At 39.1% G+C, this 1,153,433-nt stretch overlaps 3 protein-coding genes across 7 annotated transcripts in view; 1 reads left to right on the top strand and 2 right to left on the bottom strand.

The window, feature by feature from the left end:
• ARHGAP15 (Rho GTPase activating protein 15) overlaps positions 1-92,523 on the bottom strand; it is a 302,239-nt gene extending 209,716 nt beyond the window's left edge. The window contains exons 1-6 of the mRNA XM_030952453.1: positions 92,359-92,523; positions 62,532-62,606; positions 59,342-59,403; positions 57,925-58,003; positions 57,703-57,714; positions 51,436-51,522 (exon numbers count right to left, since the gene is read on the bottom strand). Of these exons, the coding sequence (XP_030808313.1) occupies positions 51,436-51,522; positions 57,703-57,714; positions 57,925-58,003; positions 59,342-59,403; positions 62,532-62,606; positions 92,359-92,523 (480 nt within the window). The remainder of the gene's footprint in view (positions 1-51,435; positions 51,523-57,702; positions 57,715-57,924; positions 58,004-59,341; positions 59,404-62,531; positions 62,607-92,358) is intronic.
• A 30,660-nt stretch (positions 92,524-123,183) lies between these two features.
• KYNU (kynureninase) lies at positions 123,184-176,619 on the bottom strand. Its single transcript, XM_030952524.1, has 13 exons — positions 176,436-176,619; positions 170,688-170,808; positions 164,021-164,103; positions 158,345-158,406; positions 156,948-157,019; positions 155,379-155,453; positions 153,912-154,058; positions 147,578-147,676; positions 146,728-146,801; positions 129,990-130,042; positions 128,463-128,548; positions 124,533-124,763; positions 123,184-123,336 (listed from the first exon to the last, which is right to left on the bottom strand). Exons 1-13 carry the CDS (start codon positions 176,602-176,604, stop codon positions 123,184-123,186), a joined length of 1,425 nt encoding a protein of 474 aa, XP_030808384.1. The 5' UTR covers positions 176,605-176,619.
• A 232,776-nt stretch (positions 176,620-409,395) lies between these two features.
• LRP1B (LDL receptor related protein 1B) lies at positions 409,396-1,043,587 on the top strand. Of its 5 annotated transcripts, none has more exons than XM_030951952.1 (92): positions 409,396-409,635; positions 570,128-570,253; positions 671,665-671,802; positions 748,041-748,160; positions 749,787-749,915; positions 756,342-756,599; positions 774,920-775,082; positions 812,359-812,581; positions 815,485-815,656; positions 818,093-818,236; positions 820,155-820,391; positions 824,901-825,081; positions 827,876-828,095; positions 829,717-829,906; positions 834,737-834,859; positions 836,811-836,951; positions 840,269-840,394; positions 842,150-842,266; positions 844,150-844,230; positions 845,483-845,650; positions 847,309-847,491; positions 853,746-853,946; positions 855,390-855,635; positions 861,550-861,747; positions 862,438-862,642; positions 864,938-865,102; positions 865,609-865,853; positions 872,330-872,461; positions 873,643-873,870; positions 876,717-876,891; positions 877,190-877,284; positions 880,797-880,946; positions 889,659-889,799; positions 890,538-890,663; positions 891,804-891,935; positions 895,480-895,614; positions 897,024-897,153; positions 899,520-899,646; positions 899,801-899,952; positions 900,240-900,364; positions 903,413-903,784; positions 913,976-914,165; positions 916,063-916,267; positions 921,512-921,704; positions 922,875-923,000; positions 925,008-925,136; positions 926,316-926,435; positions 927,933-928,046; positions 928,236-928,385; positions 930,880-931,002; positions 932,748-932,867; positions 933,718-933,846; positions 934,715-934,837; positions 936,065-936,205; positions 937,343-937,530; positions 938,985-939,168; positions 940,386-940,471; positions 943,948-944,070; positions 947,722-947,903; positions 950,137-950,336; positions 961,889-962,077; positions 962,827-962,975; positions 965,734-965,827; positions 966,882-966,998; positions 967,166-967,285; positions 969,586-969,705; positions 975,201-975,317; positions 980,266-980,372; positions 981,027-981,156; positions 982,164-982,270; positions 982,591-982,723; positions 985,926-986,048; positions 986,502-986,624; positions 987,318-987,455; positions 987,968-988,102; positions 988,735-988,854; positions 989,982-990,223; positions 995,933-996,156; positions 996,414-996,520; positions 998,213-998,329; positions 1,000,148-1,000,321; positions 1,000,831-1,000,956; positions 1,007,931-1,008,095; positions 1,016,876-1,017,037; positions 1,021,051-1,021,228; positions 1,021,867-1,021,971; positions 1,023,950-1,024,063; positions 1,033,676-1,033,752; positions 1,035,660-1,035,750; positions 1,038,036-1,038,180; positions 1,039,223-1,039,321; positions 1,041,746-1,043,587. In XM_030951952.1, the coding sequence occupies exons 1-92, from the start codon at positions 409,554-409,556 to the stop codon at positions 1,041,884-1,041,886; spliced, it is 13,917 nt and encodes a 4,638-aa protein (XP_030807812.1). In that variant the 5' UTR covers positions 409,396-409,553; the 3' UTR covers positions 1,041,887-1,043,587. The 5 variants fall into 5 exon arrangements, with proteins under 5 accessions (XP_030807812.1, XP_030807808.1, XP_030807807.1 ...); XM_030951948.1 differs by lacking the exon at positions 1,023,950-1,024,063 and adding an exon at positions 1,041,263-1,041,312 and having other exon boundaries at positions 1,041,746-1,041,864; XM_030951947.1 differs by lacking the exon at positions 1,023,950-1,024,063.
• Positions 1,043,588-1,153,433: the final 109,846 nt, after the last annotated feature.

Genomic DNA, 1,153,433 nt, shown 5'->3' with positions numbered 1-1,153,433 from the left:
TACCAGGCCTTTTTTGAATTTCAGACTGCTGCAGGATTTGCACCAGAGCAGATGAAGCGATGTAGTTTCTCTTGTGCAAAATGAAGGTATGAACCAGTAATGTAAACAGTGAATTGCTTCAGCAAGTCTGAGGCTGGGTGAAAATGGTTCCTGCTACGTTTTGCATTAGTTTTTAATGTGTCTGTTAAACAAGTAAATTGATGTAACTGTAGAGACGGCTGACACTTTCTCCCTCCAAAAACATCCTCAAAACATCCCTTTTAGAAGAGATAAAAAGCTAAACAGATTTTTATAAATTTGGGAAGAATCTTCAGCACAGAGTATTCATGCATAAAAATGCAAGTAATATTTATATTACATAAATTGTACCATCATATGTGATATATATATATATATATATATATACATACAAACTACTATAAACATTGTGAAGTTTGGAAAACAAATTATTGTGAAGTTTGCATAATGACTCTGTTCATTATCCATTCCCTACATGCACAGAGAGAGATATGTATCTTTCATCACATGGACACATGCAGACTTTTTACATAGGCTCCTGCCTCATTTGGGCCACAAATGATTGGCTTGCTGCAAAACTATCCAGTGTTTCATTTTACTTCTCCCTCATTAATGTGCCACAGTACTCAGGTTCTATTCAGGATTGTGCTAGACCTACTGGAAAGAAGAGGGTGTGTCATTCCTTCAGCTGAAATGTCCACAGTGGGAAATTTTAGGAGAAAAGAGAATAAGCTCTGAAGTATCTACTAACTCGGTGTCATTGTGCTGTGACTTCTTGGGGTATCAAGTCAGACCTCCAGCAAATGAGGAGCATGTCAGTAGTGAGGAACCATAAAGGCAAAAACAAGGATTGGAGATGGGAAGAATTGATTTGAGCTCTGTGAGAGAGACCTGAACTGTCTCTTCTTTCAATATCACTTGCTTTTTTTCCCTGCAGTCCCCATACTAATTCATTGGACACTTTCAGAATATGGAAGACACAGTCAAAGCCCTGATTTACCCAAAGGTTATTTTCTGCTTAATGAAGGATGTAGGAGTGCCCTGACAAAGGCAAGGTGTGATCCCATCACTGAAGGCTCTATCATGATATCCATACATGAGTGCAATGATCATCTACATTCATGTAGATCTGATATTTCCTAACTGCCTTGTTCAACCCACAATGACATTTTCAAACACTGTGTTTGTGACTTATTTTCCACCCTATGGCCTGAGCTGAGAGGCTGTATGATGTACTCTTCTTGCTCCACTATTTTTTCCTTAATCCTTTCTCTTATTCCTTATCTCCAACTTCCCTTTTCCTCTCTATTAATAAGCTTCCCCATGACACTTTCCTAAACTTTACATTTATCCCCAAAATAAAGGATTCAAAACAAAAAGAAAATACACATCTCTAAAATTATGTCTTTAATTGTTTAATTTTCTCCTTTGTCTTAATTACATATACAGCTCTGTTCAGATGGCAATTACTCAGGGTAAATAAAGTCTTTGGGCTCTAAATGCATATCATAAAAGGGTCTGGCATGTTTTTGTGTGTTACTATTAGATAAAACCTACATATAAATAACAGTAATTTTATTTAGGTTTATTTCTCATGTTATGCATGCAACTACTACTTGTGTGAATGTGTTGTTATGACAAAAGGCTTTTCCCTATGCAACAAAATTTGGCTTTGATATCAACAGCAATGGTTGGAGAGGACCATCAGTGGATCAGGTTCTCTTTCTTAATTGACAGATTATTGTCCATCACTTTAGGGCAGTGCACTTAAAAACATGACTGACCATTTATAGCATTTGCCACCTGCTCCTGGTGCTTTACGATATTGACAGATCAGAATAAAGAATGTGTGCTAGGGACATTTTCATGGTTACTGCTGGATTTCAGTCCTATATTCAATTTAAAGAGTGGGTTGGAAAAAATATCATCCAATTACTAGACATTCCTATGTTTAGCCTCTTTCTACACAAAATCAAACTTTTTTTTTTTTGGTCTTCCAGGATAAGGCTGGCCTCAGAGGCAAAACACAGTGTAATTTGTTGGAAAGTCTCAAGCACAATATCAAATTTGTGTGTAGTTCTAGAATATGATATTGTTTAAAGGCAAAAAAATGTTACTCAAAACCCCATTAACTTTGACAACAGTACAGATCTGAGGAGGACTGTAAACAATGAATCTTCACTCAAGATAGCACCCACAGCTCAAATTCAGAAGAACTGCAACCTACAAATACAGTTTTTGGATTTTCTTTGGCATTAAAGAGAGTGAGCCACCTTTATTTTTCAAGCTAAACACTTCTGCTTGGGGTAAGGGTTTAGAAAACATGAAGCCAACATTAACTCATGAAGCAGTGTCTGCCCAAAGGCTCAAAGCTTAGAATGGAATCCTAAAAGTGGCCACTGATTTACTGGTTCCTGTGCTCAATGATAAACAATTTAGACACCTATGAACAATGACTTAATTGTGACATTCTTATCCTTTCCCTTTTCACATCTTTCAGAATGATTTCAAGAGGAAAGGGAGAATCTCAGACCTGCAGGTCTCCTGGCTCTTAGCAGATCAGGGGTGATTTCTGGAAGGAATTACAGCATTTTGGTACAACCTAAGGGAGTCCTGCACTCCACCCAAAGGTGCATCCTTTCTCCACATCCCCTAAAATCCCTCCTGCTCCAGCTGTGCCACAGATCTGATCCCTCTGGCACAAGCAATGGCTCCTTTTATTTTTCCAAGGTTACCTACTAATGGAGGCAGCATGATGTCGGACACAGGTCATTAGATCTGTTTATGTTTCCAGTCTCTGCTCTTCCCCACAAACACTGAAGTTTCCTTTTTCCAGGACAAGATTCTGGCATTACGATGTAAACCTGCTGCTGTCATAACTCCTGGACAAGCCTGTGGTGGCTCAGCTGAGCTCCAAGGAGACCAGCAGGGCTGGGGTTGCCTCACAGGGACCACCCACCCTCCAAAACAACATTTCCCAATCTGCTGCAAGTATAATCTCATTTTCCTTCTCCAAATACCCAGCCTTGCCTTCTGGAAAGCGAGTATTATTTTTTCCTCTACCCATCTTAATTTTAGCTCCAATATTGTTAGCTACAACTTGAAACAGGAATAGAAATTGGACAAAACAAGATCTTAACCTTGACTATCTCGAACTTCAAGTGGTTTTAAAACCATAGTTGAGTCAAATTTGGATTTCCATAGGAGCTGCTAATTATTTATACAAAATACGGGGGTGTCATCACACTTAGGAGTATCACAGTAACAGATCTGAAGAGAAAATACACCATGCTTCTCCTGAACAGCAATCCCTTTGCAGGGCTTTGTAGGAATTTTGTCTTTTAAATCATGAACATTTTTAGACTTGATGCTCCATTAGATGGACGTGGAGAAAACAGAATGAATGAAGCTGGACTAAAATGGTGGAAGGTGATGTTAATTGGAATTTGAACATTTACATATTTTTCTCATTACTTTTTCAAGTAATATTTCTTAAAGGAGGCAATACATTGTCAATACAAATTCTCAATAGGAATGTGGCTTAATACCATGCAATTGGCTTTTTATCAAATTCCGCTGGAGCAACTTCTCTGCCATCTGAGCAGGTTTTTTGCTAAATGCCACTGAAGTGGCGTCACTTCAAAACAACACTAGGCAAGGTTTTGTTTGGTTTTGTGCTTTGTTTTTAGCACCCAAGGGGCTTGAGCAGAGAGCACCACTGCCAGGCAGTAATTACAAGGAGGTGAGGTACCTAGGATTTACCATGGGCAGACAACCAGAGGTTCATGAATCGTGCTCTTTTTCTTTTATCCATATAAAAATGCCTCGAATTTGAGACCAACATCCATGTAATATTGTGAAGTACTCAATAACAACAAACTACCATATGTCATGCAACCCTGCCTACAGTATTTGAAAACCAGTTAATACTTTTTCATTTACTGCTATGTACATGAAGGGAGGAGGAGAAGGCTGTAACTATCAAGCTCTTTTTCCCATTCTTGCAGAAATTTTAGGTTGCTGTAGTAATCAAACACAGTAATATTTATTCATGAGTACATTTGAAAATAACCTACAGACTTTCAACAGCTATATCAGGTAGTTAAACATGAAGTGCCCTCAAATACAGTTTCATCCCTGGTTTCCTTTGTGTACACTCAGTTTGAGATAACCATACTGAATTGTATATAAATTAAGTTTCCTATCATTTAGCCATAATTTAACATATTTGACAAATCCCTAAAGTTAAAAGGCATTATGGTACCTAGGCTATTCAAAATTACCCACTTGGGAGGAACCTGCTCTGTGAAGAACAGAGTAAAGATGGTATTTTCATCTTTTATTGAGAATTTCTTATGCTTTATACAATTCAACACTAATTTTTAGCAACAGAGTAAATATTCTATGTGTCCTTTACTTAGTATTAAAGCTGGGTCTGTGGAAGACAATATAAAACGTTGAAACTAATAAAAACACTTCCAGAATGAAGGTTCAAAATAATTCATTGCCAAAAAGAAAGAAATATTACACGGATCTTTGATTTATCGTGATCATGTTCTGAAATAACCTTAATTTAATAGATAAAATATACCAATGATTCTGTAAAATTGTAAAGAGATACTAAAGGTTTTGTAAAATTTGATGGGAAGATATGTTATCTATTGTTTCCACTTCTAATATACATGTGTAAAGCATTTACTAGAGTATTGCTTTATAAACAGCACAAGATGGAAGTATCTGAACACTTAGGTTGTCACCTTAAAACAAACTGTCACACATTTTTCTTCACACATTTGAAACCCAACTTATCAACCTTAACAAGTGTTGTTATCAAAAGAATTTGGGTGCCTTTGTTCTTTCCCTTTTGCAAGTAAATTACACTTTTAGGATTTATTAAGACAAGAAACAATTTTTGAATAGCAGGTCAAAACTCTCTATGGAAAAATTCTCATTACTTTCTAGCCTGAAGCAGTATTTACCACTCCAACTTATCCATCTTTTTCCTGTTTTTTATATATCTATATTTCCAGAATCTTGTTTCTGTGCCTAATGCTATAACATGGCAGCAGTTTGTTCAAAGCAACACTCTTATTTTTGCTCTTAGCCGGTGCTATACAAACCCTGATCAATTATTGAAGTGTAAGCCCTGAAGTAACACAGCCATTACTGCAGCAGGCAGATAAAAATGGAACACTTTTAGCTACAGTATATTTACTTTAGAGTTTCAGCAAACAAACCAACAAGTTAAACTACCTTGTCTTTCACTTTGTTTGATGTACTAATATTTCCTGCATGTTCAAAAGTCTTTCTTTTAAAACAAAGTTACTGAAATGTTATGGCTGCTTGTTTGTGAGGACACCTAAGCTTAAATATTTGCATGAAACAGCCTTGAGATATAGAAAATTCAGCATTAAAGTAGTACAAATCTAATACAGAAGCTGCTATCTGTAGTGCCATAAGAGCCACAGTTTTTTATGAGCTGTCTGGTATTTAAGTTCGCCAAACTGCAGAGCCTGCATATTGTAATGACATTAAAAATTATGCTGGGAGGTATCTTAAACAACAAACAACATCACTGAGGAAAGTATTCATTAAAGACAAGAAAGAAAAATCAAATTAGAGGTGTTGGAAATTTCTCATGGAAATCAACTGCTAATCACTTGTGGACTTTTCTCCTTCTGCAGCTCACTTCTCTCCACACAAAGGAGTGCCCAAGATGCAGTTTTTTGTTGAAATGCTTTCTTATGTAATTATACAGAGTCTATTTCATAGCGACGCCAGTTCAAGACTACAACTATTCATCTTCTGATGGCGCTGCATGTGCATCTGCACACAAGATATAATGTTTTTCAGTTTAAATGTCTGTTCTGGGTTTTAAGGACTAAATGATAGTGAAGATGACTGGAAACGTTCCAGAATTTCCTATATAAACTGCTTAGAAAAACCAAAAATTAGTACTTATGCTACAGAACTAATAATGTTTGACATTTGCATTTTATCACTTACGGCATGAAGAGCGGGAAGAACTTGTCCCAGGAAGTTTGGGGGGGAAACGATAAAAAAACTCAGTTTTAGCAATGGATGTTTAAAAAAAGCCTGCGTAGTTTTTGCTCAGTTTTCAGCTGTTCTTTTTCTCCAGCTCCCAGAGGAAAGCAGGCCTTGTGGCTCGCAAACACCATACGTGAACAGCTTAGGAGAAGTGATCTCATGAATACACAAGTGTGCCACCACGTCCCACTCGGAGGCATGTGATAACTGGATATAGTAGCCATGAGTAAAAAAAGCTCCATCTACTTAGGTGTCTTCACAGGTTTGGACAAAAAAACAAATCCAGTATCATGATGAAGTGTTCATGGTTGGGTTTTTTTTGACTCTTTACAGGCAAGAGTGAGAAGTGGCTGATGGACCTGGGATTGTTCAGCCTGGAGAAAAGGAGGCTGAAGGGGGAGCTTCTCACTCTCTGCAACTCCCTATCCTCCAGTTGGGGATCAGTCTGTTTTCCCAAATAACAACAGAGTGTGAGGAAACAGCCTAAAGTTGAACCAGGGGAGATTTCAATTGAATATAAGGAAAAAAAATTTCACTGAGATGGTGGCTGGGCATTGGAAAAGACTACCCAGAGAAGTTGTGGTATCACTGCTCCTGGAAGTATAAAAAATAAGTAGGTGCGGTGCTTAGGGATATATTTTACTAGAAGACATGGCATGAGAAGGTTAATTGTTGGACTCAATGTTCTTAGACGCCTCTTCCAACCTTAATGGTTCTGTATGTTTGCATCCTTGAGGACATTCACAAATATTTTGACCCACGTTGGCAGCACTACTGGTTCACACAAGTTCTACATGTAGGGCTGATAAGCAGATATCAATCACACCATTTCCTCAAACACCTGAACTTGTCAAATTCATTCCAGCTTTGAAAACAAAGAAGGGACCATTCCTGCTCAGCACAAAGATGACAAAGCAGCTAGTGACATCTGCAAATTGTAGAAACCTGGGGCTACTCTGTTCCTATTGGAGGCTGATTCCATTCCAGATGATAGGAAGCAGCCAGGCAGGAACTCTCTCCTTGTGCAGATATCCACAGATGAGCTCTGCTCTTACTACTTTACGCTCATTTCTGGACATGGCATGAAAAATAATCCACCTTCAAATATGGGGCAGCCAACACAATTACATGTACACACAGACATGCATCCATACAGAGGATGTAGAAAGTACAATTTCAAGTTAAAAACAACCACAGACTATATTTAAGCCTCATCTATAGGCAACTGCTAACCCAGTCAAACTGTCTCTTTTCACCCTCCATTTCAATAAACCTTATATTTTAAAAAATGGTAATCACAATGAATGTAAACAACTCCTTTATCTTTCACTTGATTTTTATAGCCAGTACATCTGAGCCTGGTAAATATTCCAGGTATGCCTCAAACACTTGGAAGCAAAAACCTTTTCATTTGAACATTCAATTCACTAAAAGTGAGGTAGCCAATTTGTTGTTGCAAGCGTCTGTGCTATTATTTTTAGAGCTTTCTGGCAGACAGCTTATGAAAGGTGGCTTGTATAAAGCAGCAACGTAATTTGAAAAAGTGCAAAAAGGGAATCTATAGTGATGCATGGCTTTGTGAAACTGCTCTTTATTTGAATATTGCACAGGATAGCCGAAACAGGCTGCCTGGATTTATGAGGTGTGAAGCTATGTCTCATAATGATTAACATTAGAATCACAATTCAGACCTGAGGTCAGACTCCAGATACTACATTAACCTTATTTTTTAAAGAAAATCTGGAGATCTTCTCATCATTAGAGCCTATATTAAAGATACTGTTGAGTTCACTGCTTGCTTCGGATGAGTCAGGAAAGTAAGATGAGGTCTTTGAAACTTAATTTCTCTCTACTGTGTCATCAATGCCTACCTTTTGTCAGAGGAGCTCTGTATGCTTATGTGTGGACTACAAAAAATGCTTGATTTTCACAAAACTTATCTAAACAAAACACAGGTTGCCTCTCTTGCAGTTATCAATTTAGGCAGATATGCAATGCAATAACTGCAGTGCAATACCAGATTAACAACCCTCTAAACCATGAATATTATGCTGTTCTGTGTGATCGTCCTCAGGAAAAGAAAATTTTTGCTTATGACCTGCCTTTTATAACCATGTCCCCTATAAGCACTGGGTGAGAGCCACTGGAAGAAAGGCTGCCCTGGGGAGAGTGTCATCATGTTACACCTGAAGAACAGAAGATTCTCAAGAACAGGGTTCAGCTGGTTGAGGAGAGCTTGGGGAGTGAGTGGAAGTCAATGGATGTTTTGTTTTGATATCTGTCCCACAGTTCACCTGCCATCAGCAAGAATTTCTGCTTGGTTGGTGACTCCTAGAAGCCCTTCTCCTGCAGGCAGTTTGAGGTCCCTGGAGTCATGAGGAAGCCTTTGAGTCTAACATGGCTGTGTAGGTTATTCTGGGCAGACAATAAACCCTTTTTGCATTTTCCAGGAGCACAAGGTCTACCATACATGAACACTGTTACAATTCCGCACACACACGGTAAATCTGTTGCTCCTTAGTGCTGCCAGACTTGCCTGCTCAGGGTAAGTGTGACCCACCCTGACCTGCAGGACACCAGTTATTTCACACCCTAAGAACACCACTGCACTGCTCCTCCCCTCTGCCCAGGAAGACTTCTCAAACTTAAATCCAAATAAAACCTTCCCTCACAGTCCCTCCAGGATGCAACAGAGGGAAAAGGAAACTTCAAACAGACAAGGTGAGTCTAATTCCATGTGTACATGAAAAACAGTTATTAAAACAGCTGCAACTAAAATCCTTCCCTTACCTCCATTCCACCTCCATTCTGAGAATCATGTTATATCCCAGAATAGTTTGGGTTGGAAAGGATCATCTTGTTCCAACACCCCTGCCACGGGCAGGGACACCTTCCACTATCCCAGGTTGCTCCAACCCCCATCCAACCTGGCCTTGGACACTTCAGGGGTGAAATGGCCACAGCTAAATTCACATTTATTTCCCTTGCAGAAAAAAAAAAGACTGAATAATTTATATCCATCTTTCCATGTAGTTTCACTGTACATAGTTTTGCTTATGACTTAGAACATTGAGGTATTTGTTTGAAAACTAAAAGCTGCTGAGCAGGTGAATCATAACCAACCCAGATGCACTTCCACAGGTCTAAGCAGATCACAGGCAAATGGTTGAGTCAGGAATCTGTGACTAAAATACTTATCAGATTCTAAAATGACTGCAAGGCAATGCTCCAAAAGCAGCTCCTGGCTCTCAGTTAAAGAAGAAGCTGATACAAAAATGTTAGCAAATCGTCCTAAATTTTGAATGTCAAAAATTTATAAACAACAATCCTAATGATGGCCCATGTAGCATCATCATGTATTCAAAAGATGCATGTCTTCAGGTGGTGGTGCTGAATGCTTTATTGAGGAATAGACTGCACAGCACATAAGGATAGGGGATGCAAATACTGATACTGTAAGGAGTAAGTTCAAAGGGTGAATGCCTATGAACACCTATGAATGCAAGGAACCTGTAAAGCAAAATATCTCCCTTTAAACTAGTTGTCAATAAAAATGAAAATTGACAATTTATATTTCTCATTTACAGGAGTTCTAAAGCATATCCCAAGCAAAAAAAAATAATCAATGCAGAAACATTCATAAAACCTCTAGCTTTCATAGTGAGTATTCTCTTTGTGTTATGACACTTGACCTACTGTGGGCACAATGGAGAATAACTCTAATTTTGAATATTCATTATATCTTTTTTTTAAAAAAACCTAACACAACACTTTAGTGTCACACAGCAACAAAAGCTATTCATGGGCCAAAACCCAGTCACTTAGGTTTACCCTAGACTGATGATTATACATCAAAATGTCAAAAGATATGTATTTACTAGGTTTGATGAAGAAAATCTGACAAATACTATTTAGGATAAGTGGCATTTTCTCCTGATTGTTTTCAAATGAATGAAGGGTAACCTAATGCCCTGCTACTTTGGTGGAGGCACTAAATGGCTTCAAAAACTCTTATTTACACAATGTATTGGTACACACTCTAAAAGGAGAATTGAAGCATACATGTTCATTTATAAATGTATCCTAGGTATATGTAGTTGGAATTACAAGAGGAAATGGAACAAAATAACCCAGATGAAGCAATCACTGTTTACGTTTCTTTGTTGTCTTTTCCCAGTCTGATATGCCATCCCAGTCACCCCCACTTTCTTGGCACCACGGTAATTTTTAAAACTGTAAATATTTCCACTAGCATCAGATTTACTGAGATTAATCATTTGCTAGAGGTGGATAACATAGCAAAGATTTTAACAATCTTCCAGTAATATATACAGGTATTCTACCAAAAAACCCCCACATATCTGAAGTTTTTGTGTGAAAAGGAAAGCACCCATACATATTTAAAGTCATATTTAAAGTCCCTGGCTGCTTTCATCAAGATTGAAGTTTTCTGGTTTAAAACAGTAGGTCTTCATTAGTGCAAAGATGCATGGAAAGAGATGAAGAGGAAGAGAATTTAAGCTGAATTTTTGGGTTCTCCATAGGCTCTGAAATTAGGAGTCCTCTAGAAGAGGGAATTCTGTTATTGTACCAAAGTTTACCATCCATGCTGTGATCCTGTTCACAGACATCCACGTACATACACACAAATCCAGCAGTATCTGAGCAAATTTGGGTACGTGAGGTGATCAAGTCATGGCAGCAAGGAGTTCACTGAATTCCTTTTTTAAAAGGCAGTCAAGAATTGGAACAGGCTGCCCTGGGAAGATGTGGCACCATCGCCCCTGAAGTATTAAAGAAATGTGTGGATGTGGTGATTAGGGACACAGTTTAGGGGTGGATCTGGCAGAGTTAGGTTAATAATTGGGCTAGGTGATCTAAGAAGTCTCTTCGAGCCTTAACAATTCTATGAATTGTTGGAGTACTTAAAACTGGCTTTATTTTTCCACAGTATCATGCAATTCCCTGCTTGGTCTTGGGACAAATAACCTGCAGTGACCACATAACACTTTGAGTTTTCTTTCCCTACACAACAGTTCAGCTGCATGGTTCACAACACCACGGTGTTAAAACATCCCCCCTCACACTCATCACCACCAACAACACTGCTGATTATAGCTGCAATTTTTTAGACTTTCTGATTCATAGATTTAAAGCTGAAAAATGTGGATTCAACAAAAAGCTAAACTAAACCCTGAACAGATTTTTTAACAGGTCTGAGAATTTTCAATAAGCTTTGAATAAATCAGTCATTTAACTTTGTACAGCTCTGGGTAATGCTTCCTGAAATAGTCAGAATAAGTAGAAAAATCAACTTATTAAAGGATGGACTTTATGCAGGGGTCTGAATTCAGAAGAAAGTACTAGAGGTGCTAACAGGCAAATTTTTATCAGGCATTCAGTTGAATTTTTCATGCCAAAGAAGATTAGGTGACTCTTAGTACTTTATTCCTCCAAGCTGGGGCCTACTCTAGAGATCTGAACTTTGTACTTTCAGATTTTGGCCCTAGGACAGAACTCATTTGTTCAATGAACTGGAAGACAAAATAGCACAGGACTAAGTCAGGTACAATGGGACACTGAAAGATCTGAACTAAGTAGAATAAGAAATTACATTGTAAGGATGCTTGCCTTCCACTGAATGTTAATTGCCAAGACTGTCAGTCCTTTGTAATTAAGTAGCATAAAAGTTCTTTCTCACGGGAAATTGTACAGCTCTCATTATGAAGTTCAACATGAAATTTGCTGCTCACCACATCATCTGCCCCAGAGCAAGGGACACTGAGGGCAGACAGGAGCATATTGCTACGTGGGACACAAAGTCGTGTCACTGGGTGTGACAAACCCTAAAACAGAGTTAGTCCATCCATTACTATGAAAAAGAATAAAGAGCACCAAATTGTCCCTCATGTTCTACCATCAGTTTGATCTCCCCCCTTCCACCTATGAAGATCAGCAGGACCCTAGGGGAAAGGCTCTCTGCAAGGCATTACAAGGGAGGATGGCACTCAGGCTGGTGGCACTGAAAGAAATGAAGCCAGAACTGAAGCCTAGCAAATGCAACCAAAAAAATCCCATTCATTTAAATGAAACTTGGATCTGTCTCTTGGCAACTGGTGTGTCAGACACTCAGCTGAAAACCCACTGGCAAAGCCGGGCGGGCGGCTGCGGTTCACAGCCACCCTTCCTTCAGGTGGCTCTGGAGGACACCAGGCCCCTTCCAATGGCACTGGGGGGGAACAGGACACACCTGAGCACCAACATGAACATTTTCCCCCTCTCAGGCTGCAAACTAAAATCCATCACAGTTACTTTTGACTTTGAGATAGAGGAAGTACATCCATGTGCAGAGCACGACCCTTCTGTCCCTTTTGCTCACTGTTAGGACACGGAACACAACCATCTTTGACATGGAAGGTCAAATGGGCACCTTGGGTTTGCTTCCAGTAATGAAGGCTCTGCTCTTGAAAGTAGTGGCGCAAAATAACTTAATTAATAGCTGGGCTGAATATAATCTGTGGAAAGTATTTCTGACAGATGGTTTTCATTCTCTTTGCAAAGCCCAGTGTTTTCAGCTGTCTTTTACAGTTCATACCTTACTAGGCACAAAATCTTTTGAGATTTTGTCCAATTAGTCCTTTTTGCTCTTTTAAAATATTTGGTGTGACTCTAGACCATATATATGTATCTCCCACACATGCAAATGATTCATAGGCTTTTTCAAAAAATGTTCTCCTCTAAATGCAAACATTTGTGTTCTATCACTATATTTTGTTTCTGCACAATGAAAGGAGAATTTAAAATATAACAGAGAATGCCATTAGAATGTTCTCAGTTGTGTGATCATTTGGCAAAATGGACAAATGTCTCCTAAAGAGTATGTTGAGGTTCCCCAAACAAATTTTACTGGTAACATAAGGCAGGTTGGAGTAAATTCCAGCCATGAAACTCTAGTTCATTAATTTTCTACACCAACTGTCTCTTGCTAATTCCACTCACATAATAAACAGCCTAATAAAAATATACTTTCCTTCTTGGTCTCCATCTGAGAATATTTATAGATGCTGTGTAATATTGACAGGGATCTGGTCATTTTTTGTGTGTGTGTGTTTTAACCGAAATCTGAAAGGAGGTTTATACTCGCATCAAAAAACAGGAGCGATATTGTGCTTTGTGATTCTAAGGTGATGCAATTTGTCTACTGTTCGTTCTGCCAACTGGTGACCAGACACTAGAGCTGACTTAACCAGTAAGCAGAGTCTACCATCTGGTGGCTGGAGTTGCTGAGTGTACATCCTACACATTCCTGTATCGAGATTCCAGTGGGACCTTTGTCAATGGTAGACAGCACTTTTCTCCCATTAGTGGAGTCATGAGGCACCTTCAGCCTGATAATCTTGTATCCCTTAAAGATTATTTTTTTTAGTGCAATTTGCATCTCTGTCCACGGCAGATTTTCCAAAAAAAAAGCTGGATGAGCTTCTTCATCACTATTCGGCCACTCTTTTCCACGGATTCTGATTGATGCCTTTGTGCATAAAAATACTCCTGTTGTAGTATTTGATGTTAATTGATCAACAAATTAAATTTTATGAAGTTGTAACATCAGCCTAATCTGACAACTTTCCATCTCTTTTCCTTGCTATTCACTGTCTCTGCTATACAAGGATCCATTCCCAGAATCTAACACATCACAATGGGAATTGACACTGAAATCTGAATAATTTTGAGTGAATCACCATTACTGGCCACAGTAAATACCAAAATATTATGTTTTAAACACACACATAGCCAAATTACCAGGGATATTTATGTGTATCATTGACACACTGAGGGTTAATCAAAGTTAAAAACAATAAACCAAACTTGTTCTTAGCGATTAATCAATTGTATTTCTCGCTCAAGGAATCACAGAGTGACTGGCAGGGGCTCTATGATATAAATCAGTGTAAGAGCTGAGATCTCATTTATCTTTTCAGATACATTTTAATACAAGAACAACAGAAAGCTGAAACTATCTTCACGTTAGGTAGAGGGCTGAAATGTCTGCAAATAATTTAAACCATATTAAAGTATGATAATGTTGACAGTAACAAGATAGGAATGACTGAAACAATCTAAACACTGAGGCAGTAAAGTGGCTTCTAAGTACCTAAACATAAGATCACTGCCAAGCAAAAGACATCCAAAAAGCAGAAAAACGTGTAATGTTCAAAAGGGATATAAAGGATGACTTCATCACAAGTTCCTATTGTGCCTCTTGGTGCACAGGCTCGAGTTTTGCATATCCTCTTTTCTCTGCAATGACTGTACCCGATTAGTCTCTTCAACACAGCCTAACAATAGGAAATGTTATCCACAAATGGGTTATTTCACACAATAAAAGAAAATCTTACTGAACTATCTTCTGAAAATGATGTACAAAAGGCTGTTAAACAACATGCATCTGGCAAGTCAAATGGTTCAGATGGCACACAAATAAATCCACATACTATTGCTGATTTCCAACTATTAAGACATCTGCTGAAAATCCTCCAGTTAATAGGAGCACAAAATAGCTTCTTCCAGACTTGCCTATTTCCCTTATCTATCACGTATCCGTGGAAGGAGCAGGGATCAATCACTGTCTATAACAACCAACTTGGTAGTGATTTCCGAGCCACAGTGGGCAAAGGCATCACTCATCTGGTGCTGTTCATTGGGACTTTCTTCCCCCTGGTTCACGTCCTATTGCTTTCCAGGGTCAGATAAGCAAAACCAAAATGTGCTAACTGGGATTCTTAAGAAATCCACTGCGAACCAGAGAGCAAATTCTCTTACAGAGCTTTAACTAGATGGAGTTCTGCTTAGGTCAGGCATAAAAAGCCAAAAGAAAAAGACAGGAGCGTGCGAGTGCACAAGTGGAAGAGCAGAAATCCCTCGGCATCAATGCCAGATCCCACTGCCTTAAGATTCATATCATCATTCCATGGTTAATGCCTGACTATGATATTTTGACAAGGAGAGGATCTAGACACCGAGGTGTAATGAAACTGATTAAAGCAATAACAAAGTCTTACAAAGCAGCATGCAGAAACTACAACTGAAAACTACTGTCATACACTAAGTAAGAGTCATTTAAGGACACAGACATTAGCAACAAAATGCTATTCATGCAAATACCATCCAAAAAGGAAAAGATCCCCCCCAGTACAAGTGTCAGCCTTAACTTCTGCAGACCCTCAGTATAGTTTTGGTGATAGCAAGGATCTGTGGTCCTCTTAAAAATTAGTGGGGTGTCTTAGCTCACAGAGGGATTCAGTATTCAGAATATTTTTTGTCCTGCAGAAAGCAGAAGGGAAATTGCATGATAGATATTCTACCTTGTCTCTCTGACAAGCTGTGGAAGATTACTGCAAATGGATAATTTTACTTTATTTTTTGATATATATTTTTAAGCCATACAAACAGTAGTCAGTACTGAGTCTGAGACTTAACAGTCTGCACATTTTCCAGAGTGGTTACACTCCTATATCTATCTCTAAAGGGACTTTTATTCACTATATGGTGTTTTTTCTGACTTATTCCTGTAAAACTGTTTGAATATCAAACTGCTGTCACTAATCAGAGAAGTTACATGGTCACAGAGTCTGTGCTCACACCAGGTACCAGGCAGCTTCATTTTAATCAGTTTCCCAAAGAATAAGAATGATCACAGTGAGGGTAAATTGACTTAATTTAACTCAGCAGACAGAGATATCATAAGATGCTTACATTCCCTTTGTTATAAGTATTTGCATTATTTCACTGGGATAACCGGCAAACCTGTACAATTTTTTCTCCAGGACTGTTTAACATTCCTTGACCTACCTATATTTATTTTCCTGGGGAAAGACATGCAGGGGTGGGCACAAACATGAAAAAAAAATATTTGATAGATTCTACACATTTTCCTCAGGGAACAGGAAAAGTAAAGATAACTCTGGTCAGCTGGGCTTGGCAACAAAATTCACTGTCCCTCCAAAGCATCCAGATGCTCAGGAATGGCAAGGAGTAGCCACGTGTTTGAGTGCAGCTTCATTAGAAGCTCCTGCTGCCTCAGATCCCTGAAGGAAGCACAACTAGGCAAGGATGACTAAGGATAATTTTGAATTTTCCCTCTGAACTGCATTCTTTTCATTAGGCTTATCATAACAATGATATTTTTAAAGCTGTGGGATTTGTATCACAGCTTGCAAAAGATTATCTGACAAGACAGTTGAACACTACAAAAACAAAGGGTATAGTAGATTTAAAGGTGGGGAAAAGACAGCAGAAAGGAAGAATCAAAAGCAGAGAACAAAGGAAAGAGACTCACTGAGTGGTTTATACCTTACAGTCAAGCAATAAGGCATAGTTACCATCAATAAACTCCTGAGAAAGCAGTTGGAGATGAATTAAGGCAAGTTCAAAGCAAGATGAGCAAAGGACTTCAGATTAATTTTGTGTTTAAAGAATTCAGGGTGTAGAGAAAGAAAAAGCATAGAGATCATGGCAGTACCAATGGAGTTTTTTAAGACGTTGCAGTTTGTGGTAAGACGTGGCTGTGTCTCTACACTTTTCTCTCATAGTGAACACTTTTTTCTCATCCTATTGCACTGAGCACCATTGTTTATCCCCTCATTCCCATGCCAGATTTGGGTTTTCCACCATTATCACAAAGTTGTTGGTGCTACAGGCTCTCCTTGTCCTGCACACTGGTGCACAGCTGGGACAGAGGCTGGGAGCTGCATCATCCCTTTGGTGTCAAGAGTGAAGGAGCAGAGGAGAAGAGCAATGAGAGGGAAAAACTTCTTCTCCCCTCGCTTCCCCCCTTTCCCATATGAAGATGATGACTCATTATGACAGAAGTGTAATAAACGCCTAAAAAGGCAACCACAAAACATGTATTTTTTTTCTGACAGGCACAGATATATTAAAAAAAAAAACCAAAAAAATCTCACACATTCAATGATATAGGATTAAATTATCCACTGCCAGCTTTTGGGGCAATATTTAAACATTACATCCTACAATGAAGCTCAGTTCTAAACTGCTGTATCAGATTTATAGAGGCAAACAGCACAAACTCAAAGTGTAGCAGCACTGTAATGTCTTTATGTTGCAGCAGGGCTATCAGTTAAAAAAATAAAATAAAAAGAAAAATACTTTTTTCTTTCCTTACTCTGACTCAATGGAAACTACTGCAAGTTTTCTCCTTGAGGGAAACTTCTTGCCCTCTTCTTTAGTTTTTTTGGTGAGCAGCACCATGCTCCTCTCCATGATCTGGTATCCCTGTCTCAGCTGCAAGGACCAGGAATTACAGGAGGAACTTCCCAGCTCTGGAGGGTGAGGGATGGAGGCACCAACCCTCTGGTGTGCCGGGGAGAGGCTGCCCCCTGCACCCCACTGCTCCCAGTTCTGCAGGCAAGGTTAAGCACATGCAAATGAAAAACTGCAAGCTATTTTTGTATAAAGTTGGTATTACTAATTTGCTAACTATGACAATTTCACACAGAAACCCTTTTGTTGGAAACTGAGTTTCTCATGTAATAATTAGCTGTGGAATATTACCCCAAACAGGTGTCTGTAGCCTGTCAAAGTCAGAACAGGTGATTTAGAATTAGCGTATTAAAAGAACTGTGAATTAGCGAAGCAAAAACGTGTTAATTTCTTGTTCCATCTGTTAATATGAATTCACTGCCAAATATTTTACTTTGTAGAACTGTGCTGGGATTGGCAAGAACATACACTATAAAAAAAAAAAAGTTTAAAGGCCTGAATGTTTAAAAATCATGACATACGTTACTGCAAAAATAACTTCTACATTTGAGCAAGGTTTTTCTTTTGTATCTTTTAAAACTTCATAGTGAAGAATACCATATAATCCATAAAATTAAGCTAAAAGCTCTCACACATGCACAAAAAAAATAATTTTAAGGCTTTCAAAACTGAGTCGGAATGCAGTGTCACGAGAAAATGCAAGGAAAATATTATGAATTGGCTTAAATAAAAACTACAATCAATGTCTTTATTCTGCCTTGAGAGTATTCAAATACTCAGGATCTTTGAAATGCAAATTTCTAGGCACAATACTGGTATCTACCTGTAAAGCTCTGTCCTATCTGTGCAGCAGCACAGACCCCATGAACCTGCCATACCTCCAAGTCCTTTGTGAGAATGAATGCCAACAACCCCCCAAGCTCCTATTTTACACTTCTGATTCTTCACAGTGGTGTTTAAAGCTGTATGGCTACCATCTTTTTCTTCTAATCCCCACCTTTGTTCATCTTTCCCTTCTCCCTGGAAGCTGTCATAGTCCTGAGCAGAAGGAGAATCTGGAATATGGCTGGATGGTCAGTATTGCAAACCCACTGCACAAAAAGTGGCTTTAAAGACTGCTTTTAATGACTCCATAGTTGGCATTTCCTACTAGCAAAACCAAACTTTTCATGGCACTACTGTCTCTCAAAAAAAAAAAGGGGGGGGGAATATTTTTAAAGCATTTTAAATATAATTGCCCAGCAATGTATTATATATATCCATCAACTATTAATGAATATCAGGTATAAATGTCCAACTCCTAGTATATATGACTAATGACTGCAATTTATTTCCTAGTGTCTTTCTCTACTTTCCTGAGCTTTGCAGAGAAATGCTCAGTTATGTGTTTGCTTCCTGCTGTGCCTTGGTGCTTCTCCTACCCCTTTCCCTGCCCCCTTTGGAGCCTGGCCTCAACAACTGATTTCTTCTGTCAGTCACTACTTGCCCTGTCCTGGAGAACATCTTGCAAGAATTCACTCACAAACATCAAGGTTATGGTTCCAGCCAATATTTTTTAATGACATTCAACTGTTTAAATTCAATAATTCGCCCTTAGCCCTTTATTTTTTCAGGAAGGTGACAAGGTGCAGAAGCTCAGAGGAAGGGGATGAAGGAGAAAGCCAAAGATCTGGAAATGTAAGGAAAACTGTCAATGACCTTCATTTTGGTTCACTGCTCCCCAAAAATAAGTTATAAAGCTAATTCTGGGCACATATGAGTCTCTGTTGTGACAAGATTTTCCAAGGTAAGAGGTAGCCAGCAATTTTAGGGCTAACCTTCAGGGACATAAATCAAATTGCACTAAAATTGTCTTAGGAGACTAATACTGACTTTGTGGCAGCCCCAGCCCTGGAAGTGTCCAAGGCCAGGTTGGATGGGGCTTGGAGCAATCTGATCTAGTGGGAAGTGTCCTTTCCCACAGCCAAGGGTGAAACTGGATGGATTTTAAGGATTTCCCTTCCAACCCAAGACATTCTAGGATCCTGTGACTATGATTTAAGTATTTGGTTTCCCAGTCTATCCTCTCCTCACAAATAAAGAGATTTGTGGCTGTTTTCCTCAAACTTGCATGCAGGACATCACCCTGCCTCCAGGCTTGTTGTTACTTCAGCCTCTTTCCACAAACTGTATTTTGCAGCAGGAGGAAATCACAGAGATTTCCCATATTGCCACTTGGATTACAGGAGAGTGGAAAGATGCACACCCAATTACTGCAAAGCATTTCCAGCAAAGCTCAGAGATACGCAGCAGGTTCTTAACTGCAAATGATATGATAGGTAGTTTCTCCTCCCTAGTTTTCTGCCACATCCAAGAGATTAATACTTACATGAATCATCTGTAATGACTAGCATAATTTAGGGAAGTGAATGAGATTTTCTGCATTATTTATATTATGAACTCACAAGAATATGAATGGTGGCTTATGTAAATTCAAACCATGTTTACAGTAGCAAAGTGCAGGGAAAGACCAGCAAGGGTTAAGCTGATATTTCCAGAGTTGGAACTCTTTGTATCAACACTCTATTGCTTATTGCTTTAGTGCTGAGTGATGTGAGTTACAGCCTATGAACTACATATGGGAAACTTTTATTGTTTTCCACATTTGAATGGAAAAATAATTATGTCGCTCACATCTTTCACATACTTAAAGTAAATGCATCAAATTCTTTCTCAGGGTGTGGGCCTGAATTCTTATATAAAAAAAATAAAAAAAAGAAGGCTGCCAAAGTTTTGACCTTCATGCAATAAAGATTTTTTTTTCTCCTTCTTTCTTTTATATATATTTTTTTTAATGCTTGATAATTCAACCTAAATGTCAGCTTCAGCTTTAAAATAGAACACATCTATTTGCTCATAATATTTAAGAAATACAATGTCATTATACTGTTATCAGTGGTAAAACATGTCTAATCTTGATATAGCATCACCTTTAACAAATGCTTGCGGGAAAAAACCTAGCGAATGCATAAAACATTTTATGTAGTTTTAAAATATACAATACATTAAAGTTTTAGTTGACTTATCTGAAAAGACATATTTTTGGCACATAAATAAAAAAAGGCAAGGGAAGAACTTGTCAGAAGGCAAATAAAGTATGTAAATTAAATCAAAGGTAAGGCAGCTACACTTTTTGTATAAATAACTGTGTTAACAGATTTTTATGCATATTACAATATATTCAGATGCATTACTTCTGCAAAAACAAATTCATTGCTTCTCTCCAAAAAACAGATTAAAACAATTTATTTTATAAAATTTGGATGGATAGGATAAGAAATGTAATAGCTATCTATGGAAAATAAATATAAAAATTATTCAAGCTCCATCTACTTTATGTTAGTAATGAGATGCACTTCATTCAAATTCCTTTCAATTGAAACAGTGCTGAGAAAGCAGGAACATGATTCTGTAGGAAATGATTTCTAATCTTCATGATAACATACCAATATAATACAATTATTTACAATTGACTAAGAGTTAATTCCAATAGTATAACATCTTTCTTGCAAAAATGTCAGCTTTTATTGATGAAACAAACTAAGAATAAAACATTTTTACTTGTAGTCTAACTGTGCTGTTTTTCATTCTGTTAACCAAAACAACACAGCAATACTGTAAACAAAAAAATAGCATCAAACTGGCTGTGTTTGCATGATTTTTATCAAGAATCAAAAGCAGTAGAAGGAAGGGCTTTGGGATTTTTAAAACATTAAAAATAATTTGAGAAAATAAATTATTCTTTGTTTTGGTTGTTATTTAGGGGGGGATTATATTTTTTTTAAGGTAATGAGCATTAGTTCAGTCAGAAAACATCACTGTGTCAATTGGCAGGACCAGGTACCCCCTTATAGAAGTAACTGCAGTCATGTTGCAACATTCATATTTTTAAATGCCCAACTGCCATGGTGGGTTCTTTTGTTGTTGTTTTGGAAAATTAATCTAAACACCACTTAAATAAAAATTAACATTTAATCTTCCCCCTGTATAGTGAATTTGTGATGTACACAGCAGGACTATTTTCACTGGAGTCTGAATGTTATTTTACTCTCAGCCATTCTTGCCTCAGAGCACTTCAGTAATGTATCCTAATATTCCTATAAAGAAGGAAATATGGTTTAACTACTTCTCTGTCTAATATGCTGGGGACAATTGTCAAACACTCCTTAAGTTATCAGAAATAGAAGAATTTCTATTTGCAGCTGCGTTTATGCAGAATTTTGAGCTCCTTTGTCGCAACCACCGGCACACGGACCCAACCCCAGCCCTCACCGTGTTCTGGTCCTGCTCTTACAACACACCTGAAATGAGGATTCACCAAGGCAGCCCGATGGAAAAATTATCATAGAATAATAAAATCATTTAGATTAGAAGGGAACTGAGTTCCACCCCCTGCTATGGGTAGGGACACCTTCCACTATCCCAGGTTGCTCCGAACTCCGCCCAACCTGGCCTTGGACACTTCCAGGGATCCACAGCCACAGCTCCTCTTGGTACCCTGTGCCAGGGCCTCACCACCCTCACAGTATCTCTCAAAATATATCAAATATAAGATATAAGAAGAGAAATAATCAGCTTTGGCATAAAGTGCCACACAACACATAAGCAAGACGCAGTGCTGGGCTGAAGACCATTGGTGGATACTCCTCTGCTGTAAAGTCTAGATTTCCACCCCCCCCACCTTCTGTTGTGCAACTGCTTGCAAAGATACAATTATTTTAACTCTTCTCCAATGTCAAAGCAAGGACACAAACCCACAAATAACTGAAACTTGGAACAAAAGAGGTTTTTACATTCAACTCGCACGGGGCTGCCCTGCTGAACTCCTTCCACTAATATTGAAAAGCACGAACAAGTATGCCCTTCTAAACAAAATACAGAACTCTGCCTTATCTCTTCACATGGGCTGTCCCCACAAACTCAAATGCTAACACAATAAAAGGAAACAGGTGGCTGAGAGAAATATCTTATATCCTCCAAAGCAGCTGCCTTACAAGAAATTCAATCTAGGTGTCCCGAACAAGCTGCCTTTTCATCAAAGAATGCTTGCACCAGAGATACACAGCATACCTACTCAGAACATATCCTCTATTGTACTTTCTGCCACCAACTGGTTCCCTTTGATTGGCACAATTTTGGCAGGTATTAATATTTGTGTTTTTTAAAAACAGCATTTAATTTGTTTACAACAGGTGCTTACTTTCCATTGGCACAGAGGAGCCGTTGTTCCCCAAGGCCCCGGGATAGGACTGGAAGTCTCACATTACTGGTTTTCTCCTAGGAGCACAGCAGGAATGATTGAACCGACCTCCCAAGTTTCAGCAATCTGAAGTATTTGAAGTGCAGGATGCAGAACTGCAGCAAGTTGTTTGTGTGAGAAAGGATTTACATAGGTGATGACTGACAGGGCAAACCCCTTGCTTGAGGAGAAAAAGGTTTTACCATGAAACTGTGCATTACCACTGTAACAATCTCTGAATTCTTCAGGACAGAATGGGAACTGGCACACAGGTAGCAAATATTTCCAACTACTTAATTTAAAAGTTGAAATCTTCATGATGAAGAAAACCAATTATTCTGCTTAAACACCACTAAAGATCCATAAGACTGTGATGTCACTCAAATAGCTATTAAACATAAACCAACGTGGATTTCCAAACAACCACTCTGCAACACCCCCAGCCTAGAGCTCAAAAATATTAAATATCTCAAGCCTTTTACTTTGGTCCTGAAACATGCAGACTTAACTAAATCTGCCCTGGAAAGCATGGAGAATTATCTTTCAGATATGGACAGATATGCTTCAGACATGCATCTTTGCATGAAGAGCTCTCAACTTTCTTTTTGGCATTATCAATAAAATAATTCCATTTTCTATTAAACAGCAGAATATATGTGAAGCATGTTGCCACAAATCTGAATAGGTTTCTTTGCAAATTTGCAGAGATCTCAGTGTTTAATATGTGAGAGAAAACCTGTTTAAAGTGTATGAAATCCTGAAGTTGCTATTGAATCCATGAGAATTTAGGAAAAATTGTGATATGTGATGCTAGGAGATGGGAGCTTTTTGTGAAAGTGTTCTCTCAACACAGTAGAGGAAAGGCAAATGGATCTGAGGTGGCATAAGGTGAACAGGTATAAAAGAAAGAGCTCAGAGTACTCTAAGTCATTAAATTCACTTCTTCTTGTCACTGGTATGATCCCTATCCTGCCCTGGTGCATCTGCTGTGATTGACAAGAAGTCTTTTCCTCTCCATCCTCTGGGAAGAGGAAGGTGGACAAAGGACTAAGCAGAGATTCTTGACAACAGACAAGTTATCGACTGACAGTCCTAAAATCTAGCAATATGTCTGTTCAGTCAAGACTTCACACATCAGGAAAAATACACAAATGGAGCTGGAATAGTGAAGATCTTGTGATTAAATTAAATAGCCACACAGTTGGCTATTTAACCATGCTTTGAACACCCAGGTTTCTTCCTTGTGCTATATATATATTTAAAGAGAAAACATAATTGTTGTAATAGCAAAATATCTGACTTTTTGAAAATAACTGCTGATCATAGACAGCAGCTCTTAGCTGCAGCTGTTTCCATCGTGACACTAATTCCCCATTCATTTGAATGGGGCTTAATGGTGCTGTCATAATAATCTTATTGTGACACCAATGGAAGTTCATGGAGACAATGCAACAATGTTAAGATTAAATAAATTGATGTCTCTACTGTGATATGTTTAGCATCATATGCTGAAATTTCTATATTTGGGGAGCTTAATTATATAGAATTTATTAGTCTGACATATTAACCTCATCTTTATGGCTTCCTCGAAAGCTTCCAGATTTAATTAAATAATTCTCAATAGCTGCACAAGCTATTGACTCCTCTTGAATGTATTCATGAGTCTTCTCTGTTCAGCAGAAAACCTAGTGTCAGGTTGTAATGGTAAAGCATTCCTGGCGTGTCGTTGTCCTGTTGGAAACCCAGAAGTCCAGCTGGCTGTGGTTTTTGTGTATATCACATTTGTGAAACCCTACACTTTACAGATGATTAATGAAGCACACTTTAGATGGCTGTACAAATGCAAACCCTGGGTTTGTGCAGTAAGACCCAAGAATACAGCAATAGGTGGAAGAGAACTTCTTGAAATTGGAGAAACCGTGTCAAATGGAAAAGAAACATGTAGACAGATTTTTGGAACTGACCACAGTACATATTATAAAAAGATACTGATCAGCCACTCAAAACTTTAGACTACAGAATTAACAAGTATTGTTCCCACTGTCAAAAATTTAATCCCATTTTGATTTTATTTCACATCTCTGCTTAAGGCTTGCATTGAAAAGCATATTGGATGCTAGCTCAATCTGTGGAAATATCAATTTCATAATCAGAATCTCAATATGGGCGAACTGTGCACTTCAGTTCTAAAATTATTAAGTTTCAAAAAATGTAAAGGGAGCAGCGAAGTGTTCCCGAGCCTTGATCCTTATCTGTAACCACAGGTGCCTGCTCTCCCCAAGGCAGAGGTATCTCACAGTTTTTGACGAGCACTGTAATATTCCCTGTCAATTTTACATTCTGCTTGGCAGCAGTGGAAACCTGACAGGCATCAGCAGAGTGATTGGCAGTACCATGGCTGATAATGCGAGTCAAAGCAATTGGCAACAGCACCACTATCCCCCTCACAGAGTCCAGAATTTGCTTCTAGTCTCACAGGTGACCTTTGATGATACAGGCTGGAAGGTCATGGGAAGGAGATGACATTTTATGTCCCTTAAAAATTGTTGCTAGTGTATTTATCTATCTTTTTCATGCCTTATTAGACGCTGAACTAAAGCAGCCCCTTCAGCTGCAGACACAAACCCCATTGCCTTGTAGGGGCTGCATGGCCCTGGATGTAGGAACAGTAACTTTACCTTTTTACCTGATTCTTGACTTTCCATTTGTCTTTGATTTCCCCAGTTGGAAACAAATAGTAGTGAAGCCTTTCTGGATATTGCTCTGAAGAATAATCAGTTAATGTTCATAGTGACAGGTACACATTCATCACCTCTTATATCTGTCCAGGCTCAGCCCTGCACCTACCATTAGATTCCCATGTGATCACAAAATTTTTGTAAGAAAACTCAGTCATGAGTCCAAAAAGAGCTCTTTTTCAGTCATAAGCTCTTTTTCAAAATCCCCCAAAGCATTCAAAATTTAATAACAGAACCTCAAGCAGGGGTAAACATTTAAATATTGGAGCAGACAGGATAGGTAACTTTTGAAGAGTAGCAAGGAAATGGAAACTAATTTATTTTGATTTGAAAAAACAAAGTCACAGGAAGGTTTGGGCTGGTCTTCCTCACTTTACCCTCAACCTCTACTCCTATCAATCCAGCTGTCCCTCCCAAACAATTCCATCTTTTCCCTTGTAGTTGAAATACATACAAAACACACATCCAAATCCATGCCAGTTAAAGCACAGATACAACATTTTGTTTAGATTTCATAACTATCATTTCATATCTTAATGTTTTAGTTTTTTCATGAGTACTTTGTAAGTGTGTTATGAAAATGCTGCCGTGGTGGACGCAGATATTTCCATCACCAGGAGGCAGAACTGAATTGAGAGAAATGACAGGACCCAGTAACACACGCCTTGTGTTGCTGGCCTGCTGTGCCAGCTCTCTGTTGATGTACCTAGAAACCAGAGGTTTTGAGATCAATGTCATCTAATGTCATTTTTCAAGCCCCTAAAGCCTTTTGTCCTCACTTTGCTTGTCACCAAGCAAGACCCTTGTTTGACATGACAGTAGGTTTGAATAAAGGCATTTATTATTCCAAAATATTCTGATCCCTTCAGCCTGTCCTTTCATCATAAATGTCTCGGGTTTTTTTTCATTTTGCACTGAAATTAAAACAAGATGAAAACTCCCCGCATTTAATGTAGTCAGGGTTAGTTGGTTCCAAGAAGAATATTTCAAATGTTTTTTCCCCAAGTGCTCTTACTTAGCTCACCATAAATTGGATTGCAGCACCTAGGAAAACCAGGAAAACTGAAGGATAGCTTAGTTTGAAGCCTCACCACTGCACATCCTTTACATTTTCCTTCAGACAAGGTTTATACCCCCTAAACTGCTGCGGTGCTTGCTGCAATCCACAAAGATTTAAAATTCATCAAACAGACAAAGTGTACATTTAATACTCACATGAGGGAATACAGAATGCCTTTCAATACATCAAACTCCTAAACCTTTTACATCTTTCATTTTTAAGCTACATGGGTTTTGATTTGTACAATTTTAAAAATATTCTGAAGCCTAGTCAATCTAACACTAAAAAGCACTGTTGCACAGTAAGAAATCAAGAAATACAATTCAGCAAACCTGCTATAGTTGGTCCCCGGGGAAGTTTTTTTCCAATTCTGTTTGTCATAGCCCAGATCCATCATGTCATGCTAGCCTAACTTACTACTTCTGTCTTTTTTTCTATTTTTTTTTCTTTCCTTTCTCTTTTACCCTTTTTTTTTTTTTTTTGGCACACTCCAACTATTTTCTGTTAAACTAGTGCTGTCACAAGAAAACATATAAAAATGCTCTTTTGCAAACATACTGTTTGGTCTCTACTGAACTCTCCAGAGCCACGGATTTCTCTCACTGTCTTTATCAGGGGTGAATGTTGACAGATCACTGAACCTTACTGTCAGCGGTGACAGGCTTAAAGCTGTTTTGTGCAAGGTGGAGAAAAAACAAAAAAGGTTTCTCTGCCTTGCATCTAGAAGGTCCCTGATTTAACAACAAAGGCTTATGTTCAAAGATGATTAGCTTAAAGGCATTTCAGAGAGTTTTGATTGTTGCAGCAGTTGGGTGTCTTGCTACTGGGTGAAATATGTATTCCCCTGAGAACAAAGGCAGCAGCAATCCTATTCTGCTGAGATGGCAACTTTAATAATTCCATGTATTTATCAGTATTGTGTCAAGATCTTAAGGATTTTGCCCTTCAGGTGGAGTTGGAGGTAGATGGAATGGACACGGTGCTGAACAGTCCCACTAAGATATACATGGAAAATGACCTGTAAGGCCCTGGGGGAGAGATAGAAAAGATTCCCAAGATTCCGAATACACATAACATAGATTAATGTCTTTGAGCTTTACAAAAGGAACTCTGAGCTTTCCACATTGGGGTTTAGCCTATGCATAAAGTGATGAGGCCAGGTGCTTTTCCCTCATACAGAGAAGCATTAAAAAAGTATTAATAATGTAAATTATCCAGCACTGTTTTCACACAGAAGTTAAGCCAGGAAAAAAAAAAAAAGAAAAAAAAGAATGCAGCTTAAGCACTGAATGCATTGAAAATAATAACATGTCATGTTCACTGTTGTGCCTTTTATAAAAAAAAGGGCTAAACTTGAAATATAAATAATGGGATTTGCTGAAAGAAAAATAATTGGAGAGATTATTGCAGCTGTAAGTATTACGGGCAGGGCTTGACTGAGCACAGATACTCCATATGTAAACTCATACATAAAATGAATACCTCTGTACCTCTGGACAAACATTTTCTGTAAGCTTACTCTACATGCCCATGGTCAGTGACACCAGGACAGATTTCACTGTCCCACAGGGATAATGACCAACAGGGAGAAACTATTCATTTGGTCAGGATATATCTCTCTCTTCATGCACCATCAGAGAGATGTAGGGGACTTTCAGGAGGAAATGCCTCCTAATTAATGATAGTTCAGAGCCTTATGAAGTGTGAAAGACTGTCTAGAGGAATGTGTAACATAAGCATGATTCTGAAGGGGCAAGCAGAAGAGCAATAAAGCAATAAAACTGTAGGACTAATATGCAGGACAGACAGGCAGGTAGCTGGAGGAATTCTGAGATCAGATTTTAAAATATTTTCGTATCCTAAAGATATCAGTTCATGCAATTACAAGGCCACATTAGACCTTTCTCTTTCAATGCTTTTAAAACTTCATATTTTAAGGAAGATACACCTCTTCCTGGATGTTTATTCCATCAAGGCTGCTGAGTTATTAACCATGTTTCATTAATCAAGATCTCATGATGCTCCAGGAATTGCCATGGATTCAGGGTTATACATGACACTGCAGTGGTTGCATCCACATACTAGCAGGCAGTAAGAATTAACTGGAAAATTATTAGAAGTTATTTCCATCAGCATTTATGAGATACACTACTTCATATTATTAAGGATTTTTTTTTAGAATTGGATGCCTATAAAAGAGAATAACTCAAGCCTTCTAAAACCCCAACACGGCAAAATGGCAGAAATATCAGAAAGAAACTTTGCTAATGCTGAAAGCCGCTCCCAGATTGATTTTCAAACATATCAATTCTCTCCCGACACGTTTGTCTCATGATGTGTCAAGTGGCAGAGCCACTGGGCACGGCTGCCGAGCAAACACAAACGCGTCCCTCGGCTTCTCCTGGCACAGCTGTGCCCGCAGGATCTTGGGATCCTGGCACCCCTCGGAGCTGCCAGGCTGAGCTGAGCCATGGGACAGCATGGGCAGGCTGGCAGGTCCTCAGTAAGCTCAGCTATCATGAAGCCTCTGTGGACCAAGGCTCCTCATCTCTGGGATCAGGACTAAAGAGACATTTGTATTCGTTTTGTGTGAGGTTTCACGATGGTTAAACCCAGAATGCAGTGATGAAATCCAGAGAAATCATTTGTAGGCCAAAGTATTCTTTTCCCCCTTTTATTTTCTCCTTTCCTAGCAAAGGATTTTAAAAAACATGGATGCCCCTTGCTTTCCAAAATTTAACTCCGTATTTTCAAATTACTGAAAATAATGGCGATTTGCACTTCAAAGTATGTTGTCTACAGGCCTATTTCCCCTCCTAAAGTGGTTCATTACAGAAGCCAAAGCTTTGCACTGAGCCTCTGCAGGAATGACAGAAGGGTGGGATTACAGCAGCAGCTGCAGCCCAGCAGGAGTTTTGATGCACAGAGCACCTGCCCATCCCAGGGCTGTACCAGGGTACCAGTTGTGGCAATTCACAGCCCTGTCCTGCTCCTCCCTATTCCCAGGGCACCTGCACCAACTCCTGGACTATAAATCTGCGATTTTCACTTGTTAATTCAGAGCTCCCCAAAGGTGATCTGAGATGTCGGGGTCATCCATGGTCCAGCCAGCAACACACCAAGCTGAGCAGAAGTTACCTTGAAACACGCAGAGGGAAATTAATTTCTGGCATTTATAAGACCTTAAACACCACTTCTCCAGACACCATTTCAGAGAGAAACCCCCAAACTATCCAGCCTGGTTTCCAAAGCTGTTTCCCACCAGCTGGACCTAACAAGAACCATCTCAGTCTGCTCAGATGTAATATCCTATGAGCCAGGTGTGCTCGTGGCACAGAAAAGCTGTACCTGGAGAGGCTGATTTGTGTTCAAACCTGAGCCAGGCTTTTCTCCCTCACTCCATGCCCGATGCTCCTGCAGTGGTGGCACAGATGGGGAGCCTCTAGTGGCATGGGAATCACTGGTGCTCTGCCATCCTGCAGCACAACTGCTCTGCTTCCATCCAAAGACCAGCAATCTTGTTTTCCTAAAAGCCTTTTCAGATGATATGTGCACATGGCATCTGTTTGCAATGTATATTTGCCATTAGTGTTTTTGAGTGGGCATGGTGGGGTCCGTATGGCACAGAACATAAGGATTGCCGTGGTAATTAGTCATTATTTGGACTAGCAGAATAACTGCTATCAGAGACTCTTAATTCACTCCCATTCTAATGCACCTGACACGCCGTTTCTTTGTTTCTGCCCTTTATCTAAAGTATTTTTGCTCTGAAAACACTGTTGATATTTATCATTTGCCTGACACATTATGCAGGAAAGGAAAGTATATCGTTTTTAGGGAAGTTTTACTTTCCACATTTTTTGAGGATTACACACTTTGCATTACAAAACAACATCTATATATCTCTAAATCACCACAAGTTAATGGAAAGCTACAAAAATAAGAAAGAGTAACACCTCCATAACATAGCATATCTAAAAAAAACCACAAACCAGATGATTTACCTGCAGCTTCTGTTCTCTGAGACCTGTTTACTCTGCATATATTCACAGCCTGGGTCTGGTTTCTGAAAGCCAGATTTTTAATTCAGAAGGTTTTTAATTCTCAATTCTCACAGCAGGTGTGCCAGGTGTGCCCACCATCTCACAGCTTTTGTGCATTGAGAGCTCAAGCTCAGGAATTCTGTGCCGAGGCAGGCTGTGATGTGAGCAAATACACTTCAGAGAGAATGGCCACAGAAACTTCTCTTTATCCTCTGACCACCTGTGCATTTCTAGGAGCGTTCCCCAGCTCCTGTGAAGCTGAGGAAGTACCATTCCACTGCACATGGTGAATATGCAGTGGAGATCCAAGTGAGAGCAGCTCCACGTCACAACCTGGAGATGGAGATGGATGAGCCTGACTGAACCAGACAGCTCCTCAACACAACTCAAACCCAGGGGAGGAGACAAGCAAAGCTGTCTCGAGCCAGAAGGAAGGACATCTTAGTTTTACTCCAAAGAAAGGTAAGGCTCAGTACCTGTGTTCACAGCAAGAGACCTGGACAAGGAGGTGGGATAAGTGCACAAAGTGGGACAGACAACAGAACAAGCACTCTGGTCTTCTTACCTATGACAAGGGGTCCTCTTAAAGGAAATAAACCAAGAAAAATATCCTTTTGTCCTCTTAAAGGAAAACAACCAAGAAAAATATCCCGAACTTCCCACTACATGTACGTGCAGGGGACAGGATTGGGTCTCAGCACTCCCCCTCGCCCTCCTGCTCTGTGTGGGTGATGGTGACACTGCCACCACCAGCGCCAAGGATGGCCATGGCAGGGTCTTAGAGCAGCACAAGGACTTTCCTTTGAGGCTTTGAAGTCTGGAGATGAGCAAAACAGTGTTTGATGTTGAGTAATTATGTTAAGTGGGCAGGTGGGAGCCAGATGCTGAAGCAGAGCCTCAGATGTGAAGGCACTGGTGCCCCAGTGCTTTGTCTGGACCCTTTTGTGGATTAAATATATATCAAATATATTTAAACATTAAAAAACCCTTAAGAACTGATGCTGAAAGCATGCTGGTGAGAAACAGAGTATGTTATACTGGTTTCCATATTGGCTTGTCTGGAGCATTTGGATAAAATTTGTACATTTGTATATTTTATGTTGGATTATCATTTCTTACTGTTTCCACATGTTCTTTCATAGGGAAAATAATGCATGATCCTATGGTAAGGCCTATTTTTAAACTGCCTTTATGCAATTGAACTGAAAATATTAGTTTATCTTGTGCTATTCTGTCAAGCAGTATTATACTGATTAAGTTTTTAAAATATTATTGCTGCAGATGGAGTATACATAACCTGCATTTATACTCCATTTCATGTGCCTGCATCTTGCATCTTGACAAACTTTGAATTTTTGACCATAGCCTCATGAAGGATCAGAATGTCATAACCCCTTTAGTCAATATTTTGAAAGGCTAATTTGAGTGAGTAATTGCATTCCAGTTCAGAAGAATATTAAAATAACTAGTTTATGTGAATACATCCATCCTAATGGAAATATACATTCCAGAAGAGTTGGAAGAATTAGCTTAATATCGTTGCTGTATAAAATTCAATGGCTTGATCTTTCAGGCAGGGCTGCACAGGCAGACTGAAAACATTTTGGCTTGCTCGGGTTTGCATCCACTGTATCTGCTTCCAATCTCAAATTCCAATAAACGAACAACAAAGAAATCAAAAGGAAACTGTGTGGCTCGCCAGCTTGAACCTTGCTTGCAGAGAAACCAGACAAAACCACACAGTGTGAGGAAACAAACATAAAAACACAGTGTAATATGTTTTCTATTGTTTCTGCCAAAAAAACATCAATTGGTCCAGATCCACACAAAATCTGCCTTCTTCTGCTTAAATGTACCCCATGCTCACTGAAGGGCTGGTGAGATTTCGTGCACTTTAAAGTCAACAAGGCCAAGTTGTGGTGCAACCTTCATTTCGTTTCATTAAAGAAAAAAAAATACCACACACAGCCATCTCAGAATGAGAGACAAATTCCTAGACAATTAAAACAACCCCTCGTGCTCATGTTCAGCTTCCTTTTGCTCCATACAGTGTCTGCTACCCCCATGCATAGCTGGGAAATTAGAAGCTCCCATTCAAACAAATATCTTGAGCAGCATTAATAGTACAACGGCACAGTAATGAAATCCCGAAGGTTTACAGTTTAAGATGGGTTCTTAGCTGGAAGCACCCATGGTGCAGGAACAAACCAAATGCTTTTCTTGGCTTGACCTTGAGTTAAGACATGATGACTAACCTGAAGATACCACATGGCAGAAAATTGGGGTTTTTTTAAGCTTCTCAGGTTTACTTATTTTTAACATAAAAGTCTCCGGCTTTCATAGACACCAAAGGAAAGAGGATTTACAAATTCTTTGCAACCATCACTGCCCTGTTCAAAGTCAAATACTGTTACAGATGGGAACAGAAGGACTTTTTCCTGCAGGACAGTGATCCCACACTGCACATCTGGAGCACATCTCCTACACCCCGAGTGGCAGCAGGAACTGTGTGCCTCAGATGCCATTAGCCAGAAAATGTGTTAGCACAAAGAAATTATGGGAAATGTACTACATGGTCAGATGTAAGGAAAAGCACCATTTGTAGATTTGTTAGTCAATTAGGCTTTATTTCATGTGATTCCCCCAAGGCTTCTTGAGGTAGGAGCATTTGTTTTCCTTCATTTCACCTAAGCCTGCTATGATTCAGTGACTGCAGAGTTCTATGAAGTCTCAATATTTTGGGTCTCAGAACTGTCACTCAGAGCATCACCTATACCCGGACCTCTGTTCTGAGCCTTACTAAAAAATCACATAACATCCACCACAGATACAGCCACCAAAAAAAAAATTAAAAAACCCTGCACAAAACTATCAAGCATTGTTTTGTAAATGTTCTCAGCCTGTCATTTATTTTATTAATTAAACTAAGACTACAGCGTCACCATTTTGGTTAACAAATAGCCCTGGTCAAGACAGGTGGCTTACAACACCTCTCTGAGTTCCACCTTTAGGAGGCATGTCATCCTTTTCATCTCCTACTTTAAAGTTGACTCCTGGAGTCTCCAGAACTCAAAAAAAAAAAATTCCCTCACTCTTCAGCAAACAAATCTTGGTATACATAAATAAAAGGCATTTGTGAAAAACCCAAATATTTTACAGTCCATAGTGCCTACCTACCACTAATACTTAGTTCTCCAATCAGAGGGTATATTAAATGGAAAAATGCCACACTGTAACTAGCAGAACAGATCACAGGATGGAATTGATTGGCATCACCTAATTAAACTGAGATAAAATAGGAAATAAATTCATAGAAATCTAAGTCAATTTGCTAAGTGAAAAGACTGAGAAAAAAAATGTTGAATAGTTTACTTGAAATGAATAATCTGAGTAACTATGCAATTTCAGTAAAAATACTGCAGATATTTCAAAGTTACATATTTACTAGAAAGATCTTCAAAAATCTTTTTAAAAAGTAAAATGTCTGCTGAACTTTTCTGACATTTACAAAAGTAATTAATTAATATGATTAAGCAAATTAGGCTGAGGCAAAGTCTGACTGATTGTAAAGCATGCTGCAAGAGCCACCTGTTTGCTAGAAAGATTAGATACTATGGTGCTGGCAGCTAGAAAAAAACAGAGAATTATGAAAGTTAACATCTATATATACTGATCTTTGAGATCTGTCTTTTTTGACATGCTTCACCAGATTCTCTCAGCTTTACCTGAGAGAAGAATTGTCCACAAGACATTTTTGTTTGGAAAAAGCACTGGTGATTAAGCAAAAATAAAAACACTGCTAACCAGGTCAGTAAGGGTGTTTATGGATCTGGTTCCTAACTGAGTACATCAGCTCTTCTAGCCAGTTCCCAAAGCTTAGGAAAATCCCAGCACTAGCCACTTTCTCTATAGATTTGCTCTCCTTCACCTTGAGGGCAGCAGTGAATGCATAAACACAATATCTCAATTTATCAGTTAGAAAGCAAACTTCTGATAGAAACAATTGCCATGAGGTGCTGTAAAACATGCAGTTGTAGGATACTGATCCCTGGTGATCATTTACAACTTGAAGCAAAACTTGAAAACCAGGCAGAGAGGTCCTTTTTTGATGTTTTATAAGGTTTTATTACTCCTATTAACACCAGGCCCCAGTCATACATCTTAAATTATGTATGGAACAAACCCATCACCTCTATCAGTAGGACCCTGAAGGGAAAGTCTAAGTGGGGAGACATCACAGCCAGCTTTAAAAGACTTAGAGGAGATGTTGAACTTGTCTTCACGGTCAAGTGTCAGAAGACTTGAGGGAACCCAGGGGGTATTGGGTCAGGAAGGGATGAGGGCTGGAGCAGGAGTGTAGACTTTTGTGCTCACAGTGCAGGCACAACAGCCCTGGGCATTGTCCTGTACCAGCACAGCATAACAGAGACCTTGAAATCTGGAGAGGAGGCAGGAGATGGAAAAGAATAATTTTCCAAAAGGCAAAGGAGCAGATGAAGGTGTGGAGAAGAGCAGAATAACAGCAGCCCTGAACCACCAGATTTTGAGGACAGCCTCTGGTGAGGACAGCCTAGTTACCAATAAAGGACAGAAGGGCCATCAGTTCCATGCAGTTGTATCAATCCCACTAATTTTTCCATAGGAATGATGCTCAGTGCTCACCCTGCACCCTGAAGGCTTAGCTGAGGTTAGCACAGAGCCCCGTGTGTTGGATTACCACCTCTGAAATAACACATTGGGCAAGAACCAATTTTGCAAATCACAGTCCTGCAAAGGGAAAATGCTAACAAATGGATGTGCCTGTGAGAAAGAAAATGCTGGATATAGAAATTAGCAGAGCTGATTGCTAGGTATGCTCAATTAGGAGTGTATATATGGACTTTTCTAGGAATAGCTTCAGGCACGCTCAGCCCTGCTGCTTGTGCTATATTTCTGCCATACAGATTAACTAAACACAATGTTAAGAGATGCAAAAAAAACCTGTGATTTGAAAGTTCTGACATAAACAGTCCCTGAAAAAGAAGCAAACAGAGCACACATTGTCTATGCCATTTGTGAGCCAGTGGATCTAATGGTTCACTTACTTTACAACCTGCTTTGGAATAATTTGGCACATCTCTAATTTTAACAAGCTTCAGTGGGATTAGATAAAATGCAGACTTTGTTTACATCAATTAACACTCAAAGAAGTACAAAAGAACTTGTTAACTGCATTTATGAACAAAAAGTAGCAGAGTGAGAGTTTGTCCAAACGAAGTTACTGTTCGACTTGCTCAGATTGGCACAGTTGTCTCTGAAAGCCTAAAACCAGGAACCCAAGGAGGGAGCTGCATTTTCCAAGAGGCAGATGTGTATTTTTAATTACACAGGCAGATCTAATCAACATTTGTGATATCTGCATTTCCAGGTTTGCATACATCAGACTCACAGAGATGCCTGCTTCTCCCCACGTGCCATGTACACATTCCCTGAGTCAAGTGGAAAACCAAAACCACTGCAGGCGAGCTGAAAAATACATTGGCCATTGCTACTTTATATTATTCCTGTTTCCAATTATTCTGCCCCATTGCTGTATTATTATTATTATTCCTATTCCCAATTATTTTGCCTTGACTGATTATAAGCAAATCCTTCTCTACATGCTACGGAGCTGGAAAGAAAATGTGGATGACTTCAAACCTAGCCCTAACAAATGGACACACCATATATGCCAAATAAAAGGCTTTCAAATAGCAATTATATTAATAAAGACACAGAGGAAAAGTGGGTAAAAATAAGGGTTTAAAAAAATGAGAGAAGGAAAAAAGTGCACTATGGAATAGACTATACCATGCAAGCATTATATAGTATAGATTAGCTGAATTCTGATAAGAGTAATTTTTTTTCATAAATATTTCGCCCCTTGCATCACATAATTTCCATAGATCTGTGTGTTCAAACTTCTAGACAACACAAGACACATCTCCAGAAGTTGTTTTTGGGACTCTCTCAGGACCAGCCACTTCCAAGGAAGCTTCCTGCTCCTTCCTCAGGTGCTACAGGCACCACATCTTTTCCATCTTTTCCCCATTAATAGCTCAGGGATTCATAAAACAATGTTGTCACTAAATCACAATGTTCTTAGTTGCATTTTCTGTGTAGTCAAGAGGCCTGGGCACTACATAGATGCTTTTTTGTCACTCCAGCAGCATGCCATCATAATTAGAAATGATCAGCAGAGCTGAGCTGCTCACAGCCACTGTCACCAGTGAGGGCACTGCTGGTCAGTGCAGTGTCCCCAGTCCTACAACAGCACAACTTCCCCCTCCTGACAGGACAAAATTAACTCTTACAACCTAATGACCAGCCTGCTGCTGCCCTAACAATGGCAAAAGGTGTCTGGAGCAGCCTGGTGTGCTGGAGCATTGCGGATCAGAGCTCTGCTGGACTGCAACAAGAGACAGAATCAATTCCTTCCTTCTGCATTCCTGTTTGCCACAGCAAACCGCAGAGCGTGACTCAACAAAGCTCAGACCAGCAAGGGAAAGCAAGGAAAGGGTCTTTAATTAATGGAGCCGCACTTGCTGTACCACAAACTTTCTTCCTTAAGGTAGGGATATTAAGGAAAAAAAGAATTTTTTTTTTATTTTCATAGGAATAGAACAAAGAGAATTCAAGAGCAAGAGGAATTATATGCCATCAAATGTTGCTTAAACACAGCTGATTTTTTTTCTTTTTCTTTAAGAGTGAAAGGAGTGAAAACTTAGGAAAGTAACAAGTAGGAAAATGTTCCTCTAAGGTGAAAAAAACCCAAATTATTGTAAGTAAGTAAAAGCTATTCTCAAACTTTTAAGAATATTTACAGTGTCACGGTATAAGTTTTTTGAACATCACATAGAGCAAAGATATTGGGACCTGGAGTCTCTTTTCTCCTACCCCCCTACAAGTGGAAATTGCTGAAACCATGGCAGCCTAAGCAAACAGCCATGCACACACTAAATATTCAATAAATTTTTCTCACAGAGGCTACCTGAAACAGCCCATAAGTATTAACATAGATACCCAATGCACAGCTACCCAGCTCTGTCAGAGAAACCCAGTTCCCAAATCCCCTTTAAACAAAACCAGCTCTAAACGCAGAATATCACAGCACACACAGATTAATTCCTGATAGGTATCCAAACCCTGGACAATCTAATAGCAGCTTAGCATTGATTGCATGCTACACAACAATTTAGGTTTTGTTTTCCATTAGTAAACACCTCAAATTACATGAAAGGGAGAAAAAGTTCCCTAGATACAAGCATTAAATATTTATCAGCCTTATGTCTGCTCTGTCACCACGCCTCTAAGAAAGTCCATTAATTAAATACTTTAGAAACGATTAAAACACTTCCTTAGAACTTATTGGCACCTGTTAATTCACTGACCCTACGAGGCTATGGCAGTAAATGTCTTGTTTGATTGCTTCTCTTATCAATAAATCAGCAGCTTAAAGACAAAGGAGACATGATGCAACTCCATGTACACAACATTGCCTTAAAACACAAAAGCCAGTATCTAGAGGCAGAGAAACAGAACATTTATGTAGACAGGGCAGCACAAATAATCTATTTAACCTAATCTTTTAATTACAGGAAACATCTCGTAGCAAGACATACAAGAGCAATGAAATGACCCAGAGCTAGAAATCAAGATGATATATTTGTGCATGTGAAAGTAACACCAGCAGAATTCATAAAAGAAAACCTCCTTGGGCATTATTATCTTTCCATCAGGATACACTGTCATCACATTGAGAACAGGAGAAAAAAAAAAGGCTTAAAATATGTTATTAAAATACAAAAAAAGGGAAAGGGAAAAGAAAACAAGAGCAGAGAAAGGTAAAATTAGAAGCGGGGGAGATGCAGGTGAAATGAAATTTCTGTTTGAATTATTAAAAAGGAGCATGTTAGGATTGGGGAGGGAAAAGAAATAAGGGACAGACCCCAATAGCTTGGCACAGCACAGCACCCAGCCCAGTGCAGAAGCTGCAGGGATTTGGGTGTCATTATTTACTCAGTCACAAACTACTCAGCAGAGAGGGGGGTTCAAATCTGGCCCTACTTGGGCAGTATGCAAATCTTCTCCCACTCCTCTGCAAGCTTTTCAGGATAGCTGGCAGAGAGTCCCCTGAAGAGTCCTGGCAATGCCACAGTCTGCAGTGGGAAACGAGCATCTTGCAAAGAACCCCTGAGATCCTCCTACCCCCTCAAATCTGCGCGAGAGGAGAAGTGTTGCCTGCAAGGGGGAGCGAGACGGAGCGTGTGTGTGCGGGAGAGGGAGAGGAAAACAGCGCTGGTAATTATAAAAGAGTCCTGAAATGCCAGGAGATGGGAGAGAACAACTGATCCTAAACAAAAATAATGACAATAAATTGCGCGCCCCTCGCTGCGTGTAGTGTTTTCTCCTCTCCCCCATTTGTGGTGTTTTGACCCTTTGTTCGGATCCTTTACCTTGCTGCATTGAAGTTATTATGGAATATTTGAAAAAATTGGCTTCCCTTCCTTTGATCTCTACTATTGGATTACATTCTTCCTACTGCCTGCACACAGTTCTTCACTCCCACATTCATTTTCCCCATTTCTTTGTTTACATTCAATTTTACCATATTTCTTCACACTTTTCTACATGGGTAAAGCCTATGTTATGTTCCAACACACATTACTCTCTCTCTTTCCTTACTTTGCACTTTTTAACTGATCGTGTAGAATATTTGTTCCCAGAATGACAACAAAAAAATCCAAACAAAACAAAACACAAAAAAAAAAAAAAAAAAAGGAAGAAGAAAAAGAAGAAAAATGTATGCAATGGTGAAAACATGTTCCTTTTCACTCCAACTGCAGCCCTAGCTGAATTGTGCTGCCATTGTTTTCCAACAGAACTTGCATTTCCAAACTTGGGAATTCCCATCAGTCTGTCTGACAGAATTTTCCTGTTTTTTCTCAGAAGGTGTGCATTTTTCAAATGCCAGTAACATACCACTACAGAATTTCCCAGGAGTAACAGCTTGGTTTGAGGGACTCTTATTCAAAAGCCTTACTTCAAAAAAAAGTCATTTGAAACAGAAGAACCAAAACTGATTATTTACATTCTATAAATCAAAACAAAACTACAACCAATGCATTTCAAAATATTGCTATAATTATTTTCTACACGCTGATAAATTGCTGGACATACTTTCCCGAGTGCTGGTTGGCAATTCCTCGAGCACTAAACACAATGTTTATTTAATTTTAGATTGTGAATATAATTATTAAAAGTGTGATTCCAAATCATTAAAAAAAAAGAAAAAGAATATACGGGGGAAAAAAAAAGGCACAAATCAAACACAAGAGGGGCATATTTCAGGTGTATTGCAGTTTTTTTAAACCTCTGTCTGTTACACTTCATGGAAGGGTCTGTTTCCAGGGACTCAGTCCCAGGAGAAGGAGGAGTTCAGGCCCATCGGGGCAGAGCATCCCAAGTCAGGTGACAAAGCTGGGAGTCACAGCAATGGCCACTGTGACAGTTTGGGGTGTAGGAGATGCTGCAAAGCTCAGGCGCAGCTCTCTCAACAACCCTGACTCCATTCCCTGAAATATATTGAAATGGCAAAGATGTAAAAATACATTCACCCCACTTTTCTCTTTATTTTATAGAAGATAATGTGTTTTATACCCTAAAAAATGGGGATTATTTTCTGAATAAAGTGTATTTTTTCCTTTATAATCCATGCACCATCACTCTTCTTTCTCCAACAGCAAAAGTCAAGGGATATTAAAAGATGCAGAGTCATAACATAGTATTCCAAGTATGGAGAAACACAGTTCTTAGACTCCCACATTCACACCCAAAAGTTTCCTTTGTGGCCTCCCAGAGAGGGCATGGACTGTGCCAGGCCCCCAAGGACACCTCACACAGATCCAGCCCTACCAGCTCATAAAGCGAAAGAAGGAAAAAAGCATCACCATGGTACTCTTAATACCTGCACAGATGTTCATGTTCTACCCCCAGTGTAAATCAGGAGGGTTTGGGAGAAATTGGTGTATTAACATCAGCAGAGGAAGTCTTGTTCTTGTGACCCTCAGCCAAAATCCAACCTGCCCAGTCTGTAAGAGGCATCTCCACAAGAAGAGATGGATGGGCTGGGAATGGACTTTGCTACCACAACTAAAATGAGAAGTAAAAAAGCCCAGCCAATCCACTGCATATTGATTTCAGTACTGCAGGATGAGGTATGGAAAGAAACAGGTATTTGTCCTTTCAACCTCTTGCTCCGTGGCCACTGCTTTGTTTTCTCCTTTTAACTTTACCACGCATTAACAATTTTCCTGAATTAATTCAAGGCATTTCTGGTGGCACGTGATTAAAAATTATCCATTTTTAATTGTTTTTCAGTGGTTGAAACTCAATTCTGCTCAGTCTGCTTGAGAGCTGGGCACGGGTGGTAACAGGTTATTTCAACAGTTCAGGGTAAAAATGGGATCACTCACTTAACTCTGCACTATCAGTGCAATTCATCTCAGTCCATAACAGATGACATGTTCAATAGAATATGTAAAGTATGCCTCCACCTAGTGATGACTATGTACAAATAATAGAAAATAATAATAATTATTGTATTACTTAAGAGAATCACAGTAATTGGTTCCCATTTTACCAAATTAAAATGCGCTCTCATGTAAATATTCACATATACAAATGCACACTCTGCCTCCAGAAAAATCAGTTTAAAGCTCAATCTGTGACAATTTACCTGCAAACTCTGACTTGAGGGAGGCTGAACACGTTCCAGGTTTTAAGTACATTAAAATTCAAAATAACAATGTATTTGTAGCAATCAATACTATTACAAGGACAAAAAAAAATGGGGGTGTGACTGAAGTGCTGCGGATTTTAAGTGTTAAAGTTGTCTGATAATTTAAGTTTGATAGACTATTTCTAAATGAAACAGTAAACAAACCACATCCCCTCCTTGCAACTTTGTTTGCCAAAGAAAATGTTTGCTAAACTTCTTGGATCACTCTGTTTTACAGATGCAATTGCAGATGTAGTGGCTGAAATTCCTAGGAATTTTTTTTTACCCCAAATCAGAGCAGAGGTTATTAAAATAAAAAATTAAAAATAAATTAATTTTTTACAAAATACAAAACCAACAAAAGAATCCAATAAAACGTCGTAACAGTAAAAAACCTTAGCACTCCAGAATTCAAGAAATCCAGCTCTTGAACTCAATCTCAAATTTCTCACAACTCCAATAGTCCATATAAAAATAGTCTCTAACGGGGATCAATTGCAGGCGCATCCTCAAAATCAATAAACTCGAGGAGGAGGTTTGAAAAGTCAGGGTCCCTGGTGGAAAACGTTCTTGTGGGTTTTCCTTTCATCTGGGAACCACCTTAAATGTCTTCTCAGGCCGACTGGCCTTGCATTACCATTTCAAAAAAGTCTCCCCATCCCATTAGTGGCCCATGAATCACAGTTTAGGAATTCCTGCTCAGCTGAAAACCAGAGGTGTTGTATCTAAAAGAGAGGGCAGGTCACTGCCTGCAGTTCCCCCCTTGCATTTAGATTGCCTCCCATTGTCCCTATAACACCTTCAAGCATCCAAAAAAACATCCTGTCTGCAAAGAAATCACTCCTACACAAAAAATGTGAATCCCAAACCTCTCCTCTGGCATCCCCTCTGCACACAAATTCAGCGAGAGGACAGCCAAGGCTCCCCATGCCCAGCCAATTCCAAATATCTGCCTCAGCCATTAAAGAGAAACACAAAAAAAATGGAGTCAAGTGGCTTCGCCAAGATTTTAAAAAATGTAGTGGCTGAACACAGAAATACCAGCACCAAACATGTAAACAAGTCAGATTTGATTATCTCTGAGTGAGTTCATTTAGGATTCGTTTTTCTCCTTTTTTTTTTCCCCCACCAAGAGTTTGATAAATTAAGGGAATGTTTGGGCACCCATCAAGATACTTCTTTTTTTGTTCGTATTAGCTTACATTAAATTAAAAAAAAACAAACATGAAAAATTATAATGCTCTTGAATTAATTTAACTATTTTCCATTAGGAGAAGCACTAAACCTTAAAATACTAAAGAACCAGGAAATCCAGTCTTCTTTTGCATTTCTTACATTTTTCTTTCAGCTGTTGATTGCCAGAAAATACCATTTTTCCTGGGTCATAAATGCACAAAACACAGCACCAAGGGCCACCCTCACATCAGAGGTGCCTTATCGAGTTCACCCTACTGACTATCTGTAGCCATAATTCTCATTACATGCTTTGTCTTGAACAAGCTTGTCCTTGTGAAGCTATTTGTCCCTACCAGCTGATCAGAAGAGAATCACTATTTTAAAACATAAATTTACTACCTAAGGAATAATTTAGAGAACACAGGTCTATGTGGATATTATTAAAAAAATATATATTGGTTGATTCAGAAACTAGTTAAATGAATGTTAATTGCAGAATAGTTTGGGTTGGAAGGGAAACTGGGCACCAATTTTGGCTGAAAGATGTTTTTAAAATGCTCAGTGCGCCCTGCAGGAGGAGTCCATGGGGAAAGGGAGAGCCTTGGTGGCACCGGGCACAGACTGGGCAGCCCAGGCTGCCTCTGCTGCCTGCATCCCTGCCAGCATCCCTGACCACATCCACTGCCCATATCATGTTCACATCCCTGCCTGCATCCACTGCCCACATCCACTGCCCATATCATGTTCACATCCCTGCCAGCATCCCTGACCACATCCACTGCCCATATCATGTTCACATCCCTGCCTGCATCCACTGCCCACATCCCTGCCCTCATCCACTGTCTCATCCAGTGCCCACTTCCACTGCCCTCACTGCTGTTCACATCCCTGCCCACCTTCCCTGTCCACACTCCTGCCCACATCCACTGCCCACTTCCAGTGCCCATATCCCTGCCCACTTCCACTGCTTGCATCCTTCCCCTCTTCCACTGCCTGCATCCCCTGCACATGTCTCTGCCCATCTTCCATGCCCACACCACTGTTCACATCCCCACCTGTATCCCTGCCCACCTTTCCTATCCATATCCACTGCCCGCATTGCTGTCCACATCCCTGCCCACCTTCCCTGTCCACTTTCCCTGTCTGAATTCCTGCCCATCTTCTATGCCCACACCACTGTTCACATCCCTGCCTGCATCCCTGCCCACATCCACTGCCCGCTTCCAGTGCCCGTATCCCTCCCCTCTTCTACTGCCTGTATCCCCTGCCCACATCTCTGCCCACCTTCCCTGTCTGCATTCCTGCCCACATCCAATGCCCACTTCCAGTGCTTTCATCCTTCCCCTCTTCCACTGCCTGCATCCCTGCCCGCATCCCTGCCCGCCCGTGCGCTGCCCACGAGATGGCAGCAATATGTTTATGAATAATGCAGCAGAGGCTGCAGCCCCATTTCGCATGCGGGAGCTGCAAAGCGCCGCTCGCTCCTTCAGCTGCAAAACAAAATAACATCGCTCGAGCCCCCTCCTCCCCTCCCCAACTGCACAACCTGCTGTGAATTCGGCCAAAAAAAAGAGAAAAAAACAATGGGAAAAATAAGCTGCTCCTCTGTCATGCTGCCCGGGTTGCTTTCTCGTTTTCCAAGGCACAAGGTGCTTCCTCTGCTCTCACAGATTTGTCCAGCTCCTTGTGCTCAGCCGTGCTTCTGTCCCTGACAAAATTATGTCACACGCACATTAAGCATTAACTGCTGCTATGTTTTATTCCTGCAGCACAGAAAATGCCTGTGGCTCGAAACAAATATTTTCTTTCCTGATGGACAAATAACATCTGCACTGGTGAAAGCTGCAAGCGTGGCTGTCACGGGCTAAGTGATTCAGATAATTCCTTGAGAAGCACATGTGTATGAGCACACACAGGCACTCGTACCTATCACAGGCACTCACGTGCCAGCACTTGGATTTGCCAAGAGATGGGCTCTCAAAAAGCACAGTGAGCTATTCTAACCATCACTTTCAGCAGACAGACTTCTACACACACACAATGTCAGACTGGGGGAATACAGATAGTGAGTTTTTAAAATCGGCCTGGTTTCATGGAAAATTTAGGCTTGCTTTTCCATTGGATTTTGGAGTTCTGCAGCATTTAGGGAGGCCGTGGCCTGCAGTGGGTTCCACACAGAGGTGATGTGCAGTGCCATAGCCAGCAGCACCCCAGCACCCTGCTCAGGGCAGCTTCTGCTTCAGGCTTTCAAGCCTTTCCAAGACCTCCATGAGTTGCTGAAGTTACACTTTCCAAAAGATTTTTTTTCCTGATTTTTTTTTTTTTAGGACAATAATGGGGGGAAACTACCCACCCAGATAAGATCATATTTAGCTACAAATCAACCAAAGATTTTTGAGAATTTTGAATCTTATTTCATTAAGCTAACTATAACAAAATATTCCCTATCAGGAGTGGACCTCACTATTGCTGAAAAGCAACTTTTTCACATCATTAAAAGAAGTGGTAATTAGGACTTCAGTTTTTTCTTATAATAATAACAACGACAAAATGTTAATGTTCTGTTTCTGTAGCCACTAAATACACAAGGCCTTTCTGACATAACTGAGGGGTTTGTTTTACCCCAAAGCAGACTCAGCAAGTGAGAGAAACAGATTAACTATAATTTTGTGGCACCTCTAACTTAACTGCTTGGTTTGTCCTTTTTATGAATAAAGTTGCTGTTCCTTGAAATTCCATTACAGAGGTTAAATTGATAGAAAAGCTCCTTGAAATTCCATTACAGAGGTTGAAGACTCAGTTTCCCAAACTTTTTAAATGCACAGTGCTGTCAGTCGAGTGCCCTCCTGTTGACTGCTTCTCTATTTCCAAATTGATTATAGCTTGAATATTGAAATATCAAAATATGGAAATATTTTTGTATATGTCATAGAAAAGTTTGGTTTTTTTTTTTTCATTTTTGTTAAGGTTTCCTATGCAAATGAAGCCAAAATCCTTACAGTTTGTATGTTCCTGTCCTTGTGTAAAGCTTTGCTTGCATCACTCTTTCTGTCACTTTTTTGGGGGTGAAACTGGCTCTATTACCTGATATTCCTTAGAACATGAATCACATCAAGAATTTCTGTGTCCATTACTGAGTAATCACTGAGAAATCTGAATTCCACTTCATTTTCCATATGTTCTCTTTGGGCTAATATGAGTAAAATCAGATTGAAAAGAGAGACACTGGTGAGAAAAGCCTGACCATTTCTCACCCAACACTTCTGAAACAAGGGTAGAACTCTATATTCCAGAGTGCTCCAGTTACCAGGCTCTTGCTTATTCTCAATTGCATAAGGATCTTGTCCTTTCTCAGCTGATTTTTCTGCCTGTTGTGCTCTTTACTAACCAGGGACACCTCAACACCTCCTTGGGTCCCAAGAGCAGCTACTGTCAACACAGGTGAAGTGGTTACAGTTAAATCTGCTTTTTTCATACATAAAAAATATATTAAATAACAACAAATAAAATCACCAAGGATATCTAAAGGTGTCTCCTTATCATCACCTTAAAATATCATATTATAGTCTTTAGAAGCCAAAGTGACTTCTTAATTTTATAAAGTTTAAAATGCATATTGTGCGCAATTTTCTATTTCCTGCAATCAAATCAAAGCTGGTTTTCCTCTTTCACTATGTAATATCACTCTTACTTTTTTATTTTGATGACCAAAAAATACATTAAAACTTACAAGATGTTCAAAATGAAAGAAATTAAGAAAAGAACAACTGAATACATGAAAAAAACAAAACATTCATGGGCTTTGTTGGATTTAGCTTACAACAGAAAATAGCAGACATGTCGAGAAGTCAGAAGATTATCTGCATTTATTGATTAGGTTTTACTGAATATTTTGGCAGGAGCTTTGCCAGTAAGGTCATTAACAAGCCAGTTAGAAGACAGAACTAGAACCACAATTGGGAGCCTGTTCCACATTGCTGTGTTCAGGATCTCACTTACAACAATAAAAAGAGTACTTATGTAAAATCAGAGAATGGTTTGGATTGGAAGGGACCTTAACTGGTCTCATTCCATGGACAGGGACATCTCCTACTCCAAGTCGCATCCAACCTGGCCTTGGACACTTTCAGGGATCCAGGGACAGCCACGGCTTCCCTGAACACCCTGTGCCAGGGCCTCCCCACCTTCACAGGGAAGAATTCTTTCTCAATATCCCATCTAAACCTGCCCTCTGGCAGTGGGAAACAATTTCCCTTTGTCCTGGAACTCCATGGTGCTCAAAGTGGGGGACCCAACTGCCTCAAACTGCTGGCCGCGCTTCTTTTGAAGATGAAGACCATTTTTCGGTTTTGCGTTTTTCTAAAAACCTAATTTTATTACTTAAAGAGCCTCTTTCTGACACCACCTAATGACTGTGTGCTGTGGCCAAGTCTTTTAATTAGGCAGTAACAAATTCAGGTCTCTGGGATAGAAATTAAACCCCAGCCACAGCAGTGAGGTCCAGAAGTGGACAAAATGGTGTTCTGAGATCACAAGAGGTCCATCAAATGCATAGCAGATTGAAATCCAGCAAAGATTCCTGTCCAACTCAGAGCTGAAAGCAAGAGCCCTCTCAGGCTCAGGAAATGGGACTAACTCTGGGATTTGGGTGGGAACAAACAGCTGCTGATAAGGACCACCACAAGCCTGCAAGGTGGCTTTTTTAGATTTCCCTCCTCTGTGTAGCATTTATGTTCAAAAACACACAAAGAAACCCAAATAGCAATCCCAGTCCAAGCCCCTCCACGTCGTGCTCTCAGCGCTTCCTCTAGAGAGATTGGGAAAACAAAAATTATCCCTCCCATGGCAAAAAGCAGTGACTTAAACCATTCCTGGGAGGCATCCAGGCACTATCCTGATCCTATAGTATGTAGAACAAAATAGCTTATCATTCAGATTACTCGCTTGGACAAAGCTGGAGAGCTTCAAGGACAAGGGAGTTACCCAGGATCAGCGCCATAAATGTTATTATATATGAAACAGCTGCAAGATAAATTCTTTCATATTACACATAGGTGCAGTTGTACTTCCAGCTGTCTCGCTGGTGGAATACTGTAGGTCTTACACAGCTTTCACTATTTGTAAAATACTCTTAGTTGTGCAGGATTGAGTGACCCCTTACAGCTGCGGTGCATTGAAACAAAAAACGGTATCACACCACATCTGTGGCAAGAGCCCAGCCACAAAACTCCAGAAATTCCTCATATGAAACATTCCTAGATGTGAACTCAGTGAACAGGGTAAAATTATGACTAAAGAAACCAAAAAATGCCTGTTAGTTAAATGAATGGTGCTATTAAGAGAACAAAGCAGCTTCATCGATTCATAAATATGCTGCTCGTGACCTTTTTTGTGCTTTTCACCTCTCTCCTATTTTTCCTTTTCTATTTTGAATTATCTGAGAGAAATCTCCCAAAACCTCTTCAAGGAAATAGTGTACAACCACAGGACTTTGCGCTAATGAACCCCCAGAATTAAAAATCCAGAGGTCAAGAGCCCATCTTCCATGAAGTCTGGGCTGAATTTCAAATTAAAAGGCTGTTTGGCTTAGAGTAGAGGTTGAGTAAAACAGGGGGAAGAATAAGACCCAGTTGAAAAGTTTACTAAAAGTAGGAAATGTGGAATATTGGGAAAAAAATCTACAAATTAGCCTAGTTACTGGTGTTTCAAACACCATATCAACACTGACTGAAAAGCAGCCCATTAAGTTATTTTCGTTTTTGATAACTCACATCAAAACACACCTACCCAATATCAAACTAAGCCAAAAAAAGGCAAGAGGAGAACAACAAAGTGACACAGGCGCTGTTTCTGTTCCAGTTGCTGACTGACAACACTGCCATCCCTTAACATGGTTTTATTTAGTTATTACAACCATCTCTCTGTAAATGACACTTAGGATTATTTAAGATTATGTTGTAATCCTTTTAATCCTCAGTGCTTTAAATTTCAGGCTAAACACCAAAGAGCAAACTAGCACTTAGCAGAAATATTTAAAGCATGTGATTTGAACATAAATCTTCTTTTATTCAGCACTCCTCCGATGAAGACCTAGTGCATCACATCACTCAGCCAGCAAGAACAAACAGCACCGTGTCTCGCTGCAAGCTGCTACCTCACCCCACACCATGGGAAGCTGCTTCTAACCAGGTTTTTTCCTTGGTGCCAGTTACACCATCAATAAAATAAATGAAAGGAAACCAGGAGGTTATAGTCTATGAGATGTGCATATTTTCAGTTACTGTTAAGGAAAAGTTGAGGGGAAAAAATACCCCCACATAATGTGTGCATCAAGGACAGAAATAGATTGCATGCACAAATTGGATAGTGTGAGACAGATCAGACTTATCCTGTTAAAAAGGGAGTAGCTCAATTAAAATGAGAGGAGTAACACTGCTGAAAGCATCATGATCAACACCAGAAACCCAAATCTTCCTGCCTGAATATCATTCACTTGCAGTTCCCTCTTTTACTTCTCCCTGCGTCGATCACGTTTCCAATTAGTTTTTCTTTATGATACTCCTATGCTCCATCTTCTTGCTGCTATCCATTAACTGTCATCTGCTTAGATTTTAAATCCAAGACTTCCTTCTTTTTCTTCAGCCCAAAATTTCAATAGTCTTTTTCCATTTGTGATCTATAATTCATGAACTCAAATTGAGCACCCTGGTAAAATCAAATTCAAAATTCTGCACCTACTCCTAATACAACACATTAGCACAAAGAAGCCACTGAATGAGAAAAGAAGGTTTTATTAGAAAGTAATTAAACAAAACACCAACTATGTTTTGATGGGTTTTGAAGATATAATTATACTTATTTCTGATCACTTCAGAGTTAAGCAGCTAATGTATTTAATCAAACAGCAATGCAATGCATCTATATTTAGGTTGCAAAAAAAAAAAAAAAAAAGAAAGAAAGCATTAAAGAAAGCCACCCATGTTGCTTCCATTTGAACAAACCTATGAATAAGTAGACACACACTATCAATTTTATTCCCACCCACGAGGAATAAGTAGATCAGAACTGTTTCCTGAAATATTCAGTTTCCAGGTACCAAATGACCTCTCTGCTTTCGAACTGGCCTTGGATTCCCTCCAGACTATCTCACAAATCTTCGCTCCCTCTGCAGTCCCCTTCCCACTCTATCTGCTCATGTAGCACCAGTCTTGTTCAGTCCCTTCCTTTCCCAAAATGTCACCACTACTGGTGCCAAAGCCTTCTCCTCTTTCGCTCTTACCATCTGGCACAATCTTCTTGTAGCTCTCTGTCTAAACAATGCTCCATCCCTTTTCAAAATGTGTCTTAACATATGTCCTTCCTCCCATGCTTTTACTTCTTAATGTCTCTCCCACTCACTTATTGGCTTGATGAAGACACATTTTAATGGGTTCAAGCAGTAGTGCATGAGTTTCCTTTCTCACATTATTCTGATTCAGTTACACCTCACACGAACAGAAGTGAGAAGAAAATGCATTGCAGAGCCTTCGTAGCACCAGTTTGGTAAATCAATAACAGAGCTTCGTTTGTCTTTACTTTGGGAATGCATTAGCTCAAATGAATCACCGAAATGCGTTTCCAAACGGGAATTTTGCTTACTGCAAAATGAGAAATAAACCCTAGAAGCTCAGAAGACCTGTCAGTGCGCTCAGGGGGTTGCAGGAGTGAAGGCTAAGGTTATACTTAATCACATTCCAAGTGAAAAAGCTGAAGATTGACAGCAAAAACCAAAATATTTATTCTAAAAATACCTAGGAAATGACAAAGCCCCAAGTGTTGTCTCAAGACAACCTGAAAGATGTGGGGGGTATAGAAGCATAAGTCTCACTGTCTTGGAAAAGAGGAATATTTCTAAATATTCCATGCGCTTTAGAAAGATGTCTAGAAAAATAAACCTTGAAAAAGCCTCTGTAACACACAGCTGACTCAAAGAGATTTCTTTTTAAGAAGCCATGTACAGGCCCTTAGGGGTTTTTTTATGTGTAGTGGCTTTTTTTTTTCCCTTCCATCCCAGACCCAGACACAGTTGGTTTCTCCAGCATGTTTCATTGGTCATGATGCCAAAGGACTCTCTGGTAACTAACAGGGTCTTGACCCTGACATGTTCCCTTCTGCATCTCTCCCCACTTTATTGCTTGTATTGTTAAACATTTTAAATGTTAGAACTCTGGGAAACAACTTGGCTCTTAGAGAATAATATTTTGATGTGGCTTGATGCAACATTTAGTGAAACAGAAAAAGACAACAAATCCTTTCTACTGATATTCATGGGAGCTGGATTATGTCCAAAACCTGAAGATGTTGCAACAAACTATTTTAGCCCCTAGATCCTGGAATGTTAACCTTGCAGTAATGTTTTTCCCCTCCTTTCATCTTCTTGGGCCTTGATCCTCCCTTTCAATTCAATGGCATTTGGACGAAGGAATTAAATAATATTATTTCCCATCAATGAAGAATAGTCCTGTGAGAAATACATGTCCTTCTCTGCTGGCCCTGACAGAGGCAAGCTTTTAAAAATCCTCCCCTCCCCTTGCAGAAGTGAACCTGGGTCATCACCGTCTGAGGACCCTGAGCAGCAATAAAAATAAACAGAGAAACCGCACTGCGCTGGAGCCGTGCTTGTATAAGCAGTTTGAAGAAGTTGTGTTTATGGAAGTCCTCTAGGTCAAGATTCTAGGCCTGAACCCAAAGCAATTACCTACTAAGTTTTAAAAACAAATTGAATATAGAGCATTAATCAATAAATCAACAGGTTCTCAAGTGTTTAGGAGACTCAGTCATCAGAAATCCTTCTCTTAGAAAAATAGTAAACCGATGCTGGATAAAGTGTTACACTCCTTTACTGGTAAGAAAAATGCTGTATTAAATCAGGATCTAGTTATTAAAACCAAGGAAATAAAACCTACCTCTTCACAGAGTTCAGACACAAATGAGCAGTGGAATGCTTTGCCTCTTACCTGAAAAACATTCTTTTTGCTGGATTTCTCTGAGGTCCACTCAATGCGAGCACCACACAAATCCACACACTCAGGTTTATATCCCGGCTTCTGGAAAGGAAAAGAAAAAAAAAATCAACATGATTATGGCCTCACTTTTCACAAATGGGGACAGTTATCAGATAAAACAAGAATAGATCAAGTTAAAGTGACAGGTTGTTGTAGCATAGCTGCTGGTTTTACTGAAAAGAGCTCATTATATGCCCTGGTATTGTTAAATAACCACTCTTGGGGTGTCTTAGTTCAGAAGTAAGGTTCTTATATTAGAACATAATTTTAAAAACAATTAAATGATTTAAAAAACAGTCTAGTGTAACACATAGTAGATCAAAACACAAATGCAGACACATGGACCAGCTATTTTCAATGCTTACTTTGCCAAACCTCTTGAAGAGTCATTGAGTTTAAAGGAAAAAACTTGTGGGTTTTCCAAATGCAAATTTAAATTGATGCAACTGGAAAGGACAGAAATTAGACAAGAGCATACATTGTATCTCTAAGAGAAGCTATCTCCTTTCTCCAAACAAATTATCATTTCTTGCTCCTAAAAAAAGAAGAAAAGGCTTCGAGGGCATGTGTGACACCCAGAAAGAGCTCAGCGCAAGGGCTGATACTTCTCAGTGTCGGTCCACGCATCCTGGAGTGACACAGCTCTGCCTCCCCTGCTCTTCCATATGGATGCAAGGAATTCAAAGAGCAGATTTGTTTGCCTGTATCATTTACGTTGCTGGGAGTTGGTGTAAAGCACAATAATCCTCATTTGCCATCGAAGCCCCTTCTCCAGGGACTCTGCCTGTGCAGCAGTTCTGGCAAAGCCCCTGTAGTTCGGAGTAGGCTTTGTAGATTGGGTTGCTGCACATCCTACTCAACAGTAAAAATACTACTGTTAAAGTAAAAAAGCACCACTAACTCCCTTTTGGGTAGGGGATGGAGCGATATCCACATAATTTAATTAATCAGCCGGATGCAACTGTTTTCTCTGCTGCTCTTAAGCCATAGTTACCCTAAAAATGTCATTAGTGATACAGAAAACAGACTTTATAGAGTTAAGAGCAGCCAGTCCAGCACCAGCCACAGATTCAGCTTTCCAAAAACTACTCACTGGATTTCTCTGATGTTGTTATTAAAGGCTAAAATATGTGAGTTCTCCAGGGTGCCTTTGAGATGGGAGGAAGAGAACCTATTTAGGTTAAAAGAAGCAAAGAGATCCTGGTCAAGTGATTTGCAGGCCTAGTATCTGGAAGTTTTCAGTTCTGGGATTGCAATTATGTTCTCCATTTGCCAAACCATAAAACCACGATGGTTAAGCTCCACTGAAACTGACAGTCCTGTGTGCCTTTGTTCCCTTTTTTCATTATTATTATTAATTTTTTTAATAGAAGAAATATACTCTTCAAAACAGAAGGATGTTCTTGTGGTTAAACCACTGGAAGAAAAGAACTTGGATTTCTTTTTCCCCACCTCTGCCTCAAATTTCCTGCCTGGCCTCTGACAAGACCTTAGTCTTTCCAATTTTTTAATAGCAGATCAAAACTGCAGCATTGAGACTTGATTTTGCAAAAAAAAAAAAACCTATTCAGAAATTTAATCAACTAATATTTGCACGGCAAAAATTATGAAGTTGGAAAAAAACCCCAAGCACCAATATATTAATGCAAATAAATATTCAAATTGTGGAGGAAATGAATGAGTTCTCAATATTCCAATACTTTTATAAATAGGGCTATGAGGTTTAGATCATCTCCAGGACTCCATGCAATGCCCAGATCTGCACCACACAGGCAGCTCTGCAACCCATCAGGAACACACAAGACAGGCTTCTCAAAGTGGGCAATTTTGCTCTCTTTGAAAAAAGATTACCCACATGGATAGTTTGAGTTGGAAAATACTTTCACAAAGAGGGGAAGCTTTATTCCACCAGCAGAAAGAGTTGAGAAATTTTGGAAACACATTACGAGATTAAAAGAAGAGATTAACATGTAGACAAAGAAACAGAAATAGTTTTTTGATAATGAACATTACTGGGCTAAGAATATTTTCCTCGGGAAAACTGCCACGCAACACTAAAAGGAGAAAAAACAAAAGCCTAGAGAGGTGTTGCAGGAAGATGAAATAGTGAACTCAGTAGTATTTCTATTATTGTACAAAATATATGTAACAGCAGAAGCTGGACCCTCCTGTGCACCCAGTGAACACAGAGTGTAATTTTGCTGCTGTTGCAGTACTCTGGAGTTTGTTTACAGCTCTGATTTTGTAATAAGCAGAAGAGAAGTACAAGCATGTGCATCTCCCTCTCCAGAAAGGATGGGATGCAGGCTTGTGGTGTGGGAAAGATGAACAGGCTTCTGCTATGTGCAATAATTATTTGAGACAGTCTCTTTCTCTGGGGGAAATAAATATGAATTGAGCAACCTGGTCTAGTGGAAGGTTTCCCTCCCCACAGCAGGGGAGTGGAACAAAATGATTTTTAAGGTCCCTTCCAACCCAAACCCTCAAATTTATCCTTTGGAGAATTTATCAGTTCTGACCACACTGCGTCTATAAACTCACAAGTATGGCATAAAATATGAAGCTTCTGATGAAAACTTCATGCTAAATCATTCACAGGATTCACAGAATCACCAGGCTGGAAGAGACCTTCAGGACCATCAAGTCCAACCCAGCCCCAACACCTCACCTAAACTCTGGCACCCAGTGCCACATCCAGGCTTTGTTAAACACACCCAGGGATGGTGACTGCACCACCTCCCTGGGCAGACAATTCCAAAATATTATCGCTCTTTCCATAAAAAAATAAAAAAATCCTAATATCCAATCCATATTTCCCTTGGTGCAGCTTAAGACTGTGTCCCCTCATTCTGTCAGTGCTGCCTGGAGAAAGAGACCAACTCCACCTGAGCACAGCCACCTTTCAGGAGCTGTAGAGAGTGACAAGGTCAGCCCTGAATCTCCTTTTCTCCAGGCTGAACTCCCCCAGCTCCCTTTTCAGAGCCATTGAGCCTGAAACCACCCATGACTGTTCAGCTGCACACCTGGGGAGCACCCACTGAAACCCATCAGAACTCCAGAAAATGTACAAGGAAATTCATTTTGGCCTAAACATTTCCCTGCTGCAGAGCTGGCTTCCCAGGTTATGCAACACCCAGAGACCCTGGCAGAGAGCAAGTTAAGGTGACTGGGAAGCCTGAGCTCTGCACGTCCTTGCTTTGTGCTCGGCAGTCAGAGCAATTATGTTATATCAATGTTGTTGCAAGGGGTTATGCTGTAAATTGATACAAGTGTCTGCTAAGATGAAATCTTCCTAAACATGAATATGGATTTCAGCAGCATTTTCACTCACTAAATTACTTTGCAGATGGGCTAATAACCTGAGGTTAAAATAACCTCTGTTGAATAAACTATCTGAGGGAATAAACTGACTACATTTTCTTGGTCAGAAAGACCAACTGATGATAGAATTAAATGATGTTAAGGAAGAATGGAGCTGTGATTCATTTAGATCACAGTGTTCTTAATTTAAAATAAAGAGCTAGTCAAATTCATAAGAATGGTTAAACAAAAAACAAACAAACAAAAGTGTATTAAAGCCAGGACCACAAAAAAATCAAGGCAGCAGAAGAAGCTAATGATCTAGCTTCATGGGATGCAAACTTGCATTTTCAGTAGTATTTGTAAACAATCTCATTTTCTGAATCTCTCCTCTGTGTGCTTTAATTGCTGCGCTCTATTACTTCCAATAACTCCAGATTTTGTCACCAACTTCACCAGAAAGCAAAGCAATAGATCCCAATCCTCTCCATGCAAAGCAACAGCAAAGTTGCCACAGTGAGTCCTGCACCTACAGGCATACACAGGAACAGCAAAACCTTTTAGATATTGCCAGTTCTTTGATTAAAACATTACTAAAGATTTAAACAAATAGAATTTTAGATCACCTCTAAATGCTATTTAGTCCCATTGTCATGAAAAGAGGTATTAGAGGTGCTCTCATTTCTCTCTCTCCTGCTGCCTTTGTTTTGTGAAATATTCCTCTTTTAATGATGCTGTCTTAGTCTAAATTTTTGCTCCAAGTACAGTATTTAATAATTAATAATTAATGAATTAATATCTTTAGAATACAAAGGAACTTTAATCTTTTTGTTAAGTCACATCATTTTCCTGCTAACAATAAAAATGCTTTGTTATAATTCATACTATTGTGGATGAACATAGCTTCTTTTACATTATTTAATTAATGGATGAGTTCCCCCTTTTCCAAAGTAAACAGAAATCAGAAAAATAAAATAAAATCAGTAAGCAAATGGCTTCTAATGAATCCTTTTTTTTGTGTATTAGTCCCTTTCCAGTATTAAAATTATATCTGGTTAAGTGGTTTACAAAGGAAATAAGCACTGCATTTACTTTATCAGATGAGATACGCATGTCAGTATAGTTTTTTTGACATGTAAAATTTGAGTTTAGGAAATTGAGTTATAAGATTATGAACACTGCTCTTGTTGTTTGCAAGCTTTACCTAATTTGTTTATTTATCGTTGCATTTAAGTTTGATGCAACAGACAGAAAATGAAACTTTAACAGATTTTTCTCACCTAATGAACATTGAGTTCACAGCCCCAACATTCAAATCTAGCATGGAATAAATAAAAAAAAAAACAATATTTTTTGCCCTCCCCAGAATGAGAAAAATACAGGTTCAATATGTCTGTATTCTTCCTTACAAAGGAGATTTTATCTCACTGATAAAATGAGCACTGGTGGTGACTGAGCCTTCAGGGAAAGGGACTGACCTCTCAGAAAGTCCTGTTTCATAACCCACCATCACTTTTTTAGCTAAATCATTTGAGATCTGGGCCAAAAACCCCATTCTCCAGGCTGGTCTAGTTGAGTATCCAAACCCCTAAAAAGCTAATGGGGATTTTAACCATGTTGAGGGGTCTCAGAGTAAAATCAAGCCTCCTGTGTGTTAAATTTCCACCAGTCCATTTATCTCCTGAAATTTGGGTAAGGACTTGCAAAGAGAGGGAAGAGGTAGCAGAGAGAGGTGCAAGACACTTAGTAAATTATAAGAATAGTTCTAATAAGTTCACCTTAGACATTTTTCTTTTTCCTAATAATATAAAAGTCAACTTCAAGGAAAACGGGTGCTTCTGAAAAAAATAAAAATAAGCTTTTCTATTTTCATGGCTGCAGAGAAGTTGTATTTTCCAGCTGGACTAGCACAAACACAAGCAGAAAGTGCCAGATCTCACCCTTTATTTATTTGTATTGTTTCACATCTTAGTTCTGGGGTTCTTTTTCTACAAAGCTCAAAAAACGTAAGGCATGAAAAGGTGCTCTTCAAGGCTGATTTTATGACAGGTGGCATTGATAGATCTAGGATTTACAGAAGAATGGTCTGCATCACCTGCCACAGGAAAAATAAGTTATTGTTTGTGACTCCTGCCACAGAGAGCACCTTTGCGGCCACCCATCAAGGCAATGAGATTTGGCAGGTTCGATCAGGCCTTGAGAGCCTTTCACAACAGGGCTGTGTCAAACCCGTCCCTTCACTGCCCACAGTGTCACAGAGGCACCAAATTTCCCTTCTGCTGCCCACGCTGAGGTTTGGCTGTGCCCAGCACCGAGGGGACGCGCGCCACTATCGCTCGTGCAGCGGAGCTGTCACGCGTCCCCAGATGGAGATCAGTGGCCTTTCCTTGGGGCACAATAAAAAGGTACTGCAAATTTCACTTTGTAGTAACTACAGGCTACAGAAATTGCATTAGCTGCATTAGATGGAGTCGTAGAAATATTCAGGGAGGTTAGCGGGATATGGTGGATGTCACATTTATACTGCGATAAAAAATCACTTTGCTAACTTATAATGTTTTCTGCTTTGGTAACACCCTATATTAAGGTGCCGCTTATAAATAATTTATTATTATTTATTAATGTATAAACCACTTTATAGGATGGTAGATAACAACTTAAATTCATGTATTAAAGATGCACATGCATGGTTTAATACAATTTACGCCTCACAATATCCTTTGCAACAGATTCTCATCGCATCATCTGTTCAGCATTTATTACTAATGCATTTTATAACATACTTCATAATACATTATTTGAGGAAGTAGCTGCATTTAGTGATCATTTTCATAAATAAGAATAAAGCATTTATAAGTGGCACCTTAATTTAAAGTGTTACCTTCACATTACTGGCTAGTCACTCACCATTTGTCTCACTTTGCAATTACTCTCGAAATGCACCTCTTAATAAAGGACATGCTGTGTCCTATTTCTTCACACACACTACATCTGATTAAGAGTTTATCAAGGCATTTTTCCTTCAGCTGCTTTCAAACCTTTGAAGTTGCCAGCTCAGTCTAAATTTGTCTTCTGTAAACACCAAACTTTTTTATATTGAAATAATAGTTGCCAGGAGACTGAGGATATTGGATTGCCTACCATGGCCGGCTGCTTGGACTCTTTGTAGAATTCCATTTTCCGAGCAGTAAGGACAATCCAGGAGGTGGACCAATTTTTCCTTACAAAGAATATTAAAAAAAAATAAAAACAAGGGAAAAAAAATCTGTGAGGCATTCAAGCAGGAAGCAAAATATATTTCATTTCTAGACATGGATTTTAATTATTAAAACATAATACATATTAATATATATATACATGTCAGAAACAAAAATAGTCTGAAGTCAACATTGTCAACAAACTTCCATCAACACTGATGGAGCTGCACCACCCTAACTATACCCAAAATGTAACCTATCAAAGCTTGAAGGGCTTCTTTATCCTCATTCACATTTTGAAGCCCATTTGTGTTTCTTTTTTGCCATGGTGTCAAATGGCAACAGTGGGATTATTCACACATGCTCAAAGTTCACAAGAAGAGGACTCCAAAATAGCTGGTGCCCTTCTGGTACCTAATACTTAAAATAAAACTGAGAAGGAAAAATGTTGATCTGACTACACAGAGCTCAGTAACAGGTCTATTTTGAAAGGTCCCAAATGCTGTCTCCTTTCCCTAAATTAAAAGTTTACACGAGTGCAAGGAAGATAAGAAAAATATCTGAGCAAGGTTTGAGTGACCATTAAATATCAGGAGTTCATGGTACAGCCCTAGAGAAGTGACAAACTGCTGGGGATAGGGAGAAGTGAAAATACACATGGACGTGTGAAAGAATGACCCCTGATACAGAAAAACATGATATTCAACTCAGAGGAAAATGCTATTATGTATGTTATCTATAACAGGTTTCAAACCACTATATAATCATAAATCTGATCTGCTAAAAAGCTATTTTTAGATCAACAGCTCAAGTTTAACTTTTGAATTTAGGAGTCATAACATCTGATATTTAAAGGAAAGCTCATAAACCCACTATTGATCTGCCTCACATGGTGACTATGAGTTGTCTATTGGTAAGCACCACTTCAGACCTTCATTATTTTTCTATGTTTTTTCTTTCCATTTTAAAGAGGTTTTATAAGTGCACAAAGGTGTGAGTAGTCAACCATGCTATGTGCAGATTTAAACAAACTTTCCTATGAGCTGGATAGGCTGGATGAGTATGGATTACCAAGGAACTCAATGGCAATATATCTTGGAATAAATCTTAAATCCAGTACCAATTTATACAAAATGACCCCAGTTATGGATAGAATGGGGCATCCACAGCTTCTCTGGGCAACCTGTGCCAGGGTCTCACCTCCCTCACAGGCAAGAATTCCTTCCTAATATCCCATCTCACCCTGCTGTCTGTCAGTTTGAAGCCATTCTCCCTTTTCCCATCATTCCAGGCCCTTGCCCAAAGTCCCCCTCCAGCTCTCTTGGATCCTCCTTAGGCTCTGTCACACTCCCACGTTATACCTCAATTTCTTGCCACCATCTGCTATTTTTGCTTTTAGAAGATATCCTTCCTTTGCCACTACCTGCAAGAAAGGAAAAAAAAGAAGGTCATAACCATATTATTTATTGCATAAAAACCACTTAATATATGCATAGGAGTCTGCATCCAGATTCTCTAGTGTGGGGGATCTTACCACTAATTCTCAGTTTAATCACCTCTTTATTCTGATATGTTCCATTCTTTTGAATATTTGCAGAAAATATTAAAACAACACTTAAAGTCAACTACTACACAAAATTAACCACAATAAAAACCCAATAAAGTTTTATTTTGCTCTATTTATTTAGAATAAATTTATGTAAGTGTGGGCAAAGTTTCTAGCTATGAATAAAAAAGAATTTTAAATGCATTGCAGGTAAATGATGTTAAAATATCATTTTATCTATTGTGTTTCATTGCAGCACACTGAGGATTCTATATGGGAATGTGACACTTGATTTTCAGGTTCCAACACTGTGCTTGAGTTTTGGTGTATTAGAAGCAAGACCTAGGCCTGCTCTTTTGGTTTTGTTTGGTTTTTTTTTCATTTCAATTTGTGCTCCTACACCTCTCTGAACACCTTTCTTAAGCCAGACCGCCTTGCAGACCCTTGGCTGAAATATCAGCTGAAATATCTCATTTTAGAACTGCGTCAGGAGTTGTTATTGTCTATATAAATTTATACTAAAAAGCTAAAACCCAAACAAAGCAAGATGACTGTTTTTCAGTCAAACCCAACGACCTCCCATCTCATCAGGTCTCATCAACTAAGCATGTCTCAACTGTGTCAGTAATGGGAAAAAGAAACAAAATTGCGATTAAGAGTGAGCCTGGTTTTGCTTTCAAACACTACTGAGCCAGTGCCCAACTTGGATATTAGAAACTCCACATGGTCTTTGTAGTAAATTGCATCACAGGGCAATTTCATAACAATTTCAATAGAATTTTGCTGTCTGCAAAGCCATTAAATAGCAATAAAACATGCTTTAAGAGGCAATATAAGGATTTTTAAATCAAACATGTCTGTTATTTTGACTGTACAAAACAGCATTATTTTAACAGTGTAGTATGTTTCACAATTTCCTCAGATTTTGGTTGTGGCTGATATACAACATGCAATGACATATGTACTGTGCAGATATCAGTTTGCACCTATGGAAAGGCCTGTAGACCCATGGACAGTGATTTAAGTGACACTCTCAAGCGGGTACAGGAGGATCAGCGTGTGCTTTGTCTGTAATTTGTACTTATCTCATGTAAATTCCTGTCATGCATATCATTACCACAGAAAACCCAGAGAGAAAGTGTGCAGGGATTATTGTGCAGAGTTATGTCACTATTTATCTAGTGATGGATGGATGAACTAGCCGAGTTAAAATAAGGTTTAATCCCCATCTCCACCTACTTCTTCATTTCCCCCCCCAGACTTTACATTTTCAATATTTTTCTTCCCCTTCTAATGCTTTTTTATGGTATAAAACTTCTGGTCATTGGCCAGGGCCAGATATGCCAAACATCATATGAGAAAAGTTATTCTTTTTAATATTTCTATCCCTCTGGAAACAGAAACTGGGATTGGCTAACCATTCAAGCTATCGACTGCTTCTCCGAATCAGACCCCAAACCTCACGTTTTCAAGGTTAAACTACTATCCTAACCAATCCAAGACTAAATAGAAATATTTTTCAACATCAGATGTGAATCACCTTTGTTGTCAATCTTGGGAAGTTAAGAAGTGGATGTGCTTCCAGATGAAAATGGTGCTGCTCAGTCAAATTTTCCTTGTAATTGTCTTCAGCCAGGATATCAAATCCACTAACAAATATTGGGTGTATAAAATATCCTGACTTAAATTACATTGCTCAAATCCATCATTTGCTATAAATTAAATGGCTGAAAACTGAACAGTAAAAAGCTACAAGAGCTGCAGTTAATATGAGCCCTCTCAGTGCTAAGAAAACTCCTTTCACACACACATTGCTTTAATTGAATTAGTACAGGTGCTGTACTTAAAATTAGCACGGCCTCCTCTAATTGATAATGTGCACTGTTTTCTCTGTAATTAATATAAAGGGCATGCATTCAATTATGAAAAATCTACTCCGAAGTCAAAGAAAAATATATCTAGGATGACCCCAATATTTTTATAATTCTTATTTGGGGTGCTGCATTCCCCTTGTTTAACATCTGTTAGTATCCCCTTTTCTATGCTACTTTGTTTTCAAGAAAACACTTCTAGGACAGCTCAGGATCAACTTGCAATACTTCTGCAAATGGATGATATTGGATTGAAAATAATTCCAAATATATCCTAATGATACATTCTGTTTCTGTCTCAATAAATATCATCATCTTTTGTTAAGCTGCTGCCCTTCCTGCACCTTTTCAACATGTGAAGGTTGATAAAATGACCCAAAATGCCCTGAAGAATTAGCATAGAAATAGGAAAATGGAATAATTTTGTGGAGTTTGTGTTGATTTGTTTTTAAATTGTCTTCAGAAGAATAGTACAGATGAGAGTACATAGTGTAAATATTTGAGTTTCTAAATAAGAAATAAAAAGACTCTCATTGTCATGGGCTAATATTGTTAGAAACTCTAAGGAAACATAATTATCACTGTATCACATACAGATTTTATAATTTTCTTGAGTAGAATTCAAACCTTCCGAACATACCTAATCCTGAAAAGTTTGTGTAAGTAACAGTACTGCTGATACCAAACTTTCTTTGATTAATTTGTATTTGCATATTCATTTTATTTTAGCAGAAAAACATCTGTTTCTCATTCCCCCTAGATTCTTCTAATGTCAAGAATTTATTGTTTTTAATTTCGTTATAGTATTTCTTATACAAATTAATAATAATATTAGAAACACCTTAATAAGGGCAAAGAGAGGACAAAGACTTCATCACATTCCTTTATGCCAAATATTAGCAGAGATGAAAGCTCAGTCAAGTACAACAGAATTAAGAGCAAAGTCAAGCCATATAAATGACTTTGCACTTTCTAAAATTTTCTTTTTATTGATTAATCAAAGTCCCTCACGTTCCTTAACATCTTGAGGCATCCAAATCCTCACATATTCATTCTTTAGTAAAGCAAGTGCAACATTTACATTATCAATAAATAACCAGGGTGATTTATCAGCTCCACAGAGCAATTCCTTACCGTGGGTTCCTGGGTACTGATGATGTCTGCAATTGTCAAGTTGTGCTGGGAAAGATTTCTTCTGTGACGGTTTATCTGATAAAGAAGAAGAAATATTTGCATTCAGACAGGATTCAGACACATGCAGGTAAAGGTGGACCAACACATTTAATTACAGGGCACACACAGCGTGCGTTGGGTGGAGGTTTGGGGTTTCTTTCTGGTGTTCCTCTGAGCCCTGGGTATTTAAAATGTGCAGCTGATATACTCTGGTATCAAACTCTGGTATAAATGTGTTTCTTGGTGATGTCACATTGGCAAATTTACCTCAAAAATAATCAGCTCATAATAATAACTTAAATTATGGGGGTTTTTTCTCATTAGGAACCTCAAAAATGGTTTAACTGCTTAGGTGCTCTTAAACCCACTTTTAGAGAAATAGGAAAGCTGCTAATTGTAACAAGGCCACAAAAAGCAAGTTAATGAAGAAACCAGAAAACAATTGGGCACAAGCACACAAAAATCCAGCAAGTTTAAACTGCTTTAAAGGATGTTTCTAAAGTCTCCATGATTGAAAGGTTACAGCAATACTGGACTCTGACTGTACAATTGCTCCCAAATACTGAGTCCTTGATTTCCTTCAATTCTCCCTTTCCTTTGAGGAACACAATTCTGAAAAATTATTGCTTTATACCAGAAACTATTAAAACAAAATAAAAGTTATTTCACAAATCAAGCATTTGGCAGAGCTCAGTAGCATTTTACTTCCTTGAAAATCTGCAACAAAGAGCAGATCCCTCAAAACTGTGTGCAAGTGTGTGTGTGTGCATATATATATATATATAGACATAAAACTTTTACTGTTTAAATTCAGTATCAATCAAAAATATATATAATTATGAGCTGAGGTCCTGTAAAATTTAGTGATTATTTCCTCTTTTAGCTCAAGTCATAAAGCAAACAACAAAATATAGTCTCAACTAGTTTCCACTGTATTCATCATAATGCATTCTCTTTTCCCCTATTAAAAGAGAGTTAACCAAAAGTCATAATGCATTCTGTTTATATTCAAGTGTCTGAATATAGAAAATGTTCTTAATTAATCCAGAGGGCCACGCTCAAAAAACAGTTAAACATATTATGATCCCATATTTTTTCTCCACACATTGCTTTCATGTTTATTTGTAAGCACTAAGGTTTTTAAGCCTTGAAATCTATATCCTAGATATTGCTCTACTCTCCTAGTCAGAGCTAATGAGCTTAATGAATTACCAGTTCTAAATTTAATACAAACATTTCAAAGAAAGAGATAAAACATCCTTCACAATTCAAAAGTTTCTCTGACCTATTTATGAAGAATATCACTTAACAATTTCATTAAGGGTGAGTAACAGCTGGTGACATGGCTGTGTCCTAAAGTGTTTTTCTCTCTTAATATTCTGCATCTTAAGCAATCGAGCTTTCATAAGAAATACTTTAGTTAGTGGCAGTCCCTCCTTTGGGGAGAAAAAAAATGTCAGACCACATTTTCTGTATTTTGCAATCTTGTTTTCAGGAGTGTCATGTTCCTGTTTTATTAGCATGTAGGGTAAACAAGAATGATTTGCTGATGCTATTGAGAGAACTTCTAAGATTACAGTCCTTCTATTTAGATTTTGGATGGAGCTTAATATTAATGCCGGCAGAGGCATGTATATAAATTCAAAATAAATTAATTCCATTTATCTTTTTCTTTATCTTTACTGTTAGACAACTCTGAAGGTTCTACAGTGCCTGAGACATATAGCTAGACTATTCAGGTCTAGATCACAGGAACTCTTTCTTACCCAGATCCCCCACATCCTAATTATTCCTTAACATACAAGAGAGCGCATTGCCCGGCGATGGCTTCTCAAATATATTCTTCACTCATCCAAATTAAATAACAAGGCACACCACCACTCCACAGTGCCTGCTTTAACATTCAGCTGCTCTCTCCAGGAGCCCCATGTGGCTGTTGGGGGCCCTGTGTGCAGTTTTGTGAAGTGTGGAGCACCGAGCTGAGCTCTTGGCCGCTCTCTGGCTCAGCGATCGGAGCATTTGCAAAAGAAATGCTCACGTTTGATACTCGCTAAAAAAGGATTTATCCAGAGCCCTAAATCCATCCACAACAGAAGGAAGAAATGAGCAAAAATTCCTATTTTTGTAGGCAGGCCTAGTAAATTATTGGGGTGGTATAATTAAAGGACACTGTTCAGTATTTCCAGGAAATACGAAGCAACTAAGGAAAATAAAATTACAGGTGTGGATGGTACTATGTGCTTTAAAAAACCTCTTTGTTTATGCAAAGAAATGTTAGGGAAAACTGCATGAAGACGAGGAAAAGAGTAAACCTCTTATATAATTATTTAATTGATACTTTTGCTAAAAAGGTGTTTCTTTTTGGTAGCCCACTAATGGGCAATCTCATGCAAAGAAAGTCCTGAAGCTCCAAAATCAAAAACCACAATTATGTAAGCCGAGTTCCAGCTCTTCTGGAAAAAGACTCCAAATATTTTGCTCACAAGTGGAATTAATGGAAACTTCAATAAAGTTCTTAGTGTTTTCTACCAGCCTTTTGGTTTAGAAATAGAACTTCAAAGAAAATTAATCAAAACAACTTGAAAAAAGGAAAAAGTACCATCAGAGGAAATAAATTCTTTTAGACCGATTTGATAAAATTCCAGCCAGGCTGATAGAAATTTGGTCCTAAATATATTTTACAAATACCAGTGAATGGGTTAGTTACATCACTTCCCTCAAGATAAACCCAGTTGAAAGTTAAAATGTTCTCAGCAGAACTTGGGTGACAGCAGTCAAGATGGCCATGTTTCAATATACTCACAATTTTCAATGAAGTACCAAAATATTCAAAGAGATGTGTAGGAGGCTCTCTTATTTTCATTCTTTCATTCAGCTTTTAATAGATAGACCATAAAAGAGAGGGGTTGGGTGGTTTTTTTTTTTCTCCACAGCTCCATTTGATTACCCTAATAAACTCAAGAAAAACCTAAATAATATCTGTCACAAGTCCTCTACCTCACCTCCCAGGGTACGATGAAAGGCAGAGATTTACAGGAGAAGTTCGTGAGATCCTTTTTTGGGAAAGGCAGCTTATCAGCAGTTTTCTGATTTGATGAACATTCTTCAGTCAGCAACAATGTCACCTGCAGCACTAAAAATCCACTCTGCGAGCGCTTCCAAGTCTGTGGGCAAGTCTGGTTTTGTTAAATTCAGCCTGATCTGCCCCCCCTTCCCTTAGCTAAAGGGGATCCATCTCCTACCAGAGTTATTTCAGCATCTAAGCACTAATCCGTCATCATCCTTCCCACAAAGGCAAAGCCTCCTCTCCGTGCGCCTGGTACCCCGGTGTGAAGGGACAACCATCTGACAGCTGCTGTTTGAACAGGGAGGTAAAACACAGGAACCTGATGTTTCATTTAATTTCTCTCTGTGTTCCCGTTTGTTCTTTAAATTCTCCCTCTTTTTCTGGGGATTCATCACGGCTAAGTCAGCACTACTCTCTTCACACAGTGTGGCATTGATTTAAAAAGGATCTTGGAGGATCCATTTGTTTTTGATTTCCCATTACAGGCATATTTCTAACCTAATTTATCTCGTCTATGAGAAGCAGCAGACTGCTTTTTGATTTCAACCAAACCTAACAAAACCAACCGGCATTACTCAAAATGCTGCTCCAGTACAAAGCACAGACAATTAATTATTTCCTGAAATGTCATTCTGAATTCACTTGTATCCCTAAGTAATTAAGATAATTGTATGACCTTTCTAGGCGGCTTTCAAGATTGTCAAGTAAGTTATTCACCACAGATTATTTATCCACAAACACCACCTACAAGTAGCCTGGGAAAACCACGGTTTTCTCAAACAGGCAGCACCTGGTCCAACAGAGCTCAGCTTTGGATGGGAAACCCTGAGCTGGCATCTACCTGCTGTTTCCTCCATCATTCACAGTATTTCTCAGCCAAGGAGATGGTTCTCATGGAGGGTTTGATAGATTTCTACCAAAACCCTTTCAATGCAGTTCATGGTTTGACCTTTCTTTTCAGGGCTCTAGCTGTTGTTTTGTTTCATCCTGCCGACACTGCAACCATGTATGTGGAGATTCCTTTATAAATAACCAAAAAAAGAGAGAAATCCCCTACTGTTGAGTCCTACTGCTGCCTGATGCTCTGCTCTGGACCCCATCCAGCAAAGCACTCTGCAGTGGCTTTAAGTGTTTTTCTGGATCAAGGCCAGAACACTCAATTCTTTACAGGATCGAACTTACTGGTGGCAGCTTGAAAGTTTTGCAATAAAAGTACAAACTAGTCACATAAACTTTTGTGGAAACCATTCCCTCAACAGAGAAGGAGGGGTGACACCTGATTTAGTGATGTCTGTGGTCATTTCATTCCCAGTCACTCCCAAACTGCAGTGACAGCTCATAATCGCTTAGATAAAGAAACTTAACAGAAATGTATTGTAGCATTTCTTAATGGCCACATCCCTTGAAAGACACCTATGGAATGGCAATGGCAAGGAGAATCCTGTAACATTTCACTCACTGCCATGCTCAAAGTGACTTGTTTTCAAGATCAAATCTTGGGCAGTACGGCAAGTCTATCGTTATCTGCAGAAATTATTTGGAAACAGCTGAGCTATGATATGATTTCATGTCAGCTGTGAAAGGCACTGTGGAAATCCCACAGGCCTCCCCTCTCAGAGATGCCCCTTTGTCATTTTCAAGGCATTTCATGACACGAAAATTGGGAGAGCCTTCAGAGTGACAGAGGGCAGGGTTAGGTTATAGGTCAGGAAAAAATCCTTCCCTTACCCAAGGGTGGTGAGGCCCTGGAACGGGGTGCCCAGAGAAGCTGTGGCTGCCCCATATCTCGAAGCATCCTAGGCCAGACTGGACATGACTTGGAGCAACTTGGGATAGTTGAAAGTGTCCCAGCCCACGGCAGGGGGTGGCACTAGATGGCATATAAGCCACACTATGACTCTATTCAATTCTATTAATTTCATTTCAGCAGATAAGGAATTTTTGTCCACTATCAAGAAGTAGAGGATGTCAAGAAACAGCATGAACTCTCCCATTCCTCCCCCACACTGCTGCAGACGCTCCCAGTGCATTCGAGCTGTGCCATCTCTCAGCAGAAGACCCCTTCCAGCCCTGGGGAAAGCTCCATGTCCCAGTGGGTTCCCTGCCCACAGCCACTGGCACCCCTGCCTTGCTCTGGGGCCCCCCTAACACCATCCTCTTGAGGATCACATTAGAACCACATAGTCTATGTTTTATTTTTTCCCCCTTCCTTGTCTCAAAGAGGTTTTTTCAGGAAAAAAGGTAACGAGACTAAAGGCAGTATGATATGGTATTTGGTCTCCATGCCTTTTTTCCAAGGCTTGCAGGAGAGAGAGACACAAAATGCAGTTTCAGTCCTGCCCCCACCAGCCCAGATTTGCTCCTCACCCTCCATCCCCAGGCTCCTGAAAACTCATTACTACGCAGGTGACCGAACGCCTTGCTCAGGAATAGGAACTTGCATGGATGGAGCTTTTGTGCGCTGGCTACAGACCAGATAATCTCTCCATGCATCATTTAATAAGAAAACCACTTCACAGTCCTCACAGGCCTATGTTACATATGACATACTCTCAGCAGAATGTGCAGCCTGGAATCAGCAGGGGGAAGAGGAAAAGCAGCAAGCAGGACTGTGCTGCCGTCGCCCTGCGCTCCTCCCTTTGAGCACACTGCCCTCTACACTCAGCTCACTTCTCCAGAGCCTCTGAAAATAATGATAATGGTTTTGCTTCCCTTGACCTCTTGCTCCCTTATAAATCAGAATCCTATAGACCTTTCCCACAGTGCAGGGGTCCTCCTTTGTATCTGAGCCTGTGAAGGTGGGTATTTTTTATCAAGGCAATATAACCACGTGGGCGTGCTGCTCCCTGGCTTCAGGACTCACTGTAGACAAGCACCACGGTGCCTCTGCTGGGGGAGAATCTCCATTTATCTTCACTCATGAAAGAAGAGCAAAATAATTACTCGGATCCTAGTTTAAATTTCAGCCCAGTGTTAAGATGAGCTCATTCTCTGTGATCAGAGAATCATTAATCACGAGTTTGATTACAAAGCAGAGCCTGTTTGAAACTATGTTGCCTTCTTTCCCCAAATTATTGGAGGGGTGTTCTAAATTTGAGGTATCCAGTTTGGGCTAGTATTTTCAGTCCAAGAATTAGCCTTCCCTGGTACTTTTCTCCGTTAATGGCTTGCTGTTTCCCAGGAGCAGATTTTTCCCTAGAGTGGGAGCCCTTTTGTTCCTCTCTAGTCACTCAAATGGCCTTTGAAATTCGTCCAATTGATCCTTGCTTTGAGGGAGTCCCAGCTGATGTAGTTGGCTTCATTTTTAGCATTTTCAGGAGTAGGAGAAGTGCCAAAAGCCTATGTAGAAGAAGAGACAGCTACAAAAGGTTCTTACCACCCATATGTGTTCAAGAAATCCTAGGGCTGCTCTAAATTTGACTGTGGGTCACTCGGATTCATGTACCTGGGGATCCAACCATCACAAAGGAACCAACAGCTGTGCTGCCTCTAATCCGCAGGATTTCCAGCTGGAAATCAAACTGGAACCCGGTCTCTAAGCTTCAATATGCTTTAATTGCATTAAATACAATCCTCATCGATTCCAGCAAAGAACATTAAAAGTGGGACTTCTGATATATTTCTATTTGCCTTTTCTGTTACAGCCTATAATGTGCAACAAAACACAGCAAGGTACACACTGTGGCAGCATTCATCCAGCCATATATAAAAAGGTACATTATGAAATCTAATGTATTGATAAGTTTCCTATTCTGATTTTTCTATTCATCACACAGTCATTACTTTTTGTTCACTCTGATATTTTAATATATTTATCTAAACTATTGCAGGTGATTTGCTAAAATTACAGATGAGTAGTGCAGCAAAGGTAGAGAAAATAGGGAGTAAAAACAGCAGGAATAAAAATGCAGTAACTATCAGAGCTTCACTGTTCTTTGCCTCTGACATCTACGTCTGCAAAACTGCTCTTTGATGTTATGGCTCTAAAAGGTAAAAATCAAAGTTAATACAGACATAGAGTAATGATAGATTATCTCTTCATGTCCCCTCTGGATCTTAGAAAAATAAAGACAATAAATGTGAGAACTCAGCTGTGACAGCAAACTGTGTCAGCAACTATGACCTGAAATTGCACCCCAGAACTGCAGTCTCAGGGTAAAAGGAAAGCAAAAAAAAAAAATCATTAAAACTTACTAAGTAAATGTGCAAAAACATCTACAAGAATTGCCTTTACAAAATCACATCCAGCACATACACTGCGATCAAAATGCTCTCAAAAGCTCTCCCTGAAAGGACTGTCTTACAGAAAAGCATAATTAACATTGATGTCACACTCCTGCAAGTCATCCATTGCTGTATGCCATATAAATACCCTTGCAGAAAATAATATTAATATTCCTAGACAAATGCTCAGTCCTCTCTAGTGGACCCCACATTAGCACATTGCTTTATCCTACCTACCTAATTCCTTCTTTCGGGTTTTTTAACTCACCTTATGCTACTGCAGAAGCAATTTTTATTTTTGAAGGTTAATCCAACTCAGCAGGATTTAGGGATGGCACTTTTGCTTGGTCGTAGGCATGTTGGCTCAGGCCAGACAGCTGTTTGGACATTCTCCACTGGGAATCTTGCCCTCAACACCCACAGTTGATGCACATACATGGTCTACTGGCTGCCTACTTCCATGCCCATCTGTTCAGATGGCATGGTGCCCACTCACAAGTTCGCTGGATCCTTGCCCTTAGTGTGTAGATGCCAGGCAATGATGGGCTTAGATGGGCAGCCTGCAAAATACTGAAAGTGATCATTTTTTTCCTGTAGGAAGTCCTTCCTCTGCAATAGCACTGAAGCATGGGCACCACATGCTACCCTACACTTAATAACACCTGTGGACATATATGTGCCAGGAATGGAAAGGGAGGGGGGGGACGTGCTTGGGGGTTGGGGGGGGAATGCAGAGTGGAATGATACAAAAAATTTGCAAGGATTCCTTTATAAGAATATACTCTCCGTTGGTCATGGCAGTGGAGGGACACTCAGGGTAACTGGGAACAAGGAGGCTGAAGCATCAGAGCAGCACAGCCATGGCCACACACTGGCCAGAGCACAGCCTGGTTTACCCTGATTCCCACTTCTGATACCCAACTTCCCTTACAACTGCCTTGGGCACTGCACACCACTCACTACACACTCAAAGTGTACAAAAATCAAAACCAAATCACACCAAAACCAGTGTGATCTAAACCCAGACCTGTCTAAACTTCAGCACACATTTAATATACACCACACAGCACAAAATATTCCATGAGAAGCCATGGAACCAGGGAAGGTAGATAGGAAATAAGTAATTTTAACAAAAGTCCATTTTAACTTGTGTCATTGCCCTTCAAAACAGTAAATGAGAAAACTGTACTTGATAACAAGAGGTTTTTTTCAGATAATTTAGTAGATAAGAAAAGTTTCTCTTTTTTTTTCCCCAAGTCCAAAAATCAACCTTATTGCAGCTATATTAAGACAAAGCAGCAATTTAAATCAAAATATCATTTTGTCCCTACTTCAAATAACAGTAAATCAACATACAGCAATAATTTTACTGCTTGAAATAAGCTACTTTAAAAATTAATACTTTGTTAACTATTCCAAAAATATATATTTTATTTACATTTTAATTGAAATTATTTGAACTTTGTGCCTATAAATGCCCAGGTATCCACAGATCATCCATTCTTTAGTTGTTCTTCATACATTGTGTGGGAGTCTTTAGAAAAGTCAGAGAGACTCTGATTAGATGAACTAAACCTTTAGAAGAAGGAGGGAGGGGGAAATCAAAGAGTGCTGAAGCAGAGAGTATTTCCAATGTAGTCTTTCAGGAATCCTCCTTCCTACCAACACTGCGGTGACCAAACTATCAGTATTACAAACATGCAAGGAAAAATTAAGAAACTGAATTGCAAATACCCATGAAACACATTGATATAAGCACTCCAATAAGTGATTCTTCCTCTTTTTTCTTCCCCTTCCCCTCTCTGAGTGCACCCCAACAACGCTCCAACAATTTCAGGCGCGTGCGAGCAGGCTGGAAAGAGAAATAAATCTACAAGGCTGGATCTGCAGCCTGGCTCAGGGCTCTCATGGAGTCAGCAGTATGCTGTGCTTGGAGGCACATTTAAGCTGTGTCTAACTTAGTGTTTACTCTGGGGTGACTGGATTTGAGCGCACTGTCCCTACCCCAGAGAACTGTTTGCTGTGCGGAGACATCAGTCTTGTCTTTGAGCGTGCTCCGCCGAGCCACTCATGTGTGGCTGCTTGATCTGTTTGGGTCTGGACATATTGTCAAATCCTTGTGTCCAAGTTCCACGGGAGCAGCGCCGAAAAAGTCCTGGCTCCAGAATGAAAATCAGATTTATACAGAACGCAAGCCAAAATAGTGGCTATGAACATCCGGTGACAAAAATCAAAGAATCGGAATAAAAAGTGGTTTGCTCTGACTCTCGAGCTCAGTTCAACTTCTTTAATCTGAAGGGAAAAGAAACCACTAAAACTAGAAAGAAACTCCTTTCTAGTTTTCAGGCTCTTGATTCCAGGCAAAGCAGAGGTGAAACATTGCCTTTTACAATGGAAAATCCTTTGTTTTCCTCAGTGCAGAAATTCTCACAAAGAACCTTTTTGTGTGATTGAAAGGAGTATCTTCTAACACAGGTCACAGCTGACAACCCCATAGCTAAATCTTATTAAAAACTGTTCAGAGACCAAAATTAGAGACTGTAATACAGAACCACTTGGATACCTGTCAGATTGATAATATCTAGATGACCATCTAACTTGCCACCTGCTCTCCCTTCCCTTTGCACTAATAACCTGAATAAGCTTGTGAATACTTTTTCCCCAGTCCTGTTGGCTCATATTAGTCTTTCATAACATCAAGACCTGCAATCTCTTAAAAAAGTCAGTTTTGCTTATTAGCATTGTTCAGAGGAGCAAATTACAGATTGCAGCACAAGAAAGAATGAAGCAAAGTTTTCAAATAGATTTTCCCAGGTGCCATTATAAACATTAACACGAAAGAAAGAGTAATCAAGATAATAACTGATCTACTTCAAGTAGCTGTTTAAGCAAATGACTAATTTTGCAAAGGTCAATTAGCAGGATGACTCCTTCCTATTAGATTTGACACCACAATATTCAGCTAGGAAAAGAATGAAAATATTTAAAAGCCTAACTTTTCTCCCCTCTTCCTTGGAGATTTCTCAGTTTTATATTTAATCACAATCTTGCAGCAAACCAGGTAGGACAGCAGTGATTGCTAGTGCTGCTACCCAGCTCAGGGATTCTCCACTTACAATTTGCCTTCATTTCACACAAAATTAATATCCTAGCATTTTTACCACAACCTGCTGACACAGTAAAACTATGATAATGTAAAGGTTAGGGCTTGGTTGGAGGTTTTTCAAATACCAAAGTTAGTTCTTCAAATTTGTATCAGACTTCAGGATTCATGATGAGATTCTTTGTCATACGCATTCAAAAAAAAATAAAAAATAGAAAAAGTGCAATCTATTTGTGTCTTGGCAAAATTAGAACTACAATTGCAAAACCCTATTCTTTGTATTGCTTAAGTGCTATTTCATTATTTGATCTTCAGAGACATAGAAACATTTCAAAAAATCTACTCCCCAAGTTGGGCCACGTCCTGAAGAGAACACTGGGGACAGGGAATATTCCTGATCCAAGCACAATGAACCTCCTGGTATTACTCCTGTGCCATCACACTGACAGCAAAGCACATAATGCTAACACAGCAGATAAAGAAAGAAAGAAATGGAATTATCCTGTTTGAAACTTCTGAAACGTCTAGACAGACTGAAAATTGCCCCTGATTTGATTTTCCTAATTCTGTTCTGATAGGAAAAAGTCACCTATTTTTCAAAACATTAAAAAAATACTCTCAGCAATACAGAGATCATCCACTGCCATCCAAGACGTGGGCAGTGTATAAAGGCAGCACTTACCCCAGAGAAGTAATTTACCCTATTAAAAACCCCAAAATTACACATCTATATAATTCATTTAAAAACCCCAAACAACCATCCAGCAACTCAAGAAAACAAATGAACCAAACATTGTTAGAAGCTTTGGTGGCACACGAAAACAAGACTTTAACTGTGTATTTCAGTGCATATGTTGTACATACCACACTCTCAGCAAAGTCACAAATATACATTATGTAAAGAAAGGAAAAAGGTTTTGATTTATCACTTCTGTGCTTGGTTTCTTCCTCTTCCAGCCCCAGCTCAACAAAGGCTTTCAAACAGCACCTGCCACCAGATCGCTTTGCTTCTCCACCCCACGACATGGATGAGGAATCAAGATGACACCACTTATGAAAATGTTTATATAAATATTTTATCCAAACTGTGCTGGACTTAGCATATGCTGGATATTTCTCTCTGGTATCTCCCTGGAAGGGACACATTTCTTGGTTGAAGGCATGAAAACACAATGAATTTACCAATTCTCTTGGTAGTTTCCCACCAGTCCTTTGCAAAATGTGCTGTAATTCTCATTTTGTTTTGGGGGGGTTCCAACTTCCTGACATTTCATCTTGTATACCCATTTCCCACTACATTAAAGAACTCCGGTGCCCAATGTTGTCCCATAATTTAGGAAAGAGAGGAATGATTTGCCTTTCAATTTCTTTCAATAATTTAAACATGCAGAGGTCTGTAGGTCCTTCATTGTCAAGACAATTTTCCTAACCTCACTTTTTTTTTGTTTTGCTTTTTCCTTGCATAATATTAATTTAGGATCACTATTCTGATTTTCTACTCATCAGTGTCACTGAGAGATATGAGCATTTGCCATCTCCCTGCTTCATTTTCACTCACAATTGTCAGCTCAAACTTCTTGACCCCAAAACACCCACAAAAGCTATGTTTTACAGCAAAATCCCAGAACACAGTTCCTAATTCTGGGTGCAGCAGGGCCTGTTTCCCATATATACATACATTTGGATAAATTAAAATGCACTTTCAGTCATTAAGCCATCCAGATCACTCTCCACAAGTGCCTTTACCCAGACCTATTTGCCAGTCCATCAATCTTTGCTTTATTTTCAAATGTTATTAGAACTGTTCTATTTACTTCCATATCATGGATAAAGAGAGTGATTAGTGTCAAGCTTAATACTAGTCCCTGGAGAACAACTCTAAAAATTCACCCAGTTGATGATGATTCCCCAGGGACTACTTTCCAAAACGTGTAAATTAATCAGTTCTTAATCCATTTAATGTGTGCTTCACTGATACAGCACATAACTAATATTTAATCAGAATGTCACGTACTATTAAGTCAAGTGACTTAAAAACTTTCACTGCATAAGTATGGCTCCTTTTCCAACCTGACTTACATCAAAATATAATCCATTTGGTTGCATTTTTAAAATTTGTTATTTGTTCACTTATTCTGATTGACACCAATGATATTCCTGTTTTTTAATTGAACCCTGGAACACTTTTCCATTAATTGACCCAATACTCTTATAGGATAATTTGACTGTGAAATTTTCCAAGTCATGCCATTTTCCCTTTCTGAACACTGGTATAATGATTGCTCCTTTTTTAAATTTTGTAATTTCCATGACAACTAAATATTTACAATTTAAATGAACAGGCATGGACCACCTCAGAAAAATCCACAAGGTTGTAGTAAGACATTTATTTAGGTTTCCTAAAATTTTGCCAGATATTTCTAATTTCTTCTGAAATTAGCATTCAACAGGCTTTCAATCATTAATAGGATAGAAAGTTCATCATCACTTTATCAAGCCATGTGATTTTTGGGAAACACCAAACAAACCACAAACGCAAAACCCCACAAATATTTATTCATTTTTCTGTTCTTTTCTGCATCACTGTTATAAGCCTCATCATCTTAGCAGTGAACCTGTAAAAGCACAGAATTAAGCTCTTAAAAAACAGAAATAAAACAAGTTTATTGAAATTATTCCTGTGCACAGAGTTCAGAACTTAAAGAATTTGGAAATCTTCAGGACACAGGGAATTCCTCCCTTTTGTCCAGCACTGCAGTGCTTGCAGGATTCCCCTCAGGGTACAATACCTGGGGTGAAGTTTGTTGTAGGGAAGGTTTTATACACATTTTAACATTTGGCTGCTTTCTACTGTGTAAAGGGCCTGTCTTTGCCTGTAGCAAGTGCCATCAGAAAAAATCAGTCAATTAGTCAATACAGCCCAGTTTGGCACTGCCTAGATTCAGTGACCATAGATATAAACTGCTGAATGCACAGTACACCTGATAGAAAAAAACTATCTGGACTCTACTGCAAAATCAACTTCATTGCTTAGCATGTGAAAGATGCATTTTATACAATCACCTATTTTTCTGTGAGGAAAGTTGCTAAATCAAAAATGGGATATTTTCTCTCACTTATACAGGTGCACACACAACCAGGAATGCAGTGGCAGGCTGGTGTACTGTGACATGCTGATTTTTTATACACCTTGCAGGTTTAAGCACGTGTGTGGTTACAGTGGAGCATAAGGGAAGATAAATCCACCTAAATTATAATTCCTTCAGTCACTTATTACACATTGCCATAGAAATTAATTCACAAACTATTTTCCATGTGGCTCTAAAAGTATCAAAATCCATCTTAAAATGTTCTACTATCAGTATACAAAGGGCCATTTGCTTCCCAGCTCAAATACCCAAAAAACTGTAAATGGAGTCTGACCTAAATAAATGCTACTCCAGATCTGAAGATCATCAGATCCATTACACAAAGCCATTCAGGCACAGACAGAGTGGTGGGTGCAAATGTTCAGATAAATTAGCATAAAGGCACATGTATCTCTAATAGGTTAATAAGTACAACCAGTGGGAAGTGAAAATGGTTGTTTGCCTATAGACTACTGTGAGAGTTCATCGTTTATGGAGGGAACACACACAGAAACGTGCGACAGTGATTTTTCTCCCCCCGGAAAACGCCATAATTTTAATAATTATCAAAAGATTAGGAGGTAGCCAAATGGTTTGGATGGAATTTTCCCGAAATGGTTTGGATCTGCTTTGCAAGGGATATTTTTTGTGAGTCTAACACCCCCTGTTTTGTAGGTCACACGGATATCCACAGACTGTGGATACTGAAGGCGCTTGTCCTTCAGCCTTCTGCCTCACCACATGATTGAGCATCCATATACCTTACAACCATACACCCTGTCGAGTGTTATTCTCTTACATATCACAATTTACCTCGCTTCCTCCACTCAAACATGCAACCAAGCTGAGCAACAAGCTGCTTCAGCTGCCATGTCATTTCAGTTTTTACACATCTTCTCTTTTTTATGTGTGCTCTACATCTCCGTGATGTCTCATCTCCCTGTTCCACTGCCATAGGCTACGAGTCAGGAACAAAGCTCAGGCTCAATGTCAAACAGAGTGAAAATGGGAAAATATCATAGAAGAGAAAATTAATGGGCACAAACACAGCTCTGAAACTTCCATCCTTGTGGGCTTTGCTACTTCCCATCATTTCTTGGCAAAATATGAAGGAGAAGGGAGTAATGGGTTTTCTACAGAAAATGCCTCAAAAAGGTATTTAGGTAAGGAAAATACAAAGTGGAAGAGTTATGCTTGCATATTAAAAAGTAAATAATCTTGTAAATGTGCAATAAGGCCCTTTAATTTGAAAAAAAACCAATTTATTTCCACCATTTTCCTGCTGTCCCTCATTCCTCGCCTGACCACCATGGTTTACCGAGGTTCATGCTTCTAAAAATGCCTGGTGAAACACACAAAATCTCTCTTGTCAACAGGTTTGCTAGTTATGTCTTTAAAACAAATCTGGTGCCTTACAACTTTTCTCACTGTTTTTTTTTTTTTTTTTGTTGTTGTTGTTGTTGTTGTTGTTTTTTTTGTGGTTTTTTTTTCTGTAATAAAAATTCGGGGTTTCAGGGAAATTATGATGTTTGCAACCCACATCATAAAAAAAATCAAAATTAACCACACAACCCCCAAATCCCAGTACTTTAAAAATGGTTGATCCTGCCCACATGGACATCACTAGCAAATTCCATTGTATGGAATCAAGGTCTGGGATAGTATTAGACATTTGGTGACTGTGAAATATAATTCATGGCCTAAGACTTTTAAAAAATAGAGATTGTATTTTTCTGAAAAAAAATTAGAAATCCCAGGGTACAATAATGCAAAGGAAAAATGGGATGCTTCAGCTTTATTCTTAAGTTGTAGAATTATCTTGCTCTAGGAAATATCGTATTGTTTAGAAACCTGTATCTCTCATCCCCAAATGAGCTATTTTTAAAAAAAATAGCACTCCTCTTTTTGTCAGTAGCCAAAATCAAACACAAACATAAATGCTAGTATGTCAAATATTAACATTGGTGTTTATTTGGATCCAGGTACTCGATTTATCAGCTAAATTATTTATTCAAGAGGTAAGACTATACTTCATGTAACCTCATTTCATATTATGTGCAAACCTTATCTGAATATATTATGTGCAATCTTAATAAACCTTTTCAATTTTCAATTTCAGTCTTTCATTTTTTCACTGTTTGAAACATATAATTTATTTTTTGTACTAACATGCTATAACTGAGCTTACTGCAAACTGCATACATACTTTTTAATGTATTTCAGATGAGCAAACCAGAGTAAAAAAATAAAATGTCTTTTTTTTTGGGTGGGGGGTGAATTCATTCATGTGCATTTTCAGTCTGTTTATTAAGTAATCATATCTGGGTACAAGTGTCAACACAATTTACGTTTTGAATAATGAGAAGCAGATAACCTCAATTAACAAGTAATTAGAGTCATTTTCCTATTAAGCAGTTTCCCTAATTGTTTTTGAAACCTGGAACTAAAATTGTAATAAATAATAAGCGGCCAAAACATGTCCCTGCATTAGTTTAATCCAGGCTCTTCCAGTGGAGCCCAGCAAAAAAAGCACCAGAAATAAGGGCTGACTCCTCATGAGATATTGAGAGAAGTGGGAAATATTTTGTAGCTGTGGACTCTTTATAGTGTACTCTTCTGTTGTTGTTTTTTTTTTTAATTGATATTATTTCCTTTCCCTCTCTTTTTTCACCCCCATGATTTCATATATGAACTTTTAACATATGAGATATTTGACTTAATCATTGCTGTGGATTGACTAGAGCTCACCAGGGAAAAGCCATCCCCCAGTGAACACAGAGGGTGTGATCTCAGCTGAACCACATTTCATAGTAATACAAATTAATTTGATCCCTTACATTATATTTTGTCAGCACACCATGCCTCTCTTTATGTAAAATAATAAATATCAACCTGTTTTTCAACACAAATAGAACAATTTGTGTGTTTGCTGCTGGTCATAAAAAAAAAAAGTCCTTCACTTGAATATCAGTCTTTAAATAGATACCTGTCATATCTGAAAGACAACAAATGAGCTTAGAGAACATAAAAATTTCACATATATTTCTCTGCTCACACTGCATGTTCTCATGGAAAACACCTAGGCTGCACTCTGACTGTCACATCCAAAAACGGGGGGAAATCATTTTCTAGCTGAAAACAAGAAAAGATCCAGCAGCTGCTCCTCACCCAGAGCCAAAACAAACAAGTGAACTAAAAACTAACAGAAAAGCTACACAAAAATCCCAGGAAAATTTAAAAAAAAAAAAAAAACAGAAAGAAAAAGGGAAAAGAGCAAGTGCAATAATATGGGGCTGCCCCACTCCTGGATGTGTCCAAGACCAGGTTGGATGGAGCTCTGGGCAGCCTGGTCTGGTGGAAGGTGTCCCTGCCCATGGCATGGAATCAGATGAGCTTTATGGTTCCTCCCAACCCAAACCATTCCCTGGTTTTATGATTCCATTCTCTTCACCCACAAACTCCAGCCCAAGCCAGAGCCTCCTGTCCCGAGTTACATTTATCACAATTTCAGAGGTGATACCATTTTCACCTGAAGGAGAGGAAAGAGATGGAATTCTCCTAGACCGTGAAGGAACCAAGCTACTCAAAAAGGCTCTTGGCACATTTCTGACTAGACTTCACCCTCCACCCCACAAACACTTGGCTGTTGGCTTTAAGTCTACAGGAAATTTTGCCAGCCTTGGAAGAGTGCAAGATTTCTATTTACTTCATTTTTTACAAAATTTCAATAAAGCAGCAAATCAAAACCAGACTGCTCAAAAATAAAAATTAAAAACCCTAGGAAGACAGCCTGAGAAATTCCAGGAAAAACTGGCAGCTACAGAAGGATATGATCTGTCCAGAAGGAATACAAACATTTAAATAACTTGCTGGAAATTAGACTTTGTGAAAAATACCATTGATTCCTTTCAAGTCATTTTATTAAAAGGTCTATTAATGCTTGGCTTGCACTTTGTGGCCATGAGAGATGTTGGAGCAAAGAGCTATCAAAGGTGGCTATCAAAGTTGGGTTTTTTCCATTTAACTTTCTCTAACTATTAAGCTGCTCATTTTGTGGAGACAATCATTAGTGTCTTTAATGTGAAACAAAGCTTCTGGATAAGAGCTGCTAGCTGAAGATCAATATGAAAGATATCATTTCAGTTACAGCTTTAATAACTGTAACAATAGGGAGCCTGGCATTGCAGGCTTTATGCATTAATGTAATTTAGAATCTACCAGGTACAAATCTTATCAAACATTAGCAGTGGCTGCGTTGGGATTTTCTAGGTAAGAAAACTGTGTGATAAATGGGAAGTATTTGAAAGGTAAACTTTCATGTAATCAGGCTCATCTGCCATAAAAACATGAAAGAATTTACATGAAGAAAGTGAAATAAATAAACCAAAAAAGATTCTGGGAAAAGGATGGATATTTTTAAGAAGATAGTGGTTCATGCGCTCAGAGTGCACTAGAATGTCTCTCTTGTTTGTATCAACACAAATATGACCCACAAAACTGGAATTTCAGCCAAATTCAGTGCAACTAAAGATCTTATACAAATCATCATACACAGAAAAACAAACCTACCTGGATGTGCATTCAGCTAAACCCCAAAACTGATGAGGAACTTTTTCCCGGGCTGCCAACAAAGCACCACCAGCACTAGAGACCCGGATCACAACCCTTCCTCCAACCACAATTCACAGCTCCACCCGGCAAATTTACATTTCCCACCCCATTTCTTCCCACCTAGCTGTCTCCATATCCCTCAGCTCCCTGCTTGCTCCATGTTTTTCACAATGGGCCCAGTTGCCCCAAACTTTTCCAGGATTTTAGGATTTGCATGGTGGTGTCAGCCTTAGTCTTCTACAACAGTTTATCTACAACCATGTTATTTCTTTTCCCAGCTCTCCAATTTCTTTATTAAAATAAAATATAAAAAAAAAAATACAAAAAACTCAACCCACCACCAACCGGGGAAAAAAAACCAAGAAAAGAAAATCAGGCCTGAAAATGTTAAACCACAAATTTTGGATCTTCCCTGCGAAGTTATTCTTAAAACCTGATGCAACCAATTGGCAGTTCTTTAAACCATTTGTTTAACTTGTGTCCAAATGTCTTCAGGTTTTAGTGCTTACAGGTGGCTACTTTAGATTTACACTTTAATTTTGAGAAAGATCTAAACTGGGAACACTGAATTTTCAGTTTATCATTTGCTGATAAAAAATGGAAAGCTCAAAGTTAAAGTAGCCAACTACTGGAAAGAGTTGGCACCTGGCATTTTAATTTTTAAACATTGGGGGGTTTTGTGTAATGAGGTTATAAAGTAAGAGTCTGACTTCAGGACCACAATCAAGAAGAATGAGCTCTTAAGTATGACAGAATCACTGACGGGAAGCTCAGTTGGTCCAAAATTCAGGTTTGGTCCAAATAAATAAACAAAAGTTTGGATGCTTGTCTGGGTTTTCTACCTGCCTTGGGGCTAGAGATGTCATGAGAACAGATTCTCTCATCACAGCTGCAGCACTTCCACTCCTGGCCATGGATGAAATATCCAGGAGAACAATCTTTCTTACAGAGCTCTGGGGCAGGGGAGGGAAGTAAGGGAAAATAGGATGGGGATTTCACAGTCTTTCAAATTTGATTCCAAAACTGAGGTAAGATTCAGCAATTAGAAAGGAAAACACATTTTTTTTACTCTGCTTGGGTTTTGGCTGTAGTCTTCAATGCCACTTTTTACTGCAACTGGCAGAGTGTGTGGCAGCTCAGAAAGTCAATAATCACAAAAAGAAAGGTGCAACTGCTTCTAGAGTTTAGGCATATTCAGTCCTAAAATAACAGACATAGCATAGTTGCATTGCTCTAGTACAAGTAAGTAAAAAAATTGATTTCTTTTTTTAATAGGCTGTATGTTGAGAAATGAAGCTCCTTCTTCCTCTCAAGGTGTTGGGTTCTGGGCCCTTTGAAGGGGGAGGTTCCAATCCAGCTGTGTGTCTCTGCAGGCACACCCTTAACTAGAAAATCATGGATGATAAACACCTATTTCCACTAAGGCTATGAATCACACCAAACAGGAAATCAAACAGAAAATAAAATATTGCCATGTTAACATGACCGGATCAGATGCTGAAAAAAAAATAAAAAAAGAAAGGTTGACTTTAAAAGCAATTTCATGTGATTTAGGGCAGGAGAATTCTGCTGTCAAATATTTGTCTAAGAATAGGCACATTGCCTAACAAGGACACTCTTGTCTGTTTTAAAACCCCTTCTCATTGCATTAAACAACATTTATTAAGCGTGTGCATACACAGTGCAATAGCACATGTATTTAGGGCATGCACAAAGTAATTTGATCCCCATTTCACCTCATTGGTACTGCAAATGTTTCACTGCAGTAATAAAACAGAAAAAAAAAAAACCAAACCCTGGTTCTTTACCTCTCCTGTCATGTTGCATTGGGTCACTTGGTGCCACATGATGTGATATCATGTAGCTCAATGCAAGGAGACACATGTCCCTTCTCATTGGAAATTTAAAGAAATGGAGCTTACTTTTCCCCTGTGGGAAGCTACACAGGTCAGGTGCCCAAGACTAGCTATGGGAAGTTTGATATAATCTCAGTTTCAGTACCTACATATTTCAAATCTGACGGCATTTTTTGAAAGGAAATGTGTTAGATGCCACAATTCAGCTGTAACACAGTATTTAATAAAGATAGCGTAAAAGGAATATAATTCCACAGCTTATGTTCCCTGTCACGGTGTGCACTGACACAGATTTCCAGAGAGACTCCTTTAAACAACACTTTTTAAGCATACTTTTTGAAACACACAGCACAGAACACAAAGGCCCTCAGAGAAACCTAACGCCGCTGAAAGCACAGGGGTATAGAATCAAGGGAAGAGAACTGATTAATGATGAAGCCAAAATAAGGCTTTTTTGGATGAAAAATAGTGAAACAGTTAAGCACAGAGAATATAGATAAGGAAAATGTACAGGACCTGGGGCCAAGTTCTCCTCTCAGTTACACTAGCATAATTGTGGAATAATTCTGTTTTAATTAATAGGGTTAATATGATGAGAATGGAATTATCTACGTAAAGAGCATGATTGAAACATTACGGTTGAACCAGCTTTGAGGCAGCCTCTTTAATGTGTGGAGAAGAAATATAGACTCTCCACAGTCCCACTTTACAGGTAGAGAAGCAGAAAAAAGTACTAAAAAAATCCCTTTGGCAGGCAAACATCCGGGCTGGGACCAGGGAAACATGACAAAATTCCAGTCCAGCTCCTTCTCCACTTGGTTGCAATGAATAAATACAACTGAAGGCTATCTTGGAAGCCAAGTGAAATATTATGTATAAAATTATCTTGCTAACATCATGGCATATTGCTGTCTCACTCCTGAATCAATAAGATGCAAGTTTTTAGTGTGTTGGTCTGTTTAGCATCATGATGGCAACTTCAGTGTCATTAACATGTCTGTGTATTTGGATGCCACTTCTTACAGGATAAAACAGTCAAAAAATTAGAAGCCTGAGGAGCAGAATCAGCAGAGATTTTATGAAATAAATTTTTCCTACTGGTAAAAACCGAAAGGATATATGGTGTGAGCTCTGAAATGATGGTAATACAAAAGCACTGAGATCGCTGTAATTTGAATCAGACGTTAAGGTAGAGAAAATAGTTTTATTTGGAGGGTTGGTTCAAGCCTCGTGTCCAGGTTTTCTCAGTCTGCTGCATTGCCTTACCAGGACAGCTTAAAGGCCACACTCTGCAGAGTTTTGGAGGAAGCAAATTTTGAGCTACAAACTCCTGATTCAACTCTATGATGGTTCTTTGGGTTTGAGCAAGATAAGTTGAAGGAGAGAAACATTCAGAGTTGTTAGAGTTCACCTCATTTCACCATTTTCACACATTTCTGATGGAAAGAATGAAGAGCGGTGTCTCTTTCTCCTTTTTCCTTCTAAGTTTCTGTTGGCTCCACAGCCCCAGTCTCCAGTTATCAGTGAGAAATGACAGCCTCAGTCTGTGCCTGCGCTCTGCTCTTCAGGAGAACTGGACATCACATTTCACTTGATGTGGACCAAAACCGGTATTAGCATGAATTTCCACTACACTTCTATAGATGACAATAAAATCAATAATTACTAATCCAGAAACTCCCATTTACACCTTGTCTTTCCTGTGTTCTCTGAAGAACTACCAACACTACATTAGAAGATTTTTTTTTTGAGTGTTTCTCTGTCTACTTCCCTATCAGCATCTCAGTGTTAACAAATGAGAGTGGGAGTGAGAGAGTGACTAAATATCTTAAAGGGTGAGTTCAGGGTTCCTGGTGCTGCCCCAAGCTCTCACAAGGTCCTGCCCTGAGCAGTGACACCCCAAAGCCCCAGATCCTTGAGAAGAACCAGCACTGCCACCTCATGTCTCCACAGCTCCTGCCAGCATCAGACACTAAAAGGGCTGTTAAGAGATTAAAAGAAAATATGGAACAAAAGAAGTCAAGCATGGGTTTTAGATGGTAAATTAAATAATATTTCTATAACCAAGTTTTCATTTTTTCTCCCTCAAGACATACATTACAACAGAGAGAAGTGTCTCATCTGAAAACAAAAAAATACAGCTCTTTAATTTTTTTTACCCTTTTTTAGATGTCCTATCAGCTTAAAAATATTTTTATATCTATCTACACCAAGCTTTCTATGAAACTCAAAGGGATTTATAGACTTTGAGGAATGCATTGATCTTCTCATAAACCACCCAAATTGTAGAAAACTCTATTAATGATAAAGACAATGCTGGATTTGTTCACTAGATGTTAGAAAAACAACGGGGGTGGGGTGGGGGGGTATTCATAAAGAGGTTGCAAAACTTCTTAACAGAGCATTCAGCCAGGAGGATATTTTAATATTGAACATCCTTTCAAATAATTCCATTTTCAAGCGGCGGATGATGGGAACACCAATGTTTTAGATACAGCTGCTCCTCTAGCTAGCATCTCCCCAATTTTTAAAGGAAAAAAAGAAAATTAATAGAAAGGGGAAGGGGAAGGAAAGGGGAGGGTGGAAAGGCGTTTGGCACGGGGTTGTGGGTCCGTGGGATCAGCTGCTCCAGCTGCAATCCCTGGTGCTGCTCTGCCCCCTGGTGCTGCCGCGGCCGCAGAGCATCCCCCGCCGAGCATCCCCCGCTGTCACTTCTCGCTTCTCCGCCAAGTTCAAGGTCAGTGCCTAGCTATTTTCAGCTCATCTCTTCTTGATCCATGCAGAGAAATGACAAGGTAACGTGATTTGGGGTCAGCTGTATTACAGGAACCGTTACATAAACGGAGAAAGTGGAAATCAATCCCGGCTGACAGTGTCTTCGGGATAATCAGCGCTCACTCCATGCCGCTGTCAGCTCTCCTGCATCAAACACCATGTTACTTCTGTCACATCTCCTTAACAAAACCAGAGTCTCACTTTTGGCAAAGTAAATAAATATTTCACTCGGGCTTGCATTTAATTCATTGTTTAGAGAACTTTAACACTTTGGACTTGCAAAGAGTCCCCATTTGGAGGAGAAAAGACAGCTTACCCTGTCAGGTTCATTACTGCCTGCAAAGGGCGCTGGCAAAGATACAGTGGACTCTTATGAAACACCCCATTCCTCGTGTTTTGTGCTTGATTCCTTTAAGCAGACGATTGTCCTCCAAAACTCCATCACTGAGCGGACCTCGCCTTCCCAAAGTGCTTCACCTAACCCACGGTCACCCCATCCGCAGCCCCATCACAGCTCTTCCCCCTAACGTTCTAGGACACCTCCCCTCAATTTGTCTGATTATTATTGCTCGATCTGAACCATTTCCTGCCCTGAGCAGACATCTTTCCCTAACGCAGAATTATGAACATATCATTTCACAAGATGCGCCGCGTTAGCCGCGTCTCGGTGGCGGCACATGGTGCGGCGGTTTGGGGGGAGAGCAGCCGCTCCATCCCACCCACCTTGTGCTCCCATGGAACTGCCAAGCCCGCCGAGGAACAATTTGCCATAATATTAGTTGTCAGTAAATTCAAAGACGGAGCTCCTAAAGCTATAAAATGGATTAGAAGCAATTTAAAAAAGAATTAACAAACTAGAGTAAGAGTATACTGTCAACAAACAAATGCTTCATCATAGCACTGTAATTTGGAATTTTAATTACCCCTCTGCTTCTGTAACAAAACAATGTCTGAACTGGCAGCCATTTGAATCTCTCACAGGTCATTGAGCATTCTAGTTAATTACTCTATGAATAGCCTGTTTTTCTCCCCTCTGGAAACACGTTTCTAATGGCAGTCAAGGTCTGACAAATGTGTCATCTACATAATTAGCTAGGAAGCAACACAAAACATTAAACATGCTTTGTGCCGACAACTATCAAAACATTTCATTTGTTGTCAATTATTCATTACTTTGTAGGTTCTGAAGGGGTTGTTATTATGAAAATAAGTCCAGATGCTAACAAGGTTAGAGTTTTTTATTCAAATTAGTAATCAGAGGACTAACTTTAAAAAATGTGTCTTGTGTACGTTTATGGCAGCGTTCAATCAGCACTAAATTATAAACGAATTTAGCTAAGTTCAAGTGAAAATAGCCATGGCAGAGCACATACACTAATTTGTGGAGTTGCAGCTCTCTTTGAAGTTTTAGGATCTAAGCTGAAGTAGCAAACTTTCAGAACCTTTGGCAAGACTAATTTGTGCTTGGTAAATAGAGTAAAGATTTTCACAGCGTGAGATAATGTAAGATTGCAAAAAAAAAAAAAAAAAAAAAAAATAGAGGTTTTTGAACCTTTTTTCTACCCTTCTGTCACACTGAGTAAAAGTCAAAATCAGCAATTCTGACCCCTATAATATCTTGTCTGAACTTCGGTTTGGCTTAACAAGGAAGCCAAACCAGTTACATTCACCACTCCCTTAATAGAGCTGAAATGAATTTATCCTTGCTTTCAAGCAGAAATAGGTGCTGGTTATTTCCTTTTTCTATGATCTCATTATGATGCTGCCTGTCAAGCAACGCAGCTGAAATTGTACAGTGAAACTATGGGGAGGAGAAATAAATGGGGAGTCGAACAATAAAATTAACTTCTTCCTTTTTAGCCAGGATTATTTCAGCTGAAGTGCTATGATGTAAATATACAATAAAGAATAACTGCTCACGGGGCATATTTAAGAAAATAGAAATGAAAAAATATTATTCACAAAAGCAAGAGGCTTGTTTTGAACCTGAAAACACACCTGCACACAAAATATTGGTCCTGTGAAAGGGTTGGGAGGCAAAACTGAGAAAAATCACTTATTGAAGATAAGCTAAAATAGGATCATGAATTAATATTCTACTTTCAGCTTTTAAGTCAGAGGACTTTATGGTATGGGGAACATACATCAGCACAGAGGGGCACATCTGTGCAGGCTGAGGGCCTCTGCCCCAGAGCCAGAGCGACTCCTCAGGTAGGGAACGAGGGACACAGGCGCTGAAACGGGTGAAAAACTGGAGCCAAGGGCCGAAGGAGGCAGTCTGTGAGCACCACACTCAGCAGAGAGCAGATCTACATTTTCAAAGCACAAAACCAGTCTGAACACAGTAAGGGGACATATGACACACTTCATTTCTCATTTTCCTGCCCTGGAAAGGAGAATGACTAACATTACTAAACAGACTTGTTTTCTTTTAGCAATATTCATGGTCGAGAAGTGAAACTGGACTGTGTTTGTTGATCTACGGCTTTCACACCTACCCTGAAATACTTGGAGCAAATAAGGTGTAAGCTTGCATTTATTAACAATTCCCACCCTTGTCATGGGAAGCTCATATATTTTTCTGTATCTGTCCCAGTGCTATTGCATGATTTGTGTACACTTTGAAGGGAACACAGCATTTTTCTTTTATAAAGACAAACGTGGCTGCATTTATAACAGACCAGTGTATGATGACAAAATTTGCAGAGAATAAAGCCTGGGCAGTCACTATTAGATCATAGTAAAGAGAATATTTTTCAAAACTACATCAGGAGAAGGTTTCCTGCTTTTAGAAATATTTTGTCAAGATTTGCTATTTCCTTCAAGAAAAAAAGTAAACTAGGGGAAGAAAAAAAAAGAGCTATCCTCAAAAACTTTCCCTAAATAAACTACACTATAAAAGAAGCTCTGATGATCTCGCAGAGATTGAAATAATCCCTTTTTGAGCTAAAACTACCCATAGCAATGAAACTGAAAATACTCTAAAAGAGGGCTGGAGACTGTCTTGCAATTAACATTAAACAGATAACATATTTACGAGGAAGTCAAAATATTTTGGAAGCCGATAATCCTGTAAGCCTTAACATGGTATAAAAACAACAAATAAATGCAAAGTGTTACTGTTACACATGCCTGCCTGATCAATGGTTTTCACATATTGATCTATAAATGGAGTTGACAGTCTGTGTTGGCTGCACATTTTCCAAGCAGCTCTATTTTTGTACAAAACCAATACGGGCAATTACCTTTGTTTGAGATGCCAAGTCTTATCAATTCAATGTGATTTAGTGTCATTTTAATTAAATATCAGGATCTACTTCAGGACAATCTATACAAACAAAGCCTCAAACTTGACTATAAGCTTGATTTGAAGTAAACATGTACAAGCCCTGCAATTTCAAAATATGGCTCAAAAACTCTGCTAAACAGAAGGTTTATATTTTTAGCAAATTTATTTCTGTCTTTTTGGCTAGCCATAACTTTGGCAAGTGTTCTATGATCACAGGAGTAAGAAACAAAAGAAGATTGCTTCCCATTCCTCTGATAATGTATTAGGGAGATAAATAAACCTACCAGTTTGTTTAACCTAATCAGAGAAAGCTCTAATACATTAACATTTTGGAATGTCTAAATAGGTTCTAATTCTTAATATAGACACCAATAAAAAAGACATTTCATTGTTTGAAGTTGTTCTGAATGAAGCAAAATGCACTTCCCTGGGATTTAACAGATGAAAATAGCAAATATTCATTTACATTGCTAGTCCAGACAATGCCATTAAGCACAGAAAGAGCCCTCACTTGCCACAGCCTGTGTCCAGCTTTGTGATTTGTGCTCTTTACACTCTACATTAATATCAATTTCAACCTTTGCACAAAGCTCAGGCATTTCCATTGAAATAAATAACATAAACCCCCAATAATCTCTTGCTTGTTTAGTTCCTGCCTCCCACACTTGCATCTGCACCACTATAAAATGCACACATGCATCTGGCCCTGCTGCTGTATGATGCACATCCTTCCCTGTCACCCTACAGAAAATAATCTGTTCACCTTCAAAAGTATAGCCCCAGGTGTGTTCACAAGCACCACAGCACATGCTTCAGACTACAGCAAATCCCTCAGAGAAAATTAGGCGTTTTTCTCCTCTATAAATCACCCATCTCTCTACCTTTGTGCCTGGTTTACGCCCTTTATTGTCCAGAGTGGGCATTTCCTCTTTCCAAATAAGTTTTAGAAATCTATATTTCTATTGATTGTTCAAAATGTGCCAAAGGCTGATTGCCTTAATCCACTAAAGTCAGTAGGTTTTGCATAAGTTGAGTAAAAAGGATTTGACCCATTTATTAATAGAACAGAGTGTATTGCACACACCAAGCATGGGCAGCAAAAGGGTGCTATGGAATCCTTTATTCAGCTGCTTCTAGTTTTTTTCAAAAGAAAAATCTCTCCAATAATAGGACAAAAATACTCAGTCAATGTAAAATAGAAAATAAACATAATCAATGGATGCCTCATGGATTATATCCATCATCTAAACAGAGGCAGACCGTGAAAACAGAAAATTTCCAAGTAGAAAGATGAGGATAAATCCTTTTTTTCTTCAAGCACAAAATAATTAGCTTTGATTAATATTCTGGTAATATGTGTCTTTTAGCAGGGATCTGCATGCCTCTAAATGAAGAAGTGAAGACTGTGTCGAAAAGTGCAATGGGAGGAGCGCTTTGATTTTTAAAACAATATTATTAAATTTATATAAATACACATATATCTGGACCCTTCTTTTTCAAGACACTTGGAAGGATAGGAGATACTCCCCTGCATTGCTTTCCCCCAAATCCTTCCCATGTCACATGCCCAGATATGTCAGCACACGACTGATACACACAACTGGTGTTTCACTGTTCCTTTTACTTGCTGCATTTCAAGCCCACAGTTGAAATAATTTGGATCCTTGGGAATTTTTGCTTTTACTTTGGGCGTTAGCAAACAACTTTAAGAGGCTTATTTAAGTAAATACGCCCAAACACTTTCAGCCTGTCAATATCTAGTCAGAAAATTCTGCATGGCAAAAAGAGATGAAAAGAATTGAAACAGAAAGGAAATTAGTAGCATGGCAAGCTTTCAATCTATTATGTCGGAGCCAAGTTTGCTTGGTAAAGTGACATATACTCGGTAAAATTCCGCTTTTATGTAATTAGCTACTAAACAAATGCAACACAAAGCAACTTTCCAGCTCCCAGCCAATGAACATATATTGCACCTGGTGTGGTTGTTGGGATGCAGCAGTGAATATTTATGTCTAATTTAACTTTTTAGAGCCCTTGCTCTGTAACAGTCCAGCATACTATCCCCCAAACTAAAGTTATGTAACAAGGTAATATCAACAATGAGAAACTGCATGATAAAATCCTGCCCAAAAGTGAAAAATGCTAATTTTGTCTCATTTAGCAGCTGGATACAGAAATGCTCATTAGTTTTAAGAGGGTTAATCCTTTTAACTTTTGCATATTGATATGCCAATTATGCCTAATTGTACAAGAGGCATCAGTCAAGGTAATAGTGCATAAACACATGAAAGTTATTAAGTACATCCCAACATGTAATAAAGTAGGTGTTAATTGGTAGCTGAGTTCTGCAGGCTATTGAGGTGGATAATTCATTGAGAGATGGATCACTTGTAATTTCTCTACATAATTCCTTTTGCAGTCTCATGCTGTGATGTTTTCATGCTTGTCAAAAACAACTGCAGCCTAGTGCCTTTTGTTAAACACAGCCAATAAAATGTTAGGCACCATTAAATATACTTAACTTTTAAACTTTTTCAAAGGTACAGTTCTTCCTGGTATTACATTACAGTATTCCCAGTGAATTATTATAAGCAGTGTTCCAAGTTTTTGGTGGAGAAGCGCTGCAAGTCAGATAAAAGGAGGAAACATATGCAGTGTGTCTGAGGCAAAGAATATAATTTAAATAAATGGTAAATGAGTATCTTATCAGCTGCTAAGATCTAAACAGATTTTTCACTGTAGAAATATAAGGAGAAATCTGTTAAGTTACACCAGAGAAATTAATTACTAGAACAACATATTTCTAAATAAGTCTAAATTCTGAGGTTTAATTTTGAGTAAAAAGGAAATACTGAGGGTCTGGTGGCTTTCCTCCATTTAATAACTTTGTCAAAAAGCTGAATATTTTATAGGAATCCATTACATCAACAGCAAAAAAATTATTGTTGGCATGGTTGTGAGAAGTGGCTGAGATCTGGGACTCTGTCCCCAGCTAACAGAGTTTTCCCCCTCATTTGCATTCTCTGGGAACAAAATGGATCTGGAGTCCAAAAAAGTGGCTAACATTGCATAAATAATTTTGTAACATCATATGGCCTCAGCTGCAAGTTGCCACCATTATGGAAGAAAATTAACCAGGGGAGACTCATACCAATCAGTTTGTTTAGTAGCTCACAAGGAGTACACAGGGGCAGGGATGCAACTGGCAATAGAGTTCATCACTAACTGTTTAATTTAAAAAAAAAATGCTAATGGATAAAAAAACAACTCAACTCCTTTGACTGTTTACTATTGAAATAACAGCATACGTTCAGTGTCTGATTTTTGTACAATTCATTCAGTCTTAGAGCAAGACTTTTTTTTACAAAGTTGTTTGAAATTTCCATTTGTTTTCTTCTGTCTGCTTTTGAAGTTTGCCTTTTGAGAAACTGTGATGTGTATCTGAAACTGGAAGTGCTATTCTCTACTTACTTAAGCCTTACTTAAGTGCTGTTACAACTGAGAGTTGAAATGCTGAGTAGATGTCATGATCATGGCCACCAAAGCCAAATTCTGTATTTCATGAAGGAAAATTGTTATTCCAATGCCTAGAGATACTCCTAAAAATGTATTAGTGACTTTAGATCCCTCCTTTCAAAGGATGATAATGGAACCAGTGTCTTAACACGCATAAAAAAATCTGTAGATTTTTAAAAATTTGGAAGACTCAGAAAATATTAGGAGTGTTTTACTTACGGGCTCGGCGACTTTCACATTCTCAGAGAGAATCATAGATTTGCTTTGGCTCAGCCTGTCGTGGTGACTGTTGGAATTTTTGATCCTCATTTGAACAGCCCCTGTGCTATGGTGGGAAGGATTAGGTTTTTCAGAGGCTGCATCAGAAGTTGAAGACCTTTCCATGGTTGCTGGATTGACCTGAAGAATGTGAAATAAGAGCATTAATCTAGGGACTCCTCATACAAAAACGTATCAATGCCAGGTCTGTGTCACCGCAGTCAGGAGAAGAAGCTGGGTTGTCTTGCTGGCAAGATCTTGATCATCTTTGAACACCAGGATAACTATCAGCTGTGTCAGCCTGCAGTTTGATTATTGTCCTTATCACCCTCCCATCCAAACTGCCTTGGAAGAGTTAGTTTATGTAAAAGATTATCCTTATCTCAAAAGCCATTCTCCTCCATGGTGTAATCTCCCTGCAAGCCTCTGCCACGTCCAGCTGGCAGCCACTCCACTTTGTCTTTGGCCCTGCTCGCACGGCACATTTTAAATCTTGCAAAGGGAAAGGACAGGCTGTGAAGCCAATTAACATATCTTACCTCCACAGTCCCACACGGGCCAGCTACAAGTGCATCTCAGGGCCACACTGAAGCCCTGCAGTGTCCTGGAGCTGATAAAATAGCCCTTAATTTTCACAATCCTACCAGCAGCATGGATGAGATTTTTGTTTCTCTGTCCATTTTAAGAATGTGAAATTGAGAAATGGCTGAGCTCTCAAGCCCTTGGATGGGGAGTGGACCTAGAGTGATCACAGTGCTGCTGTTCAACCTCCCATTTTAGTGATAGAACAACTCAACTAACTCCCTCCTAGCTATTCAAAACATTTTTGCTAGACAAAATTGCATTATATTTCCTGCAGAAAACACCAAGGCAGTGAAGTACAACACTTGCTCTGTTTTCCTCCCCCCTTGCTCACCCTCGTACTACTACATGAAGCTCGTGGGTGCTGCAATCTACTGAGAGTCACAAGAAAACTGGCTCTTTATATTGCTGTGTAACCACATGAGAAAATGTGTAAGGAAGAGATACTACACAAGCTGAAAAAGCTGGTTTCCCAACTATGGAGCCAGGGAAATGGAAATCCATTTAAGTGCAGTTATAGTATAAACTGTTGAAGAATCAGCGTTTTCCAAACGGGTTGGAGAGCATGGCTATTTCTAGCAACATCCTGGCAACTTCTGAAGGCTCTGAAAGATTAAATGCCTTGATTTCAAGAAAGCCCGTTATTGTGAAGATGTCAGAGCAGAGAACACATCATCCAGGTGTGAAGGTGGGAGGGGGAGATGGGGAGCTCTGCTGCACATCTCTGGGCAGGACCACAGCCTGGGCAGGTGGGAGGACACAGCTCCCCCAGCTTCAGCCTCTCAGCACTGATAAAACCACCCCTCACAGGAAATTGCCCTAAATGTAGAGGATGATAACAACTGGTCATGCAGTCAGAATGGCTGAGGGTGGAAGAGACCTTGGTAGGTCCAACCTGTTCAAGCAGGAACACCTAGAAGTGGTTGGCCCATGTCCAGAAGGCTTTTCATAGAACCACAGATAGACCCAAAGATCACATATTTCCAACTCCCCTGGCATGGGCTGGGACCTTCAAGGGAATTTGTATGCATTCATGATAGCACTCTCGACAAAAGAAAGAAGTGCTTTAATATTAACCCATTGCTCACTCAACATGATGTGCCATGATAGAAACACTGAATTTAATTAAAAAAAAAAAACATACCAAAACCAAAGCTTGTGCCCATTGGCTGTTTCCTGCATTGACTCGGTTACTCAAGGATCCCCACAGAAGTTGAACCTCAGGTTATAGAAATTAGATTAAAGCTGTTTCATGTTACTTAGGGGCATGCCTGCCTGTGACTGCTGCAGAGCTGGTGTAGTGCACTTGAGAAAACTCTTTCCATGAATCTTTGCTGGGCAGCACTGTGTGTTCTCCCTCCTCAAGACACTTCTCACCACCCTTCAGAGCAGTCAGCACCCAAATCCATGTCACAGGGATACTTTGCCATTTTGGCAGTGAGGACTGCAGCAGCTCCAAGCAGGAAATTATTTTTTCTCTCCCCCTAAACTTGGAGAGTCAAACCATTTTGTATTTCATGTTGGTATCAAATCAAAATTGCTTCTCAACAGATTTTCAGTAGGCTCCAGGCTGGAGAGAGGATCAGACTCGAGAGACGAGAGCAGCGCTGGCTCTGTCACGGATCCAATGTTTGGCTGGAGCACATTGCTCAGATTTTCTTCTGAAATCTCCCACCTATAAAGCTCTGACATATCCCTTCTCAGGAGCATTATGAGTTTTAATTAGGTAGTGTCTGCCTGATGTTGTCAGTACACGATGTGCCATAAAAAAGTTCAATGGTGTGACAAAGTCATGCCCTGGATCACAAGTAGGAGCACAGTAACTGGCAGGGATGCAAAGACTTCTGAAACTATTGGTTCTAATCTCACTGAACCTTGCTTAATTTTCCTGACATTTGAGCTAATTTGCATACATCAGAGTATTACAAGGAGGCTTTCCAAGATACTAAAATTACAGGAACTATTATAAAAGAAAACAACAACAAAACCCATAATGGAGCATTTGCACCATTAGATTTGTCTTAGCGTAAAACACAGTGGGATCCTGCAGAATATGGAGGAAGTCTGACATCATATGGAAGAAAGGTACAAAAGTTGTGCCCTTAGGATTTTCAGGTAGGAATCCTTTGCTGTCCGAGCTCCAGGCAGGCTCCTGACAGCGTTACCAGCCCTACGTGCCAGTAGATGGCACCCTGAATATGAGCTCCACAAATGCAACAGCACGACATTTGCATTTGCAAGGAGGATTTGGTAATCCTCATACTCTGCCCTGCCTCTATTGTTTGTTTGCTTATTTTTGTTCTAACTTTTTTTTTTTTAAGATAACAGAGGGGAAGACCATCAGGAAACAGATATCGTCAGAAAACATACAAAGGATCCTATCTTCTGCATTTATGAGTTGGTGCTTCCAAATTGTTATTAGAAGCATCAGGGCCAAGTTTGGGCCCGTTTTGCAGGGGAATTTGTTTCACTTCCTTTAGAAGGCAGAGCTGCCAAGCCCCATGCCACTGCTTGTGTGGCACTCCATGTCCATTATATAATTATCTGATTTGTCTTTTGGCAAACAGTTAGCATCTGGATATAAATTTCAGTTTTGAAACCTCCTATGGTTGATTTGCTAGAGAAAGGCATTAAACCAAGACAGAATTTCCCTTCCTCTCCACCTTGTTGTTTAGAGTGTTCGTGGAGTAAAGGGACAGGACAACTTTGAGACATTAACCTAAGAGAAGGAAAACAAGGGTACACACTCAAAATTCTTCTCAGAAATACCTGTTTTGGGGCGCTGTGGAACAGAAGGGGCAAGTTGGAAAAGGGTGAGGAACAGTCAGGGGCAAGAAAAATCCTTGACATGAGGACAGATGGATGATGCAGGAATTAAAGGCTGATTCTTAGAGCGGGGAAAAGAGGTTACAGTAGGTATGAGGAAGGAGAAATTTAATTTCTGGAGAGTGGGTGAATCACTTACTTATGGGGCAAGAAACACTACCAAGCTGAAGGAACAAAATCCCCTTTTTGGCTGTGGCAGCAAAACCAATTCAGTCCTACACACCCAGTCACTTTCAGAGATGCTTCAGGAGGCCAAGAGCCTTCTTTGAAGGAAGAAGTGGTTCATCCTTTAATAAAATTTGCAGCCTCAGTGGGCCAACTCCTCCAAAGACTTTTCCCACAGATGGGTCCATGTGTTTGGAATGCTCCAGGAGGATGTAAGTCTGCTCCAGCAAGTAGCATAGCAACCTTGTAGTGCAGCAGATTGAGTTAAGCCAGAGCTCAGGCACCAGCTACAGGGGAGAGCTGGCTGATAAACATTCAAGTGGCATTTGACAGTTCCTAGAGAGTTTAAAACTCCAATTCCTAAATGTACAGCTGACTTTCAAACACATGGTGTGGAAATAATGAGGGCTGTAGAAGTGAAAAACAAAAAGGTTATTGCTGATGCAAATCCACACACGGCAAAGCCATCCCAGTTCTGAGAATCCAGCCCAGGTTTAGAGAATTGCACAGCAAATGGTGAAGATCAGATCTCTTCCTTCCCCACAAAATGTTGGGAATTGCCAAAACTATTCACCAGGAGATTTTCTTCAATGTCTTATTTAAAAGTAGAGCTTTCACAGAATCATGATGTTTGATAACAGTGAAAATATGTCAGTTATTTTTGTTTGATGGGGGAAAATTATTATCTGTCCTTTTGAAAAGAGAAAGGAGATGACAAAACAAAAAAATAAAACAAACTAAAGCAAACCCTTCTGTTGCTATTTAGAGTTTCTATCAAAAAAGCAAAAATACACTTTTTAGCTTTTTGAAAAAATTAAGATAGTGAATTGCTCTTATCCCTACCATTCTTACATCTCTTGTAGCTGAACTACAGTTTCTGTCCCAGAATGACTGTGTGAACTGCCCTCCTACAGCACCTCATGGACATAGAATGAGTTTCATATTGAATTTATCAGTATTTTAATCCATTTTATACATGCTACTTTGTCCAAAAAATGACCCTATAATGATTGAACCGATTGGTATTAGCCAAGAACTTTATTTCCTGAATTTTGCTGCAGGACTGGTAAAGTCAGTATGTAGATTTTCTACAACGCAGAGAATTAATTCTTCAAGAAACAAGAAGATAGCAGTATTTCCAAATTTTGCCTTGAGCGATACATTTCCTACAGCTACATACAGTAGAAGACAGAATGCAAATGATAATTCATCAGCATCTTCTACCAGAGAAGCTGTGGCTGCCCCATCCCTGGAAGTGTCCAAGGCCAGGTTTGATGGGGCTTGGAGCAGCCTGGGATAGTGGAGGGTGTCCCTGACCATGGCATAGGGCTGGAACAAAATGGTCTTTAAAGTCCCTTCCAACACACATCATTATAGGTTTCTATGATTAAACAGTGGTAACATGTACTTTTCTCCAAAAAAGGGGAAAAAAACCCAACTAATTAATAGCACTCGAATTTGTTATCTATTATATTTTTTCAGTATTTCTAAATAAGATTATAAGCTTTTAATTTCTCCCCACATTTTCTCCTTATGACTTGCACCACTGTCAAGTCAGAAGCATAATGAGCATGAAAGTTCTCGGCGCAGCAGAGTGCAAACACTGCAAAACTGAAGTGCATCTTGTTGCCTTGACTAATTTAAGTACTTTGCTCAAGAACACACAGTACTTGAGGAGCATGGACAAAACCTAATGCAACATTATCACAGAAGGATAAAAATCAGCACTAGGTTCACCATCAAGGCAGACCTGTGAGCCTGCAAAACCACAAAAATGGAAGCAGAAGTTGCAGTTAACAACTGAAAAAAAAACAAGAGAATGCCAGACATGTGGTGAGTTGGAGCGCTCCTGTTTAGGAGAATGTGTCAGTTTGTCTGCGAAAGTGCTTATCACCAAAATCAACACACCACGTACATAGTGCTGCTGTTACGTTTTGCCCTTGGCTACACTGATATCTCTGCAGAGGCACTGCTCAGGGCAGCAAGTGCTTGAACACACACCCAGTGATGTTAAATAAAGATGCACAAATGAAAAAACTACATGTAAAGAGAGAGAATAGCCAGTAAATTGCTCCATAATTTGTTGGGGTTTTAAAAATTACTCCTATCTGCGCTTTGCTGTGTCTATTTTATTTCAGCCATCCCCACCGTGCTGCTCTGAGAGCTGACACATCACACCCCTGTGCCCAGGGCAGGGACACAGGCAGGAAAGGCTGCTGAGGGACGCAGTGTCCTGGGCTGGTGCCCAGGAGTGTCCTGAAGCCAGTTTATCTGAGTACTGGAAAGCAGAGAAATCCACTGGACTGAAAATACAAAGCAGATATAACCTTCCAACCTTCCTATGCCTTTTCATTTGCAAAAATAATATCAGGTACTTAGGAAGCAGGATTAATATCGACCATCACTCCTGCCTTTAATCAAAGCAAGAAATCAGGAATGACAACACCATCTGCCTGGTTCTTTACCCCACTTTTGTCTCTTTATACCAGATAGACAATAAAGCAGAATTTAGTGCCAGGTTCAGCCTGCTGTAGAATGTTAAATGTCCTAAACTCAGTTTCCCATATCACCCAAAATTGCAATCTCATCTCTAAGGTGTTGCACCCTACAAAAACCATGTTCATCAGCATTAATTATCACACCCTCATTTAATTTTTTACCCCGTTGCCAACATATTAGAGTTTTGCTGCTGTCTCAGAACACACAACACAGAGCAAGGATTATGGAGCTCCTCTAAAAGCTGGCTTTGTGATTTCTCTTTCCTCGTCCAGTACTTGTGGACTTTCTGCAAATAAAAGCAGAAATGGCCCACTCCAATTTATCCCATCTCTCTGCTGTGGTCAAAGAGAAGAGCAAATCATCTTTTATGCTTTGTTTGGAGCCATATCTCACTGTCCAGCATTTCTCTGTCACCATGTGTGGCATAAGCTGCCTGAACCATTATTCACATTTTTTTATGCTCTGAGGTATATCATTCAGTCTCTATGAAGGATGTACCTAAAGGCAAATTTCTCAACACAGCTTGACCCAAATCATAGAATCAGAGAACAACTGAGCTTGGGAAATGCCTCAAACATCATCTGTTGACAGGTCCATCACTAAACCATGTCCTGAAGCATCACAGCTCCATGTTTTTGAACACTTCTAGGCACTGTGATTCCACCACTTTCCTAGGCAGCCTGTTCCAATGCTTGATCACCCTTTCAGTGAAGAAATTTTCCCTAAAATCCAATATAAACCTCCCCTGACACAACTTGAAGCCATTTCTTCTTGTCCTATGACTTAGCAGGCCATCTAAGTAGTAACTCAATACAGGAGTAAAGCATCAAACAAGTCTTTAGGCTGAAAAACCTTTGTGAGATTATCTGTGAGATTTTAACCTGATCCTTGGCATGATGACAATTTCAACCTCTCTGATTTATTCTCTTATATTAAGAGAGGGTTATATTTTACAGCTCTTGGTTAGCAACTACATAATTCTCACAACAGAAATCTCATGTACCAACCTAATATCCAGTAGGAACAAAATGTGTTTTCATATAACTTAATTTCTTTCTGGCTTGTGCAACACAGAGAAGGTGGTTCCAGGCAGGTTTTACAGGCCTGATTGTGATTTTGAGTTCCCAGTGACCCAGCTGAGGCTGATGGAATTGCAGCTGAGCAACAGCACCATTTAAGCACCCCTGAGGAGGATCAGGCTAGGAAATGCACTTTGTAACAAGAGGGAAGGGCACACACTTGCCCCACGGTACGGAAGCAATGGTTTTGTTTAATTTTGGGTCTAAGAATGTACTTAAAGTTTGGTTTTTTGATGACTCAGTTCCTAAGAATTAAAGTGTTGGAGTGTGGTACTTCACTTTTCATTCCTGGGGGTTTTCCACACATATTAGGGATATGTTATTCAGTACTTACAGCAGGTCACAGACCCACATAAATACAGTCTGCACCCCACAATACCTTACAGACTTGTACAACTGGGGCTTCAGTGTTTCCTGTCCATTGACAGATGGGCTAAAACTATGAGTGGTTTATTGATGTGAAGATTGACTGCAGCCTTTTTCTACTTTTTTCAAGAAGTAATATCACACTGCAAAATAAAAAATAATTCTAAAAAAGGATAAAATATCATAACAAAAGGTTTATATCAAGTCCCACTTTCTAGCAAGTGGCAGAAAAATATCCAAATATTTTCAATGGAAATATTGTTAATCTTTAAAATTTTTGCTTGATTTTTCTCCAGAATTAGTTGGAGAGAAATATGAAGAGAGAAAATTTATGTGCCTATTCTGGACTCGCAATGGTTGTCAATGAAGGGCCTAAAGACTTCCTCTGTGTTGTTCTGGAATTTCATAGAAGATGACAACCCCAGATTCTGTTTCCTTCTATACACAGATAATCCCTTAAAAAGAGCAGGACAGATGACAAAGGAAAACGGAAAATCTGTTTGGTCTCTATGGGGCAGAGACCTGCTCCCTTTGGAAATGCTTTCCCATCTGGCTGGAAATGTTCTGAGAATTAGAAAGAGAGGAGAATGGGAGAGTTACAATTCCAAAGTTTTGTGGATACAATGACCAACCCTTCACATCCACATTTTATGACTCCAGATCCAACAACTCTGATCCTGTATTGCTCCATGACCTGCTGTCTGCAGGTCTTCCCTGCACAAATCAAACTTGCTTGGAAATGTCACTGAGATATTATTGAAAACAGCAAAACCACATTAAATAGGGTAAAAGAAAATCATCAAGTGATTTCATATGGTCATGCCTCCTCTTGCACCACTTAGTTTTCTAATTATGTTACATAATAAAGTCTCAGCAAAGGTAGCAGTTGTTTCAAAAGTTCTTCTGTCCCAATATATCATATGGGATAGCATAATGGAGTCTACTTGCACCATTCCCATGTCAATTCACTATCTCAGCTCCCAGTGGAACTTGAAGCTAAAAGTATCCTTTGTGTACAGTTTGGCCTGCATATGTTCTGGGAACAGTTGTCCATAGTAGAAATTCACTTGAATATGTAAAAGAACATGCCTGAGGAAAAAAAAAAAATCTACTTCTAGGTCTTCCTGCTGGCAGCACCTTTCATTTCTTTCTGGATTGCTTTTGATCCAGGACACCTGCCTCTGTTTTCTGTGCTGTGAAAGCTAGACAATCCTTCTGATGGAGAATATTGGTCCTATAGATTAACTATTAAAAACCAATCTGTGAGCATCATCCCATGCACAGCACTTCCAATGCTTCCAGTGGCTCTGAACAGCAGGACTGGAAGGGTTTGGACATTAGACCAATGGCATTGGGTAATTTACAGCAGCATAAAATTTAGTGACAACTTATAATTCATGCATTTAATTGGCTTAACACTAAATATGACCTATTAAGTGCTAGAGGAGAATGCTTGGTTATTCCTGACCTGTCCTATCATAAGGAGAAGAAAATTTCCTTCTACTTCTGTCCTTTACTCTAAAGTTTTATTTACTACAGATAAGTACAGATTAGAGCCATGGCTTTGCAAACACCTCAAGACTGACCAGGCTAAACTCATTTCACACCTGCACCTGATGCTTGTTCATGGCAACTTTTTAGTTTAAAGCTGTCTAATTCAGAATTAAAGGAAAAAAAAAAAACAGTGTTTTCTCTAGGAAGATCACATAAGAATCACAAATTTTCCCCGGTGCTTGAAAGAAATCTGTTCCTATAGCCTAAATGTTCAGAAAAGTGTTGTTACTTTTAATGTTGCCAGATCTGGAGTGATGAGATACTATGGGAAAGGTTATTCTTGCAGTATTTACAGATACAAGCAGAAGCAGAAGTGACAGAAATTTCAAAGTAAGGCTGCTTGAAATACTTCCAGCTCAATTTTGCAGAACTTCTCCTCACAGAGATTTGGATATTCATCCAAGCTTTCCATGCTTACCTGAACTAGACATGTGGTGATGGTAATTTTGGAACAACCCAAAGTCTCTGGAGAAGTAGAAGAGTTTGTACCACAAGACAAACTGATGTATTAGAAAAATATTTTTTAAACACCTGTAAGCTTGCTGCAAGTAGCCAAAGAAACAAAACTTCCTGTGAGTTCTAAATATCAGAGCTTTGCCACCAGGAATTTTGGGCTCAATTTGAGAGGGGCAGGACTCTCACCAGGCCTGCTTGGGGAGGGTGTGACAGCCCCTTTGTGCCCTCCCCACAGCTCCACTGGATGATTCATTGGGAGGAAGCATTTCACGTCCATCACTGAGTAAAACTACACACAAGTTTTATCTCACTCTAAATCAGTTGGGCACCACTGAACACGTGGAGCATCTGTAAGTCATGGCTCACTTTGCCCCCCAGCCCTCAGTTCCTGCAGCAGCACCATCCCCTTCACCAGAAAAAATGCCTTCTTGAGTTCTGTAAAGCCTTTGGTGAAGCAGCAACAGCAGTTTTAACCTCTTAGAGTATCTGAGAGCTCCTCAGCTTAGCAGTTTCAATGCGCATTTGCTGTGTCTTAATCCTTTTTGCAGTTCCATATACCCATCATCCCACAGAAGACATCTGTCAAACTGAGATACTGAGATTATTGAATACCAAAGGCTTTAAATCTTCTCTGACTTTAAAAATAAATTAAAGAATAAAGTGAATTTATGATGAACTTATTTATATTTTTATTTAAAACTTACAGTAACTTTTTTTTTCTTTTTTGCCTGACCCTACCTGCCTCAATAGTCCTACAGAGAGGAGGATTGTCCTTTACCCAGGCAGAGAGATGCCCTCCCTCCCTCCTACTCTGCCGATGATGTTTGACTTCCTGTGCTGTGCACATGAAGCAGTCCCTCCCACCCTCTCCCCATCTCCCATCATCTCTCTCTGCAGCAGTTTTTCTGCTGTGATCCTGCAGCTGTTCCCTTGCTTCTTCTCACTGCTCCCACCTCCCGTCTGAGGGAGGAAAAAAAAAAATCCTCCAGACACTTTTAATCTGTTCCCACACTCCATCCCCACTTTCCCCTGCAGAGCTCCTGGTGCTGCGCTTCCAGGAGAGGCTGCTGTGAAATGCAGCAGAGACGGCACCTACAGCTCTAGGAGAAAACCTCTGAGCTGTGGCAGGAACCAGGAGGGGAAATTCTTTGTGGTTTGCTTTGAGCAAGCCCCTCTTCTGCATTTCATGGGGCCCCCAGTTTGCTTTCTTCTGCAGCAGGAGTGTGTGCCCCAGCGCCACGTGGCAAAGAGGAGACAAAGGCCCTTGTTCTGTGTGATAACATCTGATATGACAGTGTGCAGCTGAGATGGCTGCACAGGGAAATACCAAGGGTGCTGTGCTGTCAAAAAAGTCAATTTCATAGACTCATGTAATGGTTTGTGTTGCAAAGGACCTTAAAAATCATCTATTTCCATGATTGCTTTGATGGCACAAGTAGTTTGAGCATAGGCTCTGTTAATTATATTCAATTCTCTTTTGCTGCAAATGCAATTCTTTAGCGAGGGACCAGAAAACTTTGTCTCACTAAGGTGGTTCAGGGTGATTCCAGGAAACCTTGTACACCTTTTCTGCAGGCCAGGAGGCCACAGCCACCTGTGTCCCAGCACAGATGTGCCACACACAGCCAAATCAATGCCAATGGCAGCAGGAGCACAGCAGAGCCACCTGCAAGCACCAACACTCATAGTGAGACAGTCACAGCCCTTCATCTGCCCCCAGCACTGTTCAGGGCAAAAATACTTAATGGCTGTTACATTTTCCACTGGGTTTATGAGGTAGCATCCTTAAACCCCTTTTTGGATGGAATAACTCTACTCAAATGAACCTCTGCAGTCCTGTGCACCTGAGTTAAAATGTCCTTAGACTGCATCAACGTTGTTCCCTAAATACCTGAATCTTGCTGCAGGGTACAACTCCAGTAAGAAACATCTTCTTGTAACTTCTTTCATTCTTTTAGTCTGTACAATTTTCGCTCCACATCTTAATAGATTCCCTCTTTTCAGCTACCCTCACTCTAAGAAAGGTTTCACAAAAGACCCAAACTTCAGAAGAAAATGAAAACTAGAAAGGAAGTTTTCAAATTCAAACTCTGTGGAGCAATTCTGAGTGTCTCAGGTGTCTGTGACTGCATCCTATTCAAACAGGAGCTAATGCTGGACTATCCAAAACAAATTCAAGAATGGGTTGAAGACATCACTCCCTCTAAGCTTCTGCTAAAGCTCAGGGCACTCCTTGCCTTTTCCAAGGTTTAGGATTAATGAAGGAGGAAGAGCTGACATGCTTTCCCTTGGGCTGTTTCTGCTTTCTTTGGCACTCCAAGAGCAGATGGATTAATGGTGGATGGATTAATGCTAAATGGGTTAATTCTAAATCTAAAAATCATCACTAGAATTTGATTACTAGTTACTATATTTGTTGGGTGCTTTTTTTTCCCAATAAATTAACCAAGAATGCGATGTACTGCTGATAATGGAAACATTGATCTCTCTGGATCAAACCTCAGCACTACTCAGCCCAACACACAAATGGCAGCATGTGCCAGAACTCTGAGAGATGGCAAGGCTGATGGGACACCCTCCCAGGTGTAAAATATTGATTAATTCATAGCAAAACTATTTGACAGAAAAGCATTTTCTGAGAGAGAAGTGCATTTTTGAGGAGGCTTCTGTTGGTGTTTGCTGTGGGTGTCCATGGTGTGGCCATGGGGCTCTCCTGTGATGTGTCTGGGCTTGGCTCTGAGCCCCAGCTGCAGCAGAGACACCAAAAAGCTGAGAGCAGACACCCAGCAGGCTGGGGACAGACCCACCAGCCATGGAGGGGACAGAGCCCTCTCAGAACTCCTGAGCTTCAACTGCTCTCACAAAATATCTCTGTCATTTCCTTCCTCACCCCAAAAGGAAGAGTTGGTAACATCCTGAGTAGCAAATAAACAAGTTCAGGTGCCAGGGCTGTGTCCTGCCCAAGAGCACTTTCAGTAACTGGTATCTGATTCAGCACCAAATACAGAAGAGGTTTTGCTCGGGGTGTGGCAGAAAAAGAAATCCAAAACAAAGAATGAGCACATATTCAAAGCATGTCTTTTCAGCTCTGTGCCACGTTCACTTCTGTTTTCCCTTCCTCCTCATCTCAGATTGCAGGTGTACTGAAAACTGATGGATGATTTACAGAAGGAAACAAAAGTCCCTTTAGGTTCATCTGCTCAAGGACTGTGCCTGCTTAGTGTGTCAGGCACAAGGTTTGGAAAAAATATTCATGAAAACCACAGTAGAAACCCACAATACCCAGCTTAACTGCAGGTGAATGCTTTAATATCTGTCAATCTCCAATGGCAGGGAGAGTTACATGGATCTTAAACAACCTACCACCAATCATAGCACCATCAAACTCAGTTAATTTATTGAAGAAATGTGTCAGTAAAGACCTGAGCACTCCCTGAGTTAATGCAACACACACAGTAGCTCAGCAGATAATTTGGAGAATATAAATATCTATTTAAACCTCTGTTACCTTTCCTACTTAGTTCTCAAAACATTTCTTTCTCATAAGTGAGCTGAGTGAAAATATAGAAAAATTAAGAGAAAAAAGGTCAAAATGTTTAAGCATATATGAATTTTGGTTCCTAGTTTCTGCAAACAGGATTTATTTTACGTGTGCCAGATGTCAACATTTCCAAATTACTTTAATATGAACCAATAATGCCCTGAGAAACTTCTCCAGCATGGCTTGGCTGCTTCCACTGACAGCTCTTGCATGGGTTAGATTTGCCCCATTGTCAGTTTGCAGCATCTAAACATCTGTGCCCAGAAAATTATTTCCTAACCTTCTTAATGAAAATCCAAGTGTTTTCCTTTTGCTCCTGTCTCAGCCAGCCTGGAAGTTTGCAACCCAGGGAGCTTCGAGTTGTGACAAAGATGATGCAAGACTGTGACACTCACTCTTTAGGGAAAAAATAGCTCCTCATTGAGGAAGTCCCAGTGTAAATGAGGAGCTAGCAGTGCTTGTTTTGCAGTGAGTCTCCAAAACAACCTTTTTATAGTATTTCTCAAAGCAGGGAGGACTGACAGAGGCATGCTGAGGGCATGAAGGCGCGATCCTAACACCCAGCACAGAAGGAAACCATCTCTGTCCTTCAAGGGCTGCTGAGAGTGAAATTCAGATTCACTGCTTGAAGCAGACCCACCTTAAGGGAAGGTTTCAGAGCAGGCAACACCAAAACCTCCTCACCCAGCCCAGGAGCCCAAATGCTGAAGGCAGCAAGGCATCCAGCCCACCCTGACCCCCAGAGGTCATGGCACCAGTTTGATGGTGACAAAAGCTGTAGGAAGCCACCACAGAATGGAAAAGGGACAGTTTTGGGCAGGTTGTGTAGCCAGGTGGGGAAATCTGCTGCAGTGCTCTGAATGGCACTTGAATTATCGAAATGGCACTTGAACTATCATGGAAAATCTGGGCCAAAATTGTATCCAATCTACTTTCTTCAAGATTTATACTACCAAAAAAATGAAATCAGGAAAACCATCTGCATATAACAGGATCCATCAGCACCAATTTCTGCCTTTGTAGCCTTGAGAAACAGGTTTCATCCATCCATATGGAGCTCTTAGGAGATAAGTGGAATGTAGAGACTTTGGCTGGAGCTCAGGTGATGCTTTATTTTGTTTTTGAAAGAGATCAGCCCAAACAGCACCAATAAAGGATTAGGGCATGTTCTCTAAAAATGCTGTGTTTCAGGTTAAAAGTTAGGAACACATTTAAGTACTGACAGACTTCAACAAAAGATGGTTTTTAGCCCCAGGCAGGCTTTAACAGCTCATTAAATGGTTAACAGCTCATTAAATGGTTAACAACTCACACTGTTTGATCTGATACAGCACAAAGCTATCTCACAAAAAAAAATTAAGAAAAATAAGCAAGTATCAGAATTACACATAGTGAGCATTAAAAAAACACCAAAGACTCTGCCTATAGCCAACTATCCTGGATGTGATTGAGTAAAAGACACCCCAGTCCAGCAGTTACCGTGGCTCAAAGCCTGGCAGCAGGGGCCCAAGCTTTGGGCAGCACAGACAAAGCCATTCTCACTGCAGCACTGGAGGTCACAAAGGGAAATCCATCCCACTGCCTGGGATGCTGCCTCTTAAACCCTGTCCTGAAGCTCATAGCTGAAAGGAAGTAATAGTTGATAAACTGTTTCTCAGAAACAGACCGAGAAATCCAAACCAGAGCTGTTGGAATTCTCCAGCACCACGTTGGAGATTGTGGAGTTTTGCTACCCAAACACCAGGAGGGAAATTCAAGCATGCCTCTGTCACCATTTTATTTTCTGTTTCCTGTTTCACTCCAGGTAGGGAGGAACATACCCAAGGCCAGGTTACAGCCCTCTGGTGACAGGGACTGCCAAGAGTGTCATGCACTCAAACTTGGTTGGAAGGAGATGGAGAACCTCTTCCAAACCAGGATATCTTTGTGTCAAAGCTAAAAGAAGTTTCTACAACAAATGCTGTCAAAAAACCCAACATTTTTGGGGTTTTTTTGTGTTTTTTTTTTTCTGCAATTCAATAATAGTGTATAGCAGGAGCTTTAAAATGCAGAGTGCTTCTGCTGTTCACTCTCTTTGGAAAAGAAAATGAACAAATGTACATCACAGATGTAATTGGATGGAGAGGTAAACTGAACAAGACATGCTGCTTTAAAATGAATTTGCTTTGGACACCAAGAGGTAAGTTGCAGAGAAAGGGAGAAAATAAAGACATAAAACTCTGAGAATTCAAACTACCTCACCAAATCTCACAGCTCTTTGGAAAATACATTTTAAATTACTCTAAGACTCTGCAGCAGAAACATAAAAATCACGACAAACACAGCCCAGGAAGAGAACATATTCTTTTTATACAATTTCCCTGTCTGTGCTGATTTGTGTATGCAGGCAGGACAGCTTTTTTTTTTTTTTTCTCCAAAAAGTACAAAAAATATGAAATGTGATCTTCCAACATTACACTAAAATCTGTCTCCAATTAGTATGCACAATTCCAAAATGAGCTCTGAGCCACGTGTGATATCTTTCAACTCTGACCCATATTTCCAAAAAAAACCCCCAAGTTGCCTGTTTGGAGAAAGGCAATCAGTTACAAACAGGAGCACAAGTCATAAAGTTTGCAGCAAGCTACATGTTGCTGGGATAAAAAACCTTCAGCACAAAACAAGCCTTGCTAATTCTGGCTCTCCTTTATGTGGCCCATAATCAAAGCACTTTATTGTGTTATTTGAGCATCTTCCTGACTTACTGTTTCTTTGCAAAGCTTTGCAGGCCAAAAAGTTGTTTGCCTACCAACAGCAAAGGTGTCTTTGCTGAGGGAAAACTTTGTGGTCAGGACATACAAACCTTTTCTGGCCAGCTCTGAAGGATGAATTAGTCTGGGTTTAAACAGCCCATGAAGGAAACCCACAGGCACAACATCTCCACTGAACAGCTCCACCATCAACTGCCCATAGAGAAACCCAGGATATTTTATGTATAATGTCCTTTGTGCCCCATGTTGTTTTCCTACCTGACAAATAATAGAGTGGTATCAAACTTCTTGATATTGAGTAGGGCAAGAAATCCCTTTATCAACCACTTCAGGCTCTAGAAACACAAAAACAACTAGATACCTCCCCTTAGAGCTGACTTTTACAGTATCCATGGCTACTAATCACATCCCTCATGGTCACCAGCACAGGAGCCAGGTAATCAAACAGTGCTAAGCTGCACTCAGGAAGGGCAAACGCTGGGAAAAGTGATCTAATCTCATTTGCCAGCCAGTGCCACAAACTTTTCTACATTTTTGGGGAGAGCTAGTTAGTTCCAGCTGGGATATGAGAAGGGGTTAGTGGTTTGGGGTACTAGACAAGGTCAGATAAAGTTGCCTCTTGCACAGAATGCAACAGATTTGCTAAACTCCGAGCACTGATTTAAAACATCATTTCACATCTGTATCCTCTACACTTTTCTCCTTGCTTTCAAATACACAAAGGCATATAGAAAGAAAATAATTGTGCAATTAAACCAACCTGATTTGAATGCCTACAAAACACTCGTAGCTATGATTATTTTAAAATTTTCCAGCAACAGGTTTCCCAAACTGCACTGAGATGGACCAGAGGCTCCTTACCTGCAGCCCCAGGGACGTTGTCATCTCATCTCAAGCCGCCATCAACGAGAAACAGTTTTAACTATTTCAAAAGAACGGAAAAGATCAAGGTCACATGTCTAGAGACAGCAATTGAGTTAGTCCTACAGCTCGAACAGAGTGAAAAATAGCAGGGAAAAAGTAAAGTAAAACCACTTCCTGCAAGAGCAGAAGTGCACCATCTCACCGTGGGTGACTTACATCTAGAGGTTAGTGCAAAATTCTTCTGGATTGGACCAAAAAAAAGATATTTTAAAGTATGAAAGTAAAGTAAAGCAGGTTCTGTGTGAAAATTGCAGCAAACAGAGAAGGTTAGCTTTTGCAAAAGGTAAAGATGAGGTTTAAAAGGAAATGCTGAAAGGAATTACGATTCTAAGCCTTAAGCCAACTTCCCTTTTCTTGCCTTCAATGAAACCCTTTGAGTACTGAAATAAATAGCTTGCTACAAATCTGCTTTGCTATTTTGAAAATAGCTTTAGTAAGCAGGACACTTACTGTACTGTTGTTTAGATTAATAAAGTAGCAAGTTCTGGACAATCAGAGACTTTGCTTCTAAAAAAAACCCTGGCAGAGGTCAGGCAGGCAAACACTTTGATTTTCTGCTTGAAGACTTCTCCACGAAGCAGCCCATGGAGAAGCAGGGGCACACACAGCTGCTGCCCTGCGTCACTTCCCGCAGCATCCCACACCCCAATGGTCCCTCCCAGGCAGGGCAGCCCAGAGAACCACCAGATTCAGGCACAGCTCTGGGCCTCTGGGGCTCTGGAAACGCCCCTTCCTTGTAAATGCCTTCATCAGCATCCGCCACGTGGCTTCTTTTTTTTTCTTTCAGCAAGGAACAATGATATATTTCTGGTATTTCTAGGTCATGTTGCAAACTGGAGCAGTGGGGATTCCCATGCAGGGCAGGGCTGTGGTGCTGTGGGACAATCACAGTGCTGCTCAGGCTGAAGAGCTCTCTGGTAATGCTTTGGCACAAAAAAGGGGTTCTTTTTTGGTTGTGTCCCGCAAAAAACCCACCAAACACCTGCCATATGACCTCAGAAAATCATGGCTGTCCTGATATTTAGGGTTTTGTCCCAACAGTGAGGGAAAATGAGCTCTGTTGAGAAGCGGAGCTCCTCAGAAGCTCTGTCCCATCTGCACAGAGCTCCAGCAACAAAGTCCCCCTAAAAGAGGATCCCACAGAACAATCCATGGTTGTAATGGAGGGAAATAGAGATAAGGGAGAGAGCAAAGCCACCCTAATAGAGATAGGAAATGAGGTATGGGGTCTGTGCCTGGACTGCAGCTTGGGGAGCCTTACAAGGGGATTGCGATGCATTTTACAGGGTGCAAAGAAAAGTCTCATTTGCAGGTGAGTCATTTCCTGCTGCAGCAAGAAAATGATGCAAGGAAGTTCCTGTAGAGAGGAGTTTTAGTCCATCATGCACTTAATGAAGCAGTGGGGAAGCAAAACCTTCAGGGACTCAACATAAGTCTAGCAATAAAACAGGGAAGGAATGGCAGAGCTCTTGGGCTACACAGTGACCCTTCTATTATTATTCACTTTTTGGTAACTTCTGCAAGATCCATTTCATGGCCAAAGATCCAATTATGCCAAAGGGCACACAAAGCCATAACTCTCCTTGTTTCCAAACGCTGCCTTTGCGTGCCAAGAGGCAGCACACAGGGACAAGCAGGAGAGGGAGCTGAACAGCGCAGCAGCTGTTCTTCAAAGTTCCAAACCACCATTTCTTTGGAGGCCCTGCATTTCAGGGAGGTATTTTAAAGTTGGACTTTTGAAATAAAAATGTGAATGATGTTTATGGATTGTGGTGAGGGGTTTCTCCCAGGTTTGAAGAGGTGAGATAGCAATACAGTATTTTTCTGTAAAGTAACCATTTCTAGTAACCGTTTCAGCAGCACTAATAAACTTCTAACTCTTTTAAAAGCAGTATATATACCAATTTATTTTGTCATATGTAATAACTTTTAATTGAAAAATCTATTGTAGCTGTGTGGATCTCATCAAGGTTTTCCTCAAATAAAAACACTGGAAGCATTTTTACAGTCAGGAAATATTTGTGAGCGGTGCGGACAACAGAACTTAACCACTAAAATAAGAAAAGCCATCATCAAACCTATAAAATGCTGCAGCAGAATTTGCCTGTGTTACCTGGTGCAGACCCTAGATGACTGGGGACATGACATTTGCCATGAAAACATCTTTCACCGCACACCTAACATTTCACTCGAGTCGCAGACTGCGTCTGAGCTCCTTCACATCCATTTGACAGTATGTCAGCAGTGACAAAATTCTATAAAAGGATGGCAGCTTTGCATACAGCTCAAACTTATGCAGCACAAGCTTCCTGTGTGATCTCTGAAAGGCTGAAAATACTTTAGATGTGCAAAAAAAAAAAAAAAAAAAAAAAAAAGGAGCCGGTTTAACAAAATCTAAGTGCTCATTTAATCTAAGTAAAACTAAGCAGGAAACAGAAGCTGCACAGACTCTACCTGGAGCAGATTGCTGTGCAATAGGTTGGCCCTGGTGTTTGCTGTGCAAGTTGGAGATGGAGCATCATTTCTGAGGCGCTGATTCCTTGTCCCTGTTTTAGTGGCTGATGGCGTCATTGCCTCTGAGACGTGTCACTGGGCTGGTGAGCGTCCAGGTTGCCTCATCTCATACCTCAGAGAATTAAAGCTGAAAAACCTGGTTTAAAAAAATCACTGTTGACTGAAGGTGCTGAATGCCCAGCCAATGTTATCAGTTCTGTTATAATAAATTCAAGAGGTATCATGAGCTTCCTCAGGTGCATAAACAGCTATTCTGAGGCATTCTGGACCAGCAGTCTCCTGAGGGGGAAAGAAAACTTGACTTTTTCTGTTGTTTTTGCCTAGTTCAGCCTTTACTCCCTGTTGTGATGACTGGCAGGCAGCCTGGTGTCTGGCTTGTAGAGCAGACACCCAGTAGCAAAACTAATTCAGTGCTTAAATCAAGCCATAACAGACAATACAAACCTGACAGCACACAGGCACAGGCCTGGAAGGACAATTGCGCATCCATTGCCTTGCTGCAGAAGAAAATAATTTTTTATTAATAAAAAATGCCTAAAGCACCCAAACTTTTCAATTCACTGGGAAAAACCCTAGGAAACCAGAAGAGTCAGTGATGATCATGGAATCATGGAATGGTTTTGTTTGGAAGGGCCCTTAAAGATCATCCAGTTCCAACCTCTTGCCATGGGCAAGGACACCTTCCACTAAACCAGATTGCTCCAAGCCCCATTGAGCCTGGCCTTGGACAGCTAAAAAATAATTATTTTTTCCCCCCACATCTTTCACCAGGGAAGTGTAATTTTTTCACAATTTTAGAACATTTCAAAAGGAGAAAAAATGCTTTTTTCCTGCATGGCCAGTAATTCATATTCTTGCTCATAGCAATCCTTTGCTCAGAATGCTGATGTCCATTCAGCAGCCATTATTTTTTTTTTATTTTTTTGCTACAAGGGCCTTGAATATTTAATCTCAGCAAAAAATGTTTCTGGAAGCACATTCTGATGTGTCAAAAAGGCCGTGCTTGTGGCCATGTAACAACTCCAACAGCTCATAGCCCAAGTGAGCAGCAACCTCTAATATCACCTGCTTGGGCTGTAAATGTTCATTGTGCAGGATCCTCAATGTAAATGTCAATGTAAATATGTAGAAGTGGCTGAATTCACAGAGCCCTCTCAATCACAATGTGCATTATAAATATCCTGGTACTATCTCCCAAACTCTTTTACTCTGAGCTGCCTTTTTCCCCCCAAACAATCCATTTCACTTACCACAGTCTTGAAAGTGCAAGAGATGTTTTACCAAAGTGGTCCCAGGTGGTAGGAAATAGATCTTTAGAGATTCTGCAGCACTCTAGTGTTGGCTCTATGGAAGGAACATATGTGCTGTGACTTGAGGTCTAAAACCCAGAACATTCACATTTTAGTAGAAAAACGATCTTGCATTAAATCACTTAATAGCTGAGCCACTGAAGTTTTGACAACAGAAAGCAGCAGAGAAGTTTAGGATAGAGCTCTCTGAACATTTACTCCTAATAAACTTCATTTTGCCTTAAAATGAAGTTTGGATGTAGGAATTTGCATAGCTAAGAAAATAACATATATTTTTTGGTTTAACATCATTATTTTTCAAGCTTCGTTATTGCTATATTTCATTGTTAAAGAAAAAAAATTGGACACTAAAGTTAACAAAAAACTACTGGGTAAGAAAGTTCTATAAAAATCCAAAATAGTATTTTTCTCTCTCTTTCCCAGGTGTTTTTACAGATCTTGCCATTTATTTTAAAAGCCAGCCTTGCCTAGGGCTATATTTAATAACTTAGAAAAGCCACTCCAATCCATTGTATAGCCATACTGTACTAAAAAAAGAGACAAAACCCCAGCATATGTTGATGCATTATGTAAAGACTTTCCTTGACAGGATTTAGTTACATGCAAGCTTGAAATGCAGTGTAAATGTATTTTCTGGAGTGCTAAAAGTACTACAATACCAAACTGCCAAAAAAGGTGGTTTTACACACTTTGTCACACAATAAGGAACCTTAAAAGAAAAGAGTTGTGCTCTCTGGAAGACAATATCTTGATCTATGAGCCTGTGATCAAGTCAGAGCTACAAAAACAGTCAATGTTTTCATGGTGAAAGGAAGATTCTGGAAGGAATATGTCAGTCCTTAGCACAAAAATGATGCTCAGCCAGTGTTGCTTCTACCTCTGTTAAAAGAGTTTCAGTTACTTGGTGAATAGTTTCCAGGGGAGAAAGTCCCAAATCCTGTAAAATCCCATGCTGAGGATGAACAGAGAAGAAAGATAAGATGTTCTGAGATATTTTCTCCTTCTGCTTCAGCATTTGAGGAAAACCAGTCTCATTTCTACAGTACCGAAATCCCCATTCACAATAAATAAATAAACAAAACAAAAGCAAGCAGCCAAACAAGCTATTCACAAAAACAATGTGTCCCCATCAAATCTAGTGGAAATAAGAATTGCTGAAGTATTTTCCTGTCTCTTGCCAATAGAGGCTTTATGCAAGAAGCAGCTCTGCTCTCACCCATGCTGCCATCCCAGAGCTCATCAGAACTGTCCAGGCACTGGTGCCAGGAAAAAGAAAGCAACAAATGCAAGGGAGAGTCAGTTGCAGGATGTCAAACTCCTCTGCAGACAGATGAATGTCCTCTCTTGTGTCCAGAAGCTTTCAGGGGAGACTGTGCTGCTTGGAATGGGCTGGGAAACATCAAATAAATCAGTTTATCAAAGACTTGAAGCAGTTAGTTGAATTAATTAATTCCGTATGTCAGTTCCAATCCCTTCCTGTGATTTTATTTGCTGGTGTAATACACAGATCCTTCTAGTTGGTGTGCATGGTTCTACCCCTTTGCCCTTTTCCTCAGCTCCCTCCTTCTGGCAGGCAATTGCTGTATTCTCACAGGATCTGGGAGATGTCAGGAAATCAGGTTATTGGTGAATGGGGGTATCCAGATCTGAGGAAGGAAAACAGAAAAGAAAAAGAAAAGAAGAAGGGCATCTTCAGAGCAACTCATAGCCACCAAGCTGAGCATTAGATACGTTTGTCAGTTTGCACTTCTTGGAAGAGTTAGTCACAGCAGCCACCTACAGGAAATAAGAATGTCCTTACTCAGAGCCCTTCAACATGTCCGTGGAAATACAGCGAATTTCAGCTTGCTCCAAGCACACAAAAATAGAAAACTGATAGCCCTCATTCTATAGCTCTTGAGCTTGTTCCAGTTTTTCAGTTCCTTTTAATTCTATAGTCTGTGGTCTCTCAAGTCAGAGACTTCCTTTTCCCTTGTTTCTCAAGGCCATGGTGTCCTCTTTGCTCTGGCCCTTGCCTGTAATATTGTCTTTTTGGGACCCTTTTTATTTGGTTAATCTGCCAAGATTGATAGAGACTCTCCTAAAGCAGGTACCCAGCACTGTCTTACCGTGATGCTGCAGCCACCTCCGTAGGTTTTCATGGAAGAATCACCTCCAGGCTACAGCAGAAGGAGCCTGGAGCTATGTTTTACAACATCTCCACTCATGCATGAGGTGTGTGTGGGGGTTGTTTAGCAAAATTATTGCAATGCTAATTTCTTCTCAGCCAGAATTGGACTTTCTGAGCTGTGAGAAATGTTCATCCAGACCCATTATTTCCATAAGTCCAGGCAAACCCTGAGACAGGACAAAGTGTATCATCAGCAATTCCAAGGAAAAGTGGTATTTAGAGCTCGGTGATAATTTTAGAAGTATTGAGGATGTAGGAAAGAGTGAGAGAAGGAGTCTCTGTTGCAGCCTCTAGGTTTTTATAAAAGCTTAATTAATTACAAACCCTTCAGTCCACCTCCCCACCTGTGTTATCAACTCACCTTTATTTCAAGCTCCAGTTACTGTGACCCTCCTAATTCTTCTGAGCAAAAAAACCCCATTAAACATTAGGCCTGTTGGGAAAAATACTCTCCATGAGGCTTTTTAATCCTGGTTTATTCTTCCCTTGTAACAGGGTCTGCAAAACCAACTTGCACTCATTACTTATTTCTTCACAGAGCCAAGAGTTCTTTTTGATAACCTTTAACAGCGACAGTTGAAGGAGGCACCAGCTCCTCTCCCCCTGTGCATAAGCTTGCAAATCTAACATAGGGCCTTAATGAAAAGAAATTTAAATATTATAACTCCACAGTATATGTCATTATGATATATTGAATGCAAAGCAGCTGTTCCTGACAGATTTGGCATATAACAGGGGTAAAGTAATTTTACACAAATCATTATGTTCATTATTTCAAATTAATAGATTAAAATTAGTCAGCGATGTTTTGTAAGGCCATCTTACCCGCAGAGCCCTTTATCCTTAAATTCTAAGAGGGTTTTTTTTTGTTTCTCCTCAATATTCTGTTCAGAGAGGACATAAATGCCCTGATCACTTGCAGCATAAGCCCCTAAATTCATGGCTGTTGAGCCTTTTCCAATATAAGCATCTGAAGAAAAGGTACTTAAGGGAAATAGAAAATGACATCATTTTTTTCCTGATCTTTTGAAGAATGATTTTTTTCCCCCCCATCCTACAGGAACAGATTCTGGACTAATTTTTTCCTACTGAAGGCTTTAAAGTCTAAAATTCATCAAACATCATGTCCTCAGAGACAATGTCATCCAAGTTCAAAGGATCTACAGCCCAGCAAAGCTGATGTCTTATTTCAGAGCTAACGCCTTTGTTTTCAACGAATGTTTGATTTCATCGAATTAAACCACTTCTTACGCTTCCCATAAATGTGAAAAGAAAAAAAATTAAAGACAGAACCAACTGATTCTCTGGAGAAGAGCATACATATACATACACATACATGTACATATCATAAACATTAATTTGGGATGTTTTTCTAATATTTTTTGGGGGATTGACCTGTTATATATATCATCAGGTTTTTCATATGCTTTTGAAGAGACTTTGAATTGAAAATAGTAGCCTTCCAAGACATTTGTTTTAATGATCATCATTATAATTAAGAGCATGCTTTTCATAACTAAGTATAAAAAGAATTTTTTTCAAGTCAAGTCTGGGTCTGATTACTGATGGAACAATTTCAAGATCTTTTGTTGAGAAGCATTTCAATATTCATTCAGAAAAATGTCAGAAGATCAGACTTCAACATAGAACTTTGGTGATTCATACTTCTTCTGGTATTTTATCACTTCAGCTTTAATACCCAGTTAAAGAGAGAAAGTTTGAATAAAATAAGAATACTAATGAAAATCAAGCAGTCATAAGCTACATCATCTTCCACAGAACTTAGTATATTCCAAAAATTGACATGTAGCTTTATCCTTCATCCATATCTGATACAGAGGATCTTTCATTAAGTAGTTACATTTGAAAAGTTGAGAGTAACTTCTTCTCAAAATTCAGTGTACTTGTCGCTGCTGTATTAATGTAGAAGAAATTTATCTTTTCTAATCCAAGTTCTTTCAAGACCAAATAAAACTTAAATGTTGTAATGAGGTTTATAAAGTCATTAAATTAATCTGGCACTGTACTGTATGGAAACCAGAAGTCAAACAAAAATCAGGGAAATAGTTTAGTGGTGGACTTGGCAGCATCAGGTCTAAGGTTGGACTCAGTGACCTTAAAGTATTTCCAACACAAATTATCCTATAATAAGCGGGATTTTCACAACAGTTTAGAAATAAGAAAAAAGCCCCACACTTTCAGGGTCAATGAAGAGAACTCAGAAGCAGGTGAATATGTTCTTTCACTCACAATTCTTCTAAATGAGAACTTAGCATTTTTTTCTCTTTAAGTAGAATCAGCACAGAAAAGTCCAGAAGCATCCTTAAAAAGGAAGGATCACAGATTACCCAGTTGTGAGGTGCTTTCCACAGAAGAAGGCAAGAATTGGCAGCATCTGCTGCCTCGTAGCCACAATGGTTTAAATTAGATATCACAAAACAACAACTGAGCATTTTGCACAAACCTTCAGCTAAGATGTTAAAACTGCTTCCATGTCTTGTCTGAAGAATGAATATTTCTGAATATTGCCTTTAACCTCCTGGGTGAATATTAAAATAACACACTCATTGATAAGAAACAGGGTGTTGTGTGCTTGACACACCTCAGTGAATAAAACAGAAAATATGGACAAAATAATGACAAGCGTGTTTCTGCTGAGATTCGTGGATGACATTTAGGAACTCCCAGTTCTGCATGTCTTGTGATCAGGTATCAAAGGGAACTTTGTAGATTTTCTATCCCAATTACCTTTGGAACAGCCACCCCACCTCAGGCTTTCAAAACTGACGCACAAGGAACATCCTTGGAGTAGAAAAGTTGCAGGTTGAACTCAAGAGGTTGGATTTGGCCCCTGCTGCCGAAATTATGTGGCAACCCCCACCCCAGCACACTTCATGTATATCTTCACATTCCTGCCTTGTACAGGGATGGTACAACTGCCACTCACTTTTATTTCAGACAAAGGGGTCTCGGCGCTGTTTGCCCCCACGCTCATTTCAGAAGCCTGTATAAATCTTCCCCCACGTGGGAATCATTTTGAACATATTGAATAATGATTTTTCTATGTCTCTGCCACTTTGATGTAGCCTCTGAGGAGGAAGAACTATCCTGGATAGACCATGTGGTCGTGTTTTAACAATTTGAGGATCACTTCAAAATTCCTCAGTAAAACGTAAGGTAAAAAAAAATAAAAAAGAACACCAGAATTAAGTTCAGTTGATGAGGGCCCACCCCCCCAAATTATAATGTAGAAACTTTTTGAACATATACTTTAAATTCACAATTCGTTTCTAATTTTAAAGCTGTATTTTATCATTTGATTAATTGCTTAAAACTGTACACAAAGATAAAGGGAACTTTGAAATTCATACCTTGGAGTATTAACATGTACTCAGGACTAGATGTAAAATGTCAGACAGAAAAAAGATCTAATGAACTCTTTATTGGTGAAATACAGTATTGCAGCTGCCCAGAATTTTAAAAGGTTTGTAGCCAGCTCCAAAGCCAAATAACTACAGAAGTTTACTTACAGCAGGACTCTCATTCAGCATTTCCAATCTCTTCTTCCAGGGTTCTTTTAACATTAATAAAATGTCCCGAGAAAAAATAATAAAAGAAAAAAAGTGCAACCGCAGAAGAATTTTTGTGTCTAGAAAATTACACTACCATAAGTTTTCCTTTTCCCTGATGTCTTCTCTGCCATTATAATGGTTTCAGGATTTAAATCCTTTGCTGCTATTGTGACTTCAAAGCCTTAAAACTGCAATTGAATGAAGTAGTTCATCTGTCATTATTCAAATATGAAGCAATTATGATGAAATAAAGATAGAATTCCATTGAGAAATACCCCAATCAATTCTCACTTATATTTAACTAGAAACATAAAACGATGCTTAGAAGAGTAAGTTTAGGAAATAAAAACTCGGGATATAAAAAGTATGAATTACTGATCTATAACTTACTCATTTCTGAATAAGCTGTCTAAATATATTTCACAAATATTGACAAAAGTTTAAGCTTACGATGCAAAACTGTCTCTCAGCTGGTCTCAGAGAGTGAGCAGCTTTTCAGAAATACATTTGCGCCAGCTTCAGTGCCCAGAGGTTCAGAGGGGAACCTGCAGAGGTTTTGGGGGGGTCTCTGGGTAGGTCAGCTCCCTGTGAAGTGTTTTATACACACTTTCTAGGGGAAATAACACACCTGCCTCTACTATGGCTTCATTATAACAGTGAACATGGCAGGGTGAGGGGTTGGACTCAATGATCTCAGAATTCTTTTAAAACTTCAGCGATTTTGTGACTCAGGGAAAGGTGCTAAAATAAAATATTGATGTGGCTGCTTTGATGTCGACACATCCTGTCAGGCCCCTCTGTGGATTTAGCCCCAAAATGTTTCTTTTCACCTTTTTGATCCCAACCAAAGCCCATCCCTATCCCAGGGGCTGGAATTTCACAGAGAATTCCCATTCTAGCCAGTTCTGTTTGGGAATATCTAACATAGGTTAAAAAGTTAATTATTTTGTTTTAGTATCTTCCATCGTTTCTTGCATCTTTGCTTCATCTACCAATTTATAATAATTTGCTGGTAAAATGAAATCAGAGTGGGTTCTGTCACTGTCAGACAAGGACTTTTTGGGGTTTAAGCTCTTCAAACGAGCCACATCCTTCCCACTCTCAGTAATGCCACAAGCTCAGATGAAAAAATTTCTATCTCATGCCTTTTCCTTCCCTCAGAGTATATAGTTCTTTTGGAGGACAAAGGCATCCTTTGCTGCTTGTAGAGGGAGGCTTTGCCTTGGCTTTGGTGTTCCTGCGGCAGAACAGGCTTAAAAATGCACAGATGGATCCCATAGTATTTCTTCCTCATATTTTTAACAGTTGCAGTGAGCTTAAGAGTTCTGTGCATTTTTAAATGTTGTTGTGCTGGAAAAGATCACACACAACACCAGGGATCTGCATAGTCACATTTGCCTTCATTTTGTAGGCATTTTCTCATTCTACCTGGGTATCAATTTTGTGTCATCTGCAGATCCTCATGTCCTGCAGTTCAATTTGAAAAATGTAATTTCTTCAGACAATCCAAGAATGAAATGTTATCACAATTAGAAAGACTTGTACTTACTATTGAATTTTAAATCAGAGATGTAACTAGCAAGAAGCATTCGGGGTATATACAATTAATTATTTCACACATAATTATTCCTGATATTACTCTAACTGTGATAACTTAAAGCATTTGAAAAAGCAGACTGCAATATTCTTCTTTTTTTTTTTTCACAGAAGATCTTTCCCTTGGTATTCTTTTGCTAAATAATATGTAAAATACTGACACCTAATGTTAACTTCCAGTATTATTCATTTTGCAAAACTTTTACTTCAGGTAGAGAAAGACCATGTGAAACTGGTGCTTATGCTGCAATTTTGTTTCAGTAAAATGAGTAAACTGCAATATAGGCTTCCCCTCACTTTTTGGAAATAATTTTCTTAATTTATTTTTATATATATATGCCCCTATAAATGCAAAGAGCTTTCAGTTTTATTATCACAAGTCACAAGTAAAAAAGAGTTGAAATAAGTGAGTTTTGATGGACTGCATTTAATCAAATCAGTTTATTTCAAAATAGTTGAAATAAGTGAGTTTTGATGCACTGAATTTAATGAAATCCATCAAATGGAACACAAATACATATTTGTAAAGTCAATATTTGCACCTGTAGCCTGAAATGATACTAAAAGATAAAATATTATCAAAAATTTATTATTAATCTGTTAGCCTTTGAAACCTGAACTGCATATATCCAGTACTTTACCTACTACGTGGTTCAGTTTCCTCAAACAGAGACACAAAAAATTATTTTCACAGTGTGTGAATCAAAGGTGGATCTCAAACTTCTCAAAAATCACTGTTTATCTCCCCAGAACTGCCAAGACAGCTTGTCCAAACCTGAGGTCTAGATGCTGTTTAGAAAGAGATTTTGGGATTCTTACTCCTCTGGGGTTTGAGCTGATATTAGAATAAGGTGTTTTACAATGTTATCTACATCCATATCTGAATTTAAGCTTGCCTAACTTTATAGGGAAGATGTTAGAGTGAGCTGGCATTTGCACACAAGTGCAGCAAAGGCACTGACACTGAGTTCAACCCCTTTTCAACACTGTGGACATTTTTATATTCAGTGCTTTTTGCATCAACTGTCGCTTTATGGGAAACCGCCCTTCTCTGAGATCAGATCAAGTAGCTGAGCTGCAGGTGCAAGGACAAAAATAACCCCACAAAAACACAGATACCTGGCCTGCAGCATGATCCAGCTCAGCTGAACCGAGATGACGTCAGTGCAATCAAAACCTCTTGAGTGAGACAGAGCTTTCCAACTGATTAAGACTCCTGTGCTATTCTTTATAACAATATTCTGGTTAAAGGAGCTCTTCCTTCTCTTCACAAGCACTAAAAATACCAACAAATGCTGGTATTTTGCAGTTCTTTCAGCTTTCCCCTGCATATTACAACCAATGAAATAGGCATCAGCGCAGCAAGGGTTTTAGCACTACATATTTTTGGGGAATTTTAGAGAACAGGCAGGTGCTGCGAAGACCTTTGGGTTTCCTTGTGCTGCAGGAGGTGCTGTAAGGGTGGGAAAGTTTCAACCAGCAAAAGTAACTCTAAGAGAAACTAGAGAAGACTTCCCCTCCCCCAGAATCCTTCCTCACTCTTGAAGTAGAATAAAAAATATCATAGAATCCGAGCAGTTTGGGTTGGAATGGATCTTTTAAAGGGTCCCCCTGCCATGGCAGGGACAGCCAGAGCAGGCTGCTCAGAGCCCCATCCAGCCTGGCCTTGAATGTTTCCAGGGATGCACCCACCACCTCTCTGTTCCAGCATAAGAAACTGCTTTCTTATATCTATCCTAAATCCATCCTCCTCCAGTTTAAAACCACCCCCCTCGTTCTACCACACCAGTTTGTCCCTGTCTTTATTACAGGCTCCCTTCACATATTCAAAGCACTACTGGATGCAATTTTCTAAGTGTTTCATACCAAAAATGAGACACATTGAACATCATCAGAGAGGAAGTTTCAGCTGATTCTTGGAAAACGCTGCGTGAATAGCTGCAGACTTTAGGGCTTAATTGCCAATTATGCCAAGGTGTTATTTATGCCTTAAAACAACTTTGGATAAAGAGTTGCTGAAATGTAAGCAGTTTTTCTACGCTGCTCATGCCTGCCTGGTGCAAATCTCTGTAAAAATTCGGGCCACACGGTGAGCTAACAATGAGATGTTTTGCTGCTGCTTAAAGAGCTCAGGGTTCATTTTGCCTAATCCCAACTAAGCCTCACTAAAGCTGCAGGGAGTGCTCCTACAGCCCTTCACGCTGCCTTACACGGGTCTGCAACTCCACTCAGCTTCCTCCAGCTCCTCCTCTCCAACAGGACTACCTAGAAAGATAAAATGGTTTGTTTTGGCCAACTGTATCACACCAAAGAAGGTATCTGCAATGTAAATTCGTTCTTCAATTAAATCATTCATTGAAGCAAAATTTCAAAATATTGGGCCCTTTGAAAAACTTGGTGTGCAGCAGTCAGGAGTTTTGAAACAATTGTTCAAGTTCCACTTTTCAAGTATACCCTGTACTTTAAATAGAATTACTAAATTAAAAATGTAAATTGGACTGTATCTTTTAATAGTTGGTGATTTGTCTATTTTCCACATTTTATTATGCATAATTTTTATAATAAAGAAGGGATTTTTTTCATCCCTGTTCTAGTTGATAGCAATTTTTCCATGCTTCTCAAGGCTAATGTAATAAAACTACATAAAATGTTTAAGAAGAGCCCCATTAAAATATACAAAGCATACTAATTCATGAAGTCAAAGTCAAAGCAGAGTGGAAATATGAGCTTTAATAAAACTATGTCTGTTGTAAATAACTATTCAAGCACAGTCATTTTTTGCAAATTGCATGGGATATAGCTCGGTCTACTCGAAGCAAAGAATCACTCAGCAGGATAAATGCATCTTAGTCAGAAATAGATTAAAAGGTACAGCTGAGCCATCAATAAGAAGCAGATAGCACAGTATTATTTGCTGTTTGTTTTGAAGATGTAATTGCAGATCCCAGGATTTCAATAAATCTGTGCACATCAAGGAAGGAATTGTAGAGAGGAACTGGGGCAACGCGAAGAGCGTTTGGTTCCCGCATGTCGCACTGCAAAACAGAGAGGGAACATTCAGTAAATTCAGGTCGCCTCTTGTCTATCTGTCAGGCTGTATTTTTAAATGCCACAACTTGTCTTCAAGGAGGAACGACTGGACTGACAAGGAAGCACATGTAAAACCTTTGGGATGCTCAAGGAGCTACAGTGAGGAGCATGATTGTGAAAAATTCAGTAAGAAGAGTTGTTTTGCCTAAAAAAATGATGGGCAGGACTTTAGTAGTGCCATTGAGGGCTTCAAACCACCTATGTAGCCCCAAAATTCACTTTAATGCCTATAGCAGCCCAGAGTGGAAGAGGCACAGAGGTGACCAAAAAAAAAGCACAAACCCCCCCCATTCCAATAGGTGAGTGTCTTGCTCTAAAGATACAGGTAATGGGGAGGCATTGCAGTATTTTTCTTCCCCTCCCTGTGATTTTGAACATTTTCCTGAAGATAATAATCTCTTATATTCGAAAAATATCACTGCATTGCAAAGACAAGCCAACTGTGTGAGGCCCCATGCCCTGTTAAAAGCAGGAGTTCCTGGAATTCCCTGGCAGCACCAAAGCAGCAGCAGCATATGTAACCTAAGAGAGGTGCCCTTTGGGGAGACAAGTGACCAGCAGAAATAAAACTGATATCTCATTTATATGGCATTATGCTATCAGCCTCACCTCCCAGCACATCTAAATCACCCAATCTACAGCCCTAAATTTCCCTTTTATTCTCTTGGAGCAGTGCTCGATGGTAACTGTGCTATTAGAAGGAAGTGGCTGCTTTTTCTGAGTGCTAAAACACATCTCTCGGGAAATGGCAGCTTTTCCATTGCTCCATCTCGATGTCTCCCAAAGCTTTTGCCCACTTGTGGATCAAAAAGGGGACTGATGTAGGTTCAGAGCTCCTTGTCATGTAAATCTGTAGCTGTGCCTCCCATCCTAATGCACCCATGATACAGCTCTAACCCCAGCAGTGACTCCAGGACTACTGGAAATAGGGCAATAGTGAAAGGGCAATACAGCAACAAATAATACAAGAGATAATTTATAGAATAACTCTATGTATTTGACTGCTTGCACAAGTAAAAATTGAATTGTAAGAAATCGTCATCAATCCTAGTGGGTTTTTTGCCTTACATGACACTACATTTGAATAAAAGCAAATTAATAGTTTGTTACTTGTTAAGAAGATGAAGTCTGATTTACTTACAGCCACTCCTCTCTTCTCCAGCTCTTTAAACACAGATTTGATTGGAAGGGAAAACGACAGAGTGAGCTGGCATCCTCTCTCCTCAATCTGAGATGGTGTGATTATTCTTACAAAGGGCTTCTCTGGATTTGTTTTGTCCTCACTGTAGTAATGCTTTATCAGATATTCCAGGTAACCAGTGAGTAGAACAGATTTCCTCCTCAATGCTTTCATTGTGGTTTGACTAAAAACCTGTGATGATTTGAAATCATTAGAATGAGAACGTGTTGCTGTAGAAAATGAAAAGGAAATAAAGATAGATTTCCATATACATTATCACTGGAATCAAGTAGTAACACCAGCGAGACATTTCACATAAACATGGCAGGATTGGGCTTTGGAAAACACAGGATAATGTTATGCTTTAGATAATGACAGATATTTGTGCCTACTGTTTAAAAGTTTCATGCACATCTGTGTCTGCAGAAATAACTTGAACACAAAGCCAGTTTGCTCAGAGAGCATTCCTCTGCATGTCTAAGGAGAATCCAAAAACCGCCTATAGGTGCAGAATGAAACTCAAAATCACATGAAAGTTTTCCCTTGCATGTACCTTTACTAGACACCTTCTCACTCTCTACAACTCCTCAGAAGGAGGGTGTAGCCAGGTGGGGTTTGTTCTCCTCTTCCAGGAAACAACTGATATGAAAAGAGGGAACAGCCTCAAGTGGCACCAGGAGAGGCTTAGTTTGGATCTTAGGAAGAATTTCTTAACTAAAAGGGTGGTCAAGCACTGGAACAGGCTGTCCATGGCAGGAATCACTGTCCCTGGGAGTGCTCCAAACCACGTAGGTGTGGCACTTGAGGACATGGTTTGATGGTGATCCTGGCAGTGCTGGTTTAATGGTTGGACACAATGATCTTGGAGGTCTTTTCCAAACTAAATGATTCTACTAACCAAATCCAAGGGCCAAGACTGAAACATCGTGACTGGTGTAGAAATTCTTGTCTGTGAAAGTACAAAATGTGTATTAACATTGACTTTATATACATGTATACAAAAATTGACTTTTAACTTTAAGTCCTGTGCAGGCTTGCTCTCTCTAGTCCACATGAAGAAAAAAAAAAAAACACATCCACTGAATTATTTTTCAGTAGCTTTATGCTCCTGCACAGCTACAAGAACCAGTGAGTTTCAGGCCCTCAAAATATCATGAGATATTAAAAAAAATGACTGCTTGAAAATGGTAGTGCTCTTTGGCCACAGAAACAAGACCAATGTGGTAGAGGAGTTTGGGAGCAGAAGGTGAGACAGATTCTGCTTTTGCTCTGGAAAGGCTCCGTTACAGGGAGTGATGGAAATGCAACCCCAGAAACAATTTACCCCTGCCTTCCTCAAACCTCCCTTTCCTTCTCCCCATGGAATTAGCTGCAGGGGGAAAATGACAAGGATACAGACATGCAAGTGCCCAACAGCCACTTCACATCACATCCTGGCACATCAATGCTTGTGGACAGCTCTCTCCACTGACTGCAGCTGCAAATCAGAGGCAAGGCAGTGCCCTGGATGAAAATCCATGATCCTCACTCTCAAGAAATTACTGTTCCACACTAGAAAGTAACGATTTTAAGATTACTTATATCATAACCTGGAAAAGCATAAAGAGAGGTACCTGAGGAATCCTACTCAAAATACACCAAATTCTGGTTTCCAGCAGCATCTGGACATCATTGTTTTGTAGAACATCCCAAATCTCACTCCCTGATGCTATCACAGCCACTAGATGCTGCACAAAACCAAGAACCCTGCATTTTGTGCTTGTGAAATGGAATGTGGATGCTGTGAGACAGACTTTGCAAGGGAATAAATGCGACAGGGACCAGAGCCACCAGCAGCCAGCAGCTGCGCAGGTCAACAAAAATCTAGAGGTGCTGTGCTTCCCTGTCCACCCAGGCAGGCAGAGCAGACACAGGACTGTTCAGTGCATTACTAGAGGGAAAACAGACCTGCCTCCTGTTCCTCCAGGATTTGCAGGAGTATGAGGGATGGATCTCCTTAGGCTGCATGCAAAAATCTGCTTCCACAGGCTTTGTGCAAGGAATACTTGGTCTCCTGGGTGAAATTTTTTGAAAAAGGTCTTTAAAATGTGTCTGTAGAGCGCTCCCCTTTTTTCCATAAAAGGCAGCAGCTAGTGCCATAACAGTCACTTTAAGCATTATTGAGGAATAACATCCATTAACACTTGCAGTTTTCATTGTTTCCATTGGAAACACTGCCTTCTGCTTAATGTGTCCCAGTGAAGGTGGCATGCAATTTCACTAGCCATCTCTTGCCAGACATGAAAACTACTTTGTTTCCCACTGTATTAGAGCAATTAGCACTGGGAAATCCTGGCTGTGCCAAAAGGTAATGTGGGCAGGGGAAGGGGAGGCAGTGGAAACTGCTCAGCCCTCATTGTTCCAGGCTCCCTGCAGTGGGCTAAATGACACCAGCCCACACAAACCCGAGCACTCACAATCTGGGTCATGGCAGAACAGCTTTCAGCTTATCTCCAAGGTCACATAAAATTTAAAACAATATAGTGGATGTTTAAGGATTAAAAAAAAAAAATAAATTGTCAAGCAGAACAAGAAGCATGGCTGTGCCCTTTGCAGTCCTTCAGTGTTGCATGTAAGATGGAGAGATCATAACTGGCAATTTTCTGACTTTGTTTGCTTAAGTTGCTCTTTTTTCAGTAAATACAGAAGAGGGATGTGGACCCTGCTCTTTGTTCCAGCATCAGCTCAGCCATTCCACTAGAATTAACGAAATGCTAACTGGAAATAAATTTCTGCCATTTGTGCTGGTGGCAAAACCTTGCTACCCAAGGCTGCCTTGAAAACCAGCTTAAGGATGATTTTATAGTAGAATATATTGCACACAGCAGGTAAATCTCAGTAACACCACCTTTTTAAGCCACAGAGACTGAGTCCTGATTTCAGGGGTGAATCATCCTTAAGAGGAACGCTGAAACATCTTGATATGAAACACAAGTGTTTGGGGAACAGCTCCGTGCCCTCAAACAGGGGCGGGCTGTGCTCTCCAAAGCAGATCAGAGGCTTTCAGCACATGGATCAGACCTTCAGAGGAGGAATTAGCTCTGTATGGCAGGATTACCCTTCCCACAGCCACAGCGTCAGTCATTCACACAGAGATAGGTCAGAGATGGGGCTCTGCTCCTTTGACCACCAGAAAACTAATGATTCAATGAAAGAAAAGACAGCTTGGAGCTATGCCACACTCATGGATTGCCCTTTTAGGAAACATTTGCTGATAGTTTCTGTCTCTTCTGCTTGTAACCAAAGGCAGAACAGGTTCCTTAAACCACTGGATCAGCGGATCCAGGACAGCCAGGACACCTAATTTTCTTTCATGAAAAATATAAGTCTGGTTTACTGGTGGAATATATGAAGCAGCAGCTCTGAATGCAACTTTTCAGACTTGCATGATTCCTTTGCAGGAAGATGCTGAGCATAATCCTTCCCATGAGTAGTACTTAGACAAGGCACTGTTGCACTTGGTGATCTCAGAGATCTCTCCCAACTTTAATTATTCTGTGATTTTGAGTCCTGAATATTTCTATGGGATAAAGGTGCTGTTTGTACTGAGCTCCTACAAGCAGGGACAAACACATTGCCAGAGTTCAGGTTTGGAGGTGCAAACCTCAAATAGTGTTGGCCCAACAGGGTTCTCCAGCAGACTTTGTGAGAGACATGGGGAGATGAGCATATTCATTAAAGACCTTGATTTCTCAGGGCTGGGGGTTTATTTTGATGGCTTTTCATTACTTCTCCCCTTGCATGTTCAAATATTTCACAGGTTTCTTTAAGGGAGACAGCAATAACACACGTAGCATTCATTAAACATTTTTATACCCTTAAATTCAGGCTCAAAGTAAAGCAATTACTTACCTCTAAACTGGCATGCAGAGCACAGACCAGTAAAATTGGAGGATTTGATAACCGGAATCCATTAATTCCTTCACTTAGTAGTAATTCTGGAAAATGAATAACTTATATTAGTGTTTTTGATTTCTTCATTTTAATGGATTGGACCTTATCTTGAAGTCTGTCCTCACACAGTAAAATATTTCCCTAATGTGGCCCGTAGGAATCGGTCATTAAAAGGAAATAGTAATCTATTCCCAGCTAATACTTTCAACTTCGAGAGAAGCCCAATTTTATCCAGCAGAAGACCTCATTAGCAGCTTCATGGGAACCAGAGGACTGCAATTAATTTGTTTAAATGGTGTGTGCTAAAACCACCTTTACACTTGAATCTCTTTTAAGGCTGGCACGAGGCAGAGGAATTCCAAGTCAGCAGAGGCACACTCACGCGGAGCAAGGAATCACGTTCCTTCACTTTATTGAGCTGATGAGACACACGGGAGGCTGCATATGCAGCTAAGTGTAGCTTCAGGCCAAGGAGAGGATCTGCCTAGACTTTGGGCTGTGAAATCTCACCAAATCTATTTAATAAATCCACAAAAGCCTCACTATAAGTTCTGTGTCACCGTGGCTATTTCACGCTCCAGCACCGGGGCAGGAGGGCGCGGCAGAGGAAACGCTTTTCACGCACAGCAGACTGGCTAATTTTATAATGCCCAACTTCTCCCCTGTAAATTGCTCCTGGAAATGAATAAACAACGGTTTTTTCTTCTTCTAGCAGTGTTTCAAGGCAATTTGTGTCTCCTGCTGGCTTTCCATAGCGCCACTCTCTTGCATTTGGTCTGAAAACAAAGAGCAGACTGAGGCTATTAGAGAGGTGTTCTCCAGCCAAAGCCACATCAACAGGCGCTGCCACAGAAAATTAAAAATATATTAAAAACAAAACAACCAATCAAACCAAAAGGCTCCTTTCTCATCCTGATCCCTCAGGATATTCTCTCTGCCATAGCTTAAACTGGAGCTGAGCAGTCTAGCTGTCAGAGTTCTCATTTTGTGTTGGGACAATAAACACTATTTCAGAGCAGGTTTGTCTTACAACCCATCCCTCCCTAGTGCAGGAAATTTGGAGATGCTGAAACATTAGTGGGATTTCATGACTTTTGTGAGGTTGCCCTACCTGAATTTGTATCATTTCTCATTAATTCCAGTAGAACTAATCCTGAAGAAAAATATTACCCCAGTGGCTGATAGCAGATCCTTACTCCTCAGAGACTTATGAATTTAATTCACTGAGATACTTTGAAAGTTTCATCCATATTCTATATCTGCTTTTTGAAGGTATTTCAGCAAAATGCCCAGGAGCAGACAGTCAAACCCTCATGCCCACACACAAATTTATCCCAACATTTATTTTGTTAACTCCACTCCCTCACATATTGAGAATGAAGAAATGCAAAGTTCTGTCCTTTCTCCTCAAACTGCTACAGAACTGAAGCTGGTTATATATAAATAAATCAATTAAGGTAAAATTGAGAGTGTATAAATACATACTGTTTTCCATGAGGAATCTTGTTTTGAAGTCATGGCCCCACCAGCCAATTAGCCTAAGATTTTTTAAAGAAAATAAATTAATAGAAATCTTAATATCTTTCAATTTAGCTTTGAGTATTAAGAATTATATAAGATTGAGCAATATATAAATTTCTAATAATACATTTTATTTCAAACAATGACATAAAAATGAAATAAATTCTATAAAGAGTTAGCACTAAAAACTTAACATTACCATTTGAGAATTTCTCTTTTACTGCAAATAATAAAACACATCACATCTTTCAATTAACTATTGATTTTAACAATATACATTTTCTCTGAATTCACTTCACAAAACAAAAAATAGTACAGAAATATTTCCACTGGTTCCAAGGCATTAAATTCAAAACATTCTCCCCTGCTCTTAAACTTACTTTAATGAATATTGAGAGCTAAAAGGAGTTATAAAATCTGACTTAGTTTCACCAAGAAAAGGACTTTTTGGTGAGCAACAAGCAAACAAGACCTTGGAAAGAGGATTGTGTGGGCATTGCCTCATCCTTACTGTGAGATCAGTGTGAATTCTGCATACACTTTTATTTTCCTGAACTAAACTTATTCTTCAAAAAACATTTTTTAAAATAAAACCCAAACCAATTTAATGCTATATTCCTTTATTTAAGATCATCTCCTGAAAAAAAAATTCCATACAATTATTTAAAAAATAATATATCTGAGCTTGGACATTAAAATGACATTACATTATTAATTCATATTTAATGGAAAATATCTTTGAGGGCATTGCTACAAGCAGTTTTCTAAAGCAGCTGGATGCACTGGATCACCTTCTGCCAGGGCACTGCAGATAAAACCAATATTGCAAAATTAGGGACTTTTTCCCCACCTCCCTTGGGTTCTCCATTTCTTATCTCAGCACACAGAGATATCAGTGATTAATAATGCCAGTCTCACTTGAGATTCCCCTGTATCAATGCTTTTACAATATCAAGAAGTCTCCATCACAGACTGCTTCCTGAACTTCTCAGCTCTCCAGAACTGGACATACCGGACACCATTTCTGCCAAGGCTTTGCTCAGTTTTCCCTATGTCAGATAGCAAAATTTTAGGAGTGAAGCCTGGCAAAACTTGTAATGATAAATAAGTCTATATGTAAAGGTCACAGTAGACCAGCCTTCCTGGAAGCACACAGGGAAAAGAAAGTCATGGCCCCTCCCTAAAGGAGCATTTTGCACTTTGCCTAAAAGAGCTGAGCTCTGCAGAATTAAGAGCACATTTGAGTTAGAAACTTGTTATATGAATACTGCAGAGTGTAAAATAAAGTAGTTCGTATTTCTGTATAACAACACAGGTTTTATGTTTACTTCTGTGAGCTGCATCTAAACAGAGGCTCTGCAGAAAAGGATGGTTTTTTTCTTCATTGCTGCATGATGTTTTTATTATTCTGAGACCCATGAAAATTAATAGTGCAATATACATCCATTTTAAATGAGATATTACGGTGCCAAAACGAATACACCCCAAATAAAGTACAACAGAGCCTCTGCCCAAGTGACTGTGTTACTGATGCTTTGAATCATAAAAGATATTTCAGTTATTTTATAGGAACTCCATAATACATGGATAACATTGTACTGAAAACCCTGAATATTGCATGTTCCTGCGAAAATCTGCTGATATCAATGTCTACACACAATCTATGATTTTCAAAGCCTTGAAGCAGAAATCCATGGAAAATAAAACCTCTGGACAAATGGTCTGTGAGAAGGAGAAAACAATATTAAGTTCCACTTGGACCACACCCAGAACACAAAGACAAAATACAGCTCAATCAGACCACTATCCAGATCAGGGCTGATGAAAAGCTCCCTGGTTGCACTTCAAATGCTCAAAACTCACTAATTCTGAAGTTGGCTTCAACCCAGATCTCAGCTGCAGCACCACGGAGGCAACTTGGAAAGTGAAATTTCAAAACTTTTCCAAAATGACAGAATGAAGGATTTTTTTAAAAAAAGACAGTTTTAGCTGTCTTGCCCTTTCCTACCATAATCTGACAATTTGCTTTTCCTCTTTTTTGTTTTTTCTCTTTTGGCTGTTCTAGAACTTCAGAGGTGTCACTGCAGGATGTGCACTTTGAGGCAGCTCTGGTCCTACACTCTCATTGATCTAATGGTCCATATGGATGTCATGTTATTTGACATTTAAGTTGACAGGCTTCAAAGCGTGGAAATTAACAAAATCTTCACAAATTATAGCGATTTGCTGTTTACAATTTTCTGTGAAAATTTTGAAATGAAGGTTGCCACCGCTATGCCAAATTTCAACCTGTTGTGATGGGAGAGAGCTAAGGTGTTAAACCCCAAACATAACGCTTTATAAATGCTCACTAAAAATAATAGGCAATAAAACTGCACATTAACTTACTGCAGTAAAATTTCTTATTAAAGAGTTGTTACTCTGCATGCAAAGTGAGCATTTTGAACTGCAGTCGCCATTTCAACTGTTCCTGCCTCAAAAACAAAGGCACCAAGATCTAAATAGATTCTGAATTCCAACCCATAACTTTTGGCAAAATACGTAAAGTGGAAGGCTCTGAAAAGCCATATATGATGTGCTTGTGATTAAAAACACCTTAAATATGTTAGCAATGGGACTGTCAAGTTACATGCTTCCCATGGCAGATAAAACCCATTGTGGGAAGTGTGTTAAAATCAGCATCTAAGGAGATAAAGGTCTAATTTAGCAAATGTTCCACTACAAATTAAAAAATGCAAATTTATCCAAACTGAGCCCTTGTTTTAACACATCACTAATCAAAACTGTTATCTCAGTGATGGGTAGGTTTTGGTTGCAGCACCCTGCTGCCAGTCCCAGATAGCCCCAGCAGCCTCCCAAGGCTGGTCAGCAGAGCTGCTCCTGGAACCTCTCCGCAGGAAACGTCTCTCCATCCTGGAGCAAAAGCATATTTGAAATCCATGGAGAAATCATGCCTAAAATAAGAGTAAATTAGTGCCAAACTAGCTTTGTCTTTTCCTGCAAGGTGAACATGTTCTTAAAAGCCCACTTCTGTTAGAAATTAACCTTTTAAATGGATTGTTCCATTCTATGCCTCAAATAAAACCATTGCCATCAGAGAATGCCTTGGGTTGGAAGGCACCTTGAAAAGCATCTCTTTCCAACTCCTGCCATGGGCAGGGACACCTTCCACTAGACCAGGTTGCTGAAGGAGCCTTCCAACCTTGTCTAGGTCCTCACAGCTTGATAACACTGAGACCTTCCTGGGGAATTCTGCCACTTCCAGTATTGGTACAGAATTTTTACATGTGCCACGTAATATTTAAAGCTAATTGTTATTAGCTGGGCTTCATGAAACAAGTAAGAATGTAATTAAATATTGCTGAAAGATTTTCAAATGCCTTTTTTTTTTTTTTTTTTTTTTTTACTCCAAAATGTTCTCTTGTTTCACAAATCAATGAACAAAGGTTTGCTGGGCTGGAAAATGACTACAGAAAGGAACAGTATCCTCTTATTTAGTCATATTCTCTTTAAGGACATTTACACCAGGGAAAAATCCCTCCAATAAGTATTTTTATTTAGCTCATTTTCCTCCTTCATATCTGTCTGCATTAGACTGAAGCACTGGTTGTTCATAACTTGAGTCATCTCATTTGTAGTTGTATTAATGATGCAGGAGTGCAGGATATAATGATCATGATGTATGTGCAGTGTAAACATCAAAGAAGATTCAGTTAAAGAACACAGAAAAAATACAAAAAAAAATTCCTCTGACCTTTGCTTTGGCATTACAGATGATCATGCTACTCATTTATAATTTACAGCCTGGAGCAACATGGGTCTCATTTCCCTTCTCAGCAAGAAAAAGAGACAGAAATTCTTGAGTAGTGATACAGAAAATAGGGAAATGCCATTAATGTGGCCCAGCTTTTACAGTCCAGAGCAATGTGTTGAAGTATCCTGTCATTATATTGTGTGAGATAATCATTTCACATCCAGAGGAAGGCAAGCTGAAAAGCTACAGGAATACAGTGTGAAATTTGTAATACTTGATTTTACATCTTCCAGCTTCCCTGAGCATGGAGCAGTTTGTTTCCTCTCCCTTATCAGGTCAAAAAGCGAGCTGGAGATTTCATAGTCATTATTTAGATTATATTAGGATCATATACCAGCAAAGCATGTTATGTTTATGAAAGGATGGATTAAGCCAAATCATAAACAGGCAGTTTGGGGCCAGGCTGTGTCCACAAAGGAGCTGATGTAAGTGCTGGGTGGCAGCTAAGCTCTTCATTCACACATTGCTTTAATTTTGCAAAAGCACCCAGGTGTTGGCAAAGATTTGTTTGATTTTTTTCATGCTACTGTTCCAGCCATGAGAAAGAATCAGCTCTGAGGAGTTAATGAGACTTGTCACTGCTCCCAAAGTTCACTACACAGAGCCAGGCAGATCTTATGCTACGTCTGCAAAGGCAGCCTTGTGCAGGGAAAAGAATGAAAGGGCCAAAAATAATCAATAAGTTCAGTTTCTTGCAGTCCTGTATGTCCATGGCACAGCTGGCTGGTTGAGGAGCACATCCATGTCTCAAAACACCCTGAAAACCTAAGATGGGCAAGCAGCAGACACTGTCACACAAGTTTAGAGGAAAGAGGTTAATTGTGACTTAAATATCCCTCTCTTAGCAGGAAATGTGTGACAAAAACAACCATGAGGCCTTAGAAATTAAACTACAAAAGGGCATAGAAAGCCTGGAGGCTGGAGCCAGCCTGGAGCTAGAAACAATCCACCTCTGACCATGCTGGACCATCATCCTTCTGCCTAGGTGAACGTGGCGGTGGTACCACATCCAAAGCCCAAGCTTTCATATTTCAAATTCCAGGATTAAAAAAAAACTCACACCAAACCAAATAAATAAAACCCCAAACCAACAAATGGTACAATCAGCTCCTCAACCCCCCAAAAAATTCTAAACATGCCTTACATCCATATATGAATCTCCAGTGCAACTGAAAGGTTATTTCCATATTCTGAGGAACATTCCTCCAGTTTCCCTGGCTCCATGTAATGCAATACAGATAGAAAAAGTAACCAGGGCTCAGGTCCTCAGCAGGAGCATCTCCTAATGCTGCTGCACTCAGTCAAAGTCAATCCCAGAAAACCAAACTCACAGAAACAGTTCTCTCACCCCCTCAAATCTACCTTGTTTTCACCCAGATCTGCAAATTGCAGAACCTCTGAGCACAGAGCTGGTCCCCAGGCTCAACAGCTGGGCTCAACTCTTTGCATTCTACTCTGCATTAATTTTACTGCAGCTTTCTAATTGCATTTTTATATGTTTTAATTTAATTTCTATGGCATTAATTTTATTGCAAGCACATGAGCATGATTGTGTTTCTTTGGATTCAATGCCAAAACTCAGAATAAATAGAATGACACATACACACACCGACTAAGAAAACAGAAAAACCTGCTCGTTGCTGTATGTAGCATTTTTTTGGCTCACTGGCTGGAGTTTGAGAAGGAGTTTCAATTTTCTTTGCTGTCACAGACTTGTCTGATCACTGATGAGTCATTTGGTCTCTCCATGCCTCAAGCCCTCATCTCTAGGAATTCTGCTCAGGACTGCTCTAACTGCAGTGAGGGATGAGAATATATTTGTTAAAATGTACTCATATATTTAACAATGAGGATCATGTAAGGATGAAGAAAAAGATTTATGTGGAGCATCTTATGTGGGATTTTTTAATATGCAGATAAAAAAAGGGAATTTGGAGGTAAAGCTGATGTCGCTTGGTTTTTCCCCTCCTGTCAGCCTTTCCCCAAATTATCATCTCACCTTCCAAGAGTTGTTACCAGTTTAGGTGTCTATTCATTCCAGAATCTAATATTTTCCTTGATCTAGATCACTTAACTGGCATTTCTGATAAGGATTTAAAAAAAATAAATTTAAAAAATCAATATTTCTGTTGCTTAATTCCACATGGTATTTTACAGCTATGCTGGAACAAAACAAACCCAAGTGGATGGACAATGTTATTCCATTCCACCCCACCCTCTCCTTACTCAGCACTACAGCAGGGTCCTGCTCTCACCCAGAGCTTCCCTGCTGACAGCTCACTGAAAGGGAGAAAAGACATTTCAAATGATGTTTGAAATGATGAGGGGTCTGTTTAATCAAAACAAAGAATAATGGAAAAATAACTCCTGCTTTCATCACTGAAATCAAGAATTCAACGATTTTAACCCCCTTGTGTAGGTGAAACTCTTCCCATACTGAGAAGCTGTCAGTTATGGAGTATCCCCACAGTATATATCTATAAGGGCTAGGATTTGCACGGGGGATTAAGGGACTTATAGCAGCTACCCCTGTTAGACTTCAGCAATATTTCCAACCTAACTCTCACAGTCTCCTTCAGAAAACCTTGCCAAGATTGCCAGAAGCTATATTTAAAGCCTTTTTTTTTTTCTTCCTTTATATCTTTTTAGCTATCCTTTATCCCAAATGGTAAGCTTGGACTTGTTTCATTATTCTTTTCTGTGCAGTGCCTGTTAATTTTAAGTAGGATCTGTTGTTAGGATTTGAAAAGCTTTTGAAGCCCAGGTAATTATTAGCCTCAGACTTCTGTAGTTTAGGACTTGCTCACACTCTGCTGCTTTCCTTACCCTTTTCAACTCATTACAAATGTTTCCTAATTATTAAGCATATGTGAATTGTGAGCGGCGCCATATATTATTAATGGGCCAGTCTCTTAGAACTCTGGAAAAAATCAAAACTCCTTATGAAAAGTTGCTACTGTGAAAGTAGTAACTTTTCATATTTAATATCAATGAGGCTTTACTTTGTTAAAGGACCAAAATAATGTGATTGTATTAGAGGCTAATAGCATGACATTTTTCTTCTGTTAAGAGGCTTGCACTTTCAGTACCATCTAAAGGGAGACAATTTTTCTCCTCTATTTTGAGGCTTGTCTTGCTTAAAAAATAGCTAAACTCACTTTCTGCCTAGCAGCAAGTTTTAACAGCAAAGACCCAAATCCAGAAAAAACAGTCTCATAATTTAAACAATGACACTTAACTATGCAACTGCAATGGATGGAATTAAGAAACTTCTAGACTTGAGTGATCACCCTCTTTCCAAAAGTAGCTGGGCAGCTCTCAGCCCCCTGAGCTTTGCTGTTCTTCGAGGTGGGGTGATTTAACAAAACTGTTTCCACAATTAGGGAGACTCTTGGGTGAAAAACCTGGGCTGTTTGGTCGGTGGAGTACAAGGTGATTTGCAGCTCATGGCTACTGGGAGACAGAGGGTGCACACGCTCTTCCTGGATTGATTTTTACCTTGTTAGTGTTTTAGGCTCGGCACAAGTGGGAATACGCCAATTTCAACACGTCCATCCATATTACCCCTCCAGGTCAAAACAAAAGGAGATTGAGTTCAGTTTTGTAGCAGGAAACAAGTTGCTGTGGCCAGGGCATGAGGAAGAGGAATGGCTGCAATGCTGCCAATCCAATCAGGGCCCTTTGGAGCCTCACAGAGCTCTCCACCAAACCTCTGAGGCGCTTGCGATAAGGGACAATAATCTCATTCGCCATGATTAGGCAAAAGAAAGGCATGATCCAACAGCAGACAAAATGGGGGCCTAAATTAAATCCCAGGAGATTTCACAAAAAACAAACCCCCTAAGGCTAATGAAGTTGAATTAAAAACTGTTAAATCAGCTTACGAACAACTATTATCACAAAGTGCTCATATAACACTTTCACTGGCCAAATATCAGATATATGAAAAGGGGGAATACAGCCAACAGTATGTTCACACATTTAGTAAGGGGAAATTGAATATTCTGCTTAACACCAGAAATTAAAAATCAAGCAGGGAGCCAATTTACTCATGGAGATATTAATAAAGTTCTCAGTGATTTTTATGAAGCACTGAATAGCTCTCAATTATTTTATGGTGATAAAAAAAAAAGCATGTTATATTCTTTAAGAATTCCATAATTTTTTTTCTATGCTGTTTCAAATAGATTAAATTAAACAAGAGAAAGCAACAGTCCCTCCTAGAGCTTCTTTTAAATGTGAATTCTGACTTAAAGGAGATTTGGATAGTTTTGATTACTATGATGTGTTTACTGAGCTATGCAGTCTCTTCAATCCCTTGAATAAATCTTTCAGGGGAGGATATCTAGATAGATTTCTAAATAATAAATATATCTGACTGAGATACAATATAAAATTTTTAAGATTTGGGAAGTCTTTCTTGTTTTCGAATAGACTAATCACAATATTAATGCAAGACCTTTATCATACCAGAATCCTTATTAGCTAAAATGCAAGTTATCACCTCTGCTCTTTGCCTGAAACATGAAACAATCCACATTAGATGAGATTTTTTTTAATAACAGTGGCTAGAACTAATTGAATTCGTAATTTCAAGTGCCAGCAAATTTGCCACAGAATCCAGTAGTTGTGTTACAAAACCTTTACTAAGTGATACTGAAGGAGGAAAACTCAGATGAAGTATTTTCAGCTGAAATCTAAGACATGAAATAATTAAGGGAAAACAGAAATGGGCATCTTTCAGAGTTATTTTAAAGAGTTTATCTTCAAAAAGATTAAATTTCATCCATCACTGGAAAACAAGAACAATGTGACTTAGGTGCCTTTCTTTATTGGGCTGCAGTTGCCCAAATTTTCAGTAGCACATAATTTTAAGAGTCTTAAATTTATGTTATTTATTTATATGGGGTCTAAAACAGTTTTGACATGAGGTCCAATGTAAGTATGTCATGTTTGACATGAGGTCCAGGAGCTCCAGGCTCTTCTCACTGCAGAAACAGGTGAGAAGCATCAAATAAGGACATTTCTATGGACTCATTGTCCTGTCAGAAAATAACTGTACCTGCAGCTCTGACCTTCAACACACACTGACAAAATCTCCCTGCACTAGCTCACAATGGGTTGCTCAAAAGTCATCTCAGAAAACTGTCACTGAAAACAGAGGGTTTGCCAAAAAACTAGATTTCAGTAGGAAACTATTCCATTTTTGCTCAATAATCTGTACACAGCTAAAGAAAATACTAAATAATTCTTCATGTTGAGCAGCTGTTTTTCATGGCATGGGACAGAAAGAACCTAACATTTTCCCAAAACTGCTGCACTGGTGTGATTAGATCAGTGGATTGATGTCATGCTGACTGAGAAATTAGGGAAAGGAAAGGGAAAGGGAAGATTCTGTGTTTCTCCCAGCATCTCACTAGAAACTCCTCTCCAGACACTTGAGTGAGCTCTCTACAGCTGGAACTGCCCTGCAGTTTCCACACAGTGGAAGGCAGCAAGAGGCAGCTGCCAGCAAGCACTGAAAATTACTCCGGTGAAAAATGACTAGTCACTGTGACAGTAAAAATTGACCAGCGGCGACAAAGAGGTGTGAAAATAAATATTTCACAAATGGAAAGTGAGAGGAAGGATGGCTTACAGCGAGTGGGCAAGAATAGACAATATATGTCATGAAGGCCTCTAGGAAGCTCTTGATTCAAAGACATGCGGAGATGGGTAAGAAATAAAAGACAGCAGGCTGTGGATGTCTTTTGCTGGACTTTAAGATAAAATAGATTTGATTAAGGGAGACAAAAGAAAAAGAAAAATATGAAGGTTTCTGACCTGGTGAGACCTTATCTTACTTGAGTGCTGGAAAGAAGTTTTAAGCAGGAGAAAGAGGGAGTATGAGGACTAGAAACCACCATGAACATGTGGAAAACAAATAGGCACAAGTGGTAAACCAAGCAAAAAAAGAAAACCAAACAAAAATAAACCAAAAAAAGACAAACCCTTTCATAATGCACCCATGTACAAATCCAGAATGCCAGCTTAGCAAAAAGTAACAAGACTGAATTATTTCCTTAACCTGAGCAATGACCTTTGAAAATGCTTATGGCATTGAGTCAGGTGCTGGCTGGGACATGAATCACAACATGAGCTGTATGTGTGACCCCAGAGCTGCAGCTAAAGGCAGAGAGGTGCTCAGCCAGGTCAGGGACAGAGACAGCTCTGGGAGACATCCCAGGCACTAAGCCCCACCTGAACACATAGCTGAGAATTACAGAAACATACTCCAGAGGCAGAAATTGAGAGAAAACTGGTGACTGTTAATGGCACAAAAGCATAAAGGCTCTTGCTGGTGCTTTCAGCTTAGAGCAATTTGAAGCCATACTATGACCTCAAAGCACATTCTATAGGGAGAAATTAGACACATTTTCTCATTGTGGCCTAATGAACCAATACAAAAGCATGAGCAAATCTCATTTTTAAAGGGCATGTGCAGACTACAGGTTTAACTGAGAATCTTAGGAGGAAAGCTTCATAGAAAGTTCCAAAATTTCTGAAGTAGAAAAAGTGAAAAATGATCAAACACCTAAAGTGAGTCAACATCTAGTAGGAAATCCCAGATGCAAAATTGCATTAGTTCCAGCACATTTCTGCACAGAGGTAAGCGAGCTCTTAGTGGAAACAGCAGAAGATTTACTAGAGGTTTTTTTCATTAAAAATAAACTCTTTCCTCCCTAATATAGAAAGGTTCTATGAGGTGGCTACAGAAGCACACAGATGAATGGATAAGAAAATAAATAACTCCTCTTTTTGTGACTTGCTAAAAAAGCAGACAAAGAAGGTTTTCTTTCCATTTTCTTAGAGGTGTGTAACACCAGTAGTTGCATTTCTGTAAATTAATTCATCAGGAAAGAAGCTTGCTGCTTTGTCTTATTGGGGAAAATCAAGACACAGCAAAATGCTCTCAAAACTACCTGCCTGGATGTGGAGAACTGAGGCACACAGAGCAGGCAGATAATAACAGCAAAGCCTTTGAAATGCAAGGGAAAATCACAGCAACCATCCAGACTCCAAGGAGAGCCCCAGGATCCCTTCCTTGCTAGTTAACAGGATGCAAGAGTCGCCTCCAGGCTACATTCACCTTTCCATCAGGCTAAGCCCGTTGGCTCCTTTCATGTGTTTGAGCGGTTGTGTCTTACACCATCCATGAGAAAGCTCCAGGCACTGCAGATGGGAAAGCAAATGTGGAAGGAATGGAGCCACCTCCCTCTCATTCCCGAGGCTGGGAATGGGACAGGACCACGGCACAGCAAGTGATGTCCCTTCAGCATGATCCAGGAGGAAAAATGCATGGGAGTGCGCTCAGGGAATGAGAGCAGCACATTTCTTCCTCACTCACCCCACAGGTGATGCAGAGCTCACACTGTACCTTTACAAATCACCTTAAAATCCAACCAGGGCAAAGGTGACAAGACAAAGAGGAAGACCTTCAAGAAGGAAAGAACAAGAACACTTATGAGAAAAGAGGTGAGATTGCTTGAAGATACAGCTTAATTACAAGGAAGGATTTGAAGGAAGTGAGAGAGAAAATGCTTGACAGAGAACAAGGAGACAATCATGGGAGCCACATAAAAGGAGCCAAAGAAAAAGAATGGGAATAGATGATGTGAGCGCACATTAACCTCTCGTTTTTTCTCCCAGAGACTCACTCCAAAGTTAAAAAATGCTCTTGGATATTTGCCATGCAGTTGGTGAATCCAAGAACACACCCCTGCAGGCCCATCATGGGTCTAGATTGGCCTAATAAATCACTTGTCCCAAGACAATGCAATTAAGCCTAATTAGCCGATAGCTTTATTCCTAAACAGTCTTTTCCCAAGGGAGGTTTTAACTTTTGGTTTCTAAATTAGCTCAAGGAGCTAAATTGCTCTCATCTCCTTGGCAAAGCAACAGTTCATTTCTACCTTAGCACAGGATACTTCATGCACTTGGGGGACACGTGCTCGCTGCACGAGTAGTTTATTTACATTAACCCACAGTCTGAGTCCAGCAGGACCAGGGAGAACCCTTCTGGAAACAGCAGCATGTTCACTGCCATCTGTCACCAATGACTTCCCCACCTGGCTGCACTCAGCACAGCTTCCCTACAAGTCTCTGTGCTGCTTCTCCAGATCCTCTCCTTGACCAGGACAAGGTGCTGTGTTCTGATAAAGCTTCCAGTAGTGCTGAGATGCTCAGAGGGGGCAAATTAAATGGGTCGGTGAGAAATGGACCATCTTGGCCTGTTATCTGAGTAAAGTCTGAGTAGAAGACACAGTCTGAGTGAAGAAATTCTTCCCTGTGAGGATGAAAATACCCTGACACAGGGTGCCCAGAGAAGCTGTGGAAATGTCCAAGGCCAGTTTGGATGGGGCTAGGAGCACCCTGGAATAGTGAAAGGTGTCCCTGCCATGGCAGAGGGTGGGATGACATGAGCTTTAAGGTCCCTCCCAACCAAAATCATTCTATAATCCCATGATTCCTAGAAGCATTCTAAAGATCAGCATTAGTTCTTTCCAGTAGAGTAAAACAACCTTCCAAATCCTTTTATGACTGCCCTTGGCTTCCAACTCACGTTCCTCCAGAGTTACATTATTTTCAGCAGTCTTACAGAAGATTCAGCTCTTTATTTTGGGGATTATGTGACTCTAATTCAAAAAAAGACTAATGTGATATGTCCTCATAAATCAAGAAAATGAGCAAAGAAAAACTCAGCGGGAGCTACCAGTCCTAGAAGGTGTAGAGTAACCTCTTGCAAAACAGTTACTGGGGAGAGAAGGTTTGCACTGGAGCAGGATGGGGATCCAGAGCACCTGAGAAAAATGGGAACGGGAAAGAACAAGGAGCTGGAGTAGCATATTTCTGTTTATCTGACACCAGGGTTAGAGTTCACCTACCAAAAAAAGCTGTGCAGGTCTCTATAAAGAAGTAGCAGGAAGCTATTTGTGCTCTGGCATTTTCATTGGCATCAAAATACCAAAAGGGGAAGTAGTATAAGAAAAAAAGCTGATATCTCACCTCTGTCTGTGAAGAAATTGGCTGAAGATGCCTTTTTTTCCTCAAAGCTAATATGAAATCTTTACTTTTTTGCTTCTTGCTCTTTTAAACTTTTTTTTTTTTATCCTATGGTAAAAGCCAACAAATCTTTGGACATCAACTGCTTCCTGCACATGCAGCATTTCTTCACATCACAGAAACTTTTCACTTTTAAACACTACCTGCTGCTAGTGTGGGCTAAAGTCTTGATAAATCCCTTCATTTTAAACACTGTACAGTTTTCATTTATTTAATCCTCTGCAAGGGTTTATCTATTATTTTCCTGACTGCTCTACATACATTTATTTCCCTTTCATCTGTTTAAATTGTGCCTTACTTTTTCTGAGTTTACTGTCTCAGGGCTCTGCAAATTTGACTTTTCCTGTCCCTTTCACCCCCTGGCAGCAGAGCTGAGCCTGTTGCCCATCTACAGCTGCACACACCCTGCTGGGAACACCTGACACAAGCATCTTCTCCCCCAGGTGCTCACACATTCCATTGCATCTGAATTGCTTGGGAATTCAAGTTATCCTTTTTATAAATGGAGAATTAGGGAGGGAGCAAAAAATTTCAAAAACTAAAATGGGAACTTTTCTGGAGCTCAAACAGCTTGACAAGCAAAATTTCATTATTAGTAGGTCACTTCAGTGCTCTCTGTGTGTTGGAAACCTCCCCTCTGCAACACTTACATGGAAACCTGGTGGCACAGGCTCAGCCTGCATCGACCCAATGGTTTCAGTAGTATTTCATAGCTCTGCTCTCTCCAGGTCTTTTTTTTTTTTTATTTTATTTGAAACCTTCCCATAAAGAAATCACTCTCACACAATTAGCCAGGAATATATTGCATTGTGATATATAGAGCAGGTATTAAAAAAGCTATTTGAGTATTAAGAGAGACTTCAAAGGAGGTGAGATCATGGGAGAATGGGGGTAGATCAGACCCATATATGTCAGATTGATTCAGTTTTGCTGCTCTAAGGACAAAGATGGGGCCTAGCAAAGCACTACCCCACATGCTTGGGTGGAGATGTTAATTGGGCTGGTTACAACATGTCACTTTTAGACCCATGGTCCCTGCAGTGAATTAGAGAACCATCCCAAGCTAAGCCAAGGTGTTTGCAGGACTGCAGGGTGGTGTTTGCAAGGACACAAAACAACAGCAGGAAATAGGAGACTCTGTCACCCCCAGCTTCCACCTGATCTAAAGATCAAGCCCTGCCCTCAGACATAAATCCTTTCCCCAGATACTGAATTCCCAACTTGATAACTCTGGTGGGAAGCTTGCACTTCCATGCCAAGGTCCCAGCTGATTACATCAGGTCTGGGTTGTGGAGGTTTGCAGCGAGGCAGCCCCAAAGCAGAAAACAGCTCTGGCATGGCCTCATGTAGTGATAGTAAGGCTATTAAATAGTTTAAATACTTTGACAATTCTCTCCCATGTCATATTTTAAAAGAAAGCTGCAAATAAATGTTTTAGTTTTGGAGGGAGCAGCTGGAGAGGAACCCAGTTTCTTAAACTGGGCATAAGACAAAGCATAGCCACAAAATTAGAAGTTAAACTAAAATACCTAAATTCCCTTGGTGATGTGCTGTAGCTGGGTTTAGGGGGTCTAAAAATAAAATTTTGGACCAAGCTGTTTTATTTTCAATAAGTCCTTTTTGCCCCAACCTCAGACAGTAAAAGACAAATGTTCTGCCTGCCTGAATTACAGTCAGAACACACATTTTCCCATTAAGACACAATAGATTATTTCCATATTAAAATAACTACCTAGTCGACAACTTGCAGGAAACATGAAGGATGAGACAAATTAGAAAAATTTAGATAGGTGAGTAAAAAGCGGCTCCTCTAAAACCGGCCATGAGTTAGAACAGTATTTCAGACAGCTCACACGACAAAAGGGTGTCAGCTGGATTGGAATTTAATTCCCTGCTCATGTGTGGGCTGAGGTGCAAAGAAACAAGTGGTTGGTGCCTCTGCTCTTGACTGAAGTTGTGTGGCCACTGGGTGTCATCCTTGATTCAGATGACAGCCAGAGACTCTGCAGCTACAGCGCAGAGCCTGCAACTTCCCGAGCAGTTAAATTCCACTCTATTTGATTGTACAACATACAGCAAATTGCTCTGCATTTAAATCAGCTATACAATTGAATACTTTGACATAGACAAATTCTCCTTTGTCTCAGTGCCTTATTTGGAGACCAGAAATGGCTGGTTGCTGCAGGAAAGAAAGAAAAGTAATGCAACGGGAGCATAGGAACTACAAACAATTTGATGAGTGATTATCAAATCTCGGGAAATATGAAATAACTATGATTAAATAATGCAGGGGGTCGATGCAGGAAGTTTGGAATTATATCTGTAATTGTCCCCAGGCTGGAAAAGCCTATTCCATATAGGTAATTTCATTTAAGATATTCAGTATCCAGATTCAGTGCACAAATTAATGACTATGTATGAAGGAGCTGGTTCAGGGAAAACTAATCTAAACTCTTACCTAAAATACCAAGCTAGTATCCTCAGAAAAGTTCCAAAATGTCATCAAGGAGGAAAAAAGACTGAAGGTCCTTGATATTTAATTCATTCCACCTATAGCTATTCTGTAATTTTTCACTTTTTTTCCACTGTTCACCATCTTCCCAGTTCCCCACAACCAGGATCCATGGGAGCCACACAACCAGGTGTGGCCATGGGAGCAATGCCTGCACCTTGCAACAGGGGAGCAGGAAAAAGCCTTTCCAGAAGAAATATCCAGATCTCCAGCAAGTTTTGCCCGTGCTCACATATAAGGTTGGAATCAGCTCACAACAGGTCATATGTCATCCTAATGAGTTTTCTGTTATGGGTGACTGAAAAGAACTTATCAGCGTTATTTTGTTATCTCCTGGGAGTCTAGACAGTCTGAAACCAGCACACAGTGCAGCAAAGCTGCTTATTATAATATTATTTGTCTCTGGAACCTGATTTAGTTTGCGATCTTCAAGCTAAAATAAAAGGAAGTGCCAGCAATTTCTCCAAGCATTACAGCCAGAAATGTTTACATTTGTCAGTGCATTAAAAATATTTATGCCACTGCTCTTAATATACAGAGTATAGCCATAAAATGGCTTAAATAACAGGTATTTCTGTTAATGCAGCTAACCTCAGTTGATAGCTCAGCTTTCCATGGATTATACAGTCTTTCAGAACAGATCTCCATGTAATACTTCCTAGCTTTACCAGTGGATATAATTTTAATGAAAACATGCCACTACTAAAGAGCTATTAGGCACAGTGTTGAAACTGTCTTTGATTTTGTTCACCAACCAAAGACTTCAATGGTTATTTAAAATCCATTTTTAAAGGCAGATGTTAAATATTCTCTTTATATTAAGCAGCCTCATAGACATGATTTAGGATGCTTGTTTTTAATATTACCAACACTCTCTTATATGGTTCTATTTAGTTAAGAACTGATACCAGACTCAAAGGAATAAATGCATTTTAGATGTGAGCATGTGCATTAGCAATTTCAAAATTTACTAAAGTTAGTGTAAAACAACCCATCTGAAGTAACAAAGTCAGATAACTAAATTGTCTAAATGTTTACTACCATTTTCATTGAAGCAATAAATCAGTAACAAATATTAACCTAATGAGTTTTTATTGAAACTGGAATTTTCTTCTGTTTCTATATAAATATGCATAGATGCACATACTCATATTCTATGGCTACCAATCAATACAATTTCACTTTCAGATCTCAATTCTGAAAGGGAAGCTTCTTTCCCATTTAAACTTCACAGCACCTTTTATTTGGGAATTTGTTATTAGAAAAATACTTACGCTGGTTTAATGCTCTTGGAATGCTTTTCATGAATGTAGGCACCAGCAAGGCCTCCTGCTCCAGAATTTAAATACTGCAAAGAATAAATCAACATGTACATGTTGTGCTCATTATCTGTAAAGTATCACTTTCCTTCCCTCACCCTGATCTATAAAACAAACCAATTTTAACATTTCTAGTGGTTTCTAGATAGAGATTTTAGCATTTGTCACAAAGTGCTGATGGAGGTAAAAGCAGATATGTTTTTCAGATTAGTTTTAAAAGTGTTTCTCTTGGCTTATATAGGGTATTTGAAGTCTAAGAGGCCAGAAAATTGAAGTACATCTGAAACAGTTCCATATACATTTGCTATATATATATATATATATATTATATATATATGTATGAAAAATCATCAAACAATTCATCTGACTATGTCTGACAAGTCTTAATCTCACTAGGAGTCAAAGGAACTAAAGATACCTCGCTCTGTAATCTGAAATTACTAAAGTTTATATGAGAATATTCTCTTATTTAGGGACCACTTCATAAAATATTAGACCTGTGAGACCATCTTGGTGTGAGAAATAAAAAGAGCCTCTGATTCCATGTCCACGGGGCAGATGTTTAACCACCACCAGTATCCATCTCACATCCACAAGACCTTGTAGGTCATTTCCACTCTTACTTTTTGGAGCCACTCGTAACAGAGGCACCATTAAAGTCAGTGTCCATCTCTTTGTTGTGGCGAATCCAAAATTCAGCCAAGTCTTGCTCAGCTGTTCAGGTGCAGCTCTTATTCACCTGTGTGCTGACCCATGAGATGAGTGACATTATGGAAAGCAGTCTCCAACAATGAATCTGTTTTACCTTGTAGGAGCACCAGCAGGCAAAATCTACTCCCCAGTCATGCAAATGAAGCTCGACATTCCCGACAGCATGAGCCAGGTCGAATCCGACAAGGCATCCCTGCAGGAAAGAGATGATCATTGGGTTACTTATTAAGATAATCATCACTGTGATTATTTTGAAAATAACTACTTCAGAGCTTAATTTACTCTCAGTATGCCAGCTACCTAGAGACTTTTTACAGAAGCAGAGTGTGATGGGATAAGTGTGAATGGATTTAAACCCAAAGAGGAGAGATTTAGGTTAGATGTTAGGAAGAAATATTTTTCTGTGAGGGTGGTGAGACACTGGAACAAGTTACTCAGAAAAAGTGTGGCTGCCCCATTCCTGGGAGTGTTCAAGGCCAGGTTGGTTGGGGCTTGGAGCAACCTGGGATGGTCGAAAGTGTTCCTGCCCATGGCAGGGGGTTGACAGGCTGATTCTTAATGTCCCTTGCAATCCAAACCCTTCTACGATTAATCTATCAAGTCCCTTCTGTTCTTAGTGATTACTAGAAACAAGTTTTCTATGCCACAGGTACACGTAGAAATCACTGATTTTTCTGTGATTTGTCTTCAAGGATGCTTGGATAGTGTTTAGATTTCTGAGGTTTTGATTGTGCAGGGAACTGGAATCACTTGAAATGAGTATTAAGAACAAATGTATAAATACAAACACTTTGCGTATGGCACAACAACCCCCAGGCAGGGACAAAGCAGTAATGGTCATAATGATGCCAGTTACCCATGAACAATTGCATTCCAATATATATTCATGCTCAAGGTGTGTCTGCTATTTAAACAAGGAGGACCTTGTTCTTTGGGAATCCAAATGGATGAGATAGCAGCTTATGCAATGCCTTGATCTTTAAGAAATTTTATACTTGTCCTTAAAAAGAAGGATTCTGTCATTTCTCTGTGAAAAGTCTTGTATTTGACATAACCACAATTTGCAGAGGACACTGGGGAAAAGGTGGGAAAACCCCACTATCTAAGGACTGAGAGATTTCTAGATCTAAAAGTATGAGTTTTACACATGAAATAACCACTGGATGGCAGCATTTTTAAACTAAAAAGTTATTCTAAGCTTTGCTATTTATTTAAGAGCAGAGAAATAAAACTGCTTTTTGTGCCTGGACTACAAATTAAATGCTATTTTACATTTTGCTTTTAAAACACAAACAGCTTGCTTGCAAGCAGCAGGGTAGGAATAAGAGTGAGAGCACAGGCTTCAGAAAAATCAACGTCCAATAATAAAACAAAGGGTTTTTTTAAGAATCTCCTGCTGTTTCTTGCATGGAGGGAGTCTTAGCTAAATTATTTAAGCAGTACTTTGGTATATTTAATCTTCTGTATAAACTAGATAACAATTTGTACGGAGCAGCATTTTAAGAAGATGTGACACGTTAATTCTAATGGAGACATTTGTGAAGTTATCAGCTTGAAAAATTACTCCAAAATGATGGGAATAAAACTCACTGCCATAGCATTTGCATGCTCTAAATGTTGGGACTAGAGTCCCAATAAATAGCCATGGTGGCTTGATTTCACAGGGACGCAGAGAACTGAAGAGAAATCAGCTGAAATGGTGAAGCTAATGCAGAGAGACTGGGACACGCTGAATTCCAATGGGAATGCTCTCATCCAGGGATGAAATGGTTTGGATCAGAGAAATAAGCTGCAGCAAACTAAAGGCAATTGCCAATGAATAGGGAGGTTCTCGTAGGGTTTTAAGGCATAACTTCAAAACTTCAGTTGACTGGATTTAAACCTTAACAGGTACATACATCCCACACAAACTTTTGGAAGCAATTTTATGACAGATGCGCTGGTTTCAGTGGAAACCAGGAATAACAGATAACAGTCTTGCAGAATGCATGTATCTGTACATTAACAAAATTGAAACAAACAAAAAAAAAAAAAAGGAATTTGCTCATAAAGAAAAAGCATGTAAGAAATTTAATTCTATAAATCATATGCCAAAACCAGTTGTCCTTTCCCTGTCAGTATGCTGTATACTCTAAAAATTATGTTCAAACACATAATATTGAATTATGAAAATACAGTAGGTGGGAGGTAGGAGGAGATAGCTTGGGACAGTTGGATGCCCTCGCAGTAATGAGGCTCCATAACCACATCCACACGTGTGACCTTGACATGGACAAATGTCCTTGGGCACTGACAGCGGCTGCAACAGATCAGCTTGAGCAAAAAGGAAGGTGATTGACATAACACCCATGGGCCATCCTCCTGAACTCCTTTAGCTGCTCCCCACCACTTTGAAACTGGTTGGCAGATCCTACTGGACAGTGTTTAACAATACTGAGGCACGGGAAATTCGGGTTCAGTGCTGGCAGGGTTCCTGCATCGTCTCAGAAACGCCCACTCGCGCCAGTTTGTTCGAGTCGTCATCTGCAAGATGGGGTGTGCTGGTTTGCTTTCCCAGGGAGGTGTCTGGCACTTGAGTCACACAAACAGCAAATGTTTAGCCACACAGATTGCATGGAAAAAGTAAAACAAACTGAAGCAGCTCTCCCTGCACAAGCCACGCAGAACCAGGACTGCGTGGGAACGGCGCTTCCCCAGACTGGGGGGAAACAGAGCTCTCCATCTGCTCCGGGCAAAGGAGAGGACATGTGCTCTCCCCTGCCTCTTCTGTTTTATTCTAACATCTAAAAGTCATTTCTGCCAAGTGTCTGGGTAGCTGCTGATAACCAGCAGGTAACAACTCAGCATGGACAATGACATTTGGAGAGAGGGAGAGAAATGACAGCTTCACGCCAGCAAAGCTGGGACATTTAGAAAGAGAGACAGGAAAAGAAATGAAGATGAAGGATCTTAAAGCTCTTCCTACTGGGACTCAAGAGATTAAAATATTTTACATAACAGTACAGAGTCAGTGGAAAGTACGATATAACTTATGGAAATTGTATTTGAAAGGTAGAGTCTCCTAAAAGTCAGCCATTTCTTCGCTTGTAGAAGAATAAAACAACTCAGCCTCCTCCATCCTCTAGAGCAAGCTTGAAAGTATGAAACAAGGAAAACTGTTACAACCTCCTCAGCCTGCTGATGAGTCTCTTGCACAATACGTAGTAATTTCGATTTATCTGAGAGACCTTAGATGGAAAAATAGCCTGAGGTAATTTTTCAAGCTTAATTTAGTTCATTTAATATTTAATGACTTAATGAAGCTGTCTATGTGCAGAGCTTTCACTCTGGGAGGAATCTTAATGTACGCAGAGAACTTAGGAAATTGGCTTAAAAAATGTAAAAGGAAATCAGTAACTTAATTCATAAATGATTGACCTCAAGAATCCTAGGACATTTTCCAGTCCTCCAGAGCTCACAGCTCAAATCTGTAGCCAAGCCCTGATAGGGCACAACACTGTGGGACTTTATTTCAACAGTACATTAAAAGAATTATTAAGACAATCTGTGTAGGACTTTTCTCTCTGACATACTGGCTGACAAGTGATTTTTTTTCCCCTCTCTTCTTCTCAAATAGCATTTTTGTATTTTCCCCTTCTGACTTGTTTGCTTGTCAGTTCTCCCCAACCTATTTTCTGTTCAGGAGTGCAGGGTCATTCACCACCCTTCATCCCTGGGAAGGAGAACCTTGCATTTTTGCTACAAACATGACTTTTCAGTCTTACCTGTTTTTAAAAGAACTTGCAGCCTATCTGTGACAATATGTTGACTAGAAGACAATTCTGGATTCATCAGGTCCAGAAAGCTCTTGAAGGAGATATGGTAAGTCCACCTAAAGCCATGTATAGATACACAGACACTAATGACTCTGCTTCAGCAGTTGTTTTTGTTTTCCTCTAATCCAACAGCAGCTCCTAACCCCAGCTCTGGCCTGGGAAAAGAGGAGAGGAGCCAATTCTTTTGAAACCCCCACATTTCAGGCATTTTGATAACCAGAAGCCCCAAGTCCAAGATAAGCAGCAGGGAGCAGAAATGCTTCTTACCAACAGAAACACTTCATGAATTGACGGTTTTGTGGCTGTTCATGTAAATATTTGTCATACGCAGACGTTGAAGTGTGGTGCAACAGTTTCTTACACGGAGGGTTTGTATAAACATATAAACATCACTTAACCTGTGGGCAGAATCTGTAAGGACACTGAGCTGAGTGTATCTGACAGGAGGGAAATAAAAACACGGCTGGCTTATGCTTTTCAAGCCTTAAGGGTACTCAAACAGTTCTTCAGGTTGAATTAATTTTGCTTTTTCAGTATACTAATGATATTTTACTTCATTAATCTACCTGGATCTCAATCCTGCACACTCGAACCACTAGAAATTCAATTTGATGTGGGTTTTTTTCTCTCTTTTGAAAAACCTGTGGAAGAGGAGATTCATGTCTACATTATGTCATTTCTAACAGGCATTCAGATGGAAACAGGCCTTTGACATCTACCTGTTCCTGCTGGAATTATGATTTGCTGTCACAAATTGCTCTGCTCTTCAGGAACATGATACAGTCTCAGGGTAAAGTGTGTGGTGGTTTTGTGTACATCCCTGTGGAAGTCCATACACCTGGGTTAATATTATTATTATTATTATTCTGCCTTGCAGAAATTTTAATCTTTCTCCACAAATTCCTGGTTATCTTCTCAGATTTTATAATCATCAAATCCATTTTCCCTCTCTGTTATAAGCTGTGAGTGACTACTCTCTCCCAGAACACCACTTTGGGGCAGTTTAGAGCTATCAGTGAAACTGCATCTCTTCCACATATCCAAGTCTGCAGCCCACAGTCCAGAGAGCATCTTTGGAGAGGTGATAAAGCAGTGGGTTTTTTCCCAGGTTGTTCATCTTTATGGAAAGGAAGGAAGATTTCTCTCTCTCCTTCTCAGACACCTTTCAGACACATCATGGAGCAGCTTTCTGGGAAGCAGCACTGAAGACATGTAGGTGTTGGCAGCTCTGCTGCCACCAGGAGAGAGAGAGTAGAGCAGTGGGTGGCACCATCCTGTTAATAACCTGTCTTCCCTTTCTAGCATTCCAGCACGGTGGAATTGTGATTTTTTGTGGTCAGCAAAGTGCTGGCAGACACTCCAGGAAAGCGCCACGAGGGTGTTGCTTTTGGAGTTCCTGCACAAACCCACTTCCCCAGCAGCTGACTCCCCACATTTCTATTCACCCCGCTTTTCTACATCCCTGTCAGAAGTTGGTTTTGTTTTGTGCTGTTTCTAACGCTGGGTTTTAACACCAGGTGCTGCTCTGTGAGAACATTCCCTTTTTACATCCCACGGGCCCTGCACCAGCTCTCACACCTGCTCTGCTCTCCCAGGGGGGACTTTTCCATCTCTTGCCATCAGCATAACTTACACCCTGGCGTCCAGAAAAAATTCCACTGCCAAACCTACAGCTACAGAAGATGTATAGTGTGCTGTGAGGTAGGAACCTCTCCAGAGAGTTAAACCATTAAATATAAAGAGTTAGCTGGTTTGCCAAAAACCCAGTGATACCAAATTAGTTTACCCTTCAATGGTTTAATCTTGTATGAGATGAGCTGCATCCAGTAAAAGGCTGCCAGCTTTGAAAGTCTGGTGACCTCCTGTTGATAAGACAACTTAATTAAAAACTATTTTCTCCTGGATTCCTAAGGCAATTGAGATGGTTAAAGAGTTTTACAGCTATGTCCACAGAACACACTGCCTGCAAGCTCTGAAGGCTGAGTCATCACTAAAATACACTCATCTTGTGATGTTGATGTGCTCCACATTGCGCCTGTCTCCAGAAAACTCATCAGTGGAGTCTGAGCACTGCTGGCTCCACAGGGATCTCACCCCCCTGCTCAGGGAGGGCAAAATCTGCCATAACACAGCTACAGGAAAGGAGGAAAATCATAAAAGTCTCGTCTTGAAAAAGTTCAGAAAAAGCTCAGAAATCTTACACAAACTAACTTTCAAAGACAGGTTAGAGCTGTGATCGCCTCCTCCTCCTCCTTCACTGAGGCTCATGGTATTCTACCCTTCAAGAAAAGCCATGTCAAAGTTAATAGTCATGAATTACCTTTTCCAAATAGTTTAACATTCATCTGCCTGAAAGATTGCTCCCACAGGGCTATTTCTTCATGCAGCACACAGTCCCCAAAGGTCTGGGCACAGAGTGCTTTTACATTTTACCAGAGACCTACAAATTTCTGTGTTTTGTTCCACAAAAAAAACCAAACAAAAACAAAACAAAACAAAACAAAACAAAACAAAAACAAAACAAAACAAAACAAAAAAAAACTGATTTCACAGAGAAAACTGATCTAAAATTGGCATGAAAAGGACACAAGGACACATCTGGAGCAGTCCTACCTTTTTTTGGCCAGCCCTTGTTATTCTAGGGATGTCAAACAACTGTCCCGTGTAGTACTGCACCCCACTGAACAGAATGACAGCAATAGAGTCCCCTTCCTTCTCAATTACAGACAGGATATCTTCAGTCCTCAAGGTCTCCTCCCCCTAAAACAAAATTAAAGGACACATTTTACATTAGTTCTGGCAGTAATGACTTTGCCATTCCTTATTTCATAATCTATATTTTACCATGAAAGGAGATCAAAAGCAAACCTTTGTCTTGGTAATGATATACAAAGGTATTGCTGTGAAGTAGCCTACAAGCTAGTAACCTCAAAAAAATAATCATTAGCAAGCGAATCTTGGAGGTGCCTGTTATAAAATGTCTATTCACTTCATGCTCTAACATGTTTCATACCCTGCAGTATTTCTGACAGTTTTAATTTACAGTCAAAAATTCCTGGTGCAGACAGAATATCGAATGATTTTTAAGTGGCGTCTGAAATTTGTGACACCCACAAGATTTGAAAGTTGTCTATCAGCTTCACTCTTTACTTTTCTGATAAACTTGGTATCCCACAGGAAGCTATTATAAACCTGACATATTCATATTTCAAAAACAATGTCTCACATAATCAAAAGTACAAAAATCCCCAAACCTGTGGTCATTAAATATAGAAGAATTTCAACCACAAGAAAAAAAAAAATCAACCCTCATTTTTGATTCTTTACAGGAAAATTACTGCCCCATCCTCCTCCTGTCTTCCTAGCAAGGGATCTTGTAAAACATACCACCACCTAGGGATCAATTAGGCAGTGAAAACCTAGAATTAAATTAGACTTGTTACTGAAAAAAGCTTGGGCAAGATGGTTGAATTGCAAGGGACTGTTATTATCTCAACAATCTCTGCAAATCTATCAAGCGTTCAGGAGTGGGCTCTTTACTCACAAGATGACTCAGATTTCAGAAGCAAAAGGTCACCCTGGGTTTATAGTTAGGTGACAAAGTTCTTAATGCTGCAGAAGTGAAGCGAGGCAGCATTTCAAATTAATCTGAATTGCATATTACTGAGAGCAGACCTTTCCCTCAGCCCGTGCTGATGCAGACACAGTGCTGCTCGTGCTATGGCAATCTCTTACCTCAGGACATTCAAAGGACACTGGGAATTCTCAATGAGTCAAAAGCATATTTTGCAGGTGACTCAGGATGCTGCTAGGTTTTTTTGGAAACAGCAAAATAGAGAGAACGGCTTTTTTGTTGTTTTTGTTGTTCTTCTGGGAAAGTTAACTATTGAATCAGCAATTATAAAACGGGGTCTAATGTCAAAAATATGCACGGAAAGACATCTGTTTATGCTTCATAGGGTTTATCTATATTTTAATGCACAGATTACAACTTCTACACCAGAATATTTGAGAATATTCACATGAAAGGTGTTTCTGCCTGTGGTGGCAGCAAGCAGAAGTGACAGGTTCCTCACCAACCTGCCGTGGCTGCAGCAGGACCATGCTTCTCTCCACATCCAGCCCATGCAGTCGGAGCTGGGACTCCACAGCATACTGGAAGAGAATTCCATGCAGACAGCATTAACTCAAATACATGATAAACAACCACAAGGAAAAAAAGTATAAACACATCAGAACTTGAGAAAGCTGTTCAGATGCCTTGCCTTTCACTAAAAGTAATGCTTGAAAGCATAATCCAATTCCACTGAGAAATTCACAGATTTCCTTTGGATTAAAAAAAGATCTGAATTTAATTCACGTTATAATGAATTTAATTCCTTTGCAAGGACAAAGTCAAAGCCTGAATCCCACAGGACAAATCCATGGAGTGGAATGAGGGTGGAGACAGGGCCCTTAGCAACCCATCCAGTGGGTGGCATCCCTGCCCATGGCAGGGGCGTGGGAACACGATGATCTTGAAGTCCTTTCCAACTTAAACCATTCCATGGTTCTGTGGTGTGATGGATGCACTTCACCAGAGGCCAGAAAGCCAAACCTGCAGGGATAACCGCCAAGGAGGACCGAGCATCCCCTCTCCAGGAGCCCTGGGTACCCACATGCCCTGCTGCCAACACAAACGAGGTTTGGCCAGCACAAACATCCTGCCCTGTGACATTCTCACCTCTTCTATGTGCTGCACAGCTGGAGGGAAATAAGAGCTTTAAACTCTCAAGCTATTTAAAAAAATCCTATCTGCCGATTTTATTGATAAATAATGGTCCTGGAGATCAAATAACAATCATCAAATAACAGTATAAAAGAGTTTAAGATTTCACGACAGGAACTGAAGCAATGACAGTTGCAGAAATTATTACTGAAGTGCCATAGAAATTTAAGAGGATGGAGTGTAAATGTACAAGTGCTTGTGGAACAAATATGGGATTAATCTGAACATTACTTAGAATAAAAGCAATTTGAGGTGTATACATCTGTGCCAGCATCTTCATTACAAATAAACCTGTTAGTAGCTCGAGTCACTTTTATTGCACCTCAGAGATCAAATTTGTTATCAATTTCCAGGAGTTTACGGTGCTGATGATAAAGTAGCTGTGCCCCACAAACCCAAAGATTAATTTGCTCGAAGCTCTGATGCACAGGCTATTGTCTCTTATTTTATAGCAGACAAATTATGTTTGAACTAGTAATCTAAAGTGCTGAGAACAAACATTTCCATCTCTGTCTGGGGATATATAAGTGTTAATGTTGTGAGTTTGTATTGATTTGGTTTCATAAAGTAAAACAGCAACAAGAATTAATAAAACATTTACAACTTTAGTTGATTTAGGCCAGTAGTTTGCTCAATGTCTTTAAAAAGACTAATAAATCAATGCAGCCATTCATTCTTTTCCTCATGCAACACTTCTTATTTGAACAAAAGGAATAAAGCTACGATCTGTAAAGTATGCTGAGCTCAAAAGTTTCTGACAGATTTTTTTATTGTAATGTTACTTGGACAAGATGAGCTAATAAATATTCAAATCGTACAACTGATATTCTTTGGAAAAATATTATTAATAATACAAATATGGTGAAATATTAATTTCTTACATGGTCAGATGGAAAGGCTCTTGCTTCTAGAAGAATTTTATAGCGTCTTGGAGTAGGCTTAAAGAAAGATAGCTGTTAAGGGGGAAAAAAAGAAAGAAATATTGAAATTTATCTAAGCAGAGATGAGAAAGATGCTCCCAGCATATAACTTAATAAAGACTGCTTTACTGTCATGCAGACCTACAGAGAATCCCCCAGACATTACAAATATTTCTTTGTCCATATAACATTTATCAAAGTAGGAAAGTGTTATAATACTGTATTTCACATATCCATAACAAAGCCACCAAAACCCAGCAGTGAAAACTTGCACTTTCAGGAATCAATGGCAAAGCTTTGACTGCAGCCAGGCAAGCTGGGATTTCACCCAGCTCTATCCAGCAATCAAAAGCAGCAGCTGAAGAGTAGCAGGCAGTGAAAAAGAATTAGATTTACGTTCCTGCCCTTAAACTTTAGTTATGGAATCATCCCTTACCCAAAACAAGGCTGACCAAAGACCTGATCTCAGCACCTGCAGGTGGGTGATCTGTTCTCAGTCCCTGGCAAGCTGGGCGGGCCACTGTGCCAGGAGGACTATGGAGACTTACAAGTCCTCCTGCTCATTTTGTCTTGGGTTACATAGCCCTTTGCATGGTCTGTGTACTCCAGAAATTCCCATTTAATTCAGGGCAGAGTAGCCACCTGAATTGACTGTACTGAGCCTACCCTGCTCCATGTTCAATAATATTAAAAGGTCCAGAGGAGCAGATCCCAGTGATAAACCTTGTTGTGAGAACAACACAAAGCAAGCTTCACATCTACACTCAGTGGAATCAAATCTTTGGAAATGTTGGAGAACCAGAGACAGGCTCTATGCAGCCAGAGGGACACCTGAGCATAAATAAGATGCATTTATGGTTGCTATGGCATGCAAGTCAAAATGCTTTAGCACATCTTAGGCACATATAAAATAACATAATTCTAAGTGTCATCGGCTGTATGCAGCTGCATTTTAACCTTGACTGATATTATTGCATCTTTGTCTTGCTCACTGTTGAGCTCCTGTTTCCTAAAATTTGAAATTTCCCATAGAATTGAAATTTGAGAAGCTACTTGTAAATGTTTCTTAAATAATATGATTTCCTCTGGCAACTGACATACAACACGTGAGAACAGCTGAAACTTCCCCTACAGAGTCCTTGAAAATATTTCTTTGTCCAGATTTCCTGCTTAGTATTGAGTCAGGCTGGGTCTTGCACATACATTATTCAAGATACAACTCCCAAGGCTTAAAAACTTAATCTGTCACCCAGTGCTGTCTCTGTGAGGTCCTCAGAAAACACTTTGCTTACACACACACAAAGAAAGGAGAAAAATGCTTGTCAATGCGAGATCAAATATTCATCATAAAGACATACCATCAGAAGGTGCAAGTTAACAGTCAGCCCATTCATTAAGGCTATTTCTTGTCTTTTGGCCCCTGAAAAATTAAAAAGGTAAAAAGTTTGAAAAATGGTTGGAGTTTTTCTTTAAAATTTCAGAGAAATAGAACAGAGAGCAGAGAACAGTAGTGAAAAAGCAAAAGAATTCAGTCAATGTCTCTCCAAAGCCTGGAAAGGCAACAAATGTTTGAGGTGTCATCAGAGTGAAATAAAAAGATTTCTTGTCTGACTCTCTATGCTGCACTGGCAGGAAAATATTTATTTTTTCAGGTCAGACACAGAAAACAAAAAAACCCCAACTAAATCTTTCCATTTCCCAGCAAACCACCAGTGGATTTATTATCCTGAATACCTCAGACAAATGAGGTCACAAAGACTGTATGTAAAGCAAGACTTGACGACTTATTTTTGTCAGAAGTTCATATGTAACAAAAGTGAGAAAACATATTGAGATAATCATCTGTTCTAAGTGGTTACTGTAATGTCAAGATAAATCTCATCCCTAATTAAAAAATTAAATAAGCAAAATTGACCTATTGGATATAACAGACCATTATTAATGTAGCAGCTTCACAAGAAGCCATACCCAAATTGCTCCAAGGAGGATAATAACAGATGCCTTTGGACTACAGCTAATCACAGGCAGAGCTAATTAGTAACAACTAATTGTTGTTAGTAAGTATTTAGTAACAAATTCTCCAGCATTTGTCAAGCCCTGGTGAAAGGTTTTAGGTAGGACAGGAAATTGTGTGTTGGGCAGCACCGAGATATGGAGAAAATCAATTCCTGTTTCCTTCTGGTATGCTTGGTGTCTGTTGTTGAAAAGAGAAATTCACTCTTGAGACAAATCAATATTTTGAGAGTCTTCTTCAGATGGGAGATGTGTTCATGCACCTTGTCCTGATTCTCACTCAGCCACAGAATCACCAAATGTGGAGAGAGGTTGCAGAGAGGGAGGGATGAAGAGAAGTGTGAGCAGGCAGGGAGGGCAACAGCCACTTTTGGAATCAATAAAGAGGAAGGAAAAGATGATTTTCGGATATAAAAGGGTAAGGGGAGCCACGAGAAAAAGAAAGCTGAACCCTGAATTTCACCTGTCCCTGCCTTGGGGGACACCTGACACACTGCCACCGTATCATAAACAGTCTAAACTCACAGAGTGATTGCTTTGTCAGTGTAGGAAATAAGACATAACCATGGGTTCAACCCAATGCAGGGAAATATAGCCAAAGAGCATGGAAATCTATAATTATAATTAATTCATACATTCCTCCCAAGCAGGCCTCGGCTTCTGCCAGCCCAGGAAAAGCCAAGCACCGTTCCCACTGAGGCGTTCAAGGACATTTCCACTTGTTGCTGAAATCTCCAGGCTTTGGACAGAAGGATTTGGAAAACAGATGCCAGTGACTGGGAATGATCAGTCCAGGGGATGAGCCACACAAAAATGAATAAGCTCCCTCCTCCTTCAGACACCAGGAACATCATCAAGTTTGTGGAAAGAAATATATAAAGGACTTTCTTCATAGGGATAAATTAGCTTTTTTCTTCACTTAAACTCCTCTCCTTTGCTTTCTTTTCTTCCCTCTGATAGCATTGCATCTTAAGGCTCCTTGCTGCTGGAAGAGGTCACCTTGGGGTTGCTCTATTGCAGATCCAGGAGACAGCTAGAGAGAGTGATTGCAGCTCAAAACAGTATTATTTGTAGTCTTAATATTTCTATGGAACTCTTGAGGCTGAAAAAAGGGACAGGATCAAGAAATGTCTTATTCTTATTTGTCCCTCTGCTCCTTCTGTGAAATCTGTGGCTTTCACAGCAAATTCTGCACGAGCAAACCTCTGCCTGCTGTACTGATTCTGTATAAAACAAATGGTTAATCTGTAAGATCACTTTTAGCTGCATGTTAGCATCCCAAATTAAATATGACACTACATTTGTCATGTAAGTCTTGGTCTTCCGTAAATTATATATTTATTAAAAGCCTTCCACTATTGAATTTCATGCCCACAAAACAAACCTCATCCATGTCATTGGAAAACTGTTATCCTTTATAACCTGCACTGCATTTCAGAAAACAACCTTTCCATGATCCAATTAACCTATTACAATATTCAAAGACCCGGCACACGGCAGACAAAATTATGTTTGCCTTCCGTATTTCCTAACTTTATACCATATCTCCAGGACAGGCTAAAACCTGTATGTTCTGCATGATAAATCTCCTCTTTAATAAAAGGAAGCAGCGTTTGCAAAGTACAACTTCAGAGACAATTATGATTGCGTTAGGCAGACACTGCCATCCTTCTCCTCTCTGACTGCCAGGGAAGTCTGATCCTCGCTGGAGTAAAAAGCATTTTGTAAAATGATTGGTAAAAGGCTAAGAGCCCCAATTTCGAAAACATTTTGGTTATTTCAAATAATCCTTATCACTCAAAGTCACTCCAAATCTGCTCAGCGTTCAGTCTTCCCTCAACAGAGACCAGCCCAAGCCCATGGCAGAGCAGCAGCCACACAGTCAATCTTGTTCCATCAGAAGGTGATCCTGCCAAGGTTGTAATGTTTTAATAAAGTCTGGTAGGAGAGGCAGAGATTGCCTTCACTGCCTTCTGCCACTTGGTGTGAGCACAGGAAAAAACTTTGGCCTCCACTGACCTTGACTCTTCATTTCACAATGTATTTACTGCTGTAACTTTCATTGAACAAGAAAATGTGACTGCCTTTAATAAGCAAGGTGCTCGTGCACTATAAACCATTAAGCAGACAAAAGGTGTTTTACAGTCCTTGGTCCATTCCTGAATAAGTTTTAGGTTTTGCTACCACTGCTTAGGGTGAGAAATGACAATTCTTCCTCCTCCTCCTCCTGCTCCAAAGCATGTTCAATACTGAATAAAAAACACAGTAAAATTCTGTTATTGTTCTTACATTAAAGTCAATAAGAAAGTAAATTCAGAATTCATTCAGCTACCTACTCATACATAATCAATATTATTCTTTATTGGAAAGCAGTACTTAAGCATAAATTGTGAGGGCTGGAGCTTTAAGATCCCTTCCAACCTAAATCACTTCGTGAATCTGTGGAATACCACATTGAAATGAGCATTTTAAAATAGCTTTTTTTTCCCCTCCATTTATCCTTTTAGCCTCTTCACCATTGCCTACAATTTTAAAAATTAGAATTTTCTATGATACATCCATTATTTGGGAAATATTAATTCATCTGCATTCTAAGAATCACTCACCTGTGTCCTGAAAAAGAGCCATGAGGGTATTTTCTAAACAAAACCCTGCACACAAATTTGAGGGCCAGATGTGAGCCTGGACCACATTTTACAATTTAATCAAACAAAGCCCCAAAAATTCTGGAGAACAGAATCCAAACCATGCTTTTTATCTTTGAGAAAGACAACAGGAAGCACTTTGCAGGAAATAATTTTAAAAACAAAATATTAGATTCGTGTTAGGGTGACTTCCGTCATAATTTTTAATTGAAAATTTTTGAATATTTGTTTATCATGAAGAAAATTATAATAAGTTCACTGTGGTTAAGACATGGTGATGTAAAAGCACTGGTGTCACTTGGAGCTTGGTAAATAAAAGGAAAGTAAGGAGATGGATGAGCAATTAGATGAAATTTAAGCGAAGCTCTCATTTCCATCTCCTTACACCTACAGTGCATCTTGCAGTTAAATTAATATTAAAATAGAGACTAAGTTGGCAGCCTCTACAAGACAGATGGATAAGGGTAAAAGGGTCCCAGCCTCTTTCTCTGCTTTCTGCAGTGACTCTTAACCCACAGCTGAGGCCAGAGGGACCCTGGCAGGGGCAGGGGCAGCAGGTCAGGGCTCAGCCTGCCTCAGGGCTCCACATTCTGCAAACAAAGCACAGGCAAACAGCCACAGAGGTGATGCAGAGAAAGATGATAACTCAGAAGCTTCCAGCTCTCCTTTGGGGAATCTTGTCTCTCTCTCTCCTGGTTATGTGAAGAACATCAGTGGTCATACCTTGATTACTAATTGGAGTACCTGGGAATATGATAATAAGAGCAATTCTTGTCTGCCTGCTTAGTTAAATTCCAGGTTTCCAGCTTAAATTCCAAGGCACCTTTCCACATCTTCCTAGTTGTACCCTGACAGAACAAGAATATCCACTGGCCAAGGGAGATGGGTCATACTGGAGAAACTCCTAAATCAGCTGTGTTCAGCATTTCAATGCCCTCCACTCCCTTTATATTTCCACATTTTTATGTCCTATGGTGCTTAACCGATGAGGGTGCTGAGCTTGCCCTTGAATGTAATGAAAGCAAGAGAAGTAACTTAACCTCCTGAGCAGCACCAGGTACAACAATAGCAACTTACAAAATCAGAGCCCCCAATCTGCATTTTGAGATTTTTATTTCATTCTGCAGATGGGATTTTTCTACATAGCTCAGTGATGCCCAGTGTAGCCACATTCCTATTTATGTTATCTCAGGGTTTACATCATGGATAGACCAACTCCAACAATAATTTATTGCATTTGTTCTGCTCCAATAATAACACCCACTATTTTAGCTATTTGGAAACCTCATAAAGAATTCAGAGAGGGATTTTATTTATAAGTTTATAAATAAACTTGTCATGAAACATTTTTTAATGTCTCTGCTCCCAATTGTTCCAATCCTATTTGCTTTTCTTGAAGGAGAAAGCCCATAATTTTCTCATTGAACACTTGTCTGCAGTTGGAGGAGAAATTACGATACAATATCTAGAATACAGCAGGTCAACGTAAGGGCAATGTTTTTCCTTAGTGATGGCACAAATGAATGCCTGATAATTCAGTTCTAATAGTACTATTGAGAGTTGCCTTCAACACCTTCATTGAAATATGGGCCAGATCTCCCCAAAATCTACTAACCTAGCCTTGACAACAGCTGGGAGGGCTGGGGAGAAAAAGACCTTTCCAAGATAATTTCTCTTCCCCCTTCAGAGACAACTCTGAAGGAAATCCCAGTGAAAGATTATTTCACCAACTACAGGGAGTAAGAAGTGATAGAGGAGATCTGCATTCTCCCTCAGCTGACTGCTTTCATGGCAAATTCACCAGGAGGAGTCTCCAGAGCTCCTCAACCTCTGGAATAACCAGAAGCACTTCGTGCCCAAGTCCTGCAGCACTGCAGGTTCCTCAAGGGGACAGCAGGGTCATGGGAACTCATCAATAACAGCTCCTGCCCCAATTATCTGCTCCATTACCATAAACAGGTCTCAAAGATGAGTCTGGATTTAGTGGCAGGGAAAAGAGAAAAACCAGAAAACGTCTAGATAGAAATAATTTATCAAAGGGAAAATTCATCATTTTACTTCTGGAAGAGGGACTGAGACTCTGCAATACCAAGTGCCCTTTAAGAGGGCTTCACGTGTTAATCCAAGTGGTTTATGATGCTCCAAAAAACCCTCTGCTGCAATTAGTTTCATGATAGGCACATCACACACATTCATCCCCTAAAACATTTGCAGCCTTAAAATAAAATGTCAGCTCATGCTCAAGAAAACCTGCTTTCAAACATAAGAATAAAAGGAACTAAATTCTGCCTACAAAGTTTTAGGTCTTTGAGTCTTAAAGCAACTAGATTTGTTTCTATTTCTGGAGAAAGGTTTTGCCCTGCATGTCACACCTACCAACCAGCTCGGCCATCAGGTCCAGGATGCACTCGTCTGCCAAAGCCCACGGGCGCTGGCCATTGAAATGACCATGGACACCTCTGAAAAGGAATGGAAAAAGATGAAAATGTGTGGCATTCTATTTGGATCAGTCCTAAGAATCACATCAGATTTGGACACTCCATATTTGGAGGATGAGACTTGCCTAAGCTGAGCACAACACTTTTCTCATACCCTTAAACCTCAGAGCAAAGGCAATTTATTGGTTTATGACAGGATTTCAGTTGCTTGAAAATTTATTATTTTGGCTCACAAAATTCCTCTAGAAATTCCTCGGAATTAAAGATGATGGTTTTTTTCACTAGTGCCCTGGAAGTGGCTGCATGGGCTCTGGAAGACTTTGGGTACAGGAAATCTGGGACAGGTTATCCCAGTGTGGGATGGCACCTGCTAAGACAGGCTGAGATCACCCCACAGACTTCCCCAACCTGCATTTCTGGCTGGGCATTAGATGGTGCAGAGGATGATAGACATAAATACTGCCTTGCTCCCAGACAGGAATCTTTCTTGTCAGAAACAATTTCCATCCTCCTGCATCTCCTGTCTGAGCTCACTCTTCTGCACAAACCTGAGGGTACTTCATGCAGGGGCAGGTGCTTCCCTGCATCAACAGAGCTGCTTGCTAATTCTCATTGCTTCTCTTCTCCCCGAAAAATTGTTCTAGATCTCAGTGTGCATAAAGCTTTTTTACAAAGGCTATTTTAAAACTTTGTGTTGCAAACTGCTCCTGTCTGCAGGGATCATATGGTCACCTTAAGCTCAAGTGTGCTGCTACTCTGAAGGCACAGATGTATAAATTCAGTTCTGGATTAAGTGCTCTGAGCTAAATTTTCCTTCAATTATGGCAAAGAAGAAAACTTCTAAGTTTTCTTATATATCTGCCATGCATATATAAATAAAAAGTTGCCTATTTTCTTAAATATGCAGGGTGTAGAGTACAGATTTAAATGCAAATGGAGGCAGATTGAGGAAAGTAATAATGGTGCTAATCCAGGGAATCATTGCTCTGGGCTCCCATCTCACACTGGATGATTTTCATATTTGCTGAGCACCACGGGGTACTTGTGGAGTTGGAAACACCAGGCTGCATGAGGCTGAGTGTAAAGCTGTTTCAAAATAAGGACAAAGCCAGTAGGAAGCTGGGTAGAGAGCAGAAGAAGCCCTAAAAGCTTTGATGTAAGAAAAAAGGAAAAAAAAAAAAAAGTAGTAAACCTTTTAAAGAAGAACTGTCCCACAATGTTCACTCAAAATCACAGGAGGACAGCTGGCAGATTAAGACGTGAGAAAGGAGGATGCATGAGACACTACCCCATCCTCAAGGCTATTTAAAAGACTGGTTTTCCCTCTCCAACTCATAGTTTTCCTTCTCAAGTAGAATTTCAGCCTCTTGCAAAAATTACCTGGGCATTTTACAGTCAGAGCCTTTTTGATTGACTTGGGTCTAATTCACGCCTCATAGGGATATTTCCAAAAAAGAACTACAATCCTAAAAAATAGGGGAACTGATGTTTTTAAAAAACACAGTTGTATTAACCATGTTGAGCCTCTCATCCTTACAAAACCCCATTTAATTTTGGGCTAGATTAGGTCAACAGCTGAAGGAGTGAACATCTCTTACAGATAAAATAGCATCCCATGCTCAACAAGTCCAGTCTCACACTGACAAGGAAGACCCTGCTCCTCAGTTTGGATGAGGTCCTGGTACAGCAGCTGGCTGCTTTCCTCCATTTTACAATTGCTCTCTGATGAGTCCTCGACAGCAGAGAGCAGGCAGTGTGAAATAACCCTCATTTACAAGAGCATTTCATAGATGAGGAATAAAGGCAGTGGGTGGGGAGGGGAGAAAATGCTGTGAGGGGCAGGAGTAGTGCTGAAATTTCCTCCCTTCTATCAGCCCACAATGCAGCTGCATTCCCTGAAGACAGGGGGTATATGTTTCACAAACAGCAAGACATTTATTGGTAATTTCCTGTCTTATTCTTAACTGTAATAGAGTGATCAAGGGACTTTAGGATTATAAAGACTGTTAAAATAAAACCCCCAAAGATTTTCAGTAGCTCCCAGCCTGAGGGAATCTGTATTTCTGAAAGAGGATAGCAAATATAATAAGATGGGAAAAATAAGTCCTAACTACCTATGGGATTCTCTTTCATTAGCTTTCCCTGATTTTATAGCCATTAGTGTCATCCTAATGGGAATTTACTAATGAAAGTTCTCTCTATCAGCACACAGGACTATCAAAATTTCAGAATAAATTTCTACGTTATCAGGAAAACAGTTGTGAGATTTTGGTCATGAGAATGTTTTATTTTGAGAAGAAAACATGGACATTTAACCATATTGAAAGAAGGGAGAGGCAGCACTTATTATTATTCTTATTATTATTATTATGGCACAGCTTACAGCTTGCCTCCCTCTTGATGGCCAATATAAATGCCAAGAGACAAAAATTATTGCCTCTAAAATGGTAGTTAAAAGCATATTCTTGGACCCTTTTTTTTATTTTAATCACATGAAACTCTGTAGACTTTGCTGATGGCACAATACATCCTATTACATTTAGGTTGTAAAATTCTATGCTGTGCCTCAGAGAATTTATATCTCTGTATATTATGCCACCCCTCTCTCAGCTCTGGTAGGCACTGGGGGTAATAATCTTTAAGGACACAAGTGCAGTGCTCCTGGCATTCCCCTCATACATGGAGAGCCTTTTTTTCCCCCCCCACTTCACCCTAGGTAGCAAAAGAGATTTAAATTGAGGTATCCAAATTAATGAATACAAAACTTCACCCATCAAATCACAGAGCATCAGACAAACAGATATTTCTTCAACTTCTATGAGAGTTTCTCATTGTGCAAATTAATTTTTAGTCGGTTACCATTTTATTTTCAGTTTGGCAGGAAATCACAATTCCACGTTTTATTCGCTGAGGTCTGGTTGATTTAAAGCTTGCTCAGGGAGCTAGAAACACATTTTTTGAGATGATCCCAGGGTTTCAAAGGCGGTGAGAAAAGGAATTTAAATTAATTGCCATCTTCAGGAATCTTCTGCACTCATCCAAATCTTGTTCGAGTGCAAATTTCCTTCTTGCTCCTTTGCCAAAAATGATGCAAGGTATTTAATGAGCCAGTACAGACTCTTAAGTTGGACCAAGGTTTCAAGCAAAGAAACGGCCAAAAAAAGGGAAGACATATCAAAAGAAAAAGAACTGTGTGGACCAGCAGATTAAAGGCAAAACTCAAAATCCAGGGCATTAAAACAGGAATTTGCAGCTCTTCCACACAACCTGGTGAAAGGCAGAGTCCTGAGAATAGCAGGAGAGGTGAGGATGTCCAACAGGGCTTGGCCAAGCCGCACTCCTGTTTGCAGCCTTCTCATACCTTGCAGGATTAGTTCAGCACACAGACCCAAAGACACCTTCTGACTTGCTGAAAATTGTCTTTGCTACTGCAAGTGTTGTATTATAAAGCCTTCCTCAAACTGGGAGGGTGTTAATATCCTACGTCCATGTCAGCCTCTTGCCACACCACTCCAATGCTCAGAAGTGTATACATATATATATAATTTCTAGCCTCAATTTATTAATTCCTTGTTCATATTTACTATGCCAACATGCTTTTCTTATAAGTGGTTCCTTCCCTGCCCTACACTGATACATCCACAGAGAACAATCATTTTCCCTTTCAGTCTTAATTTTGCTCAACAGCTCCAGTCCTCCAGACTTGCGTGCAGCAGGTTCCCCACTCCCCAGTCACCCTGCCAGCCCTTCACAGGAGCACAACTGGCTACAGCAGGCTCCCTTCTGTTTTAATTGTTCCACTTTAATGAGTTATTCAGACGAGAGACATTGCCTGCTGCAGTGAGTGTGCTCACACACAGTAATGATTCTATAAAATATTTTAATTACTTAACTGGTTCTGGCAGGGCAGAGGGGAAAACAAGGCACTGCAAAGCATCTCTTGGCCTTCCTCCAACCAAAAAAGTCCCTTGAAGTTTGGGCTTTTAAAACATTGGGTTATTGGCTACTCTAGGCTAAACAGGAGGGAACAACTCTTCATCCCTTTTCACCCTTTATTCAATAAATCTTGGATTTAGCTGAAATCATAACTGAAAGATGAAGCCTCAGAGGCTGCTTTTAAATCCATACTAAGAATGCCAGTGGCTTGGATTTGTAATTTTGCTACATTAGCATAAGGAACAGTGGAAAGGGATATGGAGAGGAAGAATACAAATCTAGAGAAGGTGTGTGGGAGGCAGATGTAGGATGAGAGCTGGAACCCACCAGTTAAAGTGGAGGTGAGGGAAAGGAACTAAGCCCTGAGAGGAAACACAACAAGAGAGAGGTTTTTCCATGTTTTTCTCTCCCAGCTCTTTGCCTGATGAGTTACCATCACTACCTGGAGAGAAAGCTACAGCTCCCCTGCCCTTGACCAGCACTGGGTAATCTTCCTTTTCACTCTTGCCCTTAACTGTGAGCATTGAAAGCCATTTAAATAGACTCACAGCTCTTTGAGAGGGGTCCCAAGACACAACAAACAGAAAATGCAATAAACCAATTTATAAGAAAGCCAGAATCTATACCATTGCTGACTTGATGGATGTACCTAATTTGCATGCCATTTCCTAGATCCTTGCTACTTATTTATCTAAGCCAGAGACACTACATCCCGCACTGCTGACACAACAGCCATTGAACAGCCTTCAGCTGGGAGCAGCTACCACCTTAGGCTGGGTTTTGCTAAGCTGCCCTTGGTGACTGGAATGAAAGTACTCATTTCTGTACCTTCAGCCACTTATTCCTTTGCATTCCATTCACCACCTTCTCTAAGCATACACTGCTCCCCTCAAAATTATCTTGACCCTACCCTGACTGTCTCAGTTGCTTTAGGTTCAGGCGTTTATTCTGTTTCTTTGTTGATCTTAATCTGAGGAGTTTTGCTTAGGTGGTGCTTTGGTTTTGGTTTTAATTTGTTTTGAAACTTTCTGATTTATTCTGGGTAAGGCTTTTGAGGCCAAGCCATATTTTTGGCAAACAACCTTTCTGGTTGTGCTCCCTCTCTTGAAGTGGCTCGAAATCAATGTTTAGCCATTTTTGCCCCCTAGATATAGTTCCTGAAGGCACTTTTGATCTGAAGGAACACACTGCCCACCTTTTTTCTTCCAGGTTTTTACAGTCACTGAGGAAAAACTCATCTTTCACTGCAGCAAAGACAAACACAAGAATAGAAGTGAGGCAGTGAAAAGATACAGTGGAGGAGCTGAAATACGTTTGCAGTCCCAGTGCATCACTCTAAGAATGTTATCTGACTTCTGCCTTTTGAAGGAGCTCAGCTGTTTCCCTGACAAAGTGGGATAACAGCACAGAAATGGACAGGGTTGCAATTTTTTCAAATGACTGGAGAAAGTGCATTGCTGTGCTGCCTGAATAACCAGAAGGAATGAGCTCTTCCCAAAGTCCCACTCATTCCCACTCATTCTCAGCCTTCTCACCTATAAGAATACAGGTGAAAAATAGGAATCAATAAACCATATTGGTGAACTCCCAGCATTCATGCATTTACAAGTGGAAGAGCAGCTACAGATTTCTCACATTTGCATTGAGAAGCCTCCATCTCGACCATTCCTGCTGAAACAAGGCTGCCCACTTAGCAGAATTCATTTTTCCTCTTCTGCCTCTCCATATTTCCTCTGCTCTCTCACCATGAAATCACATCTGTTCCACTCATATCCCGCACCCTATAAAAGAGTTCATCTCTCACCCAGCTCACTCACTCATCTGGATGCTATTTTCCTTTCCCACCTTCAGTTCCCTGCTTTTTACTCATCATTTTCCTTACTCATCCCTGCTCCAGCTGCTCGGGCAGGTGCAGGAGATCTCAAAGCACAGACTCTTAATGGAACAGAACATAATATTAAAACAACCTAAATAAAGAGTAAAAAAAGCTTTTTCTTTCCCTCATGTATATTAAAACGTTCCCCATTTGTTATGATGACAGTGTCCCTTTCCTGCAATGTGTCCTTCTTTTATCCTGTCTCTTTTACATCAGGTTGATTTAGCAAAGCTTGTTGTAATTCACACCCAGCTCCTTACTGAGAAGACAGGAATGTTTCTTTCTAAATAAAATTAACTTGTCAGGCAGAGACCTGGTTTAAGAGGAGCCAAAAACCTGCCAGCATGGCAGCAGCATCACCTGCATTCGGGGCTGTTTCAAGGGGAACCGCTCGTTGCAAGGCCTGCAGGGTGAATCACGCAGCTAAAAGCATTAATTAGAAAATCACCAGCAAGCTGCAGCAGCCAAATAGGTTTGTGTGCTTTGTGAGACACTTTATAAACACTGCAGGGTGGGGAGGGTTAAACTGCACAGATCCTCCAGGCGAGCTGAGCAGAGCCACCACACATAGCATGGACTATCACAGCTGAAAGGGTCTATTTGCCTGTTTTACTGCTCCTGCCTTTAAAAGAGATATGAACAGCACTAGGGAAACACTGAACATGTTTTACTCCTGGGCTGCAGCACTTTTAATGCACTCTGCTGCTGCTCAAGCAGTTCCAAGGAGGCTCCCAAAATAAACAGCTCCTCTGAAGCACAGGTCAGCATCTGGCACGCCCCGCAGGCTACTCACGTCCGAGCCCACTTGTCCAGTTCTTCATCCAAGTAAGTTTTAACTTTTCTTGGCTGGAGCCCAAGAGAATTCCCAACAAAGTACACACAGGTCTCCTCTCCATTCACCAGGGTCAGGTCAGCTGTGGAGGGAAACCAGAGAAACAAAAATACATGTGGGACTGAGCACTGGAGGGTCAGCACAGCACACGTGGGACACAGCACAGCAGGGCCAGCAGGTGTACACACGCCTCCCCAAACACATGTGCCACCCCCAGAGCTCTGTCCATCCCCCATGCCCTGGGACATCACAGTCCCCACATGCAAACAGAGGTGTCACATCCTGACCTCTCTCCCAGAACATCACTCAGCTAACCCTGAAGAGCATCTAAGGAGGACTTTGGCTTAGTTTTGCAACTATTCACCTTTTCCTCCTACAATTTTTGGAGCTGATGAGAATTCAGGCACCACTAAATCCACAGCTCTCAGGGGCTGTGTGAGAAGCAGACACTGGCACCAATTTTATCAGATCTGTAATCAACAGATCTGATAAAATTTGTGTTTACTCACAACAGTGTGTAAGCAGGGAGTATTTTCCCAATCAGGCTATCCACTTTTCTTCCACCACCAATACATGCCCACTTATGACCGCGCTTACAGGGGTTCTTGGATGAGGGAAGAGATGAGCATCTGACTCCATGTTTCAGAATGCTTGATTTATTATTTTATTATATATATTACATTAAAACTATACTAAAAGAATAGAAGAAAAGGTTCTCATCAGAAGGCTAGCTAAGCTAAGAATAGAAAGGAATGATAACAAAGGTTTGTGGCTCAGGCTCTGTGTCCAAGCCAGCTGGGCTGTGATTGGCCATTAATTACAAACAACCACATGAGACCAATCACAGATGCACCTGTTGCATCCCACAGCAGCAGATAACCATTGTTTACATTTTGTTGCTGAGGCCTCTCAGCTTCTCAGAAGGAAAAATCCTAAGGAAAGGATTTTTCATAAAAAGACGTCTGCGACACCCACTCTGAGTGATGAAGCTACTGGAATCATGCATTTAACAAAAGTTAGGACTAGACAAATCTGTGTCTTTCATGGAAGTTGTCCCTGCACAATTAAATCTCTATTTAGAAAACATGTAATTGCTGAGGAGAATATTTTAAAGCAGTCTTAAAAGTTTTTGTCTTGTCAGCAAATACTGTGGGCTGCACTTCATGTCATCATCTGAGGAGAAGGAGGAAATCTATGTTGACAAATCCTTTCAATGATTAGGAGAAAAGCAAGGCAGTAGAAATTTATAAATAATAGCTCTAGTGAGGTTCTGAACAATCTAATTACCCTGTGTCATCATCTATCAATCCAAACACAGCCTTCTTCTGTTATTTCTCATGTTAGAGATTCTTGGAGGGACAAGTGATGGTGACCTTCTGGAAGTGGTAATTTACATTTGTCTATACCTATACTTACAATACCCTTGAAAGCTAATATCACATATAATTCTGATAAATATAATTGATATCCCTCAGAATAAGGATCAAATGAATGAGCATGTTAAGATACATGCTAGAAATGAACTGTAAGATTGCAATGCAGTCTGTGAAAATTTTGTAAGGCCTGTAGAAAAACAGCCTGGAAAAGGTTTCTTACTACCTTTTGCACTAACAATTACCAATTTCACTGAACTTCCCCAGAAACACATTTTTTCAGGAGTATAGACAACTTGGGTAATTTCTTAATTAAAGTTTTAGAGGCTTTTAAAAAGCACAAGTCAGAGAGCAATCTCAGCCTAATCTGTTTTGCAGATACTCTGTTTTTCATCTCCACTGTAATATGAATGAAAACAGAGAGGCATAAATATCATCCATGCCCCCAAATTGATTCTATTAAAAGTTCTTTTCCTACCAAAAACACAATAACACTGTCCCCCTGGGGTTAGAGAGAAGGATCCTTGCTCAAGAATCTGGAGCTGCATCTCACCAATATCCTCCAAGCACTACAACAGGTGAGGAATTATCAGCAAGGCAGATTTTCTTGCACCACAGTCCTTTCTAAATAAAAACACCTCTGTTCACCTTGGAGAGACAGGGCATTGCCTTTTGGATAAAGTTATTTTAATGCATTTATGCCTCTTCCTTTTGATATTCTTTTCTTGATGAGTTATCAACTTTAAATCTGGATGAACTTTTTTTCCTTTTGACAAAAAGCTCTTTACTTCCCCCTCTCTGACATCATTAAAATATTAATTTTGGACCATTGCTGCTCATTTTTTTCACCATCTTTGTAATTTCTCCTGCTCAGCACCTCCTCATGCTCCAACAACTCTACATTCACTGTGATATTCTTTTTTCCTAGTGCTTGTCTTTCCCCAAATTGCATTCATTTTTCACGGTATAGGCCCTTTTAATTTCTGGAGGAGCTGTGGTTGATTTGAAATACATATTGAAATATTCTAACAGGAAATAAACACAACTGAGGAAATAAAAGCAAAGAAAAAATACATTGAAATGTGTTCTTAGAGTAGCCTGGATCAAAAAATACATTTGTGTTAAGATTAATTATATATATTATATATTCACACACCTACTCAGATTTCTGCAAACTGGTCAAATCTAATCATATACATTATTTTGCATACTAATTATACCCATTCACCTACATTAAAGATGCATTTCTATACCTTTTAAATCTAAAAAGGAAAAGCAAGTTTATTGTCAGAAATATTCAGTCCAAACAAAAGGGAAAAATGTAATGGGTTTATTAACCAGAAAGGAAGGACTAAATCTGCTTATACCTGTCTGAGCTCTGTCCTTAGCTGAAGGATAAAAGATCTCCACTTTCACACCTGCCTGTACCCCACTCGCCAGCCCTCCAAAAAGCCAGATTTTTATGGTTAACCACTACTTTTAACTATTTCTTCTGGAAATACTGCTCAGCTCTTTCACTCCAGGGCATCTTTTTATTCCCAAGAAACCCAAATGACACCCTACTCCTTTAGAAGGTGACAAAGCACAAGCCATAACCTTAATGAGATGAGTTATTTGGTGCCCAGCCCATTTCTGCCTCCTCCCTGGGGTGCACGAAGAGAGGTTAAAGAGACTTTGTTGTCAGCTTGGAGAAGAGCAATGGGATCCAAATATTTCCCTAAATCTTCTGTTGTCAACTTTTCCTCATTTGCTCACCTGAGCTTTGCCCCTCATGCTTGCACACAAAACCTCCCAGATTTGCAGGGAGTTAGGCTGCTACTGGTTTCCTCTTGATGGATCCAGCAAATAAACAGCCCTGACAGTTTATAACCTGATAACTAAATTAAACTAGTCTAATGACTTCCTAAATATTTTCCTGTACGTCATCTTACTGTTGTCTCCTATGGATGTTCTCATCTGCTTCTTGCAAGGTTTCATTTTAAAGCCTCATTGTAATGTTTTATGTAAATATATAAAGAGTATTTGATGGCTAATATCTGGAATGACATTTATCTTCAGGAACGTGTTATCTGGCATCCGCTCCTGGGTGCAGATAAATGTCATGGCAGATCTGTCTCTATGCTATAGTCACACAATGTAAATATATATATATTTACACCCCTGCTGCTCTTCAGCAGGGAAGCTGTTCCTGATGACAGCTGAAGCACAGAAAAGAAGGACAGGAAAAAAAGGGGAGGGAAAAAAACCCCCTCAATTTAGGAACACCAGAAAGATGGGTTCTCTGTGTTTTTCAACTGATACTACTTTGTACATTGTTTATCTTCACTAAAACATACCTATCCACAGTCTGGGGACTAAATATTATTGTAACTGCAGGGAGAAAACCCTACAGAGGAGTCTTTGGATCTAAATATTGCAGTAATTGAAAATTAAATAATGATGGACATGGAAAAGGAAGAACCCAAAACTGTCACATGGGTATCAAAACCTCTGCCTACTTCTCAGAAGATTCTTTAATCTGAAGCTGCTACAACACTGCACTGAAAAGTGACCTTTGATGTCCAGGAGAGACATTTGACATTCTGCAAAGATCCAGCTGCTCCTGCTCGGGCTGGGTTCCAGCAGCACCACTGCCATGGGAACTGTGTCCCAGCATCTTTCCAGCTTTAGTGGCACAGCTTGCAGCACCATGGTGGCAGCTGAAGGGGCTTTGAGTACAGAATAGTCAAATATCCAAACAGAGGAGGTTTAGGAAACTCTCTTAACGACCAGGGTAAAAAAAAATGAAAAAGAAAAATTACAGGGGCATAGAGGAAGCACATAGTTTAAATATTTGCAAAGTGTCCAGTCCTACTCTGAATAATAGAAACAGCACAACTCCAGGATTTAAATGTGGGGAAGATAAGCCAATACCACCAGAACACAGAGAACTGAGATTTATCATCCCTGTGTCCCAAGGGCAGGAGCAGAATGCATTCCCAACACTCATCCTTGCTCAGCAGGAAGGTACTGAAGGCAGACTGTTTCAAAAGATGTCCAGGAATTCAGGCTATTGACACCATTTTCTATCATAGTTCCTTACTGGACAAACTTTGGTAATTTCTCATTTACCATCAGTAATGTCCTTTCAGGAAAAGAAAATCTGCAGAAAATTCTGTCTGCATTAATTGGAAAAAAAAACGGCAAGGAAGTTCTATCATATTTTTTCCTTTCATTTTCAATAGGTACATTTAGCCAAGGCAGGAAAGGAGGAGAGTGACTGTGCCTGTGTGTGTTCACCATCTAAGGAAATAATCTGCCATTTCTCCAGTGTGCAGTGACCAGGGCTTGCAGAGCCAGCACAGCTTTTTCTCTCCAGGTAACTGAGACAAAAATAAACCCAGACAGGGCTTGGGAAGCAGGAGAAGAGACAGGACCTTGCTGCCTCTATAGGTGGCTGCTCCCACCAGGTTTCCCTGCATGAATTTGGCTAAACATGGTGGCTATTGCAGGTACCAAAAAAAAATTTGGAGCTGGGTTTTAGTTTTGATGGTCTGGGAGCACTAACCCCAAGCAAATGCTTCCCTTTCAGCCTGCCACCCCCTTTACCACCCCTCCTGCCTCCACACCAAGCCCTCCCCATGCCCAGACATGCCACAGGCTCCTCAAAGCAACCTGTGAAACATGAAAGAAGGAGAAAAATGTCCAGAACAATTTCACACAGCTTCACTGAAGTCAGGTGCTGTCTATTTTTAGGCAATTCATGAGGAAAGTGGAAAATATCTTCAAATAAAGGGCTTCATTATGAATTATTTGCTCAGATCAATTATTTGTTCTGAGGCACAGTCTTCCATTTGGCTTCAGTGAGAAAATAGCTCCACCACCAGCAATAAGACATAAATGTTCACATAATATATATACTGCCTCTTTCATTAACTAAAATAATTGTAACCAGACAGATAATTCCAAGCTGAATCACACCAAGGAAGCAACTGCTCTGAACTACCCAAGCGAGGCTGCTGTTTCGAGCCATTAGACAGAAAAGCTCCTGCCTATAATTTTCAATCAGTCACTACATTGTTCAAAGCTGCTGACTGACAGCATAAGCACCACATAAGTACTGTATCCTCACATTTGATTCAGGATGGCAACGAGAACATAGAGCTTTTGGTGCTAGAATAAGCTGATGGATTGATTTAGCAACAGCGGGGACATTCTGTGCTCAGATATGACTACAATTGCTCAATTATCTCATAAGTGACGATGATTTCCAAAGACTCGTGATAAACACATGCAGAAGATGTGAAGCCCAGCCCTTTCCCCCTACTTCTCCCTCAACAGCAATTATAACTCTCACTTGGAGGCAGATCCTTGACTTTGGGGACGCAGAAACATTCCCGAAGATGCTTTAACTCATCTTTTTCATCTAAGTGGAAAGCAAGTTTTTTGTCTGTGGGGCTGCATCCGAGCTGCAAGGCAGTTTGTTCCAAAATGCTTGCTGGGAGCACAGTAGAAGATGGATCCATTTTCAGGTCATTCAATTTCACCTGAAAATCAGAAATGGCAGTTTAGCTTCTGCAGTTTGCATAGTCACGAGTGGCTGATAAGCAGCCACTAAAGCTGCACCATTCAAGACCCAAACTTTCTTCATTTAAAGCTTTTAAAAAGTGAAGTGTCTGAATAGAATGGTAAACCTGATCAAACATTTCCAAGGCAACATATTGCTGTAACCCCAAAGGCTTTTTTCTTTCCCTTCTACAGATACAAAGCTCTTCCCTTTTTAAACTTTATCAGCCTCTTCTAAGTGTTCCCACCAGACTGACAGCAGCTCCAAATGCTGGAGTGTCACTCACAGTCTGGAGACGTCAAAGCCAGAGGCAGAATTATTATTTCTGTAGTCTGAGCTCCTAAGAATAGCAGGTGCACAGATACATTGAAGATGTTTCCATATTTTCCAATGTTCAGCCCCTTTCAGCATTTTTTGCCTCAAAAATTGGAGGGGGTGTTTGTGTACGGCCATGCTCATGTGCAAGGGCAGAGCAGGTAGGATGCAGGTGTCAGGCAAACACAGCTTTCAAAATCAGGGCCTTGAATTAATATTTCCTTTCAGCTACACCAAATATCCTGCTGGTTTAGATCTGTTTCTCCTGGGAAAGGAGAGAAGCCCAAGTGAAATCAGAAATATGACAGACCGCGAATTGTAAGAGAACGCCCAAAACTAAGTGCAAAATTTACAAGCTCGTTGATCTTGATATGAAAACAGTCCTGTAACTGTAATGCTCAGAGACACCACTGTGCTCCAGACAGCACTTGTGCACTAGGCTGTAGAATTGGCAGAGAAGGTTTGCAGCACATACTCTACGCTTTAGGGCAAGACTTCCCTGCTGTGTTTTGTGGCAGCAGGCAGCCAAGAGGTGCTTGGTGGCTGCCCCAGTTTGGGGAAATGTGTAGTTACACCATACAACATTCTCTGCCTATTTAACATCCCCAAGAGTCTTGGTGCAAGGGAACTCTCGAGGGGATAGGCTGAAATAGGACAGATTAGCACATAACAAGGAACACAGAGCCGCTAGAGAATATCACTTTTTCTCTCTGTTTGAGAAAGAAAACTCTTTAAGCCCGTATCTTCCATAAGCTCTCATTTCTTAAAGCCAAAATATCCTACATATAGCTATCAGAAACAAGCTGTGGATAGAACAACAGATGACTATTGAGAAGAGCTTTGTCAACACATATGGGAAGGACAACGGTTGGTATTTAAATATAAACTCTCCAAACAGCACAGCCTCCTTAGTGCTAATTAAGCCAAACCTGTTTGTACTCTGGCCAAATGGCCAGCATGATGCTACTTACCTGCTTTAATCTGCTATCATTTGGTTTTATTATTATTATTTTATTATTATAAGACTGATATTTTACACAGTAACCATTTTTCCCCTCCCACCAGCATGCAGAGTTAAAATAAAAAAAAATAACAAAAATAACAGCAGAGTTCTTTAAAACAACAGTTTTCACTTAGGTAATGTTCACCCTCCCCTGGGATTTATTGGAGACATCCTATTTTTATGCTGTCTCCACACAGGTTGTTCACACCTCCTCATTGTCACCAAATTTATCATTCCAACTCATTCACCCTAATCATCGTTTAGCTGGGGGAAAGAAAAATAAAATGGCAAAAATGTTTGGGGGGAAAAAAAAAGATATTTCAGCATCTTGGTTTTCAGAGTGCTTTTCAAGGTTTCTAGGAGGCAGAGGGCTGCACCCAGACTGGGAGCTGGGTGTGATGCTCAAGTGGCCCCAACTCCCAAAAAGCTGCACCCCACTGCAAGCCCTGAGGAAGGTGTGACCAGGCTCCCTGTGCCCCAGGGAACTGCTCCTCAGTTCCTCCACAGCTGAGCAGCTGATCCAAGAGCTCTGCTCCCTGCTGGGATGTCAGTCACAGATGTGCCTTCCTAACCTGCAGAAAGGCAGGTGATTTGGCACACATCAGGGAGGACGGCTTAGGGATCTCTATTTCCTCCAGATGTTGTGAACCAACAAGAAAAGCAAGTTATGGTCACAGACACCATGGCCATCACTAATACAGTCACCTCATTATACACACAGAGTAACTCAAGTTTCACGTCTCCAAATTACAGGATTAATGAGAGCTTATTTCCAAGCAATACTTGGATCAGCACTTGGAAAGGAGAGCTAGGTTTTGTTTCCAAGGCTTGTTTATTTGATTTACAACCCCAGCATGGATGTCCCGATCCCATTATCAAAGCATGTCCAGCACATACATAATAAAGATAGAGCCCTTTGTTTTTAATAATGAGCACTTAATGCAAATTATGTTAAAAAATCCTTAGATGAGGGATTGAAACCCATGTCTTCCTGTCTCCTTCTAGGTAAAAGAATTGTCAGTGCAGTACTTTCTGTAAAATCTCCTTCCCACTCAATGCCTGGATTTTCTTTTTTTTTTTTTTTTTTTAAATTTTACTCCCTGGCGACATACCTCCTGGAGGTAAGGAGCCTTTTCAGCTCTCAAAACAGATCAATCTTGAGTTAAGAATATTTGCTCAGTGATGCTCAGCCTCCATGGTCCCTAGGAAGTATTGCCATCACCTCTGTCTTCTGCAAACAGCCTAAAGGGGGCTTGAGAGCCTCCAGTGTTCATCTCCTGGGACCACTGAGGTAATTGCCCAGAAATTTGTAATCAGGAGGTGGATGATAAGGGTGCTTGAAGGACTGTTTGGTATTATAACCCCATTCTTCTCATCCAGCCTGTGGATTCCCTGCTCTACACCACGTGAACACAGCACAGCTCCCTATTATTTAGGAATTCCTATGATTTATCTCAGCAGTCTCCATTTTTTTAGCAAGGACACCCAGTTATTGCAGTGGGTTTGTGGCCATCATCTCCCAGGTCATCCACTGACCCACCTGGCAAGCACAGATGGGTTTTGGTTCCATTTGAGGCCTGACCCAAACCTCACTGAAATCAATAAGTGTCTCTATTGCAGACAGCAATTTCTGGATCAGGCTCTTGGTTCCCTGTCATTGCTGCATCTGATCAATGGTTTACATTTATTGTGATTCTTATTGATATCAGATTTTGACAGCAAATATAATATTAAATACAGAGATCTAGAAGTTAAAAAAATTAAGTGCTCAGGGGTATCTGATTTAATACAAACATTATGAAATAAGATAAAACTACTAAAATAAAATCAATCAAAATCCTGTTGGGGAATGAAATCCCAGAGATCCAGTTCTGAGACCAGCATAAAGTACTTTTGCCCTTTGAGTGGGAATTAGGCTTCAAAGAGAGGAATCCCAGAATTGCTTGGGGTTGTCTTTTCCCATTCCCCTTAACTCTGACTGGCATTATTGGTTGTTTTTTTGTTTTTGGTTTTTTTTTTTATTTTCAGAATAGAGTCCTGTGCAACTCTTTTACAATAATTCATGAATCATTTGTTGTTTTCTACATGTAGAGCAAACACATTTGTATAAGAACAGCACACTTTATCTCCCTATAACTGAAAACAGTATTCAGTCACCTCTTCAAATTAAAATTCAGACCCATCAGAGGAAAATGCATTTCCCTCTTTGATAAACATAGCTCCTTAGCAGATTTTTTTTTTCATACAGCTTAGAGAAAAAATAATATTTTAAGAGAAACAATTTGTCTCCACTACCTACTCTAAAAACAGTCATTCAGGTGTTTTCATATAATCCCAGAATGGTTTGGGATGGAAGGGATTTTATAGGCCACTTTGTTCCAATCCCTGCCATGGGCAGTGACACCTTCCTCTAGACCAGGTTTTCTTCTTTCTTTCCTTGCAAATTTATTTCAGTTTTTGGCTTAACAGATGACATGAAGTCAATGTATTTTTGCTTTTTTCTTCTTTCTTTGTTCTTTTGCTCTTCCACAGGACTTGCTTGTACTACACCCTGATTCAATGTAAAAACTCAACTATGACTGTAGGCAATCTTTCATATTCAAAAAAATCACATGCAACTTATATTGAGAAAAAAAAATCATTTTTCCATAATTTATCAGCCCCTATCAAACATTGGCCTCTACTACTTATTTCCCATTTTAAAGCTATGAGTGACAATGGATGAGAATTAGTCAGGCACAAGTGACACGAATATCTGGGTGATCATTTCAGTTTTGTCCTTTATGCATAATTTACTGACTAAATAATAAAAAAAAGTGAATATTAGCAAGTCATCTTATCAAACCTCCTCATGAAGGTCCATTAGGCTTAATTATAAAATGATAATTTGTCCTGGTTTAGATTTGCTCGTGTCTTTATAGGTCTCCCCTCTGCCTTGATGTTGTCGTAAAAAAAAAAAAAAAAGAAAAAAAGAAAAAAAAGTAAAGTTCCCTTAACCCTCCCCTTAAACATTTTCTTTACATATTCCAAGATGTTACTCACAGTCTTCCTACCCAGCACAGTGCTGACAGGCACACAGTGAATCCCTACTTTACGCTGTATCCTCAAGGGAAAAGGGTTTACCATGGAAATGCCCTGCCCTTTCTGCCCTCCAATAGCCGTTCTGCAGATTGCTAAACACAGCTCAGCCCACAGACCTTTGATATGGTGGGGCTGGTGTCCTAATGCACCCTTTGGGGAGGAAAACTGGGGGTGTGCACATGTGTGAGTGGGGAAGTTTGCTGTCAAAATACACCCACTGAAAGCACCAATAGCGCCGTAATTGAGGCTGGTTTGAAAAACAAACAAAAGAGGAACTCCAGAACTGCACAGCAGTGTGTAAGGGCTGATTCTCTTCCCATCCTTACACCAAAGAAATTGCTTTGCTTGAGAATGATTGTGCAGAAGGAAGTTTCTAAAACAGCACAGCCCAAAGCAGCATGCAGCCTAGATTACTTCAGGTTAAATACACTTCAGTGAATTTGTTTAAATTACAGAACCAGAGAGAAAGAAAAATCTAAATATTCATAACATCCCCAACAACAGACACGCAGCAGCAACCACCACTGTATAATTAAATAAGTTATACAGCACAGTGTCACAGCTGCAGCAAGGGAATGTGACAGAGAGGAATTATGATAAACTCAGTTATTTTGAGTAATTTAGGCACTTATTGACCTTCGTGTCAAGAAGCGCTATGGTGCTAAAAGTAATTTTACACAGAAAACTCATCTTTTCTCCTCTAGAGTGAAACCACATTACCCTGTGGTCGGCAGCCCTTCCTGGGAGGGGTGATGAAACTCCTGAGCAAATACTTATTGCTGCATGGAGAAACAGCCCCAGTCACGTGCCTGGGTCCCCAGACTCTGACCCCACCAGCCACATGATCTCCGAGTTAACCAAAAACCAGGTGAATATATAATTATTTATCCTATTATTATCTTTTCCTTTGTCACCATGGCGAAATTTAAAGCTCTGATTAAATTAAGAAGGCACTCCTCTTCATATGGGCATGGGAAAATTAATACAGCTGTAATGAATGTGAGTTTAGACCAAACTTTTATTTTCATGAAGGAGACAATCAATAGCAGAACAGCAAGAAGCCAGCAGTGTTTGCAATCACATGGCAGAGGGAGTGGTGGGAATTTACACAGAATGCAGTTTTGCCAGGGGGGAAAACAGAAGAAGGATTGAAGGTGAAATCAGGAATGAATAGAGTTGATATCTGTCTTTACTCTTTATAAACTTTATCTCAAACCAGCCACGTGTTTGCTCAATCCTCTCCATTCAAGCTTGAGTGACACCCTTTCCTACACACAGCTAGAACACAGGAATATGGGACACGAAAAAATGTTTCCATCCAGCCTTTGTGAAGCTTCAGAGGAGGGTTAAAAAAAAAAAAAAGGAAAAAAAAAAAAAAAGAAAGAAAACCCACCAAAATATATAACGGAACTGTGAGGAGAGATATAGGGGCAGGAGGGTCAGAGTTGTGGACTAACAATGTAATTCAGAGATACATCTCCATCCTGGAGTCCTGTGTGCCCAGACCCCTGCAGTAATGCTTGTTTATTATCTGGATTTCCATTTTCAGTAAGCACCAATAGATGTGACACTCTTGAACTGTAACATTTCATCTCCTTTGCTAGAAAAAAGCCCAACAAAACAAGCACACAGAGCACTTAATATTGACCCAAAATAGAGCTGACCTCTATCCATCAGTTCCTGGAGTATCATTGCCCTCTTTTGCACTGTCAAATTACTTTTTCTGGGGCTTCTCACTAACTCTGCTTGTTTACTCCACCAGCAAGACAATGGGACTGCTGCTCAGGAAACTTTATCCTGCCAGGAGTCTGGTCTGGGAAAGAAGTAGGAGATTGGGGCACTTCAGTTACTGCAGCAAAAGGGATCCAAAGTCAAACACAGCCCAAAAGGGTATTTATTTCTTGTTTGGCTGGCCATTTAGGTCAAACTAAGCTGAAATGCACTGCAACTTTTCAATTTGCCTTTGGAAATAAAACTGCACAAACAGTGGAGTGAAAATTTTCCCACTGCATTTCCCTTTGAATGAGCATCGTGCATTTTAACCTTGATTGTGGATGGTGGCAGGAAAGCAGCTGTGCTGGCAAAGGCCATATGCTTGCAGACTTTTATGAGAATTGGAATATTGACCCCTTCTTCCCATCTATTCTTCTCAACCCTTCTGCTGGAATGAAAGGAAAACAGAGACAAAATCCTTTGCCCTTAAATTCAAGGATCAAACATCAGCAAACATATAGCCTGGATACATTTGTTTTGGTTTTTTTTTAGCTGCAGAACAAGTAAAATGGTCTGGGTTTTTTTTTTTTTTTCTTGGTGTTTCTTTTGTGTGTGTGTGTGTTTTGGTTTTTTTTGTTTTTCTTTTTTCTTTGTGTTGCAGCTGCTGTAAGTTACAGCAAGACCAATGTGCAAGGGAGTGAGGCCACATGAGATGGCCAAAGTCCCAGCAGGCACAGGTCTATGAGGCAGAGAATGCAACTGAGGGCAGCTCAGCCCTCACCCTCTCAAAGGAGCTGTTAGGAGCATGACGGGAAGGCAGGGACATCTGACAGTTTAGAGAAGGAAAAAGAAGAATAAAAGGAGCTCTGTGTGTCTGTAACTAAGACTGTGTGGGGTACCTGGGGCAGAGAAGGGATTGAGGGGTGGGCAGGAAAACACATTTCCCAAACCAGCAGCTTCCTTGCCTTGTAACCACATAGAGCCACCCACATCCTTGGGTGTGTTGAGATTGCTTCATCTCAGCCTCCCCCCAGTTATTTGCTGTGCCCATCTACCATCCATCCCTGCCCGTCCCAGACCGACCAGAGACCACTCAAGCCTTGTCCCTTGACCAGGAGGAACTGTGTGAGCTTTTCCACAGGAGGGCCAGTACAAGTTGTAACAAATTAATTTAACAAAACATACGCCTTCTTCTGAAGGCATGTGATGACAAAAAATAACAAAGGGCACCCTAAAGCAAACTCAGCCCGTGCCAGATGGGATGCCAGGACACTGGGTCCATCAGGTCATGAAAGCTTGCCTTGGCACTGCTAGCCCTGAGCCTTCTTGCTGTCAAGAGGATAAAATGATCCAGCAAACAAAGGAGGATTCTCTCTAACAGGAATAGGCAGGTCTTACCCACAATGAGACGGCCTGGAAGACCCCCAGGCAGGAAAACTGTGGTTCTTACAGTCAGGAAAGGAGCAGCAAAGCAGTGACTGTCCAAGCAGCACACACTGCACCTGCAGCACAGGCTCTGCTCAGGCACAGATGCTCAGAAAAGCCAGGATTGTCTGTATTTACAAGGCAAGCCCCACAGCTATTTTTTAAAGCATGCCATCTGCACCTTGTGATGGCACGATGCATTTCACCTCGGGCTTCACAGCAATCGCTCAGTAAACAACAGCATAAAACCTTTGGTCTCCTCCCTGCTGAGCTTGCTATAACAACTTTCTTATCACTTTTGTTTTCTCTCCATTCCATCAACAGCCCCGCTCTGCCCGAAAGCTCCTCTGTTACCTCGGGTCACATTTAAACCCTGTGTGATAAGGATGCCCTACACCTGCACCTCACTTAACAGGTTCTCCTCCCTCCTCCTCAGCCCCAGCTGAGTTGCTTTTTCCCTTGGAAGTTATTTGAAGGGAACACGTATAGTTGACCTTTTTGCAGGAGTGGATTGCTCTGGCTGTCTGATTTTAACTTTTGGTCTTCTGATTAAGACTAAAAAACCCTCGCTCAGTCCATTAAACTTTACTTTATAGAGACTTCACTCCCTATAATGATGATCCAGTGTTTATTTTTTTATTTATTTATGAAGCAGTCATTAGTAGCTCCAGCTAAATAATTAATTGCCCTTTGAGTAGCCAAAATGAGCTCCTGAAACCTTTCTCCTTGTCTGAATGGATTTTTCCTATTTTCTTTTCAGTCAGACTCTTAGGCACATCTTATCTAAATAGATACGTGGTTTTTCCTATTATGTGACCTGCTCCTAGTATTGTTTTTCTTCAGGCTCTGTATTAGTTATCATTTTCATTTCTTTCTGAGTCATTAAACATGATATTTGTCCTTTAAAATCTATTCTCAAAGTAGTGCCTCTATGAAAAAAAAAAAGAAAAAAATCACAGGAATAAGAAATTATTTACTTTTCTGCAGTACCATTTAAGGAGAACTATTGCACTTCTGCACTGATAATAGTAATACCCAGAGAGGGACAATAAGGCAATGAGAATCAAGTGATTTCCACGCAAAAGAAACAAGAGCAGTAACTCCCCATGATTCTGATAACTCCATGGTAGCTGCAGCAGCAGGAGAACACATTTTGAATAGATGAAATTTCCTTGTGTCTTTCCAAGTTAGCTGTTACTAATAAAAGATGACTGTAGCTCGGGTGCTCTCACCTGCATTTCCAAGCTGGATGCACACACACATTGGGTTTTTTTAAAGCCTCTTGCTATAAGGAATGGGTTCACTGTTGTTGATCTTAATGTTCTGCAAAGAATAAAAGATTTCCCCCACCTCTGGTCAAATATTTGGTCTCAATGTTTGCTCTGGATAAGGACAAGCAAGGACATTTCAAGTGTTTTTTACCAAAGGCAGGGACAGGAAGGGGACATGCCTGTCCACTCCTGAAGGAGCAGTAGTGTGATGACCAAGGGGGCATTTGAGAGACTGAAAGAAAAATGGGAAATGTGGGGGTCCCTTTTCTCACAACAGCTGCTTGCTATGTCTAATAAAACGCTAAAAATCAAACTGAGCACCTTGGGGATGGATTTCCAGCCAACCCCCTAACTGCTCTTTCAGCAAGGTGCTTCCAAAGGTGTTTCTGTATCAGATGTAGCCTCCTTCTCTCCTTCTACCTAGCCAGGTTTTCCTCCCCCAAATGACCAGCAGCATGTCCAGAACTCACAGAACAACACCACCACCACCAACTTCTCCCTCTGCTTGTGGCACATTTCCTGCCTGTGGTCACAGAGCTTCTGAGAAAGGGGAAATCAGACACCAGCTACAGGCCAGATGCAATGGGATAACAGCAACACCTCACTGAGAGGCTTCCCACAACACCAGAACTTTCCTTTTGCCCTAAACATTTGTGTAGCATGTCTTTTATGATGCTCTTCACACCACTGCAGGCTGACAAATAGCTGAGGACATGAGCTGAGCTGAGGCAGACAAACGATCCCGGTGCCTTTCCCCTCCTTCCCCCTTCCCTTGTTTGCAGCTCCATAAAAGTGAATGCACTTCACACTTTTCACTCTTGTTTTTAAGCTCTTGCAGCAGTTACCACCTGGAACAAGGCTCAGGGACGGGGAAGGAAGAAAAGGCAGGACAGAAAATAACAAGCTGAGCTTGTACTGCATGAGGGCTGCATGAAAAATGAAATGAAATTTAAAAAAGGGAAGGGAAGGGAAGGGAAGGGAAGGGAAGGGAAGGGAAGGGAAGGGAAGGGAAGGGAAGGGAAGGGAAGGGAAGGGAAGGGAAGGGAAGGGAAGGGAAGGGAAAGGAAAGGAAAGGAAAGGAAAGGAAAGGAAAGGAAAGGAAAGGAAAAGGAAAGGAAAGGAAAGGAAAAGGAAAGGAAAGGAAAGGAAAGGAAAGGAAAGGAAAGGAAAGGAAAGGAAAGGAAAGGAAAGGAAAGGAAAGGAAAGGAAAGGAAAGGAAAGGGAGAAAATGAAAAGAGAATGCAAAGGTCACACATAGCACAGTACAGGTTAATGAAGCATCACACGGATCTGGACCCTCCAAAAGCTGGAATTGCAAGGGTGGGCTCAGCTGATTTAAATAGCATGCCACTGTTCTGGACGGCCTGGAATGAGCAGAGGAACTAACAGCACATAAAGGATGGTGACAAAGTGGTGTGTGACACCTGAGGGAGGCCAGCAGTGGCTTAGGGAGGGGATATAGTCACACATATCCTGTGATAAGAAACTCATTGTGCAGCTTTCTCTCTGAGCGGGTTTAACAGCGCACACAGAAACGGAGAAATTCTCCTTGGCAAAGCTGAACATCCTGGAAAACTCTCTAATGCCAAATAACATGTGAAAAGCAACAAGCTTTAGGGCCACCAGGGCACAGCACGGCTCTTGCAAGGGGCCAGAGGTGAGGAGAAAACCTCGAGCTTTATTCACAAAGCCAGCAGGCTGCACGGGAACGCAGCAGTACCAACTCTGTCCAGGAGAACAAGCAGGTTCTTGTGCTGCTCCGAGGAGGTTTTTGTTATCCACACACTCACTCCTCCTTCCCCCAGCCCCAGAGTCCAAGCTCCCAGCCCTCCCTGAGCACAGGATTTATCTTTGCTTGATTCACTAATAAACTGATTAGGCAGCAGATCAGACCACAGACCGGCCAAGGTTTAAACGAATCTTTAGCCAACATTTAACTCCATATTGATATTTATAATCCCCAAATAACCCTTTGTTTGCCCCCTCCCTGGTTCCAGGCAGTGACTCAGCAGGCACAGGGCTCCATTAATATTCCCAGAGCGTTTCCTTTCCACTGGCTGTCTCCCTTGTGCTGTGATCAGACCTATCAGAATGTGGTGAATTGCTCTGAGGAAGGTTACAGGTCTCCACAGGGACTGCTCATGATCTTTGAAAAATGCATTTCCCTCCAGCAAGCTATAAATGCTTACGAGAGTTGCTAAAGATCACTCAAAATAGATTATTGAACACTTTGATGCTGCACTCTCATTTTGCGTTATCATATACTTAAAGTATATTAAAAGATTCCCTAAATGCCAAGTGCATTTGCCTGGAAGAGATTTGTGTTTTCCAAAGCCAGAAGAAAATATCTTTGTATCATTCCAGGATATGTAATGCTTTTTTCTGCTATCCTGAAGAATGGATTATAAGTGTTTGACAGTACTTTTTTTTTTTCCCCCTTCTTTTTTCCCTTCCCCCAGAACCACTTACTGTTGTGATAGACTTTAGTTAACTTCTTTGGATTGTTTTTTGCCTCACTAACAGTCTGCAGTCAAAATGAAAAATAAGAACCTTCTGGATCCTGCCTTGATAAGGTCAGGCTGTAGAATTTTTCTTTCCAGCAATTTAGCCAGGCTCTCTCCTCGCAGAATACATTTACTTGGTAATAAACATCTCCAGACAGCCAGGCTGTACAGACTGGAAACAATTAAGCCAAAATTGGGGAAAGCAGCACATGAATAAGTATTTCACTTTTCAATGAAATTAGACTGAAAATTTCAGGAGCAAAGAAAGCAACAACATTTTCAAATTGTATTAATTAGACAGATTTGTAAAAACCTGTGCTCATGCAAGTACCTTATGCATATTTTAATATAAAACTATGAAGAAAATGTGCTGGATAATCACAAGCCTTTGGTGCTGTCCTGCTCTGGTCAAGCACCAGACACACACATACATTTAGAGAACATAATTCAATATCTAGTAGGGACAACAGTGAAGTTTAGCTATATTCCTTTGGCTTTACAAAAAGAACTCTGCTAAGCAACAGGTTAAAAGGGTTTGTCTGACTAAAGTAGAATAAGATTAAAATGCAGTTTATTCCAGAAATGAATTAACAGTTTATGAAAAGCCTCATCTCTCAGGTAAACAACGAAATAAATGTTTAGATGTCCAAACTTGTTAGAGATCCAAGTAAAATTCCTTTGTAACAACCCAGAGTTTTTCTACCATCACAAACACTTCACCAGATCCTAAATCCCACAGTTTTCAGTTTTTGCATAAAGGCACTTATAGCAAATCCACCACCTGTTTGCATGCAACAAGAGAACAAAAAGCATCTGTTCTATTCTTTTTAATTAGTTTATCCTCCTACACCTCCTCTGTCCAACATCCTCAAATAGTTTATATGTAAATTCTTAAATAATTTAGAACTGAACAATTACACATCATGTTTGTAACATCATTTGGTGTGATTTTCTCAAGAGTCTCAAAACTGGCAAAAAACTAAACTTGGTTTTAGAAAGAACTTTTTTTTTTTTCCAGTTTGGAAAGTTCACAGCATTTTCCAGAGGAATTAATGAACATTGCTAATAGCTTGATCCAAGTTATAAGGCATTAGGAGGACACAAGCAGGAGGAAAGGCAATATATAACCTTTAGATGAGACAATTAGAGATCAATTATTAGAGCCAGAGAAGAGCATTTGAAAGCAGCTTCTTCATTAATCAAAGATTATCTCAAATTAGAATGTTTAATTATTTGCCACAGTTCCTTGTATTTTCTTCTGCACAAAAAAAAAAAAAGGCTTTTGGAAAGCTGCTAGGTTTTGAACATTCAATTTTAACATGATTTTAAACCTAAAATACCAAATATTTTAAAAAATAGGTAACAGTGAAATTGCGTAACTCAGGAGATTACATTGAAGATGCACAACTGATGATTTTTATATGCTAAATCTGTTGGGTTCATCTGTTAATCTATTTGGACCTCCAGATACCTGGAGAAATTATTTTAATACAAACAGCAATAAAGGGAAAGATGGGAGCATCCCATGCACTGTAGTGACCTGGGGCAGGATCCAAGGGTTTGATGTTAGATTTAAATTGAATTTGTAAATGGCTGAGTTTTAGATTCTCAAACAATTGAGCACATCCAAAACCTCGAGTGGGATGCAGCATCACCAGCAGGCACAGGAAGGGTGATCAGAGCAGCTGGAGGGCAGAAAATGCCAGGCAATGCTCCAAATGGGAGCTGCGCTGTGACGGTGTTCCCAGGGGTCTTAGGATGAGGGAAGAGATGAGGATCTGAGTCCATGTTTCAGAAGGCTGATTTATTATTTTATTATATATATTATACTAAAACTATACTAAAAGAATAGAAGCAAGGATTTCATCAGAAGGCTAGCTAAGAATAGAAAAGGAAGAATGATAACAAAGGTTTGTGTCTCAGAGTCCAAGCCATCTGACTGTGATTGGCCATTAATTAGAAACAACCACATGAGACCAATCACAGATGCACCTGTTGCATTCCGCAGCAGCAGATAATCAATGTTTACATTTTGTTCCTGAGGCCTCTCAGCTTCTCAGGAGAAAAAATCCTAAGGAAAGGATTTTTCATAAAACATCATGGCTACACTGCACAACCTGCTGGAGGCTGGGTCAGGTTTACCTTCTGTCCTGGGGGGATTTTATGATGCTCGGTGTATCCCCATTCATCTGTTTAGCCCAGAAATAATTTTTGCACCTTTAAGATTGGTTCTGAGAGCAAAGTGGGGAGAGAGGAAGCATGCAGGTTGTTTTCAGAATCTGCACTCCTCCTCCACATTCCTGCTCCTGGACTGTGTTGTCTGCAGATGGACAGACAGCAGGACAGAGCTCTCCTTTGCTTTTAGCTAGTTTTTAGCTTGCTGAGGAAGAGGAGTTCCCTGGACTGTGGTTTTTCTTTTCCTTGGAGCTGTTTAAACCTGCTCTGGATGGAGGAGCACTGACAGCTCACACCTGTGGCCCAGCAGGCCCGGCCTGGGCCTCACCATGTCCTGCTAAGAGACTGAGAGAGCCAAGCTACAGCCCACCAAGGGGACTTTCTGATTTGTCATCTCTTTTAGAACAACAAGAGATTTTATTCTTTAATATTGTCCGTTTTTTGTGCTGGTGAATGCTTTGCCTATTAAATAAACTTTTTTTTTCCACTTTTCTCCAAGGAAATATTTTCCCAAATCAGTTAGGGGAGAGGCCGCTTGAATCTGCTTTCTAGAGGAAACCCTTTGGAGGTTCTCTCCCAAATTTGCCCTAAACCAGGACACCTTCCCTGGCCTGGTGGTCATCACTGACCAAATCAGCACGGGCATTTGTAAGTCCTGACAGCTGAGATGAGAGCTGGGAGGAAATACACCTGGAGAGCAGGAAAGGCCTTTTGCAAACAGGGATTTTGGACTAACACAGGGCAAAGAGGCCTTGGCTGAGACCCCTGTGCAGCCCAGGCAGGTGTTCAGTGTGGCTCAGCAGGAACAACAACTGCGACTGATCATCAAAGAGCTGGAGCAGGGCAGGTCCCTGCTGAAACACCCCCAAAACCTCCTATCCCCAAGGACACTCTCCAGCCATCCCAGGGCTCTGAGGAAATGCCATCTGCTGGCTGCTCCTGAGGGACAGACCAGTCAGCCTGTGCTTGCCACCCTCTCCATCCATCTCCTGGGAGGGAGAGGCATGCTTGGTGACCACAGCACCAGCTGGCCACCACCTGATTCCTGCTCCTGGATCTTCTCAGGAGCAGTGTCCCAGCACGGTGCCTCAGCAGTTATTCTTCAGTGACAGCCAGACACAGATGTAGATCCAGGCTGGGGGCCCAAGCTGTTCCCTTTATGAGATAATTTTCTTACACAGACATTTTTTCCTCTTGGCCAACCCTGTAAGGCCACCATCAAGCTATTTTATGTCTTTGTTCCTTTGTAAGGTGTATCCTGAACTTGGATACAGATACTTTTTTCTCCTGGATGACCTCTCCTTGCAAGGCCCCATCTTTTGTTGGCCAGGTTAGGATGACCCCAGACATGTTCATTCAAACTAGGTTTTTAGAATCATTGAATCATTTAGGTTGAAAAGACCTTAAGATCATAGAGTCCAGCAGTTCCCCCAGCAGTGCCAAGTCTACCATTAACCCATACCCCCAGGTGCCACAACCACACACCTTAAACACCTCCAGGGATAGAGGCTCAGGCACTGCCCTGAGCAGCCTGTTCCAGTGTTTGATAGCCCTTTCAGGGAAGAAATGTTCCCTAAAACCCAATATAAATCTTCCTGGTGCAACTCGAGGCTATTCCCCCTCCTCCTGTGCCTGTTCCCTGGGAGCAAAGCCTGTCCCCTCCTGGCAGGGAGTTGTGCAGAGCCCCAAGGTCCCCCCCGAGCCTCCTTTTCTCCAGGCTGAGCCCCTTCCCAGCTCCCTCCAATCCAGCTCCAGAAGATGCTGCTCTCCATGCAGTCACAACAGTCTTTGCACAAGAGGTACTGGAAGATACTCTTTGCTAAAACATGAAGAAACAAAAGCCCCTTTCATTGCTCCCCTAGCTTTTGCCCCAGAAATCATTGTTATTCTACAATCTCACTTTAATGAAGTAAAGGCAAAATGTGCTTCCTCCTGGCATAAGCTGAAGTTTATACCAGACAGAGATTTTGAGAGACAGAGCCCATAAAAATGGTTTACTGACATATGTGCACAGACTGCTCATTTCTGACAGAAACCAAGTCTCACTTGACCTTGGAGGAAAGAGTTCCAACAATTTAACACCAAGGACTCATCCATGTGTGTGTTTCCACCAGCTTTACCTGTCTGTGAGCTCTCCACCATCCCTCTCCCATATAAGTGTTGGAAAATGAGGCCATGAAGTCACATTCAGTTGCAGAACTAAGTTTAAGCTAAAATTTTTGCAGCAGGGTGCATCTTTTCATTTTGGAATCCCTTCATATCAGATCCTAAGAGATCCCAATATCTCCCCACAGCCTCTATGAGCTTTGACAAAAAATAAAAGATGATGACTGCATTAATAAAAGGCACTGAAGTTCCAGTCAGGATTTCAAGTTGTCCCACTCTGGTATATGTATTAACCTACCTTTGAAAATAAAATACCTGGCTGGTGAAATTCTCAATGCATTTCCCATTTAAGAAAAATAAAAAGAAGAAGAAAAAAAAAAAAAAAAAAAAAACCAAAGTAAAAAACCAACCAAAAAAATGCTGTTCAGCTATTTGAAAACTGGCTGCAGGCGTGTTGAGGTATGTCTACAGTATATCAGGCTTAACCCAAAAATGTTCTCAGATATTCCTCTACACTCCATTACAAAAGCCTGAAAACAGAGTTTATTACAGCTTTACTAAAGCCAGCACCATAATTTTGATGTCTCAGGGGTGATTGGAAAAACACATCCCAGCAGGTTATCCCTAACTCTTATTAATCAATACCCAATCTTGTTCTGTATCACACAGAATTATTACTATTTTCAAGCCTCTCAGAGCAGAGCTGAGATGCAGCATCTGCCAGGTAAGAGCCAGTCCTGCCAGCCAAGCTCTCAGCCTCACCACAGGCTTTTTCTACATCTCCTCTAGTGCAAAAGATCTATAAATACCACCAATAAAAGCTCTTTCCTGTCTTCCCAGTGTAAGTCTTAGGGATTTCACTGCTGGAGTAATATCCTGCCTCCTCCAGAAGGTTATTTTTATGGAAAAAAAAAATATATATATATGTTGAGCTAAAAAACCTCAATGCCACAGCAAGCACTACTCATGAAACCAGTCAGAAATCACTGAGAGCTGCAGTGATACCACTCATGATTGTGCTGAGGGTGGAGTGGCTGCACAGCACTCAGCACAGCCACAAACCCAGGTGTTCCTGCTCCTGCAGGAGATATTGCCCTGCAGAGGGGCAGGTTCCCATCAGGAAGCAGCAGCGACCCCATGCACAAAGAAATTGAGTCATGGAGTCCATAGGATAATAAATTCTGAATTAAAATCCTACTAATAAGTAAGGAAATAATATTCTGGGGAAATATTCATGGTGGAAATAGCCCATGTATATGTGCATACAAATGGAATTTTATACTTAAATATGAATGTTTTAACACCAACTCAGTAATGAGGGGTGGTTTGCTTTTAAATGTCTGCTATCAGATGCTGGAACAATTAACAGTGTGTTGTGAAAATGACATTCCCTCATCCTCTCCTTCTCCTGACTGAAGAAGGACAAATATGAATGAATAGCAGAGAACACATACACCTGCATAGGAACATTTTCTAATTAATCCTGTGGCTGTAAATGATCCCTAGCATCTCAGAACATGATGAAAACTGAAGATAAACAGTATATGCCACTGGGAAAAGAGTGCAAATCCTTCCCTGTTTCCCTTGAAATGAAACTTTTGGCCTTGTTATGGCAAAGAAATAAAATTGAACACACAGTTTTATGAAGGTTTAAGGTCTCCTCTTGTGTTGGCCACATACTTCCAACACCTCTCTCCTGCCAACACCAATTATCAAGTTGTTTAAAAATTGTTTAAAAATTAATTTCTTACCTTTTTTTTTTTATTTAATCTACCTTAGATTTCAGCTTATTATCCAGCTGTCCAGAAGGTCACTCAAAAGTTGGACTGCTGGCTTATGTGGGAGAAACATGGATGTTTGCACAGATAGAAGAGGGGTGAAAGGATGATAAATTCAGTGCTAACTTGGACCTTTCAATCTAATTGCAAACCAGAAATTGCTGATTTACCCTCACCTGAGGTAACAGAGGTGCCCATATTACACAAGGACCCCTGCAATCTTTCATGGTGTGTTTGCACCCATTAACTGCAGTGCAAAACCGCACAGTATCATAAAACAAATTGGTTCTGTCTGCAAATGGGAGAGACAAACTTGTTAGAGAAGATGGAAATCTCTGCATTTCACTCAGAAACAAGCTTTACAGCTTAGCCATAAATACCCAAAAATCTTGCTTTCTAATAGAACTGTAATACAAGTTAATATATTTTGTTTCTAGGTGGCACATGGAGAAGCAGAAAATCCAATGTGTCCCCATGGCAAACCTACAGCTGGAAGTTGCAATTGTTATTTTTTATACAGTTTACCTGCACAGGAATCAAGCTCAATCTAGTGCCAGATGAGAATTAACTCAGTCCCAATGTTTGTTACAGCAGCACACAGAATAAATTATATCATATCTGTATTGCCATAAAATTATGGTATATAGTTTTGAGGTGGCAATGCTAAATAAATATTTATGAATTTCTTAGAATGGTGATGTTGAATTATAGTTATTTCACAATTTGCTTTGATTAATTTGCTGATGGAAACATTATACATTTTTCCTATTACTTCTGTTTTAATGGAAGAATATCTTTATAGTTCTATTCTATTTCAAATAATTACATTATACTGAGATAGCTTTAACAATTCACAAACCATTCAGAAAAAAAAAGCCCAAAATGAATGCAGTTATTAAAGTGACATTAAGTGCTTTAATAATCATTTTTGGTCAGGGCAGATGTGTTATAAATAAATTTCAATGCTGCATTAACCTTAAATTAAAAAAACAGAAAAATCACAGTCAGCAAGAAAATTGGATGTCTTACCAAACTTTGCTTTGCAACTTCTGAATTCCCTGAGAGGATTTTACTGGAAGTGATACTTAACCTTTAGAAGTTGTGATCCTGGAATGGCCAGGTGTACACTTCTACAGCCAGGCCAATTACCTTCAATTAAGCAATAAATGTGCAAGGCTTGTTCAGTGCCAGTAGAAATTCCTCAGATTTATACCGCACCTTCAGAAATACACTAAGAGTTAAAAACCAGAATCACCTTCCAGTAAGATCTTAATGAAACAAACCTTTATGTAACTTCACCATTTAATACTTTTAATTTGGATTTATTTTTTTTTTTAAGTTTTACAGCAGCCTTAAGGAATAAAACTGCTTGGCACTCCTAATTTGAAATAAAAAGCATATTGCTCTAGTCCCTTACAGGAGTGTCTTAACTACCCACCATGGATATTTCTTCTAGACAATGACCATATAAAAGATGAACATATTGAGTGTGTTCATTGTAAAACACCAAATTTTTGGAGCAGTTCATTTTTTTTTGGAATTTACTCTAAAAGATTGCAATCACCCACCCTGCAGGAACAACAGAAATATATCTGCAGCTTATTCACGCGGTAGTTTGGGGGTTGCTGTTGAAGAGGAAGTAGAAATAGAGAAACGTGCTGAGAGGTTTTTTAAGATGCAGCAAAAAATGTCATTTAACTTTCCTCAGAAGTAACATATTCTGCTCAGGTGATTTTAGTGATCAAAAGGCATTAATTGCAAAGGTATAAAACAGGGGCTATATGGGCTACCCTGGTGTTATCAGGACACAAAGAAAATATCCAACAGGTGGGAGGAAAGTGAGATACAGTGCTCTCACTGATTTTAACGGGGTGTTTATGGGCCACTTATATCATACTTTGCTTTATGACACCATCCCAGAGTGCACAGAACTTTTGAGATTCCCAGAAATGCTGTTGTGTTCTCCCTGACCCCAAAAACCCCAGAGAATTTTTAGTGTGCAGTGAGAGAGAAAGCAATACAGGAAAAGTAAACCACAAATGATTTGACAAAACGCTGTGTGGCATTTACTACCATCTGATGTGCCTTTTAAGAACACTTATTCTCTCATTCCTCCAACGTGTGTTTCCAAAAGTGAGTCTTGCAAATAGCAGTGAAATCAAAGATCACACTAACCATGTCTTTTCCTTACTAGCTGGTGAGATAAATCACTTTTTACATCACTTCTTGTCCATTGCCACTTTTATTTACATTTCTTTACAAAATTGCAGGACGAGGTTAGTCCTTTGTTATATAATATCACCACTAAACCATTTATCCATAAAAATCAGGCAAAACTATGATGCAGAGGACAACCCACAGCTCCAGCTCATCTCCGGGATTCACACAGCCACACTCAGAGCAAATAACTCAGATTTCTGTATTCCCAGGGCCAATGGAGTGGGTTGAGTCTCAGAACCACATTCTGAGAACTATGGTCTGCCAAACTTGCAGGAGACAAGGTTAAAAAATCCAAAATATTTAATGCTACTTCTGCATGTGGATCCTCTGTTGGTACATGAAGTGTTTTCTGTGTTTTATATTGCTCTCTGTGTGTGAAATTAAGTGCACGTTGACTGGCACTGAGAAATTTGGGTTTAATCACACTCAAAACAGGCAGAAAACATTCCCAAGCTCCAGCCAGCTGGGCAAGGGATAACACAGATTGCTGAATGGAGCCCCCAGCCACATTTCCCTGCCCTCCATCTTACTGACACAAGGGAACTCACTGGCTTAGCATTAACCAGAAAAATAGAAAACAACTGCACCAGCTGCCAGGCAGCCTCAGAGGAAACACCTCATTATTTACTGCAGCAAGAAATTCTTTATTTTACCCTTAAATATTTTCATATTTTCAATTTTCATATTTTAGGATTTATTCTTTACAATTTGTAAATAAAGCTGCAAGCTTTTATGTATTTCCTGTTCCACATTTAAAAACCCTCTGCTGACAGGACTATATTTTGCTGCAAGTTTCCAAATTTAGTATATCCATACATGTCTATTATGACCATGCCACAGAATGAGGTTTTAAAATGACCTTAAAAGAGCCTCTTTGTCAACTGGATTCTCCATTTCTCCCCAGTTTGGGTGGTGCCTGTGAGAGACTCACACTATTCTCAGAGGAAACTTTCTGTGGAGTTTCAAAAGCAGCTATTGAACAGCTCTAATAACCACACTCCTCTCAGAGTCTCCAAATCCTTCCAGCAATGTCTTTGCCTGGCACTCAGTAGAGATAAAACGGATTTCACTAAAAATATCAGCCTCCTCCTCCCCATTACCTTCTCTGGCTGTGAATTTAAAAATTCAGTCACTGCTGAGATAGGTCTGTGATGGAAACATGGGTCTTCACCTCTGAATGAAGGGAATGGAGGTGCTTCCTTTAGCATAATTTAAAATCAATCACAAGGGCTGCAGAGGAATCCATTTCTCAGGTTTGGTCTTCTTTGGCTCTACCCAAATGAATTTCCTGGAATATTTTCTTTAACTTTATAAAGAATTAAAGAATCACAATAAACATGCATTTAAATCAGAGCCTTCTGTGTAATCTGAGTGATCCAACCCAGGACAGAGAGAAGGAGCTGTGCTGTTACAGGATCTTTATTTCAAAGATGTTTTTTCCTTATGGTGAGTTATTTTAAAATGCAATGCTTTTATTGCTGTGGCAATGGTAATTACAATAAAAATTCTTATTAACTAAATAAAATATCAGAAATATGTACTTTTGAAATTTTTGTTAAACCCCAATGAGTGAGTCCATTGAGAATTAGAGGCTTGCAACAGCACCTTTTTCTCTGAAAAAAATTGAATTTCTGTACAGTACACGTTAGGTAGAGCATGTTACCTTCGTACCTAGCCAGCACATACAACACAGCCTGCAGCAGAATCACAGCTACAAGTCACAGTGACAGCATCAGAGAGTCAGGAGAATTTAAAGAGCTGTGGGCTAAAGTCCCACATGCTTCTGCTCCCGTTCTTAAACCAACAGTAACACTGTTCCCTCCCCAAGATGAGCTGCTGTGAGGAATTATGCAACAATTCCAGCATTATCCCCATATCCATGTAAGATTATCCATCCAAACCTCAAGTTGTGCCAAGGAAGGTTTAAGTTGGATTTTAGGAATAATTTCTTCATCAAAAGAGTTGCCAATCCCAATCCCTGGCGCAGCTGCCCAGGGCAGAGGTGGAGTCCCCATCCCTGGAGGGATTTAAAAACCATGTGGATGTGGCCCCTGGGGACATGGGTCAGTGGTGGCCTTGGCAGCGCTGGGGGATGGTTGGGCTCAATGGTCTTAAGGGTCTTTTCCAACGTAAAAGAATCTGTGATTCTCTGGATCTCACTCAAACAGTGAGAAGAGCAGCTGGCTCACAGCAGCTTTACTGGGCGTACAACTCTTCAACAAAACATGTCAAAAAAAGATAAAAACCATGGCAACTTCACCTGATTTGGTTTTCTTCCCAGAGCAGAACCTGAGCATCCACAGAGGAGCTGTAGCTCTCAGCATCCTCTTGTTACCTCCTTCCCAAGACTGAGCATGTCCTGAGCAGGAGGAACACAAAAGCAGAAAGCTGAAAAATCAACATAATAACGCTTCTAAAGAAGCCTTATCACCATCACCTGAGATGTCAGAATTAAGAAAAAGCCTCCAATTTGAAATTTAAACACTTTGACCACTGCTGCTGACCCACAGCATCACCTAGGTGAGATATTATAGAACAGATATGCAAAGGACAAAAAAAAATTACAGACAATTACACACTTAGCATTTCTTAATTCTGAAGTGTTTACCTTCCCAATTAAAATATTGCTTAGCCAATAAGGTTATTTTATATCTGATATATGCTTTATGAATATATATGGAGCTGTGGTACTAAAATCAATATAAACATCTCAAGAATACTTTAGTTTGTTTCTGTTATTAAATAAAGCCAGTGGATCTTTTAATCCCTATGTGTACAGCTATTCATTTCACTTTTATGATCCCCCTTGGTTATTTTTTATTTCTTTGTCCTGCTTTGATCAGGCTCATGACTGATTGCAAATCAGGAAGATCCTCCTTAAAAAGTGTCTGTACTGAGCCTGTGTTTGAAAATATTAACATTATTCAGGATTTGACTTTTTTGCACCTACCCAAGGCAGTGAAGCTAGGGTTATTTTCAGCGATCCCAGAACTAATTTTTATTTGTGATGAACATCAATTTCTTTCTCAAGATGAGGTTCCTTATAGAATGCCTCCCAGTTTAACATTTTTAACAGGAATTTGCCATTGATAAGGTTTGTAAATTTCAAAGACATTTCAAACTTGTCAGCAGGAAGCCACCACTATTATGTCACTCAAACTTTGTGACAACACAGCCCCAATATTACTAACAGATGTCTGAAGAGCAAGTCACCTGTTACATCCAGTGGTTTGTAGCTGACACTTTTCTGATTTTATATGCTAGAACTTTACTGTACAATAATTTAAAACTTTTTCTCTCCTCAATGGCTTTGAAAGAGATAAAGCCCTTTGTTACACAAGCCAAACAATTTTTACACTGTGGCAGCGCATCCCACATTTTTCTTTTCTGCAAGGGTTTTACTCACAGCAGGAGCAAAACACCTATTTAATATCATCCAGGGTAAAACTCACACATTTTTTTGTGTTCAATTTACCAAGAAATGCAATGAGGTCCTAAACATTTAAAGTGAATTACCCCACGTGTCTCTGTGTCTTGCTGAACAGTTTGCCAATTCAAAGGGATGTCAAGAAGAAGCAACATTAAACTAACAGCCGTGTGCATTGATTTTCTGAAAGATTAGGTATTGCAAAATTGCAAGGAGAAAAAACTAGGCTTCAGAAACTTGCTTGACATAAGGGAATGAGCAGTGGAGATTCATTAATCAAAGTCTATAAGGACTTTATTAATAACCTCGTCTGATAAGTTTGAAAAGAAAATAATGATATTTTAAAGCATTTAGAATATTTAGGGTACCTGCAGGAATTGCCTTTGTTAGAAACTGTCTTCAGGCTAAAGCTCCACTAATAAGATGAAAATTGCTGATGTAGTTTGAGAAAAATATAAGAGTAATTTGGGCAGAGATGAGTTTGCAAGAATGCAGAGTTAATGAAAGCATCTGAGAAAAGTCCTTAGGAGCTTTCCTGGTGACACAGCTTTCCTTTTCTAGTGACACAACTGCATCTCAGGGTAGTAGACCAGATGATGATGTAAAATGAAAAGAAAACAAATAGAAAAAAGCTGAAGTTTATCTTATTTGCTTCCTTCAATGACTTCATGTAAACAACAGCTTGGGTTTTAGTACATGGAGTGCAAAACAGTAATTTAGATTTTTTTCATGGTGAACCTATAAATTTTTGTAATTAGTCAATGAAATGCTGGCAGTCAAGCCTTTCTCTCTCATCCAAACTAATCCAGAGAGTGAACCCAGTGTTTTGGGAAGAATGTCAGATTTTGGGGTTAAAGATTTATTCCACTCTAATTCTTAAATGTAACAAAATGTTACTTGGAAGCCATTAGCAAAAAAGGTCATTCTAAGCTATAAAATGATTCAGGGAGAAATTATTCAAGAGACAAATATACAGTGTTGATAATTACTTTGTTAGATAATTAAATTAACCAGACTTTCTGTAGTGGAAGGCTTATCCTGAACTTTGGTGCATATTATATAAAATTATTTTTGTATTACATAAATAAATATCTAAATGAACACAAACTTTTATGACTATTCAACCAAATAGAAAATGTCTTTTTCAGTTTAAATAATGCTTATTTTTCAGCTGCATGATCTTATTCCTCTTAAATTTTGCTTTAAATGTTCCTCTTTCTCTGCAAGATTATTGTGCACAGCATTTGGTGAGGACCTCCACAAAGCATTTTGCTTAAAAATTAAGAAATATCCTCTACTTTGGTGCTTTAGTCCTGCTGAATTTGTGAAGATGTCATTAAAATACGACTTTTTTTTTTTTTTAAGACCTTGGTGTAGAACCACTAAATTCTTTACTGTACTCACCTCCTCAGCAGTACTCAGTGAGAGCAATCAGGCCATATTTTCCACTCATTCTTATGTAAATCACAAATAAATCATTTGCAGCCAGCAGGCGTGACCAAGTGAGAACAGGTTCCCAGCTGTTCAGCATGGGCTTAGTCAGGAAAGATTTGCTGGATTCGGTGGTTCACGCTAAAATGAATAAAGAGCAGCTTTATCTCTGCTCCTGGTTTACAGGACATGCCTGGAAATTGGGGGTTTGTAACAGGTTTTATCGCTTTGTCCTTCTCTGAATGCATACAGAGAGCTAATCACCGTGAGGAGGAGCTGTGATCCCATTCAGGCCCTGACTCAGCCCTGGGTTCTCCCTGAGCATCCTCCTGCTGCCTGAGCATCCTTCTCTTTATCCCAACCACACACAATAGCGGCAATTCACCGACAAACTGCGGGGCCAGGGGGAGAAACAATGCATGCTCATTTTACCACTCTTTCGGACTCATTTCCTCGGGATTTAAGCCGAAATGCCAAACCCTGAGCACGTCCAAGTACCTGGTCCTTACTTCCATCGCAGTTGTCCCACCATCTGCCTCGGAGCTGCCTTTTCCAGCTTGTCCCAGGAATTGGCAGGGTTTGGAGAAGAGGCACCGGTGGAAGCATCAGACAGCGTTTTACATTTCTTGCTACCTTATTTATCCTATACATTTATATTGGTTGTTCTGAATATAACATACTTTGAGAAAAGACAAGCAAGACTGGACTAGGCATGGGCAGAGTTTGTAAATTGACATCCCCACGCGGGGACAGGTGGATGTACATCCAACCTCGTACAGCTCGAGTGCGTGCAAACATCAAAATCAAATTTCATTTCTCCTCTATCAAATAAGACCGAGCAAGCTGTAGTCTTTGAGTAATCAGTGTTATCCGCTCAGGCACTGATATTTCTGATCTCCTCAACTCTGTTAGCCTGGCCCTTGGAAGATCTTCCTCTGTGATTAGAGAGTGGGGATAATGTGGTCAAAAGAAAAGAATGGTTGTATCAGTGCATGTACACAACTGCCTCTGTCTAGGCATTGATGCTGGGAAAACAGATCCCTCCTGGGAAGCATCCTGAAATCTGTGGTGAAGGCAGTGTTAATAAAACAACATTGAATTAGAGCTGCTTTCCCAGCTCTACATTTACCAAAATTTATCTAAAATTTCTCAGTACAAAAAGACATGCAATATCAAATCCCACTTGTGAAAGAAAAGATTCTCCCCAGAACCTGCTGAATCTCTGATTAATAAAGTTATAGATTTAATTAAACTAAAGCATGATTTTTTTTTTTTTAGTATCTGACTTTCTAGGGAATAAAATCACAATAGTTTGGGTCTTTCAAAAAACATATCTTCCTCAGCTTGTATTTCCATTCAATAAAGCAGATGCATTAGGGGACCAAGGCCTTATTCAATCTAAGCATTTAAATTACTTAATGGAATGTAAAACAGAAACAAAACTTTCAGCTGATGGCTATCGGCAGCCCTGAGCTTCCATGGGCTTAATCAGCATCTTTGTGGGCAATATCCATCAGTCACAGCCGGGCTCCACACCTGATGGTGGGCTCTGTGCCTGGTGCAGGGCCCAGCCCTGAGGGTCCCACGCACACTTCAGGGCTCAGCTGCTCTGAGCCAAGAAGGCCAATGACTCCTGGCCTGGATCAGGAATGGTGTGGCCAGCAGGGGCAGGGAGGTCATTCTGCCCCTGTCCTTGGCACTGGTGAGAGCACACCTTGAGTGCTGTGTCCAGCTCTGGCCCCTCAGCTTGGGAAGAACCTTGGGACGTTGAGCACATCCAGAGAAGGCAACGAGGCTGGAGAGGGGCTGGGAACACAAACCCTGTGAGGAACCCCTGAGGGAGCTGGGGGTGCTCAGCCTGGAGAAAAGGAGACTCAGGGATGACCTTATCATTCTCTGCAACTCCTGAAAGGTGATTGTGTTCATGTGGGGTTGGTCTCCTTCTCCAGGAACTGATAGAACCAGAGGACACAGTCTCAAGCTGCACCAAGGGAAATATAGGTTGAATATTGGGAAAAAAATTTTCATGGAAAGAGTAATAAAATTCTGGAATGGCTGCCCGGGGAGGTGGTGGAGTCACCATCCCTGGGTGTGTTTAACAAAGCCTGGATGTGGCACTGGGTGCCAGGGTTTAGCTGAGGTGTCGGGACTGGGTTGAACTTGATGATCTTGAAGATCTCTTCCAGCCCAGTGATTCTGTGAATTCTGTGGGTTTTCATCACCTGTCCACTGTAATTACACTCCATGGTACCCAGGCTGTCTCTCTGTGCTGACTTTTAGACCCCACAGATCACCCTTAAGGCATTTGGGACCTTTTCACCATCCTTGGTGCAGTCAGGGCTTGGCTCTTGCTTCCACCACCATTAGCCTTTCACTTTTAGCCTGGCTTGGTTTAAAACTTAATTAGGGCTTAGTGTCTGCCTTTATAAACAGGTATCTGGTTTTTATTATTAAAGATTTATATTTTCCACTAAAAAAACCAACTTTCTGAATGATTCCTTATAAGACTACTTCAATTTTTAAACAGACGTAGGGAGCAGCAAGAACAGTGAGAGTTCAGCATTTCTTAACTCCTGGAATCAGGAATCGTTCAAGCAAGTAAACTCAAAACAGCTGTGGTAATTGGCTGAAATTGCCACTTTTAATGACACAAATTACACCAGAGTGATGTTTACTGAAAGCTACAATTCCCAGCTTCTATATGCAAAATTTAAAACATTCTCCTAAATTGTGTTGACCTCTCTTGTTTAATACCCTGCTAATCATTGAAAATTGGAAACAAATGCTTCAATTAAGAGACAATTAATTGACAATTAATTCAACAATAAGCAGATGGCCAGAAAGAGCATCCTGCTATTAAATGAATCAAATGTGAGAGGGAGCATTTGACCTTTCTTATGTAAAGCTCCCCTCCTCGAAAAAAAAAAAAATAAAAAAAAAAAAAAGAAAATGTGTGGATTTTTTTGTCTCTTACTCTGCAGAGCTATAACTTTGAAAAATGAAAATAAAAACCTTATTTACATCAGTATTTTGGTCTAGGGGATAGGAATTGTGAATTAGGAGGGAAATAAGGAGCAGTAGCATGCACAAGTGCAAGAGGATTTACAATAGCTCTTGCACCCCAAGGCCTAATAGAAGAAAATAAAGCCGCCATTATCATCAAAACTGCAGATGATCTCATAAAGGGCTTGTCTACACGGGGAGGTCAGCACAGAACAAGCTCTGCTATGAATTTTAAGCGCAGTTGCAACTTTTCCTGACTCTCTGTGCAGGAGGGGCGGCTGCTCTTCCATGGTTCCCGTGGATGAGGCACAGAGAGGGGCTGGGGCAGGAGTGCGTTACCCAAAACTGCAGCCAGGCACCCCAAGCACAAACAGCTCAAGCAGGGCCTTCTGCAGGGTGGGGTGGGAAGGAGGCTGGAGAAGATGCTCTGCAGCTGGGGTGGGTAGTTCAGCACCCCATGAGGGAAAAGGCTCTTGACATTCACCTCTTTACTCATTCCCTCGAAGCATCCCCGTGCAGATCAGCCTAATGGGTTTTTCTAATTGTGTCTTGGCATGCATCACAGAATGTCCTGAGCTGGAGGGGATCTTAAAGCCCATCTCATCCCAGCCCCTGCCATGGGCAGGGACACCTTCCACTATCCCAGGATGCTCAGAACCCCATCCAACCTGGCCTTGGACACTTCCAGGGATGGGGCAGCCACAGCTTCTCTGGGCACCCTGTGCTGGGGCCTCCCCATGCCCATAGGGAATGATTCCTTCCCAATATCCCATCTAAACCTGCCCTCTGGCAGTGGGAAGCTATCCCCCCCATCCTGTCCCTCCAAGCCCTTGTCCAAAGTCCCTCTCCAGCTCTCTTGGAATCACTTTAGGCTCCAGAAGGGGCTCTAAGATCTTCCTGGAGCCTTCTCAAGGCTGAACAACCCCAGCCCTCTTATCCCTTTGCAGGGCTGTAGGAGAAGGCTTGAATTCCATACCAAAAGTCCCTTGGCAAGTCAAGGTTTCACCCTACATACCTCAAAAACTCAAAGCCAAATTCTCAGTGGCACTGGGAATATTTTCGGATAACTTCAGAAAATGGTCCTTTTTCATCTCTTGCTTCTTTGAGAAAAATGTGTAAAATTCTAATTTAGCTCAGAGAACCATTGTATGTGTAAATAAAAATTTATGCTAAAGTTGTAATGTAATACATAAAACATAAAAGCCACTTGTCCCACACAGAAAGAATTGTGTCTATGGACCGCTAAGAAATTAATTTTTTAGCAAAAGATTAGTTACTTTGTCTCAAATTTATTGCAAAATTAAGTTGATATGAAGAAAAAAAAGATAAATTGGACAAAGGAAAAAGTTCCTTTAAAAGAACTTGAGCTACAGATAAACCAAAGTTTCTGTTCTCCAAATTTTTATTTAACCTATAGTTAAAAAAATAACATGGTTAATGATTGAAACTCATAAATAAACAATTCCTGCCCTCCCTCACACAGCACTGCAGGTGCTCTGCCTGTGTTTCATTTGATGCTGTATTTTATGCAGTCTGACTACGATTTCCTTGGTAATTTATACTGCACAAACCTTGACACCTGGGTGGCAGGAGCAGTAAGCTGAGCTTTCTGGGGCTTTGGCATAGGTAAAGCAGGCAGGTTAATCATTGCTTATACCTGGAGCTGTCTGGGTTCTGTTAATATTCATCAGGTGCTCCTGCCCTTTCTTTTTGTGGCTGCCTCTTAATCCCACCATGAGAACAACCTAATCCAAAAGCTGGAGCAGCAAGACCATTAAGCAAATTCATGAATACTTTCTTCATAATACTCATCTTTCCTATGTCAACATAATAGGGATGGTTTTTTCCTTTAATATTAATAACACATTCGTACTTGAAAAAAAGCTCTTTTTTTTAAGAATTCCTGAAGTTAAACAACCAAATAAAAGTCGCTGTGGAAAATCAGTTGTATTTTTGTGAGTTGTGCTTGGTGTGCCCTGGAAAGGTCTTCCTGAACTGGTGAGATTCTGGGTAAAAATTTGCATAATTTAGACAAGAAATGTGCAGACAGAAATAATTAAACTGGCTTTCTCCAGGTAATTCAAGGGAAGTAGAAGTCAATGGAACTGGAAATACATTCTATTATTTCAGGAAACAAGCCAGAAAGAGGAGAGGAAAAACAATAATTTCAATGCTAATAAAACTGGAGTCCTTACATATTTTGTTATCTGAGAAGGAGCCAGACAGAAATGTGGTGACACAGAGAGGTGGCTCCTGGTGGAGCCCCCAGGAGTGGCAGAGATCAGAAGTGGCAGCCAGAAACAATCAGAGAGTTTAGCAGCACCAATGTTCTTTTAGTCAGGATAAACTTCCCCGCCAGACCTCTCAAATATTAAAGATGAATTATTTTACCACTGCATGTCTTTGATTCCTCTTCAGTTTGCTCCTGCTTAGTACATGAGACTGTAAGATCATAAAGGACACAAGACTGAAAGAATAATGATATATTGTAAATAAATGTATGATGTTCAGAGACTTAAAGGAATTTTTTTTTCTCATATACAGACTTTTTATACTCAAATAGTGACTTTTTTTTCACCTAAGTCACTGTCTCAGTTGTTTTCATGTTCAAGAAGAGAGGTCTTGTTACTGATTGCTGGATTATCTTGCCTTCTGCAAGGATTTACTTAAACTTCCCGAGTTAGTGAACTTTAAAAACCACTTTAAAATTATAGCACCAGTTCAAGTTTCCTTCTTTAATTAAATTTTAAACACTCCCCAGCAGTTTTGTGCCTGTTTCCTCCCTTGGAATATCTCAAACCATTCCCAGCTGTCATGCTCAGAGTGCTGGGTCTGCACACTCGTTATCAGATACCAGAGAGATGGCAAAAGAAATATCAAAAGCCCAAACCAAACCAAACGAAACAAACAAAAAAAAAAAAAAAAGGAGAAGACACTGAATATGGTTTAGGAAAATTCGTATATGAATATGTGTCAAGCTTTTCTTCACATATCAGTGGTATTTTAAAATATTTTAGATTATCTTCTGATATCAAAAATGCAAAGAGTAATTTTATTATTAATGACTTAACACTTGTTTTAAGCTTGAAATAAGGAAAAGCAGGTATTGTAACTTTTTTCATTTTCATCTTTCTAGTTCATAATACCTTTTTAAGCTTTTTACTGTAACAAAGGATTTGAAAAAGTGAAAAACAAACAAAAAGACAAAAACAAACCAAAAAACCTCCAAACAAATGTATTAAAAACATGAAAGTAAAATGTTTAGTTTAATATAAAGTAAATGTTCTTGGGACATCTGTTACTTTTTAATTTGCATGCCAAAAAGAGATTAGAAAAAAAAATATAATTCATCTAGAAAGAACAATTTCCACTGATAGTCAAGTTGTATAATGTGAATTTTAGTAAACATTGTTTTTCCAAAAGAAATCTTCTCATTTTCTGAAGATCATGAAAAGAGCTTTTGTTCTGTGTGCTATAATTTTGTCTACTTTTGCTAAGATTAGATGTCCTTTGATTTTCTGCAAATTATTTGCAAATTGTTCAATGCCTGTAGTACACAAGAAACTTAGAACAAATTGTGGTTTATTAGTTCCACACTGGAACTTCTAAATATCTGGAAAAGCAGCTGTCATAACCATTAATATAGCTTTTATTTGTAAATATTCATTGTTAAATTAATATTGTAATACTCTGGGGATGTTCCAAATGATCAGAAAATACCTGAAAAAAATCCCTTGTCAATGTTTTAACAGAATGCACAAGATCATCTGTGTAATGCTATTTCTTAGCCTCTTATTCTAGGCTCAATCTTATTCTCTAAAGCCACCAAATTGAGGGTTGGACTAATACAATCCCCATCCCTCTGTAGCAATGATAATGTGAATAAATTGATGAGGGCTCAACACTGCACTGAGATCCAATAGCCAGACACATTTAAATATCTACAAATTCAAATATGCTTGATTTCCTTTGTCAGTGAAGGTATTTGAAATAATAAAATGCATAAATTAGAGTGTCTTTACTATTTCATCATTAAGAAATCCAGAGGCAACTTGTTTCCCTACAGCTGTGGGAATTCTTATAAAGCCAGTACATTCCAAGAGACAGATGTGGGACCGGAGACGTAAATGAACCCTTGTTCAGTAAGGGCTGTGTTCAGTTTTCAAACAAAAAAAAAAAAAGAAAAAGAAAAGAAAAATAAAGAAAAAAATAATAAAAAGGCAAAAAGAAACAAATTAACAGACTAAAGTGTTCTGCCCTCATTTTTCTTTGTTGCTACTGGAACACAGGCTTAACTGGGGTTTTTTTGTAGCCCTTCATCAAGTCTTGGCAGCTTATCTGCAGCTCCAAGGCAGGATACAGGTTAGCAGCGTATTAGCTCTGTGTCGTCTTCACTTGAGACCAAAAAAGCATTCAGTCAGCTCATGAAAGATATAGTAGACCTGGCAGTTTATTACAAATCCTGTGCACTCCTCAGCAGTCCCAGCCAGCAGGTACACCCCTGTAGCTCAATTCAGGGATGCACAGAGGATAATGTTCCCTTTAGATCCAGCTCTGTTCTTTGCTAATCTCCTGTCAGCCGAATTCTCCTTGCTCTTCTCCATTTCGCACCGTGTTTCATTTTGGAAATCCTTAATTAGCCACCGAGGCAGGTTGGGAAAAAAAATTGACGCAACTGATGAGTCAGCGTTTCAACTAACAATTGCTAAAGTTTTTGGGTATTTTTTTTAAGTCCCAAACTCAAGAAGAGTCTGGCTCTGCAGCTCACTTTCTGGGGCTTTGAAATGCAAATCACTAAGTCCAGTAGACTGAAACTCAATCTGAATTACTCAGAAGTGTCAGAACAACAAAGGCTATGAAAGTGCAGTGCCCTATTTAACAAACCTTTGTGAAGAGATCATGGTGGAGAAAGTGTGGAGTTTGTCACCTGAAAGTCTTTAAAAAGTTGTCTGCCTAATCACAACTGCCAGACCTTTCTGAGCAAGGATTAGATAACACAGATATAAAAGTTCATCCAGTTCTCCAAAGACCATCTTACCAGTTTTATATAATGTGATTTAAGAGGGGTGGTGCAAAGGGTGAAGAGCATGACAAGTCCAGGGCCAAATCCTCAAACCCAGCTTTATTCAGCCATGATTTCTGCAGCTCACATCCTGCCTCAATGAGGCACATGAAGCGTCCTTGTTCCCAGTGAAGTTCCACCTCTGCAAGGAGATATGAGGAAATGTATGAGAATCCCCTTGTCTGGATGCTTCCCTGACAGACTGCTTCCTCCCATGCAATAATTAGCAGGCATTAATTCACCATAACCATTTGTTCCTGTAAAATTTTGGAGAAGCACAGGCCTTCAAAGCCCACACCAGAAATATCCCACGCAGTCATTAACTGTGTGATTCACCAAATTTAAATGCTGTACAAAAATATCCATGTGGACACTCATTTCCAGATATGTGACATCTGATTTCCTCCTTTTCCAGAGCATGAATTTAAATATACCCATGAAATCCCCTCATTTGCCATGTGGTTGCCTTGTTCCCTCACAGATATGGGGCTACGTCCTGTTTTCCCAGCTGCTCCTGCTCATTTCCCCTCTACAGGTCTCACACTCAGCACAGTGGCCTAAACCTTCCTGCAAGTTGTCAGCTACATCATTCTGCAAATAAAACACCTCACAGGAGAGACTCCTTTCCTTAGGAGAAGAGAATAAAGAGGTAGAAAAGATACACTGGTGTGACGGTGGTCACAAGGGTTCTTGGGTGAAGGAAGAGACGAGATCTTTGACTCTATTACAGAAGGCTTGATTTATTATTTTATGATATATACATGTACTATACTATACTAAAAAAGAAAAGGAAAGGAGAGTTCCAGAAGCTGCTAAGCTAAGCTAAGAAAAGTAAAGAATGATAACACACGAGCTGGCCTTGACAAACTGCGAGAGCTAGCTCTGCTGTGACTGGTCACTGAACTAAAACATCCACACCGGACCAATCACAGATCTACTTGTTGCATTCCACAGCAGCAGACAATCTATTGTTCATGTCTTGTTGCTGAAACTTCTCAGCTTCAGCAGGAAAAATCCTGAGAGGATTTTTCATAAAAGAAATGTATGTGACACACTGGGATCTGCTTCAAATTTACTCAGCATTATGCCAGTAAATTTTCAAAGCAAAATAGCCCTGACTGTGCTGGGAAGGCTTTTCAGAGCAGACATCAAGGTTCATCTCAAGGTGAATGCTTTGCAATATGACTGGCAAGGTCTGCTGGCTTCCTGGCACACTGATAATCCTTCTGCAGAGTCAGGGTGTTCAATGTGGTGGCCACTGCCACTGGAGCTTCAAAGATGCTTGGCAGAACCTGCCCATCCTCCTGCTCCACATGCGCACAGAGTGGTTTGCCTCGTAAACAGAGCCAGGCTGTATTTCCGTGTGGGTACACTCCCGGGAATGGACGCAATCACAAGACCTACAGCAGCTCCTTGCAGAGCTGAGTTGATGTTCCCTCCAGGCTTTTCTACCTTGCAACCCACAGATCAGTGGAGGCTGCTGAGTTTCTTACCTAATTTTACCTAATTATTTGGGATCTCTAAACACAGAGTTTCCTACTAACACAGCCAGGAACCCATTTTCAGATGAAAAGAGCAACTCCCTGCTTTATGTGAGGTGAAGCCTTAGGTCAGCCTTTTGCTGCTACAAAACACAGATGAGCTCAGCAAAGGTCTTTTAAGCAAACAGACCTTCTTGGACCTAATTTCAACCACCAGCAGAGAGTTTGTGCCATCATTCTTTCCAACCAGTCAACGCCTGTGAGCTCAGCCATTTTGTCTCCCCAATAAGTTACTTCAGATCAGCACTGTCAGAAATATAAATAACATCTTTATTTCAACCCATTGCCATTCCTCCAACAGGTACAGAGCTGGAGCATCCTGCTGGAATAGCAGACAGAAATTCATCCCCTTGTTTGAGCCCAAACACCGGTGCACCATCTCACTTGCATGAGATGGTTATTTGGCAATTTATAAACAGAGCTCTGAGACTAATGCCTGTGTGCTCTATGGCTGCCTGTTTACCCCCAGCTCCTGTTTAGCATCTCCCATCTATTTAAAGGAAAAAAAAAAAACAAAACCCAAACAACAACAAAACAAAGCAAATTATAGGAATAATGAAAGACTGTGCCATGAGATACCTGCCCAGAACAGAGCAATTAATTCAAATTAGCATAGGGACTTTAGTGGGCCACGGGGACACAATGATTTATGTGAAATACACTTTATGCTAGAATAACAAAGGAGACTTACTCACTTCCATCTATTACAGCAATTAGAGAGGAAAAAAAATGAAAAAGGACGTGCAATATTTCCGTGGAGGTTAAACTAAAGATACATCTACATCAGTCCTTAGTGCCCATGGTTTCAACCCAAAATTCACCCTCAGCACTTCCTAAATCTTCCCAGTGCCCATCCCTGCAGACACAAGCCTGTCTCCCCTCTCCCCACGTTTCAAGTGGCTTTGTCACACCTTCTCAAAGGGAAGTAAAACAAGTGTGGGGAAAGTGCAAACAAACAGAAGCTGCCACATACATGTTCTGGAAGAGCTTATTCCTGTGTGGGAAGTGCTACTGTGTGATAAAGGACTTTTATATCTGAGTGATTGTAATGCCCTGGGATTGTGCCAGCAGTGCCAAAGATGGAGATTTTCACAGCCCTGGCTAATCTGACTACAGAAACCTTGTGCAGGCCAAAATTAGATTTAATTTATATTAACACTGTTCATTGCTCACAGTGGAAGTTGTACATGCTCAGAAAGAGATATTTGTGTGTCACACAGGGGTACTGTGACCTAAGGTACCTGCGTGGTATCCACAAGATGAACAAATATTCCATGAAAACTTTCGCCTGCCTTGTATCTCAGAAAATAAACATAAATCAGAAAAACTCTGATTTGAAGTACCACGTGCAATTTGGTTTTTTTAACCATGCATTTTTAATGAATGTGAAAATGACCTGACTAAAACCTAGAAATTTATATTAATAAGGATCAATCAGTAAATAAAAGCATCCAAATGCAATGTTGTCCCCTATGGCCAGAGACAATACCTTGTATTTGCCTTAGCACAGTGAAGTCACTGAACTGATAAATAAATAACAACCAGACCCAAGAATACTGTCATCGTGATGTGCCAAAGAAAACAACACACCACACTTGCCAGGAACAAAGGCAAAAACAATACCTGGCATAATATGGTGTGCAAGATAAAATTTAACTATCCTCATGTAATTAGCAAGTACATGAAGCTCGTAAACAGAGAAGAAGGGACATCTCCTGTTCTGCATCTCAGACTGTCAGCCACGGATCAGGAGTGAGAACCTGCCTGACAGCGACAAGGCGCAGCGGAAAGCGTGGCACCGCCCGGCTGGCAGCATTTCATCAAACCACAGCTCCTTCAGAAGGGCAAATTAGCTGCTCTTGTTCTTCTTCCTGCCCCTCCTAAAATATGCTGTCTGCGTCCAAATAGAGACATCGGGACACGAGACAGCTGGGCTGTCAGGGATGCTGCTAACCCAGATCTGTCAAGGTGAACATGTGAGAGACTTCAGCTCTCCATAGGCTGGGTGGAGGAGGAGAAGTCTGTGCTGTCCGTGCTAAGCTGCTGCCTCCAGGGAGTCAGGAAGATTTCTGAATGCACAATTTACTCAACCTTTTGTGCAGTGTGAGGATGCTGCCCGCAGGTACCCGCACGGTGAGGCAAGACTCGGGACAAAAATCATGGCTGGCTTTGTAGAGCCAGAATTGTCCCATATCCAGCAGGTTTTCTTTAGCTGCGACCCACGCCACCACTGTGATGAAAAGATTGAATTCTCTGAACAGAAAAGAACTCTTTTTCAAACCCAGAAGCATTTGCTTTGCTTTTAATTTTTCTGTAGCAGAAAATCCTTTAAAGCTCTGTCCTACAGGTGTTGGCACCCTTTGGGGTGAAATATTAAAATCCTGTCTGCTCCATTTAAGAGCTGGTGGCACTTTGGTTACAAGCTGGAGTTCACCACAGCCTTCCTGGCTTTTCCCAGAGATAAACTTTAAATTTTAACACTGTTTTCTAAAGAGTCTCATTGAAGTTTTGCCCATTTTTGTACTTTGCATGCACAGACAGAATCACCACTATAGAATAAAGAAAAATTTTGTTGAAATAAGACTTAGAGAGCATCCAGTGAAGAAAAGGCTACACTGGTAAATGATGACTTGACACACGCTCAGCAGATGCCTTTTCCAGAGGAATCTGGTCAATATTAGGATGAGTTAAGAGAATACTTAGAGAAAGCAATAGGTGTTTTCAAAATGGATGGGCCATTAGTAGCAGATAATTGAATACCTGTGGCTAAGAAGTGCCATTGAGTTCAATAGGAGCTGCACATACATCTGAAGCCAGCACAGGCTTTTGACAGAGCCCGGATAAGGTGATGGGGAAGCAGAACATTTCTGAACAACACGGGGAAAAAACCTCTAGGTTACAATAAAAACTGAGGGGAGGAAAGGCAAACAAACAAACAAACCACAAACTGAAGCTAAAATATTTTCAGAATGGCCAAACTTTCTCCAAAATTAAAAGCTTGGGTGGAAATTTGTGATTTACCCTCTTTGGTGCTGCTTTGTAAATAGAGTCTCCCTTCCTTCAGGTCTAGTCTGAGGAAAAACAAACTAGAATGTCTTACCAGCTGTAGCCCTTCACCTTCTACCATTTATGATGAGGAAAGTTGTATGTATATTTATAAATATAACTCATAGAGAGTTTGGATTCAAATTCCGTGTTCCTTGGGTCACTGAATTATGTTCCTGTCCAAAGAACAAGAAAACTGCTCCTACATCAAGATAGTCCTGCTTGCTCAAGAGCTTTGACACCCTCCAGACCAAAAAAAGAGGTTTGTCAAGGGTTTTATACAATTTAATAATCTGCTATAAGGAGATGACGGAATTCTCATGACAGCCTAAATAAAGGGTTTTTTGGAATACACACCTTTGGCAGACACAGGTGGATCCCATTTCAGCTCTTTGCAAATTCAGCAAGTGCTGCAGGCCCTCTTCTCTGCCTTGGCATCACCTTCTGGCCTGTGAGCAACCTCCAGACCCAGTCTCCAAGGCAAATGAAGGCAGCTGTGATGAAGCAGCACAGGCAGCACAGGACTGAAATGAGCTTCTTGCTGACTTACAGCAAAGCACTCAGCCTGCTGGGGACCTGTTTGTGACTGTAGGGTCATAGCAATGGATAAAGTCAAAAAGAACATTTCACAGACTTCCTTCATGCTGTGAGCCTTGACTTCCCTGATAAGGAGGTCCCAGAGCTGACCTGAGCCATTTGGCTGTTTCTCTCTGACCTTACACCATATCTGTTATCTCTTTTACATTGCTAAACACACATCTTCTCATCTAACTCTTTTTCTTTGGCTTCAGCTGCCATACATTTGATTATCTCCCTGCTTCACTGAAAAAAGGCATTCCAAATATTCCTGTTGCTTTTGCTTTGGCATTAATTATGCCCTGTTTTCATCTTTAATTTGGATTCTGGCTGTACATTTGCAAAGTAGATTTGCTGGTAATGCATGCAGCATCATTTGTCAGCAGCTGCTCTCCAAAACTGCCTCCTGAAGAAACTCCTCTGCCAGACAAAAAAGTCTGCAAAGTTCAAAGGGGCTGCGCAGAACTTACAAGACTTTCTCCTAATTTAAAGTTTTGTATTTGTATAAGCATTTGAAATAGGAGGTGAATTTATTCAGCCTCAATATTATTTTCCTGTATATTTTGTCAATCTGCAAATGTATTTTTTGCTGCTTCCCAATACTCCTCCTTGTATTCCTATAAATCTGTTGATTACAGTAGTAAAATACAGATTAGCTCTCAATTTTCTTGAAGACAGTCTTAGAACTTAATCTATAATACTCTTCCCAATACATTTGAAAAAGACAGAAGTGAGGATTTCAGAGACACAAAGCATACTAATGTATGTTTTATGTGATACTTCACAGACATTTTTCCCAAAATAAAAATGGTTAATTTAATCAAACCTTGGATTTTGAATCTCCAGTCACTGATAGATGGATGTTCCCCTGATAGAAAATGACATTATTCAACTGACATCAATACAGGAAAAACAAAAAAACTTTCTATCTCCTAGCTTTGGTTGTACTTGACCCATTTTTTTTAAATAACTACTTTTGAGAGCTAAAATAGTCATAGATTCACTCTGATTTTCAGTTAGTTTTTCTGATGCATCAGAAACCTGACTTTTTTGGTCAATCCCACAGGTTATGCACGTGGGCCAGAAGCACAAACTACATGGCACAAACTACCCAGTAATCTTAAACACAAATATTTTGAGGCAATTCCAGAACAATATATTGGTCTCCCAAAAGTGGTTTACAGTCATGGTTTTGTTTACAGATTATTCCTTTGTAATAGCTAAATATTTTTCTGGTACTGAAAATGGAAGATGTTATATTTATCACTTGAGAGATGCTGAATATAAAACTTGCAACCTGCATTATTCAGCTTTGTGTGAGGTCTAGCAGCACCAAAAATTCTCTTTAGCCTGAAACATATCTGTGGAGGGCTCCATTTGTATCAGGAATTAAATAGAGAATGAGGAACATGACCACTCGAAAATAATTTGTGTCTCTCCCCCAGCCTCTACTTAGTCTTAATCTTTTCCTAAAAAATAATTAGCTATTGTGAAAAATGCTCACAAGTTCTGCACACTGAAAGGAAGAGGGGAAAAAAAATCACAGATTTTTCTCCTTGCAGCTGACAAGGAAGAAATGACTGTGAGCCAGGATGTTTTGCAGATTTGGGAACACCTTGTGCAAGGGTAATGGTGCCAGTGATGCTGCTGGTCCTTTTGGGAGCAGTGACCTTTGCAAAGAGCAGCAGCACCCACAAACACTAATTTAGAAAGACAGAGGAGGGACGCACAGAGTCCATAAACACCTGGAACCAGCTGTTTAAAAAGTAGCCCATAAATATGAAAACCCAGCTCACGGAGCACTGGCAGCTCTCTGCCAGGCAATGTCACCAGGAGCTGTGCCCTTCCACTACAGAGCACAGATATTTTTTATATATTTATATACTTTTTTTTTACAGTCCATCAGAATTTGTGCTTGTGCTCTGCGAATCCATCAGGCAGCTCTGAAGGCATAACAATAGCTGGTCAAGGACAGAGCACACAATGTCTTTTCACAAGGGGCAAAGGCAATCAAGAGATTTCACACATATTTGTGCTGCCTGAGAAACATCCTTAATGTGTGGGGACACAGACAAGGGTAAGAGCAAGAAAGATAAATTATCTTGCTCCTAGCTACAGTCAGCCTGTGGATAGAAGCAGATTGACACAGTTGAGTACAAGCACCACGAGCCAGAGACTGTAAATACCTGTTAGAGTGCAAGCTGAGCTGAGCAAGGAAAAATGCCTGTCTCCTTCCTCCTAACCCTTCTGCTCGTCTTTATCTGTCTCTCCTGGTAATTTTATCATCCTTCTCAGAGAGCAGAGAGGGGATGGAAAGGGTAAGTGGCATTTCTAACCCCAACGCTGGATATTAAGGGTGAGGTGTTTAAATCTGCAAGATAGATTTAAGAGTCATCAGCCTTCGGAGACAAGCTCTTAGATTAGCAGCTCTAAAAACTCTTCAGGAATTACAGCTAAAGCAACCCAGACAAAGCCTCCCAGTAATCCCATTTTTGCGCATTTGCAAAAATGGATTGAGGAGGCTAAAAAACATTCAGCCCTCAGAAACCCCATAGCTTAAGGGGCTACTGCTGCAGACTTTGGCTAATTACACTGCCAGGTGTGGATCCTACAGAAAGATTTAGGCCTGAGAAGAAAAACACAGGAAAATGATGAAAATTTCTTTGAAATATTCCTATTTGCCCTCCTCCTAAGTCCTTCTGTTTCTGCATATGTTGTGAAACTGCTTCTGCTTGGTGATGGCTGAGGCTTGTTCAGAGAATGCGCCACACTGGGACAACATCTCACTGGATTCATGTCTGGCACTGCACCATCACTCCTGAGCAGATTGAGATAGCAGGGATTGACCAGATACAGCCAAGAAAATAAGGGACAGCCTCTAGGTTTCCTGGTGCCCTTAGCACTGGAGTGTAGCAAAGCCTGCATTTTGGGCCTGTCCCAGCACAAAGCTCACCGAGCTGATTTCACAGGATGGTCCCAGCAGCTCACCCCTGTATGGGGCACAGAGAGCTTTGGGATTGCCTTGTGGAAACCCAGAACTAGCAAAAGGTCACTAAGAAGCTGGTAGTGCTGTTGTGCCCAGGACCTGGCTTTCCTCATCATTCAAACTGCAGAATGGGATTCTCTTTTACTCCATTCCAAAGGGTGTGTGCAGGTTTCCCTCCACAGAAGCTCAAGGGGCAGAGAGCAGCCGAGTGTCTAAACCTTGTCCTGTCATTTACAAGGCACAAGTAGGGCAGGGCAGCCTGGAAATATTTCCATTAATTTACAGGTTAACTGGAATTTGTTCAGCTATGGCTATGCCTAACCTGATGAGGGCTGCATCTGGGAACATCCCAGAGAATCCTGCAGCAGAGCCCGCGCTCCACAAGCAGATGTGGGCCACAGCTCACTGCAAACGTGTGTAATGGACAGGAAAAGTGGGAGTCTTGCTGGTCACTTTGTCTGCTGACATCCCTGCACTGGAAAAGACGTGGGAGAGAGCTCTTTGTACTGAGTACTGATATCCTGCATTCCAGGAGCAGCACAGTGATCATCTGGACACACGGCCATATGGCAGGTCATGTGTGCCAGGAGAAGCTCCCAGGAGAGGAGTTTCCACCTTCAGAATATGACTGCTAATCACTGCCCTCCAGATTGCAACAGGCAAGACACAGAGCACCCCATCAGACTCACGGGGAGGTTTATAAAAGGGCTAACATGTTATGTACGTAGGAAATTCAGCGCAATATTGAAATATGAATAAAATAGAATACATTGGAATAATATTATCAATGTGTCTTGAAATGCAGCAGCAATACAGTTTGATAGTCTCCAATTGAATTCTTGTTTTGTTTCACTTCAATGTCTGAATTTTGTTTCCTTACTTTGATTTGGAACTCATTTCAAGTACAAAGAATTTACTGCAAAAGAGGAAAAAAAAAAGTTGCTCATCGGTCAAAGGCAAACACTTTGCATTTAACATGGAAACACAGCTCCCCACAACAGTGTAAATCCCTGATCAAAAGATAAATTTCTTTTTTTTTTTTTATCAAATATTAGTGATTGCTGTAAGGATCACTGCAAACATCAGCTCTATGAGCACTGGAGCAGCCTACTGAACTCAGAATCTAAGCAGACATGCTAATAACTCTAAATTAGACTAGAGTTTACAGAATATTAAGATTGCTGAATATTAAATAGGAAACTTGCAAATTCCAACACAGCTGATCATCCTCTAGATGAGCCAGCGAATAAAATCATCCCTGAAGTGCTCAAATTCATGTACTGTTGAATCGAATTTTTCATCTCTGATTGAAGAGCAGAATGACTCTGTGTTTTCTTAGTTTTTATCTCCATGGAGAGCTAAAGACAGCTACTGTCATCTTGTATGCCAGGTCTGTCACTCTTGGGACATCTTGCAGTGGGAGCCTAAGAGTATTCAATTTTTAAGTAAAGTCTTCTCAAATGCAAGATACAAGCTGTGAAAAACCAAAAATCTTACCAAAAGAGGAAATAAGAAATTAATTGCTCAAGTTGCAAGTCAGAGGAAAAGGCACACTTCTCTGCTGTTTGATTTTCAGAGAGAAGGAAAACAGAAGAAAAATCACAACCAAATGCAACATTTCATCATTAAAACCACAATTAAATCAAAACATCAGAAATAATGTCTGCTTGCTGTAATTAAAACTCAAGGCACAGGAGTGAGTGCCTTGGAGGCAGCTCTCACTGCCTGCCAGAACCCATATGTTTGCTTAGGTACCAGGTTGAGAGCTGCTTAAGAAATGCTGACACACATATTCAGTTGATACATTAGTGGGCTAAGTGTAAAACAGCAACAAAAACATTTTACTTGTGAAAACAGATAAGTCAATGACATTTTTGGTTATATATATATATATATATATATATATATATATATATATATATATATATATGCACACTTTTTATTATCACAGTGAAGGGTGGCCTGGAGTCGCCCATAAATAAGATAAAAGGGTAGCTGTGCTGTGCTGTACCTGAAAACTCCTCATCTCACCCTTCCCCTTCTTTTTTCCACCTTGTTTTGTTCAAACATTCACCTTAAGGCTTTGAGTGAACAATTTCATCCACTTGGGTCTTACTGCCCATCAACAGGAGAACTCAAGAATTTCCCCAGTCCCCAGGGAAGTGGCTCAGCCCAGCTGGAGAAAGATCCTCAGCCACCTTTTGTTTGGGTGATGCCCCAAAATACCTGTGCATTTCCCAAACCAGCTTGGTGGTACTGAGTGAGCCCATAAGCAAAAGTATTGGACCAATGAGAAATTAACATTTTGTGATGGTGGAAGTGTGTCATAATCAATGCATTTTCTATTAAAAATTAATTGCCTCAAGCAGCATATGACACTAAAACTTAAATTTTCTGTTCAGTCTTTTAAGGTGCTGAACTGCATGGCTTTAATCCCCAGAGGCATTAGTGCAGGTACTTAAAGTTTGTACCTGTGTGGTGTTATTGATGTAAGCACTTGGTTAAAAAGGGCCAGATTACAAAGCTTCTTTGAGGATCTAACCCTGAGCAGTGAAAAGAAACACTTTAGGCCAGAGACATCAGAGTGGGCTAGAGCCCACATGTGTTATTTGCATTTGAAATGAAAGCATTTTAAAGAATTTAATCACTTTTGAAAAGCATTGTGCAGAGACGATCCCCAGTCATTTTGAGGAACTAAGTCCTCTTAAATTCTAATTCTTACCCTTCTGCTTATGCACAAAATAGCTTTAAGGAATATCTTGGCGTGCCTCAGCTTTTCCATCCCCACAATACATACCTCAAAGGGCCATTGTGCCTGTCATTAAATAGTGCTGGTAAAGCACTCTGAATATCTGCACTGGTATATATATTCCATGAGAAATTATTACTGTAGCATTAGTACCATATGAAGTTTGATATAAATCCATGAACTATACCATTGGTTTCAATTCTTTATACACTATCTCCAGCATAAAGATATTAAGTGAAAGAAATAGTTGACTACTTTAGAACATGGTTCTCTAAAACCTTTATTCTTACAGCTATATTATATTCAAACGTCAGAATATATCCAAACCCCTATTTTTATTTTAAGCTTGGCTGATTTATTGATGGCTGTGCTTAATTTTTAAAACATTTTCTCCTTTAGAAATTAGTCTTCTGTCAACCTCTCTAATGTACACAATCTGGAGTCACAGCATTCATCTTAAGCAGCTTAGCATTAATGTTTAATTCTGCAGTCCTTACCCTGGCTGTGCAGAACAGTTTGATAGTTTATGTCTTTTGCAATCAGTAGTTAGCATATATTGCTGTATTTTCCACTGTACTGATAGTAAGTTGCTGTTCTCTCGCACTCTGTTTTTCCTGGGTTTCCCCCCTTAATTTCTACCTGGTTTAAGATACTTGATTTTTCATTAATAAGTAATTTTGAGAGATAGCAACAGAAATGCTGAAGGACACGGGATATCTGGCCCCTCACCGAATGCTGGAGTTCTCGAGATGTTTTTGAATCAGATGGTCTGGGCACCTGTGGGCACGACTTGCTTATTTGCTGCTGTGGGTCATGGAATGGTTTGGGTTAGGAGGGACCTTAAAACCAGTTCCAAACCTTGCCACGGGCAGGGACACTTTGCACTAGACCAGGTTGCTCCAGACCTCATCCAGTCTGGCCTTGGGGTGTCCCTTGGGCACCAAGGGCTTTAGCTCCCCCAGCCCTTAGTGCTGTGAATAGAATCACAGATTCACAGAATAGCTCCTGTCCTACAGAGCAGACCTTCACACAAGGATTGTCCTTGTTTCAATAAGCAGAAACAATGCATTAAGCCTCTCTCACACTTCATGTAGGACAGAATAAACCATGGGGTGCCTTATACACTGACGCATAGTCCCCAGGGGAATTTAGGCTGGCTTAAGCACACTGCTTTTCTTCATTTCTCATATTTCTGCCTACAGCTGTACATGTCAAACACCTACACTTCTTATACACCCCAGGCTTTGCTATCTGCTAGAATCCACACTCAAGCAGCCCACTTTTCACATGAGAGATTCAAGGCTGCTTCTCTGAAGTACTTGGAGATTGGGTAGGTGAGTGTATGCTTAACATTAGCCCATGCCTATCTTCTATTAAACCTAATAGGACTCAGTACTTGTTTAATGTTAATTATACCCTTATGTGGTTTGATGGATTGGGACCTGGACTACTTATTTGATTACAATTAGGCCTGTGATTTCATGTTCACTGAGCTGAGACCATTCAGCAGTGAGCCTGAGTGCTTGTCTGCTCCCTCCTGCCCTGCTTTGGAGTTACAGAAGTCACTCCACTGGCAGAGCTGAGAGGTTTCTCTTAGCCTCATGGCCATGATGGATTAAAAAATAAAAATACCATTACTCTTTTTCTCAGTGCCTTGTGATAGTGAACAGATAGAGCTGTCTCAATGAGAGGGTGAGCGAACCATCTCCAAAACACAAACCTTTTACATCTTTGGTACATGAATATACACATGCATCACTCCCATCCAGAGAAGCTGTAAACAAGATGAACTCTTCTAACCTCAGTCAAAACTGTCAAACTGAAAACCAGGGAGCAAATGTTCTGGTGAAAAGGCAGAGGTAGAGCAACCTTTAGCAGAGCCACAAAATCTCGCACCTTCCACTGTGAAAAGCAAAAACTCAAGAGGAGAAATTCCCATCCTGCTAAACACTAACAGGCTTAGAGCTCAGTGTAAATGCAGCAATTTAACTCTTTCTTGCAGAGTCAAAACCCACCATCAGCTGGAAACAATATTAGTTATAGAGGCACAAAATTCACACTTAATTTTGTGCAGGCCAATGCTTACAAATTTTTTTAAAATAGTTAATTTCTTCATGCAAACTGTCTTCTCTAGACAAACACATGAAGAAAAAACTGATATCCTCATCATAATGGTCTTGTGGTTAAGGTAACAGATTGGGAGTCATTCCCAAGGTCTGTGTCCTTTTCATGTCTTATCTTTGAGAGACAGATTGTGAACCAGTTATTCTCATTGATGAGCAGCACTTGCACTAGTTGCCCCATACAAAACAATGATACAGCTCATGCAGGCACTCATCCATCACTCCAAAAAAGACATTCTCAATGTAACCTTTAGGTTGAAAGAGATGTTCAGGGAAGCCACTATCTCCTCCTGCATTTTGCACAAAGGTCTCCCTGCAGCTGGCGTGTCAAAGGATCTGCAATATAAGTAAAGACAGCCTCAACAGTAGCCAGAAAATATCTTTCTAGAATATTTAAGTAAAGGCTATTGCAGGCAAAATATTAAAATATTTTCCGCTGTAAAATCATTGTCATCCACATCCCTACATCTCAATGATCTTAGAGGTCTTTTCCAACCTAAACTGTTCTATGATTTTGTTTGAGGCCTCAAGGACAAATTTAAGGCAAAAATATAAAAGAAAAGGAATAGTTAAATACTGATTCATACACAAAAGCTTAGTTCTTTTTTATTTCCATAAATGGCAATCATTCAAACTATCAATCATCTGGAGAGGAAGAATCAGCAGGCAATCTAATTCAAGGAATTAGATTGTAATGTCTGATGTAGATCTACCAGTTAATTTAAATAATGAGTCACCTGGTAGGCAATCAAATCTAGGTCAGGACATTTAGCAGGCTGAAAATAATGAGTCTAACAGCAACAGAGCTAACAAAACAATCCAGATAATAATGACAGCACAGAATGACAGTCCTAACGTAATCAGACAGTGTGCACAAACTGTAAATAGACAGAGTAAAGAGAATGAACTTGTGTAGGGAGGCAAAACATATTCTCCAATGAAACTATTATAGAAGAATTATGTTTGGTTAAAAGGAAGCATAGTGACAATCCCAGTGAGGACATGCAATATTTATGTGCTCTGACTGCATCTACGATATCAGTGAAAGCCTTCTTTCCCAGCTTTTTAGTTTGTTTTTCTTTGTATGAAAGGCAAACACTGTAAAACTTGATTGTTGTTGGAATTAGGAAGTGAGGCCCCCCATTTTCCCACTGACCTTTCTTGATGTTTCTTTGAAATAATTTTTGATCTTGATTTTAGAAATTGCATCTCAGTTCAAGAAAATAAGATTGGGGGAGAAATAAAATAAATGTTCAGAAGCAGCTCCCCCTGCAGTCCCCTCTGCCCCGGTGCCCACATGGATCAGGATGCTGGAGACACAGGTAGCAGGGACAGGGAATTTCACAGCAGCATCTTCCACAAGCCCCTCATCTAACAGATGTCCCGGAGCCCTGCACCTCGTGCTCCCCGAGCAGCCCAGGGGCTGTCACCAAACACAGACATTTCTGCTCCTGAAAAGCACGAGCAGGAGATGTGTTAGAGTGGGAAACACTAGATGTCAGCAGCCCTCCTTGCTCTCCAAAGGGTGCTGCCTGTTCAAGGAGAGTTTGTAGTTTATCCATCTGCTCCTCTCTAGATGCACAGTTCCCAAATTATGGAATTTTTATCTCCACAGTGTCCTGACTGCATCCAGCTGCCACAAAGTGTTTTCTTGTGTGTGATTTCAGCCTTGCTCATTCACACAAGCAGAGGGTGATGTGTTCTGTTGGTGTGTCAGGAAGTTGGGGTCTGAAAATTCTTTTTTGCACAACCCTCGGTGCAAAGCATGTCAGTGACTCTGCCAGGGTGGTCAGATCCTCTTTCCCCAGTGGCCTGCTCCAGAAATTTAAGAATTACAGAATCATTAAGATTGGAAAAGTCCTCTAAGATCATCAAGCTCCCATTAACCCAGCACTGCCAAGCCCACCTTTAAGACACATAGTGCCTCATAATGCATCTCTTTTAAATGCCTCCAGGGATGATGATCTCTCAAGCAGAGCCCTGGGCAGCCTGTTCCAAAGCCTGCCCTATGTTTTAGTTTGGAGGTGGTTTTGTGGCTTTTTTGGGTTCTTTTTTTATTAGGATTAGCTCTGTGTTACCAATGACACTACCAAGTTTTTCAGACAAAATGTGGAATGGCAACAGCTTTACCTATGGAGATGAATTTTATAATCCATTACCCATATGATGCTGCAGGTGGCTGGAGCTCTGCTGGCTTGTCACTAATGCTGGGCTGTTGGGTTTATTCAGCTTAAACTAATCAGGGAGCATATAGGAGATGACTATCAAATAAATATCCTTCAACTTCAGCATCTCATTATACCTTCAAACCTGGCATCTCATTATGTCCTAAAATGAATGATGGCACTACTTACCATAACTCCAGGTAGCTAGCTAATGCTGAACAGCCAATTTTTTTCCCCTTTGTGAGCTGATTATTTAGTTTATAATTACAATTTCAGTTTTAAAAGCATTGTTGTGTTCCACTGACAGATTTTAAAAAGTGTAGGGCTTTGTAGCTCAGCTTTATGTTTTCCAAGCATGTCATGGACTCCTTCAAGAGAATCTGTGGGAGCTCTTTTGATTCCTTACATCATGACTTTTTTTCTTTGAAAAGTCAAAAGGGAATGATCAGACTTTATTGTTGCCTACATCACTGAGAATTATCTCTGCCTATGAACTGGACCTACTGTGGTGATAAGGCAGTACCACAAGGTAGCTGCTTGTAAAAACTTCATCAGGTTTCAAAAATGAAAAATGGGTGAAGAGTCTAAACTGGGGTTTATTGAAATGCAAAAATTTCATCTTCTAAAATAATTTAGTCATTTCTTTTAGGACTTCCGATCTCTGCTGCAGCCCAAGTGGTGAGAGGAAGAGATTGCAGGTAAGTCCATCTTCCCTATTCTTCTGTACTGTGTGTAGACTACACACATTATTCGAAGTCAGATGTCCGTTTTGATGTTCTTATTATTTAATTTTATGTTAATCTGGTTTATGTCTTCTCAAAGGCAACAAGAACTCCCTAACAGATCAGAGAAGTGGTATTCAATGTACAAAGAAGGTTGTGGAGTGTTTTGAGGTCCACTTCAATGAAAGGAGCTTTAGATAATGAGAAATAATAATAAAAAACTAGCCTGAAGATTTTAGAATACACAAAAAAACCAACCTGTACAAACAAGATGGAAATCACAACCCTATCCTTAATTAATGAATTTAATTTATATCATTTGTTTCACCAACTTTGGAGCCTGTCACATCTGGAAACTCTTCCACAGCTGTAGAGTAGCACCTTTAAGCTGTAACATTTGGCTAGCAAGGCCTGCTAAAGTGCTAATCCCAGAAACAGCAATTTTCCTCTTTTTACACATACTTAACAGTTTTTTATATGCCTGAAATAGTAATGCCATATGTAATTCTCTTTCTAGCCAAGCCTACTTAAAATGCTCGCTCAGAAGTAATAAGTGCAATATTTTTTCTAATCAGGTCCCCTTGGAATGAAATCATGGAAAAACTGTTCCTGCCAGCTCATGCTGATTACCTGTGTGTCTCATTACTCTAAACCCTATCTGACAGCCACACAGTCGTAACTGTCTTTCAACAAGAGCTACCACCGAGTCTTTTAAAATAATTTCATTTCAATTTTAGCTAGTTCTAGCTTAAACAGCACATTTAATTGCCTAATAAGCAGTTCATAAGAAGAACATAATTTCAAAGTAAAATGTTGGACCTACCCGGTCTTTGACAGTGAGGGAAATTAGAGATGCCTTTTAAGTCCTCCAGTGCAAGTTATTCTGCAGCAGAGGAATCAGCAACCTGGAAACTCATTAGAATACTGATTGCACTTTCAAAGTATGCACAGAATTAAAAAATAATAATAATAAAAATTACTGTAAATATTAAGCAATTACTGAATGCAGAAGGTAGAAGATTTTATCTGTTTCAGAAGTAGCAGTAGGCTCCAAAGTAATAAGAACCCCAGCAGGTTTGGTTTGTCTATAGGGAAACCATCCCACACCACCGGAAACTGTGTTATTTTATTACACATGAAATATCTGAATAAATGTACTATGTACCATGTGCAGGGGCTAATTTTGCCTGATCTGCCATGAAACAAAGACAACAGAACCCAGTCCATGTGTTTTTCCTTTTAGCCCCATTATCTGTGCCTAATGAACTCCCAGCTCCAAAATGCTGCATTATCTTGAGGCGTCCCGGAGATGACAGACTCGACTGTGTTGTAATAAATCCCTGAGTTCAAAAGGGAAATTCCCTGAGGATTTACAGCAGGTGGACTTCAGCCAGCAGTGTTGGAATATCTCACCTCCACTGCTTTGTCCCCACGTGTCCTTGGGTTGTGCACATGGGATGGATCCTCTTGGTCACTTGCAAGACCCATGTCTGGCAGGGGAAATCCAGGCAGGAAGGGAAAGCAGGCAGGGAAGAGGGCAGGAAGACCAGAGGCCTTCAACGTGGAGCTGGGACATAACTGGGAAATCTTCTGGGGTTCATCACATCCAAGCAAAGCATGGCCACAGACCTCGAGTCCTAATTCACCAGGTGAGCAAGTCCCTCGCCTTCTGGATTTTTTGTCTTGTTGGGTCCTCAAATAATTAAACATTAAATTCCAAAGCCTAAGGCAGAGATAATGGCTAAGAGACTGCCCCTTGTTTGTCCATTTTGGATGGCAGAGCTGCTGATTTTTCTAGACAATGTGTTTTCCTGCCAGTGTGAATATTTCTAGGATGTTTAAAAATTTCTGGCAAGTTCCTGAGGAATAAAAAGTGGCTCACAGACACAGAAAACTACTAACACAGGCATTTATTTGATATCCCAGAATGTTTTCTGTATCTAAAAGACAGTAAAGCCAGTTACTACAGGAAATACCCTACAGAAAGGCAATGAAATAAATTAAGATTTGTAATGGAAATGTTTTTCTATTGAAAAAAGATTCAGTTCTGGAAATTGATGCATTTTGTCACAATATCTTGATTCTGATTAAACTGTACACATAAAAAAGAGGGAAAATTATTAAATCTCAGCGACGCTTATGAGGTCAAATGCACTGTCATATATCTGTTCATTGTTTTGAACTACATTTTCTGATTTTATGAGAACATTACAAATTGGATGACCAGGAAGAAAAAATTCTCAATTTCTATGCTTTGCTTTTATCTCAATTAAATGGGAGACTTCTGCCCTCATTTTAAATGAAATATTGTATCATTAAGTTGCAGCAAATTTTTCATCAGATAACTTTTAAGGAAAAAAAAACCCTCAAGAAACTCTAGCAGTAAAGAACAAGGTGAAATTAAATTGCATAGCAATATTTAGGAAATATTAGTAAATACAAGAATTACTGCCGAAGAAAAATCAATTTTCTTCACCCATCAGCTCAAAATAGAATTGCCTGATTTTACTCCCAGAAAATGAGGAAATGATTTTGTCTATGAACATTGAAAAACTGATAAACTTTAAGTGTAAACTATGAAGTCATAAATCAAATACAAAACAAATTTCAGAAATGATCAAACAATAACTCATTTTCTGCTATAGATTTCTCTGTATGTCTGCCTGTGAAATACCCTTTTAACCTGCCTTTTCCCATGTTTTTTGAAAGTATGGTATATTCAGCTCCTCAACAAAATTCTTATTAGTGAAAGCATTAATCATTGGTTAATTGTAATTACTTAGCCTGTGGAAAATTTGGGAATGGAATTAGACTGTGACTACAAGTCAAATAAAGTTTGCTTTTCCTATTGATTTAAACATTTTTGAGACAGATGTCCAATATGGTTTGCTTGGCATTTTCTTTTTTTTTGATGCTTGGTCAATGTGCTGAATAATAATTGAACTCACTCTCTACACAAATTTTTGTATCCCACAGAAGTTACCTTGTAATCATCAATTTTCCTAACGATAGAGGACTGCACATATATTGCTTTCCCAATAAACTTGCACAAATGTACAAAACCAAGATATTTTTGAGCTTCTATAATTTTTGTTGTTGAACTGAATGTTCCTGACAACATTAAAAATTATTTAAAGCCTGTGCTACACACTTTGATACCTTCTTTAAAGACTTTTGAGCTTTTTCAGTGTCACAGTCCAATGTTCTTTCCTTTATTTATGCTTGGAAGGGCAAAACCTCAAAGGGTTTCAGTGTTGGGATGGGGCACTGCCTGCATCTGACACTGGGTTTTCTTCAGTCAATCAGGGATGTGAAAGTGAGGATCAAGGGCTTAATTTTTCCATCATTGGAGTTATTGTCTTTTTTTCTTTCCCTTTTTTTTTTTTTTTAATATCACCTTTAACGTTGATGACTTCAATTCTTAAGAAAATACTCATTTTTTCACTGATTTATTTTTGAAACTGGATGAGGATCTTTTCAGAACTAATCACCCCCATCATGGTAAAATTTTGACAAAATTTTTTTTTTAACTCTGAATGACAGCACAGAGAACCTTTCCTGACAAATCATAATGTCATAACCTAGCAACATTTATTTTTATAGCAAATAAATATTTCATGCACATTTGAAGTTACTAGAAATTTTTTTCATGGTTTTCATTACCACTTCCCGTGGTAGATTATTTCACTTTGCTAAAGTCTGTTTCTCTAAACTTAAGTCTGAATAATAACAGCCTTATTTTCTTGTCCATTCAGATTTCAAATATAAAGCTAATGACATTTTATTATTCACACAGTTTGAACCTCTTGTGAAATACTTGCTTTTAAAAGAATCTCTGAGAATACTCCCAAATGGGAGGGGGGAAAAAGCATATTTATTTAGAACAATTTGAGCTTTTTCATTTTAAATTCAATGCCAAAACGGTTCCGCAGTTCCCCCCATGACCTCCCATAACATGAGTCATCAGAGATAACTATATCTATTATTATGCTGCAAAAAGGTAGGAGGTTTTGCTTTTTCAAACACTTTTAGCTAACTTTTCCCCCATTTCCAGTGCAGGCTAAGGTAATAATTTATCGCTTGGCAGAAAATTACAAGACTTCCACAGTGACTCATCTGTGCTGCTTGGGTTTTACATGAAAGCAGCTGTATAGCACAAGTTTTTCCCACATTTTTAACCTGATTTATTCTTAGGTTGAAGATTTGGATGCTTTTTGGGATAACAAGAAGGGTAACAAAGTGAAGAGGTTTTGACACTACAAGTTTCAGGCTCTTCAGCTCTGAGCTGCTGTGGGAAGGGCAGACAGACAAACCTGACCAACTTCCTGAGTTCTCCTCCATCCCAGCTTCTCCAGAAATCCCTGCTGGCCATCAGCTCAACTCCTATCACATTCCTGACACCAAAGCACCAGCACTTTGCAGCAAAACCACAGACTGCATGTTTTTTCCTTTTCTTTTATCTGTCTTTTTAAATAAAACCCATTAACGAGTCTGCAAAGTCCTTCTGATACTTACAGAATTCTCCAATCTATAAGGAAGGTCTTGGATGCAGGTCATAGGCCAGATTTCATCAAGCCTTGCAGGTCATTATATGGGAAGGAGGACTTCTGTAATGAACATCACAACAATAAATAAAAACATGTCTTTCTGAGAATTCTTTCCTAGTAAGAAGCATAGTAATAATGAGTATATTCTTACTTACAGTATTCACAAACTAAAGCCATGACTCAAAGCAAAAACTTCAGAAGAGGATGGATACAGAGCATCAGAAGTCAAGACTTGGTACATAATTATAAAGGACAACATCAGCAAAACATTGCATCGGTGTCTCTACATTTGGTCGTGCTATAATTAATCCAGCCCAAATCCTTTTGTAAAAGAAATAAACTAGTAAGATAATTTTAATGAGTTTTAAATTGATGTTATACTTTACATTCCCTCTAAATCTAAATATTGGTAATAATTTCTCCACCGAAATATGTTCTTCTATTATAATTTCAGTAACTACAGTGTATGCAAGCCAAGATATGAGTTAGTGAAAGAAAAGAAACATTGGATAATAGATGATTAACCTTAGGCCATATTTTAATCTTTGTTTCTAAAGGTTTCCCTTTCTGTACACTCTATTCATTTTGCATTTCCTGTTTGCAACAAGCAAATTCAGCAAACATTATTTATCTGAGTTTCTTTGTAGGCAAACAACAGCCTGGGTTTCCTGATGGGTTGTGGAGGACAAACCAAGGAGGCAGATTCCACAAAAATAAACGGTTGATGCCCAAATTAGTGATGTATTTCTTTAAACGTAGTGGAAATACCCTTAAAAGCTGCAAGGACACATAATCAAGTGTCCCAAGAGGAGACTAACTCATGCTCTGACCTTTTATACCAGTTTGGTTATAGTAGGTATTCAATTACCCAATTAAAAGAAAAAAATGAGAGAGAGGAAAATGTGTATAAATCCATAGCAATATCATCTTGATGCCTCTGATTCCTGAACTGAGTTGTACCTCATTCAGAGGCAACAATGAGGCCCTCAAAAGCAAATATTCCAAGCGCCACAGTATTTCTGAGAAAATATTCTGAATGGAATTAAACTTTTTTGATCAAAAACACTTTAAAAAAACTATCATTACTCTCCCTGTTATATAATACCTGGGTTTTCCTGCCCACTTCTTATTTTCTTGTCTTCATAAACCTGGAAATAAGAAATATGTCCTGGTTTGAAAGGAGGAGGAGATACCTTACATCAAAGAGTAAACAGCACATTTCTATCTCAGTAAATGAGGTCATTTTGCTATTTCTCCACTCTGCTTTATTCTTTCTTGCCCTGGATAGTGAACTCTGAAACTAAATTATCCCTGCTTCCTTTTCTGAAGAACTGAACATTTTCAGTACAGCATAATTTGCAACAAACACAGGGGTTTAAATTTTGTAGCCCATAGGTAAATGCAACATTTTCTTCTAGTTAAAAGAACTTCTTCATTCTCTAGCATTACAATGTGTTATAATTGCATTGTACATTCCATTACCTAGCTGGGTGCAAGTTACAAAGCCCTATGAACAATTTTTTAAAATACTTTTTTTCCATGATACCCAAAGGAATAATTTCATATTAAGAACAATATTTTCAAAAATATCTACTTTATTTGGTTTATTAGATCACTGTATGTTTACTAAAGATGCTGGATAGATCCGTGGGGGAAGTTCATTGCTCTTATTTAAAAATGAAGGTATTAATCAACTGTCAAATTCCAAGTTCCTTTTTCTTCGCATCACATTTGTCAGATTACGGGTTCGCAAGACTCCGTTTCCCTCCCCGAAAATTCCTTTCAGGAAGGGAAAAGGGATCTTGCGATTTCAATGGGGACCAAGAGAGGAATCTTTGGTGCATGTCCCTGCACCTGATGGCAAGCCATGCCTTTTGATGGCTTTGTTTTTGAGGAAGATTTTTTTTGCATTTTTTTACATTTTTTTAACTATCCATGCAATATCCCTCATATCTTCCCCTCCAAGTTGTGTCTTCCTCCTTGACTCTTTCCCCTGCTTTTGCAACACGTGTGAGCTTAGTTTTGGCATGTTTTGGTCCTTTGCACTGCTCCTGATATCATCCCGGTCTTTTTTCTTGTAATCACAAAATTTCCCAAATTTCCCAAATTTCCCAATTTTATATTTTTCTCCTCCAAATGCAATTCCTTTGATGGTATCTTCATTCCAGCATGTTTGCAAGTCCTTTTCTGTTTTTGCAAGCTTTGCTGCATGTGCCTGCACTTGATGGCATATGGCTGGCCTTTTGATAACTTTGATTCTGGGAAAGATTTCTTTCCGTTTTTTTTCTTTTATTTTTTATGTATCCGTGCCATGTCCCTCATATCTTCCCCTCCAAGTTGTGTCTTCCTGCTTGACTCTTTCCCCTGCTTTTGCAACATCTGTGAGCTTAATTTTTTCATGTTTTTGTCTTTTGCAATGCTCGTGATACAACCCCGGTCAATTTTCTTATGGCGACATTATTTCCCCAAATTTTTTTTATCTTTTCCAGTTGCAATTGCTTTGAAGGTATCTCCATTCCATCGTGTTTGTAAGTCTTTCTGTTCTGTTTTTGCCTTCAGCGGGGATCAATTTTGGCAAGCTTTGCTGCATGTGCCTGCACTTGACGGCATATGGCCTGCTTTTTGATGGCTTTGTGACTTCTTTTTTTGTGTCTGTGGTTCCACGCTCAAGTGTATAAATTACTGTGACATTGGAAATTCTAAGTTTCATCAATGTCATCAATCATGCACTGATGAATAACAAAGAGTTTTCAAGGATTTCTTATCCAACTAGAATCTGTTGCATAGTAAACACAAAATCATCTTTTTTACCCCCAAGACTGATGCTAATCCACACCAAGTGAAATTCTTTACTTGAGTAATAATTACTTGTGCCACTAAAAAAAATTTGAATTGTGGCAGTAATATTTGCTACCATGGTACAATTACTTTCATAACTGAGAAACATTGTTAATTTTTTTTAAAGAAATTATTGTCTTTTTTCCAAAATCTCATCATTAATCTTTGTAAAGAATGGCTGAGGACTGAATAGAATTATGATCCCCTTCTGTCAGGAAGAGAAAGATTAGAATTACAATACTGTTCTGTCAGGAAAAGAAAGATTTGATTACATTTCATATTTTATGTGAAGAAAATTGTGGCTACTTAGGCCATAAATATCACCTCTAAGAAGAAAAAAATGCTGAATTTGGATTGCCAGTGCAATGCTATTATGCCAGAGTAATATAATATCCCCACAGATATGATAGGTGCTTTCAGAAAACCCAGCTATGTAACATGATACACTACACTGCAGATGAAACCTTCTCTTAATATATAACCTGAATAACAATTTCAGTGTAATAAACGGTGGGTGGATTTCTTGTTATTGATTTTACCATCCCAGGCAGTTGGAGGTCATCATGCATTTACACAGGAAATACTACAAATCCCAGTGGTCATAAGTTTATTACCTCAGCTTATATTTCTGGCTTCTTTTTTCATATAGTTGGTACAGCAGTAAACACGGAGAATAATAATCCTTACTGCTTAGCAATTTCTTTTATTGTCCTTTGTATTATATACAATCTTTTGCTGGGAAAGCCCTTAAGAGAAACAAAATCAATAGGACACTATGAAACTGTAATAGGAGTCTACAAAAATCACTCTAAGAACCATCAGATATAATACAAAGTGATTAAACCTCCATAGGGCTTTTCTTTCTAGGGAAAAAAGCTAATAATTATAAAAAAGGTAAAAAGCTTGTTTGCTGTTACTTAGTAGATTGTGTTAAGTTCTAACAGGGGTTGAAGGAGGGAAGGTGCCACTGTAATTCTGAACACAAATGCACAAGAAAAGCTCAGCCCTTAGAGGAGGATTTGCTTGCCAAAGGACTCATCGAAGACTCTTCCTGAGTGTCCAAATGCTTCAAAAGGGAAAATGATATAAACTGGAATGTTGAGGAGTTTATTTCTCCAGGTAGCTTGAGGTCGCTAAGTGTTAAATTTCCAAGCAATTCTTGAGTTGCACCAGGGCTGTTCAGAGAAAAACAGGTGAAACAGCTCCTTCATCCAGCCACCAGCGCTCCTCTATTTGTCTCCCGGAAGGAAATCCCAGAGGAAAGTGCTTTAGGTTTTTGCACAACTCTTTTTGCAAGTCTTTGGTATCAGCCTGCACAGTCTATCACAGTTTGAGAGCTTTATCTCTGCAGGGTTCCTTCCTGATATGGCCCATGCTGATGAGCTGATGACTCACAAAAGATTTAACACCAAGAGCACCACAAAGTTATTCTCATTTAATTTCTATTCAATGATATTCTTAAAACCTTTCAAGAAGTTTGAGAGGTGATGATAGCATAGGTTCTGATCCAAACTTACCTACAGTCAGTAAGAACTTAGACTTTGACTTATTTAATCCTGATTGAGCTAGATAATAAAGCCAGTGCTGAATTTTAAGTGTGCAAATAGTTCTATATTATGCATACAAATCCCTTTCCAGATTAGGCTAAATGTTAATCAGTAGAACACCGATAGAACTCCCCCAACCAGCTTCCTTTTCACAACTAAGAAATTCACAATGGGGACACACAGAATGACTACTTTAAAATTATATTCAAAGGTAAGTGAAAGCTTCAATGATCTGCTGGGCTGGACACTGGAATATTCTCTGTCAATTATTGTGCTTCTGAAACCTGTGACCACAGGCTCTTCCTCACATGGTTTAATTTGTGGTATCTCGTGGAGGTGTTTTGAATCACTGTCTTTCCTGTACAACCTGCTTGGGCTCTAGCTTTGGATAGCTAAATTATCTCAGTTAAATGCCCAGATAATATGAAATACGTGGTGAACCATGTATTCATGGTGAACAAATGGGATGAAATACACGGAGAACTGTGTGGTGGAGAAATGATTTGTCAAACCCCACATTATTGCAAATTTATTGAACTGGATGGAATTAAATCCAATGTATTTGAATCTGCATTAATACTCAAATATTTTTTGTATCTGTACAGTGACAGTGGAAACTAATTTTTGGCATTGTAAATTTATTTTGCTAAATATCTAAACCAACCTGGACCAAGGACTGAAGTAACTCATAGCAGTTGCAACACCAAGAACTTGAATGTTTTATTTTCCTTCACATCCCAGCCACGGGAGCACCACTCAGCCCATATATTCATCAGAGTGTTTTAGTGTACCTTTTAAATTGTCATCATTCTCTCTGCTCCATTAATAGAACTATCTGCATGAAAGAAAGAACAAATTGTCTTCTAACTGGTCTATTACAAGGTACATTAATGAAGATAGGGGAACTTTATTAGTGCTTTAATGGTGTACCTGTTCACTTCACATCTTCCTGGGTGTTATTGTTGTAAGGGGCTGCTTGACAGGCATCAAAGTGCTGCCAGGTACAACAAACAATGCATTAGAAAGCAACTTTTATGCTTGTACAGTTCTTTTTCCTTGTAAAACAAGTATTTTCCAAGCAACATTTACCACCAGTCATTTGGTGGCCACTGATATTTGGCCATCTTAAATGTAGTTGCCAAGCCAGGCGCTTCAAGTTTCACATCCTTGTAAAGTGACTTTTTTTTTTTTAAACAAAAAAACAGTTGTAAAATAAATTCTGAGGAGCAGAGCATTAACTTAATGTTTTATCACATTAACTAAACTATATCCTGTAAAAAAACTGCACTATAAAACACTGCATTAAAGTTAATGCAAGACTGAATATTATACATGGGTATATCCACTGCAATTTAGATTCCCACTAGGACTAAGCTTCCATGGATACCCTTGAGAAATTGGCTTGACTAAACATAGGAAAATTAAACCTTGTATTAAAGAGGAAAACGACCTTCCAGCACAGGTCATACATAAGTTTTTTTGTAATTTTTTTTTTTAAGGCTGGCCATCATCATTGAATATTGGAAATGAAAAGACAAATTAAAATTCTTTGTTTCCTTGTTACAGTTGTTATCCACAAATCAACAAAGGGTAAGGGCCACCATGGGATGGGCTGGGCGTAAAAGTCATGTACAGAATAAAAAAAATTCATTAATTTCATACTGATTTCTCACACTGTCCTAAAGCATCATCACGGTGTCTTTTGTTAAAAACATTTTCAGCCATTTCCTGACAAGATCAGCAAATTGTTTGTGCTTCAATAAACAATTATAGAGCAGGCAAATATTATAAACCCACAGTATTTACTTTGCAAATATAAATTTGTTGTCGCTCCTATGACTCAGTTCTGTAAATTTATTGCTATAAATGTATATCTAAATTATACATATAAATATATGCTATATATTGGATACAGTTGCCATCCTTTCATAAACAATCCAATATAATGGGAATTAAAGTCAAAATCTGAAAATAAAGTGTTACTAAAGAGAAATATTTTAAGGAGATGAGAGAGAGAGAAGTACCAATCTGATATTCACATTTCATATTTGTGAAATTTATATGATTAAATACAACAATGACTTTTCAATGACTAAAATTCCCTTTTTCACTGCCAAAGTAAGCTGAATAATTTTGGGGGTTTGTTTTTTTGTTGGGAGAGTGCACGCTTGGTTTTTGTTTGTTTGTTTATTTGCTTGGGGGTTTTTATCATAAATCACCACATTGAATTCTAAATGCTTTGTCCTTGTCTTCCTTTCTGGAAGAAACACAGAAAGGCTCTTCTACTGAAAAGTAAGGTAAAAAACCTTTCCAGAGATTTTGTCTTGCCCTTTTTTCTGTTTTAAAACTCATAATTGCAAGTGTGGGACAGGAATATCTGGAATCACCTTGTTCAGTGGGCCCTACCAGTGACCAGGACCTACCAGTGAGGTTGTGATAAACATTTACAAGTGTGCATGGAACAGATGTCTTTGACATGACCTGATTTCACTCCATATTCACAATCTGTTTGTTCATAATCATTTCCCAATTCATGTGGGTTTTTAACAAAGTAGTTTGTCAGAAAGGTTTGAAGAAAGCTTAATCTGGTAAAAGGCTTTAAACATCTCAGAAGTACAATGAGGTTGAAGTTAGCATTAATGTTTATATGCATGAAAATCATTATTGTCTGAGCATTTTATACTGCTTTTTCTTCCAAGTTGATAACATAGGCTGACGTACCATGATGCATTTTTTATTAAGTGCTTGATTATTCAGTTTGATTTCCTGGAGGCTTTGTGTCTAATTTACAGAGGAGGGAGGGGATCAGCTTCAACTTTGTGCGGAAAAGTGGAAATAACACATCTTATGGAGACCTGTTATGGTGTGACATGATTATATGGGGCCGATCTTCATAAGGCTGTAGAAATAATCTCAGTTCCTGAAAAGTGGCAGAGCATATCAGATTGTGAGGAATATATAAAAATGAACGCAAACTTTATGCAAAATCCTTAAAATTTATGAAGTAGGGAAGAAGACACAATGCCATCAGATTTAACTCCAATTTTGATGTTGACTTTGCAACATCTATATTGCAAAGACTAATATCTCCTAGCTGCAATTATGTAATTTTCATTCCAGAGTTCAGCACTATTGTAGTGACATTTTCCAGTCTAGACAGAGGACTATTAACTACTCCAGTTTTACACCAAGTGAAAGTGACCCAAACTAACTCTTCTCTGGTGGTAAATTTAATTTTTTTCCACCTTTTCAAGGTTTATAAAGAGATAATTTCATTTAAATGCTGGATCACATATTTTTCACTCCACTAGAGTGTACACCTTGGCGGGTTGAATATAATTCACATATTGCTTAATATCATATAAATATTTATATGCAAAAAATATTAGGATGGAGTGCATGGCTGCCAGCGAAATATTCCTGCAGAAGTTATGAGAAAGATCTTTTGCAAGAAAAAAGCAGTATCAAATCTTTGAGTCCTTTGACTAAATCTTGACTAATTATCAGTAATCATGATATTCACTATCAGAAATGCAGCAAAATCTTTCACTCAGTTTATTTTGTATCATTCACAGCTTGGGTAAAACCCAGCTTACCAACTTAGTGTTTGAGCACATGCACTGGAGGAGATTCAGGCACCTGCAGTGTAATTTATCATTTTCGTTATTATTTTTTATATCATATATGCTTGTTTTATAGGTATATTTCTGTTGCTGTTAGAGGTGATTAGAGTGTCAGAGTGAAATGTACATTTCAAGTATATAATTAAGAAAAAATTAATGTGATACAAAAGGAAGCATTATGTACTATGGTAGAAAGCCTTTATGGGATTTAGAGTTGGAAAAGCTTGTGTGGAAAGTGGCCAAAAATGGAGGCAAATTACATCAACATAGATTTATCTCTGTGCTTGGTTCAATGTTTAGTAATCCTGATACAAATACACAGTTTATTTTAAACCACAAAGCACAGCAAACATGATCAGATAGAAAGACTCAACCAATTTCTTTCCGTTATTAGGCCTCTGGCATTCATAAATCACCAGAAAGGCTGACCAGATATTCTGAAGCCCATCCAATTTATCACAGCACAGATAGGTTACACTTTCTAAACTTTCTCGTTCATTCTGATCATTATAATAATTTGAAATGCCAAAATAAATCACAGAATACCAGGTTGGAAGAGACCTCAAGGGTCATCTGGTCTGAACTTTCTTGGCAAAGATATGTCCTAGACATGGCCCAGCGTCCTGTCCAGACAACTCTTAAAAGTGTCCAGCATTGGAGAAACCAGCACGTCCCTGTGGAGACTATTCTAATATTTATATTGATTTCACCAGGACGGTATTTCTTGCCATTTGAAGCATTGTTTAATGTTTAATTTCTTTCCCCCTCAGGTTTAGGCGCCAGCCCAGGAAGCCGTCTGTGCGTGGTGTTAAACATGTACTCATTTTACTCTGGGTTTAAGCATTTAAATACTGCACTTAAATACCTTCTGCCTCAACATCAGCAGTTTTTAGAGAATTGATTGTATCTGGCTCTGCTGTCACCTGCAGTTTCTGACCCAAACCACCTGTTCCAGCCACATCCACCCTCACCAGGGTCGTGTTCCCCCTTGCACTGTAAAAATGTGTTCAGCTCATCAAAAATGCATTTCATTACCTTCAGCATCTTCCAATTACAATTCTTCTGAGTTTGATATGCACCTGTAAAACCAAAGCTATATTTTGCAGAACAAAAAAATATTTGGGAAAAAGTCCTAAATGTGATGTCAATCAGACAAAATTTGTTGCTTTCAAGGAATCTGCTGGTTTGTTGTGTTCACAGAAAGAACAAAGCCCCTTTGCAGAGTTTAATGGGTGGCACGTGCCTCCAGCTATGCAGCAGAATAAAGGTGCTCCAAAGGTTTTTTTGGTCCTAATTATATAGCTGTTTAGAAAATATATAACATTTATAGAGATGTGCTTTGTCAAAAGTTAGAAGTGGTGCCTCTTGGCAGGCCAATACATTCAGATGTCATGTCAACCTACACTCGTCTAAACACTGCCAGAAACAGCAGAGGAAAAGGGGAAAACTTTGCTGTTCACCAAAGAGTAAAGTTCATTTAAATAATATTCCTGATTCTCACTGCTGCCTGTTCTCCTTTCCGAGCTCCACACTTATTTTTTTATTATTTTTGCACCATTCCTCTGGGATTTGCAGAGCTAAATGCTCTTCATAAGATTCCTCAGAGAATTTCCTCATCTCAAGTGCTAAGGAAGAGGTCTGTCCCATGAGTTTGTCACTGAATTGGTGATGGGCCTCATTTTGATGCACCCCTTTCTCTGTTTCCCCGACTGAGCTCTTGGGTCAACAAAGTCACCACCATCTCTTTGCATTAAAGACTCCTCCAAGTGTTTTTTCCACAGCTGAGTATCACTCCTGTCATTAAAAGTTTATGGATGAATGCTCCACATGCATCCAGTAGTGTTTCTAAGAGCCCTATTGCCTCTCATTATTAATTAAAGGATTGGAGGAAGACTGACTAAGTCTTTGAAGTAGGAACTATAAGAAACCATGTCAAAAGGGTTTAAAATTGTTGTCTCAATTATAAAATATAGATACATTTTATATATTGCATGAAATACATACAAACATAAAAGAATTGATGAAATTCTTTGCTCTGAGGGTGACGAGGTGGAGGGTGCCCAGAGCAGCTGTGGCTGCCCCTGGATCCCTGGAAATGTCCAAGGCCAGGCTGGACAGGGCTTGGAGCAACCTGGGACAGTGGAAGGTGTTCCTGACAACGGCAGGGGGTAGAATGGGATGATTTTTAGGGTCCTTTCCAACACAAAATATTCTATGATCTTATGTAAAGTTAAATAATATAAACTATTTTAACCACTATGATTAGTATAATATTTATAAATTATAAAAATTATATAAATTCTAAATTATTAGTATATTATATATAGAAATTATCTATATACAAAGTATGTGTTTAAATTTATAGCACAGTACCACCCAGGGCTATCAGCCAAGAGCATGATTCCACAGTCTTAGGCATATATTAACGCAAAATTAAAGCATAATTTTCCTGGGCAGAACTTTCAAGGTGGCTGAAAAAAAAAAGAACGGAGGATCTTTAAATAGGAATTAAGCATTTTCCTGTGTAATAATTCTATGCAAGAAGTGTGATCATGGAGAATACACCAAGAAATGAGAGTGAGCATGAGAGTGAAAAACCACTTTGGCTGTCCAGGCACCAATTCCTCTCTAAACAGTGGCCCATGAAATCAGGGAGTGTTTGAAAGACAGTGCCACTTACTGAGTAAAGAGACAGTCCAAACACCTTAATCTCAGAGGATTACAACCCCTACAAATGGAAACAAACTTTCCACATCCTTTCCAAATTAAACAATTAACTCTAATATTCACACCCTTGGAGACATTTCAGTTGAGCTAGCATGTCTAATTTATAATCGATGATTAACAGAAGATGCAACTAATTTGTCTTTGTTATTTGATTTTTCCCCAGTCAAATTTACTCAGTAAAATGGATTGAAACAATGTTTTAAAGGCTGGTAAGCATTGAATTAGACATCTGGTATATGGCTTCATTGTAGACCAGCATTAAATAGACGTATTACAGGACACTATCTCTTGCCTTGAGTAGTTTCAACAAATTAATTTTGACCTGTAAGCTTAATAAAGTCTGTTAAATAGGCCCAACCTCTCTGTTAAGTTAAACAGAGACTGAATATTTAATTATTTTAATTGTCTGATAAATTTGAAATTCAGAAAGTAACAGCACTGCAAATCTTAAAAAATACATTTTCAACCCTGTGTGTAATTAAGCATTACTATTGTGATTTTACTGCAGTCAAGAGGTCACAAAGTCCGGCCCAGTCACCCCTGATGGCATGAAAATTGCACATTAGATCAAGAAAAATAGTTTTCCAGAGGTTAAAGTACCAGTTCAGTGAAACTAAGATACATTTGCAGGAATACTGGGAATGGTGATTAGGCAGCAGAAGAGCTAACAAAGATGGGCAGCCCTAATAATGGCAAAGTACACCTTGCTGAAGTGGGTTGTGGTCATTCTTATGGTAAAGGACATGAAACTGCAGTAGTGAATGTATGAAGAACTATCACTTTCACAGTCATCTTCTACACTAATTACAGAGATGTAATCATTTAGAGATGGGGGAGCTGTCCCAGAGCCCACAGCTAGATCCAGCATGCCTCAGTGTACCCTCTCAACTTTCTCAGTTCCCTGTTCTTTTCTGGGGGGGATTAACAGGTTTTTGGCACAAACTTACCCTAACGCACATCAGCAAATCTCACATGCCCAGAAATCATTGCTTGCACTCAGCTTAAACTGGCAGTGCCGCTGAGAGGACCATGTCCTGCATCCCTCTCCCAGACTTGGGCATCTGATTAGTGACACTTGTCCCCAAAGATCTGCTGAACAGCAGAATTCCTGCTTTGTCCCAAAGCAGTGGGTGCAGGGAATGAGAAAACATCAGAGCAGAGGTAAAGCTGCAACAAAACCCGCAGAAAGAAGTATCTGGTTATCCAGTTCCATCTCAAACATAAAGATTTTGAGCAATCTGATTTCTGAGCAGCACCACTGAAGTCTATAGTAAATGAGACTGTGACATTTCCTAGAAAGTTCTTTAAAAAAAAAAAAAAAGGAAGGCTTAACAAGGATCATGAATGAACAGAAAAGTGACCTACATCGCAGCCTGATATTTTCCTGCAATATTTTTTCCTAAATTATTTGAACTCAAATCATCTACAGTTTATGGGCATGCAATGGAACAGGCCTCTTAGACAAATATATCCTGAATTTGCTCTCTTTTAATTTTACATAATAATTCAATAAGAACACAAGCTGATTCAACTGCAGTTATTAGGTCTAATCTCTTCAAGTAATTATTTTACTAAGAAAAAAGTAGAAGTATTTCTGAAAGTGCTCTCTCCAGAGGATGGTTCTACACTGGACATCAGACAGAAACTAATCAGCCACAGTAAAATAAGGATGAAAAAAAGCAGCTACAGTCACTATGCTGAGAAGTCATCCCTGTTAAAATCAATACTGTGATTAATGTTAAAACACAGGAGATCAGAATCCATCATGCAATATTTTTCCTGTCTGTGCTGTTATTTTTATAGCTGAATTTTGCTATGCTGAACTGCTTCGCATCTGAATAATTGCTGGAAAGGAGCTCCAACCCTTTCTGGAGAAACAAAGGGAGACTGAGGTTTGTACTTGCACAGGAAGAAAGAAGATGAGAAGGGAAAAGTAAGTGAAAGCAAATCTGTGTTATTTATATGAACTGCAGAGCACGAACTAAACCGCACAACCTGGCAGGCAATTCCTGCTGAAATTGCTGCAAAATCTTTCAAGGTTTCCTGAGATGAAGTTCCTCGATTTCTGCTGCAGACACCTCCACTCTGGTGATCCTGGACCTCCCTGCTGAAGGACTGGTGGTCACAGCATTTCTCCCCCTTGCCTTGTGCTGTTTTTTTCTGAATTCATTTTCCACTGCAACAAGAGCCATGTCCTCAATTTCCATCCCCTGAAAAGCAAACACTGCAAAGCAACCATGATGCATTGACAGATAATTTTAAAAGACAGGATCAAGTTCATATAATTAAAAAGCATCTGTTCAGAATATTTCAGGCTTTCAGTTTCTCTTTAGTTTTAAGTTTTGTCTGCAATAAGAATGACCTTGATACATAATAAATATATTGGTTGTCTTGTAGTTTAACGTGAAGTTGCAATGTGGGATAGAAAAATTGGTTTTTCTTAGATTCTTAAATTAAATTCACAAGTCTTGCATCTACAAGTAGAAGTTGTTCCTGCCCATGGCAGGGAATTGGAACTAGATGATTTTTAAGATGTCATCCAACCCAAACCATTCTATGGTCCTATGATCTGAAAAGTTTGATTGGTGACACAGCAATATTCACTGTATGGAAACATGACTGAACACATTGTGCAAGAACACAAATAACCTTTTCCATCCATAAAGCTACAGAAAATAGTCATTAACTCCAGCTAATCCCCATCCCCACCCACCTACAGTGCCTGTGATGTTTCACAGCACCTTGATGGGAACAACTTCATAAAGAGGGAAAACCATCCATGGATCAACTCAGTTACAGAGTGCAAACTTCTGAGTCCCATACAGGGAAAGCAGTCACTCTGAAGGAACTAACCAGGAGTAACCTCTCTTAGCTATGAAAAAAATACAACAGAGTTCTCTTCTACCTAAAAACTATGCGCAAGAAAAGAAGAAAAACAATTCATTCTTCTATTCCTGCTTGGTTGGACTCTCTGTTTATAAACAGACTGCAGAGACATGGCAGTCTAATGTTCTGTGCCCTCAGTTTTGTCCTTGTTCCACAAAAATAGCCCATAATATTATTGTTTTCTAAACAATTGAGGTGATTTCCATTTGCCTTAAAACTGACATGGGCTGAACATGTTTTTAAATCCCTTTTGTTCTCACTACATTAACATATAAAAACTGCAGAAGTGTTGTCAGTGGATATTTTACAAATTTGCTAAAGACTATTATTTAACCATGCTAATTATAACAATAAATGATTTAGCACTAATTATAAAGTCATATAGTAGAGAAATACACATATTTTATACACCTAGCAGATTTTATTAGACAGCTATATTGGGCTCTGGTTTTCATCATCTCACACAGGTTTATGCATCAAAGATTTCAGTTTGACACTTGCTTTATTCCTTTCCATTTTATAATATTATTGATGTATTATTAAATGGTGGAAGATTTTGAACACATATGTTGATAAACAGAAAAGGAGCTTTGTTTTCCATAGGAACATTGCTTTTTATCTTTTCTTCATTGAATTGTCAAGACTGCATACTTAATCACAGCTGGATGTTGGGTCTCATCTTGAACACCATAAAGTCAACGAGAGTTTTGCAACCGACTTTTATTGGAATGGGACCGAGCACTGTATTGGTAATGTGCAACTTATAAATGCAATTTGCACACATATCAATTTTATTAACTCCCTTAGTATGGAATTTTCAGAATGTAATAGTTTGGCAGGCATTACTTTAGATTTATAGTGCTCCAGGATGACACTATTAAGCCACATTCACACCTCTGAAAATTGCTATAGCAACGGACTAGGACCAGTTCTTCCTCCACACTGGTGGGTGAGAATTATCTCAACAACTGAGGCTCCTGCTGCTGCCTTTTGGGGGGCGTTGCTTCAGGAAAAGGTGCCTATGTGTGATGTATCCACCAACAAAGCGCACACAAATAAATATAGATGCAAACAGCACGAGCAGATGGTCACAAACTGGTAGAGCAGAGATGATATGGGAAGGCATGGAATGTGTGGGACTGCCTAAGCAAACTGCTTGAGTGGATTTCTCTTTGGGAAGAGATGTCTTCTGAATAGGGGCAGTAGGAACAGGCTGCCCAGAGGAGGAGGGATATCACCATTCCTGGAAGTGTTTAAAAGACAGAAGTGGCACTTGGGGACAAGGTTTAGTGTGAACTTGGTGCTGGGTCAATGACTGGACTCTGATTTTAGAGATCTTTTCTGATGTCAACGATTCTGATTCTAACCTATGAATCTTTCATCTTCTACAGACTTGATAAAAACAAGACTAAACCTGGGAAGAAGGTTTGAGCACTGCTTAAAACATCAGTAATTCCTGTTAAAGAGAGAAAAGGTGACAGACCAGTCTGGCTCTCAGTGCTGCCTCCAAAACTCTGCACAAGTCACATCTGACCTTGCCAGAGCCCTCTGTCATGGCAGGGGAAATATCCACCCCTCATCCCTGAGAGGTTCTGAGAGTGAAACAAACAGAAGGGCTGGACAGACAAGGGAAGGTGAAGTCAAGCTTCACTTGAAGTCAAGGGCACTGCTGGAGAGAAACCTCAGGTCTGAAACTTCCACTCACCTTCATGGAGGAACAGGGAGAGACTGACCTGAGTCACTGCTTTCTGTGGGAGAACAAATGAGAATTCTGCCTTTGTCTGAGAGAACAGATCACTGAAGAAAATCTGGAAGAATGACAATCTCCTGTTGCTATTTCCTACACTTAGAGGTTTGCCTTTATCCTGGCCATGAAACCATCTTAAAACATCAAATATTAAGGGAGCACAATTTTTTATAAGATTACTTTAAACTATTTCTTCATACTTTTAACTAATCCTTACATTTCTATTTGCCCAGGGGAAAAAAAATGCGTGTCTGAATCCAATGGCCTGTCAATTATTGTACTTCTAAGTGGAATTTCAGAATTACAGGTCCATTTCCTCTGTGACTGTAACACACAGTAGAGCCTGAGTCACTTTTTTGGCAATGTTGTCACTCCTGACTAATGCTGAATCATGCTGACAATGCTGTTTCATAATTCTCCGACACAAAAGCTACAGGCAACACTTTCTCCAAACTATGACTTAAGATCAATTTGTCTACAAAACGAAAGGTAAACTCATTCTATACTTCTGAGTTTAAGATGTTCTCTAAAAAGTTACCTAATTCTGAATTACATCCTAAAGCACTTCTGAGCAATTGCTTTTTGGTCAGATTATAGAGGTACAGGTAGTTAGCTTACAAGCTTTTGAAATAAAGATATTTAAAAGCCAGAGGAGTGATCTCAGTGCCTGGAGATGTGCAACCAACACAAAAATTTCTTTCCTTTTGGTCCTTTGAGAGATGGTAAAAATGCTTCCCTCTTCCAGAAAAGGTTAGAGGGTAAAATCTAGTAGTTTCAAAAGGGTGGCCTGTCTTCCCTGTTTCCTAACCACTGAGAAACTGATTCTACCTCTTTCTGCAGTGATTTCAATTAGACAATAGTCCAAAGAGATTCCAAATCCAGAGAGAGAAAACTCTTGTCCTCCCAGGCATACCAAGACAAGAGCTGACAGGGGCATAAATCCCATTGCCTTAAATCAGCTGTGCTGGGTCTGGCCCAAAGCTCTTATGATTCATTGTGCTTAAAGGTTTAAAATAAAATGTCAAACCATTGCCATGGCCACTGCCATCAGCTATGTCACCATCCTGGCTCCAGTGTGTTCCCTGGCTTGTCACTGCATCGTGAGCATGGGGTGATACCAGCAAACACTTACTGAAGGGGACTTGAAAAGGGAGAAGTGAAAATTTACTTCAAAATTTGCAAGAGAAATGGTATTGTCCTTGCAAAATATCTACTGCATCAAGCTGCAGATGCAGCTGTTCCATCACGACCTCACTGCATCTTTGTTTGTGCCTGCACATAACCTGAGTGCTCCTCTAAGCACTTGTTGGTTGATGCACTGCTGTGCTCCCATGGATGAATTTTAAAAATGTGATTTAGCTCACCAGCTATGGAGCTTACTCTTTCCTTTTGTTGCTAAACTGAGCACGTCCTTAAAGTGAATGCAGTCTCACATGCACTTAGACATTCCTGCAGAACTCACAACATACTGCTAAGATGATATAATCTGTTGACAGACCACTGGTCAGGAAGAATTCAAATAATTAAAAGGCCCTTCATTAGGAAAAGCAGGAAAAAAACCCCAACTAATAAGTCTAAAAACAGGAAAACTACTTTTAAGGTTTTAAAAGAACTAAGAGACTCAATGGGCAAATATAGGAGTCTACTAACAATTTTTCTGTGACAATAATTTTAAAATGTTTGGAATTTGGGGCAGTACTTCCCATGACAGTGGTAAATAGCATACATTCTTTCCAACAGACTTCAGCTCCTGTCAGTTCAGTTTTGCCTTCCCATGTTTAACTCCCTCTGCTCTTGCTATGGATCAGGGTCTGGAGCTATTCTAGAATAACAGGAATGTGTCTGCCCATGGCTAGGGGATGGGAACTAGAGGATCTTTAAGGTCTCTTCCAACCTCAAAACCACTCTACAGTTATGTGCCAGCTGCATAAACTGCATATTATGATCTGAGGAAGTTCTGCCAGTGCTTTTTGTCTTTTAGCCATTTCCTCTCAGACAGGTTGCTCAGATATGCTTTCCCAAACTTCCCCACCATTTCAGCTAGTCTCTTAAATCTCTGTTTCCTGCAGACTGATCTCTGACAAAGCTCTTTTCTCCAACAAAGCCATTCCAAGGATTACTAAACCGCAAATCACTATTGAAAGTATTTCACGCCTAAACCTCGAAGTCAGCTAAACATGATTTATCTTTAAAAAGAAAAAGCAAAACCAAACCAAACCAAACAAACAAAAATGAAAAACCCAACAATCTTTGGATTGACATAGAATACAGTCAGGAAAAAACAAAGAACGGGCATTCATTTGGAGCAAAGGGAAATATCAATGCAGGTTACAAACACCGGATATTTGTGTTTGTGTTTTCCTAGGCTGGATTATTGTTGTTATTAATTGCACGTCTAAACCTAAACCCCACTCTTTAATGTGTAGACAGACTTGTAAAAATAGGTGCTGCTAAATGCTACTGTCTTTATAAAGACCTCCACAAAAACACAAACCAATGACTGCAGCTCTGATTTTTATTTTCTGTTTTTCTTAAATGTGTATCAGCGGGTTTTCTCGCTCAAAAGCAGGTTGCTTATTCCAAGGAAGGCTGGCTATATGCTACACAGGCTTGCTTTAAAGTAAGAATAAATTCTCTGCTTCCTTTTAATCTATCTGTAAACTGTAAAGTCTGCCATCAAGTAGCTCCATATTAGTTGTGGGTGTTAAAACCTGTCAATCATGCAAGATAATTTAAATTTGTAGGTTCCTTAGACAGTGATTTTCCCCCAGATATCAAGTTATCTCTCTCTTCAAAAGGATAAAATAACTTGAGACACCTGTAGGAGAAAAACACATGAAGATCATGAAGTTTGTGGGTTTGTTCCCATGAATAATTTGGTGTTATTCTTAAATTTCCACATAAAATCTCTTTTATATGAGTTATTTTCATTTATGGTGATTAAAACTTCAGGACTACAGTTACAAATTTTCTAGTACAGAGGGAAAAAAAGAAGAAAATAAACCATTCTGTAATCAATTGTCTTCAACGTGTGGGGTGCAATCTCTTTTAATGGCAAAAAGTCCCCTACTAGGTGAGACCTTTGATCCATCGAATCCAGCTGGGAGAGCCTGCATGACTTCCTGTGGTTCACAGCCTTCTCCAACATCCACATTTCCTGGGTTAAGGACATTATTGCAGACATCTCTGCTGGTTCCCTTCCATCAGTATATTTTTAATGGATTTCCTATCCATGGATTTTCCTATCCCTTTTTGAGCAGGCTGATGCTGTCTCCACGACCTCCAGAGACAGCCACTTCCAGACCTCACTTGCACAATGATAAAAATACTTTTCTTTTGTAGGTGTTGAAGATTTTCTTCTCGTTCTAATGAGTTTCAGAACCAATTGTGGCTTGAATTAAAAGGCTCCTTTGGTCTCTCCAAAGCCCAGAACCTCAAGAGCACAGGGCAATGCACTTCTTTCTCTTCCTGGTGTTTTCCAGCACATGGCTGTGCCCATGAAAGCAACTATCCTGTGTGAGGGTACAGACTCTTCCAGTCCTTCCAGCTCTACCAGATCACAGATTTTTCACATCTTCCCTTTCTGTGAGTCCCTCCATTTACCTCCAGTCCTACAGTAAAAACTCTCCCCTTTGCACAGCCTCCCCTTCTCCCTGCAAGGACATCCATGGCAGTGATGCAACCTCTACATGCAGCAAAGAACCCATGGGGGATGTGGATCAGAAGTTGGCTCTGCTGGAGATCCTTTAGCAGGAAACACCACAAAACCAAAGGAAAAAAATATTCTTCAAAGCAGCAGTTCCCAGGGAACACCAATGCCGTGACATGATGTGTCAATAAATTTAATTTAACCATTAAAATTAATCTAAGGATGACCTCTGCAAAGGTAGGATATAAAGATAAGCCTCTAAGAACAGTGATTTAGATTAAGTACCTTTCTCTGGTGGTTTCCTAATAAGACACAGAAAGCCCCACTGACTAGTCAACATAAACACTTAAAGAATGAAATGGACTAAGAAGAACAAAACAAAACAAACTCCAAAAAGGCAGGATTTGTTCAGCTTGGTTTTCTGAACTAATTCCTAAAGCTTGCTTTAACTGTTTTTTTAATTTAGATAGATGCCACTTGGAGGCACTCTTATACTACTCTTACTTGAAGTTTCTTAGAAGCTCTTCATGCGGGGCAAAAGTAATTCTTTTTTTAATTTCTTTTTTCTTCTAATAATCATCTGGAAATGGGTAATTAACAATGGTTTGGGTAGTTAAACTTTGCCATTACTTGTATTTATTACCCTGTAACTTTGTCAGAGGTAAATAGTCCCCTACACTCTCAGTAAAACTGACTTAATTCCCTTATGCAATGGGTGATAAGCTGTGCCTGTGATGCAATGCTGGCTCAAAGTGGCTAGGAAGGATTACAAACTGCCAACTTACACAGATTATTCACTTTAAAACTGTGTGGGGTTTTATCATTTCAGATTTGAAATTAAGCACCCAGTTTATCATTATATCCCTTATATATTAAATTATATAAAATTATCTTTGAGAAGCAGATAAAAGTATTTCTGTTTTATAAGCACATATAATCTCCCAATTTTGATTGCATTTTAGATATGGAACTTTGGAATACATTTCTGTGTATTTGGAGCATTGTAAAATTCTTCTCAGTCTAAGCAGGGGTGACATTTTCCAAAGCACTGTAGGAGTACTTTTAAAATTCTTATGTAATGTGTTCATTAATTTTCAATAGCTCAACAACCAAAAAATTAATCAGGCTAAAAGAAAGCTTGGCCATTACTCGCAAGGCAACATCTTGCACACCTGGGAAAGCCTACAGGAGGGAGAAAAGGACTTGGAGCACAGTGTTTTCCTTAGTAAAGGATGCATAAAAAGGGTCTAAAAAGGTCTACTACCATGAAAAAAGCAAAATTATGATTCAGAGAGTCAGGAAAATACCTTTCCTCTGGTACTTTCTGGGTCCCCCATGGCAGGAAGGAAATGATGAATCTGATTCCATGTTCTCAGAAGGCTAATTTATTATTTTATGATACTGTATTATATTAAAGAATACTATACTAAAACTATACTAAAGAATAGAGAAAGGATGCAGACAGAAATCTTAACGAGATACTAATTAAGATCTTGTGACTCTCTCTCCTCAGAGTCCAACACAGCCTGACTGTGATTGGTCATAAAGTCAAAACAATTCACATTGTCGGATAAACAATGTCTAAACTACATTCCAAAGCAGCAAAACACAGAAGAAGCAAATGAGATAATATTGTTTTCCTTTTTCTCTAAGGCTTCTCAGCTTCCCTGGAGAAGAATCCTGGGCAAGGGAATTTTTCAGAAAATGTGACTGAAATATGACACTTTCCACCCTAACCCTGGGATGTGCACCCACTCTCCTGTCCCACCTTACACCTCTGCAGGGGTCAGCCAAACATTTGAAAGGGAATGATGCAGTTCCTCGTGACTATTTTGCTGAGGATGTGCAGCACAGGCCCAGGACATGCAGTAAATCCCACCAGCACGGCCTTGTGGCACCCAGCAAACAGAAAATTTACAAGTTCCTCTCACTCCAAATGACCATTTCACGCAGCTCAACTGTGCGAACAGAGTTTTACCTCACACTCATCTTCCCAAAGAAATCCTTGCATATGCTCTAGATAAACATTAGGAATTCCTCAGAGTGAAAGAGATTAGTAAAAACTGTACTTGAGCAGAGCATAAGTCTAAATAGTGAGTGGTGAGGGATAATACCTGCCTGGGGAGCCATCAGGACAAAGTGTGCTTACAGAGAATGATGGCTCTCAGCAGTGTCAGAAAGAAGGCAGCAAGAGGAAACCTCTGCATTGGGAGGATGGGAGAGAGATGAAAGCCAGGGAAGTCCAGGCCATGAGAAGGGCAAAGACAAATGGATATTAACCCTCTGGAAATCTTCTGGCTCTGATGGCATCCTGCTTTTTGAGGGCTAAGTTGCTTTTGCAACATGCACTGACCATGCTATTCTGCCAGCTTGGTTCTTTCCTGACATTGGAGCAGCCGCAGAGGCCCAGAGCAGCAGTGCCAGATCCCATATCCCAGCTCCAGCAGCGAGGAAAAGCCAAAGCCTCTGCCCATGCCAACCCATCCCATGCCGTCCCAAAAACCCAGCACCCACCAGATGTGCTTTCCAAGTAGTAAGACACCCACAGGGGATTCATCTTCAATCAATGTGTCCAGCTTCTATTTGAACTTAAAATCTCTTTTCTGTGTCTTTTTACATTCTCCTCTCTGCTAAAGACTCCTAAGCTGAGCATGTACAGCATATGGAAGTAATAGTGACTGTGAAAAAGTGATGGACAGAGCATAAATTTTCCCCACATCCTGTAGAGGAGTTTTAAAGCTTATCCCACACTTCATAGCTTGTTTGTTTTGAATTTGCCACCTCCTACTCATCCCCCTATCTCTCATCACTTGAAATATTTTTTTTTTATTTTGCCCTTTTCCCCTTCCCTTTTTATTTGCTTACATTTTCTCTTTATCACTCTACCCCTAACCATTTCCCTGTTCTTTTCTCCTTTACATTTATTTTTCTCTCCAGTTTCTACAGCTCTTTCTCTCGTTTCAGGCACGTATTATTGGCATAAAAATATTGTCTGCAAAATTAAGGAGGAATTGGAAAGTCACATCCCCTAAGAGGCAGGATTTCTTACAGGTCTTATTTTACTCAGACAAATCTTCTGGCACTATTCACAAGTCAAAATTGTATTGAGTAAACCCCTAAACACTTTTTTTTCAGTGAAGTAGATGGTTTGTCACATCCTTCCTTTGCTGCATCTTTTCATGCTCTTTGGCTGCTAAAGATTTTTCACACAACAGAAAGATCTAAACGGAATTTGACCTAAGCCAAGCACTTATACAGAAGCCAAATTTCCTGAGAACAAAGTGGTGGAGGCAGCACAAAGGACCTGATGATTGATTTAATGAACACACTTGTCTGTGAGGTGTTACCCCACCTCTGTTGGATCAATTAAACTTGGTTTTCTGAACAGCCCTTCATTAAGGATGGTCTGGAGTCAAAACCATGGCAGTTGCTGGATAGTGAGGGGCATTAAGGACTCATAAATATCCTTTCTTTGCTGCTGTTTCATGGAAGCTCAGTAGGCACCTCCATGACTTCATGGCGAAAGGATGCAGACCCTGCAGAGGAGAGGTCAGCTCATAATGGCCAACCTCCCACTTAAAGGTGGCACCAGAACACGGGAAAGGCTTCTATTCAAGTTACAAGTTTCCTTTTAGCCAATACTTCATCCACCCTCGGGTCACCAAATGATTTATGATTTTACATCCAAACCAGTCTCTAATGCTAATTTGACAAGCCAACTGGTGAATCCTGAAACACTTTCCTGTTAAAGACGAGACAGAGTTGAAACTGTGCATTAGGGCGTCAGTCACAGAAACCATCTGTTCTAACAGGGCTTTTTGTTCTTCCCAAATTCAAGCTTTCTGAATGAGATGCTGACTGTTTTATAAAATACTGACAAGAATCAGTATACAAGAAATTACCTATTCAGCATCTCTAAGAGATGGTAATTGACAGTAGTCAGTTAAGAAGTAAAGATGTTTTGAAGGATTAGCATTAGGGAGGATGAGTTACAGAGTCTCTTTGTTAACTCTGTATTAAATTAACCTTCCCACCACTTACAGTTTCAGAATTGCTTTACAAAACACTACAAATGAGCCTTAAGCGCAAGGCATTGTTTGCCATGGCTAGTCACAACAGCCATAAAATAAATCTGGGGTCTGGATAAGCTTTGCTGCCTTTCTTCAAGACAATATCCTGGAGCAGTTTTATTTTTGGCCACGAATGACTCACTATCACCTCCATCTTTTCGTTTATCACTCTAATCTTTCAAAACTAAGGAAGAGTGACTCAGAGAAAGCCTTTTCCCCCATGATAACAGTCAATGAGAGAAGATTGCCCACCTCCAACCTCACAGATTTGCAGGATCCAAGTGGATCAAGCCCCAGACAAGTGAGTCAGACCCCAGGGCTGGCACTTCTGGAACAGGAAGTCTGACCCAAGACCTGCTGGGGCCCCTTTCCTACCTAAATTACCTCAGATCCCAACACAGACAACTTGCACCAGTATCTCTGATTGACAATTCATAGACATTAGGCTGATCCTGCCTTGTCTTGAATACACCAAAACTCCTAATCCTCCCAAATTTTAAGGCAGTCATTTTATTATTTCCCACCAAACTTCAACTCTGATCTCTGCTTTGCCCCCTTTAGCAGAGCTGACACTGAATTACCACACCAGGGTTTTCTGGTGTGGTAAAAATTTTTAATTTCTAGAATTTCTTCCTTTCAGTCTCTCAAAGGTAGTTTGGATTGATAGTAGATTGTCATGCACAGAAATACCAATATTTTGAACACAGTTATTTTGAAATTTCATGCCCCTCAGTAGCTACACGGCATTGCCATACCAAACCTCTCACAGCAAACTGTAACCAGCTTCTTCTTTGGATACCTGAAGGTTGAAGAGACACTTTTCTTTTCTGAGGACACAACTTACATAGATAAAACAGATAATATCAAGAACCCAAGCAGAAGGAACAATTTCATATCAGACTCCTCTTAATATACAATGAGATTTGTCTTTACTTGTGAAAGTAGTAGCTACCAACTTTCTTTACATTCTTTACATTACTTTCTTTACATTTACCAACTTTCTTTACACTGCACCTGGCTGCAGTGCCCTGGGTGGGGTCTGACTTTTGAGAAGAATCTGTCCATTAACATCTTCCCTGTACGTGTTGAAATACAAAAGAAGAAAACGAGCGAGCGAATGTAACACTACAAATATATTTTTCTGTATTAAAAAAGAATGGCATTACAAATATCTGTTCTGTTACAGCAGAGTGTTCCTTTATCAGCAGGCTGTGAAGCTGAGGCTGCTCTAGGTGTTCTCTGCAAGGCTGCTCAGCAGACTGCAGGGATAGAACAGACCTTCACTCTGTGAAATCCTGCTGACAGCTCCGAGCTGAATGCTGCAGTTCCTTGTCCCCTTAAGATAACACAATTGCTTGGATGCACAGCATCTTCTGCAGTTTATGAGGCAGTGATCAATCTCTGATTGACAATTCTAATTAGCAGCTCTCTTATGTGCAACATTATGGCATTTTATAGCAACTTTCTCCTGGATATTAAACCTCCACAACCATCTTACACGAAATGAAGTACTTTATAGATCATTTGATACCCAATGCTATCAATTCTGTTTGTTTATACTGAAAGGCTTTGTTGGCATTATAATATGCTGGTTTTGATATAAAAATTCATATCTTTAATACCCAGCAATATCTTCTAAGGCCTCAGCTTTTCTTCTCTGAAGAGCTCTTGGCATTTGAGGCTGATACAGGAGGAGGACTACTGCGTCCTATTACTGTTATTTCCATTATTGCTATTTCCAGAACTCTGCATATTCCAGGTATAAGGTTTTGTACATGTAGAGATGAAGATTATTTTCCTCCCTCCAACAGCAGTGATTCATAATGGAATACAGAAATCATAAGAAAAAATGACATCTGTTTAAAAATGTGGTTCCCTGTTACAGTCACAATGACATATCACATTTTGCTTGGTTGAAAACAGCTATAAAATGGTGTTCATTTGAGATGTGTTATGAAACATCTAAACAGATTTGTCATGGAATAACAACTTTTCCCCCCCAAATCCACCCCAAATTAGGCAATAGTTACACAGCAGGGTCATTCCTGAGCATCCCCATTAGAATCTGTAACTAGCAGACCAAAGTCCATCAGAAATACACGAAATAAGCTTGGGTTTGAGCTGCTGAGTTCCTCACTTGTACTAAATATGAGTTTGTTTCAGGGTATTTTTTTCCCTCCCTGATATTTCTTTGGGAAAACTAGGCTTTCCATCATACAGAAGGTGATAAATTACTGAGAAAAACACAGTATCTTTTCTTGTCATGTGTGTGGCTGGTACCACAGATCTGTTTTCCCTGGTGCTCTTGGAGGGAGAGACAGTATATAAAATAAAGTTTTCCTCCTCCCTCCCCAGAAATCCCTAAACAGTAATTTGAGCTTAAATGTTACCTTAAGTCTACTTTAAATTAACCACCCTACACTTCCAAAACTAAATTTAAAGATGAGGAATCAGCAAAACTTCTGTAACAACACCAAAAGAAAAAAAATAAAAAAGATTGTAAAGTACAGATAAGGAGGTTGATGATATATACACTTGAAATACCAGCTATCAGCAGACAGAATGCAAAGCACAGCAGGGCAGTTACAACTCAATGTGATTCATCTTTTAAATGATAAGACTTCTCTAATTTTATGAAGTATTTGTCATATCAAATGCTTCCTAGTCCCATGAAAAATTTCTTTCCTTTCCATCCCTTAGGATTTTGATGTACAGTACAGTGCTGCCTTAATATCAGGATTAATGCTGGAATTATAAATAAACCACTCAATATTTAGGGCTATTGATGGTGGTAAGTGACACCCTGAAAGTTGAATTTCCACACTGAACAGTAACTTTACAGTATTGCACAAACCAGGAGCTGCACAGGGACGATCTCCTCTATTTTATTCAGAAGGGAGAGGGCTTGAAGATCCATTGATTTCAAACTTATTTTGCAAGTTTTCATTTAAATATCATAAATCCTCCCAGTAAATTGAGAAAATCCATTTTTTCCCTTTGGAAATTAATCGGGAGGCAATTTATATGCATATATCTAATACATAGGCACACAGACATATAAAAATGTGATTTGAGGGAAGAGATTGTATTGCGTTAATAAAAGCAGAGATAAAAATTCAAATAGCAGCTTCAGCATAACCAGTCCCTTCAAGTCACATTGACTGTGCAGGAGTTCAGCCACCCAAGCTGCCCTTTGGCTTTTCCTGCAGGTCATCCTGCTGCACTGGGCAGCTCCTGCTCCCTGGCTCAGGGATTTCTCCTTCAGCTGCCAGCCCCAGTCGCTGTTTGCACAGCCAGGTGCTCTGCTCATCCCCTGCTAACGAGGCATCTCTTCTGCTCCACTGAAAAACTTTCTCTTTTACTGTTTTGGCAGGCTTCACTCCCTCCTACCTACTCCTTCTCACCCTCATCACCCTCCTCTCCTGCCAAAACACACCTTTCCTGAGCCACTTCTTCTCCATTTCATTTCCATACCTCTCATATAAAGTGATTCCTGTGTGAATCATCCAAATACACCTGGTCCCTAAACATCAGGTAGAACCTCTGGTACGTGCAGGGTTCTTATTTAAATTGAGTTCTACCATGACAAAAACCAATTTGTGTTGAATGTTTTCACTCAACCTGTTAAAGAATGGGGGACCTTGCTCAAATTTAAACAGGACTCTTCCTGCTACACACCAAAAACCCACAAAACGACCCAAATTTTCTTCCTATGTTAAACAGCAATAATCAGAAGTGGCAAAGAAGGCATTTAATACCCAACACCACTGTACTTGAGGGAGATATCAGCCTCACCCACCCTGAAGTCATTGTTAAATTTGGCATCACTAACACGGCCACAGACAAGGATAAATCTTCCTTCTCATCCACATTCAGGCGCGGTTGAGAGCAGTGCTGCCTGTTCCACGCTTCTGCTTTTCTCTGCTGAGTTTGGGTAGAGAGAGGTATAAAATATGCAACACAGGGCCCTGGTGCAAACTGGAGGATGTGTGGTTACTCCTGCTTTGATGGAGGGAAAATATGTTTCTCTCATCTATTCTCCTTGGACTGCAAGGCAGGAAAAGGGAAGGCCATGGTACTCCTTTGGAAAGGAGAGTGCTGTTAGTCCAAGCAGCTGAGTCCAGAAATAAAAAAAAGCCATTAAAAATAGTTCTAGTAGTTGATTAAAATTGTGTGATATTCTCTACGGAGCAAAAATACTTCCACAATTTTAAGGTATTCAACTTATGGCGTTAAGATTATGTTTTAATGGTGTAACACACCTCAAATCTCACTCAGCAATCAAATTTACTAAATAACTCCTGGAAAGCCTTAAGTGTATTTTAAATAACATCCATAGTTTTTTTTATCCAGTATATTTAGAACTATAGTCAAAAAGACGTGAGTAATGTAGCATGTAAACAACACGCTGAGGAATTTATTTTATTCTACCTTTTTTAACACATAAAACAGATCAACTTTTTTGTATATCCTAATATTTCTCAACTTCTGTTGTTAACATTTTTTTTACTCTTCGGTTCATGTGACAATCCAAAATGAAGGCATTTACATATAAAGGGCAGTAAAACATAAAACATTAATTTTGCATTTTAACATTAATTTTATCTCAGATACTTTACGCCACTTCATAAAATTTAAAGCTATTAAATTTTAAGGCTTCACTTATATTGAATTTTAGCGCTTGTCTTATTTAGGATAGACCTTCAGTACAGGAGATGTAATTTAAGATGACCTGTAAAACGTATAGACAAAGCATCTTCTGATGTGTGTCCTATACCAGGTCGATTTTACTGACATGCCCTCAAAAATTAGCTTGTCCTTGACAAGGAAATGATTTTAAAATGCTCTTTTATTTTTCTTTATCACTGTATACAAGGGAAACAGGTTAACAGAAAATTCAATTGCCCAAGATTATCTAGGAACTCAGAGGTAAAGATCCAGATTGAATATGCATCTTCCAGCTCTTCAAACACTAACACATTCCCAAGGGATCTTCTCCTATATCGTATCAGTTAAAAAATAAAAACAAACAGAAGATAAATGGCAGGCATGTCAGACAGCAGCCCTGCCTGCTGTTTTCCCTAGTTAGAAATGCAAACAAGAATTGACCTGTGCCACTTCTGATCTCAAACCAGTTATCAGAGTGCATCTCCTTCAGCAGCCAGGCCAAGGGAACTCGAGTCAACGACCGTGGATAAAAGCTTTTCCGATAAACCCTCAATCCATTAAATCAAATGGTGACTTTAAACTGATGAAGATTATAATAAATTATTTCTTAATCCTGATGTATCAATCCATCATAGGTGGTGGCGCAGCGCAACGAGCAGCAGCACTAAAAGCTTTGTGAAAGTCATCTCCTCTTCCCTCAGAGGGTGGGAGAGGAGCTGCAGCAGGGGACAGAGGAGGGATAGGTCACAACTCCTGTGCAAGGGGGAGGAAGGACCTGATGTTGGCATCTCGCTGGGAAAAGGGACTCTGATAAAGGTTCCCATCATGGCACAGAGGCTGACATGCCATAGAAAGGACCAGTCCATTCCAGTTACTTTGAGGAGCAGAAGGAACAGGATATTCCCTCAGTTTGGGGAATATTGACAGTTGTCAGTTATCCTATCGTTAGTAACAAGATTGAGGAGCACAGAGACCCTTTAGTCTGCTGCTGACACACTGCTACATCTGAACTCTGCTCACTTCTGTTTATCATACCAATTCAGGGAATGGCAAGAATGAACTCTTTCTGGAGCATGCTCACAGCTATTTCCTAAATAATGAAAATTTGAACTGTTGCTTTCGAAGTTCTTGGAATTCATGGAAAGAGGAAGTAGCAACACTAAGGAGCCTTTATTTATTTTTAAACCAAACTATTCTAATCCAAGCAATATACAATGAAAACATTCAGATCCAAGTCTGGCCATGCCATTACTATTTTACATTTCTGCCCAATGTGTTCCTCCTGGATGCAGGCACTTCACCCTCAGCTGGTGAAATGAGGTGTTGGTTTTGATCCACTGCACTGGAACTTCATTATCTGAGGCTGTTTCTCCACTAACACAAAGGAGGGAGGGATAATAACTCCAAGGATGTGCCTGAAGTGAGACAGCATAAAGAGTTACACCCATGGCCATCTCCAAGTATTCCAGGCTGTGGAGCCTTCCCCTTGCTGCCTTTGTTTGGAAATTCCAACCTGTGTTGTCTGGGATGGTCTCTCCTTACACCTGTTGACTTGCACTGTCATGGGAGCTTCCCAATAATTCATATTTCTCCAAGCACACATGGTTTGGCATCAGGACAATGACAGCATTACAAACCCACCTTCCTTTCACACTGAATGTTAAGAGCTTAAAAACACCAGATGAGTTTTTCTACAATTCCTGGAGAGTTTGGTCCAGTGAATACTCAAAGACCTTTATTTTATAGCCTTTGCTTCACAGGTCAGCTGAGCTCTTTATCTACCTGTCTTGTATGCTCTGAGCTGCAACATTTGAGAGCTCTAAACCCAAAAATGAACCTAAGAAATGTTTGACTTTGAGTTGCATTTTACTTCAGACATTTTCTATGCACCACTGCACGCACACAAAAGGCAAATCTGATGGGAATACTGCATGAAAGGGTGTTGTCATCAGGTTTTGAGACCACTGTTGAAGACTCAAGACTCCAGATAAAAACTCAAACTCAAAATTTTGAAGTCTTCCTCGTAGTTAGTAATTTATACTTACACAGCCAGACAAGCAACTCATAACATTTTACATTTCTTCTAGAAATAAATCTTGAAACATCTGTGTGAGATAGAAACTTAAATACAGTTATTTTACAGATGAGGAAACTTAAGCACAGAGAAAAGTGCATGACTAAGAAATTGACATTTACTTTCAATGTCTAAAATGAACTCTCAGGCATCTAAATGATGGCTTAAGTATTCCCATTCAGAAATGAGCATTTTTCTCCAATTAAAACAAAAAGAGCTGTCAGGTATAAAAATACATAAACCCCTAAAAATAACCTAGTTAACATCTTAGGCCGATTTAAAGACTTATGACTTCTACCTGGTAACTTTCCAAACAGCAACCCTGGGGGAAAGCAGAGATCTAAATATTAACAACAGGATTTCTGCCACTGGACCTACTATTATTATAAAAAGAAGTGATTATTTTTGGATTAAAAGTGTGTGGTTGAGATGTTTATTTATCACCTTAGTAAATGAAAAAAAAAAAAAAAGAAAAAGCCAGAAACTTCAATTCACAAATAGAAGCACAGTTAGCAACTGCTATTGCCAACAGTTGGTCCATCTCATCATGAAAAATAGCTACTCATAGCTACTAAAAAGAAATTTTGTCATTTTCTATAGCAGGACATTCTTAAATAATTTCTTTTTAGATATGAGACATCTTTATGTTTTCCCTAAGTGTCAACCCAAGGCATGCATTTAATTTTGATTTTTTTTTGTGTCTTCAAAGCTTGGTCACGCCACCTTCACACACCTGCCACTTCCCAAACCTCTTTTCTTCTCCTTGAGCACAGAAGATGGCCCAGACAATGCAGCAATCATTCAAATCACATCTCCAGCACACACGCTGGATCTGCTATGGCTCGCGCTGCTTCTATCCCTTGCAATAAATTTTAATCAGATACTTTGTACCCTGTTGTACTCTTGTCTGAAACCATCCAAAGTGCTGTTGTTGCTAGGGAAACCACTTCCCCTATCCTCACACTCATCTCTGCTGCCTCCTTCCCTCCCTTCCCCTCTCCCCATCTTTTCCTTGGCTCCAAGGGCACCACTGAGCCATTTAGCCCCTCATACCTTGGGGTGCATCTCTCTTAAAGCACATAAAAAATCCCTGCAACCAGAATTGGTGGTATTTAAAGTGTGACCATCCCTGCGCCAGGCCCATTTTTTAATTAGTCCCTGCACAGCAGGGAACAAGCCAATCCCAATGGCTGCAGCAGTGAGGAGAAGCTCTAACCTGCTGTGAAAAAAGGCAAAATTTCAGCTCTGGGCTCTTCTTGCAGGAGACGAAAGAAGAAATACATGGAATAAAATATATGTGCTGAAATGTTTGGTACTTTTCCCAAGGAATGAAGTTTCAGACCCCTGCAATCTCCTCTGCAGAGCCCTCCCACCATAAGAAGCCCACTACAGGAAGAGTTGTTTACCTCCTTTAGAGAAATCAAGTCCCCTGTGCCATTTGACTGCAGAATGGATTTCTGACCCTTTGCTTCCTTCCAGGCTCCTGATGTTTAAATCATCAGGAAGGGTGCTTGTGTTTAGAGTTTTATCTTCTCAAAGCCGTGAGCAGCACGTGCAGAGCATGGCTCCATCACCACAAGCACAAGGGAAAAATAAGAAAAGGGGAAATTTGGCTTTTGCCATGACCACCCTGCATGCCCAGAAGCAGAACTAAGCCAGGCTGATAACTGAAAGAGGCACCGGGGAAGCACAGCAAGGAAACAAAGTCAACAACCATTAGAGTGCTTTCTTCTACAGGAATGGATAAAGCAGCATTTGAAAATTATTTCAAGTTTTATTTGGTAGGTTTTTTCAGGGAAAATTCATTCAACATACACCATTCCCTAATGGAAAGGCCTCTTTAACTACATATTGTGGCTGGCAGTAATGGGCATTTTGACACATTTGCCCTTTTTCAACACTGATTACTCTTCTCCCCACCTTGCTTTTGCTTTTTACCACACTCAGCTTTGTATAGGGGGGTGTAGAAGAGGCAAAGGGCAAAATTCAGAGCTAAAGAGCAAACAACCTCTAATATTATAGAGCTTTCTCTGTGTTTTTGCTTTCCCCAACTAAGCCTCCCTGCCACTAGTATTGAGTGTGAGGAACCTGCTGGGTCTGTTGCAGTTGTCCTATTGACTTTCTCTGGATGAATAAGTTCCTGTCAAGAGCAGCACTAAATATCCACTTTAGAAAAGCCCTTTTAGCCATAAAGAGCACATTTTCCCTTCCTTTCTAGAGTCAGAGCCAGCACTGCAAAGCACAATGAAAATGCAGTCTTTGGAGACAGATATAATTATAAGTAAATACTTCACAGGCATTAATTAGCAGCATTTTTTCACCTGTGGTTTGTATAGGGAGTCAAACATCCCCCAGCAGAATTTGCTGCTGCTCCTATACTTGCTACCAACACTTCACAAGTAATAATTACACCAAACCCTTGTACTGCACCAAGCTTCAGATACTTGAATAATATGAATCTAAAACCTTAGTTGTGGATTTATTATTTTTTTTAGTCAAAACCATCTAAGATACAGATCCTGGATCAACTGCATGCAGCTTCTTCATACTTTCTTGTGGTCAGGAGCTGAATCAGGGATAGACTCCTTGCCAAAATATTCACAAAATTCCAGAATGCTTATTTGGGATTTCAGCTAATTATCTGAAAAAAAAAAAATCATTGAGAGGAACAATGTAATGGCTCATCTGCATTCAGCATCAGTGCCATAAGATGAAGGTTAAAGTAAAAAAGCTGTACAGAAACAGGAAAGCAGAAGAGACAAAAATAAAGGCCAGTGTATTGGTCCACAGCCTTGCAGAACAGCGGAGCAAATGCTCAGTGAGGAAGACAAGCCATGGGTCTGTGTTTGCCAGGAAAGAGAACAGCCAATTTCTTTGGGCTGTGCGTGTCCAAAGGCTCTGCAGTTTTTAATCAAAGGCTTCTGCCCTCACCCACTTAGACAATACATTACTGATATAATATAGTAAAGGGCCTTAAAGAATTCCTGAAATTATTTTTCACACAATAAATTTCAGAATTCTTGACTCACTTGGCAGAGTTCTTCCCTTTCCTTTAGGCAAAAAAAAACATAAAAGAAGTTGTTCCTTTGCTTTGTTGGGGTGATGTTCAGATTTAAGTTTCCCATGCTGAATACAGAATGGAAATCCCACAGAGAAGCTCATGCATATATTGCTAAATTATTACAGAGGTTTTATTCTGGAGAGTAAATAAACCTACATGTTATAGAAAGTTCAGAGGCAGGTGGGAGAGAAACATCAATATATTCATCTGAAAACTAAGTTAAATGTTAGAAAGCCTGGATTTGTTTTGCATAAGCCTTGGAATGTGTGCCACCAGCGTGGCCCTGGAGCAGCTTTGGGAAACTCTGGCTGTGAACACAGGCTGGTGGAAAAACAGCACAGCCACTGATGGCTGTGACTCAGCACCATGAGAGCCTCCTGACACACAGCCTGCTGCCACCACATACTCCAGGGCTCCTTCAGCCAAGCACCAGAACCTGTGTGTTCATTGCTGCACACCTCCAGATTTGCTTATGAGGGCCTGGATCGCCTCGTCCCTTAGCTGGGCAGGGGGAACATTCACATAACCACCCCCAGATTTCCATCTGAGATGCAGAGTTCACTGTTTGAACATATGAATATGCAGTCAGGAGCTGTCAAAAAATCATGCAGCTATTCACTGGAACAAACAAGAGAGGAGAAATGTCTTAATATCAGAGCTGGCTTGACATTTCCCAGCATAACCAGATCTGGCTGTGGTCTGCAAGAAATCAATTCACAGAGAAGCCACAAATATCAGCTAATGCCTTGGTTCATAAACTTTTATCCGTGCTGGTATGAAAGACCTATTAAAGTAAATAGGGCGAGAGCCTGAGGCTCAGGTTGAGGGCCCAGAGCAGGTAAGAAGTCAAGCAGGCTCTTTGAAAGCTCCCTGGGGAAAAGAACAGGGATATCACTTGGAGAACAGCCCTAAATTTTTTCCTTCATATAAATTGCCCCTGTTTTGCATATCCTGAACTAAAGAGATTGCTTAGCCTCTTAGTTTTGGTAAAGGTCATATAAATATTGATCACTACTGGAGAAGTTCGAAAAAACTTTTAAAACTGATGCCTTTTGTTTGGCACCAATTAATTTTAATTCCCATATTTTGAAATGAAAAGTTCCCCATTCCACCCACTTGACAAATGATTTTGAGTATTGTGAATAAGCAGCTTTTATAGGACTAGGTAAATCACTGCAAGATTTTTAAGGACTGTACTTCACTCCTTTAGATCTGTTATTTTTGACAAGAGGAAAGAAAGGTTACAGTAGTGTACAGCATAAATAATTTTCAACTAATGACCTAAGACTTCAGGGTCAGGTCTTTCAGGAGTTTATTATTAATCTCTTGACTTCAACTGACTTGTGGTTTCATTTGTGGGAATTTTTTTTGAAAAGAAAATAAGGAGGCCTTTCTCCTTTTAGAAAAACATTGTTAGTTTTAGCTATATTCTCAGGTTTTCACAGATTAAGGTCTTGATTATGGTTTTCCTGAATGCATGGCATGCTTCTGATGAAGAGAAGGGCTTGAGAGCTATTTAAGTTGGTGACAGGATTTAACACTAATTGGGTCTACTCTGGGGATTATTCTTACAGGTATTATTACAATAGAAATAGAGACAGCCAAGAGGACAAACATTTAGTGAAGATATGCACTAAATAGAACAGTGCTTGCAATAATTAATATTTCAGAAATCCGTGAAAGTAAATTGGCAGTAAAGAGGCAGAATTGCAACCTGGATTTCCAGGTTTCCACTCTAAAAGCAAGCAAGGTCAAGGATAGGATTAATTTCTTCAGTACAGGTTATGGTCTCGGTGACTGTTTAAATTTTATATGAGCATAGTGGCCATAAAACAAATAGGAAGGGAAGAGGCATGAGAAGAAAAAGGAAGAGTAGTTTTATCATCTGACTGGGGAAAAAAAATTTAAAAAAAATCAAGACCAATTGGAATTTTCTCCAAAGAATCATAGGATGGGTTGGGTTGGAAGGGACCTTAAAAGATCATCCAGTTCCAATCCCCCTGCCATGGGCAGGGATTTAATCAGCAAGCTCATTTCAGCATTCACACAGTTCTTTTCCAACAGTACAAACATGAGCTGCAGAACCTTACAGCAGGTGCTAAACACGCAATAGCTAAATATAAAGACAATATCTCTGTATAGTAATAAAAATATTACACTTTTAAAGATAAAGCCTACTGAAAACAGACTTTTTCAGAAACAGGTCTGATTTTCTATCAGGTACCCTTTCCTCAAGAACATGTAAAAGCAGCTCCCATTTAGGTGAAAAGCATGAATAACTGCTTTAAGTTCATAGTGGAAGAACTTTTATCTATTTTTTTTTTTTAATATGCAGAGAAGTTTAACATGTCTCCATTTGGAAATTTTTCCCTACAAATTCCACACAGACTTCTGTGGTGGCTGGAATGACCATGTGGTTTGCTGACCTGACTTTGGTGTCTTCTTTCTCTCAGGTGGAAGGAGGTAGCTGAACAAAACCCTTCCAACTCTGGAGACAGACTTTGGAGCTGATTAGTCAGCCACACACTTAAGTCTATTAATACATAGCACTATTGCCATGGTAGCAGGTTAAAGTTAGAAGTAACTAGATTTGAATAATTTAAATATGCTAAAAATACCAACTTCTGGGCTTAAGTGGTTCTATTTGTCACCTATAATGACAATTGCCACCTATGCTAGAAAGTCTCCTTGGAAAGCTTAGTCTCAGCATGTGCAGAATTTTCTGTGTGATCGGGCTCCAAAATCTGTGTCATAGTTCCATCGGCAGACACCAAAACCAGTTTGTTTGTGTTTCTCAGATGTAGTGAATGTACCCAGCTTGATCTCTGTCATAAACCAAACCAAAGCTAATAACTGGAAGATAATTGGAAGATTGAATCCAATTAGTTTGATTTGGTATGGCCCAGGCACCTCAAGCTGAATCCAAGTACAATTTCACAAGTTTCCCTTTTCCCACATGTTTACATCTACACAGAGACCACAGAAAAAAAGAATAATAAGCTTAAAATTTAAGGAGTGTACATGTACAATAAAAACTACAAAAGATGCAAAGAATACTAAACTATATTGCCCTACCATCTAAAAATATTGACTATGCTTGGGAAAAAAAACCCAACCCAAATCAATACCAACCAACCAACAAACCAATTCAGAACACAGCAAACCAAACCATAAAAACTAACACTATTTTTCAGAAAGGTGGTAAGAAAAGTTATCCCTCCAATCAGTTTACCAAAGTACAGCCCAAATGTAGGGTAAAATTTGTTCTATTTCTAAGAATTTCTGACTTGGTGCTCCAGTCTCACTAAATTAATGCAGTGTCAATTCCAATCAATCCAACCCACTCACCTAAGTAAAATCCTGCAGGTACATTACTGTTTCTAGGACTGTTTGGCAGCAATGGGAAAGATACAGGGCTCAGAGTTAACAAAAAAAATTCAAAACCAGTTTCTGTCTGTGTTTAGCACAGACACCATATTTCAGATCTTAGCTTGTTGTGTTAATTTCTTAATTAAAAAAACTAACAGGGAATATTAAACACGTTCCCATTTCATCTTTCAATATGCAGATTGTAGGTGCAGGTCTACTGGTAGCAGTCTACTGTAGGATGTGGCTGGATGACACAGGTGCAGGGAGGAAAGATAATTTTAACACCAAGAGATTACAACTACAAATTTACCTATCAGTAACCCAGCTGGAAAGCTCATTAATAACACTGGATGGAAGATTTTGAACGAAAAGTAAGAAAAATTCAGAATACAGGAGGATATACGGTTAGCTTTGTGGTTTAATATAATTTGGGAATGGACAAGATTTTTCACCTTCTGGGGGATTAAAAAAAAAAAAGCCTTTTTTTCTTATTTCTATGCCAGCCTATAGAAATGAAAATATTTTTTTTGCAATGTTCACCCTTTCCCTTCCATCTGGTCAGAACATGAGACCCTGGATCCACAAGGGTGTGATCACCCACACCTGGGTGCAGCTGTGTCCATGTGTCTGTCCCAGCCCCTCAGGGGCACAGCAGCCCTGTTTTGGTGGGATATGAGGAAGGACTGACTGGCCCATGATGAAATGGCTCTGCCAAGCTGCCCACAGTGCAGAACTGAGGCCCTGGTAGGTCCAGACCCTGCCTGGGCAAGCATCAAGTTTTCCTAAAATGATGTTATCTCACACAGGAACAGGAGGCTAATTGGGAAACAGGGCTGCAGCAAGGAGCTTCCAGGAGGGATTTAAAAGATAAAGAAGAGCCAGCTAAGCTTACAGAACAAGCCAATACTGATAGCTGTGTAAAATGCAGATGCAGGGAGGCAGACATGCTTTAAACTTGAGCTGTTGTTGTGACTGTGGATTCCCAGCACTGCTTCATTTGCTGTCCCCCATTAGATTGCCACTCTGAGTTTCTGTGCTAGGTTATGCTGTGCTGGGCCAGCCTTCTCCTGGGATCATTACAAATATCTCAATTTAGTTTTCCAATAAAAATAGGGAAGTTGCAATTTAGCAGCACAGCTGCACTTATTGAAATAGCTCTGTCTGTGCTGGTGAGGGCTGTGAGGTGGAGAAGGAAGGGGAGAGGAACAGCTGCAGTGCAGAGGAGCTGGTTGGGGACAGACACAAAAAGGCAGGGAAGACAAGGAGGCTTCACATCAGGAGAATCTGAGGTGATGCAAAACAGCACAGGCTTTATTTCATTGTGTTCCTGTTTCATGAATTAAGAAATCTTGTCTGAATCAGAGCCAAAGCTGAGACTTCATCCCCCGGTTCCATCCTGCTCTTTGACCTGTTCATGGTCCTCTGCACATTTACTGTACACAGATATATTGTGTATAATTACAGTAGATATTGTGTATAATTACACAAAACCAACAGCCTGAATATCTCATAAAATACGCAATACAAAGACATCTCCTCACTGTGCAGAGCAATCATAAAGGTGAGCATCACACCGAGGAGGGGCCACCCTTGCTGAACTCATGGGACAGCTTTTCCCACTCTGTGTGTGCTGACCCACCTGTCACTCATGCTTCTCATACAATTCAATTATCTAAAATGATGATTATTTGCATATATCAGTGGGCAAGTATGACCAAGCTGTAAATGGACTTGCCCTTCAAAACAGATTTTGAAGGTCACCATTAGAAGTCTCAGCTGCCACAGTTTGAATTGGTACACCTAGGACTTCTGGCTTTGTTTTTGCTCACAATCAAGTAAACAAAAGAATGAGAATATGAATTGTTAGCTAAAAAACCTGAAGGCAGAAGATGTAAAGATTCACAGAACAATTATGCTCATGATTCCAAAGGAACGGAGAAAGGAAAATCTACATTAAAAGGAAATGTCAGCAAATGTGGAGAAGTTGTCAAGACATTCTGTGGAATTAAAACAAAACAAAAAAAAACCTTTAAAATTCAGGACAGCTGTTATTAAAGTACAGCTTATTCAGTATCAAATAATCCTGATGCAGGGAAAATGGAAGAAATAGAGACCCAGGACCTCTTTAACAACCCAGATAATCAGAAAGGAATTGTATTTAAAGTGGAGTTGTGCTGAAAGTTGATATATAATTAAGGACAAGTGTAAATGAATAGTAAAAGTATGTAGGCATGGAATTGAAAAGACAGAGGCACAAAACAAGTTATGACCAGCTATTAATGTAAATGAAAGCAGGAGAACAATTCCAGAAATGCAACATTCATAACAGAAGATAAAGAGCCAACAAGTTCCCTTATTTTAGTTATAATAATGGCAAATGCAGGAAAGATCAAGTAGCCAAAACCTGCTTTTCTTCAGTTTTCACTTCAAGTAATTACAGCCAGATACTAAAACAATTAATTTTAACTGGGAGCTAAAAGCATAGGACAGGAATATGAAAAGGAAAGGTTGAAGAATATTTAAGTTAGACATATTTGAGTTCCAAAGACAAATGAAATGCACTGTAAAGTACTCAAGGAATTAACTTGAGCCATCTAAGAACCATTAGCAATTATGTTTGAGAATTCAGAGGGCAGGGAAGTCCTGGGGGACTGGGGAAGGGCAGAGAGAGCACCCGCTCTGCAAAGAGAAGACAGAAGGAAGGTCCAAGGATTTAAAGATAGTACAACCTTGCTTTTGTATTTGGGAGTGTATTAGAACTGTGCTTAAAATGAGGAGACAAAAATGTGAACATTTAGTGTGTGAATGTCAGGAGAGCAGATTAACCCTGTCACCAACAAGAGGCATTGCTGACACTGAGGAGCACGTGGGAAGCTGCAGATGCAGTATGGAGAGGCTACTGATGGCAAGATCAACTCTCATCACTTTCATAAGTAAACTCAGAAAGGAAGGCCCAAGAGAAGTTCTTGTGAAGCATGCAGACAGTTGGTTTAAAATCAGCACTCGAAGCTTTTACCTTTGACCAGCCTCTAAAATGGAAAGGTGCTGGCAGGGACCTTCCAGGGAAGGCCTGTTCTGGATTTCGTTCAGCATTCTTGTGCTGGCTCTGGCTGGGGCAGGATTGATTCTCATGAGGAGCTGCTGGAAGCTGTGCATCACCCAGGGACACAGCTGCTGCTGCTGCTGCTGCTGAGCAGGGACTGCACAGAGCCAGGGCAGCTCTGCTCCTCAGCCCACCAGCAAGGGGCTGGAAGGGCACCAGAAGATGGGAAGGGGCACAGCTGGGACAGCAAACCCCAGGGGAGCCAAGGAACATCCTAGAACATTTGGCATCATGCTCAGCATGTAACCTGGGGGAAAAGAGGGAACTGGGACCATTCTGAGCCCTGTTTTCCTGGGGATGGCTGAACACCTGCCTACCCATGAGAAGTGGCGGAGGAATTCCTTGATTTCCTTTGCTTTGCTTACATGAACAGCTTTTGCTTTACCTATTAAACTTCTATCTCAACCCACAATGTTCTCACCTCTCTCCAGTTCTTTGCCCATGCAAAGGAGTGTGGCTGTGCAGGGCTTAGCTGGCAGCTGGGGCTAAGCAACAACAGTTCTTTAGCAAGAGATGCATGTTTTGACAAATACAGCTGTTTGTGTGGTCCCAAAGTAGCAAATAGATAATAGAGTAGCATTTTGCTAGAGGACTGGGAACAGTTATTTTAAGTTGGAGACATTTCTGGAAAGGTTGTCTTCCACGAAATGCTGTATGTAGTTACTGTGCTCAGCAAGCCTGAGTTACCTCCTGCTTCTGAAAGGAATCCTGCAGCAGAGCCAGGCACTGAGTGACAGTGCTGAGAACAGATATAAGGAGATGAGGATTTATCAGCTGAGATAAGGGGCTTTGGCTTCCTCATTAGTTACAGTCACTGTGGTTGAGCAACTGCATTGCCTCCTCCTCCTCCTCCTCCTCACCAGGGGGGACAAAGCAAGATACAAATTGCTGGGAATGCTGCATTTATCATCAGCTCCAATTCACTCCCAAGCTAAGCACTAGCAATGCAGTTGTATTTATAACTCATTCGGGGAGGAAAAATAAAAATATTAATAGCCATAACAAAGAAACAGCCATTTTGATGCAGTTTGATCAAATCCTATTTCTGACACTGGCAATACAAGGAGCTTAGAGCCTCCACCATCTCAGAACAACACAACACATGCAGGAACATTTTTCTTGAGATCAACCAAGCATAAGGACCAGGCAGACCTGGTAGGGGGTGCTCATCTAATATAGCAATATTGCTCTTGGTACTCAAAGCACATCTTGCTCAAGACTATGGAATCAGAAAATATTTTATCCCTGATGTTAGATTTCCTTCACAGACCCCTGCAGAAACAGGTAAAGGACACACTTTCCCTCATGAAATCAAAATACCTCTTGAAGGTGCCACTTCAAAACCTTAAAAAAGTTTGAAAGTCGCAACAAGTAACAAAAGACCAATGAGTCACAGTAAGAGAATACAGCACAGGAACCAAACTCTACAACTGTCTTTTCCTAGAGGAAAAATACCTCTGAGATTGGCCCTTTTGTAAAAAAGGAAATAAAACCTACTGATGCATGTTAAAGCGCCCAATGTTAGGTATTGTAGAACAATAGAAGGATAAAGGGTTGGAAGGGATCTTAAAGCTCATCCAGTCCCACCCCCTGCCATGGCAGGAACACCTTCCCCTATGCCAGGCTGCTCCAGCCTGGCCTTGGACACTTCCAGGGATACAGGGGCAGCCACAGCTTCTCTGAGCACCCTGTGCCAGGGCCTCATCACCTTCACAGGGAGGAGTTTCTTCCTGATATTGAACCTAAATTTCCCCTCTTACAATTTGTATCCCCTACTCCTTGTCCTGTCACTACAGTTCCTGGTGTGTTTTCCCTTGCATATCTACCATTAAAAACAAACTGTGCACCTCTCCCCACTTCCAAGGGGATCACAGATATTTTTATGCATAATGTGGCTTGACCCAGAAGAATGTTAATTCAAGGAATACCTTGACAGCAGAACTGAAGATAAAACTAAGGACAATACAGCAAATCTAAATTGTTGATATGACAGTTGCATATTCATCGAACCAAAGAGTTGCTGAGGTTTCCATATTGAGCTAAATTGGATTCACACAGAGGGACATGAACAGTGAGAAAGGAGTTCTTTCTCACCAAAGCTCTTTCACTCTAAGCCTGAGGACCAGGAGTGAAGCAGCAGTGCAACCAGCCAAAAATAAAAAGAAGGATGGATAAGATTAAGGCTCTTACTTTTCTCCCTGCAGATATCTCAGCAAGCCAGTATGGGTACATGCACATGATATTTGGAAAGAAAACATCAAGGGGAGAAATGGGCTTGTGCTTCTTTCCTTCTCCAAAAGTATTTTCTGAAAATTCTTTTTGTGTGGAGTTAAGATTAGCCTTCCTAAGTCTGCCTGAATAACAAGGATGTTTAGCAGCAATGCTCTTGTCTTAAGGAGATTGGCAGGTTGAGAGGTTACACTTTAGCAAGATGTATTTTCTACAAACTCATTGAACCTCTGACACTGCTTAAAAACCATTAAGCTGTTACCTAAAATGCTCTGGTTTTGTCATCAGTGTTACTCCCTGCACCAACTATTCTGTCACTAGAGAGTAGCTCAGCTTTAACTGAGACCAAACTTCTGATGTAAACAGGAGCAGAGTTCTCCCCCAGTCCTGCACACATATTGCAGCCCTGACACAGAGCATCAAGCCAGGTCACCATCCCTTTTTGTCCAAGAAATGAAGTGTTCCAAAGCCACGTCCCCCTGGCATTGTATACACAGACACACATGCACAGATCCCACCGGGCAGTGAGACTTCAAACTGCAATACAGCATTAAAAGGTATATTTTTCCTTCAAAGTCCATTTATAATTCCCACCAACACTTAGGAGAGCTGTGCAAACCCATTAAGAAAGAGATGAATATACTTCCCTCCTGAGCACAGCCTTGAATTACAAACCAAGAGCAGCTACAGAGGTCTGACACCGAAAAGTAAAACTTGAAAATCTATATTTCTTGCAGAGATGAATCTTCTCCTCTCACTCCAGCAGTGCTACAGTACAGTGTGCTCTGCTCACCTCTGCTGCCTGATAGTCCAGATATTCTTTCTGTGGTCAAAGTTAAGAAGTGCTAATGATATTCAAAATCCATTTCCAGATCAGCCCTATTTGCATCTGTTTACTTGACTGAAAAAAACCCCAAACATATGTCTGCAATACTCACTTATTTTTCTATAGAAAAGTCATGCTGACATATATTCAAGGACCAGAGTCTTCAGCAGGCTTCCAGGATGTTTTGGTATTCATTTCCAGAGTGTTTTCCTGATTTCTTTTATAACAATAATAACAAAACCTACTTTGGAAAACAGGAGCGTAAAAGTCAGCTGATTATGCCCCTCATCCCCCTACCCCAAAGGCAGACAGGAGCTCTCACTTTTCATAGAAGAAAAGCTGTTCTTGAATACACTTTTTGGTGGCCTCTCTCACCCCTGAAACTGCAGATCTCTCACCAAGGCCAGGTTTGTTTCTTCAAACAACCCTTTACAGTCCAGTGATGCCAAACTCCTGCTGAAGCACAAGAGTGGGCACTCAGTGGGATTGGCAATTTCTCCCTCACAGGTGAGATGGGAACACACACCCATTATTTGATAAGGATGTCCAGAATTACATCGAGCTTACATGTGTGAGAAATCAACTTATAAGAAAAACTAGCTCCTCATTTGTCTTAAGGATGCAATGAATGAAATTCTATCAATGGTCTCCTGCATCATTTCCTTGCAGAGACTAGAACAAGCATAAATTGGAGCAAAATAATATTTAATTTTAATTTGTTTTACTTAAGGAAAACATTATTTCCTGGACTAGGTGTAGAGAAACTCCAGCTCTTTTCCACCTGTGTTACTCACCCACTGACTGATCTGTCCATGTTGTTTTGCCTCTGTACCTGATTTCTGATCTCTGTACTGGTAGGAAGAGGCGAATAATTTCTGATTTGAGTATTGCCAGATCAATTTGCCTTAAAGACATGTGGACACACATAACTTCATAAGAATTTTCAAAATGCTCAAGACAATCTCCTATTCCCCATCAGTGCAGCTTCCCATTGTACCACTACAATCTGGAGTAACAACTAACCTCTCAAAGTCCCTCACACAGCAACTCCTTTAATTTTCAACACTTCACTGTCACTTACAGGCAACTTGCGCACTTGTTCCATTGCACAAAGCACGTTTTCCTGCAGGTAGATGATGGTATAATACACATCAGTGGTGATGGAGCTGCTGCAGAAATCAGGGAGGTTTGTGTCAATCAAGTGACCCCGGGGAGCTCTTTGTTGCCCAGCTGCCATGAGGATGGCTCGTGGCTGTGTCTGTCCTTTTGAAAAATGGATTCTTCAGATTCATCTGAGATGCCTGGACAGCAGTGCCCAGAAATCCTTCATTTATTCTCCACCGTGCACAAATCAACCCCTCAGGGCATGCTTGCTGCCACTGAGGATTGTCCAACCTCCTGCTTCAAAATTGATTTTTACCTCTTGGAAAATTTAAAAGCCACAGCAGTACAGAATTTACAGCACAGTTGCACCACAGATGCATTGGAGAAGCTGCCCACGATGCACCACATATCTGAGCACATGACTCTGGTGAATCTGCCTTGCTTTTGCCACAGCTTTTGCAGCTGTGCTGGTTTGGTGATGCTTTTGTATTTCATCCTAAATTAGCCCCAGGTACTCACTTGCTAAAGGAAGAAGTGCTATCACAGGTGACAGGACACAGCAAGCTGAATATAGACAGGTGTTCCTTTCCCTGGGAAAAAAAAAAATCTTCAAACACAGAAAAGCTGTGCTGGGGTTTCAAGTTTTCTCATCAGAATTCAACACCACTCCAACACCTCCAGGGTGAACAAACACCATACAGGAAAGAGAGCTTGGTGAAGAAAGAAGGAAAGCAAGGAGTTTTAAGCACTGTACTTGATTCACCTTCCCTTTCTCCTCAGCCATCCCTGCTTCCCCCTCAGCCCCCACTCACCCTGAGACGTCCCAGCCCTGTGGCTCCTCTGGAGCAGGTTAAGCCACATCTGCCCACAGCTGTGTGTGTCAGAGCCCATGAGGCTCACACTGTATTTGCTGCCTCTCAGCATCACAAATGGCTTTTTTAGGGGGCAGTGGCAAAGGGTGAAGTTTCTGGAGCCTCAGGGAATCAAAGGAAGAACAAAGCTTACTGAAACAGTTCCTAGTAACAGCAACAGACTGAAAATCAGCCTGTTTGTTGTTCTGCTTGGGTTGATGAACCTCCAGAGTCTGTGCATAACATCAGAAGAGAAAAGCACACAGCTTTCCTGTCAACTCTCAGTTCAACTTTTAGATATTCCTGATGGTTTCGGGCTGCACTTTGTTCTAAACCCTCAGTCCATGGTTAATGGGCTAAGCAGGTGCTTCCTCTAATAGAAAATTGATTACACAGCAAAGTTTGCTGCAGAACTGAAACAGTATGGGTATTAAATGGCTATTTAGCAAGGAAAAATGATTAGCCATTGCAAATGCTAAGTTCTGATTTCACATAAAAGGTCAATGTTAAAAAAAAATTAGTTCCAGCTTCATTGAAATACTGTTTTGACAGATGTGTTAGAGGGCTTGGGGAGGATCAGGCATGCACAGGACACTGCCTGGTGTCAGGTGCAAAACCCACTGCACCTAATGTCTGAAAAAAAGAGTTCAGTTTTCATACACCTTATGCCTCACCTGGCCACTTCTACCAGTGAAATGCAAAAAAAAGTCACGTAAGAAGAGAAAAAGTCTACACCTGCACAGATTTTTTTCTTTGCCCACCTGTAATGCTCCAGCAGAGCCTGTGTTGCCCAGTAAACATCATGTAATTCATAAAGTGCTCTAGGGAAGCTTAATGACAAAGTAGAATAATTGAGAAGGCACAGAGAAAGCAAAATCAGGAGAAATTAAAAGAAGAACAAACGTGGCTGGATATAATCTGTAAAATGTACAAGACTGAATATCTGACAGGCCTTTTTTTAAATAAACCTAAATCAAACAACTATTCTAAAGTGTAAACAACACGTTTATTTCACAAACAAAATATTTCACATCTTAACATTATTTAATAGAGACTCAGGCAGAGAGCAGAGAGGACATCAAGATCATGATGGGCAGATTTCAATGCTTTTGTTTAAAGAGGCCATGAAATAATAAAGAAGTATATACAAGCACTTACGCAGTCTGGAAGACAGAAGGAAACAAGCAACAGAATTGAGGAAACTTCCTCACCCAAGAGCCAGAAGTTCAGCATGTTGGTGTTTCAGTTTTTTTGGTTTTGTTTTGTTTTTCTTTTTTTAATACAGGTAGCGGAAACCAACAATGTCATCCAAAATACAACCTCAGTCTGACACTGGTTTAACACACTAGATGTATTTAATATTGTCATTAAATTCCTTATCTCAGTGGAAGAAAGACAAGCAACTGTCACCACTGGTATGCTGCAGAAATAGAAGTGTATTTTCCACACGGGAACACAAGGAAAGGGAAATTAGAGGAATTCTGCAAACCACACACTGCTAGAAAGAAAAAAGTCTCTAGAATTCTCTTCACTCAGACGGAAAGAGGAAAAAAAGGAAACAAGACTTGGACGCATGCTGATCATGGCAGGAAAAGAAGCAAAATAAGTTGATTTGTGTACAAGTGCTGAAGAATGAGCAACGTGACCCTTGAAAGAGAACAAACAGAGACCCATTTTGCTTTGAGAAGATCTGGTATGCCCAACAATGGAAAATTTTTGCATTTAAGGACAATCTCCATGTGAAAAAAATGTACTTTTTTAAAAGTATCAACATGTCTGAGGACCAACAAGTTTGTGTGGTACTAAAATGCAGCTCAGATGAGAGTGATGGACTTGGTTCATGGTTTGGTTGTTGTTAAACCTGGGTGGAAGAAGAGCAAATCAAACTCCTTTATCTGGAGAAATTTAGGAGCAAGTGCAAGCCAGGCACTTAAGGAGTGCTGGTAAAACATCTTTTCCAAACACCTCCCAAGACCAAAAATCAGTTGAGGGGTTTTTTGGTGTTTTGTTTTGGGTTTGTGTTGTTTTTTCCCTTGAAATGGGAGTTTCTAATTTAAGGTGTCGTGAACTCTACTCTTCATATTAAAAAAAATAAAAAGAAAAAAAGAAAAAAACAAACCCAAAAACCAACCAAAACAAAAGCCTGAAACAGGGTCTAGAGGAACAAGGACAACTTGGCCACCACAACACAACTCCCAGGTTTGGTGCTTCTGAGATGAAAAGGCACCACATCTTTTCACAAAGGAGTGCTGAGATGATTCTGCACCTTCAGAGCCCCTTCCTCCCAGCCGTCAGAGCAGGGAAAATGCCTTCTGGGGGTGAGAAACCTCCTCTGTCCAAGTGCTTTTCCTGCCACACCCCTGCAATCCATGCAGCCCCAGGAATGTCAGCTCTGGGAGCAGAACCTGGAGTGAACACTTTCCACACTCACATTTTCACCCGAGCTCACTGAATTGTGACTCCAGCACAATGCTGCAGATCTTAAACCCTGAACAAAATGAAAAAATCCTCACTTTACTCGCCCAGCCAATATATTTCAGGCTCGTGCATAATGAGCGCTGTACCTGGCTCTTGCCCAGGAGCCCTCTCAGAAAAGCCATACATTTCCCAGATCTCCTCCACAACCACCAGTTAAAAAGGGAAGCTTCAAACTGAGAAATAGTCCATGTAGGTTTTTATGAGTTTTTTTTAAGGCATATTTACCTCCTATCATTAAACAGATAATATCATGTTAAAAATATACTCAAATTACGGCCAACACTGCTCTTAAGTTTTCAGGAATCTGGCAAAAGTCAAGGGGAGAAACGCTTGGCAAAGGAAGAAAAGGTAAGAAGTCATTTTTACATTTTCCCTCACGTAGGGTGGGGAGAATGTTACAGGCTTTATGCAGTGGAATCTCTACACTTAGTTCTCTCTCTTACTCAGGGATCTCAGAGCCACATCACAGATTTTGATACTGATTTCCACCGAAGCCTCAAAAGGCTGTCAAAAAACTATATATTCTCTGTACTACTTAAGTTTAAGACTCATCATCCACCCCACAACACTGGGACAAATGAGTGCCTAAAGAAACAAGACTCCTCAGTTTTTAGTTTTAACACAAATATAATTTTCACCAAGCAATAAATAAGAATATCAAATTTAGCCTGCTACCTCCTAGGATTTCCTGAGACAAATATCTGCTGTGTGAGGAGCTTGGGCAGTTCTTCAGGGGTGTTCCTTCAGGTCCTGCCCTGTGATGTTCAACACCAATACAGCTCTCAGTGGGGAAAACCTGGTAGCCCTCGGTGGCATTTGACACGTGTAGGTTGCTGTGTCCTGTCAGAGCTCCTGTGTTCCCTCAGTCAGAGGTTAGGAGGCACAAACATTCCCTGTGGCTGAGTGCTTGTAATTAAACACAGTGCTGAAGAAGCTAATTAAAAAAATGTTTTGATGATAGCTGTGTAATACTTAATAACCTTCGTAGTGGAACAGCTGTGCAGAAAAAAATCTAAATTTGTGCATGTTTTTAGGAGTGTGATATCAATGCTGTGCTGACGTGACTGCAGGCACTAAGGAGCAGGAGAGAGGCATTAGTTTGGGTGGCTTTTGGGCTGTTCAGAAGGACAAGAAGTCACCTTACGCGCCCCCAGGGGAATCCAGCTCTGCATCACTGCCTTCTGTAAGCACAGGGGCTATTTTAAATGTGCTTACACCCTTATGATAAACTTGGGTTTGGGCATTTTGGGTGCAAAAGTTGTATGCAAACATATCCAGGTAAAAATCTGATAGCCATTCCCTGGTGAGGAGATTTTCTTTCATGGCAGAAGAGGTTTTGGCTGCTTAGATACATATATATATATTTATACACACAGACATACACACTATCTCCCCTTTGCTCTCTATGGGACCTCAATTAAAAGTCAGGAATATTTGGATTCTTCTCTGGTGTCAGCTCTGAGGAGCCTAATCTATTGAAAGGTGTCCCTGCCCAGGGCAGAGGGGTTGGAAATTAATTTCTTTAAATTCCCTTTCAACCCAGGCCACTCTGTGATTCCATGAATGAAGAGGCAAAGCTCCCAGCACTACAGATAGGAACCATTTCTGAGCTAGCTCCCACTCCCCAGATTCAGACATTTCTTCTTGTACCAAATCCTCACCCCCTGCCAGTTCCTGGGACTCTGCATCTCACTGAACTAATGAAAAAAAAAATCACTTTCTCTGTGTCTCAACAGCACAATCAGTTTTCACAAACCACAGAAGTCACAAACAGATCACTGTAAGGGACAGATTCCAAACAAATATTTCAACTTCTTATGCACACAGAAAAACAGGGACAAAGAAAAATCAATAGCAATATGCTTACTAATATGTGCCTTAGCCACAGGCTGCAGCTTGGGATGCAATATACATAAGGTAAACATCTTCAGTGCAACACAGCTCAATAAAATGATAGATATTCCAAAAATAAAGTGTCCCCAAAGAAACAGAAAGCATAATATCTGCCCCAAAAAAAAGAGAAAATCCATGTAACCTCAGCAGCAAGTATACAATAATATATACCTTCAAGGCTAGCTTTGGAATAAAAAAAGCTGTTTGGGAAAAAAACCCTAAAGTTCTCTCTATTGCAGAAAGGCCAGGCAGCCCAGGGATGCTCACAGAAGTGCTCAGCAGGGCTGACAGGGGATGCACCCCTGCATTGTGGGAAATGGATCTGTAGAGAATTTTTAGTGTTTGATAGAAGGTTTATACAGTATGTATTGGTATATTAATTTTGAGATAAGAAATGTTGATTTAGAAATGTTATGGAATAGGATAGATATTTTCAAGAGAGAAATAGAGTTAGAAAAAAGGCTTTAAAGGATGGTTTTGTAAATTTGTGGAGAAATAGAATTACGAAAGATGTATTGTAGTAGGATTTATGAGGGTTAATTTTAGGTTATTGGGTTTAAGGTATTTATAGTATGGTGTGGTAAAAAGTTGATAGGTTAAGAAATGCTTATAGTGTATTGTAATTAGCAAAGAGTTGGTTTTTGATTGTGGTGGCATGAATTATAATATTTGTATTGTTTCTTTCTTTTTTTTTAATGAGACTGCAAGTGGAATAGAAGGTTTTTAAAACGTCTTTTAGCTACTTTATCTCTAAGAAAAAAATATTCTCCAACACTGCATCAGGGCCTGCCCCGAGGATGGGAGACCCGAGCGGAGCTTCCCAAGGGGAGCAAATCCCTCCCACAGCACAGGATCTTCCGAGAGCAAACAACGGCAGTACAAAGTTGAAATTAACACTTTAAAAAGTACAATTTCCATTTCCAAGAACTTTCAAAGGGCCTTGTTCCTCCTGCACTTCTCACCTCTCTTCACTGTCACCTCGGGACTAATTTCACTCAACACTGCCAAGGGTTCACCCAATTGCTGCGTGGAAAGGAAACACAAATCCATCCTCACTGTCTGCTTGACGATCATCTGATTTTTAAAGCAATCCCCCGGTGCATGTGATTTGTAGGGGAGGATGTGAGTTTGACAGCCACATCCCTCAATATTGCACATAAATTAAAAATACATCATGGACATCTCAAACGAAATCTTGAAACACTTAGTCTGTTCTTTTGCAACAAGTCCAGTTTGTAGCCATGATATTTTCTGAAAAATTCTTTCCTTAGGATTTTTTCTCCTGAGAAGCTGAGAGGCCTCAGGAACAAAATGTAAACAATGGTTATCTGCTGCTGTGGAATGCAACAGGTGCATCTGTGATTGGTCTCATGTGGTTGTTTCTAATTAATGGCCAATCACAGTCAGCTGGCTCAGACGCTCTGTCCAATACACAAGCCTTTGTTATCATTCTTTCCTTTTCTAGAATAGAAGAAATCCTTTCTTCTATTGTTTTAGTATAGTTTTAATATAATATATATCATAAAATAATAAATCAAACCTTCTGAAACATGGAGTCAGATCCTCATCTCTTCCCTCATCCTCAGACCCCTGTGAACACTGTCACATCAGCTAACTCCTTTTCAAGTATCTTCCTACTTAAAACTGAGCTTCATTATTCCAGCCAACTGGCAAAAGTGAGAAACTGGGAGGATGATGAATTAAGAAGCACTGGAGTTTCTGGTTGTTTAATATTTGCTTATGAAACACTGAACTTTAGTTAAATGCAAGTGCTGAGGGCTTGGTCTAATTGCTGTTTTTTTTCATCTTGCCATTTTAATCCTGTCACCTCACTGACTTCCAGCACCTCATTATACCTTGGAGAACCAAGTTAACCAACAAAAAGAACTTGGCCGAGGTTTCTTGAACACTCTCTTAAGGCATAAAAATGAAAAATTATAAAAACAATGGTTCAACAAAAAAAAAAATAAAGACAACTCTCCATATGACTATTTTGCAAGAAAAAAAAATATTCTTCATGGCTGCAAGGCTTTTATTGAAAAAGAATGTCTTTCTGGATGGCAAAAGTTTCTTGAACCTTGAATGACTGAGTACCACTTTTCATTATGTTAATTTAAGTGGTTAAAGGTTTGCCTGACTGACACTAATTGATGGTCCCTCCTGGGGCTTAATTGACACGAGCTTGTCTCTATAAACCTGCACTGTTAATCAGCTCCTTAGCCACTCTGGAAAATGTTTGCAGCTTAAGTGTCAGTGGGGGTTGAAGACAGACAACATTGATTCTGAGTGAGGGTGCTTTTCGGCACTCTTGTTGTGATATTTCATTAAACTGATATTTCCCTGATTCCTTTCTGAAGCAGAAAGATCGTGTCTTACATTAATTTTCTGCTGGATTTATTTTTGCTGTTGTTTGGGAAGCATTTCATTTAGCTGTTAAGTGTTTCCTTTGATCTTCTGCAGCAGGCTTAGATAACGAGATGTTAAATACTGGCTGAAAACAGCTCGAATTAGCCACGATATTGAGTCATCCACAAGGAAAGAGTCATCCTTTGCTACACCCGTGTTATTCCTGTAGTGATATCGTATTTAGAAAATACAAGTGGGGAAAAAAATTGTTATTTTAGTGATAGGATATTGGTCCTTTCTTCCTTTTCAGAGTCAGCACTGAATATTTTCTGGTGTTTCTCTCAACTATTAAATTACTCCAGTATTGAATTTCCCCAACAACTCTATCCCTTGCTGTGATATACTCACATTTTGATTTAGAAAGTTCTTTTATAAACTGCTGGTTTCCATTCAAAATTGGCCTATAGCCACAGTTCCTTCTCCTATCCCTGCTTCCAGAGCAATTCCAAACTCCTCATTTTTAGCACATCTTTTACTTGCATTGGTTTTCCAATTTTTAAGAAATCCTGAGTGCACACAATGTAAGTCATTACCTATTAATAATGGTACAATTATTGTAAACACTGAAGATAGATGGGGATTCAGATATTCCGATTTATCATCCATCATGCACAAAAAAGTGACTTTGTAGCATTCTCAACAGAAAGTAGGGAATGTATCAAGGTACAACTTTGATTTACTTTGGTGACAGGAGTGTTTGCTCTCTAAAAATATCAGACAAATGGTTAAAAGAAGTTTGAAAGAATAAAAAAAGTGATTTACAAAATACGACCCATTATTTTCCTGCCCATTGCAGGGATGCCTGGCAGAAGTGGGAGTTGCTCAGTAACAGCATGGTAGGTGACTTACACCAAGGCAGAGGCTACTCTACATGTTAGGAGGAGTCTAAAACAAAGTTTTATTCTCAAAAGATGCTTGGGATGATAAAGCAGGACAGCCTAGTATTTTCTGAAAATAACTTGGTACAAATATACATTGCAATTCCATCTCATAATGTGCTTAGGCACCAGCTATAGACAAGGAGTTATAAATAACTTTAATTTTAAGTTCTGCAGAACTAACCCACAGGATATATTGGGGATGTGACTTTTCCTCTTGCCCTAAGGCCATGCTCCCAGCTCTGGGGCCCCAGGTACAGCACAGCCCCCCAAAGCTTTCCTGCTCCACTGATCTACAGCCACAGTGCTGCTGTAAAGACATTTCCCAAACCCACCCTGCTCACTCCATAACATTGGCTTCCTCCACTTGGGTTTTCCAAACAAGCACCTCTATATCACATTTTACTGTTGGGAGTAACACTTTCTAAATATCTTTAGAAGTACTTCACTATTCCCGTTCCAAACTCATCATAATTCACCTGCCATGAGACACCTTGGAATTGTAACTAGATTTTGGAGGAGGGTTGCCCTGTGCTTAAATAATTCTTGCTATAAGGTCATAGAACATGTAGACAAGTTGATAATAATGGTAATATTTGGTAGGTTCACAAAAATACTGAACTGCCTCCAATTTTATGACAGCTACCTGAGTGGGAAGCACACAGCAGTAAACATGGATAAATCCATTTTTATAGACATGTATATAAATTATTGGGATAAACTCATCAAAAGCACAGCAGGTTAACTGGTACACCAAGGGGAAAAAAAATCTGATGATGTCCTAAAAACAGCAATACAAGCATGGCCTTTAAATTGTTAAATTATTTGGACAGGGAAAATTATGTACATAAAGATAAGCTTGGGATGCATCCTGAATAATTTATTTCAGTTCAAGTTCTTGTTTCCTAAGAAGTCAAAACTTGTGGGTTGCTTTGAATTTACAAGTCATAATGGGCTGACCCAATTTATACCAGCACACTGCAAGCCTCCAGAACCATTTTTCACATTGTTCACTTAATATCTCTTTCTTTGAGGGCTGGATTGTTTAGCTGGCCATATGTGAAAAGATACCATATGCTGTCAGGAAGTTTTTTTTAAGTTACACCAAGGTACAGAAAGATTGAAAAGATTTTAAGACAGGCTTGTGAAAACTTTAAATCATAAACCATTCCACAATGCATAAATCATACAATTGTTCAGATAGCAGCCCTCAGTTTACATCTGTTGGATGAGCAGCTATCAAAGTTATTTCATATTTCTTCAGTTCTATTTGCCTGCTTCATAGTCTGCCCAGTGTTGTTTTCTTTTCCTCTCATCTGAAATGCAATATATAAAATACACAGATATTGTTTGCCATTACATCAACTCAGTTTTGAGTGTTGAACAACAAAACGCTGAGAAATAAAGCAAATTTCAGACAGAACAGGAAGAGAGTCACATGCTTCATCCACAAGTTACAGTTGCACAGTGAAAGCTGCCACTTCAGGGTTCAATCCCAAATTATCCATGCTTTTGCTGACAATCTCCTAGTATATTTTACTAATATAACAAGAATTCTTCCTCATAAGAATTCTTCCTTCTTCCTATTGTCCATGAGATGCTGAAAACTAAGCTCTCACACCAGCCAACACACACTGTATTTTTAGAGCAATTAAATATGCTGATAGACTTCAGAATAAGCATGTCTCAGGCAGCCCAGGAGATGATGAGTTCAGCCCTAGAGTTGCACCTTGGCTGTGCTACCTGAGCCAGAACAGACATAAAAATCATTTCATCCAGAAGCTTTGCAGTGAGCAGAAATGCCTGCAGCAGCTGAGAAAGATGTAACTGAAAACAAAACTCTACAGCCAACCCTGACAAATTCCTCAAAATGTTTTTCTAAGCAGATTACGTAAATTATTTATAGCTGTGGAGGAGTGGCTGTGGGGTAAATTTGCCTGAGGTTAGCTCAGGAATTGAAGGTTTTCTGAAGCCCCTTAGAGCTCAAACACCTTCCCCACTCCCCTGATGCTGCTGGGTGTAGATGTTACACACCAAGACACTGCAAAGCCCTTCCTCCACTCCCAGCTGGGGTACCAGCTTCTGGAGTATCTTCACACCAAGGAGGATCCCTTACAAATCTCATACCTCAAATATATTCTTTCTTAACATCAAAATACCTGAATATTCCAAAATCCATTTATTCCTATCTTGATGAGGCTGGGTTAAATGAAGGCACCATTCAAAGTCCAGATAAAATCAACAGTTTAGAAGGATTCAAATGGGAAATGCAACCAGGATTATTTAATATGCTCAGTCCAATGTAAGCATAAAACTCCTTTTCTTTTCTCAATTGAGCAGCCAAACTTTAGACTCCTGTTTAATCTAAAGTAGGCAGAAGCCTAGGTTTAACCCATATTCTCAAGATTGCTTTCAAAGGCACAAATTTCATGTTGAAGGGGTATCACCCTCAGCCAGTTTGCCATTTGCTTGGGGATTCAGTCACATCTCATCGTTCCTACTCTCGGACTTGTTCAGAAAGTTATTTCCTTCAAAGCTTCACCTATTTGAAAACATAGATTTCACTTCGGGAGTTCGTTTTTTATATTTAAATGGGTGGAAAACCAGAAATCCATTGAGCCAAAAGAGCCTCCCTCTCATTCACAAACCTAAGTGCTGAATGGTTCCAATCAGCCACAGACACAGAAAACTTCGACATGCAAACAGAAAATCATAATTTAGAAATCTATAAACTTTAAACCCATTTATATAGTTAATGAGCCTTGATTAATTACTTTGGGGAACATGGATGGTGCATAATCCTAGCTTTGGACATAACAAAATAAAGAATTTAAATGCTGAAAGAGAGCTGGTACATGTAATAAAGTTCATGGTGGTAAAATATGAGGAGTTTTGAGAGAATTGCAGTGTTTGCTAATTTACATGCCATGAACTACACTAGCAAGCTCTGGGGATCTTTTTATGCTAATGGGATCTGGAGTAGACTAAAATGGAATTCCAAATAAACATATATATGTATGGGTCATAATCCACTAACTGTAGTAAACACATCCTGAATAAAATTACAGAGGAGAACAACAAGAAATCCTTGAGTAAACCCTGGAGTGTTATTTGGGTATTTTATACAACCCAAAAAACCCTTTGTGCATTTGTATATTCATGCCATAGAGGCTCCATGCAGCAGTGCAGCCTTCAAGCAGCTACACAAGTCATCCCTGTGATACAGAATGGATTTAGGTAAGAAATTGAGCCCCCTTCCAAAAACTCAAGTGATCAATGACTGAAGAATTGGGGGTTGAGATTTCATACAAGCCATTTCACCAAAGAGCTCTAACATGAATATTTGCATTGTCAAGTCAAGGGGAGTAGGTGCATTTCCAGTATTTTACATTAATAAATTAAAAATTGAGTTGTATTTTTTAATAAAGTTTTTTTAATGGATAAACTGTTTAATTAAGAAATTATATTTAAATTATTTCGATTTTTAACTTAATGACTAATTATTTGTGGTTTGTAATGCGGATTTATTTATTATATAATACTGCTTAAACTTATGAAGAACGTGAAGGATTAGTTTTTATTTTAAAATTTCTATTTTGTTTTATATGTATCATATTTTAAAATTATAAATTTTAAATTTTATTATGTGATATTATATACTTTTATTGAAATTACACACTCAATCTGAGTTTTATTATTTAATTTTGGAAGTTTTTTCTATGGTCTTAGGTTAAATGTAGTGTTCTTTAGGGGCTTAGTGCTAGTATAGAAAGTCTAAAATTCTCAGTAGTTAGGGTTCTAACAGCATACAGCCAGTCATTGTGAGCTGATCCATGCTGCTTTTCTAGACACACGAGTTTCTGCTAGAAAAGTTAGTTTATCAGCTGGCTGCTCTAATTAATTTACTATTTCAACTCTGTAGATGTCAAAGTACAGAAATGAGATGCATGCAAAGAGATTCATTCCAAATCAGCATTTTCTAGACCATGAAAAGTTGGTCTGACTATCAAAACTCTCCCAAGTCAAACACTTAATGCTCCTATCCAAGTTATGGTCAAACACACAGCCTTGGTTCACTGAGCACACCAGTGGCATGCAATTGTAGCCTTGCAGGGGCATTTCAAACCTGTCTTGACATAATCAATAAACCATTCTCCACAAAGAACAAGCAGAGTACTGGAAATAAACATCTGTGTCGCCAGGTCAGGCCCACACTGGCTTTTCCAATTGCAGTGCTGCACACTTCTGTACAAGGACTTATTGCCCCTCAAGTTACACTAAAGAGAGGCAAATAAAACCTCACCCAGCAGCTCAGGCCACCAGCATGAGCTTTGCTGATGCTTTGATTAGTCAGAGGCTGATTATAAAGTCAGATAATGGATTTCCCTGTGTGGTTTCACATCTTGTCCCTATATCTCTTCTGCCAATTCACCCTTATTTTATTTTCTTAGTCAAACTAGGCAATGCCATTCATGCTGTACTGTTTGACCCTTCAGAGTTATCACCCATCTTCTTGTGCCTATTTTTAGGAGACTAATCTTTGGGGGGGATTTGAGTGATACTCAGTAGAAACTCTCATACATTTTGCCACTCATCCTCTCATTTACACACAAGAAATGTGCAGTACTTCAACAAATATTGAATAATTTCTTGTTCAAAACAACTCCCTTAAATTTAAAAACCCATGAAGAAACTAGAGCTGATGCTAAGGGTTCAGGACCAAGCTCTTCACTCACATTTACTGTGAAATGTTGTGGGACAGAAGAGCATTCCTGCTAAACACCGCTTCCAAAGTTTCTCACCACACTTATACTGCAGCTTTTAAAATATAAGTACTAACTCCACAACATATAGAACTTATTTTTCTTTTTCTTACACTTTTAAAAAGCTGCAATCAATTCTCTTTTCTGATGACATTAGGAGTTGTCCATATTAAACATTCCCAAGGAAGACTCATAATTTTTGGATTTCTTTTAAGAGGCCAATCTAAGAGAAGGCAGGAAGCCTGAGAGCTACTCCAAACGCACTAATGAAAGAAACAAAACAGATCAGGAAGTTAAATTCTGTCTCAAAATTGCATTTGGTTTCAGTAAGAGTAGCTTATGAATCTTGGAAGTTTAGACCAATGTGGATAATTAGAGTAGTTAAGTCTAGGAAGAAGCTCAGACCCATGGAAAAGAATTCATTTCTGACCATTCCATTTCATGGCTGCACATACTTGTCCAATCCTTCCCAGCAGATGCTTTCTGTGCTTTCCTGATCCTGGGTTGTTACACAGCCAGCAACACAGACAAGATAAATAAGTCAAAACCCAATCCCACAAAAGCCAGGTAATATCTCTTTGTATCAGTGACCCAAGCTAGCCTAGAGCAGGTACAAGAAAAGAAAATGGAAAAGGGATGGAGCAGGAGGGCAGTGAATTCCTGACCCTTTCGGGGGATGCACTGACTGAAGTTAACCCCAGGTCCCCAAGAAACCACATCCTGGTAAAAATGGGCAAAACCATTGTGCAAGGTGGGCATGAATAAAGAGGCATTTTTCATTGACAGTCCACTGAAAACCAGGAGAGGAAGAATCAAAGAATCAGCTCTTGCAACCTGCAAGCTGCCATGATAAAATTTTGAAATCAACATTGAATTCCTGTTTCAAAACTCAGCACAATTGACCCTGTATCAGCAACTGCTCCTGTCATCACATTAGCAGGAACATCACTCATTAAAACACCTCCCTTTTTGTGCACTCCTGAAAAAAATCCCAGATTAACATGTTGCTTAAAATTCCTTAGGTTTAGAATTCCTTTATCTAAGAAAGAGTGTGCACACAGCCTTTTAATAGATGCTTTAAAAGAAGAACCTTAAACAAATAGAAAAAGTAGTTCACAAAACTCACCAAGGCTCACCACTGCCATGGGAGGAGACCCAGATGTTCTCTTTAAACCTGGAGTTGATTCCTTCTCACAACAAAGTGTTCACACCTGGGAAAAATACTTAGCTTTAGTATCAAGTTGCTGTTGTGCATCTCTAATACTGTTCTGTGTGCACAGTGCCTCCAATAAATGTAATAAAAAGAAGTAATGCTCTGTTGTGCTGTGCTATGACCTCAGAAACACAGCAAGTGGGGTCAAAAGCACCAGAACCTCAGACATGGTGAAAGAAATGCAAGCAGATGGAGGAGGAGCAGCTCTAAGCATGTCAAGGCAAAGAAAAAAAATTAGATTAAAAAAATCCAATGTGAATTTAAGAAAACTCAAGGTGTTGCTCCCAGGGAAACTTAGGTTGGATGAAGAAAATAGAATTTCAGTGCCTGCTGTTACGCTCCCCAAGGTGCCTCATATCTGGCAAGGTATTGAAGAACCAGAAGACCTGAAATTAAGTAATTTAATTCAAGTCCTAAGTAGTCAGTGCAATGATGCTACAAGAGAGATACATGACCTCTCTTAATCAGAGCTGGAGAAATTAATCCCCACACTGGAGGGGATGACATACACTCTTTCCCAGTCCATCCAGCCGATTTTCCCATTTATTTAGATTTTTCTGTATTTATGTGTGTATTTAGGTGAGATTTTCACTGTACTGAGCCATAAATGCTGGAGGAAAGAGTTTCTGCCTGTTCATAAACAGTGTACCAGGTGTCAGGGTTCCAATTCAGCTGTCAATGGCCAAGACTGATTTGTGATAATAGAGGCAGAATTGCATAAAGGAAGTTCTCATCACTCTTGAATTAGATTATTTCACCTTTGTCTTATCCAAGGTTTTCTCCTTTATAAAAAGGGAAAGAAAGCCTCAGTTCTGACTCCTCTGACAAGTGATAAGGAAAATATGAACATGTTGGACTGGGAAAAAGCAGCTTCTAACTCTGGCTGTGTCCCAAAAGTCTGTATGATCTGGAGCAGCCCCTGTTCCCCCTGGTGCTTCTAGGGAGCTGACTCCCCTCACACGTATCCCAGAACCAGCAGCTATAAATAAAGTATACAGCAAACCTGCCAGTAGAGTGTTTGGCAATCAGAGCTACCCCTCATTATATTTAAAACAACAAGAAAAATTAATGCAAGAATAAGATCCCAGGGGGAGCACAAAAAATAATGGCAACTAACCTAAAAAGACACCAAACCTCTCTGAATACCATCTTTAACTCCAAAGCATAAAGTTCTGTACTTTAAACTGATTTTTTTTTTAAAAAGCAATGAGGCATTGGTTCTGCCAGTAACAGCCACAGCAAAATGCAGCTTTCTGAAAAACAGGAAAAGCTTATAATATTTTTTCCTTTTTTTATCGCGTGTCCTTGGAAAACATCACTCAGTAATTATGCTTGTGCTGTTGCATGTTTTCTGTGTTGCTCAGGCTCCTTTGTCTGAGCCAGGTGTGTACATGAAGGGAACAGATCCTCAAAAGCAGTTAATACCTTGCATTTCCACTTGATGAAGGCATTATCATCTCTGAAGAAACAGACTCCCCTGTCTCCTGATTCAACCATCGTTGCACTGACAAAGAAACCAATGCAAATAATTTATTCAGACAAGCTACCAGCACCTGCAGAAGGACCTGCCAGTGTGACCAGGAAGGTCGTGCTGGTCCTGGAGAATCTTCATTTTTTCTTTCCCCTGCTGCAGCTGGAGGGTCACAGCTGACAAGAAGCAGGCAGAGAGCTTGGGAAAAAATCCTGTCCCAAATGCTTTAAGATGCAGTACGTCTTTCTAAGAGAGGGACCTATAACCAGGTGGACCAGGAGAAAAAGAAAACTAGATATATTCACATTTCACTTGGCAAGGTCTTGTCACACTAAGAAATAATTTTGGAGCTCCTTAAAGGATAAAAATGCCTTTTTTAAGGATTAATTGGGAATTTCAAAGGGCTCTTAAAGGGTTTAAGCATTCTTCCAGCACCACAGGGAAAGCAATAATTAGCTTTTCTCAGCCAACCTGTACTTTTGAGCACTGGAGAATAATGAAGTATTTTCCATATCCCTACCTCCACAACGTTTATCCTCATCCCTGTGTGCCAAGCTCAGGCAGCCAGGCTGCAGTTGGCTGTAGACTTTGCTAATGTTAAGAGAGGTATAGGCACTCCTTTGGGGGGAATTAACTGTGAAATATACAGATCAACTAAGTAATTCTTAACCTTATTCTTTGTGGAACAACTCATTCATTTAAACTGCCCTTATTATGTTAATCCACCTAAAGCAAGTTTCATAACAAACAAGCAGCCGCAACCATTTTCTCTCCTAAATAAAAACAAAACAGAACATGCAAGTGTATACATTTTGAAAGCTTTTTTTTTTTTTAAAAATCATCTTTACTGGCAACATCAGGATCAGTGGGAGGCAACACAGAGCACCAGTGAGACAGTATCTGCAGAGGCTTGCTTGGGTGAATTCATTATTGCTTGGCAAACTGAGCACTTTCCTCAGGAAATATTTTGTCCTTTGGAGTTTTTTTGATTTAAACATACTTAGTTGATGCAGCTTTTTCCTAAGTGTCTCTTTCTTAAAAGCGCCTCTGGCAAAAAGCAAAGGATAAAGGCACAGCAGAGCCAAGGAGCCCAGGATGCACTTGCAGCTTGTGCCCCTGTTATACCCCCAGGAGGCAAGGGCAGGAGGAAGGTGGACAAAACCTTGGCTGTATTGTCCTTGGGCGATCACAATTTGGAGGGGGCAAAACCCACCAGATGATCTGCACTGCCAATTTTCCTCTGTTAAGGAAAAACATGGCTAAAAATGTGCAGTTTTTCCAGGGAAGCCCAACTGCCCCCAGTCCACACCAGCCACTCTCCCACACCTTCCTCGCCACCAGGCTTGCTGCAATCACCTTCCCCCTCCTCTCCTCCAGTTTTAGATGCTTTGCTGCCATCAGAGGCGTAATTCCTGCCACCTGTCCTGCAGAGCTGTCCCACCCTCATGTCCAAAGGCCCATCACATTAATAAATGTGGTGCCACAGCAGGATGGAGTCTGCCTCAGGCTGCACTGCCTGCACACCAAGTATGGGCTGGAGGGATGAGGCAGACCAGGTAGAAGCCCTAGATATTTTCTATCATGAATATCAAGTAATGGATAAAATCTTACATCTCCACTAATAATTAAACTCATGGGAAAAGAATACAACTGTGTGGTGTGAGCTACACAAATCCATCTAGGTGAAAAACATGAATTTTGTACCTTGAATATTTTTGGTGCCACGGTAGACTATGCAGACAGGTATGCAGACTCCAGCACCTCATAGTAGAGGTTCTTAGTTTCCAGAGAGCAACAACTGGATTACCTGGATGAGCTGGGTTTATCCCAGCAGCCAGATTGTGGTGTCCACCCAACACACTGAGGGAATTCATCCAGACCATGTCAGTCCCTGCTGCTTGACAATGCAACATCTGAGCTGGTGCAGTTTCAAAACCAGCATCCACACAGCGAGGGAAACCTCAGTGCTGCAAGGAATTGGAGCTCCTAACAGCAGAGCTCCTCAGGGCCATCTGCTCCCTGCTCATCCAGGACAACTTTAAGCTCAATTGCCTGTGAGAGCAGCCTGCAGGTCACAGTCACAGGGAGTCCCCACTCCTGGTCACTGGCACCAGTGACAGGAGCCCAAAGCTCTGCACAGGGCGGGACATTCAGTTTCTGGACACCTGACCCTGCAGAGCAGTACTGCACAGTGTAGGTTTGACAGAAAGCAGAGGCAGGAGCAGAAGGGAAAAGAGTTTATGTGGTTAAGCTGAGTGTGAACACCAGAGAGGTTGGACCTAAATATCAATATAACCTATTTCCTTCCAAGGATGTATTTCTTGCCCACTGAATGATCAGTTAATCCTCCTTTTTATTCTCCTCCCTTCAGTGAAACTCCCAAGTTATTGCAGGTGTTATCCAGGGACACAATATTCACAGTTCCATTTGCTTATGTTTTACTGCTCCCATTAAAATTTGTACAAAGTTTAGAGACTGAACTTGAATTGTGCCCTTACTGGAAGCAGCTTGAACCCCTCAGTTCTTCACTTTCATGGTACAAAATGAAGACTATCCCCAGAACACTCTGAATGAGAAATGAATCCCTTGCATAATTTCTTTTCCTTTTTTTTTCTCTCTTATTTTTCTTTCTCTATGGCCCCAGCCTTGCTTTTTATATACCTTTCAAACCTCAGCATATGCATATACCTCATTTTGGGCCCATCTTGACTTGCTAATATCACATGCAATCCATGGCTTCCATCTCACCAAAGTGAATGCAGTAAAAGAGCAGAATGCTTTTTTTTTCTGAGATGTCATGTAACACAAGATATGCAAACTGTCTCTGATTGGAAAGAAGAGATTATTTTTCCTGTCAAATACATATGCTTTATGTACACTGCTTGTTAGAACAATGTTCAACAAACATTCCATTTTTAAAGGCTAGAATATGCCGAAAATGAGTTTTGCATGCAAAATCTTCATGTATAAGAAGAAAAATTGGAGTGCTACACAGTGCATTCTGTTATCAGGAACAAACATGGGCAGCGAGAAGCTTCTGAGGGAGTGGAGACTGCCAAGTTTGTCTGTAGAATTTTGAGTTTGTCCTTTTTTTATAATGACCCGTGCGGTGGGGAGGGAAAATACACGGCGGCAGTGCCAGCCGTGGTGCCAGTGCTGAGAGGAGGGAGGAGCCATTGTGGGGTGCAGAGGCTCTGTGGTATCCATAGGATTTAGCCAATCTGTTCCTGCAGCTGCCAGTTTTATGCATGATTTACCTGGCTGGATGCAGCTCCCGCACCAGCGCTGCCAGCTCCAGGGTTGGAAAGCCAGGGCTGCTCAGAGCATCCTCCCAGCCCTCTGCTGCCCCTGAAAAGGGAGGAGAAAGCCTCCAGGATTTTGGTCTGCTTTGTTGTAGTTGGTGTTTGTTTAATTTTTTCTTTTTATTTTTTTTTCCCTGAGCTTTTCTGTATACCTCTCAATGTTCGCAGATTTTTATTTTTTTTCGTTTTCTATTTTTCCTCCAGATGGGCTTCTACTAAAGATTACAAGTAAACCAAGGAAAACACATATGAAAAAAACTTTTTTAAACCAGACAGTGGGACAGCACAGACACTTGTCACCCCCCCATGAAGCATAGGCTATTAAAGATGTAATATTTCCACTATATCTCAGCTGCAGTACAACAAGTGACTCCAGGTGAGTGAACACAGCTGACCTTCCATAAGCATTTCCAATACCCTTCAAAATATCACATTATTTACCAGTTGTGGGAAAGTGTTCTTTAGTAAGCAGCACAAAGCAATCACAGTGGCTTTAGAGATTTTAAAGGTTTCCTAAGGAGCAACAAGTGTCTGTAAGATGCCCTTGGGGCTTCTGTTTTGCACTGTGATTGTGCAGTGTTTTATTTCTGTCATAAAGTGCATACAAAGGGAAAAGGAAAGAAGTAATCTGCTACAGCTGGAAACCAAATTACAAGACTCTCTTATAATAAGGAGAGATTTTCCCCAAAGTGACACAGTGGGACATTAAGTCTTTGGATTTGATCCTACCTAAATGAACAGGAAAAAAATTCCATTGACTTTAGTGATAGAGGATCAAACTCCAAAGGAGCTATTTAAAATATTATGTAGGTGATGTATGAGTGTGGTTTCATAGATGTTCATTAAGAGTCTTTTTATCCCCTCCTCCCCTCTGAAAATGCTGCAGAAATATTATAAGGTTCTGTGATTACAGCGTGTGCTGATATGCCAAAGGTATCTCTGAGCGGTGTTTCTGTTGAGGTACTAACTCAGATGACCTTTATATTAACAGGAGTTCAAAAATAAGGTTTTGTTATCTCTGCTCCTGGCAATTGTCAGGGCACACTGAAGCATTATTAACATTCCTGCAATCAGCAAATGAAACATGACACCCAGGACCCAGCATTATCCCTAACTTCAGTTCCAAACAGTTTCCTTCTAATCTACATTTTAGCACTCCTTCCAGAAAAGAAGGAATTCATATAGTGGGAAAGCAGAGTTTCTGAGGTCTCTCTGGCATCTTGAATCCACTTTGAAGTAGGAAACAAAGAAAAAGTAATGGTACCTGAACCTCATTACATTGGTGTGACTCACATTTAGGAGATTCAACTTCTCTGGCAGATTTTACAAAAGTCAATATTTCCTACTTTGCTTCTCCATGAATACCACATGAAAAACCTGGACCTGAGCTCAAATGCAGAGGAAATAGGAATTTTACAATTATTAAGGATGAAAATGAGTATTTTTTTTTAAATTAATGCAATAAAAAATGTCTGTAATCCACCTGAAGTTACCTTTCCTATTTGCACTAAACTCAAGTTGCTTGCAGTCACCTGCCTCAGGGTTATACTCAGAATTTTATTTGAAGGAGTTATAACTTGTGAGGTCAATTTTTTCAGTCTAATTCCAGTTAACCCAATGTCCTGAAAGGACTTGGACTTGTCCTGACTCTTCTTTAGCAGTAGGAAAGTTCATGAACTGCAGAACCAGGGTTTAGCTCCTTAGAATATTTTGGAAAATCACAATTGTCTCATTGTAAGGCCTGATCCTGATACTTGTGTTCATCTTCCTATTCACCACAACAGACTTTAGAAAATGTGTAATAGGAGTCAGAAAGTGATATGAGAGAAATTGTACACTGGACAGCTAACTGGTAAAAGAAACAAAATAAAACTGAGCTAATGGCTTGTCTTGAGAGATTCCTATAGGACAGGATCATCCTTAAATAAAAAACCATTAAGAATAGGCCTTCTAATTTTGTGATAGCTGCTCAAGCTTTGTTCTTCCCACAAAAAGAATTTTAGTTTACATGGTAGGGTATAACATTGCAATATGGGATAAACCAGGCAGCTTCAGGACAACAAGTGATGAAACTAAATAAACTTGGAAAGGTAAGGAAAAAGAAAAAAAGGCCTTTTAAAAGTAGTGTCCTGGACACCCAAAGAAGATTATGATTTTGTAATTCAGTTTCTTAACAAAATCCTTGCTAATACTCACATTCCTGTAAGCTCTGAAGTGCCACTTGCCAGACAGGCAAGCTCAGTCTGCCCCATCCTGAGCTGATCCCTTCCAAACCATTTCAGTAAAACCCAATCAGATCTCTAACAAAAGGAGCTGCAGTGGCTATTTGACTCCTGGCAGTGACTTTATCACTCCCTTCCCTTTTGTGGCTGCCTCTATGCAGCTGTGAGCTCAGCACTGCCAGTCTGGTGCTGGGATCTCGGGTTTTTTCTCTATTTAGCAGAGTCTTGGCTCAGTGCTTTGAATCACTGCTTATGGGATGCTGAGTTATTTTAAAAAGTAACTCAGGGCTGTGGCTGTGCACAGGTTAATGGCTGTGATGCTTTGCTGCTCCCAGGTGGGTGGTCTGCCCTCTGCCTTTCCCATCCCTGTGATTCCTCATCCCTCCTGCCAGCTCTGCTCCCCCTAGGCTTCTCTGTGAGCTTGCTCTGGATCACCTTGCAGGAACAACTCTTTTGCTGGGTGCTTTTTCTACTACCATGTGTAATTGGATTAGAATTGTAGAATTACCTCATGGAGGTGTCTGCAGGGCAGCAAAGCTGGTATAAAATACATAGATAGAGGATGTAACCAGGAGCAGAGGATGGGAAGATCAGGGTCTCCCCTTTCCAGCAGCAATAAGCTCTTCTGTCAGCTCACCAATGTAGCCATGATATTTTCTGAAAAATCCATTTCCCAGGATTTTTTCTTCTGAGAGGCCTCAGAAGCAAAATGTAAACAATGGTTATCTGCTGCTGTGGAATGCAACAGGTGCATCTGTGATTGGTCCATTGTGTTGTGTTGGTTGTTTCTAATTAATGGCCAATCACAGTCAGCTGGCTCAGACTCTGAGAGTCAGGAGCTTTTGTTTTTCATTCCATTCTTGTTCTTCTTGCTTGCTAGCCTTCTGATGAAATCCTTTCTTCTATTCTTTTAGTATAGTTTTAATATAATATATATCATAAAATAATCAATCAGCCTTCTGAAACATGGAGTCAGATCCTCATCTCTTCCCTCATCCTGGGACCCCTGTGAACACAAGCACACACCACCTCATGCCCACAGGCATCTAAATGGGTGCTGGAATATCTTTCAGTCTGCTCCTTTCTAAAGCTGTTTTGTTAGGGTTGGAAACAACCTGCACAGCAGAGCCGCCTAAAATGGATGTGCTTAGTCTAAAGCTGCCAAGAGGAGACACGGCACATCCCCAGCTGAGCTGCTCAGGGCTGCCTTCAGCCAGGGCTCCCCATTGGTGTCATTAATGTCACACACTCCTCTGCAGGGACCTCAGCTGGATTCCTTGAGGAGTGTAGCAAAAGCTCACATGATTATTATCTTTTTTGTCAAAATCACAGACTGAGGCTAGAATGACCCATCTTCCTACTGAGAGATCCAGTCACAGCTCCTCCCCAAAGGCAGAGAGCACCTCCCACTCCTGGTGCTGCTCCATCCCTTTAATCACCTGCACCAGAGACAGCCTGGCCCCTACTTGGCTGCTACAGCTCTGCATCCTGTTAGGCTTGAACATGAATCTCTGCTCCAAGGGGATGATTGCACAGTTTCCATTAAACTCCCCAGCAGAAACAGCTGCTCTTTGAGGCAAGGACTGCACTTCAAGGTCCTTTGCTTCTTAACATCTCAACCACAAGCCTCCAAATGCTTCTTTCACATTTTTTATCCTTTCTCACAATATATTTTGAATACTTGATGTGGAGTGAGGCAGCTTGAGAAAGCGAGAGGTGCCTTCAACCTGCACAGTCTGTGTGCTGGTAGCTGGTTTGTGCTGCACAAATGGCAGCTCCAGGTTTTACCAGGAAAGGTTGGGAATTCAGAATGTTGCTTTCACCTCAGGCAGGTGCTCTCCATCAGGTATGAAGAGGAGGGATGTGATGCCACCTTCTCTGAAAGCAAACAGGGAATGTGGCTGTGTTTTCATCCTGGATGAAACTCACTTTTCCAGGGCTGGTAAAATGAGGTCATGATGGGCACGAAGGGCCTTACAGCTCAACTGAGAGGAAAGAATTGTAGAATCATTCAGGTTGGAAAAGACCTCTGAGATCATCGAGTCTGACTTCTGCAGCCAGTCCTCGTGCAAAAGGAGAAAGGGAAAAGGTTGTAAAGTCACACTGCCACACGTTCAGAGGCAAATATCTTGCTGCAGTGTCTACAACAATTTCTGGAAAGCTCTTGCATTAAAACTACTGCGTTCAGATGCTTCATTAACAACTCCAGCTTTGATTGCTTGATATGTTTTCTGCTCAGTAATTTGAAGCCATAAATCACTGTTTAAGCTGCTAAAAATGAAGTGATCGTTAAGGAATTAAGAGTATATTACTGTCAGTAATATCTGATCCTTTGAGATGGGAAGAGCACATAACATCTCTCTAACTATCTCTGTGGAGATTGTGGGAAAGGAACTGATTTTTTTTTTTTTTTTTTAATGCAGATATTAGACACAGAATTCCAGAAGTGCAAACTGGGAATATTATGTTCAAAAGAAGCCTGATAGCCTGAAATCCAAAAAGCTTTTAATTAGATACTTTTAAAAAAACCCACAAACCTCATCAGTGGAAGTTAGCTGAACTGGACTGCTGATTTTACCCAGAAATAATCAAAAATTCTGGTTTTGTGTATATTTAGAAGAAGGTAGAGTAATCAATCAGTCAATAAGATTGGCCTGGACTAGGCAATAGGTTAACCTTTCTGAAAAAGCACTATTTCAGTTTTAGAGTTGACTTCTTATTAGAGCAGACCAGGCTCTGTTTCCAAACAAGAATTTGGGTGTAAATTAGATACCGTATCACCTACGTGAAAGAAAACAAAAAAACCAAGAATTAGGCTGAGAACAGAATTTAAAACTCAGAATCAAAACTAAGAAACTAAGACTTTAGACAGCTAAAGGCTTAAGAGTAGTCTAGAATACTTTCACATTGTGTGGCCGTTACTAGCAACTAGCTATCAGGAAATGCTAAACACATAACTGTGTTGGAAGCCTCAGTTCTCTCTGGAGATTAAATGCCAGGCTGAATCAGGTTGGAAAAAAGGCATTTCCATCCCCTCCAGGCTCCCTAGTCTGCACTATATTCCCGAAGGTTTAAATCAGAAGTTCAAAAAGTTTAAGTCTGCAGAAGTCCCAGCTTCACCGGCAAAGCCAAGCAAAAGCACCATGACTCAACGCCCTGCTCTGGGTGAGCAGGCAGAATGTGCATTTTTCACCTCAGAAAGCATCACAGACAGGCAGCACTTGCACAGCTGTGGGGTCACAGGATGCAGCAGGTCAGGAGTCAGACAGAATTAACAAGGTGGGATATAAAACAAGCTGTGGCAGAGAGTCTGCCCATCAAGGAGCGGGAAACCTGTGCTCAAGTCCATGCTTGTTTCACTCTACAAGGGAGAAAAAGAGGGGTGTGTGGGATTTTGATCTGTTAATGATACAAAAGCATGGAGTTTGAGGAGTTCTTTTTGCCTTTTTTTTTCTTCACTTTAGGGTGTCTTATTTAACTATACTGCACTAGCTTTGTCTCTGAAAGGTTTCAAAACTCAGCTGTACAGCATTGAAGATTTGTCACAAAACTGAAGGTTTGGTGGGGATCTTGTTTTCAGTATCCTCTGAAATTTTTAGTAAAGTTCAATTTCATGTACTCATAACAATTTTATTTGTTTCCTGTTGAGTGACAGGCTAGGGATAAAAACATCTTTGAAGAACAGGGATTTTTATTGGATATGAATGCACGTTTGTTTTTTTTTCTTAAGTTCCTTAGGCAGCACCCAAAATTCAGACCATTTAAAGGCAAATTTCTGGTGGTAGCAAGATAAAATTGTAAGGGAACAACTACATAAAATTGTTAGAGAACAGCTATTCTTCAGGTAATTTTTGTTATCAAGGACAGATTTTTCCAGCAGAAATGTACTTCTACTGTGTGCTGCAATTCTTGTGACTTGGAGCTGCACAAGCCAAAGGAACTGATTTCAGTGCACTAAGCACAAGTGGTAAAGCAGCAGACCTTCATTAGAAAAGAACATTTTAAAATTAATTATCTAGTGCTGCAAAATGTGAAAAATAATGGAAATGTAGTTAAATTTTCCATATGTCCTATTGAACAAATCTCTGATCTTGTTAGGGAAAATATCAAGCACCTGTCTTTGAGAAGGGTGAATTACTTCTCCAGGACCAATTCTCCTGGCTTTTTGGAATTGGCATTGGATTTTTTTTTATGCAATGTGTTGCTTGATTTAATTTCTGGCATGATGACTTCTCTCCCTTGGTAGATTTTCAGCTGCTCAAGAAGTAGAAAGATGATGGATTTGGTCTCTCTGAGAAAATCTTCCTCAATGAAGCAAAGTGGCGATTCCATCTAATTCCAGAAAGAATGAATGAACATCACACAGATAAGAAGTAAAAGAAAAAAATTAAAATAATTATTCAATGGCATTTAAGTCTTGTGTTAAATTTCATTGGGAAATAAAACATTTGACTGAGAACAAATTAACATCACCAGACAGCTTCATGCCCAGAGCTGTGTGGAAATAGTTAGAAACTTTAAACTAAGCTGAAGCTTTAAGCTTACCCCACATGTATAAAAGTTTTGTAACAGAAGGAATACTTGCCTTTCATCTTTGCTATTGGCACAGAAACTCTTTGAATGAACGGATGAGCTCAAAAGTTGCCCATTTACCATCTAAAATATTAAATCAAGCTGTGGGCCTACACAGCTGAAGAGGATGAAATGTTCATCACTTGTAGGGACATTGAAAATTCTGTACAAAAATTACAAATAACATAAAACGGGGAGGCATTTAAATGCTGACTTTGTCCATTAGGATGTGCAATGTAGAACAGAAAGTTTTAATTCCGTATCCCATTTTTTTCAGCAGGAGGATTGCTGCAGCTTATTACACTTCATTATGTATTTAGCAAAATCAGCAAACAATCCAGAACTGAATACTAATGAGGATCACACATGTGTGAAACAGTACAGGAGGAGGCAGAAAGACAGAATTACAAACTAAAAATCTTTGTAGGAAGAAGTGGCTCTCTAAAGTTTGCCTGTGATCATAAAATCATAGAATGGTTTGGGTTGGAAGAGATCTTAAAGAACACCTCATTCCAACCCCATGCAATAGGCAGGGACAACTTCCACTAGAGCAGGCTGCTCCAAGCCCTGTCCAACCTGGCCTTGAGCACTTCCAGGGATGGGGCATCCTAATCCTTGCTCATGCAGACACAGCAGCCATCTCAGCTGCTCATTAGCAGGGTAATTGCTTGAGTAATTATGACAAGACTTGCCCAGATCCTAAGCCTGCTCTGCTAAATAAATTTGTGCCTCTATAGTTGCACCTCTTGTGAGGCTGAGACACTCATTCAGCCCAGGGCTGAGAGTGGCACCTCAGTGCTTCCTTTTTGCTTCAATGAACTTCTTGAAGACACTCAAAAACCTACTGAAAACAAGGAATGAGTAGATGAGAGAAGGAATTTTAGAAGGAGCTATGTCTTCCCTTCAGTGGAAGTGATCCAAGATCTCCATGCTGTCTTCCATCAGACACACAAGTATTTCCCACCCACCCACCCCTTTTACCAATAAATTTTCTCCCATTTTGCATTTTCAGCCGTTTCACTGATAATTTTAGATATCAGTGCTTCACTCTTTGAAAAACAAGGTTTAGATACATTGTCCATGGAAAATACTTTCCAGACAAATGCCAACAAGGACAGGCAAGAAATAATAAAGATCAGTAGGTTGAATTATTCTCTGAACTGATCTTTGATCTATGCTAAATAAAACTTTAGCCACAACCAAATGCCAAATTCATTTCTTCCTTCCTCAACTCCTCTGTAAACTGGAATATCACTCTGCAGCTGACAGTGGCCATATTTTTTTCTAGACTTTTAGGAAATCCTCCAAAGTAAATATTAATAATGTTTGGGCATATCTGTAAAAGCTGATGGAAAATCTTCCTAGTGGTCCCTAGTGGCATCCTCAAGTGCTCTCCATCACCCAGGAGAGGCTGCAGCATCAGACACCCCCATGTCAGGAGCTGAGGTCACTTCTGGAGTGTCCTGTCTCCCTCTGCACTGCCCTGACACAGTGTGGGATGCTCCAGGTGCCCTGGACAGATTGGTACCTGCTCCTTGGGACCTCTCAGAACCATGAAGATCCTGAGATCTGCTCATGCACCTTGTAGTTAAAAATTTGTGCAGAGGATATTTATTCACCTTAAGAAAAACAGTATATTAATGCACTTAAAAAAATGTAAAGCATGGTTTCCCCTAAGAAGCCACAACTAATTTGTAGGAATTCTGATACAACTGATTATTGCATTACTGTCTGATTATTGAATTGAAAAGTGCAGCTGTTGCTCTACAATTTCTGTGCAGTAAAAGCTCCTTAAGTTTTCAAGATATCCAAAGGAATTTCCCTTACTGTGTCTTCATTTTCAATGTATTCTGCTCCTGCAGTGTGAGTGTAAGGTGTAAGGAAGATGCTTTTTCTCTCCTCTGCAATGCTTTCTGAATTCTCTAGGACTGCTGTATCTCGTCTTGCATAACACAGCAGATGGGAGAGAGAACAGAGTGGGGCAGAATCCAGTAATATCCTTTGGATGGTTGGACTGGCAGATTGCAGGAAACTGTGTTGATGGTACCTGCCAAGTCACCAATCAGTCTGAATCAATTAATTGTCAAACTGGCACACATCTAGCAGGAAGCTCCGTGTCTCATTTGGGTTGGTTTTCTTTGCATTTTTATTTTTATCTATCCAATGTCACTTTTTGTTTGTTTGTTTGTTTTAATATCTTTACTCTTTTGAAGGTTCATCTTTTTATTTACTGACATGTTGAGCATCCATGCTTCTTGTAAGCCTGTAGATAATGCATCAAAGTCAGTACTGCCTGGTTTTGCTGGTGTTTAATGTTTTCTGGATAACAAATTGTTTTCAGAAAGTGAAAATGTTATTCAAAGGAGGATATGTTTAAGATATCAGAAGCTAAAGTATCACTGACAATACTGGAAAAGATGTTTTCTTTCTTCATTAGCAACATCCTCTAGCCACTTAAAAGTCCTGGTTTCTATTTTTGTGCGTGCCTTTCTCCAGCAGTGATATTGCTGTTGGCTTCCCATAAATGACCTTGTTTATGTCTTCATATTTATTCATAGCACCAAGCTATGACATAGTATACAAATGTAATATACACATTACTAACAGCATTTAAATTAAATATGGACTGTAGCAGAGGCAGCTCTTCCCTGGGATAGAGAGGTCCATGCCCACTATACTTATTCCTGTTGGTAAAATCTTTTTTAGCCCTATTTCTCCCAGGGCAGGGGACGTGCCAGCCCCAGAAGTACCCCATGGAGCACTTGTGTGCATCCCCACCACCCAGGAAACATTGCAGCTGCTCTTTTTCTATATACTATTTTCTTCTGGATTGTTTTTGGAGCAGATTTAGCTCTGCCTCACCTCCCTGCCTGCCCAAATGCCTGTAAAGGTACAAGTCTCCAGCTCCAGCAAGCAGCAATGCTTCCCAGCACAGTGGGGCCCCTCTGTCCTCATATCCACTGGCACAAAACCAGGGGGAACTGATAAAAGCTGCTGTGGTGTGTTCAGCAGACACCTGCCTGGCTGCACCAGCACTCCCAAACCACCATGTCCCCACTATTTTTGGGTAAAACATAGCGTTTTAAGGTTCATAAGTGTGCTGGGAGCTGCAAAATGAGCTCTATGCAAAGAGCTGCTCTTCTATGGATTCACTCAGCAAAAAAAGTTAATTTTTCATAAAAGTAACTTTCTGATTTTTGTGGCTGTGGGGAAGACACAAAATGATTGTAGGAGTGGGCCCTGGCCTGTGGGAAGCAGATGTTCCCTCCCAGCCCTGTTGCCATCAAGGGTCTCAAGACATCTGTCATTGTGCAGGGAAAGGGGGTCTGAGCTCAGCAGAGGCACAGACGGAATGAGCCGAGCTTGTACTGTGTGGAAAAGAGTTACAAATGTTTCAGAACAGAAATCAGCCTTAAATCCTGCAGCCTGAGCAGGGCCTGGGAGAATCTTCTTGTCTGAGATGGTCCCAAGGGTTTGACACTGGGTGGTGAGGGCCAGATGCACCCCTCAAGTGGTGATGGACTCTGGGACCTGCCAGATGAATCCCTCAAGTGGTGATGGACTCTGGGTCCTGCCAGAGGAATCCCTCAAGTGGTGATGGACTCTGGGTCCTGCCAGAGGAATCCCTCAAGTGGTGATGGACTCTGGGACCTGCCAGATGAATCCCTCAAGTGGTGATGGACTCTGGGACCTGCCAGATGAATCCCTCAAGTGGTGATGGACTCTGGGTCCTGCCAGAGGAATCCCTCAAGTGATGATGGACTCTGGGTCCTGCCAGGCACACATCAGCACTGTCAATGCCAGATGTTCACCAGGATTAGACCTGGTGTCTCCACTTCTCTCAATCATGTGGGCACACAACATGGATTTCGTGTCATTGAAGGAAGACAAAGACTGAAACTCTCACCATCCAATGACAATCATGAGCAGGGTATCTCCTCATATAAATTGAACCCATCAAAACCTCCTGATTCAGCTGCATGGGTTCAGACCAGGCTCTGCATGAGGGGGCCACAGGGGCTGTAACCACATAGCAGATAGCAGAAGCCCTTCCAGATGATTTCTGAGTGGGGATCTTGTGTAGACCATGGTCTGCCATGCCCATGGTCTCACCCTTCTCCTAGACTGCAAAACATCACTCCTGCTCTTGTCAGAATGCAGTGCACTGGGGCAATACTCACCCTGAATCTTTCAAGCCCAAGCATGGGGGAGATCAGTTGGCCAAATAAGAGCTGAAATAACTTTAAGCACAGATCCTCTGAAGACTAAAGTATAAAGATATGTGTGTCCCTGTGTGAAACCACTGCACACACAATCAAAGAATTTAAGGGCAAAACTTCTCCCAGAGCCAAACAGCCATGTGCCCTCATACAGAATTGCATATAAAATCTTAGTAAATTTTAATGTGTTTTAATCCAGCCTTTGTGGTTTCTTTGGACACTTGCCATTCTCTTTCCATATCAGTGCATTGTTGTATAATAAGTTAAATCTTTTTCAAAGTTGCTTTATGTGGCTGAGTTTGAACTGCTGTACAAAGGAGTTTTCCACTTATGAACTTGGTGGATGGTGACTCTTTCTCTACAGTTGTCCAATTAATTTTGTTCCTAAATGTGAACAAAAACCAGCTTGTATCAGGATAGTTCCTGTTATACTTCAATGTGATTTTGATTACATTATGCTACAGAAGTAGCACTGGCCTTCCTTCAAGTCTAGGTGAGAAGCTAATTGGTTTCAAACTGTTTTAAATATGCTGAAGTTAGAGTTGTCAATTATTTTTCTGGAACAATAATAATTTCTCAGATTGAACTCTGCTTTGTTAACGGGCTTTAAAAGCTGAAATAATGAAATAACTTCCTTTTTTTTCTCTTGTTTTTCTCTGCTTTCACATTTAGAATCTTTTGGTTCCTGACCCCCACAGCCTGTTAATTTTGATCAGCTTTCATTCTGATTTGAAAGTGGGCTCTCTTTTTTTTTGTTTTGTTTTTTAATCAGTATTGTGTTAATGCATTTTACATTGCTTAAAAGTTACTTCAGGAGCTGGTTCTGAAAGAAGCATGGCAATATCTTTAATAAGCTCTCTATTCGTGCTTACTTTTAATGTCTTTTTACTGATTTAATCAATAATTTTGAAGCAGCATTGTGCCATCTTTGTGGGCATCTCTCAACAAACCAATTACAAATTCTTTTTAATAGATATCCAAGGGTAATGTGTCATCACAAAGATTTAGCTATGGAAATGCAATAATTATGAACATAGACAGAATTGCCTCAAAATTTCAGCTGAGACTTACCCAAAATTATTATCCACTTCCCAAAAAGAGAAGTAGTTCTGCAAATATTTCCTTAGGTGTATGTTTGTCACAGCACCACATTCAGAACACACATCTGACTACTCCCAGCTACAGCAGTCTTTTACTGTTTTTTGGGTAATATACTGTCACAGAACATTTATCACTTTTGATACATAATTATCTGTAAAACAGGGATTAGGATTTTGTTGGGTAAGGCCCAGTCATATGTGAAATCAGAACAAGGGTCATTACCTTTAATGCTTTTTTATCTCTTTGGATGCTGCAACAATTACTGCCTGGAAAGACGGAGGATGGGGCGTGAGAATGGACACTCCAAGGTGCTTCAGACATCTGCTTGCCTGGACCAGCATGCAAGAGAAAAAGAAACACTGAGAAATTCAACCAAAAACTAGAAAGTAATCCTCCTGAAAGGCACACAGCAAAACCCACCACAGAAAATGGAGTCTGTTCTGGTGAGGGATGGGTTGCTGGTGGAGCAGAGTGATTGGGTTTCCTGATGGAAGAAAGGGTATTTCCTTGCCTGTATATGGCCAGAGCCATTTTTTCAGAGTTTTTCCCATTTTTTTTCCAGTTTTAGCACTCTGTCTTAATGGTGATTCAGGGCTTAGGCAACGGAAATGAAGAGATTTCACACTGAAGCCTGAGGGAGATAACTTTAGTTTTGAGGGGTTTTACATCAACAGCCAATATTATTTCAGGTGTTTTATGAATATGGGATCCACCTTGGCAGATCAGATTAGTCCTGCACAAGATCTGTCCAACAACAGTGGCCAATATTGATGTCTGATAGTGTCAAACACTTCTTGGCTGGGTCTACAACTGCTCACCCTGACCCTGGGCAACCAGATAACTTCTCTCCTGATGTGCAGAGATTTATGACACTCATATATTTCCATTCTCTCAGCATAACTGCAGATATTTTACTGGGGTATTTTTCTTTTATTTTCAAATGTAATTTCTCATTATCTTTGGATCTTGCTGACCTTTGCTATGATGAGCTGTTAGGCTGAGCTGCTGTTGATGGAGCTCCATGTGTTTGCCTAGAAAGATTCATTGAAAACAACGTTTATAAAGCCAGACCCACTGCTCTGCAACTCCAGAGCACAGACATCTGCTCCTGCTCCTGCTGACATCAGGGCACTGCTGCTGGTGATGTACGTGGGATGAAGAGGAGATCCTGAGAGTGTGGATTTTAACAGCTCTGGGCAAGGTGCAAGGAAGTTGTGATCAGAGTGGTGGAGTGTGAGATGTGTGAGTGAGAGCTGGGTGTCTGCTGCAGCCTCCCTGAGCTGAGACATTGCAGGCACAGGTGAGGAGAGAGCTCCAAATATACTCTAAAGAGGACAGTAGCTTCAAATATCCTCTGAAGAATTACCTGCTTCTCCTACCTGCTCCTCTTCCCACTGACCCGCTGGATAAAGCAAACTAAAGGATCCAGGGCACCCCTGCTCTGCCCACAGAAGAAAGCTTCCTGGAGCACATGGAGGGGAAAGGGAAATTTGTTTTCTTGTTCTCTGGTGATTTTATCCATGTGCAGATGCTCCTGGAGAGTGTCACGAAGCCAGGAAAATTGGTAGGAAGCTGAATTAGTTTATTGCTGGAGGTCCCTTCCAGCTGAAAGTATTCTTTCTATTCTTCTCCATTCCATTCCATTCCATTCCATTCCATTCCATTCCATTCCATTCCATTCCATTCCATTCCATTCCATTCCATCCCATCCCATTCCATTCCATTCCATCCCATTCCATCCCATCCCATCCCGTCCCATCCACCAAACACCCCCAAAAGAACAGTCTGACAGAAGGCACCTGCTAACATATGGTGCGCTGCACTTGGGGGCTGGGAGGAAGATTGTGCTGGGAGAGCCTTTTTTTCTGTTTGGTTGAAAATGTACTTAGTGACTCCAGAGAGCAGGCTACAAACCCCAGAAAACAATTCTGCTGCAGCAGGCTCTGCTTGCTCATTCTGTGAACGTGCCCCTGCCTTGATGAGGACAGACCACCTACTGAGAAGTGCAAGTAATTCTCTTTCTACACCAATTCATTTTTTGGCTCCTTCACTAAGATTAATTCCTCCCTTTGTATTTAACAGCATCTCCAACCAGCAAAACAAAACCAGCTTCATGAATAGCAGCAAACAATCTCCAGCCAGGTTGCCAGGTACTGTGGTGGCTTTGCAGGAGAGACATCTGTCTGATGGCAACTTGACCAAGACCAAGAGCAGAGCAGAGTCACAGTCCCACGTGCCAACATCAAGCTGGTGTTGCCAGCCATGGACTAAAGGAGAAGTTGAGATTTTTTTCAGTTCTATTACCACTGGTCTGAAATTTCCTGTCTGTGTCTAAAAACTGTTCTTTATTTGGCACTTGGCACAACAAATGCCCCAGAATGCAGTACAAAGCTTTGAAAGGAAAATAGCCTGTTCTTGCCACCAAGCCTATGCACAGGCTTTTCTCCAAGGTCCTCTCCCTAAAGGTTTTGGGACAAATTTCAGTCCCTGTAATAGCCACAGCCTGAGTAAAAATATAAACTTAAAGTTTCTGAATAAAAGAAAAAAAAAACAAACAAAAAACCACCCAGATAATTATTCCTGAAACTGGAACATAGGGCCAAACTATTCATCTCTTGCATCAGAACACACACCCAGCTTTAAGTCCAAACCCACGATGGATGTATTCCTCACGTATGGAAGGGTTGAATTCTCACAAGAAAAGCTATTTTTGCAAGACTTTGGCTTTTGATGGCAGGATCTGAGATGTAATCTCTGCAATTTGAGGCTGAGCAGCTATGGAGCATATGTTGTGAAATGCAGAACAGAGTTCTGACCCTCCATTCCAGCATTTCACAGCCTCCTGCTCCCCGGCATCCTTCCCTGAGCCCTCGGGTCCCAGTTTGTGCACAAAGAGCCAGCTTTTCCCTCCTTTCCATGCCAGCCCCAATCTCATCTCTCTTCTAAATATGGGCTTGGCAGTGTTTTAAGCATTTGGTGGAAGTCTGTGTGTGTTTTAACCAGAACGCTTTTTCTCCGCAATCCCTTTACAGGAACATGCCAGACTGATTTGAAAGTGTCTGATACAGGAATTGCTTATTTGCCCTTCCACACAGGGACTGCAATGCTCTTAAAAGGCACATTTCCACTGGAATAACCAGATCTGTGCCAATACAGGTAAAGGGGTTCAACCTCCTGGTGCTTGCAGTGCTTTTGTCCATCACTCCTTGCTGTGACAGCTCAACCATTTTGCTGCATCACTCCTTGCCATGACGCTCAACCTCTGCTTTGGTCACTTTTAGCACCTCCCATCCCCACTCCAGGGTGGATAGGGCCCATCAAACCTCTGTTATAATCTCCACAAGCCTCTTTAAAATAAATTAAATCCACAGTCCAACCTTGAACTTCCAGCATGCCCTGAAGCTGGCTGAGCATCTCCTCCCATGCTCAGTGTGCGGTGTTCCTGTGTTTGCCCTTGTTGTACGAGTGGTTCCTGGTGAGATGTGACTGCCAGCTTTGCTGGAGACACAGAGAAAATGTTTTGCACTTGTACAGCAGTGCACTCACTGGAGGAAATGCTGCTGCACACCAGCCTGTGCTGGGTTAACAGGAAAAGGGAGTTTTCTCATCTCTTCTCATCTCAGCTCAATCTGCAGTGTGGCGCATGATTTAGCAGCATTTGTGATGTTTCCCTGATTAATTCTCAGAAAGGTTTCTCAGCAACAGATGAAGGAAGGGAGACCACGAGCACTTTGCCACAGAAGAAACTTCTTTGTGTTGCTGTGTGGTGTCAAGTGTTAGGATTTTTACTTTCCCCTTTGTAAGTGCACACAGAGGTCTCTGGCATGAAGTCATAGATTTCTGACATAAGTAACTGGGTTAGGGAAGCTTCTGTGGCATGATGGAAGGGAGGGAAATAAGGAATTTCTTAAAATTCTAGCAACTGGATTTGAAACTCACAGTCATCACTTGGTTAAAATATTTCTCAAAGGATGCCATGTTCAATTGTAACAATTTATAGGATGTATTCTGTAAACTTCTAGGGAAATCTCAAAGGAAAAGAGTGAAAAAAGTAAGGTAAGACTTTTATTTTTATATTCCTAGACACGGAAGGAACAGTTGTATTTACAATTAATTTACACTGTTACAGAAATTGCCTGTAAATATGTGTTTAAGCTCCTGTCTGATAAGACCAGAAAATTTCATATTAGAATGTGACCCTTACAGATTTTTGATGGGAAACTTAAATAAGACAAAAGAGAATAAATGCACCATTTCCATTATTCTCTCCTACCTTTCAGACCATAAAAGCCTATTCCTTTAAAAATTAGGCACAGTGCCTACAGAGAAAAAGTGTCATTAGCAAAAAAGCTTCATGCTTCCACTGAAACACAAAATATCAGTAGAACTCATCTGTGATTGGAATTAAAATTGTACCAGAAGACTGCAGCACTTGTGCGTCCTTCTGGAAAAATAAAGGTGGACCCTCCATGGCAGGTTTATCTTTGCACTCAAAGAAACTTCCCAGTAGGAGTCCTAGGAGGAAAAAGCTGGTATTTTCCTAAGGGTAGTAAACCAACGAGTTAATCCAAGGGAAATCCAGCTAGATAATTGTAAGCTGTTAAATCCTTAATTAAGGGATGGTACAAAGGTATCTCAGCAGACACACACGCACAAAGGTATTTGTCCTCTCCTCAGTTCTAATAAAATTGTTGTTTAGATGGATTTATGAATTGACTTCAGGATTAGATGCTTCCCTTAGATGTGTGTTCATGGTCTGGGAATAAAATTAACACCACAGTAGAATGCAGATTCCAAAATGAAAAAGAAGCTGAAGTGCTAAAAAACTGAGAAACAAGGATAAGTGCTTAGCTGAGGGGTTACTCCTCTTAAGAAAGTAAAAATCTAACAAAAGAAGTTTGTTTTCCTATGAATTACAACTCAGAAGCAGGACTTTGTGTGTAATTGATCCCAATTTTAGGGTGAATTTCTGTGTGAGGGTTATGGCTGGGGTAAAGGTTTGCAGGACTGAGCTCCCAGCACACATTGCCAGGTCATTACCTTTAAATCAAGTCTTGGAAGTTAAATATTGAATTTCTGAGGTTTCTGAGGAACCCACGGTGAGTATTTGCAAAAGTCAGAAGGAGGGATAGGAAGCTGGGCCAAGAAACAGATTTTGGTTCTTGTGCCAGGGAGAGGGAGGAGATAGCGAGGACTGCAATCCCTGCTGCTCCATCCTGCACCCAGAGCTCAGCAATTCCCCCAGCTCAGCTCATCCTCTGCTTTTCTTCCTCCCTGGGGGCTGCCCTCGAAATAAAAACCCTCAGCTCCCCCACTGCCACTTCTCAGCTCTCCATCCTTCACACCGCAAGCAGGCAGCTCTGTGTGCTGAGGAACAGCTTGACAATTTAAAGAAGTGTATAGGACAATCCATCATGAATATGAAGACTTGAAAGAATGTTTAATTTTGCTTTCTTCAGGAAACCAGCAGCCCAAGATTCCAGCTGCTCAAAATATGTCAGCAGTGGCTCTAACTGCAGGGCCCTGAGAGGGAATTTGTACAAGCCACGTGGATTTATACATCTGCTGATTCTGTGCTGCTAATTTAGGTCTCCATCTTTTATTGTTGGTCCATCCTACCCATATTTATTTGGTTTTTACTCTCAAATTTTGTGCAGTACAAAACACAGCCCACCTTACAACAATAGGAGTCCCACTTCTCTCACAGAAATTTATTTTAGAAGGTAAAGGGTAGCAGAGTTTCTATGTCCTTTCACCAGATAGCATAATTTAAAACACCTTCGAACCCCAAATGTTAATATTTTATAAGACTGAGAGAACACTCACTTATTTTATTTCCCTTCCCACAAGCATACACTTGCAAAAATGTTTTCTAACTTATCTTAATTCATATCTCTTATTTCATAATTACCATTTTACTATTCTTTCTGCCCCTGTCATAGCTTAGTTGTGTTTTTTTTTGAAATTTAATCAAATAATAATTAAATTCTGAGGGTAACACCTCTGGTTATCTCTTCATAATTAAAGTTTACTTTTTTCTGCAGGAATATTTGAAAAGAAAAGGCAATTGCTTGTAAGAATGCATGCATATCATTTGTGTGTCAGTTTGATGACTGAAGTGACTTTGGCAGGGAATTTAGAGGAAATAAAATTTATGTATTCAGATACCGGGTCTTTGGAATTTTTCTTTTTTCATCTGGATTTGTTAACTGGTTTCAAGAAGTCCCAACTACACGCCAAATGAAACCCAAGAGGCTTGTAAGCTTTCTGTCTTAAGCATTGCTTTTGCTGAGCGTGGTAGGTGCTACAATTGCTCTCTTTACCTTCCCTCACAGGCAGACTAAATTCTTTCCAGGATGTGTTCAAGGAAGACCCATCAATATTTCCTTAATGGGGTGCTGTTTTTTTCCCTGAAATGCTAGGAAAAAAATCCAAATCTCACTTTGGTGGAGAGGAATGAGATACAGTTAAAGCACTATTAATGCAGAGAGAGCTGTGCCCCAGCTACCATCCTGCTCAGACAACAATTTTTCTTTGCTCCAGTCCAGGGTTGCTTGGCATCTGAGATTTATAAAGGTAAAAAATAACCCGACACCATAACCCTTTCAATATTTCAGAGTTTACATTGACAAAATTGTTCTTAATATTTTATTGGACTATCCCCTCACTAGACAGCTTGAGGATATTTTCCTCAAAATAAATAATGGTCAAGAAGATCTAAAATAATAGCTTTTCATTCTAGGGTTATTTACAGTCCTATGATTAAGTCATGAAAACGCAGAATACGCAAAGAGGTGATTATAACATTGTCAGTGTCCAGCAAAGTGTCTGACAGGACCTAGATGGGCCACTGCACCCCCAGCTGTGACAGATGTGGCAGCAAAGAAAGACAACACAGTTTGAGTCTATCAGCAATGGAAAACAAGATTTCAGATGTGCTGTCAGAGACGAAGAGCGAAAATCATTCTGGTGCTAGAGAAAGTGATGAAAGTTCCCCCAAAGCTGAACTCGGAGCAGGGCAGAGGGAACAGTAAATAATCAGTGCTTGTGCTACAGGCAGGGTGATGTGTTTGTTCTTGGTTACTGGAATAGTTCTGCAAGCAAAATGGGCTGTTAAGTATTGCACATCAGCGCTTCTTACCTTATTAGATTACAAGGTTTCACAGCCCTCTCCCAGAACCTGATAACAGTCCTGACTCCCTCTCCTTACACAAACCTTGACAACCATACAACATTTTACATTTAATTACTTGAGCTGAAACTGTTCCTTGTACAAAGGTTGTTTTCAAATTAATTAATCTGCTTCCTCCATATGTCACAATTCTCTTTTGTATCCCTCATGATCTTTCAGACACGAACAAAACTCATCCAAGATCCATATGTCTCTATATTTGCTGTTGTTATGCACTTGTACCTGATTTTTTTTAACTTTCATTGAAAAGCTACTTTTAAAACCAATAAAAAAAATATAAAAGCTTTTCACAATGTCACCTAGTCATGATATACTTTTTTGTTGTTGTTATGTGAGAACTGTTATCACCAGCATGAACACTAATCTCATTCATATAACAACTACCTAAGGAAGCTACTGGGCATTTGGAGTTTTTAATGCAATCCAAGGGCTGGAATAACTTAAGCCCATGGACAAACAGCAGGAACTTTGCAGGTCACTCTCTAGCTGCCCACAACAACAATATCCAGCAGAAGTTAACACCTAATCTAATTAGTTTCCTTGAGGGGGAAAAATATGAAAAAGACAGAGCAGTATCTCTCTGGGTTTATAATGTATATTTTTTAATCCTGTAATTAGCATTGCAGTGGCTTATCCTGGTAGCATGAGATAGTCAAAGCTATCAGCTTTGCAACTCAAATTAGAACTCTTAGTCTTTCCTGATTCAAACTATCTCAAAATTATTATAATAATAATATTTTATTATTAAAAAAAACCAAAACAGTCAGGAATCTCACAGCTGTCTTGTGTCCTCATGCAGTGAATTTGAAGACAAAAATGAGCACTCTATTATTTTCCAGTGGTTCTGAGACAAACCTCTGACATGCTGATATTTCTCTGTATAAAACAACAGGAAATGTCCCCTGCTTCTGGGAAATCTTTGGGTCTCTTGATCGAGGAAGAGCAGCTGTGACCCAGGAGAGGGTGAGCTCTTGAACAACTGCTGCTTCCACCTGAAATGGATTCAGCCATTCCCATTCTGGGAAGGTTTGGAGGTCACTGGATTAGCCAAATTTTCATTAATACAGTCACAAGCATTAGAAAATTGTTCTCCCCAGGTCTTTGCAATCATGGGGTTTGTTATCAGAAAGCTGAAAGAAACTGGATTGTTTTCCTTACCTAAGCTATACTTCTCCTTAGGATAAAGGGAAAGGAAAAGAAAGCATCTATTGCCTGAATATTGCCCTCTGAACTGGAGTCTTATGGAAATTTTTGATGGTTTAAACTTTGAAAAGCAGAAAAAATAAAGACTGGTAACATCAAAGGTTGACTTGGCTGAGTATCATCATTGTGTGACACAAAAAAGTTGAGAAACTTTAAACAATTTGCTGATCTTGTACCTTCTGTGTCATCAATTTCCCTTATTTTTAGATCAACTCTTGAGTACACCTGGATTTTTTAATGTACTGGTGAATGATAGGAGTCAGCTGAAGTTGGAAAGACTCTCATTATGACAACACTTTTGGGCATCAATACATGAGATCTGAATGTTTCTGAAGCTGGCATAATATTTTTCAGGCCTTGGCAAAACTGTGGAGCTCCATCTTCAGGGAATGCCATGGGAAGAGCAGATTTTGTACTAACAGTAACACACCAGCTCATAAATTCAGTGACATTGTTAGGATTCCACTGAGAATACTAATAATTTTGCAGATTATAACAACATAATAACACAGGAAGTGCTGCATAAGATAGAAAAAATTATAGCAAACTTCTACTCCAAGTCTCCAAGGTGGGTTTTTTCCTTTTTTTTTAATCTTTTATTATTTTTCCCATATTAAAGAGGATGGATAACGAAAAGTCCATGGTTTTCACTTCAGATTTTACCGTGTAATTCTGAGTGCACCTTAAACCATGAAGGATAAGGCATGGAATACCAAGAATTATCCATGCTGCAGCAGAAAGGAGACAGTGCCAGCATCATTTTTTTTCACAGATCTTCACAAACAACAGCAAACACAGAGGAAGATGGAGAAATGAGAGGAAGATGGTTTATTACTGGCAAGAGCTCCAAGTCTGGGAAGCCTGACACGTGACTCAAAATGTGACAGTTGAAATATATGAAATTTCAGAGTATTAGGAACATTATTCTGGATGTCTTATTGAAACACACTACACAATCATCTGCCACAAAAGTGGAGTGATTCAATTTTAAGGCAATTTAAAAATCAAATTGAGGACATCTCTCATTTGAAGTGAGTGAGACTTGGCAGGTCCTTTACAGACGAGAAGAGTTAAGCCCTGCTTCTGCCTGTAAAGTTCTGGATCACAGAGGTGGAAACCACAGAAGGGGAAAAAAAACAACTTTACAACTTCTATAACTGAGGGGAGAAATGTGCCCTTGAAAACCAGAAGGGAGATCAGAAGAATCATTTGTGTGGGGGTTTTTATCTCCAGGTCAATGGGTTCTGAACAATACAGGTTGTTTATGTAGGAAAAAAAATCTTAAGACCAGGCAGCAGAAAAAAAAAAAAGATAACAAACACAAAGGAGTATTTTCTCAAAGTCAATGAAAAATAAGAATTCATTACTAGAGAAGAAGCATTAGCAAAGTTCAGCAAAGAGCCAATGAACAACAGGGGAAAAACAAAGGCACAACAAATTTTGAGGGTAATCCCAAGAAATGTGCCCAATAATCTTAAACATAGGTGTGATTGAATGGGTTTGTAACTCAGATTAATGAGATTGAGATAAATAATTTGCTACACAGAAAAAAACCCTAAGTTTTGCAAAAGTACCTGGTGATCAAATCTATGAATTTATTCAAGTGACTAAACACGTACAAAAGGATCAAAGTGGATTTTTAAAACCACATGGATATTTCCACATATTCTTGGCCCCAGTTCAAATTTTTGAAATGACCTAGGGTCAGACTTCTGAAGTTATTCAACAGCCTAAAATATATACACAAGTACTAATGGGACCTACATAATTGCTTAACTAATTCAGTTACTTGACTTCTGTTAAAAATTTCAATTAGTATATTCCACTGGGCTTTGAAAAGGAATTGGAAATGCTGAGAATTTATTCATTAAGAGCTCATCTTCATAATCTGGTGTGTAAGAAAAACAATGTTAAATTCTCTTTGCTGTCATCAGATGTATCTGTTGATCATCTAAATCTGAGCAGTCTGAAGTTATTTTTGTACTCCAGACTATTCACTGTGACTTTATCAAACATGCCAAGGCAATTTCATTATTATTTCTCCTGACATAAAATTTGAGTTTTATCTTCAGATGTATCAATATGATTTTGACTCCATCTGCACTTGCTAAGTAAAATTAATTGGAATCACATTTACCACGATCAAACTAAAATTAAATGAGATTGTTATACTGGAGACATGCTTTTTTTCCCCATTTTATGTAGAATTAAAACAGAGATTTTTCTTGCTCTTTCCTGGATGTGATATTTTTTTCTCTTAAACTCTTAAATCCAAATAAATAGAAGGAAGTCAGCATAAAACATGTTTGTTTGGTTTTTTTTTTTTTTTCTCTATTACTATGATTAAAAACGCCATGCAGTTCTTTTCATTTTAAAACCCCAATAGGAGAATTTACAGATTTTCTATTTTTTGCAAAGGATACCATTTTGCAAATACACAGGGAAAATGATTAATAAAAAATGGAGCACAGCACTGATTGAATATTAGTGTCTGTGCTCAGCCACTAAGCCGGTCTGGGGGAGATGTGCTTTGTACTCAGGGCATTGTGTGCATTCAGAATGAGATAATCAGTTTAAAACTATCCAAGAACTTCTGAACTGCAGATTAACTTCCATCATCCTCTTCAGAAAGGGAGAGTGATTGCCATCCGCTTGCTGCCAACACAATCCAGGGGAAGAATTCTTTGCCCTTTCTTCTTTATGTACACAGAAATGGCATGCAAAGTTTAATTTATTTCTTGGTGAAGTACCTGAGGCTGTTTTCATCAGATGAGAATAATTTGGGTTGGAAAGGGACAATAAAAATCATCTCATTCCAATCCCCTGCCATGGGACATCTTCCACGGTCCCAGGTTGCTCAGAACCCCATCCAGCCTGGCCTTGGACATTTCCAGGGATCCAGGGGCAGCCACAGCTTCTCTGAATAACCCATGCCAGGCCCTCACTGCCCTCACAGGGAAGAATTTCTTCTTAATACCTAATCCCCTGCTCTCTGTCAGTTTAAAGCCTTTGCCCCTTGTCCTGTCACTCCAGGCCCTTGTCCCAAGTCCCTCTCCAGCTCTCTTGGAGCCCCTTTAGGCCCTGGATAGGTCTCCCTGGAGCCTTCACTTCTCCAGGCTGCAAAACCCCAGCTCTCCCATCCTGTCTCCAGAGCAGAGTGGCTCCTGCCTTCAGAACATCTCCATGGCTCCCTCTGGACTCACTCCAGCAGGTCTATGTCCTTCTGATTTCCAGGGCCTCAGAGCTGGAGAGGGTTCCTGTGTTATCTATAATTATTTATTGTGTGCCCACTGACAAGACAGGAAGAGGAATACAAATTAACAAAACCTTAAAATTGTGTCAACAATTAATCTGCAAATCATTTCTGCCTGGTGTGCTGCTATCTGACCTCTGATATCCTTCATCAAATTCCATTTCTGCTGGCCCTCTCTAGCCTTGAGTTAAAGGTTCATCTCCATCCTTCCTCCTTCCAAGCAAAATTTTCTGTCTGGACTCTTAAGACAGGAGATAACAGTATTATTTTCTATTTTATTTTTCAGAAGGCATTCCATTTCTGAAATACTTTCAATTAGTAGAACATGGCAAATGATGTCTAAGGCATCTCTCATTTCAGAGAAGAACACAAGCTTTCATGACTAACTTGTCAATGCTGTACTCTTGATCTGATGCACTTCTCCAGGGCATCACCTTTCTATTTGTTGTCAGGGACCACAAATCTGTGACAAACACTTCAAAATGAGTGATAAGGTTAAAAACATCTTCTCTGAGTTTGTGTACAAACATTCTGCACATTCTAAAGCCTTCCCCTGCCCAGCTGGCTCTCTCTAGTCATGTTCTCCATTCTTACACTGCTGCTGTGGTTGCTGTAAATGTTGCAGCACCATGAGAAAACCCTAAATCACAGTGCACTGTGAGTGCTGACTTAGTAACCAACAAAACGAGAGCTTTACTGCACCACACAAAAGATCCATGTCTCCACACATTTAACAAACTGCTGAAAGACCTGCAATTTAGATAGCAGGAGCTAAGTTCTGTGCTCTAAGTCGGCAGGAGATAAAGGGCTATGAGGCAAAGGAAGGGAAAAGATAGAGAGCATCACTGTAAGACCAGGTTTTGATACCATCAATCCCATTTAACCATCTTCTTTTAGCTAAAATGTTTGTTTATACTGTCCTGGGGTTTTATTCCAAATGTCAAAGTGACAGGAATGATATGAAAAACATAGATTAGAAAGCAATTGCTCAAGTGTAGTGTCCTCTGAGGCAGAGAGGAGAGTTTCTTTATGAAGCCTTGGACAGAAGGAACACGATAGTGCTTTCATTCTCCACATTCCAAGCCAGCTGACTACAACAGCACTGTGAAAACCCAGGATGTCTCTACCCTACCTGTTCTAAGCAGCAATTGCTGTCTACACCATGCCAACTGTGCCTGTTCCTGGAGTTCCCCTCAATGGAGGAAAGGGAAAATTCCTTCTCTCTGTCTTGAGAGACCATGCCAAGGAGAGAGCCTTGACCTTCAGGCTCATGGAGGTGGGTGACCTCACTCCCAGAGTGTCCAGAGCTGCTGCTCCTTGGAGCAGACTGGTCTAAATGGTAGAATGCTTGGTTTGCAATCCCATGGACTGCATATGACTCCCATGGCCAAGGAGGGATCATGGGAAGAAACCAGGATGCAGACAATATAGACCCCTGTTTGGAGCAGAGCAAATAAGCATTTCCACAAATCAAAAGCTTCTACAAATTGGTGTGGTTTTTTTTGAGAAAGCATTAAAAATGGTTCTTTTCATAGCCATGTGACATATTTTAAATGTATATAAAACCAGCAGCCAGTTCTTTTCTGTCTCAGCACCCAATTTTGCAGAATTACCGCATACCCATCACTGTAATAACACTGATTCTTTTCTTTTAGAGGCGCTTGGAAAAATTTGTTACAAATAGCTTTCACTGAACTTTAAAAGGAAGTTATGTTGTATATTGCAGAAGGACTCAGCACCTTCAATCCTTGCTCCCTGCAGGAAATGATTAAAATAACCAAAGATGTTGCACTCATTTGGAGAGTTTAGCCAAGGCATGTCCATACAACAGTTGCTACGGGGTTTTATTTTATTCTAGGCAGTATCTGAGCTCACTGTGGGCACACCCACACAGCTCAAGAAATAACCTAAGCTCCTGAAAAAGGTCACAGGAGCAGGCAAGCACACAGGCAGGGTGGGCAACCATGGGAATCCCAGGGCTTCCCAGTGGGTGAGATTCATATAATCATTAAGGTTGGGAAACACTTGTAAGATCACCACGTCAAACCATCAGTATAAGCAAACAATTTCTAAGCTATAACTTGTGAAAATGAGGACTCTGGACTGGATTATCAGGAGGTGGATAATTTAGTGTTCTTGCACGGAGGCATTAATGGCAGCTCTGAGATCTGTCTGGGTTTGGGATGTGCCCTGAACCCCTCACACTGCTGGCTGCAGTGCAGTGATTGACTGTGTGAGGGATGTGAGTCCACTCAGAGCAAAGGTGAGCAGAGCAGTTTAAACCACTCTTCAGCAGTCATTTAAACCAAACTGGAGTGAATTAGGTCATACAAGTTTACAGTCATACCAGCTACAGCCGAGGAGAGCTTTAAAAAGCTGTCCTTGACACCTCTTAGCTTTTAGTTATTCTTATCTCCTTGTTTCTTTATGACTCTGTCATTCAATCCACCATCCAAGCTGCCTCTTGCTCAGGAACAGCTCAGGCCAATTCCCTGTTTTTTGGGAAAAAAATATGCTGCTTAAAGAGCAGAGAAAATCTGAGGGTTGGACCAGGGGCCTTGGCAGCAGGGGAGGAACAGGACCTTGAAAGAGTGGTGGCACAGCTGGATGTGACTGCAGCTGCTCTTCTTCCTCCTTCATGTGGGTGAGCTCTGAGCCTGAGTCGAAGTTGAAAAACTCCAACTGTTTGGTCAAAGATGGACAGGGGAGCTCCTGGAGAGGAGAAGCAGCTGTGAACATTCTGGTGTTGGGGTGAAAATTATCAACAGCTCTTGGTAATGATTGTAAGGATTAGATTGACATTTGTCCTTCTAACTTTGGTCTGTCCACTCATTTTTATATAAATTAAACATCACACACACATTCATCATCTTGTGTGATGTTTAATTTATATAAAAATGATTGGACAGACCAAAGTTAAAAGGATGTTTAAAAAAAAAAGAGAGATGTTTAAAAAAATATCTGCAACATTATGGGTCGATCTGAAATAGAAATAATAATATTTTGCATATATTCTGCCCCAAATTTAGATTTGTATTTTTAGATTTGGAGTGGTGATGGTAATCCCTGTTTTGCTGGTCACCCCCCCCCATACCTGTATATAATTCACCACCTCAAAAATTTACTCATTTAGTCTGCAATAATAATATGTAATTGAAAAAAAAAGATAAAAAACCAACACAATTCTACCCCCACACCATATCATGAATGCATCCAGTTTGATCTGGTCTTATCTTGGGCTGTATTGGGTCAAAGAGATCAGGTTAGGCCTGGGAATACCAGGGGAAAAGAGCTGGTGTGGTTCCCATGTTCTTCCTGCTCCTGCCTAAGCAGCAGCACAGCACAAATTAGAGTCAAACCTCCTGCTCCCATTGCACCCTCACAATGAAATGTTCAAGGAGACAGAGTGGGATCAGTGAAGGCATTACTCAGATATCCTTTTTTAATCAGGCGTTCCTCTCCAGCTTTCAAATCCTGAATGGGGGTATTTGCAGAAGCAGCACGAGAGACACAACCCAGTGTGTGGGTATCATTAAAAAAAGTAGCAGCATAATTAAAATGATAACAGAGGCAGAAAGGCAACCAGTTTCCAAAGGTGATTTGAGAAAGCACCAAGGTAAAATGGGATTTTTGCCATTAACTTTACTAAAGCTGGGTTTTCCCTACAAGTTTAACATCTTCCTAGATGTCCTAATTTTTTTATTTAATTGGAGCTCTACAGGTAAAAATCAATTAGATCATTGTCATTGTGTGATACTTTCCAAAAAAGGCAATAAAGTTGTCTTCTAGAAACATAATATTTTCATTTTAGAGCATAATATTTATTTGATAGCTCAGAGCATCATTTCAGCCTTTCCTTCTTCATGAAATAATATGTATGCAATGGAATGATACAGAACAGTGTGACAAAAAACATTTCCCAAAGTTCAATTGCTCATAATGGTTTATATTGCCTATGCATATGTGCCTGCACTGGGGAAGGTTTATTTCAGGAAAAAAAAAAAAAAAAAAAAAAAGAAGTAGTGGAAATTTGCAGTATTTGTTACACTTATCAGACTCGAACACCTTTAAGCGCTTTCCCATGAAAGATGTTTCTATGTGACCAAAAGCTGTTAATAGCAGTTTTTTGCTGGAGACCTCCAGCTATCTTTCTATAAAAGACTGAGGCTGTAAAGTCCTTGTCTCTGTGTCTGTTACAGACCAGGGAAATGCAGCTGCAGCGCTGCAGAAGGAGGAGCTGTGCTCGTGGGGTTGGTTTCCTTCAAAAGGGCGATGCTGTGCACCTTGTCTGCCTGTGTTTCCACAACAATCCACTACTGCTTAATAACAATCTATAATGTTCTAAAAATAATAAGCCTAGGTGGTCTGGAAAGCAAGGAAATAGAAAGACTGTCACATTTTCTCCAGAGGGAATTGATACATTTTGTTGTGCTCTATTCCCCAAAGGGCACAGCAGATGTACAGGTACTAGGCTAGAAATTGTTATAATTACAAAACCTGTATTCAGTTCCTCAGAGAGCTTTGAAATTTCAACACACAGTAGAAACTGGAGCTTTGAAGAGGAAAAAAAATCCATATGCCCGAAGAACAATAGAGTACAGGATGATTTCCTGAATTATTTACTGCAGCAAGTCGATCATTAAGAAATACAACACAACAAACAAAACTTACAAGAAGCACTGTAAATCTAAAGTACATCAAAACCAAAATTTCTGGCCCACAAAGGATTTTTAATACATATATACAACTTTTGTTTTGCGCTTTCTGCACAGAGTGGTTATATAAGGATCTATACAGACCAATATCACTCTTCTTCTCACCCCATCCCTGTTGCCTATGAATTGCAGCTATTTGTTTTCTGTGAGGGGGAAAAGCCTTTTTTAATGCTAGCATAGTAAAATGAATTGAATTATTTATGTTCCTATGCAGCTAAAAAAAAACAAAACAAAACAAAACAAAAAGCTTACTGTCTTACTCTACATTTGGAAATGGTCAATCACTGGTGATGGCAATAGAGGAGAAAAGGTTTTCAGGTCCTTGCTTATTTCACTGCATCATTGAGTCATGAAATGGTCTGGTTTGGCTGTGGCTTTAACACTCATCTAATCCAAACTCTTTCCCATGGGCAGGGACACCTTCCACTATCCACCCTGTGGCAGTGCCTCTCCTCCTTCACAAGGAAGAATTTCTTCCCAATATCCAACCTAACCCAGCCCAATCTCAGTGTGAATCCATTCCCCCTTGTCCTGTCACTCCAGGCCCGTGCCCAAAGTCCCTCTCCAGCTCTCCTGTAGCCCTTTACAAGAACCCACAGTAATTGCTCTGTTTGTTCCCATGCCATTCTCCTAAGGCCATGGGTAAATCCCCTGGTTTCTTGGGCACCTCCAAGACTTACTGACATCAGCATGAGGCTCACAGGCCTCCATCAGTACTTCTGGGATGCTCACATGTTCCTTCTAAATCAAGTTATATAATTTATGGATATCCTCTGGAGATGAGAACATTTCATGTAGATCTATCCCAATTATTTGACAATCTGCATTGTTCAAATTTCATCCCTTCCTTGTATCACTGGAAATTCATATGAAAATTGAAATGCACTGTAAGATGGTTTCAAATTTCTCCTGGGAATTTGGCAAGAGCAGAGTTTCCTTGGGTTTACCATTTTAACTCCCTGTTGTATTTACCTGAGGCCAATTTGCTGCAGGGGAGTGCAGAAATCTCACAGGCAAACAGGGAGAAGCCTAAAGTGCCTGGTGCCTGGAGCATTTGCTGGCTGGCATAGCACCAAATCATTAATCCTGTGATAGCAGCTTTAAATCACATCCTGTGATGTCTGTCCTTCTCCTTTTAATTGCTGAGCCCTTTCTGCTAGTCACTGTCACTGTTCTTATTTAAACTCTCACCTTTAGGAGACTGTGCTTAGGTAGGAAGAGTGAGGCAACGGAAAGAAGGAGAGAGCAGAGGGAGGAGGATGAGGAGGCGAAGGCAGGGTGAGGGCAGAAGGCCCAAGGTAAATGTTCAGAACTATTATCCAAGCCCAGGCAGCCACCACAGTGAGGTGACATGACCTCCAGAACAGACCTCCAAACAGGAGATAAAGCAGGAACTGTGGTTTTCCCATTCTTCATTCTGATTTCGAAACTGTTCTCAAATCATGTGTTGTGTGCTACTCTTAGTGCAGGTTACAAATAACAGCCTAATCAAAATTTATAGTAAAATTGTTTGATAAATAATCTTTTATACCAGGAAAGCTTCAGTCTCATTGAAAACATGAAAGCTATTACACAATGGATTTTTGACAGGCTCACTGGAGCCCACTCTGATAAATCTATAGGGAAATCACTCTTTATAGTATTCTTACATATACAATAAATTGTGCTAGCATGGCTCTTAAGGAGAAGCGTTTGAAAGAAAAGTATTTGAGGGTTAAAAAAAACCCTACCAAACACAAACAAACAACGGAAAAATAACACTCAGAGAATATCCTGGCACTTACATTTCTCACAATTAAGCTCCAAGCAAGGGATTTCTCTCTACTTTGAAGGAAACTTTTGTAGTAACCTTTTCAAATTTTGCAAAGCCATGAGAGGATGTACTAGAATTGCAACGCACTGCGTTTCATCTGGCATAGCTCTTCAATCTCTTCAATAATTTCTGGTGCCACAAAATGTCTTCATGTAACATAGCAACAGTTTCAGCAACTGTGCAGATTTAGAATCATCAAAAACATTGTAGTTTGGTCTAAACTGCATGGCTCCCTTCCCTCTTCTGTATATTGCATAATGTGTAGGTGTGTCATTCGTAAATAGCTGTCTCTAGTCCCACAGTAAAAAAAAAAAAAAATTATAATGATAAGACAATGTGAACAGATACTGCATCTGATGCTGGAAATCTCTACAAAGCATCTGAAATATCTTGGAAAGGAAAAAATCCTGACACCTGACACAGGGGCAAAATACCCTTTTCCTTCTGGGTACTTAATGACATTCATAGCCAAAATAACCAGATAGGAATAAATAAAATAAAAATTATAAAGTGAAGAAAAATCTCTGGCTTGTGGAACATGTGCTTTCTTATACAATGCACTGTGCTTCTAAAGGCCTTTCAAACAGATACGCAGTGTACAACTCAGTGTACAACTTTGTGTTTCCAACAGGGCATGGACACATGGATTGAGTTCAGAGAACACTGTGGGGAGTGCCAGAGCCTGGGATGTGATGGTTCACAGGCAGGAGATTTCACACAGAGCACCATTGCTTTACATCAAATAAACTCTGCAATAGGATTTTCAGTATACTTTTAAGGTTACATATTTAAATAAGGAAATGTGTAGGATTAACTTGCAAAGGGTTTGGTGTTTTCTCTTTTATCTGTTTGAGAAAGGATGATATAAATGATCTATCTTTGATTTGTGGAGTGGTGTAACTGTGCTCAGGGTCAGTGGATGGTCAGTGGGGGGAGATAAGTGCTGCTGTTACACTTCAGTGTAGGTAAACACTTATCTGTGTCTGAGTGTGTATAAAATGTATGTGAGCAAATGCAGCTTGAATATGGAGACTCTACCCTGAAAGGAAACTTCTTTCTCACCTCTCTCTCTAATGTGAAAATAAGTTCCAAAATTACAGCTGCAGGGAGTTCTCCTCAGCAGAAGCTCCCCAGTCAGAGAAGGGGAAAGGAGCAGCTACACAGTGGGATGGGCCCCTCAGTGGGATGATGCATTAAATGTCTCCTGCTCACTCTGAGATGAAATCAAGACTTCTAGAACACAAAATAAAGACCATGCTGGTCTGAAAACACTGAAGAATATTATTAAAAACCAAAAACCCTCCTGTAGTTTAGTTGACTGACCTGAAATTTCCAAGAAGCACATTCAATATACAATAGCCAAGCATGTCTAAGTCAGTGGCACTGAGATGCCACCAGGCTCTGCTCCCACCCCAGAGATGGGAGCTGTTCTTGCCTCTGTGCTGAGCTGAGATGCACCTCATAACCCTGCACTTGGATTTGAGATGATGTGCACCTTTCCAGTGGGCAGCAAAAGCAGAAGGAGCTGGTGCACAACCCAAACCAGCCTCTGCCAATGAGCATGATCACTACCTTGTTGTTTTTACAGTTTCCCTCTCTTCCTGGAGCAGATGTGGATGAGACAGGTCTCACACTTCAGCAGCTATTGAGATGTCCAGAATGAGTTGATGGGAACCAGGTGAGCAATTATCTCATTCTGAATATGCAGTTTCTGGAAAGATCTAATTTTCCCTCTCAGACAGTGCATCCTAAAAAATAATGGTGAAGTGGAACATGGATGTGAATGTTACAAGAGCTGCAAACTAAAAATTTACTGGTGGTGCCTGACTTCATCTTTAGCAAACAGCACATTGAAAGAGTGGGAGAAAGTGCAATCTAAAAATCTCATTTAAAAACAAATATATGTTCTTTCCCTTAATTAATTTCATTAGTTCTTGCAATTAATCTAATTGTAACTGGGATTTCAAACAAATAGTTGCTAGCAATGTTACAGATAGTAACACTTGCCACAGCTGGAGGTCATGAGAACTTAAGGGCATTTTCCAGCCTTTTCCCTGAGCACCATTTTGGCAAGGAATAATTATGCAGAGTGAAAGCTGATGGATTGTTCTGATATCAGTGAAGTGTTCATGTCTTTTCACCAGATGTAAAGTGTAATCAGAATTTTTCAGAAGTACTTCTGAATGTCATTTTTACAGTTTTATTGGCAGCTTTTTAGAATCCATTTCCTGCCATACATGGAGGCACAAAGAGGCAGAATTGTAAAAACGCTGCACTTCTTTTCCTCTTTTTTCTTCAGCAGGGGGAAGATAGCAACAAGAAAGAGAAGACAGAGTTGGTATCAGATGTGCAACACTGTGAAGGGAACTTTGGTTGCCCTGTAAGCTGGCTGTGGGTTTTTTCCCATGGCCTGATAGTGCCAGGCTGCCTATAATCTCAACTTTTGTAATTAAAATGTCTTTAGTCAGAAGTACCTGTGTATTGCTATGCTCACTGACTGAAAATTTCCCTTCATCAGCCTCCCCTGCCAAACACCTCGTGCACGCTGCGCTCAGCACCTGGGACCTGTGGTTTACAGCAGCTCCCTATCCTGCAGAAAGGAAATATTTGGATTGCAGTCAGGGCTTGCAGTGGCAAAGCAGAGCTGACGGTGGCGTGTGGGGAAGTGCAGCTGTGCCAATGGCAGCAGCACACGAAGCAGGGGAAGAGCTCAGCAAAGGTTGCCCAGTTGTTTTTGTGGACAATCCACACACCTGGCCAAACCTTGGAGGAGCCTGTGGCCAATCACCAACCAACAATCATTACAGGATCTTTAATTAAAGTGCATCATTTCTGATTGCTGATATTGCACAGTTAATTTGGTGTTGGTAGATCAGCTGTAGGGACTGTTGTCACGGGCGACATTTGGGAGTCCACAGTGCCAGATCATAAAAAGATTGGCAGCACACAGCAATATTGAGAATCTTACACCTGTAAAGCTGTCAAATCATAGATAATGTATGTACTCATTGTCTCACAAAGCAGATAAAGAGAAAGGTTTATCAACAAGAAAGGATTTTGCCTGCTTGACTTCTCCAAATTGAAAAGAAAGATCCATATTGGCAAGATCTTTATCAACTGAAGGCTGTTTTCTGGAATCAGCAAGGACATTTTTGCTTCTCAGGCTTCCTCTCACTGCTACACTGGGAGAATGAGCTCAGTCTTTGTTTTTCTGTTTTGCTCCTTAGTGAGCACTTTCACATCATGAAATGGGCCCTTTCCTTTCAGACTGCATGCAGGGGACATCTGGGTGTTGTTTCAGATCTGAATGCACAGTGAGGGACAAAACTCAAAGCTCCTACCATTCTCAGTGTGGCACAGTAAGGTATAATGCACCCACATTTCTGAAACATCAAGGCAGAAAGTGTTGCCCAGAGGACAAAAAGTGCAGGTAGATGATGTGACACATCATGATCAGCCAGCAAAGGCACCTTTGGAAAATATTTGGGTGAAATAATGTCAGGAATCTTTTATTTGTTTTTTTTTTTTGCTTTGATGACATTACCTAAGCAACAAGGACGTATTAGAAACTATGGTTTTGATCTTGTTTGGGAGTTAATGGGAGGGTAACTGTGAACTGGTGATTGTGGGTGCTGCTCTCCAGGAGGTCTTTCACACAAAACTAAAAAAATTGTCAAATTATGCTATGAGTAACCCCAGGAGCAGTGCACCTGAACACACTGACATATTTGTTGGGTAGGAATTGTCCAAAGAGTTTGCCTTTGGTGCAGTTAATTAGCCCAGCAAGAGCTTGCAGAGTTAGAGACGAAATGATGCTCTGCAGTTTTTGCTCAATGATCTGCACAATGTCGTTGCACTGGGAAATTATGTTTGAGCTTGGAAACAAATCAGTCTAACCCAGCGGTCTGCCTGTGCATCGTGCACACAATGCAAACTCCACAAGCTCTTTGTCATGACTACTCACTTCTGAGTCTGCCTAACTGCCCTTCCCATTCCTTGTCTCATTTTAAGATGAATCTACTATTCCCTGAACCTTCTTATTTACCTTGTTTGGCTTTTCTCTCACAGGCTTGGCATCCCTGCAGTGATAAAGTTGCTCATGAAGGTACAGAATTTCAATGCCAATGTATCAGGAAAAAATGCACCTAATTATTATCCAAATATCAGTAGCCACACCAACAGCACTGCTTTTATGACAAAGTAGAATGGGCCTCCTAAATCTACTTTCAGATTATCTTCAGGCTGCTGAGATATTTTCCAGTGTGCTTAGCCTTGATCCAGACTTCTGCCCTGGTGTTTATGGCCAGTGGGTAAAAGGAGAATGAGAGTATGAGCAGGAAAGCTGAAAAATTTGGCATAAATTCCTGCAAGTGTTAGTGAACCTGGGAGATTCCCTGGGGCAAAAAGCTTAAGACATAGGGGTTTTGTACCAGCTGGCAATCAAGATAGGCAGTGCTGTTACCAGCACTGTAAGAAGGTTTATTTCTATTCCTGTAATTTCAAATAGGTCTTAAGTAGAAGGCAAGTATCTGTGATGTGTGCTGTCTGCACAGCTGTGAATTTCATCAAGTCCAATGCAATTCTTAGGTATTTAAGGAAAGAGCTTCTAAACCAACAAAGTAAAAGCTGAGCTCTATTCAGAAATACAGCAAAAACAACTTCTGAGGGTATCATCTATCTCCAAATCTGCTTTTCTTGGCTTTGTGTGATACAGAGCACCATGACCTTCTCCCACACATCCAAAAGAAAGGATATTTTGCTTTCAAGAAACCTTTCAACTTTTCTTTGACATCCCCAAGGTGCCTAAATAACAGAGTCAAGCTGTCCAACCTTGAAGTCAACTTAGCCAGCCTTGATTTTTCCAGACACACACCAATATGAAAAGAAATACTGGCTCAAAGTCAATAGGTTTATGCATGCACTCAGGAAGATTTAAGTCAGTGTCGAACACAAGTACTTGATTTCAGGTTTAGCTGAGTACAATCAAAACTCTTGTCAGATAAAAGTCTTTAATTAGATTTATTTTTTTCCCCATGCTATTTCTACAGTAACATTTATATTATCCATGAGAGCTGGTAATATCATTCTCCTTGCAGCATATTTACACTCCAACAAGCTCCTGTGTCAGTAAATGCACCCAGGCAGAGCACATCAGTTGCCACCATCCCACTGCCAAGAGCCAAAACAAAAGAAAAAGGGCAAAACTGTTAGTATATTTTTTCCAACAAACTGAAGAAAAAGAGTCAATCATGAGAGCAAGTGATTGCCACTCCATGAGAGATAGGAAGATTGCAGCTGCAGAATGTAAAAGAATTTCATTGACCTGTTATTGGTTTGAAAAGATAAAGGGCTTTCTCTAGAAGCGCTTTAAAAATACACACACACACATACACACACAAGGAAGGGTAACAGAAAGCTAAAAAAGTTCAGTTGCAAGAATTTATATCAGCAGAGCTGTGATCTCTTGATGTGACCAGGAACAGGTTGTACCTGTCTCATAGCTGGTCAACGAGTTTCTGAATGTCTGGGAAAAGAAGAGCAAACCCTGTTAATTAAAGCTGGGACTGGGAGAAACGAATCAGTAAGAGATAAAGCAAGAGAGGTAATCAATGAGGAAGGAGGATTTTGCTGGTAGGCTGCAATTAGACTTCGAGGAAAAGGACACAGAGCAATTGATCATCCAGTAGCTCCCTGGCTATCCAGAAATATTTTGCTCTATTTGCTCTGAGGGCACAAATGTGGTAAACGTGGCAATCCTGCAGTCAAAGTTTTGAAACAGAAAGAAGTTGACACAGATAATTGTACTGAAGGGAGAAAAAAAATCAAACATTGAAAACACCAACATGTACTGATAGTCACAGAATCTTTCTATTGGATATTGGGAAAGAGAAAAAATGGAATAATGGACAGAGATACATGTTGAATTTTCTAGGATGACCTTAAATAACAAAGAAGAATTGTGGGAAAAGGTTTCTCCTCAGCAAGATTGGTAGGATCAGGAAGCCTTCTCGACAAAAAGAAAAGAATAGACAAATAAGTAAACAAGAAAATGTGTAGAAAAGCACTAGATTTCTTTTTCTTCAGAAACCCCAACGCGGTCTGTAGCTGATGTGGTTGCCTGCCTGTGAGGCTTTTGTGGGTGGAGATCCATTGAAATGGGATGGACCACTGTGAAAGTCTAGTTGGAATGGTTTTGGACCCAAATCTGTCCACAGATATTAACAGATATGAGTGTAATATTGAAGTCTGTTCTGGCCCCTCCAGAGGGCCAGGACACCACTGTGATAATGTCAAATTCCTATTAGATGGGGTGATCTTTCCGCCTCGTGACTAGCTATCAACTCAGTTGTTTATTAACAACTAAATCAAGCCCAACATTTTTGTAGAAAGTGGATTAACCTAATTTTCAACTTCCATCAGGCCAGTATACCTGCTGGATTATTCTTCACATAGGCTCTAGATTTTTAATTTTTGTTTTCTTGTGTTTTGTTTTGGTTTTTTTTTTAAATCGTTCAACACCATATGACAAGTGACCCCAAAAGGTAAACCACTAAGGCCACAGACCAGATCAAGGGAGGATATTACAGGACATAAATGGAAAGAAGAAGCTGTAAATTCCTAACATGCTGACTTCCTTCCTCACCTTCACCACTGGGGCTCCTGGGATATATTGCTGCCATTGAGAAAATCACCTCTAAAACTGAAATCCAAAAAAGGGCAAGTGCTGTGTTCTCCTTGCAAGTTGTTTTCACAGAGGTATTTCTTTGTTTTCCTTTCTAACAGGGCAGCCACAGCAGTTCATTCTGCTTTTCTTCTTCTTGAAATTAATGTTGTGAGTAAATGAAAAAAGTCACACTTAAAATATTTCTCCATCTGTAAAAATGGGAATAATAACATCTCCTTCACAGGGGAGTTGTACATCCCAATTATAGGTTTGGCACTCTCTGAGGCATCTCCTCTCTCTCAATGTGGCTTGCTCAGCCTCAGCTCCCTCCTCACATGTTTGCACAGGAGCTGATCCTCAGTAACTTCTCAGATGCCTTGATTTTGTTTAAAGCTGGTAGCCTAAAGCTGCTGTCTATCCTCCAAATTTCTAATCTATACTCCTGTACATCTTGAGTTTTACTCTGAGACAGACTTCAGAAGAATCCATGTAAATATCAAATGTGTTGGGTTATTTAAGGGCTTTTTGTATTAATATGCTCTAAAATTAAAGCTTTAGAAGAGTTGTCGATGGCACTTGGGGACAGATTTCAGTGGTGAGCTTGGCAGGATTCATGGCTGAACTTGATGATCTTGGAGGTCTTTACCAGCCTAAATAATTCTGTGATTCTAATCATTGTGCAGCCTGTGGGTGCTGCTAAGTAAAATCCCAGGGCTGTCCAAGGGGGAGAATGTTCACACTGTGCTTCTTCAGCTCAAGGACCCACGGAGAGCCACTGCCCTGTGTCCTGTGCTCTCTGCATGCTGAATTCAGAACCTGACCACTCTCCCTGAAACTTTATGGAAATTATTTGAAACAGATTTCTTTTTCTTCTACTTTCTTCAAGCTGATGTGAATTTGGATAAATTTTTTTGCAGGTTGCATTCTTCCTTTCCAACATGAAATGTGACATCTGTTGACAGCTGGGTGATATTTTCTTGACAGGAATGAGTTTTTTTGGGGGGAAGAGGAATCAAATTTGGTGACATGAAACATTTAACAAATTTACTTTGCTTTCTCTGAGGATCTTGTGCTGAACAAATTTCATAAAAGCAGTTAGGTTTGTGTTGACTTTACAGCAATAAAATAATATCATGACATCTTAGTGAGCATTACTGTTGTGTAATGGAAGTGCATGCGGGCAAAAGACATTTAATAAGAAAATGTTTTAAAGACACTAAACCTAGACTTGAAAAAAACAAAACAAAGCACAATAAAAAAAATAAACTTGTCTCATACAGCATTCTTCTCAATGGAGAATGTTTTCCTAATAACATTTTAATGATGGAATATTCTCCACCATTGCAGACTAGAGGAATTGCAATTCATATTTAAGATAATTTTCTTTAAAAATCAGTGAAGAAGGGATGTCAGTGTCATCTTTTCTCCGTGTTTAACAAGCATGTTGCAGCTTTTCCTGGGCAGGACAGGAGTGCTCCCTTCCCTGTCTGTGCTTTGTGCTCCCCACTGGAAATGGCACCCAGTGCACACGGGTAAGGACACAGCTTTCCTATTTTATACACATCCTTCTTACCAAGGGATGTTGTCTCTGCCATCCTGCACTGGTTGAAATCACAACCCCAGTAGGAAATAGAGATGCTTTGGTGTAAAACCAGACTAAGGAAGGGAAGAATTCAATGCCCATCTCTAAAGAGTTCCCGGTAACATGATTTTGCCTATAGCAATGGTTTACTTTTGAGGTCACCTTTCTACAAAATGTACTTTCAACAACTCTGTGCTGTTTTCCAAATATTTGGAATATATTTGCAGCAGTTCAGGGGAGTCAGGACTGTGAGAAAGCAAATGAGACACCTTCACCATCTTTGAACATCACAGTTTAAATATCTTTTTTCCTACCTGGTTGCATATCTATGTGCACTTAAAATGGAATATATTTTTCACTGAACTTCATTATTTTTCAAAATTAGATATTAGATCCAGTTTCACATGGCAGTGTGAGCAATATGAGTGGCAGTGGCATAAGGGCTTTTCCCACCAGCCCACCTGTCCTTCCAGAGGGTCCCAGTGCTGTGCTGAGCCCCAGCTGCATCCCCTCTCCCACCCTCCTGCCAGCATTCCCAAATTGCTGCTTCCAGCACCTCTTTGCTTTGGTGGTTCCTCCCCCATAAAAATGTGAGCATCTTGGTGAATGTCAGACCAGCCCTGATGGGATGAAAACCCTCAACAAAAAGATGATGATTACAGACTCATTAGGCCAACCTGTAGTGAAAGTGCTGTGACCAAATGTTCAGCACTTACGGTGCCATAAATTTTCCTAAATGGGAAAGCAGTGTTTTAAGCAGGCTCACACTTATTCTAGGTCAGGGTCATTAGGGAAGGATTCTCTCCTGCTGTAACTCATATGGCAGGAACAGAGGTTGTATATTTTGGGGTCGCTTCATTTTTACTTTTAAAAGATGGTCTCAAGCCAAAATGCCTGAATGTGAACTCAAGATTTGAACCCAGGTTTGGTGCTATCAAAGTTGCCTCTAAAAGCCAAGGGCAGTGGAACATAGAAAATGTTCCTTTCATATTTGAATTTTAAACTTCCATCTGAAAGATCTGGATCCTTGATTTTTGATTCAGTAAAGATGCATAGTATCTGTACACAGGAGAATAATTTTGGTTTGCACCTCTTTGCTGTGTGGGGAGCATAAGTAGTTTTATGATTTTGGGTTTTTTCCTTGTTTCCAAGGTCAGGCTGGATGGGATTCTGAACAATTTAGTCTAGTGGAAGATGTCCCTGCCCATGACAGGGGGATTGAAATGAGATGATCTTTAAGGTCCCTTCCAACCCAGGGCATTCTATGATTCTATGATTCATAAAGAAAGAGAAGTGTAGTGTTTTCACAGCAGCAATTAATATTAAATATGCTACATATATAATTGATGGCAATGAGGACTGCGTAAATGAAGCCTGGGGTTTATGTTTCTTGGAGGGGTTTGTGTCTTTCATCCAAAACTGATTATTTGTTTTGCCCTGACTTTACTACACCACATTAAACTCACTGGCTCTGAACCCACTGCGCTGTGCCTTTGTGGGGATGAGCAGTGCAACCTCCATGAAGGAAAGAGCAGCCTGGAGAGGGGAACAGTGTTATTGATGTCTGTCCTGTAGTAAGAGAAAATAATGGCCTCTGCACCCTCCACTGGGTCCTCCAGAACTGCTGGACATCACTCAGATATTTCCCTGTAGGAACATCCAAATGGAAATCTTGGCCTCCTACAGGAAGCTCCAGGTAATAAAAAACGGATTAGTCTTTGGGTACCATTCTGCAATGATTAATAGTGGGAATAGTGAAAATCTTTTTTTATAATAGTCCATGGGGCTGCTAGGGTTGGCTCAACTGTACCTGAATGTTAACTTTGGACCATTTTTTCCTGTGTGCTAGAGCTTTTTGTCAGCTGTATCAAGAGTTACTGTTCAGCTCTGGTCACCAGAGGGATAGGCAAAACAAGCTGAACAATAATAGAGACATTTGTGCAATTTCAACCACTCTTGCCTTTGCTTCTTGAGTGACAAGTGGCAGGAAGCCAACTTTTCAGTGAGTGTTTGGAAAGAAGGGACGAGCTCATTGTACTCCTGTTCAAAGCATGCCCATGGGTGACGGAACGGAACAATTCACCTCTGCTGGAAGGCTGAGAGGGGACACGATCTCCTCCCTCAATACAGCATGGAGCTTAACACTGGGAACGAGGAGGAGCTGCGTAACTTAATCACATCACAAGAGGAAAACAAACAGAATAAATGTTCATTAATAAATGGAGCTGAAAATAGGAAGGGTTTTAACTATTATAGGAGTGAAGTTATGAAAACATATTTAGATAGAAATCCACATATCAGCAGAATATTATTCCTAGAGATGCCTCTGCTGTATTTATCTGACATCTTTCATTCCTTTCTTTAAAATGAAAAAATGAATCAGAGAAATGCACTATTGACATAATGTCAGTCCCACGAGCTTGCCACGTTCTGTTGAGAAATAACTACAGCTCCACACTTATTCGCCTCAATGTTACTCTTAGATTTGCACATTTGCTCTCTTTTTTTTTCCTTTACTTATATTCCTGCTGCAATATCTTTCAAAGATTAAATAAATTGTTATTCAAAAGGCAACACTACAATTCTATTTATACTCCCAGGCTCTTCACCAAAACTCAGTACTACAATGTAGTTTCAAAAGTGAAAGAATTTGCCTTTTTTTTTTTTTGTAAGATATGTTAATATAGAAAGGCTTTTGAAGGAGAAGGAACTTGAAAGACTCTCTAATGCTCTATTATTATCTAGTCCATAAAAAGGGTACCACAGCAGCTGACTGTGCATACGACTACCTATTTTTTTTTTTACTTTAGGACATATAAGGAAAAATGAATTACACTATCAGTCGTTTCACAAAATGGTTCTGGGGAAAGATTAAGCTTCACCTGTGCATTTCCCTGAAGCACAGTCATTTGTGTATATACATGAAGCAAAATACACGTCTACAACACTGGGCCATTATATAAAGCTGTTTTTCCACTAAATAAATATTCAGCAAATGGGCAATTTTGCACCTTTGCTGTTTTGCTTCTTGTGCTTGAAGGATTATTTTAGTTACTCTTCTTCATACCCAGCGAAATATCACTTGACTGAAGGACCTGGGAACTCCTGCAGGTATTTCAGCTGGGAATATTGGAAAGGAGTCTGGTGTCTTGCCATGATTTCTGGATCTGTTTCAGTGAGCACACAAGGCAAAAACAGCATCTGCCACCCCACTGGGTTCTGTTGGATTCCTTAGGGCTGTACCCCTCTATCTGCTGAGCGTCTCTGTGGCTACAGGAATGCGAGGGGGATGGACCACAGGGATGGGTATGGGTAGTAGTGTCAGCCCTCACAGATATTGCCACAATATTCCCTTCTGCCTCTGTTAACAAATATAATATCTCTTATATGGTTTAATCACTGGGGATTTTTTCTCTAATGAACCAAATTTGAAAAAAGAAAATGGACTCATACACATACACAGTGATATCTGCTGATATTAATCAGACAAGATATTGCATATGCTCCGAGCCATGGAAATTTCTTAGTCTCCAAAGGCAGTTACAGATGTTGTGATCATTATTAAAGGAAAAGAAAGAAAAAAGAAAACAAGAACCTCAAACTGTCAAGGCTTTAGAAAGAGGTTTCTGAAGATTTCTGGAGGTCTCTGGGAGGCAATAGGGAGCATAGCTTCCCCGGGTGCTCCTCAGAGGAAGCACACAGTGCTCTCTCCACCCAGCACTGTGCCATGCTCAGGAGGCAGTGAGTGGTGCTGAGGCTACACAAACCAGTATTCCATGGAATTGCAGCTGCTGGTCTGCTTTGAAACAAAGGCTGCAAACGTGCTTAGGAATCTTTTCTGCAGTCTTTTCTCAGAAGGTTTTAGCACAACACAGCTCTGGACAGAACCTCTCTAGACATGTTTAGTGTCCAAGACTGAAGGAAGGCAGAGCTTTGCTCTGCGGGCACTGCCCTCAGTGCCACATTTTGAGCCTCAGTGTGAAGCAGTGGAGACATAAAATAAAACAGGGAAAAAAATCATCCCTTTTCAATCCTCTTTTTGTTTTAAGAAAACTGCACACTGCCAGAAATGAAAGCATGAGAAACATCTGTGTTTTTTCATTTTTCTACAACTTATTCTTTGAGTGCTCTCTGATGCATATCCCACGCTTTTTTTTAATAGTTTGCACCTCTTTAATTGAAAGATATTTCTCCTAGTATTTTCAAGCACTGCTTACTTTTCCTGCCATTGTAAGATTTTTGACGTTTACAGGAGGAAAAGTAACCATAAGATTTTTGAGGTGACTAGATAAACTAAACCACAAAAATAACCTGTAACAAGGTGTTATAGCAGGGAGAAGCATCAGACAGGTGTATCATCCCCAAGAAGTCAGTGAAAGCAGAGGAGTGACAGGAAAAATTATGTTCTATAAATCAAAATGTAAACTCTTACTAGGCATCTTGAATGTCTCATGAAATAGGAGGTCACTGAAAGATTGTTCTTGCTTCTCTCAATAGGATCCCACCAAACACAAACACCTGCCTTGTGCTGGTGGGATGATATATCTATTCCTCCATTACAACTTCTACACTTTTGTTTTGCATCTCTGTCAAACATTGAACACAGCATCTTTACTCATTGCCTTATAAATCTGCTGCAGTAACCTAGGAGTCATGAAGTTTTCAATGTGTATTTATGGAATAGGTCTATTTTATCAGGGCTTTTTTCTTCCACATCATTTAGTGCTTGTAGACTGATACCTATTGAAATTCAGAAACATTTTCTGTAAATATATGTTTATCTTGCTGTTATTTAAATATATGAGACTGTACTCTATGTGTGGCTCCTGATAGTTACATGCAAATTTCTTTTTAAAAGATGACTAAGCCAATTTAAACTGAAAGTAAAGAAAACAGTTCTTTGCTGAGACTTGCATGCCAAATTTGAGTCAGAAAGGATTTTAATACAGAACTCTTAGACTCACAAACCCTCAGAAACAGTATTTATAATGGAAATTTTGACAGCACCTTCAGTACAGCAGTGAAAAAACCACCACCATAATGAAAAAGAAATGATGATAAACAGAATATATTATAAAGTAGGGTCTAACAAATTCATAGCCTTTAGTTTTGTCAGCAAGCTGGCAACAAGCAGTGAAATACAAAACAAGCCTTAGCTTTTAAATGAGAACAGCCTGAACAACAAAAGGGATTCTGTAAAATAGATTAAGAAAATATAATACCACCCTTACTGCATAAAGTACTATTTTCATTAGGAACCTTAATTCACAAATTAACACCAAGAGCACTTAGAATGGAAGAAGTGAAAAATGTGGCTATCTGTCATTTTGGTAGCATATTTTCTTCAAAAAGACATTCTTATTACATTTGCCAGGCAGGTTTGCTAATGACTTTTGTTTAAATATTCATATGTGGGCTTTTGAGCCTGATTCCTGTGAAGACAGACAGAGCCTGAGAGCTCCTGTTGAAGCAGCTCCGAGATGTGATCCATGGCACAATGGGAGGACAGACATGGGGGATGTCCTGTCCTCCCTCCTGTGGGCTCCCAGCGCCTGCTCATGCCTGAGCACACCTACCCACACACACATGTGCCCACAGGCTACTCAGGAGCCTGGCCTCAGCTAAAATTTCCAAATCAAATACTGGAAACCATCCCCTTCCCATATTTTTTAACCACGTCTCTGTATTATGGCTTCCAAAGGTAGTGGCAGAAGATGGGTTCCAGTGGTGGAGTGTAATGGGGTTGGGGATAGAGATCTTCCCTTGCCCAGTGACTCACCAAAATAACATCTCCATGTGAAGGCAAGGTGGAAACACTCACATAGAAATAAATGTGGCTTTTGTATCAATTTTTATTTGCAGGAATACAGCTATTAGCTTGCATAGTGAGCCTGTGTAATATATGTTAAACGTGGGATCAGGCATTCTTGTATTGATGGAAAAACCTAGTGGAAACACACACCTAAAATAGAACTTGGTTTCTGTAAAAATGTGGAAAGTAAAAGATATCATCTAGGCACTGCTTTGTTCCCACATTTCATCTGCCTAATGTAATGCAGTATTTGAAAAATGAAGTGTAAGAAAAAGGTTTCAGACCATGGATGCCCTAACCCTCCACTTGGAGTTGGGGGTTGGAACTGGGTGATCTTTTAAATCCCTTCCAAATCAAGTAATTTTATTACAGGTAAAACAGATACTCCTGAGTTTGCAATGTATTGAATTTTTCTTTCAAGACAAATATCAAGGTTATTCCACTAGGAATATGCATTGTTTCCTCTTGCTCCCAAAATCTCACTACAAGGCATTGTCATTTGTGGGCTAATATGAGCTGAATTCTTCAAAGTGAAGAAATCAGTGGCCTCCTATATAATTTTGTAGATACAAAGTGAGAAATTTTATTGGTTTTATTTTTAAATTTACTTTACTCTTCAGCACTATCTTCTATGTCAATTTTTATAATGCCTCTCTCTAGCATGTTGGCAATATATTTAGTAATCAGAGAAGCTATCTTTAACCTGTCTATTAATTTTCTCCTGGCAGTGTCCTCTTCACACTTCCAGCTGTGTCCATCAGGTTATCTGAATTTCATGCATGATCCATGCTATGTGGAATATCTCTGCACTTGTCCCTCAGCCTGTAAGTCCTCATAACCTTGGCAAGGTGTTTCTAGCACTTCAAAGTGCTGCATCATCTGTCCTATCCATGGATTAAAATTAAACCATCTGCATTGCTATTCTTGGCCAAGACATGACAGCACCGAGGATGAGGCCTGAGGGCAGCAGCACTGGGCCAAGGTCACCTCCAGACTCCTGGGGACCACAGCTGGTCAAGGTACAGCAATGGGGTTTTGTCACCAAATGACTCTCGGTGCCTCTTCCCATGACGCTGGGACCAGCTTGGGCAAAGCAGTAACCTCTGCAGACATCTTACAACAAACAATATGATAAACAGCAAAAAGTAGGCTTTTAAACATCACTTTACATGCTAACCCACTCAGCAGCTGACAAATGCATCTTCCATTCATTAGGGTGTGCCTGGGGAACAACAGACTCTTCTCCTTTTGGCTGCTGATGATTTCCTTTGGCATTAACCACATTACCCACACATTATGTTCCATCTCTAATTTTCTATAAACTTATAAGACTTTCTGGCCTCAGATGACCTAACCTGAATTCACTCTTCACTTGAGTGAAGATTTGAGTGAACATTTCTTGTCTGGGAGCACTGTGGGTGACACCATCAGTTAATCAATTTCTAGCTCTTCTGATAAAATCTTGCAGATACTTTCCACCCAGCATGTCTTGTATGCATAGGTTTTATAAATATCAAAACAGTTAGAAATTAACCCAGACTTTTTTTCTTCGTGAATTTCAGCTTGTGCAGCCCTCTTCTCTTTACCTTTATGAGTACATGCCCGTCTTGAGCAGAATACTGTTCTTAATTCCCTGTCTTTCTCATTTTACTCCTCCTGCTTTCTCTCCTGTGTCAAACATAAACTTCTTGCTTCCTCCTCCAAAGCCATGTCGTATCCCCATCTCTGACCAGATCATACCACTGAACTCCATTTTTAAAGGATTCATTTTTCAAGTTGGCACTTTGATGTTTTCTCCCATACTATCACTCCCTCTTTGCAGGAGCTTCCCATAAACATGAGAAAAAATAACTACTCCTCCTCCAGGATGTCCCTCAAACCTCTCTTTTCGTGAAGTGACTGTTTTTCATTGGCTATGGCCACACTGAGATATACTACACACTGTGTTAATCAATATTACCTCATTGCTTTCTCGTATTCACCATTCTTTTTTATTTATTTCTACATTCTTGCCTGTCTTACTTTGAGATTAGAAAATCATCTTTATGTCCTGCATGTTCACCTTATTTAGATAGCTGCCCACCCCCTATGATGAGGTCTCATAGGCAATATAGTGACACTAAAAATAAAGAGTTATAGGCTTATAAAGATGTCTGCGAATTGGAAGCACTCTCCTAAAGGGAGCAGAGTGGAAATTTACTGGTGAACATTAAATCTCAACTGTTCTCTAATTTTAAAAAGATGGTACACCCAGACTCAGATGGAGATGTACTGGTGGGCAGCATGTGGTTTTTCATTAAGTGTAGAGATATACTTTGAGTTATAGCTATGACTTGACTCATGTTTTATAGGAGAAAAGCACAGACCCTCGACAGGCTCCATCTCTAGGTAAATATTCCTGTCTCTGTGAGCCCAACATTTCTCCCAACAAGGGGTCATACTTTAGTGCTTATTTCTGGAAGCAGACAAGGAAGTGAATTCCCAAAATGCTTTTCTTCCCTCTTCTTCAGGACAAATGTTTCCTGGTTGAATACTACATATAATGTAGCATACATACTTGAATATGGAAGAGTAAGTAATACAAGGCTCCCCACCTTTAATCAGTCACTGTCTGCAACCATTAGGATGAAAAATTGTAGTTGTTTTCCCATCTTACATTGCTCTGCATAATAACTAATACAGGATAGGCATGGCAGGAGACAGGGATGCATCACTGTAATACATTTTAGAGACAAAACTTTACACTGTGTTATTGACTAAAATGCCCCTGTTAAGTTGGTGATTATACCACCTCCTTTTTATTGTAAGGGCAAAAAAGTGGTAAGCTCAGATATTTTTAATACTTCCTTACATATAGAGATGATGGAATGAAATAGAAAATCATGCAAACAAAACCTTCATCAGTCAGTCCTGGAGGCCAGCCAGGGACCAGATAATTTGGACAAGACCATGATGGGCTGGATGAAGGAATGGGAACAAGGTTCTGCTTCCAGGCTCTGTAAAAACGGCTCTAGACAGTCTGTCCGTTTTTGAAATATCCTTTTTTTTAATTCCAGACTGAAAACACAACCAAATATTTTTTGCCTAGTTCACTAGAAAACCAAGTCTTGAGAAGAAGAATGAGAAAACCCATGTTTGCCGTAATGCTGCTATGTTATTGAGCCAGAATATTACGGCACAAAAAATACACCACTTAAGAATCTGCTTTTTAAGAGCTGCCAGGATTTTTAACCTCGTCTCAAAATGCATGAGAGACCTCTTAAAATGTATGGCCTTAGTACATTGCAAATCTATTCATTTAGTAGTTGTATCAGACATATTTCTTTGTCAGCCACCCATTTAAGATGGGATCATCTTAAAAGGCACTGACATAAACTGTTGTGCAGAAGATCGATCGGTTTAAAAGGTTTTTCCTTTTAACAGATCAGATATCTATTATATCTCACCATTTGGCATATGGAATTTCCATTGAATAATTTCAGTGTTTAATCACTTCTTTAAACACGTATTCATTTTAAAAGATTCCTCCCAGATTCCACGATCATGGCTTACTGAAATGAGTTTTATGCTCGTGTGTTGTATCAAACAGGTGTGACCAAATGGCTGGGACATTCTTCCTAAGAAACCAGTTTAATTAGCTGGGAGAGACCTTTGGTGCAAAGGTAGGGGTTATTCAGCTGAGGCAAGAAAAAGCAGTTTTACAAGGTAGGTTACAAATTATCAGAATTTTGCTAATTATTCCTGAGCCTACAGGTGAGCATTACACACCTCTAGAAGTCATGGCAGGGCAGTTGGTGGGATCCTATCCTCCCCATGTTAATCCCTGAATCAATTCCTGCAGATGTGCAAAGGAGTGCACACGGACTGCTGCTCTTTACTGCTCTGAAAATCACACTTCTTGACAGATATGAAATTGCTATTGTTTCTTGAAATTAGTTCATAAGAAAGATGCTGAAAACAGCAATCTGGTAAACAATTTTAATTGAATTCTAAGGGCAAAATGCTGCCAATCATTAGTCCCATTGTTAACACCTTTCTCTACAATCATTCCATTGATTTGACTGACATTACAGTTGAGGTTTATATCAGGTGCCACACAAAAACAACGACAGAGCAGAACTTCACCTGAGCACTGAAACATGGCACCAATGTTTCCTTCTCTTCCTCTCCTTCCCTTCCATCCTGCTCAGGCTGAGGGACTCCATCCCTTATCCCAGATCACCAGTGCTTATTCTGTAGGGATATCAGAGAGCCTGGATGTGATACTGCTGGGCATTCACAACAGTCATTTTGTTTCCTTCCTCTCTGGGGACAGCCTAGAGACCAGAGCAAGTTCTCATATTCAGTGGCCATGATCCATTTCTCCTCTGGAAGATGAGCATCCAATTCCCAAATAGCTAGCCAACTACAATGCCACTTGGATATTATAAAGAGTGGATAACAGAAGCATAAAGTTTCAGCAATAGACTTTGTTGGTACTGTTTCTTCTGTATGAATTCCAACTATTTATTTTTTCTCCTTGACCTGATACAAGAATTATTTGACAGCTCCACAAACTTCAGACTCGCTGAGAATTAAACAAACTAACTGCAGTAGAACTATGATCTCATCAGCCTCCCACACATTTACTTTTGTGTTGTACTCATTTATATTGCATGCCTAATTAGTCAGGGGACATGACAATTACAAAATTAAACTACCAATAGATTTTCTTGAGTTCTTAAAGCTTTGAAAAAAAGAAACAGAATCAAAAAGAAAGGATTATGAATCAGAAAGTTGCTGGAAATTGTATAACCACAGTCCTTCCTATTCAGAAGTCATCCAGTTATCTTTTCAAGCCCGCCAATGAATTTTTAGCCTAAGTCTCAAAGCAAACCTAGATTTATACCACTGCTGAGGGATTTTTTTGATTATTTATAGTTTGTTTTCTCACAAAAGCCATATATAGAAATACAAAAAAGCATTTCCATCCTTATCCCTTTTTTTTAGCATGCTTCCATAATCTGAACATTAACAAGAAGATGTCACATTTTAGATGAGTTAGACAGATTCGTAGAGTTTTGAAGGCAAGAATATCTCCATACGAATGGAATTTCAAACCCAAACTCAGACATTTTGCTGTAATTCCCTCTGAAGATTCAAATACCACACATTTAATAACAACCTGAACTGACTCCATGTTTCTAAAACTAGACAATTTTTAGTATTCCAGTAGCTATTTACAGAGGAGCTGAGCACTCCATATGGAATGCAGTGATGTTCTCATTCCCCTGAACCTCTTTTCTCTGCTAGGACTGTGCTCTTCGAGCTCCTTGTTGACTGATACAAATTCCTTTTGAATGGTTGTTGATTGCATTTGACACAAAGGTCTGCTGGAGACAAAAGCTGCATAACTCAATGAAGATTAATTTTCTAAAGCCACCAACCTCCCAAGTGACAGCAGGGACACTTGTGCTAAAATTATTGTTTTCTTCATCCTTGCAAATTCCTCTTTATATCTCTGACCTTTTTCAGTTTGTGTGCATACAATTGTGTATGTACCAAATCCATCTGGAGAGTAGGAAGGAACAAGTCTCTTTTCACGCTTTTGTTGTGTTTTCTGGACCCTCAGCACAGCCCTTCAGATGATGTCCTTCATAGGAGATCTCTTTAGGAATGAGTGAGATTCCTGTATTATATTCTGTTCTCACAGTCAGGACAAAACTAACTAGCAGCAACAAGAGGAGTAGAAGTCCTCCCAGCTCAGAATTTTCTCAGGGTCCCCTGGACCCCCTAGGCAGTCAGGAAGTGAGGTATCCTGAAAAATCCTGTCCAGGGGCTCCATTACTCCAGAAAATCCATATGTCAGAAGTCACAGAGAGCAAATATATTTGTTCTGCATAGGTCAGACAGTCTGTGCACTAAAACTGATAACAAATAGCCATTTTTGTTTGCTCTGTGTCCAGTGAGAGTGGATGAATTGGCAACCAGCACACCCACAAAACTATCTGCTTTGCACACCTTCAGTAGACATAATTTCCCTCTCCTTGTACATTTCCAGCTTCCCTCCTGCTGGATTTTAACAGAATTTGTAGAAGTCTCTATTTCAGTTGTGTTCCAAGTGGCTCTTGAGGTGAGGGAAATTTGGTGTTTCTGGGTCTTGCTGTCCCAGAGTGGCTGAGGTTGGTGCACATTTTGTGAGCTCAGGGTGACCTGGAGAACTGCAGGTACTGTCAATAAACCCCACAACTCAGATTGTCCCATTGCCATATCATTGAATAAACTCTTCTCTTCTGCACCTACTCAGGCCAACACATGTTCAAATAACCAGTTTATGCCACCCCTGTTGGATTTTCCTGGGGAGCCCCAATTTTCTCACTGTTCTCAGAATGTTCTTATTACACATCACATGGCCGTATTTCTTCCCATTGCTTCCAGGATTATATTGTTTCTTACTATCCAGTACAACTGCAATTTGTGAAAAAATAATCACAAGCAATGCATCCAAATGCCTAGCAAACTTTTTTCCTACATTGCACTTATTACATTGTTTTTGTCAGCCCTTGCATTTTTTTTTCCTGTCATATTACTTTATGGAATAGATATATACTTGACATGAGATCTATCAGTGTGCCTGGCTCTTCAGCAAAAGTTCTAGTCATAAGCACCGAAAACAACTTGCTGAAATATTTTCTAAACATTCTCCTTCTGGTTTTCTATTGAGTGCCACTCACAAAAAAAATAGAAAGAAGTGAAAGCAATCTATCAGGAAAATGGAACAAATGCAGTTGAAGGAAAAAGATCTGTGTTTGGGGACATTTGTATCAGACTATTGGGGCTTTAGTTATGTGCCCAGGCAGAGTACATGCCCTAATAAGGCAGATAAAGCAGTGGGATTTTGAATTAGTTCCTTCAGGTTACAATTTTTATTGGCAGGTGCAATGAGTTATGTGGCACTTGTTATGTACTAATGATGAACAGCAGTTTCATGTACATAAACAAGGTGATTTTGCAAACAGATGCATGGCACACATTGAGAATTTAGAATACAGCATTTAAGTTTCATCTCTAACAACACCAAACCTACATCGTAGGACACTTTCCCAGAAAAACAAAACCCCAAAAAAAAACATTAGTAGGATGTGCTATAGCCCCTCTGTGGAGAAGCCAAAATCAGGTAATAGATCCTAATCAGAGAGAAGGAAGAATCTTTTGAATCTTTTGAATAATCAAAGGAGATTTGTGCCTACTTAGTATTTCAGAATTGTTTCTAACTTGGGGAAAGCACTGAGAGCCCCTCAGGAAAAGCTGGCATACTGTAATGCAACAGCAGGATAAAGATTAATACTTGTTTTCAAATATATATATATAAGAACAACTGCTGGTAGAATAAGAATTCAAACATTTCCTGTATTATGCTTGAAGGCATTCAAGCTGCCAGCCAATAGGTATAACAAGAAACTTCCCATTTTGCTATTATATTGTTGTGCTGTATAGGGTTTTTCTCTGAAGCATCTGGTATGGGTTATTGTCAAAATCCTACTTTGAGCAACGCTCCAGCTTAACATGAGAATTTCTGTGCTCCTGAAACTGGGACATTCTAATTATCTTTCAACAATACAGTGCTGTGCTACCAAACCCACTTTAATCTATAATAATAATAGAAAAGAATCATAAGCCAAAAGACTGTTTACAAGTTGACACAAATGACCCAATCTTTACGAAGAGCCATGGTGGAAAAAGTGTGAAAAATGTACTTCACAGAAGCATCCTTGGCAGAAGACGTGAATTCAGTGAAAAGGTTTAAAACATTTCAACGAAAGCCTGAATTGGATGACAGAGCTGCAAGAAATTTATCTTGTACCAAAAGAGGGAACAGAAAAGATCTCAGAAAAATACAGTACATATCTTCTCTGTTACCAAACAGACTTTAAAATAGCAAACAGAATAAACAGACAAATGGCAAGAAAATGCCTAAACACAACAAACTAACCTCTGCAGGGTTCTTCACGGCTTTATTCCCTCGTATACGACCTGTGATTTGCATGTATATCAATATTTTTCTAGCAGTTGCACGGGTCCATTAGCCAGATGCCATTCTTCATAACAAAACCATTATAAATATATGGCCTCAAAGTGCTTTTGGCCCGAGTCCAGCAGATCCCATCTTTCAGCAAGCCATTTCAATATAGGGAAAAGAGAAAGAAAGAAGGAAAATTTCTTTTCGAGCGTGTCATACCTCCAAGTCTAATAACGAGAAGTGAGACAGATCATGCAGGTTTCTGTATTGTCCAAAAGTTACAAATTAAACCTAGGAGAGGCTGTTTAATGAAGTCTGAGTGCAGCACAATAGGAAATCGTGATATTGCCCTCAATGCTGCTGCCCTGACAGCATTGAGTTTCCTGTAGGGAAAGAGAAGTGAGGTTTGAAATTCCACATTCAGAGAGGAAATGCCCTGCAATATTGCAAACTAGAAGAAGAAAAATAGAAATAACTATTTTATAAACTTTCCTTGATAATATTTTTTCCATTCCATTAAGAGAAATAAGAACAATTGTCACATCACTGTGAAGTAAACTGTGCTTACCAGTGCTTAAAGAAAAGCCAACAGAGTTCACCAATACTTTGTCTCTGAAAATCGACTTTCTTAGCAAAATAAAGGTGTGAAAACCCTCTGCTACTTTAAAAGACCTCTGACAGCCAGACCCCAGCTAGGGACAATGTTCATTTTCACATTTGAGCCATCGGATGTTAACATTCTAGTATAAGCAGAGTGGCCTTCTAATTGTGAACTTATTAAAGTAAAACATAATTTTATGGGTTTCATTTGGTTGCATGTTTTTTTTTTTTTTCTCTTACCAGATGAGGTACAATATGAAATCAAGCAATTCCAGTAATGTTAATGGGATCATGAATAATTGGCTGGGATTTTCCCCACTCTGGGAGTGTCAGATGCAGTTTGGATTAAGGCAGAGAAGAGATTCAAAAGCACTTGGCAGGACATATTTACCTGTAATACAAGGATAAACAGATGCAAATAAGAAATTAAATATGTGAGAAGATTAAAAATCATGGACCTGTACCCTTAGTGCCACAAAAATAAGCCTTACAAGAATTAATAACTTCAGAGAAAGGTCTCACCCTTCAAATAGTTTAGAAACTCCCCAAATAATTTCTATTTCCCTGGCCCCTATGTTTGCTCTCCCTCCCCTTAGGAAAGCTGAAAAAAGACCTAAACACATACAAAACAAAAAAAACCAAAAAAAACAAAAAAAACCAAAAAACCAAAAAACAACCAAAAAAAAAAAAAAGACCACAAAAAAAAAAACCCGAATAGAACAGATAAAAAATTTAATTTGAGGAATTGAAATTTATCTCATACAGTTAGACCAAAGCACAGACTCCATGATTCAGCCCAGCAACAAAGGGGAGGTATAAGGAAGGGCTCAGCTAGCTCCAGGCAAGGCAAAGCCACTTCAGCCACAGGTCTCAGAGTAATGAGAGACCCCACAAAAGCAATCATGGGAAGGGAAAAAATATGTGAGCCTGTGGTAAAAAAGTCTTTGCCTACATGTGTGACATGAAAACCCAAGGAATAAACGAATTGTGTGTAAACACTGCAAAAGCTCTTGGCTCTGTAGAAGTTCTGAAGCAATTTGTGGCCGCAAAAATGTGTGGAGAGCAGGGGACATGCAGGACCAAGTCGCTTCTGCTGCTGCTGGGCCGCATGTGTGTGGCTTTGAATCTGTCAAAACAATGCACCAGCGTGGCTTTATGTGGGTGTCAGTCAGTTCACTGATGCATTGGATCATGTTAGGTTTGAGCTTAATGAGGTCTGAGCTTAATCTGATCTCCTGAAATCCCTTCCCTGGCCCAAGATTGTGGTACTGGGCTTTATGCAATGCAGACCCATGCTTCTCAAAGCTGCCGTCCAGCAAACCCAAAAGAGCAGCAAATATTGAAATAACATGTGCTGGATAAAGGCTCCAAACTGCTGAGCACCAAATCCCCACCCCTGCTGAGAGAAAAGGGTCAGGGGTTCAGGTAAGGGCCTATTTTGAGGGTCTGAGCAGTCAGGTTTGGGCTATGGCAGCAAGGAAATGATAGGTATTCATTTCAGTTCATAATTTTTCAATTTTTAATTTGGTTTTAAAGATTTCTCATCAGCAGCATATTTCCTAATTTTTCCACTGTCTGAACCTGTCAGACAGCTCTGAACCAAAGCCAGACTGCATAGACTGCCTCAAATTAATGAAAAAGGTGAAATAAGAAAGTTCTATCTCCACTGAACTAAATAACAAAGCTCTGTAGCAAGTACGCCAAACACATGAACAGAACCCAGGCAAGGTGAAGCCACTCCTAACAGTTCTGAGAACCACTTATTTGACAAAAATACAATTTTCAAAGAAACCATTTCAAACTTAGTAAAAAAAAAATATATATAATGCTTTGGGGCCCTTGTCCCCTGCTCTATTGTGGCATTAGGGACATTGGGAAATTCTATTAGTGACTGTAAGTTCAGGCATGGTGACTCAGCCGTGCTGCACCAATTGAGTGAGTCTTTAGGCCAGCTCAAGATAAGGCTCAGTTCAAGAGAGGTTTATGTTTTCCTTTAGAAACTTGTGAGAACACAATACTTGGATTGAGACACTCATCTCGAGAAACAGCTCTTGCTTTTCAAATCTGCAGGAGTTATTTGGGTAGCGTGTACTCTCTGGTCCTTAATATTTAATGGCCATAATGCTTCCATTGTGTGGTTGTCATTAAATATAACACTGCCCTCCAACCTTTGGATTACCACTAGAAGCTGCCATGAACAATTTATATGCCAATCTTGATTCCCAGAAGAAACTCAGGCAGAAGCTTCTCCTTGGTAAATGTTCAAATGTGCTTTGTATCAAAAGAAAAAAGAAATATATTTGTGAAGTACTTACCATTGATTACAAACATCTGTGGTAAAATTAAGTACTGGAAGGCTCTTTTATATCCAGAAACTTTAAAGAATTACCAAAAGTTGAAATCTGTCAGATATTTTAAGTAGATTTATAACAGAAGACTGTATCTATGGCTTTAGCATCTCATATGTACAAAGCTAAACTGACAGAATTAAAGCTATTCATGCTGGAAAATCCCACAGTGCAGTTATCAGACTCCAGGAATAATCTGAATAAATGAAAGAAGTCTTATGATCAGGAGGGAATTAAAGGGAAAAGGGCTGATCCTCAGTGTTGGTGTGTTAGCAAATGTGGGTCCTGTGCACCTTTCCAGACCAGAGCCTAAACGCATGAGGTGCTACAAGTGCCTTTGGAAATCAGATAAGAGTATTCTATATTTCACTATTATGCATGAACCACTTGCTTTATGAAGGATTTTGACAGTGAGAAATGTTGTGCATTATTTTAAATAATTAGCCTTATTTTTAAGCCCTTAAAACTGCTTTTGTACTGCTTGAAAAGGCTTTTGTCTTGTTTTTAGTCTTTCTCCTCCCACCCATCTACCAAACTGCTTTTAATCCATTACTCTAAAGAACAATATAGCAATATCTTCTTCTGTTTATATGACCAAGAATGGCTCTCCTAAGCATTTTGAGTTCTTGTAGAGACTGCACATCATATTCAACACCAGGAGAACTGAGATGGACGCTGATGCATGTACATTAAATATTGTGCTCTGCTTGCAGGATCCCTTTCAAATTAGGGGATCATGAGATGGTCCCCACGGGCCCATGCTTTACGACAGGATTGCATATGGGCATGAGAATAAAGTAGTTAGAAGAGCCAAAATGCCACTGTGCTCTGCATATTTTATATGCTTTAATTGTATTATATTGATTTGAGTCCATTATAGCCTGGTTTGTTACTCTAATAAATTACATTGTTCTTTGAAACAATGATGGCTTAAGATTGAAATATTATATTAAAACTTACATCTGACTGGCAGGCTTCAAATGTGTTATTTACCACTGGCTATGGAGAAAGTAATCCTTGAAAGGCATTCACTCTTTAAATAAAACCTCCAAGTCAGAATGCGCAAGTTTAAAAATGGTCCTCAAGTACTGGTTAAGAGTGGGAGGAGAACAGCAGAGGGAACAGGCATTCTTCAGGCTGAGATTTGCAAACAGGCCATGTAAGCAAAAAGAAAATAAATAACTTTTCATTTAGATTTGAGGAACAGAGAGTTTTAGCTTTTAAACTACAAATAAACGGAAGACTTTTAGCTTTTGAACTCCAAATAAAGCTTTATTATGATGCCTTTCTGTTTATATTTTAAGTTGAGGCTTTGGAAGATTTAATTCATGAAAGAAAAATAACTTTCTAAAAATGTATCTGTATTAAGCATTTAATGTTTAATTGATTGCATGCTTTGTGTGGCAATTCCTATGAAATCTAAAGCTGAAAGAGTTCAGCATATAAAGATGAATAATTTTTATGATTGGGCTTGATTTTTTAAAAGCAAAACGAGAGAGAACAATTTTCAAAGTAAATACCAAGCCAAGACTGAGAAAGTTTTTTTTTTTTTTTTAAAAAAAAGAAGCCTGCTAGGCACCATATATTTCACATATCCCACGTGTTTTTCTGGAAGTACAAAGATTTTTTTAGGTGAAGTAAAAGGGAAATGGGGCATTGTTGGAATGGAAAACTGTAAACAGGAGCTCAGAGTAGATTAAAAAAAGAAATTTCATGACAACATACACATTTAAAAGATGAAGGTGAGTCATCACCATGAGATGAATACCTTATTTTTTAAACCCCATGGGAGTTGCCTTTGATGAGCAGCAGCACAGTCACTGCAGGTAGGTGCATTTTGACACGCAAAGAGCTGCACTGCACTAATTCACTCTGTCAGAAATTCCCACCACAGCACAGAGGTGATTTTGTGGGATTTAGCTCCTGGGGTGCAGCAAGTCTGGAGATGGGACCCTGCAGCAGTAGATATTCAGTGGAGAAGAGCAAGCTGACACTGAATAAAAAAATTTTGCCTTTATAGCTCAGACAAACTACTGAACATTGTGCTCAGACATGCAGGATTTTAAACTTTATGTAAACCTATTCATAAAAAAACAAACCTCATTTAAAATATCCAAATACATTTTTTTAAAAACACCATGAAGAGATGTAAGCAACAAATGGAATTTTGGCAGTTTTTCAAACCTGGCTATATTTTGGTGCTTATTATTTTTATATATAGTAGCTACTTTTTTTGATTACTTCTTTTGCCTTCTGGTGAGTCTGACAAGCACATGTATCAACTGACAGCAGGTGTAAAAGCAGGTCCACATGGGTTACTTGCCCCAGCTTTGGACTGAAGCAGAACTGAGGCTGAGGAACTCCCTGTGCCATGCAGACAGGAGGAGCTGATTCCCGTAGTCCCTCCCAGTCCCTCTCCCCATCGAGGTTTCCAGACAGCCCAGGACTGTGTCACTGCTGGAGTTACCACTGGGACTGACATTACAGAATTGGCCATTCATCATCTTTGACACCAGGGCTATTTCAGAAAGTACTGCTTTGGCACATTCAGGAACAATCATATCAAAGTTGGGGCTGTGCTTTGCTTCCGAGGGAGGTCATGCAGACAATAATAATGCATCACGGGTTTTTGCTCTATTATAATGCTACCTATGCCTTATATATGGGCCGTGGTACCCCTCTGAAACCTTCCAGGGTTGGGTGTCAGGGCTGTTTGCCTTCAGAGACAGCCTGCATGCAGAGGGCAGGCAAAAAGCAGGGACAAAATGGGGAGCAGTGCAAAAGAAAACAAGAAGAATTTTTAAAAAGTCAGGTGGAAAAAAGTAGGATTCTTATATAAAATTATGTGCTTTAACATATTCAAAAGAATTCACAAGGAAAGTCAATGTTGATTTGTAAAAATCTCAAACTTATAGATCAATATGCAAACTGCCATTAGGCATTCAAAACAAGATATTATGTTTCATTCATAAGGGCACATGTCATTGTCACAGGGATAGACACTACAAAACGGTCTGATTTACACAAAGTAGAACACACACACACCAAATTATAGACACAAACCTGAATGTTTTCCATGCAATCAGAAGGTCTGTCTGTACACCTTTCATACTAATAGCAAAATTAAGCTTCCAGTAGGCATAAGATTGGCTCATAATGGCCTAATCCCACTGATGTTCCTTACCTTGGCATAGTCTGATATCAGCCTTATGAATAATTCCATGGGTGTCAGGAAAGATGCAGCTGTTAAAATGCTAAGCCAGGCCTGATCATTACATTAGCCTGAAAACAGTGACTTAAAAATGTGAGTTCTCAGAACTGACGTCTGATGTTAAACCTTTCAGATCAATTTTCTCAAGATCTTCTTCACCAAAAATTAAAATTAGCATTTCTTTTTCTCCTTTTCCTTTCTCATTTTTTTCCCTCTTGAAAAACTCAGCTTCCATCAGCAACTACAGCTCCTAAAGGAAGTTTGTTTAAGGGGAATATCAAGTGAGACAAGAGTTACAATAAACAAGCAAGAATCAGCAACACGGAGATTTCATGAGATCTCTCCATTTGTTGAGTGCTGTTGTAAGGAGATACAAACTTTTCAGTGCCACACAAATGACAATATTTTGTCTTTACACGTTAGTGCAAAGTGAACTTGGAGCTCAAGAAACCTTACCCAACTAGTTGTATTACATCCTGATTACAAAGAACATGCACTTGACAAGCAAACCAGCAGAATTGAGATGGTTTCAGCCCTTGCTTTGGAGTGCAGTATAAACAAGCACCAAAACCCACAGTTAATTAAACCTACTGCTGCCTGCTTCAGAGGATATAAAAATATATCTGTGCTTCTTAGGAAAAGCATTAAGACTTTGACCTACTGGCAGTTTGCACTGAAAATACAGCGAAAATTCAAAGACCAGTTTTCCTCACACTAAGGTAACAGCAACATAAAAAGTGTGGGGTATTATTTATATCTTTACCATCCTTATGATGATGATGAAAACAGGACATTAAAATAGTTCCAGGAAAAAAAACCCTGAGAAATATCCTTATGCATTCTATTTTTACTGGAGATTAGGCATTGAATATTTCATCATCGTTGTCCTTGATTTCTTATAAGCAAAGCACTCCTATGAGTTAAACTGCCAACAAAAACCCAACAACTCTATTCACTTTCACTGCTTTCAGATTTTTTCAAGGAGTTTTTCACCCTACAGACATAAAGTTATGGTTTAATATTTTAACTGCAACCAGAATAATCCTTTTTGTGGCACAGAAAGCTTCCCTGGAAAACACAGAGTAGTAGCTGATAATGAGGATAATTCAGTGTTTTAGGCACTAACTGTGCTGAAAGAGGAATTACAAAGGTGCAGGTGTACTCACAGCGCCAAGCAGGACTGAAGAGGGAGGAAAGGCTGAGAGTGAGGATGAGGAAGGAGAAGGTGATGCAGGAGTGCAGATGAAAACTCCTCTTCCAATATGCATGTTACTCCAGGACTCTAAAGAAAAAAAAAAAAAAAGGAAAAAATTTTGTTTAAGAAAATCACCACCAAAATTCCACATATAGATACTATGAGAATTTGAGATCCCAGTGAAACTGAGCATCATTTAACTTCCCAGTTAGAAAAACTGTCAGAATCATGATTCTGCTTGAAGAAAATCATGAAGTTTGAAACTGAGGGGTTGTAACCAACAAAACAATGTCTGTAGCACACCTCAGTCATTAACTCAAAACCAATCTCATCCTCAAAAAAGCTTTTTATCTCCATGTCTGGTGGCAGGAAGTAAACTCCCTCCCTCGTTCCCTGGCTCCTCTTCTTCCAGCTATCAAAGGTGGGCCTGAACCCATCTATTCATGACACTTTTAAGACCCTACGTTGCTTTGACCAAATGAAAGGCTTTTTATTGTTTCTTATTATTTGTTTGGTTTTTCCCCCATTTTTGCCATTTCAGTGCAAAATTTGGGGGTAGTTACCCTCAGATGAAAGAGAGGTGAAAGTCAAACCTGCTGTCATGTTATAAGATTTAAGATTTTACTCCTAGGTGGTGACCGTGGGATCACAGCTGATGTGTGGGCACCTGAAACTACTTTACACATTAAATGTTCAGTGATGGTATTTGGCAGGGATTAGACTTCCAGTTGAAGTTACACATTCCAGAGCTTGCTAGAACCACATAAACCAAAATCTAACTAAATTGATTCAGGTATTATGTAAAAATCCTCTGAAATACTAAAGCCCTCCTAAACTACTAAAAAATGTACTATGTAAATTTCCTCTAAAGCAAGGGAGATAATATTTTTTTCTCTGTCTTTACTTACAAGAACAGAGCAACCAAAGCAAGCCCCAGGTTTTCACTTTTGAAAATCAGCCCGTATCTTGAATGGAAATTCTGAGAAAAATGTTAATTAACACTTAAGAAGACAAGGAGTCCCTTTTACGTAAATTGTCTTTCTTCCCAGTAGCTATTAAGAAAGGCAAAGGAAAGCTTTTGGAACATAAAGGATGCAGTCCCCATCACTTTCACTACAAGTTTCCTTGGAACGAAAATGAAAGCTTTATGTTTGATGAGCACCAGAAGCTTCAATTTCTATGTGGTGTAATTTAAATCTCATGTCAAACAAATAAAAAAGAGGAATTTTGGCATAAAATCCCCCAGTAATTTACTGCAACACTTGTAACTTACTCAGGAAGTACCTGGTAGGGAACCAGTGACTTTGCTGAAATTGGAAGAAATTAGTACATCTATTTAATAGCAATGATAGAGCTTCATTTGGATGAAATGTTAATACTTTGGTAAGGCGTTGCTGGGTATAAGATGGAATTTTAGAGAAAGATTCGCTGCCTCACACATTTCCACAGACTCACCATAAAGCCCCAGAAAAATTGCATCTATTGCCTGGAATTACATTGTTTTATCCATGATATTACACTCACAAAAACTAGAATATAATTTGTCATTTCTTGCCCTTACACTAATTGAACTGACACAGCTCTATTAAAATGAGTCAAATCTAATAACAGCGTTTCAATGGATAGGAAAGATATCTGCTTGTTTTTCTTAAAAGACAAGAAGGGGGAAAAAGATATTTTTGGGTTGGCTAAGCATCTATTCCCAACACATAATAAGGTTGTTATCAACCAGAAAAGCCTATTAAGATAGAAAATGAATACTGAAAGCTTTCTAATTAAACACTTTCCACTTACATGATACTGAAAAAATAGAGTGGGAGATGCTGGTCCTGATACTGTATTAGTCATTGTATCACTCATATCATGATCTTGTAATCAGCTCTCAGGATGAATAGCCCAGGTGCTCAAGCTGTGCTGCGATTTGTAATTGGAAACATCTTTGGATAATAGTTGTCTCATGAGTTGTTTTCTCCTTGTGTCATATTTTTTTTTAATGTGATGTGACTTATAATTGAGTTTTCTATTATCTGTCATTCAATTGTGTTTTTTAAAAACTTTAAATCTGCTCCTGACAAGCTGCTCTGTGCAGGTTCATCCTGGGCTGGAGTGGGATGTGTGCATGGACATGAGGCAGCTCAAGTTCTGTCCCTCTGAGGCAGCAGGCAGGATTGGGGCTGCAAATTTTCCTTCTTTGAGGGAGGATTATCATTTTATATCTAACCACAAGGATCCCCACTATGGGGGTATATTCTGATATTAGTATTAAATTATTCTAACAGGGACAAAGCTAAACCAACAGCAGCAGACAAGAGTCCCATCTTCAGACAGATATCTGCTGTCACATCTCACCAAAATGTTACATAGCAGACAACTCAATAAGTACTCTTTACTTGAAATATTCCAACATGCTACTAATAATCATAACTTTTGCTACTATCATTCTAATAAACTATATAGATTTTATAACTTCAAATAAGTTCATAGTTCTACATATCTGGTTGGCTAAAAGTGTAGTAATGACTTCTGCTGTTAGGAGACTTCCAAGAAAGGGAGAGGATTTGGTGGCCACCCTTGAGAAATACAAATTAAATTTGGTCTGAGTGGAAGGTTAAAAATTATATAATCTCAGCTACATTAAAACCACTGGTATGTTATCGATTACAAGCAGAAGCCCATAGTATTCAAATTTATATCATTTATTTCTTTCATATTTTTAATTAAGTACTTCAGCTCTGCCACATACTGCTCATGGTCTCTACCAAGATACAGCACAAGTCTATACAACAAATAATCTTGAAACACAGAAATCATTATTATCCTTAATGTTCTCAAGTGCAAACTGTTCCTAATACATATTCTTCTATGTAATCTAGTCAAAAGGTTTTAAATTATGCAAAAAGTATATAGCAGTAACAGTATGGACATGAGAGCTCTGGATGCAGTACTTTCACAGAGGTGAAGCAGGTTAAAAAGTTGGGTATAAATATTAAATGTAAGAAGGACAGATAATTTTAAAGGGCTTAATGCTGTGTACGGGAACATCCCTGCTAGGGGAGCACATGGCAGTCTGTGCATAGCAGACCAAACCTCCTGCAGCACAGGCCCCAAGGGAAGTGTGGTTTAGAGAATTTCCATTTATTAAGATTTCTCCAATTCCCTTTCTGGGGATGATCATTTTTTCTGTTGTAGGAGCTGCCTGCACTCAGTGGTTGTTTATTCTCTTGGCTTTCCCCAATGGCCAGAGGTAATTCCCCAAGTACACATAACAAGGATGTGGAACAGAAATTTGGGCTCCTTTTCTGACACAAGGAGTGGAACTGCCTGTTGTAATTTTGGATTATGATGATTACTGAAAATATTTTGAAATTTTAAGCAGGGGTTTGTTGTTGACCCAGAAGGAGCAGTGTGTCTCTGGCAGTGCTGCTGTCTGTGTCACCAGCCTTCCTTGGCTGATCTGCTGCAGGGTGATATGTAAAATTTCAAGCCAGGTTTTAATTGCACTCCTTTGGAGGAGATGATTGTGGGCTGTTGAATCCAAGCCCTGTGGCTTCCTCACCCGGTTTTGCTGGCCTGGCTCCTTTGCTGCCCTCCCCTCTCTGTTTGGGTACACACAGAGATACATCAAATATCACCTTATGCTGTACAGTGGCAAAGGCTGCCCAAAAAATTATCCTTGCCAGCCAAACAATTTCTGTGAGGCAATGTAGCTAATTCTTGTTCTAAATTCTACCATCATCACGCTCAAGGTCACTCTTTTCACCCCTGTGAATCGACCACCAAGATGGGAACTAAAACATGTTGGGGTGGCCCAAAATTTTAGATTTAAATTGCAAATGTGAAAGGAAAGTGCCAGCTCAGTTCCTTAATTGTTGGTAAAATATACAGAAACCTAAAATGCTTCCCTCAGATGCAAATTCTGCAGTGTTTGACTGTGCAGAAGCTTCCTTCCCTGGGAGTTTGGGAACTTAGTTAACGATGCAACCACGTGGTCATTTATTCTAATTAATGTGAATACATTTGCATTTGCAGATCTAGCAGCTTTTGCAAGCCAAGAAACAGCCCACAGTGGTTTTGCAGGGTGCACACAGATGTGCTGGTGCAGCACAGGACACACTGATCAATGCAGAACATGGCAGATACCCAGTGCTGGAGGCCCCAGACTGTGCTCAGTAGATGTTTTCCAACAACTTTGACCCATGAGAAGCTGAACTTGCTGTGCAACAGTAGTGGGAACCTTTTGTTCCAACAGAGACAGTTATCAGAAACTTGGCTAAATTATTCACATTAAAAAAACAAATAAAAAATAAAGCACATAGATGAGCCTCCTTGGACCTGCATAAATTAGAGCTGGCCCATTCCTCTGTGCTTTGTTCCCAATTGCTGTTACTTACTTCTACAGGCAAGATTTTATTTGGGAAGTCACAAGTTCTTAGTTAAAACAGGTTTAACTATTTAGCATCCGATTCACCCACCTACATAAAACCCTGCAACTGTTGAAGTTGTTAAAGGGACACTGTCAATTTCAAAACTGCAGGTCTATTTAAAAATGTTTTACCTTCTGTTGTTAGAAGTGATCCCTAAGGTTGGATACTTCAAAGGCTTTAGAAACAATATATCTCCTTGGGTATTTTAAGTACCATCTTTTTCACTGTTTTTCTCCCTAATTGCCCAGGCCAATGACATGCACTGATGCTCCCATGGGGAACTTGGGCTGCAGTGTAACTTCTCCAGCTCTAAACAGATGTTTTTTACAAAAATGACTGCCTGTCCAGGTGATGCTCTTTTGTAGTTTAAATAAAGGATAAACTATAAAGCAAACTTTCCACAGCATCAGCCTAATCCCTCATGGGACACCACAGGCTTTGAATTCTGCCCTTCAACAACAGCTCCACAACTACTAATTCTTACCAAAAATTAATTCTTACAAGGACTGACCAGCAATAGGAGATTTCAGTGGCTTCAGAGACACAAAAAAAAATTAAAGAAAGAAAAGTAGGAATAAATGAAGAAGTAAGAAGATTTAAGGGCACATGAGATAAAGCAAAGGGAGACTAATACCATGAAGCAGCGAGGGAGAACTTTTGAGGAAAAAGGAATGCAAATCTTCTGTTAAAGACAGTATTATATTTTGTATGCAGAGGGAGGCTTAGTTTGAAGTGGCATAAGGTAGCAATGATTTTTATGGTATTTCCATGCTTCTAAGTGTTTGATTTTGCTAACTTAACTTTCTTTCAGTGTATTTTTTATGTAATATAGAGATTTGGGATGGTTTATTTTTTGTGATTGTAATGCATAATTCTGACTGACTCAACCTTTAATTCGATTTCCTCTTCATAGTTAAGATTAGAGGACTTAAATAGAGCAGCATGATGTAAGTGAACTTCCTCTCCTTTAACTGCAAAATGGGAGGTTTTGGCTAAGTTAGCTTTATCTCTGGGAATAAATGGAAAGAAGAGGTAAGAAATGCTGAGGGGACACTGGCAGGCAGTGAGGAGCACCTCACACCACCAGCGCCTTGGGCTTCCCAGGCATCACAGAGAGAATCAGCCACTGGAGAAGCCACAAGAAACTCCTGGGATGAGCTCACTCAGTAGCTCATCTCCATATTTTTGCATACTGACGTGTGCTACAGGGCACACATGCTTCTCAAGACAGCACAAAGTTGCTGCCTTGAGGAGCAGAACTGGCTCCCAATGCATTTTAGATGTTGTGTAAATTACCTACATAGAGCCCCGTTGTCCCCATGTGATCCTTTGCAGGTTCTAAGTAAGCAAACCAATGTGCCTCAGCAGTTGCATTTTTGGAATCATTGGGCCCCTTAGCTGTAAAAGAAGGTAGGATGTGTATTCAGGAAAAGAGGAAAAGGGAGCCTTTGGTTACTTTTTTGTCTTTCTAGGATATTCTGAATGCCAGTAGGGCAAGGGAGGTGGTGATTCTGTTCTGCTCTTGTGAGACCTCACCTGCATCCAGCCCTGGGCCCTCTACACAGGAAGGACATGGAGCTGTTGGAATGAGTCCAGAGGAGGCCATGAAGATGCTCTGAGGGCTGGAGCCCCTCTGCTCCAGAGACAGGCTGGGAGAGCTGGGGCTGCTCAGCCTGGAGAAGAGAAGGCTCTGGGGAGGTCTTAGAGCCCCTTCAAATGCCTGAAGCTGTGGAAGGACTTTGGACAAAAGCATGAAGTGACAGCACAAGGGGGAATGGCTTCAATCTGAGCAAGGACAGGGTTAGATGGGATGTTGGGAAGAAATTCTTGACTGTGAGGGTGATAAGACATTGAAACTGTTTGTCCAGGGAGCTGTGGGTGCCGCACTCTGGAAGTGCTCAAGGCCAGGGCTTGGAGCAACCTGTGAAGGTGGAAGGTGTCCCTGCCCATGGCATGAGATTGGAATAGGATGATCTTTAAGGTCCCTTGGAACTCAAGCCTTTCTATGATTCTCTGATTTTGCCTTTCTATAGTTTTATATTTTTAGGCATTATACATTGTAATGGTGAAGACTCATGTCCTCTTCCACCTCCTAAAGTTAACTAAAGAATATATGAGTAAACTAATATTGACTGGGATGGACAGGAGAATTTATGCCTTTTTAGGGAGACAAGAGAAAGGAATAGACAGACATAAACATGTAAATGTGCTAAACCTCCACTCATAATCACAATTCATTATATGCCTGTAAAACTGCCTGAATAAATGCAAACATTTAATCCTCAGAGAAAGTAGAATTGCTTTCCCTGTAAATAACTGCAGAATAGTGTTCTCAGGCACCTGATATTTCTCTTCAACACCAGTGCAAGGGACACTCATACAGATTTCACTGTCACAGTGCACAAGACAGGATAATTTTATCAATATCATAATGTTTTTCTAAAAGACCTGGTTTTAAAGTGAATTATGCATGCTGGAAATTCAGGGAAAAGGAAGGCTGAGCGTCTGTGTGAACGACTTTTGCTCATATTCCATCATAAGCAAGAATAATAATGAATCTTCTGAATAAAGAAGTTCTGCATTAGCTGACACTCATTTTTCCAAAAGATATAACTGCTTTACTTAATGCCTGATCTAAAGCCCTGGGAAATTTTTCTCACTTCATTGTACTCCCATCTTCTCTATGGAAGATATACTTGGTAAAACAGTTAACAATTAATTAAGTAAATTAAGTACTTTGGCCCCAACTTCTTTCCAGTAAGACTTGAGTAATAATAATGATATCAGTGTGTGACATATGTGCAATGAAGTCAGCATTTGACATAATACTTCTGAAGAAACTTTCAGTGAAGTATGTACCATTAATGATGATAAAGCTTAGAGAAAAGGCTTAAAAATTGCATCCTCTTACTTAGCGGATCTGATCCTGATGATCTCAGGGAGGCTGTCAGAAATACATTTGACTCCAAAACATATGTGCCTCATATAGAGCTGCAGAAAGGCAGTACATAAATAAAAGGTCTTAACATCATTTTTTCATGGTATATTTTCCTAGTGACTTTAGTGAGAATGAGACAAGTTTATGGGGATGGAAAAGCAACAGACCTGTTATCCCTTAAATATGGTCGAAAAGGGAAAACAGAATCAAACAGAAAAAAATGCACAGAATTCTCCCAGCACAACTGGAGTGACAGCCTTTTCAGATGAAAGAGAGAGAAAGGGATGCAGAGAAGTATTTCTTGTGCTATAATATGAATGAGAAGTATTCTAAATGGTCCAGAGGGATTTGGAAAGTATCATGTTGCTTTTGTTGCTGCTATTTGCTCTATAAGTAAGATTTGTTTATTTGAAAATTAAAATAGATTACGTTAATTTGAACATTTTCCCCTGTTGTGGCTTTATGATGTTCACTGCTTTATTGGTGAAAAAAAAGCTGAACCTGCTCTGGAGGTTTGCTGAAGAGCCATTAGTGTGCAGTAATTTACAGCTACTCAGAACCATGCATTGAGCTCCTAATTGATTGCTAATGTTGATGCGCTTGATTGGATGTCAAGTTATGTGTAAAATTTATTGAAAATAATTCTGTTTCTTTCCTCTCTCTAACACCACAGACAGTAAATTGAAATTGATATGCAGACAGCTACATCTATTTCCTCAGGCCTGAATTTTACAGAACCTCCCACCAAATAAGACCTTTTCAGACTGTACAATCAGGATATCCTAAAACCCCTTACTAAAAGTAAGCAAAATAGAATATTCCCATGTCCTTTTTCCCTCCACCATTTTGCACAAAGACATAAAAAAGCATTGCTAGCACCCAGAGCCAGAGCTACTACTCCCACATTTCAAATGAGCAGCTTTAACCTCAGGAGCTTTGATATCAGCTGGAACATTAACCACGATACTTCTTCCTCTGCGGGCTGCTCAAAGTCCCCACGGTCTTTTAAACTGGGAGTTGCAGGTGCTGAATTGCCCGTGAGGGATTAAAGAGTGACAGGTCTGAACTCTGCCATCCACTCAGGAGGCAGGGATGGCACCCCAGGGAAAAGAGCAACCTGGAGAACAGCAGCGCTGCAGATGGCACCGTGTGCTGCTCTCAATGAGATGTAGCAGGATTTTTGTGTCCTGGGTTTGCCTGTGCTTCAGGCCATGCCCAAAAGGATCAGCTGAGCAAAAAGTTTTTCTAACCCTAAAGGAAATGAAAGCTATTAATTCATATATATAGATAAATGTATATTTATCTATAAATATTTCTAGACTCAGCAGTTGGAAAACTAGATCAGGATCAAAACACGCAAATGTTTGCTTGTTCTCTACCTGGTAGGGGAAAAAGAAGTTATTTAGAAAAATTTTAGAACAGTATTTGTTTCAAGCATTTGGAACATTGAAACGGCGCTACTACCCCTCTAACAAAGGAATAGCTTGGAAAGGCTGGAATTTGAGCTCCTTTGCATGTATGGCCACAGAAGGGAAACAGAGCTGGGGTCTGGAGCATAAGTCTGAGGGGTCTAGGGGTGCTCAGCCTGGAGAAAAGGAGGCTCAGAGGGGACCTTCTTGTTCCATAAATTTTTCTGGAAGAAGGGTGTCACCAGGTGGGGGTCAGTCTCTTCTCCCAAGTCACAAGAAGCAGGACAAGAAGAAATGGCCTCAAGTTGCACCAGGGGAGACTTAGATTGGATATTGAGAAATCTGCTTCACTGAAAGGGTTGTCAAGCCCTGGCACAGCTGCCCAGGGCAGTGGCAGAGTCACCATCTCCGGAGGGATTTAAAAGTCATGTACGTGTGGCACTTAGGGACATGGTTTGTGGTGACCCTGGCAGTGCTGGGGAAATGGTTGGATTCAGCGATCTTAAAGGTCCTTTCCAAACCATGTGATTCTGCAATTCTGTTCTATCAGAAATTGAGAAGATTGAAGAGGACATAGGAGGGACCCAATTCTTTTGACAAAGTTGATGGCATTCAAAACCTTAGAAGCACTTCTGTATTTGTTTATTCATAACACAGAGCACTTTTTAATCCAGAAGGTGGCAGAGATACGGGAAAAAATATACAGTGTTTATAAAATCCTTTTCCTCTAAACATGAACTAGACTGAGTAGAGCAACTCATATAAAAAACAAGGGGACAAGATCAGATTTGATCCAAGTGCTTTATAAAGGGTTTCATTTTGGAGGAGATATGGAATGATCTAACCAATATTTCTGTTTCAAAGATTAACTGAAAAAAGTTTTCAAAAGCATTAATATCACCAAGCAAACAGCAAAACATCTCCTAAAGTCTGTGACACAAAGATGTTAGTATTTCTTCCATGAACACTTTTTAATGCCCCTCCTGAGACAGCAGCAGGATTGGAGCACATGTTCCCTGATTTCACAGCAATTTTACACTTTTGCCTGTTCCCCCCATGCCACGAATGCTGGCAGATCCCTCCACAGTAGCGCAACGTGACTGAAACTCCACAGGGTAAACGCTGAAGAGCTTTTGTAACACCAAGCTGCTCCCCAGGAGATCTCCCAAAGGAAAAGCCAGACTATCCTGCAGAGCCCAGTCCCAGGCTTTCCATGAGTTAAGATGTGTTTTATTTAAAGGGTAAGTAATTAACAGCTGTATCAGAGAAGAGAGAAACTTCAGAGAAGTAGGGGTTATATCTAAAATGGATTCTTTAAAAGCAACCACAATATTTAATAGGGATATTTTGAAGGAAACATTTCACCAGTTATTGTTGCTGCGCTTTGCTGTCTAAACATCCTACTCTGTACTGTCATCATGCTCATTTTTCAGCTGTCACTGCTAGAGACATGCAAATAGTGAAACAGCAGCATGTCCAAATTAGCTTATATAATCATGAATACAGCAGAGTAAATAATTTAATAGGAACTATGTATCTGGAAAACCTATGTCTGTGTTTTTCCTATTCAGAATATACTTGAGAGAAGTTCAGCATTTACACAAATTAATTCATGATTTGGTTTTGTAAGGAGAATTTCCAGCTTGAAGTCTCATCTTGAATACCTCTTCATTAGGTTTTAGTAGTTTGTGTTTGAGGGAAAGGCTGTGGCAGCACTCAGTGCTGCTGTCTGGGAACTGAGAGAGCAGGATCACATCTGGCAGGGATTTGGCCTCAATTCTTCTGTGCCTCTGACATCCCCTTGAAAGATGATAAGAATGTGACAGTCTTTTCCTGAAGCCCAGAGGAAGCTCCTTTCCTTGCAAAAGTAGGGAAATTATGGAAAAGTGACTGTCTATGGTTCACATTCTTGGGTACCACCTAGTGGCACCAGCTTGGTTAAGGATGGATGTGACTGATTCACAGAGCCAGGGATTGGTTATCGGGATCTTGACTCTTTGTGTCCTTATCAACTATCTGTCAGAGCACATCGAATGTGACCAAAAATGACTGCAGGAACCTCCTGAAAAGAAACAGGGCAAATATTCACTGGTATCACACAGAAATATTTATCCCAGTGGAATCACAATAATCCACTTCCCTAATTTTGTTGTAGTGGTCACTGGATTATTTTAAGCGTTTTTCCTTAAATTGCAGCCACATTAATAGAAGCTGAGTAATTTTAAGAGAGCTTGTACTAGTCTGCTACCATGGGCATGTTGTTACCCCCATGGAGAATATCTCTCCACTGAAGAGGAGCAGCACACGAGACTCCTCCTGTGAGTTTGATGGTTTGATCCACCAGCAGTATAAACTATTTGCAGACAATGCAAAATGCCTTTGTTTTATAGATTCTTTCCCCGGTGTCCTGAATGAAATGCATATCACTAACCTATTAAGTACAAATCGCTTAAAGATGTAAATTTTTTATGACTTGCTAAATGTTAATGTATGACTTGTAAAATGTTAAAGTAGTAAATAGCGTCTTTGAGCTCATACACACTAAATTTCATTCTCTAGCCCTGAGCATTTAAGGTAACAGTCACAGAGTATTTGTCAAAGAGATTTCCATAATCCTCATTTACTTTAATTTATTTTTGTTCAAAAAAAAAAAAGATAATTAAGAGTTAATGTCCATAGAATAGAAAAATAGGCCTTTGTCAATGGATAATGTTCTCCTACTAATAGGAGACTGTTGAGACATTCCCTAAGAATAAATGTTATGAAATATGAAACACATGATACAATACCACAATATGTAATTACAGCTATTTTATGTCAGCTGTTCTGAATGAGTCCAGAAGACGTTATCAAACTCTGATTAATGTTTCCACATTTGATACTTCTTGATTTATTGATGTAATAACCAGCTGAGAAGGTCTCCTCACAAAACCAATTTATTTAAAGTTTGCCATAGAAGCTCCTATATACCCTGCCTCCCATCTGCTAGAATATTTCCTATATTTAGAATAATATACACATAAAAATGAAAGCCACCAAGTGGAATTTGTTCTGGCTGGGAATATCAGAGGCTGATATGGTTATTTGTTGAGAAGGGAGCAAGCTAGTTTCCAGAGAATATTGATGAATGGTCTCCAGATACACAGCAAAGAGCTAAATTCAGAGGTGTGAAATTAATGTGACTGCACCTGTGAAAACTAGCCATGAATTTGTTCCAAAATGATATATTATGAATATGTGGAGATAGCAAAGATACCCAGGGCCTTGGAAGAAATACTGTAGTAAATCATGAAGATCCTTGCATTAAAAAACAAACAAACAAACAAACAAGAAAATACAGGTGCTCTTTATGTCCCCTTTGCTTAACTATTTCCAAGTTAGCTAGGTATTTAGCAGCAAATTTTGATTGTGTTATTCATGGAATATATTCATTTTCAGGGGCTGTTTAGGAACTGGTTCTTGCTGTCAGTACAGCTTCTCCCTTTAAGTCACAAGAGAGTAGATATGCTAAATATTTCCATCTTGTAGAATAAAGAGCATTCTGTTTCAGTTTTTAATAACGTTTTGAGATCTATTCCAAGCGTGATTCATTTAAATAAAAATCAATAGGCTTAGCTGCTTCTTTTGAATCATTTAAGACAACATCTTTTCATTGGCTCTTCATCAGGGGCCAAATTCTGACCTGATTTATGCTCTAATTTACACTGCAACCCATTGCCTTTAGAGGATCTGCACATTGTGTAAATTAGTACAGATTTGACTCGGGGGATCTTTGGTAAGTGGCATAAATTAAGAACAGGGAAAATCTGCTCTCTTTTAAAACCCCATAAAGGTCAATACAAAATTGAGAACAAGATACAGCCCCAAGTCTCTTAGTTAAAATGTATTAGAAGGTTTCACGGAGCAGTTTTATCTTCCCTGCTGCAATCTGCCCTCATTCTCCTGTCCCGCAGTGCCTCATTCACATCCACCACGCTGGGACACTGACAGCGACATGAGCCAGATTTTGCTCCACAGAGGATCATATTTTGCACACTGTGTTGACTTCTAACTTGGCTGATAGTACCTGGCATCAGCTTAAGGCAAAGGTGACTGTGGCTGGAACAATCTTTTTAATCGGCCGCGATCCCACAGGCTGCAACTTCCGTCCGAGGGAAGGATTTATGCAATTGCTAATCTGGGCATTTCATTACAAGTATTAATATTTGAGGACATCTGAGACTCCTTCTGGAAGACAACTGCATAAAAAATTTAGCAGTACCAAGGAGCATTATTTCTTCTGCTTTTCTTTTTTTTTTCCTCTTTTCTTTTTCCTTTTTCTAAGGCACTCCCTTCTGGCAAGAGAACTTTCTCTCCCCTGTACTAGTCAACGTGGAGGGACAGGGATATTTGTGGTCAGTGTGGAATGCTGAGCTCTCTCTGGGTAATCAATCACTTCCCCTTGGTCACCAGGATAGTCAGGGCAGGTTGCCTGCTGCAGTTTGTGCTGACAGGGGCATTTTGGCAGAAGCAGGAGGGACACTAAAGAAGGTGAGATGTCCTTTAGCGCTGCACAGCACACAAGCTGAATGGAGAGATTGCTTGGAATTATTTAGGGTTTCCTTAACAAGCATCAGCTCTGTTTGCATGTAAGACCATGGGTGTCCTTCCCAAGGATCCCCAATGCTCAAAGCAATGCTCAGTTGTAGCACATCCACATTTTTCATATGGAAAAATGTATAAAATAATCACTCTTCAGCTGTGATGCACAGTAATTTCACACAACTTGATTCACCAGCTTGGACTAAGTTTATATGCCCTGTGAATATAGGTCCTACTAGGAAATTTCACATGAAGCTACAGATTGTGCATTAGCTTCTTGTAGGACAATTGATATTTTCACCTTTTCTTTCTGACAGCAGTGACTGCAGTGTATATCATGAGATCCTATCACTGGAATTAATGGGATGCAGGAAATATTTTGACCAGTATAATCTACAATTCATCTAAAAGAAGAAGTAGGAGACCAGGCATCAGAACTGAAATTAAAATGCAATTTACTCTCAGGCTGCAGAGACAAGTCTTTCTGATGTGTGAACAAGCACAGCAAACAGCCCCAATGGACTGGGCTCTGGATGTGTTGTGGGCACAGTTAATCATCCTGGGGTGAGGGGGTTTGCGTAATCCATGGGTTCAGAGAGCAATGAATTCTTTTAAGTTTTCTAAGGAGAACTTTTTTTTTTGCAATGTTGCGAGAAGCACAGGGCTTATTACTCACTCATGGTAAGTGATGCAAATGAATGCAAATATTTTGTGTGGGCCACAGTAGAGAGAATCTTACTTTTAAAGAATAAGATAAATTCCCTTTTAATGCCAGACATGAAACTAAGTTCAAGCACCCGAAGCATTCTGTATATTGAAAAGTTCACAAATGTAAAATGCCACAATGGGCCATGTAGTTCCCAATTCTGTCTCTGGTTCTCCAAGGAATAATTTTCAAACAGAATTGAGGGGTTTTGTCCCTTTCTGTGTCATGCTTAACACTCCACCATGCCTGGCTTTGCAGGAACTAGCCTTCAAAAATTATTTCAGTGGGTGCAGAGATCCATTGGAGTTATGGTTTATAGCATTTGGTGCATTAACTGGTTCCTCTGCAAACAGAAACCAACAGCAAGGATTGTGAACATCTGCACTACCTGGCCAGAGAATCCGTGAAAATTCCAGATTCCATCTACACAGGCATTGGGGATGAGCATTGTCGTTGCAGGGAGCAGCTGAACAATGAACTGTGATTAACCTCTGCTTGTGAAGTGCTGCCATTAATTTTGGCATTTACCATGGAAATACTTCTGCAATTTTACGGATTTGAATAATTCTATTGATATTTTCCTGGGCTTTTTGATTAGTAAGAAATGAATTATCTGAACAGAGTCATGAATATACAAGAGATGAGGAAATGTGACAATACCTTCCTCATTAAAATCAGCTTTAAGGCACAGGACATAGGGAATTAAAAAGCCAATGTAGCTAAACTATTTATAACTACCTGATTCTCTTTCAATCACTTTATCTAACATTAGGCTATTTTGAAAGAGACATAAAATAAAACCCTCAGCACACTTAAATCCACTGACTTCAAAAGCGTCAAGATATCAATTATACTCTGTTATTTTTAAGGAATAAGAATTGAGTGAGGGATAAATGAATTAATTCAAGTTTAGCTTTTCAGCTACACTAATACTCATTTGGTTTCAATTTCCCAAGTTTTCCATCTGGGTTCATTTTCCGAGGTGAAATTCATTTTCATTTTACTGGGCTCTATCAAAGTGGATTTTAGAGGTCTCTAACTTAGATAAATTAGTCATGTATAAAAATTGGCCAGAGGATGAATGGGACAGATGTTGGGGCTCACATGTTTATAAAAGTCTGACAGTGGTTTTTATCTGCACTTACTCAGAATTAAGGCAAGAACCATTTTTTGCTTTTAACTTGGATCCCTGTGAATTTCTAGAAGCTTATTCCTCATTAATGTCTTTAAAAAACAATATTAAAAAAACCCCAAAAAAACAAAACAGACAAACCAACAGTGACCCCAGTTTTATGCAGAGTATAATTCAAACAAGTTAGGAGATTAATTTTAGGAGTAGTAATTTTGACAATACATTTCATTCACTTAAGAAAAATTCAGATTTTTTTTATTAACACTTATAATCTATTCAGCCCTTCCTGAGACAAAACACACACAAAAAAGGATATTAAATATATTAAATATATCAACTGGGAAGTAAAGAATGAAAAGTAATGAACATTGCTACAAAGCAAACACAAAAATAGAATTTAATAGATTAGATAGTTAAGAAGCAACAACTCCCAACTGTCCTAAAGTCCACTGTGTAAGAGGATGTCTACCTGTACTGGCAAATGTACTGAATTAATAACTAAATTTTATACAATAGTTCTCAAATTAATATATGACAAAGGGAAAACCATAGAAAGTGAACAAAATCTTTTAAAAAGTAACAAAAAGGAGAAGACAAAAGAGTGAAATATTTGCAGTAAGCTGACAACTTTTAATTTATTTTTTTTTAAACCCAAAACTTGGTTTTGACTTCAGGCAACCCTTACAGCAAAACCATTTTCAGAAAAGGTCAAGAAAAAAAATCATGGGTCTTAGTTAAAGAACACTACACAGGAGATAATTAGAAAGAATAAGAAATCTTTTTTAAAAATCAAATCCAAATAATGGAAATAATAGAAAACAGTATGAGTTCTGTCAATTTAAACGTGGCAGCATGGTCAGGCAGACCTGGGCAATGTGAATGCCTTCTGCAGGGAGCAGATTTCACAGCTCTGAATAGCAGCAATAAAATAGCTAAAGAAACCATAGGTGCAGAAGTGGTGTGGGAAGTCACTACTCACACAGAGTCAGGAAAGCCAACAAAATTCCGGGATGTGTTAGGGAAGGCACAGAAAGTGAAAAAGCAAAGTCATGCAGTGCTATGTCACCTCACAAAGCCACAGTACTAACGTCCTGGACCAATACTGGAAAGGAATTTTGGAGTGGAAATGTTTGGAGAAGATGACTGGAGGTTTAATAAATGGGATGACTTCTGTGTGAAGATCAACAGAACCTGTGGCCTGACCAAAAATGCCTTTTATTCTGTTCTCCTACTCGTAGCAAAGGCTGTCAGCAGGTGGCCAGTGTCATTTGGAGTGCTGGCACTGTTAGTCAGTAACTATTTGTAGAATGCCATACCACTGATAACATAAAAATCAGAGGTAGTAGAAGTGAATTTTTGAATAGCTGATACCATAACTTGAGCTGATTTTAGTGATTTTTTCTCATCCATGATTTAAAGAGCCTTTACATTATCAGATGTCCTCTGTGCTGTGAATTTAGGGTTTTTCACATCTGCATCTCACCACTACGCAGTAAGATGCAGGTTTCCAATTTCTCTGCCTTGGCCACTTTGAGACTAGACTGCCACAAGGTCACCCCATGCAAATGTTCCTTCAATCTCCTTGGTAAGAGATGGAATTGCAATAGGCACATGTGCTCCTGAGTGCTGTGAGCCTGGTACAGGTTTTTCTAACGGCTTCTGACTTGGATCTGGGATGGAATTTTTTCATCTATTAATTCCCAAATGCTTCTGGATCTGGCCGTAGGAAAGGCTGCAGCTCCTCCTGAGAGGATCTCCTACAGGATAGAACCCCTTCAAAAGCCATTTTCAGTGCTCACATTCAAACCAGCACTTCCTAATAATTTCCATGTTTAAGGACATTTAATGTACCCAGATATTATTCCTCACATGTAACAGAGAACAGGTCTAACACAGATCCCCTTGATGGGTTTAAATTTGCCAAAGTAATGCTGATACCAGAGAGATATTTCAGTGATGTTTCATTCCATACTTTGCAAACCAGCATGATTGTACCTAATGCAAATTAAATTGCAGATTACCCTGAAAAGAAGGTAAACAGATAATGAAATGAACATTTTATTTAACCTCATCTATTCTAGAAGTTTTTAAAGCTAACCTCTAACCTATCCTTGGGTTGCACATCCCCAGGTTCCTGTCACACATCGGTGACAGCTCCATTTGTCCCACGTGTGACCTTTGTATCCAACACTGGTGCACTGAGATTTCATGAGAGAAAAAGCTGTATTTTCATCTACCAGATATTGTATTTGAACAAGGAAAAAAAAAAGAGTAAATCTATAGCTTTCTGACTAACATTAGGTAATCAAACAAGAAACAGAGATGATACAATTTAGTCAAAGAGGAGAACATTTTGCAAGCCACAAGTTCTCCCGTATAATAGTTTTTATACAGCTTCATTTTAATTTTGTTTCCAAAAAGCAATAAAGCAGAAGTTGTTTTTACAACGCAGACAGAAAATTGATTAATTAAGTGTTGATCATTGTCCAGGGGTACTTCGGAATTTTTAAACTACTGCATATTTAATAGGAATTTTGTTTCTAGTTTAAATAAAAATTCCAATAAAGAGATTAACGGTTAACCTGCTGATGATTTACATACTGCTATGTGCTATTATTTCTGCTACAATTATCCATTATGTTCTTCTGTTTGCTCATACTTAAAAGACTTGGAACATTTTGGTCCTTTTTTGCATTGATTGCTCTTTTTGCTCACCTTAAGTAAACTACTGTATAGGTGAAAATGAGAATCTGAATATAATAGCATATTGCAAGCAATTTACTGCTTGTACTGCTCGTTTCAACTCTTTTTTTTTTCATTTTCATTTTTTTTGACAGGAATGCAATTTGCATTTTCTTATTAATACTGATAAGAAGCCGGACATTACAGTTATTGGAAACACAAGTCAATTTGGTTTGCCCTTCAAACAAAATACTCTTTTGTTACGAGACTTGGCAGCTCTGCGGTGTGAGATTGATAGGTCTGAATGCTGAATTCTTTGTAACTGAAAGGTTACCAGCAAAGACTGTTTCTACTAAAGCTGAGAGTGAATTTGATGCTATCTGCAAGTAAAAATTTTTTTAAAAAATTAAAAAGAATATACCTGTGAATTTTAATTCTAAGTCTCTCTGAAACAAACATGAATTTTAACCAGTGCACTCAGTGTACAAGAGAGAGTCATTGCAAAGGAGTTCTTGGAGCAAGCAGAAAGTACAAATGCACCTTCTGCAAGAACAGCACACAAATTGTTTTTAAGGGAAGGGGATTTTTATATGCAGTCCAGCTCAGAGGGGGTTTATAGCCAAGGTCACATAATTTTATAGACAATGAAACCAGTGCCAAGCAGCTAATAGGCTGCTGTGCTTAGAATATTTGTATTTCATAAAAAATGCAAGTGTAGTGCCTCCACTTCTCTTGCTAGGAAAATGGATATTTTATTTTTAAAATTTTGATAGAAAAAGGCTTTTCCCCCCCATTTTTGTAGCTGTTGTTGTTTGTTCTGTTTGGGTTTTTTTAGATTTTGGGTTTTTTTGTTTTTTCATAGGAAGGTTTTCTTCTCAATCCACATCTAAAGACAGGACTTGATTCAGAAGCAATAGTGACTTAGGCTTCTTAGTGCTTTTGTTCTTCTTTGTAATTGAAAACTTCAAAACCAACATTTTTATGTCTAAAAAAAAGGTTGAGGGGGATGGGAGAAGAATGAAAGATAGTACAAAAGAGAATGAGAAAGAAAATGGAGCAGACCATAATTTTTTTTCTTTTATTGTCATTATTATTATTTCTTCCACCTGAAACTTAGATCCCAGAAGTACTGGAAGAAATATTCACCTCTGAATAAGTGTCTCTCCCATTCAAAAGAACACTCTGCTACCACCTTACCACTGTGGATAAAGAAAAGTACCCATTTTTGGTTGTTTGTTGAGGGTTTTTTCTGCATTCAGACAGGAATAATACAAGCAGTGGTCCAAGTCCATTCCCTGGGATAACACAGTGAGTTTGGCAACTGAGTTTTTAGAGTTTGTGTTTTGCAAGACTGTATGGATGAGGATTTTCCTGTCAGTAAATGGTCCAAGTGTGACAAGTGAACAACTCAGGCTTTGCATACACCACTTACAAGCAGGTAATTTATTAGGGTTCAGCCTGGGCTGTGCCTCTCCATATAGTGAATGTCTTTATTCATAAAGATATTATTTTTATTTAGAAACATGCCCCTGGCAATGAAAATAACAAAAAGAAGAGATGCCACACAGCCCTTTGGTGCTTAAAATAGAGTTTGCTTCTAACTTTATAGAAACACATCAGGGCTTGGGGATCATATGACATCAATTTGATTTATATAAACTCCCTCCACTGTTTGTCTTTGTAGGTTGTACTAGACTTCAAGGACAGTTTTCATGTTGGAATGACAGAATGGCAGGATTCAAGTAAACAGAACAGTCAGGGTTTTTTATTTTCTTCTCCTATTTAATATAATTGCTAGTTTTTTTCTCAGAGTGACCCTGAAAGTCATCTCAGTGGTAATGAAATTGAGCTGCATAAAAAAGCTGTCTGATTTGAAGAAAAAATTAAGGTCCCAGTTTTTCATAGGTAAGGAGCCCTTCCCAGACTGACAATTTGTTTTTAAATTGACCATCTCCAACAGAATAGATGCCTTTATTACAAAAAGCACTACAGTTTTCTTGATGAGTGGGTATAGAAGAAAGAAATATGTCTTGATCTGCCATGTTTAGTTAACTTAATATCTGTTTTCTAACTTCACCACTCCTGCTTATCCTCCCAGCCAGCCAGCTCAGGGCTGCTCCTATTCCCTGTGTCCATGAGCCTTAAAGGAGCACACTGTACATACAATACCTAAAAGAAAAATTAATTGCTTTTTATATACATAATCATAGAATCATAGAATGGTTTGGGTTGGGAGGGACTTTAAATACCAGCTCATTCCATGGGCAGGAACACTTTCCACTACCCAAGTCCCAGCCAGCCTGGCCTCGGACACTTCCAGGGATGGGGCAGCCACAGCTCTGGGAAACCTGTGCCAGGGCCTCATCACCCTTCACAGGCAAGAGCCTCCTGACATCTAATCTGATCTCTCCCTTTTTTTAGTTTAAAATCATTCCCTTTTGTTGTCCCATCACCATCTGCCAGTATAAAAGTCACTCAGCAATGCTGGGCTCACGGGAGTGAGAAAACACACTGATCTCAGCTCAGATGATTATTGAGTGTCCATGGGATTATCCTTCAGTAATGGGAGAGAGATCAGAGTACCTAAGCAAGGCATGGGGAGCTGGGATGGTGGTTCCTGCTTCCCTGGAGGTGTGGGCACTCTCAGCTCTCACTTCAGCAAGTTTGCTCCACATTTAGTCTCTGACATTGCTTTACTTGATGCATTCCTTGGCCACCTTAAAGCATCAAAGCATTTTCATATGGATAAATCTGAGGAACAGCAGATGTTGCCCAGATGATACATCCTATTAGATCTTTTGGGATATTAATTGTATAGGCTACTCTTTCCACCCAGTTTCTCTGACTTTGGGAAGAACTATGCCTTCTCCCCCAGCTTTGCTGCTGCTGACTCTCTACAACACTTTTGAACCATTCCTGATCTATTCTGTTATTCTTACATCTGAAATATTAACAACCAGAAAGTCTGATGCTCTTCAAAGCAAAGCAAAAGGATGCCTCACTGACACCATAAAAATCAGATGTAAATTAACTGGGCCAATAATTTCTAGAATTTTTTTTTTGCCTTGCTTCTCTCCCAGCATTAAATTTTCATTTTAATTGAAAGCAGATAAGTTTAAGTAAAAGAGACTGCTTGCTATTGGGTTACTTCTTTAACCTCTGACAGTAGTTGCTACATGTGCTGTCTCTTCAGCACACCACCAAGCCCACCAGTTACTTCTGTGTTAAGTTATATCCAGTAATGATTTTTTCCCAGTATCAATCAGAAGCATAAAGCAGAATGGATAGCTAGACGTAGGAGTCAAGATTTTGATTGACAGTGAAGAGCAAACAATATTTCCAGCTCAATAAATGTCAGTGAGCTATTGATAAGTAAGATAAACTGTAATAATCTCCGGAGCAGAAACTTGTACAAGAATAGTAAAAAAAAAAAAAAAAAAAAAAAAAAAATCTTAAAAATTTAATTTAGGTGGAAGAAACTAAATCAACTATTTGAAATATTTTGAGCATTTCTGCAAAATGTGGTTCACACTTCCATATGAACAGATGTTATGGAAAAAAGGAAAAGTAAAGAGCTTGTTTTCATTAATTCTGCAGATGTAATGAAAGGACTCCAAAGAAATACAGCATCATAAAGGAAGAAAATGTTAGTTTTGTATTCCTGAATTAATGTTCACTTCTTACAACCACAATATTAAAAGAGTAAATTTAATCACCACATATGATATGTCTAATATTATATCTGGTCTAAATATAAGAGCAATAAAGTACATGATAGAAATCACTAAGGATGGTTTCCAGGAGTTAGACAGAAACAATATAAAAGGAACCATGCACAGAAATCTGTGCATGAAACAGATTCCAAACTGTGTGTGGAAACCCACCCTCTGTTTGGTGCAGTTGACCAGGCTTACAGGTGGATATATTTGGCATCTCAGGACATACATTTCCATGGTGCATACATTATATATCTCCAAAACATATTGAGTATTGTTATATATATAACTTTTCTTTCCTTTTGGGCCAGGGCAGAGGGGACATATAAAACATTAATTTCTTGTGCCTAGGAGTCATCATGTTGTCCTCTCATTAATCAGGGGTAAGAAGATTGGAGTCAGTCCTAGAAGATTACAAATTTTGTAGCCCATCCTTATATTTTCAGTCTCTAGAGATCTTTTCAGGGAGCATGGCAAACCAGAAGTCAATACTTGGACTTAGGGAGATGTGGATGAATAAACAGGTTATCTCTCTCCTTTCTAAAACCTGTCATGCTGCTCCTCAACTTCTTTCAATAATCCAGCATGAAGAAATGAACCAGTTCAAAATTTTAAAGTGATTCTAAATCTTGAACTTCTGTGCAATTTTCTAAATTTATTTAGTAAACTCTTGATTTAAGTAGTGGATTCACACCTTATTCTCAAGCTGAGAAACTGTTTATATTTTCCCTAACTTGCATAACTGGTTGCAGACAGGAAGGCTTTGGAGAATGTTCTGTGCCTGTGAGGAGGGAAGAGGTAAGGTGAGTCTGACAGACAAGTTTTTAATGTAGAATAACTTGTAATGATGTTTTGGGGACAAAAATATATTATTTATTTCGTGACAGAATATTTTTGCACAGTATAAAAGGATATTATGATTTATCTTCCTGCTCAATATCTAGTGGACAAAAATCTATAAGGAAGCAATGTCAATTAGTCTTCTAGTGGCATATTATTATTTTGGTAGATTCAGGACTGGGATGCATCTAGATCAAGGTTTTAAAAATGTTTTGTTCAGGTTTTTTGTTTGCTTGTGGGGTTTTTGGGTATTTTGTCAAATTGTTTGTTTTCTAGAAAAGATTGTCAATACTTAGGAAGGATATTTTTCTGGGAGACACACAATGCAGATATTTAGGAAGGAGAATGTCTTCTGAATCATTAATATCCTTCTAAAAACTCAGTGGCTGTACTTGATTTTGACCCACAGAAGAATAATATGCTATAGGGTCACATCAAAGTTCTCTCTGCAGCCTAAAATGGTTACTTTGGTCCAGGCCTTGTTTTTGTTTAATCCTTTCAACATCTGTGAGACATAAGAGTGCATTAAAGCCTACATCTAAAAACAAACTACAAAAGGGACGATCTTTCGCACTGCTGAGTGCTCACTGATTTCTAGTGCCTCCATTTTGGGGAGGAAGGGATGTGCACTCATCAGAGGCATCTAAAACTTGTTCAGAGATCTCAAAATTACTATAATCAGCCTCCACTCATAATCAGCTTCAGTGAGTAAGTATTCAGCTAATCTAAAAATTGATCTGAAGAGTGTCTCCAGCCGCATGTTCAAGTGGGATCCGAAATGAGGGAGTGCCCTTGGGACTCTGGGTTCACTGCTAGGCCAGGGGGGCTCCAGCACCACGGGGAATCAAGCAGCTCTGCCACAGCCTCACCCTCCAGCAGGTCCCCTCCCTCCACAGAGGCCAATTTGCTGCTATGGGATGTGCTCCTGGCTGTCACTGCAGGCTGATGCAGAGACAGCCACTCAGTGTGTGCATGGATCTCGGGGGCTGTGTTTATAACCAGGTTCTGTGCTCAGCACCAGATCTGTGGCCCATTCCTTTTATTCAGTGAGAGCAGGATGAACTACATGGTCCTTCCCTATAGCCAAATCATGAGATCATGGTAGTCTGACAAGTGTCTGATACTTTTTTCCCCCACTTGTGGAAATGTTACAGTTTTAAAGCATTTTTTTACTAATGAAATGACCCTACTTTTTCTCCTGTCTATTCACTGTCATCAGCTTAGCTCAAAATAAAATAAAGGAATCTAACAATTAGGATTCCGTGTCTGGGAATGATGCTGCCTTGACTGAGAGCTCTGGAAATGGCGTTGTCATTTTACAACAAAGAATAGCAACAATTTGCTCAGTGACACTGAAAGGCCATCCACGCTCTTTTACCTCTCACAACATTGATTTGATGGGATCCATCTCAAAGGGAGAGAAAATGCAATTTTGGCTAGGAAATTCTTGCCTTTTCCCTTTTCTGCAAGGCTGGCCACCAGTGATTATATGGTGTAAACACCTCTCCATCATCACACAGGCTGTGAACATCAGCAGTCAGCACAGAGGATCACCTGAGATGGGGTAATAACAGCCTCCTCTCAGCAACAGAGATGACCAGATTGGAGCAAGACCTCAAGTGAATTGCACCTATACAGGATTGAACATGGATATCTGTCACAGACATCTTTTATGAAAAATCCTTTCCTTAGGATTTTTCCTCCTGAGAAGCTGAGAGGTCTCAGGAACAAAATGTAAACAATGGTTATCTGCTGCTGTGGAATGCAACAGGTGCATCTGTGGATGATTGGCCCATGCTGGATGTTTCTAGTTAATGGCCAATCACAGCCCAGCTGGCTCGGATAGAGAGTCTGAGACAGAACTTTTGTTACCATTCCTTCCTATCCTATTCTTAGCTAGCCTTCTGATTAAATCCTTTCTTCTATCCTTTTAGTATAGTTTTAATGTAATATATATCATAAAATAATAAATAATTCTGAAACATGGAGTCAGATCCTCATCTCTTCCCTCAACCTGAGACCCCTGTGAACACGGTCACAGATATCCACTCTGGACTGCTTTAATTTACATTAAGCAAAGAAAAAGGAAAAGAAAAAAAGAAAAGGACAAGTGTTGGACTGACCAGTTTCACCTTTCTCCTTGTCATTTAAGACAAAATTACCTAAAGCCTTTTTCTTGGCCATACATTTGTCAGATTTCTTACATTTTAGGTTTTAGCCCTATGTAAATAAAAAACATGGGGACATCTGTTACAAAATGAAATTCTTCTTCTCCTGTTACCTATCCCCTCAACTGTTTTCTGCCTGCCCAGTTCCCTCACAAGTGTCTCATACTTGCACTTTCACGTTCTGAATGACAGCCCTGTATTGATCTGGCAACAAAAACCCTCCTAATTTAAATCCCCTTCAGGCTTTTCCTCTGTCGTGACAACTTTGGGAAATCATCCAAAAAAATGGAAAATTATTTGGATGAGGAGAGGCATGCAAAAGTGTATCTTTAAAGAGAACAAGTGTATGTAGAACGAGTCCCATGTTCTTCCTCTTTTCCAGCCTTACAGAACTGCCTCCTTTTCAGAAGCCTTTTCAGAAGTTCACTGGCCCCATTCTTTGGGGGAAAAAAGAAGAAAGAGGGCTAAGCAGCCATGCCCTGACTCCCATCAGTACAAAGGGGGAAGGGGAAGCCATAAGGGATGTTTAGCCCAAGAGCCCTGAGCTAGGCCAGCACCACTAACGACGACACCACATCACGTGGGGAGCAAAATGAAACGTGGGGCATTACCTGGACCCAATAAATCACGTCACAGACACCTTTAATGGCATCATTCAATCGGTTTGGGCTTTGCTTACATTTTTAACAACTTCCAAGTAATTGCCAAAGTTGTCTGAGGATGAAGGTTCAGGTAAATAACTTGGTGCACATGGATTGCTGGTGGGGGTGGAAAGCTTCTCCTTTCCTGCAGTCTCTCACCATATGGAGCTCTGAAAAGTAAAGGTTTTTGTTGTCTGTGTACTGTGCTGTACGTTATTTAGGTTCCACTAAAAGAAAAAAATTCAAGTAAACCAGGTGGGATTTTCTGATTTTCTCTTCTTCCTCCTCCTTCTTGTCCATCCTAGAAGATGGTGGATGCATAGCCTCCTTATTGGAAATATTTCAGTTCCCTGGATCATAACATGTTTCTTGTGCTTTGTTGCATATTGTTCTTAACCAGATAATTAAATGCTAATATATTTTTCTTATCTTGCTTTTACCCACAGTGACTCAAGGAAGTCAGATTCTAGAAGAGTTATTTTAAATCTGACTTTAGAGGACATTGGATAGCATCCTGAGTTTGAAACACCTTGTTATGCCATCACAGAAACACATTTTGGTACTTGCTGTTTGAAGATACCATAAATGGCATAGATGATCTTTTATTCATAATTTACAGTTGAAGCTGATACAGTTGGGTCTAATTCTGCTTTTTTTTTCATAGATAAATGCATTCTTTAAATGGCTTCAAACCCTTTTTAAGTATGAATTTCCCATGAAATATATTGGGACAACTAGCTAATTAGACCTAATTTCCTTTTTTCCCCCTTTTCCAATTTTTGCTTTTATGTGCACACTATCCTGAGAATTATGTTTATTTTCTAGTGTAAATTATTCCAAAACTGATAAAGTTATTCACAAAATCAGCTTCCAAAAGGCGGAGTTCCATGTTTATCTTGCACTTCCTTGGATGATTCCAGGTACTCACTGGAAACCAGAAGTCCTGAGCTAAATTGCTGACTATAACTACAACCACAATGATATAGAATTAAGGAATTGTAGAATTACAGAATGGTTTGGGCTGGAAAAGTCTTGAAGTTCATCCCGTCGCACTCCCTGCCATGGGCAGGGACACCTGCCACTATCCCAGGTTACTCCAAGCTCTGTCCAGCCTGGCCTTGGATGCTTCCAGGGATGGGGCAGCCACAGCTTCTCTGGACAACATGTGGACTGCTCCTAAGTTATTGTGATAAGTGTTATCCCTAAAAGTTCTAAATATTTTTGAAAATTATGAGTCCTGAAAGGAGCTGTATACACAAGTAAGAAAATCCATTTGATCAATCCCAATTTCAGTGCTATTGACTATTATTCCTGAGGAACAAGGAAATCCATATATCAATAATTGTCATCTCCAAAACCCACTAAATTGAATTAGTGTTAATTCACATTTCATTATAAAATTATTTTTATCAATCATCTTGGGGCTCTATGTAACAAAGCCTACAGTGCACAATGGAGAAATAATGCCAGGAAATTAAATCAGGAAAACTTACAAACTACATTATCTAGATTAAACCTGTGATTCTGCAGATATTTCAATTCAGCATGAAATTGACCCATAATATTCCAGATATTCCAGAGGAAGAAAAAATTGCTATTTGGTCATAGAAGTACCCAGACTATTCTCCTTTGTATCATCTCCCCATCTTTGCAGGTGAGATGTTTGAGGGATCACAGTAGATATGTATTTCCCATGTCTTCCTGGGCATCTTTCAAAAACAGACATGCATAATAATAATAGTAGTAATAAATTTCACATATTCTCAATGCTTATGCATTTTGAATAAGAATTATATATAATTAAATCCTGATGACCTTTAGGGTTTTTCTCAGTTCGTAACCAGACTAACACCCATTCACAGCACTGCTCATCAAGCCCAAGACCCAGTAGCTGCAACTTCCTGCCTTTGACACATGGATCCATAAAGGCCAATGATAATTCCAGTTTTAAAAAAAGTTTCCATCTTCTATATATAGTGATTGCACTGTCTCAAAGCTTCCAATTTCACCTAAAATTAGCTCTCAAACCTTTCTGAAATTTGGAAAAATACAACATTACACACCTTAATTTCCCGTGAATGTGTCAGCAATGAGTCACTTTACCCCTGATAAAAGGAGGACAAGCAAAAGCAGTCCCATCTCCTGTTTTCCCCCTTCTCCTTCCTTGCTCCACAGAAAATGGAGCTTGGTGGGATTTCTAAGAGTTTGTGAGATGGGTGTTGAACTCAGGCTCTGCACCAGCCTGAGCTCTCACCTGGGAGAGAGCAGGACTCCCTCCACACTCCTCCTTTATTTGTGTGGCCACTTGTGCAAATTCCTTGTGCAGTTGTGCACTTGAATCCTCTTTGTTATGATGTTTTGTGCTGGAAAACAAGATCTGGGAATGCTTTACTGGATCCTGGTGTCTTCATGCAAGCACTCTCACAGGGGCTTTCATGGGCTGCCCCAATCTTGCAAAGGCAAGCATAGGGCAGCTCCAGCTACCCCAAATGTCTGCAGAGAAGGATGTTACAGAGAAGGATGTTGCAAGGATATTTGCAGATAGCCATCTTCTATTTTCTCAAATATAACTAAATATTCTCTTGCTCAAAGTGTCATGAAAATTATTCATTCACAGTGACTTTGTTTGCACAATCCTGTTCTCTCAAAGCTCTCCTCCATGCACACAGAGTCTCTAGAGGGGTTTTTGCTGACCCCTCCCTCCCCAGCTAAAAAGCATTAGAGCCACCACTGCTGGGCACACAATCAAACCAGGCTGAGTTAGAGCAGTAAAACAGATTATACTTATTAGCCAAGTGACTGCAGCTGACTTCGTACACAGGTTGGAGTTTTTTTACAATGACAAGCACAACACTTTAGCTTAAACCTCTGTGGAGGTGATTTAAGTAAGGTCTGCTGCTTTATGATTTGGGCTTTGAAAGTGCCTTTCTGTGGTCTCAGTCAAATAACTTAATTTCACCCCATGATGTTTCAAATGCTTTCCTCTTAAAAAAGGGAGAACACTTGTTTAACTTGAAGGACCATAAAATAATTGAAGATGTTTTTGTTAACTGTTTATTTGAAATGCTGAAAGGAGATCAATGTGTTGATTTGTGTGAGCAGATACTGATTTGCATGAGCAGATATTTAAGAATGCGAGCAAAGTGTTAATGTTTTTTTCCTAACTAATTAATACCTGCAGAAACTGAAAAAAGAAGTCCTACAATTCACTGAATATAGGAGTACACAAGGCCTGAAATTCCCTTCAGTTAATTCAGGCAATTACTGCCAAAAATTTTTTTTAAAGGCCTGAAAGCTTCATCATGATGGAGTCACTGCAGTTACCAGCAAGGACAACCTGAAAACTATTCAATAAAGGTAGTTTGGGTCCAATTTGAAAAGTAGCCCAAGAAAGGAAGCAATTTTCTCATGCCATAAAACACTTTCAGATTATAAAAGTCCCATTCTGGGGTGAGGGAGAACCAAGAGATTTCAGAAATTTTCACCATTAAATAAAATTATAAAAACTCATTGTTGGAGGTGTTCACACGAGGTGTGACTGGGCCAAGCTTGGCTCTTCCCCTGTCTGGTTTAGGGTTTTCAGGCTGCTGCACATCAGTGCCTGCCAGCCTATTGCATATTCCTCTGCTGATCTGCAGCTGGATAAGGCTGCTTTTCACAGGCAAATAAACAGGTTTTGTACAAATAGATATGTAAGGGTGAAGAAAGGAGGCCGAAGTACTTGACTCACAACAATGGCATGATCCTGTTTCCAGGTGAAGACCAAGACACTCAGAAAGTCTTTATTACTGTGTTTCCTCTTGGTTTGGAAAAGGAATCTTGGATGTCTTAATGGTCTTGTGGTTCTACACCCCAGTGGGGATAAATGATCATATGTTTGAGGAAGGTTGTGTTCAGGTAGTTTACATCAAACAAAAATAGGTGTAGTTTTCCCTCTGTATTACTGGAATTAGAATTTTCATTCCAAATTTTTATACCATTTTAGGCAAAAGTTTTCTAAAAACTTATTTTCCTATAAAAAATTACATTTGTTACAGTCAGAATTTTTTAATCAAACATTCTGCTAAAAAATAAAAAATCCCATTTGAATATACTGTAGTTTTTTTTACCACCAGTAAAGTTGTTGGTGGAAGTTGTTGCAATCTGGAGTCAAGTTCAGAAGCGCATTTTCAATATGTAAAATAAACCATTTAAGCATAAGGTCTGCTTCACACTGAGGTCATGGTGGACTGACTTGACTTATATTTGCTGCAGAGAGGCAACAAACTATTATTTTTCCCACCTTCTGCTCAGTCAACCAACTCAACTCCTATTGATTCCAACAGAGATTCACTTGCTTTAAGGTTTGATTTGCAAGTTATATATTTTGCATTTGACCTATTACCAAGATACATTTTTACCTATATTCTCTATTTCTGTCCATGCATTTTCATACAAACAAAATTTTACAAAGGAATAGACCATCTACTTATATATATCTACACATTAAAAAAATCTTTCTTATTCAAAGCTAAATCAGAAAATAAGCAATTTTTAAACTGTTCATTAAGATTGATCTTTTTTTATTTATTATATTGATCTTTTCTGTATCTTGGTCAGAAATAGAATTAAAATCAGTATCCTTGCATTCATAACTTAGGGGAAACTTTACAGAATGAGCTAGGTTTATAAATTTTGTCTCCCTGACTTAGGAAATTATTCAGTGTGATTGTGGCCAAGATCTAAAAATTATGCAGGTGCCTAAAGGGTGACTCGGGTGAAGTTGAATCATCTCAGTTGAAGATTTTGCTCAAAATGTCCTTCCAGCTGCAAGGTACCCTGGGCATGTTGGGGTTAACCTCTGCTACCCACAGCTTCTCTCCTGCACCCATCAAGCTGATCAGAACTCAGAAATCAGAATTATTTTCTCTTAAATCCCTTGAGGAATTTGATCTAATCGCTGTTCAGAGATCACAGCCAACAAACGTGAAGAAAACAGATGAAGTGACTTTATTTTTAAAACTTGGCCCTCGAGAGAATGATTGGTGGCAGTGCTCATGTGTTATATACACTATTTCTTACAGTGTTGGCCCAAGAAATGGTGAATATATATTTGATTTCACCTTCTGCCAGGGAAGGTGCAAGCCCACATTCCCAGCCCCACAGTGCAGTTCCTTAAGCAGTGCTGGTGGGTTTCTGATCTCAGGACCAGAGGTATTTTCCAAAGACAGTTTATTCTAGCAGCAGAGAGTTTAACTGCTTCCAGCAGGGAAGAGAGCTGCACTCCAGGCTCTGTCTGTACAAATGATCAAACAGTTGGCAGCTTTCTAAAACAAGCCCCTGTCAGCACGTGAAGGGATGGTCAGAGGTGCCTCTCACAGGCTAAGGGGCTCAGATGAACCATTCCCCCACCTCAGCCACTGCCTGGCCAGCAGACAACTAAGCCTGGATGTGGCAGGATGGGAAAGCCTTCTCCATTCTCAGCATTGATTAACACCACACAGCACACTGCCCTTATCAGTTCTTTTCTGAATAGCCTCACAGAGACTTTCCCTGCAGTGCGTTCACCATCTCAAACATGTTCTGTGCAAAACAAGTAGCCCTCAATAAACTGCATGTGTTGAAACAATTCTGAGGGGCTTTTTTTCCCCTTAGTTATTTAAATAGTACATTACTATAGCAACTAGTGCCTCACTATCTTTAATGCATTAAACTCCATTACACCATATGAGGCAGGAGAATATTATTATTTTACTTTACAAAGGTGGGAGCGAGATACAGATACTAAATGGGTGTTTACACAGAAAAGCTAAATTAGAATTTCAGCAAAGAAGGTACATCTAGGTTAACTCTATTTTAGCAGCCACTGGTAGCAAGAGGAGCAAAGACAACCTAATATGGGCTGGTAATTGGGAGCCCAAATCTCCCAGCTCCCACTGAAACCTGACCCTGCTCCCCTGCCAGGGGTTCATGTGTTGAACATGAGTTTGTGCACATTTTGCAGCCACATGTTATTTTACCTCAGTGATGATGGGCAGGAGCTTTCTTCTCGTGAATCATGACACAATATTTCGATCCTTTTCTGCCACAGGAAGCGAGTCCTGGAGAAAGCTGCAGCATCATCCATGGCCTCAGCGCCACCTCCATCCCACTGCCAGATCAGTCCTGCATGGAGCAGACAAAACTCTGCATCACACAAGGTTCTGTGTGTCTGTGTGTCATGCCCCACATAGGACCACACCACTCAAGATGTGTCACTTCTCAAAGTCACCATTATTTAACTGAGAGAGCACATGAATTGATAGCACTTTATTAGCATTGCTGGCACATCGCTCCTGCAAAGCAGAGTGGCAAGCGAGGTCACTCCCTCATGCAAAAGAAAGGTGTTTTATTATTCCAATACTCGTTTTGATCTTTAATTTATTTGCTTCATGTTAAAAAAGAAAAATCAGTGACAGATATGTCGATTCAGAATGTCTGTTAACAGTAGTGCTCTGAGGTTTATCAAAGAAAGACAAGTTTGAAAAGGAAGCTATATTTTCAAGAAGAAAGAAAAATCAGAAGTCAGTTCTAACATGAGTGTAGTTTTTTTAAAAACCTTTCCTGAAAATTATTCTTGAGTTTTAACAGTAGCTGTTGCTTCAATTGGGTTTTCCTTTTTTTTTAATTCTTCAATTAAGATGTTACAATAAGTAAGTTTAGATTTAGATTTACCTTAACCAATGAGTCAATCATTATAAAACACTGCAAATGATGAGGGTATCTAGTATTAACACGAGTTTGGTCACTCATACAGGTAGCTAATATACACAGGCCTGAGACACAGTCTGCAGAAGTCACCTGAAGTCTCCCTAATAACTTCAAGAAGCTGCAAACAAAACCATTGAATGGAATACTGCAAAGCTTAGCCCCGCACTAGAATTTGCATGGCAAACTGTTCCTCACTCTGAAATCATCTTCTGGAGTCTCAGACTGTGGTTTTCAAATGTTCTGCCGCTAGTCATGATGTCTACACAGAAGAGCTTGAAAAACTTAGCTGAAGGTAAGACACTGCAAGAATATATCCCTGAGTTTTCAAAGTCTGAAGTAGAGTTTGTGAGAAGCAGGAACGAAGCACTCATCTGAGAGACTCATTAAATCCCAGACCCTGGAGCAAGAGCTGGAAGAGAATTCTATGTGTGGGGATCTAAAGAAACAATGGATTCCAAATCAATATATAACACAATTGTTGCTGTAACTGCATGATGTTCTGTTTTTCCATTCAGACTCCACTTCCCCTTTGGCCATATCCCTGTTATCATGAAACTAAACAGCAAAGATTTCATTCATTTCACTGCCCCAGTAACTAATCTATCACCTGAACTACTTCTATGCGCAAGATCAAACATGGTGTTGAAGAATAGGTGCTTGCTGTCAGGTTTAAGAAAAAAAAAATGTTCTAATTTGTTGAAGCAAATCCAGCACTGGAAAGAGAAAAAAAACCAAAACAAACAAACTAAGAAATGATGAGGGAAAGTCAGTGTTGGTAGTGGGAAAAGTCTGAGCATGTGCCTTGCATTGCAGCACATCATCATGCGCCGTCAGGGATGCGCTCTCTGCCTGAGGATGCCGGCTGCGCTTCCCGGAGAGAATAATCCTCCTTCCCCAGGCAGCAAAACCTCTGCTGATAGCACGGATATGGGATGGAGGGAATTGCTCTGAGAAATGCAGGGGAGTGCTCCCACAGCCCAGCTGGAAGGGGAAACAGATAAAACCCTTGTATGGCTTCTCCTCAGGGAGCAGCTCAGCACTCGTGAGGCGTTCTGCAAAAAGAACTGAATGATCTTCCAAGGCCAGGGAATAATTTTGCAAGATGTCTGGGGGCACCAGAAAGGAGCCCTGCTTGGAGAACTAGCTCTGGGGGTGGCAAAAGTTGTTTCAACTTTCTTTTTGTCAGTTTAAAGAGTATCACCTGAGGGAGTCTTATTGCTGGGTTCAGGGATTTTTTTTTGAGTTTTTAACAGGATTTGTAAAAATTTTTAACAGTTTTCAATTTTTAACACACACAGAATCACAGAATCATCAAGGTTTGAAAAGGCTTTCAAGGTCATCCTGTCCCTTTATCAGCCTAGCTCCAACATAAATACCCCTAAACCGTATCCTTAAGTGCCACATCCAGGCACCTCTGGAACACTGGCAGATTCAGCATCTCCACCACCAGCCTGGACAGTCTTTTTGTAATATCTAATCTGAACCTCCCCTGGCACATCTTAAGGCCATTTCCTCATTTTCTCTCATCCTTTTCCTTTACATAATGCAGAGGGGACTGACCTCTCCCTCACTACAAACTCCTTCCGTGTAGTTGTAGAGAGGAATGAGATCCCCTACAAAGAAGTTGTCTTGAAAATATAAATGAGATAAAAGAGCCCAGCAATCTGATTGCCAAGTTTTGGCTGGGACTGGCTGTTGGCACTGCGGCACAGACCCTAAAGAGCCACCATCCTTCCCAATCCTTAATTCACTTTATGACATGACCCAGCAAAGGCCAAGTGCTGACACTCCTCTCCCACTCCTCCTCCTCTTCCTCTGCTCTGCTCCAGCCCTTTGAAATAGTCCAATTGCCTCTGAATACTGCCTGGGTACTCCTTGTCCACTCTATCCACCTTTTGTTGCTTCATATGGAGTGGTGTGAACTCTCAGTCTCTGACTTGAAAGCCCCACTTTGGGGAATGATGTGAAAAGCATTTCTTTTAAAATGAAGGAAGTGAATGGAATTTTCTTTTTTTCTTTTGGTAACCATCAAGGCTATGAATGAGAGCAAGGAAATACATGAAAGTAACCAGCTGATGGATACTGAAGGCGTCCACTTTGGATGGATTATCAAATCCATCCTCAAATATTTCAAGGCACATTTTATAACAGACATTTACTATTAAAATAATAGTAAAAGTAAAAATAATGGATTTTTAAAATTTTTAAATTATATTCTCTCTTCAGTCTATAATAATATTCCAGTTAATGACTTGATCTATTATATAGTTCTGTTATATGCTAATAAAGTTAATATACTTCCCATTTGAAAAGTGCTTTCCAAGATTATTGTACCAATTACTCTTATTAAAGCCTTCTGATGGTCCTGAGGGGTGGACTGCTCAAATCCAAGGGATATTATTATACCTTCCTAACCCTTTAAAACACAGCCAGTGTGGATGCTGGATTTTGAGCATTGTTAGACCAATGTGTTGCTGTTGTGTGTTAGCAAACTTTTTTGCAAGAACACTGTCAAAAGAAAATAATGCCATGGTTAGCTGTACATTGAGCAAACTAATGGATCTGAAAGAAATTTCAATGTGGTAAATAATCTTCTGTCTGCTATAATTAAGGATGTATTTGAGAAGGGGAAGATTACTTATCTGCTAGCACGAAAGGAAAAGAGCGTGAATGAAAATAAATTACATGCAGCCCTCTTAGGGAAGGGGACTGCCCCTGGGTTCTCACTGTGAGAGATTTATGTGTTCCTAAAGACATTCCTGCATCTGCCCCTCTGTGCACGAGTGGCAGGAGGATGAAGGAGAACCTGTAACCCAAAGGTGCCACTGATCCTGTCCCCTCTACATCAGGAAAACGCCATGCCAATGTCATTGTGGCACCAGAGACCCAACAGCTCAGTGCACAATATCAGCAAATTATTCTCCACTCAGATCTGCTGAATACTGACATGACATTTCTGAGGCTGATAGGACCTGCTGTACCCCAGTGTCTGTATCACATCACATTGACCTACCACAACCTACAGCTTGGGAAAACTGGGAAAGCTCTAAATGGTCCAAGTTCTGTTTAATTACAACACGCACAATCCTCCTCCCTGCCCTGCCTTTTGGAATTGTTTCTAGGATGCTCACAGCACACATTAGGTTTGACAGCAAAAACAGCAAGTACATGGAGAACTATTCCACCTGGGCATGAATTCTTGTGAGATTAAGGAATAGAGCACAATGTATTTTGAAGAGTAGTGAGTGATCCATCTATCCATGTGGGAGCCAGTCAGTGCAGTGCCCAGACCTCACTCACTCAAACACTGCATCTCACCTCCTCTTTATTTATGGTTTTCCTCCCATCTGCAGAGATAACACCTTGGTGACCTCCAGTGAGAAACAGAGGTCTCCAGGACCTCTAGAGGAAAAAGTTAGGAAGAAAGATTTTTTGGAACAGGAGATCTGAATTCTATGAAATATGAAATGATTCACATTTACAGGGGCTTAGGGACTCTCTGCAATGTTTCTAATTAGTTTGGAAGCAGAAAAAGTCAAAATCAGGTTTTTTATTTTTTGGGAGATGTAATGTCACTTATGGACCTTGGCATGATCAAAGCACAGGAGTTTTCTTCTCTCAAGCACTTGCAAGAAAGACACAAGAACACCTCAGAAGGGATAGCAAGAGAGTGTTTTCCTTATTCCACTATGTGACTGGCTAAGTCCATTAAGCGTGAGCATTTTAGGAAGTTTTCACTGTACATTTGTCAGTGATGCTCTTACTATCCATAAAACCCCTTACTCTTCTCTTTAGAACCCCAACAGTCATTATTCTCGAGTTCCAGGGGTCAATAGTGGGAGAAGAAGGTGGGAGAGGAGATGTATAATTTTAAATTTTCTTATATGTCTGAAAGGAGAGAGTTTTCAGTTTTATTGAATGTTTTATCCCTCTTACACTAAGAAAGTTGGTACGCTCTCAGAGTTTACCTCCTGATAAGTAATATACAGCACTTAGGATTTTATTTACTGCTTCATTTTTTCATCATTTCTGCAGAAGTTAAACCATTATTACTGCCTGTAATATATTACTAAAATTATCTCAAGGTTTCTCTTTTTTTTTAACTGTTTATGTTTTTTTGCTCATATATCCCTTTATTAGTGTTACACGTTCTAAGAAATAACCAAAATTGAAGACATAATTGCAGGTGAGACCATAACATTGAGATGATTTGCTGATACTATAACCTCTCCAGGAGTAAAAAATGCAGTAAAAAAATAGTAGAGTATTTTGTTTGCCTTTCATTCTACTATTATGGGCAGGGATAGTATTAAATATTCCACTACCCAACTCAAAACATCTGCAAGAATGAATTAAAGTAGATATTGTACTTTCACCAGCAATTTTAATGCTTTTAAGAGATATTCCTGGTTAAAAGGTGCAGACTGGGTGGTTCTTTTTGTTCTTTTGCAATTGTAGCATCATTTAAGCTGATAAGCACCCTGACTCTCCCAGACCTTAGGAGTGGAAATACCAACTTGTAATCATTCTGAGAGCTCCTGGAGCAATGCAGAGGCCAAGCTGTGTCAGCCTGCATGGGCAGGATATTGCTGTATGGGAGAACCTGGAGGAAGGCAGTAATTTGAATGGATGGGAGTTCACATGGAGGCTTCCACTGAATCTATTTCATCCAGAAAATCCTGGAGTGCAAACCGTAAGTTGTGACTCCATGAACCAGTCCGGGAAAGAAACATCCTGTTTAATAGCAAAGGGTAAATTTCAGCTCAGTTTTCTTAACATTCCCTTTTTCCTTCCTCCTTGCAGCTTTCCAGACGCCCTGCAGAGTGCCCCCTCATTTCTTTCTGGAAGAGCAGCGCAGGACTAACAAAATCAAGATACAAGTCTCACTTCTGTGTTTGACTCCTCACATTCCTTGGGCCAAATTTGGATCTCATTTCTTTTTTAAGGCTGTGCTGGTGTGTTTTTTCTGCAGAGCACTGGCTGCCTGAGGACCATGAGCTGTACAGGTCTGTATATGTCTATATCTATACACACACACATATATATATATGCATATTTATCCATACATATATAGATATAAAAAGTGTCAGGTTCTCTGATCCTGAAGAAACGGCACAAATAGCCCAGAAAGTCTCACAGGAAAGTGACTTCTTATTATACTGGAAGCATCAAACTGGAGGTGTTTGCTGCTCTTTTTCTTCTCAGCCTAATTTCTAATTTTGTTTACTTTCTTGATATGTCCACTGACATCTGAGGAGGAAAGATTGCTGACTGCAAAAACATCTCCCTTTGGCAGAGTCATCCCTGTAATTTGTGCTGACCATATGAATATCTAGGTGGTTAATACAGCAAGTGAAAGCTTTATTTTTTCAAAGTGAGGGAAAAAGATTTCTCTGCATCGTGCTGGGTAAGAATATGAGATCTTGAACAATTCAGTTAGGAAAGAAGTTGGAGTTCAAATGAAAAATACCTATTTTCAGTTACTCTGGTTTACATCTGAAATTATTTAATAGAAGCAAGTGAAATTATTTTTGTGTTACCTTGAGCTAAATGCCCAGAATTCAGCCACATTGCACCATTAAGCATTTTTCCCTTACTAGAAAGGAAGACTATCACAATTTACTTTTTGATGGCAAAGAAGGAGGCCTTAGCACCACATTTGAAGTGGAAGCTTTAGCTCCCGTGTCACACAATTTCCAGGACAGTATCACAGATGAGCACTGAGCCTGCCTACCACAGGCAGTAATTACTTTCCTGGATGGCTTGGGGTGTATTTCATTTAAAAGAAGCTCTTTTCCATATAAATTTGGAAATGCATAGTAGGTATACACACATATGTGCATACCTAAATGTGTATATATTGTGGCAATGTGGAAAAGCAGGTAGAAATACACACATTTGTGGATCCCTCTAGTAAGGCCAAGAATGATGATGAAGACAAGACAAGTCTTAAAAAAACTCCAAATCTCAACTCCCAAAATCATCAACTTTCAGTGTGTGAATTAGTCAACCTGAAGTCAACCCAATTACTCTCTCTCCAGTGTTGATTCTAATTCTTTCTGGATATTTTTATTCATTTCCTTGAGCTTCCCTCAGGCTGATTTCTGAGTTTTTAAGTTAATTTTTAAGTCTGGGGTTGTTTGTTTTGAAAAATTCAGAATATTTGTAGTTTTCACATAGCAGCTATCCTGGATTAATGGGCTTAGCCCACAGCTCTCTATTTCACACTAAATGAATGGAAAATAAAAATCTATTAACCACTGATTCTATAATAACTCTTAAATTATGGGAATTATATTTTGAGGTAAAAATAGTAAGACTTTTAAATTCAAAACTAAGGAAACCACCTGTATGCATAACGTCTCAAATCAAATCACTGTCTTGGGTTTGGGTTTTTACTACTGCTAGATTCTTTAAAGAAAAAAAATATGTAAAAGAACCCAGTGTTCCATTTCAAATCTTGGTGAGTTTTACAGGAGATCCCTGGTTATCGTGAATAAATTTGATGTAAATCTAAATGCCCATTGCATTGTGGATTAAATTAGATATTACTTACTAGATATTTATTGACTTATCTAGTAAGACTATTCTGATTTGGAGTTTATTCTAAAATTATGGCAAAAAGGAGAGATAAAAGAAAATATCCTGAAATCTCTGTTTCAGAAACAGGATGAACAAAAGAGGAAAGGGGAGAGAGAGAAGCATGGAGCTGATTAAAACCTCCTATTGTCCTAACAGTCAGCTTTGAAAAAGTTCAGAGAAACATAAAATCTTTCCAGTGAGAGCTTTAAAGAGAAAGGGAATAAAAATGATCACTTTAAAACTGTGAGCATATTCACTTGTGGCTCTGTTACTCCAGCAAGACACCCACAGCTCCCCTCCATGCCAAGCTCAGCAGCTCAGGAGCATCAGCAGGCTGACACGGCAAACTAACAACACTTTATGTAGGGAGCTATATTTGATACTGCTCAGTAGAGTCTTATACTTCTATAAAACTAAAGATGTGTCTTCTCAAAATCCCCAGTACCAAACCTATTTTCTTTATTTCCGCACACTCATTTTGTCCAGGAAAGTACAAAAAATATTTGCAATGATTATGGGCCCCTTTTTCCTACTTCTAAATTTAACATTGCTCTAAGCAATAATATCTTTTAGTTTTGTTCCTGCCCTGAAATTCATACTGATATGAATTTAGTGCTGCTATGAATGGACAACATCTGTAAGGCCCACAGTAGCAAGACTTTGTATAAATTTAAAATAAATCAATAAAATTGAATCCATTCTAATGAATAATTTGCAAACATTTTCAGGTTCTTGTAATGAGCAGAAGACAGAGGTGTATGTTGAATCATGACTGCATATCACTGGCACAATATTATCTCATTCCTTTAAACAAACTTGAGCTACATGAATCAACATGAGATTGGATCAGAAATGGAATGGAACCAATTTTCCTGCAGCATGATCTCCTGCTGGCAACTTCGGGGTGAGTTCTTTTTGTGACGATGCACACAGTTTAATCTCTCACCTTGAAGTTAATTTTATCCTGCAGTAGGCAGAACAGCCATTATGTAGGAGCAGGATGAATTTCAGAGAAGTTGCTTTCACATGCAAACACACGAGACCTGGGAGAGCTTGAGTGCTGCTATGGTGCCAAGGCCTGTCTGCCTGAGATGGTGAGGGAGGATGGCTCAGCAGCAGGTCTGTGGAAATGCAAGCACATCTCACCAAACAGCCACAAGTCACCTCAGTCTAGGTTAAAAATATGGTCAGGAACAGCAGAACACAAAGATGTAGGAATTAGGAACTTGGACGAAAAGTTGAACGTCTCAGAACTATGAGGCAACTCTAAGGAGACATGAACTCCTCTACTCTTGTGCCTCTGGGTGCCAGGCTGGAGGGATACCTTCCAGTTCTCCCATTCCTACTTGCCAGAGGACCAGAAGTGGGGAGGAACAGGATTTTCTGGGTTTAAAATTTAGGGCTCTTGGTTGGTAGAAAGGAGCTCTGGCTTCATGTGTTACTCCCTTTGTTCTATAAATAGTTGTCAGATACATGGAGATAACTCTGATTAACAGAGTGTTATCAGACATAAAACAGAAGGACACAACCATTACAGGGAAAAAAAATAAAAGACATCATTTTGAGATGTCTGAGAGCCTTGTTTTCCTCACAAAGAGATGGGTACTGTAAGGTAAGTCTATTACTTCTGCACGAATGGCATCACTGATACCTGAGAACATTCTGCAGCACAGAACAAACTCAATAAAAGTCTGAGGAATTCTGGTTTGGACTAACAGTGACTTTTTTCCTCCCTCCACTTTCTCAATAACTTTTTTGTAGGATAAGGGAACCTTTAGGGGAGAAGTGATCTAGGGCAACAAGGTTTCCATCTTTCTGCAAATAATCTGCTTTTATCGATATACTTCTGATTCATTATGCTTACATTGACCACAAACCAGTTTTAGACCAGTAATTCTTGGTTCATCGGGTCAAAATAAACCTACCAAGCCAGTTTGGACAAAGATCCTGATGACCCCCAATACTGGAGTGTGAATTAAAGACTCTTTTCAGGATTGAATCTTTGGCTTGAGCCATCCCATAGTGAAAGGGGTGTTCTTGGCATTTCTGAATGCGAACCAGTATTAATATTTAGGTGCTTCCTGACTGATGTTCCCCACCCAGAGCCTTTAGGGAGTTTGTTGCTGTTCCTGGTACAGGACTGGTGCAATACTGGGTTGCTGCCAAGCTTAGGGGACTATTTGAACTGCATTTCAAAGTTTATATTTCGAGTGCTCTTTTATGCAACTTTAGATTTTTGGCTGAAATGTTGTAATGCCAGAGAAATGTCTAAAAATAATACTTCATAATTGCAACATATAAAGCTTACATAAAGCTTTCTTTCAGCCGAGACAGGTTCATTTGCAACGGGAAAGCAAAGCCCTTGGTGCTGCTGGCTAGAACAGAGACTTAGATGGAGGGGGGGGAAAGAGAGCAAGTCTTGTTCTTTCATGTTGTTAATTTTTACTGTCAGGATTCACATCTATTCCTAACAGCATCTCAAGACCTGAGGAAGAGGGGAACCGTGCCATAAATATGGAATGCAAGAATTTACACAAGGTCGTGCCAGACAGGACTGGGTAAGGTAGCAGCAAACCTTTTAGGGTTGCAAACTCTTTTTCTCCTGGGCTTGAGCAAGGATTGGGCTAAAGGATTAAGAGGGACAGGCTGGGGCAGCAACAAATATAGGTGCTAAGGTGAAGAGGCTGACAGAATCAGGCAGGATCCTTCCACAGCAGCAGACGATCAACAGAAATCGTGTGTGTCGGAGCAATAAACAATCAGTGCAAAGCATTTTACAAGCATCAAGTTCAGGACTCAGGATTTCCTTTTCTCATTATCATGTTCATACCTTATAATAATTTCACTGAAATTTAAAACATGGTTGAAAGGAAGCATAAGGTAACGAATAATCATTAGTGCCAAATTAAGTAGGTTTTGTCTGTAAGTAAACCAAAAATAAATCAGTTTATTTCTGACTATAAAAGAAATTTCAAAACACAGCTATAATTTAAATATCTTTAGACTCAAAGCAGAAACACTTTTCTTGTAATTCGGGTAAGCTTTGAGATAAATTTTTGCTCTTTTATGTTGACTTTTTTGCATCCTTAATTGTTTAGTTTGGTAAGTAAAACGCATATAATTGCCATGGTTATGCCTATAGCTTTGTGATTTAAGGGCCAGAACACGCAAATTCTATCTTGAAATTAGTGAACATTTTAATCTTCTCACCTAAGGCCTTCAGTATATGATCATATAGGTGTGCCCTGGCTTCTTAACAAAACGCAAATCCCTCTCAGCAAATATTTGTTCAAAGAAGTTAAACTTAAAATTAAAATAATCTTTTCTCACTTCTATCATTAGGTAGGATAGGTAAGAATATTGGGAGAGAACAAGGCACCTACACATCACATTATGAGGTATTCTCATATTCCTGTGTTGAGCATGTGGTGAATAAAGCTTTTTATATATTTCTCCAGACACACTCATGGAAAAATTGTAGTCTTCATCAGCAGAGGCAAAAGGAATCTCTCTCTCACTCTCTCTCTCTCTTTTCTTTAGCCCAGATCTCATATTTCTGTGGTTGCTATAGAAAGCTATTACTGGAACTCATATCTAGTAAGTTTTCCTCTCCATCACAAAGTAAGTCCTTAATACCCAGTATTCCAAGCTGTTTGTTTTAGATATTGTTCTCCAAGATCTCCTTTTTCTTCTTTTTTTTAACCTGTAAAAGGGTCAAGGTTTTATTTTCTCTCCAGATACCGTCTAACTTCAAAGTTTCTGAATTTAATAAAATTCCTCCATTGTCAAGCAACAGCTACCAAGCCACTCAACAAACCACTCTTACTTGTTTCACTTTTGCTCTGTTGTGAAGCTGAGCAGCTCATGGTTCCTGCTGCAGCTGACAAGGAGCAGTTTTGGTGGCCTGGCATTTTCAGGTGGATTGATTTCTGCAGGGTGGCAAGTCTTTGCCTCTTCCTTCCACAGTAGCAGTGGCTCTGCCAGCCTCTGCTGGGCCATTGGCAGCCAGGATGGGAACAAGAATGGGAAATGGGGTGTGAACAGGAAGAGTTTTATTAAAAACAAACAAACAAACAACAAAAGAAACTCACCAGTAACAAAGCACAGAACTAAAGGTTTTTTCCATTTTTAGAAAAAAATAGCTACAGCAGCAGCCTTTCTTCTGAAAAGTAGATGTTAAATGAATGACAGAAAAAGGCTGAATTCTAAAGTCTTGAGAGTGACTCTTGCAGAACATTCAGGACCCCTTTGTTTATGGGACTGGTGAGGGTGGAGTTTTGCCCAGGGCAGCAGAACCACTCCAAGGCTGATGGTGTGAAAGGATTACTCAGAAGAGCTCCTTCTCTGTCAGTGTCAGGTATGTGCCTCAGACAATGCAGAACTCGATGATGCATCATTTATGTTATTGTCCTATGAGGGTTATGAATTCCATAATGTAAAAAGCTCTGTATGACACACATCTACTTTTTTTCCACTCCTTTTAGTGAAATTCAGGAATAAAGATGTGCTAAAAGCAGAAATTACACCCCATCACAAGAGTTTTGTATATCAAACAAAAGAGGATTCATACATCCAATTATGCAGAGTGAAATGCAATAGTAAACTCAAAGACTATTTTTTTATCTTAATGCTTAAATGTTAAGCTAGATACAAAAAGGACATATAAATAAATGATAAATTGCTGATTACTTTGAAAGCTAATTCGAAATTTGTGTACTGTGCTGCTGACAGTGAGTGTCCTGAATTGGCCCAAGAGATGCAACTTGATGTAGAAGCATCATGAGAGGCTGGAGATTCACCTGATAAGGAGATGGGGGCTGGAGATGGGGCTTGAAGAACCAAAGTGATTCTGTCCACAGGAAAATAAAGCCATTACACAATCTGTTACAACATGTGTGTGAGATTTCTAACACAGGAACAGTGAGGGAGAAAAATAACTCAAAATTGGACTGTAAAATCTGGCCTGGACTTGACAAAAAATATGACCTTCATTTTCCTGTGTTGAGTATTTCAGTGTAGCATAAAATTATGTTTAGCTGGTTCCCCACTCCCTGCCTCCATTTCTACCAAAAATGCACTTACATGGTTGCAAGCTCACATTTCACCATATGCACACTGATTCCCCAGCACATTTTAAAGTGCCCCAAATTGATATAGCAAGTGGCAGAGCATGGCTTTTATGGTCTGGCTTCAGAATTATAACTATTCCTCATTCATTGTGTGTTCAATGCACTTCAAAAGGCAGCTCTTACCCTGATTCAGTCTTTTTCTTTAGGTTGCCATCATGTCTTCAGTCTGTCCAGGTCCCTTGCTTGGGGGCTGGCCTTTATGGCCTCCTGGCAGGCTCAGAATCCTCTCCCTGCCATCCAGTAGAACGGGTTTTGTCTTCCATAGCTGAGGGCAGTGCAGGCAAGACACAGCCAGCCCTTTTTTTCAACAGCCTGTGGGCAGAGCAGGTGTTACTGAGGGTTAACACACAGAGGAATGGGATGTGAAAATGGCATCTGAATTTCTGTTTGCATTACAACCCTCTGCTGTTTGATTAAAAAGTCAGGGTTAGTCATCTCCCTTGGGAATCTCCCTCACCTCTAAGGATATTGCAGTGCTCTGGAAGTCTACATGAATATTGGCTTGTAATGCACTTCTGAGGATATGGATATTTGGGGAAGTGGGAAAGGTTTTTGTGCATTGCATGGAAAAGCCAGAGGAACAAACTGTCACAGGCTTTTCACAGAGCCGCACAGGCACTGAAATCAGCTGCTCTTTGGAAAAGCTTGGATAAATGGGAAATATTTGATCCAGAAAAGCATGCTTTTCACTAGCTCTTCTCCTGAAGGAACTGGTAAATTGGGGCAATGAAAGGCAATGTCTGACAGTTTTAGCAGAAGGCCAGCATCCAGTGAAAGAGCAGGACCTTGCCCCAAAGGCATTGCCCTTTCTACATTCCCCCTTGAATGACCTTATCACTGGCAGTCCAGCTCCATCTGTGCTCCAGCCTTAGCAGGGTGGGTGTTTCCTATCAGCGCTCTCCAAAATTAGGAAGGCAATTTTACTTCTGCCTTGAATTGCCATAATTAAGATGCTTTTTGCATCTGATGCCTTTCTGCATGCCGAACACTGATCACATGGCCTGGACTGTCCTCCTGCTCCTTCCCGTGCCATCCACCACCCACCTCTGCTGCCACTGCCTGCCTTCTGCACTGTGCAGGGAACAGCAGCATGTGCTCCATACCCAGGAGCATCTCCCCTCCCAAAGTGGGGATGGATGGGTGGCCAGCCACAGGATGACAGACAGACAGACAGAAAGCATCTCATGCATGGAACCTGAGGGTGGGGAGAACAATGCCTGCCAAAACCTCTGAGATCTGGGTGTGCTCCTGGTATGTTTGGTTGCTGGTCCAGATCTGCTGTCCCAGCTTCCTTGGCTGCTCCATGTGCTCGCTCCCTCAGGGAATAATGAGGTGGGGCTGTATTTTTAGGAAGCTCAGATGAGTCCCCAGCCTTGAGGTTTCACCCTGTGTTGCCTGCCTCCTTAGAGAGGAGCATACGCTCCTCTCTGAGATGGAAATAAGGAATGTGGGTCCCAGGAAGTGGGATCATTGTTCTGAATGCCAGGACTGACATCCCACAGTCTTGGGAAGGAGGCCAGTGCATCTTCTGAATCTGACTTTCAGGCTCTGAGGCACCAGGATTGTGTTCAATGGATCTCATTCTCTATGTACCAGACCAGATCATGCACTCTGAATGTATCACTCAAGCTGCTGACAACAGGGTTCAGCCAGCTGAACCTGCACGATCCAACCCTGCCTGGTGGGGAAAGTCTGAGCTCAGGCAACAGGCTGGGCTTTAACGGGAGGAAATCTCATATTTATTCATGATTTAATTAAGAGAGACCAGGCTTTTCAGCCTGTTTTGAATATACATGAAAACAAATACACAGATAAGGCTATCGTTCCTTTTATCAGCCCCATGCTTCTGAACAAAACAGCAATTTCAAATATTCTGGATAGTGAGATTTAATCCATCACTAGGGCCTGACCCTGCATTTCCCATATATGGATTTAGAGTGCAGTGCTACAGATTTGAATCCTGAACACCAAAGAAAAGACACATGAAAAGCAAAAATCTCTCACTGAATTTTGTTCCAGCCTTGTTTGAACACAAACCTCCCTGTGATTTGGGTTTTATTCATTAAAATAAAGCACACAGAATAACTCTCACCTACTATTATTAATCATAAGGATTTGCTCAGGAAAACAAATATACTTGGGCTTTCAGAACAAATCAATTTGGAGAAAGAGAATATTTTGTCTGAAATGACAGCCCAGAAGAGGGTAAAAACAAACATCTCTGCTGCTGCTGGTTTACAGCTGTCTCCGCGATGGACTGCTGGCGATGTGTGGTGCTATTTTTAAACAGCAATTGTTTAATCACTTCTGTTCCCATGGGCTGAGACTAAAAATGATGCCTCCAGAGCACTTTGTCTACAAGCAGGTAGAAATAATTTGATCACATCCTTTATGGCTGCAGAGGAGATGGAGCTTTATGAAGCATCGGCAACACATTTCACAAAGAATCTAAATATTGAGCAGGAGTGAGAGTGTGTTGATCACGACATCTAAGTGGCATAATGTCACCAAGTGATCTGCTATGAAACATATCACCCTCTCCAACAGAAAAGGAAAGAGCTTTGCTTGAAGCTGTGTGTTTTTTCTGGCTTTTTTTTTTCTTTTTTATGCAGAGTTAACTCTTGGGGTTCATATCCCCACTTTGCAGAAAAGGCATGGATTATGCTGAAGGACACTGGTAATTGTGTGAAAGCATTTTGAGCGTAGATATTTCTGGGATTGTTTATTGGACTTGCTGTTGGTTTGTTGTACTTCACAGCTCCATTGTGAACTTCTCCCAGTGAAAGCAAAATTAAACACCAATGGACTTGCCAAGAGGAAAGCGTGACAATGTCTCACTCAACACAGCCACAGCCTCCTCACAATTCTGAACAAAGATTGACTGTACCTCTACACCCAGATGTTTACAGCATGTTTGCACCTTCTAACACAGAAACAATTCTATTATAAATATTGAAGCAGTCCTCCTGCAGAAAAACATTAATTCCAGCAAACTGGAGATGTTCCCTCGGTCAAACCCCAGCGTAACTCTGTAAATCAGAAAATTATGCGAACGAGAAACTTGACCTAATAGACAGAGCAAACACTTAAACGTCCAGCACGGAGAGTAATAGCCCAGCTTCACAGATGTCAATGGGAATTTTACTATTGACTTCCATAGGGCCAGCATCTCACCCATATCTGCATAGATGATTAATAGCTCCCTTGCCTTTCAATATCCTCCCTGGCTAACAATAAATTATCTCTGCCAGTGATTACTTTTAAGATGTAGCTCATAAAAATCCTTGTGAAAAGCAAATAGTTTTGCCTTTGGGACAGACTATATTAAAGTAAGGGTTGGATATTTTTGAAATCTCCCCCAGATGGATTGCCATAGGGCACTACATGATCTTCCTGCCTTCATTTCAAATAATCCCAGCCACGTGTCCTGCTACAGCATTACCCTTGTAGATTTTTTTTCAGAAAGAAGGAATTAAGCTTTCTGTCAAAGTGTGTTGAATATGAGAGATTGTTAAACGGTTTTGTCTCCTTCCTAGTTTATGTGTTTGCAGAGATACTTTTGTTTACGTTGAGAAAACACATAAATATCGCCCCTTGTGTCTGGGTTTTCTCTTTGTTTGGTTTGGTTTTATTTTTTGAAGACACTTGCACCCCTTAAATATAGTGTTCAGAACAAGTTAATTGGAGGAATCTGCTAGTTTAAGTTTGTTTTCATAATCTGAAAGTATTGGCCAAGCGCCAGCTTCAGGGTGTATTCTGCTGCAAAGAAAAGACAGAAAAAAGGTAAATAAGGACTGATTTTGAAAGTTGCAGGACCCCTTCATTCAGTAATCCTCCTGTGGACAGACCAATGGTATTTAACAACTCTTTCCATCAGATAATTCATTCCCATTCCTGCCTCTCCTTTCCTTTTTCTTTTTTTTTTAATTTTTTTTTTAAATTTGAATAAGATTTTCAGATCAGCTGGAGAATGTTTTCCTCAGTACCACAATTCCCAACTGGCCCAGCTGCCAGTGACTTTGTCTTCTGCACATTTCTTGGGTTTCCCTTTCTGTCTTTTGTTGCTCCCAGTATCATTTCCTCATTCTTCAATCCCCTGCATTCTCATTTAGAGGAATGGCACCAGGTTACTGGTTTACACAAGGTTTCTGCATATATTAGGACAGTGTAAACCCCAATGTAAGAAATGTAAGAGATGTCTTCTTGGTTTGCATGTGATACTGCAGAAATATCCTTGGGGACTCCTGGAGTGACTTCCACTTTCCTCACTGAGAAAATAATAATATTTTACTGCTGCCCCTTTTTTCTAATCACCTAGCTATTTATCCATGAAGAAATTTCTTCTCTCATCCTGTTGCAAGTTTCCTTTCAGACTTATATGACAGTATCCTTGAAAGTCCTGTGCAAAGGTGCAGGCAGATGCTGAACTGTGTCCCTCACACATGAAGAAGAGGAGCTTAGTCCCATTTTTCTACATGTGCAGAGAACTGTATGTAGTTATCAAGGGAAAAGGACTGGAGAAGAGGTTTATGTTCACATCTTTATGATTAGAACTGAAAATTACCTCAGGCCAGGTCCCTCACACCCACAGATATCCACGTGTGTTTTGACATAATTTGCTCTCTTTTGCTGGTGTGCTTGTATTGAAAAAGATGAAGCCCTTGAAGATTTTTGCACATGTAACTGTCATTGGATATTACCTAATATCCAGTGCCCTTTCATTTCTGCATGAGTGCACAGCTTGCTCTGCTCCCCCTTTAGATGGGCAAGGTAGCACACAGCCATGAAAGAGCTGCTCAGGTTTTTGAAGTGAGTTCCCACCTTAACCAGGATCACCAAAACACAGAGCTGGTTCAACATAAAGGTCTTCTGTCTCTCTACTCCTCTCCTTTCCCCCACCAGCACTACCTGTATCCTCATTCCAGGTAAAGAAGCATCAGAATTTGTCCTCGCCAGAGGAGGGGGATACCCATTCTTTAGAGGAGACAGAGAGAGGGGAAAGGGAACAAATCAGCATTTTGAATCAGAATCATATTTTTCAGAGGAATACTCCTAAAAGCTCTAGCAGTGACTGTAAAACTATTGTCAGTCAAGGTCTGTCTATCAACTTGTTTAAGGAAACTTCTTCCAGACTGACTCAGTGTGCACTGCAGAGCCTGGGAGGAGAAACAGGCTGCTGAGTGTCCCACTGCATCAGCCACTTACACGTGAGCTGAAGTCTCTCCTGTGAGAGAAGGGTAACAGCAAATGAGCTGGACTTCACACCCAGGAGAGTCAAAGTCATCCCATGGGAGCAGTTACTCTGCAGTTTTAGCTCAGGGATTAAATTCAATGTACAGAGCTGCATTATTCTGATTTGTGCACTTGCACTGGTAGCAGATTTACCTGCTTCTGTTACAAGGAAGAGATAAAGATGAATGTGATCTTCGTTTAGAAGTTGAATTTGGATTTTCCCTCTGCATCATTCACTGTAGTTTCTCATTTTCAGCTCTCCCTCTCCTCCATGTAGCAATTTCTGTGTTTCATTGTCATTCCATCTACAGACATGAGAGTAAAAGCTGTGATTCCCTAACAGCATTGGCCAGATAAGCCTGGGGGAATTAACCCCTCAGAGGGTTTATGTTCCATTCTGAATCACCTTCTAACATATTATTCAATGACTGCACCCACAGAACTTTTTTTTATGTCCCTGTTAATTTTTTTCTCTCAATAGTTTCCTTTGACTCTTCTACCACTTTCCTTCTTCATGCTCCTTAAGTGCATTTGTGCAGACATGAGATGTTCCAAAGGTGGGTGGGTATGTGACAAGGAGGTATCTGACCCTGCCAAGGTCATATCTGTGAAGTTTCTTTATCTAAAAAGTGTGAAGTTTACTTTAACATCAGCCACAGATAAAAGGACAACATATTTTAGTGTCAATTATAAAAAGAGAGACTATTTACAGAAGTGTAAAAGTTGTACTGTCTAAGTATTCATCATAATTACCTTGTTTTTTAAAATTTTCTAATAAATTGTCTTATTTTGAGAACTATAGAATTTCAAGTTACAGTATGCTTTTGCAGTTTTTATTCCCATAAAAAATTTAATTCAGTCTTATTTCTGTTAGAAAAGTAAAGATGATGCTTCTTAAAATATTTTATATCTATTTTTTGTCAATTTTAATGGCCACATTGAAATAAATTATGTTTAGAATTATCTGAAGCCTCAACTCTACCAAACACAGACTATTCAAAAAATAAAATACGATGCAAATAGTGACTGGCTCTACAGTTATGTAAACCACTGTAATGTTCTTTTGTGATCTATAATTTTATTGCGGGGGGGACGACTTCGATTTTAAGATTTTATGCTCCTTTTCCCCCCAAATTGAAAGATTTTTGGGTTTGAGCCTAGTTTACAGCGATGATTTGAGCAGTAGCCTATGGGGGGCACTCAAGGACTGCAAACAGATCCCGCTCTTCCCAAACTTCTCAGATCGTCTGCGCCGGGATGGGGCAGACCCTGGGGCACATTTTCATATTACGTTTTATAAAAGGAACAAAAGTGAGAAAAATAAACTAAACCATTTTTGTCGCAGCCTCACTATTCCCCGATGAAAGACAAAATTATATTAAAAGGTGCATTTAAATGACATTCAGAGCCTGATTATGCTAAAAGCGTAAGAGCATGGTGCAGGCTGTGGAGCTCGTCTGCATTTTTAAATTCTAAACAAGGTACCTTTAACATGTTTCAATAGTAGAGACAATTATTGTTCGCCTACCGAGTTTTTGGGATTGTTTTAAACTTTAATGGCATTTGCATGCTCTGTTCTTGGCTTTATGGAGTGAAACAATTATTTATGCAAATTGTTTTGATTTTTTTTTTTCCCCATGAAGGAAAATTTTGCCTACTGTTGTAGTGGTGGCTGTTTGCCACAGCAGTCATTTGGACCGCCACCGTAAAGCCTTTATCTGATGGCAAAAACCTTGTACCAGATGTTCTTTTATTTGATCTGTTTTATGATTAATCAGATTTAGCCCAAAACCAGAATGAAAACCCTGCTCTGGCACCTGGCTGCCGTCGCACAATAATTTGCTTTGTAGTCGAGGGGGAGGCTCGTTTAGCCTTTGAAACGCTGTGGTGCAGACTCATAAGTTTTCATTCTGATACATTTTGGAGGAAGAGAGTAAAAAGTCACTATAATAGCTGTCAGCAGGATAATTTTCCAAACATCTCAGACTGGTAAATAGCACTAATTTCTCCTAGAGGGAAAGTTAAAGGAAGTTTGGATAGCAAACAGTTATGCATAGAAGCTCTCGTGCCTGGCCAGGCAGTGCTGATGCTGCTGCAGTAGGGGTGGGACAGAGCCTGGGCTGATGCACCACCAGCCATGGGGCTAAACTTCATCCAAATAGCAAAATTCCACTTCTCTGTAGAAAAATATTGTGCCAGAAGGAAAGTGTTCCTACAGGCTCCTTCAGTAATGCAAGTGTCTAAGGTTTATAAAGAAGGGAAAATGTTCTGAGTTTATAAGGCTGCTGAATTGAGTATTGAGGAGATGTGTTTGGAGTGCAAAGGGAGGGCTCTTCCCTTAGGAAAATCACCTAAAATACAAATGTGAAGCATCATCACTGTCTTGCTTCAAGCTGGAATCATTTTGGCATGAAGAGCCTATGTACATCAGAGAGTGGCAACCGTAATTTTTTAATAATACATACGTTAACTATAGTTGATTTTATTGCATAAGGAGAAATGGTTTCTGTGTTTCCTGGGCATGCCAAACAACCATGAGCTCCCCAGGTTTGTCAAGAGAGGCACCCTTATTTCTGTGGTATATCATCTTTTCTTCATTTGCTGCACAACTGGGAATACACAATTGATATTTGTCAAATAGCATCCATTACAACACAAGTATCTCAAATTTCAGCACCACTAGGTGCAAGTCTTAAAAAAAAAAAACTATTTTTTAGATATTCTTTCTGTGCTTCTGGCAAATATATGATCCTTGAGAGCAGTAAGATATGGGGAACATAATAGGAGACTGTGGAAATGGATAATGACTGCCGTCAAAGACATTATGCATTATGCATTATTATTATTTTAATCATTTGCCATCACTAAGAAAGATCCTAGTAGGTTATTCCTGATGCCATGTTTAGGAAAATAAAAGACGTAGATAAAGCTGTACATTTTACTTCACAACACTTGCATGATGAAATTGATAATTTCATAAATAAGTTGCATTGAGATCTAATTTTAAAAGAAAAAAAATAGAAAAAAAGATGAGTTCTTTCCTTTGGCAATATTCATGTGGGTTTTGGAGTAGGTGTTGTGCGAATGCCATAAATTATTGAGTTAATCCTAAATTACTAATGGTAGGACTGGTTGTCTCTGCTACCCCTTGGTCCTACTGGAGACACACTTAGTTGTCCAAATCTCAACAATTTCAGTAACTGGACCTTCAGGACTAAAGATGTAGAACAGACTCATGATTAAGCACATGCTCATGGGTATTTGGGAGACGAAATTTAGATATCCACCATCTCAGAAAATCACACTATATTGAACAAAGGTAATTTTATTGTGTTATTCAGAGCTATGTAATATATTTATTTTGTGATAAACTGGTGAAGGATGTACTTTGAACTGGTTAATATGCCACATGGTCTGGTCACAAATTTTAACATGAGAGTTTGAAACAGATGGAACTAGATATTTTTTTATTTTTTCCTACTTCTCATACTTTTTCTGAGCAGTGACTATGAACATTAATTTTTTGGACACAGACTTTCTACTCCACTCATTGGAAATAAATTTCATCTCTCCCTGCATGTGCGTGCAGCAAGATGGTGGGTAAGGAATTTGGCCTGTTTTATATAAACATCTTGATTTATTGGGTAATAGAATGATTTGGAAGTTTCCTTTGGAATAAATACTTTTTTTGTGTGTGTGTCTCAAAATTGTCCTTTAAACAGACTTGAAAGGTGATGAGTTCTTTTCTGTTCTAATAACTTTTATGAGGCTATTTTTACAAGAATCAAACCTTGCAATCAGCATTAAGATTTCCCATTTATGCCTTCGCTAAAGCATGTCCAGTTAACTGCAAAGTGTCACTTGTCCTGAGCAGATGTCTGGGTACCACAAGCTGGTGTTGAGCTGTCCTTTAGCAGAGCTGCATCAGTTCATTGCATTTCCTCTGGTGTGGGCCAGCACCACTTCTCAAGAGTTTTGCAAGAAAAAAAGAGTCAGGATTTCTTTATAATAGCTGGAAGATGGAGTTTAGTGCAGATCAAGGTCATGGTTTCCAGGTTTAGGACTTTGCCTTTTGCTTTGTGTCTCATTTATTGTTGCACTTGTGAGGCAGGGTCTTCACACTGGTCTGGTTTTATGTGGCTTTTAATACCTCCCAATTTATGTATTAAAGCCAGGCCAAATCATCTGGAATGCCAGGCAGCAATTTCCATCCATGACACTTGGTATGCAAATATCCACATTACAGCTCACACATGGAGAACTTTTCCTGCAGCTGTTGGAGATGCACATTCAGAAAGTCTTTAATAAAGAAACCAACGTTGCACTGCAGTAATGAAAAATTCCTTCAGGGATGTTTTCTCCAGCAGGGATAGTATGTAATGCAACCCACCGAATTCAGATAGGGTGGGCTTTTTTTGTTCTGTTTTTAATCTTTGGTCTTTCTTCTCTTTTCGATCCTCTCAAATACTTTCTCCCTTCTTTCTGCTCCTGTGTCAGCTGCTGCCTGGCAACTTTTCTCTGTCTGGTGGGACAGGGCAGGGCACCCGACCGCCTTTGGTCTGCCTGCCAGCACCATCCCCTAGCAACCAGGCCAGGCACTGTGATGCTCTGCAAAGGGCTGCACACCAGCCAGCAACATTTGTCTGCACTGCCCCTGTCACACCAGGCACTGATGCCACCATCCCTGCCCACCCACACAACCACTCGCAGGCCGTGGCTGGTACACAATAAACAAGAGCACAACCCAGGTCTCAGTGATGCAGTCCAGGCATTTTTATAGTGACTAATGCCAGAATTACCTTCTGGTGATAATTAATATTCCTGTGTTGGATTACACTGGCAAGTATGAATGATTGGTTCTACTTTGTTTAATTTATCTAAATAAGAGATTTCATAATATTCTATAGCTTGATGAATTAATTTATTTAACTTGTCAGTGTTAATAACTCTGATTACGAGGAAGAAGTTATAAAGTACCCTAAGTGCGAACAGATCTCTAACAGCAGTTTTAACTTTGAATTTAATTCTGACAAGTATTTCAGTCTAGTCTCCTTTGCAATTAACTTCCTTTTTTTGGCTGCAGCAAGGAAAAGAGATTCCCTGGATTCTTTTCTGTAGCTCTCCACTGTAGCTGCTCTCTTTGTAACTCTCCAGTGCTTCTGTTTTGGATTTTTCAAGTGGGACTGAGTGAAGACTTCAATAAATATTTGACAAGCCAGACTGGTTCCTGAACTGTGTACCTGCTCTGGTCCTGCGTGTCTCGACATTCAGACACCACACAGAAATCCGAACACAGCTGTGCGCATTCAAACAGCAACAGGGAGGCTGGGAATGCAGAAACTGCTTCCAGCTAAAATTGCCATTCCCTCTTTTTCCACAAGTCTGAGGCTTAAAAGCCTGTCACATAGCAGGTGATGGCTTGGAGCATCTGAACTATAATACATGTATAGATACTGCCTTGGATTACGGTCATTACAGCAAGCATTTCAGCAAACTTTTTTTTTTATTCATAGAATATATACATTAAAACTTCCATACAGTTCTTGGTGAAGCCTTTTTTTGGATGTGGAAAGGAGAGATGAGACTGGCAGTTACTTCTGTGTATTTTTACTGTATTGTTGAGGTCAACCCATTCCATCATATAGAGATGCACCATCCTTCCAACACTTCATAGCAATTGATGTTTAATGGAAATGAGGCTGAGGGGAATGATTTATCAAAGGTCAACTTTTATTTGTTCAACAGCCTGTATTTTAAAAATGAGACTTCTATGAGAATTCTCGCCTCATGGTGTTATCTTAAAGCAAGTTTCATTTTTAGGCAATTTGAAAAATAATTACTTATCAGTAATTGTGTTTTAAGTGGTAATTCTCACTGCCTACTCCATATCAAAACTTTATGTCCTGTAAACAAGGAGGCCATTGACTTTTATAACAAATATAATTTAAATATTTTAATAAGCTTATGTGCATATGTGATCAGCAGTATTGAAAGCAAGATCAATCAGTTCTTCAAAGTCTCTCATAAATGCTAATGTCTAAAATGGGTACTAAATGGCACCGTATCATTACAGGAAATTATTCACAGAGAGTAGTGAGGACTGTTGTTAAACAAGTATGGAATAAGAATGAAAAGGAGCAAATTAGATGGTAGAAAAGCAGGATTTTAGCTGAGGTGCTTTTGTGAGGAGGCACGAAAGGGCAGCATGCCAATTAACAGATAATAATGTTTTGGGGAAAAGCATCACCACTTGCAACCCTGCAGACCTTGAAAGTTTTGCAGAAGATGCGAGAAGTCCAGATGAAGGAAGGCTATCCTGCAAAGACAGCTCCACATCCTGAGGATGCCGGGACAGTGCGTTCGCTGTGAATATGTGTGTCTTTATACCATGTGACAGTCCTGGCACGGGGAAATGCCACTGATTTAATGAGGAGTTCCTTAAAACTTGGAATTCCCCTGTTTTCCTTCACACGTTTTTCTCACTTTGCTCCAGCGTCTACACATTTTCATATTTGAAATGCAGTAGGTTGCTCAAATAATGCCACAATTAATGCCTAAGAGGTGTATGGTGGTGGCTTGGGGCATTTGAGGCAGGACACAGAGCAATCCCTTCCATAAACCCGGTGGAATGATGTTCCAGTGTGACATTCAGCATGACTTCATTTTGGTTATAAAAGCAACCAATTTCCAAGACCACGGACACTGCCAGATTTGTTCATCTTTATTCAGACCTGTTTCTGTATTAGCAAAGGTTTTCTACTCTGGGATCCATAATTCTGCTCAGTTATGGCTGTATAAATACTAATTGACTGTAGGTGAATTACATAGGCTTTAAAGGCAGTAGATGAATGCAGAATTTGATCCAACTGGATTTTCCCCTTTGGCTGTAAATTCTTTGCCGTCAATAAGCAAACCTGCAACCCTCTGTGAGTCCTGAGAGTCCTTTACCTCAGAGGTGACTGTGGGACCCAGACTGAGCTCTTCAGTTCTCCGGCAACTGAACTTCCCCCAGTTCAACAGATATAATGAAATATTTGACATACTACGTTGTGTACTTTTCTGTCCTTCAGCATTGCTTGGTCTGTGTGGTCCTGGAAGCCTCTTGGCCGTGGTGCTTCATATAAAAGGTATTTAGGTTCTGTGCTGTGGATATAAACGTGAAGGTGAAAGAGCTGGTGCTTTACCCTTGGAATGTGAAGGTCTCAGCCATCAATATTAGCACCCGGCTGTCTTTGGAGAAAACTAATATCTGAGGATGATGTAGAAGCTTTATCACCTTTCACCTTTTAAAGGGTCTGTTTTTTTACAAAAAGAAAACAAATGTGTGAAGATATGATAAACTAGTTTTGGTATGGGGCCATTTCAAGGTAATACTCCTACATAAAGTGACATAAAGTCTAAACAGGCAGTATCGACTGTGAACTGAGACTTACCTCAAGACAAAAAAGAACACTTAGAGAAGATTGAGCGGTCATTGGTTAAGTAGCGTGATCCCCTACCTTCATTGTCTGTGAATTACTTAAAAACAAAACCCTGTTCAAGGACAGGTTGGCCGAGGCTTGGAGCCATTTGGTCTACTGGAATGTGTCCCTGCCCATGGCGGAGGGCTGGAACTGGATGGGCTTTGGTGTTTACCACAAAATATCCTGCGATTCCGTGGAGCATCATTAACCAAAGCCAAATTTACCTGGGCATCTTTGGATGACGACTTCGCGTTCACAGCCGGAGGCGGCGCGAACCCCCTTCCCTCAGCATCGCCATCCCTCAGCATCCCCGCAGCTTCACACGGCAAAAGGGCTGGTGGGGTTTCTTTTTTTTTTAATATATATATATCTTTTTTTCTTTTTTGCTAACTCACTCCTCCTCCCTCAGCCTCACTCTTCTTTGCGAATTATTAAAAAAAAAAAAAAGCCTAAACAAGCCCTCAAATTTCAGAGCGCATCGCCGTTCCCACGCTGAGGGGCCAGGGGCTGAGGGGCGCCTCCCTTGAGGCGGCTTCTTTTTATTTTTATTTTTAATATATCTATATATTTTTTTTTCTTTTTGTTAACTCACTCCTCGTCCCTCAGCCTCACTCTTCTTTGCGAATTATTAAAAAAAAAAAAAAGCCGAAACAAGCCCTCAAATTTCAGAGCGCACCGCCGTTCCCACGCGAGGCGGGCGGGCCCGGGGCTGAGGGGCGCCTCCCTTGAGGCGGCTTCGCGCCTCCGGCACGCGCGCGCGGTGGGGGGGGCGGCGCGCGGCTGTGGGGCCGTGGGTGTGGGGGGAGCGGGCGGCGCGAGCGAGCGGCGCGCGGAGCCCGCGGGGCGGCGCGCGGAGCCGTGAGGGGCGGCGCGGGGCGGTGCGCGGGGCGGTGCGGGGCGGAGCGCGGCGCTGCCGGCCGCCGGCGCCCCGCGCTGCCCGCTCGCTGCGTGCGGCGAGCCCAGCCGCTCTCCGCGCTCCGCAAAGTGCCGCCGGTGCCGCCGCGCCTCCTCCCGCACAGGCTCTGCCGCTCCGCGCCCGCGGCAGACAGGCTCGGCTCCTCAGCCTCTGCTCCCGCACGCGCCCGCCGCGATGTCCGCGCTCCTCCTGGCCCTGGCGACGCTCTGGGGATTACCGCCCGTCGCCGAGGCGCTGGCAGCGGCAGCCCGCGGAGGTAAGGCGCGTCCGCGGCGGGGTGCGGAGCCGCGGAACTTTCCGCCGCTTCTGCTCGGGAAGTTTTGCTCCCTTGCGCCTTGCGCGGACGGGCGCGGCCGCGGAGCGCACCCCTGACCGCGCTCCATCACTGCGCTCCCCTGACCGCGCTCCATCCCCGCGCTCCATCCCCGCGCTCCCGCACGCCTGGATTGCGGGCGCGCTGCGCCGGGTTGGGGGCGAACCTTGGCGACGGCGAATACACGGGGGCGAGGAGCGGGATGATGTCCCCAGCGGTCCCGATGGCCTCGCCGGGCACGAACCTCGGGGTGCGATCCGCCACGGGGCGGACGAGCCGCTGGTGCCGGCGACCCCCCGCGGTCCCGGCCGCGGCTCCCCGAGGCAGCCCTGCGGCCGGCGGAGATGTGCCGCAGGGACGGCGAGCGCCCTCCGCTTCCCGCAACCTCCCAAAAGTTCCCTCCTCAATGTCCCCCGAGTTGCCGCTCGCTCAGTGCCCGAACTTGGATTTGGGCACGGGGGCTCGGGGTCCCGCAGCCGCGGGGTGGGCGATCGCGGAACTTCCAACTGTGTTCTGCTCAGAGAAGTCCCTGATCCGAGAGGGTTGCGGTTTACCCGCCGGAGCGGGGCTCTGGGTTTCGTGTCGCTTATTGCACAGTCACCAGAGCGCTCTCATCTTCCTGCGAGATGTTTGAATTGGATATTTTCTAAGTATAGCCCAAGTCCGCCTTCTGTGTGGCTCAGGTGCGGGAACGGCGGTGTGCTGCTCTGACTCAGGTTTTCTTAGCGCTGTAGAAAACCCCGCTCAACAGAAAATTGTCTGTCGGTTTCTTGTAGCCTTTCAGCTCCCAAACTGCATGGTCTCATGAATGAGATGCCCTGGGTGATGTACGCACTCTGCGAGGGTTTCGTTAGATTTCAGTAGATTTCAGTAACTCTCTAAAGCCTTGAATTCTCACTGTTAGACATCCAGCTCCTCTCCATCACGTAGACATTACCTACTAAATTGTTTACTAACTGCTTACAGCTCGTTTGGGTGAGTGCGGATGCCTCTGCACAGTCAGTCTGGGGTATAGATTTCTGCTTCAGTCGAGCTGCCAAACCTCTCCCGTCCCTTTCCCGCGTAGCCATCAGAATTAGTTAGGTGATTCATGCTGCGAAAATGAGAAATAACTACCTATCAAGGAGGAAAGTATTGCTGCAGCATCACAAACTTGCATGTTTAAAACACTGCATCACAAGGTGCAGGGATATTGCGAGGAAATGAGCATAGTGTTCCCTAGAACGGCACTTGAACAGCCAGAGAGGAAAGGGTCTCAGGAAATCTTTTCAGTTTTGTGAAGGGTACATATGCTTTTGCTTTGGTTCACAAAGATTCGTGGTCGTGGTAGTGCTTGTTTGATGGAAAATATTTCAAGAACTTTCCATGGTATTCATAGAATGGTCAGATTAGATTTCAGCAAGTGTAGCTTGTATCTGATTTTATGAATAAAAATCAAACTTCCAAACATTTTGTGGAATTGTTTTGGAAACTGATTTGTTGCTCTGTATTCCTGCATAGTGGTAAGCAAGTGCCAATTATGCATGAATATTAATTTCTGGTGTTTAAATTTTGTTTAATTTTACCTTTTTTTTTTATTTTTCATAGTTACCTTGCTCTGATTTAGTGTTTCATCAAAAAAAAAAAGGTGCTGCCAGCTTATATTAAAATCAATCCTATCTTAAAAGGCAGCATCCTTGTAAATCATACCAGCCCCAAAAGTGGGATAAATCAAATCTACTTAGAATCAACTAACTCATCATATCATAATGTCATGTCTTATCAAAACTGAGCACTGCACAAATTATGACTTAAAAGGCATTTTGTTTCACAAAAAATGTCAAGTGGTCTCAACCTAAAAGGGATTCAAGATGAGGCATCCAGAAAGGGAATTACATTTGCACATCAGATAAACTTTATGATACAGTGCAAAAATTATTGACCATACCAAGTTGATTTTCCTTTACAGGAGGAAATTCTGAGTCACTGGAGCATGCTAGGCTTACTGTATGTGAAGGGCACTGAAATTTGGAATGCACTGAGGTTGGCCATAGGTAATAAGAGAATTGGGAAAATGTCATGGGTTGTGTTAATAGCACTGTTGTGGTAGCCATGGTAATGTACTAGTGAGGTGCTGTAAGGAGAGGTAACACTTTCTCTTAGATCAGTGGGCAACATCAGGAGGAAAAAAGATGTGGGGGGGAACCCCACCAAAGTTTGAATTATCTACGCCCTTTTCTCTGGGTTTGAAATAAAATTAAATTCTTTCAGTCTTATCAGGTCTGTCCTCAGCCAGGTTGCAGCTCCTCTAACTTCAGGTATATAAAAATTGTGAAGAGAGAATGATATGCAGAGGGGGAGCTGGAAAAAAGGGAAGTGAGCAGAAGGGAATCCAGCCAGGAGAGTGTGGTAGGATAAGGGCCAAGTCCTGCTGCAGCTGAGGTTGTGCCACTGAAGCCACAAAGAGGTGATTTCCTTTCCTTCTACTTCAGTCAGTTCTTCCTAAGGAAATGGATGGACCCAGACTCCTTGCGACACTTGCAACTCCTTCACAGTATAGCTGCAACAAATGAATTTGTGGAGCCTGAGGAAAACCTTGCAAACAGTTTGGGAAGCTGAGAAGGCAACATTTGTTACCCGCTCTCCCTACAGACGCTCCGGGGAACTTCACAGGTCCCATCGGTGCTCTCTGGTTCTTGTGGGCGTTTCCTTCCCACAGCTCTTCCCAGCCTTGGAGCTTCACCCTGCTCCCACACCCTTTCTTGTCATCCTGGATTTTTGTGTCTGCTGCTGTGAGCATCATTACATGGATCCACGGCACTAATTGGAGTGATTACCTAGAGGTGATCCAGATTGCAGAGATGCCCTGGATAAAGGGAGCTTGACTTGGTAATCTCGGTGTTGTCAGTGAGATGTGTATCCACACCAGTATTAATGAGTTGCATTGCTCATTATTAATTGACTTGCTGTCTATGCTGAGGCTTGTTTGTGTTGGGTTTTGGTGGCACGTCACTGCTGTCAGCAGCACTGAGCTACTGTCTTCTCCCACTCTTTCATGTGTGGTTTTAGTGTTTAGGAGCTGGCGGGCAGGCGCTGGCATGGTGAAACAGCTTCTCAGCAAAGTCTTGCAGACAAGAGATGCTCCTGCAAAGGGAGACTTTATATGGGATGAGAAAATGTTGTCACATAACTTAAAACTCAAGTTCATGAGTGATGGCATATCGCACGTTATTTTTTTATATTTTTTTTGCTAATTTGAAAACTTTTTTTGAAGGAATGACAAATCTTCATGAATTTTACTCCTTTCTGCAGTCCCAAAAAGACTTCCAAAACTTCTGTCTTCATCCCACTTAACAGGGAATTTATTGTTCTTGCAGTGTCCTTTGACCGTATTTAAGTGAAATCTGGAAGCAAATTACTTTGAAATGGAATTTTCAGGCTTAAGGTCAGGCTGGTGGGAGTTTGGATTTCTCACCCTGTGGCAGAAACACAAACCAGGCAAAATAAATTTGTCTCCTTGGGACGACTGCTGATGGCCTTCATTCCCTGGTGAGGTGCCGCAGCAGGTGACTGACTGCACCGGGAGCCTTTACAATACAACTTTGTCATTATTAGCAGCTTAATGCTGGAAACTGAGTGTACCAGTACTGCTGTACTTCACCAGACTGAGCTCCAGCTTGACCATCTGTTGGAAAGTGTTCTTGAAAAAACCTACAAAAAGCTGTTTCTGTGCTGTACTACAGAGGTGGATGTTCCCATAGTTAACTCTGTTATGTTCTGAACATAGATATTCAGTATTAGTATCTTTTGTGCAAAAAAGATGCTTCCAATGTCACAGTGACTTTGCTGTTTATTTATTTACCCCAAAAAAACTATTACTTAAGAAACATGCCTATCATTAGAGAGGCAAAATTGCAGAGGAGGGTGAAAATATATCAAGGAATTTGGGACAGTTCTTTGCAGGATGTGTGATAAGGGTTAATTTAAGTCAGAAAAGCTGGGAGATGCCCACAAGCTCAGTTTCAGTGGCTGGCTGGTTTTGGAGGCACTCAGTGCTGTCTGCCCTCAGCTGAGTGTGTGAGTGCACGCACACCCCTGGCACTCCTGGAGCCTGAGCTCTGTGTGTGGGTTTCTGTGAGCTGACGTGCATGTTCTCTCTTACCTGGGTTGTTCTTTCAGTGGTTTCTAAGAGTTTAGTAAAAAGAAAGTGGTAGAAACACACAAACTATTTAAAGGCTAAGCTGCGTTTCAAAGTTCAAAACTAGGTGTTTGATGTGAAAAGACTATGTGTAAACTTGTTCTGCAGCAAACCTTTTACTAATTTATCACAGCAGTTCTGCTGGAGCTGTGGCAGGTTGAAGGAGCTGTCCTCCCAAGGCTTGGAGAGAAGCTCTCACTTCACACAATGCTTCCTTTGAAGAGCTGTGTGACGGCTGCTATGTAAATCTGACTCTGTGCCATACCTTTGAGGTTCATATGGACCCCAATCTTTCTGCGTTTAACCTGGCAAAACTCACATTGACTTCAGTCTGCAGGTTGGAAGTGTGTGTTCCTCCAGCGCCTTCTTACAGATCCTTTACTGGTTATTTGCATTTGAAGAAATTTGGTTTCTCCATTTTGCACTGGCTCAAAGAACTTACGTAATTGTAACTTGTGAATTTAGAGTAATGGCTTTCTCTAGAAAGGCTGGCAATTTAGATAATAGAACGTTGTTTTTGTTACAGTAGCATATTTGGAATCCCAGCGTGTTGTTGCTTTTTTCCTAGTTTTTATGCATTAATCTGTCGCTTAATAGTCTTGTTCTTCAAATGCAATTAAAAAAAAATTTGCTTAGAGAACTCATTTTAATTGCACTTCCTCAAAACATTCTTAATGATGAACAGTGAAGATGAAAATAGCAGAACTTGGCTACTTCCAAGCGAGTCATACAGACTATTGAGTCTGTATTTAATGTCAGTTTGGGCTAAGTGTAGACATTGGAGAACTAGGTCTTAAATTTGTAAGTGCAATTAGGAACTAATTGGGTTTCTTTAAAAATATAATTACTCAAATAATGACTTTGCACCTTCTGTCCAACCCACTAGTTTGCTTTTTAATTGAACAAGTTGAATTTTTTTCCCCCATAAATTATCTCTATCGAAGAGACGAAAATATTTGTAAACTTATCCCAGCTAGCCAGCCAGTTGTTGACCATAATGGGACAAATTCCCAAGATGTACCAAAACATAGTGCTGTAAAGTGATACAAATCTTCATGCTTAAGCAGTTGGTAAAATGAAGGAACCAGGACTTGTTGCTGTAGAATCAGCTGCCCAGCCCAGCCGTGGTCCTGCTGACAGGATTCCTTTGGTGAGGATGCTCTGGAGCCTCTGCAGGAGGGAAGTGCATTTTCCCATGGGTGCTGGGCTGTGAGAGAGCAGGATTAGACCTCAGTAATGGAATTCCAATAAAACTCAGTCAGTGCCTTTTAATTAGATTTAATGGCAACTGGGAAGGATCATTAGAGATAAACACATGCTTTTGCCAGTAATACGTTCACCATGTTATTAATCTGATTTAATTTGCAAGATCCACATAGCAGGAGGAAGATTTTTCTCTGTACCTGGGAAGTGTTATATGAGCCCATTATAATTTGCTGTTGTACATGTCATTGCTTCCCAAGCAGTATGTAAATCCAGAATTGGTGCTGGGCTCTGTGTGTGGTGGTTGTGAACCCTGGCAGTCTGAGGGCAGGGCTGCATGCTGGAGAGAAGGCTGTTTGTCTCTTCAGAAACCGCATTTTTATTGACCATTTTGCTATAAATTGCAATGGTGTATTAATAACAAAACACTGCAATATGCAGAGTGTGCTGCTAAGTAATAGGGCTTTTTAGAGATGATGTAATGCCAGTCTGGAAGTGAGGTACGCCTGGAGATTTTTATTTCCATGCAGTTGGAAATACAGCCTAGTTCTCTGAGGCGGAAAAACAGATTACAGCATTACGAGTTCTAGATATGGTACGTTGCATCCTGAAATGCTCTTCCCAACCCGACAATGCTCCTAAACACCTCTCCTGCTGCTTCCTGCTGAGTGATGAGGCCTTCCAGAGGAGCCAGGCAGCTGAAACTCAGCTTCACTGCAGAAACAAGGATGTACTATTTCCTTTTCTTGGAAATATCCATGTATTTTGGGCTATCTATTGCCTGGTTGTCTGTAGGACTTCCCTTGGTAACTTTTGGGCATGGCACTCTTGAGTGGCTTGCACTTCAAGTGCAGTAGAATAAGAAGCTAAAATCTAAGCTATCAGAATAATATCTATAATTCATCAGTTTTCACTACTGTAAGGCTCTGTTTTTAACAGCAGTTCATAAGAGTCACTCCTGGTTCTCCTCGAATGAGCAGAGAGAATGAAAAGGTGCAGTTTTGATTTTTGCAGTGGTATTTTGGGCTGGGGATGGGCCATGTGCAAGCAAGACAAATGCCAATGCAATTCTCTGCAAATGCAGTGTTTTGATGTGAGGTGCTCTGTCTAGAAGATTGTTCTGTGAACACATGGACATGCTCCCACAACAATTCCCATGTGGCTTTCTCATAAAGCTTTGTGATTGTAATTTACCTGCCTGGAAACTAACAAAAATATCTTGTGAGTGCTACTTTGTAAAATACGGTTTTGATATTGTCAAATAGTTTGGGCTGCTGTTTATAATTTTCTCAGAGGCTGTGATATGGTATAGAACAGTTGAGTCTCCACCTCCCTTAACATGCAGGAAAGTATTTTTCCTCAAGCAAAGTTCTTCTCAATGATTCTAAGGCACTGAAAGTACCAAAAACCACCATTTCTGATACATCCCTCTTAGTGTATAATTTTTTTTGAGAAATGCTGTAGTGTTGTGTAATCAAAAAAGTGAGTTTGAAAAAGTTACACTAATGCCAGAAGATCACAAAAAAATCACAACAATTTTCTACATGATAGGTAGATCTCCATAAAACACCTGCCTCTTTTTGCTTGCAAGTACAGGGAAGATAAAAGAGGAGAGAGCAAAGTAAGTTCATTGCTGGTCGGATGCTCTTTTGCATATGCAAACACACACTGATTTATCCAAAGTATATTGGTATTTGTGTAAAGCTGTGTGCTTAGGAAATCAAAGTGTGTCATTTGCCAACGAGACTTTCCTCTCTGGAGCAAAACATTTTTTATGTTTTGTAAACAAATAGATTTCAGACCTCCATCAAGACCACTGAAGTCAATGGATTATTTGTTTTGTCCTTGTTGTAATAGAATCAGGTTGCATCTAAGTATAAAAGAACTTTTAAAAATTTTATTACAATTTCACTGGAAATTCTTTATTAGAGAACCTCTAATTAAATTACATTGTCTGTATTACCCTATGACTTTTATGCAAGAAATACCTATTTCTTGAAATATTTCTATTCCAATAGTTTATTCAGTTTTGTAGGGTTTCTTAAACCGAACCCATGTTTATATTTCTCTTTTCTAATTTTAAATTATATGCATCACATGCATGATTACTTCTTATTTCAGAATTTTTAATAATCCTCCAGAAGAGGAGTTATTGCATGAATTATTTTAATAAAGTTAATTTGATTTTTTTTTCATGTAAAAACATCTGGTTTTGCTAGGAAGCTGCCTTCCTGTGGGGTCAGAAAACCGGACAAAATTCCAGACAGCCCAATATGCTAAGATGTGCATGGTCTGCAAGTCATTGGTTGGTTAAACCTAGATTTTTGCTATACAGGAGGATCTGCTGGTCTTCTACATGATGCACTACCTTTTTCTTCATAAAAAATGTATATTGGCTTTGGAGATGTGGAAGGATTATAAAGGTGGCACCTTCTCACTCTGCACATCAGTTCCCTATGAATCTTTGCAGATTTATCCAAGGATGAGCACGCTTGACCTTCTTTTGGAACCTGTCCTAAAGCAGCTTTTTTTCCAGCAGTATTTAGCAAAGTATAATGAGGGGTAGGTCAAGCCTGTGTGTTCTCCAGTGCTGATAGTCATATATCTCCTGGAGGGAAACTGGCCTGCCTTCCAAATTCATCAGAAACACTTGGTTTGAAATAGCTTTATTTTGTGTAACTATTGAAGTTGCTTTTTCTGAGGGATGTTTGCAGGCAGTGGGAGTTTAAGAGTACAAGGAGTGGAGGAAGGCTGCAAAATGGAATTTTTTCTCCTTGGGCCCAAGTCCTAAGCCAAGTGTTTTTATTTTTATATTTAGATTTCAGAAAGAATGGTGAGCAGCAAATGGTTTATCCATAGTGGTATTTTACAGTAAGGAGTCTTAGGCAAAACTCTTGAAGCTGCAATGTTAAATCTTGTGCAAGGGAGATGAAGCGGGTCTGGACTATAAAAGTGTGAAAACTTCAGTGCTGTCCCAGGCCTGCAGCTTGTGTGTGCCTTTGGAAACAAAGCTGTTCTGTGTTGGAGCAAAAAGATGGTTTGGAGGCTCACTTGAGCAGGTGATGCTGTAGGGCTGCTGTGAACCACTTCTGTGAGAATACATTGCACATATATACATATGTATACAGAGGGGGAGCCATGAGAGGTGCTGTGCTACGTACAGCAAAGCCAGGACTACCAGGGCTTTTTTCAGCAGATAGAATCTGATGCCCAGACCCAAGTGGCCCATTATCACATTTCTTCAAATTGGAACAAGCTATTCAGGTTAGTGTGTGTGTACAGACCCACCTGAATGAATTCCTCAGCTTGCACTTGCTGTGTTACATTTCTTTCTCTGGGTTTCCAGTGGCTGTGAGTTGAGTAGAGTTGACAGTACACAATATTACCTATTTACTCTGTAGATTATACTCCTCTGGAGAATTGGTGTCAGCTAATCTGCTACTCCTGCATTTTCAGAGACTGTGAACTGCATCTCCAGTAGTATTGCAGGAGAGTGTCAGATCTAAATTTCTATAATTTTCTTATTTACCTTGGATTTCTGGGCCTCTGTGTCCAGGTCTCCAGCCTTTGACACTTACTTTGTCCTGTGAATCGTTTGCTTTCTGTGCAGAAATTCTCTCTGTCAGTATCCAATTTTGGCCACTCTTAGGGCGGTAAGAAGTTCGAAGCAGATGGTTGTCAACAGATGATGACAAAATTCTGAAATACGGCTCTGATACAAACTGTGAGGCTGAGTATTTAAAGCCTATTTGAAGCACATTCGAGTGTATGAAGCCTGCTTGTGTTTCCAATGCTATTGCTACCTTTGTTGTAGAATATTCTCGGAACAATTCGTAAGTTCCATATTTTTTTTCTGAAAACAGCATAACTCCCCACACCAATTAGTGGTGTTCAGTAATGAGTATATGAACCATGTTATGATTTTATGTCAGTTAGAATTGTTAAATGCTCCTTGATGAAGCCATGCTGATTTACATTAATTGGTGGCCTGTCTTCCCACAATGGCATCACGCTGTGTCAGAAGTGCCTCACAAAAAGTTGTAACATAACTAAACTCTCAGTGATTGCCCATGATTGCCATTCTGCTGTTGACTGCTGCTCTGAAGACTTACCAGCAAAAGACTTGAAAATTCAGGAGATTTTAATAAGTGGCTGTGAGCCTTAGGAGCATAACTAAAAGCATTTGCATAAAATGAGTGCTGAGATCCGGTAGGTGTGGCACAACTCGCATCCTTCCACTGCATTCATTCCCTTTGCTAATCCAGCAGCTCAAAGAAATTGAAGTGCATTAAAGGCTGTTTACATGGCTATGAAAAGCATGATGCAAATATGCAAATTCAAGAGCGCATCTTCCACAAGTTTATATATCTTAATGAAAAATGTCAGAGCGTAATATATCAACAGTCTGCTTCGCCCCACAGTAGCCAGTTTTTTCTAAAGATAGCACAGCATGTCCTTGGTGTGCTACTAGGAGTAAATTAACACAGCAGTGTGCTTGTTCTGAAGTCAGCTGATGATTCTTCTGCTGATTTTTGGGGAGGGAGGACTTTGCTGATGGTGGTCATCGTGAACTGCTTACCACTTACTCATGCACACAAGTAATTTCCCCTCACTGGTATTAAAAAACATCTTTATTTAATTTCTTTTGGTATCTTGTTTTCTGTTGAGTGGAAAAATTGCCCCACCTGAGTGGAAATCTTGGATTGTGTATCGTGGGACACCTGAAAAGCATAAACTGGCCACGGGTGTTTTGCTAGTGGGCCAGCAGAGTGGTGACTCCCACTGGTTTGCATCTGATTTCACCTCACAAATTCTGGTTTCATCTTGAGTAGGATATCTCTCTCTTTTTTTTCCTTTTTTTCCTTCCCTATCAAATTTACAAAATCTCATGTCTGGGAAATTCCCTTACAGCTTCAGGAGGCCAGGTGCTGCCGAGCTCATCGGAGAGTCGCAGCTGTTGATGGTACAGGTGTCTGTCGAATGCTGTGTTTTCATTTGGGGTTTGCAGCCACAGGGAAAAAACCAAACTGGAAGTGAATGGAGGAGGGTTACCTGTTAAATTACAGCATTATTTTATTTGATGGGAAGCTAAAAAGGCATGTCCAGTACCAAAAAACCCTAACAATCTCCACAGTGCTTCTGAACTGAAAAGAACTTGTGTTGCTGAATACATGAAGAGTTAAGCAGCAACATTTGGTATGTGCAAGTATTGTCTTTGATAAGCCGTGGGGAAATCAACATCTTTTCTTTCTTTCCAGAAAATACAGGAGGCTTCTTGAAGCACTTGCTTTTGGGAATGAGTGTATTAGTGAAGAGTTCATGGATGATCCAGATCTAATTTTTATAGAAATGAATGGTAACCCACTGTGGGACCTCAAGTCTGCGTGGGTGTATTTTACATTCACCTTCCTTATTCTAGACTTAAAGAATTCTTTTTCTTTTTTTATTTTTTCCCCACTGATAAATAAGTGAAGTTTAAAAGTAATTCATCCCAATAGGAATCACTATCACTGTAAGGAGGGGAAAAAAGAAGGCAGCAGTAGTGCAGTGATGTTTCGATAACACCACGTAATCCCCCCATACTTCAGTAATAAAGCTGTATGGGCTGCAGTCAGCTTTCCTGCCAGCACCTTTCTTTTGACATCTTTCTGTCAGAGAAGATGAAGTGAAGAGTAAAACCTAACTCTGTTTTCTCTTATGCTAAATGTATTCTGCAAAGCTTTGGTGAAATACAAAGCGTGTGGACTTTGCAGATAGTGTTTGCGTTTGGGACTTGTGGGAAAATTTATGTGAACTTTGTGCTGTGGGAATGGTTGCCCTTTAAAGCAATTGGTTATATTTAATGTAAGTACATACCTCAAAACTGTATTTGGTGGAGTGCTCTGTTCTTTAGAGCTCTTTTGTTTTTAGGGGCAGGAGTGTGTAATGACTGGTATAAACTTAGCTTTTACAATTTGGTTGGTTTGGGCGCACAGACTTAACATTTTTTTGCCCTGAGAAGTCTGTTAGTGTTTAAAAGCAGCAGACAAACCCAAAATCCTGTCAAAGTAAGCTAGAGTACTTTGCAGTTGTCGGCTGAAACCGTCTAATAACATAGTCCAAAAGCTCATTAATATTGATTTTCTTAATTCTCTCAATAACGTGAACATTTGTTCTAATTACAAGAGGAATAAAAAGCAGACTAACAGGTTCTTAGATGTCAAAGTCCGTTGGACCACAAAGCATCCAAAAGGATATCCTTCAGAAGGAATAAGTGGGAGCTATGAGTATGAATTTCATTAGCCAGTAACAATATGCATACCCATACTTGAGGGAGAAACACCTCTCAAAACATCTCCTTCCTGCTGGACCTCTGGGGCTCATACACTTGCCAAGGTCACAACTCCTGCCTCCCTTTGCAGCCTTTTCTGCACAAGGAGCTGGGGAAAGTTTTGGAAAAACTGGTAAATCATGTTTGTTTTGAAAGGAAAATACTTGTGAAGTTGGGACTAGGTAAAGCACCTCTGGAAGGAGTGGGGTTGGACTCCTGCTTCTCCTGTGATGGTGGTGGAGAAGGGTTGCTCATGCTTCTGGTTCTTCATGTGGATGATGCAGGCATCAAGAATAGCATTAGTTTCTGGCTCAATTTTGAATGTGAGCTAAGTATTCTCCTTAAGAAAAAAAAAAAAAGGAAGCATTTGTATTTTTCTGGGTAGTCTTAAGTGTTATATAATGGGGAAGAAAATCTCTCTTTTGTCCTTAGTAACCCTTTGGTTGCCAGAGAATCTGATCTGAGACATGCCTTTTGTGCTGGTGGTGCTGCTGATGCTGATCCTGGAGTGAGGGGTCAGGGATGGACCCTGGCCCACCTGGGCTATACCCTGGCTCCTCCCCAGGGGAGGGTGCCCCCTCCTCAGACCTTCCCTGTCAGTCCCAGATTACCACATCCAGTTTGTGTTGGATTTGAACCCTGTGCAGAGCTTGGGCATGGCAATACAGCCCTTGAGGCTGAGGTTGTTCTTCCTCCCCCTCTCTCATCAGGTGGGTGCTGATAAAGCTTGAGATCCCTCTTCAGTTTCATTAAAATTCTTTTGGAGAAGACTGGCTAGTAATAGCCCAAGGAGGAGAAATGGTGTCCCAGGAAAGGCAACAGTGTTGCTGAAGAAGGAAAATCTGAAGGATTTTCTTCCCTGCGTGCTGGGCTTCGTACACAGGAAGAAAGGAAAGGCTTCATCAATCTCCCTCCTATTAAACTGGCACAGCTAATATATTCTGCTAAAATGTGTTCATCATGCTGTTTAAAACAGCCAGGTTAGAAATCTACTGACAATAAATGAAGATTTATTGGTTTTTGTGTCATTGGGGCACCTAAGACAGGTTTGGAATACTAACTGGAATTTGTGAAAGAGGAAAAAAAACTGTTTCAGTGCCATTTAATTAACTATCTGGCCAATATTTCTCCCTTTTTATTGTAAAATCTGTAAGTTGCAACTGGCTGCAAATGTACTCTTGTGCAACTCTGCCAAGAGTTAACAAATAAACACATTAATACAGAAAGTCTTGTAGAGATCCATGTGTACTGGATAAAACCATACCTTGAACTGCAGAGATGGCTTGTTTTAACAAACCAGCAAGCTAGAAGATAATAATTGTATTTTGTGTATCTCTTAGTAAGTGTGGCTGTGCAGGATAACTGAAATCAGTACAAATATGAGCAATATTTTCTTTTTAACTGAAGTCATGCCTGGAGCTCGATGTAAATAACCTATTTTATGCAAGTCCCAGATACTTTTATTGCTTAGTCTCTGTATTGTGTAGTTATTCTAAGCAATAACACTGTGAGCTGTGATCCAAATACAGAGCTGCAAGTCTTCAAATTTCTACCAAAATTTGAATCAAGTTTGTGGATTAAGGCCCAACAAAATTTAATGAGGTTAAAAGGAAAGTATTTTTTGGAGAGCTGATTTATGTAATTTGTGCAAGCAATCTTGACTGAGAGATAGCACTATGGATCATGACTTCAGACACTTTCTAGGATCCACAGAAGTTAAAACTGGGAGTTTGTGTGTTCTGCTGGTCACTGTTCCTCTCCCAGCTTCCCATGGGGGGAGTGCTGCCCTTCAGGGCTGCATCTCCCTGACCTTTGAGGAGATTGTTCCTGCTGTTTGGGGAGCTGCAAGCACAAAGGGAAAATTGTGATTTTTATCACTCAAGGTCAAAGCACTGACACCAAATGACTGGTTCGTGTTTTAGCTTAAAATGCTGCAGACAGCACATTATGGGCAAGGATATGCAAAGCTCGCCTTCACTGTGAGATCTACCAAAGGGGGAAATATCTAAGCCTGCCTCGTGATGCGTAAAATGCTGTGGCCAGCGTTTTGGGGAGATGGAGACCAAGTTTTGTAAGCATTAAAAAAAAAGAAAAGAAATTCAAAGCTGAATTAACTTTATTCTCTCTCTTGCAGCTGCTGGAGCTCTTGCAGTCCCTCTGGTCAGGCTTCCAGCGGGAGCTCTCGGGTTGAAAGGTTAACGACTCATTTACTAAGCAGTGCCATTTTCTTTCATTTTTCATCTTCAATTATCTCTACTCCTCTAAAAACTGAAAGGCCCTTCCAAAACATATTGTACTGATGCATTATTGCTGTCAATTAGTTATTAAATCATAGATCTTTAAAAGTGAAATCCAAATATGCATGAATTTATTCGGCTGCTGCACAGCCACTCCATTAGAGAAGTGATGAGTATCATATCCAGGCAGCTCTGAATATTGGCAGATGTTTCTTAATAAGGATCATAGTGTTCATTTGAATTGTCATTTTTGGGGATTCTGGGGGAAGGATGGATACTGAAGGAAGCACCTTGAGGATGGTGCAGTAGAGGAGCAAAGCAAATCCTGCTTGTGGGATCATTTGTGGGGTGTAATTTGCTGGGGTAAGAGCTCAGTGTGAGAGCTGGAGACAATCAGGGTGAGCAGCTGAGATGGCAATGCCTTCTATGTAGGGCTGGCAAGATTAGAAAAGAGCCACATCCTGAGCCCTGGTTACAGGGATGGTGGCAAGGAAAGAGGAATTGCCAGTAACTTGTAAATCATAGGCTTAAAGACTGCAATAGTGGTGTAGTGGTTTCAGGAAATGGAAGGTGATGAGGGCAAAAGCAGATTTTTTCATAGCTGTTTGATATGGTATTCGTGTTCATTTATGAATTCCTTAAATTAGCAGTTTCACTTTTCTGCTATCTACTATACTTTGACTCTTAACTGAATTAAGTCACATTATAAATGACATCTCTCCACAGTTGGAATACAGGTTAGCACTCCCAAGAGGGGTGCTTTAATGAGGTTGTTGCTATGACAGCTCAGCTTCAGATAGCACATGTGCCACTTCAGAATACCCTCTCTCCCCTCAAAACATTGCAGCAACTTCTGCAAGGGCATTTTGGAACTTTCAGTGTAATTTATGGCCAGCACTTTGTATTTCTCTTCTCCTAATAATGCAGCTGAAGTTTTGTGTTTGTTTCTGCTTCTATTCCTGCAGTGTTAATAGCAGTGCAGGCCTTGACAAGTGAAAGAAACAAGGAGGTGTTGGTTCTTTGGCAATTTCAAAGGATGCTCTGAGGACAAGTCAAAACATTTACAGAAAGAACAGGTGCAAACACTACAGTGTTTACAGTGGAAGTGTATGGTGCCTGTGCTTCTGAAATTCACATCAAAGAACTTCACAATAAATGGAAATTGTTTATTACCTACTTGGACACCCGGGAGGAATACAGACATTCCTGTTGGGATACAGCCTTGTAGGTGCCTGCAGGGATTTGCCTCTGCAGAGGAGCTGGCTGTGGTCTGTGGCCAGGCTGTGTAATGGCTCTCAGTACCTCAAGGATGATAAATCATGCAGTTGTATTTTTCAGAAACACTCTGAGGTTGTATTTGCTTTGCCACTGCTGTCTGCTAGAATCATGAGGCTGCCTGGGAAGGCAAGAAAAGTCTCTCCTATTAGAAACCAATTCACCCCATCCCTGCCTTTCCACACGGGCTCTGCTCTTGTCAAGTGCCAATTTTTGCACTGTTAAATGTGGATAAGGTAGTTCCAAGCTCAAGGCTTTGAACCTCAGTGTGGTCCAGACAAAGACTGACACTAGTATTTTTGAAAAAAAAAAAAAACCAAACCAGAAATAGCAGAATTCCTACTCACAGTTTAACAAAGTTATTCCACAAAGATGTTGGAACAGCCTTTAGGATGCATGGTGTCAGAGTGAGCACTCTGTTTTGTGAATATTGCTCTCTTCTTGCTTGCCCATGAAATGACAAAATGACATGTTTAAACTCAAGTGAGCAATGCATTTCTGCTGCCTCAGTGTTTCCTAGTTGCTTTGTAGACACAGGAGACTTTATTGTTTAGTCTCCTCTTCCTTCCAAGCTCTGAATGTGAGTTTTTAGATGTATGACACTGATGTACAGAAAGGAGTCACAGTCAAATCTGACATGACCTATATAAATATTGCCTTAAACACTGGCCTGGATGAAAAGGCTTTTTCCCTTTCCAAAGGTATTCAGTTTTCTTGTTTGCTTAGCTGTGCATTGTTGCAGTTGCTTCTCATTGGATGTGTGTGTCTACCCACCAGTGAGTGCTCTGCCTCCTCAGTACCTGTTGGAAATAAATTTCTTTGTCACTACTCATGTCAATGGAGTTAAACCCAGGGAGATGCTCAGCAACTACACAACCAGAAAGCTTTGCCATTTTGAAGTTATTTGCCTTACAAGATTTTTTTGTTTTGTTTGCTACTGCCTTAGAAACTATGCACTATAATGATCTGGATTCATTTCTTTCGAGTGTTTTATTGAAAGCTAAAACACCTTGGGACTAAAGAGTAAAAAGGCTGGCTTTATAAATCAATGCTTCTTTGTATGTATTATGCTATTTACTACTCATCCAAGTATAGTAAATTTTTACAAATGCAAAATCATTCAGCTGTATCCAGATTGGTTTAAAAGGTGCTGATGAGAACATTTAAGTTTTTTGCAGGTTCTGATAATACTGTTTGCCATAATTGTGCTTGTTCCAGTTCCTTTCTGTGACCGTGCTGAAAGTGCAATTTATCTGTAATTTTAATGACCAGTAAATAGGTCCAAATATTCCTCACATTATGCTCTTTTTCCTATTCTCTATTTGACTTGCTTGGCCATTAGTGCCACTTATTCTCAGATCATAATGTTGGCTTGTCTGGTAAGAAGGTGAGATGGAGATTAGGAGTTTTTACCCTCGCAGAAAAACACAGCAGAAAAAGCAAACCCAGCACCCAGGGTGCCTCGACAAAAGGAGACCAGATGCAGAGTGAAAAGCACATGGTGCAGATTCTGGCTTCTCCCTGCAAAGATTGCTGCAAGAACAGAAAGCACGCTGTGATTTATTCTCGTGGCAAAAAATCCACAAATGGAACAAAGAGTACAGAAATCTCAATATGTTGTTGCTAATACAATTTACATTTAGAACAGTGTGTCCTCCTTCACCACCATGCTCTGTTTGAACATAGCTAAGTTCAACTAGTCTATAGCTTGAACTGCAGTCAGAGCTTCCACTAAATGAACATCTGAAACTTAATAGTAATTATATAGCTTCTAAAAAAAAAATTCCCCATGTATTATATTTGTTCAGTAGTTATCTCCATGTATAATAATATCAAATTATTATGCTGTCTCTCAAAGACATAAATCGCATCATTTTTACACAGACCAGAAAATGACTTGCACTTAATGACATGTTTATCTGTGTATATATGGTAGATTTTAAATTGAACAGTTCCAGACATAATTTTCCTAATATTTGTTAATCCATCTTTAATTAAAATGTTAATTACTAATCCAGATATCACACAGAGAAAAATCAGCCTACAGTAAACTGTGTCTTATTTGCACAAGGACAAAACCCCTGCATTTACATGGTAGTCTGCTCCTCTGAGTTTCAGCATTGTCACTTTCATGTGTGATAACCAACTAAAAACATACTGGTGAGTTATTGTACTCATTGTTTACCGCCAGAAATGGCTGTGGGGGGTGTGGAGTTAATTTAGTGCTAGTTAAAAATTCCCAAAGCAGGGTCTGAAGCACTCTTTGATGGGATTTTTTTTGCCCAGAGTGGCTTCTGCCAGTGCTGCTGTGGCTGAAGTTGCCTCTGACAGTTCCTGGGATAGAAAACACTGATGAAATCGTGTCCTGTGTAGCCCAGAACAAAACTCCCTCTGTGTCTGAGCCCTGTATTCCAGAAGTCAGGCCCAGCCTATCCTGTTTTCTAGCCAAGGGTTAGGGAAGGTAAAGTTAGCTAGATGGAAGTTGTACTTGCCATGTAAGAAAAGTGCATTAAGATTAACTTGCTTTGGAAGGCTGGGGTGAGGAAGACTCACTCGTGCTCTTCCTCGCTAAGATCCAGTCTGTGTGCAGCTCAGTTTACTGATATTTTTATTTGTGCTACTCCATAGAGTTCCAGCACTTCACACCTAACAAGAAATAATCCTGTGATTCCCTGTGCAAAGTTGCACATGTAGCTGCAACCACGAAGGCTTTTGTTTGTGTATGTGAATTAAAATACCTTGTTGACAGAAGGTAATTACAATCTCCAAGACTGAAATAAATTGTTATGCTTGTAAAAATTAGGAAATACAAGTTGTTCAGATTTCTTGCCTTGTATATATATATATATATTTCATCTGTCATCAATGACATTGTTAGGGACAATCCCGTTTAAACAGATTTCCTGTGACTTTTTCAGAGTTGTTGTGATCAAATTGCAAACTCTTTAAATCACACAAGAATTTTCAGGCAAAGCCATATAATTAATGAGGAAAATAAAGACTTGCCTATAGTGTGCCATCTGTTGATTTTTATTTAATTAGAAACTAATTTTCATAAGTCTGTCTCGCTTATATAAAATGTATACTAATAGTTAGGTTTTAAAAAAGAGTATTTTTTAAAGTCTGAGAGGAAAAACATTTTGCCAAATAAGTCTAGAATATTAACTATTGCTAAATAGTATTTAACAAAAATCACATCTCTTGATTCCAGAAGCCTTAACAATCTGTTCCTATTTGGGGTTTGTCTGAATACTACTGAAAGGGCTTGAGCTTTTGGGTTTCAGATGTGCTTTCTTCATATTTTTTAACCTGTTCATTTTTTCATCAAAGGAGGTCACCTTTTCACCTTTCTTTTAATCTTTCCTCCCTTTCATTCCCCTTATTCCAGTGTTCTTTCCAGCTTGTGAAAGTCACTTAATCTCTGTTTGAAACTGTACCTGATTTGCTCTGGCAGCACGGCTTCTCTTAGCAAGTTCATCCACACGGATAAAGAGGAGGCTGCCTTTGACATTTCTGCTGCACCAGGAGGATGCAGCCTTGCCTTGTCCAAGAGCTACAAACAAGAGGTTATTTTAGGAATGCTATGGATTGGTGTGTATCACCCTGCCTTGGTTTGCAGTCACTGTGTCTTTGAGACGTGTTGGAATATCTGCTATCAATGAGTGAATAATACTGCTATTTATAACTTGTTTGCAGGCAAGAGAGGCCTCTCCTGGCCCTGGCCACCAGCAGAGGCAGTCTGCCTGCATGGAAATTGAGTTTGTTTCGGTTCCTTGCTAAAAACGGTCCAGGCTCTGCCACTCCTCAAGGTGAGGTGGTGTTTGTGAGCTGTCCCTTGGCCTGGCACAGCCCTCTCCAGAGCAGCCTGTGGCCAGGTGAGCCCAAAGCCAGGCTCCTGGGGGAGCTCTTGTCTTTCCCATGCCAAGTCCTTAAACCATCTTAGCTACAAACCTGCACACAGACATGATGAGAACATGCCATCCCTCCACCTGGCATCTTTATTCCTGCAACCTGCTTGGAAATGGATTTTCTTCCCCCTGGTCTCCTTATGTCTGGTCTGCTGAGCACAGGCAGGGCACTGGGGCTCTGGAGCTTGCTTGCTTGTGCCTCACTTGTATTATTTCCTTTTGTTCTTAGCTAGACACAGCAGAATAAGAACTGCTTCCTCTTGCCCTTGCATGGTAAGCCAGGACTAACAAAAACTAAAGACAAATCTGCTACTACAGCTATTGCCTATTAGGGAATGGGGTGAGGGAAAAGGTTCAGGATTGGCAGCTAATAGACACGTAAAACTCATCTTCACAAGATATTCCCAAAGTCATTATTCAGTGAAGAATCTTATAAATGAGGGGGTTGCTTAACAATTGCATTCTCAAGTATAATACATTTTTCACTTAATTTGCCTTTGCAAGCTGATTTTTCTTGAACCTGCAAAATTGAATTCCTTCCTAAGTGGAGTACCAGTTACCAAAAGAGTGTGAGATGTATATTGGGTGTATGTTGATTTGGAGGTTATCTGGTAAAGGAAAAATGATGATTTCAGGAAGAGAGCGTGCAGATAAATAAAAATTTGTCCTCAGATGAGATCAAGACATCCACTCTGTGAATGTGAGGAGCTGCCAGACTTCAAATGTCACCTCTTAACTCGTGATGAATGTGAGTCTAAAGGTGAACAGACTGTAAAACTGTTGGAGTAGGTGTTTTAAAAACAAAAAAGGAAAAAAACCCACCAAAAACCAGGTTTCTCTTAGTGTGATTGCAGGGAAGACTGGGAAGTCTGACTCAACTTGTAGCGGGTAAAATGGCCAGAGGAGTCCTCAGGTCTTGAACCAAAAAAAATATTAGGGTGAGATAGGTAGTTTTAGGAAAAAAAGGATGAATGAAAGGTGGGAGATTACCTTAATTTCTTAAGAGTATTTTCTTTTTCCTTCCTTGTTCTACATTAATAGCTCCACTCTGTAAAGCTCCTGCATTTATCCTGGAATAACCATCCCTGGAGCCTCAGCATTTTTACTGAAATACATTTTGAAAAAAGCTCTAAGTGGAAGTTTAGCAACCCCTCTCCTCCAATAAAGATTATTCAATAAAATCAAAACTGTATTCCTTGGCCCAAATCCATGTGTCTGATTCTGCACAGATGCAGAGCAAAACCTGCTGCAAGACAAGGAGGGCATCCACCAGATGAACTTTGTCATTGTTTCTTGTTTTCTTTTACCTCCTCATGCCCCTTTTTATGATTTTCGTGCAGTAGAAATTTCTGAGGTGCTTTTGGTGTGAGCCTTACCTTCACATCTTCTTGACAGGTGTTTTAAAGCAGTTCTGAAAAGTATCCCTTTCTAACACAGCACCCACGATTTTATGGTGGGAAGCTCTGTGTTCACAAACCCCCATTCCTTCTTTGCTGTTTTCAGTTGCTCCTGGACCAGCCTGCCTTCAGAACTGGTTGATGAACCTCTTCAATCTCACACTGTTCTCTTTGTGTTTAGCTGTTTATTTCCCACTATACTCTTTAAAATCCTAATAGCTTTATCTTCAGTGTGCTGTGCTTGGCATCAGCAATTTAGAATTTCCTTGCCAAGTAAGCACAACCTTTGTTTTGCTCAGGCAACACCTTCAGACGTAAAAAGTCTGAAGTGTAGTAAAAGTCTGGGAGTGTAGTAAATCATATGGGGAGAAAAAAAAAAGTCCTCCTTTAAAATACATCTAATAGCTGTGTTTGTATTTCTTCAGTGGTATAGCAATAACTTCAAAGTGCTTTACCACTGTGGTGATTTCTAGTTCACTTTCAAAAATGCAGCTTATTGAAAGTGTCACTATTAATAGCATCCTGGTGGCACAATAAAGGATAATTCAACAGGACATCCCAGTTAGGCAGGGTACCGTGTTTACATTGGGTTCCTGCCCAGCAGCTGCTTATGCTGAAGTTCTGCACATAATTCAGGAATTAATCAAGGTGTAACCATGGGGACAATGCCAGGGTGGCCATCATAACGTGGCCTATAAAGACAAATTATATAATCCATCTGCAGTTTGGTGTGATCATGGGCAATAAGCTTCTGATTTCTTCACCATCTTGGCTATATGGTAATGCTTTTCTTGTTGATGGTACCCAGAAGAGGTAAAGAAAATACAAACCCCCAATATTTATTGGAATAGAGCTCAATTTTTCTTAAATGTCTTTCCATAAAGTGTGAGATAGATGTGTATATATATATATATATATATGCAGCAGCATAAGTGCATGTTTCTGGGTGCAAATTGCACGATCACATGTGCATGTTTTCTGAGACAAAAGTGCTGGGAAAAACAACTGGTCACTATTAGTGAGAATGAAGTAATTTAATTGGATTTTTTCATTTTTATTTTTAGCTTGCAAGATAATTGCCTCATTATGGGTGGTAGATTCTGATTTTATTTTATCAGTGTTAATCAGATCTACATGCACTTCCCAGAAAGATGTAACCACTCACAAAAGCCCTTCGGATGCCCAGAAAAGGCTGTTTAAAATTGAATAGTTCAAATAGATAAAGATGGGATTTCTAGCAAAACAGCCATTTTGGGGAAGGGGTGTGCAAGAATAATTTTGTTTTGTTAAATTAATGGTACTATTTCAGTTCGGGCCTCCGTTTAGAGCTCATCAAGACACCCATGGGAATATATGAATTAGTTTGTTTTAATTGGATTATTTAATTTGATTGTTTAAATTGCCTTTCTGTTTTTATTTGCAGCCCTTTTTTTTAGCCGAAAGCATTTTCAGATTTGGATTTGCATGTGTGCTTGTTTTGTATGCTCACTGCTTTGATTCTCTTCCAAAGGTCTTTTCTTTTTCCTTGGGAAAAAAAATAGTGAAAATTAATATGTTGGCAAAATCCAGCCATGAGTTCAGAGAGAATTGTGAATAATGGATGCAGGAACTTTCTCTTCCACTGCAAAGGCAGTACAACATTATCCAGCTTGTTATTAAAAGTGCTGCATTTTTAATTACACCCCAGAAATAAACAAATCAAATGCAGGAAACTTTTAGCCAGTATTCCATGAGTGGACAGATGGGGCTGGATCTGATTGAAGCAGAGTTCTGCACTGGTTCAACCAGAGCAATGTACATGGAGCTGGATCTGGGTTTCCAGGCCAAGAAAAAAACAAGTTAGCATTGAACCAGGGCTTGTGGAAAGATAAACATACAGGGGCTGACACGGGCAAAGATTCTTCCTGCACCTTACTGGAGCATTACAGCACAAGGTGCTGTAATTCTTGACATTGTCTGTGTCAGTCTATAAAACTAATTGATCAGATGGGGCTGATAATTGTCTGCACCTGATTCTGGCAGAGCAGGCAGGAGTTTGGGTTGTGCAGCCTAAGGGAATCCTCCTGAACCATCCACTCCCAGTCAATGGCAGCTTTGTCATCGACTGAAAGATTAAAGGGTTCAATAAGGTGAATTGACATAAATCAAAGTGATTTAACTCTGATTTAAACCAACAAGCAGAAAACTTTGATTTAAATAATTGATTTTAATCTAATTGTGAATTTATAGTGTTAGTGGTTTTCTCTGAGGCAAATTACTTGATTGGTGTATCAGGGCAAACGCACTGATTTGTGACCAAAGAGAAATTTAGTAGATACTTTTTTTGGCTTAACAGTGAAACACTCCTCTCCTCCCAGTTATATGAGTCTTTTGCACACAAGATCTGTATTCAGCCTTAACTCTTCATCAATTTTCAGCTCCTGTTTGAAAAGTGAATCGGTGAGATTTAATTCAGTGGCTGTTAATTCACAAGATATATTAATTTTCATCTGCATTTATTTTAAAACTGGTTTCATGCATTTTAGTCACCATTTGGAGTGGATTTTTTGTGGACACTAGAGGGAGTACACATTGTTTCAGGAAGTTTTAGTTCAAACCAGAATGATCTAATCAGGCACTCTAGAGCTAGATCTGATGTTATAGCTGATGTTAGTAGTCAAATTTTTATATCTTGGGTCATTTATGGAGGAGGAAACACAAAAACATAAAAGCCGGGTTTTTTAAAAGCCCTCTAAAATTAAAAACAAAATATTTCTCATGTTTTCTATATTTCTCATGTTTTCTATGATGCAAAAGTGCCACTTTGTGTTCTCCAGCATAGTTTAAAATACAAATCAGGCACAAAGTGACCAGGTAGTGCAGACAGGCTGGATTTAGTCAGCACTGCTGGATGTGAGAGGGAGGAACCAGCATCATCTGCCTGCTCTGCTGGGCGAGGTGTTGATTCCCACTGGGCTCCGTGTTTTCCTTGCCCCATCACAGGAAATCCAGGCATGGCATCCAGGCAATAGAGATAAGAATTGGAGGATTGTTTTTAATGGAATGTCTAAAACCCACAAGTAAATAAGAAGAGAAATTAGAAAAACAAGAAAAAAGTAGTAGTATGACACCCTCTGCACCATCCTGCTTTCTGTGTTATTAAGGATGTGTGTTGCCTGATTTAAATGATTGCTACAATCTAAAGTATCATTTGGGCAGGGACATGGAGTTGTTGACAGTACATTAAATGGTTCAAGATGAATGAGGCTAGAGTGATGATAAAGAAAATAAAAATATTCCAAGTTTTCTAAAACATAATAAGGTTTGAAGCACTAGTGGATTTTTTTTTTGTATGTTTTCCCACTCTTTAGCCTTTTAACCAGTTTTAAGTCATTGTCAATGACTCCAGGTTGGTTTCAGTAGTGTTACATACATTCCAGGGGAAATGTATTGGTTATAATAAGAATAGTTTGTCTCAGATGTAATTTTATTGGCTTGTGTTAAAAATGCATTGATTTTTTGGCTGAAATATTTGGGCTTCGGGGTAGATACATTTGTTCTGGTTAGGAGTGCACTGGAGTCAGTAGAGCTCTTGTGTTGCAGCAAATACATTTTTATTTAAAAGTAAATGTAACATTTGAAAGGATTAAATGGGCATTAATTGTTCAGGTGCTGTATTTTCAAACCCGCCATCAGTTCTAATGTGAAATGTTCGGACACTTGAAAGAGCACAATCTGGTCATCATATTTTTAATGTATGTAATTGTAAATCTTCTTTATAATATTGTGTTTTGTGTAATATTGTAATATTCTTACTAAAATATATATAAGCCACATATACAAATAATATTTTCTCTTCCCATATTAAAATCCATGGACAAGGCTGTCAAAGAGAAAATGTTCACTTGTTTTTTAGGGAGTGCCTCTTCCCCATTTTCTTTCCTCCTTCTAATTCTGCTCTGGTCATCTCCCATTGAAAAACTTGGTCTTACTCCCTTCTCTGTGATTTGTCACTAGCTCAGAGTTTTGACAGAATTGAAAGATCTATGGAAATTATGGATGTGATGAATCTGGATGAGCTTTGGCTGAGTTTGCTGTTCGTGTCAGCAGATGGAGCTCTGATGGACCTCAGCTCCATTGCCAGCACTGAAATTGCCTCACTGGCTGGGCAGAGCCCCATGCCTGGCACTCTGCTCCTGGGTTCATAAATTAAATACGTTATTTGTGTTCTTTGTGTTGTTCTTTTCCACGCTGGACATGAGCTGCTCTACCACAGATGGAGCAAGCAGGCTGTGGTGCAAATGGCTTATAAAGCCAATATTTCTGTAGTCAGCTGTACCTGTGAGGTGGCTGCAGACTGCTGTGCTCTCTGCTGTTTGACCACGTGTGGGAAGGAAGAGAAGCCTTCCTCTTGTTCCCTTCCTCCTGCCAAATACCCTTCCCCCTGCTCAGTCTGTGCCCTGAGCTTGAGGAGAATGACATGAGATTCAAAGTCTGCTTAAAATGTGCATAATTAGGCCAACCACAACATTTGTGCCTAATACTAAGATGGAATACCTGGATAAGATCTACAACACTTAACCTGTTCTGGAAATGTTATCTAACATATGTGTATCTGTCTTATGAACTTGAATATTTTTTCCACATTTGGCTGTCCAACTACCCCAAAATCTCATGTAAGATTCCAATTCTATTTATTCTTCCTTTAATTCATGTAAGTCTAAGGATATTTTTTCAGACTCTAGCTACATACAGAAGTCCTATCAACTCTAATGGTTGATACTTGCAGTTAAAGAAAGGCAAATAGACTTTTATGTGTTTTAAATCCTACTAGTATGGCTATCAAAAAATTAATGACTTACAAAACCAAAAGCAATCCTGCCACATTTAATATTCTGCAACTGCAAGTCAACTTATTATATGCATTAATCAATTTGTCATAAATGAACCCCTGTTTTATATACAGGCAAATAAAACAACCATGCAACAACATATTTTATTCATAAACCAATATGCAGCAAAGCAAATGGACATAGATTTAATGTCTCACTTTTTAAATAAAATATGGTTACATCAATCTGCTTGTTATACAAATTTATGTAGCCTATATGAATCAATATGCAATATGTATAAACTACTTTTCAATCTGGCATGTTTGGTACTTCATAATTACCTCAATTAAATGAAAAATTCCTAGTTTTAAGGAGTCCTAGGAGCAACTCAGATTTTAATTAAAAGTTTTACCTTGGTTTTAAAAAGGTCATATTAGCCAAGGGGAGATAATGTCCTTTTATAGAAGCACATCTTACTTCTGTTGCTAATTGATGTTATTTGCTGAAGAATAATTTATGCTGCTGTTAAGGCAAGAAAGAGGGAAAAAAATCAGTAGTGTTGTTACAGTTTTTTGAGAATTATATTTTTCCAGTGCCAGAATATTCGTGCTTCATCCAGTAGATAAATAGTGTTTAAAAAAAGAAGTGCATAGCAATATTTTTAATTGGTGGAAAAATGTGATATTTTACTAATGAAGGAAAAGTGTCTGCCAGGATGTGTTTACTGGTGAGACAGCAGCCTGTGCTGAGGTCTACTGGGAAATTATATATTAAAGCATGTACCTGTTCTTTGGCTTTCAACCCAGTTCTGACATTTCTTTTCATTTTGGTTGAGAAAATGGACTGTGATGTTCACCATGGAGTGTTTGCTCACCACTCTGAATGCATAATTACAGAAATAGACTTCTAGATACCTTTAAATACCTGGAGATTAAAATGAAAATAAGAAATAAAATGAACAAAACAATGTAACTGTTCAAAGAGAATGTGTAAAGCAAGATCTGAGTGTTATTCAAAAATCAAAATAGGCAGGCTTTAAATCCAACAAAATTTTTCTGAAGAGATGTTCCCCTCTGGTGCAAAATACTCTCTTTAGAAGACTGAAATACAAGGGGATTCATGATGGGAGGTGAATCAAACCAAGGGGAAGACAAACAATAGATTGACAAAAGTAATCAAAGGAACAGTATAAGCAAAATAAGAAAAGCAAAGGGAGTATTTTGACATCTTGATCTTTAAGAAACCTCTTCCCAGTCATTGTAAACCCTTGAACATGAAGGCAAGAGCTGATTCTGCTGATATGCATGCCCTGTAGCCCTATCATTTCTGTCAAGGACAAAAAGGAGAACTTTTTGAGATGTCATTTTTCCTTTGCCATGCACATTGCAATGGGATGCCCAGACTGAGAACCGAGGAGTATTTCAGTAGAATTCAAGAAACTGTGCATGGTGCTGATTTTATTTAATTTATAGACTCCATCACTGCATCATTGTGAATAACCTGTGTGTTTAAGCCACTTCTTTATCCTAAAATGATATAAGGAAAATAATTTAGAATTGTAGAATAGAATAATAGAATATCCTTTGTTGGTAGGGACCCTAAGGATCGTCAAAGCCCAGCTCTTCTTGGTCTATCATGGGACAGCTCCAAGAAGGACAGTACATGCCTGAGAGCATTGTCCAAATTCTCCTTGAGCTCTGGCAGCCTTGGAGCCATGACCATCTTTGCAACTCCCCTTTGGACACTCTCTAATGGCTTAATTTCTGTATTATGTTTGTGGTGCCCAAAACTGCCCCCAGGACTCGTGGTGTCTTTGTTGATCTCTGTTGCAGAGCTGCTATTTGCCAGCCCTCTAATTTGTCCTGGCCTCTCTGCAGGGCCCCTTCACTAGGCACTGAAGTGAGACTGAAGGACCTGTAATTTCCAGGGTAATCCTTCTTGAAAATTGGGAAAATGCTTGCCAGCTCAACAGGGACCTCTCCACATTCCCAAGACTGTTCAAAAGTCATTGAGAGAGGCCTTGTGGTGATCATCCAGCTCATTATGTGTTCTCAGCTGAATCCCATCAGGCCCCATAGGCTTACAGGGATCCAGCTGGAGCAGCAGATCCCACACAAGTTCAGGGTTGACTGGGAGTTTACCATTCCCACAGTCAGTGTTATTTCTACACTGCCTTTTGCTATCAATGCATTTAAATAATCTCATTGTTCTCCACAGTTCTGTCCAACTTCAACTATAATTGAGCTCTGGGCACACAAATTTTCTCTCTACAGTGGTGAGCACCATCTCATTCCTCTCATATCACCTGACCTTGCTTCCACTGGTTCTGTCCTTCTCTTTTTTTTTTTTTTTTTTTGCCTTAGCTCCAGAAGGTCATCTCTGGTCAGCCAAACCAGCTGGAGGATTTAAATCCTGCCTTGTCTGCTTGTCTTCCTACATTTTGGAATCGCCTCTACTTTTGGGAGGTGTCGCTAGAAGGCAACCAACACTGATGGACCCCAGCAGAAGTGTTTTCCTAGGGGTCTTTACCCACTCCCTGAGCAGCCTGAAATCTGCTCTCCTCATGCCCAAGTTTCATTTGGGCAGTTTTCATTTGCTTTCCTTCCTGTCACCATATTTTAAACTCAATTCTTTGGTGACTGCTGTGGCCACGAGGGCCACCAACCACACTTCACTCATGAGGCCCTCTCTGTTCACAGGCAGCAAATCATAAAATTGCAATTTCATAAAATTCCTGTACCCACAAGGATGGAGCACAACATTGACAGATGCACACATAATTTTGCCAAATTTTCAAAAGATAGATTTGCTAAGAAAGAGCTAAGACACCTTTTGTTAAGGCAGTTATAATTTGAGACATATTTACAAACACTTCCTGTTGGCTTGCTCTGAGAATCAAGGATCCTGCTGAGCATTAAGAATTATTGAAAATCAATAAATTCTTAGTGTGCAGAAGGTCAGATGTGTTTCTAAAATACAGTGATGTACAATTAAATTATTACAGTGCATATGTGCCTTGTTTAAAAGATCTCTTTATGACAGATTGTTATTCCCCTCGATCTATCAAGTAGTTAATTTTAAATCCTAAGGAAACACATATCCATATGTATGTTACTCTGGAAAGTTGTTATGTTGCTTTGAGCATATCAACACATATTTTTAATGTGTTTGTGCTTCTGTTTTCCTGTCAAATGGACTTCAGAGCCATTGTTATCTTTTATGTTATTTACAAAGTTACCCCTCTGCTGTTCTACAGCACAGCTCATGAAATTCTACATGTCAACCTTTTTCTTTTTTCTCTTTTCTCCCCCTAGACATCACAGGTCTGTCTTTACACCCCAAGCCAGCTGACTTTTCCTACAAGTAACCTGGATCACTTGATCTGGAACATGAATTTTTGGAAATCTACTCTAAGACATAGCATATAAGTTCATGTATAGGTACCAGAATAAGTGATTAATCATCAATATTGCAAAGTTTTCTGCACTTCCTGCAAAGTCCAACAAGAGTAGTGCATTATTTTGGTTTGTGGAGTGGGGTGGGTGGGTTCTGGTTTTAAAACTCTTGGTCCAGGCTCTTACTATTGTCAGGCCAGTAGACTTAGGCTGTCTGTCTGTTGTCCTGTCTCAAAGGGTACCTGCAGTGTCAGATGATGTTTTGGTGTTTGACGAAAAAATTCTGCTGTCTTGTGGAACCAACTGCTGGCACTGTAGCCTAGAAATCTTGCAGAGTCTGTTCTTACTTTGTGTTGGCAGTAATAACAGCCACTCTAGCACTGCTTGTCAACACTCCTCAAATTACCTTGGAAGTTCTGAATCATCAGTGTAATAATTAGTAAAAAGCTCATTAAAAAAGATAAAGGATAATTGAACTAAGGGGTTTCCCAGCCTGCCTCAAAGATAGCGGAAGAGTGGAGGTGGTTTGTCTCAAAGCATTGTCACCATGGTGGTTGGTAACCTGTGCCTGGTCTCATAAAAACAAACAAACAAAACCCCAAAAACACCAACAAAAGACAATAAAACTGTTAATCACTCCCCCAATATGTAATGTGTATGTTTAAATGAAAAATGAAGTTCAGTGGTTTACATGCTGCCCCTGGGCAGTGAGGAGCTGGATAGAGAGGAATAGTATTCCCACCTGTGTTTGGGAGGAGACTTTCTCTGGTTTTGGTGAAGTGGGCATGACTTGCAGCAAGGGAAATTCCAGCTAGAAAAAAAAAGATTTCACCATGAGAGACTCTTCAGTGGTAGTACTGGTGCCTAGAGGAGCTGTGATATTTCCATCCTTGTCCAGCGATGTCCAGCAGTAAACCTGTCCTGTTCCAGGGCAAACAGATTTAACTCTGAATTTAATTCTTCTTTGAGCAAGGGGTCTGGATGAGGACCTTTGAAGGTCTGTCCCAATTTACAGGGGGAAAACAGGAGGGTCCAAGTAGTATTATAGTCTTGGAAGATTTTGAATCACCTCCCCTATTATGCATTTAAAAAATAAAAGGTACATCAGCCAGCCACTGCAAAATGCAAGAGCTATGAAAGAAGCCTTAAAACCTTGCCTAAAATTGCACCAAAATAATGAGCTTCTTGAAGAGACAGTCTCATAGTTTAGGCCAGATATACACATATATACAGTTAGCCTAAATCATGGTCTATTTGAAAAAAGATTTGTGAAAGCTATGGTGTCTGAGCAAGCCATTATTGTTCATAGCACAAAATATCAAAAGTTCAAGAAAGAGCCACAATGTAAATTTGCAAAGGGAATTTTCAGAATACAAAAGGCTTTTCTTTAGAAAAGCTATTTTGCGTGTGAAAGTGTTTCTAACCAGTGCAGTTATTGCTACAAGACACACAGGGTAGCTGCTAATACAGTGATGGCATCATAATGTCAGCCTCAGAGGTGGGTTTTCACAGCAACCCAGCTTTGGGTTGCAAAGCTGGTTTAGGTGGATATGATGAGTGGCTTGATAAAGTGGAGAAAGACAGGTTTTTCTTTGCACAGTGACATTGATCCTTGCAGGAATTGTTACAAAAGCCACTGAGCCTCGCCAACACAAAAGCAGCTGGAAAAGAATAAAAAGACTGGCAGAAAAAGTTCAGCTTCAGCAATGTCGCTTCAACCTGGGCTTGTCAGAAGTGGTGTTGACCCTCAGGCACAGGGAGCCTTGAATTTCACTTGTCAATGCTCCAAATGTGATGCAGAGTACGTAGTGTACTTGGGTCTCTATTAAAGGCTGTATAGCAATGTTTGTCCTGCTGCACTTGCACAACAGAAATTAAAGGGTGTCTCCAGCTTTCTTGTTGGACCAGAGGTAGTAATTAACTTGAGGGTTGATGTGGGGGGAAATAAAAAGAGAAATTGGAGAACAAAAGCAAATAGTTCCTAAACAGTGCTTGGTGGGGTCAACAAATAAGATACCCATAAGATGGTGGGTGACAATTCTGCTTAGTTGCAGGGGCTGCTTAAGGACCACAATGTTTTGGAGAAGGAAAAGCTTCTCTGGGATGGAACAGGAATGTGGGAAAATGTTTGTAAATTACATCATTCCTTCCAGAGCAAGAATGCTAATGAGAGGGGCAAATTTTAATAAACTTCTCTGAAAACCTGTAGAAGTTAAAAAATATCAGCTTTATGTTCTTCTGGAATAGTCTGCATGTAGTATATAGTATTTATAGTCTGGTGTAACAGCAGCCTTGTTTTGACTTCTTGCTTTCTTCTTATTTTAACTTGGAAAGTAATTTATCTCATAACTAATGTCTAATTACGGAATTATCCATTTCTAAGTGTTTGTTTCCTTATTTAGACATGCCTATCTAATATATCACTGTAGTAGTCATTGGAAAATATTAAAATATTTAATGAATACTTCTTGGTAATCCAGGTATCAGAAGTACTTCTGATAGTCAAAAATAGTGGTGTAAAATTGTGCTGTTTAATGAGTGATGGCCTTACTGCACCCATTAAAATGACTTTCCTCATTTGGACCTCTAATCTCCTACAAACAGTTGTCATTTCCTTTTGGGTAGTATGGAAGTTCAGAAGAATGCCACTTATCATTAAATTGGTATGTTCATCTAGAAGAATAAAGAATTTCAGTTTTTGAGTTTTGACAGCACCTTTGGGTCAGTTTCTGGATTTAGCTATTTGTTCAGTCTTCTCAAGCTACACTAATATGAATTCCTGCACGTATGAAAAAGCTTTGTGAAGCATAACATGTCTACAGATTTTTCTGTAAATGTAGCAAGGAAAATCAGACAAGATGGGTACATCGGGGGAAAAATCCTGGCTGAGCAGTCAGCTTGCAATAAAAATAAGAGAAGTAAAGGCTGTGTAAATTAATGGCTGAAGTAGCACAACATCCTTTTTGAAGGTGCAGATGAGAAGTGTGAGGACAAGACTGACTCAGGCAAGATGTTGTAAATCGCCGACTTTAGGCATTCTGTTTCTTCTCAGATTTAGACTAACACTAATCCCAACCAAGCCACTGTGTGTTCCATATTCATGAATGAAAAGCCTTTTTTTATTGTCTGCTTCAAGGAAATTGTTCCCAGAACTGAGATTATCTTCTGAAGTTTAAAATTTTGGATGAACAGGTGAGTTTTGAGAACTGGTTAAACAATAGAAAAATGAATAAATGTCAACCCCAAGCATAACCAAAGCAGTTTCCATAGGAGCAGGTGTGTAACTCCTGTGCATGACAGATTTAGCAATTTGATTGCATGTTTGTTCTGACCATACAATTGAAAAAAGCCATTTTTGAGCCATTTGAGGATCCTAACAAGGGTGTTGTGCTAATAGCTCCTGAAATATCCCTAAACTCCTGTGTTAATGTCCTAGCTGTAAATGGCTCACAAAGAATCAGAAGCAGAAGTTGTTAGGTGATGAGTTCCAGGTTAGCCTTGGCAATGTGCTTTGCAGATGGCTAGGATAAAGAAAATGTGCATGGACACATCCTTTAATGTGTTCCCCAGAGATTCTGGAAGCCAAAGCTGAGGTGGCATTGAGCAATGACTTTTATCCAGGAAATTCTGTGTTTCCATAGGTTGCCATGAGGGTCAGTATTCTCTAATGCTCCTTGTGTGGTATCCTCCAGGGCTTTGCAGCCTCTCCTACTGCTGATTCTCCTCTCATTGCCAAGCTAATCATTAAAACCAACCAAAATGTCTCAAGACAAAAGCCACATTTCATGGAACCATAGAATGGTTTGGGTGGGAAGGGGCCTTAAAGATGCTTTAATTCCAATCCTCTTCTGTGGATGGGGACACCTCCCACTATGGCAGGTGGCTCCAAACCACTTCCAGCATGGCCTTCCCCATCAACTTCCAGTGATGGGGCAGCCACAGCTCTGTGGGGGTGTGTGACTCCCTGAAGACTTTAAGAAATAGAATTGATTACAGTTAACTTTTTGATTAATGTGAAACATTCCAGTGTCCAATAACTTGTTCTGGCTGAGCTTTGTAGCCTAATGAGTTGAGTCTGCATGAAACTTTCTAATCTGCATAAAGGTCAACCAGTCAATAATTTTAGCTTCTGCTGTTTAAACACATTGAAGTGTTCACGAAGATGAGAAAGCTTCTCTGCTAACTCAAGTGGCCTTGCTTTTTTTTTTCTTTTTTCTTCTCAGATTCAAAGTCACAACCTGAGTGATGCTTTAAGTTTTAGCTTTCATATTTTTCAGATTCTGTACTGTCTTAGTGTGTGACTCTAAACTTCATATAAAGTGTTAGTAAGTTCTCTTCACAGCTTAGATTGACAAAACTTTTTCCAGCCTGAGAACCAAGGGCACCATTGCAGCTTCAGGCCCAAAAAGTGTAAACACCAGCAAATTGAGGAGAGCAATCTCGGAGGATGGGACTTCATAACTGAAGCTGTAATTGGACAATTGACCCCAATATGTCAAAACTTATAAAAGTGTGAAAACTTGTGACCATTTTGTGTCCATCTTGGGTCCATCTGGGGTAGAGCCGCAGCCGGGCTCTTGTACTCCCAAGGTGTATCCTTTGAAAGCCTTTTATGAAATCCCTATTTTATTCCTTTAACTCTGTCTAGCCCCTGTTCCAGGGAGCCTCTCTAGGCATCATGAACCCCTCTGTTGTGGCACTGTGCCTCAGCAGATGCCAGTGGCACTAAATCGCCTTGGAGATACCGTGCCATGACTTACGTCTCTTATTTCTGCTGTAGTTATAAGGAGTATCTAAATTGGAACATAAATTGTCTCTGGTTAATTCTTTCATTAAATGAGCAATGTGGACTGCTAAGCATTATTATTCCCATTTTACAATTGAAGAAATGCAGTTAGCGATGTCTCAGTGATGCGGATGTGAATATTTAGTTGCATATCTGCACTCTCATGAGTATCATAAATAAGCCCAAAATCTGGCATGTTTCAACTGTTGGAGTCATTGAAAAGAGACTGATAATGAAGATAAATTTGTGCATATGCTGTACTTGTTCTGAATGTACAATCGCTGCTTATTTCTGCAAGAATCAAAGGCGAGCTCTGAACTCTGGCTACTGAATGCTCCAGGATAATTTGAAAGCCCCAAAAATTGAGTCCCAGAATAGGATTTAGTGATACCATTGATCTCTTTGTTGTAGCAAGCTCAGACACTTTAACAGAGATGTCCACATTTAGACACCCTTTTTTATCTGCTATATGATTTTCTGGAGATAAGGATACACATTACAATCTGGTGGTATTTTTTAAAGATTTGTCTTTAAAAAAAAAAGTTTCTTTTGTTACAGATCACTTATTTTTGCAAGATGTATGGTACCTCTCAGAACAGTGGGAGTACAGGACTGGGTGTTTGTAAATATTTTCTTACATTCCCAGACATTTTTGTGTATTGATATATGGGTTTCAGCACTTCAGTTAATCAGAGATGTCTGAACGGAGCATCAAGAACACTGAGCTCTGAGGTGTGTCTGTGGCTGCTCTTGGAGTATTTGAGTTGTGAAACAAAGAAATGGATTTCACCAATTTAACTTTCACAGTATGACTTCTTAAAATACTTAATTTTGGCTCCTCAAATCACCTTGCAAAACCAGAATATAAATTAGTGGTGCAAATTGAGACTGGTGTCAGCATTTTTTTTCCCCTCTAAAATGCAGTGTTATTCCAGATCCAGGAAAGGATCTGGTGTGGCACAGCTGAAATACCTGTGTGGGGTGTGCTTTCCTTGTCTGGTGTGAAGCAAACACATGGGGTCATGCAGATTGAAATGACTATTTAAGCATAACATGATGTTACTATTCATTGCACTGGATGATGATGTTATTAAAATATTCCAGGAATGCAGAGCCTTTAGGCACACAAATGCTCCAGGGTTGTAATTAGGTGGTTGGGAGATTTTTCCTTTTGTGACCTGCCACCAGAGCTGGGGCACTTGGGGGACCTCATAGGCACATGTAAACTTTGTCAGTTTGTGGAGAGCTGAGCTCCTTGGTCAGATGTATTTGTGAGATCCTGCAGGGAGCCGAGGAAATTTCTGTTTCAAATACCCTGTTCCCTGCAGAGAGAGCTTTCATGTAGGCACTTGCTGCAGATCTTGGAGGAAGTGCTGAACTTTTAAGTGCTTGCTGGTGTGTGTCTCATCCAGCCCAAGGGAAATAATTGGGAAGTGTTTATAAAATACAGCCTTGCCATCAGCATTCGGAGGGGAATGGGAGAAAATGGGATCCTGTGGTGTGGCAACTGTACTCAGAATTGTAATAAAACAGCTGAAGAAAGAAGATTTGTGTGATGTGTTGTAACTAGAAAGAAGATCAGAAGCTGCCACATCTGCAGGCTTGTTGTGGAGTAAATGAGAAATATTTTTATTTCTTATTTCATTATCATTATGCCAGTCCTTTAAAAACATTCCTGAAGAATAGTGAGTGGCTCAGTGCTAGGAAGAATTACATCTTTTCTGCAGGCCGCTTTGTATGAATATAGGATTCTTTTCCCCCATAATGGGAATGTTTGTTGTTTCACCATCAAAACAGACACACCATGTGTACATCTGCCTATTAGCATACGAATGACAAAATTGCATATAGAAATGTGATGATCATATTTAACAGCGGGGGTCACATTTGGGTACAACATCTGTCAGTTCTTTGTGACCAGCATAAGAGATTGCTTTAGGGCCATTGCATTGTGTGGGATTAATCTAAATTAAAGTTCTGATTTAACTGTTATTCCCAGGCCTTGAATAAACATGCAAACTTTGACTTAGTCTTGAAAGCAGGAGCAGAGGGTGCAGAGTTTGCCCTGTGCTGTTTTGTGGGGTGGAGTGTTAGTGCTGGGGTAGAATAAATCTCATATGCTCTTAAACTTCCACAGAATGAATTCTGCTTCTTCCTCCAATTCCCAGTGTGTAAATTGGGGGTAGCTCAAGGACGCTGCAGGGTTGCACTGATGCAAACTGAGTGCTTCTTTCCCTGATAGCTTCAGAGTTCACAGCTTCAGTAAAGTTTTTCATGTATGCACTCGTCTTCAGTTTCCTGAAATAGAAATGATCACAGGCTGGTGCCCTCAGACCAGCTCTGTTCCCCATGAGCAGAGGACTCATTATGTTAATCACCATGGAAAGGATGCATTTCATGGGAGAACAGAAAAACATTTTTTCTCACCATTTTTAGACAGTCTTTCAAGAAAGCTGCCTTTTTTCAAGCGCCTGCACTGTGAAATCTCAGATATTGTTCAGTATGGGATGGATGCGAGAAGGGTTGCTGGGTGATGCCAAGAGTGGCTGCACCCTCTGAACATCTGGGAGGCTTCTGTATCTGCAGTGTGCAGATCTCCACCCTGCCAGCCAGAATATGTGCTGGAGAGGCACAATTTCTAATGCAAACTAAAGCAAACAAAGTAAAGAAAAAACAGTTGCACAGATTTCTCCTTTCACCTCTGCAGTTTGCTTTTAGCCTAAATGAGACAGCTCTGATTTATCCTATGTGGAGGAATGGTGGGGTTTTATTCTTTAAGGCATTTGCTTCATCTACAGCATGCTTGACAATAAAAACATCTCAACATCCCAATGCTGTTCTCCCATCTATGGAGTTTAGAGGTCATTGTGGTTAAACCCCATTACCAAACCAAGAGTGGCTTAAGGCAAAACAAATTAGATGGGAATTCTAAAGAGTGTTTTTTAAAACACTCATGCATTTGGAGGAGTTTGGTAAACCAATCAAAATTATCTTTCCAAGGAAGCTGATTGTCCTCTCACCCATGGGACAGTGGGCAGGGAAAGGGGTCATGGCTGGTTCAGATGACATGGAACATCTTTGAATTTGCCAGGGCCACAGATCCCCTTTTGCTTTTTTCCTCTGACCTGTGTTTGCTTCACTGTCAAGCTTTGTGTGAATGATGTTTGAAAGTATTGATATCTAAAGAGTAAGGGCAGTGATGTATGAAAGGCAGCATTTTACAAACTCCAGATGATACATCTTAGTGTTTAATCATAGACTCAAAATCACACATCCAATTGTGTTTATGGGTTTTTTCCCCTCTTTGCATACAATTATGATAAACCAGAATTTCTTCAAGGTATTGTATGAAATTCTCTCAAAGGAGGCAAAGGGGTTTGTTTTGTGGCTCCAGGCAAATGTTTAAAGAACATAAACTTGGCTTTCATGATATTATCAATCAAGGCTTATTTTGGAGTTGTTACCATTATCCAAGTCTTTCTTTGAAGAGGAAGTCAGAAGGTCAAAATTTCACAGACTGTTCTCTCCATAGACCTCTTCTGTGTATATGGGTTTTTGATTCAGAGAATGATGGCTGGAGTTTGAAAACAATTTAGAACATAGCAGCAGTGAGTGACCTCAGGGGGAAGGTTTTTAAAGGCCCAGAGGGGCACAGAGCAGCTGTACCCCTTAGGAAGGTCCAATAACTGAGTGAGGAGGACTCTGCTGCAGCCCTGGGGGGGCTGCCTGGGTAGGTACCTAATGTGGGTTTTTATTGTTATGTCCAGAATGACACTTTTGAAGTTAGTGACACTCTGCTTTGAGCATATTAGAAATTACAAGCAATAGGACTGCTGTAAACCTTTGCCTATGTGATATAAAAGTCCATCTTTTTCAAAGAGAGAGCTAAAAACCCCAACCCTTCTTTCCTCTGACACCCCTTACAGGTGCAACATCATGGTGCTGTTCTTTATCCAGCTCCACATCAAGTTAAAAGGAATCTTTTTGGAGTGTTTCTTTATCTTCTATTCTTAATTTTATAAATTAATTCTTCTTTCTAGAATGGCTTTTAGACCATGTATACTTCTGTTACTCCATCAATCTTGGTGAATGCAGTGGCAATATTTTTTATATTAATAGTATTGCATTAGGTTATAATAAATCAGTGCCAAATTATTTACTGCCCTCTTATGCAAAGTACTGCACGTTCCCAGGGGCTTGGTTTGTCCATGTCTAAAAAAAAAAATTGGTCTTCTGCTACACTATCAACTGATACTTGTCTTTAAAGTGTGCTCTTTTTGTCGCAGTTACAATGCTGTTCCCTTTGCAGTACAAAAGGACGATGAGCTTTTCCTCCAGCCCGTTCCCATAACCCTGGAATGTAAAACTCACTGCCAGCTGAGGTACAAAGCAGCTGGCACGGAACAGAAAGGACACAAAAGATTGACCAGAATTCAAACTACCACAAAATGAAATTAAAATAATCTCCTATCAGCAGCATCTCAGAAGCACAGTTTTGTTTGAACAATGAAAACTAGCATTTCAATTACATAATGGACCTGAACAGAACCACAGAGCATAAGAGGAAAATTCAGAACACTTAGGTCAGCTGAGCTCCTCTGAGCTTTTCTTGGCTAAAAGGAAAGGCAGTGGCAGATGACTGCACTCAAATGCTGTAAAAATAATAATGTTCTCTGGTATTTACTGCCTGTCACTGGAAGATCTCCAAGAGTTTTTCTTTAAATAATAATCAAACATTGCAACTAATTTTAATATCTCTGCAAGGGTGATTTGATTTTGTACTTTTGTAAGTGCTGGAAACGTGTGGTATTTTTTTTCTTTTTGTTTCTTTTTCCTTATTTATCCCTGGTTAGAAATAAGGTGAATGGTAAATCTAGGAATAAAGTCAAAGTGCCGTCAGTCACTCTGGCGTGTGGAAAGAGGAGAAATTAATTTTCTCTTCCTTCAAGTTCAAACACTACAAATGCCACAGGCTGCGTGATCTAATATTTATCTTGTCATTTCCCAAAAGGGCTGTTTCCTTTCCTGGTAGGTGAGTATTCTGCCCTTTCCATTTTGGGAGTGGTCCTTCATTTCACAGAAGCCCAAATCTCCCAAAGAGAAGTTGGACATAAATTTTCACCTGAGTGTAAATCAATAAGTTTGAAAGATGGCCATAATCTGGGTACCTTGTACCTTTTAAAATCATTAAACTATGTATTAGGCAAAAGGAAATAAGAGCAAAATGAATTAGAAGTGAGGAAACTAGGTGGTTTTTTCACCTCTGATTTTTAAGGGGTGTATTTAATGGAGGATCAATAGAGCTGGCAAGGGTCAGCTTTACTTTAGCAAGGTAATATATGCAGTTCTCAACATCATCTTCTACAGCACCTCAGCCATGACCATCAATACTCTGTGACTCCTGTAGTGCATCAGTTTGAAGCAAAGAATGCCAATCTGCTGTCTTGTGCACTGATCTATGAGCAAATCTATAATAATGGAATTTAGTCGTCGAAGGATGTTGTATGAACATTAATTAACCTTTAAAAATAAGTATGAGGAAAGCAATACTGTTTCTGTTTCAGAGCTTGTGGTAGCTAAAATATGGGAAGATGAGCTTGGCTGGGTTTTTTGAAAATTGCAAGGGTTCATTTGGAGTGCAAGGAAGGGCAAGTGCTCAAATCTTGGGGTGCAGCTTTGTGTGTAAGACATCCTAGAAAATCAAGTAATCCCTGGAGACATTGAGGGGCACAGGAGGGGCACAGGACCAGCAGGTGGCTGTCCCAGGTCTGGTGCACGAAGGCACCTCAGCACGTGTCTGTTCATGAGGTGATGGGTTTTTTGGGAGGTTTTGCTATCAGTTAGAAAGATTTTAGGCCATTTTGTACATATCTTAACCATCCAAGTAGGGATTTGTGCTGATGTCTAGTGCCAAAACATGGTGGTACAAATCCCATAAGAGCAGCTTTGTGTGCCTCATGACAATGTGGTTTTTGAAGCCGAGTGTGTGGGTGTGACTCTGTGTGCTTGTACCAGCATCTCCTGAACCATGTGAACTTTTCCTTTTTTCCCTAGCATATAAAATAACATGTCCTTGTGACATATTATTGGCTCTTTCATTAGAGTTAATTTCTTCTCTTGTTTATTTTATTGCACTGACTTAAGAAATATACAATACCACGCTTGTCATTGCCTTGGGATTTTTTTCTCTATAAATATTATCTTTTTGATGATTCCGAGAATTCTGAAGAAAAAAAAATATTGATTTCTCTATGTCAAAAGGCTCTCCTGTATCTCATAAATATTCTTTTTGTCAGGATTTAATAATTCGTTGTCCAAGCCAGTGCTTAAGTAGAATAGATTTACGTTAATACAGAGTTTCTTTGGTATTTAGATGATCAATTTTTCAAATGAGGAAAAAAGGGAAGGTGTCAGGAGCAACAAATTATCACATGTACTATGGTTTACTTGTAACCTCTATGGTTTACTTGTAACCTCGGGTTCAAAGCAGATGATTTGGAGGAAGAGTTCATTGGCAAGATGATAAAACGCATTTAGGGAAGGAGGCACTTTTGCACAGCAGCCTTAGGTGTGATACTGAGACTCTGCTATTCAGTGAGTAGAGATGTTGAATCAAAATGTTTGCAGGATGGTTTTCCACATTTGTCTTGGACAACATCTGGAAGTATGAATATTAGAATTGATTTTCAGATTTTGATTAAACCTGAAAGCTCCAGTCCAGCGTGCTCAAAAAGCAGTTTTCCAAGTTTGCTGGGCTCAGCTGGGTGCCAACTGTGCACCCATGGGGCAGGGAGAGGCTTTCCACAGGACTGAGCAGGAGTCTCCACAGGCCAGGGCATCCCTTCTTCTTACTAAAGGTAAGAGGGATTGGGCTGTAAAGTAGTTCATGTATCAGTGAAAGCACAGTGATTGCAGTTAGAGTTGATGAAAATGAGACAAGGCACTCGCTTCTACTAACTGTGTTAAAAACCAGTTGGGGACTGAGAAGATAAAGACGGCTGGTTCAGTCTTAATCTTTTGGGCTGTTTTTGCCTGTTAAGCACGTGATAAACTGGGAATAAATGCATACAGCTCAGATAAAGGAAAAGGAAAAATCCCAAAAGCTGGGTGTATTGCCTGCCTTCACTGGCCCACTTATTGTTACATTTTTTTAAATGGGTGTCCTTATGGGTGTTGTTCCTTGCATGCTTCTGCTAATAGAACAGCAGATCAGGTAAAATTGAGGATGGAAAAATAAATTCACAGGATATTTTTCTTCAATGGTTTTGGTGAGTCGTTATGTTACAAAATCATACTTTATCCACAAACTGAATTGAGAAGGCAAGCTAGAATGCAGATATTTTGTTACATGTTTATTGCTGTTTTTTATTTTAATGGGACTCAAAGTTTGACTTGCTGCCTGATGAAAATCGAGGCTTGTATTTCTTCCTGCAGCAAAGTTTCAGACCAATGAGCCTCCTGGCAGGGTGATCAGAGCTGAGTGTCGGTGATGGCTGCACAGATTGCCATATGATATTGTATGTAATTAGCATTTGTTGTTCAGAATTCTTCTCGGTTGTACCAGTGAGAAGCCACAAGTACTCTCCTGAGATCAGTGCATTTTCTCTGCTATTTGCACTGCTGAAATCACAGTTTAGCTCATTGTATGTTTGTATAATATGTTGTACACAACTGTGAATGCATATTTGATTATAATAGAAATGTGATTATATTTCAGCTTTGTTCACTTCACCTGCTTTTGCTCACTGTATCTCTGCTGAGATTTATTCTGGCGTTCAAAACTCTTCAACTGATTCATGTGGCTGCCAGAAAAATAAAAACAGCAAACAACAAACAAATAAAAACCCTTCTGCCAAGACCTTGATTCTTTTTCTTCCTGCATACACAGGTTTCATCTCTGCTACTGTGGCAAATTTATACATTGGGTATTTCCATTCCCTGCAGCAACAGAAACAGAGGCTCACAGCCAAACCAAAAGAAATGGATAGGTCTTCAAATACTAACTTTAAAATATAGGTCGTAGGTATAATTTCCTGTGTTTGTAGCTTGTTTTCCAAGAGGAAAATTGAAAATTATCCTGGTAATTTGAGCAAGATTGCAGTGTGTGGAACGAGGCTGGAGTGTCTCATGGCCGTGCTCTGGGCTGCCTGGCATCAATCTCCACATTTCCATTGGAACACCTCTGCAGTCCCAGGCACCAAGAGCTCCAACGTGATGCATCAGCCCCTGCCAGCATCACTGTCCTGCCTCTCTCCAGGAGAGCCAAACTCTTGGGGTAAATCAGCCCTCTGCTTTAAGGCCTGTCGACCTTAGTAAGCCCAAGTGCTCCTGCTGTAATTTTTCCTTTAGTGTTGCATCCAGTTTTATGGAGTAAGCCTGGGTTTATCATCAGCTCCTCTCCCTGTTTCAAACAGAAAAAAACAAGATATTCTTTGTGAAAAAGAAGGGCAGATACAGCCACAGAACTTGCCTCTGTGTATGAATTAGCACAACATAGTTCTCCTTTTCAGTGGGAAACAATGTGCCACTGACTGGATCAATAAAAATTGATTTTTGAATAGGCAGTAGAAGCAAACAATTGCATAAAGGGGGAAATAATCTTATGCTGAAAGCAATTGAGTAATACACATTTTACCAGGAACCTATGAGTGTGTAGAGATGAAAAATAAAGCAGGACATTTATGACCTGGGGGAAAAAAAAAAGAAGTTAAATGAGGTTTTAATTCTGATTTGCGATATTTTTATGACTGATATAGAACAAAGTATCTAATTTTATTCTAAGCAGGGTGGTTCAGGGTTTGTTTTTGGATTTTTTTTTCATCTTTGCTGGCTTATTTCTGTTCAGTTGTGAGAGAAGTGTGCTAAATAGACCCAGAAGGGCTTTCAAAGGATAGATTGCTATTGCTTTCGCTTGTACAAAAAGGTTAATTATGGAGGTTGGGAAAACGTTGCTGCTTTAATGATAAGGGACTGCTGTACAGAAATGACTGACTGAGCTAGTTTTCAGGGTCATCTTAATTTAAAATAAATGACAAAACATCAGGCTCCTTGATCATTCTGAGCATTAAAAATGAAAGGTCCGACATGCATGAGAAACACCTAATGATCAGAAAATCTGATAGGTAACAGAGGAGGAGCTCAACCAAAAAATAATTCATTAGAATTTCTATGTAACACAATCTTTCTAGAAATTAATTTTAAAAAATTTACAGAACCAAAGTTGTAGAATTTTTGCCCGAGTTTATAGACTGTTAAATAAAACAGAATTTGTAATAAATTGAACTGTAATTTAAACCTCTATTTTTTATGCTTCTCTTCATGGTTCCTCTTCTACCGTTCCAGTCAATTAGGCACTGCAGAATTTCAAAGGGAGAACAGAATTTGGATTTTATTGTTGACATACTAAACTTGATGTATTATCACCATTTTTGCTTTAGTATTGGTGCTGTAATACAAGTTTTCACATAGAAAATATGTATTTCCTCCATTTTTGCACTAAAGGCTGAAAAAGTGAAAGGTTATTCAAGGTTTATGCCACACTTCTTTGGAAGGAACATGAAGGCCTGTAAAGCACAGTGTTTACTAGAAAATACAAGAAAGACCCTACCTGTCAAATTAAGAGTGATTGCTTTAGAGCATCATCCTTGAAAAGTGCTGGGAGCAATGGTGGGTGAACCTCAGTAGATTCCAGAAATTCACATTCTGCCTAAATAAGTGTCTTAAAGAATGCATTGAGTCCAGTGAAAATTGCTGCAGGCCAGTGAACCTGTGAGAAATCCTGCAATAAGCAGAAGTCTTCTGGGATCAACATCCAGGTGCCCTTGAGGGTCTCCTCTGTGAGCAGCACTAGCACAGGTTGTTGGGATCCCAGGCTGTTCTGGGCTGGGAATGGTTGGTGCTCTCTGCCAAGCCAGTCCTGGGAAAAATTCACAGCAGAGGGGAGTCCTTTAGGGCTCAGATGCAATTTATTTCTTAATACCTGCTGTATCCATTGCCTTATGGTTTTGGACCACTGTCATTATTTTAGGTCATCTGTAAGTCTCAGAGTTAAGTTTGAGTACCAAGCCCAAGCTACAGAGAGTTGGAGTTTTCACATTCCCATTTTTTCTTTTTGGAGTTGCAGGAATATACATTGATTTTTGAAGACAGACATTTTGTGTCTTACTCCACCATATTGACTTGCTTGGATTGAAAAGAATCCTCCCACTGCCTACTGTTGGAACAGAATATCTGTAGGAAGTGCCCAAGCAACAATCTCATCAGCATTCCCAAGATTCTCCATTTGGTTTTAATTCTTCAGAATCCAATACCCAGTATTTAAAAAATTTATAATCCTAGCCTGTTGCTGTTGCAGTCAATGAAAAAATACGTAAAAGTAATGAAGAACTGATAATACAGTAGAAATTAGCAAAGATAGATATTTGGAAGTTATTGCATTAATTTAAAATTCATAAAATTAATGAGTTTTGTATAAAAATTACTATCTCAAGATACTTAGAATGAAAACAGTTATTAGAAACATTATTAATTTTAGAATGAAGAAACATTTTGATTTTTCTCCTCATTTTTTTATGCCTGCCTTTTGCAATTTTGAAATATGTTGGTCTTACAAGTTGTGACGGTGCAGAAACAATAGAGCTGGAATTTCAGATGTGATCTCAGCCAAGTCTTACTTATGTGAATTATTAATATAGACATATTTTTGCTTCTGTTTGTCTCTTTGTTGCTTCTTAAGTGGAACAGATGTGATTTTCCCAGTGTTTCAGTACAGGACTGGCCCTCACTTGGGCTGTGAGTTTTTAGTTCAGATCAGCTGTACTTGCCCCCTGGCATCACAATATTGCCCAGTGGCTGCACAGACTGAGCTTGAAATTCTAACAGATACCAGGAGGTTGTAGCTATCCCTTAAAATTACATATGTATTACATATATATGTATATATGTGTATATATATGTATAATAATATACATACATATATATATGTATATTTGTGAGCTGCTGTGCTTCTGTGCTTCGTCTCCTGTCTTGTTGGTAAGAATTACAAGTCTGACTCCCAAAATTACATACAACATTGGCTACCATATCCTACAACAAAGAGCAAAACTGTTGCTCGTTCCAGGGAGTCATTACTTAGATCTTGGCAGAGACAAAACGTTGGAGTTAAAGAAAATACTACTGGGGAAGTGATGTGGGAAGGCTGGTCATGGATGCTGAGGCTCAAAGTGACAGGAGCTGGAGCTAGAGCTGCAGGAGGGGACTCTTGGGGGATAGAGAGGGCCACTGCAAACAGAGATAGGTGGCATTGCAAATGTAGATTGGTAACTGGAGGCAAGCCAAAGAAACTGGGGAAGAACAGCATTTAGTAGGAAAACACTGTGCTCAGCAAAGGGGTTAGTAGCTTGGAATTTTGTGGTTTGTCCAAGAGAGTCTTGGAAGCTTAGAGAATAGAAAATTAGAATTATGATTATTGAGAGTCTGGAAAATTGTGGGGATGAAAAAGAGTGAAAGGAGGGGTTGGGATGAAAAGCGTTTTAGTGTGACTGTGTTTGCAGTGAGTTGATCGAGCCAATGCTTTGGTGAAAACTCCCCAGTGCTGGAGGTTTGCCTGGGGGAGTAAATGCAGAATATCTCTGTGCTCCAGAGATCTCATGGACATTAGACAGCCCTGGCTCAGACTGCAATTCAGCTCCTTTTTGGTAGACAACTTTTAACTTATTTAATACATTTTTTCATGCGTAGTGTACTTAAAAGCAGAGTGTGTTTTATTGAAATACCTCCCCCAACAAACCTAAAATATAAACAGTTGGCTTTGTTTATTCTGAAACATGTAGCTTTGTTAGGACAAATAGCTCCATTTGCTTTTGTTTCACACGAATGCAGGAAATAAATATTTTCATTTGCTGTGGTTATTCTTTACTGGTATGTTAAAGTCTTCAGCATAAGCAGCATATATAGATTTAAGAGTTAACCAGGACTTAAGTGTAATTCCTTTTGAGCATTTAGCTATTAACTTCATGCAAGTAAAGCCATTGAGTTGCTTATTTAATGATTTATTTGTTTATATGGAAAATCAATTAGCACAGCTCCTGGGGTTTCCTTACCTTTTTTCTTCAAGGATTCTCCCCAGGAGCAGTACTGGCACAGCGAGCTTTTGGCATCCACGAAGTGCCTGGGTTCACAGGGGGTTCCTGAGGTGCAGGAACCTGCCAAGTCCATGCACCAGAGCAGGGGAGGAGCTGGGGACTGAGACTTCAGAGCCTTTGAACTTGCTCTTACAGCCAACATTAAGAAATACCAGCCTTGGGTATTGATGGGGAAGATAATGTTAATGGAAAGGAAAGCATCATTGCTTTATTTGAGTAATTAGTGGCTCCAAAAGGCTTTGTTCTAGCCTGTGCTCTTATGAGCACTTGCCACTTGTTTTTCTTTCGTCTCCTGGTTTTGTTAAGATGGTGGATGTTCTCCTGGACATGTGTGTGTGCTGGGGAGAAGTGTGCTGGAATAGCTCTGTGTGCATGGGGGTGGAGGGAGAGGTGCTGGGCTCATCTCTCTCATTTGCTGCCAGTTCAGCTGGTTCTGGGCCATGGTGGCCCCAGGCCTGGTCTCCTCAGAGCAGGAGAGCCCAGTGCCTCCAAGCTGTGTGCTGCACCTTTCTGTCCCTGCTTTGAAGCAGCTCTGCATCCTCTTGGGAGTCTCTTGAAACCTCCAGCATTTTTTTCCTGAATTGGCCCAGATTCACAAAGTGGTCTGTATACACTTGCCACACTGAGATAAATCTATTTTTTTTCCATGGAAAGTCAATTATATTCCCATTTATCTGCCTGCAGATGCTTATTAAAAGGAAGTCTTCTAGGTCAAGAAAGCACAAAGCAAAAAGCTGTTATGGGCAGTGAAGCCCACACATTTCTCCTGGCACTCAGATACAGAATGGGCACCAGCACCCACCAAGATCCCTTTGGAGCTGGGGTTGTTGGCAGCAAACGTGCTTGTAGCTACCAAATCCCAAATTAAAAACAAATGGCATTGACAGCACAAGGGAGACATGTGCTGTTAATAATGTTACTTTGAATCAACACGTGAAGGAGTGACACCGAGGTTGGGTGAATAAAACCCAGCCCTCTTGACCATATCATTCTTGTCTTCAATGGCCATTCAAGAACAACTGATTTTTGATTCCAGATTTCTCTAAGCAGTCACTGTAAATAAGAAGGGAAACTGTAAATAAGAAAAGAAACTGTAAATAAGAAAGGAAACCGTAAATAAAACAGCAATAACCGATCTTCTAAATTCCTTTATTTTTAATCTTGGTGTCGTAGAACTTCCTAAAGAGCAGGTATTTTGACAGTTCTATTTAGCTTAGGAGTCTAAATATTAAATTTTTTTAATCATAGAAATTGAAAGGTCGTGCTGTTTTTAAAATTGCAACTATTGAAACAGTCTTCTTTATAAGACTGATCCTAAGAAGTCATGACTTTGAAGGAAGCTGAGAAATAAGGAATATTTAAACCTGGATGGAAGCATCACTCCTCCTGTACTGATTTATAATTATGCCCAATTTTGAAACTCAAGATTCAGAAAAGAGATCATTATTTTTCATAGATAGGATGCCTTTAGGATGCCATGAGACGTTTCCCAGTTTATTAACCCGTGCTGCTCAGCGGAGGAAAGGCAGAACAAACACCAGATCCCCACTGGAGAGAGTTTGATCATTGTGTTGGGTGTTGATGGAGTGCAACAGTGACATTCAGCAAACAGGTTTTAAGGCTTGTGTGGCAGATATGAAATGCAGAGTAAATATTCCTAGTGGGCTGTGTAAGCCTTTGCCATCAGCGTCTCCGATTGCCTCCGTCAATCACACCCCCCCACGGGACTGGCCTTGTGCTGCACAGCCTCATTGACTTTTATTGTGGGGTGTATTTCATCCTCTGCAGGAAGGAAACAGACTCTGGGCGTGCAGCTTGCTCTGCAGAGCAAGGGAAGGAGTTTGGTGGAGAGGGGATCCAGACAGCCCCTTGCTCTTGGTTGAAGAGGAAACGGACATTTGACAAAAGGATGTGGTGACAGAACAAGGGAGAATGGATTCAAAGGGACAGTAGAATAAGATTAGATATTTGGGAAAGTTCTCTGCTGTGAGAGTGGTGAGGACCTGACACAAGTATCCCAGAGAAGCTGTGACTGCCCCATTCCTGGAAGTGTCCAAGGCCAGGTTGGATGGAGCTCTGAGCAGCCTGGTCTAGTGTAAGGTGTCCCTGCCCATGGCAGAGCAATGGAGATAGGTGGTCTTTGAAGTTCCTTCCAACTAAATTCTGTGACTTTATGATTCTGTGATTGTATGCTCTATTTCAGAAGACATCATTGGCCTGAAATTAAATTAATTTATTGTATTTTTTTTCAATACTCAGCACATACTTACAGGTGCTATAACTGTGCCCAGAGTGTCAACTGTAATTTTTTCACCTTCTCTCAATTTTCACCTCTACAGCTCCATGAGAGCCTGACATGTGCAACAGGCAGCCAGACTGAGACTTAATTCTACAGTCTGCTCCCGACAGGAATACGTGCATAGTACCCATTAAAATTGAGGGATTTCAGCACAGGAGCAGTGGTCTGTTTGGACACAGCTGGAAAAACTGGAGATTAAATATATTATTTCAGAACAGCAGCTGTGAAGCTGGTGACTCACTGCAAAAACTGCTGACAGGATCCTGCTCTGCATGTATTTTTAACATATGCAGTAATAAATGTATAAAATACAGTTAAAAATAAAGAGTATTAAATCCCCATTAGAAAAAAAAAAATAAAGTGCTGTAGTTATCAAGCAGAGAATTTCTTCAGGAAAAATTCAAGTTCTTAAAAGTACCAGAAGATAAATTAAATAAGTTACATCACTAATCCTTGTTCAAGCTGTGGAGATGGAAATGTTGGGAAAAAATTGAAAAAAAATCGAATTTTTGATGTGCTTTTGAGAAAGAGATTGGAATAAGTGCTGAAAATCAGAGTGGATTGATCATTTTGAATATGACATCAAAGCAAATCAGGGTAAATGAAAATAATTTGGGGGAAAGCCCTATTTTAAGTACTCTTAAAGCAGATACATCCTTTGTGGAGTTGGGAGGGGTTATTCTCATAAATGAGCATGTTTCACAATGAAAATACTCAATTCTGTGTTACCAGCCTCCATTGCCAAACAGGAGGTAGCCCTGCAAGACCTGCTGGCAAAAGGATCACACATTTCTGCTCAGTGGACACCAAATGGTGTCACATATAAGAACGTGGGTGCAGTTGGTCAGGAAAAGTAGAAGCAAAAGATTTTTTTTTATCATTAAAGCTCATAAATTACTGTGGTTGTATCTTTTTGGGGTGCCTCAGCTTGTTGGATGTCATCCCTGGTGAGCAGTAACTGAGGAATGGCATTCCCACTAGGGCAAATTGAACCCAAGGAGAACTTTGTGAGTGTTCCCAGTTAATTAAGATATTACAAGTTCAGCAAAAATAATAAACCAGTAAAAAGTGCAGTAAATGTAGATACATGTTTTAATGCATTCTTGGATCATTTGTCTCCTGGTCAGCATTTCTTTGAAATGCTGCAAAGATGGGCGAGGTGGGGAGTGTAATTGGAATAAGGATTGTCTGTGAACTTCTCCTGGTGCTAAAGCTCTTGATCCCCGCTCACACCTACACACTGACATTACCTGAAAGCACTTGCAATTAACCCACAAATCCAGGTGCCTGCTGGTGTCAGGGAACAGAGAGAGACTGATGTTATATTTTCAAAATATCTGTAAACTCTAATATGACACATCTTGCAGCAGGTAGAAAGATTTGCTACTTTAGTTGTGGGAAGAAAATCTTTCTTATATTAGCTCTCTTACCTTTCAGATGCTTTTAGAAAGACTGAAATGTATAGGTGAAAGGAAAAATATTCTGCTTGAAGCTATGGAAAATAAAAAGGAAGTCAGGCCTTCTTCATCTTGCTACAATTAGAATCCAACCCTAAACCATGTAGCTCAAATATTTTTTATGAACTCACAGGTCTGAACTGAATAACCATCCGTAAATTTTAAAAATTAAAATCCCTTTAGGAAGTAGTGACCTCGCAGAGCTTAAATTGCTTATAAAATTCTGAAGGCTGAATTAGTTAGGAAAAGTGATGAACTAGATAAAAAAATAAGCCAGTACAAGCTATTCTTCCCTGTCCGTCCAAAGGGCTGGAAGAAACGCCTGACTTCTGGCTGAACTGTCTGGTGTTTGCTGTTTCCTCCAGTTTGCTTGCTTACCGTGTTTGTGATCAGACCCTGGCAGGAGTCCTCTGTCAGGGGCAGGGAGTCCTGCAAGATAGAGTAGGGTTAGGAGTAGTGTTGTGTTCAGGGACAGAATTTTGGTCCATGCAGTTATTAGGGTAGATAGCTTTAGGACTTTGACTGTGTTTAGGGTGAGGAAAATGGTTGCAGTTATTATAGTGTATAGGTAGATGTTGAGGAGGGTGAGTTTAGGGTTGTAGACGATAATGATTGCTATTCAGCCTAGGTGGGAGATGGAAGAAAAGGCTAGGATTTTTCGGATTTGTGTTTGGTTGAGTCCTATTCATCCTCCCAGGGCTGCTGAGAGGATAGCCAGGATAGTTAGGAGTGTAGGATTTGATGAGGGTGAGGTTATGTAGAGTCGTATTCGGCAAATGACTCAAGCAGGGGCTCAGCTGTGCATTGTGAACGGTCCACCAGGATGGGCTGGCACATGCTGGGGGAAAAGAGGAATGCCACAGTGCTTATCCAACAGAAGCACTCCTTGCAAACCATGGGTGGAACCTGGGTTGCAGAGGGGGATCCATCTCATTGGGCACTGGAGAGGTGCTCATGTTGGGGTTCATTGGGGATGAGGCATTTTCCCTGCAGAATTCCCAGATCAAAGGAGGGATGCTGAATGCCAACGCTGCAGGCTGGGCTCTCCCAGCAGAGTGAGGTGAGGTTAAACTCCTGCTCTCCCTTGTGCTGCAGGCCCTGCACTGTCAGCAGTAATGGGACTGTTGTCTTATCTCGGCTGGGGGCGGGCGGCTGAGCTGAGAGAGGTCTCGCTCTGCTCTTTCTTCTCTACTTTTGTGTCAAAGGTGATGCTCCTGCCAAAGATTTCGGTGGCAGCAACAAAGTTCCCCCTGGCCCCTGGTTGTCAAATGTTAGAAAGGCTTTATTAAATAGTAAATAAGAGATGCTGTGGAAGGAAAGCCCTAAAGAGAGAGAACTTGGCCAAAATAATGCTGCAGAATGGTCTGTAGAATAACAGGCGTGTGAGCTCAAACACCAGCAGAAGCAAGGACGCCCATATTGGCCATTATGGGGCACCTGGGGGCCTCTACAGCAGCCTCAACTTTCTGCCAATTAATTTTTATGTTGTATTGAAGCTGGATCATCTTCACTACTGTTGTGAAAATGCCATTAATTTAAAGAACTGTCAGTCAGAGCTGCTTATTAGCCTGCAGGGGTGGTAGTGCACAGAATTCATTGTAGGCCAAAATACTTCAGTCCAATCCCTGTGTACAGGATGGAGATCAAATATGGCACAAACAAAATTGGGAATAATTTGCTCTGTACAAAAGCCCAAGATTTTTCTACCAGTTAAAAACTTGTTTTATCAGGGCTCTGATAAATGGCTGAGCTGTGTTGGGTACAATTAGGTCTGTTGACTTCCGGCTCTTTATTATAGGTAGTGTGTACTACCTGTACTACTATACTAACTTAGGTTCAGATTTGTACCGAAAACAGAGCAGAAAACAGCAGTAAAACTCTGATATAACCAGCACAAAATCTCAATAGTGTACAAAATGTCACTTAGGAAACTCTTTGATGTTTGTGGAAACAGCATATTAGCTTTTTTTGTCTGTTTGTTCCATTTGCATTTCTGTGCTCTTTGCTTCCCGAGGAAATCTTTTTCCATTTAATTAGCCACAAAAGCTCAGAAACACACTTGTTAACAGGCTTAATTTGCAACGCTGTGCCAAAGGTTCTTTGCCAGCCTTTGTCTGCAGTGTGGGAAGAGAGGACAGTTTCATGTTTGTTCCTACCAAGCCCATAGCAGAAATGGCATTGCTGCTTTCATGCCACTGTTTCCAGTGCAGCTGCTGTTGGATTCAACATTTTTTGCTCTTAATCAGGTGTTTTAAAAGCCCCTGTCTCACCTGCCTTGCCACCTCGCACACCTGCAGAGGTGTGGGTAACAACACCAGTTCTGGGTGTTGCTAAACATGTGACTTTCAAACCTTAAAGCTTCAGTCTGGTGCATACTAGATGTTTATACAACTTAATATTGTCACAATAATCTTAGGAAAACCAGTGTTGACAATATTTTCTAAAATTTTAAGTACACCGAGGATTATTGTCATCTATTGCCCTCATTAATTTTTAGAACCATGTTCAAAATAAGGGTGAAATGTCATAAGATTATTTTTGTTGTACACAAATGTAATAGGAATATTCTAATTTGCAGTTAATTTGCAGACTTCCCTTTGTGTATGAACTTTCTATACTAAACCATTTGCAGCGTGACTTTTCAAAGTAACTTTTGATAGTCCATCTGTCCCATTAAAAGATTATTCCTCTCTTTTTTTATATAGATAGGTTGTTTACCAGTATTTTGCAAGCAATGGGGGAAAAAAATCATTCCATCCATCAAGAAGGATTAGGGAAGGTAAAGAATAGCCATGGCAGAACAGAAAGTTATAATCTCCTTTATAAAAGAACTTTTAGGATCTAAACTGGATCCTGGACACCAGTCAGTTTGTTGACCCCAAAATAATTGACTGATGTATCAGTATGTTAATATCCGTGCATAAATTCCATATTGCAATAAATTCAGAGTGTTTCAGCCTCAGAAAGCTGTCCCATGTAATTCAAAATATTCCCCCAATGCAGTATTAACTCGTAAAGAAAACAAAAATCTCTGCTCTCGGGTCTGATGTCCAGCAGTGGTTATTCCTGATGCCAAACACACTTTTCCAAATAATTCATCCTACTAAACCAACAGCAGTGTAATCCCAAAGGGTACCTTCCGAATAATCCAGATTTCCAAGTCCTGACAAAATGCAGCTGGGAATTTACTCATTTTGTGTGTTTTATGCTAGCAGAAGGCGACTGGACTGTCAGAATGAAAACATTTAACAGCAGTAATTTGATTGCAAGGAAATGGAGGTGGAATTGAGACAGAAGCAATTGATTTCTGGCAGTGTCTCCCAGATTTCCTTGTGGACCAGCAGAAGAGCTGCTGTCTGCTGGGAGCCTGGGAATCCCTTGGCATCACCCATCCTGCCTCTGACAGGAGCTGCTTAGGGAAGGGAATCATTCTGCACATTGAGACAACAGAGCGATTAAATATCATAATTTTGTCTTCCAGCAAAAATTACTGACTTGCTGATCAGTCTGGGAGTTTTCCTAGAGCTCCTGTGTAATTGCCACACTAAAGGTTTGCAAAACAGGTTTCCAAGTTTAAGAACTAACGAGTGTAGCAGCACCCAGCCCTCTCTGTACAGCACTTGTACATTGAATTGCTGTGCACATATAAATCAACATTAACACCTTTTCTGTGCTGTGTAATCCCTGGCATTTTCAGCTCAGTAGATATATGGGCTACTTAGACTATATTGTATAAGTTTGGAAGCAATGTAACTCTTTAATTACACATTTTATGTAGTAGCAAGTTACTAAATTACACACATGTAATTCACACATTGAGCAGTAAATTGTCCTCGTGCCCTCTGCTTTTTAATTCCCATCCTAAAAGCAGCATCTGCAAGTAATTTCTTTATAGGCATATTTTCCATGATTTGTTGCAAAATAAAACTTGACTCTTTTATTTTATCCTTTTAGTTGGTTGCCACCTTTTCACACTTTAAAGCAGCATTTCATAGTGATCCACCATACCCACATTCCTACTGAAATTGCCTGCGTTTGCTACAAAATTCTGCAAGAGAGGAAAGCTGGATTTTCAGATCTTTACACTATCAGATAAAGGTTTGTGGTTTAGAGCACGATGTGGGTTTATAGTACATGTTGTGTGGAGGAGAACTTGCCCTCTACACTGAGTGCACTGGACTACTTTAAATGAGAAAAACTAGTAAGGGTAAGAACTCCAAACAACTGCTTTATTAATTCTATTTCATTTCAAGCTACTGCTGAAAGCTACTCCAAAAGCAGCTTTTATGATACTTGCTCAGCTGGGCTGCGTGGATCTATCCCATATTGGGACTCTGTTTCAGACAGAATTCTGTAATGTTTCTCCTATGAGGCAATGCTGATAATTGATTATTTTTGGAAAATTAATATTGGTTCTTAATTGGAAATTATACTTTCTAAGTAGTTTATTTTATGTTTACAAGAAGATCTAAGACAACAAGGACTTGATTTTAAATAAATTATTTGGAACCACTTAATATTTTTTGAATGTTTGTGTATGTGCATTTTGCAGATTTAGGGCTTGTTCATGATTGGGGGAAAAAAGAGTTCAAGTACCTAATTCCTATAGGGTGTTAGTTCTGTGCTTCATATCTGATTTGAATAAATTACAGTATGCTGAGTCCAGAATATTCTGTGCCCCCCAACCATGCAAGTTAATAAAACAGTCTGAGCCTTATATATTTGTAACATTTTACTGAATATGCTATATATGTAAACTGTAGTTTTTTAATCAAGAAGAGGAAAACTCATTGGTCATGTTGGACTTGCATGTAGACTCATTATAGCCTTGAGACTGAATCGCTACTTAATTGAAAAAGCAAAAGTATAAGAAATTGCACATATAAAAACATTTCAGAACGTTCCTATATTTGAAGGGAGAATTAGTTATCTGCTTTATCAGGTAATGCAGGGTTTTCTTTCTTACCATCCCTCTGTCACAAATTAATCATGATTTATACGTGGAACTGCACATGATGAGTCATTAACAGTGGCAATGAAACCAATTTTGGATAGCATGCACACACAATACATATAAACCACATAAATCAGAATGCATTCACAGGCAAACAAATGCACAGTTACCGTCCTGTGTGCATAAGGACGCAGCAAATGCTCTCCATCTGCAAAGGGATGCCCTTCTGCACTACCAAATGAATTGCAAAATCTTTTCTAGCTGCTACCAGTGTGCAGATCATATTCTTAGCACACCCATAAACATCCTAGTTACTGCCAATTTGAGGAATTTAGCTCAGTACTCGTTTCTCTCTCGCTGCTATGAGGGGAAAGAAATCCTTCTTGTTAGAAGGACAAGATGTACTGCTGGATTGTGTCCTGACAAATGACCTTTCCCAGGCTTTAACAGCTCCAGGAAGGGTATCCTTGAAAGTAAGTGGGTGTTTACAGTTGCCTTTTGAATGGGCAAGCACTGCACCTTTCTCCTGGCCTCTTTGGGTTGTGTGGGTTAAAATCACCTTTTGACATACCCATCCTGCATGTTTCTCTTCTGCTGAGGGGCAGCCTGAAATGGGCTGCTTTTGTTTTACTAAACTCTTCAGTTTTGTAAAAATAGACACTGTCTGGCTGCAGCAGATCCAAGCAGGGTTGCTCATTGTGACATCATGTGGCTGTGTGAAGGGGGGAAAAGGCACTACTGCAACTTTTCATGGACGAAGGACAAAATCCAGCCTTCCTTATTCATTAGACCCTTTCAGACTGTGACCATTCTGTCACAGCTGAGGTGACAGCAGGCCATCCTTCACAGTGATGAACATGTCAGCCTATTCTCTTCTCAGCTGTCACCCATCATTACGTATATGGCAGAGAGAAGAAAAAAAAGAAAAAAACAGAAAAGACGTAATTTGATTGAAATGTGGATTTGTGCAGACATAAGGATTGTAGCTCAACAGGTGTGAGCCCTACGTTTGAGATAGGGATGAAAATAGGAATCAGACATCACTGGAGTTTGCCCAGCTGCCTTGTATGAGTCATGTTGGGTGTGAGGGACTCTGTTCCTGCAGCTCTCCTGCACAGAACCTGTGTTGCTGATGCCATTCGTGATTTAGTCACAGATAAAACAACTTCTAGTAAGACTGCAGCTCTGTCTTGCAGTGCTTGTATTAACAGGTACAGCTCCTGTGCCTAACCTACACAAATTAAAGGAGGAATATCTAGAAGGACTTTATTCTGTAGCTTGTTGCCTGTCTGCACCTTTGGAAGGCAAAGCTCTAAGTCAGTAAGGATCAGAGAAGCAGTTGGTCTCAAAGGAGAGAGCTGTACTGGAGCTCAGTGTAGGGCTTGCAGCAGGACCTTGGGTAAATGGATGAATTGTCAGAATTTTTTATATAATGCATAGCTCAGATAATGCAAATTTTATTTTCTGTGTAAATAAGACAAAGCAGCTACACAAATACCTGATATTAAAATCCCTGTAGTGGTTAGAAATTTTTATTAGTCTTACAATTCACTGTGTATTGCTTTGATTTATGGAGCTCTGTAACTGTACAGCTGTCTGGAGAGAGCAGAAACATCCTGTGCAGATTTCACAGCTGCCTGGTGTCGGGAGAAGTGACATTCCAAGCCATCATATCTGAAGTCTGGTTTAGAAGGGAGTTTTGTTGCTGCAAGATGATACATTGAGTGTACGGTCATTTAGTTATTTGAGAACATGATGATAATGTGACAGAAAAAATAAATGTGAAAATGTTGACCTGTGTAGAAAATCAACTCTTGAAGGGAAGTAAATCAAGTGTTATTCTTGTGATGACCACAGGAAAATGTTTGACAATGTGATATATGAAGAGAAAATGATACCTAGAGGAGGGGTAAAGGAAAGGAAGAACTGGAATGATTTTAGGAAATACTTATAATTCTGACTTTGTGCTTGTAGATTAGACTGATTAGGGAAAAACAAAAACAAGTCCAAACACCTAACTCTTGCAATTCTCATATTACATTTAGTCTGAGATTCAGTAGTGATAAAGAGCTTGCTGGAGAAGCCCAGGACTACATGAGAATTTTTTTTAAAAAGTGATTCAGTGGCCTGGCCTAAACTGGATCTCATTTGCTCTACTTACAGCAATTTAGTGGAGACTAATTTAAGTGTTACTTACTTCAGAGGTGCTGCTCTGATCTACAGTCAGGGGGGAAATGTGAACTCCAGTGTCAGCCCTCTGGACTGAACTTTTTGTTGTGGCCCTAAAAAAACCTCTCACTCAGTACTTTTTAAACTTACATAATGTGTCTCAGTGCCAATTGCTCTATCTATCAATTAACCTACATATGTCCATCCAGGGGAAAAGAGTGCAGATCTGCCACTTGCTATTTCTGTGTGCCCTTGAAACTTCAAATAAATCAGACAGAATAAGACCACTCTGATTTCCACTAGCACTGCACAGAGCTGGGTTTCACAGGGAGAAAGTAGTGGGGCTCTCATTGCACTCATTCAATGTAGTTTACAAAAGGGGTTTTTGATGATTTTTAGATTAAAATGTAGCATAAATGATAATGCACTCCCTTGCAACCACACCCTAGGCCTTAAGACATCTTTTGAAGTGTGACCAATACTGTATGCAAAACTTCCTTTTTTCAGAAATAGAAATTCTGAATATTCTCTATGACGTGCTTTTATGATCTGCCCTCCACTGTTACTAGGCTTTAATAAGAGCAAACATCACGAAAAAATAAAAGGTCATTTATGACAAGAATATAAATATATGGTAAATCCATAGCAAAAATATGCCTTGGAATTAGTTAAGGGAGTTCATTCCAGTCTAGCTTTTGTAAGGGTAGAGTAGCTTAAAAGATTTGTTTATCAACAAATATTACTCTTCATAAATTTTGAAGTTTTTCTCCCTTTTTTTTTTTGTCTGCAGAACCAGATACAGGCTGTGGCTGCTTTAAGCTGATCCTGTGCAATCCCACCATAGGGAGAGCTGGCCTAGATGGATAATGGGTTTTTGGGGGAGGTTGAGCTTTTTCAATATGTAAACTTCTTTATTTCAGGAGCACTTACTTCACTCAGTGAGGCAAAACGAGCTACATTTAAGGGGAAAGAAAGGCAGAACAGAAGAATTGAGCTAAGTTAAAGTGATGTTTAGAGGCTTTGCTAGCAGAGCTGCACCACTGTAATTGCTGCTAACAAGAGTGGGCACTGTAAAGCTGCTGCAGCACAGGAATGAGGGCACAGGAGCTTGCAGAATTTCCCTGGAAAGCCCCAAGCCCCAGCCTAAAGGGCCTCCCCGCTGGTGTCAGTTACCCCAGGGATTAATTACATGGACTGACAATTAGTAGGACAAAAATAGATTGAGCTGTACTATTTCAGCTTCCAGAATTTCTGGCATTACCTTAAAATTATGTATTTCATAGAGTTGTGCAATCCTGGAATGGTTTGGGTTGGAAGGTCACCTCCTTCCAAGCCCCTGCCGTGGGCAGGGACACCTTCCCCTCAACCTGATTGCTCAGAGCTCCATCCAGCTGAGGCTTGGGAATGGATCTGACTCCGAGTCTGAGCTGAACAAGAGGTGGAACTAACGAAAGCTTAAAACAAAAGCAAGAAAATCCTTGGCTGTCCAAGTATTTACTGTGTGCTGGAGCTACATAATTTCCTATCTGCCCCAACAGAGAACTTCGTTTTCTCTATGCATGTTAATAAGAACCTTCAGGGAGACTAATAAAATGCAGGGAAGGTTTGGAGGCACAGGTACTGCTACAATTTTAATTAATTTTTACAGCAATTACAGTTTTTCTGCTTTTTTGGTTCTATTCCAAGACCTGTGTTTTTTGGGTTTTTTTTTTTGGAGCACTTAGACCCAGGTCTCATTTTTTACTTTTCTGCCATTCTCTTTAAGTTATAGAGGTGTTTATTTAAGGACAAGTGAGAGGTGCTGGGAGGGGAAGACATCATGATTGAACTGTGGGCTCCAAACTGAAAAGACTTTTGAAGTTGGGTGTTATTAAGAGCACATTTAATCAGGGAAAGTGACAAACAATTTGTTGTAAGACACATAAATACTAGTGGGAAACTAATTTCAATGGCATAAAAAACAATCAACACTTGCATATAAAGTAAATGGAAAACAAGTGCCCCTGCACATTATTGCTCCTGCCGTGTATCACAGTTATTTACAACAATTACTTTCTGCTCTCAACCAAACCAGCCCTTTATTACCCACAGAGTAACTCGGGGCAGAAAAAATATTCAGGAAATGCAAAAACAGCTACAGGATTTTCCTTTTTTTTCCTTTTTAGTTGGTCATATTTAATAATCATACACTTCCTTCTTGCTTAAGAGCCTGACCTTCTCTGTTAGCAAAGCTCGCACCTAAAAATCCTGCAAAGTTTCAATTTCTAAATGTCACAAAATATCAAATGGGTGCAGAAGATAAGAAGCAAGTCAATAAATGTTTGTATTCTTCTTTTGATGCTCTTTTGTATTTCATTTTCTGTGGAAAAAAAATAACCCCAAGTTTAATTTCTGCTCCAAATAGAAGAAGGAAAGAGAGCAGAGCCTGGGGTAGCAGTCAGTTAAAATATTGATTACAGTGCATAGCAATTTGCTGAAAAATAAATAAATAAACTCCAAATGCCTGCAAACTATTTAGGAAAAAGCATACTGTTTCCTATGGTGGGAAGAAGTATAATTAAAAAGCTATCAACGGTCTGGGGTTGTCAAAAATACTTTGTCACCTGAAGCACATTCCTTGTAATTATCTTTTGGGCTTTAAGCTAGATCACCATTAACCTCCCAAGAAGAAGGGTTACTATGCTTTCTGGTGTGAGAAATTGTATCATCATGTAAATTAAACCCTGTTAGGTAGTCAAATTGGATTTGGGAAACGATTGAGTATTAAACCTAGTCATGTATATTATCAAATGACACAAAGCATGAAATGCTAAGAGGGCAGGAAAAAGAAAATTATTTCTTCCTTCCTTAAAAATGTCGGCATTCTTGTACAAAAACTTACTTTTTTTTTGGTGGAGATAAAAACAAGAAGCTGAGGTAATATGCATATATATACATTTTGATTAATTTTAAAAAAGTTTTGTTTTCCAGAGCGCAGGGAATGAGACAAGCCAGTGCTAGCTGATATTAATGTAACAGTCCTTGGATGACACATATCTATTACTCAGGATCTCATACCCTGACACATAATTGCCAGGGTTGCTATGCAATGCCTCCTTCTACCCAAATGAATTGAGTTCACCAAATCTGTTGATGCATTTGCAGCTGCGGTGGCTGCATGGAAGGAAACTTTCTCCATCTCTGCCTGCAGCTATCTGCTTGGTTATAGTAATATGAAATATAGGAAAAAAAATTAGCCAATTGCTGAAAAAGTAGGAATGTCCTATAGAGCATAAAAGGTATTGTTTAGGAATAAAGGAAACAAAAGAAAAACAACAACAAAAAACTTTAGTTTTCTTTTTACTCTATTTTACTCTATTTTCTTTTCTTTTTACTTGCTTACAGCATAGTCAGTACCTGCCTGAGGAATTTGTGGTTTGAATCCAAGGAGAAGAAACACCTTTTAAGCATAAACTTTTCGCGTGTTAGCTTTTCTAGCAGTGTTTACAAGATGCAGTATCTCAGTGACCAGCATAAAATAAAGGGTGATTTCACTCTGATTACAGTGATAGAGGTGAACCTGCAAAGACACCAAGTCTGTGTTCCTGTAGGTGTTGTAGACAGGACAACTTAAAGTGCAGCATTAAAATTTCAGATTTCAAATTTTCTTGTGGTGGCAGTCGTTCCTTGTCCTATTTCCTGCACCCCCCCTGTTTGTTATCTGCTTGCTGAGATGCCATCAGCTCTTGCAGAAATTGTAAGTTCGTACCAAATACCTCTGTTTCCCAAGCCTAAATGGGGTGATGGGGGCTCAGTTTGTCCCTTGGATCCCTGGCTCTGTGTGGAGAACAGCCCAACAGTGTTTCAACAAGGAAAAGAAAGAAAAAGAAAAAAAAAACCAAAAGAAACCACCACAACTTCTCACTTGTGCAAAGAACTGACAGAAAGGAGAAGGCTGAACTTCATTTAATGGCGAGGGAAGAGTGGATAATGTATTTTTCTCAGGAACAGGAGGAGTGAAACTCAGACCTTTGCAAATAGCTAACATCCTGTTCCATCATTAGGGAGCACATGCTTCTTTGTAGTTGCTAAATATAAAAATAATTTGCCGGCAATCTCCAAAGCTGAGAGTTTAAATTTACTTTTTTTTTTATTAATTTCATTTTGAAGAGAACTTTTTTTTAAATTTTTCTGCCAAATTACCGCATGTTGACAATGGTCTGTATCCAGCATTTACAGTCTTTTTGCTTTCAGCTTGTGGAAAGTGGGTAATTGAAGTGGTGTGCACAACAAAGGAGAACATCCATTGGTTCCATATAAACCTTTTAAAAGCCTCTGAATGAAAAGTAAGGCAGGCTGATATGAATTGCAAAAGGACACAATTAATTTGTACATGAAAGGAGATTTTTTAGTATGCCATTAGCCTCTGTAATAGCCAAAAAATAAAAAGGCAATCATGGATAACCTTGCCAAAAGTATGACGAACAGCTTGTCATGAAGAAGTTTTGCATTTTAAGCAAATGCATAATGTTTTTATTAAAATTACTTTGTTAACTCTTACTTGCATCCAAGGAAATAATGTTTAAAAAATGTTATTGAAAGGCATATGATCATTTCATAGTAATGAAAAATCAACTGCATCCACTGGTGCAAGTGGAAGTGTTGTTGCTGTTTGGAAGAGTTTGGAATTTTCAGCAGAGCAGTTCTGTCTCATTTCCTCTGTGTCCTTGTGCCTTTCCATATAACTTATTAATGGAAGCATCAGTTTAAAAAAAAGCCTTGAGGAAGTTATGAACCTCTGTTCTATGTCCCATATCTTCAAGAAGCTAATTTTTCCCATTTTATTTTTTTTAAAGAAAGTCTCTTCTCATTTCCCCCCTTTTCTTGTCCCTAAGTTAGTTAATCTTTTTCGGCATATATTATCTGCATATTATATAGCATATAGCCTATTTTTAGAAAAAAAAATGTAAATTCTAAGAATTTATTAAGTGGTTTTATTTCTAGCCATAGCTAGCCAAGGTCATAAACTGCTCTTGAAGATTCCTGCTAACAATGGAAGTTAAATTACGCTACAGGTATTAAAAAGACAAGATTGGGCGACTGATAAATTATTTTCTGCATACCAGGAAAAGAAAATGAGTCATGGGATTTCAGTAGCCTGATTTAATCAATAACTCTGTAATTCCTAATCAATCATAGCTTACTTTTATCCATCATTACAAGAGCGCAATAATTGTTAGTCCTCTATGAGAGTATCTGACAGCATTAAATAATTTATAGAATAATATAGGCACTCTTATGAGACAACAAGGAGCTGCTGTCTTGTCAGTGATGGTGAGAAACCATCATTTATGTTAATGACAGTTAAAATATCACAGTAGCCTAAAGAGACCCCTGAATCTTACATCAGTAATGGGGACTACAAACTGTACCTGCTGGAGATAAGGTGGGATATACTTGCCGGAAAAATGTATTTCTCAAATATTGGATCGTTTACAATGTTTAGTATGTATTTATTTGGAAAAAAAAAAATCATTTTGCCAATTTATGGAGCAATAAACTGCAGTATGGGTGAATTTTATAAGCCTTCCTTGTGTGCCCACTACAGAAGAGTCTTATCGATTATCAGTCTGATTTTTTTCATCAGTGCTGCTCATTTGTAACTCCATTCATATTCATTTGGTAGCAGGAGAAGGGGCAGTTTCTCAGTGCCTGTGGCAATGGAGACAATTTATCTCCAGACAGAAATCTCCTTGCAGAGTCTCAGAGCTCCGGTGGCAGCAGCTCGATACCTGCTCTGCAAAGTCCTGGCTCATCTCCCTCCACTTCCCTCCCTGCCATTCGCTCACCTTCACCCTCCTCACATCCAAAGGTTTTGATTCTCCCTTTGGTATCTGCTGGATTATACAAATGAGATCTTCAAAAGGTCCAGTTGGATCTCTTTGACTGGGGTAGGTTTATGATGGCCTGTGTTATCACTGGTATATTCTGCTCTACACCTACATCTGTTTAGATTAATCATATGAATTATGTTCTGGGTTTTTCCCTTTCTCTTTTCTTCTTTGATGCTGTAAATTGGTAGAAATCAGGACTGATGAGACACTTGCAGTCAGCAGATACTGTGTGGCAGAGAATCTGTTTTCCACCATTACAACCAGGTTTTTCTTCTTCCTCTGTGATCCTTCTTTGCCATTTCTGACAAATTTCTCCACTCCACTGTGCTTTATTTCTCTCATTTTTCCTTCCTCCTCTGGATAAATGCTGCCTTCCTCAGCCTCTCATATTTTCTCCAGTTGTGAGCTGCTCAAGGCTGTGCTCGGCCCTGGGCAGTATTTCTTTTCTCCTGCCCTTCACCGTGGTCTGTTCCCACTGCAGCCATGGCAAAGCTTTGCCATAAATCCCAAAAGTGGTTTTTGCTGCTTTTCCAGCTGGGGAAAATAGTCCTCTTGATAAGCCAGCCACTGCAGTTAATGACAATTACAGCCCTGTTTAGGATTCCCCCTGCAGGTTTGTGCTCTCTAACCCTAGGGTAGAATTGAACACAGGGACAAAGCCCTAGAACCTGATCTTGTTAGAAGATCAACCCTGGGAGGGGCAGGGGGTTGGACCTCCTGAGGTCCTTACAACCTAAATCATTGTCTGCTTCCAAATATAGCCTTCTTCCCAAAGTATTCTTTAAAGAGATGTGTAAGACTCCCTAAGGATGCATGAAGCATCTCCTCTTCTTTCCCATCTGGATTTCTGCTTTTCATTTTGCCTCCCAAAGAATCCACACTAAAAAGCACAGTTGGGGTATTAGGCTTCTTTCCAAAAGAGTTAAAGAAATATCAAGCTCCAATTAGTCCAAAATATCAGGCTCCAATTGGTCTGAAATGTCTTGCTTTTTTCCTGTTTTATTTTCTGAGATAGAGAAAATTAATTATGACTGTTCCTATGTAGAAAACAAAGAATTAAATACTACTACTACTACTACTACTACTACTACTACTAATAATAATAATAGTAATGGATTTTACTTGTATTATCCTTTCCCGGCCTCTAAAATTTTCTTGGCTTATTGATTTAGGACTAAAAAAAAAAAAAAAATAGGTGAAGGATTACACCATTTACACTCTGAAATTTTGAGAAAAAATGTGGTGAGGCAAAGAGTCAGACTCACCCTGGCATGATTTGATCAAATTCGAGGAATTTACACCAGGGATTATTTTGGCCCAGGAAGTTGGTAATCATGTACCACAGATGTTACAGTATTTGAAGGCAATGGTCCATTATAGCAGAAGGAACAATATTATGCCCCAAAGGACCTATCAAGTGAATGAGATGTTGAGAGGCTTTTTACACAAACATTGATTCAATACTGGTTGCAAGATCCAAATGTGCCCAAGAAAATGAAAGACTTTGCTGGATCTTAACATTGGTGTCTCTTTTAGAGCTACCAGGGAGCATTTTAATATCATCCCCTAACTGCCTGTATGGAAATGGCCAGTTCAATATGCAAATGGTACTTCTATTTCTTTGCCAGTAGTCTTAAAAATATTGAAAGAATGTCCTCATACACAGCTCAAAATCTTGGAATATTTTTGTCTTGACAAAAATGCTTAATTTAAGTTCTTAATATTTTCAAATATCGATTTTTAAGTAAATGACTTTTAAAATCTATGCACATTTATGTATTTTGAAAACCAATCATATAGTTTATCATTGGAGGCCAGAGGTTAGAGGCGTATTAGAAATAGAACAATTATGGTTTGTACTCTGTGATTAAATATCAGAAGCATTAACCAGCCTCAGCATTACAGTCATGACAGTTACTCTTGTAAAAGGCTAATGAGGTTGTGTCTGTATAAAGCTCTTCTGTAATTTCAAATTGGATACAGACCTGCACAGACTGATTCATTCCACCTACTCAAAAAAGAGGAGACTTCCCAAATCTTTCCTTTTCTCCAAAGTAAGCACTGTGTCCTTTGTTACAATCCAGATGACCTCTGGATCACTGGTGGCTCCTTCCCAGCAAACCAGCTGGCCAAAGCAGGCAGCTCAGTGGCTCTGGCCTTTTTGGTTTCTATCCCTGGGCATGTTGAAAGGGGCAAACATGATGAACCTCAAAATGAGCTTTTGTTTTCTTTACTACTTCTTTAACTGACACTGGAAAGAACTTTCTGGGCAGCTTGAAGGATTTGGTAAGGCCCATTTAACTTGTCCTGGTGACTGCATAACAAGGTGTTTTATATCCTGACAAAATGTCATATTCACTTTCTCCTTTCTTAGCAGTTTGAGTTTTTTCCTCTGGCTGGTTTGTTTTTTCAGCAGTGCTCCTCAAAGGTCACGTGAGTCTCAAATTCTGCAGGTCTTGGCAGCAGCTGTGGACTTCTCTGCTGCTGCTGGTTTTCTGTGCATGTGTTTTATTTAGATTAAAAGGCAAAGTACAGTCATTCAAGGCTTAGGCAGTTTAGCATAATTAATTGCACAATACAAATAATTTAATTAAGTTTAAACATTGCTGAATTAAAGTCCTCATAAAGCACATTTGCCGTTTTCATAATGCCAGACATACTCTCTCTGTCTTCACTGGAGATTATTTTTTCAGCATATTCAGTGCAAGGAAGTGGCAGAGAATAAACAATCCCCAGAAACCCAAACCCTGGTGAGGGCCCTTTGCACATGTAAGAGGGGGGTCGAGTGCTCTTCCTGTAAGACAAGTGTTGGATGGGCATAGTTTTGAAAAGGCTGAAATGATTTGTGTCACCCTCTGCCCCTTCAATGCTCTCCTGGACAGGTTGCCCTTGCCCTAAATAACTGCAAATTGTATTGTTGTGTTGTGTTTGACACATCTGTCCTACAGAAAATGGATTGAACCTGTCAGTCAGCCCCATGTGCTCTCCAGACAATTATGATTTCTTCATTACTCTTCCCATTATTGTATGTCTTTTAGTGACTTAAAAATGAGGTCTTCATCAAGTTGGCAATCCCTTGGGGCTCACAAGTCTCCCAACACCCCAACCATTTAATCTAATTTATTATACAGATAGGAATGAAGTGCTGCTGTCACTGCTGCACAGGGGAGAAGGAGCAAAGTGCTGTGAGGTCTCAGAGACCCAACCTCCCCCCAGAGGGACCATGATATGTCCTCCAAGAGTTTTGTCCTTAAACTTGCTCATTCCTTTCAGCTCGGTGACTGATTTCACCTCCATAATGCAGTTGCTGCTAGTTATGCCTAGCACTGCATATTTCTGCCTTTCTGCTACTCAAGAAAAAGGTTAAGAATGAAAATATCTGCCAGCTAAGGTATTTTCTACTGTTTTTCCAAGATAGAGTTCAGCTGACACATTTTGTATTGACAGCTGGTGAAACGTCCACAAAAATGACATCTGCCCATTAAAAATATCCCTCTTACTTTTCCTTATCCCTGGGGATTTCAAGACTGCAAATCATTTTCATGAGAGATGTAACCTTAGATCAAGCTATGTAAAAATACATCACTTCCATCAAGTGAAATAATCACAGCGTGATACAGGAATATTAAACAACTGCCTTCCCGCCTGGCGTGCATGGGAATTTTTGGAGTTTTCCTTTCAGTGCCTCCAATTGTTATTTCATGTTGTGACACCTGTAATTGTATATAGCAATCTAGACTTTAAAATCCTGACAAGGCTGCTCTGGGTTCCACTGCATACATAAATCCATCACAGCAGATGAGATAGATTTTAAATTGATGGTACCACACCAAGCACTGAAATAAAAGCAGTAGCTTCGCTTATCCTTGTAGACTAATAGCTGCAAATGATTTTATGAATCATTAGTTCAGATCCTATAGTCCTACCCATTTGAAACCATTTCTAGATTAATGCCTTTTTGTCTGTGATATGATATTAATAGGCAACTGAAAAGCATGCACTTTCTAGTGGTTTGTCACAGCAACATCTTAGTAATGGGAGGCAGTTTGTAGTATTGGAATAAATGATGGATTGCTGGGATTTGGATAACTGGTAGTTTTTTCAGGAGACTGTCTCCTGAGAGCTAGTGTCCAGTGAGAAAATATGAATTCTGAGCATGGATTGCCTGCTGCTGAGTAGTTCTGTTTGGATGATAATTGTTCTGCTCTCCTGAGACCCCACCTGCAGTGCCGTGTCCAGCTTTGGGGCTGCCAGTATAAGGATGTAGAGCTGCTGGAGTGAATCCAGAGGAGGCCACGGAGATGCTCCAAGGGCTGGAGTCCCTCTGCCCTGGAGCCAGGCTGGGAGAGCTGGGGATGTTCACCTGGAGAAGGCTCCAGGGAGACCTCAGCCCCTTCAGTGTTTAAAGGGGCTCCAGAAAAGCTGGAGAGGGACTTAGGACCAGGTCAAGGAGTGAGAGGACAAGAGGGAATGGATTTAAAATTACAGATACTAGGTTTAGGTCAGATGCTGGGAAAAAGTTATTGCCTGTGAGGGTGGTGAGGCCCTGGCACAGGGTGCCCAGAGAAGCTGTGGCTGCCCCTGGATCCCTGGAAGTGTCCAAGGCCAGGCTGGATGGGGCTTGGAACCAGCTGGTCTAGTGGAAGGTGTCACTGCTCATGACAGAGGATCTGGAACAAAAGGATCTTTAAGGTCCTTCCCAACTCACACCAGTCTGTGATTCTGTGATTCTATGCACAGGGCTCTCTGTAAGCTTAATAATCATACAAAAACTTCAAATAGAGCTCTGTGAGAATAATTTATAATTATGTAGAATAAGAAAAACTATTTAAGTGGTTATTTTAAAGTAAATGAGTCTCAACCACTACCTTTCAGCTTATTAGGTATTTAATATTAATGAAACTAATAAGATGCAATAAAATTGTGTGAAAAAACCTGGTGTGCCTGTTCCTATTCAGGCAGATAAAATAACACTTGCATTTTCCATCTACCTATCATCCTTCCTAGGGAATTTGGGGTCTCTGCTCTCCACTAAGTGCAAAGAGCCAGGGAGATGAGGCTCTTTCTTCCCTGTGCTTATTTAGAAAGTCATGGTATGATGTCACATCTTAACATGATAGCAGGGAAAAATCTATGGATCTGTTGTTACTTAATTAGCTCTCTTTATCATGCTGCTGAATCCAGGAGGATCAGAGGTTAGTAATAACAACGTGATAGAAGGACCTGCAGTGCTGGAGGGCTGATACTTGAAAGGGATGTGCTTTCTGTAATGATGAGGTCTAGGAAAATGTTGCAGTTTTAATGTTGTTATTGCTGCATTTAGTTTCCTTTTCTTTCTACAGTGGAGTAGTAAATTATGTTGGATTTATTTTCTTTTGTGTCCCACATGAGAGACTGACATCCATTTATCTGTAATTTGAAACAAAAGTTAGAATCACAACCCTTTTTTTTCCCCTCCTTCTACTCTATTCTGAATTTCTGAGCTACAGTGCTAAAAATAATAGAAGTCTGTGTATTTACTGGTCATCTGTAAATAAACTTTGCAGGCATGCCTACATTTTAAACTCAGTATAATCTTACCATATATTCATAGGTGCAAAAGTCAGATTCTGCTATTGACGTGCTAACACTTTTTAGGTTTTTATAATTTTATATTTAGATCCTGCCACAAGACTCATTCTTCAGTCTCTGAGCCACAGTCCTTGAGCACACGCGGGCTGACATTGACGTCTGCCGAACGTGCTGTGCAGGGTACAGGAGAGTTATCTCCATCATTATGTGCCTCCGTGCTCCTTAAATAAGCTGGAGCAATGAAAGAGGAGAGGAAGCAAGAACAAGGTTTCCAGAGGATGGCTGTGCAAACCTGGGAAGACGGATGGGTGTCATACCCAGCACAGGCTCGTGTAGGAGGTTTCTTCAGCCCGGTGTGACCCACATTCCTGCCAGAGGAGAGAACGGCACAAAGTCAGTGTCACTCTCCCTAAGTTTCTCTTATTTTTGTTGGTTTTGTCCATTCAGGTTTAATTACAGAGGAATCTCATACCATATAAATTAGAGTAACCCATGAATTTCCAGCCATGGTGCCAGAATTTCCACCAGCTGAGGAAGAGCCCTCGAGCCCTTCCAGAGGTTTGTGGGGGGCATCACGTACCTGAGTCAGCCTCCTCTGTCTGGCTGCCCTAATCAATTCCTGAACACTGTGCTCAAACATATCATGGTATTCATCAATTCCCCTCTCCAAATAAGCAAGAAAAATTCTATGAAGGTTTTTCTGTCGTTACTGATGTTCATAATGTAGTGAGATTGATGGATTGCACTAAAATCCTTGCAGTGGCAATGGTGCGTTTTGAAACACACTGGAAGAGAAAACAGGTTTAGTGCAGGGGTATGCAGGAATATTTAAAGATGTTGTGGTGACACATGCTGGGTTTCTAAGGGATGAGGGAATATTAGGAAAAAATATATGTTTGAACACATGTGTAAATCTTAAGATCAAAACCTGTACTGAGCTGGCAAAAAAAAAAAAAAGCAGATTTGCAAACGCATCCTTTTTGATTAAATTTTTGTATTTTGTAACAAAAAAATGTGTTGTGGAGAGTCTTTGGAAAAACCTTAGTGGTGTCTGGCACACAAAAGCCTTTACAGGAGGTAGTTAAAGGACTTGTCAGTAAATTTAAAACATGGAGTTGCTTAGAAGTACTTAGAGCAAACATCTACATGCAAACATTTTTGTAGAATAAAAATTATTTTTCACATATAATTTGTATCCAAAAATTAGAGAGGAATAAAGGACAGGATCAGAGTAAATGAGCTCTTCGATCCTAAAATTTGTTGTTGGCAAATGTAGCATTGGCTGCTATTTTTCAACTCCATGTGTTAATTAATATGTGTGGAAAATGTGCATGTAACCATTAAAAAAAAACGAAAAGCAAAAAAACAAACCTATATTTGTTCCACAAATTGCCAATACAGAATTGTCCAGTCGGCTTTTATTTATCACTAAAAGCAGGAAAATTTCTTACACAGTAGAGGAAAATACATCTTTGCAAAGATAGAAAGTTGGCTTACTAAATCCCAGGAAACATGACTTCCAAAACTAACCTGCCACTTTCATGCCAGAAACAGCATTTCACCTTGAAAACTATTTCTTGATCTTGAGCATTTGATACTCATAGCAGCTGTCTAGTGTGGTCAAGAAAATCAGACTCTCAGGGACTTCCATACAAAGGGTCACACAAGGCTTTCAAGTCTGTTTTAGACAAATCTGAACAATCGCAAAGATCAAACTCCTGAATCCTCTACTGAAAACTTTAATTTCTGCCTCCAAGATCCTCTGTGCTCTATCTTTTTTTTTTCTTTCCAGAAATGTATCAAGCTTCCTTTCAAATCAGTTTGCCTATATTACCTTCTTTGGGAAGTCTGCAAATTGTCAGAAATCTCCTAAATTCCAGTCTAAATTTATTCATGAACAATTTATAGCCCCTCGGTCTTGTACGAGTATCAGCCTTCAAACTTAAATAATTCTTCTCCCTCCCTGCTGTTTACTTCCAAATGTACCTATAAAGAATAATTGCATCCCCTCTCAGACTTCATTTTGCTAGGCTAAACAGACCAAGCTCTTTTTAATTTCCTCTTCCTTAATCATCCTACCAGGACTTGGCTGTACTTTCACAAACCAAGGTATGTGGAATGGTTCATGTTGCATTTTGCTAATGCTTTCTGTGGCAGTCTAGACTCTGCTTAAAACTTGCCTTCAGGAATTATCTGTTACCAAATTTTGCAAATAAGAGAAAGTACTTGCAAGTTAATTTTAAAAAAACTTACTTCTTTTTGGAGTCCTGAATATCTGTTTGATGGCAGTGCCTGTTACTGCCTAATTGCTTGGGTTAGACTCAAGCTTTTGCATTCAAACAGGCAAAAGCTTGTGAGAACCCCAATTTCTCTAATTAGCTTTACTGCTCCCTGTTCCAAAAAGATGCATCTTCATTGTAGGGATGCAATTTTTAGGTTGAATCATGACCGGTCTAAAGCCATCCTAAGCCGGCTTAGAGTTGCTATAAACAGAAAAACAGCTCCTGTGCTGTCCTCCTTAATTTCATCAGCTGTTGCACAGGACAAGTTCTTCAGCCTGTGATAAGATCCATAAACTTACAGTTTCACCTCCTTGTTGCTCATTTTGCATCTTATGCTCCTTTTGACATCTCACCTGGTTCATCAAATTCATTTAAATACAATTTTTCACTAATTGGTTGATTAGACAGCATTCGCTGTAGTCCTGCTTTTGCCCTCTGGGATTTTGACCCAGTGCAAGAAAACATCATTTATCTTGTTCCAGACTGCATAAATATTTGCGAATGAGTATTAAAATCTCAGATGTCAAGTACAGTGCAAAAAAAGGCACTGATGAATCTCCTTCCGTGCCCTCATTTGGTGGTGATTAGGTGACCTGCCAGCCAGCTCGATGGCCCTTCAGTGATCTTATCATTTTCTGTCAGCTCCTGAAAGAGCAAATGGATAAGAGGAGAGTGTGCCTGGCAGCAGCGAGGACTCGGCTGCAGGTCTGCCTGCCATGACCTGCCCAGCCCCTCCGACACCGCAGCTGCACATTTGGTAAATTACAGTTATCTGGGCCCTGGCAGGGGCGAGGGACCTTGGTTATTAAGAATTAGGAAGAGCAGAGAAATAGTACAGGCAGTCAGTGGGAGAGCTGAGATGATAACTCATGGTCTCTTCACCTGGACCCTGCTGCTCTTTGTGCTAAAGTCGAGCTTATTGTGGCAAGTGGCTCTCGGAGAGAATGTGGGGCATTTTATCAGTTCCTGCAGGAGCACATTGCAGGGGTGCCAGATTCATGATACTGCCCCAAAACATGAGGCAGGTCTTTATATAAAAGTGTATTCAGACTTCCAGCTCTGTGCTTTAACCCCTGGCTGTGCCTTCTCAGGGCTCCATTCTGGCTCAGAGGAGGGTTCGAAGGAGTGAGCTCTGGGATGAACAGAAGGTGTTGGATGCTCCTCTGGGGCAGGCTGTTCTCATGGTGTCATGGACAGCCTGCCCCTGTGTGCTGGGCTAAGGGACACCTGGGAGCACTGGAAGGTGGCTGTGGACAACCACAAGGTCACCCTTGTGACCTTGTAACCTGGGATAGTGGAAGGACTCCCTGCAATGGGACATGGAGTGGAACTAGATGATCTTTAAGGTTGCTTCCAACCCAAAGTATTCTATGATTTTGTTTCCAGTGCTACAGCTCTGTGGGCTTTTAGCAACTTCTCTCTTAGATTATTCTTGTAGTTTATTTCTGGTGCTCTACATTGTGCAATGATATCTCCAAGCCAGGGAGCACACAAGGGTGCAGATTATAGTGGGTGACTGAGTACAGGTACAGAATTACTGAGATTCTTCTTATTTTTCTCTGTTAGAGATGGGCACTGAGTGAAGCTCTCCTTTGTGTTCATGCCCTTAGAGATAGAAAAGGTGCTTTAAATTATATCTGTGTTTTAAAAAGCTGACTGCTGCTTTGCCAGAAGTAAACTACTCCTTAGCACTTCAGACTGAGCCAATACGTGCTAATTAATATCAATACAGTTCTGTACCAGTGAGAGGCCACAAGAGATTGTCCTGACCTGTCAGCTGCTGGGAGCAGAGGCATTTTCAACATGAAGCCAGGGTTCCCTCTACCTGGCTTGGATGCCACCATTATAGCAAATGGCCACTTCGCTGCCATCCCCTGTCCTCTCTTCTGTGCCCAGAGTCAGTGGAAGGATGCTCACCAATTTTCAGCAGGCATTAGATCTTATCTCTAAATGATCTGAAAGCAGCCACTTGACTGTAATTTGTTTGTAGGATGTGTTATGAGGAAATTGGAACCACTCTTGATTAGGAAATTCCTCCCTATTCCAAAATTCATTAGCTGAATAGGAGATACAAGTGAAGGTGCATTCTATAGCAGTGTATTTCTGTTTTGATAAAGTTAATCATGCACTACATGCCTCAAAAATCCCCAAACCAGAAATTTAAGAAGTGTGAATTTTTTGCCATCTCATTTGCCATAAATGCAGATTAGAAGGTGTTTTGGGACATGCAGGGCAGCAGGTGTTGATTGAGCAAAGACAGTTACAGAATTCCCTGTAAACATATATCTGAAGGTGAGATATGTTGGAGATGGAAATCAACATGATTCTCTTGATGGGTGGTTCATCTTTTCTCCTGTATCCCTGACATTTTGATGTGTGCAGGACAAGAGAATGACTATTATGGGTAAAGATGATGTCATTTATTTAAATGCCAGTAAAATATGGATTTTCTCCCCTCCAGTTCATAACTGCAGTCCGTGGAATCACCTCCCCAGAGATGCACGTGGATGATTGTGTGCTTTATACATCTGAAGGCTGCTTTGTGGAACTGCAATTGGAAAAATTCTACAGAAAGCATCTGTGCTTTAAGTGCCAAAGCCTTCAGGCTGAAAGCAGCCCCTGGAAATACTTTTTTGAAAGCCCATATTGACAGACTGAGTTCTAAGCATGGTTACACTGATTATATGGCACTGTAGTCTCCTCTGGACTAAAATACACCACTGTTAGATGGATTTTTGGTCAGGTGCTGTGTGAGTCTCAAAGAATGACAACCAATATACTACAGCAGTTAGGCTTTCTTTCTATTATTAGTGGTAACTTTCTCCTGAATATTGAAAGAATGGTGTATTTTCCACTGAAAAACTCCTGGATAAAAGACATCAGATAGCAGGGGCTGGTGTTCCAATGTTCCAGAAACATTGCCAGCAGAGGGAAATAGGATCATGAAATGCCAACTATTCATCTTTAAGGCGTTTTCTTACTCCCCATGTCTTGGGAAGTCATTGTCTTCCTTTTGCCCCCTCCTATGTCTTTAGTTATAAATCATTGCCCTTAAGTCTTTCTCAGTTTTTCTTAAAGCAATTCTCAGCTTTTACTTTGGCTGCTCTGTAGACCTGTGGCCACAATTAGAGACTCACACTTCTGTTCTTTCCTCTCACTTGCCTCAGGCGAGGTATTTGCAGCATCTTGAATAACGAATTGCATTCGCACATTTTAGATGCTGATGGTTGCAGTGATCATCATCATTTCACTGTCATGGTGTGCAGCTTTTAACCTTTTGTTATACCCATCTGTTGTCTGTGCCTCACCTTATGCTGTGGGTGTGAAATGGTTGTTGTGGGGATCATCTGCCTGGAATGGCTGTTTGTACAGCACTTTTAGCCTGCTCCAGTCCTAATCCCAAACCAGAGCTTTTAATTGTTGCTGCAGTGGAAATATATTGACAAGGTCAGGCCAGATGTTATGAAAATTAAAGCCACCTTTTGTCTGTCTCTGTTGATACCAGTGCCCTTCACTTACAGAGAGAAATGCTGTTTATGTGCCCTTAGCTGGAAAAAATTCTTCCCTGTGAGGGTGGAAAGGCCCTGGCACAGGTGACCCAGAGAAGCTGTGGTTGCCCCATCCCTGGAAGTGTTCATGGTCAGGCTGGATGGGGTTTGGAACAATCTGGGATAGTGGAAGGAGTCCCTGCAATGGGACATGGAGTGGAACTAGATGATCTTTAGGGTCACTTCCAACCCAAAGTATTCTATGATTCTTCCTGTCTCCAGTGCTACAGCTCTGTGGGCTTTTAGCAACTTCTCTCTTAGTTAGGTTATTATTGTAATTTATTTCTGGTGCTCTCCAAGCCAGGGAGCACAGCTTAGATGTAGACCATGTTTTCCACATGGTTCAAAAGATTCCTTGGGTCCTTGTCCTTCAACACCTTTGGCAAGCCCCAAAGAGATGCCATGGACAGGCACAGTGTGGTGATGGATAATCCTCATGCCAGCAATCATGGGTAAAGATTCCTTTCCCTTCATGCACCTGTGAGTGCATGGCAACTGTTTTCCCCTGGGTTTTGAAGCATCTTTTGCAGGCTACCATAGCTGAAAAGGTTAAGTGGAATAGCTGGTGAATTTAAAACTGAGAGCATTGTCTCTTGTAATTTCTTTATGCTTGTTAATGAGCCTTCATCTCCTTCTGTTCATATTAGGGAGGTAAAACAGTAGTGGAAGTTGAGATACATAGAAAGGCTTTGGGAAAAGCCAGTCTTCTATGAAATTGAATCTCAACTTTAAGGAAAAAAAAAAACCCTACTAATAAATTACATTACAAAATGTGTCTTCACATAAAACACAAAGTCTGATTTACATAAAAAACATGGCCTGGGAGCTCTTAAGTTCTCGTTGTTCCAGCACAAGCCAAGATCTCTTTTGGAAAGGCAAATGAGAAGTGTCCCCACTTGCAATCTTATGTAGAAAACTTATAGTCTTCCAATGTCCTCTGTTCCAATGGAATTGCTTTCCTGAGCTTAGGCTGCTGATGGGCCAGTGCAGAGGCAGCTTGGGAATATTGGAGTTCTGGAATGCTGTACACTTCCCTGCAGTACCCTAGAAAATCCCATGCACCTTTTTACTTATGTGGGCACTGGCAAGGACCACACATGCAGGTTTGAGCCTTTAGAGTAAAGAACAGAAAACATTTTTTTCCCCTGGAGGAGTATCACAGACAGCAGCAGTAAGTAATGATGCCAGCTAATGCCAGTCATGATTAGGGTTTGTAGGAGAACACCCATTGTGGGATGGATCACACTTCTCCTGTGTACTGTGAGAGACTCTGCTGCCTTGCACTTGCTGTGTTCTCACTCTGGGGGAGCTCATCAGGACAGCAGATTTTTGGGAAAGTGCAGGTTCTGAGGATCTGCAGGCAGTGCTGCTGAAGGGCAGCCCGGCACACGGCAGGACAAATGTGAGGAAAGGTCATCATGTCCCACTTTCAGAGAGGCCCACGGGCTCTGTGTTGAGCAGGATTTCTCCCCATGGACTCTGCTATCTGTAAATAGCACCAATTCCCTCAAATCTCTGCTCCTGGCCAAGTTTCCACCAAGTCTGTATTTGTTGATTAGGCTCTTTCACTGGAAAAGAGCAGGTACAGAAATACTGTGAACCCATAAGGTGTGTTAGTTATGGAAAGATAAAGCAAGCAAAAAAAAGAAATTACTACTTTTATTTTTCCTTATGATTGTGCTTTCTGAGAGTTAAAATGCTTTCAGAAAGAACTGGGAAATTCAGATGAAACATGCAATGAATTAGTATTCAACCTTCATATCCGTGATTTCATAATCCTTCCTTAGCCTAACATCTCCCCAAAACACCCTTATAAGAAAAACAGACCAGGAAAAAAAGGAGCCTAAAAACTTACAGGTTTTCTCAAAGGTTAATTAATTGCAATTAATTGTGAAGTGCTACAGCATGGAACAGTAGCTTTGAATTTGATAATGAAAACCAAAAAAATCAAACCAAAAAAAGGAAAAACTCAGACGGAACAATCCTGGGCTTGCAGATGTGTTTTTTCCTCCTCTCTGAGTAGGTTCAGTTTACAAACTTAACTCAGACAATTTACAAATATGATTTCAGTTGAGAAATAATTTTGGGTGGTGTGGTGGAAAGAACAGAATGTTTTCATTAGGAAAGTAGAGACCACCAGTTCTGTACAGGACGAAATGAGCAAGACTACCAATGCACTTCACAAATAGAGGGTGACTTTAAATGAGATTGGGCCCTGACTTTGGGTTTATTTAGTTTAAAATAGATACTGAATCAGTAGTGAAAAGAATGTAAGACTCTTTTTTTTTTTTTTCCTTGAGCTGCTCTTGAAGAAATCACCCAGAAATAGACTTGCCTGGTTTGGCTGGTTTCTCAGATGGGTCTGTGTCCTGTGGTACAGGAACAGGACTGAGACAGTCACTGGGAGGCACTGGGAGCACTTCTTCCATGTGCTCCTCTCTCCTGTTCAGTGCTCTGAAGAGTCAGTTGTTTGTCATCATTGAAGAAGGGCTAAGAAGCACTGACTAAAATGTTGTGGGCAAATGTTAGAAGTGAGTTTCCAGCCCAGACTGCTCACCAGTGTATGAGATGGGGAAAGGAGTAGATTGAAGATTCAAGGCCAAAGTCGGTGACAGAGGTAAAAACAAACCCAGAACCCTCTCCCTTTGGGCTGGTGTGCTGTTCCCTCTCTCAACTCTCTCTGCCTCTTGCCTACCACGATCTCAACACCTGAGCTGGTGGTGCTGAGAGCACCCACCTGGCATCTGGGCAATGTGTGGCTATGAGCACCATGGCTCTGCGACACCCCCAGGGGTGCTGCAGAGCCTGTGGAGGGCAGGCTCTGCCACTGATGAAGTTGAAGGAATTCAGGGCACAGCCTCCCCCCTTTCCATGGCCCAAAACACAAGTCTCACCGTGCAGGAGAATTCATTTCACTTGCTTTCTCATCTGCTGAAGTAATAGGGTCAGATCAGTGGGGAAAGCAGAAATTACTTTCAAGTTTCCTGACTCCCTGAGAAGGCTGCTCTCTGTATATGATGTGGTTACAGCTCCCAGACTGATGTGTTTATTTTACAGCCACAGCTCTGAGTGCACAGAGCAGGGTTACACAACTGCAACAACAATGAAAGTTTACACAAGGTGTTACTTAGCTAGTAAACCTACAGCTAAAATAACAGGGTGCAGGTACATGGAGATATGTGAGACATGGCTGGTCATGTTTGTTTAGAACAGACTCATCCTGTCATCATAAAGGCTCCCTTGAGCCTTCTCAAAATCTTATTTCAAAGTTTATTATGCTATTTAGCATATACAAGGTTACAAAAATCAGCACCACAGCCAGATGGCTGGGGAATTGTATCATCCTGTTGCTCTCTTCCCTACTGCCAATAAATTTGGTGGCCAAGGCAGGGCACCAGATGCAAGATGCTGCCAGTTGGGCCAGCTGTGGGAATGGGAGCCTGGATCTCCTCTGATCACTTCCAGTCCCCAAGGAAGGCCTGTCTGCTTTGGCTGGGCAGCCTCAATCCTACAGAGTTACTGCTGCAAGAGGAGAGTGAAATCGGTGGGATCAGAGGATTGGGCACTTTATCCACCTGTTAGAGAGAAGAATTATTGCCAGTGCAGTGAGGTTGTTACAAAATTAATTAGATAAAGAAGGAAAGTCATATTCAATTAAATCATGCCCTTTTCCTCTTCTAGACAATGTGACACTGAGGCTATGCTTCAGAGTTTATAGATTTGTATAGAAATTGGTGCTAATAGTTCAATTTTTGTGTAATTATTATGCTAGTAATGTTGAAAATGAAGAATCTGGGTAGAGGGAGGAGGAGACAATACTTCTATAAATACTTAATATCCAGAGGAGGCAGATGGGGTAAAATTATATTTAGAGATTAAAGATAAAGCAAAGAACCACTGCAATCTAATTCCAGCTCTGACCCGGAGTTTCTGTCCATCATGAGATGTCACTAAAGCTGGCTGGGTCTGGGTTATATTTTTTTCTTAAATCTTTTACATGAAGATAATTCCTTGCTGTCTCACTGGGGCTTTGTGACAATTCATGTCTGTATAACACTTTGAAGCAGAGCTTGTAAAGTGCTAAGTATTATTAAGACGAGATGAGGAGAATTTCTTATCTCAAACATCAAGTTCTTCAGGCATGGGCAAGGAGGCAGTGATCTATTATCTGTAATACTCCTCTACAGACTAGGTTTGATCAGCCTTAGTGTGATTCAACAAAACCCTGTTCAGCTGTGGACAAATGGACATCTCTATTATAAGTGATGAAATGGAAACCTGGATAAAGGCAGAAATCGGCCGACACTGTCTTTGATCATAATCTGTCTGTGCCTCAAAGGAGAGCATAATAATACAAACATATTTGCAGAGGTAATCCAAAAATAACTCCTCCTGTTGTTCTGCCTGCATAGAGCCATCAGGAATGAGCTCAAGCACTTGTTGTTGTTGTTGTTCCTGTCAGTGTTGTGCAGTGTTGCTGTGCCAATTCAGAGGCTGCCAAGTCGCTCACGATGGGTGCCACATCCCAGCAGCCTAATGGTGCTTGTTTGCAAAATTTGCAAAGCACCTCAGCATCATCTTTTGGAAAGGTAGTGAGGAATTAGGATGAACTTTGTCACTTGTTAATGATAGACACTGCTATGCCATCGCTGGGATGATTTAAAGAAAGTAAATAAGGCCGTGTTTATGGGCAAAGGATTATTGCAGAGAAAATCATGGGACAGAATCAGCTGTGGAGTCAGAAAGCAGCAGGATAGATGCAGGTTAGTTTCAAGCAGCAGAGATTTTCATCAAGTCTTAGAGGAAGAACAGGAAAGAGTAATTTTGCATGTAAAAATGCTCTTATGTGTCAATAACTCTGTTCTGGAGCAGCACAGAGACTCACTGTAACATTGAGAGGCTCTGCTCCCTCAGCAATTTGAGCTTTCTGGACATAATTTCAAGGTCACACATCAGCATCACCCCTGTTGTCAGTCAAGTAATCAGCATTTCACTCACTCCTCCTCACTCTTTCTGCCGGATACTCTGTTCTGCATCCCTGTGCACAGAGCCAGCCTTTGCAGCCTTGGTGCCTTTTTCATGGTGGTTCAAAAAAATAAAGAAGACTTTGAATCCTTCTGCTTTGCAAATCTTATGTTTTCCTTTTGGGAAAGAGCTTCCTTTAAGTAAACAACTGGGAAATAAATGTAGATTTCTAAACTAGCTGTTATTCATTTGTTTCCTTGTGGGTCTGCAGTGCCTTTCTCTGAGACATGAGACCTGATGCCTATTGACACAGAAATAATGACTGACCATTGCAACAGTGCCACTTGTGTTATCTGTTGAAATTTATGCCTTCGTTATTTAATAACAATAAAATAATGAAATATAATATTTCCATTTGCAAGGTGACCTATAAATTGTACCATAAATTCTTAATGTAAAATGCCATGTACTTCAAAGTAGAAATGTGTTGATTGGAACAGAGTTTTTGGAGTGTTTGTACTACCCAAAGGACATATTTCAACAAATTTTCATTAATAATTAATCATGACACACTGGTTCTAGGAGGTTAACAAGAACATAGCAAGCGTAAGACTCCCAGAATTACAAGCTTGGGGTGAATGTGGCATGAAATGTTGGCATCTTTTGCTACTTTTATCTGTTCTAGCCATTACTTGGGATGAGAATGAATAATGGACATGTGTTTGTTCTCTGTGCTTCTCTGCTTTCCTTCCCAAGACATTTTTTAATGTCAATAATGATGGACTCATGTAAGTGAAACTGTGTTCTCTATATAGGAATATATATACACATAAATAGGTATAAAATATATAGGAGAAATAATAGTAGAGCCATCTTTATTTAAGTTTTTACTTTTAAAGTTTTCATCTACTCTCTTCAGAGCCATCCATCTCTCTGAGATGTCAGGTTTGTATGTCCTACCAGCACAAACTGTCCTAATTACATGTGTCAGGTCTTGCCATGCAGCCTGGGAGCCCCTCCACACTCACTCAGTTACTTATTCAGCATCCCAGGATACTCCTTGTTACTGATGCATCCTTATTATTGATTGTCTTTTCAGTATGCACCTTGGAGATGTCAACATGCTAGAAGGTAAAACTGCAGGCTATCGAAGCTCTTAAAAGTCAAATTTTGCCAACCACAGACTTGTCACAGGAAAGGTTTTAAGGCTAATGAAGGAAGAGTAATGGGATCTCGAACCTCACAGTGCTTATATTAATTGCTTGCAAATGCTGACCGCTGGCAACTGTGCTACACTCAAAGCATAATGGACTGGAGAGGCCAAAGTTGCATTCCTGCAATGTAGGAGTTTTTTAATAAGGCAGTCAAAATAACTGCAGAGGACATGGAAGTGTTTGTGTCCACCCAGTGATGTTTGGGAGGTCTGCAGGAGAGCAGCCATGCACATAACCTCATGTGTTGCATACACCTAAATTAGGTCTTACGCTTTTTCAGGTGAGCTCTGAAGAGCTGCAAGATACAGAAAAAGAAGATCCAATATTCCAGCCCTTCTTGCTGTTGGCTCTGAGAGTCATTTGTCTCAATTTGCCAGTGTAGTCATAGATGATACTCACACAAAATACATTAGTTTAAAAACCAGAGCAGACGAATAGAGTTAAAATTCTAGACTTTACTTACTCACAATATATTGTCTGTCTTTTTCATGAGAAAAAAAATAAAGATCTATTAAAGACAGGGAAGCAGTGCTTATGTGGTCTGATAGATTAAAAACCACTGGGAGATGAGGCAGGGAAAGGCATGCCAAGCACGGGGAGTCTGAGAGCAACAGTTTGGCTTCATTTGACTCCTTTTTGTAAGACAGTTTCCAAGTTTTCAATTGGCTTCATTAGGCTGAAGTGGTTTGTCTTGCTTTGTACATCTCGGCCTACTTTTAGCCTTTTTTTCTCTTTCCTTTTACCCTGAAACTCATGTTCTCCTATGAGCAAAGTGAACATGGAGAAAGGAAAAGGCTGGCACTTCAGAATGTGACTCTTTCGTCTTCCTGACTTTTTCCCAGCTCAAAATGTTTTAGCATTTTGTTTGCAGGGTTTTTGCATATGAAGACACAGGAGTTTTTAAGATCTGCTAATGGAAGTTAAAACTAAACCAACAACCACTAAGAGTTTGGGGAATATCCTGTTTATGAAACATGTTTTCAGCATTTCCCTTTATTCACTGGGAATTGTTAGGACGTTGCACATATGTATGTTCCAAAAAGCTGGTATCTACTTGTAGCTCAGTGCTGTGGGGATGATAATGAATGAGCAATCGTAGCTCCTAATAAAAAGACTTGGGGAGCAGTGTGGTTTTAAGAAACAAAATTCTATTTTCCTGTACTGTTTTTTAGTGATGGATAATAAAAGAGGAATTCATCATTACACTAAATCACATTAAAGCCTTGCTTCTCCCTTAGGTGTCAGCTGCCTGGAACTGGGTGGGATAGTTACCAAAATGTCTCTCTGTGTTTTAGGTACCAGCAGTGGGAAGTGAGGTGGCCACCACTGTAAGCAGTTGAAGGATTAACTTTGGTGTCCCCAGCAGAGCTCAGGGAAAGTTTTCCAGTTTAAGAGGTGACTTGTTTAGCTGAAACTGATCCCTCTTTGACAAACATCCTCAGCTGCCCGGTTGTTCTGGGGAAGGAGAGTGTTTAGTAACACTGCCAGGATTTTGGGAAGATATAGAGGCGCTCAGGCTGTTTGTGCAGCACTGGTCATGGCAGGCTCTCTCCCACAAACATCACTCCACTGGCACTGAGAGGTGTCTATGTTAATCACCTCATCTTTATTTTTATGAACAAATCCTGATATAGCCACAGGCTCAAGATTCAAGGCAAGGTTTCTATCAAAACACAGACCACTATCATTTTTGTGGCCAGTCCACACCCTATGCTGTGTCAGAGCAACTGTCATTACCTGTGGCATGGAGCATTCATAAAAGACTTTAAAAGCATCCTGCAGACCAAGTGTGAATTGTGGCTCCTAAGAACTGGCCAAAAGATGGATTGAGACACTCTTGTCCTTGTCACTGTGCCCTGTGCACCCAGATCATCACCCTAAAACAAGCTGGGCTGGCCCCAGGCTTCTGTGAAATGTAAGTGTCCCCATAAATAACAGAAGCTGATTACAATAGTTCTTTTCTAAAAGCAGTGGAGATCTGTTTTCTTTCCAAAGACACTTGCAGGTTTTCTTAGAAGTTGATAGAAAACGTACATAAAGTTATTTCTGCTTATACTATTCCATGCAGAAGCTCATACACAAATTAACTTTGAAAAGATCTGAGCTTGGCTAGAATGTTTTGTTGTTTTGCCTAAAATCTGTACATGAAACCCAGACTAAATGTTCCTTCCTTTTTGCATTTAAACAGAAACTAGGTAGGTTTTCACATTAGGCAACAAAAATTATTATCCTAGCAGAGTGATTGAGATAAGCTCATTCAACCTAACTAAAATGTTGTCATTTTCAATAACTTTTCTTATTCTGCATGAAGAAAATCATGTTGAAGTCTCAAAAAATTAAACGAAATTACAGTTGCATAATGAAGCTGAGCTCTTTATGGCTGGTAATAGAAGAGCAAGAATTTAGAGTTTAGTAAATTCATAGTGGTTTGGAAATGTTATGACAGAAAGAGGGCAATGCAGAGACAATAACAGAAGAACTTTCCATCCTATGACTTTATGCTGCTTATGAACAGATTGCAAGTTCTGGCACAATCTGCATCAGAAAACATATCTATTTTTCATTTTGCAATTATCAGAAAGATCAGAGGCTCCTATTTTTGCAGATTTTTACTGGGGGAATTTGGCTGAATTGCTCAGAAGCTGATCCCTGGGTGTTTTTCTAAATTGTGTGCGTATAAACACATCCAGTGGTGACAGCCCTCTGCTCAGGGAGCAGCCTCACCCAGATTCACCATAACAGGAGGGCCTTCCCCACCAAAAGGGATCAGCAAAGTGTAGCTCAGAGCATTTCCACAGCTCACCCCAAATTCCTTCACAAGTCCTGGATCCCTCTCTGCCTCTGGCATGGAATTCAGCTGCCTCCCAAATGTGCTGCAGCCTAATCCAGCTGCACACTAAACCACTGTGCTGTGAGACTTATGCAACCATTCCATCTCTTCTGGATCAAAATTGGGCTGGAAGGCAGAAATACTGAGAATAATGGTAATGGAGCTTTTCTGAACATCAGGATATAGGTGCATTTGATTCTGGCAAAGGGTCGTGGGCTGTCAGGGTACAATTCACCATGTTCCTGTATTTGTTTCAATTTGCTTATGCATAATCTTATCAAAGTGATTATTTTCCCCTCTCCAAGACTGGTGCATGAGTGGGAGCTTCAAAGTGGAGCTCACAGAAAGTCAAACACGACTCGGTGTGTTCCATCTGAAGCAGCAGCTCTGACACACTCAAAGGGGAAAATGGAAACAAATGAAAACATCCTTCAGAGACGGTGTTTTGCATCAGGATCACTGGCTGTGTGATGCAAGGGATGATTTCTGAGATACATTCTCAGAGAACACAGAGAGCTTTGATACTGAATATACAAGAACAACGTGATTTTCACACTGCAAGTGCAAAGGGAGCCATGTACTTGGATTGTTCTGTGGGGGGTTTTTAATAAATTAGGGATTCATTATACTAATAAGTAAAGCAGATGCATGGCAAAAGGTGGTCTGTAATGAATGCAGAAGGCTCTGCTGTACATAACTTAGCAGAGCATTTGAAATGCTCTTTGACTTTCCCTTTGTGGATGCTCAGCTGCTTAATGTCAGGTATTTTTATACTCACAAACCAAAGCAAGCTCCTCTGTAGTGCCTCTTGCCTTATTGTTTCAGAGACTTGCAGCATAACAGAAGGTTTCTTAGTCCTTACTTTTGTCTTGGCTCCTTCTTTGAGCACTTATCACAACTTGGGAACCTCTCTGATTTCCGCTTAGTACCACCAGTCCCCTCTGTGTCTGCTGAGTGGGCACCAGTCACTTCATCCATCTCCATCCTTTTTCCTACAACTTTTACAAAGCAGTTCCCAAATCCTCCCCTCCAAGCAGAGAGAGCAGGAGGTTGCAATGAGCCTGAAAAGCACAGATGGTTTAATTCTTAACATCTCAAGAACTTTTATAATATCATTGGGGCTAATAGCAGAAAAGATAATTAACCTTTCATCCTTGAAAGACTTTCCCTAAATAGCTGCAATAGCTAAATTTCAGGACAAATAGGAAGAGGAATTCTGCTTCACATCTTTCAGACCAGAAAATGTCCATGTATTTCATGTGTGAAATTGTGCTGAACATGATTTCAGTGATTTCCTGTGCTCAGGCCTCTAGATAGGGGCCTAGATGTTGTGGGGAAGTTGTAGGGTTTTCCTTTTACATTTGAAACCATTTGTAAGGATCCTCTAGTAGGAAGGCAGTGTCATCTTCAGCTCCATATCACCCATTCCCAGACTGAAATACTGAGCTATTCAGCATTGTTGATATGACATTTCTCTTTTACTTCATTCTTTGTGCAGGTTCAAGCAGTATTTACTGCTTCTCTAAACCAAGGTGCTTAAAGGAAATCTAAACCTCTGCTGGGTTTTCTGCAGAGCATAAAACAATATCTGCAACAAACTTCTTCAGCATTACGTGCCCAAAAGCCTGGAAACAAGTCAGCCTCAGGGCTGACATGACAATCTCTCAGCATTCCTCCACCTGGAAGTTTCTCTGTGTCTCCTCCTCCTGGCTGATTCATGGCAGAGCTGCTTCCAAGGATTGCTTTTTCAGGCTACTTTTTGGTCCATGTCAGCTGGCAGCTTCATAAGAATCAGGAGAGGCCTTGAGGGAGCAAAGCCTGAACTCCAAGCAGGCAGGTAACCAGAGTCAGAGAAACAGGAGAGGATGGCATGGATGGTATTCCTCATCCAAAGCATTCAGTCACTCTGTCTGACAATCCTTTTCTTACATCCCTCTGTCCCAAACCCAGCATCTTTTGTCCCGGCACATGGGACCTGCAGAGCCCTTGCACTCCTGCTCTGAACATGGCTGGAATTGCTCTCTCTGTTGCCCATCAAAACTAAGGGATGTCCAAACATGAGAGAGAAAAGTGGTAATAAATGCCACATATGGTGAGGTATTTCAGAAATAGATTCCTTGTGAGCAGGAGGCAGCACAGCCCTGTAGATGCAGGTGGGAGCTGGTACTAGAGCCAAGCCCAGCTCAGAGCTTGTGACTTGGGAAAAAAGTTTTGTCTAATGGGGGAAAAAAGCTGAAGCAATCAGCACTGTAAAGTGCTGACTGAAAGAATAAACATTAAAGAGATAAAGCAGACCAGAAGGCAAAAGCAATCAGATTTGTAAAAGAGAGCAGATTCTGATTTTATCTTATGGAAATAGATGCAATAAAAGCTTTCTAACTGGAGTTGTATAAAGTTGCAAAATATTTTATGCAATAGGAGAAAAATTGATGCCAGTGGTTCCTTTAATATTTTATGGAAATTTGTTCAGCAAATAAATTGAAGTGGTTTTTTATTTGCAAACAGAAGGTAAATGGGGCAACTGAAGCTTTTTTTTCTAAATATATATTTTTTTTCTATTAGATGGATTCAGCCTATGGTTGAGTAGCTTCTGCAAACGGTTTTTAGATACAATTTAAACATCATGAGCCAAGCCATCCCTGACCATCCAGGACTGAATGTGTCTGGGGCTAGAAATGCCTGGTGTTGTTTCACCACAGAGCTGGACTGAGCTCCTGAGCGTGGGCCAGCAATCAGACCTGATGGCCAGCACTCAGAGCCTCTCTTAGTGTCAGTAATGCAAACTGAAGTAGAACAGAAGTGACAGAGAAGCTGCAGCACACACAGGCATATATGGCTTTTCCTTTGAAAAGCAAGGGAGCCAGCACAATGCATTAAAGCAGTCATCTCCTTTTATCTGATAGCGAGGGAAAAAAAATTAACCCAACTAAAAATAGTCAGGGCATTTTGCCCTATGATCTCTTTTCATCCTATGGATCAATATGCCCTGAGCTTGCATCCCATGCATAAACTGCTTTCATGGCTGAGATGACCTTGCTATGCAATAGATGGATCTTTAATCAACACACCGTGGTACAGTAGGGCGAGTAGGGTAGAAGGTAACCGAGTTTATAAATAACTGAATTCAATTAAATTCAAACTAAGATAAATCAGAAAATGTTTCTCTGAAACCTCAAGACTTAATGATCAAGGAGGCATTTTAGTGCCATGGCAGAACTTTGTTGATAGTGGCAGCACTTTACCAAAAGTTTGAGGTTGTTCTGTGGCTATTCAGGAGTTGGACTCCATAATCCTTGTGGCTTCTTTCCAGCTCTGGTTATTCTGTGGTTCTGTAGCTGCTGAAGGAGGGGGGCAGGACATAAAGAAGCACCTTCCTTTCTGAATTTACCACTTAGAGTTGGAAGGTGGGCAGGACAAGTACACAGCACACAGGGATTGTGATGCAATAAGAAATGAGGGCTGGCTGTGAAACAAGTCCACACACTAAATACCTTTATTATTTTAACATGCAAGGAAGGTGTGTACAGTTTTTATCCCTAAAATTATTAATAACTGTGAACATCTCTTTCTTTTTGGAGATCAATCTCTTTGTGGTTCTTTCATCAGTGAAACTCTGGGCATGGTGTCCCAGATGTGTTGTCAGAGGAACACTGAGAATGCCCTGCATAATTTTGTAGTTTGGTCATTTGGTTGTCTGCAAGGAGAGTTGTATTTGGTTTTAAAATTTAGAAAGAATGATTTTATATATTTTGAGATTTTATTACAAAAATGCAGGCTAGGTCCTAAATTAACAAAAAGATTAAACATTATTTTATTCCCTTGTTATTTTTATTTCTTCATAATTAGGAAGCAATTTTCTTTAATGACATTGTTCAGAAAGTTAATAGGAGCTGTCAAGTTCTCTGTGTAAGAAACAGAGGGCAGACAGCATCAAGATGCTTGTGCATGTATGAAGCATGTGAGATACATAGAAATACTTGCAGGTAAAGAACCTTCATGTTTTTTTTTCCTTCTTCTCTACAAGACTGCACCAAGTTAGTGCAGCAAGTAAAAAACATTTGAATTGGGGAAAATCTGAGTATAATAAATACAAAAATTCTGCAGCAAGATATGTTCAGTTCTAAATCACACCTGGAGTATTTAAGGGCTGCTTTGTGAGGAAGTACTGCTGGTTGAAAGAGGGAGATGTACATCTCGCACTGAGGCTGCACCAAGGTGGGCTGCAGGAATGGTCCCAGCCTCTGCAGTGGCACTGATGCTTCAGCATTCATCCCTGAGCTGAATTTTTGTGGTTTCCATGCTGCTGGAGAGTCACAAACTCCTTGTGATTCTCAGAGCATGACCCAGCCTGCCTGGGGAGGGGCACTGATCATTAACCCAGGCCATCAGGATGGCCAAGTTGAGTCCAGTCTGACAGGTGTTCTGTCACACTTGCTTAATTTAATTTCTGCCCTAATATAAACTTTTGTTAAAACTTCAGTTTGCAATTTTCATATTAGTTTTAAATAGAGTTCAAGGAAAAGACGTAAAGAATTAGAATTAGGTGCAATCCGTCGTGGCCTGATTTGATTTCTGCCAACAGGAGAGTTCCAAAGGAGAAAAAAACATCCATGGAAGCATGGAATGCAAATTGCTCAGCACGCACAGAGTCCTGACACAAGCTGGGTGTTAATTTATTTAAAGCTTATGATATTGTAATGAATTCAGGGTTTGCTTGGCTTTGAGGGAGAAACTGCATATATCAGGTAGCAGTTGGATATATCATTCAACTGCTTATTCTGGCCTCTGCTGTTGTGGATGGAGCCCACACTGCTTCCTCCTTCACTCTTTGAAAGCAGCAGCAGAGCTCCTCAGGAGTGGGATCAAATCCTTGTAGAACTGCACCCTGGAAGGAAGGAAAAAAGGCAAGAAGGAAAGAAGTCCATGATGTGAATGAGACAGCATCCCTTCAGTGTGGGGCACACTGTGTCTGTTCGATCAGGTGAATCACAACCTCAGAGGAGGAGAGGCTGAGCCATTTAAATTTTATAGCCACATAAATTATAGATGGAAATCACTTCTGGAATAGGGAAAATTACAATTGCTGTGTTCAGACCGACCATTCATATGGCAGCCGACGGTTAAGTTTTGCGAGATGGTGATCACTGGTAATAGCCACTAGTAATAATTTTATTTAAAATTCAGCAGTGCCCAGAGACTTCAGCTGAGCTCAGATCCACTGTGGAAGTCTTTGCACAAACACCTGACAAGAGACCATGGCAGGGTTTTACAGCAGGAGATAGGAATTGTTATTATTCTCATTTCAGAGATTTAGAGAGATCGAACAATTCGGAAATGGCTCCTGGGAAGTCTGAGGCAGAGCATTGCACTGCTGTTAGTAAGCAAAGAGGAAATCCAGCTGACAATTTGTTAACTGCATTTGAACTATTCTGCCATTTTAAGTTGTGCCTTTTCCACCTTTGCTATTTAGAAATATTCAGTGTTTCAGTTTGATTAATAAAAAAACCTTCTGTTTAAGTCCATGACAACTTTTTTCCCCATGTTTGCAAAGTTCCATATATGTTAGTCCATAACTACTGCTCAAAGACATTCTCTTCATATGCCTGTGCTATGGTTTTTTTGGTTTTGTTTTTAGTTTTGTTTTTGTTTTTTCCCCCAGTGTTATTTTAGAGTTCAGTACATAAATATTGAAGTTTTCAACCCCAAGTCCATATAAGCAGGAGAATAATAAATATAACATTAAATTATGCATGGTGTAATAGTGCCCTAACCACTTTCATGTTCACCAAGTAAAGTAGAGGGAAATAATTTGTGTCTAAACAAGGGCAGCATTTTTTACATTGTGGAGGTCATTGGAACACATTGTTCTCATTAGATACACAGAAACCTTGGGAAGGAGTAGAATCCTAGATAAGCACAAGCAAATCTCTAATGGATAGTCTGGGAATGTGTCAGCTGATTTGTAAAATGTAAATGTTTTATGAGTAATAGGGTTTTAAAGCTGATTTTGATTAATGAAATGCAATCTACTTATTCCTTCAGCAGTCAGCCTACAAACATCTAACCAACTAATTAGTCTGTTTAGGTAAAGTATTAAATCTGTCTTTTGTTTAAAAATATGAAAAAGAAAAACAGACGTGCTGTGGAAGGTATGTGCAGTAAGGAAAAAACCTTCATTGGTGTGAATGACCTGATTACAAAAGTACAGTAATTACATAAAACTTTGCAAGGCTTTGTACTTCTAAACATACTGACAATTTCAATCTCAGAAGTTAAATTATTAAATGGAAAAAATGGGGGCAAACAAAAATGATACGTTTATATTTTGCAGACTTTTGCAGACTGAAGCAAGGATGGTTTTGTGAAATCAGGCGAGGTCTTGAATTTTACAGCCAGTTTAGCAATCACTGAGGTAGACAAGGTCAGAAAGTCTAAGGAGTCCTTTCTTGTTTATGGGTTTAATTTGCAGCCCTTAGTGCTCTGTTAAGAGTGTTGAACACTACGACATTTGTGAATTGGATTCCTGTGGTGGTACACTGGAGAAGATGCTTCCAACTAGAACTTGCTGAAAGCCTTTGACACAGAGGTTTCCTGTGCAAGACCACTGATTTTGATTGCTCATGATGGGAAGCATTAAAATGGGTTTGGCAGATTTTTTGTTGTTGTTGTTCTGGTTTTACCATTCTGCCTAGTTCCGTTTTTCCTTGGCTATCCCATTAAAATAAGCAGACTAACTCCAAACATGCTCAGCCCCAGCATATTCCCCTCACAGGCATCCAGTAACAAGACTGAAAACTGCAGGTGCTTAAGACCAGTGCCTGAATAAACCACTTACCCTTGGATTATAATATTTACAAATCTCCATAATTAAATGGTCTGAAGAAGAGGGGTAATGACACACCTTCGTTCTGTAGCCATGCCCATCAAATCTGCCAACTGGAGAGCGCTCTAAAAGCCAGCAATATGATACTTTAGCGGGGTTAAGAGAATTGAGAGTGGCAAAGACAGCTGGAGAAGGCAAATGGAGGCTCATCTCATGAAATAGTGCACTGGTTGGGCTGTTCCAGTGTAATCCATGATGGTGCCCTGTGAACCAGAGCTTGGCGTAGGACCTGAGATTGGGAAGGTCAGACGCATGCATGAGGTCATTCCTTAACACTCCAACAGTGTTGGGGTTGTTAAAACACTGCAGAAAACCTTTATTTCATCCTATATGTGTTTGGCCACTGATGATAAGATGCAGTTCTGCTACTTCAGTGAACTGTGGGTGAGTTTTCCTGTCTGCATTACAGCTCCTCTGCTGCAGAAGGAAGGCTTAGTCCTTCATCAGTGCTAGAGGCTTTTTCTTTTCAGAATTTTCTCTGATTCCATTTCACATTATCTCAAAAATAATCTGTTGTTTTTGTTGTTTTTTTAACAAAATATCTATTTTCTTTGTCAGTGTTTTTTTCAGATATATTTCATATCTGTCTCTTTCCTCTGTCCTATTTCCCATTAATTCTCAAAATAACGTGCATTGATTGTTCTGTTCTGGTAGTGCCAAGATCATCATGGCAGTACATGAACTATTTCCCTTAGGAAAGGTGTTACTTCTTCCAGGAAGAGAACAGAAAAAAAAATATATGTTTCCATTATATTTCTAAAACAATCTAAATTATCTGCTTCAGTACATGTGTAGACAGTACAGTGGAGCAAAGTCAAACCTGTTTTCTCTTGTTTCAGAGTTTTTCCATTATTGCACATCTTGATCATTTCTTTAAGTGAAAAAACTTCTACAAGAAAACATCACACAGAATTGCTCTATTTCTCCATTTTGTGTGATCAGAAAGATTTGATACATAAACGCCGTTTCATCCTAAAACTGTACTAATCCGCATGTTATTAATTTGTTTCCTCAATCCTGCTTAGGATGATTTTGGTAAAAGATCCTCTGGCTGTTACTCAACATGCTTATTCTGCTAATATTTTCATGATTATCCCATTCTCTCTCTTTTGGATGGGAATTAGGATTTATTCTTCAACTACTCTGGAACCTTCTCACCCTTTCAAATATCCCAGGGGGATCTTTCATAATTCTGTTACTGTTGCTCCACAGCTCTAGCTGTGAAAGCTCAGGCAAAGCTGCTTAACAAATAAGTGAGCTCACTTTAGGGAAAAAAAAAAAAAGAAAAAAACCCCAACCCAACAAAAACAACATAAAATTGTTGGATTCACCAGGCTTTTATGTTTGACACATCAGTGCCACATGTCATTTTGCTGGGGTCTCCAGTTCCTTGGCTTTCCTGCAGTGTCTGCATCAGCAAAAACGAGTTGTCAACCAAGAAGTGACGGAAGCCATGGATCTTGCCCTTTGCTTTCTGTCGATGCATTTGTGAAGTCTTTTAGTAAGATTTTTTTATGTTTCTTGAGAGATGCTTTTAGCACTTACCCTGTTTAATACCCTCTGAGCATTCAAAAGACAGCAGCTTTACATCAGGAGAGGTTTATAACAAGTACAAACAGTGGAATGTTGCCATCTTTCCACAGTGGAGTGGCAAGTCCTTGGACCAGGACAATGCCTCGGAGTCAGTAGTGGGGATGGAAGCGGGAATGCTGCTGGTTTCATTCCAAGCTTTGTGGCACAATGATATGACAAAGCCTCTGGCCACTGCCCCAGCTGTGAAAGGATAGAATGTAAGAAAATAAAGATAGTGCAGAAGGTAGTCTCACACCTGAGGAGTTGCAGCTGTACAAAGTACCAAAGATTACGAACAGGCCTGCCCTTAATGGGCCACAGCTCTGTCCAGTAAGAAGATGAGTGCTACAAAAGAGTGGGTTAGCTGGGTGTGAAGAGAGTTGGAGTTTGTTGGTGGTGAAGAAGAAGTCAGTGCTGTGAGGTGATGCCCATGAGAAATCACTGAGAAAGTATGGGACTTTTGCAATACAATGACAACACCCCACAACCTACAATGCTTTGGCACTTGTTTGTTGGAATAGAGCAAGTGATGTTGCCCAGAAAAGCAATGTCTTCCTGTGCAGATACCAAAATCCCAAGAATATGCATGCACACAAACAGTCAAGTGAAAATTGTGTGAAAACTGAATCCCAGCCAGCACACTTTGGTTGGTGGAGATCCCATATGAAACACGGTGGTGGAAGAGCCTCCACTGTGAGGCCACAGTTAGTTCATGTTCATGCTTCATCACTAAAGTTGCTGAGCACATTCATCATTGGGACACATTTATTTTAAAAAATGGACCAATGCTTTTTGCCGCGACACCGTTAGCCCATTTTCAAAAGTCAAAATGGTTGTACATTCTGTTAATGTGTTACTGGAATAAAATCATGCTGCACATTTAGGGCTGGATTATGTGGAGAGCAGCCAATACTTGTAGCATTGATTACGAGGTCTATGCCTAAGTAGTTTTCTTCCTGATTTATGAGCCAGACATTATCATTCATTGAGTGACAGAGTAAGCTACTAGATTTGGTAATTGGACCATAAACCACACTTTCATTCTTCCCTTCCAGTGTTTTTCATTAAGGAGAGACATATCTAACATTTAATGAAATGCTTAAATAAATAAATGGATACAGAATGTTGACTATAAACCCCTTTGCTTGTTTCAAGAGCAGTGTATGGTGTATTTATTAATTAGTCTGGTGAATGTAATTAAAGGGCTATAAACTCTGTGAGGAAGTTAACCAGCCTTGTAATAAACACCAATTTATAGGTACAGTAGGTCAGCTGGTATTAAGTAAAGAGGTAACCTGCATAGAAGCTCATCTTTAGCAAGGACAAAATATAAATAAGTTATCTTCATGAAAAATACAGCTGACCTTGCAGATTCAAAGGCAGCAGATTGCAATGTTTTCATAAGTTCATGTAGTTTTTTATCTCCTAGCAACTGTATGTCATTTACATATTTTACCACATCGAACATCTTAAAGAGATTTTCTGATGGCTGGTGTTGGAAAAGAGTCATTGTAGTGTAGTTCGTGGAAGACTGTTGTTTTTCATAACTGTGCTTAATGTCTTTATGGGAGGCTCTAAAGTGACATAAAAGGTTTCAGTGTAGGAATTTGATACTACAAGTACTTTCAGATTGTTTTTTGCAGTGTTTACAGAAACACCGGGGTCTGAGTTCAAGAGCTGGCACATCTACTGCTGACATTAGTCTAAAAGACACCAGTATAAAGTACACATATACATAAATATGAAGTATGTGTGTATAAATATATATATAAAATTACATAGCCGCTTTCTATATTAAAAAAAGTGTACAGATTTTCTTCATTAAGATTTTTCTTCATTAGTTCTGCTCATTAATTCTCTGATGGCTGCTTCAGTTAGCAGATGAGGCTCCCAGCAATGGCAAGGGAAGGAGGCTGGAGCCGTGCTCTGGCACGTAGTAATGTTTCTGCCCAGAGGGTCAGACATGAATCCAGCTGAACGTTTTTATTTGTATAGGAAATCTATCATTCTTGTATCACTAATGGTAGTAGGTGGTGAAATTTCAGTAACCAGGACAAACTCCAGGAAAATACTGGATGCAGAAGTAGGACTGAAAGACATGAAGAGGACTGAGAGTTTGTTGTTATGTCATCAGTCCAGTCTTCCCTTTGCTATAGATGGGAAGTAGAATCCTTACAGGCTCTGACTGCTGTGGTGAAGCAGGGGCAGGACAGAACCTCTCTCACTGTAGCACATGGAAAACCATTTGAGTTCATTTGAGCCTCATCAGCTGAGCCCATGAAATCACAAGCACTCTGCTCACTTAGAGATAAATCTGACACAAGCAGCACTCGATGGCTAAAACTCAACTTTGCTCACAGAGAGAAATGTTAAAGAATTTGAAAGCAGATCTTGTGTTCCCAGGAGTTTTTCTGATGACTGAGGGCTCTAATCCTGGGCAAAGTGAACAGGAGAGTGAAGACACCAGTAGCCAATCTCGTATCAGGTTGGCATCACCTGTAGAGAGTCAAGGACAGAACTCAGGGTTCAGCTTCATGGAGCGAAATGCAGGCATTGAAATGCTGAGCTCTGGCTTTTCTCTCACTGGAAACTGGGCTGTCCTGCTGGAATTAACCCAGGGTGACCCAGAATCTCTCCTTAGGTGCTCTGTAATCTAACACAGCCCACAATGTGAGCATGGCACCTGTTCTGCCATTAGGAGTTCAGCTGTGGTTGCTATAAATCACTCTTCAGCCCCACCAATTTTCTATCAATGTAATTGATTGTGTGCTTGTTTCTCTCTCCCAGCAATTCCGTGTAATCAGTTATAGCACCCCAGACACAGCAGTTGCTTTGGGAAATTTGTGAAATGACAAGGGACCTCATGCAAGCTGTACAAAATTACCAATTATGGAGCTACACAATCTTTTCTGGGATGCCATAAAGTGTCGTTATTCACCCTAAAAGAGAATGTCTAAACAGATTGGTTTCTCATCAAATGCCATTGCTCAGGGATCTGAAGAATATGGAAATGCCTGAGTTTAAATCATCTGTATGCCTGAAAAAGCATAAGAAATTAGTTTCTTGAGCTATTTTTATGAGTTTTTTTCCTAGCTTACAGCTAAGTCATGCATTATGGTGAATCATTAACTACTGACTTTTATAGCTAATCCTTATATTGCCCATTTTTACCTTTGATGACAGTTTTGGGATACGAGATTGTATAGACCACAAATACTAATCAGATAATGAATTACCTATTTCCAACATGTCCCCAGGTTTAGTCTTTCACTGTAGAAAATACAGCAAGAAACTGACCTTTATTTGTAGCGTGCTTTGTGCTGTTCTTTGATTCCTTCCACAGCCTCACCTTCATGGGGAGTGATTTTCCCATCATTTGGGAGAGATGCACAATTCAATTCCTGCTACACATAAAATCCCCATTGGTCTTTGCAGAGCGGAATAGCTCCATCTGCAATGCCAAGTGCTCTGCATTCCCTCCCTGTCACCTGGGAGGGGACAAATCAGCTCAAACTGATGCCTGTCAGGATAAGATTGGAGGGACAAACCTGTTTGCTTGCTACATTTCAATTGGGAACAAGTCAGGCCTTTAAACTCCAAAGCAAGCCCTTCTGTAATTTCTTCGTACGGAAATGCAGATAATCAAATCTTTCTCTTGCCAGAGACAATATAATTTTATGCTTTGATTTATTCTGAAGCATTCGATTTATAGTTATCCCTAGCCCTGAAGAGTCCTGTTGGAATTGAATAAAGCTAGCAGATAACATCCCAATTAGAGTTTTCTGCAGGGAAATAAGATAAATAAAGGAAATTCTGCCAAAAAGAGATCCTTGATGAAACCTGGGGCTCATAGGTGTTTTAGCACATGTAACTCTTGGTGACAGTGACAAAATACAGATAAAACTGAGAATGGAAATAGAAAAATATATGGGTTTAACTCTGTGTGTGTATGACTCAAATTGTGGAGAAATGCAGAAGCCTTTACTGGGTCCACTTGAAGTCTGTGGGTGTGGGATCTCCTGCTGCTGCCAGCAGAAAGTGCCTGGCATGGGCAAAGGTTGAAGACAGGTGTCCTTCTGAAATGGTTAGTACAATAAAATAAGAAAATAGTTTTGGAGAGTGGGAGTGAGACAGATGATGGAGGTGGCACCTTCATACGTGAAGAGGGGAACAAGGGCAGCTGGGTCACAGCCTGGTCTGGTGCTCTCAGACCTCACATTGCTCTGGGACCTGCCTGAGCTGTGCAAGTTCCTTAATATAATAATAAAAATAATAATAAGATGCTCTGGGGTGGGAGATTCATGCTAAAAATGGGCAATGTCCTATTCCTGCAGCTGGGCAAGGTAGCAGTGAGGAGGGGTGATAACTGGCAGGGCCATTGATGCTTTGCAAGACACAATCATCAGAGGGCCAGGGGGGTTTTGAAGAGTTAATTTTGGCTTGTCACACATCAGACAGGTATCCTCCTTAAATTTCTCCTTTGAATCTGTCTTCTGCATAGAAAAGGAGCATTTAAAGTGTGCAGAAAGATATAGCTGTTTCTGGTTGCTCCTTCTTAGGAACCTTTCAGCATTACTTACAACTCAGTTCATCCTCATCTTTTTATTCAGAAAGGTTTCACAATATTTTGTTTTTTAAGGAAAGTGAAAAGACCATGTTGAGGTTCAGACAGGTGTGCATTAATATTGAGTGACTTGATTTAGATTGACACTTTGAGATGCTTTGGTTAACCTTCAGCTCTCTGAAACAATTTTTTTTGTTTCAATGAAGTGATGGCAAAAATCAAACTCTATGGAAAATATTTACCTTGAAACTTTACAAGTATCTCTTCTTGCAGCTGAGTTTCTGGGGTTCATGTCCAGGGGGTCAGAGTTAATCTAAGTAGATGTATGTAGATGACACCTTTATACCTTCTTCTCTGTGCCAATACTACCATAGTATTCAGGGGACCAAAGAATTAATCTGTTTAAGTCCATTCAAAAAAAAAAAAAAAAAAAAATAATATTAAAAATGAAAAGAAAGAGAATCTATTTCAGCTGGGAGGGCTGCTGCATGTAGCTGGTTGCAGAGGACAGGAGTCTGGGATGTCACCTGGGATGTGTGATGCACACAGATGCCGCCTCACTTGTGCGTTGGTCTCCAGGTCTTGCTGGGCCAGTTCTCAAAAAGATAACAACTGAGCCTAAAATACTGACTCATGCCAAAGCTGAAGTTTTAATTATTTTAAGGTAGCAAATGTAAAACTAATAAAGAAGGTGAGTTTTGAACTTAGTTTAAAGACAAGCCTCATCATAAGCACTTGCCCTGCCTTGTAAAGGTAAGACATAGAGCTCGTTCTGTTCACAGATGCAGCAGCAAGGCTGGGAGTATTATGCAGTAGATGGTGGGTAATGATGCCTTAAGGGAGTGAATATAACGTTTTTGAATTTTCACAGCTCTCCTTTTTGTTCTTTGTGGACAGGAAAACAATCGGACCTGCAAAGCTCTGGGATAAAGCGACATATCAAATGCCTTTTCTCATGGGGAGGTTGAAGCCTTGTGGGTAAACTTTTAAATAAACAGAAGATTTATTCACAGTAGTTGGGTGCTCCTGTTCCAAACTGAAGGCATCCTTTTAATAAAAATTATCCAGTTCCTTCTTCCCCCATGGGCTCTGAGGGTGTGTGTCCGCAGGGGCGAGTGCAGGGAACGCGTTCCCTCTGGCTTTGGATGCCTCACAAGTCTTTCTGTGTGTGCCTTAATAGTCCTCTGAGGGAACTGAAGTCTCATTTTGTGTGACTCTGAATTTAAATCCAGGTCACAGAGATGTTAAATAGCAAATGACACATTTACTGTGCCGCCCAGCTGCCTTCTGTAATGCAGCAGGAATGCTTTCTGAGCAGGGACAGTATGCCAATATTAACTTATATACAGGTTGTGTTCTTGTGGAAGCTAATGGTAAAAAATAAGGAAAAAAAAAATCAAGGGATGCTGCTCACATTTAAATAGCTACTTATTCCCTTTGCACCTTCTCTCCTGAAGTGCTAATGCACTTCCCTGACTGAAGAATTCCTAAAACATTGTAACATTTATTCTTTTCAGTTCAAACCTTTACATTTATATTTATTATCTAAAAAAAAAAAAGAAATAATCCTTACACCATTCTGGTTTCAAGGTCACCAGAAATCATGTCAATGTGCTATTCTAACCCCTGTGCTTAGTTAAAAACTCAAATTACCTCTTCAGTTTCTGGTCCTTTCTGTAATATTTTCCTTTTGTGAAGGCACATACTTTATTTTTCTGGGAGAAAGGTGGTTTGTCAGAGGCTGCTGCATTATTGCAGCCTTACAAGCAAATAATGAACTTGGACACCTGCATTCTGTACAAAAAGGCTTTGATCAGGCAGATGGAGAATGTGTTCCTGGGCATCAAAAAGGCTCATCATAAGATAGAAAAGATGGGGATATTGGGGTATTTGCTACACAGATGTCCTTTCTGGAATAGTACTGCAAAATGCATACCCAACCAGCAGCTAAATGGGCTTCTGACCAATAGATGGAGACAAAAAGTGTTTTTCTTCATTAACCTGCTTTGCTCCTACTGTGAAGGTCAGTTTACCTGCAGGTCCTTCTCTGGTGCTGAGTTTGTTCAAAGCAGGTGTGTAGGTGAGTTTATTTCCTTTTTGTCATTGTTGGTGGTTGGGGTTTTTGTTTGTTTTGTTGATTTGGTTTGGTTTTGTGTTTGTTTTTCCCAGTGAATACTTAGATGAGGGATTTAGCTCTGTTGATGGTTTCTCAGGTGCCACAGTTGGTTTTCACTTAATTCATAATGCTGTGGAACAGCTTTTTGGGTTAATGACCTCAGGTTTACTTCAGTTTGGGGACAAGCACAAGCTAACAGTAATTGGGCTTGTCCTCTGTTTTTCTTCTCTGTGCACGTGTCAGTGGTTTTAATTTAAAAGTTAATCTCATATTGCAACTTACCCTCCTCTGAATCTCTCTGGTTTCTAGGACTTACCTCCAGATCTAAGTTAAAACTTTATTTTTCCAATCACCAGTTGCAAGGGTTCACCCCTTTTGTATTTCTTAGGTGTTCTAATTGCCACGTTTCAAAACCACAAATTTGTTTTGAAAACAAAACCCTTATTAAGTACTGACACTGTTGTCTTATAAACCTAATGTAGATTAATGTGTACTAAGAAAAAAAAACAAACACAAAAACCCCCAAGACCAATACTGTTCTGCCATCTGTTGATTATGTTTTACTGTGCTGTAGTGAATCACTACCTATTTCTGTTCCTTGAATCTAAATATAATTTCAGTTTACTTCTGATTTCCTGAAACCCCAAATTACTGTGTTTAATTTATAAATTGCTTCTTATATATTCTGCTCATGGCTGGTGAATGTAATTAACATTTTCTTGCAAAAAACCTGTACCTATAAATATCAAGGCCATGACACACATTATTAATTTAAAAAAAATGACAAGGGTTGTTGGTTTTGCAAATATATAAATAGTTTCCAAAGAATGTGCCATAAATCTTCACATCTCCCTTCTAATAAGTATAAATATCTTTATTTTGTGATTATTAGGAAGGGGATGTGGGAATACTGGAGTAGTATTTAAGTATCACACCAGGATCAAGTTAATGAGACCTGGAATCACTGCTTAGTACTGAGCAGCCTTTCCCATGCACACAGCTGATTTCAGTCCTGTGTGAATGAATTTTGCATCAAAATATAATTCCTAACCCAGGACTAAAGCAGTCTGGCAGCTCTATCTTTTCACTGTTGATTACCTACCCAAACCAACCAGTTTGGATTTCATGTGATCATTGCTCTGTTCACAGGTTGGAGAATAAACCAACCCACTTCAATAAATTTGAGAAAGCAAAGGCAAGAATAATCTGTGCAAAATGGTTTATAATCTGACTATTTGGGGTGACTTTTTGAAAGCATCATTGTGTCTGTGGTGCAAGTCAGTTGTTAGCCCTGCTCCTCTTGTTTACTTGTTTCTGGTTGTTTGGGTTTTTTAGGATTGTCTTCTTGCCCTTTTTTCCAAGGCCTGGATCCCAGTATCTATAGGAATTCCCTTCAACCAAAAGGAGGTTACCTCTTACTGCTCATTTTTTTATAATTAACTAAAAATATGAGATTTAAACACAGAGGCACAATTTTGAGCTTATCAAACAAGCAACAGAAGTCCCTTAAACATAACTAGGTTTTTAATTACCCACTTACTATTGATCTCAGGCATCAGTAATGTGCAGCAGCAGCAGCAGCAGCAGCAGCACATTTTTCTGCTGGGTAAGGATGTAAATTTGGGAGGATGAAACATTTTCAAGTGTCTGACTCTTGTTCCTGGAGCTGCATTTTCCTGTTTTCTCTCTGGTAAGGATTTCTGATGGATTTTCTTATTTTCTTGGCTAGATGGCAGATCCTTGAAACCTTTCTTATCTGCCATGCACAAACAAGGCTTTTCTTCACCATGAAATATTCATAGAATAAAACACTTACAAAGATGTTAAAGGACACGGAACATTTAGTCCCATTCCAAACCTTTCCAACTTCATTTAACCCCAGAAGGGTGGAATTCTCCTGGGAATTACCATAGAGTTGTGAGTCAGAAGTAAAGTAATAAGCTTCAAAATTGTGGCTCATTTAGCCCCAAGGGCTAAAACCTTGCATAATGGGTTTCCTTAAAAATAACTGCAAGTAAACCTGACAGGCTTGGCTTGAGCAATGCAAAGTTTTACCTTGTTTTTTAATGTACTCAACACACAGTTTTATTAGTATTATCATACTAAACTAAATTTGGCCATGAACAAGCCCAGATCAACTGGGGATTTGATCAGGACAAGAAAATTAATTGTTACTGGGATTTAGAGTTGATTTGAGCCCACTAAAGAGAGGGTAGCTTTATATTTCACCTTGATTAAAGAAAAAAAAAACAACTAGTCAGGTATTATACAATTACAGCAAAAGTGACATCATGATTTATTGTGTCAAACCATTTCTTTCTTCTTACAGCACCACAAAGGTCAGTGAAAAACGAGGCTGCTGTGTAAGATCAAGAAAGAAACTGGTAGTGTGAATAAAAGTCACGAATGTCATTTTTAATTTTCAATGTCCCTACTTTTGTGGCTGGGAGCCAGACCATAGCATTTCCCTTGCTTTTTTTTAAAAAAAAAAACTATATTCAGTGCTTTTTTCAAAGAAGTCCAGTTGAACTCCCTGGAAAATGAGCATCAGACTAGAAAAAAAAGTCTGCAAACTTTTTTGTATGACAGAACCTGATCTGATGGGATTCCTAGTAATTTTTTTTTTAATGCAATTTTGTGGCAAAAGGTGGGGGAGAGGTTCTTTAGAAAACCTTGCAGTGGCACATGCTGGCAATGCCCTGCACTGTCATGGAAATAGTTTCTAATTCTTCCAACTTGTAGTGCAATTGGAAAGCAGGAAGAAACCGGCTACCTGTGCTAAAAGAATTTGTAAGTCCATATTATTTCTAAATTAAGAGTATAAATAGCAGAGGAGATAAGTGGCAAGCAGCCAGCTGTTGAAGACACTTGTGCAGGTTGTTTAGTTCTTCTGAACTGAATTGCTCAGTTCTTAAGACCAGTAGTAGTGTGACTTTAACACAGTCTTGGTGACCCAGAATTACTGAAGCCTTTTGATCCTTAAGTAAGAACCTCACTTTGATTGCTTTTGTACATTTCTAATGGTAAATATGATTATCTTTAATGTGACAACGTTGTCTTTAGGATGGAGAGCAGCTTAATTTTCCTGCCTCTTTTTCCCAAGTTTCCAGAATGTTTTATATATGTTTTCCATGTCAGACACCAGAGCATGGTGAGCACATATACCAGAGATCATGGAGGTCAATAGTCATTTTTCAGCTGACTGCAGTGATCTTTGATGTGCTTGGCAATATTTAACCAAGTTCTCAAATGCTGTTGTTCCTGCAGGTCAGGCTCAGAAGCTGCAATGCAGAAGACTGAAACAAGTCAAATAAACCGATTGTGCTATAAAAACAAGTAATCAGCAAAGTGCTAGAAAATCCCATTTTGGCAAGAAAGCACTCCAGCTTTGTTCTTTGGTGTTATGATGTGATGGAAAGCCCTCAGCAGTGCTATAAATTTGTGTTACACGAGTGTTTATCTCCAGACCTCTATGCATGCAGTGTATAATTCGAAACACAATCCATGCTCTTTTCTCACACATTTGTTGCTTTGCCTCTCACAGTCTTGGTGTTTTTTACAGGAGGTCTCCATTTCCTACAGGCTTAGGTGATTCTGATAAATTAAAACAAGCATCTCCACAGACAATGTTATTTCAGTTCATGGGACATATTCCACTTTACCACAGATTGCCTGTGGTGCACAAATCTGTTACTCGTGGTAACAAGTTCCTCTGTCCACAACTTTAATCTGTTTTTTGAAAAATGGATTTAAACCACGGTAAAAATTATTTATGGGGTTTACAAAGTCTTTCCACTAGTTTAGCAAGATTAATTTAAAATCATGCTAAGTCAAACAACAACTTGTGGTAGATAAGGCCTTATTCTTTCCCCTATCTTTCTCTTTCACATGTCCCTTGTTCTTATAATCGCTTATGACTACGTATATTGCATGACATATTTTGGCATAATTTAACAACAAGAACTTCTGGGCTTTTCCCCTGCAAGCTGCAGGAAATGGCCAGATTTTTGAAAGAAGATAGTTGCAGCTTGCTCTTGTAAAAATAGTGCTTGTAGTACCTAAGGCTCGTGGAAACTCCCCACATGCCCAGTCAGCTAAATGTGTAGGAAATGTCTCAGTCTTTGAAATCCAGAACACAGTGATTTAATTTATGTTCATGTTTTGATAACTTGCTGAAACCTTACTGACTTCAGCAGTACAACATTTGGGAAGGGAAATAGGTTGGCACCATAATATTGCTGCACAAGTCCCGTGATCTGTGGGTGGAAACTTCACATTCAAAGTTCACTCTCCTAGCGATATTTGTACATGGAGTTTGTCTAGTTAGAGCATGTGATGGGAAGAATGTGGTTGTGGGACAGGTAATTATTGAATGGCTCCTATAATGGAAACGAAGAGAGGGCTGTGAAATCACTGTCGATTGAACCTAGCCAATTCTAGTTAAGCATAGTAAAAAGAGGTAATTTTGGAAGAAATCTTAACTTCAAGTAGTTGTATCTAGTGATGTCAGTGCTGAAGAAATGTGGTTGCACCAGCTTCCAGCCCATTCTATTCACACCCTGCTTCTCCCTTAATCCTGCTGCTGTCCCACCTCTGGAGAGCAAGGGGCAGAAGGCCAAGAGTGGCCTCACATGTTATATGAGAGGCATCTTTGGATTCACAAATGCACAGGAAAGAGGCTTTCATTTAGCTCAGCCAGAAGGGCTGAGGACAGGCTGTACCTCCTGAATCCCCCCAGGTGTATGTACCTTGCAGGGGATACCTGGGAGGTGCTCTGTGAGTTTGAGGTACTGGGCGGTCTGTGGGAATGGGGGATTGGAAGAAGGCAATAGCAAGGATTGTGTAGGGAAAGTGGGAGGGCTGAACAGGTGAAATTGGGAATCTGGCATTACATTATTTGTGTGGTACTGGGGAGTAGGATGGATTAGCATCCCTGGGGCTTTTTTTTTTTTGAGCATCTAAAACCAGGCTGTGGTGCCCTTAACAAAAATGAGCACAGTAATACCCAAACTATCCTCCAAGGAGTCAAACACTATTCAAGCAAATACTGAGAAAAAACAAATTCTGTGAAACATGTAGCTTTTTTCCAGGAAAAAAAAAAAAACAAAACCAACAAAACAACAAAGCTAACAAACTTTTCAAAACTTCTTCAGTGGTGCTCCGCCTCCAAGCTGTCTGTATGGGATTCAATACAAGACTAACCTAAATATCAGCATCTACATGCAGCCAGTGTGTCTCATCTGCCATGCCAGGGGAGACCTGATTGATGAAGCCATAGAGCCCTGGGGAGTGGCTGGCCCATCGTGTTACCCTGCAAATTCCTGTGTCTCCATGCTGGATCTCCAGTGGCAATGGATTTTAGGCATCTGGCTCACAGACAGGCTTATGAATTCCAACATGGAAATGTAAGGTTCTTGTACTGCAGCTTTCTCGCCATGACCTCAGCCAGCCATGCTATTTTGGAGCTTATAAACTTTTAACTCCGTCTTAATGAGGTTGAGCTAATAGCAAGTCCCATATAAATAATTTAATAATATGTCTGGATGAAATGGCTGCTATCTAACTGGTAGAATAACAGAAGTGATTAAATTAAATTCAATATACACATTAGCCACTGAACTACACAGCTATAAAAGAATGAAGAGTATGGTCTAAAGAGTTGTCTCTTTTCCTCCCACGGCTTTATAATTATATCTTCAGGGAAATGCCACAGCTCAGCATTTAACGATCTGCCATCAGAGACGTTTAGGAGGAGATTTTCAGGGAAGGAGAGAGTTGAAGGTGTCTTTTGTACCAAAAAAAAGCAGTCATTGAATACTCTGGCAGTCACCTGCTGAGAGGAGCATTGATCCATATATTTACATATCATCTGAAGTTAATAATTCTGAGTTTTTCCTCAAAGAAAATCCACAACAAGGTCGCGATCTCCCAGGAATTGTTTAGAAAAGAGAGCATAAATCTTGGGCAGTGTCAATCTGTCACTGCACTGCAGCAGATTTGTATGGTTTGAGAGAGCACAGCTGATCAGTTCAGGACACTGATTGTGTTCCATGAGGAGAGGCTCTGGCAACACCCAGCCCCTTTTCAATGCTGACACTCCGGATGCACTGGAAAAAGGGGGAGACTTTTGCAGTGTAGGAAGCAGTGGAATGAAGTGCTCATGAAGAATTAACAGATGGCCCAGATAAAACAAATGGAAAAATTAGCAAAATGCTTTTCCTAGTGCCAGACTATAAATCAAATTGAAATATCCTGAGTAGCTGCAGTGGGTATGGATATGGAGATGTGACTGATACTTTGAAGGTGGAAACTAAAAGTCTGGATGAAGACTAATGTGTTAAAGGCTCAGCATGAGAAACTTCCAACTTAAATACATATTTAATTTCCCAAATAGACAAGGAAAAGTCCAGGTTGTGGCTGTCAAGTGTTTCCTAGACATTTCAAAACATGGCTTTCATAACCACTCATCTCTTAAAGCAGATTAGGTTGTCCAAATGGATTCTGAAATGCAGGAAAAGATCAAGTACCCTTAAGAAGAAAAAGACAAACTTAAACAGACCTGTGAGTGCATTTATTTGAGTCACTGAAATGTTCAATAAGAGCTGAAGAAGTCTCTTTAATTAAGTTGCATGCACTCCTAATCTAGTGAGACAGGGATTTCCAAGGGGATATTGTCAGTTTCCCAGTGAGGTGGTAACAACATCCACTGCTTTGTCATTTATAGTGGCCGTTTATCACTTGCATTTGTCCCAGCAAGGGCGGTCAAAGGCATAAATCACACTCTTCTGTACTCGCAGCAAAAATCAAAATACAGTGTACTATTACATTTTATCCATTTTTAAGGTGTTAGCTCCTACTGACCTCGTTCATGGACTGGAGCCTCACAGAGTAGCTCAGCTGCTTGTGTGAGAGATGCTCTTTTCGTTTGAGCATCCTCTGCTGCAGCCCGTGAACAGGAGAGTCCCTCATCACTGCTGGGATTTTGCAAAGAGGGAATTACCAAAAAAAGCTGGTTTAATTTCAAGCTCCATTAGACACAGTGTTTGCCAAATGGAAGAAGACCAAATTGTTTGGAAATCTTGTCCTGAAACCTCTATGTTGGTATTAAAAATCGGGAAGAGTAGGTAGTAATAAACAGAAATCATGTAATGTATCATCTGAATCACTCCCTTTAAATCACTTTGAGTCTTTTATTTTTATTTTTTTTTTCCTGTGGAAATGTAAAGCACTTACTCTGGGAGTATTGATTACAGAACTGTAGTACCAGCCTGGGATTTCCAGTACTAGATTGTTGAAATCAGTATTTGAATGGCTTGAAAGTAATTAGGCTATGTATAAATACATATATATGTGTGCATACATAAATTTTCCTTCATTTTTCTTTATTCTTCTTTTAAAATATTTAAAATTCCTGCATGGCACTTTATGATGTGAACATAGCAATTAGGGGAAGGAAATAATATAATTAACAAGGAGTAAAGCTGCTTTTAATCCAATCTATTATTTTTACCATGAATTTTAAGTGGCAAGATTTTATTCCTCCGTCTACATACTGAAGTGTTTGTGTTCACACAGAGTTTTTCCCTCAGGAAGGTCTGTGTTCAAGCCTCACCAGATGAACTGCCTCTGTGATGCTGATGTGCTATTCCTCCTGCAAATGTTGATGCTGGGGGTGAGGGCTCCTGCTCAGGCACTGAGAGCTGGGTCCTGATGAGTAGATTGAGTGATGTTTTACAATTTCACATTTATATTCAAATCACAAAGTATACTCAAGTTCTTAGGGTTCAGCCAAAGAAAAACATTGTAGGGCTGGAGTGTATCCAGAGAAGGGAACAGAGCTGGGGAGGGGTCTGGAGTTCCAGGAGCAGGTGAGGGGCTCAGCCAGGAGAAGAGGAGGCCCAGGGGGACTTTATCAGTCTCTATAGCTCCCAAAAAGGAGACTGTAGTGAGGTGAGCTCAGTCTCTTCTCCCAGGTAACAAGCACTAGGACAGGAGAAAGTGGCCTCAAGTTGTGCTGAGGGAGATTCAGGTTGGATATTAGGGAAAATTTCTTCTCTGAAAGGTTTTCAGGCACTTCCCTTCACTTCCCAAGGAAGTGGCAGAGTCACCATCCCTGGAGGTCTATTGAAGATGTGCAGATTAGGCACTTGGGGACACGGTTCAGTGCTGGGCTTGGCAGTGCTGCAGGAATGGTTGGACTCGATCTTAGATGGCTTTTCCAGCCTAAATGATTCTATGATTCTGTGTTCAGTAATTAATGTAAGAAATATCTCTCTGATTATACTAAGAAGCGGGCTGGGTCTCTGCTCTGATGTATGGGTTCAATTGATCCAGCAGCCAGAGTGATGGATAAGGAGGTGTGTGAACTCATCCCTGCAGGCTGGGCTGGCGCCGTTGGCTGCGGCGCGGGCCCCAGTGCCATTTGTAGGTCTGCCAAGGCCAAGAGTAGCTGTCAGGCATCTGAACTGCATGGCTTTAGACTCCTTTTTAAAAATTTTCCCCACAAGAGCTATTACCAGAATTGCCTATATTAAACGTACCCTTAATTTGGAAAACAGGGACCCTGGGGAGGCAATAGTGATGCAGGATCTCAAGCCACAGCCCCGTCATGGGGTGAGGGGCCCTCAGCCTGGAGGTGCTGCCACGTGTAAGGTAGACAAGATAGTTAAATTGGTTCAATTGATCAGATTTAAGCTGGATCTGATTTAAAATGGATATACATTTGTGTGCTTGTTTGTTAGGAAAGATGGCATCAGTTGGCAGAGCCACCCTGGGGGCTGCACTGGCCGCCCACGAGCAGTTTTGATATGCAGTGCCAGCAGCAGCCTCAGCGTCCTGGAGTGCTGCAGAGTGAATGCCAGCTCGTTTAATCTCTGTCAGCATGGTCCTCCCTCACTTCATCCGCTCAAAAGAAAGTTTTAAAGGATGCATTTAAAGAGATGTTTTTAGGATTCGCTGGAGGAAGCGTGTTCCTGGGTGTCTACTGGCTCTAGTTTAACCTGTGGTTCTCCATGTGTGATTTTGGAATCACTTCCAGTGCCAGGGATGGAGCATTTAGTTCTTATTGTGGCTGCTAATACAGTGATTGCTCTGTGACTCAGGAGGGAAATAGCTCTGTGAGTGCTGGGCACTGTTGAAAAAGTCAATGTTTACTGTGAGGTCAGAAATCTGTAGCTGGAACCAGATCGGTTCTTGTCTGTCACTTAAATTTTGTATATATGCGTTTTATGTTCAGATAGGTGTATATAGATACACATATTCCTCTCTTTGTCCTTCTGTGCATGTATGTCAAGGTTAGTAAGGAAAGAAATTGTCATAGTCTCATATAAAGAACTTTAAATATTTTTCCATCTGAGTCTGGCTTGAAACAAGCAATTCTCACCACTTTAGTGCTTAATTTTTTGAAGATCTGACGGGTCATTTTGAGAACATGCTGCATGCATTGGCATGTTTGCATTTGTCAAATCCCTTGGATGCTGCAGGGAGACAGGAGACTTTTTACAGCCGGGAAAGAGCAGATCCTGTAGCCTTTCCTACAGAAGACTCCTCTCCCAGAGCAGTGATTTCTACTTCCCAGGGAGCGGAACTCGGCACACACTGCTCGGCTTTATTGCAAGGCACTGCACCAGCTGAAGAAATGGATCCACTCATTCAGGACAAGTAAGCAAATTCAGCTGGCTGATGAAAGGAAGCCTAGACAACGGTGTTCAAACACTCGCTCCCATTTCCTCCCCCCTTCCCCAGATGTCTGGTTTCAGTTTTAAAACATAATAACATTTCATTAAGGAGTCATAGCAACCCCTCACTAATTTGTGAAGAGTACATCGTGAGCTACATTCTGTACTTATCAACATTTGAGCACTTTAGATCTTGTTTCATCTCATTAGTGGATGTTTATGGGACCTGAGGGTTTCAGCGCTCTCTGACAGCTGCACCACCACAGAGATGTCATTTCAAAGAGCTGGATATTTAAATTGCTGGTTCTGGAAAAATTTAGCCATGGGATGGCATTTACAGGAAACAGCAAACCAGAAGAATGTGCCGTGTTGGAAATTGCTTGATGCTAACATCAGAAAGGGTGGAAATTCTGCTCTCCCACTCTGCTCCCCCACTTTACTGGGCCGAAGCCTTTTTCCCCTGAATGCTCCAGTTAGGTTTGTGCAGGATTTAATTTGTATGAAAATAAGTGTTCTTTTTCCTCCACTAAATCTGTTAAGCAGTGCACCATTTAGTAAACTGTCAGTGGCATCTGTTGGAGAAAAGGCAAATAAATACTGATGCACAAGGAGGTAGTTTTTCCAGATTATTGATATGTAGTTTCACAAATCTATGACAAAAAAATCCCATGGTACATGATTTATTTGGAAATAATCCACCAGTCTGCTTTTTGTGGCTTTGTTTCTAATATCACTTTTCTTCCCCATCACAATGTAGGGTTTTCTGTGAAATGCACTAACAGATAGGAAAAACAAATGCAAGTGTGAGTGAACAGTGTGATGTAAACGATGGAGCAAGAAATGGCATCTTAAATTTGTTTACAGTATGCTGTAAGTCAAAGCATAGGAAACTGCTTTAATAACAAGCAGTTGATAATCATGTTAATTAGGAAATCACAGAAAAAAACTGTGCCACTTGTGTGATAATTGCCTTATTAACACTGCATAGACTTTATTCATTTTTCAAGGATTATTATGGAATCCGCATTCACATGTGCTTTTGGTAAAAGGGTGGGGATTTTTTTCATTATAGGTGGAGCCTTGGTGGTATCACTGGGAGGAGATAGCTGCTAGGGTCCCTAAAAATCCTTGCCAGATGGAAATGCAACGAAGATCAATATCAGATCTTATCTGAATAAATATTTCTGAATTTTACAGTTTATTTCTGAATTTTACGGTTGCTACCTGCAAACTGTGCTTATGGAATAATAACTTTACAAATTGGAAATCTCTTGCCTCATTCATCAAATGTAACTACATTAACGCTGCATGAGTTCGTGACCAATTTTTATGCATGAGTCGCTGGGTGCCTTGGTGGTTTTGATGGGAAATGGAAAACTGAGGGTTCTCTGAGGGGACTTAGATTTGAAGGGGAAAAAAAGGCAATGTTTGATTTCAAAAGGCTGAAGTACAGATAGAAGCAACACCAGTGCTTCTCTTCCCTGCTGAACAGCCAAACAAGCTGCTGAGTACCAGCGCATCATCCTCCAAGAGCCTCGTGCTGCTGGAGCTGTCAGAGGGCACAGCAGTGATGCCCCAAACCTTCTGTGAGGCCAAGGCTCCCAGGGATGTGGCAGAGGATGTTCTGCAACTCTGGCATCATGGCAGCACCAGCACATGCTGCCTCTGCACCTTTCCTCTCACTCTTTGTGAATACAAAGAACTTTGCAGGTGCTGGAAGGTTTTGGAGAGGGTGAAATTGCTGCATTTAGTCCACCTCACACGTTTCCAGCAGTTAGTTCAAGCTGACACTGGTAGTTTTGCTGTGAGGACCCTGCTAACTAGAACCAGCCCAGCCCAGTACCTGTGTGCCTGCTGGAGTGGCCATGCTCGAGAACCAGGCAGCAGCTGAGAACATCCAGTGCTTGTTCCATTTCATCCGTGTTTCTTGATTCCTTTCTTCAGCTGTACTTACACAAGGGTAAAAGCTGTGTTCCTAGAGCTGTCTGGCAGCACAGCTTTCCAGGCTTGGGTTTTTTTTAATGTTACTTGAAGAAAAGTGCTTCCCTTTCTGCCGTGCAGAGCAGAATGTCATTCTGCCTCTGGAGCAGAATGGCAGCATCCTCACACACCCACACTCGTGCCATTCCTGTATCATCCTTGTGGAGACATCCAGGCTATGGGCATTGGAACAGTTGGAGAGATCCACAAGGAACCTTCTTAAATGGAAGCTGAAGGCTGTAGTGCTCTGGCAGAATTTGGGATAAAGCATATTTTATTTTTTTTGTCTGATCAAGACCTAAACTTGATAGGAACAGTTGTAGCTCTGCCTGCAAGCAAAGCATCCTGTTCCCATTGCAGGCTTTCAGCTTGATGGAGGATCATAAAGAAAGGGAGTCAAGGAAATAATGAGGGAAAGGACTAACATTTTAGGGAGGGTTTTTGCACCTCTTTATCTTTAGAGTTTTGCCCTGGGTTGCCACAGATTGGCCAATAACATTTCCGTCCAGAAGTGGATCATTCCGTCACTCTGACTCCATGGCCTGACATAAATCTTGCTTGGGTGATCAGACCCTCAGAACCAAGGGAAGATGCTTTTCTGTGATCTTTTTAGAGGCAAGAGAATTTGTTGCAAGAGCATGGATAACCTAAAGGGACCCCTCATTAGATTTTGTGTTGAGCTTGTATTGCTTGTTGTCAGGTATTTTCAGTAGTCCAGGGCAAGCTAACAGAGTTACTTCTGGAGAACCAGAGGGCATCAAGGCCCTGGAATGGCTGCTTTTAAAGACTGTTTGGAGGACTTTGGCCAATATCTTGTGTGTGTGGAGTGTTTAGTCCTTGGCAGCAGCCACTGATTTTTGCTATTCTTGTTGGCAGTTGTGTCACCTGATGACTCAAAAGGGATTTTCTCTCTTCATCTGTGCTGGCTTCCTTCTGTTCTCAAAATCACACCTCTCTTTCTCACTCTCCTTTCCCTGTGTTTTTCCTTGCTCTGTCCCTGGTGTGTGCCTTCTGAAATTCATGATGGGTTTGCAGTGCTGTCCAGGGGCTGAGAGGATGTTTTCAACAGATTCCTGGAGAATCCTAGCAGGAATGTGCAGGATGTGCTCCAGATCTATGGCGCTGGTGGCTGCTGGGAGAGCAGGGTCTGTCCTGCACCTTGAGATGTCCAAATGGGAGAAGCCAATGGTCGGTGCTGGTAGCCAACACTGTCTCCCCTCCACAGAGAATCCCACTGCTGGACTTCTGCTGGGAAAGATTTATAACCCCTTCAAAAGAACTAATTCAAAAATATTTTTGTAGGTAAATTTGCCGCACTTAAAGCATAACTTCTTATCATAATCAGATCTTAATCTGCTTTTGCAGAGTCTGCTTCTGTCTGAAGCATTTGTCCTTGGCCATGGTCCATCCGGTGCAGCATCCTGGCTGCCTGGATTTGATTAAGTAGATGACTTACATCTTCTTTACTGTGTAGTGATACTCTGATCTGGACACCAGCTCAGCAGACACTGAGGTGTTTTATTGGAGTCAGGACATGCAAAAATGTATTGCTGGACTTCTTTAGACAAAGCCCTTTGGTGAGCTGAGAATGAGGAAGGAGCAGGAGTTGCCTCAGGGCTGTGATTGACTGCTCCATTATGAATCAGCTGGAGTGACTGGAGCCACACAGATGTCACAGTGCTGAAGCTGCTCCCTCGCCTTGCCTTGCAAACACAGCCAAACACAGGTTTTTGAGCTGTTTTATGATTTTCCCATGTTGATGCTGAGCAAGGGGAACAGGCACAGATCTCATTTCCTGTTGTTATCAATAGCAGTGACGGTTCATGACTCCCCAGTGAGTTAGATAATACTTTTGTTCATTTTTTACTTTCATATAAATGAACCAAAAGAACTGGCAATAAACACACAGTAGGCAAGAACATCCTGATGCACATCACGTGCAAAATTCATACAGTAGTAAAAACAAGGGAATATTCCAGTTTAAATTCACTCTCTACTTTGATCTGGATCACCTACACAGCAAACAATATTTCTTCTAGCTATGAGCTAGATGTCACCTTTTATAAAGATATGAGGAAAACCAGTAATTGTTCCAGTCAATGGTGACATTTGTCATATCCCATCTTAGTGAACTCAATCTCTTTACTCGTTCACAGTGGTGTTTGTGAAATCCTTGATGTCTGACACATTGATTGGTCTGTGTAAAAAGCAGAAATACCTGACACTTGCCACAGAACAAAGTTTCTCAGCAGGTGTACAAGCTGCAGGTCCTTCAGGGCCACATGGTGAGAGTTTCTTTAGCTGCAAACCAGAGAATGAATGGAGGGGGATAGGGGAGGCCTCATCCTGCCACATCCATCTTAGGAACTGGGAGCTGGCAGCAGATCCCATGTCTGAGCAAAGCCTTAGAGCTCCAATAGTCCCTTACTCATGGAGAAAATTGTTTATCTAAGGCATTGCCTCTCAGGTTTAAGAAAAAAAAAACCACAAAAGTGATAATATATAAATGTTGGGATTTTGATTTATTAATATAACTGACTCAATTGATGTTTAATATCTCATTCCATGCTGAACAGAGTCCCCAAACTCATATTGTGCTGCTTATCTAAATAGCAAAATACATTTTTTTCTGGTTTAAAGGTCTAGTAAGTAGATATTAGCTGATTTTAAGATACACGTACTTCATGCTCTGGTGTAAAGAAATTGTATTCTTCCCAGTTCTGTTTGACTACAGTACTACAGAGAAATGTTTCTTCTGCTCAGATATTTTTTTCCCTTTAAATGTTTAATCTGGGGATATTTTTTTTCCCTTTAAATGTTTAATCTGGGGATAATTTCTTTTGCCTTTCAATGTTTAATCTAGGGATGTCATTTGACTTCTTTCTCCGGTTAGGGCACCACTACAAGTCATGCTGTGCAATGCACATTTTACATGGTATTCTGCTTTCACAAAAAGCTAATGAACATGAGCATTTGGGATTCATTGGAAATGGTCTACTTAATGTGGTGCTTCTGTCGGAGATATAGTCCTTTCCAAAAGTTACTGCTTCTCCAGTCCTTGCAGCTATTCCTGTCAGATACACAGGGGAGCCCTGGCAAGGACATGGAGTACACTGGCTTTTTTTAGTGCCAAAATGACTCTAATCGATCTTATTTATTCTTTACACTAACATTCAACAGGAAGAAAAGCTCCAAATTCAGACTTGTGGCAGCAACTTCATTAGGGCATAAGGAATACAGAGAACTTCAGTGCTTGGGACACTTCTTAAGAGACTTTTCAGAGTATTTCCATGTCAACAGGAGTCTAACTCTGATCTCATTCTTTCTGAAGCCCACAATGACTTTCCTGTTAAATGCACCGGCTCAGCACTGGCTGTTAATAAAGGAGGGTGATTGTCCTTCATACTAAACCTTTCTGCCCAGATCACTGTAAAAGTGGTATTAGTGTGATTAAGGAGATCCAGGCCAAGACTATTTAACTGCTTCATCTCAGAAATGAGATAGCACAGATTGCAGTGTGAATGCCTGGCCTGCAAGATCAGCACAAGAGGTGCTTTAAAAAAAAAAAGTGTGTGAAATTGTCTTGCCGATCCATGAAAAACATTGGATGAATGTATTTGCGCCCCTTTTATAGTAAAAAACAGCAAGATCCCCATCCCTGGAAGTGTCCAAGGTTAGGCTGGACAGGCTTGGAGTAACCTGGGACAGTGGAAGGTGTCCCTGCTCATGGCAGGGGATGGAACTGGATGGTGTTGAAGGTCCCTTCCACCCCAAACCACTCTGGGATTTTGCCATGCAGACAGACCACATCATCATCTGCTGGGAAATTTTCTGGGCCCCTCTCAGAGGGCATTTGGGGAACAGAGGTGTAACTCAGCAGTTATGTGGCTACTGTGCCCTAAAAAGGGAGCAGATCATGGCTGTTCCTCTGTCCCCTTGGACCAATCATTGGTGGAACCAGTACAGTTTTAGGCTGGATGGTTTGTTCAGCCAGTTTGAATTTCCATCCACTTTAGATACCAAAGCTGTGTGGTGCCGGCTCCCTGATGAATCCCTTGTTCTTTAATGTATCAATCTTGATAATTCCTCTGTGAAGTTAGGAAAAGCACAGAAATTTTAATTGTGGCATTAAAAGCCACCTAGATCCTTGTACTGAAATCCAAAGGTACCTAAGAGATTTCTAAAAAAATCTCCTATCAGGAAATCTGACAGGGAACTGCATCTGCATCCTTTTCATTACAGACTGCTGCTGTAATGATTCAAGCATCTTCTCCTCATCAGGGACAGTGTATTTACTGTGCTATCCATTAGGGAGATGATTGCTCCTGGAAGAGATGCCAAAATACCACTGTTTTTGATGTGTGAATGTTCACAGTCACCTGTATAAATAGCAGTAGGCTGCTGGAGAAAACTGTATTGATGCTCTCTGCTTTTGCTTCTGGGATTTGGTTTATTTGCCTTTCATGATCAGTGAGAATTGTTGTGGAAGTGCTTCCCCAGAACAATGCTGTGAGGACCAGGGGGGCAGTGAGTGAGCACCGGGGTCCTGGGGGGCTGAGCTGTCAGATGGAGCTGATTTCTGTCTGCAGCTGTGAGCTTAATTTAAAAAATATTCGTTGTCTGCACGGGGTTTTTTATTTCTAGAGCCATAGTTTGAGGCGGAGGAGGGGCAGGGATGTGAGAAGTGTTATCAGTTATTGTTGCCCTGAATGCTGCTGCACCAGAGCAGCAATAGATGCCAATGGATTTCCGGTGGATAATTCAATGGCAACTTTCTTCTGAGCACTGCAGCGTGGGAGCCTTTGAAAGAAAGAGGTTAAGAGACAAGTAAGTAGGATTGGAGTGCTATTATTACAGCTATTTTTCTTTACCTCTTATACATGTCATCCTCTTTTATTAGGAGCTGACTGTTGAACCAGGAAAACGGATGCTGCAGTGTACAAATGATGCCTAGGCAAGGAAGGATCACTGATAAGTGATCTGTAGTATATTGACCTTTCAGAAAAATTGAATAAAAATACACATGCTCTGAGACTTTCAAAAGTAAAAGATCACCTACATCCTCTCATTGTGCACAGAGAGCATGAGTGCCTCTAGCAGTGACATGGAAAACAAAGGCACCACCATCCCCACCGTAACCCCCCAGCCACAGGAATGAAGACACCAGGAATCGTGTCTCACCAAAATCACAGATCTTGACATACCAGGGAGCTGCAGGGAGAACTGGGAATACCAGAGATGTCACATTTGAGTGAACACTTTCCATGTCCCAGCTGTACAACTCTTAAGCTCTCCATAAGCTATGCAAATATCAATTAATTAAGGTTTGCTGTGATGTGTGATTTAACCATATATTCAGGGCTTCTTTGTTCACTTAGCAGCAATGAGATGTCACAGCAACATCTACTGAGAGACCAAGGAGAAAAGTCAACTTTTAAGTGCAGTTTTGTGAGCTTCCAGTGTTTTCCTAAAAATTTGTACTGCCCTCTCCCAAAATCACACTCTTGTCTTTTCTGCTTCTCCTTACCCATAATCACCCAACGTTCCTCTTCACATGTGAGGTCACAGGAATTTTTCATAGGTTAGAGTTTGTAAACACCTTTTTTTTCCCTCCCTACCATGCTGTTTAGATGCATTTGATATGAAACCCACCTACTTTCTTCTTTGTCTTCATAAACAAGGTTTGTGCATCCTGCTCTGCAGAGTCTGTTAATCTCAGCATTCTGGGACTCTCCGCAGGAAGGTTTTGGTTGAGCTTGTGCTTGGCTACACCAAAGAATCTGGGGAAAAAACCCAAAACAGCCAGCTTGGCACTGCTTGGTTACATCCCAGTTTTCTGGTACATTATGAAAGAATTCTCTTCAAGTAGAATTTACAGCAGTGGAGGTGTCCTAGAATAGCTGAATGTAAGTTGGATAGAGGAGGTTTTGGTCAGACTCATCCCTTTCTCTAATGGAACCCAAACATGTAACTACAGAGAAAAAATACAGGTGATGAGGCTGGGGATGAGTATGAAAACTTGTGAAAGTTCTGCATGTGGACATTCTGTAAGCAGGGAATACACTCATACATAAACATACATGCACATTTATATACACTTGGATCAGCTTTCTATTAAGGAATGTACCTGAGGAGATTGGTCAAATAAGGCCTTTAAACCCCCCATTTGTAGATGAGTGAGTGATTTCAGCCTGTGTGTCCTCACAGGGACACCAAGTGCCCGTTCTCAGGAGCTTGGAGGAGCCTGTGGCTGGCTGAGTGCTGGGCTGTGGGAGGTGGCTGCTGGGGGAGAAAATAATTTACACAGGAAACAGCATTCCTCAAAGGAGAGACAAAAAAAAATATATATATATATAATTGAAGGGCTCTAAATCCTCTAAGCATGTGTTTTCTTCTTCTAATGCTTATTGTCATCAGGGAAATTAGGACAGAGGTAAAACAGGAACTTAGGAAGAGCTGATTTCCAGAGAGTGCTGTGTACCATACTGCCAGGTATCTTGAAGTTCCCTGATTTCTCTTGATGCTTTTCCAGTTATTTTTTACACATTTTATCTTTGTTTGGATATGGAGAAGGTGGGGACAAAGAGAGAAAGGAACAGGCCCAATGTCACTTGAGAATTTGACTAAGATCTGAGCTTTGTGTTCTGCTGGTAGAAAAATCAACCAACAGAAGCATTAAAAGATAGATTTTCTTTTAAATTAATTAGGTTGGATTTCTGTGTGTTCCACATCACAGAACTGTCAGTCTTCCTTCTGTGAACCTGGAAGCTGTTGGTCATATGGAAGTGAAGGCCATATGTGTGTGAGGGTGGTGGAGAATTTTCATTTTGACCTCCAACAGTTGTCCTTTGAGTAACACAGAATAAAACTGCTGAGGTCTTGTGAATGGCCAAAGTCTCTGGTGAGATCTCTAAAATAGGGTCAAGAGCCCTGTTTAAGGAAATTATCTTTCTCTAAGCAGGAGCAAAAAGCTAGCAAGGAGACTGGGAGGGTAAGGGAAGCAAATAAGAGTGAAAGGAGAGCCAAGAGGATTGTTATCAGCTAAGACTTTGCTCAGGTTGGCACAGATGGTCTCTGAGTTTTGGCTGAAGAACAGCTGGAGATGGCACTGGAGATCTGACTGATTCTTTGGCCTGCTGTGTGCAGGTCATTCTGTCATTTTCTTGGGGAAAAAAAGAAATTTTTTTTTCTACATGAACACTCCCTATCAGGATGTTGTGTGGGAGAAAATTACCTGGCAGCAAAGGTCGGGGGTAATGACATTTTGTAAGGCATTGCCTCTTTAATAAAGTGGAATTAAGAGCTGATTAAGGGAATCATGACCTAAAGAAGCAGCAGCAGAAGGTATTGACACCTCCAGGTGTGATCCCTTCCCCAGCTCCTGCCAGGGATGAGGTCTGGGAGCCCCTGAGCCATTGCCACACTCCAGGTGTGAATGCAGCTGTGCCAACAGCAGGGGAAAAGGAGAGGGAGGTGGCAAAGCCCAGCTGTGCTTCTGGACACTGCTGGAACTCTCAAGAGCAGGAAGGTTAATCAAATGTACAAATTCTGCAGGTACTGAGGAGACCACAGGGCAGTGGTGACTGTTCCCCCAGGGCATTGCAGTCTGACCCTTGAGCTTCTCACTCTCCCTGCTGGGAGAGTCACAAAAAAGCAGCCTGTTAATTCACTTCCTGTAAAACAAAGGGAGAAATCCAAGCCTTTAGGGTGAGATTTTTAATCTTCAGGTTCAATTTAGACTGTTGCTTAAAGTATGCACTGAAATAGTGTTACACGTGTAATTAGCAAATTAATAGCTCACCACGTTGTGCAGAAATGTCAGCACCTACAAATGTCATTGCTATTTCTTTACAAGCTCAACTTTTCATTTTAAGACCAATAATTTTGTCTCCAATGAGAATGGGCTGTTTCACTGCTGATTAATGGAACAATGTTTATAAGAAGGCTGCAATTTTAGCGTTTTGAAGACAGCTTAATTGATAATAATTGACGCTTAAACAATCTGCATACATAAATATATTTGTTTGTGAAGGTGATGTTCTACAGGCTGCTGGAGACAGGGGTGAAGTTTGTTTTAGGAGAAGAAACAGGACATTTTATTCCCCTTTAATTCATACTAATATGTGCTCCATGCTGTGCTCTGGGATGAAAAACTCATGGTTTGCTGTAGGAACCCAGTTTCAGGGCTGGGACAGACTGGTGAGGAGTCAAAGTGTGGATTGTGCTTCAGTTTCTGTAGAAATCTGCTTTACCACTGCCAAAGGCATCCCGGGATCTGGGAGCCCAGCAGGGAATTCATCTCTGTTACAGAGTGCCCAGCACTAAAAAAAAACCCAAAAGAATAAAAAAAATACTGTATTGCACTGCATTATACCTACCAGGAAAAAAATGCAAAATGAGGCATGATTTCCATTCTGGTACCTGCCATTTAAAATTAGTTACCCCCCAGTTAGCATTCGGTTTTGTTTGACTGGATAATTAGATGGTGATTTTGTTTTGTTAGAGTAAGTGCAACAAATTGATCACATTATTTTCAAAATGCTTTGCTTTCTTAAAAGTAATTGAAAAGCTGGGACCAGAAAACCACCATCAATACCCATATTTGTCTAATTTAAAGTTTTGTAGAAACTTTTTTAGGAGGGAAAATATATAATGAGATGACTTTTGATGCTTATAAAAATAAAGTGGGAGTGGGTGTTTTGTAGTTTTTGATTTTTTTTTTTTTTTTTAAGCTAAATCTCTTTAAAATGAAAAAGTCTCCTGAAATAAGTGTTTGAAGGTTACTGTGAGATAACACAACAGGTTGGTAACTCCTTTTTCAGTTGTTTTGTCCTAACTAAAATCCACAATGTTGTTTACTGCATAATATTTCTTTAACTGAGGTTTGCAAAGCCCCAGTACCAATTTACTTTTATTGTTTCAGCAGTTCAGCTTAGTTTCATTTTGATAACACAAGAGCTACCAAGTAAACAGTTCATCTGCATGCCAAAGATTATTTTATTTCTCCTGGTGGGTATTTTTCCTTGCAGAGTAACTCTTTCTGCAGTGACTTTGACATTATTGTAATTACACCTCATATATAACCTATCACTTCAGTAGGAGGAAAAAAATAAGAGAAGCAGCCATTAATTTTTGCTCATTCAAATTGTGTTTGCTTGTGAGAAGACAGGCTATTATTTCTTCTTACAAAAGCCATAATGAGAAATTTTCTGAGCTGATTGTTCAGATCAAGCAAAGGGCAATGTGCAGTTGATTAAAGTCCACCCAAAGTCTTGAGCCTGGGAGTATTGATTGGGAAAGCAAATATGGTTTTTGATCCCAGAAGACTTAGGTAGACCCTGGGTATGGGTCAGCTAGGATTTTTTATAAGAAAAGAAAAATAGGGTTAGATTAGCTGGAAAGATTAAAACTTGGAGAGGAGAAAAAAACCAAAAAAACAAACCAAAACAAAACAAAAAACCAAACAAACACACAAACAAAAAAAAAAAAAACAAACACCAAAAAACCCCAAACCCAGCAATATCTGTTGTAGGAATTCATAAAGATACAGATAAAATCTTTTCCTTAAATTTGTAACTTCATTTGATATTCCCTTTTTAGGGGCTATTGCCCTCCTACGTTGTTAGCACCTTTGTTTCCCCACACGCAGCACCAGGAAAATAACAAGCAACATGAAATTTATTAAAAATATCAGTCAGCCTGATGGCCCTTAGTTGATTCTACCCATAATCTCCATGGGTAGACATGCCATTTCACAGGATCTGATCAATAAGGTGGCAGCAGCAGCAGCCTGGGAGCTCCAGCAGAGTGTTAATAAATCTCATTTTTCCAGGAAGCTGTATATGAACTCATGTTGGAGTCACTTGGAGTTTGGTGAGCTGATCAATGGCAGGGTTGGACTCAAAAGCCAGGTGAAAAGGGAGAGAAATTATTCCTCTCTCACAAGTAGCACTGCCACAAGGAATATCAGAAGCTTTATTGTAGGACTTGCTGCACCAAAGCATTCAAATGTCAACCTCCAAGTTTTGCTGGTGCTTGATTGTGTGAAAGTTACAGGAATAAGTTAATGTGCCATATGTCAATCCCAAATAATTGCTGCCTTTTACACAGGCAAAGGAGAGGGGGAAAATATTTCATGGAGCGCTGCTCATCCCTGACTTTCTTCATCAGGGAAGTTTCAGCTGCACAATCCCTTAAAAAGGAGCAGGGAAAAAAATTTAGACGTTCCTAAGTGGATTTTTCCATGAAGAAGCTATGGATTGGTGGGAAAGGGTGAACAGAAAATGATGGCTCTGGTCTCTGTGTTACAGAGCTGCAGTTGGGCCCTGGCCTGGTGTTCCCAGGCCTGTTGGGTGGGACAAGGGACAAAATGTCAGGAGATAAATTGGTGCAGCTCTGCCCATGGGATCAGGAGCACCATTCCTCCTCCCACTAACCTTCTGCCTCACTTACTTTACTCTCTTTACTTTGTCTTATCTGCCCCAATTAAGTATAGAAATATTAACCATTTCCAGTGTTGGAACTTGCAGTAAATGTGCTGTGTCTGTGTTCTAAGGGGAAAAGGAGAAAAACCTTTGCAAGCAAGCTGAAGTAACAGATGGAGAACCACTAAGGTTGCTCTTTCCTCAGTTAGAAACTTCCTTACCCATGAAAAGGCTCAAAGGACAGCGCAGAATTTGGACTCCTTGGTTAAAAGGATGTGGTATCACCATTTCAAACACTACTGCATTTGGAAAGGAGCGATGGAAATGTTTGCTCTGGGTGGAGAAGGGCTCAGCTGAGGGGGTTTTCTGGGTGGTGACAGTGACACACTGAGATGCATCTTGTCTTCTGTATCCTGGTGGAAAAGTGCATCCCTCTCAACTTGACCTGCCTGTGACCACAATATTTTCCTTGTGGTTAAACAAAGGATGTTTTTTAGCTGATACTGGATGTGGTGAAAACCACAGCTCCATTTCTTGTGAAGCCAGCTGGATTCTTCTGGTACTTCCAGCTGTTTCAGCATAATTTTCACATCCCTGAAAAGAAGATTTGGAAATATTAATTGAAAACCTGAAAATGTTTGGTTTCCTGAAAATGTCTCTGGTCTGATAACCAAAAGGAGGAAGGGCACAAAGTGCTGTGTCTAGCTGTAATTTTAACAGAAAAGGGGATATGTACATGTAAGGAATTTCTACCCTACGCAATTTCTTGTTAGCATTCACAGCACTGAAGAGTTTTCTCAGGGATTTTTTTGGTGTGGGTTTGTTGTTGTTGTTGTTGTTGTTGTTGTTGTTTTTTGTTTTTGATTTTTGGTTGTGTTGAGTGGTTTTGTAAACTGAAATTTGAAACCTAAGCAGCTTTACTTGGATGCACTGGATCATGTTGGGTGTTTTATTTCTGGTTAAGAATCTGTTAAGGCATTTTCCTGTGCCCAGCAAAGTCAAAGAAAATACTTCCATTGATCTGACAGAGTTACTATTAAAATGAGATAATTGTGAAGAGGTAGATGAGTGAAAAAATTAATAATTATTTATGCATAAACATGATTATAAATTTAAAATTAATGTTCTAATCATATTCTTTTCATATTCTGGGATATTAATTTTAAATTTCACTGCTTTGGTGATTAATCTTGCCTTAAATAAATCTGCCAAAATATGAAACCCAGGGAACAAAAAGGGACAAGAATGGATTCAAAAGAAATTCTTGTATTTATAAAATGGTCCCTGCTCTGGCACTTACCTAACTTTAGGGTTTTTTCTCTCTCAGTTTCTGTTTTGCCTTGTTTATGTACTTGCTGGTTGATTCCTAAGTGAAGGCAATGGGAGTTTTTCCATTAGCTGCACTGAACTATGAAACAGGCACTGCATGTCACTGCATTCATCAACCCATCAGTTTAGGTGTAGTGCCTTCTTTTTTTTTAATGAAACAAAATAATAACTCTGCAGGGCAGCTGATCACCTTATTATTTTCCATAAATCTACATTATTGCCTCACACAAGAATGGCCTCTCTGCCAGAAAAGAGATTCAATTAAAAGGCTGCCAGGACAAACGTACCTGCCCTGCATCCCAAAGTCAGACACGTTTGGTTCCACAAAATAGCAGAGCACTTTTCTCAGATTGAGTCCCTCTCCTTGAAATGTCTCCCCACCATTTTTACACAGTTTGCTTGAGGAATCAACAGCTGAAGTGTCTTTTCGTGCCCTGGTGAGTCACAGCTCACTTATTCTTTATCTAGACAGAGATCATGTCATCATAGGATAGAGTATTTCGCTATAGGTGGTACTAGAGCTTTCAATTCACCACATCTTTATGAACAATATCTAGAAGTGTTGCCTCTTGTTTAGTGTAGGAGCTTTCTAGTCCTTCACAAGGTATCTCAGTGCTAGGTGGGATCGTGGTGGAAGATTACAATAATAAAAAGACACAAAAATGTAAGTTACTTTTGTCAGAAGCCATCCCTAACCTGGGAGGATTTGTTCAGGTGCCTTGTGGCTCCAACAAGGACCTATTTCCCATGTATTCCATGGTCTTACTTGGAAATAAAAACAAACAGAACATCTAAATCTGAAATTCTCCTTAAGCCTTTCCCATAATACTGAATGGGAATATGTTTAGATGGTATTTTAATTATTTGCTGCCAGTATAATACAAGTATTGAGGTCATATCTTTAAAAGTTCGCATTTAAAAAAAAAAAGTTTCACTCTCCTATTTATGTATATGAGAGTAAAGTTTCTGCACCTTAAGCCAAAATTTAAAAGATTGATCCATTATCTGATTTCTTTTTTAAGTATTCTTTATCTTTCCTACTTGTTGCTAAGATTTTTTTCAGGGTTACATACATCAGTCACCTCTGTCAATGGCCTTTTCTTTCTTATGTGCAATATCTAATAGCAGTATAAATACTCCCTGAAATCTCACATTTAGTTATTCACTTTGATGTTTTTAATAGGCTGTTCAATACTAACTTTGTTTTGCTGTTTAACAGCAACAAAGTCACATTATCAACTTTTTCCATGTTAATGAATCTCATACTTCTTGATTCTGCAGCTCTTTAGCTATTATAGAATGGTTTGGGTTGGGAGTGATCTTATAGATCATTTAATTTCAATGCCCTGCCATCAAATCAAATGAGCCTTTTTTTGTAAGAAAATCTGCCTTTGAAGCTTCTCAGCAAAACCAGTACAGACCTTGATTGTTCCTGGTGCAAATGTCCAAGAGCAAAAGAGGACAGAGGTTGGGAGTGGTTGTATAGCAGAAAAAAGAAACTGAATGTAGATTTAAAAAAAAATTTAAAAAATGTAATAATGTTGGCATGAGTTGCATCTAGGATCAGGATATTTAAAGGGAAAAGTGTTATGTTCTGCCTTAAAGAGAACTTGAGTAAATCTCTCCACAGCAATGTGCATCAGTATGAAACAGAGTTAAATGTCAAGGGATGCCAGTAATTGTACCATTACCTGTGGCAGTGACAGGCAATTTAAAGCTAAGCCCACATATTGATGGCCTTGGCATGCGAGTTCCCTGCCCTGGGTACCCTGGGGAGTGATGAGGATGTGAAAAACATCCCAGCCTCTTCCCAAAGGGCTCTCCCTCTTAGGAGTAATTACGCACAGGGAGATGTAAGGAGGTGTAATAACCTTTTTTTCCCCATGCCCACAGTGCAGGAGTGATTCTGCCCTAAGCCAAACACATCCCTCAGGAAGCCTTTTCCAGGTGGGTTTCTAGCAGTGGAGTTGGCTCCCAGCCCTGCAGAAAGCCTTGGACACAGCAGGCATTTCCCCACTCTTTGCCAACTGTCTCATTTTCAAAGCTATGGCAGACCTGGAGAAATGGTTTGAGGAAAATCAGTTTAGACCCAAGACAATTTAAAATGGTTTTAAGAGTAAAAAGCAATGAAGAGCCTGTGTTGATCCTGTATGTCATACCTGCCATGAGCTCCGCTAAGTTTTCATTTCTCTGAACTTCTGGCAGTAATTTTTTTTACAGAAAGAGCAGAAAAAATCCCCTCCAGCAATATATAGATATTTTTATCCCAGCAAATGCCTAATGGTATGAGGATTTCTTTGATGACATGAAAGATTTTTTTAATACTGCTTTATGCTTTGGTAGCCCATCCAAGGGAAACAACACTGGCATTTGTGAATTGCATTTGAAGTTGGGTGGTTTTGCCTCCTGGAGTGGAGAATGTGTGAGTGAAACCAGCAACTTTTTAAACACCTTCCTAAAATTATACAGGAAACAGAGCAATATTATTTAAGAGTTACAGCACATGGAAAACCTGCAAGAGTGAGTGAGCTGGGGTCTCCTTGGAGGATGATTCCCTTTACCCCTCCCTGTACAACATTGTGGAAAACAGTAATTCTGCACGGGCTTTGCCTCTGTCCAGAATCTCCTCTCCAGCTCGGGGGTTTCTCTGCCAGCGAGCTGTGACTCCACCAACTGTTAGAGAAACAAAAGTTCTTTCCAGTTCACATCACCCAGAAATAGCCTGCTGTCTACAGCCCTTCCTAGCCCAGCTCTCTGTTTTACATCCTGCCCCCGTTCTGTGGGGAGATCCTAAATCTGCCAGGTGTTTTTTTCCTGCAGGCCTGGCCTGGAGCACCCTGCAGGCTGGGCTGCAGGATGCTGTGCCACGGCCTCCTTTCAAGGCACAGGGCACAGAGGCTGCTGCAGAGACAGGTCAGGGCCCTTTGTGGCCAGAGATCCATGGGAAATGCAGCTTCACACGCTCTCCAAGACAAAATCTCACCAAGGCTTTCAGGCCAACAGATATGTAATATCTCAATTCTATTCTGAAGCTGTCAGACAATAAAATAACAATGAGTCCCTGGCCTGATAATCACATTTCAAGCAGAAGGTAGCAGAGAACAAAATACTTTTATTTCTCTAGAAAAAAAAGTCTGATTATGCTGGTTATATGCTGCCATCCAGAAATCCTCAAGGAGCAGCCAGTAGACACTAGAGGGTAAAATGTGGGCTTGCCCATTTGGTTTACAGATAGCTGGATTTAAAACAAATAGTGGTATGAAATTCTATGCACAGTGCACTGTACTGACAGTCCTCCCAAGGTGTATTCTGCAGAAAATATTTTGTGTGTATTATTGTGACTGTGTTCACAAGGGTCTGAGGATGAGGGAAGAGACGAAGATCTGACTCCATGTTTCAGAAGGCTTGATTTATTATTTTATTATCTATATTATATTAAAACTATGCTAAAATAATAGAAGAAAGGATTTTATCAGAAGGCTAGCTAAGAATAGCAAAAGAAAGAATGAATAACAAAGGTTTGTGTCTCAGACAGAGAGTCCAAGCCAGCTGTGATTGGCCATTAATCAGAAACAACCACATGAGACCAATCACAGATGCACCTGTTGCATTCCACAGCAGCAGATAACCATTGTTTACATTTTGTTCCTGAGGCTTTTCAGTTTCTCAGGAGAAAAATCCTAAGGAAAGGATTTTTCATAAAAGATGTCTGTGACATATTATCTCTGTGTCATAGAACAGGTTGTGGGATCATGGATGCAGATCCAGTCCTAAACCTGGCTCAGAAAAATAGGTGCAAGAATTCTGTTTGATCAGACCCATCCAAATTACATAGTTCTCTGCTTAAATGAGAGTTTCCATAGCAGCAAACATAATATTAATTGGTAGGAGAAGTAGGTGAAACACAAAATATTACTTGAAATTTTTTAATATTATTTCATTTCAACTTCCTCTGATCAGAAACAGCTTCTTGGGGATTTGTTAATGCATTTTCAAATACACCTTTAAAACTTTCCTGTTTAGTTTTAGCAACTAAATGCATTAGTTCCACCAGAACAGAATATATCTACCAGGCACTCTGAACCCTGGAGCTCCCCTCCCTCATTCATTGCTGAGAAACTTTGTGTTGGGAACTTGGAGATCACGGATGACACTATTCCAGCTACCTACATCAAAATTTCTTGATTGCTTTACAGACTTGGCTTACTTTGCAAATCCTGCAAGTACATTTCAATCAAGCTTGAATTTGACTTAAAAATAAAAATATTTCATCCAAGAAATTGGATTTTTCAATTTATTATGACTTTTAAAAAGATTCAAGCTAGTGTGGATGACCCAATATAGTATGACTATGATGTTTTAAAAATCATCAAAGCAATTCTTTCTTATCTGTGAATTTGCTTGCAAGTTTGACCTTACTTGCTACATTTTCTACATGTACTGCAGTGCTTTAACCACATCTTTTCCAGTAATCTTTCATGACTGCAACTCTACTTAGAAAGTCAGATGGATAATAGCATTTCATTGATGTCCCTTTCTTTATATCAAACTAATTTGAAAATTGAATGCATTGAAGTTACAGGAAAATTGAGGGTGAAGCAATGGCTCTTCTTTTCCTATGGAAATGATTTATGATTTTTCTATACAGCTCACAAGTTAAAAGGTGCAGTAGACAGAATGATGTTCCTCTCTTCATCTGTGAAATTCAGGAAATGATAGCTCTTATTTGTGTAATCTTAGCACTGTTGTAGGGAATCGATTGTTGTATGTACTGTACAAGTTGCACTCTGGCATCTCCTACACAGATAAATTAAAATAAGGCTTTTCTGCACATTGGAGTGAGACTCAGAAGAACAGATGACAGAACCTATTAAGGATGTGAATTGAGGTAGAAGGGGCTGTGATTCCACCAACACACAGAAAAGCGGTTTCTGAGGTTTCTGGATAAGATTGTTTCTTGTTGATCGAAGTTCAAAAAGCAAAGTATAAACAATAATCCCGTTTTTTATGCAATAGTTGAGACTCTATTCTAAAATTATTCTTCCAGTATCACCCCAACACTGGTGGTTAAATTCCTCCACTTACCTAGGATCCCAGAACCATGGGATACTTTGTGTTGGAAGGGACCTTGAAGCTCATCTCATTCCACCCTGCCATGGGCAGGAACACCTTCCACTGTCCCAGGTTGTTCCAAGCCTCATCCAGCCTGGCCTTGGACACTTCCAGGGATGGAGCAGCCATCCCTGCTCCCTGTCAGTTTGAAGCCATTCCCCCATGTCCTGTCCCTCCAGGCCCGTGTCCAAAGCCCTCTCCAGCTCTCTTGGAGCCCCTTTAGATCCTGGAAGGGTCTCTTAAGTTTTCCTTAGAGGCTTCATTTCTCAAAGCCATATTAAAGAATAGTAAGGAACATGTTATGAAAAATGTAGATTAACACAGCCTTGATCATCTTCTAAGACACTCTTCTCTTTTTTCCTGTGTGTTACTGGCCCCAAGATACAAACACAGCTTTTTAATAAAAAACTCAGAAGCAAAGTGATAAAAGCTGAAGGTTTTGAATTGGGAAGCTTAAAACCATGAGGCTGTGCAAACAATACTCTCCATATAGTGTTTTATACTTACTGGTTTTACTTAATGTGTGGGTTCAGTCTTTGGAATAGCTTTAAGTGTTATAATTACAACTCTGCTGAGTGCAGTGGGCTTGAGGCCACAGCTCTTGAGCCTTGATACCTGTGAACCTGGTGTCTGCACAGGGTGTGACCCCATTAGCTGGGCAGAGCTGAGTGCATTTGAGTCAAAGCTGTGCTTTGGGGAAATCTTCATCTTATTCCAATATAATTAAGGAAATCCAGGCCGCAGTGGTTCAACACAGAGTGTTTTATGCTCACTCAAGTAGCATTACAGGGAATTGCTGAAGAGATGTAATAAATTCACAAGGATTGTATCTGGGACTTTGATTGCCAAGCAAAACATCGAGACGGATATTTGATGTCTTGAATGCCACATTTCATCACTTGTAAAGATGGTATTGTCAAACAGGATAATTCACTCTTCTGCAAAAACAAGTTCTGTAAATGGAGTTTGTATGTAATAACTATTTAATACATCAAATCTTCTTACACTGCATGTTCTTGGCAGCACAGCTGGTGCTCCAGGGACAGGCCAGCTGTGACTCCGTGGTGGGAACAGGCAGCCTGTGCAGCCTGAACAGGAGCACACACTCTGTGCTGGCCACGCAGGCTGGGGGAGACAGGCCACGTCCCAAACTGGGGATTTAAAAGCTCTTTGGAGCTTTGTGCAGCAAGAGAGGAGTGAAATTTTGCATCGTTTGCATGTCTCAAAAGGCAGAATGGAAATTCCCACTAGAACAAGGTCAGGATGATAAAAGGGACATGAAAGAGGGTCTTTTGAGAAGGATGGCATTGACAATCTTGGGCTTTAGAAGCAGAAAAATGTCTCGGGGAGTTGGTAATGGGACAGAGATTATATTTCCTATAGGTCACTGTCTCTGTTCCTGCTGGGATCAGTGGTGGTGGCTGAGCATCACAAGGAGCCAGTGGCTGGGTTAGGCCGAGCTGTGAATGTGCCGACTGTTCCAGCCTGTTTTCTTGTGGGATTATTCACATCTCAGAAATGCCGTCTTGACTCTGACTAACTGCTGTCCCCATTAGCACTGTAAACAAGGAGGTCAAGGACCCAGCTGGAACAAAGGCTGAGCTATTGCCTGCTTTTGGGCTATGCTGAGCCTGGGAGCTCACAGGGAGGATGCAGTCCCTCTGTAAAGAGATTTCCATCTGCAAGGCACTCTTCTTAAAGGGCTCAAATGTCCAGCCACACATAAGAACTCATTAGAAATTAAAATAATGTGATTAAGAGTTTAAAAATGAGCAGTTCAGGCTCTTACAGAGAGAACAAGCAGCGTGTATCTAAGAGAAAAACTGCAGCATTATTTCGAAGATGGTTTTCTGCCTCAGCCTGAAAGCATTCTTTAAAAAATCATAATAGTGTTTACATTTTTAATTTTACGCATTTCTAATCCCATGCATTTTCATGGACATGAGGCACTGAAATACATTTAATCTCATTCCCTCCTCCTAAAACAGAATCTGTTCTTGGTGACCCAGTGATTCCCTGATGGAGAACTGATTGACACCTTTTAAAGGAGGAACCACCTTGAATCTTCCAGCCTCTAAACTCTGATGGATGAGACAAAATGTGTGTTAAAATTTTGAAAAAAAAAACCAAAAAACAAAACCCTAAATAAATAAAAAAATGGAGGGAAGACTATCCCTTTAATTTCCAGCCTAATGATGTTATCATCCCTTCAGGTTGCTGCAAGAGCACATAGTGATTAATGAGTTAACTAAGAAGTAATGAGCATTTATTTGCGCAGTTGCACCCTTTTACTGGAACACAGAACAAATGCTGCTTATCCACTCATCTCTGAGAAGTACATTAAATGCTTCTACCTCCAAACCCCGATAGTAATATCATTTATCTCACAGGGATACTGATGCAGACGTTGAACACTGCAAAGGATTAACTGTTGGGTCTTTGGGAAGGGCCCAAAGGATTAACTGTTGGCTCTTTGGGAATGACCTGAGTGCTGCACAGCCCAGAGCCCTCCCATGCTTTGGTGTCCAGAGCCCCAGGGAAGTGCTCCCTGTCCTTATCATTGCCCGAGGACAGATAAGAGCTGGAAATGGAGTTAGAGAGGCTGTGCTGCTCCAGGGCTGAGGATTAAATTGGGAGGCAAAGGGTCAGCAAGACCCTGCCACTCTTACAGAAAAAAGCAGCTTGGGATGGAGCACAGGCATCCCCATCTCACTCAGGAATGAACTCTGAGATCAGTTAGGATTTTGTCTCTGTTGCAGAGAGCAGTGCTTCTCTTGGCTGTCTGCTCTGGGGGATCCAGCTGTGCTGGGGAAGTTGTGCCTCTGGACACAGGACTATCTGCTTGGATCCATGGAGCTATTCCTCACTGCTGAACCAGCACAGCTGTAGATATTTTGGGCAGTTTCATAGGAGAAATAAGGTGTAGGGTTAGGATTTTTTGGGCCCATTTTTGGATCTCATTCACAGGTGGTGTGTTAATGGACTAAGCCAAGAGGGATGTGGATGTTCCTTGGTCGTGGCATGAGCACATAATCTCTTTAATTAATTCATTAATTAATTAAACACAACTTGAAGCTGCTTGGGTTTATGGTGTACTTTTATCTCTGCTGCCCTTCCTGGGACACTGTCCAAAATGATGGTGTCTTACAAGGAGCTGTCAAGCTAAGCCTTGCTGTTCCTAGAGGAAATATATGGTAAATTACACCTTGGCAGTGTCATCCTTGAACCTGAATACTTCCTTCCTCCTGATATCTACTCCTCCTTCTCCCTGTCCTGTCCAGCCTTACCTGAGTATTAAAGATACCTGACATAAACCTGATTTTCTTGGTTTCAGGGTAATTAGCAATATATTGGACCTGTATTTTTTTAGAAGGAAACCTCAGGTAAGAAGTGTACTATCAACATAAAGTCTAATTTTTTCTGTCAGTGTTATTTTGGAGTGATTCAGTGTGTGTGTCTGCAATGTGACTAGAAGGTTGATAAAGTAATTACCGTTTTTATGAATCTTGGAGTTATTATTCCCTTAGTACAAGCCCTTGTAACTTGTCAGCTTCAGGGGGAACATTCATCACAATTTTTTTTTATTATAATGGCGACATGATATAAAAATGGCTTATGCAAGAAAATTCTCCTTAACATGTTCTAATAACTGCTTTCAATTTGTTCTTCCCATCAGCACCATTAATATGCAAATAGAATACAAAATTATGATGTCAAGACATAGATCTAATCAGTATATTCAACTTTGTGTATGATATTTGCTATTATTCTAGAAAAAATGCAAAATATATGAAAAAACTTTATGAGCCTAATTGTTGTTCATCAAAACAATGACAAAAGACAGGAGAAAAGGAAAAAAAAACCAGTATTGGAAAAAAGAATTTGTCTTCTGAGTAAGCCACTGGCAAGTGTCCTTTTCAGACAGCAAAACTGTATTAATAAGATCCCTGGAAAGCAATAGTTTGTGGTGTATTTGTTTTCTATTGAATCAGAAGATCATATTGACACTCAGATTTGTAATTTTGTCTGACTTGCTCTGGACTATTTTGTAATATATTTAAATAAAACTGTTTTTAAAATAATATTCCTGTTTGACTAGGGCAGTAACATAGTCTGCTATAATATTTGTGTCTGTAAATTTTAACTTTTTGATACACATGAAATTTTTAAAGTATTCAGATAAATGCTTAGCATCCATCTTTAATCAGTGAAAAGAAATTTCAAGGAAACTGGACAGGGTGTATGCACAGAATGAGTGCAGATGGCACAGAATTAACATGTGCAAAAAAAGCCCTGAAAAAATATGAGAAGAGGAAGAACAGTGTTTCCAACTGCTAATTTGAGTTGTCCATCCCTGGGCTCTATGAATACACAGGCTGTGGTGTAAAAGTAATTTGTTGGAAATATCAATAGGGAGTTATAAAAAAGTGATGTCAAAAACAAGAGTTAACCAGGGTTCTGGCAACCTGCTGCTTTTCAAATGGGCAGACCCACAAAACCCCATCCTGGTGATGTGTGACTTTGACATGTTACTTAAAAGGGTTTTTTTGGGAGGTAAGAAAAACAACACAAGAAAGGCAGTGCATTAGGTAATATTACTGGAAAGCTGAGTGAAATTAGAATCAGTTTTATTTTAACACCATATATTAATATAATTTCCAGTCCAGTTTGTTTTGTTCTTTAATAGCCCCCCTTGGCAGGTGAGCCTGCACATATCTATCATTTCCTTCTAAGCATGGTCTGATGGCAGCAATTATAACTTTATAAACTCCATCACTGGATCCTCCCTGAGAGACCCAGACACTAATGGGAGATTTATGAAGTATTTAAGTACTTGCTCTAGAACTGAGATCCAACAACCACCCTGCAGCTGCTGGTTTTTTTGGCTACAGGTTACCCAGACATCATTCTGCAGAAACCCCTTGTTATTTTTAAAAGAGTTACCAGATTCTGAGGGGGTGTAAGCATTCCCCAGCTTTCTAAAGCTCCTTGTGATAAGCAGTGCTGTCTTTCTATCAGTTGGAATAAACCATATCCAAGGTATATAACTCTTAGAGCAACTTGGATTGAAAAATCCCTGCATGTGTTATTCTGCCATGAGCTTTTGCCAAGCCAGCCCCTGTCCCTGGTGAAAGCAGGGGCGAATCATTGAGGTTCTTGGATATAAATGGATGGAGAAATGGGTTTGACTGGTTATTTGAAAGTGATTTGTGTGTCTGGGTTTTATCAGTTGTGTTTCCTGAAGCTTGATGCAGCCACTTTGGAAAGCACAGATAGAGTGTTTCTTCTCTTCTGGCACAGTGTGCTGTATTCACACACCTAGAGAATAACTACAGCTTTTCCAGTTTGGGATATTCCTTGGTTCTGTGCGAAGCTCAGCAAAAATCTCATTCATGTTTCCCTGTATTTTGGAGAACAGGGAAAGAGGCTGCTGAAATAGCATGATTTACTCAATATGGATCATAGATGGGGCCTGACCCCAAATTTGGTTAGATCAGGTAAATCATGTTGACTTCCATAGCTGAACATTTTGATTTACCTGCTTAAGTTTTCCCATACTTCTGTGTATATCATAGGCTCAGCATTCTCTCTGTTGCATAATATCTTATTTCAAGGTCAAAATTAAACTTGCCTCAGCCACTTCCTCCATTGTATTAAAATGAATGTTCCTGACGATGTCAGCAAAACGTGTCCGTGTAATCAGCATCACACAGTGGATCCCTTCTTAATCTGAATTGAGAAGCACTATCTGGAGCTGGAGGCTGAGTGGCAGCCCCAGAGCTGCTGTGCAATTTAAAATGCCAGGGTTACGTCTCAGGATGTTGTAGTGTTCCCTCAAGTCCCCAAACAATCTAAACTGTTCTTCTCTTTTCCTACCTGTGCTATTCAGTGCTGAGTTTTGTAGGCCAGGGCTAATGGAAAATGTGTCTGCCCGAGGGAGAGGGTGAGTTTTGTATCAAGTACTTCCTTCCTTTTAAAGAAGCTTGACGGATTGCTTCTGTTTAAATTTTTATATAAATAGTGATGGGAGCATTCCTTCACAGAAATATCTGAAATCTGTAAGAAGTTCCTGTTTTGTGCACTGTTGCAAAGAGACATCCCTCAAATATAGTAGTATCTTTATTTATCTGAAAAATGGAAGCTTATCAAACCCCCCTTTTCAGAAAATGGAAGTACAGATATTATTTTTTTAAATAAAGAAAGTAACAGCCTTTTCAATAGATTTTAAGTTAATTGATTTTTTTTTTCCTTCCTGGGCCATTTCTGACTTTACTTACCTGTTGGCATTAACGCCACTGGTGTGCTCACAAAAACCAAGGTGGAACATCACATGTGACAAAGGATCCCTCCAATTTGCTCTAAACAATTGTAAAGGGTGTGATAACCACCACTGAGAGATCTAGAGATTACTGGGAACCTCTAAGATAAGGCTGTGTCTCTAATTAGCTGTTAATTAAAATCTTGATATCTGGCCTCTATCCAGTGGCAATTCCAAACAAGCTGATAACATCATTCTGTACTGTAGTTATTGTAGAACACTCTACCTGCATTTTTTACCAACAGTTGTCACATGGCTAAACTGCTAAAACTATTTATTTATTTATTTTACTTTTCTAGAAGATAGGTATGAAAAAGGCAGGGTAGGACACAGAGTAACTCCACAGAATCATGGGCTTGATGGTGTCTCATGACCAACTAATATCATAAATCATGTCCTTCTAAACAAAACCTAAGCTTAGAAAACCTAAACCTTCTTCAGAAGGACATTATATGATTGAAAGATTGGAAAACAGAACAATCAAAATCCCACCAAAAAACCCCAAGCCTTATGTGCTATATTTGTTGGGTTTTACTTCAACTATTTACCATCAGCTAGTGCTAGTGTTTCACTCATTTTAATTTCTGAAAGGATTAATCAAGTATCTTTTATTGCAAGCAGTCCATAATGCCATGCCCAGGTGGTTTGTTCCCCTCCATCTTGAACAGAAGATGATTTTTGTTGGCAATTAATTCTGGATGATTTCTCAAGATAGATTTCACAGGTTTATTAAACTTTTCCATTAACTTTTTTCAGGGAGGTTTGAGCATCCTCCTGAAGAAATGATGAAGAGGTGTAATTGGAAAAGAAGTTACATTTTTCAAGGTGACTGTTGAGTTGTTTTTATTGTTGCTCAGTAATTGTTCAGTGCAAAACTGGCTAGAAACAGAGATTGGAGCCCATCCTGACCTGTCTGATGGGATCCTTGGGAAAGCTCTCTCCTCTGCAGAAAGAGGTGTTCACAGCTGATTGGGGATAAGGTTTCAGAGGGGGAGAGTCCATAGGCAAAAGCCTGCCTTTGGTTGGTCTCCTGGGAGATGGAAATTTTGGGTGAACTATCTGCTCTAGCTGAGGAATTTGAGCAGTCGGTGAAATGCTTTGATGTACCTGCTCTTATCCATTAGGCTCCTAGCAAAAAGGTGGTTTGAAAGGGAAACAGTGAGATAATTCTTGTTATTTGTCTAGTGGGTATTGATATCAGCCTCCAGGAGAGGGATCTGGTCTGAATCTGTGGTGAGGATGAAGGTACAGAGCAATGGATTCAATAGCAGTACCTGGCAGGAGAAGCATTCCATCAACTTTGATCCTAGGCCAGTCTTCCTCCAGGATGTCTGCTTTGGAGCATGAGTGCTGGGCTTTTTTAGGTGTCCCTGGATAGAGACCTGCTCCATTTGCTGGGGGTTTCAGTCTGCTGGAGTTTTCCTGTGCCATCCCTGATAGAGCAGGTCCAGCAGGAGCAGGGCTGGCAGTGGGACTCAGAACCTGCTGCACTTGGCTGAATGTGAGTGTGTGTGCCCTGCTCACATCCTTGGTTACATAAAGCTTGTAACAAAGAGTCTGAGTAGCCAGATAGATTTTTCTTTTCTTTGGAAACAGGACACTGCTGGTCTTGCACTGAAAGCTTGCAAAGGTTAACGTCATTTTAAGCAAAGAGCTCTGCTTATTTTATGCTAATCCAATGAAAGTTATAGAAAAGTAACAACTCTGTGGCTCTTCTGAATGTAATTTTGCTAAGGGGAAGATCCCAACCCTTTTGAAGTCAGTGTCAAAATGCCATTGACTGGTTCAGCCTTTAACCCTCTTTGTATCAACCTTACAAGAAAATAAACTTTTTCTGTGACTTTGACTAAGCTTCAGTACATGCATGCAGGTTTTACAGAACACTAAAACCAGGCAAAATGCAGCACATGTACTATTTATACGTTGAAGAACTCCAATTTTCTTCAAAGCCAGATCTTCTGCAGTATCATACAATTACTTTCAACTGCTTATATGCTTTTACTTCCAGGACTTGCCTTAAATGTGTTTAAAAGATAGGAAGGAATTTCTACCAGGAGATAGCATGAAAGATCAAATATTTCCCTGTCTTCATTTTCTTTATCTCTTTAGAAGGCTTAGAGACAGCAGCAGGTAATTTGAGGTGTACATTTTTGAAGAACATCAGCCTCTAGCTGTTCCCATTACCAAACCAAGATTTCAGAAAAAAGTGGTCACTTCATAAGGATGTCTGACAAGAACTGCCTTCTTTTGAGGAAAAAAAGCTGTTAGTCTTTATCTTCTATTTAAATAAAAACTGAAATAGCTAAAAAGCCAAAAAGAAAAAGGGAATACAATTCAGCTAACAGAGAATGCATATGAAAAGGCATAACCCTTCCAGAGGGGCTACTTCAAGGGAGAAAAACACATTCTTGCCTGGCTTTGCACTTGTCCAGCACAAAGTAAGTAAAAAGAAGTGGCAGACTTGGGTTTGAAAAAAGGAAGAGTGTATGCTTGCAGCACTCTGTGTGTGTGTGCTTAATTCTACTTTTAGAGTTCATGAAAGTCCTTTCCAGAGTCTAGTTTCAGAAAATATTATATGATCCCTTTGGTGGCTTATTACAATTAGCTGCAATTGCAAACAGGTCATCAGTTGTCCAGAAACCAGACATGAAGTTTGTGTGGGCCAAAAATAGCAGGGGTCTACAGGACTGTGAATATTGAATTTGGAGGGAAGTGAGATTTTTCACTCCAGTGTGTTCTCATAATAAATTCATCATGTACCACATTCCTCCTCTTCACCCTCCCCTTCATCTTTTCTTTCAGTCATAATAAATAAGCGTAATCAACATTTCTTAGCATGAAAATGCTGCTACTCCAGCATTTTACTTAAACAAAAGATGGGTTTAGGTTCCATAGATGAGGGGCTTGTTTCCTTGCTTATGACTCCTTAAATATTCCTGTATTATCAAAAAAGCTGTTAAAAGTTAAGGCAGCATGGCTTCTCATTGCTCTATGCCCCAAATTCATCCTCTTCTCTCAGCTTTGTGCTGATGGCACCCCTGGGTGCTGCAAACCCTGGCTCCCCTCCAGCCAGGGCACTGGTTGGGTGCCTCTGCAAGTCCCAGGCTGTGTAAATTCAGAAAGGAGGGACCATAAACAGATTTAATTGCTTGTTTGAGTTTCATTTGTGTCCTTGCTATTTTCCCACATTGCTTTGTATCTGCCCTGTAAAGTGTAGTCCAGTAGGGCTGTTAAACTCGCTTATATTCACTGTGGATATTAAACATGGGAGTTTGAAGCTGCTGAGAGGAGAAGCAAGCAGGGTTGAACTTTTCTCCTCTCCTCTGTGAAATGGCACTGTTCAGGAGTCCCAGAAGGCTTAAGGAAGAAGGTAGTATTTTAATTGCCTTGTATTTCTCCAGGAGATTAATAGTGCTGTCAGTGCAGGAGAGGGCATGAAGCTGAGATACACACAGGAAGATGCACAGCAAGAAATACAAACCTCACTGGTGGCTCTGCAGGGCCAAATCCTGCTCCCCTGAGTCCTGTGCACTGTGGGGATTTAAGGCCAGCTGGTCATGGCTCTGTTGTGCTGCACATGCACTAGATGAGGGCTGTAGGTCCCCTCCAAGTGAACTGTTCTGTGTCACCAGCCCCAGCTGCAGCATAAAAGTGTGTGTGTACATAAATATAGGAATTTGGTCAGTAATTCCTCCTGGGAAATCCTTAACTTTTGTGTTAGGAAAACATTTTTAACTGAATCTCTGCCTGAGTCATTTGCCAGGGCATGGAGGAAGGAGGGACATGACTTCAGGTATGTTACTGAGGGGGTGTCAGGGCTTTGATGCTCTCTCCTGGATTTACTTGTATCCCTATGTGTATATCTGATGCCTCAATTTCTTATGCTGAATGGTTCCCCCCTCTAATTATTGTTTTGCTAGCATGAATATGTATCACTGCTTATGGTATAAACATGAAGGGCATCACAAATAAGTGGGAAGATGTGCTGCTCTTAGATTTCGGCACTTTTTCCCCTCCAAAATTCCTCATGTTGACTCTGATGTTGAGTATTAAAAAACAAAACAAAAAAAAAAACCCAAACAAAAGCCTTATTGTAAGGGAAGAAATATTAATGATAGAGAAAGGAAACATCAAAATTTGCTATTTGGTGTTTGGTCCTTAGAGTGTTTCTCAGTGCAGGTTGTCAGCTGGCAGAGGTTTCTCAGCTCTAGCAGATGTTCCTGTTCTCAACCAGAGTTCTACTGCAGAGGGACAAACTGGATTTTTCATTGCTCGCATTTCTCATGAGAGAGGGAGTGATGTGAAACTTAGTTTCTGCATTACCAGGGAGAAAACAGCTGTTTCCATGAGCTCCAACTCCACATTTCCAGTGATCTTTCTGCTTAGCGCTGTGGTGAGACTCTTGCTGCTTTCAAATGCCAGTGGTCTGTACAGTGCATAGTGTGGGCAGAGCTGGCCTTTGTGGGTAAATGATACCTTCAGTGCAGGGTATTGGATTTATTTGTGTAGCTAATGGCTTTTGTAAATGGAAGTTACACTGCAGGCAATGCTCATTTCAAAGTCTTTAGTAAATGTGTGCATCAGGGTTGGGGGTATTCCTATTCAGAGGATTAAGAATGTGTGAGAAGTGGTACAAACATTTCTTATACATGGGAATTGTCAAACATCTCTTAGATCAAAGGAAGAAAAGATAAGCTGCTTTAAAAAAAATATAGCAAAGCTCCTATTTTATTAGTCCTTTTAAGAGGTGGAGGGATGACTCTGCAGAATAATCTACACTATTGTAAGGAAGTTCTAGTTAGTTTCATGTTTTTCCTCATCAGGAGAGATGGATGTGAGCTTAGTCTCCTGGTGTTATTCACCCTGGTGAATTCCAGTCATGATTCATTCTCACTAATGAGATCAAAGCACAGAGTTCCCCTTCCACTAACACACTCCCTCAAAGGTATTAATTGCTTCTCAGAAAAAGAAGAAAAAAGAATATCTATATGTATGTTGGCAAAGCCACAGAGCTTTGTTGTGTTATTGCAGGTGTTTAACCAACCTCTGAGCTTAAAAAAAAATTGTTTTATTGCACGTTATGCCAAATGAATGGATGAGGGATTCCTCTGCAGCTCAGCTGACACAAAGGCAGAGTCTGCCAGGTAGCAGCTCTCTGTGAGTGCTGCTGGGTGTTGGGGCTGATGTAGGACATGCTGATAGAGATAAGGGTGATGAACTTCTATTTTCTAGCTTGAGAAATTGATAGGGGCAGCAGAGCTGATAGAAATGTAGTGTAATGCCTTTCTAAATTGGACTAAATAGGATTGGCTCTGGAGAGGTGTTGGCAAATCATGGCATGTTCACTTCTACCTTTGGGAAATGTTCATTGCATTCTTATTATTACCACAAATCAGAAAGGTTGGGCTACAGGGCAATGATTTTCTATAGTTTAAACAGTCCAGGCTGTGGACAATGCTGTGCTTAAAATATATTTCAAAAAATTAAAATTAATAAAGTGGTGTTTTACAAACCAGTGGTTTCTTGATGCAAGTTAAATTCCAGCAGGTGTTTATTGCAGGTGGGGATGATCAACCCTTTATGACAACCCTGTTTGTAATTTTCCTCTAATTTCCCTGATTGCTTATGAGTTAATTGTGTGTGTAGTGAAAGAAAGAGTTCAGAATGCTGCTTCATCAGTTAATTAAGAGTAAATCAACATATTTTAAAAGGTGGCAAAATAGTTTTCAACTTGTGTTTATGGCTCTTGAGCTGTACCTGCTTTATGAAATTTCTTTTTCTTCTTCTGAACTCTGTGCTCTGCAAACCTGTTGTGTAGTTGCAGTTGGCTACCGAATGAGAAGTTAAACAACTGTTCACATACTAATCAAGAGCTCCTTTTGTATTTCCAAATCTCTTTGCACTGCTTGCAGAAGGAGTGCTGAGTCTAAAGGACGGTTTGGTTCTAGTTTGCTAAGGAGTTTACCTGAGTATATATATAATTGCACCTCTTTTTGCCAATTGATTTTATTACAGTGTTTAATGGTTTGTTGAATAGTTTATAGGATAATGAATGTCATTTCCTTGTATTATACTATAAATAACTTGGCAAATTTTTAATTAGGATAATCACGGTAGCTTTCTCTGCTGCTGTAATCAAGCTTTGCTTTTTGCATCCAAGAAATAATGTACATCTATATCAAGTTAGAACAATTATGTTTTTCTAGAGAGTACAAGATTTTGTTGATTGTATTTTTTTTAATAGACTTCCCTTTTTAAAATTTAGCTCTGCTTCTGTTGAAATGATAATTAGCTCAACTGGATGAGTTTTACTTACTTTAATATTCTGATTAGAAGAATGAATGAGACAGAACTTTTGTCCTATGTCAGATTTTGGAGTTTGGCTTTCTGTAGCATTGGAATACAACCAGGCACTTCCTGCCATAATGTATAAAGGTATTTTTCAACCATACCAAGTTGAATACTTTGGTTTCAGTTGTAATCTTGAAGTCTATTAAATATAGAAAGTAAAAATATAGAAAGAATAAAGCAATTAAAGCAAAAGTTTTCAAGTGTTCCAAGTACTGCATGGAGTGAACCCCTACATGGGGGAGCCCAATGTGCATGACCTGATGTCCAGCATGGCTTGGAGATGCTCAAGGATCCCCAGCTATGAAGGGATGGCAGTGTCGGAAGGCACCTGAAAGATCATCCAGTTCCACCCCCTCCCAGGGGCAGGGACACCTTCCACTATCCCAGGTTCCTCCAAGCTCCATCCTTGGACACTTCCAGGGATCCAGGGGCAGCCACAGCTCCTCTGGGCACCCTGTGCCAGGGCCTCACCACCCACACAGGGTGGAATGAGACATCAGGACAGATAAAAGGAGTTGCGGTTAAATCCCACCTACCCATCCTGTGCTGCCGTCCCTTGAGTCTCTTTTGTCTGTTTCAGAAGTTCTGGTTGGAAAATTTTTCAATTAAGTCGATTAATCAGAAAAAAAACCCAAAACCCAGACCTTTATAAAGTGATTATTGTTCTGGAAAAAAAATTTCTGGAAAGCCATACCCCTTCCAGTGAAACTTCTTCCTGAAGGAAAGAGTCCTTAGGCTCATGAAGGAATTCTTGAAGAGAAAGAGTCTAACTCCAGTTTTTCTCTTTTGAGCAAGAAGCTGTTTTCTAGCACCTACAATTTCATAAAACATTCATAAAGTTTCTGTCTTACCATAGTGCTCTTTTGTAAATGATGATGGATCTCCAGAAAGGCCAACCCCTCTTTTCCACAGAACCCAAAAACACAGATTCAAATTTGCCATTTCCTCTGGTACTTTTGTAAATGTAGCCTGGTTTATGTTAAGGGCTGCCTGGTCTCTGGCTTCTGCTATAACTGGCAGTGTAAATATCCATTTCACTGCTGAGATTTGGAAGCTGTTAACGTGGCTTTCACCACATTGCAGAATGTGTCTGCAGCTTTGCAGCTCCTTTGCAGGGCTCAAGCTGCTGCAGTTTTGCATTTATGTAATCAAATACAAATCTAAACATATGGCCATTTCCCTAAAATACAGAGCCTGAGGAAACTGGAGACAGCAATGATGAGTTGGAAGAAAAATCCAGTGGAAACAGAGTTAAATGTCAATGTCTGCCTTGTGCCTAGTTAATATTTCATAGCAATGCTGTCAACTTGCTATTGAGCCCCAAGGATTTATACATTTTCCTGACAGATGATCATGATTCCCATCAGTACACTTAATGCCAACATCTGTAGGGTTCTACCTAATTTGGGAAACAAATATATTCTGTCCTCATCAGAAAAGAATACTTTGTATGTTCCAGGAAATGCTCATTACCTTGGGGTCATTGCAATTAAGCAGAGGACAGCGATTTTTCAAGGGGTACCGTTACACTTCCTTTTGGGCAGCTTTGGCTTCCTTTTTATCTTTAAATGCAAGTTGGCAGGTGCCAGCTCCTGGTCTTGGCATGGCAGTGAAAAAATGCTTTTGATCATGGGTCAAAGTAAACACATGAAAATAAAGTATGAACATGGTCATTAGGAAAGTTTTGGTCGTACTGTCTGTGGGTAAGGAATGTTGAGAATGTATTGTACACAACAGCTTTATATCCTAAACATCCTTTTCTTTAAGATCCACTGTATTTTATTGTTATTATTTTATGCCTTTATTGGTCTTTAGGGAAAAATTCTCAAAATTTAGGTTTTATAACTTTCTCTACATTAAATCATGGCCAGTCTAGATATTAAGGACAAGGACACCTGTATAAACATTCATTTTTCTTGAGTCTTTTCTTCCTTCTTCAGAGCTGATGATCTTCCCATCAACCTCTGTTTCATTTTGCTAAAGAAATAACTTTAACTCGATTTCTTCTCTTGATGATCTTTATTCCCCAGATTATAGTTCAGCTGGCTGGAATTCTAAATTATTTATGTGGATGTGATAATACTCAAGGAAGAATTTGTTTCATGTTGGTGTATAGATGAGTTTTGTTTATACAAATGCAGTTGAGTGATACCAGTGTAGCATAACTGCAAGCAGAAATAGAGGTGGAGTAGGAATAGAATTCCTTCTCTGGGAAGTACACCAGAAAACTCAGGGAAGACAGCTTGCCTGGATTAATGATGTATTTCCATGCCTAGAGCAGGAACAGTCTGGCCAGGAATGATGAAAAATGATAACAGGATTTCTCAGGAGCTATTAGAAAAAATAACAGAAAATGGAGAAGATGGGAAATATTACCTTGGGTTTGGTAAAGAAAAAGAAAAGGGAACTTTTTAAAGAGGTCATTATTTCTAGGTAACTCACAAAATTATTCTAGTTTTTGTAGTTCTGCAGATTTCTGCTATTTGTCACTTTTAAGTTATGTAAAGTAACTATCTATGTTAAATTTGGTGTTATTGAATTTTAATTTTTGCAGTACTTAAGGCAGTTGCCTTCAGGGTTGGAGGGAAAAATCAGAATTTTTCATGAAGAGTGGTCTCTTTTATGTTGGTGTTGTTCAACCAGACCATGACTAGAAAAACTTGGAAAGGATTTTACCCAGCCACAGGATGCTATTGGGATATTTTTAAAATATAAAGTTTGCTTTTGAGTGATAGTCCTGTTATGTAGTGAAACATGAGCCTTGAGAATGTCTTGGTCCTGTGTTCCTTTGACAAGTTGAGGAAGCACAACATTGTCTATCAGTGAATTGGATCAGAATAAAAATGAACTTGTAAGCCAATAAAGTGAGTCTCCCCTGCTTTATTAGAAGCAGCATTGAGTTAAACAGGAACAATCCTGCATTTGGGTTTGAGTGATGAATAAGGCTTCACTTTCAAAGGGTATTTTCTCTGTCTATTGGTGCAAACTCAGTGTACCACTGATAAAAAGTTCTCTTTGACTCACCTGGTCCCTCCATGGATTTGGATGTGTAGAGGTCAGTTTCTAAGTGTATGAAAACCATTTTACACAATGTAATAACTCCTTGATCTGTTTTTTGTTTTGCTTTAATACTGTAATTTTAAAATATTTTTAGTTTTCTCTATTTTCATCTCCTCCTTGTCTATCTTAACATAATTTTATCTAGTTTTTGCTTCCTTAATAGCACCTCTGCTACTGCGGTCCTTTTCCCTTTTCAGATAAGGGAGAGCTCTTTCTTCCCATCAATTTGTCTGGGGCATTCTTAAGTACTGAAATAACATAATAGGCTGGGGAAGAGAGCTTTAAAGGACATCTAGTCCAACCCCACTGCCATGGACAGGACGGAGACATCTTCAACTGCATCAGGTTGCTCAGACCCCTTTCCAACCTGACCTTGAAAGTTTTGAGGAATAGGGCATACACAGCATCTCTGGGCAACCTGTGCCAGGGCCTCACCTAAATATCAATTAGATACTAGGAAGAATTTCTTCCTAATATCTAATCTAACCCTGCCCTCTGTCACTCTGAAGCCATTCCCCCTTGCTCTGCTACTCCAGGCCCTTGTCAGAAATCCCTCACTTCAGCTTTTTTTCCAGCCTGAACAACTCCAACTCTCTCGAGCCCTTCTGTCTAGCAGAGGTGCTCCAGTTGCCAGTCACCTTTGTGGTCTCCTCTGGACCACACCTGAGTAACAAATAGTGTCACTTGGCAGAAAAGAGAAGGGAGATGGTGTCCACTGATGGTTGGGCCAGCACAGAAAAGCATGAGGACCAAACAATGTCCTTGTTGAGGCCAGGCACAGTCAGGGAGTGGAACTGTGAAAAGTGGTTTTTGTGCAAGTGCCCATTGAAAACCTTAAAGACCTTGTTTTCATAGGTAAAATCAGTGGAGTTTAGAAGAGCTCTGGAAACATGAATTTGTAACTCATTCATTTTTGTAAATGGTGAGTGCTCGTATTGTTTCCCCTTAGTGCTCACAAATCCACAAATCTTTCTGCTGCAGAAGGTAGAGTTTGTTTGGCCTGGCAGATTAATCTCTGTGGGAGGTGAAACTGCTCACATGTCCACATGTCGTGGGTTTACAGGAAGCAGGTTTTCTGGGAATGGAGTGGCCAGAGGCCAATAGGTGTTCAGATTTTAAATTGACACCAGGCTTGGCCACTGAGAGTGGATGCGCCTCTGAGAACACAGGGGTTAGAAGCAGAGCACTCCCTTGGGCTCTCTCTTTGATTTCCGGCCAGCAAAGAGGCAAGGCCTCCCCTGCCCGGCTTCGAGCTGGGCGGGGGAGGGGAAAACCTGCAGCCTGGCAGAGGTAGGCCTGACCCCTCAAGATGGAAGGGTGGTGGGGGCACCAGGAGGCGTTGGGCAGCCCCCCCAGGAGAGACAGAGGGAGAGAGGCCCCGAGAAGATTTGGGCAGCCCCCAGCTAGAAGACGAGAGAGAGAAAGCTGGTACGGGCCTGTGGCCTTGAAGTGATATCGGCCTGTGAAGAAGGAGGGGGAAGGGGGGAGTGCAGCAGGGAAGGAGCCTGGCCGCGTGCAGGAGTTTGTTAACCCCTTCCTGGACAATGAAGACCTCACAGAGCATTTGGACCTTTCCCGGAGGGGAGATGGAGTGGATGATAAAGAGAAAATGGGCAAGAGAATGACAGTTGGAGCAGTGAGTGAGGCTGGGAGAGTAAAGAAGAGGCCGGAAAGAGATGATGGAGTAGCTGGTTGCTGGACTCTTTTTGGTACAGCCATGGACAGAACCGTGCTTCCTCACGACACAGAGGCTGCATGCAGGGGGGAGGCGATGGCTCAGAACTGAGAGGGTTCAGTTTTGGAGACCCCCCGGCCCCAGGGGGTAGACAAGTATGGGGGGGACAAGAGGTCCTGAGAGTGATGAGGAAACTGTGCTTTTTTTCGGAACTGGTCAAAGCAGCCTTAAAAGGATAACCCTTGAAGCAGCTCTGTTCCTTGTCCAGTGGTGAGAGTGCTGGGCATGCAAGGAAGAGGTCACCATGGCCCCAAGAAGGACTCCTCTCCTCTTGATGGACTGGAATTGAGTATTTAAAGGGTGGTGGATGGAGAGTTGAAATTTGGAAGATGTATTGGGAATGTGGTGGGGGGGAGGAGGAAATGCTTTTTGTGGAGTTTTCATTTTCCAGGTGTGTGTGTGTGTGTGTGTGTGTGTGGTTTGTTTTCCTTTTGTAGTTTAGTTAATAAACTTTTTTTCCTAAGGTAGAGGCCTGCTTTGCTTATTTCCTGGTCACATCTCACAGCAAACACCAGGGAAGTATATTTTCATGGAGCACTGGCATTGTGCCAGTGTCAAACCATGACACCACATAAAGAGGGAAATTATGGATCCCAGCTCTATCTCCTCACTCTTCATACTGCATTGTGTCATGTCCCTTTTTAGCTAAAATCATTCCCAGTGGGATGTTTCTGATGGAACAAAAGCAAGGGAGAGTGCTGCCCCAGATGTGGGCTGGGGTAAAACACTTCTCTGATGTGGATCTCAATCAGCACAGCAGGAGATGGAAAAGGTGAGCCAAGGCAGCTGAAAGATCCTTTGTTTTGTGGAGCACAGTGTGGGTAGTTTGCCTGTTGGTGCCTCAGTCCCTGGGTGTGATGGGAATGGGGTGCAGAGATCTCAGCTGAGCCTTGAGTCCTGCTGGGGCTCTGAGACAGAGCTCTCCTGGAGTGTCCTCAGGAGACCTCACCCTGCCCTTTCAGGGGCTGCTTAAAACACCTCAATGTTCCCAGCTGGAGATCTTGGGAAATTCATGAATACAAAGATTTGATTTACCATCTTTTCTGTCAAGATCTAGTAACTATGATAAAAATATTCCTCACTCCATTTAGCAGAGCATTTAAGAAAATGCTGCTTGACTAGAGCATCTTATCCTGTTTTTATTCTGATTTTCATTGATCAAAAGTTTCACAATTTTGATGCCTGTTTACAATACTACAATGTCATCTTTCTGTTTCCTCAAAAAGCATGTTTCTAAAATGCTTTCAAATATCCAGCCATTTTAATGAATACCTCAAGGGATCATTGAAATATCTTTAAACAGGTGGTGTGAGTTTAAAAAGTTTTCCCCTGTGTATCCATCTGCATTCATCACCTTAGGTCATCTTCAATATTCATGCCTTCTACCTGGTTTTGTCCTCAGTGATAACATGTGGTTTTCTTAAAAATGAAGCATATGGTTTATTTTTCTTGTCAAATTGCCCTTAAAATCTCTTGGATTTTTTTTCCCTGCTATTTGTATCTGCCAGGATTGGAAGACTTATTTTTGCTTAAACTGTCTCAATATTTATGATCGTGTTCATTCATGAGAAGTAAATGACAGGAAAAAATATTTTATTTGTGCAGATACACAAAGCAGCTTTCAAACAGCCTTGGTTTGTTGCTAAATCTCACCTAAAATTCCCTGCCAAGCTACCATAAATTTAGTTTCACAATGCAATCTTTAGAAATGTCTTCAAAGCCATTGCTGTAGTTTTCTTGGGGTTTTGTTGTTTTTTTTGGTTTGTTTGTTTTGGTCATTTTTTCTCCTCTTTTAAAACCACTGCAGAAAATGGATCTAAGACGGGAAAAAAGAAAAACAAAAACAAACCTGTATTTATATCAGTCAGTTAAAGACAGACGATGAAAAATGATTTGTTTATTAATTCCTGGAGCTCAGTTTAGTTAGACTTGGTTCAATCAATGCCAGTGTTCTGTTATGTGAACTTGTTTTCTTAGAGTTTAAAGGAATTTGTTGCAATGAGAGAATTGTTTTATACTCATCAGCCCTCAATGGCTTAATGAGGAATAGATTTAAATATTTTACAAATAGATGGACCCAGGGCAGGGCTGGGGTGGCCAGGGAGGAGTTTCCTCCAGCTGTGGTGGTTTCCAGGGGCACTCAGCAGTGAAGCCACTCGATTTCACAGAATCGCTGGGTTGGACGAGACCTCCAAGATCATTGAGTCCAACCCAGCCCCAACACCTCAACTAAACCCTGGCACCCAGTGCCACATCCAATCTCTTCTTAAACACATGAACACATGGCCAGGGTGTCATAGCTTTAGGGGCAGTCCCCAAGTGAAGGTGCAATAGTGTCTGATTCAATCCAGGAACTAAATTTTTACCACACTTTTAAAGTGAAAGTAAATACATGGGTCATCAATGAAGTGATGTGCCTCACATACATTTCAGCGCTCAAACACATTTCAGTGGGTCATAGCTATAATTCTTGATACATTTTTTATTTTTTAATTTTTATTTTTAGGTAGAAAACAGGTGTCAGTGTTCTGCCACAGGTGTGCTTTCTGTGAGATAGCACTTTAAGTCTACTTGAGCATCATTATAGTAGAGACTCAAACAGTTTAGATCTTAATTGATATTAATAGGAATAACCCTCAATGACGTGAACTTGGCAAGCCAGAAATTGCAGCTGTTCTCAGCAGTAGTGGCAGTAACAAAGATAATTAATTGTTTTTCCCTGGGAGATATATTTAGATTGTACAAACTAAATATTCCGTTCCCTGAGCCCTAATTCAGGCTTGTATTTGTTCTGTAAATACAGGAAGTGAAATGAAAGTTAATATTTTTTGACTGTCACACCACAATGTCAGCTATTGCAATTATTTTGGAGAAATAAAGTATTTAAAATATTTATTACATGTCTTCCAATAATAAATTCAGCAGTTGATGTTGTGTATGATTTTTGTCAGCATAAAATGAGTAATAATTTGATATTTTTAATTTTTTTGTTGGTGTATAAGAGCTGGTACTTCATCTGGCCCCAGTAGTAATGTGCAAAGGGGATCATATTGGATATAGCAGAGCACGTGTTCCTGGCAGAGTTTTAGACAAAAAGTATTCCTGAGTGAGCACAACTTCATTTGCTAAGAACTTGCCGTCAGCATTATAATCCTCCTGGATTATTAAAGAATACATCAAGGTTCAGTTTTGAAGTGCACAGGGATGTGTTAATGGCACTGTAAAATGTTTATACCCATCGTGCAGGTGGCCTCTGCCTGGGTTATTGATTGCCAGGCTTTAAATTCTTTCCGTTTTGCTTAAATAAGAGTGGGAAGGAATCTTCACAGATCCTTCCCCTGTCTCAGCTGAAAGTGGGCTGAGCCACCTGGGGAGTATTTACTTCTGGTGCTGGTCCTTGAAGCTGTAATAGACACCCCCACAAGAATGTATATTCATATGCTCTAAGTGTGTGGTTTTTATTAACACTTATTTTAATAGTGGTTGTAAAACTCATGCATTTAAATGCAGTTCTTTAAAGCAATGGCATTTTGAGCAAGGGTTTCTTTCACTGGTTATTTATTTCTACAATAGAAAGTCTCTGGTGTGGGTGTAATTTTGTCTACACTGATAACATCCACCCTGAAAATGTAACATGCATGGGATGCTCTGTTGCTTGCTATGAAAGTAATTTTCTATTGCAGGTTTTAAATCTCTGATATCCTAAAAACGTGGAGCTGCCTCAGGTTGGGCTGGACACAGAGGCAGCAGCTCTGAGCAATGCAGGTGCCCTTCAGCACCTCCACAACTGCCTCCCTTCACAGTCAAGAAATGAGGCTTTATTTCCCCAAACTAATATTGCACTAAACCACCAATCTAAACATTTACCTTTGTGATGTAAATATTTCCTAAGCTCAGCTTCTTTCAAATCCTGCAGTTATTTGAGCTGTTCAGGGAGAGGCACGGACTTTGCAGCAGGAAAATGTGTTCTTTATGAATGGGATGAAGCTCTTTTCTTCACTTGCATCTTAAATGCAATCTAAATGATCCATCATGCCCTGCACACAGCAAAAGCAATAGGTATGATGAAAGTCTGATTACATATAATCAGCAGCAGTAGTGATTTGAATGTTTTGTCCTGTATTTTCCCTCAGCCTACTGCCCAGAAAAGCTGCTCCTTTAGTGTATTGAAAGAATTTACTTGAGTTCATCAACTGGGTTAGTTCAGAACCCCATTTCTCTGGTTCTCCCTTGGGACTTTTGACCATTACATTGCTGGAATATCATTTGCTTTGGATGCTTATTAAAAATATTAACAATATTGCACAATCTAGGCTGGCATTCAGGTCCACAGCTTCTTAACAGCAGTGGATTTGAGAGGTAAAACTGGTTTTTTACCTCTATGCCTTAAAGTACAGAGAACTGTTCTTAACAAACCACCAGCTGGGGGAAACTTGGAAATGGATGCCGCTAAAAAAAAAACACTTAAGAAGTATTGTTATTGCTGTGGTCATAGATCAAGCCAAACTATCTCTTTCTGGAGGGTGTGCACATACATTCTGCAGGAATTGTTAAGGATAAACCAGTGCAGCACTAACAGAGCAGTCCCCTCAGTAATTCCCTGACTTGAGCCCACTCACAAGTGAAATCATTGTGCTGCAGAGCTCTGAAGCTGTGTCTGTCTTCTGGGGAAAATTGCCTGCTTGTACGCTTCTGCATCTCTTTCTTTCCTGCTGCTCGAATATAATTAAATATGCTAGAATATAATTAAAGTTGCTAAAAATACATGCTTTCTAATATTGTTTTTTCTGTGTAGGCGGCTGCTGTTACTCTGTTCTCAGGGGAGGAGATGGTATAAAGATGAGTGTCACTTAACTCTATTAAGTGGTCCATTTTGCACAGGGATGTAAAAGCTCCTTACTTGTGGCCTGATCCAAAGTCCCATGGAGTTTTTAAATTTATATATATGCATACATATATATATATTCAGTGGAGTCTGCTGGCTTTGTTATTTTTACAGAAGCATTTTTTCCCCATCAGAAGAGAGGAGATTTCTGAACTGAAAACTACCACTTTCATGTTAGCTGTGAGAATTTACATTCTTAGTGCTGAGGAAATTAGTAGAACAAGCAGGGCCATAATTACTGTGCTTTTACAATACCGACATTGTACCTAATTAGGGTTTAGTCTACAGAACACTCTGTAGTGTTTGTTTAATAATCCCAGCAGACATAGTTTGAGTTTTTGCAGCACCTGGATGTAGCTGGGGACAACCATGGAAGTGACAGTTGACAAGATTTTAGGTATTTTACAGTATAAACTAATGGCTCGCCCTCGATATGCATGAAATCAGTTAAGGGGGAGCTGGAATCAGCATTTAGAGGCAAAGCAGCTCAATGCAAAGAGAGTCTTTGTTCACTTTTTTGTGTGGTAAAACCAGGGCTTAATTTTCTCTTCACAATCTCTGCAGCTCACAAAGCCGGTAATAAAATCCTCAGCACCCCTGCTGATGAAGTCAAATCTGCTATTGCTAACAAAGGTTAAACATCCATCATCTTTTGACCTGCTAAAATTATTCCATCTGCAGGTTTGATCCTGAATTTACCACCTGTCCCATGCCTTTTAGTTTCTATTTAAAGATGACCGATTTTTTCTGAATATGAAGTTCTTTATTTCCTTTCCTGCCTCCTCAGCCATCATTTAAATTGTAATTATCGTTTCCTCACATATGGAAAGTCTCAAAAATAACTTAGAGATTTTTGGATAGAGAGGGGACAGAGAGGACCCTGAGTCTGTATTTATGATGGATTTCCTCCAGCCTGTTCTGTGGTGAGAACTTCCCCTATGAAACCTGGGTCTGTCATATTTGTTCAGGTGTCCACCAACTCCTTGTTCAGCACATCAGGGTTATGAGCCTCATTTCCATGACCGTGGTGGAATTTCTTAAAAGTAAAAGTTTTCTTGGCCACCCTTCAGTCCCCAGACTCCAGGATTGATTGAAGAAAGCAGTTACATCAAAAATTAAATTATTTCTTCCTTGGTTTTTGTGCAACTAAAACATTTACTCTGTGTGTAATCCTGCATCCCATCCTATCGATTCTGTTCCTGATACTGTCTTTAATTTTCTAATTGCCTGTTTCTCTTGATCATCCTGTGTGACACAAATAGCCTCAGGGATGGCAGGGATTTGAAAAAGCAGTAGCTGAGGAAAGCCTTCCCACAGGAATGCTGCCTTTGAATTAAATGTTTCCTCCATAAGGATATGTGGGGGTCTTTCAATTTTTGTCAAGTGTCCAAATGTCTTGGCTAGAAACTTTTAAAATTATTTTGACCAAGTTGCTTGATAACATATCCATAGTTGTCTGTTTCCCTTGTATCTGTTTTGATAACTGTTTTTTTACAGAATTATAATAGACATTATCTTAATAAATCAAAGGAATAATTATCCAAACTGATGGTTCCTTGGATTTTGTTTGCCTTTGAATAATTCAATGTTTAATTTACATATAATTGTTTTAAATTTTTTTTTTTAACATCTGTAGATAAGTGGTTTATGGTTTTTTTTTTAGTAACATTTAATAATTTTGAGCAGTAGTACTTGGTTTTCCTTGCATGATGAACCAGTGGTGACTGTAGAATGCAACTTAGGACAAGAGCTTGTTCCTGCAGCAAAGCTCTTGACAGAGAAAGGTGACTCTCGGCTCCCTTAAAAAAAAAAAAAAAGGGTTTTGTTATCAGTCCAGACTTGAAGTCTGTAATCATCTTCTCATCCTTTTATCAATCCAACTCCTCTCCTTAGTGTGAGGCTTGGGCCATTTCCTCCTTGTTTCTGAGGAGCCAGTGGGTGGATGGGCTCATTAATCCTGCCTGTGGTCACTCACAGTGGGGCAATAAATCCAAGCAGAGAGGGTTTCACCACTTGTTTGTAGGTAGCTGAGTGACACCAGGCTGATGTCACATCTGTCTTTTACTTTTTACTTTGATCCTTCTTTGTAGCGTGGACTTTTTGGGTGAAATGCAAGCTGCCCTGCAAAATACCATTTAAAATATTTTAGCAGAAACCTTTTGCTAAATGTTGTGTCTTGCTGCCTGTGAATAATATTTTTGCCTGTTCTGAAAATCACATTGAAGACCTACTGATAGCAGCACCTAATATCACAATACATTGCTCTCTAGTGGTGTGAAAATTATTATTCAGTGTATGCATTTCCAAATTACACCTTAAATTATCGGTCTTGGATCATGCTATCAAGAAAGTCAGACCTGAACTGCAGAAGATCACAATTGTAACTACTTTCTCAACTGTTAAATTGCAATTAAATCTATATTAAGTGACCCTTTGGTGTGCCTTTTACTTAATTCTTACAATTTAACTTAGAACTGTTGATTGTAGTTATTTAAAATAATGGATACAATTTCAGTAGGGCCCAGCATAAATGTGTAGGATGAGAGTAATTTTTTAAAGGTTTATATGGGAAACAGATTATTTTAGTTACAAGTTTCTAATATGACTATTATATTTTTAATATTTGGTGACATCCAACCTGAATAAAATAGTTTACCCTGGTAATGAGATTTTCCTTCTAGCTCTTTATATAGACACTATTTAGAAAGGAATTTTAGCCTGGTTTTCCCCTAGTTCTTTCACGCTTTTAATAACTAAGTATAGTTTAAAGTTATCTTATTATTTAACACCATTTCCCTGTAGATTAATTATCCTAATATAAAACAAATGTGTATTAAACATATGCAGTTGCTTACGGAAGCAGATTTGGCTGTTCCATTTAATATAAGTCTCTTCTTGCAGAAAACAAACCCGTCATATTTAAGATTTCTCTGGTCATTAAAACCGAATTATGTAATAGGCTTCCATCTGCTATTGAAACCTGTTCATCATTATTTTGTGTCATTTCAAGTGGGAGCATTCTGAGCAATGCTTAGTGACAGCAGGCTTGGCTCTCCTGGCAGGGTAGGACACGGCTTCCTTCCTTTTGAGCTGCAAAAATGAATGCATTGCCTTCTGAGAAGGTTTTCTCCAAGAGTTTGGTTCTCACTTCTCCAGCCTTGGCATCTTCTGGAAAATTCTGTGTTTTATTTGTGCTGTTAAACTGTGTGCAAGTTGGAATCTCCTCCCTGTGTCCCCCCCAGCCCTTTGTGTTAACTACTGCAGGATAATTCAGCGCTGCCGTCCATCAGCCCCACCCTGTCTGGGGACACTGATGGTGCTGAGCAGAGCAGGCAGCACTCAGTGGTGGCACTGGAGTGACACAGCAGTGGGCAGGGAGGATGGATGGTCCCGTGCTGCTGCTCTAGAGCAGAATCTGGGTAAATGGGATCAGAGCCTGCTGGAGCAGATACAGGATCTGCTGGAAGAGGAGCCAGGCAGGGCAGGAATTCCACTGCTGCATCCAAGAGCTGCATGGACAACCTGTGAGGGAGCTGGACTGGGGAGCTTCATGAGAACAAACCATTCAGCTGGTAGAAGATTATCTGATTTAAGGATTAACTTTTTTGGTATCCTATCCAAGATGAATTTTTGGGTATGGCAAAAGGAATAAAATTTTTGCTTGAGTCCTAAAACAAGCAAGCAAATCAAGCAGCAATGCTAACACAGCCTCAACATCTTCCTCCAGGGAAATAAAAGAGAAAGTAAAGAAGATGGTTCAATTCAATCCAGATGCTTTATAATTCCTTCCTTACTGCTTTTAATTTTTTAATCCTTTATGGTAACTTATTTTCTCTGTTTTCTCAGTATAACTTTGTTTTCCCAATTATGCAGTCATCTGAGACACCTAGATCTTACCTATCTATATCTTTCCCTCATAAAATTATCTGTGCTTTAAAAGAAAACTGATAACTTTACTTTTATTCAAAGTGAGGGTAAGTAGAGCCTATTTTTTTCTTTTCAATATTCCCATAATGTTCCCAGTATCTTAAAATATCTCAACAGTTTATGTGCTTTTCCTTCCTTGTGTAGACAGATGTCATTCTATTACAGTTTGAAGTATATTCAAGTGAAATGGCTTTGTTATGTTTTACATGGTAAGAAAACTACCAAATTAAAACAATGACATCATTGATTACCCTTTGATAGATGAAATTTATCTAAATTAATTATCTTTTAGTATTTGCTAAAAACGTTTATATGTGAAAATTCACGATGATAGAACATCTGCTCAGCAGAGGGCTTATCAAAGGTATTGTAATAAGCTATGTAACGAATGTTTCAGCCTTCAAAAGAGAAAATATTTTGTGTGGCATTTATTTAAATAATCTGTCTCAAGTTGGGATTTCCATCCCACTTTAAGAAAAAGAAGCAATTTTGTTGTGGAAATGTTATAATTGAATTTGGAAGCTTTACAGCTCAGTGAAGGAAGAAGTGTAAGTTGGAAATATCTAAATTCCAAGAACTAGGAGATGAAAAAGATTCATTTGAAGTCCTGCTTGGAGGCACAGCGAGTGACACACTGTGGCGCGCTGGGTTTGAAATCGCGCCGGGTGACTTGTCCTCAGTCCCCATCCGTCTGCTCATTCCTTGTGCTCTTCAGGAGTTTGCCTGTCAGACCTTCTGGAGGTTTGATCCTGGGAGCAGCTGAAAACCTCAGTGTTTTCTCCATTGAGCCTCCTGATGAAGCAGGGAACACGTCTGTGTACAAGAAATGTGTTGTTCAAGTCATGGCTCCTAGAATTCCTTTTTCATGTGAAAGTTTGTGTTGCTTATCCAAATGTGGTGGTGTTCACAGGGGTCTTTGGATGAGGGAAGAGACGAGAATGTTGACCCCATGTTTCAGAAGGCTGGTTTATTATTTTATGATATATATTATATTAAAACTATACTAAAAGAATAAAAGAAAGGATTTCATCAGAAGGATAGCTAAGAATAGAAAAGGAATGATAACAAAGGCTTGTGACTGACCGAGACAGTCTGGACAGCTGGACTGTGATTGGCCATTAATTAGAAACAACCACATGAGACCGATCAGAGATGCACCTGTTGCATACCACAGCAGCAGATAATCATTGTTTGCATTTTGTTTCTGAGGCCTTTCAGCTTCTCAGGAGAAAAAGTCCTAAGGAAAGGATTTTTCATAAAATGTGTCTGTGACATCCAAGTGTATAGGAAGGGTTCTTATATAAGAGCTCCTGTGAAGGGTCTTTCTAAGATACTTGCCATCCCTTATAAAAACCTATTTTTTATTCCTGTATATTTATTAACTTTTTCAAGTTATTTTGCAAACATTTTTTCCTGTCAAATAGGAAATGAAATTACAATTTTATGAGCACACTATGATAATACAGGCTAAGGTAGTGGAAAGGCTCAGAGGTTTTCATATTCCATATAAATGCTTTTTTCAAAGTCATTTTTTTCTCTGACATGGGGAAGAAAGAAGGGTTGTTTCAGTGGGAGCCTTTGAAGGCTTTCCACAAGCGAGAACATTTTTGCTCATGTTCACCCTGGCACTGGCTGTCAGCAGCTGAAAGGGCACCTTGTTGACTCTGCTACAGGGCTTGTGACTCCTCACACACAGAGGGATAAGTGATGGTCACTTTGACCCTCCACCCTGACATTTACATTGAATCCACGTCAGGCTGTTTGGAAAGAAGGACCACTTCACCCTGGGGAATGTCTTTGCATGTTTCCTCCAGCTTTCAAGGAGGTGAAGGATAATTGTGAAGAAAAGGTTCAGAGGGCGCTTGTTTGGCCTTCAGCCTCCTTTCTTTGTAGGGCTACTGGGAGCAGGGATTGGCAAATGGCAGGATTGCAGGTAATGTGTTTCTATTAGGGTCTCTATTGTGTTAGAGGAGGCACCTGGCTATTCTGTGGTATTTTTGAGCCATTAAGGAGCTTAACTATCATGTCATTTTGTAGTTTGCTGAGATAGGTATTTTTCTGTGACCCTTTGTTGATTAGATAAAAATTGGCTCAGGAATATTTGGGTGTTTCTCATTATCTTAGTATTTCTTCAATTTCTCTGTCCATAGATTGTGCCAAGCTGAGTTTGAATAACCTTCTCTTGCTCAAATCCAGGAGGGAACTTGGTGTCTCCCCTCTTAATGGAAAAATGTTTTTGGCAAAGAAAGAGCCAAAAAACCCAAGAAACAAGACAGTCCCTACACTTATCACCTGCCCACTTCCAAAAATGCTCCAGGATTTTCATAATTCAATAGTTGTTTCTCATCTTCCTATTAGTACTGACCTCTCTCAATATTTGCTTAATCTGATCCATGAATTATAGTAACACAGAGCAAGTCCAAAAAATATGAGGAAGTCTTGCAGCTGTGTGGTGTAAATAAGGAATTTGAGCATGAATATTATGGAGTGAGATCTAGGATGTTCAGTGTCACTCCACAGATGCCAAACAAGATGCCTGTGACCTTGCTGGATGGCAGATGTGAAGACTGAGGAAAGTTTACACATGGAATTTAAACACATGTGGCTTAAACTGAGCATATGGTGCTTTTACTGACAGGTACCTGTGCGTGAGCCTTGCTTATGGATAAAGCAATTAGCTGATTAGTAAATGCTGAATAAGTGATAACTATAATGCCTAGAGCTGAATAAATACACATAGAACATCTGTATTCCTGTTTAGAATGCTACATGTGAACACACCAGCAGCTCTCTAAGCCCCTTTGCATTGTGGAAGCACAAATCAGGGCTTGGTAGATCTTGTGAGAGATTTTTGGGTTCTGTAAATAAAATGTCATAACTTTGAACACAGCATTACACTGAACCAAGTAAGACAGAAATAAATGGTATCATAATAATATTTTTATACCCCGAATGTAAAACTCTGTTTGCTGTTTTGCAAGACGAATCTCAAGGATTTTGTCTGTAGTTTAGTGTGGCCAAAACATAAATGTTTTACTCTGTGCTGGGCTCTAAAAATGTAGATTTAACTCCAAAGGTATGAAAGATTTCAAAAGTGTTATATAAAAAGTCTGAAATTCATAAGTAGGAAATGCTGTGCATGCTTTTTCCTCACATCTCCCTTTCAGTTACAGTAATTTAGGTTTTAGTGTGTGATGAATTCTGTCATAAATTACTACCAGAATACATTTTTCAGCTTTGGAGTAAATTTTGCTGAAATTAATATGGAAACCCTCCCATGTTTCAGTGAGAGATCAAAGAAAATCCCAAATGGAAAACATGCTTTTGAGAGGGGGGAAAAAATAGTTCTGAGTTCTTAAACTCTTGCAATGAAGATAACTTAATTAAAATCAAAGCAAAACTAATTAAGAACTTAAAAGTGGAAGTTTTTGGTTGCGTAACATCCCCGAAACATGGCAGGATGGATTTGTTATCATTGCCAGAATTCCTGGTCATACAGACAGGTGATGCCAGTGGATCCCAATGGAAGTGTACAGCTGGATTGCAGCTTTCTGACCACTCCTTTTGGCCTTTCTGTTCTATTCCTGCTCAAAAAGGGGCTACTTTGGCAGGAAATTCCTTTTCTCTCCTATGATTTTTTTTCTGGGTATGCAGCTAAAGGGACAAACCAGCGGAGGTCTATCAGTTTGTCATTTTTATTCATGGATTTCATGGTTCATTCCTTGATCTAACCATTCTCAAGTGGAAAAAGAAAGCATGCTCACACACATCCCCCTACTCTATGTGCATCTTTTCTTGCCCTCTTCATTGAAAATGGAGAGAGAATTGAAAATTTCAGCTTTTTTTGTTTGTTTGTTTCACTTGAAACACAGTGAAAATATTTTTTTAAGTGCAAAATTAAATGAAATCAATTAGTGAGGCATTCTTCCTTCTCACGGATCTTAAGGTATTACTATAAAAGCTTTTAAATATGATGTTCTGATGATCTCTAATCCTTGAGCATTCATTCCCATCGTGCTTGTATCATATCCTTCAAAAGCTTCTCTAGGAATGTGCTTTTTGGGTTAGCGTGCACATGTGGTTTTTCTGAATATTTAGTGAAAGCCTAATGAGCAGGCTCCCTGCTTTAGCAGATCAAGACTTTATTAGGCTGAGTTTTGCTCTTTGAAGAGTGTTGCCATATGGGAGGTTTGTTTTTTTGGGCTCTCTCAGGTGCTCTTGGCAGATGGAGCTGGAAGCGCTCGGAAGACAGAGCACCAAGCAGCTCCCATGGAAGTGGCTGGGGGGGTCACCAGGGCCACAGCAGGAGCCTGGCAGATCCACAGAGTGCCCAAGCAAGGACTGCTGGAAATGGGAAGCACAATTCTGGAATTCTGCAGCTTCTCTGGGCACCTGGTTCCTTGACCAAGGCAGTTCTTAATTACATTCACGGCAAATTGTTTCCAGTCTCGTGACGGAGCTGGAGAGCCCTCAATTATATAAATGTTATTTCCCATTTAGATCTGTTGACATGCTTTTCTTCATTGCATTCCCTCAAATAGGAAAGATCCAGATCCCTATGACCCTAAACAGTGACCACAGGCAGCAATCTTCATCCCTACTTATTTAGGAGCTGAATGCAAGTTTACAGAGGCAAATGCCTTTTTAATCCAGGAGCATTCCTGGTCCTGGCAGACATCACCCACTGCCTTGTGTGCTGGTTGGTTGATTGATTTGCTTCCTTTTTTTTTTTTTTTTCTTTCTTTTAGCATCATAATGGAATTTTGATTTTCCAAGTTCAATGTAATTTCATACAATGTAATTATAGTTGCTTTCCTAATGAAGATTTTGAGCTTCGTCTTCTTTAAAAAAAAATTGTCTTAAAAAAAAATAAATCACCGTGGTTTTGGCTGTGAGAACATTGACTTTAAACAAAGGCACCAGGTTTTCTATTTCTTTTTTTAAACTTTCCTTCTAAGAGGCACTGCCAGGTGTTTGCAGCATAGGATGGGAGCATAGGAGTAGTATCCTTAGGGAGGCAAGGCTTTCATTTACCCATAGAGGGATGATTTCTCACCATCTGCTCTGCATCTCAGACAACTGGGATGTTAAAAACGTGAATTTTCCCATCCGCTGGGAGCTTTCCTGCACAGCTCACACATTACAGAAAGAGAAAGATGTCACTGAAAAGAGCTGTTTTACTTCTGGGCCATCATAGATGACTATTTTTCAGCAAGAGGGTTGTTGTGATTTTTTGTTTTATTTTTTTTAAAGCCCACTAATTAGTGCATGTTTGTAATTAACTGGTCAAATTCATTCTGTAAAGAAAACAGCTGAAAATAAAAATAATTCTGTGGTTATGCAAAACAAAAACATTTGAGAAAGCACTTTCAGAGCCAATAAAACCCTGAGGTAATATTAAACTGCTAAACAAAATCTATTTTTCAAAGTGTTTTATAAGTTAGTGATTTTTTCACTCTGCTAAGTTTTTCTCAAGGTAGATAATATAAAAAGCTTAGATCTCCATAATTTCTGTATTGTTGCATAAAATGGAAAGAAATAAGTTAATAGTATGGAAATAGCTTAATTTTTTCATTTTTTAAAAAAGGTAGCAAATAAGCCTTTTTCAAGTACAAACATTCAACTCTGAGGTCAATGTGAAATTGCTTTTTACAACTTCTTTATCTCCGGTTACTTAGGCTATTTTAATAAACTTTGCCCAAAAGAGAAGCAAATGCAAGATTTTTTTTGTGTAGACATGTGTGACCATCTGCAGGTTTGAAAGAAGCAGTTGCACTGAGGAAGGGATAATCACCCTGCCAGGTTTTGTTGCAGACAAGATTTCTATTCTGTAGGTGCTGTACATGGAGTTATTTGGGGAGATTTGCTTGTGTGACCTTGACTGTAGAAGTGTTTTCACAACTTTACGTTTCTATATTTATTCGGTAATATTTTCCACTTAGCTGTCAGTTCAGAAGCCTCTCTAAATAAATAAATAATTTTGTTACTCTTAATAATGAAAGAATTTTCAACTATTTTTTGCTCTGAGGAATAATCATTCCAGAGCTGAATAAATAAGTGGACATGTTTGGCAATGCTAGTTTTAATATTTCCAGGTCTGTTAGAAGCAGATGTGCATTACACAGAAAATTACAGTTCATCCTCTTGTAAAAGCAGAAATGTATCATGGGTTTCAAGCATACTCTAAAACCAAATATTTTAGAGTTCTTCTGTGTGTTTCTCACACTACTCTACATCTTTGAAATGCTAAAACTTGCCAAACTCCCTCCCTCTTTCTGACTTCCAGGATGGTTTTTCAAGATGTGCTATCAAAGCAGGGCCTTTAATCATCTCCCTGAAAGCTTTAAGCAAAACCACTCCATGTAAACTTCCACTCTTAATTATCCAGTTGCTCATTTTTGCTGTTGAGGGGAAGGAATTAAGATATAACAAAAATCCTTTCGTTCTTGCAGGCTTAAAAGAAGTTGTGATACAGTTATTTTAAGAAATATGAAATATATCTACATAGTAGTTGCAAATTTGGCTTGTTGTGAAATTGAATGGCATCAGTAGTTGAGAATCTGACCTTGGAAATGAGACCTGCACACAGGAAATTATTAAATTATTACTCTAATAAAGGATTTTTGTTGTTTTTTTCCTTTAGTGGTAATACATCCCGTGGTTTTTGGAGGAACTGAGCCAATGGAGAGATCTATGAGTGGATTGGGTTTTGTCTCCTCCTTTATTCTTGGTTTTATGTCTTTGTGGCAGTATTGACTCCAGTGAAGTTATTTCTCTCTTGTGCCAGTGTAAGAATAATGAGGAAACCTTTTCCCAGCAATCTGCAATGTAACCTTGTGGAAGACACTACTGTAATTTATATATTGATAAAATGAATATAATATATTGCACAGAGGTTTTGTGAGCTTTAATTAATATTAGAATAGTTTTACATTGAATAATGATGGAATAGTCTTGAGTTAATTAACTCTAGATCTCAAGGACATCAGGCTGTGGTGGTTGAATGCAGCAGATAGAGTGGGTGTGCCAAACTTCCAGAATTGCCCTCTTTTAAAAGCCATTGTTTTCAAGGTGCCCCAGTGTTGACTTTAAATTTTTTGTTTGCTAATTTGTCATGTGAACTATAAAATAATTTTTATATAAAATGGAGGAAGGATATGGTCATTAAAAGGTGTCTAAGGAAATAGTTGAAAATAGATTTTTTTTTAAGTAGAACTTTTTTGGGTTTTTTTAAGTAGAACTTTGCTTGCAAAAATACATCTTGGAAAATTTGATTACTTGAAACAATTTAAAAATAATTTCTGTGGCAGGAGAGGCAAGTTGGGAACCTCCCTTGCTGGTAACATGCCATTAAATCTTGTTGGTTTCTATCTAGTAAGCAAATTTACTTCATGCTGAAATATATAGAGAAAAGCAGATTTTCTTAAAATTTTATTCCATACAAGTAGTTCATGGTGATGTTGTTCCTGTCAGGTTGGAAGGGTGATGGGCAGCTCCCACTGAACCCTCAGCTGGATCTTAGAGCTCCCTAAGTGAGGGTATCAGATACCACTAAATTATTGCTTCATGTCATTCCTATCATTCGCTTTGATTTTTGCTTTTTGAATCGTTTTATCTCCACTTTTGATTTTCATTGTGCCATTTTATTTTTTCCCTTCACCTTTAACCATTTCACTCTAACCCATTCTCATTTCCAGAAGAGCACCCCTCGTGTGACGTAGGGGAGTTCCTGTGCCACGATGGTGTCACTTGTGTGTCCTGGCACTGGCTGTGTGACGGGGAGCCCGACTGTCCCGATGATTCTGATGAGTCCTTAGACACCTGTAAGTAAAGCTGAGAGGAGCTGCTCTTTGCTTTCATCTCCCTTTAAACTGAAACCTTTTCAGTCACACTGACTATACAACTGGAAGGGCAGATTCCATTTTGTTTGATCAATCCTGCATGGATGTTCTTGTTGAGGAACAGCAGGTTGAGGGGAGCAGGTTACATTCTTAGTGTGGGTGAGAGACACAAGCAATGGATGGGATGGAAGGTGTTTTGTTCTTGTGCCATTCTGTCACGAGCACTGGCACTGGAGCATGTGTGCCCTCTGCTCTCCCCCAGCTGCCCATGGGCTCAGAGGGACAGGCAGAGTCAGGCACAGGAAAATGTGCTCCTCTCAGTACATTTAGGGGGAGCTGGGGTGGAAGAGTGCAAAATATTTTCAATACAAATATGAAAAGCATACAAACATCAAAGGGAAAAATGAAAGACGATGTGAGAGCTGTGAGGGGGGAAATAAACAAAGAAAGGAAGATGATGGAAAGCTTTAATAAAGCATATTTAATTATAGTGAAGACCTTTTTGGGTTTTTTTTTTTTTTGTTTTTAATGTGGCTAAGAGCTTTTGAACACCCGAGTAACAACCTTACAGACTTTTTTCTTATCAGCCTTGTAGACTACTGATGAGGTGTTATTAAATCTTAATGTTCCCTTGTTTCCTGTGTTCTGAGGAAAATGAGGGAATTTCCTGATTTTATCCCCAGGATAATCACTTAATGTAAGAGAAGAACCATGTATTTTGTATCAAAGCAATACTGACAATCAGGAAGGCTGGAAATGGGGTTTGCTGCTCAAAGAAAAAAAAATATCAAACATCAGACAGTATTTAGGAGTCTAAAATGAGGGACAGAAGCTGAAGATGTCTGGGAGCCATTTGTGTCTGGGCAAGCACTGCAGTGCTGATTGCAGCCTTCCTGCTCCAGAGCTTGTTCTCTGCTACTGATCACAAAATTGCCTCGGGGGCTGTGGCGAGGGTGCTCTGATTAACCACCCTCCACACACTGTGGGGTTCTCAGCCACAACATCCTGCAGTGGGAAGTGCTGGGTACAGCTGGGATTTTGTTACTGCACTGCTGACTGATTGCCCCCTTCTCTGATGTGTGTTTTCAAGCACAGTGTTGATATGTGCAGGTAGAAGTTTTTCTAATAATGAATATTGAGGTAGGAGCACACAAAGAGTCACACACAGAGTTTTTAACTTGCCTTCTGATATTCACCATGTAGTTCCAAATCCAAGAGTTTGCTGGATGCCCAGGTATTTTCTTCTTGAGAACTTCGCATGGTTTGTAAGACCTGCATTCAGCAATTCCATTTAAAATTGTGGCATAATAAAAACATGGCATTTGGAGTTTATTGATGGCTGGAAGAAAAGGGGAGGGAGTGGGAAAGAGAGTCTACACTTTTCCTAACATCAACCAGCATGGTTCTCTTGGAAACTCCTTTCCCTTTGCAAATGTGAACAGTTTATGTCAGATGCTTTCCTTAGGCTGTCCTAAGCCAAAGGCAGGAGTCAGCACCCTGGCCTTTCTGGTTATAGAGAAGGAAGGTGCTTGAATCTTTATTCTTTTGCACCTTCCATGGCCCTTTGCTGAGGAGCTGCTGGGTAATGAGGTACCTGGGCCACGGCTGAGTGTGTGAGACAATAATTGCCTCAGGTCTGCTGCCCTCCCTCACCCTCGCAGTGTAACTCAGCCCAGGACTGAGTGAGCACCAAGGGACAGCGCTGGGGCATTGGGTGAAACTCTGTTACATAATTGCTCACAATTTTGTATTGCACTGGATGGTTCTGTATGTTTTAGTCAGCACAATCTTCTGTCAAATTGTTGAAACGTGTGACTACTCTGGCTTCATTAGGTAAATTGTTTCTAATTAAAAATAATATAACACTCCTGATTTTTCCTGCTGATACTTGGCACCACAGAGTCTGTAGAAACTTAAAAATTACATTAAAAACATTCTTATGATATGTTTGATCCTTGGTGCTAATTCCAGGGATACAGCACATTCAGTTTTTGTGCACAATGCCATGTGTTTGTTTGTTTTAGATGGATTTGTTAGCTCTTTTTTGACTTGCATATGATGAATTATTTGGTGTAGCCTGACAGATATTGCTAGTTGTTCCCATAGCCGTAAACAAATGGATTTTGATTGATTTTCTGTGGATTTGTGCCTAGTAATAGGGTTTTCTGGGTTCTAATAATGTGCAAGCATTGATCAAAGCTTTTCCTGCAAGTGGAAGTTCTTAACTTCTCTCCTGTGGGGATTTCCAAGTCTAGAAAAGGAGAGAAATTCTCAAGTTGCAGCTTTTCCCATGGTGAGAATATGAGAAGTCTTATTAGTCTCATCACTCAAGCATCTATTTACAGAAAACATCCAGGAACTAAATATCTTTGTGAGCAATCTCCTGGTGATGTTTGAACCAAGTTTTGCAATGGAACCTGAAAGTTATTTGGCTGTACAAACACACATGATATGCCTGTATCTACTAATTGCCTCAGGAACCCACCTGAAATCCTACAATCTAGTAGGTCATTAGTGTTTATAAACACAAACATAGTGGTTTTACAAACACAAACCTGTGTTTATAAGGAGATCTGGGATGGGACAGAGAAGGGGGAAATGTGTGCACCTTATTTATTGTTAAATTCAGTGTCTGCTGGCAAAAGCTTGAGCAGGGCTCTGTGCAGGCACAACTTCCTTGAGCTGTCAGGGGTGTGCTGGGGGAGTCCTGGCTCTCAAAATCCTGTGTGTTCTTCTCAGGCAGCAGAAAGCTTCCAGCACCAGTCTGTTCCCCTTCTACTTCCCACCTTCCTCTAAATGGTCTCACAAACAGCTTGCTAAAATCACAAGTGAACTCCTACAGCACCTACACTTGTGCTCTAGTCCATTTCTTAGCAGCTGTAGTTCTTTCTGCTCTCTGAAGATGCTGTTTTTTACAGTACCAAGGTACCTCAGTAACTTATAATGAATAATTTAGTGAACAAATTATGTTGCTTTTCTGTTCCAGAGTTGTTCATGAGAAAATTGATTTTTGAAAAATATAAAATGTATTAATAAAACTCTTGACCAAGTCATTTTTATGCCTTCTTGGGTGGTCTCTTGGTTGTTCATGGGTTTTTTGCAAATAGTCGGGATTCAAAAATCAATTTACTCAACCTAATCAGATGATGCTGGGTTCTTCAGTAGGCTAAATCAGCAAGCTCACTGAAAATCAATAAAACTTTATCAGACAGCCCAGAATCTGGCCAGACAGTTTGGCTTTACAGATAGGAGGTTGATGCAAATGTTCAGAGGCAGGGCTCTGTTAAGAGGAAAAATAAAATGGCTGGCGGCAGACTCACCTGAAATGTGATTTTAGTGGGACAATTACAAAACTCAAAGCCATTGTTGAAAAGCATAGAGTTTAAAAACATAACATTGACCACAATTTGTATATTTGTATCATTAACTGACTGCACTACTGTGTGCTGTAGGCAGTAACCACTTATAAACATCAATGCAATACTCATTTTCTTGGGGATGGCTTTAGTGGTGTTTTTTGAGGCTTTTTTGGTTGTTTGTTTTATTTTTTGGTGTTTTGATTGGATTTTTTTGTCTTATTTTACCATTCTTGCCACTAGTGTTGGTCTTAAGCTGTAAGTATTTGCCTATCTCAGCAACTGTAAGTAGAGAAATTCACTAATTTTTTTGTATCTTAAAGATCCAGTTTAAAACATTTTTTATGTGTGTTTTGTATTCCACAATTGTACCTCTCAATAACATATTCATCCTAAGTAAGCCATGTCCAAGGAATACTGTGGTTTCTGAAACCAGACAAATATTTGATGTGATGTGCTATTACCTGCTTTTCTCCTCAGCCTCCTGCTAACAGAGCTGAGATCTGAAAGGTGCATTGGCAAATTACTCCTTCCATTTAGTACTTAAGGCTTTTTCTGTGTGTTTGCAGCTTCAGAACTCATCTGGCTTGCGTGTTGTTTTCAAATCTGAGCTCAACAACCCCTCTCTGTCAGAATGCATTCTGCCAGGGCGAGGTGAAACAAAGGAGCAGGGAGAGAAGTTGGTTATTTCCTACAGCTTCTTTTTGAAACTGTGCACACTGATTGTGGTTGGGTATTGCAATGCCGAGTGCAGCAGCTCCAGCAAAGGCTGCTTGCTGTCTCTCAGCCATAAGAGAAAGATGCTGTAACAGTACCTGACAGCTGCCCTGTGAGGAGACACTTGAGGTCTGGAACGAGGTTCCCCTGAGCTCCTTTTGTATCCATGTGTGGCAGAACAGGCAGCAGAGCTCTGCAGCAGCACAGCTTCCCCCTATGACCCCAAATACTGCTTGAATGCCATAAATAACCCAGAGGGAATAAACCTCTACAATATCAGATCTCCCATTAACAGAGCAGCGCTCTAAAAGGAACTGCCAAGTCCAAAAGTGCTTGATGCTCATTTATTTTAGCAGCAACAAAATCCTGAAAGCATTTCACTCCTCACAGCCAGACTGCAACTCTTGTCTCTCCTATTGTCCTCAACTGCCCTTTGTTTGTGATCCTGACACTGTTGCTCTGGTATTTGAGCTTTCCTAAATGTTATCCAAATACTGTTTGCATACCTTCCACCCACACAATTTATTTGTGGCTGACTGGCCCTGCATTGAAGCAACTCTGGTTGCCGTTAATAAATCATCAAATTTGAATGGTCCCTGTCTCTGGTAGTTTGAGTAGATGTACCCTTATTGTTGAATGTTGAAAGTACTTCTGATAATTATCTTCCTGTGGGATTTTAGGGAATGTCAGTGTCTATAATCATGATTCAACTGAAGTTGGAGGAGCAAAAGAGATGCAGCAATCAGAAGTGCCTTGTTTAAAAGCTTGAGTCTCACTTTGGTTGCTAAAAGTGTGCCTTTCATTCTCTGGATGCTAATTATGGCAGACTAGTTTCAGAAGCTTAAAAATTGTTAATTGGGTACCTCTGTTGTAGTTCTTTTACCAGCAAAGGAAAAGATAATTGGATGCAATGTTGCTCTTGTGGTATGAAACAATAAAGATAAAATTTCCTAAAGCTCCTAATTCTTTTATGAGTAGGTTCATTGAAATTCAATAGAAGCTGGGATCCCAAACCACTCTTTAGTAGCTTTGGAAAATCCCAGCTCAATAAATAATGTGCATACATTGAAGGTGCACTGCCATAAAGCTGCTAAAGGTAAATGAAGAAAATGCTGGACATGAGGGGAAAATGTGGTCTTGTGTTTTCACTCTTCAGAATTTTGGTGTGTGTAGTTACTGTTGAACAAGCAATCTTCTATATAAAATACTTCTTCACACCTATTTTTCAGCAAGATATTTGAACATGTTACTGGCCAGATATTAATTTAATCTGATTTGAGATGATGAATGGGTATTCCCTTTTTTTCTGTGCATCAGGATTGTTCCTATCAGTAGTGCAGAACTTCTGAAGCTGTTGTAGGAAATGAACCACAGCAAAATGACAAATGTCAACAAATTTTATCCAACTGCTGCTAGTTTACATAAAATTAAGTTAAATGCTTAATGCAGCAATACAATATTGCCAGCTTTTATGTTAGCTGGTGAGAAATGTTTCTGACAGAACAAGATTAATATTTTGAAGGAATATTAACTTTCCTGATACTATTTTTACAGACCTGAAACAGAGCACACTTCCCACTGAAGCTCTTCTTGCAGTTTACCCTGGCAAAGCTTCTGTGGCTGGTGAACACTGGTAAAGAAAAGATTTATAAAGGCATTTTTATTGTGGCTGAGCCTTTGCCATCCTATTTACTGGCACATAGCCTGTCAGGGCTGCTGGCTTCATCCCATCCAGGGAGTTTGCTGTTGGCCCCTGGAAAACATCTCATGGCTGTGACCTGGGCTTCAGCTTTTGACCTCATTTTCTCCTTACTCCATCATTTGGAAAACCAGAGAGCTCAGCCCTTCCAGGAAATGTGGTTTTGCTGGGGTGATGGGGTTGCTGATGCTCTGATAGTTAATGGGGTATTAGAGCAAACAGTCTGGAAAGGATGGGTGTCCATGGCGCTAAGCCCTTTGGGAAGGTTACCCAAAGCACCCCAGTGAGACAAACCCTGCTCTGCCATCAGTGTGGAGGAACTCAGCCTGTTCCACTGGGGTGTTTGGGGCTGCTCTTGATGATGCCCAGTTGTCATCCTGAGTGGGATCATTCTTGGAGGATGTTCCTGCCTTTCTCTCCACTGATTCTGCTCCTTTTGCCTCTGGGCTCCCCATCTTTGGCTGCTGGGAGCACTTCCCTGGGGCCAGGGGATAACTTTGATGTTTTTACATTTACTTCCTGCCACAGCCAGCATATAGGCAGAGCTGTTGAGGCTCCAGAGAACATTTAGAGGCAATTCCTTTTTATAATTTCCCAGTGGGCTCTAATGCTGCTTCTGAGGCATGAGCACATTGTCCCATCACTGGGATACAACATTTGCCTTCTCTACATAAATTAGTTTATTCACTTTTTTTTTTTCAGGGGGAGTGACTTTAAATACTTGGTGGGATTAGACAGTGTCAGGTAACACCATGGGAACTAAAATTTGCACCAGACTGAACAGAAGGATCTTGGAAAGAGCAAGGTGTGAGTCTGTGCAACTTGAATCAGAAATGTAGAGATTCTCATTCCTGGTGAGTCAGGCACTGCTGCCTGAGCTCTAAAGGGCTGGCAACAGCAGCTTGGCCCCCAGCAGCTTCATTAAGCAAGGGCCTACAATTTCAGCTTTCTGAATAAAAAGCAATTTTTCTTAAGTAATTATTTTGCAAATGTCCTGCTACACTCGGGTATACATTGGAATTTGGCAGGGAATAGAATTACTTGCTTCGGCTAATTTTCTTTAAAGCATTTTAAAGACTAAAATGCTCAGTTACATTTTGCGCTTTGTTTTTCTATTTTATTTTCTGTTCTGTGTATTCATTTCACTTTGGTTTCCAGTCTGAAAGTTCTTTAGCATTGTCCTTTACATAGTCCAAACACCCAAACCTGTTCAGCCAAATATAATTACCTTAGAAAATAGTTGAAGACTGAATTTTATTATCATTCTGAAGTTGGCATGATACATATGCAGATATTTAAACAGTTATTTATACCTTCAAATATAAACTGTTACATTAACTCTTACTGTAGTGAATTATTTTTGGTAAAGTGAGCTCATTTCTGGTGTGCCAGGAATTATTTTTGCCTTGCAAATATATAGCAAAAGATTTGTGTGGTGCACCTAAAGTTTAAGAAAGAAGAGTTCCTTTGTTTTTTAAATGCTTCAGTGCATAGTAAGAGAATAACCTTATACAAGATTTTCACTTCTATTCAACAAAGTGCTCGAGTTTGCCACCATCTGAGTACACAAAATGCAGTGTAATGCATAAAATTAGATTTCATTTTGCCTTTGCACATGGTGAAAAATATTCAAAATCTTTAATTATGAATTTCGGGGGTTGATGATGTCAAAACCACAATGTTTCTACTCTATGTCAAAGATGAGAACCACATGTGGAGGAATCATGGGCCTGTTATTGCACAGAAACTCAGCAAGCCCTGGCAAGAGGTCCAGGATCAAATAAGTGTAATTTCTGTGGCTGTGTATTTTCCTTTGGAATAAGGTAAGCAACAAGAAGTTCAGTGTTGAAGGATGTAAAGGTCATTGTATCTCTCAGTGACACAGTTATTAGAAATACTACCTCCTTTTTTTTGCCTGTGCCTGATTATCCTGAGCATGATTTTCCAAAGTGATTTATGGGGAATTCAATTAAATGACTGCCAGCAAAATGAGCTTCTTTTGAGGTCTGTGGAAACATGGAGATGTAATCCAAGGCCAGCACAGAGCCTTTGAAGGGTGATACCCAATACCTAAAACTCTGAAACAGCTCATTTATGGATTAATTGCTTGCTAAAATTGCAGTTCCTACATAGAGGCAGACCTAATGTGATATATACTCAAAAGATGAGAAAATTAAAAGATCAATCTTTTGAAAAACCTATAAAAGTAAATTATACTTTGAGGAAAACTTTGTTTTTAAGTTTTTTAACCCAAAACAATTTTATTTTCATACCTAAGCTATTAATTATACCCCCACAAAAAAAACTAAAAAAAGAATTGCCCATGGGGAGAGAAGAGATAGAAAGATGTGGCACAGTTTGTCTTTCCTGAGATTGTGCTGGCTGTTAAGCTGAGCCTAATGGCTTTCGTTTTTCTTTCTAAGAATTGACCTCCTTGACAGCATTTGGCCACAAGTGAGACACTTGTTTGGGCGTGAGGCATGGTTTGAGTGTGGGCTGTCTGTCAGGTACAGGGGCTGTGCTCTCTGCTTTCACAGGAGAGATGTGTCTGAGCTCAACAGGAGCCCTGTGGATCAAAGAACTGCACCTCTGAGTTACACTGGGGCAGAAAAATGTCCCCAAAGGGGCCAGGAACTGGTCACCAGGCAAGTGAGGGAGCAGAGATGTGAGCTGGGTGTTTGGGCTTTTTTCACAAACCCTTTATGATATTTTGTTCCCCATTTCCATGCACATTTACTTACAATCCATTTAATTTGTGTTCTATTTAACAACGGTTTTATTTTTTTTAATTTTCTTTTCTCCTCTTTTATATTTATGTCCTTGCAAATCTCTCAAGGCCTTCTGTACATCAGCTGATCCCTGTAGCACTGCATTTTCACACAGTATTTTGTTTCTCCCTAATCCTTGCTGTTGCTTTATTCATTACTTTCACACTTTCCTTGCTTTTTTTCTTAGTTCTGCTGACAAACTATTAAAACTGCTATGAAAACTATTTTTCATTTTCCATGTTCCTTTATTTTTCCTCTCTCATGAACAGGTTCCCTTTCCCCTCTCATAGGTCTCATCAATTTTGCTGATACCCAAACCTACTCATTCATTTTGTCTCAGTTTTTCATCCCATTACCAGTCCTTTGTGCCTTGCTGTCCTGTGATGCTGTTGTTCTAGAGTCAACATGAGGAAGAGAGAATATTTTGGGAAATGAGGAATGCACCTTTTGCAGGATAATTCAGCCATATCCCAGAGCTGATTGTGAGAGTGTTGATTTTTAGGCTGTCATTTAGGCTTTCTCTGCCAGGAACAGCTCTGGTGTAAGGGAAGTGGAGAAATTGCTGTATCGCAGCAATGTCTAATCAATAGACATTGACAAAATGTAGAAACATATTTAGGAGAAAACATAAGAATATAGCTTCATCAAACCCCTTCTTGGCTCTGCTGACATCAAAAGGTAATTTTTGATAACACAGGGATTTAGAAATTACAGCAATCTTGGGTATGAAATGGCTTGTTGAAAGGTTTTTATCTGCGGTGATGCTACTTCACCCAATTGCACTGAGGCTCATTACAGATGTTTATAATTATAATGATGCATCTGGCCTGTAGATCCTACACTGGGAGAAATGTCATGGACTTAAATAGAGGGCGGGATGGATTTCTTATTTGTCACTTGAAATTGCCAGGGTAATAATCATTTTTCTTCTCCTTCAAAATTACCGATGAACACAACTCTCATTAGCAAGCAGATGAATTTCTGGAAGAAAGGTAAAATTACTTTTTTTTTGAAAATGGGGCTGTGATTTAAAGTAAGAGTTTGTATATGTTTGTATTGATGACATGCACAGTAATTTTAGTCAGCAAAGAGGGCACTTTGCCATAGATGAAGAAACAGTGCAAGACCAAAACCTCTGCTCACAAAGAGTAGTGCATAACTATGGCAGAGGGTGGAACTTAATGAAGCAGAAAAGGAAAAGATAAAAAATAATTTCAAACAAGTAGAGGTTTTATAAGTATTTAATTCCTTATGTTAACTTACAAATGTGCAGGTCTAATCCAGAAGAGCCCATGTTTTAGCAGCTCTTACTCATGCCTGTTGTGGTGTGAAGCAATATCCTGTTTCACCTATCCCAGTCCCTCAGGTGTGCCAACCTCTCCTTTCCCCTCCCCCTTGCCTCCTGCTAAGTGCTGTCTATCAAGCTTAACATTCCAGCAAGGGCGTCCTGTGATTGGCAAAAGTTCAAGGGATGCTTCTCAGCCCTGAGGTCATTGGCCTAGCCAAGTGTCACTTGTCCCTTGAGACTCCCCCCCTCCCACCTGGTTGGTGCCATACCTGCCCCTTTCCTCCCCCTCCCCCCAAGCTTAAAAGGACACTGAGACCATGCAGTCAGGATTCTGTTGGAGCTGTTACCAAGATTCAGAGATCTGTGACCCTGGAACAAAACTCTGGATTAACCCTCCGGCAGAATCCGTCTCCTTTTCCTCTTCACCTCGCCTAAAGCCTTTCCATCAGAGGTAAAACCTGAGTTCCTGCTTACCTGGACTTGTCCCAAGTGCCAGCTGCAACACACAGCTAGCCAGGGGTGTGTCTGAGGTGAAAACACCACAGCTGCCGCCTCTGGTCAAGCAGCAAGGGCCAGACGAGCCCAGGCACATTCCACCCGGTAATATTGGGATCATATTCCAATACATGCCCAGGTAGTTCCGGAGGAAATTTAACTGTGCCAGAGGAAACATTTTCAAATCTGTATTGCTAAACAACTTCATGTCACATTATTCAAAGCATGTGCAACCACTTTGGAGGACTGTGAGCTGTGCCCTCAGAAATGGGTCTTAAACTGTGTGTAAACTTGGAATATGCCCACTATGAGGTAATTTCAAGTTAGTTTTACTCATGCGAGCAGCCTTTTATGGGACTGGACCCAAGTTTGTGTTTATACTTCCTCACAGAGAATGCTAAATTAATTTTTACCATCTGCCATTTATAACCTCATTAAAGGCACAGGTAGAGCTGTTAATTGTAGATATGCAATAACATGAGTTACTTCAGAGTAAGGCTGTGGCAAACTTATTTTTCATTATTTAACTGTTGTAACAAAATCTAGGAGTGGGGGGAGAAACCTATTTTTTCATAGTATAATAAAATTACCTCTGAAGTTTTTCTTCTTCCTTCACTTGTTGAGCATTCATAAATAGGCCAGGGCTGCAAGAAGTGTCTCTTGCTACCCTTGTGCTCAGTGTGGAGAATGTTGGGATGGCATTTTCTAACTCATTCTTTTTTTTTTTTTCTCTGCTTCTACACCTGGCTATTGATCTTTGAGACAATTTTTAAAAACTATTTAGACAAAAGCTGTCTAAGGTGGTTTTCCTTTTTGGAAGATGTAGCTTCATTTACAAGTGTGCTGTGTAACTTGAAGCCAATGAACTCAGGTACCAAAACCCAGGTACAAATAATGAATAGCATAAATAATGGATGCCTGCTCCACTATGAAGAGAGCAGTTCTATAGTATAACACCTGTTGGTTCAATAACAAAGTAAAAAACACATTATTCTCTACTGAAATCTGACTGTATTTTCATAGAAAAAAATAGCAGCTATTGTCATTTTGCCTTTCAATGGATTTGTCTCCACCTTCCTAACCCTCTTCAGTCCCAACTGCTCTGCTGGGAAGTCACATGCAGGGGGACACGAGCTGGGGCCACAGTGTCAGCATCTGCTTTGTCCAGCATCTAAATTTAATAAGGGAACGTGTTCAGACGCTGTGTTTTCCATAACAGCAAAGGCTTTGTTCCATTGATTTGTAATTCCAAGTTTGAAATGAGACAATTCAGTTAAGTAGCAGCCTTATTTTCACAGTTGGGTTTTTATTCAGTAACCAGTAGTAAGTTCTCTGTCCAAGACAGAGAATAATCTTCTCTCTCTCTTTGCTCTTTACCCAAAGCTGGAGGTTTTTTTGTTGTTCTTTTTTGTTTGTTTTTTTTAAATTTTAAATTTCTGCTTGCAGTTGTAAGTGTACTGGAGGCTGTGGTTTGACTCATTAGGCTCCTCTAACACCAAGTCTCATTTCTTTTTGGCTGCACTGGAGATGTCTCTGAGGTCAGCCAGGTCAGAGCTGTAGATTCTGCAGGTAACCATAAAACCTCTTTCCTGCTAACAATCCCAGGGATTTGAATGTGCCTGATGCATGAGGTCAGTTGAAATGAACTACCTTTGAATTTACAAAATTATTAATTTGCCTTCTTCTCGCCTTCCTTCACGGTGGCTTTGGCCTGGCCTTGCACCCGAGTCACTCCTTGATCTGCAGTGGATGTCATGCCTGCCCTGACTGTGTGACTTCGAGGCAGGAGGAGGAAATTACAAAAAGATCATTAAGGTGTGAAATTAAATTCTTAAAGATGACACATCTAAAATAGCTAAAACATTACCCCCAAAACAAACAGTACCATTGATCCTACTTAATTACTTGCTTAATAATTTTATACCAGTGTAAAGCACATTGGTGATGTACTAATCCATTTCATATTCAGTGCCACCACAGATTTTCTCCTCCTTATTTGCTTTGAATCTCATCATTATCGTGCACATAAAACTAGTATTCTTAGAATTTTTATAGTGCTATTTCCATATGAAATGAGGAAAAGTCTAATATATGAATACTAAACAGCTCATTAACATGGTTTGTAATATATTTATTCATGATAAAAGCAGCTGAGAAATGCTGATATAAAATAGCACTTCAGTCCCAGAGTATGTCTAAGATTAGAAAAATCATGCCTCGGATAATAAATACTTCAGGGAAAACAGGAAATTTTAAATACAAATAACATCAAATAAAGAGCTTTGTATGCTTAATTAAACACATTAACAGATGCATTTATTTCACTTAAATAATTAATATATTACTAATACTATCAGCAAGAACATTTTTGTGCTTTAAAAAAAATTACCTGAAAAGGTTTTTATTTCAGGAGAAAAAATGCTGCCTTTAAAAGACATTAAAGACATTCTTATCTGGAAATGGCACAAAGATTGTTAATGATCAAATTACACAGCAAGCAAAATGCGTGCAAGGAGAGCCTAATCTACCATGTTAAGAACCCTGATCTTTGAATTTGCTCTAGATGAGCAAGCCACTGTCTCCAGCCTAAGGAGCAGGATGGGTTTTGGAACAATTTAAGTGATGAATGCTTCCTTCTCTGTCCATGTGCATTAAATGCTGGTCCTTGAAGTTATTTTCTGTGGCCTTTCAGCCATGCTTGCTGTGCCCAGGCCAGAGGAACAGGCTGTTGTGAATTACCTGTCCTGAACTGGCCCAAGGCTGTGTGACAGAGAAAAATCCTGCATTCACTGGGAGCATTTTATAGAGTCTGGAGCAGGAGTTTAGGAATATATTCTGCAGGAATAGTTGATGCATTGAGGGTTTAAGTTGCTATAAATTGATAATTTGGTATAGATTTAGCTATGTGCTTATTTCCTTTCTGCAAGTGTTGTATACTGACCCAAACCAGAAGCTTTTGCTACTGTTTAGTTGTAGTTGGGCCACATTAATTCAGCTGAAGTTTCATATTCCACATATCCATATTCCATAATAATATTCAGGATTCCAACCTATCAATAAACACTGCTATTACCTCTAAAAAGGGTCAGGGAAGGTCCTTGATCTTCACTCAGATAGAAAAATTGTATAAATGATTATTAAGAACAAAAGATAACAATGTTCGGTCATCCAAAATGTCAATAAATAAATATCCAGCCAATTGTTTCTACTGGAAACACATCTGCTGTTGTTGACAGAAGTATTATGTAGTACCTTCTCCATACTGCTGAATATCCCCAAATTGGAAAAATCCTACTGATACTTTGTGACGGTGTTCACAGGGGCTCTGTGATCAGGGAAGAGATGAAGGATCTGACTCCATGTTTCAAAAGGCTTGATTTATTATTTTATGATATATATTACATTAAAACTATACTAAAAGAATAGAAGAAAGGATTTCATCAGAAGGCTAGCTAAGCTAAGAATAGAAAGGAATGATAACAAAGGATTGTGACTTGGGCTCTGTGTCCAAGCCATCTGGGCTGTGATTGGCCATTAATTACAAACAACCACATGAGACCAATCACAGATGCACCTGTTGCATTCCACAGCAGCAGATAATCATTGTGTACATTTTGTTCCTGAGGTGTCTCAGCTTCTCAGGAGGCAAAATCCTAAGGAAAGGATTTTTCATGAAAAGATGTCTGCAACAATACTTTTTTAGATTTTTTTAGACAGAAGGGAATTTCTCCTCCAGTTTTCAGATTGGGTTGTTGGGGTCAAGTCACCAAAGCAGAAAAATGGGAGTTAGCTCAAGGGAGAGTGAATTCATGTATATGCAAGGTAGGATGCAGAGCTGTGGGGAAGATGGGGACATTTTTGATTTCCATCCTGCTGTGAAGGAGAGGGCACAGTCCTGATGCTGGGCTTGGGCACAGGCTGCCTTTGGGCTGTTCCTTTCCTTGTTTACCAGCACAGCTCACAGTGGTGGTGCAGATGAGCAAGAATATTAAAAGAAGCCATTTCACAGTGCTGTTCTGTAGTCTGCCACAGAAAGGGATGCTGAAAGAAGGACTTGGCGAATTTAATGTTTCTGTGAAGTGTGGTGCTAATTGGTTCAGGCATGTATATGGATTTTAATTTTTGTTTTTAAACATTTTGTATTTTCCTACAAGAACTGGAAACATAAAATAGATAAATGTTCCTTAATAAACCAGAAGAAGGTCAACTTTGACTAATCCAAGCTTAAAGAAAAAGAGGCTTGGTGGTTGGTGCTTTTTTTTTTGAGTTGATGATAGGTTGAAATGATGCATATTATATTCCTTGACCTTTTAGGCCTGGGCTCTGTTTTTTGGCTCGCTGCTGTCAGGAGCAGCACCCAGAAAGATGAGAGCACACCGTGGTTACACCTCCAGCATCCATAATGCAGCCACAGGCAGGAGGGGGGAGCACAGGGACCTGCTGCTGCTGCTGCCCCTTGGAAAACCCTCCTGGGGCTGTGCAGGACAAATGGCTCAGCAGGGGAGAGCTGGAGATGGAGGAGCTACAGGATCTGATCAGTTTTCAAGGCTTCTCACAGCCTGCACAGGTCAGTGAGGATGGAGCAGCCTTCACTCCTGAGCCTGGATTATGCAGTGCTGCTGCCAGGCAGGGACAGCTCACAGAGCCTGGCGCTCCTGAGTCACTGCCCCATCACTGAGCACTTTTCAGCTCCTTTTCTTACAGGCAAACAGCTTTATCATGTCCTGTCTGCATCCTACAGTTGTTTTATTTATTTATATATTTTAAGAATTAGTTTCAAAGGGCTTAAAATAGTTTGCTCTAATTTGGAGCAATCCAAGTCGAGAAAGGAAGAGAAAATTGCAGTCATCCAGACAGCCCAGTGGCTTTTCTGGGCTAAATCATAAAGCCATAAATCATGGTGTGTTTATTCTGTTTTTTTCTGTTACTCAGCTGCATTTGTGGCTACATTTTAGCTGCCAGCAAGCTTATAATTTTGAGTGTATAAAAATTACTGTGAGATTCTTTAGGGAGATTTTACTTTTTTCAGCTTGATTTTTGTATGACAGTAAAGAGCTGACAAACTTCATGCACAGTCAAGGGAAATGTTTCTTTTCCATTGTGGAAAAGAAAGCTAAGAGACACGTAAAATTGTACCTGAGGAATGTACTGTGAGGAAAAGACAGTGATGCAGCACCCATAATTACCTCAAACTTCTCTTTTTTAGAAGAAATCCATGTTTTATAGGGACAAAGAATGGTTTGTGTTGGAAGGGACCTTAAAAGTAATGTAATTCCAGCCTCCTGCCATTGGCAGGGATGCCTTCCCCTAGTCCAAGTTGCTCCAAGGCCTGTCCAAGCTGGTGTTGAACATCAGCAGATTTTGACTCCTTTCATGTATGACCCTCACTGAAAGGAGCTTTGTACTGAAAGACTCCTAACACTTGGAAAATCAATGTGAAAAGTTACTGAGGGCAGAAGGAGGTGTTGGATTTAAGGTGGATTTAATATGGTGTCTGTTGGGATCTCTCTTTTGGTTCTTATCTCTGTTTATGTTTTGTGGCTGTGTAGAGCAGGGCTTCATTGGATGCACTTTTAGTTATGTTTGAATTTAAAGATTGCTTTCTCTCCTCGGAACAGTGTGGAAGAACCTTGTCATTAATGTGCATGTTCCTATAACAATTCTACCTGTGTAAGGAGCCCCAGTCCTGCAGCTGCAGAGTGCAGGGTTCAGTTAAACCTGACAACAAATCTTGTGCTGCTCTGCTGCAGTGCTGGGCTGGGACTGAGCCCATCCCTCAGGGAGAGCATCTTGCTGTCCTGATCAAAGATACGTGCGTGGCCCACCTGTAGCCCTGCAGGTCAGCAGAGCAGGGCTCACCTGGCATCCCCCTGGCATGGCACTGTGTGATCTTGGAGAGGCTGAGATCACAGGCTGTGCCCAGCGCTGGGCAGGACTCCTCTCAGGCACAGCCCTATTAGCGGTACCATTTAATGAACCTGGGATGCTGAAGGGATTTTGCCTTATAATGCATCAGGTTGACTGTAGGATCTCTTTTATCAGCTGAAATTACCAGAACAAAAGAATGCATGCAAAACCCTCTGTGCCAAGCACCAAAGGTAATTCCCATCACTGTGCAACGGCCTCTGCACATGCACTGCCCGTGTGCCCACTTTATTGTTCCTTATTTGTAATGACAGATTGGTTTTAGCAGGATGTTTTTAGCTTGTTAGAGCTGCATTAGTTAGTCTGCAGCCAGCAGTAGCATTTGGAGAGTGATCCATGCCCTCCCCAGCAAAGTGCTCACGAGGCAGTGATCTTTGGGGTGGCCTCCGTGCACGGTTGTGCTGAGCTCATTAAGATGTCTCAGCCTCCAAGAAGGTAGCAGCTATATTAAGTAAGGAGTCCTGGCTATAAAAACAAATGCAGCATGGCATGGAAATACATTAACATCCCCTGGTTCACTGTAGCATCGTGTTTTCAGGGAAACAAACAAAGGAGATATAATCAACTGAGCTGGCATCAGCCCAGTTACTGTGAGCAAACAGTAATAGCTTTCACAGGGTTCAGGGTTGGGTCTTCTGCTCATTAATATTCCTCTAAAGGCATGCAGGATCTTTGCTGCTGAAATAAAGAGTGAATGAAATAAAAACTAGAAATGTCTCCGAGCTGTGCCAGGTGTATTGCTGGGAGATGTTTAATAAAAAGCTTGGCACTGGTGTGAATGGTTTCCCTGCTGGGTGTCAGAGCCTCCTCCAGCTCCCCACAGCACAGCCAGGCACTGGTGGCACTGCAGTGCTCGCTGTGGTGCTGCTGCTCATTGTAGTTGAGGACTCAGATTAGTTCAAACCAGTCTTTTCTGCATGTCTGTGTGCTGGGGTGGCTCACTGACAGCAATGCTGGCCAGAACATCTCCAGGTAAACACCCTCTGCCTCGTGTTTTGCCAGAGAAATGGGAGGGTGTACAGACAAATCAGGATGAACGCGGCCTGTGCAAACCAGCTTTTCCTCCCTAATCCTCGTGGCAGCTCCAGGAGTCCCTGGAAAGCAGGATTCATCCTCCCCAGCAGCTCTGCAATCACGGGCTTTTAGCTGGGCTTGGGAAAGGTTTGACATAAATGCAAAGCATGCTCTTAGTTTGGGCTTCATGCATCCTTGGTCTACAGAGCTCAAGTGCTCAGTTTAGTCTTTTTAAAGGCTGGTTTGTAAATCCTCTACTGGTAACTGCTTTTTCTTGCCTTTTCTCTTCTCTCCTCCTCCAGAGAGACTTTTGGAAGGCTGTTTCAGCACGGATGCCATGAGGCTGCTTATGAACTGCAGCTAATTCTGGCATCTTGTAAATATCAAAACAGCACATTTTGTTTTTACACTAATGCACTAAGGTCAAAATTGCCTCTCTATTTGAACAGATAAGCATTTCATCTTTGTTAATATCCACAACCTAAAAGCTGTAGGAGGATAACAGGAATTTTTAATGGTGATATGTTGATGTTTCGGCTTGCTCTCTGAGGAGAACTTCCGAAGACAGAAATATACCATGATGGTATAGCATTCTCTGTGTGCCAGCTCACTCTGTGCTCTGCAAGGAGCTTTATGTGCTGCTTTCTAGACATTGCACTGCGAAAGAACTAGTCACTGCTGTTCCTGGAGGTGTCCTTAGCTCTTGTTTCAGCATTGCTCCCTCCTTTGATAACATCTCTCCAGTTCCCAAGCTGTCTTTTCAGATTGGAGTCTGATGTCCACAGGACATTTCTGTGCAGTAGGGTTTTCATATTGCTGACTCAGCTGGCATCATTTCCCCAGTATCATTGCATCCTATTTACTTTTATGTGTGCATCTGTTTAGGTCTGCTGCTCCCTCAGGGCATACAGGATCACTAATCTGAGTCCTCAGTTTTAGCTCACCACTTTCCTACTCTTGTGGTTTGATGTGCAGTATAAATATCATTGTTGCTTGAGCACTAATGCACAACTTAAAAATAATAAATACCCCATTTGCTGAAGGCTAATAGTCAATTCATTTTGTGCTGCAATATCTCCAGTTACTTCTGTGAAGGATTTGCTCTCTCAGGAGGTGGTTTTGTGAGCTTTGCCATCCAAACTCTTGCAAAGTGATGCAATTCTGGTTCATATGTTGCTTTTTTGACAAATTCTGCTTTCTTATTGTGGTGGCCAGAGTGCCTCTGCAAGTCAGGGCAACCACTTAGCCCAGGGCTGTGCTTTGAGTGGTGGAAACGTGGTAAAACCTCCAGTTCTGGAAGAGAACTGGACCCTTCTCAAAGGGAGATTGTTTGGAGGTGAAGGGCAGAGCCTCATAATATTCCTGGGGTGCATTGATTCAATATTGTGTTACCCCCAATATTTTTATCAACATTGTCTATCTATGTGAATTCTGGCCCTTAAATTTGACGCTTTTTTGGGGGGGTATTTATAATTTTAAATTATTTTTAGGGCTGATTCATTCATGAGCAGTGCTCATGAATTTTAGTCTTGCATCACCTTGAAGCTCGTCTATGTTTTTCCTTTCTTTCTGTATAACCTGTAGCACAGGATAATGATCACAATTTTTTCATATTTATGGGGAAGGTTTAGCTTGGACATTAGGAAGAATTTCATCACAGAAGGGGTGTTTAGACATTGGAATGGGCTGCCCAGGGAGGCTGTGGTGTCCATGGAGGTGTTTAAGGAAAGCCTGGATGTGGCACCCAGTGCCATGGTCGGAGGTTACACACAGTGATTTCAGAGCCCTTTTCCAACCTAATTGATTATACAATTCTGTGGTTCTTGAGTTTTACAGTTGGTATTTCTAATGTGAGTCACCTGTAAAAACTTTTGTTGTTCCAACAGAATTTTCACCCCACATTTTGAGTGGCAGCATAGCCTGTGATGGGCTCAATTTCAGCCATGCCATTAAAAACCTCAAAAAGTTACAAATGTTCTTCTTTAATCACTCAGCCAGGAAGGACCTGAAGGAAGGTTGGTGAGGTGGGGCCATTTAAATGTGGCCAGTATATTGCAATATTAGCTTTGGCATAACATAACCAGTGCTTTCACACTCTTCCCAGAGATTTTTTTACAGATTCTCACAAGTTAAGGATGCTCTGAGAAGTTCCACGAATTGTGGGAGGATAAGAAATGTGTTAGTCCCACATTTATTGAGGATTTTTATCTCAAAAGTGAAGTGTGTGGAAACATGAGTAGAAAACAAGAAACAGAAATAACTTGTTTGATTTCAAAATGTAAAGTAGCACAAAAAGCATATTGTTCTGTCTGGAAAATAAGTTTATAAAGGGAAAATGTTTGATATTTTATTATTTCCAGGTTGTCTCTGGAAGGAAAAAAGGTTGATGTTTTCCCCTTTTTGTTTTGTTTTTTGTTTAGCAGTGAGGTGGAAGAAGGAAAATCATCAGATTTTGTGGTGAGCAGTGGTATAATCAGTTTATCATCTTGTCAGCATTTGATAAATACCTTTTGGAGAAGATCCTATATGAAAAGAATCTCATATGAAATAAAAAGCATGGCTATGGAACCTCTGTGGAGTTTAGCCAGTAGATGTCACAGATATCACATGGGAGATGTGGCTAAAAGGGAAAGCATTTTAGTTTCTCTTAAAGGTAATTCAGGTGAAGATTTACACATACACACACGTGGGCACACAGGAGCCAGTCCTACATACAAAAATTGTCTCTTGTAGTGGTAGCTTATTCTGGAAAAGGTTTTTGTGGTGCCTCAGATGACGTGTGTGAGGATGGGGAGAGAAGCAGGTGCTTTGTCAGGTGTGTTGGCAAAATTCTAACAGAAAATTCTTCTTGCTTCTTCTAGAAGAAAGCAAGGTGTGAAAACAGTGACCTTGCTGCACGAGGGAGTCACAGGAGCTGAGCTACCACTGAGTTTCAAAGAGTTTCTGAGCTTGAGTCAGCAGACTTACATCTTTCAGAGTGACCCTATTTCTTGGTGATGAGTTATTTTGCAAGTAGGTCACAATCGTTTAATTGTTTGAACAAATTCAATATTTGGGGGTTTCAAGAACCCATAGCCTGAGTTGGCAGTGTAATTTTTGACAGAGCAGTGAAGTCCATGAAGCAAGACAGGCAAAAGCAGCAATGGAGATGTGTCCTGGTGAGACAAAGGGGTTATTTCCATCCCCTGCACAGGGTCCTGTACAAATAGACCTTTCTCCTCTACTGTTGCAGGAATACTCTCTAAAGCAGTTTTCTGGGTTTTTTTTCCTAGAAATGTAATAAACTGTATCAGTAAAACATTTGCCCAATGTTTTTCCAGTAATTATTTTTATTTCATAATGTATAAGATCACAGTGATATTTACCTTGTAAAATAAAACAGGTTGCAAAATGATCTAAGCACATATAAGGGGAGCAAAGCATGTTGAGTGCCAGAAATAGTAGGCAGAGGTAGAGCCTGTGGTGACTTCATATTTGGCAAGTTTCTATACCATCTACATTTCCTTACACGTTTCCATAAACATGTTGAGATTTTTTCCACTGTTTTTTCAAATCTGGGTTGATTCAGGAACAGTAGTTTGTTAGATTATGGTTTTGTAACAACTGCCAGGCTTCTGTCATGAGGATGACAGAATAATATGATAATTAAACTATTGTTCATTCTTCTTGTTTTACAATCATAATTCCAGACCATCATTTTGGGACATGGGGTTGTTAAAACTGGCAGGTAAGAGCTACTGCTTGAGGTGGTGGGAGAAGAGTTGCAGCTTGTAGCAGGTAAAAGGTAAATTAAGCTGCCTAATAACTTGGACACTGTTTGCTCTACATCAGGCAAAAAGTGTCTCCTAACATGAAGTGCTCTACCTGATAGGTTGTGCAAAATATATTAAAAGGGTTCAAAAAACTTTCTGTTGTGAAGCAGGATCAGTTCAGGTGCTCTAGAGGATGAGGGCAAGGACCATGTAATGGTAATGATTTATGCTAATGATTTAATGATAATGGTTATCACTGGGGCACACAAATTGCTAATGAACCAGGAGCTTTTCTGGGCTTTCTAGAAAGTCTTTAATTTCCAAGGCTGCAAATAGAGATGCATGGGTTTCTTTCACTGGTCACAGCAGCGTGAAGTTGTCGGAAGAGGTTTGTGGTGGCCTGCAGGCAACCTGGTTCAGTGAGAGGCAAGACTCATGCCACAGTGATTTTCAGAGAGAAAAATGTGAAAAGGAGTTCTCACTTTGAGAAAATTGTGTGATGGGATTGAGCTTGGGAAGGCAAAGGGAAGGGGAGATGGCAGCTTTGATGTTCCCTTCGCTGTGGCAGTGGCAGGCTGTGTTTGGGTGTTAGGAGTGTTCCAGCTGTGCAGAGCTCACTGAATTGGATTATTGGCACGTTTGTGGGTTTGCCTACATTTCCTCTCACACGTCATAGCAGAGGATTGCTTCCCTCAGAGTCCCAGGCTGAGACAGACACGTGGCTGCCTCAGGTAGACAGGATCTATACAGGTGGATTTCAGAAAGCAAGAAGATCATGGTTATTTAGGGCATTGCTCAGTCCTTGCAACAACACTGAGCTTTCTTTAAAGGCTTTTCTAAACCTGGAGATATTTTCAATGTAAAATACTGTTTTGCTGTTTGTTTATCTTTTAAACTATATTTTTCATGCTAAACCTCTAAAGTGCCCTTCTTATCTGTCTTCTGCAAAGTATCACAAGTAAAGTTGAAGACTTAATCTACAAATCCCTTTGTCATGTCCTATAATAAAATATGAGCAGAAGGTAGTTAAAACTATTTATCACAGCATACTTGGCAAGTCTGGGACTTTTTAAGTTAGATAAATTGGCAACTGCTCCATTTTTTATCTCATAAGACAGAACTAAACCAGCATGAAACATTGAGCCTTCTTGCTTTAGGAAGATGCTGGAGTTTGTTGGTGTGGTTTTTATTTATTAAAGTCAGCAAATGTTAAAGAGAATTTAGGGCACTACACTTTTGCTTCTATTTAAATTAGCTTCTGTGTAGTACTTTTTTATAAATTATAATTTCCCTTTCAGAGTAACATTTTTTTGAATATGTCTGTCAGGAAATTATTGGGTATTCCTGGTCACTTTATCCACTTACAGTGCATGCTAAACAAACTCAATAAGCATTTCATTCAGCATTAATGGGATAATTATTGTATGTGGAATACTGATTTATGATAAAAGGCACTTTTACTGGGATCTGACATTTGTTCAATTCATTACTCCTGTAAGATAGCAATTAAGCTTTACAAGGTTATTTTAAATTGATTGCTACAGAATTTTTTGTAACAATAGTCTTTATAATACATCATCTACAGCTCCAGTGCCACGTTAACCAAACATTAATTTTAAGTCATGTGTAGATGTTCTGCTGTTAATTGTAGCTACTCATTGTTTACACTACGTTGTAGCACAGGAGGGCAGAGTATTGTTTGTTGGTGTGCTGGGTATTTTGGTCAAGAATGGTTTTGACCTAAATTCTGTTGAAACCAGTGATGCAGTGCTTTTGGGTCTCTTAATTAAACAGAAAATTGCATCCCAAAGCTGTGCAATAGAATGTAAAACGCATCAGGAATTTCATCCCTCTGAACAACTGTGCAGACCAGCACAGATCCTGCTGTTTTTTCTGAGAGGCACTTTTAGCACCTCCAGCTTTCCTCTCCTGTTCCCTTAATCTCCTGTCCTTTTTGGAGAGGCCTTGGGGAGTCCTTGTTTCATTCTCATGAATAATGGATAAAGTCCCTGTCCATCCCAAGGAAAGGCAGAGTGAGTGAGGAAAGTTCCAGTGCAAGAACAAGGCTGTGTTAGAGAGGCTGGCACTGCCCTGGAACAGGGAAAGCTCTCAGCATTCCTGGAGAGGGATATTGAGCTCAGACAAGGGAGGCAAATGAGCAATTGTGTCTCTTGTCTGAGCTGTCTGCAGGGCTCCTACCAAGGTTTGCTGTAGGGGAGCCCCTGAGCCTGGAGCATCCCACAGGGAATGGGCAGCTCCCTGTCCCCACTGAATGCCTGGAAACTCCTCTTCCTCCCACCCACAGCTGACCCTGAGCAGCATTTTAGCAAAGCCTAAACCCATTCACTTCTGGCTCCTTGCCTGCTTGCTGTTTCTTTGCTTTCATGTTCTTAGTAGCTGTAGAAATCCCACTACTGCATAGATGCTTTTCCCCCCCTTTTTTTTTTCCCCCCAAAAAAATAAAAAAGGAGGTGTAAAAGGAACAGGATGCTGGAATGGGAGGGTGCTCCTGAGACTAGAAAAGAGAAAAAAAGGACCTTGGCTGTGGGAGAAAGTTGAAAGAAAAAATCTTCAGTCCAGCATTAAGTCAAGACTATGAATTCATAGTGAATTCGAGAAGTGATATTTGCAAGCCTTTTAAGTCTGTTTCCTGCCCAAGATGCCTTCATTCCACCAAGATAATTGCCCATTATTAGGCAGAAAAAGCACAAGCAGGATTTGCAGTATTTGGTTGAAGAACCAAAAAATGTATTTTTCAGGAAATGCTCCACACAGGAAAACCAAATAACTCTCCACATGGATGGAAACTCTTGGTATCTAAAGGAAATCACTTTAATACACTTTTTATGCAGTTATTCTGACTCATTACTAACAATGGTGTGAGGCTACAAATGGCTGAAGGTGGAAAATAATTAGGAAAATATTACCAGGTACTTAAATATAATTAGTAATATTTTTAGTTTTGTGGATTTATTTTAAAAAGGGGGGAAAATATTTTTTTCCCCAAAAAATCGGAGGAAGATGCTCAGACATGAGTCCCAAGTACATTGAGACCAGCAAAGTGTAGCATACTATGAAAGACCATATGCCCGTGGGTTAGTGTGCTGAATTATACTGAATTTCTTACAATATTAAAAGTTATTTGTCTTCTAGAATATCCCAGAATTAAAAAAAAAAATCTTTTGTCAAAGTCAGAGAGTTTCTAAGAACTTTATATATTAGAAAACTTCATCTTTTCAACCCCTTGGAAATTGGAAAAAAATCTTGTAGAGAGGAACTCTAATCTCTTGCTCTGATTTATGTAACATATAAAATGTATCCATTCTTTTTAAGCTTCCAATTAAATAAGAGATACTCTCTCATTGTTACACTGTTCCAAAGAGGAAAAAATTGAAATTATATGGAAAAAGAAGAAAACCTTTTTTGAAAGAGAGACTTCTTTCCGCTCTTCCAGTTGGCACGTTGGATTTTATGTAACAGCCAGTGACTGAAACATCAGTTCAGAAATTAAAACTCCCCTGTAGTTAAAAATGTGTCATCAAGTTCCCAATCACTCCTGGTTTAATCTTTGTGTGACTCCGGAAAGAAATGAAAAAAAAAAAAAATATCACAAGAAGGGCCCTGTAAATTATTATTATTATTTTTCTCTCTGATGCCAATGGATGATCTAAATCACTTATGCTGATTAAAAACCCACAACATAATCAGTCTTTTTTTTTTTTTTACGTTTTAAATGTTTAATGCAGCACAATTATTGATGTTACTTAAAAGTGGAAAGAGAGACCATTTTGGATACAGCAAGAAGAAACATCTCAAGTTTTCAGAGTTTTGGGTGGACCTGTCCCCTTGAATTTAATTTGGTGTTAATCACAGACTGTGATTTTTACTTTGTTCTTTTCTTCCAAATACTTTTTCTTTTTTTTTTCTTAGTCTGAAACCCCTCTTAGTTATCAGTATAGAACTTTTTCTCGTCATTATTTCTACATGAGAAATATACTCCTCAGAAGTCAAACTAAGTCTTTTAGAGTTTTTGCTGCTTAAGATTGGAAACAGGTTTCTGCTCTGTACCACAAAAACTAAAAATGGATTTATATGTTCAGTACCCTGAGTTCATGTGCTCTTAGAGAAGTAGATATTCATAATAGAAGGCCAAAATGAATTATGAGCAGGATTAATTAACTAAAATAAACAAAACAGGACTGAGAAACCAGATTAAAAAAGGGCACAAATGTGCCTTTGGATTTTATTTTTTTTTTCAGTTTTAAGTATATTCAATAATTCTAAGCATGTAGCATGTTTCGGTAGAATTAAAGGCAGCATTTCCTACCCTTTTTTTTTTTTTCATATTTTAACTTTCAAATTTTAGGACTTTCTAAAATAATATATGAGGATGAATTTTTGTAGCTCCGGCATATTTGATTGCATAGGTACTTTTGGAAAAATTAGACTCTTTAAGCAATTAAAAAAATGAAGCATTAGTTAAATTAAAAAAATAATAAAAGACTATAATTCTGACTTTCTATTAGGCAATTCATTTATTTAACTAAGCAGAGAGAAATAAAATGCCCCAAAGTATGTCTTTTACAGAGGATTACTCCCACAGCGTTATTTAATTTTATCTGTATGTATCCTACTGATATTGCCTATATTCTTCATTTCTTTATTCCTGTTTGTACATAAAGAATCTTATTAGCACATCAGTAATTTGCAGGCTAAGCTCCCTCGAGGTACTGTGCTTTTCCTGCACTTTTTAAAGCAGATCTCCCAGGTGTTGCTGTTCAAAGTACAATGCCAAAACCCCAGGTTCACAAAAGGAATTGTCATCTATCAGCAAGGTCCTCCTCCTTTTTGTATTGAAAACTGCACGGGGTAATGTAATTGAAAAGAAAGTTATTGCAAAAGTGGCTTTGTCTCCCAGTCCAGTGTCCTGGCTGCAGAAGGAACAGACTGGATTGGGAAAAGCAAAGTTCAGCTTGCAGCCCTAGGCCCTAATGGGTCACAGGACCTGAGTGGTTTTACAGATTTCCTTTCTGTAACTTTCTGGAACTTTACATTGCACATCTCTTAGGCTGTGTTAGTAAGTTTTTCATCACTCTGGTTACACAAGGGGGGAGCAGTGGGGAGAGCATCACCTCCACACCATCCTGGTTTGCTTTGTCACCCTCTGGAGCTACAACTGGAGCCATTCCCCTGCTTCCAGCAGAGATGATCCTCCAGAATTACGAATGGAGATCTTCCAGCAGAGATGATCCTCTGGAATCACAAGTGGCGATCTTCCAGCAGAGATGATCTGTGACGGTGTTCACAGGGGTCCGAGGATGAGGGAAGAGATGAGGATCTGACTCCATGTTTCAGAAGGCTTGATTTATTATTTTATTATATATATTATATTAAAACTATACTAAAAGAATAGAAGAAAGGCTCTCATCAGAAAGCTAGCTAAGAATAGAAAAGGCATGAATGAATAACAAAGGTTTGTGTCTTGGACAGAGAGTCCAAGCCAGCTGAGCTGTGATTGGCCATTAATTAGAAACAACCACATGAGACCAATCACAGATGCACCTGTTGCATTCCACAGCAGCAGATAATCATTGTGTACATTTTGTTCCTGAGGCCTCTCAGCTTCTCAGGAGAAAAATTCCTAAGGAAAGGATTTTTCATAAAATGTGTCTGTGACAATGATCCTCTGGAATTACAAGTGGAGATCTTGCAGCAGAGATGATCCTCCCTCTGCTGTCCCAGGACTCCATTTCTCTGCTGTGTACAGGTTAGCAGCTCCAGCTGGCAGGGAAATTCCCTGAGTGCTCCGTGCTGGGCACGCTGTGCTTCCCAGCCTGTCCCTCGCATGGAGCGGGACATTGACACTGCCATTTTCCTGTCTCCCCGAGCTGCCAGGCTCCACAACAATTAAAGACTGCATCCAAGAGTTAAGACAGATGCCTGTCACTTCAGAAGTGTAAGTCCAGGCTTCAGACCTTCAGCAGGCAGCTCAGCTGCCACTCAAGCTGGCAGCTTCCCCCAGCTGCTTTCGCAGGGATCGTGCTCAGCTCCGTGGAGGTGCGTGACGGATTGGGTGATGTAGGAAACACTGGTGGCAGCTGTAGAGTAAGTATTTGGCACTCACTGGAGCAGGACACCAAGTGAGGCAGTCATCATTAGCTGACTGTGCTGGCTGGCTGGGTCTCAAATGTGAGTTTTGACTCAAAATGCTCTTTTGGTGCCGACCCAGTGAATATTATCTGTGGCATGGAGCCGTGCCAGCGAGCAGGAGGAGAGTGCCTCGCTCAGAGGTGCTGCACAGGGCAGCCTGTGGAGTGGAAGGAGCAGGAGCTGCACACTCAGACCTTCTGATGTGATCCAGGACAGTCTTTGAAAGACAAACTTATTGCAGAGGTGTGGTGTAGGGGCATGGGATGGGAATGAAAAGCAGCAGCATGCTTTCATCTTAGTGCCACAAAGTACAGGGCTGCATTTCATATCTGCTTTTTTGTGTTTTAATTAAAGTTATGGAAAGATGAAAAATAAAAAGCTTATTAATCATAAATGGCTTTTCACCTCCTTCAACATTTCAGTTCACTTTCTACTGCTCCCCTTTAAGTTATGACAGACTTAGAATCTTTTAGCTTTAACTCAGGAATCTCTTGATCCTGCTTTCCCCTTCATCCTGCCCTGCCCAGGTAAGGGATGGGAATGGGCTGAAGGAAGGTTTGAAATTTGGTTTCTGCAGAGTATCTTGGCCAGCCAAGCCTGTGTTTGGGCAGGTGAGCTGCTGTGCTGCTGCAGAGCAGAGAGCATCTCTGCTGGGGGAGTTACTGACAGCACCAGTGCCCTGTGGTGTGTGCCTTCACCCTCTGGGGCTGAAAGCCCAAACTGTGCCCCTTCAATGGCTCTGGGTGACCCAGTTTGTTTGTGGAGTGTTCAGGGGAAAAGAAGGATCAGTCCTTCTGTAAAACCAGCTTTTCTCAATGTAATGTAGAAACAAGAAAAGTTCACTTTGTAAACTGCAAAGTATAATATTTTAATCCTCTGGCTTTTCCTTTCATGCATTCTTTTCGTGTATTTGTTTCCTGTAATGTGTCTGTGTCACAGATAGTAAATCTTTGAAAAGGAATTGAACTTCCTAAATGAAAAAGTATTCAGAGCTGTACCACACTTCTTAATACCGTAGGGTCTCTGCAGACATGCTCTAATCTTTGTTAAGGGTAATAATTACATTATAATTTTTTGTAACTATATGAGGGTTAATGAAGCAGGAATGTGGTTTATGGAGGAATTCCTTTTAGAGAATTGCTTTCAAAAATTTTTCAAGTGGAATAGTGTTCAACTACATATTTTTCAGTTCAGGAAATCTGTTTCAGTGGGAATTATATTAGATTCAGAGAAAACTTATTATTCCAGTGCAACTAATGTCTTTCATTTTTAAAGTCATAGTTTGAATATTTTATCTGTGGAATAACAATACTCTTGGTGGCTTTGCCATCCTGATATCACTTACAGCTATCATTTAGTGATAAAAAAAGAAAAAAAAGAAAAGACAATGATTCAAAAATAAGAAAATCCTGGCTGGGACTACAGGACCAAACTTTAGGATTATAATTTGTTCCAAATCAGTAAAGTCTAATTTTTATTCAAGATGATGCTTTTCCAAAACAAACTGACTGTATTTATCTATTACTCCTGCTTGAAGGTTGTGGAGAACAAAGCACAAGTAGTTTTAAAGCCCCCACTAAACTAGAAGGGGCACACAATAATTTCCCTTCACCTCTGGGACTTGAACACAGACTCTGTTGTGTGAAATAAGTTATGAGCTCCTGCAGAAAGGAGTTTCCAGAGTCCATCTTGTGTACACAATCATAAAAGCTCACCCTCTGAAGGAGAACAGGGTGGAGATAAAACATATCAGGTTCCACTCCCTGGTGGTTCTTAGCTGCTGTCCACAGAGGCCTGGGAGAGCTTTAATGCTGCTTTAAAAGTTGAGGTCCTAAAAGGCAAAGTAAACCAGGGGAAGCTGGGGAGGAGCAGCAGGAAGGCTGAGGCTGCTTTCATGCACAAAGACTTGGTACAGGGCACGGCAGGAGCAGCCTCCCTCATGCTGTAAAGCATTCAGAACTTGGGCTTTGCTGGGGAGACAGTGCAAAGGGTGAAAAGGGATGAAATTTAAAGTGATTCTGTTGTTTCCACAGCAAGCTTTTATTTGTCCCTGTGCTCTGGGGGTGGGGAAGTGGAAATGGAGTGTGCTGCATCCCTAAGAACCAGCAGATGACACAAATGACAATTTGCTCAGAAGCCTCCCTAACCTGGTGCCAGTTGGCAAACTGGGCTGCTGTTCAAGCGTCAGTCAAGAGATTGTGGGATGAAACTGTTTTGCAAACAGTGCCTCTTCATGTGATTCTAATGACAAGTCTGCAACATCTGGCTCTGGTTTTGGACTCAGAGCTCATACATTTGCATGTCCCTCCAGAAATGATTTCTGTCTTGGAGGGGGAACAGTAGCCTTTGTATAAACACTACATCCATGGTTTGTAATATCTCCTCTTTTGATTGTTTTTTAGCAGCCTAGAACAGATATTTTGAAATTACTTAAGAGTACGTTAATTTTAAGAATTTACCTAAAATCTTTGTATTTTATCGTCCCCGAGTTTGGTTATTTTGTTCTTGTTGTTTTCCAACTCCTTCATAATTTTCTTACTAGTTTTTCAGCCAATTCTGTTCCCTCAGAACATGAGGACTTTTTCCATGCAATCCTGAGATGCCAAGGGCTCTGCTCTCTAGAGCTGACCTGGAACATGGAGTGGGAGTTTGCATCTTGTTACATACTAAGCTCCAAACCTGCTAATTCTGATGGAACAGAGATATTTCTGTCAAAAAGACTCAGAATATACATTCTTGTTTTCATGTTGAGTTAGTAGTAAAACCTGAATACATTTTGGAGGTGATTCAATGATCTCTGTATCACCATTAAGGTACTAACTGGACAATGGGATTAGAAATAATTGTAATTGTTCAACAGAGACAGAAAAAAATAATCAAATACAGAAATACGAGGCTGCAGAGTGTATAGGTGGGAATGGTTCAGCTTGGGCTGACTGTTGTGCAGTGCTGGGATTTCTTTGTTTGGTTTTTCTTTTGACATTGCATTTTTACCTGTTCTGAGTTTGGATCTGAAACACCCTATATTGAAACTTTTTTGCTGTGACAAAAAATCAGAAAGAGATAAAACACAATGATACAGTAAAGATAATCCCCACTGATGGATGGAGCATTAATGGACATTGACCCTCCTTTGATGACCAAAGTGCTTCCAGTGTCACTGGGTGCAATGTCAAATACATTTCTTGTCCGGTGCAGTGTCAACTTTATTGTCAGTGGGCAGTTCCTAAATTCTGTGCTCAGTGAATTTCCCTTCAGTTTGCTGGAGGTGTTCTGGGGAAGTGCAGTGAGTGACAGTCCCGTGGTGATGGCTCAATGCACCTCCAGCTGCATCACAAATTGTCACTAGGAGTGGAGTAAGAGATTAAAGGGGACTCACTGAGAGAGGCAACAAAAGCAACAAACTCATCCCCACAATGGGATTTCAGTTCAGTGTGTTCAGAAAAAGCTGAGCTTGAGTCACAGTCAAATCAACTCGAGTCACTCGAATACCATTTGAGTCACAGTCAAAGCAGTGAATTGCTGGAGAAGCAGGAGATGGATTAAAAAGTAATTACACAGGGGAAAAGGTGTTCTGGTAGTAGGTCTAGAAATGACTAATTTTTTTTAAAAGCAGTCCTAACCTAAGTCTTTGATGACTGTGACAATGTATCTGGGAGATCCAGAACAAAACCATAGCATTTAGATGACACTGCTTGTAGTGGCTCAACTCTCATTAGGGGTAACTTGTGAATCATTGTGTGCGTCACACCTCTTTGCTGTGTCACCTCCTTGTCTTTTTGTTCATAGCAGTCAGACAGATATTTTCACTGGATATTCTGTAGATTCTTTATTTAAATCTCCAGCATGAATGCTATATCATTTTTTGATTTTTCTGGAAGTTTCCAGTTCTGTGATCTTTAGTAAGTCAAACTACCAAGCATAAAGGCCACCTGGTGTGATCCATGATGGAGGAGTGGGGTGGGGCTGGGTTTGTAGCCCTGGACCCCTCTCTGCCTCCCTGGGCTCCCTGTGTGCCCTGGGCAGAGGCTCTGGGGGATTCCTTGGCCATTTGGCTGCCACAGAAGCCATTGGGAAAGGCTTCATTGATTCCAGTGGACTGGGATCAATTAGTCTTCAATTAGAGAATGACCTTGATACTCCTTCTCTAATCAGCATTTCCCTGTTACATCGGTGCTGCTTGGTGCTGTCCTAGCTGCAGTCCGAGTATTTAATTTTTATTTTTTTTACTTATAGATCTGCATTACTGCTTTTAGATTGGAGTAAAGTCAATTGAAGTAAATTTCCTCCTTTGCTTTATGTTCGTACCAACACACATCATTTACTTAATGCAATCCATTAGTTTTCTTTCTGTCTCATCTGTTAGCCATTATTTTATTACTTTTAATTTAGAAGCTCTAAATTTCCTGCAGTAATATTTCAGTCTTAGTATAGATCCTATAATAATTCTTTTTTTTAATAAAGATATCATATAACATATACCCAGGCAAATACTCCAGTTGGTAATCATATGAAATCTATTTTTTAACTTTTGAGAAACAGTACTACACATTTCCATAAACGCCTTAAATATTCTAATTAATTGGGATGTGATCTTTCCTAAATGTGCCGGATCACTTCAGCCTGAGTGTCATTCAATGTTGCAAATTTTGTTTTCTGACTTTTAATCATTAGTGGTTATTCCCCTGATGAGCTTATTAGCCTTGAGTACAAATACTTCATCTACCCTAGTGAAGAACTAAAAGTCTGAGGAACTCCTTAAATATGCATGGATATCTAAAGTTCCCTTTTTTTTTTCTTCTTCTTCATAGGAAGTAAAGCGAAGTGACACTGTCATATAGCATCATCTTCACTAATTTTACTGTTTCAAGATTGAATACTCATATTTTGTAAGAATAGGGAATGTCTGTAGTTTGATATAGATAGAAAATACATGCCTTGTACATATGAGAGCTACCTGAAGAAAGCTCTGTATTTTATCTGTTTGCTGTGGAGTTTTACTCCAAAATTATATTAACTAGTCAAGCAGGAGACACCACATTTCCATACAGCTTCCATCCATTTGAATTCTTTGGGCTGTAATTGTGTTTTGTTCAGAGTAAGGACCAAGTGTAGTCCAAGGAGACTGTTTTTTTAATCAATCTATGATGGCAGATGCTAATAATACATAATTATGCAAGATATAAAAATGATAAATTAGAACTCACAAGGGTTATTTTGGTGCTCATACTTTCTCTTGAAAACAGAAGTGACAGAAGCTTTGATAAGACTTTTCAATCATTTTCATTTTGCTCTCAGAAGTTCATCAGTTAGCTCTCTGCTGTGTAATTTCTGTGTGAGGATGGTTTCATCCCTTCAGTGATGTGCACAGTCAGACAGGAAGTTTCCTTAACAGGGATGTGAGCTTTGGTTGGTGTTTGTTTGTTTTTGCTTTCATTATCAGGATAAACATAATTTCAGGTTTTTATTGCTTTATAACACCACATAAAGATCCCTTGGACCAATTTGAATGATCCTTCTTCAAATGGACCATGGGACAGGAGCTGGGACCGGAGACAAGAAAACAGCAGTAGGGATTTTTGGAAAAGATTTGAGTGTAATGTCTCATCAATTTCTTGAGCTGTTTTTTTACCTGTCAATCAGTCACTTTTTCTTTTGTTTTCTAAGAATTTCTAGACACTGAAATCTCTAAGTGTACTTCAAAGTTTTAGAAACTATTATTTTCCTCCCTCTTTTACTTTATTTTACACTGGGGCACAAGGAAATGATATCGTTTTCTCCGGTGAAAATGAGAATAGTGGAATATAGAAACCTGGATTTTAGCATTAAATATACGTACAGTGTGTGTTTGCAGTGCTTACATATATGTGTGCAGTGCTAAAAATATATACTATTTTCCCCAACATCTTGTTTTGCTGGTCATAGCTTTAAGTTTCTTTCTTTCCTTTACTTCCTTTTTTTTTTTTTAACCTACTTAAACTTTCCTCAAATATTTCCAAATACTATGAAGCATTTGTAGCTGTCCTAATTCTGGCTCATAAGCAATGCTAAAAATTCCTCCCCCAATTGACAGCTTTCTTTGCCAGATTACAATATTCCCAGCTGATTAGTTATCTTAACCGCAGGGCTTTTTCTGAAAAGTACAATTAGCAGAATTTGTTTCAAGCTCCTACTAACAGTTTGCTGTAGAATGTAATTTATTTCCTGTTTTCTGAGCAATGAATGTTATTCACGTATTTTTGAAAAATCTGCTAAGAGTATATTTTCATCCCTTTCCTGTCTTTCTTCTTCTCCCCAATGCCAAGAAATAAAAACCGAAAATACGATTTCATCTGGAACTAAGAACAGCCCTGGCATTGGACTGAGTGAGGTTCTGGATGTGCAGCAGTTGTTGCTGTTAAATTCAGCTATTTATGAAAATAGCACCATGTGGAGAGGTAGCTGGGGGGAGAGGGGAAGCAGGAGGATTAGGAGCTTTCAGCAGTGGGGATTTCTGAGCCTTGGAGCAGGCAGTGCTCTGCTGGGCTCAGTTTGAAGAGCTTTCAGCTCAAAGTTGAAGCTGAGAGGAATCAGAAGTGAAGGTCTCGTCCTTTGCCAGCACAGACATTTAATTTTCATTCATTAGGGAGTTCCAGCTGCAAACTCTAGAGCAGAAAGCTGTGGCTTTGTCCCTGTTTATTTATCAGCACTGATGGAAAAGGCAGACAGCAAACTTGCATGTAGCTTTTGTAAAACTTTATAAAGATAAAAACCCTATAATATATCCTTCACTTGGAGCACAGCAGCTGACACTTGCTGAATGGCTGCTGGAGTGTGATTAAATCCTTGGGAAAAAAGGGAAGAGTTACTGCAAGGAGCTGTTAAAAAGCTTGAGAAATAAATACAGGATTCTGGATGTGTCTGGTTTGTGTTATGGGCTCAAGAGGGTGGTGGGAGGCAGCACAGCAGATCTGAGAGGGAGGATGGAAGAAGAGAATAATGCTGGTCCCAGATTTCCCTCTGTCATGGTCTGGTTGTTCTGCTAAGGTTTTTTGGAAGCTGAACAAAAATTGGAAGTGATATCAAAACCTCCCTGTCCCAATGTGCATTAAATGCATCCCACATATTTATGAATTGGAAACAGGGAGTGATGTGGTAAAAAGATGGGGATAGTATTTTTGTTTATATCTTATAGTTCTGATTTCAGTAAACAGTGAGAAGGCTGAAGTGCTACACAGGCACTTCAGGAAATGCCATTGGTTTCTCTCTTAGGTGCACAGAAAATCTGTGTCCTTTTTAAAAGTAATTGTCAGTAAAATTAGAGATCCTGAATCTATGTTTATTATAAAATTTCCATTTTACAAATCTCTTCTACAGACTCACTGAATTTAAAGACATTAAATGAGAAGCTGGACTGGTTTTTTATAAGACACAGGTAGAATTTTCATAGGCTAGGGAAATTTCAGACCATGAATGGTAATTTTCACATTTAGCAGTTAGTGGAAGGTAATGTGGCTGCTTATACTCAGGATAATACTTATTTTTATTTAAATGGTTATTTTCAAACTGAAGTCATGGGAGATTGAAGCCTGCTTCTCTCTTTGTTTCTTTCTTTTCTTGCACATTGTTTTCTTTTATAAAGAAATGAAAGACCAAAGAGATTTACACTGGCCAGAGTTTAATTTGTATTGACATTTGTATCTTACCTCTGAGGTTTTGGAAAAAAATGGAATTCAATGACGTCAGACACATCCAAATGAGAAGATATTGCTTTGAGTTGCATGAGCACTGAAACACCTAAATCCAACTTAAACAAAAGTGAGGTGGAAACTCGGCCCAGCCTATGAAACATGGACTTTGGGGCTGCAAACCTGTTTATGTTTTAGTGGGTATTTATTGAAACCACAAAGCTCTGGGTTGGAGGGATAGAATTCAGAATACCAAATAATTTTAATAATAATCTCATTGACAATGTTTACACGGGAGAAAAAAACCAGCTGATCTACCATCCTCTGGATGGTAAAGAACATGAAAACTGATCTGATTTCCAATAGTGGTGCTGCAGGTTTTGGTCATCCCACACAATTTAGAGCATCATGTGACCATGGGTATTTTATATTAGAAAATAAACTTGGCTTTACAGGTTTATAACTTGTATATAGGACTAAAATACTGTATAAGGAACTCGTAAGAGCATATCCTCCTGAGCTGTTCTCCTGTTCTAAATTTATGTATTTTTCAAGGAGATGCATAAACATCCCAGCATTTCCTACTATCTACCGATTTGTGAAGTATCTTCTCAAAAGCTTTTCTTGAGAACTTGCTTTGTGCATCGACTACAGAAACATTTTTTCCCACAATTGCCTAATGTGGACTGAAGGAAATAACAGTAGAATTTTCAGTCATAGGGAGAAATTTCAAACTCTGCATTCTGTTAAGTGTAAATTTCCTCCCTGAGTCTTTTATTCCCAAGACTGTGTTTGTACCAAGTGGCATAAATGCTCTGCTATTTGCACATTAATACTTATGTGATACTTGATGTTAAATCAGAAACTGCATCTTACAAATTCTGTCACAACAGTGTTGCTGATCATGTAATTACTACAGTTATTTTTGATTAGCCAGCTCCCACACTGATGCTGTGTGGAGCAGGGGAGTCATCCTTACCCAAAGCAGCCTTGGACCTGAGTCAAAGGAGATGCTAAAATCACCCTGTACATCCTGTCATGGAAGTGGATACTGTGAGCATTACCTGCTGACCCTGCTGGCTGAGGGAGGTTTTAGAATCACTAATAAAAGGCTGCATGTGATGAAAGCTCCTGGCTGATGGGGAGTTCCTGACCCTTTCAAGGCAGGCTGCACTGTCCCTGTGCACCAGCTTTATGTAGAATGCTGAAGTTGGGTGTTTTGTCAGGGACACCTGTGTGAGACAAAAGGGGTGCTCAAAGAGATCCTTTTAAATAACTTGGGTATCTTAAAAGGAGGTAGTTTGAAACAAATCCTTTACATTTCAGTATTAATGACCGTAAAAGTAAAATTGCCTCTTTTTTTTTTTCTTCTTCTTTTCTTATGATCATCAATATGATCAAGAGCATATCCAAAAGTGCACGGATCTGCAGTTTCCTGCAGAACCAGGGGAAAAAACTGGTTGTAAAGCAGCATAATGTGTGAGAATTGGCCCTCTCCCTGCTCTCAATGATGTTTGAGAATAATAAAACGTGGCACTATGACAGATACCTTTTGGGAGCACTTAGAGCTTTAAATGGACTCTCTGTATTACAATACTAAATTGCAGAGTTACTACCATAAAACACACCAAATAGATTTACATTTAAATTGTAACAGAACAAGGGAGATAATGTCACAACCAGGTGACAAAAATGGGAAGGCAAATCCCAATAAATGTCAGCTCCTTATTTCACTCTCCAGTTTGTTGGGAAGTTAGGAACTTTTGAATTCTAAGTCACTTCTTGCCAAGAAATAAATATATAAAATTGTTCCTCTGAAGCTTTTCAGCCTCATGGATAAATCCTCTTCAATGAAGGCATGGGTCAGTGTGAGAGGCTAGGACAGATCCAGATTAATCATTGCAACAACAGTTCCCTTCTCCCAAAGCTCTTCCCTACTCTCTTTCCCTCCCCCATAGCTCAGACTCTTCACTCTGTTATTTTTCTATTTTTAAAATTAAAGGTTTTAAATTTTATTATTTTTTTAGTCCATGGTGGTATGGTTTTCCTCTCTTCCTTTACTTACTTTTAAATTTATTTTTCCATCTGTGGCCTTCACACAATCTCTCTCTGTTGTTCTTTCTCACTTGATTTTGTTTCTTCAGATATTATGAATGATCTAATTGCATTCTGGCTCCTGGGGACTGTTGGTGCAGTAGTGTAAAGGTGGAAACAACTGGTTTTTCAGAATATGGCATAGCATGTATCTCTCCTTTCCTTTGGTTCATAAAACCATAGTAGATTAACTCAACTAATAGTGATTTTTCTGCAGCCCACGTGTGTAACATGGCATAAATATTCAGAAGTATCAGTGGAGCTTTTTTTTGACAGTTACTCAATGAGTTTGACTCAGAAGTGCTTTGTGAGGATGAGTTTTCTCTTGATTCATAAACATCTTGGGTATTAGTCAAACTTGTGAGTTAAATTCTGCTTTAGCATAAAAGCATGGCCTTCACTTGAAAAATCATTTTTTCCACTGCCTAAAACTGGAGTTTTGCAAGGTCTGGTTAATTCACTTAGAAAACTTTCTAGCTACCTAGTGATTTATGAATGGTCAGAACTGTGCTTTAAATAGAAGAGCTTTTTTTCTTACAAAGAAAACAAAATAGATGTTGAAAAGGGGACTTGCCTGTAACAGTATTTTGTGTGACTTGCATAAAATGTATTTGTCTTTATAATGACATTGATTTTTATAGCTCCTATAACTACAAAAATAATTAAGAGCGTTTCACTGAGCTAAAGAGGGATGTTTCATATTGACTTGAGAGTTAATTTAAATTACAAATGAAATACAGGAGAAGTGCCCTAAAAACTGATGTGTACATTTTTGTAGCACGGTGAACAGATAGCAATTAGTGATAAGTGATTTGCCTCCAAGTTGCTTTGAATAGCAGATGAGGAAGAGCTCAATACAGAGCAAATAAGCTGGAGAGAAGACAGAGGAGTTAATCTCCCCTCCAGGGCAATGATGTTCCAGGTGATATCCTTACAATGGATTTTGTCACTTTGTGTTTTAATGCTCCCAAACAATGGGTTTTCACCTTTTATTTCCTCAGGATATTCTCTCATAAATGGTCTATTTAGCAAGGCTTAGGCTTCCCTTGTGTCTTCCCTTTGCAAATGAATCAACAGCATCGGTTAGGATTGATTGGGAAGGTCAGGCTTGGTTTTGCACCGGAAAGATTCATAACCAGAGGTGGTCATGGCATGAATGTACAGGATTAACTGGTCATGCTGTGGGGCTGGAGCGTGGATTGTGTTGGGAATTTTGGGTTTATCAGGAACGGGACAGTGAGTTCCACCTGTGCTGGGCACTGCTGAGGCCACACCTTCAATCCCTTTGGTCCCTCATGGCAAGAAAACTATTGAAGAGCTGGAGTGTGTCCAGAGAAGGGAACAGAGCTTGAGGAGGGTCTGGAGAACGAGGAGCAGCTGAAGGGGTTCAGCCAGGAGAAAAGGAGGCTCAGGAGGAACCTTCTCACTCCCAAAAATTTCCTGGAGGGTGCAGCCGAGTGGGCTCTGTCTCTTCTCCTTGGTAACAAGCAACAGGAAAAGAAGAAACAGCCTTAGGTTGTACCAGGGGAGGTTTAGATTAGATATTAGAGAAAATTTCTTCACCGAACCGGTTGTCAAGCCCCGACACAGGTGCAGACTCCCTGTCCCTGGAGGGATTTAAAAGCCATGTAGGTGTGGTACCTGGGGACATGGTTCAGAGGTGGCCTTGCCAGTGCAGGGTTACTGGTAGCACCCAATGATCTTAAATGTTTTTTCCAACCTTAATAATTCTATGAGAATTCAAAATAATTGCTGCATCTGGAGGCAGCTAAGATACAAATGAAACAGGAAATGTGTGGAAAAGCCAGTAAATGGCACAGAATTCAGCCCATATTGATGCCCTGTGAAGGCTGACCTAGAACAGAGTCTAGACAGAGCTAAAGAATAAAGAAGGGATTTATTAGAATAAAGAAGGGATTTATTAGAAGGCCTCCTTGGATGCACAAGAGCCCAGCCAGGGCTACACCCTAGATGAACCAAAATGGTCACAAAATGTCTGACCGGTCACAGGGTCTCTCACTTTTATAAGTTCTGCTCCATTTGCATATTGGAGTTCGTTGTCCAGTTGCAGCTTCAGCCCATGCAGTCCCATCCTGCTTGTTTTTCTCTTTTTAGTCCATGTTTTTGTGCTGTTGGGGCTGAGATTTGGATCATTTGTCCTTGGTCCCCAGCTAGAGAAGGAATTGTTTTGTCTCCCTCCTCTGTGAAGAGAGCTCACCATCCCATAATATGAAGCTCAAAAGTAGACACTAAAGCAGTACAGAGTCTGAAAAATGTAAAAGCTAAAACCTCAGGCATCAACATGAATCAGAAACTTGTAAGAAAGTGTCGTCTCTTGACAACTGTTTATTGACAGAATTAGTACTTTTCTAATTGATAGTTCGGGAACATTGTAATGAAATGTCAGCTATTTTGCTTCTACCATAATGTACAAATGAGTAAAGTTATTTCTGATTGTAGATGTTTTTTATATTGTTTTGTCAAATTTGCAACTCTTAGTGATGACAACTTTGAAATCTTTTAGGGATTAATATAGATGCCAAAACGTCATATAGATGCCAATGTTACTGAGCAGCCTGTCTCAATTATATTTTGTGGCAGAGAATATTTAACATACATAAAGTTTTTCCTTTGCTTAAGTTTGAATCTATTTTAATTCATACTCTTCAGCTCTTTCTGATTCTTGATTTTTATTTTCTGGGGTTTTTTTCCTGAAAATTTTGTAGTGCAATTTGACATTGCACCACAGAAGTACGTTTGAATTTTTTTTTTTTTTTTTGTATTTTCTGCATTCTAATTTGGCAGAACTGGGCAGAATAGAACTGCTGTGTGTCTGAATGTGTTTACTTTCCTAATGAATATCTTTTCTGGCTGAACTGGAAAATTTCAGGACAGACATCCTGTAGCTGTGCCATAGCCAGTGCTTTGGTTAGACTGGAAAAATCCAGGTCTGCTCTTGAGCCACAGTGGGTCAACAGATGAGCACTTGTGCTCTACAGTAAACCCAAACAAGTAGGAGACACCAATTATGGGATATGCAGGTGTGTGTGCATTTCTGTTTAGGCGATCCAGGACAGGAATATGTGAGTCTAATGACACAGTAAAAATAAAAAATAGCTGGGGGCCTTGAAGGATTATTTTCTGCCAAGGCTGCCCTCAAAGCAGCTTTTATTCAGCACATGATTTATATGTCTGATTTCTGTGGTGTGTTTCTTCCAGAGAGAGAAGCTGAGGGTGGTGGAAACTCTTGGAAGCCAATGTGGGAAGCAGGGGTGGCTCTGTGGTCCCTGAAATCTCTGCTCCCTCCCAGGGGGGCGGATGCTCCCCGTGCTCTGCTGGCTCAGCAGGCAGCCCCTGCTTTATTGATCCTCCTGGGATCAATGGGGAAGTGCTGTGCACAAATTAATGGCGAGGCTTGGTCCTCACACAGAGCAGTGACTGAACAAGAGCTCAAGAGAGGCGGAAACACGGAGTGGGGATTTCTGACAGAGTACATCCTACTACAGAAGGTCTTACAGGAGGCTGAATAGTCACTTTTGCTGCTGCCAGCTCAGGTGTGAGGCAGCAGGACAGGCTGGAGCAATTAAAAAGCCACTGCACCCCCTGCCAGGCCTTCCCAGGGTATTTGCTGAGTGCCAGGTGCAGCCTGCCTCGCTGGAACAGAAATTGCTTGCGTTGATTTTGGTGATGTTGGGCTTCATTTCAAAAGCTTAATGACTCAAAAGTTGTTCTGGTGTGGATGTTGAAGAGAAGGACTTCAGAATTAAGAAATAGAATCCATGCAAAACTCCAGGAGTAAAGTGGCAATAAGAAAAGTACTGGCACCTGTCCACGTGCTGCAGTCTTATTGGAATAAATGCAAATCATCTTTGGGCTGAAAGTAGCACATGTGAAAGCTTTTAATTTTGTTAAAATGAATTACCCATCATTATCTTGTTGTTAATATGTAGAAGTAGACTACTGAAAGACACTGAATAGTCACAGTAATTTACCATTAATCAAGGAAAAAAGCCTCAAAAGACAGGTTAAAATCACATTACTGAGGAAACAGTTTGCATCTTACATGAGTAATTTGCTGTGTAAAATTCAAAACAGAAATAACAGCAGTGTGTGGCTCTATTGACAAGGTTTGTCTGCAGGTGTCTCTTAGAGTAATAAGAGGCCACACAGATACTTCACAAGAAAACATCTTTCTCTATACTTCTAGTGCACAATTTGATTTTGTTTTACATTTCCTCCTTTCTGTAACTGTGGATTGTCTCATTGTGGTCCATACTCAGCTTGGAGGTGCTCACTGGGAGAGATTTGGTGCTGATCCTTAAATTGTTGCGTTTGTTGTAATGTGTTTATTCAGGTAGACCTTGGGGTTTGAGCTATAATTATTACACAGAAGGGTGAAAATTTGCGAGGAACGGTGACTTTATTCTAATGAGCACACTTCTGTAAATATTCTTACTCTGTTTATTGTCATTCTTGTGCTTTACTAACAACCAAGACAAAGAGCAACCTTAGTAACTCCTACAGCTAAAATCACTAGGTTTCCTTGAAAAGGGAAAACATCAGATTTTCTGGCTTTAACCTTTCCCAAGGATGATGTGAAGATGCTTTGTTGTGACCTGCCCCTTCCCACCTCTGATACTGCAGGTGGTGGTTGATGCCATATGAGTGAGTCCCTTGGAAGTGACTTAGTGAAAGCAGATGTGCTTTGAGTTTGTCATGTGCCAAAACAGGTTTCAGTCAGGCTGTAAGTGAGAAAGGACTGCAAATTTAAACCCTGTGGTGATTCTAGCACTGCTGCTAGACTGTGAATCCGAGGGGGAAGGTGTTCCCAGAGCACCTCAGCACTGCAGACTGAACCATTTCCATCATTCAAATGGGAAGGTGTAAGCACCAAAATCATTCTGTGCTCCTGCGGGCACTGCTGTAGAAGCTGCTGTAAGTTCAGGTAGCCCCTTCTCATTTCTCTCAAATCTGTGTGTGGCTGTGAAGCTTTGATCCCTGCATGAAGCTGACAAGTGGTAAAAGTTTCTGGAGTCCTGGCCTGTTTCTGTGTGGTTTATCTTGCCAAGGGAGCAGTAACAGAACAAATAATCTGCTCAGTCAGACACATTTTGCAGGTAGGATTTGGTTATCGTAACAAATTTGGTTCAGTGATTTCCCCTTTGCAGTTTCTCAAATTCTTCCATGTGTCTCATTGTAGCATTTGAAAAACAAAAGCAGAAACATGTTTTTGAATCTGATAATGTGGAGAAATGGTTCATGAATTATAAATGAACGTCAGTGATGTATGAATGTGCATGCTAAACGGATGGAAGATTTGAAATATGCAACATGTTAGCATATAACTTCACTCAGTTTTCAATTTTTGAGTTTCACTTAGGGAGTCACAGTAGTACTTCAAAACCAATTTAAAAATATTGCCATTAAGATATGTTTTTATTCACTATCAGTATATAGGAGCTATCATGTACCATATCCTGGTACGGGATTTCAAAATGTGATCTTCTGTTCTGTCACCTGGAATTCTTAATAAATTTTCTTTTTGAGCTCAGGTTTTAAAAAATCTTTAGATTTTACTGTTTAAATCAAGGTAGACCACTGAAAAATTAACGGATGGCAACTCTTTGGAAAGTGTTTTACTTCTATTGCATGCCATTGAATTAGGGAGGGGCAAGATATTCCACATACAGGCAAACACAAGGTGACATCCTGAGCATGGTTATCAAAACTCTGGTGATGCAAAGCTTCTTGCCAGCTCAGTAACATTTCTTCTCTCACACAGCTTTGTGTGTTTTCTCTCCTGTCCATCAAAATGAAACATTCTAAAGCTTGAGGATTTTATTAATCAAGTAAGCTCATCCAAATTAGGTTCATTTACTTGAAAGCTCTGTCAAGACATATGAATCCATGTGATCTTGCTGTTTTTAACCAGGAAAACAGAATCTAGGCTTAAATAAGACTTGCAACTACAAGTTCTGGCTAATCCTTCTTTTAAAGAACAGAACAAGTTTCTCTCTGTGATTGCTGAATGTATGAGGCCAGACAGCTAACATGCTTCACAGTCAAAGGAACAGAAACTATTTGGTTATTTATTCTTTTCTTTTGCTTTCATCCTTCCAGTTGTAATTTTTTTTTTCCCTCCAGCTTGGCATATTTCACCTTATAAAAATAAACTTAGTATTTATGGGTTCCTTGTACCACAGCAGGGCCTAGGAGGCCTCAGAGGGGTGCAATTAATCCAAATGCTTGGAAACAGCATGGTCCCCAGTCACAATAAAATTCAAGATAATCAATTTAATCTAATTTGTTTCAACTGTTTTGAAAGATAAAGTTGATTGTGAGAGCAGCTGGACCTTGAACTTCTGTTCTTTAGATGTTTTTATAAATTTATTGTGGAAAACAGAGGAATGCAAGTATAAAGCTGTTATGCAGTTTAGTGTTGGGGAAATATACACATCAAGACTGAAAGCATTCATTGCACTTTATATTCAAACTGTTTTATTGGTAGGCATTGACTTGTGTTGCTTCTGCAGTTGACCATTCCAAGCAAACACATAGATAAAAGCTACTCTTAACCACTTTATAATTATTTTATTATTTCTTGTTAATTTAAAATTTATGTTTCAGATAGGCTTTATATTTGGCTGGAGGAGAGGCCATACTGAAATCCAAAATTTGAATTATAGGTTTGACAATGGATGGTGTGGTGGTCATCATTTAATGCTGGCATTAAGTGTTTAGGAGTATCAGGGCTGTGTATCAATTTGACTGGGTTTGAAGCATTTTCATTTTCACAAATGCAATTAATGTTGAACTACTTATTGCCTTCTGTTGGACTCTGAGTAATGTGTTTTTGTGAATTAGTGAATCAGTTGTTCCATTTGTCACACTGCTACTAGACACTAAAGAACATAAATAGAAATACATTTCATGTTTTGAAGAGCAATCTTCCAAGAGAAATGTCCAGTCAAATTCTCCATTTTCAAAATATCTGGAATAACTCCTCAAATATCAGCCCAAATGAGAGATATCAGAGAAGGTGGATGTCTCCTTCCCTTAAGTACTGCTTTTGCTCTCTTTTACTGTCCCATCTATAGTGCCACAATTATTTGATTTAAGGTATGGCTTTAGGTGTGTTTTTATTTCTCTTCCTCATTCTTTTTGGTTTTGTTCTTTATTGTCAATAAAATGGTATCATTTTGTCCCAGCTGCAAAAGTTACTCCCTTCAAAGCACTGCACCTGCGGGTTCATTTTATTGAAAGGCATTTTGAGATGTAGACAGTAAAACTTAACAATTCTTTTGATAGAAATTGATGTGGAAAACTGCCACAAAGATAAGGAAAACAACAGCAGGGAGTAAGAAAAGGAAAAGAGGAAAAAAGGTGTTTTTTTTTCATAAACTCTACTCTGTTCTAAAAGACTGACTTGGATTAAAAGTAGAAAGACATTTTAGATCTTGTGCTGGGCTTTTCCCAGCTATTTTGTTCACAACATTTGATAGCTTGCAACAAATAAGAAGAAAATATTTTGAAATATTTAAAAGCGAGAGATTTTTAGGTATCAGGAAGATCGTTTAGGGGACTTTGAGTAACGAGGTGTAGTGGAAGGTGCCCATAGCAGGGGTTTGAAGTGAGATTATCTGTAAATCCCTTCTAACCCAAACCTTTCTATGATTCTATGAATTTCTTAGTCTAGTAAACTTTTAATGTAGTATAAATTCAATCCAATTTACTGTTTTCACTAAACTCAAAGGGAATACTTGAATTTATTGAGGGGTTATGGTGATTTACACCAAGATTTTACTACAGTAGGTGTTCAGCCTTCAGTAACACCTACTCTGACTAAATAAAGAGCTGCAGGTAAGCTTACACCACTTCTTTTTGGTGTGGATTTGTTTCTTTATTTGCTTTTCAGTTGTGAGTAGCATCAGCAATTTTAATTGATGTAATGAAGCAAGAACTTGTTGTTCCTGCCTTGGTAATGGTGACTCAGTGAGTTTTTAAAGTTGAGCTCTTAAAACTGACTTTTAAATCAGGAGCCAGCTGCTGTAAAAAAACGTGGCCCTAGGGTGACCTGCTTCTCCCAGACTATGGAACTTCAGCTGTCATAACTGTATTTATAGTTATTGGTAACTTAATATAGGAAATGATTCACTCATTAAATCTATTAAGTAATTTTGTTGTGAGCTACTGGCTAGCAGAGTTGTTGGCAGTAAAAGGTGTCCATTCCCTTGCTTTAGTAATGAAAGTGAAAAGGAATTTAGCAAAAGCCATTTTCTTTCTCTGTCCTTTCTCTGGAGCCTTTTTGCCTTCCCAAAGTAGATCTTTCTGTGGAGTGCTGAAAGTGAGAGGTTGGAATTCTAACCCTTAAAGGCATAGGTGGTTTGGGATTTACATGTGGCACTTCAAAAATTCTGAAGGGGCTTTGTGCATTTAGAATGCACCAAAGCCCCTTCAGAATTTTTGAAGTTTTGTAGACCTTTTTGCTCATATAACTGTTTTCTTCTTTTGGCCATGAGTCAGCCAAATGACTGTAGAAATGGTGTTTATTGAGCTGGTTTCCTACCCCGGTTCACAAGTGCTGCCTTTATTTCCTGAGAGAAAACTGTGCTTTTGGTGATCACCCACCCGCTGAGCTGTCAGAGCCCACCAGGGCACAGCCTTTACTCTGCAGCTCCATCAGTTTCCCCAGAAATCCACCAGAAGGAAGTGTGAATTCCAAGCTGGACCCCCACTCTGATTACTTGTGACTAAAATTCCTTCTCAAAACAAAGGCTGGCCTACCAAGTACCATTTCCACTTCTTTTCAGGAAAGCTCTGGGATGTAATGACTCAAAGTCAGGGGTGGCTGACTGCACCCTGTCACAGAAAAATGGATCTCATCTCTGCCTGGTGCTCTTTTGATCTGAGATGGGACTGGTAAAGGAGAGCTTTCTTCTCCAAGAAATTGCTGGGCATCTCAGTTGTTTTTACCTGCACTTTTCCTGTTGGCCATGGGTGTCTTTCTGGCAATTGCTGACAAGCAGTAGAGGCTGTGGGGTGAAGAAGGGATCTGATTTAACTTCATACCAGGATACTCAATTGTTGTGTAAGGGCTAAAATTTCAAGCCAGACCCTTTCAAGGCTGACTGATCTCACTGGGCTGCAGCTTTTCCTGCCACAGCCCTTTTACAGACCATGGCATGTGCAGGTGTCTGATGTGCTGCTCCACCCATGGAGACCTGCTCAGGGATGTCAGAGAGCTGCTGCTTGCTTGCTACTCCACATTTCCCTCTTGATGAGTGGGTGTAAAAGGCTCCATAAAACATTTGGTATATGCACATGAACAAGCACGTGGATGATCAAGAACTATCGGTTCAGGAGGTAAAAAAAAAGTCAATCGTCTTATCTTTCCTGGAGACATGCTATGGCCAGATAAGCAGTTCATCTTCGCAGGTATGTTCCATTAAGTATATTACCCAATCAACTAGGACATATAAAGCATATTGCAAGTCTAATCTCCCCAGGCAAGTAGTATTCAATTATCCTCACCATTTTCAAGATAGAAATATCCCGAGCATTTAGAGTGCTTGTATTCTTGACACTCAGTCATGTTATGTGAAGGCTAATAAAGAACATTCCTACTACGCAGGCATAAGACAGGCAGATGAAATATTGAAGAAAATAGTATTATGTAAGTCCTGAGGTGCAAATGTTCACCATCCCTCAAAGTGGTTTTGTGACATCTTATCTAATGTTTTGAAATTGGGTCAAGGATGAGAGCGACTGAGAATTGTCATCCACTATGCCTACAGTGTGTGTTTTGTGTGTATAGTTATAATTCAAAGAGAAATTCTGTGGAATGCTTTGTTTGCAAGTGCCCTTTCTGTTTTAAAAGGGGCTTTTTTGTTGTTGTGTGTTGTTTTGCTATGCAAATTGCTTTTTGAATTGAATACTCTTCAGACAGACCAATTTTCCTGTTACTCTTCTAAGCAAGCGTTAGAGATGTCAGAAGTCACAGCTCCTGCGAGTGCTCTTGGAAGCAATGTCTTCTCTGCCACGTGAGGTGTGGCAGGTGGCTGCTGAGTTCAGTCACAGACAGCTTCAGAATTTGGTAGTTGACAAGAATCCAATGCAGTATCTTTGGAGGGTTATGGGAAAAGCTCTGCTTTGTCTCTGTTCCTGGCAGGACTCGCAGCAGGGGTTCCTGTGGGGATTGTTTGCTGCTTTCCCAGACCAAACCCTGCTCTCAGGGGTTGTTTCTCTTCTGCTGAGCTTTGCATGTATTGCAGAAACTTTAGTTATATGAGCAAAGCTAAATACCAGGATATTTCAGTCTGTGAAATATGTCCAGTGTTTCAGAGAGAGAGAGATTAAGGGAAAATATATTCTTTGCCTGATTATTACACACAAATGGTGCAGCCTTTCATGGGATGTGTTGTAAAGCTTGAAACAAGGAAGCATTTCCCAAGTTCCTTTATTCCCCCATTCCTTAAGTGACCTATGAGCTTCTTCATTCAAACATTAAAAGATGTTGTTAAGAGTACACATGTTCTGTTCTTACTCCTGCCCATCATGTACACCTGTATCTGTATTCTTCATATCCACATTTTGCCAAGGTATAAACATCTAAAAATTCACATTTATTCTATTTTCCTACATTTTAGCACCTACTTTCTTTGCTGGTCCTTTGCTTTTTTTCTACAGGGCATGTTCCATACACCCATGAAAATAGTGCAGTGTTATTTTCCCTTCTCTTTGATTTTTGCTTCCCATTCTTTCACCAGCACAGGACAGATTCCTTCATATCTGCCCACCTCTAAAGGCTTGCTTTATGTAAAGCTCAGTCTCAGGTGTCATCCCAGGGAAGGTCTCCTGCCAGAATGGGATTCTTCACCAAAACTGATATGCATTAATCTGCCTATTAGACAGGAGGATTTAATCTTCACATGCTTTTAGTGTTGCTAGTCAGAGCTGAAACCTTGCAAAAGTAACAAATTTTTAATTAGGCCTTTGTGAGCTGGAAGTGAGCAATGCACACGACATAAAAGCGTGGTTTTTTCACAAGAATTTCAATGTTTGCAAGGTCAGACAGAAACTGAAATATGTAGATGTGCTCCAGAGGGTGTGTTTGGCCAAATTTAGTCTTCTGAACTCTTGAAATACCTGGTATAACATCTATTTACAGAAGAGCTAAATCTATTCAGTTAAGTAGATAAGTAGTAAAGATATATACTTATTAATGGGAAGGAATATTTGGATTTGAGCTGAAACTGGAAGCAGACATGAGAGGAGTGATATTCCCTGCATCACTCTGTACCCCATAGTTGTTTTCTACTCAATTTATATTGTTCTTAGAGCAGTTCTAACCTAATCAAGTGGAATACATCTATTTTCCCCTACCTTGTCTAGAGTACATGGCTGTTTGTAAATTAAGGGTTTTGGAGCCTGGCTTTTCCCCTCACTTACAGTTTAGCACAAAAGCAAAATGAAAGAAAATCCCCCAATGTGGTAAATAGGACTTATTACTTAGTGACAGTGCCTTCCATTTCCAACCTTGGGTTCCCAGTGGGTCCCACATTTGCCTCTGCAGCTAACTTTGCAATGAAGTGTTCATCTCTTTCTGAGAGAAATGCTTTATCAGAAGATAAGCAGTTCAGACAGAAATAATAAAATCCTAGCTTGCAACATTTACCTTCTGGTGGCCACTTGGGAAATGCTGCCTTCTTTCACATCACTTATTGCCTGGATTATGCAGGAGAGAAAAGTGTTTGTCTGGCTGTCCCCAAGGCTTTTGCAGTCTGATTCAGGCCAGTCACAGATACTTGGGTCGTGCTGCATGTTTCCTCCTGAATTCCAATTTTTAGAAAAGTTCAAGGGTCCCAGCAGATCACATTAATTCAGGACTGAACCCTGACCCAGTTTCATGATCTTCCTCATCCCTCAGTCTTTGTTTCTCTTGCTCCCCCTGAGTAGTATGCAGCAGCCCAAGGGTCAGGATTTTCAAATAGCTGGTTTAGAAATAAGCAGTGTATGCTAACAAAAATGCTTCATGGGGATAATTCTACTTTTTTGTTATAGTAGCACTGAGACTAAGAAATGTGGCATTCATGTTAATATCTCCTAATTTTGGAGAGGGTTTTAGTGGTAGAATCTGTTACATCACTTCTGCTGCTGCTGTTGTTCAAGTCCAGGAACTTCTGAAGGAGCAGTGAGATTATTTGAAGCAAATAGATCTAGACTGGTTCTGTCACAAAGCCAAAAAACTTCAATTAAGCTTTCAAAACTAGATTTCATTCTTTGTTTGCAGAATAATAGCTGTAATGATGGATCTGTAAGGTGGGAACATTATACAAAAGTAAAAGTGCTTTTCTTTTAATTACTTCCCTCTACATTTCTATTATATCTTCACCATAAGCAGAGTAGAATAAACACTGTTTTGTGTTGTTTGCCCTATGACTTTACTGACCAGACAAGTATTTCAGATAGCCTGTATACAATGTCTCCAGCCTAAGCAGCAATTTGTACATTTATCAAGTGATTCCTGGTACTGAACTAGAAGTCCAGCTGCAAATACGGCAGTCAAATTTAAAAGACAGCACAATTTCCACTAAAATCCATGTATCCAACAGTTCAGTGCTTTGTAGTGTAAGGAATACTCCAGTCAGGAGGAGTTGAGCCAGAAAAGGTGATACCAGGAGGCCAACACAAGCTGGCAGCTGAAGGACTCCAAACTCTACTCCGAGACTTGGTTGCTCTGTCAAAAGTATCTCCTGACACTTCCTCAGTTAATTACTGTGGTTGCAACTTCAGAAATGGATATTTTTCAAAGAATAATATCCCTTGATCACCTGCAGCACAGGGCTGGGGTTGTCTTTTACTGCCTGTGTGGAACCTCACTATAATTGGTTGTGACTAAATCTCCCATGACAAAATTTTGAAATGATTTTTCATCTCTGCGTTTCAGATGCACGCGGTGTGTGCCAAATCTTCAAACCTCAAAAATTGTCTGAGGATGGCATATAGGGTCACTAATGGCATTTTTAGACATGCCATTAAAGATAAAATAATTTCTAGGCCTAATGAATATTTAACCAGAAGTACATGAATACTTTTTTTTTGTTCACCAAAGCTGACTTTTCATCATCAAAGTAGTTTGTAAGAATAAATTTTATATGGCATGTAGAATGCTAAACTATAGAACCTTTTTTTTATTGATCATAGAATTTGGGAAATATTCATGTATATTTTACTGACTCCTGAGATGAAGGCAAAAATATTGTAGTTTCCTGCTCTATGTAACTTCGTACCAACAGCTGTCTTTCATTTTTTAGTGCTTAAAAATCATGTTAATTTAATCCAGAATAAATACATTAGTAGAAAGACAGGAAAAGACAGAGAATTCAAAAGTGTAACATCTGCAAAGACATTTACTCTTCATAGGTGCACCACAAGTGGAGGCTCTCTAACTTTCTGACTGAGTTTCTAAGTTTCATTATTTGTATGCTGTTTTAAGAAGTAATGATGAATATTGAGGAATAAAATTTGTTCTTTTCTCTTTTGCTCTTTGAACAGCACTTTTAATGATATATAAAATCAGCATGCCTTTAGAAAATCTCCTTTGCTTTTTAGAGAAATAGGAAATCTTAACCTAAAGAATTCTGTGGAAATATTGCCTGGGGATATCAAATTTGTTCTGCATTTTAATGAAATCACAAATGAGTCAATTTAAAAGTAGTATACTATAAACTCTGCTTCCTTCCTACATCTGTTCATAAACATAGAAGGATGTATACCTAGGGGAAACTTGCTTCCTCTTACATGCAAAGAGGAAGAAATTCTAAGTAGGAATACAAATTTTTCCTCATTCCCTGTGGGTAAACATCACAGAAGGCAACCTAGTTAAGTTTCATTTGTGAGAGGCAGAGCTCCTGGTGGATGCTGCTTGTTAATCAGGTTTGGTGCAGACAGAAGCGTGGCGCTCTGCATCTGAGCAGCGCCGCAATTTGCATCGACCAGTCGAGCAGAACTCCTGCTTAACAAACCATACAAACCATCATAACAGAAAAAAAAAAAAAAAAAAAAAAAAAACAAACAAAAAAAAAAAAAAAAAAACAAAAAAAACAAAAACCCCAAACAAAACAAAACCAAAGAGTAAGAAAAGTTTTATTTACTAATAACTTTTTCTGCAGAAAGTTTCCTGGATTCTTTAGCAAAGAGCACCTCTCTTAAAAATGCTGAAATAAACCTTGAGGACATGGTTAGTAATTACCTATAATCAAAATACTTATATATAATCTCTAGGTCTTCCAAGTAGACATTTTTAAAAATTAGAGCTGACATGTGCAGGCAGATTATTAATGAGTCCTTGTGTCATCATTGCCTGCTTCTGTCAAAAGTGTATCCCCAATTTCTGCTGCACTGCACTGTGTGCACAAACACTTCTAAAACAGTGTTTCTGTTAAGTGACATAATCAGGCATCAGAGGTTACAAGTGACATCTCAGCTGTCACTGTGCAGTCACGTAATGATTTACTGCAAAGGGTGACTGCTCATTTTGTGTACAAGGAGTGGGATGTGGGGAGGGTAATCCTTGAGTGCCAAAACTTGAGTTCCAAATCCATGTTTCTTCTGGGAGCAGTTACGAGCATGTTTGGTAAAGGAATGTTTTCACCGCTGCTAGGTTTTTTTTTTGGTACCTGAGCAATGTTATATTTATATTCCTTCTGAATGAAGCATCCATACCACTTCGGAGATGTAGAACTCAGAGCAAGGAGTGCAAGTTTTCTGTTCAGGTTAAGCAGTCACACCTGAAACTTTGTAAATGTGAATGGAACTAAAGGGGTAGTTAATAGACACTTGGGGTGTCACCTATGCTTGCTATAGGAATATCCTCTAAAAATGTCATATTTTTTCTCATTGATTGAAAACTGTTGCTTTGCTGTATTTTTTAAGGTGTTTCCTGGCACAGCATATAGTGTATGGAGTTGATGCACTAAATTGCATAAAGATGGTGCCCCATGAACCCAGCCACAAATAAAATGCCCAGTGGGTTTCCATTCCATGAGCACTCATGTCAGCCTTCAGTAGGATAATCAGTTTTGAGCAATCTTGAATAATTCTTGAATTCAGTTTGTTCCTGAAGTGTTAGAAGGAGTATAAATGTCTAAATCTAGAAGGAAGATTCAGAATCACGTAGGAAGTTGGACATCAGTGCATTAACTGTAAAAAATTATTTTCCCAAATGTGTTAATGGACTTTATTGGCCCATGTACAGATGCTAATACACTTTTTTTTTTTTTTTTTGCAGCTATAAGTAGTGGTAGAGAAATTAGAGGTTTGTCATCTGAAATGTTGATCCACCCTCCTCTCAATATGATCTCCAGGTGTTTTACAAACATTACAGTGATACATTGTCCTTATCTCCTTTAAATTAATAGTTTCTTAGCATCTCGTAATTTCTGTACTGAATCAGTTTGAAATGGTCACAGTATTTTAACAGCTTTCTTTCTTTTAATATGACACTTGTGTTTGAGGTAAAAGTTGTGCTGTCCTCCATCTCTAATTAATTGTGCCAGCAGCCATAACATTTTATTATGTGATTCATAAAGCTTTTATTTGGCATGAAATAGAAGTAAGTTAGCTTTGGGGTATGAACTGTTCCAGGAGCAGAGCTTCGTATTTAATTCTCTTTAAAATCACCTTGGAAGGTATTTAAAGATTCCTTTTGGTCTTGCTCAGGTATTTCTGAGGCTTTGGTTGTTGTTCTGTTCTGAAGAAGGTGACAGCTCGGAGATCAGCGTTCCTGGTGATGTCCCTGCACACCCTGAGCATCCCCAGCCCTGCTCTGTGGTTTGCCCAATCTCTGTCACTGCCCTGTGGTGACAAGCTGCCAGGAGCCTCAGGATCAGATTCAGTTTAATCCACATCCAGCCTGTATTTATTCACCTTCTCTCCCTCCTCAGCTCCAGGTGTGTTGGTGTTCTGCAGTGACATCGGTTGAGGTCGAAATGCTTATCAGGGAGAATAAGCAGTAGAAGGAGAATATCAGAACAAGCTCAATAGATCAGCTCTTCTCTTTAGCCTTTGTGTGGGGTTTTGACTCAAACCACAATGTCAGAAAGGCTAAACCTCTAGCAGGGCATCAAGGGAAAGGAAATGTTCCCATTACAGGGAGATAAAGAGCTTTAGGTTGCAGTCTGCTTTCTCTCCAGTGGTAGCAGGGTCATCATTAGTCATTCATTTATTGCACAACACCTTCAATATTGGGTTTAATTATAATTCAGGTCATTATCTTTTCTAATAATTTCATATCTAAGATACTAATATCCAAAATTAGAACAAATGTAGTATAATAATTTCCTTATTAGCAGCCTTTATCTCATCAAGAAGCCATATCAGACAAACAGGGTGAAGGCCATTGTGTTCTACCGGTTGATTAGCAAAGGCTGGGTTTATTTGGTTTAAATATAACTCAAAACAAGATGAAGGGGAGGAAGAAAAACCTTTAACCATGTTATGAAGGAATCACTTGGCATAGCTTCTTAAATCCCTGCCTTCTACCTAACACTATGTTAATTCAATATTACAAAAGAAAACCCAAGAGGTTCAAAAAGTCGATGATGTTAGATCACTGTAGTTGTTGCAACAGAGATGGGACACAAAAGGAGCATTTTAACACTCAGAAACACTGAGACCTTAGCTCTGGTTCATAGCAGGGCAGCACAAACCAGGCTTAACCTGGAACTCTGGGTTGGGAGTTCTAAGAACTCCTCTCTCCTGGCCATGCTCTCCCGTGGCATCCAAAAGGAAACATTCATCTTTGGCTCTTTCATATTGACACCTGTATCCAAAGAGTGATTTCATTGGAGAATAGTTACTATTCACCCTCGTGGCTATGACATGAATATTTAACACAAGATCAAAATGCCATAACCATGTTCTTGCTTCTGATTCAAAACACACCATCAGGAGTGATTTGCTGTTAATATCAGAGAGCCTCTGGGCGACAACTGCCTCTCAGAAACCAGCCTTCCTAAAGCAGCATTCAAATGTTGTCTGATCTGCAAATACAGAGTTCCCCAGGGCTTTCTATACAATAACCTCACATACTAAGTGCAGTTTTGTCTTCCCAGAAGAGTCTTTAGGAAATTCTGTGCTTGAAGTCAGGGTTTTTTTCAGTTTTTTGTTGTGTTGTTTTTTTTTTTTTTTTTGTGTTTTGTAACTTACTGATATAATTTTTCAAAGCAAATTTCTTAGGCCATTTTTATTTTTAAGATCTATTGATTTACCAAGAAACAAGTTCAGTTAAAAAAAAATCCAAACAAACAGTCCATAGTATTAAAAACTGTGTGGGGATTGAAGAAAATATTTTGTAAATGCACTTTGAATTATACTAACCCTTTCAAACTTAGGAGCTTTGGGCAAAGCATAATCTATTATAGTGTATAGAGTCTATTTTGGATTCATTTCCTAGGAAATTCTGTGAAAACCCCTCAACCTACAGCCTTCCCAGAAGAAGGGGAAGGGAAATCTGTTTTTCAGCAGATTCTAAAAGGTCAAGACTGTCATTCTGATATTTGTGTGGCGTCATTCAAAACTGTGAGTTGGATTTTAAGCTCATGGAATGGTTTGGGTTGGAAGAGACCTTACAGACCATGCAGTTCCACCCCTTCCAAGGCACGGCCTCATCCAACCTGGCCTTCTTGGGCCTGTTTTCCTCTCCTCTGTGTATTTTCTCTTAAAGTTTGGTGCTTATTGGGAGGGTTGGGATTAATAGGATACCATCACGTCAGTGTCAGTGTCTTTGGTGCAGGGCAGCACATCGTTTTTTGTCTCCAGACTAATTATCTCTCTACCACACACACACAGAGAGTGAACCCCACAAGTGGCCTATCTATTTCTCTTCAGGCTTTGCAGACCAAGAGGCTGAGTGACACACACACTGAACTGCTCAGTGTTTAACCATGTTCCAGTGAGGACTGCATTGTGGACCAGGCTGTAGAAATTGAGGAAAATTGCAACATTTGCTATCAGCACACAGTAACTCATACTTTACTTTCTTCTGTGCACTTTGCCTATCTGCAGAGCTCTGAATATAGCAAAACTATTAACTCCTGGGAGAGGGGTTTATCACAGTGAACAGGAATAAGAGTATTTTACATGCATGGCAATGATTTAAGTATTTTCTAGGCAATTTACTTGCTTTTAAGCAAAACTGGTGGCAGTGCACGTGGCAGTTTCTCAGTGTGTGTGTGCTTTCAGGCTTGTGCAGAGATGTCTGAGTGCTCTGCTGGATGGGGTCAGGGGCCTGTGCTGAGCACAGAAATGCTCAGACACATCCTTAAGTGTAGGCACACAGATCTGGGCTTGGCTGATTTGCCCTAAAAACATGGCTAAATATAATACTCGGGAAAGATTGCTGGGATAATGACCAGGAAATGGAGCCTTTCCCAAGGGGATAATGCCCTTTGTAAGATCTTCCAGTGCAGATTATTCTTTGGTTAAATACATGGCTTTTTGCTTGTTAGAGGATGATCACCTCTGCCTCTGACTTGAGCAGAGCTTGTGCCTACAGAGGCAGAGTATGTACACAGAGGTAAAATAAGGGAAAAAGTATTTCAAAGAAATATTGTAAATTATTAAACGAACAAAAAATGACTGCTGGAGTTTGTGGTCTGTATAGAGGAATATATATATATATAAAAGTTATTCCATGATACAAAGTTTAATTTCTTATCCCAAAGTGTGTTTCCTTATTTCACACTAATTGTTTACAAGGTTTAACAAGAAAACTGATCACTTTTTTGTTGTATTCCCAGGAGAAAATTAATTTAATTGGATATTCCCATTAGAAGGAAGGTCCTTCTTCTCTGGGAGTATCACCGAAATATTGCCTGAGTTTGCTGCATCCCTGTCCATGTTTAAGAGGGATTTGGACTATTTCCTTACTAATAAATAGAGTTTAACTTTTAGAAATCCCTTAAGTGGTTGGGCAGTTGAACTTGATGGTCACTGTAGACCCTTCCAACTTTGGACTTGACTGTATTTTATTTTATTCTTTCTATTTTGACACTTAAAACTCAGCCAAGAGAGAAACAAGAAGATCAAAGATATGCAAATAGTTCTAATGAAATGTTGGAGAATGTTTACAAAGCCTTCAGTTCAGGTTGGGAATTGGATTTGGTCAGACTCTCACTGAATAATGTTTTCATACTATTATTTGCTTATATCTAAAAAGAAATTTTCTAGCCACTATAAGAGTGAGGTTTGTGAACTGCCTTAAATAGAAACAAAAGTTTAACAAAAACCCCAAAAACTAATTCTAAGTAATAATTAAATTATCTGTAATTAATGTTTTAGTAAGAGCACATCTTTCTCACTGACAATTGGAAATAAGATTATTTTCCAATTGTACCTAGTAAAATAATTTTGCTATAATATCCTTTAGTTTTCAAAATGCATCTTGATTACTTCCTCTGGAATGAATAAAAAGAGGAAGAAACATCATATTTCTTGATGTATTTTGATTTTTAAAAAGCCAACCCATTTGCATTTAGTTTCATGTATGTCTGGGTCCACTTGTAAGCAAAGCAATCTAAAGCAGCCCTCCATACACGTTAGGATATGTTTCAATACTAAATTTGTTTTCAAATCTGCTTAAAATTTTGTGTTGGGCTACACACGTGGAAATCTCAAAACCGAATACCATTACAGCAGCTTGGGAAGGTTGGCTGAATGATTTCTATGGTCATGTGAAGTATAATCAGCCCAAATAATATTCTCAGCAGTATTGGGATTGTAATTGAAGCCAGACTGGTGCTAGCACTGGTATGGTGGGACACTGAGCAGTGTGCAAGTCAAAATTATTTGTTGATATATACATTTTACTAATGAAAAAAAATACAGAAATATACAAAAATACAAAAATACAGTGAAATATGAGCTTATGAGACAGATAATAAATGCATAATTTCAATGAAGAGAAGCATTATTTGTGGATTGGTTCTGGAAAACAACTTGTAAAAGAAAAGAAATCCTTTTTTCTAGCCAGATTTGGAAGGACAAATGGGAGGATGCTGGCTTGCAGTAGAGCCCATTCTGAGGCAGGCCCTGTCACCCCTGTGTTATGCCTGCAATTGCACTTGCCTTTTGCAGCTTCTTCTCTTATTTTTCAGCAGTTTCTGACTCAACAGCAATTACCTTCAGTGCAGGCCAGCGAGGGGTGTTCAGGGAAAGCAGGAGCATTTCATAATCCTTGTGTATTCTGTGGATTTGTGCTTTTATTTCACCTGACAGGAAGATGCAGAGAAGATAAAACGGGCAGCATTAGGCTTTGATTTGAGCTTTTTTCATTTGAAATGTCCTGAGACACTAACATTGTTCAGGCTGTGATATTCAGATTTCCAGCACTTTTATTTCAAGTGTCATTGCTTATCATTATGATAAAAAGACATTGCCACTGAGAGAAAGAAGAGTCAGCTGTGCATATTGTCAGACCCTCCTTTGGAGTGGATATTTTCAAACACAAGGTCCTGTTGAATTTGGAGTGCAGGGAGGTTGATTGATGGTGTAATTGATTTAAAGCTGATTTCTGTTAGAACTGTCATTGGAAGAGCGGAGGTGATAACACAGCTTTCATGATTAGCTCTGCATATGGTTTGCTGATAAGGAAATATTGTATTTAAAAAAATATTCAGGATGGAAGGAAGAGAAGAGGGAAGGAAGGTGAAAGCTTTGACAGTGCTAACATTTCTGCTGGATCCAAATCAGCAGAGTCCTGCAGCAGGGCCAAAAGCATGGATACAAATGAAAGAGCTGAAATCCAGAACAAAGCAACATTTATTTAACAAAAAATGCATATAAAACCCACAACACTGTGGTAAATTATTCTAAGACATGGATATTCCTCAAAATATTGTGATAAATTCTTTAAATGTTGCTGTCCAATTCACCTTCTGCAATCAATTTACCTCAGCTGAATGGAACTGAAATTCTGATATGCTGAATTTTATCTATCTATATATCTATATCTATGATGCTCTGAGCAACATGGTGTTGTGAAAAGTGTCCCTGTCTATGTCAGTGAGGTTGGAAGTAGATGATTTTTAAGGTCCTTTCCAAAATAAACCATTCTATGGTATGTATGTGTGTATATATATATATATGTGTGTGTGTGTGTCATCTTTCATTTGAATGGACCTATTATTTGAGACTTTGCTCTCTAGTTTTTGGAGCTCTTTGGGTGCTTGAAAATGGCACTTTCCTCAAATTTGTGAATTCTCGTGGTTTTGGAAGTCGCTCAAGTTCATTCAAACCTTGAGAACAGCTTGAAAATTACCTGCTAGTCTGCTCCTGAAATTTTTTCTGGTGCCCCAAAATGGGAAAATACAGTAAAAGTAACCTGTACTTTTACAAATCTTAATCTGATAATTATGCTATGAACAAAGTGCAAAAATGATAATATTTATCACTTCATGCACTGTCACGTCCTCATTATGATCAGTATGAGAAAGATAAATTACCCTGACATGGTTTGCACCTTGACTCACAGATCTGTGTTAAAAGGTGAGATTTTGGTTGTGGCATCTCTCCCTGAGGTGCAGCTGGGCATATGCAGTGCCAGCAGGGGCTACTCTGCCTCCAGGGCTTTGTGTCTTCATAGGTCTGCCAGCACTTTGGAACCCATTTATAGAAACACATGAGATAAGCCAATGTTATTTATAGCATTTAATGTCTGTGGAGATTTTTGTTTGTTTGTTTGTTTGTTTGTTTGTTTGTTTTGTGGGTTTTTTTGAGTTTTTTTTGGTGGTGATAGCTCTTGGAATCATCTTTTACCCTAAAACAAAAGAACAAACCATGATTAAGTCTTTCTCATGCAAATGCAGGTAATGATCCATTAACCCCTGGTGTCAAATCTATTTGCACATTCATCATTCAGCAATCTTCTGATATGGGGAAAATAAATACAATTCCAGTCTACTCTGTTCAGCTGGTCCATTTTCTAACAGTGCAATAAACTTGTAGAAAGATGATCAAAATTTAAAATGTGGGTGAAGGCTGAGGTTAGCATTGACACAGAAAACACACCCACTCCCAATTTAAAAAAAAAAAAAAAAAGAGACAAAAAACCACAACAACAAAACCCTGAAAACCAAGAAAACCCACAACTTGAAAATTTAAAATTGTTTTACTTTTGGTTTTGACACTTGGATGTCAGAGTGTCAAGAGCAACAGTGAATCACAATTAACGGTAACAGTGATAAAAGAAAAGCTGTTGCAAGCATAGTACATCCTATTAACAAACAATTAAATCAGTCTCTTCTTTTTTTTAGCATTTCTCTACCCATATGTTTATCTTTAGAATACTTGTGACTGGAAAAGGTACCTGCATCTTCTGTTTTACCCATATGGTCCCATAGCAGCAGATGCCTGAAATGGCTTAGGAAAGGTGTGACTCATGCTATCTGCTGGATTTTTCCTGGCATTTTTTCCCTTGATTTGTCAAAATATTGCACAAAAGAATGTTCATTTATAGGATTACAGACCAAAACCTACATTTAGAAATGCTGTCATAAATGCCTGCATGCAGTCTGGCTGTCTTTCCTGCCAAGGACTGTTAATGCTTAAATTAGCCACCTGATGGTCTGGTGCCTTGTTGTTCACAAATGTCAACTGCTAGTGAAAGAAATAACAGGTTTTTTTTCCATCAATTCACAGAATAACATTCTGAGTGAGCTCATAAACCCTGCTAATTGCTGGCAAAAATTTGCATGTACTTTTCTTTTGGATTGTTCAGTGCTCCACTGCACATGGAGATGCCACCAAGCCTGCAAGGGGGACTCTCCAACCTTTGCCTCTTGGAGAGATGGGGTGGCTGAGTCAAGGGAAAAAAAAAACCAAACAAAACAAAACTTGATCTGAGTCTTGTTTCTGGTTATAATCATACATAATTATTAGGCAAGGAATTTAAATTACAGCTTTTTCCTCTTTACAAAACTAATTCAGATAAAAGGCGTATTAATTTTCTACGGTTTTCTGCCACTGAAGCATCATTATTTAACATGATTTGGGTTTTTTTTGGTAGTCTATATCTCCTCTTTGCCCTCTCTCCGCCAGCTCTAAATTCTGCAAAATACTGAACCTGTATCAAAGCTCACGTGGGTTTTAAACATATATCTATAACTAAAAATTGTGTTTCTGATATGAGGAGCAATGTTTAAGAAATGTGATCTTCTAAAAACTCTTTTCTTGAGTTATCAAAACCACCCAAAGTCAAGCTGTGACGTTTCCTATAATGCAGTGTTATTTCTAGAATCGTGTTACCAAAAGAGCCATTTAATTTGTACTTTTCAGCAATTTTCAACTAATTCTCTGTTGTAGTTTCTGGAACTATGCCTTAGAATACATTTTATTTCAGATATATAACTACCCCCTGAAGCTCAGGCAACCTTCATCTGATGAAAATGTGATTTTTAGAGCTGTCTACCACACTATTCTGAGAACTAATGAATCGGTTTGGGTAGCTACAAATACCTGGAATTCCCGTAGCTCAGCAGCAGTTTATTTGACAGTAGGCAAATGGAAATATTTTTGAAGAAATAGAAGCTTTAATGGAAAGACTGAGCAAACAGAAAGCCCAGATGGAATATTGTCACTGTTGATGTGTTTGTATCAGGCACAAAGCCTCTGCAGGTCTCCAGCTGCAGAGCCTCCAGAGATGTTCTTTAAATCTCTGCCTCCTCCCAGCCTGTTCCAGTTAGGCTGGTCAGGATATTCAAAATAAGAATATTCTCAATATTGGAAGGTTTTGTAAAGCCAAATTTTGAATTGTTCAGAATATGGTGGGAATATATGTGACAAAATGAGGCAGCTGATTGACATCAGAGATTTAGTGGAGAGTCCTGGGCAATTGCAGGATTGGTGTAAGATGATCTTTAGAGTCCTTTCCAACCCAAACCATTCCATGGTTCAATACAGGTGGTGATTTCCACTTTCTTTAGAGGAACAAAGTGCTCTGTGAGAAACCAGCTGTGAGAAATGAGCCTCACTTTTAACATTTTAAAAGGTTTATTAAGCCTTAACAAAAAATACAACAAAAGACTTAATAAGGAAAATTGCAGTGCTGGGAGCCTCTGTGACTACCAGCAATGTGCTCATGTACAAAATGGATGCTCTGCCTTTTATACCCTCAGCCCCTCCCCAGGTTTTGTCAGTTAACTCTTTCTCTGCCATCCACTGGTGGAAATCACTTCCTTACACATTGATTGGATGTTTTTATGCTGTATCTCCTGGTAACAAGCTGGCCCTCTCCAAATGCCCTGACTGCTGAGGCTGTTACAAAGGAGAGGGGAAAGAGGACTATGGGAGGACACATGACAATAACATCATTATACATCTCAACATACACATATATACCCTTCAGTTGTGAGAGTCAGCTATTAAATTACTCTATAACACCAGCTATTTCATTATGCATTAAGAATTCATAGGAAAAAAACCCCTAAACTATTAAACAGAGTGTTTCCATGGAGAATCTTTTGTTGTGATCCTTTGCTGTGCATTATTTATGTGTATTTGCTAAGGAGGTGAATGAAATGGAAAAGCATTTAGGGTTTTACCACTGCATTGAGCACAGTCATGCAGAAGAGGATTCACACGTGTTGGAATTACTCCTGTGCCACTTATTCACTTCAATGCAAACAGCTCGTTGTCATTGTTATATTGTGTGGATAAAAAGGTTTGGAAACAATACAAAATTTTCCTTTCTGTTACACCACTGGGCATTTCTTAGAAAATGAGGAGTTCTCTTGCTTTGGGAGACATGTCAGGGAGACTTCCACATCACCTCATGCTTCTTTCAGATGTTCTGAGGCAGAGTTGGGAAACAAGTTTCAAAGATGCTGTGTTCTTTGTGCCAGGGCAGAACATTATTTGATGTGTTTTAGAGTTATTATGCACTTCTGCTGCTCTTTTCAATGAATAAAAGAAATAATAAAATATTTAGGCATAGATTAGCCTAAGAACATGGTTACTTTCAGTGGGGAAGTAGAAAGGCAGTGAACAGAAACTGCTCCTCTGGGTACTGTGTACTTTGGTTTTCTAGTATTGCTGCTTCAAAAGCTTTGTAAAGAGAAAAAGGAAATCTGCTGGGCACTATAGAGTTGAATGCTCTAAGCAAAATAGTCCATATTTGGAAAAAAATATAAAAGAACTATTGTAATTATGTCACTGATTCAAACATTTTAGGGAAAACCAATTAAATAATTTGCACGGATTCAAAATACTGTATAGTTTTATAGAAGATCATTTATTTTCCAGGGGAAAAAAAGGAATATGAATATAATTACACCAATTTTCTATCCAGTGTTTTTGACCAGAGTATGAACTTTTACAAGACCTAAATCTTTTATTAGCTCCCAGCTGTCTTCACTTCAGTCAGTTTATATAAGCTCCTCATTTTGTCTTTGACAGTGTCAAAAATTTCATCTGGACATCCACATTATTTCATTTTTGCTTCACAATTTTTATTCTTTTATTGAGATGACTAAACTATGCTCGATCATTGCTGTAAAAACATTTTTTTTAAGACAGCAAATTCTATGGTCCAATATCCAGAAGCAGGAGGAAAATGAAATGGCATTTCATTTGTTTCAGAACTCCCAATACTCTTCATGTTCTATAGGGATGTCAATTTTTATTTCAGTGTGGTCTTTAATTTCAAACATATACATATCTGTGTGATTATATATATATAAAATGTATTTGTAAATATATATATATTATATATATATGTGTATATATATATATACACATATATACATACATATATATATATGAAGGCAGATTTGCAAAACTAGTTTAAGAAATTTCAAGAGCAAATTTCCCCCTGGATGTTCTTAATCAATACCTTCAACATACTGTTTTTAATCAATAATTTCTGCCTACAAAGTCCACAGAAATCTTGCTGGCAGAAACTGATGGAGCTGTCCAATACCTGAGAGCAGAATTTTGGGGAAGCCTCCAGGGAGGTGAATCAGGGATGAAAATCTCTTCAGCTGAGGAGGATATGGAGCAGGATCTCCCATGGGGAATGTTCTGGCAGCAGTAGGCAATGGGTGCCTTTTTTTGGTCTTTTTCCTGAAATAATCAGAGCTCATCAACACAATGAGCCTGACAGGTAAAAGGGCTGAATGTCATCTTGTCCTGATGGGTCTTGACCATAAACTTGAACAGTTTTGCCCTTAAGCAAACCTGTTTTGCCCATAAACTCCAGGATGTTGGATGTAAGATCTTAAAGTTTTTATGTTTAGATGCCCAAGGCTCCTTGAAAATGTATTTTATAGTTTTATACCAAAAATACCAAATTAAAGTTACTTCAGCAATGGCATTTTTTCTTATTTTTCTAGAATTGTTCTTGGTAATAACTAAAATAATTCATCTTGGGAAGGTACAGATAGCAGCAGAAGGATAACATTGTGCTGATGTTTAAAAAGAGTCACTGCTGCTCCTGGTGATTGCTGGCCTGTTAGCCTGGTATTGATCCAGAGCAAAATAATGCAGTGCTTAATGCAAGGCTTGCTTAATAAAATGTAAGGAATGTAATGTAATTAATGCCTATTAGCGTTGGCTGAGGGAAAATAGATGCTAGCAAGCTACCTTGGTATTGGTTTTGATGAGATTAGAAGTTGATTGATAAAACAAAGATGTTGACATTAGTCATGAGCCTTGGAAAAGAATACCTGCAGCATGAGCTACCTCAGGAACAGCAGCAGCACAACACAGTGCTGGAGGTTAGCAATAACCAAATGGTGTATTTTCAGTTCTGGTGTGAGCAATTTTGGCACCTCAGAGTACAAAATTCAAACCTTTTTTAGCCTTAATTGCATAGAGCTGACTGAACAATCTGACTGCAGTGAACAATCTGACTCCATTTCACTTGGAAGGATTTCATCAGTCTGGTGGAAATGCTGTGTTTGTGAGCCACTGTTCACCAAAACTTTCAAGAATTATGGACCCTGGAGCTTTGCTCAGTGAGGGAATCAAAACTGCTTTCAGTCAAAATTTCCACTCACAGTCATATGGGTAAATATACTTGTCACATTTCTATCTTCATAGCAATGAAGTGGGAATTTCTAGCTAAAGACATGTTACAAAATCCCATGCATAAACAGAGAGGTGAGTAAATTTTGGCTGCTCTAGTGCTGTGTGTAGGGTTGGGGAAATCTTTATCAAACTAAGGAATCAGCTGTCAAGAAAGAGCAATATATACCTTACTGGTATAGATATTATTTGAGAAGCCTCAAGACAGGAATGAGAGTAAGTGGATTTTTGGAGGGTGAGAAAGAAAGGGAGATAGACAGAACAAGCCCCATAGCCAAGTTAAGCAAGACAAATCCCCAATTTTATTTTTAGTAAGATAAAGCAGTCGTAGGGAACAGAGCAATATGCTATAAATGAAGAGTGCTGACAAAGCATATGTTGTTAAAATCTGAGAAAGGGTAATGAAATAGGACAGAGAAGGCTGAAATTTTGTCAGCATTTCATAATGCAAATGAAAAGAAGCCATTGCAGTTGATCTTTCTTGAGGAAATGGTCTTCACATATTCATTTGTTAAATCAAAAAGGCGATTAAATGCTTCAGTTAAAAAAAAATCATAATTTTCTGTTTATTTTTTTCTAAGTATCTGGTAAAACTACATTGAAAGTATAAGAGGAGATGAAATGGAGTTTTATTCTCAGTTTTGGTGTAGAATTAAGAGAGGTTCTTTTGAGAAAGGGAAAAAGGAGATGATCATGTAGGGAGGACTAGAGAAACTGGCTTTAGGAAAGTTTGTGTTAATTTTAATATAGAGTTGATTTAGAATTTCTGTGACAAATTCATTTTGATTTTAAAGGTTAAATTTAGTAAAATATGTCTCTGAATGGATCCTAGACAATAATTTTTAGTCTAGATTTTCAGCACACCTAAAATTGCTTTTCTTCTCTGCTGCTACCTTTGTGAGCTCATAAAAACGAGGAGAGTTCCCTCACTGGTTAAATAATAAGAGTGTAAATCAGTGCTCAGGTGTGTGCAGAGCTCATCCTCAAGGCAGCCATGCTATTGTTATATAGATATTTTTAACTGCCTCATTGTTTAGGGCGCATTACTCTAACTCCAGGGGAGTCAGGATAATAAAACAAGAACATGAGTAAACCCCAGACTAAAATATCTTGTAAACCTAAAGCTAATATTGGTTCAATATTCCTAAATACCCATATGCCTTACATAGTGCAGTGTATTTTGTGTTTTCAGAACTTTGTCCTTTGGTTCATGATCTCATTTTGGAGTGAGGGGAAAATTGTTGACTATAATCTACAGCAAGTTTTCATTTGTGCTATGCTAGAAGTGTGAGGAGTGCTTGAAATCTTCCATTGGAAGCAGATTTCTGACTTTCCAAATCTCCTCTCTTAATGGAGATTCTTTTGAACATCAGTAACACAAAGGACCTTCTCATAAATTAGGCACAGGCTCAATGAACTGCCTCTCTAGCTGGTATTGAACAAATATTTCGTTGAAAGCAAAATAATAATTCATTTTTTTTGACATTTTTCCTTAAAGTGATATAAAAATCTGGTGTAATTCACCATCAGTGTAATTCAAACTCATCCTGCCTGGGCCTGGGATCCCTGCAGCCCCTGACCCAGGCTGGCCAGCTGAACAAAAGGAAGCCTTAATTAAATGATTACATAAAATTCCCTCTGGAGAAGCTGAATAAAATTCATTACATGTAGGATTTCCAGCTCTGAGCAGATGTGAAAGGAAATCTGGAAGCCTCATGAACTGGCAGAGAAATCCCAAATCTAAGCTATTGAAAAATGATGGGATGAGAGATGATTATTTTTGAAAGAAGCGCATCCCCCTTTCGAGGCACTCTTGTTATTTCTCAGGCTGGCTCGTGTCTGGGAGGTTTGTTTGGAGTTGATTAAATACTTTGTGCTCATGACTGACAGCGTGCCTGGTGCCAGAGAGGGGAGATGGAGGTTTGCTGCACACTGTACACACTTGTCAGAAGGGAAGCAGGGAAACATCTGTTTCTCTGACATGACAAGGTGCTGGTGAACAGCAAATATTACATGTAGAACTTGTTGGCTTTGTACAGCCAAAATATTTTGCAGGGATCTGTCAGTTTGATGTTTTGGGTGAAGAGGGGAAGGGGAAGAAGGACTTCCCAAAATACTGCGTAAGAACTGTGCTGAAATCATCTAAAATGACTGTGTTTGAATGTTCTGAGCATGGAAAGCAGAACCTTGGGCAGGGGCTGTGATGGGCTTTATGTTTCTCCCAAATACCATCCTGAACATCAATGTTGAAAGGAAGGACTGTGAGTATAACTTTGAAAATAATATTTCAACCTGCCAATTCTGGGTTGTAAGAGCTTAAATGAGAGATGCAGGACTCCAGGTGGCTCTCCAAAATGCAGTTTATTCCATCCAAGAGGTTACAGCAGTCCAGGGTTGTGGGTGACAGAGCTGTGCCTACAGCTGTCAGCTCCAGCTGCAGGCAGGCCTGGAGACCCTTTGGTTTTGGTTACATGGCATTATAGACCTTCCTCTGCTGAGCATCTTAATACAGCAGAACCAATCTATACCTTAATTATTATCTATAGCCTGTCATAACTACTATAATCACCACATTCATGTTACTATTCTCCAATCACTCAAAGTCAGTGCATTACAGTTTAAGCTAGAAGTTGTTTTTCAGTTTTCTTGCAGTGGAAAATTCTGAGACCTTTTTTCTACTTGCAACATTTACTGAATTGTTTGCCTGTGCTATCTTTCTGCTTGGTAAAAACATCTTCTTGTTTGAGGTGGGTTTATCCTTTGCTCTAAGCCATAAAAACCCCTTCTAACTAACACACCCTTTGCCTTCTTGGTTATCCAGTAAAACTGGCTCAGTAATTCTTTTCTTCTATATCAAAACTTGCTTTCATTTCTATTCCTTCTTCAGATTCTACATTTAAAAATCTTTCTGCTAAGCATACATATGTGTGAGACTTTCGTGTCAAACTTTCATCCTTCCCAACACTGGGTAACTATTCAATACACTTAATTTTTCTCAATTTAGACCAACCATAGGTTTTGAAATACTAAAATGCTACAGTAAAGTATTGGCACAGCCTCACAAGGGTTTCATTGCCTGCCTGTGTTGGTGGTTTTTGTCTAAAAATAACTGTTAAACAATGGATTTAAGAGGTCGTTGTTCACTCTGGCGTCCCATGGCTTGTCGTGATTGAAGAATCATTTCTCCAGTTTCAGGTTAGGGCTCTAGAGCTCCAACTCAAACTGTAAGTCTGCATCCCATCCCACAGAAACATTCCAGAGGTGCCATGCATGGGAGTACCAGTGCTCCACCACATTTAGCTGCCCATCAGCTGGGATTTTACAAGATCTGCTCTGCTAATAATGCTGAGAGTACAGAACCTGACATGGTTCTTTAACAACAGCACATTCTCCCAGTTCTCCTGTGCCTTCCTAATGCCACCACACAGGAAGCAGACCTGCTCACTGACCAATTCAATTATTTTTCTGTAGCTGGACATGTTGCTAATGGTAATCCATTAGAATCTCCTTGTACTGCTGGCAGGTCTTTATTTATCCATGGGACTGAAAGCATTTTAAATCTCTCTGGGAAAAAAGGTCTTTGTAGAGGGAAGTGAATAGTCCTCTGAAAAAATGAGGACAACTCCTGCTTTTTCCTCTTTAGTAAGGACTTTTTAATGGAAATAAGATGTTATGGAAGTATTGGCTCTTGTTTTATGCTGAATAACAATGTTGATGCTGATGATAAAAATAGATTGAATCAGACTATTTGCATATGGTTCCTCCAGCAGCAGTTTCTGTTGTTTCCTTCATTTCCATCACTTCAAATCTACCCATGAACAGAGTGAGCCATGATGGGGGCTGATCTGTCTGCAGCCTGTGCTGTTCCATCTGTTGGGATAACTCTGGTGTTGGGAGCTGCTCTGTGCTTTTCCATCACCAGTTGGGATAACTCTGGTGTTGGGAGCTGCTCTGTGCTTTTCCATCACCAGTTGGGATAACTCTGGTGTTGGGAGCTGATCTGTGCAGCCTGTGCTGTTCCATCATGGGATAATTTTGGCACACTCCAGCTTTCTGTGCAGTCTGGGATGCCACGAGTGCCAGTGCTGGCAGAGAGGAGGACAGCCAAGCCTGGGCAGCAGAGGCAGAGCAGGAGCAGATATTTTAAACTGCAGCCCCAGTGTATTTTCTGAGTCCTGCGTGCCTTGAATGGCAGCAATTTAGCAATTTGCTGGGTAAGTTGTTGTTTTAGAGAAAAAATTCAGATATTACTGTTCACTGACTCAGACAGAATCTCTGCCTGTTTATTCCAGTCCTTGACCTTTGCCATGGAGTTGTCTTTCAATTTCTGCAGTACAGCAAATTTCCAACCAATTTTCAGCTCTGGGTTAGCTAATAGTTCTGTGTGAGGAGGTTCACACTGGTTCAAATGCTGTCTGGCTGTTTAAATAACTTTTTTTTTTTGGAAAGCTGTGAGAATGCAACCACAAAAAATAAATGGAAAATAAGGAAGGGGAAAAAAATACTTTGAAATAACTTTGTAACAAACTGTTATAAAGAGGTATCTCGAATCTCAACTAGATAACTCCTATCCAATAATAGTAAAATAAAATATCCAAATAAAACATCCAAGAAAATAGTAGCTAAATAAAAGTTTAATTGGATCAGGTGTGCATTAACAATAAATAAGCTTAAGGATTCTGAAGCATAAAAACTTCTAAGATGGAGAATCCACGGGCCCAACCAATTCAATAAAATCTTTTGGAAAGTGGCCAGTAGGGAAACAAAGCATCCAGGACACAGGGAGAGTTATCCAACCTTGGGATACTTCACAGATTTTAACTGAGAAGTTAAGGACCAAGAAAAATCCCTCCTGAGCCAGAGTTTGTATCTGCACCATCCTAACTGTTGGCAGTGACAGACTTTGCCCTGACCTGTTTTTGAACACATTGACTGAAATAAAATCCTCTATACTGTTGCAAAACTATGATTTCAAATGGTAGTTTTACAAGATTCTGTTTAAATTTATCTTCTTTTGTTTCTTTGAAACACATGAAATATTTTTTTAATGTCCTCATATGATTTGGTATTTTTTTTTTGTCTGGTTTTGTTTCTGTTTCTTTATGGCTCAGAAAAATTTTGCTCTACTTTTAGTTTTTTTTTTCTTTTCATTACATGCATATTTTTTCCTATTTAGAAACTTCTCTAAAATATATATATTCTAATTTTTATTTTTTTTTAATTTTTTGCTTGTTTGTTTGTTTTTTGTGGTTTTTTTTGTTTGTTTTTTTCCCCATAGTTCTGCCTTAAGGCTTTCTTGAGGTGAGATGCCTGGGATTGCATAGAAAATTCCAGATGTGCATTGTGAATTTACACAGTGGTGTGATGATGGTTTTGAGATATTCTTAATAGTATTCTATTTGCCTTTTTGAGAGCTGACTGAGCATTAAGCTGACACTTTTAGGGAGCTGTCTGACACGACACCAGATGTCTTGTATGAGTGGCAATGTCTTATCTAGGGTTTATTATTGCTCTAGGTAGGGTTATTTTTACTTCTGTGCTGCCACTTAGATGGATCTGCCATTTTATCACCAGTCTGTGTTGTCTGTGCCTTTTCCATCAAAGTTGTGTAGAAACCTTCCAACTTGCCACATGATTTACTTAAATGTTGAATAGCACAGCTCTGAGCCCTGATCCTTGAAGTCACCTACATCTATGACAGGGGGGGAGTAAAAATTCTGCCATATGCTTTTAATCTTTTAGAGACTCTTGAATTCACAGGATGACCTCCTCTCTTACCTCATGGTGGTACAGTTATTTTAAGATATTTAGGTAAGGGACAGTAGTAAAAAGGGTTATCATATAGATATGACTTATATTCGTTATTCTTTTCCAGAAGCTTCTAATCTTCTTAACAGGCTTATGTTAAATTTGAGAGACACTTTATTTCTATTTTAATTCTATGTCTTTTTTTTAGCTTCCTCTTTGTATCTTATTCATTATCTTATCATGTGTTTGTTAGTTCTTTTTTTTTTTTTTTTAGATACAATTTCCACCTGTTTCCTATGATTGGAAGTCGCATTTTGTCTCTACCAACTTCTGTTTTATGTAAATACTAGTAACACACTAATTGCTGTAATACTGCCCCTACTACGAAGGGATGTGGGTATCATCTGTCACATGTAGGTTGTTCATTAGTCCTGGAAAAGAAAAGACATTGGGAGAAATGCTTTAATTTTTGTAGTGCATTGCATTGATTTTACTTTGGGGGATGTTTGGATTGTGGTTATTTGTTTACATAAAGAGGGAAAAAAAAAAGGTTCCCTTAGCTATTTTTTTTAATCTGGGTTTTTACTGAGCTCACATTATGATAATGACTTGCCTCTGGAGAATTGTTCTATATAAATTTAGCCTTCATGATTAAATTTAGAATATAGTGAAACAGAATTTTAACTCACTTAGAAATTCTCAATCCATCTCTAAATGAAGTTTTCCATAATCAACTTATATGGGGGAAAAGAAAATTAAGAAAATTCAATATTTAACAGTTAAAATGTGACATTGTGCAGACCCCAAGACAGAAGGAAGAACAAAGTCCTGCTAGACTTTCCTTTAAGGAACATTTCCCATTGCTGTCTAGAAGCCAATTTTCCAAACTCATTTGCACTGTCTTTTGAACAGCAAAATTTGATTTTTTCTTTAGGAAGCTTACTCAGTTTAGGACCCCAAAAAAAAAAAAAAAAAAAAAAAAAAAAAAAAAGATGTTTTGATACATTGTCTTTCTCAGATAAATTCCCAGCAATGAGAAATAGCAAATGAGTGCCAAATCATGATTCTCTGTCACTGAAATGTGTTCTAACCCAGCAGCTCTCACAACACAAAGCTGTCTGGAATGGTGTTATGTAGAGCCAGTGTGTTTTGTGGAGCTATTCAATATTCTTATTTCCACATTATTTATTCAGAAGAAATTTCTATTAACAGAGCATTGGACTCACAAGGCAATTAACTCCCTCCCCTCTCATGGACCCCTCTTCAGATGCACTGACATGCTCTGCAGAACAAAGGACCTTGATCTTTGGGGAAAAATAATTTGCTGGAATGTTTTTCTTTCTTTTTTTTCTTTTCTTGTTTCTCATTTGCTTATCACAGTGTTAACATGTGAGGGAAAACAATGAGTTACTTTGCTGCTGTCTGTGAAGACACAGATCAGGAGGATGCATTTACACCTACATCCACTTCAGAATTGTTTTCCATCTTTTCTTCCTTGCAGTCTGCTTTGCCCTTGTCTCCCTGGGAAAAAGCAGAAATAGAGTACACAGCTTGTGAATTCCACATTTAGTTTGGTGCCTGATGGAGATACAAAACACAGATGATGGCTCCTCTCAAAGAGTACAAGTGTAGCTAGCTCAGGTCTCAAGGATTTCATTAGCAGGAAATGCATCCTTTTTTGTTTCCATGAGGTTCAGGAGGCAGTTCTGGGGTGGTGGATGCCTCTGTGCAAGATGGTTTGTTTCTACATAGCTCTATTAAATGCTGCAGTGCTGAAGTAATGCACATTTTAATTATTCTAAAACATAATTTATACATTAGTTTCCATAGTAACTTGTCATTGCTGTGACATGGTTGGAGCTAGTGACATTTGTGAGTCAATTAAGCAATGATTTGCAGTGGTTTATTTCTCAAGTAATTTTTTTTTTTTTGCGTATAGCCAGCTACATTTATATTGAAATTGTTATACATTCCATAGTTATATGCTAGATGGAAAATTAGTCAATGAGGTAACTGTATTTTAAGCATGAAAGAAGTGTAATTGAAATCTGTTTCTGCTGAAGGTTGTATTTTCAAAAATACGCTACTTTGACACATGGGAATATTGTTTCTTCAGGGCTTGCTCCACTATTAAATAAAGATTTAAGTGTTTGGCTCTGAAGGAATCATCACTTTCAACCAGGGACAATTCACTGTGCCAATAAAAAGGTTGTGTACAATTTAGAAAGGACCAGAAAACAATGTTCTTGGCTCTAATTAGTTTTCTTGATATATAAGGTAATATATTTCTCAGAAGGATATAAATGATACTAACACTTTTATTTTGACATAATAAGTCTTCTAAGGAATTACTGAGTTTAAATGAAAAATACATACAGTACTAGCGACTCCTGTTTTCCATTGGTGCTCCCACAACCATAGCTGCAAATGTACCTGGAGGAAAATCAGGGACCAAAGTTTTGTGATATTGTTGTTGCAAACTGATTTTTTAATGGGGATCTTCAGTAGATTGTGGCCATCTGCAGCAGTAGAACATGTTGGAGAAGATCCAGTTCACCCCACAGTGGGTTTGTTGGTGTGGAACAGAAGCAATACACAAACTTTGTCTCCATTATCTGGATTTCAAATATTCCAGAGCATATATAAGGAAGAAATTCTTTACTGCGAGTGTGGCAGGGGCCCTGGCACAGGTGCCTCAGTGAGGTTGTGTCAGAACCCAGGACATCCCTCTTGGTGCCCTGGATGGCTCGAGCCCCTGCCAGGGGGCTCAGAGACCTTGGCATGAATCCAGAGACACCTATGGCTTTGATTTTAACCCATGGAAACCATTACCAACCTTATGTAAAGATGTACAAACCACAAGAGTTTAAGTAGAATGACAGTTTGTTACCAGATAGAAAAGTAGAATTTTGAGTTTTTAGAAGGGGTTCAGAAGCCAAGATGGAGGGATTTGGATGTGCCTTGTCCTTCTTCTTTCTTCTTCTTGGCTTCCATCTTCTGGGTGATGTTGGCACTTTTGGATTGGTTTAGAGTAGAAACACACTGTCTAACACAGGTGATAGGTATTGGAAAATTATTATAAATAAAGTACATGCAGTTTTTAGTATAAAAAGATAACACTGCCTCAGGGGCAGTCAGGGTGCCATGGACTGACTTGCTGGACAGAGCTCAGCAGGTCAGGAAAAGAATGTTATAGATGACAAAGAATAAACAACCTTGAAAAGCACAGCCAGTGAATCCTGACTCCGTCTTAATTCTCGGGGCTGGGAAAAAGAGACTTTCTAACACCTCAGGGTCATCTCGACCACAGAGACTCCGAGAAGGTTGGGGCTGACCTTGGAAGTCTCCAAGGCCAGGTTGCACAGGGCTGGGACAACCTGGGCTGGTGGAAGGTGTCCCTGCCCATGGGATGATCTTTAAGGTCCCTTCTAACCCAAACCATTCTGTGATGTTGGTTAGAGACTCTGAAAGCTGCAAATCCACAATTGCAAAAGAATGGGCTGAGAAAGGCACCACAGGTGGCTGAGCTTAGGATGCCAAATACCCGTGATCTGATGGAGAAAACTTACTTTGGTTTATAGATTCACTAGACTATATGGGATAAAAACCTGGATATATTTAAACAGTACCTTCATGCATGAAGGGGTTTTTTTGGTTTTTTGGGTTTTTTTTCCCTATAATGTCAGGTTTTAGAATATAGGTGAGTAGGTACTCAGTTAGAGGAAATGTTTTTCATTAGTGCAAAACACAACTTTGCAGAGATAGCAGCCATAAGTGGGCACAAGGGTGGAGTCCCTGATCACAGCCCCACCTCTGGGAGGGATCAAACCCTCTCAGGTGGCAGTAACAGCACCAGGCTGGTGCCCTCTGCCAGGGAGGTACAGCCAGGGGAAAAGGGCGCCAAACGAGGGGGACTTCATTTCAGCTCATCAGTAAATTACTGCCTGAGTAAGAGCAGGAGTATTGCAGGAGTATTGCAGTGGTAACTGTGCCAGCTCACAAACAGGTGTCGGAAAGGACAGGATGGGAAGTGTGGATGGAGCCCAGCAGGAAACTCCTGCTCTCCTCTCCTGCCTGCCCCAGAAATTCTCATTGTGCATCACATCTATTGTTCCCATTCTCAGTGGATGACAGAGGAATCAGAAATAGGTTTGTTCTATGAGGTCAGTTGAAATGCTAATGAAGAAATAAATTGAGATTGTTTCTCAAGGAAATATTCTCAGGCATTTGAATAAGGCTTGGCTTTTTTATTCTTTCCCTCCACCTTCTCAGTCAACAGAAATAACTGGCCAATGGAAATGTTAGAGACTGATGGACTGGCACTGCCTAGAAGTTCATCTGCATTTTTATATTTACCCATTCTGAGCATTTCCAGCTACTGATGGAGACAGTAAGAGGTTGTGCATAGCATTACAAATGTCTGCTCCGAATAACAATTGGGGTTGGGAGGGATAAAATATATGAATAAAATTGGAAAACAATAAAAGTCACATCAGTGAAGCTTCTCTAATACCAGACATGCTTTATTTTAGTAAAATTTCTTAATAGTTTTACTCCCCACAACGATCTACGCACACATATATTTCAATTATTGCAGTGCTAAAAAGATCATAAAAAATTGTTTAAAAAAGGCAAAGTGTGGAAGACTGCTGAAGCCTGGCTGTAAATTGGAGACAGTGTGGAAACAGCAGGGGCAGATTTGAGATGAAGAGCCAGAAGTTTATCTGTCACCATTGTTTCAGCTGTTTTATCTGTAAAATGAGGACAGTCTGTTGGGTGGGTTGGTCAGAACATGGTCACGTACACAAATTGCAATAGTTCAGGAAGTTACTGCTTGTCAAAGGAGCAGCAAAAACAGTATGAATATTCCATCATTTCTGAGAGTAAAATGTGAAAGCTCAATCCATGTGCATTATCCTTGGGAAATGAAGTGTGTTTTGCCTGCACCCAGATATGCACACACACACACAGAGGAGTGACTGTGATGTGATAGATAAACTGTAATTTAGCTGTCATCACATGAACGTGGCCAGTGACTCGTGAGCAGAACCAGCTTTTGAATCCATGTTTTCCAAATATCCAGTGTTCTGGAGGAGGAGAGCATTTAGGCTGCACTACACACTGTTGGTAGTTAGCAGGTTTCATGCTCATCCCTTTTAATGCAGTGTTAGGAGTGCTGCTGTTAAAATTGCAGCTATTTATCTAAGTGACTGAAATGTTGTCACCGTGGCCACTTGCTTGAGATGTGTTATTCCTTCACTTCTCTTTCTTTAACCCTAATGGAATCCAAATGCTTCTAATGAGCTGGTATTTAGGGCGTTGTCTTCTCTTCATCTGTGGGGCAAGGACAATGAGGATTTCCTCAAGTTTCTCATCATTTCTCATCCACAGTTGCAGTAATCTTAGTTGAGGGTCGAATTCAGGATTGTTTAGGTTTGGAATTCTTAAAATCTGGATTATGTTTCCATTTCAGTGAACTGCATTAACATCTGTTTCTATTACTGTACAATTTTGCTATATAACTCGTCCCCATTTCTGTATAAACAAAGTGTTCTTCCATTTATTTCTGGAAGGATTATCAAAAGCAACCATTTGGTGACTGAAAGATTTGGGGATTTTAGCCCTGTTTTTAGAAATTAATGAAGTACAACATGTGAATTGCTGCACTAGATAACCCTCGTGGTCACTGGGCACCTTATAGAAGTTTGCAAAATATCTCTATTTCAGCTAATTATAGTGTTGTGAGCCTACACAGTTATCTGAAAAAAAAAAGAAACAATGAAAGAGTTTTCATTTAGCAAAGTATTTATTACACTATGATCATTAAGATGAAAAGAATTTTAATGCATATTTAGATTTCCATTGCAAAACTGAGCAGCTTTGATCTGTGTGCACTGCTAGGTCTTCATTCTTTTCCATGACACCTATACACATCAAAAACGTGTAGTAGTGAAAATCTGTCAATTTTCGCCACATATATCTTTAGACTGCCACGTTGCTGCATCATTTTTTCACTAGGAAAAGTGGCATGTGTAATTAGAGGGAAGGCACAACTACAAATTGCATGCAATTACAGCCAAACAAGTAAACAAAATAAAACTACATTCAGTGAGCTAAGGAGTAGCTGAAAGCCTTTTAATGGGGATGCCAAAGATGAGCTTTTGCAGCTCTACAATTTACCAGTCAAATTATTGTTATTTAGGAGAACTTCCCCACAGCAGCTCAGAGTAGAGTAAATGATTGGCAAATTGTCTTTTGAAATTGGTATATACTCTTCTGATTGGCTTCCCCCCGTTATTCCTTTACAAGATCTTAATATTTTCAAAGCTGAGATATGGAGTATGTTTTCTTTCAATCTGAACTTTCATATTCTGCTTGTCTCATGAAATGTGACACATTAACTGAGGGGCATATCTCAGGAAATCAGTAACATTTTGAAGGTGTGCTCGTAATAAAAAGATTTATGAGTTTTTGAAAAGGTGGCACAAAAGAGGATAAATACTGTTCCTGCATTGTTCACAAGTTTATCACTGAAATAAGTCCTATCTTCTGGATCTAAATCAATGGGAGAAGTAAACAAAGCTGCAGAGATGAAGTTGCCACTAGAGATGGGTCCTATTCTAAAGAAATTTAATTCTGGTTGTAACCAGCTGCTGAGAATTTAAGTTCTCCTGTGGACAGTGGAGCTGTGGTGCAATTACAGCTGGACACAAAGGTTAAACAGATCTTTTCTCTTACCTCCTCTACCCCAGCAGGACTGCCTCCCACAGAAGATTTTCTGGACGTTTTTCTTTTTCGTTTTTCTTTTTCTTCTATTTCTAAAATTAAAAGTTGTTGTGAAATTTGGATAAAAGGAAGAGTTGGCATAGGGATTCTTTTAGATTCCTTTTAACAAAAAAAGCATTATAAAAGAAGTGTTCCTCAGCCTACCCAGACACAGATTATTTTATGATAATGTAGAATGTGTTTGGCAGCTGCATCCTCTTGACAAATAACCCTCCCTCTCCCCCAGCAGCATACTTCAAGATAATTGGCTGAAACGTTCTTAGCAAATAATTATTTGACCAATTAACGCTGTTAGTCGGCAGAGTAATGAACTGTGAATAGTTTTAATTCCTGTGAAATCCCACACTTTCACGAATGGAGGGAAGATAAAGAGCATCTTAAAGTTGTTGAATAAATAATTTTTTTAGAAAACACTGAAAAGATGCAAAACTTTTTTCTTTCTGCAAACACTTGTGGAAACCAAATGCTTCTCAGATTGATGTTTGAGAGAAAAAAAAGCTGTAAAATGAGAGATGAATACTGTCAGATGCAATTTTTAGAGTTTCTTCAAGACAAGTTTTTGAATCCTTTTTGAGTTTATTCACACTGAATCATAGAGTGAATGATTGTTGTATAAGTCAAGGGCCTACCTGTGAAGAATTTTCTATTTAGCCTTTAGTATATTCTAGCTAAATTTAATATGGAATTTGTAACTGGGCAGAAATAGTCTTGAAATATGTTCCTCCATACAAACTGAGTGGTCAAGCTACTGGCAGAACTTGGATTAAAATTCTGTTGCGGAAAGTAAGGGGGAAAAACTAAGAGGCAACAGGACTATGGAGTGAAAACCTTCTTGGTCATATCTTAAAGAAGAAAGTAGATAGCAGGAGGGGGAAAAAAACAAAAAAAAAAAAAAAAAAAAAAAAAAAACAAACAAAAAAAAAAAAAAAAAAAAAAAAAAAAAAAACAAAAAAAAAAACCAAAAAACCAAAAAGACCCGCCTCAAAACTAAGAGCAGAGGATCAAACTAGGACAATCTGACAAATACTCGAGGGTGAAGGAATATTAGCAAAAGCAACAGGAACTAAACACTAAAGCCAAAGCAGAGGAGTGGAAAAAGTAGCTGGGAGCAGAACGTTTATCAGGCTGAAACAATGGCACTTCCACACCATTGTGTTCTGAAATAATTTGCCTGTAGGACAGAAAAAATATCTTGTTTTGAAATCAGATGGGAATTAAAATGCAGCACTGTCTCCCAGGTTCTGTTTTTAGGAAAGCTTTTTGACAGCTACCAATGTCAGAAAAAGCTTCCTGTCTTAGTGTCTCTAACTTGAATTAAGAAAAATAAGCAAGAAGTAGGACTTTGATGAATCTTGTGTCACCGTGTACAGGGTTAGAAATTTGAGTTATCTCTTACTTTGTGGATACTCTACAGAGAACTTTCTTAGATTTCAGTGGCATGAACTGTATTTAAAAGTGGTTAAAAATTGTGTGAGTGAGTGTAGACTGAAAATCAGCATTCACTTGAAAATATCATTAGGAAATATCACCTTGCTACTTTTGCCTATTGTCTCACTAAACAAACGAGGTCACATTTTTACTAAATAAAAAGAAGAAAAGGTTTATGGTGCAGTTCCTAGTTAAATACAAGAGATCTTCCAATACCCTGGAAGTTCACCATATAAATATGTTTAGCACTTTTTCAAAACTAGTTCTTTCTATTCCGGCAATTTTGGATCCTTCCCTTCTGCATTCATTTAAATAGAAATTATGTTGAATTGGTACAAATTTACATAGTTCCTTAATTTACTAATATTTTGTAAGTACTACTATCATATATAAGATAATTTACTAATATTTTATAAAAACTACTATCATATAGAAAGGTTTTACAAAATTTGGGAGGAAGGAGTGGCAGTGGGGGTGCAAGTAGGATAGAGGTTTTTTTGTGTTTTATTTATTTATTTTTTTAATTTTTACATCTCTTCTTGTTTATCTGAATTAAAGTGATCAGAATCTTGCTTCAGGCAAGGGTGGATGTTGGGCTCCTTATTCCACTTGTGGAGCTACAGAATGAACAGCCAAGAGCCCAAGGAAGTTTGAAGGAATTCTTTCACCCAGTAGGTGCTTGGAGACTGCAGCTTTAATTACTGCAAATAACCTTGACTTGATCTTTAGTTTAAGTAAAAATGTCATGCTATATCAGCAATTAGAGCAAATATTGCAAAAGTTTTTGCTGGTCCAAGCTGCAAGAAAATCCATTGGTTTTTTTGTTTATTTTATTTTCTCCTTTTACCTTTGTTTTTCACTTTGCCACAAGAAGAATATCATGTTTTTATTCACAAAATTGTGCAAAGGGAAAGGCAGGAACACCCCTGTTACCTGATATTCATAGGTGGTTTGATTGAGGAGAGATCAGATCAGGGCAGGAATGTCATTGGAACTGAGGAATCAATTGTTCACCACCATGGGATGCATAAATAGTCCAATGGCTAGTAAGAGGTGTGTGCTGGCAAGTGCATTGCATTAATGATTAATCTGATTTTGAGTAATGACTAAATATGATCATTACAGCCAGGTAAATGGTTCTATATTTCTGGGATACTCTGCTCCTGGGAAATAGTCCCCCTGCCATCCATCAACTTTTCCTACTTGAAAAGCAGCCTTAATGAGCCCCACTTTTAATGGTGTAGGTCATCTTTACCTGCATCTATTTTATAGCCCTATAATTGCCTTGATTTCTGTCAACTTGCTCGTGATTTATGTTGCTATAAATAAATAAAGAACAAATATTAACTAATGCAGCCATGCAATCTCCATGCAATTACATAGATGTGAGCTGGATTAGCCTCTCAGCATCTCACTTGAAAGTCTGGACTAAAGAACATCAGGTGTTTTACAGAAAGGTTAGAGAATATTAATAGCCCTAAAGAGAAGAAAAAATTCAATTATGAGCCTAATAAACAAATTACCCAAAGTTGTATTGTGTGTGCTCTTAGTATGCAGTTAATTATGCATGTTCTAGCAGGCATTTTTTTGCTTTTTCTCTATATTTGATTACTTGAATTTAATAATTTACATACTCTCCATCAACACACCCTTGGGAACCGTCATCTGATGTTTCCCAAATTAAAGCCTCATTGGTTATGTTAAATGAAGCTAAATATATAATTCAGAAAAATGAGAAGGACCGACCAATATTGACAACTCCTCCTGGAATTGAGGGTCTGGAATAAAACTCATGTTGTAATCTCCATCTACACTTTGTTGGAAGATTCTATCAAAATCAAACTTTCATATTTTCCCATTAGTATTTCTGGATGGTTTGTATAATTATATTCATTTCTGGAGGTAATTACAGGGTGTCATAGTACAGTAAATATTTTATTTGAAGCAAGTGGCAACTGTGAGTATCATAAATGTATTAAACCATTTGTCTTTGTGTGAGGTTAGTGTAGAAAGGTTCTGTTCCATAAGAATTAAAAAAAAAGTTAATTGTACTTTAATTTATATACCTTTAGTAGCAACATTTAATTTAAAGGTAGATGTGCTGTGGATTTGCAGGTGTTCATCTCTAGTCTGTGTGCTCCACGTGGATGTGAATGATTTGTCCAACAGTTGTGTATGTTGTTTCAAACTGAGAAGTTGTCATTTTAAACTTCTTTTAAATAGTTCTGAATAAGTAGAATAATTAATCAGGCCATCACAGAGGAATTTTGTTGTTGTGCCTTCTACTTGCTGCTTCACTCTGGCTTTTTTGGATATCTGATGGTATTTTTATTATTGTTTTTCTCCCAGCTTGTGACTTTTGTCATTTGATTACAATGCTTGCTCAGATTAAAGATTGTTTTCTGCCAAGAACCCAGATCAAGTGTGTCTCAACAAAAGTATTGAAAAAAAAAATCAGTTACAAGCACATGAGGAGTGGCTTTTGCTGAGTGATTTAGTAACAGAAAAGATTTCTCTCACTAAAAGTTGGTAGCTTTTCATTAAAGGGTCAGCAGCACAAAAGTGTCTGTTGCTCTTATATCCACTGAAACACTTAGCAAACCCAGTGCTCTCAAGGTTTTTTATGTTCTAAATGTAAATACTGTTCTTCAACCTTCCTGTTCTTTCTGTCTTAATCAGATCCCACATACATTATATTTTCACTGACATTTGCCTTTTCTCTTTTTGAAGTCCCTGTCAGTGTAAAATGGTGTTTTCACATGCTTTCTTCATGCCTTAACTAATGCAGAAAGAGAAAAAATCAATGGTGGGGGTGTTTCTTTATCCACTCTGTGCTCTCCCTTCCTCTCCCAAGTAACCAAATATCCCAGCTGGACCTGCCTTTCTCCAACCTTCCCACCAGTTTAACCAGTGGGGACAGGACTCATCCCAGGTCCTCAGGACCACTGTGACATCTTGCTCTGCGCTGACACTTTGTGTTTTGCAAGGATTAACATTTGCCTTGCTCATTTTCTGTCAGATGTACATGGGTTTTGATAAAATTGGGTTAATGAACTCAATAAAAATCAAATCTCGTAGTCCTGTCAGAGTCTGGAATAATTTTAACTCACTAAGAAGTTTGATCAGATGCACCTTATCTGTAGAGTTCATTTGGCTTTTGTGTTGTCCTTTTAGTTTGCTTGTATTACAGAGAACTTTCTTAGATTTCAGTGGCACGAACTGTATTTTAAAGTAGTTAAACAAATTGTTTAAATCATTTGTTTGTTGGTGAAGATTTGGGGTTTAGATGGAGGAAGGGCAAAAAGCAGTTTTCAATGGGGAGAAACCGATTTTGTGCCTGCATAAAAATTTGCCTGCCGTGGCAAAACTGCCTTGTGGAGAAAGGAGTATTTTTTTTTTCTTCCAAGTTTGGAAACGTACTTGAAACAAAAATAAGTTTTTCTGCTCTCTCTCATTTTTTTTTTTTTTTAATTTTATTTTCTGGGGTTTTTTGAGGTTTTTTGTTGTTGTTGTTGTTGTTGTGTTTTGGTTTTTTTGTTGTTGTTGTTTGTTTGTTTTGGGCTTTTTTGGGTTTGTTTTTTTTTGTTGTTGTTTGTTGGTTGTTTTGGTTTGTTGCTGTTTTTGTTGGTGGTGGTGGTGGTGGTGGTTTTTCTCCCCTCTTTACTGTTTTTATTCAGGGTTATTTAGGCATTAAACCAAGCCCCAAAACAGGTCAAAAACCTGATTATTTTGCTGGCCTAAGGAATAAATGTCAGAGCTGAGGGACTTGCTCTCCTGAGCCTGTGTGTGCTCAGCAGCTCCCTGAGTGAGATGTGACAATCATTGGAATCTCTGTGCATGTCACCCACTGTCCCCAGGTCACAGTGACAGGGACATCTCTAGCTGGATGGAAACTGATGTCAAGCCACTCAAGCAGTCTTCCCAGTTGTTGAACATAGATAAGCTGTAAATCACTTTAGGTGAAGTGAAAAAAAAAACCAACCAAAAGCACTTTTGAGAGAGTACAGGGACGTCTAGGTGAAAAAGTGAGATAGGAGCTGGAAAAGCAGCTTGTAAAGGATTCAATTCCTTCACAGCATCAGTAACTATAAAGAAATTCATATTTCCTACTTGAATTTTTGAAGCTTGTGATGATGAACCTTCAGACAAGAAGCCTTGCTTAAAAAGTTTTCATCTAAGGGATGGAACTGGTGATTACGAAAAAACTGGTGATTACAGCTTTGCCACCAAAAAAAAAAAAAAAAAATGGGTTTGATGGTGGTCACAAGGGTTTTTGGGTGAAGGAAGAGACGAGATCTTTTGACTCTATGCTCAGAAGGCTTGATTTATTATTTTATGATATATATATATACTATATTACATCTATACTACAAAGAAAAAGCAGGAGAGCTTTACAGAAGCTTGCTAAGCTTAGAATAGAAAAGTAAAGAATGATAACAAGGCAGCTCTTTCCGACTCTGAGAGAGTTCTCTCCCCAGATTGGCCATCAACCATAAACATCCAAGCTGGGCCAATCCAGGTGGACCTGTCGCATTCTACGGCAGCAGATAACCTATTGTTTACATCTTGTTGCTGAACTTCTCAGCTTCAGCAGGAAAAATCTTAAAAGAAGATTTTTCACAAAAGATGTCTCCGACAAAGGATGGCATGCTTGGCTGGGCTGGAGACACTTACACAAATCAGAAATGATAATCCATTTCTGTCACACGTGAGGCACTGGTGCCTTCCAGGATGAACAGGATCAAACTTTGCCATGCTTGAGGGATGGCTGAGATTGCCCTGACTCCACAGCATCTCCATTCCCACACTGCTGGGTTTGCTCCTACCAATTTCCTGTTAAAAAAACCCAGAAAAAAAAAAACAAAAAAAACAACAGTAGGCACAGTGCCTGCAGAACTGCACAAAGGAGGGAGGAGGGGTTCAACCAGCTACAGCTTTCTGCTGGGAAACTCTCAGAAGACATAACAGGAATTGAGGAGAATTTGACTGCTCTGAGAGTGCACATGTGTGACTGTGCTCTGGCTTTCCAACAGGCTGTGATTGGAAGAAATACCCTTCTATTCAAAAAAAACCCCAAAAAAATAAACCAAAACAAAACAAAAAAGCAAAAAAATCTCATAAAACCAACCAAAGAAAACCCAACTAAAACAACAAAGAAAAACAAACAAACAACTGAGAGAGAGCATAAAAACTGATTTTTGTCTTAAGCCATTTTCCAAAATTGGAAGAAAAAACAATACTCCCTTCTTCAAGAAGCAGTTTTGCCAAGACAGGCAAATTTTTATGCAGGCATAAAATCAATTTCTCCCCATTGAAAACTGCTTTTCATTTCACTGAGTCCTCACGTGTCCATGAGGGGCCGGGAGCTGGAGTTGTCTGTCAAGGCTGGAATAACTCTGGGAGCATCATTTGTTCTTGGTCTGAAAGTTGCCTACTTGATAACAGCACCTGCTCTTGTATCATAAGTGATGGGAGGTAAAAGTTTCTAAGACCTTATGAAAATTGATTTTATGTTTTCTTAAGTTCATTTGATGCTGTACTAAAAAAAACAAACAACCTCAAACAAACAAAAACCCCAAACAAACAAAACCCCCAAACTTTATTAAACTTAAAACTTTATTAAAAGAGGATGATTTCCTGCAAGTGACAGTAAATATGGTTAGAAACCAGGAAAGAGTAAGCAGTGTAAATAAAGCAGAGCCAAAGGATGAATTAAGCAATAACAAGCACATCTCTTTCTAAGAGTATTTATCTGTCTGTGGCATGTGTCCAGCACCAACCAGATGGTATCTGAAATGCTGAACAATTGAAGCTATAGGCTGAAGGAGCCTCAGCTTGCCCATTAAAAACAAAGCAAAACAGAATTATTTGAGTTGCTGATCTCACCAGGGTTGTCCTAGAGGTGCAGTAATGAGCAGTGAAGGCACTTTGGGTATAGTCTCACAAATATGAACTGGTGCAAGAGAGAAAATTACACTGGGATGTTGGAATATATGGACTTGGGTGAAGAGGAGCTGCTGAATTTTTAAGTAGTTACTGAGCATGGGAAATATCAGTTTTAATTAAATGTTATTGAGCAAATGATGGAAGAAGAAAGCACAGAATAATCCAGTGACTGTTCATCAAAGATGTGGATAACTCAAGTTCATGTGTTTCTTCAGCTCCAGCTGAGACAGCTCAATTAGATTATAGCACTTTGTGGACAGTGTTCACAAAACAAAACAAAACAAAAAAATTCTTCTTCCTTTTGCATTTCTACTTGGAAATAAAAAAAAAAAAGTTATAGAAAACCAGCTAATAAATATTAGCAACAGAAAACCTAGGAAAATTCGCACTAAAAAAGGACAAGTTAAAAAAGCCATACAATTCTATAAATGACAAAAGGGGGCATTCCAAAGTGTGCCTACATTTTGTTACAAAAATCTCCTTTGCTTTTACTGATCTCTGTTGGGAAATCTGCTTTTCTGGAAGATGAGGGAATGATGGTAAAATGCAGTGTCCCTGGAATTGCTGTGGCACAGGCACTAACTGAAGCTGGTGAAAACAAAGATGGGAAGTGTTCAGAAAAAAATGAAATCTTAGCAGTAAATAGAGTTTTAGAAGTGAGATGAAATAGGTCTGAAGGAAAATAATAAAGGGCTATTAATAGTGTGTGGTTGGTGGACTAAGAAGACTGAGCCACCATTGTGAATACACATCACGAGGAAAATTGTATTTAGTTAACATTTAGATTTCTTTCTTCAGATATAAAAGGACACTAATTGTATAATTCACAGTTCATGTTCAGAAAAGGGAGAGATTTGCTCTGAATTAAAAGTCATGCTATGAAACAGCCGGGCAGGAGCGAAATTGGCAGCTCTGCACAATAGGCCAAGCATGAATTCCATTATCCCCATGGCACAGAAAGCAAAGCTCAGTGCACGCTGCCCAAAACTGTGTAAAAGTCAAAGTGTGGAACAGGGAGGAGGATGTTCAGCACAGCAATTAGTCAGCAAGTAACATAACCCCCGAAAAAAGGAGCCCAGTGATGAATCAAAAGCTGTGCCCATCTTGAAATCCACCTTTTAAACCAGTTCAAATCCTGGCAGTGGATGTACAGAATTCTAATAATCTGATGAACTAAATTTGAATTTGTAAAACTTAAACTTTGAATAATTTCTTGAGAACAATGGATTTTTGGGAACTGAATGCCTCAAGACTTTAAGTAGCTTAAAAATGGGTTTCTGCTTTGAGGCACTTAAGTCTAGGACTTTTTTTCTTGTTTCTCAGAAACCATGGCAATTTCTCTAAAAGCTCAACTGGGAGCTAAAGAACACTTAGACCTCTGACTGAAAATCTTTCAGGTAATAGCTGGTTGTGTCTGCACACCAGTAAATACACAGGGAAACAATGTGAGTACTGACAGGGTTCTGGGACTTTTATGGAGCTCTACAAATCTCCCTCTTGTTTATCTTCCAACACATAAAGGTGCCTTCATGGAAGGCAATAAATGATCCATTTATCTATTTGTGGACATACAAATACATCCATTGAATATATAGATATGTCAGACCTTATTTTTCCAACTCATTTAAATTAGGAAAGAAACTTTTTTTCCTACTCATCAATCAAAGGCTTTCAGCAAGCACTGCAGGTCTTAAAAAAAAAGTGCACAAAAATATTATAGCAGATGAAGATCTTGAGGGGATTGGCTTTGTTTTTATATTTTTCCCCCCATTTACTGCATGTGTCTGTTGCCTAATTTCTTGTCTTTTGATGGCATCCCTCCCTGCAGCAGGAGGGTTGGAACTAAATCATCTTTAAGGTCTCTTTCAACCCAAAACATTTTGTGATTTTTCTCTGCCTCTGATCCTGGGTTATGCTTCCAGTATTCCTTTGTCTATGCAGATATGTTCATAGTAATACCATTTTTCATTTTATTTTCCCCTTGATGTCTGTACTGACTGATGGATTCTGTAGCTGCTCTGCAGGCAGTGTGAGGGGGAGAAACTTTGTAAACTAATATTTACATGAGCCACTGCCTGGAGCAAGGAGCCTCACAACTGTTGTTTTATGAAAGTAAGTGGGAAAAGCACTTCTGTTTAACTGCAGAATAAAAGCCTTGAAATGGATTTGGATACTGGCTCATAGCTTGGTAGGGTCACTCATTATTGTTCCTCTGACAAGAGAGTATTACCTTGAGACAGGCAAAGTTGAGGAATAAGATTCCAAGGAATAGATCTGAAAAGCAGGCAATATATCTGCTAGGAAAAATGGGGCCAATTCTTAGAAATTGGGATCTCAGCTTCAATACTTTTCTTTTAATGTATAAAATAAATGCACCAGGGTAAAGCCTGTGACTGCCAGGCAAAGGCATGTGAATAGCAGAACATGAGTCAGGACTAAAGAAATGCTTGAAAGTCGATTTTTAAAAATAAAACTCAAAAAACAAAGACCACCAGGAGGCAGAGATAACAAAAATGGGAGAAAGGTCCTCCAAACAGCATATTGAATATATATGTAAGACTTTTTTTTTTCCATAAAAGCATCCAAGGCACAATAGCAGAGAGAAAGGGAAACATCACCTTTTAAATATTTGTTGTAGTTAAGAGGTCCAGAGACAGAGACCATTCTTCATGGTGTAGACTTCTCCTTTTTAATCATCTCTAGCATGGGAAAAAAAGGGAAAAAAGCATCTGTGAGAAAGGGCATGAATAAAAGATCCATTTAAAATGCTTCCATCCAACTCCATTGTTTACTTAAACTCTTTATAATTGAGACATCTGGGTCAAAGATCAGGAAGAAGAAAGAAAAAATTCATACATTCTTTTAAAATTGAAACAAATTTCAATGGCTCTAGAATGAAACACTATTTCTGAACCAGCAAAAGGGGGATAAAATGTTATCCCAGCTACTGATGTTCTTAGAAGGACATCAGAGAAATCTCAGACTGAAGGGGCGACTCCAGCGTCACTAATGGACAGTAAAACCAACACAATTGATTTTGGTGTCTGCTTTTAGTCACAGGACAAATGCAGGTTTCACTATGGAGAGACCCTGACATTTTTCCTTTTTTTAAGCAAGACTAGCAAGGTAAAAATGGGTATTTGGGCACAAGGCTGGATCCTTACAGGCTTTGTTTTTAAAATGAGGTATTTTCACAGAGCAAACTTCTGTGGGGTGTTTGTGTAACAATGGGAGAGGTCTGGAAAAGGAAACTGTGGCAATGAACCTTCTCCATCATCTTCAGTCAAACACTAAAGGACAGTACAAATTCTGCAATTCAGGTCTTTGCCCAGCAAAAAACAAACAATATTCAGTCTCCTCTTGGAGCAATACGAGCCAGCATTGATGTAAATACAGCCCTCAAAGCCCAGGTTGATCCCAGCTGGAATTAATGATAAAGGGAAATGAATTATTTTATGGTTAGTTTGTGGCAGCTGAGTTCTCATCTCCTCCATGATGCTCCTGTGTGTTGTGTAAACACCTCCCTTTCCAACTCTTCCAGGTGCTTCTGCATAGCAGTGCTTTGAACTGAAAGTGGATTTCACTCATGGAGTTGTGGAGACTTTTCCAGTCTTAACATTGAATTTAGTTGTCCAAATTTCATCTAGTTTCACTCCATGTGCTTTATGAGCTCTGGATCTACACCAAGGACTTTTTGAAGGTGCAAGAGGTAATAAACAGACAGAAAACTATATATTTGCAATTTTTTTATTATTATTTTTTAAATATCTGTGGACACCACTGACTTCTTTACCTAGGGAAGAAATAAAAGACATTTATCTGTGAGAAGCTGAATGTTAGAAAGATGTGAATGGGTGATGACTAAAACCACATCCTGCTCTTGTGGGAACTGCCTAAGGTTGATAGGAGCTGAGCATGGATGAAAACCAAGCAGTGCTAAGAAAAGGAACACAATTCTCTTACTTTTTAGGTTCTAGCCCACAAGTATACAGCACAAAGGCAAACTGTGGAGATGAATAGGATAACATTGTCAGTGTAGCAGGCTCTAAATTGAATCCTTTAAATATGTGTGTCCTAAAAGTGCTTAGGAATGTATTCAGGTGAAATATGAATATTACAGTCTTTTCTTTCTGAGCTGCTCTCATCGGAATAAAGTGACTTTTGTGCTTCACCAAATGCCAGAGCATAGCAGATAGGTTCAGTGAACACAAAAGGAATTTCTTGAAATTATATTCCAGTAAATGAGTTACTTCTCCTAGAACCTGTCTGTAGAGGGTGTAAATGGTTTTGGCAGCACTCAGACTCACCCATGTCTCTTCTGTAGGTATCAAATATAGAATTTCTGTCATTATTTAGTCAACCACTGTAGACTTGAAAAAAACTCAAAAAGCACCAGTGCCTCACCAATATCTGTTCTGTACTGTCACTTTCCTGGAAAATTTCTGCTTTCTATTTCAAGTGAACAATAAATGTCCCTACTCTAAAGATACTTAAATTGCAGCACTTACTCCCAGCTGCACTGAGCCTATCCATTTTTTTAGGCACTGCTGATTCTCAGCAAGAATTACTGAATACTGAGTCACTGGTAATATTTTGGAACCATGTCTTAAATTTTTGTAGGGCTTTTTTATATATAAAATAAAAAAATAATCAGTTTGATGTCATTCATGTCATCTCTTTCCTGGAAGAGGAGGACTCATTACAAAGTTGGACTTGAAAATACCAAGTTCATACCAGAAATTTCCAAACCTTCATCTCCCAGGTGTGTTTGCTACAGGTAAATCAGGGGAAGGTCACTATCTCTCTATTTAACACTTATATAGTCAACAAAAATAGAAAGGATTATCTATTTTTTTTAACCATCATGAAATTACAAGGACAATTATATGTTTTTTCTGTCTAAATCTATTTTTTTAGCAGATCTTTATAAGAACTTTTGAATATTTGCTAAATATAGGCCCAGGATTTTTTTTTTTTATATTGAACTTCAGCTCTTGAGTCACAACGTGTTAGCACAAGACAGTAAAAAAAGTTTTAGACAGAAACTCCACTTTCATTTTGACAAAGCAGCATGTTCTAAGGTTTAGAATATTATATATAAAAACCAGCATAATATATATCTTCTTTATAAACCATTTTGACACTTTCTTGGGTTTGATATTTGAAAACATTACAACTATTCACCTGAATATAGTTTTAAATCTCGAGTCTTGACAGTTAAAGCCCAATATTGGAGGAAATAATCTCAACAGCAATCATCAGTCCAGCTCAGTGCACTCTCTTGCAATTATCTGGAAATCTTTCCACCACTAGTCCTATTGTGAAAGAGAGGAAATGCTTTCCATAAAATGTCTTTTATCTCTTTTAAAAATAGAAGCGTATCTTCATTTCTATCTCCAACACACTACGTTTACCTCACAATTAGTTTATTACCATAAACTTCTAGTTCAGGTACATAAAATACTTTCTAAAAATAGTGTAGGTAGAACAAAAATGTTGTGTTTGTTCTATGTCTATTTTAATTGATAATTTTGCTAAGTAATATAATTACCATTGTAATTACCATTTCATAGATTTATATGGAAGAGGTTTGATTGTATTTCATAATTTCATAACAAGTTTTGTTGGTTTTTGTTTCTTCTTTTTTGTTTGTTTTTAATGGTAATTTAAGTTATACACAAGATTTTAATAAGGTCTTGGATTCATTTTAAATTTGTGTTTTTTAATAAATCAAAAGGATGTTTTCTCATCTTGGAGTATAATTTTTAAAGATTGTTCTGTGGCACACACCTCTCTGCTAGACCTTGATGAATACCAATAAAGGCTGGATTTCTTGGTAAACACTCTCTGAAGCTCCCCATGATGGAAGTGATTTCCTTAGTCAGAAATGATGAATCTCATGGCTTAGCAGCTCTATTTTCTGAAGAGAGGAGAGACAGAAGATTGAGATCATAGAATAGCTTTTTGGCATTATAGGTTGTAGAAAAAATGGAGCCGGATATGGTAAAAGATGGAAAGCTGAATGTGGTTTTGGTTGTTGTCTTCCAGCATTTTGGCTGTTTTCATTCATTTCCCTCTGTCTCTGAAGTCCCTGCACTTCTGGGCTTCCTTTGCTCTTGAGTCCTCTGAAGTGTTCAGCTCTTCTAGGACATGGTGGAAAGCTTAAAATACCCTATAAAGAGTGAATAAACAGTGAATATCTACCAACAGTAGATAAATAAAGAGTGAATATCTACATGCTCAGCTCTGAAAAGCTGTGCTGTTGATGAGGAGGGGGAAAATGTCTGGTGAGCAGAGCTCAGCCGGGAAATAATACTTTTAACCCAAATGTATTCTCTCTGTATTTCCCATGAAATTGTTCTTGCTTCTTCAGTCTTAATGTCTCAGTCCTCTTCACCTGGTGAGGATTCTGCTACAAATAATACTTTTAACCCAAATGTATTCTCTCTGTATTTCCCATGAAATTGTTCTTGCTTCTTCAGTCTTAATGTCTCAGTCCTCTTCACCTGGTGAGGATTCTGCTACAAGCCAGGCATGGGTTCCTGGAAATTCTAATGTTCTGGACTATTCTGTTAGTGGTGAGACACCAATTTCTGTTTCAAACATACAGAATTGAATTGAAAAAAGACATTTTAAAGCTCAGACACACCCTGAGCACTCCAGCTCTTTGCAATTTGCACTGCAGAAAGCTCCAGGAGCTGCTGGGCAGATGGGTGAGGATCATGTCTGGAGATTCTCCTGCTCCTTGAGTTCAGCAGAATCTTCTTTCAGAGGGAATGCAGCTGGATGAGCTGGAGGTTTCCCCGTGAATTTCATCAGTACTTGCCCAATAATGGGGGAAGATCTGCTTTGAAAGGGCTAAAAAGCCCCGTGGCTGTTTCCGACTCAGCTCTTTGTCTGCTGCCTGCAGGAGGCACTTGGGGTTTTGTGTAGGGAAACGGATACAGCCAGGGCTGAATCACCTGCAATAATGCCTCTTCAGAATTATTCTAAGAGCACTCAAATGAGCAGGGAAAGCTGTTTAATTTTTTTGCTGGTAAACACGTGAAACGATTTTTCTCTCTGAATTGCAGTACCTGTAACACCACAAAGCCTTTTAGAAGTCTGTAAGAACTATTAATCTCACATTTCCCGTGAGCAATACAGCATTCTTTTGCCAGTTGTTCTAATTTTTTTTTTTGCCCATCTGAGGTGTTGTTCTCCTATTTTTCATCACTAAGGAAGAGAAAACACATAGATGTTGTGAGAGATGGAAATTTTACTGTGACACACACACCAACATGTGTTATTTTTTGTTCCAAATGAAAGAAATTCCGGGTCATTTTATAGTTATGGGCCAATACTCAGTCAAATAGGATCCTCAATGTCTACACAACACAAAGCCCTGCCATTTCTGTCTTTTTGACACACTGTAGACTCCAACAAAGCTGATTAAATCTTTTATAGTGTTATATTTTGTACTTAGAGCAATTGAAATTGGTTCTCATCCTTTCAGTGCATGACTAGGTAAGAAAAAAAAAAACCAAGTAAAACACTTACTTTAATTGGATGCAATTTATATGTCTGTGTACAAAATAAAAATGAATAAGTTTATGATTGCAAACTGCCTAGCTTGGTTTAAAAATGCATGAGAACTATTTCTAAGTTTCTGTGTTAAAGCTGAATTAAACATATAAGATAATCTTTAAAATGAATCAGTAATACAGATTATTTTTTTTTAGAGCTCAAATACTTAGACAGTGTTGGCCCACAAAGCTAATTTTTCATGTGATTATAGAGCACAGCATTTTAATGGGAAATTTTTACCCCAAAATCATAAATAAAACACCCATGTTGATACTAACATTATCTGCTGTAGAATCTTAAAGTATTGCAGATGAGATGAAAACTTTGTGTTTTGCTATTTAAAGTTAGGAGTTAAAGTAACAATGCATGTTTTAGCCCTGTCTTGTTTTTAAAAATGTCTTATGTTACAAATTTCATCCAACCCTGTGAAGTTTCGTGTTATTTAGGGCTTGAAAACTGTTTGTGTATTTGAATTCCAGTTGTGCTGATGGAAAAGTGAGCTTGGTAAATTTCTCTTCAGTCCATAGACTTTTCTGAGGTTGTGTGGGAGTGCATAAATGTTCATAAGGTGCAAGCCTTGGTATTGCTGTGATCCACTAAAAATCCTCTTCTAAGGGGATTTTATTTTGATACAATCTCTGTGTCTAATGAAGAGCTGAGCTGGAGCTCGATGGAAAGGTCTGTGCAGAGAGGGATGATGTGTGTAAATGTGTCACACACACTTTTACAGCGCCAAACAGACTCTTTAAAATGTCTGTTTGGGGTGCTGCCGAGCTTTGGGTGGCTGCTGCATCCAGCTGTTCTATTGCACAATTACACTGCTTTATAAGGAACATTTACAAGTGACATTTATACACTTTGTGTAAACATCTATAATGTGAGTGTTGATGTGTTACACTGTTGCTGGTGTTGGGTACTTTAATTGTTTGGGTAATTAACACTTTAGTTCACCTCTGCCATTTCCTCAGTGAGCCCCAGCAGCAGCCACTGCTGTGCCACACACAGACACCAAGGCATGACAGCAGCTGGCCCAAGGCAGCCCTGAGATGTGTGACACTAATTAAATCAAAATCTCCAATTTAAAAATAGGTTCCTTATAACTAATGAGGAGTGACCATCTACATGAGACAATATTCATTTTTTACTTCATTGATCATAAATTATTGCTGTGGTGTGTTGTAGTAAATCACCAAAAAATCCATTAGCAAAGCTTTTTTGTCCCTGCAAGTACAAAGAATATTAATTATTTTTGCTTCCTGAGAACATACTTTTTTTTTCTTTCTCCTCATCACCGACAAATGTTTGCAAAGCCATTCCTTAAAAAAAACAGGGAATATAAATTAGCAATGGCTTTGCTGATGTTGGTGCATACAAGGACCTCCCTTTATATTCTGATACATGCTACATGCAAGAGTTTAGGATTAGGATTTTAATTTTTAGGGTCTGTGGCAAAGAGCACAAATTCTCTCATCTCTGTGGGAAGTTTTGTCACTCAAGCTGAAGCTGTGCTCATTGAACAAGATACAAAATGCATTGATGCATAACTCTATTATGTTGGACCATTGTGATGGAAGACTGTAATGGCAAGAATTGTTTTATTGTTGTTTTTAGATTAAATAAGCTACTGCCGCTCTGAGCTTTGCAAAACTAGGCAGAGATTTGATTTTTAAGAAAAATTCATGCTACATGTGTTCTCTTGTTGGTTCTTTGTTCTTGCTTCCAAACACCAACCATTTTTCTCTACAGATAAATATCTTGGTTAGTGTTTCCTGACTGCAAGGAGGGGTTTTTGTTAGCTTGTGTGAGATAATGCTTTATCTTCCACACTATCTAATATTGCAAGACTACATCTTTTTATTTATAGCAATTTTACATGTAGATTTTCAGGTGAAATGTGAAATTTAGGAATATTTAAGCCATATCAGAGATGTAAAAACTATGCAACACGTGTTCCTTATATCTATATTCACAATTTGAGGACATTATAGAATGGGAATGGGAAAGGTGAGGTACCATATTAGCATGGTAGTAGGTCTTATGTGCATATGAAGCAGTAGAAATAAGGTTCTGATTTAAGCAAAATGGCAAAAATGAGGATATTTATCTTGACTTTAGTAAAGGCTGGATTTTTATAACCTGTTCCATAGGAATGAAAATGTCACTTTGCAGAGAGGTGCAACCCTGCTGACAATAACAGTAGACATTCCAACCTCATCAGTTCTTTGAATGGATAATTTTCACTAGCATCAGAAAAAAATGCAAGCATAAACATATTTTGTACTTTAGGTGCTTGTCAGTTCCTCTGTAAAATAAAGTTAGGTGTTTGTGTTACCCTCTCCCCTGAACTTTGTTTTCATTCTGGTACAGTGTTGCAGTGCTTGAGCACTATATTCACTTCTTATTGGTAATATTCATATTTATTATTTATATTTATTATTATTTAAATATTAATTTATTTATTACATTGATCTCCTTAAACTGAGAGAATGAATATTAGAACTCCCCAGGCTACACTACTCTCAGTTCCTTTCCTCTTCTCTTTGCCATCACTTGTTTGTTTTTTTCTGTAACCAGAACAGTGTGGGTGAGGTAAAGTTTGGTGTTCCAGTTGTGGCCATGGATTTCACTGATCACCCTGAATGTTGTTTCAACAAAAAACCAAAAAACCAAAAAAAAAACAAACAAAAAAAAAAACCACAGAAAAAAAAAAAAACGACAAAAAAAAAAAAACAACCCCAAACCTAAAAAACACCCCACTTTGTCACTGTATTTGATCCAGAAATTGTTACATTTAGAACTGTTCAGTGAAAAAATACAAAAATACCCCAGTCTTTTTGAATGGTAGCATTAGGTGGAGGTTGGCTGAGGAGGTGATCTTTTCTCCCTTTGCTAGGTGAATTTTCTAGTTTGAGATAATTTAGCGATGCAGAAATCCAACTTCTTTTAGGAATATAGATGGACTTTCCTGTTCATGAGCTGATTTTACTATTAAAAATCTGAATACCTGCGTGGCTTTTATAGCTTTAGTGGCAACATTAATGTTAGGTGGAAACCACACTTAATTCAGGTCCCGGTTCTGGTGGCTGCTCTTGGCCTGACCCCCCAAGAGCTCTGCTCTGCCTCCAGCCCCACCCCAGCCTGAGACGCCCAGAGGGGTTTTTGGATAATGATTCAGCCCTGAGCTGTTTCAGAAAGATTTCCTCCACCTCTTTTTTCCTCTCCATCAGCTTCTGTGCAACCTTCAGCACGGCTTTCCCCCTGTCTCCAGTGGCCATCAGCTCCATTACAGAAGGAAGGATGAGTCCTGTGGCTCTGTTAATTATTTACATCTGTGCAGAGAGGATGAGCAAGTGTCTGACACACAGAAAGCAGTGAGCAGGAAACAGAGCCAGAGGGGAAGTGTTTGCTGCAAAGCCATCTCAAACAGACCTGGCAGAGCCCTTATTGTGGTTTGAAATGAAGTATTTCCAAAATCAAAGTTGTTGTGTAATGTTAGATTTAGACTGTCTTGCTGTTTGCTTCTCTGGTGTGTACAAAGCCACACAGAGGAGAAGGGGAGTGTAGAGCTTTACCCTAAAATTCTGGTGCTCATAAAGCCAATATCCATCTGCTGTGTGCTGCACAGGTGAGTTCATTTGTGCACAGTTCTGGTGCTAAGGGTCTCACAGGAGTCCAGGAATGAGAGTTTGGTGAGCCACTGTGAGCCTTGTTAAGCTTTACAGCCAGATAGCTTCTTGAGCTGTTTTCTTGCTGTAATGCACAGAATTAAGAATCATCCTTTGGAAGGGAATTTTAATGTGGATTTTTTTTTCTTTATTATTATGTGTTATTGACTGACCAAACTATATATCACAGAATCATTTAGGTCTGAAAAGCCTGCTAAGATTATTGAGTGCAGCACCACTGTGTTCACCACTAAGCCATGCTTCCAAGGGCCACATTGTCTTTTAAATATCTCCAGCGATGGTGACCCCACCACTGCCCTGGGCAACCTGTCCCAGTGCCTGATCACCCTTTTGAGGCAGAATTTTTTCCCCAATATCCAATCTAAACCTCCCCTTGTGCAAATTGACTCCAGTTCCTATTGACATGGAGTATCCTATTGATACTCCATGTCCTATCACTTTGGAGAACGGACAGACCTGACCTGGCTGTGCCCTTTTGTCAAGAAGTTGTGTAGAGCCAGAAGATCCCCCCTGAGCCTCCTTTTCTCCAGGCTGATCCCCTTTCCAGCTCCCTCAGCTTCTCCTGGGGCTCCAGCCCCTTCCCAGCTCCATTTCCTTCCCTGGACACGCTCCAACCCCTCAAAGTGTCATGTATGAGGAGCACAAAACTGAGCACAGGATTCAAGAGGAGGCTTAAACTGATCCATGCAAGTCCTTGATGGATTTGGGATGTTTGGCTGGGCTAGCTGTTTTGGTGGGATTTGTGAATGTTTGGCTTGGGTAGCTGTTCTGATAAGATTGGGAATGTTTTGCTGGGGTAGCTGTTTTGGTTGGATTTGGGATGTTTGGTTGGGGTAGCTGTTCTGGTTGGATTTGGGATGTTTGGCTGTGTTAGCTGTTTTGGTAGGATTTGGGAATGTTTGGTTGGGTTAGCTGTTTTAGTAGGATTTAGGAATATTTGGCTAGGGTAGCTGTTTTGATGGGATTGGGGATGTTTGGCTGGGGTAGCTGTTTTCTTTGGATTTGGAATGTTTCACTGGAGTAGCTGTTCTGATGGGATTTGGGAATGTTTGGCTGGGTAGCTGTTAAGGTTGGATTTGGGAATGTTTGGCTGGTTAGCTGTTTTAGTCAGATTTGGGAATATTTGGCTCAGGTAGCTATTTTGATGGGATTTTGGAATCTTTGTCTGGGGTAGCTGTTCTGATGGGATTGGGAATGTTTGGCTGGGGTAGGTGTTTTGGTTGGATTTGGGATGTTTGATTAAGGTAGATACTTTAATTGGATTTGGGATGTTTGGCTGGGGTAGCTGTTCTGATGGGATTGGGAACGTTTGGCTGGGGTAGCTGTTTTGGTAGGATTTGGGAATGTTTTGGTAGGATTTGGGAATGTTTGGCCGGGTTTTCTGCTGCCTGTGCAGAGCAGAAGGAGCTGTTGACACCCCCAGGTAAAGAGCAGACACTTGTCACCAGGTGTGTGACAAGTGGAGCCAGCACAGATAGCTGTAAATGTGACTCAAAGGCATCTCCTGATTTCTGAAGTTCTTCATTTTCTCATTTATTTCTGTTTGTTTGGTGTTGGTTTCTACAGTCTTAACTCCTCTCTTAGCTTTGGTCATAAGTCATGACTTCTGTGTGCTGGAGCTGCATTTGCTCACTTGCCAACTCACAAAGCCCCTGGTTGCCACTGCTTTTATTATTTCTTTGAAGTGTTATTTTGGAGATAAAATGCTGTGTCTGTGAGGTCACAGCTTACACTTCTTGTGCTGTTCTACTTTGCTCTTTTCAGTTATCCACATCCTGCTGTAAATGTTTATTATTCTCCTTACATGGGCAGCTGAATACCTGATTTGATTGAAGGTGACTTCAAATTTATATTAATTATCAGTCTGCACGGTTGAATGAAGCATATAGATAAAAGTAACTATGGATAAGGGGTTACTTATGCAGCATAAATCCTTATTAAATATGAAATGCTTTCTTTGCATATATATATATCATAGCACAGAGTAAGGATTTTAAGTCATTTCCATGCATTTATCCCAGTGTTTCAATGTCTTGAAATGGTATTAGAAATGTGTCTCTAGTCTGTGTAAAAATTGACTTTATAAAGCAGTTGTGATACCATTAGATACCCTGTGTGTTTAGTTTACACTTACATCAACTCATAACTACAGAAATTAATACAGAGTGTTCAACCTCTTGTGAGAGTTCAAATATGTAAGTTAAAGAAAAAAAAAAGCAAAAGCCAATACAAAACCATCTAATTTTCCCATGAAAACAACATCTTCATTAAGGTACAATATGTCTTGTCTTGGCAGGGGCAGAGACATTACTTTAAGATGTTGTGATTATAAGTTTTCTAAAGGATAAGCACTTTTGAAACCCCTGGCTTTTGATAATGAACTGGGCAGAAAATAAATTGAAAACCCCACCTGTGAGAAGACTACTCACAATTAAAATTGTATCAGATATTTTATGTTACTTTGGCTGCATGTCACAGGTTGTTTTCTGCTGCCAAGAGTGATTTTAAAGAATAAGATTTTTTTTTTTAAAGAACAAGGTATTTTAAAGAATAAAGTTTTGAAATCAACTCTGCAGATTTAAATGTCATATTCCACACTCTGTGTCCCCAATAGAAATGGTGCACCATCCCGTTCCCTTCCAGTGAGCGTGACCTGGTGTGACCATATCAGAAATGGCTTTCCTGGGTGATTTGACAGCCAAAGCAATCTGGATCTGAAATGAATCTCTCTCCTATTCCCAGCCTGTCTATCTCTGGGCACAGGTTGTTTTCTGGATATTCAGGGAAAGCAGCAATAATCTGTGCACTTGGCCATAGAATGTGCCTGGCCTTGGTACCCTCCCCAGTCCTGAGCATCACCCCCTGTCCCTAGGGAAGCACCCAGTGCCCAAACCCCCTTCCCCCCTGCCTGCAGCCCTGGGGGCTCCCCCATGGCCCTGGGGGGCCCCCCCATAGCCCTGGCTCAGCTTCTGCAGCTCAGCTCTTTCCCCATTCCTCAGCCATCTGTTCCCAGACAATTACTGACAGAAACACTTGGATATTCTGCTGCCTGAGCTGACTCTCTTGAGCTGCTTGCATCCTCTTTGCCCTCCAAGCAGCATCCCAGGATGAATGTTTGAAACATCGAGATGCTGTATTACCATAATTGCAGCCAGTAGTTTTGACTATTTTTCCACCAACTGGCAAGGCTAGGAATTATTATGTCTTTTGAAGGGAAGAAAAGACACCATCAGTCTTTTATATTCTTAGCATTCTTGCACCGATGTAAAATACACCGAGATTATTTTGAAGAAGAACGCTTTTAAATTCCTTTTCCCCAAGTTCACTTGATAACACTGCCAGAAGTGGCTGTCTGTTAAAGGGAGAGTGAAGAGGAGTAAACAAGATAAAAAGCTACTCTTCTTTATTTGCATTAGACATTTCACAAAGTGCAGCAGCTGGGAAGGATTCAGTGGGAGAAGCAAGTGCTGCTTCAAAGGCATCACAACATGCAGCTTGATTTGGCTTTTTAATTTTTTTTTAGTTTTTTTTTTTTTTAATAGAGGTCATAGAAATTGTGGGTAGGGAGATCTGCTGTCCTATTCTACTGGTGTTGATTGTTGAGACTTATTACCATTTAGAGTTATTTTGCAGACAAAATAAGTCACAAAGCTTCTATAAAACAGGACTTTTTGGGACTGAAGCTCATCTTTATTTTTAAGTCAAGTTGCCCTCCACACATGATGCTTGTAACAAGTGAATTTATCATATGAATAAGGGAATCACTTCCAGTCTTCTCCTTTCACAAGTGGTGCACAAAGTTTCTCTCAAAACCAAAACAATTCTAGTAATACTTCCTGGAGTGTTTTTCAGTGTCCCATCCTATGTTCCCAATCAAAGAAATCTTAATTAGAAAGCTCCTCTATTAGTATTTTGAGTTAGAGAATATGTTTAGAATTGCACAATGCTTGTGTCCTGAAGGAATCTTGTATTTTAAAAGCAAGTAGCATCAAATCAAAAATGTGATAGACAGAAACGTGTCAGACTAGTCTAGTAAGGGTTTAAATGTTAATAAGAGATTCCTTCTTTCACCTATTAAATTTAGGATGTATGTAAATATGTTTTTATAGTTTTGGCCACAGATCCCAAGTTTTCTGTTTGCTAAAGTATGAAAACCCTCTAGTGATCTAAAGTTTATAGTCATGTAGGTACCATGGTTCACATGCTTCACAGATCTATTTTTTTTTTCAAAGAATGTTCTCTGTTTTAGAAGAAAATACTTTTTCACTCCTCACATTCTATCACAGATGCTCTAACACAAAGAATAAGCAAATTATCACAAATCAGAAACTTAGTTTGGTTTATTTACATGTCAGGTTCCTGCAAGTACTGGTGCAGCTGAGATGGGAATCAAATTAAACCCTGTGTTTTTATATGACCTACCTGGCACTGAGCTTTGGGCTGCTTTATTTATGCTCTTCCTTGGAAGGTCTGCAGAGTCAAAGCAGTCCTGGAGGAGTCCTGGCACTGCCAGGGGTTGTAGGCACTGTAGGTACATGGGATGCTTCATGGCATGAGATGTCCTGCCTCCCGGGTACAAAATGAGCAGTAAAATGCCTAAACCCCAAACTCTCTGGTTTTCTCTTTCTCATTACCATAGTCAGCAAATCCTGATATCTAGGATAAATTTTGGTTTTTTGTTGTTAAGTTCTTCTTATATTTTACTGAAAAATGCAGGGAATATGGAACTTTGTGAAACATTTTAATCCCTCTACATTTGAGTTGCGTGTATTTAACCCGGAGAATGGCGAGGATAGTTTGGGTTTCATCCTGGGAGCACACAAATCCTTTGAGACAGGATACATTCATGCACACAAGCATTACCTTCCCATGCCTAGAGCCAGCATGCTGTGTCCCTGTTAATCAGGAATTCCTCCAGGATGCCATTGGTGTCCCTCAGGGGTACCAGGTGTGGAGCTGGAAGGTCAGAGGAGGGAGCAGGGCACTGCATCCCTTTTTCCTGCACAAGGGTGGGCCCTGCTAGGGGCTCCTGCTTTGCTTGGGGAAGGAGAGCACTGCCCTGTGCTGTTGGGCGTTTTCTAATTGGGACAAATTTTGTATGTTAGATTTTTTATTTAATGGTCTGTGCTGAGAGGCATCTCAATTTGTTATAGAAGTTGTAGATTCCCCTCAAATGGTGTGTCCTGCTGCCTCCAAGAGACAAGACCTGAGAAAGCTGAGATTTTCCAGCTTATTAATTAGAGAGCTTTCGGCTACTGCCAGTGATTTCTGTCCTTCCTCCTGGAGTTAGTGCCTTGAGGGAGGTGAAAGCATCTTGCACTTGAGCACTGTGCATCCAAGGATAGATTTCCCTAAAGGACTATTGCAAACTGCATAGACCCAAGCTCCAGTGTGAGAAATCAAGGAGGTTCAAGTTGTTTTCCTAAAAGAAGTTTGGTCTGTGAGTAGCTAATAATGTACAATGTATAAATTATGGTTCAACCTCTAACTCAGGCAAACCCTTCAGACCTCTAAATGTTCTTTGCTGTGTTAAAAATCTCAAAGTCTTTATAGTATTATGGGGGGATTTTATCAGTCAGAACCATTTCTAAGAGATAAACAAAAGTGATTCTCAGGAGTCCCTAAGCTCCCTCAAAACTCCCTGAACCAAACACTTCAGGGAAAAGGGGACAGAGAGAAGTGATTGCAGCTAGGGTGGTATCCCAAAGGGAGCAATCACAGCATCCTTATCCTCCCCCTTCCATCCTGGACTCTGCAGTTTCTGAGGCAGTCTCCTGGGATGGACAAACAGTTTCTCTCATCTAATGCAGCCCACAAAGATGTGAAATTTATATGCATTTTCATAAATATCTACAATTATCTGCATAGCACAACAGTGGAAGTAAATACTGGTCCCTATTACTCCTGTTATGACTCTTGATAGGATATTCACAGGTCAATTGAAAACCTTGTAATGCTTTTTAGGGTCTGCAAAGATTATTTTAGCAACTGCAAAACACCTGTATTTTAGGAAATAATCCTCTGAGCCATTGATTTGTAATTGCACTAATTGTTTCTTGATAACTTTATGTGTGGTAACAAGGCCCTAAACTATACCAAATGAACAAATTCTTCAAAATTAACTAATACGCAGAGTGTCGCCCTTAGCTTTAAAAAGGAAACAAGGTGCAGAACTTGCTTTGCCACACGTAAAAACATGTGTAAGAAATTTTCCATCTGTTCTTTAGGTCCTGAGGAGCTGGATTTCAAATGCAGCCCGAACTTCATCAGCTGCATTGGTACCAACAAATGCATCCACTTGTCCCAGCTCTGCAATGGGGTCTACGACTGCTCCGATGGCTACGACGAAGGAGTTCATTGCAGGGGTGAGTGAAAATTGCTTTAACCTCAAATCTTCCACTGCATTTTCTTTTTTGAGTTCAAAGAGAACCAGAATTTGCTCGTTGGGAATACATATAGGCATATATGTGTGTGTGAATATGTGTAAAACACCCAAAAGCAAACCGATAGAAGCGTATTTTAATGATAGAAGTGTATTTTAATTTAAAGCGTGTTTCAAATTAATTTAAAAAAATATTTTGTGTGAACCAAATGCAAGTAAAAACACACAGAGATTTTGGGACTTTTACTGCATTAGTTAACTAAGCTTATATGATGGAAGCTCTTCTATCAAAAGAAGGCTGAGGAAACTTTACTGAGCAAAAGTTGGGCAGCACAACAATGTTTGCCACAATGAATTTTCTTTTCCTTATAACTTCTGCTTAAAAAAAAAAAAAAAGTCGAAGAAAACCACTGAAAAGTATATAAAATTTGCTATGAGCATTATCAATATATATCAATAAATACATAAAATATATCAAATTTGCTATAAGCATTATTTTGCAAGGAGGATTTTGTTTCAGGAGAGTTTTATGCAAATAATCTACTGTTTAATAATGTAGTCACCAAATTCTGACAATGAGAAATCTTAAATAGAAATTGGGGAAGGTCAACTATTTAATAGCTCAGCTCAACTGAGATGACTTTTTGAGGTCTGCATTGGGGATAGCTTTAGGGCCAAATCTCAGATACCTTGAATCAGTTATTTTTAATCAGCAGATTTCCAGATGAAAGGTTGTTGATGATGTTCAACAGATCTGATGTTCCAAACCAGAAGCCCAGAGACAGGTGCTGGGACTTCTGCTGAAATGCAAAATGACAATATACAGTGAAAGATACAAGTAATGGTAGAGTTCAGAAAGTTAAATTAGAATTTAAAATTTCATGTGGACATATTTTCAGAGCTGTCAGAGTAAAATCTAAGCCCACACCAAAAATAAGCCACATTGAAAAAAGAAATTAAAATTAGAAAAAAAAAAAAAAGCCATCTGGAATTAATCACTGCAATACTGCTGACTTCACAAAACTACAAATAGTTATTTTTATCTAGCCAGGTGAGGATACAGGCTGTCATAAAATAGATGAAAATTCTTATTCACAGTGATAGGAATCATTTCTTTTCTTGAAGGCTCAACTGTTTTATAGTCCTCGTTCAATGAGCATTACACAAAATCAAAATTTGTGCCAGCATATCGGATTTAGCACTGGGCCCTGCATCCAAAAAAAACCCCAGAAGTTAAACTGGCCAGAGCACTTTTTTGGCTTATACTAAAACTTTCTGAAGTTGCAGGTGAGTGTTTTTCAGAGAACAGTATTGATTCATTAAATTCTGTTTAAATTTGTGTTCCTCAATATTTCATGATTTTTTTCTGTAAATTACTCTGGATTAAATACTGAGGATTAAAAATCTCCAGTGCTGAATAATGATTATATTATAACTCTCTTATATTTTTATTGTATTTTAAGTCTTTAAACCACAAGATTAATGGAATCAGAAAAAAAAAAGAATTGACTAAAAGTACAATCCTATGTTAGTGGCCACGGAATATGTTTACATTTCTTATTGTACATGTGTCCTGTATTTTGGAATGTGATAGCACATAAAACACCCAATCTATATTCACATCCTTTTAATTTATGCTCAAATACACTTTGTAAGGTTCATGTTGATTCCCACTCCTTTCTTTATTATCATACATGAATATGAAAGCTTCCCAGTGGAAAAATTAATGTCTGCTTTAATAAATCACCATAGAATTTGGTAAAACATTCTGAATAAATATTTCTGCTAGACCACACAGAACACCTACGTAATGAAATGTCACTATCTAGGAAATGGTTAACAACTCATTAATATTGATTTTTCTGGCAGTTCCATATTTTTACTTGCTTAGTGGGGGCAGAATTGAAAATATCAGTGGACACATTTCTGTCAACAGAGCCAAAGAATGCAGCAAACCATAATTTTACATTATGGTCCTGTAGTTTGTTACAAACAATGTCAGTTAAAGTGTCATTGTGTTACATTCTTATATATCAAATATGTGGTATGAGTTCCTTATGGTTGTAATTACAGGGAGACATGTAATTATTGTCTCCCTCCCTCTCTCTCTCTCTCTCTATATATATATATATATATCTTTTATTAGAAAATTGTTTGGGTGACCTTTGAGTCATTCCTCATTACTTTCTGAGTCTTGAACACACAAGTCATATTTTGAACTCATTTTTGTGGCCAAAAGTTGCAAAGTTACTTCAGAAATCCAGCCAAACCATTAGCTTTTCCTTTATATTGCTCACAAGAGTGGCATTATCAATTGTGCTGTAATTAACGGTGGCCACGTGAAGTTTGTGATCGAGGAAGGCAACAGCAATTTTCAATATTGAATTGCAAGGAGCCCAGCTGGTCACAGAGCTGTGTTAACATCATCTCTTGCTGGGGACACTGACAGTGCTGTGTAAATAAGTCACAGTCCAAGCACCAGGAAAATCAGTTGTGGTTTGAAATATGGGGGTGTCACCAGGGCAAAGCCCATTTCAGGGCACAGGTAACTCCAAAGGGGTGAATTCTCTATGAACTAATGGAGTATAAGCATCCAGCAAGTGGAATTATTCTGATTTCTTTCTCTAAATTTAACATTTTCACATTAATTCATTATTGACAATCTTTTAGAGTTGTATTCAGGCCTGCACCTTTCCCTGGCAAGGGGAAATATGGTCATTGCTCCAGTGTGAAATGGTAATATATGGGAAATTTCAAGGGAATAGTAGTAAATACAATGACATTCCTGTATGATCATCTTTTATTTCAGGCACATATGCATTTTTGCAGGTGAATGTAATGCATAAATTCAGGAGAGGTTGTGGCAATATGAAATAAAAAATGTTTTATTACGCATGGTTGTTTCACATTATGTATTCCAATGTCCTTCAGAGGAGAAAGGGGTATGTAATTCACTGGATTTGTACTTCAGAGCATACAATAGTGATAAGACATCTGTATTTGGTCATTTTGGACTCCTTTTCATTTTTTATCTAATTGAAGAATGCTTTAGAGAGTCTGAATAAGGGAGAAATCAAAATATATATTAACGTCTCCTATAAAGCTTCTATTGGGGCTGTTGAGCTTTCTGAAAATCCCACCAATTCCAGCACAATCCAGCCCTGCTGAGTGGGGGGCTCACACCCATCAGCTCCTGGGAGAGTTGCTAAAGCTCAGATAAAATTTACCAGTGCCAAACCTAGAGCCAGGCTTGAGTAGTTCTAGTTGAAGACTGCTCCAGATCTGCTCTTGGCAATTAAGCTTCTTCCTTTGACACACCTCTCCAGGCTTCTTTGGAGAGCCAGGCCTTTATTTCAGCTGCACTTGCAGCCACTTTTACTGCTCAGCTGAGCAATGAGCTGAGAACTCTCCTGCCCCAGGGAGCTGCCAAATTATTGCAAACTGAACTTTTTAGTTCCAAGTCTTTCCTTCACAGGGTTTATCCCAGTGTGGGGCTGGGGCTGACTCTGGTTAGTTAGAGCTGGGCTCATGTGCCTGCAGCTTGTCCCAGTCTGATGTTGAAGTCTTTTAAAGGCTAAAATACCTCTTCTTCTTTTTTTTTTCTTTTTTCCTCCTGAAAGTTTTAGGAATGGCTCAAGCAAATATCTGTCATGGGGTTCATGGGGTAGTTGGAATTACCTGGCCTTGAGTACGTAAAGCATTAGATATAATTATTAAGATAATTTCTAGAGAATTGCAGTCACAATCCCTTGAATCTTAGTAAAGCTGTTTTTTGTTTTGTTTTGTTTTTGTTTTTGTTTTTGTTTTTGTTTTTTTTTTTTTTTTAATAGGGCTGTGGAGGTGAGCTGTACAGTTTTATAAATCACTGCTTTATGTATCTGTATATGGCACACAATTGAAAGTGGTGTGTCAAAATTGGGATTTGGTCTGAGTTAGAGCTACAGGAAACTAAAACTTGTACAGAATATGGAGATCTCCTTTTTTTAATTAACTAACTTATTATTTCGTAACTCCTAGAATATCTGTGCTAATATTTTAGCTCTCCAGCCAGAAAATGTTAAAAGAATACTGCAAAAAATACCATACTCCTTCCAAGTCTTCAGATTATTTGGATCTTTATTAACTGTGATCTGAACCATAATCTCAGAAGTCTCTAATCAATACAATATTCAAAGGCAAACTCTGGATCATTTGGTATTAAAAAACTGCAGAACACACATTGAGAAGTTTTGGCCAAAAGCTGTTCTGTTTTAGCAGCCTAAAATCAGACTATTGTTTTTCTGTTTAGGCTTTTTGAATGAATTGTTATCAGAAGATGAAGATAAATGCTGCTATTACTCAATCATGTTTTCTTCTGGTCTTTCTACAGTTGAAACGGTGGGGAATTTTAAGTAGTGTTTGCCAGAGGGGAAAATACAAATTTCAAAATTTTAAGGAAAATTCAGACCTTTCAAGAATGATGCAAAGTTATAAAACTGAAAGATATGGACCTACATTTAGATCCTAGTCCTAATTTTATTCCTCCCCACCCGGTGAAGTTGTGGAATAAGGTAACAAAAAAAACCCTGAAACAGTCCGGAGTTATAAATGTCCCTCCATTTTCTCATGAGAGTTTTTCTGGAAGTAATGCTCACCTGCATCAGACTTCCCTGTGAACTCATTTGATTTATTCTGACAAGCTTTAAATCACTCATCCTTTAAGGCTGTGATGTACAAAGCCTCACATGAGGTTACTGAATCCTGGAACCCCCAGGAAATCTCCCAGAGCTCCTGATGGACCAGTGGGGCTGCTGGAACCATCAGGTAACATTTGGAATGATTCCCACTGTGACCACTCTGCATTGTGCAGCAAGGTTTCCATTTGGATTATGAGGCAGAAAAGATAAAAAAGTAGGGGTATTAAAATAAAAAAATAAATAAATTAAAAAAAAAAAAAAAAAAAACCCCGTGTGTTTTTGCTTTGGAACAGAGCTGCTAGTAAAGAGTTCTATTTGTCTGGCTGAAGGCTCAATTTGCATAGTTTAGTATTATGATATCTCCTCATTTCAGCATCCAAACATCCAATTTCTTGTATATTACTGTCTTACCTATATTTTTGCTTCAATACAGCATGATCTAGCTCATTCAAATTAGCCAAGGTCGTTTAGTCTCTTCTACTGTCAAGACAAAGAAGCATGGGCTTGGTGATTTAATAACTTTCCGTCACAAAATCCTTTTGCAGCAAAGCAAATTAGAGGAGGCTTGTGGGGGAATGAGCAGTGGAAGACATTTGAGTGATGTGGTTTCGTCCCACCTTGATGGGCTGCTGCTGAGGAGTTTTTAGGCTAGAATTCACAAAGGAAAGTTGTTGTGAAGGTATCAGCATTGTCTCTGTGTCAAATTAAATGTAGGATTTAAATGTTCGGCCATTTGTGTTGATAATGTGTGACAGCAGATCATTAATTGGTTCATGGTTTGTAGAGAGTGTTCTGATCTTGTCCTCTGGAGGAGCATTGTATGGAAATGGAAATACTGCTCCCAGCCAGTGTTTCTATTTCAGTTGCAGTATCCACTTTCTTGAGAGAAAATATTGGCTACTGTTCCTTGCTGGTGAAATCAAGTGTTGGTCAGGTCTGGCCTCCCTGAATACAAATTTTGATCAGTATTTTTAGCGCACACATTTAAATAGACATGCTTTCTTCAGGGCACAGAAACCATGCTTGCAATAGCAAATGCAGTGTTGGATGGTTAACCCATGGATTTCCACATTATGAAAAAGAGGAGTAAAGATTATAACTCAAATATTTCAGGTTTCCTATGATCCTGTTGCCCAAGAAAATGCACAAAGTGCGGCAGAGATGTTAATACATCATGTTTGAGATGAGATGATGGTGGTTAAGGGGGCCAATTAGTGGTTGTTAACTGGTTCATGGGCAGGGCTGCAGAAACCCAAGGAAAGCAGCTACAGTCAGTGACCCAGGGGATGGCAAGGAATGATCTGAGAAATCTTTATTCTGCTTTCCAGGGATTTAGGTTAAATACTATTTATCGTTGCCTGCTGTTGTTGTTGCCTGCTGTTACTCTTTTGAGGCTGCCCTTTTTTGAGAAAACAAACATTTAAACTCATCCTATGAGCATCTCCTTTTCAGTTTTACTAGAGATGTTTTATTACCTTTCTGTCGATTAGTGTGCAGAGTTACCTGGTAATTTGTCCCTGTTAGCAAACAAATAATCTAATAAAACTCCTCAAGGAGTAAGAAATGCAGCAAGCTTTTTGTATGAATAAATCTCAAAGGATTTTTATGTAGATAAATATTCAGGGCATAATCTCTGTATCAGGAGTTCCAGACATTTGCATGGCAAAAAAACCCTGACACTCCTAAACTCAGCCCGCGAGCAGCAATTGTGGCTGTGTAGCTGCTGCCTGGCTGCCATTAGATCACATCACAGAGTAAATCTTCAGTGTATTTTCAATATCCAGGCCTCAGGGACAGCTTTTCACCGAGCAGAGACTGGGACCTGACACCAAATGCTTGTGAAGCACTGGTAACCTTGAGGTGTAGGGAGAGCGACAGCACGGGGTCTGTCTTCAGCTATCACCACCTATATTTGAGGAGATGGGATAGCTTAGACATCCTGAAATCTTATTTAGAAGGAATAATGCTTCCTTTTCAGTTTCCTTTTGGGCATTTTTTTCCTATTTTCTTTTTCAGGATATACATAAACTATTACATTGAGAATTTAGTGTGAGAATTTAATTACTGTTTCTTGCATTAGCTAATAGTAAAATTATATCTGCTGCAGAAAAACACATCTGAGGCATCTGCCCATCAATAAAACATGTCATTAAATTTCCATGTACTCTTTTTCCAGTGACATTATTTGCCTATTCATTGCTTCATTCAACAGTGTTAAAATAATTGGGCAACCTGGTGCTTGAAGTGAGGGGGAAAAAAAACCAGTGACAGGCATGTGTGCTGAAAAACGTGATTTTGGTCCTCCTAGAGCAATTTATAATGTCAGCCTAAATTTACAGAATGGTATCAAATTGGAGACAGAGAAGAAGAAAGAAAAGAGCAAATTCTGGGGCTAGCATCACATAATTTGTCAGAAGTGCAGTTGTCAGTTTTCTGCCCTGGGAGCCCTCAGCCAAGCTACATTACAAGACTTGGTTTCAAGTTCTTCCACTCCTTGCCTGGGGGGATTTGACTTCCCAGCTCCTGATCTTCCCAAGGTGAATAAACAAATAAGGAAACTACATCTGTTCTGTGAAGAGGATACTTTTGCTCCTCGGGGCTCTTTTCCAGGAGCCATAAACAGTTAAACATTTATTGTACAAATACTTGAAGCTGCAGGAGTGTTCATTTGCATTTGCAGAGTGAGTTCTGGTCTCGACTTGTTCCCATCTCGGCAATTAGCTGTGTGTTGTTAAGCAGAGTGGTAAATTCTGGGAGCTGGGGTAGGAGTATTCCTACCTGGAATGCATCCACCTGCCTGACCACCTGTACACAGAGCACAGCAGATTCTGCATTTTCACACACTGCAATTCATAGCTGAAAGAAGGAGAAACCATATTTTTTCTTCCAGACAAGGGCTTTGCTTCGCTACCATTCCCTACTTGCGTTTTTCAATTTTAAACTCATGGAACTGTATAATCCAAAAGCCTAAGTCATTCTCAAACTGTGTAATATGGTTTAAAAATTAAAATTTGCGATTATTTCTGAGACTATGATAAACAAGTCAAGATGTCACCAGCAGTTTTAAGTGAGATTGATACTACTCAGTGGTGTGAAGTTTGCTTTGACACATTGAGAAATTACTCTTGCTCTTCCACTCAGAAGCAAGAACATGCACAGAGCGTACAAAACCTGATTTTCAGAATTCATTATACCCTCTCAGATTCCAGTCATCTTTTCTCCACAAAATTCAATGAAAGTGTAACTTAATCTTTAACTCACTGCAGTAATGCTCATGATTTTAGTTATATGACAAATGTTCAGATTAAAATACTGTGAGATGAAACTGAATAAGTTAAAAATTGTGGGCAACAGGGGAAAAAAATACCAGGAAGCAATCAAGTAAAACAGAAAACTGGGGGAACACAGAGCCCAGTCAATAGCAAGGTTCATGATATTTTATTTGAGGGATTGTCAGGTAGAACTACTTTAAATCAGTATTCTCTGGAACTATGTCCATCGAAGAATGGGAACATGTTCCAAGTGCGTTGACTCCAATATGAAAATAAAGAGTTTTCCAGGAGATTCCATAATCTAAAAATACTTTATCTCTTGTGAAAATGAGTGTGTTGAAAGCATTGTTGTTGTGCATGGGTGACAGGATATGAACTGTGCACATGAAAGAAAGAAGAAAAAAAAATGTTCTGATGTGACCTGAGTCCTACTAGAATGAATGGCAGCATTTCCTTGGGTTTAGGCTTCTGGACTGGGACTATCCAAACAAACAAACAAACAAAACAAAACAAAATTTAATTCCTTTTTATTCAGGTGCTTATAAGCATTTACATGTGAAAAAAAAATAAAAGAAAAAGAAAAAAACCTCCAGGTAACTGTTCCATCTGAGGAAGAATAAGCCGTATTTAAAGCTCAAGATGTGACCATGACCCACTCTCTGCAAATCAACAATAATTTCTGACATTAAGCTGTTGAAAAATGCTGCTGCACTTGCACTGGCTTTTCTCTTGAGTGTCTCTTTCTAAGGGTGGGATATCCTGGTGAAACAAATCCTATGAAATCAAACTTTTTGAGACGACATTTAGAATATTTCTAAAATATTTTCTGTCAATCTAGTCCTTCTTAAAATCCATTAACATGCAGGAAAATACCAGAAATGCAGTTTGGAAGATAAAGTATCTTTTACAGGGGATCGATTACTGGAACAAAATACCAGTGCCCACTTTCCACAAGGAAGTGTTGGCAACTAGGATTGAAAATGAGGAAAAATTAGCAGCAGTCATGATGATGATTCCAACAAAGCATTCATTCCACGCACAGTGACACTTTTCTGGCTTTTCAGCTTGGTTTTCACACTCATGTGAGAGAGATTCCACAACAGCTGATGTCACATTCCCAGAGCAAGATCAGTAAGGGAGAAAATGTCTGTGGTTTGCAAGAAAAGAATCATTCATAGTGGTTCAATCCCCAAACACGTTTTTTAACCCAGCTATACAGAAGGTCAAAATCCTCACTCATTAAGAACTAAATATGGTCTTTTTTAACAAATGCCCTGTTTAATTACCAGCAGGCAATTCAGCACAATTAGTTGCTGTCTAAGGTACTTTCTTCTTTTTTCTAATGGTCTTGCATATTTCATAGCCTCTTTCAAAGCCATGCATCAGATGGAGGACCTGCTACTTGTTTAATTGACTTTTTTCCCTCTCTTAATGATGTGCATCTCCTGGAATTTTAGCAGAGATGGGCCCAGCTTACAAATAAAAAAGAAAAAGAGAGTTCACAATCCTGAAGTAGAAGAACATTTGGTTGTCTTTTAACAAACTGAGCTTTTTTAATCCGCTGAAAGACAAGGAAGCAGAGCTACACAGAACATTTATAAGCAGGTAATTTTTAGGTTTCTACAGGAAAGACATGAGTATAGTTTTACATTCTCAGACTAATGGCACACAGTGGCATCAGGAGGATAAAAAAAAATGGGAATAAGTTCTGTTCTGCAAAATGTTACATAAAATGAGCACAGTTACATTAAAACAAAATTATTCCGACATCCTGAGGACTCACATTTAAGGTACATGGACACTAAAAATACTTCTGTGAGGCACAACTGTTCTGCTTTCTGCCATGAGCTGACACTTAGAATTTAGGTTAAAAAATAATCAATTAATTACTTATAAATTTAAGTGGACACAGTTTGGGGCTCATGCTTCTGTTTTGTGGAAAACTTGAATGTCCTGTGTTCAAAAAAAAAGTGAAGTGAGCCCTTCAGGAAGACCTGGGAATGCATCCTGCCCTTCCCATGAGAGCTGGATGTTTTGATTTTTAGTGAAGAGAAAAAATATCCCAAACAAAACCTAAACCAAAAGGGGTGTTGGTCACAATGTCTGCTATTAAAGGATAAAGCGCCGTCCTCTTCAAACTGTAATTTCTCTCTTGAGCTTAATGGAGGGGGGAAAAAAAACCAGCTTTAAATAGCAGCATGGCTTTTAGTGACATGGTGTGGGTTACAGTTCAGCTGGAGGAAAATGGAGATCATGGAGGGTCCCTCTCTGACTGAAAAGGTTGCTGGGTCCTACAAACGTGCCCTGTTTGGTTTTCCCAAGGAGAACCAGATGAAAGGCAATAAAAATGCCCTTACATGATTCCCATAAAGAGTCAGACTTTCTGCGGTTTGAAAACTCTTAATTTTGAAGTCCACCAATTTCTTGATGTTGTTTGGAAACTGCAGCAAGGACATGAATCATTCCAGTGCAAAAACACTCAAGTTTTTGGGATATAAATTTAATGTTAAATGCAGGAATTGGCAATCTCATGATTTATATATCTTAAAAAGTCAATTCATTACTTGTAATATTTTTTTTCTGCCAGTCTCGGAATTTTTTTTTCCTTCTGATGCCAAAGGTGTCTAGAGCTGAGAGGAACCATTTGGAGAATGCCTCAAGTTTTTTAAGAGTCATCACCAAGTCAGAAAGAGCCCTTGCTGTATCTAAAGGATATATACGTGCTCCATGTGATACATCCCTAAGGATTACACAAATCATACCAAGTTCCCAGCAGGCAGCTGGAGAGGGAAGCTGGGCAGGATGTAAAGGCATGCAGGTCAGGAATTGGCTGGATTTGAACCTCAGCTCTGAAAACATCCCCTGAGAACAGGGACAGAGAGCTTTGAAAGGATTCATCCCTCCAGTACTGTCATGTGGCAAATCAGTCTGTTGGCCTTACAGCGCCGCTCCTGGTGTTCACCAAGGCACCCAGGAAGCTCTTTTCAATAGATGGACTGGAAATAACAGTAGGAATGGCTGCTATGTTAGAATCTAACTAAAAGTACTGTCAGTGAAATACAATTGTGGTTAAGGGTGCATCTGCAGGCCTTTGCTGCTGCCTTCAGCTGTGGAAGTGCTGCTCACACAGGGCTTGTTCCCCTAATGAAGGCACAGCTGTGCATTTAGGGATTAACAAAGAATGTGATTAGGGATTCTAGACTTCCAGAATAGTTTATCTGCCTTCAAAGAGTTGTTGTTAGCAACTAATTCTTGGAGAGATTCATTATTGTCTTGTGCTGAGGGCATTTCTGGAGGTAGAAGCACAGAAAAGCTGTGGCGGTTCAGTAAATCCTTGCATTGGCCAGAGTTTATATTCTGCTTCATTTGATGTTGGGGTCTGAATGAGCAAGTGAGACTGTGTAAAATCTGAAAACATTAGTTCAAATAGAAATTACTGGGTATCCAGGGCACTGGGAATATTTCTCTGTCTGCTCTGGGGTGCCCTGACCCGCAGGGGAGCTCTGACTTTGACCCTCAATCATGGAGGAAGTTTCCTAGAGTTCAAGATAGACTGGAATCCACAAAAGTGTGAAATAGATTATAGAGAGTAGTGGAGGTGTATCGCTTGGTGAGAAATTGAGGTTTTGGGATTTTTAGTGTGTTGTGGATGGCAGCAAGATGGAGGGCGCAGGGTGTTGTCCTGGGCTTCTTCTTGATGTTTCTTCTTCCTTCTTCTCCATGGGTTTGGGTGGCATTTTGTAATTGGGCAGAAAAGTCTGCATTGCAGCTCTGTGGGATCAGTTATTGGGTTAAAAGGGAAAATAATCTAGATGTCAGCTCTTAATTGGATAGTTTAGTCTTAAAAGCCCTTGTACCAAGAGATTGTTGGCCATTTTGTGCCTTCTAATGAAAAGCTGCCCAACTCACAGGAGTGAGACTATTTTACTGATAAGAACTAATAAACACCTGAGTCCCAACATGAACTGTTGGGAGGCACTGACTCAATCCAGACCCAGAGAAACCCACAACTGGGTGTTCCTTTGGTTTTGGTTGGAATATTTTTGCCATTTCTTGTCTCATCCCTGGCAGTGGCATTTTCCTCAAGGAGAGGCGGGCTCAGCTCAGCCATCCCGTGCTGATTCTGGGCGCAGAACCTGCTGTGCAGTGACCTTCTTCAGCTCTAATGCACATTCTCGCCTCAATTTCTGCTCAGGAGCTCCCCTCCCTGCATGCAAGGATTATAAATGGAGACCATAATTTGTTTGGACTATGTAAAATATGTCTGAGGCTTCCAAGGAGCTGACAATGCTGATGTTCAGCACTGTGAGTTCTGCTGGCAGGTAGCTCGGAAATTTTGATTATAGTGCTAAACATTGCTTGGACTTGCATCTGGATGTTAGAACGGACATTTTTTTGAGGAAAAAAATGTGTGTGGCAAAAATATAAAACGAGAATTGATTCTTTTTTCTTAATAGCCATTAGCCAACAAGTTTTGGAGTTTTTAATACAAATTAATCTAGATTTTTTTAAAATTTTGTTGTGTACAGAAGGCTAGAATATTTGTAAATTAAAAAATCAAACATGAATTTAAAAACAATTTGATATTAGGTCTTTAGCAAAACACCACAGACTCTGCCTGATTTAAATTATAAGTATAGGTTTTGTTGTGTTCCCATGCTGATTTATTTTAAGAAGAGAATTGCAGAAATCTCCACTAAATCCATGCTCTACATAGAGGAGTTTACTTTAGGAAAGGTCAGACAATATATTAAGGAATTACAGTTTAGAATTTTGAAAGCATAGATTTTATTGATTGTGATCGAGATCTAAAATAATTACTGGAAATTAAGAACAAATAATACTTGATTCTTCAAAAATTTAATTTAAAATTTGAAAATTCCCTGCATTTGGATGAGAGGTTTCTTGTGCATTTGATATTATGATAGAAACTCTTCTGTGCAAAGCACAGATAATTGATTAAATTGGTAAAACAACAGTTGATCAAGAACTTTCTGGATGCAGAGGAGGTGAAGGTGGTGCTGAGATGAAGGAGACCTGTGGATCCAGGTGGGAAAATGCCCAAGGGAGAAGGAGCTTGCTATGCTTCCTGAAATCACAGAGTTCAGATATTTTCTTCCTGGGTGTTCTTGTATGCTCTGGACAGATTTTCCAGCAGGCAGGAAATAACCTGGAGCTGGTGGATGAGTAGGGCTAGTCAGAAGCTGTGAAAGCACATCTAATGTTGCCTGGAATAGACAGCCAGGCCATCATAAAGCAGCATGAAAATTGTTTTTACCTCAATGCTTTTTTAAAAAAAGATGTGTGTCACCAGCTGCAGTGTAATTTACTTTCAGAATATCATGCAAAAAATTCTCTAGTCTCCTCAGAGGGTCATCTAAATATGGATGTTTTCAAGGAAAAAAGATGATCAATCCAAAACCTACAGGATAAAGCTTTTCTAACTGTTTTGAAGTTCTTTTCGAATTCATCATCTTAATTCACACTTGAAAATGAGTCATATCCAAAAATGTTTTTTTAAAAATTACGTTTGTGTTAAAAATTGTGGATACTTGATACCTTTAAACTCAGGGATGTTCTGGAAACATGGAAAGATCTAATGTGAACTGGAGTTCTTGGCATATGATGGAGTTTTCTCTTGTACTGTCCATGGTGTTGGCTGCAATGTCCTGATTTCCCTCCTTAATTACCTGTAGAGCTGGCTGCTGAAGGACTGTAAGATTCCTGTGACAGAGGAATGCCTCACTTGATTGAGGGGATCTGGTTGTGTAGTCTGAACTCCTGGGCACTGAGGTAATAATGATTACCTTATAATAATTATGGCTAATCACCCCAGAGACAATTATCACACACTGAGGTGTGTGCATAAGGGAAAACCCGTGGTTGTTCCATGAGCTGGGATCAATGAGCCTGTAAGAGACTTTAGGGTGGAATACAAACACCCTGGCTGTTCAGAACACTTCAGTGACAAAATACACTGCCAAGAGTAAGGGAAAATGCTGCCTCCTGTGCCTCAGTGAAAAACAAAATAATTTCTAAGAGTTTTGATTGATCTGCAAAATGAAAGAAAGTGCAAGGGGCAAAACATAGCACAGACTGCACAAAAATTTTAACAGTGCTCAGCACTTCAGGGAGAAGAAGCAGAAGTTAAGGAAGAGATTTAAAAGAATGGTTTAAATGTTTGCTTTTTCTCCTTGCTTTAGCAGTTTGTGTAATAAGAATCAATGGCTATTTGCCTTTTAAGTCCCCATAATCTCTTAGTGGAATGAAAATTTGAGAATATGTTTCCCTGGCACAGTCAAATGCTTTGTGGATTTATATTGATGAAGATCTGGAGCCTCTTTGCAGTGGTGATATGTGCTTTTAATCCATCCATCTTTCAGTGGTGACAAAAAGCGCCTGCTCTCGTTTTAATCATAAAGTTAACTTCAAAAAGGAGATGTCAGTAAGTAAAATAAAGTGATTTTCATCTTTTAATATCACTGCAAACCCATTTTTATTGATAGATGCCAGAAAATGTTGCAATCATTCCTCATGGCTTTAAAGGCAAAGGACTTTAGTCTGAGCACGTTAAGTCTGCACCAGTGGCTTTAAGGAGGTGCCTATTACCATGTGGCTTTTGTTCCTCACAGCCAGGGAATGATCAAGTCCGTAAGTACAGATTCAGGTATTTTAAATCATCACCAGGAATACTTAAATCTATTAATCATTTTGTTGTTGTTTGACTAATGTTCTGTCGTTGGGCTTGATTTGCCAATGCTTTCATTTGTTGCTTGTTATTTTGTTGTTGAGTTATAATTTCATTATTCTCTGACCTTCTTTGTCCTCTGCTCGTGCAATTGCAGTGTAAGGGTGGTTGATGCCATTTGGACAGAATAAAAAACAATCCAAACTTTTGTTTTCCAATGAAGCTGCATGGAGCATGAATCCCAGTTAGGTTCAGCTGATTTTCTGCTGTGGTTGCACCATGACTGCTGGCAAAGGACCAAACAATGAGACAATCCCACCTGGAGGGTGTCTGAGTAGGCAAGGAGCACAGTGAGCTAAGCATCTCCTCCGTCATAAATTCACCCAAACTGCAGTCTGGGGACTGTTGAAGTCTGGATTGTTTTAAAACTGAAAAGCCAGACATGTTGTATATATGCATATTTTTATATTTGTAATATTGGCTCAGAAGTTATTCACAGCACAATGAATTGGCTTCTCTTTAACTGCCAAATGTCTGCTACACCTTTCTTCTCCTAATTTGGTGCTACAGATTGAAAATGTAAGATTACTTTTATTTTAGAGCACTTCAAAGCTAATACTATAGAATAGGTATTCATAGGGTGAGGGAGAACTTTTTATGCCCTAGTTCCTACTACATAGTAAAAAGCTGATGAAACATTTTGAAAACAGGAATTTAATGCACTTCAAAGTGTTTGAATTCCAATATTCTGAATAGTTCATGGTTACTCTGGTGCATTGATATAATTTTCACCCACTATTCATATTTTACACTTCTGTGACGCCAGACATGCTGTAAAGTCTGCCTCAGAGGGCTTCCACTTCAGCTGCAAATTAAATATTCTGAGCATTCATGTATTACCATGTGTATCTAAACCCAGAGCAAACTATTCAATCCTTTTACCCACAACTAACATTACAATAATGACAATTAATAAGAGAATGGATGCAACACTCATGTGATAAACATTTCCTTGGGTTAATGGGACTGTGTAGTAAAAAAGAAAAAAAGAAATATGAAAACCTTTCACCTCGGAGGGATTTTGTATCATTCCCATTGGAATCACAGGAGAGATGAGGAGATGAGAGAGACTGTCCTTCCCTGCCCTGATGCCTCCAAGATAACATGTTTTTGTGATTAGAGAACTCACCTGTTCACCAAGGTTAATAGTGGTTTCAAACAGTGGCTTCTCTTTGGTGTGTGTCCTGCACTGCAGCAGGATAATAACCTGTTAATAAATAGTTCTGCCTGACAGCTCTGCCTGGGCTTAGTGGCTTAAAGAGAGCCTCCATCCCCAACAGGAACAGAGGGTTGTGCCTCTCCTACACTGTGCTCTCACTAATGGCCAGGGCATTGACTCCGTGCCTTAAAAGCTCACTGCAGATGTGGATCCAGCTCCAGCTCTGTCATGGAGGTTGATTATTATCATTGTTAGCTAACTGCCTTCTCCATCTGTGCATCAACCGCAGGGAGATCCTCCCAAACAAAAACAAATGTGGCAGCTGCATGGAAATTTCAAGCAGCTGTGTCCTACATAGGTAGGGTTTTATGTGTGCTACTGAGTGCTGTGCAAAATACACCACCACTGAGACCGTCCCCTGGCTCAGGGGGCATTGGGAATGTGATCTGTTAAAGAGAAAATTAACAGCACCGTGAAAGAGGAATGTTTGCTTTTAGCAGCTCTTCTTTTATCTCCTTTCCAGGGCTTTAAAAGTTTTTGCTTTGTTTCATTCATGTAATGGCAGAAGTAGGAATGTTGATGTGCCAAAGCAGATCCAAAATAGGTAGTCTAGGAACACTTCAGTTATTGATACAGTGGCAGTTTGAGTCTGATTCAGTCATTTTACACAATTTGGTTCCTAAAGCTGTGTGCAGGGTGTTCTGTGCAGCACAGAGAGCAGTTTGGTACCTTACATCGATGGCCTTGGTTGCTGAAAGGGCACCAAAAAGTTCCTGTTCCTGAGTGGCACTGGGCTAAAGGTGAGATGCTAAAGGTGAGCTGCCTTTAGCAGGAGGGAGAGGGGAAATGGAGAGGGATAGTCATGCCAGAGGCCTTGGAGGAGCCAGGAGCTGGGCCTGGCATGCTCTGCCTCTCTCACAAGGACTCTGGGTGTGTCCAAAACAGAACCAGAGCTCCATGGCTCAGGATAGGGAAGCTCTTGGTTCCTGTGGTGTTTTATTCCAAAGTCCCAGTGTGCTGCTTTCATTATCTTGGTTGTACAGGCCCTGTTCTGTGAGAACTGCACAGACTGAACTGTTATTAACTGCCCTATTTTACTTTATCCTGAGCTGCTACTACTAGCACCAGGGCTGGTGCTGTAACAAATCCCCTTCCTTCCATCCCAGACATGGATGCATTTCAGTTTGAGGATGACTCTCAGATAGCTCACAATTACTTTATGATCCTTTTGCATGGAAGATTATTACTGTTCAGCACTGACCTGAATATTTTTTCTTATGTGTTAATACAACTGCTTGGCACTTTGAAGCAAAACTGAGGAATAAAAAAGCATAACCTCCCACACCAAGGAGCTGTAGTGTGAAGTGGCTTTAGGAAACAGTTGTGAAATCTTAATGTGCTGCTCATAACTTTTGATGTTTAGGAGGCTGATGCATTGCTCCTGTGCCCAGCCATAAGATTTGTGTGGTGTAGGAGCTGCTTTCTCCTCCTGGCAGCCTTTGGCACACATAGGAGGGAGGAAAGCTCAGCACAGAGGACTCTCAGGTTGCTGCACCTTCCCTTCAATGGTTTCTGAAGAGTCTCTTCAATCCTCATGCCTTTGCCCAAAACACATTTAAATCTTATGCATGGAAATCAAATAGAAAAGAAATTACTTTCATTTTGTTGGTTTTATTTGTTTTCTGACTTAGCCGAATGCTGAGGATTATTACAGCCAAAATAAATTGCACATTAGAAGCAGTACAACAAAAGTGTGTACAGTTTCAATGGAAAGAAGTTTATATCAGCAAAAGTGCATAAATATGAGAGAAGCCCAACTGTGCATATTAGGAAGACAATAAATGAAAGTAGGCCATTTTTACACAGTTTTTAAACAAAATTGTTGTTCATTACTGCACTGTCTGTGCTTTTGTCCCTTCTGCATTCTCCACCTACTACTTGGTATTGATTTGGGGGATAATAATAATAATAATAATCCACAAAAGAGGGATTTGTAGCTTGTGATAACAATTCTCATGCTTGCCTAAAGAAATTGCACCCTTCTAGAGTCCAACTACCCAGCCTGAAGGTGGAAACAGACCTCTTGATCTTGCCCTGTGTTGAGCTGCGTAATAAAGGTAGCAGAGAGCAGCCAAGGCATTGAAAACAGCCACCATCCACTCCACATTCAGATTTCCTGGCTTTTTTATTCATTTTTTTACAGCAGTGCTCACAAATTACCAAATGTATTGTTGTAAACATCAGCGCATTATTGCCGAGGACAAGGTGTACTGAAAAATCTATATTTCATGGAGTCTAAATTGTGCTGAATATCCAAAGACATTCAGTAGCTACTTCAACACTTCCTGCTGGGTTTTTTATGTACTTCAGGGAAGTCATTTGGGATGCTTGAGTCACCAAAATTTAAGGTGACATGACAACCCAGAAAAGCATTTCAGTCTCCCAGAGACACTTATGTGTCGTAAGAAGAGCAGTTAAACAACTGAGAATCTCTGTGTTGATTTTTTTCAATCTTCCTGACTGTTTGCTTCCATAAAAAGAACTTGACAATTCCATATTTCACGCTCTCTGCCCCTGAGTGACCAACACAGTTGTGCTGTTGGCTGTGGAGCAGTGGAGCCAGCAGGAAGCCACCGTCTGTCCTGAGCAGGAGGGGTGACCTTGGGGGTGACCCCTGCAGCACAAAGGGGAGAACAAATGGAGAATGTGCTGCTCCAGTATTCCACACTGCTCACAATTAGAATCCATTTTAATGATAGTCCTTCTTCCTTGTGTCCACCCCGATGCTTGCTCGTCATATCAGATGTGCTCTCTATAAGGCCAAGCTGCAGGGTCATTTTGCTTACAAGTTCTGACAGTTTTTACTACAAAGCTGGAACTCTAGAGGGGAAATCAAACCTGTTTCAGTTTTCCTTCTACATGGAAAACCTTGCAATCTGCTGCTCATGCTAAGGGGAACTCCTGGGAGCAAGGGCACAGGATTGAAGTGCACTATCAAGAGCATTCCTTGGAACATGCCCGTGTTCTTGAACAGAGAACTCTGCTATGACTGGAGTGCCTATGCACTTGTTTAGTAAAAAGAGGAGGTTTTTCCAGTCCATGACCTCTAGCCTTGAGCTGGACACAATCCAGGTTTTGCTTTCACACTTCCAGGCAGTGCCTACTGGGTGCCAACTGTCCAGTCATTCTCATTTGGAGTTTCTTGGCCATACTGCCAAACCTTGGTGAATAATACATTCCTCACAAGGAAAAATACTTTGTAGAACATTGTGGTTTATGTTTTCCAGTTGGTTGCAAAGCAGATTTGCCTATTTAGATCACCAGCAAATGCCAGTCTGTCCCCTGACCATCCATTTGATCTGTTTCTTGTCCTGTTCAGAAGTGAACTTTAGAAGTGGCTTTAGCCAGGAATTTTGCATGCTCAGAAGTAAATCCTATACACAGGCCTGATTTTAAAGGGAGGTTTTAGGTTTTTTTCCACAGCACTTCCCAGCACCACTTAGTATTACAAGAATCCCACAAGAATGTCCATGAAAATAAATTTCTGACAATGGAAGCTGACAAGAGCCAGTAATAGCAGTAAATTAATGTAAGGAAGGCAGCAAATATGTATTTAACATAGATTTCATATCAAAATCAAACTGGGTTTATGAACTTTGCTTGTGGATGAAAGGCTGAGACACCATAATATTAATTTGCATTTGGTCTTCATTTGTGTTGGTCTGTAATAAATAAATATTACATAGGACAGTAAGCAAAAAATAAATGACCTACATAAAAATGTTCTCTTTGAGCTTCTCAGGTTTTGGATTAGGGGATTTTTAGGTTTTGTTGGTTTTATTTTTTGTTTTGAATGTATGTTTTTTTGTGTGATTTTTCCCCCCCTAAATGACAATTACAGGTATAAAAATTAAATTTAGTTCATTTTCTCAGCTTTAACAGATGCTGCACTTTTGCCAAGTATTCCCTGGTCAAAAATTTCTGCATTTTAGTTATTTTAATGTCATTTAACTTAATTAGGATGTGAAGAAAAATAATAAAACATTTCCTTTGAATTAATAGATTAAAATAACATTCTGTCTTCTTTCCTTTCCTTAGGCTTTTTAGTTTAGCCATGCATTGATTTAAAAAAATATGCACAGGAAAATGCCATGGGACAAAACTGAAATCTGTAATGATCTCCATTATTTTCTTTTTTTAAAATGTAAATTAAAAATTTTGGAAATTGGTGTAAATCAATGGATTTCAGTGAGATTATCATAATTGGAGATTCATTACATGGTTCGTATTTGTTTCTGTAATATTCAGTTGATTGTATTTGCCACTTTTATTTGGACTCTTGACAGAATTCCAAATGAAGGTGGAATTAATTGTTGAAGCAAATTTAAGTTTATAAAGAAGGAAATACACTTTTTTTTCTCCCCCTAAAGCATGTCTGCATCTAAAAAAAAGACAGCAGGTTCCACAATACAAAAGTTATGAAGATAATGCTATTTATTTACTAACTGGATAGTCTAGAGACAACCACAGTGCACAAGGTCATGTTAATGTTCTGAGGATGCTTTTTGAGATTTCAAAAAGCTTTCTGCCTTATGTTAGAATGGCTTTGAGACTCTCAGTTTGTCCTCTCAGCAAAAAAACCCCATAGTGGTACCCTAAAACACCCAAAAGCTGAATGGATCCTTCTCAGTGGTACCATCACTGGTGGACAGAGATGACAGCAGACCTCAGCTTCAAGCCACAGCTGAAAGGGCATCAGACAATTTTTTTGTTTGGATTTTACAGATAAAGACAAAAAAAACAAAAGAGTTTTAGTGGTTTCTCATGAAGTCTGCTGCTCCACAGGGAAATAAACTGAAATTTCAAAGCATCTAAAGCATGTAGATATAGGTCCTTCCCCTCCCTTATGATTATGGCACCGTAGAAGTAGTGTATTTGCTGACTTTCTCTTCATTTGGTGCCAATGAAATTAATCATTGGGTTAATTCTAACCCCAGTTTTGCTGACTTGCCCAAACTGTGCTGTCATATATTATTACAGCAATTTATACAGGCTGACAGTTTTATACTCCCGAGGTCGAAATTTTAAAAATGCGATATTATTTATACAAACGTGTTAAGTGACAAGAGAATTCACTAAATATAAAAGCATGGGCCAAAACTCCTCAGAGCTTTCCCTGCCTAAGTGACCAGCTAGTGAGATTTTATGTGTCGTTTCAGCCAGTTAGACAACTTGTCTCCATAAATCTCCTCAGCATCCAGCCAGGTGATAAAATTTGTGTCAGACACGACTGTGCTGTTTATCATTTCATGTGCAAGTTTGTACACATTCCCACTCCTCCCCACTGCTGTTAGATCTAAGTAGACAGGTATGATCGATGTATCCTGTGCAAGAGTGCTGATCAATATATCTTCCCTTGCTAGAAAATAAAGATTTCAGGTTAACAAGTTGGTGGAATTCCACTGATCTTCATTGTTGGGAAGATTGTGAATTCCCCAAGAGGACAGAGTAATATTTAGGGATTATCAGTATGGTTTTCCCTTCTGAATAAAGTATCAATTAATATAACACATTGCTAAGAAGTTTCTCTCAAAGTATGTTCTCCTCTTTTTTTACAAAAGGCTCCATGGACACTCCGGAAAAATTTTTTGGATTTGTACATATGAACAAAAATAGAAGGAAATCTTTGTTAAGGAATAGGAAAAGTCTCCCTATCTCCTATTTCCATGGAAAATTGTAGTTTTCCCCTTCTTGACACACGGTACCAGATATCAAAACTTTGTGGATTGTTTCCAAATGGGGAGGGAAGCAAAAAAAAAAAAGGCTCTGCATATCTAGAGCTTTATGCAGTTTTTGTAATTAGTATATTTTACACTACTTGTGTTGGTCTTGGAAACAAAGAGCCCGGGAGCATCCCACATGGAGCTGCCTCTCATTGCAGAAGTTAAGCCAGAGCTCTCAGGTGATCACTCCTTCTCTGTTATTGACTCTAAATAGACAAATCAAGAAGATGAACAGAAAACTTATTAATTAATTGTCAGAGATTTAACTCGAGTGTCCCTAAAGCGACACAATAGCATTTTCTTTAAGACTAAAACGTTGCTCATATTAAAAAAAAAAATAAAAATAGAATAAATCTTTATCGGTTGAATCTTGGAATGTTTAACAGTGCCATCTGGTGACCTCTGCCATAACGACAGCAGTGTCACTTGGAGCATCCTGCTTGGGAGGCTCTGCACAAACACCTGCATGTTCCCAAACTCTGCTTAGGGACAGCCTCAGATATTTGCTATTTCTGTTTGTTTTCCTTCACTCTGCCACTCCCACAACTGAGATAAGATGACTCATGCAGTCTTATTTTTGTCTTAATAATAACACCACTTTGGAATAATATCCATGTGGTGTTTTATGGTTGTACATCTACCTGTAGGAAGGCAGGTGTGATTACAGCTGGGTAACCAGACACTGGCACCATTAATGGCTCCTTTTTTAAAGATTCTTATGAACTTGCATCATCTAAAGGCAAATACCTTAAATCACTGGTGAGGACCCCATTTATGGAGATGGACCTGAACCATGACATTTTCCCTTCTTTTCTTATACAAAGTGATTTTTATTAATATTGGTTATAGTAAAACTTGTACACTTATTTAAAGTAAAAATCTTAACCTCCCCCCAGTGATATGATAGACATAATGTATATTCTTAATCCTTCCATGTTTTGTGCATTGACATTTGAAACATTGCAGGATAGGGACTTTCTAAGAATCAGTTGTGGGGATCTCATTATTGATCTCTGGAAAGTACTTGGAGTAAAACAAGCTGTTAGAACTATTTTTTAAAATTTTGCTTTAAAAAATAAATTTGCATTCAAATGAACACTTTGAAAAGGTTTTTGGAAGAGAAGCAAAATAAAATGTTATTGAATGTTTTTTGTTATTCATGGCTACAAAATCAGTGCAAGAATACTCCTCCTTGCAGAACAAGGAGGAAGAAAATGAAGTAGTTTATGTAGTTTAGATATTTTTTCTAAAGCATCTTCTAAGCATGACACAAGGAAGCTCTTCATTGACTACAGGGGTGGTGGGAGTACCTTTGGATAAACATGGAACACCCCCTGAGCTCTGGGACACCCAGCATCCATTTGCACCCACATGGAATAGATACAGGGAAATGAACAGAAATAGAAAACTCACAAACAGCTTTGAACTTCTACATGTATCTTCTGCCCCATAAAGAGGCACTTGTTAACCCAATCAGGGGAAAAGAGAAAAATGGAAAACCAGACCAAGCAATGGGGGACATTTGTGTCTATCCAAAGCCATTTTATCCCATCTCTTCTGGTGATATTTCTTCATTGTCTTAACGTGGCAGTGTTCACAGGGGTCCCAGGACGAGGAAAGAGATGAGAATCTTGACTCCATGTTTCAGAAGGCTGATTTATTATTTTATTATATATATATTATATTAAAACTATACTAAAAGAATAGAAGAAAGGATTTTATCAGAAGGCTTGAAAGGAAAGGAATGGAATGATAATAAAATCTTGTGACTGACCAGAAAGTCTGAGACAGCTGGGCTGTGATTGGCCATTAATTAAAAACAACCACATTAGACCAATCACAGATGCACCTGTTGCATTCCACAGCAGCAGATAATCAATGTTTACATTTTGTTCTTGAGGCTTCTCAGGAGAAAAAATCCTAATGAAAGGATTTTTCATAAAATACGTCTGTGACATCTTATGTCACTTGACTCATCCCTCGGTAATGATTGCATATCCTGGTCACTCATTTCTTTGTCACACATTATTCCAAACTCAACTTTGGCAAGCCATTCCTTTTCTGAGCACCAAGTGAGCTGTGCTGTTCAGAGATTGTGGCAGTGTTTGTTTCACTTGGCTGCTGCCCTGCAAAGGGCTTTGTGTGAAAACATTGTGGTTTACAAACTGAGGTTTGTAAAGCTCTAAAGCATTGTAGGGATGCATCTGCTGTGTTGATCTCAATTTAAAAAAATAGTACATTTTTTCCTGGAAAGCAGAGATTGGTAACAGACTAGGAGTCAATGAATGCTTTTGGTGGTTTTCAGTTAAAATTCCATGTTTTACTGGGTAGTTTGAAAGTGATGGTGAATTTTAATCACATTTTCAGAACGTGTTGTCCTGAGTTGCGCAGAATTTTGGGAGACGACCCCCTTCTTTAATTTAAGTGTTCAAATCATTTCATCAGGAAGCATGAGACACTCTTTCATACTCTGCTTGACTCAATGTGAACTTTTCTCTGAACTTCTTAACACAGCTGTCTAGACCATCATTCTGGGAAGTATTTTGAGCAGGTAGCTCTCTCAATCTCCATTGGTGCTGATTTATTCTAAAATACTTTAATATGAGATATCCTTCAGTGACAAACTGGAGCCTTGGTTTGCACCTCTGGAGGATTATTACCAAGTTCTAGAGAAATTAGCTTTTTATCTTTTGGGTAAGACATATATTTGACTTGTAAAGTAGAAAATCCTAGCCAAGACCTGTCTTGGTGAGATGTAATTCCGAGTCAGGCAAGTGGGATCTCTGTTTTCATCTCCCACAAAGTGGATATCTAGGAAAGTAGTTGGGGAATGAAAGATTGCCTCTCCCACTCTGCAAAACTGGGAAGAAATGAGTGTAGGGCAGCAAGTTTTATTGAACAAGGGTGGTGGAGTCATGCGTTTTTAGAATTACTCTGTCCATGTTGGAATATTTCAGGGAGATGTAAAAGCATGAGGGATTGTTGCTGTGTGTCTTTTAAATGACAAAATTTACAGGGCATCAGTCAAAGCTGATTGGTGACAGGTTTCAGACCAATCACAAGTATTTCTTCAACACATTGGATAAGGAGCCTTTAAAATTCCTCTCCAAAGAATCTCGTAAATGGGAGTTTTAATGGGTGTAAGGACAAACTGGGTGTGAAGAATGGGAGAAGAATTCTCAGGTGGTTATGGGATATAACCCAGCAAATACAGAAAAATCTCTGACATGAATATATTTGGAGTGTGAGAGGCTGCTAAGGGGAAGTGCCACTCACATGGTCTCTGCTTGGACGTCAGGGCAACTCTCAGCAACTGAGGCAGATCCACCACTTATTAATTCTGAACTAGAAAATAGCTAGAGAAAAGGTGGTTCTGCCAAAAATAAATAAGTCAATACCTGAGAATACACATTTTTTGCTTACCTAGACCTTTTATAATTCCTTTGTTTTCAGTTTGCTCGAGGGATTTGGTGAAAGAAATAAAATTAATGTTATATAGTAACAGTTGCTTCATTTAAATGTATATACTGGCTTACAGGTTTCACATGCAGATGTGTATTCATGAATAAATAAGGCATATTGTTTAGGAAAAAGATACATAATTTGAGATGTGTTTCCTTTTAAGAGTGATCAGATCTAGGCCTTTTTCAACTGCTATAATTATTTCTTTTTTTTGTTTTGGTTTTTTTTGGTTTTTTTTTGTTTGTTTGTTTTTGGTTTTTTGTTTTTATATATTTTTTCCAGTTGTTGTTGTCATGCTTATTTTCTCCTTGGATTAGCAATGACTTACATTTATAGAATAAAATAGACTCTAACATGTATCAGCCCTGAAGCTCAGAGTGGAGAGATCCCTGAGCTTTGAAGCTCCCAGGGCTGTGCTGCAGCAGGGACAGAGTTTGATCCATAGCAGGAGGAGCAATTATCTGGTCCCGCAGGATCCTCAGCCTGTGCTAGCACTGATGCCTTGTTTTGTACACAGGTCATGAATGCTCTAATGACCACAATTCATGTTGCCATTTAGAGACCAGGAGAGCACGCTGTGCTCCCCCTTGCTCTTACAAGGCTGGCTGACACAAACAATCAGGTCAAAATCACAGGATATATGAAGCTGCTTTTATCATATCGGCTCGGCTAACGAGGCAACAATAAATGTGTGTAAGCATTTCCATTGTACGTACAAGCTTGGCATTTGAAATCTGGGCTGTTAAAACATTCCAGAAGATGAAACAGTGTTTGCTAACTTATTAAAAATAAAATAAAAACAATTAAAAATCTATTACAATAAAATTCTTCGTGTTCGTCAAGCATTCTTTTTAATGAGAGAATGACAAATTCTAAATTTCGTCAAGCATTCTTTTTAATGAGAGAATGACAAATTTTAAAAGTGCTAGGCTGCCTGGTCAGTGATTTTAAATTGTGATACACTGCTTTATGTTGTGCAGTAAGTTGCATTGAAACACAAAAGCAAACCTGGGGAATCAGTCAGCTGAACTTAAGCCAGGGAGGAGAAGCAATGTCCTGTGCACAGTTACCTACAGAGCTCTCTGCAGGGGTGAGAAGGGCAGGGAGCTCCCTGTGTGCCTTCCAAGGGTCACTCTGCTCCCAGGGTGGAGTTATTTACACACAGATATGTGATCTCAGCATGCTCAGGGGATGTAGATTAGGACCAACTCAGAGTCTGTGGGATGTCCAGTCCCACCCCTGCAGCTCCCACTGCTTGTCCCGGCATTCTGATATTAGGGAAGCTCCTAGATATGAATCCAACACAATACTCAGTAGTAGTTTGTACATCAATTCATGTCTTACTCTTTTTCCCCCCCTATTTCCTGCAATAATTGTGTTATTTAGAAAATTAGTGCAGAACTTGATGGTTGTTTCAGATTTTCTCATTATAATATTGTTATCCCAACCTGGAGCACTGGGACTGTAATTCAGCAATTCCACATTCTTCCTTCTTACTCATTCAAGCAGGAGCCCACCTCTGCTGAGTGTGTAGCTGCATTAATTACTGAGGGGATTACATGGGACTCTTGTTAACAACTTAGAAATCAGCACATATTAAAGAGGTCTGTGAGCTGGTCATCATGAAGTGTCTTTTCCAGGCAGTAACATTTATGTAAATGGGAAGAAAAAACCCCAAACAAAAACAACAACAAAGAAATGGTCTTGGAGAGCTTTGATAAAGTGCAATGCAAAACACTAATTGGTGAATGCATCAAGGGTAGAACCAGGAGGGACTTCAGTGGATAAAGATATTGTGACAGATGGGTTTTCTAAAGCAAGTCACTGACTAAAAGGGTGCCTTCAGACAATGTGGTTTTTTTCTGCATTTTAATTCCAAGGAGAACAATGCAGTAATATGATAAAGTTTGCTAATGACATTAAGCAGTTGGGAGAAGCCAGTTCAAAGGAAATTTCAATGTTCCAAATTACACAGTGAGATTAAGGGAATACACAGAGATGTAATCAAGATTCGGTATAAATTAATTCTGAAAATAAAATAGTAATGGAACTACAGCAAGGGTACAAAGTCATCATGTAAATATCTGCATTCTGCAGCATCAAATTGGTGAGCCTGAGTGATTTGTTGGCTGCTTTGTTCTTGCCCATGCTCCTTTAGAAACAAAACAATCCCAGATATTTAAAACACTGAGACAGAGAGGCCAAAACCAGAGACCTTGACATTGTATCTGCAAAGCTCTGAGAGGTTTGCTCTAAAAATGTCCCCTTGATCCAAGAGTGTTGGCTTCTTCATGCTTTATAGCTACAGGTGAAGTGTTCCAGTTTCAGTTCTAGAATCAGCCAGGCTGAGGACCAAGCCCAGCTCAGGTATTGACTGGAAATGAAAGTGCAGGAGCTGAGTCATCAGTGCTAAAGAAACTAAATGAAAATAAAAACTCTGGCAAAGAACAAGCTAGGGAGGAACAGAGATCAGAGGCTTTTTTTTCCTATAAGCTATTTATTTATCCCTATGAAATACTGCAGGAAATACAGACTAGGATTTTTGTTAAGAATTAGTAAAAATGGCAAGGATAGCACAGTTTATAGTGAACGGAGAGTTGAAGAGAACTCTAGTAAGTTAGTTTTTTTTTTCCTTTCTATTTAAATATATATGTGTCATTTCCTATGAAGGATGAACCAAAAAAAATTGAATATCAGGTACCAGCACAAGTTATTTGAATTACTAGAACATACATGCCTTGGCTGGCTTCTAAGTTTGGCAAATAAAGAATGAAGATTAATTATTTTGCTCTGTGGTGTTCCTTAAAACATTTAATAAAAAAACCCTGCTTTGTAGTGACCACACCTGTTAATATTTTATTGTCCCATTATTTTTTTTGTCACAATACATGGCACACATGCATCATAGATCTCCTGGTTCATATATATCCCCATCCATCTGCTGTACCACATAAATCTCCTCAGATAGTGATAATGATATAATATTTTAAAGAACTGGCAGAACCAGTTCGTCCAGAATTTTTGGTTTTGTTTTGGAGAGGTTTTTTTTTTTTTTTTGGTAGTTTTTTTTGTTTTGTTTGTTTTGTTTTGTTTTGTTTTTGTTTTTTGGGTTTTTTATGTGTCTTGTTGAGGCAATTCAGTGAAAATAAGAGTGGAAAGTTTGTTGGCAGGTCAAAATTTTACATTTTTTTAAGGGAGAAAAGGGTGCAAGCCATTGATAACCTTGCACATAATTCACCTTGACATTAAAATCATTGTATGTAGATAATCTGTCAATAGAAGCAATAGAGAAAGGCATGCTCACAGTGCTGGAACAGAAGCTGTGCTCAATCTGAAACATCTCAGGGCAAACAAAATGAGAATCAAATATATTGTATTCTAGAGAGCACTGTGTGATGAAGCTGAAGGGAACATATTGCCAGCCTGAAGATTTCTGTGGTATCTAATGAAATACCAGGCCAGACCTTTGAGCAGAGAATAAGGAGCCTCAGACAGCTCCTCTCTCCACCTCTGAATGCAGAAATTTTCCAGGCTAATGACTTGACCTTTATGTTGTGTACGATGAGCCCATAATTTTTCAGGAGTGCACAATATAAATGAAATGTGATCTTCTTTACAAAGTAGTATTTAGTCACCAGAACTCTCTTGAGAGCTTTTCTGTATTAAAAACATGTTCTAGGGGAAATACAGTTAAACTCTGTGTGTGGATGTGTAGGAGGTTAACAATTTTGTTCCCTTTATTCCAGTGGAACATGCCCATTGGATTTTAAGGCTTTCAACAGTTAGTACTTTACCTGCTGAATTATGCATGCATTGCAAGTGCTCACTGGCTTTCAATTCTAGCAGAGTCCACTGTGTCCTCCAAGAGAAAAAAAATTTAAAAAAAAATTCAGTGTTTACCAGTAAGAAATTTTCATCTCTGCTATTTTTTGGGTTTTTTTTTCATTTCTCCTTTTATTTGCATTTCAAATGCACAACACCTTTGCCTGTTTTATTTTAAGATTCCGGCCTTTCCTAATTGACCTTTTCACCATGTTTGGATTTGGCAGGTTTGTACTGCTCACACTTCTAGCAGTGCTGGGAATTTCAGTGCACTCAGCCATTGCTGTGTATTTCTTAAAATTATCAAATATGGTCTTTTTGGAAAAAAATTAAAAGGTTGGGAATTCATCACCTTGCTGAATAACTCATGAAAATAGTTAAAATAACTAATTTACTTGTTGTGCCACCGACTAGGTGATACAGCAGCATTGCTTCCCAGTGTAAATCTACAACAGATCTTCAAATTTGATGAGATTTAGGAGAAGATAATCAGATCTCAGCTATAATGATTCAGCTGACTTCATCATTCACTTAAAAATATCTAGAGAATATGTCTCAGCTGTAGAGTTTCAAGATATTGCACTCTTGTTGTGCTTTGCTCCACTGGGAGTTCTGATTTTGAAAATAGCTTTATATATTTTCATGGCAGATTTTGTCATAATGCCAAAACTTTGCAAACTTTAAAATACAGTTTGTTTAAGTGCATATAGTGAATATTTTATCTGAACCAAGAGAGCAATAAATTAACAACTTTTTTGTTGTTTTTAAGAGTAGAGTCACCCCTGTGCTGCTGGTGTCTGGCCACAGACAGTTCCACAGCATCTGTGTTTTCATTTACTGAGGGGGAATTCTCTCTCACAGCTTCAGCTCACAGCGTAGCTCAGCGTTTTGCCAGATTATTCACACATCTTTCAGACATTCCAAAGGTTTTAGCATGCAATAGAAAAGTAATCTATGGGCTAATATAACAAACAAAGTGATGAGGCAGGTCATGCACTGTCACCACCATTAGCCTGCTAAGTGTGGCCAGGTTCAAAAGCCATGACTTTAAATTACAGGGCCTTGGCTCTCTCTGCAAGAATCTCTCCCTCTCCTTCAGATCCACTTCCAGCTGCCAATACTGTCCTTTAATAGGGGGAGAAATAAATGATTGAACTTGCTGTTCCATCCAGGATGTTTGTGATTTAAGAATCTTTAAAAGGCTGTTGACCCTGTTGAGGTTTTTAACTTTGCAGAAATTCAAGCAGAGCAATTTAGATGCTTGAGGAGGGTGGTTAATTAGAAGTTTTTCCTGCCTGACCTAAGTGGATCGAACTGTGGGAATGCTGATATAAACAAGTTACTGGATAACCCACAAAGGTTATTTAAATTGTTGATCAGGGAATAAAGCAAGGGTAAGAAATTATGCAAGTTAGAAATACAGGCAGCATTGATACTGAGTGGCATAAATAGAAATTAATCATTTGGATGCCAAATGAAGATTAGACACCTTTGTACATCAGAAATTATAGGTCAGAAGTATCAGATACATAAAATTACTAAGATCATCATGCATTGGCTGCTTTCTTGGGGTGTGTATTGAGTGAAGTTTGGGAGGTTTTAGTTTGGGATGAAAACTTCTAAAACCCAAGGCTCACTCACACATTTGTTAAATGAGCAATCAACCTGAGAGAATTCTTCTGTCTTTACTATACACTCAAATAGAGTCTCACATAAAAATTTTTCAGTTTCAGTGTTTAGCTGGACCAGTGAAGTTTTGGTTATTGTAGAGTACAAAGGCTGTCCCAGGCTGGAAAGGCAGACTTGCTCATTTGTAGAGAAATTCCACCTTCTTGCACTCTCTTCTACCTCAAAGGCTTCTACTCCAGGTTTGCTCCAGTATTTCCTTGTGTACCCTTTCCTGCCAGCTAAAATGTTCAGCAGGCAGTGATAGGTAGGTACAACATTTCTCCTCCAGATCCACAGGAACTTTAGCAGCTAATACTCCCCTGGGCTGTCTCAGCATGTCAGATCTGATAACTATTACATTTCAGCAAATATCTACCATTCCTGTACATAATTGCATTACTAACATTATTATTACTTTGCAGTGAGCAAAGAAAACAGAGGTGCAGAGGTAAACAGCACTTACAGAGTGCTGCCTGCCTCCAAGTTGTGCTGCCTCTTGTTCTCACAACAGGAAAGTGACTTTCAGCTCGTGTTTGCTTTGTATTTGGTGCTGGATCTGCTGTGTAACTGGATTTGTTAATAGTTATGGTGCATGGGGTTTTGTGGCTATTCCTTTCATATGTTTTTACTCAGAATATGGCTAAATTACCCCTACAATCTAAAGGAAAAATAATAATAATAAAAAAAGGGAATAATCACATTCCTGGTAGCGCTATTGATCAGTAGCTAGTACATCTGGCACAGCCATCAGCTGGAGATGTTCACTGGCCTCTGGCTGTCAGCTCCTGGGAAGATAAACCAGAGGAAAGATGACTCTGAGCATGTCTTGTTGGTAGTATATTTTCCTAAGCATTTGCTCCTGGCAATTTTCAGGAAGAGGACACAGCCCTGATAGATTTTGTGACTGTGCCAATATGGGACTACATACATCTCCCCCAGCCACTTTCCTCTGGTTTTTTCCACTACTTTTTGTTTCTCTTGTTTTACAAACTGATGATATTTGTTCAGGAGTGTCCTGGAGCAGATGAGAACCCTCTATCCTATGGACATCTTAGACATCAGGATGTATTGGGGACTATTGGGAAAAGCTCTTTCCCTGCCCTGGTAGGTTCTGCCTCTCCTGGTTATCACTGCAAGTTCCATGACAAATTTCACAGGAGCTATCAACCAGGTCATTTCTGGTTTATGCCAGAAGTAATTTTAATCTGTTATGCCGAGGAGGCAACTTTCCCATCAGCCTGGATAGAGTTTCTTCTTTATGTCTTTCTTTAGCTTTCAACTGTGCCTTACCTGTCCCTGGCAAATGACTGGAATGAAACCTTGTAAAAGGACCAGGCTCTAAACTGGGATAAATGAGTAACATAACTGATAGAAGTTTTAAGTTCTTGGCACTTTTGGTTGGTTGCTGGAACTACAGTTGGGCTGTAATTTTTTTTTCTGTCAATATCCCAAACATTACCAAATAGTCTCTCTGCAGGGTTTCCAGCCCTCTCCCAGGTGCTGAAGTCCTTGCTGCAGTTCTTTCCCATTAAGAGTATCCTTTAACTTCTCTACCTTTTTACAATGAAAAATATTTTTGTCAGTAGTAATTGCATTACTAGTCACTTTGTCCTGATTTGTCTTACCATTGTGAGACAAATGGACTTCATAATCTGTCTAGACAGTCTGGTTGTTACTTTAACAGATGTTTCATCTCCAAAAGCAAGACATCCTTCTGCTGTTTTCTAGAAACCTTTCAGACACAGCTTTAATTCATTTTTATGTGTCCAGCCTTTGTTTTAAATCATATTTTTCATTTTTTCTGAGACATCTGTGAGCTATGAAAGTACCTGCACTGTTTAGTCCATCATGGATCATCAGGAGGACCAGTTCCTTGCTGCTTCCCTTGGAAACTCAATTCCACTGCAACATTTACATTCCACCTTTTTCTTTGAAATTGTTTACTGGATGCAGGATCTCTTTTTTTTTTTTTTTTTTGGTATGTCTGTGTGTTTTGGGTTTGTTGGGGTTTTATTTTGTTAGGTTGTATTGTTAGGTTTTTACACAATCCTATTTAGTCACAGAGAACATCCAAAGCTCTTTTCCCTCAGCCAGGAATTGCAACACAGATGATGTCTCTGGCTCTCCAGCATTCAGCCCAGCAGCTTTTCTGCTTAACTTTGTTTTGGGTTTTTTTTTTGTTTGTTTTGTTTTTAAGGGTAGAGCTTCCAAAACCTCCTTGGCTGTGCCCCAGGTTATTTGCAGCTTTTTTTTTGTTTTTTTTTTTTGGTCTCTGCTTCACCAGTCTTTCTACTTCTTTCCCAATAATAGAAAAACAATCCCAAAATAATGCTCAGTGAATCTCCTGTTCCCAAATGTCCTACCCATGCCCTATCAGGCTGAATAGTGACAGCTATCAGACTTTTAAGGAAGTATCAATTTTTTTTCAGTTACCTTGTTCCACAAAGGAGCATTCCAGCTTTTTACCATCATTTCAATGAATTCACAGCTAATTCTAAGACCTATTATGCACTCAAGGAGCCAAGCACAGAAATGTTAAAACCAAAGCAGTTCACTTTTGGATTAATTGGCATTTAACTCCACTAGAAATAGTGGACTTAACCCAGAAATAGAAATATAAATAGTTAACCTAGAAATAGGCTGCAGACAAGGAATTCTTCAAAGAAATTAGAGAGAAAGATTCAAAGCAAGATTTTTTTTGGAGTGTTGGAATGAGTTTCATTCTTGCTATATATTTACAACAGATTTTTTCCCCCTTCTAATTTTAGCTATAAGGGCAAAAAAATCCTTGTCTTGGAAGAAACAAACAAACATTTTGCTGAGGTTTCCTTTCTTAACATTGTTTATTCTCCAGAAGGATTTCACTGTTTTTTTCTTTGATGTGTTAGTGCATCTTTTTATTTATTGGTATTTTTCCCCATGAAAAAATGTCCACCTCCACATTTCTTTAGCAGGAGCTGTGTATGTGAATATCTTCCTAATTATTTTGATGAGTGAAGAATTTTGCACAATTTCAGTTATCTAGAAATATTCAAACCATGTTCTGTTAGTAGATAAATCTAATTTTTTTAGTAGTATTGAGTTCAGTATTGTGGAATTTGTAATTGCACAGTTTGGAAAGAAGGATGGTTTCCAGGCACCTATTTTTTTAATAGTTTTAGTGATTTAATAATTAAAAATAGAGTTAAGTATGGGTAAAATTCATTGATAGTTCATGCTGTACAAGTTGAGAGCTCTCTGAATTTATATATATTCATTTTTTGTAACCTATATATGCCTGAATAACCATATCTTTATTTCCCTTTTGTTTTCTGTGGTTTCTGGACAGACTAAAGACTTGTGACAAATATAAAACCAGGAAGAATAATGTCTGCAGCAGAGAGGGGCATGTTTTATTGATAGAGAGAGCTGTTTAGGTCTGGAACTAAACCATTAAATATTCCATACATTGTTATCAGGGGATGCTGGCTTTCATTCCTTGTCAGTTCCATATCTTTTTCTGTTCTTAACACAGCTCCTTGTTCTTCCCTACCTATTCCAGCTCTGGTTTCTTGCCTATTGAGATTTTCCTCTTTTTTTCTTTTGTTCAGTCTCCACATCTGAGCCTGGTGTTTGACTCTCTTGCCCCTGAGGCTGGAAGAGTACCAGAATAGAAGGAACCCTCAGTGAATGCAGTGATGGATCTGTTTCATATCTTGCTCTCCAATGACATTGCAGAAAGATTGCAAACCGCTCTCACACACATAATTCCAGTAGTTCTGGTGAACATGGGGATGTTCACAAAGCCATCTTGAGTTTTAGCTACAAGAATGGTTGTAGAAACTCAGTTCTTAAAATAACAGTGAAGAATTGCTTCAGATGCACTAATTTAATATTGACATCAGGAAATAATTATAGTTACTGCAGCCATGAAAAAACATGATAGAAACATAATATGGGATCTGTGATTTCGGACAATGATCTCAGCCTGTAAGTGCTGAGTGACAAATCCCCTAGAGAAAATCAAACCCAACTAGAAACTGCACACAAAGAATTATTTACAGAAATAGTTCACAGGGTGTTTCCAAAGGCAATAATAAAAATATTTGAAAAAAACACAAACCTCTGCAATCTTGTTACAAGTAAAAATTAGATCTTAAATCATCTAGTAAATTGTTAATTATTTATCCATCCCTTCTTGGGAGTTCAAGTGAGTTAATTGGTTGGTCCCTAATGAGATTTGGTGAGGATTTACATTTTTTCCTGTTGATTTGATAAGAATCAAATGAGGAGAGCCTCTGATTATGTCTGTCCAAGGTGTGTATGCAGATGGGCTAATTCCAGTGGTGCTGGGAAAGGTCTGGAAGGGCAGAGTGGGAAGGAAGGTGGAAGCAGAAGGAGGAACTGAATTGGTGGAGGTTTTCTTCTCTTTTTCTGTTTTGATAAAATTCAGATTAGACACTTACTGTTTGCTCTCTAAATAGACCAAGTGCCACTGATGTGAGGCTTTCCAGTTTTCCAAAGCATCACCAAGAAAGAAAACTCAAATAAAACTAGATGAAATATTCTGTGTAACAGGGAACATAAAAGTGCACTTCTACAGAAAAATCAAATGCTTCTTGACATGGGAGCTCAAGTCCAAAGTAATGCATAAGAATTCAGTTTATTTTGGGGTATCCTTTTCCTTAGGTCCCTGTGCTTTGAGCCAGTACCAGATATCTGTGTGCTGTGCTATAAGAAAAACACCCAACCCAATCAATAACTAGGGTTTGAAGTGCCTCAGATAAATTTGCTTTTCTACTGCATTTGTATGATTTTCATTGAAACAAAATAGTGCTGTTCGAATTAATTTAAAAGCATAAACTTTTGGGGACTCATGTCTTTCATATTTTGAGCTATATGCCTCACAAGTGACAGTCAATAGGACAGTGTTACTTGTGTATTTCCTTTACCTTTTTATTGCTTTTCTTGTCTTCACCTTTTACAGCTCAATTCAATGGTCATTGCAGTCACAGTAACTCAGAAGTCTTCAGCAATTCTTTCCAATTTCAAGTCTGTACAATAACCACATCTTCATTTCAAATGGGGATTAAGATACATATTTTCTAAAAAGGCACTGCTGGAATGTGCAGTGTTTGGGCTGTGCTTTGTCAGTGAGGAGGGATGGGTGGCCATGCCCTGAAAATACCTTAGAAAAGAGACATTCACAAAACCCAACAGGTGTGATAAATGGTGTGATAAATGGCTCATGGTGAACAGAGAGCCAAGACCTTTCTGCTGTTTGGTGCTTTTGCTGACCACACAGGGCTGCTCTCCATGTCCTGGCTGGCTGCTGGTAGCCAGGGGTGACGTCCCCACTGACCTGCCCATCTGCTGCCATCAGCTGTCCTCTGCACTGCTGGAAGGGCTCCTCAGAGCTGGGGCAGGCTCAGCCACCCTTTAGAAATTCCTTGTTTTGGAACAGGGACTAGTGCCCCATTGCAATGTATTTGCAAGGGTTAGGACATAATGTGCACCACCCAGACTTCTTCCAAGTTTGTTATCAAAGCCTCAGGAATTCATCAAGGCTATTGGAACATAAATTGTGCTAAATTAAAAAAGAAGAGGCTGAGAAACCAAATACCAAGACCGCAAGAACTAGATAACAGAGGACTGTGAAACACCTGGACTGTAACCAACCTTTAACTCTGAGAAATGCAGGCAGAAAAGGCACCAATCAAGAAGTGTGTATTTGGTGTACTTAGAAGTTTGTAGAATCTATAGGTATGTGTGTAATGTAAACGCTAAACGGCTTCTGCTTGATCATATTGGTCAGTTGTACAGGAGTCCTGGATTTCCTGCACGCCTCTTGAGCTGCACCCAAAGTAGAGCCAACAAGAGCAGCAGATCTCCTTTAGCCCCACTATGGCTGTCTGCAGCAAACTTTGAAAATGCTGACATCTCTGTGTTTGTAACATGATTATTTAGATTTTAGTGCAAACAGCACGTGCTAGCTCAGTTCTCTAGTCTGCACCCCCAGGCATCACATTTCTAGGGTGGGTTCGAACGTCACTTCAGAGGTTTTGATGTTTGCCTTGGGAGCTGCCAGATGTAGGAGATTAAAAGACCTCTTGTGCCACTGTCAAGAATCAGATTCTTCACCCTGGAAGGCATCTGCCCCAAATGCTGGATCTCAGCACACCTGGTGCACATCTGATGAGGAGAGCTCTGGTAGGGGGCTGAGCCAGGCCAGATTGTTGTGAGCACACTCAGCTGAAAATCCAAGTGCTGAGTACAATTGCAGAAGTTATTTTAGTTACACATCTAAAAGCTGTTCTTGAAAATTCCATTCTCAAAAGGCATTTTGAAGCATTGACAACAAACAATGAGGACTTTGATTTCCTTATTGTTTCATGGAAATGTTTTTGGTCAGGTTATTTTGAGGTGGAAATGGTTAGTATTGTATTTAAAAATGTAACTGGCACATAAAGGCTTTGACATGTACAGCTTCATTCAGGAAGCACAACATCAAAATATAAAAGAGGAGAACATTTTTTTGTTCCAAATATTATGGTAGGAATCCAAAGAATTAATCTTGGTTTAGATCAATGTAAATTAATATAATTTGACCCAAAGTTACTCTCTTATTACAGCATTTGTTATTTTGTCCTTGATAAATGTATCAGGAGACATTTCTTACTATGAAAGCTCTGCTGTAATTAGTGTCAAGTCCAAGTAAATAAGAGATTGTAGTTGACTGACAATAATAAGATTATTTAGTTTGCTGTGGCCTTGAATGCTGTATTGGCTACACCTTGTAGAAACACAGCAATCAGACCTGCTGCATGTGAGAAAGATCACACATTTCTTTTAACAAGTACATTTAAAAAAACAGTCATCAGAGAATAAAATAATTGGATTTGGATGTGTGGAGCACTTGTCATTAAGTTTTATTCTTTAACACAAATAGTTTTTACAGGAGGTAAGAATAGAGAGCAAATGATCATGTTCCCTTCTGTAGCTTCTCATAGAACAGGGTCTTTTTCTTACATGTTTGTTGAACATAAAAATGCCAACAGTTCCTTCAGCTTTGTGTAATTTGGCTGACTATACCCTTGGCTAGGAAAATCCAGTTATATCTGGGCATTTGTTTAAATGGTCAATTAAAATGTGAATACTCATGGATTGAAATCCCAGTGTAACTTCCTGCTTCGTAGCATCTTTTCCTACTGCCTGTTATTGCACTGTTTACTGTAGTATGAAAAGTGGTGGAAATTGAGGCTTCAGGTGCTCTTAAGGAGGAATGTGTGGTAACTTCCCCAAGAATTTCATGTCAGAGTGGTCAAATCCTGCACAACAGGAGCTGTAACTTCCACTGAAAGCAACTGGAAGGGCAAAGGGGACTTTGGTGAATTTTGTGGGTGTGCTGCCAAGGCCTTTCAAAGGAACTCTGATAGACTGAAGCTGCCTGGATGATCTTAAACAAGAAAGGGAAATGGTTACCATGAAGCTCTTTCTCATCTGGTAAAGCCAGTGAAAGGCTCACTTTTTCCTCAATGTTCAAGAGAACTTCATTCTACCAACCAGTGAAGAAAAAAAAAATCACTCCATTTTGTTCCATTTTAACAATCTAGTAAGAATCCAATAGAAGATCTCTCTTAATCACTTTTTTTTTCTGCAAAACTACCTTACTCTGCTTTTTATTTTCCTAATGACGGAGCAGTTTTAACAGTCAGTAGGTAAAATACCACTTTTTAAAGTAGTAGTAAAAATATTCAGCTATGAGTGTTATTACCCTGTGACTGCAAGATCCACTGCCTGTAACCTCTTTCTTTTTTCTTCCAACCAATCCCATTTTGATATCTTTATTCCCTCCTTTACTTTGGCACTAAGGCATTTTCATCAGCTACCTTAATAGTGGAGTCAAACTAATTTTCATCAAATTATGTTTTATTTTGAAATATTGCTCAATAGTTCATCCAATAATAGTTCATCCATGTAAAAAAATGTTCTTGACCCTGCTCTGTATCAGATCTGGGATGCTTAATGCTGCAGATGGGAGCATTATTTCCTCACTCCTATAACCCCCATTAGAAGTTCAACCCTTTGAGCTCCCAAAGACACCAGGCTACTGTCCATCTGTCAAGGCAGAAGCTTACTTAGCTAAAAATGTGTAAGATCTGAGCAACCCAATTATAATTAACCCATCAATTAGCCATTCCTTTGATCATGGCCCTGCAGGCACAGGTGATCATGGTGTCTGTCCCTGCAGCAGCTTTTCCTTGCAGTGCACACAGATCTTGTCATGAACTCCTTGGGGTGGAAATCTCTGTGCCTCTTTGGATGCATGGGAGGATCTCTCTCAGCTACTTGATGAAAACTTTGTCTGTAATTTTGCTAAATATACACTCAAACATAGGCTGGAGCAGTCTGATTGCTAAATTCAAACAAAACAAAAGAGCTTCTTATCTCATTCCTTGATTGCCATACTAATGGAAGCGAGCAGAACCTGGGCTGCTTTCCTATTTCTCTCTTGGCTTAAGGCTTTTCCAGACACTTTCCATGGCTGGATGTAAGCCTGTACATCAGCTAGATAGAGATTCAGGCCTACATTCAACATCTATGTAACATCTCTTTGGAATAAAACTCTTTTCTTGCTTCAGTTCAGCAGGATTCTGCTGATCTGCATTCTGATATCTGCTATGCAGTGAGGCTGAAATCTGTAATTGTCCTGTATGCATCAGAGGGAGATTTATGTTGGTTTGTAATTGTTTATGAAATATCAGAGATGAGGGTAATTGGGAAAGGGAAACTTGGTTGGGCACCGCCATCAGTACCACCATCAGTATTTAAAATGTTTTGTTATAGTTTGTTACTCTGTTTCTTCTTATTTTGTGGTTTAAACCATCATGGAAATACAAATTGGCCAAAATGCTACATTGTGTGGTTTTAGCTGCCATAATAATACACCCCACATTTAAGGCTCTGTGAGTGAATTAATACATTAATTATCAAGTTGGAAACCACTGCAGAGTCACAACAGCTCAACTGTTTATTCTTCATTGCTTAAGGACCTGGTATACTGTCAGTTATAAAAGAAGAAATGCTTAAACAAGAATTGGACTAACAATAAGCACACTGGTGTAAATGGCAGAGGGATTATTCTGTTTGGTGATGGAAGTATAAAATTCTTTCCTTGATGTGGTTTTGGACGCTCAGGATTGATCAGAAACTGTCAGCTCTGAGGGAAGGTCTGTGTTTTGAAAAGCTCCTCAGAGAGGAAAGCTCCTGGTTCTTACAGCTGGCAGTGCTGAGGCTGGATGGCCACCAAGACAGGTTTAATACATTATCACAGAGTTTAAGAGGTGATGATACTTTTTTAAAATACATCAGCATTCTAACAAGACCTCACCACACAAAACAACAATGCTCACAGCTCACCATAAATCATTCCTAGCAGTACAATGAGTTTTCCTGGGGTGTCCTGATGGGTGTCAGATCTCAGCAGAAAGCTTCATACATCTGAGAGAGAAAGACTTGACTACCAGATTCCTTCTTGTCTGTTTATGTCAAGTGATAAACGAAATGTAATATTGTTTTGACCAGCTTCTGTTGTACAGAATTAATGTTGTGAGTTTCAGCTTAAAGGCCTAGGATTTGCATTTTAATTGTAAACAATATTTGCACTTTGTAGTCATTTCTAAGGATTTTTTTTCCTTGAAAAATGCTGATAATGATCTCTCAGCACAATTACTTTTTTCATTTAATTGGGGTTTGGATTTGTGCAATACAACATAAGAGAGGGATAAGAATTAACAATTTCAAATAGGAGAAACCAGAACCATTTACTAAGAAGATTTTGTTAAAATAGAGCTGGTAGCTGGATAATAGACTATCACAAGCAAGATATGATTATAGCTCTTTTCTAAAAGAGAATCTATGGGAGAAATTACCAACAGCTGAGAAACAGGATTTTACCATAATTGTGACTGATTTTTATGATCACAAGGTCAATTCTTAGCATTTCATTTTCAAGCATTAATTGAGCTCCATCACATCCTGCTGGAGTATGTGCAAGTTAATAACTTGTGTGTTAAATCTCTGACATTCCTGATGTCATCTGGGGCTGAGAAACATCACTTTCCCCTTCACAGCTTGTCTCTTCCTGAGAAGCACAGAGCCATTATCCTCCTACAAACTTTGCCTCACCTGTGTAGCTCCTCCAGTTTGATTTGCAGTTAATCTTTCTGCTCTGCTTCTCATGCTCATCGTGGCAGAGGCAGCAGAGTGAGGTCTGTACAAGCCTGGAACCTGACAGTTGTAATGCAAACACAACAAACTGTCACTCCTTAATAGCACCAGCTCTATTACTACAATTGCAGCAGAGCCTGTTCATGAAACAAGCTGATATTCTTTATGTGCTCATGGTTAATACTGAGATATATGTGCTGTCAGCTGAAATACAGGTAATGTTTTTACTGCTTCTGAGGTTTTTTATCATGCCACAGCAGTCTAGCAGCAGACATATAGATCCCTGAACAAAGGCACCTGTCAGAGACATCAAATACACATTTGCCTTTTGGTAGAGAGGAGAAATATCTGATTCTAAGCCATTCAGGCTGAGGGGAATTGTATTCACTTTAACACCTCAAGACGTTTGTAAAATCAGCTGAAAATCAGCTGCAGGCCATTCAAGGAGTTTGATGGCAGGGAAAGTCCTGAAGGTGCCTGTAAACTGCTTTTGCACAAAGAGAACAGGGGCACCGTGCCTTTCATGCTACAGAGCAGAGGACAGAAATGAGAATAAGACACAGTGGAAGAGGCAGGGAAATTATGTGTCTGGTCTTTGCACAAGATGGAAAAACATCTGAGATAGGAATTGAAGGAGAATGTGGGGCTAGAACTCTGGAAACCAGAGAGAGGAATGTAAGATGTGAATCAAGGCACTGTAGGAGGTTTGGAGGGATTAAAGGCAGGAATCAGTAAGAAGAGATGCTTCTGTTCTCAAAGGCAAGAATGCAGCAGCATTCTGGAAGGAGGGAAAAGAAGAATTCAGCTACTGGAAACAGTGCAAAGTCAAAGGAAATAGTGAATCATAAAATGAAAAGATCTTTATTCATCAAGAGAAAAAAATAGTTCTTTCATAATCATAAAATATATCTAAAAATGGAATAGTATCTTGCATCTTCATCCATCCCCCAGAAAAGCCAGGTTGCTGTAAAGCCACGAGTGTCCCTTTCCCTTCCTAAGCTAGCCCAGACATTCCTTCCAGGCCTGACTCTGCTGCCATCCTTCCCTCCACAGTCTCCCTCCCTCCCTCCCCTCCCTGCCGTGCCTCCCAAACCCTCCCTTGTCCCCCACCCTTCACCCCATGGGCAGCCCTGTGTGGGGTATCCCAAAAGTTCTGCCCTGGGGTTCACTGGCACAGCAGAGTGTGTGAGGTGATTGCCAAATTTACTGGGACAAGTCAGGGAGAGAGGTTTTTCACGGCTTCCCTGGTAATGGAGGCTGGAAATAAGTTTCTCACATGTGAAGCTCTTGATTTGCACAAATCTCGTCAGAATATAATATCTTTAAAAGTCAGCCTTTTACTTAGTTGAAATAGTCCAACAGCTTCAAGAGCTGTAAACTGTCTGTTCAAGTGGAAAAACACACTTGAAAAGTGTAGCTGTGTTCTGAAGAGCAATACTCTTCTCATTTTTAACATTATTCCTAAATTCTTCATTACTGTGAGTGCCTAACTGCACACACAATGTGTTCCTTTCAGGTTGAATTCCCACTCTGAATTATACATGAACAAAAATGAATGTCCAGTGGCTTTGCCATGAAAAGATTGTCATGTCAAGTCCCAGCATTTCCCTTGCATATTTTTCTAAATGCCTTGTGATTTTGGAGCTCATGAGGCACACAGCATTTGCTCTGGGAGCTGTGTTATTAGAGAGGACAGGAGCATCTCTGCAGGACTCAGGGACAGGAGCTTGTCCTGGACACGTGGATCCAGGCAAGCCTGGCTTTACACCCAGCAGGGATCAGTGCAAGATACAGAACATAACCTCACAGAACACCTCTGGACTCTTCAGTGTGTGTGAGCATGCATCAGCTCAGTCCCATGGGAGTGCCCAGCTGAGCAGCACAACCAGAGCAGAGAAGCAGGCTGAAGTCTGCTCAGCCTTTCTTCCCAATGGCAGATTATTTTGAAGCCAGCCCCTGCATTCCCAGGCTTTGGATCCTTGGATTCTTGCTGCACCTGCTGATGGGCTGTCCTGGTTCAGGGCAAATTTTTGGAGACAACCCCTAAAGGGGCTCCTCTAAGAAAGCAGATTCAATTGGCCTCTCACCCTGTCCTGGTTTAGGGCAAATTTGGGAGAGAATCTCCAAAGGGAGGCCCCTCCAGAAAGCAAACCCACACGGCCCTTCTCCCCAACCAGTTTGGGAAGAATTCCTCGGGGAGAAGTGGAAAGAACCTGTTTATTTGACAGGCAAAACACCCCCCAGCACACAAAATGAATAATACCAGGTGACACCACTTTCACCACTCTGAAAAAGATGACAAATTCAGAAAGTCTCTCCTGGGGGTGATCGCTCTGTTATCGGTCCCTCTGGTGCTGGGGGTGGCTGCTACCCAGAGTAGGCCGCAGTAGGCCACAGGGTGCAAACTGTCCATGTTTGACAGGTCCCAGTCCAGAGCAGGTTCGAGTAGGTCCAAAAAAGGAAAAGAGAAACAGTCCAGGAAGAAATTTGGACTGTTTAGCTAAACTAACTAATGAGCAGAAGCAAGAGGGAGAGCAAAGCGAAAAACCAGGCAAAAAGCAAAAGCAGCACTATGTACTGTCCTGTCTGTATGTCCCGCCAGCCGTGGGGGAGCACCTGATAAGAAACCAAAACAAAACATTGACTCTTCAGAGCCAGTCTTGAAGGCACAGAACATAATATCCAGCATAAACAGAACACACGAATGGGGATACAAGCATCATAATGTCACCCTAGGACACCCCCCCAACCAGTCCAGGAGAAAATACTTCCTTGGAGAAAAGTGGAAAAAACCTGTTCATTAAACAATAAAACCCCTTGCTTCTCTAAAAGAGCTGACAAAACTCAGAAAGTCCCCTCTGTGGGCTGCAGCTGAGCTCACTCAGTCTCTGATCAGTCCCTCAGTGCTGGAAATGCCGCGGCCCAGGCCCGGCCCTGTGGGCCTCAGGTGGAGCTGCCGGTGCTCTGCTGGGTGTTCAGTCCAGAGCAGGTTTAAACAGGTCCAAAGAAAAGGAAAGAAAAAACACAGTCCAGGGAACTTCTTTGCTTCAGCTAGCTAAACTAACTAAAAGCAAAGGAGAACTCTCTGCCAGTGTTCACAGGGGTCCAAGGATGAGGGAAGAGATGAGGATCTGACTCCATGTTTCAGAAGGCTTGATTTATTATTTATGATATATATTATATTGAAACTATACTAAAAGAATAGAAGAAAGGCTCTCATCAGAAGGCTAGCTAAGAATAGAAAAAGAAAGAATGATAACAAAGGTTTGTGTCTTGGACAGAGAGTCCAAGCCAGCTGACTGTGATTGGCCATTAATTAGCAACAACCACATGAGACCAATCACAGATGCACCTGTTGCATTCCACAGCAGCAGATAACCATTGTTTACATTTTGTTCCTGAGGCATCTCAACTTCTCAGGAAGAGAAATCCTAAGGAAAGGATTTTTCATAAAAGATGTCTGTGACAGAGCTCTGTCCTGCTGTCTGTCTATCTGCAGACATCACAGTCCAGGAGCAGGAATGTGGAGGAGTGATTGCAGTGTCTGAAAACAAAGTGCTGCTTCTTCTCTCCCCCCTTCACTCTCTGGAACAAGTCTTAAAGGTGCAAAACTTACTATTCAGCATAAACAGAACATGACAATTGGGGATAAAAGCATCATATAGTCAACCCAGGACACGGGCACAGAGGAGCTGGGTGCCAGTTGTTGTGCCACACATAATTATCCCTGCGGCTCCTGCATTCTTCATCAGTGCTGCTGCTGCTGCTTTCTTTAGTGTCTGTGCCACCTGGTCCCGTGGCAGGGTGATAGACAGGAACAGCCTGCCTGGGAGCAAAGGCTGGAGAGAGAAGGTGAATATGAAAAAATACGAGGAAAAAAAGTGCAGTGAAAGGTAGACAAACATTTATTTACAGTCTTATTTGTGTTGCAGCCCCAAGGGGTGAGATACCCACTTCCTCTCCTCGGCTGCTGCCCACTTCTCATGCAGTTTCCTGCATGTCTTTCAGAGCTGCTAAGAAGGGCAGGAACAAGGTCACTTTTTCCTTGGCCAGGAGAAAAGCTGATGTGCAGAGCTTCTGGCTGGCTCCCTCTCACTGCAGACAGAGCGCTCCAAATCTGCAGCGCCTGCACTTTCCCCAGGGATAGGAACTTAACAACTGTTCTGCATTTGCAATCTATAATACAAGGCTTTAGTGAGATACACCCAGTGTGACAATTCCAGAGCGCTGAATTACACAAAGGAGTCTCAAGTCTGCATTCAGATCTGTGTGTAAATGGAATTACATACTGAAGTATTGCTGCCTACCTGTTTCCTAACAGAATCACAATGAAAAAAAAAAGTGCTGGAGTGCTGCTGCTTTATCTCAGAAAACATTTAAAAACCTATTACTTTGAGTAGTCATCCCCATTCAGCTCTTAGAGAAAATGGATGGGCCTGGGCTTCTCTGCTGAAGGAATTATTCCCTTGGGTGTAGCTGTTGATACTATAATTGTTGCGTGATTAGAGGAAAATAACCTCCAGCACCCAGATCAATTCTAAATTGTAAATATGCAGAAGAAAAACATTAAATTCTGCATAATTGTTGCACAAAAGCATGTAAAGCTTGTGTTAATAACAACCTTTGGAGCCTTCTGATCAAAAAGGCTCAAATGGCTTCAACCAAGGTTTTGGTTGCTTCTTTACTTTTGAGGAGGATTATCATTGGTGCTTACACAGGACCAAAACTGAGGAGGAAACTGGAGACTTACAGTGGCACTACTGTCCTAGTTTAAGTGTCCTAAATGTTCTTCTGCTTTATTACCAAACCCCCCCCCCCAAAACAAAAAAAGAAAAACAAAATAAATGAAAAAAAAAACACACACACACAAAAAATCAACTCCCAGCTTCTGAAAGGCATATTGGTGTTGAATGTAGGGAAATAGATTTTCACTTTCACTGAATACAGCATAGGTAACATTTGCTGCTATTGAGCATCCTGGAATAAGCAATGGAAGAGGCTTTTTTTCTCAACCCTTTGGTCCTGCCATTCAAATATCTTCTATTTCTTCCACACAACATGCCTTGTTTATTAAAAATCAAGTGGCATAGCTGTTCTGTTCCTCTTAATATCAACATATCAACCCACAGCTATTTATGCATTTATGCTTATGTCCTTTTTTGGCTTTTATTCAGTCTTTCCAAGAACAAGCCTAATTATTCCTGTAAGGAGATAAACACAAAAAGCAGTTTGCAAATACTAACCCCATACCTATGGTAATCATTGTCATTGGGTTTTAATCCTTAGCACCATGAATTTCCTCCAGCACAGTCTGTGGTGATACTGCTGTGAATTAATTCCATACTGCTCACTAAATTGTTAGCAAAAATAGTGTTAGATGAGGCCCATTGAGCTCCACTTACTATGGATGTGTGGTAGAATTTAAGAGACCAGAGTTAGGATAATTTTGGCTGGTTGATAAGTTATTTTAAGGGATGGCAACAACGCAGTTCACGTTCGTTAGAGTACAAATTGCAGCTCGCTGATGACTTTTTCAAATCATCAATAAAATATTGTGCTTCCTCTCTGCTTCTCTGTCACACAAATATAAGTTATCTCAGTCTTTAGAAGCCACCTGGGAGAATTGCTTTTAGATGAAGGAATTAAAATAACCTCATATGTTAAGGTTTATAAGCCACAAGGCTCTTGTTAGGGAACGAGCTGCCATGCCATGGTACTTGTACAACCCTGTGCAAAAAGAAATGTGGTTCTGGGCTGTAAACGTGCCCAGAGAGCAGGAGGGGCAACCATTTGTCACCCATGTGCCATTCTGTTGTCTTCCCCACCGTTTGAATTTAGGCTAAATTCTTCTCAGGCATATATTGAAAGGGCACAGCAGGGAATTCCATGCACTACCATGGCCTACTGGTGCAAATTATCAGGTGCAGAATAAACAATTTTGATTATAAATTGAGACTTTTGAAGCTCATTTAATGAATAAGAATTATAATAGAAGAAAAAAAGACATATTTATCAATAAAACTAGATGAAGTCTTCTGCATTCACGATTCTCTAAAAATTGTGCTCAAGTGATTCAGTGATTTTAAGATTTTTTTTTCCCAAAAAAGTTTAATTTACTTATGAGCAAAATATTTTTTTTTAAGCTGAAAATTTCAGAAGCATAATAGATGCTATTAAAAGAAGCATTTTAATAGCTTCACATATTGCAAGGATCCACTTTTTTGCTGAGTGAAGGATTACTCTCCCTTTTCTTTTTTTTTTTTTTCTTAAGTGTTATGGTTGGCTTCTTTTCATCTAGCTACATCTGTTCCTTTTTATAAATAAGCCTTTTCTCCCCCTAAGGATCAAGCAGAACTTCATCCAAGCCTTCTATTCTCAAGTGTAACTTCAGAAGAGCAGAAATAATAGCTTTAATACTTGGCCTTTATTGGCTAATTCAATAGCTTTATGTACTGTAACCGAGAAAGGTAAATGTAAGGGGGATTAGAAGGCAAGGGGAGAAACTTTTCCTTTTAATTCTGACCCCAAAATAACTTCTCTGCAAAGGTCCAGCTGGCCAAGGATCCAATCTCTGCCAGGAGCCAGGAGTCATTGTTTGGGGAATGTATTAGAAAAAGAGCTGGTGGGGAGACAAGGAGTGTGTGCCCTTTGTTTTGGGAATATAAGCATCTCCCACAGTGTTGCATCTGGATCTCCTTTTCCTGTGTAATTTTATGAACTTCTTTCATCCATTTTGAGAAATTTTATGTTTTCACCTCCATAACCTCAACTTTTTCCTCCATGGCCACACCATGGCCATGCTGTTTATTGTCTATTATCTCGTAGTAATGCAATCAATAATTCTAACCAGGCCAGGCACAGGAGAGACCCACACTAAATGTCCTGCACTTCTTCACAGCTGCAGGATCCACAGCCTTCATCCGCTTTGTGTTTAAGGCTTGGACTGCACCACCTGGCAGATGGAGCTGGGTCAGTGAGGTCAGGCTCTGCACTGGTGCCATCCCTCAGCTCAGGGAGGATTTGTGGAAATTCCAGAGGAGCTGAGACAGAGGAAAATCATTCTCATCCTCCTGCTCCTCCTTCTCCTCCATGTCCTTTTGCCTTGCCTATGTTAAACTTGGTTTCCCTTGTGAAGGAGTGAATTTTGGCAGCTCTCAGAAGGATTTGAACTACAGCTTATTACTGCTGCCTAATTCAGGAGCTGACACAGAGTGGGCCTCATCCCTTCCAAGAAAGGAAGCAGCTTTTTTTACAAAGAGTTGTATATTTTGCCGTATTCTTGAGAGTCTTGGCCACAATGAGTCTTCCTTCAATTAGATATAATTTATCTTGCAGAAAACTACACAGTTTATTTGTTTTTACTTTCCACTTACTAACTACTCCCAAAGGCTGTAAATCTCAGCTTATTTAGTGGCACACATCTGGAGTGGATAATAGACAGCAGCATGAGTTCACTGGGGTTACACTGCAAGAAATCCTTTGGGAATGACTGCTGGTTATTATCAGTGACCTGAAGTGCATCAGGATTTCAAAAATAAAAGTGAAATCTAACAAAGCAATGAAGTGCCAATAGGAGCCAATATATCCACATTCATTCCTCTCTCCAACGAGCACATTTGCTGAGTGCTGTTTAAGACATCCCCATAATGTAAAAGGTTTACAGTGAGGTCAGCAAAATTCATCCATCAAATTCAAGTCTTATTAACACAACATTCTGAAAGATCCGAGTTTTATTATTGGTTGTCAAAGCCACTTTTCTCTGACTTCAGATAAAGTAGTTCAGTGAATTAAATGGTCTAAATCAGTTTTGAAAACATCTCTTTGCTTTGGGATACTGTAGTACTTATACTGTATTTTTTAACGTCCAGGAAATATCTTTTGAAATAAGAAGATAAATCAAAAAGGAAAATATTTCAACAAAAATTGCATCTCCCACTCACCCTACAACCCCTGCAACTCTCTTTTTTTTCCCCCTCAACTGCTGTCAAATATCTGTTTCTTGTGTGAGTAGTATAACCCCAGATTTGGAATGTAGTGGTGGGTGGCCAAATGCACAGCACCAGTGGGAGAGAGTCCTGGTACTGCTCTGATCCCAAGAGTTCCTTGTCCTTTCTGGTCTTTATTACTTTCCTTTCCTTCAAGATGGTGTGAGATGATGCTGATATCAAATAGGCATGAGCTTTTGAAAGGAAAAAAAGAGAAAAAAATTATTTTTATCTAACAGAAACTTGTGCAATCAGAGCTGTGGCTGCAAAATGAGAGTGATTGTGACAATTATAGCAATACAGATGTGGCCCTCTTCATTGAATTCTTCTCTGCACAAGAAGCCTCAGATCAATAAGGAAAAAAATAATTCAGCCACCTGTGAATGCATTCTAAGGACAAATCCACAGATTGGGAAGTTTTTCTGGATCTCATTATATATAAAGATTTAAAATCAAAGTCACAAAATGTTTTGAGTGAGTTTAGTTGGGTCAGTCAAGGCAGCACCCAGCACTGCCAGTGAAAACTGTGCATTATATTTTCTGTAAATTGTGTAGGGGAAGGAAACTGTGAGGTGGATATTGTACATTAAAACATATCCCTAAGGCTTTTAATATATGACAATATGTATCTTGATCTAAAAGATTTTAGAATAATTATCTTTCCTAAGTAAACCACAGCTTTGATCACTACAGGTTCAGAAAAGTCTGGCTTTTTGAGGCTGTCTTTTATATTCCAAGTGAGATCAAAAGGTGTAAATTTTATTGTAGGTTCTAAATTCTGTGCTTTGAAACTCCACACGTACACTAAGCAACAGAAACAGCTACATACCCATGTTTGCATCCTTTATTAACAGGAGCTTGATGGAATTTCAGAGTGCCAAAATAAAAATGAAGAATTAATATGCATAGAGGTTGTAAATTTAATTAGCTGGTGTTATCAATTAAGCACACTCAGTAGAACTCCAGAAGGAATTTTGATTTAGTATATCTGCCAAAGAGTTGGACAAAATGCAAAATGAAAATTCAATTAAAAACTGAAAATTATCAAATATTCTGGTTGTTTTTCATTCCGTAATCTACTGGAACCAGTACAGAGGTAAATATTTATTCACTCAAAATGACAGTGACCATTTTTGAACAAGCAGGGTGAGATCCTGTAGTTCCCCACTAATTACTATTAAGCATAAATCTTAATTTCTGAGTTTTGATCTTAGGATAGAGACTTCTTTTACTGGCTTATTATGGGCACAGCGCTGCTGAACTAATTTATAAAGAACTCTTAACAATTACTGTGATCAACTCATAGAGCTATTTATTAATTTTTCTGAGAAATTAGAGATGAAATATTTATGTTGTATCTTCTGGTCATCCCAGTTTTAGTTCAGGATTGCTCCCAGGAGTGTAAGTTTGATGAGCCTTCCACCATTTCCACTTGAAAATGAAATAGCCATTAATGGTATATTTAAAAATTCCCTTAGATTGTAAAATACTGGCATAAATTCTAGCAGATGGAAAAGTGAACTTGCTGAAGTGGCTTTACTTCTCACTGCTTATTATATACCAAGTAAAAACCAAAGTGATATATAAATTTTTATATTTTTTAGCAAAGTAAGGATTTCTTTTTTTTCCAATTATAATAGAAGACCTTTTTAAAGAGTGTCCTTAGTCCTTTTGGAATGAAATTGAAATGCCTTCAACTTGCTCATTTGTCCCAAATTTAGACAGACTCACACCTCTGAAGCAACAAGGACCCTTTTCTTTGTTGCAATGATTTCTTTTAATGTCAGAAGAGGTTTTTGTGTGAGTGGAAGAAAGAAGAGGGAAAAATGTGCACTTTGTGTCCTTACCTAATAGTTTTTCTTCTGGTTGTGCTTCTTCCTGTTTTCCTCATTCGTCTTCAGTCCCAACCATTTGGAGCTTGGGCCAAACTTTTCAGTTTCCAGGCTGCAAACCCCAAACTAGAAAGGAACTTTTAATGCAAGTACCATTTCACAAAATAGAAGTAAGACAAGGATAAGAAATTATGTTTTCTCACTGGGTGTAAGCCACTAATTAAGCTGCTATCAGACATGTAGGCAAGTAAAAGGGTAATTTTAAAGTATAGCACAATTTAATGTGGTACTGGCAAGCATGATCCAAAAATTATCTGAAAGTCATTTTCTTTATCGCTATGCTGCTAGAATATTTATATTTCATTAGCATCACCTCTGTTAATTAACACTTCATACTTCAAGTTTTGGTAGATCCAATATGCCTCATCAGAGAGTAGCAACTTCAAAAGGGAGTTTGTTATAAAATCCAAGTCTAAATGAGGATTCTGATCATATGTTAAACCTGCCCCCTACCTACATTCAATACAGTCAAGAAAAAATACCTGCTGCTTTTTTTTTAATAGAAGGGCATCTCTACTGTATTTTCAGCACAAGAGAAATTGAGTTATTCATGCATCAACAAGAACATGGATAAATTACAGTAAAAGGGATTTCTGCCCTGAGTTACTGGTGAAAAAATAATAATTTGTATAATAAGCTTATATCTATGTTGAGTAGCCACAGGGTAGCACACATTACACATTTTAAAATATTTACTCCACAGAATTAATTTTTTTCAAAGTGTTCCTTGCCCAAAGAGAAACTAAAATTTAGAGAAATGTAGATAATAAGTTATAATATTCTTTTATGGGAAAATATATTTTGTGCTGGTGAAGCTCCTGCATAATTCACCCAGTATCTGAGCTCTTATTACAAGGATCTCAACTTGTAGCCAGCATAATTATTGAAACTAAACCTAAAATACCATCTCAGAACAAAGGACTCTTGTCTTAGTAGATGACAATTATTTTAGTGACAATTTATTTTAGCCAGCTGGGAAAATATTTACCACAAGGACAGATATAAGCAAAATTTTATATAGTAAAACCAATTCTAATGTGATGTGATACAGAATAATAAAATCATTAAAGTTGGAAAAGACCTCTAGGACTATTGAGTTCAACCTTTGGAAGTATTTATTGGTGGTTTAAAGAATATTTCTGTGTGGTTTTTAAACTTTGATACTAATTTAACACAAAGCTTTAAAACAAAGCTATCAAAATCAAATATAAAATTTTAATAAAATTATAATAGTATTTAGTGATTTAGGCTTCTTGGTTTGGAATCTTGTGACCAAGAGGAACTTGTAGAGGCAGCAGCTTCTTCTGGTAAAAGCTGGGTGTCAGCACCCATCCAATCTCATCTCATCTCATCTTCTTGGGTAGGACAGGTATTTTCACTTGTTCCAGGATTTCATGTCATGTGTGAAATATGGATGTTCATATTTCAGGAAATCTTACTCTTCAGTAAAACAAATCAAAACTCAAGAAGTTGTTAGAAAAACATGGCTTAAATCTAAGCTAGAACCAGTTGCACCATGAGCCAAATGAAGAAACAAAGGGGCGTGCAGAAAAACTTATTGTTAGAGGCAGGAAAAGCCTTGGCCATTTGGTATTCCTGAAATACCAGGAGAAAAAAAAAATTAAAAAGAAAAACAGCTTGGAATGAGGGCTGTGAGAGTTTAAGAGTTCTTATCAGAACAATCCTCAGGGAGGAATGATCCCAGCCATTCTGCAGGAAAGCTGGCCATGGTGGCATTTGCTTGATGCAGCTCCTGTGGCTTCCCTGGTGAGCTCAGCTCCAGCCCCTGGCCCTGCCAGGCTGCTCCTGCTCAAGGGCTGCCTTTTGTGACCCTCCCAGAGGATCACAGCTGTCACACAGCACTGCCACTGTCCCAGACTTCAAAATCCCAGGAATGGAGATTCCTGGAGGATTCCTGATGATGTGCTTGTGTTATCATGTGGCACTGGCAGGTATCAGCACACCATAGGGCTCTGGTTGCATGGATATATATAAACTGCCTCCTCTGCCTGCTGCATCTTTTTTCTGACTATTAAAATTGTCCTTTTTATCCTCGAAATCTCCTTTCTTTCCAGTCCTAACCCACCTCTATCTCAACCTCTTTCCATAGGCTTGTCCAGTCCCTTTTTTAGAATTATAAGAATATTCCAGCTGGATGGTTGATGCCATTTTTCCATTCCAGCCATGAAGGACAGGGTATTCTGTGAGGGGGAAAAAAAAATCACACTCAAATCTAAATCTTGGTCTCCTAAAGTAATATTGAAATTATAGCTGTTTTGAAAGTCCAGGCAGTCTGCTTTGACTTGTGAGCCTGTACCATGCAGAGCTCTCAAAATCAGTAAAAGTTCAGGAGCCTGCACACTTCCTAACAGAGGGAGGCTGCTGGCTGAGAAATTGTACTTTTTATACCTCTGATTTAGAAACTGAGTCCTACAGAGGTGTAGAAAAGCAGATTTATGCCAACAATAAACATTGCTTTAACAGTTAGTTTGCATGGGATTGGCTGAGGAGTCACCAAACAGTTTTCACACTAGAACTGAAATTGTGTACGAGATCTTCCCAGACTGAGCAGTCTCTCTCTCCCTATCTCTATTCCTATTTCAGGACCACTATTGTGTTTTCAACAATAATTACTATACTTTGTAGCTCTTATAATGTGATCTAGAGTTCAATAAATGATTTTCAAGCAAGTGAACATATTCTCCATCTTTTAAAAGGATATTGAAACTTAAGCATCAGAACTTACATTATTTTGGCAGCTTCTCTTGTTTTTTACATTGGATTTCGGGAATTAATATCTTCCTGATTTTCTTTACTGCACATGCATTTTTTTTCAGCATGATTCAGATGCAGTTAGAGCAAAAACCTATGAAAAGCTAAAAAATATGGTTATATTAAGAGACTTAGAGTTATTCAGTATTCTTAAAGATTTTTGCAATAGGTTTATAACTATTTTTGAAAAAGAAAAAAAGAGAAATGTTACATCCTGCCACATGATATTATAGACTAGGGGGCTTACTTAATCTTTCTGTTGTTTTTTTTTTTTTTTCCCTCTGATCTTAAGGAATGAGTTGTTGCAAACAGTTTCGAGTTGGCAATTAAATATTGCAGCATAGCATGGAAAGGGTGAGGGGTTTGGTTTTAGTTTTTCCTCAAGGATGAAATATAGATTATAATAGTTCTGCTACCAAAGTGTTAGATAAAAGCACATTATCCCTGCCCAGGTACTTTAGCCCTCTCAATTTCTTTTCTTTTTGTAGGTGCCCGGTGGTTTTCCACTCAATTACTCATTCTGTTTAATGTCTCATTTTCTTATTTCTTGAACTTATTTAAGTAGAATTTTCTCATCCAACACTCCTTTGGAATTCTTTACCACATTAATTTTGCTTTAGTTTACTTCAAATCAAAAGTAAAAGTAGATTAATTCTGTAATTACTGTTCTTATTTGCTTGACTTGTTGGCTCTTGGTGCTTCGCTTGGGAATGCACAGAACACTGAGTTGTAGATTTAAGTGCAGCATATTCATTTGAAAAAGTGCATAAAATACATAAAATAAATTCTTTAAGAGCTAAGATACGGTAGTCAAAGAGACTCAAAAATAGAAGACTCAGACAAAATCACAAGCAGACACAGAAGTTCTGTTAGTAAGTGCAAAGCACTGAAGTTGAAAAAGTTAAGAAAAGATTCAAATTATTTACTGGAAAGAAAACTTAAAAAAAAAAAAAAAAGAATTGCAAAGCTAGAGAGAGGAGTAGAAACTGGCCACAAATTTTCTTTATTAATTTTAAGGAGTGGGGGTGTGTGAGAGAGAGAAGATGGTTGACTAAGTTATTTTGAAAGTCTTCTGGACAAAATTTATGTCTCCCTTTTTGTGATGGAGCAGCCTAAGAACTAAATAATTCTGCTGATCTCCCTTGTGTTCAAACTGTGGGATGGAGAGGAGGGACCAGGGCAGATGAAGTGCAGCTGAAGAAGAGCAGGATGTCAAACAGAGTTTCCAGAGGTAGAAAATGGTGTCAGTGAGGGCAGTGGGTGGGAGAGGGGCTGGATGGTGACTCTGGCGTTTCAGACAGACCTTCCCTGGTGACATTGAGAACAAACTGGGAGGCATTTGGAAGTAATTCTCTGTATTGATTCTGTGCTCAGTGTGGAAATGATTATTGTGTTTGTGCAGCAGCTGCTAAACATGCTAAGCTGTTTTATCAGCATCTCTTGGTTTTAATATTCTCCACGATAACCTTTGGCCACTGCAGTCCCACACAGAGAAAGGAGTCCTAATCCCCCCCAGCACTTGAGTTGATTTAATTAACACATTTCCTCTCTGATTGACAGGCCCAGTCATTAAATTATGAAATCCAAATGAACGCCAGGCTCTGTGTTCTGTGTCATTCCTTGTCAGGGTCAAGGGAAACCAGCCCAAATTATCCATTGGCTTTTTTTTTTTTCTTTTCCTAACATATTAGAGTATTTGAAACAGGGGTAGAACTATATCTCTCATCTGTCCTGAAAAAAACTTTGATGATTCATTAGAAACAATTTTAATGAGATCAAAATTCATGTTTATTAATACTAACTGTAGAATTAAGAGTACTGACCAATTTGAGGAGAGCCCTTGATGTCCACATTAGTTTCCTGCAGAAGATGTACCAAGTTCTTCTTTTTTTGCACAATAAACCCAATATGGCTCTGAAGAGCCACTGCAGCATTAGTCAGCCTATTTTGCAGCCATTTCTATTCACAAGAGGGAATAAAAAGATCATCCAACTTCTAAATTCTCTAAATGAGGTCTACCTCCCTTTCTTTGAAAGAAAATAGAAAGCTTGTTGCCTGGTAGAGCTCAGCTGGGACCTGTTACCTCTGAGTGATTAGGAGAACACACTTTGTGCCCACTCTTCTCAGTCGGGGAGCACTTTTCTCCTTTGGGGGAAAAAAAAAAAAAAGAAAGACGGGACAAAGCTATTGTTACTGACCAGCATTTTTCAATCAGGTCATCTCATCTTTTTATAAAAACCTAAAGAATATTGCAGCTGCTGCCAGTTGTTCTTCTTGAAGGGCTTTTGAATGGCATTTCATTAAAGGAAGAAAAAAAGATTGTATCAAGGGATACAGTAATTCTTGCAAGAAATGGGAGATCGTGGAAATACATTAGCTTTTTTATTTTTCAGCTGTAATTGTCACACTACTAGGTCTCTTAACATGGACTTTTTGGTGTTCTACTAGTTGTTTTTTCCAGTTTTCAGTTGCTTTTTCACAGATTTTTATCAACATCAACTTTTTATATTTGCTGTCTCTGTCTCCAAAGAATGAAATTAAATAATTTACTCTAAAGATAATTCATTTAAATATGGAATTAAATTGTAACTTTAGCTAATAAATACTTGCTTATCAACATCTATATGGCCATTAATTGTGGAAAATAAAACAAGAGGTGAAGTGATTTCTGGAATCATGGGAGACATCAGTATCTTTAATATGGACTTAGACATTTATGGATTCTTTTTTTCCAGTTTTAAGTCATGCTTTGGGTATAAATAGCAGTATTTTTGTAGTGTGTACAATCCCATAATCCATTTTATCAGTTCATTGACCTGCCTGACACAGCCACACTTCTCCTGTCATTTTCTTCCGGTGAAAACAGGAATGCTGAGTTCAGTGTAGCCTTCCCCACATGGTTATGTGTCTGCTGGTTAATTTACTTGGTGTGTGCTGGTTTTGAGCACAGTCAGTCACCTGGTGCTTGTGAGAGCCCTGCTTCCCCTCACCGAGCACCGCTGTCCTTGTGTCACCACCAGGAATTGATGGGAGCTGCCTTTCCCTGGAAGTTAGTAGCAAGTTCCTTGAATTTCTCAGAAACATTTTCAAGAGCAACCATAGATTTTCCATCTGCAGAAGATAAAACAGGCAGCAGACAGCCACCCTGTAACAAATGGTGCCATCTGAAATGGTGGAGTTATGATTGTGGTGTTTTAAACCAGGCAGGTTTTATGCTGAACCGGGAGCTGCACAGGTTGGGTGGATGTGGATGTGGGTGTGCCATATCTCAGGATCTTCATGGGAAGTGGTGGCACTTTGAAAGCTCCTTTAAGTCATCTTCCTGCTCCACTGCAGTGGCTGAGGGGGGCTGGAATAGGCTGCAGAGGCCTGGGCGGAGCACAGGAGCCATCCTGGGGTTTAACAGCAGAGCTTTCCTCTGCCAGACGCTTTGCTACAACAAAGACAAGGCATTTGCATACTCCCCATTTTCCAAACAATCTTCCTTCTCCTGGCTTTCCCCACGTGTCTGGCGCTGCACAGCCCATGACCTCCCTGTGCTGCCTTCTGGGTGTTTGACAATGCTCTGAGTCCATCAGGCTGCCTCAATTGTGGAGCAGCAGCCGCCAAAGAGCAACTCCACACAGCGGTATCAGCCTCATTAGCAGCAGTAATGGGCTCTTAGTGCACTCTTGATTCTCCTATGATTTTAATGGCACAGCTTTCCCTGTAGGTTTTTTTTGTATGGAGGAAGCACGAAGTCAGAGAACTTTTGTCGCCGGTAAAATATGGAGGGGTTGCAGATACACATTTCTTATTCTCGAGGTGTCGTTCTCTTTGTTCCGAAGAGAGCACTATTGTCAATAAAAAAAAAAAAAGTGTTTGATGGGAGATTTTCATTAGAAAACTGAATTTGAAATATTCAGGTCAGGAAGAGCACACTGTGATAGTCAGCATTCGGTTTGAACTTCTGAATGTTGGAAGGGTTTTTGGAGGTGCTGCTTGAAAGGAAGTAGATCTCTGATCTTGGATAGTGTCTCAATTTATTAAAACCCTGAATGCACTAATAAAGGCACTTCAGAGAACATGATAGATTGTAAAAAGTTAGGAAAAGTAATATGGGTCCCTTAGAAGTTCTCCATACGAATTTTTGGAAATAGTTTTGGATGTAGTTGTATTTTTCTTACAGCTGAGCCTGGTAGGCAGCCGGGGGCTACAGAACAATTGGATTTCTTACTGGTTGATGCATTGCTGGATTTTGCTGGTATGATTTTAATTGGGAGTCTTGTTCTCAGTCCTTTCATCCAAGTATAATCCCAGTTTTGTTCTCATTTATATTGGAATAAAGACTTGGGTTTGCTTTTAAAAGGTGAAGCGTGAATTTTGGCACGTCTCTGCTTGATACTCTACCTCATTCCTACAAGGAAATTGACTTTCCTTTTCATTTTTTTCCTTACTCCTAGGAGCTAAAATTACTATGATGATTAGCAATTTGTTTGAATATTCTAGGGTAAATCCTAGAGGTCAGCCAAGTTTTCCTTTCTTACAACTGGGTGGATCACAATAGTGCAGTCACAGATGGTAGTAGCAATGTAGTGTAGGTGTATTAGGAGTAGTAGAGGGAGTAGTAAAGAACATGTAACTCTTTACCCTCTATTTCCATGCCTGTGTAGCTGTCACAAGTCTTGCTGTGCTTTTTAAAGACAAGAATTGCTCTGCCAAGAGGAGAGAACTGTAGGAATGTGTTCCTTTTCAGTAAAATATTGTGGGAGTCCAAACCTTACGTGTCCTTCCAGGATCCTGATGGAGGGGAAGTGGTAGAGTTCTCCTGTGTTCTTTTTGGGCAGGGGATAACTAATCACATCCACCCCCAGGTGTGTAAAGCACATGAACTGTGGCAGTCTGACCTCAGAGTGAACAGACATGGTTTTAATACCAGAGTATTTCAGCAGAGTATACAGATATATGCACTTGTAATAAGATATAAAGATATTTCCCTTTGTCACTGCAGTGCCTGCATCCCCTCAGAACAATCTGCACATCTTTTTTGCAAACCAACCCAGTCAGAAAAAAACCACTTGATCATCTTTAATTTTATTTATCCGGCTCAAGAAGATATGTATGAATTCTACTTATAGGATTCACATCCTTAGGTTGTGAACTTGGGTTTTTTCCCCAAAGTTAGTCTCTATTAACTGCCCTAAACTTACATCAGTGTAGTTGTTATATCATTTGATATAACAAACTTACATAATTTGATGTTGTCCCTTTGTTTGCTTTTAATAAATGTTTCCTATCTCAAAAAAAACCAAAAAACAAACCACAACAACTTTGATTGAGGGGCACTTCTAGTAGGATCACTGTTTTCTTTGAATAATGGAGCAAATTGTGTTTGAAGGAAAGCTAAAATTTCTATTTCTTGACTAATCTTTCAAGCTTTAAAAGAAAAAATGTTCGTTTTCCTTAGTTGTACTAAAAGCTATTAAAAATTGTATTTCTCTCCCTGCAAAAAGGGCAGGAGGTGGGATATGCTCATACTACCTCATTTACACAATTCCTTTTTTATTAATTTAACCATTCAGGGTTGTTTTTCCCCTCATATTTTATCGTAATGGTTGTGGATGTGAAATGGGTCTGAAGCATTGTAGTAAAACTGTAGAAATATTTCTTACACCAGCAGCTAATATCCTGCAGCTCATCTGCATCCTGTACCTGAATCACCTACTGCAGTGACAAGTAGAGCAAGTGAAAGTGAAATAAAATATAAAATAAAAGAAGCTGCTCCCTGCAGTTGGAAATATGACCTAAAATTAGCATCACTTCTAGGTCCCACAACAGCCTTTATGTCACCTGAATAATAATGAGCATTTTCTATATAAATATTCCATTGGATTTTACCGGTGGGCAGACATTGTTCCTCAAAATTTGAATCAGGTCTGGAGCCTCGGCTGTGCTGAGAAGGACAAGCCAATGCAGAAATAAGTGGTCACTGTAGAGAAAAGTGAGGTTTTGGGAAATATTAGAATAAAAATCATGTGATGGTGTTGATGCTTTTAAAAAATGAACACAGAGATGAAAATCTTTGTACGAGTACCTGTGCTAACATCTGTTCGTTACTTGTTCCTTTGGAAGCTGTGTGGGGAATGGTTTCATTTTTAGTACTTTTATTAAATTATGGGGATTTTTTTTTGGTCTTGGTTTTGTTTATTTGGGTTTTTTGTTTATTTTGGGTTTTTATTTGGGTTTTGTTTGTTTGTTTTGGGGTTTTTTGTGTTTTTGTTTGTTTTGGTTTTTTTTCTTTTTGTTTTGTTGCAATAGCTGCTTTCTTTGCCTTGTAAATGTACAAAGTGGTCACTTGCTCTCTGGCTTCCAAATTCCTTTTTTTGGCTCAAACCCACTATTCTGTAGATATGTTCACATTCATATAATAATGAGGTTTTTCAAGCAAATCCCATGCATAACTGTATTGAAAAGAAGCTCCAAACCTAAAAACTTGCTGTAAAATTGGAGAAGGGCTATCAAATAGGAAAAGGAAAATGTATGAAATACATGTGCAGTAGAACTGTAAAGATGACTTATATACTCCTGAGCCTCTTGCTGCAACTTGTGACATCTTTTATAGAAGTGTCACCTTTAGGAGGCTATTTTTGGCAATGATGTTTCAGCATGGGATTGTAAGGGTAACAGTGGGTATTGGATATATCCTCCAGAGATCACCTTCACACTGCCTCAAATATTTCTAGGCACATGAAAAAAGTGAGCAGTATAACTTGATGAAGAGCTCTGCACACTTGCTTTATTCTTTCTCATAAAAGCAGATTCAGTAAAAACTTGGCCTGAATCTGCTATAATTTTCATCAGGATTGAAAGCCATTACTTTCTCTGGATAAACAGCAGTTAGTAAAAATCTTAAATATACATGTAGGGAAATGTTCAGGCTCTGTACCATTTGTCACTTGCAGAACAGCTAAGGCAGCAGAAGAGAGGCACAGCCTGTGCTGGGGAAAAAAAAAACCTTTATACCTAGCTAGTCTGGAATTAGCCAACTGTCACTTTCCTGAGCCAGGAATAGGTGGAAGAGGAGACAGTGATAAAACTTAACTGACTCTTAGTTTTTCTTCTTTCTTCAAAGAGTATGAGGCTGTTCCGTGGCTCAGGAAGTCGCAGGTTCCGGAGGGCTCGCTGTGCACGAGCGTTTAAGGGAGCTCTGCAAACTCTGCTAGCAGAGGCTTTGACATTTCCAGGGCTTGTGGGGAAGTCAGTCATTACAGACAGGCTGCTAAATTATGGAGGCAATTTTTATCTGCCAGTTCTTTGGTTCTATTGCTTCCTGTAAGCTTCAGGAATATTTGAGGGAAAAGTATTGGCATACATGGTTGGCTGAGTGGCTCCCTGAGTTACTTACAGCCTTTCATTCCCAGGCTGTTCACAGATTTCTTATGTTGGCCTGGACCCTTTTTGGCCACTCCAGCAGGTAGGCTGATCTCCAGCTCATTTTACAGCCAGTTCTAGGAGAAAAGAAACCTTCTTTTGCTATTCCTCACGCGAAATCCGTTCTGAAGATTCCTTACGGAGCTCTGCTGCTGTCTTTGCAGTGTTCTCTGTGCACAGCCTCCAGTCATGGAGCAGATGAAAAATGGAGAGACAGAGAGAATTTTTAAAAAGGGGAGGCAAATACTGTGACTTTCTGCTTTGCTGCTTCCTTGGTACAGTCTCTGTCAGAATTTACTTTAGTAAATAACTCTATATCTCTGTATGTAGAAGGGGAAGTGTTTTAGCAAGACACAAGACTCAGCACAACAAAATCTATTTAAATGCAGCATAATTGAAATGTCAACGTAGCCATGAAGTGCCTCAAGGTGTTTCTTTGGTGAAGGCTGGGTATGACACAAAATAGATGCCTGAATACTGTGGTGCAGAAAAAGCCTTTTTGTACCCAAGTCCAGTCTCACGCTCACCTTACGGAATGTTTGCAAATGCTTGGCTGCTGCTGTGGTTCCTGCTCTTGCCTTCTCCCAGGGAATCTGACAGTTCAGAGAAGCTTTTGGGCTCAGAGGAGGGAAGAGCTCTTGAGCAGGGAGTTTTTCCTGCAGGGACTCCCAGCCTCAGCCTGGAGCTCGTGCCCTGCCTGGCAGGACAGACCTTGTAGCTGCTCAGTGAGTGCCCGGGCACTGGGGAGATGTGTTGGGAATCTTGTTTTTCCCAGGGTGAGGGTTGATTCTTCATTCTGATTCTGTTAGAGTGACTTGAAAGAAGACAGCACCATTGTACATGAGCTGCTCTTCTCCCCTCCCTCCTCCACAAAGAGCAGAGAATACAGAGTACCATTAAAATGTTTTTTTCATCTTTCAGATTTTTGCAAAATTAAGCAGTGCCTGTGTTCTAGTCTTTTCTTAGGCAAGTCCTCTGCTTGGTGACCCATAAATCATGCTCCTTGAAGCAAGCTGCTTTGCTGCCCCTCCTATGGAAGTAAAACCTGCATGGTGAAGGGGACTCAGAGGCAGAAGTGTCCTCACAGCCTCCAGCTGGTGCTGCTGAACGAGGATGGGCCGTGGCACAGGGCCCAGTGTGGTTCTGGTTATTCCAAGTGTCATAGCTGTATCCTAGTCAGCATTCTGGCTCCAGGTTTCAGTCTGCCTGTGTGACACATCTTTTTTTAGCAGCTGATAGACAGAGGAGACCAATCCATGTAACTCTTGCTTTATGAGGCACCGCAGGTTTTTTCAAGAGGTTAAGTTCAGTTTGATCTTCAGCAGCAAACTGTGATTTCAGAAGGAAAATGAACTTGACAACTGTTTCAACAACCTGAATGTTTATGTATATCTTCACTTAATGCCTAAAGTCAATATTTGTTAAGTCTGATTGATAAAAATATGTCCCTTTCATCAAGGTCAAATTAATTTGAGGAAATTTGCTTTTGCTTACGATGCTGCTTTTTCACAGAATCCCTTGTCAGGCTTTGCAAAAAACTATGCAGGCATTTTCTCATTTGAATTATGATTATTCACTATGAACTTCCCTGGGAACACCACCCCATTTGAATGTGTCTTTTTTTAAAGGATGCCACAGATTGGATTCCAGTTCAGACAGGTGATAAATTACCTGCCTTGACCTAATTCATTAACTTTAATGGTATTTGAAGTCTTTATTTTATTCAGGCTCCTCCAATAGACCTGTCTTGTAGACATCTTTATAATAATGTCCATTCATCAGCCACTTAAAGGGCATCACTTAAAATTGGATGTGACTGTGAGGATACAGACTCTTTTCTGGGTTGTGTTCTGCCTTAGGGTTCTGTCACTGCCATATTTTCTGAAAAATCTCTTCACCAGGATTTCTTCTCCTGGGAAGCTGAGAAGCCTCAGAGAAAAATGAAAACAATAATTATCTGATTTGCTTCTCCTGTTTTGCTGCTTTGGAATGTGGTTGGATGTTGTGGTGTTCACAGGGGTCCCAGGACAAGGGAAGAGATGAGAATCTTGACTCGATATTTCAGAAGGCTGATTTATTATTTTATGATAGATATTATATTAAAAGAAAATTATATACTAAAACTATACTAAAAGAATAGAAGAAACAATTTCATCAGAAGGCTAGCAGGGAATAGAAAGGAATGGAATGATAATAAAATCTTGTGACTGCTCACAGCCTCGACACAGGTGGCTGTCATTGGTCATCAAGCAAAAACAATTTCCCATGCTGGGTAAACAATTCTCCAAATCACATTCCAAAGCAGCAAAGCATGAAGAAGATGAAACTTCTCAGCTTCTCAGGAGAAAAGATCCTAGCAAAAGGAGTTTTCATAAAACATGTCTGTGGCAGTTGGAGATTATTTATCTAACATGTGAATTGTTTTGGCTTAATGACCAATCACAGTCCAGCTGTGTCAGGACTCTGGAAGCAGTCACAGTTTTCGTTGTCATTCTTTGTAACCTTCTGTAAGTATTCCTTCTCTATTCTTTAGTATAGTTTTAGTATAGCATTCTTTAATATAATATAATAAAAGTACATAAAATAATAAATTTCCCTTCTAAGAACATGGAGTCAGATTCATCGATTCCTCCTTCATCCTGGGGCCCCAGCAAATACCACAGGATTCCTTGGATGTTGCAGGCTACATCAGGCTGACTTTGCATGAGACAGTGAGGCTTGGGAAGGAGCTCTGGAGCTGTGTGTTAAATATGCATGGCTGGATTTATGTAAATTCAAAATTCATCTCATGAAAGTTGGAACTGCTGCTTTCCCGGGGCACAGCCACGCTGTGTGTGGTACCACAGATGTGGAGTTACCCTGTGGGGTACAGAGGAGGGCTAATGATGGCATCACTTTGGAACAGCTCCTTAGGGGATGGCTTGGTGGGACAGAGGTAGAGGATTTTCTCCTGATATTTTAAGCATTACTTTAAGTTGTACTATTAAAACTATACAAGTTGTGCTATGCCACAGTGAGGTTAATTGTAGAAAGTAGAAAACAGCTCTCTGTGGATTTGTGCCTGATGCAGATTCCTCTTCTGATCTCCTGTATTCTCTTAAAATGTGGGGCTCTTACCAGGTAATTCGCATTGTATGCTTCTGAAAATGGATCAGTTTAGGAAAGAGAAACACAACAGGGCTGAAAAATCAAGTTAGCACCGAAACTGGAGTAGCAAACCAGCAACTTTTACTTTCCAACCACAGAACCAACTTTCTGTCTCATGTTAAAATAAATGCATGTGCAACAACTACTAACACCACACCAAAAAAATCACCAAAGCTGCTTGTGAGCTGACATTTAACCACTGAAGGCTACTGGATTTGTCCTTCTTCTTCTGAGTCTGGGGAGAGATGTGTGGAAGGACTGTGAAAAAGCTGTGGCAGGAAATGGGAATTGCTGTCTCCTCATAGCTCTGAAATGCTACTGACACAAACACACAGAAAAAAAAATCAGATTAAATTCATGAAAACTGTGGCATTTGCAAAGCTTCAGATGATGGCAGGATGGAACCCTTTGGTGGTAACCTGGCCTGAGGGGATGTGGTCCCACAGGGTCCCACAGCTGCCACAGGGAGGCCAGCAGCAGGTGGGGCTGGAGTTCACCACAGTACTCCTTAAAGCACGAAACAAAAAAATACATCAGATTTAATGCATGTTAAATAGTTTTAATTAATTGTACACGTGCATTCAGGTAGTAGTGAGAAGTTTTTAATGATGAGTTTTTTAATCTGACTTTTCCTACAACCTTATCAAAAAGAAACAAGAAAGGAAAAATGCTGCAAAATAACAATTTTGCCTTCTGAAACCTCTCCTCTCTTAAATGTGGCAGTGGAATTGTTTTTCACAGCTATGCAAGTATTGTGTATTTTTCTTTTAGTTAGATGTGTCCCTGTCTTTTAGAGGCAGTTGAAAGAAAATCCTTTTGTTTCTGCTGTCCTTTATTCTGTATGCTGGACTGAGAGCATGAAGAAGTTTGGGAGAAGTACAAAATGCTGCTTTTTGGACAATAATTGAATGTGTTCAGAATGGAGAATGTTTGGTAGTGTGGTGGAGGGAGGGACAATGAGGAGCATGGAGCAAAATAAAAAGCTTGGGAGATATCAAAAAGGCATGTCCAAAGAGGGCAATAAATAAATAAATTAAAAAATAAATGCTAATAGACTTTGCAGAATAAAGCAATACTGTTTTCCTAACTTTGAGTACAGTTATTGTATTTTGGTTGTTAGAAAAAGTGAAGGTGAAGTGTACATATTTAAATTTTGCTGTTACTAGAAATGCTCTCTCAATTTAATTTTCTTTTTTTTTTTTTTTTCTTCATGAAGAATTTAATTCTCCTGAAACCATTCTAACTCATTCTCTCTTTAACTGTTTTTGGTTGGTTTTTTTGGGTTTTTTTTGTTTGTTTGTTTTTTTTTTTTTCCCACAGTAATCATCTATTCAGATTTTTGCTTTACAGATCATTCTGATATTCAGGTATTTAATGGCTCTTATTAAAAGTCAGTAAATAAATAAATAACTAAATAAAGTAACACATGGAGCCCTTGTGTAAATACCTTGCAATTCCATATTTATTCTCAGGAGCTGGAAATAGGGCTGATCTTTGTGGTGCCTTTCAGCCTCCAAAGCACATCACCTGAGTCTCATTTTCTGTGTATCCTTTGCAGCTCTGAGAACCATCACATTTTATTAAATTTTTTCTCAGCCTTTTCTGCTTGTGGCCCGGAGAATGAAGCAAGGGGCAGGTTACAGGGATTACATTTATTTACATTATGGCCACTAATAAAATGTGTAAATGACATCTCCTGTGAAAAACTGCATTTTTCTGTTCCTTTACATGCAAAGGTACATGCAGCTACATAAAAATATAACTGTACTTGATCATAAAAGCTATAGGTGGCTGAAATGATTCATCACTGGAGTTTTCTGTTCACCAGTTCTTTGATTTATAGGATGGGGAAAGGGAAGGGTTTTATTTTGGGCTCTAGAGACCTGAAATGCTTTGGAAAAAAAAAATAATCCTGAAACAGCTGGAGAACTTACAATGAAAAAAATACAGAATTATGTTATCCTATGTAAAATATTCAGTAAAATAAGGTTCCCTGCATATATTATGTGTGGCTCTGGCAATAAAATTCAAGGGCAATAAGGAAGCTCTGACTTGCAGCTGAAGGAAGAAATGGATGAAAAGCAACTCTTGGCCTTCTGTTACCTTCAAGCTCAGTGCCGCTGAATCAGTCACACATTGCCAAGGGCTAAGGGCTCATTAGCTGGCTAAAATATAAGAAATGCAGCCAGGGGAGATGGGCCATGGGGAAATGACAGCACATGTTGCCATGGTGTGCAGGGGTGCTGCTGCTCGTGTTTGCAGCTGGAGCTCCAACTTTGGTGTTTCCAGAGAAGTTGTTGCTGAGCAATCCCAGCTGGATGCCAGGTGAGATGACATCAAATCACCACAGATGGAATTGTGTGTGTTCTCCCAAACACTGGGACAGCAGGTTTGAGTCACAGTGACTTCCTAGGCATTGGGATTTGATGGTTCCCATTCCGTGGCTCTCTGGACACCTGCACTTGTGCGCCCTGACAGGCACGTGTGAGATGGTGACACCCATGGGTGAGAAATGCTCAGGAAAACACTGCCAGCCTTGAGAACTGGCAATTGTGAGTGGTTCCAGGCACTAGCAGCAATATACAACCTAAAGTAGAATTTGTCATGAGTCGTTCACTTCCAATGGGACACACATGCTCCAAAAGTCAACTTGAATCCCACCCTGCCTGCTGCAGGGGAAAATTTAAATGTTCAACCTCTTTAGGGGACTGACCATCTGCTTGTGAGGGAGTGTGTCACTTATTGTAGCTCCTGCCAGAGTCCAGGAGTACATATATCTGTCTCCTTGGGATAAAAGCAGTCAACAATTGAATAAGGATTTTATTTCTCCAGTATAATTTTCCCTTGCTACCAATTTTAAATTTTGCTTCTAACTTAAAGTCCTTTCGGTTATCCTTCACTGGGTTTACTTTGCACATAAACAATGTTCACTTACTGAATCTCATGTTTGGTTCTCTGGAACCTGCTGCTATTTTTGTAATTGATTCCAAGTCCTTGGCTGAGTTTCCAGAAAGGCTCTGCCTCATGAGCCTGAGGTTTCTGCTTGGCAATTTTTTGAGGATTTTATCTGTCAAGTGTAGTTGTGTTCACGAAGAGAAGCAATTTCTGAGGTACTACTTCCATGAAGAGGCATGAAATTGGGCATTGGGAAAAGCTATTACAGGTGTCTTTTGTGATTTCAGAATGATTTAATTATGGTTTTCCACATAACTACAAACCGAGCAAAGAAAATAAAGTTGCCAGCTTTTTTTTGTTTTCCCTTTTTCTTCACCCCCTTCCCCCTCAAGTATCAATAAAAGAAAATTAATATTTTTTTGGCCTGTCTGTAATGTTTTAAAAGTTCCACACCCTTCCCAGCTCTGTTGCACCATTATATCTATAGCACTAGATGAGGCAACACAACAAAGAGAATCTAAACTTGTTATTTATCTCTAAAAATTGTTGCTCCAGAAGAGGACTGAGACATCTTGGTGTGCCACATGAAGGGAACAGGGCATTGCCACGCTGGGCTGTATTCACTTGAGGCACATTATAGAGATTTTCAGCTGATTTTTGTGGGCCATTGGAGTGGGCCATGCCCAGAAAGCCAAGTATGAAAACACACCCTTGGTTTTGGGTGAGCTCCTGAGGGAGTGAGGTGGTTCAGTCCTCTGTGAGAGACTGTTTTAAGAGAGAGCATTGATGATGCTGTACTGTGAGCTGCCTTCCCATAAATAAAGCTGTATAAAATAAGTATCTTTCCATAAATAAAGATGTATAAAAGCACAGGAAGCCACACTTTTCCCACTTAGAAGTCCTTATCATCCAGTGACCAGATGAGCTGGGTAGAATTGTGTGCTTAGGTGAGGGGACAGGAGAGACAATCAGGGACAGTCTCTCCAACATTACTGAGATTTCCAGAGCTCCCTCTGAGAGGCTTTCTGACATCCTTTACTTCCACAAAACCTTCCTGAGCATTTTTCCCAGCAGAGCCTGCTCTGCTCCTGCCAGCAAATTGCTGCTCTGGTGTCCAAGCATTCCTCAGGCTCTGAACTGCAATTTGCTTACAAGGCTGAGAAATTGTGAGCTAATTCTGGAAATGCATTTTGTACAACTGAGCCCAGACTACTAAAAAGCCCAGGTGATCTGCTCCTGCTGACTTCTGGACCTCTCTGTAGTTTTTCCATTCTGCCATTCTCAGACTTTATCACTCCCTGCTTTCATCTTTGGCCTTTTCACATGTGCAGTATTGTCAGGCTTCATATCTCTTCAGACACCCATAAAGATTATTATCTGTACCTCAATGAACATGTATTCAATACCATAAAAATTGGTATATTGAATGGTATTGAATATGGGTTTATATAAACTTAAATAAATGTGTATTCTTCTCATAGCTATTCTTTTAAATTTCTATCTCATATCCAGGTTAAAAAACAGATAAATTACTCTCTTCAGCCATGAAATCATTTACCCAGTTTGTTTTTTCCCAGGTGAACTTTTCTCTAGCTTATGCTTGTGTATGGCAGCCAAGGTATAACTGAAACAGCAAAAGGTCAGGATAATGAGCCATTTCCATGGGTGAAGCCAATATTTCTCTACATGCCCCCTACCTGCTGATCTCATCTTTTAAAGTGTTGTGTGATGCTATGGTTGAAGAACACCACATAAAACAAATTGTTTTGAAGCTGAGCCAAATATTGTAGGTCAAGATTTAGGCAGGCAGAAATTTCAATAGTACATCCTTGAAAAATAAATTTATCCATGAACTGGGTAGGGAGATACTGTTCAGTGATATTTTTAAGATAGTTATACTCTGAAAAGAACTGCTGAATGTTATGGAAACATATTATTTAATTGTTTTGTTTTGCTTTGCTTTTTTTTGCTTTTTTTTTTTCCTGCAACATTCCTTCTTCTCTCTGATATGTTGGAAATGACTGCAGGGAAAAAAAAATAAAAATCTGTCTTTTGTAAGAAATATCTTGTTACTCAGAAGCAGCCTGAACTCACTCAGCAAGACGTGCCCATTTTCACTGAACAATAATCACAGTGAGACACTTCTGGTTGTGTGCAGACTGACAGGCAGATTAAACAAGATATGTAATTTTCCTGTAATCATAAAACAGACAAACACGCTGTAATGTCTATTTAAAGTAACAAATTAAGTTGTTCAGCGACTGATTGTCAACACACAGACAGTGATGTGGGGAAAGATACAATAGAGGGCTGAGATACATCAGGTGAAACTGTGAAGCACAATCCATGTGCCACCATGAGCTGCTCTTTTCCCAGTAAAACTTCCTGCATCACTTTTTGCTGCAGGCCAAGGTTCTCCTGCTGATGGGGCTGAGCTCTGACACAGTGTATTAAGGCCATTTTTACAAATAAATTATAACTAACATGACAAAATGAGGTGCTCAGCCTTTATGTGACAGCATTGTCCTCACAGCAGTTGTTTAGGAGGGGGCAACCAGGACTGCCCAGGTGTTTCCTGAGCCTCAGGGGTGTTCACACATCACAGCCCATCATCCTTTCCTCCACAGGATGCACCAGTTGCTGCATCATGTGTTCTCAGGTTGAATCAGTACTGCTGGGAAAAGGCTCACTTGCCTGATGGTTGTAGTAATGAAAAAGGGTGGAAACACAGCAATCTGTTAATACATTTTATCCAGTAAAAATTTTATGGAAAATTTAGGAGCAGCCTGGTACCCAGGACAAAGCACCATCCTCAAGCATCATTTTTCTCCTCTGTCTTAAAATTATCATTGTAACTCTTCAGCCTTAGGAAGAGATTCTGCCCTCAGGAGTTTGAGCACATGGAATTACCCATCAGCAGTCCTAACTTAGACATCCCAGCAGTGTGAAGGGAAAGGCTTGTGGTTATACCCAGGACTCAGAGTTTGCTTTGGCTTGCTGTCAGAGCTCAGGGTGCAGAGTTTTAACTTGTCATTCTGGGGCCTGATTACCCTGTCTGTGAATTGTACAGAAATCCTGCTCTGCCTGATGGATCCTGGGGCAGGGCAGCTGGGGCTGCCTGCAGACTTGAGCTGTAAATGGCTGAGTCTTTAACATATCCCAGTTTATTTTTTTTTTTTTTTTTTTGTTTTGGTTTGGTTTGGTTTTTTTGGGGTTTTTTTGGGGTTTTTTGGTTGGTTTTTTTGGGGTTTTTTTTTTTTGTTTTTTGTTTTTTTGGTTTTTTGGGTTTTTTCTCTAGGAGCTAATAAACCCCAACATTTTTAAATTTGACTCCTTGTGCTTTTCTGCTGAATTTGACAGAGGTCACCCACCACAGGGCTGTAAGGTCATGATCTCTGATTTCCATGTCTCTTTTTCTGTGCTGCATCTATCATAACAGAGTTATGGGCTGAGGTGTCTGCAAAAGTTCATTACAGTTCTGTCTTTTTTTCTTTTATGGTAAGATATTAAAAATTAATAACATGACCAACAAATGTAAGATAAAAATATGCTACAGTTTAATTCTATCAATCAAGCCACCCTTTTCTGCCAAAGAAGCAACCCATGGAGCTTTATATTGTCTCTCTAGCATCAATAATAACAAACAAACAAAAAACTTACAGTAGATTACAACAAAGTCTAATTTGTGAAAGGGTTGTTCTTCAAAAACTCAAAACTTAAGCCAGAAAAGAAAAATAAGGCTTATGGCATATGTGTGATAAGAATAGTCTAGACATCAGTGTATGAATATTGAATCACAAAACCTGAATAAAACAGAGATAAAATCAAGTAAATTTATGAAACACAAAGATGCCTAAAAGAATACTAATATTTAAGAGAAAAAAAAGAGAATGCAGAGAGTTCAATTAGAAAAATAGTCAAGTAACAAGCTCCTGTAAGTTTTCCTTTGGGTATATTTCAGATACAAGGAAAAAAAATAGATAGATCTTAGTTCCATCATGAAAATTTGTGTTTTAGCATCAGCTATTATGTTGCTTGAGGAACACAGTGGAGGAACCTCCTGGGCCACATAAATGGTTTCTGATATTTCAGGGCCCTTTCCATATGCTGGTTTTCCTTGGTCTATCATGATCCATGTCAAAAGCAAGCACTTATTTTCTGTCCCTGCTCTTCCTGCTCAAAGAGGAGTTCCAGAACCTGATTATGGTAATAGCTAAGAACCTTCTCATTTTCAGCCAGAATTTATTAATGGGCAATTTATACTCATTTGTACTTCTGCCAATAGCGCTTTAGTTTAAATTGTCTCTTTCCCTGCTGTTGATCCTCTGATATATTCATAGACAGCAGTCCTAATTCCTCTTCATTTTCATCCCCCTGGCACCAATCAAGATGAAAATTTACAGTCTCCCCATCAGATTGCAGCTCTCCATTCCCCTGCTAATCCCTCAGGCTGTGATTCTGCTTAAAGCTGAGTTGATTCTGCTTAAAGCTGAGTTTATTCCCCTTGTACCCATCGGGGTGTGCACAGCTGCCACAGCTGCCTGCTGGAAGGGAAGCACTCAGGAGCATCCTGGGCCTTGACATCAACACTTCTCTATGGGAAACATTTCTCCCAATGCTCTCAGTGATGCATTTCCCTTTTTCCCAGGCAGCATTGCACTGGTAGTTCCTGGTCACTCTCTGATGAACTATGTGACAAGGATCCTTTGTTGTTTCAAATTGGGAAGTCCTGAACTGACATCAGAAGCTCTGCTTTTATCCCCCTGGTGTATTGTCTGGCACTTTCAATGTGTAAACTTCAGCCAGTTTCTTTTATATGCACCAGCTCTGTATTTTTGATGCTTATCAACATTACATAGTCAGTAAATTTTAATTCACAGAGTACTGAAATGTTGTCAGTACTCTCCAGTACACATTGCCATTACAAAAAGAGCAGGACAGCATTTATATATTACATGAGTGGGAACCCATTGCAGGCAAAAGGCTTTATTATCATGCAGGAGGTTCAGGAATAATGGCAGCTAAATACATTTTTCTGTGTGTGTGCCTCAAGTCATACGGTCATACAGAATCACAGAAAGGTTTGGGTTGGAAGAGCCCTTACAGAGCATCTCATTGCATCCCACACCACCCTGCCAAGGCCTGGGACACCTTCCACCTGATGAGGCTGCTCAAGGCCCTATCCAACCTGGCCTTGGTTGTTTTCCCTGCCAGGAAAGACAAAGCTGACCGGTGTAGGCACACAGTTTGTGGTAATTGGGAGTGAGGCTGGCCCAGCTTCATCCCCAATGGGCACAGCTGTGAAAACATGAGAGCAGCATTAACAGCAATGAGCCCTGGAGTGCCCAGGGGCACTGACCGACCACCAAAGGGAGCAGAGGGCATACGGGTGCAATGCATCAACATGAGGATATACAAGGTTGGGCTAAAGAACAAGAAGGGCACATGCTTGAAGCCTCCCAATGAGTTATGGTGTTACTCTGTATGGGTTGAGGACTTCTGGAATAGTTGTATGATGGTGTTTTGTGTTTTGTGGCTGTCTCAACTGTGACAAACAGGTACATTGGTAAATCTGTGGGATTTTTTTTGTTGTTGAGTTTTGTTTGTTTGTTTGTTTGTTTTTGACAGTCCCCAGTAGCTACCAAATAAATAAATTCAATATGAGGAAGCTGCAAGCTGAGCTTCTTTTCCCTTTATAGAAATAGCCAAAACATCTGAGCATGAGAACCTGGTGTGAACCCTTTTTGAACCTCGTGTCAGCTCAGGAGGAACTGACAAAAAGGATAGTCAGATCAATTGCTTAAACCTTTCATTAAAAAGCCATTCAGGAGAAGTTAGTTCCTTATATCATTCATCTTGAATGAACTGTGATAAGCAGTGTGTTTCATTGAACACAGAAGGAATAAATGAAGGCAGGATTTTATTATGGTGAATTCCTGTGGGAGCAGTTTGTCCAGGAAGCTTACAGCTCCTCTGAGTCATTGTCAAAGGTGTATCACTTTAGGGGAGATGAGATCAGCAGCATCTTTGCCTGATTGACTGCTCTCCTGTGGGACCAGATGCCTGGGAGTTAGAGCAGCATGAAAGGCAGGAAGCACAAGATTGGCATGGGTGGCTTTTGTGGCAGACCTGGCTCACAGCTTCAGAGAGTTTGTGGAGATGTAGGGAAGTAAAAAATGCTGCCCTTCATGTCTCCTGTGGAAGAAAGAAAACACTGAACAAAATGACCTAGATCAGAGTTGGATGAATTGTCACTACTCCCTGGGTTTGGGGAAAGTAGATCATCCTAAAGATGCTCACAGCTGCTTCTGCTACCCTGTATTTCTGCAAATCTCAGGGCTTGCTCTGCAGCTCCTTGTCTTGAACTGTGGCTCTGCCAGAGAGCTCTAAAGCCCTCTCCTGTTGTTTCCTTCAGTGCAGCTCCTTCCTTTAAATCTCGCAGCAGAAATACCAGACTTTGACAAATGCAGAGGTTTCTGTAGCTGTGATGAAAGTGGAAAGCTCAGTGATGCTCATTCTTCACTGCCTGTGTACTTTGTAAACCAGTTCTGGCTGAGAAAGGGAGATCAAAGAGGGTGCAGAATCTTAGAAGAGACAAGAAATGACAGTCCCTGGCTTTTATCTCTTTAAATGTCCTAGCTGGAGCATTAAAAATATCAGTGTTCTGCTTCATGATTTTTCTTTGCCTCCTCACTTCCCAAGAAGCCTGTTACAAATCTAACCAAGCCTTAAATGTATACACTGTCTTCCATAGCTTGTCCTTCAATATTTCAAACATTGCCAGAGGCAGTCAAACTCTGTTTTCTTCCAAAGGTTTTCAGGATCACTATTACAGCTGTTACAAACTAGCTAGTAAAGTAGGAAATACATTTGCTATTTTAGTCTTTAATGTTTTATTTATTAAAGGCATCAGGTAGAAGCATTAATAACATGCCCTAACTCTTGGTCAGTCCTGAAGGGCTCAGGCAGTTGGACTAAATGATCATTGTAGGTCCCTTTCAAATGAAATATTCTTTCCTAATCTATTCTATTTTGTTATATTCTATCTATTTTTACCCTCAATTGTTATTGTGTTTTTTGCTTTTTCACTTATGGGTTCCCCTGGCAGGGTAGCAGATCAGCAACAGAGGAAAAATTTCTGAGGCCAAAAAGTGTCTGTCACAATAAAAACCCAAAATGTATTTGAAATGATCTGATGTATAATTGAGGGGAGAAGGGGAAAATGTCAGTCTGAAGTCAGAAACAGATGGCAGCTAAACTGTGGTTCTTTAATGGTTTTGTAAAGAAAATGCAACCATTTTACTGTTAAAATCCACTCATGTGATGCTACAATAACTTAAAATTAATGAAATACAATCATTTTTTGAGGAAAAAAAAAAGAGCAGATAGACTTTTGTTGTTGTTGCTTGAGGTTTTTTTGGTTTGGTTTTTTTTTGGGGTTTTTTTTGTTTGTTTGTTTTTAATTTTCCCCAAATGGGCCTCACTTGCCAATTTATTGTCACTGTTCTCCAGCTTTCCTGGCTGTGTGCAGCTCTGTTCTGGTTCAAGCTGCTGCCTGTCTGCATCCATTAAGGAAAGAGTGCAAACAAACCAAGACTCACTGTTTGTGAGTCAAACAGTTCTCACCCAGTAGGAGCTCCTGGCTGTGCAGCATCAGCCAAATATTGGGGGAAGAAAATTATAGGTGGTAAAGGATGGTTGATCCGTGTTTGCTCAGAAAATGAGATGTATGTGTTGATTTTGTTCAGATAGATATATTAAATCAACAGCTCTGCACCTCAGCCTGCAGAACCATTTTAAGGAATTTTAGGGAAGTTCTCCAGTTTATCATCTATGTGGGACTTGTTCTTGGAAAGGTGTAGCAGATTTAAGGACTGGACTAGGGACAGAAAAACAACAAAGCCAGCTACAGCCACAAAATATATTATCTTCCTATGCACAGGGGTCCAAAAGGCAGAGAAATATACCAGAAACCCCTGGGAAAATGGACATTTTATTGTCCATTTAAATGGACAAAAAGATTTAGACAGTGTGTGGTTTATGGACCTCTGGGCAGTCTGTAGATTGTGTGACAAAGAGTTCTAAAGAAATGCCCTGAGAAAATTGTGTGAAACCACTTTCTTTTTAGAATAGTTGCATCAGAATAAGTAGTAACTTTATGTGCCAGCCACATCCACTTTTCTCCCAAAATTTCAGCTTAATTTTGACAGCGGCAGTTGCTCCAGAATGGAAGCTCCAGGGCTCAGATGCTGATAGAGACTCTTCTTCATATTCATGTTCGTTCTACTCCCAAGTAGAACTCAATGAATAATGATCAGATGGATTAAAACTGTTCACATATTAGGATACAGATTTCTTTTTCCTTAGGTCATACCCAGTTACTTAAAGCCAGCCCTGTAGCAGAAATTTCTCTGTCCATTTGCAGGTTATTTTCTGACTCATCTGCATAGTTTTGAAAAATACCCTCAGAGCACCTCCTTAAGCTGGGTTTCTCAATCTTTTTTCTTTTTTCTTTTTCCTGGAGGGAAAAAAAGTGTTTTTCATTAAAATAGGGGTGTTTTTTTTTTTTGATCAGCAAAATTATTGAAACACAGGATGCAGCTTGAGGCTGGGAAGGGTTGGAGTGGCTTTTGTTTGGTTTTGTGCTGTTTCATTCTGGATAACATTGCAGTCTGTATTTCTACAAGGTTTCTCCAGTTTGTTTGCATCATGCCTTGTGCTGATGGTGTGTGTTTAAGCAGATTCTATGAAGGATGTCTGCAGTAGTGACATACATAATCTCCATGGGTTTATCCAGTATTACATGTTCAATGTTAAATTATTGAGGCAGAATGTATCCCCATTGTCTGGTGTGAAGGTTTTATGTGCATCATTAAATCAAAACAAGCTTTTAAAAGTTAGAAGATCAACTGGAATGAAGAACAATAAAGACATGGATGTTGAAAAATTTTGAAAAATATTTTTTTTATAACTGTTACTATTTCAGGATTTTTTTTGCTTTGGTTTCTTTTTTCCCAATAATAGTTATGACCAACATGTAAAAAATGGGTGTTTAAGCAGAGCAACAGTACACCTCAATTATAAAGTTGTGAGCAACTCTTGATAGAAATAAAATGTTGATTTCCAACGTTTAACTTGCTGACATACAGTTTTCATAGCAAGCTCTTTACAGGGTGTGTGTGATATACCCCCAGCTAATGTAAATGCTGGTGGTGCTTCCTTCCTGAGACATGCACTTAAATATATTTCAGTGTTTCTGAAGTATGAGATTTAGGGATAACACAAACATTTAGTAACATCTTGCCCTGTTCCCATTCCCAGAGCTGCTCCCCAAGTGCCAGCAGATGAATTGCCAGCACAGATGTGCCATCACCAGGAACGGCACCCGCTGCTACTGCGGGGATGGATACGAAACAAGCACTGACGGGAGAAGCTGCACAGGTAAACAAGAAATTCCGTGTAACATCAACACTCAGGTGTCTCCATGGATCCCTGCTGGCTCTCAGGGCCAGGGAGCTGGTGGACAACCAGCACAGCAACGTTGCTTCCTCATCCTTCTTCAAAGGCGTTGGTCAGGGGCAAGCATGGGCTTTTGGGGCAGGGAATGGGAAAGAGTGTCCCTAAAACGAGAGTCAGGACCTCCCTCCTGGCTCTCTGATGCTCCTGTGCCCCAGCAGCAGCTCCCCTGAAGTCACAGAAGGATCAGTGTGTTGGGGTTTTTCACAAATAGGATAGGACTGTTGGGATATGTTCTTTGAGCTTTATTGTAATCAGCCTCATTGCTCGGTTGAGACAATGGGAAGATGGTAGCAGCTCGTGTACTCATGGCCAGCAGCCAAAGGTTTTTCTTTGTTACAGAGTGTTTTAAAAACTTTCTAGCCAATAGCATATTGCCAAAGCTTACAGACAGTTGTTCTAGCCAATCACTAAAAGTTCAGGTATGCCTGCTTCAAACAATGTTTGCTTTAAGCATCATCTTTCCTTTACTATTTCCCACAGCTCAGCCAGACTGGAGGAGTTATGGAATTACAGCTCAGTTGTGTGAGCTGCTCTCTCTCCACACCTCCCCACCAGGAGAGCCTCTAAAACTTGAAGTGTTTCACCTCACGGCCATGAAGTCACACCTAGATTAGAATTTTATAAATGAACCCTCCCAAGGTCACACAATTTAGCTGGGAACATTATTTTGGAGTAATTAATTGTAGACTGTTCTCTTCCATTTTTGAAATATATGACGTCTTCATTCTCTACCCAGGTGTTTGTTTCTTGCTTGTTTTTTTTTTTTTCTCTATTAACAATCATATTGGAGTTCTATGGCCCTATGGATGTTCTCACTACCAATCACTTCTCTCTCCAACTAAAAGTACTGAGCCATATTCTCCATAAATATAATTTATTGTAAGTTCTTTCTCTCTACGGTTGTCATGTTTTGTGATTAAAAATATATCTCAGGAAATAATTTGAACGGTGGACTTTTTTAGAATGTCAATTTATTACTTAAACCCTCAACCACTGTTAAATAGCATATCTTGATTTTATGGTATTATTTTTATACACCCTAGTTGAGAAAAATGTTCTTTATATTTATTAGAGGAGTATATAGTTTTTGATGTTGGATGGTGGTTTAATGGAGATGTGGTGACAGCTCATTTAAGGAACTGTAAGACATTGCCAGCATAAATAGGTTGAGAAGGGTAATCAATTACTTGCTCTCCTGAAATGTTGCTCCATTCATCAACCCTGATAACTAGTGATCTCTACTGCTAACAAGGACCCAAATGTCTCCCTGACATGATGCAGGCATTGGAGACTACTTGAAATAATGAAGGTTTTATCTTTCAAAATTAAGAGCTATTGAACTTGAAAACTCCTGCCCTTCTTTCTGGCTACTTGAGTGATTTCAACAGCCAACATCCCTGATAAATTCATGTTTTGGGAAAGGAAAAACATCAGGCCTCCCACCAAAATGATTCATGACTTATAAAACTCGCTTAGAATACTCAATTTTATTGAATTTCTTTCTTTTTTTCCTAATCCCTAAAGTAGATCTTGTTAATGTCCCTTTAGATGTGAATGAATGTGACACGTATGGAAGCTGTAGCCAGATGTGTGTAAATACAGATGGATCCTACACTTGCAGCTGTGTGGAGGGTTACGTGCTTCAGCCTGATAACAAGTCCTGCAAGGCCAAAAATAGTAAGTTTTAACTTCTTTGTTTTTACCTTCCTGAAAATATTTTGTGGTTTGGTCCTGAAGGATTCATATGAAAAGACAGAGATGAACACAGGTGAGATGAACTTTCCTTTACTCCACTACAAAGAGCTGCACAACAAGCTTAGAAAAAATATATTCACTTATTAAGACAATACTCCAAGGGAAATATCAAAAGCTATTATCTGGATATTATTAATTAAAGGAAAATACTCAATTCAGCCAAGATTAGAAGAGTTCCCAGTTTCCCTGTTCATAAATAAATCAAAGATTTTCCTCACACAAACAAAAAAAGGCTGTTTGCTCTGGGAAGACAATGGAGACAGGGGAAATGATCATGAGGTAATTGTACCCTTAGGATGAAAAAAGACATGAGATTGCTTTGTCCTTGCATCATCCCAAGAGGTGAATTTCCTGATATACATATTCACATGAGGCTTTCTGTTGCTTAGTGCATGTTTTCATTACTTATAGTGGATTGGGTATTTGAGGAAATTAGTCAATTGTGCTTAATGAGGCAATATAGTACACAGTGTTTTCTTATTCAGCGTAATGAATTAACAATGCTTTTATATTAAAACACAAAAAAAGTTCCTTAAGGAATTCTTCAACATCCACAGTACTGAAGCATGTGCAGCTGAGTATGAAGTCATGTTTATTGTGTATATATTTTAAGGCTTCCTTTTTGTAACTATTTCACCATCAGAAAATAGAAAGCTCTAGTGATGATTTTGAGGCTTCCTCACCTAAAGAGCATTACTAAATGTGCCCATCCTTGATTACCACTAGGAGTTAAAGAGTGTTTTCCTGCTTATACTGTTTTTTCTTGATCCATACATGGACATTTTTTTTTAAAAAAGACCTCGAAGTCTTGTGAGATAAGTCAGCCTATGCAAAGTAAAAATAATTTATTATTCTTCTTTCTCTACCTCATGAAAATCAAACATGTAATTCTAGATCAGGAAATCCTCATGGTGCCAGTACTGGGCTTGAGGATGACCCTTTTATTTTCCCTTTTTACACACAGAAAACTGAGTAACAACTGAGAGTTGTAGTTAGCTGTTGGTGTCAAGATGAAACAAATCACATTAATAAGAGACTTCTCTGCAGTTTTTGCTACTTTATCATGTTTATTTGACAGAAGTTTTCACATTTTTGGTATTCTCAGAAAGGAATCACTACTCATTAATCAAAGAAATCCCTGTAGGATAATACAAACCAGGGTCATGGTGCTGCACAGAAATGAGTGTTCCCCATTACTTTAGATTTTTTGAAAACAAGCTAGCTTTGGATCAGAAGAACAGAATCCGAGGAAAAAAAAAGCAGGTGTCTAAGGAAATACGAAACCCAGCCCTTAGAAAACCTATCAATTTTTATCCTTAAAGAACCTAAAGCAAATAAGGATGGAAAAAGAGCAGCCTCTCTGCTTGGTCGACATGTGGCAAATGTAGTTGTCAAACAGATGAAGAAAATGAGCTGAGGAGCATTCAGCTCTGTGTGTAAAAGCTGTGAGAGATAAGAAGGAGCACTAGAGCTGAAGGCTGGGCTTTCTGTGCAGCTTTCGACGTTAATAACAGCAGATCTGCTCTGAATATGAATTTCCATCCACGCTGAGATCCTGGGCACGACACAACCCAGAGCACCAAACACCCCAGCTGGCTCTGGGAGTGAGCTGGGAGCTTTCTGAGCACTGAGGAGAGCGTTGGAGGTTTGCACCAACAGGATGGGACTGCTGGGACACATCCCTTTAGCTTTATTGTGGCATCAGCCCCATTTCATGGTTGAGACAATTGGAAAATGGCAAAGCTCAAGTCTTGCCAGCAGCAGCCAAAGATTTCTTTGTTACAGAGCATTTTTAAAACTTTCTAGCCAATAACATATTGCTAAAGTGTGGTGGTGTGCAGGGGTCCCAGGATGAGGGAATTAACAAGAATATTGACTCCGGTTTCAGGAGGCTGGTTTATTATTTTATGATATATATTACATTAAAACTATACTAAAAGAATAGAAGAAAGGATTTCATCAGAAGGCTAGCTAAGAATAGAAAAAGAAAGAATGATAACAAAGGTTTGTGTCTTGGACAGAGAGTCCGAGCCAGCTGGGCTGTGATTTGCCACTAATTAGAAACAACCACATGAGACCAATCACAGATCTACCTGTTGCATTCCACAGCAGCAGATAACCATTGTTTACATTTTGTTCCTGAGGCCTCTCAGCTTCTCAGGAGAAAAAAATCCCAACGAAAGGATTTTTCAGAAAATGTGTCTGTGACGCTAAATCTTACAGCTCATTGCTCTAGCCAATCACTGAAAGTTCACATGCACCTGCTTCACACAATGCTTGTATGCGTTCCATTAACAATGCACAATACTCCATTATTCAGCTTAAAACCTTCTGCTATCTTGCTAAGCACATTTTTCCAAATTTTTTCTGTAGTCTTCTGTAGACTGTTTTTCTGTAGTCTTAAGGTCTGTCTTAGCCAAGGCTAAAACTCAAACTATTGTTTCATGTCCTTGCTTGCTGTACTACTGTAACTTTTCTACTTTCGGGCTTTACAGTCACAACTAGCTATAAGTCCTTTACTCTTTCTGAGACCTGCTTTCGCAGCTTTCTAGAAATCTTCTCGCCTTTCCTGTTTTCCCCACGAGGAGCCGTGAGGTGCTGAGCAGGTGACACTAGGTACCTGCAGGAGCCCTGCCAGGGCTGGGGACAGTGTGGTGACCCCGCAGGTCCACCAGCTGCTGGGTGGCCTCAGAGCCTGTCCCCTCTCAACCCTCTCTGCACAATTAGCAGAGATCTCCCCAAAATCTGCTCCTTGCTGCCCTTCAGGCAGCCAAACTCTCAGCTGGGAAGGTGCTGAGGTCTCTCCCTCATTAAATTCTGCATTTTCTTCCTCAGCACAATTAAATAACTCCGGAGCTGAAAGCTTTTAGCTGCACATTCCCTTTGGGAAAGATGTTAAAATGGGTATCAAAACAGCTGGGGGCTCACTGTGGGTTTTTTTTTCCCCAGACTTTTTAAGCATATTTTCTTTCATGAATAAAGAGGCAGTTAATGGTTTCTTCTGAGGTGAAAATGAAACAAAACAGAGGTTTGCTGAACAGAATTTAAGAACTTACTTGTTTACCAGGTTTTTATGCCTAAATTGCAAAGTCTGCATGTGATGAGAAGAGTATTTAAGGAAAGAAAATTACAGAATTGGGAATATCTAGCTGAGGAAAAGAAATTAATCTGTTATACGAAAGTTCCTGGTATGTTTTATATCTCCAAGGCCAATCTACAGAGAAATGCTGTGTGGTAAGAAACATTTGTCATGTAGATAAAGTGGGATGAACTGATAATGACTAATGAAAAAAAAAAAATCTAGCTTTTAGGAAAAAAAAAATCAGTCCTGTTTAACTGATTTGACAACACAATTTTCTTGTAAAATCTCATGAAAATAAGTTTTAAAACTTCAGAAATAAAACAACTCATTTTTGAGGTACATGATGGTTAAACATCAAAAATAATGTAAAAAAAATTGGACTTCTCAGTATTTTTTCAGATTTTTATGTGATACATATATTGGTGACAGCAAAGCTCTTATGATTTACAATGTATACCCCAGGAAAAGGGGGTTGAAGATGTTTGTAAACCCTGAATTCTGGAGTTTAAGCATTTCATATCATTGTGGTGGAAAAAATAAAAAATGCTGGCATTTCAGAGGGTTTTTTTCAGATGAGAAGTCTGTTGGCAGTGCAAAACACCTTCATTTCTGATTTGTTGTGGCATCACTTATTGATCTGTATTTTAGACAAGATCAGGTAGGAGGGAAATGCAAGCCTTTCATCTTTTCACTACTCTATCTTAAACATAATTCAAAGGAGGATGCTTTCATTTTAGTCAAGAAGGATGAATCATAAAACTTCCCTGGATTAAAGAGCTATTCACATCTTATCTTTCCTATAAAATGAAAAAAAAAAAAAAAAGAAAAAAAGAAAAACTTGTGAAAATAACACCCATGAAGTCCACTTGTTTGAAAAGCTGCTGTCAGCTCGCTGGAACTCACCCTAAATCTGTCCACTAAACTTTTAAGCTGTGTAGAATCTGTTCTCCAGGAACAGACAAGCAGTTTTTGTGAGAGTGAAGACATGATTTTTTTTTTTAGTATCTCCTGTTTTTCATCTGCATTATGCTATACAGTAAGGTAATTTATATGTTTTTATGAAATATATATATTTTGTACTGGTTTATTATCAGTACATTATATTTTTCAAATTTTGAAATCAGCCTTTATCTGAGCAACACCGAAGGAAGCAGGTAATCTACCCTACTGTGCAAAACCAGGATTAACTGCTTTAATCCATTGAATTATTTAATGTGTTTATGCTTTAAAAATGCAATTGCAAGGCCAGTAATCCAGTTTCTGTATTTTTAATGTGTAATGGTGCCTGCTGAGCAGAACCTCTTGGCAATGCCACAGGTCCTTCCAGCACCTTTGTCTGCAGCCAGGTTTGATTACAACTGCTGCTCAAGAGGCTTGAACTGAATTCCTTTTAAGAATTCCTTTATGTCTTAGACCCTAATACCAAAATACAGCCTTTCTCTGGAGTTTAGTGAGGTGTTAAATCCTCGTTACAGTTTTCAGGAGGTCAGTTCAAAGAAAAGGTCTGGTTCTCTCTCCCAGCCCTAAACCACCTGGCGGCTTTGAAACCGCAAACAGCTCCTGTGAGCTGCCTTCTCTTTGAGGCTTTAGATATTGCAGACTCTGGAAATATCCAGCTTAACACGCAGAATAAGAGGAAAAAAGATCATAATAAAGGTCTTTCCACACTGCTGGGAGCTGGGGAAAGAGTGATTGAATCCAGAAGTAGGCAGTGGTGTTATTTTGTGGGGAGAGAGAAGCTGAGCACAGAGCCATTGGATGTGAAAATAAATCCCCAGACTCAGCAGGATGCACATGGAAACTCTCCTTTTGTACCAGTCTGGGGTGAGTGGGTCCTAGGGACAGAAGTTCCTAAATCTGCCTTTCCTCAAGGGTAGCAAAAGTTGCTAAGAACAAGGGGAAAGAGAGATTCACAGGCACTGACTGCAAAGGGACCTACCTGGCAGATTTCAAACAAAAAATTGCTTAGTGAGAATTTCCCCCTCCCCTCCACTACTTTATCTTTTGGAAAGGGAAAAACAAACAAGACTCAAGAGCTTCACTCGTGGCTTTCACCTCAAGGGATTGTTTTGCAAAGAAATTCAATCCCTGCAGTTCTTGGATATCTTCTGAAATTCAAAGAGGAAATAATGCTTGGATCTGATCTGATGGGTGGAAGGGAATGTGGGGATGATGAGGACAGGCTGTAAGTTCCAAAGTAACACTGCAGAAGTGTGGATTTACAAATGTTCATGTGGGATTCACTGGAGAGGGACAAGATGTGTAACAAGACAGAATATACTTTATGGAATGAGAATAAATAAATAAGGAGTAAATTAAATCCACCATGGAAAGAATATGCACTGAAGTTTTATAGAAATAAGGTTTTTTACATTATAAAATAAATAACTAGAACAAGATGCTTAAATAAAAGCAGATATTACCAAAGAACAGAACACGTATTGCTGTGGCTTTGTGTGAGACCACTGAGCACTGTACTCACTGAAATATTCTTTTCTCTTTATTCAGACCTGCTGATGAAGTACCATTTGTCAAATCCTTTTATTTATGCCATTTTTTCCACCATTTAGACATCTGGAACTGCTTAGGGAAAATTGAGAACTCCATTATGTGGAATGTTGATTGGAAGTGCTGCATGTCAATGCAGTGTTCAAACATTGATGCATTCCTTTGAAAACAAGCAGATTACATTGGGGTGAGAGCTCCTGATGTGGTAACACAATTTTTTTTTCACATGTGCCTAAATTTCAGAGTTTCTTTGCTTAAAGTTTTCACTGCACTGGATTTATTGACAGATTGGTTATAACTTCTTTCAGTGGCATCCACTCCTCAGGTTTTGTCCTATTTTACAGACTCTTATATGAAAAGCATCTTACAATTTCATGTGTCCTCATGAGTTCTGCAGGTTTTTCTGGCCTTAATTCTTTTTGAAATTCCAGTAATCTGGATAGAAATAATTTGCATAAGTTGTATTTCATTTTATGACTTAGGCATGAAAAATGTTGCAATAATGATACTTGGAATTAAACAGGGTCTGTGAGGCTGGGGTAATTAATTTTCTTTAATGATGTGAACCATTTGAACAGCAGGATAAAATAGACTAATAATTGGGAATATATGATAGTTATGAAAATAAAAACAAAACCAATTTATTACATATCTTAAAACAAGCAGGTAAGAACATTAAAAACTACATTAAAACCAAAAAGATAAAAATGAAATACACAGCCTGTTAATCCTTTAAACTCTCCTCACTTTGTTTTCAGAGCCTGCTGATCGACCTCCTCTTCTTCTGGTTGCAAGCCCTGAGACAATGGAGGTTTTGTACCTGAATGGCAGCAGGGTGTTTTCCTGGAGCCCTGGGAAGGGATCTGCAGTGGTGACCCTGGACTACAGCTACAGAGAGGACACCCTGTGCTGGCTGGAGTCCCGAGACCTCTCCAGTCAGCTCAAGTGCTCCAAGATCTCCCCAGCTGGCACCTTTCCAGAGGAGTGGACAGTGAGCATCGCCCAGAACCTTCACAGTGAGTATTTGGCACAACAGTGGTGTCTGTCCTGGCAGAAGGGGACCTGCAGAAGTGTTTTTGGGCTTGGAATTAAACAATCTTGAGGCATTAAATATTGCAGCTCACACTGAAGTGATTTTAGGGTTTTTAACTCATATATTCAGCCTGAGCTCCCAGTGTTTGTGTCTATGCAAAGGTTTTTAAGATGTGTGGTTTTATAGACTGTTGCTGGCTGGGGTCTCTGTACAAATCACAAACGGGATGGGACTGTAAGGAACATGCCTTGAGTTGTTTTATTTTCCAACATCAGTCCCATTACATGGTTATGACAATGGGAAGATGCCAGCAGCTCACATCCCAGGCAGCAGACCAAGAACTTAACGTTACAACTTACTTTAACCACAGTCCTGGGCAAAATGTGCTTTGTTTTGAACTCTGTGTGTGTGTCCTGTCGTGATGTCTGCACCATCAGAGTGGACCTCAGCCTTCCACCCTGTGTTCCTGTCTCTCTGTTCCCTGCATGTCCAGGGAATTTCTGGTCATGTGCTGGCCAGACCTGCAGCGCTGCATCTGTTTGCAAAATCAAGGCCCTGGGATGGGTTTGAAATGAACACAGTGCTGGAATTAATGAGCTGCTCATTTTTCATAGTGCCGGCACACACCAGCTTGTGGTATCTAATATTCTTCTCAAACTTCATGGTAATCATTCAGTCTTATTTAGATGAAGAATAATAATTCCCTTGGACATGAACTGACTGTAGAGACTTGCTTTGACTTTTTCTTTGATTTTGATTTGGGAAGTAGTGCTTAGGGACTTCAATAAAACAACTTTGCTGGGAGCTCTGACTGACACACTCTCACAGATGCAGCTGTGGGAGTGTTTTTCCCAAGCACACACATCCACAGACACTTCTGTTGTGTTGCTCAGTGGAGCTGCATCAATCCCCATGGTCTGGGCATGTCTCCTCAGAGGAAGAAACAGCATGAAACTTGCTTTTGTTCACCTAATTAGGAGCTTCTAGACACCCCTGGAGTTATTCCTGCCAGGACATGGCAGGGATCTCATGTTGCTCTGCCTGGTATATTTGTCAGATAATCTTGTGGCTGCTGCAAAATTGAGTTTTAATTTTAAATTCTCCTTTTTCTTCGCTCCACCTTCTGTTACCTGTCAGGTTATTTCTGCTGTTTCTCTTCATCATACAGCACAACACCTGATGAGGGAAATTAATTTTGTTACTCTGTCAAGGAAAATGTTTTCGAGTGTAATTGCATTCTCTGCCAGCTCAAGCCAAATAAATGGTCAGGGCCATGGGGTGATGATTCACATAAAATTGTACATTCTGTTCTTCATAGGAAGCTTTCTTTTGTGTTTGTGTGAAATTGGTTATTCCTAAAAGTACTAGGGGAAAGAAAAATCATAAAAGGCTTTCTTAGCAGTGTTTGTGGAATTTATCTTTTTTATTCCAATCTTCTAATCATTTTGTTAGTGGAAAAAAAAATCTGCATTTGACACAAAAAGTGCTAGAAAAGTCAGCTATACAAAGTGATTGGGACTGCTTGAAGTAGATTTATTCAAAGTGTTTTCTTCAGTGAAGGCAAGTAAGTCTTGTAGTTAGGAACAAAGAATACAGATCATCTTTAAAGATGAAAGTCTCCATCTAGGAAAGCAGGGACTATGAAAATGACTTCGTTTTCATGATGGGTCATACAGCACCAGCTCCAGGTACTGAACATGAGCTTTGGATTCACAAAGGAAAGAAACTAGAGGACTGTAATTTCCTATCATTCACCCTCAGACGAGTCCAATGTGACTTCACTTTGGAGAGGATGAGTCCCAGATGGATGGAATCAGATCCTTTGAAGCACTGGGGAACTTGGTCTGCAGAAGGGGAAAGGCTGAGGAGAGGCTGAGCCTGCCCTTGGCTGTTTTTTGCTCTGGAGAACAGGGTGCAGCTCCAGAGATGCCCCCTCATGCTTAGTAATTAGGCTAATTTCACTCTGAAAATATTTATTATCTCAGGGCTTGTTTAGTAGTTTTATCCCCTCACATAAAGACAGCTTTCTGCAGGCACAGCAGTATCAGCACAGGCATTTTGGTCTCAGCCAAGGCCAGGCATTGTCACGCTGTTTCACCTTTTGTCTTTTTAAGACCAAGAAGTTTTTGGAAGAGAAGCTGGATATTTTCTTCTTGGGAAAGATTTATGCAGACAGTACTGGAGCCAAATTTCAGAGGTGATTCTCCTGTAAGGGAGGCTTGAACAACCTCTGTCCCTAGTAACAGAGGTGCTCCTTGACACCTCACAGCCCACTGCAGTGAGTACAGTGAGACTTTCGGCAACAATCATTTATTTAAACTGATATCACTAGGCCCAAACTAACAAAAATTCTTTCTAATGGTATGAATGTGGAAAATCTCCCAATTTTCTGCCCTTTCAAAGCCATGATGTGCAGTCTTACATTAATGCTTTGGTGTGTGGGAGCTGAGAGGTGGCCAGAGCAGCATCCTCTGGATGCAAGAATCTCCTTCTTCCTCATTTTAGGAGGCATTTTGTGTCTTCATCATTGCAAGCACCTTTCATGCTCTACAAACCAGCGCCAGGCAGCACAACCTGGGTTTTAGCTGCTATTCTTCTGCAGAATATACCAAAATCTCTTCTGGGATGATGCTTCAATGATGATGCATGATATTTTCTGCTTGGCTGACGTTTGATTCAGCTTTTCTTGGCACTCAGTTATCTCAGCACACCACAAGCAGTGCTGCAGTGCCTGTGTTCAGCTTTGCCACCTGTGCTTTGTGCCCACAGCTGATCACACCTCACCTGGGAAGGGGCTCAGGCTTTTCTCTTGGCAGCTGTGTTTGGACAGGACTGCTCTGGATTAAGAGAAACATCTTGTTTCTTCTGTACTAATTCAGTTTTTACCTGCCAAGGTTGGGAGCAGGGGGTGGGTTTGGAGGGGCTGGAGTCTCTGGAGGGAGAGGGATTTGCCTCTCAGCTTGTGGGACCCAAACCTCGTACCTGACCTTCTGGGCACAATCCAGGCTGGCTTTTTGGATCTCTCACTTTTTGGATGTGAGTGAAGAACATCAGAGAGTGAGCCCAGGGAATCTGACCACGAGCCAGGAGTGTCTGTTTGGGTACATTACGGTTTCCTTCCCTGATTTTGGTCCCCCTAATGGCTCCTCCACCTCCCGAGCTAAACCACTTCTCAGCAATGATTATCCATAACCACTGCTGTGTTCAGAGTAGCTGCAGTAATTTCCCTTGGCATTGATGAGGCTCAGTGACTGAAGGAAACCCCAAGCACTGGAGGAGATGGTGTTCCTGTCAGAAATTCCTGTGAATTGCCATGAATATTCATGGCAAAGCAGAGCAAAGTTTGGCTTACTCTGCAGGAGCAAAACTGTGAAGATCTGGGGGAAAGTGTTTATTCCTACATAGTCTGCCCCAAACTTGGCTCCAGACAGGCTCTAAGAGCTGTCACACAGTTGTAGGATGTGGGTTTGCTCTTCCTCCTGTGACAGACAGCCCATGTGCCTTGAGGATGCACAGAAAGAAGAACGTTTCATGTCAAAGGTGATTTAAACCTCACATGGCTCCTTAGTAGTGTTCAGAGCACCTGAATTGGTCATGGGGCCCAAACTGGAGGTGAGAAGAGTGTCCTAAGAGAGTTTCACAGAGTAATTTTCCTGAGTGTGGACTTCTCAACTCTGGCTGATCTTGCATTGCCATCCTTGCATTTCTGAGAAGACTGGTCAAATGCTGGTTTTGGGATTATGGACTTTCTAACTTTGTCCAAAGGTGGCCTTTCTTGCTTTTTGGCTTTAGGTTTTTAATTTTTTTTTAATATTGTCAACATCTTCTTCTTAGGTGCTCTAGACAGAGCCAAGAGTAAATATACAAAACTAGGAAAATTTTCTCATTCACTGTTTATTCAGCTATGATTTCCCATCTCCTTTCACTGTCCAGCCAGTCAGTCTCCTAAGGTCCTGCAGTTCTTCTAAACAGACCATCCTCTTTGCTGTTCTGGAAATGCCATGTCTATTGGGCCTCATCACCTTGTTATTGATGTCCTCTCCCAGGTGGCTCATGAATGCTGTCTCACACAGGTTCCAGCACAGGCTGTTGCTCTGGAACTTGGTGATGCTCCACAGGAAACCAGGATTGATCCCCTTGGGCCATCCTTGGTCCATCTCTGTCCTGTACATCTTTCCTGAGTCTTCCTCATGTATTCTCAGTGTCTGTTGGGATTTTTGTGTTTCCCTGTTTACATTTTGTTTTAATTTCCTTGTGCTTTCCAATATTTTAAGCTCATTTTTTTTTTTATGTTCACATTCCATTATATGGGAAATACTTTCTTTGCAACTGTTTTATTCCTCATTCTGGTGTCCCTGAACTTACAGAACTTTTGAGCCAGGATTTGATACAGCCTCGACAAGGTGCTTTCCAGGCACAGTATGGGCTTTCATTTAGTGCAGGAAATGGTGCTATCTGATAATTGTCCTTTTTCAGAGAGTTTTTCTGTCCACTGTAATGCCAAGACTCCTTTAGAGACTTAGGCCTGTACAGAAAGTTCCTTTGATCACTGTGCTCCTCTCTTTAGCTCCTTGTCTTTGCTGATTTTTGGTTCTGCACAGCCTTTTTGATGGTTATCAGGGTTAGTGGAAGGATATGGGTAGGTCATCTCTTCATTCAAACTTTCTGCTCCAGCAAGCACAATCACTTGAGCATCATCCTTTGTGGTGTTTACTGCAAATTGATTATCCTTTCTAATGAATAATATTCATATAATCAGGTTTATACCTCAATTCTCAATGGTGTTTGTACTACAGAAGTTAACATATAATCTGTATAGCTGAAACCCTAAGAGGGCCTTTCTTCTCTTAGGGGGTTCCAAATATTATTTGTGAAGGATCTGTCTGGTTCTGCTGCATCTTTTAGGTACAGATTTCTCCATCTGGCTTGGGAATTGCTCTACTGGTTTGAGTATTGTCACCACAACATTGTGTTGTGTCACTTTGAGGCACCAGCTCCCATGGCAGAGAGCCTGACTTGGTGTCATTTCCCTCCAAAGCTAGAGGTGATCTGCACTTAATCCTTTTTGACACCAGAGCTACTTATTAACTGACTGTTAATTGCCACAAATGGATTTTTTTAGTTGTTCAGAGATGTGATGTTACTATTTTTTAAGCTTTGTTACACATCCAGCTTCCACAATTGATCTTGCATTGACATTGGTAAAAATCCTGTGTCTGTCTTCTGTTCCTAGCAAAGCTGGCCTGATATATCTGTTCTTCTTTTTTTACTCTTCAGTAATTGTGTCCTGGACAGTTTCATCTCAGACTGAGTACAGGAAATAAAAAGCCTTATCTCAATGGCATTTCTCAGTGCAAATTTTTGATCGCTTTTGTTTTGTCTTGTATTTTTCCCCTTCTCTAAACTCCTAGGCTCTGCCTGGATCAGTCTCCTGGATGTTCCCTCTGCCAAGAGACAGAAATTATCACTGCTGAATTGTCATATTCCCTTTTCCCCGCTTTATCAATTTCTTAGCTCACCATTTTTGGACTTTCTTCTTAATTCCAGATTTGTTGTTGTCCTAAAGTGGGACATGAGTGGATCTTTTTATGTCTTCCTTACAACCCAACCCATCCCTGGCAGAAAAGCTCTTGCACCAGGGAGGAAATACAAGAGCAAGCAAGCAAACTCCCACAGCAGCAGAAGGGTTTTGTAAAGAAAAAAGGACTTTTTTGTCAAAGTAGCAGTCGCCACGTAAATTTATCAGTCAGAATTCTGAGGGACTCTTTGTCTCTGTCAAATTGAATTATTATGCTGCTTGTAAAACAGTAGCATTTTGATTTTGTTAACAAGGTTTTTAAGGTGGAATAAAACAATTGTGGGGGCTATAGAGATGGAATGTGTAGATAACTAGGTTTCTGCTAATGTAAATCACAGTTTTGTAATGAGTATTTCACAAAAGCACTTATTTCTTCATATACAACAGTCGTGAAGTACAAAAACCATATTCACAAGTCATTTATTTTTCCTGAAATATGTCGTTAATTATTGCATGTTTTATGGGATTAGACTCACATTTTTCCATAAAACTTGACAACCACAAGCACCATGTTGGCTTCATTTTGTTCTTTACTTGGTAGCCACTGGAACTGTTCTTGGAATTATCCCACATTTCCTCAGTATTCCCAGGAGCTTGTCTTCTGCCTTTCTTCCAATGAGAAGAGATATAGGAGATAAATAAGAGACAAACACTTTTAAGCTGCCCATTTCAGTAAAGTTGTTTATGGACTTGAGCCTTCAAATGCACTCTTGGAAAGTTTCTTAACGGCAATAAAAGAAATGATTAATATTTCAGGATATTTCAATGTGCTAATTGCATATGCATAACTTTTTTTTTGCTTTCTACCGGCACTTTATTATTGTCTCTATAAATTTCATATCTCTTATGATTTAGCCAGTGGTTGTCTTCTTGAGTGGTAAAATATCTTTGTAAATGCAACTCACATACATTGCTAACCAAGTTTGCTTCATTTAGACTAATTGACAGCAAATTTTCCATACAGATATTTATTTATGAATGCAAATATTTAATTCAGACTTCATTAAAAACCTAAAACACACTACTAAAGTCAAGTCAAGAAGTCAAGAATTCTTGGTTTTGGGCTTTTTATCTTTTTCATCATGCACTTTGGATTGTGTCATTAAATGAGTTCTTCTGCCTCCTAAAGGTTTTTCCTGAGGCACAGATCAACATTGCAGGAAACTTTAAAAAGTCTGTGTCTGCTTTCAAAGTACTTTTGCCTTTATAGGAACAAAGGGGACATAAAAACTATAATCTCCAAAATACGGTTTGTTTACATCCAACATCATAACTGGATCCATGTTCACATATAAAAAAAGAAGCACTTGAGCAATTGCAGACCAAAGTCCATCCCAGAGAGGGATTTATCAGTAGCTTAAGCCATGAGGGAACAGTATTTTGTTAGCAATGATCCTGAGCAGGGCTAGGAATTCTCTGTGCTACACAGAGATCTGAGTCTGCAGGGAAGTGACCCACGGGGGATGGCACAGCTGAACCACACAATCCACCTGCTGCAAATCTTGGGGAAGCAGCAGGAAAAGGGAAAAGAAAAAAGATATAAAGATCTGTTTGTATGTCTTATGCAATGAAAAGATTCATAGACTAAAATCACAAATATGCAACTCCTGATCAAAGTTGTGGCCTCTGGAAATTGCTGTTTTGAAACTCAGGTTTTGATCTGATGCTTTGTTCTGCTGCAGGGAAAAGGATAAATAGAGAGCAGAAAGGCCTTCTGTCTTTCAGAAAGGAATAGCAATGAATAACTGCATTAATGGAAATAAATCTGAAAGAGCAGCTACACATGTGATGAAATTAAAATCAGCTGCTACAGCACCTTAAGCTCCAGCCTAATCTGCTTTCTGTACTCACAGCAGCCTGGGGGTTTCTGTGCTGGACTGGAGTCTGTGGCAGAGACACACCAAAAAGTTTGTGTGTGTCAGAATAAATAAAGGATTTGTTCTTTCCTTATCACTTTATCAGGAGCCCTTACAAAAAGATGAATTGCATCTTTTGCAAAGTTGTGATTATTATTTAGGTTGTGATGGACATGACAAATTAAAACCACTGTCTGATTGTAGGGATTTAATATAGGATTGCTTTCTTCAGTTTTTAACTCCTTTGACTGGCAGAACAATGGCTGGCTCAACGACTCATATCTCCAGATTGTGGAAATATTGGTTTTGTTCTCAATACCTAAAATTGTGGGTTATTACTTGGAATGAAACAAATTTATTTTGAACTTTCTTGTGGCTTCAGCTCTGGAGTAGAACTTGAAATGCATCATGCAATAAATAAAATGTAACATCAAAGTTTATCCTTTTCACTATTTGTCAGTTGAGTTCAATATAATAAAATCCTGGTTTTTCTTGCACATTTTTAATAATTGAGTGAAGCATGTTTCAAAAAATGACCAATTTCATGCAACAAATGCTCTGTCTGAAGTAGATCACTTTTGCTAAAGGCAAAGGCAAAATCTGATTTTCTTTGTTCTGGAAAAAAAGAAAGTGTTGGAATCACTGTAAGCAATGAAATGATAAGGACAGGATCTGCAAAGGGTCAGTTTGCTTGCACAAAATTGATGTCCTGAGTGTTATCAGCATGTCACCCAGCAGCTGCCACTCTGTGTGCTGGGCGAGGCATTCACTGTGACAGTTCTGAGCTGGGGACAAAGTTTGGGTTCTCTGTGCATGTGTAATTCCATAACATTTCTGTCACACTGTGTAAGCAAAAATAATGAGCTGACTGAGGAGTCTGTGCCACAATTAACAGTTCAGGGCATCCTGCTCTTTTTGGTAATTTTGGCCTTGTCTTGAATGTCATTTATTGCTCTTTAACTTAAATGCATTATCACACTTTTTAACTTTGGGGAGTTTTCTTCTATTGCTATATAAGAACATAAGTATAATGTGTTATAAAATATTAGTGCCTTTCCCTGTGCATATACTGAAAATATGTACTTTCCTTTTAAGGCTCTTCAGAGGTGATATTGTTTTGTCACCGAGTCTGTACAACTCGTTGCAGAATTCAGATTTGTTTTAAACAGTGGAGCCCCTGCTCCCCTCAGTGTCACACCATGGCCTGTGCTGCCTTTGGGAGCCCTCAGCGCAGAGGGATCCCAAATGTTCCCAAATTCTATTCCCAAACAGAACATTAGTAGCGTGCAAATTGACAGTTTTAGAAACATGCTTCACTCAACTATTAAAAACAGAGCTCACATCAGGGTAGGCAAAACTTTCATGGGTAGATAAATTATTGCTAGGAGGAATCCAAGGGGACCTGGAGGAGGGTGCAGTGCAGATTTGTGTCTCTCCTCTGCACTTTGCATGGGTTGGGACAATTTGTTTCTACTGTTTACACGAAAGGAGCAGTGATGTAGGAAGAAAGGGAATATGCTGTGTTTTGTCTTTTCCCCTCTAAATGTAGAATATGTCAAAGGAAATAAAAAGTTTTTCATGGAAAAAGTGATGAAGTTCTGGAATGGCTGCCCAGGGAACTGGTGGAGTCACCATCCCTGGGTGTGTTTAAAAAAGATTGGATGTGGCACTGGGTGCCAGGGTTTGGTTGAGGTGCTGGGGCTGGGTTGGACTCTATGATCTTGGAGGTCTCTTCCAACCTGGTCATTCTGTGAATAACAGAGAATAACAAACACTGTGAGGTTTAAAACCTGAAATGCTGGGGGATGCACAAGGTGGGAGAGGTTGGCACAAGGTGCCTGGAGCTTCAGGGGTTGTGAAGAGTTGGGATTACAGGCTCACATCTTCCTGGGGTGGGCAGTTTTGGGAAGGGCTGGAAGCCTTCTGAAAGCAAAGGTCAGGCTCTGACATACAAGCACATTGAGTTGGAGTCATATTTCTGGAAACACGGGCTGTGTGAGTGATTTATGAGACTTTTAATGGGATCTATGGTGCCATTCTGGTTTAAGATAATGCTCAGGTAAACCAATAACAGCACTATTGGGGTGATGAGAGAAATAAATAAGCAACAACAAAAAAAGCAGTGGCCCAATGTCTGGTTAAAAATGGATAGAAAAATAATTTATGTATAAATCTAAAGCCATGTTTTATTTTTATTTCTTATATTACTGGAATTAAGTTCACAATGATTTTTTAAATTATTTTTAAGTGCAGTAACAATGTCAATATTTTAAGTCTGGGCAGTTGTCTGTCTTGTTGGTGAGGTCACATATAATGAATAACAGTCTTCTCCTCAAAGGTTACTATTCTTATACTGAAAATATGTAATAAATGGGTGAGAAAAAGAAAAGGACAGAGAGGGAGAAAGGGAGGATGAGGTAATGTTTACATGGGATACATTTATTATTGTCTGTTGGCAGCATTGGTAGGCAGGAAGGGTTTTATTTGTTTGTTTTTCTCAGATGACTTTTGTAGGTGCTGAGCAGTGGTTTCAGAGTCTTGCAGGAGTGCCAGCCTGCTGATGGTGGGATGATCCCTCTGCTAGGGGGAAAGGAAAAGATGAAGAAAAAACTGAATGTCCTTAATAAAACAAGAATTTTTTTCTTTCCTTAGCAACCCTAAAAAAGAGGCTTTTTATCTAGTAAAGTACATGATAGGATTTTATTTCCAAAATACTGTGTGAAGAAATGAGGTGTATGTTTACTAACTGTGCAGTTAGTAATAGTCTAATATTTTTTAATACTTAGAATATGTTTAGATTGTCTAAGTTGTAGTTCTCAAGCTGGATTTGAAATGGACACCGTATGCAGATTTTAATTATATTAAAAGCAAGTTCTATTTATTTTAGCAATAAAGTTGGGTATTTTTGGTTGGTTTTTTTTTTTTTTTTGTTTGGTTGGGTTGTTTTTGTTTTGTTTTGTTTTGGTTGGTTGGTGTTTTTTGTGGTTTGAGATGAAGACAAAGACTGTTGTGCCCAATGTGAATGTGTCTGTATAACAAAATTAAATACTCTATTATCAGTATTAGCTTCTGATTAAAACTGAGTGTACTAATGTCCTTTAGGAATGGTTTACACCAGTGGGGCATGGCATGTCCTGCATTAAATATTGTATAGACCATTTATTGCTAACAGCAACTAGAGTGGGCAGCAGATGAAATTATCCTAAAAAATTGTGGCCTGCATGGTACCTGCAAAAACCTGCAGCACATCTGGATCCTGTGAATGAGAGTTCTCTGACAAATGTTGCCTTCTACAAAAAAAAGTGCAGAGTGAGTTTCCTTTCCTGGGTTGCCTAACCCATTTTTTAAGTGTTGTGAGGCATAATTCACTCCTCAATTATTCCCCAAAAAGCATTTCTTGAAGCACTGTTGCTTTCCTCTGGTGTTAAACTGTTCAAACTTCCTCTGGAAATCATTTCCATTGAATACTTTGCATTGCGAAAGCAACTCCATCTATTTATTGACATCCCTTTGCATTGCAATCATCCGCTGCTTAGCCTGTCTGTGGAAAAAAAACGTTTTAAGTGGCTTTATTGTTGTGTGATGATGATTTATGGGGTCCATAGCCCATGCAGGGGGCAGTCCTAGGGAGGTGGGAGGTGGTTGGAGGAAGGGAATGTCACAGCCTGGAGCAGCCAGGCCGTGTCCCCACAGCAGCTCTCCGAGGCCACGTGCCTGATGGGATGCCTGTTGCAGCTGAATTATGCTTTAATTTTAACAGTGGGTGACTTAACTGCTCTGAAGTAAATAACTGGGTTTGATTTACAGTCTCACTAGATTTATAAGAAGCTGTTGAATGTGCAGCTAAAAAGAAAAAAAATAAGGCTGTTATAGCTATGTACCTCTATAAATCTGTCTTTATTGTTCAGCATGTACACGGGCCACTGGGACCCCATTACAGGTTTGCAATCACTGGGCAATGTGTTTGAGACTCAGCAATGCAGAAATTAGGAATGTTATGGTTTTCAGCCATTCTTACTTATTTCTGACATGAGATTGATGTCAGAAAATTCACCCTCTGTAAAAAATCTTCACAGTCAGGATTAAAAGATAGGGCCACTCACAAGGCCCTTATTTAATTGTTTCACACTTTCTCCTTGCTCCTTTAGCCCATTGGATGCCCCTGTGATGCAGGGCCCAAGAACAGAAATTCCATTCATCTTACTCATTCCAGAAGCTCCATGCATTTCCTGATAGAATCATTCTATAACAAAATAAAAGAAGAAATATGCTTAAAAATGCTTAAGAATTTAGGGCCAGATTTTGCTACCCTGCTGTAAAATTCCTCTGGGGCATCATCACATTTCCACTGAGTGCTGTGTGAAGGAATTTGTTAAAGGAGGATGATTGTTGTTGTCATCATTGTTGTTAATATTGGTTTTTTGGATCCCCAGTGGAAGAAGGAAGTTTATTAAAGCCACATTTTCACGTTTCTCTCTCAGTAACTGCTCAATATTCCACCTCAGCCAATGTAGAATCGTGGAATCACAGAATGGTTTGGGTTCAAAGTGACCTCTAAGATGATCTCAGTCCCCTATCAAGGGCAGGGACCCCTCCCACTATCCCAGGTTGTTCCAAGCCCCATCCAGCCTGGCCTTGGACACTTCCAGGGATGGGCCACAACCACTTCCAGCCACAACCTGTTCCAGTTCCTCACCAAATGCCCAGAATTTTTCTTTTCTGTACCTGCTGGGAAGCTGAATGCCTGCATCTCAGAGCACCTGAATCAACCACGTCTCTGAGAGACTTTGTGTCTTTCTGAGCCATCAGGATGCTTTCATTAAGTATTCATAATATTTAGATTATTCTTATATTTTTGAAAATTATTTAGCTTGGAGAAAGTGCTATTGTCTCCGTGCTCACATTTATAGGTTTTTAATGCAGTATATTATGCTCCAGGGTTGAAAGAAGGCCAACAATATTTTTGTCAGTAACCAAATTGATTGAAATTGAAATGCTTTTACTCCACAAAGAAAAGGAAAAGCTTTCTCTTCTTTTGAGGAACTTGAAGTCTAGATGCTTTAAAGTGCTTATTTAAACTGAGTATATTTTAGGTTCTTCATTGTGCTTCTCACAAAGAGTATCCTCAAAGGGTGATTTAATTCAGAGGAATCAGATATTTGAGGATGAGTAGTTTGAAAAAGATGGATGGATATTTTTCACTTGATTTTTCATTTCTCAACTTATGTAATAATCACTCCGGACATGGCTGTTAAAAGTTGAGACACCAGTGTGTCTGACTTATTGAATGGTGACATCTTTGATAAAAATCATATTCATAAGTGGCATTGCAGACAGAATTATGGCAAATTCTTGGTAGTAGAAGAGGCACAGAGAAAATCCATTCCAGCTTCCCTTTCCCAAGGCACAGTGTCAGTACAAGGCTGTCTGGGCTGCTAATTAGGAGCATTACTGTCAAAAGAGTGGCACAGCAAAGGCAGTGATGCTGCAGGGTTTCACAGCTTGTCCTTTATGTGTTTTAACACTTCTTACCTGCTCTCACCATCACTGGCTATTGGAGAAAAAAAAAAAAGAAGACTTGGTATTCCTTGTCTTGTTCCAAACTTGGCTTTTTACTCAGTGGAGGCAAAAAGTATTCCCAAGTGACTTTCTGCTTGTCTTTGCAATAAAGTTTGTTTCTTCCCTGATAAATATATAATTTTATCTCTTTTTTTTTCTTTCTAATTAGATAATAAATTAAACAAAGTCTGGCCATGCCAATTTGGACATTGCATTCATAAAGGACATATATAAAAGAAAAATTAGTTATAGAAGAAAAATTAGTAATTTAAAATAATCAAAATAATTCTTCCTTTATGATAAATTTTTGCAAAAGAAAAGAAAAACAACAAAAAAATTAAAAACAAAAACACACAAAAACCTAGAAAACAACCCAACTTTTCCATGTGAAAAACAAAGATTGTTTAAGTACTTTCAAATATATATTTAAAATATATATTAATATGGGGAAAATCTAAATATGAACTCAATACTGGTTTATATCTGCATATATGAGGGAGTTTTCATTGCAGTAATGTCCAGACTAAAGAAAAATTGACTATAAAAGGCAATAGAACCTAAGTCTATGTCTTTTATCATTGACAGGAAGCTTATGGAGAGTTCAAGGAATATTTCAAATTTTAATTACATTTAATCCAAAATATTCCCCAGTTCACTCAGGAGTTTCTCAAAAACAGTCCAACAATTCCAGAATTCCCCTGAGTAGTTTCCTCAGATCAGTTCTTACATTAAAACCAAGGAATGCTTATACTGAAGCTTTTAACAGGAAAAATCTTGCTATTTTTGTTTCTATATCTGGGAAAAAATGAAATCTGTTAATATAATACTGATTTTAACAGATAGTGCATAGGCAGAATCCTTGGTTACAGCAGTAACAGAAATACAAGAATATGTCATTGCTTTTGCCTTTCTTTTGCTGAAAATCTGAAGTCTTGTACTAGTCTTGATTTTAAATGGAAATAAATGTAATAATTCATACAAGATATATGTTGGAAAATCAAAGTAAAAGAAGAGAGCCATTCTGTTTTTCTCTGATTTCCATAAACTACGGATTGGCCATAAGACATATATTTCTAGAACCCTTTGAAGATTTAGCCACTCTTATATGAAATTATTATTTTCTCTAAAGGTCTAATAATGTCTGAGTGTTTAAAAGACATAGGAAAAGTTCACTCCCAGACACACTTTTGCTGTGCCCACAGTCTACATAATGTCATTAAGTAGAGCAGAATTTAACCTATACGCTGTCTTAACTATTCTTTATGAAGTCCCTAAGAGGAAATCCTAGTTTTTAGAAAGTAATAAAGGAAAGATGATCACATTTGGCAGAAATGCTCCAAGGAAACTGTTATTAACATAGGAAAAACCCTCAGAACTATATAGAAGATTGCTCAGAATAAATATGTGTGTTTTCAAGGGGAAACGTTTCTTTTTAGAGACTTCTGAAACCATGCAAATGAAAGAAAAAAAGATTTATTACTTTAAAGATGTGAGTGGACCAGACATCTGCACATAGTGGGGTTTAAATATGAATCCAGAAATAGGCATGAAATGAATTCAGGAAGTTCCTGAGTACAAAAAGTTTCATATATATTTTAAAAGTCCCCAGTTCAACCAGAGCCTTTCCTCAGTGGTTTGCAGTGGGTACAACTCGTGTGATAGCTGGGGAGCCATTCACAGCAGCCTCATGCAAGGCTGCTGCCAAACCATGGAGATAAAATGGCATTCACACAACCCATTCTCTGCCAGCTGAGGGGACTTCTCATGTAGAATTTAATTTAGTGGGGGAGCGGGGCTGTACAATTCTTTACAAACTTCTCTGGTGAGGAGGTGGATGTGTCCAACGCAGGGGGCAGGAGCAGAGACAAACCCCGGAGCAGATCCTTGGTGCCTCCTAGACACAAATGCCAAATGTGCTCTGTGCCCACAGGAATTGCTAAGGACAGTGATGGGCTGGTTTGGAGGGAAGTGTTCTTTGCATAGCAGGACTGAAGCATGGAGAGATAATTCTTCAACTAAGTTGAAAAGTGGTGTGTAAATTACAGTGCCGGGCACAAACAGAACAATTTCCAAAGGCACGTGCGAAGAATCACAGGCTCTATTTATGTAAAAAAGTCTTACATATTCATATAATTCCCAAAACACCTAATACAGATTCATCACCTAACTCCACCTATCCCTGTTTAGTATTAAAATGTATTTAAATGAGTCCAGAGTTCCTTCACTCTTGTGCAGTCTCACTTCAGATGGGTCAGTGGGTTCTGAAATGGGTGTTTGATCTTCTGAGGTCAAAGTGACCTTTACTTCTTTACTTTTGCATTGTTGGCAGGCTTTGGACCCCTTGGCTATAGCTCAAGTTTCAGGGCCCAGGTCCTCTTCTTTTTCACAATTAGATGCACATCCCATCCTGCTTCTTTAAACACAGTAAAGACAAATACATTATTTACATCTTAGCCTTAACTATTCCATCTGCTAAGAATTAACTATCCCTTATTATTTCTTCTTGCTATACTCTTAACTGTTTCTATCCCCCCCCTAACTAATTCTAGCCGAACTTTTAACTCTTTCAGTTTCTTTAAATCCTTGATTCAGGACATCTCTCTGGCAGTCTGTTCTTCTGAAGAAAATTATTTGGAATTAATGTGTTGCTTGTTCTGGAAACTCTGTGATAAAACTGATGAAAGATGGCATGCCCTGGAAAGAACAGCTTTACAAGGAATGCAGTTGGAATGAGCCTAAACCTCTCCAATAGCCTGTGCTGCTGGGAGCTCCATGGCCTTCCCAAATCCTGCTGGGCAGGGAACTTGGATAAAGAAGTGTTCACAGCTACCAGTGCTGTTTGACACAAAGTTTATGGTGTGGTGTTGCTTCTGGATGTCTCACTTTTCCTGGAATGCTGAGCTCAGTTTTAACTACCTAATGCAAATGGTTATCTCTAATATGACCTTGAACAAATTATTCTTGGTTTCCATAAAAAAAACAAGTTGTTTGGTGCAATTTCTTGTGATACGTTACCAAAAACCTATGGAAAGAACAGAGCAAACATTTTATAACTCTAAGTACTGTCATGTTAATAAATCCAATAACCTGTGTGTGATGTGCCTTTCACATATGTATCACTTTTATCTCAAAATAGGTACATTCTTCACACAATAAGAAAAACTCCTCCACCAGGCTGCTACTTAACCTTGTTCCTTTTCATCAACTTCCTAGTGTACAGCAATCTTCTAGAGCTCTCATTGCAGGAATTTAATTACTAGTTTTCTTTCTACAAATGTTTGAAATTGGATCCCTTTTGTACCTTTTGTCCCATTTAAAAGATATTTTCTGAAATGCTTCTGTTACACAGGAGCTTATCTGCAATTTTCAAAAGGGTCCCTGAATCAGTAAACCATAAATTTTTTTATTCCACCTTCAGAAAATGGTAAACAGGCACGTTGGAAATGCTTTAACTATGACTGGTTTCCAGAGGCACAGAGTTTTCTTGTGGCATTTTTAAAAGCATGTCTGATATTTTGCTTGGAAAAAGGGAGGAGAAAAAAAATGTTTTCTTTCTATTGCCTGAAATATATCAGTCTTCACATATCTCACAGTGCATCTGACATTGGCCTTCTCTGGAGTTTGGATATTGGGCTAAATGGAGCATTTCTTTATTCTGGCTCAGCAGATCTTGGTAATAGGACCTATCAGGCCCAATATTCCCTTTGAATTAAAAGGGAAATGAGTAGTGGAAGGGCAGGAATGGGAGAGACAGAAGACAGCAGTGAACTGTGTAATGGGGTGGCTGAGGTGGATACAGTTGGTGTTCCTGGTATTTCACTGAGTAAATCTTATTGAAGTTACCTGCACTTTGAAGGACAATAAATGAGCTTCCATGTCTGTTTTAAGTACAAGGCTCATAAGCCCTGAGTTATCATCAGAAACTCAATGAATTCAATTTTTCTCCAATCAAGTTTACTTACTACTCTGCAGTGCAGCATGGATGTGATGGAGGCAACATTTTTTTTTGGATTGTGGAAAGCAAACCTAAAAATTCCCCATCTGAAGGATTATAAACATACAGAAAACTAAAAGTAAACAAAAAACCCAAACAACAGTTTCTCTGTGTAATGATATTTTATCACATCTGGCTTCTCATCATGACAGAATCTCAGTTTATGTTAGCACTATTTTGAAAGCACCATAATATAATAAACATATTTAAGTTTTTAAAATCAAAAATCATTGATATTGATCATTGAAAACATTTAACAGGATATATTTTTCTATTAATTGCAGTATTTGTTATTAAAGAATAACTAATTCTGTCCTACATAGTGGTATCAATACAATACTGTCAATAAGAAGAGGAAGAAAAGAAATCTTAGTTAAATAGAATTGATAAAGTTATGTTCTTTGCAATTCTCTGTTTTTTTTGCTAACTGTAACACTAAGATGGTGTATGGGCAGGTCAGCTGATTTATAGGAAAAACTGAGATTTTATAAGGCATTTACAGAGGGTGGTTCCAGGATCCTACAAGGAAAGGAATGGAGAGAGCAGCTGTGTTAGGGTGCTGTGGAGCTGCCACAGAGTCCTGAGAAGGAAAACTTGGTTGTTAGTGAATGTCTCTATATTATCACAGAAAATTTACTTCAATGCTACTTCTTGTGGCAACTGTCAGAAATCTGGCAGCATCCAGATACCCCAGAACTACAAGAAAAAAGTATTTTAAATGAAAATGAATGCATAGTTAAGGTGCTTTTAGACAAGCATATCATATTTTATTTATTTCTGTTAAGTATTTCTGGTCTGCTTTTAGTCCCCTTTAAATATAACCAACAAAGTCCTTTTAACTTTACAAATGTGAAGTTTAAAGTTTACCATCCCCAGGGTCTGGCAGACATCCTAGAACACCAAATCCAGAATCTGAGTGCCATCAGAGCTGCCTTCCCCAGCAGCCTGGTACCACCAGTGTTCCAGCTGTTTCACAGGTGCACCATCATTTAGTGGAGCTGCTTCTGAGGAGACCATAAAAAATCACAATGACAGACTTAAAAATATTTAACAGAGCTCAAAACAAATGTGTGTCTTTCAAACCACTGTGCTTGCAATCAGATGTCTGTAGTTAAAAAGGAAAAAATTCTCCCCAATCCCTATTTGTGTACAGAGAATTAGATTCCTTATTAGAAGCCCTGTGATAGAGGTAAAGTAGCTGGAGCTCTTTAAGTGAGTGGAGCATCTGCTGGCAGAGCAGCCAGCAGTCACTTGGATTGAAACTGTACTCCTGAGCTCCTTTTTCTTTCTTTTTTCCCTTTTTTTTTTTTTGGCAGATGTGCAGCAAATAGCTATGGACTGGATCACGGGGAATTTTTACTTTGTGGATCACGTCAGCGACAGGATCTTTGTGTGCAGCCAGAATGGCTCAGTGTGTGTGACCCTCATCGAGCTGGACCTGAGCAACCCCAAGGCCATCGCTCTTGATCCAACAGCAGGGTAAGGTTCTTTCTTTGCACTAAGACTTATTTCACACAAGTGCTTTAATAACTGTTTTTCCTTTGCTGTATTGAGTTATTGCGTAGTTGCTACGCTAAAGCAATAACGTGTAATGAACTTGGAGCAAATGGTTAACTGTTAATTGCAATAATTATTGCAGCATGTGCCTTGTGACTTCTCAAAATGGAATCCAAACTGAGAAAACAATTTAGTCCCTACTTGTCACAACATTTGCTTTTGTGTTTGCTTTTCTGTAAGTTGTGCCTCTAACTAAAGGATGCGGGAAAGGAATTTTTGAAGGATTTTTATGCTGTATCCCCTCATTTACAGGGATATTGGAAATGAGTGTACCGAGCTTATTTACACAAAAAAGAGTGGAAGAATTTTACTGTTCTTTAGAGGGTCAGCTCTAATGGTAAAATTACCATTTTCTGTCCCACAGATAACTACATTCAGTGCCAGTTGGGAATTAAGCCTTGCTTAAAATACAGAGTACTAAATATCCTCCAATTTATAACATCCACCAGCTGGGAACAGTTTTTAAGCTATAATGATGTAAAAGCATTACTAAATAGAAGTAGAAATAGGATCAAATTAATTTATAACTAAATTTTGGTAATGGTTTTGAGCAAGGATTTTACCTTGGTTTTATTAGTCAGTAAGTAGTTCAGACCAAAATCCCTGATGGAATATGTCCTAAACTGCCATAAGCCCCTTCTCAACAAATACAGAAATATTTACAGTAGAACAGCTTGTCATCCATATGTGGACTTTTGTCAGTCTTTATTTAAAGCCTGAACGAATATTAAGAAGCATTATCACAATGACTTCAATTCTGACAGGAACAGCTTGCATGTAAAGTTTACAAAGAAGTTTGATAATGTGATCTCGAGTAGAGCTGTATTTCTCTCTGCAGCAGATGGTAAGCTTGACTTGATCTGACTGCAGAGTGGTTTAAAGAGAAAAATAAAAATTCATGTAGAAATTGATTTTCTGCAAATTCTGATCTGAAAGAACTTGAAGCTTTCATATTTGCTGACAGCAGCCTTTTTTCTATGCTTTTACTTGTATATTCTTTGCTGGATTTACTGGATGAATCCAAAGCTTGTCACTAGCTAATCTTAACTGTCAGGGATGTAGGAATTGTGCCCAAGCCTTTGGTTTTGTGAGGAGGGACAGGAAAATGAGAGATATCAATTGTTATCTGCTGGCTACAAACCATTCCTGCTCAGAGCCACCTGTCAGAGCCAGGTGAAGAGTGGCTGCTCTGAGGAGAGGGAAGGGCTGGCCTGGAGGAAAGGTCACAATGATATTTTACAGTTTTTTATTCTCATTAAGCAATCTCCATTTATTTTGTGGTGAAAACACAGTGTGGAAATTTTTGTCAGAGTGCATGTTTTGTAGTTCAGCAGTTATTTCATTGCAGGTTTTTTTTTTTGCATTTTTATTAATTAGCTGATGTATGTTTTGTTCATTGGATACCTAACATACATTTTAACTGCTAAACCCCAATTTATATAATTGTTATGTTAGTTTTTGACTGGGTTTTGATACAGAATGTAAACAGATAATAAAAAAAAACATTCTGGCTATTAAAAAAAAATCTCCTGATCCTTTCTTTTGTCTTTTTTTTTTTTGTCCTTCTTTTTTTCTTTTAACCCTTTCATGCTAATTGTAGTTGCAGCTTATTTTGGTGTTAGAGTTTCAGGGTGGTACTGCTTTCTTGATAACTTTGTGGGCTTACTTTATTTTAAAAATGACGAAAGCATCCATAGTAAAACCTGTGTTGCAAGTTAAGCTCTGAATGAGTTGCTGCTTTCTCAGAGGGGACCATTTCCAATGCTAAAAAATTCAGAGTGTGATCCCAAGCCTTTATGTCTGTGATAAATTTCGTGTAGTAGCACAGGGTCAAGCCCTGCTATTCTTGCATGTTCACATCCGTGCGTTAGGAGTTCAGTTATGTCATGAACCAGAAATTCTGCTTTTATCCATAAAACAGCCAAGGCATGGTGGAAAATTTTCTCATTCCAAATGGTTCCCCTTGCTGCACTCAGGAACAGCTTTTCTGAGTGTGGTAAATTTTACATCTGTGTGCCTGCAAGTTCTGTACGATGGTTAGCGGTGATGGTTTGATATATTCTCCTGCGAGCTCACAATGGAACTTGAGCTACTGAGCCTCTTTCATATCACACAGGGAATGAAAGAACTTTTCATAAAAGTTTATTCTCATAAAACTGAATTTGAAATTGAAGGGGAAAAAAAAATTTTGCTATTCACACAGCTCTTGAAGAGCCACGTTTATGTTTCTCTTCCAAGCACGTTACTTTGGCAGGATTTCAGCACTTTATCATTCTGAACTGTGTTTGATGTTTTGGTTATTCCAGACTAAATCTAATGCACAACCACTAGAAAAATTTCTGCTGCTCCCAGTGAGCTGGTAACTTCCCCAGTTAGGGGTTTTGCAGGTCTGGTACTCATCTCTTTCATTAACTAATTATCAGTTAAGGGTAGCACAGTGCAAGTATCAGATCTGTTAAGGAGAGCATTTCCAGGGGCAGAGAATGTGCATCCACTGATCCCTGGAGCACTTCAGAGCCCAGACACGGCAGTGAAACATGGACTGAAGGAAAAGCTGGGACAAGGAGAGTAGGAAATGAAGTGGCAATTGGTAACAGAGAGGGAGAATAAATTGTTTTACAATAATATATTATCTATCAAATGCCTTTGAACTAAGATGTTTGGCTCCATATGTCTGCAGTTGATAGCTTTGATAAATTTTAATACAGGACTTCTTTTCTTCAGTGGTCAAGGAACAGAAGCAATTACTTTTGCTGGTCCATGAAATTGGTGTAAAATTGATGATGGTGCTGCTGACTGTCAACATGAAACAAATACAAGCTGGGTTAGAATGGGTTTAGCTGAGATCCTCAGTTCAGTTCTGCTGTACTCATGAGGAATGGTTTTTCAGAGTATTCCAGCCACTATTCCATTGGAATATTCATGAGACTTTGATCATCAGACATTGGTGATGGGGAAGGTAACACATTTAAAACTCACAAGAGGATAGATCAGATTTAGGTTCTCTCCCAGCTCTGCCACAACCAGCTAAATGGCTCTACACAGAGCATTTTATTTTTTTATGGCTCTGCATCTCTTTGTATTTAATAAGAAGCATGCAATGCCTGCTGTTCAAGCCATGTGATATTTGAATGCATTCAGGAACATTAGGAATTAATATTGTGGGATGCTAACTGTGTACATCTTCATATTCATTCTGTAAATATGTCTACTTAATTGCCTCCAGTGTTGAAGGCAAATTGTTGCCTTCCACTGCACCACAATGGCCATGGAGAAAATACTGCACCATTTTACAGAGCAAAAATGCCTTGGAGCAGGGGGATGTGCTGCAGATCCCTCCCAACACTTCAGTCCTGGTCATACTGCTCAGACATGGAATCATAGAAATACCAGGGTGTCTTCATGTCTCTTCACACCCATTTTTTGATTTTTTTGGGAATTCCAGAAAATAGGGAAAGGACAGGAAGAGCAGATGAGGCTGCAACCTTGTGACTACTCCTGGTTCCAGAAATGTGTAGCTTGTACCAATGGCTGTGATGGTTTCTTGGGATGCCAGCCACGACTTTCCACTTTATTTCCCAGGCTTATGGAAAAAGATGAAGTTCAAGGAGGTGAGGTTTGAAATGTCGAGGGTACTGATGTAGCATCCACTGACAAAACTGTTCAAACATAGGGAGATGTGTGACTGGAGGTTACACAGGGTGACATTGCAAAGAGGATGTGCAGAGCAAGGCTGAGTGTGGAAGGATGTGAGGAGCAGTAATAGGAGGAAGGAAATGGTTTAGATACCTCCTACATGAGCCTCCATAGCATCACCACAAAATTCCAGAAGAGTTTTGGTTGGAAAGGACTTTAAAACTCAGCCTATCTTCTGTCCCTGTCATGACGCCCAGGTTGCTCCAAGCCCTGTCCAACCTGGCCTTGAGACACTTCAGAGATCCAGGGGCAGCCACAGCTGCTCTGGGCACCCTGTGCCAGGGCCTCACCTTCTCACAGGGACAAATCTCTTCCCAATATCCCATCTGACCCTGCCCTCCTTCAGTTTGAAGCCATTCCCTGTGTCCTGTCCCTCCATCCCTTGTCCCCAGTCTTTCTCCAGCTCTCCTGGAGCCCCTTTAGGATCTGGAAGGGGCTCTGAGGTCTCCCCAGAGCCTTCCCATTTCCCCTCTGAGCACCCCCAGCTCTCCCAGCCTGGCTCCAGTCCCTGGAGCATCTTTGTGGCCTCCAGGAGTGGCTCCAGCAGCTCCACGTCCTTCCTGTGTTGAGGATGCCAGGGCTGGAGGCAGCGCTGCAGGTGGGGTCTCACCTTGACCTCTCCACTCTGCTTGTGATCAGCCAGGACCTGGGTGGGTTTCTGGGCTGCCAGGGCACATGGGAGGTCAATAAAAGAGAAGCTGGATTGAGGGGGAGAAGGGGAGGAAAGGGAAGAGGAGAACCAGAGGGGATGAACAATTGAGTCATTGCTGGAGTCATTCAAACTTGTGACTGCCATTTAAAAGTTGCATTAGGAACAAAGGGGAGAAAAGACTTCTGAAGAGATTTGTAAAAGGAGCAAGCTCACATTTTAATACTGCAACAGTGTGTGTCATGTAAATATTTGAATAAATCTTTTAATCGGCTTTTCTTTCTGCTGTGGTGTAGAAACACAAAAAACCCCACAGGCTCCACTTACTTCTTCCACACAACGTTTGTGAATGCATTCAGAAAGAGATTGTGTTCTGATGATTGAAGAACAACAGCTATTAATGTGTTATGGTGTTATGTACCATTTCTTGGTAATGTTAGTGAGCCAGGAAAAAACAAACAAATGCACAACAGCAAAAAAAAAAAACAAACAAAAAAAAAAACACAACTCTGTTGCATTTTAAGTCTGTAATAGCAATCAGTTGATACCTCTGGGATTAACAAAAGGGAATGAGAGAAACAAGTGAAGAATTAACAGCTGAAGTTGTCTACTTCATCATCTCAGAAATTTATTCCAAGGAAGAAAATATAAAAATAATATTCTGTGAACTTCCTTGTGGATTCTGAAGATGCTAAGCACAGATTTCTTCTGTGGCTCAAATCAAAGCCACAGTATGAAAATAATAATGATAATTAAAAATACACAATGTCATTGTGTAAAACACAATAGGGAAATTTGCCTCAGTCTAAAATTTCAGAAGACAGCAGGAAGCAAGAGGGCTAAGAAGATATTTTGAAATTCAGCTTTCTGTATAAAAACAGAGTTGAACAGCAGCTTTAAGATACCATATTTGAGGGATCTGGAAGAAGAATCATAAGAAATATCCTGCCTTTTAAATTTTTTTTTTAAGATTTACTTTTGAACTTATTCTACCTCTGAAATCTGGTAGAGGTAAGAGGAGGAAACTGGGGGTTGGTCATCCCCCTGTTGTGACCAGGGTGTTCAGATGCTGTTGCAAATGTTTCTTCTCAAGCTATGTGTGACCATCCTTGTGGGATATTTGCTTTTCTTGGTCAGATCAAAATGCAATGCAAGGTCCACCGAGCACTTTTCACTCAAAATCGAAGGGAATGGGAAAAATTTTACACATCATTGAATGAAAAGTTTTCCTTATTAGAGAGCCATGGTCAGGAGATGGTGCCTGGGGTCTGGAAAAGCCATCCCAGAGGATGGAAAACAGCCCTTAATGAGTCAAAGAGATTGAAATTATAAAAAGAAAGAGTTTTGGGCTGACAACTCAACCTGTTTGGCACCATGAGCAGACATGTAAGTCAGTAAGAGCTGTCCTACTTGGTGGGATTTTGGACAGAAGATGGGTGAGGTCTCTGATGGAATGTTTGATGGGACAGATCCCAAGGCCAGCCCTGAAATCCTGCATTAATAAATCCACAACAGCCAGCAAAGAGCAAATCAGCTGGTGAGGGGTGGAGAGAGGCCTTTCTGAAACAAATTTATTGACAGTCATTTTGTTTTTCTTCTCTTTCTGTACCGATGTATTTCAAAAAAACAAAAAAAAATTCGAACCATAAATGCAATTTGTATTAGGCAAAATGAACAGAGTTTGCATCCAGCTCATACTTGCCTGGAGGTATCAGTGAGGAGCTGAAAATTTTTGCAGGGAGGAAGAGTAGAAATTCAAAAAGGAAGGGAGGTCAAACCATACTTTTTTTTTTTTTCTCTATTTCCTTCATTGTTATTTAGACAGGAGAGTAGTTCAGCATAAAAATAAAACATCAGCACTTATTGTCTGCTGCCTGTTTTATTCTCCTTTTACTCTCTTGCCTTTGAGCTTTTATAGCAGCCATTGGGCTTAGGAGAGACTCTGAGTCTTAAAACTTCGGGGTTTTTTTTCCCTATCAGATTAGTCACCATTTTCTGCTGATCAAAGAGGATAGTTATAATCATTAAAGCTCACTTTTAAACAGCCAAATCATTAGTGGTTTAATAACATGCCATTATTAAAAGAGCTTAGCTCCTTTTCTTGTCACAAAGATTTTCAAAGAGCTGTAAGATGCATATAAGACTCATTCACTTCAAAAAACTTTTAAAAATGGCCTGAAAAGGAATCTTAAAAAAATCATTAAAACAACCCCAACAAAACAAACCAAAAAAAAAACCCCTCAAACCAAAAACCACTAAAAACTCTGTAGTAACTAATCATAACTAATCATAATATGAAAGTTTTCATTAAGAATTCATATTTTGTTGCTCATCCTCCCCCTCCACAACCTCTTTCAGGCTGTGAGCAGTTGGAGAAGGTGTAATGGAGGAGCCAAAATAAGATGAGAGAAGAAAAGATACTTAATCAGACCAAAAAAAACCCAAAACCACACTTTTAAAAATTATTTCTGCTTTTTTTTATCCCTTTAGCTCAAATGCTTGCTAGAAAATTATGAAAAAAGATTTTTTTGGTCTGATATCAGGTTTTACACAACTGCTTCCAGTTTCATACTATTCCATCTTTTAATTTCAATTGTTGTAACTAAACTGAGCCAGAAAACTCTTTTCACCTTTGCATTTCCTCCTGGATTTTTTCTCCCTTGAAACTTCAATTCCAGTGCAGCAGCACAGGTCTGCTCGCTGGGAAACCTTGTGGCTGCTGCTCTTGGTAAGAAAAGGAAGCAAGAGATAGTGTCACATGCTGAAGACAGGTTCTGATATGAATTAAAGCACTGCATGAATGGAAGAGCAGAATAACATGTCCATTTCTGAGTCTCCTTCACATAAAAACCCAAAAAAACCCTAAATTCTAATTCACAGATCTGGGGTAAATGCTCTCCAAGAAATGGAGAGCATTTTGAGCAGAAACTTAATTAGTGAAGAACTGGTCTCCTTCCCAAAATAAGGTGATACAACGATTCTGCATTCATGTGCAAACAGAAGATAGGAGAAGTTATAGTTCTTTTTAACAGCAAACTAAAAAATAAATAAAATTTGATTTGTGAACATGCAAAGATATGAGCTTGTATGAAGAGGTCAGCTAATTTAGTGGAAAAGGACTCAGAGTCACTGACAAATCTAAAGGGGTTAAAATACCAAGCATGTGACCTAACTGCATTGAAAAGGAACTCATTCACAATGTCAGGTTATTGGTCTGGATTGAAGTGACAATTATAATCAAAACAATAAAAATACAATAGGCTTGAGCAGGTTTGGTACATGCATGTTCTCATGTAATGATGAGTGTTTGCTATTGTGCATACCTTTTCATTAATCAAACATTGCTGAAAATAAAGATGGATGAGTATAATTAATACCCACTCTTCTTACATATCCTGAAGGTGGGCTGCATTTGGTGCCCAATCCAAGCTGCATTCAGAGAAAAAAAGGCACTGATAGCAGTGACAAAGGATGTATTTTTTGATAATAATCCTTTGTGAAAGAGCTGGCAAAGTGAACACTGGCAATGTTATTAGAATAGTTCAGAACTGATGTTCTGAGACTTGGTGTTATAACAATACTGCCTGGAGAATAAAAAGCTAACTAGAGTAATACTGGTGAAGCATGAACTAAAGTGAGCCTTTTTTCTTATGCAGCATGTGCCCAGTAATGGATTTCATATATTGCTACTAAGAGGAACAACATTTGAGTAGTGTCAGCAAGTATGAAATCAATGGGAATACAATACAAAAACATTTGTGGAATTACAAGATAGCTGTGCTTTGTAAAAAGAAAAATTTAAAAAAACCAAAAATATAGCTTGTAAGTCAGTAAAACTTTTCTTCACTTATCCCAAGTTTGGTGCAGAGGAGCACAAAGTCAGTGTGGTGCCTCTCTCAGGGGCTCAGGTTCTCCTGGGGAGCTGAGCTGCCAAACCTCAGCATCTTCTTTACCCAAACCAGCTCTGCCCTCTGCTTTTGGGCCCTACACATCAGAAGTGGCTCAGCAAACCAGGCTGGGCACATGAACAGCACAAAAAAACTCTGAGCTGCACTGCCTGGGGGCACCCACAGCTGATCCAACACATCTCCCACCCAGCTTCACACGTCCCTGAGGATTGGAGTCCTTACTCTGCTGCCTCTCCTCACACCACTCACCCTCAGCCCTTCACTAATTAAGCTTCTAATTAAGCTTGTGCTCAAAATGCTCTTCTTTTACTGAAATTGCCATAGACCTATGAATTAGAATTTTTTTTGTTTGTTTGTTTGTTAACGAGACCTAGAAATGGACATGCTAACATGTTATTCTCCCTGGAATAGAAGTTTTGAAGTTTGTTGTTGTTGTTTTGTTTTTTTTTGGTTTTTTTTTGGTTTTTTTTTTTAATAACTGAGATGTCCAGGCAAAAGCTACATGATTTAAATCACCCTATCAGTGATTTTCTTCATGTTGAAAGCAATTAAGCTGGAGGCAATTGAGGCCACTATGTTTCTGAATTAGAATATAAATGGCTCCATAATGCATGGACATAATGTTCATGTCCATTTGAAGTCTCCTTTCTTTTTTTTTATTTTATTACCTGATTGTCTTATTATCTAACCAGCTTCTATAAGGTCACTTATGTTGAAGACAGGCTCTGATATGAATTAGAGCAAGAACAGAATTGAAAATATAGCTGCTAAGGACCATTTTTTTTTTAGATGTACTTGCATTAGTCTAGATCTAAAAATATCCATAGATAGCTATTGATAGAGATTTTTTTTCCCTCTAAAATGAAGAAAATGAAAACAGGAACAAAAAGCTCATGTTTAACAAACACAGATAGTGTATTATTGTGTTATAAAGTTTTCCAAATCTGTTCTCCTAGTGCAGCCCACATATTTCTTGTGGTTTTTAACTGAGTCTTAGCATTGCAGTAGTGCAGAATTGTGCAAACCATGAATTTTCTAATCAACTCTTGCCATGCCATTCTTTCCCTTCTTCCCACAAGATAAATAACTGCCTGTGTAGATGCCATGTTTGAAGCATAAAACCACTAAATCATAGAATATTCTGAGTTGGAAGGGACCCAAAAGGATCATTGAGTCCATTACTCTTGCTCTGGATTAACCAGAACCACCCAGAGTAACAAAAATGATGAATTCAGTCTATTCAGTTAATTCATCAGCAGTGTGATGATATCATCCTGATGGAGCTGCTGTTTTCTCAGGGCTGATTACATGGATGGCTGTTTTTTTTTAATATATATTGATTTTCCAATTTTATTTTTTTCCTGAGGTTTCTTGCATGTCAGTGGCCTTGTTTCTATGCTCAGTAGGGTGAACATGCCTTGCTGAGCTCAGCTGCAATATGACCCCTTTTGGTGGAAAATAGAGAAAAGCTGGAGGAAATCTGGAGGTATTAATAGGAAATAAAAAAATATAAAAACCTCATGGCCTGTGTAAAACTTGCGGGAACTGTGGTAACCTATTCTAGAAGAGAAAATCCATACTATTCCCATATAAGACTGGTAGAATTGCTAGGTAGATTTTAATTATCATTAAATAAAGAATAGGAAAAATAATTTTAATTAGCAAATACTGGTAAATAGAGGAAAAAAATTCAAGTTTGAGGCAACCTTAGCATTTAACTGATGTAGAAGTCCTTCTGTCGTTAAGACACTTGGGACTCTCTGTCTGGAAGGGATTCAAGGTTCAGCCTTGAATTTCACATCAGGATATATGTGTGTGCAGGTCTGTAAGCTTGTAATGCCAGGGAATGGTGTGCTAGAAGAATAAATATCAATAATTCTATTTACTAACGTTTCCATGCTGCTATTTAAAAGTATGGCTGAATCATTACCAAAGTAACCCTTTGTTTTGTTTCTCCACTTGGAAGACTTTGAGAGATTGTAAGGAAAATTGGTCAAAAATTAAATTCTAGGAAGTTCTGATTGTTTTTTTTTTTTTTTTTTTAGAGGATTTGCTGCAAATGAAACTGCAATTTGGGCTTTAAAGGGATTTTGATACCAAAACTTTATCCTGGAACACATGCAAAAATTCCTACCCATAGGCTGCATCCTCGATTTTTAGGAATGGCCTTGATTTGAGTGGTTAAATTGTAAATTTAATTGTTTGGCTTTGTGGTCATAAAGCAGCTTTCTCACCTGGTGGTTGAGAAGGCAAATTGCTGCCTTGGGTAGAAGCTTGTGGCCACTGTGGGTGAGGAGCAGCTTTTTGGGTCTGGATTGAAGACACTTGAGGCAGTAATTCATGTTGGGACTCAGGTGTTTATTATTTCTTATCAGTAAAACAGTCTCCCTCCTGTGAGTTGGGCAGCTTTTCATTAGAAGGCACAAAATGGTCAACAATCTCTTGGTACAAGGTCTTTTAAGACTAAACTATTCAATTAAGAGCTGACATCTAGATTATTTTCCCTTTTAACCCAATAACTGATCCCACAGAGCTGCAATGCAGACTTTTCTGCCCAATTACAAAATGCCACCCAAACCCATGGAGAAGAAGGAAGAAGAAGCATCAAGAAGAAACCCAGGACAACACCCTGTGCCCTCCATCTTGCTGCCATCCACAACATATACTAAAAATCCCAAACCTCAATTTCTCACCAAGTGATACACCTACACTGCTCTCTATAATCTTTTGCACACTTTTGTGGATTCTGGTCAATTCTGGAGTTTAGGAAACTTTCTCCATGAATGAGGGTCAAAGTCAGAGCTCCCCTGGGGGTCAGGGCACCCCAGAGCAGACACAGAAATATTCCCAGTGCCCTGGGTTTTCACACTTTGCTGTGTTTGATCAGCCATGGTGCTGTTAAATAAACTGTTCAAAGTTATCAATTGAAACACAACTGTGTCAGCCTACAGAGGAAGGAGAATCAATTTCTGCTTCACCATCCTAAAAACTCCAGCAAATATCCTCAAAATGTGGGAGCACTGGCTCTGTCTTGGTTCTGAAATGAATATGCTCTGTGCTAGAAACTTCTAAACCTTTTGAGGTTTGCTCATTACCAGTTAGCTTGGGTTTGTTGGTTCATTTTCACACACAAACACCTTCCTGTGCACACAAAAAAACTTGGTCCAAATTTGCAGTTGGCCTCAGTCTTAGTGTTTCCAAGGAGCAGAATTTAGGAGTTTGGGCAGTGTCCAGGCTGGCACTTGAAAAACTTGTTTACTTTGAATCAATGGGTAATTAGCTCACTGAGGAGGCAAACCTTTAGCACAGGGAAATCTAGGAAAAGGCCATCGAGTTAAAAAATAATCTTATTGACTCTGCTTCAGTTTTGCTTAGATCATTTTTATTCATTAGGATTTGACAGCAAATCGACAAACCCCAAACCAAAATACTCAGGGATCTTTATTCAACAGATATTAAATGAAAATATCCTAATAATAGGAGGGTATTTGAACCTCACTGCCTTTTTTGCATGCTGAGAAACCACTGCTTGCATTCTGAGAGCTTTGTAAGTTTTACAAACACAGGGTTTTTCTGACAGGCTTCTCCAGACCCAGGGATTGCCCAGCACCACCTCTTGCCCGTTCTCCTCCAGCAGAACAGAAATGCACTGTACTTTCTGCTGGCACAGCTCCTGGGGCTGAGCAGGAGGAGAGGAGAAAAAGCAAACTGCATTCCCAACAGGGATTACACTGCCTTCAACAGAAAATCAGACCTCTAACCAAAATATTTAAATTGGAACAGAACTCGGTTGACTACACCAAGCCAAGCTCTTGTTTGGATTCCTGAGAGTCTGACATGGTTTACTGATGTGAAAACATTGCATCTTCTGAAAGTTCAAGGATTTATTTGTTTGTTTGTTTTTATGTATGAATATCTTTGTTAAATTACTGTTCTGTTACTTGTCACGTAGAGTTTCCTGAATGCAGCAATACTTGAGCAGATCACAATACTTTGGTGTATGCAGCTGTCACTTCAGAAAACTTGATGTCTATTCTAACATCTTCAAAAGTGAAATCTTAATATTGGAATTTGCACACGTGCTTAAACTTTCAGTATGCTGGCAGCTTTATTTTGAAAGGTTTGAATGCCCACAGGTCTTACCCAATTCAGGGAAGAGCTGAGACTGAAGTGAGGCTGCTTACATAATACATGTTGTTCCTGTGAATGATTTCTAAGAGTTTAGGAGAGGATTCCTGTCTTTTGCGGGTGAATTATTTTAGCCGAATGTTCTACAAGACACTTTGCACATGTATGTTTAATATAATTATACATAAATATATATAAATAATATTTGATGAACCACCTGTGTCCTCAGGCAGAAGTTTTGGCTGTGTTGAACTGCCTGGGATTTGGGGTGAGGTTTTTGAAAATAACAGTCTCAGTGTCACAGGCAGAATCAGGCTCTGCAGCATCCAGCTTAAGCTGAGCAGTCATAATTACTGGGTAGGCTTGAAATTGTGGTTTAGATTCGGTGTGAGGTTCACTTCATTTAAGCTTGGGAGGATTTTGTGAAGAAGAATTCATTAATGTCTGGGAAGCAGTGGGAGACAGAGGTGTGAACACTGGTAAGTGCCTGTTTGGAAATGAGCAGCTTTGCATTCTGAGCAGGATGCATCTCTGTGCAAGGGTGTGAGGCAGCACTTATGTAAGGGAGCAGCAGTCACTCCTCAGAGCATGAGGAGGCTGTTTTGAAATAATAACCAGTGGATGTAATCAGAGAATTCTGATTGCTCATATCATGGGAGAATTTAAGGCAACACAGGAATTGTAATGCTTACTTGGATTTGCACTTGTAACATTTTTATGTGCATTTTTGTTTTTGTTCTGTTCTTACTTATCTCACAGCCTGGAGATAAGTTACATAGATCCACATCTGCTCTACCTTGTTCACTTTGTATGGAAAAGGAGTAGAGATTAGAGCTAGAGGTTGAGAGGTTGCCTATTTTATCACATTCTTTGAAGGCAGAATAAATGAGCCTGTGACATTCTACAAGCAGGTTTTGTCTAAATTTCATAATCCATAATATTCAGAGAGGAGATTGCATGAACTATACATCTTTGCCTCTGTCAATTCAAGATTATTGTCTCTAATTATCCTGTGAGCTGGCATGGAGAACAGTTTACTTGCCTCTTCTTGTAGTGACTTTTTAGCTACTTCAGGAAAGCTAGCAGATACTTTTAGTCTGGACTAAGAAAACTCACTTCTTGCAACTTTATATATATATATATATATATATATATATATATATATATATAATAAATAAAAACCAAATTTTTTATATTTTCCCCACCACTAACACCTTCTTCATCCAAACTTCTAATTTTTTAGTTACTGCACTCTGTAGAGTGTCTGTTTGGTCTCCATTTTCCTGGGAAGCTGATGGAAGTAGGAAAGTTTGTTTCCTGTTGTAAACACTTGAGTGTAATACTTGCTATTTATCTAGAGGTTTTTCTTTGGCGCTGTGATAAAAGTGATGTGGGTCTAGATTCTGGTCAGGTGTTACCTTGGTAAAAGTGATTTAATGATTTGGATTTTCCTCTTCTTGCTACATGTTTTTCTGCTCCTGTTCTTTCTGTGCCCTTCCAGCTGTCACTGCCTCACCTTTTAGATCCTTTCCTGAAGTGCTCTTGCAGATCCAGGTCCTCCCTGTCTTGCATCTGCATAGATGAGTCACTAATCATTATAAAGAGGGATTAAAAAAGGGGGATTGCAGTATTTTTGGGAAGAAATGACGAATCTGACTCCATGTTCTTCGAAGGCTAATTTATTATGATATGATATTATACTAAAACTATGCTAAAGAATAGAGAAAGGATATTTACAGAAGGCTTAACAAGATAATAATGAAAACTCGTGACTCTCTCCAGAGCCTCGACACAGCTGGCTGTGATTGGTCATTCAGTTAAAACAATTCACATGAAATCAATCAAACAATGACCAGTTGGTAAACAATGTCCAAACCACATTCCAAAGCAGCAAAACACAGGAGAAGCAAATCAGATAATTATTGTTTTCATTTTTCTCTGAGGCTTCTCAGCTTCCCAGGACAAGAAATCCTGGCATGGGGATTTTTCAGAAAATATGACAGTGACAGGGGATTTTGCACAGGGGAAGCCATCAGGATGGTTCTGTTGAAATCACACTATACAGACAGCTTTTCCTATACATCCTACTCACCTGTATCCTATTTCAGCTGGAACAGTGGGATGTCCAATTCCCTTCCCGACATTCCTTGCCATCCCTTACTTTTTGGCGCTGTTCAAAGCAAGATATGTTCTTTATTCTGTGACACATTGTTCATTATTCTAAAAGATAGTTTTCTGATGCCCCGCAGAACTTCAGAAAAGGATTTCTACTGAGTTTCCACTTCCATTTTTTAAAGTGACCCTGGGAGGTACAGAGGGACACAGCTGCCAGAGTGTGGGAGTGTGAACTCCTGTCTGTCATCACCTCAGTGCTGCATGACTTAGAGGAGGGTGAAGTTGGCAGCAGTTGCCTCTCAGCACAAGAGTGTGTGTAAGCTGGTTTTGACCCTTCTGTAAAAAGGGAACAAAAAAACAACAACAAAAAAAACACATACAGGGCAAGATTGTTGTAGCAGAAGTACAGATGCTGAGAGATGGAATGCAAAAGTTTTCTGACAAGAGATTTATTACTGTAAATACCCACACACAGACCACAGGGCTGCATAAGGATATTCATGTCTTTCATCTCATGTGCTCCTTAGAGATATGGCTGTGTATGATCTGCTTCCCTCTTGCCAGTTAATAACAGGAAATATTACTTTACTAAACCAAATAAGTAGTTTTCAGAAGCATCAGCCTCAGAAATAATTCCATTTAGTCCTCAAGTTGTTAATCAAGTCTCTATTCATCTGTCCATACAAGCCATGAAGTTCTGCAGTGAACATGTAATTGTAATTAACATCATGGACCAGTTACAGGGCATGAATTAAACCTTTTATTTCCCAAATGGGGACATCTGAGACTGCTCAGCCTTCATGGCTTCCAGTCAAGGGGCAGTGCTCTGAAACAGGGAGGTGAGGATAAATATCTAGTTAAGGAGCTAAGTAGTAGTGTGAAAAATGGATAAAGAGACTTGAAGAAAAGGTGGGAATTAAGGGGACCGAAAGAAAAAAAGTAGAAGAATGGGTCTTCTTTTATTCTGGTTATAGATATAAAGAAAGAATATAAAGAAATTTCAATATTTAAAAAAGAAGCCTTGTGCAAAGTCAGTCTTTAGCTTTATTGTACAAGTGTTCAACGCTCTTGGGAAACTGTGCTACACCTATTATTAAACTGCAATATTAATCTTTTGATTGGAATATTTACTGTAACCAGTGATGGGGCAGTGCTTTTGTGGGAGAGCCCACAGAGCCTGTACATCTTTCTCTCATAGCAAGTGCACATCCTTGAAAACTGAACTTTGCCTCCTGCATGCAAAAACCAACAGGATCTCACCAAAAATTTTAACAAGGACTTATGAGCAGTGAGTGCTCTGTGCCTGCTGCCAGTGCAGCTCTTCCCAGGCAGGGCCCTCAGTGCCTCCTGTGCCCCATGGCACTTTCTGGGCTCTGCCAGATGGTGCTTTGGCCTTCTGTGAGATCATTATTGCTGAATGTTTTGGGGTGTTTTATTGCTCAAAGACCAATGAGCTATATCCCCTTGAAGGCATCAGCTTTAACAGATGAAGGCAGCAGGTGATGCTGCAGATGAAATGTTGATATTTTAATGTAGAGTTCTGCTTGCATTCCAGGATAGCAGGAATACAATTAAAAATAGCAACAGCAAAGTGATCACGTCCTTCCTGCAGGCACTCACAGGCAAGCTCCAATCATCTCTCACAATGTGCTGCTCTCAAATATGCTTTTCTTCATTTCTGTGTAAACTATTTTCAGTTATATCACTTTAAATAAGGAGTGGATGCATGTTGTAGTGTTTGGTTTAAGATGTATTAGTTAGCCCTGACACACCCACCAGGTAACTGGGTTGCAGGGGGGTGTAAGAAGTCACAGCTGAACGTCCCACAGCTGCATTGAGGTCACTGACATCAGGGCAGTCATCTCCACAGCCATGGAGACCATGGAAGTGTCTTGTGGACAGGGCTGAATTACCCATGTCTCACACCTCAGTGAGCAGCCAGCAGCCTGCTCCACTCCTGCAGCAGCAGTTTTGACCTTTAGGCTCCTGCAAAGTAAAGATGAGTTCCAGAATTCCAGGTGCCTTTAGCACCAGCAAGGACAAACTGGGATTTCAGTCAGCTGACAGTTTCCTTTCTCTCTCACTAGAGAAATACAGCGCTGATTTGTGTATCAACACTTCTTTTCCTTTTGTCTCAGTGGTTCCAACCTCCACTGGTTAAAAAGTTGCACACAAACAAGTTTGGGCATCTTCATTCAAGTAAAAGTGGTTGTAGAATTGACTGCAATGCATAATAAGCTAGAGAAAGCAAACCAGAGGAACAGCTGCTGCCAAAAGATCTCCAGAAAATTCTGCTTTCAGCCCCTGCAACTCATTGAGAAAGTTGCAGAAAAAAAAAAAGTTCCTGGATTTTATTGTTCCAAGTAGCCCAAACTTGTATTTGTAAACAAATACAATGTGGATTATTCTCTAATATATTAAATGGCAAATGTTATATTGCAGACAGATAAGGATTGAAATCCCAGGCAGAATTGCAAACCTATTTGCTTACAATACAAAAGATTGTCCACTTCAGCAGCTGTTCAACATCTGTCCCCTGAAGGTAATGAGATAAACACAGGACAAACAACAAGTGAATATCTGGCAATTAATTCACCTGGAGCCATGGGGAAGGACACAAAGCTGCAATCCAGTTCCACAGATAAATGATAGTATGACACTCCAAAAATAAATATGAGCTACAATCACAACAATTTTGCCTGAGTCAGTGCCTGATCTGTGGGTTTTGTGATGTTCAACTGGCTCGTTACCAGCCAGCCTTGGAAACTTTTGGATTGCATTTGAGGGTTTCTAAAAGCTGAATGGGAAAAGTAGTCTCATGCATAGACTATTGTACCACACATAGATGAGATTTTGGGAGAGCTGCCTCAGAGGTGCGGTTTTCCACTGAGAGAAAAAGAATTGCACCTACAAATAAACCCTTAGAGGTATTAGCTAAAGCATCCTTTATAGGAACACCCCCCATACTGTTCTGTTTGTATTTTCATTTTAGTAATTCCGAGGCCTAGAATAGCACACAGTTTGATTGCAGTTTGTGTAACTCCTTTCTATTTATCACTCTCACATTCAGATGCACCTTAAATTCTCAGCCGAATAAATACAATGCAGATTACTGCTTGATGTATTAAATGCCAAACACTATCTTGCCAAAAGCCAAATATCTATTTATGTTTTGGCTTGCCTCCATATTCACACACACTGGGGCTTAATGATGAGGTTTTTATTCTACCATGATATTTCTCTGCATTGGTGTTCCAGGGGAAAAGAGACCAATAAAAAAGATGTGAACTTCACAGTTACAGAGCCTTCTCTGTGACCAGGTTTAAATGGATGGGTTTGAATGTCTTGAGGCTATTGCTTCTCTCTTCAATTTCAAATCACATTGGAAAGCTGTAGAAGGGAAAGTACAATTTAGTGTTTAAAATGAGTATGGACAGACGTGGAAAAGACAATATGAAATGCCAGCTTGTAGAAAGGGCAGTAAAAATAATCTGAGGTCAGACAAGCAGATACAATTCAAAGTGCAAAAGGAGCAAATTGGGTGAGAGGGGACGAAAGTACGGGAAGAGTGGACAAACTTATTTGGGGAAAAAATGAGAAGAGAAAAAGGAAAGGAGGAACAAAGCTAAGAAAGCTTCAGCATGAAGAACATCATTAGGTTGTCACAGACAGGCAGAGGGATTAGAAAAGAAGAAAAGCTGTGATCCTGCCCATTGCTGTAAATTCCTGCAATGTGTGGATGGTTCCCAGGGCACAGGTTTGGTTTTGATTTACAGCTGTTAAGGTGAGCTGGCCTCAGTTTGAACCCTGGCTGTCTGCTGTGGAGAAGCCTCTCCAGGATGGCCACTCTGCACCTCCCCGAGTGCACAATTCCACTTCTTTGTGCTTCTTTACTTGGTTTTACTCGTTACCAGCAAAGTACCACTGTAAAATCAGATAATGAAGTCTTACAGACCTCTTAGAATAAAAAATATGACAGCTAATAATAACCAGGGGCACCTGAGCTGTATTTTCTCCTCAGCATGTGGTGGGTTTGAGAGCTCATATTAGGTTTGCCATGGATGAGAAAGATAATTTAGCCATTTTCTATCTGCTGAAGGAGAAATAGTGGAGATAGAAGAGCTATGACAGCAGCTTTCCTATGTTTATGAAGTTGTAGGCTCTGTCTTACTGTCAGGTAAGTAATTACGTGCAGTTACAAAGTGTGCATGTATTAAATAATTCTAGGTAACATTTTCAGTCTTCCAAGCAGCTCGAAAGCAGCTCTGATCCTATTTAAATGACATTTTTACTCAATGTCTTCCTACATACAGTCACACAGACAGATTATATGTTCCTAAATGTGCACCTATCTGAAGACCCAAAGGAAAATGAAAGGAATATATTTTTGTGGTGGGAAAATAACTGCTCTAGTGCTGTGACACAAATCTCCATTTGTTAACTGTCTATGGCTGAATAACATTTTAATTTGAGCAACCTGCTTTTGTTTAGGTAAAGAGAAAATAGGAGCCATGAATGGGCCACTTCACATAGAGCAGAATTACACAAATTGTAGAAGCTTTGATTTTCCCTTACTCTTGGATGGGACCCAATTTTTCCTTGACGAGACAATCTCTACCATTTCACATCTGGTGTCCTGCTGGTGCTTCATTTTGCTGTTGTGATACTGCAGAGAAATAGAGCTCCTAATTTGCAGTTTGAAATCCACAGGTGTTGATAGGAAGCTTTTGCCACTGCAGCGTAGTATGGATTTCTGCAAATGGTAAGAAAACCCTGAGATGAAGATTGCAGAATCTTTCTTTTCTAAGCAGAGATCTTACAGGTTTTGGGGATGATACTGTTTTTCAGTATTAGGAGTAATGACTGTCACTGTCAGTGCCAAACCTCTGGGGAAAGATGTTTCAATTTGGGCTGGGAGGGACTGGGGAGGAAAGAAATTGTACTTAGCTCTTCTCAGTCACTGCTTGTTTGCAACCAAAATGAGTAAAATGAGAGCTGCTCCAGCCCTTTTCACACCTTTATACACCTGAAACCAGCACCATTCTGGAACAGATGTTTTCAGGGAAGGTGTACACAGGGAAGTGCCAGCCCCTGTGAATTCTGGAAGAGAAGGTAAATTGGTTCTCAAGGTGCTCAGCAGCCCCTTTAGCTGGGGTAGTGCTGGCACTCAGTCCAGCCCTAATGGCATTTTCTGTGCAGTGCTGAGCTCAGCCTGGTGTTTCCATGTTTTTTTAACCTCTCTGTGAAAGTAAATTTTCACAGGATTCACAGAATGACCAGGCTGGAAGAGACCTTCAAGATCGTTGAGTCCAACCCGCCCCAACACCTCAAGTGAACCCTGTCACCCAGTGCACCATCCAGGCTGTGACTCCACCACCTCCCTGGGCAGTCATTCCAGAACTTTGTCGCCCTTTCTGTAAAAAACCTTTTCCTAATATCCAACCTGTATTTTCTTTGACACGGTTTGAGACTGTTTCCTCTGGCACAGATCATTCAAATATGATCATTTAAACCCAGTACCATCAGGTCCGAGCCACTGGAGCACTGAACAGGCTCACACTGGGGATGCTGAGCTCACCCTCAAGTTTTGGGGGATGTCCATGGCCTGGATTTTCTGCTTCCCCCCTTTCCCTCTGATTATTAGGCAAGCTGTTCAAATTCCAGGTTCTTTCAAGAACTTGGTGTTCATGGAAGGTACTTTAACAAGAATTTGATATAAAATCAGGATAGAAAAGGAAAGATGCTGAAGTTTTATCTGGGAGGTGAATCCAACCATTCTGGTTTCCTGCAGATATATATTATATCTTGTATATATTATATCTTGTCTGTGGCTATATATTATTTTCCTTGGCAGAATGCCTCATGAAAACTTAGCCAGCTGTAATTACTTCATTCCTTTAATTGCAAAAAAAAAAAAAAAAAAACCCATGAGTATTTCCAGTGGAGAATCCTTCCTGTGTTGCTGCTGACTTTAGACATGGCTTAGAAGGTTGTTCCAGTTGTGGTTGATGTGATTTTTTACTCCTATTTTCTGTTTCTAACACCATTCTCCCTCACTATAAATAAAGCAAAGGTCATGGCAGAGCTCTGTTGGCACCAGGAGTGTTTTGCAGGGCACCTGTCAGAGGTCACTGGCTGCCCATGGGCTGGCCTCTCTAGCTGAAGCTGTGTTGCATATTTGCACATGTGGTAGAGTTTAAAGGAAAAAAAAAAAAGAAAAAAAAGTCCTACACAGAATTAGTTTTAAGTCTTCCCTAATTGTATTTTTAATCATAAGATTGGTGACATTTACCTTTCATTGTGTCATTTTATTTCTCATTTTGTGCTTCAAGCGAGTGTTCCCCAAACTCGGTGCTGCTTCAAAATGCTTAATCAAATGAAAATGCTTATTTTCCATCACTGGATTTATAGCTACAGTCATGATAGATTAAAGAAAAAAAAAATTAAACAGTTTTGTGACAGCAATGAAGAAATATTTCAAGTCATTATATGCATTTTAAAATTCGTTGTGTGCTTAAAATACAGTGTATTTATCTACGTGCACCATGAGCTCTTTTCAAGAATATGCAATTACTCTTTATTGAATGCCAAACTCTAAGATCTCAAAAACAAGCTGGATGAATTCAACCTTTTATTTCCCAAATGGGGACATCTGAGATTGCTCAGCCTTTGTGGCTTCCAGTCAAGGGGCAGTGCTCTGAAACAGGGAGGTGAGGATAAATATCTAGTTAAGGAGCTAAGTAGTAGTGTGAAAAATAGATGGATAAAGAGACTTGAAGAAAAGGTGGGAATTTAGGGAAAAAAAAAAAGAAAGAAGAATAGAAGAATGGGTCTTCTTTTATTCTGGTCACAGATATGAAGAAAGAATATAAAGAAATTTAAATATTTAAAAAAGAAGCCTTGTGCAAGTGGGACAATGTCAGTCTTTAGCTTTATTGTACAAGTGTTCAATGCTCTTGGGAAACTGTGCTATACCTATTATTAGTATTTAACCTGGAATATCAATATTTGATTGGAATATTTACTGTAACCAGTGAAGGGGCAGTGGTTTTGTGGGAGAACCCACAGAGAGCCCATGCGTCTTTCTCTCATAGCAAGTGCATGTTCTTGAAAACTGAACTTTGCCTCCTGCATGCAAAAACCAACAGGATCTCACCAAAAATTTAAACAAGGACTTATGAGCACAAAGCTGTCTAGTTGTAAAGTCTAAGTCCCTTGGAGAGAATCCTTTGTACAGAAATATGTCTGGGGGAAGGTGAAACAAAAGAAACTGCATCAATGTTTTGATAAAATCAAGCATCTTGCCTTAATTACAGCAGCTGCCACTGTGGCTCTGTGGCAGAGACCTAATACCTTGACCAGAAACGTAGAGGAGGCTTTCATAAAACCTTACCAAAACTCATTTTTTATCAAGTTTTCCAGACATGTGTTCAGCAGAAGGCAGAACTGAGCACTTTGTGTTCCTAAATTCTTGGGGTGTGTCACAGGCACAGAGAGTCCCCCTCGTCTTCTGCAGCACATCAGCTTAATTCTGCATGAGCCAAATGAGCTTATTTTGAGATTTATACTCAATAGAGTTATAAATTATTCGATGTCAATGCAGGGCTTGGGAAATGAAAGCAAATATTTGCTGTAGCTGGCAAACAAGGAGATGCCAATATGTCTCTGCCTCCCGTGATGTGTTTAAGCTCCGGGCACGCCGCCTGCTCGGTGTTCAGTAAAGACCCAGCTACAAACAGATGGGGAAGGCACAGGTGTAAGAGCTAAAAAAACACTGATTTTTCTTCCTGTTTTCATAGTTGTCAGTTTTGTGAGCTCACTGCTGTACATTTCAACCTCCCCACCTCTAAAATGCCGGCCTGTTGCTGAGCGCTTTGAGAAGGATGACAATTAATGAGTATTTGTTACGAATGACTGATTAGTGATGGGATTTCTATTAGGAAAACCTGAAAAGAGGCTTAATAATATCATCCTTTTCAGTCCTTTTACCCTGCGAATTTCTTAGCTCTCTTGGATCACTGACTTTGTTATGTGGCATTAGAGAATGCATTTGAAAAACAGCTGTTAATAAAGTACATGTGTATTCTGCTCTTATGGCTTCCATTTCTGTGCTTCAGACAGAATGTGTTCCAACTGAAACAAAGATTAATGAACATCTCATGATGTCCAGTCATCTGTTATGACAATAGAAGAGTTTCATGTCCAATTATTTATTTCTATAAATAGCTGGTGTTTTCACAAATCTGTGATGGCAGCGTGCAGTTGGAAACATTCTGAGCATTGGTTTGAGGCAGCTTATCTGTTTCTGGATATGAGGACAGCTGGATATCCTTAACAGATTAAGAAAACACAAAATAAACACTACAGATACTGCCCTTTTGAGCTGCTTCCTTCAGTTTAGGCTACTCCTAAGTATGCAGAGAACATTTTCTGTAAGGAATCATCTGATATCTGGGATTTCTACCATCAAAATTGATTGGGCTTTTTATTTGTTTACAAAGAAAGTTGAATCATTTTTATCTCTCAATGTTTCAGAAATTGAGGTGATAGGGAGAACTTTTTCTGTCCTGCAGAAAGATTTTCTTTTCTATTTTGAGGTGAACCTGAGAACTTTCTCAGTTACCATGAAAAAGGAAATTTGTTGGGAAAACCAAGGCCACAGGAGATCCTCATGTAATGTCTGGTACTTCCAAATCCAAGTATCTTCACTCATCCAAAACACCAGAGAAGTGTTTAGCCACCAAATATTACCTTTTTGAAGCTCTTTTCCAACATGTAAATAAATAATTTTCATTAGAGATGAGAAATTTTTTGTCTCACTCATACCTGGCTTTATTGGTTTTGTTCTCTCTTCTGTTTTAAATAGTAATAGAAAAGTTTCAGAAGGAAATGTTGGGCCAGGTTCTCTGATGTAGAGATTTGAAGAACCCATCAAGTCAGCAACAGATTTATCCCAGCCCTAGGAGTGTCTGGTACCCTCTGTTTCCCTTTCACCAGAAAGCTTCATGTGATGCTGAAATCATTGTGCTTGGTAAAATATTAAAGCAAAACCTCTAATGCAGAGTAATTACCCAATAAACCAAAGAAATACCCCTCTCTCTCCAGTAAATACTTCTTTTTGATTGAATTTTTCCTCACCTTTGGAATTGCCCTTAGATTTTCAGCTGTTCTTTAGACTCTGAGGAGAGTGCTGCCTTTTCCTAGACATGTTCAATAGCACAATGCTCAGATGGCAATTTATTTCCTCTTTACAGCTGTCTGATGCTTGCAGATTAGATGTTCCAGCCTGGGCTTTGAGTGGCAGAGTTTTGGGAGCATGTGTTGAACATACCCTGACTTATTTAATTGAGTTCAGCTCATAGCACAGCCTCAATTACTGGTTTAATTAAGAAGAAGAAAATAAAAAAAAGAAAAAAAAAAGGAACCAAATAATAGCAGGAAGGATGGAGTTTTGAATTATAATTGAGTAGTGCTTCTGTGTTCGGAGTTCTTGGGGTTCATCACTTGTGTGGTGAGACCTTGTCTGACTTAACAGGGATGAGACTGGATCTCAATGACTTGGGAAGCAATCAGGATTTCCTAAAAGAGCTGAATCCCAGGGGTTTATCCTTTTGATTGGTGTAGGTTTCACAGGGATTTGGGCACCATCTGATCTGCTGTGCTGATTGTCACCGCTGCTGTCTCCCCATTATGCTTTGACAAGCAAGCACCTCCCTTGCCAGGTGCCATCAAGAAGCAGGTTGAATCAAGCAATTACTGCTTGCTGAACACAGGAGCAGCTCTTAAGGAATATAAAGTAGTATCCTTACTGCTTTTCAGTCTTCTCTGTTTTGGAAAAAAAAATGTGAAAAGACCAGGAGCAGATCTTTTAATAAGGTAAGAAAGGAAATGAGTGCTCTGCAGCAGGTGGTGCCTGTGTGTCCCAACCCAAGCTATCTTCTGCTTCTTCAAAGAGGGGGTGAGGAATGTGAGTGATTATAAAGTGCTGGAGGTTGTGAGATGATTCACTGGGGGTGTGTCAGAGGAGGACAATTATGGTGGAGCAAAGGGAGGGGAAGAAAGCCCCAAGTTAATCTGTGCTCCCTTCACCTCAGGCTGATTGAAGTCACTTCTATTGCAGGTAATATGCAAAGTAGGTATTAATTATATTTCCAGCATCAGAGAAAAATAATGCAAAGAATATGTTTCATTAGTGATGCCTGTGGATTATTGCTTTTATCCTGTAATCAAGCAAACAGGCAGTGCCCTGCTCCCCTCCAAATCCCACCAGGCTGTTTGCTGATCCACTCTCACTCATGTCAGTGTATATCAGTTCTGTCTTAAAATAAAGAAGTTAAGCCTTCCTGACAGGTAGGCACACCATGATCTGCTTTCAGGCTGTCTGCTGCAGAGAGAATCTTCTCCTCAGCCTGTATCAGCTGTTTTAATAAAAGCATCTCCATCAATTCCTCTTGGGCGGCACGTGCAGCTGCCTTCCTAGTGTAGCTCAACCTCCTTTCCTGCTGTCACTCAGTACATGAGATATCAGGAACTTAGCATTTGTATCGGGGTTTATATTGTTTCTTCTTCTCCTAAAATGAGATAATTAGTTAATTAATAAAACTGATAAGTTTAGCAGCTCTAAAATGCAGCTGTACTCATCACTGTGTGCCTGGTGGACTGGAGTCTTGTGGAGCAGTGCTACTTTGAGCAAGGAAAAAGTGATTTAGTGAGCACTGACGTGACCAAAAGCCTGTGAGACTGAGTGGCATGAATCATAAATACGTTAGAATTCTTTTTTTCATATAGTATTAATGGTATCAGCCATAACTTACTTCTTTGAGTTCTGAAATTGTCTTAGAATTGATGATAAAATAGGTGAGGTAGTGTGGATGGCCCAGCTATCAGTTCATGCTGGCATAACCTAACTTCTTTGCACACTAATATAGTCCTATACTTGGTCAGAAAGTATTTTTATTTTATTTTTCCTGCAATTCTTTCTTCATTTTTTTCCATTTTAGTAATTTTCAGAAATTATCTTTCTATCTAATTCTGTGTGGGGTAGGTTGGTATTTGAAACATTATTACAGAGATGGTGCATGCAGCCATCACTGGGGTGTACAAATCCCCCCCCGCTTTTTCTCCTCATTCTGCTTGGAGCCAGGGCTGCTAATACATCTCTACATTTCTGGTGTTGCAGAAGAGTAATCAGGAGGCAGATTTGTTTGCTGGCTTCAAAACTGCTCACGAAATTCCTTCCCTGAATGAGGAACTCCAGGAATGGGTTCGTTGTGGGGGTGAGATGATCCTGTGTGTCCTATTCCTCAGAAACATGGACAGGGCAGGAGGGGAAGGGCTAAAGTGCCCTTGTTTTTCTGTTCTGTTAATCACTTATGATTTGTGACTTTCTGGAATTCATTCCATGCTGAACATGCTATCGCTCCATGCTTTTATCCCCAGAGGACAAGGAGGAGTCAAACTCTCATAGCAGAAAATTTCTGGTTGATATGAATAGATAGATAGATAACCCAATAATCCCCTGAAATAATATTTATTTTTTTGTTGAGTATCTTGGTAAATTTTCCCCATGGCTTTGTGGGTTCTCTGGGAGGAGACAGGGAATTTATTTTATTTATTTTATTTATTTTATTTCTATCTTCGTTTGTTTGATTTCAGCTAATCCCTTCATCATTTTTGTAAACAAAGCATATTTTTTTGCTACCACATTTTTCCAACTGCTTTAAAAAAATATATAAAAATGTGTTTAGAGTAGAAGTGGATGCTGTGCCTCTGGATCAGCTGACAGCATCTTTAATCCCACAATTCCCACGTTGCTTCTTGCAGCCTCTTATTTAATTCATTACTTATGTTCACAGCTCTGTAACAAGCACAGTGAGTGTATTACACATATGGCTTTTCTAGAAAGTACTTTGTCATGCCAGCACAGGTTTTCACTGCTCTTCAAATGACACAAACTTCATGTGGAAAGCAGCAGCAGATAATTCAGTAAATAGGGATTATTACAATGATCCGCTCTAATGAAAAGGGAAATTTCAAACCAATGGCTGAAATAAATAAATATATGCATATTTATCACTTTGAACATCAAAATACAGAACCTCCAGCAGTTTACTGTTACACTCCAGTCAGTATCTCCATATCATTACATACCACCACATACTGAAACTTTTTTTCTTTGTAGTTTTGGCACTCAGTAAATCTTTCAGGAAAAGTCTGTGAAAATATTTCCTAACTAGAGCCAAAAGCAGGAACTCCTTTTTTAACAATTATTTGTATAACTTCTCTGCCAAATTAGAAATTTATTAAGTAATGTGGCAGATCATTGATGGGCTCTCAGTTGGGGAACCTTTGGAAGTCAAAATGGAAATATTTCTGTTGTTTATGTATTTGTGTTACAAATCAGCACTCCTTGACTTTAAATCCTGAATATATGCACAGATTTCTAGCAGCTTCATATTAGTTCTAGTAATTAGGCACTAATTACTGGTGGTATCATAAATAATTCTGCCTTCCCACTAGGCCTTGCTGCTGTAAATTAAAGGTTAACAGATCAAGAATAGATTAACAAAAGCAAAAGCACAAGAGCCTTCTCTGTGGTGGAATAAAACCAATTTTGTTGACACTTAACTGAAATTGAGTTCTGTTTTGTAGTGCCTTAAGAAAAATATCATGAAGATTTAAAGAGTTTGTGATCTCCGAAGAGATAAAATAATGCAAATACAATACTTCCAACTTAATTTCAAATATTACAGTTCTGTAAAAATCCTTCTTTGCTTTTTCTTTTTACTAACTTGATAATTTGTTGCCTATGATCTTTGTTTTAGACAAGACTATTGTTTGGGGTTTGGGTGTTTTTATAAATTTGGTATGCAAGTACAATTTTGGGAGAATATTACTCGTTTACTCAGTAGTTAATGAGGAAGCAAAACTGCCTATTTTTACTTACTGTCAAATGCCAGGATGAGACCTGAAATCAGGTAATTCCCTTGTTGCTGACATAAAATAATGCTCCAGGTAGGAATTTGTAGTGGGAAGATTTGTAGCTCTGAGTCCTGCACAGAGATGTGCCATCACTGGACCAGCAGCATCCAAACCAACCTCTGCAGCAGAAAATATTTGAAATCCAGAAATATATTTGAATATTGAAATATTTCAAATATTGGAAAATATTTGAAACATCAAAAATTCAAGGTTTAAGTTCTAATATTCACTTAAAAACTTATTACTTTACAAAAAAAAAAACCACAAACATTAAAGAACAGAGATTCCTAAACAGGAGCATCAAAGTGCTGGATGAGAATCTTGGTTTTATTTCATTTTGTGCAGTTATACTTTGGCTAGATACATTTTTTTTCTTGGTGAGCCCTGAGTGTATCTAATTGCCTTTCACCACTGGAATCATCATTTTAATCTGAATAAATCAGTTTATAATAATTCTGCAGAGTTTACTGCATCACCCCAAAGGAAAGCCAGGATACAGATCAGTTCTGTCCATTGCTGCCAAGCACACGCTATTTTCTGCTGTCTATTTTCTGTTCTACACTGGGATAAATAACCACTGGCACAATGTAAACCAGCTCAAGGATTTATTGTGTTAGTAGTGTTTGCTTGTGGAGATCAAATATTAAATGATTTTGCTCCTCTTTGGCATAAGGTAAGGTCATTATCGTGCATAAACTTAATTTGAAGTAATTTTTTATACCGATTAGAATTTATATATTTCTTTGAAATGTAAATTTCAGATGTTATTTTTGTCAGAATAGTTTTTTTATAGCCTCACCTATTTCTTCATCCAAGATCATCTTCAGCTTTGATGTCATTGATTACATTTAATGACTTAAATCTAACCCAAGAGCTTTGAGAGCAGGGGCACTGAGGGATGTACCAGCACTGTTCCTTCCCACAGATGCAGAAAAAAGCAGAAAACAAACAAACAAACAAAACCAAGAAAACCCAACAAAATTAAAACCAACAAAAAAAAAATCATAAAGCACCCAACCAAACAAAAAAAAAACAAAATCAAACAAAACAACAACAAAAACACAAACAAAAATACAAACAAACAAACAAACAAAAAGACCCAAAAGATCTTTCCTTGAATTTGCTGGAAAGAAAAAAAAATAAAAATCCCCCTCCCTTCTGTTGACTGCTAACTCATCATAACTTAAAGTCATCAGTTTGCAGGGTCTGAAGCCTTTGGGATCTAAAGTCTCAATGTAATCCTGGCCTTTCTACCTGGGAAGGAGCCCTGAGATTCCTAAAGCTTGCATACTGTGGATTTTTGATTAATTTAATGTAATCCTCCATAATGATGATTATTGTAGCATTTTCTGCATAAGATGGATGAGACAGGTTCTCAAATGCCAGCTATTACTGACATTTAATCTGGTATAGGTCATCAAATACCAGGGTGGAAGAACTGTTTTAATTTATTTTTTCTCATTAATAATACATTTTAAAGAAATTAATATTGCAAAAATGTTTCCTTTTCCATTGCTTGTCCCTACGTGGGAAAAAGTTGGTTGACAGAAATCACGTAGTTGAAGACAAAGCATCCTGTGTTGTGATTGATGCTGGTGGGGTGCAAAACATGATTTTAAATCCCTGACAAAGTGAGTGGGCCCATTTTCCACATTTCATAGTGCCAAATGCTCCATGCAACCATCATTTCTCAGGCTGGGTTGAAAAGGCCACGTCTCAAACTGTGGGAAGGAGAAGGCCCTGGAGAAGCGAGGCTGTGTTTAGGAAATGATGGCCTCCCGTGTCTAGACAGTCATTTTTAAACAAGGACTTGCTGCTGGGGCTGTCCTGATTTGCTCTGAGCCTGAGCTTAGCTCTAGGACAAAAGTTAAACCCTCCAAACTCCACACTGCTTTAGCCTGCAGCTCCTCAGGCTGCAAGTCAAACACAATTTCAGGGATCTTCTTTATTTCTGCCTTTATTGCCCTACAATCACTGAACAATTAATGAAAACTTTCCCCCTTCCTCGCCCCTCCCTCCCAAAAAAAAATCCTATTTTCAAAGTAATTTTTAATATTGTCGCTTTTCAGCTAAGGGAAAAGGTTATTTATTAAGTGGAAGAAGCAATAGAGTCTGACTGCACATAATATCTTGTGAAAATTAAATACCTTCAGGAAAAGTGCTGCATTTATTTCTTCTGTGAAAGAGCTTTGGTACAATAGTGAGGAAATCTTTGAAAATCAGTGTCTGAATATGTGTATTCTGCTCTGTACATAAAAGAGTGCATGTAAAGGGTATAAAAGGTCACATGGCACCATTTTGATGCTCCAGAAATCATTCAAAGCAGAATAATCAAAAATTGCACATTAAGATACCTATCTAGAGTTGAGTTTGAGGGATAACAAATATATCAGAGCCTGAGTTGCCAATGAAGAAAGAGAATTTTAATTTTCTGTGGCAAAATTATTTCCCTGCATCTTGTACATCTGGTAAAGGAGTGGAAACGAACCATCTTACCCTCAAAAATAAATAGGATAATCCAAGAACTATTCATCATTATGTTCCAGATTTCAGTATCTCTAATATCAGTCTATGGTTTGAATGTAAACACATATTTTATAACTATATAAAATCTGCTAAATATTTTCTTTACTTTGGGGGGAGGTTTATCTCTACTTTTTAAAAATATGATAGAGACTTCACGGTATTATTTGGATGCCACATTAAAAGTCTGTTTAAATGTTGATATAAAGCCATGTAACATGGCACTTTGTTTATGAAATGATTTTTTTTTCAGTGGATCAGCACATTGATTTGGCACAGCTGGTTTGTGATAAAATGGGAATAATCAATGTTTCTTCATTTCTCTTCTAATTGATGAGCTTGTAGTTGCACATGGGGACGCACATTTAGTCTGAAAGGGCTCCTAATTCCAAATTTCTGCATCTGATTTAAGTCTGAATCCTTACATTTTCAGATAAAGGGCAGTAATCTGACAAATAAATACTGATGTTCAGGGCCCCTAATGAATCCAGGAATAAATCTGCAATGCATCTTTCATTTCAAACTGACAGTTATTAAAACTTTGCATGTATTTATGGAAAAAAATGTGGCTGAAAATGTAATATTAGATTTACTTACTAAAATTTCATATTGGGAATAAATTTGGAAAATTCAGAGAACATGCTTTTTATTCAGAAAATTACTTTTTGCATAAAATTACTCGAGATAATTAGATTATTTTAATGAAAAGATATTGAATTGTATGTAGACAGAAAGCAGATTTAAGCAAGTATAAATTTGATATATTCTAAGGGATGCACTTTTCCAAGGGTGTATCCTATTGCTGTAGTCTTGATATGGGAAAAAAGAAAAAACAGAAAATTCTTGTGATGAGAGTGCAAGACAAACTTTCTCTGCAATTTTACCCACAAGCAAAACCTGGGAACTGAACTCCCATTTCTCAGTGTGTTTATTTATTGCTGTTGTAGTCCAGATGTGCTTTTTTGAGCATGTACAGCCACAACTACTCATAAATGGAGCAAGAAATAGAACATGGTAGGGTTTATTACATTATTATTTAAAAAAATTAATTATTATTTAAAAATATGTAATATGCATATTTATAATATTCAAGATAAAATATTTCATATTTTACATATTCCTCTGCATAGGAAGAAGTAGAGCTTGTGTGAGAAAATTGCAACTGTGACAAAACATCATTAGACAGAAACTCAGCTGCACATTTTTCTGTCCTACATCATCCCTGCAGGACCCAGAGATGGTAGATGAGTGCACAGGACAGGCATCTGCACTCTCACCCTGCAGAAAAAGCATATTTGGGTGGAAAAAGGAGGGGCAAACTCTTTTAAGGATTATTATGAACTTTAAATATGTATATTTGATTGGCATCCCTAAGACAAATAAAGGCTTTTATACCCTCTGTAGTGGAAGGGATCAAACTTGAAGAGTAACATGCAGGATTGCTAAAACAAGTGTGGAGTACAGTCATAACAATATAATAAACAACCATACTTGATTGGCAAATTGCGTTCACTTTATAACATCTGAAAATTCACATTTCTGTGTCTGTAAGGAAATGGGGGGACCTGTTGATGGCAGACCAATTTAGCTTTCTAACAGGCATATTTTTATAAATGGATGATGAACAGTTTAAATAGAAACAAACAAAAATTGTGACAACTTGTATCTTCTTTAGCAGTGAACCAGACTGGCTTTGATTTTAATCCATCCCCAAATTCTCAGCTACTTTCCCCATTTGCTGCTCAGGCCTCCACCCCTGGTGCTTCAAATAAGAAAACTTTTGTTTGAATTGGCAATTTCCCTGCAAAGAGAAGTGTATTTCATGACAAATGCCCCCCTGGGGGCTGAGTTTTGCTGATTTTTGCCTGTTGCTGTGCAGCAAGCAGTGAGTGGAGCTGGGCTCTGCGTGCTGTGAATGAGTTGTCTGACTGGGTTTTACTTTTATCTGCAGCTCGACCCTGTGCTGCTTCCTGCCTGGCACTAAATCTGCAGCTCTCCAGGAGAAGAAACCATTATTATTTCACTCACTGCTAGATTTCCAAAATGCCAGGAACATTTGGAACATATGTCCTCCTTTACGCTGCAGAAATCACAGAGGAACTTTAATAGAATTTCACTCCCGTGCAGCACAAAAACATCCACTCCATATTTCCTTCCAATATCAGTTGCAAAAAAAAAAAAAAAAAGGCACTTTGATGGAGAGCCAAAGAGTTTCTAACCCCCCAAAATAGTGTGGGAAATTATCCTCCAGGTGATGGATGCTGCCCTGTGCTGGAAAGAAGCAGAGGAAGGAGAAACCCAAATACCCAAATCCAGTGGTATTTCAGTTCCTCCTCTAGGGAAAAATTTCACTTTGCCCCAAACCTGAGAATTGCTTTCCATGTGTGTGTGTGTGTTCTAGCAAACAGTGCTCTTCAAGTTCCTAAAATCTGTCTGGGACACTGAGGGCCATGGACCATTTATTACCAAAAATGGGCCAAATCTGAGGGTGACCAATTTCTTTTGCTTTAGATGTGGATGAAAAAGAAAACTGCTGAACCCAGAAACCAACCTAAACATCATCAGAGTTTAAAAATGCTCCTGGACCATGCTATAAAGCTTATTATTAATTAAATGTGATGCAAACTAAATCAAATCACATTCATTTTTTGAAATGCAGTAGAAATCAGACACAGGACTGTGTGGCAGTCCCCTTCTGAGAATGCAGTCAGTGGATTCTCATAGCACAGGCTGCAGAGAACCCCAGGGGTGTTTTCACACAGGCCTTTTAATTGCCTTTTTTGATCACCTCCTCCGAAGCAGGTTCCTCATTCATCACAGTCCCCACAATTTTAGTTATCTTATTTGTCCTACAGTAAATCTGGATGGTGCCACTCAATGCCAATGCTGTTCTCATTATGTTTCAAGCCAATTAAATTGCACAGCATTTCCCTTAATTCCAATTCAAACTTTTTTTCCCACATCATAATCTTGCTCCTAAATTGGTAAAAAGCCTCTAACTTTTTGTGACTTTTTCATTTTGCTAAGATCAGCTGAATATCTTTAGTTTCCTTCTGTCTTGAACGTGACCCTCTCAGTGTAATTTCAAAAAATTAAACCCTGTCCTTTCCACTCATAGCTCTTGTTGAGGTGTGCTAGGAATTATTTTACTTTATTCTAGTTAGGTCCTGTCCATAGCAGTAACTTTGCCTAAGAAAGCATCCTCTTTTTGTATATCTACTTTACTAATTTGCTTCCTATAATATTTCATTGGTTTTTTGTCAAAGAGCTCCAGAATTGTGTATTTTTCTCCCCCAAACTCTGATTGTTCTGTACAGTGTTTGGCATCTTAGGTGCATTAGAAATTAGCAGTTTTCAGTTATGCAAGTGTCTAAATGTAGCTTTACAGTGAAAACAATTGTTTCTCAGCTAATTAAATAGGTGGATTATGAAGGAGGTGACTGAAAGCTTGGAAAACAAAAGGAAGTGATGAGAGAGAATGTTCTGGTGATAAGGGGTTTGGCTGCTGAACTTAGGCAGTAACTATCCTACAGATGTCTCTGTAAGGAGAGAACAACAGCCCTTTTGAGGCCCTCCTTACATATTTTTCAGGCTTGATAATGAAGGAAAGATGAATGTGAGAGCAGGGACTGGGAAGTTCACTGTCGCTTTTGTCTCATGGCAGCATTCTTTTCCTCTGGAATTAGTTCTATTTGGTAACATTTATTGCTCTTTTTAGTCAGGGGGTTTGTCAGGGAGGATTATTTGAAAAGGCTGGAGAGTTGTCATTGCTCAGATGTGGACAGAATAGTCCCTGTGTATTTATTCCTAGCTGGTACCAAACTCTCTGGAAAAGCTCCAGCCATCACTTTTTAAGACTAAATTGTTAGACTGAGGAGGGTGCACGTAATAGAGGGAAGGATGAGTTTATATCAGCAGTGTAACAGAGCTGGGAAAATAGCAAAATGTCATCCAGGGGTGGCTGAGTCTCCAGCTGGTGCTGGGTGCTGTGCAGACCCCAGTGAAATCAGCTCTGGAACAGCAAATCCAGTGCTGGCCATGGCTGTTCAATCACTGACCTAAAATGGGAATAACTGCACAGGAGGGCAGCAGAAAGGGCCTGTCCTGTGAGAGGAGGAAGTCTGCCTTGCCTTGCTTATCTCCAGCTGCTAGGCAGAGGGAAAGAATCTGATTTCCATCTAGAAATAGCTCTGGAGAGGAGGACAGGTGAAAATAGCTGTTTAAGCCAAATAAGCTGCTGCAGAAATCAGTCTGTGTAATTCAGCCTGGAAGATATCAACATTAGTTGTTAGATGTAGATTCCTAACTGCTGGGACCACAGTGAAACCATTCTGGAAGAGTCAAAACAACTGAATACTTTGGAGTTTAATACTTGACTTCATCAAGTCTTGCAAAGCACCAGGACTTGATGAAGAAGATTTTTGTTGTTGTTTAACTAGAGGCAGAATTCAGAATTTCCAGAGGTGAAGTCTATACCTTTCAAAAGATAACCTGCCTTAATAAAATTCAGATTAGTGCCAATGTTTTTGCTGTTGCAGCAGCCTCAATTAGCCATCAATTAGCCCATTGACAGTCTCAGGAAATGAAGGCTGCAGTGGACTCAGCTCTGTCAGCCCCAGTGCCCTGAGCTGGGCTCTGCAGGGACATGCACACTCAGTTTTCCTCCCCAAATTGCTCTGTGAATGGATGAAAGATTTCATTGCCCTCTGCTGCAAATGGAGAGGCAAACCCAGCACCATTTGTGAGCACAAAAATTTGCCTCGAGCTGAAATAAATATTGTACAGTGCATCCTTTAGAGCTCCCAAGGCAAAGACACCACAGTGTAATTGTGGGTCAACTTCCTGTGCTAGAAATGCACTTCTGGTTTAAACCTCACTCTAAAAATCTGCACTGGTCATTAAATACAGAACTGCATTTAAACATTACACACTAAAACATTTAATTTTCTTGATTTAATTTTCAGAGCACTTCGATCACGCAGCAGCACTTAGGGAACTACTTTCTTGTTCTGTCTTTTACCTCTTCCTTTAATTATAAAGTTTCATTTTTGTCAGTCTCAAGGAGAAGAACAATGATTTTTAGAGTAAAAAGAGTGTAATTTACACATGAAGTCATGATAACTTGCACAAATCATAAGACAGATATTGAGGGAAAAAAAAAAAAAGATTTGACCCCCTATTCCACAAAGCTGGAGCAACTTCTTAAATTCTTAAATATTCTTAATTCTTAGATGTTCCTTACTGTATCTATTTGCTATTGACATACAAACATTTTATTTCTTTTCTGATCTGAAAAGGTACTCTTGTTGTCGAAGCTAATATATTTTTTTTCTTTTTAACTTTTATTTTAATCTTTAGAAATATTAATTTATTAATTAAACCAAACACTATGCGGAAGAGCCAGTGTGAAGTCAAACTTCAGGGGTTTGTAACTGCTGTGTGTCTGGATGTGTATTTACATAAATGTGTGTTTATATATTTATTTATACATGAGTGTCTGATCCCAGCAAACCCAGTTGGTTCTATGATTCCAAAATGAGCTTTATTTGAATTATTGAATCTTGAGGTACAAAGTTCCATTAAATAACATAAATCAAATCCCCAGAAGTACAGATTGTAGTCTGGAGTACATATAACATTTTAACAACTTATTTTAAATATATATAGGTGTTGGCCTTGTTATTTCTGATGATCTGAATACATACATAAGTAAGTGTATATACTGCTATATACACTTTTTTTTTTTCTTCTTTTCTGTTTTCAGTCCAAATTACTTTTGCTTTTCAGGCATGATTTTTACTTTGCAAATATTCTGTACTATGGACATTTTGATTTATACAGACCTGGATGTTAAGTTTGTGTTTTTAAATATATTCTTAGAGTACAGCTGGAATAAAGAATGACAATGAAGGAAGGACAGGAATTCAGAATTATTTTGATAAATAGAAATCCCTGTCCAGGAGTGGAGTTATCCCTCAGGAATGTTATAGGTAAAGTTTATTCTGCTTTATGGCCTGGTGATGGACTACATGACCTTTCAAAGTCTCCCCCAGCCCTATTTTATGATTCTGAGATCAATTGATTCTGGCATTTGACAGCTCCTGCACATAGACTATAGATTATTCTAATGCCTTTGCTTTTTAAAAAAGTTGTTGTGTAGGTTTTTTTTTTCTATTTTATTTGTATTTTTGCACTTGAAACACTTTACCTCTAAAATGTATTCTTATTTATTTGAAGACTGAAAATAAAGTCTATGGGTTTCATTCTACTGTTCAGCAAATAGCCTAAAAGTGGATTTTTATGAGAAGTTACAAGGCTATAAATTACTGCTCTGTCACATAAAGATATCTGAAGTTTTATACGCTGTTGATCCCAAGTTATTCCCATTAGTGGTAATAACTAGGAGATAATTCACTTCATTTGGATAATGAAATCCTGGTTCTCAAAGTGGTTTCAGTAACATTCAGCCTGGAATCAGATTATTCTTTAGAGCATGTTAAAGTCATGGCAAGGTGGTCTTCGGCCTGCAAGTGTAATTTGTTCTCACAAATAGGTAATCCTGTTAAAATACTGTCGGGTTAATCAGAATTGATTTGCTAAACCCCGTGAATGCTAATCAAGCATTGGGTTAGGGAGCTTTAGCAGCAGTTTTAAGTCTTTGATAGTTTCCCATTATTCCTGGATGGAATGACTCACTGGATTTGTGGAAGCATTTTGAAGCCTGAGCACCTTTCCAAGGCTGGAGACAAATGTACTCCAGACCAAAGCAGCTCCTCCAGAAATAGATGTTAAAACACCTGACAGTGGGGATCCCTGTATTTGTTATAGCTTATGTGCAATAACTGTTCTCCAGACAACCTGAGTGCTTTGTGCTTTTGTCACTGCTATCTGTAACTATCCTACCATTTTCTACAAATAATGGTTAAAAAATGAATTTAAGATGGTAATTTTAGAGTCTTACATGGTGCATCTGTTTTGTAAGGAAATACATTTAGAACTTTTGTCTTTTTACATTTGAAAGATAATTCTGTGTAATTGTTAATTTGTTAGAAGATATGGTGAATTTTAAAAATAATTATGGGGCAAATAGGAAATTGAAATGACAAAGAATGAAAACTTCCTTTTTCCAGAGCCAGCAGGAGCTTTGCACTCTGCTCACACCCTTTAAAACTTACAACATCTTATTTTCTTTCAACAGCAAGCTTTTCTTTACAGACTACGGGAATGCTGCCAAGGTGGAGAGATGTGACATGGATGGAATGAACAGGACGTGGATAGTAGACTCAAAAATTGAACAGCCAACTGCTCTGGCACTAGACCTCATCAATAAATATGTGTACTGGCTTGACATATATCTGGAGAGCGTGGAAGTTGTTGACTATCAGGGGAGAAGGAGGCAAACAATAACTAAAGGCAGACAAGTAGGTATTTATTTGCAAATCAGTAAAAAGTAATGATATCAATGCATAAATGCACATATGCTAGCAGCTACAGGAATTTCATAAATTTTTACCTTTTTAATTCAGATGTGTTAGAATGTAAAAGATCCAGCTACATGCTTTGGTTTATCTGCAATTTAGCAATTTTGCAATTTATGAGTATTTCCATGCAGTGCCTCATTAACAATGCACCCTGTAAGTCACCATTGCTAAAGACTTCAGGAGGGAAAATCTGGGGTGGAAAGGTGCAGGGAGATAAATCATTAATGACAAGATGTCCTTACCCACTCAGGAAGGAGAGACTAACAGGCACAATAATGTGAAATAGAATAGCAAAAGCTATTCACCCATTCAGACTAATGTGGATGCCCTTAAATCTTATTTTTGTTGGCGGCAATGATGCTTTTCCCGGCTGATCCTGATGTTCAGAGTCATAAATACAAACTCTGGGACTGTGAGTCTTAGAGCAGGAGCATTTCAGTCCATTAGCCTGGAGAGTGGAGGAGTTCTCTGGCACTAGTGAGTCTTATGTAAATCCAGGGAAAATCATCAAAGACCAAACTATTCTGGTCACTACCTGGACTGCCAGGTGTGGGCACCAAGTTTGCATATATTTCTGCCTGAGGTTAAACAGGGAATGTAAAACTGTTCAAGCAGAATACACATTTTACCAGTTCTTCTGTCATTTGTTGCTTCCAAGCAATCAGTGTTTAGAAAAATGCAACTGGTTAGACTGTTAACTAAAAAGAGGCAGAAAATGTGACAAAAGGCAGTCTAAGTGGTGGTTTGGGAAACCCTTTCCTATTTTTGCCAATCTATCCCCAGTCTTTAACCAGTTCTGGAACAAGAGGTCTTGAAACCTTTGGGTTTTTTGTTTTGGTTTTTTTTTTTTTGTTTTGTTTTTTTTTTTAAGTATCAGTTTGGATTAGATATTTTAAAAGCTAAAATCCTTTTCAGAAGCCATTTAAAAATACCTTTACAGGCTTCTAGTGGAGCTGTACTTGTGTCATAGGAGAGATGCTTGTTCTTCCTCTTCTTGCTGAAATTTAGACACAAAAGAGGGTACTTTCAAGTTTAGAGGGATTCTTTTCAATACTACCTGAAAAAATGAGATCTCTGTTTTTTGGTATGGATGAAGGGTATTAGGAAGTTTGGCCTCTCCCTGTTGTCACAAGTGGCGCTGATTGTCTTTCCACTCTAATGAAGAATTGGTAATTTCAGTATGTTTTGTACTGCATGTGCCATGATCTAGAATGACTGTTTCTCCAAATCACTCCTCATTAATCCAAGGAAACAGCAGACCACAAACCTGTTCCCAAGAATTTTTAGAGACTAAACTTTATTGTGTAAGTACAAACATATCAAACATGTGTTTTTCAAACAAAACTGGATTCTGTGGTTGACAGCCTTCCTGGCTTTCAAAGGACAAACCAGTCATGTTTTTACTCATGCAGAGGGTTACTGGAAAGCTTCATGAGATGTAAAAAAACCCAACAAATTAAAAAATAAATACAAATTATTAGATCATGATAAAAAACATTGCAAAATGAGCCACACAGCTTTCATAGTTTTAACAGAGAAAATCTCTCGTGGGAGTTAAATGATGAAGGTTTACACTGAGTGCAAATGGAAATAGAGAAGAAAGGATTGTAATTCAGGGGAGAATTCCACAGTTTGGTACAGATGTGGCTTTATTTTCAAGGCTCTTTTCTTTCCCATCTTACTATAATTGCATTGAATTTCTATTGGGTCTTAAATGCTTCCAATGATGTCAATTATTATTCCTTTTTCTGGGTGAAGACAGAATACAATGGTAAGACTTGACCAACTGTGCTGTAATTTCCAGAATTACTGAAACAGTTGATGCACAACAGAGTTTTTTTGTTTGGGTTGGGTTTGGATGACGTGTGTCTGCATTTGGGGGTGAATGAGATAAGTAAATACTTTGTGGTGAGCAGTTTAATGGTTAAAGTAATAAGACATTCAGCCTGCGAATATCTGAACATCTGCCAAAAACATTTTCTTTAATTTGTTCAGTTTTCAAAATTGCCAGTGAGATACTTTACATTTTCTAAATCTATAAATCAAGCACAGCCTCCAAATTATTGAACACTTAGTGTTTCAGTTGTGATTGTCTCACTACCAGCTATTCGGTAATTTTTAATCAATGTACCAGACACATCAGAGATTATCACAATTTTAGAATTCACTTTTTGATAAACAAGCACTGCCAAGTGGCCACCACCATATTCAGAGACACCAACACAAAAGGAGCACAGCAGAGCTGACATAATTTGTTTATTTCTCATAAAAAGTTTTCTCAAGAAAATGTTCAGCAGGTATATCTTGCACCATTTTCCCTGATTTGATTATAAAATAATTTTGAAATTTAAAAGTGGATCAATTACACCTATGAGCTGTGTTTTAAATTTCTAAGTTTGCTATATTTATTAGTTAATAATAGTTAATTTATCTTAGTTAATGATCTATTTAATTAATAATTAATTTATATTAGTTAAGTGTTAGTCTTTAAGATTAATTTATATTAGTTAATGATCATTAGTTAATACTAATGTAGCTGTTGCACTTAAAGAATGTAGATTTTAATTTAAAAAATAGAGAAACAATAATTTGTAAAAGACTTCAGATTGCTAAATAATTTAATTTTCTACCTTTCTTGTACAAAGCTTTTCTAATTATAAATTTCAGTCTACAAGAATGTGAGCTATACTTTTGGTGTAATTTGTGTTTATTATTTACAAGTACTCAGAAAGCCTTTTGTGCAGTTTATCACATACAATCCACAGCAGTTTTTGACATTTACAACTCACAGATATGCCTTAAATATTGAGCTAAAATAATGATACCATTTGTTTCTTTTCCAGATGAGGCATCTTTGTGGTTTGGCAGTGTTTGAGAACTATTTGTATACAGTTAATTCAGACAACCTCAGCATTTTACGAATCCACAGGTACAATGGTACTGATGTTCAGGCTCTTGCCAGGCTGGACAATGCCAAAGAGATCCGTGTGTTCCAGAAGAGAACTCAAGCAGCAGGTATGATCAAATTTCCTCTTTCTAGAAAGCACAAAATCAGATAGTGAGTGCTTGTGCAGTCAAAAAGGTCCTACCAGAAACAAGTATCTGAAGATGGAATGAAAATTTGTCCTTGTGGCACAACTTTGTGTTCCTTGAGTTTTGTGTGGTTGTGACACTTTTCCCGTGTCTCCAAGCTCCAGCTCAACCCTTTCCAGAGAATTCAGTTTGGAGAGCTGCCCAAGAGCCCTGCTCTGCACATTGTGGCACTCAGCACTCTGAGAATTTAACACCTTCAGGATTGTTGGATGTCCAGTGTTGTCCACATGCTTTGGGTCTCAGACCTCAGAGATTCCTCATATCTCTGGGCCTGCTTTTCAGACAGACCCACACCTCCGGTGAGCTCCTGTCTTTGGGGCTGCCAAAAAGGCACAGAGGTGTGGGCAGCTGAGCTGCCAGCACAGCCCTGGTGAGAGAGGGAAATGCTGACAGGGTGTCCTTGCTTTGTGTTAATATCAGCTTTGCCATCTGTGAAAGAAATCTTCATTTTCATCTAGAATGAAAGAAAGTCTTTTTCATCTCGGAATTTTTTGGTAAAACAGCGGTTTCTGAGGTCTGTATGACTGTAATCTGTTCACATCCTTTCTGTACGTAGAACATCAGTGGGAGCTCTGGGAACTTTGTGCAAAGATAGCAAGATCCAAAATGTTTACCATGACGCTTCATGGGAATGTTTTTGGCATGACTGATAACAATAAATCGTTGCCATGACTGCTTAGACAGAAAAGCCAACACATCAATTCTCAATGTCAATTTTTCTAAACAGAATGGCTGCTTCTGAAGAAGTCTGTGAAGTGGGAACAAACTCTAAATTGATGTAGAGTGGGTGAACTAATTTTCACCCTGGAGCTGAGGACATTGATTTGCAGATGTCAATGTCTGAAGGAGACTGCAAAGACTCTTTCTTTGCTATAATCATCCCTCTCGTACTCCTGAGGGAGTCAGGGAGGTTGAGTAGAGGAGAGACATGAGCACAGTGTAATCTTTTATTACATCCTGTGATTACTCCACTACTCCTTTTGTTTTGAATGGACATGTTTGTTGCTTGTCAAGATTCTCTGTAACAGCTGTCTCAGCTTGGTGGAGTTTCTGTATTACCTTTAACCTTATCGACCCTAAACCACTTGATTGCTTTATTTTAAAAGAAACAGACCTGAAAAGCTTGAGGTAAAGTAGGAAGAACAGAACACTTTTTGAGCTAGAATACTCTTTTCTGGTTTAAGCCAGCTTAGAAAATGTAAGATAACCCGGTAGATTTTGTTTCCATAGCATACTGCCTTAAATAGTTTAAAAAAAAATAAAAAATTAGGCTGCTAATCTAGAACCATGCATTTGGAAATATGAAATCAAGGATAAGGAATTCTTTGACTTCTTCAGCTGGATTTATATCCCAACTGTACAAATCTGCACCCCATCCCAGGAAGTGTTCAAGGCCAGGTTGGATAGGGCTTGGAACATCCTGGTTTAGTGGAAGGTGGAAGTGCATTACCTGGCAATGGCACGGGTTTGGGATAAGATGGGCTCTAAGGCCCCTTCCAACCCAAACCATTCTGTGATTCTGTAACTGTGGAAGAATTCTACAAGGCTTGTTTTGTTCCTTAGTTTCAGCATATGTGCCTGCCCAGAAAGGTGCTGTCTAATGGAGTATAGGAGTATCAGACTGCGTGGGCATGGGATGCACTCTGTCCTCAGAAAACCCCAACCAACCCCGTGAACCAAAGCAACAAATGGAAAAGGGGAGAAGTGTCAGCTCCTCGAGGGAAGCACTGCCCAGCAAATTCTGTGCAGGAGCTCATTCACAAAGGGGTGAATGCACACAGGCACGGGCAGGGCTCAATAGCCCTGGGCTTTGTTGGCCTGGCTTGGATACCATCTTTAAAACCACCTTCCTTAGCAGTTACATATTGTATTTGCAGGGATCCCCAGCATAGGCAGGAATGATGAATCTGACTCCATGTTCTCAGAAGGCTAATTTTTTTTCTTCATTTTACTATATTATATTAAAGAATACTAAACTATGCTATACTAAAGAATACAGAAAGGATACTTAATGCTAAAAAGATAATAATGACTTTTGGCACTGATTGGCCAAAGAATGCAAACAACTGACACCAGAATCCAATGAAACAATCACCTGTGGGTAAACAATCTCCAAACGTTCCACATGAGCACAACACGGGAGAAGCAAATGAGATAAGAATTGTTTTCCTTTTCTCTGAGGCTTCTCAGGAGGAAAATCCTGCGTGAAGGGATTTTTTCAGAGAAAGTTATATTCTGGGGAAAGATTTCTTGTGACACAAATCCCCTTTCCCTATGTTTTCCCTCTGTCTAACCCCTCCCCATGCTGATGTAATTGCCTTGCTTTCAATGATGTGAGCTGTTTTCCCCTCGCCATAGTCAGAAGCCACGCGTGTGAGTTGGATCCATCTGGGATGCCGGGGGGATGCTCCCACATCTGCCTGCTCAGCAGCAGCCACAAAGCGAGGACCTGTCGCTGCAGGACTGGCTTCATCCTGGGGAGTGATGGCAGGTCATGCAAAAGTACGTCCTTGAGGTCACAGGCTGCCAGCCAGGAATAATCCAGGGGATGGTTCTGGGTGTTCTCTAGCAAATCAAATGGGCTGCTTTGGGGTAAAGTTTGTTTCAAATTAAATGTGTGAGACAGTATTTTTTGTTTAAATTCAAATGTTTATTTATTCTTATTATATTATGGTCTCACAAACTGTGAATTTTACAATGCTTTTACAAACTAGAGTTTTATTTTTATAAAGTTTTTTTAAAGATAGAGTTTCTAAGTAAAAAAGAATACTTAAATTATTTTTACTTTTAACCTAATAAATAATTACTTATAACCTATAATATAGACCTATAATAATATAAATAATACCATTTTTATTTAATTACAATTATTAATGGTAACTGTTATTATAATTTAATTACAATTTATTAATTATAATATTACTTAAACTCATTAAAAAAGTAAAGAAAAACCTAACTTCTATCCTAAAACTTCTATCTTACTTTGTATATATGTTACTATATTCTAAAACATTAAACTCTAAGTTTTCCACTATATAATATTACACACTTTTAAAGTGTACCTGATGATTTGTTCACATGCTCCTTTCATTCCCTTAACATTATTTGATTTGGCTCAGTTCACAGGAGTGACAGGTTAAACCTGGAATGCTCAAAGAATACTAAAATTATCACAAGTTTTACATTAATCAGCCTCACTCTTTATTTATTTATTTGTATGCCAAGGCTTTTCACAGCACACAGGTACTGCTACAATTTCCACCCATACAATCAACTTAGAGCACAAAAGGAGAACATTGATGTGAACAAGTCAAGGTTTTTCTCAGAATACTATGTGAAAACAAATGTGATTTGTGCAGCTGTGGTTATACCTAAAGTTACATGTGCACAATCTGTTGGTCACCTACAGCCAACAGGAGTTTTGGGGAATGCATGGTTTTTGCCTGGTTTTTCAGTCGAAGGGTGTTAATTTAGTTCAGATAAAAGACGTGCAGTTAGATACTCTGATGGATGCTGGTAGATGGATTTCTTTGACCTCATTCAAACCTGATGCAGTTTTCACTGACAATTCCATCAAAAACCCCTGAGAGCCAGCAGGAAAAATACAGAGAGAATTTTAAGAGGTATGTTGATAGCATCAAGGCTCGAAGAATAAGTATCTTTAAGGAAAGAAAATCACTTTGCTAAGCTGAAGTTGTTTGTAATCAGCTTAATTATTTAAATTGTAAAAATCTTAGAAATATGAACTTTTGATATCCATGTTTTCTACCTCAGCTGGAAAGAACAGAGCATGTTGGTTTGTTTTATTCTTTTCAATCTTAAAGACATTTAATCTTTTTTGTTGTTTGATTCTGAGAAACTTTAGGTGGAAAAAAAGCATTTTGTTCATGCTGGCCTTCATGGCGTTGTTAGATTTTAAGATTACTTCAGTCGTGGTCTACATTACCTTGATAGAGCCTAATGAATTGTAAAATAAATGTCTACAGAGCTATATATGTCCACTTCACAGCAGGTGCAAAGTTATTCTGTGATTGACAACTGCTTTTTCAGTGTGAACTTTTACACAAAAAAAGAAGTAGATGTAAGCAGCTCACTGAAGTAACTTGTATTTTGAATAAGGTAATGTAGTTAGCTATATTGTCTTGGTTCTTTTTTTTTCTTTTTTTTTTTGTTTGTTTGTTTGGGGGTTTTTTGGTTTGTTTTTTGGTTTTTGGGGTTTTTTTTTTGTTTGTTTGGTTGGTTGATTTTGTTTCAGTTTTTTTATCTAGATACCTTCAGAATATATGGAAGTTTAATTTTCAGTATTGAATAAGGCTCCCGCTTCCCACTAATTATGCCAGTTAATTAAACAGGGACATTATGCACTGTGAAGAAGATTAGGCAGCATCAGTTTTTTATGTTTGTAATCTTTCTTTTGCAGGACCAAAGAATGAATTGTTTCTTTTTTATGGGAAGGGACGGCCAGGAATAATCCGGGGAATGGACCTGAATACCAAAATGTCAGATGAGTACATGATCCCCATCGAGAACCTGGTCAATCCTCGTGCTCTGGACTTCCATGCTGAAACCAATTACATTTACTTTGCTGATACCACCAGTTTCCTGATTGGACGACAGAAAATTGATGGCACAGAGAGAGAAACAATCCTCAAAGACGGTGGGTGATGCTCAGTGCTGGTGACATTCCGAGATGCTCACTACCGAGAAGTTGAACTGACATTTTCAGATAATTTAAAGGGTTTTTTTGGGTCTCCCATGGAAAACAGACACATATCTGACCTTGAACAGAATTGGAGATACTTTTTTGCAGCCTCCTGTCTTTTCTTTTTTTTCCTGAGGGCAGAAATGTAAAGTTTGGTTAAATCACTCTGTTGTGAATTCTTACTGTGTCCATTTAAGCTCAGCACTGGTAAGTAATTCCTATTTTTCCACTGTGTCCTTCCAGTAGCTGGATATTTGTTGAACCATCCCAAATCCTTGCAGACTTTATGAGACTTCTTCACTCCAGCCTGCATCACACTGTGGATTCTGGAGCTAATTCAAGTAGTTTGGCAGAATGAGACTGTCTGTAGTGCTTGAAAACTCATTAGGAAAAAAGCATTGTCTTTCCTGATGCATTTTCCATTGTGAATGTGGAAGCAACAGTTAGACCTAAACATTTATTAGAACCTTAATTAAGATGCTTGTAACATTTATTATAGCAATAAGAGAAAATGCCAGCAAGTCTTTAGTTTCCACATCTCCCACTACACTGAATCTCCCTGGTCTAGACTCATATCTCATCACACCAAATGTTGTTGTAGTGAAAAAATCTTCCTGTTTGTCAATTGATATTTTGTTTTCCTTTATGAGCCCTTCTCTGAAATATTGCTTCAGCAGGAGGTAGCAACTGCCTCAGCTGCAATTCATTCTACAGTAATTATTTTCTGGTCCTCAATCTAAGAAGAAGCATAAATATTCATCTTAGCCTTCAGAGAGCTTCATATATTTACTTGTGAATGGAAGCTCAGGACAGTGAAAGTAACTAAAATACCATTGTTTCAGCAGAGGGATGTTCACTCCCTGTCATTCATAAGGCATGTTTTAATGCACACTTCTGAGGAGCCATCTCCTCTGTGCAGTGATATGATGCTCTTTTAGTGTAAGGTCTCTCCTCAGAGTCTGCACAAAGATCCCTTCAGCAGCAGTTGCAAGGAATAGTGACAGGCTCTTTACCCTGCTCTGGTGAATGGTTAATAAAGGGCATTTGGCTCAGAAAATAACAAATACTCAGCTGTCAGTCTGGTAATTCTTCATTTCACTGCCAGCATGGGAATGGATAATGTACATCTCACATCTTCCATTGCTGACTTTCCTGTACTAACTGTGCATTTCATTTGACAGGGAAATAGTTCAAATGTGGAGTAGAGGAAGGAGCAGGAAATATGTAAAAGAAAACATTATAAAGGAGAAGCGAGGAGCATCCTAGCTGAGAGGTGTCAGACAGATTGGAGTCAGACAGTCAGGGTCAAACAGGTTGGGATTGGCCTACTCAAACATGAATAAACTTTGTATGCCAAACCTGAAAATTGGTGATATTCCTGTAAATAATGATTAAGTGCAGTGTCTACTCTTTATAAGTACAAGATAGCAAAAATATTAATGCAATAGTGAAAGAGCTGTGGATTATCTATGTTTATTTTCAGTGATTCTATTTGCAAAGACCAAAAATATGTCACTGTTAGTTCTCCCCTTTCCCAGGAGCTTACATTGTTAGTTCTAACTTGGTGTAGTTTCATAACTTTAAAGTATTTTTAAAGAACATTTGTTAATGTATTTTTCATGATTTAAAAAATTAATATGGCCTCCAGCCCTAACACCTCAGCTTTTATTCTTGTCAACTCTCACGAACTCAGCAGGGACAGATTAAATCATTCCTTGGTGGAAGGCTACTACAGAAAATCAGGTGTGTCAGGAGGGGGTGTAATATTTGCTTTGAACAGCATGCTGCTAAGAGCTTCTAGCTGTGGTAGGTGCCACTTCTCAGATTAGAAGTTGCCATTTTTTGGTGGCTATCAGGTTTTTTGAGAATATATACACTTGTTCAGACAGCATTGCAGCTCAGATAATTATAGTTTGCCTACATGAGAGCCTGATCCTACAGCTGTTGACTGGGAATTGAGATCACTGAGCGCCTCACACTGCTGGAGTTTGATTTCCCATACAGTTTCAGCTGTGATTTCTGTTTCTTCACTTTGGGAAGCAAGCTGCTGGGTGGTGTTGATAACAATTTGACAGCCCCCAGCACAGCCTGGCTTAGAGCTGGTGGCACAGCTGCAGCAGTACTGTACTTCCACCAGCAACAAGAATTATAATTAACCTTTCAAACTGGCATGTAAAATCAGTCCTTTACATTAAAAATTGGGGGGAAAAAAGAACCTAAACAATTTTAATGTCTGTGTTTTTAAAAACCACTGACATTTTAAAATGGATCTAAATACTGCTCAGTGAATGTAACATGTACTCAAGCGCAGGGTTTTTTTTTTACTTGTCTTTGTACCACTAATATTTTTGGGGGGGTTGCTGCGACCCTAAAATTCTTATAATAGTTACTTGTAAATATTAGTCGAGATGGTCAAACTGTTGCTTAAACAAGGCCACAGTAGGTATGTAAAACTCTTTGGAAGCTGTTTAGATGGTTGGTGTATAGAAGAATTATTTTCCCACCAGGTTTTATGCCAATCTAGCATTTAAGGCGGTGTTTATTACAGATGGCATTGGTGAGCTTGGCCATTCTGTACCAAATCACATGTTGTGCCTGTTCTCTGTTTCATACTGAAAAGCAGTGTGGCAAACTGCTGCCTCTAAAACTACTTTTAAAAACCTTCCATCTACATTCAACACATTTGAAGCTCTCATATTAGTATTGGTAGGAAAATTCTGGTGGAAATTCCACAATTTCCAAATGTTAACTTTTCAATTAGCAAGTGGAGAATGATCACAAGGGTTTTTTATTACCTCATCCCTTTTATGCTGAAAGAGCTTTACTGCAGCAGGACTGAATTCTTGTAGTCAAATCAACGCAAGAATGGCAGAATGATCATTGTTTTCTTCCTGTTTACTACTTGATGTGAAACCCATTTGAAGAGTAATTAATGTATTTAAGGCTTTTAGTGAAATAAAAGTGAATTTTTAATTATAACTCCACAAAACCATTGCAATTTATCTGTATGGGGTTGTGCTGTAGAATTCTCCTTTAAAAAACCCAAACTTTCTGCTAATTTAGTATCCAGTTACCATGAGGGGTTTTTTTGACTTAAATTGCTTTTAGTTTAGAACCACAATTGCCCCAAAATTCCTGCAAAAAGCAAGGTAGCTCAAAGACAGTATTATAGGAAGCTGAATAGATGTGGAGCAAAAGTCCTGTAAATTTTAGGAGGTATCCAGCATTTTAATCTGACAGTTTTGCTGCTGATACAAATAGAGCACATATTTGGACTGGTTTGACTCCCAAAGAAGCAAAAAAATCAGCAAAATATTTTCCATAAAAAGATAATTTTATTAATATATAAATCTGAGCTTATTAGTATAAAAATTGTGTTTAGCTCAAATTGCCTATGTCAGACAGGATAAAAACAAAATGGGTTTTGAACAAATAGCTCCTTGTCATCATGCTTGATTTTACCCATGTCAGTGGTTTCTTGAGTTGAGAAAAATCTGCTGAGGCCCCTCAGAGCCCAATAGGACATTTCTTGCACAGCTCAGGTTTCTCTGTGTTGCCTGTTCTGTTCAGCAGCTTTTTAGTTTTTTGGTTTTTTTTCCTCTGGGCCTTGGGCTCCAGATCCTTGGCTAAATTCTCTCTTCTTTTCCCTTCCATTCTTAGCACCTTTCTCAACCTCCTTGACCACTCCAAGACCAAAAGCCACTCTCCTCTTTCAGGAACTTTCAATTTCCTCTGACATTTTCTTTGCAAAAGAATGTAGCAAAGGCACTGAGAGATGAAAAATAAAACTGGCAGTGTCCATCAGCCTGGGGAAGCTGGCTGAGCTGCTGCACTGCTCTCAGACATCACCTGACTCACAGTTGTTCTGTGCTTTGGGTGATTCTTGTCAGACCAGGTGGTTGCTGGGTTAGAAATTTCATCATTTCTCTTGTTTCATGTCCCAGAGAGCTCATTCTGACACCTTTGCTTCCCTCCAGCTTCTTAAACCACAAGGAAAAATAGTTTCCCAAAAGTGATGTTCAGTTATATCAGAAATATGGATAAAAATGTCAAAACACATTTTGCAAGACTCCTCAGCTTATGCCACTTGTTTTTTGTTTGGGTTTTTTTTTTGTTTGTTTGTTTATTTGTTTGGTTTTGGTTTGGTTTGGTTTGATTTGTTGTTTGTTTGGTTGGTTTTTTCTCCCAAATAACTTTCTCATATTTTGTCTCAGAGGACATATTGTCATCTCTACACCTGTGGTTGATTTACAAAATTTAAGTTTAATTTCTTAGGTGAACAAGGTTTAGTTGGTACTTTGGTTGGTACCAAATATCTGTAATTTGCTTTGGGCCTTCAGTAGATAAGGGAAAAAAGCAATTTTAAAAACAAGACATGGATATCACATAACAAATAGTGAACATAAGTACATATAGAACATAAATACTATGAATCTCTTACTATTGTTCTTTCACTCTCAACAGATCTTGATAATGTGGAAGGCATTGCAGTGGACTGGATTGGAAATAATCTGTATTGGACCAATGATGGCCACAGGAAAACCATTGCTGTTGCCAGACTGGAAAAAGCTGCTCAGAGCAGGAAAACCTTGTTGGAGGGAGACATGTCCCACCCCAGAGGAATTGTTGTCGATCCTGTCAATGGGTATGAAGCAAACTGATTTTTCTGTAATGGTTGTCTTTGAGGCATAAATACAGGATTCAGTTTGCTCAGGATGAGGTTTGTAGAGTCATGTAGTGATCTGTAATCCTTCAGGAGTCTGTAACATATCTGTAATTCCTGCCCAGCATGCTTGCCCTGAAGCCTTCACAAGACTTTGTATGCCTGTCACTGTTGCATGTCTGTCCTGTTAATCTGAATGTGACTCACCTTCTTCTCAAATAAATTGAAGGTGTAAGTCCTGTATGAATATTTAATATCAAGTGAATTTTAAGATGCTCTCCTGTGTTTCTCTCTCTGTAATCTCAATTTCTGGAGCCAATTATGACCATATCCTTGTACACATTAGTTTACAAAACTGAGACAGGTACTCTTCATTAGTTATTAGCTTAAATTAATTTTGATAAGCTGCATAATAAAGAAAAACTCATTATATTACTGTGATATAATGGTAGGTCACTTAACAAATCACTGAAGAAAGATGTAGGTAGGTAGGTAGTGGCTGGATTGATTGCTATTTTCCTATTATAGAAAATATTTACCCTCTCAGGTTTTCCCTTTTGAGCCTGTCCTTTGAGGAGTGGAAGTGGCTGTGGAAAGGCTACAATTCATTAAGGTCAGACAGTGAGGGTATAAAATGAGACCACGAGCCATAACCACACCTGCAATTACTTTGTTAAATTTTCCAGCTCAGTAAATGCATGGCACAGGAAGCAGTGTATGAAGATGTATTGCCTGAAAAGGGCCATTATATAAAACACTTCTCTAATAAAATAGCGTGTCCTTCATGATTATACTTCTTATGGATGCTCTTCCTGAGGGATAGCATTTATTATGGCTTTTTAATTGTGTTTCCAAAATTTTAGTCTGGATTTAACCAGTGTTGGAGCATTAACTGCATTTTGAGATACAATTAAAGCACACGGACATAAATGCCTGTCACTGTGAGCAGATTTTACCTTATGACAGGATAAATGGAATAAGGACAGACAAAAAGTTAATGGGGAAAAGCTCAGTAATTGCTGTTGAGAAGTCATGTAAATATTTGTAAAACATATTTTGTCTCCCAATAAAATAAGTGCCATATTGACCTGAGCCTCAGGGCATGTGCAGGGTTTATAATTCTGTGATTAAACCCAGTGCTGTTAGAGTCAAACATGCAATGGAGTTTGTAAGGCTTGTGGATCAAAAATAGACTGATGTTCTTTGCACATATTTACAAAAACATTAACAGAACCCAAAACAACCTCCTAGGGGGCGATTCGAGAGAAATGAGAAGTAAACAAAAAAGCTGCATGTGCAAATCTGCAAAGTTGTATAATGCAATTTTTTTTTCCAGTGTCTCATAAATATCAAATTATGCTTAATCATAAAAGTGCATTTAAATACTTTTTTTGGACCCGTAGATTTGATATAATATACACAGGTGTGATAAGAAAATAATTTTTCATTTCAGTGTATCATTCAAACTTCAGTATTTAAATTCCAGGACTTTATTCTTCCAAGTACAGGCCAATGAAATGGTTAATGGGTTAGGATCACAGAAGGTATTTCAGAAACATAAATCTGGTGAAAGAAAAGGTGAGGTATATTAATAGCAATTAAAGCAGGATGAACAAATAGGATTTAAGATTGGCATGATGTTTTTGTTCTCTTTAATGCTTATTAATTTAAGTCCTAGGTTTGACTAAAAGTAAACATCTGCTGTCTGGCAAATGTTTTCATTTATGAAATAATGTGACTTTATGTGATACAATCTGAGATGATTCACAGAGTGCTTGCAGGTTTCTGTTTCTTCCCATTAACTCATTTCCTTAGGGAAAAACATGTTTAAAAAAAAAGAGAAAAAAGAAAAGTGGTTTCTTAGCATATTTTTTACCCTCTGTTTCTGTACAAGTTCAAGTTGCATATTTTAAATGGTTGAAATCACTGTTTTCAAGGGCAAATTCTGTAATAGAACATGATATTCAGAATAATTCAATAAGGAAAGGTTTATTCTGTAGATTCCAGTAGAGAATGGCTCATAGAATTCCTCTGAGCCAATACTTTTAGAGGAGTTAATAGACTTTTTTAAAATTTTCCAAAGCAATATTGGTGCCTTTCTTTCTGACTTTGTTTGCTTTTTTTAATCTGTATTGCTTCACTATGAGCCATAAAACTATGCTCAAATTGCTTGCTGGCTTTTTTTCAACTAATTTTCACAGCAACTGTTTCTAAACATTTTTTGTGATGGACAAAGTACACCTTACAGTTTTCTAAGTGATTTAGCTGCTTTCATGAAGTTCACAGAACGTCAAGGTCATCCTTTAGCTCTAAAACCAGAGTGCAAATAATTATTGTGCTGCAACTTCTTTGATAGAATTAGGTGTAATAAAAAGGATATTTACATCATAAAGGCAAATTGACCTGGCCAGAACCAGCTCACTGTAAAAATGTGAGGTTTTTGACAAAGTCAATACAAGTAGTGGTTTAAAAACACAACAAATAAAGAAACCCTGTAATTCTGGTGGGAATAAATAAGGTCTTAATTCTTTTGCTTTTCTTGTCTGTTGGTTCTCTGGTATTCATGTAATTTATCACAATATGAGCAAAATAACATAAGTGTCACTTCAGCAGCATCCAGTGGTCAGGGACAGTAAATAGAGTTGCAGAAACAGCAATGGAAAGAAACATGAAAAAGTCAAAATTGCTCTGGCTTGGAGGAGCTGCTGCTAAAAGCCTGCAGTACAATTCACCTGATTAAAATGGAATGTGAATGCTCATTTCTGTAATTCCCCAGATGGATGTATTGGACAGACTGGGAGGAAGATGAAATAGATGCCAGCGTGGGGAGGATTGAGAAGGCCTGGATGGATGGCTACAACCGGCAGGTTTTTGTCACATCAAAGATGCTCTGGCCAAATGGTTTAACTCTGGACTACCGCGCCAACGTGCTCTACTGGTGTGATGCCTATTATGATCACATTGAAAGGATCTATTTGAATGGGACTGACAGAAAGGTAAAAGAGAAATGCTGCTGGTTTGCCACAGGCATGTTCTGTCTCTGGATTTGATTGTGTTGTGTTAAAATACTTCCCAAGGATTTTAAAGTCTGTGGAACCCGTGGCGTGTCGCACGTCACCTCTGCTGGAGCGATGGTGGCAGTCTCGAGTGAGAGGCTGAAACACAGCTTAGGGTGTTCCTCTGTCCTAAGTGTCACCAAACCTGACTTTTATTTTATTTTTTTTTACCTATTTTTCTCATGTGGCGAGGAGTTATATTTGGATTGAGCCATGAAGCTGCAAAGAGATTTTTGGTAGAAAAACTCATTCTATTTGGCTTTGCCAGAGAGAGAGGCTTTTCCTTGAACTTTGCTGGATGGGTTTTTCTGAATCTCCATTCCTTTTTTGAGTATTTGTGGTAATATTCAGAGGGATAGTCCTCAGCAAATAGTTAGAGATAGAGATAGATTGCTTTAGTTGTTACTAATGCCTTTACTAGCTGGATACAAGTCTGCACAGTCATTCTGTGTGGGTTTGTAGAAGCAACAAGCACAGAATAAGAGACTTTGACAATGGTTAAGGCTCAAACTGGAGTCTGATAATTTGGGGAAGTTTTACCATCTGCTTCATAAAATTAGTGACTGGTGAATAATAAGAAACACATGTCTACAGGTTTTGTTTTGAATTGTGTCACAGAATGGTTCTTTTTTTTTGAAAAGTGAGTTTTCTATAATCCTGAGATGTAAGAAAAAAAGCTTAACTACTTGAATTTATGTAGCTGAAAATAACTATAAAATACATGTGTTTTATGTTTAATCATTTGTATTTAATTATAGGTTATTTTGGTCAAAACTTAACTGGATCAGTCACATCTATAATTTGTTAATACAGTAAAGATTTTGGGGGATAGGGAGGTCCTTAATTCCACTAATAGCTGTCAGATTATTGACTGATTGATGAATTTGGATCAAAAGCAGTTCACAGATGAGGAGCTTTGACTGTAAGATTTCAAGTCCAAAGAGAAAATGTAAAGGGCAAAAGGAGGTGATGTTTGCCAACCACCTCAAAGGAGTATTTTAGTTGTCTTTATCTCCCTGTTCTCTTCGGTTTGTGTCCAGAAATAGACAAGATAGGGCTTGTGAGGAGCTCCTTCCTTCTCTCTAGAGGCAAGGTAGAAAAAAGGCTCTTGGTTCAAGCAAGGATCCCAGACAGAAGGAGACCAATGAAAAAACTGAATCTGGTGGGATAAAATCACAGGATCATAGAATTGTTTGTGTTGGGAAAGGCCTTAATATCTTCAGGTCCAACCCTTAACCCAGCACTGCCAAATTCACCACTAACCATGATCCTAAACCCCACTTCTACGTCTTTCAGATCCTTCCAGGGTTAGAGACTGCACCATTTCCTGTGTTCTCTGATGGGGACCACTTAAAGTGAAACTATATGAAGTTTTTTTCAGGTTGAATATTAGTTCTGCTGCACAGAAGGGCTTTGCACTCTTTATTTTATTTTATTGCACTAGGTTGTTATGTTTGGGACAGTAATGATCTCAGTTTTCCTATTTCCTGTTTTACCTTCTCTGAAAAATTAAAGATTCTTTCAACCTTGCTGACGCTGACCTACCATGAATTAATTGCAGGTAGTCTACAATGGAAAAGATTTGAATCATCCTTTTGGACTATCACACCATGGAAATTATATATATTGGACAGATTACATGAATGGGTCAATTTTCCAGTTGGATCTGGTAACAAGGAATGTGACACTGTTGAGAAGTGAGAGGCCACCTTTGTTTGGGCTCCAGATTTATGATCCACGCAAACAGCAAGGTACTTATACAGTTTCTCCAGAGTTTTGTTATTAAAGGTGTTTTCCCTTAGAGTTTCCAAGCATTTTGAGGTTACTGGATGAACAAAAATAGAAAAACAAATAGGGGTTGTGGCATGAGAAAGTTACTCTCCAGAGTTTCAGTCCATTGAAGTAGAAATTGATTCTCTCGTAAATACTAAAAAGTGAATCACAGCATTATTCCTGTCTGAATTCCTTCTGTGCATTCACACTGCCTTTATTGCCCTTTTTCCTTGTGTGACCAAGAGATGCTGTGCAAGTATCAATTACAGAGGGAAACATATCTGCATTGGCTCATAGATATAAAATATGTGATTACATTTACCTTTTCTTAAATAAGATCATAGATCCTGCCTCCATTTTTTTTTAATTTGCTCCCCCATCTTGGTCTACAATCAACACTGTATGCTGCACAGGATAAAAGTAGTTATTTGAGAGTAGTGGAAAAATCCATATTTGTTGCTACTTGTATCAGTAGAGAAATGAGATAAAAGCCATAAGTTTGCATGGATGGAATTTAGAAAATACAATTACTTCTCTACAGGTAAAGATAAAAATGTGTTTTACTGAAGGAAACCTTGAATTCCATTTACTCCATGCAGTGTTCTTATGAGTTGTTGAGTATTAACAACTTTAGTTAGAACATATTTCTAATTACCAGATTGTTTGGTCTGTTACCAAACATAAAAATGAGCATCAGGAATTAATATAGATAAAATACTGTTTAAAATATTATTTTTTTACTGTCTAAATTTTCTCTTTTCTGGTACTGCAGCATCTAAATTTCCTTTCCCTAGGCCAAGCTGGTCTGTGTAGCACTGTGCTAAGTCAGGGTTGCTGCAGCACTGTTCCTCTTGTCACAGCTGCTTTTCAGGGACTCTCTGACATTCAAAGACATGTAAAAGTATAGTTTGTTTGGGGTTTTTCTTGTATTTAGTGTGGGTTTTGTTTGGTTGGTGCTTTTAAGACAAAAATCTGGGCCCAAATCTACCCTCAAGGTGGCTAAATTTCAGAATGCTGTGCCTGCTAATAGAAGATGCAGTGTTTGCTTTCAATATGACTGCTGCTTTATTTGGTACTCAGAAAATTCCTTTATTTTTCAGAAAAAAAAGGACATTTAATGCAGTTGCTATTGGCTTCCAAATCAGCTGACACCAGAAAGTATTGCCTCTTAGACAGTTTTGCTGAATGAGCTAAAGTCTTAAGGGAGGGAATTTGGCTTGTTAATATATTCTTTGTTTGAAATTGGAATTGGAGTTTTGTAAGCTAACTGCAGCCTTTAGGAACTTCCCTTTTTGTCGTGCTCAGTGAGGTTGATCTTGCCATTGCTCCCAAAGGAGCATAAAAATTTCTTTTAAAGAAACTTTTGTGTGTGTGTGTGTGTGTGTGTGTGCGCATGTTTTCCTTGTTAAAGAGCAGGCTCAAGGCTGGATTGTTGTACATAGAACACCACAGAAAAAACACTTTATAGACGAGTTGTATATTAAAGATATAACATGCTGTAACATGCACATACCTCAGAGACTTTTGGCTGTGATCTTTTGAGGTGACTGCTTTGATGCTGTTGGTCTTGTCACACAAGCAGAAACTGTCATTTCATTTGGGCATGGCTCAATCCAGACTGGCATTTTTGGGGGGGCTTTTCCAGGATACTGTTCCAATCCTGCTTTGCTTTGTGCTTTTCGGTAGGGACGTGAAGCTTTGGGATCTTCTTAAGGAGAGGTGTTTTTCATTGTCTCTCTCTCATGAGGCATGATCCCCTTGAGGGGGAATTTTTGTTTGTTTGTTTGTTTTTCACTTACTTTCAGAGGTTAGATTTCACCTTACTTTCTTAGGCTGAGTCTGCATCTCTGTGCATCATAAAATATGGGAGGGTGAGGTATAATAATCATAGGAGCTGGATTTACACTCAGAATATGACCCTGCAGGTATTTCCACTGGTTTGAAAGGCTGGATTGCTACTCCCATGTAAATAACTCTGGACTGAGTGTATTTACAGCAGTTGAAGTGGCCTCTTTTGAAATCAGCTAATGTTTTAACTCCTCAGATTGCAAAGAAGAGCTGGAGCACCAGGCTGCTGCTCCTCATGTGTGGAGGATGGTCCTAAGAGTGGGCTTACCCAATTTAACAGTACTTGAGGTTAGCTTCATATGAAGCTACAAATGCAATAAATACTTCAGTGTGTCTCTTAAATGAAAAGATTAAACACATGTGCATGGTTTCCATTTTTTTTTTTCCTGAGAACGATGACTGAAATGCAATTACATTGTTGTAATTGGTTTAGCTCTGGACTAATTTTTTAGCTAATTAAAACGGAATTGGCCTAATTTATTCACATGCTATCAACAGGGCAACAACTGTTTTAAAAGCTGTCAAAATATGAAAAATATGATAATAGCTTAGAAAGTATTTTAAAAGGTTGGGGCTACTTTAAGAATAACCATATAAAATAACTGTTAGGAACTGTAGTCGAGGAAATTTAATTCCCCAAATACTTGATGGCTTTACAGGTCCTACAGCTTGTTCAATAAAGAGGTTTAACCTACTTGAACTGTGTTTTGGGAGACATTTAAGCCTAGGAGTCTCTTCAGCAAGACTGATGGGACTGAAGGTCTCATTGCACCTTTAGGTTGAAGAGTGCACTTTATAAACCTTTTTATCTTGGATCTTTTTGCTTTAACTCTTGTTACTTCTCTTTTCCTTGTCATCATCCCCTCTTTTATCACTTTACCTAGCACATAACCCACTGTGCAGGAGTTTGTCATCCCAATTATGAGGTTAAGTGGGAACTTTTCATCTTTGAGATGGACCATTTGACTTTGATCTAGTGATTTAATTTTTATATCTTTATTTTCAGCTTTCATTGGGCTTCAGAATCATCATGTGTTTTCTATATTTGGCTGAAATAGTCTTTTATTCTGTAGGTTTATTCTCTTTTAGTGAGATGACAAACTCGTGTACATGCTTTAATTAAATCACTGCAAATGTTTTGACTTGTGCCATGTTATTTTGGAGTCACTTTTGAAGATTGTATTTTGGTTTGTTTATTTTGGCAGCTTCTGAGAACTTTTTAAATCTTTGTGTTACTGACATCCTTTGATTTGTACAACGATGGCCCTGTAAAGATGGAGAGACTTTCAAGGCTACTTTTTCTGAGGCTTTCTTTGACCTGAGGTTTTCCAAAATTTAGGCTCAAATACATTTCTTAGGTTTTTTTGATATTTTGTTCATAATATTTCAGACCATAGCTGTAACAGTTGATTTTTTTAGTTGTTTGATCATAGTCTCAGACCTGAAGTCAGGATCTAATAATGTGTATTGAGTGTCCAGTCTAAACTCTTTCTAAAATTGTGATCAACCCCTCAGACTTCTCAGAGAATTCCCATTTTCCCTGGTTATAGAGCTGTGTTCTTGTCATCTCACTCACACCCTGTCCACTGAAAGTACAAGTACCACAATGGCCTTTCACATCATTCTCTATTAATCATTTTGCACAATTTTATTTATTTATTTCACTGGGTCCTTAATGGACTATTGATACATTTTCATCTAAGAAATGTTGTGTATGGTGGATCGGAAAAAGTATAGAAAAAGGTTATTAAACACTGCTCAATATTGCACAACATATTAAGGTGCATCTTAAAATATAAAAATTTTCAAAATCTTAAACTATTTGTTCATTGATTGTTGCTCATTTGATAATTTAAAGAGATTTCCCTGCACCTGCAGTACTGGCTCTGATGGGACACTTTAATATCCATGTTCACAGCTCCATGAGAACTTAATATTATGTTTTCTGTGAAAGGTGAAGTGAGGAGCATTGAGGAGATGGAATTGTATGGAGTCTGGTTTAGCCCAGCAAGCTGATAAATGTTTTCTACACCTTTAAAAGGAGGAACTGCTTTTTACTAGCACAGGAAGTTGAAAAAAAAAAGGAAAAGAAGTTTTAATTTAAAGGTTCAGCAGACATGAAGTTTTGTATCTTGCTTGGTCACAATCACTTCTCACCAGCGCCTGAAATCAGCAGAGCTTTGCTCATGGGAAGCTGGGTGTCCCCAGCAGTGCAGATCTAAGCAAAGGTCATGACCAAAGCGACACAAACAGAAACTGGGACATTTCTGGGCTCTCAGTGACTGAAGTCTGGTTGCCTCAGGAATGAGGAGGTGAGGGTGGATGGTAAAACACCTGACAGCTGTCAGTGTTTTCATGGGAGCAGCTTGGGGAAGGAACAATAACACAGAAAAGCAAAGCACAGCAATGGCAGATGTGCTCAGAAAAGAGTAATGGAATATTTGCCTGTATTCTATCTTCCATAAATCTCTTTATTCTTTTGTTTTCTCTCTTTTTTTTTTCCTAATCTATATTTGTAGTCACATTGTTTTAATGTGTACAGATGCCAATTAACTTCAGAACATTCCTTTATCTGCTGTTTGATTCCTTGAAGCCGCTGCGTGCATGTAGCTGTGCCAAATATTTTGCAGTATTTGTTCCTTTCATAAAACAGGCAGATGAAATGCTGTGAAGTGATGGTGCAGGTTTTGTGGTGTTATTATTTATTATTATTATTATTATTGTTGTTGTTGTTGTTGTTATTGTTATTATGTATTGCAACCTGCAACTAATTATATTTAAATATTATAACCTACAGTAACCAAAATATGTGAGAGCAATGTGCTCCTAACACAAGAGGGAAGTAATTGCTAAAAATTCTTCGTTTGTTTATGTTCCTAAAGAAAAAAAAAAGGCAACTAAAAACTCCATTGTTTAGTCCTAGCATGGCTGTTAAAGTTGCTTTTTATTTCTTTTCCCAGGTGATAATGCCTGTCGTGTTAATAATGGAGGCTGCAGCACTCTTTGTTTGGCCATTCCTGGAGGCAGAGTTTGTGCCTGTGCTGATAATCAGCTTTTGGAGGAAAACAGTACAACCTGCATGAGTAAGATTCTTACAGAATATCTGAGTTGATGCTGCTGTTAAGGGATCAAGTCAGACATGAAAATAAAACCAGAAAGTGTGGCCTCCTAGAGGGTCTACAAGACAAAGAAATATTACTTGAATAATTATTCTGGTTTACAGTTTACAGAATATGAAAGATTTTCCAAAGAAAACAGAATATTAATTACACTATTTAAGGATAAAATCCATTGGAAAATATTTCAGCATATCTGATATGATGAAACACTTAAATAGTTCACTGAGATATTTTAAAAATATCAGAAATGGGTCCATATAATTATTAAATTTAATATATATGAACAGTTTTCAGATTGTTCTACTAGGTATCTTAAACAGAAATCTGACATTGAAATGTTCATGATGAAACTGTTCATAAAGCACATCAAACAGATTATTTATGTATGATAGATTCTTACACAGACTGTGCAAATATTGCTGTGTTTCATCTTTTCTTTATATATCTTCATTGAAACAATTATAAAAGTTGTTCTAATAAAAGGTGGGGATTTCAATTAAAATAATAACATGCCAGGTACTACAGGTATTTATTTTTTAAAATGTTTAGACTTGTTGTTTGTAACTTTCTAAAAATTTTCTCTGTTTTTTTAAGTCTCATTGATGTATTTCTTGAAATTAATTGTAACATTTTACATAAGCCTCCAGCAATAAGATTAGTAGAGATGAGTAAAGCATAAGGATTACTTCCTAACATGATGAGCATTATGGAGCCTGCAATGACCAGGCAGAGCCATCACTTTTCTTTAAAAAAAAGCTCTTTTTCTTTTTAGCAGAAGTAAATGGAATGGGGACTCCTCACTGGTAAGACGGGATGTAGGCGTTTGGAAGAGAGGTTAGAGATTTTGAGATTGGAATGGGGCAGGTTTCCTGGATTTTTCTCATCACACATCGCTGCCTGGCTCTTCCCAAGGATTCTGGTATTCCTCAGAGGGTCCTGGACTCGTGTGCCATTTACACATAAAGCATTCAGAACCTGATATGGAGGAGAACATCTGCCTGGATTTATTAATAAACTTCTAGCTTGCTACTTAACTCTAGCCCAGCAGAATTTTATCCTTTCTTCTCTGCCGAGTCTGTACCACTGCGTAATGCAGGTGTTTGAGTTGTTGCTTGGATACAAGAATCAGCTTTTTAGTAATCATTTCCTATCTCTAAATGTGCACCAGAATTTGGCCAATGTCTGTCAGAATACTTCCTGTTTACTTTTGATGAGGTATTGCAATATTTAAACTAATACTTTACTCTGTAATTGAAACACCGATTCAAAAACCAGTTTGAATGCCATTCTGTTACAAGTTTTTCTGTTTATTAAAAGTTCATTCCTTCAACCACACACTCAGATATGTCTGCCACTACAGGCTTCGGGTGGAATTACCTCAGATGTGCTGACTTTACTTAAAAATGTTCTGAAGCGCAAGAGCAAGAGTTGATATTTCCCTCAGTTTGGGAAGGACGTTGAGATGCTTGAGCACATCCAGAGAGGGCAACAAGGCTGGAGAGGGGCTGGGAACACAAGTACTGTGAGGAACCACTGGGGGAGCTGGGGGTGTTTAGCCTGGAGAAAAGGAGACTCAGGGGTGACCTCATCGCTCTGCACAGCTCCCTGAAAGGTGGAAGTATAGGTTGGATATTAGGAAAAATTTTTTTATGGAAAGAGTGATAAAGTTCTGGAATGGCTGCCTGGGGAGGTGGTGGAGTCACCATCCCTGGGTGTGTTTAACAAAGCCTGGATGTGGCACTGGATGCCAGGGTTTAGTTGAGGTGTTGGGGCTGGGCTGGACTCGATGATCTTGAAGGTCTCTTCCAACCTGGTGATTCTGTGAGTTCTGTGATATGTGTTTATGTAGGGGCAGTATTGCATTCTGCCTGTACCAAGCTGATAAAGAGATGTTCTTGTTGGATGTTTTCCACAGTTAAAGAGGGAGAAGTGCTGCCCCAGCTGTGCAAGGCAGAGCAGTTCCAGTGCAGCAACAAGCGTTGCATCCAGGAGCGCTGGCGCTGCGACGGCGACGACGACTGCCTGGACGGCAGCGATGAGCACTCGGAGATCTGCTGTATGTATGCACTTCCCTTTTGCTCCACAACCCAAGCTTCAAGGATTGCAAACCAAACCATGCAGCCAAACTAAAGCAATCACCTTGCAGCTGTTCCTGCAAATCTTTCATTTCCTTCTTTTCCTGCGTGCAGTAATGGCAGCCCTTTCAAATCTCGCTGGTGCACTCGTTGCAGAGCACAGTGCCAGAGCAGTCATCTTTTGGGGTTGGCACTGTCATTCCTGATTCTTTAAATATTGGTGGGTTTTGCTTTGTTTCCCACTATTTCTTGCATGGGTCACAGTATAACACCCTATGGGAGGGAATGGAAAAACGGAGCCAGGCTCTTCTTGATAATGTCACTAGCAGGACAAGAGGTAATGGGCACAAACTGAAAAGCATTAATTTTATCTGAACATCTGAAAGATAACAATTTTTAACTGTCAGACACTGGAATAGATTGCCCAGACTGGTTGTGGAGTTTCTGTCTGTGGAGATACTTGAAATTTCTATGGAAATGGTCCTGAAAAATCTGTTCTATCTGGCCCTGCTCAAGTAGGGGATTATGCCAGGGGATTTCAGCAGGTCCCTTCCAACCATGAAAATATCTGAGATTGTATAATGCATTTCTTAAAAAAAAAATCCAAAACTCCTCAGGAAAAAAGGAAAAAAACCAAAAAACAAACAAAACCAAAACCCCCAAAAGTATTCAAACCAACAAAGTAAACAAATCACCTCCTCCGCAAAACTCCCCCAAGAAAACCAAACCAGCAACAAAACCAAAACTCAGATCCCTACATGACTTGGAGTATTAATGTATATTGTCTTTAAAGTTATGGTTTTACAAGAGATATATCTTTTAGCTGTAGAGGAGTTCCACTGTTGAAATGAAAAATAATAGAAAACGTACCAATTAAGTCCCTGTCATTTCTGGAAGGTTCTTAAGTAGCCTGCTTTAAAATTAGTGTTGCAGCACTGAGAATCCTCTTCCTTACTCTGTTTGTCACAAAGCTTTCTATTTCTGTCCTTAGATCATTTCTCTAAACCAAATCTCTTTTACTGAAATGAAAGTACAATACTTCTCTCAATCGGTTGTAGACATGAACACTCTTCTGCTCTGCAGTATCATTGAGTCTGAAAACTCTTTTCATAGTCTCTCTTTCTTATATCTTTGAAACCAAACAACTCCAAACTGTTCTGGGTTTATGTTAGTTTTTTGTTGTTGTTTTTTGTTGGATTTTTTTGGTTTTGTTTTTTTTTCCCCTAGTGGATTATGGCAGGTTTCTTTTAGACTTCATTGCTCTTTTCTGAAGTGATTCTAAGGGTTGGATGTCCAAAACTGGATGTGTGTATTTCTGCTGAGGCCTTTGTGAAGCTGGTTAGGCTGAGAGAACGTGTTTGTGAAGGGTGATTTGTTTATTCATCCTTGGGTAAATTTTGCCTGCTTCACATGGGCCTGATTCTGCTGATACAAACTGATCTTGGGATTCTCTGTAATGCCCAGACCTTTTGCCATATGGCTGTTAAATGGCCAGTTTTGGATTTGTTTTGTTTCATTGTGTTTTTTTCTTGTTGTGGTGGTTTGTTTTTTTGTTTTGGTGGGGTTTTTTTGGGTTTTGGTGTGTGTGTGTGGTTTTTTGTTTTGTTTTTTTTTTTACAGCATTTATGGATTTTGGCAGCTCCATGTGGTAGTCATTGCTGATTTCAGTAATATTTTTAAAAATATTTTCCTAGTTCTGAATTGTAGATCTTACTCTTATTTTGTTTTGAAACCAGCATTTTCTGCACTTAAATTAAAGAGCTCAGCTAATAAAGAGAGTGAGAAGGAAAATCTTTCGGCACATTTGACTTGATTGTCTTTTAAATTAGTGTGAGGAAGACCAGTTCATTGATCAAAGCTTGCAATTCTCTGAGGATTTATACAAATATAAATGAAATAATAATCTGAACGTGATCCATAGTTTACATGGCCAGTGTGATAACATTGATCTCTTCTCAGCAGTTGCCATAGTAACTCCAATAGTTCTTTATGAGTTTGAAATATTTGCAATTATGAGTAGAATACACGTTACTAAATATATATGAGCAAAAGCTTAACGACCATTTAAAGCAGTATCTATGTCAAGTATTAAAGTCAAATTTAAAAAAAAAATAATTCTTCAACTTGTGATTTTATTACTTGGATGCTCCCAGTTTTGTTCTCCAGTCACATTGCAAACTTTGGAAGTAGGAGATTTGGGACACCTATCTGCTGAGATTATTAATTAATCTCTGCTTCCTGTGCTTCTGCACCCTGCACACAGAGCAGGGTTCGTGTGGTATTGATATCACCCTCGCTCTGCGTCGTCTTCAATTGCAAGAATAGGCAGAAAGGTCAAAGATAAAAGCTACTGAAATGTCAAGGATAAGCCTGCAAGACATCCTTTCATTTTAAATACCCTTTGTTTCCAGATGTATGTTAAACTCTAAAAAAGAGCCTGTGGATGGCTGAGTAGGTGAAAAATAGCTGGAGATTATTTTTAACCCAGCCTTTGGAATGGCGTGCAGTTTACTGTTCTTGTCTAGATGGAGATGAGCAAGATCTGCTAATAACAGATGTTATTAGCATGAAAGAAGCAGAACATAAACACTTACTACAGTTGCAAGAGCAGGCCAGTAGTATTTACTTAAATCCCATGCATTCAGCTTCATCCTTTCCTTGAGAATTGGTAGCCAGCAAAAACGTGTTTGAGAGATACCTTGTTCACTCCTGAATACCAGGGTTTTTTTTCTGTTAGTTTTACACCGTGTTGCATATTTCACTTTTTGACACCTACAATTTCATGGTGAGTAAACAGCAGATCTATATGTGGCCATTGACAGTAATGTGCCTCATTTTAGAAGCATTTTATGACCTGCCCAAATCCCTGCTCACTGTGGTATCATATTTTGGATCTGCACTTAGCAGCTTGCAGCTGTTCCCTTCGGTGTTTTCCTTTGTTTATATGCACTTTAGTTTGCAAACCTCATCACACTGCCCAAATGTGATTAAGAACGTGTTTCTTTAAGGAAACAACTCCATAAAATGCTGCTACCTTTTATCACCTAATAGAAGAGGATCCCTATATTGGCATCTTTATTAGATATTATTTAATTTATGATTGAAGCACTGCAATGTTTGTAATTGGCTGGTTTGCTGAACAATCTTTATGTCATGGTAGTTATACATACAAGATAACCACGCTAACTGCATCACTGGGAATAGCATTTAATGTGTTCTTTTCACAGATTTCACAGCTGTTTTTCTCAGGTTATCTTGTTAGGGGAAAAAAAAAAAACCTCTCTTTTTTTCTCCACAGTCAATCACAGCTGTCCTGATGATCAGTTTAAGTGCCAGAATAATCGCTGCATTCCCAAGAGGTGGCTTTGTGATGGAGCTAATGATTGTGGTAATAACGAAGACGAATCAAATAAAACTTGTGCAGGTAAAAATTTTACTTGGTTGTGCAAACAGGTTCTCTAACTTCAGTTCCATGAATAGTTCAGGACTGGTTTGAACTGAACTGAACCAAGCTGCTACTTTTAATCTGATTATTGACATTTTAAATTAATTCAGATTTTGATGCCACCGAGGCTGGAATGCAAATTATATTTTACTTAATCCATGTGCTTGGCTGTGCTTTCCAAAGTTATTCAGCTCTTAATCTCTCCATATGGGTTGACTGTCAAAGCAATGCTCAGGTACAAACTCAGAGGTACAAATCTTTTTTGGCAGTTAGAACTTTTTTTATTAATGTGCTGTGATGGGTGCCACATTACCAGTAAATTTTATTTAACGGTGATTTAGTTTATGCTTAATTAGTTATTCAGTTTCCACTCGGTGCCTTGAAATTCTTTTCATTTCTGAGTTATTAACTGGTGAGTGGGTTTTTAAGCAAATAGGAAGATGAAGATTGTTTACTGATTCCACTGTAGTAAATCGTGGAATTCCCAAATCTGTCCTTTGCTTGTGTGGAAGTGATGTTTAGTGCTTGTTGTCAGAGTACTCTAAACAAGCATTAAATCTCAAATATGCAACATGCCATCCATCAATAAGCTGATGAGTGTTTTGAACTGAAGTGCAGTGCAAGACAACACACATTGTGTATTAAAATATTCCCTGTTGCCTTTCTGCCTTGATATTCTTTGATATCCAGCTGTTTGCTTGTAGGGTGAGAATCTAATTTGAAGACCATTTTTTTAACCCTTTGTCAGTTTGCAATGGATCAAATTTTGTATTCTTGTTTTTCCATTTATTCCTGCAGTGGCAAACATAGTTAATGTTTAAAAACTACTTTGAAATATTTTAAACTTAGATTCCTCTTTTGTGTTTTGGGCAACTTCTCTGAAGAAAAAGGAAAATGGTAGTTGAAAATAATAAATGAAGAAATATTATTTCAGTCACTGGAGTCTTTGACATATTAGCCATTTTTTAAAGTGTAGAGTAACATGCAGGTTAATTCTAAAAGTTTAAATTTGGAATCAAAATCTGTGTTGCTATCTCTGGCATTTTTATGAGTTCAAATTTTAAATAAACAAAATTATACATAATGACAGTTTTCCATGTTTGCTTTTTAGTGACATTTTACAATTCATTTTACAATTCATTACTTTCAAAGTAATTTCTGTAGCTACATAGCACAAATTCTTTTAATGATCCTTATTTCTTCAGGAGAAAGACATGCATTGATTCCTTTAATGGATGATTGCAGTTAAGTGTTTACAAAGGCAAGGATTCTAAGAACAGTGAGGCCAGGCACATCACACACAGGCTAATTCCCATTTTCCTGTGTAAATACAAAATTCACAAGGTCATCGTTCATGGTGTGGAATACAAGTTGTTAATATTCCTACTGGTGGGCATTTTTATGCCCTGATTTTTGTTTACTTCAACCATTAGTGCATATTAATTCTTTTCTTACCACTTAGCTTTGCACAGTTACATCTAGAATTTCATGTTATTTTATGAGGAAGAAACCACTAATAATTCAACATAGCAGAGGTAGAACAGAGCCCTGCAGATGACCTCAGTTTTCTCTGAAATCAAAGGAGGTGAGTGATGTTTAGTCAGAGCAGTGGAGAGGTGCAGCAGGCCAGGAGGTGCCCTCCAGCCCTGCAGCTTCTAAATTCAGACACCCACCAAGAGACCTAATGGATCTAGTCCATTTCCCTTGTATTTTTGGAGTGCTTTGTCTTGACAGCAAGAACTTGCCAGGTTAATCAGTTTTCTTGCGGGAATGGACGGTGCATTCCAACATCGTGGCTGTGTGACAGGGAGGATGACTGTGGAGATGGAACTGATGAAATGACATCCTGTGGTAAGTGGATTTTTCTTTTTGGGGGGGGGAAAGGAAAATTCTTCTGTAACATATAAAACACATAGTGATCTCTTGTCCAATGAAATGATAATACTCTTTCTGAATGGCAAAAAGACTTTGTTTGACCGATAAATAAACCCAAAGCAAATGCAGCATTTTCTATTTAGTGAGTTTTTAACTACAATACCAAATATGCAGATCAGTCAAGGCTTTTTTAATTTACAACCCGTTATCAAATGCTGTCACCCTCAAAAGTTATACTTTATCTCTGCCACATACCTCTCCAATGGGCCCCTCAGCATATTCTAGATGTCAATAAAATCAGCCTGTTTCAAGCCTCAACAGAAGTATATTTGATCTTGTATTTTTCAGGAGAAAAAGACAAAAATCTTGGTTCTATCATGAGAGTGTCAGCAGCTGTGCTGACTGCTGCCTTGCCGAGATACTGCAGAGAGGGGTGTGCTCTCTCTAATCAGCTACTTCCAAACAATTAAGGATTTTAATAGTCACTTGTTTTGCAGGGCACTGGTAACTGCTGTGAGTCTGAGAGCACGAGGGCCAATGAGCTGTCTGCAGATGCAGAATCACAGAAATGATATATTGCAGTGTAGAAGCACAGGGTGCTTTGGGTTGGAAAGAACCTTGAAGACCATTTTGTTCCAGCCCCCTCCATGGGCAGGACACCTCCCACCAGGCCAGAGCTCCATCCAAACCGGCATTGAGCCCTTGCAGGCATGGGGCAAAAAATGTAGTCTTTACATGTATAAAGATAACAAACCCAAAACAAACGAACAAAACCCAAAACCACCCAAACAAAAAAAGCAAGAACTTTCTAGAAGTAACTGATGAAGTGTTATCATCAATGGCAGCTTTTTTTCTTACCCTTTTCACCCCGAAGCAAGATTATCACCTCTGTTCAATTAAGTTCTTAGTGCTCTCTATGTAATTTTTAAATAAAAATTTATTTTATTTTAAATCTGTTATTAGATGCAGCTGGTTTGGTTTAGTGCTTCATCAGAGTGTGACTCTTTTTGAGCCAAAACTTTGTGAGGTTCAGTAAAAACAAAGTGATTTTAGTGCTCATCCTAAGAGAGTTTTTTATTTACATGGCATGTTTTAAAAATTTAGAAAAAAACTCTTCAGTATTTTCCAGAGTGTTTAGCAATAAATGCATCTACCTATGACATCTACCTATGTCATTGGCTTTAGAAGAAAAGTCTGAAAAATATTTAATTTACTGTATTCAGAAGCATATTAGATAGTTATAGAAACAAATATGTGTGGTCAATACAAATAATTCTTTATGAATAATATTGTCTCAGATTTCTTCTGCTTTACTGGAATGCTGGGAGGAATTGCTTGTGAAGGCTGACTTTTAATTTTGTATTTTATTATCCCAGTGTAGAGTAACTTCATTTCTTGGCTGTTCTTTAGCTTGGTACTTAACCTTCCCATTTTATAGTGCTCCATTTCCTGTCTCTTCCTGGCAGTGCTGTTGCAATTGGAGAACCCTTCTGTAAATAAGCACATGGAAAATAGAGTTTGTATCAGTCATCAAGCTTTGGTTACTCTTAAATATTGGCATAGTGGGAAAACCAGCCTTGCTCTGATGGGAATATAGGACCAGACCATTTATCACAGAGGAATGAATTTCATGTTGATGAAAAGTAGGGTTTGGACAGTATTTACAGTTTGAAGCCATTTTATTTTTCTTTTTGGTGTCTCACCTTTTTCTTCTCTCCATATTAAAGACCTGGAAGGTGCAAATGTTTGCTACAGCACAGTTGTGTTATTTATGCATACAAGAAGATGACAGAATATCACTGAAGAGTAATATTAAACTATGTTAAATAGTTTTTATTTCTTTTTGAACACTTTCACAGAATTCCCAACATGTGAGCCACTAACTCAGTTTATCTGCAGAAATGGAAGATGCATTAGCAGCAAATGGCTCTGTGATTCAGGCAAGTATCAGGTCCTCTGTATCTGAAATGAATATGAGTGATATCACATAAATACTGCTTTGATGTTCTTTTTTCTGAGACTCATTTTGTCAGCTTGGCTTGTAAGTGGTCAGAGAATAAATGAAGCATTTTAGAATTACTGACCTGACCTAGAAATCAGCAACACTGAAGGTTCAGATAAGGAATGAGGCATTGGATATTGTAATAGGTACAAATACTATATTATGTAGAATGAAGTATGAGAATTCATTACTAAAAAAAAAGGAAAGCAAAGCAAAGCTATTACTTGTGAAAGTATTTTCTGTTCTTAGAAAACATGATTTTGGTGACCAGTATATCTGATTTTTTGCTTTTTGTGGACAAGTTCAGTTAAATAAATAGCATCCTTGAAGACTGAAGGCCAGCAAAACTTTACAATGTATTTAGTTCTTTTGGCTGGAAGAGTACATATTTGAATGTTAAAATGAGTCTCCTCTCAGAGCTTGTGGTATGGGAGTGATTTTGCTCCAGTCCTAATAACATTGGGTTGGTCCAAAGCATTTGGTGTTTCTATAATTTTATTTGTCTGACAGGAATTTTTAGCTGTAAATGGACAAATTCCCAAAATTATCACAGTGTGCTGATGAATTTCTGTGCATGGAGACCCTTTAGGGTGTACCTAACATATTTATCTCCTTCTTCCCTTGATGACCACGATCAAATTACAGGAATTGCCTTAAGACTGTTGTAATGACTACAACATTAGAGTAATGAGAAACTGCAGTCCACAATTATTTATGTGCTTTCTCCACTCTGCACTCTTGTAAGCACATGGAAACAAAGCTTAATAGCACTGAAAAGAAATTTGTCAGGTTTTCATTTTGCTTTATATGAAGCTGTTTGTGTCTGTGATTAACTATCTTAGGTTATCACAGAGAATAAAGTAAACCAGCTGTGTTTGAAAGCCCGTGTTGTCACACACAGTTAAAGAAATTAAGAAAATCTACAGGCTTCTCATGCTTGCTGGTGTCTCTGATTGAATAACTGAGTAAGGGGTTAGACTGTCCAACTATGACTGGGTTGAGTGCTGTTGGTAAATAATATTTAAAGTATTATGTGCATTAGCAATAATTTGATGCCTGTGGGCAGAAAACATACTACTTTATTTACTGGATTTTGTTTTTTCTTTTGCCTTTTCCAAAATGATTTTCCCTCCTTACCTATTTCATTCAGAAATTTTATATTTTACAATATTTTAAAATGCTGTTTGCAGATGATGACTGCGGTGACGGCAGTGACGAGCTGGGCTGCGTTCACTCGTGTTCTGCTGATCAGTTCAGGTGTCAGAATGGCAGATGTATCCCAGGGCACTGGGCCTGTGATGGTGACAATGACTGTGGAGATTTCAGTGATGAAACCAAAACAAATTGCAGCAGGGAAGGTTAGATTTAATTATTTTTTTCCCAAGTTTTTAATACAGAGAATAATTTGTTATAAATACCTGACCCCCAGCCAATGGGAAAAGAGGAGATGCTTTTAACCTTGGTAAAGACTGGAATGGTAAATAAGTGCAATGTGATAACACAGAAGTGTATCATGAAGAGGAATGCATTTGAATACAGAACAGGTATTACAGAGAGATAAGTTTTACACTTTTACTTCAGGTAATTATGCTAGATGTGGAGTTTGTCTTATTGCAGAGATGCATGCTGTCTAGGTGAAGAGACAGAAGCATTCTTTAAGTTATTATTGATATTTTTTGGTTTTTTTAAATTTCAACAGTAATACTCTCATTTTTGTGTGATGCAAGTCTTTGTGGGTTTTTTTTATATAAAAGCATTTTAACAAACTCCAGCCCTATTTAAATGCCATACATTGTATTTATTTGACTGGGGAGAGAAAGGAAGGATGCTTATAGCAAAGTATAAAGAATTATCAGATCAGAATGAGGGAATATCTTTCATATTTTCTTCTTAATGTTTTTTCTACAACAAAGTAATTGTACACAATGTTATTGGTCCCTTTCCATAACTTTATATTTTAAATCTAGTTGGATGGCTCATACAGCTACATTAATTATCAGAATGTCATATTAATTTTATACATTCACAGAAGTAATTTTTATCTATATCAAAATGATCAGTCTAGAACTGATCAACCCACTTTTACCCCTGTTCATTTCCATTTTAAACTTTAAGCCTTGCTCTAACCTTTTACAATAGAATACAAGAATGTTGATTATGTAAGGGAAAAAACCAACAAAGCAATCTTAAATAAAATAAAATGTATATTTATAAGCAGTGCTATAAGAATTGATTCAAATAATGCTTCTTGGTACAAGCAGGGAAGTATAAGTATGCCATTACTTTAAAGTTCATGCTATTGTCGTTAGTACGTTATTAAATAATAGAAATGCAGTTGTAATAGCTTGGGAACAGAAAAGCAAGAATAAAACTGAAATGGCCATAAGCTAGAAAATGCTTAGAGAATTATGTGTGTGATGAATAATTAAGACCTCCCAGTAATCATTGTCTGAAGCAGTCAGCACTGATTCCAGGGCTGCGCTGAGTGAAGCCCCTTTGCTGTGGGGTTTGGAACAGCTCCAGCTGCTCCTGCAGTGCTGTGACAGCACAGACCAGCAGGTGTGGGGGCCTTGTCAGGGCACAGATGGGACCTCTCAGGTTCTGTGCAATAGGAGATGGACCTTGTTGGGTAAAAAAGGAGAAGGAGGAAGGATGAGGGAAAGCAGCTTGAGGATTAAGCGCAAGGTAGTGCAACACCAGGGATATTTCATTGGCCTTGGTCCTTATAGCTCCAAACTCCTTCCTGTCTGACAGATGTGAAAAAAGTGACTAAAAATCAGTATTGAGCATGTGCTGGAGGGGGAGTGAAGGAAGTGAGGAGGTAAGAAAGAGTTTGTCTGAAGCTTATGTTGGAGTGATGAGTTACAGGATGGAATAGGGCGTTTTGAGTGTTATACTTGGGAACTCGGATTGTGGCTTGGGTTAGGAAGAGGATTCTAAGCCAGTATAGAGTTGGAATGGAAAAAAAAACAACTCACACGAGCAAATTCTTCAATGTAATTCTTATTTTTCTAAGAAACTCCCTCTCCTGGAAGGTGCAGTGGGAGGGAATTTCAGTGCAGTCCTGACGGGAGCTGCGTTCCTGAGCTGTGGCGCTGCGATGGAGAGAAGGACTGTGAGGACGGCAGCGATGAGAAAGGCTGCAATGGAACTCTCAGGGTGTGTGATGAGAAAACAAAGTTCTCCTGCAGGAGTACAGGTAGGGGCTTGCAGATGCATTTTCTCTGTGTGTGTCTGGGTGATTTTGTGTTGTTTCATCACATACCTACTCTTTAACTCATGCTTAATACTCATGAGGTGAGGTTACTCATTGTACTCCTACCAGGAAAATAATATTGATTTACCTGTCCTGTCTTCTGATTTACAATATGAAACGGATGAGTTTTGAGATTACTTAAAGCTGAAACCACTCTCTGTGATAGTACATCACACCAAATACTTAAATAAAGCATTTAATAGTACTCCAAAGTTCAGGTATTTTCTTCACTTTCCCCTTTTTAGCCCTAAAAATAAGTTGAATAAAATGCTATAAAGTACCTTAAATACTTTGAAGAATTACAGCTATAGCACCGGAAATTTGAAGTGCAGTATTGGAAGAAAAATACATTCTTTGATTGTGTTTAAAACCAATTTGTTTTCTCTAAGTATGCTACACTAAAAGGTGGGATAAGAATGTGGCAATCATTGCATGAGGATATGAAATTATATAAACAATGATGTTTAGATGGAACTTTTTGAAAGGGAAAGTCCAGTTAAAGAAGAAATTAATATATGTCAGGACAGTATTAATATTTTTGTGATTTCTGTCAAAGTTTTCTCTGATATTAGGGCTAAAACAATTTTCACTGCAATATTTAAAGGCTGTAAGAAGTAGGAATATTGCTGCCATTGGGCAACTACAAATATTGAAGGAAGGGAAAACCCATTCTAAAGCCTGTGTTGGAGCTAAGCATGATAAATGTGTCAGAGGAGTTGTGTGATCTCTATCCAAAAGTATCTTGCTGTTCCTTGGATTTTAAAGTTATAAAAATAATGATGTCTTGAAAAAGAAATATGGAATGCTGAATTGCATCTAAAAAAATACATTTCCTTTTGTGTCCCAAAAGATGTGTAGAATAAGTAGATGTTACATGAAACTTTTTCTATAGGTAAAAATAGATTATTCACTTCCAACAGGTGGTCTGTTTCCTGAAACTGGGTGGTGGAAATAGCACCAGGAGCAAATGTATTTCCTAGTGCCTAAATGGGGAAAAGCTAACACCAGTCCAAGTGGCCAAAACAGAATTATTAGAGGCAAGAAAGGTGAATAAATCTCAATAGATGAGGTTTATTTTCATCAGCTGCATCTGGAAAGCTAATTGAGACAAGATATTACAAGTTAAGAGGAAGCAGAGATAAGTTAGAAGCAGTGTGGAATATAAAATGGAGTGTAGATTTTAGTTATTAGGCTTTGTTCCTTTCAGAAAAGCTTGCTTCTTAGGCTGGGTATTGGTTTCTTACTTGTCCTGAATTATTTTAGATACAGAGAATGGAAACCCCTTTCTGGTGGTAAGCTAAGATTTTCCAAATATAGGAAATAGCAAGGATTTAAATTCAGCGTAATTGTCTGAATGAGTTGTTTTTTCGACAGAGAACTAGAATCCCATTTCAAAGTGCACAGTCCAAGCTGCATTCCCTCATAATGTACTTCCCTATGTTTGTAGTCAGGTTAAAGGAGGGCACTGTCTCAGTGCACAAGGTGAAAGGTGACTTCTCTGGCTGTCACATAGAAATACAGCAAAACCAAAAATTTTCATTAAAAATTTGCTAAATTCAAGTGTATATGGCTTTGATTTGAAGGAAAATGCAATTGTGCTTGTTTGTTTTTAGGAAACACCACTGGAACAACCAGTTATGACAGACATAATTCTCTCTTTTGCAATATTCCTTCCTCCTGGAAGGAGCAAAATTTGGAGGAGGCATGTAGTAATGCACTGTAGCAGAAAACAGCAAAGGCGAATTTTTGTTTAGCTACTTTTCCATTTGTTCCATGTGGTTTGGACAAAGGAGAAATAATGGGTTTATGAGAAATAGTTAGTGGAATGTTTCAGAAGAAGTGTAATTTTCTCTGTGCATGATTCTAAAGAAATAATGCTGTCTGGCTTGCTCATTTATGGCAGCTGTTCTGGCGAGGAGGCGCTGGCTAATTGTCCCCTCAGAGACTGCTGGGTGGGGACATCTGATACAGAACGTGGTGGGTCTGTGTAGGAACGTGTGTGTGCAGGCAGCTGAAACAGCCAGTACTTCAGGAGGGAAGGGGCAGCTGGTGAGAACAGTGACAGTGACATGGCACTGCCCATGTTTTGCTTATTTCTTTCCATTTTATGCCTGTAATTAGTAGCTGCAGGGTTTTTCCTTACTGTGGCTTTTGTGGCTTTGGCTGGTGTGTCGCAATGGCACAGGGATGAGTGCTGAGCTACAAAACCAGGATTTGTCAGCATTCAGCCAAAAGGGATTTTTCTGCTTACAGGGGAGGTGATCTCAAGAGCCCATCGTACCCAGCTCCTTTTCCAGTACTCAGTTAAGGATCTATGGCAGAGTGTATCCTAAAACTTACAGAGATGGCTTTTGTCATTTGCCTTTGGTAGTTGAACATTTTATTCCTAACAAGTCATCTGACTCATTTGGATATTAAATGACTTATGGGTCCCTAAAAGCATTATTTGTTGAATAAACAAATTCTTTGCTTCTCCCCTTGCATATCTTCCATTTCTGTTTTGTGTTTTTACGCCTTTATTATTTTGGTTCGTCTTGCTGGAACCATCCAGCCTGGGCAGTCCTTGAGCTGCTGTGTCCAAAGTCAGCCAAAATGCTGCAGGGTACTTGAGCTACCAGATTTCAGAATTGCTTTTCTAATTTTTTTTTTTCAAAACCAGCCCATGTTTGTTTGTAGTGATGTGTGATGAAAAATCCACTAGAGGTTGCACAGCAGTGAGAAGCAGTCATTACCTGATTGAGATTGACTACTCTTGAGCTGCTCCTAGCCAATTATTTTCTGGTTTAAAATTAGATTAGGCTTCTTTTAAATTAGACTAGATTAATTTAAATGGTACAAAGGTCCAACTTTCTGTTTTAAATTCTGATTCTCTCCTCCAAAAATTATTACAGGCATGTACTTCAGCTCAATTTTATGTACTACATAAATTTATCCTTTTTATTCCATCTCCCTACTTATCAGTTAGTAGTGCTGCACCAAGAGCAGAATCTGTGCAATCTCACTTAAAATGTCATCTAATTACTCTTATGATCATAATAAAGTACTTCTGTGAAGACAAATGCAAAAGAGCCATGAATACTTCAGTTTAGTAAGCAGTACATCTGAGCTGTAATGCTTATTTGTCATACTCACTGTTCTTTTTATTTTTTCAAGCAGCAGTTGATGGTATCCCACCATTTTTGATGCTACTCTGTGGACTATTTTTCTATACTTTCCCTTTTTTTTTTTTTTTTTTTTTTTAGTTTACCCTTACATGCAATAATATATTAGAGGGGAAAAAGCATTTTGAGGAAAGAAGTAGTGTTGTTTTGGAGTGGAAAATAAGGAACGTACATAGAGGAAATCAAATCAATGGGTGCAGATCACAGTGATGCTGGAAGATTATAACAAAAGCAGCCCTGGTGCTGTCTGGATGGGGATTGTCAGAGTCCAGATTAGATTTGTGACCAAAGAACCTGGAGCTGAGGGAGGCTGGGAAGGAAAGGTTTTCCAGAAATGTGATGAAGAAATCGATGGTATTTTTATCCTTAGCTCATGGTCACATTGTTTTCTGTGGTATCAGCTCTCTTCTTCTTCTTTAGGCCTGTTCTTTTGGCTTCTTTTTTAATTCCTGTGTCATCCAGGAGTTATTTGTAAACATCTGCTTTGTACTAAAATCTTTAAATTGAGGAATGACCACATTTTTGAAACAATGTCATTCAGTCTAAGTCCCTTGTGTGTTCTACAGGACAAGTGAGATCACTGACCATCACAACATTGTGTTAAATGTGTCAGATTGGAATATTCTGTAATGTTGATGGGATGGAGATTGAGTGCATGCTCTAGTTTAGGAAGGTGTTACATTACAGCTTTAGGCAGTAAGAATTACCTGTAAGAGGAAACAGTGCAATAAATGCTCCACCAAAGTAGTTTTCCTATGGTTGAAGACTCATTCAGTCAAAAAACCTCCTGGGTTCAGTATCCTGAGGAAGACTGAATTGGTGTATAAATAGTTAATTCTGTTGATAATATTTGCAGGAAATAAAAAGCATTGGAGAAGCATTTGGATCAGTCTTTCCCACATAGCTGCTCTCAGGCCTCCTGATTCACTGTGTTACACAAAAGAGCTTTGGAAAAGGGTAGATACAGCTATTGAGGCAATTAATTTATGATGGAATTTACTCAAGAGGTTCCTGGAAACCAGAAGTGTGAGTTTCACTAAGGGGCAATAAAGGAAAAATACTTCAGTGAATTTTAAGTCATGATTTCAAGACAGTCATAATATTTCATTAAGTCCATCTCTTCAGAATCTTGGCAAAGATTAATTCCTCAAAAGTATATTCTACTTAAGAACATGTCATATCTATCACAGTGAAAGATGAATCTTTCATTATAAAACATATCTTCACTAAGGTACAAGAAAAGCAGGGAAACTGATTTTCTCTGTAAACATTTGAATGCATTAAAGATTAAAATAACAGATTAGGAGCACTACTGGAAGCAACTTCAATTTACTTTGGGTTATGGTTGGTTTGGTTCATGTTGGTATTTTCCATTAGCTTGCATTCTACTGCTGTGTTACAGTAATATATAAAATCAATGATCATTCAGGATAATAAAGAATAGGGACAGTTTTTTGAAACACTTGTGATTGCATGCAATGATAAGCTGCATACATATCATGCATGCAGTTTTGTTTCCTCGTGTCTGTGCAGTTTTGTGTTTTCAGTATGGGATATTTGGGACTTTGGCCACTGAAGAAAATGGTGGAAGATTTTAATTCTAATTGCCATCATTCCCTGTTTGTTTTCAAGCTAATTTTGCACTGGCAAAATGATGTTCTGTTGTTTAAACCTCACATTCAATATAGTATGATCCTGAAGTTTCACTTGCTTTTCTTCGCCAAAAGTGAGAACAGTCTCACATTTTCCTCATGAGTGCTTCAGAATTATGGGTTTTTTTCAGTGTTCTTGTTTCACTGTCTTTTATGCCCTTGACTTTCTGTGAGGACATTAACTATTTTTACATCAAAAGAAGACTGAAATATCAAACCAAGTGCATTAAACCAGTTTTCAACAAATGTGTCCTTTTAAGAAAACTGAAATCTGATTTTGTATAAGCTGGGAAGGGTGGGCAGAAAGTTGTGTCAGTTCATGCTGAGCAGGTTTGAACTTAGGAGTCTCAGGCTTTCCCAGTCAGTGCCTGAGCATCCACCAGAATTGCTGTCAATGGAACTCAACATTCCCAGGGCCTTCCTTCCCATTCTAATTGAATTTTTCTCGGCATGACTAATTCATGGGGAAAAAAAATCTAGATCAGCTTCATTAGCTGTGGTTCTGTCTGTTTTTTCTCGGTATTAATTGGGAAATAAAGTACATGACATTTCTGTTCAGGCTCGGTGTTATCAAAATTTACAGCTAAACCCTCCTGGCTGTAGGTAGCAAGTAGAAAAATATGTTGGGACAGGAGCACACACATCCACCTGTAAGTGTCAGCATTCACAGTCTTGGCTTTTTTCATTTAAATCCCTCCTTTTGTTGAGTCTAATTTAATACCTCCATGATTTTAAAGATTAAAACCCTTTTTCTAATCAAGAGGCTTCCTTGCCTCTCTAAACATTGATGGTCATCACAAATTCCTTTTCTCCCTTTTGAGACATGGTCTGAACACTGATTCGACAAAACTGGAGCAATTTAAGAAATTTTGTCTGCTGTAGTTACTTTGCCTAAAAGCTGATAATTTATCTGACATCACTGGGGAATGGGTTGTGTCTACTACTAGAAAGATTTTGCTTTGCAAACCCATGCTAATTAAAAGTCATGTATTGAAACATTGCTTCCATGGAGGGCTGTTGCAGAAGAAGATAAGAGAGATGAAGAAAAACCAAAATTAAAAATAATTAGAAAATTTTAGCGTCATCTCATGCATTTAACAGATTTTGAGGTTGTGTCCTACCTGTATACACTTTTGTGCAGCACACGAATAAGTAGGGCTGGTGTTGCTTGGAAAATTAGATTGTCAAAAGTGCTGTGAATGATGCTCCAGAGTATAAGTGCAAGTTGGTTTCTTTCTGCTCGTCAAAGAGGAAAAAAGTATTAATAGAAAAGAATAGTAATAATAAAAAAAGAGAAATCTGTGCATTGTTTTGAAGGTTTTTTTTTCCTCCTAAAGTTTGCCTCCAGTCTGATTTCCTGTGTTTATTGTCTCTTTTCCCCAAGGGAGATGCATTAGCAAAGCGTGGCTATGTGATGGCGATATTGATTGTGAGGATCAGTCTGATGAGGATAATTGCGAGGGCTATTTGTGTGGACCACCAAAATACCCTTGTGCTAATGATACCTCCATCTGCCTACAGCCTGAGAAGCTCTGCAATGGGAGAAGAGATTGTCCTGATGGATCTGATGAAGGCGATCTTTGTGGTACTTTTTAGACACCTTTTTCTGATTGCTCATGACACTGCCTGTTGTGATGGTTCCTGTTGAGGAAAAGGCTCTCCTACTGAAATTTTAGCACTGGAGCCTGTGTGAGGATTTTAGTTTAGTTAAAGTCATACTGAGTTTATGCTTGAAGTTTTAGCTTTCTTCAAATAAGGCAAAGGAGACAAGTCTTTCATTTTCAAGCCCCTTAAAACATTCCTAGAGGTAAACAATTAAAGGTCATTGATGTGTAGGAAAGGACTTCAGCTCATCTGCAGTTCTCTCCAACTACAGAAGCTTGAGTTCCTACCATAGAATGGTTTGGAAGGCACCTTAAATGTCAGTTTGTTCTGGCCTCCTGCTTAGGAGGGATACTTCTGTTAGACCAGGTTACTCCAAGCCCCTTCCAACCTGGCCTTGGACACTTCCAGGGATCCAGGGGCAGCCACAGCTTCTCTGAGGCCAGGGCCTCAGCACTCTCAAAAATTTCTTCCCAATATCAAATCTAACTTGTCCTCTGTCAATTTGAAGCCACTCCTCCTTCTCCTGTCACTGCAGGCCCTTGTCCCAAGTCCCTCTCCAGCTCTCTTGGAGCCCCTTTAGGCCCTGGAAGACTCTGAGGTCTCCCTGGAGCCTTTTCTTCTCCAGGCTGAGCCCTTCCAGCTCTCAGCCTGTTTACAGAGCAGAACTGCTCCAGCCCTCAGAGCATTTTCGTGGCTTTCCCTGCACTTGCTCCAGAATGCCCTCATCCTCCTCATCTTGGGGCCCCAGAGCTGAGTTCAGTCCTTCAGGTGGGCTCTCACAAGAACAGAGGGGAAGAATCTCCTCCTTTTGAGGTACAGCTTTATTTGATGCAGTCCAAGACACATTTGGCTTTCTGGGCTGCAAGCTCACATTTCCACGTCATGTTGTTCTGCTTATCCACTAACACCACCACTTCTTCCCACTCAGGGCTGCTCTCAATCCATTGTTTTCCCAGCCTGTGTTTGTGCTTGTGATTGCCCTGACTCAGTGCAGGTCCTGGTATTTGGCCTTGTTGAACTTCAGCATTCAGGTGGCACAGCCCCCACCTTTCAAGCCTGGCAAGGTCCTTCTGGTCCATCTTTTCCCTGCCGCATCACTCACACAACTCTGTCAGATCAGAAACTTGCTGAGGGTGCCCTCAAACCCACTGATAAAGGTGATGAACAGTGTCAATCCCAGCACTGAGTCCTGAGGATCACCACTTGGACATGGAGCTAAAACCATGAAGGGTTCAGAAAAGCTATCAGATGAATGGTTGCACATCAGATAATTTTAAAAACAAGTACAGAAATCTGTTTTAGAAATATAAATTTTTATTTGCCCATCTTGAAGGCTTTGTAGGTGTTTTAGTTGACTTTGCTGTATACAACCTAACTGGCAGCTTTTGCAACCCTTAATTATTGTTTTTCCATGTTATTTCAGATGAATGTTCACTTAACAATGGTGGATGTAGCCATCAGTGTTCTGTGGTTCCTGGAGGAAGAATTGTGTGTTCCTGCCCTGCAGGATTCAATCTTACTGCAGACAACAAAACTTGTGAGATTATGGATTTCTGCGCCAAGCACCTCAAGTGCAGCCAAGTTTGTGAACAGCATAAAAATACTGTCAAGTGCTCATGTTATGAAGGCTGGAAGCTCAGTAAGGATGGAGAGAGTTGTGTGAGTACTGGTAAGTTGAAATTTGGTGCATGCTCAATATTCAGGATGTTAATAGCTGTGATGGCAATTCACTGAGAGCTTCTTTCACTTTGTTTTTTTGTTTGGGTGGGGGTTTTTTTGTTTGTTTGTTTGGTTTTTTTAATATGAAATACGGGCTGGGATTGCCCAAATGTGGTCTTGATTACAATCTAAGAACTCATTAAAACTGTCCTTATGCTTGATGTACAAAGGGGTATCGAAATATTAGGCTGTTGCTAACCTAAGAATGCTAAAACCAGAGGTTTTTTAGAATGTTAATACTGTGCAATTCTGAACCTGTTTGGAGTTTTATACAGTTTTTCATGCAGAGTTAATATGCATGGGCATATATGTATATACACAGTTTTACATTCTATATGGGGCATTTAACATGTATTTTTAAGGAATGGATCAATCATGATATTGATCAGTATTGTTTGAGGGTTCAGAAGGTTAATTTTGAATGTGCAATTATATGCTGCCTGTTAGCATTCAATATTTAAGATGGTTTTTTTTCCCCTAAGGCATTCTGGCGCTTGTTTTTTGACAGCAGTAAGAACCTGCTCAGCTCACTAATTGAGGTGAAAACCAACATGAGCCAAAACAGGAGAGGGGAATGTATTCCTCTCATTGTTCACTGTTAATAAGTACTGAGGCATCATTTGGAAACCATGTTTGGAGTGTGTTTTTCAGGTGCAGTGTTGTGTGTAAATGAGAAACATGCATGTGCAATATAAACTGTTATCACACCTTTACCTCCCTGCTAGAGACTTAAAAATAATATTGAGTTTGCTTTCTAGATTTTCATAACTCAGTTTTCTTTGGTTCAGGATTCTTTGATAATTTTATTCTATATTATCTCTATTCTTTCATAGAGTTTTAGCAACTCTGAACAGAAATATCTTCCGCATTCTCTTTTGCTTATTTGGATATTTCACAATTCAGTAAATATGATTAGGATGTGCTTTATTTATTCTTACTCTGCAGTGATTGCTGCCAAAGTTCAGTGCTTTGGTCTGGTTCCCAATGATTTTAGATTAATCTGATTTTCTGTATTGTGGACACTTCCAGTAACTGAAAAAAAAGTTCTTTCTTATTGGGTTAGGGAAAGGAGAGGATTAAAGGAATTTAAGACAGTGTTAGTAACTCATATGAGGAAAGCTTGAAACAAACTTTAAATCAGGTAGAAATGACCAGTATTTGGAAACTAAATGGGGAAAAAAGTGAAGTATACTCACTTGTGGTATAAAATAAGAAAAGTAAGACTACAGTTTCTTGGATTTCTTAAGCCCATGAGATATTTCTGCTTAATGTTTACTGGTGTTGGTGAGAATCTGAAGTTACAAATTGATTTCTCCAGATTTTTTTTCAAAAAATGTAATACTAAATATATGATCTGAGACCTGTGGTGTCAGCTGATATAAAGAAAAATGATCCTTTTCTTTACAAACTGTAATGATGCTACCGTAATGCCATCAAAGCTGTGACAAAATTATTCCATATTAAATATGGCATGTGCTATTAGAGGCACAAATCATCTTGGCCCTTTTCAGTTTATTTAATTCAAAAGTCATGGGAAGTTCTCTGGAGGACACATCCTGTGACACTTCAGTTGCTGACTGTGTGAAGGGCATTTTAGGAAAGTGAGAACAATTTTGGTTTCTTTTGTGAACCTGTGAGACTCAAAATGTCCCCATCATCTGAGTCTCTGAGCATGAGATCCTGCACGAACTTAGACTGAAGAAAAAACTTTTATATTATACTATTAGAAATAAAGTTCAAAGTGACCTTATGAAGACAAGCTGTCCCCCAAATGCCAAACTACTATTTCAACAATTTCAGTTGTTATAAAGTAATTCTTAGAATAGCCATGGTGATTTAAGATGCCTTGAACCAGGTGTGTATTCTATTAGAACAGTAACTTGTAATCTGTTTTCCAGAAGAAAAAATAAATTACTCTGAAGAAAATGAGAACATTGCCCTTTACTTTTTTTTTCTTTATCTGAAATAGCATTTTCCTCTGTATAAGAAACATTTCACAAGTATACAGTGAAGAACATGTGAAGTTATTATGCAACACGTTTTCAGAATATGGTAAAAACATTTATTTGTGAGCCCATTAGAAGGGGAATATGAATGCTGAAAATGCAAGAATTATGTGATTCTAACTTTTTTTCCTGATTGCATTTCAGTATCAGAAAGTGTGCTTGTCAGAGGAATCTAATGAATTGCCAGAGAAATATAATGAGTTACAGAATAATAAGTATATAGAACTAAAATGCTTGAATTGAACAGTTCTTCTCTTTCCAGTTTCTTTTCCAAGCCTTTCTTAGTCTCCTCTGTTGTATCTCATTTCTGCTTCTGTTGCCTTCATTTCTTGAGGGTTTTAAATGTTGTCTTTTTTGTCCTCCAGAGTTTCTGCATTTTCCATGCCTCTTGTTTTCATCTCCTTTGCTTGTTGCTGTTCTGGCATTGTCTCATTACTGACATCCCAAACTTTAAATGTTTCCTTTAGATTTAAATTTGTATTGATTGAACTAAGAGTGTGTTACAGAGCTCCATTATTCAGATGGAAAGTCAATACAAATTATATGTTTTCATACTTGTGGTCCTGGTTTCTCTTAAAACACATTTCAAAATAGGTTGTGCTGATATATTGAACTTCCTTCTTTAAATGATAATAAGCATTCAGAAAAGAAAACAACTGATCTTAAAAGATATTTAAATTTCATGGTTACATTCAACCTTTCAGACTTTGATATAATAAATGTTAGATGAGCTCAGAAACATTTAGTTTAAAATTGATTGTCAGCCTTTCCTAAGAAGTGGAAACTGTTATATCACTTCATATTTATTTGTTTATTTTTTATCTATTTTTATATTTATATATACATATATACATATATATATATCTATTTTCATAGAGGATTGTGTCTGTCTGTTTGATCTGTCTTAGCTGGTTTGAAACTCAATTTTGTTATAATTCCCAGATACCTTTTAATACTAAAATATAGAGGGGAATAGTCCAATCCTCTCTGAGCTTAGTCAAGCTTTTAATTAAGGTTTCTTTTCATAATCTTTATCAAGTTATTGTTTTTCCTTGAGGTAATTTTCATAAAAGCACAGTGTAGATTACTTGCTGTGCTGTTGTTGTTACAGTGGGCTTCAATCAAACAACTAGGTTTAATCTAATTTTTCCTAGGACAGAGTTTTAAATTTAAGCCACTGAAAAATGTGAGGCATTATTCTTTATAGAGTCTTTTTTTGATGGCATTTGTGGGCAGTTTTCTTCTAGCAGAGATTTTTTTACAGCTTTTCATGTAGCTTATACTTTTTTTGCATCATATAATTTATATCCTAACCTTTGTGGTAAAAAAAATTGAGGCATTTATGAAATCACAGTGTGCAGAAATGTATTATTTTTCTCAACAAATTGATAACACTTAATTTTCCTGAAAGTTTTAAAGAATGGGATCAATGACCATTGTATCGATTTGAGACTTCACAGAAATTCTTTTAATCAATTTGCAGAATAAAATGTATTTGCTCTCAATTTCTGGAAGACTAATCAGGAAAATAACATTAAATTTTGAGTTTATTGGGTAATGGAAGCATATTTTTTTTTTAATTTATTTGACTGAGCTTGAAAATTCCAATTCCCTGTAATGTAGCTGATTTTATAGAGCCATTGAATGATCAGGTTGGAAGGAAGATCAAAGCCCAGCTAATGCTGCTGCTGTTTATCTGCTTTCCAAGACCTTCAGGACACCTTCAGTGCTAAACTCCCAAGTGTCCCAGGGGTGAAATGTTTTGTTGACTCACTCTCCTCAAGACTTTTTGTTTTTCTGGTCTTTCTGAGTCTTCGTGGTCCAGTTTAAGCCTTTAATCCTTGCCCTACTTGTTATTTATACAGAAAACAGGATTTTTCCTGTTCTCAATTCATAAGCCTTTTATGTCTTAAGGGAATTTTACGTGCTTCCGCTCATCATCTTATTCCATTTTTTTAGACTAAGCAGTTCCAGATTGTTCATTCTTCCCTTGCAGGCCATGAATTCTGGACCTCTTGGAACAGCTGCTCATTTCCACTTGTATTTCTACACTGATTCACACTCCTCTTCAAGAGCTGTGCTCAGAGGAGGGTGCAGTGTTGCAGGCAGTTGTCAGCCAAGCTTAGGGTTTTGTTGTGTTTATTTCAATTGTAAATCCTGTCAAGATCCCATTGAACTTTAATCCTTCTCATAATTTGCGCTGTAGGTTATTTATCTTAAACTGTATTTCCTCTACTTTGAATGAAAAAAAAAGTCTAATATAGCACAGATTTATTTGGTTTCTTTTTCTCCCATTGTGTTGTTAATTGCTGAGAATTACAAAAAAGCTGCTAGTGAGGATTGTGACTTGTGTTCTTATGAGTTGGAATTGCCAAAAAACCCCATAGATCAGTAGCCTCCTGCATAACAGCTGCCAATTTATCAGAATTTGGGAAGTGCAATTAAAGTGTGTCTCAGGTTCAGATAGCTGGTGCTTGTGAAACAGTTCCTAATGTCAGTGATCCTGTTCTGCACTAAATTATTTAACCACTGCAGAGCTTTGAATAATTTGCTTTTACAGAAAGTCATTCATTGCTTTAACAGATGGGAGGGTCATTGGGAAAGTTCAAGGCAGATTGTGAACGAGTGCTCCAAGAGCAGAAACACAGCTCTGCTGAGCTGCTTGATTAGCCTAAAACATCACAGATAATTTAATGTGTGTGTGCAGTGGGCATCAGGAGAAGAGGAGCTGCAGGAGGAAGTGAGCAGTGAAGTGCTCAAGTGAGTGAGAAGGGATAAACTGGATATTTGCAGAGCTCTCAGGAGCCTTGAGAAGCAGGAGTATTGCCTGCTGCCATAAACTGCCAATAATCTTCTACATAAAGAAGTTTAATTGTATGGAAAGCAAGCCTCCCGGTATTATTTTGTTTCACTCAAGGAGAGGGAACTCAGAGTGTTTTGGAGGGAGCAACTATTTCCCCACAGAAAAGGCTGGCTTGGAAAAAATATCTTTATCAAAGTGGATATACTGAGTTGATTCAACAGTTTATAGAATCCAAATTTTTGTCTTCCTTGTTTGTTTTATTAACACAGCTACTTGCTTGAAAAACCTTTCCTAATGAATGTTAGAACTGTAATTAAAAAATCAATTTCATAGTATGGTTGACCAGTGCTGATCATGTTTACAGATATTTTTATGCTCTTTGATATCAACTGTTTGCTATCACTTTGGCACAAATCATGCAGCATTAATTCATTAACAATGGAAGGAGAAAGTCAAACTCACTGGCACAAATCATGTAGCATTAATTCATTAACAATGGAAGGAGAAAGTCATTGGTAGCTGGATTTGTGAGGACATCAAATGTTCATTTTCTTGCTTGTTAGTTTGGCATGAGGGGTTTTTTATGCACTTCAATTGAAAACACAAGGTACACTGTATATTCAACAGGTACTTTATGTATTAGTAAATTGTTTCAGCTGATTGGCTTTTGAAACAATGTATGTTTTAATGGTTTCATTTTTCTGAACCTTTTGAGAAGCGGATTTTAAATTTGATAATGTGACTTTTTAAAGCTCTAATTATGGGCTCATAATGCTAGAGCTACAAAATACAGTTCAACAGTTGAGTCTGATATTCCCAGATTTAATGTCTAATATCTCTAGTTGGAATCAAAGATAATGCTAGAAGGGAGAATTAAGAAGTCTGTTGGACTGAAAAAGTAATTGAAAGACTCCTTATCAAAAGATGAATTGTTTTAATCATCTCTTTCTCCTGATAAAGTATTCTGTTTTTCACCTTCCACTTGTCATTTCTATCAATTTGTAGCAATATCTTTTTTTATTATCCCTTTGAAATGTTTAATCTTCATCTTCCAGATCCATTTGAGGCTTTCATAATTTTTTCTATTCGACATGAGATCAGAAAAATTGATCTTCACAAGCGTGACTACAGCCTCTTAGTTCCTGGTTTAAGAAACACAATAGCCCTGGATTTTCACTTCAGTCAGAGTTTACTGTACTGGACAGATGTGGTGGAGGATAAAATTTACAGAGGGAAACTCTCTGATACTGGAGGTATGGATTGAATCTTTATTTCCTTAACAGTTAGAACACCTGCAGTTACAGGGTGTGAGACCTGGTCAGTCGTAACTGAGCTGCCATTCTCAGAAACAGAATTTATGATGGCATTTTGCCTTTCACAAGGGCTATATCACGGTTGTACATCATTTCCAGGCAGAAAAAGACTTTTGTTATCAAAGTTTCCTTTTGCAGTATGCTTTAGGGGGAAGAAAATGGCAAATGCAGAGAACCGGTGTTTCTTCCTGGCCCGATGAGTGCAATATTGATTTATTTCTTTTTTTTTTTGCAGTTTATCTTCACCTTATTAAAAAAGTATAAGAATTTATCAGATGTCTGATAAATTAGCTTCTCTCACGAGGTGAAAGATTCTGCTTTAAAATTTTATAGCATCCAGAAAGACCTTTTCTTTGTTCTGGTGACATACTGATGGCCTATAACTCAATATAATCTCATAATATATACAAAAGAGTTTCCACAAAATGTTCTTTGTTGAAGTGTATGTTCTAGTACTTTCATCTAAAAGGCAAACCCCAAATAATCCAGAAATTACTCCAAGAACATCTGATGAGCTTGTATGTCCATGTTCATTCTACCACACTCTACATCAGTTCTTTAAGAATCTCTTTTCCTCTTTCTTTTTTTGTTTTTTTTTTCTTCTTTCTTATTTTTAACTTTTTCTTTAAGGTGTCAGTGCCATTGAGGTTGTAGTGCAGCATGGCCTGGCCACTCCTGAAGGTCTGACTGTGGATTGGATAGCAGGAAACATTTACTGGATAGACAGCAATTTGGACCAAATTGAAGTGGCAAAACTCGATGGCACTTTGAGGACAACGTTAATTGCTGGAGCTATGGAGCACCCAAGGGCTATTGCTTTGGATCCCAGATATGGGTAATTATAAACTATAAAAACATTATTTTTCCTTGCTGCAAGGTATTTTAAAGATGCTTAAATGTGATATTTGTTTCATTTCCTTTTTTGCTGTGCGTTATAGTTTTTAACTTATCTTTGATAGTTCTTAAAAGTCTATTTTGAATGATAAAGAATCCATTATTAATGTGTTTTTTCCCAGTGAAAAGGATTAAAAAATGGTAAATCAGGAGATACAGGGATCTTTTTGTTAGCGAATGCTTATCTTGTCATGTTGTTGTTTCCTTTCCTTTTTTTCAATGTGGATGATAACTGGAATGTTTGGTCTAACATATGTGTGGTTAATGGAGAGATTTAGGTGATTCTTCTCACTTAAAGACCAATTTTTTTTTATTTTGTGAGATTTTTTTGTTGTGTTTGTCTTGGGTTTTGTTGTTTGGTTTTTTGGTTGTTTTTTTTGTTGGTTTTTTTTTTTGGTGGGACTATAAAAATATAGCTTAGATGTTACTGGAAGCCTTGTGGCTGAGATGAATGCCACCTTTTGTGTTTGGTTTTAATCTCTAAAGTGGAGAAAATACTTGCCAGCTCCTGTCATTTTTTTTCTACCTATTCATTAGGGATATGCTATAAATCAGAATATTATATATATTCAATAGTTCCATCCTCTTCCCAGAATTATTGCTCTTTCAGAGAGGGGGGAAAAACCCCAAACAAACAAAAACATTCAGAAAAACACAACAAAATTGACAAGACACCAACCATAAATTAAAGATGGCCAAAAATAACACACCTGACCTGTTTTCAAAGTCATGATATTTAATTTTGTTTAGGAAATTGCTGTGGTCTGTCATGTGTCTTCACTGAATATTTCTCTCAGAAGCAAAGCTGTGAATAAAAAAATAAAGATTGATAAAGGTCCCAAGTTCTGGGATCTAAATTGTGAATTAGGATGTCCATGCCTTAATGATTAAGGCTTTTGCCCTCTCAGCTGAGCTGTTAGAAAGCTTATTTACAGAGTGCATTGCTTATCTATAAAGATCTTTAAAAAGAGGCATCCTGTTGGCAGAAAAATTGGCAGAGAAGTTGCTGAAATTAAATGGTTGGGAGGGAAAAAAAAGTCAAATCACCACTCTTCTTGAAACTGAAGGCTTAATCTGCCTTTTGAAGAGCCAGAAGCAATTGATGCTACATTATGTTAGAAGTCAGGAAAGAAAAATATCTTTAAACATAGCCAGGAATAGCTCCTCATCCTTTCACAAATAAATATGAATATACAGTGGTGATTCAAGGAGAAGGGTTGTATTAGGAGTGCACAAATCCTGTGTCCCAGTGGAGGCAGAGCTGCACTCCAGCCTGCAGTGGGGCTGAGCAGGTGTTCTCAGTCTGCACCCATACAGGTGTGTGCAAAATAAACATCTGTAGATAAAAACATCCCCTGTGAACCTCCCTGGCTGCTAAGGCTGAAGGTCTTTTAGTGGAAATGCAAAAACTTGCCAGAAGTTTTGTTCCTGTCTGGCTCTTTGCAATTAACTCTTTACAACTAACCACAAGTTTTCGTATCAAAAATATAATTTTCCTTTAACAAGTCTGTGTGTTGTTGAAAATTCAGTAATCTAAGAACAGTTAGAGTTTATTTCTGTCTTCTTGATGACGCTGCTTCTGTTAATTAACAAGACCACTTCTTTGGTTATAACAATGAAAGTTCTCCTTATTAGAAAAGCATTAGAGATGGTACAAAACTGAGAGAGACAACAATAAAACCCATCTTTGAAGTTTTCTTAGCAAGTCTAATCTGTATAAAATTCATTAGTGACATAACAAAATCCAGGGGTCTTCATTAAAACACTCTTAAGAGCAGCTGAAAATCTCTTGTTTAGCCTGTTCCTTGATCCCTGCTACCTCAAATCACCTTTCTTCCCATTCTCCCCTCCCCATCCTTCTTATCCATGGATTGCTTTCAAAGGCTCTCATTATAATTTCTTTTAATGAGCTGGGTTTCTAATTATAGGGGGAAGACAAGGCAAGCTGCTGCTGTGTAAATGGACATGGAAAAGTGAATGCTATTAAACTCCTTTGTTTTTTTTTTAAGTTCTTTATTTTTATGATGGCTCTAACTAGTAATGAAATATTACCTCCATGTTGCCCTAAAGAATTTATTTGGAGACCCAAATTGATCCTATGTTTAATCCCTTCATTTAAAGTATGTAAATGGTTCAAACCTTTTTTCAACTGTTGTCTCATAAACCATTTCAGATTTTTTCTTCATGCTTTAATATTTTCTTCTATCCCCCTTTCTTTCCCTTTTCCTCTCACCAGAATTCTGTTTTGGACAGACTGGGATGCAAATTTCCCTCGCATTGAATCTGCTTCTATGAGTGGAGCAGAGAGGAAAATCATTTACAAGGACATGGACACTGGAGCCTGGCCCAACGGCCTCACTGTGGATCACTTTGAAAAAAGAATAGTGTGGACAGATGCCAGGTAAAGTGCTCACAGCATCCTTATTGTCACTGAGAAATCCTCATTGAATGGAAAGTGGAATGTAGTTATGGACAATATGGACAAGAGGAGCTCTGGGCAGGCACATGTACAAAATGTACATTGATTTAATTTCCCTGCCAGCTGTGGGATCACCCATAGTCCTGGCTCTCTGTGCTTTTCCATGTATCCTCCTTGACACTTATCCATGCAAGGCCCAGGTTAGTTCATTATTTTTTAATGTTCATCTGAAAGAAAACCGAATTTTCTGTTGTATTTCTCACAGCATTGAGGCAAATTAAAGCAGAATAAAAACAAGTATTTCATATGTCTAGTTAAATTAATAATGTGAACTTTATAATCTATAAAGTTAATGATTGCACTGCAAAAAATCTTTGGTTTTACCACTCTTACAAAGTAAGTTTTTTACACATTTTGCCCAATGTCATAATGGTCATGTGATTTTTATTTTATTTTTACATAATCTTAAATTTGGGGTTGTCTTGTAGATCGGATGCCATTTATTCTGCATTGTATGATGGAACCAGCATGATAGAGATTATTCGGGGTCACGAATATCTTTCTCACCCTTTTGCTGTTTCTTTGTATGGGAGTGAAGTTTATTGGACAGATTGGAGGACCAATACCCTCGCCAAAGCCAATAAATGGACTGGCCAAAATGTCAGTGTAATACAAAAAACAAGTGCTCAGCCATTTGACCTCCAGATTTATCACCCAAGCCGCCAGCCACAAGGTGAATATTTATAGAATAATTTATTGCTGAGGGGGGAAATAGGTATTCTTTTTATATATAAATATCTGGATTATTAGCAGAATAATTAATTATTCCTCCTCTGAGGGGGGAAATAAGTATTCTTTTTATATATAAATGTCTGTGTATTATTTTGTCTTGAACTGTTGTATTCAGCCCTAGATGAGGTCAAAACCACACAATCCATGTGGCAGAAGTTTTTATTGGCTACAAATATAAATATATATCTGTTAGGGTGTACCATGAAAATGGGAATGCTGAAAAAAAACTAGTATGAATTTTTGTTGTGAGATATAACAAAAGGCAGTGAATATTTTATAGAGAAATATTGGAAAGTGAAAAATACCATTGGAGGATGATCGCCAATTAGTTACAGAATCTTTCAAATTCTCTGGATAAATTTCAACTTTCCTGGCAAGAAGTTAATCTTAATACAATACTATTTTAGAATTCATCTCATGAATACTTGTTGTTTTTCTAATTTTTTAACACTGAGAAATGATATTTTGTTTTTCTACTCACCCAGGGTTTGTAGTTCTCAGTAACGAACTTAGACTTTTATGTTAGTAGGTTGTGAGCAATCTTGATTTGAAAACTTCAAATCCTGACAATTTTGGATGGCTGTGTAAATGTATTGGAGCCCAGTTCTGCATTAGTTATGGTTAAAGCTCTAATGTAAATGAGTACCAGCAAGTAAAATTCTGCTGCACACTAGAAGGCAAAAGATTTGAGGAATGTTCTCACATGGAATAAAGGAAAAGCAATGAATACCACTCATTGTTGGGTAGTGTTTCCAAGAGTGGTGACAACTGCGGCCCCTCAATATGTGGCATAAATTGTCAGGATTCATTTTTCTGATGCTTTTATTTTAAAATAATAATGAATGTATATTGAAGATGAATGTTGCATGCTTTCAGTGGATGTCAAGTCTCTTGGACTTCATCACTTTCTGAAATGAGGCATTTATTTCTCTTCAGAATTTACTTTTTGGGGCAGGGTTCTTAAAAGCTGCCTGACTTCTGCTCTTCTGCTGAAGATAATATGTGTGCTCAGGCAGTTAAAATAGGAGTGGAGTAAATATGCCTCTCTGCACACACCTTTCAAATAAGTTTCGTCTGTTTTTTCTTTTTTTCTTTTGTTTCAGGTTTTTGGGTGCTTTTGTTTGTTTGGGGGCTTTTGGCAATTTTCTTTTAATTTCTTTAATTCGGCAATTTTTCTTTTCATTGAATCACTCATAACTTTGGGCTTTGAGGAACAGTGTTCCATATTTGATGTTTCTAAAGCAGCAGGAGAGTTGCTATTTGCCTTTTCTTGCTCTCAGAAAAAGAACAACTCCTTTCTGTTTGGACTGGGGCCAGACAGCATCTTCAGAGGGATCGTGTAGCCTAGGGAGACATCAGGCAGTATTCCACACTCACAGATATCTTGGCCCCCAGGCAAATGAAAGCTGTAGAAAAGTCTTCAGTTGTTTTTTGCCAAAATCAAGAAGTTCAAGGGTCAAGTTGTGTAATTGCAGCTTTTATTTTATGATGTAGAAAGCACTGGATTCTGATTTATGTTTGGCATTCTGGGTTTGCTCTGAATTACTGTCTTCCAGCAGGAGCAAGTTTTTTTTTTCTTCAAAACTGCAGTACCTTTTTATTTGAGCTGAAGAAATGATGATACTGCCTGATTACTTGTTAAATTTTCCTTTGAATTTGTAGCTATTTTGCAATAAATGAACAAGACAGTGTGCAGGTTAGAATCTTAAAATAAAATTAGGAGTAGATTTACGCTGCAGATTGTCAGTGTGAGTAGACCACTGCAGGATGAACATTTTGCATTTTCATCTCCATCTGGGTTATCTACATGGGTGAGAGTTTATTAGCTTTTAATAGATATATCAAGGAAGTTATTTTGATTGAAATGAAGTAGAGCAGAGCTAAATAAACTCTCCTAGCCTAAAGCCATTTTATTTAAGTCAATCTAGGACAGATGCTAATTCAAGGTAGCAAAGTTAAAGTGAGATATTTGTAGGGATGATAAGTTCAGCTCTCAGCAAACCACAGGGATTGGGGAAGATTTTCCCCTAATGCAGAATATTCTCAGGAATGTGAGTGAGCCTGAGCCCCACTTGTCTTCCCAGAATCAAAGCTGTGTGTCAGGAGTGCTGGTAAGATGGCAAACACAGGGTTTCTAGGAAAATTAGTATTTTTTTCAACTATCATTGTCTTTTAAAAATCCACCTGCTGCAAAGAACAAAGTCTATTTTATTCACAAGAAGTTGTAGCAGTGCACTGCTGAGGATGGTGGTAAGAGGGGTAAATATAGAGCATAGGAAGGATCCCAGCTTGAAAACACAACACTGTGAATTTCTCACATTTCCCCCTTTGTTTCTTTCATTTCTCCAAGGTACTAATTTGAATTAAAATTAAAAAGCAAACATGGCTATGGCATTATTTTTCTTTCTGCAGATTAAATTTTTATTTACAAATCAGTACAATAAGAAATGTAGTATATTGATGCCACTGGGCTCTTTTGTAATTAATAAAATGAAGAACATTTAACTTCATAGCACTGTTTTGTTGCAATATCATATTGAGGCCCAGATTGCCAGCTGTTTAAAATAATAAACTCTTACAGAAATTTAGCTAAAGATTGTATTACTTTGAGATCTTATCTCAAACTTGTATATGTTCTTTTTACTTCAAAAGATGCAGAAAATTTGGTATACATAAGTAATGGAAAATATATACACACATATACATATATATATGTAATTTTACTTATAAATATATATTTTGATATAATTATTTTACTTATCTTATAAATATATATTTACTTATTTTTATATATATATATAATATTTTTATGATTTTCTAAGCTTTATCAAGAATTGTGGTGTGTTTCTGTTTGTTTAGTTTCATGGTGAATACATAAATTTTTCTACCAATATTTGAAATGAATGATTAGAAACTGAAACAGAGTGATTAGCTGAAATAAATATTTACTTTAGAACTTCCACATCTGATCAGTCCTAACCTGCAAATTTCAAAGATTGGTGTTAAACTAACCAGATATAATCAGGCAGTATAAAGATTTACCTTGGCTGAGTACTTTGGCCTTAGGAAAAGCAATTCTATTGGAGGTATTGACAGGAGCAGAGGATTTGATCTGTAACTGGGTTTAAATATGAGTGGGAATCAATTGCTAGCAATTTGAAAGCACCTTTTGATGTGGCTGTAGTGCAGATATTTGAAGGTTTAGGCAGAATTCAAGCATTTTGTGCACTGTTAAAGTGTAAGATCAAACTTTGTCTCACTAAAATCTGGTGCCACGAAGGGACAAGCTCAGTATGAAGTTAATGCAGGGGATGAGTTGGCCATAGGAAATGCATATTGAGAGCTTGCCAGAGTACGTTTTCATTTGTCAGCCGGTGATGGAATGTCTTGAGTGGGTTGTTTTTAAGGGTTACTGGTCAAGAAAAATAAGCATTTTGTTTAAATGAAGTTTTAGAGAGCAGTCAAGAAGCGATGTGACAGCACTGACATGTGTACACCTGTGACACAAACAGATTGACAAGCAGTCAGCACTGGAAATCAATCAAATAATGAAAAAGGCTGTCCAGTCAGGGAAAATGCCAGATCTGTGGCTTGCTGTGATCAAAAGGAAAATAGATTGGTGGAAGTGATTAGGAAAGGAATAAAGCAGCACAGGTAGTGAACTGTGATGCTGTATAAATCCATACCCCTCCCACAGCTGGAATGCTGTATACAGATCATATACAGCACATCAAGGAAGCCTGACAGGCTGATCAAGAGTATGGGACAGGTTTTGCTCTGGGGACAGGTTGGCTGATGCTGCTGGAAATACCATTTATAGACAGGCTTTTGTATGGTGGCAGTCTAGTTTTGCTCTGGGGACAGGTTGGCTGATGCTGCTGGAAATACCATTTATAGACAGGCTTTTGTATGGTGGCAGTCTGTGAAGTCATAAACGACATGGAAAAGGTGAGTAACAAATGCTTATGAGGTTATTGACAATAGAAATGGAAGTGTTAGAATGAGCGCAAGAAAATAAAAAAGCCAAATTTTTGAGAGTTAGAGCAATAACAGTGTGCCCTCAGGAGAATTAGTTTTTATTAGGAAATAAAGAGCAGGCTTAGCTGTTATTCAATGAAAGCAATGTGAATATGAAAGGAACCTATAAATATGTGTTGCTAGAAGTAATGTTTAGATCATGGTACTTTGCTCCTAGAGTTGTGCACTCAAGTGGAAACAAACACATCTGCTTTATAACATTTCTTTTCCCACCAATTTTGTGTTCTGTGCAATATGGAGGGAGTGGTGATGTGAGCAGGACACAAATTGCACTGACTCCTTGGTGGATGCTTGGAGCACACTTGAACTACAACACTCTCTTTAAAATAATCATTAACCAACACGCCTTTAATTTTTTTTCTTCTGTCTGTTCTTCTTTTTAAATTCCATTCCATAAAGCACTACTTGCATGGAAAGACAATACAGGGATTAATTATTCTTAGGCTCAAAGTAAATCCTTGTCACAGATGGTTGTGTGCATACAGAGAGGTTGGAATTCCACAGAAATTACAGCTCTGTATTGGCAAATAAAGGAAAGGAAATGCTTCTCTGCAAAAAAAACAGATTTTTTACAGTCTTGCAACACCTGTGGAAAAAATGCCAAAACAATTGGAGGAGGTTGAGTATCTAGCTGGTGTCCTGATATCCCTTGCAACATAAATGATTCTGTGATCTCCTTCACAATATTTTCAAAACTCTAAGTTGTGTTTTGTTCCTGATGTACCCTTCTTAGGGATAGATGACTTCTCTTTCTTAATAGTGTATTAATAATTGGAAAGGGTCCTTGAGCCATGTAAACTTCAGTGTCTTTTCTTCAACTTCACTTTTTTTTGTCTTCCACATGAAGTTGTGACCTTAGTGCAAGATTTCCTCTGTGTTCCTATTGATAAAAGTGATGTTAAATAAACATTCCTCATTTTTAGGGGCTGGGAAAGGCTGAGTGGCCTCCAGTGCTTAAAAGGGTCAAATAGGATGATTTTATAGAAAATAATAAAAGCCTGGTTTGTGTTTTTTGGTGTTTTGGGGTTTTTCTGTTTGTTTGGTTTGGGTTTTTTTGGTTTGTTTTGTTTTAATAGAATGATGGCTACAATTATAATTAACGTGTTTTTCCAAGATTTTGAAAGCTTCTTTCTTCCCCCAGTACAGGTTAGACAAGGATGAAGTTTAAGGTTTCTGGAACTGCTGGATAAATTTAAGGAAGCATGCACTGGTGGAAAAAAAAATGGTTCAATGAAGCAAACTTTGTCTTCAAATTTTAGTGCTTGAGTTTGAGCTAAATTTATTTTTTAAGGGAATTCATACATTAGATTGCTGTGGTTATCTAATTACTTGTACTGCAGTCTAGCACAATGTAAGAGGAATATATTCTACACTAATTGGTTTTGTAAATTAAAAGTTTGTCTTCAAGTCAGTCAGTCCCACTTCCCTTTTTCATCATTATTAATTTTAAAAGTTTTTTATTTGTTTTTTTTTGTTTGTTTGTTTGTTTTTACAAAAGGAAGAATCAACATTATTTTCTGTTTATGCTTGAAATGTCTCTTCAGCAGTGCTCTGGAGCTTTGGGGTTTATAATAAGGAATGAACATGATAAGAACCATTTCCAGGTTTTGTAAGACCAAGGGGCTCCTTTCTGGTCAGCTTGCTTCCTGCTCTTTAAAGCAATTTTAGCACATCTTATTCAATCAGTGAGCTATAGGAAGCAACTTGTGAAAACCTACACCTAGGAGAGGTTTTCTTTGAGAAAGCAGAAATACTTTGCTATGTTTTTGTTGGTTTTTAGGGTTTTTTCCCCTTTCAGATTCTCTTTCTGTTAGATTTCCAACTAATATTCTAGTAAGGAAATGAAATTGAGAGGAAAATTGAATTTACCATAGTTCATCTCATAATGTAAGCTTTGACTATTGCTTTCACACAATTAAATCTGTTTTGCAGGTCCACATCATATTGACATTTTTTAAACCCACGTGTCTTGATTAGGAGTGTAAGATTTAAATCTTATGAAAAAGAAGAAAAATTAATATTGCCATGGAAAGATTATATCCAGTGGCTTCCTAAAATTATAGTTATAAACTTTGGCTGTATTAAAAAGCAAAAATTAAATATGTATAGATATATAGATATATCTAAAGGTGTTTCTATGGGACAAATATATTTTATATATCTATTTATTTATTTATTTATTTATTCTTGGACTAGAGTTGAATATTAGCCTATGAGTTGAATATTAGCCTATAAGAAATTATTAGAGCACAAGCTCAGTTAATAAGTTAGACTGGGTTTGTCTTCAGACAGAATTTTTACCTTCTCCCAGCAGTTTGGCAAACCCTGATTTTTAACAAGTGTTTTTACATGTTGTGTGTTTCAATGATTCTGTTTTAGCTCCCAACCCGTGTGCTGCTAACGAGGGCAGGGGTCCCTGCTCTCACATGTGTCTGATCAATCACAACAGAAGTGCTGCCTGTGCCTGTCCACACCTGATGAAACTGTCTTCAGACAAAAAAACATGTTATGGTAAGTTTTCCTCCCACAGCCTGGCAATTGCATTGATTTTAGAATCAATGGACAAATTAATGTTAAAAATAAAATCTGCACAGTGCTTTTTAATGGTGTGTTTTAAAGGAGAAGCTGCTTTTTGAGAATCGATGACTTATTCTAATAGTTGAGGTCTGTGGTGCTTTGATATTTGCTGCCACAGCTGTTCCTTTGTTCTGCTGCTGTGTGTGATGTGTTCATAAAATTTATCTCTGCAAAACAGAAAGCTTTGTACTGAAACGTGCGTCCTCCCAACATTCTGAGTCAGGTAAGCTGAATAACAAAAAAGATGCTTAATACCTTAAATCTCTACCTGCTCTGGCGTTGTCTTAGTTTCATTTTCAAGGATTAAAAAACAAAGAGTAAATATTAGGAGTGCATCCTTGCAGGGAAGTTTTATAAAAAACTGCAATACACACTTTTAAGCTCTAAAAACCCTTGAAATGTCAAATAATTGCATGTATTATCTATAAAACCTTGTACTAAACTATCCTTTTTACTGTTGATTAATAACATTCAAGAAATAGAAAAGAAAATAATATTTTGGCATGTCAAGGATATTGCAGGGGAAAAAAAATGCTTTTACTGTTCATTTGCAGGTGCTTGCTCCAACCATTCAGAGTTTTCAGATTTAAAAAAGAGCTCTGCTTTGCCTTTAATTTATCATCCTTTTCACTAGTGGAGGTGTAAATTAAAACAACTCATTTGCCCTTTTTGTTCCAGCTGTTTGCTTTTCACGCACACACACATTTGCTGTTTGTAAAACTTCCCTTTTTCAGTGAGTGATACCCTGAGATACAAAATGTTAGTATCTCTTATGATGTGCAGGTGAAACAGGATTTGTTTGAGTGGACTAAAGAGGATGAAATGTTTAAAACAACATTTTCAACATTTTTTTCTTTCCCACTCAGAAGACCATATTGATTTAGAGACGTGGTAACCATGTCCAATATACAGAATTCTTATACTTTTTCTGTGTTTCTTATGCTCTGTAACATTATTTCTCAAGTATCATTAGGCTGCAAGTTTTCTGGAGATGTTTAATCACATATATAAATGCCATCTACACATTTGTAAAGTGCTCTCAAATGAATGACTTTGATTTGTGTTAGAGATGTTGTGAAGAGGATGAGGAATGACATTTTCCCTTTTTCTAACAGAAAGAAAGAAGTTTCTTCTTTATGCAAGGCGTTCAGAAATAAGAGGGGTGGACATAGAGAACCCATATTTCAACTTCATCACAGCCTTCACTGTTCCTGACATTGATGATGTGACAGTCATAGATTTTGATGCTGTTGAGGAACGTTTATACTGGACTGATGTGAAAACACAGACCATCAAACGTGCCTTCATCAACGGGACTGGCTTAGAAACCATCATTTCAAGAGGTAAACAGCACAGCATTGAAGTAAAAATAATTCCTTCTAGGTAAATGAGCAGGCTAAAATAGGAACGTGCAGGTTGTTGATATGTGTAACTTGCCTGGTATTGGATAATTGATCTAAACAATAAGCAAGCAGAATTTTCTTTAGGATACTAGTTCACTTTATTGATTGATAATTCAATTGTATGTAAACAAATTGGGATGTAATTTTGCATTGATTTTGTACAAGACTGAAATGTGTAGCAAAAAAAGGAAGCTAATGTCTTGAAGATAGAAAGAATAAAGATAAAAAGCAGGAGAAACACAGTATCCTGACATAGCTTTGCACTGAGGAATTTCCTGTGTCCTTTGGCTATCTGCGTTGACCCAGCAATGAAATTGGCTCTGTCAGAGTTACTTTCTCTTTCCAGTCCATGTAGATCTCTCAGCTTTGGGACCACTGGTGAAACCACAACAAGGCAGCCTTTGGTGATACTGGTGTAATTTTGGTGATACTGCTGTAATGTGGTTTTCGTCTGTACAGAATATGTACATAAGTACAGAAACTTAATGAATATAAAGTCTAGATCTGATTGCTTCAACCCTATTTCACTTCACTGGTGATGAAGTGAAAACCCTTTTTTGTCCTTGGTAGCATTTGGTTTTTGTTTCCAACCACTGTCACTTCCTCTCCTGGAAGCATTTGTTGTTCTACTTTGTAATGAACCTATCTGCTTGAAAATAGCAAAAACTGACTATGTGAAAGCAAATTTTGCTAACGCTGGTTCCCCAACAGTTAAGGAATGTTTGGTGGGGAAGAAGAGAAAAGAATTAGCTCAGTTGCGTGAGATCAGACCTTTTCTGACTTGGAGAACAAATAAACCCTACAGTTGATTTTCTGGGGACTTTAGAAAATAAGGAGGTTTAGTTCAACCTCTGCCCCTTGTGTCACTTTAGAAGAAATTACTTCTGTGTTAGCACATTTTGGGAAATGTTTGGACAAATATGGTAATTTCCCCATTTTCTAGACTGTGAATTCATTTATTTTGCATAGCTACTTACTTTACTTTTCCCCTGCTTTTTCAGAGACAACTTTATTAATAAACAGATATGTTTTTCAGTCCCAGTAATGAGAACAAGGCTTAGAATGCCTCCTAGCGATCTTTATATCAGGTATTCTGGTGCCCAACAGAGGGACTTGTTGCTTGTTTTTTTTTCAAAAAGTAGTAGAATAAAAAAGTTGTTTATTATAGAAAAACCACTGATCTTGTCAAGGAACTTAATGAAACGAAAACAAAGATACTACTCTTTTATATTCCTTTTATTATGGTAGCTTCTGTGGTAGTGTTTTTTGTGGTTTGTTTTGGGTTTTTTTGTTTTGTTTTGATTTTTTTTTTTTTTTTTTTTTTTTTTTAGTTCCATATGTAACTTTTTAATCTTAAGTTTGAGAAAATTACAATGTTCTGGCACATCAAAACATTGTAAAGACTATTTAATATGTGTAAACTATCTCATTTGCTTACAGTTGTATTTTTATACTTCTTATAAGAACATAAGAAGCTTTGTAAGCACGTCCTGCTGGGGCTGTCGTTGGGTGAAGTCTTATGCCAGTGTCACAAAGATGCCAAGTCATACTTTAACCTTTTTAAGAGTATAAAATTATTATTTTCTATCCTACAAGCAAAAAGAAAAAAGACCCAGAAGGGCAGGGGAGCAATTTAAAATGGGTCAAGGACTGTGTGTTTGGTGTCCTTTGCTGCATTCTGTGATGCTGGCAAACTTCCTAATGCCCAATCACTGCTCAGCCTCATGGACGTGCAAAGCAGTCCTCTGCCACTTCCATGTCAGTTTGTCAAGGGCAATAATCCTGTCAGGGCAAATTACCATGTGGAGTTGACAGGAGATGTGTATAAATGATGAACTATAATGAATCATTGGATCACCCTTGGCCTGTTTCCTTCTCCACAAAGATGCCAGCCACTATTAACTCAGGACACGGGCATGTGTTGGTACCTAGAGATGGAGCAGTGACTTTCCACCCAGTATTTCAGGCAGATTTTAACACAGATTGACATTTATTTAAATACCTTGCTAAGGAAGACCATTACGTTACCAAATCAGTCTTATCATATTCCTGTTTTGCTGCCTCTAGTAATAATGGTGCTGTGACCCTCAGCCCCCCACACCTGCTCCTTCATGAGGAAGAGAATCAGAAGGGTAAAAGTGAAAAAAGTCTTGTGTATCTTATAAAAAACAACTTAATATGAAAAGTAGAAGCTATGAACAGCAAGAAAGCAAAGTAAAGAATTCATTCCCTGCTTCGCTTTGGGTGACAGATGTTTTACCATATCAAGGAAAGCAGGGCAGAAACTTGAAGTCTTCAAAGCCTTCAAAAATAAAACCACTGAACTTCTCCAGTGACACAAGTACTTAAGAGCTACAGAACTGTTCTCTAGACCAGTGGTTTTAATCCAGATCCTCTGCACTGAGCCTTTGTGGAGCTGAAGAAGGAAGGAGGCTTTTGAATTTCAGCATAGCATTGTTTTGGAACGCCACTGAGCAATAAGCACTTTCTGAAGTAGAAAAATACAATGCAGAAGTTCAGCATCTCTGATTAATTTTTGGGGATAATAGGTTTCATGCTGTGAATATTCAGTGTGATTTTCATGTTCTTATTGTTAGTGTATCAGGCCCAGGAAAAAACACAAAGATTATTAATTCTTGGCAACTAGTTAATAAATCCATCTGAATAGAATATTGCACAGTATTGTTAACAAACTATAGAATAAATTATTCTTTCTTTTTTTTTAACCCCTAACACTGACAACAATCCAGAAAGAAGATCAAACACACTGCTTTCCCTTTTTGCAGATATTCAGAGTATCAGAGGTCTTGCAGTGGATTGGATATCCCGTAATTTATACTGGATTAGCTCAGAATTTGATGAAACCCAAATTAACGTTGCACATTTGGACGGTTCTTTGAAAACCTCAATCATCCATGGAATTGATAAACCCCAGTGTCTTGCAGTTCACCCAGTAAAAGGGTAAGGTGTCCATGGTTGTGATAAATAAACTGCAGGAAAGCTCATCAGAAGGTGGCTCTTCATTTATATTTTAATTTTGGCCATTCTGTTTTCTTTCCAACTTAAAAGCACGAATTTTAAAGATTTTGTTGAAAATATCTTAACTGAATACTTCCCTTAGAAAGCTGCTGGTAAAATCATGTAACTATTATTTTATTTATTATTTATTAGTTGTGCACTTTGTCTCCTAAACTGATGTTTCATTGGAAACGCTGTGAGCACAAAGCAATATTGTAAATACTTAAATTCTCCTCTTCAGGAAGCTCTACTGGACAGATGGCAACACAATCAACATGGCAAACATGGATGGCAGCAACAGCAAAATACTCTTTCAGAATCAAAAAGATCCTGTTGGTAAATACCTTTTTCTTTTTTAACTGAGAGTGATTTATTATGGACATTATCTTGAATTCCTATTTAAATGTACACTGAGGTTTTTCATTTACAGTGATAAGAACGGGAATAAATATATGAACAACACTTGTGTGGCTGTTGTGTTTCACAATTTGGTTTTGGCCCATTCTAACTGAAATCCACTGTAGATTTAGTGGAGTATTATTGACTTTTAGGACTACAGTAGACTGAAGGAGAGCCCATCTGTATTTCTCAGTTTTTGTATCATGGTTACAAAAATGTGGAGGTCAGAGTTTTAATAAGTCATGGATATTTGTGAGAGGATGCTTTGACTGAAAATATGGATTCCTCACCAGAATCTCAGCTACATAATCAAAATATAGACTGACCCTTAACTTTTAACACAGAGTAAAATGCAACAGTTGAAGCATGAATTTCAAATCATGACTTAGCCTCAGTTTTAGTATTTGGAGATTCACATAGTTGATGACAAATTATGGCACTTAAAAAAGAAAAAAGAAAAAGCTCTTTCCATGTGTATTTTTTGGTTTTATTCAACTCTCTCTTTGTATATAATTTAATTTTTAGGCAGTTAAAGTGGTTATGTCAATTGTTGCTGCCTTATTAATGGCCCACCAATAAAGTGATTTTAAATAATTTGTTTTTTTACAACTGAATGCATTAAGCAAGCAGAAGGGAAAGTGATTTAAAGAATTCAATAAATTTGACATAAGAGCAACATGACATGCATTTTAGAGCATTTCTACATTCAATGAATTTTGTAGAAATTACTTGGTAACTGTTTTACTGTTGATAAGATTATCTGTCTATCCACTTGAAGAGACAATTACCTTTTTATCTGGAGAGAAATGAGTGGCAAACCCACTAATTTTAAGGTGAAGAAAAAACACTTTTAATAACATTAGAACAATATTAAGGACAGCTGTGTGCAACACTTCGCTCTGAATATTTCGTGATCAGAAGTCTCAAGGTCCTAAATTGCAATGCTTAGGGTTTCCAGTATCAAACTCTGAAATAAAATATATGCAAAATGCCAGTTTCAATGGTTTAAATATTTTTTCCATTAGCAAAATACAGTCCTATGCTAAGAACAATGAAATCCTTTTAAAGATTTAGAAAGTAGAAGTCTTAAAACCTTAATTTAATATTTCATTTGTGCTCTGAGAAAACTCTTTTTCCTTAAGTGAAGCTCTAGTTCATGCAGTGCTAATTTAGAGTGTTTGGGGAGTTCTCAGGTAGATTGCTGAAAAAGACAAATATCTGTTTTATTAGAGTTGGATATCCTGGGAATTGATGGGATGTTCTTGATGCAAAATTTCAGAATTTGAAAGCTGACGGTATTTTCCAATCTGTGACCTGAATTAAGCTGATGGATTTATTTTTCCTATTTGAGCTCCATCAAAACAAGGAGACAAATTTTCAATTCCAGTGTTTTCTATTATTACCAAGAGTATTTTTAGTTTGGAAATTTTGGGAATTGATACTCTGAGGATGACAGATTATAAATTTTTTTTTTCTCTTAACTAGTACCAACTAGTTATGGTTTGCTGGTCCATTCTGCAGTTCTAAAAGTCTCCAGTGCTAATATGTATATTTGTTGATAAAAGAACTGGTCATTGGAATGCCAACAATCTATATTCTTAGGAATTCAGAATTCATGCTTAGTTTTATACTTTGTTGGACAAATCATTTGCTCCTTTGAATTCCCTGAGAGCAATGCTGTCCAATTCTCATGTTCAGCAGCTCCTAAGGTTTAAGCCAGTCAGTTACATTTGAGTTCATCATGAATATCTAGATGCTTATGGCTAATAAACCACTTGTTTTCATTAGTAAAGTAGGACAATTCCTGAAAAAATCTATTTAAACATGCCCTGCCTACATTAGAAATAATGTATTTTTGCAAAGTTGGTAATAGGTGGAAAGTATTTGGGGGAGAACAATGTGCTAGACTTGTGTAGGAGACAGGAATGTTTTCCATGTCGCTTGCTGCTGTGTAGTTGGAATGCCTGTGTGAAGAAGCACCAGTTGGATATCTGAAGTATAAAACCAGCCAGGACAGGGCTGTAATTGCTGCTCAGCTGGCACTGGCAGTGCCTCACAAACAGATCCCATCCAGGGGCAGTCTGTGGGCAGCTGCTCATGGGCAGGAACTGTGGCAGATCCCAAAAGCTCCCCATCTCAGAGCAGGGGAACCTTCCTGCTGGTGTATTCCCACCATGCTGATATTCCCAGGGAAGTTCCCTGTGCTGGGAATTCCCTGTGCTGTGCCTGTGTCCAGGATCCCTGGTGCTCTGAGCTCGGAGGGAGGATGGTTGTGCCAATGTGAGATGAGTCCCTCCTGAAGGCACTGCCCCAGATCCTCTCCCCAGCGTGTGATGTTTCCTCCTGGGTGAAACTCTTGCAGAGAGGTGGAAGGAAATATCAGTCCCTGCAAAGGGATTGGAAAGGTGATTTTAGAAGCTCAGAAAGCAGACACCTTTTGGCCTTCTGTGTCAAATGTGCATGAAGAAGCAGTGACACGATGGCAGCTGTAAGGGCTGCAGCTCATGGCACTGCTCTCTCCTGTCAGCGTTTCCAAAACAGCTTTCCACAGGATGGAAAAGACTACAGTACAATATCCAGAGCTTGACCCAGGCAGTGAAATACACTATTTTTTGGCAACTTGCTGCTGGATACTTAGCATGAGTTCTGGGAAAAGCTGGAGCACTGAAGCAAATTGTTATGGCGGGTATTGTTACCATGCCAAGAATATTTCACTGTGGAAAATCTCCTGCTACCACTTCTTGAACATTTTTAAAGGATTACAGAAGTCTGAAATACATTATCTCCTAGTTCTTTGCCCTTACTTTCAGAAAACTCTATACTTTATTCATTTAGTAGCTTATTTTGCAAGTATCTTTATGTTGACAGTTCTCTTGCTTCAAGCTCCAAAGAACTGATTATGAGGTCAGTTCACTATGAATCAAAATGAAAAGTAATACTATAAATTTATCAGGAGTTTGGATTAGATTTTCGTATTTCATCATCCTAAGCAGGAAGAGAACAGACTTTTTATAGTTCTGAATCACGAAAAGTACCTTGTTTACCACTTCTCCGTGTATTCACAATTTTAAAATATAAATGATGGCTTCTGGTTTGCATTTACAAGTTGTTAATACCCTTGCTTAGGACTTCAGCTTATTCAAGTAATTCCTCATTGCCAGATAATGCTCTTTCATCAGTCAGTCACTGGTTTTGGTAACTGCTGAAAGAAATAAAAGGCACCAATCTTTCCAAAAGCTTGTTTTTTTCATTGGAAATGACCAAGTTCAGTCTTCTCTTTTTTTTTTTTTTCAGTGTAAGTACATGAGTGGCTAGATAACATATCATGTTAACATGTATATATGTATATATATATATTTATTAAATGCACTTTGATAATGAAAACAGTTTAACAAGAAATTTTTATCATCCGTCAAAGCCACAGTTAAAGTTGTATGTGTTAATTACAGGTTTATCAATAGATTATGGGGAGAACAAGCTTTACTGGATCAGTTCAGGAAATGGAACCATAAGTAGATGCAATTTGGATGGTGGTAATCTCGAAATAATTGAATCAATGAAAGAAGACTTAACAAAAGCCACAGCTTTAACCATTATGGGTAAGTCCAGTGATAATATATTTTTTAATTATTCAAAGCTAATTAATAATGAAATATAAGAAGCTTAGGGAAGTTATTGTTGGTTTTATGTAAATAATACATACAGAGCATGTCCATGAAAATTTCTTTATGTTCAATTGAACAGTTTGCAATTTCTATTACAAGAATATTTTTAAATGTAGACTTGCATATATATAGGAATGAAGGTAGCAAATTGATGTCTTATATTTACCATAGTCACATATAAAGAATTTTGAAAGGGAAAGGAGCTTTTACACTGTTTGCTACACAGAATTATCCATGATGTGTTTCCTGTGTTCAATTCTGCCTACCTAGTTCAGAATATTCTTAGTTTGTTGGGTTGCCTGGCACTTTGGGAAGATTTCTTTGGGTTATGAGTTGATGATTGAGGATTTGGATTTTCAGATGTCTGCGTATATTCCATGTACTGAATTGATTGAAAGAAAAATATTCCATTTGTTACACTTTGTAAATAATAAATGTTTAGAATGTCCTTAGACATCTATCAGAAAAATCAAAAGAACAGTAGCATAAGGAAAAATTCCTAAGAAAATCAGCTTATTGCTGATCAGTGAATATTATAAAAATACTGCTTCAAATGGACTTTTTCTCATATGCAGCTCTTGGTCCTTGTTGTAGCTGGGACAGATGTAGTAAGAAATTCCAGGTTGACTCAGAATTTAAATTTATGCTTCTGCTTTTTTAGAGATGACTTTACAGCCTTCCATATTTCCCATAAATTACTGACCTCTATTCTGGTTCACTTAAAAATCACTTGTATTTATCTTGGATATTCAAAAAAAAGTTCAATTGATGAACAGACTTTTGTTGAGATGAGTGGGTTATCAACTGCCAGTCTTTTTATGAAATATTTATATATTTCTTATTAATTTTTATATTTCTTATAATTTTTGTTTCTTACTATTTTTATATTTTCTTATTACTGTTATATTTTCTTCTATTTTTAATATTTTCTTATTTTTTATATTTCTTACTATGAAAGATTTTATTTGATTAATTAAATAATAATTACGCACATGTAGATGGCGTGCTAGTGAAAATTAAATCAGATTTAATTACTTCTATGCACATGGTGTAAATTATGTTATATTTAAAGTGGTGATTACTCAATTAGATTTATTATACACCCATTTGGCCAGTACTGAACTCTAAATGCTGTCAGTATCTGCAGGAGATGTTATGCTTTCATATGTGCATTCATAACCATGAGCAGGTTTGGTGTCAGAAGGAATCATGACTGTTAATTTGGACAAATTGTTTTTCGTTGATTGGATTGTGACTGGAAGTAGACTGGATAAATGTCCCTTACTCTGGGGAGCTGTTGGAAGTCGTTACCAGGAGGTGTAAAGTGTGTTTTGTTTGTTCATGCTGTCACTGAGCTGGTGGTGGTGCCAGGTCTTCACCTGCCATCCACAGAAGGTACAGCAGTGATGATCCCTCTGGGACAGGGAATAAAGAGTTTACAGCTGCCGTGTAAAGAAGAGTGCATTAAAGTAGTTGAATTTTTGCACATCTGGAGATGGAACAATATTTGCTGTATAGGTTTTATCACATGTACCTCATAGTTTGGGATGCTTGGTTTTTATGGGTGATGACAATTCTCGCTCCTCAAAAATGGTGAGTAAAACTTATAAAGAGTTTGGGGCTTTCTGTTTGTTTTGCTTTGGGGTTTTAGAGTCATGGTTGTGCTAAACTGCATCTTGGCACTGCAGTGGGATTCCCCATAAAAATCTGCTGGAGAAAAGTACAAGCACATACAGTTTTATCAGCAGGACTGTATGTGCTGGTTGAAAAATATGAAGAGTTCCTGCATTCGTTTCTCCTGTAAGTTTCCATATTATGGAACACACTGTGGTAATATAAATGCCATTTATTTTCCTAAAGAGTGAGTGGATGCACATCAGCTTCTTACAAGCAGGCTTTTGTGCGTGTAAATTGGGTCGGAACAGAAAATCCGATGCCATACGAAGCAAGATAAGAGTTTATCTAATTGATAAATGGTCATAACTAATAATATATAAGTAAAGAAGAATGACTAATCTGTTCCAATGAAAGATTTAATGGGATAGTGTATGTAAATTTACTACCCCAGCTGATCTGCTTGTCTACAAGTTTAATCAGAGGTTTAAGCCGGTGAATCACAGTAATTGCAATGTTTATTGAATCATTTTTGCTCCTATTCCTAAATTTTCTTGAATGCTTTTGTCTAGAAACACAGTAAACACAATAAAGCATGAATGAAGTATTTCTCCTCTGTGAATATACCGAGCTATCTTTTTTTGTACCATTTGAATTCATCAGTGACTCAAGAGAGAGATGATACCTGTGCCTAAACCCTTAACTGTTTTGTAGAATTTAATTTCTTCTCAGTGCTGGAGAGTTCTGTAATCTTCAGAATTAATATATAATAATCTTTTGCATTATTCTGTCTTTTGCATTTAGTGTCTTCCCAGCTAAAAGCAGTGTTTGGGAGAATTAATTTTATTTGTTGGCATATTTTACTACATGATCTTGTCATATTGTTGGGTTATGTTTCCACTGAGCAGAAAAAGGAGATGGAGTTTGGTATTTTGAAACTCCCTTTGTACAGTTGTGTCACTAGGTCACAGAGTTGTTCACTTATTGATAGCAGGACCTTTACTGGACTGAGGAGCTGGAACAAGGACACAGTGGAGGGCACCTCAGTGGGTTGAGGGGATGGGCAATGTGGTCTGAGGTAGCCCTGGCTGCCGTGCACCCATTCCCTGCCAAGGCTAGGTGCTCTGAAAGAGGAAGGATCTTCAGCAAAATTGAATTTCTGATAAACTTACTACACTGCTGATGTCTCTTCAAGCAGCTCAGCTGTTGATTTTGAAAATTTCTTTAGCTGTTTGAGAAGCATCTTCCCTAGCCATCAGTCTCCTTGTGAGAAAGCATGACCTCAGAGACACCTGAAGAGAATCCCACAGCCTGTGTGAAGAGCTAATGCCTTCCATCCCATGTCTGGACAGAGTTTTGTACAGAAAACTCACAGATCTGACAGTTCTCCCTGGCTTTTGCTGTATCTTACACTGCAGGTTCCCAAAGATTTTTCAGAGCTATAAAAAAGGCAATAACTGGGCACGGCCTGGCCCAATCAAGACTTCTTTGGTTTGCCTTGGTGATCTCAGTGCTGTTCTGACAGCTCAAGTTTCTTGATCTTTGATTCTGTCTGTCTCAGTATTGGAAAACAGAAGCAGTTAGGCCCTCCATGGTTGTGTTCTGTGATTTGAACTCAATAGACACTGCCAGTGAAGTCAGTAAAGTCTTTGGTTTGCTTTGTAATACAATTTATGGAGTGGCTCAGAGCTTCACCAGCAATGAGGATTCTCCTTTAGCAAGACCCCTCAATCTCCACATTGTTTTTATTGCTTCCAATTGCTCTATTTTAGCATTGCAATTTAGCTGTTGGAACCATTTGGAAGTTACCACTTCTGTTTCAGATGTTTGCTGTTGTTTAGTCCTTTCCAGGCTCTGTTTAACATTTTCCTACTATTGCACTCTTTAGTGGAAGCTTATAGAAGGTAATGATAAGACAAAAATAATGCTAGCAAACAAGTTGGTGCCAAGGTAACTGTCAGGTTTATCCTTGAGGGGAATGGAAACAATATATAATTCACATCTTTCTGTATTTTGGGTCTTTCATTTATTGGTTTTCTACTCAGCAGTGTCAGTCATCTTTCTTTTTCAATATGCTAGGCAAAATTCCTAGTCTTTTGGTGCCTGCTTTTGCTAAATCTTTTTGAACATGTACATATCAAATGGAATATTATTTTCATCCCATTTTTATGGGATGAAAATAATATTCCATTTGATATGTACAAAATGGCTATTTTTCCATGCCTTTAACCATGCCAAAAAAAAGTTTGCAGTTGCCATTCTGTATTACAAAAGAGTTGCTGTAAATCTATGAAGTCCTACATGTTTTCCCACTCCTACCACTTTTTCTTCAAATCCATATTCACTCCGTGAGATGTCAGTGTATGGAACATCAGCCATTTTTAATTAATCTATCACTCAAAACCACATGAATGTTTTTTCTGGTACCTCCCACTGGTTATTGTCTTGCATTTGGTCATAGCAATTTTCTTCTCTTACTATGTAGACTTGACATTTTATTTTCTTCAAAGACCTCTGCTGATTTTTTTTTTTTAGTAATTTAGAAGCTTATCTGATTCACAGCACCCTGTGCCCTATATAATTTTCAATACCTGCTGCTGGCACAATTATAAGCTGATCTCAGATAGATCCCCTGTTCTAATATTCAGCATGTTCCATGTGAAAGAATCTCTGAATGTCTTATACACTACAGCAAAATTCTTTTCAACAATAATAAAAAACTTTCTATATTTGTCTTAAAGGTTGAGTTTAATCTACCATTCAATATCTGATTTTAGCCATTTTCCTGATAGCCAGTGTTTTCAGTGGGATCAAATGATAAAGATATATTTGGAATTCTACATAAAGCCTCATTTCCTGCCTTCCAAGTTACTTAGTGAAAACGATTCATTGACTGTTATTGAGATTGGTTAGCGATTTTCCTTTGATGTGAGAGCTGTATTTCTGGGCTGGGGAGCAGAGTCATTATTGCACACAATCTGAGTTGCAGAGGAGCTCGCAGCAATATCTGACGTGTTTCCAAACTGGTGTGTTGTTTCTTGAATGACAAATGACTCTGAATGAGAAACTAGAAAAGTATTGATTAGTTACTGTAAGTCTGTAGCTGAGAAGAAAGGGATGCTGAAGGCTTCTGTCAGCAGTTTTGGTGGTGGCATTTGATTGGATTTTGTAGCAGATCCTCGCAGAAATACAATTGACACAAAACCACAACATTCAGCTCATGTCTCTACAAAATAGGAATACAATGTAGATTGTATAATGAGGATATAATTTGTTGTGCATTTGGTCTTTTTTTAGTGTAAAATAGAGTAACTCCACAGAGGGAATGATTTTATGTGTAAGTGCTATTTCTGTTGAAGTTCATATTAAAAAAAAATCAATCAGCAATACAACAAAATCAAATATACATAATAGCTTTTCAATGGGTATGCATATATTAGAAGGACATTTTTTGAACAAAAACGGTATATAAATATAGCCATCAAGTTGTATTATCAAGCCAACAAAACAGAAAGTAACAATTATAGTATTTCATTTTAGACAGAAAATGTGGGTTAATATTACCAAAATATATTCATGTCCCCGTTTACTTTCATCGTGCATTAGATGATATATTGGTCATTTGATTTTTGTTTCATCCTATATAAAGTTTCAAAACTAACACCGGAATGCTTCCTTAGTAGCCCAGGTGCTGTGACTTTGCTGGATCTGTTTGCAAAGTGAAAGGGGCTGCTCAGATCAGGGGACTTCAAACACACACACCTTAATTTTCCAAGTCATCAATCTTCTAATTGCCGTAACACCATTCATTACGTTAGCATTAATATATGAAATATATCTAGGCAATTTGCCCGGCCCTAAGTGCAGTACATAGTTGTCTTCCATAAATACTCAAACCACCATTAATGAAAACTAATGGCCCATCAAAATTTGCATTCAGAGTACTACTTGAAGTCTCCGAAGGACTGTCCACAAAGCCAGGGTAGCAATTTTTGGCATCCGAAGTTGCTGTTTCCCAATATGTTGCTGTGCTTAATGCTAATTACCCAGCAGAATGGATAAATACAACAATTTTAATACATATTATAACCCAGTTTCAGCAACAAGGTTGTAATTAGTGATCGAGCAACATTCTTGTTAGCATAATCAAGCAAATAAATCACTTTAGTTTGATGATTAAAGGTCCAAAACAGCATTTTTCTTCCCTTGTGTGTGAAAGCAAGTTGTCTTTACACTGAAAGTGGGTTTTTTGTAAAATCATCTACTATATTTTAAAGTTAATACAGAAATAATTAGTTAATCCTGAATACTAGACATCATAGATGAGTTTTCTACTGACAGAATATTAATAATGCAGAGAGAAATAGTCCAAATTTAAGTTAGAATTATGGTCAAAATAGATGTGTAATTGTTTTGGTTTAGTTTTTTGTTTTTTGTTTTTTTTTTTTTTTTACTTGAGACTGCAGTGGTGTTTTTTGGTCACCTAGCAGTTTCTAGAAGAATTGAAACTTTTATTTCCTAGGTTTTAGGGCATAAGTGGCAAGTTCCTGGTAGTCATAAGAGGTTTGACCTCAAGGCGTCTGTACTTCAGAATTTGTGTGTTGTTTTGTTTGGGCATTTTGGTTTGGTTTTTTTAGATTGGTGGGGTTTGGTTTTTTGGGTTTTTTTTTTAATTTTATTGTATTTTTTAACTTTTTTAAAACTATACTAGGTCAGGATTTGTATGACCTTTCTCATTTAAATCCCCCTACTCTATCCTCGTCTCTTTCTAAAAATCATAGTGTACCATTCCATGTAAGAGAAGAATAAACAATAGTTCAGCGAGATTTTGTAAGTTACACATTTATTTAAAGGTTTATCCCGGTTTCACATTAACAAGAATGAAAGTGGAAGGTGAAATAATCAATTTGAAGAATATTGTGGTACCTCACTTGTGAATTGTTATGATTCGTCCTTTATATTGGTGTAGGGGATATAGGAGACCCCTGAACCTCTGCAGTCACAGTCGAGTGCCTTAGGATTAGTAATGAGTTTATGAAGTGTTATTTTTGTCACCAGAGGAGAACAACTCCAGGATCTGACGAGTCTGACACCATTGATGGAAATTGTTTATAGACACTCTTAACTGTGCATGGAAACAGATGTGGTCTCGTTGAGTACCTCAATAAACAAAAGAGGTACCTGGCAGAACATTCAGCTGCTCATGTAAAAATGGGTTCGGGTCTGTACTTGACTCCCAAAAGGGAGAAATGAAAATATTTGTGGTGTAGATAATCACTGGTAATTAAACTTCTTGATTAAGTACATGCCATGCGTTCATCTCTTGGTAAAACAATATGACAAGTTGGTTATTTGGAGTTTTTGTTTCTTTCCTTTTCCTAAGGAGACAGGCAGGTCAGCCAAGGACAGGTTTGGGAGGTTGTTGAAACCATAGACAAACTTGAGGTTTTGCACAAAATACTAAAGAAATTACTAAACCAGTTTGATTACTTGAACTAAAGGATGAAAACACCAAAACTAGATGTAATTTGCTTTCTTCCTGTACCCCAGTCTTACAAAACAATGCATTTTTTATAAATGGGTTTGGATACGTAAAACAGTAAGTTCATGTTACTATGCACAAAACACTAGTCATTATTTAATTTGGTTAACTTAATTAAATTAACCAAAATTATTTAATGGCCTTTTCTGATTTGTGGTCACAAAGAGGATGTGAGGAACAAAAACTCTTCCTCACATACAAACATTTCATTGAAAAAGTTCACCTAATCTTTAGGATTGTGGGTCCTTACCTAACAGGAAAAAAACCAACTCCAAATCCCCATATTTCATATATGGATTATAGCACACATCACTTTTATATTTTTAGCTTTCATGTGTCTTTTTGTTATAATTGACATAATCAAAATAGAACATAGGCACTTCTTGTTCTAAGGATTTTCTGATAAAAGTGTCTTTAGATGCAAGCTGCTGTTAATTGATCGTTATTGTATGATGATGTTTTGGATCAGTCAATTTTAGACTGATTAGTCAATGCATAAAATTATAGGATTTATTTAAATTTATCCAAATTGAAATAGAGAGTTCCATTTGTGTCTCCAAATCTTGATATTTAGAATATTTTTAATTCCACAAATTCTGGTCTTACATACTGGTGGAGAGTATGTTTTCGATTTTTCCAAGATAATTCATTTTGTTCTGTAACTTTTTACAGTTACTACAGTGGAAATTATTTTTTAGATCTGCACTTTCTGTCACAAATCACTCAACTGTGTGGCTCTATAAATTTGTTATTTAAATATTAAAACTGCAGGATAGGAAAAATTCTTTTAACTGAAAAAGGAATTAACTAAAAGTGAAGTTAATACACAATATTTGTTGGGAAGGCAGTGTTCCTAAAGTTTAAAGGTTTTCGGTTCAAGTTTTGCTTGCTCTACAGTAATTATCTTTTCTATCTGAAATTAAGAGTCCTGAGCCCATTTCATCATTCATCTGTGTGGACTCAAGGAGTGAGAATTTATGACAGGGACAATCACAAGATTGGCTACAGTTTTCAGCCATTAGTTCAGTGAAGTTTGAGCTTGAAATCAAAGCAGTTAAAATTGTACTTCTGAAACTTTGGGAGGCAGTGCCTGCTTTTCAATTTTTTTCAGGATTTCTTAGTAACTGATTGCAACTTTTTTTTTAATAAAAGACATAGTTTAATATTTCAAGCAATTTTCTTTGCTTGAAAATTAATTTCTTCCCTAGGGTAACACTAGAATTTCCACATATATATGGAAAATGAGGCATTTTTCTATGCAGGTAGCCTTAAATCAGCAGTTGTCTCAGAAAAGTAAAACTGGTGAAAACTGCTTTCATGTCTGCAGAATCTTAATAACACAATTCCTTCAGATTTTCTCTATAACCTCTTTAGGCAATTTCCCTTAAAAATGATCTCAGAATTAACCTCAAAAGCTTTTTCCCACCTTAGGTCTCAACCACATCCAGTTTGATAGTGATCCTCCTAATTTCTGAAACTAAATTTTACAGATAAAAAACTTTGGTGGGCAGACCAGAACTTGGCTCAGATTGGCACCTGTAATAAAAAAGATGGAAGAAACCCAACTGTCCTGAGGAACAAAACTGCAGGTGTGGTTCATATGAAAGTGTATGATAAGGCAACACAGCAAGGTAAGTCACATTTGAAGGATGTTTAACCAATTTTTAGAGTGCACAGTATCTTTTCTCATGTGGTCCTCCCAATGAGAGGAAAATAATAACTTGTAATCAATTAATTCCTTGAGCATCTTAGTGAATTTACATTTTTCTTCAGGAAGCTTCAAATTTCTGAGATGTGTTTAATTTACTGTGTATAATGTCTATTATAAATCTTATTATAATATATTTTCTATTACTTAAACATTATAGTAATTAGGCAGTTTGGAGCATGGATTTGTGATATCACTTTGGAGTATGCCTTAAATATACTAAAAATGGCTTGTTCATGAAGATTACATGGCTACTATAATATTTGATGAATGAATAGGATATAACCAATGATTTATTCATGGTCTAGATTAAGATACACTAATATCAGTGAGATTTCATCATTAACTCAACATAGAATGTTCAGGTTTTTCATATGATTTTACTTTAAAATAGGCAGATTTTTCAGAAAACAGAATTATTTATGTTCTGAGGGGAAATGTGGGGTTGAAATTCTGCATGAATTTGCAGAAGTGAATGCATGAGTGAAGCATGGAAAGGTATATGAATTGATGACATATTTTATGCATATCTCAATTTTTCAAACAGGTTACAAAAAATTGAAAATAATAATAATATATTGACAACAACACTTATTTTTTAGCCAGTTCAGGCATTGTTCAGGTTTTGGTTTCTCTTGTCTCTTCTCCTATCATGTCATAGGCAGCAATTCCTGCCAGTTAAACAACGGGGGATGCTCCCAGCTCTGTTTGCCAACATCAGAAACCACCAGAACTTGTGTGTGCACAGTAGGCTACAACCTCCAAAAGAACCGCATGGCCTGCAAAGGTAAAATGGCTTGCAGCATTTGTTTAACCAACTTAACTTCCAGGGGAACGTTGCAATGAGTAAATAAACTTGCTTTAGTCATTTTTAGTTAAATAACTGTACTTAATATGCTTGATTGAACAGTAACAGAGAAATGTCTGTAGTGGTTAGGGCAGAATTAAATTTAGCTTTTCATTAAATTATTCAAAAAACAAATAGTTCTGTGGTAACTTCGAATTTTTTTTTTATGTAGACAAAAAAGCAGACCATATGAACCATCATTCATAAATATTTGTTCAAGGTCTTATAACTTATCTTTAAATTAGAGTATGTGAATGGTTGGGTATCTCATCCTATTGTATTGCTCTTAATATAAAATAAAGCCAATTTTTTTCCTTAAATCTTTTTCTTTTTTAAGTTGGCAGAAGTCAGAACATAGCTCACAGCCAAAGTCTTACTCTTTGCTTGAATAATGCAAAACAATTTCATGGTCAAGGTGTCTTACAGTTTTATAAATTTAATATTATTTATGACTATTAATTAGGATTAAGTAATTCCTAAGAATTACTATGTAGAAGAAGTCTACACAGTAGAATTCATTCCTACTTAAAAGAAATAGGTGCATTTGGAATTTGATTAATCTAACACAAAAGTAGACATTTAAAATGCATCGCTAAAACTGTAATTCTCTCTTTCTGCAAAGGAAATGTGTATAACTGAAATGAGGTGAAGCCTGTACCTCAAAAGACAATTTACTTTCCTGTTTTCCACAAGTTCTTTAAAGTTATCTCTTGTTGAATATGTTCACAAAGCTCAGATGTGCACTGGAAATATTCTTAAATTTCTCATAATTCAAACCAAATTTTTTCTTAAATTTTAATTTTAATTTCTGCTGTAATTAAATGAATTGAATGAATTACCTGATTATAAGGGATGATTGACATAGACAGTGATTCCCTTCTCTTGATGGGACCACATTTGTAATTTAGTTAGAAATGCACCGTAATGACTCATGGATATATTTTCAAAGAGCTGGAGTTGTCACTCTGAAAAACTGTGGAGCACTTGTGGAAAATCATGTTTAGTGTATATTAGCTCCTCTAATCTTGGTTATTTGGAAAGTTTCCCCATTGCTCTCATTGGATGCTTTTTTGCCCTTAGGTATTGAATCATTTCTCATGTACTCTGTCCATGAGGGAATTAGAGGAATTCCTCTTGATCCAAATGATAAAATGGATGCTTTAATGCCTATATCTGGGGCTTCATTTGCTGTGGGCATAGACTTCCATGCAGGTAAATATAATATATAATCTTTTGTATGTATGGTTAAAATCATAAATTCTTCTCATAAATGAAATAACCCCTTGTTCTCAAACATTCTAAGAAATTACAGCTGTGTTTAAAGGAATTGGAACTGCATCATGTTACAGAGTTGAGCTCTACCTTTAATATTTACAGTAAATAGGAAATATTGTGTACAGCCAATTGCTCTGGCAGCAGCAGCAGCTGCTCTCTTTTGGCAGAGTCATCGCTGAGAACTTGAGTAGGAAACTGGTGGTTTTAGAGAAAGTGTAAAAAGGCTTCTTTTTCTTTTTCTTTTTATATGACACTGTTTCCATGGAATTTTCTTAGTGCTGGGTGCTGTTGTACCTAGCAGGTGGCTTTGACAGCTGAGTGGGATGGTTTTCTCCCTGTCCAGCCCAGCTCAGCTGCATTCCTGCAGGGCACAAGCCAATTCTGGATCTCTCCCTTCCTTCTGGAAGGAGCTCTGACAGCCTGAAGGAGCATTTCCCCCTGGAGTACACTACACACCTTTCCACTGTATACACAGAAATAGTTTTTAATTTACACAGCCTCACAAACTTCCTGTGAAGTTAGGAGGTTACAATTTTGCATGCATGTGAAAAAAGATGGGAAAAAAATTAAAGCTCAGATCCTGTAAGTGACTGGATGGTGATGGTGTTTGGATATCTTCAAACATGTTAGCAAGTTTGGATTACTTTTTGGAAAATAAATAATCTGTGGCCAAGTAGTGACCTGGAAATTATCCTGTGTCTCTGTATTTTTAACCCATCAGCCTTCCTTCCAGACTCATTTTGTTGCCCATTGAGTTTCCAAACTGATAGTCTAGAAATAAAATTATAAGTTACATGTGTTATATAAATACAGACATTGCCCTCTTGCAGCATACAATTATTTTGCCATGCTCTATTGTTTTTTATTTTGACATAGATTCTGCCTGAGAATTCAGCATTGAGAGATCCTAATTTTTTTTCTTAATTGTATGTTACTATTTGCCTTGGTATTGAAATCAGACCTATTTCTGTTGGCTCTGTTGGACTACTTCATCACACAAATATCACTAAACTTTTTTGATCAGGTTGGAAGTTAGATTCATTAGATCTTCACTTTTTCATGACCTGCTTCTTCACTGATGCTCTTGCATCTCTGGGTAGCAAAATTTCAAGTTCTCTCAATATTTTGCAGCATTAATAGTTGGATATTTTACTTTCAAATCAGTGGCAGCTGATGTTCAGAGCTTTTCTCACATCATGGGTATAGCTCAGTTATAGTCTCCAGAGACATAAAAATCACTTAAAAGCCAGAACCTTTGTACACATACCTGAGATGGAAAAGACTGTTACAGAGATTTAATCTATTCCTGGAAAGTCAGGAGAGAGAGAAGTGGCGACCACACATATTCATGACAGAGACTTCTAAGACAATGCAATCTCTAGGCTTTAGGGTTTTCTAGGGATTTTATTTTTTTAAATTTAAATTATGAAAACTTTACAAAATCATTATGTCTAACACAGAAGATTAAAATTTGACATTTTCAATTTAAAATAACAATATAGTATTGACTTTTATTGGTTTTATTAGCTGGTTTGCATCTCATGTTTTTTAATTTGGGATTTTTTTTTACAATAGTCATATGATATGTTAGCTCCTAATTTAGAGAGGTTTATGTGGACTTAACTAATAAATATCAAATTAATATTTTGGAAGAATGAGATCTTTGACTTTTTGGAAAAAAATGAAATTTGAGGCTGGATGAAATTAAGTGAGGTTCTCCCACTTGGCTTGATGAAGTCACAGCACAGGGAACATGACTAGAATAGGCAGTGACAAATGCATTGCAAAGACAAATGTAAATGGTGTGCAGCAGTGAAATCACAAGGGGATAGTGTGTTATAAAAATGTTACAGCTTTCAACTGCATTTCATCTTCAAAAACATCTGTTTTTCTCATTTTGGTGCCTTACATTCAATTGTATAAATTCATTTCTAAAACCTACATATATCAAATGTAACACAGAAAGCAAGTGGAGGTAGTTTTCAGATTTCATATTGTGTTTTTGTTTTCCATTTAGTGAGTGGTCCTTTCATTTCACTCTTAATCATGAAGGATTCCCAGATTTTGCTGTTATCTCAGTAATTTAGGTATGCAAAGTGGATAAAATGTCTTAACATATGCTAGTAGAACAGCACATCATAATTAAAAGTCTAATGACAATGTTTTTGCAGAGATGAATAATCTAGAAGATGTATGCATCTTTTTTCTCTCTGTGTTTTGATACTTCTAAGTAAATTCTAATTAGCAAATAAGTAGCAAAATGCACGATTCTCATATTTGTTTTGACTACTCAAAGTTAGAATTGTCATTTGTTTAATTGGAGGTGGGGTAAGATTCTTGAGCATACCAATATTGTTTGGTCACAAATAACCATCTTATTTTATAAATATATCTATCAATCTACACAAATATTCACACACACACATATATATATAGATACATGTGTAAATACGTAGATATGAAATATTTGTGTTTATTTATATAGGTAACATTTCTATGCTGTATCTAGAAATATATATTCTATAAATACACTCCCACTATTACAGAATTAAAAGCAGATTTACAATGTATGAGAAAAATAATGAAGGAACAAATATTATTTAATATCTCGCAACTCAGGAGGTCATCAGCTCATTACTTTACAAGCAGAATGTTGTTTGCAGCTTATTTACAGAACCTTGCCAGTGAAAATAGACACAATTCTGCTCAAGAGACATTCTCACTTCGTTTGCCCCACCTCTTTTTTGAGGTTATTATGTGCCACAGAAGAGAGTTTGTTTCTGTGCTTGAGCTGCCTCAAATTCTCCATCTGGCAGTTGAGTTTAAATGGTCAAGTTGTCCCTTTTTTTCCACTTTAGGGACAATCACTGCAGCAGAAAGGCTGGAAAGGCAGCTGAGATGTCTTGAAACACCAAACAAAAAGACTGTTAGTGGAAGCTTGTCAGGACATTTAAAATAAAAAAACTGACTTGTGGATGGAATATATTTTTTTATTCTTTTCTCAGCATATCACTGTCAAATGTCACTTTTTATTTCCCTAGTTAATTTTTTTTCCTTACACTGTTAAAATTCAATGTGTCTGATTACTGAAGGAAAAGTCTGTATAAGCAGTTTTACACTGTAGCTTTTCAGACTCCTGAATATTTTGGAATGGTGACAAGCAAAATGCCATGATTTTTGAAGCATTTATTCCATTAGGGAAAAGGTAAATACAGCATATTTATTGTGATTTTTAACAGAGGTAGTAGCTTCCTGTCATAGCCCTATTGTGCTACATCTGCTGTACTAAACAGCCTAGAATTCCAACAGAATTATTTTAAACAAAATTCAAGAAAAGGCAAAGGTATGAGGAATTAAAGCTGATAATTTTGATACTTAACACATGTTCAAGCTATAAGTAGCAATATTTACAGTTGCTAATGCAGCAACTTGGACTGAAGGAAGTGAATTAATCTGAGAATCATTGGCATGTGTTTTATAGGAAATGATACAATCTATTGGACAGACATGGGTTTCAACAAGATCAGCAGAGCTAAGCGAGACCAAACCTGGAAAGAAGACATTGTCACAAATGGTCTGGGGAGAGTTGAAGGCATTGCAGTGGACTGGATAGCAGGTAGGTGTGAGCCTGCTCCAGGATGGGTCTGCATGGGGAATAAATCACTTCATGGTGGAAAAAGGCCTTGTCTTTATTCACAGAACTCCTTTTTTGACAGTTTTACAGACCTCGTATGGGACTCCAATTGGTTGGTAGTTTTTTTGCCAATTACTTTTCTAGCTTAGTAACAAGTTGTTACTCTGTATTGATTGGTCGCTCAAACTCTCTTCCATACCTGCATGGAAGTTGTTTGTGAAAGGTGGTTTTCATTTTTCTATCTAAGGGTGCAAAACCAGTTTATATAGGTGCGAGCTGTTTTTTACCCAGGAATAGATTGTTATACTAATGAATTGCTCACAACAGGATTGCTTTCACGTGGGAACTTGCAAAATGCTAGCTTTCACAAGGCCAGCCACTGATTCCAGGACAGCAGGCTTAATTTTATGAAGCCATTATGATTTTTCTACCTTACTGCAACACTTGTCATCATTTCTGAGAGTACAGGCTTGCCTCTTCAGCCCAAGGTTAAATAACTTTGATTCCTTTCAGCTCTAATTTCTAGTATTGTAAATGTCTGAAAATTACTTATATATATATAATATATGTATAATTATATATATATATGATATATAAAACATATATAGGCTGGCTAATACTATAAATTACAAATATAACGTCTAAGTGAATGAAAATATAGCAATTAGTTTCTCGTTCTGACTTAAGCAGAAGTAATCTGTTTAAGTGTCGGAATTCAGGACATTCCTCTGGCTGTCCAGGATGGCCAAGACCCCTGCCAGGGGGCTCAGAGACCCTGGCACAGAACCCAAGATGCCTGTGGTTTTGATTATGACCCATGGAGCAAAACCAACCTTATATGAGGGTCTGCAAGTCACAAAAGTATAAGTAGAATAATAATTAGTTTGTCATGTGGTGAAAAATAGATTTTTTTTGTTTTTTAGAATGGGGGTTCAGGGGGCAAGATGGAGGGATCTGGGTGTGTCCAGCCTTTCCCCTTCTTCTTCTTGGCCTCTATCTTCTGCTGTGATGTTGGCACTTAACAGATTGGTTTAGAGTAGAAGCTCACTGTCTAACATGGGTGATAGGTATTGGAAAGTAATTGTAAATATTGTACACGTAGTTTTTAGTATAAAGACATAACACTGCCCCGGGGGCAGGCAAAGTGCCTCTGTCCGACCTGCTGAACAGACCTGGGCAGGTCAGGAGAAAAAATTTTATAGATAAGAAACAATAAACAACCTTGAGACAGAGAAATGAAGAGTTCTGACTCCTTCTTCAACCGCTGGGCTGGGAAAAGAGACTTTCTAACGTCTCTCGGGGTCACTCTGACCAGCTAAAGTCCTGAGATTTAAGTAGTAGTTTTCAAGTAGCTTTTCCTTCAAGCAGTGACTTCAGGGTATTTTTTCCAGGTAACATATACTGGACAGACCATGGCTTCAACCTGATCGAGGTGGCGCGGCTGAACGGCTCCTTCCGCTACGTGGTGATCTCCCAGGGGCTGGACCAGCCTCGCTCTATCGCGGTACACCCAGAGAAAGGGTAACATGTTATTCCTAACGTACACAGAGCTTTTGCCTCGCTCTCTCTAGTCAGAACATTCTGTAAGTTTTCTGCAAAATGGTTTCGGTTTTCTAAGGAAACCGTTTCACTGGAAGGTTAGGCGTTGCTTGGAAGCATGCTTCAGTCTGAAGTGCCCAGCAAATCCAAGGAAGTCATGTCAGCTGATGAAGGTCTTCATGATGGAATCCCAGAGCAGTGTAATCCTTGGTAGTTATAAATTCCAGGATCATGTGACATCCCAGTGCAACAACCAGGGAGTGGCCAGGGTGGCTGAAAGTCATGTGAGATGAAGGTTGTGAATTGGAGAGTAACAGCTGGCAAAAGTGACATCTGTATTCACCCTGCTGATTTTTGAGGGCAGGGATTACCCTGCAGCACTGACAGAAATAGGGAATGTACCATCCCCTTCCACCTCCAGAATTCCTTGTGGAATCCCCATCCCTGGAGTTGTTCCAGGCCAGGCTGGATGGGGCTCTGAGTAACCTGGCCTAGTGGAAGGTGTCCCTGCCCATGGCATGGGGGTTGTTTAGGCTACTTAAGGAGAATTAGAGGACCACAGACTACTGTTTTATGTGTCTGGTAGAACAGTGTATCTTCTACAAAGGAAGGAAATCTTCATTTGTTTTATAATATTGTGATAACTGAGATGTCTCCACTCAGTTCCTCCAGGAGAAGCATAGCAGTGTTTTGCTAAGGAAGTACAGGGCTGCCTTTCTGTGCCAAGATTAAGGCCTTTTTGCCCTTTGCATTATTGTTAAATCTCTTCCCCTTTTTGAGGTAAAACTTTCAAAGGTGTTCTTCCCTCCCCTTGCCCTGACTTCACATTCTGCATTTGTCTGGAAGCTGGAGTTGACGGCTGTAAGAATAGAGAAGAAAATAACAGTTGTTAGAGCTCGTTGAATCTGCCAGTTATGCCAAGATGGGAAGCAGGCAGCATTCAGCTGGTTGGTGACATTATTTATTGTCACTGAGGAAAAAGTGAGGAACGTGTAGCCCTACAAAAGGGTGACTTTGTCCCTCATCAAGTATATTTATTCATATAATAATTTTTGGCAGCTGTTTATGATTTTATTTGGAGAATTTTAGATTTATTTAACCTGATAATTATGGGTTGGTTTAAGGAATATTTGGGTATAATGAATGTCTGCTTTCCTGTGGTCAACATTCAGTTCATACCTATTTAGAATGTCTCAAATAATTCTCTGACCTCTGACCAGATGCCTGAAAGCAATTTCAGTTGTTTAGTGGTGCTGTTAATGATCTGGTTAAAATTGCATTAAAATTATGTGGTGACTTAAAATTCAGATGATTAATACTGCCTATTTTGGCATTCCTCAAAATATTCTTAATTTAACTCACATTGCTGTTCTGTTTCCTAGTCTGCATGAGTTTTTTTCATTAGTATAAAGGGTATTTGTTATATCAAGAGCTATGAGAACAAATTCATTTTTCCTGGAGCCAGAAAGCTCTGCGATGAGAGCCAAAGTGGGTTGTTTCAGAAGCTGAACTTGATGAGCAAATTATGGGATTCATATTTTTTTCACCCTTATCACATTATTATCCCTCATTATTTCACATATCTGTAGTCATCTAGTCAAATACAGCTGCTTAACCTCAGAATGGTATAATGATGTCACCAGACACAGGAGAGAACTGTTGAGTAATGCCCAGAAGCTTTTGTAGTCTTTAAGGTTACTGTTCATAAAGGAAGTGCTCTTTGTAGATTTTTGGCTCCATTTTGCTATACCCGAAGCAACAGACAGAGAAGTTTATCAAGGTAGAATTTTGACAAAGCATCTTGTCCCAAATTAATGATACCGCTGTGGCAGTAAGTATACAGAAACATGAGATTAGATAAGTAAGATTATTCCCATGAAGCATTTGGCAGAATTTGAAAAATATTTTCTTCTCAAAAAGGTCCCATTTCTCTACCATTTCCCACTGTGTTTCTCAATACTTCAAATCTAAAATATTTTAAAATTAGGAATTGTATTTATTATATTTTATTATATAGCCAGCATTTGTTAGCAATTAGATGTAAGAGCTTCTGTTCCAGAATTTATTTTTATTTTTTTAACTTGCCTTTTCTTTCCAAGCACAAAGCTGAATTCTTTAAGGAATAGAATTGCTTATGGACTCATGGAATACAGTTTTAAGAATTTCCTTGTATATATAATTTGAAAACAATATCTTAACAAAGTGTCCTATAAACAAGTATTATGATACATTTAACTTCTTAAGACTATTTAGAGACATGAGTGCCATATGTTTTTTTTTGGTATCAGTTTAATGGTAATAGTGCATTTTGTTTGCAATTTTAATTGGTGATTTCTACAACATTCTAGGTATTTATTTTGGACAGAGTGGGGACAGAGCCCTTGCATAGGCAGAGCACACTTGGATGGCTCTGAGAAGGTTGTCCTTGTGAGCCTGGGGATCGCATGGCCTAACGGGATTTCCATCGATTATGAGGTTGGTTCCTCTGTCTTCCAGCATACCTTAAAACATGCAGTATTTGTTATGTTTCATTAAAGCCAGCTGGTGTTCCACCTTGATGTAATCTTAATAACTCTTAATTAAATACTTGGACAAGCCTGTTGACGTTTCCTTTGAAATTAATCTTTAGGAAAATAAATTGTATTGGTGTGATGCTCGTACCGACAAGATAGAAAGAATTGACCTTGAGAGTGGAGGGAGTCGGGAGATTGTGCTGTCAGGGAGCAATGTGGATATGTTTTCAGTTGCTGTGTTCGGAGCTTACATCTACTGGTCTGACAGGTAATTTATTTTTCATAAGTATTTTAAATCTCAAAACGTTGTTTCGGTGCCAGGTGCCTCACCTTTGTAGGATTAGCCGTTCCTTAGCAAGGTCGCAGGCGGGATCGCGGAATCCCGTGCAGTTTCCAAGGAGAGGGAGTTCTGAAAGATGAAAAGTGCCTCAGTGCCGTAGATGAGAACAGGCTTCTCCACCTCCTGTTAAGTGAACTCTCCACTGCTCCTCAGTCATTTGTTTGGTGTGAATTAGTTGAGGATTGTTGATGAGACATCTTCAACTTTTTTGGCAGAGCACATGCAAATGGCTCTATTAGAAGAGGCCACAAGAATGAGGCCACGGATGCTGTGACCATGAGGACTGGCCTTGGGATAAACCTGAAGGAAGTGAAAGTCTTTAATAGAGCACGAGAGAAAGGTTGGCTGTTCTTAAGGATGCTATTGATTGTTTTAATATCACCTGCTACTTTTTCTGTATATTAAAGCATACCAAAAATTACTCAATGATTTTATCACCACTTTTTACTCTTTAAATATTTTTTAAAACTAAAATTAATGTACTAAAGAAAACATATAGCACAAATCCTACTAAAATTCTTCAGTGTTTCAAAAATAAAACCAAAAACAAAAACACTTCCTATCATTCCAGGTTTGATGGTTTTTGTTTTGTTTTCTTAAAAGACAGTCTTAGGATTGAAAGACCTTGACCTGTGCTTTACCGAGCAGTAATTTCAGGAGTTTCAGATTTCTATTGGAAAGCAAAACAGATTTTTTTCTTATTAAAAATTCCCATCCTCTGTGTCTCAATAGTTATTTGCTAACATTACTTGGTTTGAGTTTCTTTTTTTTCCTTTTTTTTGCTCCTTCTGTGGAAAGAGACCTTGTAAATAATCAGATTTCCTTTTGATTCAATTAGTTTAGCAAACTCAAGAGACAAAAGTTGTTATAGACTGTCTGTGATTTATGGTACTGATGGTTAAACTTTATTCTTCACTACCTGACTAAGAATATTCTTGCTATTTAACCATCTTTTTGCTTCTAAAATTCTGGTTTTGACATGACCTTGAAAAACTTGTTTTACTGAGAAAAATTTTTAGATGTCTACCAAAAATTATGAGGATTTCCTCAGAAAAAACTGCTACCGAGTAATCCAGACAAAATTTTCTAGAAATCTACTCAAAAGAGGGGAAAAAAATAATCTTAACACCATTATATATATCAAGTTTTAAATACAAATGTAATTACAATGTTAGTAGTACTCAAAATTTGCTTTAATTGCAGCATTATATATCCAGAGATTCTGTGTCTTCTACTTAAATCTCTCCAAATAACTGCATTATAGGTGACATGTTAAATAAATCTGCATTTTGAAAGGAAACATATTTACAAATTAATAAAACACTTAAAAATATTTATGAGAAAAAATAATTTGTAAACATATATGCATAATAATTTTACTATGGATTTCTGCATGCAATTTCATATTTTGTGGATAAGAATAAATCCACACCAAAATCCATTTCTTTTAACTAGGCTAGAAATTGTTAATGTCTGCTGGCTTGGAAGGGCTTTATATTATAGAATTAGGAAAACAGAACAGTGGGATAAAACAATGCTTCTTTCTGTGTATTTTTTATTGGTGGATTTATAGACTTGATCACATAAGGAACAGGAGAAATGGTTGCTGAGGCTAGAAATCTACTGATCTAGTTTGAAAAACATACCTGAATGATTTTTTAATACATTTTTCAAATTTTACTAGGGTACAAATGGTTAATGTCATTGGGAGGGGATGTCAGTGAGCCAGAAGGACAAAAGGGAAAAAACAGGTGAAAAATGTTTTTGGAATGTTTTTCTATCTCACGCTATTATATATATATATATATATATATATTAATTTTTTAAGTGTATTGAACTAGAAGTAGTTAAGTGTTTAAAAAAACAACCCAATGTAATTAAATAGTCTCCTGACTTTTGTTATTCAAACAACCCCCCAAGCAAAAAAACCAAAAAAATAAGCAAACACCAAAAAAAAATCAAACCAAAAAAACCCCCAACACCCCAATGAGCTGTGCTGACTGTGATTGATGCTTTTTTTTCAAACACCTCTTTTACCCTTTGTGATGAATCCATCCTGCAGTGGGACTTGCAAAGATTCCCAGCCTTCAGAGAAATTTTACCGGTATGCAAGGACTTGCCCTCACTGCCCTGGCTTCAGAACTGGCCATTTTTAAAGTTGTTTACAGCTGGTGAACCAAGGAAGCATTGAAGTTTTCCGAGAGATTTTAGAAGCTTGAGCATCTATTTAATATATTTTCTTTTTTTCTTCTCGACCTCTCATCCTTCCAAACAGATATTAACTTTTCTAGCCTAATAGAACTTTTAAAGTATCTTTTAAGCAAATGTAATGTAGAAATGTCCATACCTGAATCTCCACATGTTTTACATAACTCCAGAGGACTAGCTCGTGGAATTTTTCCCAGGAGAACAAAATTAAATATTTCTTCTTTGAAGAACAAGTTACCTTTCATTTGCCATGATTTTTTTCTTAAAAGGATTTTCAGCTTGAAATATATCAGTTAAATAATTCAATCAACAGTACTTTCAGACACTACATCTTCTGAACAATTACAGTTTTGTACCTCAAAACATTCTATTAAAATGTTTTATTCACCTTCATTATGTGGAAAATTTTCAGAAATGGGAAAATTACTATACTAAAAAAGCTGAGTTGTTAGGTGGAAAAGGCTGTCAGAAACAGAAACTGAATTATCTCAACTAGCTGTAATAGTAATTCATAGATAGTCCAAAATAAAAAAGACAAATAGCTCCCAATTATTGATGATTACAGTTATTTTAAATATAACTTGTAACAATTGTAGTTACTAATTTGACAGTGATTCCTTAATGGTGTGCAGTTGCCAGGGAGTAGGTTTTTGAAGTCAGGTTTTGAATTAAATTAGAACAAAATGTTGGGAAATGTCTTCATTAAAAACAGGGAACTGGATTCACACAGTTTTACCGGTCAATACATGCATATTTAACTTGGTAGAAAATACCTTAAAGCAGTACTGGATTCTGATTGTAGCTAAATTTGACTTTCTGCCAGTAACAGGTGTTTAAAAAAAAACTTAAAGCACAAAGGATTAGAAACATTTTCTAAGTCTTCAGCTGGTTTTGGAGGAATAACCCATTTTATCTTTTTCTGTTCATAAAATATGTGCTGGTATGAATTAAAAAGGACATTAATTGTATTAGCTCATTGATTGTATTCTTTAATATTATCTTTCGGTGTGGTTAAAGTTGCATTATTTTTGCTCTTTTGGCCTTTTGTTTTCCTTGTGAACACCGCCCAAATAATTTTTAAGAGGAGAATTCCCAGAACACATAAAAAAATAATTTCTGTTTAAGTTAACTAAGTCTATTTCTGTTTATAAAAGGCAGGATTTATTATGCTTTTTCCCAGGTACCAATGTGTGTGCCAAGAACAACGGCGGATGCCACCAGCTCTGCCTTTACCGCGGCAACGCGCGGAGAACTTGTGCCTGCGCTCACGGCTACCTGGCAGAGGATGGGATCAGCTGCCTCAGGCACGAGGGCTACCTGCTCTACTCGGGAAGGACAATATTAAAAAGCATCCACCTTTCAGATGAGACCAACCTGAATTCTCCGGTGAGGCCCTACGAAAACCCGGAGTACTTCAAAAACGTGATAGCGCTGGCCTTCGACTACAGCCTGAAGGGAAGGGGCACCAATCGCATCTTCTTCAGTGATGCCCACTATGGAAACATCCAAGTTATTAAAGACAACTGGGCTGGCAGAAAAGTGCTAATTGAAAGTAAGTAAAAACCAAAAAAAAAAAAACAACAAACCCATATTTCCCAAAATCTGTTTTAGTTAAATAAACTTTGAGTGAAAAGTTGGTGATCACTTCGCTTTACAGAGTAAAAAAGTCAATGAAATTTTACCATAATTAATTCTTGCATTTTATCTTATCCCTGTAAGATATATTTAAACATTAACCACTTCAAAATAATTTGTTTTAAAATGGGCTTATGATGTATAATGCATATTACTAGAAAACAGAAGTGATTGTGGCAATGCTTAATTTATTTTACTGTGATTTTAGGAGCTTTACTGTTGAAACAAAACCTCACTGTGAATTGCTTGGAAATGGAGCTATTTGGTTGTCTATCTTTCTGGTTAGTGAGGGTGAAGTCTCTGGTGTAACCATTTCCAAGTATAAAATATTAAGACCTTGGTCAGCATGTTCAGTTGATTCACCCTTCTTGAAGTGAAGCCCAAGAAAGGGATTTGTGCTCATTGATAATCAGAGGCAAATTCCAACCTAGACTTTCCAGCCTTTGAAACTCCACGCTTTGTGCTATCATCAAGAAATTTATGCCAGCATCTTCACCAAAGTCTTCAGGATTAAACAAACCATATTTTACATCTGAGGTCTCAGTAAAATCTCAATATCTGGCGATAAATTATCAGTCAAGTCTGACACAACTGTAATATGAGCTGTATGTAGGAAGGTACCAGGTTTGCCATGGGAAAATCTGAATTTGAGGAAAATCTGAATGTGAATGCATAAGGAATACATCCTTAATGCTAAACATCCATAACTGTATGACTAAAGTGTTAATTGTAAAAATTTCTGGTATCTTTCATTTCTGTTCTACTTAGTTTTTTCTAAAATATGCAACAAACCACATTCATTGGTAGACACTTATCAGATGCAGATACTTAATTTGGTTGCTCTCTTTTCCTTTTTCAATATTTTCTGGTTTATTTGAAGGCTGCAATTTCAGTAATTGTTTTCCAAAATGTCCTATGTTCTATGTAGCATTTGTTCCTTAAGATGTGGACAAACCATTCTGTGATTTTATATGATCCAAGGTGTTGAGCTTTTTTCCCGTTGATTTCCTACGTGTGGATATCTTAGAGGAATTTATGACATTTGTATTGAGATATGTTGAAGATAAACTAAACAATGTTGTCAGGATGTTCGCATTACTCCCAGAAAAGCACCCAGGGATTCAGAGTCGAGCTTAGCTGCGCACGAGACAAAAACGTGCAGCGATGATGTAGAAGCACATCTTGTTTAACTCTTTAACTCTTGTTTTATGAGAGATAAAAGTATTATATGAAAAGTCACTGGAATTTTCAACATTTAAAACAGACAAAAAGGAGAAATAAATACTGGTGAAGCACTAATGCAGATAGAAATTGGTTTTTAAAAGAACAATAAAGTATTCGTCATTAGTTCATAATAGGTTGCTCTACAAGAGCTAAAGACATTCCATAAAGCATAGCTGGGAATTACAGTTTTAAGAAATTGTAAGGAAGTGTTTCTACTTGCAGCTTAATATGCCAGATTTCATTTTTCATTGGCAGAGTCAGCACTCTGAATAATTGAATGTCAGATGAAATTTTGTATCCTTGTAAAAGCCTTCACTGTACATGCTTGGGATGTGCATGTGAACTACGGCATTTTGTAGAAATGCTTCTTTCTAAGTGAGAAGGGACATAACATACATGAATATATTTATTGCTCTCTTTCATGTATTTTAAACTCCTTTAGTTTATGGTGAGTAATTCTTTTTCAGATGGTATTTTTGTAGCCTTCCATCCCACAGTCTGCATGTGATTTTTCTCTCACTGTAAACAGCAGGCAGTTCATGAAGCTGCTTGATATAGTGGAGGTATTTGTTCAACCTCCTACTATAAGGAGAAAAGCAGTGGTAAGACTGGTTGACACCAGTAATTCCATCCACTGGAAGATGAAAAATTCTAAAATTTTCTTATTTCCACATTAAGAATCTGTGATCTAGAAATTATTAAATGGAATCCTGCTGAGAGATTTTAGTAATAATGTTTCATTTAAGTATTGAAAAATTATGTATTTGATGTTGATTGTTGCTATTTTTCCTCAAAAATTATTAGAATGCATCTGTAGGAAGTTTTCCTGTATTAGGAAGAGATTCAAAACCACATTGGAAATACCTAGTGTGGTTATATCAGTTCCACACTCTTTTTCTGCTTCATTAAGTTGAAGTCTACAAATCGTGAAAACCTTTACTCAGTAATTGACTTTAATAGAGAAAATAGGGTATGATACATCCAAAACACTGTTGTCCCAGATTTTTATTCCCTGAATGTAAATCTCCTCCTAAAGGATCTATTTTCAGATGGATCTCTCCCTCCCTGAAATGAGATGGGTCACTCAAATCTAATAGATCTGTGAACTTTTCTGCACACTAGAAACACTTAAGACTCATAGAGCTCTTGGTAAAACAGGTTTCCAGCTCACTAAAAACAGATTTACAACTCACGAACAACCCATTATCTAACATGTTTTTAGCTCACTGAGAACAGATTTACTACCCAGAAACAACCCATTATCTAACATGTTTCCAGTTCACTGAAAACAGATTTACAACCCATACGCAAGCTATTATCTAACACAGTTCCAACTCACTGAATATTGATTTAGAATTCATAAACAAGCCATTATCTGACAAATTTTCACCTCACTGAACAGATTTGCAACTCATAAACAACCCATTAGCTAACACGTTTTTGGCTCAGGGAAAGTAGATTTACAGCGTATAAACAACTTTATCTAGCTTGTTCCGGTTCACTAAAAACAGATTCCAAACTCGCCAAGATTCCTGTACCTGGTGGGATCCCGTCTTCAGCAGGAAGAGACAATGACAACAACAACAAACCAGTCCAAGATGTGCACAGTGCCATGCCCTAAAACTTTTATTATTGGTGTAATGTAGGGGTTTTTTTGAGGGGATTCTTTCATGTCTCTAAACTCTCAGTCAATCAACGTCTTACTCCTTCTTTTTTTTTTCCTTAAGTAACTTTAGCAGGTTAGTTTTTCTTATTCCCACTTTTTAGAAACAAGAACCTTGTTCTTTTCTATGATTTCCCACAAAAGATATTTTGGTTGATCTAAGTTGTTTCAAAGCTTATGTTTATACCAAGCAGGCTTTTTAGAAGTTAAAGTTTCAGTTTCTAGTCTAAAAGTTCCTAGTTAAAGTTTCAGGTTCATTAGTCATTTTATTGATTTATTTTTTAATTTATTTATCATAGGGAGAAGTTCGAAGTAATATATTCACTAACCAAAGCCTGTCTCAATGTATCTAGAAAAGCAGTGCAGTGTTCCAATAGCTTTATACATGGTACAACAGTAGACAGAATACCAATGAGCAAATTAAAAATTACAGGAAAAAGGTGGAGACAAGAAAAAACAAAAAAATCAAATGAGAAAGAGGGAAAAGTATTAAGATGAGATACACTCAGTGAGCTGGTTTTTTTCCTGCCTGTGTAAACCATGGCACTGAGACATTTTGCCAGTGTAGTGTCTTTCACAGCACAAAAAGGAAATGTTTTGTGAAAAAAAGTTCCTGTTTTGAACGTGAGGCGTTCATGCCCAAGAAACGCAAAAATCATTTCACTGCTAACGTAAAGTGTCAGATCCTGTGATTTATTTTAAGGCTTTTAACAGTCTGAATCTTTTAAAGATGTTCCAATGTGTGCTGCTGTTCTTCCCAACTAAATGGGTCCAATTTAACTGTCAAAAAGGCATTTATGTTCCCATTTCTCTTACAGAGCATTACATTTTGTACATTGTATGAGATCCCTTTAGTTTTGGAGCTTTCTTCTCCAGAAAAGAACTTTTTAATCTGTTAAAAATAAATACTTGAATATTGCCATTTTTCATTTCATAAATGAATGGGATTCATGATAACTGTGTGTGTTGGAATAGAGGTCCAGTGATTTTTCGCTTTTTAAAGGAGTGAAAGTGAGAGTCTGTTGTTAAGTCTAAGATACTTAAATAGTAAAACATAATATTTATTATTACAATGCCAACATTGTTAGAGGAAACCAAAGTGTGTGGTTTGTCAACGTAATTTTTTACGTTGCATATTAGAGAATCAGACAATCACAGGATGTTTTGGTTAGAAGGGACCTTTAAGATCATCTTGTTCCAAGACACTGCCAGGGCAGGGATATCTTCTACTAGACTAAGATCAGTGGGTAAAGTCTATGAGTTGGTGTTATAGGTGGATGAAGTTTACTAATTTTGTATTAAATATTTTTAAATTTTATCTTAGAACTGTGCATTCCTGCACTTTTCATGCTTAGTTTAGGTGTTCGTGGTGTGAAACTCTGAAATATATTCATGATGGGAGCTGACTCACACTGATGTTTTAGTTTGGTATGTCCTGAGCATTCCCAACCTCAATACTTGAGGAAAGGTGTTCCTGCCTATTGCATTTAAAGGTGCTCCTGCCTATTGCAATTGAGATTGTTCATGAAGAATTAACAATGTTTGTGACTTATTCAACTCTAAACGTTGCCCTTAAATTTATATTGACGTACACATTTGCTATTTTTTTTCCATCAGTAGATGTGATTTAGTTGCATAAAATGTAAAACTGTGTTTCGTGGATTGTCAGGAAAAAGCTGCAGAAGACCATCCCTTTAATTTAATTGGCTTTTTTTCTAAAGGGTAATGTGATCTAGCAAATATTATTAGATCATGAGGCTTTACTAGGCTATTCTGTCATTAATGCCTCAAATAGCTCTTTTTCAACAGCAGCAATAAAAGTGTATGATTATACACATTTATTAGAAAGCGTATTAGGATTGTCATGATATTGCTCTGAAGGTGGTAAGGGTGAAGAGTTTTAGGTTTTTTTAGAGTGCACATGTAATGCATAAAAAGATAATGTGAACTCCTATAATTGGGAAAGCATTTCTTCCCTGAAAATTGTTGAGATTTTTAATAATCTAGTAAAAAAATTCCATGTTTATGTGTTAGCTTTCCATTCCAGATCTCTTTCTGCTTGTAAAACTTATTTTATATGGATATGTTTAACTACATTGAAGTTATGATATCATAACACTTGCTAACTAGTAATGATTTGTTGAAACATCCTTGGAGGGTTCCAGTTATAAAAAATACTGTTGGCTTCCTAAATTGTTGAGTTCCCTGCATTTTCTTAAGTTTTTGTAGTCCTTTGCTACATTATTCCTGCTGACCCTAAGACAATCTCTGAATTTATTAAAGGACTAAGTTATATCTCAGATAAAGAAGCACAGAGTACTGCAGGTTTGTATCTCTCTTGTGATTTTCCTTGGTAAATAAACAGGGAGCATTTGTGGAAGGACTGTATCCATTGTCTGGAAAGAAATAATTGGAGGTAGGTATAGATTTTGTCAAAAAGCTGTTGATGGTTTTGGCAGACACCAAATGTTTTGCTAGATATGATATTTCAGTATTACACTTTCCACAAAAAAAACCCAACCAACCGAACAAAAAAACAACAAAAAGAGTGAGGGATTTTTCTGCTTTTAGAATGGTCTTATATTTCTTTATATCATTCTCAACAAATGTTCATTCTTTCCAATATTGTCTCAGGAAGTTTGAATAGTAAGGTTGCATGCATGGAGATGTTTGTAGTGTCTTTAACTTAAACTACTTGTTACCTTGAAGATCCCAAGGCCTTTGTTCCTGCTGTCTCATTGCATTTAAAAATATTATATGTGGGATAGCTTATAGCATGGGTTTGTTTTTTCAAGACAGAGAAAACTGGTACAGGTATTTGCTCATTTTTTGTATAATTTTAGCAGACTTTACATCTGCTCTGAAACTAAATTATATTCTCAGGCTAAATAGAATAATGTCATAATTGGTTATTGCAGTTTATTATAAACTTAGTTCTGTCTTAGAACCATTGTTTAGCAAAAGGCTTTCTGGCACTTGAGGAGCAAAGCGAGGGTGGGAATTATGTGAAGTTGTGGTTGTGCAGTCAGTGAGAGATGTGAAAATAAACACTTTCCTCCAGGTGCCTTGCTGCTCGTGAGGCTTTGCTTTCAGCCCAGATCAAACAGTTGCCACCTGTTACCTGTCACCAGAATCCTACACAAACAGAGTGACAGAAACCACGGCCCCCTCCTGTGACCAGCCTGCTGGAACCATCCACAGGCTGAATCCTGAAAGGGAAATTGCAAAACTGAGCCAGAGAATGAATACTGATCGTGAAAGCCATGGCCAATGTTCTGATAGCAAAGTGCTGTTTATGCTCAATTTTATTACTTTGATGGCTTTTCAGTGTTAAAAAAATGATGGTGTTGACAGTAGTTCTTGCTTTGTATCATTGTTAAAGAAAAGGAGCTGGTTGAAATAGGAAATTAAAGGAACAAGGTAATTGAAGTGGTGCAACTGAAAAAGTTTTGAGTTTCTAGATCATTTCAAAACAGAAGATAAGAGGTAAAAATCTAGGAAATGGAGAACTAGTGTGTGTATGTGTGTATATATATATAACCAAACTCAACTATTATTGGGTAATTTAAACTTTGCCCTTTAGTATTTTTATTTTCTGGTTGCATTAATAAGGGAGCGTATTCTGAATTCTTCAGTTATTGATTTGTTGCTTTTCTGTTCCCCGAGAAAGTCAGCTGAAGATCAGCCTGGCAATATTTATAGGCTGCATCTCATCTGTGGGATGCAATCTATCTTCGTTAACTTCAGTAAAAGTGATAGATAGCATTTGGCAACGTAATGATGTGATCACTCTGGCATTGCATTTGTAAATCATAGGCTGTTGCATTCTCTTGTGTAGATATTTAATCAGTTATACACCCCATTACTGATTTAATTCAGAACGTCAGTGGCAGGTGAATAATGTGAGTATTTGTATATTAATATCATATTGTATTAATGTTCTTTTCATTTAAGTATGCTATTCATGTGAAAATCATAAACTGTTGCTTCATGGCTAGAATAAATTTAATCAGTGCTGTAGGCATCTAATGCCATCAGTGTTTTAATTCAATATGTCAGCGAAACAAATGGGATTCTTTTCATTTCCAGTTTCTTTATGCTTTACCAATTCAGAATATTACATGATGCTGCAGAAATATGAAGCATAGAGTAAACAAATCGCTAATTTTCAACCTTGGGACTAAATCCCCCAACTGTAGCACCAGAGAGGATGAGTACATATTTCTGATGTATTTTCTAGTAACTGAGTATGTAATGATAAATTAAATTTAAGGAAAAAGTGCTCTAGAATTTTCTTTAAAGGCGTATGAAATAAGTAAATATAAATTATATCTATGCAAATCAGTAATGGTATAACACTGCTAAGGAATCTTCTCCAATGTCCTGTCTTTAGAAATATAAAGTTGCTGAAATGTTTTCAGGAACAGCCAAAAGTCTAGAGAACCTTTTCTAGGGTAAATCTGTCCTTTTTATCAGTTTTATCACTGATAAAAAGATTTACAGGAATTTGGAGAGTCATCAGCAACTAAACAAACAAACAAGAAAACCACAAAGAAATAAAAAACCCCAAAAACCCAAAACCCAAACAAATTTAATCTAGAAACATATAAATTAGCAAAAAAGTGCTCTGCTGCCATATCCAGCTCACACCACATGCTAGCAAGAACAAAGTTACTTGTGTTATCCTTTGTAGGAACTTATCTAAAAGTTGTAGTACTCTCTAAATCATTGCCCTTGACTTTAAAACCACCTTATTTATAGTTTTCTAAAGCTATTAAATGAGTCACTTCTATATTGGTTGAGTTGTCAATTTCATAAGTACAGAACATGATAAAACTAAAAGTTTATTAGCAAATAAAAGAGTGTGCCAGGTGTAAATCCTTCAGAATTAATGCTTTTGGTGGAGTTAGGAAAATGCATTTGGTGTGTGTTTGCAGCAGTTAGTTTTCTTTTTAATTTTTTTTTTTGTCTTGTAGCAATTGAATTCCTCTGATTATTTTTTTTCTGAACAGCTTATTGTTTTACTCTGAGTTTTTCTACTTCAATTATGTATGAAATAATTTGTATGGCAAAGTTTTTGTTTTTTGCAAAACTGCATATTTTAGATAATTTATTAACACATTTTCCCTCTGTGTGCTAAATGTTTGCTTGTCTCCATACATGCCATAACCTCCCATGTGGCTGTTGTCTAAAAATTTAGAAATTACCATTTTATAAACAGTAACTTGAAATGAAACCTTCTTCTACCACAACTGACAGGCCTAAGCATGGAACTGCAATATGATGTAAGAAGGGGAACTTTGCTTTCTGATACCCCTGGGAAAATTGAGTTTCCCTCTTTAGTACAGGAATTGCTCATAAAACAACAAATCTGGCATTGAAGAGCACTTTCATTCCTGTAGCTATGGTTGAGTTGATCACATCCTGCTGTGGCAGGAAGAACATCATTATTTTTTGTCTGCTACAGAAAAGTTTTGGACTATGTTCTGTAATCAGTTTTCTCTGAAATTTCTTGACAGATTCAGACAGGAAACAAAGCTAAAATGGATAGAAATTCAAGAGGTTACACCAGGAAAATATTCTTTTATTTTTTCTGTCATCTTAAAAGTGAACAGTAATAAATTATTTGATGGTTTGTTCCTTACAAATGCAGTGTAGAATTGGTCAGAAAATGTCGATAACTCTGTCATTTTTTTAATAGAATCACAGAATATCTGAGTTTGAAGGGACCCATGAGGACCATTGAAACTAAGTTGTGATTCTACATAGGGAAACCTAGTAGCTAAATCATATATCTAAGAACATTTGTTTTAGTTTCAGGAATTGTATGTAGTTTTGAATTTGTATTCAGTGTACAAATTTAATGGAAGTCTCTGTTACTATATTTGAGAGAACTGATTATCTTTGAATTTCAGTTGGTGATTTCTAAAACCTTCACTGTATTTCAATATTTTGAGTTACTTGTAGATGAGCTGAAGGTACATGGGGTTTGTTTCATGAATTCTATTTCATAAGTGGGCAAACTATTTTTTACACATATTCGTCTCCCTTTAAGGAGTGTCATCTCATTTATTTTTTTCTGTTGATTCTTCTTGAATATGAGTCATTGCTACTTTTCCACAGATATGTCACAAAATGTGATATCAGAGGATGGCCAAATACTTTAAAAAGAAAAGTACAAAAAACTGATACATCATTATTGGCCTCATAGTTTTGATTTATGTGTCTCAAAATTTGATTCAGTGTTTTCTCTTTCAAAGTCATCAACCAAAAGTCAAAAAGTTGGGAATGTATGTATGAATTGCATAGTAAAAATTACATCTTTCAGCAAGCTGAATGTAAATTGTAATAGCCAACATAATATAATCCTAATGATATTTCTAGATTTTTGCCTTCTGTAGCTCATTAATAAGCTGTATGAACCTTCTGGTCTAAAAATATTTGTTTCTAGCAAAATAATAAGTGAAGTTTTCAGCATACATATTTCTGTAGTAATTCGCAAATAGTGGTAGAAAATAATTATTTCTATTTCTCACAGTCTGTCACTTTTATATATTGGGATTAAATACAATTTATCTTTTCAGGACATTAAATATATGTTTTAGCTGCTTATTAATATCCTTTTTTTTCCTAGCTCACAGTTTTTTGTGTTGAATGAATGAGTGTGGTGTCATGGCTTATTAAAATTATATATTGATGCTGAGACCTTCAGAGCTGGTATTTTTTCAGTAATTTTCAGGTGTTTAGCAAAAGTCAATACAGTTGTTAACAACAGGGTACTTTGATCCCTATTAGTATAACATGTCAGTGCTACAAAATACATTGAGAGATGGTGCTAAATAATACAAGTAACTGTTGAATGCCAAGACCTGGTTTAAATGATATATGAAGATGAGACAAAATAATTATTGTCTGGAATAGATGTTTGTTGTTTCTAAAGTGTCATCTGGGGACACTGTAGTGGTAATACCAGTTTAATGCTTGTTAGAATTAATAAATATGGTAAAGTGTTATTAACAGTGGTCTTGCCCTCTATGTTGTTTTAAATTTATGAAAATTCTAAGATTTTGATTGCAATAGAAATAAATAGAAGTAATTATAAAAATCTTAATAAGCTGAAGTAACTGAACCCTGCGAGTCTGCAGGATCACCTCTGAGGACAAACCAAACCAACCCATTGGCTGGAGTTTGATTTGCCCTCTCTGTCACCGTACCTTGCAGATGTTGGGTCAGTGGAGGGCCTGGCTTACCACAGAGCTTGGGACACTCTGTACTGGACCAGCTCCACCACGTCCTCCATCACCAGGCACAGCGTGGATCAGCGGCGCCGCGGGGCGTTCAACCGCGAGGCCGTCATCACCATGGCTGAGGACGACCACCCCCACGTGCTGGCCCTGGATGAATGCCAAAAGTAGGTGTTACATCTCTCCTGCCAGTCCTAATTCTTGCCTGGGGTCAAGCAACACTTCTTTCTTTCAGTCGGCCAATATTGCTGAACCCTACGGAGGTTGATTCGATTTCTCTGTTTAGGAGGCAAATGTTAACATGTTTTATTGTTGATATCTTTTGTTGTCTTGCTCTTATAAAGAAGTTGCAGAAGTGAGATTCAAAGTTTTATATGTTCTTATGCTTCAGATCAAATAATCATTGCATTTTCAAGGAATGTAAAAAAAAATCCAGCTGCTTTTCTTATGAGTGAGCTAAATGCAAATTACTGAGTGGTCGCTTTCACAGACATGTCACAGATGCCTCAGGTTTTAGCTTTTATATTTTTCAGATTCTGTACTGCTTTAGTGTGTACTTCTGAGTTTCATATTAGGGGATAGTGAGCTCTCTTCGCAGAGCAGGGAGACAAAACAATTCCTTCTCTAGCTGGGGACCAAGGACAAATGATCCAAATCTCAGCCCAAGAGCATAAACAACGTAGGCTGAAGAGAGAAAAACAAGAAGGATGGGACCTCATGGTCTAAAGCTGTAATTGGACAATTAACTCCAGTATGCAAATGGAGCAGAACTTGCAAAAGTGAGAGACCCCCATGACTGCTCAGACATTTTGTGACCATTTTTGTTCATCTTGGGTGTAGCCCTGGCTGGGCTCTTGTGCTGCCCAGGGTGGATCCATAGAAGCCTTTTAATAAATCCCTACTTTATTCTTTAACTCCATCTAGCCTCTGTTCTAGGTCAGCCTTCACAAGGCATTGTCCCTCTTACTGCTTAAGTTTAAAAAAAAATCCAAAATTAATTTAAGCACTTACAAAGAGAAGTCTGAGTTTCTTCTGTGCAACATAGAGGCCCATGTGTTTATCACAGAAGTCAGTGTTGTATAAAAGTGTGTATCAATGGAAAAAATCCTGCAAAGAAGTCTAACTTAGTTCCTTCCACCCACTCTCAAAAATACTGTGTTAGTGAGAGGATTTTTATTTTTTACTTCAGTGTCTTACATATTTGTGGTACTTTAAATTTTCTCTGTTAATTCTAGGAGAAAGACAACCTGCTTTTTCTTATTCTTGTAACTGTCTCTGTCTTTTGGGGAAGTTGGGGAACATTTCTGCCATATTAAATTCTATTTTTAACTTGTGTTAGCTGAATGTACAAAGCTGCATGAATAGTGGAGCATATTTCCATGTGTGACTTTATGTCCTGTCAATGCAAGTAAAGAGTTTATGCTACACTATAAAATACAATTACCAAGGTACCACCAATAAACCCCAAAGCTCTGATGGAGATTGCAATGAGAGGAGGGGCAGGTTCTGCCAGTCCGTGGATTAGAATTCCATCGCCAGCCTGGTCCATAACATTTTCTGTCATTGTTAGCAGCAACAAGGGGCTGACTGAGCCTCCTATAGAGCACATTAAGGTCCTTTTCTTCCCATTATCAACTCTCTGCACACCAGTCCTTGGGTCTGTATTACAGCTCTAACATGGGAGAAGCTGCAGATTAATTTCACTGTTAAATATTACTAATATACACATTAGCTGAATCAAGTTTATGTCATTACACAGCTTGTATCTCTCTCTAATGGTAAATTACTACAGAGAGAAGATCAGGATTGAACAGATCTGTAAGAGAAAAGAATTGTACTCCTATGCAAATTAATGAACTACATAACTGCTATAATTTATATATATAATTTATTTATAGGCTGTTGCATTTTCTTATTCATTATTGATTATCATAATTATTTATAGATGCCATTCAGAGATGTTTATGAAGGCATTTATTTTTTTTTCTCTTTTGCTCATTTTGTAGAGAATTAAATTATAAAATGTATCTTATGGTTTTGTTTGTTATTTTGATTTTAATACAGCTTAATGTTTTGGACTAACTGGAATGAGCAGCTCCCGAGCATCATGAGATCCACCCTCTCAGGCAAAAATGCCCAGGTTATCATTAGCACTGATATTCTGACACCAAATGGACTCACCATTGATCACAGGGCAGAGAAACTTTACTTTTCAGATGGCAGCTTGGGGAAAATTGAGAGGTGTGAATACGATGGTTCACAAAGATATGTAAGTAAAACATATATTCCGTGCATTCCCATTGTATGTTTGTTTGCACTCGTTAATATCTTCAAAGTGAAATTGTTACAGAAAGATTAATAATTTCCTAATTTTCTCCTAATATTAGTTCTATATTAGACTTTTAACTCTACTGAAATACAAATAATGCTTTGTTTGCTCAGAATTTCTTTTGTGTAATGCTTGAGTGTTACTCAAATCTTATTTCTAATATTTTCTAACTATACATTTTCAAATATTGAACTGCTCTCCACTGGTCTTTTCATCATAATGTATTTTGCTCCTTGAACACTCTTTTAGTTTCAGCTCAAGCAGATCTTTTACTAGGACTGTGCTGAAGGCAGTCAATCCATGCTTGTGGTTTTGTTACATCTTTAGCACTACATTTCTCATATTTCTTGAAATCTTCATTTCAGGGACTTTGTACCTCCCAAAGTTCAGGATATAATGAATGAAGGGCATGTTCTAGCTTGTATTCAATTCCCAGCTTTCCAAGAGTGTGCAGCATCTCACTTTGATAACTATTAACTTTTTAAAAGTGCTTCATATGCAATAGATGAACTTTGAAATTTTTCTTTTCTCATCTTAAATGAAAACTACATGGTTTTTTGGAATCTTATCCAGTAGTTCCCCATGCTATTTTTAGACAAATTTTTTTGCAGCATAAAATAGGAGAGCCAAGCTTGTAAGAGCAGAACTGAAGTACAATCAGCATGGATAGGCATGTGCTTTTCCTTTTTGTTTTCCTTCTATAAAAATTGACCACAGCTCAGTAATGCTTTCAGATGCAGTAACTGTATCGAAAACTTGGCAAACGAACCAAATGGATTCTGAAGTTTTCAGTCTCTGACTATATACTTATTAACATAAAACAGAAGTACAAGGTAATTAGTTAAGTACAAGGTAAATAGTAGGTTGTGATTAAATAGCTTAACTTCATCTTTGCATAAGGTATAACAAAATAGGCATCACAGACATTAAGTAGGACATGATACCACAGTTACAGAGAGCATTACTAAAATACTACTTTTTTAATCAGGTCCTTGGCTTTCACTTTGCAGCAGCAAGAAGAAAAGGATTGTTGAGTTTTCCCAGTGACTGAACATTGAAACTTCCAATTTTTCTGAGTACCTTGCCTCTTGGTTTGGCTTTCTGAGAATTTACCTCTTCTTCTCCACTGCAGTAAAAAAAAAACCTCCTGGACACAATGATCTGAGTCCAGCACGCTCTTCTGAAGGGTTTTTGGGAGCTCTGGTGTATTACACCAATACCTGTTGTGGGATAATCAGCTGATTCTGTTGTCAAAAGCACTGATCTGGGTTCTCACTCTTCCTGCGTTGCTTAGATGAGGATTGATATGGCAGAAGGAAAAGCCCAGCAGGCTGCTTGGCCTCCAGCAGCACTTCAGCAGAGTGGCTGATCATGCTGTAGATCATTTTTACTTCATTTTTACTGACACAAGCAATGCCAGAACCCAGCCTGTTGACTCTATTATTAACCTAGTGAAAAATAATATTTCCAGGGCAGTTGTTTTACTTTGCTTGTGTGCTGTCCATCTGGATGAGATCCCTGATTTCTGTGACTTCGATGCAAGTAATGATTGTTCTGCTCTTCTGGTGATCTCGGATTCTTTGGGGTGTTTCAGTCCTCAACCAGCTGTCAAAAATTGTTTAGACAGATTAGCCTTTTCCCCAGTATCTCTGCTTCATTGCTCTCTGGTTTCAGTTAGGTTAACAAGGGTAGAAATTGGGTAGTAGAACAGGAAAGGCTAATGGCAATGTAACGAATTTCCTTACGGATAGCAGCTTCTTTCTTCATTCTGCCCACCACAATAATCTGGTGCAATGAATTAGTAGAAAATCATTTAGCAATACCTAACTGACTCTTTGAAGTGGATTGTAAGGGTTTATTGATTTTTGTGTTGAGCTGATATTTTAATACTAGTATTTTGTTTCAGGAATGCTCTTTCAAGTTTGGAAGATTTTTTGTCATTATTGTTCCTTCTTATTACTTAAAAGATATGAAGTTTTTGGGGGGTTGGATTTTTAACATTTTTTGTTCTGTTCCATCAAATCTTCTGGTTTAAAAAAGTGGCATTTTTTTATTATTATTATTCTTTCCCATTTTCTTCTCTTTTTTCGCCTGCCCTTACTTGGATTTAATATTATGGCTACACCTGGTTTTGGCTGCTTAGTGCTTTAAATACAACATTTTTTTAATAAACACAGAAACAGAGCTTTCAGCAAATAAAGCTAATTTCAAGTCTTGGACTTATTTTTCTAATAAATTATGAGATACTTTGATTTTTTTTTGCTTTTCTTCTTCAGTGTGAAATATTTTGTAACATTTTATGTGTGAAAAAATAGAAACATCATTAACTTCCTGTAAACAGTTATTTTTTTAAACATCCAGGAGGAATGTTTTGTTCTCAGTTATAATTTTGAAGACCTATAGGTATGATTGTTAAAACAATACGGGTTTAGAGATATTTCTGGTAATTATAACCTTCATGTAATTGCAACCTGCCAGTAATTGCAGCTTTCAGTTTTTAGGATGTATGTTTTTATTCTGTTGAATTTCTGTATTAATGCAATTCAAGAAGTTCCAGAGTTGATATTCAACTTCTGTTTTATTCAATTACATTTTATCAGATATCTTCTTCAGTCTACAGTAGAAGTGCAAGCTTTAGGTTTGGCTGTGTATTTGTGAAAAACCAGAGAAACCAGAGAAAAATTTTCACCTGTTGCTTAGAGCTTGAACTATCTCCTGTAACTGATGTTTGGTAGCATTTAGAATTAAAACTTGGGATGTACTCTTGGATGTGTCTGACTTCCACTCTTGCAGGTGGAAGGGATGGTAGGGATGTCTTTTCATGATTCCTTAAAGTTGTAAAATTGTACTTGTGTTGTTGAAAGTATAAATTTAGAATTAAAAAAATAGAAATAAAAAATTGTCACAACTTTCAGTGTTATTATATAAATTAGAATTTTAATGAGCTGTAAAGGTGACCAAAAGCTGATACAAATATGAAGTCTTTATTTTGGTTACTTGAATAAAATCAATGCCCTTGGATAGGGCTGTGACATAATACAGAGACTCCAGGAAATGAAATACAATGAGCATAGTGAAAAAATGTTTGGTTTTGTGGCATTGTATTTGGATCTCAGCTCTCCCAAGGCTGAACAGCAATGATCAGTTCTCTAGTGAATTTGCATTCTGTTGTTACAAGCTGAGATAAATTAGGACAGTGCTCCCCAGCACAAAAAGCTGAGCAGGGCAGTGCTTTAGTCTTGGTTTTAACAATAAAATCTTTCCAACTGGGACAGTTTCACACTATCACAGAGAAGAATATAGGGCTGCAAAATCTGCATGGTCAGATTTCATAAAGATCTTCCAGGAACATAGATGATTTTTAATTTTTTTTCCCCCTGAAATGTCTGAATATGAATACTGCAAGCTTATCAGAGTGTATTATGAAAAGTGTCTTACTGGAAATGCGCACAATTAGAGAAAAAATCTTTTACCATTAATTTATTCCCATTTATCTTTTAATACTTTTCATTCTGGAAAAATGTTGGGTAGAGAAAAGTTGCCCTCTTGGGATATTTATCACTGGGAAGAAATCTTTACTGGGTAAAATGATTTGCTGTCCAACCCTCTTTAAAATATGCAGAAATACATGATGTGCATAGTGAAGCAGAATTTGTTATAATTATCTGATTAATGTAAGCAATTTTGACATTCTGTCTGTAGAAGTGAATTTAAACATGGACAGGAATGCTCCTGTGCACAGGACTAGAATTATTTATGTTAGCAGATTATTGAGGTACCCTGAACTGGCACAGGTGGGAGCAAACCTGGAGCATCCCTTGGTATTGAAGCCTGCAGAATTGGGTCCCTTCTTATTCTCCAAGGCATAGCTGTAGTATCAAAACTGGGGGCTTTTGTTTCACAGCATGAAATTTGGATGTCCTCTATAGTAGGTGCATTTGTCATATGGAGAAAAACTTCCTACACGCCCACAATGAATTATTTAATAATTAAATATGGGATTGACTATTACTGCTCTGTTCTCATCCTAGCATTTTTTGAAGAGCTGTCACACAGCATCCCCTTGCAAGCACAAAGGATTGCTGATTCATGGAGATTTCCATGAAATCCCATCACTGTTATACACTCCCTCTGGGAAAGGGGATAAAGCACACAAAGCAGATGGAAAACCATGGTAATCTAAGTACATGTGTTAAAGGATATTATTTTTCTAGTTTTATCCCAATTTCCCTATGATAAGTTGCATATAGACATAGGATTTTATTTTTTTTACATAGCCTGGATGAGAACTGTTCCCACTTTATAAATATATATAACTTACTATTTTTTCACAGAGAAACCTAGAATACAATTAAATAAAAATAGTAAGAGTATTATTTATATCCATTATCTAATAGAGAAATATTAACCCCCTTCCAGTAATTCTCTTCAGCCAAAATTAAACTTTCAACTAAAAAAATTGATATAAATTCATCATATTCTTCAGAAGGGAAGCTGTTCATGTGAAATTTTTAATTCTGATATATGGAAAGAAAGAACATATGCAAATATTTTACAGGAGCTGTGATTTGGATTGAGATAAAATTAATTGTATTTCTAGAATTTTCTTCAAACCTTATGGTGACCTTATAGTGATAGTTTTTTTCAAAATATATAGTGACCTTCAATTCATTTGTTCCTTCTGGGTTTTAAATTAGTTATTATTGTGGTGAGATTGTATTTTTTTTTCTGAATTGGGAAACCTGAAACATTTATTGTCTAGGGTTCAAGTTTCTAATGTGCTGATGTGGTGAGTACTTTTCAGTTCTAAAGCTCTTCAGTTCACTTTGCTTCCTAAAGACTGAATTTTAGACTTTCAGCCATGCTGAAAGAACCTCTTCTCCCTTCTGTTGGAGCTATTAAGCAGGTAAAGTGTTGAGTAGGTATTTTTACAGGCACATTTAGATAAACTGTGATTTTTTTTTTAATTAAGGAACAGATGCCTGGTTTTCTGAAATTTGGATGCCTGTGGCATCTTTTTAATACATTTTAAGTGCTGTTATCTCGTTTCCCCAGGTGCTGCAGGTATAAAAGTATTAAGTGTTTTGCCTAAACATCATGGGAGTCGCAGTTTGCGCTTTAAAATCCTCTCATTCAGTGACAGCACTTCCTCTCCTGTTTCTCTTCTGCACTTCTGCATTTTAGGTCATTGTCAAGTCTGGCCCAGGCACCTTCCTCAGCCTGGCTGTGTATGACGAGTACATCTTCTGGTCAGATGGAGTGAGGAGAGCCATCCTGCGTTCCAGCAAATACACGGGAGGGGACACCAAAGTTCTGCGCTCCGACATCCCGCACCAGCCCATGGGAATCATCGCTGTTGCCAATGACACCAACAGCTGTAAGCCACAAAGCAGTTTTCCTAATGCCAATACCATTCGTTTCAGGGATTTTACTTACCTTTAGCTGAGTTAAAAGCGTTTCATGGTGTTTCATAAATTCTTTCTTTAAGAAAAGATGGGGTATAACCTTCTCCCAGGTGTCTTGGTCTGAAAAGAGGTGTCTGCTAAGGAAGGCAGGGGCCTCTCTTGAAATGGAAAATGCAAACCCTGCAAATTATTATAATTTTGAAATTATGGGGCTCTCAGACAAATATATGGGAATAGGAATAACAGTTCTTTACTAGGAAAATTAAAATACAAATGCAATAGTACAAACAAACAAAAAAAATATCCACTGACAGAGTCAGAATAGGACCTGACACCCTAAGGGTTAGGGTGGTGGCAGCAGTGCCATTAAATGGTGGCTGCAGCCCTCCTGCCATGACAGGTGTCATTCTGGTGGAGCAGTGATCTTTTAGAAGGGTGGAGTTTTCTCTGAAGGTGCAGTGGTGGTTTAGATGGGCCTGGTCTTCCTCTGGGAATGGAGTGGAGAAGAAAGCTGCTCCTCTGGGAATCCAGTGGGAAAAGGCTGTTTCTGGTGTTCCAAATGTCAGATTGTATCCAGGTAGGAATGCTTGACTCCTCCCCCTGGGCAGAGCCTCTCCCCATGGGATGATGGAATTTTATCAGCCATGCAGGGACGCTCACTGGCCCATTAACAGAAGATAATTAATAATTAATGGCCCATTAACAGAAGGTATTTCCCAGAGGGAGGATTGGTTTGTGGAAGAGATAAAGAAAACTGCCCAATGAACAGAAGATAACTGCCCCACCTCTAACAGATGGCAAATAGAGTACACACATATCTTACAACCCAGGACGCTAAGTAAATAAGTGTTATTCGGAATGTTCTGCTATGGGTGTTGAGCTCAGTGGATAGCAGTTAAATACTTTCCTGTCAAATTTCTGCAGTTTTGAATGTTGCAGGTTTTTTAAATTATTATTTTCCAGGTGTTTGTTTATCTTTAGCATGCCAGCATCTGAGGGATGCTGACATTTTCATCTGACTGATAAAACCCGAATCAATTGCCCATGAATCTGAGATATGGTGACTTTTTCTCCCTCAAAGACATTGGCCACTGAAGCAAATTTAATAAAATAAAGTTCATCTCTTGTCTTTTGTCTTCCAGGTGAGTTATCTCCCTGTGCACAAATGAATGGAGGCTGCCATGATTTGTGCCTTCTGACGCCTGATGGACGAGTGAACTGCTCGTGCAGAGGGGACAGAGTCCTGATAGATGATAACAGATGTGTGAGTAAGTAATGGTGGCTGACACGATGCTTTTCCGTGCTGTGAGGCACTTGGCTTTCATAGGACAGTTGGCCCAAGCCATTCATTTTATTTCTTGTCTATACTGAAAAAATTGATCTATTTTCTATTGGTGCTATTCAGCACCAACCAGGCTTTTAACTCTTTTGTCTTGTGAGTCTTTTGGGGTATTAAAACTCTCCTTAAACTCCTATTATGGTAATGAGTTGCTGTTTCCTATTAATAGAATTTTTATGTATTTATCACAATTACTGCTAAGATAGAAATATCTGTATGTATCCATCCCTAGGGTTATGTGGGATAAGGTACTGAAGTTGAACCTTAATTAAGCACTTTCTCACCTATCTATGTTGTCAAACCAGTGATTGGCAGCGGAAGTGAGAGAAGTTCAGCAGATGAATTCACATGCCTAACAATTTATTTTATAATTATATGGCATTTATATTTTCCAAATGCATCGCAACTCTTAAAATTGCTCTTAGGTAAAACCGTGTTTAAATTGTCATCTAGGACATGAAATAAGATTTAATCTTCTAAGTTATTCTGTAGAGTGTTTGCAGGAAATGTTGATCTCAGCTATCAGGAAAAAAAAAAAAGAAGACATTAAATGATGGGGTAGAGTAGCACAGAAAGGATGGGAACAAGACAGACTTCCGTTTAGCTTTGAGATCAAAAGTTCCTTTCTTCTTAACAGAATTGCAAGTGATACTCAATAAAATTGAAAGTTAGCAATTCCAGCTGAGAAAAGGAATTAACTGTCCTTTCACGGTGTAATTAGGCTGTGTAACTTACTGCCAGTCAAGAGTCTTGAGACAAAGCTTCAGTGAAATTCTGAGAGATGATGATATGGGTAATGACTGCTCTGACTGCTTACTTGTCATCAAAGAAACCATTTGAAAGGCGTTTCAATTCTTTGTTTCTGCAAGATGGAGTTTGAAGCAATCTCTACAAGGGTGTCCAGTTAGAGTCAAACTGAGGGCAGGTTATGCTATATATACTTTTATTATTTTCATTTTTTTCTAAAGATTGCCGTCTAAGATGCTGAACTAGATGAACTACAAATGTAATTGATAATTATTCTCCATAAGTTCTTACAATGCTAGAAAATGGAGGGAAAAGAGATAAAAATACTTCAAATGTAAAGGACTTTTGAAGTCCTTTAAATAAATCATATTCAAGACCAGATCTCACCTTGTTCAGAATCTGTTTCCAGCACTTTTTCTTCATGTTTCAATCAAATCAAGAAATGCTTTCAATTTATATTGGCTTGGCTATTGTGTATAACAGACATTGGTTCTTCCTGAATTTTTGCTGAAGTGATTATAATGAAACAAGAAAGAAGCATAACAATTGGATATAATTTCTCCATTGTTCTTCTGCTTGAGTTGTCCTAAATGCTCCTCATTTCTCTTCACTTTGATATTTTGGTTAGAGCCGTACTCTCAAAGCAGATGTATGACTTATCCTGAGGTTCGTGACCAAACTTATGTGTCCAATTTGTGAAATGTTTTTGTTTCTTAAGTAAAAGAGTAAAAATTTTAAATGTGCTCCCGGTTCTCTTCTAAAATAGTAGATAAAACATCCACTAAATGAGAAGGGGAGAGTGTTTGTGAATAAAAGAAAAAAGTAAAATGAAAGCAGCAGGTTTTCTGCCTTGGGGTTTAGGCTGTATCATTCAAGCTGGGGGTTGGGAAGGCATGGATGATTTGAAGCAAGCTGAGCACAGTAGTTCCAAAGTTCTTATCTTATCAGAATGAGTGCTTGTGAATTGTTTCACTGCATGTTCCTTCATGGATATTTCTCAATGTATTTTCTTTTACAGGTTCTCTTTGTAGAAGCTTTTAAGTTCTGATGCCATGATGTGTTTTACTGTTTTGTACTCAGGTTTTCAAAATTCATGTAGGTCAAAATTGAAATGCAGCCAGCATGTTTTCTCATTTTCACTAGTTGTAAAAGCTTTTAAAAATTATGTGTTAATGGGGTTTATTTTTAGGTAAAAATTCTACTTGCAACATCTATTCAGAGTTTGAATGTGGGAACGGTGAATGCATTGATTATCAACTGACTTGTGATGGCATTGCTCACTGTAAGGACAAGTCTGATGAGAAACTTTTCTATTGTGGTGAGTATTTCCAGATCTTTCACCTTCCTGTTGTCATTTTGGTGTTATGCAAAAATAAGGAAAAACATGGCTAACTGCTTTTTTTAAAGATGGAAGATACCTTATTGTACAGTAATATAAAATCTATAAATGCTAGTTATTAAACTTCTAAATAGATTTATAAATACAAGATTTGTTGCCCAGAGAAGCTGTGGCTGCCCCATCCCTGGAAGTGTCCAAGGCCGGGTTGGACAGGGCTTGGAGCAGCCTGGGATAGTAGAAGGTGTCCTTGCCCATGGCAGAGGGTGGAAGGAGGTGACCTTTAATGTCCCTTCAAACCCATTCCATGATTCTGTGATTCTGAGAACCAAAAATTTGTCTTTCCATGGATTTACCACATAATTTTATGAAGGACATTCTATTAATTTGCAGTGTGACAGTGAACACTTTGCCTCATTTAAGTCAACTGTACCAAATATTGTGCTCCACATTGGGGAAAAAAAACCTGGATGAACTGGGGTCCTTTCATGCACTGGTCATATACATGGTGTTGCTTTCTGAATCTGGTAAAGAACAAAGTGCTGGACTCATTTTTTGAATGCCTAATGCAGTGAACATTGTTATTGTGACTTCTGCAATAATTAGGGCTTTAGTAAATCGGTCCTGAATTTTCAAACACATCATTATATGTAAAATTCATACATTCTTCAATAGTGTTCTTGAGCAGAATGCTGTTTGGATTTGGTGCTCAGAAATACAGAAACCTCTCTGCTAATATTTGTTGTTATTTTATTATCCATTTATTCCTGTTTTGGTTTAGGCCAAAGTTGGTATGCTTCATTCTGTGTGATGCCACATGCAAACATTGTCCCCAAACAAGTGTGTCAAAACAAATGCATTTAAAGTACATGGGCATTTTGTACCAAGATAATGAAAGCTGGGAATTAGGCCACTCTTTTTCCTTTTTGGTTTTTTTTTTGGTCATTCTTTCTCATCATGTTTTCATTTATTGCTCTTTATCCCTATATCCGTCCAAGTTATGCTGCATGATGGATGAACAATTTCTGAAGTTTTTTTTTTTCCTGTAGCTTGGAATGCATCACCAATTAAAATATTGTTCCGGAGTGTTTGTTTGGATTGAGGGTAAGGCTGTTTTCATGAGGTGTCAATCCAATCATGAGCTGCTATTTAACTTTCCAGAGAACAGAGGCTGTCGGAAGGGCTTCAAGCCGTGCTCCAATCGCCGCTGCGTTCCCAGTGACAGAGTCTGTGATGGTGCCAATGACTGTGGTGACAACTCTGATGAATTTGACTGCAAAGGTAAATGGCATCTTATTTCCAAGGTGATTTCTGAATATTGCTTTGTAAATACTCATTATGCAAATAGGAGTAGCTGGAAAATAACGTGTGTGATTTAATCATATGGTGGGATTGATGCAAAGGCTGATTTTGGTTTGCACCTACAGTCTTCTAGAAGGAGAGTGGTTTTGGCTATAAAATATAAAATATACATGTGCATTATGCATATAATATTTTATGTTTTAAATGTATAAAATATAAAATACAGGTACTGTATCTTCTGTGACGTAATGAGAGAGTAACTTTACTGCAGACAGATTGAAAGATGGTGATTTCTCCTCTGCATGTGCCTCTTCTCTGAAGCAGGAAATGCTCCATTTCTCTGCTTCTCAGATGCATAGCAGTGTCCATGTCCTTTGCAAAGCTTACTAGAATTGTTCTCTTCTTCATATTAGAATTGTTTTTTGATTTGTATCTTTTAACATGAATATTTATATCTGTGCAACAGCCAATGCATATAGACCAGCAAGCAGACCACATAAATCCTTAGTTACAATTCAGAAAGGTTGGCAGGGATATTATTCCACATGATTTATAACTAAAAGCTGAATAGCAACAAGCATTTTTTGAAGGCACCAAATTATTTTTAATCATTTATCTAAATGTAAGTAAAAGATACAGGCAAGAACCCCAAACTGGTGTTACAAGAAATAAATCTAAGATTCATGGGTGATCCTGAAAATGCTTCTTCCTCCCTCAAATGCTGGTGTGTTGGTTTCAGTTTGAAACCAGGTGGGAACACCAATTTCATGTGGTGGTTTTGGTTCACCAATCTGAGATTTCATCAATTTTGAGATTTCCTGGCCAACACAGCAATGAGTGTGGTGGGTTCAGTGCTGGCCAGTCACCAATGCACTCACTTCCTGCTGTGAGGTAGGATTAGGAGAAAGGCAAAGCAGGCTCAAAACTTTAAAGGGGTATTAAAGAAATATTAAAAATAATTAGAAGAGTAATAAGAATCATAACAAAACCTTCAGAACACTTCTCCTTCCCTCAAAACCTTTTCTTTCCCACTGGCAATGTAAAGAAACAAAACCTAAAATTTCAGTAAGTTTGCCACTTCTAAAAAAGTTTACTTAGAGAGAGAAGTCTCTCTTGTTAATGTTATGGAGATTTCTCCACAAAAAAAAAAAAAACACAGTTCTCTTGTGGCTCACAATTTTTTCACTAATAGCAGCCTCTTGGGGAAATCTGCCATCTTGCAAAACCAGGACAATTGATTATCTCCAAATGAACTGAATTACCTAGAGACACTTTTAGGCTAAAAAAATAAATTAAAAAATTAGCAACTTATAAGGTGTAATAAACTCCAAATCATACATCTGCTGGAAGGTACAGTGAGTTCTGAATGCTTCATTCTGAAAGGCAGAAGGTTTAAGCATCATCAAGTGTCTGATGAGCATCTGCAGAGCGTGTTTAGCACACAAACTCACATCCTTTAATAACCGCGTGTTGCAGACGCGGCGTGCGCCCCGGCAGAGTTCCGCTGTGCAGATGGGCTTTGTGTGGGGAAATCAGCGCGGTGCAACCAGATCATCGACTGTGCAGATGCCTCGGATGAAAAGAACTGCAGTGAGTTTGTGTTCCTGCTCCCTCCCAGCAGCTGCTCCCTGATTGTTCCTTGTGTTGGAGCAGTTCATTCCTGGGTGTTGCTGCTTGGGATTCCAATGCCTGCGTGGGCTCCTCCAGCCCAACGTGAAAATTAAACGTTGAGGCTCTCAGGCTGTCTTAGGTGTATGGTAATTTTCTGTCTCTTTTCAGATAATACAAACTGTGCTTACTTCTACAAACTTGGGATAAAATCTTCAGGATTCATCAGCTGTAATTCCACTTCGCTCTGTATACTGCCAGAATGGATTTGTGATGGGTCTAATGACTGCGGAGATTATACAGATGAATTAAAATGCCCAGGTAACTGTAATAAAATTTTAAAAAAACAAACCCAAAACATTAATTTACCTTTTAAACATAGAAAAAAAGTCCGATTTGGGGAGGGAAAGTGGTTCTCATTGTGTTGCAAAATGTTTATTTGGTCAATACTGGTTTGTTTAACATAGACATTATTACAATGCTGAATGCAGTTTATTCACCTTTATTTTGTGTTTCCTGGGATTATTACAAAAGAATACTGACTTTTTTTCTGAAGCAAACTGTAATGTCTAGCTTTCTATTTCCTCCAGGTTAGGCCTGTCATTTATCATTTTTATTTAAGTAAAACACGAGTCATTAAAATGTCAAGCTCATCAAGCATCAGCATAATCACTCAGGAACTTTTATTAGCTACTGCTTTAGTGGGTGGTATTTCTTTTCTTGCTGATTTGTTTTACTTTCTCTTTTATTTGGTGGAGGTCCTTGGAATAGGCTGCCAGGGTAGAATCCAGGGTTGTTGTTTTTGTGATAGCAGCCAGGAAAAAGTGATCATGACAACTTGAGCCCCAGACACAGGACTGGAGTTCTATTTAATGTTAACCAATGAATTCTTTATAATATTCAATTCTTACCTAATGAAGGAGGGAAAGTATGTGTTGGCTCCATTTTTGTCCAGAACTCCACATCTGCATTTGAGAATATTGCATTCAAAATGGAAACATTTTTTTTCTATTGGTTTTTATAATTGATTCATTCTAGAGTGAAATTAACCTCCTGTTGACCAGTAACTCTCTTTCCTCTAAGAACTAGTGTTAAATAAAAGTAAATAGTTACTAAATAATAATAAGTTTTATTCATTTGTAAAATCAGAACTTCTAATTTTATGTTGTTCAATGCCATCAAATTTTTGCATAGTGGTGGACATAATCTGATTCTTTCCATTTAATATTCCCTTTATCTGTGTGATAATGCTGTTGTGTCACCAGAAGGTTCTGTTAGAATTCTCATATACATTGTGCCAAATTTATTGACAAAAATATTACCAGGATCCAGAGGAACCTGGGACTTCAGCAGTACTGTCAGCCAACCTGTCATTAAGAACTCCCATCAGTCCTATAAAATAAATTCATATTAACTTAGAGTTTTCATTCTAATATCTATGTTTTCTAGATTAACTCTTAATTATGAAGAATTTATTATATATAACACTTCATTAAGGCCAAAATAACTTAACTTGCTGTATTTTTAGACAAAGAAATGGGTTTTTTTCCATACCAAGGAAAATGTTGAGAGCAGTGTGCTACAGCTTTGGTAAACTAATGTTGCATAAGTACACTAATGTGCATTTTATTCCATTGTCCATTTATTTGTATTACTTCTGTCTGAATTCCAAATGTGTGCCAAAATGTTCCATCATTTTAACGTGTGACTAATTGCCTGGATCGTTCCTCCCTTTACTTGGAAGCAATACCATTCCCACTCAGCCTACATGTGATTTCCTTTGCCATTTCATTCAAAACTGACCAACTCTGGCACATTAAGTTTTTGAGTGTTGTTTCTGTTATGAATATTGCAATTCCCATTAGCAGTTTGGTTCAGTGGCATTGTTCTTACAGAAAATTACAGCAAAATACACATGGAGGGTAGCTTTGCTTAGGCAATCCTTAATATCTACCAAGTCATCTCATATGTTCCACTTCTTTCTTTAGTCTTTTTTATTTTCTTTTTTATTCATACAGCTGTAGAATCCATAAATGTTTACTTTACCTTTCCTTTTATAAGAGAGGAGGCTGAAAACAAATACATTACACTGAAGGAATAATGAAAATCATGGCAGAGAGTTTCAGTGGTCTCCAGTGCTTGGAATTCCATCCTGGGCTTTCCCAGGACCTTAAGATTTTGGAAATAAGCTGTTATTAGACTAATATTTGTGCTTGCATCATAAACTCTACATGTGGCATGTTTTCTTTCCTCACACCTGGTTTCTTAATCATTCATAAAAGTCAAATTTTAAATTACTTTCTGACTCAACAAAATTAGAAAGGCAGAGCAGAACTTTTTAATTTCTGACCAAGTCTAAACCTCTGGCTCCAGCATCACTGGTTTATCTCCTGTTAGTCAGTGCATGCATTGAGATTTGTGGCTTCTCCCAGTGACAAAAATACTGCCACAATTAGATTATCTTGTAAATGACAGCAGAAAGTTCAGAAGGGCAATTTCTTCAGCTGGTGTAAAACAACAAGCAATGCTGACCTGCCTGACCTCAAAACCTGTAAACTGAACTACTTTCCTCTCTAGGCTTTTTGATTTAGTTTGAAGCTGTGCTCTGATTCTTCTCTAAAAATATAAAAAATAACTATTTCAGCTCCCTAAACTACTTAGCAATCACTTTTTTTTTGTTATGAACACAATTTTTTTCCCCATTTTTAGACATTATCATTTGTCCATCAGTATTCAGAAATTTAGCAGAAATGTATTAGGCTCCTAATCATACTAGTAGAGACCATTTTACATTACATTCTTTATTTTATCACAGTTCAAAACAAACCCACATGTGAAGAAAATTATTTTGGTTGTCCTAGTGGAAGATGTATTCTGACCACCTGGCTTTGTGATGGGCAGAAAGACTGTGAGGACGGAGTAGATGAATTGCACTGTGGTGAGCATTTTGTCTTATTTGTATTTCTCTAGTCACTAATGCACTTTGGAAACAAAGAAGTGTGCATTTATATCTCAGAGATTCTATTAAAAAAATCTTTAGTACCGTGTTTGCAGATTCAACTCTTATACTTCATGCTGCCAATACCTTAAATTCTATTTCATGCCAGAATGAAAGCCCTTTATTTTTTTCTCTCTTAAGGATATATTTATAAACAGGGTTTTCTATTAATTTAATATTTAAAAATTTCACTAATTCTTCACAACTCCTCATTAGAAGAGTTTTACAAATATAATGACTTTGAATCAGGAAGGATTCAGGAAATACCCAAAGCTCAAAGTAGGCATTGCTTTGCATCAGAGGCCATACAGATATAACTGTTTAAAGTAATAACAAAAGTGATGTAAATAAAATACAGCACAAACTGTGAACTGGATTAAGGGTCTGTTCTGTCTCAGATCTTTTCAGATTCTTAAATTTTACGTAATTGAGGCACAAAGCAGGTTGGCTTTACTTCTAGTGAGAGCTGGTCTTTTCAGTTTGTATGGACTACCTGAATGGATTATTTTTGTAATGAAATTGTACCAGAAAGTAGTGTCAACTTTTTCTATTCCCAATTTAAATAAGATCTGAAATTTGGGTTTTTTTTCAGTTTTTTTGTGGGTTTTTTCCTTTACTTCTTACCATGACTGAACATTTTATTACTTATTATTTATTTTATTACTCTCTTCATGACCCAGTTCCCACTAACATGCTTCCATATTTGGTTTGCAGTTTACATTGTATATTTTTATCTCATAACTTTGAAAGTAGGAAGTGCTGTGCACTAGGACAATCAGAGTCTTTTTTGTTGGCCACGTTTGTCAAGCATAAATTGGTGTTTACATTTCCAGGTGTCATACTCTTTGTATATACATGTACAATATTGTAAACTGAATTAGCTGATTTTCATGGACAAAAGGGAAGGGGGTTAAGTCAATGCTTCTTTCCCCATTGATTGTTCTTACCCATTTTGAGATACCTGTTACAATGCTGTCCTTCAAATTCAGGTTTTATAACCTAAAATTCTTTTTAATGTTAATATTAAAATTTATTGTCACCAAAATCAGTTGCAACAAAATAAACTTTATTCTTAAAGAAAGAAGCCTGGTAAAAATGCAAGACCTGAATTTTTCAGAAAAGAATAGCATTGATTAAGGACAGTTTTTCAGTCTGATTTTGAAATGTAGAAGCTAACCTCTTATTTTCAATGTAGAGAAAAGTGTAAATGAGATGAAGCAAGCACACCGAAATTTTTCTTGTGAGAAAAAATAATGATATATTTTAAATATGGAGTTAGCTTCTGGAATACCAGGAGGAAGGCTGGGTTGGAAACTTTGAACTGTGCCCTCTCTGTCCTACTACCCAAGTAAAGCAGTTCACTGTAGTTGTCGCAACTGTTAAATATGCAAACTAGACTTCAGTTTTTTAGAGTGTTTATCCTCATCCCACTTACAAAATATTTGAAAATTTTGGAATGTTTCACTGTTTACTTTTAAAAATGTGTTGGTGAATGCAAACTCCTGGACAAACTGATAATATGCTGAATAACAAGATTGGCATTGTGCAGAGTTGGAGCATTTAAATAGATGGAAACTGGGAGGAGAGAAAGGAGCGGTGCAAAAAATCCTAAACCGTGCTTGAAACAGCAGGGAATGCAGTGATGTTGTGAACCTAACAAATGCAGGGCCTGGTGTCACCCCCAGATTCGTCCTGCTCCTGGAATCAGTTTGCTTGCTCTGCAAACAAGTGTATCTCCAAGCAGTGGACCTGCGATGGTGAGGATGACTGCGGAGATGGTTTAGATGAGAGCGATGCCATCTGTGGTGAGTTGGATCTGTTCACTTCTGGGTTAGCTCAAATCATGCTAAATGAGGGAGATCAAGGTTAGATATTAGGAAAAAAGTTTTTATGGAATGGATAATAAAGTTCTGGGATAGTCTTCCCAGGGAGGGGAGGGGAATCACCATCCCCGGATGTGTTTAAAACAGCCTGGATGTGGCACTGGGTGCCATGGTTTATGTGAGGTGTTGAGGCTGGGTTGGAGTCAATGATCTTGAAGGTCTCTTCCAACCTAGTGATTCTGTGAATTCAGTGAAAATTTAACTGTAAAACAATCCCAGCCAGTAGGTTTATTGTGACAGTGTTCACAGGGGTCTTAGGATGAGAGAAGAGATGAGGATCTGACTCCATGTTTCAGAGGCTTGATTTATTATTTTATGATATATATTATATTAAAACTATAATAAAAGAATGGAAGAAAGGATTTCATCAGAAGGCTAGCTAAGAATAGAAAAAGAAAGAAGAATAACAAAGGTTTGTGTCTTAGACAAAGAGTCCGAGCCAGCTGGACTGTGATTGGCCATTAATTAGAAACAACCACATGAGACCAATCACAGATGCACCTATTGCATTCCACAGCAGCAGAAAATCATTGTTTACATTTTGTTCCTGAGACCTCTCATCTTCTCAGGAGAAAAAAAATCCTAAGGAAAGGATTTTTCATAAAATATCATGGCTACAGTTTATCATAATGTCCAGAACGAAACAATCGCTGAGATTTTAAAATAAACCCCTTTAATCATTACCAGTCACCACACAAACATGGGCTAGGGTATTCCAGATGGGGATTTGGGATGGTTCAGTGCTGAGGGCTCCCCTGCCATGTGTCCCCAGGCTCAGTGACGTGTGCTGCAGACACCTTCAGCTGCCTGGGCTCCCACGCCTGCGTGCCCCAGCACTGGCTCTGCGACGGGGAGCGCGACTGTCCCAACGGAAGCGATGAGCTCTCCACAGCGGGCTGTGGTAGGTTTGCATGTCAAAAAAATGGGTTTTTTTCATGCTATTTCATGTTATTTTCATGTCCATTTTGCTGGTGAAGAATGCTGACCCACGTGTGAGCACCCAGAGCAGGATCCTTCACAGCTTTACTCAGGCTGACACAGCGAGGCAGCCCAGCTGGAGATCAGGATGTGTGGCAGTTCACAGGCAGTGTTTACTGGTGAAAATCTGCACTTCAGTGACTCTGCAGTTTTATTGCTCTTCCTGAAGAAAATGCTGCTGCTCATGTCAAGGAGGTTGTCAAGGAGGTTGTCATCATAGAAGGGAGATGCAAGTCCTGTCTTCAATTTACTCTAATTGTTCAGATCCTGAACATCTCTTGCCCTATAAAATGTTACTTCCAGTCTACCTGAGACACATGTAGACTGGAACAGGGTCAGGAGTTTAGTAATAGTTTCGTTGGGGAGGATTTTTTTATTAATACATAAAAATGGTACATAAGTATATTCTATATATTTTAAGTGTTTGTGGACTTCAAAGAGCATTTGTTCGGGAGCAGACCAATATAAAGACATCTCTTTTTCCAAAAATATTCTTTTCTTCAGAGCCAGACCTTAGTTTAGCCATAGACAGCATTGACTTCTGAAGCTTTTCTTTCTCAGATTACAGAAGATTTTAGCTATCTTTACTTCTGTATCATTTTTTGTGATGAGTAGCTTTTTCTAGTATTGAATTGTGTGATGCTTTTTATCTGACTAAAAAAGTTATGGTTATTTCCATTGAATTCCCTCAAATTCACTTCTCATTTCATCTTTGTGTAAGAAAATCGGCTGTTTATCTGATTGTTCTCAATTTCTTTTTTTTTTTTTTTAATGTGCTGTATTTTCCTTAGCTCCCAATAACACTTGTGATGAGAATGCTTTCATGTGCCATAACAAAGTCTGCATTCCCAAACAGTTTGTTTGTGACCACGATGACGACTGTGGAGATGGATCAGATGAATCCCTGGAATGTGGCAAGTATAACAAAAATAGAGTAAATAAAACAATTTCACACTGCTAACTGTAAGGCATTCTTCAGGGTCTAAAGCATTATTAAAAAAGAAAGCTCTTCTTTTATTTTTATTGTTTTGCTTCTCACTTTTAAATTATGCGGTAATTTATACAGCTTGGAATTAACTTGGATCTGGGGCTACAGTGACAAATTATTTTTCCATAGAGTTTTACAGTTGATTGCTAATAATATTTAGGAAAATTTTAAAGGTATGCCCTAGAATTTCTTGTTTAATAAGTTTATCTTTATTATATGTATTTTTGTCTTTGTCTCCATATATGTTTTTTTCCTATCAAAGAATCATCACATCTGTCATGATTATCACTGGATTTAAATTATATCAATTATAACCATATGTGAATGTTTAATATTCACTGTTCACATGAATTTAGGGTCTCTTACATGTTCTGAGTGTCCGTTCAATGTATCTTGGCCATACTCAGAAACACTAATCTATGTAAATATTTTTTATGGAAAATGCAGAGCAAATATCCCCTTCAAAATGACAAACTGGTGATTATCTGTGGTATTTGCTGGGTCCTCAGGATGAAGGAGGAATTAAGAATCTGACTCCATGTTTTTAGAAGGCTAATTTATTATTTTATGGTATTATATTATATTATATTAAAGAATACTATACTAAAACTATACTAAAGAATAGAGAAAGGATGCAGACAGAAGGCTTAACAAGATACTAATGAAAACTCTCCAGAGTCCTGACACAGCTGGACTGTGATTGGCCGTAAAGTAAAACAATTCACAAGTTGGATAAACAATCTCCATCCACATTCCAAACCAGCAAAGCACATGAGAAGCGAATCAGATAATTATTGTTTTCCTTTTTCTCTGAGGCTTCTCAGCTTCCCAGAGAAAAAATCCTGGTGAAAGGATTTTTCCAGAAAATATGACAGTGACGATTATCATGCCTGGTTTTGTGCTGTTACAAACTATATTGGTTATTTACTCTTAAATTTGCTCCAGAAATGAGAACCACAACAGAAAATAGCTAGAAAATATTTGTATAGTATAGATTTCTTTATTTTGATTTCTCTCCTTGCTCATGTATGAGCACAACACTCTACATCTCTAAATGGAGCAAAAAAAAATTCTTTCTGTTGCTTCAAAAAGGCAGAATTTTATGTTGAAACTGTGAGAGCAAGTATGAGGTGGGTGGTTGCTGGTTTTGCAGGGTATCGTCGCTGCCGTCCCGGAGAGTTCACCTGTGCTGATGGGCGCTGCCTGTTGAATTCCCAGTGGCAATGTGATGGGGACTTTGACTGCCCAGACCACTCCGATGAAGCCCCTATCAACACCAAGTGCAAAAGTTCAGGTTTGTAATTTTTTGAAGAGTACATGTGATCTTTCTTTTTTGAGAGCGATGGTTTAGGGCTCTTAAGTCAGCAAATGTAAAACCTCATACCTTAAATTTCCAGTGCTTTCATGGCGATATTGCTCATGTCTTGCAAGGAGAAATTGTTCTGAGCATCCAAAACCTCAGTTCACCAAGTCCAAGCCACCAGTTCCTATGGAATAAAATAGCAGACATTTCCTTAATGCATAACTCCTGTTGATGCTAAATGAGATGATATTAATATTGTAATTTCCAAAGTTTCTAGCTTGCTCTTATAATGGTTTTTTGTGTTCCAGATATTCATCACACAGAAGTTTATATAAAAGGGGATATAAAGTTGCTCCCACTATAAATAATAAACACTGCTTTAATTTTTTTTGGAAATTATTGACCCAATGCTGTTGGTTTTATTGATATTTTCTGCTTACATTAATAAGTTTGATGATGTTTGACTGGTTTTTGAGAGGGAAATTAGTCCTGGTCTGCATATGTTGTTCTAGTCTGTGGCTTTTTGAAAGACCAATTCTTCTGTCTAGACCTTAGCATTTCATTGCACTGTAGCCAGGTTCTTTATTCCAATTTTGATGGAAAATACTCATCTGCTGTGAGGTGAGGCAGCACACCTACCTTATATTTATTAAAATGTCCCAATTGTTATTTGGAGGATCAGAATGTAGCTGAAATGTTGTATTGAAGTTTTGCCAAACAGGGAAGAACGTATTTGGTCATTAGACAAGGAATGCATTGAAATTCAGCCAGTTGTGTTCCTAAACCTCTCAGCATCCACGGAGGGGAGGGGGGAACCCATGTTTTTTAACTTTTGGGAACTAGAACTGTATTTTGTGCAGAGATTATTTAGAGGGTTCTCCATTACATGAAAACAAATGCGTAGGAGGGAGTAATAAGTTGATGTCTTCACCCATTTTTCCAGGAGAGGAATAACCTTCAAAGACACTGAAAAGTGAGAAGTTATCATAAAGCTATCCATAAGGAATAAATATTCAGTTGTTACACAATTTTTTCCTTCTGCATGCACACAGCAGCTGATCCATGAGAAAATTAATTCCAAATACTAAGAGATGACACCAAGTTGTGTGTTCTTTTTGTGTTTTCCAGAGCAGTCATGTAACAGCTCTTTTTTTATGTGCAAAAATGGCAAGTGCATTCCTCAAAGCGAGGTTTGTGATAACAAAGAAGATTGCAGTGATGGGTCTGATGAGAAAAGCTGCCACATTAATGAATGCCTCAGTAAGAAAGTCAGTGGCTGTTCCCAGGATTGCCAGGACCTTCCTGTTGGATACAAGGTGAATAATTGCAAAATGTGGTTTAACATAATGCAAGTTTTTAGCTCTCAAGTGTTTAACTACTGCATGATTATTATAAAGCCCCACTGTGTGGTATCTCTTTGTAGTGAAGTAGCTTACATACCAAAATAAGAACATTCAAATTTTCATTTCCTGTAAGCAAACAATTGCCAATTGTATTTAAAAACGGTATAGTGCATATTTTAAACCTATGGAAAGGTGCTTTAAATACAACAAATCAACAGAACACTGGAAATCAATGAATAAAAATTTTACAATACATAGGAATGACGAGCAGAAATAGTGGTATTCTCCAGTTTTTTGTTTTGTTGTTTTTCTTTTTTTTTCCCCCAAGACAGAGACTCTTACAGAAATATTTAAACAAAGTAATATCACCTCAGCAGGATAAAACTGTTCATTGTCTGCATGTGAGGATGTTGTTTGAATCTGCTCTTTGGCCTTGACAAGTAGAGAGGAACAACCTGCAGTAGCCTGTAAATAGCAGCTAAAAATGGAAGAAAGACTCTTCTCAGGGTTTTAACGCTGAAGTAACCCTAACTGCACTCCCAAAGTTTCATCTTTTCAGCTGAACACTGGCCCACTGAGAACTAAATAAAATCTGTGCAGCTTGGCTTAGATCTGCAGGTATTCAACCCCTCTGGAACTGTGAGGGTTGAGACAGAGACTCAGGAGCTGATGGGTTCAACCAAAACCTTGCTGAAATGGTGGAGAAAGCACGTCCTGGATCTCTGCAGAGAGAACTAGAGAATATATGAGGGAACATGACAGGAAGTCTCCTGTAGATAAAATTTATGCCCCTTTTTCAAAATGCCTCTGGCCAGTTGTATTTTGCACCTTTCATATTGCATGTGATAAAGTTGCCAGGATCATCACCAGACCCAAATCAATGCCAGAGAAACAGAGAATATTCTGAGTTAGAAGGGATCCACAAGAATTGTCCATGTCCCACTCCTAATCAGCCTCAAGAGTTCTGATTCACATTCCTGTGTTGGTTACACAGATTGCTAGGTGGTATCAATGATTCCAAGGAAAATAGTTAAAAATTGTCTATCTTTACCAAAAAACACATGTATAATTGAAACTTGAGCAGTCCAAAGGGTCCATCCATCATTATTTTCAAGAAAAAAATTCTTTCTATATTTTTGAGAAGGTGTGCTTTACTTTTTCTTCAGTTAAAGTAGAAAGAATAATTACTTGTTCTACAGGGTTTTGTTTGGGTTTTTATGGAGGAAATAGTGTTTAGGATCACATCAGCAATGTTTGAAAAGAAAAGTAGGCATGCCTCCTGTAAACCATACAAGCAGCAATGTAATTAAGATGTTACTTGAAAAAATGAGATGCATAAAAAGTTTATGATGCTAACATATTCAGAAGCAAGTAGACACAGGTGATAAACAGAATTAAAAATTAATGTATTTGGCTTTCTTTCCCAGTGCAAATGCTGGCCTGGATTCCTCCTGAAGGATGATGGCAAAACATGTGTAGATATTGATGAATGTTCATCTGGATTTCCCTGTAGCCAGCAATGCATCAATACCTATGGAACCTACAAATGCTTGTGTGCAGAAGGGTATGAAACACAGCCTGATAACCCAAATGGCTGCAAATCCCTTTCAGGTATTACTATTTAATGATTTTATAATCTACAGCTGTACCAAAATAATTTGTGGAAAAAAAACTTAGCCCTGAGGTCTGTGGTACCTTTATATGCAAGATAAAAACAGAGTTACTTTGAATCTGCTATTTTTTCAACAAAAAATAGGAATGTGACTGTGTCTGAATGCAAGAATAAGTAATATTTTTAGTCTGTGTTTTCCTCAGCTCATTTGTAATAAATAGATACAGTGGTTTTTGAAAGTGTGAATAATTAACTTGATTAGAAAAAGTATTAGAAAAGTTAAAATACATCGCTTAGTTCTGCTTCTGAGTCAGATGATAATAGCATGGTTATGACAAGATTTCATCACCTTTAGAATATTAGAATGCACATCAAACTTCCTCATCTGAAAAGGAGGAACAGGAAAAAAAATAGAAAATGCAACTCTGTTATAACATGCAAAGGCGCTCGGTACAGGAGCAGAGTAGGCTGGACAACACATTACATTCTAGAGTGCAAGAGCAGTAGATACAAAGCCTTTAATACATTTTTAATTATCACTGGTGATTTTTTTTTTTTTGTTTTAGTCGAGGTGTCTCTCAATAGAGCTAGAATAAAGACAGCCTTAAAAATACATTTTTAGAATTATGTATGACAGTGTCAGAGATGTTTCAGTGATGTCATGAATGACTATCTGAAAGTAAATACTTTTTATAAACTAGAAAGCCAAGGTAACACAAAGTCAAATCTGGCTTCAGTTCAAACTTAAAAAAAAATCAAGGTTTTTATGAGTAGCTGTTTCTTTCTCTCTGTACCATTCAGACTAATGAAATCTCAAAACGAAATGGTCAAAAACTGCTTGGTTTGCAACCATAATTAGTAGTCAGTGTTAAATTGAAAGGAAATGTTGAAATTAAAACATATGGAATGAAATATATTTCCCATTTAATCTCTGACATTAAATTAGGATAAAATGCAGTGTGGTTCCCATATTACAAAGGCAAAAGAATTAAATTGCATTGAAAGATATACTAATTGATTGCTTTGTTCATTTTTATACTGCATCATTGATCTTTCTTGGAGCATTTGAATGTTTTAAATATTTCTTTCATCCATAACATTGATCAGAGCATGTAACATTTATTTTTCAAGCCATCTGTATTTCAGCATTGTATTCCTGATTTTCCATAAATTAACGTAAAAGTTAGTCTAATATATTCTTTCTCCCGGGGTTTAGATGAGGAACCTTTCTTAATTCTGGCTGATCATCATGAAATAAGAAAAATTAGCACTGATGGATCCAACTACACTTTGTTGAAACAGGTATAACCATAGTACCATGCTCTAAGTTTAACTCAATACTTTTATTTTTTTCTAAAGTTTGCAACTGACAGAAACATCATCCTCTAATTGGCATTGCGTGCACCACAGAACAACTGCAGTGCCTTCAGAGTTATTACAGTACTTTAATTGACTATTTTTTTCTGGATTTGACATGATTAAAGCTCAGGCAGTTGTTTTGTCAGTCATTCTGATGTACTAAAAAATTATGTTATTTGTGATCCTCTTCCATCACAATATGTTTTGTGCAATTTGTCTATTTCAGTTTAAAAAACCAAACAAAAATCCCCACCTATTTGGCCATGTATTGTTTGGGCTACTTGCTGTCATAATCTAAATCTATTTTCAGACAGGCAATCCCAATATTTATGGTATTACAAAATGTGAACTCTTATCTTTGTGTAAATCTAATTTTTAAAGTAATTACTCTAAAACTTTAAAACAGAGAAAAGAAAAAGTGAAAACCTGCAAAAATAGAATGTCACCCTGTAAATACAGAGCTGCCATTTTTAGCAGTCTGCTGTCCTTTTATGCTTCACCTAAGTGTAGTTATTTACCACAGATTAGATTTCAAAATATGTTTTAATAAAAATATTGATTTCCTTGAATGCTAATTGATCAATTGTAGTAAGACTAGGAAATTATTTGCTTCCCATCAATATTATTAGGCTTTTTGTAATTTCTTGTGCCACTATGCTGTGCACCTAAATGTAACAAGAGAGGTGCTCAGATCTTCACAACAGTAATTTTGAAATTAACCATCTCGAATGAAACATTGCCTTTATTTAAGCTTAGACATTGTGAAAGTCTGTCTGTTCTCCTGAAATCCTTCTGATTCTCTCTCATTTGCATCTCACTGCCTCTCTCCTCTTTTGCTGGTGTGCCTGTTCATAGAAGCCTGTGAAAAGAGGGGAGCCACAGGAAATTTTCTTCGTGGCTGGTGCTGACAGATGGTCCTGAATTCAACGGACTCCCCTTCAATGCATTAGGAAGCAGCTCCAGCCACTGAACAAAATGTGTGTTTTCTCCATGTTCCATTCATTCACTGGGCTGATGAACGCCTCTGCTGTTGAACCCACTGGTCTTTGCTCCTGCAAAGGCAGCATTTGATGTGAAAGCCAAAGAGGGATCTTTACCAGCAGGACAGGGGGGTTGTGTCCCTCATGAGGACATCCTTGTGTCCTTCCTTGTAGTGCCGGGATGGATTTGGCTCTGTCCTGCACATCTGGCAAACACCAGAGTGGCTCTGGCAGAGGAGCAAACCCACCCTTCTCTCTGTGTATTTGTTCTGCGATTACCATTCTAATAGTTGTTCACATAAACTCAGAATAAAGGAGCTGAAAGTACGAGCTCCTTCAGTCTTCTCTGAGTTATGTGCCAGCTTTTTCCTCTATTTTCTTTTTCTTTCTTCTTTTTTTTTTCCCAAATACACATAAACAGTGCAAGTGTTTGAATTGTGTCTCATGTATCGTCTTTGTTTCCATTTCCTTCACTCCTAGTCATCAAAATCCTCAGGGTTTCAATAGGCAGAGTAGATAATCTTCCTCCTCATTATTTGTGATTTTTATCTCTCTGTTTTTAAGTGGGGCACCAAGGAAACACAAATCACAGCCAAGGATATATTTTGTGCTGTGTGTAACAGAAACAAACCCACAGGTTTAAGATGAGAGACTGAGGCAGCTGATGCCATTTGAAATCTTCCCTATTCCTTCTAAAAAGCAGATTACTTGTGAAATGACAAAGAATTATGCTAGGAGGGCTTAAGTGAGATATGTATATGATAAAAAGGAAATTATGTCTGGACAGAGAACTCTGTTACAGACGTGCAGAATTCTTTGCCTGCAGTTGATGTTCTGATAAAAACTGAAATTAAAATGACCCAAAATATAACACTTGAAACCAAAGATGTGCAGGCAGTCAATTCTCTGTATTAGTCTTGATTGTTTAGGAAACTTTTACAGTGTTGTGGAATTTATAGAGATAAGGCCATATTTTTAACAAATTGCTGACTTTGATTTATAGAATGCTATAAAATTGTATGAAATATTATTTTGTATTTATTGACCTGTTGTCTCCTTGGTTAAGTAAGAATTTGAGGTGGGGGTTTCTCTGTAGATGCAATTATACCAACAGGAGGAAAAGAGGCAGGAGAAGTGTTTTGCAGCCCAGTTATGACTGACAGAGCTGCAGCTTGTTTTGTGAAAAGTGTCTGCATGTAAATGATATTTTTGACAAATGAGAGTGGTCTTCCTACACTGAATTGTTTCAGGCTTTTTATAATGATGATTTGTGCAGCCTAACTCCTCTTTTCCTCTACATTTTGATCAAAAGGTAGATTTACAGTAATTACACAGCAGTAGTTGGCGGATAAGCCGTGTATCAGTTTCTGTACGATTAAATATTGTCCTTAGTTGTTTACTTTGGAGCTGGCTGGTCCAGCACACCCCTTCCCAGCAATGAATTACACTAAACAGGGTGGCTGCTGATCTACCTGAGAGCAGGATGCCATTGGGCTGATAAGGGAATTGATTAACTGACCTTGAATTTATAGAGGGAATACAGACCACATCCGTTCCTTTCAGCGCTGCTGCCCCGTATTTCATTGATAACAACAACCTGGCATATTAAGAATAATTGTGATTTCACTACCTATCAGAACATTCAGCAGGTTATGGGGCAGATAAGGAAATAAGAGCCATCATCTGAATGCACCCCTCTTCTTATCAGCCATTTGGGATGAAAAGCCATTATTGTATGACTGCTCCTCCCAACATGTTGGCGTACCTCAGATATAATCACCACCCTCTCAAAATGTGTTGGCTTTGTAATTGGAGCCATAGGAGATTGCCAGATGCCTGCTGGATGTCCATCTTTCATGCTTTTTATCTACCACCTCTGTGTCTACATCCACACACACACACATATATAAATACATATATGTAGAGTACCTATAATATAGCATATAAGAACTCAAAACCTCCTCATTCAGGAATTAACATTAATGCCTTTTTGCACCACCACCATTTTGAATTCCTGATTAAATTCTTTTCATTATTTAAATGTCATAAAGACCATACTATTTCTGATTCTCCCATTTAGTTTGCCAAAGAAAGGCCAAAGGTAGTAATCAGCAGTGAAACTGAGCAAAAATTAGAAGTATTTACTGCCAAATTTCATTTAAATAAGAGTATAGAAAAACACAGGAGCCTCATTTATTTTCATGTATCATCTGCATTTTTTGAAGCGACACAGTTAATTTGTCACCATATTTATTTCTGTTACAGTCTTTGTCTTACTCTGTTTACAAGTAATGTATGGAAAAGAGAGGGAAGTGCTTCAGAGATATGCAGACAGTAATATAAAGCATTAGGAATATTAACTGTGTTTTGCATTCTGAATGCTATCCAGCAGTTTGTGTTCAAACGTTTGAATAAATGGACTTTTTTTTCTGTTTTTAGGGGCTGAACAATGTGATTGCAATAGACTTTGACTACAGAGAAGAGTTCATTTATTGGATTGATTCCAGCAGACCAAATGGCAGTCGCATAAACAGAATGTCTTTAAATGGAAGTGACATCAAGGTAATTGAGGATTAATAATGTCACTACTAGAATGAAATTTTTTGAGTGCTTTGGGAAATGCTTCCTCATACATTTAACCCAGATTGTGAGGCTTTGGTGTATGAATACAAACGCAGCATGAGCTAGCAAGTCCTAGTAAAATTTAATTGCATTTGTATCTTATTTGAAGTAAAGATAGGGGCAAGGAGAACTTGTATTTAGGAGCTAAATTCCTTCTGACTTATCTGACAGTTTACTGAATTGGCAGTTCCATGTGGCTTCCAGCATGCCAAAGAAAAAAGAGAGCTATAATTAGGTGTAAGCTGTGTAAATACACTGGTGTATTATTTCTTCCTATGTAACATTTCCTGTGATCTTCAGTTTGTTTTGGTTTCACCTCCACTACACTGATAATTAGAATAACTCAGTGTCTTTGCTGTGAAGGGTAAAAGTGCACTCCCGTTTCTGCACAGCCTGTTCTGCCTCTGTAGTGGATTAAGTTCACAAATCCACTATAAAGCACATTTGTTGACTTGTGTGAACATTTTCCCAGAACTGGCGATAAGCAGTAAGGAATGCTTTGTTTATTCTATTATGTCTGACCTTCTGAAACAGGGACCTAAATGAGCAGCAACATATCCTGTGAATTTTCTTCCCTCTCTGCACACCAATAAACATGCAGAGAGAAAAGATTTGTGGTTTTCATTCTCAGCTTGGTGTGTGGACTGACACAACCTCAGAGCACCTCAGCTTTGCTCCTTATATGAGTCAGGGTTTGAAAATCTCTGCCTCCAGGGAACCTCATTTGCGTCCTTCACACCGAAATAATTGTTCTTAAAAAGAAAAAAAAAAAAAAGCAAGTGGATGAAAAACTAAAAACTTCTGGCAATCTGATTGCATTGGGGTGAAAGTAAAACCCAGCATGCACTCAGAAGTTTTACTTGTGTGGGGAAAAAATAGAGGACTGGCAAGAGTGGGGTTCAAAATCCATTAAACGCTTGAATCATACTTATTGTCCTTAAACAGTTTCCAAAGCATCCTCCTCAGCTTCTGTCCCTTCTGGATGATTCAGTATTATATAAGGACTGGGGATTACTCAGAATCTTTATTTCTAATCTTCACTATTTCAACAAAAAAGAATTTTTCCTTGTTAAAAATGTTCCAATAACCAGGTAGAAAAATTTGCTTTCTACTGATTCATTATTAATTTTGTTTTTTAAAAAAAGGTATCAAAAAGTTGAACAACCATTAGAAAAAAAATAGGATGAGGACATGGAGGATAGTTCATCTTTCCATCAATTTGCAATTTGCACAAGTTTCATGTTGATGAAAATTTTGTTCATATAGGATGCCATATTCAAAGCAATAATCAGAAAAATAAGCACATTTAATTTTCATACAAAAAACTGTTTTTATGTGAAAAACTTGGCCCAGACTTGACCTCTGAAAGCTTAAAAAAAAAGGTGAAAAAAATTAGAAAAAAATTATATACTGTAGCTGTCTAATAGTCTGTCAGTAACCTTTTATGCAGTGCCAAATTTTTGTGGCTCTGACTTTCTTATTATGTTGCTATAGGACATTCTTAATAACTGACATTATTAAAAATTAGTTCAAATGAAAGTATTTTAAATTTTTATTCAATTATTTAAATGCTGGAGTTATTATTTGTTATCTAGCAAACCTGTTTGCATCTTTTAATGGGGTTGTTTTGTCACGAGAGGGAGTCTTTATGGTTTTTCCCCTGATGAATCTCTCATTTTAATATCTTTTCACTTGTTGTGTTATTCTTTGCTATAAATAGATCTGCTCTCAGCGTAAGTGGTGCTATTTGATGTATTGCCTTGGATTCCCCTTGCAGGAGATGGCATTTCTTCAGCACACCAGCTCTGGGAAGCCTGATGGCATCTCATTTTTCTTCTGCCTCTGCCCATGGAGGAGATACTTAGAGAATTGAAATGACAGCTTTTTCACACGGCTGTGTTCAGCTGTTAAAATGGTGTTTTATGGAGAGTTCAGATTCAAATGTTAGTGGGAAATGCAGTCAAAAGCTGGACCATGCACATGAAGTGCCACACTGCTGGTCTCAGTGGCTGGGACAGGTTGAAGTGGCTCTCCCAAGGAAAAGTCATCAGAAAGAGAAACTCATTATTTTGGTTGATGCTCTAGTGTGGTGTTTAGACAGCTAAACCACTACCTACATTTTCAGAGTTATCCATTTCTGCAGGAAATGTCCCTTGTGCCAGTGCAGCAGTTGTTGCAATTACACATTTATAAACTGGTGAAGCTGGTATTGTGGAGGTTTTAGAAATTAGAACCTCTTATTCCCATTAAAAAGCAGTGTATCCTGCAATTTAACTTTCTAAAAAGATTTTATAAGGTGATAAATTATGTAACAACCTGAGAAGGTGCTTTTACATATTCATAACTAGAAAATTGATTTAAAGCATCTCACCATATCCCTTCTTATCTTGAAGGCTTTTCCATGTCTTCAGATGGTAAATAAATTTAAAACTAGCACATTCAGTTATAAATAATACAGGTTTATACATGAAGTTTATTCTCTGTTGCCCATGCTGTTGGTGATGAAGATAACAGTAAATTAGAATGTACATCACAGTAATAAACCCATTATTAGTGCTTAAGAAATCTCATACATTTTCAAGTATTGCTTTCCAATTTGTGGGGTTTTTTTCTGAAGTTCTAGTTGCTCAAACCTTAATCAGGAATGAAATAGGTCAGGATAGATCTTCTCAGGAATAGAATTTCCAAGCCTAGAGGAAAGTGGACTCAAATGATTGTGAATATTCAAATATTACTGAACAGTTGACATGAAGTACTCCAGACAATCCAGAGTGACTCATGCCATGGTGAGATTTGTAATCACATATATCTAGAGGAATTTGTTCAAGTTCCACAATGATCCAAGTCATCAAAAACCCTGAGAATAACACATCCCTATCAGTAGTCTGTAAGCTTTCCAATAGGTGACTAAATTGCTTTTGTGTCTTAGCAATGTAGTCCTTTTGAAATTTAACTAATTCTTGGGAAGTTCCTCATTCTTCTGCCACATGAATGCTGGAAATAAAAGCACAGTAATTCCTTTCCAGCCAGTAACTCTGAGTGCTCTCATGGTCTCTCTGTCACGATGACATATGGCACTACTGTGACATTAAAATGAAGGATATGCTGATGGAGACTGCTGAGAGAAATGGGGAGATGAGCAGCAGATGTGCTCAAGGGCACACTGTGGGGAGAGCAGCCGCATCTCCACTCTGTTCTGTGGAACAAAAAATTGAATAGTGAAAGGGAGAAAAGTTTGCTTTTGTTTGATTTGTTTATTTTTTTTTACATTAAGAGAAAACTAAGTACTTGAGATGAAAAATGAAAGATCAAAAGTTTTTAAAAGATTTGGTAATTTCCTCTTTACAATATCATAGGATAGTCCATTCTCCCTCATTAGGAGGAAAGTGTCACATTGTTGTAGCTACTTAAGAAGTGTCATTACCTGAGAAGTGTCAGTGTTCAGCAGTGAATAGCACCCATTTTTCACATGTTGTATGTCACTGTATCAAATATCCAGTCTCCCAATATCCTGGCATCAGTACCTCTCGACTTATTGTTCTTTTTCCCAGTTATTTAGATAAATAATTAATGTAACTTCTGCTTTTCCAGGTAGTTCACAATACAGCTGTTCCCAATGCCCTGGCTGTCGATTGGATTGGGAAGAATCTCTATTGGTCTGATACTGAAAAGAGAATTATTGAGGTGTCCAAACTCAATGGCTTGTACCCAACTGTCCTCGTGAGCAAGAGAGTGAAGTTTCCCAGAGATCTGTCCTTAGATCCTCAAGCTGGGTATGAAGCAGCCAATTTTCAGTACTTCCTATTAATCCTGATTTGATATTAAAATATATTTTATTCAAAAAATACATAGGAAATAATGCTTAGCTGTTTGTCAGTTTAGGTTTTTTAATCTAATATTCAGTGATAGGAGAAAGTTGTGGTGGTCTGGACTCTACCTAAACAAAGAAATGCAGTGTTTTTCCTTGCATAAAAATATAACCTATCTAGTTTACTATTTTTTTCAAGATAAAAGCTATTTTTTACTCTTTCTTAGAACTAGAATTTAATTTTCTTGCAACTGCACCCTTTCTTCCCTGTAAAATTGGGTAGGGAGGATGCAGACCTTTGTTTAATGTTTTCAAGATATGAAGACATGGGGTCTTTCTGTGGTTGCCTGGGCATCCCTGAGTATGCAAAATTCACTCTACAAAGTTAGTACACAGAATCCCAGTCTTTCAGGAAGATGTAGATATATAAATAAATAGGCATAATAACTTACTGGGGTTTTTTTGGTGTGTACAGACAGCTTTCCAAAGCTGTTTTTACATTTTTATTGCTAAACATAAGCCCATGTTCATTTATTTTAATATAGAATTTTACTGGAAATAAAAACTCAAATTCAGAGTTATAATTTGAAATGGTGTTACTTGAATCTTGGTTTTTTGTTTTGTTTTTTTTTTTTTCACAAATGAGAAATGCTTAGTGAATTATGCTGCTGCTGCCATGCAGTTTGTTTCCAAAGAAAACATTTTTTGTTGGAGAGAGTGGAGAAAGCTTCCTCTGTCTGCTGCTTGTGTGGAGCAGGCTGGGTGCCAGCACATTGCACCTGTGTGTTGTAGGATACCTGTAACTGTTCTTAGGGCCACCATTTCCTCCTGCACACAAATTCTGTTCCAGGTGGTTATCAAGGATATGAGCTGCATCTGGATTTTGGAGAGCCTGTCCAAAGCCTGTAGAGCAGAATCAGCTTCCCAGCTGGAAAGATCTGTCCTGAGGTTCTGAGTAAATGGCACACAACAGCAGCCACATGCACCCATGTACTAAATAATGGGATTTTTCTTCCTGTATGGCAAACATGCTCTGCGTTGTGGTTAAATAGCATGTTGAGGGGAAAATTGCTGCTCAGCTTTCTGACAGTCTCTCTCAGTGATTCACCCATTTTTAAACCCTCTGTGTGAGAAACTGTTTTAATGTTTTGCAGCTAGTACTTCTTGGAGCAATTAAATTTGCATTATGTGGCTGCATAACAGCAAAAAAAAGTTTTGTAACACGTGTAAAAAAAAAAGTGTATGTAATACCATATTTCTGATAAATTTATTAATGATGCCATTTATGCAGGATGTGAGATTCACAAAGTCCAGTTTGGGTGGTACTTCAAATTCTAAGGTATCAAGACTAAGCCATTTAAATGCTCATTTTATTAGTCCACAATCAATTTAATAAAATCACACCTAGCATGGGGATTCCTATTCAAACCCTTTACATTCAGCACACCTATTTACAGACAGGTCCAGAAAACTCAAAGATTTATCTGGAAAGTGGAAATATTGTAGAGTAATTACTGATTTATTCTTGAGATCAACTAAATAAATTAAGCATTGAGTCACAGAATGGTTTGGTTTAGAAGAGACCTACAGATTATCCAATTTCAAACCCCCAAGATGGGCAGGGATGCCATTCACTACCCCAGGTTGCTCAAAGCCCCATCCAGCCAGGTCATGGACACTTCCAGGGATGGGGCAGCCACAGCTTCTCTGGTCAATTATTGCTGCTGATGCCTTGTGAAGGCTGACCTAGAACAGAGACTAGACAGTTAAAGTAGGGATTTATTAGAAGGCCTCAATGGATCCACCTTGGACAGCACAAGAGCCCAGCTACACCCAAGATGAACCAAAATGGTCACAAAATGGATGAGCGCTCGCTGGGTCTCTCACTTTTCTAAGTTCTGCTCCATTTGCATATTGGAGTTAATTGTCCAATTCCAGCTTTAGCCCGTTCAGTCCCATCCTTCTTTTTTCTCTCTTCAGCCCACATTGTTTATGCTCTTGGGGCTGAGATTTGGATCATTTGTCCTTGGTCCCCAGCTAGAGCAGGAATTATTTTGTCTCCCTGCTCTGTGAAGAGAGCTCACCATCCCCTAATATGAAACTCAGAACTACACACTAAAAGCAGCACAGAATCTGAAAAATATAAAAACTAAACCTGAGGAATCACAGTTACTCAGGTGCTGTGTTTTGTTCCACAGATACCTGTACTGGATCGACTGCTGTGAGTCCCCCCACATTGGCCGTGTTGGGATGGATGGATCCAGGCAAGCTGTGGTTATAGAAACACAGATTTCCAGACCTATGGCTCTCACCATAGACTATGTCAACCACAGACTGTACTGGGCTGATGAGAACCACATTGAGTTTTCTGACATGGATGGAACTCACAGACATAAAGGTTGGTCAACACTTCAGTTGTTTTTCTTTTTCTTTTTGATGCTTTAAATGTTATGTATAGTTAGGTAAAAACTGTCCTTTAAAACCTTTTTCCAATCTTTTTTGAGATTTTTTTTCCTTTTATTAATACTTTGAAATCTGCTTTTCATTTTTGTTCTCTGCTATTGATATGAATAACTTTTAAATGTGCAGTACTATGTGTTTGTGGGAAAAATATCAAATAGAAAAAGAAACTTTTGGAACAGAGACACCCTTTCAATTTTGTACTCTGGCATATATAGACATGTTCTTGATTAAGTTGCAAAGTGAGGGAAACTTGCTGTTCAAAGTAGAAGGGATAGATCCTCTGTGCCATGTGTCAGAATAGGGGGCTAAAATCAGCCTTTTCTCCTACCTCAGAAAGTCTGGAAAAACTATTAGTCTGCTCAGCATGAGACCAGTATTTCAAATGTAATTTGAGGCTTTCCTGGTAGATGGGTGAAATAATAATTTTTGAAATACTTATGCAATGAACTAATCTTTATCCCTGTGCTTTGCTTCTCACCTGACAGATAATTAAACAGCTTGTGTCATTTATCTGTAAAGTATTCCAAAAAAAAGTAAAATTCTACACCATGATGAATTGTTCTCATATTTCAAATTGTATAATTAAAGAGCTTTCATTTTAATTCAAATATATGAAATTATAAGTTTTTTGGGGGTTTTATTTGAGATGAAATTGTTACCTGAGCTCCTTCCTCAAGCTTTACCCAAACCTCAGCACTGCTGTACTGGTGGTAAAATTTCATGGATCTGGGCTTTTTTAGGCTTTTATCTCGTACTGGGTGCCTCCAGGTCTTCTCCAAACCACAACTGATGAAATAACTGCTTTTTTTTCAGATCAAAGGTTCACCATGAAATAAAAAACGGAAACCAACAAGTTTTCTAGCCCTTACATTCATGAATTGTAGGTTATAAATGCATCCTGAATAATTCAATGGCAGTTGTCTGAGATGGTAGATTGGAGACACTCTAGCAGTAGCTACAAGAGCTGTAAATATTCCTATTAATCTTAGCATAATATCCATGGGTTTTTTTGGGATGATCACGGGTCAGTTGTAACCTGCTCACCTAAGCAGCACTCACTCAGATACAGCCCTGAGCTGGATTGCTGCTGGCATTTTACTCTTCTGACAGAGGAAGCAAAGCTCCCTACTCCTCTTGATGTCATTGCCTGTGCTGCTGCCCTGCTTTTTGTTCTCATAAAATTATCCTTTTACTCTTCTTTCTGGGTCTTTCAAAGGAAAGAAGTAAAGAAGTAAATAATAGCCAATGTGTCTCTCTGAGCCCTAAACTGACCCCAGTGGTCAAACCTTTCTCAGTCTTCCCTTTCAGCCTGAGAGTTTCAGAATTTCTCTTTCCCCAAAATGTCCTCCTGACACAAAACTCAGGAGATAGCTGCAAAATTCCAGCCAGACCATCTTCAGTGTCCATTGCCTGGGTCTCCAGCCTGTGGGGTTCTCCTGCACAATTGGATAAAATCAGTTTCAACTGCTTTATATCTGCAGAGTTAATGTCTTCTTCTGAGGATGCCTGATCTTGGAGAATAAGGCAAATTTGTCACAATGCCACAGCAAATTTATCCAAATTGGGTACCAGTGAAGTATCTGAGGCATGCTCCAAGAGCAATAGTGACTTTGTGTAAAGCTGGTATCATGCTGCTTTTGAGGACGCATCTCTTTGAAGACCAGATGGTGTATAAATATTCAAGCCATAAGAAATTGAGCTTTGGGAGAAAAATCCTGAGGTATTTAAATTATGTGAAGGCAAGATTTTTTCTCTTAGGCGATCATTGAGGAGGATGAGGTTGGAAGAGACCTCATGGATCACCTAGTCCAACCTCATGGATCACCTAGTCCAATCTTTTCTGGGAAAAGTATAGTCTAGATGACCCACAACCATGTCCAGCTGCATCTTAGAAGTGTCCAATCCACCATTTCCTTGGGAAGATTATTCCAATGGCTCAGTGTTCTCACTGTGAAAAGTTTTCCTCTTGTCTCCAGCCAGAATCTTCCCAAGAGTTATCTGTTCCCATCAGCCCTTTCCTTTTCCATGCAAAAAGGGAGTCTCCATTTCTTTGCAGCCTCTTTAAAGGCTGGAATGTGGTGATGAGGTTTCTCTTCTTCAAAGTGAACAAGCCCAGTTGTCCCAGCCTTTGCTCTCATGGCAGCTTCCCAAGGCTTGGATCATCTTTGTGCCCCTGGTTTGGATCCTCTCCCACCTGTCCACACCTAATGCCTCTTGTCGCTTTCTGCTGTCAGGAGCTCCACTCAAAACATCATTAACAATTAAAATGAAGTTGTAGAAAAGTTTCTGTGGATGTAAGAAAACAGTGATAGAATTCTTGGTGTCTGAAACAGATGAAACAACCCGTGAGTGCTCCAAGGAGAACTTTCACAGTTTTGCAGAGTTCACACGTAATGATCAATTTGCCTTTAATCAGTGTCTTTTCCCTTTCTCCCTGTTTTTTCCTGGAACAACCAACCAAAAAAAAATTAAGTTCTTTGTGATTCAGCACAAAACAAGAAATATTTTGGACGATGAAATTTAGTCATTGTAAAAGAATTATTTTAATAGGGGAAACTCAGTGTTCAAGTTCAGTGTTTGGAACTGTGATCTCCCTTGGCCTTCTGATATCTATAACCCACACTGATCAGCACTTAAATGAGAAAGATTAGGTTTTATCTCTTGTGATAACTGTGTTCCTTGGAGGCATGTTTTTCACGCAGATTTCATAGTCTGTTTTCCTTTGTCATTTTGGACATTTTAAATTGTCAAAGTTAAGTAAGGGGGAGATGGTTGAGTTTGCTCTCATCCTTCTTGTTTTCAAATGGAGAAGGATAAAAGCACAGATATGACAATCACAAAACACATTTTCATGGAGGAGAGGAAAAAGTGTGAACAGAAATGCTGTGAGTGATGCAATCTAAAGTGCTAATAATGGCAAACAGCATTTTCTCACCTGCTTCTGTGATCTCTGAGGATAAGGCTGTCTTGCTCTGAGGTTTTTTTCCTGAGACTATGATTTTTGGCTCTTAAATTGTCTGTTACTAAATCTATCAGAAAATGCCACAGAGATTTCAACAGACACAGCAAATATAAGTAACTTGTCACAATTAGTGGATTTCATATCATTAAGGGATGGTATGAGACAGTGTGCAGTGTTCTGTGCTCCACATCAGCTAATTTAGGATAATCACAATTTTAGGCTAATTATTGACATGCTGTCTGCTAAACCAAGGAGTGTTTATTACATGCAGTGGGAGTTTACATGTATTCAGATGTTGGTATTAAAATGTTTTCAACAAGTGTGGGATTCTTTTAAATTTGTTTGTTTCTTCTGAACCTTAAAGCTTTTTGAGGAGAACATCTGCTGCTTTTCTCTTGTAAAATTCCTCTGCATTTCAGCAGAGAAATTGTCTTTTATGATTGCCAAGGGACTCTTACTAAGAGTTTTGAAAACATGCTAACTAGGCCAGAAATCTTGGAGTGCTTGGGAGCTCTTCTTGGCGCTGGGGCAGCGATGACCTTGCTGAGCTGTTTGAAGTTTAATGCTTGGTTATATAAACTGTCTTTAGAGCTTAGCCAATTCAGCACTGCAGCATTCACAAATGTTGTACACTGTAAATGATTAAGCAAGTATTGAAGCACTAATCTGGCTAAGCACTAAGCTGGTTTACTTATGTGAGCTTTAAAAAAAAAATAAATAAAAAATTTAAGAATTTGTCAGACTTAGCTGCTTTCTGTTCCCACAGCCCAGAGGAGATGCAAGCTTCACAGTTCCCTGGGTATCTGGTTGCTCCTTACAGGTTTTCCCAACCTTCAGGGCTCCTAAATCCCAGAGCTTCCTACATTCCCCCATTTCCTTTTCAAGATGAGCATTTCAGTAAAATGAAACTATAAAAGGGAAATCTGACAGTCCAGTTTAGGAAGTTATGAAACTTCTCTGAGATTACGCCTTAAACTGTGTCAAGTTGTTGGTTTATACTGTAAAAACAAAAAGTTGGGCACTACAATCCTTCATCTGACAGGGGCATGGAAATTAAGCAGTGGAAAAGTGTTGCACTTTAACTAAATTATTATTGTTCAATTACTTCTTTAGGTGTAATATAGTTGAGATAATAACTTTCCTGCAGGACATCTGTTTGAAAACACACTCTGTTCTTGAGACTGCTTCTTCCTGAATGTTTGCAGTTCTCAGAATTGGACAGTATACATGCAAGTTTTGAAGTAACGAGTACAAGGGGTTTGGAGATTACAGTCACTTTAATTTCTGGTGGCTGTAATTTCAAATGTTGCTCATTGTAAGGAGTTTGCAGGTAGAAAATGAGTATTTGTGTCTAATTCTGAACTCTGCCACCAGAGTTTTAAAAGAGAATATGCCCAATTGTTTATAAAATTGTCCTAATGTAGAAATGATCTAAAAGATTACAGAAACCAATTCCTTCCAGATTTATACTGGAGGTTTTCATAGCTCAAAAATTAGAGAAGACTGAAAGAGGGTTTGTTTGCAAGAGCAGATGAGAAGTAGTTCTGATATGGCAACAGTTTGGTTTTTTTTCCCAACTTTTGAGGAGTGTATAGAATTATTCATTGTAGCCATATGTGATAGCACGAATTGATAATTGCTTCCTCTACATTATTGACTTCTGGATTCACTTTTCATAATTGTTCCTATAAAATTCTCCAATCCATATGTCTTCCCAAATCTGATTACTTTATTTTATTTGGTTCCTTCTCTTTTAAAGGATAATATTCAGGAGAAATTGTTCAGATTCACCTATATTAAAGGCAATTCACTCAATTACTTTAAGGTTCCCCAGTCTCCAGTTTATGAAGATCAGTTTATGAAGGTGATGCCTTGTGAAGGCTGACCTAGAACAGAGGCCTGACAGAGCTAAAGAATAAAGTAGGGATTTATTAGGAGGCCTCAATGGATCCGCCTTGGGCAGCACAAGAACCCAGCCAGGGCTAAACCCAAGATGAACCAAAATGGGCACAAAATGCATGACCGCTCATGAGGTCTCACACTTTTATAACTTTTCTGATTCATTTGCATATTGGAATTAATTGTCCAATTACAGCTTTAGGTTATGCAGTCCCATCCTTCTTGTTTTTCTCTCTTCAGCCCACATTGTTTTTGCTCTTGGGCCTGAGATTTGAATCATTTGTCCTTGGTCCCCAGCTAGAGAAGGAATTGTTTTGTCTCCCTGCTCTGCGAAGAGAGCTCACTATCCCCTAATATGAAGCTCAGAAGTACACACTAAAGCAGCACAGAATCTGAAAATACAAAAGCTAAAACCTGAGGCATCAAAGGTTGCCATCAGATTGGTTTCTGTATATTCCCCTGGTCTTGTGAAATATACTCAAATTAGATTATAAACTTCTGAAAATAGTTCACTATACTTAAAACTTCTCCATGAGCTGGACAAACTTCTCCTTGAGCCATCACAGATTTTAAGGGATGGGCATTACTTTCCATGCAGCTGCTCCTGTCAGGGGGCATCAGGACAGAGAACATAAACCACAGATTTTTTGTTTTCTCCATGTTCCAATCAACACAATGGAAAACAGGAGGATTTTGATCAAGGCAGTGGCAGTGTTGGACAGCTCCCATGGTTCCAGTAGAAGAAAAATGAAATAAACCAAAGTGGCCCAGTGGTTTATGTCCTCACAGTTGGATGGTGGCAGGAGAGGGAAAGATAAAAGAAGGAATAGCTTGGGAGTCACTGGGAATGGATATCAAAACCAAGACAGGAGTCTAAGGTGAGGGGCTGGCAGGCAGGTAAAAAGGTCCCTGTAAATCTGAAAAATAATTTAAAAACCTTTAAAACTCACTAACACACACAGTTGTTCTACTCAAATAGTGACTTGTGTATATTTGAGAGTAATTTATTGCGGCTCTGTACTGCTGTGGAGTTACTGGCATATAAACAACGGCTCACAGTGAATTAAAAAAGGTAATAAAACGTTTTCAAGTGGGACAATAAAATATTGCATTCCTAGTTTTTATCAATTGGTTTTATAGGCAGATTTTGAAAAATTTATGCATCTCTTCTCATGGTGTTGTTATATCTAATAGTGAAATTTAATATCTCAAACACATGAGTGCCTTAAGATGTTTAGATTTAAGGATAAATTTCCTGCTTCTTCAGTGATAGCAGTTTGGGGATGTATAACAAGTTTTGTGTGAGTTTGTTGAAATATTCTCAGTTTTCATTGTTTCAGTTACATTTTTATACTGGCAAAATATCCCATCACTGAATGCTAGGATTTTTAGCTTCCATACTTAACCCAATATGGAGGTGTGTGGTATATATGATGTATATATTAATTTTGCAGAAAGAAAGATTTATGCATGAACATTTTATTAAAGACATGAGTAATAACATCCTAAAACTATATGCATAGTTTATATATAGACTTTATCTATATAGTCCATGAATATTTTTTTGCTGTTCATTGAGTTTGACAGGTTTAGGTTTCTAAACCAAGTGTCAATTTCATAAAAGTAATAATGGTTGTAAAATGTCTTATCTTTAAAATAGAGTATTTTAATGTAATATACTTAAATTTAATTATATCTGTCAGAACTACATACTTTGTCACAAGCTTAATAGAGATAATCTTATTGTCATTATTCATTATTAATTTTATGGACTAAGCACTTCAAATTCTTTATCAAAAGGAACAAGCATCAGGAGTGAGTAGTATAGAAAATAAAAAAGTATTGACTGTGTCTCAGAGAGGCTCCAAGTTGAATGTAAAATGAGACAGAAACAGCTACAAGGGAGTTCACTTGGCAAGGGGACAGTGGGGGCCGGGAATTGCTGCAGAAGAGATCAGCAATCTCCAGGTTTATTTGGTTTTGTAGGTTTAATTGTTACTTTCTTATTAAGTGTTGTTCTTCCTTGATGCAATTTGTCTTTGGAGGGTTTGTAACCACTGGTTCCATTTAGATCGAGATGTCAGTAGGCTTTTTGTTTCTGTTTATTGCAGTTCAGAAAATCAAGTTTCATGGAGTGGAATTCAAAATAGTACAGCCTGGTTTTTCTGGTTGGGTCACCCATGTAAATTTTCTGTGTTTGGGTGCCAAAATTCTTAAACAGAAACTGCTCTAATGCCACAGGGAAAGTCATTTAAATTGTTGCTTAACAATAATTAATTACCTTTAGCAATGGCTTCCCAGCACTGGCACTCTGGCTGGGTGAATTTTTGGGAAGAGCCTAACAGGGATCTTTCACCCCTTCTGTTTTTGTAGGTTCTGTACAAGGGCAGGGCAAGGTTGCAGCCCCCTGTTTTTGGAAAGGGAAGGGACACATTCCTTTCTGTCTTGGAAGTGATCAACCATCTTCTGGACATGATAGGGCACTGATAAATTTGATATTTTGATATATATCTATTTTTTGATAACTTTGGTAATTTTTTGTTTTTCTCTTAGAAGGGGTCAACATTTGTCCTTCAAAGGACACTTTTTCTTGGTACATCGATTTTACCACCCACCAGTGAGACCTTTTTTATTATTATTTGTGTTATTGTATTTGCTTTTCTATTCAGAAAAACTTGTGTTCCAATAAGAACCAAGGGAGCTGGGCTTCACTTCTGTATGGCTTCAGGTTCTGCAGCTCAGGAATCCTAGATGGAATGATTTTCATTCCTGGAATCAATTGAACATATTTTTATGCTTATGTAAATGTGCTCAGAAAATATAAGGGAAGCAGAGTTCACTTTTCAGAGAAAAGTAAACATTTGTATCACAAATATGACTTACAGCCTATGAATTTATATTCTTCCAACAAAATTGATACAAAATGCAGGAGAGAGAGAGACACAGATACACTTTGAGTCTGTCGTGGTTCTCATGTGTCTACATAACCATGTTCCCTCCTGTGGCTCTTCTCTTAAATTCATGCAGCACTTTATCTTCATTTGTTATGTTATATATTGTCATTTTTGTCTTCTAGTATCTAATAATTTTTATTTCCCACCACTTCTGATCTGTTGCCAGCCTCCTCATTTTTCCCTTTTGTTCCCTACCTGTGTTTTTTCCTCCTGTTTTCTGCAGCTTTCTGAAAGACCTGGGCACTCCTTCTCCTTCCTGCCTCCTCTTTCTTCCCACTTTTCTCATCTACTTGTTTGGGATTAGCCCTGTTTGGGATTAGCATTCAGAAAATCCATGGTTTATGGGTAAACTGAAACACCACTAGAGAATCAGAGTTGGCAGCAGGTGTGTTAGAAGAGGAGGAATTACAAGGAACTTGCCCAGCTCTGAGAGGAGGAGTTGTGGAGCAGAAAGGAATCACAAAATAATTTTTTTTTTAGCTTTAACAAAATATATTCCTTTCTTATTAATGGTTTTGAAATAGGATAAAATGTTTTCAAATAGCTGCTGCAGAGGAAACAGAGGTGCTTTGTTATGACTAACCTGCCTTTACTTTAAATTCGTATAAAATAATCTGGTTTTGCAGTGCTTGACAAAGAAAGAGGAATAATGAGTCTTCCTCTCCTGTTTAAAACTGATTCACACCACAGAGCTTACTGTAGGGTTAATAATTAGTATTAGACATACAATATTAGTATTGTATGTCATTTATGATGAGATCAATCAGCTAAAGCTTTTTTGGAGTTACAGGAAAGAGTGGAAAAAGGAAGTGGGTGTTTCTACTACTCCATAGATTTGTAAAAAATCAATATTCACTGCCTGAAATTTTGGAAAGTGTTAAACACTGATGTCCTCAAAGGCAAAGAATAAAGAGCATGAGAGACTATTTTACTGCTCCACCAGATAATCAGATGTAAAAATTATCTGGTTTGTGTTCATTTTTATTTGGTCATTCACAGTTGATGGGAACTGTAAATTCTCTTACATGTCAACAGTTCTGACGTTGCCTTGCTATAACTTATTAAAAGGCAAAGAAGAATTGTATTCAGCTATGGTAGAACAATTCCTTAAACAGTAAAGTCAGAATTGGTTGCCATTCAATACCTGTTGTCAGAAAACTCTCTCAGGCTTTACAGGTTTATCTTCTACAAGAAAATACATTTGGTTTTATGGTCAGCTTAGAAGAAATTTTATAGGTTTTTCTGTTATGTAATTATATTAATTCTTCTTTTTATAAGAATTTTATATCTTTATGGTCAGTGTAGGATTTTTGTCAGAAATATTTGTCCAGTGATTCTGTACTTATATTCTGCTTTACTTCAAATGGATTTTCATTTGCATACATGTGTACTATTCCTTGCTTTCTTAATTGATTTTTTAATAACTTTGTTTCACAACAGAATACATTTAGCTTTAACAGCTTTAAATGGTGCAACTTTTTGTTGATTGTGACCTAATGAAAAGTTAATGCAGAAGCCCATTAAAATTACAGAGTTGCTCAGAAATAAAAATAGTGACAGGACAAACTGCAGCCTGAATCTGTGAGTGTTAAGCCATTAACAGTTCCAGCTTTATACCTATAAATGGTAATAATGGGAAACCTAGTTTTTAGAAACAAATATATTTTGTCATTCTTCTTTTAAAGAACATAAAAAGAAGAGAGTCTAGTAGTTGTTGCATTGTTCCTGATAAGGTGGGTTTATTTTTTAGAAATTTAAAAGAATTAAGCTTTTAAACCTGGTACTTGCAGAATTTATTTTTCTTTAAATAAAAGAAAATTGTACTTGAGTCAATGAACAATGTTGTTCTGTGCAGTGTTCTAACTGTAATATTTAATATTTTATGCCACACACGTAACTTGGCTTCCCTGTTAATGCAGTGTGATGGGATAATTCAGGCAGTGTAAGGTAATCTCCTGAATCTTCTTTAGCTCATGAATATAAAGTTTCATCTGGGTTTTGATGTATGTCTAGTCCAATGAAGGCTGGGTAAATTGTCTGGCTACTCACAAACATCCACAAAACCAGAGAATAAGCTTTTTTTTCATATATCTATGCTTAGGGTATGGGTTTGCTTCGTGGATATCCAAAATAAGGATGATTATTGGGTGTATTTTTCATTGGCAGGGAATAATAAAGATGATGAAATCAAAATAGCTTTTTTCTATTTAAATCTCTTCATGTATGTTAATGCTTTTATATGACCTTTTATTCTGATTTTAAACTTAACTTTGATCAGAAAAAGAGAAAACAGAGAGATAAAATAGGACATTTTTTGTCTTTAGAGAGACTGGAGTAAGACCTTGGACATCTTTAATTTTGTGCCAAAAGCAGAAGCAAGGATCATAATTTTTATGAACCAATACTGTGTCAGAACTGAAGCAAAAATAAGATAATTAGTTTTATGGAAAGCTTAAGTGCCTCATTCAGGGCAGCAGCTTCTGATGTCCCACCCTGCTTCTCCTGTCAGCCTGGTTCGTATTCCTCATTGGAAACATCACACAGTGGGACTCTACAAATCACAGAAATTATAAGAGGTTTTCTTGTACTGTACCGTGTATGGAACTGTGGCAAAGTTGCCTCTGTAATGATGATTAAGATTGAATTTGCCAAGATTTCTTTGGACTTTGACTGATTTCTTGGAAATGCTCTGAAGCTCTTTCAAAAATATCATATTCTTATTTCAGTGTGATAGATGTGGTTCATGGAGACATATAAGAATAATTGCAGGCCTATCAGCAAGGTCTCCTTGACCAGGGGGCAACATGCCCTGCACTGGAGTTCAGTACAGGGAGGACTGCTGGATAGAAAATTGAATTTTCTAAATTGTTGTTCCATATACTCAGTACCAGATCTCAGTGAGCTATGAAATGTTCCAACGGGAATTTGAGATTTGCCTACTCTATGTCAACACTTTTCAGGTAAAAAGATGCAGAAAATAAAGTAAAGGTGTTAAAGATGTGCTGGTTAAATGTGACAGTCAGCTGCTCTGCCTTTTCACCTCTATCAGTAATTAGGTGATTCAGCAACAAAAGATTATCATTTACAAATTAACTATTGTGGTGAGATATTCTCCTGTAACATTTATGATTACTCCTATTGATGTAAAAAGGAGGAAGGAAAAAAAAGGTGGCATTCAGTTACTGTTTACCAAGAACAAATACTTCAGGTTAAGGAGTGTACTGAACAATAAAGAATGCTCCAAAGCTTTTTCTCCCTTTTGTCCTTCCATCCTTTTCCAAGTGATGCTGGCTCATAATTTTGTGATACTGTAGCTATGGACTTTTTTTATATTGTGTGATTCTAGAAATTATCAATAATCCCCCTTACTGCAATGTTTTTTTAATACCAATTTTTGGTTATTTTTCCTGTATCTCTTGCCAATATATTTTGATTAAATAAAATGCTATTAATTGTATGAAAGGATATTAAACACAGAGTATCAAGAGATGTATATGTTATGTTCTGGATGTTTTCTAATGACTTTTATTCCAGTAAAAGAGCCAATTTATGTTGCTTATGCAAAGGGTAGGGAAAATTACAGTGGGGAATATTTTAATACTGTGCAGTGGGGAATATTTTAGCTGGCTGTTTCCCAAGGGTGAGCATTAATCTGAGCATCTCTCCTTCCAGTCCCTAACCAAGACATCTCAGGGGTGATTGCACTGACACTGTTTGAGGATTACATCTACTGGACAGACGGGAAAACCAAATCCCTCAGCCGTGCCCACAAAACCTCTGGCTCGGACAGGCTCTCCCTGATTAACTCGTGGCACACCATCACAGACATCCAGGTGTATCATTCCTACAGGCAGCCTGATGGTAATTATCCTGTCTCTGCTTCCCAAGCAGCACATGGATGTGTTTAACTGAGTAGCCATGTGCTGAGGTACTGCATGCTCATTTATCTGCAATGATTGTTTCTGTTCTGCTTCAGATTGTGGAAGTTTTCACATTTTCGTTTTTAAGCATAAATCTATGATTAATGTTTTAAGCACATCCAGTATTAAATACATCTAACAAAACTTGTTCAGTAGAGAGATAATTTATGTGCTTAAAAATAAACCCAAATACTGACTGCAAGAACTGTTAAGTTGCATTACAGTACAAGTTAACATTTTTTAAAAGGGGGACAGTGTGTTATGAAAACTTTTAACTTGGTTTTTTGAAAAGTGTTACTATTGCAGAAAAGTACTGCTAGATTGAGGGAATGTCAGACAATGTGAGTGGTATGATTGTGTCTTGTCTGCTGATATCACTGTATTTGAATTGTAACTGCTATGAGGCAATTGACCTAGATAAGCTAATTTTTCTCTCATTATATTTTTAAAAAAGAGCTTTTTTCTTCCTCTCATTCCTTCAGTATTGAACTTACAGCCATGGTAATAATTCATTTTTGCATACAACAGAGAACAGCTTAAAGGCAGCAGGAAGAGTTTGCCTCTGTGGGTTTTTGATTTGGGACATTGTAAAGACAGTACATGGAACACAATTTCCTTCATCCATAAAGCAGATACCTTGAAATGTGCTGAGATGAAAGGCTGTGATCTACCTCCCTGTTCTGTCCACAGTGTCCAGACACGTGTGCACGCTGAACAATGGTGGCTGCAGCCACCTGTGCCTGCTGGCCCCTGACAAGCTGCACTCCTGTGCCTGCCCCACCAACTTCTACCTGGCCGCGGACAACAGGACGTGCCTGTCCAACTGCACTGCCAGCCAGGTATGGGGGGCAGGGGGTTGGGCTGCTCTGCTCCTGATGTGGAACAGGGAATGCTGGCTTCACCCAGGGAATGGGGAGCTTCAAAAGGAGCTCAGCACTCAGGGGGGCACTTGGAGCATTGTGAGCTCGCAAGGTCGCGGTGATCTCCCTGCTCGGCTTAGCCAGGAGGAGCTGGCTAATGGAAGAGTGGGAGCGATGGGTCTAGCCTGGAAAATAAAAGCTTTAATAACAAAAATGACAAAGGGGGTGCAGGGTACAGAGTCTGGATTGCAAAAGCCCCTTGGGCAAAGCAAACACACTCAGGTATAGGGGCACAAGGTCCAGGCAGGAAGGTGAGCTCAGAACACCACCTTGTAAGAAAAAAGTCCTGAACCAACAGAGAAGGAGAACTGGAAACTTGACCAAATACAGGATGGTTCTATTTGCATAATTCTAACTCCTATGAGCCCACTCTTCCCACCATGGCCTGGTCAGGTGTCCCCTCCCCTCAGTGTCCTGCCTGCCATGGTTTGTGGCCAAAGCCCTCTGCAAATGCATCTGAAGCAGGAATCCCATCTGGACAAGATTCCACAGAGCATTTCATCTCCAAGGCAAGTGGGAAACACTTGCAAATGGTTTTTTCTCCAGAGAATACAGGACTTGTTCACTTTCAAATGTTGGTGTTCCTGCCAGTCACCAGAACAAATACAGCTGCTAAACCCGTAAAAATAGCCTTGAAAAAACATTTGTCTGAAATATCAAAATACAAAGTGTGTGTAACAGTGATTTGGGATGCATGAATGAACTTTGCATTAAAAAAAGAAAACAAGCTCAGTCCAGTTAGAAAGATTGGAAATTATAGATTTGTGTTAAAAACAATCCAATAGGTAAAACAGAAAAAATTAATTAAAACACTAAGCTGTATTCCCTATTACATAAAAGAAAGACTCTTGAACACCAAAATTCCATCCACTTAAGACCCATATGGCCCTGATCCCTGATTTTTTCAGGGTTTTGTCTCTGCAGTTTAGAAGGGAATGCAAGTATCTTCATAACAACATCTCAGAGTTAGTGCCTATTTCCTGGAAATAACTTTCTGATGCCATTTTGACAGCCTGAATTCCCATGTGGTTAGCAGAACAAGTAGAAAACACAAGGAATGACAATTGTCTGAGTTTCTATTTGTCTCCTGCCTTTGGCATCCTCCTGCTGACCCCTCTGAGCTGCAGATTTGTGTTGGGGCAGTAACAGCTGCCCTTCAGCCCAGCCTGTTACACAGCAGGTCCCTCAAGGTGCTACAGGAATGATGTAGCTTCAGCTATAGGTTCTATATCATAAATGACTTTGAAACCTAATTTTTCTTGGCGGAAAAGATAAACTGAGCTAAGGCGCCAAATTTAATATACCATTTAATTACAGCTTTATTGAATAATCAACGATTTTTAAAATGTGTAAAAAAGCTGCCCAGACAGAAAATGAGATGCCTTGCCCTTCTGAATCTCTTGGTTTCTTTCCTTTCTGTGTTCATAGAGACATGAGGTAGGAAAACCAACATTTCTTAAATGCTGAGTGATAATCTACCCAGATTTTTATCTCTGACATGAGCCACATAATGTACTCAGCTTTTAGGTTTAGCCCTAGAAAATTACATCAGTTTGTTCCATTTGTTTTGTTTGCATTCTTCTTTCAGTCAGAACAGTCACCTGCGTAGAGAGTGAATACACAGCCTTCTTACAAAGGATTTTTCAGTTTTTTCTACAGATGTTTTATCCTTTTGAAAGTCTGGAAGGCTTTACATTTGGTTTGTTCATTTAATTCAAACAATGTAAGCAATACTGTACACAACACCACACATTAAGGCTCTTTTCTGTGACTGTGGGTGTTTGGGTTTATCTGGAAAAATGATATTGTCTGCTTCAACAGTCTACAAAAGCAGAATTGAAGTGTTTGCTGTGAATAAGACCTTCAAGAATCACAGAATGCAGCAAAATGTAATGAGCAGTTAGTGTTGAGGCATTGTAAGCCAGCATAACACGGTCATCGAAACTACAGTGATTTTTATCGCTTTGGCAACCTCAGTGCCAAATATCTCCAAATAAAAAAACCCCAAATTTAAAATACAAGTTCTATAAAATTATCAGCCAGAAAGTTATCTATACATCACCTCAAGCAGCTGATTTGGGGAAAAAAACCACTCCACAACTTGTAAAAGTTGTAATATCAGTATGATTCATTTTAGCATTGGGCTGATGTGGGATACCTTCTTTTAAAGGACAGGTGTACCTCCAAAAATTCCTGAGTCTGTTTTATCCCTCTAAGTTGTTGCATATGCATATGTATTAAACTGTTTTATCAATTTTTATGAGCCTGCACAGTTCTTCAGTCACATAGGTGTAATGTGGTGCTTGTAACCCGGATTCAGCTTTTCTGTTTGTTTTAGCCCCAAGGTCGGTGGGGCCCCTCTTTATTTCTCTTCAGCTTGGCTGCTTGCACTTTTCTAAGCAGCTTTGAATCTCCATTGTTTTCCCTGCAGAGAAGCTCTTTGTTTCTCTTTTGCGAGCACAACAAGTTAACAGATTGAACAAGTTTAAACAACATACTCCAACTAAAGCCAAAATTGGTTTCTAGCTTAAGTTAAATTTCGAAGCTCCTGTCTCACAGCGGAGATGATTTTCATAAACTGCGCCATTCCTGCTTATAAATAAATAAATAATGAATGAATGAATGAATAAATGTCAACATGAAATCTTTTATTCCTGCTGGCCTTTCCTCTTTGCAGTTCCGTTGCAAAACCGACAAGTGCATCCCGTTCTGGTGGAAGTGTGACACGGTGGATGACTGCGGGGATGGCTCCGACGAGCCCGCCGAGTGCCGTGAGTGCGCGCTGCTCTGGGGCTGGCTCTGTCACCAGGGCCCAAACCAAACAGAACACTTTATAAATGAGTTTAGGAAGAGGATTTTTGTGGACACTTCTGTTTATGCTCCTTGGTCTCTGAGTCTTTTAAGATCTTTGGAAAATCATCTTTGAAACCTTTACTTCATCCCAGTTATGTTTTTGCCAAAGATTTTGATTTTGAAGTTGTGGAATTCTTTGCATGAACACAAAGTTCTGACAGGTTTATTTGGGCGGGTTTTTTTCTGTGTAATAAAAATGTGGGATTCGAATCTCATTTGCTTGTGTTTTGTTGCAATTGTAGACGTTTAGATACACATTATTCTTCACTGCAGTTTTCTGAGCAATAACAATGTTCTCCCTGTGATCCTTGCCTGCCTTCCTTCCTTAAGCTTGTACTTGAAAAAAATGCTCTGTGTGCTCTACAATCTTCTGGTTAATTAACAGTTAATTTGATTTTTTTTTTGTATTGAAATCCCTCACCCCTATTTTTACAATTTTATAATTAGTTCTCTTCTCCTGCTGCAGAGGCCTCTGAAGCAAATTTTACCATATGTAATCATTCTACATAGGTTTTTACTTTAAGCTGCTCTATGCTTATATATAATATTACTATAGAGGTACATAATTGCTCATTATTTCTAATGACAGTGGCTAGAGAAGGAACAATTCCTTTCTTGGGAAATAGAATTGCAGTGGGATAGGGAGTTTTTTAAAGCACACTTGAACTCAAGACTTTAGATCTGAAATTACAGATCTCTGTTGAGCCTTTGGTAAGCTTCAACCTGCAGAGGGTTTTCACTCTGTGGTATTAGCACTGTAACTAGAGCTGCACAAATTAAAGATATCAGACTTTGAAATTAGTCTTGCAATCATATGTGTGCTCTTTAATTACTAATATATACTCAGATTAAGATTATAAAGGAAATACAAGTTTATAGGTATTTTTGAGTAGTCCACGAGGTAAGAACAGCAATAGTGAGACTTTAACCATTGCTCTGGTAGTATTCATAAGCAGTTTTGTCTTTTCCCAGCTGAATTCAGATGTCAGCCAGGACGTTTCCAGTGTGGAACTGGGCTTTGTGCTCTCCCAGCCTTTATCTGTGATGGAGAGAACGACTGTGGGGACAATTCTGATGAACTGAACTGTGGTAGGTGCTTGTATGCACTGCAGGCTTCAGAAACAGGCCAAACTTTAAATGTCATGTTTCACACTCTGTCAACAAACATCATTTTTCTTCATCTACATCTGGATTTTTGAATCTTTTTAATTTTTAATAATTTTAACTTGTTCTTTTTGTTTCCCTTCAATTTACAGACACGCACGTGTGTCTGTCGGGGCAATTCAAGTGCACAAAGAACCAGAAGTGTATCCCAATAAACCTGAGATGCAATGGCCAGGATGACTGTGGTGATGAAGAAGATGAAAGAGACTGTCGTAAGTTATGCTTAAAGAGTTTTGCTCTGTAGCTGGTTTTAAACAGGGAGCTGGAGTAAAACACTGTAAATGTCCTCTAAAACAATTTGAGAAAATGCAAACAGTTAATTCACAGGACTTGTGAGCAATACTTCAAATACTAAAGAGCAAACTAAAATGCCATTTATTAACTCCAAATTTAAATTCATTGCAAAGAAGAGAGGGGTAAAAACAATTTCAGGCATTTAATTGGGTTTTTGACTGTGGTTGAAACATGTATTTTACTCTGAACCACCTCATAAGTGACTCATCTTCCTGAGGCTTTCATCTGCCATGCCTTGCAGCAATACCTTTCAATGGAAAAAGATGTTTTTCAGACACTTTTGTTGGAAAAGTTGTAGATCCAAAGCTCCTTCTAAATTCATGTTCTTTCATTGCTTATTTTTACCTTTTCTGTTCCTCTTTCTCTGGGGATTTCATTAATTTATCTATGTAACTGGATTTCTATTTGCTCAGCTTTTAGTGCAACTTACTTTTCACACATTTACTTTCACTTTACATTTCTTAGATATAAGTGAGGAAAATATTTTTGGATTTATAATGGAAATTTGCTGAATGAGTTTGTGTCTGATCATTTTGTAACAAAGATGATGGGGCTGCCTTGAAATGTAGCTCTGTGTTTTACTGATTTCACTGCTCGGATCTGCTGCTGATCTGAGCTGCTTGTTCTTGATCAGCTTTCTCAAGCTTTGCATGTGCTGCATTTCTGCAAGGGACAAATCCTTCTTCAAGGGGAGAAGGGTTGCTAAGGACAGAAAGGCTTTGTGGATGGTCATGTTTAATGGCTGTCTTCCAAACTGCTCCGGAGAGATGTAAATACAAGTTTTGCAGAAAGCTCTTTATGTTGGTTCGCATGTTGAGTTTCTTTAAAAACTGATTAAGAGGGATCAGGAAAGCTCCTGTGAAAGATAAGGGAGATTACTTTTTCCCCTTGGAAAGAACTGCACATGGTACATGGAAATCTCCCAAAAACCTTGAGGTGTAGCTGGCAGAAGTTAAATCAGAGCAGCAGAGTCTCCTCCTCAGGGGCTGTGAGTTCCTATTGACTTGGGCTCCTGGCACAAGACAGGTAACAGGTGAGATTCACTCTAATGTCACCAGTCTGGGATCCATAAATACTTTCTTTTTTTGTTGTTTTTTTAGCTCTGCCACTGTTCTGTTTTGCTTACCAGGTGACTTTTTCAAAGTCACATTTCACACAGAAGGCATTCCAAATGTACAATGAAGGTCATTGTGCTGTTGTTTCTTGTGAAGCACTGTGAAATCCCCTGGTGATGTGTCCTAGCTGAGGATCAGAATTATTTGTTGTGGTACAGTTAGGAACATACCAAGTCTATGGAAATGTGACAGTAAAAAAACTAATACACCAAATTTTAGCAAACCTAAAATTTTTCATCTTAGCAAACCCAAGAAACAAGAATGGTAATATCAGGGAGCAAATTGCTTTTCAACAGGGGTAAGAAAGTTTTTAAAGGCACTACAGAATTCCTTAGATGAAGGTGGGACATACATTCATGTGGGAAAACCTTATCAAACATTCCTGGTTTTCCCCTATGGTCAATTCAGTTTAAAATTATTTGGAGTACATATCTGTAAAGAACATCTAGAATCACATGTGTGCTCCGAGGTTCTGTTTTTTTTCTAAATGGCTATTCTAAGGTTAATGCAGCTAAACTCTAACTTAGACCATCCTTAAAGCATAGGCTGAAAGCTCAGCTGCATCTTTGCATCTTTTTCTTGCTGTAGGATTCATTCAAAAATTGTTGTTCTGAACTGATAAAGTGAAATACTTGTTAAATTTTTCTCAACATTTGCCCAATTTAACAGAGCACAGAATTTCACAAAAATCATGCATAATTTTGATTCTGTTTTTGATCAAAGCATCCAGAGCTGCCTTAGTCTTATAAACTGACTCTCAGAATTTATAACTGGCACTTTAGAAAGGTAAGGTAAAAAACTTGTCTGATTTTTGCATGGTTTGATTCTATCCATGGTAAGTCTATTTGCTGTTAAAAGAATATCACAATAAGCGCTTTATTAATTATATTTGTTTTACCTTACATTTATATGAAATAATATATAAGAAAATGACAAAACTATAAAGAGTATAAACCTGAATGCTTTTTTCTTACAGATATTATATAATTCATGCTAGAGATACCAAATTTCAGATTCTTGAATCCTTAATTTTTTTCTTTAAAACACGTATTTTAAATAATAGCAGAAATTTCTAATTTTGATCTGAATTCTTTTATTTAAAGCTGAAAACAGCTGTTCTCCAGACCACTTCCAGTGTAAAACAACCAAACACTGCATTTCCAAGCTGTGGGTGTGTGATGAAGACCCAGATTGTGCAGATGGGTCAGATGAGGCAAACTGTGGTGAGTATGCCAGTGGTTCTGCATCTGTTGCTGTGGCTTGAGATAGTTTTAGCAAAAGGAAATAATCATCCCACTTTTTATATCCTCTTTCAGTGTTTGATAGTACATATCTGAAACCTCTCTGGCTTGTCCAGTTTTTACTGAATGGCAATCTTTGTGTGAGTAGTTCATAAAATTCCTATTGTACCACTTCTTTATTGGCAGGAGCTGCAAATGAGGCTCCCATTTAGAGTCATAGAAGTGGTACAGAATGTGGCTGGATAGGATAAGGTGATATTCTTTATTTTTCTCACAGTTTTATCCAGTTTCTATCAGTTCAGTCTGCACTTAATTGCTGCTGAAGTTCATAAATAGCAAAAATACAATAATTGGCAAACCCTGGTGGTTAAGGCTGATGGCATGGAAAGGTTCAGAGCAGTTTCTAACTTGTTATGGCTCTGTGAGCTCCAGGGAGTTATGAGTCAGCTCTTATTGTTGTAATTAGAGAAAATAATAGATATAAATATTCTGCCTGGGAAATGGATTACAGACAATCAGAGTGAGTGGATCAGTACTGCTGGAAAATCCCTGAAGATGGGTGTCAGTGCAAGGCACACACCAACCATGTGCAAAAACACTTGTGAAACTTCCAAGACTGGTCTATAAAGGAAAATACAGAAAAATGGTCTGAGGTGGAGGAGAACAAGACAAATATGGCACATTTAAAGCTCTCCCCATTATTCATCCATGCATCAGTGAATGGTTTGGTGAAACACCTGCGTCTGGACAAGTTTATCTCTGGGACAACAGAGTAACAAAACTAGAGGCTACAGTCAAGGACAAAGCACTGAGCTGCTTTTCCATGGATGTGTTTCAAATAATTGACACATGAGCATGTATAAAAAATGCTGAAGGTGGCAAATATGCCTGGGAAAATGAACTTTCGTAACACTGAAAATCCAAGACCATAATTTGAATTGCCAGGACGGGGAAAATAATTACTCTTGTCAACTGGTGAGAAATTTACATTGCAAGGAATCATTTGTCTTGAAGGAACAGTGAATGCAAAGGAGATGAAGCTTCACTTCCACTTCTGGGCTGTTATTGAAGCAGCCCTGCACTGCTCACTTTCTGATCTATGGCACAGCTGCTTTCTCCTCCACCATTCCACATCATCTGGATCTCCAGCATGCTGTGGCTTTCCAATTGGGACAGCATTCCAAGCTTCCAAACTGTGGATTCACATTTTGGCCAACCTGTGCACACCCATGTGGCACAAATGGTCGTAAATTTCATCTAGTGTTTTCATTGTAAAATATTTAATCCTCAATTCACTTTTTTTTTAAAGAGAAAAAGAAATAATACTGACAGTAAAAAGGAAAAATTGTGTTTAGAATTAAGTACTTTGCTCTGAACCATCATTTTATAGTAGATAGAATAAAAATTATTCAAATTACTATAGAGAAACAACCTGTGCAATCCCAAGCTCAAAAGGTTCTTGAAATCACAACATATCCAGCTGGAGGTGTTGGTTCATATCTGAGACTCATCTTGACTTTTGTCCTGTCTCTGGCAGGAATATGTGAGCAAAGCAGGCCCATCCTGAAACCTCCCTGGAATACCCTTCCATCCTCTAACAACTGGAGAATCAGAGACATTGTCAGTCAAATATGTCTCTGTTTACAATAATTCATCATAGATTTCACTTTTTTTCCCTTTGTAAAGTTTTCACAACATGCTTCAGTGAGGTGTCCCTCAGCTTAACCACACAGTTCCCTGAAAAAACACCCACATTTTTATTTTTAATCTCCTGGCTGCATACACTGCTCTTGTTTTTTGTGTTGGAGGAGACAAAAATTTATCCATAGTCACAATTTCTATGCCAAACATAGTTGAGTACACATGGAACAGCTAAGCCTTGACAAGAACAGGATGTGTTTAATCACATTTTGAAGTTTTCCATATTTTTGTAGCATTTGAAATATGGTTAAATGACCTTACAATGGCAGTAGTTTCAACACAATTTGGTCTTCTGCATTTTATTTTTCAAGTTAAAGATTGTTATTTTTAAGTACAAAGTTTGATAGAATTAAATTCTATGAAGTATATGAATGAGTATAAGAAGGATCTACATATGTTGATGTAACACTAATTTGTTATTCTTAGGAGTTCATTTCTAAAATGTCTGCAATGCAAAACTTGTGTACAAGAATCTCTTTTTGTTTGAGTGCTGCCTGGCCATATGTATTTTGCTTAGTCAACTTCTGCTGCTGTGCGTTATTGGAGATTTTACACTGAGCACGTTTCTAGAAGCAATGGAAATGTATTTATTCTTCTGTGGTTGCTTTCCAACTCAGACAGTTGAGGCAGAATCCAGAATCAGGAAATGTGGGTTTCTCTAGGAGTGTCTGGTGTTTCTCAGAGAACAAGAGATAGAGTTCATTTGTGCTAACAGTCCAGGCAATTATTGAAAGCCATTAGATTATGCTAGTCCTTGCTCACAACTTTGATACTTTACATCAAAATGGACCAGTTTGAGTTAGAATCTGAAGAAAGCTGCGTGTGGTCTTGAAAAGTGATTTTATAATATTCTTTAAAGGCTACGTGTGTTTCAGGTCTTTATTTTCCTGATGTGTCAACATTGGCATGTCTGCTTTTTTCCTTCTCACTTTTTAAAATATTGATTTTTTTTAGCTGTGAAAGTAAAAAGTAGGCTTTTTTTCCTGATGACAAAGAATATTTTCTTTGAGGCACTTGAAGGATGTTCATTATATAATCTTAAACTTCCTTCAGTAGGCTTCTAATTTCCTGTCTCCAGCATGGGTGACAGCCTGCCAAGCTCTAGGACAGCCAGCTGATCCTGGATCAAAAGCAAATTCCTTTTAGTTTTGGATTTTATCCCACTTAGACACACACACACACACACAAATGAACACATGTGAAAATATATGGATTTAAAATCCCCAAAGAAGAGCAATGTGTACGATTAGTGGTTTTCTTCACAGGGATTGATATTTGAATGAAAATGCAGATGGGGTTTTTTTTGCCTTGTTTTGTTTTTGTTTCCCCATTTAAGCCTTCATCCTGTTTTTCTCATGCTCATTTAGAAGTATTTCTAGAATAAAATCCTAGTTCAATATGCACGAAAAAGTGAAACCAACCCAGCAGCAGCTCCCTCAGGTCACAGAGATTTCTAAGGAAGGGCTGTGCCTGTTACAGCAGGTCAGCGAATCTCTTAATAACAATTTGAAGAGAGCAGTATGAAAATGGAGTTATCAGTGCTTGCTCCTTTGCCTTTGCACCATCTCTTTCTGAACATTCACACTTTAAGGGGGTCTCACTTTAAGAAAAATGAGAAGGCAATTTAGTGCTGAAGGCAGAGATGACAAAACGTGTGCGGGCCCCCATGTGCTTTTCATGGTTGCACAATTCCCAGTGAAGAAGGTCTTGCACTGTTTCCTTTGAGGTGAATTAATCCATTGTTCTCAAAGCTCAAGTAATTGTTACACAACTTTCCCAAAATTTTCTCTTTGTTATATTCTATCTCAGTTTCTATTTCCCTCAGTTCTCAATAAAGTGAAGAAAGAAATACAAGACAAGCAAATCTGGTTTGTAAGACATTGTCAGCTACCAGAGATCATTCAACCCAGAGGAAAAATGAACTTTTCAGATTTGTGAAGAAAGGAGAGCCTTACAAACATGCAAAATATTTTGTATTTTAAAAAATTATATTCCTTTATATTTGGTAGGAGTAAAGTATGAAGAGAAAGATTAACATTCAAGTGGCAATCAGAGCTTAAGGCTGGATAAATTAAAAAATCTAGATTTTCTTCACATGTATAGAAAACTAAATGCTACCAAATGGATTTAGCATGCTTGAGAACTAAATAATTCTTTATGAAGTGTAAGAAAAGATATATTTCATATTCAGGTAACTGAAATGAATGGGTGTCATCTCTGGCTTCTGTGTATTACTGATTAGATTTTGGTATTTGTACTGAGTGTGAAAGGATAAATAGAATATTTATATGTTGCTGTGATGTTATCTGTCATTAGTGCTACAACTCATTTTGTGGGCAAATACTCTAGTGGGAGATTGCAGACTTTACTGGAAGTGTTTTAGTAAACATAGGATGGATTTCAGGTTTGAAACTTTTTCCTTTGCAGAGCTACAGAATGAAAATACAAGAATGTCATGAGTTTGGCAGGAATATTTTTATGTTTTCTAATGTTAAATATTTTTAATTGCTTGGCAGTGCAAGTGTTTTAAATATCATGATCAAAGTACCATAGATTGTAATATTGAAAAATATCATGGAAAAAACCATACTTTGGATGAAAAGTTATTGTAATTGTGACATTGGCAGAGAGCAAGGAACAAACACAAAAGGCAGAATTGCAGTGACCAGATTTTTGAGCTGCAACGCCAATCTTGGTACTCAAATGTGGTTTTATCAGTCTGGTTCCAGAGCCACACCTAAAACAACAGAGAAAATGCAACATTTGGCCCCTAGCATCAAATCAGCACCTCTGCTTTGTGGTTCAGCAGCAGAGGAATCAGGTGATTGGAGCTGCTGTTTGTTGGTCATCAGCAGCCCTGGGCTTGCCCTGAGAGCAGAGTGAAGCTGCTCTGACACGTTTTGACTTTGCCTAACGGAAATTTAAACATTTTCTAGTGCAAAATCACTGTGACATGTAATTTTAAATATGTCATTGGGGCTTTTACAAAGCAAACCTTTTTTTTTTTCCCTCCCCCAATGAAAATGTCACTGATAACTTTTTAATTTACTTCATTTCATCTCAGTCCTTAGAAGCTGAACAAATTATTCAAGAGTGTCTCACACAAAACACAGAGGCAGCTCCTTCCTGCTGGAGGAGTTCAGCTGTTCATGTATCTCTAAGAGGCTTCCAATGCTCCTCTGTAAATAGAAAAGCTCACTGAAAATACAGAACCTGAGGAAATTTCCCTCAGTTCAGCACTATAGGCTTTGTAATGTTTTACCTCATAGGAGTGACATCCAATCCAGTCCATCGGTAGGTAAAAATTTAAAAGTGCAAAATTTTCTGTTCTAAATTATTATATGCAAAAATAACTTTTGAGAAATACCTATTTTGTACATTTTTCAAATCAATATTCCAGTGGTAAACCATGTGATCTGATCTCTTTTAGAACAATCTTACAGATAAATTTAAGGAAAAGGTAATTCAGTCCTTGAGATTCATTGTACTAATACTCTCTCTTGTGACCCCTTCTGAATTTCATTTTTTTAATTTTATGTGACTGTTTATACACTGCATATTTTAATTTAATAAAATTTAAGATTAAGGTGTGAATGCATAAATAGAAGTTTAAAGAATGTTATGAGAAAAAAATTATTCCTGAGAGTAAAACTTCAAGTATTGAAGGTTGCTTATCCTTATATGTATCCAGTAACTTTATAATGCATTTAGTGGGAGTCTTTCTCATTTTGACTCTTTGTTTGCAATGCTGTAAATATTATTCACCCTAATTACAGATAAAAAAACTTGTGGACCTCATGAGTTCCAGTGCAAAAACAACAACTGCATTCCAGATCACTGGAGATGTGACAGCCAGAATGATTGTGGAGATAATTCTGATGAAGAAAACTGTAGTAAGTAACTTTTACCTTGGTCCACGTTAGAGCAGAGTCTGGTTGGCAACATGCAAGAGGAAACTTTTGAATTTTGATAAAACAAAGGTGTGTGTTTTCATTCAGCACCCTCTGATCTGCTGAAAATCAGCTGGCCACAATTGAAAATGTCCCTTGCTGTAATTCTCCAATTCTGTTCACTCTTATAAAGAGCTGTATCAGCTATGAAAAGATGCCTCACCTCCAACTGCCTAATATTCTGGTGAATTGAAAATAAATATTACAATTATTTTACCTTTATCGGTTAGTTACATATCAGATTTCTTATCTTTAAAGAAGAATCATAAACACTGTTAAGAAGTGAAGTGATAAGCATTTTTAACAAGGAATTTTGATCAAACACTTCCTGCTTGTTATATTCATTGTATTGAGATGATTTGCCTTGTTTCATATTGAGAGGTCAATTTCTCTACTATTTAATTGCATTGAGAAGTAGATGTGGTTATTCAAAGTAGCTCAGTTACCCAGTTCTCCCCTACCCATGAGGAACCTGAAGGCCTAATAAATCTCTGTAATACCACTTTCAGGGAGTTAATTTTCATCTGGGTCTCAGGAAGAAATGAAAAATTTGTAATGATTTTATCTAATAATTTTTGTCTTTATAAAATATTTCAAGAGGGACATTCCCTAACTAGTACTGAAGTGCTTTCTCTTGACAATTGCTGTGGGGTTTTTTTCCTTTTTACTCAGAAATGCACAAATTTAATATCTTTTTCTTGCACATAATCTTGAGTACACATTCCTGATTGTATACCATGAGTGTATATTTAGTATCTCAAAGGTGATGAGCTAGAAAGATTAATAAATTAGGCATTCTAATGCTGAGTGGATGCTGCTGCCCCTTTCTCCAGTCCAAGATGTGATGTCCATAGGCACAGAGTGTCTCATTCAGCTTGGGAGGTTAAAGTGGATTTGTCTGCCTGGTAATTACTCCCTGCACTTGAAAATGAGTGTGAGTTTTATTACTGCAAGCAGCAATGCTGTGGTACATAAAAAAGGGGAAATGTTGTGTATCTCAGTAATCACTCAGAGCCTTTTGTTGTTGTACCCCAGGTGGGTTGGCGCACAAAAGCTTTCTTAGCTTTGTGGGAGATTTTACTTAGGAATTGATTATTAGTGTCAGTTTTCTGTTCTACAAGTAGCAAAAAATTATTTTATGTTTTTATTCTCATGTAGAAATCAAATAGAGAGTGATAGTTTTGCTGTGGTGGTGTTAATCTACAGGACTGGGCAATTTGTTGAAAATTTGAAAAAAAAAAGAAAAAAACAAAAACTTCCACAAAATGTTGTTGCTGTTGGCAAAATAAGTACTGAATATCATATCTGGAATTAGCCATGTGTATGATCCAGCAGTAATGATTCTCTTCCTTAAAGATCAGATCATCATACTACAAAGTTATATTTAAAAGTTCAAATAAGGAGAGAGAAATAATCTGAAGTCTCTAAGAAAAAAAATACTATGTTAGCCAGATTTCTGTCCACATAATAGCTAAGTTATAGATTCAGTTCTTGGTTGTTCTCTAGACTTGAAGATACAGCAATTTATAATTAATTGTAATGCACAGAATTAGTGAAAAGGTGTAAGTTTCTTTTTAAAGGTAAAATAGGTGTTAGGGTTGTTTTTTTTTTTTTTAATTTGCTTTTGCTTGTTACATGCATACTTCAATTCTAGCTATAGATTCTCCTGTTTAAATTAAACACAGTAGGCTGGCACAGTTTTAAAATCCAAAATCTTGGAAGCACAGGGACAGTACATAATACTGTTCAGCTATTTGAAATAGTTGTATAAAATTTTATAGACCATCGAGCCACTTACAGAATAATGTCTAATGAAACAAATATATATGAAATTAGAACTTCAAAAGCATTTGACAAAATAAGTTGCATTGCACAGTGAAATAAATTGTTCATGGCATCCATGAATATAATATACAAAAGGCTGTCAGGGAACTATATCAGAAAATGAGTTGTTTCTCAAGAACGAGGAATGAATTCACTGAATTATAGAAATTCATCTCAAGCATTTACACTTTTCTCTATAGTTTCTTCACATGCAAGAAATTCACTCTTCTGGTCGTAACATAATGAAGTCTTAATGGGGCACAATGATAGAGCACTAATAATTTTTCACACCCATTCAGTTTTTAACATGTAATGAGCAGGTAGTGTTTGACCCAAATTCCTTGTTAACAAATGCTTATCACTTTACCTCTGAACCGTGTTTATGATTCTTTTTCAGAGGTAAGAAATCTGATCCGTAACTAACTGATAAAGGTAAACTAATTGGAATATTTACTTTTAATTCAGATTATCGAGCAGTTGGAGATCAGGCATTTTTTCATAGCTGATTTTTCACAGCTCCTTATAAGAGCTTTTGTCATTATTTGTCTTACAGTCTATTGTTTTTTAACTAGATTTGGACACTGTGAAATAAGAGTTTTTAGCTTGGATATTGGTACATCATGGGTTCACAATAAGATGTAGGATACATTGTTAACTCTTCTGAGGTAATATCTGTCTGGAGGCAGAATTTGCTTTCAGAGTTTATTTGGATTTTTAAAAACAAATTACTGCAAAAATAGAGTTTTCTCTTTCAGGAAAGTCCAAAAGAGGAAAACTCCATTGGAATTAATCTTATTCTATCTATCTAACCTAAAAAGAAAGCACCATGTATTTTTTTTTAAATTTAAGTTGATTAAAGAAAATGTAAGGTACTGTAACCATTGAAGCAAAGCAAACACAATAATGTTGTAGCAGGACATGAATTCAGTCAGTGTGAAAATATTTGTGCTGCTACAAGTTCTTCCTAATGCTCTTTTGTTGCTTCTACAAGTTGCCAAGAAAACAAATTGGTTAATTTTGTCCTGGGATAGGTTTATATCCCAAATGCTTTTCTTGGGAAGGAGTTCCAGTGTTTTGGTAAAGCAAAAGCTAAAGAATGCTGTCCTTCACGGGTTTATAGAAGATCATTAAAGGTTGTTCCTTTAATACTGTTTTGTATTAATAATTATTCCTTTCTAACAATCTGAGCACTGATGGAAAAATACTTTTCTGTGTTCATATGTAAATCACAGAGCTGGATCCCAGCAGCAGAAGAAATATTTTTTGCAAACAGAGAATTGAGTACTTAGCTCTTTGTGTACATTTTTTTTCCAGTATCAAATCTCTCCTTATAAATAATTTATTAGCAGTATAGCAAAAGTATTTGCTTGTATTTTTCCAATCAATATAGAAACATGGTAAATGGTTTTTTTGCTTGTGAATTACTTTTCCCACTAATTATTTTCTTTCTATATTTTATCATATCATGAAATTCTCCTTCTTGGCTTGTTGAAAACAAAAAGAATCAAATGTCAGGGATTTGCTAGAGTTTACACTTTAAAAAGAATTTTGAGGTAGTTTGCATATAATCTGAGTCCACATAAACGCCAACCTTTGATTTGCTGAAATATTTCTGGAGAACTGATGCAATTGCTGTAGATGTGCTTTTAAAATGACTTTCCTACAACTTCAAAATTAAAATTTGTTCCTATCCAAAAAATGAAATTTCTCTTAAAAAATTTCAAACAGAGTCATTTTGTGTATTTTTATGAAGTAAAGAGTGGAAAAAAGGCAGTGGAAATGTTGATTAAAGCTATTCCTTTCCTGGAACAGTTTTTGATTTTTATAAATCCTGGGAAAGCCAACCAACCAACCAACCAACCAACCAAACAAAATACATGAAGTCAAGTTTGTTACATCCATGTAACTTGTGTGTGTAGTGTATTCTTATGCTGGTATTTACCAAATTTTTCTCTGTTTGGGCCTCTGCTTTTGTCTTCGGTTTACTTCGGCACATTTTACAAAAGCATTCATGCTTGCAGCTTCCATAACTCACTAAAGGACCCTTCAGCATTTCTCAATTTATTGCTATCCATTGTTGCTGTCTTCTCTGTCTCTTTTTTTCCCCCCTTTCTTCCTTTGGTCCAGTCACTGTCATTTGCTGTTCCCCATCTCTCTGCTGAAAAGGTTTTACTAAATAATCCTTATTATTGATTTTACATCATTTACATAACGCATTGTTTCCTGTGGTGGAAATAATCCCACAAATAATCCTTTTTTGCCTTTTAAGTCCTTTTTTCTTCCCCATACCCTCTGACTGGCAGATCTAAATTGCATATAGAGATTTGTTTAACGTCTCCTAAATCCGTAATACCTCTCTATCTTTTCTTATTCTAATGCTCCAGCATCCAAAAAATGTCTTTTGGAGTGGTCCTCATTCTCAGGAGGAAAGCATATGATGTTCTCCTGTGGGACTCTTCCCCAGAGGTCCCGTTGCCAATGTTTCTGTGTCAGCAGTAGGGAAAATTTTCATTTTATTTGAAAAACCAAATTTTGTGTTCCCTTTGCCATTTCCCTGTATGCTGAGCACAGGGGAAGCCGATTCTTGGCACACACACTAAAAACTGTGTGATAAATGATGTGCTACTGTGTGATGGAAAGTCAGAAACCTGCTTAGTTCTAATTACATTGGATATTGACATGCAAAATGTATTTCTGGTCTCTGGTGCACATCTCACAAACCCTGTAATCGCATACATGGGTTGAAATTCATAATATATATATATATACTTAACGTCTTGCTGTTTTGCAAAAAAATTTGGTAGAACCCAAATGTATGAACGTAATGAAAGTATTTTATCTTACTATATGTAAATGAAATTTAGTTAAAATATGTTGTGGAATAAAACCCCATAGAAAATGACTCCTTATAATTTGCAAGGTAATTGTTTTGAGTTTTTCATATTTATTCTTTGGGGGTATATTTATATTTATTTATATCTATTGGCTGGGGGGATTGATATTTATTTATATTGATTGATTTAAACAAATGCTAATAAGTCTACTGCTTTTTCTTTTCTTTCTTCAGAGCCTCAAACATGCACTTTGAAAGATTTTCCTTGTGCAAATGGAGACTGTGTTTCAGCAAGATTCTGGTGTGATGGGGACTATGACTGTGCAGATGGCTCAGATGAGGTAGGCATCTTCCAGAAAAAGTGTTTCTTTGGAGAATTAGTGGTTTTTAATTGTTGGAGAATGGATTCCTGCATATAAATTTTCTAAAAGGCAGCAGTGGGAACTCTACACATTAATCCCTGCATGCAAATATCATTACTAAATTAAAACCAAACCTCTTGATGTAATTATTCTAAAAAGAAAACATACAAATAAATCAAGTAAAGTTGAAGAGTATTCTACATTTTCTTGTCCCAGCAGTGATCTAAACCTCTTCCCATCATATTAATACTTTGTGTCCTGACTGGGAAACCATTCTTTTTACACACAGCACTGGTTTGGTTTGAGAGATTTTTTTGAGAGAACAATGAAGACTGCTTGTTATGTGTCAGAAGTTCACTGGATAATACTTCACTGGTTTTCTGTTCTTTTTTTTTCCCTTTTTTCCCTTCTCGTTGCCTATCAATGCTGTGACCTCAGGTCACAGCTATTTAGAGCATGTGAGCCACCATTTTGAATCATATCCACTAATATATTTCATTTCACAAGACTTTAATTACTACATATTTCATAACATGGAGGATTATGGGCTGTAACTTCTGTCACCAGCTGCATATTTACCAATGTTTAATATAAACTCTTGATCTTGTTTATTGGTTGTTTCTTTGGTACCAGAGGTATTGTGAAACAGGCTGTTCTAGGGATCAGTTCCAGTGCTCCAATGGCCAGTGCATCTCAGCAAAATGGAAATGTGATGGGCACGAGGACTGCAAACTTGGGGATGATGAGAAAAATTGTGAGCCAGGTATTGTTTTAAATAATTCTGAGCTATAAAATGAAGCCAGAAATGAATCAGAGTGAAGGAAGAATATAAATAATCAAATCAAGATTTCTTGGGCACTAGTAGCAGCGAGAAAGTGCAAAAAAAAAAAAACCTGAAATACTTCACCTTTTGAGTTTGCATCATTGTGTCTTCCTACTGGTGTTTTGAAAGTCCTGCTTATGTACAGCCCTGCAGTGTGAAGATTGTTGGGGCATAGGTATTTAATTATTTTGAATTGTAATTTGATAATAAATACTCAACATATAAAATTCTGCTCTGAAAACATCAGGAAATCTTTTTGTGTCCTGAAATGTTTTGCTTTGTGGTCTAATTCAAAGTTTATTAGTCCTTATGCAGAGATTGTTGTCTACTAAATTATTGTTATTTTTATTTTATTTTATTTTTGCTTTCTTGGAAAATACAGTTGTTTATTTTTGCAGAAACTTTCCTAATTTTTTTGTAAGCTAGATGTAACTGATAAAAGCCTATGACAAAACTCTCCTGATTTACAGTGCAACAAAAAATATCCACCTTTATATTAAAATATCCTATTTAATATTTATGTGTTTTAATTGTAATAATGTATACTTTCCAATGAGATGGTTTTCTAAAAATTTAGCTTATTCAATTATAAATGAGCTACATTTAGCTAAACTCTAGGCCCATTTTAAAGAATGCAATTTTTAAAATGTACTAATTCTATGAATATATGCATTTGTGTATTTGCCTATTTTTCCTTATGCTTGGCAAAGCATAAGGAGAAAATAAAATTAAATTTCTAAGTGAAAAAAACACAAATACCTTTTCACTATTACTATGCAATTTATTTAAGATGCCACAATTCAGATTTGTCAAATATTTTATTGTAGTTTACAAAAGTGCTTAGACACGAGTTAGCTCACTATTAACCAGAAGGAAACTTTAAATTAAAAATCAATTTATTCATAAATTATCTTTTTCTTAATGCTAAAATATGTGTTTGTAACCAGCATCTCCAACCTGCTCTTCAAGTGAGTACGTGTGTGCAAGTGGAGGCTGCATTTCAGCATCCCTGAAATGCAACGGGGACTTGGACTGTGCTGATGGATCTGATGAGGTACCTGACACATTTCTGGTGATTTGTTTCTTTTTCCTGATACTTTTTTTTTGTAAATTTTTTTAGGTCTCAAAATAATTGAAAGGGCAAATAGGGTTTTCTTGCATCCTTTGAGTGCTGTCAGATAACTTAACCCCCATGGCTGTACATTTCTCTGCTCTGTGGACAGGTTTTGGAATGCAGAAATTTGTTTTCTCAAAGTCAAGCCCCAAGCGTGGTTCTGGGGCGGTTCCCATCAGGGACTGCTCCCTCCTGGCAGCGTGGACAAGTTGTTGTTGCTCCCACTCATTAACCCAGAGCTGATGTCTGTGTTCCCACAGATGGATTGTGTGTCAGAGTGCAAGGAAGATCAGTTTCGGTGCAGGAACAAGGCCTACTGCGTCCCGGTGCGATGGCTTTGCGATGGGATCCATGATTGTGTGGATGGCAGCGATGAGGAAAACTGTGACCAAGGCAAGAGACACTTTTCTAAACAAGTTTATTGGGCTTTATGAACACACACATTGCAAGTTAGTGGTACCCTGGCCAAAATGAGTGGAGAAAGGAAAGTTCTGTGACCTCTCCTGACTAAGACAGTACAGCAGCTTAACAGGTGATCTGCAGGAATAAGCAAAACTTAGGTTGTTTATGACTTGTTCCTCCTTTCTGTTTCCCTCCCCAGTGATGGAAAGGTCATGTCGTTACTGGAAGCATATTCTTTTTCATCAAGGAAGTCAGCAGTAAATCCGGTTAATTCAAGCTTTTATAGGCCCCAATAAACTACAAAGCCATGCACAATAAATCACACAGCTGTGCAATATAATGAACATTTGCTAAATAAGTCATCTTAAGAGCCCAGGTTTCTGTTTATTTCAGCAAATCACAGAACACTTTGGATTGGAAGAGACCTTAAAATTCATCCAGTTCCAGCCCTCTGCCGTGGGCAGGGACACCTTCCACTATCCCAGGTCGCTCCGTGCCCCATCCAGCCTGGCCTTGGACACTTCCAGGGATGGGCATCTCTGGCTAACCTGTGCCAGTGCTTCACCTTCTTTTTTGTGTTTGTTCAGGAGCAACTTGTTCATCTACAGAGTTCTGGCACACTTTGACTTTGTTGGGATGCATCACTCCTGGGCTTGGATGAGGGGATGCTTGGATACCAGCCAGGCTCTCCTGAGCCCCTCTTCCCTCCAGGGCTTTCCCAAACACATCCTGGAGAAGCCCAAGTGTGCTGTCCTGGAGCCCAGTGCAGGGAGCTTGCTCTGCACCCTCCTTGCAGCCCTAAGGGATTTGAACTCCCCCATTCCATGGTCACTGCAGCCCAGGCTGACCTTGAGCTCCACATTCCTCACCAGCCCCTCTTCTAAGTCAAATTAAAGAAGTTTTTTTTAAAGAACAGTTTTAGTTGGCATTTTGTCATCTTGGGTATTTTCCTGGATTTTTCTTCTTTCTTTTTCTTTAAAGCGAGTAGTTCTGTGGGTTAGCCTTCTACAGTCACATGTTCTGTGCATAAATTCAAAACATAATGGAGTACAGTTATATGGGATAATAATCAGATACAAAGCAATCATAGTAAATTATCCTTTCCTTGTTTTAAGTCTGTTACACAATACTTAAGATTAAAGGGGGGGAAAAAGGATATCATGTGGGGATGATTAAGTTTGAAAGAAAGACCAGAAAATTCAGAGAATGTGAAGAATATTCTAGAGATGGTACAAGAAGACAAATAAATAAGTCAAAGTCAAATAAATAAATAAATAACAACCATCTAGTCCATTTTAAAATTGCTTTTTAAATATCTGGACTGTATCTCTTTAAAACCCAATGAAGTGGAAGTAAATAGTAGCACACTTATTTTATCTGATGCCCACATTATTCTTTGGGTAGCATAATGGAGCTTCTGTGAACTGCAAATTGCTTACAATACAATAAGAAGCCTATTCCTAGCTGGTTATTGCTATCATACTTTGTATTTATGTCACAATTATGATTCTGTTGCAGAAATCTATTTTATAAAGGAATTATGACAGGCAGAGCGATCACATGAAAGAAATGCCAGTTTATCTCACTGATAACTAATTTTTTTTTCATCTTTGGAAATACAGCAAACACAAATGGAGTTTTATTCTACAACATCTTAAAATAATATCCATAATATTTATCTGTGGCCCACTGTGCATGTTTACAAAAATAACTCTCTTCAATCTTATTAAACAACTAGAATGATGGTTATCTTGTGATTGCACACACTATTATTTGGATTCATGCCTTTCATCATGAAGAGTACTTGAATTTTATATATTTTCCTTGGATAATTATACAGGATATTTCTGTTAATGTTGATAAGTTATATTTGCCATGGGAGTGAATTATACCTGGTAGCACAGTGTGAGAGTTTGAACATCCTTTTATGCAATGGGCATTTCATGGAAATTAGCTTTTTGGGGGAAAAAAGTTCAGCCATTCTGAACCTTTACAGCAAAAGAAAGCCTTCTGTTGATTTTAATGAGGTTTGAACAGGGCAGTGAATGAATGAGTAAAAAGCCACTGAAGCCCGGTCTAGCTCTTAGAGTGGGTGTAATGCATTGAGGTAAGCCACAGTGAGAGTTTTGACATTATCATATAAAATTTCATTGTTTCCTGCTCTGCAGTTACACAGCTTTATTTATTTTATACTTCACTCCTCTCAGGCAACTGAAAATCCAGTTACCAAAAAAATGTGTTTTATAGGAAATTAATTGCAAGAACTTTCCATAACTTTCTTGATTGGTAGTGATAAAATGCAGTCATAATTGAGAAAGAAATTCTTTCTTGTCACAACACACATTAAAACCGAATCCACCTTAAACTAATTTTTAAAGCCTGGGAGCACTCTGCCCTAAACCATTTTCCCTTACCCTGTGTTCCTTTTTGTTAGATAATTCAGAACATGTGGAAGATTTTATTCTTGCTGCTTTCTGTGTTCAATAAACATCCTGCTGAGTCATTTCAGAAGTTACAGAAAGGAAGATCCTGTCAGAGGTCACTTTGTTTTATCTGTTCTGAGCTCACATGGCTGGACCTTTCCTAGATACAGCATTTAGAGGTGGTGGGGGTTTTACAAACCTGGCCAAGCCTGTTGCTCCTCAGGAGGAGAAGAAGGTGCTGCCTCATGGCAGGTGGGCTGCAATCACTTTGTCTCTGATGTGTGACTCAGAGAGTGGAGCAGGAATAGTTGGAGGATCAGACAGTGGTGTGAAACAAACCTGGGCTGAAGTGGCTTTTCACGTATTTGGCCCTATTTCTGTATATCTCGTTCTCTGCTGGCCCAAATTCCTGATGTACCACCCAGGCCTTTGCTGAGAGGCTGCATCACCAAGGAGAGTTGCAGACAGGGAGTTTAAACATCTCCTGGCTAAATGGAAATGGAACATGCCAAGCTGGCCACTGGTTTGGTAATTCCCAGCCAGCAGCCAGGATCACGAACTGTTTGGTCAAGGAAGAGATCTTTAAATGAGTATTCCTCTGCCTCTCCAGCCTGTTCCCTTGGGATCTGTAAATTTAGTTATGCCACCTGTGTTACTCTCTGCAAATAGCGTGTGATAAGTGGTTCTAGTGGTTTTATCAAAAACTGACTTTCTTTCATCTTTTTGTTTTCCTGCCTTTTTTTTTTTCTGTCATCTTTTCATCTTCCCAGGGGGAAATATATGTAGAGCTGATGAATTTTTGTGCAACAATTCCCTCTGCAAACTGCATTTTTGGGTTTGTGATGGTGAGGATGACTGTGGAGATAACTCTGATGAAGTTGCTGAAATGTGTGGTATGGCATTATATTTTTCATTTTTTGTATAATAAAGCAAGAGTGACATTTAAGACACAGAAATATATAAAGGCACATGTGTCTTAAATTTTATTTTGCTTTTAGAAGATAAGCTTGAAATGTGGGGATATAGTTTTCTTTTGTTATTGCTTGTCATGTAATTTCAGATATTTGATATTTGCTATTTTTGAGAAATGAAACTTTTCTTTAGGACACCCACAGTGGGAGGAAAAAATTGCTTGTATGATGTAATATTGACCATCATTACACTTCATCCTTCTTTTGCTATTTTTCTGCCATATTTACTAGTTCTCAAAAAAATCTATAAATCACCCTCGTGACACAAAATCTCTAAACGAAGAACTTAGAGTGCCTACACATATCTGGCTTTGATGTGTCATTAAAAAAGGATTAATAGCTGGGTAACAGCTGCTTCTTTTCTTTGCGGTGCAGTGAAGTTTCCCTGCCCTCCAACGAGGCCCTACAGATGTAGGAACAACAGGGTTTGTCTGCGGCCTGAGCAGATTTGCAACGAGGTCGATGACTGTGGAGATAACTCGGATGAAGATCACTGTGGTGGGTGATATCACCTTGCAAGGCATTCAGATCAGAGAAAACACCTTGAAGGCAAACTTTGTAACACAGATCTGCTTGTGAGAAATAGCTACTCACTTTTCATACCCTTCATAGGAAGGGTTATTAAACCTTATCAAAAATACAACAGAAGACTGAACAAAGGAAAAAGGTTACGGTGCTGGGAGCAAAAGGTTTTCCCCGCCATGTGCTCAGCCCCCTCACAATGGAGGTTTTTTCCCTTTTAACCCTTTAACCCCTCCCAAAGTTCTGTCCATCAACCCTTTCTTTGCTGTCCAGTGGTGGAGATCTCTTCCTCAAATCCTGATTGGAGGTCAGATGTTCCATAGTGACAAGCCAACCCTCCCAGATGTCCCAACTCCCATTGTCCCTTGATAACCATGCAAGGGGGTACAACGTAACTATAAATCTATAAACTTTTCTTAGCCTATATACATGATATTTGTCTATTAATTGTGAGAATCAATCATCACATTACTCATCTACCACATGCTTGTCCTTCAGTAAGGCTTAACTGCAGGTTAGCAGATCAGAATTTGAAACCAAAAGAAATTAAGCTTGAAATAAATTCCAGTTGCTTAATGCTTGGGGTCTTCCCATTTGTCTGTGTCTGAAATAACCTGAGAATCCTAAATACTGATTTATTCTTTCTCTTATTAATCTGTAATTATGTAGATAAAATCACATATAAAGCCAGACCGTGTAAAAAAGATGAGTTTGCTTGCAATGACAAGAAGTGCATTCCCATGGAGCTGCAGTGTGACTGGTTTGATGACTGTGGAGATGGCTCAGATGAGCAAGACTGCAAAATAAGTGAGTTGGGCTGGCAGGATCTGTTCTCTTGATTGTAGCAGAAAGAAAAAATCAACCAAGACACTCATCTGTGCAAGACATATTGAGCAATACAGAACTCAGTTTAACGTAGCTCTTTCTTTTAGTTAAAAACTGATGGAATTCTGTACCACAAGAGCAAGGCAAATTTGATAGCAATTCATGTTGTAGAGGATTTTTGGTGTAGTTACGAGTTCTTTACCAAATTTAGGTACAAGTTGATTGTATTGTTTCATATTTGCAACAAGAAAAATTTTAGGATTAAATTCTTGATGGGAAATGTATCTGTTAAATATTGTCATTGCATAAAATATAGTACATTAAATTATGCAGATGTAGATAAACACTGTAATGTCATTTATTTGTTAAAAATTCACCTGATGCTCTTTAAACAAAAAGATGAATTTGTTATTTGCTGTTGTCACTTTAGATATCATTTTTAACACTTTAAACAAATCTATCAGGGATTTTTTAGACATTTTGTTTATGTTTAGGCGTTGCTGAATATACATGTGAAGATAATGTGAATCCTTGTGGAGATGATGCATTCTGTAATCAAACAAAATCATCCCTTTTGTGTCAGTGTAAACCTGGATTTCAGAGAAACAGGAGGAATAGACAATGTGAAGGTACAGATATTTTCATCTTCTCTTGTTGAAAAGTTTTAAAAGTCAGTTCTGTAGTTAATTTTCCGTGCTGGAGAAGGAGATACATATCATGTTTGCTTGGTTTTTTCCACAGAGTAAAAGCTGTTTGACAGCTAGGGCATTAAGAAATAAAAAAAAAAAAACCAAAGAACAAAGCAAACGAAAAAACCCCAAAACAATCAACAACAAACAAAAGCGAACACCAGAAAGTATTTAAAAAATGTAGATTCATATAGTTTATCTGGAGACATTATCAAAGATTTAACATTAGTTGTTTAAGAACAACTAACTGAACATAAGTTGTTAGAATGTCAAAAGGTTCAAGTCAGGCTATTAAATAATTTAAGGAATAAATGGATTTTTAAGGTCTAGTAGATTATTTAACATTGGTTGAAGTTGCCATATGAGGATATTTTGAGATGCATAAAGTAATGAAGATTCATAATACAAAACTGAAATCAAAGTGAACATACAAATGTGTGGTGCCATACTAATCAACAAGAAAATGTTTATGAGTTCCCTTTGTTCATCTGCTTTGTTCCATGATTGTAAGAACTTTTTAAATAATAGTCTATTAAACTACAGGTATATAAATTACAATTTTTTCTTCATAGATGTCGATGAGTGCATGGTATTTGGTACCTGCTCCCAACGCTGCCATAATTTAAAGGGCTCTTACAGATGTGAGTGTGAGAAAAATTATAAGGAGAGGAACAACAGTTGCATAGCAAAAGGTAAGAAATATCAAAATAGACAGTGCTGTCATTTGTTATATAGATTGTCCATACTTTTGAAGCAAATTTGCCATGGGAAGATCATATTAATGAGTTATTAGTATTTCACACATAACATGGACTCTCTCAGGGTTTGGCATCATTGCCTGTTACTAAAGAAATCAGATTATGCCATGGGAACAAATAGGGTTACTAATGAAAGATAATGGTTTGTTATTATAGGAACACAGACATAATTCTGAGCTTATAATTTAAAAATCTGGGAATCATTATCCTAAATCTGAATTTTCCACAAGCTTCATTTCCATTATAACACAGTTCATGCTTCCTTCTTTCCTCACTGATATTTGCTTTAACCAACCTCCTCTTTGTTCTTGCATTTATCAGGAGGAAGGGAACAAATGATGTTTGATATTTCATACTCATAAGGAGGAAGTGTGACATTTTAAATTGATTCTCTATGGATAAATGAGACATGAAGGGAGAAATAAAAATTATCCAAATACATTGTAAATTATCAAGCAGATTTTAACTTTCTCAAAACTCAATGTATTGATATTAGAGAACATTTTCTTATGAATAATATACTTTACAACATCTGGATCAAGATGGTATGTGGCTATCTGAAATGAGATGTAAGACACAGGTTCTGTTGCAGTCAAAGCTTTACAGCTAAAATCATTCCACTTCTAATTTCCAATAGAGCAATTTAAAAACATGTTCATTGACAGCTCTGTGTTCCTTCAATATATACATTTAGGACCCTCTAAAGACAGCATGCATATAAAAATACGGGATTCATATAGACTGAATGCATAATATCCTGTATTTTTGTATACTGCTTAAAAATATTCAAATCCTTATATTAAATACACCTTAAAATATAGTCCTGGGTATCTCCCTGTGTGCTTGGAGTGCACTGAATTTGATATGTTGATATCAGAATATCAAGAGTTGCATTTATTGCCCGGAGTGTAGGTGTTTCTGCAGTCTTCAACAACCAGAAAGTAATTTTAACCTCAGAAATTCTATCAGCTGAACACCAAAAAGCTACTTGAGTTAAACACACTGATTTTTTGCATTAGTTGACATTTACCTTATTTTTGTTTCATTATAATAATCCCTAGGCTCTGAAGATCAAGTTCTCTATGTTGCTAATGACACTGACATCCTGGGTTTTGCATATCCATTCAACTACAGTGATGCTCATCAGCAAATATCACATATTGAACACAATTCAAGGATAACTGGAATGGATGCATATTTTCAAGGGGATATGATTGTTTGGAGCACTCAGTTTAATCCAGGAGGGATTTTCTACAGAAAACTTCACGACAGAGAGAGAAGGCAGAGTAACAGTGGCTTGATAGTAAGTGATCAAAATCAAAGATTAAAGCACACAAATTTCATTCAATTTATTTTTCTATTTTGACTCTTCTGTAATAGCATGGGCTGATTCAGTAAATTAAAATGTCCATCTGAGAATGATTTTATTTCAGTGATATATATGGCTCCTAAAGCTTTCCTGTTCAAGACTGACAGATTTGGTAGAGTCACCAAGACAACACAATTGTAGGATTTAAAAAACTTTCCTGCAGAGAAGTAAACACTATATTAGAACACTGGGAAGACTGTATACCAGCAAGATTTTTTATTGTAACAGAGAAAAGGGAAGAATGTAATATATAGAAGAAAAAAGCCATGAATTTCAAATCTTGGGAAGACAGAAAAGGGGATTAAACACAAGCTTAATTTTCACAGTGATCATATAAACAATAATATTGGCAAAGTTATGACATGTATTGAAACGTTAGAACAATTTATTTCCATTTTTGTTGAACTGCATATTATCTTATTTTGAATAAGCATAAGTGTAGGTTTGGACTTTGAAATAGAAATGTGAATTTTTATACGCTTTGGTAATTTTAAGTGGCCTTTACTTGAAAATAAAATAAATGCAGGTTGTTACTCATTTTGCCTAAAATATTTCTACAAAATTCTCTAGGAAGTGATATTGCTGAACTGAGAATAACAATGTGGTCTTTACATTGGTGTTTCTATAATGCTGTCAATTTAGATTTTGGGATTTTCAGTCTTCATTGAATTTGACAGCAGAGTAGAGTTTTTAATTTTTTCGTGGCCAGTTAGCAAAAACACTTGTCTGGCTTTTTCACATTTCCTTAAACTTAGGAGAGGTAACAGTGATGACCTCCCATCACTGGAAGGTCGTCTGGCTTTTATACGCCCAGAATAACCAGGAGTACAGCAACAGTAGCCCAGTCTTTCATCTATAATTCATACACCCCTGAAACCACTTCTGAGCACGTTCCACCCAAGGATATTTCCTCTCCAAATGAGTGACGTTCCTGACCTTTAACACCCGCAGGGCAAAAAGCCTCCTGCTGTAGGCACCAATGGACCCTGAAGAGTACCTGGAATCTGTTGTTGCATCTTGATAAGAGTGGTTTAAAAGCAACACCTCCACCCGCCCAGCAGAAGTGTCTAGGTTTTGTTCACTGAACGTTTATGGAAAGTAGATTAGAAGTACAAAATAATGCCTAGGATCTCTAACAGGTCGGCTCTGTCATTTGAGTTTTGCAGAAGGATGCCTGTATTGAAGATGTGGAGTAATTCTACTGTGGAGTTTTTCTCATTTAACAATGTGCTGTACATTTCTGTTTAAAAAAATCCTGATAAACAGATCTCTGTATTGAGTTATTCATAAGAAAATAATGAAAGTGTAAAACCTTGTGAGGTTAGTGTTGAGAAGGGGATGGTGTTATTTATTTATTTTCTTGCTGGGGGGTATTCTGCAGGTGCATTCTGCAGCAAGAGCAGTTTGCTGACCTGCAGCCTCTCTAATAAATCTAACACTTTCTTAGAGGTCCATAAAATGGAGCATAAGTTTCCTTCAGAAATCTTCATAATCTAAATCTTCAAATCTGTCAGTCCAGGGACTGAAATTTTCACAGCTCTTTTGTCGCTTTCTCCCTGTTTAAACTGAAAAAGATAAAATATTCTTCGAATTAGTATTTTTCTAACGTACTGAAATAGTATTCAGTTTTTGTATCCTTTTTCACTGTTACCTGAGAATATCTCTTAGTCACTTCCTTTTCTATTCAAAGATATTGAAAAAAAAATGTTTTTCTTTATACCCCATGTTCCCCTGTCTCTTCAGTGAAGGTAGGTCCTTGTGACAATGCTTGATCCAAGCTAGACAAAGCATTTTTACAAATCTGAATGTGGAAAATGCAAATACAGACTCTATTTGAATATATCTTGGACACTTCTCATTTATATTTGTGAAGTATTTGCTTCTCATTGTGCTTAACTATTCAGTTATTTTCCCAGCGTTATCTCATTAATATTCAAATATTGTTGCCTTATTTGCAGCTGATCAATAGGTTAATTGGTTTTATAGTGTTGCTTTAATATTGTCACCGAAATTTGGTTTTAAAAGGCTTGAGAATTCCATAATTTAAACCCAAGTTTTTTTTTAATGGGGAAGTTTTCAAAGGTTACATTATAACTTTTATATCTAGACTTTGATATGTAAATCAGGACAGTAAACTTGAACAAAGTCACCTGCATTTTCAGGTAATTACATTAATGCAAAAATCCATCTCAACCGAAATTGCTCCACAGAATTAGCATATCAAGAGCCTTCCTCAGAGAATAGCTTTAAGTAGCTCTCCTGATTTCCTGTGAAAAGGGGTTTAAGACTGGTACAAATTCTAGCATTAAAGGAAATAGTAAATATCAACTCTTCAGAGTTTATTGACAGATGCAGAAGAGGATTTCATCCCAACTGAGTTCAGGCAGTCAGAGTGAATTAGTGATAACTGGAGCAGCTGTTTGCTGCCTAATCCTTGGGGAGAGCTGCACAAGTTATCTGAGGTGAACAATGAACACAGAGCCGCCCCACACTTCAGCTCAAGTGCTTCATTTTATGGAAGAGGACAAAACGATGAGCATTAAAATGATGATACCAGCCAACAGGAAGAAAAGCACAGGTTCTGTGGTGTATCCAGTCAGTTTACCGGCAGCCTGCTCCAGCCCCAGAGTTCTGAGAGCTTCACAAGAGCCCTTAACCACCCTTGAGATGAGTTCTCTCTGTTTCCCAACACTTGCCCCAGGGCCCAGTGCACCCCTGTGAATGCAAACTGCTTCCAGCCCATTTTCTCTAAAAAATAGGAATTTATGGTTCTATCTTAGAGCTACAGCTCTGTCTGGATGAAGTTTATATACTTAGAACACTCTTTCTGGAATCAGCTGGTTGGGGTTTATAAATGGTCCTACTTTATGTAATACAAGGAGTAGATTGGTGAATTACTGCACCCACTGGGATGCTCATCTATCCACAAAAATGTTGTGTTTCAGTGGGCAAAATTCTAAACATTTTGTTGTTTTTAATTTCTTTTTACTGTTCTAGTTAATATAACATTAGATAATGTTAATGAAGAGGCAAAATAAAACATTACTTTGTTCCACAGCAATCCCATACCCAAAATATCTGCAAAATAAATAAGATAAAATACTACTTATGATACAAATTAGATTTGCCATTTATTCTTCCTGTTAAACATTGCAAAGGGATGTGTTCCTAGTGCACATGCAACCTATTTTCTTCAGTCAAACTCAACTTTAGAGGCTGAAAATCTGTAATCTACCCTTAAATGAAAAAGGTTTCCAGATCCAAATTGTTACTTGGATCTGCAGCTTCTTTTTTTAGTTGGTTGGGGTTTTTTTTGTTGTTGTTGTTTTTTTTTTAATTAACTCTTTACTTTGAAAACAGAATTTACAAAAGACAGCAGATCTGATCAAAAATCATTGACTTGACATGGTCTGTAGTTGTGCAGAAACTTCCAAACTGTGAAAGGCAATTAGCTTTCAAACCCCAATTTTTCTAATAAGTTGTAGTACATTATAATTACCATCAAAGTGGGCTAAAATCACTGTAGAAAACATTAATGTGATTTTCTTCCTGTATTTTCATCCTTATTTTGTATGCAGAATTATTCTTCGGAATTAACATAATCCAAATAAGCTATTAGGTAAGAGCTCATTTCCAGTCAGCAATTTGACTAGACAGTGTGAGAAGAGCTCAGAAATATGATGTAGCTGTAACTTAATGAACACAACTGGAAATTACACAGCCACAGCATCAGCTTGTGTTTTTCTCCTCTTTTTTTAAAATCTCTTACACCAGATGGCTCCTTGACATTTCTTCTGTTCATCTCTTTCTTTATTTGATCTTTAATATTCCCCCCAGCACTGCTGGAACTGAAACCAGACTTTTCCTGTCTGGTTGAGAAGTCAGGGTCAGTATTCCTCAACAACCCCACCCTCATTCCCTAATTTTTGTAGGATGTCTCTTTTAGGATGTCTCATCTTCTTCTAGAACCACCTTTTTTGGAAACCATCTCTCATTCTGCTTGGCAACTCCCATCTTGGTCTTTCCAGGCTCTCAAAAAAAGAGTCTTATTGTAAACTGTGGGTTTGTACAGTCAAAAAAAAAAAAAAAAAAAAAGGTGAGAGGTTTTTCTGGCCATGACAGCTGCTTTCCTCTTAAAATATTTGGTTTCAGCATTGTAAGCCATTAATCCTTGCAGTATCCAAAGAGATCTCCAGGTATGAGAGGTTTGTTGACTCAGGTGCCTGAATGTTGCCCAGAATTAAAAGGAGTTTGGACTACAAATGCAGTTTGTCTTATCAGAAAATACCCCTTTTTTTGGTATCTGGTCCTCTTTGAGAATGTTGCTTGGATAGTAACAAAGAAAAAAGTTTGTTATATGCAAATGCTGCACTTGAAAAATTCTGTTATTTGTGGAAGCATATGCCACCACTGTCATCATCTCATAGCAAAGAATTATGGTGCAATATTTAGTTTAACTTTAAAAATCAATAGTGACCCTGTTTTTAAAAAAATACTGGTTTGTAAATGCAGTGATTAATTTTGCTGCTTTACTATTCCTCCAAATAGAAAATCAAGGTTCTACATATCTATAATGCGTACCTTCTATGAGATTTTTTGCAGAATTAAAAAGCTTATGAGCAATGAACTCTCTAAATTCACCCTTGTGGTCCTCTTATTTCACTTAGAGAATGAAATGACCATTATTTTATGATGAAAATAGTCTACAAATATCTTGTGGTATTAGGGAACTCTGACACTTTAGGGAAAACAAGTTATTTTAGGATTTTCTTTCCTGGTTTTCAGTTATGTGACTTAGTAGCATTTCATTGCTTCATTTTTAAGGAATATCTGGGGTTTTTTTTCATAATTTAACTTGATATAGTTATAAGTAAATAGGCAAAAACCTGTATGTGTATTTATAGCTTATGCTGGTCTTGAGGTTTTTATGATACACTGCATTCATGTTAGAAAGAGTTGGGTAATCTTATTTTACAGGTGATACTCATTTCTGCAGGAATTCCAGTAAACTTAGAGAAGCTTGTCCATATAGCTCTCCTATTTGCAATATGAACTCCTGTCCTTAGGACCATCTTTCAGAGCTAAGCCTTAATGATAATGGCAAAAAAAATAATGATAGAAATCCTGCAGTTGATAAATTTAATGTTATAATGAGTCAAGCATCTTTTATGTGTGAGGATGAATATTCATGAATACAGAGGGAATTTTATGCAGTTTTCTAAATGCAGTGATTTTCTCTACCCACTCCTCAGGATGGGCTCACACTGTTTTCACTGAGGGCTTTGGGATGGAACACCATGGAATAAAATAGATTCAGAATCTTAAAACTTCCTTTTCCTTCAGTTTCAAGTTACAGTCCAAATCACTTGTTTGCTTCAGTATCAATAGTTCAAGTAGTTGATGTCAAAGTGACTTTTCCCTAATGTGGGTAGCCTTAAACTTGAGAGAACAGATTTGAAGCATTGACTTGTTCTTCTGCATGGAATAGAAGTGTCAGCAGATCCCTCAGAGCTGAACTCCTGCAGGTTCAGTTTAAGTCTTTCCAACGCAGTGTTTCTGTAAAAAATGACACAAATCTGTGGCTGTGCAGCTGCTGTGAAAGGCCATTTCCACAAACCTGACTGCAACATCTGTTCCTTTTAGTGTCCAGAGTTCAAAAGGCCCAGGGGCATTGCTGTGGACTGGGTGGCTGGGAATATTTACTGGACTGATCATTCCCGAATGCATTGGTTCAGCTACTACACAACTCACTGGACCAGCCTCAGGTACTCCATCAATGTGGGACAGCTGAAGGGACCCAACTGCACCAGGCTCCTCACCAGCATTGCAGGAGAGCCATATGCAATTGCTGTCAATCCTAAAAAGGGGTATGTATCCTTCAACACCACTCTGATTTGGTAATTCCAATAAAATTGCAAAACGCAGCAAGGGAAAGAAAATTATGTCTGCAATTGTCTAAACTTTTCCAAGTTGTTTACTTAATTTCCTGCTCAACTTACCTAAGTGTAAAGCTAGACCTCCATTCTGCCAGGAATGTTGAAAGGCTCACAAAAATTGAGTATCAGTGAAGTGTTTGGAGGCTCTGTGCAGGCATTCAGCTTAATTTTTGTGTCTAATATTTCAGGATGATGTACTGGACAGTTATTGGGGATCGGTCTCACATAGAGGAATCATCTATGGATGGCACTCTGAGAAGGATACTGGTTCAAAAGAACCTGCAAAGACCTACAGGTAAACACCTTATTTTCCCCAAATACCTGGTACTCAATAGCTCAGGAAGATTTCAGTTTCTCAGTTAAAACAAAACAAACAAACAAACAAAAAACCCAACCTGACAAAACACCCAAGAAACAGGCATTTTCCTGTATTTACTGCCTGAAAATACTTTACTAACATCCTTCTGTGTTTTCTTCCTTTACTTCATGGTAGAAAATAGATGTTCATGGAGTTTAAAATTTTTTTGTCAGACATTTAACCATATAAAGGGAATGCAAAGAAAGAGTTCAAACTTTTAATATTTCCTCCCAAATGGGACTTTACTAATATTGTTTCCTAATATTGTTTACACTGTTCTTAAATTTATTTTCACATATGGCTTTCATATTTCAAATAAAAGGGAGTGAGAGTTTGAGCATTTGGGCTTGACTTCATAGAAGTGACTGTCACAGGAGTCTTATATGTATAAAACAAACAGAAATACTTTTATATCTGATGCCATGAAAGTACATTGAGAATGCTAGTTATGTATTAATTTGTATTTAAATATTCTCATTAAAATGCAAAGAATAATTTAAAGCTGGAAAGTGGGGACTGCTTCTACAGCATGCCCCTTACAGGTCCCATGCATCGCACAGAAATGACACGTTGTGATTGCCTTCTACCAGAAATTATTCTCTTCAGCCATATCCCTGAATGCCAGCGTTTCTTTAAAAGAGGGGTTTTTTAATGGAGTTTTAAATGTAAACCTATTTTACTGGTCTGTGAGTCAGATTTTTCCACTTCCTCTCATCTATCTGCAGCTGATTAATTTATGACCTTAAGAGGAGTATTTTCGCTGTTATGTATAATTTCTTTTGATGTATTTTTTCTGACTTACCTACTTACATAAACAGGAAGAAAAATACCTTTTGCCATTCTTATTAAAGATGCACTGCAACTTCAAAAGCTCAGAATGAAATTATTTTATGGTTTCAATATTTTCTTCAGGCTGAAGTGTTTGACATGACCTAAAATGGCATATTAACCATTTAATCTTCCTCTGTGAAGCATAGACTACTTGATTTAACTATTTAATTATTGCCTAGAGGCTAGGTTGTCATTGATCTTTTATTCTCTTTTTTTTCTTTTCATATACTGATGAAAATATATATAAATAGCTATATGTCTTCCAATATTGCTGTTTAAGTCTTGCAGCAGTAATGTAGTTAAAATAATCTGATTTTTAATTCTGCAAGACTGAATGGGAAGTCTTGGTGATAAAAATGAGAACAGAATTAAATAGGTGTGGAAACAGGGTGCAAGGACTCCCTGAATTCTGAATGCCTTGTTTTTAACACCGGATCACACTGGTGCAATTGGCATATTAGATTTTGGTTGGGAGAACAGGTTAGGGGATTTGACTCTATACTTAATTCCCTCCTGGTATTTCTAGCACTACCTGCTGAGGAGAATGGGTTAGAAAAGGTGCTGACCTTGGGCAGAGTAAGGTAAAGAAAGTAAAAAACCATGGTTGCCCCAAGGGGAAGGTTCAAGTGGGAGCTGTAATATTTTATTCTCTTTGTTTTCCAGTCAAATCTTTTCACTGCAGCAATATTTTGTGTACATGAGAATATGAATGACAGTAAAATGTATGTAGAGTTATAGAAAAATACTAATTTTTTCTTCAGGTTTTATGTTCCTATTTGAACTTTATCTCCCTTGTAGGTCTCGTAGTTGATCCGTTCAGCCAGCGCTTGTTCTGGGCTGATTTTGAGTTGTCTGTTATTGGCAGTGTTCTTTTTGATGGGTCCGACTCAGTTGTGTCTGTGAGCACAAAGCAAGGTATGGAGAGCCTTGGTATAACATGGTTCTCATTTTATTTTATTTTATTTCACTATTCAGAGGAACTATGCAAGCAAAAAGCAGTGATTGTTGAGTAATCTTTTGTGCTTTTGTTAGACAATGCTTCAAACATTATCCAAGCAAGTGTTTTAGATAAGATAAAGATAATTTCAGCTTTAAGATAATCTGATAAAATTACCTTAGGGGAACAAAGATTCAATGATATGTCAGATCTCCAAGTATAGGTATTACTGAGTAACGTTGTGATTAATATTTAGTCTTGATCTCACTTGGACTTTTATTAGAGCTGCCTGCATTGAACTGGAGTTTTAGGGGTTGCAGAACAGTTGGTCTGAATCAGTTCTGGGAGAATAATGGGCTTGGCTTTCAGGTCAGTGAGTAATCAGAGAATTCTGCTAACAGAATGTGAATGAAGAACGCTCCTTGTGATAAAAAAAAAAAAGATTCTGGTGAAGCAAACTGTTTTCAATTGCACAATGGCTTTTTAACAATTTGTTAAGTAAGAAATTTATGAAATTTGAGTAGAAAATAAAAGGAGCACATTAAAAAAAGATTTGAAAGCAGCCTTTTTGGGAGGATTGCTTAATGGGCAGCTGGTTCTGGAGAATTGTCAGGGTGTTATTATACCTGGTGCTATTGAGTGTTTGAACCCAGAATTCACCAGGATATTCTGGAATATACTAGGAGGAAACTCCCATAATCCTAATTGGGCAGAACAGGATTGAAAACATCTTATTTTGGTTTAAAAGTATTTTATTCCACAATTTGTATCAATATTCATAAATATAATTGTCTGAAAGATCACTTTGAGTGTGGGGATCTGACTACAACCTCCTCCAGCACTGGACAACAGGAAAATTGGAGGAGTTTAGAAATTGCTTTGCAATGAGACTAAAACCTTCAACCCATTGAATTAAACAGGCTAAAAGAATTAATTAGAATTCATTAATATTTTTATGAAAATGAAATACTGAGTACCAAGCACTGATAGCGTGAGAGAACAATAGGAAAAAATAAAGGCTTGCTGATGAAATTAGTTAAATACAAGGGAAATACAAAAACATTTTTAGAGTAAATGGAGAAAATAGCAGGCACAAGGTATCACAAGGAATATATTCTGATTCTTTATGGCTTCGGGAAGAGATGCATCTCAGGCAAAGAAGTTTTAGTTAGAAGCCATTTCCCTATTGAGGGCAAATGTGAAATTCTACAGCCAGTTGTACATAGAAAATCCAACTGGTGGCCTAAGAGGCCCTCAGAGCTCTTAAAAATGAGGAGTTGGTAGAGCTGATTTCTTTTGCATTAATTTACTATAATTATGAATTAAAACAAGTGTAGTACAAAAAACTAGCATTTCAAATATGTTAGGAAGGAGCTGAAGAAATGTTTTGTCAGAATAATTCCTTTGATGTGAAGCAAAATGACCTCTTTCTTCCTTGTCACATACATCTAGTTAAAGTGTTGTACCTAAGGTGCGACAACTAGAACAAGTCTGCTCTAATTAGTGAGTTGTTACTCCAGAGTTTCTTTTTTTTCAATTATCAGCCAGTTTCTGAAACTCAATTGTGTGGAAAACTGATAAAAATCATGAAATTTAAGTTGTCTGCAAAATGGGAAGGGTTCCTTTGAGGAAGATTGCTTTTTTAAAAGTAATTTTTGTGAGGACCAAGCAAGCTGTCTGAAAAAAAATGTCCTTAGGTGTTAATCACAGTAATGAATTGAAGTTTTTATTTTAAAAAGTTATTTATTACTTGAATATGAATATGTATTTGTGTTTACTATCCATTTTTATTCAAGGTTTACTGCATCCACATAGAATTGACATTTTTGAGGATTACATATATGGAGCAGGCCCTAAAAATGGTGCATTTAGAGTGCACAAATTTGGCAAGAGCCTTGTAGAATATCTAAGTGTGGATGTTGATAAAGCAAAAAGTGCCTTGGTTTTTCACCGCTACAAACAAACGGACTGTGAGTAAGCATAATTACTGTAAATACTTTAAATTCAGCCTCAGGGGGGAAAAGTAACCAAGTTGTGTAAACATAAACCAGAGCATGATTGTACAAACTGAAAACAGATTTAGTCATATTTTTTTATATCATTTTGCACCCATTTGAAAGGACACTGGACAAGTTTGTACACAAATGCCTTTTGTACCTGCACTGTAACTGAGATATAAAAAAAATTAGAAGAGAGATGAATAGCAATCCCTCTAGCCAGAAGCAGATGAAATTTTTTACTCCATGTTACCAATAGATTTTTTGGTAATGGAATAAATTCTATCCTTCTGTGGGTCTTCCATTGGTGTTTGGGGAATGTGTTCACAGACTTGAGGCTGTTGATGTCCTGCTAAGTGGAAGTGTATCAGAATTTTTGTATCTGATTATTTATCTTTTCTTAGCTTTAGAACATAGTTCTAAATTTTTTAAAATTAAAAAAAAAAAAATCAATATCTCTAATATTTTGTCTTTTTAAACAGTGCCTAACCCCTGCCTGGGCCTGACGTGTGAATTCATTTGTTTGCTCAACCCTTCTGGTGCAACATGTGCTTGTCCAGAAGGAAAGGCATTGATGAATGGAACATGCATTGATCAGAGCCTCCTAGGTAGGTACTGAAAACTGCAGGAAAACCAGAAAATAAACAGCTGGTCAGTTTTGGTCATTGCAAAAGGCCAGGCTGGCTGTGAGTGCAGAGTTTCGTGATGTTCAGTACACACATTAATTAGCTGAAACTGAAAGGTGAAGAAGCAAAATGCCTGATTCAAAAAAATACCTCCCCTGCTAATATTCATCAAAATGAAGAATGAGCTTTCAGCTTAACTGATACAAGATGATTAAAAGTGAGTGGGTATAAATACTGACCAAAAGAAGTTTGAAAAACACTGAGGTGTTTTGGATCCCAAATTAAACGTGAGTCACTCAGGAGAAAAAAACACTGCAGCAGTGGTGAAAGGCAGTGAGAGCAACAGAGCAAATAATAATGACTTTGAAGTAACAAAGAAAGGAAAAAAACCTGCAGCATTTTTATCTAAAATTATATATTCTGGGAACCTCTCTAATGACTAATACTGAGACACAAGAAACCAGAATTCATGAGAAAAGAGCCTCTAAGTTCTTGCTGTGTTTTAGGGATGGGGAGGGAATCTTTTCCATAGAAGATTATTAAGAACTTTAAAATGTCTTCACTCTTAATTTAGGCCAAACCTTGCTTGGTCACGCTGCTGCAATTATTTCTTAGCCAGCTTGATTTTTTTAATGTCCTAGAAATCACAGAGTAGCATTTCTTGTATGCATTATGTGTATGAGAATGTTTTTCTGATGTTTAACTGCAGGCTCAGAAGTGTAAGTGATGGGTATTTTGGTGAGATTCTCTGTGCTTAGTGTGCTCAATTTAGCAATTAAGTTAATTTACCTGAAATGTCATAATTCTCTGGAGAAAATCTCATTGATCTATATTGCCTAGGCTTTAAGTATTGAATTAGCAGGACTGTGTTTTAGTGGTTCATGATGTGGTATTAATAAAACTCTCCAATTCTGAACACCCTCCCTGCCCCTGCAAGTGTCAGCTCTTTGTCCATCTCAGGTGGACACATGTCAAGAATTTCTGCTGTTACAGCACCACCTAAAAATTATTTCAAACTACCCATGTTTACTACTTAGATGTTTAAGAATGGACAAATAGAAGAAATGTGGTTTTCCCTGCTGACTTGTACCAGTTTGTACTCATAATTTCAGTAATGCTCTATTTCTACTAGTGGGCAAAGGATTATGCTGTGGTAATGTTTTCAGGAATGGGTGTTTTTATTAAAGAGAGATCTGAAGAGGTTTTTAAATGACTTGTTATAAATTTTTATGGGTAGACAGAAAATGCCTAGAGAAGCATTTTTAATATATTGATAATTTTCAGTACCTTCCCATGGCTGCAATATCTGTTATGACTTTTTAAAGGGCTGCTGAATAAGTGCTTTCTTAGTTTTTTGTTTACAATCATATTTCAAGTAATGCCTATTGTAGGTTTTTTCTTACTTTTTTTCATCTGTGTTATTTTTGTAATAGTAGACTGCAAGATTTGTAGTATCACAGATTACAAATTATGAATTGAAACTTCTGTAGTACTCTCTAATAATTTTTGCACTATTTTTATTTTTTTTTAAGTGTTAGGTTTTAAGTGTTTGTCTCTTGCTGAGACTCCACTTCAGCTGGCAAGGACCAACAGAGATTTCTGGAAAGATCAGAGCTGACCCCAAGATCAGCATCTTGAACTGATACAGGTTTATAATTAAAGGCTGACTGACAGTCACTTGCCACTAATAGCCTGCAAAGAAATGAAAAATCAATTTATAAATTATTTCCTTTAGGAGGTTATACAGGATGGAATAAAAACTAGGTGCTGCAGTTTTCTTTTCTGATGAAGATCTAGAAAATGTATGTGAAATATTCCAGACATTCACCTTGTTTTAAGCTATTCAGAACATTTTTGGCACAGTTAAGGATGGCAATAACCCAAAACAGAACATCCTGCCTTACTTGACTGTTTATTGTTGAAGGGTGACCTAACAATCCAAAGGGAGTTTATACAGACATATTTTTTTCTGTTTATCTGCAATAAAATCCTAATTCAAAGTCAGTCAAAATATTTTTGTTGATTTTGGTCGTCTTCTGGTTTTTGAGGCATTCTGGTTTTATTGTGATTGCACACAGCTATTTTAGGTCATGTAAGAAATCTTTTACTCTTAGAAATTAGTAGCAATTGTGGATATCAAGAACTTGTAGGGTTGAACTGTACTTTTTGATTAATATATAATTCAAGTTACAGTAGAAAGTAGTAGGATCTTGAATATTCATAATATTTTTAATGATTTTCAGTGTCTTTTAAGTATTTTTAAATGCAGTAAGGAAACTACTGATAGTTTCTAGTTTCTCTGTCCATGACTTGGCAGAGCCAAAACAGGACAGCCATCTCCATTTCAATTCAATTTCTTCTTAAGTCTGTCTACCATAAAGGTTGGTGACTGCAAGATAATCTCAGTCTTGCTCTGTTCCTTGTGTTACATCCCAAAATCTGGCTCAGATTCTTGTTCATAGGACTGTTCAGTTTCTTCCTTTTCTTTTTTTTTTTTTTTATCAGAAGAAAATTAGCTGAGTCTTAAAATTCTGCATACTGCTACTCCTGCCTTGGTCCATTGGTTTTTTTTTCTTCATGAGCCCTACATGAGGAATGTTAAATACTGACTTTCTGTAGGACTGAATCCAGATTGCTTCAGACAGCTGTTTCCCCTGCACCTCAAGCAACTGAGGAGAAACAGCTTCTGGGTTTGATTTGGAGTTTTCAAGCTGGAGTCATTACAACATATGGGTTTGTTGCATCACTGAGAATGTTTTTTTCATAACAGAGTGAGTACAAGTTCCAGTGTTTTCTGAGATAAGCTCCCATCTCATTTCTCCCTGGAAAAAAAAAAAAAACAGACCAGAATTTTTTTGGGGTTTATGTATGGACTGAAACAGGCTGGACTTTTTCAGTTTAGAAGCCACCCTTTAGTTTTCCTAAAGGAAAGAGCAGAGTATCACCTCATTTTCCTAAAAGAGACCCCTGGATTTGCATCCATTTGGTTTCTTGTATCTAATTGTCTGTAGCACAATGAAGCTGAAAATGTACCCAGAGGATGAGAATGGAGAGAATTGCACTGGAGGAAGACATTGAGTCCCACAGCTGAAGGAGCAGGATAATGAACACTTCCAAGAGTTCCCTGTTCTGGAGCCTCACACTTATCACTTTCGTCTTAATAGGGGAACATTTCTGCTCTTTTGGTTGAATGGAAAGCCTGAGGAAAGAATTCCAAAGACTCAGAGCTGGTGTTGCTTCTGAACAGGGATGAAACATTTAATTTATCACGTTGCTTCCCTCAGCACATCTCTGTGGGGACTTGCCCACTGCATACAGAGATTGCAGGCAGAGAAGTGGCTTTGCCTGGGGTTGGGGAGGTTCATCCCTGTGTGCCTTCTTTTTCAACCCCAAAGTCTGCCTCAGGGAGGAGGAGCTACTGCAGTTTGGTCCATGGTTATCTTCTTGGGTGTTCTACTGCTTTTCCAGACTTCTTAGATGTTAGAAAACCAAGGGTCACAAAGAAATCTGCTTCTGGTTTGGAAACAAAAAAAAATCTGTTTACAGCATTTCTTCTGTATTTACAAAGGGGTCATTGTTGGGAGGGTTGTTTCCCAGTGCAGAAGAGAATGGGTGCCAGTTAGATTTTCACACTGTGCATTATTTTCATAGCCATCCTCTCCCTTTTAAAATGGTAAAGAAAACAGATGTTTTAAGAGGAAAAAAAATGTGAAGGGAAAACAAAAAGGAGCATCTGTGTTACAGCCTTCAGACAAAATCTGGGGAGAACAACTTGTTCTGATACTTTTCAGCATATGGCAAATTGGCAGGTGTAGTACAACTCTCATCTGAAGGAAGATTTATAGAACTTTACCTCAACATTAGAACTCTGCTCTCTGTCTTTATTAGGTGCATTCAGCTCAGTAAAGGATGAGCTATACCTTTGTCCGAGGGAGAGCCAAGATCTTTCTCCCCCATGGGATGAGTATTTCCCAGTGTGGGGGGAAGTGTTTTTTATCCCAGAGAATGTAGATCCTAAACCCTGTGCTCTGTAACATCATCTCCCTATTTAAGTTGTCTAGTCCAGAAATTGGGGGATACTTCAAAAAGGAGAAAATAGCAAAAAGATGCATTTCTCTCAAGAAAGAATAGGGTTGTTATAGAAATGCCAGTAAAAGGTGTGTCTTGTGTAAGTGGGGGGAGAGGAGTGGAATATCAAAAAATTGAACAAGGGAAAGAAAAAAATACCAGCAAAGCTTTGATTTGCTGTTTTATCAGTGTTTCCTCTTTGTAAGTTTTTCCTTTTGCTTCCAGTAAAAGGGAAGAGTCAACGATGAAGCTGATAAGATAAAGTCTGTTAATGTTTGTGTCAAACAGTTTTAGTGGGAAGAAAATCATAAGAGAAATGTCAAATCAAAATTCTTTGATTATGCATTAAAGATGTGAAGATTGAAACAGGCAAAACAGGGCAGCAGAAGACTAAATATCCACATTAGAGGAGAATATATAAAATTACATGATCTGTAATCCTTTCTTTCTTTCTTTCATGTTAGAGAGATTCAGTAGCTGGACTAGAGGTAGTATAAGAAGTGAAATGATGTACCTCTGTCATTTCAGAAGTGAAAGGAGTAGCTGAGAGGTCTTTTAAGTCTGGGTTTAGCAAGCTCAGAGCAACATTGAAGACTGGAGTTAGAAACTTTTCTGATCTTGTCTTTTTAAAAAGTTTGTTCCAAGGGTGGGTACTTGCTAGAACTGTTCCCACTTCTTCCTTCTGAGGTATTTATTCAGTAATTCCAATTAACTGTATTCAGCTTTTTCTAGTAATTCTTTGTAATTTTCTCCTGTATTCCTTTTCTTCCTGTCTTCTCCTGTGGAACCATTCTTCTCATGTTTCCCACACAAAGGCAGGCATGTCATCCCCTTTTTGTACTCAGCTGATGTGAATCAGTGTAATTTGTTTCTTGTATTTACCTCCAGACAACAAAGCAGCAGCATTAAACCCCATACATTGTTCAAGTCTAATACACTATTTTAAAACTGCCTTTTCCATTGCATCTTTCAATCCTCTTTCTCAGCTTATTGAAAGTCCAAAATTGCTCTATTACCATTTCTCTGTTCCATATTAGAGTTGTACTGAGACTCTTGAATTTAAAATGTTTCATAGAGAACAAAATCAGTAGTCATTTCCATTTTTTCTCCAAATTTTATATCTTAATTCTGTGGAATTGCTCTAAAAGAGAAATCGAACATGTTTTTAATGCACTATCAGAAAGGTTCATAAAAATGAGCAGTTGTCTGTACATCACTGTTATTTATTCTGTTTTTGCCAAGTTCTGCTCCATAAACTCATGACTAATGATAAGTAAAACAGATAAAATAAGCAAAACAAAAATAGACCTTCTCTCCAATAAGATATGCTACATTATCCATTCAAACAACTTCTGTAATGAGTAACTGAAGAACGGTTCATGGAACATCAAAGGATTTAATGAACCACCCAAATTAATAAAACACTGAAGCATCCTCAAACTCCCAAATACAAAGTAGCTTTCTTACAGCAATTGTATAAGTACAGAGGGCATACCAAAAAATCAAGTGAAAACAGGATTTAATATTTTTATTGTACCACTCATGAAATAATGAGGCACCAGTCAGTCCATCAGGGGAAATTTAAGATTTGCTGCCTAGTTGCAGCTTAATTTTAGAAAGGTACAATTATCTGAAAGATGACAGTTTCCAGAAGTTTTGTTTAAATAGGTTCCATCCCAGGTTTTGTGTCAACATTGCTAAACTCTGCGCTTGCTGCACAATATGTTTCTTTGAAACTCAAAGGAGGTGCTGTGCCTGTGCCGTGCCAGTCAGTGTTGGACCTCAACCAGAAGGGGACAAACAGGAATCTGGACTTTTTTCATTACTTGTTTGACTAAAGCAGATGAATTCAGCAACACTCCTGCAGTGGATGTATTATTGAAAAGTTCTTGGTATTTGTGGCATCTCTCTTGTTTAAAGCCATGTTGGCTAAATTCCTGGATTAGTTAAGAAGCAGTCTGGCTTCACAAGATTGTTTTGCTGTGTGACAAATGAAGTCTAATTGGTAAAAGCATGATTTGGGCTGGAAAGGTGCTTTTCTGCTTCTTTAGGTTACAGTTGTTTGTATGTTTGAGTGTTGTATGTATGCTCATCTATAATTAATTTGCTGCTGTTATCATTGAGTGATTTTGTACCTTGTTCATTGAAATTAATAGAGGTTTACTGTTCAAAGTGTTTCTAAGAGAGGCAGAACTCTAATTATAAAAGATCTTTACATGAAGAGTGAATCTGGCCTGATCAGAGTTTGTGTCCCTCCCCTTTTACCTCATCACATAAGAAATGTGATTGCAGAGCTGCAGGCAGCTTCCCTTCTCAGGGATTTTACAGTCTGAGCAGAAAAAAATAAATTAACAGAAAGTATGAATTAGGAGCAACAAGTTTGTGTGCAAATGCCAATTTTGGAAGAGGATTTAAAGGCTAAATAATTTCCTTTTAAATATTTTGGTCAGGGCTTAGTTAAGAAGGCTGTTGGTTAGCAGAGAGTGTGGAAGAGAAATCCAAAAAAGGCTAATAAAAAGGACTGAGGTTACCAGAAAATGACCGAGAAGTTTTCCGAGGTCTCCCAGATGAAACCAACATTGAATTTTGCAATTCTCAGACTTGGAATTGTAGTTTCAAACAAGAATTCATACCATCATTACTCACTTAGATCCTAGGGAGGCCAACCTCCCTGTGCCATGAGAGAACTCCAGGGTTTATGGTCTCCAAATTTTGGGGGTTTTTCTGTCACTGTGCAAACAGAAGGAATAGATCACTTTCTCAATTCTGAAAAGTGATATTTTGCCCCTCACTAACAGAGATCCATGGCTGTGTTTGAGGCAAGGCTCTGTTTTGCCATTCCATGGAGCTGGGGATGTTGAAGCTCTGTGTGTGTGTTCTTGCTGCAGATGACAGCTGTAAATTAACCTGTGAGAACGGAGGGAAGTGCATCATAAATGAGAAGGGGGACGCCCGGTGCCACTGCTGGCCAAGCTACTCTGGTGAAAGGTGTGAAACCAACCACTGCTACAACTACTGCCAGAATGGAGGAACCTGTGGGGCCTCTCTCCTTGGTGAGGATTTCTGAACAGCTCTGTCTTGACCTGCATGAAATACTTGAATTTGTTCCTTTTAATTTTTTTTCCTTTTTCTCTTTATTTGCTTTGTCTGTGCTTAAACAATATGCAAAAAAAAAAAAAATTGCAGCATATTCCACACATATTCTTTGTAATCAATAGGGATTTACATTTACTTATCTGGGTGTTTCAGCATAATTAAACTGTAGACAAGGAAAGGCAGAATAAAAGTAAATATTCAATGTAATGACACGTGTTGTGGTGTAGCAAAATGTCCAGTCAAACTACATCTACAACAAGTCCGGATTTTTTCTTTAAATTTATGTCAGTTCACCCCCTAAATTTATATGTACATACACAAACATATTTGCTTAAATACCTGACCTCAGTGTTTTACCTTTGTCTTACTGGGTTCACTAAATAGGAATTTTACTCACCTTTCTCAGGAAGACTTTTTTGATGAAAACTCAGATCCTTCATTTTTCCTGAAGGAATTTGAAATTACATCTTCTGAGTTCAGGGGGTTTATCCTGTTAAAAAGCAGGAATTTGATAATTGGTCTTTGTCCCTAACACATAGGCTTTTGTATTTTTTATAGTGTTTGGGCTAGAGAGGAAAAGTGTCAAAATAAGTCCTCTAAAATGTAGCAATTCTGTGAGAAAGGAGAAGTAGAACTCTATTTTCTGCTTCAGGGAATATTTAAATATTTGATTCAAAATACAAGAGCTGGAGAAGAGTTTGCTGCCTCCTTCTCAGAAGCTTTCATCTGCTTAAGATGCTGTGAACCATTTTTTCCTGTGTGATGAAGTGGCCACCACCCTCTGAACAAAAGCCCAGGCACCTGACCTGGAGAAGTTTGTGACTGCTCATCAGAGATTCCTCCCTGTAATGCAGAATTCTGTATCTGAGTCTCTGTGGCAGAGAGGGCTTAGATTGTAAAGATTTCCATTGCATTCCTTACTAATTAACCTATGTAAGCCTATGTAATTTGCTAATTGAGCCCCACTTGCTGGCTTCTCTGGAGCCTCCTCCCATTGACTGAGGCGTGGTAGCAAAATTCCAAGTGAATGCAAGTCTAGTCATTTATTCTTTCAGTTCTGACTCGTTGAGGGTTAATAATGTTGTTCATAATAATGACTAAATATCAGAAAATGAGAACTACTTGTACTGGAAGTTGATGAATTGGACTTTAAACTGCTCCTAACAGCTGATGGAACTACTGGCACAAGTGATAAGCAGCGATTTTTATCAATGTGGTGGGATCAATAAATGCTAAGTGAGGACGTGCAAGTGAGTGGAAGTGATGGTTCAAATGGTGTGCAGAGCTTCCTCATCATCTGAAGAGAGGATGTTTATTCCCACATTTTTACATGTCTGGCATCTAATTGATTCTTTTGTGGGGTTAAAAGGCTTAATAAAATTAATAACTTGGCTCCTGGAACTCAGCTCTGTTGTGAGTCCTGCAGAGACCCCAGGGTTTTATTTAATCCTTTTTTTTTGGCAGTAGCCACAGGGCTCACTCACCTCCAGCAGTTTGTTTTCCCTCTCCCAGGCAGCTCACACTTGCTGTGCTCACACAGCTATGCTATTGCATGGATATTTTTAATTTTCATTTGCTAAATCCAGCCTCTGAAGTCTCTCAGCCTTGCTAAAACAATTAGTGCAGTAGGTTTTGCCACCAGTGGGTTGAGGCAAGATATGAGCAGGGTCTACAATACACTTTGTTGAATTCTTAACATGGGCCTGGAGATGAGGGAATCAGCCTGGGCAGGGCAGAAATCAGCCTGGGGAGGGCAGGAATCAGCCTGGGGAGGGCAGGAATCAGGCTGATCATCAGGAATCAGCCTGATGCTTGGTCCCAAATGGAATGATGTGTCTGCACTAAAGTGCATCAGGAGAGCCAGCATGGGTATCACCACCATCCACATTTCATTGTTCAGCTGCCTGATTTGGGGGGATCTGAACCTTTAACAGCAGCTGAAGTTTATTGCAGCACACATGACCAAAGTGTGCCTTTAAGAGCTGAGCCCAGCACAGAGCTGGTTCTGATGGCTGTACCTGTGCACACCCACTGATAGGAGTATTCTTCTGCTGTGCTGGCTCCCTCTAGTTTCATCAAATTTTTAACAGCCATATTTCAAGTTAACCAGATGTCCTATCTGCCATTTCCAATTCATGAGGGTGGCTGTGCCTTGGAGCCCACACCATAACTTTCATGTGCTGGAAGTGTGGAAAAAAGACCTTGTATCTTTCTAAATCACAGTGACTCCATCCAATATTCCAGATAAAATGTTCAGGTTGATGTGCATCTCATCTTCCTTGCATGCATAGCCCCTGGACCTGGTAAATATTCTATTAGGAGGAAATCTCTATTTCTTATCAGGCTGTATTTCTTATCTCTATCAGTCCATAAATCGTGTGGTACTGAAACAAACTAGCATGCCAGTGAGATGCCCCTTATCACAGTTTAATCTAGCCCATGATGTACTAAGGCTGCTACATGTTTTACAGAGAGAAGTTACACTGGACCCCCCCCCCCCAAGAGCATTGAAAAATGTAATTAAACCAAGAAAGCTTAATTCCTCACGTGGTTTTGCAGCAACCATTTCGTCTTTCCAGTCGGATACACAGCCCTTGAACTGGGCAGGGCACTTTTAGCCCCAGAGCATGGACAAGCCCTCTGCAGTGGGATTGAGGGTGTGAAATCCAGACCAGCCTTCTCCTTGTCTCAGCCCTCCAGGCAGAGCTGAGCTGCTGAGCCAAGCTCAAGTGAGAGTTGTTAGTCTGTCGTTACTTTAGTCTTGCGCTTTTCTACACATAGAAATGAAAACTTCCTTTATTACCAGGAATTGCTGTATCTCATTAATGGTTTTAGAACTTCAGCATTATATTTTGTCTAGATTTGTAGTTTGTCCTACCAGGTTGGTCTGTCTGACAGCAATAGAATCACAGCATCTTTAAGACTGGAAAAGACCTCTGAGGTTGAGCCCAGCCCTTAACCCAGCTCTGCCAGGTCCCCCGTTAAACCAGGTGACACAGCCTTTAAATCCCTGTGTTCCAACAGGTATATTGCAAACTGATTTTTGTAAACTCTTTCAATCTCTGTGAAGTATGAGATTACTATTTTGAAATTAAGTCAGCTCAGTATCACTTGACTTTGATCTGCTGTGCTGTTGCTGTCTGTGCTCACAAACACCTCCTCAACAAGCAGCAGTCATCCTTCTGATCCATTATACATCTGACTCATCAAACTGACCTGCTAAACTCATGCAATCAAGTTCTGCATGTTTTCCCAACCTTGCCTTTTCTTAAAGTGTATTTTTGTTCAAAATGATGACAATTTTTCCTCTGGAAGTTGCAGGAGCCATATGTGTACCAGTGCCAATCTAAACCCATCTGCAAAATACAAATAACCTGTGATCATTTCAAAGTACAAATGACCTGTGATCATTTCAGCTTGCTTGACCCTCTCTTTCTTGGAGGCTTGAATTGCCCTTGTCAGTTCTGACACGTCATTCTAACAGCTTTGGTGCAGTCAATCTCACAAGTGTCATTTTGTACACATGGCCTCTGGAGAGCTTAGGGGCTGCCAGCAATTTTAGCCTCGTGAGATGATGCTTCCAAAGGGTCCCCACAGCTGGAAGCTTCGCCAGGAGTCAGAGAATTTCCTTACTGATCATTTCTGGCTCAAAAAATGAGGAGATTTCCTGGGAATGAACCTTGCTTCATATTCTGATCTAAATAAGATGGTGCAGCACACAAAATACTCTTCTGGTGAATGTGTGTGTTCTAGTGAATGTGTAAATCCTCTTCTCTTCCCCCAACTAATATAGAATAGTAATGTGATAACTAATTAAGTAAATTGCAGAGTATTACTAATTTTTTTAAAACATGATTGTGCTAAATCTTTGCTGGATGTGTTAAGTTGTAGAACCTCATTATCTGCCCACAAATGTTAATTTGTTAAACAAATCCCACTGGCAATTCAGGGATTATTCACTGTTGGCTTACTTACTGCTAAGCCTTTTGGCAAATTCCTATGTGAATGTTATATAGCCAGAGATTGGAGCAGCTTTAATTAAAATTTATAAGTTTACGACAGTTGTATTGAACTACAATAATTGAACAAAGAAAATGTCATCAGTTAATTAAAAGTACACATCTGAGACATGTAATTAAAAGTTTAGGTGTAATAATGAACACTTTCCAGTAAGCCAAATTAATGGGAATTTGGGCAAAAAAAAGTCACTGTTGCCATAAAAGCACACTGTGTTTCTCCATGTAGTTTAAAGTAAAAATATTGCAGGAATTGTTTGCTGATTGTCTAAGGTATGTCTAATCATACAAAATTGTGATGTTTGTATCAAAACAAGTGAAAAAAAAAAGCTTTTCCTTTAAATGAAAATGCATTAAATAGTCTGAAAGAATCACTGTGTATGAAGCAGGTATTATTCTGTACTCTATTTTATGAGCAAAACAAGGTGATTTGGTGCCTCCTGGAAACACTGCCAGTGAAGAAACTGTTTTGCTGATGCCACATCAGTCCCGGGAGTTTCCCATGGTGCTGCCAGCAGGACAGGGACCGTGGGCAGTGTGAGGGTGGTGTTTCCCTGGAGCTGATCCCAGCAGAACCACCAGCACCAGCACCAGCACCAGCACTGGAAAGAGCAGTCCCTGAGACTCCTCAGAGATAGTTAGAAATTGTTATTTTCTCCTTTCCAATAACACAGAGAGACTCTGTAGCTGTTGGGATAGATCCCAATCAGCTCACCTACTAATTATCTTCAATGATGCAGCTTCTCTCCACTCCGATTGTTTCAGTAGAGCTAATTATGGTTCATCAGCCACACAGAAATGAATTATTGTGGTTCCCACAGACTGCTGATAACAACTCCAAAGGACGAGATACTGCTTGCAGAAAGCTCATGTAGAGCCACCTCCTTTTCTTAACTAGTGACAGCAAGTTAAATATTGAAATTAATTGTGCATATTCACACATAGGGACTTCAAAACACACATTTCTGGTAGTGAATGTACCAGTGACTGGAAGAAATAAATAATGTAGGTTTTGGTGAAGACATTTATCTGGATGGTCTCAGTTTTCAAAACTTGCAGAAAGCTTCCAAAAGTATGATACTGACCTAGGTTTTAATTATTTTTTAAATTTTTTCAAACTTTATATGGTTATTGAAAATGCAGAGTATTTCTCTGTTGCTTAGGCAATATCTTGAATGAAAATTGATCTCCTTAGAATTCTAATCCTTGGAAAATATATATAAATATAAGCATAAGATATATGAATGAATTCCCAAGTCACCCACATATTACAGAGAAAGTATCTTAACCAAGATATTTCTGAGCAATTTTTGAAGTTTATTTGGAAAGTTATTATATAGAAAAAGTTATTAAACTATTTAAGAACTAAAAAGTTATTAACTATTATATATAGTTATTATAAAGTTATTATATATTATAGTTATTATGGAGCAAATTAAATTGACAAACCAGGAGTAACTCTAGCCTCTCTATCCAAACCTAACAGAACACTGAAAATTTTAAATCCCTGGTTAATTTTTTTTTTTCTTTTTGAATGATTTATTTTTTTAAGAAGGGGCGAAACTACGCTTCATTTCTATGTCAAAAATTTCATCTATTTTTTCATATCCTACTGCTGAAATTAACTTATCTCTTAAGAGTCACCAGAATATATTCTCCTTTATTCTACTAAATTCTGTTCTGTATTTGATGCAGTTTAAGATTCTATAAACCCCTTTCAATATGAATATTTGGTTATGGTTACATGACTGTTTCCTTTGCAAACATAAATCTATGTTCTTCTTCCATAATACAAAACCTTGTGGCATTGTCTGGCCTTGTTTAATGCTGCAGTTTTGTTAAACTGTTCTTGGAACCAATTTTTTTTTTTTTGTATCAGAAATAATTTATGAGAATAAGGCAAATGAAAATGTCATTATTAGTATTATGTCTGGTGTCAACAGTCTGTGTATAAATAGGCAATAGACTGTTAACATTACTGAAAGTCATGTTAAATTGAGTGACAAAAATGGGGTTTAGGCTATACTGTATTAAATTTTCATTTAGCTGTCAGCAGTTTGGCATATTTATAAGTCTACTTTAGTAAAGAACAGAATAATCTTTTCTATAAACTAGAAAAATATCATTGTCTCATCCTTTTAATAGATAGAGGAGTATTTATAATGAAAACTGATTTCAGACCTCCAGATCTATGTTCTAATGTTCTACCACTATTTTATCTTTTTTTTTTTTACTGAAACACTGCTTCAGATGAAGGATGATGTGAAACCCCCTGTCTTGGGGGCAGAAGTTTAAATACATCTGTATACATGGGGAAAAACAAGTGGAATGTGTGCTAACATCTGAGTTCAACATCTTTGATTTAATGTTTAGATCACAGGGGACAGATATGAATAACCAGGCTGATGCATATTAAAGGAGTTGGAGCTATTTTTAGGTCAATGGTTTTGTTCCTGCTGTACTCATTAGAGAAAGAGACTAACTGATCTCATGGCCCTTAGGATGATTTGCAAAACACTTTAAATTAGCATAGCTTAAAATAGAAAATGCAGAAAAGAATTACATGAAGTGTGTCGTGTTAGAAGGGCAAGAAGTGAAGGAAAAAGATTGAATAAATCATTCTGCACGAGTCAGAGAGAGGAGACAGTATTTGGGTGCTTCACTTGCATTGAAAAATTCTCCAAAGAATTTGATATTAAATGATTGCACAGGATTAAAAGAAAGGCAGACCAGAAGAAAAATCAAATTGTGGGGTTTGTGGAATACTCAGTTTAATCTTAATTACTCAATAACACAGCAACCTAAGTGTAGAAGAAAGATGAGCAAGGTGAGGAGGGTTTCACATCTCAGAGTTTCAGATGCAGCTGTGGTGAGCATCAGGAGGCAAGTGGGAAAGTGAATGCACTGGGTTGTCAATGGTAAAATCTGAGAGGTTATTTTTCCTGTTTATGCCAGTAATTCCAGTCCAGTGATTCTGTATCACACATGCAGTACCTTATATAGTTAACTTAATAAACACCAAATCATGAAATGTTTGGGGTTGGAAGGAACCTTAATGCTCATCTTATTCCAACCCGTCCTGTCTGCCCTTTTATTTCAGAAGGGTCCTCAGGTCCTGCTTAATCTTCACCTCTTTCCTTCCTGGGAATCCAGGAAAAATAAAACTGTTAAACTTTGTTCTCCATAAATTTAGGAAAATCCTTAAAGCTGAATGAAAGCAAAGAGGAGGGTGGGAGAAAAACAATGTCTTGAAAGAGGTAATCAAGAATGAGAACAGTTTATTAGGGAGTGAGAAGGGAGATGGCTGGTTGGACACATTAAGTCATTTACCTGGAGATTATAAATGAGATAAAAAAGCAAAGTCAGGACATGGAAAAGCATTAATGGGATCTAGAAGTTTATTTTAAAGAAGATAAGCCTTAAGAAAATAAGACAGGAAAGTGGAAGGGTTTAATAAAACAGTGGAATTGTAACAAAGCTATAAATCCTTTAGACATGAGATTTAGATAAGGAAAAAAAAATGGGAAAACTACCATAGAGAAGAATCATAGGAGGAAAATGCGTTGGGTTTTAAAGACTATTTTAAAATCCTGTGAAAAGAAGCTGTAGACTAGGAGTTCATTGTGTGCAAATGTTCATCCCCAAGTGTTAACTGCTTTTCAGACATTGAATATTGATGTTACAGGCATCTTTGGTCTGATGCCAGACAGCAATTTTTATGTAACAGTCTCCATTATCTGGAGACTAACAACACAAAGCAGGCACAGATACTTGTGGTTTATTAAAAATCATTCTGTAAAGTGTAGCTATGAGTGCATTAGTAAATATTTGTTTTTCATGTGATTATATCTTAAGGTTTGTAGATTTAAGAATAATGTAGTGTACTCTGAAGAGACACCAATTGTGATCACACAGTTATCCTCTGCAACTGGAGGAACCCAGCATGGCAGGATGACGTGAAGATTTCAGTCATATCTTAAATTCCTGCTTAGGACTACCTTTGAAATGATTGTATGTTGTGGTGTTATGAGTGTCCCCAGGATGAGGTGAGAGATGAGAATCTGACTCCAAGTTCTCAGAAGGCTGATTTTTTATTTTATGATATTGTATTATATTAAAAGAAATTGTATACTAAAACTATACTAAAGAAAGAGAAACGATACATCAGAAGGCTAGACAAGAATGAATAATAAAAACCCCTGACTAACCAGAGTCCTGACACAGCTGGACTGGGCTTGGCCATTAATTAAAAACAATTCACATGAAACCAATCAAAGATGCACCTGTTGGTAAGCAACCTCCAAACCACATTCCAAGCAATCAGATAATTATTGTTTACATTTCTTTTCTGGGGCTTCTCATCTTCTCAGGAGAAAAATCCCAGTGAAGGGATTTTTCAGAAAATATCACGGTGACAATTGTATATTTTAAATAATGACTTTGTTTCATAAAAGAGTCAATGACTGCGCATGCACAAGCGTGAAAATGCACAGATTCAGTTTTTGAGTGCCCATAACTCCCAGACATTATTTAGTTTTTCAAAAGTTCTGCATTCAATCAATATTTGCAAAGGCACATTTTCTCAGCGTCCAGAGAAACACAGTTGGGCTGGAACATTGAAACCTCCTACTCTTACCATAAACCTGTGTTGAGAAAGTGCTGATTGTCGTTTCAATTTGTATTTATTTTTATCATAAAACAGCTTTCTCTGTTCTGGACAGGCCGGCCGACGTGCAGCTGCGCTCTGGGTTTTACGGGGCCGCGCTGCAACCAGAGCGTGTGCGAGCGCTTCTGCCAGAACGGGGGCACCTGCAGTGTCACTGCTGGCAACCAGCCCTTCTGTGCCTGCCTGCCCGAGTACACAGGAGACAGGTGCCAGTACTGTAAGTAATCCCCACAAATTATTCCATCTGGGTTTGCAGGAAAATCTCCACGCGGTGGAAGTTTAAACCCCGCGTGGGTGGTTTTTTTTTACGGTGTTAAATTTAGCCCCAGATTATTCGTGCTGCTGAGGCAATGTCATCTGCTGTATTCAGGTGATCTTTGAGCAGATTTCTGCCTTTCTACACGGCTGAAGAAAGAGCTTTTTTAGGAATGATTTATTGTTATTTTTTGTGAATAAGCCATAGAGTGGAGCGGTACAAGACAGATGACTTTGTCAGTAGCCATGAGATAATTGTGTTAAAATCTTCTACTACAACTTGTCATGTGTTTTGTTATGCTGGTAATGAATTGACACAGTTGGTTAAAGAACCTTCTGGTGCCCCTAATCTTTGCAGACAAAAAAATGTTTTAAACTGCTCCTTTGTTTTCAATTTCTAACCCCAGCAAGCAGCACTTTGCGGATAGCTTTGAGTTTCACAATGCTGTATTTCCTTCAGCTTGCTCAGAGATTACCCTGAGTATGGTTTCTGCCCCACCCTGGTGTTGGAACTGTAAAGGATTTCTGAATGTTACTCTTGTTTAGTTCTCAGGACTTAAGTTCTGTCTTTTGTATCTGATTTTCTCCCTGTTTTTTCATTCCACTGACCCATCAGTCTCTTCTCATTGAGATAGTTTCCTGAAGGTTTCCTTGCCCTTAGAAAGGCTCTACTCACTCTCTACAATGTCCTCTAATTTTTCACTTCTTTAACAGCGGAGCAAGAAAAGTAGATTATCAACTAGTAAGCATTTTGCTCTCACTTCATTTATATTTATTTCCTTGCCATGCTTTTGTTTTCTTTTATTATCTCTTTTCAGTAACTCAAGACATTTTAGCGTAATCTTAAATTTCTTCATTTGGTCACTCATTTAAAAACAACAGTTTGTCTTCCCCATGTCTTTTCAAAAATTATGATTCACAAGCAACCTCCTTAAGTTAGAACAAATTATTTTACTGAGATTTGGATAATGTTTTTTAATCATCTCCTTTTTTCTGCTCCTGCTTTTCTTTGAGTGTAACTTTCTAAAGGCAAGGACTGTCATAGCCTTGTTAGACTGTCACAGTGCTTGTCAGAGAACATTAAATGTGAAAGCCATCATCTCTTATATACCTTCAGTGAATTTCCTGAAGAAGGCTTGATTTAAGAAAAAAATGGATGGGAAATTAGCTGTTCTAAAGCACTGGTTTAGAATTATCTACAATATAAACAAGCATTTAGTTTTAGAGAAAGGTCTGTCAGACAAGGAAAGGGATAGTGTGTATCTTAAATAGGATTTGTACTGAAGTAAACTGAAAATATTTCCAGTTGGGAGACTATGAAATAAATTGAAACCTTTGAATGGAAAACCAGCAGTAATTGTGATTCTCTCCCCCTTGGTATTAAACAAACTGCATGAATCCACAAATAAGTATCTGCAAACACAATTGGGTATTTGAAAATAGTATAGCACATAAATCATGCACAGACAGACACACAGATTAAGGAAAAATATTTACTTGAGGCTTACCCAAAACCAAACAAATTGTTTCTAGTTGAATGCTTCTGCAAACATCCTTTTTTTTTAAGAGAATTAATTTAAATGTAAATTGAGGAATTTAGGGGTACTTTTTAAACAGTGCTTATTATCAGATTTGGATTGTCTGGGAAACTGCCACAATACAGAGGCTTGAAAACATTATAAAATACAAAATAAAATTAAGCTTTTGCTGATTTAAAACTTAAGTCTTTTGGGGGAAAAAGAAAGTCTTAGAATCTTTTAGTGTAAGTTTTGTGCTATTATACCAGTCTACAGTTAATAATGTGTATATAAAGCTGTATCTGGTTTTTTTTTTTGCTTTATTCACACATGTTTTGCTTTATTAATTACCTTCACTTTGTATGCCAGGTGGAATACATTAATATGGCATTATTGCAAAGATTGGTTGCCTCCCAGACATCTTTTTCAGTCTGTCTTTGCTGTGATTGAAGGTAGTTCATATGCAAAGGATGGCACATGAATGTGTGTAGGTATTTTACTCCTGCTCCCAAGCTTAAAATATTATTAGTAGGGTTTTATGGCAGGGAGAAGACATTTGCTTGCAGTATTACCAGCTTGCAAAGACCTCATTTTCCCCACACTTATCGTCTCCAATTACCCAATGCAGAGTTTCTCCTGTGATTAGTTCACATAAGGGATAATAACCTAAATGAGTGCTCCGTGTCAAGGCACTGGCACGGCTGAAATAAATTTAAGTGACTGAATTTACATAGAATTCTACTAACACTGTGCATGTTATTAAATACACATAAATCTGATGTATTTGAATGTAGCTCCCTGTTTTAAATTCCAGAAAAAAGACACACAGAGTAGCTAAAGTTCATTTCTTGTATCATTTAAGGCCCAAACTACCTTAAAAATAGGAAACATTTTCATGCAGTTACAATCATTCAAAGTGGATATGGTGATCCCACAAGCTGTGACTTTCTCTGAAACTGAAATCCCTTTTTTTAGGAGAAAAAAGAAGTAATTTTCTGTCATTTCAACCCAAATGTTACATAAACATTTTAGATACTGCAGATGACTACAGGTGTTTGTGGCTGCGATCAATCCTAAAAACTAATAATTGTTTTGACATATGATCTTCCTACTCCTACATATTTGTGTTTTTTGGTTTTGGATTTTTTTTTTAATCGTAATGTGCATGCAAACATATGCCCATTGCACTGCACTTACACATAAAATCACTCTCAGTGTTAGCTTTGAAACTGCAGTAGTTTTTGTTCCAAAAACAGGCCCCCTGCTGCAAATTGCCATTCCATACCTGGAACTGGGGAACAAGAAACAATGAACAACTTCATTTAGCATTTTTTAAGCTGCTCTTGTTGCTAATTCCTTGAGCAGCTGAGCCTACAGCCTGCACAGACAGTGGAGACATAAAATGAATATTCAAGCAGAAATAACTCCTCCAACAGCCATGCTCTGTCCCTCAGCAAAACTCTTCCAGCAGTACTCTCTCCTTGGAGAGGAGGAAAAGCAGCTCAGAGTAACATTGGCAAAATGTGTTTCTGACTTTGAGATATCCTCACAAGTGATTCCCAGAGAAACTGTGGCTGCCCCATCCCTGGAAGTGTTCAGGGCCAGGTTGGATGAGGCTTGGATCAGCCTGGGATAGTGGAAGGTATCCCTGCCCATTAAGGAGCTTAAATGATGACTTTAAAGAAAAAAAACAAACCACGAAATAAAGTTGTCACTACCACATAAACAAAAATTAACCACAATGTTAGGATGCCAGTATTTTGTAGCCCTTGGAACCGTCTTCAGTTAGGCAATTTGATTTTTTAAGAGGGATGAAAACTGAGGCAGTTACTGGTGGTTCTGAAGAGTCAAAGAATTCACTACTTGAAATCTCAGTCTTAGTGGCGTTTAAACAGTTAAACACCATAATGGGGTCTTGCACAGTCTGTAAAGCTTATAGCTGTTTGTAGTACTTTGTAGAACTTATGGATTATGTGTTTATATATTATTATTAGAACTTCATGAAATTTTAATATGTGGATAAATGAAAATAAAACTTAATTATTTCAAAATATCGTTTCAATTTCAGTTTAGCATAATGCTGTTAATGGTAATGTGAATGTATCAGAAGATTTTTATTCAGCCAACGTCCCATTAAATACATTAACATTGCTCTGCTTTTCTCATCAGGAGTCTTTATATTATGTGGAATGATGCCATAAATGGTTAGACAACTAGAAAGGAAAAAAAAACCCTCTTATGAGTTTATACTTCCATTTCACTTCCCAAGATTACATTGTTAATATATTATATATCTGTTTATGGGGTATTCTCTATTCCTGTGGTTGCCAGTGAGTCACTGTCTTCAGCTTCCATTTTGTTTTTATTACAGTACCTTTCAAAACATGAAAGCAATGTATTATTTATTTCTATAATGCTCCTTAATGTCTTTTAGTAATTAGGCCTGGTGCTGTTTCAGATGTCTGCCACCACTACTGCGTGAACTCCGAACCGTCGTGCACGATTTCCGCCGACGGCCGCGTGGAATGCGTCTGCCCCACGCGCTTCGAGGGCCCCAAGTGCGAGGTGGACAAGTGCACCCGCTGCCACGGGGGACACTGCATCACAAACAAGGACAGCAGTGACGTAGTGTGCAAGTGAGTGTGTGCGCGGGGAAAGAGGTTTTGTTCCAAATCCCACATTTAACAGCAGTTCTACTGCGTTGTCCTTTACGTGTCCGGCGCCGTAGTTTGTCCCTGGAGCGGTCACGTCACATCAGTTCCTCTGTGTGGCTCCTGCCCGTACCAAACCAGCTGGCTCCTGGCTTTCAAAACCAGCTCATGGAGCACTCCTCGCTGGAGGAAGCACAATATAACAGGAAACTGAATGGCTTTTCACTTGGAAACACTGAAATTAATCAAGTTAGCAATGGCGTTCTTCTATAGCGTTGAAATTTCTTCATTGTTCTTCACTGTTGGAAATTCTGCATTATCTGTGACAGTGATAGAGACATACTAAATACTGGTGGAGACATAGGTAACGTGCTGCTCTATTGCTGAGTGATTGCTTTGTATTCTAATAGTTAATTTTCATTAAAAGAAAGATTATTTATATATTGCGCAATAATCTCACTGCCCGTGCTAACTTTTCAAACGAGAAACCCAGAATTGTTTCAATCAGTAGATCTTATAATAGTATATTAAAATACTGATTTTACAATGAAATGCTCAGATTTACAGAAATACTGATTACACTTTGCTTTTTATTCTTTTTTTCTATTTTTTGACCATGGCAGTTGCACTAATGGAAAGATTGCCTCCACCTGTCAGCTGTGTGATGGCTACTGCTACAATGGTGGCACCTGTCAGCTGGACCCAGAGACAAATATACCTGTCTGTCTGTGAGTATCCTGTCTCCTGCAGATCATTATAATGCCTGTGTGACTACCAATAATAAAATGATTGTGCATGTGTCTGCATTTTTGGTCTCTCCAGGATGAATAATGTGCTGGTTGCAGTTTCAACTTACACTGTTTGTTTTCTAGCTGTTTATGTGACCTCATACTTTGCATACCTTGTTGCAAAATGTGCGTTGAAATTTAGAAGTAAGGGCTCTATTGTGAATGCATATAGATACAAAGATATGTCTTTGGAGACTTATAGTAATTTTAGGTCTGTTCAGGCATTTTTTTCTGGAATGGAAAGTCGAGATTGCCTGTCCTGCTTCTCAGAGGTGGATTAAGTCTTTTTTTTCTACAGAGATGGTCAGATTTTGAGGCAAAACCCTTCACCTTATAGCTGGAGAATAGGAAAAATCATGTCAGTGTTATTTCCCTTATGGAGATATGCTCATGTATTTCATATTTCTGCCCTCACCTTCCCACTACCCAGAGTATTGCAGCTGTTCTGGGGTGAGACTGTGCTCTTCCTCCTGTGTCATGGTCAAGAGAGTAATTCAGGGTGCTTTTCTTAAACTCAGACATAAAATGCAAAAGAAATTGGTATTTTATAGCTTAGAAGTGAAATACTGTTGCAAGCAGAAAAGCTTACATTCTACTCCTTTCTTGAGAGCTATGGTGTATCTTCTTTTTCAGCTGCTCAATATAAAATACTGAAGTAGTCACTGTAGCAAGAAATTAATTTCTTTCCAGCTCTCAGTTACTCTGAGCTACCTAGTCAAATTCTTTTTTTTTTTTTTTCCTTAAAATATTCATTTCACAATGGTCTTCCACTTCTCCAAACAACCTGGAGCTCAGAGCATCCTCCAGGCTGGGAGAGAGAGGTGTTGGAAGACAGAATTGGACATGAGTGTCTCATTCCCTGGGTGACATGAGCAAATTGTTGCCCAAAGGGATCTGGCACCACAACTTTGTGAATAAAGATACAGCCATTCCTTCATTTTGTTTTGATGCAGGTGATCTTGAAAGAGAGTTTTATTCAGACTCTCAAAGGAGTTTCATAAATGCCAAGATTTTGTTAGTCTGACCAGTGGAAGAGAAGTGCCAAGGGTTCCTCCCTGTGAGAGCTGAAGCCCTTCTGCTTGAGAAAAAGGACACACAATTGTAGTGGCACTACCACTGAAAATTTTTCAATGTTTGCAGGTTCAGGGCTGGAGATAATGTAATTTAGTTTTGCATGGTAGCCCTTATTCATTTGGAAGTATTTTGGTGCTTATTTTTCTCCTTTATTATTATTTTTTCCTGTTTTTACCATTTTGCCTGTTATTTGTGCCTCCTTAAATGTCTTTAGTTGAGGACCAGAGACTGATATATCCTGACAAAAGGAGAGTGTCATAGCTGTGATATGTAAGGCCCAAATATGCTGATTAAGCCTGGTGATTCATTTGTTTAAACACCTAGAATGCTATTTTGGAAGCTTGTGACTTTTCATTATTTTTTTTTCTTATAAAACTCTCATGTTTTTTCTCAATTCACATGGAACACCATAGCATCTCAAGGAAAAAAAAAAAACCAAAAAAACCAAAAGGTTTTGTGTTTTAATTTGTGTGTGGATTTACAATACATAAATGCTGCAGCATACACCAACACCCCTAACAATGCCAAGAAAGTGGTAATGACCATTTTAAGGCCATTGCAATCTGGATCAGTCGATAGAAATGTACATCTGACAACAACACTCTGAGATCCCTTCAGGCAGCATAGGCCCATTGTTTTAAAAACTGCTTGATCATCAGTCATGAGCAAACTTTTCAGTGTTGTCAGATGGGCCTTCCATGAGAAGAAAATATTGGTTTTGTCTTCTGTGGGTGTGTGCCCGTGTATGTGTGCGTGTCTTGCCGTTGTTGTGTGTAACGCGTTTGAAATCTGTCCAGCACAAGGCAGAATATTTATGTAGGTCTATTTTACTGAAATTCTGCAGATGCTCTGTGGGGTTTAAAAGTCAGCGCTGTGACCAGAAAGTGAACCCTTGTGATTACTACTGTCAGAATGAGGGAATTTGCACTTTAACCGCGTTTAATGAACCGAGATGCAAGTAGGTTTAACCTTCCACTTAATGCTGCACATTCTGTGACATCATTCCAGGCCACGGTTCATTGGTTCAAGTCATGCACATTCACATACATTTCACAATATATACTTAATCTGGGGGACCATTTCTATAATACACACTTACCCTTTGAGAGTTGCACTGATGAGTATATTTAAAAATACATTTGGAGTGTGTGTATCATCAGAGGAAGAAATAAAAGGCTTTATTTTACTAAATAAATTGGGAAAAAAACCTGAAAATGCCACATGGCTTCTATTGCTCATGTTTTGAGATATTTTACCAAGTTAATCCTACATAGCATAAAGTTTAGTGAGCAGTGATATTGCACATGTTCTGTAGTGTGACTTCCTATTTCTTATCTAAACAGGGAAAGGAACAGAACAGCTGTTTAGGTGCTACTTCAGGAATGAAGCTTGTATTTATAAGTCTTGATGTTAATTTTTATAGAAATTTTATAGAAACTGTTAAACAAAAGTATATGAGCTACATCATAATGTCGACTTCTCTGGTTAAAAAAGAAAATTACCTTTGTATTCTCTATTTTTCTAGAGGATTTTAGGTCTCTTTCTTAAAGAGAAAATTTTAATCTTCATCAGGAAAAGAAACAACTTTATTCTTTGAAAATCCTGTAAGGCGGATGTACAGAGAGATACAAAACACCTGTCAGATGAACAAGCTTCACTTGGTGGTTGTGATGCAAAAGTCAGTAGTGAAATCATGAACCAAAGACCTAGGCTTGGGAGAAAGTGCTAAATTCACACAGATTTAAACTTCTCTCAGTGAATGATCTATGGAAACACAGAGTGCTGTGGGAAAGTGATGTGGGTGTCTGGTGGGTAGCAAAGACAGTGACTGCTTAGGGTGAATAATCTAATTCTTTTTTTAAACATGGTCTCAGTTGCTTTTGTTCTCGTGTAATGATACGCTCTGGCTTGAGGTACCATAAATCCACTGGAAACAAGATTAATGTCCTAACTACCAACTTCTGCCAGTTGGAAGAGTGTGGAGTGGTCAGCAGAGTGTGGGACAGGGTGCTTGGAACTTTTTGTATCTCCATGTATCATACTTGTGTTTTCAGAATCATGCAGCCCTAAGAACATACTGCTGCCTATAAAGTCACATATTGGATGTACCTTTCCTGCTTTTTCTCTCAAATGCTCCAGGACCCACTTGTCCACAGGTCAATGTTTTTCTAAAGCAGTCTCTAATTGGGGAGCGGGTGATTTTTAGAAGAAATAGGAGATGCCTGGGTTTATTGTCATTCAACAGGAGCTCTGCTCTCTCTCACAGTCAGCATCAGTTGAGAATGCAAACTTTACACATAATCATGCCCTTATTATCATTCAGTAAAGACAATAGAGAATAAGATTTAGCAGTTCCAAAGGGCAATCCTAAAGCCATAATTATAGAGCAACTCTAAGCCGGTAAGAACAGATTCTCCTTTCAGCAGCCTGCACTGCTAGCACACATTTTTATTTTATCTTCCTGTCTCAAGGTGTCTTTTTAGTGGTGAATGCACTAAATGACCTAAATATCAGTTGCAGTCTGGAAGGAGAAGTTGTGGTTTTCACCTCACCATTTTAGGAATGAATTAAGGCCTTGCTGTGCCTTCATATAAGCCACCAAACAAAAGGAGGTTTTATGAAGGCTATTGCCAGTTTCAGTGAAAGCTCTGTCCTGGTTTCAAATACACAGAATCTGCTGTGATTTCTCTTTGGACTTCTATGCAATCTAGATTATTAATTCTTCACATTATTTTTAGGTATGTGATGATTGTTATTCCCCCTCTCCCCCACATAATTGTTCTTGCTCAGATACAAAGGTTGTGAGAGAATTTCAGAATGTTAAAATTTGGGGTAATGGCCTTTTCTGAAAAATGTTCCACTTAGGGTGTCTTAAAGTAGTGTAATTTTCTGTATAGTTACTGCCATTTTAATATTCCCATGCTATGTTTTCAAGGATCTCTTTAGTACTGCTCACTAATGGGTGGGTCTGTGTGTGATGTGCATAAGACGAGAGGCATGTGAGATATGCCTGAATTGCCCCAGTAAATTCACAAATCAGTTGAAAAAAAGAATGATCAGGAGATCAGATTCATATGGGAAATAATCAAGAAATGCTTTTTTTTTCTGTATTTCACAAACTGTTCATTCCATCTGTTCTATCAGTCTGTCTTTAAATAAATACCTTTATTTATGTCTCTGTTTCCTTCTCACTAATTACCCACCTGTATATTCATCCCTCCAAGAGAAGCAGGGTTTAGAGAAAGATTACACCTTGTATGATACCAGTGAAGAGAACTGGAAAGAATTGAAACTTCCAAGTACTCAAGAGTGAGTCTGGTTGGTAAATGGGCAGGACTTTCATTACAGAATCTTTAACACAGAATATTGCTCTCTCTCAGCTTTGTTTCTTTTATACCTTCATCATAGCTATATATTGCTAGAACTCCTTTTTTTTTTCTTTGTGTATTACTATTGGTATTTGTACCTGCACACGGATGTGTTCTATAATTATTATCTGAAAATAAATGTGATCAAATCATAACCCCCTTACACAACTCCCCTAGGCATTCTAGAAATATAAAAATCAGAAGCCAAAGTACAGCATTGCATTACTTGCCTGTGGCTGGATGTGCTAACTGTTCAGAGGGATTCAAGTGTGTGTTGTATTTCAACATTAGAGCAAACATCAGTTCCTCTGTAGTGAAGAATAAGTCACCCTGGAGAGTTAATGAGAAGGCACAGACCATGCAGGAGCTTGGAAGAAAGCCTGAGTTTGGTAACAGAGGAAAGAAAAGTGAAGGGTGGAGAAAGAATAAATAACTTAATTTCTTAATGGAGAATTTTGGTCAGGTAACAGGTTAAGGACTGTGAACAACTGGGGAGAGAACAAATTGTGGAATTATTTAAAACTGATTGCAAAGTTTGAACTTGGAAGTGCAGACATGGATAAATTAGGAAAAACAGTTCCTGCAGGAGTGAAACAAGCAGGAGGGCTGTTCTTACAGAATCCTAGGATGCTTTTGGTTGGAAGGGACCTTAAAGCTCATCTTGCTCCAGCCCTCCTGCCACAGGCAGGGACACTTCCACTGGAGCAAGCTGCTCAGAGCCCCACCCAGCCTGGCCTGGACATTTCCAGGGATGGGGCAGCCACAGCTTCTCTAGGAAACCTGGTCCAGTGTTTCCAGGTTGTTCTTGCCAGCTTTATACCCAGGAGGCTGGAGAGAGGCACCGTGTGAGGGGAGAGTGTGGGGAGGAGCACCTGTGCAGATGTGTGTGTGTGTTTAGGTCCCAGAATTCAGGAATTAAAGAGTGCATTCCTCTTTATGGAGGAGCTCCCCTGCAGCTCAAGTGCTTCCTGTGATGCTGAGCCTTCCTCCTGGCATTCCTTTCCTGTTGAAAAATTTTCCAATATGAACAGTTTTTATTTAAGTGCACATGCAGCTGTGCAAGTGCTACATTTACACGCAGGTTTATAATAAATAAATTCATCACTAAACCAAACTTTTGCTCAAAAAACAGTTAATCCATGGTCCAGTTGTGGACAAGAAAGGAACCACAGCCTGCAGTCCCTGACTGGCATTTTCTGGAGGCTGAGTAGAAAAAGCCTCTGTGGTGTAGAAGAGTCACAGGATTGAAAAGCCTGACCAAGAGAAAGCCCTGGTAACCCTGAGAGGCAGCACATACCAGCAAATTTTATCAAGTATCCTGCAATAAATGCTTTCCATATGATTTCCTGGGGTATATTTAATGAGCTCCCCAATTGCAACTGCAACAGGAATGTCACAGCATTCTGCCAGTCCTTTGAGAGCTTTCTTTTTCAACTAAAAATATCTTTGTTATAAATATCTCAAAACTGAATATAATCCACAGGTTATGCCTTTGTATGATAAAAGATCTTTTATCCACTTTGTACCACAAACTAGTAGTAGTTCAAGAACCAAATGAAAACAGGTGTTTGAAGAGTGGTTGTCAGAGGAGGAAATGTTAAGATCTTGGAAAAGAGGAATATGTATCTTTTTCATGGGGCATTTACTAACTAGGCTGTAATGCAGATATCCTTTGTCCATGAGTTTAAAATTGTTCAGATAAAACTTGTATAATATTTGGTGCTGTATATCACTGCTTGGGAAAAACATGCTTTGGTTTTTATCTGCCTACTTACACAGACTTTTCTCATATTTTTTTTTTTTAGTTTTACCATTTCAACCTCTTTTCCTTTTGTTTTCTTGCTCAGTGTAATTACAGTAGTAGTCACCTGGACATGCTTTTATATATTTTCTGTTATTATTTTTAGTATTTGTATATCTTCTGTACTGTACACATGTTGCTAATTGCATGGTGGTTAATGACTCTCAGCTTCTTTTTCTTACCTTGGGATGAGTGAGGCTGAGTTGCATATGGAAATTGTTCCTTACAATGAACATCATGCAGCTGTGAATAATCATTTGTACATAGTAATCTCATGCCCAAATTAAAATTAATTTTTAAAGTCACTTCTTTTTTTTTTCCACATATATTTTGACGAAATTTCAGGGGGTTTTTGGTGTTCCTGAAAAGAATTGTTTTTATTTTTTTGCCTGCTTTTGAATGATGTAATTGTCCTATTCTGAATGTATTGGATTGCAAGGTAATTTGTGTTTCATTTTCAGGTAAAAAGTTAAAAGATAAATTTTGTATCCCCTAGCTTCTGCATTATTTTCCTTTTATGATGTTGAGGGATGCTCATTAGACAAAACTACCAAAATGTGGTTTTTTCATGTATAGAATGACCATGGAAAAGTTACTACTTGAAAATAATGAAACCCTACAATAGAGGGGAAGCTGCAGAATGTGCAATTGTTGATCAGTCCTGGGGTGGGATTTTTGGTCTTTGTTATGAAAATGCTTTACTTTAGAGAGTTAATCAGTGGATTTAACTGTATTACATCAGCTCCCTGAATGAACAATGCATATCTGCAGAAGTATTCCTAAATTTATTATAAGTAATAGTTTAATTATTTGATTTAGTGCAAGGCTTTTATCATCCTCTGGCATCCTACAGAGTTTTGGGGGAAAAGGGAATTTTGATTTCTCTCTTTCAATGCAATTTAATGTAGATAGTAAATATCTGTAATCCAGATGTTCTCGTCTTACAGTTTTAATATTAATGATAACACAAGTTCCAGTGAAATTTTAATTCTTAAAATAATGAGGCTAGATAATTTCATTAGGATGTTTTAGTATATATTGCTATATAATGACCAAAAGGAAAAGCAAAGTTAAAAAAATTACTTTGTATAATGAAGAAATATCATTTTTAGCTAAGAAACATTTTCAGTTCCCCTTCCACCTCTGTTTTGTAAAGACTGTTCCACAGATTCACTTACACCTCTAGACTAATCTTTCAATGTTGTCATTTTTGGATCTGCACTGCTATATTGAGTTGGAAAACAGTTGTCTACAAAAGCACTTTTAACTGCATGTTATGCCTTCTATATTATATTTTTATGACAATGCCTGTGGCACAAAGAGGGAGAATAAAGGAGAAACAAACTTTTTAAAAAATTGCACACTGCCACCAAATTAGCCCTTTTTTTACTATATTTTTTTCCTATTTACTCAGTCCTTTCATAGTCAAATGGTCAAATACATGAATAATAGAGTCTAGAAAGTTTGCTCACACTGACCTGTAAGGGTTATACAGAAATAGACAAGAGAGCCATTTTCTGTCATGAATGGATTCTGTAATAACAGCATGATCAGAAATGTAAATATCTCCAGTCTAAACATTCCTTGCTCCAAGTGCAACACCTTCATAACCTCAGTTGAAAGTTTTTTAAAACGTCTCTCTTGGCAATGCTGTTTCCTCAAAATAGATAATTCCCATGTCACAGGCATTCAGTACCTCAGAGGCACTTCCCAAGCACTCATCTCTTTATAAATGAGGAACTAAATGGTTGCAGAGAGAGCTGCAGCAGTTTTATTAATGACCTTGGCAGCAGAACGTGTGCAACCTTTATTTTTTACTTTTATTCACTCTCAGTGTTCATATGGCCATCCCCTGTGGAACTGCTGCTCTTTGATCTCTCTCTGGTTCTGCTGGGAGCTGGAGATTTGCACCTGAGATGTTCTCTGCAGCACCTTGCACCACTCAGCTGACTCCAGCCTGTCCCTCACTGTCAGCTTCCCCATCTGCTTCCATCTGTATTTGTCTGGGAGTGACTCAAATCAGGCATTTCCACTGTTCTTTCTCCTGAGTTTGTGATGATGTGAACATCTTTGATGAAACAAAGTGGCTTTATGTGGTTCTGCTTCGTTAATGCCTTTTTGTTTGCTCGTACTGTGTGACGGTGTTCACAGGGGTCTGAGGATGAGGGAAGAGATGAGGATCTGACTCCATGTTTCAGAAGGCTTGATTTATTATTATATTATCTATATTATATTAAAACTATACTAAAAGAATAGAAGAAAGGATTTCATCTCAAGGCTAGCTAAGAATAGAAAAAGAAAGAATGAATTACAAAGGTTTGTGTCTTGGACAGAGAGTCCAAGCCAGCTGGGCTGTGATTGGCCATTAATTACCAACAACCACATGAGACCAATCACAGATCCACCTGTTGCATTCCACAGCAGCAGATAACCATTGTGTACATTTTGTTCCTGAGGCCTCTCAGCTTCTCAGGAGAAAAATTCCTAAGGAAAGGATTTTTCAGAAAATGTGTCTGTGACAGTACTGCAAATGTCCTGTCTGACCACACAGCCCCTGAAAATGGCACAGAACAGCTCCTGCTACCAAAGAGTTTGGGAAAGGACAAACCACTGCACATCAACTCAACCAGGAGTCAGTTCCCATGCTAGGAACTCAACAGTCTGAATTTAAATGTCCTGACATCAGAAAATGCTGTTATTAAGAGCAATTTTTCTCTGCAGACAACTAAAACTGGCGAAGATCTGCTCATTTCCCATGTTCCTGCATGAACAGTTGTCATGTCCCAGCCCCATCATTATTCATGTGCCTGCTCGTGGCTGATTTTCTCTGTGAAATTCCCTTGCAGAAAACATCCCTTTCCCCTGGGCTTTATTCCTTTTTCTCCTCCTCCTTCTTGTCTGCCCAAGACAAGCCTCTAGTTCCTTGCTGGACCATCAAAGGGCAGTCATTTCACCTCAAAGTGCAGAAGGAAATGACTGCCATCCTTCCAGCTTCAGTCTCTTTTAAGTTCATTGGAGAAAGCAAGCATTTGGAAAAAAAATTAAAATATAGTGGCAACTAACAATGTTTTTATGAGACTTCTATCAAATGCCTCAGGTGTTTCAATATTGCTGATTTTTTGCAATTAGAATGACAAGATAGGTAAAGAACTTTTAATATGTTTGCCTTATTTTTTCCTCTGTTTACTGCATATCTAGCTGTAGGAATTTTTTTCTTCACTGGCTGTTTTGATATCATGTCTGCTATAAGGTTTTGAAGAATGTAATTGTACATTATACAATTTTCTCATGAGCTTGTACTTGAATGCTTCATGGTGATCCTTTTGCTAGTCTCACTGTCTTATGTTCTCTAAACTCTTTTTATGACAGATTTATCATAATGATTTTATATACAGTGGAAGCATTTGAAACATTTAATATAAGAATTGAGTTGCAAAGTTAGATATGTCTAACTCGAAAATATTTTTTCCCTTCACTAGTGTAGTATTAAATTCAAATTGCCTGTCATCACAAGTTTTAATTGCATGAGCTGAATGCTGAGCAGGAATGATGCAAAATATCAGGAAGAAATATAAAGACTTTGTTTCATGTTTGTCATGTGCCAACAGCTGAGTAGAATATTCTGAGTATAAAGATATATGGTGTTTCTCTACAAGAATGGAGACACTTATTTAGCAGCTGTATGTCGAAAATTGATATTTTTAAAAAGCAAATTCCTTGAACAGTATCTTAGTAAGGTAAGCTGTCAGTGCAAGCATTTTTATCTTACATAATTGCTAAAAAGAGATCTGGAAAGAAAAAGGAACAGATGCATCTTTTGAAAGATTAAAGTTGTGTTCCCTGTGACTTGCAGTGTGCTGAAGTGATGGTAAGCAGGTTCAGTTATAAAATATATCATTGTGAAACATGTGTGTAATTAGGAATTGGGGGTTCTTTACAGTGAGGAAACCTAAGTGTGTATTTGCCATATTTATTTAAGTAAGCAAACTTATTTCAATGAACATGAAGAACTTCTAAATTATAATGCAATTTAGCTAGTGTGTGACAATATATGAATCAACTAGCAATAATAATCAATATATTTTAAAAAATCAATAATGCTTCTAAAGACCCTCTGTAGAGCTTAAGCAATTTCATAGTGTATCCTACCAAAAATTAAATTAACTTTCCAAAAGAAGTTCAAGCTTAATATGAAACCTAGTAAAGAGGTTTATCTGAATGTCAGGTTGTGCTGGAATAGGCTTAGGAGCAAGGAGAGAAACGAGCCAGTCTTCTGCAGTGATCTGCAAAGACAGAAGAGAGCCCAAAGCATCGCCAGCACAGCTGCCCAGGGCTCCTCTCTGAGAATGGCATTGCTTTGTCTAGAATATTTGGTGTGTTTCCAAAACTTCTTTTATTATAGAGCAACATCAGTTGTTAAGCATAACCAGCTGTAAACTTTGCAATTTATGAAATCCTTAGGAAGGCATCAGATAGCAGTAGTTCTTGGAACTGTATGAGGGTAACGCTCTATTGCACCTCCCTGAAGATAACTGATGTTGAAATTCATAAATAATTCAAAAAGACTTAGAAAAAACATGATTCATTGCACAATATGCAACAGAGACAGATGAAAAGTGACTACTTCCTGCCATTTCCACAAGGAGACTTTGAGGGTCTGTAGTAAACTTAATCATATTTACAGCAGGTTGAATAAGCAATTGAATTTCATTCAGGTATTTGCTTCTGTTTTTGATGGATTTGCTGAGTCTGCTTCCATGGACTCCTTGTGTTTCCTTGTGTGCATGGAGAGTGTTCTGAGTCCCAGCTGAGGAACTATTTGCATACTGATATTCACACAAGGAAATTAGAGTAGAATAGCTGTGAATAATCCAGGCACCTGGCTCCTGGAACACATATTCTGAATATAAATGGTATTTAGGGCTTTCTGAGGCCAGGAGATGCTCCTGTCCCTTTAGGAAAACTCTTTACTCTTTGACTCTCAGGCCTGCTTACACACACACACACACACACACACACACACACACACACGGCTATACTTCTGCAAATAAACCTCTGGTTATAAAGTTCAAGGTTTCAGAAGTTAAAATGCTAATATACCTTTGATTAACCTTGTTTTATTATTTGAGAAGTTAGAAAAGAACTCTGGAATTGAGGTTGCAGTGATAATAACAGGAACCAAACACACAAAGGTGTAGGTTTAAACTAAATCCCCACTCTGAGTGCTGTCAGTGCTGTGGCAGGGTCCTGCTGACTCCTTCCATGAGGATTCTTGTTGGTTTTGTAGAGGCACTGCTGTGGTTCATGTAGCTCTTGAGAAGATGCTGGCGGTCTCTTTCATGGGCTGCTGTGTTAATAGCTGACATTTTTTAACTTTCCCACCGTAATTGGATCCTTTCAGATGCTCAGCCAACTGGTCAGGCACACAGTGTGAGAGGCCAGCTCCCAAAAGCAGCAAGTCTGACAACATCAGCACCAGTAAGTACCTCCTATCACTGCTGTCACTTAGCAAATTTGGCTCACTTTAAAAATATAACCCTTGTTCTATCTTAAAATGTGAGTTTATGTCATGAAAAATGCTCATTACTGGCATATTTTTCTTAAAAAAAAAAAAAGGTAAATATTTCTAAACTTTTAGATTGCCATTTGGTGTTGCACAAAGCAGTTCTTAGGCCTTGCACTCCCTGCTCCAAGGGCTAGCTACGCTTTTTTAAAGAAAAGAATATCCAGTGACAGCATTTGGCCATATCAGCCCTGTGCAGGGAGCTAGTGGGAGACCTCTGACCATTTAAATCCTACTGAAAGCATCAAAAATAGACCTGTAAGTAGTGCATAACTTTTGTATTGGCCATCTGCAGAGGGCTGAGTTTTACCTACTGTGAACATCATCCCGAAAGTAAGAATAGCTCCTGCTGAATTGTTTTTAAACACCTCTGAAAGCATAAAAGGATGGCATTGCTGCAGTATTGGCAGCTGAAAGTGGCCAAGGCTGCCTGCAGAGTGCTGAGTGTGCTGCTGGTGCCCTGCTGTACCTGCCCTGGTCACATTTAGCCCAAGTGGAGCAGCACAATGAGCTGCCTGCTATTCAGGTCAGCTCGGTGGTTAGATGAAACTTTTCAGGGTTTTTTTCTGAAATGTTTACATGCCAAGACAAAATTAACTATTTTTTTTCCTTTTTTTTTTGGCACCTAGATAGAACTTAAGGCAGTTATTTAGCAAATGTTTTCTTAAAAGAGCCTTGCTGTAATATCCTTTACATGCAGAATCTTCATAAGCTGAAGTGAACTCAGGATGCTTCAAGTTTTTATTCAGTACTTCATTTCGTGTCTCTGACAACCTGACTTGGCTTTCAGGCAGAAAGCCTTCAGGCAGAATTCAAAGCAGTTCTCAGTTCTTTATTTAGAGTGTGGTTAATGCAGAGCAGACACTGCCAGCAGCTTATTTTTTTAATAAATCAATAAATGTTGTCAGTGAAACAACCAGCAATATTTTTGTTTTCCACCAGTTAAGGATTGTGATATTAAAGAAAATATATGCCTCTCCACACTGGCTTTATGCTGGATTGCAGCTTTTATAAGTCCTGTATTTATAACATGAAATTATTTGTTGCATGTATTTCTTTATGAGCAGATACTTAAAGCAAGGCTCAGAAATAAGGGTACAGTTACTGACCTTATTTTTGCAGATAGTCTCATTTCAGTGAAATTATCTGCCAAAATAATGTGAAGCCCATTTTGTTCTTCCCTGTTCCCTCCTCTCCTTTAACATTGCTGTCTGATCTGTGCACTGTTTTTCTGCTGCATTAAGCATTATTGTAGTTTTGTGATTGCCTATACCAACATAACAAAATTGTTGGCTCTCGAGTACAATGCAGTAAAATGCAGCAAAATGCAGGGATGCACCAACCGTCTAGAAATGAAGAGTGCTGGCTGCTTTTTATTTTCCCACAAATAAAAATAATATTAATACTAATTAAAATACCAATTAATTCTTCAACCAGAGCTAAGCCTACTGGATATTTTAAATTAATAATTGTACGACCTAAACTGCTGAAGATCCTGGCCATGCCACTCCAGTCCAAATTGTTCAGCAATTCCAGATTTTCATGGACTGTTGCTGCAAATGAGGGCAGGGAATTAATCCAAATTATATTGGTATCCAAAAAGAGGAAACTCCTGATTTGTTTATAAAAGTACTTGTGTGTACACTATTAACTGTAATGAACTTGGGTTTTTTATTGATCAGCATTAAAATCTCAAATTGATGAGTGAAGCTCATCACATGAAATTGCATTGTTGGCGTGGGAAATTATTCTCTTTTAATGAATTTAACTGTTTTACAGTTGTGAAGCCATGATTATTCAATGATATTTCCTTCTGTTTTAGGAAGCATAGCAATCATTGTTCCTCTTGTTCTACTGGTGACTTTGATCACTACTCTTGTAATTGGACTATTTCTTTGCAAAAGAAAACGAAGGTAAGTAATTTTATGTTCAAGTTATTTTATTATGAAGTAAAAAAAAAATATTTAAAGTATTTGCATCTTTCTGATATACAAAAAATCACTTTATGTGAGACACAAAAATGCAACAAATCACCCAATACTTGTTTCTGGAGGCAGCAAATAAGTTACATTTTGGTTCTTGCTGGAACAACCAGATCTGTTATTGATACTTGAGTTCCTTGTGCAGTAGATAAAAAATTGTAGTTCTTACCTACTTGGCTCAATCCTGACAAGGCTGTATAAGTGTCAATAACTTTATCCAGAGACTTAGAGAACTTAACAGAATTAATGCATTTCATTGAAACCACATACTCAAATTTTGAGTATTGTTTACATCTTCAAGTTATATTGAAGATGCAAACAATAGTCAAAATATTTACTGTAAGGTCCCCAACCTTTTCCTTACTACATGTTCCTTTAGTGTCTTGCTCAGGAAGATAAATTCCAGCACTGAGTAGGGAATATTTTGTTCTCTTGAATTTAGCTGCCTGGGAGCTGATAATGAGCTTGAGTTTGACTTTTTGACTTTGGGCATTTCTTCCAAGGCCATGTTTGGTGGCCAGGGGAGGCAGGAGTGTTTCTGCTGTATGAGGCACCTGAGAGAGCTGCTGCCCTTCACATGTTCTAAGAACATCATCCCATTGATGGTGATGCAGATTTAGCAAGGGAAGATTCCTGGCAATAAGGACATGGCCCACCAGGGAAGGCAGAGTGGGAATCAGAGAGCAAACCATTTACTTCAAGCCTGTAGCTGTCCTGCTTGCTGGCCTTGAGCAGCTGTCTTCCTTTCTCCTGGGGCTTGTTACCCCACATCTGAAACCAAGATAATGTCCCTTTGTTAAGTCCTTTAAAAGTAAGTGATGAATCTGCTGTTTCTGCAAATGTGGCCATTTACGAGGCTATTTCAGTTCTCCAGGCTAAAAGAATCTTTTAAGTTGTTATGATCTGGCATCACATGCAGCATCTCTCTCCCCTGCAAACTCTAGTGTAAACTAGTGAGCATCAATTTTTAAAACCTTTTTTGTAAAGCCAATAAGATAAATACATTTCCTGACCATACTGTTAGTAGTGCTGACCCTGCCAGACTCCATGGATGTCATTATGTGCTGCTGCACCTAAAATGCCAAGTTTAGTGATAGCCAAATCCTGAAACCAGTTGCTGCTCTGTAAATTATTTAGGTTACTGAGAATCACTTGTTAAATAATAGATTTTCAGTGGAGAAATAGAACTAGCCTCAATAAAGGGCTTTCTTCTTAAAATTATATTTGAAAATGTATTTTAGAGTTATTTTATCTCTTCAGAGAAGACTGTCAAGTATTAAAGTAGGTGTAGCTGTTCAACACTTGCATGCTACTGTTAAGTGCCTATTTTAGGAAATATTTTTTCAATGACATTTCTGAAAAATACAGATCATTTAGTATATTGGATTTCAGATACTGACTGCATCTTACTCAGCCAACAAGAGGACTCGACTGTTATCATCCTGACTGTGACCTCCCTATTATTCCCTTGTAATTCTAGAGAACATATTGCACTGGGAAAAAAATTACCCTCTTGAGGTTATTTCAATTGCTCGGGCTGAAATCACCTCCTTAGCTGAAAGAAATGAATTCAGCAACAGAAACAATTCAACTCAATCACTTATCTTTACTGATACCTAATTCAAGGTTAAAAATAAGGCTCTGTCTTTTATTAAAGCTTGAAAGAAAATTCAAGTTGAACTTCAGTGTTCCAATCACCACTGGCAGGGAATGCAAACTGGAACGAGGAGAAGTTCATACATTTTTAATGCATCCTGATGGAACCATTTGCCTGTCCTCAGTTTACAGCTGACTTTGGGCAAGTGATTTGAAACAAAAGTGAAATGAATGAGCAATGGGACATGACTCATATTCTCTTTGCCTTCATTCCTGCAGGGAATTGGCAATGACTTTGCAAGGCTTTCCTTGGAAGTGAGGGAAATCTGGAAATAACTGGAGGAAGTCAGGGTTGTAGATAGTGAGTTAGCACTTTGTATGGATTCATATCACTACAGCCAAACTGAGAAAAATAATAAAATTCTGCTTCCAGCTTCTGTGAGATCTATACATAGACTCAGATTGCTACTTTGCTTGGAAAATTGAAGGATTTTATGATTGTCTCTGTAGGAAATGCTTTTTCATCCCGTTGGTCTTAGATATTAAAGAGAAACAAAATACCCAACAGCTCGCTTGAAAGTTCACTATCTTCTTTTTTTTTGTATGTTTATGCATTACAGGACAAAAACTATCAGAAGACAACCCATGATAAATGGAGGACTCAATGTAGAAATTGGCAATCCATCATATAACATGTATGAGGTGGGCCATGACCACAGTGAAGGTGGTCTTTTAGCCTCAGATTTTACTCTAAATGCAGAAAAGGTAATTTCTTTTCTCTTTCTAGTGGCAAAGCCATTTTATGTCTTGCAAAGGTTTTGTCTTTAAGCGTAATGAATAGAAACGTAGAACAATGACATTTAGATTTAGTTAATGAATATAAAGCCAAGTTAGATGTCATTAGAATAAATGTCATGTATATATTAACAGCTGTTTTGTAGTCTGATGCTGTCTGATGGTCATTTTTCCTAGTGCCCGTATTTGATCAAAATAGAGTTCGAAATTAACTACAAAATGATTGGGGATTTTTATCAAGGCAGACGTGTCTATGAGCTGACAAACCACAACCTGGTTTGTCAAGTGGAAAATATTTAAAATTGAAAAATATTTAAAATTGGAAGCACATTATTGTCCAGCCCCTGTCTGAAGCACGAAAGATTGCTTGCATGCATACAAGACTGACTTATTCCACATGTGAAAACTTGCCAAGGGGCGAGGAGCTGGGGTCCCTGACGGGGCAGATAGATTAAATGTTTGCACAAAGCTAGTAAGTATTATCATTTCCTTGTGAGAGATGCTGTCAGTCCTGCAGCAGCAGTGCAGTGATTGAAGTGCCTGAGTGATGTGACACGGGATGAGCAGGGTAATGCCGCGCTATCTCTCCCGGAGCTCCGTAATCAGGCACACACCAAAGGGCAGCCATCACTCCCTGGCATTTCTGACAAAGCAATAACAGGATTACTGATGGCTCTAGCAATGTCACCACTGCATCACACAGGCAGTGTGCTCAGTGCAGGAGGTAAGCTGAAAATGGAGTTACTCGCTGGAGGCTGAGTGGCTGAGCCAATGCTTATTGTGAGGTCTGGCCCTAATCCTTAGTGGAAAATGGTTGGAAAATGCTGAATTTCATTCTTGTGTTGAATGAAAGAGTTTTTCATGCTGAGGATTGCCTGGAAGGAGGTTTTTATAAATGTAGATCACTCTAAAATAATGTTTTCAGTTGGTGCACTGTTTATTTAACAGTGTTGATAAGTACACGTGGAAAATGCTCTATTAGCACAGAAACTGAAATTTTCTGTTTATACAGGCCAGATACATAGGGGGAGGGTCCACTGCATTCAAGCTTCCCCACACAGCTCCATCAATCTACCTAAACTCTGACTTGAAAGGACCACTATCAACAGGGGTGAGAAATGATGATCCAAGTCCATTCCATTCCACCACAGCCCCTTTCTAAAGAAAGTTTGTCTGTCATTTTTGACTAGAGGCATTTTCTGTTTGTTTGTAATTTTGTTTCTTATTTTACTGGAATGAAGAATGACAGTAAATAATACATTTTCTATTTGAAATAAAGGGTCCCCCTCTGCATACAAAATTTCATCTGTACCCATCATTGTAACATGATCTAAAACTTCAAATGTCTTTGCAAAGGAATAAAAAACCAGTAAGCAATGTGATGCTTTGCCATATTATAAGTTATTATATAAGTTTAGCATGGTCATCACAGCCATTTATCCTGATATATTTGAAATTTATATGTAATTACAGGCATTTAGGGAAGTTTATCAAACTGAAAGATGGTCCCAAATAATGGAAACAAGTAATTTTATTTTAGAGGAATTTGATGCACATATAAATTAACAATTTCCTTCAGTATTTTCAAAACATATTTTAATTGTTCAGATTTCAATGGATTTGTATCATAAAAGAGCTCCTTCTAAAACATCTGATTTTTTACTGCAACTTACTATGAGGTTTGCAAACATTAAGATTCAAGATACAAAAGGGACATCAATATGACATTCATTTTCATGTGCCTCAATATATATTCATCTTTTGTGCCATTCACGTTCTTGCATGATTGTAATATGTTGTATTTGGAAATTCAATAATTGTTATGGGGTGTGTTTTTTCTGATGGAGCACAGAACCATGGATGATGAAAGCCAGAATGTTCACCCATCTTTAACTTTCTTACTTAAATTATGGCCACCCCAGCTTCTTTCTGTACCTCACTGTACTGCCTTGTACAATCAGTACCACTCAAAGAGGGATTGTGAGGCAGACCCTGCTGTTTTCTATAATTTTAATAACTCAATAAGGCACTGCATAGATGAAAAGCATCTCTGTTCTGTTGTGGTTATCGTCCTTAATAAGAATTAAGGATGATAACCACAACAGAAGAGAGATGGAGTAAAAAAGAGTAAATGGTGTAAAAAAAGTCCCAACAATTGAAATAAAACTAAATTCCTGATTATAATCATGACCACAAAAGTAAAGGTCTGTGGGGACAGACAGGTAGAACTGAGAGTAGCTCTTTTTAAATTTTTTTTTCTATTTTTTTTAATTAAATAGATGTGGCTCACCTTGTTCTGCCTCCATTCCAGGAAAGTCTGGACCCTGAGGCAATCACTTTTTAATCTGTAATAGATGGAATGGGCAGCTTTTAATTCACTAACTGAGCAGCTGCTGTAGCTATCCAGCCTGAGGAGTATCTTAATCCTGGGCTCAGAAACAGAGTTGAGCAACAAGGAAAGGAAGAACTAAGACTTAAAGTCATTTTTCATTCCTTGTTTCCCAGGGTGTACTCAGGATATTTTCAAGTCAGGAGAACCTACGCAGTTCTGCTTTGGCCAATTCAAAGTTTAGCCACTTCTTATCACACCAAACAAATTAATTTCCCTTTTTTAGAGCTTCTTGATGTTCCACTCAGTATCTGTGCAAGCAGAGCAGTGCTGATAAATTAGTTGTAAAAAGAGGAGGATTTTGACCACAAGGTACCCTTTCCTGTTATCATGGATAAAAGCTGAACTCTAATTGGATAGCAAAGTTCTTCTAGAGACAATAAAGGCACAAAGTATGAAGGAAGTAGTGGAGGCTCAGGGGATTTCTCACACAATGAAGTGCTTTGCAGCATTAAAAATGGACTTGTCCAATGCTGAAGTGCCACTCATTTCAACAGATGTTTTTCATTCCAGTCCAAACCACCAAAATTGCTGAGAAAAGGCTTATCAATTTGTAACTACTATGATATATTAACAGTTATGCTGGTTTATTATTAAAGTTTAATTTACATGACGAAAGTCTTGAATTTTTTGGTCAAATCATGTTGTGTATTTGGGCCACAGAATTCGAAAACATGGTCAGCTATTGATGGGATGCTGATGTCTTAGAACAGGTAATACATGGAAACTGTTGGCTGCAGTTTTCTGCTGTTAAACTTGTCACATGGTCTCACAGTGCACCTTCTCTATAAACTCCTTCATATCTATTCTGAAATCTTCCAGTGTAATAAGGTGGACAAGTCAACCTCAGAGACATTTTTTCAAGGTTTTTAATTTAATTTTTGTCAATGTTTTTTATGGTTTTAATATCATAATATGCTGCATGTCATGTCATTGGTTACTTTAATAGCATGTCTCATCATGAATTTAATTTTCAACTAAATAATTAACTCATCATCAGGTTTGCGGACGTCCAGGTACCTATTAAATATGTCCTGTTGTATTTTATGTGTACTTGTTCTTGCTTTAACAAAGCCATTTCCATTTCCATAAATGCTAATTTGGATTCAACCTGACTGGTCTAATGTTTGCTTAATTTCTCTGCAGCCAACAAATTATGCCAATCCAGTATATGCAAAGTTATACGTGGATGGACAAAACTGTCGAAACTCCTTAGCAAGTGTTGATGAAAGAAGAGAACTTCTTCCAAAGAAAATAGATATTGGGATAAGGGAGACTGTGGCATAATCTGCTGTTACCTTTTATACTCTGTATAAATGTATAAAATATAAGGATTACTTTTCTATGTACCAACAGTATTATAATTGTTTTGGCATCAGCATTACCTCTGTTTTTTGTTTGGTTGATTGTTTTCTGGGTTTTTCTTTTGCTGATGACTTTTGACTGACCATTTGTAAGGTATTTTTATGAAAAAGAAACTGCACTACGGTACAATTTACAACAATGCTGCTGAAATAACACACCTTTAAATTTGTTAAAATGGCAAACAACATATTCGTTTGTAGCGTGAAAATGAGCAATCTATTTTCTATGAACTTTTTTGGTTCTACTTAATCGATGAAGATGGTATCTGCACTTTTTCATTATGTAGTCTGGAAGCTGTAGTACAGTGTGTAATTTTGTTTATTTTAAATGGTGAAAGAATGATTGAATGGTCTACTCTCTTCTTTGTGCCCATTAGAACTTCTCTTCAGATCCTGATGAAGCTAGATAACTTTTCACAAACAAACATAACTTGCTTTTAAATTAGCTTTAGGTTGCCAAGAAGTAAACAAGACTATAGAAGTGAAACATCTAATGATCTGCATGAACACAATGATTATGTTTCAGAAATTCAGTGACTGTACATGATATACTAAACATATATACCATGTAAACAAGCTTTGTATTTATTAAAACCTTATAGAACATAGTAACGATATATCTTGGAAGCTGAAACCTTACTTGCTGTGGGACAAAGCATACAAACTCCAACAGTCCTGTAGGACAGTAGCCACCCTAGAGCACAAGAGGGCATTGCCTACACATGCTTTACATGTTTATTCACTTAATCACACGCAGTTCTTGTGGATTAATAACTCCCCAGCTCACACCAAGCAGTAGGGGAAAAGCCAGACCCCAAACCTTAAGCACACTCAGATGATCACAGCATTCGGTTTCGACAATCATAAATAAAACCCCTCACACCTCTTTAGTGATACTAAAGGATTCAAAACACAGCAGTTTCTTTAAATTAAGATAAACTGTGGTATTGTGGAGGTAAAAGGAGTCAAGCTGCATATTAGTGAAACCTTAGCAAAGCCCAAGTTTCAGTAGTCTGGGTTCAATATCAAAGTCCAAGTATCAAAAGTGAAAAGCATCAGTATCAGTTTCCAGCACTTCTCTGACCTGGCCTGTTTTCTGTTGTTGCTAAGAGGCAAAATCCGACTCACCTTTTTTTAATTTTGATGGAAATAAAGAATACAATTGCTTTCAGGTTTGAACTGAATCAAAATATTTTATACATAACTTTAAAGGCACAAAAGACGTATTCACACATATACTGTGGAGGACTCTTCCTTCCTCTGCTAGACATGACTGACTTTTAGCTATCATAATATATTAACCTAACAGATTAAATATGTTTGTGGTTGCTCTTTATTCCCTTTGTACAAGCATTACAAAAATAACTGCTGTTTTATAAGAGATTTTTGTTGTACTATTGTGCATGCATACTACCTATTTCTAAACTTTGCCATATTGGGGCCTTTATAAAACTCTTGATTTATGTAATACTAGTGCAATTTTGCTTGAACAATGTTATGCATATCATAAACTTTTTCAGGTTCTTGTTTAAGTACATTTTTTTAAATTGAACAGTATTTTTCATTTTGGTTATAATAGTCATTTTGCCTATGTTTCTACAATGAAGTGTTAAATACTTTATAAAAAAAATTGTTGACTGATTTATTTAAATGAAAATCTACATACTTAATTCAGTGTGTTGACTAATTTTTAAATTTAACTTATAAAATGAAATCTAAAGAAAGAGCAAATTGAAGCAAAAAAACATTACTTTGTATAAATGGCTAAATCCATTTTCTTAATGAAAATTTTTGCTTTTTATACAAATTCTATTTGAATGTTTTTGCAGCTCTGCACGTGTTTGGATGACTTAGGTGTATAGCTGTATATTAATGTCAATAGAATTTTAAAGCTATTATTTTTTCTATAAAAATACTGTATTAAATAGTTTCATACCACACAGCTACGATTCCACAGGTTCTGCCTTTGTTCTGCTGACATCATCAGAGATGGATTAGGCCCTCTTTTATTTTTTTTTCCCTACAGTTGCAGTTTTATGAGGTGTAAGTAGTTGGAAATTTCATAAACTTTGCCATTAATTTTCTGGAAGATAATCTCTTATCTGCAAAGCTCAGGTAGGTCTAAATCTGGTGGGTATAGAAGTAACATGAGTTAAAACATGAATTCTTACACAGGCCTGAGGAATTTTACTTTATGTGATGTCTCAGTGTCCTTTCACTGAGACATTTTATTTACTTTACACCTGCTTGAGAGTTAATTACTTTATAAATAATAATTTATTTCCTTATAAATACACAGTTGATGTTAGTGGAGCTATTAAATAATTCATATTAGATCACAATGAGGTCATAAGTATGCAGGCAGAATTTTGATGGAGATACTGATTTCTACCACTGCCATACTGAATAATCTTTAAATTGCACAGAGGTGTAGCAATCCACAATGGGTTTTTGTTTATTTGTTTTTTTCACTTTACCAAGGTTCTCCACAGGAACTCTTTCCACAATCCTTCCACAGCCCCAGAATGCCCAGGTTCTGTAGGTGGGTAGAAAACACAAGGAGATGAAGGGTGAAAAATTGAGAACCTGATAAATTACTTGTACATGCATCCTCATAAGTTCAGTAAAATGGTTTTGGGCAGGAAATTCTATAAATTTTTACAAGGGACAAGAGAAATGCTTAATTTTTTACATTCCCCTAGCCTTTTTGCTGTTATTTAGAGTACAGATTAATGTGTGTTGTAAGTTGACACAAGCTTAGAAGTAAAAAAAATTGGCTGCATCACAGATAGAAGCATCTGTCTCTTCAGGGTGTAATTGCAAGGCTTTTCCTGGTTGTTCCCCTGTGAAAGCATTCAGTGAACATTCAGGTGAAATGCCAGTTCTCTACTGTTCCACAGAATTCATTGGGATAAATTTTTTCTCCGACAGTACGAATGATTTTGCTTGGCAATGGGAAGCTGTCTGTGGGTTCCACAAACAGCAGGAGGTAAAATTATTTACAGAAATGGAACTGTTCATTGACTTTGTGCTCTTAGGCTAAGGAATACCCATGTTTTCATTTAACAGACCACAAAAATAAGTCTAAGTTTGAAGGGGGACATGTGAGGTGCTCCATCACAAACTAGGTTCTAAAATTCTTTGCTGAATGAAGAAACTCTGCAAAACAGAGTGTTGAAAATTTTATAGTTCTGTCTAATGGATTTTTTATTTCTCCACAGAAATTGTTCTAGTTTATTTACGTAATAGTGCAGTGGAGTCTCTGCCTTGTAATTGGCCTCTTGGTCTATACAAGAGTTTGCATAAACTCTGAATGATGACAACAAAATTCTAAATGACAAATTGAGATGGGTGATGCTCCTGGTACTCTGATTAGTCACTCCACAAAACTGATTGCAATGCAGTCCTCTTGATGAACACACTAGGAAGCAGATTTAAGAATATTTATTTTGCTGAGCATATTCTAATTGTTTCTTTCTCATTTCTAAGAGAGTCATGGTGTTTGATGTTTGCAGAAGGAAAGCTCTGTAGTGGAATGCCTTTAAAGTTCCTACTTCAGTCAATTACCTGGCAGTGAGATTGCTGAGAAACTCCTAATGTAGCAGCAATTGTTTCATTTTTATCAGAATCAGTGCAGTCACATATATTAACTGAATTTTGTGTAAACATTTCAGAAAATTTATGGAAGTTCCTAATGTATCAGAATAGAACCAATGCATCCCCTTTTTGGAGGATGAGAAGATGATATAGGGAAGCAATGTCAGTGATGATAAAAGGTCCTCAAGGTTGTCAGCCTTAAAAGTGAAGACATTTTTCATGTGGAACAAGCAGACCAACAATGAATCTTGTCTGTCCAAGCCTGGGCATCTCTGCAAAAGTACTGAGGCATTTGGAATTTTCAAGTCTTAGCTGGACAGAAGGATGGCTGATGGAGGGAAGGATAATTTATCATCCTAGGTCACTAATTTATCGTGCTTTACCATCTCCACATGTGAAATACAGATCTCATGGAGGCAGGGGTTGCTCATTCAGTGCCCATATTTTAAGGTGACAAAAAGGAAGAAAAAAGCATGAGGAATCTTTTTGCTTCCCTGTGGCAGCTGCACATCACCTGGTGCGTGTTGTGCCTCTCGTGACCTCTGACAGTCATGTTCAAAGCTGAACTTGTAGAGAGGGAACTGTCTGCTGGCCTCAAAGGATGTTCAATCAGTTTTCCCTGGAATGAAGATGATGATACTGCTGACCTCCACTACTGCTACTAAGCCTACTAATGATCCATTTTTTGGTAAAAAAAAAAAAAAACTTTAAAATACCACAATACGTACAAATACAAAGCGTATACAGTGAATAATATAATATCAGAACTCATCTGTAGTTACTCTGAGTAAAAAATAATTTTCACAGTTAAATAGAAAGGAAGAGCTGAAACTACCATGGAAACTCAAATGAAATATTAATTTAGGATTACTGCTAAAGCTCTTTTAAAGTATCTGCTCATGCTGGAGAGAAAAAAAAAAGGATTATAGAAACTGGCCACTGACTTTTTCTTAAAATATTTCTTAAATAAACAATTTTGAACATTACAAGAGTTGGCACTTCAGAAGATTTCAGGAAACGAGCTGTGTAGGCCAATAGTTTCTCACTGTTTGTAATGCACAGGCAGCATTCTGTCCCATGAGTTGGTGTTGGATTATTCATTAGTGATAAAGAGAATAAGGTAAAAGTGTGTGCAGATACATAGAACACTTGCTGAAGAGATGACCTGCTCAACAGGTGAGTGTCCAAGCTCCTGAATAGCTCAAGGGGGTGGCAAGGATTGTATTTAAGCCTTGGGGAAAGGATTTCCACCTGCAGATGTTTCAATCTGGTGCCCTGTGTGTGTGAGCAGCTCACTGAGCTCTGTGACAGACCAACACCTGAACCAGGGCAGGAGCCACAGTGGACTTGCTCTGTTCAAAGAGCATCAGCCAATGTTAGGGTAAAGCTTTAATTCCATTGAGGACTCTGAGCTTTAGGGTATCCCAAAGTGGAGCCCCGGTCTGATAGAAAAGCAGGAATGAAGCTCTGAGGTTGCTGGGTGTGAGAGCAGTGACACCTGATAGCAGAACTGCAGCAGGGAGCTCAGGGGGAGCTTTCCGCCCTCCAGCTCTGCCCTCGTGCTGTGCTGGGGACATCACACCCTGCCTTTCCTTCACACATTCAGAGTGGCCAGCTATCCCCAGAGCTGCCCAACAGAAATTCTGCACACCTGGTGAAATGTGAGATTAACTGCTTGGTAAATCAGGGAGTGATTACTGACATGTAAGTATAGCAGCTGTAGTTGTGCTGTTACTTTGAGGTCCATTAAAAAATTCTTTTTAAAAAAGAAATTTTTTCTTTTTAAAAGGAAAAGGAAGACTTGTTCAAGTAATATTCCCACATACTGGGAGGTGGTCTGCCATGTCTTATAATAATACATCAGGAGAGATGTCCAGGAAGAATAAAACCAGATGGGATGAGTGGTCTGGTTTATGTATAAGGTTAAGGTTGTTCTTCTCCAGGTAAGTCTGTAATTCTGGACATCTCTTTTCTCCTACCTGACTCAAAAATGGAATATGTGCATATCCTGCATTTTTGTGTACACTTGTAAGCATTCAACTTCAAAAGCCTGGTCTTATCTGCTGCTTTTCAGGGCAGGAGGAGTGCACTGGGGAGTAAAACTGGGTAAAGGTGTCCAGTGCATTCCCCAGTGGTCAGATTTGTTGGACTAGCAGTGCTGCATGTCTGTCCCTACTTCAGGGGTCACAATATTCCAATTAGAGCCTGGCAGTCATTGGAACTTATTTGTGTAGTGAGAGTGTAGCAGGGCTCTTTGTACAGCAGAGCCAGAGTCCCTGTGCAATAAAAGCTGTGTGTGAGCTCCCCCAGGCTGGTGTCAGCCCCTGCTCTCCCAGGATGGAGATCCCAAGGACTTTTGGTGCCCTTTCCACTGTGGTGAGCTGTGGTGGTGCAAACAAAACCTATCTCACCTGTAGGGCTCTGAAGTTCAGCAGGCAGTTTGAAAATTGGTCTGTCATAAAGAGAGAGACCTTCTTTGGGAATTGTCTACATGTGCATGATTGGGTTCAGCCCTTGCTCTGCCCTGATGTGTCTTATCTGACACATTTCAGAAGATGTTAAGCCTTAGTGGAAGATCTGTGATGAATTCCTGCATATATTCAGCTATTTTAATCATCTTGAAATTCCTGAAATCCTAGTAGCTCATTGCCTGAAAAGTAATTTCATGTAAATTTTTCTACAGTTTTAGCTCTAGTTCATTTTTTTCCAGTTTGTTTCCTACAATACATAATCAGACATATTTCTCCCCTATTCTTAATGAACACCAATAAAATAAAACATAATGCCTAATTTGAGATTGGTATTCTGTAGATTTAGTACCACAGTTGTGTCTGATAGGATTAAGTTGTGCTTTTTTCCTGCTTAAATTAAAACATTAATGCAGCTTTCAGTGATAGGTACTAAAACATCTTTATAAATATTTGAAAAGACACTGTTCAATGAACTGTGCAAGACAGGAGGCTGACCTCGCACTACTAATTAATTACCACAATCAGAGCAACTCCAGACAAAGTACCCTCTCCAGCAATCTGAAAGGTAATTAACATTCATGTCTCGTAAAAGTCACTTGACTTCCAATTATGATTAAATATACAAGGGCAGGGGGACAGAGCACTGGGAGAGCTGAGAGCAATCCCTGAGCGCAGTGGGAGCAGCTGGAAAGGAATGTCAGGCGTGGAAGGGCTGGGAGGGAAATCGGGAAATAGGGATTACACACCCTTGTGTCCTGCTGAAGGACTCATGGGGTGAAGGAACAGCAGCACCACCACTGGGTTTGGCCCCACTTCTTTAGCCCAACAAAATTCTTAGCTGGTTATTTCCCAGACTGAGTCACGCTGGACAGTTACAGCTCTCCATAATCCCAACCCAAATATTATCTACCCAGATTTAAGAATATCTGGCAAACTACATGACAGCTCTCATGCATTTTGTTATAGAATTAATTAGTCTTAAAGGATTGAACAGCATCTCTTGTCACTGAAAAAGTCCTAATTAGGGGCATCTGACTTGCCAACAGTGTCTTTCTTTAAGGAATAGCAAAATTGAATTAAACAAAATTAAATTACTTTTTAGGGTCTCTAATCAACAGGATTATAGCAAAGTTTATGCATCCATTACAACTTGTGTCTACTGCTACAAGTGTTTTAAAATGTAGCTAACATTTCAATATTTGAAAATACCTTAAAGGAATTTTCTTCTCACATATCTTTTAAAAGTAGACTTTCAGAAAGATGCTTTTTTAAATTAACGTTTTAATAAAGGAATAAAATAATTTAGGTTAACAAGCACATTAGCGGTAAATGAAACAGCACATCAATTACCATAATGAACATTGAAAAGTAGCAATCATACTGTCTGTTTAAATAGCCATATCCCATAAATACAACACGGCAGCCTGGATCTTGTCACATATTACTGTATCACATCCTATTTTCGTCAGCATCATTAATATCAGAACAGTTGCTACAGTCCACCAAAGAGAAGAATGCTGAGGTCAGTGGCCCCGGGGTGGTTAATTGCTTCCATGTCACCAGGAGCAGGCAATAACCTGTGAACACTGAAACTCCACTGCACTGCTGGATCAAGTGTGTTTATTTGTACAGCTTGATATAAAATACAAAAGTTCATTGGAAAGGACACTTCACCCTGAGATGAGCTCGGTGACTCTCCAGAGGGAGGGGACAGAAGTGTTACATTCCCTGGGACAAGGAGCAGTTAATTAGTCCATCAGGAGAGGAGATGTTTCTTGACCTAACAAAGCAACAGTTGTGTCTCAGAGGAAGAGAAATGAAGCCCATCTTAATTAAAAAAAACACCTACACAGTCTTGTAGTGGCAAGAGAGCAAGATTAGATCTGGGACGAGCCTTTGGGGAGCTCACAAAAATCTGCCTGGCTCCATGGACAAGTGCTGGGAGAGGGAAGTGTCTCCAGAGGTGAGGAGAAAAATGATGAAGATTCCAAGAGGTACATAGAAAGCCACATGCAAGTTACCTAAAATTCAAAAGAAAGAAAAAAAAAAGAGGAGAAATAATGAGACACACGGTTTCTGGTGGGGGGGGTGTTCATTGGCAGCTGTGTGGTGTATTTTAAATGTGGATATTAGGAAGAAATGATTCTGTTTAGATTTTCCCTTAGCTGGCTGAGGGGACTTTGAGGGATGTCAAAGTTCAGGGTAATAACTCCTCACAGGAAGTTATGGAAAATTAGTCTAGCAAGTAAAACACCTCATATACCTGAAAGGATCCTTTGAATTCTTGTTTTCAGATATTTCAGAGAGTAACTATCTCTATAGGTACTATGTGTATCCAAAGTCTGTAGGACTCAGTTACTGAAAGCCTCTTATTTCTCAAATTGTTTTCAACCCTTCCTTATTCCTATTCCAAAGTACTCAAATGCAATTCTATTTCTTTAATGCTTTCATAGGGTTTTTTACTTCCTACTCCCTGGCAGGTTGAAAAAAGTCAGGGAAATTAACTGGATTTCCACAGGTACAGATAATATGAAATTGAGTTCTTTGTACAGAGCAGTTCCTTTTATTTATACTTCCTGCAATTTCAGAGTTCAAATTGCAGTTTAAAAACTTGTGGTGTTTTGGAAGAGTTGAATGACAGAAAAACGGAATCATACTCATTACAGATGACAGGAACCCTGTGGACAGCACCGAGGGAGGGAACTACTTAATTAAGAATAAGAAATACAGAATCACAGGGCTTGACAGTACCTTGGGGTTCTTCTTGCCCTCTCCACGTTTCTCTAACAGCATCAGCTACAGCTCAGGCAGCCTCCATAGGCATTTCTCCAGAATTTCTGAAGAGTGACAGCAATGTCCCTCAACAGCCAATTTCAAGAGTGACAGCAATATCCTTAAACAGCCAATTTCAGCACTTGCTGTCCTTATTTTTTTTTTATTATGCATATGTCTCAGTTTCCACTGGTGAAGTTTAAAGCTACTTGTCCCATCCATCATGGACAAACTACCCTACTTTTTACAGCCCTGAAGAAAGTGAGGAGGTAAAACAAAGCAGAGATGACCCTGTTGTGGTGGGACCTGCTCTACACCTCATGAGCACAGAGGGTCCTGTAGTCCAAGTGATCACAGAACTCTGAATTGTCACTTCTTTGCTTGTAAATCTTGCTCTGGGAGTGAAGACATGCATTGATCCCTTGCTGATGCCAGGCACGATCTGTAAGGAGCTAACCCCCAAATTGAATTGGCACTGTGAGCAGATATCTTCATATTTCAGCAGAGAAAAACTCCAAACAAACAAGGCTGTATCCATACCTCTGCAAAATTCTGGGCATCAGAGGTTCATGCAAATAGTATTTAATGTATCCAAGCTGGACTCAATCCCTGTGGGTAAATTTGAACCCTGGATGTTCTATGATTTTATGATAATGTAGCCAATGCAGCTAATTTCATTATGTCTATAAGAGCAATATCTGTGCCTACAAACATTAAGAATCATTTCTGCTGCAGAAACCTCTGAGGGATGTTTTTGGGTTGAAGGAAGGTCTGTGCTGGTAGAATGAAGAGACTTTCTCCAGGATGACATTTCAAATAGCTGGTGTCTTGCCAGGTGCTCCAGTGAGGTGGGATTTTTTTGTTGTTTGGGATTCCTCTTACCTACCCCTTCAGCATTATTAGCTGCTAAAGGGAGGATTTCACAAAACAGAAAAGAAGGCAAGAGAAGTGAACATCAGCGAGCAATCCTAGGAAGGCCCTGACCCCACATTTCCTTCATGAAGGGCAGAAAAACACTTTTCTGTAAAGGCTGTGGTTGTGCAAGGCATTGGGTCTGTTCTGTGCAGTTGGAATGATCACACTGATTTTGTCTCCAGCATTTTCTCTTCAGCAGCCCTTAACTTTCACTCCAGCTCCCTCCTCTCACTCCTCACCCTTGCCACCAGGCTCTCTGGCCCTGAGGAATTGAAATTCTGCCATTTCTCCTCCTGATGGCTCTTAAGTTCTCTCTCAGCCCCACTCTGTGCTGACCTGCTCTGAGCACCACACTCACGACCTGCAGAGGATGGACATCTCAGCCAGCTGGGCTGGACGGGCTCAGGATAACCTTACACAGTAGTGAGGCTCATGAAAAGTTATACTCTAAAAGATACAGGGGGAAAGGGACATTTATGATAATAAGGGCATCTCCTACTTCAGTTTCCTTTCACTGCATAGAGATTTTTTGTTTCCATTGAAAACTCTGCCTGACCTAACCTAGAGCAGCCTTGCAAAGCAAAGTGCTCCATTATCCTACATTTTTTTCCCCCTGTAATTTCAGTTTTGATTGCTTTTAAGAGTTCTCTGTACCTGTTTTGCTTGCTAAGCTGGGGGAACTTGGCAGCAGCCACCACAGATGGATCTGCTTTACTCGATTCTGTTCATGGTGCTGTTTAGCTTCCTATTAGAATGTCAAAATCACTTTTTAAAATATTTTTTGTGTCAGTGTGAGATGTGGTGATGCTGATTTTCAGGGGTTTTTAGGAATTTTTAGGAATTTCAGAATATTTGAGACTATTGTGCTGCAGAAATATGTGGATGTCTTCTAAAGTCCAGGTACATGGGCAAGTAGAGAATTTCTGATTTTTATAGCATAGTATCACATAATTAAATTTCTAATAGGAAATGGATATTTGCATAACCTGCTCTTTAAGAGTGCTCTGAATTCCAAGTTTGCCAGGGACAGAGCATTTATTGTGATGTGACATGTACTCAATGTCCATTGCTTTCCTTAGATGATGGCAAAAAAGTGCCACTCTCATAGGGACTAAAAAGCTTTACTCATGAAGCATTGAAACTGTTGAATTTTAATCTAATCTACTTAACTATTTTATCAACATGCTTTAAGCTGATTAAATCAGTTTTTTTTATACTCTAGAATTTAAAATCTCTTCTCTGGATGTTTCCTGTGAGAGCTTGAAGTTAGTCCAGTGTGTGTGTGTGAATGTACAGTGGAAATTAAAGGCTGTTCAAAATTCTGTAGAGCAAACCTGCTTCTTAATGACAGGGAGGTTTTTTTAGGTTCACTGTGCAGTCTGGGCATATGAGTTTGTTTTTTTTCTCCTGAACCAAGTTTACAGCTGAAGGTAGCAATGTAGTTCACACTAGAGCATAAATCTGCAGGCTGAAACCCTTGCAAGAACACACAGTATTGCTACTGAGAGTAGTCAAGTGAAAAATTTGAAAAATTGTGTATTTAAAAGTGCTTGTAAAACCCTGTTGCCCTATGGATATGTCCAGGCCCCTTGTTTACTTCTATTTTTCAACAACAATAACAATAATGTCACTGCAATGAACATTGTTTGGACACTGCTGATGGGCATCAGGATGTGAAATGATGGTCACATGCCAAAGGCCAAAAGAAATAAGAACCATCAGTCTGTCAGAGCAGCACCATCTTCTCCACATAGCCTGGAGAAAACCTTGTTTTCCCAATGTACACCTCAGGACATTCCATGATTTAACCCTGCCAGTAACAGTTTGGCCATTTCCTGATCCCACAGGCTCTTTCATGCATTGGTGGAGCTTTTTTTCTTTTTGCTAGAAAAGTATAGATAGTATATTATTGTATTGATAGAAAGTATTGACCAAAGGGAAGGGGCTCCACCCCCTGGAGCACAGGAGGGGCACTCCTCCACATACACCAGAATTTCACAGAATATATTTACAAACTGTTTCATATGGTCCCTACTTTCCCATCTTTATTCTCAACGGTTTTTGCTCATGAGAGTATTTTATGAATTCAAAATGTATTCAGTATATTTCACTAGGAAAACACCTTGATCTAAAGTGAACACTTAGATCTTAACCAAGCCTACAATATATAGAGTATATCTGCTGGAAGAAGGAAAAATCCAGTTCTTGGGAGACAGAGAGAATGTAATTAACTTGAGTTACATCACTTACTGCTGTATTCATGGGCCCAAATTCAATTCTCTTTGACATACCTTTTAAAAAATCCATTGCTGTGAAAAGTAAAGTACAGCTTCACTACTGAAACTCATTTTGAACTCCTGCCTTTCCCTGCACTTTAAAGTTCAGTACAGAATGGACAGGGAGCCCTGCTTGGCTCCTGGGAACTTGGGCTGAAAGCAGCACGGGCTCATTGCTCTGTGTCCCTTCCTTGGAATCCATCCTGTCCCTTTGCTCCTCCTGGCATAACCTGATGGTTTTATCTTCCTTCAGCATTCAGGATCCTATACAAATTATAATTTTTTATATATACCATCCATGCATGAGAAATAATTAGCACTGTCAATTAGCCCCTGTATCCAGCATCTTCTCTTTCTTTGCTGTCAACTGACACCTGTATGCACTCAACGCATTCAATTACATTGCACTACAATATATTTATTCTATTATTTACAGTTCTCAGCTGATATTTCAAGTAAGATTCCTCTGATTGAATTCCCCACACTGCTTATCATGTAGATACAGCTGGGAAACACAGTGCTGCCGCTTAACAGAAAAGTGAATTTCACAACAAAACCCCACCTTACCTTTTTAATCTAGGCTATGAATGTCCTATTCATGCAAATATTCTGCAAGTGTGGGGCTCTGCATGTCCAGTGTGAGCTGTGCTCACAAATCCTGGGCTACTGGTGGGTGTGGCAGAGCAGAGGGAAGGCGTAGCTGGTGGCACACTCAAGTGCAGGGTTAATTGTGCTTAATGAACCAGTGAGGTGGAAAGAAAAATACTCACTCACTCCCAGCTTTAGCTCTCTGTGGCTCTGGTAAATTGTTCAGTAAAACTCTTTGCCCAGGAGGAAAGGCTGCAGGAGGCTGTGTTTGATGGCAGGGCATTGTGAAACTCATATAATGTGCCTCTGGCTTTGCTTTTGTTCTTGCTTTGTCTATAAAAACAAGTTGGGGTGAGGCACTTTGCTGCTGTGTGTGTGTCCTGAGTGTCACACAGCGCGTCTGGTGCTGCTGCCGGGGATGGCTGCAAGCTGCAAGCCACAGAAGCCAGGTGCTCTCACAGCGAGAGCAATTTTCAGCTCTGGAACGGCTTTTGTGTGCCTAAAAACCAACAGGGGTGTTCGTGAGATGGAAAAGATGAGCTGCAACAAAATGAGTGTCTGTTATCAAGCATTTTACCCTCTTTTGGAGGCTCAGCTCATCTCTGCTCCACACAGCAGCCTCTCCCCAGCCTCCCTCACGACCACGGCCACCTTTGCTGAGAAGAAAATCCATCTGCCGGTGCCCATGCACTTGCTGCTCCTGCTCTGGGGAAGGTAAGCTGGGCAAACCATCCCTTTTGGAGCATCAATACCTGTGACTCTGAGGTGTGCTTACAGCAAATATCTCCTGTGCCAATTTAAAACCCCCAGTCTTCACTGTTTAATCAACTGCAAAAGCTGTTTATTGCTTTCTATACATGAGTGTCTCAATGCTGTGCTTTAATTAACTGCCTCGGCCTTGGCTGTCATTCTGCACCGCTTTTATTGGAGGAGATGTTCAATCCTGTCTTTCATAACTGTGTCTTAAACACATCTGTACTGAACCCTTTTAGGAAGTGATTAGTTTCCATCAGCTGTCTTTTATTCATTTCACATTTGCCCACAGGCAGCCTCATTAAAGTCCAGCACAACTTTCCTACACGGCGACTTCTCCCAGCTCCTTGGGCAGGGTGGGGAAGCTGTGGCCCAAATTTATTTGCTCTTCTCCTGGAGGGCCCTCCTGAGGCTGATCTTCACCAGCCCAACCTTCTCCTGGGGTTGCTGCAGCTCTCTGAGAGTCGCCTCATGCTGGGAGCTCCAGCAGTGATTCCCACAGCAGTAACGCAGTGTCAGCCCTGAGCACACCTGAGAGGTTGCAAATTTCACCAAAACTCTTTTGGTCCTGCCACTTTGCCCTGGTTCAGAGCAAATCTGGGAGAGAATCCCAAAGCACCTCCCGGTAGGAAATGAGATTCAATTGGCCCTCCCCGCAACCGGGCCGGGAGAAACTACCTCCTTGGAGAAAGGTGGAAAAAACTGTTTGTTAAACCATAAAACCTAAACAATATTAAACAATAAAACCCCTTGCCGCTCCAAAAGAGATGACAAACTCAGAAAGTCCCCTCCCCAGGTTGCAGCTGAGCTCACTCAGTCTCTGATCAGTCCCTCAGTGCTGGAAATGCCGCGGCCCAGGCCCGGCCTGGTGGGCCTCAGGTGGAGCTGCCGGTGCTCTGCTGGGTGTTCAGTCCAGAGCAGGTTTAAACAGGTCCAAAGAAAGGGAAAAACCCCACAGTCCGGGGAACTTCTTTGCTTCAGCTAGCTAAACTAACTGAAAGCAAAGGAGAGCTCTGTCCTGCTGTCTGTCCATCCGCAGACATCACAGTCCAGGAGCAGGAATGTGGAGGAGTGAGTGCGGTGTATGAAAACAAAGTGCTGCTTCTTCCCTCCCCGCTTCACTCTCTGGGACGCGTCTTAAAGGTGCAAAGTTATTATTCAGCATAAACAGAATGAGACAATTGGCGATAAAAGCATCATATAGTCAACCCAGGACACACTTTTCCCCCCTTGTCCTGCCTGAAGATGCACAACCACGTCCTTCACTCCTTTCTCTCTTCCCTTTGAGCATTCCCGAGGCACAGATGCACTGCCCAAGCCTGCAGGCTGCTGCAGCACCCCAGGCAAGCTGCCTGTGCTTCATCACAGAGCTCCACACTCCTCCTCCCACTGCTGTGTCCTCCTGGCTGCACTTCATCACATGGGATGGCATTTTCCTGGCTTTCCTGCCTGATTTAACCAACTGCTTACCCACCAGTGCAATATTTTTTTTATTCCTCTTTTATATTCTTCTTTATAAATGTTAGCTTAGAGCTTTCTAATTTTACTGTTGTGGATCCTTGGAGAGTATTTGGAAGGGAAGGGGATTTATTTCTCTGTTGCTTTAGCCAGAAGCAGCTAGAAATCTGGAGGTGACATATCTGAGCTGCTCTCCTCCCCTCCAGCCTTGTCCTGGGCACAGGCAGTGCTTGGTCTCTAAACACCATCATCCTTCAAACCCACAGCATGATCCCTGGAAGGCTCCAGTCCCACCTCCCATGCAGAGCAAAGCTACCAACTTATCCACTGACAGAGGTGCTTTTATGTCTCCATTACCCCTCTGTTTGTGTTTCTGTATTTTTCCCTTTCTCTTGGCATTTTAGACACTGTTATTTGCCAGCTAACAGAGCCCCGCTCTTCACAGGTTAAACATGGTGGCCACTTTTCTCTTCATGGCTATTAGTTAAGTATTTAAAGAATTCAGATCTTTTAGAAATAGATCTTTTATAGAAATAGATCTATCTTATAGAAATAGATCTTTTCTATAGATCACTTCCAAATATGTGTTCTCTTCTTTAGCACACAGACCCAGAGCTCTCCCACCTGAGCATCCCACCCCACCCTCAGGAAGGGCAGCCAGCTAACAGGGTAGGAGGAATCAAAAGAAAAAAAAAAAACAACAACAACAACAACAACAACAAAAAAAAAACCATACCAAAAACCCAACAAATAAACCCCCAAAAAAACCCCCCAAAAAACCATAAAAGCCCCTAAAAAACCCAAAAACAAAACCAAAAAAAACCCCAAAAAACCCACAAAAAACCCCAAAAACCCAAACAAACAAAAAACAAACCAAAAAACCCCAAAAACAACAACCAAAAAAAAAAAAAGTACTTTATGTCTGACCCAAAACTGCTGCAGATTCAGGGCTTTTGTGTTCCTTGGTGATGCTGAGTGGAGGCATACACCTGTGAATGTTCTTCAAGGCTTTTGTCTCTGTGAATTTGTGCTTCGGGCTGCCTTGCCATTACAGATCTCTAAATAGAGAATTGGACCTTGTTGGAATAAATGTACCCCCACAGGAAAGACCCAGATGGAAAGCTGTAAGGAGAATATTTAGTGTGCAGAAACGTGCATTCCTGTGCACCTTGATGCTGTTGTGACTGTGCCTGAAGTTTTCCCATCATTTTTAGCTCCTTTTGGGACATGCTGTGAGACTCATCTTTCTCTGCAATGCTATTTATTGATGAAGCTGGCTTGAACTACCTTGAAAGGGTCATGCATTTATATTTAACATTTAATTGTTGCTATTTTCTCAGGCCCTTGGAGAATGATCTGTTTTAATATTCCTGTCATACCCACTGTGAACTTAGATATTATTGCTTGTAATAGAAAAAACAAACAAACAAAAAGAAAAAAAGTCAGTCTTTCCTTTTTGTCTTTATTGTTGTAAAAGTGACCAAACCCACCAAGCTGTTGGCTGTTTATGCTCAGGAGCCTTAAAACCAAACTGCCCCAAAGAGCTCCCAGAGAAAGATGGTCCAGAAGCTGTCAGAATGGCTCATTTAGTGAGGAGATGAACTGCCTGTGGGAAAACCTTGCCACTAAATGGTTTCCTGTAAAATCCTAATGGCAGATGTGTGGATATTTGGCCTTACTCCAAGGGCCACACGTCCTGAAGTCGAGATTGGGCGTATTTTGAGGCAAGACATTAATGCCAGTGGGAGGGTAGGGATGATACATTTTATAGCCTTTTTGGAAAAAGAATTCTCTAGCCTAGGTGCAGGCTACTATTGAGAAAGGAGAAATGATTTTTCTTCTTCTTTATATTGATGTAGGGTGTCTGTCCTGTGCTCCAGTGAAGGCAGAGCAAAATCAAGAGCTCGTGGAGGTGCAGGCAGCCCCAACTGCTGCCACCACATCCCCCAGGCTGTGCCAGACAGGTGTGCCCTGAGCAAAGTGCCAGCTCTGAGCCCTGTCCTCTCTCTCCATCACAGCTAAAACACATCAGGTTTGTGAGCTCATCCTCCCTTGCCAGCATGAATCACGTTTTCTTCCCCCACACTTACACTTCCCTAATGCCATCAATAATGTCCTCCTTCTTCCATGTATTTCTGGTTTTCATTTCTTCTGCTTCATTCCTAGCACTTGCTCCTTATTCACCTCCCTCCAGCCCAAGAAAACCCAAATAACCAGCAGCTCCCTGTTGTATTTCCAAATTAAATGGGGATGTGAGTGGGCTGGGGAGTGCTGGCCTGGAGATTGGCTCTTCCCTGAATGCTGCCTTTGCCCTGCTGTCCCCCGGCCCTGTCCCAAGAGAAGTTCCTGCCTCCCTCCCCTCCCTTTCTGCCTCTTTGGGCACTGCAAATAGCCAAAACATCAGAGAGGGATGGGGCACATTCTCCCCCAGTCAGGCATCCCTTCATTTGCACGTGCTGGTCTCCATCCAACAGCAAGAAGCTCTTAAAGGAGAAAATATTGGGAAAAATGTTGGGCTCTCTCTGGCTTGTCACAGTGACCACAGTGACCCCGAGAAAAGTTAGAAAGTCTCTTTTCTCAGCCCAGCGCTTGAAGAAAGAGTCAGGGCTCTTCATTTCTCGGTCTCAAGGTTGGTTATTGTATCTTATCTATAAATTTCTTTCTCCTGCCCTGCCGAAGTCCGCTCAGCAAGGCAGTCAGAGGCACTCTGCCTGCCCCCAGGGCAGTGTTATGTCTTTATACTAAAAACTACATGTACAATGTTTACAATTACTTTCCAATACCCATCACCTATGTTAGACAGTGAGCTTCTACTCTAAACCAATCTAGAAGTGCCAGCATCACAGCAGAAGGTGGATGCCAAGAAGAAGGAGAAAGGCTGGAGGCACCCAGATCCCTCCATCTTGCCCCCTGAACCCCCATTCCAGAACCCCAAAATCTACTTTTCCACCCCGTAATAACTTCACTATTATTCTGCCTAAACTGTTGTGGTTTGCTGAACTTCATATAAGGTTGGTAATTTGTTCCATGGGTCATAATCAAAACCACAGGTGTTTTGAGCTCTGTACCAGGGCTTCTGAGCCCCCTGGCAGGGGTCTTGGCCTGGACAGCCAGAGGGATGTCCTGGGTTCCCACAGAAAAAGGGCACAGTTTGGTTGTCAATAGAAGCAGCTCATCTCTCCATCAGCAGGAAAATACAGAGAGAGACATGGTGATCCTTCTAGTATCTAAAGGTCGGGAAAAAGCCTTACTGCTTTTCCATAAAGCTTTAGCTGTATCGCAGTGGCAGGAAGAAAGGGGTTTGTCACACAGCTGTGTCCCAGCAATGGCCATTGGGGTCTGTGCTGGTGTCCAAGCTGTACGTTGCCAAGGGAGTGGTGTTTCACAGCCACCTCTGCTTTCCAGCCTGGACTTTTCCTCTCTTTCCTATCCCTTGATAAAAGTGCAAAAGTAGGTCTCCCTTGTATGTACAGCCCTCTTTGTGATCCTGCACAGGACCAGAGCCTGGCTCCCCTGATACCTGCAGCAAAGCCAGAAATGAGATGCCCCACACCAAGTCCTGCCTCCAGCTGGGGCAAACCAAATGGGTTTTTAATTTGGGAGAGCAGGAGCTGGTGGCTGGAGCCAGGAGGTCTCAGGAAATCACTGCTGCTGCCGGGGCAGAGCCCATTTCCCTTCCTTCAGCAGCCCTGGCCCGTGGTGGGCTCAGCCTCTCCTGCTGCCACTGCACCGCCATGCTGGGGCTCTTTGGGGTTATTTATGGGATCCTTTTTCTGCAGCAGCCCAGCTGGAGATGTAAGATAGCACCAGAACCATCCAGCCCTGCTCACAATGCAGCTCCTGCCCCCAGAGCTCGTCAAGGGGAGCTGTGAGAATGGGAGGCTGCAGTGTCAGGGAGCTGACAGCCGAGGCGGGCACGGGAAGAGTTATGGGCATTCAGCAGACATTAAAAGGACAATAACACACTGGCTTATGGCTATTTATTTTTTATGAGTGACTTTGGCAGTGTTTTGTTTGAAGTTTTGATGGCCATATGTTTTCCAGGGAGGCACAGCGCTTTCCTCCGTTTGTAAACTGTGCCATAATTGAAATTGAATTTTTATGAAATCCATGTGAAATATGATAACACATTAAAACACTCTCCTTTGGAGAGTTTCCTCATTGATTTTTGTAGCATTAAATCTGTTTACACATCAAAGGGAAATATTGCATTCTGTCTGTCTTCATTTCAGTCACACCCTTCCTTTTGTTTCCCAGAGACCACACATGGCACAGCAAAATCCTCTCTGTTGAGAGCTCTTCCAGCATGGACACTTCTCCTGGTGAAATGATGCTTTACACTATAATTGGCTTTCTTTCTCCCATCTGCTTAGGAAACCAGGAACTTTATGATGTCTTTTCCTTCCTTCATCTTTTCAGCAACTCGACTATGTTTATACAATGGAACCAATCCTTCCCTGCTGAAAATACAGGGGATTTGATGGCTGACTTTGTGTCCATCAGGATCAATCCAATACAGACAAACTTTCTAGCTGGAGTACAAAACATCATGGATCAGTTCCCTTCAGAGGAGCTGTGCAGGTTTATCTGAGAATCTGTCCCAAAAGAAGGGAGATTTTTTTTTATTATGGCAGAAATAATTTTAAATTCAACCAGCATGTCTTATCTCTGGCTTCTCAACTATTTTGTGTGTGTGTGTGTGTGTGTGTGTAAAGATCATGAATTAGTGTCCTAGCAAAAGGTTGTAGGGTCACAAGGTAAATTGATACTTATTTTACAACCAATATATTCTGAAAGCATAAATTTTAACCTGGTGCTCTCCACTATTAGCCTAATGCAGAGGCTCCTTCTCCCTCCCTCCTCCTGCCCATGTGCATGGCAACGTGTATAAGGTGAGAAAATTCAATTTCTGGGGGTGCCAAATATGGTGACATTTGTTGCAAAGCCTGATGCTGTGCTGACAGCAAGTGGCCTCTTTTTCTACCCACAGAATGCTGGTCCAGAGTGGGCAACCTTCCTGCATGCCAGTGAGGAGAGCTGCATGGATGATTGTTCTACACATAAAAAGAAAAGGTGAGGTCCATTAGGTCCATTGTGCCCAGTTTCTTGCTTGGAGAAGTAGAAATAGGATTGACTTACAGCTAAATCCTCTTCTTCACTAAACACAAGGTGTGACACAGTGCCCCAGCAGGTGCCTCAACATGTGAAAGTTTGAGGGATTGATATTCCTAACCCTTATAGGTATAAAAAACAAAGACAGAAGAAACACCTACAAAATATTTTTTCAGTTCATTTGTGCCTAGTATTTGCCATCTAAAACAAACAGAAATCTTCAAAGGAATGAGCTCAGCAGTGACAGAACAACAGCAAAAAAAGAGTTTTCTCTGCATTTCCTCCTGTCTCCCCTGCCACACTTGCAGCTCTGTGCTGACTTGTGGGATTTGCTTTGGTTAATTCACTTTCTGAGCTGCAGCAAACTGTGCCCTCCTCTCTCTCATCTCTGGACAGGTTCATTTTCTCACCTCCACTGAGCCCAGGCTCTTGGCTCCTCATCTTCCCTGCAGCCTCTCTCCTTGAGCTACGTGCTCCCCATCTGCACCTTTGCTTTTCATGCCCCTGCACCATGTGGCACAAGGGGCAGGTAGCTGCCCCTGGGCATGTGGGACCACTTGCTCCTCTCCCTCCTTTGTGGGCTTCCAAATCAAATGCAAAACAATCAAACCCAAGCTGCTCCCTGGCAGAGTAGGCAGAGTGAAATAAAGTAAAGCTAACGAGGTGTTGTAGGCAAAAGAGATAGAAGTGAGAGAATTAAAAGTAAAAAAAAAAAAAAGGGGGGAAATGGTGGAGAAGGGCAGAGAAAACATGTAAAACAGAATAGAATGACATCATAGAGTATGGAGTGGTTTGGGTTGGAAGGACCATGCAGTTCCAACCCCCTGCCATGGGCAGAGACACCACCCACCAAGGACTGGTGTTGAAGTTGTGGTGCCCCGGCTGAGGTGGGACCAGGTAGGATGGGAAATCACAACTGGTGCCTGCTGCCAGCAGATCCTTTAAAGAGCTCACCAGATTGAAGCAGTGAGAGCATTCTGTGCTCAGAATTAATCACAGCACCTCCTCCTGTGACAAATTATTAAAGAAACCATTAGGAGTTGCTGGGGCTGGATAAACAGAGTGCCACTTCCCTGTTCCATGTGTCAAGTGATGCTGGTGAGGGAACAGGGTCCAAACCCATTCCTTAAATCAGTGCCCTGATTTAAGGGAACTTCCTTCCCACTTTCCTGTGGGAAGTAAGGATTGTCCTCACAGGGACATGCTCTGTGCCAGCAGCAGCACAGGCTCTTCACCTCTTTCTTCCTCAAACTGTGGTCATGCCATGCAGAAATAAAGCTAATTTGTATTTCTGGCATGGATGGAATGGGAGTGCAGAGCAGAGGCTGCAGGCTTTGCTTCCATACAGATTGTGTGTGCATGTACATATAGACAGCTCTGCATCCATATGCAAATATATGTTATCTATTGTATCCTTATTAAAAAATGTGTATAGATTTGAGTCAATACATGAATTAACTGCTTTAAAGTCTCCTTGCCCATGGCATTGGGGGTTGGAGCTAGCTTAAAGGTAGTTAAGATTAGTTTAAGATCCCCTAACCTTAACAAAAGGTTAAGATCCCTTAAGTAGTTAAAGGGATCTTTATGGTCCCTTCTAACCCAAACCATTTTGTGACTCTCTGGCCCTATGAAATGTAAAGACAAACATCCTGTTTACAAAAAATGATGCTTGTATTTTCAGGGCCTCCACAGCAGTCATCCTCATCCAGGAGGAGACAGCAACCCCAGGAAGGACTTACCCTGCATGTTTTTCTGGGCTGCCAAGGTTTCCAGCACACTGCCCTGGATGCTCTACCTGCCCTGTGCTCACCTGGAAGTCGGGTAAGCCTTGGAGTCCCATTTCTGGTTATTGAATATTGGTCTTATTAGATGCATAAAGCATTTTGTTCATGTTTAGGGTGAAAAACTCACTTGATGGTGTTCTGGCACCAAATTCCTTATGAACCTCAGTGAAATCAGTGGGTCTGAGGCACAGGTGAGTGGTACAGGGGAAACTGCCATGTGCATTTTCAGTAATAAAAACTTATTTATCCAATTACAGCTGTCCTGGGGGTGTTCTGCTGCCTTTGGCAATAAGTTTAAATCACGGTTTGAACTCCCAGCACCAGGTGTGTGGGCATCAGGGCAAGCATTTGGGTGGGAATGGGAGCCCATCCTGTGGGGCAGTAGGGATGCAGCCCACACTGAAGCAGAACCAGGGCTGAGGATGGACAGAATCCAGTGCACTTCCTGCAGGAAACTTGGCTTCCCTTAATTGTGAGACCAAAGAGCCATAGAATGAAGATAGCAACAGCAGAAAATTTAGGAAACAATATTTCACAAGTTTGTTAATTCGCCAGTCATGTTGTGGTTGATGGTAAATATATGGCTGGTTAGCTCTAGCATAATAAAAAGTAAATGTAGACACTAATAAATAGTTATGCATTTCTGCCAAAACTTGGTTGTTAATTGTAGATTTTGTTAAATGTGACCTATAAGACATGGGCTGTTTTTTCTGTTAATTAAACATAGCACACAAAGTATTTCTTATATCTGTATTTATAAAGAGATTAATATGTAATAGATGACCAAAATGTTCCCTTGTGTTAAGTAAAGACTTAAACAATGGTCTTTACAGTTAATGCATTTTCAAAATTAATTTTTTAAATACTTGTTCTTGTTTTCTTTCTTGGTATTTCTTAAGCTTTCTAATCTTTTTAGAACTGTGTTCAAAATAATATTTAGCATAGAGAGAAACACTAAATATTTCATGGTATAATTAAATCTTATTAATGTAATTGTCTGCATAGTTCATATTAAAAATTTACAAGAATCTTTTTCCTTTTCACTAAGAATTATATTTTCTTATGAATTTCCAAAAATGTTTTGAGCTTAACCTAACTTAATTGTGGGAAGCATCAGAAGTTTTCTCATTATTTGATGTTGAATATAAGTTGCTTTACTTCTGTTTTTCTTAGCCCAGCCAGAGACTCTTTGTCATGGATTTAGTAGTCATGTAATTAAAGTGCAAAAGAATAAGTATTTGCTTTACCATTTGTGGATCTAGCTGCTGGCATTTAATGTTCTCCAACTTTTAGGATTCTCTTCTCTGTTGAAAAGATGTTTCACGAGCAGATGTTTTTAATACTTAATTTCTTCTATTTCTGTGCTATGCTACATTCAAGGCATGTACAGAACAATATTCAATTTTGACTTTAAAAAGCATCTTTCTGTACAACCGAGTTTTTATAAGTTGAGCAATTCCACACAGGTCCATTCTACTGCTTACTTGTAACACCAAAGGATGTGCAGTGTGGCCTGTGGATGCAGAGGAACAGCATGTAGCTGTGGTTCATCCCAGCTCAGTGCTTTCCCTACTGATATTCTGGAAAGTTTCCTTCTCTACCTCGAGCCTCCTGCCCCAAATCTCCCTCCTGCTGCAGACTGAATCAATATTCCAGGCTGTCCCTGAAGACTGATCTGTCTACAGCTATAGAGATTTCATGCTCGCTATTCCTCCTCTTAAAAAAAACTTATTTTTTGGATGGAAAAAACCCACCACGACTCCCTTTAAGCAGCAGGAAGGGAACACATTTCAGCGATTCTCTAATTTCCAAGACCTTTATGATGAAATTTAAATCCTTATGAAGTTCTCCTGAATCCATCAAATATTCATCCAAATGGTTGTGTTTATTGGCATTCCCACATTAGCATGTTGGCCTGCTCAGATGCACTCAGCCATTCATCTGCCTGGTGCTCCACATCCGAGCAGACTTTGCTCAGACACCACTACCATTAAAATGAGCTTTTTCACTTGAACTTGCTTTCATTGAAGTCACTGCTAACGTAGAAAGGAGCTCATTTAGTGATGCTTTTTCACCTTTATGTTAACTCTGAATGCATCATTAGCAGGGAGATGTTGACTAATTTGGAAGGAGTTTAGCGAAAAGCTCTAAAAATGGTTCGCAGGTCGGCAAAGCAGGCACTGTGTGGAAAGATAAAATGAGCTATCAGTGTCTAGACTGGCAGGAAAACCATGATTAGAAATTCTTAAAGGATGTAAAAATGGATAGAGGAATGCAATTCAGTGCATTAAAACTCTGCTGAAGGGCTGACACAGGTAATGTGAGCACAAAGCACAGAGTAGAAAATCCCTTTTTTAGGTATTTATGGTGGCCAGCTGGGGTTGGTTGGGACACCACAGTGCAGGGAGACAGACCAGAGGATTTCAGCAGCTCTTGCCTAGTGCAAAAGTGTGTGTTTTAGTAGTGAAGCAGGAGGAAATGCCACAAAAACTAGAGAAAAGAATGAACACACGAGGGACAGAATCACCACTTATTTGTGGAAACATTTTTTCTGGCAGGACATTTATCGAGTTATAGAAGTCTCCCTTCTGAACTTCTGGGGGTTTAGCATGCACAGCCTTTGAAATCAGAAAACAGTAATATGAAATGGAGAACATTCTGGCATTTCAGGAGGCTTTTGACCCAAATCCCACGGTGGGGCAGCTCTAATAGCAATTGCCACCATCTGACAGAGTCATTTCAGCGTTGCTCCATCACAGAGACCACTGGGTGGTCCGAGAGAGCATTCACTTGCAATTTGTTGCCTATTTTATTTTGATTTGACTCACAGCTGTGCAAGTCAGGGACTCTGGATTTGCAATTTCAGTAGCACTGCAGAGTGATGCACGTCACACAGGCTTTTGGTTGTGCCCACTTTGCTCCATCTGTCCTTCATCCTCACAGAGAGCAGGCTATAAACCAGGGACAAAATCAGGTGTCAGAATTCCACACAGGAGCTACTTTGCACGGTCACAAAATACTGTTCAATTTGTGGACAGACTGCAGGAACACTGGATGATGGAGTTTATAAAAGAAATTATGTTGGGAAGAATTCAAATGAAATATTTGCTTCGGAGAGTAAACTCATTTGTATTCCAAAATGCAATTATAAAGTGGCCTCAGGAAACTCCGTGCTCCTTCTGGTCAGCAGCACTGGCAATATCTTTGCACAAGATCATGGATAGCTTTAATTTCCAAAGAAGAAACTCAGTGAGAGGAACAAGAAAACCACTGCACAGGTAAACATTTCATAAGCTGGCTGACAACTGCACTAGAAATATTAAACAAGTTTAGAAAGCGTTACTGAGCTCACCTACAAATTGTAATGTGATTGCAGAGAAAAATGCTGCCTGACTGCATCTGAGGATCCAGTGATTAGGAACTGAATGAGACCTAAAGACCACACATTTCAGCACTCTGTCTCTGTCAGTGGTAAAATGCCTGAAAAAAAGTAAAAAGTAAGCTTTTCCCCTAAATTCAGGATGCAAAGATACAAAATGCAATCCAGCCCACTAATATGTGAAATATAAATGTTTGAACTTCCTTCCAGCTTCTTCAGGAGCTGCTAATTATGTCTCTGGATACCTTGACTGTCCATAGGATTATCTACTCCCTTTGAAAATTCTTGTCCTGTGGCAAATTTAATCTACAAGTCAGGCTGTAGTGTAGGAACTGCTCCTGCTCAGGGATTAAGTTCTTGTCTGACTCAAGCAGGGATGTACTTTAAACTCTCCTGCTTGTTTGCTTATAACTAAAATTCTGTGTAAGCTTTCACAGCTTAGAGGCAGAATTTGTGACAATCCTTGTGGATGCCTCCTCCCTGGCAGTGTCCACAGCCGCAGTGGATGGGGCTTGGAGCAACCTGGTCCAGCAGAAGGTGTCCCATGGCAGGGGGTGGAACAGGAGGACCTTTAAGGTCCTGTCCAACTCGAACCATTCTATGATTCTGTGATATTAAAAAAGCAAAAACAACCACAACAAAAAAAAAAAAAAAAAAAAAAAAAAACCACAAACCAACTAAACAAAACACACCAAAGAACAGACAAACAAAACAAGCAGATCAGAGGAGAGTTTGAGAGGAGGATCTGCCTTGATCACAGTGTCCAGCCCTCCCAAAACAAAACCAGGCACCTTCACTCAAGTGATCTTTAAAAAGTAATGAAGTTGAAGTTGCTTTGCCCACTCCAATGGCTTCCTCTGTGTCTATCTCTGGTTTATTTGGTTATTTTCTGGGACCACTGTATTGCTAAGGAAAATTTCCATAATATAGTGGATTTTGCAGCAAATCCACCACATGCACTGTTCGAATGGGTGTTGCAAGTGACATTTGGCCCAAAGGCCAAATCTTCCCTCATTCAACAGCAGAAAAAGCTGTATATTCCCATATAAATAAAAAAAATTAGACATATTCCCAGGGGAGGGATGTGTGCAGGGTGGGGAGCACAGGGCAATATCCTCTCCTGCAGGCTGGGCTGACTCTGCTCTGAGATGGCAACACAGAGATTGTTCCTTGTGCTTAAAAAGCTGGTGAAGCATGAGTTTAGCTGGAGGGAAATGCTGATGCAAAGGATACTCCAGGAGAAAAATGATGGGTACCAAAAGTAATTTATCTTGTTCTTCCATCCTAATAGCTGGAAAGGGAGGACAAATGGCAAAGACCATACCACCCCCTCATCACCTGAAGTCTCCAAAAGAACAAAACAGAAGTAAAAATGTAAGAGAAAAAGGAAAGACCTACTCAATGGAAGTAAGTAGCTCCTTGTGTTTTAAATATTAATTGAAGAAATAGCATTAAAAAAGGGGCCCTTTTTATTGTGTTAAGATGTTGATGTTTTATAGCAATATTCTCATGAAAAATAATCATGTTGTATATAGTTGTGTTGAAAATCAAACTTTTTTCTTTTTTTTTCTAACACCTTTTAAAAAAATGAATTAGGAAAAAAAATACACTTTTTTTTACTCAAATCAGTCCCTAACATGATGTGTTTGGTATTTTCTGCAAAATACATGTAAATTGAGATTTACCAAAATTACTGAAATTTAAACTGTCTCTTTTCACTGCACCAAAGTTCAGTGAAATCTAATGGATGAATATGCTATGCCAAAGGCAAAAAAGAAAAAAAAACTATTTCACTATTAAAAGCCTGAAATATTATCATTTACAAAGGTAAGAAGATAAGACATGTTTATTCTTTTCAGTGCTTATAACTCTCTGCATTCAGCAGCACACATTATCATAATTTGTTTTTATTTAAAGTGCAATATAGGCGTGCTCCTGCAAGCAAATTTAACCCCATTTATTTAAATCTGCTTGAAAATTCTTGGCTGGGAATCAACAGAGATATTCTGCAAACATGTGGTCTGCACCTGTGTGAGGTGTGTCTGGAACTGAGTGGGTCTCAAACCTGCACCCTCCATTCCAGCTCCTGATCCCCACCCCTTGTTTGCCTTCCAGACAACACCAGAAATGAGCAATTTCACAGCCCCAGTTAGTGAATTTACTGACAGCTCCAAGTGAGAGGGGGAATGCAAAACTCTTCCTTTCTCTTAGCAGGCTTTTTAAAGTTGACAGTGCTGGGATCTGAGCACGCCCTGTATCTTCCCTGAGCACCTCAGCAATGAGACATTCAGCTTTTTTTCATCCAAAGGGCTTTATAGGGATCACAGCATCCCCCTTGGGCATGGAGCCAGGTGTCCCACAGCAACAACACAGCTCACACGAAAGGAAGGAGGAAAAACAACTTTATTTTTGTAGAAAGCAGTGAGGGATTTAGATATGCCTGCTTGCTGGGAGCTGCCTGTGCTAGCTTGAAGTGGGAAACATTAATTTCAGAGCTCTGCTTGGATTAGATGATGTGCCTGTGAAACAGGGGAAGATGGCTGAGGGCTGCTGTGCCATGGCCAAGGCACTCCCACTGCCTGACAGAGCTCATATTATTAAAATTATATTATAATATTAAAGACTATGGTGTTATCAGCAGCTCACTTCCTTTCGGGGAATTTTTTATTTATTATTATTTACTGTGAGGGTGGTGAAGCTCTGGAACTGTTCACTCACAGAAGTGGTGGATGCTCCATCCCTCTAAGTGCTCAATACCAGGTTGTATGGATCTCAGAGCAACCTGGTCTAGTGGAAGTTGTCTCTGTCCATGGCAGGCAGTCAGGAGATGAGCTTTAAGATCCCTCCCAATCCAAACCATTCTATGTTTTTATTATTTAGTTGCTCTACTATTATAGTACTGCCAATATAAAGATCTAAATAATATGGGATTAACAGCTGTTCTGCAAAGTTAACCAGTGTATGATTTGGCAACAGAATGATTGAGATGAAAAATTCAGTTAGAAAAATCAAACATGCAAAATCCCTTCTTGAGTTATCATGCCTCACACAGAAGTGGTGCTCACTTGAAGGAAGAGCATTTGACCTCAAAGACTACATGTCCCAGAAATCCTCTGTGCTGAGGACTGCTGCTCCCAAAGTAACTTCTCCAGAGAACTTCTCCTGAGAGCTCATCATCATGTAGGCAACATTCAAAGCTGCTAATATTGTTAATAAGGGTATTGTGACTTTTGGCAAGGCTAAAACAAAATATCAATGAACCGAGCTAATGTTTGAAACTAAATATAGTTCACATTAAATTTTAAAGCTTTGAATTGCATGAAGAGCTTCACAAGTTCTAGTTCAATCAACAGTAATTTCAATTCCCCTTCAGCTACTGTGTCTCTGTGTTATTTTTCCTTGTTGGTGTGGGAGATAACAAATGTGTGAATGACATTTCAGTCTGGTAATTGGGCCATTTATAGCTCCTTGTTAGTTCCTGCTGGATAAGGGCTCTGGTGCTGATTTTACATAAGGATCAAGCACCTCATTAAAAGCCCTGCTGAAAGCATGCCTGCGATACTTGACTGCGAGACAAGTGTTGCCATGTAATACACGAAAAATAAGTGACTTTGTGCTTGCCATTTTCATTAGAAGATGGCACTTTTGACAACCAAAGTGATCCCTTAGTCTTTTTCTCCATTGACCTCCCTGTTAGGGAAGGCTGTGTTGGTTGGAGTGCTGTTCCTCCTGCTTGCCCTGGCTGTTTCTGCAGGAGCTGAGCCAGGATGGCTGTGCCATGCCAGCCCTGCTCCCCTTGTCCCCCAGCTGGGGACAGGGCTGGTGGGGGGCTCCAGGAGATGCTGGAGGCTCCTCTCTGCAAAGCCCTGAGCATTCAGCTCAGCTGGGTCTGCACAAGGACACAGAGACTGCACAGGGCATCGTCCTCCTCCATCCTCTGTGCTGGTACATGTGGGGTGTCACAGACATATTTTATGAAAACTCCTTTTGCTAGGATCTTTTCTCCAGAGAAGCTGAGAAGTTTCATCTTCTTCATGTTTTGCTGCTTTGGAATGTGATTTGGAGAATTTTTTACCCAGCATGTGAAATTGTTTTTACTTGATGCCAGTGACAGCCACCTGTGTTGAGGCTGTGAGCAGTCACAAGATTTTATTATCATTCCATTCCTTTCTATTCCTTGCTAGCCTTCTGATTAAATCCTTTCTTCTATTCTTTTAGTGTAGTTTTAATATATAATTTTCTTTTAATACAATATATATCATAAAATAATAAATCAGCCTTCTGAAACATGGAGTCAAGATTCTCATCTCTGTGAACACCACCACAGTGGGGTCCTTGGGATTACCCTGCTCAGGGCCAGCAGCTGGACTCAAAGAATCCTTTTGGGTCTCTTCCAACACAGAATATTCTATGATTCTCTGTTTATTCCTCTTTATGTGTCAGTCACTTCCAGAGGTAGGTAAGGCAGGACAGAGGACTGCAGTCCTGTTTTTCTCCCCATGTTTTTTGGACAATTTTCACCCCAAAGGCCGTGAAGAAGCTCTGAGTGTCTCTTTAGAGTAACATTTTTACTGTCTTTGGCAATGTCAGAGAGGGTGAGGGTTGGAGGATTCCCTGACATAGGTGGTGTAAATGAGTTATAAGTGGTTGTAGGAAGAAAATTGCTCTCAGTACAGGGGGAAAACCACCAAACCCCAATAGATGTTTTCAGATACAAAACCTTTACCACAGATAGAGATTCATCATTCTTCCAGCTATGTTTTAAAAGGTATTTCCCCCTTTCCTGAAAACCTCATCTCTCTTATATTCCAGTTCTTACACTACTATCATAATATTAGCAGGAAAAGGTAAGCATCTATTCATTTACAAACCATTCCCTGATACCATCAGGGACTAAGATTTTATTTAACTTTTATGCATAAAAACAAGATTTTCAAGCTATAAATACCAGTTCTATAGCAAAAAAAGTTATTTTCCCACCACTCCCCACTGAGGGTTTGTAACATTATTTTCTGTTTGGTTTTGGCTGCACTGCTGCACTCTGGATGCTGCTGGAAATTTTCAGTGGCAAACTGGGAGAAATTCAGTGAACATGTGGGGGAAAAAGCCTGTCTAGACTTGTCAAGATTGTCACTTTAGGAAAAAAAAAATCTATGCGAAATACAGGTTGCATTTTGCACTACACTAGCACTGACTTGGAACATTTCTGATTATTAAATTCCTGGTGTTCACAGTGCTCAAAAGTGAGTGCAAAATGTGCCTGACTTCTCTAATGGGTTTTGGAATCTGAAAAATATGTAAATGCCTTAAGATATTTCCAGTGATGTTGTCATCATCCATCTGCATTGCATTTTTGCTTCAAACTAGAAGATTCCTTCACGATGAATAGGATGCTTAAAGGGAAGGCTTCTATTGCCTCTTTTATTGATTATTAATGAAATCACAGTGCTCTCAGTCTGTTACAGCTGCAGCCCTAAAATAAGCCTTTGCAGTGATAATTGCTTCTCTTAAATCATGGATGTATTAAGGAAGGGAGCTTTTCTGGAATAGTTTATGATTTGTGAAAAGTGTTTAATAATTGTTGCCTGATTTGCTGGGAATTTGGAGAAATACTTGACGTTTCTTAAGAGAAACCAGCATATTTCATAGGGTTTTTTTTTTGAATTTCCAGGCATTGGGTGAGGAGGAGTAGTTGGAAAAACCCAACTGATAAAAATAAAAAATGTGACAACATTCTCCATAAAAGAACAGTATAGAAAGCCATAGCCTGTCTTAGTATCTAAGAGAGCAGAAAGTGTTTATAAATAAATAATACATGTGTTTTTATTGGTTTGCAAAGACAGATGATGTGCCAAATAGCAACTAAATTTCCCATCTGGAACATGGATTCATCAAGAAGAATTCCATGCCCAGGCTGTGAAAGCAGAACAGGCCACTGGTGGGTCTGCCCTGGACCAGGTGTGTGTCCTTAGGGACATGAGGCCAAAATGTCTTGTGTGCCACAGCACCTTATCCTGATGTTACAAGGAAAACTGGATTTGCTTATGAAGGTGCAGAATAACTTCATGCAGAAAATCAGGAACTATGCTTGATGTACTAAACCGTTTGAAATAAACAGTTTTAGGACTGGTCAAAGCTGCATTTTCAACTAAATCTTGTCAGATCAATGAAAATAATGAAAACAAGTGCTCTTGGAAGAAGTGTTTGTGCTCACCTGGCACCATCACGTATCACACAGCATGAGACATCAGCTCTGCCAGGCACTGGCTGCTAAAAACCCTCATTCCTTTAACTTTTTTCATTTGCAGAGTGTTTCCATGGAATTGCCATGCTGGCAGGATCAGATCATCCCTAGTTAATATGCTATAACATGTGCAGGTTGGGTTATAATTTTTCCTGAGCTCAGTGGCTGTGTCTCCTTTGTATGGGCAGAAATTACTGAGCATTGTAAAAGTTTCCATTTTATCCTTTCATGCAGGACATTCCTTGAGCTACACCTTTAAGTTTCTGAGGGGTTGAAAAGGAGCCAAAATGCTGTTTCAGGTCAGTTCATTCTTATTTCAACAAAGACAGACTTCCAGCTCCAAGCATGTCTGCTTAAATTCAGTTCTCACAAAGGCTTTGCATGGAGTGATCACCAAAGCAGATATTGTCTCTTTTTAAGGATCTTTGTAGGGATATTTCTTTTTAGTTTTGGCAAGGAAATTGCTTAAAAAAGGCCAGATTATGACTGCCTAAAGAATTTTGACTTTGTAGTCAGTGGAAAGAAAATCAAAAGAACACAAAAATATAATTTTCTGAGTTATCATTTTAAAAAGTTTTGTGATTTTGATTGCAGCAAAATACAAAACACCTGAAAATAGGCCCCTCAGAAGAGCATATCATTTGGGGTCTGTTAAGAAATGTGTGTAATTTTTCACCTTTAAGCAGACAGATGGATTTGCAGTAAGAAACTTTTTCTGTAAAGCATTTCTCAGCAGCAAATGTTCTTAGCGTTTGAGGAATTAAGAATTTAGAGCGCTTCAAAGAAGAATTAATTTGTATTTAAGTTATTCAAGCCCACACAAAGGCTTCAAGAAATGAGACCTTTTCCTACAAATAGGGATAAGGAAAGAGCTGTGGATGTGCCAGTTTGGGGGTTTGCTGTTCTCCTTCTGCTGGAGCAGGAAAAGCACCCGGTGGCAAAGCTGGGGGGGTGAGAAGACACTGAGATTAGACCAGGGTAGACAGGGAGCTGTGAAAGAACACCTGCTTTGTATGGCATAGATAGAACCTGATTTTTCATGATGCACAGGGAAATAATGAAGTGTGTGAATCAGAGACTCCCTTCACTCTGCAACTTTACATCTGCTCTTCTCTGAGACAGAAACATCATCATTCGCCTGCTCTGCCAGGGGTAGGAGCATCTCTCACACAGATCTATTTGGGTTTTATACTCGTGGGGATATTAAGCAGGTTTTGTCTTGGGTTGTTTTGGTAGTTTGTTGCTTTTTGGTTTTTATTTTTTTGAACCATCTTCTGAAAGTTTCTTACACAGGAGACCAAGTCTGTCAAGTGAAGAATGATTTTACAGATCCATTTTAAATCCAAACCCAATGGAAATGTCTTGTTTCCTCTTTCTCTAACAAGCAAAAATAAAAGCGAAACAAAAGAGAACAGTCCCCAAAGCCATAATTAGTTATTTTTCTGTCTCTGACTTTCAGATGAAGAGCTCTACCTCTGTGTCTCCCCAACATCATCCTCTCCCACCTCCTCCCCCTCAAAACCACCTCCCAGATTTCTGACTATGCCCATGCTGTGTCAGGACTCCCAGACTGACAGAGGGTAGCTCCCCAAGGCAGGATTTTCCCCTTCCTGTTTTCCTTGCCCTCTCTTTTCCCTCACTTTATCACTGATGCTGGATGGGTCTAATCACCCTCTGACTTCCCCCTCTAATCACCCTCTGACTCCTGTCCCAGTTGTCCCAGTTCTGGTGGCTCCCAGAGTAAAGAGGGAGGAACAAGGAAGAAATGCTTAAAACCCACCTTCAAGGGCACAGATAAAGAGCCTCCCTCTTTTTCTCACCTTTAAAGGCCACCTGGGGCTTGCCTGCATAACTGTGAGCCCCTCCAAAAAGTGGGGCAGAATTTCACTACTAAAGTGTTAAAGATTTATTGCTGGGTTTGCCCAATCTTTTATAACTTGGCTGCTATCATGTGTAGTACTCTGAGAGTATCAAGTTGCAATATTTGTTTTGGATATGTAATGCATATAACACTTTTAAAATGGGATTTTCACAAAGATATGCAGAGTTTAATGTGCTTGTAGGTAATCACAGTCTCCTGGTGTGTTTGTTAAAGATTGCCATCATTTAATTTAAGTGCATAGGGCTCTTTTTCTGAAGTAAAGCAAGATTTTCTAATTGATAAAAAGGATATATACATCCATGCAATCCTTATATTTTACATTATCTTTCAGTAATAGTCTTCAAACTCACATAGTTATCACAATCAAATACAAGAACGTGTCACAGATGCTCTCTGAGCCATACAGACTGTGATTTAGTGAGTACTAAGTTAGTCAGGTTTCCAACTGTACAATAGTTCTCTGAGAACCAGATCTTTCAGGTTCTCTTGAAAATTTCTGGCCTTAAAACTTAGAATGAGGTTTTTTTTGTCAGAGTGAAGTTAATGCTTCATCTTTTCTAGGTTATTAAGTTTTAGCCTTCCACCATCCGTAAGAGCAGCAGTAGGTACACAGAGAGGGCAATTGACTGTCTCTAAAGGTTAACTGCCTTCTGGCTGAAAATGAGCACAATTACTCACCAAAAAAGCAAATGACTAAAACCCTCCTCTGAGGAGTTTTCAAATGCACCCCGAATAGACACGTTCAGCTGGGGAAGGATGGAATTCGTGGAAAGAAATCAAAAAAATATCTCAAGAAAGGAAAGATTAAAGTGATTCATGGTAGTGCTCCAAAACAAATGTAGATTATTTGGGGGTTTCGAAGAGAACACATCATTTACTGTTCTTCCCGAACTCGGTTGCCTCGAAGTTGTATTAATTTGTTCAGCTGCGTGGTGGAAGGCAGGGGAATGAGAGGAGGACAGGGGTCACTGCATGGGTCAGTCCATCCTTGTTTCCAGCATTGTGAGGAGACATTATTGACCAAATTGAACTGGGCATTAGATATTGCTCATTTCAGGCCAAGCCTGGCTTTGTTAAAGCCATTGAAAGGTTTGCTATTCCATGAAAGCAGCATCAGGACATCAATGCATGGGATTCTGTGCAAGAGAAGGAAAGCCCAAATAATGTAAAATATCTGCAAGATAGAAACACACCATAATTTGAACAAGAAAGACTGTTTAATTCAACCTAATGTGACAAGTCTTGCAGCATTTGCAAGTTCTGATATTTTTCATTGTTTTTGACTGTGTGATGTGTAGAAATTTTGAGTGCTTGTAGATGCAGCTAATGGCAATAGGAGGGGTGCACTGCACGTACCTCATGTCACATAATGCTGAGCACACTCAAAAAATTCACCTCCCAGAGGCCCCAGGCTGAACATTGGAAACTAGCAAACTGTTTTGACCTTCCTCTGTTGGTGTTTCAGTTTCCCACAATGAAATGAGCAGGTTCCTGCCCTGTCCTTGTGGTGTCGGTGTGGGGATCAAGCAGCTGCTCTGCACAGAAGCAGGGGAATCGTGAATGTGATTTGAAGGCCAGTGGGGAGCCTGGCAGGTCAGCCCTCAGCGCTGTGTTTAAACAGGGCTGGTAAATGTGATGCAGCCACACAATTAACAGCGGGGCTGAAATAAAATATTGACGAGCTGTGCTCATTAAAGGAGCCATGGCTGCTCCGTGCACCAAACGAGTCGAGGGTCCTGCAGAAATAATGGCAAGCCTTGCTGTAATTACAGAACTCATCAATACAGTGCACAAGGGAGCAAAAGAGAAGGTTGCCCAGACAACCCAGTTTATGAATGCTTGACTTTGCAATATTAATGACAAATGGTAATAAATTATTAACATTTCTATATTGTGCGTGGTGGGTACGGAATGTGGCAGATAGCTTATCTAACCTTTCTGTCAGGTGCAGTTTGGTGAGACAGACCAAGTTCAGCACCTCAGACACGTGCAAGAAGCATTGCCACAGTCTGTCCTAGCACCCTAAACGACCTCATCTCAGCTCTTACCATAGTTTTCAAACAAAACTCAGTGCTTTTATTTTTCTCAAGCAACAATTGCCTGCAGGTGCAATATCCATTGTTTTCTGCTGAATTTGATTGAATTCTGCTGATTGATTTCTGCTGAATGATTCAATTCACTTATTTAGGCATGAACCACAGCAGGTAGCTCTGGTACAGACCAGCTTTAAGTCCCTCTCTCTGAGATATCCCCAGCCTATCCTGCCCACCAGGGCTAGCTGGGGTATCCTCTGGCAGCTCATTTGGAGAGAAGCCTTTCTGGCTTTTAAAAATAATAAAAAGTTATGATTCTTTGCTTTTTCCCTTCTACATTTGACTGCTCTTAACTGACCCACAGTTTTTAACATGAAATTCAAGCTTTTTTGCTACAGCCTTTCTGAGCATATGTCTTGTTGTTGCCTAAACTCGTTAACAGCTCCATCTGTTTCACGGTCTTCATTTCCCAACATCATAAGGTACTCAGGAATAATAAAAGGTCATTTAGGCCTCGCAGCTTTGTTCTCTTTATCTCTAAAAGTTTTGTACCCAGCCATCTCACAGTCTGTCTGGTCTCTTGGGCAATATATTTTAATAAGCCTCAAATGCAGAACTTAATTATCTGGAACTGAAAATTCAAGCTCTTAAGCATCCTTCCCCCTCCACTCTTCTTCAGAAAGCCTCAAAAATACAGAGAAGCACATAATTTCCTTAATTATGTTTTGTTTTCTTTTGGCCATTAGGTGAACTTTAGTAATGTGTTTAGTAGAAAATGATTTTGTATTTATGTGACCTGTATTAATTACTGCCAGGCATTACTGCCTGCCCAGCACTGTAGCCTGGGTTTTTGGTTTTTGGGGTTTTTTTGCTGTGGGATGTGACTGCCCTCTCCTACCAGAGGCTCTGGAATGGCCAGGGCTGGAACTATGGGAAAACTCAGAATATAAACCAGAAAAGCAGCTGTGATGGATGAGGCTGTGGAATCATCCCATTCAGGGTTTCATGTCTGGCAGTGGCTGTCAGCAAATGTCTGAGGAAGGAGAGCACACCTGCAGCCTGGCTCCCCTGCTCTCACCCACACAGCCTCCACATCGCTGTAGATTGGCCCCAGAAGTGTGTTTCTTCCCTCTATTAGTTTAATTGCCTTTGAACCTCTTTATGATTGTAGCACCCTATAATTACCAGTTCCACAGTTTAATCGTGAGTGTATGAAAAAAACGCTGCCCTTTGCCTCCTCTTAAATTACACAAATTAATTTAGCGCACTGTCCCAAACCCTTCTGTGTTGAGAAGCAGCAGATAATTGCTCCCTATTAACTTTTTCTGTGTTGTTCATAACTTTCCTCTGAGACATCCCACCTGAGCCATCTCTTTCCCAAACAGATTTCACAGCAGCCCATTTAATCTCTCCCTACTCAGAGGCTGTATCTGCACCTACATAGATCCAGCAGCCTTCTCCTCTCCTGTGTGCCTCTCCCAGCACTGCCATGTGTCTCACATTTCATACCTCCCTACCTGGTTTCTAGGCTGAGTTGTATCAGTTGAATTGTATGAAGTCGACTCCGTGTAATACATGTGAGGAAAACTGTTCTAAAATCATGCTTTGATGTTACTTCAGAGGCATCTTTAGACTGGAGATCAAACCAAGGCACTAAATAGGGCCCCAGTGTGAATACATGCATTTCCATGGAGCTGTACTTAGGTGTCTTTTACAGGAGACAGTTCCACAATTCCTGCTTCAGATAAATCTGAGACACACAAGGCGTGAGTGAAACGAGAGCAGGACCCTTGAATTCTGTAATTTTTCCCTTTGTATGAGAAAATACAGACTTTTCCTTCATTCACTGCTCATTACTGTGGATTAGGAACAGACCTTGATGTTGCAAGGTCAGGTAAACCAGATTCTGTGTAACCAGGAGCAAGTTATAGGATTGTCCACCATGCAGGAATTGCTAAATTGCTCTTACAGGAACTAATTTTTGAGACAGGCCTATGAGGATTTGCACTAATTATAATTGAAACATTTGCTTATACCTAAAGATAGTCCAGATTCTGATCATATAAACCAATTGTCCCTTGGCACCCACATTTTAATTTAATGAGGGTTTACACCTCTTTTGCTGCTCACTGAGAAGATGCTCTCAGTTTTTCCTGTGCTGCTGTGGAACAACACTGTGAGGAATGCTCCCCACAGGCACAGATCAAACCCAGAAAATGGGTGGGTTTTGTCTGTTTGTGTGGTTAAAAGCTCAGCCCCACACATATGTGAGGGGCCCAGGGCAGAAATGTGTCATGTGGGATGTTGAGGAATGAAACCAAAGTTGACGAAAATCCTAATTCAGAACTGTCTCAGATTTCATGTTTCTGTTGCATTTATTACTGAGTAAAGATAATTCAGTCTGAAGATGCACTAGGAGTTAGATCAGGTCTACTGAATTCATACAGCTTTGATGGAATTGTCTGTGATGTATCAGCTGGCCCAGATACCAAAAATATATTTAAACTGCAAGGAAGAGGTTTGTCTTTGTTTCTTTCAGTCTATAGCTGTGTGCTTAAATGTACAAACCACCATCTCTCCAGCCCCTCTCTGCATTAGCTGCCCAGCCAGCCTGCTTTGGAGGAATGATCAGGCTTGCTGAGATCATGTCAGAGTTATGATAAGTAGATTACAAGCTACATGCTACCTTTTATTTTTACCAAATAAGAAACCTGCAACTGAGTGGTAATTGCCACACAAACTCCATTTTTTGCTGCCTTAAAGGTGCTTAAATAATATGTTGTCTTTTCTTGTGGATAATAGGAACACTTTATACAGCATTATTCCTTCACCTGAAGATCTGTCTCATGGGAATCACTAGTGAAAGCTGTGTTTTATGGTGGAGGTCTGGCTGGGTAGGACAGCAGCCACCAGTGCTAATGGTTCTCTGCTGAGAAAATCACTCGGAAAACGTAAATGGGAAAGAAGATGCATTTCAGATAATCTCAGAAAATGAGGGAGGAATAAACAAGGCAGCTGGGACTCGGTGGCATTTTCTGATTTGTGTAGGTCCTGTTCCCCTCTTGTTACCAGCATGTGTGCAAACAGTGGCCATGCATTTTGTACTGATTAGCCTGACTGTTTGAAAGATTAGCTAAGTTTGACGTGGAACGGAGGATGCAATTAGGAAAATAGGACCATATGTTATAAGGACCTTAGCTGGATAATGAGAATGGAGGGAGATGAAAAGTGTGTTCCAAAGTCTCAGTGAAGTGATTCGTTTAACAAACAGAGGCTGTCAAATCTCGACTGACTAGACAGAAGGGGCTGCTGCGTGTAGTTATTACTGCAGAGGATTTGCAGAACATGATGAGCAAATGGCAGATAATTTCACAAAGCAAAGACAAATAAGTTAACAAAGACAAAGTCATCAAGAGTGTGCTTGAACTGAAAACAGCATTGTCATGGGCACTGGTTCTCCTTAGCTACAACACTTAGAGTTATAAAGAACACATTTAAGGAGAGTGAAAACCTGCAAGGTGAAGCTAATTTATAAATTGTTTGGAAAATGAAGATGAAACTGATGTGAACTTTGCACACCAGTTTTTCTAGCGTGTTCAAGTTTTTCTTATTCAGGATGTGTGATCCTGCTTGTCAGACACACCAAGAAGGCTTCTTCCCTTCCCTTTTCCTGACAACATTTCTTGAGAGGTGCAAAAAACTGCCAGGGAACCCAAGAGCAACGTGGTCAGGCATAGTTAGAAAAACTTGTCTTCAGAATCCATCTCATCCTAAGTATTTTTGCCCTTGTCTTTATCTATGAAATCCCTCTATCACCTTGTCATACAGTCCCATGCCTCTTCTTTCCCCAAAATCAGGGATGGCAGCTCTATGTGGGTGCCTCTGTGTAAACCTCTGGTCATACTGTCTGCACTTCTCAGACACTTTTAGCTGAGCTCCACAACTTCTTTTGATTTACAGCACCCATAACTGGGTGCTTTTCACCATTCTGTAGTTGTGCAGATGATTGTCCCTGTTTAAGCAGAGAATTAGTTCCTGCTGATTTTTTTTCTCCTTTATTTTTCTTTCCTCCCTTATTTTTCTTTACATGTCAACTCCACCACTCAAGATCATCTGGATTTTTTAAAACTTGTTTTCATATTCCCATGTGTTTGGAGTTCCCTTCTGCTTCATGTTAGGTGTAAATTTTATAACTCTGTGCTCTGACCTTCCCTGGTCCCTGATAAAACCCGTCCTTGCAGGACCCTGAGGGTGCTGCAGCTCTGTCAGGAGCTGTTGCCAGCTCTGACCTTCTGACACTCCAGCCCCTCCTGCCCTCCCTCTCAGTGCGTGTTTGCTGGCAGTTTTTCACTCTCCATCCTAAAAAGCTCATTTAAGCTGTGTTAGTGTAAGAAAAGCGCATGAAAGTACCACAAGCCTTTTAGTGTGATATAGGAAAATAGTTGACACAACTGACAATGAAGAAATTTGTCACAATCATCTCACAGTTCCTGATGGCCTTGTGTTGGTTGTTATCCATTTCCCTAATGTCTTCTGGGTGCTTGCAATGACTTAGTTTACCTATTTGTTCTAATTTTTTTATTCTTGGTAAGAGAGGTTAAATGGACTGGTTTGTAAACCTCTGACTCTTCTTCTGTGCTTGGTTTGGTTTTGGTTTTTATCTCCCCAGGGGCTTGTGGGCTTTTGTGTTTTAAAGGTCTCTGACATTTTTCAGTTTTGCTTTTCCTCACCCATTTACAATGCATTTTAGCTGACAGACTTGAAGTCAGACAGAGCCACTCATCAGAAAAGATCATGTTGTAAAACCTTTTCCAAGCATGCACTATAGATTTACAAATGTTTCTCAAAATCTACATGCTTCATTTTTCAAAACATCAACAAAAAACCCCGGTGGGAGCAGAGAAACACAAACACTTGAGAGAACAGATGAAACCCACAGAAAATACTGGTTTGTTGCAGTATTAACCTGCTTATCTTACCAAAGGTTATCAAACACTTTAAAGAAACCTTTTCCCTTGTCTGAGAGATTGTATTATTTTTTTCTCCTTTGATGCTTTCATTCCTCTTACACACTAAGAAGTCAGGATTTTTTCTAATTGTTGCCTGATTAAAAACAAAACAAAACAATTACCTCTAATAAAATAATGACTCCTACTTGAGGCCATCATCTCTCCCAGCTAATCATTAATCCCAAGGAAATGAGACAGGCTTGATTGTTATTACTAAAATATATTCTCATCCTCCTCATCCACCTAAGAAATTGTACATGAATTTATCCACATGCAAATTAAAAGATTATTACAATAAACAGATGTAGGGTGTTACTCAGAAAAGTAAAATAGTCAGAATTCAAACCAGCAATGGAAATAGCAAATTTAATTTGAAGATATGGTTGAGGCCATAACAAAACATTTTTTCTAAACAGAATGGCTGTTCAGAGAAAGGGACAAGTTGTGAAAGCACCATGATGATGTTTTCTATCTGTACTTCCTCAGCTTCCAGTAGTGTTTTGTTCATGTGTCTGAGAGTTTGTGAGCAGATCCTCTCAATTTTATACATTTTTTTAATTATGTTGATCTTAATTGCTAAATCATGTTAATGCAGATAGTTTTTTAAAAGGTAGTTCTATAATGGTATTGAGAACAGTTAATTCTATAATTAATTGGAGCACTTATCCATCATTACTGAGATGCAGAAAGAATTTAATCACAATCAATGAGAGTCCTTATATATGAATGGCTGTTGAACTTGGAGAGTTTGGTCTACGATAAAATAAGAAATAATTAAGAAAAACATACATGTCAACCAGAAATGTCAGAAATTTTGTCCATGCTTTACAGGTGGTGCAGGCTTCTAAATGTCTCCCCATTTGCAGAGGAGAATATTGATGGTATTCTGGAAAGACAAGAACAACAAAACTTCCTCTTTTTTATATTATGAGACCAGATTCAACACTGAATTCTTTGAGACCTGATAAATTCTTTCGTTTGCAACTCTGCAAGAGAAAAGCAGACAACTCTGTCTCCAGTTTCACTTTAAATAAACACTCCATGAGTAACAGAGACTGAAACATCCTGTAAAAATGAAGGAAAAATATACAGCAAACCATGATATGGAAAAGTTTTATTTCAGCCTTCTGAGTGATTAGAAGATGCCTCTGTCTTGTTAGAGCTTTATTTTGTCAAGCTGGCAATAAATCTGAAGAGATAGGAGTTTAACAGATGGGTTGTGAAATTGCTAATGTATGAACTGTACCTCTGGTGGACTCTGTGCCCTTTCTTTCATGACTGTCACCTCTAAAATATATGTGACAGCAATGACCCTGAGTTTGGCCTGTGTTTTGCAGCTGGAAGTGCTGTGCTAAGAACAAACTTCACAGCTTGGTGGAAACCCTGACCTCGCTGTCATCCATGGTTATGTGCTCAGTGACTTCACCAGCTCTCACTCCTACACAGAATAAAAAAGAAAAAAAAAGGCAAATTATTGAAAACCTCTCGAAACCCTTTTTGGACTCTGGACAGTAATTTCAGCGCTTTATTGGATTCAAGGACAGCCTGTATGGGTCTCCTGGAAGGCATCCCTGCCCATGGCAGGGGGCTGGGCTGGGTGACCTCTGGAAGGTCCTTCCAGCCCACCCCACTCCATGATTCTGTGGTTTATATTCTCCAGATGCAGCAATATTGCCCTGCTGTCCTTTCATGGCACCCCAGGACAATGCTGAATTTCCAGTGCAGCCCACAGGTGAGCAACAGCACAGCATGACTGTCCCAGACCTTTATCCAGGTTAACCAGGGCAGAGTGCACCCTCCATCTGTTTGACTTCAAAAGTTGCACTTTTCTCTCTGCAGTGTGTTTACCCTGGCATAATTGCCTCCACAAACAACAGAGCTCTGTCGACAAGGTCCAAGGATTCCCACAAAAATTGCTTTTGCTGCATCCTCCGTGCATTTCATATGCTGTACTTCTTTTATTATTTTTCTTCTCTCCAAAATGATAGCTTTTGGGGTTTTATGATAGGTGTTTGATGATGTTGGCTGATTAATTTGAACTTGTGCGGCTGACGTTGCCATGGATGTGCAATGGGGCTGATGCCTCCCCCGTGCTCTTCCCCCACAAACAGCAATGATGTTTGACTACCAAGCCACCAAATGAGGGAAGGAAAGTGTCAGCCAGGATAAGCTTCATATTACAGCAGGAAGATTGTGAATATCAAATAACACCATAGTTGTATGGAACAGGCTTGCTGGTGATTAGCAATCAGGAAATAAGGGAAACACCTGGTTTTGTGCAAAAATCGAAGGTTTAGTCTCAAGCAAAGCATGAATGATCATTGCTAAGCTGTCTAAAATCAGTATTTCTTGTATATTTTAGAGAAGTAACTTCACAAAAGTGTTGCTGTGTCTGTGATCTCACAGGCAGCTCACAGGGTAGGAGGAGCAGCTGTGCTCCCTTGGTGTGAACTCCCCTGCAGCAGAATTTCCACTTCATTGCTGTTTTTCATGAGCCCCTCTGCAAACTTCTGACCCAAACCACTGTGAAGTTAAAGGAAATTATTCTGTGGGCTTCACTTTACTTTGCTGCTGAGCCTAGCAGAAAACCAAGAAAGTTTGGCGCAGAGGAAGGGTGTGGGGGTTTTGATACATTAAAGCTTACATCATTATATTTGGTGGGTTTTTTTTGTTTTTTTTTTTTTTTTTTGCCTTGAATATCAGGTTAGAAACTGGTAAGTCACGCTTACCAGGGCCCCAATGAAAACACCTCAGAGAAATTTTGTTTTGATGGACAGATTAATTGCTGAATGCTTCAGGCTACTGATGTACCCACACCTAGCTCACGTGTGAGGCAAGGAATCTCTGCACAGCACAGTCCCATTTGTAATTAGCTGGTGATGGGGCATTGTTTGCTGCCTTTCTCCAACGTACAGAGTGATTTCTGCCTCGCTGATGACTGTAAACATCATTCTAAGTACTGTTTTATGATCCCTGTAGGAATAACAATGTAAACAGCGTAATTACGTTCACCTTTGAGGCATATCTAGAAACTTTGTTCTTCCAGAAGAGTGATAACAGAAATGAGTGCTGTTGACAAGGTAAACAGAGAGCCACCACAACCTGCTTGTTAGAGACAGCTAATGCTTGAGGGGACTACACATTCAACACCGCAAAAAAATATATATATATATTAAAAAAGGAGTGTTATATGGTTATCTAGAGATTTATTCATAAATGTATGACTACACAGGACAAACTATTGAAAGCAATATATTTTGAGATCTTTCTTCTTCTGAAAGAAGCATGAATACTTACTACTTGTAAACCACATTTCTCTAGGTAATTATTATGAGTTCCATAGATCATGTGCATATTTGTGTCTATTTTTACCCTCATTTTCCCAGCACTGGCTGGGTTCCTCCAGGGTCGATCTGTACTTGAAAGACACTCACTATCTTCAGACTTCAGCCGTTCTTTGTTTGAACAGTGTAGAGCAAAGCATCCTGCTTTAGACTCCCAGGTTGTTAGCTCTTCACAGCGAGGAAACCTCAGGAATATTTCCTATCTCTTGGACTCTTGGGTGGAAGACAATTAGATACTTTTTCACTGCAGGTATTTCTGAGGGTTTTGACACTGAAGATAAACCTGCAGCTATGATTAGGAGCCACAGAGCATAATTTAACCATTTGCTTTAGATTTACCTACCATAAAACATAAGATCTGCAGAAGAAAAACATCTACAATTCTGAGAAAAACCTCTACAGATTCCTCAGTTTCTATACCAAGACTGAACATTTTTGGGGTTCTGTGTGGAGACTAGAAGGCTCCTGGGTCCTTGCACGCAGCTTTTGTTCCATTGCTCATCTCCCCCCTCCACAGCCCATCTGAGCAGCAGGGACTGCCAAAGTCAGTTCCTTCCTCCAGCTCAAGCCTCCTGCAAGGTGCTGTTTTGTAGCCATGATATTTTCTGAAAAATCCTTTCCTTAGGATTTTTCCTCCTGAGAAGCTGAGGGGCCTCAGGAACAAAATGTAAACAATGGTTATCTGCTGCTGTGGAATGCAACAGGTGCATCTGTCATTGGTCTCATGTGGTTGTTTCTAATTAATGGCCAATCACAGTCAGCTGGCTCGGACTCTCTGTCCAAGACACAAGCTTTTGTTATTCTTCTTACTTTTTCTATTCTTAGCTAACCTTCTGATGAAATCCTATCTTCTATTCTTTTAGTATAGTTTCAATATAATATATATCATAAAATAATAAATCAAGTCTTCTGAAACATGGAGTTGGATCCTCATCTCTTCCCTCATCCTGGGACCCCTGTGAACACCGTCACACTGTTTTTTGAAGCTGTCCTTTTCTGCTCTGACTTTTGGGAGAAAAGCCAGCATCTGTCATTCTTTTTACACATGAGTCTGTCCCACCCTGCAAACCCAGGTTCTATAAAAAACAAACACTGTATGGACTGGTTTCCTGGTGTTTTGCAGCAAGGTATCATCCTGGTTTGGATGGAGATCCTCATCTCTTCATGACCCTCCATTTCTGTATTAATTTGGGTTAATTGCAGAGGTGGCATGCTCCTGCTGACAGGCCTGAGAACGAATGCTGGATGCTGAACACAGAGAGGCATTCATGATATCCTAGTTTCACAGCACTGAGGACAGTTTCATAACTTAAGACAAATCCTACAAATAGACGCACCTGCTTATCTGCAGATGGAGAATATAAAGTGTGTTATTACTGTGAAACTCCTGAATGCAATTTATGTGTTTGCCTTACTCATAAATTATATTCACAGGTTTAGAATAAACATCTCCAGCCTCACACTGCAGAGAAAATTATTCTCAGCTTTTAAATACTGCTTTTCTGCAGATTAGTCCTGCCTGTAAGACATCATAAAGTAATAAAGGTACATTTTCCACCTAACTGCATTTGGGGATGGAAAACACCTAATGATAACAATAACAACAATTCCTGGCATTATTATAGCAGCGTTGATCCAAAGATCTCCAAATGCTTTCCAATAAGTAATTAATTAGGCCTCACCAGCACCCTGGAGAGTTAATTACAAATTATCAAGCATAATCACAAGCTGCTTCCATTGAAACTATTCTTGTACTCTTTCCAGAGGAAAGCAAAATATGCTGGCTATAATGCTGTGACCTTTCTCTCCCCTATTTCATTTTGAATTTGTAATTAGATGAGAATTTGGATATATCCTGTTTTAAGGAAAGCTAATATGATCACTGCTGACCACAAAACTCATTACAATTTTCAGTTTCTCCAGTGAGACAATACTTTTTAATCTTGCTGTGTTCCATAAATCAACAGCAGCAACAGCAACAACAAAAGAAACACTGCTAAGTGTTCCAGTGGAATTCCAGAGAGATTCTAAATTGTGGTTGTCCATCTGTTGTTCTTTCACAGGGGTGGTGATTCTGAGGATGTTTCATCCAGGGTTTATTTCTTACACGGGAAGAAGAGGAGGACAGGTCTGTCCTGTCCATTCCTTCTGGGATGCAGCAAGTTCTGCTAATCCAAATGGGATAATTTGGGTCTGAGAATATGTTTGTCAGAGTGTGTTGAGTCCCAGGGAAAATCAGGAGAGAATAACAGTATTTTATCTCGTGTTTCCAAAGTGCCCCACAGCATATGAACTCAAACACTTATAGAGGGTGAGATGCTCTAACCTGGCCTTCTGAAAATTTCATTTGGGCTCTTGGTAAAATAGGAATAAAAATGGGAGGAGGGAAAGGGGGGAAAAGACTGAAAGCAAAAACAGTGGTCCCAAGCAGCAAAAGTAGAAACATCCCGAATTTCCACAAATGACAAGATGAGATACAGCTTTTGCCCATCAGAGACCTGTGATTTTACCTTCATCTCATATAATCATAGGAGTAATTAAACCCCCTTTTATTTGTGCTAGGTTATGTCTCTTGTTGCACCATAGTTATTGGCTTGCTTTTGATATAAGGTGAGACCAGTTTACTTGAATAATTATCTGAGGGCAGAGTTCTCTCTTTTTTCATGTACCAATTTTTGAAAAGAAATGAAAGAAGGAACTAATAATGCTCTTGTTTGCAAGAATAAATCTTGTGGACAATTTGTCATCTGAAAAAGCTCCAATATTTCGGCAGTGAAAATATGGTACATGTTCATAAGAAATATGTACAGGAACCATACAGAAATTTTGAAGTGGCTATTCCACTTAAAATGTGAAATAAACAGTGAAGATCCTTTCTTGTCCTTCTAGCACAAAGGTCTAAAAGCAGTTGAGAGAAACCCTGGAACTGTAGAAGCTGATTGAAAGTTTATCTTCCTTACTTGCTGTTGGAGTGGGATCCACATGTGTAAGCAGTAAGTATTTAAATATGTATATGGCACCAGAGCAGTACAGTGCATGACCTACCTTCCCCTACCTTTTTTTTTTTTCCTATCTTAAATTCTAGAGGGAAGTCATTAATAAGAAAACAACAGGTTTATGAAATTTCATAAGGGCTACCAGAGGGAATTACCCTCCTGGTAAATTTATAGACAATAAAAATAAATGTTAGGAAAATAATTGAGGTCTCGTATTGTAAGTATGTGTTTATGGTTGATTTTGTGCCACTGCTTTATCCCATCAGAGAAGAGAGCTAATTTTCTGAAAGTATTAATTTATTAAGCATCCATTGGTCTCATTGTACTCTGTTTTCATATCTGCACATGCAGTCCCAGTGAAGTCAACAGCTTCACCCAGATGTGAAAGATAATTTGATCCCAGAAGTGATTCCAAAGCATAATACAAATTAAATCATTCCAGAGCATAAAAGAAATACTGCTATTTGTCTCCACAGTTCTTAAAGTGTAACCAAAGTAATGAGAAAGGATGCAGAGTCTAAATTCAGTTTGATTAAAGCTCTAAACACTGATTGGGTCCAGAAGATAATTTAGAGGCAGGCACAGAGAATTTTAGTGCTGGTGAAGGCATAATGAGAAGGAGAAGAAAGCCCTAGGAAAAAGCTGGACTGGTATGATTACATAAGGGAGCAGGGTTGATGATGTGTGCTGTAAAATGCCCGTATGCAAATAAGCACAGTTAATGCTCAAGCATTCTGTTCTTTGAACAAAAGAAGGTGCATGGTACAAAATGAGGATTTGTAATTGCACTGTGGGGCAGAACTGGAGTGAGGAGTTTCCCTACAAACACAAGAAGCCCTGGCTGTAAGCAGCCCTTGCCATCATGCATCCATCTCCTGGAACAGGTCCTTGATTGGCAGCCCTTCCCCTTGGAAGTATTGAGTGAGGAAATCTATCTGCTCACCTGTTTGTTCACCTCTGCAAAAGCTGCACGGGGAGAAAAAGGCTGATTTTACCCCCTGTTCTGGGACACGGCGGCTCTGTGTTTGTTTTCCATAGATAGGGCCAATGAGAGCACCTTGAACAAAGATTTTTCTGGTTTATGTTTACCATGACTTTTGTTAGAGTGGTATTTTTCTATATCAGACATGGGCTAAGGCTTGATACATTTTGGGGAAGTTTAGATGATGAATTCTCCTCTAATAGTCATCTTTAAAAAAAACCACTAAGGTGAGTCAATATGGTGTTAATCTTTTGCCAGCAAATTTCCTAATTTCCTTGTAGAATTTAAGTCACTCTTCTTCATTTCCCTGTAATATATCAGACTAAATGGGGTAATTATGAATAATAATGCAATGCAGATTCAATACAAAGCAAAATATCTACTATGGGAACTGAAAAAGGAGGCTAAAATCTCATAGTGGACTTTCTGGTAGTTTAATGGAAAAAAAATGCATATCTATTCAAGAAGAAATAAAAATAATGTTTACTAAATAACACTTTTACTTTGTTGTAGAAAAGTCCATCATCAGCATAAGTTTAGGTGAAGCTATTTAGATGCTATCCATCATTAAAAGGCTGAACTTAAATCCAAATGGGATCAATCCTCTCTTTTAGCTGGTCCAGATCTGAATGTCCACATCTCATTCAGAGCACACAGGCAGCTGGCCAAGGGGAACACAGAGAGGTCTGAGCAGGTCCCCAAGGTGGGAATGCCAAAACAGCAGGGGGAGATGTGGGATGCCTGGAAAATGAGCACCCATTTCCAAAGAATGGTTCCAAAAGATCTTTTTTGGGGGACTACAGACACAGAGCAAAGCAATACCTGCATAAGGTAAAAATCTCAGCCCCAGTGACCCAGAGGGTTGATGAGTAAAAATCAATGAACTGATGCAACTTGGGTCATGGTAATTCTTAATTTTTTTAATCATTTAACAATGAAACCACAGAAAAACAATGAAACACATGTTTCTTCAGCCAAATCTATCTAAACCTAGACTTATTATTCTATAGACTTATAATCTATCTAAACCTAGTCTTTTTATTGCTTTGTGCACTGTAGATTTTTTTTCTATGGGGATGGGAATGCTGGGTATTTCTGCTATTTCTGTTTGTTGGTGGTAGTTGAAACCTGTGAAATGTTGCTCTTTTCTCCCGATGATTCTTTCTCAAATACTTCACATGGTCAAAGATGCGTGGAAAAAAAAGGAAGTTGGCCTTGCTGTTAATGTAATTATATGAGAAAAAAGGTAATCAGCTGTTTTCATGCACTCTGATAATGAACTACAAGCTGTGAGAAATCTGCTTGCATAATAATAAGAAAGATGCACAATAAACACTGAGTGTGATTAATTACCCAAGTACATTTGTATCCAATTTAGCATCAAAGAGTGACACGATCAGAATATTTGGTCTGTCTGGAGCCCTGAACAGAAGTATGAATGAAAGAAACTCAAGTGCATTCTGGCAAATGCTACACTTAATGTATTTGGTTTAGAATATAAAGCCTTGGAGGTAATTAGTAAATGAAGTCCTGATAGCAATATGTGCATGACTGCCATTATTGTTAATGTTGAACATGTGCTTAACACCCTGAGCTCTCTACCAAAACTTTATTGAAGTAGTTGCAAAAAGATGTCCAAAATGCTGCAGAGCCTGGAGTAAAACAGACTGCTAATGTCAACTAACGTGTGCAATAAAGCCAGCACAGTGATTAGGTGATGCTTTTCTGAATCTCATCTTTGGAGAATAATTACTAATCTTGAAGACTCAGTCAGCAGACAGTGCACTATACAGAGCACAACCTGCTCTGTGAAATAAGTAAATAAAATACCTTCTTGTGTGTCAGACTCCTACAGACATAAAGCTGGTGAGAGAATAGGCTTCAGTTGTTGCTCAGAGCAGCAGAATATTGATGCATTGTTGTCTTCCTACTTTACATGCAATCAAAGTCTAAAATTCATCATCCTTTGATTGCTGCTTAGTGCTGGGGACAAATCTTTTAAAAATCTAGGCATACTGTTGAACAAGGGCAAAACTAAGAAAGGACAGAGCTCAGAGAAAAAGTTTTGACATCTCAGGGAAAGGTCAAGAAAGTTTTGCAATTATAAATAACCACAGGATGAGACACATTAGATACCTGTGTTAATTTGCCTGGCTTTAGAATGATGTGGGGGGTTTTTTAAGACTTCTGATGTCATCTCTTGTTGAAAAATAAATTATGATTGTCACTGCTAAGACAGTGGCAATTAATCTATAATTTATTCTGCCACCTTAGGAGTCTCCAAGCTGCTTCCCTGTCCTGCCGGGGGCTCACTCCCTCAGCCCACGTCCCTGCTGCCCAGAGTTCTGCAGCTCTCTGAACCTCGATGTGGTAACCATGGTGAACAGGCACCTGAGGCAAGTTACAACCATTATTCTGTATCCTTGAAAACAAAACCCTAGAGAAACTATTTATTAGGTTTTACTGAAAATAGCAAGCAGCAGAAAGTTGGGATAAGGGAAGAATTATAACCAGAATGGCTTTCATAATGGAGCATTCAATACTTGGGAGCATGGGTAAGAAAAACCCTGGTGGCTGTTTCTATTTACTTTCCCAGAACTTACTGTTTCAGAGTTATTCCTTGAGATCAATACCAGCTGCAAGATCCACAGAGTAAATCCAGATGACTGGAGCTCAAAGTCTTGTTAAATGGTTGGGTGGTGTTTTTTTTCTCAGCACACAAGCCAGGTTCTGCAGGAGCTGCAGCAGGGAGAGGAATGATAAATGCAGAGCAAGGCTGGGGCTTTGCACACTGCTGAATGAGAGAAGGACAAAGGGAAAGCACAGAGACAGGAGTCTGGGCATGGGTGTAATGATTATGTGCCACAAAGTTGCAGTTAAATGAAGGACTGTTTAGTGAAGGAATAAAGGTGTGGAATGTACCTTCACAGAATAAACAGGCAAGGAATTTGCATTGAGTTCACATCCCTGTGAAAATCTGCTTGCTACTTCTGTGCAGCAATGTGCACAGCGAGCAGAATGTGGTTTGTGGATGCTCTCAGGTCTCACTGCTGTGTCTCTGAAAATAAAAGCTCTCATGTGTGTCCACCCCATGCCAGGCTACCTAAAAGTTGCCTTTTGTAACGTGACTCAGTCAAGACATTTCCAGATTAAAAACGTGACGTTTGCTCTAAATGCAAACATTCTAACACAGATATGGCATCAGCAGTCTCTTTGTGCACAAGAGGAAGAAGTAGTCCTGAGCAAGACAAAGCTCTACAAGATGCTTAACAACTGTTCATTGTCACTACAGGTGATGCGATTATAGAAATGTAAATACTGCCAGAAAATACTCATCTGCAGCACCCCCACACACAATGCACACAGACTGAGCTCACAAAGGAAAATATTTACTGAAAGCACAAAGAGACTCTTTAACTCGCAGGAGTTCATTGCTTTTTCATTCAAAGAAAAGGTGTTTCTTTTAGATGGGGAGTTGAATATTTTAAAAATGAAGATTCACCTTATACTTGACACTTCTGTGCATTTACCTTATTATTCATGGTTTATTAAACTGGTTAAAGTGGTCAACGGGCACTGCAAATGTCTTTACTTTAATGTTGCATGTTACATTAGAAATGGCTGGATAAACTTATCTAAGACATTTAGCAGTGTGAAGTGCAACCCTAAAATTCAGCTAAATGGGTTTTTAATAGTGGTTGATATGTTATGACTATGCTGTACCATAAATGTTAGGCATACCATTTTTGAGGTATTTACACATTGCTAAATTCCATCTATAGTACTGATGTGTTTATTAAATTATATAAACAAACATTAAAATAAATGTAACAGTCAAGTGTAAAGTTCCCCTCAGATTTGCACAGTAGAAACTAGTTTGGATATTCCAGTGCTGTTAAGTTTCCAGGGCTCTCACTGAAAGCAGTAAAATCAAAACTACAGCTCCAAGGAGCAGTTGAGGTGTTGGGATGTTTATCTGAGTTCTGTTGATGTGGAAATCCAGAATGGCAGATTTGCTTGTTTCCATACATTCTCAGTGAAATTCAGATAAGGTAGAACTTAAAAGTGACCAGTTTTGATGGATAAGAATTCCTTGTGAGGGGATATTTCAGTAGATCTAAACCTGTTTATAAACAATGTGGGAGCCACATCTATAGTGAGAATTCTATGTTTAAGCTAAAATTGTCTAACAGTTCCCATAATCAACCTCTAATTTTCAGTTGTTTATAACTACCCACACGTATGTTTGCTTCTGGCTACACGATTTAAGCCACATGACTTTGATTTGATCTCCTGCTATGAGAGCTTGTTATTTGTCAGCAGATCCTCTTGTACCAGCGGTGCTTTTTGCTGACTTTGCAACCACAACCTCCCTGAGGGGGAAATCTTTGCACAGCACTGTGTGTGTCCCAGCTTTGCAGAGCTTTGCACAGTCCATACTTCCACTGCTCCTACTCAGGGGTCACAGCCTGCCCATATTTCTAGTGGATAGTAGATCATGGGTTTGGAACCCCATGATCTTTAAGGTCCCTTCCAACCCAAACTATTCTGTGATTGTATTTTGACTGCTCCAGCTGCTCCAGCAGTCACATCTCTGCATTTGGGGGTTTCTGTCACAACCAGGCTCAAGCTGACAACAAAATGCTGTCTCATCCTTGCTTTTAGCTGTGCAGAGGCAGGCAGGGGATCACAAAACACATCTGGCTCATATGATGAAAGGTAAGGACAGAGGAGGATGAAAAGGAGGGAAATTAAGGAGAAGGACCAAAGGAGGTGATAGGAAATGGACTGTGGTCCATTGGGAAATGGAAATGGGTAGGAAATGGAAATGGGTGGGATGTGAGCTGAAAGTAAAGGTAAGGAAGCTGATGAGAACATTAGGAGACACAAAGATGATGGGATGGGAGCGTTGATGGTGCTAAAGGGAGTCAATGCAAGGGCACTTCTCTGAGCAGCAGTGGGGCAGGATGTGACGGTGTTCACAGGGGTCCCAGGATGAGGGAGGAGATGAGGATCTGACTCCATGTTTCAGAAGGCTTGATTTATTATTTATGATATATATTATATTAAAACTATACTAAAAGAATAGAAGAAAGGATCTCATCAGAAGGCTAGCTAAGAATAGAAAAAGAAAGAATGATAACAAAAGCTTGTGTCTCGGACAGAGAGTCTGAGCCAGCTGGGCTGTGATTGGCCATTAATTAGAAACAACCACATGAGACCAATCACAGATGCACCTGTTGCATTCCACAGCAGCAGATAACCATTGTTTACATTTTGTTCCTGAGGCCTCTCATCTTCTCAGGAGAAAAAATCCTAAGGAAAGGATTTTTCATAAAAGATGTCGGTGACAGCAGGAGATGGAGGAAATAGCAGGAAACAGGAGTTAGGCAAAAAAGGACTGAAAATGAGGAGTGAGTAGGATCCACACAATAACCTGAGCCAGCTGACCACCAGCATGGTCAGCTCAGCCATGGACATCCAACAGATCATTTCCTACCCCAAGCACTGCCAGTGAGGGCTCTGCTGGTGAAATGTGGAGCTGTGGAATGTGTCCAGCTGTGCTGTGGGCTGTAAAGCAGGGGCACCAAGAGGACTCAGCAGCTCATGGCTCCTTTAGTGTTTAGCAGTCACTCAGAACATGCTCTGGAGGCACACAGGCACACTCCTGGAGAAGGGCACTCTCAGGATGTCCCTCTCAGGTGTGTCCCAGTGGCTGTGTGCCTGTGCTTCATGTGCTGGCAGTGAAGAAGATGAATCTGAGTGTGAGCTTGCAGTGAGTCCTGCCAGGATGCCACTGCTGGGGAAGCACTTTGGGACAAAGGAAAAGACCCCCAGGTATGACCCATGGGCTAACAAGACCTGTTTGCCCCATGGCTGTCAGGGAGGGATGGAGGGATGTTGGTCAGCAGTGTTTGGAAGCTTCCCTCTTTCTCCTTTCCATCCCAGCAGGGATTGGAGGATGCTGAAATCGCCAGAATCACCAATGGGCACATGAGGTGGTGTGCTGTGCATGGGAGGGCTGAGATAGAGAGGGTTTATGCCTCAGACTGGGAGTGTCCAAATTGCTCTTGCATAAATGAAAAAACAGAAAATAATTTTCATGCTTTTATGGACTGTAAAACCTCTTATGGCATTGACTGCAGTCTGACCTTCCTTAAATGAAAATTTCATCTCAACAGCTCGTAGTATTTCCAGCCTGAGAGGAGACCCATTGAAAAATTAATATTAGAGCATTTCAACACCAGCCACAGCTCTGTTTAGCTCCAAATTATATGATTCTTGAATTAGCTACTGTCTGTTTTCAGGAGTTTTTCATTACAAAGGGTCAGGAACCAGAGGAAATAGTTTTCTAAACCAGAAAGGAATATTAAATGACACAGCTGATAAGTATGAACAGTGGTGCAGAAGATTTATTGAGTAATGTGTTAGGTTGATAAATGATAACATTTATTTGCAATTTGAGGATGTGACCCAAATGACACTCATTAGCTCAGCTTGTGTAGAACCGATTAGTTTTGTAAATGTATTATTTGTCTGGTGCTATTGGAAGGAGAGTCTGTTTTAATTGATTGGAAATCTGTTTTATTTCAGTGAATATTATGTATTCTGGTTTTAATTGTATTCTGGTTTTTTTCATCCTGAATGTCAGGGATATTACAGTCTGTTACTTGAGCAGTGGAGTGCTGGAAGGCTGCAGTGAGTGCATTAATCCATACAGAGAGGGGCTGTAATAAAGCAAAATTTCTGTTACCCACTGGGATTCTTAGGAGTGCACTGGGAGGGAAATGAGGGTGCAGCTGGTTGCCCTCCTTCTGCTGGTGGGGCTTGAACAATATATGTTCAACTTCCCAAAAAGGTTCACAGATTTCAAAGCAAGATTCCAATTGCACGGAGCTTTTTGCCTGTGCCCATCCCCAGTGCCAGGTGAGGACACTGAGGAAATGTCAGGTGCTCTCTTCTGGACCCCAGCTGTAAAGTGTAGGGGTTTGGAGAACCTGAGAATAAAGGTTTGTGTTTCACCCTTTGCTGCAAAACTCCAGTGAACGTTAAACAGTTAAAATTTTCCACAGGTCTTTCTGTCCCAGAAAATGGAACAGAAATTTGTGCCTTTGTTTTAGGAAAGTTCAAAAAGCCTAAAGAAAGCAATAGGATTTCTGGAGTTGTGTCTGTGCAACATTCTGAATTAGGTGAGAGCCTTGAAAGGTGTTTTGAGGAGAAGCACTGGCCTGTTGAAATCAGGAAAATGTTTGTTTCCACAAAGATATTGATGTGAAACTCTTCAGAGAGAAAGGCTTGCATGTTATTGAAGTATTTCATTCCAACCCTTTCTAAACCCACTTATATGTTTTCTGAAGGCTGGAAATGAGTTTTGTTTTGGTACTTTGCTCTCCCTTACTGCAGCGTAAACATAAGAAAATCAAAATTGAAATGAAACCTGCGAAAAATAAAAGTTTTGGTGGACTCATGAGAACTCCACCAACCTCACAGCCTCTTTGTAATGGAGAGTGAGATCTCAGCCCTCAGCCATTCCAGGCAGCCGCAAATTTCCAGGCTGAAAAAATTTGGGTGAAACCAGAAAACCATTTCCTGCCTGGCTGCCACAAACCTTTATCATAGATAGTTGTTTCATATAGTTTCACCTAATTCCTGCTTCTTTTAAATATGCTGTTGTTTGCTGGAGAGAGGAGACAGAAATGAAAGCTGTCCATTTGTTCCAATAGATGCTTTCTGTATTTTACCACTAGTGTAGATGGTAATCTAAATCTCAAAAAAAAAAAGCCCCAACAAAAGGCTAGTAATTTTTTCCTCCTTCCCAGGTTTTCTAGGACACCACAAATTAATTTTAGAGTGAGGAAAGTCTGAAAACACACATGGCACAAGAAAGAAGTGACTAGAGTGAATGGTTCCTGAGAACTTCTGGTGGAAGGTGGAAATGCAGTGCTGGATGGCTGTTGTTCCAGAACAAGCACATCCTTCCTAAGAGAGATACATTTCCCACATGAGAAGAGTTTTCCCTTCCTAGGAAGTATTGAGATTTGAATAATTTTCCTGGGAAGAGGTGACATCTTCTGTTTGGAGGTGAAGGACACACACTCATGTCCTCATGATGCCACTTCTCTGACTTCCAAGAGCATCCCTCACCACAGGGTTGTGCAGACAAGAGGCTTTAGGATTCCATTTCCATTTCCATTTCCATTTCCATTCCATTTGAGCCTCACAGTGCACTCCTGGGACAAAGGACCTTTCCTTGCACAACCCCGTTTCCTGTCCTGGGAATCAGTGCGCTGGTTCCTTCAGGGAAGGCATTTTTCATCCTGAGCAGGACCTCCAGCTAAAAAGTATTTCCTGACACATTTCATTGTTCAGACAGTGTTTTCTACCAAAAAAATGGTTCAGCTATGATAAATTATTGTCCACTGGTGGCAGTTTATCAAAGAAATTCCCAAGTGTGGTGGGTACCAGCCCGTTTGTTTGTTTGTTTGTGCAGCAGGCACTTGGGGCTGGGTGACAGCAGTTGCTCTGCTCAAGGCAGGACAGAACAAATCCTGCTGTGACCAAAGGAGCCTGGGCATGCACGAGGCTCCTGCATCCTTCTCATGTGCAACAAATACAGGAGCAGCCTGCTTTTTTTACAGAAATACCTTTCTAAAACTCCCCTGTAACTTTCTTTGGCTTGTTTTCTTCAAAATAAGTTTCAGAGCCATCCTGGGCTGTGATATTAACATTTTTCTGTCTCTTCATATTCTCAGGGTTTTTTTAGATCTTCTTTTCCTGGGTGTGACTTTATTTCCTTCAAAAAACACATCTTTCTTCATGCAGTTTTGAGCTACTGAAACTGTGGAGCTCACGAGCAGAGCAGTGCTGCAAAAGGCAGCTCAGTGGAGCCCCGTGGGCTTTCCACACTTTCTGATATAAATCCTGGCACCAGGGTTTGTGCCAAAGCTTTGCTCAAGTAAAGCATGAGAGGACAGGACACTCATAATCTCAGGAAACCTGGCCAGTGCTGCCATCTCCAGGGTGGGCTGCCTAAACTGCATCTCTTGGTTTTGCTCCTGAAGCAGAGAGAGGCTGTAAGTCCATCTCTGCCAAATTTTCATCGGTGTGGGGGATCTGTGTGAAAAGCACAGCTTAAGATGATACCTAAATGACATTTTATTAATCAGCATAGAAATTTGTTTAATCTGGATTTAAACTTCCTGGATTTTTTTTTAATTTTTTTGTCTGCTATTTTAACCAAAGACATCATGCAGACAGATCTTTGGAGCAGAAAATGAGAGGATGAGAACATAAACCTGCTCACAAGTACAGAGCTGCTACTTGCACCTCCATAATGACATTATCCCTTTTGTTGTTCACACATTATCATGTGCAGTGCAAAATAAATATGCATGGTAGAGCTGTTAATGAATATCACTTGGATCCAGTTTCAGGAATAGATCTCAGGCATGCTTTGGAGGAAGTGTAGCTCTGTGCTCATATGATCAGCCAGACTCTAGCAAATCAAGCCTATCATGGCATTTCTTTTTCTTGATAATTAGAATTTTAATCTAGTCCTAGTCTGATAATATATATAAAAAAAAAATTCTTGTAGTGCTTTATCTGTTACATGGTCCTTTTCTGCTGAGAAACTTCCCCATCTTTGTGGAAACACCCGAGCAGGGTATGCAGCCTCCAAGCAATGCAGCTGCAGCTCATGCACAGAATTGCAGCTGGAAACAAATATTTTAAAGTGATGCACAGTGCATGTCTATGAGCTAGGAAGGGATGGCAAAGCAGGCATCAGCCCATCACCCTCCCTGCACTTGTGGGACCTTGTCCCTGGTGCTCCCTGTCCTGGCTGCTGAGCATCAGCTCCAGCACTCTGTTACCTGCCTGACAATTCCAATCGCATCTACCTCCAAATTCAACATCAAAATGCTCTTATTTATACAACAATGGTAAATAACACCTCCCAATTACTTTTTTTCTTTCTTGTAAGCAGAATAAATTATGTCTTTCCTCGGTACAAACCATGCTGGCCCCATGAGACTGAAGACAGTAGTAAAAAATAAATGCAGCATTTCCTCTGAATTTTCAGCCTACTCTTGCCAAATAACTCAGGGACATAGGAATTAATATTGCTAAACACTGAGAGGAAGGACAGAGTCATTTCATTGCCAGCCCACAGACAGAACTAGAAGAACTTGCTGTAATTATTTAGTGCTGCAGAACAATCCATGTGTTCAGTGTTTCACAGTTTATTCTCATTAATAAGTCCAGAAGAAAAAATTCCCTTTGTAAGAGAGCATTATGCACATTCCAGAGCAGAACTCGAGTTGTTTTGCTGAGAACTTATTCAATTTTTTACCCAACTCTGTTACCTGTGTGATTTATAATACAGGAACAACAAAGTCTTGATCCTTTATCCTTCTTTCCAAGCCAGGGCTGGATGCTGGTAAGAATAACCCATGGAACAGCCAGAATTTGGGAAACAGCAGTCAAATTTTTGGTTTGGATTTTGGGTTTTTTTTTTTGACTAGTGCTCCCAAATGGCAGCTTCTGCAACACTCAGCAGAGAAAGGAAAGGAAAGGAAAGGAAAGGAAAGGAAAGGAAAGGAAAGGAAAGGAAAGGAAAGGAAAGGAAAGGAAAGGAAAGGAAAGGAAAGGAAAGGAAAGGAAAGGAAAAGGAAAGGAAAGGAAAGGAAAGGAAAGGAAAGGAAAGGAAAGGAAAGGAAAGGAAAGGAAAGGAAAGGAAAGGAAAGGAAAGGAAAGGAAAGGAAAGGAAGGGAAAGGAAGGGAAAGGAAGGGAAAGGAAGGGAAAGGAAGGGAAAGGAAGGGAAAGGAAGGGAAAGGAAGGAAAGGAAAGGAAAGGAAAGGAAAGGAAAGGAAAGGAAAGGAAAGGAAAGGAAAGGAAAGGAAAGGAAAGGAAAAGGAAAGGAAAGGAAAGGAAAGGAAAGGAAAAGGAAAGGAAAGGAAAGGAAAGGAAAGGAAAGGAAAGGAAAGGAAAGGAAAGGAAAGGAAAGGAAAGGAAAGGAAAGGAAAGGAAAGGAAAGGAAAGGAAAGGACCAAATTTTAAAATCATGTACCAACTCAAAAAATCGAAAAGCTACCCAGAGCTTTGAGACTTCAGTCAGTTTTTACAGCAGTGTGGTAAAGATAAGGAGTTAAATTCATGCCACGGATGAGAAAGGGGCTCAAGAAGTGTAGCATATTTAACCTGAAAGAAAAAGCACACTGGATGATGATCTCATTACAGTGTCTAAATATATAAAAAGATTATAGAAGAATCTGGTCATGACCTACCTGGCTGGACTTTGTGAAAATTAAGGGAAGATATATTGGCCATGACGGACAATGAAATCTGCACAGAAATGAAATGGGTAAAGTTTTAATAATAAAGCCTTTTGAGCTGGTCTGGAGCACAAAGTCTGGAAATAGAAAATGCATATGAGAGACTTTTATAGGTAGCCCAAGCTGAGGTGTAAAGAATAGAGATGCATATGAATAGAGATACATGTGAACATTGTAGCTTTATTACTGTTTCTCAAAGCTTTTTAATATTCCAAGTACTGCAAAAATTATCAAGACGGTCAAGAGGAACCTTTTTGCAGAAGCTGCATTCACAGTTGACAGAGTAGAGGATGATGGTTTAAAACACACAAACCATAGAATAAGGGAAGAGAAGAGTAGGTTGGGAAGGAACTTGCCAAAATCAGCAACTTGACTCAGGGCTGTGTTTATTTGGCTCATACCCAACACTGCTAAAGAGTCCTTGCTCCAGGTACAGTATAGATATGGATAGTTTTAAAACTCTTTCCAAACATACATCTGGTGAAAAACATGAAAAAAGCTGCCCATGGGTGTTTCAGTAAATGAACTTCTATTAAAAACAAACAAACAAACAAACAAAAAAAAAGAAACAACATTTTCCTAGCTTTTTAGCTAGTGAAAAAACCAAATATCTATAATTATAATGCTCTTATTGGTGCAGAATTGAATAACTTGGACAGACAGCCACAAACCCTCAAAATTAGGAAATTAAGACCAATGAGAGAATTCATTCGGGCAGAGCTTCTTACTCAGGATAGAAAATACAAAGAGTAAGTTATCAAGAAAGGTCATAAAAGGCAACGACATAAATGAATTTAAGAGACAGCTAGACATTTTTATGGAGAGAAGGGATTGAAGAATTCAGAGCCAGTGACAAATCAGAGAGATGAGGTTGAGATAAAATTAACGAGGACAGGCTTGCTTGTGGCCAGAGGCATTTCACTGTCCAGCAATACCTTATGTCCTCTGTCATCACATCCTAATCTAACTCTGACATCTGAAGATAGCATGAAATCTTTTACACCTCTTAGTATATTAAAAAGGAAAAAAGGCTTTCAGTGTTTTCCCCCACGGGGAAAAACATAAAGTTGTTTTTTCACTTTTCAACACATGCACGTCATTGCCACGGCTGCTGAAAGGACTCAGTCTCTGACAGTACAGCATGGCCTGATTACAAACTCACAGTGTGCTCCCTTGGTTGCTGTTAAAGCCTCCACAGAGCTGCTTCAATCATATTTGTAAGCAAAATCTTGTTTATTTTTTCTGTAGTTACTTTTTTAAATCATGGAGAACAAGTGGAGACTCACACAGAGGTGAGTCCTGCTCCAGTCAGTCAGCCACTGCCTCCAGAAGTGTTTTTACATATTTCTAAGCAAAATCTTGTTTATTTTTCTGTAGTTGCTTTTTTAAATCACGGAGAACAAGTGGAGACTCAGGCAGAGGTGAGTCCTTCTCGAGGGCTGGTTCTCTCCTCCTGCAGTGCCTCACCTCTGCTTGCTGATGGGTGGGCAGAACCTCATGGGGCTGTGGAGGACTTTGGCAATGCCCTTGGGCCCCCAGGAGAGGCACTGCCTCCAGAGGTGCTTCAATCATATTTGTAAGCAAAATCTTGTTTATTTTTCTGTAGTTACTTTTTTAAAATCATGAAGAACAAGTGGAGACTCACAGAGAAATGAGTCCTGCTCCTCCAGTTCTGGTTCTCTCCTCCTGCAGTGCCATCACCTCTGCTTGCTGATGGGTGGGCAGAACCTCAAGGGGCTGTGGTAGACTTTGGCACTGCCCTTGGGCCTCCAGCAGCCAGCCACTGCTTCCAGAGGTGCTTTTATGCAAAATCTTGTTTATTTTTTCTGTAGTTACTTTTTAAATCATGGAGAACAAATGGAGACTCACAAAGAAGTGAGTCCTGCTCCAGAGGTGCTTTTACATATTTTTAAGCAAAATCTTGTTTATTTTTTCTGTAGTTACTTTTTTAAATCATGAAGAACAAGTGGAGACTCACACTGAGGTGAGTCCTGCTTCTCCAGTTCTGGTTCACCATTCCTGCAGCGCCATCACCTCTGCTTGCTGATGGGTGGGCAGAACCTCATGGGGCTGTGGCAGACTTTGGCACTGCCCTTGGGCCTCCAGCAGCCAGCCACTGCCTCCAGAGGTGCTTTTACATATTTTTAAACAAAATCTTGTTTATTTTTTTTGTAGTTACTTTTTAAAATCATGAAGAACAAGTGGAGACTCACACTGAGGTGAGTCCTGCTTCTCCCGTTCTGGTTCACCATTCCTGCAGCGCCATCACCTCTGCTTGATGGGTGGGCAGAACCTCATGGGGCTGTGGCAGATTTTGCCACTGTCTTTGGGCCCCCAGGACAGGCACTGCCTCCAGAGGTGCCCCATTGCTGGTGAACCATCAGAATTCCAGCATCCCATGACTTTTTCAGTCCCCAGACACCAAGGGCTTGGTACAAAACTACAACCTTGAAGAGAGGGAAGAGCAGCTCATGCAGTTAATTTACCTGGAATGGGAAGAGAGGGCTGCGTGCCAGTCAGGAGACTGTATGTATCCCACACTCTTCAGGATTAATGCTCATGAAGGGAAGATTGAAGGAAATGGGCCTTGACATTTTGGAGGATGTAGTTTTACATTAGTTCAGGCTTAAAAGTATAGAGGGCAAGTAGAAGGCATGGACAAGGACATCTGGGATAACAGGGCAACTGCACAGAAGGACATGAGAACTTTTCCAGGCAGCAGACAAAGCTCAGGTAGCTCTTTCTCAGGTAACCCTTCTGAGAGAGTGCTGGGCACCTCTGGGGCACCAGATCTGCCTGGCAGCCCACACCATTCCCTGGGCCCAGGAGAGCTTTCCAAGACCAGAGAGGCCAAGCAGCAAAAAATGTGTATTCCACCCTCAAAAATTCATGCGGGTCTCATGTAGCTGTGCTCTGTGGGAAATTAATGTCTGTATTTCTACTTCTTCCCTGTGAGGAGGTGAGGCCCTGGCGCAGGGTGCCCAGAGCAGCTGTGGCTGCCCCTGGATCCCTGGGAGTGCCCAAGGCCAGGTTGGACAGGGCTTGGAGCAACCTGGGACAGTGGGAATTGTCCCTGACCATGGCAGAGAGTTGCAAAGATGATCTTTAAGGTTCCTTTCCACCCAAACCATTCCACATCTGCCCCTGAACGTGAACCCAGACTCTGGGACAATGCCAGGCTTGGTGAGCCTTACAATGTGCAAATTCTAAAGAAAATACCCATCTACAGAACATTTCTGTCACTCTGACAAGTGCAGGGATGCTCCCTTATTAACAGAATCTTTTTCCTTCACGTCGATAGCTTCACATTACTAATATGAATTGAGTTCACACAAAAGCATCTGTGTTTTTTTATTTGTAATCTTTTCCATGGATCTCTATAAATATGCAGCCCTCAGGCCCCTTTGCAAAGAAGCTGAAGCATGTCCCTGTTTCTGTAGGGTTTACCGTAACCAACTGTTCAATTTAAACTGCGCTAATGAAGGCTAAACACAAATAATGCCAATTCGAAAAAAAAAAAAAGCCTGATGTGATTAGACTTTCATTGAACACAACAGCAAGACTAGAACATATTTTCCTTCCTTTTTAGCTGCTTCTGCCCTAATCTGAATACCAACATCTTAAATCCATCACGAGCCCAGCAGGCAGCCCACCTTTACAGAGAACTTTACCCTTAAAAATAGAATGAAAACAGCTCTTATGGGCCATCAGGGGATAGGCAGCCCTGCCGACTCAGTGTGTTTAGCTAATCTGGAACAGGAGGAGGTGGAAGTTCTTGGATTTATTTTTGTTTTAAACAGCCCCTCTGCTTTGCAAGGAGCTGTATTGATGGACTCCGAAAGAAAGCTGAGGTCAACTCTTTGTCTTGATGATTTAGTGGAGAAATATTTAACTGAGACCTTATGGAAGCTACTTAGCTGTAATAATAACATCAAATTGCTGCAGAATGTGTTTCAGGAGCTGTCATTAACCACATAGCTGTACAACCTCAATTCTATTTGTTTAAATAAAGATCTCCCGAGGTCGCGTTATTCCAGTATAAATTTGAAAGGCTCGGCTGCTGCAAACAGAAAGCTGGAGACAGAAAGCAGGGCTTGGATGAGGTCCAAGCTTTATCATATCCTTTCCTTGGTGTGGGCATGTGGGGACAGAGATCTCACCAGGACTTTATGGGCTCCCTAAGCAGCAACACCATGCAATTCCTTTTTGCCAGTCTGGGATGCAGCTGCAATATGAAATCAGCAGCTCCATCTTATCACAGAGGTCTTGGCAGGAAATATTTATGATGGCTTAGGGGAAATTGTCCATTTCTCAGTTTTTTTCCTGTTGATCAGAGTATCACTCAGCAGTGAAGACAGGCTGTTACCCAAAGATAGGAGGAGGGGCTGCTAGTGTAATTGTTGCTTAAGACTGAACTCATTAAAAGGGACAGAATAGATTATTTTCACTTAGAAGAGACCTACCATGATGATGTAATCCAACGGAAAGAAAAAAAAAACCACAAAAAAAACCCAAATAAACAAACAAACAAACAAAACAAAAAACCAAACCAAATCAAAACAAACAAACAAACAAACAAAAAACCCCAAACACTCGAGCCCTAATTTTTTCAAAAAGTGGGTTTCAGTTACTTGCATTCCAGCCTTCCTCCTAAGTGTCTGGGATACAAAACTGCACAGTGAGGAAACACCCTCAATGATTAAGGTCTTTAACTGCACAATTTACGACACATCCACTTAAAATAATTAAGTGTAAGATATTAAAGAGGAAAGTCCTTTGCATGCTGTCCCCACTGCAGCACAGGTTTCTCACCTGGGGCTTCCTAAACCTGTCCACATCCAGGTGCACCTCACCTGGAAGGACTGAATGAAGAGAAGGACTGAATTTGAACAGTTGATGGAGGCTCATGTGAGGACAGCATCCCTGGCTAAAGGTGGAGTAGGACTCCTAAAAGGGAACCAGTTTGGCATTTTTTATTAGTAGGCCTAGTTTAGTCCAGTAAAGGGATGGGGCTAAGTCCTCCTCAGCCAGGGCTGAAATCCATTTTCTGTGTCTTTCTCAGCATTTTTTTTTGTGAGGATGCAGTCAATATCCCTCCCTTTGACAGTATTCCACATTTCAGAAGTGATATGAGATTCATTCCAGGAAAATAGAACATGCAGCCCAAAAAAGCAAGGCCAGCTGCAAAAGAATCACTGCTAAGAGATTCAGCAGCAGAGAGATTTATAAAGCACAAATAAGACTGGTAGGGATGGTCTAATTGTAAAGTGAGAATACAAAAGTCTTATTGATAAAAGGGTAAAAAGGTCAGAAGTGTCTTAGCACCCACTTCCAGCTGAGAGGGGCTGCAGTGCCCCTCAGATGCTCTTCAAGAAACATTTTAGACCTCCAAAAAGTACTTTCATAGCACCACCGAGAGGAGATAAAAATGGTAAATACTGTAGTTATTACCTGGAATAATATGTTTAAAGTGGAGAGATGAAAACCCAAAGGATTGTGAAAGAACTGTCAGGATCCAAATGAAATGCTCAGAAAGGAAAATATTGCTTTCCAGTGTGGAACTTGTATTAGCCAGTTGTGCCTCTCCTGCAGGTGAAACTGGAAAAGGGCATTTTTAGGGCGAGAAAACATATTTTGATTTGTGGATTATTGCTTTCAGTAAAATTCTTTTGTTAACCAATATTGCATTTCTTTATCTAAATTTCATATCCTTTCACTTTGCACTCAGAATCAGAGGATATTGCAGGTGACTGATGGTCCCTGAGACTCCACTCAGAGCAGGACTGACCCATATGAGCAGTTCTTTGAACAGGGAAGGAGGCATTGCCCAAAAACCTGCCAGAGCTCAATGTGGTCAAGATCTGATTTGATTTGAACCAGTCCTGAAATCAAAAAATACCACTGTGACTTTATCCGAAAGGAGAATTTGGTCTAAAATCTTCATTACATGCAAATTCCACCAGGATATTGCATAGTTAAGGTCTCTGAATACATTTGAAATAATCCTCTATTCCTTTATGTAATGAATAGAATAGATGGAATTGCTTCCCCAGACTTTCTGAGGAAATTGAAGTGATGTGCTACAGATTTAACAGCTTTTATTTCTCTTTTCAGATCTTAACCAAATATAAAATATTAAAGTACTAATATATTTAATGAAACCAGAAGTTGCTGTTATAATTAATTTCCTTTCCAATAAAAAGTATCGCCGGCTTCTTTTGGAAAGAATGTGAGTAATCCTTTAAAAGAAAACCAGAGCAAATGTATGAAAACCTTTCTCTTCCTTAAGTCTCAACCATAAAGGCTTTTATTAATCACCTGAAGAGCACAGAATGGCTTCATGAAGCAGAGCTGGTGGTAGCCCATGTGTATGTCCCCATTACCTGCACACACACACCAAATGGTTCCTGTTCTCTTCCTGCCTGGAGACAAAGCACAAGAGAGCCTTGCCAAGTATCTAAAATAGATTTTTTTACTTTTTATCATCAGTATTGTAAACAGTCATTTTTTTACCCTCTAAGTTTATTTGTGAATTGCTCTATAGAAGAATAATAACGCATTTTAAAAAATTCTGATAGCTGCTGCTGATAGAAAGAGCTGAGCAGATAAACCAGTTATCTCTCATGTAAAACCTGTGAACAAGGAAGAGGGAAAAGAAGTGAGCAAAAGTGAGCTAAGCAATGGAAATATTTTTAATAGAAACATTTTTAATATAAATATTTTTAATATAAATATTTTAACTGTCTTTCCATATAGGTTTCTCTATGGAGAAATGGACAGCTCCTTGGACACAGCCAATATTCCTGGATGAAGGAATGGCTGGGGTGGCTCTGCACCCACACAGCCTGGCTCTCCTCAGTGCACACAGACACCCACCAGGATGGAGGGGCAATGCCTGGGTTCCACTTTTTGAGAAAGTGCTCTCAAAGCCAGTGGATCCACCCTTGCCATCAGCTATGAGAAGGTATTGCTCCAGGGGGTTGTTTTGTTTTGGTGGGTTGGGGTGTTGTTTGCTTTTTATTATAACATTTTGGAGTAAAAAATAAATCCTGAAGAACAGGACCCTCCTTTATGCGTGCAACATATGAAGGGATTTAAAATTATTATAATTTTCTAGTTTGCTTGTTTATTCAAAAAGTCAATGGAGACATCTGGTGCTTTTGCAGCTAGATGAGCATGCCAAAAATACAGTAATAATAAAAAACCCAATGAACAAAACCTTCCTCAGGGCCACAGCTGGGAGCAAAATGATGTCTGACATAAAAGTGACTAACCCTGTCACCTGTTTTCATTTGCCCTTTGGTATGCTGCAAAACAAGCATGTGAAAAAGGTAAACCCATCTAGCAAAAAACAATATAACTGGAAGGGATTGGTTAGCTTATTTTTTTTTTCCTCTCTCTTGTTCAACTTCATCAAAGATTCATTTAAAATACTAATGTTTTTCAGCCTATTATTTGAAGTTAAAAGAAGCATATGGTGCTCTGAGACAAAAGATAATTAGATTTCTTGTCTGCCTTCAGTATTATAGTTTGTTAATTCACTTTAATGGAGTTTACAAACAGAATAGGCAGAATAAATGATAGAATAGATTAAGATGTTCGAACTGATGAGTGTTGATTTTCTGAATTTGTTCCTTGGAACATCACAACTGTCCTGTGGTCCAGCCACTGCAGCATTCTTTGCTCTTTAGGAGCTGTTTGATAGGAAAATCCAATAATCCTGGTGGTGATGGAAAGACCCAGTCACAGCAGTGTTTTCCTCCTAAGCTCTGCAGTTCTTGTTGTGGCCTGAAGCAAGGGCCTCACAGCCCTTCACTGTGCCCTTATTTGATGCTCAGTCAGCCTCCTGTCCATCCATCCATGCCCATGGCTCATCATTCATTTGAATCTTCTAAACTCCTTCCCTGGGTACCATCTGACAAAAATCAGTCCAACAAATTGCAGATTCACGGTCCCAAACCCAAACCTTTCCTCAGCCTAATTGCTTGATGCCAACCATGTCCACAAATAATAATTTAAGAGTCTTTGGAATCTTAAATGATCTATTGACACACAACTTCACACAGACACTGCCTAGACATCTTGATGTAGCCTTTACAACTCCTAGAAGGAGAAAAAAAAAGGGTTTGAGGCAAGATGTGAAACCACTGCTGGCCTCACCTCTATCTGCACTCAGAATGAAAAAAATGCATATGAGGCAATAAAGCAAAATGCTCTATAAATTTACTATCTCTAAATCATCATGATTTTGTTAGACGTGATGTTTTTTGGGAAAAAAAAAAGAAAATTAAAAGTAAAATAATATTTTGGGGGTTGAGTTTCAGCAGCACATCTGATATGTTGCAAGATGGAAAATTATTACTTCGGGTAGAGGAGATGGTGATGAAGTCATCAGTTTGACACCTGAGAAAATATAAGATATCATATTCAGCTGCATGCTGCTTACACACTGCTCTGAGGGGCTGTAATTGCAGTGAAGATAATTAAGTATTTAGGTGTCTTAATGAGTAAGACCCTGAAGTGTGTTGCTGCATACCTTGACTGCTCTCCCTCTTCAGACAGGGTGAATCCTGACTGGGATTGCTACAGGAAGGGATAAAGGATCTCAGAGGAGAACTTGTTTACAAAATCAGACTTTTTTCTGCTCAAACAGTGAGAGGGGGAGATATGATTGCCCTTGATAATTGAATTTGCTGAGGTCACTGCTGGTATAACCTCTTCAAGCAACCCAAACTCAACAATACCTGGGTCACAGCGATGAGGTTTGCACTGGAGAGGAACAGCTTTCATTTCCTACTAAAATGGCACTGGGAGATAACATTCCTGGGTGGCACATGTACTGCTGAGGTGTAGGAGTCAAATGAACTGCAGTCCTCTTGACAGGAAGAGAAAATATAGTCCTGCCTACATAATGTCTTCCCTTAATGCAACATGACCCCAGCCAAAATTGATTTAATCATTCAAATAGTATTGTTTCATTTCCCTTATTTCTTGTCTAATTTCATTTTATGCTGAGGGGCTTGCATGCAATAATTATTTTTGCATTGACATACCTCTCAAAGGCAGGTTTTCTTATTTCTTAAAATAAATTTATGAGATGAAACATTAGACCTCTGCCCTCCTTGGCTAACAGGACACGGGCAAAGTAGTTTTTTACACTTATATGTTAATTTAGAATATTAAAAAGACATCGACTATAAAGTTTTATGTGTCTTCTTTTTTGTATGCAGACCTGCAGCTGGTACTTTCACATTGCAGCATATTCTGGGTTATTTGATATTATTATTCTCCTATAGCATAACATGAAAAATACAGATGACTCTTCTTTTTGCTCACTGAAGTTTGCATAAATGGTGGCTCCAGGGTGTGTGATTTCTAGTCATTAATGGATCCCAAGGTCTGGTTATGAGGCAGTAAAAGTAAACAGCCACTCATAAATGATATAACTGCAGAATTTCATCCCTTCCTTGGAGAACAAGCATAATTTCAAGGCTGTCTGTGATCCATCTTGTCCATCTGGTTTTCCTCGTTTAGTATGAAAAATAACAAGATTGGTCTAAAATCCTTCAGAAATGGGTAAAGTGAGAAAGCAACTGAGAAGCAACTAATAATAACATTGCACTTGAGCTTCAAACTAGCATGAGCATCTACAGAAAAACTTGCTGCACTTGGTGAGAGCTGAACAATCAATTTAAAATGAGCTCTCCAGAGCAGGTGTGTGGCTACATCTATTCAGTATTGTTATTCTCCTATACAATAATGTTAACATCATGGAGGATTTTGATTTCCTACTGTTACACAAATACTTTCATTGACTACTTTGACTCCTAGTCTCTACCAACTCCCCAAATTTTAAGTCCTTCCCAGGCATTGCCTCCCCAGCAGAAGGGGAGACACAAGCACAGGAAAATGTCTGAATCCCTCAGAATGAAGCCCTCCAATTCCCCCTGAGAAAACAACAAAGAAACCAGAAGTTGGCTTGAAATGGCTTGTTTAAAAACCTGGCAACAAGGACCTTTTAAAACTTGATTAAAATAAAAATCAGAAAAGAAATATAAGCATCTCTTGCCAGCTCAGCAGCATGGAGGCCAGATTTGTTTAAGCTGAGGAATGAGCATGTTTGCCTTCAACTCTTTTGAAACAGGTGACAGATATTGTGCCAGAAATAATTTACTGGCACAATTATTGTTTCTTCAAGTCAATGTTTGACCTAGACCTAGGGCTAAGTGTGTTTCTTTTCCTGACATAATCTCAAGACATTTTTTGTCTGAAGGTGAGGAAGTTTAGAGCAAGGAAAAGAATTAATGTGCACAGGCACACAGAAAGTTTACTAGTTGGTGGCAATCCAAAGTTAAAAATATTGGAAACACTGTGCAAGCACATGCACATACCTACTTGAGAGTCAGAGCCTGTTTGTACAGCCAAAATCTCGTGTCCTAGCGGGCTGGTCCAGAAAAATCCTTCCTTCTGCTTCAGCTCCTTTGCAGCTGAGAGGCTGCACAGAAATGTACCCTGGCTGTCAAAACAGATCATGGCCTTTGACAACAATTAACATTAAGGAAATAAACACTGTGGTGCATAGTTTGGTAATGTCTTTTGAAATTGTGGAAGGAAGATGTGAGGATGTGTAGACCTCTAGGAAAGCACACACTGATTTCAGGACTCACCAAACTGCAAATACATCTTTGCTCTGAAAAAAATCTTTCAGGGAAGGTCTTCACCTCTGCAAACCATTCCAGTATTTGCAGGAGAAGCTATCAAATATCCCAGTCTCTCTCTTTCTACCAGTTTAATGTCTCTTTCTCACTCTTTTCTCCTTCTGTTTGCTAGCTGTCCCTCCTTTTCCTATATATTTATAAAACTTCTAACCTACTTATATCCACCATCTAGAGAAGGTGTTTGAAAAGTGTTCAGAAGCCTTTAAATTGGAGTAACAGTTATGAATGATCCATACTCTTCTGGGGAAGGCACAGTGTCATTATTCTTACATGAGCAAAGCTGAATCTTCTCACCATACATTATGATTTTACTCTGTATTAATTTCAAATATAACTTGCAGCTTGGTTTCTGTTATTTTACACCACGTTGAAGGATTTGAATAAACTAAATGTGCTGGTTCTTCTTTGTATTAATGCCATTCTTCCCTCTTTTTATTCCCTCTCATTTGGCGGCTCTTTTGCCTCTTCCCTGCATCAAAAGGGATGGACTTAAGCATCCTTTTAGAAGACAGGGCTCTGAGCAGCCTGATCTGATTGAAGATGTCCCTTCTCATTGCAGGGGGTAGGACTGGATGACCTTTAAGTGTTCCTTCCAGGAGAAATTATTCTAAACACTTGTTAGCCACCTTTTTGATGCCAGGATGAACTCTAACATATTTTGCTGTAATCGTTTTTGGCTTCTGTAAAGAATCTTTCTTGTAGTAGGAGCAGCAGCTTCAGTTCAGTTAGATCAAAATTTACTCCAAGAATTTCCCTGTGTCTGCTTGTTTCCTTCCAGCACTCTTGAGATAATTGCAGGAGTCTGATGAATAACTAGAGTGGATGCAGATTAGATGTACTCCTCCGGATACTCTGAAGTGTGCTGGAGCACTCAGACCTTTGGTCAGAAACACATTTACATTATGACTCAGCCTTCTGACAATTGCTTCATTAGTAGATATTTAAAAACGAAAGAATAAAGATTCCCATCTGACCCACTCATTTATATTCCTCTGAGCAAGCCAGGCAAGAATGTGCAGTGCTTTTGCACTCAGAAAATGTTTGGTTTGCACAGTCAAATTGTTAAATTCTCAGCCATGCAAGGATTGCAAATTGTTACATTCTCAGCCATGCAAAATAAAATTATTTAAATAAATTTTAAAAATTAAATTTAAAAAAATTAAAAAATATTGGTTTATACCTTAAAACTTTTATTTTACTTTATATATGTTACTACATTCTATAAGTTTTCTACTACATAATATTACACACTTCTATTTAATAATCTTAGATGTTTTATTCAATTTTAAAGACTTTCTCTACAACCTCAAGTCAAATATTATACTCTCTTAAAAATCAATATGTGTCAACATAAAAAAACCAAAATTCTCAATAACCAAAATTCCAACACAAGGATTTCTCCATAATACAGGCATGTCCAAATTCCTTGTAATTGTGGTAGTGAAATGTAAACAAAAACAAATTAAAAACTGTTTCCTTTCAAAGTAGGCAGGAATACCTGAGCCCATCATATCTAAAAGAGTAATTCAAAGGAGTATTGCTCCACAGTGAGGAGCAATACACAGATTTTCTGACAAGATGCAGTGAAAGATGTGATGACCCCTTGAGCAACCTGGTCTGGTGTAGGGTGCCCCTTCCCTTGGCTGGGGGTTGGAACCAGATGATTTTTGGGGGTGCTTTGCAACCCAAACTGTTCTGTTATTCTGCAATTCTGCTGTACCAACAGAGGGATTGCCCCAAGGATTCATAATCACAGAACTTGTATCATCTGAAGTGGTCACTTGTTTGTGGTGGGATTTGTTTTCCAAAACCAGCCCTCACTGGGCACTGTGACATTGCTCTGTGTGCAGAACTGGACTCTGCTCTGTCACAGATGGGTGAGAGGCTGGGCAATATTTAACGACTATATGGAGGAAATCTATGAACATTTTTGAAAGTGTGACAATGCTGGTGGTTTTGCAAAGCCCAGCTTGTCTCAGAAAAGCAGTGATGATTCCTTCATACAGAGAAGCTGAGCCACAAATCCCAGCTGTAGTCAAGGATAGTGAGCTCAGATTCAAGGCTTGACTTCTTGGGAGTCAGGATGAATAATCTGAGGGCCTGAGTTCATGGCAGCGACCTCAACTCGACCATCCTGATGTGATGGAGAACTGGAAGAATTTAATAGTTGTATATATTTTGTGTTTTGCAGAAGGTAAGGACAGAGGGCATTTTATGGGTACAAACTTCAGGTTTGTGAATACAAGAGCTGTGGGACAGGGAAACTTCCAGAAATCACTGGAAAATCATAGCTGGAGTCTTGTACTTGTGAGACCTGCCAGTTTCAGAGGTAAAACCAAATGATGCAAAGAGGTTTTTGAGACCTGTGTGGAACAGGGGCTTTTATTCTTCCCTTAAAGCGTCTGATGTTAAACAGAAAACAAAAGAGAGGATTCAGATTACAATGAGGCAGATTGTGCCTGCGCCAAAGCAGGATCAAAGGAAGCAGTGTATTAGCTTGGAAAGATTTAGGTCTGGCAGTTGAATAAAGTGGATGTTCTTCAAATCATTTCTTGGGAGAAAAATTAAAAATGCAGAATTTGAGCTTTATCTCATATGTGACCCAAGAATGTAGGTCTTTTATTTCTTATTCTAGATTAAATCCTGTTATACGGTTGCCTTTTGAAGGTTATAATTGCTCCAAGGAATCGTGCTTATACAGCATTCTTCACCTCTTAAAATCAGTCTTAGTTTAGCAGTGCAGCCCTTTGATGGGAATATTTCATGGCCTGTGTAAAGTGGGTTAGGACTTTGCTCATTCCCTTGTCAACACATATGAATCCTGGCCAAAATAAATGTCATGTCTTATTGGCAGGGGCCACTGAAGAAATCTTAGCCTTATTGAGGGGATTCTGAATGTAGGACTCTTCCAGCTCCAGCATTTATTTCAAAGATTGCAGTATTTTAGAGCAAAATGTGAAGATCACAAAAACAGGTTGCTGCTGCCTGTATTATGTTTTTTTGGGGAGCAATAATAGCTCTAAAGTTCTGCTTTGCAAATAAGAAGAAAAGAATTGTCTTCTGCATTGGTGATGATTAAAAGACAAGAGAGAGAAAGGTGTTCATAATTTCCATGAAAAATAAGCTGAAGTTTCTGACGGCTTACAGAGGTAAAAATGCTAAAGCAGGATGAAAGGAAAAGTGTGTTGTGTTTTCCAGGTCTTCTTTTACAGAGTACCACTTTTTTCACAGTGTGCTTGTGTTTATCCACGGAGCGATTTTATTTTGTGCTACGGACTTCAGTGGAGCCAAGATCACACTGCAGAAATTGCCAATATATAGGAAAACACAAAAGCAGGGACTGACCATGGGCTTATATCACTATTAATTATTATTTTCAAAGTGGAAAAAAAATTAGTTAGGTTTACTGTAAGTATTTCTGAAAAATTTATTCTTTCTCTTTCATGCTTTGGTTGAGAAGTGATTCTGCTTGCAGATCATCCTGAAATGCAGGAAACAAATGTTAGCATCCAATTTTCTAAATTAACATTTTGAAAACATTCCATACTTCTTCTCAAGGAAGTTTGAATCCATTATTTAGCTTGCTTTGTAAGACAAAGGTACTTTGTTATTTACTGTGAATGTATTTTCTGTTGAGCAAATTCAGATAGTTCATTCTCAAACTGTCATTGAAATAAAGATTCAGTCATTACAATATCCATAATCTGTATATAATCATCCATTAAGCAAATGAAGAACAAGCAGAATTACAGAGATACAGTGAATTCTTTCTCTGGAAATCAAACTCTGCCAAAAAGATCAATTTTTTTTAATGTGAAAAAATATTTATTTTTGGTTCCATAGAGGTAACTGCATGACTTATAGAAAAACACTTTGATATCATTATTTTTATGTTTTCAGGATGCACTGAAGGAGTGTTTATAATATTTATGAGTCGCTGACTGTAGACGCCAGCACTTCCTGCTGATTATCAGACAATGACGTGAGCAGAGGTGAGAAAGCTGCTGCCAAGAAAAACACAATATAGCAGTGAGAAATACAAAAATAATAAATACCTAAGGATGCACTGATGCACCTAGAATCACGTAGATATCAATATATTTAGTATCAATGGTGCCAATTTCAATGAGAAAGCATCAAAGGAGATAGCATGACTTTACATATAACTGTTTGTGTAGGTGAGAATATCAAGATATCTTGTTGGTTTACAGGCTCTGAAGCTAAAATCTCTCTCTGAAAAAATAATATAAAGATCATAAAGAAAGTAAAAATTTGGCTAGATTTAAACTTTAAAAGGGTTTGTCCTTCAAATCTAAAATCAAATATACAATAAGAGGTTTCTTTCAGTAGAAGATTTTCATGCAGCTGACTCAATTTGGTCCAAACCCTCTCCAAGTCAAGTTTTTGCATAGCAAGGCCTGAGGTTTTCAGTGTGGGCAGTGGGCTGCTGTAAACAGGGGGATGAACTATTGCCCTGCTGGGCATTGTTAATGTGCTTAAATGTTTTTTAACATCTTGGGCAAGATTCTGTCTTCCCACAAATTCGTGCTGAATCCTATTTCTACTTTGAAGATTTATTTTTGTGTTACTAAAGATGTGATGTCATCTGCTACTTTATTTGTTTATTTTACTTACATAAGCAATTACACTTACCCACAGATATTCACAGTTGACTTAACAGGGATGGCTCCAGGAATCTGTTTGTGCTGAATTTATGAATTTTCGGTGGAAGTCTAAAATTGTTCTTTAAAATGCTTTGACAGATCTGAGTTCTGTGCAGTTTTCCATTAGCATAATTTTGGCTAGAAATGATGGGAAGTTAAAGCTTGATGACCATTCTGGCACATGGACCACCACCAGACCTGAAATATAATCTCCATTGTGGTCAACATTGAGTGGGGCATGAGGGAAAGAAGGGAACTCATAAGTCAGGTGAGATTTTGGATTCCTGCTTGGCAGGAGACAAATGGGTACACAAAGGAGTGTAGGGTCAGAGTCTATGTGTAAAGGAACTGGGGAAAGCTAGGAGGATAAATACCTACAGGACTTCCCTATCAAATCCATCTGGATGCCTTTGTCGCCCCAGCGAAAGAACAACTAATGAGCATCTAAAGCCAAATGCCTGCTGCTTTTTTAGTGCTGTGTGTCCAGCCATTCATTTTAGAGGAGTTATTCTATCTCTAAAAAACCCACCTGGTTTAAACCATTCTCTTTAAGAAAGAGACCAGTGTAAAAATGTTCCCATGCTTGGATCCTGGGGATGGTGCCACGCTGCATCCTGGTCTCTAAGGATGAGGGATCAAGAGCAAGAGATACAGACAAGCTTGAGAACATCCATATTTCATGGGTTGAGACCCAAATATTGCAACTTAGAGATTTTCTATTTGTTTGAGTCCTGCAAGACCAATTGGAGACCCAAAATTACCAGGAGGATTCCTTCTGAGCAGGACAAGAGGGACAATGACCTCATAAGCTTCCTGCTAATGCTTTGTACATTAATGTTATTATCACTGTTGTTGGTGTTATTAAACAGAGCTTTAAACTACACAGAATCTCATAACAATAAATGACACTTTTGCTATATTACCTGTTTAATACGACAGCAATTGCTTGTAATTAGATATAACTAATAAAAAGGCTTCTTGCCAACTTGATCTTTTTAATTAAGTGCTTCATGGCTTCCAGTAAAGGTAAAATATGTTCTGTTGGTGTTATATTAGCTTGGGACATCTGCCCTGATGATGTACTTTTTTCTTACTTTTCTCAAAAGTTATCATTTTGTTTCTAGCAAGACCTAAAGGCTACTGATGTCACTTTCTTTGAATATTTCCACTGACTTCTTATTACTTTAGATGTAGTAATTCAGATTTTGATGCTTTGCTCGTTCCCCTTTTTGATCCTTCTAAGGATGTTCTCAAAAGGAGCTTAGGATTCAACCAAGTGGCTCCCACCAATTTCATGAGCAATAATGTCAGATCCTGAGGTTCAGAACTTTATCAAATATCAGTTCCTCCCTGAGCAAGGCTTTCTTTAATGACCTTCCTAACATTTCTGAGGAGAATTTTCAAGAGCAGTGGTTCCTGTTCCTGCCTCATTTCAACACTGTCGGTTTTTATTCTCTTGCTCTGTGTCTGCACCCACTGATGATAGATTTTTGAGCCTAAAAAGAAAAAAATGTCAGTCACTGTCTGTTAGGAGCCTCCCGTCTGCTCCCATGGCCCATCCTAACCCAGGGGTGTGACCCTGCCCATGGCAAAACCACCCATAAACAACATAACCCAACCAAAGACCCTAAAACTTAATTCCTTGTGTATGTTAGTGTGTCCCTGCATTGGGATAGTGAATTATGGTTTTTTATAAGCAAAAGAAATCAGGATAGCAGCCCACCAAGAGTGAGCTACAGAAGATGTCAGCAGGAGGAGATGCTGCCCAGTTCCCTCATCAGAGTACCTGGGCTCATCAATCATTGGAATTCCTCCTTAGCTTGGGTGCTTGATCAAAACTTAGAGATGTTCCGTGATTGCAAAGGAGCTGCAGGTTTGAGTTTCAGCCCATTTCTCGTATTTATTTTGATTGTGTTGATTTTTCCAAGCTAGGACGAAGGAAAGGAGCAAATCTCTCTCCATCTGAAGCAGGAGGAAAACATTTCAAGTACACACATATCTTCTGAAAACTGCCTTTTTCACAGTTCTTAGGCCACAGCTTTCAGTTCCACAAATGATTCATTTCAGAGTTAGGTTGACACGGAAAGCTGAGCAGATATTGTTTGCAGAAGGGAAAAAAACCAATTTTAATAGAAATGCTTGATTTTTCCAGGGCCACTTTATACACATTTACAGTAGAATTTCATCCTCATGCCGGCCAACAGAGACTCCTTCAGGGAGATATTTAGGATATTTGTAGATTATATGAGATAAAAGGGGCAAAATATGCAATAGAATTACCTTTGCAATGATACACTATTTATTATTTTTAGCTCCAGAATGGCAGTAAATATGGTTTTCTGTGCTTGCTTGGGGCAAACAAACTAACTGTAGAAATGCAAAGTTGTGGAATTTCCATTTCATTTCTTGCCTCATTAATTTCATTAACTTACAAATAGATGAATACATAAAATTAAAAAGTAATTTCCTTTAAATATTTTTAAATTACTCTCTCCAAGTAGTCAAACCTTTTAATCTGTTCTTTTAAGGCGTCCATCTAATTGCTCTTATAGATTGGGCTTTCGTGAATCAGATATGTGATTGATTATAAGGAAGCTAATCAGAGGGTGCCATTCACAAGATAAATGCAATTGTTTCTAAAATATTTCCTTGCAGTCTGTGGCATTTCACTAACTCGGCAGCATGTATGAAATGATGTGTGCATGGGATGTGTGAAGGTGTGGATTTATGTGGGGAAATCAAATCCAGCCATGGAGGAAATGCTATTTCTTCTTTTTTTTTCCCCCTTTTTTTGTGTTCCTTATACAAGGACAAATTGCATGGGAATTATAGTGTTTCCCATTTAATAGAAGTAGCCTTCGTGCTGATGTTTTTCACAACAGTGACAAATGGCAGCTAAAAAGAAAGGGAGAGAATGTAATCAATCTTTATACCTTTAAAAATAGTTGAAAACTAAGATGAAAACTAAACCAGTTCAAGAGAAAAGAAAATAGTTGGAAGCAAACAATTATCTGGAAGAGAACAGAAGTGCAGAAGATGATTTTGGACTTAGTCCTGGGTCTTGGAGGAGGCAAAAACTCCTGTTCTGCTTTTCTCTCTTCTTTGGGACTCCAGTTTCCATGGCCACAGCGCTGTAACACGTATGTCCAGAAAGGAGAATATTCCCCCAAAAGGCCACAGAGTCTGAAAGCTGAAATTGTGTCAGGGAGAAATTAGGAAGAAAAATTGAACTCTCATCCATTTCCCAGGAATTGATGACTGTTAAACAGCAACAGCTGAAGGGGTAGTTCAGACTAGAAATCCTCCAGCTATTTAACATGCATTTAATGCTAATATTTTAGCCATGCACTAACACAATATTTGTTAATGTTACTGGAAAAGGCATAAAAATAGGATTTTAAAACTAAGTAAAATATTTGAGTGAGATTTCACATAGATCGGAATAAACAGTAAAACACATAATGTAAAAACTGCCATACTCTGAACCCATTCTAAAAGCTCATATAACAGACAAAAGATTAAATAGGCAGTCTTGAACATTTTGCTGAACACAAAGGAAATTAACTCCTGGAAGGATTAGATCAGACTCTGCTAGGTGTGCTCTGGATGATGGAAGATTTGGAAGGGAAAACTCGGCACTTCTCAAATTACATGAGTTGAGAAATGAGCTGGTCAGTCAGAAAATGGCCCCCTATTTATTCTGTTATTCAAATGTCCCTCCTGCAGCTGTGGGTCTCAGCTGGATTTCCAGACTTTATATAAAGCATCTGCGTCAGGTTTGGGTTTTGTGTGTTTGGAACCTGCCAACCAAATGTTTTCTCGGATAGAAAATGCGGCTGCAATGCATTTTTATTGGGAAAAAGAGATGTACAGACGCTGACACTTCCAGACTTTTACAAAACTTTCCATTCTTCCTCTTTAAATCAAGTATTGATTTGGCCTGGGTCCAATGTGTGCTTTAAACTAATGCACCATAATGAAAAGTCGTGGCACGATTACTTAGGGATAAGTTTTTTAGATTTAGCTGAACTGCACTGTTTTCATAATTATAATGAAGACACTTAAGGGGATATTTTTCATGAAATGCCTGGCAGTAATCCAATGTCACTCCCATTAAAATCACCTGGTCAGAAATTAAGCTCCTTGTGTTTGAAAACTGTAATATTCAAGTAACAAATTATTTTCTCTTTAGTGAAATTTAAAAAACTCAAACATATTATTTATATATTTTGCATTTATTATATGAGAACTGAGTGCCCTTCTTTAAACAGGTGGTAGAAGAGGATTTAAAAAGTTTGTTTTTAAATTTTACCACAGCTGCAATGGACAAGTTGTAACTCTAATTTCTGGAAAACTGCAGAGAGATGTTATGAGATCTAAAACAGACATTGATCTTAAAGGACTAGTTTTTATAATACCACTGGTTTTTATAATACAGTAAATAGTTTTTTCCTTTGGATGATTTTTCACAGCCAAGGCTTTCTTCACATCCAGACAATTATTGATTACTTATAACTCCCTTTCCACAATAATCTCCTAGTACAATTTTTGGTACCTTCCTGAGATCCTTTTTTATAGTACCTCAGTATACCTGTCTAATCCAGGTTTCCCCTTCCCCACAAGGAGCTTATAAGGCTTTTCCTTACACTGTTACCTGACTGGGTGTGAAGGTGTAATTGTTGCACTGTGTCTGAGCTGTCTCCTTTCTTCCAGCCTTTACCTCTGGACTGTCTACCCAAGACTTCAAAAAACCCATTTTTAGGAGAGCTGTGCCACTAACAGAGACTTGTGTTGGTGCCTTCATCATTTTGTGTTTGCAGATGGTTGGAACCTGACAGGGTTTGGCAGCAGATTTTCCTTCTGTTGCACCCAAAGGAGCTGTGGAAGGTGAATTCCCTTTATTTTCCCCTGGGGAGTATGGATGAGCTGCTCTCATTTCAGCTCCTGATACTCACTTTACTCTGAGATTTGAAAACCCAATTATGTCCAACAACCGTCACTAACATCTAAATATAGATGAAAATAATTTTAAATATAGATACAAATATAAGCCCGTCTCTGACCACTCTTCTGTGTGTGTCCTTGTCTGGCAACTTTCACATTTCAAACATGACACACTTCAAACATGACACATTTCAAGCACCACACTTGTCTAACGCAGACTTCCCAAACTCATCATGCTCTGCTGCCTTTGACATCCTAATTTACTGCTCTGCCTCTTTCACCCACTCCTTACTCTGTGTTTTTTTCTGCTCTTGCACAGACTATTCAAAAGGAGGTGAAATCCAGAGTTGCTCCTATTGGTGTTTCTTCTCCTTGCCCTTTCCCCAGCAGATCCTCCACAGGTTGATTTCCTTGAAGCACCTGTGAGTCCTCTGTCACAGACATCTTTTATGAAAAATCCTTTCCGTAGGATTTTTTCTCCTGAGAAGCTGAGAGGCCTCAGGAACAAAATGTAAACATTCATTATCTGCTGCTGTGGAATGCAACAGGTGGATCTGTGATTGGTCCATGTTGGATGTTCATAATTAATGGCCAATCACAGCCCAGCTGGCTCAGACAGAGAGTCCAAGATGAAGCTTTTGTTATCATTCTTTCCTATTCTATTCTTAGCTAGCCTTCTGAGGAAATCTTTTCTTCTATTCTTTTAGTATAGTTTTAATGTAATATATATCATAAGATAATAAATCAAGACTTCTGAAACATGGAATCAGATCCTCGTCTCTTCCCTCATCCTAAGACCCCTGTGAACACCATCACAAGTCCTCAACAGAGATCGGGATGGTCAGCAATGGTGGCTCAAATGTCAAGGGACAGTCCCTTTTAAACAGAGTGGAAACACCTTCAGAAATCTGGCTTACTCCTGGAGAAGTCAGGATTTCAGGTGGTTCATGAGAAAACACGAGCAGAGAGCTCAAGTCTGAAGATGAAGCCAGAGATGACCAAGTGTGAAGGATGGATGTTTCCTGCTCTGGAACCTGACCTGCCACTGGGAGCCCTGCAAGGCAGCCTGCAGCACACCCTGGCAGTGCACAAGGTGACACTGGCAGCCACAGAGTGTCTGCAAGCAAGATGGAAACTCACTTTGCTGGGAACATCTTTGTCAACATCAAGATTCCCTAAATAAAGCTGGAGTTCAGGGAGGGTCAGGGAGAAAAAGCAGCAAAATGCCAGCAAAACTGGGAAATGCTATCAAAGCATCTGACAAGCTCAGCAAATACCAGAATTGCCTCTCCAGTGAAGTTTAATTAAAATGTCTATTGTTTCCATTATTGCTTAATGATTCCTCCAAAAGTAGAACAAAAGTTTATTTTAGAGGTTAATTATTCCTGGAATTTTAAAGGTATATGAGGGTATTTTCCTCTATCTCATTTGATAACTGAACAATTAAGGAGAGTGAAGCAAATGGTGGTGTAAGAATTGGTGAAAACAATTTAGGTCTCAGAAGAAAGCTCCTCATGTCAGATATCATGGTGTTTTTGCACAAAAAAACAATCTCCTAGCAAATTAAGTTAACTTTCTGTGCTGGAAAAAACTTGTCAATGACTTCTCCCCATTTGCTCCTGAATTCTAACTGAGACTCAGCATGAGGAAATGGTGCAGTTGTTTCTGCAAGCAAAGGAGAAAATGGACCCATCGGGGCATAGCACTCCCTGTGCTGCCAAGGAAGCTTGATTCTGCTCCCTCACACTTGTCTGTGCTAATTGCCATGCTGGGTTTTGTCATCTATCCAATAAGCCATGCTTCAAAACTCAGGATTCAACATTAAAACCTCATGCTAGTGAGAAAAAAAAAAAAAAAAAAAAAAAAAAACCAAACAGAAAACCCCCCAACAAACAAAACAAAACATAAAACCCAAAAACCCCCACCCAAAAAAAAAACCCAAAAAACCCCAAAAACAACAAAAAAAAAAAACCACCCCAAAGCAAAGAAAAAAAAACCAAAAAGAGTTCTAAATTAAATATTATTCAACATGGTGAATTGTGAAATTGATTGTTGCATGTGGGGAGTACCTACTATTGCACTTTAGGAAAAGAGCTGAAGTCTTGTTATGTGCAGGTTCCTATATCAGCTTGATTTTCTATCACCTGCATGACTTTCAGAAATGCATTAATCCAGTTACTAACATCTGACATGTGAAATTTATTTTTTCTCATTCGTCTCCCTAGCAGTTAAGTGGCAACAACAATAAATGCCATGAAAGGCAGAATTTCCAAAAGCACAAAATTCAGTGCAATCCCTGTTTCTCAGTCATGTAGATGCAGATATTTAACTGTGATCAGGGACCTTACTCCCTCCTTAAGATGTGAGCCATGACCTGCACTGCCCACACTGAGGCTGTTCACACACATTATTATTATGTGAGTCAAGGACACACTGAAAATTTCTCTGAGATAATAAAGGTGAGCCAGTAATAATTTCACTAAAAGTCAATCACAGCAGTACAGAAAATGTAACAATTCCAGTCTCTTGAAAAGACAATATTACTACCTGCTCCACAAGTAAAGGTATTTTGAAAGCTTCAGATAATGTAAACTTTGACTGAATGGAATAGAAAGGCCTCCTATTTAAATTTTCTAGCATTTCCTATAAGGAAAACATTTTAAGAGGGTACCTGTGCAGGTGCTTTTCACCTGATATTTCTTTTGGCTGGTATTTTTGATAGAAAACCTCTGTTAATCATTTCTAACCCAGCTTAGGTGCAAATGGAGGTTGAAAGTTTTGGTGAGTGTGTGCTGAAGTGTGAGGTGCAATTGATGTTCTGGGGACTGACCTTTCAGTATATATTATCGTAGGAAATGGAAATAATATTATTAACAATAATATTAGGCTATAATAATATTACAATAATTAAATATTTTAATAATATTATGTTCCTATCACCAATTTTTATTTGATTACATTTAGCTATCTATTCACTGCTGAGATTAACTTCAGAATCATGCATCAATATCACAAATTTATTTTTATTTATCATTATCACCACTTTCTACATTTTGTTGTTATTATGAGCAGAGTTCATTTTCCCACTTAACTTTTAACTCTTTTAATTTCTGGGACGATGTGGCCATGTTTACCATTAGAAGCAGAGCATGCATGAAATGTATTAACTCTATTTTTCTGTAGGTTTCAAAGGGCATTCAAAGGGCATTCGAATTTCACTGAAAATTTTTAGCAGATGTCGCTGTGTATTTGTATTTTCCTTTTAAGTACACAGAGAGGGCAAGGAAACTCTTGGAGCCTTGGGCTCTCAGTAGCTTCAATCCTTTAACCTTGCTTAATCTCCCAGCTTTTGAATGGCTTTGAACCAAGGAGCTGATGGTGAAAGATCACTTTCCATCAGGAGCGTTTGTCTTTCCGATCAGCCTTTGCAGCTCTGCCCTCTGTGGCATTTTCTCTTGCTCAGGCCTATCTGTGTGTGTGTGCAGGTTAACTGCAGGAATCACTCACTGGCTTCTCTCCTCTCCTCAGTGTCACCCACCAGTGCCCAGCAAGGATTTTTGAAACAGCAACGTCTTCGTTCATTCGTTTATTGGCCGCGAGGAAATTGATCTCCTCAGGAGAAGAGGACACCGCCTGAGCTGCTGGAAAACAGAGATTTCATGTTCTGGGACAGCAATCAGAGCAGGGAGCCTGAGAACTGCACACAACTGGGTGCATCCTTCACTAGGACCTGTCAAAACCAATCATGTCTTTCCTACACAGGTAAAATTGTCAGTGTTGCTAACTGAGTGAAAATGATTCTTGGGTGAAAGAGAGGTAGCTCCTACTCACAGTGTAGTCCACAGAAGCTAAAAGAAAATGGCTTCTGGTTTTTCCTCTTTTATGTCATAAGAGAATCTCTTTTGGGGACTTCAGGAATCATAAAAGAAGTGGAAAAGAGGAGGTCTCCCAAGGAAATTCTAAAGCAACATAATTTTGCTTTTTTCCTAAGTCTTTCCCTGTGACAGTGTTCACAGGGGTCTGAGGATGAGGGAAGAGACGAGGATCTGACTCCATGTTTCAGAAGGCTTGATTTATTGTTTTATGATATATATTACATTAAAACTATACTAAAAGAATAGAAGAAAAGATTTCCTCAGAAGGCTAGCTAAGAATAGAAAAAGAAAGAATGATAACAAAGGCTTGTGTCTCGGACTCTCTGTCTGAGCCAGCTGGACTGTGATTGGCCATTAATTAGAAACATCCAACATGGGCCAATCAAAGATCCACCTGTTGTATTCCACAGCAGCAGATAATCATTGTTTACAATTTGTTCTTGAAGCCTCTCAGCTTCTCAGAAGGAAAAATCCTACGGAAAGGATTTTTCATAAAAAATGTCTGTGACATTTCCCTAGTGGAGGAAATACAGAGCTACTCTTTCCTAGTTAAAATATACCCTATCAAGCTGAAAAACAAATATTAAACTCTGGTTTATGCCATTTCTACTATAATTTTGTTTTGAAGGAATGGGTTTATTTTCTTTCCAGTTAAAAGCTGAATTATCAGAAGTGCAAGAAGTAGTGATAAAAGAAACAGTCTTGTAGGTGAGCCTGAAAATCTCAATAATTGGGTTTATTCAGGCACTCAAGTTTGGTGTATTATTTATAATCTAAAAATTTTCATGCTTAATCTGAGCCCTTTAATTTTCTCTCTAATGTAAATCTCCCTGAAAATGAACAGCTTGGAAGACTTAGAAGCTGCAGACATGATAGAGGATGATCAGGAATGTCTTTTAAAAGCTCTGTGTATCAGCCTCTTAAAACCTCTAAGGTTTTCTTGAAGTGGAAGTTTTGTCAATGGGCATCAATAATTTTGGAGGCTTCATATTGCCTAATTGATATTTATTTTGTTTATGAGATCAGTGATGTTGTGAGGAACTAGTCTGTGTATATCAAAATATTTCTCTGTCCTGATAATGGCAGAAAACAAAAACTATTTCCTGTATGAATGTTGCAGCATTCTAGGTTGTCTTCTGTAGAGAATCCTGGGGGTGGGATGACATTCAGATATGTCTGGCAAGATGTGTTATTTCACAAAGCTTGGCATCAGTTGGAAAAGTGAGAAAGGCGAGATGTGCATGTGTTTCTCTACACTGTAAATTATTCAACAGCAGCTTTTCTTCTTCTAGCCACAGTTTTCAAGTGTTTTGCCTAACCAAATTGGGCAGAGATAGAGATTCTGAAGTACCTTTTTTTTTTTATGGTTTTGGTAAGATCCAAGGATAAAATAAACAAATTATTTCTGCTTTACTTGCCTTATTTGTTTTATAATTTTTTTTTCTAATGTAGACAGTTTCATTCCTAAGTCTTTCTGATGCTAAGTTATGTAAGCCTTAAAAAAAGGAGAGAGACATATATACAATGAGAGAAAGAGAGAGAGCAACAAGCAAAACCACTCTAAAGAAAAATTATTTAAAGCTACTCAGACTTTTGCTGTAGGGTTATATACTCTGTATTTGATGTTGAAATGGTTGGGGTGATCATTGCTGGTAAGGGGCTGAGTATGGGCTAGTTTAAAATATCAGACATTTCCTGTCTGATGCCATTGCTGTTGAGGGTGATACCAATGTAAACTCTGTTTTGGAGTCTGCAGCCTCAGCAAAGGGAACCCAGCTACAGATAACTGATTTTCACCTGCCTAAATCTCTATTTTATCTTCTTGTCAGAACTCTGATGCCAAAGGACTTTGGTATCTATTCCCCCTGGGAGACATCCTTGTGTTTACAAAATACAGTTCAACAGGTAACAAGCAATATTGTTCCTCTGGGGTCGTGTTACATTCTTGGGACCTAAATATAATTATTCACAGCCATAGCTCAAACACACTTTTAGAAATTTTGTGTTACAGGAATCAACAAGAGTGGCTTTCACACATTTTCACTATGTCATCTTAAGGTTTTCTAGAAATAATTTAATGAAAATAAGAAAAAGCACTGAAAAACTATGAAAAAAAATAGTGTGCATATGTTAGGGAGAAGAAAGCAAGGAAGAGAGAAAAAGAAATAACTGAGTAATAAAGAAAAAATAAAAGGAAAAAGAAGAAACAAGAAAAAGTCCAAAGAAATAAACTTGCACATTGTATTTGATAACTATAATTGCTGTGCTCTGTACAAAGGCTTCTGGTTTTGATTAGAGACTTAGGTATTACTGAAAACAGTATTTAAAATTCATTATTTTTCTATTTTTCCTTTGAATTCTTCATTATGTAAAACAGGTACTCCAGTGGTTTTGGAATCTTTTGTTCTTTTCATTGAGTTGCTCCATTTTTATTTTAATTTTACTGTCCCTGTAGTCTGGATATTCTCTAAAAATGCTGCCTCTCTGCTCCTACAGTGCCTGTTTCCCTTTTCCTCTTTAAAATTACTTTTCTAAGTGAAAATATAGTTTTGTTTGTCTGCTTTTTTCTTTTAAATACCTACCTGCTTTTGTTTCTTATGCAGATTTGGGCGCAATGCCCATGGGCCAGGTCCACACTCACTTTTCTTGCCCAAATTTAACCAAAGGCAATGGCAGTAAGGGATTAATAGATGCCACCAATGCAAAATTAAGTATTATTAAAATCCTAAATCAATGATTTGATAACATTAAAATAATTATTTTTATTTTATAAATATTAATTTTATGCCTTTGCCTGAAAATCTAAAAGGGACCACTTACAGGGGCGTTAGTAAACTTCACTCCTGTTGATATTTCTGAAATGCCAGATTGCTTCGTTCCATGGGAAGAGAATTGGAGAATGTTTTGGGTGGGAATGGAACCTTAAAGCTCATCCAGTTCCAACCCCTGCCATGGGCAGGGACAAATTCCACGAGCAGGGACACCTTCCACTATCCCACATGCTCCAAGTCTTGTCCAACCTGGCCTTGGACACTTCCAAGGATGGAGCATCCCCAGCTTCTCTGGGCACCCAGTGCCTCATCACCCTCACAGCCACGTATTTCTTCCTAACACCTAATTCAAATCTCTCTCCTCTTATGGATTAAAATTATTCCTTCTTGTCTGACCTCATCTGCCCATGTAAACAGCCCTTGTCCTTTTCTATAAGCTCTCTCTAAGTACTGAGAGGCCTCAATGTTGTTTCCTCAGAGCCTTCTCTTCTCCAGGCTGAGAAAATAATGCATAGGTACAAATTCCCACATCAATTTATTCAATGTCACCCCCCTTTGAGTATCTTTAAGATGGCAGAGGAAATAAGGCCAGACGAGCAGCTTAGCCCACTGAAACTTGTGCCTTTCAGCTCCTTTCTGCTCCCCAAAATCCATGGAGCAAAAGGCTATTTAGTTAGACACGTTGTTTTGATATAGGCTTATAGGTCTCCATGCAAAGAAACATTTTTATTGAGGGAGAAAAGCCTCATGATGGTACTTGTTTTTACTGTGGGCTTCAGCTTCCAAGAGTTATGGACACCATCCAAGCAATGCTAATGTGCAGAGGCAGTATCAGGCTGATATACTGAGCATCATTACTTACTGTGGACTTTTTAAGAAGTTGGGAATTGAAGGCTGAATTCTCAAGACAGTCCTCTCAGCAGTTCAAGGACTTGGGCTTAGAGTTATCCATAAATTTTGTTTATGTTTATTCAATAAGGACTAAGTCGGTGAATGCTGTGAAGAATCATTTACTTAAACATAAATGGGAATTAATTAGCCCACCAAATGAAGGCAAAGGGAATTCTGAGGCAAGTACAGTCATAGGCACAGTAACACATCATATCTTTGCTTGATGGGCCTAAAATTTTGGGTAGTTACAAAATAAACTTGTTTCTTTTGTTTATCAGCCAGTTTACACAAATATCTCACTTTAAATGGGAAAACTTTCCGATGGCAGCCATTTTAGCAGCTGATATCTCACTGGAAAAAAATTCCTCCGAAAAATGCATTTTGCTGTTTATTGATTAATGATTATTTTTTACTTGAGCTGTGTGCAAAGATGCAGCATCAGGTACATTTCCAGCCTCCCAGCCCCCTGTTCAGCACAGCAATTGGTGCAGTATTCAGTTTGCCAGTCCTGCACTAAAAGAAATTAATGGACTATCCTACTTCATTTCATGGCATCCAGGTGATGGAGTACAGAAAGTGCTATAAACACCAGGGTTCAGTGGGATTGCTGGCATGAGCAAGGTGTACAATAGTTGGCCAGCATTTCACATCATCATTAACCAGGCAGAGTTAAAATTATCACAGCAGCCTGTCTGGAGTGGAAGCAGAAAAGTGGTGCAGGCTGTGCAACCTCCTGGCTATTAAATTGACCCATTGTTGCTTTTATTTGTTCCTTAACTTAATTTTGTGCTGTACTGAAATAAATGAGACCACTTACAATGTAAGAGGAAGGACCAATTAATCTGGCCAATATAGCATATTAAAATTATATGTGTTCCACAGTTTATAATCAAATATGATGCTCTTCCTGAAATAAGCACTCTCTGTATGTAATGATACTCACTAATGGGTCTGCTGGGTACCCAAACACAGTAAATTCAAGTGGTGACTGTATGGGGATGCTGCAGATTTTCCCTTGCTTTTGTGTTATTTTAATAGAGAAAAGAGTCAGGAAAATAAGGGAAAATTTCCTCTAAGGTAAACCAACAAAATCTCATTTAATTATATCTTATAAATCTCATGCTAGTTTATGTTCTTCTAAAGCATCAACACTTGGAATCGCATTTTTTAAAAACTGTATTTCCCTGAACGGGAAAAATGACAATCACATCCTTTAAAATTGCATTTCCCTGAATGGGAAAAATTACATTCTTCATAGATAGGAAGAAAGTCATGAAAATGACAGCTGAAGATGAAAAAGCAGATGGAAAACACAAATAGAAGTAAAATCTTTTGCTGCAGAAGCCGGGCTCAGGAAGTCAGAACATGAAAGTTGTCACTGCTGGTGTATAATTCCTGTAACTGGTGGGGCTGCTTAGGATCCTCATGGCCATGAGGGAGAAGAGGACAGGGTGGGAACAAGAACTCTCTGCATGGCAGATATATTTTTAGAGATGCTGGGTGCTGACAGGGTAATTCGTGGCAAGCCTAAGGACAGACATAAATACTTTTCTTTGCCCTTTCAGACGAAGCAAATGCAGCAGATCAGAGAATGTTGCACTGCAGAAAGGGTGTGATTCAGCATTATGACTTATTTACAGTCCGCACCTTGTGAAAAGGAAAAACAGAGGGACAGGCGTGGAATCACAGGCTGAGTGAGGTCAGCAGAATAATGTCCTTAAAGCTTCATGCCAAAATTTACCAGCAGACACATTTCCAAGGCTTCCTCAGTTCTTGACCATCAGCGGCTTTTCTTAATTCAGTGGAAATTGCAGGTGATATTTTGAAACTCCCTTGGTACAATCAGTTCCCTGAAACTCCCTTGGCATGTTTTCCTCCCTGTGCTATTTCCCTCTGCTTTTTATTCCTCTATTGATTTTAATGGACTTCAATTACAGTATCTTGTTTCTGAATCTTTAGAGCTTTGTTTATACACAGCACAGACTACTAGATCACTAGAATATTTCTTTTCTCCCCTCAGACTTCTTAAGCACTATTTTTCACACTGGTCTATTATTTTAATTGAGCTAAATTTAGAAACATTTAGATACCTTTCAAATCATCTGCAGTTTCACTGCTGTTTAATGAGTTTTTCTTTATGGATATCGTGTGATACTTGACAATTACATAGCGCTGTGTGTCATCTAACTCTGCTGTTCTGAAAGTCAGAACTGCTTCAATCTGTAGTTCAGTCACAAAGTAAATTCACAAACCATTCCATCATTATCTAGCATTCTACCATTAGCAAATGGTAAGAGAGTTTTAGAGCAGGAGAATTTTATTTCCCATTCATAAATTTAAATCACTTCTCACCCTCATATTTCATGCTTATGGAATTGTTGCTTGAATTTTAAGTTTAGCAGCTCTGAGTACTGAAGTGGGAACTGCCAACTCCTCCCCTCATCTTTCCAACCACTGCAAACCTTCTGTACCCACTGCCAATGAGACAAAATATTAATTATGTACAAATAAAACCCTACAAACACTCATGCACAATTGCATTTTTGGGGTATGATTGCAAAGCTATTGCAATCAGTGTCAGTAACCAAAAATCTTCAAAAGTGGACATTTAAATTCAGATTTATGCTCTCTCTGATTGACCAGACTTTCAGTGTCATTCTAATAAGTTATGTGCATTTGAGTGCTAGCATTGATCTTAGAGAATAGCTCAGGGAGGAGAAATCTGTGAAGCAGAGTTTGGTTTAACTTACAGTTTAACTACAGTCTGAGTTTAACTTACTTAGTGCCTATCCACACCAGTCTCATCAGAGGAAAAGGGCATATTCAGGCAAACCATAACCCAAACTTCTGAAAACTTTAGCCCATGAACCACAGTTCAGTTCCCAGAAAGTTGCTCTGTCCTGGAAACTTCCTTGAAAGATGGAGAATAAAATGCAAAACCAAGTTCTCCACTATCTGACAACTTCTCCCAAAGGGCCCCTCTTTAGGAGAGCAGAGAACAACACTGTGCTTTTCCAGAGAAAAATTCTGATTTACTTTCTCTCCGAAGAAAATAACTACAAGGCTGTTAACAAAATTGCCTGGTGACTCCTGCCACAACAGGATTAATCAGCAGTACTTTTTCAGAGAAATGACTGATTTCTATAACCAAATTCCTGCTAAGTAGGTGAAATCTTCTCCCTGACATGAATATCCAGTTAAAGCTGGATAACATGTTCTTCATTATAGCCCAAATGACTCAAGCAGTTTGATACACACAGAAGATTTCTCTCCGCTCACAGAACTGAATTTCCTTTTGGTAAATTTACTGTGCAGGAAAATGTCCCAAATAAATTTTAACCATTTGCTCTTTGAGTTGGAAACTCATCAAGCAAAAGCCATTTTGAAGTGCAATGCCAGCCCGTGATTAAACTTCAGCTTTCTTAATCTGTCCCTATCCAACAGCTGGGAAAAAAATTAACCTGAGACTAGGTAACCCATAAATGATCCTAAAGAAAACAAATCCCTAGTTAAGGCAGTATCTAATGTTTCTTAACCTTGCTTTTTGTAGGGTCACTGTATCAGCTCACTTTGGCAAATGTGAAGCTTTTTCAGACAACCTGCCTTGACATCACCTCTCCCCTTCCAGCAAGGCAAAGGTAACTTTAAAAATGCAGCCTTTTAGCAATATAATATATTTCCAGGAGCAATGCCCCACATCTTTATTCATGATGTGAATGATGATAGGAGTGGTAGTAATGAAAGGGGGTCATAAGGGCTTCCCATTGTGAACTAGTATTAATCTCATTTCCTACAGGGTGTTTATCTAAGTCAGAAATAACCAAGCAGTTCGAAACACTTTGGCAAGGCTCTGATGAAAGGAAGCCTGGGAAGAGCAAAGGGTTGCTGGAGAATGCTAAATTGCATTCACTCAGCTCTACTAAGGCTAAGCTGGTTCTGGCAGGCTTTTGCCAGGATCTATCCAGTGCAAATTGTCTTGTTATTATTTTTATGAATGCTAAGAGCCATCAACAGTTAAAATAAAAATCCAACAACGAGGATTCTGGACTTTCATTCATAATAACAACAATTTTTCCACTCTCAAAAATTGGCATAAATACAAAAAAGTCTGTGGGAGGTTTTAATTAAATAATAAAATGTAGTGCTAATGTAGGTCCTTTACACACCCCCCTCCAAGTGTACCAAAAGGCATGAGCTACCCCCTCTCCCATTAACACACTTCTAGGCTGTCAACAGCGTAGTGTTTTTCTGCAGCTCCATTTCTGTTGTGAGTGCAATTTGCCTGCCTTGCCCTGATGTTCACAGGCTGTCTTTAGAGATGTGGACACTTTGAAACATGGGAAGCCCGGCATTTCATTTCCATAAAGGCGAACTTGAGCTTTTCCCAGAGAAGGACAAATCTGTACTGCTGTCATTTCTATTCCTAGCATTTTTCTTTTTCCAAGCCATTCATCCACTGAGGTTGCTTACCTTCTCAGGTTAATTAGGTGAATATCAGGTTTTGGGTGGTAGTGGTGGAGCAGACACCTGCCTGGCCTTGTGGGCAGTGCCAGTCCTTGTCACAGCAGCAAAGATGTGGCTGGAGAGTCTCTGGGAACCAGAGCTTCCAGTTGAGAAGCAATTCCCTAAATCACAGCGAGGGAAGTTCGTACACGATGTAGAAAATGGCTCAGTTGAATTAGCATATCTGACAGCCAAGCAATTTAACTAACGTTCAACCTCATCCTTAATGAATAGTCCATATGTCCAGAGAAGCAGGTAATTTATAGTCTAACATTTTCTTTTGATCTGTCGTTTGCTCTTTCTCTGTAGAATTAAATCACTTCTCAATGCACAAGGGAAGGAGGCGAAGGGAAGTCTTTTTATTTTTAATTAGAATGTGCTAAATGGTAATAAAGTAATGTGAATACAGCAGAGGCCTCTTAAATCCATAACAGTAAATCTATTGCTGCAACAGGTTCATCCTTTATCTGGTGTTCATTTAGGAAGCCTTCACCTGACGTGCCACACTGACATGAACTGATGCTAATGGAGTAATATATTTAAAGAATTCAATAAAGCATCTGCTGTAGATTGTGATATGCCTTGTAATTTTATTGACAGAGGTTTGTTTTGTCCTGAGACATATAAAATGCTTGGTTAAATGGCTTGATTATATAGTACTTTTAAAATATATTCACTTGACTGGTGTCTCGTACAGAGCAGCTTGTCAGTAATTAATCAAGATGATATTTAAAATGCAAATAATTGGATTGGCTGTTCAAAATTAGGATTTCATTCCCTTGGGAAGGAATTCTAATGTGTGTGGCAGAAGCAGTAATCTGAAAATGACGTTTCCTTGTATGCAAGTGTTAAGGTATTAGGTGAAACAGCACAGAAGGATGGTTTAAAGACATAATTAAAGAAAGACATAATTTCAGAAAAAAAAAATGCAATCAGAATTTTTTTTCTTTATTAGTTAATTAAAATACACAGGAGTTTAGACACATTTCCATGATGCCTTTTTTTTTTTTCATATATATAGACAGCTTGCTGCTACTTGAGTAAAAGTGGATTTTGGCTATGACAGTAAACTTCTTTCACCTGAAAGCAATTATACCCACTTTGGGTATGCTATCACCTATTCTCCAATCCTCTCTGATCCCAGAAGCTGAAAGGCTCTGGAGAGATGAGGTCTTTTCTGTGCCATCCACACCTCTGGCCAGGGGACATGAGCACTGTTCGGACCTGGCACAGATGAGTTTGGGAAGATTTCTTTATTTCCACATTAGCAGGGAGTTTTTTTTTGGAAGCACCGCTAATTTATGTTAGATGTGATGGCTGCCTTATTTGAAATGGGTCTTTATCCTAAAACAATCATCTTCCCTGCTTCTTTCATAGGCACTTGATCCCAAGCCAAGGCCTCCAGCAGTGCTCCCCTGCCCAGGCTCAAGGCACAATGCTGTGGGTTTTGTTAACCATTCCTCTTCCCTGCTCCTGTCACTTTTAGGACAGGTATGTTTTCCTCTTTTCAGCAGGAGAATTTATGGCTTCACTTTTCAGCACGTTTTGTGGCAAGGAAAGTAAATCCCTTCTTGGAGGGATTATTGGTCCTTGAGGACGGGGCTTTGAGGTGTCTATAGGATGCATGTGTGGACAGATTGTGGAGCTCTTCTACTCAGTGCCTTGATTTAATTACTGCTGGTGCACTTTGTTCCTTTATTTTTAACAGATTTATTTTGGGACACATTGCTGCTTTTGCTTTGCTAGAGACAAGGGTGATTGCACACATCTGAAAGTTTTGTACCACAGCTTTTTGCTTTAATTTTAAATGACAGCTACATCTGTTGGAAGTTTGTTCCTATCTTCTGTTTAGTTGGTTTGGAGGGGTTTTTTTGCCTTTTTTTTTTGTTTATTTTTTAAACTTCCCAGGTTGAAGGAGCCTTTTAAATGACAGTTTTGCAAGGCTCAGAGAGTTTTTGAGATGCTCTTCCCAGACTGCGAGCTGCTCCACACTGGTTTTGTTCTTTGGTAGATGTTCCAGATGACTCCAGAGCTTTGGTACCAGCAGCACCTTTTCCTGGGGGCAAAGGCAGAAGCAGACATTTAATTTACACCAATTGTTCTGTATTTTGCAGGCTGAGGGGTTTGTTTGGTTTTTGTTTTTTGGGGTATTTTTGTGACACTGAGGTTAAACTCAGGGGACACACACATGAATTTAGATAGTGGATTATAGCCAAAGCCACAATTTTAGCAGGAGTTTCAGTTCCATTTTCCTTCTCCTGAAGTCAGGTTTTGCTTCACTGTTCTAATTTGATATCAGGGTTTCTTTGATTCATTTAGCATTGTATGTGCTTTCTGCACTGCATGTCTCAATATTTCCATCATGGCCTTCTCATTTGCTATCAGTTTAGCCAACTGAAGGCTGCAGTAGAAGCCGCTTGTCCAATTATTTTGATTTTTTCTAGGTTTATTCATATGTTGACATATTCATGTTTAGTGCAACACTCCTGATAAAATAAACGAGATGTTGCCCAGTGTTTACATTAAGCAGCAGAGAATTCCAACACTAGGAAATATGTGTGTGCAAACAGTCTAAATAAAGAAAATTGAGAGTGTTCTAGCTAGGAAAAAAAAAAAAACAACCCAAATCTAAACCCATAAAAATAATCTTTAGCTCAAAATGATAAAAAGAAATCAGTATTATCTTTTTTTCTCTGGAACCTGCTGTGGCCAAACTGGTGCTCTACTTCCCACAACCATTACAGACTTGCCCCCAGTTATCAGCCAAACCCTTTCTTTCCCAGCCTGTGCTCTTGATCTAACAAGTTTTAGTTTTTTCTTCCCTCTCCACTGCTCTAGATGTCCCAAGTACCCTCCCTGCTCACCAGAAGGTGGCCACAGAAAGGATGTCAGGATTTGCACACCCACAGCACAGGTCAGAGACCTCTCCTGGATCTGTGCAAGCCAGAAGAATCTATTTCTGCCACTTTTGCTTTTTCTAATTCCAAAATATTTCCATATGATACAGTAAAAATCAAAATGTTATTACATTACAATGAATGTGGGCTGGTCTTTCAGCTAGAATTTTAATTATTTTGGGATGTTGCACAATCTCTGGTCATTCGCTCTAGATGGGGAACATTAAATTTCTCTTAAGCTTCTGCTCTTAAGACTCAGCAAAGTCATTTTAGGACATTAGAAAAAACAAAACACTGCAGAACAGCTCCATAGATGCAATTTCCAGCCTTATTTAATTATTAGCTATGATTACTCTAATTGTACAGCTTCATTAGTTTTTCTTTTCCCCACTTAAAGGCAATACAGAATCTTTAGGCAATTACAGCAAATAATTAGCCTTCAAGTAGCAACACTAAGCCACTGAAAACATGGAATCATGGAATGGTTCGGGGTGGAAGTGAACTTAAAGCTCATCTCCTTCTGAGTGGGACACCTTCCACTGTCCCAGGCTGCTCCAAACCCCATCCAACCTGGCCTTGGACACTGCCAGGTACGGGGCAGCCACAGCTTTAAAATTTAAACCAGCCTAAATGCAACCCGATAGTGCTTCAGTGTGAAATCAGCAACAAATATTGCCAGTAAAATACTACTTTTAGTGAAAATTGTTACGAAAGGTACGGTGCTATTAACCTATATTCAGCTATAATGTAGTTAGGTGTGGGTAAATGTCAATCTTGCACTATTTCTTCATGCCCTATTTGCAATGCATGTTTTCTCTAAACCAATGGATTTTACAATTTTTGTTACTTCTTTATTAAAAATTACCTGAGCAACCTTGTTAACAGCTGCAGATGTTGCTAGTTATAGTTGACTTAGACTACTCATTCCTTAAACACAAAATGCTTTTGGGAATATTCATAGGGACATTTATATCTATAATGATATCAATGTCTATATCTGTTTCTTTCTACAAATGTAGATATTGATATAGAAATATTAGTAATATATATTATCATTTATTATTTATGTCTATATTATATTATATTATATTATATTATATTATATTATATTATATTATATTATATTATATTATATTATATATGTGTGTGTATATTATATAATACATATTATGTTCATATTATATTATTGTCATATATTATTATTTACATATTCACATGTAATATTCAAAAAAGTATAATAATATATTTTGCAGTTAAAAGAAATACAGTTTTGTTTGTAGTCCATCTTTGCAAATTATTTTATGAACTCAAGCAAACACAGAAATGCATCGCTAGAAATAGGCCATAGTCATGGATGACTGCCAAATAACATTATATCTGTGTGCTGATCCCCAAATCAATATAGTTTTTATTTTCCAGTGAAAAAGCAACTTAAACAAATTTGCATCCACCTACCTTTTTTCCCAGAGCACGTAATCACTTAAAACACAGGAAGAGTTATAACATTTCTTAGTCTGAATTGTTGGAAAGAGAGTGGATTTGTGGCTGAAACCACATGAGAGGCCACTGATTTTGCTTATGTCCCTTGACCTGTCCCATGACTCCAGTTTTCACAGGACTCCAGTTCCTGATATGAATCTCTCCCAAGATGGAGCACTAAGGCAGAAGAGATACAGGGATCTGGTCAGAGAGAAAATGTAGGGAAAATCACAAGATTTTTAAAATGAACAATAAATTCCTATTACAATTCATTTTTCAAAGACAATTGACACAAAGTTGCATATGCTTAATTAAGTACATTTTAAAAAATGAAGCTGTTTTATTTGACTCTCTACATAACACAGCACTCTGCCATTTAATCAAATTACTGTGGCAGAGAACATGGTCAGTGAAAGTGCCAGAGTGAAATCCTTGAACATAAGAGGGGCAGCAAAAGCCTGACTATTTTCACAAGATGGTTTGGAGAAGCAGATGACCAGATGGAGGAGAGGAGAGGCAAACACTCCACTGCTGGCAAGCACCCAAAGTTTCTTGAACCCCATGTACTCTTCCCTAATAAATATGTCATTTCAATACCAGCCATGGCAATGCAGTGATAACAGCAGGAGAATAACCCTCCCTATAATTGTGTAAGACATCCAGATATATTCCCCTGTCTCCCTGACTAATGCTTCCAACATGACTTGTTAGCTTCTGCAATGATCAAGCAGCTATTAAAGATAAAACTGTGTTAACCTTTTCAAAAATTGGAAGTGCATGACTGTAACTGGAACTACAATGGCTTCCCGGAGCCCAGAGCCAGAGGGTGAAAGATCATCCTGCTGAGACATTAGGAAGGGATGGATTATTTATTTAGTGTGTCTGAACCCCATCTGGAGGAGGTGGCCCCGTGCAAGTGCCTCTTCCTTGCTGTGTGTCTGCTCTAACCCATGTAGGCAGGTAAGCAGAAAGGTCCTGGAGCAGCTTTTACAAGACAGGTAAATTCTCTGTTTAGCTTCCCTCCCTGCAACAGAGTCTGGCTGATTGATCATGGAAAAAGAACTCTTGAAACTCTGAAATCAACCACATTTTTCTTCATTTTAAGTTGCAGCCCAAACCATGTTAATCCTAAGGAACTTGTGAGAGCCAACCCACCCTTCCCACATTTGTACCTTCAGTCACAGATCCATGAGTGTGACACTAACATAATACTTCATATAAAAACCCCTCAAGGATGGCAGCAGGGCTGTCATGTCATCCCATGAGCTGACAAACCAGAGGTGTTGGGTATTCAGAAATTAACCTGTCTGATGATGCAGGTGAAGGAAAAATCATCCTTGACATGCATAAGCTGCAATAAAAAACCAAGTCTTTGTTTATTGATAAGTATAATCTGTAGACCACAAGTGACAAACAGGCAATAAATCCCAACTGGAAATAAGAATGACTGGCAGTCCAAAAATTCCCTAGCAGTCTACAGTGAAAACCTTTCTGGATTTGTTTTTCTAAATAAACTTTTTACTGAAGTTATCAGAGCTGCTGATGGAATAAAGCTCATAATAAAAATAGATAATAGCAGAATGAAAATTGCAGAAATGTAATATACAATCCCAGGCACATGGAATATTTATAAGGTCTGGCTTCTATTAAGGTAGCATCTCAGTCGCATTTTTGAGATTTTAATATCTGCAAGTAATTCTCTGTCTTCCCACAAGGACTGGTAAAAAGATCATCTAAATGAGCACGTCCAAATTAACTGTTTCCCTCTCTCAAGGTTAGCAAACACAGCAAACCATTCCTTTGGGAAACTGGATCTGCTGCCTGCTTTTGTACAAAACAATGGAAAGAAGCAAAATCCATAAGGAAATACACAAAGGGCTAAGCTGCCCTGTGTGAAAATGTTTTGTGGTTTAGGAGCTGCTGTTCTCTCGGTAGAGCCAAAATACAGCCCAGAAAAACTCAGGCAACAAAAGAGTGGGATAGGCAGTGATGAAAAGTGCCCAACTTAGAAGTAAAAGAGAGGATTCTTCCTGAACTTGGATTTTGGTGGCCATTTCCACCATGAGAAATTCACCCTACATGGGCAGTGAATCTCACGGGGGATCCTCCAGTGACACAGAGCAGGAAACAAGCAGTGCAGGTAATTTTTCACCATTTCTCAGTTTATTCTGTTCATTTTATTAAGAAATAGAACAAGCCTAAACTGTTAAACAAAAGCATTTTGAGATCTAGCTAAAAGTTCATTTCATTGTAGCATCTTCTTAGTTCAGCTGCTCTTCCCACCTTTAGTTATGGGACAAATAAATGTACATCTACCATGTTACACACATTTCTCATCTTGCTTCTCAGTCAAGGCTTCAAAACTGCAGGACAAAATGGATTTGTCTCATACCAGTGTGAACAAGGCAGCCAGGGACATTGTATTTTACATATGTTCTCTGATACTGGAGTATCAGAGTCCCATCTGCTCAATAAAATATTTGGCTATGAAAAGAAATGGAAAAATAATTAACTAGAAAAATCTCTTTAGTACTGTGGCATACATTTTTTTCCAAACATAAACTTTGTTAAGTCAGAGATATTAAGAAGAAAAAAATCTATAAATCCCTCTGATAATAAGCAATGAAATTAAAATCCAGGCAAAATTAAATTTGAAAAAATTAATGTTCCTTTTCATATTTTGATGACATCTATAAACATAATGCAATTTCATGAATTTACAGCTTTAAAATGCAAACTGATACCCCACAATAGTGCAATTTTAGTCACAAAGAAATAAGTACTTTTTATTCTAATGGCCCTACAGATAAATTTCTCAGTAGTAATAAAATGGCTTCGAACTTCTCAACTACCATTTAAAAAAACAGTAAGTAATCTATAACTGAAGCCCTGTTGTGTTTAAAATATCTGTAGCAGCACACTAATAGTAGTTGCATATCATCAAAATATATGTCCCAGATACCTAAATGCAAAGTTTGGAGAATTCTTCTCCAAAACCATTTTGTAAAATTCCATGGCTTTAACTGCATAATTTTCTTTTTCTCAGTCCTCTGAGATATAAGCACTTTAGTGGCAATAACCTTGTTAAGCCTTTTGAAAAATCATTAAACAGCCTACAAGGACTCTGAGTTCACTGGAGGGTAGAAGAAAATGGAAATCTTGGTGGTCCAGTTGGAATATGTGCCCTGGAGCAAACTGTGAGGAGCTGCTGGGCAGAAATTAGGAATACCTTTCATTATTAGGTTTGCACGCTGCACACGCCACCCAAACCACAGGCACACACACAACTGAAAAAAAAAAAAAAACTACAAAAGGAGCAAGACAATTGTGAGAGGAAGAACAATGTGAAGGAGGTGCTCGGACACTTTATGGAACCTGAACTGAAAGTCAAGTGGCAAGGGCCAATCCATGCTCTTTACCCCAGCGCCATGACTGAAGTCACAACAGCAGGGCTTTTCACAGCAAGATTAAATTTTCCATTGCTCAGTGAAAACAGGAGTTCTTTATAAATAATAATGGAAATTATGCCCCCACCTGTTTTCTCATGTAGGAGCTGTGCTAAGTTTCCCCTAGCTGGTGTTTTCTCTTTGGATTTCCTCTAGGGAACATTTAGGGAAAATGGACACTTTGTCTCTCTGTCTCTAGTCTGTCTCTAAATCTTTTTCAAATTCTAATTATACTTACGGAACCTTGATGATCAGATCTCCACACTTCTGAAGTCCTTCCCAAGAATTCCTTCCCAATGGAATGAAATCCTAATTTTTAACAGCCAATTCAATTATTTGAATTTTGAATATCATCTTGATTAATCACTGCCAAGCTGCTCGGTTCAAGACACCAGTCAAGTGAATCTATTTTAAAAGTACTATATAATCAAGCCATATAACCAAGCATTTTATATGTCTGAAGTCAGAATTCTTCTGCTATTATTAGATAAAATGCAAATAAAACAGACCTAAATTTTTCCATATGTGTTTGGCCTATCTGCAGAATGTTATGCCAAAAGGACATTTTTAATTTATCTTCCTCAGTGGGTGATTTTTATTTGGTTTTTTGTTGGTTTTTGGTTTTGTTGGTTTTTTTGTTTGTTTGTTTGTTTGTTTGAATGATGAATCTGACTCCATGTTCTCAGAAGGCTAATTTATTATTTTATGATATTATATTATATAAAAGAATACTGTACTAACTATACTAAAGAATACAGAAAAGATACTTACAGGATGCTAAAAATAATGAAAACTCATGACTCTTTCCAGAGTCCCAACACAGCTTGGCATTGAGTGGCCATTGAGTCAAAACAACTCACACCAGAATCCAGTGAAACAATAGCCTGTGGGTAAACAATCTCCAAACACATTCCACATGAGCAAAACACAGGAGAAGCGAATAAGATGAGAATTGTTTTCCTTCTTCTCTGAGGCCTCTCAGTTTCCCAGGAGAAAAATCCTGGGTGAAGGGATTTCTTCAGAGAATGTGGATGCCACATTTGGCCTTGGAGCCAGCCTTGCCTTGTCTGCGGCTCCCTCATCAGCACTCAGGTTTCCAAAGTAATCAACACATTCCCATTCCTGTTGAGGAGAAACATATGCAATACTCACCACTGACATCCATACAAAAATATTTTTAAATGCAGAATAATATGGCCATTACATATTTAATATTAAATAACCAGTGAAATTTTAATATATTCTACTTGAAGTGAATGCATAAAGTAATGATAAAGAGGTGAAAAGAAATGCAAAAGCTGCTTCATCTGAAAGCATGTAGCAATTTTCAGTTGTATTTTATATATGAACCTATGAAATGTATACTGAAGAAATTAAATGTATAAAATGATTTATAGGTGGATTAAAAAGGCTTGCTATTTTTTTAGTTTCATGCATCTTCAGGGAAACAGTTATAAATCTCTGTAACTTAAATTGCTTATCCAAGTTCTACAGAAACAGCATAAACAGAGCAAGCAATTATCTGTAATAAACTTTTTCTTTAATATTGTGGCATTCATGTTTTGGGAAAGCTACATATCATAATTTATTTTGTGGTGTATTAGATTCTATTTGCTAGGCTCGGGTATTTTTTGCAATTCTGCAGAAGCTGTCATCTTCCTGGTAGGGTGATCCAGTCATTAAGTGTTAATAAAATAATAATGCAACATAATCTGTGCTTCTGGAAATTAATTTATATACATATAACATTGGGTTTTTTTCTCTCATACACCACAGAATTTTGAAAACTCCAGAAAAATCCTTTTGTAAGTGTGGTTTTGGAGTGGTTAGAAGCTCAGTTTTCATTATAGCCAGTGCTGACATTTGAAATGATAATTTGAGCAATGTTTCCTGGGGTTCAGGCACTGACTGTTACACTCAACAGAAGAGTCTGATGTTTTTTGTGACAGCCATCTAAAAATGTTCAGTTTGAAGTGGTGTCAGCTTTGTTGAAGAAAAGCTCCATAATGGTGGAAGATGTGGGATTTTTCAGAAAAACAGCCTTTTGCCTCAATCCACATCCTGAAATGCAAGTAAAGCGTTATCATTTGCTTGGAGCAGTGCCTGGCAAAGGGAATCATGGCTCTGTGAAGCACAGAACAAATCTGAGTAGAGATGATCCAGGAGCAGGATGAGATCAATGCTTTGGAGAGAAAAACCACTGGGATTGATCACAAGATACAGAGTATATTGTGTAAAAAACGCCTCATAGTCTGCTTTGAATAAAGAAAATCTATAGAGATTATTTCAATATAGACAGGTGTCACTTACACTGCATGAGGGTTTTGGTGGAGGGGACACTTCCAGGTGGGATGGAGATGTGCCAGCATTGTGGTTCAAGATGTGGAGTTCACAGCCCTGTTTCTCACCTAAGGAAATTAAAGACAAGAATGAAATTTCCATTCAGCATTGTGCTCCTCTGACATGTTAATCTGTGCAGTGCCAATCTCCACACAGAGCTTGTTGTTGTTGTGTTCCAGGGCCTGAACTCTGTCTGTTAACTTTGCGCAAATTGCTCCAAATTTGGGGTTGAGGGAGAAGGTTTTGCCTTGAGTCAGCTCTCCAAGGACACACACAGGTCACTGCTGGCATGGCTGGAGTCACCTTCAGGAAACCTCCGTGGCAGGAGACTGATTCTCCCAAGAGCCCTGGGCTCTCTCTTTCACCTTCATTGTCCATGACACGGGAGCGTCCCCCTGTCACCATCCCAGTGTGCATCTGCAGTGAAGAAAATAAAAAAATCTCCCTGCTTAAAACTAATTCAGCAGTCTTTTATATTTAAGAGATCCCACTGGCTGAGTTAATTTCTGTCTTGTACTCATGCTGAGAAGCCTCAGAGCAGTGCTAAGTTTTCCAGGTGTCCTGAAAGCAGAAGAATGAACTGGGCACTCAACCCAATTCACTTTTATTATTCTAAGTTTTTTTTAAAAATGCATAATTTTAATTGCAAACATCTTCCATGCATACTTACCTTTAGATTTAATCTTTCATATCCTACTATTAGCAGCAAGGACCAGATTCAAATAACAAGCTGATCTCTGTAAAGAAAACTGCTTCTGTCTTGTGCAGCCTCTGTGATTTCCTGGGATCAGTAATATTTTGGTAAGCCCTATTTTCAATCAGTGAAATAATTAAACTTGGGAGAGCTGCATTGGTAAGGCAGATGGTTAAAGCTTTTTACCTTGGTGCTCTCTGTTTCACCACCTCTGAAGGCTGATGCAACCCATTTAAAAATATATCTGAAAGATCAGGAGTAGCACAGGCTGGATAACCTCGATGGTTTCCATCCCTGGGGGGATCCCTCAGTCATTGCCCCTTTGTAGGATGCTGTTGATGACATGACAGCTATTGAATTACCAGGGTTTTCTGTCAAATACATTATGCTGAATCCAGCAGCAGCTTCTCCTGAAGGTGGGTGACGTGAATTTTTCTCCAGAGGAGTGTTTTTTCCCCTTAATTGATTGGGTGATGGCTCTCCTATACAAAACAGCTAAATGTCAGTGGTGTAAATCCCACCCTGAGTCTGTGTGCAAGACAAGGGAAACTTCTGGGGGTAAAAGACAGTGAACAGTCCTGTTAGGAAGCAGAGATGCCATATGAATCACAATTCTGTTCTTCCAGTGGAGCATTTCCTCCAAGCACATGCTCCATCTTTAATTTCTCAGAGCTGATCCTCAGGAAAGGAAAATACCAGAAAAAATACCTTCAAAAGACAAGCCAGGAACTAAAGGTTAGAAGGTGACTGGTTAATAAAAATCCATAAAAGCTCTGGTTTTACAGAACATTACAATCTTCCTCTCACCCACTCTGCAACGCTGAGCACCTTCATATTACTCCCAAACTAAGGTCACGGTCCTTTGTTCCCTGATATCAGCCCTCCCTGCACTGATGTGCCAGCTCCCTTCTCTGCCACAAAGTGATTAACACAATTAGCTTGAATTATGAGTTCTTGTGTCTTGCCTACATTAAGCTGAATTTTGTTCTTCTTGTCAGACTAACAAAGCGACTCTGGCTTGAAAGTCTCTCTGTTTTCTTATTATATTAGTTGGTTTAATAAGAGATGTTATAAAATATATTTCTCGTATGATGTTCAGTAATGTGTTCACTCATAGAAACACTGTTGGTATTTCACTAGCGCGGTTTCCCCAGACCAAGAGAAGGGCACATGGGAAAATGTCGTTTCCCCACTCTTCTTCCTTGGCTGAGCCAGCTCCTGGCTTTGGTGCCAGGGAATATGGTAATGTCAGAGTTTGGGTGCAACCAGCCTGACTGATTTCTGGCCTGTGTGCCAAAGCTGGCCCTCTCTGGAGGTCCCGACCCAGCTCTGGAGGAGCGAGTCACGTTCTGAGATTGAGCTGGGGAGGTCTCACCGACGCTGGTTCGTCTCCGCTCTCCTCCTGCACAGGGGCTTTGCTCTGCACCTCAGTGGGGTGCAGGCTCCCATCAAAGCATCCTTCCCCCAGCGCAGGAGCAGAGAAAGATCTCCTTGCCATGAAATAGCAGAATCTCTTTTTACTCCACTCCTCAGTCTATTCTGACTTCTTTTGGGCAGTGCGAGTGCTGCCGTATTACTGCCAACGCTCTGTACGGAAAGCACACGTACATTAAACCACTCCCGTGACCATGTTTGACTTTCCCTCTGCAAATAAATGGAAGAAGATAGCTCCTATCCCTCAGGAGCTGCTGAAAACTAAGAGGGGCTGGGATATGCAGATGAAACATCCCCTTCTCCCCAGCAAGATGTGAAAGCAGGGAGCTCCTCACCCTTCTGAGTTTCAGGCCAAGGGGCTCGGGCACTCACAGAGCAGATGGGAGGATGTGTGATAAGGTAACTCCCAAACTTCAGAAACATCTTCATTTCAGATTCTCACTTCCTGCCACGCACACATTCTTCTGCAAGCAGGCTCCGAGGCAATTTATTAACAGCTCTGGAGGAGTGATATCTGCAGAATCTGTTTTTCAGCTTCTGACAGCTGAGCAGGGCTAATGTTACTGTTTCAGAGTGTAGAGCAATATATATTCTGTATATTCAATGAAGTGTCCTTTGAAGGTGCAAATGAATCAGCTTATTGGAGGCAAAAAGCTAAAAAACACATGCTAATGTTTTAGATCATTTATCAGCACATAGGAATAAAAAGTGAGGAAAAAAAAAGGTAGAGTATATTTTCCGAAGATTTTTTAACCACAATCAACTGAAGTTTCAACCTGTGTTTCTTTCTGGGTCTACTTAAGTAAATATTTTAATAGAATGCATTACAAGACATACACACACACAAATCTAAGTTAAGCACTTGAAGTACTTTAATTTCTTAAAATAAAAAATTAAAAACAACAGTGAAGAGGCTTCTCGAGCCTTGAAAGCTTAAAAAAACTCCTCAGACAGACCTAAGCTCTGAAATGAGAGGTTTTAAAGAAATGCTCTAAGTATGATATAATGAAAAGTTATAGAGGTGCTCCAGGAAGAAATAAAGGGATTTTTGATCACATTAGGGATTTAAAATGAATCATTGAAGCCTTAACATTGTTCTTGAACTTTCCCAGAACAGAGGTCTTCCTTCGGAAGAATGTTACAAGGAGGGTGGAAGAAGAAGCTAGAGCAAAGTAGGATTGGCATGCATGATGAATTACAGTTCATTAATCCAATTAATGAGTAATTCCAGAAGCTTTAATCCCAGATAAAGCTCTTTATCATAGCTCTGGTGGCTAGTGCTGCACTAACTAAGAGCCTGTCAGCAAATCCATTGCAAGCCTCTATTATATGAAGCCTGCCATGCACTGCCAGAGCTTTTTTGGAAATATTTTGTCCAAAGCAATAATGAGAAATACAAAGAAGCAGGGTCTACGCTTATTTGACTGGATTCACATTACAAAAGATTTCAAGGCATGTTTAAAAAGACACAGTCCAAGTGAAAGTAGCATCAAATATTGATAAGAGCTCTTGGGTTAGATAGCAAAAGTCTGTTCCTGTTTGTGATGTAATCTGTGTGCAGGATTTCCTCATGCACATCCTGGGACTGATGGAGCCAGTGAAGTATGATTAGGTGTTTAGAAAATAATCTCTGTTCCATTTTTACTCTCTTTAATTTTTTTGGTAGCACTACCTAAAAGTGTGACGATCTCTGCACAGTTCAGAAATACAATCCCTCCTCAACTCTCACACACAAAGAAGGATAAAAAGGGAATGAAGAGTGGGAATAATATGAGTTTACACACTGGTTACCCTCATTCCCTGCAGACAGCCCAGCAGAACAGAGCTCATAAGAGGGAGTTAAGTGTGAGACAAGCATCTGAGCTTCTAGTGGGTGTCTGAGAGGGTCAAACAATGGATTAAAATTAGTACAGCAGGAAAAAAAAGGAGTGTATCAGGACTTCTCAGAAAACCAGGAACGTTTCCTGTTTAAGAAGCCACTTCAAATTCCTACCTAATGTCCCTGTGCTGTGCAGTGATTTTGCTTCGGGGATGTCGTGGGTTTACAGGAAGCAGGTTTTCTGGGAATGTAGTGGCCAGAGGCCAATAGGTGTTCAGATTTTAAATTGACACCAGGCTTGGCCACTGAGGGTGATGTCTGAGAACACAGGGGTTAGAAGCAGAGCACTGCTCTCTCTTTGATTTCGGCCAGCAAAGGCCTCCCCTGCCCGGCTTCGAGCTGGGCGGGGCAGGGGAAACCTGCAGCCCGGCAGAGGTAGGCCTGACCCCTCAGGATGGAAGGGTGGTGGGGGCACCAGGAGTTCAGCCCCCAGGAGAGACAGAGGAGAGAGGCCCCGAGAAGATTTAAGCCCCCCACCCCCAGCCAGAAGATGAGAAGAGAAAGCCGGTAGGCCTGTGGCCTTGAAGTGATATCGGCCTGTGGAGAAGGAGGGAGGGGGAGTGCAGCAAGGAAGAGCCTGGCTGAGTGCAGAAGTTTGTTAACCCCTTCCTGACAATAAGCCTCACAACATTTGGACCTTTCCTGGGGGGAGAGGAGTGGATGATAAAGAAGAAATGGGCAAGAGAATGACAGTCGGAGCAGTGAGTGAGTAAAAGAAGAGGCCAAAGAGATGATGGAGTAGCTGGTTGCTGGACTCTTTTTGATACAGCCATGGACAGAACCATGCTTCCTCACGACACAGAGGCTGCATGCAGGGGGAGGCGATGGCTCAGAACTGAGAGGGTTCAGTTTGGAGACCCCCGCCCCAGGGGTAGACAAGTATGGGGGGACAAGAGGTCCCGAGAGTGAGAGGAAACTGTGCTTTTTTCGAACTGGTCAAAGCAGCCTTAAAAAGGATAACCCTTGAAGCAGCTCTGTTCCTTGTCCAGTGGTGAGAGTGCTGGGCATGCAAGGAAGAGGTCACCATGGCCCCAAGAAGGACTCCTCTCCTCTTGATGGACTGGAATTGAGTATTTAAAGGGTGGTGGATGGAGAGTTGAAATTTGGAAGATGTATTGGAAATGTGGTGGGGGGGAGGAGGAAATGCTTTTTGTGGAGTTTTCATTTTCCAGGTGTGTGTGTGCGTGTGTGTGTGTGTGGTTTTTTTTCCTTTTGTAGTTTAGTTAATAAACTTTTTTTCTAAGGTAGAGGCCTGCTTTGCTTATTTCCTGGTCACATCTCACAGCAAACACCAGGGAAGTATATTTTCATGGGGCACTGGCATTGTGCCAGTGTCAAACCATGACAGGGGAGAACTTGCCCACCCAACTCTAGGACCATAAATTCATTTGTTTTAATGCCAGAGAAGAGTTGCCCATGAGAGCGCGTGCAGCAGGCTCAAGGTTTGCCCCCAGCTGCCTTGAGCAGTGATGTCAAATTGTTTTCTGCATTCTCAGTTAGTAAAAGCTGCATGAGCAAGACACAGGATGCTGCTAGGATGACTATTTCAGTAAAAGTGCATCCCTTTGATGTTGCCAATGTGCCAGTTGTGGGATGAAGACAGTTCACACCCAATTACACACAGTGATGGATTCATATTTCTTGATCAATGACTTTGAAGCCTTCTGGAACAACACTGCACTATGATCCCTCATCTTAAAGCCCAAACAAGATGAAAAGTGACATGCAGAAGCAGGAGTCAGAGTTTCAGGCATGCCAGAGCTGTTTCTGACCAGCCTGCCTGTAACAGTGCTCCTGAGCTGGAAGAAACTGCAATCACCCCAGCACAGAGGAAGGCTTTGATGGAAAAAGCAGCTACACAGAGATTATTGGAGCAGGAACACAATTGTCTCAGAAACACTCCCATTTAGCAAAAGCAACATCACAATTTGAAATCTAGGGCTGAATACTTGCGCTGCCAATTGGTAGAAGTTCAGATTTTGGGAGCTTGGAAACACAGTGGAAAATGGGAGCTTTGATGAGGACTCAATACTCTCCAGTGTGGCAAGGCAGATTATTACAGCTGATTGGTCTTTCCTTACATGTGTGAACCAGGGTCACAAAAGTGTGTGGTGTTTAAAATGGTCTTTGACACTATTAAAGCCTTCCTGGTCTCTTCATTAAACCCACAAAAGCTTGTGCTGGATCATCCAAAGGGACTGTTTCATCCTTCAAAAAACACAGCAGCCTCTGGAAAGGAAATGGTTTTGATCCACACATTTTGCTCTTGTTGAATTATAGTTGAATTATAGTTGAATAACTATAATAATAATAATTATCTAATCATGACGGTGTGATGCCTGTCCAGGAGAAACAGCACATGGATCAGCATTTGACTAAAGGAAAGGGAGGAAGAAGAAGAGGAATCCACCTCTGCAAATCCATGAGGAAGAACAGATGTTCCCTGATAGCCTTGTTAAATTAAATTAATTTCCCTGGGAGCATTTCTGTGTGGCAGGAGTTGTCATTGGTGCCAGCAGATTTTCTGGATCCCACCTTTCACCCTCTTTCTGGAGGTGCCTGGGAAGAAATCAACCAGGTAAAAAAACCCCTAAAAATGACAAAAGCACAAGATTAAGACAGAAATGAAAAGAAGAAAAATCACCGAAATTATGGAAAGAAAACCATCATGCTATTAGTCTTCCAAATGCTTTTGAAGCTAAATAGGCATTTAGATTTGTTTTCTTGCACTTTTGAAACTTCTGTGGTAAAAGTTGCAAACAGTTAACCTGAAAGAAGCACAACAAATCCACCCTGCTCAGATCTTCTGATATGCTACAGCTTGTAAGCTCCTTTAAAAAATGCCTTTTGCAGCTAAAAAGCATGCCACATGTTTGTAAATGGGAAATTAAAGATAAGAAATCCTGAATAAAGTCGGGCCACTGGATATTTACATTCAAAGTGCTCTGCAACTATCAGTCAATTACCTCAGCTCTTTTCTGGCTGTCTCCAATCTGGCTGAGAAATGCAAGCTCACGACTTCTCTGTGAGATTGGTGCTATTAACCTGCTTTTCTGGGCTGCAAGCTGAGACAGAGGAGAAGTGGGTGGCTCACCCTGGGTGGTGCTGGTGCCAGTGCTGGAAATGGAACAGTTTGTTTTAGCACGTTTCCACCTCAGGATTTTGTAAGCCTCCATCACAGAGGTGAATTGAAATTTTGGTATCACAGGACAGCATATGCCTCCTGATGCTCACATAACCCATTTTTCTTGTTGGGCTAATTATAATAGAAATATTCCTTGTTCATGGAATCCTGCTTTTCTCTCAGTGTTTCCCTTCCTATCTGGCTCTCCACTGCTTCAGGACAGGAATCTCTGTATTCTTATAACTAGGCTCCATCTTTTTTATTTTCTTTTTAGGCAAGATGAGGATGAGCAGCGGGAGGGCAGAGGTGTGGGCTGGTGGCATTTCTCAGTATCAGTTGTCAGCACACAAGGCAAAGTGGGATGTGCATATCCAGACTTCTCTGTTTGCTTTGCTGGCAGATTGTATGATTCCTCTTTATTGCCCTTATAGTCTTTTGGCTTTTTCCCTAAAAAATAAACAACCAACCTTCAGTTCCTCAGTGGATGGGTAGTGGGTTTTACATTCAATAAGGAATCCATTCTGGAGCACTCATTTTTAATCTGATGTTAGTCATACCAAGAGTCCTTCTCCTCTACAAGCAGTCATTCAGTCTGCTCTTGCTATTAAAGCATTGTATTCTTTTCTGTGAAGAGCTAAATCATAATTTATTTATGATTTTTTTCCCAGTGAAAGCTCACTTTGGGCCCAGGTAAAAGTGTTTTGGAGTCAGAGGAAGATTGGCTGTTCTGCATTCATTATCAGAGGAAATTACTACACTTTTTCTTCCCCATCATCCAAGGAATTTTTGGATCCCCCGTCCAAACTCCAGGCAAGGCTCCTCTAATGGAAGGTTCTAAATAGTTAAATAAAATGGATTTAGATTTTTCACTCATTAAAGTAGCTCCTAATATATGACACATCATTTTTTCTTGAACACCGCGGTGAGGTGAGTCTCCTGTTAAAGCCTAGAGATGGAATAATTGAAAATGGATAGGTGACCTTGAAAAGTCATGTCTTTCTGAGAGTCAGTAGGGGCTGTGCACATTAATTAGTGTTTTTTCAGATTTTACTCTTAATATTTACTAAAGCAGAAAAGCTTTCCCTCAGTCAGTCAAGGGCAGGACTGCAGAGCCTGTGACTGTTGACATATTCACATTTATCATGCTTTCCTTTAAATTTGATTTAATTTGCAAAAATGCATTTAATATTTTTTTAAAGAAAGCTCCATTGAAAATATTTCTTTATTACAGCTTCATCTGAAAACATGCCTATGAGTAACAGATTTGATCACAAGCACTGTAGGGCAGCTTCTTCTTATCAATGACAGAAATGTGATAAAAAGGACACACAAATATGATTCATTGGACAGGACATTAACTCAGAGGTTGTAAATGCAACTTGTTAAATTTTATCAATCACGATCATAACCAAATCCTAATTTTTGTATGACTTTTTAAAAACAATCTTTGTTTTCATTTAATTTAATAAAAAAAAAGATTGGTTAAGGTTTACATTTAGCCACTTCTTCTTAATCAGAGAAAAGTGAAATATCTGACAAATGCCAATACATATCAAAGAGAAAATTTTAACAGCACTATCTATTTTATTGCTAAATTATTTCAGAAGTCTCACAGGAACACTGGAGACCAGACTAGACAAGACACTGATGAAAGAAAAGGCAAAACAATCCTGTGCTAATAGAAAAGTGAACAGGATGAGTGTTTTCCATTTTATTTAGTGCTTTTCTGCTTGGCTTGTAAGTTATTGCAATCAAAGGACAGATAAAATTTCTTGCTGAGATCTTGCTGGCTCTTTCAATATTATTTTATTAAATGATGGTGCGATTAGACTTTCATGAATGATAAACAAAGTAAATAATTTTAAATAAGGAACTGCAATACTTTTGTTCTTTACCTAGACAAAGGGTGATCATGCTGCATTTGTTGACTTTGAAGACAAACATCCTTGTCAGGGGATGCCTAATTGCCAGCGACTGCCATATGTGCTTGCAGAGTTTGAAATATGCACTTGTGCTCACAGAGGTAACTCAAGCCAGAGTCAACTCTCCCCATGCAGCCAAATTTGGATTTTTCTGGTAGAATTTGCCTGCCTGCCTCTTCTGGGGGCTGCTTGGATGAAGTGCGCTGAATTCAGTCCCAGCAGATGAAATGGGAATTCCAGCTGGGAAGGACTCCTGCAATGCAGCCAGCCCCAGCACAGCTGACTCTGAGAGCTCAGACACTTTCCCCACTCAGGGCCCAACGTTTTAGGAGAGACAGATTCTCCTTCAAGTACAGGTTAAGCAAAGAATGACACTTTTTTTGCTTCCATCTTACAGGAGATGTTGGGTAGAATGGGCTGAAGTGGCAGATGGGCCATACCCAGAGCAGTGCTTAGCAAGAGCTGCTAATTCAACCAGGACAGATAAAACCTGGTCATGAATTTACTTGAGTTTGGGACAATGCTTTCTGCTGCCTCTCTTGATCACCCCTGAAATTCAACATATTTTCACTAGCAACCCAAACTGAAGAGGAACAGGCAATATTGTGTGAGTAAAAGTATTTTCTGTGAATATTTTTAAAACACAGTGGATAATTTTGAATTATACATTCCTGTACATTGCAAGTGTTGCGCCACAAAGCCAGTCCAAAGACCAGCTAGAAACAAATGCTATTTCATCCTCTCATTATTTAAGCCAGCCAATAATTCCTAAAGATTTTAAATGGGCCACAACAGGAGGAGTTTTATCAGTCATGCTGTTGATTAACTTCATGGATGTAAAGAGCAATTACACTGGGACTGCATGAAAACAAACAGGTAAGATCAAGCACATGCACTTACTTTCACGTGCACAAATTTGCTTTAATCTTGACAGTTCTTAACAGCATTAAGGATGACCAG

Source organism: Camarhynchus parvulus, chromosome 7 (genome assembly GCF_901933205.1).
Source record: "Camarhynchus parvulus chromosome 7, STF_HiC, whole genome shotgun sequence".
NCBI lineage: Eukaryota > Metazoa > Chordata > Aves > Passeriformes > Thraupidae > Camarhynchus > Camarhynchus parvulus.
The sequence above is the reverse complement of the archived record's forward strand: the minus strand, read 5'-3'. Positions and strand labels throughout refer to the sequence as shown.

Coding starts and splice junctions, on each gene's coding strand:
- LRP1B (XM_030951952.1), top strand. CDS start 409,554: ATGTCCGCGCTCCTCCTGGCCCTGGCGACGCTCTGGGGATTACCGCCC. Junction 876,892..877,189: donor GCAGTTCACCCAGTAAAAGG/GTAAGGTGTCCA, acceptor TCTCCTCTTCAG/GAAGCTCTACTGGACAGATG. Junction 903,785..913,975: donor CAGAAAAGTGCTAATTGAAA/GTAAGTAAAAAC, acceptor CGTACCTTGCAG/ATGTTGGGTCAGTGGAGGGC.
- KYNU (XM_030952524.1), bottom strand. CDS start 176,604: ATGGATCCATCTTCTACTGTGCTCCCAGCAAGCATTTTGGAACAAACT. Junction 164,104..170,687: donor CTGGACAAGTGGGCTCGGAC/GTGAGTAGCCTG, acceptor ATTCCTTTTCAG/AGGTGTCCATGGTCATTTCA. Junction 146,802..147,577: donor CCTGCTGGTGCTCCTACAAG/GTAAAACAGATT, acceptor TATTCTTTGCAG/TATTTAAATTCTGGAGCAGG.